At 38.1% G+C, this 1153433-nt stretch overlaps 4 protein-coding genes, 4 long non-coding RNA genes and 1 pseudogene across 19 annotated transcripts; 5 read left to right on the top strand and 4 right to left on the bottom strand.

Annotated features, from left to right (window-relative positions):
* Positions 1-7742: 7742 nt before the first annotated feature.
* On the top strand, positions 7743-18364 carry CLDN12 (claudin 12). Of its 2 annotated transcripts, XM_038556764.1 has the most exons (4): positions 7743-7881; positions 8335-8478; positions 9073-9162; positions 14901-18364. In XM_038556764.1, the coding sequence occupies exon 4, from the start codon at positions 14934-14936 to the stop codon at positions 15666-15668; it is 735 nt and encodes a 244-aa protein (XP_038412692.1). In that variant the 5' UTR covers positions 7743-7881; positions 8335-8478; positions 9073-9162; positions 14901-14933; the 3' UTR covers positions 15669-18364. The 2 variants fall into 2 exon arrangements, with proteins under 2 accessions (XP_038412692.1, XP_038412691.1); XM_038556763.1 differs by lacking the exon at positions 8335-8478 and having other exon boundaries at positions 7832-7881.
* Positions 7849-730087, top strand: CDK14 (cyclin dependent kinase 14). Of its 11 annotated transcripts, none has more exons than XM_038556760.1 (16): positions 7849-7881; positions 9073-9162; positions 169626-169657; positions 296801-297046; positions 310840-310934; positions 353467-353546; positions 413166-413260; positions 444220-444282; positions 462741-462864; positions 497048-497168; positions 520656-520749; positions 579811-579874; positions 603478-603526; positions 637586-637725; positions 643592-643735; positions 726681-730087. In XM_038556760.1, exons 4-15 carry the CDS (start codon positions 296816-296818, stop codon positions 643705-643707), a joined length of 1272 nt encoding a protein of 423 aa, XP_038412688.1. In that variant the 5' UTR covers positions 7849-7881; positions 9073-9162; positions 169626-169657; positions 296801-296815; the 3' UTR covers positions 643708-643735; positions 726681-730087. The 11 variants fall into 11 exon arrangements, 10 of the variants coding, with proteins under 10 accessions (XP_038412688.1, XP_038412687.1, XP_038412690.1 ...); XR_005369364.1 differs by lacking the exons at positions 7849-7881; positions 9073-9162; positions 726681-730087 and adding exons at positions 162061-162248; positions 654664-654779; positions 655623-655962; XM_038556759.1 differs by lacking the exons at positions 7849-7881; positions 9073-9162 and adding an exon at positions 157755-157858.
* Positions 54422-89059, top strand: PTTG1IP2 (uncharacterized LOC118827801). The gene is given in 7 exon segments (NM_001387868.1): positions 54422-54717; positions 59606-59652; positions 68325-68418; positions 69713-69781; positions 73304-73363; positions 75188-75248; positions 88340-89059. Coding segments are annotated over 6 exon segments (432 nt in total). The 5' UTR covers positions 54422-54569; the 3' UTR covers positions 75202-75248; positions 88340-89059.
* LOC111098746 lies at positions 622458-627171 on the bottom strand. Its single transcript, XR_005369365.1, has 3 exons — positions 626824-627171; positions 623734-623987; positions 622458-622805 (listed from the first exon to the last, which is right to left on the bottom strand). It is a non-coding gene; the product is annotated as an uncharacterized LOC111098746 (long non-coding RNA).
* LOC119866940 lies at positions 629577-633191 on the top strand (annotated as a pseudogene).
* Positions 686167-696320, bottom strand: LOC111098748. The gene is made up of 4 exons (XR_005369366.1): positions 696243-696320; positions 695606-695649; positions 692217-692330; positions 686167-686824 (listed from the first exon to the last, which is right to left on the bottom strand). It is a non-coding gene; the product is annotated as an uncharacterized LOC111098748 (long non-coding RNA).
* Positions 730088-747753: 17666 nt separating the features above from the next.
* Positions 747754-755692, bottom strand: LOC119867046. The gene is made up of 4 exons (XR_005369165.1): positions 755562-755692; positions 752429-752526; positions 748264-748477; positions 747754-748174 (listed from the first exon to the last, which is right to left on the bottom strand). It is a non-coding gene; the product is annotated as an uncharacterized LOC119867046 (long non-coding RNA).
* Positions 755693-769877: 14185 nt separating this feature from the next.
* Positions 769878-776829, top strand: FZD1 (frizzled class receptor 1). The gene has a single exon (XM_038556765.1). The coding sequence runs from the start codon at positions 769977-769979 to the stop codon at positions 771930-771932; it is 1956 nt and encodes a 651-aa protein (XP_038412693.1). The 5' UTR covers positions 769878-769976; the 3' UTR covers positions 771933-776829.
* A 91-nt stretch (positions 776830-776920) lies between these two features.
* Positions 776921-799355, bottom strand: LOC102155309. The gene is made up of 3 exons (XR_005369367.1): positions 799253-799355; positions 794239-794625; positions 776921-777507 (listed from the first exon to the last, which is right to left on the bottom strand). It is a non-coding gene; the product is annotated as an uncharacterized LOC102155309 (long non-coding RNA).
* Positions 799356-1153433: the final 354078 nt, after the last annotated feature.

The raw sequence follows: 1153433 nt of genomic DNA on the forward strand, positions 1-1153433 counted from the left end.
CATGTGACTCTTGATCTCAGGGTTGTGAGTTAAAGCCCCATTTTAGACACAAAGCTTCCTTTAAATAAATAGGTAAATAATAAGTGACAGGTATTTTTAAAAAGCTTACAGAATTGCATTTTTTTAAGTGTTTCAAACCAGCAGCATAAGCTCACAAACTATAGCTTAAAAATGAAATGAAAATTAGCAAGTCTAAATTGTAAACCTACACAGAAGACATCTTATTTCAAAAACATGGTAACATTTTGTTTGAAGACAAAATTGTGACTTAAATTTAATGTATATTTTTAAATGCTTGAGTATCTGAAATTTAGTTTAAATCTGCCTGTCCTTATGGAATAGACAAGTGAAACAAATCCAGAACTTTGAGTACATGGTCTATGCTGGTAATCATAATATCTAACAAGGTAATGTTTCCATGTGCTGGGCACTGTACTGGGTTGTTTACATACATGATCAGTTTTAAACACCACACTATATTGCCTTTTGGTCATTTATTAAGTTGCGTGGTTGATACATGAATGTTTGGGGGTTTTTTGGTTTTTTATTTGAGAGAGAGAACACAAGCGGGGACAGAGAGAGAAACAGGCTCCCCACTGAGAAGGGCACTGGATGTGAGGCTGGATCCCTGAACTGAAGGAAGATGGTTAACAAATTGAGCCACCCAGGTACCCCTGTTTTGGGGGTTTTTAACCTTTTCGGAAGTCTCGTGTATTTTTTAATTTAAAAATGTCTTTGCCCTATAAAAGTTTATACCTTGAGGATTAAGCCATTTAAATAAACACAGCTAACAAATGTTGGCAGACAATGTGCTGTAACATTTACTACAAAGTTAAACAACAATGAAAAATTTACTTTTTTTTCTTAAGTAGCTATCTCAAAGAAGCATTTTGTTTGTTTTGTGATTTGAGCTTGGCAAATAGAGGGAAAGTATCAGAGGAATCTCTTTGGCTTTAAGTGGGTATCACAAGCCAGCTGAAAGAAAAGCAAAGTCAATTAGGTAATAGAAATGAGCAAAGGAGAGAGAAAAGAAAAAAAAATGCATGCATGTTGGAAAGTTGTAGTATTTCCCTGTGGGTAACTCAGGAGTAACGTGGGTTATTGCCTCAGTTGGCTCTCAGAAGTATGAAAAAGCCAGGTGCAATTTCAACTACCGTTTCTGACCATAACCAATCATTAGTTTTAGGCAGTTCTAACTTTTGTACTTTTACTGTATCTCATTATATGACTGTTGCTTAATTAATAGTTGTTGGGTGCTTGGAAGACTTCAGAGGAAGCAGTCAGTTTTGTATATATCATTAGTGTGTTTATAATAGAAATTAATGTTTTTAAAATATTTTATTTATTTATTCATGAGAGACAGAGAGAGAGGCAGAGACACAGGCAGAGGGACAAGCAGGCTCCATGCAGGGAGCCCGACGTGGGACTCTATCCAGGGTCTCCAGGATCAGGTCCTGGGCTGAGGGCAGTGCTAAATCGCTGAGCCACCTGGGCTGCCCATAGAAATTAAAGTTGTTGGGTTGCCCCAGATACTAAGCCATGTGAAGCACAGCTATTATTTGAATCCTGTCCTCTGAAATACTTGTAATTTGAAGAACAGCATATACAGTTCATATTATAAACTGCAGTTTATAGTATAATTAATTTTGGAGCAATATATGGCAAAGTTTTTTTTTTTTCAATTTAATTTATAAACTTTAAGTGATTGAAAGTTGAACGCGAAGGACAGAAGCTTCCTTGGTTCATGGTAGATATTTCAATATATTTTTCTGAGATTGCCAATATCTTCTGACCAGTGCTTTCATTTTCTTATTTATTATCAAACATTATTATTGGCATTATTCCAAATGACAAAAGGCTTTTTAGGAAGACCATTTCTTATATTAAAAAAGGATATGATTATAAATCTAAAATATGCCTTCAGTTTTATTTGTATATAGTTTGCTACAAATTGAGGGAGTTAAAAATACTTTAAATCAAGAGCAGGCATGGAGTAGAAGCTTCTGGCTTTGAATGGATTTGAAACATGATTAAGTGATACTAGATAAAAGCTTCTGGTCAACCAAATCCTAAAGGGAAGAAATAAGAATACTATATAATAATTGAGCCTCAGTTTCAAAAACAGATCTTACCATGAACTGGTACTACTTTGAGGTCAAGAGAAATTATAAGAATGATATAATGTGCACACATGGCCTTTCATATAAAAATAGAAACCAGAAAAACTCACCTGCTTTAAAGAACTACTAATGTCATAATGTCAAATTAGCACCACGTTTATCAAAAGTTTAGCATACAGGTTCATCTGTAAAAACTAAGTTAAAAATAGTGGTGGTGGAAGGAGAAGGTAATAGTCATGGTAAATGACAAAGATTTACAACACTTGAATACAATTACAGGCAAAACCCAATTATCCTAATGTATGTCAATTCTTTTGTACAATGCCCTTCCCTCCCTACCCTAGTCACCAATAACTTTATTAAGTAAGATTGGAAACATGTGCAGCCATCCTGCCTCTTTTAGACAACAAAGTCCTATCCATTTTTAAAGTGACAGCTCACTGCTTGATTATGCAGAACGTTCTTCCTTTATTTCTTGTTTTAGTTTGCTAAGGCTACTGGAACAAAGTACCACAAACTGAGGAACTTGAACAACAGAATATATTGTATCACAATTCTGGAAACTAGAAGTAGGAGAGCAAAGTGCTGATAGGTGGTTCTTTCTGAGGGCTGTTGAGGGAGAATCTCTACCACGGCGCCAGCCTAGCTTCTAGTGGTTTGCTGGTCACCTTCAGTTGCTTGTAGAAGCAACACCCAGTTTCTGCCTTCATCTTCACATGGGATTCTCCCTGTGTGGTTGTCTCCAAATTTTTCCTTTTTATAAAGAAACAAGTCATGTTGGATTAAGGCTCACCCTAATGACCTCTTTTTAACTTGATTACTTCTGTAAAAACCCTGTCTCCAAAAAGGTTACATCCTGAGGTATGTTGAGAGAGTTAGGACTCCAGCATTGGAATTTTTAAGGAACACATTCTACCAATAACATTTCCCTATTTTTATCTCTATACTTCCCAACATCCCAATTAATAGATAGTCATTTATTATTTTTTTATTTGATAGGCTCCTCTAAAAAATAGTATATGGGGAGGGAGGCTTTGTTGTTTTTTTCTTCAAAGATGTATGTATATCAGAGAGAGAGTGTGCACATGCATGGGAGGTGAGTGGCCAGAGGGAGAGGAAGAGATAGAATCCCAAGCAGACTCCCTGCTGAGTGCAGAGCCCTTTATCTTGACCTGAGCCAAAATCCAAGAGTTGGGTGTTCAACTGACTGAGGCACCCAGGCACCCCCAGATTTTAATTTTATATTTATCCATATTGGTTGAGTTTCAGTAGTGGCCTTTGAAATACTATGGTGAGATATGACTGACACATAAAAAGGGAAATGATGTGCCAGTTAGTTTCCAATTTGGAGCTGATGTGTGTAATTTACAGAAGATGAAATTATTCAGAGGGGAAGGTAGGTAGGATTTTAGTGGTCAGAGAGGGTAGTAGGAAGACATTCCAACTTTAGGAATAGCTTCAATAAACATTTTGAGTAAGTAAAGTTTTAGCTGAAGAAACCCAAAATAAGGAGACTGCCCTGAATCTCAAGAGTTCTGAATGGTAACAGCAACCTTTTGGGAATATCCTCCACTTACTACTTCTGGATTTTGAGCACATTACTGAGTCTCAATTTCTTTGTCATTAATACAGATTTATTGTGATTAAGTTAGATAATTCATGGAAAACATACTTGGAATATAATAAATACTGAATATTCTCTATTATTTTAAAATTAACATATGAAAGGAAATTGTACATATCTTAATGGGAAGAGTTAAGGACTTAATTTTTTTTAAAGATTTTATTTATTTGAGAGACCATGTACACGTGTCTGTGTGAGTGGAGCAGGCAGAGAGGGAGGGAGAGGAAGAGGGAAAGCAGACTTAGCTGAGTGCAGAGTCCAGCAAGGGACTCCACATGGAACTGGATCCTATGACCCCAAGGTCATGATCTGAGCCAAAACCAAGAGTCCAACTCTTAACTGAGCCATCCAGTCTCCCCAAGGTGAGGGGTTTAAATAGGATTGTGACAATTCTTTGTAGTGAATAAGGGGCAAATGGATATTTCAAAGGAAGAATCATTAGGACATGATTCCTAATTTGAGTAAAAGGTATGAAGAAGATAGCAGAAAAAGATAAAGGGGAAACCACTGACAAAATAAGGAATGATGGAAGACATAAGGAGTACAATTATTTGTATTCAGAGAATGCTGAAATTAGAGTAATAGTTGTTAATCATATGAGCTGGTGGGGTGCCTGGATGGCACTGAGCAGTGGTTAAGCATCTGCCTTTGGCTTAGGTTGTGATCCTGGGGTGCTGGGATCGAATCCCGTATCAGGCTCCATGCAGGAAATCTGCTTCTCCCTCTGCATGTCTCTGCCTCTCCTGTGTGTCTCTCTTGAATAAATAAATAGAATCCTTTAAAAAAAAATCATATGAGCTGGTAATTAGAAATAGTATTGAAGTTATGGAAGGTCTTGGCCAGACATGGATTTGAGGAGATAAAAATCTGGTTGCCCTCTGAAGAAGGGCCCCAGGACAGAGCCTTTTGATAACTGGGGAGTGAGGAGGAGGAAGTGAAGGCAACAGGTGGACAGGGAACAAATCAGATAAACTAGAAGAGAAGTAGAAATGTTGGTGTTTCCAAAAACAAGAAAGCAGAGTTGAAGAAAAAAAGAAGTGGTCAAAATTGTGCAATGTGGACCTGAAGGAGGTGGAAGAGAATGAGGATCAACAAGAGACCCTTGGATTCAACTAGAAAGAAGTTATTAGTGACTGTGGCAGGCAGAATAATGGTCCTGTAAAGATGTCCTCATCCTTATCTTGAGAATCTATGAATATACTGTTACATGGCAAGGAAGTATTAAGGCTGCTAATCAGATAACCATAAAGTAGAGAAATTATCTATGCAGAAGAATGTCAGAGTGCTGTGATTTCAATGTTGAAAGATTCAACCAGCTATGGCTGAGTTTGAAAATGGAATGGGGCCATAAGCCAAGGAATGAAGGTGTCCTCAGGAAGCTGGAAAAGACAAGGAAACAGCCTCCCCTGAAGCCTCCAGAAAAACCATGCAGCCCTGCCAGCACCTTTAGTTTAGCCCATTGAGATCTGTGTCAGGTTTCTGACCTCCAGACCTATGAGATAAGAAATTTGTATTTTAAGCCACTGAGTTTTCTGGTAATTTGGTACAGTAGCAATAACAGTAAGTAGAACTTTGTAGAATTTTGTTGGTGGTGTACCGCAATGAATTTGTTTTAAGATATGACTTACTCCTTAATTAGCTGTTAAGAAAAAATGAAAAGCCAGGATTGTTAACTGCTGATCTATAGTATTTTTAAAAATATATTTTTATTTATTTATTCATGAGAGACATGGGGAGAGAGAGAGGCTGAGACACAGGCAGAGAAAGAAGCAGGCTCCCTGCAAGGAGCCTGATGCGGGACTCGATTCCAGATTCTGGGATCAGGACCTGAGCTGAAGGCAGACGCTCAATCACTGGGCCATCCAGGCATCCCTCTATCTTCTTACCTATAGTTATTCTGAGAATGATATTCCAATAATCTAGTCCCACTAGGGTACATAAGTATTTTGTTCCATCTTTGCTAAACCAAAGACGAAGCTAACATTAGGTGTCAATTTATCAATAAGCTGAGAAATAGTGTTGCCATCCCTTCCTTCTGGTGCTGTTATTTAATCATAGTCAACTACATATACATGCAGCTAAAGTCAGCTAACCAGGTTAATTCATCAGTGACTGGGAAATTAATTATAAAATGATTTTGTACACAGTTACTGAATTCAATTCATTTTTATGGATGAAATTCAGAGTAAAGAAGTGAGATATGTTGGTCATGTTGCTGTTATCCATCTGGCTGGGCTGAGCTCAAAGATCCTTTTACCCCCAATCTCTCTCTCTCTCTCTCTCTCTCTCTCTCTCGGTGTTCTCTTTCTCTTAATTACATTTCTAGGTCTAGCTTTGGGATTGGATTGCTTCAGACCTTCTATCCATCTTCAGAAACAGTCTGGCAGATGAAAAGATGCTAATAGGGCAGCCTGGGTTGTTCAGAGGTTTAGCGCCGCCTTCAGCCTAGAGCGTGATCCTGGAGACCCAGGATCGAGTTCTGTGGCTGGCTTCCTGCATGGAGCCTGCTTGTGTCTCTGCCTCTTTCTGTCTCTCTCTCTGTCTCTCACGAATAAATAAATAACATATATTTTTTAAAAAGAATAAGGTGGTAATAATGGACAGATAGAAGACTTTTCTCCCTTTTCCATCACTAACAAAAAGCCCCTCAACACAAAATGAAAATTGGTAAACACACACACACACACACACACACACACACACACAACTAAAACAAAAATCAATGTCAGAAACTGTTGTAAACTTCTCTATGTATAGTAACTCATTAAATCCTTATCATTATTTTTTGATGTAGGTACATTATTATTGCAGCTAAGATCCTGAGCCACAAGGAAGTTACTTAACTTGCCCAAGTTAAGTACAGGGCAGAGTGGGAGTGGGGGGCGGGGGTGGATAGGGATGCATGCAACTCTTTACTTCTGTTTAAAACTGTGGTGCTTTTTCTCAAACTTCTTATCTTGAAAATTTTTGAAGGTTCAGAGATTTGGAATAGTAAATGAACACCCATACACTTCCTCTCTCTAGATCCAACAATTGTCAACACTTGCCACATTTACTTTGTGCGTGTGATCATTTGAAATTAGTAGGCATCATGGCACTTCAGCAATCCTTCACATATGTAAAAGAAATCAGATCTGTCCTATACAAGACTTCTGAAACCTTAATTTTAACTCAGATATTCAGATAATGCAGTACCTCATATTTATGAGAAGCCACAAAGAAAGAGACAGGATGGTTGAAATTGTGCAGAAGAGTAAAGTTAGTTCAAATATCTAATAGCTAGTTACGAGCTCAGCGCTTTGCCTGTATTTAGTGCCTTAATTTTCAAGATAATTCTATGCTGTAGGTAATCTTACTATCTTCATTACAGATAACCGCAGAGGTAACTTGCCCAAGGCCACCTAACTAATATGTAGCAAAACCCCATATTAAACTAGGCAGTTAAATATATTTTAAAAATTTAAAACAAAGGATGCTCAAGTGTTATGATGCCTATCACCGTAGAGATCACACACACATAAATGGAGATAAGATAAATGTGGCAAATGTTGAAAACTGTTGACTCTAGAGAGTAAGCATATGGATGTTCATTGTACTATTCAAATTCTCTGCAAACGAAAAATTTCAAAATCAGTTCTGGAGTTTGGTCTTTTCAACTTTGTGCCTTGGTAAATGTTTTGTGGAAAAAAGTATTTAAGGATTTTTGCTAACAAACTTTATTGGGGAGGTCATATTTAGTAGGAAATATTTAGTTGGGTGTCCATTTCAAAGCTATTGTCAGTTTTGTTTCATTTATTTTTTTATTTTATTTTATTTTATTATTTTTTTTGTAACACCTGTAACCCAAATCTGGACGGAACTAAAGGTGCCAGGGGACTACCGGGGCTGGAGGCCGAGGAGAAAGGCCGGAGGAGATCGCAGGATGTTGCCTGGCGCCGGCGGCCCAGTGGATTCTGGGAATTGTAGTCTCCCAGTCATCCAGAGCATTCCTGATTAGGGCCTCGGGAGAACCTGCCTAGGCTCCCAGAAGTCTCCGGTGCTGCTCGCTGGGAACGCACTTCCTGGGACGCAGCGAGGGAGACGCTCTAAGAAGCTCCTCAGTGTGGGCGAGTGAAATGTCTTGGATGTGAGAAACAGGTAGGTGTGGTCAAGAATCCGATTTCTGGGTCTTTTGCGTAAGTAGTTGACGGTTTTGTGTAAAACAGCTAAATCGGAGGGAATCAGGGACACGGAAAACTGTTGACCGCATCTGCGGACGTGAAAAGGGCGTGAGGTATTTGAAAAGGCTTTAAAAATTTTTGCACACGGGAGTATGGAAATGTCGGGGTGTCTTGCCGGAGCGGCCGAGGAGGGCTTGGGCTTGGCCAGCGGGGCGTGCGGTGTGGAGCTGCAAGTTGCTATTTTTGAATCACCAGCTGCTTGTGTAATGATGACCTGCTCGCGGTTCAAACCCACTCAGTGCTGTAGGGATGGGCTTGCTCTGAGAGCGTTGTCATTGTTGCGGTCTCTTTCCATTGGCTCTAACTAGGAGAGCTCCCCCTTCCCCCAACCCCCCACCCCCGACCCTTTTTTTTTCTTTCTTTCTGCTAGCTCTGGTGCTCCGAAGGACAGGGCTTGAAGGGATGGAGAGGAGAGGAGAGGAGGGGGAGTGCGGGTTTCTCTGAAGCCCAAGTTGTGTGCAGTAGGCCTCGGAAGGGGCCGGATGCTACGCTGGAGGAAGGCCAGACTTGCTCGGTGAGCCTACTTAAAATGAAAGCTCAGGGATGCTAGTCTGTGTTTTTAATTGTAAAACAATTTCCCCTTAATTTGGAGTGAGTGATTATGCTTGACACCAACTCAAGAAACCTACATTTAGGAAAGAAAAATTATAATTTGAAATCTCTTCTGTTGAGGACCACATTCTACGTAATAATTATAGGGCTAGTAATAAATGCCTTAATCCAGGAAGTTCTCTGGCGTCTACAGGTTTGCATCCTCATCCTACCTATTGTGATAAGTAGAATTTGAAAAGGAAGTTGTTGGTGCTTAAAATAGATTTATAAAAACATTTAAGTGGCAGGTTGAGACCGCTGGTGGAACTAAACTCAAAAAAGCATTCTAGTTGCAAATTTTAGGATGCACAGTGCAGATCAACTTAGCCTAGTTTTGTTATCAGTGTGCTTTTAAAAGATACAAAAGAAACAGTGAAGCAGTTTCCTTGGGCCTCCTTATTCTTAGTTGTGAATAGGAACTAAAAAATCCATTACATACATATGTGTGTGCGTGTGTACACGTGTATGATTTAAAGAAGTCTTATATTAATTTAGGACATTTTTCCTATTTCTTTAGGCCCAGATCATCTCTACTGTCTATTCAGATGTGCATCTATTTCTTCTAAGTTGATTAAAGTTGTTTTAGAACTGTGAAGTACCTCAAAGAGTAAGTACATCCTTTGATTTTACTCTTTTTCCTTTTTCCACCATATGTCCGATGACATGTTTTTCTCTTGTTCAACAAAATAAAGTTACAAGATAGACCTCTCTTGAAAGCAATGATTGATGACCTATAGTTTCTAAGAAAACTCAAATTACAAGTAGAAGACTGCTAGTCTTACCATCAGGAAGTGATGTAGCTATTGTTATACGTGTCTTCTCATAGCTATTCCTGGGATTGTCCCTGAAAAAATTACATAGTGATGGGTCTGTGAATTCCTAAAGCTCTTAGCCATTATTCCTGCCTCGGACTTCTTTGAATGCTATTCAAAACCACAGAACAGATACCTTTTTGAAAATATTTTTATTTGAAAATGATATATTTGATAATCTTTAACTCTGTACCAAATTTTATCCATCTGCTTCTGAAAGTCACCATGGAACATAGTCAGATGACAAATGTGAAGTGGTTGTTTTGAAACAGAGTCCTTATTTGATTTGGTCAGTAATTACTCCAAAGAGAATCCTCTGTTATTATTGTTATATGGCTATAGTCATCTGTGATTGATTGCTGAGATCAAAAAAAAAAAAAAAAAAAGCATGTTTCTAGCTAAAGAAAATAAATAAGCCTACTAATAATCATTATAAACTTAAATTTCTTACCATACTGTTTTACAAAAGGCTTTTTACTATTTATGATCTTATAGCTACCTTGGGGGACATTCTATAGATAAGATATTTGAAGTTCAGAGGACCTTTCCCAGTCTGAAAATGGTAGGATGTGACTGGCATTTGGTCTTTGGTTACCTGGACTATAATACCACTTGCCTCTCTCAGATAGAAACAACAAGCCCAGATATCTATGGATATTAATCCAGCTTTAGGCTGTTCTAGTTAGTGTTCAAGAGTGGTACTTAGATTTGTTAGTGTGTTTTCAACCTTCCATATTTTCTACAGTCCCCAGTAAGGGATTTTCATATGGCATAAAGAGGTTTATCTTTTTTCTGCATTGCTATATTAAAATATAAATACAAATATATAATAAATTGTTTTGCTTTAAAAAGTAGTTTTGTGTTGATAAACAGACATTAATTTGATATATTAACCACTGTTAATAAAGAGGAGGTATATCCAGTAGTAACAAACCTATTAAGTTGAAAACATGAGAATCAACACAGTTGTAAATGAGTGACTCCTTGACCACTGTGAAAATTAACCAGTGTTGCCAAACTTAGATATGTGTTTCTAGAAGAAGAGTCTTTATGTAAATACTTGGCAATGGCCTCATTTTTTTAGGAGAAGAAAATGAACTTTGTTTTAAAAAATGGGAGAGACTGGCCAATGGAGAGTGGAAAGTGGAGAGGGCATGGTCTAGAAGCACATTGGAAGTTTCGAAATGCAGAATATGAATGAATGAATGAATGAATGAATGACACTGATAACAGAGCGGATTTGTAACTTTCTCCCTGGATCCTGACCATCCCATATGGACCTTGTATTTGTTTGTTTGTTTGTTCACTTATTTAACAAATAATCAAGTGCCTTCTGTGTACCAATATGGGACACAGTGAATAAAAGGGAAGGCTCTCTGTCCTGGAATTCAGTGTCATGAGAAAGATAAATACTGAACAAGGAATTATGAGCATAATCACTGCTACAAAAGAGAAGGTACAAAGGTGATTTCAGAGCATATAACTGGGGCTGGGGGGCTGGTTAAAGATAGGGGAAGAGAAGACAGATTTAGAGCCAGATTCCCTGGCTCTAATTTCCAGATTCATCATTAGAAAGAAGAATACCTGTTAGATAAGCAAAAATTAGACTGGAATTAAGAAAGTTCTAGAAGGAAGAAATAGCATGAAGTAAAGCCCTTAGCCAAATTTAAAAGTGCAAAATTTGAAGAGCTAAAAGCAATACGGCTACATAGTCTGTAACATATGAGATGGGAAAGTGACAGATAAGGAGATTGAGAATTTGACAGGAACCCGTGGTGGGATTTGAAACTTTGGAAACCATGGGAAAATTTTGAAACTTTATTCTGAGGGAAATAGGAAGCCATGGAATTTAAGGAATGTAGTGAGGGCCACCTGACTGGCTCAGCTGGTGGATCATGCAACTTTTGATCTCAGGATTATGAGTTTGAGCCCACATTGGGTGTAGAAATTACTTAAAATCCTAAAAAAAAAAAAAAGAAATATAGTGAAATAATCAGATTTACATTTGAAACAGTTATTTTGGATTAAAGATTAATTGGCATAGGACAAGAGTAGAGGTTTTTTTTACCCTCTTAATATGAACAAATCCTAACCTGAGAGTCATTGTTTTCACTTTTAAATCACTAAACATATTCCATCTCCCAGCTATCACTATAAAAGGATACTTCATACTTTTAGTGAGATATATGACTTATCAAATCTTATATATGTGGAGTTAAGAACAGATCATAAAAAGGAAAGTGGCCAAATAAAGTTATAAAGAGCAAAGATATTAATTCCAGCACTGAGGTTGAAATTATCTAAAGATTTGAGGTAATAGTATTTCCCTTCTGAAAAAATGCCATGGTATCCTTGCTGTGTAAATTAGAACTTTTAGTCATTCTCTGGGATCTGAGCTAAGAATGTAAAAGCAAGTTCAGGGGACTGATATATCTTTGTTGATTTGATGCAGGATAAATTCGAATACACTTGATCCTGAAGTAAATTTTGACCTGCTCATTAGTGTTGTTTGATAGTCCATAATCTAAGAACTACAGGAATTTATTTATCATAATAAAGTCATTCATTCTGATCTTACTTCTCTTGCATTCTAGGAATTAGTGGTATTCAGGTGGCATGATTGGAGAAATCTCAATTATATTGATACTCCCAAGTTTTTGACCCCTATCTTTGAAAGCAAGAGGGAGTTTATGATTGGGTTAAGACTCTTGAGTACATAGCCTGAAGAAGTTCTGAAGCTTTAAGAGAAACAAAGGGAACTTTTTCTTAGGTCTTCACAACATTAATCAAATCCTCATTCTCTTTCATTGCTCAATCTTCCTGTAACCCTGGATGATACATTTTTTATGAACAGGTACCTTAGTGGCTCACTTTGCTTAATATCTAACAGTTATCATTTGACATGTAATAATCATACAACTGATTTACTCTCATCATTTTGCTTTCTCATAGAACAGCATATTCTTTCCCTCAGTCTGACTGTTGACACATTGCAGCAAGGTCCAGATCTTCGTGGTTTCAGTGTCCCTCCAGGGCCTAATAGTATTTTTATGTGCTAGATACTCAGTAAATGCTTGAGTTGAATGAATTGGTTCATTGAATGAATTATTACTTGGTAATAGCTACTTCCTTGTCCAGTTCTACATTATCAGTAGCCTACCTTTGTGAGTTACTTTGGTCTTGGAACAGTGCCCAGTACTTATTTATTCAAATATTCCTAGAATAAGTTAAGTGCCAACCACTGTGCAAGTTGCTAACCGCGTATGGGGGAGACAGACAGGTACGTGAGCAAAAACCTGAATGAAGCTGAATTTTGGAGCTTGGCATCGTTAGTAGCCTTTTCCAGTATAAATATCTCAGACCTGCACCACAGTTTCCATTGCTGGAATAAGGTTGTTGGTTACTAAAATTAAGCAAGACAGTTTTTCTCCCCGATTTGCATGAAAAATATAAATTAGGACTGTAATTCTTTTGTTTTGTTTTCATCTCTAAACAATATATTTATAAATAATTGCCACTTTTGGGAATATTGACAGAAGACAACATGATAAGTAGTAAATTAATATTAATGGAGAAACTTAGAACTAATTATGCTTAACTTAAGGACTTTGAAAAATGGTTCACTTGGGCTTAACTGATTTATATATGTATGCATACCTATATATTTTATGGTAGTAAAGATATCCCTAGTCTATATGATCAGATTAAATATTGCAAATATGTTGTTTTCTAAAGAAAAAACAATGTACCTTCCCATTCAGACACATTTGATCAAGTTCCTTTTTTTTTTTTTTTTCATTTTTTTCATTTGATCAAGTTCTAACCCAGTTTAATATTTTGATCTTTCTGGACCCTAAACTCCTGGAAATGCTATTCCATCATTGCAAGAGGTGGTATTAGACTGTAAAGGATCATGGGTACTCTGAACACATACTGTATTCAGAAACAATAATTCTCAACCTGTCCCTCCTTCATCATGATGTAACTAAAAGAAGTAAAAGTGCTACTTTATTAGTCTACTTTGTTACTTCATTGGGGATGTGATAGAAGGCAGAGAAAATACACTTGAATGGTGTTTGAAGAATGAGTTTCACATTCTTAAAGCTGAATAAGGTATTGGTCTTTATACTTTGTCATATACAGAAAAAGAACAGAGCCTTTTAATTTGGAATGAGAGAGAGCCCTGGCCACTTTTTTTTTCTTTTTCTTACTGTAGCGTTAAAGGAGTAGGTTGTCATTACTTTAGGAATTTTTGCATTCATCTATGAGCCGTCATGGTATAATAACCAGTAACCACTAGTGTAATAACCTGAAAAGCTTGCAAGTCATCCTGAATCAGTTAGGAAATAGTTAAGCAGAATAATATCAGGGATCTTTGTTCTCTTCTTTTCATTTGACTAACTCAATGGAGAAGAGGTCATTTACATTTTGTAATTATCCAGTGCACCTAGTATGTAGGAATGAGATGTTGCTTTTTCTTTTTTTAAGATTTTATTTATTTATTCATGATAGTCAGAGAGAGAGAGAGAGAGAGAGGGGCAGAGACATAGGCAGAGGGAGAAGCAGGCTCCATGCAGGGAGCCTGACGTGGGATTTGATCCCGGGTCTCCAGGATTGCGCCCTGGGCCAAAGGCAGGTGCTAAACCGCTGCGCCACCCAGGGATCCCATGCTTTTTCTTATTTAACATTTATTCAGCAGATGTTCTTTAAACTGCTCCAGTGTGCCAGGCACTGAGCTGGTCACTGAGTCCTAAGAAATAGTTAATACTTGAATTACTCTTATAACATGCTAGACATGTTTTAAGCTCTGGACATTATATTAACTCACTAAATACTTTGTGAAGTAGGTACTGTTATTTTTTCCATTTTAAAGATCAGGAAGATGAATCACAGAGGTTTTATAAGCTGACCCGCGGTCACTTGGCCAGTAAGTGAGGAAGTGGGGATTAGAACCCTAGCAGTCTGGCTCAGAGTCCTCCCTCAGCCAATCTGCTGTCCTGTAATGCTTCTTTCCCCATGTCTTCATCTCTTATGAGCTGCCTTCACCTCAGCTGCATGCGGGTTTCATTTTACATCTGCATGAGCATTGAAGGCTGAATTTGTGTTGTTTATAGTTGATGGATGATGAGTGCTCTGACCATATGTATTTGAATGGCTGACATAATATACCATATGTGTGTTGAATGAGTGATTATTGACAATTGAGAGACTTTCATATGTGGTGTTAAGAGGATTTGAAGTGATTTTGATTGAGTTCCTGGCTCTGATTTGCTGGGAAGTAAAATACTCATGCCTTTAGTTCTTCAGTTGCTGCATGACCCAGCTACTGGTAACCAAGCATGGGTCAGTGCACCTGTGCTCTGAGGTCACATGCACATGTGTTTATGTATGTTCAGATTTACATAGGAAACAGGGACAGGCTTTTCCGTCTTTGCATTGACATCATTAGTTGTGCTGCCAATCAGCACCACCTTTCCTACTCTGCTCTTCTATTGTCCCCTCATGATTTGTCCTCTTGTGTGTCACCCCCCAGTCTGACTGACAGTACTGCACAAGCCTGCCTGCCATGGGCTGTCGGGATGTCCATGCAGCCACAGTCCTCTCCTTCCTGTGTGGAATCGCCTCGGTAGCAGGCCTCTTTGCAGGAACTCTGCTTCCCAACTGGAGGAAATTACGACTGATCACATTCAACAGAAACGAGAAGAATCTGACTGTTTATACTGGCCTGTGGGTGAAGTGTGCCCGATATGATGGGAGCAGTGACTGCCTGATGTATGATACTACTTGGTACTCATCAGTTGACCAACTGGACTTGCGGGTCCTCCAGTTTGCCCTGCCTCTCAGCATCCTGATTGCAATGGGTGCCCTGCTGCTCTGCCTCATTGGAATGTGCAACACGGCCTTCAGGTCCTCAGTGCCCAACATCAAACTGGCCAAGTGTCTGGTCAATAGTGCAGGCTGCCATCTGGTGGCCGGGCTGCTGTTTTTCCTGGCAGGTACTGTGAGCCTCTCCCCATCCATCTGGGTCATCTTTTATAACGTTCATCTGAACAAGAAGTTTGAGCCAGTCTTTACATTTGACTACGCAGTGTATGTCACTATGGCTAGTGCTGGGGGCCTGTATATGACTTCCCTTCTACTGTTTATTTGGTACTGTGCATGCAAATCTTTGCCTTCTCCTTTCTGGCAGCCACTGTACTCCCATCCGCCCAGTATGCATACTTACTCACAGCCCTATTCAGCACGTTCCCGCCTTTCTGCCATTGAAATTGACATTCCAGTTGTTTCACACACCACCTAATGGGGAAATAGTTCTCAGAGAAAACTTGTAGCCTCACATCTCCCGTATACAAGAACCCATATACATTTTCCTTTGTTTCTGACCAGTCAATGAAGCCAAATTCATATGTCCAGGTAGAATGAAGTGCTGCTAGTTTTATGAAAAGTACATTATTTTAATGTGAATCATTCCTTTTATCTTGCTTCTTATGCTAGAAGGATTTTTAACCTCTATATTGATACTTAATCAGTTATTCAAGTGGAAAGGGCCTGTGTCTCAGTTGAGGTGATTTAGAGCAACATGGTAAAGTAAAAAATGATGACTAAGAGAGGCTATTGTACATGATATTTATGAGTATTTCAGAATGTGTATTGTCCTTTTTCTATAATACCTTAAACTGGGGAAAAAAAAGGGCAATTTCAAATATAAGAAATTTCTTTCAGGTAAGGATAATATTTTAACAGTAGTCAGTCTACCAGCTTAAGGCTGTAACTTTTCTTACTTCTCTCTCGGGGCTAATTATATTGAATAGAGTTTCATATTTTGAAGATACTTTCCTTTGTGCATTCCTTATCTTCTACCTCATGGCAGTGTTTAAAAATAAAATGCATTTTAAGTGATGTAAGAGAGAATAAGCCTAACATTTTAAATATCTACTAGTATGGATAACATTTAACATAATTTTAAAAGTTAATGATTCTATAAATTGTATTATTAGAGTTAAAATGGGCCATGTGATGGATCGGTGCTTCCCTTCTGAGGCAAAAATCCTTTTTTTTTTTTTTTTTTTTTTCAGATAGCATCCACCAAGGTAGTACTCATGGCCCTCTATAATCTCTTAATGACAAAGAGAAAGAAAGAAAGAGGCCCAAGCGGTTTGTTTTTAGACAGTGGTAGGGGACAAGCATCTATTCTTCATTGACAACATCAGAGATTCATTTGGGTGACTGCCTTTTGAATGATGAGTGAAGTAAGTTATGCTTCACCATGACCACATTCACTCTTGATTCAGTTCCTGCCCTCATCACTGATTATTTCCTTGAGCATATAACTTTGCTCAACACTTTAGTGGGTGCTGTAGAGGATATATGAAAAGTATGAGATCTAGTCCCATCCATTAAGATATTTTAATAAAGGGCAGCCCGGGTGGCTCAGCGGTTTAGTGCCGCCTTCAGCCCAGGGCGTGATCCTGGAGACCCAGGATCTTGTCCCACGTCGGGCTCCCTGCATGGAGCCTGCTTCTCCCTCTGCCTATGTTTCTGCCTCTCTCTCTCTCTCTCTGTGTGTCTCTCATGAGTAAATAAATAAAATATTTTTTAAAAAAAGATATTTTAATAAAGAAGATCAAACTGTTATCTCACAAATAGGGAACAGTCTGACTTAATTGGCAGCTGGTCTTAATTTCTCAATCATTGATCCAGGAATATATTTCAACCAGAGATGTGGCTTTTTGGCAGACAGGCTTATTGTACGATACCAGCAATATTCTGGAACTTAGAAATTCAATTCATTGGATCCTTTAGAGCACCTACCCTAGCCTAGACACTATAATAACACTGTATCAGATTCATGAAAATGGGCAAAAATGGTAAAGAAATTAAATTATTCCCTTTTCACCTCTGAAAGTATGATGATGTATTGAAGAGGGAGGAATAATTAAAATCTCTCTTGTAACGGGGTAATATTTAGATGCAACCACGTTAACACTGAGATGAATGCTTAGAAATTCAGGGATATTGGGTGTTTACCTTATGAATTTGAGCTGCTGACTTAATTGGTATAATTTGCTATATATTAGTACTGTGTTCATAAGGATTTTGTTTTATTAACCATTACAAATTTCACAAACAGCTAGTTGCATGGTAAACAGATTATTATGCCTCTTTGCAAATCTGGATATGATTCTGATACTTTTGTGGTTGTAAGTGGTACTATTTTTTTTCCCTAATTACAGCACTGGTTTATGTATATAGCAAATAAATCCAGTTGTATAATTTTTAAATGCCATCAGTATAAAGCATGCAAAAATACGTTTTTTTTAGTTACAGCTTCTGATTACCTTCATTTCCATTCCTTTTTTGCTCTTCTCAGATATAGCTAAATCCTGATCACTCCAAGACAATGGCAGGTAGAATTTTGAGACTAATATTAATTTCCTCCTTTGCTAATTAATATCAGTCTCACTAAATTTGTCCAGAAATGTCAAGAATTCTACCATCTTCCTGTTCTTAGTATCAACAATATTAAAGAAAAGTAGACTTAGCCATTAATACACTAGACAGGTTTTAGTCCATGGGATTATAAATATAAATGTGAAGGTTTTCCTGTAAGCATCTTTTGCAGTCTTTTCATAATCCGTAGCCTCAAACTAGTATTTACTATGGATATAGTAGGCAAAAGAAACCGCTGTTTCCCTTATTGTCTTTAATATTTCAGATTTGCTCTCAATAGCTGTTCTTCAAAGCCATCAAAGGAAAGCAAGTATTTACAGTTCTTTTTAGTAATTTTTGAGCACTCATCAGGCTATCATTGTGATGGGGGATTTTTTTGTTGTTGTTGCTGCAAGTTATTAATGTTAAGGGCCTTTTACAGAAGCCAGCTTGGAAACAACCTTAAATGTGGTATGATGCACCAGATTTGGTTTATCCAGCAATGGGAGGAAAAAAAAAAACTCTGAGTTTACTTGTAATTATACACTATACTAGATGATGTTTGTTGTAAACTGCAATGTAAAACCTCAGTAAAACTGCACTGTACTTCTTGATGTTTATTAAAAGATGTATTTTTACAAGTTTTTGTTTCTATGCTTTTCCTCAATACTTTAAAGTAAAATAGTTTGAGGGGCGCCTTGGTGGCTTAGTCAGTTAAGCATCTGACTCTTGATTTCGGCTCAGGTCATGATCTCAGGGTCGTAAGATTGAGCCCCTTGTCAGGCTCTGCACTGAGTGTGGAGCTTGCTTAAGATTCTCTCCCCCGTCCCATACCCCCACATGCACATACTCCTCTCTCAAATAAATCAATAAATATTTTGAGAAATGTTTCTCAAATATATGTAAATTGAAAAAGATACAGCCCCATTTAAAGCCCTATAGAATAGCAATTGGAAAGGAATTTGAAAACATGGATTTGTTATTCCAGAAGCATCAAGACCCCTTATCCATTTTTAAGAGTAGTCTAGGAATTCACTGGACTGTTTCAGTATTCCACAAAAAAACAATGAAGTTAGTATGCCGGATTTCCTCATCAATGGAGTTTTTTAATGGACTGTGTTCTTAAAAATTGAGAGCTCTCAAATGATTAAATAGGAGGACCTTTTCTTACTCTTCAGAACATGAGGTTTCCAGAAGAAGTGGTCCTAATGGGTAAGTCACCTTAAGATTTCTGAAGCTTGGGATGAACTTTTAATTTTTTGGATTGCAGCTTTCTGGGATAGTTCTCACATGCACTCCTCACTGAACCCCTGCTCTATGGTAGTATCTTAGATGGAAGAGCCATATGTTGCCCTAGAAATCTGAAGCTGCTTCAGGTTGGGCATCCCCAGCTGAATATGCTAACACCACAATTCTGAGTCACCCCTTAGTTGGACAGGTTCTTTGAGGGTAACTAAATACTAGCGAATCCCTTCATGCTAACCAAATTCACAAGAGACTGGCTTACCAACCAGAAATGATAACTACAGACTACTTAAAACCACTATCCAAGACCTGTTTTTAAAAATACACCCTAAAACAGATCTTCAAGAAAAAAATTATTCCAGTCCTGGGATAGGGAAAGTACAAGACAAGCCCAGCACATCTTGTTCTTTCAGAAAGTAAGGAAACACTCAAAGAATGATGGGGACATGTCAAATTACATAGGAGTCAGCTTGAGGTTCCTACTGACCAAATCGGACAATCTGAGCATCAAAATAAAAAGTAATGGATTATAAGCTGTTAAATAAGGCAAAACTCTGTGTGTCTATACCAATATAAATGGAAAGAAAGAAAAGCTGTTTGTTATAGTAAAATACTAAGAAATAAAATAGGAAAAAAGACAGGAAAACATCAATAGAACTTTCATCAAACTTTAATGAAAGTTTGGTGAAAAACAGGATAAATGTCTTGTAAATACTTACTCTCAAAATTCTCCATAAGTGACTTACTAATTTCAAAGGGAAGAATAGTAACTTCATAGTGCGTAGGCTTGCCAGACACAGCCTTAACCAAGTGATGAAATTTATCACTGATAATAAGACCAACACTATGCATCTCCTGATATGATGCAGTAAGGCCACATCATTGCTTTGGCATTTCCATGAAAAATAAGTAGCTTGGGTAGCTCAGTCAGTTAAGCATCTGACTTTGGTTCAGGTCATGATCTCAGGGTCCTGGAATTAAGCCTCACATTGGGCTACCCTGCTCAGCAGAGAGTCTGCTTGTCCCTCTCCCTCTGGCCCCCTATCCTGCTCATGTGCTCACATGCTCGCACTCTGTGTCAAATAAACAAAATCTTAAAAAAAAAAAAAAAAAAAAACCATATCTTCAGACTAATCTTGCTGAAAGATGGGCAGCTTCTCAGTTCCACTTTTCCTTTTTGCTTTCTTCTCTTTCTCCTGATCTTCAATTTTATAAAAAAGGCATAAAAACTTACAATCTAAGTTGTCTCCAAAAAATTGCATACAAGTAACTCTTTTAGGAGGGATTTTGAAAAGCTTATGTCCGGTCTTCTGAAAAACTAAAAAGGGAATATCCCTTGCAGAAGAGATGTAAATCAAAGTCACAGAGCCACAGGACTTGGGTCTTAACGAGCTGTCCCATTTCCATTTATTAGGAAAATATCTTCTGTCCTAAAACATACTGACCTGTAAGCCTAAGGGCTCTCTCCCCTTGCCCCGCCCCCCAACTAGAGGAACTTTTCTAGAAGGTCATTTCCCTTGTATCTGCTGGATGTCTCCCCACCCTCTAGTTCAGGAAGGTTCTAAATCTGAAGGGCTGTGGAATTTGGGTAGGAAGAGTTCAACTGTAGCCTAGCTAGTATTCATATACAAATCTGCTACTAATGGGGAATTTGGGCTTGTTTGTTGTATTTTGTTTGGGAATATGCCAACTTTCAGACTGTTCTATAAAACAAATTCTTAAGCAAACTTTGAGGAAGAACATGATATGGTGGATGAGAAAAAGAAAAATTTCCTTATTTTCTATGAAAACCCAATGTGAAAAAAAAAAAAAAAGAAAACCCAATGTGCCTGGGTACTGTTAGTAGAAATCTAGTAATTGGAATTTTGAGTGGTCCTTATACATTAAAATTCTCTGTAGAAAGAATATATATTCATGTTTCCAAAGTTTTGTTTTACAGAAAAAAGTAACTTCTGCTGCTCATTAAGAGAAAAGGTATTATTGATACTTTAACTGTGTTAAACCTAGTGGCTTCACATCAGGATTCACTCTTTAACAGTTTGAAAAGATACTTATGGTAAATCAAGATAATTCACTTAAATTTAAAAAAAAATAAAAAAAATGTTTTGCCTCTATCCCCATGTTCCTTTTCTTGCTCTAACTCTCAGAACCTAATCTTGTGATCTAGAAGGTCCTGGTAGAAATTTTAGCAACAGAAGACTGCTATAATTAGTGGGGACCCCTAGGTCTTGGCAGCCCTAAGCAAGTGCCTAGCAAGCCCACCTTTCCCCTTGCTGGCCATGTGGACAAAGGCTTTGGTTTAACTGGCCCCTCATGTTCTAGAGCTGCTAATCTGCTCCTGGCTATTTCTGCTTTAAGAACTCGAAGGTCACATTGAAGGCTGGAGCCAGGTGATACCAGCCAATTGTGCACATCTCTTCCCAGCTCTGTATCCCCTGACATCGTGTTGATGGCTTCAAATTGGCCATGTTGGAAGTATGTATGCCACAGAAATTAGCAAATACTACAAGTTAGGGGTTTTCTTTTTTTCTTTCTTTCTGAGAGCTATAAAACTTCACCTGTGATAAAAGGAATCTCTGAAGTAGACTCTCAATAGGTCTTTCTCCAGTATTGCCCTGTCTTCCTTTGCACCACTAATCCATCCTGTACACAGGTAACAGAATGAACCTTATAAAATGCATATATGGCCTAGCCCCTCCTATACTTAAAATAATTCAGCAGGTACCCTTCAGAACAGAATCTAAGCCCTTGCCTTAAGTCCGAATGGAAGGTCTTATACAGTAATACAAGGTAAATTGAAGAACATAGAGTCAGCCAAAGTGAACTCTCTGGCATAGCACAGTACACAAGAGTTATTTAGAAGGGGATTTTATGGGACTCCTGGGTGGCTCAGCAGTTTAGCACCTGCCTTTGGCTCAGGACATGATCCTGGAGTCCTGGGATTGAGTCCCACTTCGGGCTCCCTGCATGGAGCCTGCTTCTCCCTCTGCCTATGTCTCTACCTCTCTCTCTCTCTCTCTCTCTCTCTCTCTCTCTCTCTCATAAATAAAATCTTTAAAGAAAAAAATAGAAGGGGATTTTATTCTCACACCCATAGCTGATCAGACTTTTAGCAATTATTGACACTATCTCCCAAGTCTAATGTGTAACAAAAAATGCAAATTCAATAATAAATGATAAGAAATAGCCCCTTTCAGTGGCTAGATTGGTCACATGCTTATTCAAGGAATTTATATTTTGTATATGATAGAAAGGGTAGCATGATATCTAGCCTTTAAGATGGAGCCTAATGATCCTTGTCCCCCAGTATTCATAACTTTTTGTGGTCCCGTGCCACTGAGCAGGGCTGACCTGTGTTTCCAGTAACATTTTGCAGAAATGATAATACGGGATTTCTGAGGTTAGAGTCATAAAAGACATTGTAGCTTCTGGCTGTCACTCTTGGGTCACTTTCTCTGGGGGAAGACAGCTGCCATGTTGTAAAGATATGGACAACCCTGTGATTAATATAGGAGGAATTGAGGGGTCCTACCAATAGCCATTACCAACTGGCCAGCCATGTATAAAAGAGCCATGTTAAAAGCAGATTTCCCTCAACTCCAGTCAAGCCTTCAGATGACCACATTCCTGACCAACATCTTGATTGCAACCTGTTTGAGAGACCTCAAGTCAGAATCACCCAGCTAAGCTGCCCCCAACTTTCTGGCTCACACAAACTGAAATAATTCTTATTGTTGTTTTAAGGTGCTAAGTTTTGGGCTTTTTATACAGCAATAGATGACTACTACAAAAAGCATAGAGCAAATGCAGAGGACCAACCTTGAAGAGTATTTGTTTTTGTGCTATGAAAGATATTGTGAATTTTATGTATCAGAATAAAATCTGTCATGACCCCAGATTCCCTTGAAAAGTGCTGAATATTGTCCAAGTTGGTAAAATAGTCTAATCTAAAGTGTGTATATTGGAAGTGGGAGGTGAGAAAGATCCAAGCTTAGACTGAGTGAAGAGTTCTTTCTAATTTGGTTAGGTTGTAAGTGACTACATTTGTTACCAGAGAAATAAACTGAAGAATAAACATACATATAATTTGGGATAGAAGTTAGATATATTTATAGTCAAATTAATCTGAGGCACATAGTGGTTATATTGTTTTATGGTTACTAGGAATAAATAAGCCATACTTATGAAAAATATATAACTTGTTCTTATCTAACCATCTGAGTACATCCAGCCCTACAGGAAGAAAATAAAACAAATAGTTTCCCATGTAGAAGAGGAAATAGCTGATTCTAAGACTCATCAGGTAGTTGAGTTGACAAGTAATACCTCCCTCTAGTAAAAACAAATAGCACGACAAAAAGACTATGGCAGGAGTCCTGAGAGAAAGGTTAAGAGAGGGAAAATTAATTGTAAAGACATTTCATACAGTGAATTTAAACTGGTTGCTCTCTTAACACTTGCCCTGAAAAGTGGCCAGATTCTGTGGCTTGTGACCTTAGGCAACTAGCCTAAGGTTGGAGAATAAAAGAAATTTATAGGAGAAAATGTGATATGAGTGGAGAGATGGCTCAGCAATGCAAAGCATCAAAAGCTAATTTTTCCTACTCTTTTTAGGTTACTTCTCTCCCCACTCAGCTTGTCAGGCACTAAAGTGAAGAAAGCCACAAATGCTAAAGTAGAATGGAGAAACTGGTAAGTTTTCCCCAGGTAGAACCACAGCGCCTGTATCATTTAGAGAGCTTTGACAGAGAACAGAGCAGGAATTAAGGAAGTCCTAATACCTTGTGATAGAAGAATTATCTGTAGTTCAGCTCAAGCCAAGTGAAATCCTGTATCTTTATCTATAAAAGAATGACGAACAAAAATTCAGTTTGTTCAGAGAACAAAAGTATATCAGTCTTAAGGAAGTAGAGGAATCAAACTTTTAAGATTTCTCCAAAGAGAAAAATGGCAAATGAAAAGAAAATCATCTCACTCTTATGTTGTACTTAAAAAACCCCTGCTATTGTCAGTCATATATCAAGTAACTGGCAGCCCTTCTTTCTATGTTTATGTATTTGCTTTTGTTTCTACAGATGTCTCTGAAATTTTTCTTAGAAGCAGTCACTAAGGCTGCCAAGAGAAATTAGCAATGCTTCCATGGTGGCATAGGCATGAATCATACCAACAAGGACAAATAAGAACACTTCTTTCTCCAATTCCCACTAGAGAGTGCTCTTACAAGACATTGTGCCATAAGGGCAGGACAAGCTTAATGAGTATGAGACCTGTGCAGCACATAAGGCCCTATGCTCAGAAGGGCCCTGTCCCTGATTTAATATTCTCTGGTCACTATCTTGAGATTCTTAATTTTTGAACAAGGAGCCCAGTGTTTTTATTTTGTGCTGGACCCCACAAATTATGTAGGCAGTTCTCCATGAGGTCACTGTGGGAAAGGCAATACACCAGTTTGAAGGCAGGGATATTTGGGATTCTGTCCAAATTTCCTCTTATTTGTTATGCAATGGGAAAACTACTTATCCTCTGAACCTCAGATTTCCATCTGCAACAAAGACAGTGCCATCTACCCCCTAGAGTTATTACTGTGAAGATTAGACATCATTGTGAAAAAATGCAGAGGAAGCACCTAGTACAGTATGCCTGGCTTTACTAGGATCATTATTCATGAAAGCCAAGTCTAGATATCAGATCCTAATTGATGTTAGTGCTGTCCATAAAAAGAAGTATCTTTATAGAAACTGAATTCTATTTCTGCTTTACATTTTACAGGTAGCTATGGATTTACATTGCCACTGATGCCACTTTTACTAGGATCCTCATGTCTTCTTATTACCTTACTTGGATTCTTTAGTAGAGGCTAAGAAAATTAAAAATCTTCTTATAAGTATTAGGTACTTCATGTAGAATAGTTATGTTTTTCATGATTTTCCACTACAGAAACAAGGAACTCAGTGAGTTTTCCCAATTCTCCAAGAAAACATGAAGGTGACTAGATACACGATAAAAAATATTTGGTGTCCTTTCTGATAGGCTGAGACAAGGGATTTTTCTACTATCTCCAGTGTCAAAGCAGCAGGCCCCCTCTCTGCTTGAAGGGAATATAAATTTGAAAAATTATAAGGTGACCAAAAAATTATTCATCTTTTAAACCAGCCCCCAAATAACTGTAATCAGGGAAATGTACCTACTTATTCTTTACTTTGGAGAGAAGAGTGCTAGTGGAGCACCAGTTAAACCTTAAGTACTGCCTTGAACAGCTCAGTTGTCCTTACTGTGGGGAGAGAATAGGGAGCCAAGACAGGTCTATCAGATTACTGTGAACACTGAATTAGTACTGACCCATTGCTCCTGGGAGAAATACAGACTCAGGTTCTTGGAAACCTCTGGCCATAACATTTTCCTCAGTCAGTGACTACTACATAACCTTGTTTTGTGTGTATATGTTTTAAAACACTGATCACTGTATCACTGATTCGTTAACATTGAACTCATGGCAAATAGTACTATAACTCATGTCTGAGCAAAGCTTTTTTAACACGTGTGTTTTCACTATAAAGCACATAACAGCTTTCTTGCACTTTGGAAGACTAGACAGCACTTCGGCACTATGATTGAGGGTGCTTTTAAGCAGTGAAATCATCAATAAAAATAAAAAATGTGAAAAATGTGGCACTAAATATATTGCAAAAACACTTGCTTATAATATGAGAGCTGTAACAATAAGGTAGTGCTATGTACTTTTTGACCTCAGCTAGGAACATGCAGTTTGGGCCATTTGAATTTTTTGCTGCTCTGGCTATGTCAGGAAATGACCATGAAAGCTTATGAGTATTGATTTGGGGGTTACAAATAAATTTTAGTGAGTAGGCAAATTTACAATATGGAATCTATGTGGAATCCATGTGTATATGGAAATTAAGAGGGGGCGATTTCACTACCTTAGTGGACTTGAAGAGAAAAAAAATCCAGTAAGTTGGTTAAGAGATGCACACAGATAGGAGATCCAGCCTTCTGTCTCATCTCCTTTTCCAGTAAGATGCAGCAGAGAGTACCCTGGACATGGAGTCAGGAGAACTGACATCTGTCATCAGCAGACAAACAGATCAACAGATGAATGGATAAAGAAGATGTGGTATGTGTGTGTATACACACACACTCAATGGACTACTTCAGCTATCAAAAAAATAAATCTTGCCATTTGCAATGATGTAGATGGAACTAGAGGATATTATACTAAGCAAAATAAGTCAATCAGAGAAAGACAATGATCATATGATCTCCCTCATATGTGAAATTTAAGAAAATAAAACAGGATCCTAGAAGAGAGGAAAAAAATAAAACGAGGAAATCAGAGACGGAGACAAACCATAAGAGATGCTTAATCATAGGAAACAAACTGAGGGTTGCTTGGAGGGAAGGGGGTGGGGAGTGGGAGTAACTGGGTAATGGACTTTAAGGAGGGTACATGATGTAATGAGCACTAGGTATTCTATAAAACAGATGAGTCACTGACTTCTACCTCTGAAACCGATAATACATTATATGTTAATTAATTGAATTTAAATAAAATTTTTATAAAAAGGAGAACTGACATCTCTACAATTCTACATCTTTGTCTTACCAGCTGAGCAACCTTGTGTAGTCATCTGAAACTCCATGTTCTTATTTCTCAGTTTCCACATCTGTGTGTTGAGACCAATAACCTCTATCTTCCTTCAAAGAGTGGTGGAGAGTCCAATGGATTTTTTTTAAGTTCTGGCTTACTGTTACCATAAACCATAGGGTGCCATATTATGTATCAGAATCTTCCTTGTAGATGGCTTGTCTTTCCAGAAAAAAACAAGAGCCAAGTCTATGCTAATGTTTGGATTTGGATAAGTATATTTCCATTCAAAATGCATTATGAATCCAGGGGGACACAATATAAGTATATTCTGGTTAAACTGTCCTTCCTAAGTAAGATAAAGTAACTGAGCCAATAGTTATAACATCTACCCCTACTTCTACGATTTTAGGGCAAATATGGGAATGAGATTACTTGTGACGTAACAGTGTTGGGATGTGGGCAGTGAAAAGCTGACTCTGCTCTGATGTGCAGGAGTTGGGGTGGGTGAAGGAGACACTACAAATGACCCAACCCTAGCTGATGATTGCACAACTTTAGGAGTACATTTAGTACCACTGAACCATTTTCAGTACCTCTGAATCACTTTAAAATGACTAAAGTGGTAACTTTTATATTATGTGTATTTTACTATCATAAAAAATTTGAAAAACAAAAAGTGGGGAACGCCTGGGTGGCTCAGCAGATAAGCGTCTGCATTCGGCTCAGGGCGTGATCCTGGAGTCTCAGGATCGAGTCCCACATGGGGCTCCCAGCATGGAGCCTGCTTCTCCCTCTGCCTATGTCTCTGTCTCTGTCTCTCTCTCTCTCTCTCTCTCTCTGTGTCTCTCATGAATAAATAAATAAAATCTTTAAAAAAAAAAAGTGAAAAAACAGTGGTGGGCTGGACTTGGCTGGGCTGCAATTTTGTTGACTGCTGCCCTAGTAGATCATCATAGGTGCATTCCACTGGTCTATAAGAAAGAAGGTGCTGTATTTCCACAGTTCTCCAATAATGTGACAGAGAAGAAAAATTAAAAAAAGAAAAGGACCCAGCCTTTAGCTTAGAGCTGCTGCACTGTTCTTCCATCACATTAGGAAAAAGATGCAGTCCTAACTCTTCAGTTCTAGGGCAGGACATATGGAACATGCCATGGTCCATGAAAAGGCATTCGTATTTCATCAGCTATAAGCCCTGTCCATCCGAAAATGTGTGCCAGAGCTGTGAGTGGGTTCTATTCTGAAGCCAGGGTAAGGGAGACAGTGGAGGAGGCACTAATGTCATTTCTAGCTTTTATAATTTGTCCACAAACTCCATAGGTAAATTTACTTTCCTCTTTTTGAAGACCTAAGGTTAAAAATATTTAATTTAGTTGAACTTACAGATAGGCTAAAGAAAGTTGATAATAAACTATTAGTATTTTTTATATGAATACCAAAAAAAGTAATTCTTCAAGAGAAAATCAAATAAGATGTGTAAACCTGTTTTGAAAATTGTAGAATGGGGAGATCCCTGGGTGGCTCAGTGGTTTAGTGCCTGCCTTTGGCCCAGGGCGCGATCCTGGAGTCCTGGGATTGAGTCCTGCATCGGGCTCCCGGCATGGAGCCTGCTTCTCCCTCCTCCTGTGTCTCTGACTCTCTCTCTCTCTCTCTAGGTCTATCATAAATCAATCAATCAATCAATCAATCAATCAATCTTAAAAAAAAAAAAGAAAATTTTAGGATGGGGCAGACCCGGTGGCTCAGCGGTTTAGCGCCACCCTCGGCCCAGGGTGGGATCCTGGAGATCCAGGATCGAGTCCCATGTTGAGCTCCCTGCATGGAGCCTGCTTCTGCCTTGCCGTGTCTCTGCCTCTCTCTCTCTCTGTCTCTCATAAATAAATAAAATCTTAAAAAAAAAAAAAAAAGAAAATTGTAGAATGTATCATGAATAGAAGGTATTAGGAAATGACTGGTATCTAGAGCTAAATATGCTGACAAATATCACTTTGTTAACATAATGTTTCTCACAAGAAAGATGTTTATTTTTAAAAAGATTTTATTTACTTACTTGAGAGAGAGAGAGCAAGAGAGAGAGCACAAGCAGTGGGGGAGAGGTGGTAGAAGCAGGCTTCCTGCTAAGCAGCAGGGAGCCCACCATAGGGCTCAATCCCAGGACCCTGGGATCACCATGGGATCACCCTGGAATCACCCTGGGATCACGACCTGAATGAAGGCAGACATTGACCAACTGAGCCACCCAGGCACCCCCACATGAAAGATGTTTAAAAAGTAGTTGCATCTTCAGGTTTGGTATACTAGGCAATGCCAAACATTATGGTTTGCCAAGGTGAGATCTTCTCAGCCCTTTTCATTATTATTATTTTATTTTATACTTGATATAAACCTAAATAAATGAGCAGCCATTTCTGAAAGTTATCATCTAACTCTATTGATTCGCTTTCCTGTTCAATTTGCATCTCCCACTTCTTTCTTCGATGAAGAAGTTCTTATTTTAAGACCAAACATTTATGTAGCCCTATGTCTCTGCAGTTTTTATATTTGGAGCTCCTTAATCAGAAACTAAATACACTTCAATTAAAAAAAAAAGAAAGAAAGAAAAAAAGAAGATAGGAATTTTGACGACTTAAAAAAATAAATAAAAATCTCTGCTTTCATTAAAAAAAACTAAATATGGATTTGGTTTCAATATTTGCCTTAGCAATTAGTTTGTGAGTGCATAAATAAGTTACATCTGCTTCCTACTATATTTGTGCTTATTTATTTTAGATCAACATAAAATATGCAACTTGACAGAAGAGCATTAGGCAGTACCTGTGACAGTATGGATTTTGATAAGCTGAATGTTGTCTAAGGTCTTAGGTTTCCCTATGTATTCATACTTCTCAGTAGTAAGATCTCCTTGAATTGTGTCATGGTTAGCTTAAAGGACAATACAGGAGACATACAAAACCGAGACTAAGAGGCACCTCTTTCTAGTGTGCTGTCATCCCACCCATCTCTTTTCCTAGACGAACCCAAGGAATTTTTAAAACTATTCAACAGTAAGTCCTTGAAGGATCACTCCATCCAGAGGTATTTTACAGTTAATATGCTACTCTTAAAGATTGGAAACTCTTGAATTGCTCAAAATTAATCTGCAATAGTGGAATTTTAGGTATTATTCATGTTAGAAGTAAGATTCTTGGAAGCCTGAGTTTCTCCTAGAAATGTGCAAATTGGATCACGTGAACCTACCCAATTTTAGTGCATTTTAAGCTTAAGCCTGATCAAGCATCTGAAACCTTGCCAAGACTTCTTTATGGGAAACATGTTTTGTAAAAGATAATGTGAAGGGTTGCCTGGGTAGCTCAGTCCATTAAGCATTTGCCTTTGGCTTAGGTCATGATCCCAGGGTCCTGGGATTGAGCCCTGCATGGGGCTCCCTGCTCAGTGGAGAGCATGCTTCTCCCTTCCCTCTGCCATTCCCCCTGCTTATGCTCTCTTGCTCTATCTCTCTGTCAAATAAATAACAGTCTTTTAAAAAGAGATAATTGAAAATCACTTTATGAAATGCTCTATTTAGTAAAGTACTTTGTGATATGCAAGACAGTTGCTTTAGAGTTGCACTGAGAAGCATTTATAAGTACCAATTATTTTAAAGTGAATGACTATATATGGAAAGTTTTTCCAATCTTCAAATTCTATTGATCTGGCTATAGTTTAATTTTTGTGCAACAATTGTGACATCTAGTGGTTAAAATCAGTAATTCCAGTTTCACATGCTTATTTTCCTTAAATTCATTTAATATGGGATCTTGTCATTCATACAATGCTGAAACAAATATCTTTGCATACTTAATCATAAGGGACAAAGACCAAGTAGTGGAATTCCTGAGTGAAAGGATGTATGTATTTAGAATGTTAATAATTTCAATTTACTATTTAAATGTATAGTTCCACTATGAGAATAATTCTTCATATCATCTCAACAATGTATCCTGTCAAACGTGTTCATTTTTGTTTTATTTATAACTTATTTATAAATGGGGCAGTTTTTCCTTTTATGGCTTTTTTTTTCTTTTTATTTCTTTTGTTTTTTATTTTGTTTGGCCACTTGCAGTTATTAGTGAGGTGCCAATCCACATAGCTATCGCATTTTTAGAAATTTACTGGTTCTTGAGCATGTTTTGTGTGTGCATGTGTGTAAAAGGTTTTTGCATATTGAGGAAATTAGTCATTTATCTGTCATTTGCATTGGAAACATTTTTCTGTTTTGTCATTGTTTAGTCTTTGTGATTGTTTTCTACTTTGCAATGTTTTACATTTTTATGTAGTCAGTATAACAATTTTTCCTTTTACAATTTTAGTTTTATGTCATATTTAAAATGAGATATTAGCAAGATGAGCAGAATTTTGATTTTGTTTCTGTACAATTCTCTACTATTTGAACATATCGCTATGAATATATATTATGCTATCTGAATTATTTTAATGGAGTATTTACTACAATGGGAAGATAATTAGGATCTATAATTAGCTGAAAAGACAAATTGTAAAATGATAAGTAAAATATGATCCCACTTTAGAAAATAGAAGAATGTCTATGCAAACAAAAAAGATTGGATAGAGATGCACCTAATTGTTAATGATCTTGGAGTTGAAGGATTTGGGTAGCTTTTTTTGTTTTCTTTCATATTAATTTCTATTTTTAATCCATCTATAATGCATATGTAATACTTTATGCTTATAAAAAGTAAAAAAATTATAAAAACTAATTCCTGCATATAAATTTCCATAATGTACTTTAAGTATGATTTCGTATAGTTTGTTTTATTCATCCAAAGGCCTAGCACTGCCCTTCTGTCTGTTCCCCACTCCACTGACCTATTTCATTCTTTAAAAGTTTGATTTATCAGACGTTTCTTATAAAATAAGATGATATACTCCATTAATATATTTAAAAGGAGAAATTTCTGTTTCATGGAGCCAGAAGATAATTGGATACAAAAATATCTGACATGAATGTTATTTCTTCCACCAAATTTCAGTCATGCAAGACCCTTAATCCTTGAATTTCTCCTCCATACTTGGCTAATTTCATCTATATCTTATGTGGAATAAGTAGTGAACACTTCTGTTGTTCTCTGAATTACTTAAAAATTATTTATATAATCATACTCACTCTGTTCCAGAAATTATTTAAAGTAGTTAGTAAAAATTCACAAAGTTTGGGATGCCTGGGTGACTCAGCAGTTGAGCGTTTGCCTTTGGCTCAGGGCGTGATCCTGATCCTGGGATGGAGTCCTGCATCAGGCTCCCTGCAAGGAGCCTGCTTCTCCCTCTGTCTGTCTCTCTGCTTCTCTCTCTATGTCTCTCATGAATAAATAAATAAATGAAATCTTTTTTAAAAAATTCACAAAGTTTAAAGATAAATAAAATGCAGCCAGATAACGTAAAATGTAAAATAAATGAGCAAAGAAATCAGAACAAAGAGTGATAACATGATATCTAGCCCTTAAGGACCGGCACTCTTCTTGAGGGTGATACTGACTTTTCTAAGCAGCTCCCTTAACCCCCACCTCCCTCCAAGAAAGAGACTAGAGTTGGAAAGGGTCACATCGTCCTGAGATTGAGCCCAGAGGGAAATTAACTCAGGTGCAGGAGGTTTACCTGTGACAATAGGACTGGGGCTTCCTGTGGGTCAGGAACAAAGCTAAACTCTTTAAGTCCTGGTTCTATTAATCTTCAAAATTACCCCATTGTTAGTGGGGGAACATTTATTCTTGCTTCCCATGTTTCTCCGTGACTCCCTAGGAGGGAAACATTTGGGAGTAGTTCTTTGAGCTTCTCAAATCTGCCTCCGTAGTAATGTCTCCCTCCTCTTGACAAGTTTGGGAGAATTGGTAAATTTGAGAGAAAGAAAGGCAACTGGAGCTCCTTCCCCGGGGAGGCTTGTGCTCCTGGCCAGGAAAGTGGGGGGTGGGTTTCTCTGTCCCTCTGCATACTAAGCTTGCTCTGGAGAGCTCTGCCCTAGTATTTCTGGAGTTCTGTTGGATTCTTCAATTCAGCTTTGTCAGTAATAAACATGACACTGTCCACAATCCCTTATCTGAAACTCCTGGGACCAGGTGGGTGGGTTTCAAACTTTAGGAATTTTCGGATTTTAGAAAGGTTATATGGTTCATTTATGGTTTCTGAGACAACTCTCCATTGTCAAGCATTATTATTTCTGCACTAAAAGGTACAAATATTCACACTGAGTGGGATAAATTAAGACCATAACACATCAGATCAGATTTTACTGCCAAATGAGTTCAGATGATACTGGATCTTTCTGCCAAGTGAGTTATGAAAACACTTTTGGCTTTTAGAACTTTTTGGATTTTTGAATTGTAAATAAGAGATTGCTTGGCTGTGTTTTGATCTCCAGCTGTGACTTTTGTGTCTACTTTCTCCGTTGGTTCCTGGCCTGGAGAGTGGAGGAGAGCAGAGGTAGGTATACCAAGAAGTTAATAAAGCTTAAGCTTCAGGGCTCTTTCTATTATGACCTTTATAACTTACTTTGTATTTATAATGTTAAATTCTTGTGCTTAAAGAGACTCTTCAAAATAAAAACTTCAGGCCCCATAAAACCTAGGTCCACCTGTGGAGGGAGGTATGATTGTCTTCCCTAAAAGCCCAATAGCCTGAAAGTAGGTACCATTATCATCCTCATTTTAATAAGGAAAAGACTGAAGCAGAGAAGTTAAATTATTTGGCATCCAATTATAAGTGGCAAAATCTGGATTCAAACCCAGTGGAACTACTGAGTTCTTGCTTTTAACCTTTGCCTTTCTACATCTGTGGATAAAAATAAGGAAATAGCTGACATTCTTTTTCCAATTAAATTTCAGAGGCTAGCCTTTATCCCAACAATAATAACCTAAGGGATCTTAATTTCTATCAAATATCTTAGTCTGATAAGAGAAGAATGATGTTCTTCAAATAAAGTTCTCTAGTAACTTAGGGGAAAAGTGCTAAAATAACAAACACCTCTGTACATTTTCTTCCAAAGATAATCCACAAGATTAAGTCCTCTTTGCAAATTATCATTTTCCTGATAGAAAGACTTTTAATGTTAGGTAAAGTCTACTCCTTTTCTCCAAAATGTGATTCTATTTACACTTCCCGACAATTATATTTGGCTTTTCCTGAAATTCAATCCAGAAATCAGTGAAAACTGTACATAGAATCCTCTAACATTTCTGTAACAGTCATCGGTTTTGTATATATATGTTACTTCATTCCTCTGCATAACAAGCCAGGGAGAAAGTGAAACTGAATACCCACATTTTACAAATGAAGACATGAGAAAGTAACTTCTCCAAGGTCACCTAGTAGTGGTAAAATTGACACCAAGATTCAGGACATTTCCCCTACAGAGCCAGTATTACCACCTCTGTTTTATAAAAACTTGAGGGAGAAGTTCTTCCATAAGAGGAAGTGTAGAAGGATGTTTATTTAAAGAGCATGGACTTTGGTCATATAGGTTCTGAGTTGTCTCATGCATAACTTTGTGTCTGGCTAATTGGTAACTTCACGTTTCTGAGAACAACAAACCCATTCACACATTCAGATTGATTTTTATTTCATTCTCAAATTCTCCACTTGGCACAAGAGAACAAAAAGAAAAATGTTCTGTTCCTCACAGTTAAAATAGTATTTTAAACATTTTGTTATGAAATATAAAGTTATAGAGAATAATTATGGTCTTTTAAAGAGGGTAATAATAACTCACCTATGATACATCTTAACATTTTGCCGTGTTTGCTTCAGAATTTTCTCAGCAATAAAGTCCCAGTGTTTTTCCAATCCCATTCTTTTCTTGCATTACCTAGAGATAAAACCAGAAACCTAAATTTTGTATATTAATCCATAAATATTTATATAGTTCTTTTGCATTTACATGTTCTAAATATAAGATTTTTTGGTATTTATATAAAAAGGTAAATTTTATCATTTATATAAATATCTTATATTACCATTATTTAATTTGGTTTTTTATACATAGTGCTGTTTTGGGATTTATGTTGATATTGTAAGCTAATAGATTTATACCTTTAGTTTTTGTAATACTGTGGATGGGATCTTCATTTCAGTTACATTTTCTAATTGATCATAACTAGTATATGAGAACACTATTGGTTTGGGATCAAGGAAACTTTCTGAACTCGTTTATTAGTTTTAATAGCTTGTAGAGTCTCTTGGATTTCCCATGTGAGCAATCATCTGAAAATAACTACAAGAAAGCATTTTTAAGTGATCGTATTTCTCAGTGACCTGCTACTTTACAGAATAAAAAGCTCCCAGGATATCTGATTTCTAAAATAAAATAATTCTCCAGTATCTACAAGCATATATTCAAATGCAGATATTCAGGAAATGCCTTATTTCCCCCATTCTGCATGTTTTTTAAAAGGTGTAGTTATAACCATGTTCTTTTCTTGCTGTTACCCTAAGGCTTTATTCTCAGAGGATTGCTTGGTGTGACTTCAACTGGAGCGCTACAAGCTTCAAAAACTGGAAGCATATGAATCACTTTTATTTCAAGAAGAGTGTATTATCCCACTTATCATTATCTAATATTTTATAGAACAGCGCACTTTTGGAGAAATAGTCTTTAGATTTAAGAAGCTCCTTTTCAGATTTCTCTGTAAATTGAAATAAAGATGTTCTCTTTTTGTTTTTTAATAAAACAAGTAGCTGATGAGATGTGAATTCAACATCATCTGTTCCCATCAAGAAGAAAAGTTAGAGTCAGATAACGAAAATCAAGGTCAAAGATCCACTGTCTTTGTGGGCATTTATTCTGGCCACCTATCAGTACTGGGCAAAAGACCAGTAGTCTTTTTTTTTTTTTTTTTTAAGATTTTATTTATTTATTCATGAGAGACAGAGAGAAAGAGAGAGAGAGAGAAAGAGAGAGAGAGAGGCAGAGACACAGGCAGAGACACAGGCAGAGGGAGAAGCAGGAACCATGTAGGGAGCCCAACGTGGGACTCGATCCAGGGCCTCCAGGATCATGTCCTGGGCTGAAGGTGAAGGCGGTGCTAAACTACTAAGCCACCCAAGACCAGTAGTCTTAATAAAGCAAGTCTCCTGGGAAAGCATACTCTGGTTTCCATGTGAACTGGGAACCAGTGCTTTTCACATTTTGAACTGACATCGTTAAAGGACATTTTTCCAAAACTTTGCTCAATAGAAGACATTATCAAACTTTATGTGTCAGTTAGGCTTCTTTGAATACAAATAATAGGAATTGACAAACTTGGGCAAAAAGTTATGAGAAATATTCTAGTAGGTCAGTTCATTAAGGGAAAGAAATTAGTAGATAGTATCTGCAGAGACCTGCCCTTGTCAGCTCTACACATATTCGTGTCTGTGTTACTCCACTCAAGATTCAGACTCCTGGAAGAGACTGATTTCCTGACTCATGCTGTGTGGCACCTCCTTGGTATGTGTTTCTGGTGGACTGAGGAATGGTAGCAGGGAGGGTACCTCCATTTTCATGTCCTTCTAAGACTATATGTGCTAGGCAAAGGGATTTCCCAAAGGAAATCAGAATTTCCTTTTCCAAGTAAAGGGGAGAATTGCTGTACAGGAGGACACAATAGATACTCATTTCATTCCTCTGTCACATGCTTTTATCAAAGCCCAAAGCATCAGTCTCCTGGCAGAGTCTCTTGGTAGTGGCATTAAAGAGGTCTCAGACCCCAGAAGGAGATCACTCCTCCGAAAGTGGTCCTAAGGATGCATGGAGGGGAGCCTCCATCAAGTCCACTGAAGACATCAGCCTGCTAGCATGGACCTGAGTCCTCTTGAAGAAAGTAGCTGTATCACAGACATGAAAAAAATGGGCCTAAGCCTTTTAAAGATTATCTATCATCTATCTATCTATCTATCTATCTATCTATCTATCTATCTATCTATCTATCTATCATCTATCTATCTATCTATCTATCTATCTATCTATCTATCTATCTTAAAGAGAAAAAGCATGCCAATGGGTGGAGGAGCAGAGGGGGAGGGACAAGCAGACTCTGTGCTGAGTGTAGAGCCCAACCCAGGGCCTCAATCCCTTGATCCTGACCTGAGCTGAAATCAAGAGTCAGATGCTTAACCGACTGAACCACCCAGGTGCCCTGAGGCTAAAGCTTTTAAAACTGATAAGAGTCTGCTTGGTGGTCACTTATGGGTAGGCTGAGCTAGATGCCTTCCAGGAAAGCAAAAAAGCCCTCTAAAGGGACTTTTTTTTTTTTTTTTTTTAAACTTCAGACTGTTCTTAGAGCAGTTAGCTAGCTCTCCTAAGGGAGTTCTGTGGTGCCTGTCTCCCTCTTTGATGCCTCAACTCGACTACACAGCCAAGGAAGTTTCTCCCTAAAACATCTCTCCCATTGTCCTTGTTTTGCTTCTATTGCTGCTCCTGTTGTCTTTGCCTCTACAGCCTCCGGAATGGACCACCTCAATTCATTTTTTTTTAATAATAAATTTATTTTTTATTGGTGTTCAATTTGCCAACATACAGAATAACACCCAGTGGGACCACCTCAATTCAAATCTGATTCTTCTACTACTTTCTGGTGACCCTCTATATCCCTATCCTAGCTAACCTGAGTTACCGTTGCTGCTAATAGCCAATAACTTATAGGTCTCCAGTCTTCCCTTTTCCTTTGTAAGATTTATAAAGATACCCAATCATAGTATTACCCTCATTTCCTGAGAGTATGCAATCCAGAGGAAAGTCTCACTTCTTTAAGCCCTTCCTCAAACACAAGGTCAAATCCTTTAATAACTCATTTCAGATACCCTCTTACTGAGATCCCCCACATTTTCCCATGTTGTGCATCTTCCTGCTCTGTACTAAGAAATATACCCAATGTGTTCAACTTCAGGTGTATTCCTGGTGGTCTTTAGCTGGAGGATATTGACATAATCATGGGTTTTGAACTTTCAGTGACTTAGTTTGGCATCCTGGCTCTGTTAATAAGCTATGAACTCACGGGTCTCTTAACTTCTCTGTACCTCAGTTTCCTCATTTGTAAAATGGAGGTTATTATAGCACTTTTCCATCTGAACTATTATGAATATTAACATGTAAAGAGCTTAGTACAGTGCCTGACATATAAGTTATCAATAAATATTTGCTAATATTATTGGCTTAGTTACAGAATTTTCTTATTTTAACAAACATACTGGGCAACCCAGGTGGCCCAGCAGTTTAGCGCTGCCTTCAGCCCAGGGTGTGATCCTGGAGACCCGGGATCGAGTCCCACATCAGGCTCCCTGCATGGAGCCTGCTTCTGCCTCTGCCTGTGTCTCTGCCTTTCTCTCTCTTTCTGTCTGTCATGAATAAATAAGTAAAAATCTTTAAAAAAAAAAACTAATTCCAAGATTTGCATTTGATTTTGTCCTTTGGTAGAATTATCCTTGACTTTATTCCATGATGCTCACCAAATTATATAAATTTGAACTCCAATATGTGTGTGAATGTGTGCATGTATGCATTTGCTGAGAGGATGAAGGAAGGGCCTAACATTTACTGAACACTCGGTATCAGACACTTTGCTGGGGTTGTTTATTTATTTATTTTTGTAATTAACAAGAGCTAAGGAGATTTTCACATAAAACTTTCTGAAGCTAGATGCACAATTTTCCAGCAGAGCTGCAAACAGTTCTGCTGAAAAAAGGGGCCACTTAGCCATCCTGCTGAGGATTGAGTCTGATTTAAGTCTGAAGCAAAGATTTAGATTTAATTTGCCTGCAAGGGGTAGACAAATTCTCTGCCAAAGACATGACCTTCAGTTTTTTTTTTTTTTCTACAAAGTACCTTTCAGAGCCTGCAAAACAAAATTAACTCACATGAAAATATAAATCAAGTTAGGATATGAAATCACATATGCTATTTACTGGCTCTTCTATAGACAGCAGAGTTTAGGTTGCAGCAAGCTTCAAGATACCCGAGAAGACCTTTCATTTCAGGGTCTGGAATGATTAAATGATTAAAATTGCTCTTTAATAATTAAACATGCCATCTGTATAAGGTAGAGTGTGACCTTTCACCCAGGTCTCTCAGGCTGTTCTAGAATTTCTGCAGTTGGCACATATGGTATCAGAAATCCATTGCTATTCTTCCTTTGAAATATTAGAGGAGCAGACTTAGAGCAGCTGTTTTTGTGCTGCCAGATTTCATTGAAATGTGGATTTTAAAAGCCCTTGGCTTGTCATTTTGAGTTAGCTTACCTTAATCACAAATTTCACCATAATATAATTCAACTGATGCCTGAAACTCAGTATAGTGGAACATTTGCTGAACAATGCAGTTAACAACAATAACCAAGCAGAATGTACATTTTCCAGCAAAATGTCTCTTTTGTGTTATATGTGCCCTCAAAAATGTCTGATAGCTTATAAACATTCCTTTTCTAGAACAACAAAATACAAGAAAACAATCTCCACCATGCTGTCTTTTCCCTGGTTGGGCATGAAAAAGGAATATGACATTTGGAGAACTATCTGCTCTACTATTGCCATACTACTGAAAAGCTGATGCAACCTTGTCATTAAGCCAACTATAGTAATTAGATAGCAAGTGATGAATACACTTGCATATTTATCTCAAATGTCATTTCAGAGAACTTCCACAGCTCAGATATTGACAGGTATAATAGTCAGAACAAAAGAATATCAGTTACCATAAACATAATTTCTGTGTGTTGGGTAGGGACATAGATTTTGGCTTTCATAGTGCTCGCTAATCAATCTGTAGTATCTTGGAGACTTTTCATCTGCTGGCCTTCAACAAGCTGTTTAGTTATTAAAGTCCAGCTTTGAGACTCCATTTGAATGCTTTAAGTATTGACTTTAGTGCTTCTTTTGAAAATAAACTCAATTCATCATTTCCATTCAAAAGTGTAAATTTGTAAATCTAGAAGCAAAGATAAGAGAGCTAGTCTTATTTTAAAAAAATATGCAGCAAATTTTGTTTTTAAAAGCCAAACCACGGGGGAAACTCTCTTAGAATCTATTTAAATTTATTGCTCACATAAACTTACAGGTGGGGATCAGGAAGAACTATCGTGTTTGCCTTATTGTATTCAGGAACCAGATGCAATTCACTGGGCATTAAGACATAAGATAAAACATGGTACATTTGCCCTTTTTACACACAGCAAGTTTTTTTTTTTTTAAGATTTTATTTATTTATTCATGAGAGACACAAATACAGAAAGAGAGAGAGGCAAAGACACAGGCAGTGAGAGAAGTAGGCTCCATGCAGGGAGCCTGATATGGAACTCCATCCTAAGTCTTCAGGATCATGCCCTGGGCCGAAGGAAGGCGCTAAACTACTGAGCCACCCAGGGATCCCTACAGCAAGGTTTTTAAGCCAGCGGACAGATAATAAGTATTCATTCATTCATTTATTTATGTAAAAATGTTTATTTCTGAGTTCCTCCTGTATATATATGGATATTGGAAAACTTACAACCATGAATGAGACGTCTAAGAACTCAATCTGGGATTAATATGCAAATATATACATATACGCACACAGATTTATAAATCAAAGGAGAAGACATTTCATTTTGTGAAGGAAGGGTATGCTGGTTATTTACCAGTCAACCTTCCAAGCCCATTCTCCACCCTTACCTTCTCTGCCTGACCTCTATGATCGCCTTACTTGACTTTCTTTGTTCCTCTGGCTTCAGGAAGACAGATAGTAGAAAAGAGAGGTTGGGGTATTTATTCCCTCTACTTTCTCAGCTTCAAACTATGTTTCCCCTACTCTATGACTACAGCTCTTATAGCCAGTCCCTCTCCAGGTCTTTCCAGATTATGGCCTCTCTCTGGTCCCACGTTGCCTCTTCAGTTCCAAGACTGGTAATAGCTTCCCTTTGTTGGTAGTCCCCCAGTGTTTCACCATCCTTTGTTCTTGTTATTCCTGCTCACAGCTCACTATTCAGTCCCCTAATTGACTTCTCTTCATTTAACCCTCTTGTTGGAGTCTTGACTAATACAGAAAGAAGGAAGACAGAAGGTCAAGAAAGATAATATGGAGGTTCCTTTACTTTAAATGTTCCACATATATACTTTGGTAGATCTGAGCAAAGTTATTATCCCAGCTGAAAACATGTTTCTGTTGCCACCAGCAGGTGGCATTAGCAATCATATTAATAATTTAGGGATGTGCATTTTTTTTGAGTGTTGGCTGTTGTGATATTATGATTTATGATAAATAAATATTTGGTCTTCATCCATATTTCTGGCTCAGAGTTCCCTAGACCCTTGGAATTTCCTAAGTAAGGAAAAGAACAACGAACATTTGTCTTCTGTTATGTTAATAAGGTGATTTTTAGACCTCACCTAGGGATGGGGCTGGTAGCCAGGAGATCCAACCCTAGGATTAGAAGGTTGGAACTTTAACTTCCATTTCTCCTCACTCCCACCTCTAATGAAGGGAGATGGGCTGGAAGTTAAATCAATTGCAAATGGCCGAAATTTCATCAGTCATGCCTATGTCATGAAGTCTTTTGTAAAAACTCAAAAGGACCGGGTTCAAAGAGCTCCCAGGTTGGTGAACCTATGGAGATTTGGGGAGAGAGGCATGCATGGGGAGGGCATGGAAGCTCTGTGTTCTTTCTCCATGCTGTGCCCTATGCATCTCTTCCTTCTGGCTGTTCCTGAATTGCATCCTGAGTGATCTAGTAAATTGTTTCTGAGATCTGTGAGCTGCTCTAGCAAATTAATCAAACTCAAGAGGGAGGTTGTAGGAACCTGTCATTTATGGCTGGTCAGAGGCACAGGTGATAACTTGGGTTTGTGATTGGTATCTGAAGTTCGTGGGAGAGTCTTGTAGGACTGAACCCTTAACCTATGGAATCTGATGCTATCTCTGGGTAGATAGTGTCAGAATTGAGCTGAATTGTAGAAACTTAGCTGCTGTCCAGAGCATTGTTTTCTTGTGTTGGGAGACCCCCACTCCTCCCACTACCTACACGCTGAAATTGGGGATCAAAACCTAAAAGAGCTATTTTTCTCTATTTTAAAAATGTTATACAAACACTAATTCTATCTACCTGATAAATGCAGAAGCTGTGAAAGAGCTGAAAAAACAATTTTAATAGGTTTAATAGTTTTTAATATTGATAAACTTTTAATAACATTTGCTTTTGATAAAGGCTGATGATTGGAAAATGAGTGAAGAGTGAAGATGATTTGGAAAAAAATGCGAAGGAGAAAGAAAAGAACAAACCTTGCATGTGCACAAGGAATGAACTTTTTTGACAGAAGTAATTCTAAAGGACAAAGAATGAATCACATAATGAGGGAAAAACATGATGCCTGACTGTTAGGGACAGAATTATATCTCCCAAAATTCATATGTTGAAGTCCTAGCTCCTCACTGTGACTGTATTTGGAGATGAGGACTTTGAGGGAGTAATTTAGGTTAAATGAAGTCATAAGGGTTTGACCCTAATCCAACAGGACTGATGTCCTCATGGGAAGAGGAAGATACCCCAGGAGTGTGCACATGTAGAGGAAAGGCCAGGTGAGGACACAGATAAAAGTGTCTACAAGCCAAGGAGAAGGGCCTCAGGAGAAGCCAACCCTTGAGTTTGGATTTCCAGCCTCCAGAACTGTGAGAAATAAACTCATGCTGTTTAAACCCCCTAGTCTTGTGGTCTTTTGTTATGGCAGCCTAGCAGGCTTAAGCACTAAAAAATGGACAATAATCCACAAAAGACTAATGCAAGAGGCTGAGGCAAGAAAAAGAATATGTGTATTTGTGGCTAAAGGATCATAATTAATACAATTAACGCCTGCCAGCATTAGGAAAGGGCTAGGAATTTGTTCCAAAACTTAGAATGAGGAATGACTTTGAGGCTTCTCTCCTAGGTGACTGGATGGATATTAATTCTATGAATCAAATTCAGAAAATAGGAGGAGGAACAAATTTGATAGAGAATGTCAGGGTGTAAAAATTCCTATCCCCTTCAAGGGTCATTCTAGCTGGACTAGGAATCAAATTGACATGAGAAAGATTAATAGGAGAAAATCAAATGTAATAGTGCATGCCCAAGGAATCCACACAGACACAGAAATTCCAAAGACAGTCAGGCAACATGAGGTCTATATGTCATCCTGAACTAGGTAGGGGTCTGGGGCTTCAGAGGAAAGGAATGCCCTTCTCAGAATGATAAGAAGAGCAGATATTTGGGAATTAGATATTTGCTCTGCCATACAAATGGGTGACTCAGATAAAATTTATCCCTGCTATTAATATTAACCCTTATTCTGGGAGAGACTCCCTAGTTTAGATTCTTCTGTGTATTTAAGGGAAAGGCAAATGTTTCTCTCAAGCCTGTATGGTCTTGATTGATTTCAGCTCAAAATAATCTATATGCCAAAGTGGCCCATTTTAGGGTGGCTTGTCCTTGGTCCCTGTAGGAAGATGACTCTGACTTGGACATGCTGAGTTTAAGGTGTGTAAAGGGACATTCAGGTAGAGATTTCTAGAAGGAACTTGCAATATAAAACCAGAACTAAGACGATAAATGATTTTGGGATATAGCTTTAAAAGTATTTATTGAGCACCTACTATGTGTTCGGCACTATTGTAATGTTTGGGTTATATCAGTAAACAAAGGAGACAAAAAACAACAACAGCAAAAAAAAAACAAACCCTATTCTGTGGTGCTTATATTCTGGTGGACCAGAGAAAGGAAGAAAGCAGTAATATAAGTAAATCATACAATGTTTTAGGTAATACAATTTCTTGGATAGTAAGGAAATTGGGATTGCTGATATGAAGGGATTTGGGTTCCAATATTCTCTGAGGTGTTTCAGATTAAGCCTCATTGAGAAGATGCCATCTAAGCAAAACCTTGGAGGACCTGAGGGGGTTAACCAGCAGGCTATCTGGAGGAGGTGTGTTCCAGCCACCATAAAGGCTCTGAGATGACAGCATACCTAATGTATCTGAGAAACAACAAGGATGCCAGCATGTAGCCTAAAAACACGAGGACACTAATAGTAGATGATGCCAGAGAGGCAAGGTAGGGAAGTGTCAGATCACATAGGCATCAGCTTTTTATAAAAGGCTGGGGTAAAAAAAAAAAAAAAGGCTGGGGTATTACTCTGAGTAAGATGGAAGGTTACGAACAGAGGTGTTACCTGGCTTGACTGACTGACGTCAGTCTTTACTTTTTATTTATTATTTTTATTACATTTAAAATTTTAATTCCAGTATACTTAACATACAATGTTATATTAGTTTCAGGTGATTCAACAATCTATACATTGCTTATTACTCATCGTGATAAGTATACTCTTTTTTTTTTTTTTTTTTCATTCATGACAGACAAAAAGAGAATGAGAGAGAGAGAAAGAGGCAGGGACACAGGCAGAGGGAGAAGTAGGCTCCATACAGGGAGCCCATGGATGGGACTCGATCCCAGGTCTCCAGGATGAGGCCCTGGACTAAAGGCAGTGCTAAACTGCTGAGCCACTGGGGCTGCCCGATAAGTGTACTCTTAATCCACTTTACCTATTTCATCCATTCCCCACCCACTTTCCCTCGGGTAACTCTCAGTTTGTTCTCTATAGTTAAGAGTCTGTTTCTTGGTTCTCTCTCTCTTTTTTTCCCTTTGTTCATTTGTTTTGTTTCTTAAATTCCACATATAAGTGAAATCATATTGTATTTATCTTTCTCTGACTGACCTATTTCACTTAACGATTATATTCTCTAGATCCATCCATGTCCTTGCAAATGAAAAGATTTCATTCTTTTTTAAGGCTGAATAATATATATTATATATATTATTATATTTTATATATATATATATACACACACACACTACCTCTTCTTTCTTCTTTTTTTTTTTTTTAAATTTTTATTTATTTATGATAGTCACACAGAGAGAGAGAGAGAGAGACAGAGACATAGGCAGAAGGAGAAGCAGGATCCATGCACCGGGAGCCCGACATGGGATTCGATCCTGGGTCTCCAGGATCGCGCCCTGGGCCAAAGGCAGGCGCCAAACCGCTGCGCCACCCAGGGATCCCCCTCTTCTTTCTTCTTTATCTGTTTATTAGTTCATGGACAATTTTTAAAAAAGATTTTATTTTTTCATGAGAGACACAGAGAGAGAGAGAGGCAGAGACACAAGCAGGCTTCATGCAGGGAACCCAGCGTGGGACTTGATCCGGGGTCTCTAGGATCACGCCCTGGGCTGAAGGTGGTGCTAAACCGCTGAGCCACCAGGGCTGCTCTTAGCTGATGGACAATTGAGTGCTTCCATAATATGGCTATTGTAAGTAATGCTGCAATAAAACATAGGTGTGCATGTATCACTTTGAATTAGTATTTTTGTATTTTGAGGGTAAATGCCTGATAGTGAGATTACTGGATCATAGGGTAGTTTTATTTTTAACTTTTTGAGGAAACCCCATACTGTTTTTTCAGTGGCTGGGTCAATATGCATTCCCACCAACAGTGCCAAAGAGTTCATTTTTCTCTACATCCTTGCCAACACTTGTTTCTTGTGTGTGTGTTTTTTTTTTTAATTTTTATTTATTTATGATAGTCACAGAGAGAGAAAGAGAGAGAGGCAGAGACATAGGCAGAGGGAGAAGCAGGCTCCATGCACCGGGAGCCCGATGTGGGATTCGATCCCGGGTCTCCAGGATCGCGCCCTGGGCCAAAGGCAGGCGCCAAACCGCTGCGTCACCCAGGGATCCCATTTCTTGTGTTTTTTATTTTAGCCATTCTGATAGGTGTGAGGTGATGTTGATTTGCATTTTCCTGATGATGAGTGATGTTGAGCATTTTTTCATGTGTCTGTTGGCCATCTGTATGTCTTTCTTAGAGAACTATCTATGTCTTCTGCCCATTTTAACTGGATTATTTGTTTTTGGGGTACTGAGTTTTAAAAGTTCTTGATACATTTTGGATACTAACTTTTTAACGAATATGTCATTTGCAATTATCTTCTGCCATTCAGCAGGTTATCTTTTAGTTTTATTGGTTGTTTCTGTCACCTTGCAGAAGCTTTTTATTTTGATGTAGTCCTAACAGTTCATTTTTGCTTGTATTTCTCTTGCCTCAGGAGACCTATCTAGAAAAATATTGCTATGGCCAATGTAAGAGCAATTACTGCCTGTGCTCTGTTCTAGGATTTTCATGATTTCAGGTCTCACATTTAGATCTTTAATCCATTTTGAGCTTATGTTTGTGTATAGCATAAGAAAATGGTCCAGTTTCATTCTTTTGCATGTCACTGTCCATTTTCCCCAGCACCATTTGTTGAGGAAACTATCTCCCATTGCATATTCTTGCCTCTTTTGTCAAAGATTAATTGACCATATAATCATGGATTTGTTTCTAGGCTGTCTATTCTATTCCATTAATCTATGTATCTATTTTTGTGCCAGTATCATACTGTTTTGTTTACTACAGCTTTGTAGTATAACTTGAAATCTGGAATTGTGATACCTCCAGCTTTTTTTTTCCCCCAGACTGTTTTGGCTATTCTGGGTCTTTTGTGGTTCTATACAAATTTAGGATTATTTATTCTAGTTCTGTGGGAAAATGCTGTTGGTATTTTGATAGGGATTGCATTAAATCTGTAGATCGCTTTCAGTAGTATGGACATTTTAACAATATTTGCTCTCCAGTCCATGAGCATCTTTCCATTTGTTTGTGTCACCTTCAATTTCTTTAATCAATGTTTTATAATTTTCAGAGTACAGGTCTTTCATCTCTCTGGTTAAGTTTATTCCTAGGTATTTTATTCTTTTTTTTATAATGTTATCTTTTTTAAAATTTTTATTTATTTATGATAGTCACAGAGAGAGAGAAAGAGAGAGGCAGAGACACAGGCAGAGGGAGAAGCAAGCTCCATGCACCGGGAGCCCGATGTCGATCCCGGGTCTCCAGGATTGTGCCCTGGGCCAAAGGCAGGCGCCAAACCGCTGCGCCACCCAGGGATCCCTATTTTATTCTTTTTGGTACAACTAAATGGGATTGCTTTCTTAGTTTCTTTCTGTTGTTTTATTATTAATGTATAGAAATGCAATGGATATCTATACATTGATTTTTTTTATCCTGCAACTTTACCGAATTTATTTATCAGCTCTAGTGGTTTTGGTGGAGCCTTTAGGGTTTTTTATATAGGCTATAATGTCATTTGCAAATAGTGAAAATTGTATTCCTTGCTTACCAATTTGGATGCCTTTTATTCCTTTTAACAAAAATTGATTGCTGCGGCTAGGACTTCCAGTACTATGTTGAATAAAAGTGATGAGAGTGGACATTCTTGTCTTGTTCCTGGTCTTAGGGGGAAAGCTCTCAGTTTTTCACATTGAGTATGATGGTCATTGTGAGTTTTTCATATATGGCCTTTATTGTGTTGAGATATTTTCCTTCTGAACCTACTTTGTTGAAGGTTTTTATCATAAATGGATGTTGTACTTTGTCAAGTATTTTTTCCGAATCTATTGAAATGATCATATGGTTTTTATCCTTTTTCTTATTGATATGATGTATCACATTAATTGATTTGTGAATATTGAGCCACCTTTGCATCCTGGGAATCAATCCCACTTGAACATGGTGCATGATTTTTAAAAATATATTGTTGAATTAGGTTTGCTAATATTTTGTTGAGGATTTTTACATCTATGTTCATCAGAGATATTGACCCCTAGTTCTCTTTTTTGGTTGAGTCTTTGTCTGGTTTTGGTATCAGCATGCCTTACAGAATGAATTTGGAAGTTTTCCTTCTTTTCCTATTTTTTTGAGATAGTTGAGAAGAAAAGGTATTAACTCCTCTTTAAATGTTAGGTATAATTCACCTATGAAACCATCTGGCCCTGGACTTTTGTTTGTTGGGAATTTTTGATTACTGATTCAATTTCATTGCTGGTAATATTCAAATATTCTGCTTTAGGTCATGATCTCGGATCCTGGGATCCAGCCCCATATCAGGCTGATAAACGTTTCTTCATCCTTCACTTTTTTTTTTTTAAGATTTTATTTATTTGTTCATGAGAGACACAGAGAGAAAGAGGCAGAGACATAGGCAGAGAGAGAAGCTGGTTCCATGCAGGGAGCCTGACATGGGACTCGATCCTGGGATTCAGGGATTGCTCAACCACTGAGCCACCCAGGTGTCCCCATCTCTTCATTTTCAATCTACATGTGTCTTTAGTTCTGAAAGGAGTCTCTTATAGGCAGCATATTGATGGGTCTGGTTTTTTTTTTTTTTTTTTTTTTTTTTTATCCATTCTGTCACCCTATGTCGTATGATTGGAATGTTGTGTTTAGTCGACTTACATTGAAAGTAATCATTGAGAGGTAGGTATTTTACTTGTTTTATGGTTGTTTTTGTAGTTTTTCTCTGTCCTTTCTTATCTTACTCTCTTCTCTCATGATTAGCTGACTTTCTTTAGTGATATACTTGGATCCCTTTCTCTCTATTTTTTGCATATTTTTACTGATTTTTAATTTGTGGTTACAATTTGGTTTGTATATAACATCTTCCATATATAATGGTCTATTAAGTTGATGATCGCTTTAGTTTGAACCCACTCTTTACTCCTCTCCTCCTCATGTTATAGTTAAATGATATCATACTTTATATCCTTTTATTTTGTGAGTCCTGTGACTGATTTTTACAAATACACTTCTTTTTACTGCTTTCGTGTTTCCTGCTTTTTTAACTCTTGCTTATGGTCTTTACTTTTCACTCTAAGAGTCATGTAGGGCTGGTTTAGTGGTCATGAATTCCTTTATCTCTTGTTTGTCTGAAAAACTCTGTATCTCTTCAATTCTGAATGATAGACTTGCTAAATAGAGTTTTCTTGGCTGCTGATTTTTTCTTATCAGCACTTTGAATATATCATGCCATTCTTTTCTGGCCTGAAAAATTTCTGCTGAAAAACCAGTGGGTACCTTTTTGGGGTTTCCCTTGCATATAACTGCTGTATTTTCTTTTGCTGCTTTTAAAATTCTCTATCACTACTTTTGTCATTTTTTTTTTTACTTTTGTCATTTTAATTACTATGTGTTTTGATGTGAACCTCCCTGGGTTGATTTTTTGGGAGAAAGATCAGAAATTTTGAACATATAGAGATAAAATGTTTATTTGCCACTGTTTGGAGATGTTGAATAGGTATTTTTATATATTTGACTGGAGTTGAGGGGAGAAGTACAAACTGGAAATATAAATTTAGGAGTCAGCAGCACATGGGTGAAGAGGAGAAGAGGAGAGTTGTTGGAGCAATGCTTTTGGAGAGATGTGGAAGGTTCAAGATCTAGTGCCCTTGCAGAAGATTTGATTTTTGAATAGGAGCATGAATAATTCCTCTATAGCAACAGGCAGAAAAACAGAGAATGAGAGTGAAGGCATTGGAGTAAATGTGAATATGGAGTCTAAATTTCCTTTTGACTGTTTCCATTTTGTCTGAGATAGCACACAGTCATCAGCCAAAAGTGGTTTGGGCAGATGATGAATGAGACGATTGTTATGTCAGGAGTGTGTGAGACTGCTGGTTCCAAGTCAGCCAGAGCTGGGGCTACATCTCTGGCAAATAGATGGTACCCTTGGCAAGATGAGGCAATGAAACCTCATTCATAAAGCACCAAGATACTGAGGTTGGTGCAAGGTTTTCAGACATCATGGGTGATAAAATCACTTTCTCAATTCTTTTCCTGAAGTGGGATATTGCAATTATCTGAACAGATTCAGGGACTCAGAGCTGGTGAGGTATATATTTAGGCAAAGGACGGCTTATAGTTAGGCACAGTAGAGTGAGGAAGGGAGTGTCATGATCTCTTGTTTTGATCTGCCCTGAAAATTATGGGTTTTCTGTAACAGATTATAATCATAATCTTCTGTTCTTAATTTGGAACAATATCAAAAAAGTTTCCCCTTGTCTTTTATTTATTTGAATAAACATAATCTTTATTCATTTTGTAGTATGTGTATATATGTATATATACGTATATGGAAATGCCTAAATGGCTAGAAAGAGCAAGAGAACAAGGTCAATTTATGAACCAAGGTGCTTTATACATGGGATTTGTAGGCTTACATATTTCCCTTCCTCATTGCAGATATTCAGATCAACTCTAGGAAAGAGCACAGAAACCTTGCTTAAGAACAGTAATCACATCTGTTATCATCATTTTTCCTTCCTCTGAGGAATCTTAATATGTTGCTTTCAAGGAAGCAATGCTCAAGAGACATAAGAAAACATAAGTCGGGCAGCCCGGGTTGCTCAGTGGTTAGCGTCACCTTCAGCCCAGGGTGTGATCCTGGAGACCTGGGATTGAGTCCCATGTCGGGCTCCCTGCATGGAGCCTGCTTCTCCCTCTGCCTGTGTCTCTGCCTTTCTCTCTCTCTGTCTCTCATGAATAAATAAATAATCTTAGAAAAAAAGAAAAAGAAAACATAAGTCCAACCAGCTTAAGGGAAAGGGGAATTATTGACTCTGATAAGAGAAAAAATTGACTCCATGGTGTGTCTGATCTTGTGTCCAGATGGATCAGCAGAATCCTGTTTCTTCTTCTGAAATGACTTCATTCTCATGCTGGCTGTTCCCTCATGAGGTGAAGTCTTTTGAGAAGAAGATGCCAAGACAGAATTAGACACGGTGATGATTTGGGTCTCCATTAATCAACGTCAGCTCAGACCCTGTGTCTAAAAGTCTTCAAAATGTCAGGTATTTCTTTTTTTCTGCTTTATAGTCACTCCAGTGAATGGTTGTAGTAAACGAGGAAGGACTGGAAGAAATCATTATAGTATATTTTTGGTGCAGTTCTTGTGGAGCCCTTTCTAGAACTCAGATACTTCTTTACTCAATGAGTTCTGGATCTGAAAATTGGCTCAAGTTTGGAAACTGATTAAGGGATCACAAATTTTTATTGGAGCTATGCCCTCAGCCTCTTCCATTCTTGCCCTTTTCTGAGTGTGGATATTAAACAGCACCCTTGTTGAATAACCCGCTATTCTACCCCAAGGAATGCTATGGTCTATTAACCATCTCCATTCCTCCTGTGAGTCAAGCCCCCATTCACTGACCCTTTGACTTTGACTGTTGCTTTGATTATTCTAGCCTTCTGAATTCTCATGTGTGAGTACCACCACTTGATCGTTATTACTTTGGGACCTCCATCATTCCCACTGGCTGTTAGTAAGCCCAGCTCCATGACTGTTTCTACAATCAGTCTTGGCCTGCATTGGGGAGCCATCACTGAACTCAGTGACACTGGTGCCCTTCTTAGCAGCATGTTCCTGATGGCCTTGATGTTTTCTCTGGACCCTCTCCTGGAATATATAATATATAATCATCTGGTGGTTTTTCTGGTCTGACATATCTACTCCAGTAAGCTCAATTCTCTCAACCTTTTTATTCCTTCTTCCTTCAGTGTAGGCAACTCAGGTATTACCACTTTCCTCAATATTGGCCCTGCTTTCTTCAGACTTCCAAAAGTCACCCTAATAGTGAATTTGCCCCATCCCCCTGGGGTCTTGCCAGGGTATTAAATCCCATGTCCTATGAAAGTACCAAGTCAACAAAGTCTTATTTATCTAGTTTAACATTCCAGTGCCTTGATCAAGCATCTTCAAAATTCAGTATCGGTGGTATTGACTTCTGCTAATACAAGCTAATAGTACTATGGAATATAATTTTTTCCCCTCTCTTATCAGGTACAGTGTGTCCTCATCTGGATTCTACTGAGTTTAACTCAGTTTTTGGCCTATCAGCCAGAAGGAAGGAGAGTGGGGGGCTCCCATGAGGGAACTTATTGAAACATCTTATTTTCCAGCATATGGGGAGTCTACCTTCACAAGCTCTGACATTTCAGGGGGACTTGCAGAGTCAACATCACATCCTTAGGAGGATCTATCCATTTACCAAGGCCATCAGGAATATAGTGGTAAAAAGGGAACTGTATCACTAAGAATTTCAGTGTCTCTCCATAAACCAAAACTGACAGTAGAGACTGTCACAGAACTGGGCTCATTAAATCCATGGAATTACTGACGTTCCCAAAGTAATAGAACAGGTGGTGGTATTTAAACACAGAAGACATGTTTCAGCCAAGTTTTCCCAGCCAGAACTCTGGCCTTTGCATGTGTGCCTGGCTGGACATATAAATGTCTCTGGAGCTCTGTCACTATCAGGTCCTCAGTCTGCTGCTTAGCTGTGTGTCCATTCCCCCTATAGGGGATGAAGGCTACCAAATAGGTCCTCTGGCTTTCGTACTTAGTCTTTAACTGCTAGTCAGTTTCTTATTACCCCCCTATAGGGCATTAGTATAACTCTATAACCAACCCATTCTGCTGTCCTTGTAGGCACCACTTCCCTATACCTGCCAGGACATTCCTCTCCACCAGTTCATTTTACTAGATGGAAAATATTTTACCACCAGTGAATTTTTTTTTTAGCAAATCTGCTGTCATCTCTTTCCAGGGACTATTATTCATGCTCCACATACTGCTCAAGAGGGCACCACTTTGCCCATTGGATAGTAAGTGAACCAATTTCAAAACTTTATCTTACCATTTGTTTTCTCAGAACACTTCTAGGAGTATTTGTGTTAGTTTATATACTTCAGGGATCACTGTCAAAATGTGATTAGAAGTGCAAAAATGTTATTGGAGAAATAGTTGGGAAAGATAACAGAGGGAGCTAGTAAAGGTGAAGAGAACCTTCAAACAGTGACATAGGGATGACATTTGTAAAGGAGAGGCTAAGGAATAAAGATTTATTTGGAAGAATTTCAGAATACAGCCTAGTTCTACAAAAATTTCAGCCAGATTGATGGGGCATCCTCAAGCCAAAATCTTCCATTAGAAGCATTCTGGATTAGTGTTTTTACCACATTTAATCTTGGCTGGGAGCAGTCTGGAGGAATCATGGTTTTGTCACAAATATGATGGGACATCTGACTGACAATAGCCAAGGCCATCAGCCACTTATGATCTAAACTGGGCATTTTCATAGCTATACACTACATGGTCTCAAGATGGCTTTTGGCAGCTATGGGAATTAAATCTTTTCAAGTCTGAATCCAGAGAAATATAAGCATCTTTGTCCTAGCATTTCTAGCAAAAGCCCTAAGATTGACTTGGATTGGACTAGCTTGGGTCAGGTGCCACCCACCTCATGGTGGCTGGGGAAATACCATGTCCTAGTTTTCTCGGGTCTAGGTTTCATACTCCACTTCCAAGATAGGCTTTGGGGTCCCATTCATACAATGAGGACTAAGCAGTGGTGAAGGGCAGATTCTCAAACAGAAACATGCACATAAAGAATATATGTATTTTTAAATTTTAATTGCTGTTGCCAAGTTGCTTTCCATAGAAATTATAACAATTCACAGCTCCACCAAAAAGTATAAAATGGTACTTTTCTCCACATCTTCACCAGCAATATGTATTAGCTTTGTTTTAATATTTTTGCCAACCTGATGCATACAAAGTGTCAGCTCATTATTATTTCAGTTTACAATTTCCGAGTACTAGCATATTTTAAGCACATTCATTGGCTACTTGGGTTTGCTTTTCTCTAGATAGTGTCTTTACATCTTTTGTCCATTTCCCCACTGTTTCCCTTCTTTTTTTTTGTCTTTTTTCTTGTCAGTTTATAAGAGCACTTTTCATATTAGAGCTAATAACTCTCAATTGGTCTGTCCTCTGCCTTGCAGATAGGCAAGAAAAAAGCCTGGAGGTCTGCTCACATCTTGTCCATCTCCATCTTTATAATCAATTCTATATCATAGTCTTCAGGGTGCATTAGATCAATATGCCAGGAATCCATGGCCTTGGGACAACTCCACCATTCATTTTTGAGAAACAAAGTAAGATAGGCCCCAGTGAAACACAAGTTTCCATGCCTCATCCTTTCCCCCTACCCTGCTGGGAAAATATTGCTCAAATTTCAATCATTCTGGAAGCACCTTAACAATTTTGTCATACCCTTTAAATTTTGTACTACTATTTATATTTCTGAAGCTTGACATTTTAACATAGATTTATTTTAAAAGCTTATGTTGTTACCATTATATCACTATACCCATTAATTACAATTTTCCAATACACATTAAAAATAAATTCACAGGGGCACCTGTGGCAGTGCAGTTGGTTAAGCCACCCACTCTTGGTTTCAACTCAGTTCTCTCCTTGGATAGTGATCTTGGGGTGGTGAGATTGAGACCCATGTCTGGCTGCCTACTCAGCAAGATCTTGCTTAAGTTTCTTTCTCCCTTTCCCTTTGTCCCTTCCCTCTGTGTGCATGTACTCTCTCTCTAAAATAAATAAATAAATAAACTTAAAACTATGAAAGTAAAAGATAGTCATCTGCATACCACTTAAAATACACTATACTTTGGAAAACTACATTAAAGCCTGCCATAGGCGCACAGACCAGTCAAGGAGAGATCAAAGATTTACAGAGCTATCAGTTTCACTGCCTATTTGTTGCGCCCCATGGGGTGGAGTGCATGATAGTTTCATTTATATCTGAGGAAAACACAGAAAAGTACAACTGTTTTTTTTTAATGTGGTGGACATTAGAAACCAGACCCTGTTCCAAAAACAATAGGTTAGCAGGGATCTAATCAAGTCCAGTGGGAGAACTTTACCTAGTGATCAGGGTCCTAGGAAGCCTAAGCCCAGGGCAGACCAGGATTGCATTAGCAACATTCTGTGTTCTGGCTAGAACACGACAAGTTCTAAGGTTCTGCAAATTATGCTGAGGTCCAGGGTTCAGAAAGGGCTGCCTCAGAAGGTGCTGTGATTTGGTCGGGTCACAGTCTCTGACAAGGTCCACCTGTCCATCTTGGTACCTGGTGCCCACAACAGTCCGACTGGCCTGCAACTGGCTGAAGGAACAATGTGTTGGCTGCGGGCATGGAGCCAAATCCTCTTGCCAATTTTCCTCTCCCTCTTTCTCATTCAACTGCTTATCAACTTCTCAGAGGATCAATTTTCCCAAATCTCCAGACAGAGGGGCAAGCAGAGATCACAATCTTTGGATGATGGTGAGCCCCTGAGCCCAGAGGATGATGCCCTACACATGCCACTGCCATATTTCCTTTCAGTTGTGGCATCCTAGCAGGCTGAAATTTTCATCTCTAACTTTGCTGTTTAGTGTTGGCAGGAAGATGTGTTTAAAGGCTCTTGACATTTTTGGTGAAATCCAATTTAATTGGATTCAAATTAATTTGCTGTATCAGAAATGTGAATAGTGGATTAAAACAGTTTAAAAATTTGGGAAAGCATGTGTCCCTTTCCCTCGCTCACTTTTTGCATGACCTATATATCACATAAAGTTTGTGCTGTGAATAAGCTGATCAGACTCTGCTCAATAGCCATAGCTAGTCTTCCTTAGTATTTAAAGGTTTTAATTAATAAATTGCTTAATTTGTGTCTTAAGAAAGAATTACTTTGGCCTGAAGACTTCTCTTAGTTCTCTTCCTCAACTGAAGAAATTTCGGAACGTTAAAATTCATGCTGAGTTGAATCCATGAACCTGGAAAATAAGGTTTTTAGTATCCTAAGTTGAAATTGTATAAATAGAATAAGGATAGGATTTGAACTATTTGGAAAATGCCCCGTAAAGCCAAGATTGCCATTTGTATGAAGATTGAAGAATTACTGCTCTCTGGTTTCTGGGGCCTAAAAGAATGTTAGTATCTGTAAGAGAATCAGTCTTCCTTACTAAAACCAAATCAAAGCTCTCAGCTTTGCCCTGCAATGAGACTCCCCTTTGAGAGAATGAGGAGTAGGAAGAGGCTGAATCAAAAGGCCTAGACTGTTTCCTTTGGTATAAGTATATAAAATATAAGGCTACAGTATAGAGAATTATATAAAACCTTGTGATCTGCTCCCCATTGTTTTTTTTTTCTCTTAGCTGTTCTTTTTTTATTTTTTATTTTTTTTAAGATTTTATTTATTCATGAGAGTCACACAGAGAGAGGCAGAGACACCGGCAGAGAGAGAAGCAGGCTCCATGCAGGGAGCCTGATGTGGGACTTGATCCTGGGTCTCCAGGATCACACCCTGGGCTGAAGGCAGCGCTAAGCTGCTAAGCTACCAGGGCCACCCTCTCTTAGCTGTTCTTAAAACAATTCCTCTTCCAGGTAAACATTAGAATAAGCTTGTGTGATTAAGTTGTTCTATTTTTAAAATTATTAATTTATTAATTCATTGCAATGCCAATCAAAAAGAAAAATCTTGTTTTGATTTGTGATATAATATATTTTGGTGCCTGGCATTTTTAGGTGTTTCAAATTGTGATCACTCATGGGCAAAGAGAAGGGGACCAAAGATGAAACTTAATGGAATAACATTTTAGACATTGATAGAGGAAGTGGAACCAGTCAAGAAAACTCAAAAAGAATGGCCAGAGATGTTCCAGGAGAACTAGAAGAGAATGATGCTGCAGAAGTTATGAAAAAAAAATGTAATTAAGAGGAAGGAAGTAACTAGATAGAAGATAAATATACAAAAATCAGACCTTTAGGGCAAGGGAAGAATCTGGTACCTGCAGTGTAAATAGCTAGTACCTCCTTAAGGAATAGAGTGAAAAGAAAGAAAGAACCTATTGTTTCATGTAAAAGATGATTAGCTGGCCCTCACTGATTTTCCAACAAGGCAGGAAAGACTATAGGAAAGATTGCTGGGTAATTATACAAATGTTTAAACCTCTGACATGGACCACATCAGGTCATTCACTGACATCAGGGTCAGGCTAAAAGAGGGAAAAGAGGCTATGAGGGGCAAACAGATTTGGAAAACAATAGAAAGGACAAGGAAAGTGAAGCTCTGAGTAAGGTCAAAATGCAAGTGAGAAAGGAAAGGAAAGAAGATTCCAGTCAGAATAGAATATTAGAGTTTAGGATTTCATGGTTGAAACCATACAGAATGAGGCCAAAATCTAGGTTGAGATCAGTGGAAATAATTTGCTTAAGATAAAGGATCAGAGTTTTTCTGGATGGTGGAATTTCAGTGTTTGTTTTTAATGTGTACGTATTTCTTATATTGAACACATATTACCTTTATAACTACAGACAGACAATAATCCTGTTTTGATTTTGGGAAAAAAGATAAGTAGCAGGAATGAAAAGGAAAATATCAGGACTTAGTGGAAAGAAACAAAGCTGTGGACTTGATACTAACTGGAATGTTTTTATTTTTATTTTATTTTAATTTTTTAAAAAGATTTTATTTATTTATTCACGAGAGACACAGACACAGGCAGAGGGAGAAGCAGGCTCCATGCAGAGAGCCTGACATGGGACTTGATCCCAGGTCTTCAGGATCACACCCCGGGCTGAAGGCAGTGCTAAACCACTGAGCCACCAGGGCTGCTTGGAATGTTTTTAGAGGCAGTGTAAGATTTTACATATAAGAGAAATGTAATTAGCTTTACTTGAGTGAAACAAGAGAAATGCATCGTACCTCAGAAATGAGCGAATCACCATCACCTCTATGTTTCCCTCTCTGTTTTCTCTTCTTATCAGCTTCATTCGCTCCGATTAGCTTCTTCCATAGGACTTTTTCCATGGCCACTGGCAGCCCCATCTTCTCAACTTCCCGAACAAAGAGAAAGTGACTCCCTGCCACCTCTTAAACCTTACATTTTAATTTGTAGATCATAGAGGAAGACTCTCATTGGCCTGACTTGGTCATATTCCCTCTCCCTGGACTAGTGAGTATGGTCTGTGATTAGCCCAGTTTGGTTCAGGTGTGTAGCCTTTGGTGCCTGGCTGGGACCAGGGAGTTTATGTAGGAGAGGGCAGTTATCAGTGGTACATGTGTCTAAAGCTGAAGAAGAAGCTGTCCTGCAAAGGAAGGATGGGTTATATTTCCCAGGAGAAGATAGAAGTGCTGGTGGTCAAAACAGCTCAAATCCACATTGTCATTATTTGCAAGTGAACTTGAATGTGTTATTTGACTTTTCCAAGGTCACTTTCTTCATCAATAAAATAGGGATAATAATAACCACCTTTCAGGATTGTTTTCAAATAGACATCTGTGTTTACAAATTGCTTAATAAGGATTCCACATAATCTGAGAGTGAAGGCTAGTCTATATTTCCCATGGAGCTGGATTGATTCCTAACTGTGGCTGCTCAGTAAGGGTTTGTGTTTTTCTAGTTGGTTCTTTCAGAGACTCACCTTTTCCTAGTTTACACAAAGATGCCTTGTCTTCCACTTTCTCTAATGTATTAACATTAACAAAGTAAATAGAAAACAATGTTGATTCTGTACATGCTGATATGATGTAATGAGGCAATTTCACCTCTGCAGTATTTTTCCCCCAAACCCATATCTTCAGTCTAATCATGAGAAAAACATTAGACAAACCCAAACTGAGGGATATCCTACAAAATATTCGGCCAATACTCTTTAAAACCATCACAGTCATGAAAAACAAAGAAAGACTGAGAAACTGTCACAGACTAGAGAAGACATGATGACCAAATGCAGTGGGATCTTGGAGCTTAGAACAAAAAAAGGTACATTAGTATAAAAACCAGTGAAATCCTAGTAAAATCTGGAGTTTAGTTAAAAGTAATGTATTGGTGTTGGTTCCTTAGTTTTGACAAATGTACAATGATAAGATGTTATCCATGGGGAAAACAGGTAAGTGGTATTCAGGAACTTTCCATATAATCTTTGAAATTTTTCTGTAAATCAAAAATTATTCCAAAGTAAAAACTTTAGCTGTGGAAAAGAAGTAGAATTTGGAGAATGGTGGCTGAGTCACGTGCCTTTTGTTTCCCTGCTACTACTTCCTGAAGTAAGCCTGAAGCTAGCTGTCCCCAACATAGCTGAAGCAGTAGAATCTTTCCCATTTACCTTGCTTTTACTCAGCTTCATCTTGGAGACTCCAAAGGATACTTTTGGGTAGAGAGAAGTAATATTCAATAGGGCTTAATTTGAAAAAACTATTGTAAGTCTTTTCCCAGGCAAATCAGATCTGTACCCAATCAAACAATTTGAAATTAAAAAGAAAAGTCTGACCTTTCCCACAGAGCTTATGAACTCTGTCCCCAAAATAATAGAGTGACTTTATTGTTATTATATCACATGAAAGCTGGGGTATGAATTCCAGACTCTACTTACTTTACAGAGATGTTTAAATAAGAAAAATATCCATCAAAATACTTTTTTTCTAGACTTAGGGCTTTTATTGTAGAACTTTCAAATATAACTTATATTGTCTATTTTTTATGAAATAAGAATGAAAATCCTCATCTGGGAGAAGTTTTTAAAGCTTATATACAGTAAGATGAAGAATTGATTTTTTTTTTTTTAATACGTAAAGGACTAGGGCGCCTGCATGCCTCAGTTGGTTAAGCATCTGCCTTGCTCAGGTCATGATCACAGGGATCGAGCCCCACATGGGGCTTTCTACTTCATGGAGAGTTTGCTTCTCTGTCTCCCCCTGCCACTCCCCCTGCTTGTGCTTACTCTCTTTCCTGTTTGTGTGTGTGTCAAATAAATAAAATCTTAAAAGAAATATTTAAGAACTAATTAGCCAAGAATATCTTGGCAAAACCATGCTGAATAACAAAGGAATTACTAAAAGAGGTTTTAAAGTATGATGTTGTAAATATACAGTGATATTGCCAATTCATTTTTCTTTATTGTTTTTTGGAAGTTATTTTTTAGAACTTAAACTTGGCTAATCAAGGTTAGATAATGCCATTTCATATTTTTCCAAGCAATAGTAGGAAATAGGACAGAGGATTTAAATAGTACCAGTGGGGAAAGTGTTTAGATATGAAAATAATGAAATAAAACTGGTATATGGATGAGTATGCCATTAAACAGGAATGACTAAATGAAATGCACTTTTATATAAAATTAGGCAACAAATGGTCTTTGCATTTACATTTTTACACTTAATTTTTTATAGCATGTGCTGCAAAGAAAAATTGTCAATTATGCACAGAAGATAATAAAGTAAGTTAACTTATATATGAAAAAATTGTCTTGAGAATGTTATAAAGTCACATAATTTACAGTTGTAAATGTACTTCCTTCTAGAAAATTAGGCTTCAAAAACAAAACAATTTTTTTGCTTGAAAAGAATTATACTTTGGGAAGAATTTTTTAAAGTCAAGAAAAAGATAATTCCTTTGAGATGCAGCAAAAATTTCCTTGCTACTCTATTCCCCCAAAACTGGAAGGATGACACATTGTTCCTTAACTACAGTGTAGCTAAATTCCCTTCTCTGATGATTAGGCAGCTGAAATCATTGTTCTTCACTTCAGATTTGGAAGAAAGCAGAAATGCCATACGAAATGAGGGAGATAGTGTTACAGAGAACTTTGCAGCAACCCTTACAAAACCATTCTATCATAGCTAGTATTAGAGAACCAATAATTAACACCAAGGACAGAGAGACATGAAATCACTAATAAGAAAAGAGCATGCTCTAGTAACTGGTATCTGTCATAGTGATCTAGATGCACCATTCTGTGCTCCTTATCTTCAAGGCCATTCCTTCATTTAATGGGGACTGGGTTCCTGGCTCATGGACTTCTCCACCCAGTTAATGCCGTCACCTTATGTGCTTTGCAAACTCAGCAAAGGCCCAGACACACTTGGTCCCTCAAACTCCTGACTTTCTCAGCTCTGTGCATTAAGAAGTCACATCTGGGGCAGTGCCTGGATGGCTCAATCAGTTAAGTGTCTGCCTTTGGCTCAGGTCAAGATCCCAGGGTCCTGGGATAGAGCCCCACATCAGCTGTGTGCTCAGTGGGGAATCTGCTTCTGCCTTTCCCCTTTTCGTGTGCTCTCTCTCTCTCAGATAAATAAGTAAAAAAATATTTTTTTAATTTAAAAAGAAAAAAAAATTTAAAGTCATTTCTGTGGCCATACTCTGAACCCTGTGCAATCTACAGGGGCTTCTAAATTCTTGTTCTCCTTACACTGTACTTACTTTTTGGCCTTAGCAAGACTGCCCTTAATCTTTTAATTAAGTCCTTTAATCTCTCGTTTTTCCTTCAGCTTATTGGCCCTCTCTTCTAGATTCCTTCAAGCATCCTTCCTGTGAATTATCATGGCTATTCACTTGAATGAAACATTCTTCCACATTTCTTACAATGGAAATTTTCAAACATACGAAGGTAGAGAAAATGATATAATAAAACTGTATACTTGCAAGATCTGTCTTGGCCAATCTTATTTCATATACTCCCTCTCCCTGCCAAAATGGCTTGTTTTGAAGCAAAAAAAGATTTGGATACCATATCATTTTACTTGCAAATATTTCTCTCTCTCTCTCTCCTCTCTCTTGCTCTCATACTGTGTGTGTGTGTGTGTGTGTGTGTGTGTGTGTGTATAATACATACTTTGCTTTAAAATATTACAAGTCCTTCATTTCTTTTAATGTTATTTATAATATTAAAATATTACAATATTATTACATAATTATACCTAAAAATTAACAACTTCTTAATATCATCAGGCATCCAGGAAATAATCACATTTCTCTTGTTTTGTAATTTTTTTAAACTTCATTTGAATGAAGTCCATACATTGCAGTTGGCTGATATATTCCTTAAATCTCTTTATCTGTATGCTCCTTCTCCCTCTTTTTCTTTATTCCTACTTATTTGTTGTAGAAACTGAATTGTTCTACTGCGTTTCCCACCGACTGGATTTTGCTGGTCACATCCCCATAATGCGCTGTATCATGTTCCTCTTTTCTCTATTTTTTGTTCTCCTATGGAGGCTTGATTAGTTTCAGTTTATTTATTTTTTTTTGCAGGATTATCTCATGCTGAGGACTTTCATTAGAAAGCAAATAAATTTGTTGAACATTTTGTGATATCAGTAGCCTTGATCCTTGCCTATACACATTATTTTATTTCACTGGAGGTTGCAAAAATCACCACTACTTTAATGTCCTTGCCTTCTCTTTTTAAATTTTTTTTCATTTTTCTTAAAGATTTTATTTATTTATTCATGAGAGACACACACAGAGAGAGGCAGAGACACAGGCAGAGGGAGAAACAGGCTCCATGCAGCCGTCGTGGGACTCGATTCCGGGCCTCCAGGCTCACAACCTGGACTGAAGGTGGCGCTAAACCGCTGAGCCGCCGGGCTGCTCCTGTCCTTGCCTTCTCATCTTTAACTGTGTTGACCTACATTCCCTAGACCTGATTGGTCCATTGGTCTATCTTTTCATTTGTTACTCATTATTAGCCTATTGCTGCTAGAGCATACTGCATCAAAGTCTGCATTAGTGCAACTACAAATCCAGTTTCTCATCTCACCTCGGCCCCAAGACTCTCTATTTCTTGCCTTTGGTTAGCAATATTTCCTCAAATTTCCCACAGTGGCAATTCCTAACCTAATCAGTCTATTTCTGTGCTGGTAAACAACCCTATAACACCGATCCCAGATCCCTCCCAATCATTTCTTGCTGAACATCCTGAGACCAGCAGAGATAATGACTCACTCCCAGTAAAGAACCACCCCTGAGAGCAGGAGATATATCAAAGACCAGCTTTTCTCTCATGTTAACCAAGACCAGAGGTCAAATGGAGTCACTTAGGTTGATGGGTCCTATCCTCTTCGACTGTTGCTTAAAGGCTAGAATTGCAAAGTTAAATTTGTCAGGAACCTAGATTCAGATGATAGCCCAGAGACTTCTAACCTTGGTAGGAATTCTCAGAGTTTTTAGAAATCAAATCCATGCCAGATAGCAGGGTTTTATGGTAGATGAGTTGCCAGGAAAACGTGAACCTGTCAAACAGGACCTTGTGGTTATTCAGTACGAAGCTGATTCCTAGGCCCCAGTAACTAAGTCCACATCAGGGGAGTTCCTAAAGCAGGGCAGTCCCCAGAAGAGACATTCTCCCCTATGGCTCTCTCTTATAGAGGCTCAGAGGACGATGGAACAGGATGCTCCTTCACAGGTTGAGCCTAAGGCACCCAGACTGGTGAGCAATAACTCACTGCATGGCCAGGCAATCCAACAACGACATCTGCACATCATGCACACCACTGTGAGATTCTAGACAGAGCTGGAGGGCAATAACTAACAGTGACTTTAGGTAAGAACAATTTTAGTTGAGGGTTATTTGCATTATTTGTCAGGAGCATTTTTTTTTAAATGCAGAGTTGGGGAAAATAGGATGTTCACATTCTGAAAATTTGGAGGGTGAAATACAGTAGACTGAGGTAGGTTTTTTGTTTTACTCTTTTGTTCAGCTTGTGTCACTAGCCTCCTTCAAGGTAACCACACCTTCTCTCCTTTGTGGCTGGCTTCCTTCAGTTCTATGTGATTCTGTAGCTGTCAATCAGCTTTATTCCACCACTTCTATTCTACAGAAATCATCCCATCCAGGCAGTGGTACTTGGGGTAGCCCATCCCTCTGGCCCAGTAACTAGTTCTGGACTGGACAGAAGACCCAGTAAAAGCCAATTAAAACCTTCTTTGAAGTTTTATCCAGACATTGGTAGGTATCTGTTGGGAGCCAGGCTCTTTCCCAGCTATATGGAAAGCATCCACATTTGCCACAGGAGAAAATTAGGTCAAACACAGAGGGAAGTAGAGCTGAAAGATGAAAAGAGAGGAAATGGGAATAACATCCTTGGAGATTTAGCAAGGCCATCCCGGGACTTCCCAATTTTATGAATCAATAAAAAAACAGTTTGAGTTGGGCTTTAGTGGCTTATCACAAACTTATCACAAACACCTTATCTCAGTCTAAAAAGTCTTCAAAGAGCAGAACTTCACATTATCCAGAGGAACAGCATAATATATTCAATATCTTTAAATTGGTAATGCATAATTTAAGACAAATTACATGGATTCTTTTCTTGTAGCTAAGGAAAATGACCCACATAAATACTAAGCCATGCCAAACCAACTCTCAAGAGAGTGACAACTGAGAAGTCAGCTAAAAGACTTTAAAACAAAACAAAACAAAAGACTTTAAAACAATGGTTAATACTGCTCCATGAGAAAGCTAGAGTATTTGTTTTAGGGAAGAACTCTAATAAGCTTATATGGACATGAAAATTGACATTTTTATAAGCAAGTATCAATTAACATGAAAACAAATGCAGAAAGGGGAAGATACACAATAATGTTTAGTAGCCTGTTAACATTGTATAAACCAAACAATTTAATATTATATTCACAAAAATATTAAATAAATGTTAATGTGCAAAGGGAGAATTTAAACTGGTGGACATTGGGAGGATCAAAAGAGTATTTACTCATTTATGGGCAATAATAAGTGTGCCAGAGGTTACACGAATATGTAAAGCAGTGTTTTTGCTTTCTAGAGAGTGACAATTTAATGAGCAGGCACAATATGTAAACTTTACAAAAAATAAAATCTCTAAGTGGAAGAATATTATAATTTCGAAAGGAGTGGAGCAGATATAAAATGTAATAGGAGTTCAGAAGAGAAAATATCCATGTGTAGTTGCAATGACTAGATAAGGTTTCTTCCAGGGAAGAGGCAGAACTTGATCTGAGCCTTAAAGAGAAGGTAAAATCTGCACACGAAAGAACAGGGCCTTAGGCAGGCAGCTATCACAGGGTGAATGAACAGGTGTCCACTGTGGCAGGAGTGACAATCTGTCATTGGTGGAAGTTTGTGGAATTATTTGGAAAGGTAAATTCCCTCAGATTGTGATGGGTTTTGAATGCCAGGCTAAGGAGTCTGTGTTTTATCTCAACGGGATTCAATGGAATTACTTTGAGCTAAAAGGTGACATGAAGAAAATGGTAATTGACGATAATGAATAACACATCAGGAGGGAGTGCGGGGTAGGAAGTCTAGGATTGTTCCAGTCAAAAGAAAAGAATAGAGGATTGATAGGGCTTTGTGAACTATAGATAGAGAAAAAGAGATAGGAGCCAAAGACTTCTAAAATTATGGGCTGGGAGAATGCTACCAGAAATAAAGAAAGAAAGAAGTAAATACAATGAAGTTCTTTGGGGAAAGTAATAAATTTAGTTGTAGAAAATTTGAGCTTGAGATGGTGAAAAATTCCAGGAAGAAATGTCAATCAAGCAATTTTGAATGTGACTCCAAGGCCCAGGGGGTCATCAGGGCTAAGGATATGAATTTGGGATTTTTTTAAGTGCAGGTACCAGCAGAGGCCATGAGATAACACAAGGGTAAGAACACAGTATTTAAAAGTGTAGGGGTATGAAGACAGACCAGGAAGAGGAGTTTGTAAAGGAAATAGAGGGGTGAGAAAGAAACAAAAGAAGGTTTGCTTTTGCTTCTTCCACTTCGTCTGAACTTAGAAAGGAAGGAAGGAATGCAAAGAAACAGACTGAATTTGTCTTAGAGGCAACAAGGAAATGAGAAAGGTTCTGTGTTTGTGAATGTGAATGTGTTTCTGAGTATGATCCATGCATGGACTTAAAGACTAAGAAATTAGCCTGGGAACTGAGAATTGACTTCTTAAGGGGAAAAAGAGCTGAAAAGAAAAGACACAATGAATTGGTTCAGAAAATGAGAGAACATGAACCTGACAGATGGCCTTAAACTTCTCAGAAAAAAAAATCGACTTCCAGATGGATGGTCATACCAAGTGCAGGTAAGGAGAATCGTTGCCTTGGAGAAGAACCCATGAAACTGGTTCTCCATTTTGTTTTTCATCTGAGAGACTCTTAACCGGTGATATCCACATGTTCATTGACATATCCAGATTTGGATCCATGACCCTCTCTATCTCCCCTACTCTAGGCCCTAAGACACACACACACACACACACACACACACACACACTGCACAGTTTTTCAGAAAAGTAATATCAAAATGGGCATTTTTGTGGGATATTAGGAATGGGATTTATAAGTGCATTTTACAAGCATGTGAGTAACAGTCATTTCTTATGAACTGTACAGTAGATGAGGTAGTCTGTGGAAGATTCCAAAAATCCACTGGGTTTGAATTAACTTTATTCCTTTCTGTCCCAAGCAATAATCCATATCAAGATGCAATGAATAAGAAAAATGTGATTATGGGGAAAACCTAGAATCTACTCATTTGCAAAACTCAGTCTTCTAATTGGCATTAGCTAAAAAAATTACTTATGACATGTTTTGTCACCATGATTGAAAACTATCATTCCATTGTATGTCAACAATGGCATATAATGATTCTCAACAGCAATGAAAGCCCAGGTGAGAGTTAGCACTAAGTTTCTTAGCTTGGTCTTTGAAATTTTATTTCTAATGAAGAGAAGATACCAACAAAAAATGATGGTTTTTTTTAATTTTTATTTATTTATGATAGTCACATCAGAGAGAGAGAGAGAGGCAGAGACACAGGCAGAGGGAGAAGCAGGCAGGCTCCATGCACCGGGAGCCCGACGTGGGATTCGATCCCGGGTCTCCAGGATCGCGCCCTGGGCCAAAGGCAGGCGCTAAACCGCTGCGCCACCCAGGGATCCCCAAAAATGATGTTTTTATATGTTGTGTTTATGAGCTATGTGTTGGGGGGTAGTAAATGGATTGCTTTTTATGGACTTGTTTTTGGTAAAATTGTTTTCTAACTCCAAAAGGCAAGTCATATATTATTAAATAACAAGGATATGTTTCCAATAAAATTGAGGAAGATTCCCTATAGTTAAGAAAAATAAGCATATATCATTCAATTGAAGTATTTGAGGGAAGCAAAAGGAGTCAGTATAACAATTTCACCAAGTCAATGGTGGTGGACACCACCATAAAACAGGTCAGTCCTAGCCATACCCAGCCATCTGTCGCAGTTCTTTATAGTGTTAAGAATTCAAATGTTCTTGGTAGCTTCATGAATTGCCATTTATAAATTCTGGCATTCCCTCTGGGGAGGTGGCAGACACTGTCAGTGAAAGTCTGAGAGGGGAGGGGATCTTTTTCCAAAAGATGACACCCTAATTCTGTATTGACCGTATGGAATTATCCTTTAGTTAACTTCTGTGAGGTACTGGGACTATATTAAAAATGACACTCAAATAATCAAATGCCCAGAATTGAATAATGGTTATGTCTGTAAATATTTTAAGATAAAATTCTCTACCTTCTTATATTATAGAGTATATTAAATATAATTCAATGACTTCTAATATATTATAATGGCTGAAGTGTTAATTCAAATCAATAGTTATCAAAAACTGTCATGTGCTGGGAAATGTGTGAGGTTGTTAGAGATGCAAAGATGAATAAAACATGCACTCTGTCCTCAGGGAACTGAGAATGGGAGGAAAGTAAATATGCAAACAGTTTATATGATATGAGTTACAATCCAAAAATGTATATGGTCAAGATCCAAAATAGAATTACAGAGGAATTTAAGGAAATATTATTCTTCCTTCAAGGAAGAGAAGAAAAGAATGGATAAGGATGAGGAAGAATGACAGAAATTTTATCAGTTTGTGGAGTAAAGTTTGCCCCTGGAGCCTCTACTTTTGTCTATAAGTTAGAGAAAAACCCATCTGTTGAGAACGAGTCAATGTGAGACAACATTGGAATGTTAAGGATGCCAACAAAGTTTTGAATTCAAGCTCCTCTGTTCATTAGATGTGTGACCTTATGTGAGTCATTTGACTGTTCTGTACCTTATCCTTATCTATAAAGTGGGCATATTTTTTTTCTAGCACACAGAGTTACCAGAAGGATGAAATGAGTTAATATGTTAAAGGGCTTAGAATGATGCCTGTCACATTGGTAGGCCCTATTTTTGTGATATTTTTACCTGTCTGTCCTTATTTTTATTTTATTATTTTTGTACTTTTCCAGATTCTAGTCATATCTCCCACAGTGGTTTCTACCTTTGTACCTTCCTTTTGCTACTTCAACAAGCGATGTAGAATAACTTTTCCTATTTTTCACATGATTATCTGTACACCAATGAGCAGAAGGAGAGGGGCATGAGGCACAGCTGATTGACAGCTCCACAAACCCTACATGTAACAGAGGAGATCTCCCCAGAGGAAGGAGTGCTATAGACAAGGGGAATGGGAACGAGTATTGAAGAGAGACAGAGAAAGAGAAAGAGAGACAGAGAAACCCTATCTACTGAAGTTGTTATGACTACTCTGTGAAATAATGTCTCAGGTTTAGTCTTCTAAACATAGAGCCTGAGAAAGGGATTCAGGTACATGTGATTTCTTGAATGATTGCTCTTTAGCAAAATTCAATGGGATAAGGGACTCGGGGCAAGAAAAAGACAATAGCCAAGAAAAAATGTGACCTCAGCTGAAGTCTACACTTGGCCTGACAAAAAATGACATAGCAGAGTTGTCCCTCCCTTGAGGCAAGGATGCCCACTGATTGGAACCCCATGTTCCAGTTACTGGCAGAGGGGGATGTAACCTCATGGGCAATAAGGTCCCCATCTACCAAGTACAATTCAAGGAGAAGGGCAGTTTGTATCATTGGCAACAACACCCATTGCATCTGTGGGCCTGATAAAGAGGATCTGGTGGGCAGGCCACCAACAGCATTTACTACAAATCATCATCATAATAATAATAAAATAATAATAAAAATAATGATGATAAGCTGTTATTTATTGACACTTATGGAACTAGTACTAAACACTTACTGGGGCTGTCTGTGGTTATTATATTTGGATGTTGCTTGTATTTTTTTTCTTTCCAAATATAGTGTTTTTGGTGCAGTGAAGAAAGGGCTTGCAAAAAAATGTGTTTTCCATATTTCGGGTGTCAGTTCAGTTCTGTATTTTGGCTAAACTGTAAAGGTGAGTTGTCCTTATTTGAATTTTTATGTACTTATATTTTTCAGTTAACTTGTAAATCCTGTATTTCACTATATTTGGAGGATTGTAAATTATTATATTTGGTTTATTAAAAATAAATCTGAAAAAAAATCTGCTCATTGGTATTTCCCTGGATGCACGCTGATACTGGTTGTTTCTGGCCAGTTTTGGTTCAGGCTAGATTAACATTCATTCTGATTGGTGAGTACTTTACCATACCAGTTACTGAGTACTTTAAATTTTAGCTCTAACACACTCTAATGTATGATAACCATCACCCAGTGAAATGAGGTTTGTGTTTTATGTTTTAGGTACTCCCGGAGTTTATTATACATTAGTCCTGGGCTGAGGATATATTGAGCCCAATAACATTACTATAACTTGCATTTCCTCAACTAATATTCTATGCTGACACTTACCATTCAGAACAGTGACTCCCTAGGACTGGATAAATTTTAATCATCTTTAGATGTATAATGTTGTGTTTTTAGTATGTTATAAAGTGCTTACCAAAGCAGGGAAATGGACTAGAATCTTTTAAGGAGTTTTCAAAAAGTGAAACAAAAAGCTTTTCAGGTGAGCCCTCGCTAGATGAGAAAACCCAATCTAGAATTTCTGTCTCTTCGTTGAAGTGAAAAAACATGAATTTTGCCCTTAAGTCCTTGTTTTTTAGGTACTATCAGGTATGTTTAAATCATAATTTATTGTAGCAAAGAGCTTATAAACAATTAACAGTTCATATATTCAGTATGAATGGAAAGTTTGGTTTCCATTTCACATTCTGCCCTTGTAGCTTCATTTTACAGATGTACACTAGGGCAAGATGGGCGGGGGGAGGAATTTCCAAATGCTAGAAATCTGCTCTCCAAGCAAGCATTTGTTGTCTCTTTGATAAGGAGTTCCTGAACTCAAACAACCAACCTCTCCTGCTATCTGCATACATCTTTACAGAAGCAGCAATGTAAGGGGCTTCTGTTTTCTGTTGAGATACTGCCTTGGAATGAGTTAAAAGAGAAAATAAAGGAAAAAAAAAATAAATCAGTGGCCTAATAATTTACCAATCTGGAGAGTAGCTCAGATTCTTTTCTAATGTTAGTGATTGTTGTATTAATGGTAGTTTTATTGGAGTATGTGATGAGGTATGTTATACCATTTTTCCATTACCTGTTAATTTATATTTAAAAATCAAACTGCATGATACTAAAAAGATAAAAAAATACAAGAAATTATTGCTCTTCTATTAACTTAAAAATATATTTCTTTTCATGCATTTCAGTTGACATGTTTGGATTCCTGATGCTTCTACTCGTCATAATATTAATTGCTGTACTCATTTGGTATTGCTGCATCTATCACTATTACCTGCAGGAGTATGTTCATTTTCTCCTTAGTAAGAATGCACTTGGGGATAATACCACTGAAGAGAATACTAAGCTAGTTACTGGGACATGTTTTACCTTTTTTATGTAATAAAAATCACATATCTATATGACAAGGGAAAAAGTTTAGAATGTAACAGAAGATTACAGAATGAAAAGGAAAGTTTAACTTGCCCATGCCCTACCTCTGACACCTCCTCCCCATGCTAATCCCTCTAGTATGATTCTAATGTAGTTCTACTCTTGGTTACTTCGTATATTTGAACAACATGGTTATGGCTCCTTCTCATGATTTACTAACTTCAGATGTTATCTCCTGACTCCCCAGCATGAACACTGAAAATTTATCTTGCACTATCTATTTTCTTCTGTTGTTATTTTGCTCTTCATGAGTATTATCATTTTGTTATTGTTAGATTTTAACTATGGTTTTCATTCTTAGCTCTTAAGATACCTAATATTTCTTCTGTTGCTTATTGTTTCAACCTGATTGACTTGGTTACTGGGTGTAATCTGTTTAGTGCTCTGTCTCTATATACATCAGTTCTTCTCCCATTATTTAAATAAGAAAATGTGGAACCAGGCAGCCCTGGTGGCACAGTGGTTTAGTGATGCTTGCAGCCTGGGGTATGATCCTGGAGACCCGGGATCGAGTCCCATGTCAGGCTCCCTGCATAGAGCCTGCTTCTCCCTCTGCCTGTGTCTCTGCCTCTGTGTGTGTGTGTGTCTCTCATGAATAAATAAATAAATAAAATCTTAAAAAAAAATGTGGAACCCTATACTTCTATCCTCTCCTCCCTCTATCAAACTCTGTAAGCTTTCTCAGTCATTTGACCTTATCAAGTATATAATGTTTAAATTCTGTTCTGTAACTATATCTTGATATCTTGAAGTGCTTACTCTATAGTTTGAGTCTAAACTTTTAAAAATAATAAAAATAATTTTAAAATATCATGATCATATAAATATTGTTCAGTAAAGACCAAGCTGAAAATAGGAAATGTAATTCAATGTCATAAGTTGTATTACTTGAAAGAGAATCATCTAGTGTCTGATCAAATAGATTCTCTTTTCTTACTTTACATTTCCCAGAATCATGCTACATTTCATCTTGTTTCATCTTTATTTTTTTTTTAAGATTTTATTTACTTATCCATGAGACACAGAGAGGGAGAAAAAGAGAGAGAGAGGCAGAGATACAGGCAGAGGGAGAAGCAGGTTCCATGTAGGGAGCCTGACGTGGGACTTGATCCTGGGTCTCCAGGATCAGGCCCTGGACTGAAGGCGGCGCTAAACCACTGAAGCCACCGGGGCTGCCCTTGTTTCATCTTTAATTGTGACTTTCTTACAGAATTTTTACATTTTCTATGGTTTTAAATTATCTTCATTATTTCCTGTCAAGGACAGACATATATATTTATTCCCATCACTGTAATCATTCATCTTAGTATTCAGAAAAATATTCTCATTTTTATCTTCTAGCACTTCTAAAAGTCTTCTGAGTTTTTATTCTATTTATAAAAATTAGTTTCTTTTCAGTGCTCTACTGAGCTAAAAGAATTGTTTATATCCTGTATCTTCTTTTTACAATTCTTTATTTTCCTTTTACTGGAGTATATTCTCAAGCAACTTTTCCAAAAGGAGTTCACAGAAAATACAGAAGAGATGCAAAGTGTTTCCATAGTCCATACATGTTGAGAAATGTGTTTATCTCCATTTTCCTTTAGCCCAATATGGTATTATTTTCTTTCCTTATATTGTACACCTTTCCCAAGAAAGGTATAAGGTAGGTGCACACCAATAGGCTCATCTGTAAGGAAAAATATGCCAATAAAAAGATAAAGATTAGCCACATGTTTTGTTTGTTTATATGAGACCTCTACTTTATCTAGGACTTCATATTTTTGGGATCTGAGACTTTATATCTTTTCCTCATTAACAAGTAAGAATAAAAGAAAAGATTAGACCGAAGATAATTTCTTTACCCCTAGAACAAAAATATGTCCAGAAGGAAGAACCAATAGGGTATATTTCATGTGTGGTAAGAAGCTGTGGCAAATACATTGTTCTTTTCTTTTTTATATTTTCTTCCCAGGATTCTGGCATCTTTAAAGTGTCATCCCTTTTATGTATAGTGCTAAGTGACAAATTATGCCCACAAGAGAGTAGGGACTTGACCAAATATACATTACTAAAGTTTCTTTTGTATGCAGTTTCGAAGGAATATGGTCTAACAATTATACTCAGTTCTGGTTAGCTCTGCTATTTACCCACCATCTCTTCTTTTTCAATTTCTTTTAGAGATCTTCTAGATCTTGTTAATTCAATGAACACTGTATTCTGTTAGAGGAATTTGTCTTACTAAGGACTTATTACACTTCATAATCCAAAAATCCTGGTTGCATTCTAGAAACATCCATCTTTCATTTTAAAAATACCTTTGAATGACTGACTAATGGAGCATCCAAATATTGATTACTACATTTGATTTAATATTCATGTCATTCAGTAGATATGATTTAAAAATTAAAGCACTTTTTAAAAGTTCCAAATAGGGGCACCTGAGTGGCTCAGTAGTTGAGCATCTGCCTTTGGCTCAGGTCATGATTCCAGGGTCCTTGGATCTAATCCCACATCCCACAGGGAGCCTGCTTCTCCCTCTGCCTGTGTCTCTGCCTCTCTCTGTGTTTCTCAGGAATAAATAAAATCTTAAAAGAATTAAAAAATAAAAGTTCCAAATGTTAGAGAATATAAATTTTTAACTGCTACTGTACATGGTGCCTCCTTGACTCTCATCTATTTCAGCAAATATTTATTGAGCATTTATTATGTGCTAGGCAATGTTGTTGCCACTAAAAAAGATCCCAATCCTCACCTTCATGGAGCTTATATCCTACTAAGGGGACACAGACAATTAAACAAGTAATTGCTAATTCTATAGCTAACTTATTGATATTTTCATTGATATTCCACTTGTGTTTTTCTTAATCAAACATTAAAATTCTCCTGGTAGATAACTAAAAGGAGAATTTAATTTAATAAAGTAATAGTTATAAAAAATTGCATAAATGCAGTCTAATGAAATACAGTTGACCTTTGAACAACATAGGTTTGAATTGTGTAAGCATACTTATATGCAGAGTTTTTCAATCAATGCAGGACCGTACTGTAAATGTATTTTTCTCTTTCTTATGATTTTCTTAATAATATTTTCTTTAGCTCACTGTATTGTTAGAGTAAAGTATATAATACATATAACAAGCATAATATGTGTTAATCAACTATTTATGTTATCAGTAAGGCTTCTGGTCAAAGTTAGTAGTTAAGTTTTAGGAGAGTCAAAAGTTACACACGAAATTTTCAACCATGTGGTTGGCACCTCTAACTCCCATGCTGTTTAAGGGTCAACTGTAATTTCAATTATAACCTTAACTATTCTGAACCTAAACCTCATTAATTCTAAGTTCATCATCATTTTGAACACAGAGCTCAAGTCTGTATTGCTGGAAGACCACACTCAATTTTTGTTCACCGTGGGACTGCTGTTGGCAAGTGTTTTTCTTTCCTTGATGGGATGTCCCAGACTCCTAGTAACCCACAGATGAAAGTTTTGCCCTTACTTTTTTTCCAGGCATCAAAATTAAAGTATGAGTAGGAAACATGATAGTAGGTTTCTTCATTCTAATTTCTGACACATTTTTATAACCTCAATAGTTAGTCTAGGATGGGTAAAATCACAATGTTGATAGAGAAGAGGTAAAAATTTCCAACCCAAATTGAATATTAATAGCTTTCCCAGTTCCTCCAACTCCTATTCCACAAAAGCAGTTAAACAGAAGATGACCTTCGCCTTGAGGAATTGATTTACTTTATCTTACCTAGTTGACTGACCCTCTGTCTACTCTGCTCAACTTGATTATTTAAATTTTCACTTACTTAAAAAAATATCCAAATCTTGGCTTCCTTCAGCTCATCATGCATAGCTCTTAGGCAGGTCCTCCCACTCCCCTGCTACCTAGGCCTGGATCTTAGAACCCCAACTGTAGTCAGAGCTGTATACCCTCTCCACCTCCTTTTACCTGGATAATTGGACCATAAAATTTTAGATCAGAATATGACTAAGGAAAGTGCTTTGTAATTGAAATATGACTACTACAAAGTGCTTTATGATTACCATTAATAATAACTTTAGAGAGGCATCCAGGTTATTGTGCTGCTCTGACCCTCTAGGACATAATACTAAATCTGAACAAGAAGCAGGGTAAACCTAGTGGGGGTAGGGATGACCTGTCAAGCGCATACACATTCCATTGCCAACTCCCAGATCTTATGTAGAAATTGTTTTGGTGGTAACACAATCCTGAGCTGTTCCACAAAGCTATTTGAGTTGGGGAGCTGAAGTGCAGGGTGATTGCTGTTCCCTGGGGTTGAAATCTAACCGGAGGACTACAGAGAATAGCTCTGTGTTTCAGTTTTTCTCCCTCCATTTAAAACTGATTCACAGAAAACTGTGGGGAGAAATGCTTTGAAAGGAGCACAGGGTTGGGTATTTATTTATTTTGGTAGAAACAGTTATCTATTCACAGATTGAGAACAATTAGTTATACTAGATTCTTTGTAGGGAATACAATGTAATCAAATTCACAAGGCAGGATTATTTTCCGCCCAAGTGAATAAACTGCAAACCCTGGGGGAATGCTTGTATTAAAGGGTTGAATAAAGGAGACAGGATTCTTCAAAAGGAATTGAAGATGGAAAAATGGGAAGACAGTAGTGTCAGAGAGATCAAAAGAGGAGGGCCTGAATATGGAATGAGAGAGATTCATGGGTGTACTTTGGATTTACAAATTGGGGAGTTACTGGTAACCTATTTGCATGTGGTAGTCTAATGAGCATTTATTTGAGACATAGAAGGCTTCTGATTTGTGGAATTGGAAAATAAGGAATCTGAAAAACATACACTGTGTTATTTGACCATGATGCTCCTCACCCACAGTTATTTTCCAGGGGTAGTAGTAATATCCCCCCTCTTGGTCCTTGGTCTATACTTCTCTAGCAAGTGAATTCAGAGAATGATTTGCTGGGATTATGGATTCATTGAGCATCCACAGGTGTTCTGTCACTGGAGACTAGTCTTGTGGTCACCACCAAATACTTGACCCTTTCCTTTTGGTTAAATTCATACCCAAGTTGGTAGGACCCTAAGTCTCTTGGAGCCCTAAATGTTAAAATCACAGTAATATTAAAATCTCAGAATAGAGTTCATATTGTTATTTACAAATATTTTGTGTTTAGCATTTTTAGTTAGGTAAGTCATCGTTGACTTTTCAGAAAGACTTTGAAAGGGTAAATTGATTATCTTTTTTTCATAGGATATGATGAATAGATAACTGAAAAAGCTCTTCCAGAGAGAAAAAGAGGGCTTCTTCAACGGTAGGATTCCCAGTTTTATTGCATGAATTGTCTGCATGCCTTTTCCCTCCTCCTATTAAGCAACTTTTAAGAAATGTAATCAGAATTATTAAGAAAGTGAATGGAAACCAAATCTGTAAAATGAAAGGGATTTTCAATGCTTAAAACATGCAATAGAAGGCAGCAGAAAAAGGAGATATAACAGCTCCTCAGTCAGGCTGCCCTGATTGAAATCTGGGTTTTGTTGACTAAGTATGTCATATTGGATAACTAACTTAATCTATCTATGCACTAGTTTAGTCATTTGTTAATATTAGCTAATAATAGTGACTAAATCATTGGGTAGCTCTGAGGACAAAATGAGATTTTACAGGTAAAATCATTAGAACTTTCCCTGACATTGTTACTGCTATTACCACCAATGTTACTAGAGTAGTAACAGAATCTTGGCACTTATAACTCAATATGCAAAGGTCCAGTGTTAGGACCCTCTTAACATCTCCAGCATATTGGATTATGAAGAGCTTGGGACTGTCACGTGAATGGAAACAGTTACTAATTTGGCTTGGTGTGTGTGTGTGTGTGTGTGTGTGTGTGTGTGTGTGTGTGGTATGCAAAGAAGTTAATGAATTTACAATGATTTCCTCTTGATTTTCTTTCAACTTGGTTTTCCCCCCCTCTACCTATCCCTCCCTGCCCCTCTCCTTCCTTCTCTTGCCTTTCTTCCTCTTTCTTTCTTCTCTTTTTCTTTCTTTCTTTTCTTTCTCCTTCCTTCCCTCCCTTCCTTCCTTCCCACCTTCCTTCCTTCCCTCCCTCCCTCCTTCCTTCCTTCCCTCCCTCCTTCCTTCCTTCCTTCCTTCCTTCCTTCCTTCCTTCCTTCCTTCCAGAAGCAGACTCATAAAAGAGGAACTTGATGATAATAAGATTGTTTTAAAATGTTTTATGTCTTCTCATGTTGTGTTGTTGTCTAACTTTTGCATGTAAGCATTTCACTTTGAATCAAATGCTATTGCAGGGGAAAATTTTTTGCAGAAAAGCTTTCACTATACAGTTGACCCTATTATGATCATATAAAGACTTTTTTTTTCATATAAAGACTTTTTAAGTGCATAATGTAGAAGACATGATTTTTAATGCTTTGTGTTTAGATATTCTGCTAAAAAATAAAACAGTGAAACATTTTAAAAATTAGACCTGATATTCTAGTCCAAAACCTCTGTATGGCAACACTTTAAAATCTTAGAACAGGCATTAAAACATACTAGCACAAATTGTTGAACTACTTACAGATTCTTTTTCATATCTAATTAGAAACTTAAAGGAAAGATAGTGAATTCTATTGAGAGAAAAGGAATTAACCAGGCTCGTTAGATCCCAGGACAATGAGGAGACAGACATAAAGACTGGAACTAAGGAAGCTTTCATTTGGGTGATGAGAAGGAGATGAGAAAGCATTGGAAGAAAGCAGCTGTCTTAAATTGGGTTCCCTGGTAAATAGGCTCTGAGGCAGAGATTGGCCTGCAGGACTTTATTGGGGAAACGCTTGTAGGAATAACACCTGTAAGAGAGAGATAAATGGACTTGGGCAGGGGAACAGTTGAATTGTCATATGGTCACTACAGAAGCCTGGGACAATCTTATTGAACTCTGGAACCTGGATGGCCTCCCTAATTGAGGCAAAGGAACCCAAACCCCTACATCAACCATCATTAGATGTGGGATGCTCTCCAAAAGAGGCTTAACATTGAGTGAGGCAACTCCCTTTATTTATTTATTTTTAAGATTTTATTTATTTATTCATGAGAGACACAGAGAGAGAGAGAGGCAGAGACACAGGCAGAGGGAGAAGGAGGCTCCATGCAGGGAACCCAATGTGGGACTTGATTCGGGTCTCCAGGATCAGGCCCTGGGCTGAAGGCTGCGCTAAACTGCTGAGCCACCTGGGCTGCCCTAGGCAACTCCTTTTATTTATTTTTTAATTTTTATTTATTTATGATAGTCACACAGAGAGAGAGAGGCAGAGACATAGGCAGAGGGAGAAGCAGGCTCCATGCACCAGGAGCCCGACGTGGGATTCGATCCTGGGTCTCCAGGATCGTGCCCTGGGCCAAAGGCAGGCGCTAAACCACTGCGCCACCCAGGGATCCCTAGGCAACTCCTTTTAAAAGAGCCTGGCAATTGGAAGAATGAATGCCTTCTGAAAGGGAGGTCTGGGCAGTGCACCATAGCATCTACCACAGCAGTTGTCATTGATTTGGGGGGATACTAAGAATAATGATGCTGGGAAGACAGAATTTTGAAATATTCTACTGCTCATTAAGGGCAGAATCCTCCTTTACCACTTTAATGATTTCTTTACAGCCTAAGTAAATAGTTACACTTCTTTTAATTCTATCTTTCCATGGTTATTGAACTGATGATGATGATGATGATGATATGGATTTGACCTAATGCAGAAGTTGGATCAATGTGACCAGCTTTATTTTCAGGTTAAATAAATTTTGGAGTGGATTTGGTTGTGATAGTAACTGAGAAGAGAAAGATATGTAAACTGATGATGGTAGATTTGCTAGAAAAAGAAGGTAATTGAGAAATGGGATGTCTCAGGGAAGTAGAAACAAGCAGATCTAAAGGGACAGAGAGTAGGGGAGTAGACTGTGGCTGGAGAGTGTAATTTCCTTCTAGAACACTGTGAGATGCAACAGTTAGATCACAGAATAGCAAATACTTTCTATAAAAGGCCAGATAGTAAATATTTTAGGCTTTGGGGCCTTATCATCTACTCAACTTTGCTATCATTGTGCAAAATCAGCCATAGACAATGCATAAACAAATTTACATGACTATATGACTATGTCCCAATAAGATTTTATTTACAAAAACATTCAGAGGGACAGATTTGGTCTATGATTCATCATTTGTGGACCTCTGGTTTAGATGACAAAAAAAGACCATTGAATGGCTAACTAATGTTTGACTTGTTACACTGATTTGTGACAATTGTTTTTTTAAAGATTTTATTTTTTCATGAGACACACACACACACACACACACACACACACAGAGGCAGAGACACAGGCAGAAGAGAAGCAGGCCCCACACAGGGAGCCCAATGTGGGACCTGATCCCGGGACCCCAGGATCATGCCCTGAGCCAAAGGCAGGCGCTAAACCGCTGAGCCACCCAGGGATCCCCAATTTTTTTTGAGAGAGAGAGAGCATGCATTCTAGTGGGGAGGAGTATGCATTCTAGTGGGGAGGAGGTGGGGAGGAGAGAGTATGCATTCTAGTGGAGAGAGAGAGAGTATGCATTCTAGTGGCTAACTAATGTTTGACTTGTTACACTGATTTGTGACAATTGTTTTTTTAAAGATTTTATTTTTTCATGACACACACACACACACACAGAGGCAGAAACACAGGCAGAAGAGAAGCAGGCCCCACACAGGGAGCCCAATGTGGGACCTGATCCCGGGACCCCAGCATCATCCCTGAGCCAAAGGTAGGCGCTAAACCGCTGAGCCACCCAGGGATCCCCAATTTTTTTTTGAGAGAGAGAGTATGCATTCTAGTGGGGAGGAGAAGGAGAGAAAATCTTTAGCAGGCTCCATGCTTAGTGTGGAGCCCGACGGGGGGCTCTTTCTCATGACCCCGAGACCATGACCTGAGCCAAAATCAAGAGTCAGACACTTAACTGAGCCACCCTGGCACCACTGTGACAATTTCTGTTAAAGATACCAAGTAAAATAGCCAAAGGAAGATACAAAGAGAAAGCTAGAATAAAGTAGCCACATGTAACTCATAATCCCATCACTTCTGTCACTTGGTTGATTATGCACAGCCTTTCACTTCATGATTTCCTAAGTTCTTCATGCTTCAGATTTATATGCTTGCTTTGGAAATAATCAGTTTTTTGAGATAGAAGCAATGATTAATCCAACCATGTGCCATCCTGATAAATCCAAATGGGTTTTGACAAACACATCATAAGAAGTAGCTAATCTCATGATAAGAAATGTAGCAGCAACCCAAAGGAATAGATTAGACTTCTGGAATACACGTGTGATAGGGAAGGGATCTTTTCACTTAATTTGTGTGATTTTTGACAAATCTTTTACCCTTCTATACTTTATTATGCAGCTATCTGATAAAAACACATTTGGTACTTTTCCGGACTTTTGAAATCTATGTGACACATTTTAAACTTATTTGAAAAGGATGTTCAGTGCCTTTTTGGAATAAGGCAGTATTTTTCACATCTAAGGTACCACCTGGCCAAATCCACAAACAGGGATGTTATTAAGGAAAGCCTTCATTGGACTGTAGGAGAGAAGAGATGATCCTAACAATCACAGTTGTACAGCCAATAGAGATTTGCTTCAGAATTTCATTTGGGTGCCCAAGTAATTAAAAAGAGAGAATCAGGTGAAGTCTTTGTCTCTTAGCTGTCTTTTGGGAAACATACACTGTTGAACTATATATTAGGCGTAGGAGAGCCTAATGAGCAAATTGTGACTGATAATCAAGGAGAAAGACTTATTAACCTGTGTTTCCTTCTGGTGGAAGAGAGCGACAGTTAAAAGGCTGCGGGTGAGTGGCAGAATGACAATAGCTTTGTTAACCTGACTGTAGATTAGATGATCATTGCCTGAAATGCCAGTGTCTGGTTGGCTGTAAGAAAATGCCTTTTTCTCCTTTCACTCACCAGTTTTTCTCCCTCCATTTAAATGGTAATTACACATTTATAATGCATTGCAAGTATGTCTAGTTTTACTCAGAATCCTCTAGGAGCTCTAGAAACTAGTATTTTTATAATAGAGGGATACTCTTTTGGAGGTATTTCGTTGCTTGGGAAGATTTTGTTTTTTTTTTAAGATTTTATTTATTTTTTTATATATATTTTTTAAATTTTGATTTATTTATCATAGTCACAGAGAGAGAGAGAGAGAGGCAGAGACACAGGCAGAGGGAGAAGCAGGCTCCATGCACCGGGAGCCCGATGTGGGATTCGATCCCGGGTCTCCAGGATCGCGCCCTGGGCCAAAGGCAGGCGCCAAACCGCTGCGCCACCCAGGGATCCCCGGAAGATTTTGTTATTAATTTCCAACGTTCACCTGCATTTTTCACCCTCAAAACCAATAGGTTTTTCCCCATCAAATACTGAGCATTGGGCAGCCCGGGTGGCTCAGTGGTTTATTGCCGCCTTCAGCCCAGGGCCTGATTCTGGAGACCCGGGATGAGTCCCACGTCAGGCTCTCTGCATGGAACTGGCTTTTCCCTCTGCCTCTCTCTCTCCCTGTTTGTGTCTCTCAGGAATAAATAAATGAAATCTTAAAAAAAAAAATAGTGAGCATTGGCAAAATTGAATAATGACATTCAAGTCATGTGATATTAAATAATATCTGCATTTTAAGTATTTTTTAGTCATCTTGGTAATTATTGCATGCATGTTAATTCGGTATTGAGTATTGTTTTTTTCATAAATAAGTCAGGCAATTTCTAGTAAAATCACCACCCCCTAATATTTCCTTTTCAAAATTATGTTCTTGTATTCCTTTAAGATCTAATGGTTGATTCTGATCCTGCATCTTTCCTTTTCCCTCTCTTCTCTTTATGCATGGCATTTAGTTCAGATTCACTTTAGTATTTATATCAGTACCTACTTACTTCTTTAGATATATTTTATGTTGCCCTTCCAAGCTGAACGCAATAGAAGTACCAGGCAAAACATAATGATCTGGTGAAATTAATTAAGACAAGTACTGGGGATCCCTGGGTGGCTCAGCGGTTTAGCGCCTGCCTTTGGCCAGGGCGTGGTCCTGGAGTCCCGGAATCAAGTCCCACTTCGGGCTCCCTGCATGGAGCCTGCTTCTCCCTCTGCCTATGTCTCTGCCTCTCTCTGTGTGTCTCTTATGAATAAACAAAATCTTAAAAAAAAAGACAAGTACTAAATATAGATCCCTCAACAGATTCCTCACCTAGTGTTATTTATATAAACAATTATTTTATATCAATAACTTTCATCTTTCCAATATAAAGAATATTTTAATGTGAATCTCCCATAAAATTCTTGGAAGAACAAGCTCTTTTTTTTTGGCCAAGTTATTTATAGGATTATGTAGTCTCAATATGTAAAGAAAGAAGTTGATAAAATATAATGCAGGAATAACACATTTTTCTATAAGTGTATACAGTGATGGTTCTATCAGAAGGATGTGTAAATGAAATAGAACTACATAAATGAAACCCTGTGACTAATAAAATAATAATTATTATTATTATAAAGGCAGTAGTTTTTTTTTCTCAGGGGACTCCTCCTAAAATGTGACAAGTGCTTTTTTTTTTTTTTTTTTTTTGGTGAGAGGGGCATGAGACTTAGGCAGTGAGGTTTAAAAGTTACATCTGGAATTTATTAGCTGTGAGATCTAAGGTAAATAACATCTCTGAGCTTTGATTTCCTCATGCATATAGGAATAATAATCATTTTGCAAGGAAGCTTAAGAATAATATAGGAAAAGCTCCTGGAATATAATACACAATCAACATATGGTAGCTCCTGAGCAGGGGAAAGAGCCAGGCAAGATACCACCATCAAATAGAAAGTCTAGTCCCCAAACCAGCAAGTTTCTGGGTTCTACTCTCTGCCCATCACATGTTAGCTGTTTAACACCAAGCAAATTATTTAAATACTAAGTCTTCCTATCTAAAAGGGAAATAATAACACTATAAAAGTTGTGGGAGAAATAACTTAAATACAATATGTAAATCACTTTTTTTAGTACCTACCACATAGTAGGTACTCAATAAATGGTTCTGTTATTGCATATTATAAGCCTATAATGTCACTGTAATTCTGTAGGCACTTGGGGACATATAAAGGAAGCTTAGAAGGTAACTTGAGGCACTTCAAAACCTTTTAAAGAAGATAAGACCTTTGGATAAGTATAAGTTTCCATGATATAAAATATAGTACTTTCCATAATAGGGGTCCCTAGGTGCTTGAATGTTAAGTTAAAGCCTAGAGAACCTGCGTTTGCAGGATCAAGTACTCCTACATGGTGGCTATTGTGGCAGCTCAGCTGCGTCTGAGGGTGAACAGCATATCTACAAGCAGAGATTGGAGCTGTTAGGGAGGAGAGAATTCTTGGAAGAGGAAGCAGAAGGAGCAATGAAGGTCATGATAGTGAAAAGCACAGATTATATGTGAGTAAAATAGTAAATCCTATAATTTATTTAAAGTATAAGGAACAGGGAAGGTGTGGGATGCATAGCTGACAGTTATTGGGGACTTACCGTGTGCCTGGCACTGTTCTAAGGGATTTATAAGTACTAATTCACTAAATCTTCACAACTACCCCCTGAGACGTCTTACTATTAGCACCATTTTATACGTAAGGAAACGGAGCCCTTGTATTACCTATATGTGAAATAGAAAATGATGCCACTTTATCTAAACCTGTAGCAGTACTGTGCTGAGACACATCTTGGTGAGCAGTGTATTCCGCCCCTGCTCACCCCTCATCCCTCAGTCAGATGCCTCCCTCAGGACCTCTCATTCTGCACTGGTGTGTGCCAGAGTCCTGCTTAATATCACCAAGCTGGAGTATCTGGCTCCAGGGCCTGAGGTTTTAATCATGACACTTTGATGAGAAAGGCACCTTATCCTTATTTGTGGAAAACCCTAAAATACACACTTAGGAATCTGAGCTTTATTTTAAAGGTAGTAGGAGACACTGACTTTACTTTGAAGGAATGTAGAGGTACTTTGTAGCAAAGGTAGGGAAATAATCACATTTGTAAGGAAACATACCTTGATGATGGTATTAATGGGAGAACAGGGAGATAGGATGGGTGGATAGTTTAGAGAGGAGAGATTTCAGGCAGGAAGATTAGATAGCAGGAGAGTGCCAGGTGCTAAAGTGGGCACAGACGAAATCTCAAACAAGGGTGCTGGAAATTGGGAAAAGGGGACAGATTTGAATAGCATTTCAGATTAAAATCTACAAGTCCTAGTGATCATTTAGAAGTTGTGAGAAGGAGGAAGTGAAGGAGACCTCAAGGTTTCTAACTTGGTTGATTGGAAGATGATGATGCTATTAATACAGGAAAACAGGAGGGAGGGCAAGCAAGTTTTGGTGAGAAGGGTGAAATTTTCACATTGAATTTGTGGTAATAGCAAGACAAGCATGTGGAAACTTCAGTCAAGAGTTAGGAGCATGGGACAGCTGGCCTGGGTGGCTCAGTGGTTTAGTGCCTGCCTTTGGCCCAGGGCATGATCCTGGAGTCCCTGGATGGAGTCCCATATCAGGCTCCCTGCATGGAGCCTGCTTCTCCCTCTGCCTGTGTCTCTGCCTCTCTCTCTCTCTCTGTTTCTCTCTCTCTCTCTCTCTCTCTCTCTCTGTATGTGTGTCTCATGAATAGGTAGATAAAATCTTTTAAAAAAAGAAAGTTGGGAGCATGGGGGGGCAGGATGCCTGGCTGGCTCAGTTGGAGGGCCGTGGGACTCTTGATCTCGGGGTCATGAGTTTGAGCCCCATGTTGGGTGTAGAGAGTACTTAAATACAACTTTTAAAAAAAGAGTTGGGAGAATGGGTGTGGCTTAAGGGGAATTTGAGCTGGAGATCTAAATGAGGAAACAGTCTATATGAAGCCATGTGTGTAGATGAAACTGACTGTGGAGGGTGTCAGGAAAACAGAAGGGCAAGGATGGATCCTCCAGGATGGCCTTAATCTAGGATATGGTAAGAAGATGAAGGAGCAACTCACACAGTGAGCAAACCAGGATATAGTAATGCTAAGGTGTAGAAAAGGGCAGTCAAGAGCACCACATGCACGGCACAGTCAAGAGTTGTCCATAAACATAGTCTGCTTAGTAAACTGCAGTGATGTTTTTATACTATTAAGATGTTTCAGGATACTGAAGAGCAATTTGCTAAGTACTAGGCACTATGGTAGCTGAAAATAGATGATAGCATTCTAAAGTGCCTTAAGTTGCAGGATACATTCTCTATCCTATGGGAAGGGTCATGCACAAGAAATAGTTCACCTTACAGGATAGAGGTTGCCTGGAGCATGATGTAGAGAAGGAATCTGAGCAATGCCCAGGCTCAGTGGGAAAGAACACTGGGATTATTAGCAATATCTATACTCTGGAAGGGTGAGGGAATACTGTGTCTAAGTTGGTCTTCCCTTGATTAGATGCTTTTTAAGGTATTGTGAAAACTCTAAATTTCTATAGCTTTCAGAATCCCATTTATCATACACATCAACTTAAAAAAAAAAAAGGCAAATGGCTCCTTATGATTTTGTAGCACAGTTTTCTAGTGCCAGGACTTGTAAAATGAAGTTAGATGTTGGGCTCTCTAGAGTGAATAAATAAAATGGAAACAAATTATGTGCATTCAAAAGAATGTATACGGGAGCATGACCGCACACTTTCTACTCAGCTTTTTCCTACCTAATGCAAGTGTTAATACTGTGTGTGTGTGCCTGTGTGTGTCTGTGTTGTATTCAGTTGTTTGGGACTTTAGATCAATGTTCTAATAGGAGTATGGTGGAACTATGTAAAGGGAATTGAAAGTAATTGCTTTTTACTATAAGAAGAAAAAAGGGGGATCCCTGGGTGGCGCAGCGGTTTAGCGCCTGCCTTTGGCCCAGGGCGCGATCCTGGAGACCTGGGATCGAATCTCACGTCGGGCTCCCGGTGCATGGAGCCTGCTTCTCCCTCTGCCTGTGTCTCTGCCTCTCTCTCTCTCTCTCTCTCTCTCTCTGTGTGTGACTATCATAAATAAATTTTAAAAAAATAAAAAAAAAGAAGAAAAAAGGTTATTTAAATTTCTTCAGCTAAGAACTTTGATTATAGAAAGCCACAGGCAGGGAACATAAAGAGCAAATGCTGAGTAGAGTTTTTCACTGAGAGGGATTTATGGTAACCACATTAATAAAGTTTTAGATGAGACTCTCCACTGTTCTATGTGAATAACTGATGCAGAGAAATTTTTATAAGTACTCCTTATCAAAGAAATTTACTGGTTTTTAATGACTCATAGGTTAACTATTTTTTAATAACCCAAATACAGAATAAATTAATTTTATTTTTTCTTAATTAAAACATTTTTAATTGAAGTATGGTTGACACACAATGTTACATTAGTTTTAGGTGTACCACACAGTGGTTTGACAACTCTATACATTATGTTGTGCTCACCACAAGGGTGGCCTCTATCTGTCATCATACAGTGCTATTACAGAACCATTGACTATATTGCCTATACTGTGCCTTTTATCCCTAAAATTTAGTGATATTTTATCAACATATCATTGATATCACTTATGTGTAGTGCATAGTCACTCTCTAGTCTTCTCTGACTTTTCCTTGTGTCCACTGATATTTTCAACCCCTCTGACAAAAGTGTAAGATATGGTGCCTATGGTGGCTGCCCTCAAGAAACTTGAAATCCAGTTGCTGAGAGACTAGCCAACAGAAATAGATAATTAACTGGGAAGATTACCAAAAACTTAAGAGAATAAGTCCAAAATTAATACCATTTTAAAATCTTGATTACATTTTCACTCCTTTTTCAACCACAGATAAATTCTCAACAATAAGGCAAGGACTTTCCCTATTTGGGTTCAAAAAATGGGACAGCATGTAAAAACTCTACTATCTCTATTTCCTGTGCACACTTAGTATCTCTTTTCCCTGTATCTTTGTTCTCACTATTTTCTTTCTGATAAGGGTCTCTTGCACCAGTTCCTGGTATTCATTTGTCAAAACTCTAACGTTTTTTCAAATCTCACCTTCACATTCAACCAAATTTTCCTGGTCTCCCTTCAGCAAATGTTACCATTCCCCCTGGAATCTCTGTATCACTTTCCTCTCCCTTCTCTGCTGGTACTTATCAGAAAATGGAAATTGTGCTTTATTCAATAAAGAATGTCAGCTCTGTCACTAACTATTTAGGATGTTGTGGGCACATTAAAACCTCTCTATGTCCCAGGTTTCTCATCTTTAAAATAGGGATAAAAATAATTGCTTGTTTCCATAATGGTGGCGATACAATGAAATAACATATGAGGTGCTTATAGCAGTGTCTGGCATGTAATAAATGCTCAGTAAATAATAGCTGCCTGGCAGCACCTTACAGTTTCTGGCATGTAGTAGGTATACATGTTGACTTCAGTGATAGAAATACAGCTGAGTAAATGATGAGTTCATTTTGCTCTGATTCTGATAAGAAGAAAGGTGTTAGAAAACAGGTCAAGGTAGGATGGATCTGACTGAATAACCATTTATTGCATTTTTGCTTTGTGCCAGGCATTGGGGATATGTTGTGTATAAAACAGACAATATTGGAGGGAAATGGGAGATGTTGGTCAAAGGGTACACATTTCAGTTAAGAAATAAGTAAGTTCTGGGGTGCCTGGGTGGCTCAGTCAGTTAAGTGTCTCCCTTTGGCTCAGGTCATGATCTCAGGGTTCTGAGATGGAGCCCTGCATTGGGCTCCCTGCTCAGTGGGGGAATCTGCTTCCCTCTCCTTCTGCCCTTCCCCCCTGCTCATGTTCTCTCTCTCTCTCTCTCTCCAGTAAATAAATAAAATCTTTAAAGAAAGAAATGAATATGTTCTGAGGATCTAATGTATGGCATAGTGATTATAGCTAATAGTACTATATTATGTACTTGAAAGTTGCTAAGAGTGCAGAACTAAAATGTTCTCACACAAAAAAGAAATGGTAATTATGTGAGTTGATGGAGGTATTAGCTAAGGCTCTGATGGTAATCATTTTGTAATATATAGCTATCAAATCAACACATTGCACACCTTAAATTTATACAATGTTATATGTCAATTTTATCTAAGTAAAGCTGGAAAAAAAAAAGAAAGACAATGATCCCAGCATGGATACAAAAAAAAAAAAAAAAAAAAGTGAGGAACAAAGGAATATAATTATATTCCTGGGAAGAAAAGAAGGGACTGAAATGGGGGGTGGGGAAACTGCTTGAGATAAATAGGAAGGGCCAGAAGACAGAAGTATGAGAGGGAGTTAGCCAGGAGTAAGACAGAGGGAAGTAACATTACCGGGGGAAGACTGGGATGAGATAGAGCTTGGGTTTGGAGAAATTGAAGTCTGGTGTGGCTTGAATGAGCAAGGGGTTGGGCTAGAGACAGAGGCAAGGATCAGATAATGTGGGCATTTATAGACCATTAGAGTTTGGGTTGGACTAGACTTGACTGGGAGTGTATGATTTTCAGCTGGGTTTAATAAGCATGTGTTAAATGCTGGGAAGTGGGTATTTGAGATGGAACACCCAAGTCAAGGGATTGTGGCTAAGAATGGTGTCAGAGAAGGCAAGAAATAGTCTGAGGTGGAGGGGCTGCATGATGCGTATGAGAAACTGTTCTCTTTGAGAGGGTACCATGCTATAGAGCAGCTGCTGCCTCACAGTACCCAACCTTGACAGAATTTTTCTCATAGCAGACAAAAAGTCAAGCTGACGTGGTGGCCTTTTGGAATAGAGGGTTTCTTTTTTGCCAGGTTGAACCTTTTCTGGGAATATTTGTGCTGACCAAGCTCTCTGACCTTTGGGCAGGGTGCATCAATGCTATCCTTCACAAACATTCAACTCTTTTCCTTTCATGTCAGCAGAAAGAAATCAATCATTTAGTTAGTTTTGGTAATAGAAGAAGCTTTTCATTTCCAATTTAGCCCCGCACGCATGTGTGATTAAATTGAGTTGATCAGGGATCCCTGGGTGGCACAGCAGTTTGGCGCCTGCCTTTGGCCCAGGGTGCGATCCTGGAGACCCAGGATCGAATCCCACATCAGGCTCCCGGTGCATGGAGCCTGCTTCTTCCTCTGCCTATGTCTCTGCCAATCTCTCTCTCTCTCTCTCTGTGACTATCATAAATAAATTAAAAATAAAAAATAAAATTGAATTGATCATCATTATTAGCCATGCACAGCTTTTCAGTGGATGGATCATGAGTTGGAAAACATTACATTTCTATAAAAATTGGTATAAAGGCCTTGAACTTAAGCTTTCTAGTCTAAACATGAAACCTGAGAGTTAACATTATATTTTCAATAATGACTGTGTCCTTTTTCTTTCAGGCTTCCCTCGGGATTTTAATCATCCTTACAGCCTCTTTGAAAATGATTGAACTTTCAAATTCCCTTAAGTTAAAATTTTAAACCCTATCGAACATTTTTGTAGAGTATTTCATTACTTTTACATTATGACTTGTTCTGTAATTTGAGATCATAAGGGTTGAAACAGCTCTTGAGACAAGATTTTATGGTTAATTTAAAACTTTTTAAAAACTTCTGAATAATCTCCTTCCTGGATAGCTTTACATTCTTAATGTTCTTTCCTTGGAACATAAAGTGGTATAAATATAGAACATTCAAGCTCCCAACATGTAATTTTAAATATGGCACAGGGATTGGAGGCCAAACCCTGTGGTTATATATGACATTGCTGTTTTCTAATCAGTGTTACCAGACAATAAACACTCAAATTCTAATTTTGTTTGTATTTATTATTACATAAAAACCCTGCTCTGCTATTCAAAATCTTCCCTAGAATAGCAAATCTGAGGTAATGATTGATATCATTAATACTAATGTGTTGATGGCATGTTGGGTGGATTAATGACAACAAATTTTTAATGCTGTAGGTACTTTAAAATAAAGGAGGTGAAAACTCTTCACAATTTAAAGAAAATACTAGAGTATCCTTTTTAATAGAACAAAATTAGGCTAGGCTTGTTTCAGTACCAGGTAGTTTCTTCATTAAAATTCATTAATGTTTTGATATGTTAATTAATAGGTATGTTTGTGTTTCACCAACTTTTTTTTTTTTAACTTCTGTCTTTTAGGCAAAATTTGGAAGATGAAGCATAAATTTATATTTGATATTGTTGCTATTTACAGTACTTTGATATAAAACTAATACGGCTTTAGTTAACTTTGACAGGGAAGGGAGGATCATTTGACACCAAATATTATGAAGAAAATGATCCATTGTCATAATGGGGGTGAATAAAGCTTGATTCTATATATTTAGACATTTCCCTCCAGGATGTCAAGACTAGAATTACTTGAGCCAGGAGAAACCAAATTTGTCTAAGTTGAGGTGGCGCAAGACAGCTCTTGCACTGGATTAGAAATTGATTTCTATGTTTAGCAGAAAATTTGACTTTGTTGAAGAACTGAAATAGCACTATAGAAATAAGTAATTTTTCTTGTTTCACCAAAACCCAAGAACATACTCTGTCTTTCCCCCATGAAGTGATAGACCATCTAGTCAGTTGGGGCTCTTCTATCTCAGGTCATGTCTTTCCGCTTCAGCTCATTTCCTAGAGTTTCATTTTCTCCTCAGCTTTATTGAAGTATAATTGACCAGTAAAATCACATATATTTAAAGCAACAATTTGGGCGGCCCAGGTGGCTCAGCAGTTTAGTGTTGCCTTCAGCCCAGGGCGTGATCCTGGAGACCCGGGACTGAGTCCCACGTCGGGCTCTCTGCATGGAGCCTGCTTCTCCCTCTGCCTGTGTCTCTGCCTCTCTCTCTTTCTGTGTCTCTCATGAATAAATAAATAAAATTTTTTAAAAATAAAATAAAAAATAAAGCAACAATTTGATATACATACACAATATGAAATGATTACCACAATCGGTTTACTTAAGACATCCATCACCTCACATAGTTACCTCTGTCTATGTGTGATGAGAATGTTTAAGACTACTCTCATAGTAAAGTTCAAGTATGAAATACAATATTATTAACTATACTCATCGTGCGGTACATCACATCTCAGAATTTATTCATCTTATTACTGAAAGCTAGTACCTTTTGATCATCTTCTCCCCATTTCTCCCACCCACTAGTCTGGTAACCACATTATACTCTGTTTCTGTGCGTTTGGCTTTTTTTTTTCTCCAGATCTCATAAGTGAGATGATATAGTATTTGGTACTTCTCTGGCAGGTTTATTTCACTTAGCATAGTATCCTCCAGGTTCATCCATGTTGTCACAAATAGCAAGACTTTTTTCTTTCTCATGGGTTATTAACACTCCATTGTTATACACACATGCGAGTGTGTGAACACACACACACACACACACACACACATATACATATACCTCACTGTGAAAGGAATATAGTCCTATAAAACTCTCAGTTTGCCTTAATGGGTTTTTTTGGTGATATATTTTTCAGTAGCTTTCTCGGGTCCTATACATGCAATGCAAACCCAATCAGCCCCATTCTTCAGTTGTATGAAGGAAATCCAAGTTTTATTAAACTCATTATAGACTGAAGCTTTATTCTTATAATTCTAGATAAAGTTGGTGTGTTGTGTTTATTTGTAGAAAAATTTTGAAGAATAAGAGTACTTGTTTTATTGTTTCTAAGATTTGTTTCTAAGATTACCATTTACCAGGTTTATTTATTTATTTTTTAACCAGGTTTAAATACATCTTTTTTTATTAGAAAGATTCATATCTCAAATGCATACTAACTTTCAGAATGTTAAAAATATATCCATTTGTGTTAATTTTCTACATATGGCTGTTTTCTCAAACCTTTCAAATTCTCATTAATCAATGTCTTTGGGGGAGTTTCATTTTTTTCTCCTTTTTCCATAATAAATTTCAATTTCATTTCTCACTTCAAAACTATTTAGCATGGACTGTTATTTTCTGTAGAATGTCACATTACCTCTGATAAATTGTGAAAAAAATCATCCTTTAATCACACAACCTGAGGATGGTTCTTGATTTGTAATCACCAGAAAAAGACTTCTATAAATAAACACCAAAGGAAATAAAATATACTAAACCAGGTTTAATTTGTTTTATTGTAATTATAGTAGAATTTTCAATTAATTTCTTCATTATTGGCTCTAATTAACTAATTCTAGCATCTACCATAATTCTATATTTTAAAAAATCATTCACTGACTTTATTCCATTTTTTCTCACTTTATATAATCATACTGAATAATTATCAATATATCACAAACAGCTATATTTAAAGGATTAGTGATTTTGGATTTGGTGTTAAATGAAATTATGAATAACCTTGTTCTCTTGTGCTCTGTTTGACTTTTTTCTTTCATCACCTATCAGGGAATCTAAAAAAGTAAAGTGCAACTCAGCTGGCTGTCTTTGAAAAATAACAATTTGAGATGAGAATAAGTTGATAGTGTAGTAATAAGGCCTGGTGATAGGTTTCCCAGGAGATGTCTTATGCAAAAATGATAGAGGGCTGCCCATCATTGCACACAGAATGCTGACATTCTTGACTTTAATAGGGAAGCATTTATCTTTGGCACCTGCCCCAGTATATGAGTAGCTGTCATGTACTCCAACAAAAGAGAGGAAAAATTGTCACTATGATTTAGGAAATATGCCTTGGCATAAGTAAAAGCAAAATATTTTGAGCACTCAGAATTTATTTTTCTTGCTCTTTTATGCCTGGCTTCTACAGTGAATTATTTAAGTTAATTTAACAATATTAGAATTTTCCTATTGAGCTCATCAGTATGACTTAATCATTATAGAAAACTCATAATATTATAGAAAGAAAACTCTTTGAATTATTAAAATTATAGAAAACTCTTTGAATTATTAAAAAGACCTTATGTGTGTGCTATAGGAGTAAAAGTTTTTGCATTTATGATTACTGGATTTTCAGCAGTATGTAACAGATAAAACACCTAGATAAAATGTAAACACAGTCTTTACAAGTATATCAATAAGACATAAAATGTAAAGTTGATAAAGTTAAAACTTACTCAAAATACTCCACTAATTAAAACAAGTAAAATAATGGAATAAATCCATATTGAACTAGATTATTGAAAAATGAAGGGTTCTTATAGGTTTTTAGATTCTTGACAGGTTGACTATGGAGCCAGAGCCTTTAAATGTGTTCAAAATATTGAAGTGCTATCACTTTGTTTTTTAACAACATTTTTTATTCCTATTATTGCTTCACTGGGTAAAATTATGAAAGACATCTGTCATATCTCTTTTACATTTATATTTTCTCAGTAGGTATTCCTTCCCATGGCATTTTACATGCTGGTTTTTCTGTTGCTGCTGTCTTTCAGTTTTAACTCTTCTCTTAGAAATATGCCAGAGGTCTTAAGATTATATGCGTACACGTGCATGCATAGTATATATCCATATATAAAGTAAAACAGGAATTTAATATGACTGATCTTTTTTTGGCTCATTTTTAACAAACACTATGATTAAGTACCGCAATTAATTTTGTCCCATAAGATTATTTACCATTAGAAATTAGTCACTTATTTCAATGCTGTTGATATTACTTAAAATGTCTTTGGATCTCTTCCTTGAAATGTCCTTAAAAACCTGCAAAACATGGGGATCCCTGGGTGGCTCAGCAGTTTAGCGCCTGCCCGGAGTCCTGGGATGGAGTCCGCATCGGGCTCTCTGCATGGAGCCTGCTTCTCCCTCTGCCTGTGTCTCTGCCTCTCTCTGTGTGTCTCTCAGGAATAAATTTAAAAAATATTTTTTAAAAACCTGCAGAACATTTAAAATTCATCTTCAGTAGTGGCAGGTCATCATTCTTTGAGGACAGCTGAGAATGGGAACAAAGAATTTGTTTTTGAAAAGGCAGAAAGATATTCAGAGTCTATATGATGAACAGGTAACTGTTTACAGACAACCCATTTTTGGTCAACGTCAGATTTAGACTATAAAGAACTTATGTGCACAGGAAAGGAAAAATGAAAAAGCAGGGAGGAAAAGGTGGGGGCCGGAACTAATTATGATAGCAGTTTGTAAAGAAAAATCCAAAATGGTTTCAGCAGTTGAAAAACGCTTTGCATTTTCCATGGTGACTACTTAGAAAGAATGCAATCATTTGGAAGTACTGGCAGCTCATGAAGCGCTGAGGTTTTAAATGATTTTCATTTATAATTATGAGCTCATTATATCCACATTGGGATTTAAAGTGAACAGCATATATTAAAACTGATTCCAATTAATTCTTTCTAAGGCTTTTCCACCCACCTGGTATTATTCTGGCCAAGAACCTTACTCTCCCTTTTGTACCATCTTGTTTGATTCTTACCAGGAAGACATCTTCTTAGCTTTGTTGAATTTCAGAAAACTCTTGATTTGCATAGGTAATGCTGAGTCAACATAGCTCTAGGAAATGTCATCTTTGGATAAAAGGAGTGAAACAAATTTTAGAAAACAGAGAAAGGCACTTAGATTCAGAGAGAGTCACCATCTAACCAGAACTTTGGGTAGTTTTCAATTTAGGAAGCTACAACCTGGAGAGAGATTAAAAAAAAAAAAGAGATAAATTTAGGGGCACCTGGGTGGCTCAGTCAGTTAAGCCTCCGACTCTTAGTTTCCACACAGGTCATGACCTTAGGGTTGTGAGATCGAGCCCCTTTTGGGCTCAGCACTCAGCATGGAGTCTGCTTGAAATTCTCTCCCTCACCCTCACCTTATGCCCCACCCCGCATGTGCATGCTTTCTCTCTCTCAAAATAAATGAATAAAATAAAATCTTGGAAAAAAAAGAGATCAATTTAATACTAGTTGCCAACTGAAATTTCATACTAATTATACAAACTTCTTTGTCTTACCTCATTAGATTGAGTGTTATGCTTAGAAGAGGAGACCAAGTTTTAGAATTGGAGACCTGGTCTTTAGTTGTTGTTGTTGTTGCTTTAAGATTTTATTTGTTTGAGACAGAGAGAGTGAGAGAGAGAGCACAATCAAGGGGCCAAGAGAGAGGGAGAAGCAGATACCCCACTGAGCAAGGAGCCTGAATCAGTGCTCAATCCCAAGACCCTGAGATCATGACCTGAGCCAGAGGCAGACGCTTAGCCAACTGAACCACCCAGGCACCCCTGGAGACCTAGTCTTAATTCAGCTCTGACCCTAAATTATTTGTGATTGTGACAGATTTCCTTAAGAAAAGGGTGGTTTCCTCATTTTCTAATGAATCCTTTGAGATGGACAGATACTAGTGCCCCAATTGTATAGATAAGGAATTTGAAAAACAAACTCACCACAACAGAATGAATTGCCCAAGATCTTTTGGCTTTAGAAGTGAAGCTAAGCTTGAAAAGCCGTAGTTTTCATCTCATAGAAAACTTATCTCTCTGGGGTGCCTGGGTGGCTTAGTCAGTTAAGTGCCAGACTCTTGATTTAGGCTCAGGTCATGATCTCAGGGTTGTGAGATCGAGCTCTTTGGGCTCTGCACCCAGCAAGGAGTCTGCTTGAGATTTCTCTCCTTCTCCCTCTGCCCCTCCTCTCACTCTCTCTCAAAAATAAATAAATAAATAATACAAAAACAAAACTACTTCTCCCTGAGATTATAGCGAAAAAAATTTCCTTTAAGTTTGTCTACAATCACACAAGAAAGCAGTTATTATGTTAGAAAAAACTTCCTGTCAATGAAACTGAACAATTTTGGAGGAAATGCTTTCTCAACTGCACAAGTTAACCAGAAAAATCCATGCTTGGTTATAAAGTTAAGGATGGCTTTACTTTTTATTACTTTTTACTTGGTTCAAACATATCCAGTGACTTCCAGCTCAGATGTTTTCTTGGTTCATCATTGTGAAAATCCCAGAGCACATACAATTAATATATTAAAAGCAGTCTTCCAGTCATCTGGAAATTAAGTACTAAAGCCATAAGGAATCAGGTTCTATATTTAGGAATGAATTTATGTCTCATGTTTAATCCTAACAATATTTGAAACCCTACTATGTACAAAGCATTATAGGTCATTCAGAATAATTTCAATAATAACACTGCATATAAAAATATTACATAATGCCCTGGGTATCATGAACTGTAACTACTCTATTCTAACTAATAGGGTATTTTCCTATCCTCTTACATAAACTTACTGCTTGATCCTGTAGACAAAGGTTATTTCATTTGAAAAGATAATTGCAACCAAAAAAAAATTGAGTGTTTATAAACATCTGCTATTGCCAGTATGGTTTGCCTGCCTGCCTTCCTTCCTTCCTTCCTTCCTTCCTTCCTTCCTTCCTTCCTTCCTTCCCTCCTTCCTTCTTTTTTTACAAAAAGAGCGCAGAAGAACAAAACATCCATGTTTCAAAATGCTTAATCTAATGTCTCCCATTTTCTCTAATTGTCTCCTCAAAGATTCCTGCCAAAGTTTCTCCGAACGAGCCCTCAGCATTCTATAATCTTACACATTTGATTTGTTGTACTAAGGGAAAAAGAAAGGCTAGATTGCTTTAGGAGAAAGAACCACTTAACAATGTTCTATGACATTAAACCACATTAACTACAATGTTATGAGATGATTACCATATTACATATACTATTTAATATATACTTTTTGAAGTGTTACAATATATGTTATTTGATATATACATTTATATGTAAATATGTATAATAATGTGTGTGTGCATATATATACATTTTATTTTTTTAAATTTTTATTTATTTATCATAGTCACAGAGAGAGAGAGAGAGAGAGAGGCAGAGACACAGGCAGAGGGAGAAGCAGGCTCCATGCACCGGGAGCCCGACGTGGGATTCGATCCCGGGTCTCCAGGATCGCGCCCTGGGCCAAAGGCAGGCGCCAAACCGCTGCGCCACCCAGGGATCCCTATATATACATTTTAAACATACCATTTTGCTAACTTTTATAAAAATATTGACTCTCAGATCCCTTAATCATGAATATAATTTTGCCAAACTTTTCCCTTCTGAGAAAATGAATCAATTTTATTATTAATTATTATTAACTTATGTAGTATTATGTAAAATTCTGTGTAGCTTTATGATAACAAAGCATTGTGATAATCTTATAACCCAATGAGAGGTTTTTTCTTCTTTCCCCATACTCCTCTTCCTCTACCTCCTTCATTTGTCTTGTTTTTTCCCTCAGTTTTATTGAGATATAATTGATATTTGACCTTATATTACATTTAGTTTTAGTATACAACATAATAATTTAATATATGTACATATTGCAAAATGCCACAATAAATTTAGTTAACATCTGTTACCTCACATAGTTACAATTTTTTCTTGTGATGGAGACTTTCAAGGTCTACTCTTAGCAACTTTCAAATATGGAGTATAGTATTGTTATCTATAGTCACTGTACTGTACATTACATCCCCAGAACTTAGTTATTTTATAACTGGACTTTTCTACCTTTTGTCTGCCTTCACCTATTTTGCCCACTTTCCATTTCCTGATTCCGGGAACCACCAATCTGTTCTCTGTACCTGTGAGTTCAGTTTTTTAGATTCCTCATATAAGTGCGATCATAACAGAATTTGTCTCTCACAGTCTGACCTCACTTTACATAATGCCCTTCAGGTCCAGCTAGTTGTTGTAAGTGGCAGGATTTCCTTCTTTTTTGTGGTTGGATAGTGCTACACTGTGAGTATATATATATATATATGCATTTTCTTTGTCTATTCATCTGTCCATGGACACTCAGGTTCCTTCCATGTCTTGGCTATTGTGAATAATGCTGCAGTGATGGGACGCCTGGGTGACTCAGTGGTTTAGCGCCTGCCTTTGGCCCAGGGCATCATCCTGGGGTCCCAGGATGGAGTCCCATATCAGGCTCCCTGCATGGAGCCTGCTTCTCCCTCTGCCTGTGTCTCTGCCTCTCTCTGTCTGTCTCTCTCATGAATCAATAAATAAAATCTTTTTTTAAAATGCTGCAATGAATACAGGGTGCAGATATCTCTTTGACAAAGTGATTTCATTTTCTTTGAATGAATACTCAAAAGTGGAATTGCTAGATCATATGATAGTTTTAAGTTTTTTGAGGAACCTTCATACTGTTTTCTATAACAGCTGTACATTTACATTCTTAGTAACAGTGCATAAGGGTTCCCCCTTTTTCCACTGCCTTGTTATCTCCAGTCTTTTTGATAATAGCTAATTTAACAGATGTGAGGTGATAGTTCACCGTGGTTTTGATTTGAGTATCCCTGATAGTTTGTAATGTTGAACACCTTTTCATTTACCCATTGTCCATTTGTGTATCTTTTTTGGGGGAAAAGTATATTGAGCTCCTCAGCTCATTTATTAATGGATTGTTCATCTTTTGCTATTGAGTTGTTCTTTATATATTTCAGATGTTAACTTCTTATGGGATATATGATTTGCAATTATTTTATCCCATGCTGCAGGTTATATTTTCTTTTTGTTGATGATTTGCTGTACAGAAGCTTTTTAGTTTAATGTGGTTCTACACTTTTATTTTTGTTTTTGTTGCCTTTGCTTTTGGTGTCAAAATAAAAAAAAAAAAAAAACATTACCAAGACCAAAGTCAAGGAGCTTACGCTTTATGTTTTCTTCTAGGAATTTTATGATTTCAGGTCTTACGTTCAAATCTTTAATCCATTTTAAATTGATTTTTGTAAGTCGTGTAAGATACGGGTCCACTTTTATCCTTTTGCAGGTGGCTGTCCAGCTTTCCCAATACCATTTATTGAAGAAACTATATTTTCCCCACTGTATATTCTCAGCTACTTTGTCATAGATTAATTGGCCATATATGTGTGGGTTTATTTCTGGGCCCTCTATTCTGTTCTATTGATCTGTATGTCTGTTTTTGTGTCAGTATCAGTGTTTTGATCACTACAGCTTATAATATAGGTTGAAATCAGGAAATGTGATGCCTTGCACTTTGTTCTTCCTCAAAATGACTTTGGCTATTCAGTCTCTTGTGGTTCCACAAATATTTTAGGATTGTGTGTTCTATTTTGATGAAAAATGTCATTGGAATTTTGACAAGTTGCACTGAATCTGTATATTGCTTTGAGTAGTACAAGCACTTTAACAATATTAATTCTACCAATCCATGAACTTGGAGTAGTTTTTAATTTATTTGTGTCTTCAATTTCTTTCATCATTGTTTTATCCCTTTAATTCTATAGGTCTTTCACCTCCTTGGTTAAATCTTAGGTATTTTATTCTTTATGATACAATTGTCAATGGGACTGTCTTCTTAATTTTTCTTTCTGATAGTTTATTTGTATGTAGAAATGCAATTGATTTTTGTATATTGATTTTGTATCCTGCAACTTTTCTGATTTCATTTATTAGTTTTAACAGTCTTTGGTGGACTCTTTAGGATTTTCTATATATAATATCATGTCCTCTCCAAATAGTTTACTTCTTCCTTTCCAATTTGGATTTCCTTCCTTCCTTCCTTCCTTCCTTCCTTCCTTCCTTCCTTCCTTCCTTCCTTCCTTCCTTCCTTCCTTCCTTCCTTCCTTCCTTCTTTTCTTCCAAAAAAAGATTTTAAAAATTTATTTATTAGAGAGAGTGAGCAAGCAAAGAGAGCATGAGTGGAGGAGGGGCAGAGAGAGATGGGAAGCAGGCTACCTGCTGAGCAGGAAGCACAACATGGGGCTCAATCCCAGGGCCCTAGGATCACTGCCTGAGCCAGAGGCAAATGCTTAACTGACTAAACCTTCTTTCCTCCTTTTTGCCTGATTGCTCTGCCTAGGACTTCCAGTACTACGTTGAATAAAAGTGGCAAAAGTGGACATCCTTGTGTTGTTTCTGATCTTAGAAAAAAAGCTTTTGGCTTGCCATTGTTGAACATGCTGTTACCAGAGGGCTTGTCATGTATGGCCTTTATTACGTTGAGATACATTCTTCCTATACCTAGTTTTATGAAAGAGTTTTTTATCATGATTGAATATGAAATTTTGTCAAAGGCTTTTTCTACATCTCTTGAAATGATCATGTGCTTTTTATCCTTCATTTTGTTAATGTTTATATCATGTACATTACAATCAAGTGGGATTTATTCCAGGGATGCAAGGATGTTTCAATATTTGCAAGTAAGTCCTTCATTATGTTTGTTTAAGTCACCATATGTCCCAATTTTCCCAGGATGATCCTACCTTACACCTGTTGTCTTGGAGTAATTAAAAATAGAACCCCGTCAAATAGACACATGAAAACATGTTCACACATCGTTAGTCATTAGGAGAATGCAAATGAAAGCCAAAATGAGATACCACTGCACACTCACTACAATGGCTCAGATTATAAACAATGACCATACCAATTATTGCTGAAGATGAAGATGTGGAGAAACTATACTTTTAAAACACTGCTGCAAAGAATGTAAAATGGTGCAACCACTTTGGAAGATGATTTAATAGTTTCCTAAAAACTTGACTACACCTACCATACCACCCTGCCATTTTATACCTAGATGTTTATGTATGAAAAATAAATACATATGTCCATACCTTGAGTGGTCATAGCAGCTTCCTTTGTGATAACTCTAAACTCAAATGTTCATCAATAGGAGAATGGAAAACCACATGATGGTATAGCCATACAGTGGAACTCTACTCAGAAAAAATGAGAAAGAACTACTGAAATACACAAAATATAGAATCTCTAGGTAAAATAAGTCAAACAAAAGATGATATAGTATATATATCTGTTTATATAAAATTCTAAAAAAAGCAAACCTGTGGCCAAAATGAGATCTGTGGTTACCTGGGAATAGAAAAGGGGAATGAAAGGCGAGATTACAAAGTGACACATGGAAACTTTTTGGTATAGTGAATATACTTATTATCTTGACCATGGCAATTGTTTCACAAGTATATGCCAAAATTTACTAGAGTATAAATTTAGATAGGTGAAGTTTATTATATATCAATTAAACCTCAATTACACATTTTAAAAAATGCCACCTTTCTAAGTATTTCAGCTTGAATATTGGTAATATTCTTTCTTAATCAGGGTACTGATTTCGTAGATCTTTTAAATTGAATATGCATTTCATAGATTTGTTCAGTTTGTGAAAATCTACTACAATATGTGTACTTTTCTGTATATATGTTATACGTCAATCAAAACATCCCCTCCCACCAAAAGCCTGAAAGATTCCCTGAGGGAAATATGCAGGAAGTGTTCCACTTGGACAGTAAATTAAAGGATGATCCTATCCTTTGTACTTTTATTTTTTTAATTCTAGAGAAAAGAAAATTAAGATTTAGAAACAACTTACAAAAAGCCACAAAAATAGTAAATATTTCCATGGAGACTTCAGATAGTTTTTTCTTTCCTTAAAAAATCTGTGTGCTTTCCTATGCTTTTCAGGCCAGTGAAAGAATTGGTCTATTTTTAATGAAGGATTATTATGTTAAAAAATAGTCATCTAGGGCAGCCCGGTTGCTCAGTGGTTTGCACCACCTTCAGCCCAAGGCGTGATCCTGGAGACCCGGAATCGAGTCCCACGCCAGGCTCCCGCATGGAGCCTGCTTCTCCCTCTGCCTTGTGTCTCTGCCTCTCTCTCTCTCTCTCTCTTTCTCTCTCTCTCTCTCTGTTCTCTCATGAATAAATAAATAAAATCTTTTAAAAAATAGTCATCTTATTTATGATCACCCCTTGTACATTATGTCGTTATTCACGATCCTTCACATTAGATTGCTTCAGAGCTGAAGAATAATATTCATTTCAATATTCCCCAAGCTTTGGAACAAAGCAACCAACTCTTATCAGTTCAGTGGTACCAATATGGTCTTTGGGACAAGAAGCTGTAATAGGAAAGCATTTTAAGAAAGCAAAAGACATCCCACTAGTGGAGAATATAATACTGATGATAGAGTGAAATGACCAGTAGAAGATAGTAATATATTTATCAGCATTCTGAGATTCAATGAACACTTAAGAAGAAAAAATGTGTGCATTGTTATGGATGTTTATGTATTTTGGTGCCAGCAACTCAGTGGAAATCTTTTCTATGTGGAAGATTTTTTTATTACCACAATAAAAAGAAACAAACAAATCTTTGATATTAAGTAGCAATTTAGTCTAGAAATTAATTAATAATATAAAATAATAAGCTGACTTTTAAGTAATATGGCTTATAGCATTTTAATAACACTCCTTAAAAATTAAGTTATATCAGTATGATGCTTTGCATACAGTAGGCCATCAAAGTGGCATAGACTAATTTCAATTCATAGCCAGTTTAGGGGAAGCAGAGAGAGGGAGACGGTAGTAAGGCAGATAGGGAAGAAGGATAAAATAGACATAGTAGAACAAGAGACAGCAGAGAAATGTTCTGCTGGTTTCTAAAATAAATCATTTTCAGTGATCTTCAGCTGTTACTTGAGGCTCTGAGCTACTTATAGAGTGTAAAAGATTCTACGAGTTCCTTACTCAGTATCTATTTCCCTATATGCATATGTTAAAATAACCCTGGTTTTGTTCAAGTAGCTGTCCTCCCTGTGGCCATTTACTCATTCCCAGCCCCAGAGGGTAAATCTTAATTGGTCTATGGCATTCTTATTTTCCTTGCCAGTAGTCGTTTTAGAAAGGACACAAGACCCAATTCTGACCAATTAGAAATGAGAAATTTGGGGAAGTTTTTAGGAAAGGGTTTCTCACTCTTAGATAAGACACAAAAAAGACACCTTCCTCTTCTTTTTTTGGGTAGTATTATATCTAAATGTGATTCCCAGAGCTGCTTCCACTACGTTTCTATCATGAGACAAGTCTGGAAAAAATTGATACCTAGAGAAGAGCAAAACTGAACATTGAGAAGAACCTAGACCCTGAATGATATCATTGAGCCACTAAATTATCCAGCCTTGGTGTTGCTACTAACCAGCCAAATGATCTTGAAGATTGATCTGGGCCTCAATTTCCTCAACTTTATAAAATGAGGAAGATGAATTTTTTACTTGATCCAACTGGGACCTTCAGCTCTATTATCATCCCCTGGGTTTTGTAATCTATAAACCATTTCACTGAAGTTACTGAACGCTTCTTGCCAGTGAAAGCATATAACCCAGGGAATGCAAACGTCAGTGAACCCTAACATGATTTTTTCAATGTAATCTCTTGGAACATGAATGAGTTTTAAAAGTTGCCTAGGGCCAAGCTATTAAGAGATTTCCAGGCATTCCAAATATCAAAAGTTGATAGGTACTCAGTTTTGACATAATGGAAGAAATAATTGGTAGAAAGCTCTAGTAAGTGCTGCATAGCAGAATCTAGACTGGAACTCCCAACATTGCTGTTATTGTATTCGTCACAATATTTTTAAAAAAAAAAAGGATGGGCTTAAGTCAGTCAGGCAATCTCACCTTGCCTGTTTTTCTTTGGGCAATTAGACCTTCATATTAAGGTACTGTAACTTGGTGACTTTCATGCTACTCTGAACTTACACTTTTGAAATTTCAGCTTAAATGAGATGAAATGGAATTGTTTTTTGCACCAGGAGGTCACCAGGACTATTCTATCTCTTTTGCTTTCTGTGGTGTTACTGCTACTACTGTTAACTAATATCCAATGTTTCAAAGCCATTTTCTCTTGGTCTGAGTATGTTCATGTTTCAGAATTGCCTGACCTTTCAAGAATTTACTGTTATTTATTTTCAAGGCAAGAAAAGGAAAAAAGGAAAGAAAAGGGAAGAAAAAAAAGGATTTTACATCAAATGGGATTTTAAGCTAAATGAAATGCAAGGCCTATCCCACTCTTGAGAGTCTTTGAGAAGTAAACATTTTTCCCAATGGAATTTTTTCTATTTTCAAAAACAACTATTAGTGTTTCCAAGTTATTGATAGAAATGGAAGTTTTTAAGTCTTACTCCATCTAAAGCTTGCCCTATGTATAGACAAAGAAGTGATAATTTTCAAGTATCTTGGGATATTCCTATTAGTCCAGCATCTGTGCTTGAAATGCCTGAATTAGGCAGTTAACCTCCATCTAAGATAGGCTTCTCCTCTGTCTAGAAAAGATGGATAAGAGTGCTCTTGAAATATTTTTCCAGGCTCAAATTTCTATGAATACTTATGATATGAATTAGGATATTAGTAAGGGCTATTTTACTTTCTTCCATGTAAATCAAATATTTTGATGAGTCCCTGTAATATATAAGGTACTACGATTTTATTTTATACACAACTTAAATGGTATAGCCAGCAATTAAGCCAATAGAAGGATGCCTGGGTGGCTCAGTGGTTGACTATCTGCCTCTGGCTCAGGTCATGATCCCAGGGTTCCTAAGATCAAGTCTCAAATCAGGTTCCCCATGGGGGGCCTGCCTGTCCCTTTGCCTGTGTCTCTGCCTCTCTCTCTCTCTGTGTCTCATCAATAGATAAATAAAACCTTAAAAATAAAAGCAGACATCACCTTAGAAACCTGGGACAAAGAAAGCAAGTGCTAGAGCTAGTGGTGGGAAGGGATAGGTAGTAAATCCTGCAATTTGCAGCTTAAATTGTATCTTAGTTCCCCGTTTATATAGTGATAGTACACTGAATGCTTTTAACCACTAATAAAAGCTACCTGGTTACAAAGGAGTTAGAATGTTTTGAATTATTGCAGAGCAAATATAAACTTGACTTGGGAATCTTAAAACTAATGATATTTTCCACCAAATCCTTTTGAAAAAGTGTTCAAACTCTCTTTTGGTCATAATGGTCCTAGCATTGCAATTATCACTGTCAAAACCCCAGCTTTTCTCTGACCAGAGTCTTCCTTGGAAGTAATGTTAGGGAAAGCCAGTCTGTTTTTATCCTCCTGCCCCATTTCCTCTCCTTTGTCTTTCCCAATGATGCCCTCTATACAGGCATAATTCCACCCATAATTTTTTTTTTGGTCAGAAATTCCACAGACTATCTGCAAGCTTTTCAGAGTTAGCTCATCATACCAGACCTCAATCCCTGAGCTGTTCCCTCAGACACCTGTTTTTGACAAGCCTGGAGTCTCTGCTGTGCCTTGGATGCCTGGGCTCTTCTAAACTAGAACGTTCTTTCTCTTCTCCCCCTTCCACTGGTTGGCTTGTCCATGGATACAGCGTCTGCCTTAGTTGCCCTGTTTGCTCTCTCACCTTCCTTTGCAAAGAGGAATGCCTCTCTTCCTAGGATCAACCAGGTCCTGCCAGGCCATCCTATAAAACAAGTCATCAATATCTTAGGACTGAGTACCAGACAGTATTTTACAGTATTATGGCTGGCCTCCTGGCTTAAACACCAATCCTCCTCCTTTCAGAAGCAGTCCCAACTTTTGTTTGCAATCCACCTTTTAATCAAATAGACAGGGTAGGCCTCTGTTCTAAGCCCTAAGGGATGAAGTTTGGGACCCAAGAGAGCCTATTCCCACAGCGATTGGTTCAGAGATGGGATATGGTCTCAAATGACCCAAGCAGAGAAAATGGTAGGTGTGAACATCCTTAGATGGATAGACTCAAGGAAGAGGCCTACATAGGGCTAATTAGCTTGGAGATTTTTGGCAGAGAATTCTTGGGTCTGTGGTAACCAGAGTATTACCTAGAGGGATATGAGAAGATTCTAGGGGAGTACAAGCCTTTGGCTCCAGAGACTTTTGCACTGTGGGGAGGGTGCATGGCTGGAGGAGAGCCAGAGAAGAGCTCTCAATAGTACAGAGTCCAGGAGAGGGGTTCCTTTTGCCTGGATCTAAAGGTAGCACTTAGATGTAGGAAACCATCTTAAAACCATGAAGGTAGGACCTTAGAATAAATCCAGCATAACAGAGAGGAATGAGCCAAACCAAGAGATGGAGGTAACTGGGTTATGGTTATATCACATGAGACTCCATATAAGTCATACCTAAAACCAACTCTATCCTGGGACTATCCGTTTTATGAGCTGATTCATTTGTTTTTTTTTGCTTTAGCCAATTTGGGATGAGATTTCTGTCCCTTGCCAACTGAAAGAATCATGTCTAATAGGCTTCTTGATGGTATTGTGTGAATGACTCATGTCTGGGCTGTTCTGCTTCCTAAGACTGTGGGGTTAACCTTGATCTAACCAACCTCTGCAAATGAGTTTCTCTACCTCCCATATACCCTGGGAGAGAGGGTTCCATGTCTAATGTCTTGACAGTCTTTTCCTCGTCAGCCCCATTTGCTAGGGACTAGCCTGCCTTATACCTACATTCTCCTAGTTTATAAGTGGAAGGAGCTTTCAACTGGCAAGCAATAATCCACTCATTAAAGTATTGCTAAATTTATAACACCCAACAATTGAGCCAATTGAGAATAGGCCTCATTGTGATAAACCACAAAGAAAAAACTCAAACGATCTAATGAACACTACCATATTGAAAGCATCAATTCTTCATTATCAGCATCCTCAGTCAGGATGGGCCAAGTATGTAAAAAGGAGATAAGTACTCCTATTTTGAAAATTGGTTCTTCTGTGTATTGGCATGTTGCATTCATAACTTAAGATGTATATTTTTGTACAAAGTTTTGTTTCCTGGTTGCCATCTCCAATGACCCATCTGATGCTAGCACCAGTTAATAAAAGTTCAGGTCAGAATTCTGGCCTCCTAGCAGAGACTCTAAACCCTAGAAATTAGGGTTCTTGAGGTCCTATCGAAGACTACATGATAAAGAGAAGAAAGAATGAACAAAATTTATCTATTTCAATTGACATAGCACTATTTCCCCTATGAAGTCATGCCCCAGTGAAGTGTGTGATTTTTTTTAACCAAGAACAGTATTGAGGATGGGGTCATACATGTGTATTTTAAAAAGTGAATATCATAATATAAACTTTTCAGGGCATTTAACCTAACAACAACTAATCCCTAGTTATCTAGAAACAATGTCCCATGCTCCCATAGATGGAGGGTATATCTGCTCTATTTATACATATGCCTCATCACCACTGCATTCACCTTTGGCCGCAGAGAGGAAGGGGATGGGAATAAAGTTGATGAGCAAAGAAGCAAAGATGACAGACCACGGTGAGAGACCACAGAGAGACTTGCATACACAAAGCAAGAGTGATGGCCAAGTGTCTTGACAGCTTTCAGTTCTTGGTTCTACTCTCACCTGAGGTCCACCTTTGATTCCTGCCTATTAGCTCTGAGAAATTTCCTATAGACTTCTAAGAAAATGGCCTTTCCCCTTTAGGCTAGGTCCACTAGGTTTTTGCTATTTCAAATGGAAATTCTTAACAAACATATGCTTTATAAAAGTTTGCCTTCTAATTTGTGTACAGTCGTGGATTTTAAGCTCATTAAACTGTAAAGAACATCTCACGAGTGACTTGTTTTGGTCTGAGCACATCCTAAAATTCTGCAATTATTGTCACTTCAAGAAGGATTTGCTCTTGAATAGAAAGAACAAGAAAGTCCTATTTAAAGCAGTCATTTTTACTGCAGATAATGTGAGTAGCATAATTTGCAGTGTTCATGGCATTTTAAAATAAAGATCTTTTGCCTGAATTTATCAGGAATAATTAGATCTCTAGTCAATTGCTAAAGTCCATAGTGACTCAAATCATCAGCAAACTTGAAAATATGGAACTTTGCTTCTTGGTTTTAATGATATCCATGTACTCTGTATTTCAGTGATTCTAGCATCAGTGACACTGCCCTTGAGTAAAAGAAAAGAAATATTTTCAATCTTCCCTTTTTGTCTAATCTTGATTTATTCCCCATGCCTTCTTTTATTTAAAGGAAAAGAAACAAAAGCAAACTTCTATAAAAACCTACTTATCAGGGCAGCCCCTGGTGGCTCAGCGGTTTAGCGCCGCCTTCAGCCCACGGTGTGATCCTGGAGACCCAGGATCAAGTCCCATGTCGGGCTCCCTGTATGGAGCCTGCTTCTCCCTCTGCCTGTGTCTCTGCCTCTCTCTCTCTCTCTCTCTCTGTGTGTGTCTCTCATGAATGAATAAATAAAATCTTAAAAAAACAAAAAAATAAAAACAAAACAAACCAAAAAAACAAAACAAAAACCTCCTTATCATTTAAACATTTGTATTAGTTTGTTAGGCCACCATAACAAAGTACCACAGATAGGGTGGCTTGAACAACAGAAATTTATTTTCTCACAGTTCTGGAGGCTAGAAGTCCAAAATCAAGGTGTTGGCAGGTTTAGTTTCTTCTGAGGCCTCTCTTAGGCTTTTAGATGGCTATGTTTCTCCGTGTGTCTCTCAATGGTCTTTCCTCTATGCCTGTGTCATGTTCTAAGGTATTTGAGGGTTAGGACTTCAACATACTGATTTGGGGTGGAGGCAGGAGGACAGTACAGCCTATAATACTTAATATTTTTTGAGTACCTAATGAGCTATTTTAAAGATTGGGAACACCTTTACCCCGTAAAGGTTCAAATCTTGAAGGCATCTTTATTTAGAATGTTGTTAAGCCTTTGTGACAAAGAAATCTCCAGGTAGAATGGGTGGAAAAGAGTTCCAAGGTGAGCAGCCCAGGCCAACTGGATGGCTGTGCTGTCCTAGCACTAGCTTGCCCTCTGGCACAAGGTGGCTCCTCTGGTTTTCACCACCACCTCCACATCACAACCAGCAGGAAGGAGGAAAGGGAAAAGCACACTCCTTCTAAGGGCATGACCTGGAAGTTGCGCTTATTACTTATGGTCAAGAGAGAGTCATAAATCCACCACCAGTGGTTTCAAGATTTCAAGGAAGGCTGAAAAAAATGTCCGTATCTAAGTAGTCCTGGCCCTGGCTGGAACACGATCCCCTGTGGATAAAAGAGCAAATGGAGATTAGGGAACAATTAATAGGGACAAAGGCCATAAACAGGCAATGGCTGTATGTAATGTATTAAGTGAAAAAGGGGCACTGTGTTCAGAAGCAGCTAAGGCTGGCATAAGAAAGAGATGAAAAAAGATGGAGTGGTCTTTTCTACAGAAACCAGAGACCGAAGACCAGAGAGAGGGCAAAAGGGAAGGAAGCTGCCTGTGTTTCCAGAGCTCTTTAGATCCCAATTCTTTTTTTTTTAAGATTTTGTTTATTTAGTCATGAGACACACACACACACAGAGGCAGATACATAGGCAGAGGGAGAAGCAGGCTCCATGCAGGGAGCCCAATGTGGGACCCAATCCTGGGACTCCAGGATCACGCCCTGGACCAAAGGCAGATGCCCAACCGCTGAGTCATGCAAGCGTCCCTTTAGATTCCAATTCTAACCCCTCATGGGAATACTCTCTTATTTTTATTTGTTAATTCTAAGTTGATTATAAGTTCAAATTTTAGTTTTTCAAAGTGACTTTCTTATTTATAGGGCCCACTTACCTGCCAGAAAGGACTTGCCTTCAACCAACAATTTAGAAAACTAGGTCCTATTGCTCATTCTAACTGGAAAGTAGTTGCTATAATAATAAGCAGGAAAAAAGTCAGCTTCACAGTTGTTTGATAATATACATTGATATTTTAACTATGTAACCACAAAAGAAGGGATGTATTTTTCTAAAAAAAGAAGAAATATATTAAAGAGGTTGAAAGTTATTGACAAGGTTTGTTAACTCTGTTAAACCCTTATTTTTTTAAGATTATTTATTTATTCATGAGAGACAAACACAGAGAGGCAGAGACATAGGCAGAGCGAGAAGCAGGCTCCCTGAGGGGAGCCCAATGCAGGACTCAATTCCAGGACCCCAGGATCATGACCTGAGCCAAAGTCAGACGCTCAACCACTAAGCCACCCAGGTTCTCCAAACTCTTCCATTTTTTAGTAAAACGTCCTTTTAAAGAAGTAGCCCTCTTAGAAAAGACACAACACATATTAGAAATTGTTACCACAGAATTATAGTTCTTTTGGCAATAAGGTTTTCCTGTATGGTATGATAAATGCATGCATATATCTCAATCAAAAGTTTTGACTTACCAGTGGTTGTTGAAAGCCAAAAGCTCCAATGGTCATATTACAATTTAAAAGAGAAATTCGTGTACTTTATTTATATGATAGGCCATAAAATACTTCTGGGTAAAAAGAAATCTGAGATTCCAAAATTTGTTTACTCTGTAATCATGTCAGTGAAAATGCACCTAAAACAGCTAGAGTTTGCTTATGAGTACTTGAACTTTGACCACCCAAATCCATTCCCCCTTCTTAACAGCACCCAGTTTCCTCTGAGAAATTACTCCTACTTTGGAATTACTCCTGGTAAACTGGTATATTAAGGTCTCTTCCCTGCCACTCGGGGCCTCTGGAGGTTCAGAGCCTTTTATTCTACAACCAGATGGAGCTGGGGGCTAGTGCTTGATATAAGTAGGTCAACCTAAAGCTAATTCCTGGGCATTTAAATCTTGAATAGAAAGAAAATGAAGCTGATGTTGATAGGATTTACCTATTCCTGCCCTGGCACTTTGCTCACTGAACCTAAGCATAGGCCTCCAAAGATTTGCATAAATTCCATGAGTTTTATATAATTCCATTGTCCTTATATTCAGGAGATTTGATTTGTGTTGTTTTCTATCTAAAAGCTCTGGTTCACCTATCTCCTGGTTTATAAACTGACTACATTGAGCTATGATATCAAAACTAAACACACATGTGCATACGTTCAGCACTATCACCGCTACCGCTACCACCAGTAAAGATGACAGTGACAACTTTGCAACCTAAGAAAGAATTTAGGCAGCAAGAACCAACAAATGAAAAGACGGCCAGAAAGAGACAAATGTGAATAAAGTCGTTACAAAGTTTCCTCAAAGTTTTCAAAGATCTTTACAAACATGGCAATTGTCCCCAATAAAATAAAGGGAGGGGAAGGAAGTATCAGAGTATCACAGAAAACATAATTCAACTTTATCAGTAATTGAAGAGAAATAAATTAAAACTAGGTACCAACCAGCTTTTCCTCATAAAACTGAAAATGATTGAAAACATCAATGCTGTTGAAGGGGTGGAGAGATAAGCATTTTCATAAACTTCTGGTGGGTGTATAGCTGGCTATGAGTTTTCAGGAAAGCATTGTAGCAGTATCCAATAGAACCATCAAAATACTCACAAATTGGGACTCCATCCCAGAGCCCCAGGATCACGCCCTGAGCCAAAGGCAGATGCTCAACCATTGGGATGGAGTCCCGCATTGGAGCCTGCTTCACCCTCTGCCTGTGTCTCTGCCTCTCTCTCTTTCTCTCTCTCTCATGAATGAATAAAATCTTTAAAAAAAAACTACTCATAAATTGTACTAGTTAGGCAGGTTGACCACTATGAGGATTATATAAAATGGGATTTATTTTCTGAATAGAGCTGTGAGTTGTGGGAAAAGCCCACATGGGCTTTAAGAATCAGAGACAGAGAAAAAAAAAAAGAAAAAACAAACAAACAAACAAACAAACAAAAAAAAGAATCAGAGACAGAGTCACTAACCAATACTCAAGCACTGAGGTGGGTGGATGAGGCAGAGCAAATCTGAGGAAATGATGTAGATGTGCAAAAGGGGATTTGTGGGGATATCTCTAGGAGGCCATTGCCTTTGAAGATCTCCAGACAGAGCAGCTGATCTTGGGCCACTGTCTATCAGCAGGGCCAAGGGACAGGAAGAAGGGCTAGGTGCCAAGGTGCCAGGAGAAGAGTGGGGACAACCAGGAACCTGATGAGCAGCTCAGTTTCTGACAACAAAGATCTTCAAAGAGTAGCCAAGCTGCTGCCTCACTTCTGCTACCCAAACCTCACATGAGTGCCTCTTTTAGCCAATTCTACCTCTAAGTGTTTACGGTAAGGAATTCTGGATAATATAGTTCCCAGCGTAACCAAGGTGAAAATAGAATAACCCCGCACTCATATCTTTTGATCTTGTAGTCCCATTCTACATTTAGGAGTGGATCCTAATGAAGTGGAAATGTTACCAAAGATTAAACAAAAATGTAATATGGCTGTCAGACTTAAAACAGACAAAATTAAAAATAAGTTAATTTCCAATAATAGGGGAAATAGACTAAGGTAAGACACAGACACGACTTCCATTCATCCGGGACAGCCCTGGTGGCGCAGCGGTTTAGCGCCGCCTGCAGCCCAGGGCATGATCCTGGAGACCTGGGGTCGAGCACCAGTCAGGCTCCTGCCTGGAGCCTGCTTCTCCCTCTGCCCGTGTCTCTGCCTCTCTCTCTCATAAATAAATAAATCTTAAAAAAAAAAAAAAAAAAAAAAGACTTCCATTCATCCATTTATTTATTTTTTTAAGATTTATTTATTTATTCATTCATTCATTCATTCATTCATTCATGAGAGACAGAGAGAGAGAGAGAGGCAGAGACACAGGCAGAGGGAGAAGCAGGCTCCATGCAGGGAGCTGGACGTGGGACTCGATCCCAGGTCTCCAGGATCCTGCCCTGGGCCAAAGGCAGCGCTAAACCACTGAGCCACCGGGGCTGCCCCCATTCATCCATTTAAAAAAATATTTCAAATGGCCTTTAATGACATGGTTGTGTCCTCATGACATAGAATGAAAAAGTAGACACAAAATTGTATCTGCATTAGAATTATGATTTCGGAAACACATGTGATTTGATTTTCTTTTTATACCTCCTTATACCCTTCCTTATTCATTCTTCACAAAGCAACCAAAGTCATCCTTTAAAAACGTGGAGCAGACAATGAATCTCCCTTGCTTAAAATCGGAAGATTGCTTCCCAATGCACCTGGAACAAAATCCATCCAAACCCTTCTTCCCACAGTCTGCAGGGTCCTTCATGGTCCTGCCTTTGCCTTGATCTCTGATGGCTCTCGGCTTGGCTCATTCAACTCCAGTCCCCCTGAGTTTTGGACAGGTGCTAGCCTGGGCTAACATTCTCCCACCTTAAGGGCTTGGCAACTATTACTTTTGCTTAACATGCCTTCTCCCAGATCCTGACTGAGCCCTTCTCATTATTCAGATCTCAGCTCAAATGCTACCTCCTCTAAGAGGCCTTTCTCTGAGCACCCCATCTACTGTATCTCTTATTCCCTACCTCTTCCAGCAGTCTTTCTCCATCTCATTACCCTTCTCATTTTTTCCTTAACTAAAATTATTATGCTTTTTACTTAGCAGTCTCCTTCACTATAAAGCAGAGCCCACCAAAGCAGGAATATTATCTGTCACATTCATTGTTGTACCCCTGTGACTCCAACAAAGCCAGCAAAGCTCACTATGTTTTCACTGAATGAATAGATAAATGAATAAATCAATTTTCTGAGTTTTCTATGGTGAACATTTATAGGAAAGAAAAGGTATTTGGAAGGAACATGTTGCTTGAAGGGCAATCTTGTGTCAGGAAGGATTTCACCTGTTATATAGCATAAGCTCTCACAATTGTCATAGCTAGTGATTATTCAGGATGATTTTAAATGTTATGGTCCTCTTAAAAGATAGGTAAGAGTCTCTACAGAAAACAGAAAAAAAGTGAATTAAATGTCAGTCCTAAACCTCCTTGTTTCTCCGTCCTTCAGACTCTCTGAGAACATGTCAGCTATAGAGCAATCCGACTGCTTATCTTCTCCATGTTAGTGTCTTGGCTTTAAGGTGCCTTCAGAGGAACAAAATTTTATCTCCTTTTGCCTTAGATTGCCTTTTTACATTCTAGTCTTCAAATGTCCCTGTTCACTAGGTACTTAACTATAATGGAAGAGGTGAGGCAAGGCTTTGTGATGTCAGGCTATGGAGGTCAAACATTTTCACCTTCCCAATCCAACAACACACACCCCTAGAGTAGAAGACAATACTCTATGTGTTAGGTTTTTTTCAGAACCTCTCTCCACTGCAGTGGCAAAGCATCATCCAAGCAGCTGACATATGATTCACTCACTTGCCTGAGAACCAACAGCAAAAGGGTAACACATACTCTCTGAAACCAGCCAGGCCTCTCGTCTGGGGAGGTAACTGTTTCATTCTTCCTGGGATAGGACTAAGTTTTACATATAAGAAATGAAAGCATCTGAGTGAAGCTCTAGTTTGATTTTATCCAAAAGGTAAACAGGTACACCTGTTTCTCAAAAATTCATTTTGGGGGATTTTTCACAAGATAATCTTTTCCAAAATAATCAATGACAAACTTCTAACACTCTCCTGTGGTTGACGGGTTTAACTCTCTTTGACAATGAATTCCACTGAAGGCAGATAAATAGGCGACTTTATGGCAGGTAACTTTCCAACCTAGCCTATTTTGTGCTAACCTGACTCTAAATTTTGTGGCAAATAAAACTCTGTGTGACAGGTTCCTTTTTTAGACTCTGAAATGGGCAGCTATTTTGTTCAGTTTTATGGTTATATAAATTTTGGTATCAGCCTCAGCAATTTTTCATGCTTTCCATGTCCTTCTAAGAGAAAGTAGGCAATCATCAGAAAGTAGCCATGGAGAACTTCCTCTTGCCTATTACTAAGTACTGCTGGAGAAAAATCACCCTATTAGGCAGGATGATTTCTCTATAAATTTGTGGATACCCACTTCATCTGGGCTCACCGCATTCCCTGTCAATCTCCTGTTTCTGAACTCACTTCTTTCTTATTCTCAACAACAACTATTTCAAACCTCTACTGCTGACATTCCCATTCTTTCTTTATTCTCAAGAAAAGACTGTATAACTTACTTGGCATAGAAAATACAAGCCATCTGGAGCATACTCTCTCTACTCACTGCAGTTATACGATACTAATCCACATTCAACTCTTCTTCCCCTTTCCTATTACCAGGGAAGAGGTCTCCCTCTTCTGCTTGAAGTTCATCACTCTTTGATGGGTAGTCTGTAAGATGGCTCCCAAAGGACCCCCCACTTATTGATATTCATGCCCTTGTAGTAACCTTGCCCCTTCAAAGAAGGTTGGATGTAGGTGACTTTACTCCAATAAATGGAATACAGTGAAAGTGATAGAATGTCACTTCTTGTTGAAAATGATATGACTTCTGTTTTGGGTATTCTCTAGTTCTCTCTTGCTTTCTCACTTGTTGACCCTGAAGGAAGCTAGCTGCTATGTTGTGAGCTGCCCTATGGAGAGGGTCATATTCTTAGGGAGGCCTCTGGCTGACAGCCAGCAAGGAACAGAGGCTTAACTTAGTCCAAGAGCCTGTGAGGAAGTGAATGCTCACAATAACCACAGGAACAAGTTTAGAAACAGATCCTCTCCCTTCTCTGCACTGTTGAGTCATCAGATGAGACCACAGTCCAAGCAAGTAGTCTCACAACAACTCCATGAGGGACCTTGAGCCAGGTGCATCCAGTTAAGCTGTGCCCTGGTTTCTGACCTACCGGAACTACGAGATAATAAATATTTGCTGTTTTATGCTGCTAAATTAGGGAGTAATTTGTTATGTAGCAATAGATATACCTAATACAGCCTTCATCTATGCTCTGGATCCTTCTCACCTGCTTCTTTCTTCCACATCTTCAAATCATCCCTCTCTCCCCACTCCTTCTAATTAGCAATTACACATGGTAAAATGATTTTTTTTTTAATTTTTATTTATTTACTTATGATAGTCACAGAGAGAGAGAGAGAGAGGCAGAGACACAGGCAGAGGGAGAAGCAGGCTCCATGCATCGGGAGCCTGATATGGGATTCGATCCCGGGTCTCCAGGATCGCGCCCTGGGCCAAAGGCAGGCGCCAAACCGCTGCGCCACCCAGGGATCCCGGTAAAATGATTTTTTAAAAAGAAAATCTTCTGTTCCAATTCCCCTTCCAGCTACAGCTGTAGTTCTTCCTTCCTCTGAGAGCCAAATTTCTTGAGTTACCCACATGTACTTTCTTTCCCTTCATTTTCTTTCCATTCCACTCACCCCTTATTCATTCCACTGCAATGTAGTTTTTAGTCCCATGAATTCCACAGAAACTTCTCTTCTCCATGTCTCCAATGTAGCCATGGAAATTTTCAGACCTTGTTTTGCCTGACATTCAGTATACCTCATTCCTCTGAACAGTGTTTTGCTTCCTTCCTATCAATTATACCAGACTCCCTGATTTTCCTCCTATCTTTTGGAACACTCTATTCTAGCCTCTTTTGCAGCCTCCTCTTAAACTGCCCTATGAGTTTATGCTTCTCAGGGCTCAGCCCCAGGTAGTCTGCACTTCTCACTCTATAAATACCACTTGGGCAATCTTACTTCCTAATGAATTCCAAATTGATATCCCCAGCTCCTTCCAGAGCTCCAGACACATATATCCAATGGCTCCTGTCAGCAAATATAGAACTAAACTTGTCATTAAGTACTACTTCCGGGCAGCCTGGGTGGCTCAGCAGTTTAGCACCACCTTCAGCCCAGGGCATGATTCTGGAGACCCGGGATTGAGTCCCATGGAACCTGCTTCTCCCTCTGCCTGTGTCTCTGCCCCCCTCTCTCTCTGTGTTTCTCATGAATAAATAAAATCTTAAAAAAAAAAAAGACTACCTCTATCCTCCTTTTTTTTTTTCTTTTACCCTCACAAATGATATTACTGTTTGGCCATTTTTGCCTAAACTAGAAAAGTGGTCAGTTTGACTTCCATCTGTCTGTATACTCAATTGTTGTCTTTCTCTTTCTAGTTTACAATTCTGTCCACTTCTCTCCATTTGCAACGCCACAACCATGGCCAGGACACCATTCTCATTTGTTGCGGATGCCTTTCGACTGGTTTCCAATTCATTGTTCTTTCTGCAGTCTAAGGAATTGTTTCAAAATACTTTAAAAATGTCAGTTCTCTGCTTAAAATTCTTCGATGTCTTCTCATTGCCCTACAATAAAGTCAGTTTTTTTTTTTATAAAGTCAGTTTTACGTCAGAGTGTGGCTATTTAATTTATCATCCACATGGGCACTTTGGAGAGTAAAAGGAAGCACTGTTAATAATTATGAAGGAACAGGTATTGTAAACAGACTATCTGGGAGAATGGGATATAAGTTTATGTTATTTATAAAGCCTTGAAAGATCTGGTCTCCAACAGCCTCTGAAACCTATCTCCTGTGCTACCATACACTTTAACCATTCTGAGATTCATTCATTTCTTCAAACTCACCATAATCTCTCTAGCTTATGAGCTTTGGGACATATTGTTCTGTTTGCCTGGGAAACTTCTTACCCCTCCTGTTCTTCTGAAAAACTCCTATTGATCGTTCTCAATTTAAATGTCATTTGTCCAGGGAGATTTAACTTGACCCCTAAATTCCTGTGCTGTGGGTTCCTAAAGCTCACAGCGTACTTCATATCATACCTCTTGCTTCTCTGTGTATCTCACCATGAGATACTGACTCAGTTGTTCTGGTGAGGGTCCAAACAATGGTCCTTAAAAAAAATCTCACTGTGTGATTCTAATCTGAAGCTAGGACTGCAAATAGTACTCAAGAGCAGCACTGTCCAATAGAACTTCTTGTAATGATGGAAATATCTACTTTGTCTTTCTTCTTTGTCCAATAAGATAGCCATTAGCCCCATGTTGCTAGTGAGTATCTGAAATGTGGCTAGTGCTTCTGAAGAGCTGAACTTATATTTTTATTTAATTCTATACATTTTATTGTTTTTTAATTTTTTTAAAGATTTTATTTATTTTATTTAGAGAGAGAGCACATGCAAGCAGGAGGAGGGGTCGAGGGAGAGAGAGGATCCTAAGCAGACTCCACACCAACACAGGGCTCAGTCTCACAACCCTGAGATCATGACATGAGTCAAAATCAAGAGTTGGCCACTTAACTGACTATGCCACCTAGGCACTCCTTAACTGTATACATTTTAGATTTATACCTGTGACTAATAGATATCAACAGTGCAGCTCTAGAGCAATGACTTCAAATTTTTGAGTACATCAGAATCACCTGGAGAGTCTGTTAAGTACAGATTGTTGGGCCTCACCTCTAGAATTTTCAATTTATAATTCTGATGTGGGGCCTGAGAATCTGCATTTTAGCCCAGGAGCTTGAGATTCTGAATTCTAACCAGTTTCCAAATGGTACTGGTGCTGCTGATCTTGGGGCCACATTTTTTTTTTTAAAGAGATCTTATTTATTTATTCATGATAGACAGAGAGAGAGAGAGAGAGGCAGAGACACAGGCAGAGGGAGAAGCAGGCTCCATACCGGGAGCCCGACGTGGGACTCGATCCCGGGACTCCAGGATCACGCCCTGGGCCGAAGGCAGGCACTAAACCACTGAGCCACCCAGGGATCCCCTTGGGGCCACATTTTGAGAACCACTGCTTTGGTCTTGTTGAAAATACAGACTCTTAGGTCCCAACCTAGGACTACCAAATCAGAATCTACATTTTTTAAAAATCCTCACATTAGGGATCCCTGGGTGGCGCAGCGGTTTGGCGCCTGCCTTTGGCCCAGGGCGCGATCCTGGAGACCCGGGATCGAATCCCACGTCGGGCTGCCGGTGCGTGGAGCCTGCTTCTCCCTCTGCCTATGTCTCTGCCTCTCTCTCTCTCTCTGTGACTATCATAAATAAGTAAAAATTAAAAAAAAAATTTAAAAAAATCCTCACATTATTTGTATGAACATTAAAGCTTTTTTATTGAGTTACAGTTGACATACAACATTATATTAGTTTTGGGATGAACATTAAAGCTCTCATTTAGATGGTCTTGTGTAAGACAATTTCAAGTTCACCCTGTGACTACGGGTTTTATACTGTAGAATTATTGTCATAACTTCATGTAACTGTCATTTTTCAAGCCAGTTTTAAAAAGGGGGTGGTTAGGGGACACCTGGATGGCTCAGCGGTTGAGCGTCTATTTTTGGCTCAGGGCATGATCCTGGGGTCCCGGGATGGAGTCCCACATTGGGCTCCCTTGCATGGAGCCTGCTTCTTCCTCTGCCTGTGTCTCTGCCTCTCTCTCTCTCTCTCTCTCTCTCTGTCTCTCTGTGTATCATGAATAAATAAATAAAATCTTAAAAAATAATAAAAATAAAAAGGGATTGAGGGGTTGGGATGCCTGGATGGCTCGGCAGTTGAGTGTCTGCCTTCTACTCAGTGCGTGACCCTGGGTCCAGGGGTTAAGTCCCACATCAGGTTCCTTGTGAGGAGCCTGCTTCTCGCTCTGCCCATGTCTCTGTCTCTCTCTGTGTGTCTCCCATGAGTAAATAAATAAAATCTTTTTTAAAAAGGCGGGGTCAAATCTTGTGTGTGACCCTACATTTTGCTTCATTAATTAATCCTTCTCTAGATCAAAATTTCCTTCTTGAAAACACAGAAATCCTAACAATAAATACATAGTGCTTCACATAAATCAGAATATGTTATATGTAAATCAACTTGGTATTCTCTCTGTGATTTGTATTCTGCTTACAAAGTTTTTCAGTTGATTCATGAGGCGTTTCACACATTGTGAAGCCCAGTGTGGGGCTTGATCTCACAACCCTGAAATCACAACCCTGAGATCACAACCAGAGCCTAAACCCAGGGTGGGAAGTTTAACCAACTATCCCCCATCGAGGCGCCCCTCACAGGTTGCCCCTCCCAGGTCCCCTCACAGAGTCTCACAGGCGCACTACCCTTTTCAATTTCACTCTAGGCTGACCGATAACCCCTGTCTTAATTCGCCAAGCAAGACCTGGTTGTCACTTTACCAAAGACTTGAGGATCTATGGAATGGAAACACTTCCAGAAAAACTGGCACTATACTCAAGTATTTCAGGAGTTCATAATTATACCTTTCCCAAGGAATATTTTGACCTTTGACTTGATTCTTTGACATGTTACTAAAATGCACTTCACTTGCCCCACCCTCAACCCCTGCTTTCTACCCCATGCTTATGTCTCCTCCAAATTACCATCTACCCAGAACACAAAGACAGAAAAATCTAATTTCCCCCTCTTGTCCCGCTAGCAAATCCTGCCCCGCTCCGTGGGTGTCATTTGCAGTCTAGCTCCTTGGAGTTCTTGAAACTCTCTAATACAGAAGAAATTTAGCTGTATCTTTGTGTAGTCAAACGTTTCACTGGAGGTTTCTAATTGCCACTCCCCTTCCCCCACAAATCTATTTGCCCTCAGAGGCACTTAGTGAAATAGAAAGATGTTGCAGGTTTTAAAAAATGCTAAAATGCTGGCTGCAGATAGAGCACCCTTTTTATATGAAATAGTTTAGTTCATTCATTCAGCTGATAGATCCAGCTGTCAGAAAGTCGTATGTGTGATCACTGTATTTTTAAACAATATTAGCGGTCAGTTGTGCGTGCTTGCTGTATGAGTACAAAGAATGACTCAACTATGAGTCAAACACCCATTTTACTCCTCATTTCCTTCTTTCAGTATCTTTCAAAAGTTTCCTGCTTTTTGACATAATTCCAGTGAAATTAAACTTGAACAAAATCATTTCATCAGGCAGTAAGGGAACAAACAGATACTCAGTGGGGGAGAAAGTGAAGCCCAACTTATACTTCACACCATATACAAAAATTAATTCAAGATGGATTATAAACCTACTATAAAATGGAAAACTATAAAGTTTCTAGAAGAAATCATAGGAAAATATCTTTGCAATCTTGGGGTGGGCAAAGATTTCTCAAGGAAAGCACAAAAACACTAACTGCAGAAAAGAAAACAAGAATTGGCAAATCAGATTTCAAAAGTTAAACATGTTTAAAAGACACTGGTAAGAGAATAAAGAGACAAGCCATGGATTGGGAGAATATGTTTTCAACACATACATCTGATCAAACACTTGGACCCAAAATACATAAAGAATACCTACAACTTAATAATAATTTTTAAAAACCAAAAAATAAAAAAAATAATTTTTAAAAACCAATCTTTAAAATAGGCAAAAAGATTTGAATAGATACTTCATAAAAAATATAGGCACTGGAAAGATGCTGGACATCATGTTCTCATACAATTTAAAGCACAAGATACTACACACCCACTAGAATGACTAAAGGTAAAGAGAATAAAAACTCTTAACTCTCATATATTGCTAATGGGAGTATAAAATGATGTAACCACTCTGGAAAATTGTTTGACAGTTGTTGATAAAGTTAAACATACACTTTCTGTACATTCAGTGATCCTATTCCTAAATCCCCAGTGAAATGAGAGGATGGCTGCCCAGATAGCTATATGCAAATATTCATAGCAGCTTTATTCCTTGTAGCCCTAGATTGGAACCATCACAGGTATCCATAAACAGGGGATTGGGTAAACAAAGTGGGTACATTCATAGAGTAGAATACAACTCAGCAATAAAACTAACAATTGAGGGCAGTGCAGGTGGCTCAACAGTTTAGCGCCGCCTTCAGCCCAGGCCCTGATCCTGAAGATCCGGGATCGAGTCCCACGTTGGGCTCCCTGCATGGGGCCTGCTTCTCCCTCTGCCTGTGTCTCTGCTTCTCTCTCTCTCTCTGTGTCTCTCATGAATAAATAAATAAAATCTTTTTAAAAAAAAACCAACCTAACAATTGATATAATAACAAGGATCAATCTCACAGCATTATGCCCTAGTACAAGGAGTGAGACTCAAAAGAGTACATACTGTATGACAAGTAAAATTAGTCAATGGTTACAGAAATCAGAACAGTGGTTGCTTGTGGGTGGAGGTAGTGGGAATGATCGGGAATGAGCTGAGAGAGTTTTTCTGCCACGATAGAACATTCTATCTCTTGTGTGAGTTTTGTCAAAACTAATGGAATTGGACACGTAAGATCTATGTGTTTCCCTCTATTTAAGGGATATCTCAATATTTAAAAACTTGAGCAGCTTAAGATAATATAATAACCACATTTCACCTCTCTTATGGCTATGGTTACATTAATTTTACTAATTCTACCAATGATCAACTACTCAATGGTGGTGATGGATAACAGTTTATATGTGTTGTCTAGTCAGGTAAAGCTAGTGTTGCTATGAATCTTCTGAATTTTGCTAAGCATAGCTGCATATTTATTTTAACTTATGCATTCAACTATAGCTATAGATTTCTTTTAGAAAATGATGAGTTTTCAACTCACTTTCTTCAATGCTTTTCACCAATGTGTGACCCCCCCCTTACATGTTTTATCTTCTGATCTGAAATGTCTTCAATGTATTATCCCTTGCTATCAAAATCCCCACAATGCATCACAGCCTAGTTCAAGTGCCATCTCCTCTGCGAAGCTGTTACTCCCCCACCCCCTGCAGCTAACATAGTTCTCAATTCTTTCCTAAACTAGTGGAGCACTTTTTTCTCAAGTACTAATTCCCATGATGATGAAACAGCTGAAAATATTTTTGGAGCTTTGTTTCTGGAATGACCTTTTTTTCCAGAATGTAGGCCGCACAGGTTTAGGCACACAGAAGATACTCAAATGCCTAAATAAATACATGAACTAAAAAATATTTAACCTTGGGCACCTTGGGTGGCTCAGCAGTTTAGCACAGCCTTCACCCCAGGGTGTGATCCTGGAGAACCAAATTGAGTCCTGCGTCGGACTACCTGCATGGAGCCTGCTTTTCTCTCTGCCTCTCTCTCTCTCTCTCTCTCTCTCTCTCTCTCTGTGTACCTCATGAATAAATAAATAAAATCTTTTAAAAAAATGTTTAACCTCATATAATGTGGATTTCCTTGCCCTGAACTCAGAGTATACATGTAAGAAGTTAAATAATTTAAATGTGTCCAAAGAGATCTTGCCTTAACTGATAAGATTATAGAAAAATTTGAATGATACTTTAACTTTTAAACTCTTATGATAAAAATATATTGTTTTTGTAACCAAGGTCATCTTATATATTACAATCATTATACTAGAGAAACTTCAACAAAATAGAACAAACATTTAGCCTATTCATCAATGAGAATATTTTATACTTTCATTGAAGAAGTTAGTTGTATTATGGGATTCAAGAGTCCTTAATATGTATGAGTGACTGTCACTAAATAAGTATGTTTTGGTTTTCAGGGATTACATTCTGTACGTATGATTGAGGCTCATATCAGTTAGTCTTGTAGTACAATGACAATAACAGAAACATTGCTAGTAAGTGATGATTCATTACACTGGATGTTCAAACTCAGCTTCATGAATTTGCTAATTGTTTTTCCCTGTTCTGGGCAGTATCTAGTCTCCATTCTTATTACATGAATATTTCAAAGGCCCTGACAAAGAAGTTTATATAGAAAGTAGGTAATCAAAGTACAGTACTCAAATATTCTACATATCAGATACAAAAGTAAACATATTGACTAAATTGAAAACCACCAGAGGGCAGCTTAATACAATAGTGATGGATACTTAAAAGATTATGGTTATTTTAAAGTAATTCCAATAAGTTAAATACTATAGATACAGAGAAAAGAGAGTGAAAAAGACACATTTAATAAAATATTTTAAAATTTCTTTTTTTTTTTTTTTTAATTTTCATTTATTTATGATAGTCACAGAGAGGGAAAGAGAGAGAGGCAGAGACATAGGCAGAGGGAGAAGCAGGCTCCATGCACCAGAAGCCCGATGTGGGATTCGATCCCGGGTCTCCAGGATCACGCCCTGGGCCAAAGGCAGGCGCCAAACCGCTGCACCACCCAGGGATCCCTAAAATTTCAATTATAACAAATGTTTAGGAGTTTAGCATATCGTACATTTTATATAGTCCATGTACTTTTTAGTTGATCTTCAAATATGAATGTGAATTAAAATTCCCTCTCCCATTTTTTGGCAGCAGCAAAATTGGCCAGGAGATCAAGCCACTTGGCCAATATTAAAAATTTTTAAATGTGATCTTAGGTTTTCCTAGCTGTGGTAGCCAGTGCTTTTCCTAAGAAAGAAGTTAATTGACAGCACTAACTTGTTTCTTTCTATTTCGATGGAATTAAAAATGAAAATTAAGATGATAATGACGATTCTCTTTAAAGTACTTTCATAATTTTAAATAATTGTTGTATGTAGCTGTTTGATTTTTGTCTCTGTCTCTTGTTTGAATCTTCCATGACCTCAAGGACATGTACTTTAAGGACCTTGCCAAATCCAGTGGTTAGGAGGTTGGCTTTCAATAATTATTTGTTGTTTCAATTCAGTAATTAACTGTAAATTCTTAAAGGACTAACATTTTTGGAGACTGTTCCATGTTTTCATGTAGTCAACAGCAATGCCTCTGTCCACTTATCTATACACCTATCCATCCATCCATCCATCCATCCATCCACACAGACCTATAATCCACAAAAAGAATCTTCAGAAAGGGTTTCTTTCTCTTTGGTAATTGAAAAAGAAACTTTCTCAGTGAAGAATTCCAAATTCAAAGATCTTCCTTCTAGAATACATAAAATTTCTCAAGGAATCTTTTACAATAGGGGCAGCCTTGTTTTTAAAAGAGTGACAGTTTTCCTCAGCTCTTCTCATTGGCCAGTTTTGTGGTTAGAGTACACAGGGGCTCATCGTGCTGTTTCCCTTCCTAAAGCCCTGGTTGCTGGTTAGGAACTACCGTTGACAAAGTGAAAGATGAAGCCTCTTTCACATGGTTTATGTTATTTACCTTGTTATGTGTCAGAGTTTCTGAAGAAAATTCATTGTCACTCTTGTGGCTTCTTAATAATAAAATATGAATCTTAGAACTCTGCCCTGGACCGTGATCTCTTCTTACTTATAAGCCCCATGGCCTTAACCGTCACCTCTTCTCACTTAAGGCCCCAGGGCCTTAACCATCACCTCTATGCTGATGCCCTACAAATTTGTACAGTAAGCCCTGTTGCCTAAAACTTCAGACTTTTGTATCCACCCGGATGATCCACAGCCACCTTCCACCCATAGTGAGAAGGAAAGGAAAGGGAAGAAAATGGAGAAGAAAGAGAAGAGAGAGAAAAAAGAGATTGGGTGTTTTTGTAGAGTTTACTTTCCATCTCTCCTCCTCCTTAAAAACTGTGAGAAGCATAGAGACTTCTAGAAATTTTTGGCATCCATCAACAGCAGAGGCTTGTCTTCCTTCTGTCTAGATATCTGGGAAGAAGATGACATTTGGAGTGCCTTAAATGGCATGAGGCAGCTGAAGTAGATTGTCAGTGTCTCATTTTTAGGCAAAAAGAGCAGCTGGAGAAGATACCTCTCCCCCAAGTTCTTCAAAGCCTGCATGAGGCAGAGAGAAGATACAACTGTCCATATCCTGAGGTTTGGAGCTGGTAAAGATTGAGCCAGTGGTCTGCCAGAAGTCACTGTTAGGGGATCACCTAGAACAGGAGGTTAGGTGTCAGAAGGACATCAACCTCCCCAAGAGGACGGAAAAGAGGCATGTCAAGAACATGATGAAGTGATGATGGTGTAGGGAAGGAGGCTCAGGAATTGGGGGAGAAAAAGGACAATCACAGGTCCTTAACAGTGTTCACCTAGAGAGGTGATCATAAGTCACACTGTCCAGTCACTCAAAGATCACATGTGGTAAGGGTGGGACAACAAGACACCCCTCACCTGTGGGAGCCAGCAAGAAAGGACAAGGCATCAGCTTCCTGCCCCCAATGCTGTTATGTTCTGAAAACTACCCCATTCCCCCAGAGATCCTGAGAAGGGAAGGAATGGAAGAAATCTTGAGAAATGAGAACAGAGTTCACACTTTGTTTATTACAGATGTTTAGGAGTTGAGCAAAGTGTAATAAAGTGTGAACTCTGTTCGTGATGAACAAACAAAGTGTGATAAAACAGTAAGCCAACTCTGCCTGGATATTTACCAAAAGGCATTCAATTTTAGGCTGAGAGTAACTAAGCTCTGTGTATTTGGCAAGATTGAGTGTTTTCACTGTCAACAGAAATGGGATCTCACAGCAAGTTTTGAGTTTAAAGTAATAAAGTAATATTTCTCTATAACGGAGATGCGATTGAATTTTGTAGCACCTGCACAAAACTTATCCCAAGTTCTCTCACCTGCAGATGAATTGTATACATTTACTTTTACTATCTTTCTTCTTTTTGCTTTGCATAACACCAGGTTTTTATAACTTTGGATGAGCATTTAACTTTTTAACCATTTCTTTTTTTCACTTAGTCAATGAGTTGTGAACATTTTCAAGTCACCAATTATTCTCCCTCAGAATCATTTTTTAAAGATTTGCTTTTTTAGAGTAATTTTATTTCACAGCAAAATTGAGAGGAAGATGCAGGGCTTTCCTCTAACCTCCTCGCCCCAACACATGCACAGTCTTCTCCGTTATCAACACCCTCCCACTAGCGTGGTATATTTGTTACAGTTGATGGATGTACATTGATGGCTCATAATCACCTAAATTAAGAATTTATCTTAAGATTCACTCTTGATGTTGTGTATTCTATGGGTTTGGACAAGTGTATAATGACATGTATCCATCATTATAGTATCATACAGAATATTTTCACCACCCTAAAAATCCTCTGTGCTCCACCTATTCATCTCTCCTTGCAGCCTAACCTGTGGCAACCCCTGATCTTTTTATTGTCTCCTTAGTTTTGCCTTTCCCAGAATGTCATATAGTTGGAATTACGCAGTATGTAGCCTTTTCAGATTGGCTTCTTTAACTTGGTAATATGCATTTAAGGCTCTTCCACCACCTTTTCATGGCTTGATAGCTCACTACTTTTAGCAGTAAGTAATATTTTATTGTCTGGATGCACCACAGTTTATTTATCCATTTACCTATTGAAAGACATCTTGATTGCTTCCAACTTTGGGAAATTATGAGTAATGTTGCTATAAACATCCATGTGCAGGTTCTTGTGTGGACATATGTTTTCAACTCCTTTGGGTAAATACCAAAAAGAATGACTGTTGAATGGTATAGTCAAGGTCGGTTTAGTTTTATAAACTAAAAACTGTCTTCCAAAGTGTCTGTACCATTTTTCCTTCCCAACAGCAATGAATGAAAGTTCCTTTTGCTCCTTATCTTTGTTAGCATTTGGTGTTGTCAGTGTTCTAAATTTTGGCTATTCTAATAGATATATAGTGATTATTTCATTCTTGTTTTAATTTGCATCTTTCTGTGACATATGATGTGAAGCATCTTTTCACGTTCTTTTTTTTTAAAGATTTTATTTACTCATTTGACAGAGGGAGAACACAAGCAGGGGGAGCAGCAGGCAGAGGGAGAGAGAAAAGCAAACTTCCCCCTGAGCAGGGAGCCCAATATGGAAATTGATACCAGGATCTGGAATCATGACCTGAGCTAGAAGCAGACGCTTAACTGACTGAGCCACCCTATCTTTTCATGTTCTTACTGTCATCTGTATATCTTCTTTGGTGAGGTATCTGTTGAATTATTTGGCTCATTTTTAAAAATAGGGTTGTTTGTTTTCCTATTGTGTTTTAAGATTTACTTTTTTAGAGTAATTTTATTTCACACCAAAATTGAGAGGAAGATGCAGGGCTTTCCTCTAACCTCCTTGCCCTGACACATGCACAGCCTCCCCTGTTATCAACATCCTCCCACTAGCGTGATATATTTTGAATAGCAGTCTTTTATCAGATGTATCTTTTATAAATATTTTCATGGAGTCTGTGGCTTTTCTTCTCATTCTCTTAACATCATTGTTCACAGAGAGGAAGTTTTTAATGTTAGTGGAATCCAGTTTATCAATTATGTCTTTCATGGATTGTGCCTTTGGTGTTGTATCTAAAAAGTCATCACCACATCATCTAGGTTTTCTCCTATGTTATTTTCTAGGAGTTTATAATTTTGCATATTACATTTAGGTCTATGATCCATTTGGCATTAATTTTTGTGAAGGCTATAAAGTGTGCCTAGATTCATTATTTTGCATGTGGATGTATAGTTATTTCAAGTACCATTTGTTGAAAAGATTATCTTTGCTTCATTGTGTTTGCACCTTTGTCAAAGATCAGTTTAATTACATTTACATGGGTCTATTTCTAAGCTCTCTATTCTGTTTCACTGATCTATTTGTTCTTTTGCCAATACTACACTGAGTTAATTGCCACGGCTTTATTGTAAGACTGGAAGTTGAGAAATGTTAGTCCTCTAACTTTGTCTTCCCCTTCAAGACTGTGTTGTCTATTCTGAGTCTTTTCCCTCTATTCCGAGTCTTTTCCCTCTGCATATAAACTTTAGAATCAGTTTGTTGATAACCACTAAATAACTTGTTGGGATTTTGATTGGGATTGCATTGAATCTATTGATCAAATTGGAAAGACCTGACATCTTGGCAGTACTGAATCTTCCTAGCCATGAATATAGAATATCTCTTCATTTATTTAGTTCTTGGATTTCATTCATCAAAGAGTTTTTTAGTTTTCCTCATACAGATCTTTTGCATATTTTGTTAGATTTATATTAAGTATTTCATTTTGGGGGTACTACCATAAATGTACTATGTTTTTAATTTTAAATTCCACTGTTCATTGTTAGCCCTCAATATAATTTTTAACAGCAGCATTGTAATTGATCATATTGCTTGGTAAGTTAATTAATTAACATCTTTCTTTTAAACAATATTTAGATAGTTTCTTGTTTTCTGCTATTTTAAATGCCAAAAAGATAATGAATAATCCTGGGCAGCCCGGGTGGCTCAGCGGTTTAGCACAGCCTTCGGTCCAGGGCATGATCCTGGAGACCAAGGATCGAGTCCCACGTTGGGCTCCCTACATGGAGCCTACTTCTCCCTCTGCCTGTGTCTCTGCCTCTCTCTCTGTGTCTCTCAATAAATAAATAAAATCTAAAAAAAAAAAAAGATAATGACTAATCCTATACATATATCTTTAAACGTTCCTAAGAAAATTTATTTATTTATTTTTTATTCATTTATTCATGAGAGACACAGAAAAATAGAAGGAGAAGCAGGCTCCCTACAAGGAACCCAATATGGGACTTGATCCCCAGACTGGAATCATGCCCTTAACCAAAGGCAGACACTCAACTGCTAAGCTACCCGGCATTCCAGAAAATTTCTTTAGAATAAATTCCTTAAAATGGAATTTCTGGATCAAAAATTATGCTACTTTAAAGGTTTTTGATATATCTGGCCAAACTGGCCTTGAGGAATGTAACACTTTAAATTCCAGTGAGGAAAAAAATAATAATAATAAATTCCAGTGGACAGGGCAGCCCACTGGCTCAGCGGTTTAGCACCGCCTTCAGCTCAGGTCGTGATCCTGGAGACCCGGGATTGCCCCACGTCGGGCTCCCTGCATGGAGCCTGCTTCTCCCTCTGCCTGTGTCTCTTCCTCTCTCTCGTGTGTCTCTCATGAATAAATAAATAAAATCTTAAAATAAAATAAAATAAAATAAAATAAAATAAAATAAAATAAATTTCAGTGGACAGGGGATCCCTGGGTGGCTCAGCGGTTTAGCACCTGACTTCTGCCTGGAATCAAGCCCCACCTCGGGCTCCTTGCATGGAGCCTGCTTCTCCCTCTGCCTGTGTCTCTGCATCTCTCTGTCTCTCTCTGTCTCTCATGAATAAATAAATAAAATCTTAAAAAAAAATTTCAATGGATAGTGTATAAAAGTGCCTCTTTCCTTACTTCCTCAGCAGTGCTAAGTATTACCATGTTTAAATTCCCTTTTGAAAATTATTTTTGATTGAAAAAATTGTATTATTTTAGTTTGTAATTATATGATCGCTAGTGAGATGATACAGTAAAACCCTCTTTTGAGGATACCAATGATTTGCCATTTGCTGTCAGTATTTTCCTCACTTTGGTACTTTGACAGGTACTGCACTCATCTGTGAGTATACGAGAATGGCATGAAGGTATGAAAATGCTGATAATGACAAAAGCAATAGGTATATGTATGTGTGCACATGTACATGTATGTATAACAAAATGATTTATGCTTCAAAGAAGTAGTCAATGAACATGGTATAAGAACCTCTTTTATTCCTCAAAAAGTTAAACATAGTCCTGAATATGAAAGTCCATAAAGACAGAGAGTACATTAATGGTTGCCAGAGGCTAGGGAGAGGAAAGAAGAGGGATAACTACTAAGCAGTACGGGGTTTCTTTTGGCATGATGAAAATATTTTGGAATTAGGACTGCCCGGGTAGCTCAGCAGTTTGACACCACCTTTGGCCCAGGGCATGACCCTGGAGACGCGGGATCAAGTCCCATGTTGGGTTCCGTCCGTGGCGCCTGCTTCTCCCTCTGCCTGTGTCTGCCTCTCTCTCTCCCTGTGTCTCTCATGAATAAATAAATAAAATTTTAAAAAATATTTTGGAATTAGTGGTAATGATTGCATAATTTTGTGAATGTACTAAAAATGTACTAAAACCCACTAAATTGTACATTTTAAATGAGTAAATTTTATTGTCTGCGAATTATATCTCAATAAATTCATTATTTTTAAAAGCCACTGTGCTTATTTTTCAAGCCTCCAGATGATATTTCAGTTTGAATAAAAAGGGCAATGTTTTTAAATAATTTTCCCAAAGCAGAAGAAAGAGCAGAGGACTCTACGTGTATTGATCCAACATTAATTCAAGGATAATGGGTGCAATGTTTCCATTTGGGGTGGTAAAATTTTTTTTTTAATTAGATTGTTGATGATGGTTGCATAGCTGTATGAATATAATAAAACCCAGTAAAGTATAAACTTAAAATAGTGAATTTTTGATATGTGAGTTATAATCTCACAAAGGGGTACTTGGGTGGCTCAGTCAGTTAAGCAGCTGATTCCTGGTTTGGGCTCAGGTCAAGATCTTAGGGTCATGAGATCGAGCGCACATTGGGCTCTATACTCAGTGAGGAGTCTGCTTAGGACTCTCTCTCTCCCTCTCCCTTAGCCTCTTCTTCACTCTTTCTATCTCTCTAAAATAAATAAACAAATCTTAAAAAAAAAGAAAAAGGTGACACAGAGTTACTAATATGACCCAGTCATTCCATTCCTAGTTATACACCTGAGAGATGAAAACATACCTCCGCACAAAAACTTGTACACAAATGTTCATGGCAGCAGCATTTATAATAGTGAAAACAACCTAAGTGTCTACTTATCAACTTATATCAACTTAGAGAAAGATAAATAAAATGTGGTATGTCCATACAATGGAATATTGCTCAGCAATAAAAAGAAATGAAATACTGATACATGCAACAACAGGATGAATCTTGAAAGCATTATGCTAAGTGGAAGAAGCCAACCACAAAATATCACATATGAGTCCTTTTTTTGTGAAATGTCCAGAATAGACAAATTTATAGAGATAGAAAGTAAATTAATGGTTGTCTTGGGAGGGGGAGAATAGGAAGCAACTGCTAACAGATAGGTCCTTTTAGGGGTGATGAAAATGTTTTGGAATTAAATGCCTGCTAGTGGTTGCACAATCTTGTGAATATACTAAAACCCATAGAATTGTACACTATAAATATATGAATTACATGATATGTGAGAATTGTATCTCAAAGCTGTTTAAGAAAAAATTGCTAGTAATTAGTTATAAAATGTTGAAACAATTATTGAAGACAGATGGTAGAAGATAGTCTTTGCTAATGTGATGTAAGAAAACATCTAAGGAAGGACCAGTCTGTTCCTTTCTCAACCTTTATGAATTATGGCCAGCATTTACCAGTATCTTGAATTTCTAATGACTTCTTTAACCCTTTTCTAGGCCTTGAGTATATTACCTGAGGTTATTTCTCCCTCTCTCCTTTAGGGAGTCACTGTTCTATGCTTGTGCGCATTGCAAATATCCTGCTTTCTCACAGAGTTTATGGAATCTGTCTAAATTTTGTTGCCCCACATCATGCTGTAATGTATAACAATGGAGAGTTTAATGTCTTTTTCACATTTTTACTTTTACTTTGCGCTCTTTTTTTAATAGACATGCTATATAATGTTGGTATGATGCACTCATGCTGGACAGTCACCACAATAACTGATTCGACCAGAAGAGCGTTTACCACGAGGCTGTCATTTTTGTTATTATTCAGCTCTCTCTCCATGAAAATTATGTCTCCCTAGTAACTGGGTTGTTTTAACCATTGTTTTGACTTTTAACAGCTTGGAAGTGGAATCTTGTCGTAATGTTTTTAAGTTATGGCACTTGTGAATTCATTCAACAAACAAAACTCAATACCTATTATTGGCCAGGCATAAAGAACTCCATAAGATTCAAGAGAATTCTTGGAAAACACCTTGTCCTACTGCTTCTCATCTTCAGCTTTGTGCTTCTCAGCTTCCTGGAGTATGCACTCAATGTCTTCCTTGCTCACGTGGCCCTTGTTAGTGATGGTAATCTTGTTCTCTTTTCCTGTACTCTTATCTACAGCAGAGACACTGAAGATGCCATTAGCATCATCAAAAGTGACCTCAATCTGAGAAACGCCATGAGGGGCAAGAGGTATGCTTGCAAGTTCAAACTTGCTTGAATCTTATGCATTTAACATGAAAGTGACTGGTGAAGATGAAAAACTTCAGGACAAAATCAATGATGAGGACAAACAGAAGATTCTTGACAAGTGTAATGAAATCATCAACTGGTTTGATAAGAACCAGACCACAGAGAAAGAAGGATTTGACAGTCAGCAGAAAGAGCTGGAGAAAATCTGCAACCCCATCAATACCAAGCTGTACCAGAGTGCAGGAGGCATGCCAGGAGGAATGCCTGGGGGCTTCCCTAGTGGTGGAACTCCTCTATCTGGTGGTGGCTCCTCTGAGCACACCATTGAAGATGTTGATTAAGCCAACCTGAGAATAGGTCCAGCATTGCTCCACACAAAACATTTGAAGGACTCAAATTTGTAGTAAATTCCATGGTAGTTTTAAAGTCAAGCTGCAATAGTAAATAAACTGGGCCTTATTGATATTTAAATAAGGAATAGGTGCAAAGGGAAAGGAAATAACATTGCATTTTATAAGCACTGTATTATTAAGTGTAAAATACAGTGTTGTAAATAAAACTATTTAAAATTGGCACAAAAAAAATTCCAGTTGATTAATCAAATTGATTTTTCTCTTACAGATACTGGTAGGAGCATGTCAAATATGTGACTGGGGTGGGGGTGGTAGGCACTGAGGTGGCTCAGTGCGTTAAGCAGCCGACTCTTGATTTTGGCTCAGGTTGTGATCTTAGGGTCCTGGGATCAAGCCCTGCATAGGGCTCCCCACTCAGCGGGAGGTCTGCTCAAGGATCCTCTCTCTCCCTCCCCCTGCTCAAACATGCACACACTCTCTCTCAAATAAATAAATAAATAAATCTTAAAAAAAAAAAACCACACACACACATAAAAACTGTGAATGTGATTAATTCAGGACTGTTGCTCCTGACAGATAATTCAGTCTGCTTGCTGTTGAATGACAAACAAAAAGGAAATTAGTTAATCTATTCTTCATTTGTAGAGTGCTTTTGTTTTTTAGGTTTTTTTCACTATAGTATGGTTGACATACAATATTGTACTAGTTTCACATATACAGCATTTGGATTTGATAATTCTATACATTACACAGTGCTCACCATGATAAGTGTAGTTACCATGTGTCACTAATTAATGTTATAAAAATATAGTTAAAAAATATAGTTGACTATATTCCATAATATATAGTATATTATTAGCTATATTCGCATAAGCTAGACTTTTCATTTCTATGACTTATTTATTTCATAACTTGATGTTTGTACCTCTTAATACCCTTCAACTATTTTGCCCATCTCTACACTCCTCCCACTCTGGTGATACCAGTTGGTTCTCTGTATTTATGAATCTGTTTCTGTGTTTGTTTGTTCATTTGTTTTATTTTTTAGATTCCACATACAAGTGAAATCATATATCTGAAATTTCTTTGTCTGGCTTATTTTACTTAGCATGATACCCTTTAGGTATGTCCATGTTGTTGCAAATTGTAAGATCTCATTCTTTTTTATGGCTGAATAATATTCTATTGTATATATGTACATCATTATCTTATTATTCCACTCATGTATCAGTGGGTATTAAGATTGCTTTCTTATCTTGGCTATTGAAAATAATGCTACAATAAACATAAGGGTGCATATATCTTTTCAAATTAGTGTTTTCATTTTCCTTGGGTAAATACTTAGCAGTAGAATTAGCAGATCATATGGTATTTCTATTTTTAATTTTTTGAGGAATCTCCATACTGTTTCCATAGTACTGCACCAATTTACATTCCCACCCACAGTTCATGAGGATTCCCTCTTTTCCACAACTTCCTCAACATTTTTTTCTTTTTGATACTAGCCATTCTGACTGGTGTGAGGTGATATCATTGGTTTTTGATTTGCATTTCCCTGATAATTGGTAAAGTTGAGTATCCTTTTATGCCTGTTGACCATCAGTATGTTTCTTTGGAGAAATGTTTATTGAGATCCTCTGAGCATTTTTTAAAGGTTTATTTATTTATTTGCTTAATTATTTATTTGAGAAAGAGAGAGAACACAAGTGGCAGGGGGAGGAGCAGAGGGAGAGGGAGAAGCAGGCTCCCCATGAGCAAGGAGCCTAACCTGGAGTTTGATCCCAGGACCCTGAGATCATGATCTGAGCTGAAGGCACATGGTTAACCAACTGAGCCACCCAGATCCCCTTGGAGCATTTTTTAATTAGATTATTATCGTTGTTTTTTTGGTGTTGAGTTGTAGGAGTTGTTTATATCTCTTGGATATTAACTCCTTACAGATATGTCATTGCAAATATCTTCCCCTATTCAGTAGGTTGCTTTTTTGTTTTATGGATGGTTTCCTTTGCTGTGCAAAAGCTTTTTAGTTTGATGCTGTCCCAACAGTTTATTTTTGCTTTTGTTTCTTTTGCCTGAGGAGACATATCCAGAAAAATGTTGCTAAGGTTGATGTACAGGAGATTACTGCCTATATTTTCTTATATGGTTTTGGATTTTAAATTTAGGCCTTTAATCCATTTTGAATTTATTTTTGTCTTTGGTATAAGAAAGTGGTCCAGTTTCATTCTTTTGCATGTAGCTGTCCATTTTCAGTTTTTTTAAACAAATTTTTAATCCTCACAAGAACCTTGGGAGTGAAGCTAAACAACACTTGCCCCATTATTCTTCAGTGGATGAAGACATGAAAGTCAGGGAGGTTATGTGATGTGTTTGCTCAAAAGTATTTAGGAATCCAAAAAGTCTGACTCTTACTATTTTATTTCAACTTGACCTCTAGAATCAAGCAAGACTCCCTAACATTTTGTAAATTGTCTATTTACTCAAACTTGATTCTAACCTAAAGTTACCTTTCATGAAGAAAGAGCCCACCTAGCTATTTGTTCAGTGGGATCTGGTATTTCATCCAGTCTCCATATGTCAGTATATAAATTGACTAACGTTAAAAAAGAAAACAAAATACTTCCTCAGTGTTTGGGGACAGTGAACCAGGAAAATTACCTGCAAGGTATGAAGATATAAAGTATACCTCTGCTTTTTTGGTGAGAAAAGCTCAGAAATTATTCTGTTTTCTTTTTTTTTTTTAAAGGAGAAATGACTGTGTTTTATTAATGAAAATTTTGCAATATTTATCTTTGGCTACATACTAAACATAAAAACATCCATCCATTCAAAATGATAAGTTTTATAAAATTATACATCATAAAGCACATGAATCAGATTCTTCATCTATTGCAGAAATTTTAAAGCTTTAAACATTGCCCAAATGTGTGTACATGCTATATTTGGAATGATTTCATAATAATAATTTCTCACTTCTATTGAGCATTAATTGTGTAATTAATTAGAAAAAAAACCTGTACTCCTCTTCTTGTGTTTCTATTTCACTCTTACACCACTCTCTCACTCACAGCACTTCTGAAACCAGATGTGTGGGGGATTTCCTCCCCACCAAGCAGTTCTGTGACACCAGCTGGGTGTCCTAAAATTAATTCAATTCTGATACTATCTACCTGGAGACAGCATCAAGTTCCATAGATTCCCATGACCCCCTCCCCCTTGGATTCATTTATTTGCTAAAACAGTTTACAGAACTCGGGAAGACACTTGCTTATGTTTGCAAGTTTACAAAAGGATACGATAAACGATACAGATGAGCATCTAGGTGGAAGTAGGGCAAGTCATGTGGGAAGAGGCACGGGGCTTCCATGTCTTCTCCCAGCACCTCCATGTGTTCACCAACCTAAAAACGCTACAGACTCCACACTTTTGGGATTTTTGTGGAGGCTTCATCATGGAGGCATGATCAATCATTAACTTCATTTTTAGACCTCTCCCTTCTCCAGAGATCAGAAGGTGGGCTGAAAATGCCAAGCTTCTAATTGTGGCTTGGTCTGCTGATGACCAGCCGTCCTCCAAGCACCCACTAAGAATCACACTGCCATCACTCAGGACATTTCAAGGGATGTGGGAGTTCTATGTCAGGAACTGTGGTCGAAGACCAAATATTAGAACAAAAGATGCTCCTAATTCTCTTGTCACTTAGGAAATTGCAGTGGTATTAGGAGCTCTGTGCCAGGAACTACAGGCAGAGACCAATATATATATTTTCTATTATTTCACATATACTAAGAACTATTATAAGTGGAGTTTATAAGTATTAACTTATCTAATTCTCACACAATACTATGAGATGAGCTCCATATAATGTAACAATGTGATGTGATATGACACAATGCAATTTAACATAATATACCTTCATCTTATAGATGAGAAGACTGAAGCACAAAGAAATGAGTTTCTTGACCAAAGTGTCATAGGTTTTAAGAACTAAGGTCCAGATCTGAACTTAGGCACTTGAGCACTACCCTATTTAAATCAAATACTTACATGTTAAGCACATGCTCTTAATTCAGGTATTAGCAGCTTCCCCCATAGTTTTCAAAAGCAAACAGTGAGTTCACCAACACCAGGGCCTGAGCAACGTTTGAAGTCTTCCTTTAGCATCTTTCCATTTTCCTAAATATATCTGTAATTCCTTTCTCTTGTCCTCATCCACCCTTTTCCATCCTCCCAACGGCTCCTGCTCAGACCCCAGGACCCCATCCAGAGCAGCCCTTTTATCTAACTGAACTGTTCCTTCTTTTTCTGAATCTAAATGAACCCCAGTGATGCCTCAGCTGTTACGAGGAAAGCCCAAGAATATTTGTGCCTATTTTTGCTGTAGGCACAAAATATTGATTAGACCACAAAGTCTGGTCAGGGCTTGAAGGCGACCAAGAACAATGAGTCCTAAGGTTGTTTTCCCTTTGGCTTATTCCAACTTTAGCCAACAAACAGCGCAAGGGATAAATAAGAAATCAAGGATGAAAAGGAGTGGCCAAGACAATCCAGTACCTCTTCAGTTTCCTATATAGTGTATCTGAAATTTAATGGAATTTCCTGACTATAGTGAAAACGTACTAGGTCAGAGGAGCTCAAACTCTGGGCTCACTGCCTTTGGCATGTGCAGTAGAGGAAGGAGTCCCATCATGGCTCAAGGGCCCACAATTTTTGCCCACTAGGAAATACTTGCTGTTTCAGTCACTTAAATCTATGTTTTAAGTTTTGAGGCCTACAGAGAAATTTATCATAACGCTAATAGAGTTTAATCTTCAAGGCTCCTCATTCTTCCAGGCCCCTGGTAGTGGTGGGAGTTGTTTGAAGTTGTGGAGTGTTCTAGGTGGGGAAGGGAAGCTGAGGTGCAAAGGAAACATGTCTGTATAGGCATTTCTGGTATATTTCCTAGAGACCTCAGGCAAAAAGGTCTTGAATCTTTCAATCTCCAGTATTTTATTGTGATTTCTTTTCTCATTCTAAATAAATAGCCAGTTTGTACTCCATTTATATTTTTAATTTTGTTTAGTTAATTAAGTTTGTAGAGGGCTCACAAAATTGCATCAGCATTAGGCCACACCTGGAGCCTGCCTGGTCCTTCTTATCTTAGCTGAATTAAAAAGAAACTAAATTTGTTGGAAAGAGATGTGGGAGCTAGCAGCCTGTGCTGGATATTCTGTTTGCCACTCCAGAACCCCCTTCCATCTTTCTTTCCCCTAGTCTGTGGCTCAGAAGACTACTCTCTTTGGATGCATCCCTGGATCCCTTGCAGTCTACTCAGGGTCCACCAGTGGGGATACCCACAGGAGGAGGGATGACTGGAGGCAAGGGCACTGATGCCCCTGGTTCCTTCTTTGCCTGGTCCTGGGTTGGTAGCAGGATGTGAAAACTATGTAGTCAATAGGCCCCATGCTCAGAAGGGTCCTGCACTTGACTTAATGCTTTTGTGACACAATTTTGAAATTCTTAGTTTCATCTTTAAACATGTGTTTTGTTAGTGAAGTCTGACATGTGAACAGAAGATACACATACTATATGTGTCTGCCACTCCTGGTTGCCCTATTTGCATGTAGCATCTCCAGTGCCCCATGACAATAGGATTCCTGTGCATCTGTGGGAGTTCAGTGAGACTCAAAGCAAGTACAAGGTAAAGCATATCACATATATGACTGACTCGACCCTAAAATGCCTCTTTCCACTTGAACCAAAATTCGCTTCAAATTCAGAAGGGTCGGGATCCCTGGGTGACACAGCGGTTTGGTGCCTGCCTTTGGCCCAGGGCGCGATCCTGGAGACCTGGGATCGGGTCCCATGTCGGGCTCCCGGTACATGGAGCCTGCTTCTCCCTCTGCCTGTCTCTGCCTCTGTCTCTCTCTCCCTGTGTGGCTATCATAAATAAATAAAAATTAAAAAAAAAAAACAAATTCAGAAGGGTAATGACATTCTAAAAAACACAAACAACCAAAGAATCTTATCATATTCTTTCTTACTCATGTTACTTCCCTATATTAGCCAACCACTTACACTTTAAAGTGATGCCATAGATGGAAAGGGAAAGAAAGGGCAATCCACAGTTGTTTTTCCTTTTAGTTCCTCTTTCCTCATCAGTGAGCCAAAAGCAGAGAGTGTTGGTACAATGTGTATATATAAAGAAGTGAAATAAACAATTGAGTTTTGTGCAGTGTTTATGTTGTTCTAGTAAAAAAAAACAAAACAACACAAAACTTAAGTATGTACTGACTATAAGATACAAATTGTATCATTTTGGTGATTTTGCATATGTGTTAAATGCTCTCATATTGCATCTAAAACTAACATTGCATATTGTAAGGATGCCTGATTGGCTCAGTTGGAAGCGCATGTGATTCTTTTGATCTCTGGGTCGTGAATTTGAGCCCCATGTTGGGTGTATAGATTACATCAATCAATCAATCAACCAATCAACCAACAAACAAAAAAAAAGAAGAAAACTAACATTGTACATTTTTTTAAAATTTTTATTTATTTATGATAGTCACAGAGAGAGAGAGAGAGAGGCAGAGACACAGGCAGAGGGAGAAGCAGGCTCCATGTACCGGGAGCCCGATGTGGGATTCGATCCCGGGTCTCCAGGATCGTGCCCTGGGCCAAAGGCAGGCGCCAAACCGCTGCGCCACCCAGGGATCCCAACATTGTACATTGTAAATGGCAAAATTCATGCTAATGATTTAAACTTCTAATTTTTTCTTTATTTAGAAAGGTGTTAAGTTGAAACATTTAAAAACATGACCAGTCGAGAGAGAGAAGAGAGACTGTGGAAGAAAAGCTAAAGCTTTATATTTTTTCCTTGCTTTTTTCAATTGCACTGAGCTTCACACAGTAGGTACTGGGCTGTGGTTGCCAGTGACTGCATTCCTCCACTGAAGACCACAATTTCTGACAGTTGGCCCTTGTCCTACAGCTACAGAGCTACCTTGGTGCTGAGTTGGTCTCTTTCCCTAGTGCTTTCAAGTCTGCTGCTGGTAGCACTTCCCATTGTTGCCTCTCTGGGGGTGAGTGGGGGTGTCGAGGGGAAAGAGGAAGACTTCACCTTCCCTAATTTTCCTTGAACTCCTGCCCACAACTTTGCAAATGATTTCCATTAGTCCCTCTTTTACGTTCTTCTTTTTGCTTTTATGGATTTCGCTATAGACAATTTCAAACGTAGGCAAATACAGAGAGACTAGTATAATGGACACCCACATACCTACCATCCCATTTCAAAAATACTTCTTTCATTTCTTTGGAAAGTGCCATTTGTTTTTTATTGGGACCCTGGCCGATGTACGGCCTTTCTGTGCATTTGGACTGTTCACTACACTCCTCTCCTCAACAGGGAACAACAATTTGGCAGCTTATTTCTGAACACAACTGAATGGACATTATCCCACAGATTAAAATGGAGAAGTGGTTTTAGACACCTTCCCTGCCTGTTCCATGAAACTTGGTTCCCTGACTGACTCCTTTCTAGGCATCCTAGCTCATCTTAAACCAGGCTTTGTTTTGTACACAAAACTACAAAGTGAGGACACACATTTTGTGCTGTCTAAAATAAGTGAATCACATTGATCAACAACATTTATTCCCACAAATTAATAAACACTTTATCTTTTCACTCATAGGAGAAAAGGAAACGTGGGAAGAATTTTTTCTTTGTGAGGAAGTCCTTTTTATGAGAGGATTGATTATGTAGTCATAGATCAACAACATAGTTGTCTTCTACAATTTCATGAAAATAATTTTGTCATTAATGAGATTTGCTAGTAAGGCAGAACGGTCGTATCTACAAGGATAGAGTCATTTGTAATATGAGACCCTGGTCTTATTAGCAAGAAAAAAGAATCATTTCAGATTCAGTCTCTTTACCAGTAGATACAATAAAAGTAATATACAATTTTATGAATTAGTATTTGGAAATAGAATGTTTTTCATCATGTCCCATCAGGGGTTCATAGAATTGTCTAAATCAAGAGGAAACTAGAGAAGGACAAAGTGAGGAAAGAACTACTTTCATCGAATGCCTTCTTTATATTATAAGTGCTCTCAGCTTTATTATCAATGTAATCCTCATAGTAATCCTAGGAGGTAGATGTTATTATTCCTGTGACAGAGAGGAGAGAAGTGAAGCTCAAGGAGGATAAGTTGCTCCAAAGCCCACAGCTGCATCATTACAATAGCCACTATTGTCGTGTTTGACTCTGTGTGAAAGCACTGTACATCCTATGAAATTTAACCTATGTCGCAGTATGCCCATAATACAGGTGAGGTGGCTGAAGCATCTTGCCCATGGTCATATAGATGAGGACTGGCAGAGTCAGAATTCTGAGCCAATCCTGGCTGATTTAAATCTTTGCTCTGTTGGCTCCCAAGGGAGATGGGTACGCTGTTACAATTTCTTTTTCCATCTCCAGCTTCTCTTCCCCTTTACCAGTGTCCATTCAATCATTCTTTGTTAGATCTTTCACTTTGATAAAGGACACAAAAGCAAATGTGCGCAGACAGGTCCTTTGTCATCATATTTCATTGCACAATCAGTCTCAACAGTGGGCCTGTTTTTTCCTTGCTCATTTTGTTATCTAACATCATTTTCTCCTTTCATCGTCTCCAGTCATTTGCACTCATTTAGGAGCACTCAAGTACTCCTAAAATGTTTTAAGAAGCAATGAACTCCTCTCCACATTTCTAAGTTGATGCCTAAAATTCTTTATCATGCTGAAGGGTTGTAAATATATGTATCAATTCCAATAATGACATTTAAAAATAAATCATCACATCACTATTTGAAAACTATCTAGTATAATCTAAATAATATATCGATTTGACACCCCAGCATACATTTTAAGTGTTTATAAATTAGTTTTACCTGTAGGAAAATTTTCTTTTGTTTGTTTTTCTTCTTGAAATTATATTTCCATTCCACTTCTTAATATATATTTATACTTCAAAATATTTCATGAATTACATACTTCTATGCAATGAAAATATGTCAATAAAGGAAATAATTAAAATTTTTTGCGATATTAAGGTTCTAAATGTTAGGAATTTCTACACAATTTCTCAAAAGAGCATTAATGTATTACAAGTATTGATGGATAATTACTCGATATAAAATGTGAAATGTATTGGGATTGCAGTTCTTAATGAGATGGGTAAAGCCTTTCTTCCCAGGTATCCAGGAATAAATACAACAAGCTTTAGCATCAATGCTGAATGTAGGATGTATAGGTAACAAGTGCTGGATTGAGGTAAAATGTCAGGCTCCTGGTGCCGCTGACACAGGAATGAAAATAGTTACACGTGGAAGCAGAATTTAAAATCTGTCTCTCTTCAAATCATCTCTCACACCACCCAATAGCATCTTGATTCACCATGGCGCTGGCAGCAGTTAAATGGGCAATATCAAACAGAACTGTCTGGAAACATTTATTTCCAATTCAAAATGGAGCTTTATATTGTGTTTGTCATAAATCTACGTGTTCTCCTCTACCAGATGACTATAATTGCAAAGTAGAGCTTGCTTTGACATCTGACGGCAGGATGATAGTATGCTACCACCCTTCTGTGGACATTCCATATGAGCATACAAAAGTATCATAGATGTCGTAGGAAACTGGATCCTCCAAAAGACAGATGATACTGAGGTTTTCAGGAATCAAAAAGATGTTATCTTGTGTCTCATTTGCCATTTGAGAAATGCAATTGAGTATATTCACTAATATGTAATATAGCAAAATAATAATAAAATGTCTTTTCATATGTTAAAAAAAAAGTGCTGAGAAATTCTTTACCTAAATAAGTAAATAGGAATGATAGAGGTTTGTTACAGCAATAGGGCTCAATTCTTTTTTTTTTTTTTGTTAAGGTTTTATTTATTCATGAGAAACAGAGAGAGAGAGAGAGAGAGAGGCAGAGATGCTGGCAGAGGGAGAAGCAGGCTCCATTCAGGGAGCCCTACGACGTGGGACTCGATCCTGGGGCTCCAGGATCATGCCCTGGGCTGAAGGCGGCACTAAACCGCTGAGCCACCCAGTCTGCCCAGGGCTCAATTCTTTGAATGCTTCTCAGTTATATGCCAAAATTTACATGGTAATGTGTCATCAAGATTAGTATTAGTAATTCCTTGTCTGACAACTCAATTAGGTATCCTTCCCTTTGTGGAAAGTAGAGAATTGGAGTCCATCTGACTTGCAAAAGATTTAATTACCCTATTATTAGAGTCATTCATTCCCCCCTTTCTTGAGTATCCGTGAGTACCTGAGCAAGGACTTGCTAGGTTTGGGAAGAGTGTGAGTAGGCGTTTCTATCAAGTGATAGAAGAAAGGTGACAGTAGAGAGAGGAAAGGAGAGAGAGCCTAATGCCTTGACCACAGGAGTTTTCTTGGGTCATTACATTTTAGGAAAGCTTATCTGAAATGATCCATGGCCACTTACTCCCTCCTCCAGCCCCACCCCCCAGCCCTGGAACACCACAAACCTCCCCTCCCCCAGGGGATCCTGGTCTCTTGCCTTTGTTTTTCAAGTCTTTGCTCTTTTGGCACTTAGCACTTAGCACTGGTGATAACTGCTGTGGCTGGTCTTTCATATGTGTCCTATGAAATGGGTATTTTTCCTTCCCAACTTTAGTACACATTTTCTTAAGATTTTAAGCTCTTCCAAAGGGGTCCTCTTAGAGCCTTGTAAAGAGAACAACTATATATATGGGCACAGATGTTTATCCTGGCCAATCCAATTGGAAAGAAAAGAAAAAAGAAAGGAAAAGGAAAGAAAGAAGGAAAGAAGGAAAAGAAAGAAAGAAAGAAAGAAAGAAAGAAAGAAAGAAAGAAAGAGAAGGAGAAAGAAGAGAGGGAAGGAAGATCACACATACTCTGGAAGATAGAGAGGGGATTTTACATTATAATAGACTGAACCTGTACAGAGTGGCTGTACATCAGGCTACAGTTATTCAAACCTCTTAGGTTTATGCAGACATTGATTGGTTGCCTCCATTCAACATCTATTCCTCACTTTTCCCTGAAAGAATATCTCCAGCTTATTCCCAATCACGTGGCTTTAATGGTAGGTCCCATCTCAGCAATGTGGGTAAGACTTGGAATCTGATGTTCCTGGCTGTAGGAATTGATTAGTTTGAGATAGCACATAATTCAATCCAAGAAATTGTCAATGCTTCTAGAGAGAAAGAAAACACTTAAAAAATTTTAAATATATGTTTTGGCAGATGGTATGATGAACAGAGATGCTATTTTTTTGCTGCTGGACTTGAGTGAAGAGACATAGCTCCGGGCCATCCTTAAACCACAGGGGCAGAGGTCTCTTAAACATTATTTGTTTATAGTATAATTTCCTTTTCTGTCTTGAGCTTCTCAGAGCTCCTGGCAAAAAAACAAGAAATGGAGAGAGAGAGAAAAAAAAAACCTGGGAACTGGGCATAGTCATTTGATCTAGGATCTACCTCTCCCTGATGTGAATAAATTCCCCAACATGTGAACCAATGAATTTTTCTTATTGCTTGTTAATCTGAATTGTGCTTCCTGTTACGTGCTACATAAAAAGTAGTGATTCATTTAATCATTACTGTAATCAGAACATCTCTTTATTTATTTGTTAGTCATCTTTTTTCACATATTGGGACTAAGATATACATGGTTTAAAGAAAGGATATCATCATTCAAGAAAATTGAAAAGCGACAGGCCTAGATTTCTATTCATTTCAGGAAAGAGATATTGGTGCTTATATGGGTCAATATATAGCACCTCTCTTTTTTCTATCTGATTTCCAAAGACATTGAGATCTTGATCAAAATGTCAGCATTCTTACTGGTGGAGCTGCTGCGGTCATTGCTTAACTGTATCATCACAGTGGGCTTCCTAATACTTTAGGCCTGAACTGGACTTCACACTCAGCCATAGACACTGAACCAACACTGAACAGGTCTGTTCTTGTGAAACTCCTGACAAGGGCAAGCAGACAGACACACTCAGGAGAGGGAGAAGGGGGGTGGGGCATGGCAACGGTATCCAGGGCCTTCTGCCAATTAGCATTTCAATCCTCTTATCTGGAATGAAGAGGGAGGGGAAGGGGCTGAGAGTCAAGAAAACAAACATACAAAAGTATGAAATCAGAATTGTGGCAAATACTGGGAGAGAAACAAACAAGGCCTGTTGTAAAAATGAATGAGCAAGGTTGCTTTAAAATGTGTAAGCTGGGCAGCCCGGGTGGCTCAGCGGTTTAGCGCCTGCCTTAGGCTCAGGGTGTGATCCTGGGGTCCTGAGATGGAGTCCCACATCAGGCTCCCTGCATTGAGCCTGCTTCTCTCTCTGCCTGTGTCTCTTCCTCTCTCTCTCATAAATAAATTTAAAAAAAAATCTTAAAAAAAAAATGTGTAAGCTGGGGACGCCTGGGTGCCTCAGTGGTTGAGCGTCTACCTTCAACTCGGGGTGTGATTTCCTGGTCCCAGGATCAAGTCCCGCATCTGGCTCCCTTCAGGAAGTCTGCTTATGTCTTTGCCTCTCTCTCTCTTCTCTCTGTGTCTCTCATGAATATTTAAAAAATAAAAATAAAATGGGTAAGCTGGAAGGCTTTCTGAGAAATGGCATTTATTTTTTTCCAACTGTAGGAATTTTCTTTTTTTTATAAATTTTTTTTTATTGTTGTTCAATTTGCCAACATATAGAATAACACCCAGTGTTCATCCTGTCAAGTGCCCCCCTCAGTGCCCGTCACCCAGTCACCCCCACCCCCAGCCCACCTCCCCTTCCACCACCCCTAGTTCGTTTCCCAGAGTTAGGAATCTCTCATGTTCTGTCTCTCTTTCTGATATTTCCCACTCATTTTTTCTCCTTTCCCCTTTATTCCCTTTCACTATTATTTATATTCCCCAAATGAATGAGAACATATAATGTTTGTCCTTCTCCGATTGACTTACTTCACTCAGCATAATACCCTCCAGTCCCGTTTCTAATGGCTGAGTAATATTCCATTGTATACATAAACCACATCTTCTTTATCCGAGAAATGGCATTTAAATTGAAACTTGAAGGATGAAAAAACTTGTTATTCAAATGTGAGGAGGAGGTTGGAGTTAGGAAGCATTTCAGGTAGAGATCAGCAAGTACAAAGGCCCCAAGGTGAGGAAGAGTAGGTAGAGAGAGTGAGACAGGGGCTGAACCATGAGGAGCTGTGAGTGACAGTCAGGTGTTTGGATTTCATTCCAAGTGCAGTGGGAAGCTGTCAAATCATTGAACAGTTTTTTTTTTTTTTTAAGATTTTATTTATTTATTTATTTATGATAGTCACACACAGAGAGAGAGAGAGAGAGAGAGAGAGAGGGGCAGAGACACAGGCAGAGGGAGAAGCAGGCTCCATGCACCGGGAGCCCGATGTGGGATTTGATCCCGAGTCTCCAGGATCGTGCCCTGGGCCAAAGGCAGGCGCCAAACCGCTGCGCCACCCAGGGATCCCCCATTGAACAGTTTAAACAGAAGAGTCAGGAGAGTGACATGAACTTCCTTGGTTTTAAAAGATCTCTTTGGCTGTTCTGAAAATGAATTGGGCAGGCGCCAGAGGAGAGACAGGGAGGTCAGTTAGGAGGATATAGCAATAGTCCAAGTGAGAGCTAATGATGCTCTGACCTAGAGTAGTAGTGGTGGAGAATGAAGAGCAGAAGACTCAGATATTTTGGAGATAGGCTAGACACAGTTTGCTGATGGATTAAATATAGTTAGTCATATTATAAATACGATTAAGTATGAGAAAGAAAGGGTATCCTGATTTTTGTTTAGAGCAAAATGTAATCCTTCCTTCCTTCTTTTCTTCTTTCCTTCTGTCCATTCTTTCTTTCTTCCTTTTTACCCTTTCCTTCTCCTCCTTTTTGGTCTTCTTTTTACTATTCTTATTACTTTTACTATGAGAAGAATACACCAATATTTTATTTGTAGACATGTTAAGTTTGAGACTCAACTATATGGATATATGAATCTGGAAGTTACATTTGAGGTATACATTTGGGAATTATCAGCAATTCAGTGGCATTTAAAGCTATGGGAAAGATTGAAAGGATCTCCAGAGAGAGTAGATTAAGAGGCCAAGGAATCAGAGGGTCCTCAACATTTAAAGTTCTGATGAAAACAAAGGGGCTGGAAAGGAAATTGAGAATGAGTAGCCAATTGGACAGGTGGGAAACCAGAGTACAGCATCATGGAAGTCCAGAGTGTTTCAAGGAGGGGGTGGCCAACTGTACCACCTGTACTCAGCACTGTAAGAGAGGACAGAGAAATCTTCTGCATTTGGTTCCATGGAGGTCTTAGCTTGCCCTTGACAAGAGTGATTTCAGCAGGGGAAAGAAACCTAACTAGTGCATTGAAGAGTGAATGGGAGATGAAGAAATGGAAACAGAGTTATGGGCAACACTTTGGAAAGATTTTGCTGTGAAGGGGAGTAGAGAAGCTTTAAAGCTTAGGGAAGGAGATGTGGGGACAAGGGAGGTATGTATGTTTATGTGTCTTTAAAGATGAGAGATTTTAAAGCTGTTTGTTGCTGATGGAGATGATCCAGTAGGTAGGAGATAGTGACATGCAGGAGAGGAAGGTTAAGCAAAGCAGTGAAGTCCTTGAGAAGGATACTGAATCCAGAGCACAACAGTAGAGACTGAAAATTGGGAGCAAAGGCCTGTCACCTACCTGTCAGGGGAAAACAAGGAGGTGGGAGCAGAAGTGAGCAACCAGAGATGAAGGAGGGTCCATCTAATGCTTTTGTTTTTTTTTCTTTTTTTTTTCTTTTTTTTTAAGATTTTATTTATTTATTCATGAGAGACACACAGAGAGAGAGGCAGAGAGAGAAGCAGGCTCCATGCAGGGAGCCTGATGTGAGATTCGATCCCAGGTCTCCAGGATCCTGGGCTGAAGGCAGCACTAAACCGCAGAGCCACCAGGGCTGCCCCTGCTTCTGTTTTCTTACGGGGATTCTAGATCTGGGGTAGAGAAATAGGGTTATATCATCCCCAGTAAATCCAATGTTTTATAATAATATTTTTAATGTTACCATATGTATATCAAAATATGGTTTAATTTATACCATTGTGTGACTTTTCACAGAATCAAATTCACAAAGAAAAGCATGTATCTTGGTCAAAGCTTCTGTGTAAATTTTTTCCCTGAAAGTAAGTTCCAATTGACCGTATTTCGAGTTAATTATAAGAGAACCAAGCGCATTCTATAACTACGATTATAGATATAATTACTGACATTTTGGAAGCTGCTTGCCTGAGTAGAACAATTAGAATTTCACATTAAATAGGCTGAGGTTCAAACCTATATAGGACTGAATGCTTTGCACAGAGAAAAATTTTCTTGGCTGGAGAACTGCGTTCTTAACCTGTGCCAGGTATTTTAAAAAGATGGTGTTTTGGTCTTAAGGGAGCATAGGGAGGGGGTGGAATGGGTGGGGAGAGAAACATTACGGATGACTTTGTGCAAACTCATCACTGCTGTTGGAAAAACAACACAAAACCACAACCAAGTCAGTAACATTATCTTTGGCCTATAAAGAACGGTACATTTTTTGGCTGGCTATCATCCTCAATAATTTATCTTGTTGTTATATAATATGTTTTCTTAAGAAAACTCAAAATGCCCCACACAAGTTATTTCATTTGTCTTCATTGCATCATGAAGCTGAGAGCAGAAGGGAAATTGTCTAGACCAGAGCTGTCTAATAAAAATATAACACAAACCATGTATGAAATTTTAAATTTTCTAGTACTTATATTTTTTAAAAGGTAAAATAAATAGGTGAAATTAATCTGGATATTATATTTTATTTAACTTCATATACCTAAAATATTATCATTTCAACATATAATGAATATAAGCAATTATTTAAGAGATTTCATTCTTTTGTTGGCACCAAGTCTTTGAAATCTGGTGTGTGTTTAACACTTAGGATACATATCAATTTGGACCAGGTGCATTTCAAGTGCTTGGTAGCCACACGGTATCTCAATTCTAGAGAATAATGGAAAGGATGATGGGCACAGGATTCAAAGTCTGGGCTCTGTTGCAAGCTAATAAAATGTGAGTCAGAGTTTATCACTGTCCTGCTCAAAATCCTCCCAAGACTTCCCATCACTCAAAGAACAAACTAAACTAAACTCTTACCTAAGAGGCTGAACATGATATAGCCTCACCTCGCTTACTGATTTCCCCTTGATCTTCCTGCACCCACTCCTGCCTTTGCCCTACCTCACATGGTGGCACTTCCTCCTCCTGCAGCCTGGAATGCATCTTCTCATGGCTTAGTCGATGAATTTATTCAAGTTTTTGCCAAAATGTCATCTCAGGAAGACTTATGATCTAAAATAGCTCTTTTCTCTAGCTTCTCTCCTGCAATGTATCCTGCTTCCTTAGTGTTCATTACACTAAGTTCTGAAAATATGCATGCATTTTGAAGTGTGTTTACTCTTTCTGCCAATAGAAGGTTAAGTTCCATGAGGTCAGGGGCATTGCTTTGTACAGTGTTGGATCACTAGCACCTCGAGTAGTGCCTGGCACACAGCAGGTTTGTTGAAAGTGTGAGTGAATGGTGTTATTTACGGTAGATCATTTAGAGGGTATAGTATAATGTTTACGGGTGTACATTCTGGAGTTAAACCTCTTGAGATCAGATCCCAGCCTGCCTGCTCACTATCTCTATTACACTGAGTAATTACTTAACTTTAAGCTTTTAGCTTCCTCATCTGAAAAATGAGGATGTTAATAATAGCATCTATTTCATAGAAATGATATTGTTTTGTCTTGAGGATTAACTGAGATAAAGTATATAAGGTACCTAGTATAGTATCTGGCCCGTAATAAGGACTCAAGAGAATTTCCCATTATTATCTGTTAAATACAGATTAAAATGAATGCATTAACTCACATGCATCCCTCAACCTATCCCACTGCTCCAGAGACATGACTCTTGTCAAGGTTACTAACACTACTTTTCCTTTGCCTCTCCAGCACATGTGTTCCGATTTTTTAACTCAGCCACCCTTTTAACTCCGTTGGACACTGTCAAATTTTTATCCAACTTCCATAGTACATAGGCCTTCCTACTGCTTCTCTGCTTGCTCTCTCTCACTTCCCTTTGCTGACTCCTTTTCCTATCCCCTTGTTTATATTCCTTCAGGCTCTGCTTTTGATGCTGGTTACTTTACACCTATTCCCTGAGCAATCTCACTCACTCCTAGGATTTCAATGGTCATTTCTGTGCTGCTGATTCCAAATCTACATCTCCAGCCCAATTTTCACTCCTGAGCTCTAGGTCCATATCTGCAGTGCCCTTATGGCCATTCTGCTTGCATATCCAATACCAAAATAGTTCTATTTCCTCCAAGCCAGGTCCTCTTATGAGTGTCGTATCTTTTTTAAGATTTTATTTATTTATTCACGAGGGACACAGAGAGAGGCAGAGACACAGCAGAGGGAGAAGCAGGCTCCATGCAGGGAGCCCGATGTGGGACTCGATCCCGGGACTCCAGGATCAAGCCTGAGCAGAAGGCAGACGCTCAACCGCTGAGCCACCCAGGTACCCATGGGTGTCCTACCTTAATGAATGCTCCACGCACCCACTCCTTGTTCAAACCAGAAAATGCAGTATCAGTCTAGAGTTTTTCCTCCTCTAGATCATAGTCTAGTCAATCACAAAGTACTTACAAATCTGTCTTTTACCTACTCGTGTTGCTATACCTGAATCTAGGCCAACATCAATTTCTGTCTAGATTCTGGCTGGACTGAGCTTCCTAATAGACATCTCTGTATCCATTCTTTTCTCTCTCTAATTCTTTACAAAATAACTAGAGTAATCCTAATAAAATGCAAATTCAATCTCAGTATCATGCCCAGAGCCTCATTGCTTAGAGCTACAAGGTGATACATAGCTCCCCATTGTCTTTAAGAATAAAGTCAAATTTGGCAGTTATTTAATTATGTATGTTCATTATTGTATTTGTATTTTTTTCATTATATATATAAAATTAATTATGTATGTTCAAAAAGTTATACACATATACTTGTTACAAACAAAAACAGCAGTCTTCCAACATACCCTCTCTCACATTAGTGTACATCATTCCTATGCTTCAGCTCCCAAGAGGCAACCACTATCAATTATTTTATCTGACTCCTTTGGAATCAGTTCCATATCTCTAAAGAATATGTTTATATTGCCATTTAAAAACATTAGGTGACTTTCAACTCTAGAAGTTGAAGATTCAGCTTATTTTCACAAGCCCCTACAATACTTACTACATACATGAACACTTTCCATTCCTCATCTTCTCAATGTGACTATAACTTAATTTTACTGCATTTAGTGTTTGCACTGATAGGGCTTTGTAAATCATAGTGTATATACTAAGCTATGAATATTTACCTTTTCCTGTATAATTTTTTTTCTTGAGTTAATTACTGCGTCCTCCCATCCCCCACCCCAATAACTTTGTAATAAGAGGCTTGACTCCATTTTGATGTTTGTGGATAGTTTTTAATCTCCACCCCTCTTTTCTTATCTCCCACATATCTGGGCAACCAAGAGAAGACTTGTGTAGGCCTTGACTTCTTAGAGTCAATAGGAATTTCAAATACAGAGCATGCTTGAACCCATGCTAGGTGGACTCTATACCATGCTGACTTTATGCTTTAATCACAATCAGATCCCCAGATCACTCCTAGCCTTTTGCTCATTCTCTCACCAGACCCCTGAATGAACCCTTTCCCTGCTGGGGAAATCCAGCTTAGTGTTGGTACTAGATATACCACATTTATATTCACTGGTGGGTGCATTGCGTCATGTGTCTGGACACTCAAATTCCTGTGCTTACCTCTGGGCAGACTGATTTATGCATTTTTCACATATTTATCATTACTACATCCCCAAACTGCCCACACCCTCAGTTTTGTAAATTTTTCCTCAACAAGCCTTAAATGCCAGTTATTTTATCCACATCATTTTCTCAATGATCTTTCTTCTGGGGCCTCTGCCCTGCTCCAGTCCACCAGATGGGTTGAACTTTAAGTTTCCTTTAGAGCTGTGGTCTTAGATTTTCCTTTCAGCATCAGTCCGTCTTTCTCATGCATTGGAATCTAATTTCCTGGATTCTATTTTCTCTTATTTTGGTTGAACAAATCCTCTGATAACTTGAGATATGAACCCATGAATTAACATTTTTTTGAGCTTTCATATCTGCAAAATATATATTATACCTTCCCAATTAATTAATAATTTGGCTGGGGAACTCTACATTACAAGTTACTTTCTTCTACTATTTTCTAGTGCCCAGTGTGGTTGTTGAGAAGTCTAAGTCATTCTAGTCCTTAATTATTTTTAGATCCTGTTTTTCTTTTCTGGAAGTTTTTTGAATGTTCTATATGTCTGCAATAGGTTTTGCAATTTCATAATGATGTGTCTCCGTGTAGGTTTGTTTTCATCCATTGGCTTAGGAGCTCAATAGGCTGTTTCAATTTGGGAAGTCATATCCTTTCATTCCAGGAAATTTTCTCAAATTGTTGTTTCCTTGATAATTTCCCCTCTCCATTTTCTCCATTCTTTCTTTCAAGAACTTCCATTATTTAGATATTGAGCTTCCAGGACTAGTTTGTACCTTCCTCATTAAAAAAAAAAAAAAAAAAATCTCTTCTTGTCTTTCCATCCTTTTGTTTCATTTCCTGGAGAGTTCCTCATCTTTACATTTTAAGCCTTCACTTGAAGTTTTCCTTTATACTATGATATTTTTAATATCAAAGAATTAATTTTGCCTTCTGGCTGCTACTTTTAAAAACGTTTATAACATCCAGGATTGCCTGGGTGGCTTAGCCCCCAACTCTTGATTTTTGGCTCAGGTTATGATCTCAGGGTTGTGAGATTGAGCACCAAGTCTGATTCAATGCACAGTGGGGAGTCTGCTGCTCTCCCTCTCCTCCTGCCCCTTCTCCCCTGTCTCTAAAATAAATAAGTAAATCTTATTTACTTAACAATCTTAACAAAACCCAAAGAAATATTTGTAGCATCCAGTTCTTGTCTAATGACTGCAGTATCTTATAATATTTCACTATCTGTGAATCTTTGCAGATATTAATAATAGGGTTTTTCCTCCTCCTGCATAGTCTTTACTTTTTCCTGGTTGCTTTTCTATGTTAGTTTTGGCCTCTTTCTTAGAATATTCCATCAGCTGTCTGGAGATTTTTGGCTGTCTGCCCATATCTAGGAGACAGGCACTAAAAAGTTTTAGGCAAACTCAATTTACACGCTCGGGCCTGTCAACTGTGGGCTTCACTGTAGGGCAATCAGTTGGTCAGAGCCATGGAAGAAAGTGAGGAAAGAAAGGTAGGTATCTTGATAGTTATACACCTCAGTAGGTTGCCTCTCAGCCTTGCCAACTGCTGGCTTAGGATTCAGCTTTCTTGGGGCTGCCAAATCAGTTACTACTCAATTATGATTTTTCAACTTCCAAAATTATTTTGGTGCAGTTTCTTCTTTTATTATCCGTGTGTTTCTGGATTTTTGCTTTAAAAAAGCCATTTAAACCATTCATGGTTCAATCAGTTAAGTGTCCAACTTTTGATCTCAGTTCAGATCTCGATCTCAGAGTCATGAGTTTAAGACCTGAGTTGGGCCCAGTGTATTTTTATATATACATATAAATATGCAGTGTATTTATTTTATTTTATTTATTTATTCATGACAGATACAGAAAGAGAGAGGCAGAGACAGAGGCAAAGGGAGAAACAGGCCCCATGCAGGGAGCCCGATGTGGGACTCGATCCCAGGACCATGGGATCACTCCCTGAAAGCCAAAGGCAGATGCGCAACTGCTAAGCCACCCAGGTGTCCCTCATTATTTATTTTTTTTAACAACAAAAAATCCATTCACTATGATTTTATCGGTTGCTAAAAGGAACAGAAAGTACCATGAGTGTTGTCTAACATTTCTAATAGTAATTAAAGCATACCCAGCCTTTACTATATGATCACTAAAGTGTCTACTTTTTGGTCTTTGTCAAATTCACCAGACTATTTCATATCCATTCTACACTCAGACACCTTTCAGTTTTTTGAATGCACAATGTTCTTCCTTTGCCATCAGGCCCAAGTGCTTTTTCCTCTGCCAGGAACTCCTGCTTGCCACCTAACTACTTCTATGGCTCTTTCAGGTGTCAGTTTAGCTGGGATTCCTCAAGGTGGACATCTCTGACCATCAGATTAAGGAGAAATCTCCCTGCTGCATGGTACTGAGAGCACCCAGTTCTTCCTCTATTTTAAAATGGGTTACCTTTTATTTTCCCTCACTTTCTTGTTAAGCTCTGCAGGCAGGGGCTATGACTGTGCTCCACTGCAGTGTATTGGCTCTTAGCACGGTGTCTGGGACGTAGTAGGTGTCAAAATGCATTTGACCAAGAAACAGACTCTTAACTATAGAGAACAAACTGATGGTTACCAGAGGGGAGGTGGGTGGGGGATGGGTGAAATAAGTGATGGGGATCAAGGAGCTCACTTGTCATGATGAGCACTGGGTGACGTATGGAACTGATGAATCACTATATTGTACACCTGAAACTAGTATTACACTGTATGTTAACTAACTTAAATTTAAGCAAAAACTTGAGGGGATCCCTGGGTGGCTCAGTGGTTCAGGGCGTGATCCTGGAGTCCCGGGATGAGTCCCACATCGGGCTCCCTGCATGGAGCCTACTCCTCCTCTGCCTGTGTCTCTGCCTCTCTCTCTCTCCCTCTCCCTCTCTCTGTCTCTCATTAATAAATAAAATCTTTTTAAAAATAACAAAAACTTGAAAACAAAATAAAAAATTAAAAAAGCAGCATTTGATAATTATCCAAGTGAAGACAAGTGAAATTACTTGCTTATGATAAGAAAATAGAGATAGTACTGGAAACCGATTCTCTCAATCCTTTCTGTTTAAGTCTATTGGCCAATTTCTGTTTTCTTGGTTTGTAGTTAGAAGAAATTAAATATACTTGATTAGGAAAAGATGATGATTTCTTAATTTTGTAGGTGGGAATGACCATGGTAATTGTCTATTTCTCATTTATAGCTGAGAAAGCAAAGGATTTGTGATGCTATATAGGTCATTACAGAAGTTTCTGGAACTGAGAATATCTTCTGGTTTCTAACTCTGTTTTCTTTTTTGCCATTTGAAACACACCTAGGATGTTATCTCTCCAACCTTACTGTCTTTTATGCTCCATAAATATTTCTCTCTCTTTTTTTTTAAAGATTATTTATTTATTTATTCATAGAGACACTACAGAGAGAGAGGCAGAGACACAGGCAGAGGGCGAAGCAGGCTCCGTGCAGGGAGCGTGACGTGGGACTCGATCCAGGGTCACCAGGATCAGGCCCTGGGCTGCAGGCGGCGCTAAACAGCTGCGCCACCGGGGCTGCCCTCCATAAATATTTCTATGTGGCCTTCTTTATCTGATTTTCATCAAATAACTACCATCATGTTGTTATCTAAGGGACTAAATCAATGATTCTTACTTGGTGGGGGTTGTACCAGAATCATGTTGGAGGTTTTTTCAATCTATACGTGCCTCCTCCTCCTCTTGCCTCCCCAGTCCCTGCCTAGGATGTTCTAGAATGATCCTTTGAAAATGCTTCCCCAGTGCTATAGATTGTTTGTGTCCTCCCCAATTCATATGTTGAAATTTAATCCGCAATGTGATGGTATTTGGAGGATCTTTGGGAGATGACTAGGTTATGAGGAGGAAGCTCTCATGAATGAGATTAGTGCCCTAAAAGATGTCCCAGGGAGCTTCCTCACCCCTTCTGCAATGTGAGAGCACGGTGAGAAGTTGACCATCTCCAGTCTGGAAGAGAGTTCTCACCTGACATCCATCATGCTGGCTTCCTGATCTCAGGCTTTCAGCCTCCAGAATTGTGGGAAATAAACTTCTGTTGTTTAAGAGCCACCCAGTGTATGGCATTCCATTTATAGCAGCCCAAACAGAATAAGACACCAAATAACCCTAATATGACTATTCTCATAGGTGAGGAATTTTGTATTAAATATTAGTTATAACCAAATTGCATTTTATTAATCCATTACTCTGACACATGCTGTAATGGCACAAGTGATAGTTTTGGAATGTTTAGTTCTTTTACAAACACCAATTAGAGTAGAAAGGAGCCTCTTTTTCAAAGTCAGTTGTATTATCTTCCAGTACCATACTTTTAATATTTCCCGCAAGGTAGGAAACAACAAAATACAACATTGGGATTTAGGAGCTTTGATCCATCCTTTAACCTTCTTGAGTTTGGCCAGTTTCTTGAACTTTCTCTGCTTCAGAAAAGCTCCTTTCTATACAATAAGGACAACCCTAATTTTACCCAAAGTATAGCAAAGGAAGAAGAAAATGTCATATATCATGCTACAAAAATGTTCTATATATATATATATATATATATATATATATATATATATATAGAAGATTTTATTTACTTATATATGAGAAACACAGAGAGGCAGAAACACAAGCAGAGGGAGAAGCGGGCTCCATGCAAGGAGGCCGATGTAGGACTTGATCCCGAATCCCGGGATCACGCCCTGAGCTGAAGGCAGACGCTCAACCGTTGAGCCCCCTGGGCATCCCCAAAAATGTTTTTTTTTTTTAATCTTTATTTATTTTAATCTACGATAGTCACACACACACACAGAAGCAGAGACACAGGCAGAGGGAGCTGCAGGCTCCATGCACCGGGAGCCCAACGTGGGATTCGATCCCGGGGCTCCAGGATCGCGCCCTGGGCCAAAGGCAGGCGCCAAACCGCTGCGCCACCCAGGGATCCCCCCAAAAATGTTTTATAAAAGAAAAGTTTTTGGTAACCAAACTCTGTCTCAATCTGTAAAACTGAAAGCTATGTAATGATTTTGGGGGTGGTCTCTTGGTATCTCTAGGCCCATTTTCCTGTGTAACATAGTGATAATGATAATGTCTCTTAGAGTAGTATAGGTTAAAATGAGATAATGAATTTATGGCCCATTATAAAACCATAAGTATTTTAATTACATTTAAAAATAATAAATAGGGCAGCCCCAGTGGCGCAGCGGTTTGGCGCCACCTGCAGCACAGGGTATGATCCTGGAGACCTGGGATGGAGTCCCATGTCGGGCTCCCTGCATGGAGCCTGCTTGTGTCTCTGCCTCTCTTTCTCTATGTGTCTCTCATGAATAAATAAAATCTTAAAATAAATAAATAAATAAATAAATAAATAAATAAATAAATAAATAGTTTAGCTAGGGAATGTGATATGTCTGATAATACCATCAATATAATTATCCTATGGACACTTTTTCTGGCTTATAAGCACTTGATTAGAATAAGCATATGAATGCAGATGAACTGTCATGGGCCTTGGAAAGAAAGATTAGGATGCTTTTGATAAAAGAGCTGCATTTCTGAACTTAATTGCTCCTAACAGGACTTTTCTGGACTGACCAAAGGCATAAGGTTTTGATTCCCTAAAACATTAGCTTCTGACCACTTTCACATCCATATCTGGAGTTCAATTACAGGACTAGTCCCTGAAATTTATTTCTGATGGATATGGAACATGATGCATTGAAATTGATGACAGTCATAAATGGGGACCCTTAATGACACATCTGTATCACACGCACAAACATCGAAGGGCCTTATTAAATGACTTGTATCTTAGAAATGGTGGTTGATATTTTCTTATATGGACTTACATTGTGCAAAATATATAATAATAGAAAACAGGAATGAAGTAACATTAATATTTATTTAAGCATGGTTTATTTTAATTTTTTAAAGATTTCATTTATTTATTCATGAGAGACACAGAGAGAGATGCAGAGTCACAGGCAGAGGGAGAAGCAGGCTTCCTGCAAGGAGCCTGATGTGGGACTCGATCCGGGGACCCCAGGATCACGCCCTGAGCCGAAGGCAGACACTCAACCGCTGAGCATCCCATTAAGCATGGTTTAATAGGACAGGGCAATTTACCAGTATTTCAATGCTGGTAGTTTATTTTCTTCAAAACTGTTCAGAGCTAACTTATACTTGACGTTTTTTGGATGTTTGGGCAGCTTCTTTGTTCTTACTACGGCCATTTGTAAGTAGATCAATTACTTAGGTCCCTAGGTCTCTTGAATATATGATGAACAAATATAGACAACCAGATAATCAGACAAATATAGGTCTTATTTCTGCACAGGCTTGGAGGTTTGTGGCAACAGTGAGTGATTCTGAAAATGTAAAAAGGGTTGAAATTAGGAGTCACTAGGCAATGGATGGCTGACAGAATAGGGAAAAGGGAAGATGGGGGGCTCCACTTACCTGAGTGTGAATACACTGGTTTCTGCAAACTTCCATTTCCCTCCCCATTTTTATTTTAATTTGCTCTATGTAAAAAGAAAAGAGAAATAGATAGATAGAGAGATAGAGAAAGAAATAGAAAGGAACACCTAAGGCTAGATATTATCCAACAATTGGAACATAAAAGTTGGTGACAAGAGTTTTGGATTCCATGTACCGGTTTCACTATAACTCACTGGGAACTTGGTATAAGTCACTTAACCTTGTACTATTTCAGTTCCTGCTGGATATGTTAAAAAAAGGAGAATAATATTTGATCCTAAAAATAATTAACTAGGGTGACTGTTTAGATTTCTAAGAAGATATTTAATTATGTAAATTTCTACCACTTTAATAATTACAACCTGCTTATATGTCTTATTATTTACCCTTTGGCTAAATTCTAAAATTTTACGTTAATAAACATACATTTTCTCTCTTTAACTTCACTTTCCAACTCTATTCCCCACATACTTGGCATCCTTGTTTCATGGATTTTTTTTTTCTTTTACTGATAATATCTTTTCATACTGTTTTGGGTCAGTGAATCTGTTTCTGCTTTTGCTGGATTCTAGATTCTAATCAAATTCTCTGTATTTCATCTTATTTGGATTAGGATTCATTACCTTAAAATTTACTGCTAGCATATTAGCCTGCTTTTTTTCTTATATGGATGAGATCCATTTATAATAAAAGCATGATTTATGTATAACAGAACTAGAAATAATGTATCTTAAATTTCACATAATTTTTGTTGATTGTATTTTTCCATCTTACTTACATGTTAATTACTCCTCATTAATATGTCTGCCTTTTAGTACGTAAGCTGCGAGAGGAGAGATTTCACCATTCAACTTAAAATCAGAATTTGGCAGCTATGAATAACTTTAGAGTTCAGCTGTTCAAGCCCGTCATTTTATAGGTAAGAAAGTGGGTGTGGGGCAGCCCCAGTGGCGCAGCTGTTTAGCGCCACCTGCAACCCTGGGCGTGATCCTGGAGACCCAGGATCGAGTCCCACGTCGGGCTCCCTGCATGGAGCCTGCTTCTCTCTCTGCCTGTGTCTCTGCCCCCACCACCCCCACCCCGGTGTCTCTATGAATAAATAAATACAATCTTTAAAAAAGAAAAAAGAAAGTGGGTATGTCACTTAGTTACCTAAGGCCACACAACACTTAGAGTTGGATCTAGAACCCGCTAGTGGTACATCTTTAGCCACTGTTGCTACTACTCAATGTCTAATCAATACATATGCATGCTTTAATTGATGAGTTTGATTAAGGTCAACTCATGCTGGGTTCAGTCTCTAGGTAAGCTTATCTGTTTGTACTCAGATACTGCACCTTTAATTCAGGCCGGCCAAAACCATAACCTTGTGAACCAGAAGTTCAGATGGAGAACTGGCACAGACCCATCCTCCTACTGAAAATACATATGCCACACAGATGCTGGATAGTCATCTTTGTTTCTGAGGACAACACATCACTTCTCAGTGGCAGCAATACATTCTATACTCATTTGATATTTAATTTACATCCACTATGAAATAGACATTGTACTTTTGTATCTAGGGTCCCTGCCCTCAGTGAACTTACAATCTAGGATGAAGACATATTGTGAAACAAATCACTGTGTAAAGAGTTGAATCCTATAAGTGTACACATTTTAAAAGCATCCAGTTAAACATTTCCTTCTTTGTGTCAGTTTTTTGCAAAATTAACCATTTTTAACATATAACCAACAAAGGAAGTTATTAAGCATATAATGGAAAGTTGGTTATTCATATTTGATAAGGTTTATTTGGTCCATTACTGTCTCTCCTATTAGGTATGCTATTGTAATTAGGTGAAGTTTTTTTTTGAAGGTGGGAAAGCTGAAGTTTTGGAGTGGGATAGTAAAAATGAAGTAAATATTATTATGTTTTAAGTTAGTATTGTTATTAGTATTTATAAGTAATGCATTCTTTGGGTAAAACATTCAAATTATACTTAAAGGTATAAAGGGTAAAGGGAACATTCTATTCTGGGTATCCATACTTAATGACTCTTGGTTCTCTTTAAATTTTTACTTATTTATTTCTTAAAGATTTTATTCATTTATTTCAAAAAGAGAGAATGTGCGCGAAGGGCAGGAGAGGAAGAGAGAAAGAATCTCAAAGGGATTCCATGCTGAGTGGGGAGTCCTATACAGGGCTCCATCCCATGACCCTGAGATCATGGCCTGAGCCGAAATCAAGAGTCAGATACTTAACGAGCTGAGCCACCCGTGTCCCTGTGTTTTTTCGGAGAATTTTTTTAAGTTTTTTTTTTTAATTTTTATTTATTCACGAGACACACACACACAGAGGCAGAGACATAGGCAAAGGGAGAAGCAGGCTCCCTTCTAGAAGCCTGATGCGGGACTCGATCCCAGGACTCTGGGATCATGCCCTGTGCCAGAGGCAGACATTCAACCACTGAGCCACCCAGGTCCTGCCCCTTTAGAGAAATTTTATTTTATTTTTCTTTTTAAAGATTTTATTTATTTATTCATGAGAGACACAAAGGAGAGGCAGAGGGAGAAGCAGGCTCCCTGCTAGGAGCCCAATGTGGGACTCGATCCCGGGACTCCAGGATCACCCCTGAGCCAAAGGAAGACACTCAACCACTGAACCACCCACATGTCTCTAGAGAAGTTTTCTATGCACCTAGAAACATATATATATTTGCTCCCACAAATGAGTTAATGATTAATATTTTTGTTGTGTTTTATTCACTTACCTTAGACATATTTATACATAAATACATATTCCTTTATCTCATTTAAAAAATGTTTACGTGGTATATCTTTGTTTGCACATACCATGATTTATTCAAGCAGAAGTTGACCTTTTAAAAAGTTGGGAATAGTAAATACTAGGGAGGTTGAATGGAGAGTCTATATGTGTATTTATTTATTTTTATTTTTTTTATTTATTCATGAGAGAGAGAGAGAGAGGGAGAGGCAGAGACACAGGCAGAGGGAGAAGCAGGTTCCACACAGGGAGCCTGATGTGGGACTTGATCCCGGTTGGTACTCCAGGATCACACGCTGCCCGGAAGGCAGGCGCTAAACTGCTGAGCCACCCAGGGATCCCCGTATATGTGTATTTATTTACTATATGAAATAGTTATTGTCAGAGTGAATAGGATAGCCACAAACATATAGTAGTCAAAGTTTATTAAATTTATAACTTTCTTCATCTTTGTTGACTTGTAGATAGAATCCTTAAGTCTTCCGATTGGTTGTTTTTTGTCTTTTCATTCATAGCTGCTGATAACTTTCTCCCTAAGTAACCCCAGGAAGTGGTAAAAGTCAAACTTTTTCCTGTCTGAGGACATACTTGGTGCTGTCTGTAATATCTAAATATGGTCACTAGGACCCAACATCCTTGCATTTTTACTCATACTGACTTTCTTGATGAATTCCCCACCCTCCTTTTTGCTGCCCACTTGGCCTAACTTCCTGTCTTTTATCAGCAGCAATCTATCAAGACCCTATAATGTGCTCGGTGCAAAGCAGAACAAATCGAAGTGTTCTATCTCACAATTTAAGGAAGGCAGGGGGCTAGTTTTTGTTTCAAGATAAAAATCTTTTAACAAAACACAAACTCCCCAAAACTTCCTTTAAACCAAACAGCATTGTCACACGCTCACAAGCTCTTATTACTTACACAGCCGGATGACTCAAGATTACTAAATTTCTATTCATAAGGAGTTTGCTGGCCCCAAATCAACATTCTGCCCTCCCCCATTTTCCTTCTCTCTCCCCTGGGAGACTGAACGTGGAGCCGTGGCTGCACCACGTTTTAATAGAATGAAGACGAGGTGTGTTTGCTGCCTGAACTGTTTGTTCTGGGATTTTCATAAAGCCTCTCTCACCCCCACCCCCCTCCTTTTTAAAATTTATTTTTTGAGGTGGGGGAAGAGGAGGTCAGAATCTTTTCGGCCTCTAAGTCTTCCAGTTTGGAAATATATTCTAAAATTGGTGAGGGGACGAAGGACTTTCTGTTTGCTATGGACTATGGCCCTGGGTTTTCATATCAGAAATTGGCTGCATGCACGTTCCCATCAGCCGCGCAGACTGGCACGGGGGCGAAGAAGGCCGCATCCGCCCTGCCTCGGGGGGTTGCAGTCGACGCTTGGACGTTGGCGCTTGACTCCCCTTAAAAAAACGGCCCACTTTTCCCTTTGCATCTTTCACTTCACAGCCTTCTTGGCAAACTGGGGGGGGGGGGGAGTCCCCGCCCAACCCGAGTGGTCCCCAGGCCTTTCCATCCCCGTGACCCAGAGGCAGCGGTGGCGGCCACCCCCGCCCCCCAACGCCTCGCTCATTCCACGCGCGTTCGTGGCGAGGGGGAAACCACTCCCGCAAGCGGCCCTGTGGGCGGGGGCCTCCCCGCGGCGTGGGCCCGTGAGCCCGAGCGCCCAGTCGGCTCGCAGCCCTGCGCGTTCGAGGCCCTCGGCCGGCCGGGAGCTGGAGCGCGCGGGCGGGCGGGGCGCGGCGGGGCGGGGCGGGGCGGGGCGGGGCGGCCGGGGGGCCGGGAGGGGGCGCGCGGGGGCGGGGAGGGGGCGCGCGGGGGCGCGAGCCGGGCGGGGAGGGGGCGGGCGGGGAAGCCGCCGCCGACGCGGGCTCGGAGCCGCGGGCCGAGGTCCCGTTGGGGTCCGGCGCTCGGGGTCCCCTGTCCCCTGCCCGGGAGGGGCGGGGCGGGGCGCTGCGGGCGGCGGCTCCGCGCCGCGCGGCTCTTTCTCGCCGAAGCCCGAAAGTCGGGGCTGAGAACTTCTCCCCGCCCGGGCCCCGCGCCCTCGGCGACCCCCGCCTCCCGCACCCCGTTCCCGGCCGGCCCCGCCCCGCCCCGCCCCGCCCCCGGCCGCGCCGCCCCCACTGCCGGCCTCCGACCGCGCGGCTCTCGGTTACAAAGGAGGGAAAATGAGGCGGGCGGCGCGGCGCGGGGGCCCCGGCACCACGTAGAACGCCCCCGCCCGGCCGGCCGCGGCCCAGGCCCGCTCCGAGCCTGCAGCCCGCGGCCGCCCGAGCCGGAGCCCGAGCCCGAGCCCGAGCCCGAGGAGGAGGCGGAGGCGGAGGCGGAGGCGGGGGCGGGGGCGGGGGCGGAGGCGCCGCCTTCTCCTCGCCGCGTGCCCTCGCCGTTGTCTGCGCTCCGCTCTGGACCAGTCTGGGGAAGTTGGCGGAGCCCCGCGTCGCCCAGATGTGCGACCTCATTGAGCCGCAGCCGGCCGAGAAGGTCGGCAAGATGAAGAAGTTGCGGAGAACTTTGTCGGAGAGTTTCAGCCGCCTGGGTGAGTGGCGCGCAGCCCCGGGCCGCCGGCGGTGGCCTCGGGCGCCGGCTCCTCCTCCCCGCGCTCCGGGCGCCTCCGCTGCGGCCGCGGCCGAGGGTGCGCTGCGAGCGGGCGGGCGGTGGGGCGAGCCGGGCTCGGACCCGCGGCGGGGGCGGGGCGCAGGGGGCGCAGGGGGCGCAGGGGGCGCAGCCCTCTCCCTCCGGGTCCGGGGGCCCGTTTGGGGGGGACCGTAAGCCTCCGATTGGGTCCCCTCTCCTCGCCCCTAGCGCTCGGGCTTTCGCGCCCGCGGCGGGCAGGCGACGGGACGCCCCGGGCCCCGCTGCGCTCCCGGCTGCGCGCCCGCCTAGGTCACTTGCTATTTTTTTTTTTTTTTTTTCTTGCGCGCAGGCTTTGCTCTGAGGTGTTTAGTCAATAATTCAGCTTTGGAAACTGGTGAAACGTTGAGCCGTGCCTTGGTATTGTTTAACCCATCCAAGCTAAAGGGAAGTGGGACAGCTACCTTGGGACCTTTTGTTCGGTACTTCGGGTCCTCGAAAGCGAGATTTGGCAGTTCCGTCCCGAGCTCTCCGGGTCTTTCCATTGCAGCAAATAAAATGCGCGCTGTGAACTTCTCGGAACATTTAGGAAAAAGTCTCCCGAACTTCTTACATTTGCTACGTCTCCGGAGCTATTGTCTTTCAACCAACCAACCGATCTACAAATAAAAACCGACTGAGAAATGTTTAGGATATTTAAGAATAAATCCATGTCACAGACCATCACAGGGTGACAACTCTATTATGCGGAATGGGTTTGTTAGCCTTTTAGGGTTGGCCATAGAAAACCCCTTTCAACCTGAAGACGGTAGCTGCTCTTTTCTAACGTTATAACTTACATTTATATAGGTAACTGTTTTCAGGAGGAAAATCATACAAGCACTAAAAATAACCCCTCAGATTCCCTAAGAAACCTTCTAGCCTTTGTTTCACTTGTTTAACATGTCATCCATGTTAATGAAGGTGTTAATGGAAATTAAGCATAAGGTACTTAATTCCTTAAAATAAACCCTTGGGGTGCATTTGAGTATTGTAGTCATCCTTCCATCCCTTCCTTTAAAAAATCATTATATAAGTGCACTCTAAAATATGCAAACTTTGTTCAAGTAAGAGAAAATATAGATTAAAAATTTAGCCTCGTTTTCTTTGTTGTCTTTTACTTAAAATTTCCTATTGGTATACAAAATCTTTCCCCAAATGACTATAAAGTTATGGTGTATGGTGACTATAAAGTATTTAATCCTGGTTTTACTTATTACATGTATTGGATATTTGCAGTTTCACTTTTACTTAGTGATGCAAATGAAGTTTGAAGCCAAGGAGAATGTGAGTGAGAGCAAGGTGTGTTGAGTTGGTGTACATTTTTAAGGAGGTTGTTCGGTGGGGACCCAAACCATCACAGAGGTAGCAGGTTCTGGAGTCCATTAAGTCTTGTTCTAAAACACATTAACTGTATATTTACTAATGCTAATGACTCTGTTGGAGCCCTTCCAGTTTTGTGTTAAATAATTCATTGCACTTGAATCTCAGTAAGAAACCAAAGACATTAATTTAAAAATTCCTTATGTTTAAGCAAATTCAAGATTTTGATCGACAATCAGTAAAATTTGTATTAACTACAATGCCGCCAAATGGGGTATTACAGTTAATTGGATTTCCTAGCTTACCGAGACTTAGTGATGTGAAACTCCTTTTGATTCCAACACTTGTTAAAATATCTAGTAGATTTTACTTCCTCCTTCTCAGAAACAGTAGAGTGCAGTGGACATAACCGATTATTTCTTGTATTGATAGAGGGTCATGATTCTGAATAGTGACTCTCATTCTGGAATACTGTAAAAGGAGATGAAGAGATTGTATGTGGTTATGCTTGTATAGCAAACCCAAGGCATATAGCAAGTGGGATTACAGAAAAATGAATCTTTGTTTTCTATGTGTTTTCTTAATGATTTATTTGCAAAATTAAAAAGCAATAAAATCAGTTCGATGATGTAAAGATGTTAAGGTACTCGAGGCTGCTGAATTGAGTTTTTATTTTTATTTTTAAAAATATTTTATTTATTTATTTATTCATTTATTTATTTATTTATTCATGAGAGACAGAGAGAGAGGGAGAGAGAGAGACACACACAGGCAGAGGGAGAAGCAGGCTCCATGCAGGGAGCCTGATGTGGGACTCGATCCCGGGACTCCAGGATCAGCAGGTGGTCAACCCCTGAGCCACCCAGGGATCCCCTGAAGTGAGTTTTTAATACGGAATTATATAGTGAATAGATTAAGGGTGTGGGCTGTGTGTGTCAGACCACTGGGGATTTCCCATCTTGCCACTTGTAGCTATGTGACCTTGGACAGGTCCCTCAACTTTTGAGCTTCAGTTTTTCACGTACAACTCAGTTTTGTTATTGGCACTTGGTGGAATAATGCATATCATGTCCTGTATGGTATGTAGGGCAGACTCAGTAGATGTTCATAATGTGTTATTATCATTATTGGTGATCACATCATATTGACATAATTGATCTTCTAGGTGGGAAGAAAGAGAAGGGAAGTGGCTACTGACTTTACAGTATAAAAACTGGATGGGTTTTGGAGTTAGTCTGGTCTGGATTTGAACCCTGTTTTCTGAGCTTGCTATGTGCTTTGGGCAACTAGTGGAGTATCCACAAACCCCAGAGTCCACATGTATCAATTTTCTTAAGGTTGTTGTGAAGAATAAATCAGGTAGGATACATACATAAAGTATCTAGTGTAATACTGGGGGTTCTCCCTTCCCATTTCTGATTATTCCTCCATCATCCTCCTTTCTTCATTGATACTTAACGAGGAGATCAAAGAGTGAATGGTTTGTTCTTTAAAAAAATTTTTAAAAAAGATTTTATTTATTTATTCATGAGAGACCCACAGAGAGAGAGAAGCAAAGACACAGGCAGAGGGAGAAGCAGACTCCACGCAGGGAGCCCAGAGACGTGGTACTCAATCCCTGGTCTCTGGGATCATGCCCTGGGCTGAAGGCAGGCGCCCAACCGCTGAGCCACCCAGGCATCCCTGAATGGTTTATTCTTGTTGCATAATCCAACATCTCAATATATTCATTCCCTTTAACCAACCTATGATGGTTTTGAAATAAACATACTGAATGAATTTTGCTTTTCTGGTATGATTCAAAAGTGTAGCTTGTTATATGGTAAAATAAATATTATTGTTTGGCTATGAGAAATTAATCTTTCATCTATAGAAAATGAGGATAACTTTTGAAAGTATGTGCTATTCAATGGTTATTAATAATAATTTTGACTGTATAAAAGTGGCAATGCTAATGTTTAATTTATTCACACATGAATAAACACACCAACTTTATCACTACCCATCCCAGATTCAGCTGATTTGAGATTACTGTATTATATAAGGTCTAATAAAACACGTTCGCTTTCAAGCCATAGCACTCTAATTTACGACTTCTGCCAGAAAGTGACTATAATATTTACAGTTCTTTTATAAGATGGGTGTAATTGGATTTCAAAGTCATCCACTGATTTCAGTGGTGAGTGTTTATCGTTTTCTGCTAAATAGTATCAGTGTGTTACTTATTTAGGAACTACTGTAGTTGTCTCACTTTTTTTTTTCTTTTAAATTTTGGTTAGCATAAATAATGACAAATGGGAACTCAGTTGTTAAAAAGTTTTTATTAAAATCTTTTTCCTTTCCTTCTTTATTTTAATTTTTTGAATGACAGCCTAGCAGGAGGAAGGCTTTCTGTAATATCTGGTATAAGATTAATGTCAAACTGGCATTTCTTCATATTCATATGAATGCCCTTCTTCATGCTTCTTTAGGTTAACTCAGAGAAAGGAAGTCTATACCCCGTGATATTTGAGATGGACCCCATGTATACCATTTCTTTAAAAGATGTAGTTTGTGGGAGAACTGAATGAAAGAAAGAGGCTATGGTTACACTGAATTTTGGGGTTTGTTACCTTGTGCTGAAAGTGTGTAATGTAGGGTCCACTGTCTTTTGATAAGTCCATTCTTTAGGGTAAAAGTTCAGCCAGAGAATTTAAGTATAGTACCATGTTCTCTTCCAATGTAGTTTAAAAAGAATTTAATTTGAAAACTACAAAATGAAATTTATGTCTGTGACCCTCTCATAAGAGAAAATAGTGTATGGTGTTGATATGCCAAAACTTTAGTGTGTCTCAGAATGTTGGAGGCTATCGTTTTGCCATTGAGGTAGAACTCATTGACTCAACAAATAATTATTGAGTACCTCCTGGGTGCTAGATATTGTGCTGACATCCAGTGGCCATTGTTACCAGTCCTCAAGGACTTTAAGAGAAGACAGGCCAATGAATGAGCATTGACAATATAGAGTGACAAATTTTACCAGGAAGATTAGCATAATTTGCTGTTGGAGAGCATAGGAGGGGCACCACTTTAGTCTTGGTGAGATCATGAAAAGCTTTCTAGGGGAAGCACTGTGTGAGCAGAGGACTGAATAGAATATCTGATGATCTTTTTTTTTTTTTTTAAGATTTTATTTATTCATGAGACACACAGAGAGAGAGAGGGAGAGAGAGAGAGAGAGAGAGAGAGAGAGAGAGGCAGAGACATAGGCAGAGGGAGAAGCAGGCTCCATGCAGGGAGCCCCGATGTGGGACTCGATCCCGGGTCTCCAGGATCACGTCCTGGGCTGAAGGCGGCGCTAAATCGCTGAGCCACCCAGGCTGCCCGAATATATGATTATCTTAAATGATTTAATATATACCGCTTTGTTAACCCATAAAAATGTAATATGCTTGCTATTCCAAGATATCTTTGAAGACAATTGTGAGTTTACATTTACATAAATGATTAATGACAATCAGGGAGAGTAATCAATAATGAGATGTTGTGTGCTTGTTTAGGTCAGAGTTCATTCAGCAATGACCTGATGAATATTTGGCAAAGACATCATTAATTGGCCTTTGTTGTTACTGTTAACTGCTGTTCAGGGCAAGGATTCAATATTTGTAAGAAAATGTATCAGGTGTCAATCTATGTGAAGCCATAGATTTTTTGTGTCTTAAAATGTTCTCCCCTGGTATCTTGGGCTTGAGAATAGAATGCAGGGGAGAGAATCTAGCTTCCTGCTCCTTATATTTTAGAAAATCACCTGCAATTCCCTCTTCTATTTCTTCCTTCTCTTTCTGCCCTCAGACCCCACCCCGTTATCTAGAATGGTGAGGGAATTGGCAGGACTTAGGTGGCAAGAAGGAAACAGTCCTTTCCAGATGTCAAAGACATTTTACATTTTTGCTTTACTCATCTCTTAGCTTGAGGGTCTTCATTCGTGTTTGCAATTACCCAAAGGATAGTATCAACTGTAATTCTTATTGGATGCTTTGCTTACGAAAATCCACGACTAAATTTGAGAACTTTGATCATATCCAAGGTAAATATAGAAAGTTTGTTCTGTGAATTATAGGCCTTGCTGCTTTAACTTCACATCTTGCGTGACAGCCACATAATTTTTCATTAGTCCTTGTTAAATGATCTAGGTATGAGGCTGTACAGTGATTTACTTTGTATTTGAAATCAATGAGCTAATTCTTTTTCCAAAAAGAACTGAAGGTGCTTGCCTGTATTTACGTAGTTAACTAATATTTTATCTAGGAATCACTACTCAAGTATGTTGATTAGAGGACATGCCTTAGATTTGAGGGAAGTGAGGATTGGAGGATTGTAGTTTAGTAACACGATTGACTGGTATTTAAAGAAAGCTTTCTAGATTAGAAGTTTTACATTCTGAGTTGAAATATAACTATTAAGTATCATCTAGGCTCTTAATAACTTTCTATTGAAATAGCTTATTTTAGACTTAATATAAGTTAAAGCAAATATGTAATAAAATGTGTGTCAGTAATTGAATGCAAAATAAGTCATTTGAGACTTGAAAGGGCTATCTTTTAATTTTTCATTCAGAAGAAGCTGTCCTCTTATAGAACAAGTAGAGAAATTTCTTACAGATCAGTTTCTTAAGCAAAAAAGAGAGGAAAACTAAGATTTAAACTTTCAGAAACATTTCATCTACCTTCGTCTCCCTCAACTTCCCCAAACCACATCTATAGTATGAAACAGAAAATATCCTTTTTAAGATGCTAGACTATATAGTATAAGCTCTGATAAGATAGCTCCAGTTTAAGAACATGACTTCTCTCGGGGATCCCTGGGTGGCTCAGCAGTTTAGAGCCTGCCTTTGGCCCAGGGCATGATCCTGGAGACCCAGGATCAAGTCCCATGTCGGGCTCCCTGCATGGAGTCTGCTTCTCCCTCTGCCTGTGTCTCTGCCCCTCTCTCTCTCTGTGTCTCTTGTGAATAAATAAATAAAATCTTAATTAAAAAAAAAAAAAAAGAACATGACTTCTCTCAGAGCTTAATTGCCAACCTAATTTGCTTTCCATGGCTTTTGTTCAGAACATAGCTTTCCAAGTAAGAGCTATACAAGTTCTCCTATCCCTACTAGAACTGTCTAGTATAGACCAGTAAACACCTATGCACAATTCTATAAACTGGAAACATTTCTCCAACTAGTGGTTTCAGCAAAATTAGCTCCTTTATGCATTCTCCTTAATATGAAACATTCTAAGTAATTGTAGGTTTTAAGGAACTTGGTGTTTGCCAGCAACACATGAAATACTCCTCTTTCTTTTTAGAGTAATAAAATTCCAATTCTGAAGCCATGCATATTTAAATATTTGCTAACCCCTATAAAATATTCTGAATGTATTGTTTCCATTGGTAATACTTTGTTATAAAATTGATCATGTTAAAATTTTTGAATTATGTTTCTGCAGTGCTTATTTTACATGCTTAGTCTTTCATCACCATATTTAAACTTCTCGGCATGAAAATCTCATTCGGGGCACTGTGCAGAGTGGGTGTCATCCTGACAATTGGTTTGGGAGGACCACACACCATGCATAATGATATATGTTCAAAACCCAGAAGTTGAAGGGGAAATTTCTTTAAGATTACTTTTTGATTCTTCATATTTTCATTAAAACATTTTTCCTACTAAAGAAGAGATAGGCGAAAGATATGCATACTTCTTTTCCATACTTGGGAGGCTTGTCCATTTACATATTTATGAAAGTGTTTCACAAAGATGCATGCTGTGCAATTCTCTGTCTCATTTGCAGCTTTCCTTTTTGTATCATAACATTGTTATTCAGGTTGGGGTACAGTTTTACTTTCTGAAATGAAAACACCATACTGCTTTGTTTTCTTTCTGTTTTCTGGGACTTAGATGTTTAGTTTCTTTGAGATGTTTCACAATAACTGTTTCCTTTCCCTTTTTATTTTATAGCTTTGAAGAAAGATGACACCACCTTTGATGAGGTAGGTTAAATTTCTTTATCTAATGTTAGATGTATTTAATTACTGCCAGGTACAGTTAATAGGTGCCAACTTCACACTTAGAGAAAAAAAATGCCTTAAAAAAAGAGAGGACGTCTCTTTACTTACATTATATTATTTTCAGTTTTAAGTAATCATTCGAATGAATTTTGGTAACAATCAACAGAAATATGTCTTTTTAAATTAACGAAAGATACCCACAGGCCTTTGTTTTGCTGTCTTCTTAATGGTGGTAGTGTCCTGGTGAAGCCCAGTGTGCGGAGGGTGCTTAGGGCAAGTCTGGAGTTGTTGGTGAGTTGGGCGTCATGTCTCCCTGCAGCCCTCCTCTGAATCAGGGTGTGATGTGATGTTGACGCCACGTATTGTCTCTCAGACTCCCAAAGGAGAAGCTGACAGTTCCTGTTCTTTGTATATCAGATCTCTCTTTATCTACTTGCTACAAAGTAGCAGAAAAGTCTGTTCCGATGAGGCTGAGGGTTTGTAGGTGGTTAATAGCATTCTGAATGTGATTTTTAAATTGTATTCTTTCCTGAGTTTTTTGTAATATCAGTGGGAATCACCAGAGAAACAATGTGTTTACAAAATATTCTCAAGAGTGCTATAGGGTGAAGGGTTTCATTGTCACCATCCAGAGCAACAGTAATTGCTCTGTGTTATAAACTGGGCCACTTGCATGTGTATGTGTGTATATATATATATATATATACACACATACACACATATTCGGAGTATATAAGAAAACACAGAACTGTATACATAATGGGCTTATCCTGCAGCCTAATGAAGCATAGATTAGTTTGGTTGTGGTTGTTTAACAGTTGAAGATTCCATGAAATATGCTACCTGTCGTTCCTCTGCTGTAGTACTGCAGAGAAGTGCGGACATTTGTGTTCATGGAAAGTCCCTTTGACCATGTGGTTGGTGGTGGGGCAGGGTAGGACCACTCAGGGAGAGCCTGCTCCAGATCAGGATTTTTGGATGGGGCCAGTGGCATTTGGCTCTCATGGTCTGCTGCTTTGTCTATTGCACCTGTTCTTTTTTTTCCTGGGGCCCAGCTCTATGGAGCTACATGTCCCTGGACTACAAAGCAACTTCCCCTACCAGTAGTCCTGAAACATCCTGTAAAACTTAGTTATTCTAGACCTGAAGCAATAGAGGACTATTTTCTTCCTCATTTACAGTAGGTAATAATGATGTTCTCCTTTAAACCTGTATTTCTGGAATTTCTGCAGTGTTACTGAGATGTTTTTAGGAGAGTATTTTCTTTTCAGAAGAAATCAGTGTGAGAATATTGGACACCTTTTCTCTCTTTGTAAAGAAAAGTCTCCTCTCTAATTATGGAGGTAATTTAAGCTTACATAAAAAAGAAAAAGAAGGAAAAGGAGAAGGAAAGATCTCCCAATCCTATTATCTAGCTACGACCACTGTTGAATGCTCTTGCTTCATTCTCCTTGTTTAGAAACAAAAAACATAAGCCATACATTACATCCTGCTTTTTTGCTTGTAACCAATAATGTGGTATGTTCCCATGTTTTTACAGAGGACTCTTAATCATTATTAGGGATTTGAAAAACCTCCTGTTTAGTTTAAGTGCCATCGTTAATAATTGTATGTTATTTTGTCATATGGCTATGGTTAGCTTTCAAAAAAATCTGAGACTGGAACCTACATGAAAGTTAAGGATATATCAAGCCTGTGACAACCCACCCTTTACCCGGAAACCTCTGCACAAAGGTCTGGATTTTGTAATTTGGGGCAAAATTCTCCTTAGCTTTTACAAAGTTTTTTCTTTCCTCTGCCCCACAAGAGATTGGTTAAAAACCTCAAATTAGTAAATTGCAGAGTGGCATACCTGGAAGAGATGTTGGAAATCACGTGATCAGTTTCACCATTTCATAGATAGAGAAATTTAGGTCCAGAGGGGCCAGGGAACTTCCAGTTAATTATGGAAAGTGCCAGGGTCAGGCACCTAGGAGACAGTAGTAGTAAAGACTTGCCTGAGTGTAAACTTGAACTCAACTACCCTTTCAGGGACAATTGATTTACTTTTTCCAAAACCTTTTTGTAAATTAGAAATACTTATCTCCTTCCTAAGATTGTTGGGCAGAATAAATAAGCTAAGTATGTAAAGGTTACGGAATAGTGATGGGTACATTAGAAGTGTCCCATAGAAGGTATTTTCATTGTCCTTGTCTTTGTCGTTGTCATCATCCTCTCTTTACCGATGTTCTCACCATGACATCACTTTCTGTATTTGGAAGGGCTACAAAGAGGAAGGAAAGATTCAGTTTGAAATAATTAGAGCTATAAAGAGGGTAACTTTCAGATACTCCTCTAAAATTCCACTTGAGGCTTTGTGTTATGATTTACCTATTAAAACGGTGCAAATATTACCTGAAACTCACCACTTTTTAGATTCCTTCAGAGGATGACTGTATTCAGCTTTGTATTCCCTCAGATGTCTTGCACATCTTAACATTCAATAAATACCTGTTGAATATGAGTATATATCTGTTGCTAATAAGGAGAGAGAATGTTGACCGAATGTTAGACAAAGTGGATTCTCCTTCACCAGTTTCTAGCCATTCAGTTTTCTCATTTGTAAGAATAGGTAGGATCATCTTCAAGTTTTCTGTCTTTAAATGTAAAATAAAATCCTACATAGTGATCAACGCGAACTTACAGTTTTACAAAGATCAGAAAAGATGGGCATCTGGGTGGCTCAGTGGTTGAATGTCTCACTTTGGCTCACATTGTGATCCTGGGGTCATGGGATCGAGTCCTGCATCAGGCTCCCTGCAGGGAGCCTGCTTCTGCTTATGTCTCTACCTCTCTCCCTCTCTCTCTCATGAAAAAATAAATAAAATATTAAAAAAAATTCAGAAAAGAGCATCGGGTCTGTGATTAAATAAACAGGAAGTTACCAAGTTTTATGACCATCTTCAGACTACAGTGTTAGAAGTTTTCTTGAACTCGTTTTTTGGTCTTCTGTTTTTCCTCTTGCAATTGGGAGACTCCCATCTGTTGTAATTCAGTTAAGGTTTGACTCTTGAAACCTCGAGGCTGGGTCAGCTTCTTAGATATGCATCGAGGTGTGGCCACTCTCTTCTTACTCTGTATTTATGGGGCAGAGGGCTTCTTAATCTCCAGGAGTGGCCTCCTCTAGAGTGCCTGGAGCTAGAGTTTAGTGTGCTACTCCCTGATTGCTACAGAGGATTTCTCTAGGATGTGTGTAAATGTTTGACCTTGAACAGAGGAGAAAAATAGATGTGGACCTATTTGAAAGACATTTATTTGTTCATTCTTAAATAGGCTGAAATACTGTGACTGCGAATTTTCATAAGCAGCCTGGAATTATATTCAGGAATGATATGCTAATGCTTGTTGTAGAGAGAGAAGGAGGCACTTTGGAAGTTTAAGTATGGAGGGATGTTTACAACAGGCAATTTTGTTGGAATAGGAAATTTTGTTGAAACCCATCATATTTGGGGAGAGGACGATCATTTTGCACTTCATTCGTTGTGTATCTGGGCTCTGATTAAAATAGGAAGTGTTTTATGTTCTGTAGGTTTAACCTATATATTTGATGTGGATGGACTAACCATTTATAAGGATATCTTTATATTATATGAAGTTGCAGAACTTTCCAAATTCTTTCTCCCCTTTTTGTCCTTAGTAGATGTCATAGGCCATGTCCCCTGGTGGTCCTGTTTTCCCCATGCCAATGAACAATTCTATCCTCTGACTTCAGGGAAGTTTTTGAATCTTATCTTTTTATTTAGTGATTTGTTTTAAAATGAGACCTAAAATAAAAAAGGTCGGAAAATACAGTTAATCTCCTCCAATGTAAAAGTACTACGCATAAAACTTTTTGAACTTTGGGAGTAAAAAATTCCAAGTAAGTATAAACATATGTGTATAGAAAGAGTTGGAAATGTCTAAAGCCACAACAATTTATGAATTGTTCTTGTGTGTAAATTAAAAAAGATTAAATTGTGTAGTTTTTGTTCTGTTTCATGCCTTTGTTATTTTAGCTCAGATGAATTGCTAGAACAAAGTGTTGATTGACTATGCTTGGCTCTTTAGTGAGACATACAAAAATTCTAGTGATTGAAATAAACCTTTGAAATGCAAAGAGTTTTGTTTGTTTATCATACGCAACCCAGATAATTAAGCACTTATTTGTTTGGGAAAAAATGAATGATCATTTACAGGTTTTCTAATTATTCTGTTCTCTGGTCAGTTGTTCTGTGTTTGCAAAGTAGAAGGGGTTGCCAACACATATTTTGGCATTTTCCAGCTATTTTATTTTTTGTGTCCTAGGGACATGTGTACAAAGCATCTGAGGTGTCCTAACATTTTTATATCTGAACTGTAGGTCAACTTGCTTCCTCTCTGTTTAATATAATAATTTTGTGAGCTAGATGGAGGTAGTATGTATTGGTCTCTGCTTCCAGTCCACACCCCTCTTTGTCATTTTGTATAAAGATATAAAAATACATCAGTGATTTTTCTGAGAACCAGATTCTAGGGATCAGTACAGATATGATTTGGGGACACTCCTGGTCATTATTTTTCATGCACTGCCATCATCATTTCAGGCCTCAGAGTCTATGAATAACATATACATTGTATAACAGCCGTCTAGCTTCAGACTTCCCTGATTTCCTTATCAAAAATATTAAATCCCAGTAACAGCCTTTCCCTGTTAGTTTCCTCACTGGGGTTGCGCTCCCTCTCTCTCTTCTTTGCTGGCTGCCTGTTCCCAGATGACCCCTTCTCCAAGTGGAGAAGACCCCATTCTTCCAGCCCACAACCCCCCCCCCTTCCCTTTCTGTTCAGCTAGAGGTACATCCCTCCCTTGCAAGTATCCTCAGTGGCCGTATCCCTTTGTACTTTGCTGGAAATCTACTCTGTCTGCCCTCGATTTTGACCTGGCACCCCTTCCTCTCTTACCCAGTGGCTGCCAAGAGCTGCTTGAGGAAATCACTCTGTAAATAAATTTATCGTCTCCAGCCTTAGCTGGAACCCGAGGCAGCTGTGCACAGTCTTGCGCTGTGTGGCTGGCCTGTTTCCTGCTGAAACCCTTCCCCTTCCCTCAAACCTTCTAGCTATCCTTCTCCACTCCTCCTTCTTTTAGGAGATGACTTTACCTCTGTACCAGTTTGCTAGAGTTGTCGTAGAAAAGGACCACAAGCTGGGTGGCTTGAACAACAGAAGTGTATTGTCTCATAGTTCCGAAGACCAGAAGTCTGTGAAATCAAAGAGTGGGCTGGGTTGGTTCCTTCCGAAGGCTGTGAGGGAAGGAAATGTTCCAGGCTGCTTTCCTTCGTTTGTAGATGGCCTTCTCCCTGTGTCTTCACATCACCTTCCCTTAATGAATGTCTGTGTTTCCAACTTTCCCCTTCTTATAAAGACACAGTCCATTAAGGAGGGCACGGGATGTAATGAGCACTGGGTATTATATAAGACTGATGAATCACTGACCTCTACCTCTGAAACCAATAATACATTATATGGTAATTAATTGAATTTAAATTAAAAAAAGGGAAAAATATAAAGACACCAGTCTTATTGAATTAGGGGCTCACCCTACGCCAGCATGACCTCGTCTTAATTTTACTGACATCTGCACTATCTGACCTATTTCCAAATCAGAACATGTTTGGAGGTACGGGCCAGGTGGGAATGGTGTTAAGACTTCAACATAAGAATTTCTGGTGGACACAATCCAACCCATAACACCCTCCAGCTCCTTAGAACACTAGATAGTCTGAGATGTCAGCACCTTGCCAGCACATGTGCCTTTTTTGATCCAGTCTTACTTCCCTTTTTTCAGTCTCAGAGGAGGTGTTTTTTCTCCTGTCCTTGACTAGTTCCTCCTTTTTTCTTCATTCCTTTCTCTGCTTTCATTCCAAAGCTTGTGTAATTGATTTTTTCTGTCCTTATCCACGTATCCTTTGCTATCCCATTCCCATCTCTTCCCTCGTACAGGTGTTTCAGCCCAGGTTCCGAGCATGGGCGGGTGTTCTCCATCTCTGCTGTGGCTGGGGAAACCCTCTGCCCACTGTGATCATTTCCTCCTCATGCTCTCCCCGAGTAGTCCGTCCATTCCTTGCTCTTGGCTGCTCCCTCGGTACACTCACATGAGTGTGGCTGACCCCCCTTTCTGCTCTGAGCTCCACAGTCAAGTATTAGATGTTTCTGCCTCCGTGTCTCCTAGTCACTTCAGTCTCAGCACATGCAAAATATCCCCCAAACCTGTGCCTTTTCTCTTTCCTGGCTCAGTGATTTTTCTAAGGCAGAAGCAGCCTGACATGGTCCTAAGCTCTCCTCCAAGCTCTACATCCTGACCCTGGCTCTGTCCTCATTGCCTCCTGCCATCCCCCTTCCCACTGCTGAGGCGCACATTCAACCTCAGCCTCTCTTGCCTGGGCTTGTGGTCATCTCACTGGCTTCTCTGCCTACAGCTTGCCTTCCATTCCAACATAGTCATAGATCTGAAATGCAAATCATACTTTTCTCTTGCATAATGCTTTAAAAGGTCTCTCTGGGCTGCAGGTTCAAGTCCAGACTCTTAATTTGCTGTTCAAGGCCTTCCGTGATCTATCTCATGCCCACCTTTCCGCCCTCATCAGACAGTCTCTTACTCTGATGCCTTTGTTATCATTGCAGCGCCACCACCTCAGTTCAGTACTTTATCGCTTTTGCTTTGTTTTTTTTTTTTTTTTATCCCAGTAACCTCTTAATCAGTCTCATTGTTCCATCTCTCACTCCTCTACTCCACCCTTCCCTAAATGTCTTTCTTGTCGTGATGGATGTTTCCTAATTCAAAGATGCAAATGTTTGCTGAGGTCTGCTTTTATGTCAGGCTCTGAATCTGCTCTAAGCCTAACTCATAGATCTAGTAAGTCTCACACAGTATTTAATCCCACTGACATGTACATGTTGGCGGGGTCCTGTCATCTCACAGTGTTGGACCTGGGCACAGATTCAGATTCACTTTCTTTATAGTATGATTTTACATTAGTTTATTTCCTATTTTATTTTGACCATGGTCATGGCTGACATCCCTCGATGATATGAACCTCCCATGCAAGAAGTCTAGAAATTTACAGACTATTTTCTGATTATGCTGGCAATCTGGTACATAGTAATTTTTTTTAATAAAATAATTTTTATTGGTGTTCAATTTACCAACATACAGAATAACACCCAGTGCTCATCCTGTCAAGTATCCCCCTCAGTGCCCGTCACCCACTCACCCCCACCCTCCTCCCCTTCCACCACCCCTAGTTCGTTTCCCAGAGTTAGGAGTCTCTCATGTTCTGTCTCCCTCTCTGATATTTCTCACTCTTTTTTTCTCCTTTCCCCTTTATTCCCTTCCACTATTTTTTATATTCCCCAAATGAATGAGACCATATAATGATTGTCCTTCTCCGATTGACTCATTTCACTCAGCATAATACTCTCCAGTTCCATCCACGTTGAAGCAAATCGTGGGTATTTGTCGTTTCTAATGGCAGAGTAATATTCCATTATATATATAGACCACATCTTCTTTATCCATTCATCTTTCGATGGACACCGAGGCTCCTTCCACAGTTTGGCTATTGCGGACATTGCTGCTATAAACATCGGGGTGCAGGTGTCCCGGCGTTTCATTGCATCTGAGTCATTGGGGTAAATCCCCAACAGTGCAATTGCTGGGTCGTAGGGCAGGTCTATTTTTAACTCTTTGAGGAACCTCCACACAGTTTTCCAGAGTGGCTGCACCAGTTCACATTCCCACCAACAGTGTAAGAGGGTTCCCCTTTCTCCGCATCCTCTCCAACATTTGTGGTTTCCTGCCTTGTTAATTTTCCCCATTCTCACTGGTGTGAGGTGGGATCTCATTGTGGTTTGGATTTGTATTTCCCTGATGGCAAGTGATGCAGAGGATTTTCTCATGTGCATGTTGGCCATGTCTATGTCTTCCTCTGTGAGATTTCTCTTCATGTCTTTTGCCCATTTCATGATTGGCATAGTAATTTTTTAAATGCAACATTTTGGGTGGCTGAAGGAGAACCTCACTGCCTCCTTAATTCTATGATTGGAATTTAGTTGAGATTTTTGGATGCTTGAAACTTTCTGTGCTTTAGTTTTCCCTTTCTATAAATGTTTGACCACATTTACTGTCTCCCTAATTATGGTAGACATAATTATAATAATTATGTCTAGTCCCAGACAGTGGCTAGAATGTCTGGGTAGTGCTGTAAAAATTCAGGGAGGAAGTACATGTCACAAAATGTAAGATGGATGACATTTGGGAGAATTAGTCACTTCCATATTCTTAACTCCCAAAAGATAGAATGTTACAGAGGTGAAAGAATGAGTAGGGTCTTGTTTCTCTTCTTAAGCGCTGTGCATCCTTGGCAGGCTTGTTAACCTATAAGAAGTCTCTCTTGTGAGCATGGTTGGTGTTCCCTTACTGGGTGTGCCTTGATTTGCATGTTTGAATTATTTTGTAGAGAGCTGACCTTTGGTGTAGGGAGTTTTTTTTTTTTTTTTAAATACAACTTAAGTACTTACAATATTCTTCAATAAGAATAAAATGGGCCCAGCTACAGGGAGTATGTAATATGCATTTTCCTTCTTACTGAAATTTGAGCCACTAATTTATAATCTATGAATCCTTAAGTTGCTTGGTTACATTTGAGATGGCCTCTTACTCTAGGCCCCGGACTGATAATTGAAATCAGCTAGGCCAGGGAGTTTTCAGGGGACTGGAATCATGCTCTACTTGATCTGGAGCGTGCTGACCTATAGGTCAGTGTGACAGACATATCTTTCTAAGTGGTCCTTCTCTGAGAGACACACTTACTAATTTTTTTTTGGTAGTCTAAAATACACTTAACTCTTTATTCTCTGTGTCATAAAATTTACAAAAAGCACCATTACAAAAAATTGGAACCAGCAAATCGCTTTCCATTTTGCAAGCTTGATTTCTCCAAAATGTGTCAATGTGAGGTTTTTGAAGGAGCTTTCCCTATCCAAGGACAATAATTGAAGGAATATTCAGTTTTTCCTTCTGAATCTGTTTTATTGTCAGTATATAGAGTTGGCTTAGGTTTTAGTTTTTAAGGTTTCTTTCTTCTCCCTCCCTCCCTGCCACCTTCCTTCCCTCTTCCTTCTACCCCTTGCTTGCTTTCTTTTCTTTGTGTTAAGCATATGGGGGTTTTCTTTAAAAAAATTTTTTTTAATGATCTGAAAATACAGCAGTGTCTTGTGCACCATTTCTGTACCTGTGTCTTGTACTGTACTACAGTGTCTTGTGCAACATCACGTGCTTAATTTGTAAATGATGTGATGAGTAGTTTTTTTTTTTTTGTGTGTGTGTGTGTAAGCTTTTCTAAATAGATACTCTAAATTCTAAATTCCATGATATTAAATGTTACTTACACGGGTTAGGAATATGTGAACAAAATTCTTTTTAGGCTTTTACAAGTAAAGTAGAAAAAGTTGTTTTAACATGTAATTGTATACTCAGCCTAAATCTTGTCAGTTAAAGTACTTACTTGACTTTCACTGGTACACATTTTTTTTTTTTTAACATAGCAAATCGACTTGTAAGTATTAAAAGAGGCTTCTACATGCTTATTTCAGTCTGTGTTAACTCTCATGTGAGAGGTCTATAAAGTGTGATGACTAGAAGGTATCTTCATATTCAGTGTATGAGAATTAGCATTCTAGCATAGCCAACCTCAAACACATTGTTATAACTCAGTGTTCTTATCAGCTGCAATGTTGAAGTATGCAAATAATTTCCTTTAAAAAAATGTAGAGCAGATTGATGTCAGTCTCTCAATTGTTTTTTGATGTATTTTCTTGAGCAAGAAAGAAAAGGGCTGCGTTGCAGCTAGAGGACCAGGAATTTGGCACATTCCAGAGTTTGCCCATGGGAACTGCCAAGTATGAAATTAGCACCCATGACATTTGTCTTGGTGGATACAAACTAATCAGTTCCTTGCCTTAAAGCTGGGCTAGACTATAACTTAGTTACTTTAGAACATTATTTGTTCTATTTTAAAAGATTTTGAAAAAAGGATACTGCACCAGCTCAATAAAACAGTGGTGAATATGGAGGGTGAATTTCTAAATGCTTCCCAAAGGTTTCAGTACACTTCCCCTACCAAAATCACACACTTTGAGAATACTGCTGCTGCAGTTAGCGAGGCTTATTTTTGGGGAGTAGGTCATATCCCACAGATTTGTTGAGATGCTGAAAATGGTTGAGAGCCACTTTTCTGAAATATCTGTTATGGAACTGTTAGAAAGGAATTGACGGTGGACATTAATGTAGTCATGTGTGGTCTGAATTTTTTTTAAGTGCTCTTGATTTCAGATCATGCATCCTGATTTTTGGCTCAGAAAATATAGTCTTAGATCTACAATTGTATATTTCTTTGTATCTTAGTTTTCTAGATATTTTAGCTAACACCTCCCCCCTCCAAAAAAAAAAAAAAAAAAAACCAAAAACCAAACAACAGTACCAAAATGGAGACACTGATCAAGAATTTTTTAACAAGAAAGAGGCTAAGTAGATATTATTCTACCACAGATAAAAGTGAGTAAGAATAACCGTTTTTTTTTTCAGTTTTAGTGAAAATTTCATTAATAATAAACTTAAGGTAAACTTAAAGGTAAAGAGGAGGTAAGATTGATGAGATAAATTGGGTTAGTAATCATCCTTCAAGGCATGAATTACAACTTCCTTTGTGTTAGAGGTGGTCATTTATTTAAATTTTTTTTAGTTGTGTAGCTATCTTTACCTTGTCTTCAAGTAAAATGATGGAGAATGTTCTGCAGTGCTTGATTCTCTTCTCTTAAAAGACAGACTATTTAATTTTATAAATGAGTATCCTTTGGTCATTAGATATTGGGGTTCAGGTGTGCAAAAGGCTTGGTAACATATGGCCTGTCCCCAGATGCCCTAATTGAGCTCAGAACTTTCCCCAAGAGGTTTGCATTACTTTATCTAAATGATGTGTTACATGTACAACAAAAAGGTGCTTTTAGTCATAAAAGGAAGAAATAAATATGTACTTTGCAAGATACACTGGTTTGCCTTTACATTAATTTCTCTACAGTTATTGGAAGATAAAAATCTTAAAGCCTATATTAGTGACATTAATTGGATGACCACAATTTTGGATGATTCATTTTTAGTATTACATTTTCTTTATTTTCCTTATAATATATATTCATTTCCATCCATTTGACTCTCTTTTTAGGCGATATGGTCAATGAATTCACCCTGGACTTTTTTTTCAGGCTCAGAATTTTTCCTTCCTATCAAAATTACATATTTTCACTGAACGATTTTATTTATTTTATTTTTTTAAAGATTTTTTTATTTATTCAGAGAGAGAGAGAGAGGAGGGTCAGAGACCCGGGCAGAGGGAGAAGCAGGCTCCATGCAGGAAGCCTGACCTGGGACTCGATCCCAGGTCGCCAGGATCACGGCCTAGGCTGTAGGCGGCTCTAAACCGCTGCGCCACTGGGGCTGCCCCACTGAACAATTTTAATACTTGCTGTTAAGAAAGTAATCATTCTCATTGCAGACAATTTATTACATATTAAAAAGCATAAAATAAAATAACGAATGAAAACAACCATTATATAGAGAGTAGGATCTCAGCTTTGTAAAACATCTGTACGCCTGTATGGGGGAAGCCTCTGTAAAAAGGGAATACAACAAAAGAATAATACAGAAATTGAGGTTCATTGAAGTTGTGACTTGCTCAAAGCCCCTTAGCTAGACAGGTTTAATCCATGATTGCGATCCAGTCTCTCTGACTCCAATGTGTGCTTAGCATTTGACTGGGCTGCTTACCATGAGAAGGGAGAAACTATCCACAGACACTGGGTGCACTATGTGGCATCCAGATGCGGGGAGGACCTGAAATTCCTACAAAGATGCAACTGATGTTTGGTAGTAATTCTAATAAGTGAATGAAATAAGGAATAGGAGCAAGGAAACTTAAAAGATTCCTGCACTAGATCTGTGTCATTTTTTGAGCCAAGTTACACTCATTTTACAGCAGGGAAACGGAGGTCCAGGAAGATTAGATAAGTTGCTGAAGAGAAATACGGTTAGTGTGAGCTCAAGGAAGTCTCTTGCCTGAATTATTCTTTGCATTTTAGATTTCAGTTTTAAGGTTATGTTAAAACTGTGCTTGTATTTCCGTTTTTGTCTGGATTTGGATGGGGATTGGATGGAATTATTAGAAATATAATCTTGATCCTTCTGGTTGCAGTAGTTGGATACAGATTTCCAGTTAGACATTAGGGATCTGCAGACAGCGAAGGTAATGGAAGGGGAATGATTGGATGAGAGGCCGTGGGTCACCAGCCTGCCTATGGATTGGTTCTGGCTGGGAGGCATTGTGAACATGCTGGTATGTTCAGAAAACGGTGTCAGAAGATCTTACAATGGGTATAAAATTGACTCCTTGAACAAGGCAAGTAGTTAATATTAAACAGAAAATGTCAGATAACAAACAATTCTTTTCTTTAAATCCTAACTTTATAGTGTATGTGTATGTGTATGTGTGTGTCACATACACGCACACACACACTTGGGCATGTGACCCTTGCTTCATTTTTATTTCATATGTGACAACTGAAGTCTTTGTGAAAATTAAAAACCTAGTGAGAAAAGGCAGGTGTTTTTAATATTTACATCTCAGTCAGAAAAAGAAAGCTTTTAGGTGGGCATGGAGAGAGATGTTGACTACTTTGTGTTCCTTTCCATTTTTAACCTGGGAGTTGAGAAAAGAAACAGAGCAGTTTTTTCTTTCTCTTCTTCTCTATACTTCTCACCCCCCTGCGGTTTCTTCTTTCCTTTTTCTCCTCTAAAACTGCTTCGTGGGGACAGCACAGTGCACTCCATCTTGTCTCAGGCAGATGGTTCAGCCACCAGCACCAGGCTTCTTTTGCTCTGAGGCCGTTCACAGCCCAGGCAGTGGGTATAGGCCACTGATGACCTTTGTGCTCCTTATGCCATCCTTTCACTGTGACGGACCTACTTCTTTTCCAGCTCATGACTGATGTGGGCAGGGGAAGAAGAAGAGGATGACAGCAGACCAGAGATGCAGATGTTTTATAGTAACTGGCCCCTGTACTGCAATTACCAGAGTTACCTTCTTCTCTCCACTGCATTTCATAGACTGGTCCTGGCACGTATATTGTTTGATTTGCTTTGCCTTCTTTGTTTACCACTAGTTGAGTAGGGAAGATTTGAGGGCACACAAACCCAAAGAGCGATTTTAGAGTCTTCTCTGATACAGGTTGGGTTCAGAAGCAGGAGAATTTATGCCTTCTTAGGGAATTTTTTTTTTCTTTCTTTTTGATGAGAAGGATCAGAGAAGTGAAAATATCAAGAGAGAAGAATCAGTTTTCTGGTCACCAAGCTCATTAAAGTTAATATTTACTTTAAAAATGAATGTATTTGCCAACCCTTCCTTCTGTTTGGGGGAGCATTCAACTTACACGGGGAGCCTCAACTAGTTTCCATTTCCATGTGGGCACTTTTCCTTTAAGGGCAGTGGTGTGTGTGATGTGTTGCTGAGCTTGGTTGTAACACCTATTTTTAATTTTTTTTTTAACTTCAGATTACATTTATCTTTTTTTTTTTAAAGATTTTATTTATTTATTTATTTATTTATTTATTCATTCATTCATTCATTCATTCATTCATTCATTCATTCATTCATTCAGAGAGAGGGAGAAAGAGAGAGGCAGAGACACAGGCAGAGGGAGAAGCAGGTTCCACGCAGGGAGCCTGATGTGGGACTTGATCCCGGGACTCCAGGATCACACCCCGGGCTGCAGGCGGCGCTAAACTGCTGCGCCACCGGGGCTGCCCAGATTACATTTATCTTCAAAGTAAAGGAAGGGAAAGAAATGAAGCTGTTAGTTTTTTTTCTGTTTCTCTGTGTTGTTGCTCAATCTTGTTTAACTTACATTTTTAGTAACTCAGTTGACACATTTGGCAGTTTATGAAACCTGGAAATTTGATTAAAATACAGCCTTGAAACTGAAAGATTACATTTGAAAACTTGATATTTTTATTGTTTTTAATTATAATACTGTTATATTTTGACATATAAAATGACACCTGGTCATTCATGAAAAGATAAAAAATGCAGATGATATAAAAAATTGAAAACTTAGAAAAATAAAACTTTATTTTATTTTATTTTACAGGTTTTATTTATTTAGTTATGAGAGACACAGAGAGAGAGGCAGAGACATAGGCAGAGGGAGAAGCAGGCTCCCTGTGGGGAGCCTGATGTGGGCCTCAATCCCAGGACCCTGGAATCATGCCCTGAGCCAAAGGCAGACGCTCAAGCACTGAACCACTCAGACATCCCAAAACTTTATTTTTTAGTAAAAAATTATCTTACAATACTTGTTTGTTTATTTATTTATTTATTTTTATTTATTCATGAGAGACAGAGAGAGAGAGAGGCAGAAACACAGGCAGAGACACACACAGGCAAAGGGAGAAGCAGGCTCCATGCAGGGAGCCCGATGTGGGACTCGATCCCAAGGACCTCAGGATCACGCCCAGGGCCGTAGGCAGATGCGCAACCGCTGAGCCACCCAGGGATCTCATCTTACAATATTTGTAAAAGAGTATTCTTTTTGGTTTACAGATTTTTTGTTGTTGTTGATTTGTTTTTGTTTTTTAAGAGAGTGTACTTTTCAGTTTGTATTTTTTTTTTTCCTGTGTAGGAACATGGTATGTCCCATTACTGTTCAAGTTTTTTCTTTTTTAAATCAAGATCTTTTCTTAAAGTACCTTATTGTAGTTTTCTTAATCTTTGTGGCTTACTTTTTTCTTTGTCATTAATGTTATTTCAAGATGTTTCTTAAAAAATAATTGCTAATTAAGAATGAGAATCAATTTTTATGGTTTTTGTTCCTGTAGGATTTTAAAAATATTTATTTTCCATTTTGCTATTTTACTCAACTCTCTTGGTTCCAGTATTTTTCAGGGACTTCCTTTGGGTTTTCTGGGTATATAAGTGTATTATCTACAAACGGTTTTTTAATCTCTTCCTTTCTTATATTTATCAGTTTTTTCTCTCTTGATGCTTGTAACTTTCTAAATGAAAGCTGTTATTTTTCTTTGTCTCAGATGAGTATTTTTCAACATAAAATTTTTTAATGAACATAAAATACTGATTATTTCAACTTCTCTAGGCATTTAATAACCAAAGGGTATATAGTAAGTTTGGTTGCTGAGTTTTTAAAGCACTCTGTGTCTGAGAACTAATGATTAGGTTTAATTATTTGAAAGTTGTTTTGAGGAATATTTAAATTTGTACATTTTATGAAAAGAGATACTATATGCCTCTTTAGTACCTCTTTGACGTTCTTTTGCTCTTAAAAGTCTATTAAATATTTCTGTAGTGAAAGTTGCAAGTGTATCCTGCAAGATGATACAATTAGTGCACAGTATTTTTGTCCAGTTAGAAATCTGAAAACTGAGGGCAGCCCAGGTGGCTCAGTGGTTTAGCACTGCCTTTGGTCCAGGGCCTGATCCTGAAGACCTGGGATTGAGTCCCGTGTTGGGCTCCCTGCATGGAGCCTGCTTCTCCCTCTGCCTGTGTTTCTGCCCTCTTTCTCTCTCTCTGTTTCTCATGAATAAATAAATAAAATCTTAAAAAAAAAAAAAAACCTGAAAAATGTTTCTGAACTTTTTAGTGGGACATCTGCCACCATTTTGGGGATCAGCAAGGATCACCAGTTTGGGGATGAGTGACGGAATCATTGATTCACGGTTTGATGGGCTAGATATTTGTCTTCGAGGGTTCATTTATTTTGAACGATTAACTGATTGGCGCTGGCTGTCTCTGGTTGTGACTCTGTTCTCCTGGGCTGTGAACCCATGCCCCTCCACTCTGAGCTTGCTCTGATGCAGGGTGGTGAGTAAAATCACAGGAAGAGGAGCTTTGGGATCTTGCTGCTCCATCTTCCAGCTGGGTTGCTCCTTCCCCAACCAGAAAAATTATGTGTGCCTCCTTTTCCTTAACTGTATAACAAGGATCGTAATCTCTACCTGGCAGAGTTATTGTGAAGATTAATCAGGTAATGCCTATAAATTCTTTGCAGGTCTTGGCACATAGCAGGTACTCTTCTTCATAGAACTTGATTGTGCCACTCACAGCACCCATCACACTCAAGTGACATTTATGTCATCTTTCTTTCCACGCAAGCTGAGGGTCACAAGGTACCCGCCAACTAGCGTTATCATGGGACACTAGTGATCTAATTTTAGGAAACTCTGCATTTTAAAGATGGGGAAATTGAGGCTGGGAAGTCCAAATTTAGGCTTCCTCCTACTGCTGTTCTGTTTTCCTCTCTCCCAGTGGCCTTGCCATGACTATGTGCTAACTGGACTTGGCAGAAAAGTATGTCCTCTGGTGGGTTTGTCAGCTAGATGGGTCGATGGGACTTTATATCCCAGAAGACACTCAGGAGCTCTGCATTTGTGAACATTCTTAACCAGCGCTTTAGGAGGAAACAGTGCTCACATACATCCCATCTACAGTGTGCATTTGGTGACAGGAATTTCCAGGAAGATCTGTGATCATTACCCCATTTACAGAGGAAGGAAAGTCTTCCCTTGCTTTCCCACTTCTGGGTTACTGCCTCCCCTCTAGGCTCTGATGATGTCCATGTGGTTCTCTTTGTGGGTTGCCAACATTCTCACTGCAACCTATTCATGGTCTTGGCAAAGGTAGCCCTTTTGTCCCTATTCTGTATTCTGTGTCTGTGAGTTGATAAATTGAGGAATTCTCTCCGTCAGGATGTTTTCCTCTTGGAACCTGTTTGAGTAGATATTTGTATCCCTACAATCACCTCTTATTCCAACCCCCGCCTCCACCCATATGGTTCCTGGGAGCGCAGAGGTGAAGTTCTACCTCCTTCTATATCTCATTTGTTCAGCATAGTGCTTTGTACCTGGTATGTGCTGAATAAGCGTTGCTTGAAGGAATAAATGGACAGTACTACTGGGGTCTTTTTGGTAAATTTATTTCCATAATTCGGATACAAGATTTCTTTTTTCTTTATTTTCCAGAATGCTATAGAAATTTACCAATTGCTTATTTATTTAATTTTTAAAAGTTTTTTTTTTTTTTTTTAAGATTTTGTTTATTCATGAGAGACACACAGAGAGAAAGAGAGAGAAGCAGAGACACAGGCAGAGGGAGAAGCAGGCTCCATGCAGGGAGCTCAACATGGGAATTGATCCTGGGTCTCCAGGATCACGCCCTGGGCTGAAGGCGGCGCTAAACCGCTGAGCCACTTGGGCTGCCCACCAATTGCTTATTGATGGTGACACCTAAAAAAAATACTTTAAATACAAATGGAATAAAATAAACACATTATTTAATCTTGTCAATAAAGTTGGCATTATTATTTCTACTTTTACAGTTGGGGAAACTGAGACTTAGAGACATTAAGCAAGGACAGGGTCACAGGGCTAGTGAAGTAATGGCACTGAGGGTGACCTGGACAGCCCCCTGGCCCACAGCCAGATTGGGCAGGGGGCAAGGGGAAGCCTCCTGGACTGTGGCCTTTTCAAAGGAGCCTTGAAAGTTCCCTGCATTTAAATGATGGCTGAATTACATTTACTGTTGAATTGTGTGACTTTTAAGTTGCAAATTAATGCTAAGAGTGTGTCCGGGTAGCCCTTGGCTGTGGGACTAATTGAGAAACAAAATGAAAGTGCTGCAAATAAATTGATTTTCCTACTTAGAGTAGGTGCTCACTCTACTTCTGTCAGTCCTGTGGCATTTGCCTTCAGGAGTCCTTCTGGTCTAATTAAAAACGACAGGCCAGATGTTGTGTGGTGTCAATAATTTAGTACCCATGTCTTTTTTTGCCCCCTGTTGTTTGTTTGGAAACAGTTTTGAATAACCAGCACATGTTTAAAAGACCTCAAGTGACTGTCCATTTGTATGGCAGTGTTTTTACTCATTTAGAACTTAAAGATTTGCTGTGTATCTCTTGAGACTGAATATCTTCTAGGAAAACTGTGGATCTACTATGGTGACTATTTCAAGAGGTCTCTAGTTTGTAATAGGAAGGAAAATCAAGCTGTGATCCATGAGCACACGTTTTGGGGTAAATTCTCTTTGTATCTTTGGTTTTTCCTCTTCATTGCCAAGATCCCTGAAAAACAAGCATTTGAGATTGCACATTAATGCATTGGGTTTTTATCTGGGGCTGTCTCTTCTCTGGGGAGTGAAGGTATGAGAGTGTGGGACTGTTTCCCTAACTTTATCAGTGCTTTGGGACACGTATTATTCTAATCCTTAACATCCTAAGCAAAGACTTAACTTGGACTGTGTTTTTATTGAAAGCACTTCCTGTCATTCTGGGTAGTTTATACTGTTTATTTATTTACCTTTGTGTAAGGAAATTTCTTCTTTACTGTCCTATCTTATCTTAGATCAAAGTTTCCACCCCAGAGACCCTTACTTAAATAGTATTGTCTGAGACTTGTGTGTTTTCTTTCTTTCCTTCCTTCTTTCTTTTCTTCTCTTTGAAAAGCTTTCTGAGTTTTTGCCCATCTGCACCCTGGTTTTCTCCTTCATTCTATTTATGACTATTGTGTAATGAATATTCATAGTTCCCATTATTAATGTAGTAGCATGTCATTTGTCAGCTTACTGGCTTCCTTGTACTATAGTTTTTAAAAAAATCTGTTTCTCTTATTTATTTTTTAATTTTGTCATCTTTCTTTGTCTTGTTATTTTTTTTTTTTTTCTCTAGAGTTTGTAATCACATCAATCCCCTGCTCCCTAGCTGAGACCTGTATGCAGGTCTAAAACTACACTGTACAGGATGTCGAATGGCTTAAAAGGATTTCTGTTGAGGACTGAAAGAGTGGATCTGTGCCTTCAGAGGGATAGTCTGACTGCATGAATACTAATAATTAGACCTCTTTTATTTTAAGAGAGGGGCAGCTGTTACTGTAGTTGAATTTGAAGATCATTAGTTATTTTGCTCCTCTTTAAAAGAGTTTTTCTCCATATACGTATCTCCTTGGCAGAGTTGATTGCAGACTCATATATTGGCATGTTGATAGTGTAAAAGAAGGAGAAAAAGAATTTGACAAGGAAATTTGACAGAAAATCTGAAATATTCAGTACATTAGATTTTGAGATGTTAGGTTTGTTTTTTAAAGCCCCCCCCCCCCCAGTTTATTAAAAAAGAGTAAAACATTTAAGCATTGTGCATGTTAATTCTTTTACCTTCAAATCACTTCAAAAATTTCTTCTGTCTTGCACTTGATCAGAAGTTCTAGCAAGGAAAGTTCCCCTAGAGCATCCTCAGCTGTCCCTGGGAGAGTTGATTAGGATGGCATTTGCAGTGGTGATTGTGCCTTCCTGGAGTTTTCCAGCTTTTTATTTAAATCAGTGCTTATTATCTCTCATTGTTGTTTTAGAAAAAAGCCCCTGAACCTTAAAATCCATTGATAATTTCACCTCTAGGATTGAGTTCCTGAGTACGTGGTATTAGCGTGCCAGACCTCTGTCTCTCTCTTTGCCATCATCACAAGTCCTTAAACCCCTATGTGTGCTGGCTAATCCAGGTGAGAGTGTCACTGCATAATCAGAGCAGATTTTATAGGGCTTCAAAGTTTACGAAACAATTTTATATGTTATTTCAGAAAATTCTTGCAACAGCTCTGTGGAGTAGCGGATGAGTATCTCATCCGTGTTCTGTAGAGGAAATTGCATTCTGAGGAGGTGAGCAGAGTACTGTGCCCTAGGCTACTGTTGTCTGTCCTCATGATGGAGTGGAGTCTGGAGCCCATGTTTTTTGCCGTCCCACCCTCCCCCCAGTTATTTGGCTTCATCTGGCAAAGTCAGGTTTTAAGGACATTGCTTTCAGGGTCAGATTAGGGAAGGTGTGTAACCTTAAGCACCCTAGTAATACAGATTTCAAAATGTTAGTTATTGCCTTAGTATTTTAATGACCAGTAATAAGAGTTACCCACTGATGTGTCCATTCAGACAAATGCTTTTTATTTCCCATGTTCTATGACAGACTTGTAGACCTGAATACTCAAATTTACATAGCTGTGAAGAACATCAGTCCTGTTTTGTATTCTTCAGACTATGGTAGGAATATCGGCAGCTTGGCTAAGAGGAAGAAGGGAGAAGTGGCTAGCAACGATCCTCTAGAGAATAAGAAGAAAATAGGATATTTTGGGCAGCGTTACAAATTGGGGCAAAGGTTTGGTCAAAACAGGAAGCTGCTTATGAGAAGAATTTAGCATTAGATACGGATTCAAATCCACGGTCCGCCGCTTAGCAGCTTTGTCACAATGAACAATCCACCTCTCCATGCCAGGGTCTTAATGTCCCTGAGAGTAGAGTCTGTGAGGCGGCCTCATAGACTGGGTGAGAAGTCAGGGCGTTCTAGCCTAGCAGTCAGGTGTCGTAAACCTGCAGTCATGTCCAGTCTTCAACACTTCTTGGCAATGTGGTACCTGACCTCCCTGGGCATCTGGGACCGGGGGAATGATAATAATACCTGCCTCATTGGGTTGTTAGGATTGCACGAGTCTTAATGTATATAAAGCCCTTGGAACAGTGAATGGTTCACAGTGAATCCTCTGTTAAAAGTTAGTTATTTTTAAGTGGAATAAGGTAGGGAAGTTCCTGGTGCCTCTATTAAGCTCTCACTAGGTTAGTTTCTCTCCTATATAGATTTGTTAAGATTAAGCCTAATAAAAGGAATTTTTTAAAAAGATTTTATTTATTCATGATAGACAGAGAGAGAGAGAGAGAGAAAGAGAGAGAGAGACACAGGCAGAGGGAGAAGCAGGCTCCATGCCCGGAGCCCGACGCGGGACTCGATCCTGGGACTCCAGGATCACGCCCTGGGCCAAAGGCAGGCGCTGAACCGCTGAGCCACCCAGGGATCCCCTAGTAAAAGGAATTTAAAAACCACCAGAATATAATGTTTTCATATTGCCTCAGATTTCATTCATGTAGTTATTGGCCTCTTATACCTAAGACATTTATTTTTTAAAATGTGATCTTTTTGTACTCTTAATCACTTAAAATACGGTGTTATATCATATCTAGGAAATTCATCATAAGCCTTTCTAAGAGAGAAGGCTTTGTGATAAAAGCCAGCTGCCCAGACATTTCCACCCTCCTCACCCATCCCCCAGCAGACTGCAGAAGCAGCATGTTGGCAGAGATCCAGCCTTCCTAAGTGATGGGATTGTTCCAGGGGCCAGGAATGAGAGGAATCTGCCCAGATTGGAGATGGCTTCAGCTACTCTGCTTGCTTTGTATCCGTAGTCTCATTCCCAAACGGACCCCACACCATTTTCTAGCATTGGGGATATCGTTTTAACAGTGGTATATGTGGATGTCTTCATATTAAAAAAATGATTTTTGAATCTATTTTTTAATTCCATGGAAGTTTTTCTGCTCTTCTTTGTACTCTGGAAGAATTGCTGTGAGTTCATTTTAATTTACAGTTACCTCTCTACCAATCGATATAGGCCGCCTCTGGCTGTTTTCCAAATGTAGCACCTTTCTTGTTCTGACTCAAGTGTTGAGACTGTGGTTGCACCTTCCCCATTTTACTAGAGGTGGGAAGGTTTAGTTATTTGACTGACTTAGGCCAGGAAATTATTGGCTGTTGTCAATGGAATTTGTTTATCTTTTCCACTCCTCTGCATTCCTAGACTCTGAGAGAAGTTGTCATCACTGAACTGCACTCCAGTTTCTACAGCTCCTCCCCTTTTGTCTATTTTATTAAATGCTTGATATTTCTCTCCTTTTAGATATAAATTCGGGGACCGCCATGCAGATATTTCAGAAAGGGGTCCCTTGATCAGAAGCTAAAAAACAATTTACTGAACATCTCTTCTGTCCATTTGGCTGTACATGTTTTCTGCAGGTATCCTCCAAGATTTAGGATATATGTATGTAATCTTTTTTCACTTATGATTGATGCCTATACAATTCTCATGATCTTCTAGACCTGCACTGTGCAACAGAATTAATGCAAGCCATATATAATTTAAATCTTTCTAGTAGTCATATTACAGAAATACATAGTTTTTTTTTTTTTAACTTTAGCATGTGTTATTTAGCTCAGTATATAAAAGTATTATAATTTGGACATGTAACTGATATAAAATTATTATTGATGTATATTTTTCTACTAAGACCTCACAATCTACACACCATATCTCAGTTTGGACAAACCACATTCATGTAGTCAGTAGCCATATGTGGCCATATGTCATATGTCACTGTGGATCCATACTGGAACTTTTCTTCTGTCTTATAAAGGCATTGCACTGCACTGGCAATTATTTCCCCATCACATTGGCTTAGGAAACAGACATAAATCTGTGCCTCATGTCTTTGCCATAATTAACACATACCTAGAGAGAGTTCCTTTGCTAGAAAAACTAATTGTGGGATAAAATATCCTAAAACATGAATTCAAAATAGCATGTGTCAAGTCACCTAAACAGTTGGCTGACTTACTGACTGCCAGTGATAAAAATTGCTTTGTCTCTGGCAGCACTAAGCAGTCAGAACAAGACTCAGCATTTACCACAGTCCCTAGATGCGTCCTCTCACACAGAAGCTGTGGAACTCATTTTATGCTACTGAAGGCTACGGCAATGCTGTGCATGTTGTTTGTGATGGACACTTCACTGTCTCTCCCGGCTTCCCCCCCCCCCCTTACTTTTCAAGGTCATGAGGTTTAAAGGGTAAAAGGTGATTGATGTTTAGGATGCTAGCTCCCATGCTTTATGCTTCATCTTGTGCCCTCATTTTTTCAGGACCCCTCAATTACCTTCTTTGAGAAAATGGTTATTGAGTGTTAAAGATCATTCCTGAGTCTCAAATGTATATGGTTATGGCTGAATTCCAGCCACTGGAGGGTCAGTGTAATCTATTCTAGGACAGCATTTCTCAAACTTTAATGTGGATGAGAATCACCTGGGGATCTTATGAAAATGAGATTTTGATGCAGCAGGAATGCAGTGGTGCCTGAGACTTTGCCTTTTTAAAAAATTCTCAGGTGATCCTGCTGCTGCTGGTCCACAGACCACACTTGGAGCAGCGAGGATCTTATGCCGTGGCAACAAAAATGCCAATCTATGATAAGTTTTTATCAAACTGCAGCAAAAAGAGAAAAATAGTAATGTAGTGAGTGAGGTTTCCCACCATTTTTGCTTTATGTTTTTTAAAATTCAAAAATAATTTCTGCCTTCTGTTACCATGGTGATTGTAAATGGTAGTTGTTATTTAAAAAAAAAACTCATTGCAAAATTAAAAAGCTGACAGCTCTAGTTATGTCTCCAAGTTAATAAAAGAAAATAATTTAACTGATTCACAAACTGTTAAAGTCTGATGCCACCACCACCTAAATTAGGAGTTTATAATTTTCTTTCCTAGCACTTAAAGTATTTTGTAATAATATAATGACTTGGGTAGTTGTTTAATGCTACTTTCCCCACTGTGCTGTGCTCTAAGCCATATATGTATATTTTATTTATTTAATTTATATATTTTTTTAATTTTTATTTTTTCCACTACTTTGTCCCTACTGCCTAGCAGTAGGTCTGGTATCCCGTTAGTCTCCAATCAGTATTTTTAGGATAGTTTTATTCAGTGGGTCTTAGTGGGAGTATTTTGAAAACTGGTGGGAGCCAATTGCAGTTGTCTAAAAGAATGGAGTATGGTATTGGTGTTTGATGGGTTGAGGACCATAGGTGCTAGACGTTCTGGAGTATACAGAAAAATAGTCAACTAGTGAAAGCTTATCCTGTGCTTTCTGCAACATTTTAGAATGTCTCTATTAAAGATTTCAGTTGGTGAAAAACCTGTTTATAATTACCTGAGCCAAATATCTAACCCCACTTAATACAAGAAATGAAAAAAAAATTTTTTTTTGGCCCAGTTTCAACATATTCTGGAATTTTCAGGAATGTAACTGCTGAGTACGTCAGAACTTGTATTTTGATTTATTGGTGACTTCCCAAAGACATGTCCACCATTTTGGCAAATCTCATCACGAGTAGCAGTGCTGCTTGTGGTATTTAAATTGTACTAGTACACATTTGTGGACAGTGTGATGCGTGTGGATATACATATGTGTACATACACAAACATACACACATTTAAAAATTAAATGGATATTAAAATATCTATTAGAGAGCATTGAAAATATTCAGGTGATATCTTTTATGTTTTTTAAATTCAAATTTACTCATTAAAAATAGTTGTAAGCATCTTACTACCTCACTAAATCATTTATTATGGTCATGACTTTACATATTAAGGTATATGTATACATATATACATACAGTTTACACATCTGAAAAAACAGTAAAAATTACAGCTCTTTATTTTGCCTTCATATTGCAGTTTTCCCTTTCTTTCTGTGTGTGTAGTCATTATCTCTGGATTTCAAGTGTTTGTTGTGAAAAGGTGGCACTGATCTGACAAGGGCTGAAAATCCTTCCGTTGGAGCATTATGGAATCAAACATTCCTACATTCTGGCTTTCCCTGATTTCTCTCAGCTGTTCATTTAATGTCCCTGAATTCGCTGGGTGATAGACATCATACAAGTGGCAGTAAGTGTTTCGTCAGTGACTGAACACGCAGCTGCATGCCTTAGCTGATTTAGTGACTCTCTGCCTAGAGCCCCCAGGCATGGCAGACTGCTCACCTGGGACCCACTCTTGTGCTTCCCTTGCATCTTCCATTTGGGAAGACAGACCATCCTGGAGGAAGGGGTTCGCCACATACTGACATATGATGGGGTGTGGATGGTGGGGCTGTTTTAATGAGTTAAAGTTCAAGTTTGTCAAATGAATAAAAGGAGATTATGCTTTAGCTTTCCAAGAAGAATTTCAGATACTTAGACGAGGGGTCGTCATTGTAAGAATTTTTGGGCAAGTATGTATTGGTCTGAGAGTGACTGACAACAAAACCCATTAAGACTCCGAGCCTGGGGAGACTTCTTTCTCAGCCATTGCCTTGGATGGGCTACCATGCACAAAGGCTGAAGAGGAGTACGCAGTGTACACATGATGCCAGGAATGGGGGCTGAGCTGGGGAAAGATGGCAGTAGGTTCCACAGCAGAAAGCCCCCTCTAACAGGTGATTCCAATAGGCTTAGCTGGCTAGAATGTTGCTTATTAATTGCAACCAGAAAGATATAGGAGACTCAAGGGTAATTGGCCCTGGAAAAAGTTCACTGAAGGTGAATCCACTTGAGATGGAGATTAAACATTTCATGTCTCATAGGTATCCAAGGTTTAATTGAGATTTGGCCCTTATAGAAAACAAACTGATAATCATGAAAATAAAGTCTGTTCTGGTTTTTATTTGCAACTATGTTTACATTCTTAGAAAAAATGAATTAAGGTTTTTTTTGGGAATATTCTGAAAATGTTATGATAACACATTTGCTATCCTTTGAACATAATCACAAAGGGTCCATTTTGTTTATTTTTTCCAAGGGATTTAAAAAAATTAGTAATCATTTCATTCTCTTTTAAAGCATTGATAGAATTATAGATTGTTTACATCTTTACTTGTTAATTCTAAAGAGTATTTTGAGTCCTCCTTTTCTGTGGTCTTGTGTGTGACAAGCACTTTTCCAAAATCACTTCCATTGTTCTCATGAAATATTGTATATTTTGCAAGATTTGTAGTTGATTTGTTTGAATTTTCATGCCACTGACATGAAGAGCAGATGGGGGGAATATTTAGCTATGGAACTGACTTTATAAGTCATCAGTTCTCCAGAGAGTATTTTTGAATTCTGACAACCTAAGTTTGGGGATAAATATTTGGATCACAAATCCCCTTTTAACCCTCAGGTTCTTTGTCTATTTTGTGATGCCAGCTTGGTGATAGAGTCAAGGACTGAAGTGTGTTTATCCTCCATATCTCTGTCACAGAGTCTTAAGCAAGATAACTTTTTAATAAATGATGTTGAATGGAATCGTTGAATTTATATTCTTCCATGATTTTATATTTGCAATGTTTCTCTGTGTTGCCCAAAGTTGTTGTTATAGCATTTTTTTATATTATATTTTATAAGGTATCATTTTCATCTAAAATTTGGATCATGACTAAAATATTTGCTTCATAGAGAACACTTTGTTCTTTGAAATTAATAATAATTAAATACACACACACACACACACACACCTTGGATAGTATCTGTGCAGGGATCTTTCCCCTCAGTGTTATGAGCAATTATGAATCATGGCCAAAGAGAGAGGCTTTGTAAATTATGAATATTCTGAAAACAATGAGACATATTCTCCTGCTACAAAGATAACACTGGAGTTAATGGAAGCAGCATATGCCTACGGGGAGATGTCACCAAGACAAACATGTAGTTCATCAAAGTGACATTTAGATGATGATAAGCAATATTAACCCAGTCATAAGCTCTTGTCAGGTTTGTTTGTTTGTTTGTTTATTTATTTATTTATTTATTTATTTATTTTTTCTTGTCAGGTTTAAATCTGATTTTAAAAGTAGCTATTTTAGGTTTACTTGTATATTGCTGTCCAGTGTAGCAAATGACTTGAAGCCATCAAACTTTTAGAGTAAAAGAAAAACGACATAAAATTAATCAGCAGTTAGATCACTTCCCACCAACCACTGAATACAACCTTCTTTATTATTTGAAGTGTCCTGACTGGTTTGACCCATCCTATTTTATTATGAAATTTTGGAGAAGGTAAGCTGCTTTCTCCACCCAAAATACCACTTCTATCCTGTATAGAAAGAGGTGTTAGCAGAGAGACTCTGTGTAAATAAAATAAATACTCATTACGCATAAACATCCAGGGAGCACAAGACTCTTTAATGCTACTGTCTTCCAACTGGGAAACATGTATACTTAGAGGGGAGTACAAAAAGAGTTTCCAAGAGATACATAGAGTGGATAGTTTTAAGAGAATCTCTTTTCAGATCCTTACTTTTTGATGTATTCTTTCTGAAAATTGTTCTCCTTGAAAACACACCTATGTTGGGGCAACATGCAGACTCTTTCCCACTTTTCCTTCTGCCATGCCCTCTCCCGTTTTACAAAAAAAGTCTCTTTCATTTGTTATCTAGTTGTGACATATTGGCCCAGGTTTTCAGAGTCCTGACCATCAAATGAAGGAGTGACCAGCTCATAGTTTTGATACAGGCAAATCTTAAGGCCTCTTAGCCATCCCCACCTTCTTCATCTTACTAAGCAGTACATTGCCAAAAATATTTATTCCTTATTTTTAATGACTATCACAATAAACATTATATACATTAAGTCTTATTAATAATTATTTTAAATAACTTATAATAAAATATAAAAATAAAAAATAGAAAAATAATTACTATAATTGAATGCATAAGAAAAATATTAAAGCTTAGATTTATATTATCACAGAAAATCAAAGGCATTTAAAAATTGTGAAGTATGTATAAAACTTTTTGTTGAAGGAGAAGTATAATAGAGTTTTCATAAATCAATAGAAGACTTAAGTATAACTATATTAGGATAAAAATTCTGAGGGAAAAGAGGAATGAGATATGATTTTAAGGAGAAAAGGAGATGATACAAATTTTCTTTGTACTTGTTCATGTATGTTTTATATGGATTATGGTAAGAATGAAGTCTGCATGGTATTTAGGCTTCTCTGGATGCATTTAAAAGAAAAATGTTAAGCAAGTCAAAGGCAGCCCACAGAATAGGAGAAGATTTTTGTGTGTCATATATCTTATAAGGGACTAGTATCCAGAATATATAAAGAAAAACTACCACTCAACAATAAAAAGACAATAAAATCCAATTAAAAATTGGCAAAGGATCTGAATAGACATTTATCCAACGAAGATATACAGATAGCCAATAAACATATGAAAAGTTGGTCAGCATCATTAACCATCAAGAGAATTACAAGTCAAAAACACAGTTAGATATTGCCTCACATTCACTAGGATGACTAGAATAAAAAAGACAATGACAAGTTTGGTGAGGATTTGTGTGGTTACAGACTTTGGAAAATAGTCTGTAGTTCCTCAAATAAATGTAGAGTTATGATATATTCCAGTAATCCTATTTCTAGGTGTATACCCAAGAGAAATAAAAATATGTTCACACAAAACCTTCTATACAAATGTTCAGAGCAGCATTATTCATGATAGCCCCAAAGTGAGATCGAGTCAAATGTCTACCACCTGGTGAATGGAAAGTAAAATGTGGTGTATCTATACAAGGAATGTTATTAATAAAAATAAATGAAACATTGATAGGTGGAATGACATGTATGAAGTTTGGTAACATTATGCTAAGAAGGAAGCCAGTAACAAAGGCCTACATATTGTATGAGTCCACTTGATAGGTGAATTCCAAAATAGGTGACTCCATGGAGAGAGGAAGTAGATTAATGGTTGTAGGTGGCTGTGCAGGAGGGCCATGAGAGGACTACAGATTGACAGCTAAGAAGTGTGGGCTTTCTTTTTGAGGTAACGAAAATGCTCAAAATTGATTGTGTTGATATTTGTACAACTTTATGAATATACTAAAGACCATTGTATACTTTAAATGGGTAAGTTGTATGGATGTGAATTATACCTCAGCAGAATCAAAGAGATAATATAATCGTCTTATTTTTGAAAGGTCAGTGTTTGCAATATGTCAGAAATGGCATACTTTGCATCTTTTTTTTTTTAAGATTTTTTTAAAAAATTTATTTATGATAGTCACACACACACACACACACACACAGAGGCAGAGACAGACAGAGGGAGAAGCAGGCTCCATGCACTGGGAGCCCGACGTGGGATTCGATCCCGGGTCTCCAGGATCGCGCCCCGGGCCAAAGGCAGGCGCCAAACCGCTGTGCCACCCAGGGATCCCTACTTTGCATCTTTTAAGTAAACTTATGATGAAGTATTGCAGATGTACCTTATAAAAAATAGCGGCCCATATTTCTGCAGCCTTAAAGTCTCAGCTTTTGGTTGTATAGTATTTTATTGTGTTGATGCATGATACTTTGCTCATTCTCCTTCTCTATAAAGCCTTTCTTATATTTTGGTATTTTAATAATGAAAATTTCTGGGACACTTTAGTTGCTTTTTTAATTTTTATTTTCTTTTGGCTGTTTCCTTTGGAAACAATGCTAGCTGAATCCTAGGAATAGATTGCTGAGCTTTTTAACAGATATTGCCATGCTACTTTTCTGAAGGATTGAAGCCATTTTTGTCATTTAAAATAAAATTGTACTTGTTAAATATATATTGTTCCCTAGTGTAGTAAAAGTTGCTTTACATTGTATTTTTTTAAAGATTTTATTTATTTATTCATGAGACACACACACACACACACACACACACACAGAGACAGAGAGAGAGAGAGAGAGAGAGAGAGGCACAAGGAGAAGCAGGCTGCATGCAGGGAGCCTGATGTGGGATTTGATCCAGGGTCTCCAGGATCACGCCCTGGATTGAAGGCGGTGCTAAACCGCTGAGCCACCTGGGCTGCCCTACATTGTATTGTTTTAATTAAGTTGTTTTGAAACCTGTGTTTGTTTCCCATTATTATCTCATGAACGATGAGCATTTTATTTATTCAATGAGCATTTTCTGAATACCCACGCTATGTCAGGACTTGTGCCAGCTACTGGAGATACAAAGATGAGAAAGACTTATTTAGCCTGTGCATTCAAAAAAATTCTGCATCTCATGGGAAAATAATTACGGTAGGTAAAATGTGGACCCAACCAAAGTATACAAAAGGTGCTTGAAGAGGAACCTGGGGGATGCGCCGTTATGGGAGGAGAGGTGATAAATGTCTGCAGCTTGGAAGATGAACCAGCGTTTGCCTGGAGGAGAGATGAGAGGCAAAGAGGAGGGCATTCTGAGTGGAGTGGGCAAGGAGTCCCCAGAGGTTGTTTCTGGCTGGCGAGTTGTCAGCTCCTTTGCGTTTCCTGTTTATTCACTAGTACATGCAGGTGATGGTGATTTTAATATGCTTCCATTCTTTGTATCCCATCAAATATTAATATAAATGTTAATATTTGTCATGTTTAAGACAAATGTGTTATTTTAGTCTGTTGTTTGCCTTTTTATTTTAGTTCCTTTTCATCTTTTACATTCTCATCACGTAGGATTACGCACTTGTTTTGATGTGTACCATATGGAAATTTCTTAATTCATAAAATTATGGATTTGGTTGATCCAACAGTAGCAGAATCTTGTTTCTGAAAGTGGTTTTCTACTGTGTGATGAGAGGAGTTGTGAAATGTATGTGGAGCCCATATTTCCCATGCCCAAGCTCACTTTTCATCTGACCCCTTTATGATTATACAGCCTGTTATGATTCTGACGGCTGAGTCAGGAAGCTGGGAGACCATTTCCCCTTTCCCTGCCATCTTCTCAGTTAGAGTGGCTTAAGTTATTTGACCCAAAGAGCCATACCAGCAACCTTATGCTGTATGGATCTATGGCGGCGGTAAAGGGACAAACTTGTTCACATCTCAACTGCCTGAGATTTTTATTCTTTCACCAATATAGTAGATACTAAGAGGGGAGAGAATGAAAATCAAGTGGGAGGGGACTTGCTATGGACTGAATTCTGTTCCCCCAAAACTCCTGTCCTGAAGTCTTAACTCACAACGTGACTGTTCTTGGAGATAGGGCCTTTACAGAAGTATTTAAAGTTAAATGGGTTAAATGGAACAAAAGGAATGGCTCGGATCAGATAGTGTTAGTGTTATTATTCGAAGAGATGCTGACCAGCTTTCTCTCTCTCTCTTTCCCCCTCTCCCTCCCACCCTCCCTCTCTCCCTCCCTCCAATATGAGGACACAATGAGAAGATGGTGGTCGTCTGTAAGCCAAGAAGAAAGCCCTCACTAGCAACTGAACCTTGCCAGATTTTAGTCTTGGACTTTCCAGGCTTCAGAACTGTTACTTAAGTCACCCAGTTTATGGTATTTTGTTTATGGCAGCCCGAGCAGTCTAAGACAGGCATAATGATAATAAAGCAATTATTGACTGCGTAATATATCAATTTTGGATTTCTTTTCAGCAAAGTGTGAGTTAAGTCATATCTTTATCTCTATTTTATACATGAGGAGTCTGATGATTAAGTAACTTACCAGGTCTCGGTGCTGGGAAGGGAATCTGTAGGCCCCTGTAGAGCTTATGTCCAATTTGAGGAATAGCTCTATGTAGCTCATTTGCAGTAAAGATCCAACAATAACCACATATGCAGATTACAAAGTGTTTCCTGCTCAAATAAGCTGGGAAACTTATATCCTCTTCTTGGTAAATGCACGTTTAATATTCAAATTTTAGGAATTCTTCAATGAAGAAACTTGTTTAAATTTACCCTCATGTTTCTCGGATCACTTCTCAGGGACATCCCCAGTGATTTGCCGTGAAGCAGCATTTCTTGGACACCCATTTGGGCAGTAGAACCCAGAATGGTCATCAGATTCCTACACTGGCCACCAAAGGCCAGTTTAATTTATAATGTACTTAGATGTTCAGTGATCATGGATGGATATTTATTATAATTTATTGAATTAAAAAATGTAATGAGATTAGTTGGTTTGGCGTCTAGCTCTTCATTTCTGCTCGGGTTGTGGTCTTCTAGGTCTCCATGCTCACTGGGGAGTCTGCTTGGATTTTCTCTCTCCTTCAATTCCTCTCCCTGGCATGCTCTGTCTCTCTCTCAAATAAATAAATAAATAAATCTTTAAAAAAATGTAATGAGATTATGTTCATGTTACTTCAGAATAGTTCAATTTAGCTTTTTATTTCTGCATAAAGATTAGGCAAAAAACTAAAGGTAGATAGTTATGAACTTTAGACATCTTACTTCTAAGAAAAGAAAGAAGATGCCTTTATAAAAATGAGCTCCTTTGATTTTAGTGAGCACCTGCCATGTGGCAGGCATTTTATAGGAAAGATGAAGGTCCCATTCTCATGAAATTTACATTGTACAGAGATATGAAGATTAGGGGTTATAGGTGTCCTTTTCAACATGTTTATATATATCCCAATCAGTTATTATAGTTGGAGGCTTTCCTACACATTATTACTTTGGGTACTTGGTCTTTTCTTGATTAGTAAGTCTACAGTTTTTTCAGGCATTAGTGTTTTGACTATGGAAACTAACTTTGGGCCTATCCTTAGTTTACAGTGTATCAATCTATAAATAAATCTTACTGCTAGTTATTTTTTAAAATTATTAATTTATTTGATAGAGAGAGATACAACACAAGTAGGGGGAGTGGCAGGCAGAGGTAGAAGCAGGCCCCCTGCTGGGCAGGACCGTTCTCAAGACCCAAGCTGAAGGCAGATGCCTAACTGACTGAGCCACCCAGGCACCGCTGCTAGTTATTCAAAGAACTATTTCCCTTTTTAACAACCTTAGAATGATTTAAAATCTCTAAAAGACTGGTTAGACTGGTTCTACAGCCCACTTCCCCTTTTTTTCCTCTGTGACTCCAAAGGAGTTTTAAAATTCTAGACATTTGCCATTTTCTTGAGAAAGAATCTAAACATCTGGGTGAAAGTTTTGACAAGGTTCAAGGGTTTTCTATCTAGTCTCATGATAGCATTGCTATAATAATTTGTTAGGAAAATTCTGGGTATTTTTCTCCTTAAATATGTTATAACACATTTGATATCACTTAATTGAATGTTTTTTTGACAGCTATAATTTATTTGTAGTTAGATTAACAAAAGTAACCTCACCTGTTAGCAAATACAAGCCCATTTTAAGACCGAGCTCTCATCTTTAACCTAATAGCCAAAAGAGAAAAAGAATGTTCTTTTTGGAAGTATGTTGTCCTACATCAGTTTCTTTCTATGTCATACACACTGAGAATAATTAACAGCTATGTACTAGCTTCTTTTAAGCAGATCACTGACCTGGGAAGTGGTCACTTAGTCTCAGAAAGGATTTGGTCAGTGGAGAAGAAAATCACATCTGACATTTATGGGTAGAAGCGGTGGACAGGAGCAGCCAGCTTTTTGACAGCAGTTGTGTGCTCTGGGTGACCCCATCAGTTAGTAAGATGAATGCTGACTTCTCTTTATTTCTTTAACCTTGCCACTCTTTGCCTAAACGTTCAAAGAAAGGTAATTCTAAAAAAAAAAAAAAAAAAAAAAAAAGGAAAGAAAGAAAGGTAATTCTATCACAGTTCATGAGTCGCAAAGCTTAGAACAGGAGGATGTTCATCTTGTGGATGCCTCCAGTCCTTGAGTTAGTGGTTTGCGTTAAGATGGCGTAAAAGCTTTCATTCCCTAATTAGTGGGAGGCACACTGACAGTGTGAAGGACCTTTTTTCTCCTGGAGATGATTTTTAACAGTTGAATGTACATGTGGAGTGTCTTAAGCCCAAAGGCAGACCCTGGTTACTTTGGACTGCATTATAAAATTAGTTGAAAAATAACTATAACTTAAGGCTTTATTTTTTCTCTTCTTTACTTTTTTCATATTAAGCTCTTCCCCTTACTTAAGAAAAATTAGAAATATATACATGCAATATAAAAGAGCATATAGTAAAATGTTTTTTTCCTCCCAAGTCCCTAGTACTCCTCCCTAGACACAGCTACAAACAGCATTTTTAAAACTCCTTTCTGACACTTTTCTGTGCTTATACACCCTTTTTCCTTTTTATACTAATGGGGCATATCTTGTTTTTCTTCCCAACTTCCCAGATTTTGAGGATGTTTCATATTAGCCTATATACAGCTCCAGCTTATTCTGCTTATAGGTTGCATGCTATTCATTATATTGATGCACTACAATTTACCCATTTTGATGAACTTTTAGGTCATTTTAGAATTTTATCCTTATAAACAGAGGTAACTGGATAGTTTTGTTCACAACTGAAAGTGCTGAGTCACGTAGGCTATGTATAGTTGAAGTTTTAGTATTGCCAAGTTACTTTTCAGAGAGTATGCACAGACCCACTATCCTACCCATAATGTCTGTGTCTCCACCCTTTGTCCTGATGTATTTCCTGAAACGTGCAGATTTTTATAGCCTGACCCATGAAAATTAATGCTTTACTAGTTGTTTTAAATTTGCATTAATTATTATTTAGTCTGCACATCTTAAGTTTATAAGCTATTTTAATTTCTCTCTTTTTTCTTTTTTTCTGTGAATGCCAGGCTACTTTCAATACTTAGTTATACTTGATGATTGCTGCACAGTTTAGCAGGGAGACAGACACCCAGAGACTTGTGTCTTAAAACATTCTTAGTGTTACTAAAAACCTTGGAGGTCATGTAATCCCACCTTCTAGTAGGTCTAAAAATTTTTTGTAGTCTTTGATCATCTGCTTGAAAGTTTCCAGTATTAAGGGGGGCTTAAAAACGTCATGGGCATCTAATTCCTCTGCTGGCTTTGGTTGATAGAAAATTCAAAATATGTTAAAAGAGTGGTGGAATAGAGAGGGTGGGAGCAGCTGGACTCTTTAAATAAACCACATTAATGAGGTTAGAAGATTCCTTCAGGCCCAATCAGGGGACCGGAAGCAATATATGTTAAGTGAGTCTTGTCCCTTTGACTAAGGAATGAGAGAAGATAACCAAGGAGGGCTTTTTGAGGGTATATATGTAGTCACTCCGTAATAACTTATCTGTAAACATAGACCTTAAAACAATAATAAATATCTGCTGAATGTTTATTTAGAGTTAATTAAGGTTTAATTAGAGTAAATTAGAGTTTCTGTTGGTCAGGAATTTGGGAGCAACCTAGCTGGGTGGTTCTGGCTGTGGGTGTCTCGGAGGTTGTAGTCAGGATGTTGGTTGGAGCTATAGTCATCCATCTGAGTGCTTGACTGGAATGGAGGGTGTGCTTGTACCCTGGCTCACTCACACGGTTGTTGGCAGAAGCCTCAGCTCCTTGTCACGTGAACATCTCTGTGGAGCTACAGAGAATGTTGTCAAATTCTGGCAACTGGCTTCTCCCAGAGTGAGTAATGGAAGAGAAAGCAAGATGGAAGCTGTAGCATCCTTTATGACCTCAGAAGTCACACATGGTCATTTCTGCAATATCCTGTTGGTTACTTACACAGCTCAGCTCTAGTTAGCATGGGAGGGGACTACACAAGAGTGTGAATACTAAGAGGCAGGGATCATCGGGGGCTTTCTTGGGGAGCAAATACCCTCTCGCCCCAAAAGATTCTATCTCTCTTACTTGCAGGACAAAATATACTCCCTCCTCTCACGGCCCCAAATCTCAGTCCAGTACAGAGGCCAACTCTTTATGTTGGGGAATTAAGGTTTTAGACGTGCTAGGAATCTATTAAGAATTTTTCTTTGTTCGAGGAAATTGTTGTATTTGGGCAATGTTCTTAATTTTAACACTATTTTGGTATGCACTGTCCTGTGAAAAGTCTGGCCCAAATAAATAGGAAATAGGCTTATAATCCAGACAGAGGAAAGAAGTTCTAGTGAAATATTTCAATTTATTTTTGGTCAGAAAACCTTCATGACATTAACTAATTCTTGAAAATCAGGGTTAGGTTCTTGGAAAACCCATATTGGAGTTCTCGGTTAAGGAACTGGAAACCGAATAGGGAAATGTAGGAGCAAGGGGGAGGTAAGATTATGCTGTTTTCAGCTCCTCCTGTCAGCCTTTCTCCTATGGCCAGCCATAACTCCAGGCTGTAGTTTCTTTAGGAATTTTCAACATTAACTTTGCCAAGGTCCAGGTGTCAGTTATACTGTCGTGTGTCCTGCTCCCTGCGCCCTCCTACTAGTCCTCCTGGCAGCCCTCCTAACAGCCCCTCCTTTGCACACCCAGGTTCTGATACCCCCACATCTTTCCTTTCTTCAGCCCCAAGGTTGTAGCTGCTTCCAGCACGTTTGAATATTAGTGTTAGCTCTATTTCCGTTTTACTTGTTCAGTCTCCCAACACCTGTGTAATCACTTTCTTCTATTAAACCTCTTCCATTTAAGATACCTCATGTCTCAGATTTCTACATTGCCAATGGCTGAAAGAGTTACTCAGGTTTCTAGATTCGTCATCCCTCATAATAACTATGACCTGTTCGTGGTGAAGTTTTGATTCTTGCGAGGTTCCAGCTAGAGGCCCCTGTCCTTCATCTGGTTCTTTGTCCAGCTGTTTGGTGTTTCTCGGATTTTCAGTGTTTGTAGTTGTTGGCTTCATTTTATGGATCTGTACTCATGAACAAGCCCCCAGGGTCAATACTTGCTTGTTTCCATGGTGGCCTTAGAGGTGCCAGGTGTCTGAGGAGTCTGAGTAGTTTCCTTTAGTCCACTTAACACCAGTACTTTCTTCATTCATTCCCAGAACAAGGAATATATATCCTCTGTCCTTGGCTCTACCTGGTCTTTTCTGAGCATGGGCGTTTTGAGCCTCTGTTCTCCTAGATACTGCCCACTGGTGGGCAGCTGGGGATCTGCACTTATTTTCCCTCTTCTTCCTCTTTTCCCCGAGACTTTGACTCTGCTCTGCTGTCTGCTTTCTTTCCCTTCTTCTCCCAATTCCAGTTTTCTCTTTTTTCTTATTATCCCCAGTGGGAGTGCTTTATAGTTTGTACATATTAAAACTTGAAGCACTTGCCGAAAAAGTGTATCTGTTGAATTACTTGAGTTTTACATAAGGAGATTTTTTGCATGAAGAAGCATAATTATATTAATTTATGAATCAAGTGAGCATTTTCTAGACCAGAGGAAGACAGCTAGTGATTTCATTAGTGATACTTAGGTTCTACAGGTAAATAAATGAGTTAAACCTTTATACTTTTATTAGAAGGATTTTGTTGTTGTTGATTTTACAATTTATCTTGTTATTCTGTTTACACAGTGCTCTATCAACTAGATGCATTGGGGGAAAGCAGAGGAGTAAAATGGCCCAGCTCCTGCCTGTCTTCCAAGACTAACTGAGTACCTGGGGACCTAGAACATATACACTGAACAGCTATGGGAACAAAATAAGTATAAGATGATGTGATAGAGGGATTCCTGGGTGGCGCAGCGGTTTGGCGCCTGCCTTTGGCCCAGGGCGCGATCCTGGGGACCCGGGATCGAATCCCACGTTGGGCTCCCTGCGTGGAGCCTGCTTCTCCCTCTGCCTATGTCTCTGCCTCTCTCTCTCACTGTGTGCCTATCATAAAAAAAAAGATGATGTGATAGAAACTGTACTTAAGTGTGTGTGGTGGAGCATATTATAACAGTGCTTCCGGTATACAGGCACTAAGCGCTTTATGTTTCATTTAATCCTTACAACTCTTAAGCTGTTCCTCTAGTTAGTCCTCTTTTGAAAGTACTCAGAAGTCTTCGGATACATACCTGCAAAGTGTGAGTCTAAAGACTGTAATGGGTAGAAGTGAAGTTTGTGTACACTTGTGTGCATATGTATTCTGAGATGTGCCAGATATCTTCTATTTACTCCCCTGAGTCCCTTCTCCATTATTCTCCAGCCTGCTCTGTGCCCTGGGTGGCTGACCTGTGTGGATTATACTAGTGAACACCCTTACCCTTTGACTTTCAGACAGATTCAACCAATGGGGAGAACTCTGGAGATTTGAGGGCAGGTGGAGAATGATTCTGGGTGTTTAGTCCTCCAGCTCTTCCATACTAAAGTCTTGGCCTTTTAGCTCCATAGCACTCTCTCCTTCCATACTCCCTCTGTCCCCTCTCTGTCTCTCTCTCTGAATTCCAGGAATCACCTCATCCCTTGATCCTTCCAGCACAGAGGGGTAAGGAATACCCCCTTAGTTGCACTAATCCTGCTCTTGACTTTATTTTACTTTTAAAAATTATTTATTTCAGGGAGAGAGAGAGAGAAAGAGAGTGTGCACACATGGAGAGGCAGAGGGAGAGGGAGAAGCAGACTGCCTGCCTAGCAGGAAACTTGACTGGGGCTCTACCCTAAGACTCCATCCCAGGACCCTGGGATCACAATCTGAGCCACAGATGCTTGACCAGCTGAGCCACCCAGGCACCTCCTGCCCCTGCTTTAAAAGTTTTTTTTTTTTTTAATCAAACTCAATTTGAATGTATTACACCCAGTGTGAGTGTATCTTTGTTTCCTGTTGAGAAAGGTGGGAGGAAATACTTGAAAGGTATTCCTTTCTTCCTTCTCTCCCTTTCTTCCCTCCTCAAGGTCTGTTCTGCATAGAGGATGAGAATTAGCTAAGACATGGTCTCTGCTTTCAGGGAATGTAGAGTGTAGGTTAAAATTTGACTAATAACAGAAATGAAATGTTTTCAAGTCAAGTGACTGAGGAGTCTAGCACAAAAGGGTGGATTACTCAATGTGAAATGTAGCCAGCAATTCACAGATTTGTTGCTTATTCTTTTTACTTGTACATTAGCTTTGTCCCTGGGCCAGAAGTTTGAAAAGCTCATCTTTATTTAGTTTAATAAAACAACATCAAGGAGTGTGTAGAGTCTTTTTTAAAAAATAAATAACTGGAAGTGTGGTTTTTAGAACTCATCATATTCACTAAATAGGTAAATTCCCCATAAGAGTTGTCAATCAAATACAATTTCCTACATGTATCCCTGGATTTAAGATGCATATGAATTTCAGAAAGTCTACCAGTTGTTGTTGCTGTTGTTTTTTTTTTTTTTTTGTTGCTGTTGTTTTAAAGTAATAGACTATTCTTTGGAGCAATTTCAGGTTTACAGAAAAATCGAACAGAAATTAGTTCTCATATCAGGTCACAACTCCCTCTATTCACCCTTCTAATTTCCTGTTATTAATATCTTGTATTAGGGCGGTACATTTGTTACAACTGATGAGCCAAGATTAATTCATTATTATTAACTGAAGTCCATAGTTTACATTACCATTCACTGTGTTGTCTACTTCATGGGTTTTGGCAAATGTATAATGACATGTATCCACAGTTCTAGAATAGTTTCATTGCCTTAAAAAAAAAATCCTGTGTTGTCCACCTGTTTAATCCCCTCTCCTGAATTCCTGCCAACCATTGATCTTTTTACTGTCTCCATAGCTTTGCCTTTTTTAGTTAGAGTCATATAGTATGTAGTCTTTTCAGATTACCTTCTTTTAAATAATATGTATTTAAGGTTTCTTCTTGTATTTTTGTGGCTTGATAGCTCATTTCTTTTTATTGCTGAATAATAGTCCACTGTCTAGATATACCATGGTTTGTTTGACCACTTACAGCATCTTGGTTGCTTCTAGATGTTAGCAGGTATGAATAAAGCTGCTATATATATCTGTGCACAGGTTTTTGTGCAGACATAAGTTTTGGAATGCTGTCCCAGGATTTAAGAGGTAAGGGGGGATTGGGAGGGTCTATCAGTTTTTTTTTTTTTTTCTTTTTTATACACAGCTAGGAAAAATATGGTTTTTGTCTCCACCCATGTTTCTTGTCCTGCTGTAATGGTGTGGCTGACTAGACGAGCGCTTAAGGCAAGGACATAACATCCAAAGAAGACACAGAAAAAGGAAGTATTTCTGGAGTAGATTACCCATTTCAGATGTGAAACCAGTCTCTAATCCTAAAATCCTCATTCTTTGAACTAGTCAGAGCCAAGGGCAGATACTGGCTTCTTTACCAGACACACCAAGACTGAATCAATCACCTAATTAATCACATAGTTTATGTAGAGCCTGAGAATTAAAATTGAAATACAAACTGAATATCGGATCTACTCAGCCAAGTATAGAATATTTATCTTCTCTGTAATTTTATATGAGCCATTTATCCGACAACTTCTATTTCAAATTGAGGAGAGTAAATACATTATAAATGCATATTCCGTGTAGGAACACATCTTTGAGATGTTAATGTGGCTCTTCCTTGCTTTTGAGTGAGCAAAGAGCCATTCTTTCAAGACTTCCTGTGGCCACCAATAATTCTGCCAAGGGGTCTGACACCCTGGGAATTTGCCAGGCTTTCTTCTGAGGCTTTGACTCATGCTGAATCCCCCTTAGGGTTTTTAGTAGTCTGTTTAAATCTTCCGATTCAGTGTATGTGGGTGCTGAGCCAGAATACATAAATTCCCATCTCAAAACTTCTGAGTGGTGTAACTTCAAGAAAATCACTTCAACTTTTTTTGTGTGTGTTTTAGAGCGTACCATGCCTGTCTCTGCTGCCGGGGGATGTTATAAAGGTGGATTAACCTATGTTTTTAAAGCACTTAAAGCTTCCCAGGGGAAAATGCCTTGCAACTTTCAGGCATAATTACTGGCTCTATTCCAGCTGGAATAAGGCAAGCAAAGTGCACTCACTTTAAAGCCAAATGCTCACCCTTTTCTTTTGAGAACTCCATTTAGCTCCTTCGTAGAGGTAATGCATGTTGCATGTGAAAGCATTTGAGTTGCAGTGGGGGATATTTTAATTATTATTCAATATACCATTGTAGATTTGGACTCATCATTTTGTATCTGAACCTAAAGACGTCATACACAGTGGCCCAGAATCTTCTTTAGACTAAATGTAAGTGGACAGGTGCCTCTCCTTCATGTTTCTGAAGAGCACTTAGACTAAGCTTCTTGATCTGGTTTTTCCTGTTTAATGGAACCATTCCAGCCTACAACATTCTGCAAGTAGTTCAAAGCATCCAGTGTGATAATAAAAGTGAGAAACATTGAGGAATGGCTTTCTAATTTCTTACAATTGCTAATTAAAATCCTAAACAAGAAGACTGTTTATATTTATAAGACATTTTTTTAGTTTCATAGAAAATTAATGGCAGGAATATCACACAACATCTGCTTTTTAGAGATTTAAGCCTCCTCTGTTGACATCAACAGATATCGTGGGAATTGGAAATAGCTGCAGAGAAATAGATATTTTAAACTATTTTCTAAAAAACAGTTGGCAGATTGCAGAGATCACTGTTGCTCTTTTACTTAATTCTTTTTTTTTTTTTTTCTTCTGTAGTGATAGACACTCGGGGTTCCACACTTTGGATATGCTTATTGACAGCCTGGACTGTTCACTGCGATAAAGATTTTGGTTGCAGTTTGATTGGTTTTTGTTTCTCCTTGTTTGAAATATATTTGGCAAATTTTCAGTGACTTCATTTTTCCCGTCTTATTACTGTCATGACAGAACTTTCAAGTAATTGATGCTAGGAGTTTCTTAGTTCAATGTAGAAGTTCAACGTTGATTGTAAAGTTTAACCTGATAGTTCATTTGAGTATCTCTAGGTCTTTGGTGTAGGGATGGTAAAAATGTTCTAGATCTACACAAATTCATATTTGGGTATTTTTCTGGATCTGTGCTCTCCAATATTGTAGTCACTAGACACTGTGACTGTTAAGCATGTGAAATGTGGCTTATGGGACTGAGAAACTGAATTCTAAATTTTAATTAATTAAAATGTAAATAACCACACATGGCTAGTAACTGCTGTATTAGCATGGCTCATGTGAGTCATTTGGTAACTAAAGGCTTGCCTTAGATTTTATCTTAACGTCCTGGCAGATGTAGCAAAAACAACAAAAATAAAAATTGATCTGTTTACTTTGTGCTAGAGTTCACAGGATATTTAATTTTTATGACTTATAACAACCCTATGACTCCTGTTTTATTGTGAGGAATCTAAGGCCCAGGGAGCATAAGTAACTCAACTGAGGTCGTAGAGCAGTCCACTTTTGCTCTTTCTTTTTTTGTCACAGGATATAATTTTGATTCAAATTGTGATGTCATTTTTTGTAGAACACCTCTCAGTTTGGGTTTGTCTGCTGTTTTCTTATGATTAGATAAAAGTTTTAAAATATTTCCATCACCTCAAAACGAAACCATGTACCCCCAGCAGTCTTTCCCTAGCCCCTAGCAATCACGAACCTACTTACTTTCCCCACAGATTTCTGTACTCTGAAGATTTCACATAAATGTAATCATGCACTACAATATGATCTTTGTGACTCGCTTCTTCCATTTAAGGTAGTGGTTTTAAGGTTCATCCTTGTTAAAGTACATATCAGTACTTCATTCCTTTTTATGGTCGAAGAATATTGCATTACATGGATATGCCTCATTTTGTTTATTCACTCATCAGTTGGTGGAGGCTTGGGTTGTTAACCATTTCTTGGTTATTATGAATAACGCTCCTGTAGTATTCACGTACATGTTTTGGTGGGGACATATGGTTTCATTTTGCTTGGGTGTATATCCAGGAGTGGTTGCTGGATCCTGTGGTTACTCTGTGTTTAGCATTTCTGAGGCAGGGGGAGTTATTTTTTGATAAATGTGGTTGGTCCTCTATTTTTTCTTGTGGTTTCTGTTCATTAGTGAATTAGGGTAGCAGTGGAGTGTAGATTCAAGACAACAGTAATAGTGTGACTGGTACCCTCCTTTAGTACCACATACAACATTTTTAAGAAATGATCAGTACTTGTTTTACAGTTCTGCACATATGTTTGAGATTAAAAAATGGATGATACTTTTCTTCTTACAGCTTTCTTTATACTTTTGTTTGAAAAAAATTCCATCTATAGGTTGGTACTTGTATTAAGCAGTATCCTCAATGTAATGTGGTTAGAGTCTACAGATTGTTGGGAGAATATCAGTTGAAATAAGGATTTGTACTTTTGAGTGAGTATTAAAGATAGCTGTGGGGAAAATTTATGAACTTGAGACAGGACAGTCTCTCTTGGTTTATAGCACTTTTCTAGGCTTTACTATGTTCAGACCCTAAAGGATTGGATTGCATGCCTCCCTGCTGATCTGTCTGCAAGAATTTTAAGGCAATATAGCTTTTTTGTGGTTGTTGTTCAATAAATAGACATTTCTTGCTGAGACAACAGAAGTCTGAAACTACTTTTTAAAAGTACACATACTTTAACTCTGTGAATGTTGCCAGAAATGATCTTTTTTTAAAAAAAGATTTTATTTATTCATGAGAGACAGAGAGAGAGAGAGAGAGAGAGGCAGAGACACAGGCAGAGACACAGGCAGAGGGAGAAGCAGGCTCCATGCAGGGAACCTGACATGGAACTTGATCCCAGGTCTCCAGGATCAGGCCCTGGGCTGAAGGCGGTGCTAAACCGCTGAGCCACTCGGGCTGCCTCAGAAATGATCTTATTAAAATAAGGTTACCATGTACTTTGGCCTGTAAGAATATAACTCTTACAGGACAGTTTGACTTATAGGACAGTTGATTTAAAAAGAAAGGAAAAAGTCCTGAGATAAGAATCTCCACACTTGTGATTTTTTCCTAATTTCCTGTTTTATCCAGATATTTCCTGTTGTATGTTTTTGGTGCTAGGTGCTAAGAAGATCATAAAATTATGTGTGTTGTTCTTGTCATTAAAGAGCTTACACAAATAATGATATAAGGCAGAAGAGAATGTTCCAGGAATGATACAAAGAGATGTGGGAATATTTCAAGTTGTTCAGAAAGAACTGAATAGTTTGGGATGGGATGGAATCCTAGAGCTCAGGACTGTATGTGTGTGTATGTTGTAGAAATCTTTTGGGTTGACTCTTTTTTTCTTTTTCCAAAGACTTTTTGTTTGGAATAGTTTTAGGTTTATAGTAAAATTGAGAGGAAGGTACAGAGAGTTCCCATGTACCTTCTGCCCTCACACATCATAGATAGGCTCTCTGTTATCATCAACATCATCATTCACCAGAGGGATACATTTTTCACCAAGGATGAAACTTTGATTGACTTCTTACAGTAAAAGTACAACCATATTAACTTGGACTCCACTAATTGGGAAGTGTTTGTGAAATATTGGGTAAAGATTGAGCTTTCATAGATTATTCCAAGAAATTAATAGCATCAATGACATACAGTAAATGTTTCCCTGTTCAGGAGAAGAGAAAGGTTCAAAGTACTTTTGTAATGAAGAAGCATGCATAATCATTCCAGCAGCGTTTGCTGAGTACGTAGAATGGTGAGAATGCTGTGATGTCCAAGAGCATAGATTCTAGTATCAGACTCCTTAGATTCAAATATTGGCTCTCTTATTTCCTAGCTCAGTGTCTTAGGCAACTTAAGTTAACTTCTCTAAGCCTCAATTTCTTCTTCTGTAATGTGGGAATAATAATCTTGCCTACTTTATAACATTGTGATGAATGAATATATTAGTACATATGAAATACTTAGATCTGTGTTTGGTACTGATAAGCATTCATTAATTGATAACTTAATGTGTTCCTAGCACTGCTCAGAGCAGTGGAGAGATAGAAGGGAATTTCTGGTGTCAAAATCTTAAAAGACTAGCAGATGAAATAACATGTATTGATATATAAAATTACATACAACTTCAATATAATACAATTCAGGTAAGTGCCTATTTTCTTTCTAATTTGTGATTTAAAACCTGTATTAGAAAAAAAAATAAAAAAATAAAACCTGTATTAGTTTAATGGACTTTCAAAGACCTAGCTTGAATCTCTTCAGATAACAGAAATGTAACAGCCTTTCATATAACATGCTCTGCTGTTTAGACATTTTCATAACTGAATGACCTTCCCTAGTTGGGTCGATTTAGTGAAATTCGACTAAGGCCACTGAAGAAATGCACACTAACCTTTACCCTCATCTATCTGGTGAATGTATCAATTAGGAGAAAATGCTCCTGCGTCTTGAATATTTTCTTATAGCCCAGCTGCAAAACATTGGCTCTTGAGCCTAAGTAAGTATAAACTGGCAAAAACATGGAGTGAAGCCACTCCACGAGAGGCCCTCAGCCATACAACTTGGCACCTAGAGACCAAACTGATGTTGCTCATTGGGCCATTTCCTAGTGACTCTGAAATCTTTCCTGAGAAAATGTTAAGGCACAGGTGAGTTGAATATTTGTGTCTGCCACAGGAGTCCTGTGAAAACTTTTGAGAGGCCGAGATTTGCCCTTTAAGGTCTACTCAAGCTAAAATGAAGAACTAAAATATTTTTGCCCAGTTTCTATTGGTAAAAGGTACTTGTGGCTACTGCTTCTTTTCTAGCTTTGCTCTTATTTTGAGTGTGCTGAGGGCAGCTGTAGTGAGCAATTCCAGGGGACAGTACTTGTGGATAGTTTATATAAAGTGTACCCCTGGAATTGTGCAGTGCGTGGCCTGCACAGATGCACATGGAAGTCCTGAATTTGGCTTAGTCTTGTCCTTAGAAACTGTTGTTCCAAGTTCTTTGGAACGTGTGCTGGACTTAGGAGTGAAATTGGGCCTTTAACTGGACAAGATCTTGAACTCTAAATATTCAGATAACTCTGTATTTAACTGCATGTCTTCCATGTCTGGTGGCATTAACCCAAACTCTGCTATTATTACCCAGGTTATTATGACATGCCTTATCACTGTAACTCATCTGGTAACTGGATTAAAGGATGTCTAACCCTTGTGCTCTGGGACTTCACTCAGCATTCTTCACTTTTAAGCCTGATTTTTGTTACTACAGCCACTGTTGCTGAGATAGAACCTTCTGTTGTCATTTGGAGGTTCTGGGGGGGTTATAAATGTACTGATGCTTGTGTGCAAGAGGCTGCTCTGTCTCATACTGCAAGACTGGCCAGGCTTCCAGCTGCCCTAGGCGGGGTCTTGGGGTCTGGAGCAACTGCAGCAGCTGCCCTAGGAGTCATCAAAGCACTCTCCTGCATTACAATAGGATTAAATATGCTATTTGCTAGAGCTGTGTCTGGCAAGAGTCTTAGACCACTTCCAGGAAAGAAAAACAAAATTGTATTTCATAAAGAAGTAAGAAAAATTGGCACTGATCTCCATGAGGTCACTTGACTTGGTAGAAAAAGTTTGTGCTTTTTATTTTAACCAATTTTGTAGGTGCTTTGAGGGATACTAATTAAGCTTCTGATTCTAACTTAGGGAAATTGGAAAAGTAACTATTAACTTTAGGGTGATTGGAACCAGGGTGATGTGTTTTACTTATATAGGTTATTATTTATTATTACTAATCAACAAATTAGATTGTTCTTACCTAGATTTTTTCTTATTTCACATGTCTGATAGTTAGGAGTGTAGTATAGAGTAAGTCTGCCGATTTAAGCCACAGTCATTTGACATCAGGTGTCAAATCTGAGACCCTGGGAAGCTAAATAACTTGTGTGAAGTGACAGAGATGATGGGTGGTCGAATCTGACCAGCACCTAGGCTGTGCTGTGCTGGTGAAACATGAGTCATGCTCCCTACTCTCCCCATGACAGGCACCCCTGGAAAAGCTAGAGACCTACCTGCCTGGGGGATTTACAGAACCCCTCTATACAACCAAGGTGATTCTCATTTCAGCACTTGATTTGAATGTTATGGAGCAATGCTTATAAAAGACCCTCGGACCTACTGCAAGAGTGACCCTGCAGTTATGTAACCTCTCTGTGCCTCGGTTTCCCAAATAGTACAATTACATTTACTACACACACAAACTCCAAGATGCTATGAGCTGATACTTAAAAAGCACTTACTACAGTGTTTGGAACATAGTAGGTGCTGTGCAATCATGAGCCATTAGGATTATGTACTGGAAGTTACCTTTTAATTTTCGAAAGCCCACGTGTAGGAGAAGTGGTATCTGTAGAGAGGTTTAAACAGTCATCTTGTGATTTTGCTTGTGAGTTTGAGAAACAGCAACTTTGCCACCAGGTAATCATAGTTGGAATCTGGGCTCTTCTACTTTCTAGTTATTTGACCGGATTGAGCTCTTACCACAGTTTATCCAGGTGACCACAGTTTATCTGAACGCCTGCCAGCACCTTCATCTCTCCTTGTCTCAATCACTGTTTTTAATCTCAGCATCTATGTGTTAATGCTTTCTGCTTCTGATCTCTGAGGAAAAGCCATTGTTCCTTTGTCTCTGTTGTTGTAGCATAAGAAATGAGCTATTTTCATTCTTTGAATTTTATTAGCCAAATTTCTGCTTAAGATTTTCGGTCATACTCTTCTATTCAGAGTATCTCTCTAAAAATTCATTACAACCTTCAATCACCCTTAATAAAGCAAAAACGGACTCTGTCATTTTCATGGTTCAAGAGCTCCTTGATAATGCTTGCATTTTTATAGTACTTTCCTCTGCACAATAGAAATTGCTTTTATTTTTTAAAGGTTTATTTATTTTTTTTAGAGAGAGAGAGGGAGAGCATAACCAGCAGGGACAGAGGGAGTGAGAGAGAATCTCAAGCAGACTGCATGCTGAGCGTGGAACCTGATGTGGGGCTTGATTTCAGAATCCTGAGATCAAACCTGAGCCAGAAGCAGCAGTTGGATGCTTAGTTGACTGTGCCACCTAGGCACCCCAGGATAGAAATTGTTTTTAAGGAAATACTTAGTTTTTAGAGTTCAAAGCCAGTGAAAATTGTTTACATTATCAATCTGGAGGGTTTTAAAATATAGTATTTTCTAATATGTCTTTTTGTAACACATTTTTTTAATTTCTCACATTTTATGTAAAAACTTTCTAAATACATTTTTTCTTTGTTGCTTAAAATGATGTTGTTAATAGTATTTAAAGAGCATTCATTTGTTCATTATGCATTATGGCAGGTTCTTTGCTAGGTTCTGAGAATATGGTGAATGACACAAATTTGGCTTTAGCCTTTAGGTATCTTATGATGCAGTGGAAAGTAGGAAAAAACTGGTCGTCAAATGGATAAGGAAGGGTTAAAGTCAACAGAAGTTGCCAAACCGTACTAGTTCTGAACAAATGGATATTAAAGGAAAAACTGTTCAACAGGGGATGAACTGTGAAGACAGGTCATGATGCATGATTTTTCCCTCTATGATTGTTTACTTTTGCAAGGACTATAATAATTTATTTCTCCAAACTTTATGTGGCACGGAACTCAAAGGATCTTAGATATTTTTCTGCAGCCATCTGAATCTATGATGACAGATCCATCCCTGTTGGAGGATAATGTTTGAACTTCAGTGTGCAGCAAAGCAAGACGAAGGAAAAAGCATTCATCTATAACTTAAGACCACAAGTAGAGATGAGGTGACTCTTCTCTTTCCATCAGAAAATGGACAACTCCACAGTTAGATGAGATTATGCCTTTAATATGTGCTAGATGTTTATCTGATAATTATAATGTTGGATTATCACAGATAATCCCCCTCCTGAAGGCAAAAAGCAGCAGTAAAAAATCCCCTCAAGTCCCTCTTGTTTTTCCACAGTTTGATGATATTATGAAAGCTCACATCCAGGATAAAATGTTTTCTTTACCATTTTCAAAAGAGGTAAGAACTTAATACATTTGATAAGTTTATGATTCATAAATGATTTATGGCCTTTATCTTTCATTGGACATTATCTACATGGATCAGATTGATAATCCATGGTGAGGTCATAGCTCTCTGAAGCTTGAGAGAGATTGTACAGATCTGAAGAGCAAAGCCAGTTGAAGGGACTCCTTTTGGGGTAAATTCTGATAAATCTCAGTTGATGATCAGCTTAGCTCTGTCTTAGAAACCTAAAATTTTTACCCAAGGAAAAAGAATCAAGTCCTATTTTATTTAGACCGGGTCATGATTTAACTATAGTAATTACTGCATTTTATGTAATTACATCTACCAGATGCCTGGAAAATCTACTTGGTTGTTCCTTTTCATTGGTGGGTATTGTTTTTATTGTTAATTGCCCCATATTATGTATTTAGTTTGATAAGCTGCATTTTGGGGGATGATATTTAGATCAGCAAAATCCTACTTAATAAAAGTAAAACCAGGCATCATAATTCACAATGCCTGAATGTAAATGCACAAAGTGCAGGGTGGGTAGGGTGCTTGGTGTATTTGGAAGGCTCATCATTTATTGGTAGCTGTTTATATCCTGCAACAAATCCAAGCTCAGTATTGCCAGATCTCTAAAAATATCAAGGAACTCAAGAAATCCAGACTTTATGTTAAATCAAAGGATTTTTAAATACCCTTAGCTAATTAATTATAATAATAATAATAATAATTATTATTATTATTATTATTTTAAGAGCACAATGAATGGCAAACAAACCAGTTAAAAAGCAAATCCCTAGCCAGGCAGCAAGGGGACAATTTTAAACCTCAGCTGGCAGTCAGGGTCGATAATTGAAAGTGCAACACGGGAAATGACTACAGAGCAGCTTTTAAGTAATGAGGGGAAATTCTTTCAAGTGGTAGTATATCCTGGAAGCTTTCTCCTCTTTCTAGAAATTCAAGCATAAGAGGAAAATGCGAGATTCTGGAGACGTATTTACCATGTGTGCAATACAGGAGAATTGCACATTTAAAAATTTCTGCATTTGTAGCTGATAGTAGGGTGAATTGGAATAGTAGTAGTGTTGGCACAAGTGAATTATTGGCTGAAGTTTGAATAATTATAAATCTGGAAGAGGAAGTTGCTTCACTTAGCAAATTAAATCTGATGTGCACATGTGACTTATCCAGGGCAAATCATCATGCTTTGGGATAGATATGTATCTACTTAGGGAAACCAAAAGGAATTACAAGTTTGACTACCTAACTCCTCTGTTTAGTCCTTCCATGGCTTTCCAAGCAGCAGCCCAGCAAAGTCCTTCTCTCTATGACCCCTTCCTTCCTGCCCATTCACCCTTATCTTCTGCTAACCCCCGGACCCTCATGTATTCCTGTTTTTCAGTAATAGGGGGGTTATTCTGAGTTCCCAAATGCTTTATGGGTAATTTTGCTTTGGCATCCCAAATGTGCTATTTCCTTTGTCTTAAGTATAGTGTTGCCTGTTAGCTTCTCTGATTTCCAGATTCAGCTCAAATATCTTTTCTTAAGCAGAATTTTTCTTATCTCTAAGTCAGCATTTCATAAACTCTAGTTCAGGGTGAATCTTAAAAAAGACAAAAAATTGTGTTAATATCAGGCTCAGAAGTGATTCTGATTCTCTGCCAAGATTTGCAAGAGAAGTATTTCTTGAGCTTACTAGGTATGCTGTATAAATAAATGGATTTACATGAGTCTCCCAAAATAGGCATATTATAGCTCTTTTGGGGTGACTAACAGCACAAACGAGCATATTAATGACTCTGGGAATTATTGTAGTAAATATATTAACTTTGATCCAGTGTTTCTCAAACTTATTTGACAATGGAACACTTTTGTTTGAGAACATCTGCTAATGTTTTGAGGAACGTTTGATTTGGGAGTATAGTTTTGGAAAATACTGCCTTAAAATATGGTTTTGGTTAATAAGAGGAAATATCTTAGGAAGGAATGTCCTAGAAGTCATGGAAACAAGAAGGAGTTTTTGTCCATTTCTTTGAATAGATTTCATGACTTGCTTTCCATATTTCAATATTTACATTATCAGTGGAAGCCCTTTAAAGCTGTGGCTGGCCTAACTGCCACATGGTATGTCCAGCAATAAGAAATGCAAATTTATATTATAATCTCTTGTATTTTTCTTTGAAAAATTTCATGCACACAGAAAAGTAAAGAGGAGGGTATGTCGAACCCACATATATACCTATTATCCAGCTTCAACAAAAATTTTGCAATTTTTATTTTGTATCATCTACCCTCATTCCACTGACCTATTCTAAAGCATATCCAAGATGTCATGTCATTTCATGCTTATACTCTTCAGTATGCATCTTCATGAAAGGGGATGTTGCTTTCTATTACCACAATAATATTGTTAGACTTACGGAAATTATAACAATTCCTTGGTAATGTCTAATATCCAGTCCATATTCAAACTTTTTAAAAAAATCGAGGTATAATTCACTATATCATAAAACTCACTCTTTTAATACAAGTCTGTGGTCTTTAGGATATTCATAAAGTTATGTAACAATTACTGCTATCTAATTCCAGAACATTTTTATCAGCCCCAAAGGAAACCTGTACATTAGCAATCGGTCCTCATTTTCTCCTCTCCTGGCTAACCTAATTTCTTTCTCCCTATTTTTTCTGTTTGGGGCACCGTGTGGTCTTTTGTGACTGGATTTGGGATATTTCCATTTTTTGGTTATTACAAGAAAAATGCTGTTATAAATATTCATGTCTAAGTTTTTATGTTAACATTTTCATTTCTCTTGTATAGATCCCTAAGAGCAGAAGTGCTGGGTCATATAGTAACTCTAAGTATGATTTTTTGAGGAACTGCCAAACTGTTTTCCAAAGTGATGGCAACATTTTGCATCTCCACCAGCAGTATATGAGGATTCCAGTTTCTCCACATCCTTACCAATACCTGTTATTGTCTATTAGGTTTTAGCTCTTTTAGTGGATGTGAAGTGGTATCTTATTGTGGCTTTGATTTGTATTTCCCTAATGAGTAATGATATTAAGCACCTTTTCATTTGGATATTGGTCATTTGTATATCTCCTTTGGAGAAATATGTATTTAAATCCTTGCCTAGTTTTTAAGTGGGTTGTCTTTTTATTATTGGGTTGCAATAATTCTTTATTCTGAATACTAGTCTTTTATCAGATATATTGGTTACAAATATTTTATCCCATTCTTTGGGGTTCATTTCACTTTCTAGATAGTGTCTTTTGAAGCACAAAATTTTAGAAGTTTTGATCAAGTCCAGTTTACCTATTTTGTTTTCTTTTGTTGCTTGTGGTTTTGGTATCATACCTAAGAAACCCACTGTTTAATCCATGGTTGTGTAGGTTTATGCCTACATTTTTTCCTGAGAATTTTGTAGTTTTAGCTCTTATATTTAGGTCTTTGATACATTTTTAGTTCATTTTTGTATTTAGTGTAAGGGAGGGGGGCCACACTCTTAAAAGTGAAACGTTAACTTCGGCCTTCAGGGTGATCTATAAAGATCGCTGTTTTCCTTTTATCTACTTGTGTACTCCCCCCCACCCCCGTTCTAACTCCTCCATCCTTACTAATTATGGCAATTCATTAGAATCTATTTGTGTACTAGGGAGTAGTGTAATCAGAGTCTATGAGAGGACAAAGTCTCTATTGCACATGTGATTACATTTAATTAAGCAAACAACCATGTTGTAGTGGACATCTGCTGTTTTTGCCTTTCTTGACTACTCTGTTTTTCTGGAAATGGCACTTGGTTTGTTCTTTCTTGAGGCGCCTCCCCACAGTCTCTGTCTATAGCTTGACCTTATAACACATACTCCTGCTCAAGGAGTGGGCAAATTGTGCTGACGTAGCCAATGAGCATTTTATCTCTAGAACCATAGTGATTGGTTCATTGATGGACACAGATCCAAAAAAGGTCAGGAGAGAGATACCTATTGTTAGTAGGGAAGAAAAATGGTATAACCTGGAAATACTACGATCTTATTACCAGAAAGAGGTGTCTGCCTGTTTATAAAAGCAGCATGAATGGAAAGGGGAGCTGAGAGCTAACTTCTTAACTATCCATCAAACAGCTGAATCTAGCTTTGCTTGAGGCTTAGATTGCTCTGGACCTTTCAGATACATGAGTCTATATATTCCCTTTTAGATTCATAGCTGAGAGAGTTGTAGTTGTTACAGACAGAATGCAGGTAGCTGAAAATACAAAATATATAAAATACTCTCTGCTTTCATGGACTTGATCACCTAGAAGGGAGATAGTCTTTTGGTATTTCCTATCTTCTACTGAGGTTTGTTCTTAAGAAAGAGCCCTTTTCTTAACAAAAGCTGGTAGGGATTGGAGTAAAATTCTTGAGGAAAAAGTAAAGAATAGAGAGATTTTTATGTGGATGAGCCTTTTGTTTAGCAAGTTGCCAGCTGGATGTTTTCATCATTCTGAGTTTGGTACCCAGACTCCCCTGGAATGGCTGGATGGCTGCCACTTTTCATCCAGATGGTGCTCCCTGTAACTGTTAAATCAGGCGGGAAGTTGTAGTCCTCGTGGAGGTTGGCAGCATACCTATTTCCAGCATGCAGGATTTCCAGCATACTGAATTCAAGACCTAGCAATTATTAGAAGTCACAGATTTTTTTTTTCTGTCTCTCAGGAGATTATTTGTGTGTGTGTATGTGTTTTGTTGTTGTTTTTTAATTTTCTTACTGAGCTTGGCAACCCCCATAATTAGAAGGTTATACAGATTCACTGGAGCCTGATCATCAGAAGTAAGTATAAAAATGTTAAGATTTAAGCAAACAATAAAAAGGAAGGTCAAAAATATTTTTTTCTTAAGAAAAACAATTGAGGCTAATGTTTGATTCTGTTCCAGTGCTAAGCATTCAAAATCTTTATACAGAAGAGGCTCAGAAGGGGAAATCTGTGTGGCAATCAAGATAATGTATATTGAAGTTTCATTTGGACAGCAAGACCATATTTTCTCATTTTGTATATTTGGGGTGGTGGACTAGGGGGCAACCAAATGGAATTGTGGGAGGGTAATCTCCCCACCCCCCCGGCAAACTTTGGTATACACCACCACTGCTTATTTCTTGTATATTTCCCAATGCTCAATGGCATTGTTTATAATGAATGAATTTGCCACTCTTGTGGTTATGAAACTTGCCTAACATAAGAAGTTCCTTTGGCACATTTACTAGTGGTATGTAAAGTAAAAAACTAAGTCAGCATGACATATACCCACTAAAAGTTTGTTGTCTAAAACTGAGGATGACACAAAAAGACAACTGTGTTTAAGCTTGACTGTGGATTATTCTGTTCTCTTTGGTGTCCAGGAGCCATTTGTCAGAGCTTTGGGAATAGAATAGCCTGTTGGTTATCCTCATGTTGAATGTAGTTTATTTTGGGGGATAAGTGGGAGGAGGATACAACTTTTGGGATTATTCAGACCTCGGTGACTGCAAGAGGTGAAATCTGAGTAAAGCAGGGAGAGAATATAGAAGATTATAGGAATATAGGAAATCCTATATTCTTTTTTGAGTAAAAGCTTTATTGAGATATAACTCACATGCTGTACAACTCATCCATTTAAAATATATAGTTGAGTGGTTTTTAATACATTCACAGAGTTCTGCAGCTATTACCCCAATAAGTTTTAGAATGTTGCACCTCCAAAAGAAACTGTATTTTACTTTCATGCTCCTATTGCCCTTTGCCTCCTCCTCCTTTCCTCAAGCCTTAAGCAACCACTAATATGCTTTCTGCCTCTATAGATTTGCTGTTCTGAACACTTTTATGTAAATGAAATCATATGGTTACAATAGTGGCCTTTCGTGTGTGTCTTCTTTCACTCAGCGTAATGTGTAATGTGTACATGCTTCCTCCTCGGTGTTGCAGCACATATCACTATTGCATTCCCTTTTAAGGCTGAATAATATTTCATTGTAGAGATGTATCATATTTTGTTTATCCAGTCATGATTTGATGCACATTTGTGTTGTTTTCACCTTTTGGCTATTAGGAATAGTACTGCTATAAGCATTTATGCATAAGTTTTATTCTTGCAGGGATATAATAACAGGTCAGGGGGAAACATTCTAGCCAATATGTCAGAAACATTTAGTTTGCTATAATTTCGATGCTGGGTGACCTTTTAATACCACAAAAACTGATTTACTCCTAAGAAATAGATAAAACTTCAGGAGTCTGATTTTAGTTCAGGTTATGGAGCTGGAACTTTAAATGGTTCCATTCTGAGGAATTATTAGATTTATTCCCTTACACACATCAGTGTTTAAAACAGTGGTTCTCACACTCTTATCATTTCACTGTGCCTAAGGGAGAGGACATTTTTCCATCAGACACTGTGAGGTTCTATACTGGTGATTCTCAAAGAGCAAGAAGAGGCAGTAAGTAAATAAAATAAACATCTTTCGGTATGTTAAATACTGTCATGGTACCCCAGTAATTGTAGAAAGAAAAGGGATGATGCCGCCATTCTGGAAGAAAGGCGTGAGACTTAACTTCACAGATGTGCTATCACTCAAATTTGAATTTTTACAAAATGAGTGAGAGCCTGGATTTTTGCCACATTTTAAAATAGTTTAAATTTTTGCTCACAAATTTTTTGTTACTATCATAATCACTACTGTTTAGCGCTCAATATGTTTTTTTTTTTTAAATGCCACTCCTTTCCCTTTTTATTAAGGAAACAGAATAAAATAAATCATATTTACATAACAAACTACCAAACTCTGTCAGTTGCACAGAGTTAAAGGTTTTTTTTCTATGAACTTCTATTATTACTACTTTCTTCTGAGCTATTTTATATTTAAATTTTGACTGTTTCACTCTTTTAACCAACTACTAAACAGAAAATGTGGAATGGAATAGGTGGAGCTTTATGTGGAAAGATGGAAGTTCTTAGTTTTGAAATAGTATATTTTACTAGAGTTTAAAATCTAGTGTTATCATTAATGCAGATTTTGGCATAAGTTTTCTCAGTATACTCTTACCATACAAATGGCATCTTAAAATGTAGGTTTCTGTTTAAGAAACATGAATTAATTATTACCTTATTCTAGATGTTATGAAAATTGCTCACTTCATTATATTAAAAGCTATAGAACCTGGGAGAAACTCTTAAAATTGATTAATCCATTTAGATGGTGCTTGTTGAGAAGATTTTCTCTAGAAGTCTCTGGCTTCAATATGATGATTATTCCAAAGTACATCATTACACTGAAAAAAATTTGTATGTGATTAACCACAAATCCATCTTTTATAAATCAAATCTATAAATATTGGTCCTTATTTGTTATTCAAAGCATTGTTGCTTTGCTCTTGTAGTTACTACTGATTGCACTAGTAAAATAATGGAATACTATGATTGATGCATTTTTAAGAATTTTGACATCCTCTGAGTTTATATCAAAGTTAAAACTTATTTTTATAGATAGCAAGACTCTAATAGACTGAATTAATAACTTGTTATTCCATATACACACCACTTTTTTTTTTCTTACTGTTTTTTATAGACTGTTCAGTTTTGCTGATTGCATTTGGGATGACTGCTTTGTTATGGAAGCACAAATATTTGGGCATTTAACTAAGCTGGTTGTCTTGGACCTTAGTTCCATAGTGAGATGATCTATTGTTCATAATGAAGGGGACTCTAAAATTTTGAATGAGTCTTAAGAAAAGGCTGCTTCCAAAGATAGAACAGTATTTTTAAGAATATGGTTATCTATAGCAAGAAGAAAAATATAGTCTTTGAAACAAAGCCATGTGTCCATTATTAGGCTATGGGTTTGCCAGGATAGAATCATGAGAGCGAGTCTGTAGAGTTGGGCCTCTGGTAGTGGAGGGGCTGGGTTCACTCAGTAGGATTGTCAGTTTGGATCGGAGGTTTCAGCCTGAACAAATCCTATCAATTGGGGCAGCTCAGGTGGCTCAGCAGTTTAGCGCTGCCTTCGGCCCAGGGCCTGATCCTGGAGACCCTAGATCAAGTCCCACGTTGGGCTCCCTGCATGGAGCCTGCTTCTCCGTCTGCCTGTCTCTGTCCCCCGCCCCCGTGTCTCTCATGAATAAATAAATAAAATCTTGAAAAAAAAAATTCTACATCTAGAGAGATCATAGTCCTAGCTAGAGAAAGACAATCAGGAAAGGCAGAGCCACAAATACCTCTAGAATAATATGAGAGATGAGTTTCTGCAGATGTAGAGGTGTTCAAGGTGAGAAGAGAAATGAGTTGTAGACTTAACTTCAGCAACTTAATTTGTTTTCATAATTATATGGGGAAATACTATGGTAAAAAACATTTAAACTTTTAGATTTAGAGGGTTTAGTGTTGATTCGCTTCTCATAGGCCTAAAAAAATACAATATCATATAATGCATAATTATGGTCTGTGCAGGCATCTTTTTCCAAAACATTTTGTTTAGGCAGTTTTACAAATGGTGAAGAGAAACCACAGTTGCACCTTTGCCTTTCCTAGAAGTACTGCCCCCTCCTACCCTGCACACTGGCAGTTCCAGACCTCCTGGAACAGTCAGGACCTCTCTCAGCACTCCCATTCCAGCTGTGAGATCTGGCCAGGCCCATCTCTGACCTCTCCTTCCCGGCCTGCAGGGGGCACCCTACTCCAATCTGAAGGTACAGCCCAACCCTGTCCATCTGGTATTTATTTTGGTACACGGTGTAGAAGATTGCACTAGTACTGCTTCTCCCCAAGAGCTGATTTTTAGGAGACTCGTTTATCAAGTACAGTTCACTCTCATTATGGTGGGGGAGCCCTATTGGCTTATCCATAACATGGGTCTCATTAGTATTGAAGTAGATTTGAGGATCAGGAAGCCTGGAATCTTGCCCATTCAACCTTCCTTTTCCATATACTAACCTTTTATATATAGTAGTATTTTTTTTCTTGATATGTTATTTTCCATTGATCTGTGTGTGTATTCTTGTGCCAAAATTGTGACCTTTTGTTTCTTATAGGCATGTAACACTTTCTGATTCTTGGTGGGGCTAGTCTACCTTTTAATTATGTTTTCAAACTTATTTTAACCATTTTCTTCTGTTTGAATGCTTTGCTTTTATGGTCTGAATATAGTCCCTATCCCCCCCATATTGGCATAGACTATTTAGAACTTTTTTCTTGAAACGTTAATTTGTCTACTTTAGCAAAGTAATGATAGTTAATTAGGGGTATCATGAAGTTGATAGGAAAGGATGTGCTCTCTAAAATAACCAGTCAACTGAAATTCTATTAAAATGTTTATATGCTTAACTTTTAAATAGCACCTTCTTATATTATACTCAGAACCAATTGAATGCACCAATGTGATTTATATCCTTTTCTATATATGCAAGGAGATACGCAAATCTGCTGTTTTCTATATCAGTGAAGTATCAGTCACTCCTCTGTGAGCTTATAATATGATTCAGAAATTACAAAAAGGGCAAAACAGAGAAAGAAAAACTTTCATGGCAGCCATGATCTTTCTTCTATATTTATTATTGATTTCTTTACATTCTGGTTGTTTTCACAAATATTTCAGGTTGCTTGCAATAAAAGTCAGTTTTTAAAAAAAGATTGTATTTATTTGAGAGAGAGAGAGAGAGAGCACATGATAGGGACAACATGAGCAGGGTGGAAGGGTAGAGGCAGAGGGAGAAGCAGACTCCCCATTGAGCAAGGAGCCTGATGTCCCAAGACCCTGGGATTACAACCTGAGTCGAAGGCAGATGCTTAACTGACTGAGCCACTCAGGGGCCCCAAAAGGCTATTTTTAATAACACCTAAAATAATGAATATAGGAAGAAAAAAGTAGGAGGGGATGGACAGTGAGGCTGTATGCCAACAAATTTTGGCTAGGCAAAGGTCCTGTGAGATGAGGTTAACAGATTTCACAGCTTTGTCAAAAAGATAAACTGATAGATCAGCCTAAGAACAATCTTTGTAGATTTGGTCACTTATTCAGGAAATATCTATTGGACACATATTGTATGCCTGGCACTCTTTTAAGCATTGGAAATGTAATAGTGAGCAAATCAAACAGAAATCTCAGCCCCCATAGAGTTTAAATTTTAGTAGAGAATCCACAATTAACAAAATGTACAATCCGTGTGGTTATGTTCGATGGTAATAATAGTTATTAAGAAAAATAAATTATGTGTGGAAGGAAGATAGAAGGTGTTGCTCTATGGGGGCAATGCTTACTTTTTTGATGGAATGGTGGAAGGAAGGCTCTTATAAGATACTGACTTTGAAAAAATGGCCTGAAGACCATGCTGGATGTCAGGGGAAGAGAAGTGCTGGCAGAGGGAGTAGCTGGAGCCGAAGCCCTAAATGTGCTTGTAGGAGAGGATAAGGGAGAAGAGGCTGGGTAGAGTGAGTGAGGGGAGAGTGGTAGGTGGGGTGTGGTTAGCATCTGCAACTCCAGGACTAGTCTTAGATGTTTCAAGGCACTACAGGTAAGAAAGGATAGGGCCATAGATAGAACCAAAGAAACTAGTCATGCATACCTTCTAATTTTTATTCAGTTGTATATCAAGTTTTCTTACGTGCTCTGAGTTTCCAATACCTTAAAGAATGAAAAGTAATGGTGTATATAGGTTACAAGTTTACAGTTTCTATTTACCTGGACATAGACCATTTTGAAATTCTAGTGAACATTTTAGGATGTGCTTCTAAATTTGATATGTTATTTTTTCTTCTAGAAACAAACAAAATTCTGACCTGTCTGGATCCACTTGGCATTATGAATATTTAGACAAATACCAACCAAGAGAGTATTGTGCTATCAGCTTGTGAACTCTGTGGTTCATAATCTTGTATGAGCAGCCAGAGTGGCAAGTAATGGTCCCTGAAATATAATTTCCTGTTATTCACCTACCTGCCAATTTCCCCCTAAATTCATGGTTCTATAAAACTTACTGTGAAACTTGAGATGCTTAGAGTATTTTATACTTTTTTCCAGACAAAGTATCTTAAAATTATGAAATCCTGTAGTCATTTTCACACTCATGGTGTTGTTGGCTGTTGGTTATTATTGAAAGAAAATAGAGTGATGTTTATAAAATCATCATTTTGGTTCTGTTCTGGAAGTCTAACCAGGCAGTCATTTTACTGAGGCCTATTCTGTGTACTTCAGTTTTACTGAAGGGAAAACACCACATCACTCTGCCTTTTTGAGGTGATGGGGAAAGAGAAGAATACATAATATATTTTCTTGGAAGCTGTTTTTTTTTTTTTTTTTTTTTCCTTCTTGTGTCTAGGAGGAGGAAAGTCTACCATCTGTGCCCTGATGCGTGTATAAAATCAAGCCTGTTTCCTCTGAAGTTGATATTTGGTGCTGAAGATGACTTGATTTTTCCATTTTAGTGACATTTGTGATTTTTATCGCTTTGTTTATGGAAAGGGAGATGGGGGTGAATGTTAGGCATGTCAGGTCTCTATGGTTGATGCATTAGTGCCCTACTCCAGAGCATGCTGTTTCTTTAGACTGCCGGGAGAATGGTTTCAGAAGATGCTGGTGGTGCCAGCTGTGTGGCTGGCAAGCAGCTGGACCACAGGGGCGCCTCTTTGGCAGAGTCAGCAGTTGGGCCAGAAAGGCTGTGGCTCAGCGATGAGTGTAAACATTGTTCACTTTGAATGATTAGGAGCAGAGCTTCTGGTCTCCAGTTATTAGCTGATGGAAGAGTGAAGTGGAGGAAAGGGCAGCCTTTGTTGGGGAACAGCACTGTTCGAAGCATGTAATGTAGTGGCTGTAGGGAAAGCCACTTAGGCTCAGTATGGAATGGAGCTCCAGCTTTGGAAGGCAGGCGCTTGGTAGGTTCTGCAGGGCCGAGCAGAGAGCCTAGCAGAGGGGAGAATGTGGAAGTGGTTTGCATGGTACTCTTGGTACATGAGCGAATAAGCCTGACCTAGAGCTTTCGAGGGGAAGAGGAATGGCAAGAACCAGGGCTGTATTATTACTTATGTTTATATGTTCCTCACTAGGCCTTGGGTGTCTTGAGGCTTGTGTTCATGCTTAGTCATTTTCTGTCTCTGCTGTTTACTGAGATGAACTGATGGGTGGGATGAATTTCTCTTTTTAATGTCATTTTCTAACCGTTTCAGTTTGAGGGTAGCTTGCTATTCAGATATATTTTGAGGAGCTCACAGTTTGTGACATCACTTTTCTTCCTTTCAGAGATATGTGATTTAAGGAAGAAGGATTACATAAGAGCAGAGAGTAGGGTTGTCTTCATATAAATGCAGAAGTAATCATTGGTTCATTGTATATCAGTTCATTCATTCATTCATTATTCATTCATTAATTCATCAGACATGCAGTGAGCACCACTTATCATGTGTCAGGTGCTGGGAGTGCAAAACACAACATAATCAGTCATTTAAGAAGGAACTTGCAGATTTCTGTATTTGAAATAAAAAGAACAAGAGAATAATCCACCTAAATTGTTTCTCAAGGAATTGTATTAGGAAGAATTGTAAAGAGAGTCGGGAACAGTTCTTAAGAAACCTGGCTCAGAGATAATATTGTGTGATCAGCTTAAAGTGTATTGATTGAATTAACTTGAATTAACAAAATAATTTCAGTTATATATTCAGACAATGTTTTTAAAGCTTGTTACTTAAATTAATTTTTCTGATAACGTACATAAAGTATTTCCATTTTTTAAAATAATACTACTAATGACTTATTAGTGTAGGTAATATATTTTCTCCTTACTAGTCTGTAATGAAAGTTATCTCAAGCTGAATAAATGTATATTTTGTCAAATTGTTTATTCCTTCGAAGGATCTCTAGAAACACCAGTCCTGAAAGCAGTTTATTTCAAAAGAAAGTTATAGGTCATATTACAAAGAATGAAGAAAGATTTAGCTGGTATAATTTTTTTTTAACCTCTTAAAATACGCTGCATGTTGTGGATGTGCAAGAAATGCTCTTAGTGACCCCAGTAGATTTATTGAATCAGAGGAGGTGGTTTTCCTTTTTACAAATCAATCTGCTTTTGTTGGCATAGTGCAGCTATGTTGTATGATTTGCTGTATAAATCACTGAATCTCTCATTTTTAAGAATGAATTTTTTAAATGATCTTTTGCTCTATAGATTCATAGCCACCATAGGCTGTTCAAGAGGCTGCCTAAGAGTGTTGAGGATGGATGTCTACAACTCAGAAATGTGCTATGGCTCTCAGAGGCCATTATCTTCATTATCTTTCTCCTAGTGCTTTGGATGTGATCAAAAATGATTCTGTGTAGGTCAAGTATGAGGGCTTTATAGGACTAGCATCTTTTAAAAATTTATATATATATATATAATTTTTGTTTATATGTATAATTTTTGTTTATATATATTTGTATACCTATTGGTTTATATATATTTTATACAAATACATCTATTTGTGTATGAATATAGAGATATACATATTTTGTGTATATGCATACCTAAGACATATATACATACATATGTATTATAATTTGAGAACTGAATACTAATCCAGTCTTGTGTAGTAGATGAATTTCTTTATATTGTGAAATATTAGCTCCACTAGTGACATCCATTGAAGGACATCAGTTTATATCTGTCTTGGATTTTAAGACAGTCTCTGAGGTGAATTTGAATTTTCTTGCATCATTAGATCTATTTTCTAAGGTCTGATGAAAAAATACTCTGTTTATTTTGTTATCTTAGGTTGTCAAATATTTAATATAATTAAATTTCTTCATTCATAAACAATGTGGATAGAAAAGCACCAGTTCTTCATTGATTGGAGAAATAAAATATAGCATGAATAATAAATTTAATATCATGGTGTAGAAGAAGCTAGATGAGACCCTGGAGTCGACAGAATGAGTTTCTATTTGTCCTTTTTCAGAGATACCGTTATATGTTGGAGATCTATTGGGCAAATTCATCACATTCCCTCTATAGGCAGTTCATAACAAAGCAGTGCATTAAGTTGCATGTCTCGTCACATATCACATGTGCATAACACTTACTGATTCAGCTGCTGGAGTGCTTGCGTACTTTTGTTCCTTCGAGTCCTTGAGGGTAGAGAAGAGATGGCTGATAGAAGTTAACTCTGGATACCCTTACAATTATCATTGCTTTATAGGTACGTATTTCCAGTGGAGATCCAGTTGTGATCACAAATTAGAAGACCAAATAACTCATTTTTAATGGTTTAAAACTTCCTGAGGCAAGCCAGATTTCAGCCATGCCTGGGTGTACTTTAGAATATGACTGTCTACACAGTTAGCACATTTTCCCAAGAACTCTGGGAAAACTGCAGTCTCTTTTATGGATTCTGTGAAGAGACCAATTCCTGCATTTGGGAACCGTGTCCATGTTTGAAAGTGTGGGTGCTTTCATTTCTTTTATGGAAGACAATCAAAGTCAGAGTTTTAACTCCCCTCTGTCCTGTGTTCTTGTTACTCTCTTTTTATTTGTGTACTCACTTTTTAAATGAAATACTTTAAAATTTGACTACTTGGCACAAATACCAAACTACTGTATATTATTTAGCATTAGACATTTCTATTCTATCATATTGCTGGTCTATAAAAGAAAACAGGGAAGCTCTTAGACTGAGCTTCCTTGCCTATAAACTTGATCAAATGTCACTTTAATCCCTGTGCATTCCTAGCAAACTAAGAGCTATTCATAAAGTGTTTAGTTCACTTGTTTGAGACAAATATTTTCATTAAATACTTGGTAGAGGTGACTCCATTTGAGTATCTACCAGACACTCATTACTGATCTCCATTTAACAGACTTGTGGATTAACAGTCATTCCCCACTTCCTCTGAGAGCTTACTGACTGGCAGTGCTCAGATACTTTCTAGGATGCCCATGTGTGGCTGCTTATTGGGTACCTGCATAATTTTGCTAATTGTACTTGTGTTTGAAGTAATATAATTAAGTAAGAATAAACTGATAAGATAATAGTGCATAAGAAAGAATGTGGTTGTTGCTACGAAAAGTAAGTTAAATGTGTTGGAACGATATGTTACAGGCATGTTCTTTTTCTTAAGACTTACTTATTTGAAAGAGAGAGTGTGAGCCGGTGTATGTGCATGTGAGTGAGTGGGGGGAGGGGCAGAGGGAGAGGGAGACAGAATCTCAAGCAGGGGTCCATCCCATGACCCTGAGATCATGACCTGAGCCAAAATCAAAAGTTGGACTCTTAACCGACTGAGACACCCAGGCGCCCCAATGTAGGCATGTTTTAAACATTTTTTTCCTATTGACTTGTGTATAGGAGAGATAGCTCTAAGATTATTCAAATTTAGAAGACTTTAGCCCAAGCATCTTTATTTAAATCTTTCCCTTATGAAACTCAGTAGTGGAATTTGTAGGTGATGTTCTGTGGTTGTAGTTAATGTGGGGAAGAGAAAAGACTGAATTCCTAGACCATCTTCAAAGAAAAATCCTTCCTTCTGTTTCAAAAGATACTTGTATGAATGTCTGTTTTTAAGAATGAAGTAAAATGCTTAAGGAATACATTATGCTTTTTTTTTTTTTGTGAATCATTACCTTAAATAGCATCTTTTTTTGCACTGTTTATTTAGTAGTGGTATCTACCAGTGGGTAACTTATTAATTTACATTTTACATTACCTGTATCTTTTTATGCACTGAGGTTATATTTGAGCTTCATTATTTTATTATTTTTAATTCAGATAGAGTCCCTGAATATTAAAATTTACATATTTACTGTTTAATAAAGAAAATATCTAGAAAGTACTAATACCCTAAAAAAGCTTTCAGGGAGAATGTATAAGTATCTAAAAGAAGGCTTTTCTTGCATATGTAGAAGCAAGCTAAATACATTTTTAACCTTTTTATTTGGAAATAATTTAAAGTTAATATAAAAGTTTTCAGAATTAGTACAAGAACTTTAAAATATCATTTACCATTTGCTTTGTTATTTATCCTATCTGCCCGTCTAGCTAGCTATCATCTATCTAATGTGTGTGCAAAAAGAGATAGGTTCTATCTTTGTCTTTATCTCTATCTTTCCTCCTCTTCTTTTTTTTTTCTTTCCTCCTCTTCTGTTCTCACACACACACACACACACACACACACACAGACATATGCTCTTTTTTCTGAACTATTTGAGAGTAAATTGTGTATAAGATGATATATATTTCCTAAGAATAAGGATATCCTCTTACATTAACCACAGGGCGATTATCAACTTTTGTATGTTTAACATCGATGCAATACTTTTTATTTAGTCTATAGTTTGTTTTCCAGTTTTGTCAATTGATCCAATTAATTTTTTATGACTTTTTTTTCTCCTTCGATGCAGAACCAAGCCTAGAATTTGCAATTAGTTGCAAATTTGCAATTAGTTGTCATGTCATTTTAGTCATTTTAAATTTGGAATAGTTCATATTTTATGACACTGCTATTTTTAAATATAGTTTCTTTTTCCTTTCAAAAAATAGAATGTCCCTCGGTATGATGTTCCCTTGCAGGTTATATGCAGGTTATATGTTCCCTGCTGGAATATTTCATAACTAATGATGTGTCCTTAGAGTTTCACATCTGGAGGCACATGATGTCCATCTGCTCCTCAGTTTTGATGTTAATTTTGATCATCCCTCCAGGTGTTAGCTGAGATCTCCCTTCCAACCAATAGTTATTATGTGGGGAAACATGTTCTTTCCGTGCAGAGATCTTGCTCCTCATCAAAATATTCCTCCCTAGACTTAATATCTATTGATCATTCTTTATTTACTGTGGTGGTTGCAAAATGATGATTTTCCCTCCATGTTGACTCATCAGCATGTGGTCTTATGTAAGTAAGAGCCCTCCTTTTTTTCCTCTTTCATTTCTTTATCTACTTATTGGTGTGAACTCACAGTTTCCCATTTTCCCCCCTATTGTTTATACCTCATTACTATTTTAAAGGTTATTTTGGGGATCCCTGGGTGGCTCAGCGGTTTAGTTTCCAGGGCATGATCCTGGAGTCCCAGGATCAAGTCCCACATCAGGCTCCCTGCATGGAGCCTGCTTCTCCCTCTGCCTGTGTCTCTGCCTCTCTCTCTGTGTGTCTCTCATTAATAAATAAATAAAATCTTAAAAAAAAAAATAAAGGTTATTTTGGTGCTCAAATTGTCCGAATCAGTAGTGGAAGCATCTTCATACTGGCTCCAGTCTTTGTGATATGCCAACCATTTCATTTTAGCTCTTTCTTACTTTATGACACAATTAGGTGTTATGGGTTTATTTTATGCCTTTGTGCTCCAGCATTTCTCCAGGGAGCCCTGAATTCTTTTTGAGTGGGGAATGATGTTAGAAACCTAGTCTCTGGGTAAGTGTGTTCATTGCTTCTGGGGAATCTGCTTTTAGGCCCTTTGAGCAGACAGAGCTAGAAAATGTATGCATGCAGGGGCATCTGGGTAGGTCAGTTGGCTAAGTGTCTGCCCTGAGCTCAGGTCATGATCTCAGGGTCCGGAGATAGAGCCCAGCATCCTGTTCCCTATCCAGCAGGGAGTCTGCTTCTCCCTCTCCCTTTGCCCCTCCCCCTGCTTATGCACACATATGATTTCTCTCTCAAATAAAATCTTAAAAAAAGAAAATGTGTGCATACATATTTTATACATACCTGCATATATACATTCACAATCCACATATGTATGTATGTGTACATGTACGTACCTATATGCATATGTATTTTAGAAATCTTGGATTCACACCGAATCCCAGGTCTAATCTCTCCTCATAGAGTTTTTCTTTGTGTTTCTCCATTTCATGCTTGTATCTCTTTCTCTTCCATGGTGAGAACCCTAGCCCACCAACTTCAGTATGTTTACTCATTTGTTAAAATCATTAATATATCTAAAGTAGTTTCAGAATTGCTTTGCTCTAACATTCTAAATCAAACCTAATAAAATGAGTTTAGGGTTGTTTCCAGTTCTCTGCCCCTTCCCTCCTTCCAACCAAGAACACTGTTTAAAAATCGTGTAACTTGTCCTCCCCTCCCCCTTCCCATTCCCCTCTTTCTTTTTGGTGTTGCAGTGTGGTTATATCATTCATCTAAAATACAGTTTGGGATGATTTGTTTCAGTTTGCTTTCAGTTTTAGTCCTCCCCGCTTGTCTTTGGTCACTTTATTTTTTGAGTATCAGTACTGTTAATATGCTTCCAAAAGTTAAAACTACTCAAAAAGATATACTCAGAAAAGTATCACTCTCTGACGCCCTTTCCTCACTTTTCCTACTTCTTAGCCCCATATGGGTTGCTGCCTTTGTCTCCTCACACTGAAGAGGAAGGGAATGAAGATCCGTCTTTTGAAGGGAATAGAAGAACTAGGAGACATATTTTATCATAACCATGCCATGTTTATGATTCTTTAAAACCTGTCTGTCAGGGCACCTGGTGGCTCAGATGGTTAAACCTCTGCCTTTGGTTTAAGTCATGATCTCAGGGTCCTGGGATTGAGCCCCTGCCTCAGGCTCCCTGGTTAGCGGGGGAGTCTGCTGCTCCTTCTCCCTTTACCTCTCCCCTACTTGTGCTCTCTCTCTCACATATGAATAAGTCTTTAGAAAAAAAACTTGTCTATCTAGTATACATACATAAGTTTGATTTCAGATTCCAATCATATATGAACACCCGATGAATCCTCTATCCCTATGTATATATAACACAAATGAGTATTGTCTTATACCTACCTAATATGCAGTGCACATGAGCATATTAAAGTTTATGAGAAACTTTTAATTTTTTTGTATTTTTTAAAAATATTTATTTATTCATGAGAGACCCAGAGAGAGAATGGCAGAGACAGAGGCAGAGGGAGAAGCAGGCTCCATGCAGGAAACCTGATGTGGAACTCGATTCTGGACCATGGGATCACACCATGAGCTGAAATCAGATGCTCAATTGCTGAGCCACCCAGGCATCCCTTTGAGAACCTTTTTAAAAATCAAAACCAAGTTTAAAAAATTTTCTTGACCATAGAATTTCCCATTTCTCCACCCTTAACTTTTAAATACTGTCCCAAGAACTAATACTTCTATACAAAAGCTTCACTCTGGCATCATCTTTAAGCAAAGTGTTTGCTGTTGTTTCAAGTCTTTTCATCATGTTAAATAAGTTTCTTTTTATTACTAGTTGGCTGATTATTTTTTGAAGTAGCAGGACTATCCTGAAAGTTACCATTCATTCATTCATTCATTCACTCATTTATTTATTTATTTATTTATTTATTTATTTATTTATTTATTTATTTATTTATTTATTTCTGTTCTAGATGTTCTGTGATATTCATTGACCCATTAGTGTAATACATAGTCACTAATTTGGAATTACTTTTGTGTATTTCCTAATGTTGAACAGCCTTACAGTCTTGGAATACATCCTCTTTCATTGTAAATTTCATTCACCAGCATTTTTATGAATTTTTTTTTTTTTAAGATTTTATTTATTTATTCATGATAGTCACACAAAGAGAGAGAGAGGCAGAGACACAGGCAGAGGGAGAAGCAGGCTCCATGCAGGGAGCCTGACGCGGGATTCGATCCCGGGTCTCCAGGATCACGCCCTGGGCCAAAGGCAGGCGCCAAACCGCTGCACCACCCAGGGATCCCCATTTTTATGAATTTTATATTCGTATTCATAAATGAGACTGATGTAAGGTTTTACAATGTGCATTATGTTTGGGTATGAAGGCTGTGCCAGTGATTAAAGAATTATCTGTTCCCTGAAGATGCAGCAGCTTTTTCCCAAAGCAGCTGGGTCTTGTACCATTTGGGAAGATAGATCTTTGATGACTTTTGAATTTCTTGTGTTGTATCAGCTTTGCTACATCTCTTGGATTAATTCTGGCAATTTGTATTCTTCGAAAATCCTTCATTTAATCTACTCCTCTCTGCTTCCCCACCATCCTGCCAAAATGCTCAGTCCTGAGTATTTCTCCTCTTTTTCCATTCAAACTCATTAATTTCTGCTTCTGTTTTTTTTTTTTTTTTCTTAAAGATTTTATTTATTTATTCAGGAGAGAGAGAGAGAGAGAGAGAGAGGCAGAGACACAGGCAGAGGGAGAAGCAGGCTCCATGCCGGGAGCCCGATGCAGGACTCGATCCCGGGACTCGAGGATTGCACCCTGAGCCAAAGGAAGGCGCTAAACCGCTGCGCCATCCAGGGCTCCCCTGTTTTTTTTCTTTTTTTATTCCATTATTCTTCCACTTACTTGTTTGTGGGTTAATTATATGTGATAGAGATCTGCTATTTTGTAAAAAAATGAACATCTTTTACAGCCACCACCAAATACTTCACTTAAAAATCACAATTGTGATGCATCATTATTTATTTAGCTAATTTCCTGGTTATAGACAATTAGATTCTTTTTATTTTTCTTGCTATTTAAGTCAAAGCTGTGATTCACATCCATGTACATATATCTTTGTATATGTTTTATCCCTCAGAATATATTTGGAGAGAATTTCTAAGTCAATGTGAAATTATGTTTTAATGGAAAATGCCAAACTGTTCTCCAGAATGATTGTACCACGTTAATTGTATGAGAACCCCATACCATTGCAATTTCTGGATCTTCTTAGCTTTTACTTAAATTGACATGATGAAAATATTTTGTTTCTATTTGTTTTACTTTGGTGTCTAGTAAGATTGAAGTATTTTAATTTGTTTGGTGGTCTTTTGCTTTTGTGTGTGTGTACGTGTATTGTGACTAGTCTATGTCTAATTTTTGCCAATTTTTCCATGGGTAGTAATTTTTTCTTATTATTTTAGGAGCTAATTGTATTCCTAGGGACAGTAACCTTTGCCTTTCATATCTTATATAACAAGTAAGTTTTTTCAAATATACATAATGATTTCTTTTTCATTTTCAGGGAATTGAGTCTATTGTTGGGATTGTGTTTATAAAAGTTTTCCCTATACTAATATGAGAAAAATATCCACCTACATTTTCTTCTGGTAGTTTCATTTTTTGTATTTGTACTTTTTAATTATCTAAAAATTATTTTAGTATAGGGATTGAGTTAGGAAACTCATCTTCCTCTTTCTTTTAAATTGCTTTTCAGTTGTCTCAATAGGCTTTACTGTATGATACATCTTTTCCCCACTGCTTTGAAGTGCCACCATTATCACAAATGAATTTTCAATATATACTTAGGTCTATATCGCAATGATATTAGTTGATTTGTCTTTTCTTGAGTCAGTACCACTCTTTTGATTACCAATGCATGATAATATACTTACATTTAGTCTTCCAGTAAATATTAGAGTTTCTTTTCAAAATTAAGATGATTTCTTATTGAGATTTTGGTTAGCATGGCATTGTATTTAAGATTAATTTAGGAAGAATTGGTATTTTTAGCATATTTAAGTCTTTCTGTTCAAAAACAAATTATTTCTTCAGTTATTTGTTTTCTTCTCTGTTTCTCATTAGCCTTTTCTAGTTTTACTCATAAAGGTACTATGGATTTCTTCTTATTCCCTGATATTTTATGTTTTTTTCTTGATATTTTGATTATATTTTTTATTCAACTATATTTTCTGTTTGCATTAACACTTTAAGAAAGCTGTTGTAATTTACATATTAACTTTATGAAGCCATATAGTGGAGTATGTATCTTTGGGCACATTGCTTCCCCCAGCTTTCTCTAAAGAAGATAATAGTTGTAGCTGCCTCCTAGGGATTGTTTAGAGTTTAAAAGTAAGATGATATTTCAAAAGAAATGATGCATAGTTTTCAACAAATATTAATTGCCATTCTTAATATGATTTTTAGTTTTTGACCATTTTTATACTGAATTTTCTTGTTACTAGTACATTTTTAGTTAATTCTCTATAATTTCCAAATATCAATCATTCACCTCTAAGTAAGTGTTTTGGCTTTTCTTTCCAATAAGGTAAGATTTCAAATGGCCTTTCTGAAAAGCAGTTTAATTCATGGAAAAAGTATCTTAGATCATTACTATTTTCAGCTGCCTTTGACCTGTTGATCAAAATGTCAACCATATCATATGTAAATGAATTTGGGGAATGAACTTTTGAAAAATGACTTATATAGTATGGTTTCTTTATTTTTTTGAGACAGTCCTGGACAACATGGTCTGTAAGAAAGGTATGTTGTCCAGAGGGTCTTCATTAGACTCTGAAGTCAGAGTTGTCCTATTAAAGGTGGAGGACTCTGTCTTGTTCCTCAGTGTATCCCCTCTGCCTATATAAGTACTAGTACATATTGTCAACTAAATGGAATAACCAAAAATTGTAATGAGGAGTGTACAAGATGATATTAATAGAATTTTTCAAAAGACTTTAAAAATTTATTTATTTATTTATTTATTTATCTATCTATCTATCTATCTATTTAGTTATTTATTTATGGGATAGAGTGTGACTGAACACTGGGGGTGGAGGGTACAAAGGGAGAGAGAGGGACAAGCAGACTCCACACTGATCCTGAACGTGAGCCCGAGAGGGGGGCTCAGTCTCCAGAGCCTGAGGTCATGACCTGAGCCAGAACGAAGAGTCCAGCGCTCAACGGAGTGAGCCACCCAGGTGCCCCAAGAATATTTCTGTCATTATTTTCTAAAAGTAAGATGCTGTGGGGAAAATGATAAATGCAAATTACTGCTAATGGCTACCAATCCTAAGATAGAGATTTGTTGAAGACAGTAGAATATTATTTTGCCTTCAGTTAATATTTTCCATGTATTAAATATTCTGTTGTGCTTAAAGTGAATTTTAAGTGAATAACATGGCTTCGTTATATTGTATGAACAACATAAAATGAAAAACTCTAACATGAACTCAAATTGTTCATGAACCAAAGACCAGGGAGGAAGACTTAAAAACCCATTTATCATGGCCACCTCTAATGGGTGAATGCATGATCTAATCATGAATGAATTTTTTTTTTTTAACAGCAGCTGTGACTTACGTAATTTAGAAATGTTAATTTGCAATTAGATCAAACCATTCACATCAAGGCAGAAGGTATAACTTATTTAAAAAGGCACTTCAGTGTTTCTTGAGCCATGATCTGGGTAGGCTATAAACTGCACATAAACATGACAGGTAGAAAGATTTAAGGGATGGCTAAAGTAGTGAAAAATGGTCCTTTTCCCCCCTTTAAACCTAAAATATCTTCAACATGGGTCTGTTACATTAATTAACCCATGTTAAGGGTCTCTTTAGAGCTGGTCTGAAAGTCAGTCTGGGTAAGAAGAAGCTCTGGGTACTGGACTTTTGGGTTGAGGGATGTTAATTAAAACAAGACTACAAAGAAAAAGATCAGGAGGTAGGATTTAAATTGGGTTCCGAAGGGTGAACAGGGTTTGGGTAGCAGGTAAAAAAGAGAGGCACAAAGGAAGATGGGAGTAGTGGTACTGAAAACAGGAATAATTATGGGGTATAAGGACAAGAACTGATCCAGATACATATTAATGACTGTGTAGTGGGATGGAGAAATTAGGGAAGCAATGTGCTAGGGGTTTGGTAGGGAAGCAGTGTGATAGGGGTTTGGAATGTCTTGATAACTAGGAAGGTTTTTACCTGTGTTACTTTGGGCAACAGTTCTCCCCACGCCCCAAAGAATGATTTAGGCAGGTATTTAGAACATAGCATTTTACCTTTAATACCTAATTAATTTTTTCCAAGGGAATTTGTAAGAGACATTATTAGTCGTGAAGAAACTTAACATGGATCTTAATTTCTAGGATATTCTGATAAAACTGTGAAATGGTGGCATCTTTTGCCGATGATATAAAACAAACAGGAACAGTTGCTGCAGCTGAAAGCAGTAACTGCTGAAGGACAGAAAAGACAGCCAATAAATACTTGATTTAAGTCACCAGATTTGACAACCGAGAAATGTGACTTAGAATTATGATTTCTTTTTTCACAATGTCACCTAAATCAATACCAACAATATTAGAATGACAAAGTACAAAATTAAAAAGCTGAGACCATAAGGAAACACTGAGGAGGGGAGTTCCAGAAATTCAGGCTGGATTATGGTGACCACAGAGCAGTCAGTATGTATGTCTGTGACACATTCCTATGACTGTGCCCTGCATTTGAAGTGAATTGAATAAAATCATTGCTTCCAGGATTTCCTGTAGACATCTAATATCTGTTTTTGATCTGGGATCAGTCATAGGCCAGTGAATACAGATTTCTAATGGAAGTCAGTAATGATAACCTGAGAAAATAAGTAAGATGGAAATATAAATAGAAATGGCATGTCACCTTGTGATCATGCTTCAAAACCCAACAACTTGAAGACTTAATTTCTTTTAAAACTTAGGTCATAATTAACCATCTAGTATCAACAGTGTCACCACTATTCAGTTATTTAATTAAAAACTTGTTTAACAATTTCTGCTTCACAAAAAATTGTTTTTTCCCTCTTTATATAGCACATGGAAAGTAATGTAACAATCACACGCATTAAAGCATTGAGACACTAATTCATGTGCAATGACAATAACTGCTATTAACAGAATACTCACTGCTAACAGATTATTGCAAAAGTAAGCTGGAAAAAATATGATATATTGAAAAGTTACTATTGTAATAAAAACGATCCTACATAGTGACCGAGGAGAATGTCCTAAGTTAGGGGATTATTGAGACAGTAGACATTAAAATCTGGGTTGGTGTAGGCTATGCTGACTTCAGAGACAGTTTCAAATAGCAAAGAAACGGTGTTCACAATGTGATTAGATTAGGCCACCAACTCAAACATCATAATACATTTTTTTTTTACATCATAATGCATTTGCGGATTCCTTCCCTTTCTGTTCCTTTTTCCTTCCTTCTTTTCTTTGTTTCAAAATGACTGTGCTCGCACTGTCTACTGGACAGTGTGTCTAGGGCTACAGCCCTAAATAAACAAGACAGGGAAGTCCATCCCTTGCCCTCCTGTGGTGTTTAACTTGTGGACCTTGAACTCTGTCCTCTTGTGTTCTTTCAGTGCTCCAGTTTTCAGACGAGTTGAACAGGCAGTAACATATAGCGCTCATATGATCATCGGAGTCATTGATATGATTATCATGAACGCTGGCACTCCAGGAGAAGCAAATATGACTAAGTGTGGTTAAAGAGGTAGAAAGAGACTTGTGGAGTTCTTAAACTGTGGCTTTCAGGAGCCACAGAAGGTGATGGTTCTTATTTTAATGACTAATTTAACCTCAAGTTTGTGGTTTTTAAAATACCTGGTACTGGTACTGATTAAACACTTCCTTTATGTTTATCTGTTATCATCAGGATCATTTGTTATTTTGTATGTGGACTGAAGGGATGTTTAGGGAGGCTGGGTGTGGGTAGCCAATGTCTTTAGGTTATTGAACAAGAAATGACAGAGAATGGAGGCAAATATTAAAGTGGGAGGGTATGCAGGAAAGAAAATGAAAAGGTGTAATTAAGTGAGCTATGCTCTCTAAGTCCTTGGTCTCCCTTGAGGAGAAAGACTGAAGGCATTTTTACAAGTTACATCTTCCCTTACTGGTTCCCCGGGGGACTGTTAACTCAGAGTAGTTTAGTTGCTGACTGTGAGACTGCTGTGGAAGGGTAGCAGATCCATGGTTGGTGGGGGCTGTGTATATACAGACTGAGGTTCCCTAACTAAGGGAATTTTTACCTTAAAATAATATTTGAAAATCCATGAAATTTGCTCCAGTTACCTGGAAGACATGAAATATACCTTATCTATTTTTGGATCCCTCCCTTAGCAGGTTCTAAGCACTTAATCATTGTTTACTGAGTGAATGGAAGAATTTGAAAGTTGCTAATAAGTCATAAATTACTTGGAAATCATTCTTTGGTGATCTGTAAGAAGAGAAACTTTGCATCTTTGAGAAAATTTTTATACAATTTCAGATTCATGGTTGATATGAGACTTATGTAGTCTAACTGCTCTATTGATGCTTGAAATGACATTTTTAGGTTTTGTTTAAAATTTCTAGGGATGCCTGGGTGGCTCAGATGGTTAAGCATCTGTCTTTGACTCAGGTCATTATCCCAGAGTCCTGGGATCGAGCCCTGCATCAGACTCCCTGCTAAGTGGAGAGTCTGCTTCTCTCCCCCCCCATTTCTCTCTCTCACTCTCTCTCTCTCAAATAAATAAAATCTTAAAAAAAAAAAAAATTCCCAAAGTTAAGGATACCTTGTTCACTCAGTCGGTAGAGCATAGGACTCTTGATCACAGGGTTGTAAGTTTGAGCCCCATGTTAAGTGTAGAAATTACTTAAAAGTAAAATCTTTAAAAAAAAAAATTAAAAAGTAAAAATTTTAAAGTTAATGCACTTTTTTTTGGATACATATGAAACTGCAATAGAATAACCTGATTATTTGTTCGGAGCATCTTCATTTTTAGTAGAGTGATGTAATGTCAGAATTGAGGACCCACATCTCTAGACTGTGAGTCTTTTAAGGCAGATACCAACCGTTTTTAATGCTCTGACAGGTGTGCAACGTGGGTTTGCTTGATATTTGCTGTCTTAGAAGAGTCAGGTAGTGTAAAACTTAAAACGTGTGGATTTGGTAAGGTGTGTTCCAGTTTGAATTCATGCTCTGTTAGAATAACTATAAAATAGCTTGTTTTTTCAGTGCTGTAGTTTTACTCACTTGCAAAATGGAAACAAAAGCATACATACTAACCTTAAGGAATTTGTGTACAGATTAAATATGGCAATTCATGTAGAATGGAACTACTTAGTGGTGTTATTAATATTATTATTATTAACTTATTTCACTATGTCTATGTAATTTTTTATTTGGGAAGTGTTTCTTAATTAATTAAATGCTGTACCTTTATTTCATCTATGAAAGAAATTCCTTTAGAAACACAAAATACTCCATTTGTAATAGTATTCGATATAATAGTGTGGTTTCTCTCATATTGAGCCAGATGGCGTTCTCTAGCTACAGAATAAATCCTTTAGCTGTGTGTCATTTTTGGAGCAATCACATACATTACTTTAAAATAAAATTAACATGGAATTAAAAATTGATATATGGTAACTATATAGAATTTTCCACTTAGTTGTAAGAGAATTATTTTTGCATCTAGATATTTTAAGAGTGTCAAAGGGATTCATTAAAATAATTATACATGTAAGGGCTTATTTTGACAAAGATTACTTTAGAAAATAAGCAAATAAAAGTAAAATCAGAGTCTGTAAGTTTAATTATAAATATGACCACAGTTCTCTCAAGAGTCAACTCAGATTTAAGTCCTCCCTATACTCTGTATTGTGATTTTCTATTTAATTTTTATTCATGGTAATAAATTACTTGAAAACATTTGTTTTAACTCTAAAATGTACCCTTTATCAGGTCACATGCAATTTGGTGATTTGCAAATAGAAAAATCACAAATACTTACTGAATATCTAGTGAGTGTTTATCTCAGTTCTGAACCATGAGGCTACAGCAGTGAACAAAACAGACAAAATCCCTGCCATGGTGGAACTTAATTGTGATGGGAGACAGGCAATAAACACACAGATGAACTTTATTTGTCTGACATTGGTAAGTACTGTGGGGGAAAAATAAAGCAAGAGAATATATGGAAAAATTCTTAAGTTTAAATAGGATGGTCAGGGGTGCCTGGGTGGCTCAATCTGTTAAGTATCAGACTCTTCATTTTGGCTCAGGTCATGATCTCAGGATTGTGAAAACAAGCCCCATATCAGGCTCTCACCCTCTCCTCCTCCCCACCACTCTCTCTCTCTTGCTCGGTCTCTCAAATAAACAAATCTTAAAAAAAATATGATGGTCAGAGAAGACTTCACAGGAAATATGGCTTTTGAGCATAGACTTGGAGGCCATGAGGGAGTGAGCTATGTGGATGCATGGGGGAAGAATATTTCAGGTAGAAGCAATGGCAAAGAAATTGTTGGGGGTTGGACAGTGAACAAAGAAGAGAGTAGCAAGAATGATGTCATAAACATAAGCAACATTGTATAGGGTCTTGCTGACCACTATTGGTAAAATTGACTTTTATCCTTAACGAAATTGACTTTTATCCTTAACGAAATGGGAAACCATTGCATGTTTGTTTGTTTGTTTGTTTTGAGGGTAAAACAAAGAGAGTGTGCATGAGAGTAGAGGCTGGGGTTGGCAGGGGGGGTGGTAGAGGGAGAGAGAGAGAGAGAATCCTAAGCAGGCTCCATGCCCAGTGTGGAGCCCGAGGCAGGACTTGATCTCATGACCCTGAGATCATGATCTGAGCTGAAATCAAGAGTTGGACACATAACCAACTGAGCCACCCAGGCACCCCAGCCATTGGAAGTTTTTGAGCAGAGTGAAGTGATTTGGCTTCCATTTTAAAAGAACCATGTCATTAGCTATTCTGACAAAAGACAGTAGGGAGCAGCAGGAGACCAGATGAGAGGCTCCTGCAATAATCTGTAAGATGATGGTAGATCTGATCACCATCCAACTGAGGTGGCTGCTCTGGAGATACTGAGAACAAGTTAAAGTCCTGATTTACTTTGAAGATAGAATCAACATGATTTGCTAATGTGTCAGATATCAAATTAGAGTCATCAAGGCTTTGGGTCTGAATAACTTATAGAGTGACCATTAAGTGACCCTCGAGGAGACTGTTGAAGGAGTCAGTTCCAGGATTGCTCCGGGGCTGGAGGTCAGCAGAATTGTTTCAGATGTGTTGTGTTTGATGGAAAAGGTACACATTTCTACGTATAATCTCATAGCATATGTGTGTTATTTAAAGATACAAAAAAGAAAATGAAAAAGAAAGAAAGAAAGAAAGAAAGAAAGAAAGAAAGAAAGAAAGAAAGAAAGAAAGAAAGAAAGAAAGAAAAAAATGAGTTATGGAGTGCTCCAATTTGAGAAATACATGCATTTTACATTTAGAATTATTTTAAAGATTCACTTGATTGCACATATTTAGGAATCCATATTTCTGGCTTTGTTCCTTATGTCATTACTACATCTAACACTTACCCTCTATAAGCCAAGAGTATGTGTTCTTGTTTGTTTTATTGGTTTGGTTTTTAGATAAATACACCCAGATATTCCATTACATATCTATCTTTCAGGGACTTATTTTGCAAATATTATCTACATTGGTTAGCTCTGTGTTTATCCCAAAATGATACCTCTCAGTTGCTCAGTTTTTTTTTTAAATGTAATTCTGTTTTTATATTAATTCAAAACTAGCTTATAAGCCACTCAGGAAAATTAGTCTTAAAAGGATTTTCAATTTTTAAACATTGACTTTCATTCATCCTCAGCTCTGGCACATTGTACATTGGTACTTCTTAAGAGCCAACAACTTTTCCTGTGCCAAATTTAGTCTGTCACTCATCAGTAGACTAATGATGTGAACTATTGAGAGTACATGAGGGCTCTTCCTACTGGAGACTGTGCCGCAGGAAGGTGCTGGGCCTGTCATTGTCCTCTGCCTCCCCCTGTCCAGGACTTCCTGGCACTGTTATTGTTCTCACCTATCAGGCCACAAGAAGCGAGGGTCTTTTTACTTCTCTGAAATAGATATGATATAGAAAAGTCTGTTTACTCCCGGTAGATACTTTTAAAGTAAATGAGGTATTGCCGATTTGCTGCAAAGAGGTATTCTTTAATTATATAGTATCATCTTAGGGAAATCCTTGTCACAAATTTTCCTTGTTTCTCAGATCAGGATTAGTTCTAGGTCTCTTCAGGATGCTGGCTTTTGGCTTTATTTTTAAAATCTGTATGAACACTCAATCTTGTCATTTAGCATGGCAACTAAGAGGCATATAGTCAAATTTGATTTTGTTGCCTAGCAAATGTGAAATGCTTTTCCTTTGTCTTAATTTTTTCATACACTTCATTTTTAATTGTGGGGAAAACCCACCATCTTAACCATTTTTAAGGGTATAGTCCAGTCGTGTTAACTATATTCACATTGTTTTGCAACAGATCTCTAGAACTTTTTCATCTTGCAAAACAGAAATTCTGTGCCTCTTAAACAGCAATACCCCATCTCCCCCTCCCTCACATCCACTTATTTTTAGATTCCTTTGTAAAAAATGACATAGAGCATTAAAATGTCAAATCATACTAAATGGATGGTTGTAAAAAAAAAAAAAAAAGCACAGTAGTTTCTTGTTTCCCATGTATACCCTCATTTTCCTATTTCCCTTTACTAGCTTTAATGTATATAGACAGTGACATTCAACTCTTTTTTGTTTTTTTTTACTATTTCTCTAGTATTTTTAGGTTGTATCACTATTGTTATTTAAATAAGTAGTGTGTATTATTCATTAGGAAGATATTGGTATGCACTATCCAGTGCTGTATTTTGCTGTTTGCGTACATCTTTTTGTTTCAATTTGAGCTAATAATTAACCCTTGTTGCCCATTTACTTACTTTCCTATCCTTTTTCTCCCTCCCAGATGTGCTGACAGTTTTGTAAATCATTAAATGCTTTTGGGGACCTCTGTCTCACAGCTTCCAGTTTCCTAGTTCCAGGTTAGAGATGGCTTATGGTAGGCCTGAGGAATCTCCATTACCCTGGGGCTTCCCTTGAGTGTTCCATCATGTTGTATTGCCTGAAGATTCCATGCCTTGTGCTTCCTGTTTGATAGAACACTCAATCAGTAGTCTCCATCAATTAGCAGTCTCCTAAGGAAAAGAATATGGGTTGTTAAATTTGTGTTCCTTTCATGGCTGAAGCTGCCTTTGTTTCTGGTCTCACACTTGATAGATAGTTTGGCTGGGTATAGAATTCTATGTTTAAAATACCTTTATCCTCTAGAATTCAAAAATTAATGTCTATACTGTCTTTTAGATTCAGTTTTCACTTTCAAAAACTCTGCCATTATAATTGCTAATTTATATATATGTATATGTATCTTAAAATTTTTTTCTTTGGAAGCTCGGGATTTTTTTGTATACTATTATTTCTAGTATGATACAGTTTAATAATAGTTTGCCTTATAATAGGTCTCTCTCTCCTTTTTTTCCCCCATTCATTGGGCTGGGCATTCGATAGATTTTTTTTTTTTTTTTTTGAATCTGAGGACTTGTGACCTTTGGTTATGGGATAAATCCTAGAGACTTCTTGTCTTTTTGCTTTGGGAAATTTTCTGGTTTCATTACTTTATTAATCACCTCTCTTCTCTATCTTTTCCCTATACTTTCTGAAACTCCTCTTAGGTTTTGGATCTACTAGATTTATGGGAATGGTATTCTGATATTCTTTGTTCACTTGCATTTCCTATTCTTTGGTCTTTTGTTTCTGTTTTTTTTTTTTTTTTAATTTATTTATTCATGAGAGACACAGAGAGAAAGAGAGATAGAGAGAGGCAGAGACACAGGCAGAGGGAGAAGCAGGCTCCATGCAGGGAGCCAGATGTGGGACTCAATCTCAGGTCTCCAGGATCATGCCCTAGGCCGAAGGTAGAGCTAAACCGCTAAGCCACCTGGGCTGCCCTTGTTTCTGTTTTCTAGGAGATTTCCTTGACTTGGTTTTCCAACTACATGCTTTAAAGTTTTACTTGTTAATTATATTTTTAATGTCAATCTATTTCTTGGTTATTGATGATTTCTTTTATATAACATTCTGTTCTTATGTGATAATCTTCTTTCTCTGAAGATATTAATTACGGATTCTATTTGTCTATATTTAAGTTAGTATTCTTTAGGGGATATTAAATGTGACTTTTAAAACAATATAAAAAGATTCTTTTTTACTTTTAAAATAATCTTTTGTTTTATGCAATATCTGTGTTATATCTTGACCCCTTTTATTTCCCCTGTTTATTTTTGTATATTATCCTTTATATTGGAGGCTGTTCTTAAATGCATAGATACATTTTCTGTCAAATGTTTTTTAAGAGTGAATCCTGACATGTTGATTAGCACCTCTCTCTGTGTGTATAGCTTATTGGCAGATTGTTTTGTTTGTCTGGTGATGTACTAGCAAGCATATTGCTTCATCAAGGGATTCACAAGTGTCAGTATGTGAACTTTTTCTTTTTAGACAAGTTTATTTTTCCAGAGGAGACTTGTAACCTCTGGTTGGAGAAAATGGGCCCCCCTCCCCGTGTGGGAGCAGATCAAGGACTAGATCCGCGAGTCCTACTATTTTTCACTTTGCAAATTCTCAGTCCTTCTGGGTTCAGTCCTGATTCTCAGTTTACTTTCCCTTGATGGTAACTCTGATCCTTACACCTATAAAGATCAGTTTCTCCAAAGAATAACCTGGCTCATTGCAGAGATCTAGGGGTTTCATTTGCACCATAGATATTTCACTCAGCTCTCATTTATGGTTCTGTTCCTCACTCTCTCTGTCCTTGGTTTACTTGGCTTGTCTGCATTTTGTGCATGAATTGGCTCACATCTCATTGGTGTCCCTGTGACAGGCACTTGACCAGTAGCTTTTTCTGTCCTGTCAAACAGACAATTGCTCCTCTAGCACTGTTGAAATGTTTCTAATTTTCTCTTTGTTCTGGTAGGTTTATATCCTTTTTATTCCTTTATTGGCGTGTATTTTTAGAGGAAAGGAAACAAAAGGTCTGAGTTGTAGCTCTGCCATATCTAACCAGATGTCCCCTTCAGCTTTTTGAATTTTTATTTTGTCTTGCTATATTGTAAATATATCTTGCTATTTCACTATTCACCTTAAAAATCATTTTTGGAATAAGGCTAGTTATAAAACGTTTTGAAGGATGGTTCTGTGCATGAGTATAAAACTGCAATGTGCAGCAGGACACAGAATTGAAAGTTAATGAAACCTTATTATAGTGAAAAAGTGAGTAAAATTTAGTGTGATTAAAGACAACCTTTGCATTTTTAGATGTCTGAAATATATAATCACCATTCTTTTACCTGGATTATCCTTCCCCCAAAGCGAAAAACAAAAGTAAAAACAAAACAAAAAACAAATAAAGGAAAAAATGACAAAGAATAATGGATTATGCCCTCAGGCATATTTTTGTCTCCTTTACTACATCTTTTTCACTGCCTTATGGGCACTTTGGAAATGTAGGCACCTTGAAAAATGGCCATGTGATTCTTGCTGACTACCATACTTTTTTTTATAGATTCTATTACTAAAAATAAATTTTGAAATAAAAATAGTTCAGATTTTAGAGTTTGTAGGCTTGATCAGTATATTTTTCTGTGTGAAGGAACTAGTTCATGAAAGTCTCATGAAAGTTCACAATTATTACCCTATTAATTTTTAAAGATAAGTTTAATCTTTAGTGGTCATGTGACTTAGATTTAGGTAGGCAAGTGAAAATGTCTAAGAACCATTTTATATATTTTTTTGCCAAGTCAGGTAGCTGAGGTTATTTATTTGGAGTCTAGTAAAAAAATAGACCAACTTCTCATATTTGTTTTCTATATATTATATAGATTTAGCACATTTTTTGTATATATCTTCTAAACAGGGAATAATATATTGATATAAAAGCAATTTCTTTGCTGAAGTATATTTCTTATACTTATACTTTCTTATATATATCTCAAACATTGTATTTGAAGGTTAATTAGCTTTTGAGCACATTGTAATTGGATTTTTCATGTCCATGCTTCTACATTGGCCAAAGTGCAGAATTACCCTTATTTTTTATTTTTATTGTATGTAGTAGATGCATATAGTGTTTATTATGTGCAAGGCACTGTCTTAAGTCCTTCACAAAGATCAACTGATTTAATTCTCAAAACCATCTGATGTTGGTACTGTTTATCCCCATTTTCTGGTGAAGAAACCTCAGAGAAGTGAAGGAATTTGTCAGAAGTCACACATCTCATAAATAGGAGTCATGCTGTGAGTGCAGGTAGTCTAGGTCCTGTGTTCCTCATCCTGATCACTGTGACTTAAAATAGTAACTCATACCAGAATGATTGCTCTGCATCAACATAAAGCTGGTACAACTCCCCTTCAGTCTTAATCTGAACCATGATAGACATTAATGTTTTTCAGCTAGTACTTATGGAAATAGAACTCCTACCGCATTATTGAGGCCCCATGAATATCTTAACAGCAGATAAAATCAATATGGTGTGGTAGTAACCTAGGAGATTTTATAATCTCCCCTGTAGCCAGTGAACCATAGAGAATGCAGGCAGCCTAACACCTGAAATGTGTCAAGGGTATGTATTATTGACCAAAACCTAATGGATTCTTCCAACACAGGGTTATACCCTGTTCTTTCTGTAACTGTCTGAATTGTTGGATTATGAGAGGATGGACCAGAGGGCCCATTTTCAGAAGTGGTAAAATAAATTTCTATGCCTTCAATTTGGAATATCTATATTTTCTCTTTGGAGGTCCTCATATATGTACATTAGACTTTGATAGATAGTATGATGTTGAGTCCTTTCACATTTGTAGGTCAGTAGGTAGATATCAGAATGACTCAGATCTAGTATCAACATGGGGGAAAGATCAAAAGCCTTTGAGGCAACCAAGGAGCACAGATTATCTCATTCCTGTTAGAAGTGAAGTGTGCTGGATTGAGGACTCTACACAATTTTTTTAAAGATTTTATTTATTATTCATGAGAGAGAGAGAGAGAGAGAGGCAGAGACACAGGCTGAGGGAGAAGCAGGCTCCATGCAGAGAGCCTGATGTGGGACTTGATCCTGGGACTCTAGGATCATGCCCTGGGCTGAAGGCGGTGCTACCCAGGCTGCCCCTGACTCTACACAATTTAATCCCAGAGCAGCTAGAAGTCCATAGAGTTCAAATGAAAGCACGGAATGTCCCTATCTGTGTCTGAAGCCAACATGGCACCCACCATGTGCTGTATTAGGAAGAGAGCAACATGACTGAAAGATTGTACCATCACAGAAACCAGAATATGAGGAACAGTATGGAATTAAAGTGTCTTATCATAAAAACTAGGTACTTCTAGGTAAATAAATGCTTTCCAGTTACCCATAAATTCAGAATCCCAGGGGTTTGGCCTGAATAATTTGGCCTGTAGGCCTTGGCATCAGCAGACTCAGCCTTGAATCCTGGTTCTATCACTTATGTGATCTTGAACATGCTGTTCAACCTCTTTAAGCTTCACTTTTCTACTATGTAAAATGGGGAGAATAGTAGTTCCCATACCTTAGGATAGTCAGTAGGATTAAATGGATTAAATGAGTTAATATAAACAAATGTTTAGTACAGAGACAGTACATTGAAGTACTGAGTGCTTTTGGTGATAATAGTGTTAGTTGTAATCACCAGCAGCAGCAGCATCTCCCTCTCCTTCACATGCTCATGTTGTTGATTTCATGTGCTAAGTATGTCCAAATTTCTTTTCAATTCCTGTAACCTCAGTTTTAGTTTTCCTCTCTAACCTGTACTTGTACAGTACTGTCCTATTTGGCTTCAGTGACTCATCCTATCCCTCTAAAATCTCTCCTCAGAACTCTTGCTATTGATCTTTTTAAAACTCAGATGTGGCCATGCCCCTCACTGCTAAATCCTTTTTAGTGTTCCTCATAGCCTTCAGGATAAAGATGATCCATCTCATAGTTACAGGACGAGATTTTCTCTTTGGGTTTAAGTCCTAGGTGGTTATTTTCAGCCTTTATAGGCTACCATTCACAATCTTGGAGAAAGGGACAAAGGGCTATGCTTCCTTACTACATCCTAGATCATAAAGTCAACCGCTGAGTGCTCTGCATTGCTACATTGGCCAGGTTTATGAAAGAGCTAATGATCTTGAGACTGTCACACATGATCATATAGCTCTTTAATCAGGTTAGTGATTATTTATGGAATACTATGCGTAAATTTAGCAAATTAGACCAGACTTGTTCTTTCTGACTCCGTCTGATGCCCTTTTCACTTAAGTAATTTCTGAATTTACTGGAGGTTGCAAATCTTTGGGGAATGCAATAGCAAGTAGAGTTTATGTACTAGTTATTTTAATTCCACCAGAATTTCTATATATCTGTTTTGACAATTTGGAAATTTGAGAAGGCTGGTTATCAGAATTGGCTTCCTGGTAGTATCTGGGTCTCCCTTGAAAGATACCATTTTAAGGAGGGGTTCCTACTTGCATAAGGTTATTTTATATTTTCTTTGTTTCAGTTGTGTGGACTCTAAAGTTATAGATCTGATATCTTTGTAGACTCAAACCCAGTTTCATTTTCTACCTTATAGCATTGACTTGCATTTTTCATTATATTTTGCATAGAGGTCACTGTCCTGCTTTCATGAGAAAAAAAACCTGCTTTAAATTCAAGGCATTTCTTCTATTGAGTTTAAAAAAAAAAAAAAAAAGATTCTCCCCAGAGAGAAGCATTTTGCCAGGAGGGTTCAGTAGCTTGTAGGGTGTACCAGGAGAAGGTGCATAAAAATGGAAGCACATGAACGGAAGAATAGTTCATTTAGCCTGCATGTGAAAAGACAGACTTCTTTTTCATGCTGTTATAGGAAGTATTTCAAATTTTGTACATATTTGCTTTCTTTCCATTTTGAAATGGTTGCTATGTGTATTCTTCCCAAAGGTATTTAAAATGTGACGACTTCTGTGGAATGTAAATATTAAGGTTGATATCTAAAGGTCGTTTTTAAAATTTAAAACATCTGCACTCCCTCATACTTAAATATTTATTGAGCAGAAGGTGTTTAAGTTCTATAAGCTGGTGGTGAGTCCCATAATAGTCCTTGGTCTGTGATGCCCACACAGATTTGGAGGAAACAGGTTGAGATGAGCACCCACTTAGTAAGTGTTCCCACCTGGCGGCAGACATCTTCAGGGATTTCCCCATTCTTCCCTAACTCGAATCTTCATAATGAATAGCTTTTGCACATGCTGTTCTTTTTTGGCTTTCTCTGTAACACCATACACTCACAGTTGTGTTGGTGGGGAACTTCATCAGGGATGTGGATCAAGAGAGCAGAAATTGAACTAGTCTGTGCTCCAGTGTAACTATACTGTGTTGCTGGTGTGTCCCGAGTCAATTCAGTGGCTGCTCCAGGCACACATGAAGGAGTCCAGTGAGAGGGCATCTACGATGGTCATTGACTTTTGGATGCCCTGCCTTTGTTCATTCTTTTTAACAATTCCCTTTCTAGTTCCTCTCTGACTTGATATGAATCATAAACCTGCTTGCTGAATAGAGAGAAGTTAAGCTGGCTCTCATATCACACGGTATTCATTTACCTGAGTGGTTTTGCTTCCTTTTAAAATGGATGTACAGTGTAAAGATGCTAATGTAAGAAAGATCTTTGAGGCAGAACAAATGTGTCATTGGAATTAAGTCATTTGCCTGAGGAGATAAAAGCAGACATAGGTGGGTTATATAAATTAAAGCCACAGTTCACACCAAGGGGATGGCCAGAGGGTGAGAAGGAAGGAAGGAAGAATAAATTGCTGTCATCAGACTCTGCTTTGGGGTGGAGCTCTGATCTTTTCACTTTTGTACCTTAGTGCTTGGCACTGTGCCATACCTGTAAAGGGTGTTCAGAATATGTTTTTTGAAGCAGTCAAAGATGGAATAAACAACATGTTGAGAGTAAGATCTAAGAAAAGAGGGGAAGTAATGATTACATAATAAACACTAAGGATAGATACAGAGACAGCCAAGAGGAATAGAAGGCAAACAATGATTTAAAAAAACAATGAAAACAAACCCAATTAAGGTTAGTTGAAAGGCATCTCATTAAAAAAGAAACATAGTTTCTTTTCATATTTAGTCTATATTAAGTTTCTTTATACAAGAAATATTAAATATGAAAATCAAACCTACTGTTTTAACCTTGACAACACACAATTTTTTAATATACTTTTTTTTAAAAAAGGTTTTATTTATTCATGAGAGAGAGAGAGAGAGAGAGAGAGGCAGAGACGCAGGCAGAGGGAGAAGCAGAAGCAGGCTCCATGCAGGAAGCCTGATGCGGGATTTGATCCCCGGTCTCTAGGATCAGGCCCTGGGCTGAAGGCTGCGCTAAACCGCTGAGCCACCTGGGCTGCCCTTAATATACCTCTTGTCTGGACCAACTGATTTGAATTCTAGACTATTCTGGCATGTGATCAGATGTCAATTTTTTACTAATTAAAAAAATAATTGAATTTTCTTGTTGAATATTTCACCACCCAATCAGTATTAACGTTCAGTATTATGAGTAAGTTAACTGATTTACTGTGCATATGTGAGAATCTGTGTGCATTAATTAAAGACTGTCATGTAAATGTTCTTGAAGAGCTAATTGATTAAAAGTTGAAAATATTCAAATAGGACCCTGCTGAGTAATGTTTCATTGGGAAAATTAGTGAAAGGTATAAATGTACTGAGAAATGTTTCATTGAAAAAATTCATTAAAAGTTTGTGAGCAAGAAACTATGAATACTTTTTAGGTGCGAATGATGAGGGGTTAAATAATCATTTAAGATTATGGCATGGGGCGCCTGGGTGGCTCAGTGGTTGAGTGTCTGCCTTTGACTCAGGTTGTGATTCTGGGATCCTGGGATTGAATCCTGCATTAGGCTCCTTGCAGGGAACTTGCTTCTCCCTCTGCCTATATCTCTGCCCCTCTCTCTGTGTCTCTCATGAATAAATAAATAAATAAAATCTTTAAAAGAAAAAGACTGGTGTGGCTTGGGGGAACCTGGGTGCCTCAGGTCATGATCTCAGGGTCTTGGGATAGAGCTCCTTGCTCAGCGGGGAGTCTGCTTCTCCCTCTCCCTTGCACTGCCCCGCCCCCGTGCTGGTGCTCTTGCTGCCACTCTTTCTCTCAAATGAATAAATTAGAAAAAGTAATCTACTCCTCCCTCCCCCAAAAAAGACTGGTGTGGTGTATCTTATTTCTATGCAGACTTTGAGCAATAAAGTTGCTACTCCAACCAAGAAGAGACCTGGTTATGTGGGTTTATATAATTTTATATGACCAGAGTAATTTTTCCCAAATGAAACTTCTGTTTTTCTGCCTATGACTCCTGTTGCCCACAGGATAACACCTGAAAGTCAGGTGGACACACAAGACTCTTCGTAGTTTGTCTGCTTTCAGTTTCATCCCCAGCTTTACCTGTCACCCATCCTGCCTCCTTTTTCCCCAGTGCACCTCGGATTTCCAGTAAGGGAGCTCATTGTATCCCTGGAAATATGTTACAGTATTTTCTACCTCACCTGTTGTGCCCCTGCCACTCTCTCTGTGTAAACATCCCCTAGCTAACATTACAAGGCTGTAAAAGTATAACTTGGAAAATATTTAATGACTCCTTTTTTGGTGTTATACCATCTGTATTAAAGTAATAAACAAGATATATATTGTCTATACCAATAAGCAGTGAGTAAGATTATAGAAATGATGATTCATGTATTTATCCAGTGAATATTTATTGAGCACTTATTTGTTAGGCACTGTTGTTTGACCCTAGAGATTGAAGAGTAAGCAAGACAGAGAAATTCCTTCCACCAGGAAAGGTTGACTTTAGTGGGGATGACAGTCGGGTAATAAACAGAAGTATAGTGGTTGGGAAGAAGTGCAAGGGATACAAAGCAAAGCAAGGGAAGGGGAAAGAAACACATGAGAGGAAGTGTTAATAAAGTAGTCAGGGAAAGTATGTCTGAGAGAGGGACATTTGAGTGCAGATCTGAAAGAAAGGAGGGAACAAAGTAGGAGACTATCTGGAGGGAGAGAGTACAATGGTCTTGAGGTTTAGAGGGGCTTCATGTTCTTAAGAAACAGGGAAGAGCTTCAGGTGGCTGGGGAATCATGAACAAGGGGACTGGTGAGAGGGTCAGAAAAGTAGCCCCTTGCAGGTCATGGTTAGGAGGTAGCATTTTATTCTAGGTTAGAAATTGTTGGGTTTTGAGCAGGACAGTGATATGTTTTACAATCCTGGTGGTTGTGTATAGACTACGGCAGGGGGGAAGAACAAAAGAGTAGCAGCAGAGAGATAAATTAGAAGGCGGTTTTGATCATCCAGAGATACATGGTGGCTTTAAACTAGGGTGGAAGCCATGGAGGTGCTGGGAAGTGGATGGATTTAGAATATGTTCTGAAAATAGCACCAAGAGAACTAGCTGTTGGATTGTATATAGGATATCAGAGAGAGCAACTGAGCATTCTCAGGTTTTTGACTAGGGAAAATCGAGTATATTAATGATAGAGTCATTACATTACATTTATTGAGATGTAGAATTTTGGGGTTGGCAGAGTATGACATCAGGAATTTGGTTTTGGACCTGGTAAGTTTGAGATTCATATTAGATATCCAAAAGGAATTGTCATATAAACAGTTGACTCTGTGGGTCTGGGGATAAGGGAAAGTTAGGGTCTAGAGATATCAGTTTGGGAACTCTCAGTGTATTGATGAGGTTTAAACCATGACATTTAAGATCCCCTAAGGAGGAAATAGAGACAGATGAAAATAGATCCAAATCCAAATCTTGGGATACCACCATCTTTGGAAGCTGGGAAGAAAAGGAACCTCCAGCAAAGGAGACTTGAGAAGCAGAGACAATGAGACAGGAAGAAACCTAGCCATGGAGCCCAAGTGAAGAAAGTTACAGGAAGGAGGAGATCAGTTATGCTGGTTGTTGCTGAGAGGTCCAGGTGAGGTCTGGGAATTACCCATTGGAATTGGGATGTGGAAGCCGCTGCTGACCATGGGTGGAGTGGAGAGAACAGAGGTCTGATTGAAATGAATTTAAGGAATTTTTTGCTTTTGTTGTCTTTACTCTTTGCTGTCAAAAAATCATTGCTGTGACTGATAATGTGGCTATCATTTTGCAATAAATACATGTGTTAAATCATTATTTTACAAACCAAAACTAAAACAGTGCCATGTGTCAGTTATATCTGTTTCTTGTTTTTTTTTCTTTTTTCTTTCTTTTTTTTTTAAAGCAGAAGAATGAAAGCAAGAGAAGCAGCAGAGCTAATTGGGGTTAACTATTCTTTTTGAAGGATTTTGTCTAAAGGGGAACAGAGTAATGAAGCTTATAGCTAGGAAGGGTTGCAGGATCAAGGCAAATCTAAGGTAGAAGATAACTTTGGGAATAAGAGTTTCATTCCTCTCTCTTTTTTGTAAAATAAGACATACTTTCCCTGAAGCAATTCTTAACTGTAATATTTATAGTCCCTATAAACATGAGAAAATTGTCATTGAAAGAGATAGGGTTTATTACATTCTCTATGCTATTAAAAATCATTCTGTAAGGTATCAGATTTTGGTGCAGTTACAATGTACTTTCTTTTAACTCTCAGGTGTTAGATGGTGTCTTTGAACTGATACGAAGGTGAACTGCACTGTGTGAGATCCTTCTCTAAACCTAGCAATAATTTCAGAGTAAAAATTTTTGAGAGGACTTGTATATCTGAAGCAAAATTGATGGCAGTTACAGAATTCCAGTTCTTTTAGAATATCTAAATGGAATTAAAAGAATCAAACATTTTCTTGATAAAAGGTATTAGATGCAGTTACAGTATTCCAATTCTTTTAAAATATCTAAATGGAGTTGAAAGAATCAAACATTTTCCCAATAAAAGATGTTGGATGGATAGGCCAATTGTTAAAAAAAGTTCTTAAATAATACTTGAAGAAAATTAGCTAATACATGCTACTTGATGCTTGTCCTGATAGGTAGGGTTAGTTTTAGTTAAAATTTACTGTCCACACAATTACATGCTCACCTTATACTTTCAGTTTGTAGGGGGCGTATGTTGGAGAAGGCTATGTTTTGAGAGTCCTGTGGTGGTGGTATTTTCACTTGTGCTTGTATTCACTGTTCTCATAGCAATTACTTTTTATTAGTGTTTATATTCTTGATTTAATTTCATGCTAATTGTAATGTCAGCACAATAATGGAGTCTACCTATAAATTATCTTATCTACTATTTTTAAAAAAGTATTAAAAGATTTTATTAATTATTTGAGAGAGAAAGAATGTGTGCATGTGAGCATGGGCAGTGGGGAGTGGTAGGGGGAAAGAGAGAGGCAGACTCCTTGCTGAGCAGGGGCCCTGATGTGAGGCTTGATCCCGGGACCCTGGGATCATGCCCTGAGCTGAAGGCAGATGCTAAACCGACTGAGCCACCCAGGCGCCCCTGTCTTACCTACTATTAAAAGAAAACTTCTTAATTATATTACCTAATGCTACTTGCACACAGAAGTAAAATATTTTGGCAAATGAGGGGAAAGAGCAAGATGATGATTGAGGTTTAGCACATGTGACTCTGCTTCTGCATAGATATCATCATAGATTTTAATTTTAATAAGAAAGCAAATTATTTGTGTATGTTCTGAAAGCTGGTGCCTCAGAATTTTATTCCTTCTTTGATCAGATAGAACATTGTGTTTAGTGCCGTCTCAGAAGACAGAATCTTGCTTCCTGATTGGCATTGATTATCTTAAAACACCCCCAATTCTTTTGGAAATGTGTGCATGCCAATTTAGAACTGTTTATTGGGTTGCTTCTGGCAAAATTGATTCTTGATGAGTTTTTATTTTCTAATTTTCTCTTGTCCAGAGAGTTTCCAGAAGCAGCCAGGTATGAATACATTTTGTGGCTGATTTTCCTGTTGGTAAATGTAAAGTTTACCTCTTCTAGCATTCGATATGCACTAAATTTCCCTTGTGTATTCTGATGGTGGTAAAATCTCTTGCTATCTTTCTAATCTGTTCAATAAACCTTGTCTTTGAAGTTTCATTATGTAACCATGGGTTCTCAGTTTTAACTTGACTCTTAAGCTGCAGCTTTGTAGTTATAATGGAGAAACATGATAGATAGAAGAGGAAGAAAGTCCAGAGAGGGGGCCAGTGAGGAAGAAGGGAGAGGAATCAGAGTAAGCTAAGCTTTCTCATTAAAACTCATAGAGAACTATATATAGCTCCTTCTACCCTTAGCCAAAGGAAATACCAAGAAGGGTTGTAGGGTAGTACATATAGCTGTTAAAAAAGTAGTTGAATTTAATGGATTAGTACAGTGCAATTGCAAATGCAATAGAAATAGAAATAGAAATAGAAATACAGATACTGGAGAAGAATCAATAGGAATTGATGGACATAAAGAGTGACTGAGAAAATGAGCCTAATGGCCCATGGCTGCTGCAGCAGGAAGTGCCCAGGCTGGCCTTAGCCAAGAGAACCCAGACTAGTAGCAGACCTCATGCAGAAGTGTGAGCCCCAAATGTATCTGAGGTGCCTAAAGGCTTACTGCTGAACTCTCCTCAGTATGCATCATGCTTATCACTGGGTTGTAAAAGCCTTTATTTTCCTGAACACTGTTCTGTGCAGTTTAGACTGCATAAAAAGCCTCTAAGGTATTGCATCATCACCATCATCATCATTATTATTATTAGCCCCATGTGTTAGGTATCTTCCCTAAGGTCAGGAACCCAGGTTTGTCAGATTCTTTTTTTTAAGTTAATTTTTAAAAAGGTTTTATTTATTTATTTGACACAGAGAGAGAGAGAGAGAGAGAGTGCACAAGCAGGGGGAGTGGCAGGCAGAGGAAGAGGGAGAAGCAGAGCAGGGAGCCTGATGCCAGACTTGATCCCAGGACCCTGGGATCCTGACCTAAGCTGAAGGCAGATGCTTAACAGACAGACAGTCACCCAGGCATTCAGCTTGTCTGATTTTTTTTTTAAAGATTTTATTTATTTATGAGAGAGAGAGAGAGAGAGAGAGAGAGAGAGAGAGAGGCAGACACAGGCAGAGGGAGAAGCAGGCTCCACGCAGGGAGCCTGATGTGGGACTGGATCCCGGGACTCCAGGATCATGCCCTGGGCCAAAGGCAGGCACTAAACTGCTGAGTCACCCAGGGATCCCCCAGTTTGTCTGATTCTTGAGCTCACAATCTTTTCCAGTTAGCTGTTCTGCATCTGAGCTTATGTTGAAGTTCGTGCTTCAGCCTACTTGTCTATATGGTTTCATCTGTGATGTCTCTTTTCTCCTCAAGTCTGCTTTATCTTAGGGTTCTAACTTGAATGTTGGTGGAAAGGAAATATCTGAACCCAGATCTTCACCCAGTTGGGGTTCCTTAAAGTCAGGTGGTCTTCCTGGGGTTGCAGTTTAACTTTGTGCCCATAGTAGGAACTGGTTATGATGGGGTCAGCCAGAAAGTATGAATTGTTTGCTTGTTTTTTAATGTGAACTTCTATATGAGTTGAAGTTTCTTTGAATGGTTGGGAGAAATGACGATTAGGTAGGGAATGTGATGCTTCAGTGGAGGATGGATAAAACCGAGTTAATAATGTTTGGCCTTTGTATTGTGAGAAGTAAAACATTACCTTCCCTAAATTAGAATCAATACTGGGGAGAGGAATGAGAGCTAAAGATGGTCTCCAAGTTGCCCATGACTAGCTGTTGCAACAATTCTCAAAACTAAGTTTTCCTTAAGGAATATGGAAAAAGACTTTGGTTGTCTGCATTGTGGATTACTAGGAAAAACCACATCTTTGAACCAGATGGGCAGGCAGTGTACTCAGAGTCCCTGGAGTTCCTCCAAATAATCTTCCACCAAAGGCGAGAAAAGAACCATTGTTCGTGGGGGTTCAAATCATGGAAGTCATTCAACTCTTCTAGGCTGTGCTCCTATGATATTACAAAGGTTCTTTGTTAAATTATCAAATTACATCGAGATAGAGATAACAAGTCTTGTGCTAAGGATGATCATTGCTAGTTTTGGGATATATATTTTCACCCAACATCTTACCTATTGAATTCTTTGTGACTCTAGTGTTCAGAGCTTAAGTACCTAAAGTAAAAATCTGCCAGTTTTGCTTTATCTATGAGGCTTCTCTCATTCTTAGTTCCTATAGTATTTTCTTTTATATTTTCAGTGGCAATTATTTCTTGTGTTATACTTGTATACTTATGTGTCTGTGAGGACAGCAGTTGTGTCTCATTTATCCCTATACCCCTGATAGTACTTCTCATATGAAGCTCAATAAATGATTGGTAAATGAATAGAACATGAAAAAAACCCTTTAGTAATGAAATACAGAAAATATCGTTTACTCAGTATCTTCTTTACATACTCCACACGTCCCCAGTGTATTTTTGTGACTTTTTCTAAAATTCCCTTGCTGTTACTTGTTTAATTTTTAATAACCCTCTTTCAACTTCATGGCCAGAAAGCCTTTAAAGTCCAGGGTCGGTGTAACAAACTGATTTCCCTTTTACAATTCCACTGACATTTCTTAGCTGCATATGGGTGGTGATATTTACCAGCAGTTTATGAAGAGTCTCTGCAAGCCACATCAGTTTAGTATCATTTACGTATTGTCCCTCAAATTTGAATATGTGCTATCACAGCAACTTGTATGCCTGATTAAATCAATTGGTCCAAGTATTTAAGCTTTCTACAGGTGCAGATAACTAATAGGTAATGCTCCATGTCTCATGGCAGCTATACAACTTCCCCTGTAAATTAAAAGAATAAATTTAAAAGTTTAATATGTATGATAATTTAGTACAAATTTATAGAAATACCAGTATGTACTGTAGGTATGTGAAGTAGCCTTATAAAAACATTTGGCTGCTATTAAACCCATCCTTTCCGATGGTCCTATGAGTTGACATCAACCTCTGATCTCCTTTTCTTGGAGTTTAAAGCAATGTGTCTATTAAGTTCTTTAGCCACAGTTCTGGCATTGCTGTGCTGTAGCTGCCCATCCTTTTGTGCATGTATTTCCACATGCGCTAGCACTATTGGTTACAAGGAACTGAACATCAACTCGAAGGGGTTAGAGTTAAAAATAGGATTTATGGTGAGGTTAGTGTGACAGGATAGAAGCAAGGACTGAACAACTGCATTTTAAAAAGTCAGCCAACCAGGCAGTGCCAAGAACCTCGGCGGCTGGGACCAGGGATGTCATGTCATCACTGCCGTCCGTCTCTTGCCCTCATTTCTTGACCTCATCTCCTTGTTAATTTTGGGATTTCAGTCTGGCTTCTCTGTAGGACTTGAGACACTGACACTGGTAGCTTCTCAGCTGATACTCCTGCTTTGCCACCACCAGGAGTAAAAGGGTGGGGTCCAGTTGAGCTCTGGTTTGGAAAAGTCCCAGAGAACAACTGGCCTAAGTTGGATCGCTGGTCTGGTGCTGGACAGGATGCAGCCCTCCCTAGATTGCAGTAGATGGTGTCAGGGGAGGAACCACCCCAGGAACCAGCTTATTTACATAACCATTCAAGTAAAACATTCGACAAGTGGCAGTGAGGATTCAACCAGTTTTTGAGTGCTGCTGTTCTTAGTGTTTCACTGGGTATGGAAGGAATGTAGAAGTAAATGCATTTCAGAGCTGTTAGCATCCCTGTTACTCATGCCTTTTTGCCTTAAACTTCATTCTCTGTTACACTAGTGAGATAGGACTGGTTATATGATCATATGATAGCCCTTCCTTAGACAAATGATTACTTTGGTTTGCTTTCTATTCTTTGAGGATGGTCAACATGTGGTTTCAGAGTGTCTAAGTTATTACCAGCATTAACTTGAAAAGGCAAATACCAAGACATTGGCCAAAGGAAAGTTAATTAAATTACATTGGAGCACGTATTTTAATTTCAATTGTGAGTTTCTTCAGTTGGTTATCTTTTTGTTATCATGCTTCTTGTTGAATGTATAGCATTGTTACCCATTCTTTTCCATGGCGCTGCTTCCTATTTTATTTTTTAGGGGTATAGAGTGAGACAAAGGAAGAAAATTATTTAATAAATCCTTTTTTTTTTTTTTTAATTTCCTTCTTTATTTATGATAGTCACAGAGAGAGACACACACAGAGAGAGAGAGGCAGAGACACAGGCAGAGGGAGAAGCAGGCTCCATGCACCGGGAGTCTGATGTGGGATTTGATCCCGGGTCTCCAGGATCGCGCCCTGAGCCAAAGGCAGGCGCCAAACCGATGCCCCACCCAGGGATCCCCCATAGATAGTTAATAAATCCTTTTTATTTTAATATTTTAAACTATATACTAGATCAGTGGCAGGGAATTTCTAGATTAAAACATGTCAAGGTAATTTAAAATTGTTTCTGTATGTCTCTTTGACAGGCTCATTTAAACAAATTTTCTTCCTTTGGGATTTTCTTGATTTTCTAAGTAGAATTTTAGAAAGCTGGTTTAAAGTTTCTAAAGGCAATACAGCTGACTTATAACCCTGAACTAGAAAACTTTTTCTTCCCTTTTCATAGTTAGCATAAAAAAGTTAAGTAAGTTTTTTAAAAAAAGATTTAATTCCTTAAGAAGCTTTTTGATAGTCCTGGATTTGTAGATTCTCTCCATACTGGAATCCTGACATCAGGAAGAGAGAAAATCCTCACATCTTTTCTCAATGCTTTTTGCCTTTCTTCTTGCTTCTATCTGAGGATTTTGTGTCTGCCACTGAAGTCTTATAATTTAATTCACATTTCCAAGATCATATTAGTGCTACACATTTGGAACTCTCTGATACTGTTATTTTGTGAATATGGTCATAGTAAGATCACTTTTACACCTGAGTCTCTTGCTGAATTTCACATACTTGGGACATGGCACCACATCAAAAATCCAGTTGTGTTTTTGCAAGGATGTGAATGGGAAAACCGCACTAGGCCATGTGAATACCTCAGCATTTTATATGTTACTTGAATAAATAATAAATACATAAATGTGTATAGATATGTATATAGAAACCATGTAATGTATGTTTTAATGCAAAAATCTTATGTGCCAAGGATTAGAAATTTAACTGAGAAGCAAAGACTGAGATATAGACAAGTTGTTATGGCGTGTAATTGAAGAACATGGCACGGAAATACAACATATAGGTAGGAGGAAGATTGTTCCCTAAAAAGGGGTAGACTGAACCCTTGGTTAGAAGCAGAACTATGATCAGACATCACATTTTTAAAAGAGGCAAAAATAAGGTCTGTGATATGTACCCACCTATTTCTGTTACTAGATGTATGATAATCAGCCTACTATGCTGCTTTTTGACAAACATAACCTAGTTTCCTTGCTATAGCTCTGTTTTTGGGCTCTTAATTTCCAACCTAGATGAAGTTCATAACTGAACTTTTCTCACCTGGACATATTTTCTGTAGTTCGCGATGACCAGCATAGGATTTATCTCTAGCCAAGAAACAAATATAGAGCATCTATTGTATGCAAGACCTGAAGGCAGAGATAAAGATGTGGCCTTTGTGTGTGTGTTTATGTGTGTGTGTGTGTGTGTGTGTGTGTGTTTATGTGTGTGTGTTAGGGCTATTTTCTTTTTGTTAGTGCTCTGGACACATGGATTTTGAATGGTCTACTCTCAATCTTATTTCCCTATGAGCCCTCATGTTTTTAGAGTGCAATTTTATAAAAAAGATTTACTTATTTATTCGTGAGAGACACACACACACACAGAGGCAGAGACATTAGCAGAGGGAGAAGCAAGCTTGTCGCAGGGAGCCTGATGTGGGACTCAGTCCTGGATCCTGGGATCATGCCCTGAGCTGAAGGCAGACACTCAACCCCTGAGCCACCCAGGCGTCCCTTAGGGTGCAATTTAACAGAATGCAACATTTTTTAGGAACAAGTTTACTGGGTTGTGATAGAATTAGTATTTGTTATATTTACTGATAAAATTAGTTCATTTTTTTCCCTCTAGAAAAACATACTACTCAGAACATACTCAAAGTTGTGTAAATATTAAGAAGAAAATCCTAAAGTTTTGTGAAATGCCATGAATGATACATGGATATTTTTGGTATTGAGAAAATATTTATTTTTTATTTTAAAATATTTTATTTATTTGAAAGAGAGAGAGAGCATGTATGAGAGAGAGAGAGATCATGAGCAGGGGGGAGGGATAAGGGAGAAGAAGGGATAAGGATGTGGGACTCGATCCCAGGACCCCCTGGATCATGACCTAAGCTGAAGGCAGATGCTTAACCAACTGAGCCACTTAGGTGCCCTGAGAACACATTTTAGATAAATAATGTTTCTCTGAATATATGGAAGTCTAAGCAATGACTAGCATTAGTGGAGAAGAATTAAGTCCTAGAATTTCTAGGATTTATTAAAAATAAAGGTTTACGTTTACTAAAACCTTGTGAGCATTTTTAAGTCAACCATAACATGAACATTTCACTGTAAAAATTTGCAATAGAAATTGCTAGGGTTACCTGTATCTATAATAATTTGAGATTCAGCCTTTTTTTTGGGGGGGGGGGGTCAGTTTCTATCTTTTCTCTATCACTTTTCAAAGTATCTTCTCCTCCTTTAGACTTAAAGGTTTATTTATTTATTTATTAAATATTTTATTTATTTATTCATGAGAGACAGAGAGAGAGAGAGAGAGAGAGAGGCAGAGACACAGGCAGAGGGAGAAGCAGGCTCCATGCAGGAAGCCCGATGTGGGACTTGATCCCGGGTCTCCAGGATCATCCCCTGGGCTGAAGGCAGCGCTAAACCATTGAGCCACCTGGGCTGCCCCAGACTTAAAGGTTTATTGAAATTAATTCATAAGATGGATTTATTGTATTAGATTTATATGCATAAAGTAGACTTTTCTCTTACCCCTTTCCTAACCTTACTTCCTTATTTATTTTTTTCTTTTTTTGGTTAAAAAAAAGAGGGTAAGGTTTCTCTATCCCTTATTTCTTTTGTCTAGGTTCTTTTTTTATGGGGGGGAGTTAATCTATTAGACTCTACTTATGTGAAAGTCAGGCATCTGGCAGCTTCATATGTTAGAGATGGCTCCAGGTTGGCTGATAGGAAACAAGACTTTCCACCCAGGTAAGAAGTACCACAGAACCTATAGGGTACAGCTGGTGGTTGTGGGGCCGAGGGGAGGTGACTAGGCTAATATTTCTCCATTCAGGAGAAAGTTCCTAGCTCTGCTTTGCATTTCCCTATTCTTGCATTTGCACAAACCTCTATTCACAGTGTTCTAATAAGCTTCTTTGTCTAGTCGCCCAAGCACAGGGATGGTTAAAGAAGCTTGTGGCAAGACTAAGAAGAGTGTGGTGGTGTCAGGACGAGGTGGCACATTTCAAGCCTTAAGAAGGAAAGTGTGAAGGAAAGGGAAAATAAACCATAAAAATGATGCAGAGGAGCACATGGATGTCAGGTCTTGAGATTAGGAGCCAGTGGTCCTGCATACTCTCGGTTAAACCCTGATGACTGTCACTGCTGTTCACAATTGACCCAGTCATCAGTTGAAGATTAGACTGTGTTTATTATAATTCATTTGAAAAGTCAGGGAGGTGCACGATAACTTTTTTCATTTAAAAAAAAACAAACCCACATATAAAGGCAGACACTGCAAGGGATCAATTTTTGTTTTCCTGCAAAAATGACCTAAGCAGATAGAGGTCAGATTCTAGCATTTTTATCCATCAGTTGTCTTTCTTATCTTTTCCTTTATATCTATCAGGATGATGTTTTTATGAAAGACTTTTGTAAATAGGCCTTTCTTTAAAAAAAAAAAAAATCTTTTATTGTTCTTCTGTGGTGTAGTTTCAGATATATCTCAATGACCTAAAATAAAGACAGTTTTAATAGCAGTGGATTGTGATTCCTGTATGACATGAACATAATGATTAGTTTCCTGTAGCTTTGCCTTTTAGCCTCTGTTTTTTCACTTCTGCTTTAAGGCCAAACTTGTGTACCTGCTGTGTATGTAAGTTGATGCTGTATTTCCCCTACTCATTCTTCCCATACATTCTTCAAGGTCCCCATCTATTCCCACTCTTTGGGAGCCCACAGAATTTGAACAACGGTCATCAGCAGGAGCTCTTCCTAATTTATTTATTCAACAGGTACTGAGTGCTATCCTAGGGACTGGGGAATGCAGAGAGCAAATCAGTAGAATCCATGCTCTGGAGCCATTTACATGCTAGTAGGGGCAGAAGACAAATAAATACATTGCAGCAAACACGGTACATGGTGATGGGGAGGAAGGAGCAACAGCAGAAGAGGGAAGCCAGGGAACAACTCTGAGGAGGAACTTACTGAAATCCAACTGAGTAATGAGAAGGCATCGGCCAAGATTATCTGAGGAAGAACATTCTAGGCAGCAAGAGCCACACAGATGGATTTCTGAGGCAGGAATTAGCTCTGAGCAAAAGAAAACTGGTCCATTTTGGCTGAAGCAGAGAGTGGTGAATGCTCAGGGTTCCCTGCTTAGATCTGCTTGGCCAGTGGGTGCCCACAGAAGCACTTCCTCTCCAGGCCTCAGTCAATGATGACCAGTCCACCAGGGGTACGCATGGCCCTCTTGCTTCAAGTGGGCTAATGTTGGTTGTGGTTTTTTTCCTCTGAGGCCACTCTTCTTGCTTTCCCTCATCCTCCTTGTCCTGTCTTCTCACTCTTTTTCTCTGAGAACATGTCCTCAGTAAATTAGGTGAACAAGAATCCTTGCTGAGCTCTATTTCTAGGAAACCATAACCTAAGACAGGTAACTGAGCTTCTGACCACTTTTTGCAGCTCCAGACCCTTGTATAGTTGCCTACTTACCATGGCCGCTTGGATATTCCAAAGATATCTAAAACTCAACATGCAAAAATTGAATTCGTGATAATTCTTCTTTCCTTCCTTTTCAAGCTTTTGTTCTTCCTGTATCTATTCCTTTGGTTTATGAGTCCACCTTTCACTTAATTATACAGAATTCAGGGCCATGCTTGGATTTTCCCTTTCCATTAGATCTCCTTTCTAGTCATGCAGCAAGTGACTCAGATTGAATGTCTCTCACCTCTTTTATCTTTCTATCTCCATTTTCTTTTAAGATTTTATTCATTTATTTGAGAGAGAGTGAGAGCAGCAGTGGGGGGAGGAGGGGGTGAGGAGGGGCCGAGGGAGAGGGACAAGCAGACTCCACGCTGATGCCGGGCTCAATCCCATAACTCTGAGATCATGACCCAAGTCAAAACCAAGAGTCCTACTGACTGGGCCACTCAGGCTCTGCCATCTCCATTTTTATTGCTTTAGTTCAGGGCTTTGACTAAACCATTCATCTCCCAAGTAGCCTCCCCAGGTCCCCTCCCGCACCCCTCTAATCCATTCTACACCATTACCCTGTGGCAAAATGAAAAATCCCATCCAGCTGCTATTCTGCTTGCAGTCCTTTAGTGCTTTCCTGTTGGATTAAATGGCAGCTTCCTGTAGGATAAAATCCCCAACTTCTTAGCGCGGCTTACAGGTCTGTTATGCTCTGGCACTGAGCCATCTTTCCCTCCGCCTTCACAGCTGCCACCCGTCTATTCAGCGCTGGGTGCTTTTTCTCGACAGCTTTCAGTTTCAGGCCTCTGCTCCTTTTGTCCTCCTCCTGGCCAGTGCCTGGAAGACTCCGCTTTATGCTGCCTCCCCAGTGAAGGCTTCTTTAGCCAACTAAGTGCTCTCAAAACACATTTTGGTCTATTACAATCACTTGCTTTAGTTTTAATCACTCCCTGGGTTCCTTGAATGCAGAGAACATGACTGTTCACATTGCTGGGTGCATCAGCGCATCTTTATTGGATGAATCCATGAAAAAAATAAATGGGAAACCTGATTGTGTGAAGTTTTTTACAAGATAACTTCATGACCATGAACACCATATATGCCCTTATCTGCCAACTCTATAGGAAAAAAGATATAGAAACTATTTGGATGAAGTGACTGAAGATAACACTTCTTCTTCTTCTTCTTCTTTTTTTTTAAGTTTTATGTATTTATTTGAGATAGAGCATACGAGTCGAGGTGGGGGTTGGGTGGTGCAGAGGCAGAGGTAGAAGCAGACTCCCTGCTGAGCAGGAAGTCCCAGTGCGGGGCTCAATCCCAGGACCCTGAGATCATGATCTGAGCCAAAAGCAGATGTTTAACCGACTGAGCCACCCAGGCGCTCCTGGGAGATATCTTTGAACCAATTAGGATATGAAGGGAAAACACTTTCCTCTGAGCTTTCTAATTTTAAGTCCACCCAGTCCTGTGGGCTATGAGAATATTGGCTGCTCACCATTGATAGAGTAGTTACCTCCTATTGTACTTTAATCTCTTAATTATGTAAATATCTGTGAGATCATATTTCATGCTTGACTTTTAAAATTTCTTGCCTAAAATAGTTTTCAGTTGTATCCTTGTGTCTTAATTTATATCCTTTTGTGGTTCTGTTTTATGAGGATGGAAGTACTTGCAAGAAAGACAAGGTGTAACTTAAACCAATGTCCTGTAGGGGTCGCTATGAGTAGCCTTTTGGCATTCTTCCTTGCCACCCAGCACCCAGCACTGTGTGGTATGACTTGACATAATTAACCTAAGGATTGTGAGATCTGGTTTGTGTTGGCATGTTACTTTTGAAAGTGGTATAAGCTCTAACCCCTCTAATCAAGAATTCTATAGGCTTGTAAGTATGTATTTTATCACTTTGGTTCTTTTAAGTGCTACTACACCTGTGCATTTTTATCCTCATTTATTTGGTGCATGGTTATTTTAGAGATCTCATTATGCCCCATTTGCATATGAAAAATATAAACACATAGACACATTTAAGTATTTTAGTGGCTTTTGCAGCACGAATGGTGGTAGCCATCATTGGCCTTCCATAGGACCTCAGATTGTTTAATGGGGTTGTCACTCAGGATACTTACTGGCTTCCTCCAGTGCCTTTAAAAAAATTGAATTGAGTATGATGAGGTGCATCCCCTTGATTAAATGTTTTTCCTCCTTTGCAATCACCATTAGCTGTTTGGCTCCCATTCTGTATTCTTTTGAAGCAGCCCTGCATTGCAAATCAATATCTTTCTGAAGAGACAGTGTGTTGTGAATTGCCTGGACAGCATATGCACGGTTACTTTGGCTGCAATGCTGCTGCAGAGCCTGGTTACTCTGCCTTCCTGGGAACTCCACAGGCAAGTCCATCGTGTTTGGAGGAAAAAAAAAAAAAAAAACCTAGATTTTTTTTGGGGGGAGGAAAAAACGAACTGTTAAAGCTATTGATACTGAATGTTAGAATGTCCTTTGTATTCTTCTGAACTATTTTTGGTCTTGTTCCACTGAGATTAGTTTCTCTTAGGTGATTTCTGGTGTGTTTTTTTTCTCGTGTGTGTGTGTGGTGTTTTTTTTTTTTTTTTTGCTTTTGCTTCCCCCTTTCTTGGTTGTAGTACGGCCGTACCATTTCAGCTTGCTAGTGCAGAAAGATGTGAATTCAGTTGCTGTATGAGCCTGGCCTGGTGCAAACACATTACTAGAGACATGTTAAAGAGTTCCAGGTGAATCGAGCCTGAGAGAGACAACAGCAAAACGGTAAGACGGAGCATGCTTAAAATTAGAGCAGAGATTTTAATTTGGAGCATCTCGGCAAGTCTGAATCCTGACTCACTCATTTACAACTTGAAAAGGATTCATTTTATGCATGTCATTTCACTCACCCCCTTCTATTTAACTGCCAGAAACATCACAGATTGATCAAGGGGGTATTTAAATTAGGGATCCGACAGGAGGTTACTCATGGAGAGTCTCTTGAGGTTCCCAAGGCTACTGCTTGTAGTTTGTAAACACCAGGAGCAGTGATAAGATGAGGAAAAGGTTTAGCGTCTGTGCTTCTTTGCTATAGCTGAGTGTTATTTCTTCCGAAACTAGTCTTATTTATTACAGCTTAAAGAGATCTTACAGATTGTTTTACCCGGCTTTGCTTGGCTGAATGCCCTCTGAATCAAGCCAGTGAAGGACGGGAGACCACTTCTTTCATTTGGGTAAACTGATATCCATGAATTAGCTGGATTGGACCTTACTGGAATAAGCATCTCTAATATATTAGGGATCTGGGCTTCCTCTTTGCTTGTTCCACCCCTTCCCTTCTAGAGCACAGAAATGTACCTTCTTTACGTCTGTGCTGCCTGGCAGAGGTCAGTGTGCTGGTATTTTGCATCATTACACCTGTAGTGGTTATGCTTTCATGTATAGAAATCATAATCCTTCATGCGGTTCTGCCTGAAGTGCTGGCTCTAATAGTGGATGGTTAGCATTTTGGATGCTAATGGAGAACCCCTGCATGCTTGAAGGACTGGGCTAGCAGACAGGCTGCTCCAAAATGATGCTTACCTGCTTGTGCTGATGATAACAGTTGAGACACAGAATATAAACCTTGATATCTACAGGGGTTGAATTTCTATTTCCTTTGTTAATTGACACACAGTTTTGGGAGGTGGAGGACAGTCGAAGTTGCAGAACATGTTTTAATATTGTTCAAAGTGAGACTATATTACATGGTCCTGGTGGATTTCTTAGGATCCATCTACTATATAGGTGCTGAAGTTAAGGGTGACAGCATTTGTTTTTTTGCTTTAAAAATATTCTGCTTATATATACTTTAACTCAGAAAATCATGTAGAATATAAATGATGTAGATAGTGATTATCAGTTGAGAAAATCATCAGTAACTTGCTGTAGCATGTTGGCCATAAGTCAGTTGTGTATGATTTTATGACATTAGTATTTTTAAAAAAGATCACCTGATTTCTTGATAGACAAGTGAGAGAAATTTTTCACTGGTGGGGGGCACTTAGGAGCCTGAAATATCCTTCTATATTTACCTAACTATTGATTATAAATATGAGGCATTGATTTTTAGGAATGAATATTTGGATTTTCTTCCAAAGAAAATCCAAGTTTTCTGTTATTTTTTATCATTTATTACTTCCTAAAAAGTTAACATGAATTATTAGCTCTTCTTTTCCATACTTCAGTAGTTCTTTTTCTGAAAGAAACTTTTTTCTGTTCAGAACAACTCTGTGTTGTTGTTTTCTGAGAGTGATATGTTCTAGCTATTTATATTTTCACCTTTACTTTGTATAAGCTGTGAGGTTTATTTTTTTGCCCTGTGACAGAAGGAATTGTACATTTGCAAAAAGTAGTTTTTAAAAAGGGGAAGTGTGGAATAGTTATAGGACATTGATTTTACAATCATACACTTTTTAAAAAAAAGATTTCATTTATTTATATGAGAGAGAGAGAGAGCACTCATAAGCAGGGCATTGGCAGAGGGAGAGTAAGAAGCAGATTCCTCTGAGCAGGAAACCCAGCTGGGGCTCTACCCCGGGACCCCGAAATCCTAACCTGAGCTGTAGGCAGACACTTAACTGACTAAACCATCCAGGTGACCCACAGTCATACACTTTTGTAATTCCTCATTCTGCAAACATTTATTAGCCATCTACTATGTGTAAGACATTGTAAAGACCTACTGTGAGGAAGTACAATGCAGTAATATATATACCCCCTTCCCTGAAGGGGCTTAGATGGAGTAGCACTGGGGTTTTTCTCTGGAATATGCTCTGGAATATTCTTTCTTATGAATAAGTAAATTTGATACTTTTTAAATATTATATTTTCTCCTTAGGAGACTCCTTCTATTTCCTTTTAATCATTTATTTATTTATTTATTTATTTATTTATTTATTTATTTATTTTTAATTTTTATTTATTTATGATAGTCACACAGAGAGAGAGAGAGAGGCAGAGACATAGGCAGAAGGAGAAGCAGGCTCCATGCACCGGGAGCCCGACGTGGGATTCGATCCCGGGTCTCCAGGATCGCGCCCTGGGCCAAAGGCAGGCGCCAAACCGCTGCGCCACCCAGGGATCCCCTAATCATTTATTTATTAAACAAACACTTATGGAGAGCCTACTGTGTAACAGTGTAAATGCTTTGTAACAGTTAAGTCAAAAAGATCAGGTGCCTGTCCACATGGATCTTTCCATGTACTGTACTTCTTTTTAAGATATTTCCAGGAGAAATTTTGGAGCAGGTTTCTTTCATTTGGGGCAATCACAATACAGGTACTGTATGCTCTGATTTTTTTTCATTTTTTAATTTTGGTATATATATATAATATACATACCATACTCGACCATTTTTAAGTGTACAATTCATTGCCAATAAGTACTTTCACAAAGTACTGCTACCAACACTACTATCCATTTCCAGAATTTTTTTTTCCATCATCCAAACAGAAAAACTCTATACCCATTAAATAATAACTCCCCAGTTTCCCTCCCCCTGGTCCCTGGTAATCTCTAGTCTACTTTCTGTGCCTCTGAATTTGCCAATTCTAGGTACCTCATCAAATGGAATCATACAACATTTATCCTTTTATGTTTGGTTAATTTCACTTAGCATGTTTTCAGGCTTCATCTCTGTTGTAGCAGGTACCAGAATTTCATTACTTTTTAATATATGCTTTGATATTTTTTTAGTGGAGGAGGAGCAGAGAGAATTTTAAGCAGGCTCCATACCCAGTGCGGAGCCCCGTGCAGGGCTTGATCTCACAACCCTAAGATCATGACCTGAGCCGAAATCAAGAGTCAGACACTTAACTGACTGAGCCACCCAGGCGCCCCAATATATGCTTTGATATTTGTATGGAAAACACCAGAATTCCCTCTTCTTCCTTATATGATTTCACTAAATCAAGTTTTCATATGGATACCATAATAGATAGAGATACTAAAACTAAAAGCTTGTGGAGAGGGGCAAGGAATGAGGAATAGAAATGCACTGAGGGAATGATCTATAGATATATTACATTTGCATTCTCTACATGGCCTGGTAATTGAGCATGGTAATTGAGCTACTTAGGTTTTCATGTCATTTCTTTGGTGATAGAAAGCAACAGTCAGCTGAAATATTCAGTGGAAGGCTGAACTGTGGCCTTTGTCAGTATTAACATTTGAATTGCACCCACTCTTCTTCAGTTCCCCTGCTCTATCCGGTCATGTTGAGGTCCCCCTACAGAATTAAAGACTCTTAGAATTGGCAGGTTTTTAGCACTTGTGTTGTCTGATTGGCTCATCACCATCTGCTCAGCCAGTGGGAAAGTGAGACTTGACTCAGTCTCCTGATACCCTCTGCAAACCTTCCTTCACTGCCTACTGCTGTTTTCAACGGACAGTCTAAAAACCCCATATATCTTCTGTGTTGGGCAGAGAAGAATAGGAGAGGAGAGTATAAGCTTTTTGCCATATTAGTTTTCCATTGGATGAGGTAAGCTTGGTTTCATCAATATAGCATTCTCTTTCTCAAGTTTCTTCCTGATACTGCTTATCTTAAATCCAGATGGTTTTTCTCATAGAGAATCTTTTTAGAAAGCCAAGTTAAGGCTCTCAGAGGTATCCATTTATCTGCCATCAACTGATTTGATGATTCTTAGATTGGATCAGTCTGTGGGTTATGTCCATGCTTTTACCATACTAATCAGGAAACACAAACATATATGGGAAAGGAAGATTGAACATGGCAGTGCCTAATGTCTGAGGCAGTCCATCTTCCCCATCAGCCTGTCCTTTTTTAATGATCTTAATGCTTCTGCCTGCCTTAACTACTTTTCTGTTTGGCCTTGACTTTTGATATGAGGCTGATTTAGAATCAGGTTGATCAAAGGCATGTTAAGTTTAGGTGGTGGAATTAGTGAGGGGTGAAGAGAGGATGGATCAGAAAATCTTAAACCAGAGAGGACTCACTTTGCTCAGCTTTAAAAGTGCTTTCTTTTGCATCAGGAGAAGAGAGAATGAGAGAAATGTTGCAGACCAGGTCAGCCTTTGCTTATTTTTCTCACAATATAAATCCTGGGAACATGTGAGGAGGACATCCCAGTGGTCAAGAGCTTGAGCTTTGTAGTCAGAGTCTTAGAATAAATTTTTCCCCCTCTGCCTACTCTCTTTGTCATCTTGGATATGCTCCTTAATTCTTGTGTGCCTCAATTTAAACGTCTGAAAAATCAGAATAATTATCATACTCCTTGGTGTTGTTGTAGAGATTGAAAAACTACTTATAAAAAAAAAAGAAAAACTACTTATAAATCATTTTTCATCATAGCTGTTATATAATAAGAGCACTATAATAACCATCATCATTATCATTGTTATCTAAAAATCCTTAATTTCCATCTCTCTCTTCTGTCAACTTGAATTTATCCTGTCTAAGCTTTCTTTTCCAGTTTGCTTGTTTATTGAGCATATATGGCAATTTTTAGTTTTACTGTGTTTGACGAGAATAAAAAGAGGATTTGAAAAAGTGCTCCAGTATTCCATTTATCATCTGGTAGGTTTTGGAAGAATAGCTGTTCTAGAAACTTCCTCTTCTGCCCAGCTGATACAAGTTTGCCCCAGTAGCTTATTCCTTAGCTAAATGAGATCTCTTGCTAAAATTCAAAGAGGACAGTGAAATGTTCCTGGAAGCACTGGGGCTTATTTTCAGGTGGCAGACAAGCAGCAGGATATGTGTATCCCACTGCTCTGCTCTATTCACCTTGACTCTCTCCGTTCAGATTCACTATTGACTTTACTCAGTCATAGAAAAGGTTTGACAGAACCAGTCCTCATGAAATCAGTGAGAACTCTATTATTAATGGATTGCCGTCAAATTTATTATTGCTGAAATTTTAGCTCTTTACAAGAGATGGACCAGTTGTTAATAAAGCTGCATTGAAAAATAGTTCCGTTTTCCCCCCAGAGATTCATTGTTCCCTGTGTTTCTCTTCATAAGCTCTGTGTGGTTAGTGACCCATATAGGATTCTCTGAAAATTTTAAGAGCTTCAAAAGTCAATCCTATATTGAGTGATGCCCTATATTTTTCTGAATTCTTTGGTCAGGTTTGTATTTCCATTTATTTTATTAGAATAAAGACATTAAACTTTTAAACTTTATAACATCATTCTTGACATTAGTCACCAAATTATTATTCAAGCATTAATAATACATTCTAAATTTTATTAAAAAGATGGTTATTGTAGGTGAGGAGATATAAGTTGTACTTATTTATGTAGCCATCTGTTTCAGAGTAAAAAGATAGTGTACAATTTTATTTCTCTTTCAGGGAAGGAATTTAAAAATATTTATAATCTTTATTTTTAAATGCTGTTCATATGGTTACCAGGGGAAGGAAATTCAGGCCCTAATGGATCAGCCAGTACCTCCAGTAGTGTCTTTTTTTCAGTTTCCATTTTAAATGTTATTATGCCTCCTGGATGCTTGATCTTACATGAGGGACAGAACAGCGCGCTACAGATATTTGAAAGGTATAAACATGAAGGAAGAACTGGCCCAGTTTAGTACAAAGAAGCTATGGGTGGTGCAATGAAATTCAGAGGAGAAGCAAAACAATTCAGAAGGCACCGAGACTATCGTTTGCACAGCCTTTGAGACAAATGACAGTTTCTCTGGTCCTTGTGATGTTAACAAAACCAAAAACCAAAACCCAAAAAACCCTCAAACAGTAAGCATATAGGTAGAAAGCATCCTGGACCATGTTCATGGTTTCATACAACTGTATCTGAGCTCAGCCTTATCCATGTATCATTAGTACTTCTGGAATGGTAGACATTTTAAAATCGCTATAGGTGATATTAGTCCTTCTTGCTAGTTTATTTCACACCTCTGCATGGTGTGGCGTCCTTTGAAAACACTCTGGTTTTCCTTTCTCAGGTTAGGTAGGACTTAAGACAAAACAGAATAAAAAGAAAAGCTATATTTAAACCTGTAAATTCTGTGAGAGAGGGGGAAAAGGTTATTTGCAGAAACAGACTTTCTTTTCTATAATAAGGGCTTTAAGGGAATAGTGTCTTGATGAAGAAACTAGTTAGCCATGCGTTGTGAGCCACTCGTGTAGCTTGAGTCTTCTGTTTTGTCAAGAATGGGTATTCCAGGGATCCCTCGGTGGCGCAGCGGTTTAGCGCCTGCCTTTGGCCCAGGGCGCGATCCTGGAGACCCGGGATCGAATCCCACGTCGGGCTCCCGGTGCATGGAGCCTGCTTCTCCCTCTGCCTGTGTCTCTGCCTCTCTCTCTCTCTCTCTGTGACTATCATAAATAAAAAAAAAAAAAAAAAAAAAAAAAAAAGAATGGGTATTCCAGTTCCTCACTGCAGCTGTTAGAATTTTGTAGGTTGGAATAGGCTTTTGCTTTGTGGAATCTCAACCAAGCCACTCCCTTATTGCATGTGGGGATTCTTGTTTTACATAGCCCCTTTCTGAGCCCTCTGACTATAAATGGGAGAGGTAGGTAATATAGATGTCAATTCTAATCTTTCAACTCCCAACACTATATATTCATTTGGCCATATGATATGAATGCTACACTCTTGACTCTTATCCATGATGGAATTTTAATCAGTGTATAATTATGGACATCAAGTGAGAGAAAATTCACCTTTCTTCTTCTTTCTCCTTTTGACCTTTTTTGGGATATATAGTATGTTTTTGGTGGAAACAGTGACAGAAAGCCACCCAGACTTCCACAGAATTGCCATGTCCTTCTATTCGTGAAGAAGGTTTCCTGTCCCTTGTCCAGTGGGGTGGGACATATTCAATTATGCCATGTAGGCAAAGGCCTTTTTATTTTCCTTCCAAGGGAGGACCTGTTTTAGGATACATGGTGCACTTTACAAGTGTAAGTTCCTTTAAAAATACTGTTTCTAGATCCTAAAGTGACTTCTTTCTTTCTTTTTTCTTTTTTCTTTCAAAGTCACCAAATAAACTCTGGTGAATAAAGGGCAAAGCAAGATTCTGGGTTCACATCTCCTTGGACTAATTTTGTGGTAATTTTTTTTTTAATTTTATTTATTTATTTATTTACGATTGTCACACAGAGAGAGAGAGAGAGAGAGAGAGAGAGAGAGAGAGGCAGAGACACAGGCAGAGGGAGAAGCAGGCTCCATGCAACGGGAGCCCGACATGGGATTCGATCCCGGGTCTCCAGGATCGCGCCCTGAGCCAAAGGCAGGCGCTAAACTGCTGCGCCACCCAGGGATCCCTTGTGGTAATTTTTTTCATCGATATGGTAGCCAGTGGCAAAACAATGCTTCTGTATTAGAAATGCATAAATCCACAAATTTCTACACAGGAAATAATGTTACATATGCTGTTGTAACACATGTGTATTCTTCTTGTTCTACTTTTCACTTATTCTGATCGTATTGCTTCTAAAAAATGCATAAATATTTTGGGTATACCTTAATGGACTATTTTATTTCAGAATTATTTCAGAATATTTCAAAGTTTTGTTAAAGAATTATCTGAAATTGCCATGACCCTTTGTGGGAATTTTGCGTAAAAATGTTACCCAAGGAATATTGAAATGATCATCATTCATATGGTACCCAGAGTTTGAAATAAATTTTGCCTCTTAAACTCTTGACTTCTCACACAATCTAAATCCCTTATTTGGCCATACCAGCAGAATCTATTATATATGGTTTAGAGCACTGCTCCTCAAACTTGTAACATGTCCTCCAGTCCCTTAAAGATAGTGTTTAAATGCAGGTTCTGACTCAGTAAGACTTGGGGGGGGGTGCTGAGATCTCAAGTGTTGCCAGTGCTGTTGGTCCACAACAGAAAGGTGTTAGAGAATATTCCAGATGAAATCCTGATTCCCAAAGATAGCTACATTAACAACAACAACAAAAAACCAATGTAGGCCATAGCAACCAACAGAAAGGGCATTTTTACCCTTACCATATGTATTCATTAAATTTTGTGTTAAATGTTTATCATTATTATTTGGGTGAAATAGAGAACATAGAGGTCAGTAAATATAAGCATCTGTCTATGCGAACTTGTAAGTAACTGTATCATATATACCTAAAATTGAGTATAATTTTTAAAAAGATTTTGTTTATATATTTAGAGAGAGCACATGTGTGTGCAAGCAGGGGGTAGGGCAGAGAGAGAGAGAGAGAGAGTGAACAGAACTCCCATTTCATGCTGATGCAGGACTCAGTGTGGGGCTTGATCCCACGACCCTGAGATCATGACCTGAGCGGAAACCAAGAGTCAACCACTCAACTGACTGAGCCACCCAGGTGCCCCTCGAGTATAATTATAAGAGAAGGGAAAGGGGCTAAATAAAATTATTTAAGCAACATATGTTAAAGTTTAAGCAAAGATCACCTAAATTTAATATTTACTATTTCATAATAAAACTAGCAAGATAATCATCAAGCCTCTTAGTAGTAAGCATTGAAGCCCAGTAAGGATTGTAATAAAACTGTAGTCACTGAAGTGGCATAGAGGAATGTAGTGTCCTCAAGAATTCTCCATTCAACTGTGTCTGTTAGCCAGTGGATTCAGGATTTAAATGAAATTAGGTCAGATTCCAAAGAAACCAGTCAGTAGAAAAATAAGCATTTTCAAATTAAATCACAGTACTAGATGTTGAATTCTGGTGAGCAGGAACAGCTGGTGAAAGCCTTTTCATTGACTGGAAAAGATCTGGCGTCAGAAGGTGCCTTATTGTTATGTAGGTAGGACTAATTTTTTTAAATAAAATATGTTTAGTTAAGGGGGAAGGATCATATAAGGAAAACAGTCCATCTTTGAGTAAATATTAATAGAATGCCCATTTCATGCCATCTTTTGGGCTTTGGGGAACATTAAAGAATCAGAAGATAATTTCTGTGCTCAACATGTTTACAGTTTGGTCATAGAAATATAGTGAACTTATGAGAAATAGAGCAAAACAAAGACGTCCTCCCATCCCAACGGAATAAACCAAACACGTGAAAACAAATTCCACAGTGGCTTATAGGAAAGCATATAAGGCAGCATACATTTAAGTGACAAATCATGAAGTACAATGTACAAATATCCTAGTTCTTTTGCGAGGGCATTTTTGACATGTGACAGTGGCAGTGACATAAGGATGCACCTGGCATTTAGTAGACAGAACCAGGGTTGCCAAACATCCTATGATGTGACTGTAGCATCATGCTGCTCACAAATAATTTGTCAGCCAAAAGGCCTGGGATACCATCATTGAGAAACAATGCTAGGATTTTGGAGTTAAGGAAGACCCACAGAGACCGGAGAGATCAGCAGGTATTTGTGGTGTGAACGTGTCTACCTTCTTTCTAAACCTAAAATCCTAAGGGAAATGGTATGTAAAAGGAAGCACAAGAAATAAATTTATGTGTCTGGCCTTATGTAGTTGATCTATTTAAAATCATTTACCAGCTGCAAATGGCTGCCTGGAGTTCATAATAGAACAGTCAAGCTGTAAAAGGTCTTAGGAGCTATTTACTCCAGCTGTATCATTATACAGATGATAAGACTGAGATTCAGAGAGTTTAAGTGATTGTCCTCAGTCACTTATGTGACTTACATGGGCAGGAGGCTTGCCTGGAAGTTAGCTAATATTCTGAAGGTGATTTTAGGCAAGATCTTGGTTCTGATAAAACCTAGCTATAAGTAAAAATAACACCCATGTGTATATCCCTTTATGTACAAAGAGATAACACATCCAATATCTGTGTTCTGTGTAACCATTCACATTGCCACCTTTACACACACACACACACACCCATGCGCACACATGAGAAAAAGACTACAAAGAGAGGAAGCATATTTGTAGATCTTGTACGTTTAGGTTAGAGATGAAAGCAGCTGTCATGGTTTATAATGCCATTGGCATTAGAAATTCCTCCTACTCCACCCCCTACCCCCACCCCCACCAGAATACCTTGCCCACCTATGCACCCCTAGCTGAAATTCTTTTTAAAAGAAATGAAGCTTTTTATTCTATAATGCTTAAAGTTCAAATAATTCTGGGAGAGGTTACATTCCAATTTTAAGTGTTCAAAAACTTGTAGATGACTGATGATGGGCTTTTTTATTGGGAGCATATTTTGAGAGGAGACACTGAGTAGGAGAAACCCATCAGACTCTCAGAGCGTGGTAGGGGAGGGGAAAAAAACAAGAGTTAAGAGTTGTTGTAGTATCAAGATTTTTGCCTATTTATATTTGCCAGTTTTGTATTGGGCCTGTCATGGATATTTCTTTCATGAACATCAGAAGACCATGATTTAGCTTACTGCCTGGCAGCATGCATATTTGCTATGGGTTAGTATAGAGTTCTTTAAGCCACTTTTTTCCTAGTGTCTGTCTTCATGAAGAGTGTGGGGTGAAGAAGTGGAGAAGATCACACCATGAATTCAGTAAAATGCTCATCACCAGAAAATGGTTGATTCAAAGGGACAATTTTCAGCCTGAATGAATTCACTTGAAATGGATGCCAGCCTTAACTGAATTAAGTTGTGCTCTTTCAAATCCATTGCTGTGAATTTGGTAGACATTTGTCTGGAATTTACATAGCTCCAAGCTAAAATCATAGGTCAAACTGTGACTTTTGGAGCCTCTAATACTATTTAAATTTCTAACAATTTTTACTGAGTTTTGAGTCTGCCAAGTAATGTACAGACCCCTGTTAATGATGAGTGACTCAAAATAATTGATTTAGATGAACACCCAAATATGTGGGTGCATCTCTAACCTTGTTTGAATTCTAGGTTCTATTGAATTTACTGGGAAAAAGAATAACAGAAGTTTATTTTGGTATTTGTGATGATTTCTTCTTTTTATCTGCCTTCAGGTACCACGAGACATCCCTGCTTATGTAAATTTTGTCACTTTAGTTTCCAAACAGCAGGAACAAAGCACAAAAATTCAGGCATAGAGAAGACCTAGCCTTATTCTCGTTAATTGGCTTGTCTGTTATTTTCAGACAGCACTGATAGCACAGCTATTTCCTGTGATTGGCTTTGGGAATAGGTACCAAATGTGTTTTCTTTTGATTCTGTCATTTGAGAAAACCACTCTTAATCTATGTTAAAGCCCGTATTTCCCTAAATTAGTCAAAAACCTTTGCTAGACCCTTCAAGTAGAGATTTGAAGAAGGTGTTCTTGGGGGGCTATAAAATAAATAGAAAACAGTCTTTGCCAATTGGAGGAGACAATCAAATTGTTGAGGTTTAAAATATCACAAAAAGAATAATTATAATTCAGGGTACACAAAATATTGGGGCAAACTAAGTGGTGAGTGGGATTTAATTACAAAGGCTTCTGAGCAAAAATAGTTTTTGAGAAGAGTCGTCTTTTAAATTGAAGAATAATTGACATATAATATTGTATTAAATTCAGGTGTATAATATAGTGATTTGATACTTATCTGTACTACGGAATGGTCATCACAATAGTCTAGTTACCATCTGTCACCATACAAAGTGGCTACAGTATTATTGACTGTATTCTTTATGCTGTATATCCCCAAGTCTTATTTATTTTATAACTGAAAGATTGTACCTCTTACTTACCTTTACCTATTTCACCCATTTCTCACCCCCTTCCCTTCTGACAACCACCAGTTTGTTTTTGTATCTATGAATCTGTTTCTGTTTCATTTGCTTGTTTTTTAGATCCCACATATAAGTGAAAACCTACTGTGATTGTCTTTTTCTGTCTGAATTTTCACTTAGCATAGTATCTTCCTGGTCCACTCATGTTGTTGCAAATGGCAAGATTATGTTTTTTTTTTTTAATATGGCTAAGTAATATCCTGTGATATTTATATATACTATATGTATAAAACCTTTTTTATTCACTTATCTGTTGATGGACATTTAGGTTGCTTCCTCTCTTGGGTAAATAATGCTTTGACATACATGGTGTCCAGATGTCTTTTCTGATTAATGTTTTTGTTTTCTTTGGATAAATACCTAGAAGTGGAATTGCTGGATGATATGATCTTTCCATTTTCAATTGTTTGAGGAACCTCAAAACTGTTTTCCATAGTGGCTTCACAAATTTACATTCCCATTAACAGTGCATGAGAGTTCCCTTTTCTACACATCCTCCCCAACACTTGTTATTTCTTGGCTTTTTTTTTTTTTATAATAGCCATTCTGACAGGGCAAGGTGATATCTTATTGTGATTTTGATTTGCATTTCCCTTTTCATCTATCTGTAGGCCATGTGTAGTCTTCTTTGGAAAAGTGTTTATACAGGTCCTCTACTCATTTTTCATTCAGATTGTTTTTTTGATATTTAGTTATAGAAGTTCTATAAAGATCTATTTTGGATCTTAACCCCTTATAAGATATATCACTTACAAATATCTTCTCCTATTTAGTAAGTTGTCTTTTTGTTTGTTGATGGTTTCCTTCACTGTGTAATAGCTTTTTAGTTTGACACAGTCCCATTTGTTTCCACTTTTGTTCTTGCCTATGGAAACAGATTTGTTGCATTAACAAAACCAAGGAAAAAAATCATATGATCATCACAGCAGCTGCAGAAAAAGCATTTGACAAAATTCAACACCCATTTAGGATAAAAACTCTCAACAAAGTGGGCATAGAGGGAATGTACCTCAACATAATAAAACCCATACATGACAGACCCACAGTTACATTACACTCAGTGGTAAAAGCTGAAAGCTTTTCCTTTAAGATCAGAAACAAGATAAGGATGCTCACTCTTGCCACTTTTATTTAGCACAGTATTGGAAGTCCTGACTATAGCAGCTAGGCAAGAAAAAGAAATAAAACACATCCAGATTAGAAAGATAGAAGTAAAATTGTCACTATTTGCAGATAACATGATACTACATATAAAAAAAATCCTAAATCCTCTACTAAAAATCTGTTAGAACTGATGAATTTATTAAACTTTAAGGATACAAAATTAATATTAACAGAAATGTGTGGTTTCTCTGTACACTGATACCTATAAGAAAGAGAATTTAAGGGGCAGCCTGGGTGGCTCAGCGGTTTAGTGCTGCCTTCAGCCCAGGGCGCGATCCTGGAGACCGGGGATTGAGCACCACGTCAAGCTTCCTGCATGGACTGCTTCTCCCTCTGCCTATGTCTCTGCCTCTCTCCCTCTCTGTGTCTCTAATGAATAAATAAATAAAATTTTCTTTAAAAAAAAAAAGAAAGAATTTAAGACCAGAGTCCCATTTACATTTGCATCAAAAAAGAATAAAATAGCTAGGAATAAGTTTAACAAAGGAGGTGAAAGACCTATATTCTAAAAACAAGACATTGATGAAAGAAATCTTCAATTTCTTTCATCAAATAAATAGATATACTGTGCTCATGGATTGGAAGAATTCATATTATTAAAAATATGTACTACTCAAAGCAATTTACAGAGTCAGCACAATTTCAAAATCCCAATGACATTTTTCACAGTACTGGAATAAATAATACTAAAGTTTGTATAAGACCATAAAGGGCCCCAAATAGCCAAAACCATCTTGAGAAAGAAGAACAAAGCTGGAGATTTCAAACTATACTGCACAGCTATAGTAATTAAGGCAGTATGGTACTGGCATAAAAGTAGACATATAGATCAATGAAACAGAATAAAGAGCCCAGAAATAAACCCACATTTCTATGGTCTATTAGTCTATGACAACTGGAGGTAAGAATATACCATAGGAAAAAGACCGTCTGTTTAATAAATGGTGCTGGAAAAATAAGACAGCTACATGAAAATAGAGTCTTGAACAATATGGTAGGAACGTGACTTGGTATGGGAGGAAGGAGGTAGGTGTGCCTTAGGCAGAGGGCACTAACAAAGTATGTGTAAGGAAAGCTGATGGCATCCCAGGGTCTTCTGTGCCTGAAACATCAACAGTTATGGCCTTTGTACTTGGATAGGTGCCTATGTTCTTAAAAAATATATAGCTAATAAGTATAATTTTGAAAACCAGTTTGTCTCAGTCCAATTAAGCATTGACTACTGACTTAATTAAATTTCCTTAATTTTGAATACTAATTTAGTATGACTGATTATTTTAACATATTTCAGACACCTTAAAGAAAACAAGTACAAATATGATTATTGCAAATTATATTACTATGCTTACACTCATCCTATTTAAAAGACCAACATTGTGGGTTTAATTAATTTTATTTATGTGTCTTTTTATACCTTCCTAGGGTTATAATCTACTTATTTAAATTATTTCAGGGGTTTCAGTAACATTTTTAAAATCTTCTTGGGGTTGTGTAATCTTTAGAGATCCACAAACAAAAACAATGCCTTTTCAGAATAGCTGGGCTTACAGGATCTGAGCTGTTGACTGTTGGGTCTCCGTTGCTTTTTCCAAAGTGATTCAGATCTGCGTCACTGGTTAGCAGTCAGTTGAGTTTTCTTTTTAAGGGTTAAATTTCTCTTAGTTATTAAAATTTAACTCATTTCCAAAAAACGCCTCTGCTCCCTGTTTTCACATAAGTTTTCCTTGCAATTTGGTGTCTTCCTGGACATGTTCTTTGTAAAGCATTGCTTAGGCAACATTGCATATTCTTTATTTAGTCTGTTATTGTGTTAGATTGACCTGCCCTGTTAAGAGCATTCCCTGTTGCTGCTCTTCCTATGCTTGTGCTGCTGGTACAGTTCCTACTTTTGCTAGCACTAGTTGCCTTCCTCCTTTCTTAATGCAGTTCCATGTATTAAAACCAACCATATCCTATTCCATTCATGCCTCTTTTATTTTATAACTGCCTTTTGCCCTTTATACTAGCTTTGCTTTTTTGAAGTCATAATGGTCTTTCAATAATTCCCCTTGTTTCATTTAACCATAGTTTTATTTTCCTGGTAATGCCCAAATACATAATCACAATTTGGCTGTTAGGAATCCCTATAGGCAGACTTCTTTGTCCCCTTCTTGCATTGCCCCTGACATTTGTGAAGGGATCCTAGTTTTCTGGTAACAGCTGGATATTTCACAGCTGTTTTGTGTTTCCTGTCCTGTGAACTGGAATCAGATTACCTTCCAAGGATTCCTCTTTTTTCATAGTGGAGAATTGGAACATAGACCAAAATCTGGGCATTAGGGTACACATGAAAGTAATGCATCAAAGAGCTACTGTTTGGTGTTTGGAAGAATCTGTCTTTTTGAGGTTATGGATTCCCATTGATTTTTTTTCTGTTTGACGTATCATGCTTCTGTCCTTCAGTTTTGTTAAAATATCAGATTTTATGTGTCTTCAAGACTTTCTACTGCACTGACCATAAGCATTTTGTTGTGGGAGGGAAGGATGTTTATGTAGATTGCTGAGTTTGATAGAAGGAATCAGATGAAGACTTGGGTGTTGGGGAGTAGCACAGTGTATAATTTGACTTCTAGAACCCTCTTTCATTGCTAGGACTCCAGTGTACTTGCTCATCTCTTTATGTGCCCTGGGTTCTTCAATAATTTTATTCTTTGAGCTGCCAGAAATTGCAGCTTTCTGTGGGGAATGAGTACTATTCTTACTTCCACTTGCCTGCATCTTTCTCTGGGCCCAAGCCCTTTTGTCTTCTTTTTTGGAGTCTGCCTGGTGAGTTGTCTGACAAGCTCAGGAGGTCAACAAGGCTGGTTCCCTCTTATCTTCATAAAGGCCCTAGATTCTTCTTTCTGTTCTGCTCGTGGTTAGCAGAGCTGGCGAGATCGTGTTTAAGCCGTTTGTCCCAAATATTGGAAACTTGAAACTTTTCCAGAACAGTCATTGTGTCCTGCATGGAAAATTCAAGTATAGATTACTTTCCTGGATGAAGATACATGTACAGAGTGGGTGCTGATAATGGTATTATTCATGTAAACCTCAGGAAAATTGGAGACCAGCATTAATTGTGTGTAACCTTAATTATGTAGAGCTGTGTTTGTGGGCTGATGGAGTTACACTGTGCAGAAAACTAGCAATATTTGGCCATTTAAATTGATAATGGTCACAAGACTTGTCACTTACTTTTTCCTGGATCTGATACAGTATATCAAATTCAGAAAGTGGTGTCTGCAACAAGTTCCTAAGAACATTCTACGCAAATGTCAAAGTACTTCAAGCAATTTCAGTAAAGTGAATGTATTAGTTTTCTACTGCTGTGTAGCCTATTACCACAAACTTACCAGCTTATTAGCTCAGTTTCTGTGAAGTCCGGGCACGGCACAGCTGGTTTCTCTACCCTTGGGCTCACTCGAAATCAAGATGTTAGGTGTGGTTGTGGTTCTTACCTGAGACTCAGGATCCTCTTAATTATCTCACTAGTTGTTGGCAGAAATAATTTTCTCATGGTTGTAACAGGACCATCGTCCCCATGTTCCTGCCAGCTTGGCCGATGAGCACTCTCAGCTCTAAGAGGCTGCCTCGCAGTGCTGTACCGTGGAGCCCTGTTTCAGTTCACAGCATGAAATGTTTGCTTCTGCCAGGCTACCCAGATCACATCTCTCTTTTTCTTCCTGAGACTAGCTGAAGAAAACTCTCTGCTTTTAAAGAGCTCACCTGATTAGGTCAGGCCCACTCAGGATCATCTCCCATTTGCCACATGATAGAATGTAATTATGGGAGTGATATCTCATCACTTTCACAGTCAAAGGGGAGGGGATTATTCGAAAGCAAGAGACATTGCTTTGGGGGTATAGTCATGAGCTATCTGACTCAGCTATCTGTCTTCCAAAGGTGAGGGACATTCCGTGTCACTTTAGAATTCTATCACAATGAGCTGCTGGTTAAAAAAAATCTTTTATGCATCAATATGTATGTTTATTATTCTTGTGTTGAGACTGCTGTCTTTTTGACAATAACTTTTGGACGGTAAATTTTTCAGTGCTTTGGGCCTGTTAGCAACAGCAAGAAGACTACTTATTTGAATGAACTTTCTTACATCTGATATATTAATTTGGCAGAACCTTACTGAGCTTTATTGTGGGCCAGGTGCTGAGCAAGGCACTGCAGGAGAAGGGTGCAATAATGTGGACAGTGGTCTTAGTCCACTGCATGGAGCTGCATAAGATTCTGGGTCTAGTGTGGTCTGTTTCTAGAGTACCTGGGAAGCATGGTCCCCTGCAAACCACTGTGGGTACTGATACATTTGAAAATTATCATAAGAGTTAGGAACTGACCAGCAAGAAATATGTTGTGAACATAGCAAATAAAATCACAACTGTAGACATGCATATTTCCATATAACTATACTATTTCCAAGAAGTTTATGTTAGTGATAGTTTTCTACCTATGTTTTGTTGTTTGTTAGTAGAGGACAAAAATGATAAATGTGAAATGCTTAAGAATGTTTGTAGGGAACTGTTTTAAGTTTAAGAAATTTTGTTGAAATACTTTTTCCCTTGAAAATTAGGAAAAGGCTGCCACTCTTCTGTCTTAATGCTAGAATACTGTAGAGAACCTGGTTTTCCACTGTGCACAGCTCACACTGGTTTCTGCAATTATCCATAAATGTGCCATAGTCAGATCTATGAAATGAGACGCTACCTGACAACATATAAATGTAGGACACTTCACATAAAGCATGAAGAGAGACATAAGGCCCTACTTTGCAGTACATTCCATAGCAATTTCTCTTAAATTGTAGAGATTCAGAGAATTTATCAAAACCTCCAGTTAGAGAATCTCTGTCTCCTAAACTTAACACATAACCTTGTGAGTCTTAGTTTTGCCAGCCAATTGGTTAGCACAAAGAACAGCAAATGAAAGGTTTATGGAAGTTTATGTGGCTTCATGAACTTGTTCAGAATGAAGTTCATTTTTTCAGCTTCAGTGGTGCCCTTACAGCCCTTCTTTCTTCTGCTGACATGTTGAAGTGACATTTGTCCTTTAGCCTTTGCTAACATTTTTGCTGTGGCTCTGTTAGTATACATGTGTTACAAATTTATACTGCCTAGTGAAATTTCCCCCATATATCTAGAAAAAAATTTTTCACATATATTTTCCTATAAATATAGAAAAATCCCAATATTTTATCTGATAAAATATGTTTTACTAAGATAGTTCTAAGGCTTTGCATAAAAAATAGAATAGAGGGTTAAGTGGAATGTAGAGTTAGCTCCACAGTCTCCTTTGCAAAACTACAAGATTTTCCTGTGGCACTATGCTTCCTGGTGCTATTTTCAAGGATAGAGTTGTAGTGTTTCCCATTAGCCATGTATTAATTCAATCCACATTTACATCTTTTTATATTATCATTTTATATACATTTATTACCTTGTTTGATTTATATGTACATATGTAAATCTCCTTTTAAATTAAGAAACTAGTAACATTTTATGGCTGAAACACAGAGATTAACTTCTTTCTGAAAGTGTCACAATAAATTGAAAGACCCATGAATTGGCTTCTTTTCTTTTCTTTTCTTTCTTTTCTTTCTTTTCTTTTCTTTTCTTTTCTTTTCTTTTCTTTTCTTTTCTTTTCTTTTCTTTTCTTTTCTTTTCCTTTTCTTTTCTTTTCTTTTCCTTTTCTTTTCTTTCTTTTCTTTCTTTCTTTCTTTCTTTCTTTCTTTCTTTCTTTCTTTCTTTCTTTCTTTCTTTCTTCTTTCTTTCTTTTCTCTTTCTTTCTAGGTTTTACTTCTTTCAGCCATGTTTTGTAGTCCTTTGTATAGATCTTGCACATATATGGTCAGAATTATTGCTAAGTATTTTGTATTGTTCAAAGCTGTTGTAAATTGTTTTTTATTTTTTGCTAAATTGTTTTTTAAATTTTAATTTCTGATTGTTGATAGTATCTAGAAATATAAATGCTTTTGTTTGTATATTGATCTTATATCTTGCACCCTTGATAAACTTATTAATTCTTGGGAGATTTTTTTCTGTAGATTTTATTGGATTTTCTACCTAGATGATATCTTCTGTGAATAAAGTTGGCTTTACTTCTTCCTTTCCAATGTGGATGCTTATTATTTCTTCCTCCTGCTTTGTGGCATCATCTAGAACTTATAACACAATGAATACTAAATTAGTGGTTAGAGTGGACATCCTTGATTTGTTCCTGTTCATAGGAGAAAGGTATTTAGTTTCTCACCACTAACTTTTATGTCACTCTACTTTTTTTGTAGATGCCTTTTAACCGCTTGAGGAAACGTTTTTTTTAAGTTTTTATTTTCATTTCAGTTAGTTAAAATAAAATAAAATAAATGTTATATTAGTTTCAAGTGTACAATATAGTAATTCAGCACTTCTATACATCACCCTGTGCTCCTCAGGAGAAGTGCCCTCCTTAATCCCCATCACCTATCTCACCCCCCAACCCCCCACCCACTTCCCCTCTGGTAAAATCAGTTTGTTTTGTACAGTTAATAGTCTGTTATTTGTTTGATTTCCCTTTCTCTCTCTCTCTCTCTTTTTTATTGCTTGTTTGTTTCTTAAATTCCACATATGCATGAAATCATAAAGTATTTGTCTTTCTTTGATTTTGCTGAGTGTTTTACTCTCTAGCTCTACCCATGTATTTGCAAATGACATGATTTCATTCTTTTTATGGCTGAATAATATTCTATTGTATGTATGTGTATATACCACATCTTCTGTATCCATTTATCTATCAGTGAACACTTGGGCTGCTTCCATATCTTGGCTATTGTAAATAGTGCTGCTATAAACATAGGAGTGCATGCATCCCTTTGAATTAGTGTTTTTGTAATCTTTGGGTGATTACAACAGCAGTGTGATTGCTGGATTATAAAGTATTTCTCTTTTAACTTTTTGAGGAACTTCCATGCTGTTTACCATAGCGGCTTCACCAGTTTGCATTTCCACCAACAGTGCACAAGTGTTTCTCCACATCTCACCAACACTCATTTCTTGTTTTATTAATTTCAGCCATAAAAATAGCCATTTTTATTTTTTAATTGAATTTTTATCATAAATGGGTACGGATTTTATCAGATGTTTTTTCTGAGTCTATTGAGATGATCCTATGATTAAAAATATCTGTATATCAGTTATTTATTGTCACATAATAGATTACCCCAAATGTTAATATCTTGAAACAGCAAACATTATTTATCTCACATTTTTTGTGGTTCTAGAATTCAGGTACTCCTTAGCTGAGTACCTCTGGCTCAGGGTCTCTCATGAAGTTTTGGTCAAGCAGTATGCTGGGCTGTGGTTGTCCTTGAAAGCACAGATCACATTGGTGTTTTCAGGCCTCAGTCTTTCTGCACATGTGTCTCTTGACAAGGCTGCCTCATGACATAGCAGCTGACCTTCTTTAGGGCTAAGTAATCTAAGAGAGAGGGAGAGAGGAAGAGTACCAATACAGAAGCCACAGTTATTTTATAATTATTTCTCTGAAATGAAATCCTGTGATTTCTGCCATATTCTATTTGTTGAAGACAAGTCAGAAAGTATAGCTCACATTCAAGATCTGGGGACTAAGTAAGAGTATTAATACCTGGAAGTAGCCATCACTAGAAACCATTTTAGAGATTGTTAATCTCTAAATGATTTAATAAACCATTGTTTATTAAAATGGTAAACTACACATTTTGTGTGTGTGTGTTTTAGAGAGAGAGCACACTCGTGTTTGGGGGGTAGGTAGAGGGGCAGAGGAAGAGGGAGAGAGGATCTCAAGCAGGCTACATGCCTAGGACAGAGCCCAACATGAGGTTTGATCTCACAACCCTGAGCCTAAATCAAGAGTCAGATGCTTAACCACCCGAGCAACTGAGGTGCCCCTATAATGGCAACCTACACATTTTCAAATATTAAGCTTATCTTGCCTTACTGGGAGTAATTCTACTTTTTCATGATTTATTATCCTTTTTATGTACTACTGGATTAACTTTATTAAAAGTGTGCCAGTGACTTTTAGTTCTAGATTCATGAGAGAAATCAATCTGTCATTTTCTTGTAATATTTTTGTCTGGTTTTAGGGTTGAAATGATGCTGGTTACATATAATAAGTTGAGAGGTATTCTTGCCTCTTTAATTTTTTTTGGAGTTTCTGTAGAATTGGTGTTCCTTCTTCCTGAAATGTATGGTTTACTTTGCCAATAGTGCTGCCTATCCTGGCTTTTTCTTTGTGGCAAGGTTTTTGGCTATAAATGTGATTTCTTTAATAAACATAGACTTATCTGTTTCTTCTGGAGTGAACTTTGGTAGTTTTTGTCCTTCAAGGAATTTGTTTCTTCTAAGTTGCTGAATTTATTGGCATAAACTTGTTCACAATATCTGTAGAGTCTGTAGTGATATCACCTTTCCAATTTCTGATATTGGCAGTATTTGTTTTTTACCTTTTGTCCTTATCAGTCTGGCTAGAGGTTTATTTATTTATTTAAAATAAAATCTTCTCTGAGGGATGCCTGGGTGGCTTAGTGGTTGGGTGCCTGCCTTCAGCTCAGGTCGTGATCCCGGAATCTGGGATCGAGTCCCGCATCGGGCTCCCAGTGAGGAACCTGCTTCTCCCTCTGCCTGTGTCTCTGCCTCTCTCTCTCAGTCTGTGTCTCTCATGAATAAATAAATAAATCTTTAAAAGAAATTTTTCTCTGAAAACAAACCGGATTTTGGTTTCATTGATTTTCTTTATAGCTTTTGATTTTCTATTTCATGTATTTACACCCTGATATTTATTATTTTTATTCTTATTTTGAGTTTCACCTGCTCTTCTTTTTCTGGTATTTTAAGGTGTAATCACAGTGCTTTGAGATCTTTTGTTTTTTCTATATCTGCATTCAGTACTATTAATTTTCTACAGTTGAAGTACTAGTTTTCCTACATTCTGCCATTTTGATTTTTTAAATTTCATTTAGTTCAAGATACTTTTTTTTAAAAAAAGATTTTATTTATTTATTCATGAGAGACAGAGAGAGAGAGAGAGAGAGAGGCAGAGACACAGGCAGAGGGAGAAGCAGGCTCCCTGTGGGGAGCCTGATGTGGGACTTGATCCTGGGTCTCCAGGATCAGGCCCTGGGCAGAAGGCAGGCGCTAAACTGCTGAGCCACCCAGGGATCCCTCAAGATACTTTTTAAATTCTCCTTTTGTATTATTTAGTTTCTAAGTATTTACTGTTATACTTATCTTTTAAATCCCTTCTGGCTCCTTTTTAAGATATTCTCTTTATCCCTGGTTTTAAGCAATTTGATTTTGATGTGCTTTCTTGTTTTTTTCTTTGTATTTCTTATGCTTGAGGTTTGTTGACTTCTCAGGCCCATGTGTTTATACATTATTATAATCTACTTACTTCAGTGATGTGGGTGGTTTCACATCCACAACACATCTATTGCCTCTTGCTTTCACATCCTTAAGAAGAAAACATAAATTCTTAAAAATATTGAGTGCATCTCACCTACCTGTGATAAATTGTTCGTTTTTGATCATGGGTAGAGGAATTGGCCTTAAGTCTTTTCAAGGCACGTTCAATAGTATTGTGTTTTGCTAAAAATGTTTGATGATAATCCTTGTCATTTGACTTAATTAAAATTCAGCCTGTGCTTTACTCTTAGGACAGAGCTGATGCTTAAGATTTAAATAAACGGGATCCCTGGGTGGCGCAGCGGTTTGGCGCCTGCCTTTGGCCCAGGGCGCGATCCTGGAGACCCCGGATCGAATCCCACGTCGGGCTCCCGGTGCATGGAGCCTGCTTCTCCCTCTGCCTGTGTCTCTGCCTCTCTCTCTCTCTCTCTGTGAGACTATCATAAATAAATAAAAATTAAAAAGAAAAAATAAATAAACTTTTTTTTGGTTTGTTTAAAAAATTTTAAGAAAGGGCATAATTCAATTATATGTGCTCTCCTAGTTCAGTGGTTTTAAAAAATTACATTATCAGACATGTTTATTATATAATTCAAACAATACGGGGTATGTAAAAATTAGTAATCTTACTCTTGACCAATCCAATTCCACGTGTCTGGAAGTACCTTATGTTAACAGGTTGGTATGTTTTCTTGTATTGCTTCCACTGTGCTCATACATACACATACAAATATTTATGTTTGTGTTTGTATCTGTGTGTCTGTATATATCTGTATCTATATCCATTCATACAGTAGCTACATGTATCCCTCATGTGGAATCATCCTGTATGTAATACACAGATACTTTATTTTAACAATATGGGATATTCTTCTGTTTCCCTGCTTTTAAAAATGAAGATATGGAAACTTAACAGCAATAAAGAAAAAAAAAAAACTTTAAAAGCAATTTCAGAATTATTTTTTCTCGAGAGAACAATAAAGTTTACCTAGCTTCGTAGACAAACTAGAGGCCATAAAATTATTTAATCAAAACTATAAAATCTCCAGATTATAGGAAGAATGAAAGGTTTTGAACATAGAATAGAGAACAGTGGGGCAAAAGTCAGAGACTAAAATAAAATCAGAGTGGGGCAGGCATGGCAAGAGAATGAGGGAAGTTGGGAAGCAGGTAGGGACCTTGTGGATTTTGAAATGAGTGTTATTTGGTGTTTCTTTTTTACAGTATTATTTCTTTGCATCCGTTAGTTTTGGTATTAGAAAAAACACTATTTTCAATGTTTAAACATCTGTAACCATTAACATTTATTTTATTTACTTTTCAAAAAAGATTTTAGGGCAGCCCAGGTGGCTTAGCGGTTTAGTGCCACCTTCAGCCCGTGATCCTGGAGACCTGGGATCCTGCATGGAGCCTGCTTCTCCCTCTGCCTGTGTCTCTGCCTCTCTCTCCTTCTGTATCTCTCATGAATAAATAAATAAAAATAAAAAAATAAAAAGATTTTATTTAATTGACAGAGAGAGCACAGTCAGGGGGAGTGGCAGAGGGAGAGGGAGAGGCTAGCTCCCCACTGAGCAGGGAGACCAATGCGATGCAGGGCTCAATCCCAGGACCCTGAGATCATGACCTAAGGCGAAAGCAGATGCTCAAACAACTGAGCCACCCAGGTGCCTCCATTAGCTCTTTTATGTGCTCAAGTTTTGTATTCCAGTTTGGAGATGAACTTAGTAGGATGGGACAGATTTACTTTTGAAAAACATAGTGATCTTCTTCTCTAGCTATGTTAGCTGCTTCCATGGTGACCCGTCAGTTAAAATGCCCATCTGATTTAGCTCAACTGATTTTTTAAAAATTATTATTGTTAAGTGAAGTCGTCCAACTTCCTAATGATTTAGAGTAATCCCACATGCAGGCAAATGGTTAAAACATGTGATGGGTTTCAAGAACCCCCTTAGAGCACTGATAGCCTAAACCTTAAGCTTCCCGTTTTACAGACAGCATTTTAGTGCCTGCCCTAAATGAATAGAAGTGGAATAATTATGAGGAATTTTTTCAGATTGGGATTTAAGCTGGTATAGTTTTTGGAATGTGGACTTTCTGGGTATTTCCTGAAATGGAAATTAGCAAACTTTCTAGAATAATAAGTCATGTGTTTAATGATACTAAAGTTTCAGTGGAAAGTTCTGAATTTCTTTCGCTCTTTCTTTTTTCTCTAGATATGTGTCACAAAGATGTCTACACGGAACTGCCAGGGAATGGACTCAGTGATCAAACCCCTGGACACAATTCCTGAGGATAAAAAAGTCAGGGTTCAGAGGACACAGAGCACTTTTGACCCATTTGAGAAACCAGCTAATCAAGTAAAGAGGGTGCATTCTGAGAACAATGCTTGCATTAACTTTAAGTCCTCCTCCACTGGCAAAGAGTCTCCGAAAGTCAGGCGGCACTCCAGCCCCAGCTCGGTAAGTGCAGTCAGTCCTCTTTATCAGTGGGGGAGCAGAGGAAGTATCTCTTTTACAGTCCTGGCCTGCTGTGCTGGAAGAGGGCAAGTGACTTTATCAGGTCATTATTATGCACTCTCTCTCAGGGTGGTTTAGTGTTTTGGAGGAAAGAGAGAGCACAATCTATATACAGACTCTTTATTCATAAGTACCCAGCAAACAAATGAGAAGTGATTCAATTTATTTTTGGAAAAATCTTTTTTCCCCCCTAGTTGTTTAGAGATTTTATAATTAAAGATCCTTTGGTATTTCAAACCCCTAGAAAGGATGTTGAACTTTACTGTTTTTGTGGGCAATAAAGGTAGTTTTGAGTTTGGCAAATTCACAAAGATTGTCATTTCAGAGTAAATGTTCAAATTGTTCACTTGTCTTATTCCAGTTTGTTTTCAGTGTAAATGTTTTAGAATTTAAGAGCTAGATGTTGAAATTGGTCTTCTTAAAGAGAAATCCTGTTCATCATAATGAAATTTTCTTACTAATGATAGATTAAGGTGAGTGCCTTTTGACCTAAGGAGATATAAAGTTCTGAGGTGAATGCTGCTTTTTGACTGTAAAATTTTTACTGAAACTTACATATCCAAAACCAGCCTGCATTTATCCTTGTAAAAACCCTTATGATCTTTTAAAGTTAATTTTCAGATTTAACGTACACTTAAGAACTTTTTGAGTAGATATTCTAAAAGTTTTAAAAGGTAAGAGGAGAATGCTAAGAGAATTTTGATTCTATCATTTTGCTAAGAAACATGCCATTTTACAGATATTAAATATTAAGTTTGATGAGGGCAAAGCAGAGCCAGAAATGTCAACTGCAAGAAGAATATTGACACTTCAATTCAATTAAACTATATGACACTGCACATGTCACATTTTGTCTTAATGAAGCTAAAATAAATATTATCAATGCAGCATTTGTGAGAAGCGTCGATGATCTGTTTTTTCTTTTTCCCCCCCAAACTGACCCCATAATCTTGTCTATGCATGCAAAGTAGTGTCCATCTAGGTAACAGATATATCACTGGACTCCTGGGAGAACCTTTAGATTTAGTAGCATTTAGAAGAAATGAAACAAGTTGTTGAGAATGATTAAGCCTATGTTATGGAAAGAGAATTATATATATTTTACTATATAATTATATATCAACCTATAAATGATATATAGAAATTGGCATTTTCAGATATTGCAATGAGGCATACTTATACTAAAAATTATTTGCCATTTATCTGAAATATAAATTTAACTAGTTGTCCTGTCCTGCATTTTATCTGCAATACTAGTTATAATCTGCTGGTACATAACTTCTTTTGTTGATCAGATTCTTCCTACTTTAACCACTGAGAACTCTTTTAGGTTAGCTCCTGTGTCCTTTTGAGATGTCTTCATCCCTCTGTTTTTTTGAACACTTCCTTATGTTCTGGCCCTAAGAGACACTTTTGGCTTAATACTGTATTTTTCCCAACCCTTGACCTAAAACCAGCCCTTTCTCTAAAGAATCTCAGTTCCTTTTATTGGAAAGTGGTAGTTAGAAACCAAGATGTAGGTGCTGGGTGTGCTTGTAGCTATTGGGGGTCAGGTAGTTTTAAAAGTCAGTGTATACATCATACCATAAGTGACAATGGAGTTTCTGTATTTTTAGTATTTAATAAGGAATTAATTTCAATTCTTATCAAAGAATGCTGGGTGTTGCCTGATGCTTTTTATATTTCTCTAGCTCTTTAAATTTTATTTTTATTAAAGTGATGTTTGAACATAGCTTGGAGATCAAATAGACCAGTCTGGGAGGATGGCAGTGGTATAGGTTTTGAAACTCTTTTTGTAATTAGAACAACTAGTATAGTAAAACCAAAACCAGTGGATAATATTGACAACAAATACAGTTGACAAGTATCTCCGTGAACCTCAAAATAAGAGTGAGGGGACGGACAAACCATGAACAGTATGCAGAACTGCTTGGTATTAGAAAGTGTGAGGGTGCAAGCTCAGGGAAGGTGAAAGGTCTACTCTTTGAGACTATGCTCAGAAAGTCTCCTTCCAACCACCCTCCCATTGCCATTAGGTACATACGGGCAACTTGTTGGGACATTATTAAAGCAGTGGCAGCAACTAGGAGGGACTTTGCAGGCTTCTGTGAGTAGATGAGTGCGAGGCAACCATAGTGATTTACTGATATTGGAGCAGTCTGTTGGCCTTTCTGTAACTTCTCTAGAATGTCAAATTAAAGTAACTTTTTAGGACAAAGCCCTGCACTGAATAGAAAGTGCTGAAGTAGACTTCTGTGTAGTTTGTATTCAACAAGGGCAAAGGAAATGGATGGTCCAGAAAGAAGTGTTGAAGTGAAAACAGATGAGGAAGATCTCAGCATGTGCTAGATTGTCTTTACTTTTTAACTTTGAGAAACAGATGAAAGAACTTTAGGGGCACCTGGGTGGCTCAGTTGGTTAAGCATCTGCTTTCTGCTCAGGTCATGATCCTGGGGTCCTGGGATGGAGCCCTACATCAGGCTCCCTGCTCAGAGGGGAGTCTGCTTTCTCCCTCTCCCTTGGCCTGTTGATCTGCCTGCTTCTGTCATTCTGTCAAATAAATATATACAATCTTAAAAAAAAAAAAAAATCTAAAAAAAAAAAGAAATAATTTTATTTTAGGAAGCTAGAAAAGCTATCTTGGCCACACCCCTGTATTAAACTGCTAAATAATTCATTTTACTTAAAAAAACCAATAGAAAAGTTATTGATTGAATTCTATACAAAACCATAAGGGACAAACAAAAAAAAGGAGCAAAATAACATCTTTATAGATAATGAAAGCAAGTTAGAAGGTGGTGAAATTATCTTTATTTGCAGATTTTTGATGATATATCTGGAAAATCCAAAAGAATGGAAATACTCTAAACAATGAGTGAAGTTAGCCAAATAGTAGGTTGTAAATTAACAGGCAAAACCCAAGAGAAACCTTTATAAAAACAAGAATTACTATTGAAAACTGGTAAATAAAGCAAATGACTAAGCATTTATTTTCTGTGATTCCTATATGAAATTTACCTCATGGTAACCTAGTTTTGATGGGGGGGGGCAGTGAATTTCTCTTATAGAATAATCCCACTAATACATCAAGAAAGAATAATGTATTTAGTATTCACAATTTGGTAATCCCTGATGAAGTAATACATGTAGGTAATGGTTGTGAGTACCTACTCACATCACTAAAAGAGAGATAGCTAGACATTATGATGTCCTAATGGAAGTTTACACAAAGCAGCAATAAAATTAAACTTGAATCTGAGCAAGCCTCTAGATATAACAACTGATTTATAGAGTACAAAGGAACACATCAAGAGAGGATTTTCTCTATTGTGTTCCTATCCCCAACTGTATTTCCCCTACCGCTTGGCTTTTAATATATGGTGTTTGTAATCTTGTGATGCTCTAAATACTATTCGTAGCAGGACCACATGGCATACTATGATTAAACTTCCTTCCTTGAAAAACTTTTTGAAATTTATTTTTTTCTTAAAGTATAGTTGATACACAATGTTACAGGAGTTTTAGGTGTACAACATAGTGATTCAACAACTCTATCCTTCTTTGCATAACTTTTAGATTTTCTTAGTCATAATTGCTTCTTCTTCATTTGTTCATAATTGATATAATGAATTATTATAATTTCAATTACAAATTGAGGTTCCAGATTATTTGGTAAAACTATAAAACTTCTGAAACAAATCAGAATTGGCTAACCTATCAGTTTTTCCTCCCCCTGAGATCGTCCTTGAAGCTATCAACCCTTCTAATCCAGTCTAGACTGCTTGATCTCCAAGCCTGCTATCCTGAGAATTCCCTTCTCTATCTTCCTGAGAAGTTTCTTTTCCATCATTTTTATGTTGAATACTTAGGCTCTGGGTTATAGGTCTTTCTTGTTCTTGGTTTATGTAATTGCACATATGACTATGCCTTTATTCATACTTCGTAATTTAGATTAATAATCTGACTGGGTGTAGGATTCTGGTTTATAAAATAGAATGTTTCATAGCCTTTTGAAGCCACTGCTTTGTTCTTTTCTAGATCCCTATATTGTTATTTATTTATTTGTTAATTTACTTTGGTTTAGTTTACTTTGGTTTTCTCTGCTTTATGGATATATAAAATTTTTTTAATACTTCAATTAGGTTTGTAATTGATGCTAACGTTTATTTCCAAAAGCTCTCATTCTTCAAATGTTCTTTTAAAAATCAACCTGCTCTTTTTCAAAGAATAATATATTACCTCCTATGTTTTTGAATATACTAAATGTAGCTCAGAGGAACTTTTTTAAAAAGATTTTATTTATTTATTTATGAGAGACACAGAGGGAGAGATACAGAGACACAGGCAGAGGGAGAAGCAGGCTCCCTGCAAGAAGCCCAACGTGGGACTCTATCCAGGATCCTGGGATCGTGTCCTGATCCAAAGGCAGACGCTCAACCGCTGAGCCACCAGGCATCCTGAACTTGGGGGAATTTTAAAGAAGTTTTCTTTTCTTTTTCTTTTTTTCTTTCTTTTTCTTTCTTCTTTCTTTCTTTCTTTCTTTCTTTCTTTCTTTCTTTCTTTCTTTCTTTCTTTCTTTCTCTTTTCTTTTTTCTTTTCTTTTCTTTCTTTTCTTTTTCTTTTCTTCTTTCTTTCTTTCTTTCTTTCTTTCTTTCTTTCTTTCTTTCTTTCTTTCTTTTTCTTTTCTCTTTCTTTCCTTTTTACTATACTTCCTAGATTATCTGGAGTCTCCTTTGAGTTCTTTGTTTCTGTTTATTTTTTGGGTCTCTGCCTTGCCTGTTGAGATTTTTAATTTTGCTGAGTCTACATCATGCCTTTGGAAAGAACTGTTGACTGAGTTCATATTCTGAACAGTGTGCAAAAAAAAGCTGATGGAAAGTTCTTTGTGCCAACAGTGCTTGTCAACTGGAAGCATCAGCCTGGGGAATGTCACTGAAGACCTAGTCATTTCAGAGGAGGACTATCAGATGTCAGTATCGATTCATCTTTTTCCTTGGCTGAGTTGTCACCCCAGAACAAATTTACCAATTGATTTTCTCAGATATGAAAGCCTAACTGCTATTTTTCTGAGATGATCAAGAAGGGGCCCAGGGTCTCCGAGTTCTACACAGGTTTTCTTGTGCTTTTTCATTCAGTATGACTCTTTATCCTGACTTCCCCTGTTCTTGGTGTCCCAGTGCTGGCCTGTCTGGTTCAACCTCTCCGGAGAATAAACCTCTGCCAGGATCGTGGTACAACAGATACCTGACTGAGATAGTCAGGTTTCCAGGGAAGAGGCCCATTCCTTAAACACACTCTGACTAAGCACTTTGTGTTTTGGCCCTCATTGAAGCCCAACTTCCATTCTTGAGTGTTTCTGGGATTCTGAAGTATGAACTGAGTTCATTCTTCTTGGTTTACGCCTTTGGTCCTCTTCCTTGTCCGTGGCCTCCCATCCATTTGTCTTCCATCTCCAAATTTTTGTTTGGACCTTGTCTGTAATATTCTTTTTACTTGTTCTATTTGCCCTTGTGAATTATAACTTTACTGTCAATTTAATACAGATTGGGGAAGGAATGTATTACATGTGTTAAAACCACCATATTTAACTAGAAATTTCCACAGTTTCTCTCCTATTGTTAACTTCCTTTAGATTCTCTTTCCTGAATTTCTTACTGGGCTTACTATTTCCTGTTATGCCCCAGGAAGTCATTCTTAGATATCAGACCACTTATATTACTTTGTGTGGAAACTGCTTTGCTTTCTTGTCTTTATAGGAGTTTTTGCCTTAGAAAAAATATCTTTGCGCTCTTTTCTACTCAAGCTGGAAATGGTTTCTTTTCTCTTTTAGCATGATGCTATAATACTCTTTAATTCTGAGTTCTTTCTACCTGCTGCCTTTTTGTTCTCTCCCCTGTTGTGATGGGAGAGGGTATTTTTATGATACTCTCTTTTGTGGAAAGACTATATTCCTTTGGGTTCTTCACTGGGCAGAAAATGGAAGCAGTAACACTTCTTGTGTAATACCACTCTGTTGCCCATCTCATAGGGTATGGGTTGGATCATTTCATACCCACGGGCATGGGAATTTTAGGACAGATTTTGTTGTAAAGATTTTTAAAGGCTGATAGGCATCAGAATAGTCCTTTTACCAGGGCCAGATTAATACCATATCTTTATTTTCTTGTTTTTCTTGTTATTCCTTTCAAGTATTAAGTTGTCTTGAATAGGCTCCCAGAGCACAGTTGAGAAGGAGGGAGAAAGTGAGCAGAAGTGTGGTGCTGTACAGAGTCCCTGTTTTAGGGAGAAAAACAGGATAGCTGTTCTTGTTTCTTGGAAATACTGTGGTGGATATATTGTATGATACCACATCTTCCCAACTGGGCTTATATCTCTGTACTGCTCACATACTACATACTGGTCATTGTCTCTGTTAGGAATCATGATTGAAATCAAGAAGCCAAGAGTGCCTTGACCTCAGAGACCACCAAGTTCACCTATACTTCCTGAATTTGTCTAGATAATGGCACTTGAAAATTCAGGCAAAATCTAAAGAATGTGATTTTGTTTCAATTGGTATATTTCAATAAGTATTCGACAGATTTTCTGTGTTTCAAACTTTTTTTTAAAAGATTGTATTTATTTGAGAGAGAGAGGCACAAGTGGAGAGGAAGGGGGAGAGGGAGAAGCAGGCACCCCCCTGAGCAGGGAGCCCCATGTAGGGCTTGATCCTAGGACCCTGAGTCATGACCTGAGCCAAAGGCAGATGCATAACTGACTGAGCTACCCAGGTGCCCCTTTTCAAACATTTCTTTAGTGCCTGCTCTTCCTGGGCCTAGTCCCTGAGTAGTGTTAATACTGTCATTGATGGGACAAGCGTTCTTTCCCCTTTTCCACTACCTTCTCCATCCCAGCTGTGTTCCTCAATAGATAAAACTATTGGAAGTACTATGGGAAGCTGCCTGTCTTGTTGGCCCAATTTAGAAGGGATTTCATTGAGCTGTGGTGTCATAAGCTAAACTTAAAGAGAACATGTTTCCTGAAATTTGTATTTAGATTAAGGTCGTCCTCTATAAATTCCACCACAAAGTCTTCCAAATTTACCTTCTCCCATCTCCAGATAAATCTATATTCATGATAGGCAGATCCAATCTGAAGAGGGGAGAAAGTTGCAAATTTGAGAGTTCCACTATAGTTCTTAAGTATTTATCCTTGGGCGGGGCTAGGGGCAGGGAAGGGGGAGTCTTGGCATTTCTCCTTCTTGTGTGGACTAGAACATTCCTAGATAGAACCGAGGCCCGAGGCCCCTTGTCAGGTTGTTACTGCTTGTGGTGCTTGGATCTATCTCTCTGTGTAGGATCTACATCTATTTTGTAACCAAGTTATCTATCAGCTGTGGATTACGTTAGTGTGACTATCTATAATAGGGCTAGAAATACAGGATGATAGAGCTTCTTCCTGAGATCAAAGGCAGAAGAAAAATTAGCAAAGGCAGATTTCACTTGAAAACTTCTTGTTTAATGAGGCCACATAGTTGCGACTGAATCTTTCCCACCTTATGCTTACATCCACTCTCAAAATTATAGTATAATACAATAGTGCATACTGTGGTTTTCCTCCGTTCAGGGCATCATCAATAATGTTAAACAAGGAGTTATATATGAAGGTCAAAATCAATTTTTAGTGATTTCGATATGAAACTGCAGACATTCCCATAGCCATGTCATGGTATTATTAGAACGAACATAGAAATATACTCATGCAGTTTATAAAAATGCAGTTCAAAAACACATCCCTGGTTTTAGGAATGAGGTTTCAGTGGATGACAAATTTAAGCATAATTTAATGCCTCTTCCATGAGGATTAGGTCTCCAAGGGAAGATTCCACCAAGGCAGTAGTGGTAAAGAAAATAGGTTCTTGATTCTAATTAATGTAGTTTGATTTCTAGCTCTGCTTTTAGGTACAGGATGTTAGATTTTTTTTAAATTATTTATTCATGAAAGACAGATAGAGAGAGAGGCAGAGACATAGGCAGAGGGAGGAGCAGGCTCCATGCAGGGAGCCCGATGTGGGATTTGATCCTGGGACTCCAGGATCACGCCCTGGTCCAAAGGCAGACACTCAACCACTGAGCCACCCAGGCATCCCGGATGTTAGATGTTTTAGAGTTATTTGCTTCCCCAGTCTTTAAAATCTTCATATTCAAATGAGGATACTAATAGAACTGACCCCAGAGCGGTATTCTAGGGATTAAATTTAGGTGCATGTTTGAAGTGATTAGCTCAAAGCCAGGCACATAGCAACACTTGATATTAACTAGCTGTCATTATTAATTACACAGTGAACTAGAACTAGCAAGGGCCATGAGCATCTCCTTTGTGGCAGGGTGGGATGCACCACTCAGCTGGAATATTATCTTCATTTTTTCATTATCTATGCCGATGTTCCCCTCCACTGGTCCAGACAATTGATGGTTCTCTGTACCTTTATTCTATTTTTTAAAAAATGTATTTACATTATCTCATTAAATTCCACATCTCTGTGCAGTTAGTGTTGGTTAGTAATTGCTGATTAGCCCTCTGAATTTCCAATTCTCTAAAGTGCCATCTCAGGCCTGCACTTTAAGTAGGGAAGTGATAAGCAGAGAATAGCTGCCCCATAAAGCTGTTTCCAATCCACCCATGCACCTGACAGTAAAGAGCCAAAGATAATATTTAGGGTTGACTGCATATTGGTTTGATCTAGCATCTATTTAAATGTGATGATTTAATAAATTTGTGAGAAAAAACTAGGCAAACCAAAGGCCTGAGCTTTAATTTATCAAACAAAATAGGACCTCTCTTTCTGAATTATTCTTAATTTCACTCTTTTGATGGGAAGGATTTTATTATTGGCCTCTTTAATGACTTAGCAGTTGGATTCCTTATTTATATGCATAGTAATTACAGATTAGAGCATTTCTGGTTACTTAAAATAGAGGACTGACTTTACAAGATCTAATTTTTAAAGCTCAGACTATATCATAGACATACCCTATTCCATAGGCCCATTCTTTTGCAGATAAAATTTTTTAGAGAGACATTATGGGTGTATGGAGCTATGAAGCTAGCATGACTGATCTGTAGATTACAGTGTATTTCCATGAAGTATATACATATCAGTTTCACAGGGAAAATAACATTGATTGTCCTACCATCAAATGTGACAAAATATTAATTTTCTGCCATCGCAGTATTAATAGGATATGTATGAATTATGGCAGTTAATATATCCAAATCCATTTAATTAGATAAATAGACTACTTTTGCCATTACCATCTTCTTTTACTTGATTTTTCTTGTAGATAAATGGTGTGTGTGTTTTTTTTAAACATATTCTCCTTGTTCTTCTGATTTCCTCAATTCCGTTTCTTCAAGTAGTACATTTAGTGTGGTCTATATCTTAAAATGATTACAACTCTAATATATAAGGCAGTTTATGGAGAGTGAAATATTTTAGAAAATTATTTGTGCATTTTCAAGGAGAGAAAATATTGGCTTCCTATTCTTTTACCAGTTTTGTGTGACTGTGTTTTGTGCTTGCTATAAATACACATTAGCAGTTTATCTCCTAATAGGAGTAAAGAGGTATTTTCTGCTGCTGCTTTTTTCTTGAACTTAGATTAGATTTATTCTTAAAGGAGCACAAAAGCAAACACAGACTTCTCATTCTAATTTTAAATAATTTAGAGTGGAACTGTGAACACAATATTTTCCCCATTGAAGATCATTTTATACTGAAGTTTAATATAGGTTTTAAAATTTCTATTTAGAACTTGGGCTCAGGAGGGTGATGGTAAAGTGTGACATTCGCAAGCTGTTTCCCGGTGATGAAAAATGCATGAGAACATAACCCACACAGGACTAGTCAGGCGATTTTGAATGTGATTTTCCATTAAGTTTTACTTGATTCAACTCAACACATGGTTTGTCCCTTACAAGTTTCTTGAAGAAAAGAATACATGGTCCATTGTCTTTATTAATCCCTTCCTAGTATATCTAATTCATATTACTTTCAACCTTTCTTCTTTTCTTGTATGTGCATATGTATTTACATTTTCTTGTATGTATTGATTTGGCTGTCTCCCCTGGGTCTTAAAATGTCATGTCCTCTGTACCACATATTTATTTATGAATTTTCAATTTTCATTTTCACTCACATGGCTAAACCATTTAAGTTTTCCTTTTGTTCTTAATTGCTGATTTTATTGTGTTCAGAAAAAGTAACTTAAGGTATTTCTACAGTTTTGAATATTGAAATTTTCCTCATGGCCTAATCTGTCATCATTTTTTGTGAGTGTTAAATGTGTGCTTGAAACCTAATATATAAACAACAAAAAAAAATCTAAAAAAAAAAAAAAAAAGGGCAGCCCCGGTGGCGCAGCGGTTTAGTGCTGCCTGCAGTGGTTTAGCGCCGTGTGATCCTGTAGACCAGGGATCGAGTCCCGCATCGGGCTCCCTGCATGGAGCCTGCTTCTCCCTCTGCCTGTGTCTCTCTCTCTGAATAAACAAACAAACAAACAAACCTAATATACACATTAATATATTAATATATAACTTATTTATAATATATTAAATTATAATTTATATATTTATATTTATATAATTATATTTATATAATTTATAATTGTATTTGAATTATATTATATATTATATTTGAATTATATTTCTCTTTAAAGTTGCTACCAGCAGTTGTCTCATACATTTCATAACTATGTTAATTGACTCATACTAGTTCATGATTATTAAACTGCTCTGTGGATATCATTGTTCATTTTTATGGGATATACTAATTTAATCTATTTTCTGAATTCCATCTTGTTTGCCATCAATATGGGTATAATGCATTATTTTGTAAATTCCTTTTTTCTATATTTTCCCTTTACTCCTTTATTTTCAGATTTATTCATTTTAATTTTGTCTCTTCTGAATAGCATATTGCTAGACTGTCTTTTTTTTCCAATTTGAGAAGTTTCTATTAGTAGAGAAAGTTTGTTCATTTATGATTATTTTAATCAGTATGATTGATTTATATGTTTTATGTGATCAATATGTTGAAACTTAAGTTCTTATTTTATGAACCTAGACTTAACATGTTTTCTTTGTGTGCACCATCCCCAAGCTTTCACTTTTTTACTTTCATCCCCCTCTTTATTACACTGTGTTCTTCTATTCCTTTCTCCCTAATTTGTTTGGGGTATATCTAATTCATATTATTTTGTGATGACCTTTGAAGAGTTAAGAGACATACTAAAACATACGCCTTTGGAATTGCTTAGCCTCTGCAGTCTGTCCTGATCAATTCAAGAAGTCTCAGCCTGCCGTTGTTTCTTTTCCTCTAGTGCCCCTTGCTTCTCTGTGCTTTCCCATCACTTCAACTACACCTTATATTGAGATAATTCAGAGTTTTATATCTAGATTTATTTTCTCTAAGTAGCAAGATTGCAACTTTTTCATCCCACTGACAGACTATTTTGAGTATAGTGTTAGTGATACGGAATCATTTTCACTATTTATTTTGAAAATGTTGCTTGATTGTCTTTTTGCAGTCATTGTTGTCTGTGGAAGGAACTATTATGCTGATTGGATATTTTTTCCATTTAGATGCAACCTCTCCCTAAAGTTTTCTAGAACTGTCTTCAGACATTGAGCTTATCACTTTTCATATATGTCTGTTCTTCTATTCACTGCCCATTGAATATTTTACTTCATTGATTAGATACTTAATCCCTAAATCTCTAATTATTTCTTCTTAAGAGATGCAGTATCTTCTGAAATCTCTTTGAGGATACTGGTTATTTTTATTCAAAGTTATTCTTTGTGATGCCAACTCTCTTACCAGGATTTTGATTTATCTGCCCATTAAATTTTATACCTTTTTTCCCCCAGGTATTGACCCTCCTGAAATAATTTGTGATTTTTGATTATATACTTATTTTTGTATTTTGAGAATTGCTGTCAGCTTATTCTGTTTTCTGTAAATCATCTCTAGTGATTGTATGAGAGACACAGGGATTACAGTTTGGGAATAGGAGAATTGCCATCCTTTTTCTGGGCAGTGGCTAATTCAGTCCTTGCTCTGCCCTTCTGGCCTGAATACCTATGCTGTCAGCTGTGTTTCCAGTGCAGATGTCCCTGCAGTTTGTTTAGGGGGATGCTATGTGCTCAGCAGTGTTGATTAGTTTCACATTTACCTGGAGACTCCTGCTTTTTTTTTTTTAATCTGTAATAGTCTTCTACAGGTTGGGGCTTTCTGTTGCCCCAATCTTTTCTCTGAAGTTTTGATCCCTATTACTGTCTGTCTTTCAGAATTTCTAAAAATTTCTGATTAAATATTGGCATGCTTTTTTGTTTCCCATTCCTGTTTCTGATTTATTGTTTTTGAAAAATATCTTCCCAGTCATTATATGGCATTTTGGATGAGAGGGAGATAAGAAGCATGTGTTCAACTTGCCACGTTGGATCTTTATAAATGGTGGGAATCAGAACCATTGCCAGTATGTTATGTTTTTCATAAGTGATTAAGAACACATGCTCAAAAATAGTGTTTTATAAACTTCCTGCAAGAAGTTCTTTTCCTGAGCTTCTGATATTGATTAATTATGCAGTAACATAATCACTAGCAACTTTTTATAAATTATTTATGTATTTATAACTGAGATTGGATAATCCCTTGAGATGCTTTTAATTCCTTATATAATTATCATTTTCTGATACGTTTTGATATTACCCTTTTATAGTGAAATAATAGGTAACTTGCTCCACAGAGACAGTACTTCCCATTTCTTTCTGTCTGGTGAAAGTTGAGGCAGGAGCTAGGGACAGCAAGAGTGATGAGATTACTCACTTCTATCACTTTTATCGTCTTGTTGGGACGTACCATGTCTTTAGAAGAGTTACTTTGCTGCAGCTAAACCTTAAGGGTTGGTTTATAATATGTAAGATGGTTCCTTTTGTGTTAATGTAATGTCTGAGTGATACATCTTTGATTATTTGTTTGCATTATTGCTAAGAGGTATTGGAGGAGTACCTTTATTGACTGAATATTATACAGTAATTATTTACAACAGGGGTCATAGTAAATATTTTCAGTTTTATTGGCTGTATCATCTGCTGCAGTTGCAGTTCTGTTGTAGCTTGCAAGTCATAAGACGATATGGAAATGAACATGCATGAGTGTGTTCTAATAAACTTCATGGACACTAAATTTTAATTATATAATTTTCTCATGCTATGAAATTTTATTCTTCTTTTGACCATCCTTCCATTAAGAAAAAAGAACATTTTTTAAGTTTGTGGGATAAACAGATGATAGTTTAGATTAGCCAGCCCCTAATTTAGATTATATAATAATATGAAAAATATTCATAATATATTGAGTGGAGGGAAAAAAAAGTAGGTTAAAATCAGTATGTATAGTGTAATCCCATTTATGTACAAAGCTGGATAGCATGGGAAAAGAGATACGAAAATATTAATGGTGGTTCTTTCTTGATAGATAGATTATAGGTAAATTTAAACTTTCTACATCGTGTTTATTTGCATTTTCTGAGTTTTGTATCCTGGATAGTTATTATGTTGTTTTTTTAGAAGAAATACTCTTGTATCAGAAGAAAGTTATTTGGAGAGTAGCAGAATCTATACATTTTTAGCAAAATTGGCCTATTTATTGTTAGTTTGATACAATCTGTTTTGTTTACCCTCTGCTCCATTTTTAGCCGACAAGTCCCAAATTTGGAAAAGCTGACTCCTACGAAAAACTGGAAAAACTAGGGGAAGGATCTTATGCTACAGTATACAAAGGGAAAAGCAAGTAAGTTTATTTGGTTTTTAATATTTCACATTTAGAATATACCTATTCTCTTAATACTGATTATTAGTAATTAATAATGTTAATTTATTTAAATAATTCTCCTTTAATATACAGTAAATTTTCTTCTTTAAGTTTTTGTTATTGTTGTTTGAAGAAATGTAAGTCAGCAGAATTGGTTTTCCCTGCTAGCAAACAGTTTTGCAGACTTGTCCAATTTATCTTTTCTGTCCTACCATTGCCCCCAATACTGAGGCTATAACCCACAAATGAAAATTAGTTTACAGGTGAATGATATGATTAATTTCCTCTGGAGGTTTAATGTTTGCTTAAGAATAAGAGTCCTGATTTGACAAAGTCAAATATGTTGGCCATTCTTGTGTCTTTTACTCCATCTGACGAAATCACTAAATTAAAAAAAAAATGCAGACTTTTTCTTTTTTCCTACCTGTATACTTTGACATCATACTACATACATAGTCACATGGAGAGACAACCCTTCCCTCCTGTTGTCATTTTCCCCTCATGCTATCCTGGGGTCAGGCACAGGTTTTGGATTCTTGAAAAGCTTACCCCATATGTTTCTGATAGGCCTCCTCTCTCTCTCTCTTATTGATTAAGAGCACAGAGTTACTATATTCTGTGGCATGTAGAAATGTAATGCTATTTCTCAAATAATTGTAGGAAAAACAAGCCTTGTTTTACCATAATAACACTACCAAATAGAGTTGAAAAATAATTTTCTGAACCATCTTTGTTTTTGTCTCTCTTTTAAGTCGTTGTGGAAGATAGGAAATTCTAACCTAATTAATTACATAAAAACGTGTAGAGGAAAATTCTAAACACATAATTGGAAATTTTGACTGTTTAGGTAACCTTTGGCTTTTCTGGAACATAAACTTACACCTTTGCTTATGTTTTTTTTTTTTTTTTTTTTAAGATTTTATTTATTCCTAGAGAGAGAGAGAGAGGGAGAGAGAGGGAGGCAGAGACACAGGCAGAAGGAGAAGTAGGCTCCATGCAGGGAGCCTGACTTGGGGCTTGATTCCGGGTCTCGATCCCGGCTGAAGGCGGTGCTAAACCACTGAGCCAACTGGGCTGCCCGCTTATGTTTTTTAAGAAGATGAAAAAATATTTCTGACAAAGGAAGATATGAAAGTAAGGATGTAGGAATAATATAAGTAAAAAAATGGTAGTAATAATTTTGAGAGTTTAAATATTTACCAAAAAAAAAATCTTTTTAAAAAATTTGAATGAAAAACATTATGGGGAATAAAAAAATCCAAACCAAATCTAGAGGGCTGCTAATGACTTAACTAGAATGCCTGAGCATTATAGAATATTGTTGAGCAAATTTCAGTAGAGGTTGTATGTGAAACTTTATGTTCTTTCCTAAAGAAAAATAGTTCTCTCTAATATACAAAAATTACTTGCACATTTAATGTTATAAGGATCAGTACACTGGATTAAGCAATTATTTTGTATAATGTTTGGTATATCCATTGTCTCTATAAGATAGTACCTATTATTATCACCTCCTTTTGACTAGGAATCCTAGTACTTGGAGCATTTTTGCCGCTGGTCCAAGTGCACACAGTTGGTTAGTGACAAAGCTTGTTTTTGGATCACGTCTCTCTGGTTTGCAGCCATTCTTTTCCTAACCATTACACAATACTGCTTCCACAGTATAAGGCCTTCCTTGGAAAGCCTTGGTCCTTGTTGAATATTCCAGATGGTTCTCACATATGCTCTGGCTTGTTGTAATCATGAATCAAACAGAAGCAAACATATTATTTCATTATAAGGAAACACACCAATTACTTTGAAGTGCCTTCCCAAAAAGATGGGCTCAGCTGATCGCCAAATGTGAGTTAATAACTCTATTAAATGTTTACCTATATGATTTATGTCAAAATCTTGGAGATAGTTGAAAAATCCTCTATTTATTATACTTGAATAAAAGAAAGTCTGCCTTTGAAGTATCTGCAATCTTTGAGGAGGACGGTTCTGGACAGTTAATACTCTTCACTCCAGTGGGCCTAAATGTATCTTGTCAGCATTTCTCAAGCAGTTTCAAGCTTGCTGGTCACATGTAGTATTTAATTTCCTCCAGCTGGAGATGAAAGCCATTGACCACTCACCTGCTTTAAGAGATGACAGGTTGCCTGTGTTTGCTTGCTTTAGGGTGGCAAGGTTAGGCCAGAGCAAAACAGTTACGTGACATCTAGCAAGGCTTGAGAGCTGAGTTTGTTTGATATGTTCCCTTGAAGTGCTGTAATTTAAATAGCCAGCTAAGTGTTGTGACCTCCATTCCAGGACTCCTCACTGGTCTCCCAGAAATGTCAGCGTCCCTGCCTCCATCTTTAAAGATTATCTTTAGCATCTTCTCCAAGAGCAGCTATCATAATCTTGTAGTAAAGTTGCCTGGAATTTACAGATCTCACTAATTTTTAGTTTGTGAGCTTTTTACAAATACACCTTGATTCACGTGTCAAGTTAGGATTTTGGCACGAACCTCATTGCACTACTTTGCTAGGGGCTGCCAAAGCAAAGTACCAGGGACCAGGCAGTTTAAACAGAACTTTATCTTTTCACAGTTCTGGAAGCTAGAAGTCTGAGACCGAGGTGTTGGCAGAGTTGGTTCCTTCTGAGGATTGGGTCTGTAGGGGAGAGAATCTGTTCCTTGCTTTTCTCTCCTAGCCTCTGTGGTGTCCTGGCAACCCTTAGCACTTCTGGCTTAGAGATGCGGCACATCAGTCTCTGCCTTCCTATTTACATGGTCTTCTCCCTGTGTGTGTCTGTATCCAAATGTTCCCTTTTTATTTATTTTTTTTTAAGATTTTTTTTTTTAAAGATTCTATTTATTTATTCATGAGAGACAGACACACACACACACACACACACACACACACACGCAGAGACACAGGCAGAGGGAGAAGCAGGCTCCCTGGGGTCTCCAGGATCACGCCCTGGGCTGAAGCGGCGCTAAACTGCTGAGCCGCCCGGGCTGCCCAAAATGTTCCCTTTTTAGGACACTGGTCATATTGGATCAGGGCCTACCGGCCTGGCTTCATTTCAACTCCATTACCTCTGCTAGAGGCCCTATTTCCAAAGAACCTATGTTATATTCTGAGGTATTAGAGATTAGAACTTCAATATACCTTTTTTGGAGGACATAATTCAATCCATAACACTTAGACGTTCCAAACCTCAGTAATTTGGTGCACTGCATTCATGGCAGTGTTCTTCTTTTACTACTTATGCTATATATTGAGTCATCTTTTATTTCATGGTTCTTTAAGTAATACAAGCAAAAGAGTTCCCTCTTATCCCCCCCACCAAAAATGTTTGTGTACTTGTTGCTTTAGGTGTACTTGCTGGTAGCTATAGTTTAGAAACTTTAGAAGGAATAGAGAGTTTTTTTTATTACCTTGAATTCTCTTGAGTTTCTTATTCTTGTAGGGATACATAGGTTGGGAAGAAGTTGGCTGAGATTTCTATACTGTGTAGCCCCCTTGGTAAAGAGCTTGGTTCTAGTGGCACCTAGGTGCTCAGTCGATTAAATATCTGCCTTTGGCTCAGGTCGTGGTCCCAGGGTCCTGGGATGGAGCCTCGAGTTGGGTTTTGCTCTTAGCAGGGAGTCTGCGTCTCCCTCTCCTTCTGGTCCTCTCCCCCCACTTGTGCACTCTCTCTCTCTCTCTCTGTCTAAAATACATAAATAAAATATTTTTTTTTAAAAAAAGCTTGGTTCTAAAGAATATGGCTGTTACTCCAACCATGTCAACATATAATGCTCACAAACTTTTTAATTTTTTAATAAAAGCTTTGATCCCACATTTCATATTTGAGTAGATTAAAAAAAAACAGTGTTTTTCAGCTTACTTTGTGCTTACTTTGTGTATGTGTTTCAGTTTGAGGAAGGGAGGCAGTTTATCATCACTCTGACTACTAATCTCTATCCTAGTTTGGTTTCCTGATTATGTTGTCTCATTTAAATCTCTGTAGCATTTAATAGAAGATTAAAAACATTATGCATTGTGTAATACTTTGTATTTAAAAATATATAGTATTTAAAAATGTCTTTAATTAGTACCTCAAATTCATCTTTTTATCTTTCAGGGACTTGCCCAGGGACTTTTGTGCATTAAGAGACTTGTTAACATTTTTTTGAGTCTATTCAACTAATGATGAATGTTTATTATGTTGTTTTTATGCTCCTTTTTTTTTTTAAAGATTATTTACATTATTTATTTGTTTGAGAGAGACCGAGAGAGAGAGAGAGAGAGAGAGAGAGAGTGACAGACATAGTAAAAGAAAGCACAAGCAGGAAGGAGAAGGAGAAGCAGACTCCCCTCTGAATAGGGAGCCTGACACAGGTCTCGAGGATCATGACTCAAGCTAAAGGCAGATACTTAACCCACTGAGCCACCTAGGTACCCTATGCCCTTTTTATATTGTAGATGAAGAGTCACATGGATATTCTGATCTCAGGAGACTTTACAATCTTGAAGGGAGATTGTCCATATACCTAAATAACTCAACATAAGTTAGAATGTAGTGTACTTGATATGAGCTAGAATGAAGTGAAAAAGGCCCAGGTAAGGGGTGGCTGGGTGGCTTACTGGTTGAGCATCTCCCTTTGGCTCAGTTCGTGATTCTAGGATCCTGGGATCCAGTCCCGCATTGAGCTCTCCACAAGGAGTCTGCTTATCTCTCGGTCTATGTCTCTGCCTTTCTGTGTCTCTCATGAATAAATAAAATCTTAAAAAAAAAAAAAAAAGGTCCAGGTAAAATGGTATGGGGGTTTCAAAAGGAAGGAGGAGAGGATGATGTTGACTAAAGTATCTTAAATATGTTTCCTCTAGGAAATATCAACCAAACAGATCAAATCCACAGCCTTAAAAAGTTTTTTTTTTTTCTTAATTCCAGTTAGTTAACATACAATGTTATATTCATTTCAGGAGTACAGTATAGTGATTCAGCACGTTCATACATCATCCAGCGCTCATCATGACAAGTACCCTATCACCTATTTGACCCATCATCCCTCCCCCACCTTCCCTCTGGTAACCATCAATTTGTTCTCTATAATTAAGAGTCTGTTTCTTGATTTCTCTCTCTCTCTCTCTCTTTCTTTTTTCCCTTTGCTCATTTGTTTTGTAAATTCCACATGAGTGAAATCATTTGGTATTTGTCTTTCTCTGACTGACTTACTTTGCATAAAAAAGAATGAAATCTTGCCATTTGCAAAGACATGGATAGAACTAGAGAATGTAATGCAAAGCTTCATTGCTTTTAGTCAAGCCTCCCTCATCACTGTGTGTATTCATAGGAATCCTTGGGACTGTTGTCTTTTGGACGTGATCCCCAAACAAATATATTTTCACCCTTTGTTTTCAGACTGTCCACTAAATTTGTTAAAGACTAGGAGCCTTAAAGTAAAAGCAAACTGTTTCATTTTGATTATTGTGCAAATTTTGATTCAACCAAAAGTATTAGGTTTAAATGTTAAAGTGGAATTGGTTTTAAGCAATGTAATTTGGCAGGGTTAGTGGCCTGTTTATATGTGAGCACCCATGAATGCCTGGCTATGGTAGATAACAGCTATGACCACAGACAGCCACCTCCGACTTGAGATATGGTGGGACCACATGTTCCTCAGTGTACTGGGATCTGTCGGCAGAGCCTACTCAAGTCTCTCTGAGGTGTCTGAAGCCCTACCTTCCCCCAGAGCCCCCGCCCCATTTCTGCACCCTGCCACAAGTGCTGAGAAGTTATGAACCTTTCCTCTTGCCTGAAACAGAGTCCTCTCCTTTCTTTCCTACTTATCTAGTGAGGCTTGCAGATGCTCGCTTTTGATTTTCTCATACTTTGCATCATTTAGAGAAGGAAAAACCTGCTCTTTGTTCCATCTCTGGAATTAGAGTATTTGCCTTATTTAGAGCAAGTCATCCCACAGATGGTCCTGATTTCTGGTCATTTTTTCCTGCTTATCTTCAGTTTCTGTTGAGGTGATGGTGCCAAAGTCTTACTCCTGTGGGAGCCTGCTAACCAGAGAAGCCTGCCTGTGCTGGTTTGTGCCAGCCGTAAATTGTTATCTCAGAGGTCAATAAGAACAATGGAGGAATTTGCTCACTTTATGTAACATGAGATTTATGTGATTGAAAGTGCCAGTCTTCCTTTAGCATTTCATTCTGCCAATTTGTGCTGAATAATTGAACTTGAATTAAACGACCTCATAAATTGAGAGACTATGCCAAACCAAGACTGAACTATACTAAACACATTTCAAAGAGCTCTTCAAAGCCCTAGGAGAAATAGGGGGGAAGAAATGCTGTTAATTAAAACAAGCAGCAGCAAGAAGAAAGGCTATGGCAGTTAACCACCTTTTCAGAATCTGTGAGATTAAAGAGGTGCCTCTTACTGCTTGCCCTGAAGGTCAACTCCATTGAAACACTATCAAGAGGAGTTTGAAGAATTCTAAAAATCAGAAATCCCCAGATGGAAAACACTGGACTCTGGGTTCACTGAAGTTTCAATCTTAAGTGTTGACACCTGGACAGTCATGCTGCTTTCCAGCATCCTGAGAGGTTGCCTACCACAAAAGAGGCAAATCTGATTACATTTTATGAGCTCTGCTGCAGGATGCTCCTGAGGCCCAGTCTCTGTTTCTCATTAGGTCTGCTCTGATTTTCTTTTAGACTTTGGGTCCACAGGCTGAAGCTTATTATCACCAGTCGCATTAAAGATCAAGCCTGTATCCACACTATTAATCACAGGGTATGAAAATGGCATCATAGTATGATAATGCTATCGGTGTTAGCTTTGAAATTTAATGCACAAAATACAGCATTCTGATGTACAACAAGAGAAATTGGATGGAAAAAAAAAAGCTAATGGAGTAAATAAATGAGTTTACTCCTTGCAATTTTCAGATCCGGTGTTCCCTCTGTGTAGGTGAAAGTTGAAAAAACAGAATTCTTCTCTTTATCTAGGCCAAGGAGGATAATAGCCCACCCACCAAATCTGCTAATTTAAAAAACCCTAAACTCTATTCAAATTGCATTTTCAGCTCTGACTTCCTTTAGAGGAAGAATGCAAAGCATTGGAGTCTGGTTCATTGGTACAGCTGGTTTCATTTATCTTGCAGCAGATAAACAAACAATGCCTAATCTTTTTGACAAAAGAGACAATGAGGATATTCTTTAGGCAGGAAACATGATTTCAATTATTAGACTCAACTATGTAGGAATAACTTTTCTATTAGACAACATTTAAATGTATTGACCTCTGTTAGCTATTTTTATCACCAGAGTCCTTTGGTCATTTGATTAGGAGTCCCTCAAAAGAATCTGTGATATTTGCTATCTTCAGAATTGTGATTAAATATCAGATATGCCCAGCTGGTGAAAATGGAGGCATTTTTTTTTTCATTAGTGGAGGAATATTTTGAAAGAGTTAGTGTAGAATTTCCAATGATTGTAATGTCAGGGCTTCTTGGGTCTCTCTCTCTCATAGTTCAGTTTAAGTGGTTTTTGAGGAGGACAAGGGGAAAGATATTATGAGAAGATTGGTTTCATTTTAAAGCATACCCACATTCCTGGGTTGCTTCATTATTATTGTGATTCTTTTAGTTTCAACCAGGATGCTGGGGAAGTAGCATCTTTCCATTCTAAATCCATGGTTCTCAACTGGTTCTTGATATTGTTCCCTAGGAGATATTTGATATTTTTGGTTTTCACAACTTAGGGAGTGTTGGTGGTGTTACTGGCATCTAGAGGCCAGGGATGCTGTGAAACGTCCTACAAATGAATAGGACAGTCTCTCACAACAAAGAATCATTTGGCTCAAAGTGTCAATAGTGCCTAGGTCTGGAAGTCTTGCTCTAAACAAGGAATGCATAGAGACAGTTCACATTTTCATTTTCTTTCTTCTTTTTTCTTTTCTTTTCTTTTCTTTTTTTTTTTTTAAAGATTTATTTATTTATTCATGATAGACATAGAGAGAGAGAAAGAGGCAGAGACACAGGAGGAGGGAGAAGCAGGCTCCATGCACTGGAAGCCCGACGTGGGATTCGATCCCGGGTCTCCAGGATCGCGCCCTGGGCCAAAGGCAGGCGCTAAACCGCTGAGCCACCCAGGGATCCCTTTTTTCTTTTTTTTTCTTTTCTTTTTTTTTTTAGCTTTATTTATTTATGATAGTCACAGAGAGAGAGAGAAAGGCAGAGACATAGGCAGAGGGAGAAGCAGGCTCCATGCACCGGGAGCCCGATGTGGGATTCGATCCCGGGTCTCCAGGATCGCGCCCTGGGCCAAAGGCAGGCGCCAAACCGCTGCGCCACCCAGGGATCCCCATCTTTCTTTTCTTTTCTTTTCTTTTCTTTTCTTTTCTTTTCTTTTCTTTTCTTTTCTTTTCTTTTCTTTTCTTTTCTTTCTTTTCTTTTCTTTTCTTTTCTTTTCTTTTCTTTTCTTTTCTTTCTTTTCTTTTTTCTTTTTTTTTCTTTTCTTTTCTTTTCCTTTCTTTTCTTTTCTTTTCTCTTTCTTTCTTCTTGTCATGTCTAGTTAAAAGAGCTCCTTCCTTTAGAGACATTTACAAGACCATAGTGTTCTGTGTACTAGGCCAGGAGATGGATATGTAATGGTGAGCAGAACTAAATTTTTCTTCTCATGGAGCTTATCATCTAGTGAGGGAAAGAAAAACTAATCAAGCCAGCAGACATATCTGTAATTTAAATTGCATAAAAGAAAAGAGAGCTGTGAGAAAGAAGAGAGAGGTGGGTTATATATATTTATGTGAGAAGGGTGAGCAATAAGCATGCTTTAGATGGATGGATAGATAGTGGCAGCCTTGCTGAGGAGGGGACACTTATTCTTAGATCCAAAAGAGGTGTGACCAGCCAAGTAAAGTGCAGGGACAAGACTGCTTCTGGCCAGACCCCAAGGAAGGCTTGTGTGTTCTACAGAGTCAGAGAGCCTGATGTGAACAATGGGTATATTCAGGAGAGATTGCTATGAATTGAGTTTTGAGAAATCTGCAAGGCCTTGAGGATCATGTTAGGAATATTTCGCTTACATATGACTGCAAAATGAACTACCCTGAAACTTAGAGACTTAAAACTATAGCTATCATTTATTTTACTCATGAATCTGCAATTGGAGAAGGGTGGGAAAAGTTTGTTTCTTCTCTGTGCAGTATCATTTTGTGCAGCTTCACTAAGATATGAGGGATCCATTGCCAGTATGGCTTATATGGCTGGCAAGTTGGTGCTGGCTGTTCCCATAGCTTGGGCTTTCTTATAGCATGGTGACTGGGTTCTCTGAATGAACATCCTAAAACATAGGAAGTGAGACTTCTGGCTGCAGCTCTGATATGTAAAGAGCTTGGAGGCTTATGCTTCCATCCTTTCAAAGAGGAAAGGTAAGGTGAACTGAACATGAAAAGCTTCGGATCAGTTCATCAGAGAATGGAGGCCACAGGGCAAACCACTGTACTAAACTCTATAGAGATAGACCTATCTAGTTAGACATACCTCACATCTTCTCACCAGTAGCACAAGCTGCTGGAGCCATAAACTGGAAAGGATACTTAAATGGTAATTTTTGTGAGTTCCTGGAGATGGGGTGTAGTCTAGCAGGAGAGAGTGAAAACTCCTGGCAGCCATAGTCTTAGGGAGGCCCCCACACTTTTTTGGGCTTTGCCTCCAGAAGCCCCACAGGGTTCTCACAGTAAAGATTATGGAAAAATCCCCTTGTGGCTCTGGCAAGGGAAGAGGAAAAATAATCATCATAAAATGCATCCAGAGTGTTCTTCATCACAGAAGCCTGCTCTGCAGGGAAAAGTCTTTACTAGAGCCTATCCTAGCTGATGGAAGGGAGTTTCTCCCACCCGGACTCTCTCCAGCCTTTCTGTCTCACATAAGTGGGAGAAACCATACTCAATAATGGTCAGTGCCTCAAGGAAGTAGATTGGGGACACTGCAGTCAGGGAAGGAAGTAGGGAGTTGAAAGGAAAAGAAAAAAGCTATTCTACTGGAGAAACACTTGTGAAGGTCACATCCCGTGATGCAGGCTTACTAAATGAATTCAGACTCACTCAGAAGATTTGACAATGTTCACACTCCCTCATACCTTACCATCATGCCGACAGGACTCCATTTTAATAGCAGTAGATTATAGATGCGAGAGTTGGAAGACACAGGCTCTCTGTGAGGAGGAGTACTGACTGAAGTGTGTAGTCAGGAGGAGACACACATAGGAATGCTGGAATAATTTGAAGCCTCCAGTCCCTGCAGTTACAACAGACAGTAAACACAGCCAGATTAACATAAATCCTTAGGTTTGGTTTTCAACACAAAATGTAAGGCTTTCCGAAAGATTAGAAAAAAAATACAGCCTGAAAAGACAAAGTAGTTATCACAGCTAGATTTGGATATGGCACCGACGTTGGAATCATCAGATAGGGAATTTAAAATAGCTGTGATTAATATATTAAGGGCTTAAATGGAAAAAGACAAAAAGCAAGAAAAGATGGGTAATATAAACAGAGAAATGAGAAAAGAAAGAATCTAAGGAAGAATCAAAAGAGAATTTTAAGAAAACACTAACAGAAATGAAAGATGCTTTTGATATGCTTCTTCAGCACAGCCAAAGAAAGGGTCAAAGAGCCTGAATATAGGTCAATGAAAAAACCCTTTTACACTGAAAAGCAAAGAGGAAGAATAAAGATAAAAGCATCTGAGAACTATGGGATAATATCAAAAATTGTAACATATGCATAATTGGAATACCAGCAGAAGAAAGAATCAAGCAGAGGTATTTGAAGTAAAAGTGGCAGAAGACTTTCCAAAATTTATGGCAGGTACCAAAACACAGATCCATGAGGCTCAGAGCATACCAAGTATATATTTATGTGTAAACAAACCTGAAAAACAAAAATAAAAATCCCCTACACCTAGGCATATCATATTCAAGCTGCAGAGAAACAGAGACAAAGAGAAAATCTTAAATGAAGCTAGAGGAAAAAATACTTTACACACAGAGGAAAAAGACTAAGAATTACAGCAGACTTCTCATCGGATACCATGAAGGCAAGAAGAGAGTGGAGTGAAATCCTTAAGGTAGTTTTAAAAATCAGCAACTTTAAAAAAAGAAAAAATCAGCAACTTAGAATTCTATATCCAGTAAATATCTTTCAAAGGTGGAATGGAAATAAAAACTTTCTCAAAAAAAATCTGAGGGAATTCATTGGCAGTAGACTTGTCTTATGAGAAATTTTAGAAGTACTTTAAGCAAAATGAAAATGATACAGGTTAGAGACTGAGATCTCTATAAAGAAGAGTGAAAAGGAATAAAGAAGAGTAAAAAATCTTTTATTTTCATCTTAGATGAACTAGAAATGCACTATTTAAAGCAATGATAGTAATAATGTATTGGGAGATAATAACATCTGGATAAGTGAGATGAGTGATAGCAGCTGCATGAGGGGTGGATGAGGATGATTGCAATGGAGAACTCTGTTAGAAGGCACTCTGCTACACAGGAGTTGAGGCAGTGTTGTTTGAAACTAGACTTAGGTTGGGATCCCTGGGTGGCGCAGCGGTTTGGCGCCTGCCTTTGGCCCAGGGCGCGATCCTGGAGACCCGGGATCGAGTCCCACATCGGGCTCCCGGTGCATGGAGCCTGCTTCTCCCTCTGCCTGTGTCTCTGCCCCTCTCTCTCTCTCTCTCTCTCTGTGACTATTGTAAATAAATAAAAATTAAAAAAAAAAAGGGAGACAAATCTTAAGAGACTATTTAAAAAAAAAAAAAAGAAACTAGACTTAGGTTAGTTAGAAATGTACAGTGTAAGCTCTAGGACAACCACTCTGAAGATTTAAAAAGTATAAATGATATACAAAGAGGATAAAATAGAATCACATAAAATGCTCAATTAAAATCGGAGGAGGCAGAGAAAGAGGGAGCAAAAGAGGGACAAATACAATAAAAAGAAAACAATTACAAACAGGATAAATATTAATATACCTATGTCCAAATCACTTAAAATGTAATTAGTCTAAATGCACTAAGTAAAAGAGATTGTCCCTGTGGATAAAAAACAAGATCCAACTCCGCATTGCTTACAAGAAGCCTACCTTAAATAAAAAGACTTGGATTAAAAGCAAATTGACAGAGAGAAAATATGCCATACTAACACTATTTAAAAGAATACTGGAGTAGTTACATTAATTTCAGACTAAGCAGACACTTCTGGAGACTCAGAAGCCCTTTAGGATAAAGAAGGGGCATCACATAGTGATAGAGGTATTAATGTTGTGTTAATGTTGTACAACATAACACATAAGAATCCTAAAAGTGTATGCACCTAACAATAGAGTGTCAAACTCTGGGAGGCAAAAGCTTATAGAACTGAAAGGAGAAATGGACAGATCCACTCTTCTAGTTAGACACTGCAACACCCTTCTGTCAGTAACTGATGGATCAAGCAGGCAAACAGATCAGTAAGGAATAGATGACCGAAACAACGCTACCAAGACACAGTAAGTGGAAGCTGCCAACATTTTTAAGGTCCGTGCCCAGAACTGGCACAGCATCACTTTCACCTGCTTTATTGATCAGGTGTTCCAAGAGACCAGATTCAAGAGGAGAAAACATAGATGGTACCTCTCAATGACGAATGTCAGAGAATTTTGGGGCTGTGTTTTAATACCTCACATTACAGTTTGGATTTCATTTTAGTGTAGAATTATGTCTTCACTCTCATATTTGCACAGAGTTTTTTCAGTCATCTTTTCTATATATTCACTATATATTCTATATATTCACTGATGCCACTTTGGATTAACCTCACTAAGTTTTAGGTATGTTCCTGAGAACGAGGACCTAGTCTGGTGTTTGGGATCTCATATAGAGGGCACCTTATGTGCTGGTTGGCCTAAGACAATCCTGGTTTCTGCTTATTGTCTTTGTATTATTAATAGTGTTTCTTTTCACTAATTCTGTGTTTGTACTATACAATGTCTCCATTTGAGTGATAAAATATACAATCACCTTACTCTTTAGTACTTTATTCCTCTAGAGACCTGATAAAGCATTTTGACAAAACCCAAAAGTTGTTTAAAGTGCTTTATTATGGAATTCAACTGAGTATTTAGAAGCATTAATTTCAGTGAACCTTTGGGAGCTTTTTAAAAATTGTTTATGATTGTCATTAAACCTCTAATAAAGATTTTTCAATTGATTTAAAAAGTTTCATGACTGATTAATGACCTTTAGGTATAGCACATTCTCTCAGATAGCAAGGTATGGAGTCTAGAGGTCATGATTTTTGTGGAATAGAAACTGATCGGTCTAAAATTCAAATGACCTACCTAGATTCCTTACTGCTCATAATATAAATGATAGGCTCAGAGTAATTCAAGATAGTAGAAATGCTGGAAATTTGAAAAAGGTATTAATGAGTAAGCTGGAACTTGGGTGAAATCAGGTGCTATTAGTGCTCAAAGGGTCGATGAGTTTTAGTCAGGTCCTTATGGATTATTTAGCATTGATGCATACAAGAGGAGTATATCATAACATTAGGAGGAATTATAACTGTGGGGAGATGGCAAGTACTTGAAAAATCTAGAACTATAAAACTGCATAAAGTTATCAAGTACAAGATTTGGATTGTAGACATTGTTGATTTGAGATGATTTTTGAGGAATATGACATCTGGTAGGCCAAGATCAGAAAGGAACGCTTTGGAGAAAGGAGTGGGGCGTGATCTGATTCTTTCCTTAAGTGTGTTTGGGTTTCCTGGGAAGTTCAACTTGAGACTCTTGTTTGTCACCTCATAATGAAATGGAGAGTGATATCTACCTTTGTCAGTAGAATCTGAAAATGGAAGAGTTAATATGTGCCAAGTGACTTTTATGCAGTAACATATCTGAGCTTAAAAAAAAAACCTCGAAACAGAAAAGAAATTTAAAGATTTTAGGTATGAGATATTTTTCATAGATAATGGTTGATAATCAAGCAGATATGTGCACTCTTCCTTCTGGAGTTCAAGGAAACAAACACATAGTTCCCCATATAAACAAATTTTTGAAAATTTGAAAGATAATTCTATCTCTAGGTCAAAATGGTCTCTTTGGAATTGCTGTATTTTTAACGGTCTCTCTTTTCAGGGATTTAAATCAATGATCCTGCAGATTCACCAGCATTGTCTGAACTGAGGGAAAACTATAAGCACTAGGAACTTCGGTGAATAGTTGAAAGCCCTGTTGTAACTCAACAGAGAATAAGATGGAAGTCCTTCCTTATTGGCCTGATGCGTGAGACAGGAGTGAATTCTGAAGCATCTGAGCAGTCAGTACAGGTACAGACAGACAAAAAAGCCTCCCAAGGAAGCTGAAAAGCAACCAAAGGCTTTTGTTGTGTGTGATCAAACCCCTGAGGAGTAGAGGGTTACTGAGATACTGAGAAGCCAAATAAATGGTACTAACTAGGCTGATTGAGGATCCCACAGGAAGCTGAATTCCTAAGGGGAAGGCAATGGACTGAGCTAAATGGAGTGACGGTTTTGTGGGAGATTTTTGTTTGGATTGTTGTTGTTGTCATCATCGTCTGCTTTACGTCCCTTGGAAAGTTTAGTGTTAAGCTCTGGAGAGTTAAGGGCACCTGGGACTGTGCCTAAAGTAAAGTATGGAGGATTATTAAATTAAAGTAGAATGAGGCTCATCTCTGTGTCAAATAGAAGGGGTGGAATAATCGAACACCAGTAGTTAGAGTAGGACAAAAGAAGAACCAACGGATTTGAGAGGAGGTGCCTAGAAAACCAGCCCAATGCCAGAGGCACAGAGTTCCGGGGACGTGTGTCACGTGGGGGTGATAATGTCAAATATTCAGCGAGGTCCTGAAAATAATCCATTAAATTTGCTATTAGGATGTTTTTTCTTTAGTTTGTGTAGGGGCCTGGGGGAGGGTGGGTAGAGACCCACCTGCTCTGGGTTGAAGAGAGAAAGAGGGAAGATCAAGGCTGAAATGCATGGAATGAGGCAACAAAGGAAAGAGGAAAGGACAAAAATATTCTTTGTCTTTTTCATTTTAAACCAGACAGGAAAGAATCCATTATGTATATAGATTATGATGCAGACATCAGTAAAAAGAGAGAGAGAGAGAGAGAGAGAGAGAGAGAGAGAAGATGACTAAGGAAACACTTGGAAGTGTATTCTTTTTTTTTTTTTTTAAGATTTATTTATTTATTCATGAAAAAGAGAGAAAGAGGGAGAGAGAGAGAGGGGGGCAGAGACAGGCAGACACATAGACAGAGGGAGAAGAGGGTTCCATGCAGGGAGCCCGATGTGGGACTTGATCCTGGGACTCTGGGATCATGCCCTGAGCCAAAGGCAGATGCTCAACTGCTGAGCCACCCAGGCGTCCCAAAGTGTATTCTTTTTTTTTTTTTTTTAAGATTTTATTTATTCATGAGACACACACATACACACACACACACACACACACACACAGGCAGAGAGACAGAGAGGCAGAGACACAGGCAGAGGGAGAAGCAAGCTCCATGCAGGGAGCCTGACGTGAGACTCGATCCCGGGTCTACAGGATCACACCCTGGGCTGAAGGCAGCGCTAAACCGCTGAGCTACCTGGGCTGCCCCCTAAAGTGTATTTTTTTAAAAAATATTTTATTTATTTATTCATGAGTGACAGAGAGACAGAGAGAATGGCAGAGACATAGGCAGCGGGAGAAGCAGGCTCCATGCAGCGAGCCTGATGTAGGACTCGATCCTGGAACTCCGGGATCATGCCCCGGGCCGAAGGCAGTCACTCAACCACTGAGCCACCCAGGGATTCCCCCAAAGTGTATTCTTGATGAGGAAATTTGAAGAACTCGATTTTCTCTGTTGCTTAAACTTTATTCCATGTCTTGGATAATGGGTCTCTCTACATGTGCTAATAATATGCAAATCTGAAATAGTTGTTTTATTGCCAGTTTCACCTCATTTGGGACATGGATCCTGTAAGAGTAACATTCTTCTATTTTTATTTGTGTTCTCTAAAAATTTAAATACATCATTGAACTTTGTAGCATGTGGGTTTCTTAGCATGGCCCCTTTTCTTCATTGATACTAATTGTGATCTTTTAATGACATTCTCTATTTCTGTACGTCTTCTCTCTCTCTCAGTACTACCTTTCTTTTTGTAATTTAGGAGCATAAAATAAAGCTAAGAGTATGGGACACTGGGCTAAGCTTCATTTTGTCACCTGCGAAAATAGAGCAAATATTAGAATTGATTTCATACAGCTATGAAGAATACATGTGAATTAATGCATTTGGAATGTTTAGAACATGTCTTGAATATGGTACATGTAAGTGAATGTCAGCTATTACTTTTTTCTGTTTCTTTTTTTTTTTTTTTAAAGATTTTATTTATTTATTCATGATAGTCACAGACAGACAGAGAGGCAGAGACACAGGTAGAGGGAGAAGCAGGCTCTATGCAGGGAGCCCGACATGGGATTCGATCCGGGGTCTCCAGGATCGCGCCCTGGGCCAAAGGCAGGCGCCAAACCGCTGCGCCACCCAGGGATCCCTTCTTTGTTTCTTATAACAATTCTGGGAGGATTTTGAAATGAGGTGATGTCTCCCATTTTACAGATGTAGAAACAGAGGCCTAAAAGTCTGAGTAACTTGCCCACAGTCAGCTACGTGGCAGAGCCAGGACTCAGACCTAGTCAGTCCACCTCTAGAGCGGAGTTCTTAATTTTTTTATCTCCTTTTTTTTTTGACTTACTTTATTTTGAAAGAACTTAAAATCTGTGCCTACTCTCCCCTTTTATTAATGATTAGCTCTAGGGTACGTGGCCAGTTTCTCCCATGATTCTTAAGCTTCCCCCTGTGCCTCTTATGGTTCTCATTAGTCATGTATCATCCATATTCTCCACCATTCTAGGCAATCTCTGGTGACAGTGTAGTCTCCCCCCGCACCCCCCCAATCCCCATACGTCACCCTGCTGATCTGTGGCTTTCCATGTAGAAGGGGCTACAGGAAATAGAGCACTCAACTGCTTCCCTTTTCCTTCCTTTATTTTTTATTTTTTTTTAAATAAAAATTTATTTTTTATTGGTGTTCAATTTGCAAACAGAATAACACCCAGTGCTCATGTTGTCAAGTGGCCCCTCAGTGCCTGTCACCCATTCACCCCCACCCCCCGCCCTCCTCCCCTTCCACCACCCCTAGTTCGTTTCCCAGAGTTAGGAGTCTTTATGTTCTGTCTCCCTTTCTGATATTTCCTACCCATTTCTTCTCCTTTCCCTTCTATTACTTTTCACTATTATTTATATTCCCCAAATGAATGAGAACATATAATGTTTGTCCTCAGATTGACTTATTTCACTCAGCATAATACCCTCCAGTTCCATCCACGTCGAAGCAAATGGTGGGTATTTGTCATTTCTAATGGCTGAGTAATATTCCATTGTATACATAAACCACGTCTTCTTTATCCATTCATCTTTTGATGGACACCGAGGCTCCTTCCACAGTTTGGCTATTGTGGACATTGCTGCTAGAAACATCGGGGTGCAGGTGTCCTGGCGTTTCATTGCATCTGCATCTTTGGGGAAAAATCCCCAGCAGTGCAATTGCTGGGTCATAGGGCAGGTCTATTTTTAACTCTTTGAGGAACCTCCAAAAAGTTTTCCAGAGTGGCTGTACCAGTTCACATTCCCATCAACAGTGCAAGAGGGTTCCCCTTTCTCCACATCCTCTCCAACATTTGTGGTTTCCCATCTTGTTAATTTTCCCCATTCTCACTGGTGTGAGGTGGTATCTCATTGTAGTTTGGATTTGTATTTTCCTGATGGCAAGTGATGCAGAGCATTTTCTCATGTGCGTGTTGGCCATGTCTATGTCTTCCTCTGTGAGATTTCTGTTCATGTCTTTTGCCCATTTCATGATTGGATTGTTTGTTTCTTTGGTGTTAAGTTTAAGAAGTTCTTTATAGATCTTGGAAACTAGCCCTTTATCTGATACATCATTTGCAAATATCTTCTCCCATTCTGTAGGTTGTCTTTTAGTTTTGTTGACTGTGTCCTTTGCTGTGCAAAAGCTTCTTATCTTGATGAAGTCCCAATAGTTCATTTTTGCTTTTGTTTCTTTTGCCTTTGTGGATGTATCTTGCAAGAAGTTACTGTGGCTGAGTTCAAAAAGGGTGTTGCCTGTGTTCTCCTCTAGGATTTTGATGGAATCTTGTCTCACATTTAGATCTTTCATCCATTTTGAGTTTATCTTTGTGTATGGTGAAAGAGAGTGGTCTAGTTTCATTCTTCTGCATGTGGAATCCAATTTTCCCAGCACCATTGATTGAAGAGGCTGTCTTTTTTCCAGTGGATAGTCTTTTCTCCTTTATCGAATATTAGTTGACCATAAAGTTGAGGGTCCACTTCTGGATTCTCTATTCTGTTCCATTGATCTATGTGTCTGTTTTTGTGCCAGTACCACACTGTCTTGATGACCACAGCTTTGTAGTACAACCTGAAATCTGGCATTGTGATGCCCCCAGCAATGGTTTTCTTTTTTAAAATTCCCCTGGCTATTCGGGGTCTTTTCTGATTCCACACAAATCTTAAAATAATTTGTTCTAATTCTCTGAAGAAAGTCCATGGTATTTTGATAGGGATTGAATTAAACGTGTAAATTGCCCTGGGTAACATTGACATTTTAACAATATTAATTCTGCCAATCCATGAGCATGGAATATTTTTCCATCTCTTTGTGTCTTCCTCAATTTCTTTCAGAAGTGTTCTATAGTTTTTATAGAGTATAGATCCTTTACCTCTTTGGTTAGGTTTATTTCTAGGTATCTTATGCTTTTGGGTGCAATTGTAAATAGGATTGACTCCTTAATTTCTCTTTCCTTAGTCTCACTGTTAGTGTATAGAAATGCCACTGACTTCTGGGCATTGATTTTGTATCCTGCCACACTGCCAAATTGCTGTATGAGTTCTAGCAATCTTGGGGTGGAGGCTTTTGGGTTTTCTATGTACAGTATCATGTCATCGGTGAAGAGGGAGAGTTTGACTTCTTCTTTGCCAATTTCAATGCCTTTAATGTCTTTCTGTTGTCTGATTGCTGAGGCTAGGACTTCCAGTACTATGTTGAATAGCAGTGGTGAGAGTGGACATCCCTGTCTTGTTCCTGATCTTAGGGGAAAGGCTCCCAGTGCTTCCCCATTGAGAATGATATTTGCTGTGGGCTTTTCATAGTGGCTTTTAAGATGTCGAGGAATGTTCCCTCTGTCCCTACACTCTGAAGAGTTTTGATCAGGAATGGATGCTGTATTTTGTCAAATGCTTTCTCTGCATCTAATGAGAGGATCATATGGTTCTTGGTTTTTCTCTTGCTGATATGATGAATCACATTGATTGTTTTACGAGTGTTGAACCACCCTTGTGTCCCGGGAATAAATCCTACTTGGTCATGGTGAATAATTAATGTACTTAATTATTGTTAAGTACTGTTGGATCCTATTGGCTAGTATCTTGTTGAGAATTTTTGCATCCATGTTCATCAGGGATATTGGCCTATAATTCTCCTTTTTGGTGGGGTCTTTGTCTGGTTTTGGAATTAAGGTGATGCTGGCCTCATAGAACGAATTTGGAAGTACTCCATCTCTTTCTATCTTTCCAAACAGCTTTAGGAGAATAGGTATGGTTTCTTCTTAAAATGTTTGATAGAATTACCCAGGGAAGCCATCTGGCCCTGGACTTTTGTGTCTTGGGAGGTTTTTGATGACTGCTTCAATTTCCTCCCTGGTTATTGGCGTGTTCAGGTTTTCTGTTTCTTCCTGTTCCAGTTTTGGTAGTTTGTGGCTTTCCAGAAATGCATCCATTTCTTCTAGATTGCCTAATTTACTGGTATATAGCTGTTCATAATATGTTTTTAAAATCGTTTGTATTTCCTTGGTGTTGGTAGTGATCTCTCCTTCTCATTCATGCTTTTGTTAATTTGAGTCTTCTTTCTCTTCTTTTTAATAAGGCTGGCTAATGGTTTATCTATCTTATTAATTTTTTCAAAGAACCAACTCCTGGTTTTGTTGATCTGTTCCACCGTTCTTTTCTCGATTTCGTTGAGTTCTGCTCAAATCTTTATTAACTCTCTTCTTCTGCTGGGTGTAGGATCTATTTGCTGTTTTTTTTTTTTTTTTTTTTTTTCTAGCTCCTTTAGGTGTAAGGTTAGCTTTTGTATTTGAGTTCTTTCCAGTTTTTGGATGGATGCTTGTATTGCATTGTATTTCCCCCTCGGGACTGCTTTTGCTGCATCCCAAAGATTTTGAACGGTTGTATCTTCATTCTCATTAGTTTCCATGAATCTTTTTAATTCTTCCTTAATTTCCTGGTTGACCCTTTCATCTTTTAGCAGGATGGTCCTTAACCTCCACGTGTTTGAAGTCCTTCCACACTTCTTGTTGTGATTTAGTTCTAATTTCAAGGCATTATGATCTGAGAATATGCAGGGGATGATCCCAGTCTTTTGGTATTTGTTCAGACCCGATTTGTGACCCAGTATGTGGTCTATTCTGGAGAAAGTTCCATGTGCACTTGAGAGGAATGTGTATTCAAATTGTATACAAATGTATTCAGTTGTATACAGTAAAGTTCTGTAGATATCTGTGAAATCCATCTGGTCCAGTGTATCATTTAAAGCTCTCGTTTCTTTGGAGATGGTGTGTTTAGAAGACCTATCCAGTGTAGAAAGCGCTAGATTGAAGTCACCAAGTATAAGTGTATTATTATCTAAGTATGTTTGACTTTATTAATTGTTTGATATATTTGGCAGCTCCCACATTCGGGGCATATATATTGAGGATTGTTAAGTCCTCTTGTTGGATAGATCCTTTAAGTATGATATCATGTCCCTCATCTCTCACTACAGTCTTCGGGGTAAATTTTAGTTTATCTGATATAAGGATGGCTACCCCTGCCTTCTTTTGAGGACCATTTGAATGGAAATTGTTCTCCAACCTTTTATTTTCAGGCTGTAGGTGTCCTTCTGTCTTAAATGAGTCTCTTGTAGACAGCAAATAGATGGGTCCTGCTTTTTTATCCAGTCTGAAATCCTGAGCCTTTTGATGGGGTCATTAAGCCCGTTCACGTTCAGAGTCACTATTGAAAGATATGAGTTTAGTGTCATCATGATATCTATTCAGTCCTTGTTTTTGTGGATTGTTCCACTGGACGACTTCTTAAAGAGGAATTTTAAGAGTCCCCCTTAAAATTTCTTGCAGAGCTGGTTTGGAGGTTGCATATTCTTTCAGTTCCTGCCTGTCTTGGAAGCTCTTTATCTTTCCTTCCATTTTGAATGAGAGCCTTGCTGGATAAAGTATTCTTGATTGCATGTTTTTCTCATTTAGGACCCTGAATATATCCTGCCAGCTTTCTGGCCTGCCAGGTCTCTGTGGAGAGGTCTGCTGTTACCCTTATACTCCTCCCCATAAAAGTCAGGGATTTCTTGTCTCTTGCTGCTTTAAGGATCTTCTCTTTATCTTTGGAATTTGCAAGCTTCACTATTAAATGTCGAGGTGTTGAACGGCTTTTATTGATTTTAGGGGGGGAATCTCTCTATCTCCTGGATCTGAATGCCTGTTTCCCTTCCCAGATTAGGAAAGTTTTCAGCTATGATTTGTTCAAATACATATTCTGGACCTCTTTCCCTTTCGACGCCCTTGGGAACCCCAATTAAACGTAGGTTTTTCTTCCTTGGGCTGTCATTTATTTCTCTTAATCTATCCTCATGGTCTTTTAATTGTTTGTCTCTTTTTTCCTCAGTTTCCTTCTTTGCTATCAACTTGTCTTCTATGTCACTCACTCGTTCTTCCACCTTGTTAACCCTCGTCGTTAGGACTTCTAGTTTGGATTGCATTTCATTCAATTTATTTTTAATTTCTGCCTGATTAGCTCTAAATTCTGCAGTCATGAAGTCTCTTGAGTCCTTATGCTTTTTTCTAGAGCCACCAGTAGCTGTATAATAGTGCTTCTGAATTGGCTTTCTGACATTGAATTGTAATCCAGATTTTGTAACTCTGTGAGAGAGAGGACTGTTTCTGATTCTTTCTTTTGAGGTGAGGTTTTCCTTCTAGTCATTTTGCTCAGTGCAGAGTGGCCAAAAACAAGTTGTACTGGGAAAAGGAGCAAAAGAGAGGAGAGAAAGAAGGAGAGAAAAGAGAAAAAGAAAAAATAAGGAAGAAAAAAAGAAAAAAAAAAGAAGAAAAAGAGAAAGAAAAAGAAAGGGGGAAAAAAGGGTGGGGGAAGCAAACAAATCAAAAAGCAAAACAAAACAAAACAAAAAACAAAAAAACCACGGGGGAGTATCTTCTGATTCTGTGTACTTTAAGTCCCTTGACTTCCCCTGGAACTTGTCTGTCCAGCTGGTCCTCTGGGGGAGGGGCCTGTTGTGCTGATTTTCAGGTGTTAGCACTTGGGGGAGCTGCTCAGCCCCCTGCCTGGTGCAAGGCTCAGGGGGTTTGTTTACCCCGTGAGGTCCCAGGAGGAACAACCGCAGTGGCGGGGCCAGCTCTGGAGCCCTGGAGTCAGCCCCCGCAGTAGCTCCGGAGCTCTCCGTCTGCAGGGCCTGGAGGCTCCGGGGCGGGGCCGCTGATCTGCTCAGCTCGGGGCAGGAGCGTCCTCGCTGTCCTGGGCCCTCCCGGCCTCTGCCTGTCCCCGGGGGAGGCCGGATCCTGGGCTGTGTCGGGCGCCTAGTGCTCCGGAGCCTGCGCTGTTACATTCACGCTCCTGCCCCGCAGCCCCCTCCGCGGAGCCGCCCCCGAGACCCCCGAGCTGCTCCCTCCTCGCAGCCCCCTCCGTGGAGCCTCTTCCTCCGCCTGAGCCCCCCCCAGCTGTTCCCGCCCCGCAGCCCCCTCCGCGGAGCCGCCCCCGAGCCCCCCGAGCTGCTCCGGGTCCCGCCGTGCGCGCTGCAGCCCTTAGGGAGCTCGGCGCACTCCCCCGGGGCGCAGGTGTCTGTTAGTGTCCCCGGGAGCCCGAGGGCATCCCCGCCCTCCTGGGTCCTGCTCCACCTCCCTGGAGCCCCTTTCCGCCCGGGAAGGTCGGTGCAGCTCCTGCGTCTCCGGGACGGGGCTCTCCTGTCCTGGGGACACTCGCCCCGGCCTCAGCCCGGCTCCTCGCGGGCCCCTCCCCCTTGGAGGCCTTTTGTTCCTTTACTTCTTTTTCCCCGTCTTGATAGAAGCGCGAACTCTTCTCACTGTAGCATTCCAGCTGGTCTCTCTTTAAATCTCAGGCCGAATTCGGAGATTTTCAGGATGATTTGAAGGTTATCTAGGTAAGTTGGTGGGGACAGGTGACTTGGGGACCCTACTCTTCCGCCTTCTTGCCCCTCCCACCCCTGTTCCTTCCTTTAGATATGGTTATTTTTGACCAGGTTTTCCATTTCATTGCTGCCTTCTCTGTAAGGACATGGGCCTGAGATTCGATGGCACCTATTTCTCTTACAACCATTTTATTCTACTTATGTGCCAGATGGAACTCCTGATTTGCCAGCATGTTTACAACCCTTTTGTGTTTCTCATAAATAATGGAGGAAATAATATTATAGTAAGAGCAGTACCTTAAAAAAAGTTATTTCAAAGAAGTTTTTGAGTAAATAAGAAACTCAGTACCCTTGAGCCCTGCTCCTCCCCAATGTATATTTCCAGCACTAGCTGTGAATACCGGTAAGCATTCAAAATTGAATGAAGAACAGAGAATGATTCTACCTATTGTGTTCTTTGAACGTCTTGCCAAATTTTCTGGCCCATTTTTTTTTTTTGTTCTTTTTTTTCTCTCTTGTTATAAAGATTTTATTTTATTTATTCATGAGAGACCCAGAGAGAGGCAGAGACATAGGCAGAGGGAGAAGTAGGCTCACTGTGGCGAGCCTCATGCAGGACTTGATCCCAGGACCCTGGGATCATGACCTGAGCCAAAGGCAGACACTCAGCCACTTGAGCCACCTAGGCTTCACTTCTTTGTTCTTTTTAGCACTTCCTTATGTATTTGTGTCTTAGCAGGTACATTTAGATTGTATGTATTTATTCACATAAACTTTGAAATGACTTGATTAAATTTTAAATCTTTGTGGTAGCTGGTATGACCTGAGCCAATTTGCCATTGACCCAGGTGTTAATAAAAGGGCTTGTTTAATTAAAAAGAGCTGGAGAGAATAACTGTATTGAAGGTTATTTTGTCTAGTAAATATGGTTAGGTGAATGATGCTTCATCACAATGCAATTTTTGAAGAAACGGCCAGATCTCTATCTAGGGACAGTGTTAGTAGCCACTTAGTAATCAGTCTGCATAATTATATTTCCCTCCCTACTCTTCAAACACTTCCCCTTGTGTTACATATATTCATATAATATATTAATACACATATGTTTAATCATATAAAAATATACATATATTCATATATATAAGAAAAAGAAAATGCAGGTAGCAAATGTTGTCTTTGAGAGTTGGAGAGAGTAGAGTTGACAGGTTGAATGGTGGACTGTAAGCTTATACTCCTGAGTAGCAATGAGTTGCCCTGAAACCTTGGTTGTCTCAACCTCTCATCTGTCACTTTCTTATTCTACTTCAGAGTGGGAGCCATTCCATCTATCTGAAATGAGTAAATCTCCCTGTTTTCCCAAATATCCTTTATAATTCAGTCATACTTTCCCCATAGTCATTCAAAATGAGTGAATTTTTATAGCATAATGATTGGATGCTTCTCTGACATATGATTAATCATGCTTTCTCACTTTCTCAAACTCATAATCTGAGTTCAGTTAAATAGTGATCTGGATTTTTATTTTTAATTTTTAAAAGATTTTTAAAAAATTATTCATTTGAGAGACAGAATGACAGCATGAGCACGGGGGAGAGGCAGAGGGCGAGGGAGGAGCAGACTCCCCACTGAGCAGGGAGCCCGATGAGGGGCTCCATTTCAGAACCCCAGGATCTTGACCTGAGCCAAAGGCAGACACTTCACCAACTGATCCACTCTGGTGTCCCAAGTGGTCTGGATTTTATGATCATAGTGAAAAAGAAGAAAATAAAGGATATGTTTTCTTTAAATATTTGTGTATTTAAAAACTAAGAATAAAAACTAAGAATAAGGTAATTCTTCGTGTTATAACCAAAGAAGTTTATCTACCATGGACACAGGGCATTTGTTTTATAGTGTTCATTTTTTTTATAGTAAGTTTTATATTACTACATATGTAGTTATAGGTACTATATACATATCACTGAAGATGTATATATATATATATGTATGTGTATATAAATAACTGCATTCCATTTTTAAACAAGGAGCATGTATAAAATAAATCTTAGAAAAAAGAAGACAATGGTAAATAATTACTCTAAGTGACTAAATATTTTATCTGCAGGTATTTGACATAGAAAGATTTATATATATTTATTCAATTTACCCAATTTACAGATCTATTACTATTTATTTATTTATTTATTTATTTATTTATTTATTTATTTTTAATTTATTTATGATAGTCATACAGAGAGAGAGAGAGAGAGAGGCAGAGACATAGGCAGAGGGAGAAGCAGGCTCCATGCACTGGGAACCCGACGTGGGATTCGATCCCGGGTCTCCAGGATCGCGCCCTGGGCCAAAGGCAGGCGCCAAACCGCTGCGCCACCCAGGGATCCCCAGATCTATTACTTTTTAAAAACTTATTATAAGATAACCTATTACACCAGCTAAAGTCTTATTTATTTTCTGGGCTAGGATTTGTATATAAGGTGCTGTTGTGGGAGAGAATTTCTCAGCTGGATGACTACTGATGATTTCCCATCTTCTATAGTTGGAAGAAGAGTCATGATATTTGTATCCATTCCTGATTTTAGGCAAAAACTGAGTAAATATTTAATTACTTTTTGGGATATGTTGCCCCTGAAGTCAGAGACTTCATCTTTCAACACTCATTTCAAACTTCAATGAAAAGCACATCAGAAAGTTTTCTGTTAATGGCTGAGGAGATTAACACAAAAAGAAGAAACATTTAGGAAAGCTGACTTTTGTGATTTCTTAGTTCTGGAAACTATCTTATTGGGGGAAGCTAATGGAATCTGCCCTGTCTAGCTGTTTGCTAGGTTAGCTGTTGTTTGAAGTAGTTGACTTCATTCATTCATGCATGTGATATTTATTGAATCCAGACTCCACAAAAGCCATTTAGTACAAGGAAAAGCCATGGAATGTAGTTTCTCCTCAAAGTGGCTAAATTATGTTGTCTCATTGAATAGAAATTAGATTTCTTATTGGAAACTAGATTTGGTGCCTGCGACTTGACATCACTGAATAGCCTATCGTTTAAGACCTTGTCAGTTTTCCTTAATTTATAGCACTAAACCTGGCAAAAAGATTCCTCTTTAGAAAAGGGATGCTAATGTCTTTTTTTTTTTTTTTAAGATTTTATTTATTTATTCATGAGAGACACAGAGAGAGAGGCCGAGACACAGGCAGAGGGAGAAGCAGGCCCCCCGCAGGGAGCCCAATGTGGGACTCGATCCCGGGACCCCAGGATCAGGCCCCGGGCTGCAGGCAGCGCTAAACCGCTGAGCCACCTGGGCTGCCCCGCTAATGTCTTTTTTGATGGTGATAAACTCACATGTTATTGCTTGGGAAGCCCTGCAAGTAGCATAGTTGGATTCAACAGATTGTGTATTTGGCTTTCTTTGTCTTTACAATAAAGATTTGCCATCAAATATTATATGGTATGTATACATAGGTACAGTGTAGATCCTGGAAATTTATTAATTTTTAGTGTGTTTTAATGTTAATATATATTTATAATATATTAATATTGTAGTCTGTTTTAATCTATATTAGAAGTACAGTTAGTAGACTTATAAGCTCGGTTAACTTGCCCTTATTGATCAGGAATGTGTATTTGCCTTCTTCAGATGGACATTGTTGATATGCTAGCTTTTACTTCATTCAGAGCTCTACCCTCAAAAAAGTGCTAACAGGTAATAAGAATATTGATGTCCAGCAAGATCTAAGGTCTTATTACTTTACTGGGTCAATCCTATAGTGGACCTGGCATCCAAATCCATCTTGAGTCCACGATTTATGTTCTACTGATGCCCTAGCTTTTACTCTCTATACTTTAAGTGTGTCTCCCCACCTCTTTCTGCATCTTTCTTTATAGTTCCCTCTGTGTAAGTGGCTTACTTCTCTTCCTTACCTGTCCATGGCCTAACGCATCTCGAAGGTCCAACTCAAGTCCCACTCATACTATGAGACTTTCCTAGCTTCCAACAAGACACTGGCCTCAAGTAAACTTTAGTTATCTCCTCTGAGTCCTCTTCCTTGACTTTCCTGCCACAATCCAACCTCCCACCCCCCCTACCTCCCACCCCACCCTAGCAACTCCTGTTCTTGCCAGGCTTTCCTAGCCTAGTTCTAGCAAAAATCCTGCCATTTAGAGAAAATCTCCCCACCCTTGCTATCCAGTTGCTCTGGCCTGCATTAACAAGCGAGGACACTGTTAGATCAGTTTATCAGGAAATCCCCCTACTCTTGATGTCACTTCTTAGTAATTTTCCATCCATCAGTGAATGACCCCCTAAGCTGCTCCGTGGCTATAAATCCTCCCTTGTTCTTGTATTCAGAGTTGAGCCCTGTCTCTGTCTCCCCTGTTATAATAGTCTTGAATAAAGCCTTACTATTTTAAAAGATGTCAGAATAATTATTTTCTTTTTCTTTTTATGATTCAGTTAGTGTCTTGTTTTCTATGTCCTTTACTTCCTCATATGTATGTAACTTATATTCATATGTATGCCATGTACTCTTATACATATATGTATTCTTCAGCACCGATCACAGTGCTATTAAAACATACTCGACTAATAAACACTGAGTGTGTATTGGTTGGGAAACATGTTTAGGGATGCTGTGATGACACTCCTTAAGTGTGTTGAGCAGACTTTGATAGATGGCCTTTGAGAATAGAGAGTAGTCAGGACATAGGAAATTTTTTCTTCAAGTGCAGTCAATTGCCACAAGTCTTAGTTCTTCCAAATCTAAGGTCATGTATCTGGGTTCATAGAGTCAGATCTTCTAGTATATCTCTCCTGGAGATGATTTGATTGGCTGCCTTCCATCACTGGGTATGGAGCAGTCCCATTACATTAAATTCCAGCCAGGCCAGCTCAAGGAACTGTGCCCCATAGGTCCTGTCCCGATGTAGCCCTCAGACCCATACTTGCTTCCTCTGTCAGATCTCTCTTGCTTGGCTAGTGGGGTTGCTTTCACCAATAAACTGAAATGAAAGTCATGACAATTTATGAAAGAAAGAAGTACTGGGGCTATTTTCCTTAAAAGGAAAATATCTGCTTATTTGAACTTGAGGTTTCCAGGATTTTTATTTTGGCTCATCCAGTAAAAAAAGACATATTATTAAACCACAACAAAAAGTAAATAACCAAGTATAAAAATGGGATACCATTTAAAAAAAAATCTGCACACAGAAAAAAGTCTAGAAGATACACACACGTTGAAAAATTACTTCTGAATAATGGAATTATTGTTGAAAACAATTTTTTTGTGTGTGTTTGCCAACCATTTTGCCATATGTGTTCCTTTTACAATTAAGATAAGATTTATTGGGCAGCCTGGGTGGCTCAGCGGTTTAGCGCCCCCTTTAGTCCGGGGTGTGATCCTGGAGACCCGGTATCTAGTCCCACTTCGGGCTCCCTGCATGGAGCCTGCTTCTCCCTCTGCCTCTGTCTCTGCCCCTCTCTCTGTGTCTCTGTGAATAAATAAATTAAAAATAATCTTAAAAAAAGATAAGATTTATTAATACTATTCTAAAATATATTGATGTATTTTAGGATTTGTGAAAAAATCTTAGAAAACAAAGAATAATGACATATCTTTGACAGGAAATAATTTGATCACAAGTGTCTGAAATAATATACTGATGTAAGCAGAGTACCTTTGTTAATGTAGGAGTAGGGTCAGAATGTGGATCACATACCTTCTGTTGGTTTACACTGTAATTATTGCTACCTCCCCAGAGAATTTAATTTATGAGTGGATTCTGAAGTCTGACCTCCTGAAAAATCTGAAATTGCCTTTTCTGGTTGTGTGATTTGGAACTGTGCCTCCATTTCTTTATAAGTGGAGATGAGGATAGTATCCATCACACAAATTTGTTACAGGGATTAAATGAGACACTGTAAATAAAGTTCTTGGCCCAGGGCCGGTCCTACCCTAGGTGCTTTACCAGTAGTGATACTCAATGCAAGTGCTATTTTTGACTTAAAGACACCTATTTTAATTTTAAACCTACTGGCTCTATATAAAACCATTTGAATCCAAATCAGGTTAATGTGTACTCTGGCTATTGCTAGGTTTTGGAAGTAATACCAACATAGAACTTATTATTATCAATTATACATAATTTTCATAAAGTCTTTATTTAATCAGCTCTTTAGTAATACATGAATTAATATAAAGCCCGATCCTCAACATGTGTAGGTGGATTGTGTTCAACTTTATGTGTAATTGAGTCATTTTTTACTTTGGCACCCTGCTTGCCTTTACAGCAGTCCATTTTAGTGCCACTTTTATTTTTAGGAGAGTAATAGTCTTATAGATTTAGTAATTCATGATGCCGGGATCCCTGGGTGGCTCAGCGGTTTAGCGCCTGCCTTCAGCCCAGGGTGTGATCCTGGAGTTCCCGGATCGAGTCCCACATCGGGCTCCCTGCATGGAGCCTCCTTCTCCCTCTGCCTATCTCCCTCTCTCTCTCTCTCTCTCTCTCTCTCTCTCCCTATCTCTGTCTCTCTCATGGATAAATAAAATCTTAAAAAAAAAAAAATCCTCATCTCTAAAAAAAAAAAAAAAAAAGTAATTCATAATGCCTAAGAATTGTTCTTCAATCCTTTTTGTCATAAAAGACTTCATTCAAACTAGATAAATTTGGCTTTGCTAAATACTGTTTTAAAATTTTATTTCAAAGATATTTAACAGTGACATATTTTCTATAATTATGACAGTAATCTGTTTTAATGAAGAAAATAAAAAGCACTCATAATCCTCTTGACTTCATATAAGTCTTGGTCCTTTAACCAAGCTACTGTGTGTTTATAATAATTATCCTTGTTGGTTTTCTATGGGCTTTTGCCACCAAACCAAAAAAAGAAAATAATCAACTCATATCCTGGTTGTAATATAAACTGGATGGGTGTGTGTGTATGTCTGTGTGTGTCTGTGTGTGTTTGTGTCTTTATTAGAATGGGTAGAAAATAGTCTGAACTCTGAATACCCTTGCCTTAATGGCTCTCCAGGGCTGCTTTAATTGTTTTATCCTGCTGTTCCAAACTTCACTTAATTTCATATGGCTATGTTTGAATGGAAAATGCAAGATCTCTGTGGTTAACACTACTTGGCAATGAGTATTTGGGGATTCCTTAAAGCCTTGTGGTGAATCAGTGATGTGCTTTTTGGTCCATCTCATTTAACTTTTTTGGAGATGCTTTTTTTCCTGAGAGTGGAAACCTGACTTCTTTCTTATGATGCTAAACATGTGTTCCTTAACTAGAAAACAGAGAACATTTCTGACTTTGTTACAGATATGGGAACATCGTGGTTTAAACATATCTTTGAACTGAGACGCTTGAGATGTTATAAGGTTGAGCATCAGACTTTATCCTCTTCTTTAATACCAGCTCGTTTAATGACTGACTCTGATGGTGATGCTCTGGTTAGACTTTTTTTAAAAAAAATATGAATGAGTGGATTTGATTTTCATATTTAAGTATGGTATGAGATGTATGTAAACATTAGCTAGAAAATAATAAGTAACTCAAGATAGAGAAAAATGATATCATCAAAAAGTATATCCATTACTTTTCTGCTTTTTTGAACCATTTTCTATGGGGAAAAAAAGCCTCTGAAGATAAAAATCTATTTGAAGTGGCAACTTGACCTCAAAAAGAGAAAATTTGATTTCTCTAGAAATGTAAAATGCTGCCTTTTCAGAGACCACAGTAATATGCTTCCCCAGACAAGTGTACTTGAAAGTGGGTATAGGGAAAAACAGGGAAAACTCAACTACTTTTTTTTCCTTAACCTTCACACCGTCCCTTCATTCTTAGGTTTCAGTACGTGGGAGCACATCTGGGTGCTGTATGTTTAGGGACATAAATTGTATGTTATGGAGAAAAATTTGTAGAAATAATTAACACAGGGAATTCAAAACTCACTCTGTGTGAAAAATCAATTTCTAAAAACTCAAACTACATTTTACTTAGTTTTTAATGAAATCCTCCCATCTCATCAAATAAAGACACCCCCTCTAGTAATTTCAGGAATATGTGTAAACCACCTACCTTTATATCTGTAGGTGTCCTGGGCATCTTTTCTGTGCCTTGTGCTCCTCTTTTTTTTTTTTTTTTTCTTTTTTTAATATGTGAACAATTCTTCCATTCCTTGTCTTTGATTCATTTGCCTTCCTTAATTTTTTTTTTTTAAAAGCAATTTACCTTTGTTCATCTTGCATTTTAGTGACTTGATACTGTCTTACTTCTTTTCTGGTTGGTAGTCTCCTCAAAGGCTGTATGCATGTGACTTTTGCTTTATCTAAAATGGTTCCTTGTATCTGGAGGTATTTCAGAAGAATACCAAGGAGTGTACTGTCTATTGCCCTAAAACTCTAGAATATTAATGTGTCAAAGTGGATGGTAAAAGTCTCTCAAAACCAAACCAACACAGACCAGATAACCACAATACAGTGCAGCTCAGTGAACGAAGGAGAAGAAGCATCAGAAACCCAGGAAAGGCTAAGGTTTGAAGTTGACACACCAAAAATGTCACTGGGTAGAAAGGTAATAGAGAACAAGTATAATTACTCCCCTCCTGTTTTGCTTACATCACTGCTACTAAGGTGAATGAGCTTCTGGCGCCAAAATGCAGAACAAATATAAGAGTGAATTAAATTATCTAATGTCTTGGGAAGTTTCAGAGTACAATGGTTCTCTAAGGAGTTCTGATTTAAGACTTAATATGACTGTTTCACTGAATTTTAAAGAAATTGGGGTTGAGATTGTCCCATTACTGTCAATCATCCTTGAGGAACTATGAAAAATTGGAGAAAAATTAGCTGCCTTGAGATGACCACAGGAAGATTCCATATTCACAGAAGATGGATTCTGTGAACCAGATCCAGGGGAAATCATGTGACCTTCTCTCTGCATGCCCTTCTCATTCACTCTCTCCAATGAAATATTTTAGGACAGATTATCACATAGATGATTTCTTAGTAGTTAGAAATCAAAATAGCAATATAGGAGTTCATAAATATTATATTCTCCCTAAATAACCTTAATTCCTTTTTCTGATCAGATTGCTAAATTAGTGGACCAGTAGAATCCTGTATATATATTGTGTATTTGTTTGTTTTTCAAATGTGGGTAAAGGTTCCTGTTTATGTTCTGATAGGCAAGAGAATGATAGGCAGTTGAGTGCTGTGCTGTTGCCTTTAGTGAGTTTACAACTGACTGATTAAGGATCCCTAAGAGTAGTAGAATTTCTTGTACCTCTTTTACACAGTAAGAGGTTGGCTCATTTGTTCACCATTGAACCCTAATTTTGTGCCAGATGCAAATTTTCTAGCATAGTCCGCTGGTAGAGGTGGGTGGTCATTGTAGTGGTCTGGGAAAGAGCCTCTGCAGAAACAAAGGACTAGATTGAAGAGGTTGAAAGTGAAAAGAGGAGGTGCCTGGGTGACTCAGTTAGTTAAGCATCTGCTTTTGGCTTAGGTCATGATCCCAGAGTTCTGGGATCAAGCCCCACATTGGGGGTCCCTGCTCAGTGGGGAGTCTGCTTCTCCCTCTTCCTCTGCCTGCTGTTTCCCCAGCTTGTGCTCTCTCTGTCAAATAAAATAAAATTTAAAAAGTGAAAAGAGGAGGGAGGAGAGAAAGGCCCATTTATGAAGCCAAGTCCCCAGGAAAGTGGATGGAATGGGAGTCAAGAATGTGGTGTCAAAGGGCACTGCCTTGGACTTCATCCTGTTAAGTGTTTTCATTCCTAGCTCAGATTAGGACATAGACGATTGGGTAGACAATGCCCATCAAAAACAGGATTGGAATTTAGAGCATACACGAGAGGCATGAGCAGTTGGTTGCTGCTGACAAGTTGGAATTTTATTAGGAATAAATCAAACTCCTGAAATCATATTTAACAAGTGAATTATTAGGCATAGGGCAAGTTAGAAATGGTATGATTGCAGAGCCCCTGAAAACTCAGGAGTTTTAGTTGTTAATAAGATTAGCATGAATTTACAGTATTTTGTGACTCTCATAGTTTAAAACATGCTCAGGCCAAAGAATTACAAGTTCAGGTTCTGGAATGGACAGGGCAGGGTAGTCTCCCAGTCCACTCACCACTCATCAGACCACATCTGGTAGTGTGTCCACCCTGGCAACCCCATTTCAAAAGGAGCTAATCAGCTGAGACTTCCCAAAAGCTTGCAGCTAAGACTGAGGTGTAGTCAACTATTTCAAATAGCTGAGTATTTTTGAATGTTTATTGTAGAAAAGGAGACTTGGATGTATTCCAGACCAGACAAAGGAAGAAAGGCAATAGGAAGTAGATGTAGAAACCTGAAGAGTTAACAAAGTGGTTCTCAACACCCCAGGGTGTTTTAAAAAATACATATGCTAAGACCCCACCCTACCACCAATTAAATCAGGGGTGGGGCCAGGCCTAGAGTGGTTTTCCAGCTGCCCAGTTGATTCTAGTATGTAGCCAGCACCTTAATTTTCCACACAGCTGCAGAGGCTGGCCCTAGCCCCCTCCATGCCGTGCCTAATGCTCAGAGGCAGCCCTGTGCAAGGGTAAGCCAAGACAGCAGCCCCTATTCTCTTGCTTCCAAGAGACTGTTAGGATGGAATCTCCTCTGCTTACATCACTGTTTACCATAGGCACTACCCAAGGGATAAACTCTTGGATCATTTGCTATCTCTCTGATCTCACCACCCCATTTCTCACTACATCTTTTACACTGTTCTTTTCCCCTGTCCTTCAGGATTTTCCCATGTCTTTTATATCTAGAACATCATGTTCTGATCAACAAACATATTCTCCACCTCTTTCTGAATTTTTTCTTAACTCCTGCTTTAGCAGAAAACTGGCTCTCCCTTGAGGTTATTACTTCTCTTGAAGTCTTCCAGATGACTCACAGATTTTTATGTCTAGCCTACATTTTTGTACTGAAATCCAGATCCACAAATACCAATGCTTACTATATGTCTCCACTGGAAACGCTCCTAAGATCTTCTGAAAAGGACTCTTTGGTGCTCTGTCTAAATCTCTTCTTCCTTAGTTTTCCTCAATTCAGCAAGTGGTACGTGCAATCCACCTAACACTGCAGCCAAAACATTTGGAATCATCTTTTACACATTCTCTATGCCCAATCTAATTTGTTGATTCTGTCTTCAGAATGTCATTTTCCTTTTTTCCATTGCTCTTATCAACACACTTTTTTTGTTTGTTTGTTTTGTTTTTTTCGGCCTTCATCTTTCCCTGGAACCACTGCAGTGGCTTCCCCTCTTCCCTCCCTGCTCCCACCACTGTGCTCCTTCAGGCCATTCTCTGTACCATGGTGAGTGAGCTGCAGACACATAATTTAATCATAGAATTACCTTTCTTTAGATCCCCCAGTGCTTTCCTTTCCTCAAATATTTTCTGTGGTTCTTGAGGACCTCCATGATCTGGCTCTTCCATTCCTCTTTCCAGGTGCCTCCCTAACTCTCCACTCCTGTGCCCCCAACAACGATGACAAGCTCCAGTCACCATTTCCTTCTTACATTTTTAATACATCATGTTCTATGCCTCTGAAATTTTGAATGGCTATTCCATTTGCCTGGTTGTTCTGACTCTTTTAATCTATGGGTTCTGCCCCTTTCTTTCCTTGAAATTTGTTTATTGAAGTGACAGGTTCATTTTTTCCTATAGAATTTTCTATATTCTAGATTTTTCTGATTTTATCCCAATGGTATCATTTAACTTGTTACCTTATCTCCTTAAATAAGTAGTTAGATTGAGACTTGGTTGGATTTGGGTTGTATGTGTTCCATAGGAGGGGATGAGTGCTTCCATCAGGAGATGCATAATATCTGGAAGCCTTTTTGTGTGTGTGATTTTAGTAACTATTACTAATCCATTTAGTGATTATGGTTAAGAATGGTATTATTCAAATTCTATCATTCCTTCTTCATTTGTCATATGCAGTACATATATAAGGAAAGACTTCCACATATCATCTATCTTGTTAGAGTGAAGGACAGTGTATATGAAAGTTATGAAGAGGGAAAGTAGATGCTTGATATATTCTCCTCAATAGTTTTAAAACTAATGATATTGTTTTATAGTACTCTGCAAATATGATGCTTGAGTTCCTGTGGGGGTTTTTTTTTTTTTTTTGTCACATTTTAAACTTACTGAATTCAACATATCTGATAGTTTTCTTTTTTCTTAAAAGATTTATTTATTTATTTATTTATTTATTTATTTATTTATTTATCTATCTATTTATGATAGACAGAGAGACAGAGAGAGGCAGAGACACAGGCAGAGGGAGAAGCAGGCTCCATGCCGGGAGCCTGACGTGGGACTCAATCCTGGGACTCCAGGATCGCTCCCTGGGCCAAAGGCAGGCGCTAAACCGCTGAGCCACCCAGGGATCCCCCTATCTGAGAGTTTTCAATTACAGATATTAGTTTAGTGAAGCTTTAATTGCTCCACCTTGGATGAGTGAGAGCCTCTTGCTTCTCCTTGGCACTCTGTCTCCTTGGGGAGACCTAAGCACAGGGATCATGTCTGTGTTGTCCCTTTATCTCAAGCACATAATCATTCATTGTCTCTCAATTTGTTGATTTAGGGGCAGGATATTAAAACTTAATTAAGTGATGGACTGTCTTTCGGAAGAGCATTTAGTTTAGTCTTTGTGGGTTCAGAACTTGAATCAGAGAGTGGAAGTTACAGGAAGCAAATCTTGGCTCAACATAAGAACCAAAAAATGTGGAGTAATTTAGGGAAATTGAGTTCCATCAAGTCTTTTGAGGGGCTGCTTTGTTCCAGAGTGAGAGGACAAGGAGAAACAATCAAATCAGCGAAGATTTTTTTGCTTGGGAGCCTGAGTGATCATTGAAATCACTTTTGCTCCCAAGGTAGTGACTTTCAAATCTTTTGTTGACAGATTTTATTTTTGGAAAGGTATGGAGTTGGCTGGTTTAAAATTGTTGAAATGTAATTATTCTGTGTTCTCCATTGAACAGTATATGTCACTCTAAATTTGGTTCAAAGTATCAAGAGTTTGTGCATTTGGCGAAACATTGGTAGTGATGAATTATGCAATCACTTATTTCTGAAAGGTTATAATTGTCCATCAAACAGATTTCTCATTGCATTAAATACTCAGACTTTTTGCACTGCTAGTCACATTCTAATGAATAGCTGTTATACTACTCTCTTTTTAATCTTTGGATCTTATTAGTCTTCTCTCTGTATTGGTAAAGTTTAGCATGAAGTGCGATTACTGGCAACTTGACCTTGAAATTCGAATTTATTTTTTCAGATAGTAATATAGTAAATAGCACTTTTAGGATATTGCAGAATTGCAAAGATTTAATAGTATTGAGATAATTTCTCATTTAAACCTGAATAAAAATTGAATTTAGATGGAGATAGTGAGACCAAGAATTTAGTTAAATTTAAAATTTTTGAAATATGTATGTAATACAGTAAGTCAGCACTTTAGTCAGTGTCTTAAGAGGGAATTAACAAAAGAAGCACTATTAATAGTACCTTTAAAAATTTTTAATGACTTTGCTGAAAATTTATTTTATTTATAAATATAAATTTATATATAAATATTTATTATTGGACAATAATATATTATTATATATTATTGGACAATAATATATTGTCCTTGATATACTAGCTTGCCATTGTTGCTTCCTCAGTAGTATCCACATTTACTTCTATTGCTTCTAGACAAATACAGGAAGGAAGCAGGCATTGTATCTGTCTGCACTTGGTATTATTTCCTAGCAGTTTCTCTTGAGACAAAGTCATAATGGAAGAGAGGCAGAATATATTAAATTTTCCAGAGTATATTAAATTTCTTTTAGGTGTATTGCCTTAATTTCCTTTGTATCCTCTAGACATAATTTCCTCTAGGTGTTAGCACATGGACACTATTTTCAAAGATGACCTAGATAATATTTGTAATTTTGTTTTATTGTACTAAATTATCCTATGAATTTGAGGTAACTAATAGAATAGAAAATTTTGAGGCTTTTCTTTGAGAATTTTTGCTCATAAGAAAATTCTTTCTGTGCATCATCTTTTAAACCTAGAAATTTTAACCGAAGTGGGCCATTTTCCTTTATAGGTTTTAATATTAAATGAACAAACGCATGAAAAAAATGAAAAGGCTATGCTCCTTATCCAGAACTCCTAAATCTTGCTTTACTCCCGCAAGATAATTTTATTATTTACAAATTTAGGGCATACAGAACTGTGGCCAGAGTTTCTCAAGTTTGTAGAGATTTGGATTTGTTGTTAGAACCAGTTTGAAAGCTGGATCCACTTCAACATGGCTCTGCTAGGACACCTAGTATCCCCATGTCTCTGTGTGTGGATAGCTCTGTGCATGGGCATTCCCCTGGCTCTTCCTCATCCTGCCTTTGACAGCTCTTTCTGTGTGACTGGCAGATGAAAGCAGTGACTCACTCATCCCTGGGCCTGAAGTGAGCTTGGCCAAGTGAGCTGTTGGGAGAGTTAGAGGATAATGAAGAATCTCTGAAATTAAAACAGCTCCTTAAATAGCTTAGGACAAGTAGATAAAATCTGGCAGTCTCTCCAATAGAATGTTCTGTAGCATTATTAACACAATTAAAAGTATTTTTTTTTACTGTGTTAATCACCTGAATTAATATCTCCATTGCCAATCGAGCCTTGATTGCCTTCTATTCATTAGCTTTTGATTTAATTAATGAGACTTGTTAAAGAGGAATCTTCAATGTTTTCCTGTAAACAGCTCTAATTTATTGATTCAATTGGAATTTTGTAATTATTCTAAAGAACTTAAATCAAAATATTTGAAGTATATGTTTTGGATCTTTAATAAAATAGTTTAAACTATACAAGGTAGTTATTAGCTACAAACATCTCTTTGTTATTCTGTGTTATTTTCATAGAATAACAGGTATCTTTAGGTATCTTAAAAGAAATGACATTTTGTTAGAGTTAGCAAATTGGAATTTCAAGTATTTCCGTATGTGCTAAAGTTTGTAAAAACATATGCACCAAAGCTTGAACATTAGAAAGTTGGTAATGTTGGGATGCCTGGGTGGCTCAGTGGTTGAGCATCTGCCTTAGGCTCAGGGCATGATCCCAGGTTTCTGAGATCAAGTCCCACGGTGGGAAGCCTGCTTCTCCCTCTGCCTGTGTCTCTTCCTCTCCCTGTGTGTCTTTCATAAATAAACAAACAAAAAAACCATAAGAAAGTTGGTAATGTTATTTTTGTCCAAAGGTAGTTTTTCCAAAAGTGGAGCAAGTGACTTAATATTTTTACTAGGGCTTTGAAACTGAGGGGTTCAGTAGCTGGTGAGAATCTAGACATGTAGAGAAAAACTAATTAAGAAAAGAGAGTCTTGTTGACTCTAAGGATAAAGAGCAATTTGACAATCAATATGATTCCTAATGGGAGACCACTAAAGCAGGTGAAGAAGAGGGAGATACTGATTAGTGGTCTAGATGCAGATAATTAAAGGATAGTGAGGTTTTGAAGCATGGCTGTTGGATACAAAAGGGTTAATTAACAAAGCATTCTATAGACTCAAAAACTTGGAGGAAATGAAAACTTGCCACATCCGCATGCATCAAAATCAAAGAGGCTACACATTTAATTTGAAAAAAAGATAATAAATATTTAAACCAAACATGAAAACTTTATTAAAATTTGAGATTTTAACACTTTTGAAAGCAGCAATTATTATACTTCATTCTTTTTTTTTATTATACTTCATTCTTGAGTTATCTTTCTGGTTATAAGAAAGGAATTATCAGTATATTAACATTATCAGTATTCACTCAATGAAAGCTTTGGAAAGCCAACTCTGTACACCAAGCACTTTTAAATACTGGGCACATAACAAAACAGAAGGAGTTCCTTCACTCCTGGAGCTCATCGTCTAGTATAAATATTTTATTTATTTATTCATGAGAGACCGAAGAGAGAGAGAAAGAGAGACAGAGAGAGAGACACATGCAGGCTCCCTGCAAGAAGACTGATGTGGGACTCGAATACGGATCCCAGGATCACACCCTGAGCAGAGGCAGACGCTCAGCCGCTGAGCCATTCAGGCATCCCCGTCTAGTATAAATTTTAAGGAGATTTTTAGTGTTATGTGATATAATACATAAAACTAAATGTTTTTAGCTGTTGTTATTTTTATAACTATAAGAAATTAATGCTTGTAGTTTCAATTTGTGGAGAATTAGGCTTCAGAATCAGAATTCCATTAATCTGGACCTGGTACACATATGCAGTTATCATAGTAAATATGTTAAAAAACTTTCTCGCCACAAAAATGATGCACACGAAGTGTGAAATTACTTAGAGGTGTTCTACCTCTAGTTGCATTTAAAGAGTAAAGTATGGGTTCAGTTGAAGTTTTCTCTCCTTTCAGTGTCTCAAAGGGGAATGAATCACACTTCATGGTCTGAGAGTGTTCTAAGTATCTGACCTTCGAAAACATGAATTCCCTGTATTCTAGAATTCAGCTCATGGTGCATATAATTTAACAATCTCAAGGGAGGTAGAAAAGCTTCGTGGGAAGAAGGTTGTGTGCATGTGTTTTTTATGGGTGAGGGGAAAATATCTGTAAATGAGGGGAAAGTTCCAAGCAGTTCCTGGAACCAGTTACTACCTCCCTTGGGGAGCCAGTGATGAGCTCAACTGGGCTGAGAAAAATCTATGCAGATGTCAGCAGTGACTGCATTGCAGCCTCAAGCCCTGCCAGAGATATCCCCCCTCCTTCATCATAAGGGACAAAGTGAGAGCACGAGGTACAGTGTCCAGTTGGACTCCATATCAATTTTTTTGCCTGCACCTAGGTCCTTGGGGCACAGGCAGGATTGGAAAAATCAAGGTAATGTACTGAGGAAAGAAGAGCTGCAGCAGAAAAGCAGTTGGCCTGTCACCCAGCTGAAAGACAAGGAAAAACTAAACAACTCCTAACCCTGAGAAGATGGCACATTGTGGAGCTTTGTACTCAGATATCCTTAGCCCAGCATAACCAACAATGTATTTCAACAGTCATTGCAATAAGGAATGCCACTAGGATGGTTGGGCTATGCTAAATTCCTTGGACTTTCAAGTTTTGTGTCTGTAGCAATTTTTAGAGCAAAATCTTACCAATTGGATGGGGTTCATTCTCATTCTTTGTTTCAGACTGATGCACATGAGTTCTTGTCTGCTGGTTCCATTAGCTCTGAAGATGTGGTTGCAATTTCAGTTCCAATGGGACACCATTTAAAAAATTTTTTTTTTTTTAATTTATGATAGTCACAGAGAGAGAGAGAGAGAGAGAGAGAGGCAGAGACATAGGCAGAGGGAGAAGCAGGCTCCATGCACCGAGAGCCCGATGTGGGACTCGATCCCGGGTCTCCAGGATTGCGCCCTGGGCCAAAGGCAGGCGCCAAACCGCTGCGCCACCCAGGGATCCCGGGACACCATTTTTATCTATCAGATTGGTGAAGTCAATGGTTGATAACATAGTATAGGTGAAGAGGGTAACAGGAGCTCTTACATTTGCTATATAGGACGTGTAAGTTGGTACAACCTCCATGTAGGATAATTTCCCACTATTCATCAGAATTAGAATTTGAATATGCACATACGTTCTGATCTTGCAAATTCTACCTTTAGGAATTTATCTTACAGATATTTTTTTTACATGAATGAAGTTGCATCTTCAACAATATTTATTGCCATCAATGTTATAGCGGCAAAATATTGGGAACGGGCTAAATGACCATCAAGAGAAGCCTGGGATTAAGTTAAGTATACTACATTTGTACAAAGGAGTACCCTGTGGTCTTTCAAAAGCAGTAGAAAATTTTCTCTATGAATTTATAACGAAGTCACAAGTTTATTAAGGTAAAAACAATATACAGTGTACTCTGTCAAGCATACTACCATATGTGTGTATGTGAGTGTATATGCATAATAGTAATTGGTGACCTCAAAGGATGGGAGCTGGGTGGCTAAAGGAACATGTAGCAGGAACACTTACTTTTTCTTTTCTTTTCTTTTCTTTTCTTTTCTTTTCTTTTCTTTTCTTTTCTTTTCTTTTCTTTTCTTTCTTTTCTTTTCTTTTCTTTTTTTTTTTTTTTAAGATTTTATTTATTTATTCATGAGAAACACAGGGAGAGGCAGAGGGAGAAGCAGGCTCCATGCAGGGAGCCCGATGTGGGACTCGATCCTGGGACTCCAGGATCACATCCTGGGTCGAAGGCTGGCACTAAACTGCTGAGCCACCCAGGGATCCTTACTTTTTCATCAAATGCCTTCTTGTACCTTTTACATTTTTAACATGTGCTTGTTTTACGTATTCTTTTTAACAAAGTATGCTGCTAGGCCTAGTAAAGGTAGAGGAGAGCATTCACCTAGAAGACCAATGTAGATTGTCATGTTTTTGTTCACAGAATTGACTAGATAAAAAAGTTATCTGCCAAGTGCAATATGACTTTTAATTAGAGCCGATACACATTTAGAATGCATCTGGAAGAACCATCTGCTTTGGATAGATCTTGTGTAATCTTGTAATAGTAAAATATTCATAACTTTTATTTTGATGATATACTGTTTGTATCATAAGACACAATCAGACCAAATATAATCTTAGGAGGCTCTAGTTAAAAATAATGAGAAAGGGAGGACCAGATGATATTGAGAGAGAGATAGAAGAGGAAAAAGAGGAGGGAGGAGAGAAGTCTGAGTGTCGAGTTTCTGACCCTGGGGATTGAGTGACTGTAGCTTAAGACTGAAGATAAAGATATTTCAGCCAAGGAGATGAAGAAGCTGTTGGAAAAACTAAGGGAGGGAGTTATTTTGACTTCTTGATTTCTAATTAATCTGAGAATAATTGATCAAACGTGGTGATTTAGTTAAGTACTAGTTTTATTCTGGAAGGAACATAGAGTAAATCACGGAAAACTGCGGTTAAATCTTGGATGAGGCAAGTGTGAATATTTTAAATGAGAATATTTAAAATGTGAATATTTATGATGATGATATGAAATTCTCAGCCTTACTTAAATTAATCTTGTTGTGGTGGCATAATTGAGTCACTGACATTTTCAGTGGAAAAATGCATAAAATATAAATTGTAAGGAAATTAGAACCATAACGGGAACATATTTTCATGGATTCGCTTCTCATTTTTTCTTTCGTTTCTGCCAGAGTAAATGGGAAGTTGGTAGCTCTGAAGGTGATCAGGCTGCAAGAAGAAGAAGGTACACCTTTCACAGCTATCAGGGAAGGTATGCATTTTCTCCTTTGCTTTGCTTTTGTGTTTGTATGATGCCTTGTAACTGTTTAAATATTACTCACCTCTGGATATGCAGTTTGTAAATTATATGGTTATATCTCATTAGAAAGTGTAAACTGAAATTCAAAAATCAGTATCTCTTGCGATCATATCAAGTCATGTTAAATAAAATAAGAATCCTGTATACTCAAGGGCAGGGGCATAAAGCCTGCTGTGTATTGATGGTGAGACTACAGCTGACTGAGGAATTTTATATGCCTGGTTTTGTTTGTAGGGTTTCTAAGGTACACGTTAATCTAGCATTACTTTATATTCATGACTTTTAAGAAAAGTCCTTACAATAGTGGGCTCATGCTACCTTATTAGTCATTTGTATTTCTTCTTTTTTTTGATTTCTTTGGTGTTGCCCTTTACTATTTTTCCTATTGGTCTTTCTTATTGATTTATAGATACTCTTTATATATTAGCATCATTTATGTTGTGATATTTTCTTTCTGTCATTTTTCTAAAAATTCCTTTTACAACATAGTTTGTTATATATGTTTTTAATTTTTGTAAAATAAAATTGCTTTATATTTTGCTTTATTTCTGCATAGTTTTTCTACTTCAAGAGATAAAATATTTCTGTTAGTGGGAACTTTTCAGTTCAATTTCAGAACTTCTAGTATTAATAGCTTTCCCTCTACGACATTTAAAAAAAAATAATGCCAATATACTTAACATAGCATTATAATAGTTTCAGGTGTACACTGTGGTGGTTCAGCAATTCTCTATATTACTCAGGGCTCATCATGATAAGTGTACTCTTAATCCCCTTCACTTGCCTCATTCATCCCCTCACCTACCTCTTCTCTGGTAAGGATCAGTTTGTTCTCTATAAGTTCTGTTTTTTGGGTTGTTTTGGGTTTTTTTGTATGTTTTTCCCCCCTTAAATTCCACATATGAATGCACTGAAGAAACTATAGCTGGCCCACAATGAGATAACTTGAGTGAGTTAGTGCAATAATATTATTAAGGTAGTGATGCATTAAATGCAGCCTGTCATGAGTTGGAATTGTTTCTCACAACTATCACAGTGGTTTGCATTTGTTTTTGAGAGGTCTCCTTTCTGTCTTCACTTTTTTCACATCTCATTCTCCTTTTTGATTTGGTTTCCATCATTCTTACTTAGCTGAAAATGTTCCCCCAAAGGCATCTTTATGAAATATTTGTTATATAAAGAGGCTGCTAGGTCTGATGGGATTGGAAACCACTGGCTGGGATGAGGCAGTGGTTCCCTTGGAGCTCTGGAGGGAGGCAAGGCGAAGTGTTATTGGATTTACTTATAGTAGACCCTGGGTGTTAGGGAGTAGGAAAGGGGGCAGAGAGATGCTGGGCCAAGAGAGAAGCAGGAGGAAGATGTATCTGGGCAGCAGGAGTGTTCCCTAATGTGTGGGATTTACACTGCAGTTTACTAACCTACCCTTGCTGTTTGTGCCAGCCTGGGTTCAAGGTTCAGAGAAAGTTGTTTTTTAAAGATTTTATTTATTTATTCATGAGAGACACAGAGGGACAGAGACATAGACAGAGGGAGAAGCAGGCTGAACCACCCAGGTGCCCTAGTCAGAGAAAGTTTATAAAGATATTAGAAGATCCAGTTGTGACAGTTGGACTCACCAGTGGAAAAAGTTCAAGAGGAGAAACAAGTAGGGCCAAATTGAAGTTGTTAGGTGATCTGTTCATACTGGCTAGGTATGAGGCAAGACCCTTGAGCATGAAGTAAGCTTAGCCTTGAGATAAACTGGCCCTGGGATGCAGTTGTGTCATAGAGTACAGGGCTCTGGGGCTGGGACCTGTTCTGTGCTTTAGGGAGCCTCTGAAGACTTCTGAGCTGAGTGTTTTAGGAAGATAAATCTGAGATTAGGATATGATATAGATTAGATGAGGAGGGACCTGGGAGCTGATAAATCAGTCTCTGAGTTGTGCAGATTTGAAATTACGAGGACTTGGGTTTATTAGAAAGTAGTGACAAAAAATGATTTATAGAGAAAGAACTGTTAGAGCAAGGTGAATTACTGGTTATTGAGAAGGAAACAGAAATGGTTTTGAGTTTGAATGAGTAAAAACATGGTGCCAGAGAGAGAAGTAATTTGTACTACTTTTAATACTTTACAGTTCAAAAGATCGGTTACTGTAATCTTCACATGGCCCCTTCGAAGGGTTTTTGTTTTTATTCATGAGGGACACAGAGAAAGAGAGAGGCAGAGACATTGGTAGAGGGAGAAGCAGGTTCCATGCCGGAAGCCTGATGTGGGACTCGATCCTAGGACTCCAGGATCATGCCCTGAGCCAAAGGCAGACGCTCAACCGCTGAGCCACCCAGGTGTCCCGGGTTTTTGTATTTGTGGAATGTGTGTTAGGACTATGGAATTGAGGCTTAGAGAGGTTAGATGACTTGTCCAAGGTGTTGGATATTGTACCTAGACTTTCTTAGGTTCCAAAATAGAATCATAGTAACTCTGTGGAGTAGTGGATTTGGGTTTTAGACTTTGCGAGTTCATGAGATGTCTATGCAAAAATGTCTTCTTGGTGATGTGGGAGATTAGCTCACAAGAGTTCAGCATCAACAGTATATATTTAGCATGGTCCTTAACAAGTTGGATAATTCTGGGATTTTTGTGGGAGAAGACTTTGAACAAAAACAGGGAGGTAAGTTGAAAGGGAGTGTAGTGAGGTGGAAAGTCCGTCCCATGGATATCAGAGTCTGGAAATTTGGATTTGATTCTGGCTCTGTTTTCCATCACTTGCCATACGATGTGAGGCAAGTCACCTATATTAGCTTGCTAGGGCCCCTGTAACAAAGCACCGCAGACTGAGTGGCTCAAATAACAGGAGTTTATTGTCTCATCCTTTGGAGACTAGCAGTCTGAGGTCAAGGTATCAGGGTGCTGCTTCAGAGGGCCAGGAGGGAATGAACTGTTTCAAGCCTTTCTCCTTGGCTTATAGATGGCCATCTTCTCCTGTGGGTTCACATCATCTTCTCTCTATACCTGGGTCCCATCGCCTTTTCTTGTAAGGACACCGGTCACATTGGATTAGGGCCCACTCTAATGATCTCACTTTAACTTAATTACCTCTGAAAACCACCTATCTTCAAGGATAGTCACAGGCTGAGGTGTTGGGGTTGGGACTTCAGCATACGAATTTTGAGGGACACAATTCAGTCTGTAACCACCCTTCACAGCTTTAGGCCTCTGGGACCCTGGTCACAGAATGCAGGAGTTGGTTTGTGCCATCTCTTGGGAACCACCTGCCTCTGTGTTACGGTTTTGTTTTTTAAAAGATTTTATTTATTTATTCATGAGAGACACAGAGAGGCAGAGACATAGGCAGAGGGAGAAACAGGCTCCATTCAGGGACCCTGATGTGGGACTCGATCCTGGGGCTCCAGGATCACGCCCTGAGCCAAAGGCAGGTGCTAAACTGCTGAGCCACCCAGGGATCCCCCTGTGTTACGGTTTTGATTTCCCACAGGGTTTTCAAACTTGGGGTTGAATACTCTGGAGATGAGAGAATGCTGCAAGAGTTGTTGAGGCCTGGAGGAACAGATCACAAAAGAACATTGTATTTTCTGTTGAATAAAGTATTTTGAGGCTTCCTAATAAAATCTGATGTCTCCATGATTTTTAAAAAATTTTTATTTATTCATGAGAGAGAGAGAGAGAGAGAGAGAGAGAGAGAGAGATAGGAATTAAACTTTGGGTCAGTTCTAGTTATTTGCTCCTCTCTTGCCTTTTCATTCCTGCTTCTCATTGTCTTGTTTTTCTCATTCTTCTCCTATGTATGTGTGGAAGCAAAAGCTAGCACTGTTGCTCCTTTTTGCTATTACTAATAATTCATGCAAAATAACTCCTCTGTGTATCTGGTGATAGAGTTTGAAATATTTGGGACAGGGTGGGTGAAATTTGGGATATGTTCATTTTTGCATTTTTACATATTTACATCTTCACATTGATGAAGGTATAGCACAGCTTGCTCAATTGAGATGAAGCACTTTAATTTGAGTTTGCCCGTTTTCTGCTGTTTTGGTCAATTTCCTTGTTCACAAAATGTCAACAGCAGGAAGGTTTCAAAGTAAGAAAGCAGTGTGCACAGAAAAGTAGTTTTCAAGTGGCAGCTTGCCACTTATAAGCTTACCTGGGAATTTAGATTTTAACACATAATTTTCGCCTAAAGTAGAAATACTCGCCAGCAACTCTAATCTTACCTGGATTTATGTCCAGAGATGGACTTTGAGTTTTATCTCAGAGCTAGAGTTCTTACTGGCTTAATTTGGGTTCAGGTGCTTTGAGACTCATTCTATTTTTGATGGCAGCTTAGAAAAATTAAGCAGCACTGCTGTGGGCCAGCTTTTCTATTTTTTATTCTCATATGCTGTCGTCATGGTTTTTGATGGTATGTATAGAGTCAGCAGATACTGGGATGGTTTGAAAACAAGTAGATGAAGTGTCTTAGGTTATGCCATCTTTTTTTTTTGAAGATTTTACTTATTTATTTGTTAGAGAGTGAACACAAGTTAGAGGGAGGAGCAGAGGGAGAAGGACAAGGAGACCTCACACTGAACGCTGAGCCTGACATGGGGCTCGATTTTGGGACTTTGAGATTGTGACCTGAGCTGAAATCAAAAGTAGGACACCCAAACAACTGAGCCACCCATATGCGCCAAGCTATCCCATCTTTATAAACAGCTTCAAAATGTCTGTATTCTTGCTCTGTGATACTATTTGTAGATGTTCAGCAGTTTTTGTTTTGTTTTGTTTTGTTTTTGGCTAAGATTTGTTCAGAGAAAGAATAGAAGTGAACCAATTATTATCTTATGTGAGTTTTTGAATACCTAATAGTTTTCTTAGGCAAGAGTTTTGTTTAAGAGAAATCTAGATACTCTAATAGAGAACAATTTAAAGTTAAAATACTAATAGTACCAAAGGACAATATTTAATATGTGCTTATGTATTGTGCATATACAAAAAGGGTGTCTTTTTGTTGTGGTTGTTGTTTGTAATCTTTATACCTGATGTGGGGCTTGAACTCACAATCCCAAGATCAGGAGTGGCATGCTCTTCCAACTTAGCCAGCCAAGAGCCCCTCATTACTTCTGTTTTAAAATGAGCAGCTTAGTCGGTTCAGCGTCTGCCTCTGGCAAGTCATGATCCTGGGATGGAGCCCCTCGTCAGGCTCTCTGCTCAGTGGGCTCTCTTCTCCTTTTCCCTCTGCTCCTCTCCCCTGCTTATACTCTCTTCTGCTCTCTCAAATAAAGTCTTCAAAAAATATACAAAATGAGAGGCATGGAGATGTTAAGTCACTTGCCAACGTCATAGCTAGTGTATGGTAGAACTGAAAGTTCAACCTGCACATTCATACTCGAGTCCATACTCAAACATTATACTGTAGGACAGAGATTTTAAGTAGAAAATTTGAACTTCTGCTGTATTTTTGTTCCGTGCAGAGGGCTGGGCTGCTTTATTGCCATTAAATTAAGGTAAGCAAAAGCAGCTTTTGGAGGGGGGCAGGTGTAGGGGAAAAGCTTATTTATAAACGTGGAGGTACATTATGCAGTAATAGTTGGGGGAGCAGCATCCATGTAGGACAGGGAAGGTCAAAAACAAGAAAGGAAAAACGGCTCAGCAGTGAGTGTAGTTAAGGGAAAGTAGTAAGTAAGCATGTAGAAGAAAAAGAACCCTGTAATGATAAACTATAGTATTAACTCATCATTTGCATGTATGTATTTTTTAAAATACACATCTGAATAGTCTTATATGTTTCAACCAGTTTTTCTGTCTATTCCTCTCCCTACCCTTTTTCAGAAAGAATCTTTTCTTTGGTTTGTTCATTCTATTAGGGAAACATTTCAGATTTCTAATAAAAATTGAAATACCCACGAAGGCAAAGATAGTTAAAAAAAAAATCAAAGAGGGCTTAAGGAAAGAAACAAAACATCTTTCATTTGGCAACAGTTAAATTGCTAGTAAAATGAATAATTGATCCTCTGTTAATTATATAATTGTAACTAAATTATATAATCAAAATATTTTTAGTCCTATAGTATATATGTATGGTACATATGGTATATATCAAATATATGTTATATATTTAATAGTACAGTAAGTTTGGTAAGTTTAATAGTACAGAGAATTTGGTATCAAAGTTATTGATATTATTTTTATAAATTTGTTAGTTACAAAATAGAAAATAAGGCTGGTTTTAATTGAGCCATTGAAAATTTTGGTATTTGAGTACTATTTGATTTTCTTCGTCACATCTTTCACACATCACAGCCTCTTTACTTTTGTTCAGTTTTTTTAACCACAGGATATTTTTTTTCTTGTAGCTATCTGACATATTGCTTGTGAAGACTGAATGTTAGGTTTGAGTTATAATTTACTTGGTAATTAACCAATTTGAGTTTCCTTTTATTTTCATTTCATGTTTGGGGTGTTGTATTACTTTCCTAGGGCTACCTTATTAAAGCACTACAAACTTAGTGGCTTAAAAGAACAGAATTTTATTCTCCCACAGTTCTGGAGGCTAGAATCCAAAATCAAAGGCCCAGCAGTGCCATGCTCCCTCTGAAGCCTCTAAGGGAAGAATTCTTTCTTGTCTCTTCCTAGTTTCCAGTGGCTTCCAGCAATCCTTGATATTCCTTACCTTACTGTTGCATCATTACAGTTTCTGCCTCTGTTTTCACATGGCCCTTTTTGTGTGTCTTCTCCTCTTTTTATAAGGATACCAGTTGTTGGATTTAGGGCCTACCCCATTAGGTTCTTGCTTCATCTTAACTTAGCTATTATATCTGCAAAGATCTTAGTTGCAAATAAGGTCACATTTTGAGGTGCTCCTGGACATGTATTTTGGGAGACATCCATTCCTTCCTTATTCCCAGACTTGGAATTTCTCACTTGGCCTCCTAGAAACTGAATTGAAAGGGTGGACACTGATGGGAAGAGGGGCTTCTGGAACATAAGCTCCTTCTGTAACAGAAGCAGACAACAGTGCTGGGGCTGGGGAGAGGGGGCAGCCATTTGTTCCTCTGTATTTTATCAATATCAGTGTTTTGAATTGTTTATCACTTTGTAATAATTTCTGAATTAACAAGCAGATTGTAAACACAATTCTTTTTTTTTTTTTGTAAACACAATTCTTAATGAGTCTTTCCCCCATGCTCTTGCAACATCAGGCCTTATGCAGTGGGGAACAGGTTCAGTGAGGTGTCTTTAAGGGTCTCAATCATTGTTAGGATTCAGTAATTGTGTGCTCAGCTTAGAAATTGCTGAATTCACCTGTTTTATGGGCATTGTTTTAAAGGCACAATTTGTGTTATCATTGTTTGAGGCCTATTAATCCCACATGAGCTAATTTGGAAGTTAGTCAGATTTTGGAGATCCTTGTCCAGGGGTTTCTCAGTTGTGTGCTGGTGGTGCTCAGGCTACATGTTCGATTATAACCAACTGGAAAAATGACCAGCAAGAGTCAATTTCACCTTGTGCTTAAGAGCCTAGGCTGTGAAGCCCAAGTCCCTGGATTAATATTTGGCTTCCATTTCTATGTGTGATTTTGAGCAAGCCTCTTAAACTTTCTGTTCCTTAACTTACCCACCTGTAAAAGGAGGATAAGAATACTACTAACCTCATAGGATTGTTGGAATGTTCCATTCATTAAATATAAACATGAGGCCACAAAATAGAAATAAAGAAACATGAGTATTTCTTGGAAATAAAAATACGTTAACAAAGATGAAAAGTTCAGAAGATTTAGATGGTAAACTCAAAGGAAACCTCTCTAAAGATGAAGAGTTACTGTCTCATATCTCCTTGAAGATAAATGTGAAGTACCTTTGAGTTTTTTTTCTGTATTTTTCTTAAAGATTTTATTTATTTATTCATGAGAGACACAGAGAGGGAGAGACAGAGAAAGAGGCAGAGACATAGGCAGAGGGAGAAGCAGGCTCCATGCAGAGAGCCATATGTGGGACTATGGAGACCCAGGATCAGGCCCTGAGCTGAAGGCGGCGCTAAACCACTGAGCCACCGGGGTTGCCCAAGTTTTTTTCTGTATTGTCTCTGTTTTATTGTTTCTGTGTATCTGTTTTGTTCTCTTTCTTTTTGAAAGTATATGCCAACTGCTTCGAGATCTTGATCGTCAACTCATATTTAAGAGTGAGGTACTAATATGCTGACTGTAAGCTCTAGTTTCTTGGGTACAAAATGTTGGCTGGCGGGCTCCATAGTAGGCTGACTGGAGTGGGCAAACTGGTTTTGTTTCTCACAGCCCCTCAGTTGTCACGGTTGAGGGTCTTTTCTTGGAAAGAGGTTTATGTTTCTATAGTAAACGATTATTTAATCTCTTGTCCAGAGGATTTAAGTTTGCTGCCCACATATTGGGGATTGGGTAAGAGACAGGTTGTGAGGAGTCTCACCCTTCTACATTTAGATCTTTACTGAAGTTCCCTATTTTCAGTTTAGGTTATGCAGCCAGTTTAGAGGGACTAAAAAATATTAAAGTACTTGGGGCATAAAATGATGAGGTTCTGTGTAAAGGCCTTGGCAGTGGGGGGAAACAGGAGACGAATGTGTTTGGGAAGGACGTAAGAGGGATACCTGATGGGGTTTGGTGTTTGACTAGACATGGGGCTTGATAGAAATGGGAATATTCAGAATATTAGATAGTTAGATGGTTAGATAGTGGAGCCAATAATAAGAAAAAACTACAGAGGTTATAGGAAAGGAAAGATTATAAATTCAATCTTGATCATGTTAATTTGAGATCTGGCAATTGTTAATACGGTGGTGCAATTTAGATAACGTGTCAATTGTACTAAATTGGGGACCTTACCCCACACTTCCAAGTACATCATCTTGTTTAGTCTTTCAACATTGTGAGGAATGTTGATATTATCTTCATCTTAGTAATTAGGAAGCTGAGATCTAAAGAGATTTTTGTGCGAAGTTGTACAAATGAGTTGCATATTTGAGTCTTCTACCCAGTACCCAGGCCAATGCCTGATGCCCGATGGTCACTCAGTACATGTTGTGTGAGTGAGGGATAGAATAAATGAGTGAATAAACTCCAAATCCTTTAGTGTTATTCTACTCTACTACATCTCTGTTGAAAAGAAACCTCTATGATCAAAATTATATATGGATTCTTTTCAGGCTGCTAAGCATAGAGGTGAAATTGGGAAATCATTATAGAGCAAGTCAGAAAATGTTGAATCTTGGTGAAAAGTATGCTACCAGCTACATGATCATAAGCGAGTCACTTAACATATTTAACCTTTAGTTTCTTCATTGAAATGAAGGGGTTTGGACTATATGATCTTACAGCTTCACTATTAAAATAATAGTACCAGCATGAATCATTACTTGGATAAAGGATCCTTAATTGTATCATCAGTATACTTCATACACACAGGCTGTAATGTGATGCACATTTATCTTGTTTAAAATATTTCTTTTAAACTCTCTAATAATAATCCTTTATGTCTGTCACTGAAAAAATTAACATGAATTGCTTCAGAGCATTTGACAATTGACAGACAAGTTTTTCTTTAAATGGAAGATAAAGATCCATGAGTCTAGACTTTGATTTTAAGTAAGCTTATGTAAATTGCCAAAATTGTTATTCTTTGTAAGTATGAATAATTTGATGGATGTCTGCCAATTGATATCAACAAAAAATTTGCAAGCTGTTAGATCATATGACTTTAAAACTATGAAAATCATGTTTTTCTTTGCATGTCTTTAATTTTAAAGGATGACATTTTTTTAAAATTTTTATTTATTTATGATAGTCACAGAGAGAGAGAGAGAGAGAGAGAGAGGCAGAGACATAGGCAGAGGGAGAAGCAGGCTCCATGCACCAGGAGCCCGACGTGGGATTCGATCCCGGGTCTCCAGGATCGCGCCCTGGGCCAAAGGCAGGCGCCAAACCGCTGCGCCACCCAGGGATCCCAGGATGACTTTTTTAATAAAGTAATTTATTTTTTGTCTGCTTTAAGTTTGTAAAAATTTTATATTACATTTTCTATTTTATTTGGAAATAGAGATTTCCAATTATATTTGGAAATACAAATATAAGTATTTCATTTATACTTTTTAATATTTTAAAATATTTTTATTTTAAATAAAATTTAAATAAATATTTAATAAATTAAATAAGTTATAATAAATCAAATAAAATTAAAAATAATAAATTAAATAAAATTTAAATAAAGTTTAAATAAAAAAATTTAAAGTGAGCTATGATACATTTATATTTAAAATATTTTTTGGATTATGCAACTACTTCTAATCTGAAGGCATTTATAATTTGCTAAAAATCTCCATGGACTTTTTCAGTATCTATTATGCTTACCTATTCATTTATTTTTATTTTTTATTTGTTTTCATTGAAGTTCAATTTGCCAACATACAGTATAATACCCAGTGCTGGGATCCCTGGGTGGCGCAGCGGTTTGGCGCCTGCCTTTGGCCCAGGGCGCGATCCTGGAGACCCGGGATCGAATCCCACGTCGGGCTCCCGGTGCATGGAGCCTGCTTCTCCCTCTGCCAGTGTCTCTGCACCTCTCTCTCTCTCTCTCTCTGTGACTATCATAAATAAATAAAAATTAAAAAAAAAAATAAAAAAAAAAATACCCAGTGCTCATCCCATCAAGTGTATGCTTACCTTTTAAAAGTGGTACCTCATTTAATTCTCCCAGTAATCCTGTTACATAAAAATATGAATATCTCCATATTATGAGGTGGCAATTGAGACCTGGAGATAATAAATTGTCCTGTATCACACCGTTTACAAGTAAACTAAGTTAGGATTTTAACGGGGATCTTTTAATTGAAGTGTTTGTTTCAAAGATGGTTCTCTTCAGAATTTCTAATCTAAGAAAGTTCTAGGAGTCCATAATCTACATATAAACTACTTGTCTTGACATTATTATCAATGCTACTATAAGTTGCTGTATAAAAATTCAAGCCATTGGCACCTCTGTTACTTCTCAGCATTTGAGAAGCTATTGTATTGTTGCTGCATAAATTATGTATGATTTATTAATAGAAATAGTTAAAGGATGACAAACTAAACATAATTAATTCATGACCAATGTCTTGACCACTGACAGAATTTAGTGTCATTTACTTTCAAGCTCTAGATTAAAGTAAATCCTTTAATGTAGGGGAACAGTCAAGGACAATAATAACAAAGAGACTCTAATATTCATTAAAAAATAGATATGTCATGTATATTGGAAAGGAACTTGACAGTCTTAGGAAGAGGAGACAGAAGGGCAAAAACATATTTGAAGGATTAATTGACAAAAACTTATTAAAATTGTTGAAAAATGGAATTAATCTATTAATTCAATAAGATAAATTACCTCCAATTAGGAGAAATATAAAGAAACCAAAACTTAGACCCATCATAGTGTAACTTTGTCCCTAAAAGACAGAGACAAAAAGAAAATCTTGAAAGCAATAGGAGTAAAGTAACTCATTACATTTGGGTCGGGGGAGGAGTATGTTTAAGATTTGACCTGTTATCTAAACCGGAGGAGGTAAGAGGCAATGTAATAACATATTCAAAATGCTTAAGAACAAAACAAAATAAAATAACCCATAAACCAGAAATTCTACATCTAATAAAAAATATCCTTCAAAAATGAAAGTTATAGACATTTTCAGATCAGCTGCAAATTAGGCGAAAATATTCTTAAATAATATATCTGATAAAAGATTATATCCAAAATATCTAAATTATATTTAAAAAGTTCCAAAACTCAACAATTAGAAGACCTCCCCCAAATTTTAAAATGGGAAAACAATTTGAGTGTATATTTCACCAAAGAAGATGTACCAGTAGCTAATAAGCCCATGAAGTGATGCTCAAAGTTGTTAGTCATGAACTAAATGAAAATTAAAACAGTAGTGAGATGTGACTGTATACGCAATACAATGACTATAATCAGTTAGACCAACACTAAGTGTTGACAAAGGATGTGGAGTAACTGGAACCCTCATACTTTGCTGGGAATATCAAATGGTACAGCAACCTTGGAAAACATTTTAACAGTTTTTAAAAGTTGAATATGAAGTTACCATGCAACCCAGCATTTCCACTCCTTGATATCATATTATCTCCCAGGAAAAATGAAAACACACTTCTATAAAAAGACACATACATGAATGTTCCTAACATTACCATGTTGAATAGCCAAAATCAGGAAACAATCTAAATGTCCATCAGCTGTTGAATTGATAAAGTGTTGAATATCCATACAGCAGTAAAAAGAAGCTAACTAATGATAATATGCTTCAACACATTTAGACTTTGAAAACTTGTGCTCAGTTATATATGCCTGGTCATATATACATAAAATTCCCAGAAGGGGCAAATCTGTGAAGATAGAAAGCAGACCCATGGTTGCCTGGGGCTGGAGCTGGGAGTGGGGATTGACTGTAAACTGTCACCCATTCTGTTGAAATGAGATTGTCCCTGGGCTAGGTTATTTATAGGATTTGACAAATCTGAGTTGTAATGGCTGTAGAACTCTGTAGATTTACTGAAAGTCATTAAAGCTTATACTTACAGAAGGTATATTTTATGGTTTGTAAATTACACCTCAAAGAAGTTTTCTCCTAATTTTATTAAAATACATAATTTATAGGCTTAGCTAAAAATGCACACTTCACTAAAAATGTGTTAATGCTAGTGATCATTACATTTTTATTAATTATTACTTTGCAAAACCTAGAAAAATCTGTCTCTTATTTTATGGTTTCTCTAAACTTGTTTTATTTTCATTATCAGAAATAAAACTTGTTTTGTTGACCATAAAAACTGATCCCTTCTATTCTCAGATCTTAAAACTTATTAACAGAGAAAGATAAACATGTTGGCACTTGAATGTATAGGACTACAATTACAGAAGTCTGTCAGAGGGAAGAGTGAGAGGGAACCTCTTGATAAGTCCAAAGAGCCTTGAAACTAGTGAGACCAGTGGTGAGACCCGAGCAATGTTGTCGGGTCACATTTTACATCAGACATGTAAAAAAAAAAAAAAAAGCATCATTCCGGTCGCTTGTCAGAAGCTGTCTTCTTGTTCACAGTGTTGACATCAGTGCTAGTATAGCCCTCATCACTCTAGGAAGGCAGAGACAAGGAATAGCAGCAATGTGCTGAATTGACCTGCCCTCACCACTTGGAAGAAGGAAGAGAGATATCCTATGAGGTTCCAGTGAAGAACCTTTTGAAGCCGTGTGTCACTGCTGTCAGTTCTTGACAAACAACTTTAATCACAACATACTATTTGTTCAGTGAGACACAATAACCCAGTATGAGCAAAATATCACAGTATAATTTATGCCGCCAAGATACTGATTAAAAATGACAACTGACAGGTTGAACTTCTATGACTCCATTGTGGAGAAGCAGCCAGAGAAGCTCTATCTTGGAGGAGGGAATGTCCCTTGCCCTTTCTCAAGCCCGAGTTCTCCCATCTCTCTGCAACTCTGCTTTGACCATTTCTCTCTCTCTGTCTGTCTCTTTTAAAGATTGATTTTTTATCCCCCAGAGGGTGGGAGTAGAGGGACAGCAGGAGAGGGAGAGAGAAACCCAAACAGTCTCTGTGCTGAGCCTGATGCAGGGCTTGATCTCATGACACTGAGATCAGGACCCTGATATCAGGACCTGAGTCAAAACCAAGAGTCTGGTGCCCAACCAACCATGCCACCCAGGCATCCTGTGCTGTGACCGTCTTTTAAGACCTTGTTTAAAGTGCACTCTCTTTCTTTCTGACCTTTCCTAACTTTCACAGAAATAATCTTTTCCTTTTTGTGCTACTTCATCTTGCTTGTTTTGTTGTTGTTGTTGTTGTTTGCTTATACACTTACCTCTAGCATTTATTTATAGCACTTATGTTATACTTTATAATATGGTTCAGTTGTTTTTAATTGTAAACTATACTATAGCCTTTATATACTGAAGGTTGTGATGTGAAGCAAGCCCTGGCTAGTCATATACTAGATATTTCCCTTTTGTCACCAAAATGGAACTAACCCAGACTCCAGTTAGCATTTTAATGAATTTAAGCAGTAATGAAAATGCCCTGGTAGTTTTTGAATGAAAAGGAAAAGAGAACTCTGGTGTGATAGAAGAGATGGGATTTGGACTGAGTTTAAATGATAGTATATAATTTGTTCAGGCTGCTGTAATAAAATACCAGTGACTGAGTAGCTCATAAATGGCAGAAATTTATTGCTCACGGTCTGGAGGCTGGAAGTGGGAGATCAGGTGCTGGGATGGTTGGGGCACACCAGTCTCCAGCTTACCCATATATTATCAAATGACAAAAAGGAGCCCTGTGGGGGTCTTTTCTTGAGAGAACATTAAGTATTTCCCAAAGGCCCCACCTCCTAATAGAGTCACCTTTGGGGGTTAAGATTATAAAATATGAATTTTGAAGGGAGAGCCACAATCAGACCATAGCAGATAGGTAGGATATATATATACGGAGAAATGAGCAGAGAATGGCATGCCTGTCAAGGTAGCTAACTCAGGTAGGAAAAATCACTTCCTATCAGTTTGGGGTAGAGGAATTTAAATCTCTTGACAGTGGGGTGTGTGGATTGCCCCTAGATGTTTTCTGATGAAAACTCTAGCTATTCTTTTGTTCAATACTATTCTACTAAAAAGGTAATCTGGGTGTATGTTCTATGCAAAGTCCTAGTTTCTAGGACCTCCTTTTTTTTTTTTTTTTAATTGTTTTTTGTTATTGTCACGTGTTACTATAGCATGAGTTCAGTTGTTAATGCTGGCTCATTAATATGGTCAGGGCATCTGAGATAGTTGGTGAGGAAAAATCCTAGAGACCCAGGATCCATAAGGGAATATCATGATGTCTGGGAAAGAGGATATAGAACAAGACACTGAAAAGGAAGAATGTGTCTAGTCGAGAGGATTAGTAAGGAGCCAAGAACAATTTGAGTGTCTTAAGGAAGGGTGAGTTTGAGGAGGACAGAACCATTTACAGACACAGGAAGCCAGAAGTACAGGAACTTTAGGGTCAGAGTGATTGAATAGATGTTTACATATGCCTAAGTTGAGGTGATAGCCTTTTATCCCAGTAAAAGAACCTAAATGGTAGGGTTGTAGAGCTGAGAACTTGAGTGACTATGTGACCTGGTTCCTTCATTTCACAAAAGAACAAACTGAGTCCCAGAGAGTTTAGTAGATTGATTGTTCAAACTACCAAGATCAGCAGAGTTCAGGCCCAGAGTGAGAGTCATATGAGTCATTACTGTGGAGAAAGGTGGTCAGAGATCTGGCAGTGAATTACATCTTTAAAATGCAGTTCTCACCACAGATTATATCTAATCTTGGTGGAACGTGCCAAAAAACTACGTCATGTAGGTTTCTCTGTATTTCTCATTTTCTTCTGACATTTTGGAATGCGGTGGAACTCTTCAAAAGACCATCAAATGATTCGTGTTTTAATTTTTTAAAAAGCAAATTAATACCATGTGTAGAAATAATATATAGTTTATTGTGGGAAAAGTTTGGAAGTAGAAAGTTACAGGAAATTTTAGTGTGAGACATTTACATTCTTTGGACACGCGCCATCTCAGTCAAGTTCCTGAATGTACTCATAAGAATTGAATTGATAATAGCACTTTTTAAAAGCCCTAACAATTTGAACAGGGACCAAGAAAAAGAATTAAGGGAAATAATAAGCAAGAACTTGGCAATGGTTCTGTCTTATGTGAGCTGATACTTCTTCCTTCTGTCCTAAAGTTTTGGGCTAGTGGGGGCAGGAATCAGCAGCAAGGGTCAGTTTTAATGATGACAATTTGGTTTCACAGAAGTACTTATGATTATAAAACTTCCTTGATGAAGACTAGGATTAATTTTTCTGTAGGGGCTTTTTTCTTCTTTGGTCAGAGATTTGAGGCAATTTCCATGATGAGCAGCAGATTTATTGGGTTTGTTTAAGATGACTGAGATAATATTTTTAAAAGAGCTGAATGCATGCTAGTCACAGAATAAATAGTTGTCTATTATGACTTTGCTTTCTAAATGCCTTTAATATGAAAAAAAAATAAATGCCTTTAATTACTCTATAATTATTCTGTAAATCTTATGGGAAGCAGTTAAACATTTCCACGCTCTTGGGGACTTCCAGGGTTGTTCTGTATATGAAATAGGTCTTTCCTTCTGCCTCTCTTATGTTTGGAATGTTGTAGATGGTTAGTGGTGTAAAGGAAGCAATAACTCCTACCACCCACTCATTCTAACCAGCAGATAGTAAACTCCACGGACAGATTACCAGATGGATTGAAACTCAGGTCCATCTGACTCTACAGCACAGCTGTTAATGCCAGGATGTGCTGCTTCTCAGAGGCAGAATTATGGTGGTTAAGACTTTACCCTTAAGTGACATGCTACTTCATTGGCCCTGAGCCGCAGACCAGAACCCCGACTCCTACTTCAGAGCTCCTTTCTTAGTCCTCTCTGGCAGAGTCATGAACTAAACTTAGAAAACAATTAAAGGTTACTGACAGGGATTCACCCATAACCAATCAAATTTTGGGAACATAGGCTAATCAAATACTATAGATATCCTGCTATTGTATAAAGTGATTAATATAGCAGAACTTATTGACACTGCACATAGTGGAGTAATAAGTGCAAAAGAAAATATTTTTGAAGCGTTGCTCTATCAGGGGAGCTAAATCAAACTGAAAATCGGAAAACATAAAAGTATAGCTGCTTATCACACAGTTTAGTTTTTAAACAAACACAGGCTTGGAAGTTTTCAGAATAGGAGACTTCTGGTAGCTTAGCTCCAGTTTGAAAAACTGTACTTCTAGATATTTCTTGTATTTCCACAAGGTTTTTATCTAATAGATTATTAATAGTACTGAAGCCAACAAGCCCATGCTATTATGATTTCCAATTTAGCTAAACCATTAAAAATAAAGTCACTCAACTTATAGTAAACTTGGTTTGCTAGGGATATTTTCCCTCAACTTTAAATTTTATGCACAAGATGGAAAAAATTACTGGTGTTAAACCTTCATCAATCTAAAATGTTTTTAGTAAAACAAAATCTTTAAACTGATAAAGAGCAAAAGGGCCAGTCTTTTGGGTAACATATTATTTGTTACCCAAACTTTTCATGGGCTGCCGTATTATTATACATATTACTACTCTTGGAGCAAAAAAATGACCAGAGAAATATATGGGCATATTATTTCAATGATTTGATAAACCTGGGTATTGCTTTGAGGCTTCATAAAGCATCAAGGCAAATCCTTAAGTACGGTGATATATTATTGCTTTGGTCTGTGCATGGAGTTGTTAGTGGAAGCTTTTATGTGTCATTGGAGGGCAGTATATGGTCTTTTCTATTTCAGGGATAAAGTATAATGCAGAAGCAAATTTGAGATGACAGTCAAGAGCTGAGATTTTCAACCCTGTGCACTGTTCTTATGAGGAATGTTTATTTTTCTTTGTTTACAAGAAAGTAACTGAGGTGATTTGTTATGTATTATGTGACCCAGAGGGTATCTAGGAAGCTTTTTTAAATGTTAATATTTTCAGGATACAGTTCTTTCTGCACACATGCACATGTATATATACATTGATACATCTCTTCAAATTAAAAGCTTATTTTAGATAATTTATGTTTAATAAGTGCAATTCATGTTTTTCATTTCCCTGATGAGTGCAGTTTTTTTTTTTTTTTTTTTAAATTTCATAGAAATAAACATGGAGGAAACTGTCTTCTTAATTGCTGTGGGCCCCCTGAGTTAATGTAATCACTAAGCAATTTGTAGCCTTTAGAGAGGAGAGAGACATTTCTTTAAGATTTTGTATGGTCGGGATCCTTGGGTGGCGCAGTGGTTTAGCGCCTGCCTTTGGCCCAGGGCACGATCTTGGAGACCCGGGATCGAATCCCACGTCGGGCTCCAGGTGCATGGAGCCTGCTTCTCCCTCTGCCTATGTCTCTGCCTCTCTCTCTCTCTCTCTCTCTTTGTGTGACTATCATAAATAAATAAAAATTAAAAAAAAAAAGATTTTGTATGGTCATTTATAATGCATATAATAATGTGGAAAACCAGTCTTTTGAGGGCTTCCAGCTTTTTGAGGAATGTTAACTTCCCTCAATAGGAAGATGGGGACCTCTCAAGTTGAACATTTGCCCTTTCTCATGAGAGGCAGTGAAATCCCCCCATTTGAGATAATTTTGGTACAAGAATAATTTAACCAACTCATATTAAGTTTAGAAAGCAGGCATGGTAATTCAAACATAGAAGTCAAGTACTCTTTTATAGAATTTTGCAAATTAAAAACTTGAATGTTTTCCCTTAAAGGTTATCTGTGACTTTTATTTCATGAAAACTCATGACCTTTTCAAATGTTTGGTCATCCTTCACACCATTTTATAATTTGACACTGTTTGCTACCACCACTGAGGACTGTATGACCCTTGCAGTATTTAAGTGGCATCCTGTGTTGTGTTTCTATTTGCTAAATCTGACATCTTAAAGTCCTCTTTCTTCTCTCTGGAGGTCTGTTCTTCTTTTTGCTTCATGTGGGCGACCTGCACCCCTCCTGGCCCTGATCCTCCTCACTTCCTCACGAAAGTTCATCTACCCTTATGGTACCAGCTGGCACCTCTCTCTGTGCTGGCTTCCCAGCCCACACCTCCAGCCTTGGCTATTTCAGCCCCCAGTTCAAACACCCTATGTGACTCCTTGAATGTGCTGTGACTGCCTTGAGCTCAGCAGGACCAAACCAAGCTCTGTTGTGAATGCCATGGACCAGGGATCCCATTGCATTCGGAGTCAGCATTGTTTCCACTGATGAAAAGAAATCTGCCAGGTGGTGCTGTGTCAGACTCCAATCTCTTCCTAAGTAATCGTACAGTTGTCACCAAAATGGCCACTATTTTCATCTTCATTGCTCTTTTTACCCAGATGTAAAATAGCAAAGGTTCTGAAATAAGGTCCTCTCTGGACCTCTGTGGTTTCAACGTTCCCTCCTTTTAGTGTTTCCTACCTTCTGCTGCTGGATGAGTCCTCTTTAAGTACAGTCTTGAGTCAGGTCCCTGGAAACAGACTGAGAGGCAGAGTTGCATGAAGGTTTATTGGGGTGCAGGCTTTAGGGGATAAATCTACAGGGAGGTGAGGAGGGCAGGGTTGGGTGGAGAGAGAAGCTGACTGCAATGAAGTTGTACCTGGAGCCTCAGCTGAGCCTACAGGGTGCTTCAGAGTTGAGATGGACCTTAAGAGTTGTTGCAGACTGAGAAAAAGAGCCAGACCCTTATGCACCCCCTCCCTCAGTGGGCCCCCCAAGGGGCCCCTGATGTGCTCCACTTCAAGGTCTTCTCATTCCATCTGCTGTATGGCTGTCCTTTGGTCTGCAACCACCATGTTAATCTTTTCCCTTCTGCCCCTCAAATGCCTGCCTCTGAGCAAGGCTTCCCCTGGGAGGAGGCATGAACTGGAGGGTAGGTTGTTCCTGCAGCTAAAGACTCTTCCCAACAAAGGACACAGCTGTGGAGCAGCTGGCAGAGGAGGGATGGGCATAATGGTCCAGAGAGGGCTTTGAGCCCCACCGGATCCACTGTGATCCCATTCAGCATTCCATTTTCTGGAAGTGCTTCACTACTGGCTGCTTCATCAAGGTAAATGCTTCTACCTCACCTCGAGGGCCCCTCCATCTTTCATGACCTGGCCCCACCCTACCTGTTACTGAGCTCAGTATTTCTCGCCATCTTACCTCCATTCCCTCCAGTTGAGGAAGGGTTATCCTCAGTGTAGCCCTGCCAGTGATATGCATGCCCGCCCATTGCCTGCTCTGCATCATCCTTCATGCCTTTGCTTCTGGGGCCCTACCCCTGTAACATCACTCTCCTCCAGGTCTTCTCTTCTTCTTTTAAACCCAGCTTATGTGTCCTGCTTATAATTAGTACTATATAAATCTGTACTTCATTGTGCATTCTATCGTATTTCTTCATTAGCTTTGTGTGTGTATGTGTGTGTGCTATTCTTATCTTTAACATTATTTTAGGAGGTGAGACTTATATTTAATTTCTTTGGTATTTTTGGCAGAATCTAGCAGAATGCTAGTCTCATAGTAGAGGCTTATTAAGTGGCTGCTTTATTTCCTTTTTTAAAAAAGATTTTATTTATTTATTTTAGAGAGAGAGATAGCAAGAGAGAGCACAAGCAGCAGGGAGAGGGAGAAGCAGGGAGCCTGACACAGGGCTTGATCTCAGGACCCTGAGATCATGACTCGAGCTGAAGGCAGATGCTTAACCAACTGAGCCACCCTGTTGCCCCCAGATAGAAAGTTTTAAAAAATTAATTCTCTACTTGGCAAGCCAATCACTTGAGAAGCTCTTCTGTGTATAGGGCCATATGTTGCTCTTCCCAGAAGTCTTGATTTAGAGGGAATAGAAAGAGGGGAGTCATGAACTTCAGCCTCTTTGTTCACCCTCATCATGGTGGCTCTGGGGAAGAGTGTCCGGTCATTGAAACCATCCATCTGCACCATGCATCTGCAACTGGACATTATATATATTAATAAAAAAAAAACCTCATGCTCATAGTCTTGAATTTTCCTTCCAATAGAGACTAGTTATCAGATTGTTTTTCCTTATGTCTTCTTACTTCTTTCTATCCTAAATGAAATATCTTTACTTTTGTTTTTTCTTGAGGAATAGTTAGAGAACAGTTGATCACAATTTTCCTTAGGTGTTCTAGATAGAACAATAATTAATCTTTTGAAAAAAATTCTTCCATTGAATTCTTCAGAATATCTGGGAAGGGAAGGTTAAAGTAGAGGAATCTATATTATTAGTTGTTTTCTTTGGCTATATTGTTCAACTTGGATGTACTTTTTCATGGTACAAAGGTTTCTATCAACAGAGAGAAGAGACCCTGTTGGACTTTTTACTTTTCTTTGAGTGGTGTAAGATAATGTAACAAAATTGGAAAGGCAAAAACAGAAGTGCAGGTAGCAAGCTTCTTGAGAGACACAGAGAGAGAGAGAGAGAGAAAGTCAGAGACACAGGCAGAGGGAGAAGCAGGCTCCCCACAGGAGCCCGATGTGGGACTCGATCCAGCATCCTGGGATCACGCCCTGGGGCAAAGGCAGACGCCCAACCACTAAGCCACCCAGGTGTCCCAGCAATAGAATTCTTAAGGTAAACTGTACCTATAAATGTGATTTCATTAGGTTTAAAGGAATAATTTAAGTAGTTGGAGTTCTGGTTGTTTTATCAAGGCAATTTGAATGTCCAAAAAGAACTAAATATAGTAGATTTATAAATGCAGCTTTAAAGTATTTATGGGAATTTAATTAATTAGACCTGTAATTGGGACCGATTAAGGCTGTTTATTGGTAATCCTCTTGATTATTTTGAACTGTGACCAAGCACGAAAGTGTCCATCCAGCTTCTTCCCATGGTCCCCTTAGCCACTGGCAGGAGACAGGCGGGCAATTGTAAAGTTTTGCTGGACACTGTAAGAAAGAAAAATTAGCCAACCCAAAATGTGTCTCTTTGGCATGTGGATCATTCTACGCTGATGGTTTTTAAGAAACAAAAGGCTTAGGAACAACCTTTGACCCTTCCCCATTCTTCTTCTAAAAGAATTCTTCTAAAAGAATTTAGAGAGAAGATCTGCTCCAGGAAGGGAGCTATCACCATAGATAACTACACTACAATATGAGCTAGGTGCAGTAGACAGAGAGGTAATTACCTGTCCATTAAAATTCTTCTGTATGGCTCAGCAAACATATGTTTACCAAACATTTACTCTTTTTCATCTATCTGTAAATTGTTTTCCTTCCCTGAGAAGTTCCAGACCCCTACCCCCTTTTCCTCAACTGTGGACGGCATGTAAGCCTCACTTGCCTGCCTGCCTGTAGGTCTCATATTCTTATGGAGTCCCCATACACACGTAATTAAATTTCATTTTCTTCTGTTAATCTGTCTCATGTCAATTTAATTATTATACCAGGCAAAAGAATCTTGAAGGGTAGAATAAAATAAATTAAATAAATATAAATATTAATTAATTAATTAACCCATACTGTAAACTGTGACTAGTCAATCTTCCTTACGTCCAGCCCCCCACTTCTTACCTCCATAGAAATGGTGAATTTGTCCTGACATTTATCTATACACTCAGGGTCTACTTGCTCTCCAGGTAAAAAGAAATTAAGTACCCAAAGGAATTAAAAACTTATGCCCTCACAAAATCCTGCACAAAAATGTTTAGAGTAGCTTTATTCACAGTTGCCATAAGTTGGAAGCCACTTCAGTGTAGGTGAATGGATGATTACACTGTGTAACATCCATACAATGGAAGATGATGCAGTGCTAAAATGAAATGAGCTATCAAGACCTGAAGAAACTTAGAGGGACCTTAAATGCATATCAGTAAGTGAAAGAAGCTGCTCTGAAAAAGCTGCATACTCTGGTTCCATCTGTTCAACATTCTTGAAAAGGCAAAACTATGGAGACAGTAAAAGATTGGTCACTGCCAGAGGTTGGAACAGGGAGTGAAGGGACTGGGAGGATGAACAGGGGAAGAACAGGCAATCTTTAGGGCAATAAAACTATTGCCTATGAGACTGTAATGATGAGTACGTGTCACCTATTTGGCAAAACCCATAAAACTGTACACCACAGAGTAAACCCTAAAGTATGCTAAGGTATGAACTTAAGTTAAAACTAATGTGTCAGTATTCATTCAACTGTACCAAATTTGGTGCTGGGGAGGAGGGCTTTACTGGAACACTGTTTTTTCTGTTAATTTTCCTGTAGATTTATAACTATTCTAAACAAATAAAGTGTATTAAAAAAAACACATATGTAACCAACTATTCCAATTTGGAGAAAAATTTTAAATAATACATAATTTTAAAGTTAGACATTAACTTTTTTTTTAACCTCCCCAACCCTGCCTTTATACTAGAATTGGCATCTCCACAGAGAGAGCCAACAGTGCCAGGAATACCTCACTTATGAAAAAGGAAATGCAGAAATCAATGCTTCATTCAAAAAGTCCATTAAATGAGTGGACTAACAGCCTACAAAGCTTTTCTGTTGTTAAATTAGAGCATTTAAGAGCTTCCCTCTAAATTACTGGAAGTTGAACTCAGACATTTACATACAATGGACTCCAACAGCTGGGATTAATTGGCATCCTTGCTCAACTTTTCTGGAAAGAATTCTTCTAAGCTGTAATTGCAAAGGCAATTTCTTGAAATTTCTATCCAAATGACTAATCAAGTCTTTGATTAAAAAAATAAAACTGTTAGGAGTTTTGACTACCAGAAGCATAAGTACAACATTCTGTGTGATTTTTATGTTAATCTACCCTCAAAGGATCCCTTCCAAAACATGAGTACTAACATTTTTACACAATGATACATAAATTTATGATACAGAAATTTTGTCAAACAGAATTAGTCCTATTAGCAAAACAGCTTATTAAAAATATTCATACTCATTTTCCAAGTTCCTAATATTAAAAGTTCATACTATCTGAAAAATTCTGTTAGTAAGAACTGTATTTGCTGTAATTTGCATATCAAGCTATCTCTTAAAAAAATCATCAAAAAAATCTGATATAAATATAACCACTTCCAAGATAACAGTTTGTATGCATGTGTCTCTACTACTTACAGCACAGCAAGAAGGGCAAGGGCAACAACTACTCTAAACATGAAATAAGTTTTCTTTTTTTTTTTTTTTTTTTTTTTTTTATAAATTTTTATTTATTTATGATAGTCACACAGAGAGAGAGAGGCAGAGACACAGGCAGAGGGAGAAGCAGGCTCCATGCACCGGGAGCCTGATGTGGGATTCGATCCTGGGTCTTCAGGATCGTGCCCTGGGCCAAAGGCAGGCGCCAAACCGCTGCGCCACCCAGGGATCCCGAAATAAGTTTTCTAGCTCTGAAGAAGTCCCTCTAAGAGCAATTGAATTTAATTTTTAGAAATAGTTATACTATGGTTTTAGTGGTTTTCATAAGGCATTTTAAAGAGATGATTTGCAAAGAACTAAAATACTGCCATTATCTCTCATTTATACAAAAATTTTCCTGGAGAGTTCTAGGGGCCTTTACGAATCTCAATTACTAAATTGGAGGCATCCTCCATTAAAGCTCCGGCTCAAGTTAGAGGCTTCCTTCGGATATAGCTGGCTGCGTTTCAGTCTGTGAATTAGAGCACAAAATATAGGAGTACAGTCTCTATCTCCTGGCTACATTGTGAAACTCAAGTCACTTTAGCTGAGTACATAAACTTTAGTTATGTATATAATCCCATTCTTCACGAATAGGCTTCAAGTGATTCAGATGTTAATTTGGCCCTGAGTCCTGAACTGAAGCCAAAATTCCAACAGCATAGGCTGTACAACTAAAGGTAACCTTTCATGATTTCCTGAGGAGTATTTAATTGCTTGTTTGAGCCAAGAAGGGCAAAAACTGCAAATCTACCAAAACAACTTAATCAGCAAATATTTGAAATATTGCCAGCAAGAGCAGTTCCATGCTTGTGGCCATCTGACACAATGCAATCATGAACTATTTTTACTACTATTTTAAATTATTATTTTTGTTGCTATATTGCCTTCACTGTTATTATTATCATCATCACCAAGTCTATTACTTGACAATTTCATAAACCCCGGAGATGGTTACAATAGCCCCTAGGACAAAATGACAAAGTGCATTATATCTTTACTCTATTTCAAGATACTATAAGAAACGAATACCCAGCTTTCTTTTTTTTTTAATTTTTATTTATTTATGATAGTCACACAGAGAGAGAGAGAGAGAGAGGCAGAGACACAGGCAGAGGGAGAAGCAGGCTCCATGCACCGGGAGCCCGACGTGGGATTCGATCCCGGGTCTCCAGGATCGTGGCCTGGGCCAAGGGCAGGCGCCAAACCGCTGCGCCACCCAGGGATCCCGAATACCCAGCTTTCTTAAATAACTTGTCCATAGCCAAACGGAAGCTGACAAGTAGCAAGGGCTTGAAACCAGTCATCCCACTCCACATCTCCACATCCACATTCTTTCCGCTACACCATGCTACCTTTCATTAGTTATTTTTCTGTTGGGATTTAAGAGAACGTAGGCAGAATTATTGATTCCTCAACTGACTCACAAGTCCCCTGAGAGCAACTGTTTCCAAAACAATTTTGGTACTATCCCCTACAAATACTGTGTTCACTCTTAGGATGATAGAAATGGCTGGCTACAAAGATTTTGGGCACTGGCCCCACCTCTTCACTAATTGTGTGGTTGTGGCTGCATCCCTTCCTGGAAGCCTTGGTTTTTCTCACCTATCAGATGGAAATAATGGGAGCGCCTGGGTGGCTCACTGGTTGAACATCTGCCTTTAGCTCAGGGCATGATCCCGGGGTCCTGGGATCGAGTCCTACATCAGGCTCCCCACAGGGAACCTGCTTCTCCCTCTGCCTATGTTTCAGCCTCTCTCTCTCTCTCTCTCTCTCTCTCCCTCTCATGAATAAATAATATCTTAAAAAAAAAAAGAAAGAATGCCAGCACCTATCCATCTCAGGATACTTGTGTGGATTAGATGATATATAAAATTTATATATATAAAATATGTACATATATACAAAATATATACATAAACATACATATACATATATATGTATATATACACATACATATACACATGTGTGTGTGTGTGTGTGTGTGTGTGTATGAGCTGGTGCCCAGCTCAGAAGCCATGCAAAATCAATATTGCCTGTCATCGTTATGATTAATTTTCCAAAACTCTGCTCTAGGCACAGCTTCCTCTGTGAACTTAAGCCTTCCCTGACAAACCCCATCTCACAAGAATCTCCATTTACTTTGGATTCTCTGTGTACTTATGAGAACTTTGTAATACTTGCTCATATATGGCCTTAGAAGTGTTTAGTTCATTCACAAAATTTTGTGTCATTGTTTGAAGAGGAAGGATTGCTTCCTTCTATTTATTTTTATTTGCCAACATAGAGGAAATACTTGATATGTGAAACCTTTATTGAAACATCATGTATTCAAAATAGCAGTGTGGAAATGTGTGTTCTCTCTGTTCCAGTCCCATGTCATCACAGCCTTTAATTGAGCACTTATTGGATCTGGAGCTTTATAATCATTATGTCTAGTCCTCACAAGAATCATGAACATGAAGATAGCATTGCTACCACCCTCTTAGAGAAAGCTTACACATCTGCCCAAATTCCCATACGTATTAAATGCCAGAATCCAGACTGGCATCAGAATAAATAAATTAAATCTTAAAAAAAAAAAAAAAGAATTCTGATGCTGCTGAGGATGTAATAAAATTCTCATACCTTTCTGTTTAAAATCATAAATTTAAAATAAGTTAAATATATATTACAAGCAAAGTTTGTTAACATATCACACTATCTTAAACATAATAAATGCTTTATCAACTAAATATTGAGCCAGGTAATTACACATTGATTCCTGAACTTAACATCAGAGGTTTTAATACAGTGGATTGGATTTGATCAGTTTGTCTCTGTTTACAATTAAAAATTCCCAGAGTTCTTTTATCACGTAATTTAGAATTATCATCCCAGGAAGAGCAGGCTTGTTATATAAAGTGAAGTAAATAACTTCCCAGCCAGAGATCTGCCATGTGGACACCCAGGGGCACTCTCTCCCAGCCACTGAAGGACCCACTGTGGCATTTTATATCGTACATATCACACCTGGAGGATTCCAGGTCTCTACTCTTAAGTAATTCTTTTTCTCATTTGAATCTGCAGTCCTTGGATTAAGGACTCTTTAGCTTTCTTCACCTTACTGCCTCACCTTGTCATAGAATTCTGTATTCTTTTCCTTTTTCCTGTCTTGTTAGGTCAGAACTCTTAAAGCTCTTTTAATCTAATCCTCCTTCAGTTCCCTTGTCTCTCACAGCTTCATCTGTCTCTAGCCACAACAATGAAGTGTTGCTCATGACAGTTATGTTGACCGAGATTCCAGCTATCCCTGATAGAGATACTCATCTGTTTGTTGAATGATGCACTGAGACAACAGTGACCATGAATCATACTTATTAAGGGAAGGAGAAGAATTCATGTCCTTTTAGAAGTCAGTTAGTTGAGGTTTCTTGTGACATTAACATTGTATATAAATAACGCCCTATAATTGGCAGAGTTTCAAATACAACTCTACTTTTTACAAAAGATTCATTATGAATACAGATTTTAAGTTACCGTATTAGGATTGCCTTGCCTCTTTCTCTCAGCCCCCACATCTATTCCATCAATAAATTCTATTGGCTTCACTTGTAGAATAGATCCGTAATCTTAACAATTTATTACCACGGTCTTGGCTGCCATTATCTCCAGTTTAGAAGATACTGTTAAATAAATAGCCTCTTGATTTTCTTTTCTTCCACAGAAAACCACACCCCCTCCTGTAGTTTATCTTCTATATAGCAGCTGGTGTGATCTTTTTAAAACATAAATTAAATAATTACTACTATCGGCCTTCCAATGGCTTTAATGATAATAGGCTGAAATAAAGATTTTTTAGCTATATGTTCTAGATGCTAACTTCTTTCCAACCTCATATCTAATCTGTGTCCTTAGCCTCCTTATTGTTCCTTGACCATATAGCAGACGCAAAGTTCTAGTTTAGGATTTTTAGATTTACTACGTGTGTCGTGCTCCAACTCTTTGCCCTTGAATATTAGCATGCCCTTCACATTTTAGGATTACTTCCTCAGAAATGTATTCAAGGAGCACATCTGATCACCCTTTCAAATTGAAACTCCCCCTTCCCCCCCTCAACACAACACACTCTACCCTAGTCCTTATCACTGTGTGGTCTTTTACTGATTACTTTTTATTCTCAGAGTCCTTAACCAGTAGTTGGCATTGTCCTGTATATTTCTTTGTTTATTGTTACAGGTTCCTTACTATATCCCTAGCACCTACCAAATAATTCCTGGCACTAGTAAGTGTTTAGTAACACTTATAAAACAACAAACTTATTGAATTAATGAATGAATGTCTTCCTCATTAGCATGAAAGCTCAGTAATAGTTTCATCCCCAGTGCATTCCCTTTGACATAGCAAGCACTCAATAAATATTTATTGAATGATGGCCTGATTTAGGTTTAAGTCTCTGTGAGGCATTTTAATTCTTGGTCTTAGATTCCCTTGACCTTGTCTTACTTAGAGTAACCGTCCTCCTCTCCTCCCAGCTGCTTGTACCACTCTTCAGTGATGAAGTGGCCAAGGGGAGTCTTTTGTAAGTTAGATATAAGAATCTGATGAAAACACTGTCATTGGGTCCTTAACTGATTGATTAAGCTTTCCTCATGTCCCACATATTTTATGTAAAACCAGAAGTATAATTAGTGGTATAAGCACAACACTGAGAATAAAATGGAATACTTGAAATTATTTGCAGCCCTAGGATTGCTAAAGTAACATATCATGGAATTTACAGTATACATTGCCATTTAAAGTTTTTTTTTTTTGGGATCCCTGGGTGGCGCAGCGGTTTGGTGCCTGCCTTTGGCCCAGGGCACGATCCTGGAGACCCGGGATCGAATCCCATGTCGGGCTCCCGGTGCATGGAGCCTGCTTCTCCCTCGGCCTATGTCTCTGCCCCTCTCTCTCTCTCTCTGTGTGTGACTATCATAAATAAATAAAAATTAAAAAAAAAAAATAAATAAAGTTTTTTTTTTAAGCTACTTAATATACAGAGTGATTTATAGTAAAACGCTCAGTATTTAAAAGAAGATAAGAGTGTTTAAAAAAATACATGAAAACCCCTTAAATCAGTTTTAGTTTTTAAGATATCATCCAGGATGAAAAAAAAAATAATATGTTGCTAAATATTGAAGTATCATTGAGGATAAAATAAGCCCTAATGTTTGAACGGTGCCATACAGTATATAAAATACTTTCCCTACTGTATCCTAAGCAGTTATGGGCCTGAGATCAGGTTTAATGAAAATATCTTAGCTTCAGAACATAGCACTTATATATAAAAGGCTTTGAAGAAGTTCTTTTACAGAAAGGTAATCAAGGTTGTGGGTTATTAACCCCACAGTGAGTCAGTGGAGATGAGAAAGGTCACATGGGTTAGGACTTGGGAATGTTTCTAGAGTTGTCAGTGGCACCTGCATGGTTCTCATGCTTGTAGCCATCTGCTTCCCATACCACCAGTCCTCACCTTGTCATCAGTGCTTAGCAATTGACTCTGGTCTTGTCTTTTCTCCAGAGGAGTAGCAGAGTAGTGAGACTGTGGGATTCACAATCACCAGGCCCAGGTGTAGCTTCTGATTTGCCACTTACTGTTTTATGGACTTATTTTATTGCAGATCTCATTCATGTTCTATAAGCATGTTCCATGCTTCCAACTATTAGTTGATATTGGAAGCCACATTTCTAAAATTTGTGAAACCATTAGTCAAACAATGATTATGATCTGAATACCATGTAGGGGTTCTGGGACTGTACTTCTCAAACATGTGTACATCAAATCCCTAGGGTAGCACTGGGAGCATGACTCCACGGCACACTCAGGTATGCTGAATCAGAATCTTTGACACTTAGGTACAGGATCTCAGTTTTTCAGTTTTGATATTTGCAACCACTGTTTTGAGAACCCAAGAAGAATTATAAGACATAGTCTCTGCCTTTAAGATGCTTGTGTCTAGTTAGAATATGAAAACGAGCATGAACGGCACAATTAGACAATGTGATAGAGTTGAGTTTTTTATTTAGTTGGTGTGAGTGAAGAGGAGTCTAGAGAGGGTAGCATGGGATTGGGTGTCCTTAATTTATGCCTGGATTAGAGAGTTTGGATAGAAAAGTATCAGCATGACTACAAGATAGCAAGATATATTTTAGTTTATTAATCATTAGAATGGCTTCAAAGCATATAGAATGTTAAGTAGCCTTTTATGTATTTTTATCTCTCTACCTCCCAAAGTTGGGAAGATTTTTCAAGGAAGACATAATAATAGACCCCGCCATTTTGGTTTAATTTGCTTCTGTTGTGAAAGTAAACAAAAACTTCATGCCTCTTGTAAATTTGAGTTCATCTCCTTTCAGATTCCTTAAGAATGTAAACTTTGGATGTTGCATGGTAGTTCTCATGATCTTAACAACAATTTAAAACCATTTAGATCAACTTACCTAATTGCATTCTGACAAAACAGTTCAAGCAGCTGACTAAAAGACCTTTTGGTGGTGATTAAGTCCTTGTAAGCTCTTGATGGTCCTCCTCTTGTGGTCTTATGGTCAAAAGATTAGTGGCTTTCTGAAACTTCATGTAAGGGCTTTTATAAGTAAATGATCTGAAAACAAGCTGGAATCAGCTCAAGGAAACTATATGTCTATCTTTGTATCTCTTATTTAGCATATATATTTAGTATACTTTCCTGGAAATTACCTTGAAAAAGATATTAATCAACAATGCTAATAGGTTTTCTTTGAGAACAAAGCTATGATTATCACATAATTCAGTTTGTTGAGTCAATGGGATTATGTCTGATGTGGAGATTGACTTGTTGGAAGCTGAGGTAAAAGCAACTGAGGCTGGAGGTGGAAGTGGATAGACTGAGGTGGGGGAGGGGCTAGGTAAAATAGAACCTTGTGTGTACAAAGTTGTGATTTTATTATGAGTACACTGGGAAACCATTGGTTAATTGAGAAGAAATTAAAGGGTTTGCTTATTTGCAAGGGAATGGTATGACCATGATTTCAGTTTTAAAGGACTACTTTGCATAAGGACTACTTATTTTTAGTAGACCACAAAGAAGGATGTTGGTAGTTTAAATTAAGATGATAGTAGGGAGATAGGGAAAAGAGAATGGAGTCCAGGTATATTTTTAGTGGTATCACTAATGTGCCTTACTGCTAGATTGATCCAGCAGATAAGAATAAAATAGGAATCAAGGCCAACTTCAAGGTTTTGTTTGTACAGCATTTCCTGGAATGTGATACGCTGTGGGAATAACAGGTCTGGGGCAGATCTGGAGGAAACTCAGGATTTGTCAGTTTTCCAAATTGAGATGTCTCGTTGGCAGCTGGTTGTAGAAGGCTGCTGGAGCTCAAGGAGACACATGGGTTAGAGGGAAAAACCAGAATAGATTGATCTTTAAAACTCCAGAAATGGACGAGATGATTCAAGGAGTGAATGTAACCAGGATGGAGCCCAGTGTTTAGACATCAGTCAAAGGAGGAAGAGGCAGAAAAGGTTACTGAGAAGAGTGTGAGGTTAATGAGAGATATATGCGATTAAAGACATCGAGGGCGAGAGTAGTCAAATTTGTCAAGAGTTTTTAAAGGAGTCAGAAATTGACAAGAAATAATCGAAGAGATGGATGCCAGATTAGAATAGGTTGTGGACCAAGTAAGAGGTGATCAGGGGATTCAGCAAAGATTGGCATCTCTCTGAAGAGTGACAGAAATGCTTGTTGGAGGTTGTTAAGAGTGGCAGTTGGGGGATGGAGAACTTGAAGCTGAGGAAGAACACAGAGGATATATGTGATGGTGGTGATTTGTTACAAAGAGAGCAAATCTAAGTTGTGAGGAGAATAGATCATTGCTGGAGGTCAAAGGAGAGATGGTTTTGTCTGCCATTGACAAAAGCACTGGATTGCAGAGACAATGAATACAGATGCACCTGCTGTATGAAAGACTCCATACAGGACAATGATAACAAAAATCAAAGCTTGTTAGTAACAGTCAAGGGCTGTATAATTGTGAGGTGATCCTGTTATTTTACAAGTACTTCCACTATGACTGCTTGCTTTCATTATCTCCTCCTACCTCTTTCTCACCTCCTACTAGGTCACATACAGTAATACAGTATTAGTACAGTACTCTATGTGTGTGTGTGTGCGTGGAGGGTTTCTCCAAACTTGAAGAGCAAGTAGAATATTCACCTCTTTTAGATTATAGACTTTTGAAATCTGAGGTAAGCAATCAACCATCTCTCATGAAATGATAACACGCACACACACACACTTCAGGGTTTTCTGGAACACCTGGTGTTTTCCTGTGGTCCCCAGATTGAGACTCAATTCTTGAGTTTAACAAGACAGCTGAGCCATTTTCCCTGAGCAATGATTATTCCTGGGTGCCGTGATCAAGTGTAAGATTTATGTGAGAGAAAGTTTCTTTTTTTTTTTTTAATTTTTTAAATTGGAGTTCAATTTGCCAACATATAGCATAACACCCAGTGCTCATCCCGCTAAGTGCCCCCCTCAGTGCCCATTACCCAGTCATCCCAACCCCCACCCCCTCCCCTTCCACTACCCCTTGTTCATTTCCCAGAATTAGGTGTCTTTCATGTTTTGTCACCCTCACGATATTTTGAGAGAAAGTTTCTATGCCATGGAGAGTTTTTTAGCTGTGGTATATTTCTGCAAAAATATATTTAAGTAGTATTTACAAATGAAATAAAATTCTGAAATGCAGAATGATAACCTTAGTATGTTAGAACATGGTACCAGAGTCATCACAGGTTACACAGTAGGAATTAGAGGGACACCAACTGCCACTCTTTTATCTTGCTTATTTTCCTCTGGTTTTATACCCAAAGGCTGGATATGTCGTCTCTGTAGGGGAGAAAAGCATGTTGGACCCAAAAGCACGACCAGAATATCATGGATGGATTTAGAAGCCAAAGAGCCTGTCTTTCTTTGAATTTTGCTATTGGATTCTACCTTTTTTGATGGTCAAGAAAGAAAGTTTATAGAATGGTTGGGTGAAAAAATATTGAGATTTGGTTTCATTCATTCATTTAAGAATTGAGGAAGTGAATCAAGTCTCGGGGGTTAATTGATTTACACGAGGTTGCATAGCTTTTAGTGTAGAATGAAGACTGTGGCTTTGTATCCAGAGTCCTAACTGTGCTTTTCTGGCTATGCTTATGCCCTTGCATCCCTATAAAGAAGTTCTTTAGCTATAGTGAAAAGTCTTGCTGTTCCAGGGTGGTGAAATTCATGAAAAGATACCTTTCTAGTAACAAAGGTTGTATACAGGGAAGCCCATTTGCATATTTCATCCTACCCCATCTGTTCTTTTCCCTGCAATACAGTATTTTAATGGTCTCTGCTTGCTGTGATGTGTTTTTCACAGTTCAGAAATGAATGATGGATTTATGCCTTAGGAGTCTTACAGAGTCTTGTAGAAACTACATATCACATCTAAGAAACAAATACTTGTATTTTCTGGTCATTTTTCAGACTTCTTCCCAGTAGCATCACTGAACTCTGTGTTTACCTTTACTCATCTAAGATAAATCATTGTTTTTAGTAAAACATAATTATAGATTAGTAGTTTTATGCATAGTTTTCATTAAGAATCAAAATGGAAGGTGTTACTAAATGCTTGTGAATAGTGTATTCTTTTTGAAATTGTTTTTTAGCATAATGATTCTTCATCCTTCGTTTCGGTACTGACACACAGGTTGATTGGCTGGGGTATTCAGTTCAGTGTAACTGAAATTTATTGTATGCCTGCTGTAGACACCTGGAAAGATATAAAAAGAATGAAGGGTGAGAGTTAACCTGTCATTTAAACTTAGGGATAGACGGATGAGAGGCTGGAAATAACTTGCTTCAGAGGATGGGTTATGTCTGTTTTCCTTCTGAGAAGGACTGACTGTCTTATTACCTTGTCACTGTCATTGGAAGCTGTTAGCCTTTCAAGTCAAGATGTTCTTTTTGCCTGTCCTCTCTGGCCCAGCAACTCCCTATGTTCCTTTCAGAGCCTCCTTGTGTTTTAAATGACTGAAAGAGATAGTGGGTGCAGCTGTTCCCATTCAGGAGACTGGCAGAATGATGTTCAAGAACCAGGGGATGACTGGAGCTCTCGCCTTACTTGACCCTTGAACCATAAGGTTTGGGAAGTTCATGATGCCTAAAAATAAAAATATGAGAGGCTTTTAGTTTTCTTTAAAGCCTTATAGAGATCTGCCAAAAGTACCCAAAAGGACAACTAGAACAGGACATTCTCCAAAAACTAATTATAAAACGCCTTTGATACTTTGAAACTTAGGGAGGCAGGAAGAACAGGTTTCTTAACTGTGCTGTCTCCCATCCCTAGCTTTGCTGGGGCAGGGCAGGGCTAGCGAGTAGGCAGTAGGAAAAATGAGGGAAATTTGTGGCCTGAGTTCAATGTAGAGCAATGCAGATGCTCAAAGAGTTGTATGAATTCATATGGAGCCAGATCACTTAACACGTGAATTCTCCAATACTGAAAAGCTACAATTAGACTCCTTGAGAGGTTTAATTAATACTGCATTTGTAGAAATTCTGAGGGATTTTCTTTTATTTTTTCATTGCCACTATGTCTGTTTGAGTGAAAATGCAAGTAAATAAAAAGAAGAGGGGATCCCTGGGTGGCGCAGCGGTTTAGCGCCTGCCTTTGGCCCAGGGCGCGATCCTGGAGACCCGGGATCGAATCCCATGTCAGGCTCCCGGTGCATGGAGCCTGCTTCTCCCTCTGCCTATGTTTCTGCCTCTCTCTCTCTCTCCCTGTGTGACTATCATAAATTAAAAAAAAAAAAAAAAAAAAAAGATACAAGACAGCACGCACACACACACACACACACACACAGCTACATACATATATGGCATATGGCCTATGTATAGGAAAAAGAAGGAGGAAAGGCAACAAATTGTGGTTATCTACCACCTGGGATTATAACAGATCTTTTGGCTTTTTACCTTTTGAAACTGTTTAAAAAGATTTTGGGGGGCAATGAATATATTTTACTTTAATAATCACAGTAAAACACATTCCTATATAAAAAATAAAAGTCATGGTATTTTAGGGTAGTGAAACTATTCTGTGTGATAATATAATAGTGGACACATTTGTCAGAACCCATAAAATGTACAACACAGTGAATGTGATCTATGGACTTTCATCAATAATAATAGGAGTTTATCAGTTATAACAAATGTAGCACACTAGTAATGTGAGGTATTAATAGGAGAAACTGGGAAGTTGGGAAGTTTTATTTATTTAAAAAAATAAATAAAAGTAATGCAGAATATTGATAGATTTTTTTTAAGATTTTATTTATTTATTCATGAGAGAGAGAGAGAGAGAGAGAAAGAGAGGCAGAGACACAGGCAGAGGATGAAGCAGGCTCCATCCAGGTAGCCCGACGTGAGACTCAATCCCAGATCTCCAGGATCATGCCCTGGGCCAAAGGCGGTGCTAAACCGCTGAGCCACCCAGGCTGCCCCTAGATTTTTTTTTTAAAGATTTATTTATTTTCAAGAGAGAGCACAGGTCGGAGTCGGAGGGCTAAAGGGAGAGAGAATCTCAGACTCCCTGCTGAGTGTGGAGCTCCATGTGAGTCTAGATCCCACGACCCTGAGATCATGGCCAGAGCCAAAATCAAGAGTCAAACGCTACACTGACTGAGCTACCCAGGTGCCCCAGAATATTGTTAGATTTTTGGGAGTAACTGAACATGTTACCCAGTTGCCTGTGTTAGGAGACTTCACCTAGAGTAGCACTTGCATATATAGTTTTTGGCTGTGTGAGAGTGTTTACATTGTACATATCCAGCTATTTGGCTTTCCCCAGAGAAGCTAAGGGAGCTGGCAGGATTAGAAGATGTGGTTAATACAGGGTACTTCTTCTTTTTTTTTTTTTTTTAAGATTTATTTATTCATGAGAGACAGAGAGAGAGAGAGAGAGAGGCAGAGACACAGGCAGAGGGAGAAGCAGGCTCCATGCAGGGAGCCTGACGTGGGACTCGATCCCGGGTCTCCAGGATCAGGCCCTGGGCTGAAGGCGGCACTAAACCGCTGAGCCACCTGGGCTGCCCCAAGGTACTTCTTATATACCTGCTAAGTCTAGACATTGGCTGTGGAAAGGAGGAACCTGATTTTTATGGAATGTCCACCCTGTACTGGGTACTATACTAGGTGTTTCCTATGTCCTCAGGTAGCCTTTGTTGTATCCTGGTGATATAGATATTAACATCTTCATGTTATAGATTAGGAAGAACCTGACGAAGATCACCAGCTAGCAAAGACCGGAGCCTAAAATTCAAGTCACATGACCCTATGTTCTTTTTGCTTATAGTGATAATTTTTAGTTATGTACCATCCAAATTTTACCTCTTATTTTGTCTTCTCCCTCCAGTTGCCATTTTGATCCTGTGAAGGTATCATTTGACATTTTGGCAATAACATTAGGCATCTGACGTCATTTTCTTTGTTCTTGTCTAGCGATTTTCACAAGTATTTAATGCTTCATCAACTCAGATGAAGGCTTTGTGAAGGGTCTGAAAGAAGCCAGCTTAAGATGAGAAATGTTCACTTAATAGTGAGCTGTGCAAAAGAAGGCAGTGAGAGTTTGTGCTAGGAAATAATTTGGTAATACAACTTTAGGAAGACGAAGGCAGCATGGAAGGGGATTAGAAACAAGTAGCAGCTGCTGGAACTGGCTTTTGAAGCAAGAGACATCTTTTGGAAGAAGCAGAGTGTGTCAGACACAATCTGGCAGTTAAACACACACATCTAAATGCATCTGTATATGCACACGCATGCACACACCCACGCACTTGGCATTTTGTTGTAAAAATCAGTATCAGAGTTAACAAATGGCTAGCACCACACACTCATCTAATCAGAGGATAATGATTAGTACCTGGAATCCTACTTTGTAAACCTTGGTAATTCTTCTGGTAGGGTCTGAGTTGAATTGAAGTTCCGATCCTACTAGATAAGACGTGTCATGGCATTTGCTGAACTGTAGTACAGCTTTTTTATAGGAATTCCTAACAGCCTTATTGCTAATGTTGCTTTTATTAGAAAGATTTGCAAAGTGATTGTGATTTTCCCAGTTGGTGTTAGTGGGACCCAGGTATTATTGTTGTATTATAAGGGGTGTTTTGCTGTTAATTGTTGAGTTTGCTTGTTGAAGTAGATGAGAGAAATTATAATAGCTCCTTAAATTCACATCTTCTTCCCTAAGAATGACATCTACTGATTTTTTGGTTAGAAGTTACATGAATTTGATGTAAGCCAAAAATTGGCATCAAATAATGCTATTTCTCTTTCAGCTGTAATATGTTGGCCTGTTAGTTATTAGTCTCAGGCCTTTTTTCCTTCAAGAAGTGCATACTTCTGGTTTAATGTAAGTTACATATATTTTTAACATGTAGAGAGAAGGAAGTTTCAATTTTAGAAATAGTGATTCTGGGCACCCAGGGGCTCAGTAGTTAAGCATCTGACTCTTCTTGATTTTGACTCAGATCATTCTTAGGGTCATGAGGTCAAGCCCCATGTCAGGCTTCATGCTGGACATGGAGCCTGCTTAAGAGTCTGTCTTTCCCTCTCCCTCTGCCCCTCCTTCACTCTCTCTAATAAAAAGAAAAATTAAAAAAAAAAGTGGTGGTTCATCTTGATATTTTTAGATTAATTTCGCAACTTTATTGGAAAAATGACTTGATTATTTTTTGCATGAAAGTTAATGGATGATGATCTTCTCAAGCCACTGGGAATTAACTATCTCCATTTTAGTAGTTGACCTTGCATATATGAGAGATATTTGTGCAACTCTGAATTTTAAGCATGATGTTTGTTAGGAAAAATCACATATCTAGTCATACTCTTGAATGAAAAGTGTCCTGGATATAAAAGCTATGTGTGGGTCTGGTCTTGGTGCTAGGATGGTGGCAGGGGATCCTTTTAGCCTTAGACCTTCCTGGTGAGACTGCCTGAAACAGAGGTGTGGTTCCCTGGAAAGGAACAGAGTTGTTCTGTGCATAAGGGTGCCAGTTGCAATCTCTCTCGGGAAGTTTCTGCTCCAGAAGCCTAAGTCTACTTCCTGGTTAGAGGGAGGAGAATCCTTATAAGGGCATTGTATGGGGTTATCCAGTAGCCTGAAAACAGTCTGGCTTAGAGTGAACTCCTTATTTGAATCCCTTGTGTAACCCATTTGCTTTTCTTCAAAATCAAGTGGTAATTCAAAACTAGCAGGAAATAAAATGTCCAATTTCAAATGTGCAGTGAATGTGTAGGCAAGCAGATTGTTTCTTCTAGCTCTCTTTTCTGGTGTTATTCATTTGCACTTTTCCCCAACAAACTTTCCCCTAACACTTGTTATAGTAAATGATATTATTTATATGACAAGTGAGAGGCACCACTCAATGCTTGTATCAGACATGTACATTTTCATTACCTCAAGTAATGAAGTTTTTGACTATGATGTGTGTGGGATAGTGTTATTTTTATTGAACTATATCCCATCACCAATCTTCTATTTATGTGACATCTTAAAAACTTCTACTAAGGAAAAGGTAAGCATTTCCATCCTATTTTCACAGAGCTACCAAGTTATGATTGTGGTTTTGTAGTTTAAAATGTAATGGATTAAAAAAAAATCCCATTGCTCCTTGGAGTGTCCTTAGCAGACAGGTAGGTGTATAACAAAGCAACAGAGCAAAAACAGGCTCTGCAAATTCAGCCAGAAAGATTTTGAAAAATTTAAAGAGCATTTTAATCACTAATTGCATAGACAGGGAGCCTCAAGAGAATCATTCTGCGGAAGTTAGTCAGGATTGGGAGTGAGGAGAGATGAGTTCAAAATCTGCTTTCAGTCTCTCCTGACTTTGGCCAAGGGGGTTAATATCCCAGGATCTTAAGCTTTAATTTACAAAACTAGGGGTTTGGTCTAGGTGTCCTGAAGACTCCCTCTCAGCCAACATTATTTTCATCTAAAACAAAGAGCAGTGGGATTAGGAGTTAGGATTAGGAAATGGAGCTTCCAAATTTCTGTGCTGGGTTTTATCTCTCCTTGAAAATGAAGAGTGAAGTAGGGGTGCCTGGGTAGCTCAGTTAAGCATCTGCCTTCAGCTCAGGTCATGATCTGAGGGTCCTGGATGGAGCCCCAGGTCAGACTCCTTGCTCAGCAGAAAGTCTGCTTCTCCCTGTCTCTCTCCCCCTCCCCCTAGTTCATGCTCACTCTCTCGTTCTTTTTCTCCTTCTCAGATAAGTAAAGTCTTTAAGAAGAATGAAAAATTATGTTAAATTATCTTCTCATCTTCTCAGAACTTCTGGATAGAAAATTCTTTATTTTCTGGCATACTTCTATAGTCTATCTGCACAATTTTTCCCAAAAAAGATGGTAGGAATAATCAAGTTTCATTTCTAAGCTCCAGATTTGTGGTTTATGTAATCTCAACCCCTCCTAAAGTCAATAAATGACAAATAAGAAAGTATCAGTGCTATTTATACATCAGGATTTTTTTTTTACAAGTCACAGACCATCTTTATTCAAATAGTTTAAGTGAAAAGTAAAAATACATCATCTCACGCAATTAGAAGTACAGAGGAAATGTCAGGCTCCAGATGCTGTGTGGTACTCCCTGTTCCCCCATCTCTGAGCAGCTCCTTCCTTAGTGTTGGCTTCATCCTAAAATGGTAAGCCTTCAGTCAGTTCCAAGATGGCAGCCTGTCGCTACATGCTTCTTTGTTCGTGTCCAGCGAGGAAGAGAGGCACCTCCAGTATGGATCCCTTATTTTTCTTCTATTTATTATCGCACTTTAACAACTACATATTTTACACCTCCTCCCTCTGCCTCCACTTTTCTCTTTCTTTTTTTTTCTTTTTGTTTCGATTGTTTCTCCTCAAAAGAATATAAACATGATGAGAGCAAGAGTTTTGCTTATTTTTTTGTCTTTTGTTCACTGTTCTCTCCAGCACAGTGCCTGTCATGTAGTAGTCACTCAGTAAACATTTATTGAATGAATGAATGTTTTATAAGCAAGTGTTGCATTACATATTTTTCTGAGCTTTAAAGTGACATTTATATTTTTGAAGGTATTGAAATGATAAAAATTACATAAATCTGGCTAAACATTTTTGGACATTTTTGTTTTTATGCCACTTGTTTTAAAGGTTTTGTTTTACTCTTCATCTTTAACATCATTAAGTGGAAACGCTATTCTCTAGGATAAATTTCCATCAGAAAATTGAGTAAGTTCCTTATTTGAATCCCTTTTGTAATCTGTTTTTTTCTTCAAAATGAAGTGCCAGTTTCTTTAAAACTAGCAGGAAATAAAATGTCCAATTTCAAATGTACACAATGTGTAAGCAAGGGAAGATTGTTTTTGCTAGCTTCCTTTTCTGGTGTCATTCATTTAAATAATACCTTCTCAACAGACCTCCTAAGACTTGTTATAGTAAATGATATTATTTATATGACAAGTAACAGGCACTACTCAATGCTAACCTTTTATTAGACATGTACATTTTCATTTCAGTTGTTATAATACTTATATGAGTTTTTCAGAAAAAAATAAACTGAGAATTGTTTTTCCCCCTTGGTGACATTATTATGTCACTGAGCCAGGAAGGCTATAGTAATCTTGTTTCTATCTATTAACAGCTGTTCTGTCAAGTTGTCACTAGAACAGTATATTCATAGTTAGTCATATATGAAAGGACTCCATCGTTTTGGACAGCAGTCTATTCCATTCCTGTTTGATGAACCTTCTAGAAATTTAGGTCCTGTTCAACTCTTCCCTCTTTTTTGTATATAATAATAATTAAACTCCAGAAGAACTTGAATGATGGGGACCCAACCTTTGTCTCAGACTTTGTCCCCATTCCTTTCCTTCAGACATTTTGGTTTTTTTTAGCCACAATAAACTACATAATATTTCTTCATTCATGACTCTTGTTCTTTTCTAAACTCAACTGTTTTGAGCTTGGAAATATTCTATCTCCTTATCGTACATCCATAGTTTTCTCTAGAGCTGTTTGTATGGCCCTTCTGTTACAAGATTCCACACTTTTCTCCAGTTAGGATTTATTTCTTTTTCTTCTTCATTGCCTTAGTATTTCAATAATTTAGCTGTTTGTCTCCATAGCACTTAATATAGGTCTGTGATAGTAGAGTTACTTGGGTGTCCCTTTTGACACTGACTTGAGTATAAAAGTTTGCTTGAGGATTTAGATAGGATTTTTCTTTAAGGTGCCACCGTTTAAGCCATTGCTGAGCATTCTCTTCATTAGCTCCAGGAATGTTTATGGAGGTCATCTCAGTTTGCTGAAAGCAGCACATCTGCACATTTCCATCAAACTGAGCAGTACCCCAGATGCTAAAATGGGACAAAGAAATATATTTATTTGTTGAAGTAGCAGAGGGTAAAAAAATACAAATACATCAGTTGCCCAGTCTACCATGCCAGGGTAGAGTTCTCTCTAGGCAGAACAGAGGATAGGAATGGCCAGCTGTGGGTGTGATCAGTCATTACCTGGTTATGGGTCAATTGCTTTCCTTGATTTTATGAGGTGATTCACTGGAAAAAAATGAGCATCATCTAAATAACCAAAGTGGCACCTCATAGTCTCATTCTCTATAGACTACTGCCCTATCATTTCCCCTTACCCTTGTTAGAGAGCAGTTCACTTGCTGGTTGGTATGGTTGCTGTTATGTATGAAAGGGGTGGGGGGCAAGCAGAACTTTCTCATTTCCTTCTTTCCTTCCAAGACTCCAGCAGAAAATTTGGGGGAGAAGAGGGTGTGGCAAGGAAACTTATTTATTTTTGGTTCCATGGCTTTTTCTTACTTGGGAAAGCCGTGCAGGTGATTGTACTTCACAGAACATTTCTCTAGACAGTTTATACCAAGCAATATGAAGTTGTTCTTGGATGCTTATCTACTCCATAGCTAACCTAAGCATAGTATGATTTGGGCTTATATTGCTGGAGGAGTAGAATTTTAAAAGTCTTCCAGCACATGTAGTACCTTTCCACGTCTTCCAAGGTTAGACAATCACAAACAGATTGTAGATGTTTAATAAATGTTAGTTGAATGAATGACTAATCATTTGGTTAAATAGATACCTGTAGAGAACAAAATAGTTTTGAATTTTTTTCATTATTTTTTTATGAGCTACATTTACAATGTTAAATAATAGATGATCTAGGTAAAAAACATTAAACTTAATAGTGGATATAAGAGAAAAAGTAAACTATCCCTCCACCCACACTTTATCTCCCAAGCCCAGTGTCGTTCAGCACAGGGCTGTCTGTTTATAGCTTCTAGGGTATTACCCATCACCTCCTACTTCTCTTTTAAACACTAACTGCTTTCAATTTGATGTCTGCCCTCTCCCCAATATATCCTAGACATGTTTTGTTGTTAATACTTATAGAAGTATTGCATTCTTTTTAATAGCTACACAGTTTTTTTGTTGTATGAATGCACCAGATTTTACGTAATGAATAGAGAGTTTAGAATATTTCAAAAATTTCACTGTTTATTGAGAACATGAAGAGATATTCTTATTAATGTATCTTTGCTTATTTCTACATCTGCATCTATAAATTTCCAGGAGAAATGCTGGTTTAAGGCCTATGGTCAGTATTTTAATTTTTTTTAAAGGTTTATTTATTTATGAGAGAGAGAGAGAGAGAGAGAGAGAGAACAAGCAGGAAGGCCAGAGGGATAGGGAGAGAGAATCTCAAGCAGAATTTGCACTGAGTGTAGAGCTGGACATGGGGCTTGATCCCATGACCCTTAGATCACCAACTGAGTGGAAACCAAGAAGCAGCACTCAACCAACAGTGCCACATAGCCGCCCTGGGAAGTATTTTAACTTTTAATTGATGCTGACCAATCTCCTCACCCACTTCAGTGACATCTGACCTCAAATAGTATATGAGTGTATTTGTTTCTGTACATTCTTGCCAGTGTTAAATATTATTTGGATTAATTTGCTTTGAGTTTCATGTTTGGGTTTCCTCCCAGATGATTGCTGTTCTCCCCATTCAGTCCTTTGTCTGTGTATTGGGGGATGGAGTCTATCAGGCCCCCATAAGCAATGTATGCAGTTCTCTCAGACTTTGAACTCTGCACCTTTCCAGGTAGAAGCCTGACATAGTGGTTTAGGAATCAGAGACTTGGCTTTTGACCCAGCTTGGCCACCAGCTTGCTATTGCTACCTTGAATAATTCCCATTTTTGTTTCTTGATTTCTCATCTTCCTAGGATGTAAATATCGGACGTTTAATGCCTCCCTGACATTTTCCCTAGATCCCTGAGATTGAATTGGAGAAAAAGAGGGCTAGAAAGGAGAAGTGTTGTACCAAATTGTATGACTTTTGACAGTCTCTCTGAGCTACAATGTTCTTACCTAGAAAAGTGCACCAGTTGAACTGAATGCCCTCCAAGGCCTGTTTAGATCTGTCAGTCAATGAATATGTATTCAACTTGACATGAGCAAAAAAAAAAAAAAAAAAAAGTCCTATGCTAAAAGTCCTAAAGGGCTCCTGTTCCACCTAGTGGGCCTCAATGGGGCTTTAGGATGAGCTATCTGTAACAGTTATAATTTCATTTCTGTATACTCTTTAGTAGGAGTTATGATATTGATGTGGTAACATTTTCCCTGTTCTTCTTCTCATCCCCTTTTTTTACTCTGTGGTTTGTGGAAACCCATTTTGAATTGGCTGCTTCCAGTTTACTCATAATTGACCCTTTAGCTCATGCAGTCAAGGTGATGGACTTTTACACATGATACATAGTGATTTGGAGATCACGAACTTAAAGGTCAGTTAGGTATCAGGCTATCAGAGCCTCTGCCACTCTGGGGGGACAAGGAAAGTGGGGAAGCATGGCAGTGACATCCTATATAAGGGGCAGGTTGTGTAGCTATGGACATATAACTTGTAGCCACACTGGGTTTTTCTTTTTCTTTTTTTTTTCTAAGGTTTTATTTATTTATTCATGAGAGACACAGAGAGAAGCAGAAGGAGAAGGCAGGCTCCCTGTGGGGAGCCTGATGCAGGACTTGATTCCAAGACCCTGGGATCATGACCTGAGCCAAAGGCAGATGCTCAACCACTGAGCCACCCATGCCACACATTGGGTTTTTCTAGAAAAGCCAAGGTGTTTTTCAAACACTTTTTTTTTATATTTTTATTGTTTTAATTTTTTTGTATATTTTTTTATTGGAGTTCAATTTGCCAACATATAGCATAATGCCCAGTGCTCATCCTGTCAAGTGCCCCCCTCAGTGCCCATCACAGAGTCACCCCAACCCCCTGCCTACCTCCCCTTCCACTACCCCTTGTTCGTATCCCAGAGCTAGAAGTCTCTCATGTTCTGTCACCCTCTCTGATATTTCCCACTCATTTTCTCTCCTTTCCCTTATAATCCCTTTCACTGTTTTTTATATTCCCCGAATGAGTGAAACCATATAATGTTTGTCCTTCTCTGATTGACTTACTTTACTCAGCATAATACCCTCCAGTTCCATCCAAGTCGAAGCAAATGGTGGGTATTCGTCGTTTCTAATGGTTGAGTAATATTCCATTGTATATATAGACCACATCTTCTTTATCCATTCGTCTTTTGATGGACACTGAGGCTCTTTCCATAGTTTGGCTGTTGTGCACATTGATGTTATAAACATTGGGGTGTAGGTGTCCTGCCATTTCACTGCAACTGTATCTTTGAGGTAAATCCCCAGCAGTGCAGGGTAGCTCTATTTTTAACTCTTTGAGGAACCTCCACACTGTTTTCCAGAGTGGCTGCACCAGTTCACATTCCCACCAACAGTGCAAGATGGTTCTCCTTTCTCCACATCTTCTCCAACATTTGTTGTTTCCTGTCTTGTTAATTTTCCCCATTCTCACTGGTGTGAGTGGTATCTCATTGTGGTTTTGATTTGTATTTCCCCGATGGCAAGTGATGCGGAGCATTTTCTCATGTGCTTTTTGGCATGTCTGTGTCTTCTCTATGAAATTTCTGTTCATGTCTTTTGCCCATTTCATGATTGGATTGTTTGTTTCTTGGGTGTTGAGTTAGATAAGTTCTTTATAGATCTTGGATACTAGCCCTTTATCTGATATGTCATTTGCAAATATCTTCTCCCATTCTGTAGGTTGTCTTTCAGTTTTGTTGACTGTTTCTTTTGCTGTGCAGAAGCTTCTTAAGTCCCAATAATTCATTTTTGCTTTTGTTTCCCTTGCCTTCATAGATGTATCTTGCAAGAAGTAGCTGTGGCCAAGTTCAAAAGGGGTGTTGCCTGTGTTCTCCTCTAGGATTTTGATGGATTCTTGTCTCCCATTTAGATCTTTCATCCATTTTGAGTTTATCTTTGTGTATGGTGTAAGAGAATGGTCTAGTTTCATTCTGCACATGGCTATCCAATGTTCCCAGCACCATTTATTGAAGAGACTGTCCTTTTTCCAGTGGATCGTCTTTCCTGCTTTGTCGAATATTAGTTGACCATAGAGTTGAGGGCCCATTTCTGGGTTCTCTATTCTGTTCCATTGATCTATGTGTCTGTTTTTGTGCCAGTACCACACTGTCTTGATGATCACAGCTTTGCGATACAACTTGAAATCCGGTATTGTGATGCCCTCAACTCTGGTTTTCTTTTTTTGTATTCCCCTGGCTATTCGGCATCTTTTCTGATTCCACACAAATCTTAAGATGATTTGTTCCAACTCTCTGAAGAAAGTCCATGGCATTTTGATAGGGATTGCATTAAACGTGTATATTGCCCTGGGTAGCATTGACATTTTCACAATATTAATTCTTCTAATCCATGAGCATGGAATATTTTTCCATCTGTTTTTCAAATACTTAATAAATTTCTAAAACATTTCATAAGCCAAACAAACCAAGTCTGGGTTGGATTTCACTCTGCGGTAAACCCATGTATGGTTTAGAACCTTTTCTCCTTGATGTTGCCTTACTGTATATGAGCTTATCTCCTTCTGGGTAGAATGTTAGGATGTAATATTAGTTTCTAACATGGGCTTTTTGAAATAGAATTTCAAACAAATCTTTTACCATCTCTGTAATCTGAAATGTGAGTGGAAATAAAATGATGACTTTTTCTTTATAGTGGTAGTATACAGCATTTCACCTACTTAGGAAAGGGAAACTCCCAATGACATCCCGTAGGACGCTTCTTTGCTTCTTTTCAAAATTTAATGAAATCTGTAGCCTCTGTGTTTGTCAATTATTACAGGATAAGAATGTATTTATTTTGATCAACATACCCAGGCTGAACTAAACACATTATAAGAAGGTAACCAGCAGACAGCAGAGTGCAATACCTGGAGCTGTGCCACTTGTGGCAATTTAAGGAAGATCATTTGAGGATTTTATTTTTCATATTTATGCATGCATTATTTAATCTGCACTTAACGGGCATCTTCTCTAAACTCAGCCTTGAATTGCATGCTATGAGCACAGCTGGAGTAAGAGCAAATAATGAGTGATGGGGGATACAGACAGCTGGAAAGAGGGAATCAGGTAATTATAACATCCGGATGGAACACCTCACAGTGTGGGCGGACTCATTGAAAATGCCCCTAACTTGAGCCCTGGCAGTCAGCAGAGATTTCCAAAGGAAATTATAGTCAAGTTGAGAGCTGAAGCCTCTGGGATGTGGGGGACAGAAGGGCAGAGGGAGGAACAGCCCAGCCATCTAAGAGCACGTGGTGAACCCGAGCTCTGCAGGCATGCCGTATGGCTGTCGTTTTTAGAGTGTGCTGGAGAGTTGGGAGAGGTCCAGCGAGATCCCTGTTGTGCAGGTCCTGTGAGTCCTGTTAAGTGGCCCCTGAAAAGTTTTGAGAAGAGCCTTGATCAGATGAACAATTTTTAAAAGCCAATTTGTATTGCAGTTTCCCCATTAGCTCTCTCCTTCTTGCTGTCTTTTTAGACCTCTTTAGTCCAGGTGGTGCTGCAAGTGAACAGCTGCGTAGGTGCCTCCCATGGCCTCTGGTCTTGTTAGCTTTGGGTTTTTTGCTTCCAGCACCTGGGTAGATCTGGTGATAAAGAAGATCCATGACCACTACAAAGCCCTAGGAACGAAGACAAGAAAACCAAGACACAGAGAAAAAGATGATGCTTATTTTGATCACAGAAATAGAATGGCACTGCAGCAGGAGGCAGGAGGCCAGGATATGAGACCTAGGGCCAAAACTGTATATTTTGGTTTCCTCAGTTTTCAAATGAACAGTTGTATTATACATGGTGCAAGGTGACACTCAGCTTTACGCTTCTCCAAAGACTGGTTTTTCGTGTGCATGAAGGGACAGTCACCCTGTGGGTGAGTCAAATCGTAGAAGTATTTAATGCACTAAGATTTTACATATGTGGGTATGTATTTGTGTGTGTAATGTTCATTAAGCAAGAGGAAGTTTTATTAGAAAGGGAAATATGGGTCAGTAGAAGTTAGAATATATTTGAGAAACCGATGGTGATGCTAATGACAGTACATGCTTACTATAGTTTTCAGGAGCTGCCTTCTTATATGGAAAGGCAGGTTGTATGAGCAGAAGCTATTGTCGGTACCCGCACAAGCGTACCTTGGCGAGAGACTGAGAAAGGCCCCTCCACCGTCACAGCATTCGATACTCCAGTGTCTAACAGTTTCCTGCCTGGGTGAATGTAGGATCGGATTGCTCTGGTGGAGATGGAGGTGAAAAACTTGAGACCCTGATGTACAAACCTAATTTTCTTCCCCTTTGTTATTTTCTCCAATGGCAATTTCTTTTCTTTTCTTCTTCTTCTTTTTTTTTTTTACTCTCATGACAGTCTGAAGTCTCCTTGCTAATATATTTTTTTATTTTTTAAAAGATTTTATTTATTCATGAGAGGCAGAGAGAGAGAGAGAGAGAGAGAGAGAGAGAGAGAAAGAGGCAGAGACACAGGCAGAGAGAAGTAGGCTCCACGCAGGAGCCCGATGTGGGACTCGCCCGGGTCTCCAGGATCACACCCCGGGCTGACGGCGGCACTAACCGCTAAGCCACCAGGGCTGCCCTACCTTGCTAATTTAGAAACATAAAATAGATAACATAAGCTTAGTTATCTTTAACTTTATTCATGTAGTAATCATAGTAAAGAAATGTTTTATCTTAGCCAAGTGTATGATACCTTGCATGAAATCTGCCACTTCTAAGATGTTGCCAGTTTCAGACAAGTAGATAGTGACTTTGAGGAAGATAATATGAGACTCTGTTAAGATTTTTAAAGACTGTTCTTATCATTTTTGTACTGAAGTGGCTTTGCTAGTGTAGGGATTTAAGAAGTCCTCACTTTCAGAAAAGGTTGTAAGGAGCCTCTCCTCCGTAACACTTTGCCGATGTGACTTGGCATAAACAGTTTTATTTTTATCATCTTATACCTTTGAATACTGAACACGTGAGATATAACTCTATCCTTTATAGGTGTATTTCTTTTCCTATCTTGCTTTTGTGTATACAGAAAAAATCTCCTTCAAATGCTGCCATAGCCAGAAGAAGAAAAATGAGAGCACCCAGAGACTGGGACTTGCCCAAGGTCCTGCCTCCATACAATTGGAAGGCAATCTGTGACTGAACCCTTAATTACTGTTATTACATTAAAAATCTTGTACAACCCTTGACCATTTATGTGGTGCTTGAGCAGGCTGGAAGCTGTGTCCTGAGCGGTTGAGCATCACTGAGCACTGCAAGCAAGGAAGCACTGGTGGGAGGGATGCATATAAGGGTGCAGAGTACTAGTGACCTTCCATCAGTGACAGAGCTCAGTCAGCAGGATTGAGATGAACTGGGTCCCCACCAGGACAACCACTGATTAGAAGCAGCATGAAGGATTTCAGGGCCTCGTCCAGACCTGGGGACAGTGTACTGAGTTTTGTCATGGGAAGATAGGAGGTCATTGCCTGCCTGAAGGTTAACTGATGCTGTAGGACTGTGCACTTTCCACTGAATTAAGCTATAATTTAAATTTTTTTTTTAATTTAAAATTTTTATAGCTTTGACTATGCTATTAAGTCAAACAAAGTAGTGGTATGTTTGAAATTTCAATTCAGGGGATATTCAAGGGTAAGAATTAATTCCAGCTAAAATTCGTACTCATTTTTATTGTCTTTCCCTTTTTTCTCCTTTGGTGCTCGTGGCCTGCTTATAGTATTTCCAGACCTGCTGATTGTTTATCAAAGCATGGGTTCTGATGCAGTGCTTACTTACTGCAAGCATTTTACATAAAATCTTATTCCTTGGGATCCCTGGGTGGCACAGCGGTTTGGCGCCTGCCTTTGGCGGGGCGCGATCCTGGAGACCCGGGATCGAATCCCACGTCGGGCTCCCTGCATGGAGCCTGCTTCTCCCTCTGCCTGTGTCTCTGCCTCTCTGTCTCTCTCTGTGTAACTATCATGAATAAATAAATAAAATCTTTAAAAAAAAAAAAAGATTAAAAAAAAATCTTATTCCTTCACAGATTTCAAAAATTGTGGGGTTGAAAAGTTCATGTAATGATGACCTTATCAACATTTGATTTATATTACGAGCTGACATTTGTTGCCTTTTTAACTGAACCAAAAAAAATGCACACATATCAAAATAGCATCAAATTTTCAGAATAAAGAATTCTCTCTTCCTTCTAGCCTTGGACTTTCTATCCTTCAGTGGCAATTCTTCTCAAGCAGGTGTATGTGTGTGTGTGTGTGTGTGTGTGTGAGAGAGAGAAAGAGAGAAGGAAGGGATAATAGATACTAGGTAAACAAACTTATTGACTGTCTTGCTGTTTCTTTTGAATTGCTTGTAGAACAATGAGTAGATTGCAGTGCAACTAAGTGCATAAACACATGCATATACGCACCCCCTCCCATAAACATGCTACCCATTTCTCCATGTCAAAACCACAACACAGTTATTTTTAAGCTTTAGGATGCACAAGGATTGAATAGGAAGCTTGGCCAAAATATAGAATGCAAGCTTCACAAGGACAGGAGTTTTGTCTGTGTTTCTCCTGTGCCTGGTGTTTGGCACAGGGTGGATGTTAAATATTTCTTCAATGATTCTAAGGTCTCATCCCCATCAATTTGGTTTTGGTAAGTTTAGGATAGAGCCTAATGAATTTGCATTGGTGGCAGTGGATGTGGATCACTGAAGGAGCCCACTTTGAGAAACACCTCATGGTGGGCCTGTGGTTGTGGCTGTGTTGATAGGAACAGTCTAATCCCTGATGGAGCATAGTAGGAGTTTCCTGTGTCTGGAAGTAAGTGACAAAATTACTTTGCTTTGTGGAGGATAGACTGTGTTCTATCACTTGAGTGATACCTTGTAAAGTGGAGTGTCCCATGTGCGGGCCCCTAGGTACTGGGACTTGAAGCCATGGCAAAGAAAATATTTTTCTGACTTTATATGACTTTATACTTCTGTTTATTTTTGTGAAATACAATAAAAGCCATTCACATTTTCATGTAAAGATTGAGGTTGAATTATATCTCGTTGAACAGTGATAGCTATTATGATACAAATGTTTATTCTTCTTAACCAGAAGACATAAGGGGCTTGGTGCCAAACCACACATCTTTTTTTATTGCATATTTTGTAGTATTCTTACTGACTGTAAGTGTAACCCACATGTCATAAAGTCTAAAGTAGTTCAAATACAGCAAACCACCTAACAGCTTTTTTAAAAAAGATTTTATTTATTTATTCATGAGAGATACACAGAGAGAGACAGAGACATAGGCAGAGGGAGAAGCAGACTCCCTGAAGGGAACCCTATGTGGGACTTGATCCCAGGCCCCCAGGATCATGACCTGAGCCAAAGGCAGACACTTAACCACTGAAACACCCAGGTGCCCCCGCCTAACAGCTTTTAAACTTAATTACTATAGTCAGAGAACAGCTCTTCTGTTATCAAATCTTCCAGAAAGCCTCAACTCCTATGTCATCTCTTTTTTGCCTAAAGACAATAGTACATGAAGCATAACTGCCACTCTTCCCAACCCTGTCACTTAGCAAGATTTGTTTCTGCAGAAGTTACTAGCAAGATGTTTACATTAGAGACAACCACATGTCCACTTTCACATACTACCTACATTCATGCGTGGATCTTTTTAGTAGCAGAGAGGAACAGGACGAGCTACAGCATGGAAAAGCAGCTGGTGGGTCATTTACAGGTTCATCGGGGAGTAATTGGAGACAATAAAACTAGGAATCTTTTTCAGTTAGTACATTAATCTTAATGCAGGGAAGTAACTATTTAGACAAGAAACAGTTTCAACATTTTGGAGTGATATGCAAGCAAATTAGAGGCTGGAACAAGGCTTGCAGTGTTCCAGGAAAGGAAAAGAGATCTTACAATGCTAGCATTTTGCACCATTAACCTAGTGAGGAGGGATTAGTAATGAGGCAGGATTAGTAGTGAAGGATCACATTGCAGTTATAATGATTCATTATTGTAGATGTGTTGTAGTTGCATGTTAATTGTGTAGTTAAACATCTGCATGCCTTTTTAGTGCTACTTCAGTTTTTTTTAGCCAACCCACTTGTAATAAATAACTTTTCAAGACCTCTTTTTTAGTATCAAAGAAACGTATCTGTATCACCAACAATTCAAAATGATGTAGAAAGGTACATGTAGAAAACTAAGTTGTTTCTATATTCCTCCCCTCAGCTGTGACCATAGTTTGATAGGCAGATTCCTTGTGTGTGTGTGTGTGTGTGTGTGTGTGTGTGTGTGTGTTACTATGCAGACCAGGGTCTTGGCCCTTTGGTGGCAGATTGATTGGTTTGAATGTTAGCAGTGGTAAAAGTAACAATGCATTTGTGATAAAGTTAAAATTACTTTGAACCAAATAACTCTATTAGTTTGAGCCACATGAAATTGCTATGTTAGTAGGTCAAAAATGTCAAATATTGGCAGTTTTATGTGATTCAGCTATACTATTAGAGCAATTTGTTCTTTGAAGTGATTTAGTAAGCATTTTCTGTTGTCTTGTGAGGCTTCAATGTGGAAGTAGCCTAGCCTGCCCCCCCCCCCCCCCCCCCCCGCCCCACCACCATTTGCTGGTAGTTGAGTGGTGGATAGACAGGTAGTGATGGCAGGAGAGGAATTGTTGAGTCTGTGATTTTTAGTACCACATTTCAGGTTTGTGACCTTGGGGATATTAGGAGCAGGGCAAAGCAGGAGGAATATGCAGTGGGATTGAATTTCTTTCTATCCCCAAATAGAAGAACTTAGCTCTGGAGCAAGTAAGAACAGTAAACTTTTTTTTCTGAGGGGTAGAAAATAATTTATTTAATATTTCTAAAGTATTCCTAACATGTATTATCTTTTCCACCTTTGGATGACAACCTGGCGGTCAAGAAGCATGTCTCCAAATCCCGTATGTGATTTTAGCCTAATTAAGTTTATAAGATACCACATTTTGACCTTGTGTTTGGGTTATCCATGACCTCTTTTACCTGTAACACAGAGTTGACCATTTGTATGTGTGTGCGTACAGAGCATAAAATGCAGAGTACGGAGTCAAAGATACAGTTCCATTTTTTTTTACCTGATTCTTTTACTTTTTCATGTGTTAGTTTATGGGTGTGCGCATGTGTATGTTTTTCTTAATCATATTATATATCATTAAGGGAAGGATCTGGAATAAGTAGAACCACAGCATTTCTCTATGTAGCTGAATGAGGCAGCATACCTTGCAGAACTGTGTACAAGTTAACCGAGGAGCTGTGTATCTGTTCATTTCTCTGTCTAGACCATTTAGTCTTCACAGATAAAGTTAAACAAGCAGTCTTGTTTTTGCTCTGCCTGTGTTTTTTTTTTTTTTTTTTGTTCTTTTGTGTGTGTTTGTAGGGGGAAGGTTATTTTTGTTGTTTGCTCTTTACCCCTGAGATTTTCCCATTCCAAATACTTCAGCTACAAAAATATTCAGAATGCACTGGCAAGTAACTTCTCATTGAAGGTAAGTAGTTTTCTTATTTCTAGGATACAGTGAATTTCAGCAGCCTTAGAGCTATCTAGCTGTGGGCTTAAAGAAAAGGTTCATGTCTAGTGTAAGTTGTAGCTTGAGATATGGTCAGCTCCTTGGGTTGAATGGGTAATAATGCTTGTCTTCTAGAAATGTCAGGTAGCAGCCCCTCCAATCTACCCCTCTAGGAAAGAACACATTTGTAAAAAAGAGAGAGTAAAATGTGAATGCACTTCTTCTTTCCAGAGGCTGAAAGGGGAATGAGCAAGGGTAGGTTGTGTTTGTTTGTGGTTTGTCCTTTCCTATTAGGATATCATATAATAACCTAGAAAACTGATATACTAAAGAAGGGTTTTGTCCTTCCTTTATTAACATCGCTTGTAACTGATAAAATGAACATACTTCTGGGGGCACCTAGCTGGCTCAGTCGGTTGAGCTTCTGACTTTGGCTCAAGTCATGATTTCAGGGTCATGAGATCCAGCCCCATGTTGGGCTCCACACTCAGCCCAGGAGTCTGCTTGAGGATTCTTCTTCTCCCTCTCCCTCTGCTCCTCCCCCTGCTTGTGCGTGCTTTTTCTCTCTCAAGTAAATAAAGTATTTTTTTTTATATGAACATACTCTGAACTCTTCTATTAACTCACAATTTATTTGATCATGATGATATTGGAGTTTAGGTGAAATTTATTCCTTCCAAGTCAGAGTGGAAATTGAAGGTTGTTTATTCTCAAAACGGGTGGTGGAAGTTTCATTATGGCCTATAAGCAGATATCTGAACCCTGCTGCCATATTAAGGAAGTCTCCCTGTGTCCTTCTGTCCTACTGGGACTTTGTCAGAGACTCAATTATCTTTATGAACAGCAATGGTTTTCTGTTTTTGTATTGTGACATCATAGTCTCCAAACTGTTGTTAGAATTTTACCCTCAGCCCTAAAATTACAAGTCTTTTGCATCACATACAGTTGACCTTTTTCAAACCTCAGGAGTTGAAATGAATTTAAAATGTTGCTATATGTTTATTTAAGACATGTGGAGAAACCAAGTGAGAAACCAAGCATTCTGGAATTGCTAACACTAATGTTGCGGGATTTGTTTGTCAGTAAACGATGAGAAAATAACATGTGGTATATCTGTGATATTATTAGGATTACGTGGAGTATTATTTTGACAGTGTTTGTCTTGAAAAGGGAGACATGTTGGCTTTAGAGCTTGGGTGCTAATCACTGGTCTGACTTGGCAGCCCAGGAGACTTACTTGCTGTGGTAAGAGCAGGAATTATGGTTTCTGGCAGCTTACTGGAAGCAGTGGCTGCTGCATTGGCAGCCTCCAAACTAGTGAGGTCTGTCACCTTCCCTGATGTTGATGGATATCATGGACTGTTTTCTGATCTTCCATGCCATTTGTCAGCCATCAGCTATGAAAGTAGTGGTTCTGTCCTTTTTAAAATGCAAATTCATTATGTTAATCTCAAAAGAAAGAGTGTTTGCTTTCAAATACAGGTGTATTCAGGTGTATTGGGGGGATCCCTGGGTGGCTCAGCAGTTTAGCGCCTGCCTTTGGCCCAGGGCGTGATCCTGGAGTCCTGGGATCGAGTCCCACGTCGGGCTCCTGGCATGGAGCCTGCTTCTCCCTCCTCCTGTGTCTCTGCCTCTTTCGCTATCTCAATGTCTATCATAAATAAATAAATAAATCTTAAAAAAAAATACAGGGGTATTGGTACGTATTTAACTGATAGTGTACTTTAGAAGTGTGTAGAAATGTATTTAGAAATCTAAAATCTGTAATAATTGAGACTTAACTAGAAAGAAATGTGGAGACTTTTATTCTTCATGTAGAAATGGTTAAAAAATATAAAAAACTGACATGACTTTTTTCTATAATATTTGTCACTGTCAGGAAAAAAACATTTTTTTCCAAGATGAATGCTAACAGAAATTCGATTTTCCTGAAATTGTAGGGGAAGATGCCATGGGAAATGATGAGTGTGAAGACATTACTTTGAGAAATGAGCAACAATTTAGGTGTAAGTGGCGAGAGAAGAAAGGCAATAATGGTGCAGAGGTTGGGCAGGCAGTTAAAAAAAATCCTAAGGCAAAGGATCCTCAAGGGCATGGGATTCTTAATTTGGTGGAAGCTTCAGTACCTTTTTGGGGTTGTTGCTGATAAGGATGGATCCTTGCTAAATTTGACAGGCTAAGGGGATAACTTGAAAAATGAAATTGGACAAGATTACAAATCCTATTGAATAATACATTTCTGAAACTTGCCTCGCAAAGCCAGGTTCCTTTCATGCAACATGGGATCCTTTAGGTCCTTGATTCATTTCACCTATCCATGTCCTGTACCTGGTAGGTGTGAACTACCATACCTGGCCATCATTTTCAAATACTCTGTTGTGGTTTGAAATATTGATCTCTGAGGATAAATATGCCTTAGAAGACTAGCACAGGGCCAAATGTCCTTTTTATAATGAGCAAATGTGAAGTTGGTCCCCAGATTAATATCTGAAAGCTAGCTATTTAATAAACTTTTAATTGTTTAAGGCTGATGGGCCAGTTGAATAATTAAAAGAAGGAAGATTATAAATTATTGGAATTAATCATACGAACCTCTATCATAAGTCTATATAATGGTTGTTCCTTCACAGTTCGTGTGCTATGATTTTATTATTGTAATTATTTTCCCATGAGTGCTAATTTACAAAGCTCAGATAAAATAAATTTGTAGATTTTTTTTTTTTTTTTTTTTTTTTTTTTTTTTGCTAGAAGGTTTTTAGTGTATAAAGCTAACTTGCCCATGGAAGATACGTGAGATGAAAGAGAGGGCCTCACCATGGTAGTCTGGACTTCTCTGGCCTTGGACTATACACTACTGACACTGATTCAGTTTTAGAGGGAACACACTTCTTGTTGTCTTCCAATGTTGGAATCAGCCACATGAATTCTCTTTCTGAATGAACTTCTTTGGACTAAATGTGTTTATTAAAGTTTTTCTTGGGATTAAGGATATAGCATATGTACTAAAACAGTCTTGCCTGGAGAAGTCTACAGAAATTCATAGCAATAACAATAGCTCTAATAAAACAACTGCTCACATTCATTGAGCTCATACTAAAACTTAACAGTCTATATGCTTTTTCTCTGCCTTTCTGGGAAAAGCCAGTGCAGCCCCTCTTACATGGTGATGACATATCTAAAATATCATTTTATTTGAGTAAAATATAAAATGATCTAGATTTTTATTTTTATTTTTATTTATTTTTTAAGATTTGTTTTTTTTTTTAAAAGTGTGTTAAAACATGGGTGCAGGGCAGCCCCGGTGGCTCAGTGGTTTAGCGCTGCCTTCAGCCTGGGGTGGGATCCTGGAGACGAGGGATCGAGTCCCATATTGGGCTCCCTGCATGGAGCCTGCTTCTCTCTCTGCCTGTGTCTCTGCCTCTCTCTCTCTGCCTCTCATGAATAAATAAATAAAAAATCTTTAGGAAAAAAAAAAAAACATGGGTGCATCTCTTTTTTTTTTTTTTTTTTTGATAGGCTTTATTTTTTAATGCAGTTTTAGGTACACAGCAAAATTGAGTGGCAGGTTTTCACCTACCTACCACTACCTCCTACCACCTACCTCCTCCCCACCCCCACTCCTAAGTCTCCCCTACTATCAACATCTTTCAGCAGAGTGGTACATTCCTTACAATTGATGAACCTATACTGACACATCATTGTCACTCAAAGTCCAAGGTTTACATTAGGATTCATGCTTGGTGTTATAAATCTTTTTTAAAGATGTGGTTTTCCGGTACTACTGGGTATCAAGAATTTGTCCAGGGCCACCAGTGCCAGTAACTAGGTTCTTGATAGATACTTGATGAATAAATTGATTATAAGTTCTTGACAGAACACATGCAAAACATCTTTTTTTTTTCTTCAGATTGTATACCAAAAACCAAAATTGAAAATTAATTTAAATAGTGATAGAGGTAGCTCCCATTCTTTGAGTATTCTACTTGAATGGTCATTGGTGTAGGGGGAAACAGTTCTGTTTATTTCTGATCTTACTGAGGGATGAGGAAGAGTTTACCTTAAATTAATACCTGTGCTTGGGCAGCCCCGGTGGCACAGTGGTTTGGTGCTGCCTGCAGCCTGGGTGTGATCCTGGAGACCCAGGATCGAGTCCCATGTCGGGCTCCCTGCATGGAGCCTGCTTCTCCCTCTGCCTGTGTCTCTGCCTCTCTCTCTCTCTCTCTCTGTGTCTATGAATAAATAAATAAAATCTTTAAAAAAATACCTGTGCTTATGATATATCAAATTTTCATATACTTATTTAGTAAGGATCATTTGATAAGATTGTACTTCCATGGTACATTAGTTTTTATGTATATTTTCCTGTCTACTATGGTTCTTTTATTTTTGCAAAGATGGAAAAATGTAAGACTAAATCCACTTGTTATTTAATCAATTAGTAACATCTTGTATATATCTCATGTCTTTTTACTCTGCAATTCCATTTTTCACAATTCACTATAGGAAGATAATTCTAAAAGAAGTATTTGTATGTTTTAAACCCAGTAATGTCCTTTGTGGCATTATTTACAAAAATTGAAATCTAAAGTTATTTATTTGCAGTGAGCATTGTCACAGTGAGTCTGATGGGGGGGATGGAGTTGTCTCATTCCCTTTTTTAATTAAAAAAAAAAAAAAAAAAAAAAGCAAGCGTGTTGGGGAAGGAATGGAATTTAAGGGGCAGAATCAACTGTTCTTGCCCAGATCTTGAAATTGACCATGTGGTCTTGTCCACGTTTTTGAAAGGGTAGATATCAGAATGTGTGTTATCTATTAACATACTTAGATCAGGGGCTAGTGCTGGTCTCATAGTAAAAGGAAGATAAAGGAGGAAGAACTGCAGATGATAGCAGGTCCTTTCTCATTCAAGGGATATTCAAAGAATGTGTGTGTGTGTGTGTGTGTGTGTGTGTGTGTGTGTGTGTGTGTGTATCTCCACCAGGGAACCTAAATGAACGACAATCAGTAAATTTATTGAGTTACTACTATGTATCAGGCCTTGATCTAAGACAAGAGTTTTGGAGGACAATGAATGGTGGCTGCCTAATCTTGAATCTTTCCACTCACAATTCTCCAAAAGTCATAAATCTAACAAAGAGAGCAAATAAAAACACACAGGATCCACATCTTTGAAAGCATTAGGAGATGCCATAAGCCTGTGGTTCCAGAGTGGTGCAAGGGAAGCTTCAGACAAGTTTAAGAGACTGAAAAAGAATAGAAGGGTATGGAGAACTTAGAGGAGCAAGGAGCAGAATCACTCCAGAAAGAGAAAACTGACTGTGAACATGTAGTTCACAGCACTGACTACAGAAAATATTGAAAGTGAATGGGATTGGAAAGTACTGCCTGTGGGAGAGATTCAGGTATATGGGGAAAGAAGGGTACCCTTTGAAGATGGCAGTGAAAGTAAAAAGGAAAAAGAATAGGATGAAATTAAAGATCCTGTAAAATGAAAAAGAAACAAAACACACTAAACCCTCTCCCTTTGTCCCACCAGCACCATCTATAATAACTACATAGAGGAGAGAAGAACTTATGTAAGAGGACTCTCAAACTAAGAACACAGTCCCTTGAATGAATAGGAATAGAACAAACACATCTATATAAAATTGCTGTAAAAACTCAGAAAACGCAAAACAAGGGCATTTCATCTGATAAAAATGCTTTTCAAAAAGCAACCATAAAATTAAGAAAATTGTACACACTACAGTAATCTAAAGTGAATTTTCTCATTCAGGCTTTTGAATATATGAAACCTAAAAATCCCACCTTGAATTGGGAATACAAAAGCTAATAAGAAAAATGCACAAAGCCCAAAATGAAATGAAATGAGTTAGCTCCTGGGAGATATAGAAGAAAGGACAAATCAAATCAGAAATGAAGACTAAGTTACAAGATGCCCGAGGGAAAATAGATGGAAATGCCAGGTGACCCAACATATTCATATTTACATTAGATTTAAATGGTCTAAATATCAGTAAAAAGTCCGAGATTGACAGAATGAATTTAAAAAGCCCACGACCCAACGATATGCTGTTTATAAGAAATTTGTATGTTCAAATGTAACAATGTAGTAGGTCAAAAGATGTAAAAAGATACACCATCAAAAGCAAGCTGGAATGGTTATATTAAAATCTTCAGTGCAAAGAAGATTACCAAAGACAAAGAGAAATGTTATATACTGATAAAGGAGCTAGTTCACAAAGAAAACATAGGAATCCTAAATGTATATGCAGTAAACCCCAGGGCTTCAAAACACACAAAACAAAAACTGGTAGAACTCAAATGAGAAGTTGACAAATCCCCATTTATATTTGGGGATGTCAACAACCCTTTCTCAGTCAGAACCATTATACAGAAAATCAGGAAGTACATAGAAGAGCTCAATGACGTCATCAATCTACAGAATCTAATTGACATTTATAGAACTCCTCAACCTCAACTTCAGCAGAATATATATTCCATACGTATAACATGTATACCAAGATAAACCACATCCTGGATAATAAAACAAACCTTAACAAATTTAAAACGATTAAAATCATAATGGAATCTCCCTACAGCTTAATAACAAATAACAGGTGAAATAATTGGGGGAGCTTCATCTAAATTAAAACCCTGTTCCACTGCCCTTGATTTTGAATAGTTATTGGCTTGGAAAATGGGAAAATAGGTATCTCATCTGACAAAATGATAATGAAACATATGAGTTTATAGTTACCCATTGTCTCTTTGTTTTACAGCTTCTCTGTTAAAAGGACTAAAACACGCTAATATTGTGCTGCTTCATGACATTATCCACACCAAGGAGACACTGACACTTGTGTTTGAATATGTGGTGAGTAAAATAAGAATTCAGATTTTAGGGCATCCTGGGTGGCTCAGCGGTTTAGCGCCGCCTTCAGCCCAGGACGTGATCCTGGAGACGGGGGATCGAGTCCCACGTCGGGCTCCCTGCATGAAGCCTGCTTCTCCCTCTGCCTGTGTCTCTGCCCCTCTCTCTCTTCTCTCTGTGTACTCTCATGAGTAAATAAATAAAATCTTTAAAAAAAAGAATTCTGATTTTATAAATATAAATAAAATTCTTGTAGTATTATGACAGAGTTTCTTATTTAGGTTACCATACCAAAGTATTTTATCTAGTAGGTTTGTGTAATTTTGAAAAATCCAGAAAAATGTTAAGCTGAATTTTCATCAGATGTATTATCTATTTATAACCTGTTTGTTATATGTTTGAATATGCTGCAGTTTTCAGGTTTATCAAATAGAATTAAACAGCCAGTGATCGCTCTATCAAAGGAAGTTCACAGACAATGATTTTTTTTTTCCCTTTGAACTTGTAACTTGGTTTCTCAGAAGCGTTCTTACTAAGATTTTTTTCTTTTCTTTTCTTTTCTTTTCTTTTCTTTTCTTTTCTTTTCTTTTCTTTTCTTTTCTTTTCTTTTCTTTCTTTTCTTTTCTTTTCTTTTCTTTTCTTTTCTTTTCTTTCTTTTTTTTTCTTTTCTTTCTTTTCTTTCTTTTTTTGAGTGGAGGAAAGCCTGATACTTACAATTTAGACTTCATAGTTTTTCCCCTCAGTTGGTATTTCAGCTATTAATTAAAACTTCCAATTTGCATAGCACACAATGTAATGATCTTATTGTGTTGAGAGTATTACTGCTAGAAGACTTGGACTTGAACTCATAATTAATCTTTCTCCGTTTCTCCTAGAAAAACATATGGTATTTATGTAGCACCACTTCAGCATTTAACTGTGGAATCATGAAATGTAACCATGATAATTAACATCCCAATTTTCACAGATGGATCTGAGAACATGTAATTTATAAGATACAAATGACATTGGTGGAGAGTTTTATTGAGAAGAGTAGCTGTTGGTATTGTGAATGTATTAGGATCCCATTTTGTAATTACTACACTACTTTTTTAAAAATTTGAAAAAGTTTTCATGTGTTTTTAAAAATATATAATAGAATGCATATTTGCAACATTTTTATCTTGGTAATGTCTTGCCTGTGTCTGTTTTTCATTTGAAAATTGTTGTCTTATGAAGAAGCCATTTATCTTCTCTATTTACATATAAATGATAGATACATTTGAATAATATGGTAATGTGGCTACAAGGACAGCTAGAACTGAGCAGTTGAATATATTACATGCTACCAAGAATGGATGCAGATTCACACATCAATGCAAATATAATTTCTTTTGTTTAATCGGTGATTTTGGAGTCAATAATGTATTCAGTTGATTTAGAATTGGGATTTTTGTGTCATATTTTCCAGTAGATCTAGATGTGATACTGCAATTAAATCTCAATTTTTCTGAGTATACTTGACTAACTTTTATGTTTTGTGGAAGAAGGATTTCTAAAACGTACTTATTTCCTCCCTCAAAATTAGATAGTTAACTAAAAGGAAGAAGAAGAGCTTGGTGTCTAAATCAGTAACATTAATAGAGAAACTAAGAGAAATCATATGAAAATATGTCCTCCAAGTCTTAAAAGGAAATAATATATTTGTGAGGCTAAAATCATTTGATGATTTTATATTCTGTGGAAGTTGCCACATGAAGGAAATTCATTGTCCCAAAATATTTGCTAACTGATTAAGATTGACTTTTAAACATGTCCTGGAGTATTTGCTAACTGATTAATAAGACTCTGAAACAATCACTTTTCTTTGTATGAGTGAGATTTTCCCTGGTCCCAATTCCCTTGGAGCCATCCCAGGTCAATCAACCACATAATAGTGTGGACATCTGCAGTACTTTTCAGGCAACATTTCCTTCCCAATTTCTCTGGGGAGTTAAGACATAGCTTAATCTGTTCTCTCAGAGAATGAGGCAAGCTTGGGTCGTTCATGGTGTAGAATTGCCCTGCCTTGCCTCTTCTTGAGTCTCCATTCCACCTTTATTTCCTCACTTCCCCATTTGTTCTTGCCTTCCTCTTTTCCATTTTTCTTTGTCTTTTTCTATTCTTTTCATCTCCTGTCCTTTTGCGGTCTCTGGTGGAATACTTTTTGTTGCTACAACTAAATTTTGCCTGGGTTTTGTTTACATAAAATGTTTGAATGGATGTCTGAAATCAGAGTTGTGGTGGGAGTGGGGAAGAGCTCCAGGCTGTAGAAATATCTTGCAAGAGTTTTTCCTTAGAGTTGGGGAGGTGTGGACTCCTTGGTAGCGTTAGTGTGACTATGTGGTAATTGCCCAGTATAAAAATAACTCCCAGAATATTTCCTAAAGTTTTTATTTTGTTTTATACTGCTTTTCATTGCTTGTTGGTTATAAATCTACTGATACCTTGAGGAAGATTAAGACTCATAAGTATTTTAATGGATTAGCCAGATTGCTTTCCTCAAGGTATCTAGCACAAATAAATTCTGTTCTCTTCTTGTATGTTTCTTAGTGATGGAAAGGCAATAATAATTTCAAAACATGAAACGCCTTGGGAGTTAGAGCAGATCTAGGTGGGGGGATATAGGGTAGGAAACAGGAGGCCACTGTGGGCTTGAACTGATGAGTGATGAATCAGAAGAGGAGGTGAAAGATTATGTAAGACTAGTATGACCACAATGCTAAAAATCTTCAAGTAAAATTTACTGGGTTTTATGCTGAGCACTGTGCTGGAGGCTTTATAGTTACCATCATTTCAGATGTTTTCAGCAGCCTCATGGAACTATGATATCACCACTTTACAGGGAAACGAAAACTAAGGATTAGGGAGATTAGATGCTTTTCCAGGATCTTGTAGCAAGTACAATGAACTCAAGACCCATCTTACTCTGATTCCCAATTATAATGTTGTATCACCTGCTTATTTTTACAACTTTAGTTAGATTGGGCTTCTGGTCAGAAAAGGAAAAGGAAATTTTCTTCTTTCTTTCTACCACCCTCCCTTATTCTGCTCTTAAGATCCTGAGTGTAATTAAATCCTGAATACGGTTGAACTGCTTTGTTGTTTAAGTAAGTTTTGTGGACTGGTCAAAAGCCTTATAATTTAAGAATTTATTTTATTGAAATGTTTTAAGTTTCCATAAAGCAAATGTGTAAGTTACAGTAGTGCCCCCTTTATATCACTGGGATCTACTTATACACCCCCCCACACACACACACATAATCTTGTTATTTAGCAAGCCCTAAATCAATATCAAACATTTTATTTTATTTAAAATTTTATTTATTTATTTGAGAGAGCAAGCAAGTGAGAGAGAGAGAGAACATGAGCAAGGGGAAGGGGCAGAGGGAGAGGGAGAAGCAGACTCCCTACTGGGCAGGGAGCCTGATGCTCAATCCTAGGAGCCTGAGATCATGACCTGAGCTGAAGGCAGATGCTTAGCCATCTGAGCTATGCACGCTCCCCAATATCAAACATTTTAATGTATAGTTTTCTAAACTTAGTGATGATATTGCCATATTTCAAAGTTGTTAACATCAAAGTTATTTTCTAAAAGAAATTGATTTTATAGTTCCATGTAATTAATAGTATCCTTTTTTTTAAGGAGGCGGAATTAGTAAGTTAAAAAGTGTGAGAGAGTGGTACCTGGATGGCTCAGTTGGTTCAGCAGCTGCCTTCCCCTTAGGTCTTGATCCCAGGGTCCTAGGATTGAGACCCAAGTTGGATTCCCTAATCTGCTTCTCCCTCTCCCTCTGCTCATGTCCTCTCACATACGCACTCTGTCTCTCAAATAAATAATAAAATCTTTAAAAATATATAAAATAAAATTAAAAGTGTGAGAAAAATCCATACACCATGCCCATTGAAACCCTAGATATGAAAGAAAGGTAAAATAATTTTAGGATTCACTAGGTATTGGATTTTTTCTTTGGATTTTAGTTAGATGTTCAAGGGTTTTTTTAGGTTCTTACGTATTTTGAGTTTCATGAAGTGAAACGTTATTTATTATTTATTTAAGTTTTAATTTAAATTTTGATAGTTAACATATAGTAACATTCTTGTTTATGACAGTGTACATACTGCATAAACATATTTCTGCTCTTTGCTTTTAAAGAGAACTTGAAGCCCATCTACTTTGTGTTATTCCTATGAATGGCATTCTGGGTTACACAAAAGCCTTGGGAGAATAATGAAATAGGTGATGAACATTTAATGATGTGGAAGAGCTCTGGAAGAGATGACTTTGGAAAGAGTACTATTAATTACATGGAAAACCATTCAATGGCTAATAGGATATTGCTAGTATAGGCTACCTCTTAAGTACTGTGGAAAGCTTCTAAAATGTCTGAAATTTAGATTCTTACGTGCTTTCAAAGTGCGTAGATCTAATCTACAAGCTGCAAGGTTGGGAACACATGGAAAAAGTGCTGCTCAGTGTGCTTGTGTCTCAGTGGAACAGCTCATGGACCCAAATGACATGTCTGTTTTGAGTTCTATCTTCCTGCCATTGTTGTCAAATGTGAAGGAGCATTTTTAACCACAGAATGACTTGGTTAGCTTGAAAAATATATCTGGTTTCACATAGTTTAAGACATTGTTATAGTTACCCTTTCGTTTGAGTGTTGGAAGAGAAATACAGTAGAAAATAGTCAAATAGTCACGAGTTTTTTTCTACTTACAAAGAAAAGTTAAGCAATTTGTTTATTTTCTTTTTTTCTTTCTTTTTTTTGCCCAAGACAAATATGTGCCACATTAACCTATTTAACTTGATGCTGAAAATTTTAAAACAAATTCCATTAGTGGAAATAAGAATGTTAATATAGTATATATAACTATATAAATATATATTACCATCAAATATATATTAACTATTCTGTTTTTTTATTAAGTGAGATCAAAGTGTATGTAGCAGAACTCTTTATTGCACATTTAATAATTACATGTAAGGAGAAAAGCAACAAGCTTATAACTAGTCATGATATTACTGGGGCAGTCATTTTATTTCTTCTGCTGTGGGGCAAACTAGTAAATGTTTAAACTAATGTGTAACATTATGTAAAAAAGTGTCTATGTTACACATGAAAAAAAGCTGTGTCTCCAAAAATTATGTAAAGTGATTTATGAATCATCATAATTCACATTTTTATAGTACTTTTATGCTAAAAAGCAATCTCTCATACATGTTATTCCATCAAATTCCATCTTTAGCCCTTTGAGCTACATAAGGCATATATTATTGTTACCCAGTTTTTTTATTAATGAGGAAAAAATAATGCTTAGAGAATTTAAAGTGGAATCAGGTAGGTTGAGAGGGTAAAGATAAGACTTCTGTGCTGAGTTCCTTGTTGTCCCATCTCACCCTGTAGATGGCTGATGTTAGGATAAAGAACCATCTTCATAGTTTTGTATGATAGTCTGAGGTGTGTGTAATGTTCAAAAATGGGACTGGCAGCTGAAAGTCATGTTCTTTCTTTTCTCCCTGCCACATAATTTACCTCATTATTTGGTTTCTCTTCCTCATACATTTTGATTTCTAAATCTATGAGGAATGCTTTAATTTGCATGATTTTAAACCACATCTGTTCTCAAAAACTGTAGCTCTCCATCAGTATTCTGGCTTCCAGATTAAAGTCTCCTGGGGCAGTTGAACATTTTCCCACTTCCTGTGAGATAAAATATGTGTGCACATATGCATGCACATACAGCTTTAAATGCGGATAATCAGGGGAAGGCCTTGCTGAGAAGAGGAGAGGTATTTAGGTAAAAAATCTGAAGGAGGGGATCCCTGTGTGGCTCAGTGGATCAATGCCTGCCTTTGGCCCAGGGCGTGATCCTGGAGTCCCGGGATTGAGTCCTGTGTCGCACTCCCAGCATGGAGCCTGCTTCTCCCTCTGCCTGTGTGTCTGCCCCTCTCTCTCTCTCTCTCTCTCTCTCTCTCTCATAAATAAATAAAATCTTTAAAAAAAATCTGAAGGAGGTGAAGGAGGAATACACATATATTTGAAGCAAGTAGTTGATGTTAGGATACATTTTTAAGGTTGAGCTGATAGCATTTGATGTGGGATTCGAGAGATGAGATGCAGGAGCTAGGGATCTAGACCTGACCAGCTCTGATGGTGGAGCTGCTGTGGGGAAAGTTGGGACAGCCTGCAGGAGGAGCAGAGTGGGGAAGATGCCCCTCAGATTTCAATAGGTGAGAGCTGACATGCACGTTGTATGTGCAGGTGAACATATCACAAGGCAGTTGGATTAATGAGTTAGAATTTAGGAAAGGGATCCAGGGTAGAAATTTGGAAACTGTCTGAGTTATAGATGTTATCTAACAAGGGGATTGTATAGGATCAGCAAGTATGGTAATTGTCACATTGGTGGACCCGAATGAACCATGCTTTTGTATACTCGCCCCTCGTGCAGGCCTTATCCCTTCATCTATGTTGGGTTTGTGGTTGCTCTAACCAACAGGGAAACATGCCAGCAGTGACACTAATGCCATTGTGGTCCTGACAGCTTCTCTTTTGTATTCTTGGGCACCTTGACCAGAATTCTGGTTAGAATTCTGGTTGTCTTATGAAAGAGGCCATGTGGAAAGGGAGAGGCCGTAGAGGACATGGGAGAGAACTGAGAACCTGCAACACAGTGTGAAATTAGGCCCAAGGTATAGGACTCCAGGCAAGCCATTTGCCCAGCCAGCCTGGCTATGTGCCAGACGTGTGACTGAAGAATCATCTTGTGGGAGAGGGAGGGCGATCCATTCCAGGCTCACAAGTAGCACATGAAGCCAAAGTAAGTTGTCCCTGATATGCCTTTTCTGAATCTGTAACCCAAGAATTGTGAGAGATAGTAACACATATGTTGTTTCAAGCCACTCAGTTTAGGGTTAGTTTGTTGTACACAGTCAATAACTAAAACACCCTGTGAGTGAATGAACATAGAAAATGGAAAAGAATTTTATGGACTGACTACTGAGGTATTCCACCATTAGGGGTCACAGTGATGAGGAACTATCAACAAAGGATACTGCAAAGAAAACACTAGTAACAAAGGAGACAATTCATTAATTCAGATAAAGCTGTTTCATTTGAGACTGAGCATGAGAGCAGAGCAGGGGCTGCCTCTCCAGTGCCTAGCAGAGTGTCTGGCACATAGTAGGTCCTTAGCAAATATTTTTTATGTGACTGAGTGAGTGAGTGAGTGATGTTTGAAGGAGGAAGAACAAGAGATTATAATAGTTTACCACTTAAGGCAAACAACAGTGAAAGCAGAACTACTAAGTCACACTTTAAAATTATTTCTTTATTTTTATTTATCTGTTCATCTACATTCCATCTTTAGTTCCCATCTACTGTCTTTATTTTTTTCTCTCAAAGCAAATGTTCTTCCAAGCAGAAGATTTAGAGCAAATCTGACTCCACAGCAATTAGAGCAGGCTTCAGACAATGGGATAGTCAGAAACCGCCTTGTTGTGGAGGAATTAAAGGGCCTGGCTGCTCTGAATAAATGTACCAGCCAGAGTTCTCTCTTGCAAGCAACAGAAATTCTCTTTGGCTGAATTAAACAGAAAAGTTTATTGAGAGGATATCATGTGCCTGACAGATCTGCTGGGAAGAATTTAAAAACCGGCAGGAATAGTGTAAAGCTGAATAACCAGACCGGAGCCAAAATCATGCCACACAACTGTCCATGGAGCACCCTGCTGCCACCAGGAGTGTTGGCTCCAGACACTGTCTCTTATTTCATTGTCCTGACTGCCCTGGGTGACTGGAGGTTATTACCTCTGTTGATGTCCAAATAGCATCAACAATCTCTCTGCCTCTTTGGGTCATTAGCTCCTACTGCTAAGTTAGGGTTGGTTGTGTTTGGTTAGGGGACACTGTAGGTCACATGCCCTTGTTTTAACCTGCACATGTCCCTGAGAGAGCAGCCTTTTGGTTTTTGCAACAGCAGCTGGGCCTTGCCTTCCACCCAAACTCATAAACCAGGGGATTTTCACAACACAGGGAATACATTCAGATACAGAACACACTTTACTCAATTCCCTGCTCTTCCCAACCCCCTCCCCACCCCAAAATACCTTGTGAACATCCACTAGAATATGTTCATTATGTAGTCCAGATAAATGACATCTAGACCATGAAAAGGATTGCCATTGTCATAGAACTATCATTGATAATCTTTGAAAAATCAAGAATGAAGGTGAGCAGAAGTAATGTTGGTTTTTATTTTTTATTTATTTATTTTTTTATAAATTTTATTTATTTATGATAGTCACACACACAGAGAGAGAGAGAGGCAGAGACACAGGCAGAGGGAGAAGCAGGCTCCATGCACCGGGAGCCCGACGTGGGATTCGATCCCGAGTCTCCAGGATCACGCCCTGGGCCAAAGGCAGGCGCCAAACTGCTGCGCCACCCAGGAATCCCCGTAATGTTGGTTTTTAAAAGGTGGTGGGGAACAAAGCTGAATCTGTAGATGTATAAGCACATGATAGAATGTTAGTGAAATTCGAAACTAGGTTTTGGGACATTAAAGTATAATAATATTCATTCCCTTTTAGTAAGTAACAGAGTTATTTCTTGATTTCAGCAAAGCTTAGGACAGGGACTCTCATACATTCTTGGAAAAAAAACTAAAATCCAGTTGTCATAAGATTATTTTTCTTTCAGTTTATTGCTGGATAACAACTTTACCCTAAGCCTATTGATTAATGAATTGACATTAGGGTAGAGAAAAGTTTATCAGGGTATGCTGGAAGGCATAGTCTTTGACCTTGTCCTGTTTGATATTTTTATTAATGACTTAGATGAAGACATGGTGCTGATGTGCTTGACCTATTTGTGTGTATTGTAGCTGGGAGCTATAATTAACACTTGGGGTGATGGAATCAGGGGTCAGAAAGAATTTGATGAAATAATGGGTGGAAGCTACAGGATGAATTGCTGTAAAACAATGTGGTTAAGAAAAAAAAAAGCAAGCCCAAGCTAATATGGAAAAACAAGGTACACTGGGTGTTATGCTATATGTTGGCAAATTGAACTCCAATAAAAAAAAATTTAAAAAAAAGAAAAAGAAAAACAGTGTGGAGGAAAGTTAACTTCAAAATGAAGTTAATTTCATATGAAAAAAAGACTAGTAATTTCTTTAGTCCAATGAACTGGAGCAAACAGGAGTATGCACCTAGGATGGCAAGAGGTCTGTGAATCATGTGTATATAACAGGGAACCCAGGACGATGCCAGGAAGGTCTAATTCAGGAGGATTAGACTAGAGAATAGAGAAAAGGTAATGTGTACATTTCAGACAGGACAAGAAAGCCCAGTGTGAGAGTTCTGGGGAGTCTAGTTTTGGCTTAAACCTGGGAAAGATATTCAAATGTTTTGTGTTACTTATAAATCAAATGCAGTGTCTTGAAGTGTCAATGAGTGTCTCATCACTAAAGTATTCAAGTAGAGGCTAGGTTGGTCCAATGCTGTAAGAAGGGTTCATGTTCATAACCTGTAGTCTATGCAAGGGATTGAACTATGTAATTTAGTATGTTATTTCATGTTGTTCCAACCAAAACCATGAAGAAGGTAGAAGGTTCTTCCATTTTGCAGATGAGGAAATTCATACTAAGATGTCAGATACTCTGTGTATGCCCTTTCCAGTGGCTGCATAATATCATCTCCTGTGTCAAGTGTGAATAAAAGTAACTCCAACTTTACATTGCAAAGCATTGACCAAGGTTTTGTAACTGTTATGTGAACTCATTTCACTTAGCATAATTTTTAGAAGCAGAAACACAGCTTGTTATGGCCATTCATTTAATAACGCATTCATTTTTCCTTTATTCATTCATTCATTTGTTTTTCTCCTCCAACATACAGGAACATTCTTCCAGGGATTATCCCTTGAGCTCTAGAGATAGAAGTATATATCCTTTGTTTTTAAAGATGTTGAAGTCCTATGGAGGACTGTGATCTTAGGAGAGAGTCCATGTGCCATTTGGGTTATAAGCTGCTGTCACAGATCCTCCTACACCAGGGAACAGGAACACATTTGTGCTTTAGTGAAAACAGTGAGAAAACCAGATTTGACTCATGGAAGAATTTCTTTATGGAAGAATCTTAAGGATGTTTTAGTTTCATGTATGGAGAACTAGTTATGCAGTGTCATAGTGTGATCCTATATCCTGATGGGGGCTGGGTTGTCATTCAGATCCGAGTGCCAAACATGAACAGATGTTAGCATTGTGGATGACTGAAAGTGCAAGCTGCGTAACGTAGAAGAATTGTGAAGCATAAGGAGAAACTAAAAAAAGGAAAATGAAACAAGCTTGCTTTCAGTCAGTGCTCTATTATAAACTTCACATTTTGTCTAATTGGTAGGACAAAGTCAATTAACTTCTTTTCTGTCTTTTACCCTAATGGCTTTTTCTCATCTAACAAGGAATTCTGGTCTCTTGTAGTCATTTTCCACTATATTTGTTCACTTGCTATGTTGGGTGCTCAGATTTTAATTTATTTTTTTTTCTGTTACATCATACCTATCTTCTCTTTGTTGTTGTTGTTGTTGTTTTTTAGATTATTGATTTATTTATTTGAGACTGAGAGACAGCACAAGTGGGAAGGAGGGTCAGAGGGAGAAACAGACTCCCCACTGAGCAGGGTGCCTGACGTGGGGCTCAATCCCAGGATCCCAGGGTCATGACGTGAGCCAAAGAAAGACACTTAACCAACTGAGCCACCCAGGTGCTCCTTCTCTGCATTCTAGTTTTATCTCATATAGTTGCCATCCTTACTAGGAAGTCCTAATCATAATTCAGTATTTTAATTCACATGATTTTAGATGAAGTATACCTGGTCTCTAACTGTTGCTGTAGTAAACCCCTAATTATCCACAAAAACACACAGTTTTGAGTACATTCCTATAGATGAGACTGCTTTAATGAGAATACACTATGCCTCTATGGGCTTTTTAAATTTTTAAGTATTTTTCCTACTTTAATCTTCAATTTCATCACTTAAGCTATAGGTGTGTAATGGGAAGCTGGAATAAGATGTGATATTTGAAGAGAGTACACTGAAGAAAAGACTTTATTGGTAGAAGGAGATCATAGGGAAGGTAAGAACAGAAATAAAAAAGAGAATTCCCTTAGTAAGGAAATGATGTACTTTGCATATTAATTGTTTAGGATTTTTTTCTCACGGGAATTATTTCCATATTTCTTAAGTTAAGAAAACAGTAATCTTGGGAAAACTGAATATGTTTCAGGGGACAGGTGGAGGCAGGAGAGGGATGGATTAGATATAATAAAACTGGCAATAATGATCAGCTTGGAGAAATTAGAGAAACATCCCAGTTTAGGAACTGAAGTTGTTCTCTGATGAAAGTACCGAGATCAAGAGAAGAGGATCAATATTTCCAATTACCTTCACATTATGTTCGATTAGGCCATGAAGTAATTGAAGGACAAATCATTAGCAAATTTATCTCTAAGTGAGTAAGTATACATTATTATATATCATACAAAATGGGGTGTCGGCAACTTCTCATCAGTTTTTAGAATCAGTAACTTGATAAATACATTGCAATATAATGACCATTGAAGATTTTCTTTCACTTTATTGTTGTTATTGTTGCTGTTACTATTTCTTGCATTTCAAGAATAATTAACATTATATAATGTTTTAGTCTAATACGTATTTTGTGCTTTGATAAAGGGATGTTAAACCCACTCCAGGTTTAAATCATTCATTTTTGTTGATGTGGTTGTTGTTTTTATGTGAGTTATACATCATTTGCATATAGTTGAAAGAGTTTCATGGTTTACTATGAAAAATAGCGGTTTTTACTTTCCAGTCTTTTAGATTATTGTTTTGGATTTTCCTCTGAACATCTAATAAGACTTTCTTTTATTACTGCCTCTTCTTATTCATCTTTTGGCATCACCCATTGACTCCTACAGTGGAAAACCTGAAGTTAGTGTTTGTTAGTTTTTTTTTTTTTTTCATTATTCCATTTTTAACAACTGAATGCATCCTATCCTGCTCTACTCTCTCTCATCCTTTCAGTGTAGGGACATTATAACTTAGATTATATCAGAAGTTCAATATTTACATTATTATGTCAATATAAATCTTATTTGTACCTGAGGCATGTAGTATTCTGTGATTACTTTTCCCCTTCATTTCAACTTTTGGTTTCCCTGAAATTAATAATAATTTCCCATTTTCCATTTCCACTATTAATTTAAGGCCTTCTCAAGCCTCTGCCTGGTGTTCCTCCCTCCACTGGCTTCCTGGGATGCCCTTCCACTCTCTCCTAGTAGGGTGGAGCTCTCTTTTCCTCCAGCTCGTGTTGTTTTATTTTGGGAGAACATAGTTTCTAATAGCTTCTTGGGAAAGAGTGTGTGGAAGATTTTTTTTGAGATATTGCATTTCTGAAAATATCTTTATTCTGCTGCACTTGTGTTTGATTGACATTTTGACTGGATACAGAATTCTTGGTTGGAAATAATTTTATTAGAATTTCAGTAGGATTGCTCCATTGTTGCTAGTTTCCATTGTTTTTGTTAAAATAGATTTCTTTATTTCCAGTCTTCTGAAGTTTCATGATGAAGCAAAAAATAGAGCAGGATGCCATTTTATTTTCATTTGCACCTTTCCAATTTGGACACTCCTGTCTTTATGTTCTTCTTCTTTTTTTAATATTTTCATTGAGATGCAATTCTCATAACAGAATTCACTTTTTTAAAGTGTATATGTCAGTTGTTTTTAGTATATTCACACAATTTTGGAATCATTACTATTTGATTTTAGAAAATTGTATCCCCCTAACCAGAAGCCCCTGCCTATTAGCAGTCACTTTTAATTCTCTCCCTTTCCAACCCCAGGGAAATATTAATCTACTTTATGTCTCTGTGGATTTTCTTGGACATTACATATAAATGGAATCATTACTATGTGACTTTTTGTAGTAGACTATTTTCACCCAGTGTTTTTTTTTTTTTTTTTAAGATTTTATTTATTTATTCATGAGAGACATACAGAGAGAGAGAGGTAGAGAGAGAAGCAGGCTCCATGCAAGGAGCCCAATGCGGGACTCGATCCCAGGTCTCCAGGATCAGAACACCCTGGGTTGCAGGCAGCACCAAACCGCTGCGCCACCAGGGCTGCCCTCCCAGTGTTATGTTTTTGAAGTTCATCCATATTTTAATATGTATCAGTCTTTTTTTTTTTTTTTTTTAATGTGGTATTCCATGGTATAGATATATCACATCAGTCATCTGATGACCTCTGTCTTTAAGTTTTTGAAAGACTGTCAAACTGTTTTTGGCATCTAACCACCAGGGTTTGGGGAGGTTCCAGTTTTTCCACACCCTCAGCAATACTTGTCTGTCTTTTTTATTACAAGTGGATGTTTGATGGTTTCTTCTTCTCATTCTTTGAATTTCTCTGCCAACTAATGATGTTGAGCATTTTTTAGTGCACACATGTTCTCCTGTTTCAAGAAACTATCTTAAATTATTTTGTTTTCATTTCCTCCATTTTCTTTTTTCTTTGGATCTTTTATTATTTAAATGTTGAACCTCCTGTATTGTTGCTCTTTTAATTTTCTTTGTCTTTTTTTTTTTTCTATTTTCTAATTATTTTCCTGTTAGCCCACCCTTCAGGGGCATTTTCTCAACTTAGTGTTTCATCTCTGCTGTTGAGGGCTTTACATTTTAATATTATTTCTGAGATACCTTTTGTGCTCAAAATATTCCATTTTATAATATCCTTATCTTGTTTCAAGGTTGCAGTATCTTTTCTTATCTCCTGAATTAGTATTCAGGACTAAAAGACTAAAAGTATTAACTAGTCTTTTTTTATTTTTTAAAGAATTTTATTTATCTATTCATGAGAGACACAGAGAGAGAGAGAGAGGCAGAGACATAGGCAGAGAGAGAAGCAGACTCCATGCAGGGTGCCCGATGTGGGGTTCGATTCTGGGACTCCAGGATCACGCCCCGGACTGAAGGCAGGTGCTTAACCACTGAGCCACCTAGGTGTCCCTAATACTAGTCTTTTTGAAGTTTTCTTCACAGTATTTTCTCTGTTTCTACCAAACAATTACTATTTTTCTTTTAGTTTGTTCTAGTCTCTGGTGTAAATATTAGAGGCTTTGGTTTGATAGCTGGTGGTTCTTGGTTGTCTGGTCACACTGAAATATGGTAGAGTAACAATGTTTAAGTTGAGAACTTCAAGTGGGTAGCTGGTTTACCATTCATTTCACTGTAGGAACTGATGAAGCCATTTTGCTGAGAAATCCTTGACCCTAGTATCCATCTTTTCCTGCATTGCTAAAAGATTCCTAGTGAAGATTCTTCTGAACTCCTGCCTGGAGGAGAGAGGTCTAGCTGCCACTGTTCTGGAAGCAGAATGGGGTTTAGGACCCCATGTAATTAACCGGTTTCAGGATGGTATCCCTGTTCCTGTCTAGTTGAGTTTTCCAGTTCAGACACTCTGTTTTAACCTCTTTAGGTTTGAGAGAGGCAGTTATATATGTAAGCAGAGTGGGAAAGAGATCTAAAGATTAAATAACTACTGAAAAGACTTTCAACCAACCAATCTCTCACATTTTAGACCTCTGCATATAGACCTATTCATTCCCATGTCCTGGTGCCACCAACCCCTGAGCTGTTTGGTTGTTCTGTTTACAAATAGGGCTACATCTAGGCTTTCCCCTCTGCCAGGTTAATAAATAATCTATTTTTTGTGTTTTGTTATGCTAAATATGCTACCATCTGTTTTGGAGCTTCTAAAATTTGGCGTGGGTTTCAAGAGGATGCAAAGTAGGTGTATATGTTTAGTTTTCCATCTTTACCTTGGAATCTCATCAATTCTTAATAAGTTTAAATATGAACAAATGCTTGAGCTTCTCATTGTATAAACCACTGTGTAATTAGATCATTTTTTTCACATTGATGGTTGAAGGCATATAAATCTTTGCTATTTATCAATTGTCAGAGTTCATCAAATGTGATGAGGCTAGTGGGAGTGAAGATATTTATATTAACTCTTATTAGATTATTGTTCCATAAGTAAAATTTTAGGAACAAGAGCAGTGTCTAAAGTGCGAGTGTGCCTTTTGTAGGATGTCCTGTCTTGATGGAAAATATTTTTGCTTGTTAACTGGTTGGTTAATTGTTATTTTGTTCATTTTTTTTGTTATAATTTGTTATGATTGTGGATGTCGATATACTGTATAAGTATAAACATATATTTGATACTATTTTAAAGGCAATAAGAATATTTTTACAAAGTAAGTATATGTATAGAAAAATAAGCAATGGTGAAGGGTTCTGGTTTTTAAATTAATTATTAAGAACATATGAGGCTCAGGGGGTTGCTTAGTCCATTAAACGTCTGACTCTTCATTTTGGCTCAGCGCATGAACCCTGAGGGGTTCTCAGATCCAGTCCCATGTTGGGCTGTGTGCTGGTTGTGGAACCTACTTGAGATTCTCTCTCTCTCCCCCCTTCTGTCCCTCCCCCCTTAAAAAAAGTATTAAGAAGGTATAGATTGCTTGTTTAGCTGGGTTCATTGTGGTTTTGGTTGCTTTGCATAGAGACCTCCTTTTTAGAAAATGAATGTTCTCAGTTAACATCCAACTTCAAGGGAGTAATTTCCTTTTTTTTTTTTTTCCTACTGGCAGGTACAAGTCTAGTTAGAAATCCCCAAAAGATGGTCATTCAGAAACTGAGAAATTAGTTTGTTATGGCAGCTATTTGCTAAATAAGAATTTTCCATCTTCTGGATTTTTCCTTTTCTCTTGATTAAATGCTCTTTGTTTTAAAGCTTTGGATCTCAGCTGTTAGCTTCACTTTAGCAATTAGGGATATTTTGAAGATTGAGTTGGTTCTCTCTATTCCTCCTTCTAATTCTCTACCCTTTTTACTTGGATAAAGAAATTAAAAGCATCAAAGAACAATAAAATGTTGAGTAGTCTTTAGCTAGAATTTAGAAGGTATGTTAAGGAAAGATACTAATTCTAACAATAAAATAGAAGTCAATAATGCTGTGGAAAAGAGGCATGGTGAAAGATGATTAGTAACAGAATATTTATTAGAAGAAAAGAAAGGACTAAGGATTTTTTTTTATATAATCAGATTTCACCTGAGTAAAAATACCATGAAATGAGTTATATCTTGGAATGGGTGAAAAGAACAACATAATCATTCTTATTTGTCATCAAGACATCTGGTAAGATGAATGGGCATCTAGTCTCTCTGAGGGCAGGTGCTGGTTGCTCTTTTGGTATATCTTGTAGTAAAATTACAGTGGGAATTCTATAAATCTTTGCCAAATTAATATTATTTCTATAGAGTAGATGCATCAGACATGATTTTGTGTGTGTGTATGTGTGTGTGTAACAAATGTAGAGTTTAAGATTTTCATTAAAACACACAGAATGTGACGGACTCAGAGACATGGGGTCTATATCCTCCTTTAAAGGAGGACTTGCTTCCTAGCTACAGGAAATAGTCACCTGAATGGTTCCCCCTCTCAGCAGCTCCAGGATCTAAAGAGGCCATGCCTTCTTCCAGGCATCCTGGATCTGGTCATTTCTGCTCAATGCAGGGCAGCTCTGGTGCCAGGTTGACCAAGGCTTTATTGACCTGCATCACACCTACATTTCCTTTGTCTAATCCTGTTTGCTTATCCTTCCTTCCACCTAATAAACACATTTTATTTCTTTTACATAGTAAGTATGTTGTACTCCCAAACTCCATTGGGAGAACCCAAGACAGAGTCATAAAGATTAATTTAAACATATGATTTAACCCTATAATTTAACAGGGATTTATTCTCTTTTAGGGGGTTACAGAAATATGGGGTTCAGACTTAAATATCCAAGTATATCAGATATCATACCAGAAAATCATAAGATGTTCAGAGTTCAGAGGGGGCAAAAAATACACAGTATGGCAGAAACTTCTAGAAAAAATAACTTTAGATGAGAGATAGTTGAATGAGTTCATGAAATTGTAGCATGCCTTTGAAGTTACTAAATCCTTGACTGCAAGTTTTTTTATAAGTCAGTGCATTGATAAGCACTGTGTGTTGTATGGAAGTGTTGAATCACTGTATTGTATACATGGAACCTAACATAACACTGCATGTTAATCATACTGGAGTTAAAATTTTAAAAAGTCATTGCAAATGTATATTCATCTATGTATTTAATAGTCCTATTATGTTATCAGTGGGAAAATGTGAGTATTATTTGCCTAATGTAGAATACTGTATTCTTCTCTAATATTCAGATCCCAATTCCTATAGAAAGATCTTGCCTCCTTTCCATTTTGAACTTAGGTCTGGTGATGTTGATGTCTTTGGCCAGTAAATTGTAAGAAAGAGTTATTTGTTATCAGAGCATATATAACCTGCCCTGTCCTGACTGATATACCCTAAGTTACTAAGTATCAACCCCAGAGAAAGTGGATACTACCATATGTTGTATTTCAGGACATATTTTATGAGTCATGCTCAGATGCATGTTGTGTGTGTATGTGTATGTGTGTTTGTTTATGTGTATACTATGCTCATATACTATATATGCTATTTTTTAAATTTTTAAAAAACTCACAGAAGTTAGTGCTACCATTGTTTTGAAATCAAGAAATGTGGCTATGTATCTGTTTGTATCCACATTTTGAAATTCACATGCCCTTTGTCTTGATATAAAAATCTCATGCTTTTCTTTGATATCATTTTAAACCTTAGATAAATGTAGAATTCTTAATAAGACAAATTTAAATGATTTTAAAAGATTTTATTAAACACTTGGTTCTGTTTTTTTAACAGTTAAAAAAACCACATGTTTTATCAGTGAGAGCATTAAATCAGCTTGCTTACCACAAGCTTTTGTATCATAGATTCAAGAATCAAGGACAAATATGGTTACCTTCCATGTCATGTATTGTTTCTGCTATATTTTTCTTGATAAAAATGATTACAACCAGCTTCATATATTAAGTATGATAATTACATGCCAGGCCTATGGATTTATTTGGAAGTAAATATTTAGATATTTTGTCCAAGATTTTTCTAGTATGATTTTCTGAAAATTTTTTTTGCAACTGTTTCAAATTCGGGCACCATTATCTTGTTTTACATTTATGAGACTGTCTTTCAAATGGTATTTTCAAACACAACATCAGGAAAATACTACCTGAATTCATCCTAAACAGAGTTGGTGAGATTTTATTCTTTTTCTTGAAATTTTTTCCAGTAACCATTTTATGGCAAATTGCACTAAGTCAAGAGAATGAAAAGGTATTTTTAGCTCTGATTCATGGAATACATAACTAGATTTTGGCATAGAAGCTTAAAACATATCATGAAGAGCAATAATGTCGGTCGTTGATTCTTGAAGTTCAAGATTCGTATTCAAAACATCAACTATATCTGCCAAAGATGTCAAGCTCCTGGGAAAGTTATTATCTTTAACTTGCAAAGTTTGCAAGTGTCTAATGATTGAGAAAAAAAAAGGTAAAAGTTCTTTTTAAGAATATCTTTAATTTCATACTATGCATAGTAAGGAATTAAGCACATTTTTTTTTTTATTTTGTCCATGAATTGAGCAAAGTCAGTAACAAAAACATGAAAAAAAATTAACAGGGTTAAATTTTTATGACAGGTAAATCAGCAATTTGACTTTTGGCTGTAGATCCTGAAAAAGAGATATTTTAGAATTTCTACTCTACTTTAACTTTGGAAGTGGTCACAATATAAGAATTCATGAATTTGGGATTCCTATCCCCCCACCCCCACCCCTGTGATCTGAGGCCTTCTTATTCTTTGTTATTAAAAGAACTACTTGAAACAAAACTTTGACAGTTTTCTGGAGTTTTAACAACATGTTTTACTACTCTTCAGTTTCTTTCATTTCATAACACCATAATCTGCAGGTAAAAACTTGCATTGAAAAAAATAATGTTGGTGTGAACCTTGTACTCACTTGAGTTTGAGAGATCCAAATTACTTTGCCCCTTTATGTACTATACTGAAATAATTACATTTGTGCTTAGTAACTACATAAGCTTACAGCTGTGCTTATGCCTCAGGTGTGTCACAAGAATAGTGATATAAATGGCCTTTTTCATCATGTATAACAGACATTTCACTGTTTGCCAGGACTTTTTCTGAAAGCTTTGTCCTTTTATTCTCTGTGTATTTCCACCAACCAGGAGGATTTATTTTTTTATTTTTTTTTAAGATTTTATTTATTAATGAGAGAGAGAGGGAGGGAGAGAGAGAGAGAGAGGCAGAGACATAGGCAGAGGGAGAAGTAGGCTCCACACAGGAGCCTGATGTGGGACTCGATCCTGGGACTCCAGGATCACGCCGTGGGCCGAAGGCAGGCGCTAAACCGCTGAGCCACTCAGGTGTCCCTAACCAGGAGGATTTAAATGAGCTCTACCTTTGTAATATAAATTTATTTTTAAGACTGTTCCTCTAATTCAGAGGTTTTTTACGCGTCCCTTTTATATGTCCCTTTTCTATAGCCCACAACCCTTGCCCCATAAATAATCAGATATTTATAACTGCATTTAACAACTCCAAAGTATTTTGTATTATAAATTCTTAGTAATATTACTTCTAATATATCCCTTTGTATTTCCTTGGGGGAGAAAACCTTCTAATATTTTTACTGCTGGATTAAGTGATACGAACAGGTTATAAATATTTCATTATAGGTAAGAAGAGGAAGAGTATTACATTTATGTGACTGTCATTCTTATTTCCCTCAGACTTATCACTGAGGTCCTACATAGTGAATAGTTTTTATTCATTTTTATGCATTTTACAATACTTCCATTCTAAGATTTTGAAAATGTATTTTGATTTTCATTCACTTTGCTTAAAAAAAAGTGAGAATTTAACAAATTATAATTGCTTACTATCTTCATTGAATTATGTGTTTCAGAGTTACAGTTTTTAAAATCAGAAAACCGTGTACCTGAAGCTCATTGTAGTGTAACTTATAACGTTTTCTGAACCACACATCTGGTATAATCAGTCCATAGGTGGGTGTTGCTCTTACCCCTGAGAACCAGTATTATAAAACGAAACCTCCTCTGTTGTGCTTCACAGTTAGTGAAACTGATCCCAGACTGACACCTTTGATTCTTTTACCTTCCCTTCCCTCACCTCTTTACTGTCCTTGTTCTTTTCTCTCTTCCATTTTAGTTCTCTGTTTATAACTTTTCCCCCTCGTGTCACTTTTTTCGTATAATTTCAGGATCTCCCCTATTTCTAGCAGGGCAACTACAGAAGGTGTTTTCAGAGTTAAGATATTCCCAAAAACTCTTTCAGTCATTTTCTTTTCTCTTTGATCTCCTCCTTGGACTCCAGAAAATTTTATGTGGCCCACTTTGTTAACCTTTTTTTCTTTCCCCAAATTTTTGAGGATGTTGGATGATCAGAGCATTCCATTCTTTGTACCCACTGGCTTTTTAGTTTTCCTTTTAAAACGTCAAACTGGCTTCAAAATAATAGGAACATCTTTTTAAAGTGGCTATTTGACTCCATTAAAATTTATTATTGGTTTAGGCTTGTGAATGGTTTCCCAGAGGGCATATAAACCATACTGGGTAGCTCTTTCCTTCACTGTTTCAAGAGAAAACATTTTACACATTCTTCTGATGCAGGAGTAACATATATTTTTGTAGAACTACAATGTTCTACTTTGGGAAGATCCCCTCAATTCTCTTGAGACTTTCCAAATTCATACTTTGAATTTATTTATTTTTAAAGAGGAAATAATGTGTACCTCCTAGAAGTTTTATAAACTAAATAAGTTCTAGAGATGTAGATATGGATACAGATACATGTTTCATATATGGATAAGCCCATACAATATTGAAACTACTTCAGACATGAACCGTTAGAGCATGAACATCTACATTCTTTTGATCAGAGAAGAATGGCTCACAACAGTCTTACTGCCTGGGTAGAGCTGTATAATCTGTCTACCCATACTGTCATTGCCAGAAGCCAAATAGTAAGTTTTTTGTTTTAATGGAAAAGATCTTTCAAGTTCCTGGTTTTACATGATGGGTGTGTGGTTGGAAATGCTTCCTGTTCCAGTCACCAGCCCCAGGCTGCCCGTGCATTTTGGATTCTGAAATGACAGCTGAAACCAATTAGGCAGAATTATAGGATAGCTAAGTCACATATAGGTTTATTATGACCAAAAAGGAGAAGGAGGACACATTAAATGATTTCAAAAATGGCTAATTTAATTAGGAATGAGCCACAGCACTGGGATAGCTGTGGGAGGATTTTTGTGTAGTACCAACCACAGGGATGTGGCTGTGTGTCAGCCATCCTGCCCTCCACAGGGAATATGTGTGGTTTACTGGGTAGAATTTCAAACATTTCCTAAGTGGCTAAAACCAGGTAAAAATAAAATAACCCAGAAATAGACTTTGTAATATGGAAAATAATCCTGTGCAGGAACAGCTGAATGTTTGAGAGTATTCCACTTGGGAATTTATCTTTAAGTGATGATAGGATAGATTGAAAGACCATATTACTGCTATTGTCATACCATGTCCCATGATGCAGTTTGAGGCACAATAATCTAGTAGTAATTAGAATTTCTACTTCAGAGGAAAGAGATAGCACTTTTGTACTTGTTCATGAATGTCTTGTTTTTGTCATTAACGATAAGGGATTCCAGTGTATTAGCATAAAGACCAAATAACATTTGACAGAATACTGACAGTTTTATTTTATAACCACTGTTTAAAAAATGGGCCCCTTTGGTATGTAGTGGGTACAGACTTCCTCTGTAAAGCATCTTAAATGGCTGTGATTTTGTTTTAAAGGTAAAGTTGATTAATGCTTCTTTTTATTTTTCTTCTCACTAATGAATGATGCTCACATATTGTAACTAACAACATTAAAATTTCATTAATTATGATTTGGGAATGAAATAGATGAGGACTATAAAGCTTAATGGAAAAAATGCCATTTCAAAGTCAATTTAAACCTGTGGACTTTATATCAGAGCAGTTTGAAACTAACTGCTCGGTAATTTGATGTATTAATTCTTACAGCAATGTAGGCTGATTAAAACAGAGATTATAGCTAGAGGAGAATGGCATTGATTGCTGTAGAAGAAAGGAGGGCTCAACTTCTATAAGTTTTCTTCAATTGCCTCTAGCAGCAACTATTCTCCAGTGAATTACAGGACTTTAATGAGCTGTAGGTGAAATAGATTAAAAACTAAAATGATCGTGAGTTCCACCAAAGTTCACAGCTACCCTTCAAGTATGGTTTTAGTTAGAATGCCTGTGGTTTTTTCCAGACCTGGGACAATGGTAATGAAGGTGACATTAGCCAGTAATAGAGGAAGCCTCACAAGTAAACATCTGCCACAGTTGCTGCTTTGGTCACACTAACTGCCACCATTGTGGCCATTAATTTGAGGACCACCTGCACCATCACCAAAGAGGGGAAATAATTGCTCTTGTTCTTTGAAGCTTGCAATCGTTTTCACATGATCTCTTACTAGTATTATTTAAAGGTTCTTTATAATGAGTCACTTACTTGGGAGAGAAAGGAGTGTCTAGAATCAAACAGGGATAAGGACTAGGGAGCTTCATAAATAATCAACAGTCAGTCAGGGAAAGGCAGGGGGGCTCTATATTTTTAGGCTTCCAATTGGCACATGTTTATGAACTAGTTGTTAACATATCCCATCTTTTTTTAATCATGTTCCCACTTATTTTATGTTGTAAAATCAAGTTTTCATGAATTTCAAAATGAAACTATAACAGCCTTGGTGTTTAAACATAAAGTAAGCCTATCCCTTAAGAATAAGGAAATTCAGAATTAGTCTTATTATCTTATAGAATCTTTCCATATTCTTGCTCTTGTGTGTTTTGTAATGATATAAAAATTATACCAGGCTTGAATATAGTGACTTCTCCTCTCATTGTCAAAATGGAAAAGTAAGTGAAACAGAAGCAAAGGCTGTGGAGGCTAAGCTGAACATAACTTCAGAATGAGGATTTCTGTTGGTTATCCCCATGGAAAGACTTCCTTATTTTTAGCCTACATGCTAAAAATAGTGCTGTGCTATTTTCAATGTCATATTTTGGCAGTGCTTCTGAAGAACACCAAAATTAACTGCCAAATATAGCGGGCACCAGGCTTAACAGTATAGGACAATGGAAACAAATGCCTATCTTTGGGAAGGGGCTTTATTTGGATCCCTGCTTGATGAGAACAGCAAAAGCATAATTCCTCCGAAAAACTTGATGTTTCCTGAAGAGGAGGTTTGATCATTTGAAAGTCCACAATCAGAAAACCTCACTTCATGGATAATATGTTGATTAAAAAAAGAAACAGAAGCACCTACCGAATGGTGAAGCCTCCTTGACAATGGGCATACACTTCTCTCTGGCCTGGAATATCGGCAAAATTTCATTTCCATGAAGTTCTCTGAGTTTGTGGTCTCCAGAGGGCCTTTTTACCAGTGGCCTTCAGTGGAGGGATACTGCTGCTTTCTCCTGACCCCAAGTCAGTTTCAAACAGTAAGGAGCTGGCAGTGGAAGCTGTGAAGAGCTGAGTGTTGTAGTCTAGCTTGTTTCTTGTCTTTTCCTCTGGCTGGCCTCTCTTTTCCTGCCTTCTTTAAAGGTCTGTTCTCCACTAAGGCCTGTTTTGAAATGGATATTATATCCATAATTTGTCTTTTTAGTTTTCTTTCATCTGTTCTCCTGGAAGTCTCACAGATATTAATCATGCAGTTCTCAGGTCTGCGTATAATTGAAATTAACAGAAACTGTACTGTGTGAAAGCATAAAAAGTCTTTCCAATTTTCTGTGGTCTTTCTATATCCTGCCTTTTTATAAAGGGAGATTTCTCTCCTGCTTTCCAAAGTGATCCAACCCACAAAGTAATCAAATCAGTATGGGGAAACCCAAATTATAAATGTGGCAAATTCCTTTACAGAGAGCATTTATGTTCAGGATATTAGGAGTTCAGATTTGTTCCACAAATTCCTTCTCCTAGAAATACCTATGTTAAATAGCCAAATAAATGCTACCTGATGGGTAATCGACAGAGAGGAAGGAGGAAACTCATTTTGAAAGATATATATGCTAGTGTGGGGATTGAGCCTTTAAAACCCCTTTCTGCTCCCACTCTCTTTCTTGGTCTTTAAGTCTAGCCATACTTGATAGCTTCATTTAAAACCATCCACTACATGGAAGATTGATGAGGTGTTCTTAGGCATTCAGGTATAAACCTGTCAGACACAAGTGCTTCTAAAGGCATTACCCTGAGGAACAGCAGCGATGATGGTTTAGGAACATGAGGTGAAGTATAATGTAGTGAAAGCAAGAGATGTTAGCCAAGAGCCAAGACAGAGCTGGGAGGGTGAAGAGGAATTGTGTTTGATCTGCAGCCACCAGGTGTCTAGTCTAGTGACCTGCTCCTTTTCATATCAAAATAAGAAATAGCCAGAAATTAAGCCAGATGGATCTGAGATTATCTGTGTCTTATCAAGGGATACTGATCTGTTGGTCATATGCCATAGAGGCCTTCTGTTTAAACCCAGGATGACTTTTAAAAATGGAATGACAAAGAAGTATCTTCTAGCATTATTATTAAGTTTAGTACTGTATTTCTGAGCCAATGCAAATCATAAAGATCATATAATCCAATGAGTTGACCTAAGGAAAGAAGTAAGAAAGAAGAGATGTAATGAAATTTGTAATTTAGGCACATCTAATGTAGATCCAGGCATGATACTCTATATTAAAGAGAGAGAGAGAGAGAGAAGAAACCATTTTTAATGCAGGTAGAACGGAAGTTTTCCAGGGTACAAAGTGGGACCTTGTACTATCTCTTTTCTCTTTTTCCAAATGAGAGGTTGACTGTGTATTTCCTAAATGTAGTCTCACTAGTTGTATACAAAGTGCAATGAGAATGTCTGGTTATGCAGACAGGAAGAATACTATGTGAGGATGAAAGTACCCCCAGGAGTTCCAGGTTTCTTTTTTTTTTTTTTTTTTTAATTCATGAGAGACACAGAGAGAAAAAGAAGCAGAGACACAGGCAGAGGGAGAAGCAGGCTCTATACAGGGAGCCCGATGTGGGGCTCGATCCCGGGTTTCCAGGATCATGCCCTGTGCTGAAGTTGGCACTAAACCGCTGAGCCACCTGGGTTGCCCAAGGTCCAGTTTTTTAGTGTGTTTATCATTACATTTTTAATTGTAATCCTCCCAAATATCCCACTACTCTAAACACACCACAGAAAATCGTCATCATCAACATCACTGTCAACAACATCATCATCATCATCATTATCATCATCATCATCTATAGCATCTACCATGTTCTGGGTAGTGTTCTGAAACTATTATGATATTACTCATTAATTTTTATAAATACCCTTTGAGGTAGATGTCTGAGGATTATTCTCAGTACACGCATGAAGATCCTGATATACAGAAGTTATGTAATCTGCCCAAGGTTACACAGCTAGACAGCCATGTGTATATGCATGTGATGTATAGGCACACACAAACACACATTTTGATGCCATACATCTAAGGAACGATGAATTTTAAAATTTAGAAGTTTAGAAAATTCTTTATTAAATTTCTCAAGATCTCATTTTGGAGAAGCCTCTTCTGTGCAATTCATAATGCTTATGTTCATGTACTTAGAAGGATATTATGTGTACTTTGAGGATCAGGACTGTTTAAACCCACTCTTGATAGGTTTCTTTCTTCATGAAAGAAGAAAGTTTTTTTCTTTCAAATTTTTATTTAAGTTCCAATTAATTAACATACAGTGTAATATTAATTTCAGGTGTAGTATTTAGTGATTTCAACATTAAATAACACACAACACCCAGTGCTCATCACAAGTGCCCCCCTTAATCCCTATCACCTATTTAACTCATCCTCCTGCCCACTTCCCTTTGGCAACCCTGTATGTTTTCTGTGTAGTTAAGAGTGTTTTATGGTTTGCCTTGCTCTCTTTTACTTCTCCTATGTTCATTTGTTTTGTTTTTTAAATTCCATCGACATGATGAATGAATAAAGAAGTTGTAGTGTAATTTTCAATATAATATTACTCAGCCATAAAAAAGAATGAAATCTTGCTATTTGCAACAATGTAGATGGAGCTAGAGAGTATTATGCTAATCAAAAAGTCAGTCAGAGAAAGACAAATACCATACAATTTTGCTCATGTGGAATTTTGAAAAATTTTAAATGAAAAGCTTGAATACTTTTTTGGAAAAAATTATAATAGTTCACAACTCTGTAAAATCTTTAGACTGTAAGATCTATGAGAGCAGAGACTTTGTCTTACATATTTATACAAAATCAGCATTAAGTATATCTTAGTTATATAATTAACATTTAATAAATCTAAATAAGTCAAATATATAATACTGGGAAGATTTTGTACCCAACACCATTCCACTTCTTTAATCTTTTAATTTTAGAAGTTGAACTATATTTCTTCATTCCTAGCTTTAATCTTGCTTGGTACTGATATGTTAGCCTTTTAATACAATATTAAATTATAGTATCTACTGTCTCTGGTCAGAAAGAGGTTGGTTTAGCTCTTGTTACCTCTCTGCTGTTTTTGCCTAGCTCCACATTGCAACCTTGAAGGTGTGGGAAGCATTTTATGTTTGTTTTTTTTTTCCTCTGGGGTAATTTTTATCTGCTACTTGAAGGTTTGGAAGATTTTCTATTAAACCTATCTGAACTTGGGTGCTTTTTTTAGGTATAGCTCTTCAATTTTTATCTCTTGTAGAATCCAATTCCATAAGTTATGTTTTTTTAAGAGACATAAGTTTTTATCGAAGTATCCAATGTCTTGGTTTAAAGATGTGTGTAATGCTCTTTAGTTTATAGTATTATATGTTTATAGTATATTTTTAAATCTTCACATTCTTAGTTGTGTCATTTTTCTTATACTTAACACTGCATCTTAACAGAACACAAACACACATACACCCCACCAAATTTTCTAAGGTTTATTTGTTCTATTAGACTTTATTTTTTTTTTAAGATTTATTTATTTATTTATGATAGACAGAGAGAAAGAGAGAGAGAGAAAGAGAAAGAGGCAGACACACAGGCAGAGAGAGAAGCAGGCTCCATGCCAGGAGCCCGACGCGGGACTGGATCCCGGGACTCCAGGATTGCGCCCTGGGCCAAAGGCAGGCCCAAACCTCTGAGCCACCCAGGGATCCCCTAGACTTTAATTTTTTTTTTAAAAGATTTTATTTATTTATTCATGAGAGAGACACACAGAGGCAGAGACACAGGCAGAAGGAGAAGCAGGCTCCATGCAGGGAGCCCGATGTGGGACTCGATCATGGGTCTCCAGGATCAGGCCCTGGGCTGAAGACGGCGCTAAACCACAGAGCCACCTGGGCTGCCCGACTTTAATTTTTTTTAAATTTGAGTATAGGTGACACACAGTGTTACCTTAGTTTCAGGTGTACAACATAGTGATTCAATATCTCTCTATATAATTATGCTGTGCTCACCACAAATGGAGCCATTGGTCACATGACACTACTTTTCAAAGAATCGGGATTCTGTTTAATTGATCAAATCTGTTGCTTTCCAGTTTTCTGATTAATTAATTTCTACTGTGAACCACATTAATCCCATCTATTTTCTTTTAGTCTCTTTGTTTTTTGATATTCTCTAGCTTTAGTTTATTGGTTGTTTTATTTATTTATTTTTTAGTCATTCTTCTATTAAAATTAATGAATGATTGAAAGATCTAAATTACCCTGTCAGCAATGCTCTATTTTCTGTTGCTTTAAGATTTATGTTGTATGTAACTATCATTCATTTTTAAATAAGTTAAACATTTTTGTTTTTCTTTATTTTTAAAATTTTTTCCACAAAAATAGATTTTCTTTCTTCCTCCTTTTCTCATTCTTGCCCTTTAACTACTTGTCTCCCTTCATTATTTTATTCCTGTTATTATTGAATTTAAGGCCTTTTTGACTAGAAGAAACATTACTTGGTATAGTAGTAAGAAAGAAAAAAAATGCACTCAAACTATGATTTAGTGCTTTCTTACCATTCAGAGTTTTACTTTATGCCCACTGAAGGAGCCCTACAGATTTTAATTCTGGCACTTTTAATAAAATCTTACCTGAAATTTTTAATAAATGGGTTTCCAGATAACAATTACATCTCATTCTTCCATCTTTTTTTCTCAGATGGTCCTTACATTGTATGCTGATGATCCATGCCATCAGAGTAATAAAAAGAGAAAGTTTGCTCAGACACAGGCAATAACAACTGCATTCCAGATACTGCCTGGGAAAGAGCAAATTCATGCTGTTATTCCAATGTTGGAGATAAAAAGAATTGTATATCTTAGAGTGAATTAAATATACTACATTTTGATTTTGATTTTATCTAGTTGTAGTGAGAGGATGTAATGTGACTTTCGCTTTCCAAATTTTAAGGCTTTATCTCTGTCTAATACATTATCAAGTTTTGTGAGGATGCCATTTGCGTTTAAAAAATGTGTAGCACAAGTTTAATGGACGCAAAAGTAAACATGGTATTTAATTGTGTGATTCATATCCTTTATAACATTCCCTTTTTTTGGCCAACTCCATTTGTTGACTTTTGAAATAAGTAAACTAATCCCTCAAGATTTGTGAAATTATTAGTTTCTTCTTTTATTTTTACCAATTTTTGATATATATTGTTATGCTATGTTGTTAAGTACATTAATGTTTAATACACTTTTCTTGAATTCTATTATATCTAATATATATATTAATGTTATGATTCTTTTTTATTGATATTACCAGTATAAATAACAAAATAGAAATAACATATAGTATAAAATATATTTTTTATTTTCATCCTTTTGTTGTTTATCATTTTTAGTTTGTATCTTGGAAACAGTGTGAATTGAATTTTCTTCTTTTATAAACTGAGATTTTACATTTTTATTAGGAATTGTAACATGTCGTGGATATACAATTACTGATATAATTGGATTTTTCTTTATTGTTTTATTTGTTGTATGTGATATAAAAATTAGTTACAGTTCTTCCTCTGTGAATTTTATTGTATAATGGGCAGTATCTTAAATAATACCTCATTTTTGTTTATCATGTTGTAGGTGAAAAGTACTTTCTTATGTACTATCGAAGAGCATTTCTTCTGTCCTGTTTTCTTTCCCTTTCCTTTCCATTGGCTAACTTCTTTCATTCTCTACTCATGTCTGACTTCTTCCAGAGGCTTTTCCAAAGTCTCTACATTACAATAAGTTCCCCTGGCTATGCCCTCAAACATTACCCTGTTCTGTTCTTAAAATAATATACAATATAGTGTACTATAATTACTGGTATGTCTGTTTTTTTGGTGTTTTGTGGTTTTTTTTCCCCTGCTTGCAACTGTTCATTTGATTCTGTGTCCGTAGCGACTAGAGTAGTAACTGGAACATGATAAGGGCTCAAGTACATGATGAAGAATGAATGAATGCTAAATTTTGTTCTGTATCCTCAGCAATACCACCTGGCATGCAATAAGAACTCAGTAAAGGAGTCTGAACTATTGTCACCATGGCTATAGCAAGATTCTTGACTATTTCATAAAACTCTAAATTCTTTAATAATTGAAGCCTGATCATGGGCCATAAATACTCATGTTCAGCAGCTTTTCCTGAATCATAAAATGCTTGTTATCAATCTTATAGTATCCTCTAATAAGAGAAGAAAAATTGGAATAGCAACTCTGCATGTTTTGTGAAATTTATTTTTATTTTTATTTTTTATTTTTTTAAGATTTTACTTCTTCATGAGAATACACAGAGAGGAGAGAGAGAGAGGCAGAGACATAGGCAGAAGGAGAAGCAGGCAGGCTTCATGCAGGGAGCCGGACATGGAACTCTATCCCAGGTCTCCAGGATCATGCCCTGGGCTGAAGGTGGCGCTAAACCGCTGAGCCACCCGGGCCACCCTGATTTTCTATATAATTCATAATATGCACAGAATAAGCATTAAGAAGAAAATAAATATAATTGTGGGCAAATTGAGTTTGAGACAATAAAAGAATAACAGTGTAAGATAGATTCAGAGAACTTCCTTTAAAGTTATATATTGTGGTAAACACTGGGTGTGTTATATAAATGTTGAATCACTAAATTGTATACCTGACATTATTACATTGTCTGTTAACTAACTGGAATTTAAATAAAAACCTAAAAAACAGTTATATCTGGATATATTCATCCTAATTTATAGTTTCAAAGTATTTCTATTAATTTATAAAGTATTTTGCCAAATACATTCAGGAGTCTGGAATAATTATTAAATTATTTTTTAATGAATATAGTTAGGAGAAATTTAAATAAATTCATTGATTAATTTTCCTAGAATGATATATTTGTAGTATTTTCATCTCACACAAAATGAATAATTATAACTGGCATCTGCACTTGAAAAGTACAAGATAATGGGAAGTTTAATTGGTTTAGTGTGTATATATGTGTATGTTTTGATATAGTTTTTTTCAAGTTATGGTACTTACGTTTATCGTTTAGGTTTTTTTGTGTTAAAAATATATTTTCAATGAGGAGGAAATTAGGCACTTAGTAAGTTGTGGACATGAATTCCTTCTAATACACAGATATGTTAAATATATAACAGAGCCTAGAGATAAAGATAATGATTCAGTTGTGGTTAAAAATGAGAGGGCGGAGAAGCATTCAGCTATATACACTAAAAAATATACCCACTTGTCTTATATTTTGCTTTGTTCAGAAGGCAATGGTGACTTTGAAGTAGAAAAATATTGATTCATCATGTTATAGCCAGAGGGATGTTAATACATTTTCCCTTTTTTTCTTTTAGCACACTGATTTATGTCAGTACATGGACAAGCACCCTGGAGGGCTGCATCCAGATAATGTGAAGGTAGGAAAAGATCTTTTTCAGCTGAGGGTTAGCATTCTTCATGTGTAAATTTTTTTTTTTTTTTTTTTAGTCAAAGTCTAATTTCTCTACCATCACTTAAAAAAAATTATTGTATAAAGAGAAGTGATATTGAAGTGAACCATGATTGCTTGGTTTAGCGATTGGAAACCATGTTTAAACATTAAGTATTTTCACTGCAACACTATTGTTTAGATCTTATTCTATTTTAGTTTCATAGAGAAACATTTGCTAATAAATGAGATCCACTGGAAATGATATTGAAACACAGTTTTTAGGAGAAGAGAGTCTCAGGTAGCTTTACTTTGGAACTTCATGCTAAAGTATCAGGGAGTTTCAATATGCAATATTATGATCCAAAACAGTGTTATGGTGAGTTTATAGTATGTATTTTTTCATTTGTATGTACAAACAGATAAAAATGGTTTCCTACTGCTCTCTTTCATTTCTTCTACTACAAATTGAATTACTATGTGTCAAAAGGACTACATTTTTCTAATATTTGACTGAGCAGCCATCTTGGAAATTGTCTCAGAATTTCACACTTCAAACAGGAGACTCTTTGTTAACATATGTGAGAGAGTCAGAAGATGCCAAAGTTATATCTAAAGGTTTAATCATGTGCTCACATTTAATAATTCAAATGGCTACATTTCGTGATCCTGAGAATCAATTGAGTACTGTGGATTTACATAAAGTAGAATTTTGTCCCTTTCTTCCCATTATCTATCTACACCACTCTGAGCAAGAGGGGCCTTCTTTTCCTTGTACTACCTTTCCCTTTGCGTGTAAAAGCATTTATGTACATATAGTATTTTGTGTGTGTTTATTTTGCTCTATAAAAATGATATATATTATTATATGGCATTTAAAAGTATATCATGGATATCCTTTAAAATCAATGTATGACTATGTAGTTTAGGTTTCCTAATCACTGCATATGAATCTATAGTATTTATGAACCATAATTTTCAACTTTCTTTTTATTTACTTTTTATTTATTTATTTTTATTTATTTATTTTTTTAATAAATTTATTTTTTATTGGTGTTCAATTTACCAACATACAGAATAACACCCGGTGCTCATCCCGTCAAGTGCTCCCCTCAGTGCCCGTCACCCATTCACCCCCACCCCCCGCCCTCCTCCCCTTCCACCACCCCTAGTTCATTTCCCAGAGTTAGGAGTCTTTATGTTCTGTTTCCCTTTCTGATATTTCCCACACATTTCTTCTCCCTTCCCTTATATTCTCTTTCACTATTATTTATATTCCCCAAATGAATGAGACCATATAATGTTTGTCCTTCTCCGATTGACTTACTTCACTCAGCATAATACCCTCCAGTTCCATCCACACTGAAGCAAATGGTGGGTATTTGTCGTTTCTAGTGGCTGAGTAATATTCCATTGTATACATAAACCACATCTTCTTTATCCATTCATCTTTCGATGGACACCGAGGCTCCTTCCACAGTGGCTATTGTGGACATTGCTGCTAGAAACATCGGGGTGCAGGTGTCCTGGCGTTTCATTGCATCTGTATCTTTGGGGTAAATCCCCAACAGTGCAATTGCTGGGTCATAGGGCAGGTCTATTTTTAACTCTTTGAGGAACCTCCACACAGTTTTCCAGAGTGGCTGCACCATTTCACATTCCCACCAACAGTGTAAGAGGGTTCCCTTTTCTCCGCATCCTCTCCAACATTTGTGGTTTCCCGTCTTGTTAATTTTCCCCATTCTCACTGGTGTGAGGTGGTATCTCATTGTGGTTTGGATTTGTATTTCCCTGATGGCAAGTGATGCAGAGCATTTTCTCATATGCATGTTGGCCATGTCTATGTCTTCCTCTGTGAGATTTCTCTTCATGTCTTTTGCCCATTTCATGATTGGATTGTTTGTTTCTTTGGTGTTGAGTTTAAGAAGTTCTTTATAGATCTTGGATACTAGCCCTTTATCTGATATGTCATTTGCAAATATCTTCTCCCATTCTGTAGGTTGTCTTTTAGTTTTGTTGACTGTGTCCTTTGCTGTGCAAAAGCTTCTTATCTTGATGAAGTCCCAATAGTTCATTTTTGCTTTTGTTTCTTTTGCCTTCGTGGATGTATCTTGCAAGAAGTTACTGTGGTTGAGTTCAAAAGGGTGTTGCCTGTGTTCTCCTCTAGGATTTTGATGGAATCTTGTCTCACATTTAGATCTTTCATCCATTTTGAGTTTATCTTTGTTATTCATAGATCTTGTGTTGTTTCCAGAATGTTGCTATTATAAATGATTCTAGAGTAAATGATAGTATAAAACCTTTACATTTGTACTTCTTTTGTAGATCAGTTAATGGATTTTCTTTATTGAGAGATATGACTTCAGTTTTAATGAATTTCACTGGAACATTTGCCCACGAGGTTATAAATTATAGGAGGACTGTTTTTCTCTACTTTAGTAAGCATTGACTAACCAGTCATTAAAATTTTTGTCATTCTGATGAGCAAAATTGGAATATCTTTCATGTTAGTATTTCCTTGACTGCTAATAACATTGAGTTCCTTGTCATATTTCTTGACCAATTGTAATTATTTTGCCTGTTCTTATATATTGTCTATTTTTCTCGTTGATTTTATTTTAATAAGTTACAGATGCTTATTAATATTTGTGGCATTAATAATGAGGATTTTCACAGTGGCCAGTTATGTTGCATTATTTTAAAATGCACGAACTTGTAGCAGCCCTAAAAAAACATTGTGTTATAGATAAATAACAGAATCAATATGTATATACAGTCTGTTGTTTCATATAGATCTTTTTTGTTATGCGCTTTTGTTTTATTGATAGAGATCTTTTAAATTTTTTTATTTCGTTTTTCTTCAAAATCAGTATCCATTGATATAGTTTTTAGTAGGTAGATTGGAGAAGAAATTTTGACACATGGAAAGACTTGTCTTATTAATCTTGCCATGTTTAAGTCCAACTCCAAACATTAATATCATAACATGAACATAATTTTGTTCTTATTCTTCCTAAACAGTAAAACATCTGAAGTTGTCTCATTTACACATTAAATGTTCTCTTCTTAGGGTTGATTGGATTAAAAACCAACAGTATAGTACATCTATACTCCTGTTTCTTACCTTATCCCTGGGCATCTGTAGAGAGCCCAGCTAGTGAAACCTTCAGGGGGTACCCAGGGGCCTGCCAGCCTCAGTGGATATCAGAAGCTACTCTGAGAAAACTTTGACTTCCTGACTTCCAAATTCAGTGACAGGATTGGCATTAAAGCCCTGACTGAACCTTAAAAAAAAAAAAACAACAACAACAAAAACAAAAACCACGGCAGGGCACTTGGGGAGTTAAGCATACAACTCTTAATTTAGGCTCAGGTCATGATCTCAGGGTTGTGAGACTGAGCCCCACATCAGGCTCTGCACTTAGCACAGAGTTGGCTTGAGATTCTTTTTCTCTTCCTCTGCCCCTCTTCCTGCTCACACACTCTTGCGCTCTATACATACATACATACATACATACATACATACATAAACAAACAAATAGATAAAATATTAAAAAAAAAACCGTGGCATCACTCAATTTTTATTCTTGTTTGGTTTTCTCACCAACCTCTGTATGCCATTAGTTGTGGGCAAGTATTGGTGGAAGATTTTGTTGGTGAAACAAAGAAGAATGCTTTTTTCACAAAGCATAACCATGTTCACTATCTTCAGGCCAGGGTCACTGATGATTCTTGTGGCATTTGTAAGGTCTGCTTCTTCCATTACATTTTACTCTTCCTTTATCTCCTAATGGTTATGAGGAGATTGATCTACATGGCTGTTTTCGGTAACTAGTCTGTACTTCCTTGAAATCATGTTTCCAAAGCTCTTATCCAAGCTTTTGTCTTATTCCATGGTCATTAAATGTACTTCAGATATATCGTGTTTGCTTCCTGTTCCCAGTAGTGCCATAGCAGTAAAGTTGGTTTAATGTCTCCTGGGGTGTGGTGAGAAACTTAATGGTTAATGCGTTGTTCATTCGGCATAGAAATAATGTCAAAAATTATATGCAACACCCACAGTGAGTCTGGATATTAGTCAAATAGAGCAGGAATTATACGCACTCAGAAGTTGTTTGATGTGGTCACAGATGGATGCTCTACTACATTTTTGCCTTTAAAAGAGCATAGTATGATTTACCTCTTCTTATGTCTTTTTGAATAATTGAAAGTCAGCAAAATATATTGATATATGGTATGTCTTTACCTGTAGCTATTGAAAATCTTGGCTCCTTGAGGATTTGCCAAAATGCACTGGACAATCTCAGTTCTTGGAATATTTAAAGGTATAAGAAAGCTCCATAGTGGTTTGAAGGTCTTCAAATTTGGCTCCATGGCAGAATCACCTGCAAAACTTTAAATATATATATATATATATATATATACACACACACACACACACACTCTCTCTCTCTCTCTCTCTCTCTCTCTCTCTTTTCTCATCTCCTAGAATTGGAATCAGATTTTTAAAAAAGATTTTATTTATTATTTTATGAGAGACACACAGAGAGAGGTAGAGACATGGGCAGGGGATGGGTGGGTGGGTACAATAGGGAAGAGCATGAGAGACAGAGTCTGGCCTGTGGTGCTTCTAGAAACAGGTGTCAGACCCAGATCTGAAGGTAGAAAATTGTAAGAGACTTTTGTGGAGAATCTGACCAGTCCAGAAGAATAGACCTGAAGAATCCAGGTTAATCTATAGTGAAGACCCTCCTTTGACAAATAAGTAACTTGGAAGTAGCAAAGTTGTTCATTAATTAGAGAAAGGTAAGAAAGAAGACTCTAAAAAAGTTATCAATATTCTCGAAGAGATATAAGAATAATAGTGTATCTATAAAACAAGAATGATAGGCTGCTTTTAAGAAGAGGAACTTAGTGAACAGAAAGTTGCTTTAGAAATTAAAAATATGATGACAAAAAATAACAAAAAAGGGTGAACGATAAAGTTGAAGAAGTATGCCAGAAAATATGGCATTAAAACACAAATCTAATAAATGAAAAAAAGAAAGTATCAAAAAAAAATAAGAGGTCCAGTGTGGGTTATCCAATATCTGAATAATTGGAGAAAATAGACAGGAGGGAATCGTGTAAAGTAATAATCATTAAGCTACACTATTTCCAGCTGTGAAAGATGTGAATTTCAAGATGAAGAGGGTCCATTAAATGCCCATAACATTTAATGAAAATAGACTGACAATAAGATTCCTTATTGCAAAATTTCAGAACACTGGTTTCAAAGAAAAATCCTACAAAAGGTAACAGCTTTACTGTGATGGACCAAGGATCACAGCAGCATTAGACTTTTCAGTAGCAACACTGAAAGGGAAACAGGAATGGGGCAGTGGCTTAATGATTCAGACTTAAAACTATTCTTTTGGGGCACCTGGCTGGCTCATTTGTAGAGCATTTGATTCTTGACCTCAGGATAATGAGTTCAAGCCCCATGATGGATGTAGACCTTACTTAAAAACAACAACAACAACGACTATTCTCTCAACCCTAGTGTTCTGTACAAACTGTCAAGTAAGCATGAGGGTAAAATAATTATTTTTAGATGTTGAAGGAGTTGAAAATTATGCCCACCCTGGCATCCTTTCTCGAGAAGCTACTTGAGGATGTACTCCACTAGAATTCAGGGTATAAACCAAGGTAGAGAAGACAAAACCAGTAACAGAGGCTACCACAGGAGAGTGACGCAAGAGATTTTCAGAACCATGTTGAAAAGAATCCCAGGGTGACAGTTACGCATCAAATTGAGAGAGAATCCATTGGTTCGATTGGAGCAGATCAAAAGTTTCTAGGAGAGATTTTGAAGAAGAGGAAATTGTAGGTAGAATACCTAACATATTTGAGCAGATTTCCAAGATGGGAAATGCGTTTGGCACTGAATTAACAGTAACCACAAAGAAAATGAAATGAAGGAAAACAAGCCAATAAACCAAAGAACTAGATCATCACTAACACCAGGAAAAACAAATCCTTGTGTAGGGCAGAAGAAAAGTATTCATAGTAAACTTGATGGTTCAAATATAAGTAACATTTACACAATGGCAATAATTTAAATATTAATTATTGGTATAATTAAAAAAGAAAAACACCTTTTTAAGTGAATCTATTGTAACCAAGCAAGCTCCTTCCAGGATTAGCATCCTCAAAAGGGCTTTTTGACTCTTTGTCGAATATTCTTTTCCCTACGCTGCATGATTAATACATTAAATTACTGTAATTAGCTTTTTATTTGACTTTATATGCACTCAGTCACATAGGTTTGTCATCATTTCATATTGAAGATAATACTTAAACCTTCTCTGAGGGTGTGGGAAGTTAAAAAATAGAATGCAGCTTGTTAATGCCTGTGTTTTGGCATCTGAATTGCAGTGCATGGAAGCAGACGGCCCTTATTACCATGTTGGTTTCCATGGGAGGCCACTCACCTAATTATGTGCTAGCTTTTCTTCACCTGCTTAGACACAATGCACTCCTCCAGGGTTACATTTAGGATCTGCACCGCAGGTGATATTATTCTCAAAGAAGTCTGACTATGACATAATGACAGATGTCCCATGAGTATTTCTGTTTGATGTATTACCTTTTTTTTCATGTGATATTTATTGTCACCTAAATCTATGAATGCAAAATGAAGAACATAAGAGTAATATTTACTAAGTTAACAGCTGTTCATAATGCTGAGCTAGAAGTTAATTAAAAAAAAAAGTTGAGCTAAAATAAGACCTTGTAATCGTTCTCTGTAAATCTAAGGAGGTGTGAAAACCAGGCAAGATAACCTTTTATGTTTAAAAGAGCATGTTCTTTAATAATTCCGAAGTGCTGTGTTTGCCTAAATAGCTCCTAGATCATTAAATGATTGCAATGCCATAAATACTGAATATTCATGATGGAAAGAAGGAAAATACAGTGATCAAATCCTTTTGCTTCTAAATCTGGCAATTTGGACTTTTAGTTAAGTTATTGGGCAGCATGACAATATATGTGAAACATTTATCTTGGTTCTAAAAATGTACATATTTTTGGTTAGACTTCATATATCATTGTTTATGGTAATAATGTGGGATGTCATGTACCTAAGAATTGAGATTATTCTTTAGTGTGAACCAGATAAAATTTTCAAGCATTACAAAGATGATGTGTCATTGAAAAACAGAGGGGCAAAAAACCCCCACCTGGAATGGTACATAACTTGTGATTTCATAACAAAGCATGAGATATTCTCAGTGATTTTGTACTAATCCTCAGCAAAACATCTGTTAAAGTTTTATCTTGCTTGATGCATATTCCTTGTAAATACTGGAATAAACTCATAACAAAAATTGTCAATGTTAACTAAATTTCTAGAATTACTGTGCTATTTTGCCCACAAAATGTGTCTATCCTCAATATGACATTGTGAAATAAATATTCACTATTAACTAATGGTTTGTTTCTTAGCATAGTATCAATTTTAGACAAATGGGTAATTTTAGCAGTTAATTACTTAGAGGGCAATTTAAAATCTAAATCAAAAGCCTGAGGACATTGTCCTTGTTATAAATATTTATGATGATTAAAGGTATAGCAACCAATTGCTAGGACATAATTGGTATGTCAGAAACTGGTTAGAATTTTTGGGGGAAGGTAGTTTATTTTTTCCCCCTTTTAAGCCATTCACTATGAATTTTATTAGGTTTTGGCTGTCTTGGTTGAGTTGAGTGCAGAACTTGTATTCAATTTATAATTCTCAGTGATTTACATATCGATCATTGAGGTAAAGAAAATGACCAGGACAGTCTAAATTTTATCCTTCTTTCAGTGTTTTATGTATTCTTTAAAAATTGATAATCATGAGAGACTTAAAATTAAGGTTCATGAAAAAAAGATTAATTGATGCTGTCTCCAGCTGATATCTAGAAATGTAAATGCATGAATCTTATTACCATGATGACATTGAATCTTCCTATGTTTTTCTGTAATGTACCTTCATTTCCATGTTATCTTAATGGTTTTTCTACAAGATTCCTTGTAAAAATGCACTTGCACTTTTTAAACTGAATTGCTGTGGGATAACCCAAAATAATCAAAATAATTATGAATACTGTGCCTTATTCTCTGAAATATCTGAAATCCTACTAGCCTAAAGCTGAGTTTTATTTTTTTTATTTCAACATCTATATTAATTAAAAAGATATGAGGATTATTATGCTTGAAAAATTGCTATTTTTGTTTCATAGTCCAGGGGACAAGCAGGTGTATAACAGACAGAATAATGTTATGCCAAATTAAGATTGTCTTATACAGATGGCACTGAGAATGGATTCTTAAATGAGGCTTTCTAATGTTCAAATAGAAAATCAGATAACACCTGATTTTCTCCATATTCTGCATTAGAACTCTCATTTAGCTGGTAATGATTTCTTACTATGCATTATTGTGAATATATAACGCCTTTTCTCATTCTGTATTTTGGGAAATATGATTATTTCATGAAGCTATTAAAGAGTGCTTTAGCCTCAGCACCTGTCCAGGTTTCTTTTGAACATTTTTATTATAACAAAATAATCTTGCATATCTAGAAAGTGAAAAATTAACAATAAAAGAAACAATAAAAGAAGTAAATAAAAGAAAGTAAAACTCTATGTGCTGATTCATGTTGTGCTGGACATTCAGGAGTCTCCGTAGTGAATTTCTAATGTGGGCCGCTTGCTCAGATCATGCCTTTTGTATCTTTGGCATCATCTGTCGATCTGCTTATAACAATCTGGAACAGACAAAGGAATCAAGGCAGCTAATTAAACGGCAGTCTTTCTAAGAAGTGCTTTAAAACCTAATTGAAAAGAAATCACCCCAAAGATTGGTGAAATATGATCATTGGAAGTATGCCATATGATATTTTGTAAGATGGAAGATAATTGTAAGATGAAATCACCCAGCTTGGGGAGTGCTTCGTGGGAGTACATCCTCCTGGGTTTTAAGCTTCAAGACATTCACCTTGCGTCTCTCCCGTTGAAGAAGGATCCTGCACTTGACCCCTTTGTTTGCATGTTTTCCGAGACAAACATGATGACCCAGGAGGGAAATTAGCCTGAGTAATAGAGTTATGTACACATTGCCAAAGATTTTTCTGATTTTTTTGGACAGTACAACCTTCATGTGACTAGTCAGTGCATCTTTCATAGATATTTTATCATTAATGTATCCATTCCTATTATTTGAGACCTCTCTGGGAGGATATAGAGAGGCTGATCATTGTATCCAAATGCATTCCATTTGAAATTTATTTTTCTGTGTAATAGCTTATGTATGTGAGCTTTCTCTAAGAGCTTTACACTCGAGATTTATCACCTTTGTCAGTTTTTCAGTCTGCATCTCTCTCTCATTTTTTTATTGTAATTTTATTGTGTTTTTATCTGGAAACCTGTACCTCTCACTCTTCACGTATTTTGCCCATCTCCCTACTCCCCTTCCCTCTGGCAACCACCAATTTCCTGTTTGTGGGTCGGTTTCTGGTTTTTGTTTGCTTGTTTATTTTGTTTAGATTTCCACGTATAAGTGAAATTCAATGGTATTTGCCTTTCTCTGACTGACTTATTTCACATAGCATAATACCCTCTAGGTCCATCCATGTTTTCACCAGTGTCAAAATCTTATTTTTTTTGTGGTTGAGTAATACTCCAGTGTGTGTGTGTGTGTGTGTGTGTGTGTGTGTATACCATTTCTTCTTTACCTGCTATCAGTGGTCACTTGGGTAGCTTCCATATCCTGGCTATTATATGTAATGCTGCAGTAAACATAAGGATTCATATATCTTTTTGAATTATTATTTTCATTTTCTTTGGGTTAGTACCCAGTAGTGGAATTATTGGATAACATGACAGTTGCATTGTTAGATTTCTTGAGGACTCTCCATACTTTTTCCATGGTGGTTCCATCAATTTGCATTCCTACCATCAGTGCACGTGGGTTTCTTTTTCTCCAACACTTCTTATATCTTGTCTTTTTGATTCTAGCCATTCTGATGGGCATGAGGTGATATTTCATTGTGGTTTTGATTTGCATTTCAGTTATAATGAGTGATGTAGAACATCTCCTCATGTGTTTGTTCAACATTTGGATGTCGTCTTTTGAAAAATGTCTATTCAACTCTGCCCATTTTTTAATTGGATTGATTGAGGGGGATTCATGTTGTATAAATTCTTTATATATTTTGAATATTAACCCTTAATCAGATATATTATTTGCAAATATGAGCTTTCATTTCAGTAGGTTGTCTTTTTGTTTTGTTGATGCTTTTCTTTGCTGTGCAGAAGCTTTTTATTTTGGCATAGTCCCAATAGTTTATTTTTGCTTTTGTTTCCCTTGCCTGAGGAGACATATCTAGAAAAATATTTCTGTAGCCAATGTCAAAGAAATTACTGCTTTCGTTCTCTTCTAGGAATTTTATGGTTTCAGGTCTCACATTTAGGCCTTTAATCCACTTTGAGGTGTAAGGAAGTAGTCCAGCTTCATTCTTTTGCAAATAGCTGTCCAGTTTTTCAAGCACCATTTATTGAAGACACTGTCTTTTATCCACTGTATATACTTGCCTCTTTTTGTCATAGATTAATTGACCATGTAAGCATAGGTTTATTTCTGGGCTCTCTTTCCTTTTTAAAAAAGTTGTATTAGTCTTATCAGTTGATACTAGACACTTCATATTGATTAGTGTTTTAGATGTTACTTAAAGCAGTAAAACTGGGACGCCAGGGTGGCTCAGCAGGGTGTTGAGCATCTGCCTTCGGCTCAGGTTGTGATCCTGGGATCGAGTCCCATATCAGGCTCCCTGTGTGGATCTCTGTTACTTCTTCTTCCTCTGTCTCTGCCTCTCTGTGTGTGTGTCTCATGAATTAAAAAAAATAAAATCTTTTTTAAAAAGGTCGGTAAAACCATCTTAAACTTCATTTATTACCTTCCATTGTGTGTAAAAAAAGAATGACCCTTTAGTTAGAGGAAAGTAGCATACATTTCACAAATTTTAGGCTTTTGACCAACTTTATTAAAGGGAAAGTTCTCATCTCAGCCTTACCAACTTGCTTCATCATATACACAAACCATAATAACTTGGAAACCTACTTACTGTATTAGAGCTTCTTTCAAGGAATTTGACAAAACAAAGATCTTTCAAACCTCATTTGACTCCTTCTAAGTATCCCAGCTCTGGTTCCCGTGGTTTCAATCTACGTGTTCCAGGTGGATGTCTCTGTGCCTCGAACAACACCTTGCTTGATATCTGCCCCTGGGTGGAGGACAGAAGAGAATAGGAGGCCAGCTTCCCTGGTATACTCAAAGATCACAGAACGTGTGCTCAGTCTTTCCCTACAGGAGCTTGCCCAAACACCCAAAATTCTCATTGTTGGAGTTATTCCTCTCCAGTAAATTATCATCTTTAGGAATAAGATATTAAGGGTAAATATCTTAGGGAATATAATTTCAATAACTGTTTCATTATAAATGATAAAGTGTTCTATATCTCAGGACCTTGAGGGAGTGAAACAAAGAAGAGGAAAAGTGAACTGAAGATCTCAAAAAGGATACAAAGCAGCAAGATAAATTAGTCCTGGGACTCAGTTTCCAGGAACTACACCTCTCTGTAGTACATGGCAAAAGACTGTACGTCTACAGCCTGATGGCTGGGCATGGATATTTGTATTTTACACTGTCCCAGTAGCACACATCACATTGTCAAGAGTGTCCACAGTGACACATAATATTGAATATCTGGGTTTTTTTTAAATTTTTATTTATTTATGATAGTCACACACAGAGAGAGAGAGAGAGGGACAGAGACATAGGCAGAGGGAGAATCAGGCTCCATGCACCAGGAGCCCGACGTGGGATTCGATCCCGGGTCTCCAGGATCGCACCCTGGGCCAAGGCAGGCGCCAAACCGCTGCGCCACCCAGGGATCCTGAATATCTGGGGTTTTATTTTTGTCTCCCTTACATCTCTGTATAGTATTCTAAGAATTCTTTTCGAAAAATTTAACACATGATACTGCAATGGTGTTTTGTAATATAGATACTATTTAAGATGAATTTTGTACACTGTATTTGAAATTAGGATTCGGTATTTGCATTAGATATTTACACATTTGAGACTCGCCTAAATGGAATGAATCATGATGAATCCTACTGTGGTCTTTAAAAATTAAAGATGACCTAATATTGTAATGAAACCATTATCTGCTGTATATTGTAAAATATTTTGACATTAATCAAATATTTTGTGATCTCAAAGTTTCTAATCATTTTCCATCTCTAGAAAGTTTGATATCTGGGTAATTTCATGCTTGTGTAGCCTTTGGGTTTTTTGAACAATACAGTGTTAAATGTGGGCCATGTTGTTTGAAGTAGTTATTACCCATGTATAGTTTTGGTTTATTTGCCATTGTCATATTTTCCAGCCTTAGATTCACACCATGTATAGCTACTTTAATCAAATAGTACACATACTTTAAAAAAAAAAATCAAACAGTACACAAGCAGTACTCTTAATTGTGGGTGTCAGAGCAAGACAAAAATGGGTTCAAATATTAGTATTACATCTTACTTGTTATGTAGCCCTTTGGTCGATTCATTTAATTTTTCTGAGCCTTTGTTTCTTAATCTGTGAAATCAGGATAATAACATTTATCTGGTAGAGGTGTTGGGAGGATTAAATTATCTGAACGAATATAAAACCCTTAGCACAATGTCATCATAAGCACTTAGTAAATGGCAGTTATTATACTTCTTTTATTTGCAGAGTCCCTTCCATTTCTGTTATTCAAAAAATTATGAAATGATATAACATTACAATATGAATGAGTATTAAAGTCATTATCTAAGACTCAATCAGTCATTTTCAAGATGAGAAATTTAAGATCCGAAGATGTTAAACTTGGTTCTCAGGTGGCAAAAAAGTACATTAAGTGTCTTTGTAAGAATTGGTTATATACCGTAAGATATAGTGTCATTGCTAATACTTCTAATAAGCCTCCTATCAGCCCCAAAAGACTCTAGTTATTCCTTAAAGAAAATTGACCCATGAAAATCTGTATGATGTTCCGTGTGCTTAGTCTCATATTAAGTGGAACCACATATGTTAAATAATGCATGCATTTCAGACCATTCATAGATCCTAATGACTGTAAACGTTGAGGTAAAGAATATCTGATCACACCTATAGACTTAGGAAGAGAAGGGAATTAAATCTTGTTGCTTACTGCAAATGCCAATAATTCTTCTGAGTAATAAAACACACTGAGTCCAAAAATGTGTGCCTTTTACCAACTTAAAAAGTTTTGATGAAAGGCCTTACCTTGATTTTTTTTTAAACCTACTTAAAATCTAAAAAGTTTCATTAGGGAATAGATGAAGTATTAAAGGCTATCCCCAAGAAGTATATACCATGGCACTGAGAATATGAGCAATTTCCTTCCAGGGATGACAAGACAACTGGGCTATAGATAGATCTGCTGCTGGCAAAAATGTCCCTGTTCATCAGATCATTGCTATTTAAGGCATTTTCCCATTGGGGTTTGTACTGCAGAAAGTAAACATATTCAAAATAGAGTATAAATCCTCAGTGATTATATTGAAGAATTTGGAGGAATCTTCTTTTATAAAGTTGAAGAGAATATCCTGAGGTGACACTGTATTTGTAGGAAGACCTTATCTCTACCTAATAGGAAGATGGGAAGAGAGTTTCACATCTGTTGTTAATACTTACCAGCTTTAGTACCTAGAGCCATGTTCTTAACTTCTGAGAGGATTTTAAATAGCAAAAACAAATGCAGGAATCATATACTCATTACATAAGATGCTAATTGAAACTTTCACAAACTTGGATTCAATTACTAAAAGCACTTTCATTATATTGGGTATATATCTCTATTGATCCATGCATTTATCATCAACCTCACTTAAAGTGATGGGGTATAATGGGAAGTTCACAAGTGCTGTGTGATGAGTGGATGACTTTGAGTAAGTTTCTTGTGCCTTTAGAGGTTAGTTTTCTTATTTAAAAGAAAAGAAAAAAATACAGGATGATTGATGGAAAGGATTTAATGATACACGTAAGAGTACTCGGAACAACTTTTCAACTAGAGTAAGTCTTCCATTAGTATCAGTCTTTTCAGTCTCTGAGATTCCATCGGTGTTTACAATTTGTATTAGCAAATACCAAAGATGATTTTTACTCTTTTCTCTGCATGTGGCCTCTCTTTGGTGATCCTTCTTGTTCTCATAGTGTCTTCTGGTTTTCAAAAGATCCAGTTTAGGGACGCTTGGGTGGTTCAGTTGGTGAGCATCTGCCTTCAGCTCAGGGCATTATCCCAGGGTCTGGGATGGAGTCCCACATCGGGCTCCCTGTGGGGATCCTGCTTCTCCCTTAGCCTAATATCTCTGCCTCTCTCTATATGTCTCTCATGAATACAAATAAATAAATTAATTAAATAATAAATAAATTAATAGAATAGAATAGATAAATAAATTTAAAAAATAAGAGCCAGTGTAGCATGAATTTAAATAATTTTTTGAAAAAGATCAAGTGTAGCTTGTTGTGTGGTGATTTATATAGCCAAATGAAATGGCTTTCTCAAAACTTGATATGAAAGTTAGGTATTTGCCTGCTTGTTTGACAGAAGAGAGTCCCAAGACATGAGTTCTCAAGACATTTCCAAAGACTATTCCATTCTATTTAACTGAGCATGACCACCGCTTCTTCACAGTCTTCCCTCAGCTAGCAGCGCATATTCTTTTAAGCACAGCAAAATATTATTTCTAAAACACCAGCTTTTCTACTGTGTTTAGTGAAGTGTACCGTTGTCCCCCTGCTACCATTACTTTTATGATGGTGACTTGGTAGGGTTATAGTTTCATATACTGTCTTTTCGTTTATTTGGGATTATCTTCTTAATTTATCTAGTGACCTACTTGCCTGGTTGCTTTGATATTTTCCCTCAGAGGGAGAGGGAAAGAGGTCTGTCATCTAACACATCATTTCAACTTATGCATCTAGTGACTGCTCAATTTAGTTTCCTATTAAAATTTTATGTGTGATGAATTCTGTGTTCAGAGGGACAAGATTCCTGTGATTTATCCCTTCCACAGGCTGCTCTTTATATTATGGAAGGATCAACTCTACATTTTTTTTTTTTTTTTTGAAATTTTAGTTAGACCCTCCCTCCTCTGTGTCTTCAGTACACTGAGTTTGTGTTGCTGTTACAGTGCAGACTTCTTGAAGTGGTAGCCATCCGTTGTGTGTCTCCCATTCCCAATGAACTGTGAGTTTCTGGAATCCAAGGACTACATATAACCTCGTATTCATCTTTGTAACCCTCTTGCATGAAAGCACCTGGCATGGCATATGGTTGGCACTTAATAAATCCTGAATGAATTCATTCTATGGAGATTTGTTCTGACTTAACTTTGTGTATTGCTTGAAGAGCTAAAATTTGTTTGGGCTATAACCATGTTTGGGGCTGTATTTGTCATGTCTGGGCTTCATTTGTCATGTATACAATTGTAATCGGAGTGTGTACTCCCATCCTTCCCTGACACCAATATTCTTAATCTCCTTTAATATGATATCCAATTTGAATAGCTTTTGTATTAGCAGGAGGATTATATATTTTCACTAATTAGTAAAGATATTAAAAAAAGAGCCTTTTAGGAATGCCTGATTTACCCACTTCTACCCTGGTGCTTAGAAAATCCCATTGCATTGTTTCCTATGTGTTATTTTTGTATCTGCTTCATCCAAATGTCTCAAAGTTCAGTTCAGTATTCACAGTACTGATATAGGAATATAAGCTGTGTACCCAGGTTAGGAAGATAGTTAAGGCACACAATCTGTGAGGGCCAGGATGATAGCATATGTGGTAGACATGTACAGAGGCTGCCCTGGGTGCACAGAGGGGGAGCACCGACGCACGCCCTGTAGAGGGAGTGAAGGCTGAGGAGGTGGTCACAGTAGTAGGCTCCAGGGAAGAACAGTTCTTGAGATGAGACCTGGAGAATCACACAGGCAATGGGGAGAGGGGGCTTCTTTTTCAGAAAAGAGGCAAAAATAAAGGTAAAGGCGTGAAGAGCGCTGTGCTTGGTGTGTGGGGGTGGGTGAGATTACTTGAAGTCAGGGAGCGTAGGATGATGAAGTCTGAGCACCCAGCTGGCAGCAGGGCTCACTTAGTAGCCATGAAGGCTTTGGTATTATCTGCCTAGCCTTGATCCTGTATTGGAGGAAGCAGCTTCTATGTCCACATCTTGTCTACTTGTGTTGATGTCTGGCCAAGATTCCTATAGTGAAGTGGTTAAGACCATGAACTTTGGAATCAAACTGCCGGGGTTTGAGTCCTGGTTCTGCCACTTAATTGCTGTACAACTTTGAGAAGTTGTGGTTAGTTCCCCCATCACGAACACAGAGATCACAGTAGTACCTCTTTCACTAATGCTGTTACAGAGATTAAATGAGGTTGTATTCTGTGATACATCCACAGAACAGCAATTGGCCTTTGGTGTGTATTAAACTAAAATTCATGGCCACAGTTAAATAGACAGTCACATTCTGATAAGTCTCCGACTTCTGTACTTTTCAGAAGGCTAAAACTTTCTTTCCACAATCCATTTTTTTAAAATCAAGGTGGTTATGTGGTCTACTCTTGCCTTCTGTTTTTAAGCTTTTGAAGGCACATGGTAGCTTTATTTGCTCACCTCCTCCCTTCTATACTGAAGGAATATGGATTTTCTTAGAAATTGTAAGCTTTAGTCTTTGGGGTGGGGGGGGTATTAGGAGGAAAGAATGAAGCTGGAAGCTGCTGGTGATGGTGTTAAGTCTCTCCATCTGCTACACAGGAAGGATTGAGAGGAGGAGTCTAGAGAGACATTTGCTTCCTGAGGTTCTTGAGCCACTCATTTAATCTAGGCTAACACAGAACAAACAGGCTTTTCCTTTGTGATGCTTAGATTCTGAAATAATGATTGTAGGTTTTTGCTGCTCCATGGCATGTCATCACATACAAAGATTCTGAAATGCATTTGTCTTCCTGTGATTTCAAGGTATCTACCCTGTAAAAAGTTTACTTGACTTTTGTAGCTGCACCTGCCCCACTCTCCACTCCTGTTAGTTGGAAATTTTCCAGAGATGCTAGCTTCCAGGGCCCTTGAGGAGTTTGCCAATTTCTTCCATTTAAATATTCTGGAATCCTTATATCATCCGTCTTGGACAACTAACTCATTTCACATTTCCCTGAAACTGCTTTTTGTCACTAGCTAATTATGTAGACTCGAATACCGAAGGCACTTAAAACATTTGTTTTTATTTTTGTTTTAAAAGATTGATTTCTAAAAACTAGAAATTATTAGGATTATTTTGTGAAGTGAAATGTTTTGAAGTATTTCCTTTTTCAGGGAGCCTGGGTGGCTCAGTCTGTTAAGTGTACAATTCTTGATCTCAGCTCAAGTCTCCTTCTCAGGGTCATGAGTTCAAGCCCCACATTGGGCTCCCTGATGGGCATGGAGCCTGCAATAAATAAATTAAATTAAAATAAAATAAAATAAAATAAAATAAAATAAAATAAAATATTTCCTTTTTCATAAACAGAATATTGGAAACCCTTGAAAATCACATTATATTATTATCAAAAAATATTGGATATAATCCAATATGAAACTAAACATAGAAAACCATCAATCATTTCCTAAAATTATTTCTTCGAAAATATTGCTCTTCAATTCTTGGTTGCTCTGTTTTTAGTTTCCTTTCAGATGGGTCTGCTCTGTAATCAGTAAAGGTGCGTGTCTGTCTTTAGGCGACAGCCTAATCTCTGTGGCCATATGTGCAAAAGCATTATAATTACAATGTAGTATTAATTGGGCCATGTGACTGTTTTGTTTTAATTATTGAAATCATCTTATCTTTCCATTCCTTAAATCATGTTAATGGGTGAATCATTGGGTAACATGTTTATGTCATTTCTATGGAATTGAATATGTGCACATTTACATAAACTTGGCAAAAAAATTCTGCTTTATTTGATAAAGTTATGGATAGATTTTTTTCCCTCTGTCTCCAGCATCAATGTAAGCCTGAGGAAATCAGGTATTAAAATGAATTGATTCTTTACATTTTGCCTAATTTATAGAATGCAGATTGGATTATAGATTTCTGGCTGAGGAGGGCACTCTGGGTTGACATAATAAGTTGGTAGAAAATTCCAGATTTACTTGTTACTAAACTAGGGATTTCCATACCTTTATGTATGTTCTCTTTAAGCAATTTGGGTAGGAAATTTAGTGATGGGTACCCATTTTTGCTAAATACAAGTACTAGGCAGATTGTATATAGAAACTGGCATTTATCTGTGTTCAGATTTTAACTCTTGTCTCCCTATTTTTTCAGTTGTTTTTATTTCAGTTGCTGCGAGGGCTGTCTTACATCCACCAGCGTTATATTTTGCACAGAGACCTGAAACCACAGAACCTTCTGATCAGTGACACGGGGGAGTTAAAGCTGGCAGATTTCGGTAGGAAAGCAGTTAATTACCAGTCTATTTTGTCACACTGTGAGAATGCCAGGCAGATGGTGGCATTGCATTTGTTTAGGTGTGCTTCTGTCATTATAGATCATGGTAAAAATTTTTTGAGGATTGAAGGAATTTTTTTTTAGTGATCAACATCATGCTTCATGGATTTTTTAAAAATTGACGCTGCTCTTTAGAGTCTTGAATAATCATAAGCATAAATCAGATCTCATATATTTCTAAAGGAAAAGTCAGTCAAATTTTTAGCATAAAATATATTGAAAGAAACCTAATTTTGTTCACCTTTTATCATGCAAATGTCAAATATTTTCAAAAAATAGGAGGAGAGTGTAAGGAAAACTCATTCCCCATCACCTGCTTCAACAATAATCAATCTATTGTCAGACTTAAAGAAACCTTAATTTAAGCCTCTGGACTTTAGGAGGGATCACAAAATGTATTCAATACATATATTCAATAATACATATTGCCCTACCATTTTAATAATTTAAAAATCTAGGGCCAGTGTTATGTTTTTCAGAAATGACTGTTTCAGGAATTCTCAATAACTTTACAGAAGTAGACACTGATTCTGACTGAAAAGTTGTAATTTTCAGTTATAAGTCATCCATCCCTTAAAGTTTTCAGGTTGGCCTCTTCCAGCTTTGAAGCTTTCCTCCAGACTCTGTTGAGTACACAGATGGGGGCAAAATTGTATCATCCCTGCTAGCTCTCCTCCCTTCATCAAGTGTGACATCCCTGCATTGCCTGGGCTATGTCACAGCAGAGAGGGTGCCGAGTTGATTCCCAGCACCAAGGGATGCTGATGGCAGCATGATATGTTGACATTGCATTGCCTCAATTATTTTTGAATACATATTCTGATTAGAAATTTGTTCCATTAAGAATGGAATGGAAATATTACCCTTGGGACATAAACATGCCTGAGGTTGAGATACAGGTTTTTCCTGAAATATGATTATCTTTTCCCACCCCACCTTCCAATAAATAAAAGAGCAAGAAATGTTTATTTCTTATTTCAAGGTTAGTGAACTGTTCAGTACCTTTGGAATGAATATACTCTGTTGGGTTTTATATATTCTTTCCTCCTAAAATTGAAATAGAACAAAAGTTAGCATAACGAATATATATTGCAAAAGTGTCATTTCTTCTCATCTAGTTGGCAGAAATGATGAAACTCTGTGTATGTATGTGTGTGGTTTATTGCAGATTTTAGCATCAAAATAATACTAGGTGCCAGACATAAAATCTTTCAATTACAGAGTAGAAAATAATGGAAGAGTAGGTGGGTGGAGGAGAGATTTATAGTTCTTCAAATTTAGGGTTATTGGATTTGCTGTGAGCATATTTTGTAGTTTGTCAATATCAGTAAATTAATAAGGTTTTATAGTGGTTTTCTTCTGGTGTATTAATATATTATAAGGTATATGTTGGAGTAAGTAGTTGCATTGAACATATAATTCTATTGAACATGGTTTTCTTGTATATTTATAAAATATATTTTACAAAGTTGATTTTGTTTATGTATCCAAGGGTATAATGTGATTATATATAAATGATTACTGGGGATTGTTTTTTAATTTTATGGCAACATCTTTATTATAATTGTCAGGTAAATTCATCCTAAAAGATTCATTTGGATCTTTAAAACAGATATGTTATAATTTTAGGTTCAGAAATAAATTGAAATTCAGTTTTAAAAGGCTTAGGAAGTGTTTTAGAAAATTAGAAAATTTAGAGATATTCAGAGCAAATGTTTCCTTGTTTCTTTTCCTAGTACTTTCCCCTCCTCCTCTACACTTATCTTTTGCAAAACATATTGTTTTATAAACAGTTTTCACCTAAGAATATGCCATGCACAATTTTTCATATTGTTAAACATGAAAAAAAAAATCATTTCTAACAGCTAGATTTTTCCTTTAATGGCGCAAACCTCATCCATTTATTCAGTTCCTTATCAATGAAAATTTTAGTGCTTGCTAAATTTTGCTGTCAACTGCAGTCCTGCACTGAACGTCCTTGGAGAGGAAGCTGTGTGTGCTGCTGTGGCAGTGTCAGTATTCTGAAGCGTGTGATTCCTTGCACCAGACTGCTCTGCAGAAAGGTTGTGCCATGCACCTTCCCCTCAGTGTCACAGATTGAGTCTTCTTGCCTGAAACACACCCTTGGCATGCATCCTGTGCACAAAGTGTAATGAGCAAGACTCATCCACCAACTGACAATTTCCCCCCAATTAATTGTGCATTATTTTTGTCTTTTAATTTAAGACATGCAATTAGCTGTGATTTACTGCACTTGGGCACGTGTTAATGTCTGAGCTGAAGGAAGCACAGTAGAAGCTGTGGAGAAGCTAGACAGTCAAAATGGGGTGCTTCCAGGCAGCAGAACAATTAGAAACACTAGGTCTTAATTCAGACTTTGATGTATAAAGAGCTTTAGAAGCAGTTCTTTTGTCCTACCTTTTTTTTTCTTATGTGAAAATTGATTAAAAGAGACAAATGAAGTCTGTCTGAGTATAGGTCCCATATTTTAAATGTTACTATTTTTTATTAGAAAAACTGCTTGGGGAGCAGGGGGAAACACTAGAATTTATTGAATTTAATCTGTGTGCCAGACACTTAGAAATTCTTGTTTCCTTGTCTCTTGAATCTAGTAAGGTATAGTAATGCATATTTTTCAGAGAGACCTGAGTTCACAGAGGCCTGATCACTCAGGTAAATGGTTGCAAAACTGGGATTCAGATGCTTGATCCATATCTTTGACTCTCAGGTAGCCCAGTCTTCTTTGTATTTATACACATGGATGCTTTACCTTATAGAGTTGCCTAATTTTCTAGTAAATTATTGATTGTGTATATGCATTCTAGTACATCATTGGTCATTATATGTATTTTCTACATACAACAAATATGACACACTATAATATAAAAAAGAAAATATACTTCATGGTTTAAAGAACATTTTGTCATTTGACTAATTCAATAGTAATAGGTGAGGCCAATGTTAGTATTATGGAGAGTGTACCTGCTAGACAAGGTAAACCAGAGGATCATGTATTATTTGTAGACCCATTCAGATTTAAGTGGATTTCAGTTCTGAATTCCAGCTACACACAAAAAATGCTGTAACTACTTTTTTTTCCCTTGTAAGCAGTCATATTTAAGTGCTTCTTTGGGTCTTATTTTCTGTATTCATTTTGAATAAGTAAATTCTATGTGATTTAGAATCATTATGGCTTTCCTAATACCGAGGTTTGTCTTGCCTGTATATAATAAAATAATAATAAAATTGTGTAGAGGTATTCAGACTCATTTCTAAAAAAGGGTTCATCTTTATATTATCTGCATGAAAAAACTTATTTCAGATCCCTCCTCCAGCCTGTGTTTTCACCACTCTGCTGCTCCTTGCCTAACTGTGGTACAACTGAACCCCAAACACATTCCCACATCGGAGCCTCTTTTTACTTAGCCCTTTGCCTAGAATATTTTTCTTGCTTCTCACATGGCTACCTCCTTCTAATCAAAGAGATCATAGATCATCTATCACCTGTTTAAAAATAGAACCTTTCCCATTACTATCATCCAGTTTAACTTCCTCAGTAGCACTGAAATGATTTCGTTCATTTGTTCATCTGTTTAGTTTTTTTATTACATTACTTGATTGTAAGTTTTGTGAGGGCAGAGACTTGGCTTGTCTTTCTCTCTCTTATCTGTGCTGTGTGTCCAGAACAATGCTTAGCACGAGTAGACATTCAGCAAATATTGGTTGAATGAATTAAAAATATGTGTGACTAAATTATTAGCATAAAGACTAAGACCCACGGAGGTGCCTCAGTGGCTCAGTTGGTTATGCATCTGCCTTCTGCTCAGGTCATGGTCTCAAGAGTCCTGGGGATTGAGCCCCACAGTGTATCTGGCTCAGCCGGGGGCTTGCTTCTCCCTCCCTCTGTCTGCTGCACCCCCCTACCCGCCCCCCCCCCCCGACCCCGCTTGTGTTCTCTCTCTCCTCCTCACAAATAAATAAAATCTTAAAAAAAAAAAAAAAAGACTAACACCCACCTAAATTTCTAATTTCTGCTGATTTGCTTTGGTAAACCAGCAGTTTACAAACTAATATTCTCTTTATCAGTGCTCCCTTGGCTGGGCACAGTCAAAAGTTAAAGACTTTTGATAGTGTTGGAACCTCAGGTTTGCTTTGAAGCTCTTACACATAGGCCCTACACACCTGCTTGGTATTTACTATGTTTGTAACATTGGGCTGCAAAAACAAACGTCACTGAGTGAATGTAAACATGCACAAAAGGTGTTTAAGATTTGAAGCTCCTACTCTGCAGGCCTTAAATGATCATCTAGTTATGCTGTTGTTATGGGCCGAATGTGTTGAACATTGCATTAGGAGAGCTGGTTGTGTCTGTTAACTAGCCTGCGACTTTGAAGATGTCATTTATCCTTTCTGACCCTTAGGCTCCTCACCTGAAAACTGAAAGCATTGAACAAGTACTTTCCCAGATCCTTTCCCATGCTGCTTTTTGTACATTGTACATCTCTAAAATTATTAATTTATTTTCTAATAACCAGATATTTTCTGGTGATTAAAAATCGGTCCGTTGCATCTGGAATCGGTACTATACCATCCCTCCCTTGAATCTAAATGTCTTTTTATTCTGTCTTCTGGAAATTCAAATAGATGAGAGCCACACATTTGTAATAGGCACTGAGATCGCATGAAAAGAAAATTATTGAAGTATGACAAGTAAATGCATAAATAAATTCACCAAGAAATTAATGTTCATTTGCAGTATAATAGTATGAAACTTAAGGGTATATTTCCATGTAGATGAGATTAAGACAAAATAGATAAACCTGTAGAATTGTGCTTTCCTGCAATCCCTGCAAGACAAGGATGGGGTCATCCATATTTCCCAGCTGTTCTCCCACTGTTTTAAAGGATCATGTCAAGCTATATGGAAAGACAGTTGGGCTGAATTTGTCCCTGAAAAATAGAGACCATGAGGACTCTGTCATATAAGCACATGAGCTTTGGTTTATATATTTTTCAGTGACTTTTTTAATGCAGGAACCGTGTTTAAATGGCTCCATTGTTTTAATCAAGTAAAATTGGACAGGTCTCTTTCCCGCCAAAGGTCTAAAATATTACCTTCCTAATGTTGGTAGTTTCCTCCTCCAGGCTGTTCCCTGTTCCCTGTTCCCTGTCTTGATTTAAGAAAGGAAATTATTGTAAATCACATTTTAGATTAATTTGCGGAACACACTAGAGATGTAACTCTACAGAGGCCATGGCGAGTACAGGGTTTGTTTGTAATGTGCCTCTCAGAATTCGGTAGGGAATAGTGGAAAACAGAAGGAAATCAGCTGCTTTCAGATGCAGAGTAGAGTCTGTAGAGTCTGTCAGTTTGATAAATAGAATATCTCTGAATAAATGCCTGTTAGTCCCCAAAGTATAGACCTTTAACTATTTTTTTATCATTAGCATATAAAATTCACCATGGAAGCCATAGTTACAAATTCAAGGTTAGATATAACTTAGCCCATTTGTTTGGCCTGTAGGCTTCAATTTTACCGTATCTTTGTTTCAGAATATATTTTCTATTAGCAGAATTAACTATATTTTCCGTAAGATGTCACTCTACTTTTAAAAGGCTTTCTCAGCAGTTTAACACCTGAGCAGTTTTAATGCAAAGTTCAGGCAGTTGTTTTCATAGACATCTGAAAACTGAAGAATATTTTCAAAGGAATTGATGCTGTGGTTTGAGCCAAAGAAAGGTCTATTTTTCCCTAATTTTTCTAAACTTCATTAAAACTCCAAACTAAAATGTACATATCTGAAAATCTATCAGATTATCAAGACAACATGTTAGAAATAATTTTGATCAACATGTGAACTAGACAGTTATTGTAAAGATGTGGTCACGCTTTTGAAAAGGAATGCTGATACTTAAAATTGTCTTCTCTCTGATCATAAAATCATCACTTAGCTTCATTATTTAAATCTTTTTTTAATATCCCACTCCTCCCTTCAAAAGTTTTCTCACATTCAAGGGGGATGATGATGACAATGATGGTAACATTTAATTACATTGTTTTTCTGTTTTGTCTTATCACAGTGTGACTTCTCCCAGCTATGCGAAGATGCTAATACATGAGAGATTTTGTTCTCCTTTTAAATAGACTTTATGTTTTAGACCAGTTGTAGATGCACAGTAAAAAAAAAAATTTTTTTTTAAAGATTTTATTCATTTATTCATGAGAGACACAGACAGAGGGAGAAGCAGGCTTCCTCTGTGCAGGGAGCCCGATGTTGGACTTGATCCCAGGTCTCCAGGATCACACCCCGACCTGAAGGCGGCCCTAAACCACTGAGCCACCCGGGCTGCCCGATGCACATAAAAATTGAGCAGTAATTTAAAAAAAAAAAATTGAGCAGTAATTATACAGAATTCACATGTACTCCCTGCCCCCACACATGCATGTCATTATCAACATCCCTCCACCAGAATGTACATTTGTGACCATTGATGAACCCACTCTGATATGTCAATACCACCTAAAATCTGTAGTTTATATTAGGGTCACTCTTGGTGTTGTACATTCTGTGGGTTTTGACAAATTATAATGATGTATTTGCCATTATAGTATCAAGTTTATAGACAAGTTTCACTGTCCTAAAAATCCTCTAAAAAACTCATCTATATGGGCTTTTTAAAAGCTGTAAATGGAAACAAGAAGGAATTATATGAATTGCAACTCATATGCATATTCTACTCTGTCTGTGAGAAATCTCTCTGTTCAGTCACCATAAAGCAGACTGAAGCAGTGTGGATGGGGGTTGATTGCTAAGAATGGCAGCTTCCAACTCCATGGAAATGAGGAAATTCAAAAGAACGTTAGTTCGTTTTTAGCCAAATCATGCATGTGAGGTAATAAGACATCTTAAAATGCAAAACAGACTGCTACAAATAGGGCTGATCGTCTCATTCTCCACCGTGGATGGAAACCTTCTGGGCAAAGGGATTTCAATATGCGAAGCTATTATGTTTCTTTTTCCTTTTTCTTTTCTTTTCTTTTCTTTTCTTTTCTTTTCTTTTCTTTTCTTTTCTTTTCTTTCTTTTCTTTCTTTTCTTTTCTTTTCTTTTCTTTTCTTTTCTTTTCTTTTCTTTTCTTTTCTTTTCTTTTCTTTTTTTTCTTTTCTTTTCTTTCTTTCTTTCTTTTTTTTTTTTTACTATACAATATGAGGGTAGAATTGTTGGCAGTAAATCAGATAAGTGATGAAGGATCTGAGTTGAAATACACCAATGTGTTTTTAGAAAAAATCTGCATGTAGAATGGCTGCAACGCTAAATGCTGGCAGTGATGACCAGAATGAAAGAATTTTAGGTGATTAGCAAGAGTGGCAGTGAAACAAACCTTAGACTCATGTAACACTCCCATGCCATTCAGGACAATAGTGCTTTCACTTGAACCTGAGTTTTGTTAACCTATACATAAGTGTTAAAAGTTGTTTAGAATTTAACAATTCACTGATGTCCCTTATTCGTGGATCTTCCTCTGACTCTAGCTCTTTACCTTCCAAGAAGCCACATTTTAAAATGCGGCCAAAACCAGACTCCACTGATACATATGTCAACAGGCCCAATTTATACTGAAATGTTGATGACTGTGAGTCATTGTAGTCTGAATCACATGTTTTCTAAAATTTTTACTGGGGAGCTAAAGAAACTGGCTACTGTGGAAAATCTGAGATACACTGTAAATTCTAAAGGTTAGACACACTTAAAAAAACTTGTAATTTGGATGTTTTTTTCTTACCTTAATACTATCAGTTCAATATTAGTTTGCTTTTCCTCTTTTGTTTTCTAAGGTTTTTAAAATGCTATCTATGTTGGTTTTACTTTTTGAGTAGTGCATATTTATATGAATATTAGAAATTTTCTTCTTGAATGATTTCTTCTGAATTCTAGATCAACATAGGAAGCTAGGACTTTTCTTCTTTCATGTTAATAAAAGAAAGTACTAGAGAATTAAAAAGTAAAAAAATTATTGAGAACTAATGATCTGTGTTGCTTAGAGATTTTAGACACGTCTGAAAAACAGTCTATTTTATCACATAAAAATAAACTCGGTATGTATAATCAAGCTTACAGACCTAAAATAATATAACTTTATGCAAAAATTCAAACCTTAGAAATGGAGTGGGTCTCAGTTAAATATCTGCCAAATTATTTGACATTCTAATTTTTAATCTGGAAGGATATTGACATAAAATACAGATTGAGGTATTTGGTTTTTCTTTCCAGTTTTGGAGTTAGAGTTGCCAGCTAAGAAATCTATTGTGTGAAACAACAACCAGCAAATGTTAGATGTGGAAGCTGTGCTTAGAACCAGCCTGAAAGTCCTAAACTGAGGTCAGTGAGTTGGCTAAATTGAGTATCCCCACCACACACACATGAGAGAATGGGACAAGAAATAGAGGCATAAGAAAAGTCACAGATGGTTTCTGAAAAGGTATCGGTAAGCTCTCAACCTACTTAAAATATGTTGGAAGCATCTAATAAAAATCGCTACTATTAATGTTAAAAGAATAATATAAAATATGATGTGATAGCCTTTCTCTCCAAGAGTTGGAAGTAGAATGGGATGTTATTGTCCAAACCCTCATCCTGTTGTCAATAAGAGTCATATCATTAGGAAAGTTTTATTATTTTTGTTTTTCAGATAAAGGCAGCAAGTCTGAGGGAAAATTGACATAAATCTGTTATAATTATATAGGAAAACCCACTACATGCAAATTTTCAGAATTTTGAATTTTAGATTTTATCTGGATTTTGAAGGAAACTCAGACATTGTCTTGTCTAAATCCCTCATCTTAAAAATGTATGTATATACTTTGGCCCAGCGATGGAGAATTAAGTTAACATTGTGCCTGTTACTGAGTAAGTGACTTGTTAAGTTATTAATATTATTGTCGCCAGTGTCTCTAGAGACCTCGTGTAGTATCCAGTAAACTATTGATCACTTATTTAGCACATGCACAGTCTTATTCCCCATACATATGAGAAGGTAAAAGTGCTGACCACATGTTTAGGTCAAAATGATCTCTCCTGGTCTGGGAACCTGTGTCAGCCACAGTGAGATCCTAGTGGGAAGGTGGCTATCACTCAGTCCTAATATTAAAACTAGTGTGTGCATCTTGGGGAAATGGAAAAAACAACGATATAAAGAATGTTTCTCACAGCAAACCTACAGGAAACCTCATTGGAAATAGAAGTTGTAATGGATTTGGTAATTTATGAATTAGAAGTAACCACCCTCTTTCATTATATTACTGGGAGGAATTAAAGCATCGAGATGCCCTATGGGCAGAAGAAGGCTGAATTGACTTTAACAATGTTCCACTATGACTCAGCTGTGCTGGGCAGTAGTTGAAAAATGTCCTTGTTGCCTCCTGGTGGGAGAAACCTTCTGTTCAAATCTTGGCTTTTCCACAGGTTGGGAATAAATAGTATACAATTCCAGGGCAGAGGGGGCTGTAACAGAAGTACTACGTGAAAACATTTAGATCTGAAATAGAAAACTTTTTACATAGAAGTAAATATATCCAAGTGAAAAGATAAGATAAAATAAAATGTCCCAGAATGGTTAGGGTGCAGAGTCTGTAACCACATGTCTGAGTTTGAATACTGACTCTACCATTTACAAATCATGTGTCCTTGGGTGAATTACTGAAAGATCTCTGTGCCTTAGTTTACCTATTTAAAAATAAGGATGGTGATCGTAATATGGGATACCTCACAGAATTGTTAGAAGACAAATTAACACTTACAAATCATTTAAGGAGAGTGTGTGACTTTTAGACAGTCCATATAAATGTCACATTTATTATTAACCCTTTAGGGATTAGGGTTTACATGTTCAAAATGTTATTTATTTTTATTATTTTTTAAAATTTTATTTATTTATTCATGAGAGACAGAGAGACAGAGACAGACAGAGAAAGAGAAAGGCAGAGACACAGGCAGAGGGAGAAGCAGGCTCCATTCAGGGAGCCCGACATGGGACTCCATCCCAGGTCTCCAGGATCACGCCCTGGGCTGAAGTCGGCGCTAAACCGCTGAGCCACCTGGGCTGCCCAAAATGTTGTTTATTTTTAATGCAATTTTTTTCTCTAAAGTGCATAACATACTTTCTTGCCTTTTTGAACAAGGATACAATAAGGAATATTATTCAACAGTTAATTCAACAGATTTTTATTGAGTGCTCGCAGCTGACCATACAGTGGTAAATCACAACAACATGGTTCCTACAACTTTGCTTATGCCTTACAGTCCCCATTTTTATTATTTGGAGATGCCCCAAGGGCTCATGAACTTTTTTAAGTGATCTTATTTTTAAATCATTGCCTTTTATATTTTATGGAAATTGTCATTTGTCTCTTTTAAAGTATAATTACTGGTCAAGGTGGAATGTTCAAAGTAATTCTCTACAAATCAGTGTTAAAAATTTTCTGTTGTGTGCAGTTCAGATTTAAAAATATACCTATCACAGTGCCATTCAGATTAGCTTCCCTGGTAAAGGGACCAGGATAATTTATTTTTTTAAAAAAGATCTTATTTATTTATTCATGAGAGACAGAGAGAGAGGAAGAGACACAGGTAGAGGCAGAAGTAGGCGCCATGCAGGGAGCTCAATGTGGGACTCGATCCCAGGTCTCCAGGATCACGCCCTGGACTGAAGGCAGCACTAAACCACTGAGCCACCTGGGCTGCTCTGGGACTAGGATAATTTAATAGGAGGGACTAATTCTTGTGACAGAACTTTTTACGATAGATTTGTAATCATTAGTGTCATTCTTTGAGAATAAAATTATACATGTTAGTTCTTTTATGAATCAAACTTTTTGTTAATTAACCAAGAATCTGCTGGTATACATTTTTTCCTCATAAACAACTGAGTGTTTCTGCCAAATGTTTCAGTAGGAGAGAGATAAGAAAGTTTTGTGAACCGTGAGAAAAATCAGCCCTAATGAAAAATATAATTATACCTTAGTGCACACTGTAATAAAGAAATGAGTAAATCCTTGAACACTATAAGAATGAACACCACTTATGTGCAGCATCAGTTGTAGTCTCTTAGGAGTCAATTTGCTGCAGGAATTACTTTTACATTGTTAGGTAATGCAGAAATATAAATGAAAAATGGCATATTGATTTTTAAGGGTCTTCAGAGATTTGATGCTTTGCAACACAGACTTTATGAGAAAACAATGTAGGTCCGTTATAGCTTGTTTTCTAAGACTTGTGGCCATTTTTTTTTTAATGAAATTTGATGTCAAAGTTCATTTGACCAGTCTGTAAAATCTCAAGAGGAAAAGTACTACACAGTTAGAAATAGGCATAAATTAAGGAACATGCTTGTCATCTTTGAGAAAGGGTATTCATAGATTGTCAAAACAAATTATTTAAGATTACGGGAGATTCCTTAGCAAATTCATAAGCCAAGCAGTTTGTAGGGTGTATCCTTCATTTTAATAAAAATATCAGTAACCTACATTCAGTACCTTACCTTTTGTCAGCATTGGCTATGACAGCAAACTTAGTCACTTTTAAAATTTTAAGAATTGCTTATTTTACCATCTTTGTCAGTGACGTGTCTATGATCTGCTTTGAATATGGGCCATCTATTGATATACAGTGTTGAAGCAAAAGACAAGCATTTTGCCTCGTACAAGATGTAGAAGTCATTCTAGACTCCAGTGGCTGGAAGCATTTTCATTTTTGAATATTGAATTTAACATTGGAAACATTGTAGTAGTTGAATCATTGAAACATTTTATCGGAAGCACTTGACATTAGATTGCTTTTAGGAAACATTCAAACCTCTCTCACTTGTAATAATAATAAAACCAGCCTTTTATAGTTCATGAAGTGATTTCATAGTTCTTATTTTGTGTTACCCTCATAACCATGTGAAGGGGACACTACAGGTCTCATTACCCCCTTTTTAATATGAGAATGTTGTTTGAGCTTATAATATTAGCTCAGCATGGGCGTCCCATTGATTGACATTTTAACACTGGCATTTCTGTTGAGTCTGTAGGCTTGAAAATAATTCATCCTGAAATCATCCTGGAAGATCATATGACTTCTTTTATATCTTTTATTCATTCATTTATTTATTCATTTATTTATTTATTCATTCATTTATTTATTCATTTATTCATTTATTTTTAAAGATTTATTTATTTATTTATTCAGAGAGAGCGAAAGAGAGGCAGAGACACAGGCAGAGAGAGAAGCAGGCTCCATGCAGGGAGCCCGACGCGGGACTCGATCCTGGGTCTCCAGGATCACACCCCGGGCTACAGGTGGCACTAAACCGCTGCGCCACCAGGGCTACCCTATATCTTTTAAATAACAACATGAAGAATGTCCAAGTAGTTCTGATTTTTATTGATCCATGATCTTTTAAATATGAAAATTATAGATAAATATGTTTTGCTACCCAACACTTTGTCAGTGGGGATAGATATAAGTGAGCTCTTTTGATCTCCCTCCAAAAAGTAGAGAAATTTTTTTTTAAAGATTTTACTTATTCATAAGAGACACAGAGAGAGGGAGATGAGAAAGAGAGAGACAGAGAGAGAGAGAGAGAGAGAGAGGCAGAGACACAGGCAGAGGGAGAAGCAGGCTCCCCACAGGGAGCCCGATGTGGGACTTGATCCCAGGACTCCAGGAAGACGCCCTGGACCGAAGGCAGGTGCCAAACCGCTGAGCCACCCAGGGATCCCAAAAGTAGAGAAATTTGGATGCAAATTTGAAATTGTCTTTGAATCACTAAGTGAATGCCAAAATAAACAGTATTTTTACCCTCCAGCTCTAAGGAGCTATCTGTACATTGAAAGCTCAAGCATTGAAGGTAGTCAAACATTGTAGTACATGCCAACTTGCCCTTTCATTGCCATAGATAAAATTTCTGGGAATCAGGAAAACATTAAAAAACAAAACTCAAAACCCTTTTTCATATGACATGTGACACCAAAGTGCTCATTATTAGACTTTACTCTCCCTTTACCTTCCTTTCTCCAAGCTGCCCATGCCACCTCCAGCTCAACCATAGTCACTGTCAATGCTGGTGATAGATGATATATATCATTGCAGTGATGGAGGAGAAAGAATGAGAACTATTGTTTTGTCTTCTTTGTAGCCATAAATTGTTTTGTTGAGAAATACAAGTATGTAGTTTATTTTGCCCATAAAAATATCATGCTTGGCATATCTAAAGAGAGAATCACTATAGAAATGTTGGAAGTGGGGATCCCTGGGTGGCGCAGCGGTTTGGCGCCTGCCTTTGGCCCAAGGCGCGGTCCCGGAGATCCGGGATCGAATCCCACGTCAGGCTCCCGGTGCATGGAGCCTGCTTCTCCCTCTGCCTGTGTCTCTGCCTCTCTCTCTCTCACTGTGTGCCTATCATGAATAAATAAAAAAATTAAAAAAAAAAAAAAAAGAAATGTTGGAAGTGAATTTTTTTTCATCTTTGTATTATTTTTAGCAGGAGCCAGTCATTTCCCCCCAGTTAGTTAGATGGCTCTTGTCCCCTTTACACACTTATCCTGCCTTCTTCTTACAGAGGTATTCAGAGCCAGTTTTGATTGCTGTTTCTTTTACTGCTTCCATAAATCTGAAAAGGCATTTCTAAAACTGTGGCCCTATATCCGTCAAAAATAATTTTTAAAATAAAAAAATTCTCCTTGGTCAAGGCAGTTTAGGGTGAACTTCATGTGTATGTCTTCCTCTGTTGCCTTCACCTAGTGAATTTGCAACATAATATGTTAGCTAATATGGCTAGTGATTAAAGGCCCTTGACCTTCCTGTAGTTAACATAAAATCTGGTGTCACATCTCTCATATTTATTTGGCTAAGAACATGTTTTTAACTCTGGAATATACTTTGGGAAAATATCGGTATATTAGTTATATATTGCCATTCAACAATATATATATATATATATATATATTGGACACAGGGCCCCACCTCCATGCTGGATGTTGGCCAGAGGCCACTCTCAGGTGCCTGCCACATGGACCTCTCCAACATGGCTGCTTGCTGCATCAAAATATTCAAACCAAGAAGGCAATAAAGTGAGTCAGCAGCAAGACAAAAGTTACAGTCTTTGCCACGTTCTGTTTTTTTAGAAACAAGTAATAGGTCCCATCTATACTCAACAGGGCAAGGAGGGGGTTCTGCAAAAGAATGAATATCAGGAGGCAGGAGTGTCAGAGGAACCTGCCAGCTGCTATCCAGTTATCTCAGGATAATTACAGTGTGTGATAGGACTTTCCAAAAGAAGTGGCAGTTAACTGAGCATGTAAAGCCTTATGCTAGGGTGTAGAGATGTATAAAGGATATTGGTAATGATGCTGCTGCTGACAAATAGTGATGAGAAGTAAGCCTTCATTGACTGACTGGTACTTGTGTCAGATGCTGGGGTGAGCACTCTGCCTGTTATATCTTGTATAATCTTCACATGAGCCTCCTTTTCCAGATAGCAAAATGGAAAGTTGAGAAGGTAGTAAGTCTGTAGGCTGTTCTCAAGCAGCTTACTGAGAAATTAGACAAGTTATGCCACTAAGTACACTATTTTTTCAACAGATGACTTCTCTGTACATAACAGGAGCCCAGGAAAGGGTGCTATATATTTTGCTTGGGAGAGTTAGAGGAGACAGCCTCAAGAGGTCTTTTCCAAGGATGAATAGGATTTCATGAGGTTTCTGAGTCAAGGACAGGGACAGAGTACAGCATAAGTAATGGTAGGTAGATTTCCGTAATGGTAATATTTACAGTCCCTCTACAATAACATGACAAAGAGAGATTTTACTTTTAGCCATGGGCAAAGATATTGGTGGACATGGAGTAGCAAAGCCAGAGAGGAGATTAAATATCAATTAGGTAGTGGCAACAGCAGCAGATGGCAACTATTTGGTTATATTTTTTATTATTTATTTATTCCCAGCCTCTTTCCAAAGTGGCCTCGAAGCAGCCGCTGATCTGATGGTCTACTTGCTTTCTTCTTATTTAGCCTCCAGGCTATTCTCGGCTGACTTGTTTCCATCTAGCACTTGCCTCTATTTTGAGTCTCTAAATTCCACCTTCAGACACTTGTGCCTTGGGACTGCAGCACAGGCGAGTTTCTGCACTCATTTTTGCTGGCCTCCTATCAGCTAGAACCTGCTGCCAGTTGGGCAGGACCTGGGCCAGGCCCAGATCCTGCACAGATAGGCCCCTGAGACAGAGGCAGGGTGCAGAGCCAGGTGCCTGCAACTTACAGTTTGTCATCCAGAGCCCACTGACAGATGGCCCAATCTGTGACAGTAGGCCTTGGTCCACTTTCCTAATCTTTTGGGGGAGAACAGTGGCAACAGCCAAGGTTCACAGCAAAGACTAGGGGTGAGAAACTAGGGAACACCTGTCTGCTGAGGAAGCCCTTTCCATGGGTGGAGACAACAGCAACATGGCAGGCTTATTTAATAAAAGGAACACGGTAGGAGAGAGAAGTCCAAGCATTTGTTCTAACATTTTCATGAACTAGCTGTTGGACCTTGGACTAGTCACTTTAAATAGGCAGTTTTATTATCTGTATATTAAAAATTAAGACAAGATTTAATGATCTTTAAGCTTTAAGTCCAAGATTTTAATATTTTTAAATATCCTTTAAAAACTCTTCTCCAAAATAAGTCTACTGTATTTTCTATCAGGTGTTTATACAATTTGTGGCCATTTCCTTAAAAATACCTTTGCTAATTTCAGAGTCAACTTCTGCTTTGCCCATGAAAAAAAAAACATTTAAAAACTCAACAAATACAGAATTATTATGACTGCCAGCTTAATCTGGAATGGAGATTTTATTACTTTTCTCAGTGTAATCATCCCATTGACTATAACTTAGGTATTAAGGAGAAAGGACGGTGAAGAATTTAGTGCTTTCCGAAAGTCTGTATTTTTGGGTTTTTTTTTTTGCAATTTTGTACATTTCTCTATGCTTATCAAGATAATTGTGCTCTTAATCTCCTTTATCTGTTTCACTCATTCACCCCATCCACACACCTCCCCTTTGATAACCACCAATTCTCTATATTTAAGAGTCTGGGCTTTTTTGTTTGTTTCTTTTCTTTGCTTGTTGCTTATTTGTTTTATTTCTTAAATTCTACATAAGAATAAATCATATGGTATTTGTCTTTCTCTGACTGACTTACCTCACTTAGCATTATACCATCCAGGTCCATTCATATTGTTTCAAGTGGCAAGATTTCATTTTTTTATGAAATTCATTTTATATACCACCAATTCCTTGTTCAGTCATCTATGTATAGACACTTGGGTTGCTTCCATATCTTGGTTATTATAAGTAATTCTATAATAAACATAGGGGTGCATATATCTTTTTGAATTACAGTTTTTATTTTCTTTGGTAAATACCCAGTAGTGGAATTACTGGATCATATGGTAATTATATTTTCAATTTTTGGAGGAACCTCCATACTGTTTTGCACAGTGGCTGCACTGTTTGCATTCCCACCAACAGTGCACAAGGGTTCCCTTTTCTCCACATCCTCACTAGCATCTGTTATTTCTTGTGTTTTTGATTCTAGACATTCCGACAGGTGTGTGGTGATATCTCATTGTGGTTTTGACTTACACTTCCCTGATGATGGGTGTTGTTGAGCCTCTTTTCATGTGTCTGTTGGCCATTTCTATGTCTTCTTTTGAGAAATGTCTATTCAGGTCCTCTACCCATTTTTTAATCGAATTATTTCTCTTTAAAGTTGTCATTTTTTTAAGACAAAAAACTGTTACAGAAAATGATTGATAGTGTAAAGTATATCTTTTTAAAAAAATCTGTGGGTATTTTATTTTGACAATTATTTCCCTCGAAATATATTTTTAGAAATATGTACTACATTTGTTGACAACATTTGATGCAGTGTAGTGTTTTAATGCCTTGTAATAGATTTAGAGTAATTTAGTGCCCAACAATTTAGAGGTATGTTTTTGTACTCTTGGATTTTAATATACAATCACAATTTCAAACATTAATCCACCTACATGTACTAAATTTTACTTAACTACCAGATGTATAGTTCAAGTAGTTTCTCTTTTTGCTCCATTAAGAAATATTTAATGAAAGAAACAGATCAATTAAAAACAAAGGATAGCGAACTAGACAGCACCTTATGATTCTAGAGCTCAAATTTGGTTTAAAGATAATTTCTAAACTTAAAATGTCTTCAGCTATGCTTCCAAATAAAGCTTTATTGGTGAGAATAAATGCCTGGAAGAACAAGTTATTTGGACTGATAGGAAGGGAATATATTTAAAGTATATATCTCAGATTCTAAAAAGGACATGTACTTCAGATGTCAGGTTTCTGTCTTTAATCCCTAAAGGAGAAGACACTTCTCTAGTCTGGCATAAGAAGAGTTTATATTTTATTGCTGACAGTTCTTCTAAAGCCATGGCAGTCTTCTGGGAATATTCTTGGTCCTCTCAAACTTAGCATGTGTAATGTTTGCTGACAAATAAGGATAAATTGTCATGTTGCTGATTCTGAGTTTGCACTTCTCAAAAATCTACCTACCTATATTCTTATATCCATTATTTCTGGTTGTTTAGAGCAACATGCCTTCATGTGGTTACATTAAATGTAGAAATAAAAATTTCATTGAATGAATTGTAAAAAAAAGAAAAGAAAATATTAAATCCTAGCTGCTTCGGGCAGTTTTGACACTTTCATCTTAGAGAAATCTACTTTAAGTATCATACTTGCAAGCAGATTTCCCTTCAAGGAAGTTGTGTGTCTGTGTATGTGGTTTTTTTTTTTTTTTTTTTTTTTAAACATCAGAATTGCCTGATGATTCAGATTGCTCATACAAGTTTATCTTGGTCTCTGTAGCTAAACTGGCTATTACACGACAAGCCTGTGCTTTAGAAGACAACTCGCTTGTACTGGTGAGAATATTTAACTAATAGTTTATTTTAGCTCATTCTACCCAGTCATTAGCTCATTGCTGCCAGCCATCAGTTTCCCTGCCACACCAGGAAAGCCTATCATTTACATCTGGTCACTACTTCAGGACTCATGAAGTATAAAGAAATACCCTAGAATCTGAGGGTGCCTCGAGGGGGAAGGAGGTGCTAGGACTACATGTGGCTGGGTGAGGACTTATTTGACCCTTTTTCTTTCTTCTAAAAACAAGTCCTGGGGATCCCTGGGTGGCGCAGCGGTTTGGCGCCTGCCTTTGGCCCAGGGCGTGATCCTGGAGACCCGGGATCGAATCCCACATCGGGCTCCTGGTGCATGGAGCCTGCTTCTCCCTCTGCCTATGTCTCTGCCTCTCTCTCTCTCTCTCCGTGACTATCATAAATAAATAAAAAATAAAAAAAAAAAAAGTCCTTTTTTTTCCTTCGACAGATAACATGTGCACACAGTAATAGATATTTCGGAGAATAAAAGGGGAGTAGAGTAAAAATTAAGCTTTCTTCTCACTCCTGATTTCTTACTTCTTTCCGCATAGGCAGTTGCCTTTACTTGTTTCTTATGTTTCTTTTCAGAGATAGAATATGTATATATAAGCACTTTTTTTTTAAAAGTACAAATAGTACATAGCATACCCATTGTTCTTTATTTTGCCTTTTCTCTTAACAATGTATTATAGTTGGCTCCATATTAGGACACATAGATTTACTGACCTCATTGGCTGCAGTTTATCAGCTGTGTCATAATTTATTTAGCTACTTTTCTTCTGGAATTTGAGGTGATGTGTAGTCTTTTGCTAGAAACAGTGTCACAGTGAATATCCATGTACACAAGTCTTTGTGTGTATAAATACAGGATAAACAGCCAGAATAAAAGGTGCCCTTGATCACTCTGAAATTTGTGAAACACACCCAGTTACTTCCAAGTTTAGTTCAACCAGTCAATTCAGTGAACACAATACACATTCTAGGCCCTGTCCTGGGCCTGGGGACATTTCATGAACCAGACACTGCCTCTGCCTTAAATACGTTAGTGTCATTCTCCAGTGACTGTGGTGCTCAAACGTAAAGTACCAGGTGACAAATCATGACAGGGAGGAATGCCTTCTGACCTCAGGATTTAGGGAAGAATGTGGAGGTGGGTTGGAATTCGAGGTGGGAAGTGGCAATGGAAGGACATATGGGAGGGCACAGAGAGCACATGCTGGGCTCTCTGCCTCACCAGCTTCCTCACCATACCTGTGATAACCAGGCCTGCTCCCGCCTCACTTTTGGTGCCCTCTGCCTAGAAGAATACTCCTCCTAGATTTCTTTATGGTTTGGTCTCCTTATAGTGATGCCAACGTGGCATCATTGCTTTTCAGTATAGGTCCCAGTTATTTGCCTGCATGCTTATATCAGAAACAGGCACTTCGGTTCCTTTACTCTGCTCTTCCTCTTGATGCCACCATTTAATGATGGTGCCTCTAATGATGGATGGCCTCAAATCATGGCTGGCTCCTCCCTGGTGTTTTGTGCTACCATGACCATTGTGGCCTTTTTTGCCATCTGCCCAAGGGCAAAGCAGACCCTTCCCTTTCTCTACTACAATGCAGCCAAGAAGATTTTATGAAGGTCGAACATTTGAGGAAAGGGCAGGACAGGGCCGTTCAGGATTATTGCTTGCTTCTATTCGGAGTTCCCCACTCAGAAACTAGAGGTCCCTGCTCATTGTGAGGGGAAAAGAGTCTCCTCTCTGTATATCTCCTCCTCATCTCTGTCTGCCTAAGACTGGCTGCTGTCTCCCCAAGGTGAGTGTACCCAGTGATCTACCTAGAAATCAGATCCTAAAGTTCCTTGTGAGAATCTGAGGCCCCTGCAGATCTAATTTCAGAACTTGGGGACCACCTTCCACCTCCTAGCCATAGGATTGACCATTCAGGCCTGTAGCCCCAATAAACATCATTGCACTTAATATTTATACCAAATCATAACCATCAGTCCAAAATCAGTATGCATGATGGGATTTAGACTTAAATATTACCATAAGTTGGTCTTTATTGGTTTTGTCCTTTTTAGGGTGAGGAATAGCTCTCATCACATCCCCTTTCTTTAGTCCTCTGGGTTCTGAAAAGTTCTAATTGAGAACAAGGAGGAGCACTGTTGTGTTATCTCTGTGTTCCTTGAAGCAGCAAACATGTTCCTCAAAGAAATCACAGAGCCTCAGAAATCCATTTAGCTTTGCCAAAACATGCACAGGGTTTACATTAAACCCCTTGCTCTGTTTGAAACCTCAGGATGCAGGTTAATTTCACAGCTTGCCCCAGAACAGTGGGTAGGGACTTGCCTTACATTTATATAACAGAAATTGCCATTAAGTTGGTTTTCTGAGATTAATGGAACAGTCAGCCTCAAAGATAAATTCAGGTCTCTTCCTTTAGTAAAACTGAGCAGCTGGAAGCTTTGAAATGAATGTTTTTGTACTTTTGCTCATCAAGATTTTTTGTTTTGTTTTAAAAAAAAAAAATCTCTCAGGTCTGGGCACACCTCTTTCTCTGCTTAAATTAACTCTGAGAGGCAGCGAGGGTGCTATGTAGAATCCAAGAAACCTGGTAGTGTAGTTGGGATCTAAGCTGGTTTCACACATCTGAGTCCTCCGTTTCATAGTCTGGGATCCTAGTAAGCTGAAGCAAATTGATTTCCTGTCCAACTGTGCTTTAAGCAGACTTCATCTTGTTTCAGGTAGTGTGTTTTACAGAAGACTTGGTGTTATGTTAAGATGCAGAAAGGGTGGAGAGTGGTGGTAAGAAATGGGGCAGTCATAAGAAATGAATCTTGTTCATAGAGAGCTTATAAGCTCTCCATATTATAATATAGATGGAGACATAAACATAGAAATAAAAAGTTGAGTACAATGGTTTTATATATTTCCTGCCAAGTGAGCTGAATGAAGGAAGACTTGTGATTTAAAAATTTAGAGGAGAATTTGATTAATTCTTGAGGTGTTATTTAAGTAAATTTTAAACAGCTAGTTTGAGAAGTCATGGAATTTATTAGAAAAGTGTATACATCACTTACATTAAGAACCAGCAGGGCAGCCCCGGTGGCGCAGTGGTTTAGCGCCGCCTGCAGCCCAGGGCGTGATCCTGGAGTCCCGGGATTGAGTCCCACGTCGGGCTCTCTGCATGAAGCCCGCTTCTCCCTCTGCCTGTGTCTCTGCCTCTCTCTCTCTCCCTCTGCATCTCTATGAATAAGTAAATAAATCTAAAAAAATAAAAAAAAAGAACCAGCAGCTTATATGTTAATAGCTTTATATCTCTTCATATTTGTATTTAATATATATGTGAGCAGTATAAAGGAATTAAGGAATATTATGTGTGATTTGGGCTTCTTAATAACAACAACAAAGGATCAGGGGCATTTATATGATTCACTTTTACTCACATTGAGTTTTTAAACATTTTAAAATCCAGGGATAGATCTGTTGAGATCTGACAAGAAAAAAATCCCAAGATACAAAATAGGTAAAAGGAGTGGTCCTCTGGATCAGGTGGGTTGGCTCATTTTCCCTGTTGGTCAGGATGATATACACACGCCACCTGCTATAGGAACACTGTCTCAGGGGTGGTGGATTGGCGGCTGTTCTCACCATAAATGTCAGTCCAACAATAGACTCACTGTGGGCAGACACCATTCCAGGAGCTGGAGATAGAAAAGCAAATGAACCATGGTCCTACTTTCGGGGAAGCTGCAGTCTGGTGTGGGGTAGATGGGGGCTGATGTGTGAGTGAATGACTTGGGAAGCCCATGCAAGCTCCGGGCTCAGTCAGAGAAGAGGAAGTCTCATTACCTGGATAAGGGAGGGGAGGGCAGGTCAGGGAAGCCACTGGAGGACTTGGCCAGAGTATAGTTTTAAAGGCCGTGTAGGAGTTCATCAGTTGAGTTAGGCATTCCAAGATGTGAGACTGTGTTGTGCAAAGCAACTCATGTGAGAGCAGATAATTGCCAGTAATTTGCCTAGAACATAAAAAGGAAGAAATGGGAAGAAACAAGGCTGGAGGAATAGCTGTGGAATTCCTTGGATTTGGGACTTTCAGGATACATTCCAGAGACTCCATTTTTAGCTCTTTAGCAGAGAAGTGACCGGATCAGATAGTGTTTTGGTTAATGATGGCAGCCAGTGTGTTGTGAGTGTTGTTGTATGGGCCAACTGCACTATGAAGCATTTTCCGTGCATTTCTCGTTTACTTCCCGCAAACACCCTGAGTCAGCTGTGATCATTGCATCGGGGTCTGAGAGGAGAACAAAGGGCAGTCGAATGGCGTGATGGAGGAGAATTTGGTGCAGGAATTGTTTGTGAGACCATGGGCAGGGTTGAAGATGTGAAGCCTCTCCTGGCTAGCAATAGAGGGGAGCCTTTACCCCAGTCACCCTGAGGGATTAAGAGAGAAAGTGATTCTGGAATCCACTGAGCAAGAGCTAAAAAATAGTGAAAGGGAATAAAGGAGAAAGGAGAGCTGTAGCTTTTCAAGGGAGGACTTAGCCCCTGCCATTTACCTGTCCAGCTGAGAAGGAATGGGGGTCAGGAGGGGGTGCAAAAACTACTTCAGTTTCTGTTTTCCTTCCCTCTGATCCTCTGATCTTTGGGCAGCGTGCCTCCCAGTGGTCAAGCCTAGAACTTCAGATCAAGGGGCCAAGGACTCTGTGATTACACTTCCATTAAGTCAGCCTCTGGGAAGCTCAGAAGGTGGGGGTGAGGGAGAGAGTCAAGAACGCATTAGAAGAGGTCAGTGGAGAATATCCAGCAGAGTTATTGCATACACTTCACAGAAGAAGCAACTAAAACTCAGCTAGGTTAACCCACTTGCCCCAAATCACACAGCCTGTGAGTGGTAGTCTCACCTGACCACACAGAGGAAGCTCTTATGCACACTGCGTGAAACTGTCTCTTCCTCAAACTATGGAAAAGGAATAGGAAAGACAAACGTGTTGGCTGGGTGACCAGTTAGGAGCTCTTTCAAAGATTCAAGGCTCAGGAGGGTAATTTGAGGAACTAAAGCATCTGTCAGTCGCAGTGAGGACAGGAAGGGGATGAATTTGATGCGATGGAGGCAGGATAGACAGAACTGCGAACCTCAACTTCCTTCTCATAAGAAATGATAATATCATAGGAGGTACAGGCTGTCTTAGATCCTTTCCAGCACAAAAGCACTGTGACTCATCTCTGCAGTGATTGTGATACATATTTATTTCATGGAATTAATGTATTTTTGAAAATGTTCCCCAAATGCTCCATATGCTTTCTTTTGGAGATTTGAAGTTTATTTAGTTACTATATTAATGCACCCAACTCCAGTTATACGACAACGAAGATTATCACTGGGTATCACAAAACATGTTTTAAAATCATCAAAGTAAAGTAAACATCTTCAATACTTTTAGTAGACATTTTCTTCTAATTATGTCTTTAATCCTGTATTGGGTACAGTGTGGAGACCCCAAAATATAACTTGACCTCCGCTCAAATAGTGTGATAAGGAAAAAGAAAAACTGGGTATTTAAAAAAAATAAAGAAAAGAAAAATTGGGTAACAACCGTAAAATCAAAAAACATATTCAGTATGACCCAACCTTTTTTTTGCCTTGAATTGACTCAATAATTACCTCATTAATTTGAACTGATTCATTTGGGCATTTATTGTTGTAAACACATAAAAGCCTCTCATTTAAAAAATTCACATCAAGGGGCATGTGGGTGGCTCAGTTGGTTAAGCATCCCACCTCTTGATTTTGGCTCAGGTCATGATCTTGGGACATGGGACTAAAAGCCTTGTGTCCAGCTCACCCTAAGCTTGTCCCTCTCTCTCTGCCCACCTCCCCCCACCATAAATGAATGAATGAATGAATAAAATCTTTCTCTCTTTTTTTTTTAAGATTTTATTTATTCATGAGAGACACACAGAGAGGCAGAGACATAGGCAGAGGGAGAAGCAGGCTCCATGCAGGAGCCAGATGTGGGATTTGATCCTGGGAGTCCAGGATCATGCCCTGGGCTGAAGGCAGGCACTCAACTGCTGAGCCACCCAGGCATCTCATAAATAAGATCTTTTGAAAAAGTTCACATCAGTAAAGGCACCTCAGAAGAGCTTTTTCTTGAGTCATTACATGTCCTACAGATAAGCTTTAATTTGAGATTTCTGGAAAAAAAAAAAAAAGGAGCAAGGCTCCCTCCTCATACCTACTCTCTTTTTTTTTTTTTTTTTTTTTTAATGTTTAGCTGTTCCTCTCTAAGTTATCACAGTCTCTGGCTAACTGCTCCATTTCTGGGGCTACTGCTTTCTGCCACTTTCCACTTTAAAACAAAGTGGCAGATGAGAGCTATTCTCATTCCAGCAATTAGACCTTAAGTGAGGGTTTCTGAGCATTTCTCCAAAGTATTTCCTTACCAAATTTCTCTTTTCCTTGAGGACCCATTGTGTGATTGTTCTGTGAGGCTCTCTACACAACATCAATCATTTTCTCTCATTTACTCATATTTTTGGAATGCCCTCCAGTTTGTATTTTCTCCTCACCTCTCTTCCCTGTCCTCACCCCATTGCTCTCCTTCTCCCACCAGACTGACTTGCCATCACTCCAGACTTGGGAGTCACTCAGTCTATGCCACTCCATCTAGATGGAGCCCAGGAACACATTTGTTCCCAGATTCCCAATCTTCCTGGGGATGTGATGGCACTGCCTGCATTCATCCTGGCATGGCCACTTATACTGTGTGACCTGGGGTAAATTAATTTCCTTTCTGTTAAATTAGGATACTAATAATCATACTACCTTCTAGGTTGTCATAATGACTAAATGATACTGTATGTCTAAAAATCTAACAGATTACAACTGCCCATTAAATTCTCATCAGGTTTGCACTAGCATATTCACTGTTTTTTCATATTTTAGTATTACTTACAGTAAGACCAGGTAAAAATACTGTATTACCCTCACCCCTGACTTTTAAAAACATTTTAAGTGGTTTAGGAAGGAAATGGGAATGATTGTTTCATAAGCCTTCCAGAGGAACACTCTAATTTCTTATTTCCCTTAAAAGCTCAAAAGTTAAAAAAAAAAAAAAAAAGGAAAAAAGAAAAGCTCAAAAGTTAATGAGATCATATGTTGTCATTTCAAATGTTATGTATATATGATATCATCTTTATACATTAGCCTCTTTCCTATTAAATGCAAAGGATACCTCTGGCATAAAATCATAATTATTTTTATGTAATTTGACCTAAATTATGGTTGTGATTATTCAATAATCTATCTTTAACACATACTGATGCATACTCTTAGAATATTTTGGGTGTATATTGATACATATTTATAACCCAAATGGCCTGAAAGCTCTGAGTAATATGTCTTGATTTGAGACTGACATTCTTATGATGAATTTAATATGTTTTACCTCTGATAGTTAAAAATTGGGGAAAAGGGGCATCTGGGTGACTCAGGTCATGATCTAGAGTTGAAATTGAGCCCACATTGGGGTCTGCTTGGGACTCTCTCTCCCTTTACCTCTCTGCCTCTCTCCCATCATGTGCGTGTGCATGCACGCATGCTCTCTTTAGCAAATAGATAATCTTTAAAAAATAAAATAAAAATTGGGAAAATCAGCATAAATGTGGAAATTCAACAAAATTGCCAACTTAGATTATGAAATTCGTTTTCTATATTGTGTTGTCATCTAGCATTGGAATAATAACTATAGATCCTGTTAAATGAGAAGCAGAAACTAGAAAATGAAAAGTAAGCCAGTGAACTGTGAAAGTGATGTTGCACTCTACTGAAAATGATTTTTCATTCTCTGTGAATGCAGATCATTGAGGTGGAATTATTTACTTAAAGGCCTTTTTAAGAACTTTAGCTTATATTTTCTTCACACATTAAATGAACAAGGTGCTTAGTGATATTTTCTTAGGATCACTGAGATTTGGTACTTGGATGGACCCAAAATTTCCTTAGTCTGACCCATGAGTCAGCAAACTTTTTCTTAAAGGGCAGATACTAAATGTAAACTGTTGGCCCCAGTCTCTGCCAACTATTCAGCCCTGCTGTTGAGCACAAAAACAGCAGTAGACAATGTGCGAATGAATGGGTATTACTGTATTCCAGCAAAATTTATTTACAAAGACATGTGCTTGAGGAATCTGATATTAGCACCTTCATTTCACATAGTGAGCTTATTTCCATGACTTTATCAAGGAGACACAACTAACTAGTTAGTGTCAGAACCACTCTCAGGTATTTAGTTTTTTCACATCACAGGTCTTCCAATATTCAGGCTAATGCTCTGACAACAAACAGCATATTGCTCATATGGTGCTCAACCAAAGGCTTCTGACTGATTGGTCTTACCATCATCACATCTGTTAGTTTCATTTAAAGCAGTATTTCCAGAGAAGTATATTGTTTTTAACTTCTATACAAAATGGAAAATAAAATTTTCCAATATATGAAATTTAAGTATTTTAGCATTTTCTTTTTTAAAAAAGATATATCTATTTATCTATTTGAGGGAGATCGAGAACATGAGCAGGGGTTAGGAGCAGAGGGAGAGGGGGAAGCAGACTCCCTGCTGAGCAGGGAGCCCAGTGTAGGGCTCCATCCCAGGACCCTGAGTTCATGACCTGAGCCAAAGGCAGATGCTTAACTGACTGAACCACTCAGGCACCCCTGAATATTTTCTTTCCTTTTATTTTTTATTTTTTTTATAGTATATATGGGGCAGGTACATCCCCAAATTATTTTTTATGTATTTTTTTATTGGAGTTTGATTTGCCAACATATAGTATAACGCCCAGCGCTCATCCTGTCAAGTGCCCCCCTCAGTGCCCGTCACCCAGTCACCCCATCCCCCTGCCCACCTCCCCTTCTACTACCCCTTGTTCGTTTTCTAGAGTTAGGAGTCTCTCATGTTTTGTTACCCTCTGATTTTTCCCACTCATTTTCTCTCCTTTCCCCTATACTCCCTTTCACTATTTTTTATATTCCCCGTATGAGTGAAACCATATAATGATTGTCCTTCTTTGATTGACTTACTTCACTCAGCATACCTTCCAGTTCCATCCACGTCGAAGCAAATGGTGAGTATTCATCATTTCTAATGGCTGAGTAATATTCCATTGTATACATAGACCTCCTCCTCCTCCTCCTCTTCTTCTTCTTCTTCTTCTTCTTCTTCTTCTTCTTCTTCTTCTTCTTCCTTCTTCCTTCTTCCTTCTTCCTTCTTCCTCCTTCTTCTTCTTCCTTCTTCTTCTTCCTTCTTCCACATCTTCTTTATCCATTCATCTTTCGATGGACACTGAGGCTCCTTCCACAGTTTGGCTACTGTAGACATCGCTGCTGTGAACATTGGGGTGCAGGTGTCTCAGTGTTTCACTACATCTGTATCTTTGGGGTAAATCCCCAGCAGTGCAATTGCTGGGTTGTAGGGCAGTTCTATTTTTAACTCTTTGAGGAACCTCCACATAGTTTTCCAGAGTGGCTGTACCAGTTCACATTCCCACCAACAGGGCAAGAGGGTTCCCCTTTCTCCACATCCTCTCCAACATTTGTTGTGGAAATTAGCATGTCTTGTTAATTTGCACCATTCTCACTGGTGTGAGGTGGTATTTCATTGTGGTTTTGATTTGTATTTCCCTGATGGCCAGTGATGCGGAGCATTTTCTCATGTGCTTGTTGGCCATGTGTATGTCTTCTTTGGTGAAATTTCTGTTCATGTCTTTTGCCCATTTCATGATTGGATTGTTAGTTTCTTTGCTGTTGGGTTTAATAAGTTCTTTTTTTTTAAGATTTTATTTATTCATTCATGAGAGATAGAGAGAGAGGCAGAGACACAGGCAGAGGGAGAAGCAGGCTCCACACAGGGAGTCTGACGTGGTACTGGATCCCAGGTCTCCAGGATTACACCCTGGACTAAAAAGGCGGTGCTAAACTGCTGAGCCACCCTAAACTGCTGAGCCACCTGGGCTGCCCTAATAAGTTCTTTATAGATCTTGGATACTAGCCCTTTATCTGATATGTCATTTGCAAATCTCTTCTCCCATTCTGTAGGTTGTCTTTTAGTTTTGTTGACTGTTTCTTTTGTTGTGCAGAAATTCTTATCTTGATTAAGTCCCAATAGTTCATTTTTGCTTTTGTTTCCCTTGCCTTCATAGATGTATCTTGCAAGAAGTTGCTGTGGCCAAGGTCAAAAGGGTGTTATTTTCTTTCTTTTTAGAATGTCTGTATTAAAATGTTATGATCGTTTCTGTTATTTAAGATGAAAGAAAAAAAGTCTGTGCCCTTTAGGATAGATAATAGGCATAATTTAGTAACTTTAAAAATTCAAAGATAACTAAGTAAAATCAGAGTAGAATAAAATATTGCCTTAACATGTTTAGATGTCTTCTGCACTTAATTTCATCTTATTAGAATTTATTTTCAAAGAGTACTACTATTCAGTTGAAAGACTCTGACAATTGCCAATCAAAACATTCTTAAAGGATTTTGGAATCCTGCAATGACTAGCTTCTGTTCAAATAGAAATCTGGACAGAAAGGAAAACAAAGATGTTTCATCAAAGGAAAGGAAAGGATTTTATAATTGTAATCCCAAAACTTTTTTTCCACTTTAACCAATACCATGTGATATTAAGCGTATAAAGTACTCTCAAATACTCACATTTCCTGCTCCTATGATGGCAAAATGGGCAAGGGGATTGGAAGATGTCCAGCTTTCATAGTGTTTATAGAGAAAGATTGGACATTGAAGTCTTTTATTATTTTTCATGGTAAAGAGCATCCCACCTAAATTTTAATATCCAATTAAATTAATTACAACATGTAGGTAATTTGTTTTCTAGAATGTATTTTGAAATTCATAACTTTTTGCCATCAACAGACTTGAGGTTAGTGTAACAATCCAACAAGAGATGAGGGAGACCTAGGAAGGAAGAAGTAAAGAGGGAAATTATAAAGTAAAATCTGTCCAATTTTGTAATTTTGTAAATGGAAGGAGTCTACAATGATAAAAGCCCTTTGGCTTTGGGGAATAGATGGATGGTGATGTTTAGTGGTAAGTTCTAGAACACTGAAGGAGATAACATTGGTTGGGGAATTGGGGGTGAGGAAAAATGTTTGTGACACCCATGTAAGATCTAAGTGGACTTTTTAAAAATAGAAATCGAAAGTTTTGGGGGGAAGATTGATGCTAGAAATATCTATTTGGGATCACTGAAGCCATGGGAGTGAATGTCACCCAGGAAAACGTCAAGTGCAGAGGGAAGAGGTTATAGCCAGAACTCTGCAGAACACCAGAAGAAAATTATTTTTATTTTGTTTTGTGTGATGGTTGTTTATTGATACATGCTAGGAGCAGTGGTATTTTCAAACTGCTTTAGCACAGCATAAGATATTAATATAAATCCTCTAGGAGGAACAGGACTTCATTAAAAATTCATATGAAAAAAGAAATTTCAGACCAGTTCCCAGGACTGTGGAATGGAAGGAAATATATATATATATATATATATATATATATATATATATATATATATATATATATATATAAAAGTTTTCCTCTGCCCTTACTCTATGGACTGGTGCATGGAATAGCAGTCTTTCCCTTTCCAGCCTAACTGCCAGATGGTAAAATATTACCCAACTATTTCATGTCTGTTTGGAATCAAGTTGTGAAGGAAAGAGCTGCTCTCCTAGAAATATTGATTTTGTGATTATGAGCTTGACTCTCATTTTCTGATTGTTTAGTTTGAGGAATGAGGTATGTTGAGAGAGAAGTGTGGGAGTTGCTCTAATTTAAAACAAAACTACTGAAAGCACAAGATAGCGGCACCTCCACTGGGAAATGATGGAAACTATTCCTTTATAACATATTTCCATTGATTTTTGCAAGTTCATCTAGCTTTTGCCGTTATTCCACTTAATTAGAAAGAAACAAGTCATTGTTGCCAGTTATTTCTCAATTCCGTGGTCAAAGAATTGAGCAGAGACATGGGAATTACCATCCTTGAATGCCTAGTCTAGGTTTAGCAATTTTCTTCCTAGAATTAGGGGTTACTCAGTCCCTAGCCAGTTTTACCATGTGTACAAGAGATGTGTTGAAATTTGAAAGAACAATTAGATATGCAGGGAATATAAAATCTAAACTATGTCTATGTACAGCTAAAAGAACTTCTACTGTTTTTGGAACCTGAAACAGTTTACTAGTGGAATAAATACATGTACTCCTGGTCTCAAGGCATAATTCCTATACTAACAGTGCAGATGGCTGTAGGGACTTGTGGTTGGAGTCATGTTGAGTGCTCTAGGACATCTTTATACCTCTGCCAAGAGAGGAATTGGATAGCTCCAGATCTGAAACCCATGGACAAATCTGAGCCAGAGATAAAATCTTGTGAGCAATTACCTATGGATGATATCAAAACATGGCATTAGCCAAAGTTAGGTACACACATTTGAGATAAGAAACCACTGGTTTGACTATATAGCCGTAGACAAAACAGCAGTTAAGAGGCAGATGGGGTATGATCCCAGGGGACCGAGTGACTCCTGTTAACTCTTCTATGTCTGAGAAGTCAAAGGAATAAATTTAAAAGAAAGGGAGTAGCCAGGAGTGTCCATTGCAGCTTTGAAAGCTATTTGGTAAGGCCTGAAGAGTGTCCATTGGTTGATGCTGAACAACTGGTCTGTTTAGGGCAAATATTGGAAGCACTGTCACATGATTTATTCTGTGTTCCTGCCAGAGAGTAGAACCAGGCTCAGGGTGGCAGCAGATGTTGGATAGATATCTCATAGAGATATGTAAAGGAATTCTTTCATTGAGTAAGAATGAATAATTGGCAAGAGGGCTTGAACAAAAGGATGTTTTACTCTCCTCTAGGGTTTTTCATTAATTAGAAATAGTAACATGTTAACGTGGGGTACTCTGAATTGTTATGTAAGCCATTTTAGATGCCCGTAGGAACATGCACCCTTTCATATGCACACACTCAGCCAGAGTGGTAGTGTTCAAATAACCTGTATTCATCAATTTAGTATTTAACTTTGCTTTTTGACTTTCAGTTCAAACTAAACATTAATATAAGAAGTTTTGATAATAACCCATGAACTTCATCCTTTTTAAAAGGTAGTGTAGCTCTCTTCCTGTAGTGTAACCATAGCAACTGACAAGGAACAGAGAAAGAAAGCTTTCACACATGCTGTGCTAATTAATCCTGTCCTACAGTTTTCCTTCAGCTGGAGGAGGCAGTTTAATAAATTCTGCATGAGTAAGCATGTTTTGATGCATGACTGTAAATACATGGCAATGTCTTTACCAAAAGTATTTATTAAAAATGTAGTTACCTATTCCTACTTCAAGGTATACTCTTTTTTCAATTCATTGTTTTAATAATTGGCTTCCTCCCTGAAGAATTTTGGGATCTATTTATCTTTTTAACTGAACAGACATATTTTTAAGATGAGAGCCTTTTGTTTATCAGTATACAGGAACACATTCCACAAGAAAATATCTTAATTGACGTATTAAAGTGAAATGATAGAAGAGTTTTTCTCAAGCAATGCAGAAGAGTGTATCTTAAAAATACAGTAACATTCTTCAATATGACACATTAACATGCAAACCATTTTAAGAAACTGCCTGAGCACCTTGAAAAGTTACACATCACCAACTCCTTTTCAGTCTTTATTTGGGATGTTATATGACTCATGTGAGTGGTGTTTGAACAGTCCTTGACCTAAACCTTAGGGAAGGAGGAGAGTAATGGAAACAAAGACCTTTCTCTTTTTATATTTTTCAGGCATATATAGCCAGTTTTGCAAACTTATGTTCAGAGTGGACATAATTGACCTAAAATCACATAATTATTTAGAGCTATACTTTTTCTATGTTATTTTGAGGTCTTGTTCTCTCTTTAAAACTGGAAATGCCATAGTTTTCTATAACTAGTCTGGTCTTCTAAGCTGTCAAAGAAAATCTCAGACTTTTTTTATGCTCCTATGCCTCTAGCCTCGCTTTTTGTCAACGGGGCCTCAGGAAAACCAAGGGAATCCAGCCTGACTGTTTTTTGGCATCCCATTTCACTTGACAAGAGCATATGGGACAAGTCAGAATCTATTTCAAAGACTTGTACTTAGCTCTTTGGTCTCCCTATAGAAACATGCTCATTTAAGGAACTAAATCTTTTGATGGGATTATTAAGTTCTGGAAACACTTTACCATACTGATTGTCCTGTCTGTTGTTCAGTTTTACCTGTATTGAGGTAGGATAAAACTTTGCAGAGAAAAATAGAGGTTATCATGGAAATCTATTATTAAAAGTAGTCATTCCCTTCATGTGTAGACAAATTGGGGACCATATATATGTGTGTATGTTTGTGTATAGTCTGTAGTAGATTTTAGTATGGAATACTTATCAACATTAACCAATTTATAATACACCATTGTGCTATTATAAAAATTTCATTGGAAAAAATTGAGTTACTGTAATCATAGTTGAATTAATTAGAAATTATTTGTCTCATCAGCTGTTCTATTAATTTTAACATTTTCATATGATACAGTGAAGGGCATATCAAGTATTTAATAAACAGGAGAAAAATCATGTTCCTAAGTACTACATAGGAATGTAAATAATAAGAACATTAAAATGAATATGATATGGTACATTTAGTATAAAAATATTACATACATTTTGAGCCACACAATAATTAATAATACTTTTTCACTTGTCATTAATGAACATACTCAGAAAGCAATCACATTATTTTCTTCTTCTTTTAAAAAAGAACATCTAGGGGCAGCCCTGGTGGCCCAGAGGTGAAGCACCACCTTCAGCCCAGGGCGTGATCCTGAAGACCTGGGATTGAGTCCCATGTCGGGTTCCCTGCACAGAGCCTGCTTCTCCCTCTGCCTGTGTCTCTGCCTCTCTCTGTCTCCTGTCTCTCTCTGTGTCTCTTATGAATAAATAAATAAAATCTTTAAAAAAAAAGAACATCTATAGATTTTTTGATTTTAAAAGGAATTATGTATTGACTGTAGAAAACTTGGAAAAAAGCTGAGAAAAATGCATTAAGTAAAAAATAAAATGAAATAAAGAACTGAAGCATTGCCTGAGTGGCTCGGTGGGTAGGTGTCTGAGACTTGATTCTGGCTAAGGTCATGATCTCAGGATTGAGCCTGTTTCAGGCTCCTGCTGGGCATGGAGGCTGCTTAAGATTCTCTCTCCCTCTCTCTCTCTGCCCCTCCCCCATCTCCCTCTCTGAAAACAAAAACAGAAATAAAAAACTGGATAATCCCACTTTCCACAGCCAGCCACTAAAGATATTCAAATATGTTCTGCCATTCTTTTTTTTATGCTGAAGTATTTATGGTTAAGAGGTTAAGCTGCACATAATCCATCACTCAACATATTATTGTGATCATTTCCTCGATTTTTAAAATTGTTACAAAACATTATATGATATCTCATCATCTCTACGTTTCAGATTTAATTGTTCCTTTATAATTGTTATTTCGGTGGTTTTCAAATGAATAAACATTTCCTAGTGCGTGTTTGACAGAACACTGAAAGAAAAAGAAGTTTTGGAACAACCCTTTGAGGAAAGCATCATATTCTCTTAGATTCACAACACACATAAAAAAAAAAATAAGGGAACTGAGAAGTCTTACAGTGTGAAGACCTGTTTTAATTTTTTAAACCATCTTTTCCCAAGATGATTTGACCTTGGAATCTTTTCTCATAGCACTTATAACTCTCAGAACTAGGGTTCCATAAAACATTATTTGGAAAGTCCAGGAGATTTCTAAGCTTCTGTGTAATGTCTAATAGTTTATTAATCATTTGTTGACTCTCCTAGGGTTTTATCAGATTTATGATCCTTGATTAGGAAATCTGAGTGATTACTGGCTATTAGCATTATTTGAAACAGGTAGACTACAGTATACTTTCCCCAGCCTTTCTAGCAACCTTGACATTGTATTTATGATCCTGTATTACAATGTTATCTTTGACCCTTTAAAACTGTGAGCAATCAAATTTAAATTCCCTTGTTCTATTAATGCCTATTAAACTTCTTTATGTTTCCTGTGGTCCACAGGTCTTGCAAGAGCAAAATCCGTCCCTAGCCACACATACTCCAATGAAGTGGTTACCTTGTGGTATAGACCTCCAGATGTCCTCCTGGGCTCAACAGAATATTCCACCTGCCTTGACATGTGGTGAGAAATGGAAGATTTACTCTAGCTAATCTATCTGTAATGCTTGGTCTGGGTCATGCCTAGACAAATATTCTAACAGTTTGAATGAAGATTAATGGTGCAGGAGTGTTTGCTGATGTGTGGCAGTATTGCTGGGTTTTTAAAAAAACATGATTGGGAATATTCCCTAATCAGAGGCTTCCTTGCAGATGGTGTCTGGTAATGGTTTTTGATGGACAGAGGCAGAGCTATTTTTCTGTCAGTACAGTGATTTTTCTCCCTGAGGGTCTTAATTTGTGGTTCTATTTTATAACGAGGAGGTATGGATCTCCCAATAGCAGTAGGAGTGGGAAATAGTAGGAAACATGCTTCAGTTCAATAAGAAAGCTCAGATTAAGTGGTCTGAAAATTTTGGTGTGACTTTTAATCACTAAAGTTGGTGTAGTACACTCTTGAGAGCTCGGTACAAATTATCCAAAATGAAATAAGACAATTACTTTTTAAAAATATCACAATAAGTTGAATTTGAGGAGAGTCTCAGTTTCACATGACAGTTTAGCAAAACTTAAAAACCTGTTTAGGAGGCCCAAAGACTGACAGGATTTAATGCATGATTACTATTGAAGTATAATGAGTTCACAATACAATGTGATCTAAATCAAATAAGGGAACAGTCTTGTTTTTAGTACTCAGGGAAGGCTTCCTAGAGACTTGAAAATGTCCTCTATTAACAGAAAAATCCCTTTTCTAGACTCCCAGTTGTGTTTAGAGTAAAACAATTCACATTGCACTTGTTCTATTTTATCCTAGGAATCATCTTCCATGAATGATTATGCCCCCATAATACAAAATTTAGTTACAAGTTCTTGCAATGTTTATGACCTCAATAAAACTTCAGCATGTGTTATTTATCTTCCTGCCATGTACTTACTTCACTGTTCTTCCCTCAGTAATCTTGGCTTTTAGTAAATTAGGCTGTAATGAGGCCTGGCTTCTTTCCTGATGTTTTTGATCCAAACATTTTATAGTGAGAAAACAATCAAGTTCCTTGTGATGTAGGGCACAGTGTAGATTTTCTCAATTTAGGTTCCAGCAACACCCTCCCAACCCCAGAATAATAGGATTTCAGGATCTGTGAAGCCACTGAAAATATATGCAACATTTTATGTACACATGGATATATTTATTTTTATGGGATGTAGATCTGTAGCTTTCAGTAGAGCTATAAAAGAATCTAGGTCATCAAAAGCCTAAAATCTATTGTCATAAATTTTGTAATGCCTCATAATAAATCTAATACCATTATAATACATTATTTCAAAACACTGAGAATAAAGATGACCATCTATTATTAAGAAGCTGAGCTAATTCATTTTTTCATCAGACTTTTTGGCCTTTTTTTTTTTTTTTTGCACAGTTGTTCACACAATTAAATTTTTTCTCCCAAGACTAGGCAGGGCTTGGGCAAAAGAGGTATTTTGATTATTAATCATCATGGAGGAAGAAATTGGAAATAAGAGTCAATTACCAGGATATCAGTTTCTCATTCCCTTCCTCCTTCTGCCTTAAGTTGAGAGTTGGCTATACAAATAATCGTTAATAATATTCTTGAGTTATGGAGTGTTTTCTTCTCTTTTTTTGAGTATGAAAATTCTAGATTGTCTTTCAGAGAGGGCAGCTAAGGATGCCGCTAATAGGACATAGTTTGGGAATATTTGTGGCTTGGAGCCAGTTTTCTCTTAGTGCTTGGCAGTTCGATTAAGACTCTACACTCATAATCGGAAAAAGCTGTTTTTATGCACTAGTGGCTAATTTTTTCCAATCCTTTACAAGTGCTCTTTAAAGTAAAAAGAACCACATGGATTATGACTTGCTGATATGTCTGTTTCAGATATATGGTATTTGATTTGCAGTCTGTGCCCCCACCCTTGTTTTTCTCTCATTCATGTATGTTTGTGTGTGTGTGTGTGTGTGTGTGTGTGTATTCATCCTCTTTAAGAAGGCTTGGGTGCTTTCTGCCAATTTGCTTTAAACAGAGACATGATGAAGCATAAGAAGACTGTTATTTAAGTGGAAGGGAGGAAAACTGATACAAAACAGAAAACCCTAAATGCCCTTTTGTCTGTATGCCAAGATTATTCATTGCCAAAACCAAATAGTAAATGTGTTGTCTTTGAGCAGTTCCCGTGCTTATTGGCTTTCCATTTTCAAGCCCTAAAATCTAAGTTATGTCTATGCTATGCCTGTCATTTTGACTCTGATTTCATTCCAAGCCATTTTCTAAAAGCCATTTTGTTATAATCCTATAAGTCACATAAAATGTATGTATTTTTACAGTTAGAGAGAAGTTCACACGGCACTGATTTTTGCATAATCAGTGACATCGATGCTGAGTATTCACAGAACTAGAAATGGGACTGTAATTGAGTCATGGCTCAGCTGCACCAAAGAAAAATACAAATATGAATGCATGGACAATAGCGGGGAGGCAGGTGGTAGTGGGTTCAGGCTATTTTTACAGTTCATTTACCACCCTGGGCCAGTAGGTAGTAACTAAAAACTAACAATCCCTCCACAGTGTTACATTTCCCAGTTTTCTGTTTAAATAGCCACAGGCAATAAAAATATTAATGAAGACACATATGCATTAACATTGGCAGCAAGCAATGGAAAATTAGAGCTCACTGTATTATGATTTACTAGTCTCGGCCTCCAGCACTGTGGCAATGTGTAAATATATGTGCAGTTCGAGAACTCCTAAGGAAACCTAGATTTTCATGCCTTTGTCTCCTTCTCAGAAGGAGGATGTAAGCAGAGGAATGAAATTGGACATTGTCTCGTGTATAACTTCTCTTAATTCTTGGATTTTATAACTCTATGAAAGTCAAGGCATAGGAAATCATCTTTAAGCTTCTAAACCAAAAGGCTTATGAAGGCCTGAGAACCACATTATAAGAAGTTCAAATGTGAAAAGTAGCTTATCTGTGTAGTTCCTCCTGTCAGGGAGTTCTGCTCTAGCCATCGAGGTCATTGCTCTGAATAAGCTTTAGGTTTCTTTATAGAAGCTCATAAATGTGTTTAGAGTGACATTTGTTTTTAAAGTGGAAAGTCACTTGGGATTATCCTAAGGGATTAATTTTTAACATATGGCGACTAATGTAGCTAACAAATAATAGTATCTCATCAACATCACGGTGCTTCTGGGGGCCACAGTGCGTAGTGGCACTACCTTGTGGAATCAGTGACAGTGCCCCCCAACACAATGTGTGAAAAATCAGAGCACACCAGTCTCTTCCTTTCATCATCTTTTTAAAAGCTAATTAACATATTAACTATGCTTGTCAAAATGTGGGCCAAATCGTTTATAAATAAGCCTGTCAAATATAATGAGATTGCATATTAAATCATCCCTTTCTCTATTACATCTCTGATTTAAGATTAAAATTAATTTATTTAACATTGTAGCAGCTGGGTGGTTAGAAAAAAATTTCCATACCAGTCTTGATATATAGAAAAATGTCTGCTTCTAGATTGATTTTGCATATATCAGAAGAGAAATTGCCTATTTATTGAGTATTATAAGGCCACTTAGCATTGCTTTTTATTAAATAAGACTAATCACCATATATATTGGCAATATATGGAGTTCTGTCTTCATCCTTAATGACTACTCTTGCACCAAGGAAATTTATGTAATGAAATAAGATTTTCTAGGACTCAGGTTTGTTTGTCACTATTTTAAGAGGGAGAATTATAAATGAATTCTACTAGAGCCCCCATCCTGAATGTAAATTTGTTATATATAAAGTCCTGTCTTGGATAACTGAGTGATAGTAATAATAGCAATTGGGTCTTAGGAAATAGTAATCATAATAGTAACAATAATAGATATCTTATTGGACACAAACTGTATTCTAAGTTTCTCTTATGCATTTTTTTGTGTTATTCATTTTAGTTACTATCCTTATTGCACCATGATACAGTGGAAGAAAACAAAACACAGAGACTAAATAAGATAGTAAAGTTCATTTAATTAATAGAGACCTGCAAACTTAGGGCTAATTCAACCACAAAGCTTTCTTTTCACAACATTTTATGTAATCTCTTAAGATGATTTCTAAGAACTTGGTTTTTATTTTACTAGTAAAGTGATTCTAAAACACAAATACAGTAAAATTCCTTTTTTTATAATTTAGGTTAGGCTCTGAATCATTTTGTGTACTTTACATTCTTCGAATGACGGAGGTGGCTTTCACTGTCACTCAGTTGGTTTATGGACTGCCTTTCTCCTTTCATGTCAATGTTCTGTATCATGTAGTTTTATTCAAGGAGGAATTTCTTTGAAATAAACTTATGCTGTAAATCACTGGATTTATAATACATTTTCATGAGGCCATTATCTATGCTGGCCTGTATTTTCCCAACTCTTAACCATTACTCATTTACCACTTCTGCTAAAATGAATGAATCCATTTTAAAAAGAATGCTAGTAGTGCCCCTGGGTGGTGTAGTAAGTTAGGTTTCCGGCTCAGGTTGTGATCCCAGGGTTGTAATCTCAGGGTTCTGAGATCAAGCCACACATCAGGCTCCACACTCAGTGGGGAGTCTGCTGAAGACTCTCCCTCTCCCTCTGCCCATTTCCACCTCTCTCTCTCTCTCTTTCTCTCTCTCTCTGTCTCAAATAAATAAATAACTCTTTTAAAAAATAAAAATAAATTTTAAAAAGAATGGTAGTAAGAATGAGAATTTGAGTTCAGGAGCTACATAAAGTCATCTGTCTGTCAACAGTATCTACACATTTTCCTATTAATCATTTTACAAGACTAAAGAGGATTCAAATTAGTCATTGTCAAAAGGAACAACTCTTTAAGAATCTTGGGAGCTGCTCAATTAATACATGATTCAATGATTCAAGTGACTTGTTGATGTAGCCACTGACGATGCAATAGAACATAACAAAAGAACAGGGCATAGTCAAATGAGCATCTAGGTGGTTGAAAGCTGAGCTCATGGGGAACTATAGCTTCTGAGCCCATTTCTACTGCCGAAGTCCCTTAAAGTTAGGAAGACCATGTAACATATCATCCATACAAGGCTACTTTTGAGAGTTAATAGTTATTCTGCTAGGCAATATGTGTAAAGTAGAGATTTTACTGTGGCCCTCTTTCTCATAAAGCACTAGAGCAATAATTTGTTAAATACTAGTAGTCAGAAGAGCCTTAATGTATTTGAATGCATAATTCAGACCTAAGGATTGCTGGCTACAAACTCAAGAGTCCTAGCAGAAAACTTCTATTACCTTGCTTAATAATGAATTATCTCTGGAAGTACAATTCTTGAATATTAGATTATTATGGCATTATAGAGTGGCTGACAAAATGTTGGATTTAGCAGTGGCCTTGGAGTACAAAGGAACCAGTTCTATTTTTCTATCAAAAGCTTAGCTTGGTTATCATTTTTACATCTCCTGTTTGTTCATCAGTGTTTGTGAGAAAACCAGTGGATGTGTATTTTTAATGGGTATGTTCATTCATTTATTAGTGATAATTTAACTGAATAAAAAATATATAATGAAGCATTATATGTAGTCTTCACTACTAAATGTTTTAAAATACATTAAAACTTCCCTATTTTTTTAAATTGACAAAGTAAAAGGCTACCCAAAAACTGATTTTTGAGTAACCAATTATAATGACTAAGTTTCACAATATTAAGAAAGCCCTTGGTATATCCAGCTGCCTCATTGGTTTGTGAGAATTGCAAGAGATGGTTGAATGTGAGATTCTTTAGGAAATCTAAAACTCCACAAATGCAGAGAATAGTTTTCTTATCAGCTTTTAATATATTAATCAGCTAACCCAAATATATGTCATTTATATTGAAGTATATAGGGTGCTACAGAATATATCAAAGAAATGGAAGGTGTTCAATTTGATTTTAGGGAGATTAACATACTATCTGTATCTAGAGAGAGAGAAATTTTGGCCTAGGATGAGAATCATCTTGTGTGTGTGCGCATGTGTATATGTGTGTGTGTGTGTGTGTGTGTGTGTGTGTGTGTTTAATTTGGAAATATGTGAATTAAGTCCTCCAAATTTAGACAACATTGGATGTACACTGGCACCTTTTATGTCTTAATTTATGTATTCACTCATGTAGAAATCAGAAATCAGTTCTCTAATCATGTAAGTGATAGTGGTTTGCTGTGTTAAAGAGAGCCAAAGGTGTAATAGAAAACACATTAAAAGCCTAAATTTGGTTCTGTCTCTGCCACTCCTTACCTGTGTGATTTTGGTTGACCAAATCACTTAAGTATCCCTATCTTTAGTTTCCAAATCAGACAACTATCTCAAGTGTAACCTGAGCTTAACTCATAGCCACCACAACAGTAACAATAACAAAAATAGTAATCTGCCTTACCCATACTTAACCCCCTCTTATTTCCCAGAAGCAACTATTTTCAACTCTTTTAATATCTACCTCCGTATGTCTTAAGAAATTGCTTATATTGCTATTTATTGATTTATTATTTTAGACATTATCTGCTAAGTAGGTGTTATGGTAGATGAGGATTTAATTTTCTTCCATCACCCTTACCCCGCTCCACCTTCAGCTCATGCTTCTAGTAAAGAATCTATATCACATTTTGACACATTAACATGTAAATATTATTCATAGTAAGTCAAGCAGTATTCATGATTATGTATCCTGCTTGCATAACCTTTTGCTTTTCCTGGATTTTATAATTGTCTCTGATTTTTATTAGTTTAGTTGTCTTTGTTCTGATTGTTCATTATTTATAGGTGCAAAATATTTATCAATTGCATGTGAAAAAATATTTTCCAAATGTTCAAACACATCAGCAAATCTGTCAATCCCGTTTAATTTTCTTGACATCTCTCTCCCTCAGCTTTTTCCTTGAAATTTTCCTCTCAGTTCTCTGATTCCTTGCTTTAGCAGAGCTGAATATCAGTCATGTTGTGACTTCCATTTTGCCCCTCTACCATTGTTGTAGGTTCTAATAAGATGGTTATTTGTTTCTCCTCAAATCTATTCTCTACCCATTTGTGCCCTGCCCTATGTCCTGGACAGCTAACCCCTATGGAATACATCTTCCAAGCTGCCTTGGCTCCTGGTTTCCAGCTGGATTCAGGCAATAGACAGGGAAGAGAAGGAGATCGAATATTCTTCCCTAATTCTTTTCTTTAGCTCGTATTTCTGAAAATGATTGACTATAACTCCTGTGGGCAAATCCTTATTCCTTGGCTCTAGTTGTCATTAGATTCCAAATAACACTTGACCTTTTTAATTCTAGGGTCAGTAATGGCTGTTAGCTCTAAGGCAGGTAATGGCTTCCTGCTGTTGCTAGTCTCTTAGTGTTTCAGTATGTCTTATTGGTTCCCTTATACCCCTCTAAGTAATCACCTAATTAAAGTTTGTTCTGAGTTAGAGTCATTTTCCTTCTGGACCTTTACTGGTTCCATATTCCTTATTTCCTGGATTCCATGTCTTCCATCTTTAGTATACTCAAAAAGAATGCATCAGAGATGGAATTTTCAAATTCTTAGTTTTCTGAAAATGTCTTTATTCCACTCTCACACATGATTGATAAACTTTGGCTGAGTATATAATTAGGTTTTTTTCCTCCCTCAGAATTTTGAACGCATTACTTAATTTCTTTAGAGCTTCTGCTATTGTTACTGAGAAATCTGATTCTATTCTTATTCGCAGTCATTTGTATGCCTGCTCATACTTTTTCTCTGGAAAATATTCGACTCCTCTCTCTAATCTTGATATTCTGAAATTTTGTGATAATGTGCTTTGGTTATTTTTTTTTAAATCAGTGCTGGGTAGATTCTCTTCAATATAAAGACATTCAGTATAAAGATATAGTTCTTATAAAAGTTCTTGAATTTTTTTAATGACTTATTTTTAATGATTTTATTTTCTTCACTTTTGGGAAAATTTGTAATAGTTTGATATTGTAGCTCCTGACTTAATCTACAATTTTAAGAAATATTTTCTTTCTTATTTTACAACTTGTTATCTTTCAAACTTTCTATTTTTTTCTTAAAACAATTTTAGTTACCATATGTATAAATGCCCACTTCCTTTTTCTCTGTTTTTTACTGGAAGCTTTCCTTCAATACAGGGTTGGGAGGAATCCTTCGCTGTCCATTTACTTTTATAAATGAGGCACTATAAATCTCTATACTTATGGGGCACCAGTTTATTATATATTGTTCAGTCAAAAAGCCAGACTTTTAATTGGGAGATCCACACATGTCAGTGTCTAAACGCCTAGTCTTTTGTTCTTCCTCAGATGCTGATTCCTGGCATCTGACATCTTCAAGGCAGGACAGGAAAGAGGAGCTGTTGGTCATACAGAAACATGTTTCTGTTTACTGAAACATATTTTTTACTTAATTTCCCTTTTTTCAGATCTGTGCCTCACCCTGATATCTTTTATGTTCAGTTTGAGGCTTTTTTGGGTTTAATTTCTCCAGAGGATAAATACTTAGTGTCCCGCTGGTGGGTTGGGATGGAAGATGGTCAGAGAAGACCTATGGGTCAGTTGCTTTGTACAAGTTTCCAGGTTTCCACTGTTTCCAGTTGCAGACTTATCTTTACACTTTCTAGAACCTGTAGTCTCCCAGTCCTCTGCCTTTTCTGAATTGTCTAAGTAAGTAATCTGACTGTAAATGGAGGTTGTAACTGCCTGTGGTCAGCCTAGATTTGCCAAACCTTCAGCAGGGAGCCTGTTTCTCCCTCTTCCTCTGCCCCTCCCCACTGCTTGTGCTCTTGTGCACCCTCTCTCAAATGAATAAATTACAAAAATCTTTAAAAAGAATAAAAAATATATAAAAGTTAATCATCGTCTGTGACAGGCACTTAGTTTTTTTTTTTTTTTTTTTTTCTCATACTCCAAATGCTTTACTGTTCTGTTGAGATTCTTACAAATACTGAAAAACACTCAGCCCAGGCCCAGCAACCATGGTCCAGTGCTGGGAAGCAGGGCAGGAGGGTGGGTTAGTGTTAAGGTGTGAAGGGCTGAGGCCAGACAGCTGGCAGCCTGGTCCTCTGCTCTCCATTTCTGTCACCCTCCCGAGGACAAAGGGAGGGCAGCCAGACTTCAGGATCTACTCCCTCTGTTGCCTCCTCTTCTGTTCAGATTTCCCCCTCGGGGGGTGTCTGAGCGGCCCTCCATCTCTGTTAGACAGCCTACACAGAACCCCTCTAGCCGCCTCTCCCATCTGCTTCCCTCTTCCTGTGGTCTCTGGATGCCCCAGCTTCATTCCTTCTGACTCTGAGCAAGGCAGGAGTGGAAGGGAGAGGGCTGGACTGGGGGTCTGGCAGGCTGAGCATCAGGGCTTGGAGACACCAGCAGTGGGTGGCAAGGTGGTGTTCAGTCCCTCACCCCAGCGTGAGATGCCCAGGGTCTTGGGCTCAGGAGTCGGCTGTATGTACCCTGATATGGGCCCACAGCTGAAGCATGGCATTACCAAGAACAGAATCTGAATAGCTCCCTGTTTTCCTATACACATGTGAGTTGTTCACCATTTGCTATGGTATTTTATATTTCTCCATATTTCCATAGAGACAGTAGATTCTAAGAATGAGATGTTACATAATTTCATTTTCTGTAGAGCTTTTCTGTTCTTACTGATAATTCAGTAGTTCTTCCTTGATTGCTACCTTGTACCACTTTTGCTTCTGAAAACAGGATATATTCAGAGACTACTGTAAACTCAACCAATTTTAAACTTTATTATATTAACTATATAAATTTTCATCTTTGTCATTTAATCGTAACATTTTAATTTAGAAACTGTTTCAGAGTTTTAGCAACCCAGTGAAATCAATTCATATTTTTGTTATATTGTTATTTTATGGCCATTTTAAGGCCCTTACCACCTCCCCCCCCCTCCCTGATCTGAAAATGCTTGGTAATGTTGCTCACATTAGCTGGTTGGTTGTGGCACAGGGGAAAAACAAAATAAACAAACAAGAAAACCTCTGGAGTCCTAGGGCAGCCTCCTTCCCACAAAGATCTCCCTTGCACAATATGAGCATTCATTCATTTATTCATTCAGCAAAACCATACAGAATGTCCAGTGTTTCAAGAGTGCAAAAGACCTGATCATTAACCATAAGCAGTACTGGGACCGATGTTTCCAATTGTGTAGTCTGCACAGTCACATTCCAGGGCACATCTTTGAGAGTATTCCATGAAACCCACAAACTTCACCAAAAAATGGACAATGTGGATTTCTAATGGAAAGGTTTTTGCCCTCAGGTCTCCCTCATAGTATCTAAGATACCACTGTCACTCACATATCCTCCGTCCAGTCATATATCTTAGTAGTACCCATGTCAGCATTCTTAACCATAGTCCATCAAAGTCCAGCTATGCCATGTGATGACTGGAACTGAATAGAGTAATTTAACACTCTGTAAATTGCAGTTCAGAATTCTCATAGAATAATAGAGTAATTTACTTGAAGGTTTCAGCAGCGATTTCTCTTCGTTGTATGCAGATATGGTTTCTCTGAAAAGATTTGAATATGTCATTTGCTTTGATCTTTAAGAGAATTACCCATGAACAATTTTTTTTCCTGATTCCTTATTTCATATTATTGCAGAGGGATTAGATTAATACATTTGCAGGGAGAAATCTTATAACTCCTTGTTCTGCATCAGCTGTCATATAAACAGAAATTAAAGATGTGCAAAGCTTATTAATTTGTTTTCTCTTGTCCTGCGTGGTCTATAGTTATTCCTTGGAGAAGTGCTTTCACTGGTAGCATTTGAAATGACTAATCAAATGGGACTTCTCTCTTTCTCTATCGTTCCGTAGTATAAAAAATACTATTTTTTTTTGCTATCCAATGCGATATTTTGAGTCTTACATTTTTTTTCCTTACCATAGTCCTCTGTAAGGGCCTTACGTATTTACATTTTTGTGTTAATTGTGACTATTTCTTGGATGTCGTTAATACAAATATTCCCACTTATCTATATAACCCGTAGCTGTTGTTTTAAGATTTTATCTCTGGGGTCTTCATTATCTATGGGAGTCTACTTTGCATTTTCAAGCATTTTTAAACATCCATGACACTCTTATTTTCAGTATGTGAATAATGATGATCGACTTCAGTTTTAAAGGATAGTTTTATTGCTTTCTCTCACTACACCTTAATTTTGAAGATTTGATTTTGTTTTATTTTTATTCTTGTTAGCATTTGTGTCATCAGTAATGAGGACCAGTTTGCCATCCCTGTTTCTTCTTTTCTGTAATCTGACCAGACTGACCAATAGACATGTTCTAACTAGGGAGACAGCCTGGTATCATCACAGAGGGATCACTGGCCCAAGATTCAGAGTCACCACTTCAGGTTCTGGGACTAAAACTAAGATATTTAAACACGTAGTGCAGTTTCCTTACATGTAAAAATCAAAACATTGTCTTAGGCATTCTCTAGATTTCCTCCAGCTCTTTTAGCGTTCAAGAAAATTGTACTGCTGAACCAGAGGTTTCCATGGAGACTGCTGGAGTAGCTTACAAATGAAGTTAGGGTTTAGGTATTTTGGTGAAATTTGGTTTAGATATTTTACTGAGTTGATTTTTTTTTGCATTTAATATAATAATAATAATATTTAATAATAATAATAATAATTTAAATCAAGTTCTTGTCTCTATTGCAGTGTATTATGTTCATTCCTCAGACTAGCTTAGGTAATTCATTCATTCATTCATTTTAAGGATATTTATTGAACACCTGTATTGTACCAGACACTGGATCAGGTCTGGGGCTTACAAAGGTAAGAAAAATCTGGGGATGCCTGGGGGGCTCAGCGGTTGAGCATCTGCCTTCAGCTCAGGGCATGATCCTGGAATTCCCAGATTGAGTCTCACATCAGGCTCCGTGCAAGAGGCCTGCTTCTCCCTCTGCCTGTGTCTCTGCCTTCTCTCCTTGTCACTCATGAATAAATATATAAAATATTAAAAAAGAAAAATCTGTCCAGGTCTTCATGGTCAGAAGGAAAGGCAGTATGATAAGCTATCACACAGGTATACAGTTAGTATACTGGCAGCTCAGAGGTGAAGGTGATAAACCTACCCTTGGTGGTTAGTTGAGGAGAGATGAGAAGGTCAAAGAAGGTGTCATCAACAATAATTACTTGGGCCTGACATGTCAAACCCATCTTTCAGAGTTGACAAAACTTTGGTAAAGGGACGTATAGGCCATGCCATGGACAAGAGTATCCTACCAAGGGGTGAAATAGGTGATATTTGTGGGTAAAGTAGAAGAACACAATTTAAGAAGCAGTTGAAAAAAAAAAGAAGGAATGGAGGGAGGGGGAAAGAGGTTGGAGACCAAATGGAGAAATATTTAGGAATAGTTAGAATATGACAATTTGATTATGGAATGAGAGTAATACAGGAAGGGCAGGGGTTTCAGATGACTCTTGAGTTTCTAGCTCAGGTAACTGGACCAGAAAGCAAAAATACAGCTTTGCCATATTATTAAACATATACACACACACTAAAATATATATGTACTAAAATATATGTATAATGAAATATATATACTAAAATGTATAGTTAGATACATGCATATTAAAATATGATTAAGAATTATTGTAATGTAAGGAACATTAATGCCATTGGTACTTTAAGGTGGGTGGACTTCTCAATATTCCTCCTAAGTCTTCTTTTCAGATGTGGATGCTGGGAAGGTGGCTTCCACTCACCCAGCTTGTACCTCCTCCCAGGTCAGCAGCAGGTCACCCTAGGCCTTGGCTTTGCTGAACTACAATAATAACTTTTCTGTACTTCATTCTTCGTTTTTGTTTAATATTTGTTCTGATATGTTTAATTTGTAAGTACAACTTTTCAGAGTTGTTTCAGAGTTTGAAAAATAAATCTTAGAGTTTCCCCTTACATAAAAGATCTGCTCAGATCTGTTTTGGATTGAATGTTTTCTGAGATGAGCTTTTACACACAGTCTAGGGTTTGGTTCGGTTTTGTTTTCATCTCTTGAGAGCTCCACAGAAGTATTTGACTAAGATATATTGTGCCTATCTGTGCCTAATGAACCACTAACCACACAGTAAATGATGAGTGACAGTTTAATCAATTCAGTTCCTCAATAGTCACCAAGGGCATGTGGAATGTAATTTTTTAATCTTTCACTTTTCAAATATTGCAAATGCCAACATGAAAAGATCACGTCTATTACGTGTAATGAATTTTCTTACAAGTTACAGAAATTTTTTTCTTTTTTAAATTTTGATCTTTTAGGAGCTAACCTCCTAGAGAACAAAACTCTTTGGTCCATTTTACAAATACATAAAATCCAGCAGAGAAAAGTGAGAGAAAAATGGCCACCTTGGTGCATCAAATCATACCAGCTTTAATTGCATAATGGTGCATTTCAGTGAACCATGGCTAAATGAAATTACCTATTAGGTTAATTAATGTGGAACCTTTCTGAGTTAGTATTGCATCACAGTGTGTAAAATTCAGGTTGTGTTTAGCATTTAATCTAATTTACTTCACCAGTCTGCTGTTTCTTTGTTGTTCCTTTGGCTGGAACCTGAATACACATTCAGAAAATTAATCTGAGTTATAAAGCTCCTTTCAAAATACAATTACCAGGTGCCAAGCATCTGCCTTTGGCTCAGGTCATGATCTCAGGGTTCTGGGATCAAGTCCCTTTTTGGGCTCCCTGCTCCATGGGGAGCCTGCTTTTCCCTCTGCCTCTACTTCTTTCTCTCTCTCTCTCTCTCTCTCTCCTGAAAAAAAAAAACAAAAAAAAAAAAACACAGAATTACCTAGATTCCTTTAGATTCATGTTCCTCAGTTTCTGGTCCTGTGACCAGTAGCATCTGCATTGCTTAGGAGGCTTGTTAGAAATGCAAGATCTCAGGGCACCTGGGTGGCTCAGTTGGTTGGGTGTCTGACTCTTGATTTTGGCTCCGGTTGTGATCTCGGGGTCATGGGATCCAGCCCCAAGTCAGGCTCTGCGCTGAGTGTGGAGCCTGCTTGAGATTCTCCCTCCCTTATCCTCACTCACACTCTCTTGATGTCTTTCTCTCTCTAAAACAAAACAAAACAAAAATAAAAATAAGAGAGAGAGGAAGAAAGAAAGAAAGAAAGAAACACACTAGGGTGGCTCAGTGGTTGAGCATCTATCTGCCTTTCGCTCAGGATGTGATCCTGGGATTCTGAGATCGAGTCCCCATCAGACTCCCATAGAAAAGCCTGCTTCTCCCTCTGCCTATGTCTCTGCCTCTCTCTCTCTCTGTCTCTCATGAATAAATAAATAAAATCTTTAAAAAAGAAAGAAAGAGAGAAAGAGAAAGAAAGAAATGCAAGATTTCAGGCTTCAGCCCAGACCTTGTCAGTCAGAGTCTGCATTCTACTAAGATCTCCATGTGATTAGCATACACAATAAAGGGTTAAAAGCAAAACTTCAGATGCTTTTTTACTAATTGACACATAGGCTTTGAGGAGATTTCTGGTGCTTGCCTAATATTGGAAGAGAAAAGCAAAAGAACTAACTTGCAGTGAATTATGTTTCTGCTCATCTGCTTTCTTCCTGCCAGAAGTAACTTGACCCTGTCTTTATCTACAGCCTACCTTCCAAATGTTTTGACAATGTGCATAGTTCTGAATGGTTCTAAATAATTCTTTGAACTTGAGTAGAGGCCTCCTAACTTTCAGCTAGAGAAGTCTGTATGGAAGGGACAGGTCTCCTCTCAAGGTGATGGTGTGAGCTCGGTGGGTCGCTGTCCTCTGCACATACTCAAATGTGCCATGATCCCTCCCAGACTCTGTGGTTAAGCTCTGCTACTTGAAAATGAAACTGTCACTGTCTGCTTAAAGATTTCTATCCTAAGGAATCTCAAGCTTTTGCTAATAAATGGATGAGATTAGAAGTGAAAATCCAAGAAAATTTTTTTGAGATTTTAATTGCACTATATTTTAAAGTATTAAAGTCCTTCTACTTTGTGTACTAGGACTGAACCAAACTATTGCCCTGAGAATTAAAGAAGAAGGAGAATAGTGTTTTATTTCTGCTGACCAGAAGAAGATTAATGCCAAGTAGAAAAATAATAACCTCTAGGTCCTGTTTTATACTTCTTAATGTGAGATAATCATTTATTGGGTTAATTAACATCTTGTAACATTAATGTCTTCATGAGAAAATTAAGTATACTCCATTTGAAATGCCATATGTCAAATGCAGATATTATTTGAGTATAAGAGCTGATGGATCTAATTAATCCCTATTTTTGTTGAAGGATATAGTTATCCAACAGGATTTTAATAAACAGGTACATTACATTGCATCTTAACTGGTGACATTAGTGACCAACCCTCTTTTGTTCAAGTCTGGGAGGGCTGCTATATTGCCATAACCACTTTGATTCATTTGAATCAAATGAATCTTTAAAAGTCTTTAAAAGTAAGAGACCAAATTCTGATTCTGAGAACCTTGATAGTTCCTGGTCTATTTATATGTAAATACAGTACAGTTGCAGGAAGTGACCAGAAAAGCATGGAGTTAGGGGACCTAACCCAGTCTGAGAGATCAAGAAGCCTCCCCAGAGAAGTGGTGGTGATCTTGCTCTTCCCTGCTCTGATGGAGAAAAGCTTTTGCCCCTTTTCTAGAACTTCCATTTTTTCTGTGCATTCACACTCCCCACTGATGCCCCAAACTTAATAGTTCAGATAAATTTTTCATTTGCCATTGAGTATGCATATGCATTTTCAAATACCTTTATATCAAAATTCATCTCTGGTTAGCTTGCTGCCCATTATTTCATGTTGAACCTTACTGACATGTCACAGTCTAGCCCGCAGTTCTAGGTGGCTCCTGCTGCTTCTAAGAAAAAGTTCATGGGGACGCCTGGGTAGCTCAGGGGTTGAGCCTCTGCCTTAGGCTCAGGGCGTGATCCCACATCGGGATCCCTGTGAGGAGCCTGCTTCTCCGTCTTTCTGTGTCTCTGCCTCTCTCTCTGTGTCTCTCATGAATAAATAAATGAATAAATCTTAAAAAAAGAAAAAAGAAAAAGTTCATCAGAAAGCACAGAGGTTGTTTTTCTCTCACATAGTGAAAACTCAAAATGCAATGGCTTTTCTACTTAAAATGACCAATTCTGTATAAGGTCCCACGAAGATGCAGTCCATCTTCATTTTTGTAAATAATAAACTTGAAATTTTAGAAAGGTTTTAAACTTATAGAAAAATTGTAAAGACAATAGAGAATTCCTATATACTCCTCACCTGGTTTCCTCTGTTGCTAACATCTTACATTACTGTATGTACTGTGTGCTTATGGTCTTTTTTTCTCAACTAGTGAATCTACAGTGTTTTATTGCTATGAACTAAACAGATTTATTTTTATTTCACTAGTTTTTTCTTAATTTCTTTTCTTGTATTTTAGGATCGCATCCAGGATACCACATTACATGTAGTTGTCATGTGTTTTTAGTTTCCCCTGGGTTATGATGCTTTCTCAGACTTTCATTTTTCATGACCTTGAAAGTTTTGAGAAGTACCAATCAGGCATTTTGTAGACTATCCCTTAGTTTGAGTTTGTCTAATGTTTTGGGGAGAAAGACCACAGAGGTGAAGTGGACATTCTCATCATATCATGTCGAGGGTACATGCTATCAACATGACTTATCTCTGATGATGTTAATTAACTTTGATCATATAATGAAGGTCCGGTTTGCCAGTTTTCTCCGTTGTAAAGTTATCATCCACCTCCCATCCCCACTCCTATACCCTACTCTTTTAAAACAGGTTAATTAGCTCCACTCTTAACTTTGTAGTAGAGGGAGAGGGGAGGGAGGCTTGCATTGCTTTGGACTCATTCAGTCACCAAATATTTTTGAGCCCTTTCTATGTGCTGACATGCTGCTCTGCCCCAGGAATGAGATGATGAACACAACTTTATCCCTGATCTTGGTCTTCCATCTAGAGGAAACACAGCCCAAAAAAGGAGAGATGAGTTAATATCCTTTGTGAAGAAGGAAACAAACCAGAGAATGGAGGGTGAAATATGGGGCCTGGGCAGTAAAAGGAAACCTGCCTTACATATGGTGGCTGGGAAAGACATTTCTGAAAGGAGCTGTTTGACTGACTCCAGACTAACAAGAGGCACTTATCCATGCACAGGATGAGGGGAAATGTATTGTGAGAGCAACATTAGCTCATGCACTGTCCTAAAATGGGGAGGAGGATGGCATGTTTCAGGAAAAGAAAGCAGAGCAGCATGACCAGACAGAAGAAATCTCATGGATATGAAATTGGTGAATATGTGGGGACTTGACACAGGTCTCCATTCTTAGTTTTAAGGTAGAAAGAAACTTAAGATATAATTTAAAAAAATCTAATTCCTCTCCTTTATCAATATAGAGACACTGGTGTTTGATGTGGATAGAAGGAGAGCAGATGGAAAGAAAATAACTTGAAATCCTTTCCAAACACAGCAATTATATTTATATGACACAATATTATATTTATTTTCATTTATCAGGTAAAATTTTAGTATTTATAAAAATAAAAGGTAGTACTTCCATACAATAAAATTTGGCCTAAACATAAAACAAAAACTTCTAAAAAAAGTTCATAAAAGTGAATTCTCCTTTCACCCTATCCATTATTCAGATCAACTCCCCAAACTCTATTTTGAGAAGAAATCCCTTTGGGAGTGGTTGTATAAGCACCTTTATTAAAAACCACCCTACACATTTGCTCCTAGTTTATTTCTCACTTAAAAATACTCTAAAAAAACCTTTAAGATTAAAATATTCATCTTCAACCATGTTTTAAGAATCTACTAGTGTTTTGGTAAAATGCACAGAAACTTGTAAAGCATACTGACCACAGGAAAACTGCTGAGGAAAATAGTGAAAAGCCAGATCATGTCTGAAAGCCCATTTTTAGTACTGATTTATTCACAAATAATCATAATATGTAGTTTCTTTTGTTTTTCTCCATAACTGATGAAGATGATTTCTTCTGTTTACAAGTATGCTTTTAGGCAAGTGAAGGGTAACATAGATCAGGATTTGGCAAACTTCGTCTGTAAAGGAGCAGTAGTACATATTTCAGGGTTTTCAGGGCATATGGTCTCTGCAGCAACTACTCAACTCTGCTCTGAGGATGAGAACGCAGCATAGACAACACATAAATTAAATAAAATCTTATTAACCCTGAAATTTGAATTTTATATAATGTTTGTATATTGTCAAATATTCATCTTGATTTTCTTTCAACCATTTAAAAAAGTAAAAGACATTCTAAGCTTGTAGGTTATAAAAACAGGCACCAGGCAGGATTTGGTCTGTGGTCTGTGCACCCCTGTGTATGATTGTATGTGCGCCCCACCCCCACCCCCCTGCCCCGGCTCGGGAGGGGAGAGAGGGCTTTTAGGAGAGTTGTCTCATTCATTTGCTGCCATGAGTGGAAAAGAATGAGGTGGCTTTACATCCAATGGCTGTAATTGCTTCTGTCCTTAAGACTATTTTATCTTCTGATCTGCCTGTAATCTGGATGTTCACCTGTATGTCCGGTTGGTGAGCTTTGTCCCTCATGAATCCTGGAATGCAGAAAAAAATTGAGTGAAAGCCTAGGGATAAAAGGCAAATTCTTAGCCTAGTATGGACTTCTGCTCCCTTTAACTTTCTCTTGCACTTTCTAAGCAGAGCCATCATAATAGCATTTGGCTCTCCCAAGATTCCTCATGTATAGGGTACAGCTTTTGCATCTGGAATGCCCCATTTCCACTCTTGTGCCATCACACCATAATGCACCATATTCCACTTTTCTTGTCTTGTTAAACTTCAGGGGTTCAAGTTCTTCCACACTCTTCTACCTTGGGCTGAGCATGTCCTCCTGTACTTTTTTGCTATTTATCATGGGAATTATGTAGAATATTTTAGAATTACTGTGTTGATAGTATACACACATACATGAAGGAAACTTGATAGTTTTCCCCAAATTGACAATAATCCAAAAAGTTTGCATGACCATGCCAATCAGGAGAAGTGAAGCTGAAAGAAAAGAAAACTTTTCCTTTTTTTAAAAAAAAAAGATTTTATTTATTTATTCAGGAGAGACACAGAGAGAGAGAGACAGGGACACAGGCAGGGGGAGAAGCAGGCTCCACACAAGGAGCCCGACGTGGGACTCGATCCAGTGACCCCAGGATCACATTCTGGGCCAAAGGCAGGCGCTAAACCGCTGAGCCACCCAGAGATCCCTGAAAAGAAAACTTTTCTATACTATCAGAAAGGAAAGTCACCATTTTTTTTTTTTTTGGAAAGTCATCATTATGCTAGAGGAAAGACTAAGTTATCTCTGTATTCTCTTTGTAGGAAATATTTTAGAATTCTTATAGAAGAGGTAATCAAAGATTATGCAGCCAGAATTATGGAAAGAAAAGTATTAGAGAGGTGTGTCAGTCAATAAATAGGTTACATCATTTTTCTGAATTTAATATTATTTGTTATATGTGTTAACTTTTAAAACTTTGTGATTTCTTTTGGTTTTCTCATCCTGAGTTCACTTTTGTGCTCAATTTTTCATAATTTTGTTTACTTTTTCAAAGATTGATTGATTAACTTTAGAGAGAGTGCACATGCAAGCAGGGGGAGGGGCAGAGGGAGAGGAGAAGAGAGAATCTCTAGCAGACTCCTCACTGAGCACGGAGCCTAATACAGGGCTCGATCCCAGGATCCTGAGATCATGACCTGAGTTGAAATCAAGAGTCAACCACTTAACTGACTGAGTCACACAGATGACCCAATTTTGTATACTTTGTCAAAATAAGAACTCCCAAATTGACCTTCAACTTTAAAAACTTGTCCCTCCATAATAATAATTACAAAGAATTATCAATTCTGCTGCACCTGAGTGGCTCAGTCAGTTAAGTGCTTGGGATTCCCTCTCTCCCTCCCCCCTCTCCCCTTGCCCCTCTACCCCCACCCTGCTCTCTTTCTCTCTCTCTCTCTCTCTCTCTCAAATAAATAAATAAATCTTAAAAAAGAATTATCAGTTGTGCTTAAAATCTTATTTTGAACCGTGGTGAAGAAATCACACATCTGCAGCAGAAATTAAATTTGAAAGTTTTTAATTTGAAAGAACTGAAGAATACATGAGCATGGATGGGTTTTTCATACATTATCTTACCAGGTAAGGATTAACTAATCCTGTGTGAGAGTTTGTACACACTGCATTCTGTGACAGCTTAAATTGTAAGCTTTGTGACCAGTTCTTATTCTTGAAAAATTTAGACTATGTGGGTGATAATTACATAATTATTCAAATGGCCAAAGAAGCAACAAATTAAAGGAGACGTTTCCTGAAATAAGATTATATATCATAAGTATAGAATTTAAGTGATTGAATTCTCTTTCAGTAAACCATAGGGCAGTCAGCTTAATCCATCGAGAGAGGGAGTGCAGAGTAATAGAGGGTAGCAAGGGGGGAAAAGTGAAGCAGGCAATAGTCCCTTCATATTAAATTAAAGGGTTTTTATTGCTGTGTGGCAATAAGGCAGCTCCAGTAATAAAGCATTCTGCTATGCTATAATATGTTGACACATTTGATACTTTTACTTTCTAATTTTCTTGTGCATTCTATCTGCATTTATACATCCTTTAAGGATAATTCTGTCAGCTTTATTAGTATATTCTCATACATCTTTGGAAAATGATATCATCAGGAATGACCATTAGAAATGAGAGTCCATGTCCCTTAGCCAGCTAAGTAGTTAAAAGCCTATGGAAATGCTGTATCATCGTATTCCAACTGAGTAAAATTGCAGCATAGATTTATCTTTTAATTGTTCTAAGTATCACATTATGGAAATGATAAGACCCAAGCCAGGGTAACAGCATTTCTGGTAAGTGTGTATAATGGTCACCTCACCACCCAGCCCAGCTGGGTGCACAGCGGAGGCAGCTGTGGCTTCTGCCGAGGGTCTGCACACTCAGAGCTCTAGCTTGTGCTGGGAAAGACTAAAGACAAATTGTAGTGAATAGAGAATATATTCTGAATGTTAAATAAAAATAAAGGGAAGATGCCAGTACAATTTAAGATCTAAGATATTTAAAAAAAAAAAAAAAAGATCTAAGATATTTTATGTAAACATAAATGAGAAGACAGTAGAAGAGCACCTGAATGGTATGATCAGTTGAGCTTGCAACTCTTGGTTTCAGCTCAGGTCCTAATCTTGAGTCCTGATAGTGAGTTATGATCTTGGATTCTGAGATTGAGCCCCACGTTGGGCTCCATGCTCAATGCAGAGTCTGCTTGGGATTCTCTCTCATTCTCCCTCTGCCTCCCCTGCCTAGTGCTCAATCTCTCTAAAATAAAACAAATTTTTAACAAAAGAAGACAGTAGATATGTAGGTCAGTAATCTTAGAAAATTATTGGAGTAAAAATTTGGAAAGCCACTAAATGGAAGTTTTAGATTTAACCAGGCATCTGAAGCACTAATATTTATAAGAATATCATTGCATTTTAATATGCTAATAAAATGATTGTCAAAAGTATGTTGTGTCTCAAATCTTAAATGAAAACAACTTGTGTTAAACCCAATCTGCCTAGAACACTGATTTTAAAATGAATTCTTGGCTATTTAAGTGGAATTATTTTTATGATATATAAAGTAGCATTTCGGGATCCCTTGGTGGCGCAGCGGTTTGGCGCCTGCCTTTGGCCCAGGGCGCGATCCTGGAGACCTGGGATCGAATCCCACGTCGGGCTCCCGGTGCATGGAGCCTGCTTCTCCTTCTGCCTATGTCTCTGCCTCTCTCTCTCTCTCTGTGTGACTATCATAAATAAATAAAAAATAAATAAAAATTAAAAAATAAAATAAAATAAAGTAGCATTTCTTTGATTTTAGTCATTTTGATTCTATTTACTTTTAGTGTTTAATTTGGAGTGAAATTATGTGCTGTAATAGAGAAGAGATTTCTGCAAATGCATTACTTCTTTAATTCTATACTTTATGTACAACTGTGATAACAACTGGGGCAGTTATAGAAATATAATCCCTTGTCCTTAACCTCAAAAGGATCTAAAATAAGTTAAAGACACAAGGGTTTTGCTCACTCTAAGTTAAATATGAATGCAGCAATTGAAGAAGTGTCCCAATATGTTCATGATTTCATTAGAGTACTTTTAGGAAACATAAACCCATTTAAGGTAGAACCATCTAAAAAATGTGTGTGTGTGTGTGTGTGTGTGTGTGTGTGTGTATTTATTTATTTATTTATTTACACACATGTATATCTCGGAGAATTGCTACAAGGTAGAGAATGCTAGCAAAATCAACGTATTATCTGAACATCCAGTCCTTAGGAAGGCAGGAACGAGGCCATTTCAGGGGATTTCATCTGCATGAAGACCCTTCTTGCTAGTGCTCTGCCATTAATGGACTTATCCCATTGATATAGGCTACTTTTTTTCCATCCCTCTCTCAAGCGATTGTTCTTTAAAGTCCCAGCAGAAGTATCTCATTGGCTCTCTGCCTATACTATGGATTGGTTGTTCCCACTAGGTTAGATTCAGGCCTCTGTTGTCTGGGAGCTAAGTCTCCTGATCTGCTAGCCTGCCTTGAGCATAGTCTGCTGAGCTAGGAAGGGAAGTTGGCCGTGGTAGATGGCTGATATGGTGAATGAGAACTTAACAGAATAAACTCATAAAGGGAGCTATTCTGTCTGCTGGAGTGTTCGTGTAAGGCTTTATGGAAGAAATGGCCTTTAAATTAGATTATAGAAGCTGGGTTGGATTGATAAGTTAAGAGCAAATAAAGAAGGAAAGAGTTGTAGTAGTGAAGCAATTTGAGTCAAGCTATATGGGTTTACGCCTAGCCTATGGGCAGTCAGTCCAGCTTGGCGATCCTCATGGTAGCTGCCCTGAATAACCTAAACTACCTGAGTCAACACCCAGGATCCAACCTAGATGGATTGAAAAAGGATCTCTTCAGTTTGTGTTCAGAATATTTGCAGTTTTAAATAGATCTCCACCACCCCGCCCCCCCCCCCCCCCCACACACACACACACAGATGATTTTGGTGCAAAGAGAGGTTCAATAACTCCTGGACAGCCGGAGAAAGAGGATTTGTAAAACGGGGTAGGAAAGGGCTATTTGAAAAAGACTGTGGAGGCTTTCTAGATCAGGCTAAGGAGTTTCTTAACTGCTTCCAGTAAATGAGATGGAGTGTTATATTTCATTGGTTGCCACCATTTTCTGAGCCCAGTGTAGCTAGCTGCAGCTATTAGGGATGTTTCAGGACACTAGACAGAGAGGGAAAGGAAAGACATGGGGTCTAGATGTACATGGCACAGCCTTTCATACTCACTAAGAATGTCATTTATTCATTGTCTCTCCTCTATAGGAGTAGATGTCCTAATTCCAGATTTAATTTTCCAGAATATATTGGAGTTTTGGTATAACTCATCCTTCTCTCTTTAGGGGAGTCGGCTGCATCTTTGTTGAAATGATCCAAGGAGTTGCTGCTTTTCCAGGAATGAAAGACATTCAGGATCAACTTGAACGAATATTTCTGGTAAGTTCTTTACGGAGTGCTTCTGAGAAAAATTGGTTTCTAATTCATCCCTTGATGACAAATTGTACAGTGCTAGTGGAAAATGATTTTAAACAAATTTATGGGTTGTCACATTTAATTCTAATGTATTTTTGCACCTCTGAAAAAGCAGGAAATAAGTTAAGAATTGTGTTTTTAAACTGTACATGCATAATGTGCCAAAGTGGTAGGAAACGATAGGATGTCGGCAGCAATATGAAATAGTGGGGTTAAAAATGAGGGCTCTGGCAGAAGAATTTCAAACAGTTTATGTAGACCCCCCCCCCCCAAGTGGGTGAAGCTTAACTCCCTCCTGTCTTCACCCACTGAAATATGGGCTTTGATTGATAACTTTTCCCATAAAGTAACAGCTTGGAAAAAGGAGAGCAACTTTAAAATGGAGAACAACCAGGTCTTCAAGGCCAGCATCATCACAGACAAGTCATGTTGATAGACTGTACCTCTGATATAATGTGCCACTTCACCTCTGTGGTCCTCCTCTCAAAAACTCTAACCCTGTTCTAATCATGAAAAACACATCACACAAGCTCGAGGGACATTCTACCCAATACCTGATTAGTACTCCTCAAAACTGCCAGGGTCCTCAAAAACAAGGAAAGTCTGAGAAATTGTCATAGCCCAGAGGAGGCTAGGGCGGCATGACAACTCCACGTCACGTGGTATCCTGAATGGAATCCTGGAACAGAAAAAAGACATCAAGGAACACGAGAGACATCCGAGTAAAGTGTGCAGTTTAGTAGATATCAGCGTACATTTCGTTGTGACAAATACACCATTTAATTTAAGATTTAATAGAAATCAAAACCGCAATGAGATACCACCTCACACCAGTGAGAATGGCACAAATTAACAAGACAGGAAACAACAAATATTGGAGAGAATGTGGAGAAAGGGGAACCCTTTTGCACTGTTGTGGGAATGTGAACTGGTGCAGCCACTCTGGAAAACTGTGTGGAGGTTCCTCAAAGAGTTAAAAATAGAGCTACCCTACAACTGCTGGGGATTTACCCCCAAGATACAGATGTAGTGAAATGCTGGGACACCTGCACCCCAGTATCCATAGCAGCAGTGCCCACAATAGCCAAACTGTGGAAGGAGCCATGATGTCCTTCGACAGATGAATGGATAAAGAAGCTGTGGTCTATATATACAATGGAATGTTACTCAGCCATCAGAAAAGATGAATACCCACCATTTGCTTCGATGTGGATGGAACTGGAGGGTATTATGCTGAGTGAAGTAAGTCAATCAGAGAAAGACAATCATCATATGGTTTCACTCATATGTAGAATATAAGAAATAGTGAAAGAGATTATAGGGGAAAGGAGGGGAAATGAGTGGGAAAAATTAGAGAAGGAGACACCTAAGTCTGGGAAACAAACAAAGGGTTGCAGAAGAGGAGGTGGGTAGGGGGTTGGGGTAACTGGGTGATGGGCACTGAGGAGGGCACTTGATGGGATGAGCACTGGGTGTTATACTATATGTTGGCAAATCAAACAAACCCCAATAAAAACAAATGAAAAAACATAATAAGATTTAAAGAGCAAATGGGTGAGGGGTATACAGGAATCCTCTGTACTGCTTTTCAGTAAATCTAAAATTATTTTAAAAAGCATTTCAATTTTTAAAAATCTGCACAAAGAGACAATAAAATGTGTTCTGGTGCCAGACGATCTGGGTTTATCACCTGCACTGTAACCTTGGACAATGGACTTAATTATCTGAGCCTCAGTTTCCCTTGGGAGAAACAAAAGGCTAATAACAGTACCCATCTCATAGGTTGTTTCAAGGAATAATTGACTTAAAACACATAAAATGCCTTTAAAACTATGCCTAGCACATAGTTAATATCCTGTAAGTTATTATTTTATCCAATCATTTAATACTGAATATTATTAATCTGTAGAACTTCCACATTAGCTAATATCCATATAAACCTGTTACTTAAAACATGTAATCAGAGCTAGACAAATTAAGGTCTTTGGTAAAAGGATTCAAGCTGTATGTATTGCAGCAGTCAACCACATTATCATACTTGTCTCTTTAATTAAATTCTCATATGAACTCAATGGGGCCAGTGTTAGTACGGACCATAGAAAGAGAGAAACTTAGCATATTAGCATGTATGTTAGTTATGCAAATGAAGCACTAAAGTATAGCTTTCATATTAAGTTTAAGGACCCAGGAGGATGTAGTGGTAAGAGTTGAGATTCTGGGCACCTCGGGTGGCTCAGCGGTTTAGCGCTGCCTTCGGCCCGGGGTGTGACCCTGGAGACCCAGGATCAAGTCCCATGTCAGGCTCCCTCAATGGAGCCTGCTTTTCCCTCTGCCTGTGTCTCTGCCTCTCTCTCTCTCTCTCTCTCTCTCTCTCTGTCTATCATGAATAAATAAAAAAAAATCTTAAAAACAAAAAAAAAAGAGTTGAGATTCTCCATCACTACTGTGTTCACCTTGACATCAGCAGTAAAATGATTACAAAAAATGAACAATGGAAACCAGGGAATCAAAGCATAGATGATTCCTCCATGCTTGTATGCTATACCCCGGTGCCCCTGTACATCATAGCAGATGGACAAATAGCAGAGTCCCTAATATTATAGAAACCTTCTTCCAAGTGTTAGTATATTGATTTCTTCTCCCAGAAGCTGTATCCACTTAACTTTTAATTTTACTTATTTTTTTAAAGTTATTTATTTATTCATGAGAGACACAGAGTGAGAGAGAGAGAGGCAGAGACATAGGCAGAGGGAGAAGCAGGCTCCTCGCAGGGAGCCCGATGTGGGACTCGATCCCAGATCCCAGAATCACGACCTGAGCTGAAGGCAGGTGTGCAACCACTGAACCACTGAGGAGTTCCTAATTTTACTTATTTTTTATGCATAAATTCCCACACCAAATGTTAAAATAATGTCTTATGATTATATAAACAATGCATCTTTATGCAGAAAATTTCCAGTGTCCAAAAGTATAAAAGCTGAAAAATCACCCTGTCCTAGTAAGCAGAGAAAACCACATTTAATATTTTTATATATATCCTCCATTTCTACACATGTTAAAAAAATTGAATCATATTTTATATACCTTTTGTAACTTTCTTTTTTCACTTAACAATATGTAATTAACACTTTTCATTGAATAAATGAATCCAGAAACTTAGCATTTCTAATGACAAAGGAATGTTTCATTGCATGGACAAGACATTATTTGCTTAATCAGCCCCATATTAATAGCTTGTTTACAATTTTTAACCATTATGAAAAGCTGCCAGATGCATCCTTTGCAAACTAATCCTTTTAGTTAAAAATAATTATTAGAATTCCAAGTCTTTAATTCAATAACATTTAATTTTCATAAATTTATTGACTGTTGTTACACTTTGATCCCTTCATCTAAAGTCATGAAACACTTCCTTCTCCTTGTTCCTGAGAAAATCTCCTACTGAATTGATTGAGATTGTACTGAGCCTGTAGATTATATTAGGAAGAAAATGTGCAAAATTGAGCTTTCCCACCTAAGAATAAATTAAATTTCTTTATTAACATTTTATGGTCCTTTACATAAATGTACATTTTTTATAAGTGTTTTCTTTTCCTATTTTCTATGTAAGTTTTTCTTTTCATTCAGTTATTTTAAATAACTTTCCAGAACTATTTTCTTAAAAATATAGTGAACTTTTAAAATTTTGTGTCATTGAAAAAAATAGCAGAAGAAGGAATCTCAATGGACTATGATTTGCATCATATAGATTTTTATACTAAAACATATCTTCAAATATTTAGCCTTTTAATTTATTTGAAGCTCAACTATAATAATAATAATAATAATAAATTCTGAGAATAATTTCTTAAACTTTAGTTTCACCCTGTTCACTCTCTGATAATTATTGAATAATGCATATGTAACCTTGTTAAATTCCTGATTTTTATACTAATATCACTAATTTACTGTATTTGAAATCAGAAAACTTCAAAAAGGAATCATATAGAAAGAAATGTCTTCATATATGCATTATTTCTGGATGAAGTTAAAAGAAAAGGAAATAGTTATGTAAATGAAATATATGCTACAGCAATAGAACCAAAAAATGAGTTTCATAAAGGCATATTTTATTGCTTATAGCTTAGTCAAAGTTTTCATTTCATATATTATTTTTATTATAATGCAGTGATTTGTGATAGGGATTATCTTGTTGGATTGCTTCCTGTTTGCAGATTTGCCTATTATTTTTTAATTTTATGGGAATAGTTTCCTAATTTTATGGATATTCAGAGACCTTTGAGGTATGACTAGATTTTTAATAAATCAAAGAAATAGATCATTACAGATTTCCCATTCGAATATTGGTACATGAAACTACTGTTTGTTTGCTCCCGTTAGAGCACAGAGCCCTTAAATGCAGATAAACATCATGATTGATGGTAATAATTTCTTCATTGACTGTAGTTTTTTTTAACATGTGTAATGATTTTAACAAGTAAAATGTCCTTTGGTAATTAGGAGATAAAGATCATTGTCTATATAAAATTCCTGCTTTAGAATTAAATAATATTATGTTTTGCTCTGAAGAATGAGACATGACCTCCAAGAGAAATCTACAAACTTCTTGAGATAATAAATATTATCACATTAAATACTTTTTTCTCTACGGAATTGTTCAAATTTGCAAAAAGCTGTATGTCCCATCAAACAAACAGCCTCTCTCAGGAGCTGTACGGTCATTGGAATAAGAAATTTTATTAGCCCAATATAGTTGAATCACTGGGGAAAAAAATGCTTTTACTTGGTAACCTTTTATATCTGGTCTGAATCTGAATTACTATTAAAGTGTGATTAAATCCACTTTCACAGGCTTCTCATATAAATTGCCAGAGACTCTTCTAAAGTGGCCATTGTATATCCAGCCTCTGGTAAAGCATTGCCAAGGAGATAATCAACTTTGAGAAGTCATGAAACATGGGATTATTTGGTTTGTTTTTAATACAGGGATTAAGTCCATCCATTCATCTGTGAACTGTGTATAGAAAGGTGGTTAATAACTTTGAAGAACAAAATTAATAGCTTGCTATCCAAGGTAACTAATATAATTAACTCACACACACTAAGTCTTTACAACAAATATGAAAGGCAACAAAGACCATTCAGTAAAGTCCTTATATTTTTTCTTCTGAAGGTTTTGTCTTTTTTCTCTTTCCCTCCTTTGGTGGAAAGAAGCAGTTTACATTTTTAACAAGTGCATTGAATTTATTTCTGCAACCTAATAACTGCGTTGATATATATTAGGTGAGCTGGCTCTGCTACAATCTGAGATTTCACCACTAAATCATTTTCCTTGAAATTGTGATGCTCATATGCAAGAAAGGAAGGAAGTGATGGAAGTTTGACAAATTATATTTGTCAAAGACAAATTGACAAATGTCAAAGACATTTTGAATTGCCATGTGAATGGGCACCTGCCTGTCTAAGTAGTAACTCTGATGTTAGGTGAAAAAAGTGATTTATATTCATTTCCTCAGCATTACCTATTTCTTACTGTGGCATGAGGTATTCTATTCACCTGTGTTAGTTGCAAAAATAAGCAGTAGATGTATTCATCCTGGTAAATATATATTCAGAGTGACAAAATCAGAACTAGTAAAAAAAAATTATATTCTAATCACATTGTTTGGAATTGAAAAAGAAATCCAGTTGGTGGAACCCTGGGAATATGTGTCTCTCTCATTTCACGACAGCTGAACAAATGGCAGAGAATGCTTGCACAGCTGCCTGAGACCTTTGGCAGATGCTTCTGGGTTTGTGTGGCTTGTGGCCCAATATACAGCAGCCATGACAGAGGAGCTGGCATGAGTCTGTTGTGGGGGCCATTGTTGTTCTCCCTGCCTCTGAATGTTGATAACCCTGAGGATCTCACCTCTCCCTGTCTTCTAGGTCCTCAGGCTTGCCATGAAATTTCAACCACCAGTTTGTTAACCTGTTGTACATTCCTTGATTGGTACAGTTTAAATGTTCCTCTTCCTCATATATATGTCATTCAGAATTTACATATGTGTGTGTGTAATATATGTGCGTGTGTGTGAAAAGAGCCACTTGCAGCTATATGAAAGCTATTAGACTTTTGAATCAGATCCTTCCTTAAGCCTCTGTGTTTTGCAATGGACTAACATAAAAATGTGATCTTCAAATTCAGTTCTAGTCCTTGTTTCCTCATCTTGGCTCCATTTCCAGGCTCTTAGCTAGAGTGATAACCTTGGTGTTTCATGACTGCCTAGAATAGCCATATACGAAGTAAGAGAAAGTTGGTGGCCATTACCTTTGATGGCTGTTACCATCCAATTGGTTGTACGAGGCACATTGTTAAAATGGAATATCTGGATCACACATTGTATCCCCAGTACCACTATTGGATTTGCTTGAGGTTATTCCTGGCTTACTTTTTCAGTACTCACTTTGCAGCACTAAATACAAGGGAGATGTAAAGGAACTGTGTGCCATGGTGTCTGCCTGGGGAAACTGTCATCAAAGTGGGCAGGCAAGAGATATCTTTAAAAATAAAACAGTCAGGACAGCCCCAGTGGCACAGCGGTTTAGCACTGCCTGCAACCTGGGGTGTGATCCTGGAGACCTGGGATCGAGTCCCACATTGGGCTCCCTGCATGGAGCCTGCTTCTCCCTCTGCCTGTGTCTCTGCCTCTCTCTCTCTCTGTGTGTCTCTCATGAATAAATAAATAATTTTAAAAAATTAAAAACAAATAAAACTCATAAATAATTACTGAGTTATTGGTCAGAAGAGAGACCCAGTAACAGTGGCAGATCCTGTACTAGTTAAAATACTGAACCCAATAGTTAAATCTTGGGTTCTAATCTTGAGTTACTGTTTTCCGTGGATAAGTCACCTTTTCTAATTGAGATACAGTTTCGGCATCTGTAAAGGGAGTAGTTGAACTAAATGACTTCAATAAGGTCTTGCAGCTTTAACCTTTTTTAACTCTAAAAATGCATGATATTACAGGATCATGCATAAAGGCTGTGGGTGTTTAAAGAGAAAATTGCTAAGACAATTTTTGTCAAGCACTGAAGAGAGTATAAGATTTGAAGTGGAATAAGAGAGATGGGGATATCAGGCAATGGTACAGAAGTAAAGTGGGGACAGTAGGTGTCTATCTGGTATGGGTGGAAGGTGAGATTGGATGTTCAAGATCAGACTTTGATAGAGTGAGGACTTTATATCTTATTTTAGCTATAAAGTAATAATGAGATAATATAATTTTTTAACCAGAGTAATAATGTTAAAATGGCATTTTAGCAAAATTAATACAGTATGATATGATGGTAAATTCGGCTACATGAACACTATAGGGAACTAAGCAATACATGTTGGGTTGAAGGATATTGGAAATATTAAATAGTAATTTTTAATAGTTTACTTTTTTAAGAGAGAGAGTACACACACATGAGCGCACAGAAATGCAGTGCTGATTAGGAGGGCGGGGGTGAGGGGCAGAGGGAGAAGGAGAGAGAATCCCAAGAAGGCTCTACACTCAGCTGGGAGCCTGAGTGGGGCTCCATCTCACAACCCTGAGATCATGATCTAAACCAAAATCAAGTCAGACACTTAACCGACTGAGCCAGGTGTCCCATTCAATAATTTTTTAAGCCAATGTGAGAAAAACAATCAGGGAGATAAATTATAATACCTCCCACCCTGGAAACAAATGCCTCTTTTAATTTGTACATGTTTCTTTCAAGCCTTATCAATAGGCAGAGTTATTTACATGGTGGCAAATCTTTTTCAGAGTGTTAAGTTTATAAAAAATAAAGCAGTTAGAAAAATTTAAAAACAGTATGAAAATAAATAAAAATCATCATTCAGAGATAACCAGTATTAAGCTTTTTTGTATTATCTTTTTTTTTAAGGATTTTATTTATTTGAGAGAGAGAGAGAGAGAGAGAGAAAGCACAAGCGGGGGGGGGGGGGGCAAAGGGAGAGGGGAAGCAGATTCCCCACTGAGTAGGGAGCTGGGGCTCGATCCCAGGACTCCAGGATCATGACCTGAGCCGAAAGCAGATGCTTAACTGAGTATGCCACCTAGCACCCCAGCTTTTTTGTATTTCCTTTTCTAGGTTTTCACAATTGAGTTAATAATAAATTTATAGGTTTTGTATCCACTTCTCTTTATTTTCACATTAAATTGGGAGCAATTTCCAAGCCATTAATATATACTCAAAAATATTATTTTAATTATACTGTAATATCTTCTAAATGTGCCCAAATGTACTAACACATTGCTGTATTACTAGATAATTTGTTTGCGGTTTTTATGCTACATTAAGCATCACATATTTTTATCCCATTCAGTTATTCTTTCAGCAAGAATTAATACGCACTTATTCTGTGTCCGGCACTGTGCCTACAGGCAGTGGTAGGACACAGTCCCTGCTCACCTCAAAAGTACTGTCAACTGGGCTACATTTGAATAGCTTCCAGAAGGTCTCATCAAAAAGATGTTGCAAAATTGTTGTGATCCATCTTGGATATAAATGATACAAAAGAGAAAGGAATAAAAAAATCACTTCAGAGTTTCTACCTTGGGAAACAAAGTGATTAGTGAGATCATTGAAAATAATGGGAACATTGAAAAGGAATGCCCCCGGAGAGGAAGAAAAAGACAGCTCAAGTTACTGGACTTTCTTATGGCAGCAGAGGACCTCCAGTTGGGAATGCCCACAAATCGTACAGAAAAGAATCAGGAGAGAGATTGAAGCTCAGGGATTGTTCACTCAAAGCAGACAAAGTTGGGTCCCAAACCATACTAGTTTTTGAATAATGAAAAGTTGGAGGGGGAAATGCAGTGGAGTGCTGCCTTAACCTTACAGATGCTCGTAGTTTGTGGAGGCTGGGGAAGAGGTAGGGAAGCTAGACCAGGAGAGAATCAGTGCAGTGACACAAAAGTCAGTTTAAGGGTGAGCAGCAGAGAAGTGAAGGATAAGTAAGGAGGGAGACAAAAAAATCATTCCCTCCAGGGAAATTACAGACCAATTCAGGTCTATTTAGCTAGTGGGTGGGGTTAGCAGTCCTTTTTGTGTTCCCTCAATATGTTTCTTGCTCTGCCTATACAGCATGTGGCACACTCTATTTGCTCATTAAATGTTTTTAGACCAGAGGAGAAGGGTTTCCTGTTAAAGAAATTGAAGAGTCAAAAAAAAAAAAAGAAATTGAAGAGTCGACACAGAATATACATCTGGGTTTAATTAGAAAAGTTTGGACTGTTCATGGTTTTCAAAGAAGGCTTAAAATTCTCCTCAGTGTCTCAGGGAGAAGGTGGGGGGTAGGCTCAAGGGAGGCACACTTTTTCAGCCACTCCATTCCTGGCTCTGCCTTTATTAAGATTTTGTGTATGAAACGCATCTCACTGCTGAAAGAGAGGTTGAGAACCCCTGGATGAATGATATCCTAAGATCCTCCCAGGTCAAGGTTCTATGAAAAAAAAACCACATGGAAGAAAAATGATAAGAGATCCAATGAAAGTGAATATGTGGAAGAAATAACATTTGAGTGATTGATATAGGGAGACATTAGATAAACATTCTAAAAAGAAAGTTCTAGGGACACCAGGGTGGCTCAGCAGTTGAGTGTCTGCCTTCGGCTCAGAGTGTAATCCTGGAGTTCCAGGATCGAGTCCCACATCGGGCTCCCTGCGAGGAGCCTACTTCTCCCTTTGCCTGTGTCTCTGCCTCTCTCTCTGTGTGTGTCTCTCATGAATGAATAAATAAATCTTAAAAAAAAAAAAGTTCTGTGCTAATCAATAAGCTAATAGAAATTTTGGTAGCAAATTGCAATAGGCTCGTTTGTCATAAGAAAAAACAAGGACAAGATGATAGCCCATTATAGAATAGCTAATCTCATTAATTTTAGCAAAGAAACTTCTATTTGAATATCAGCTAGTCGTTATGTAGAAATTTGAATTAGCTCACTTGGTGAAAAAAAGTATTTTTTACTTTGAGTATTCTTACATTTACATTACGGTGTTGCAAACTTTCTATAAATGGAAAAAGAGTATTTTCATTAAATCATTCACTTTTCCATTAAGTTATTAATTTCTTCAACAAATGTTTGTTGTGGTTACTATGAGCTAAATGTTCTTCTTACTTCTGGAGAGATAGAAGTGCAAAAAAACAAAGTCCCTGTTCTCTTGGATCCTGTATTCCTATGAAGGAAGATAGATAATAAGCAAATAAATGTATAATGTGTCTCATAAATGTTGCATGAGAGATACATATGGTGGTCTGGGAGGTTTCTCTCAGAAGGTGATATTTGTAAAGGTAGTGAAGAACCCAAGACATGCAAATACCGGGCATCATTTAGATGGAGGAAATAGCAACTTGTGTGTCCATAATGATAATAGTATCCAAATCAGAGAGTTCTTATGCCTGAATTTGGTAAATTAAGGATCATTCTTTCTAGTGCATCAACGTGATTTTTAATACTCTTGTTATTTGACCTCCTTCATATAAAGCATTTCCTTCTGTGAGAAGTCCTTACTTTGTGTAAAGCATTAACTTCCTTTATCTATTACTATTCAGACATCAGATAGAGCAATTTAAAAAAGTGAGTTGGAAGTACACCTCTGTGCATGTTTCAAGTTGGGATTATGTTGGAGCTAGGGATTTGAGCTTCCTGATTTAGTTCTCCAGAAATATTGGTATAGATTGAAGAAAGTGGGAAATGTTTCCATTTTGGAGAGTAGAAGATGGTTTAAAGGAGAGAAAAGAAAGAATATCTAGAGGATACAGAGAGCCAGAAAGCACTTTTTTTTGGAAAGTCAAAAGTAGAGGAATTTCAAGAAAGAGAGATTATCAACTGCATCAAATACTACAGTGAGGTCAGTAGAAGATGGTGCTGAAAAGAGGCCCCTGGTTGGTAACTTCTAAGGGAATAGTTCCAAGTGTTTTTAAAGTCAGATTACAGTGGGCTTAAAGAGTAAGTGAAAAATTAAAAACATTGAATATAGACAACTTCTCTGCAAATGGCTGAGAGAAGGTGATTAGATATCCTCTTAGGGGTATTTTAAAAGGCAAAAATTATAAATTTTATTATATGTCATAAATATTTTTTAAATCATGAAGATGAGGGTGTTTGTAAGGTAAGGAACACCAAATATTAAAAGCAGCTCATTTGATGGATCAAAATATTGGAATAGGCAAGAACAGATGGGTGACAGAGAGGTGTCTTGGCAATGTGGTTGAAAAGCTTTGCTGAAAGATAAGAAAGAAGAAAGGGGATGAAAGGGAAGAAGATTTGGCTAAATATTGTAGAGAAATAAAAAGGAATGGAAAGGTATCATGATCTTACATGATTCAGAAATGAAGGGAGGGGATGGGGCTAACAGTGACGTGCATATGGGAGGGCAGACGTGGAGGGGAATGGATGGTATTTGCAGTGCTGGTCTAATGCCAAATGGTTTGTAACTATCATGAAAAGAGAAGAAGGTAGTTGCTGACAACATTTGTTAATTGATTGTCAATTTGAGATATTATAAAATTAAAGTGCTATATTTCTAGTTGCTATGATTTGTAACAGGAACACAGGATTGCTTTTAGGCATATCCACCCACCTGTAAATATTTCCCAATTGTAGCAGTCTTTACCAAAGACTTTTCTGGAGGTAATTGTTCTTGTCTGTGGTCTAACAGTCTTAAATTCTGGGAAATGTTTTAAACTAATATATCCCTGTTTTATATTACCATCTTGTTATTCATGACTTTATTGTCAGTATATGTGATTATTTACTGACTACTGCAGTTAACTCTTGTCATGTGACCCCTCAGAACTCTGAGTTAGAGGCACCTAGGTACCTCAGTCAGTAAGGTGTCCTACTCTTGATTTCATCTCAGGTCATGATCTCAGGGTCCTGAGATCAAGCCCCACATCAGGCCCCACACCTAGTGGATTCTCTAAAGATTCTCTCTCTCTCCTTCTGCCCTTACCCCCACCTCAAAAAAAAAAAAAAAAAAAAAAGCCCACAAACAAAAACAAAAAAATTCTCTGCATTAGATCAACAGTCACTTTTAAAAATATTTTGGTCATAGTTCCAGGATCAGGAATTGAGTAAGGGCAGTTCTGGATTTGATGGACTTGGTGTCCATGACATGGTTGTAGAGAGATGGTGGCTGGAGCAGGAATAGTCAGAATCTGGTGCAGCTGGGAACTGGGCAAACATCTCTCTCTTCATAGAGTCTTAAGGTCCTGCATAGGTTCTCTCCATGTGGGTTAGTTTGAGCTTCCTCGCGGTGTAAGTTGGGTTCCAAGGGTGAGTGTCCTAAGAGAACCAGAACAAAACTGCATGGTTTCTCTTTAACTTAACCTCAGAAGTCATTTAGTGGCTCTCTATCCATTAAAGCAGTCACATTTCTTCATCCACAGTCAAAGGGAGGGGATGTAAACCCCAGTTCTAGATGAGAAGAGTGTTAAGAATGTTGGGGCCATGGTTTAAAACTGCCACAGTGGTCACATAAATTTTCATTAGGTTTATCACCAAGTTGAGCTAGGAAAAACAGTCTGGGAAACAATTTAATCGAGCCCTAGATTTTTGTTTGTTTGTTTGTTTTTTTCTCCATCCTCCTTATAGCCTTTACAGTACTACTTCCCATGATAAATATGAAACTGCGAATTGTCACAGAGTGTTACTTGGTAGGTCATGAGGTCCCTCGTTTGCTCACCCTCCTTTTCATCCTTTCTTGACTAACAAGTTCACAGATGTGTCAGACTGAAAAAGATGGTGAAAAAAATGCCATAGTGTGACACATCTGAGATAAGAGAGGAGGAGGTAACACTCCTTAGCAAATCCTCAGAATGTTTTCCATAAAGTAGATTTTTATAACTCAAAATTCTGCCATAATTAGTTTTTTTTTTTTTCATTTGCAATGTGCTTCGACATATAAGTCTCTTATTCTTCAGAACATTACCTTTGTTATCTCTTGTGGTTGGCAGCATCTAAGATGGCTTCCAGTGGTCTCCTCTCTTGGAAACCCTCCCCTTGAGTGTTAGTTGGGCCCAGAGACTTGCTTCTAATGGACAACAGCAGAAGTGATGGAATATTTGATGCAGCACTACTCCTGGGGCTAACTTATGAAAAGATTACTAATTCCTCTTGCTCACCCTCTCTTACTGCCTCACTGGCTGACTCAGAGGGGATCCAGCTGCCATGTTGTAAATTGTTCTGTAGAAGTTTAGCCACTAGTCAAGAAACTGATTTTTCCAGCTGACAGCCAGTGAAGACCGAAGTGTTGGCAACAGTTCTGTGAGTGAGCTTGGAAGTGGATCCTCCCTCAGTTCAGCTTTCATGTGACAATACAGCTATGGTGAACACTTTACTTACTACCTTGTAAGAGAGCCTGAGGCCGAGGCACCTAACTAAGGTGGACTTAATTCCTGACCAACAGAAACTGTGAGGTAATAAATGTTTGTTACTTAAAGCCCCTGAGTTTTGGAGTGACATGTTCTGTAGCCATAGATAAGTACTGCACCTCCTTTGATCCCATGACCAAGGAAGGTGAGATACTGTTATTTTAGTTTTACGGCTGAGGGAATAGTCTTCAGAGGTTACATGAACCTCTCTAAGAAGACATGTTTCGTAAGTACCAGAATTGAGCTGAAATTCTAAATGTGCTGACTTTTCCTCCAAAATACTTTTTTGTTTTATGTTTGTTGCGTGGTTGATTTTGCTCTGATTCATAACAAGGAGTGTGTATTAGAGTGGCTTGGGAATAATTTCCTGAACGCTCATCCTTGGACCTCTCTTAGGGCCTTCAGAATCAGTCTCTAAAGATGGACCTGTATGCATTCTAACAAACAAGAAGTCCTGGGGTGATGAGTCCTCTTGGTTAAGAGCATCCACTCTAAAAGGCACATGTCCTACTTGAAATGTTATGGATGTTTTAAATTTTCTGGCCTGATATGACAACCTAAAAACCTCATTAGTGTAGGCGCACCCTATCCAGATATAGAAATCACTACTCCATCAGACTATAAGTCCTGTGTTTCTTCCAGGGATACTTTTGATATGACGCTCCAGAGGCCTGCCCTTACAACAAGTGTATTTGGGAGTTTCTTTTACATCACTTTATATTAATAATATTAGGTGACTAGAATTAGAATGTGTACCCAAGCAAAGACTTGTATTTATCATATCCAGTACTGTAACTTTTGTCTGACCTGAGCATTTGATTAATATGCTGTTTCTCTCCCTTGTTTTGTGACCTAACTTTTCTTAGAAGAGTAGATACCTTAAAAGACTTCATTCACAAAGATAAATCTGTCCAGGCTGCTAATCTTTTTGTGAGACATGAGCTCATTTCAAATCTGACCTTGTATCATCTCCTGCCCAACCCCCTATAAGGGAAATTTTTTTTTTTTCTAAAGCCTTCTCAAAACTTTCTATCCTAAATTGATCTCATGTCACATTATTATATATCTTGATAGAAAGCACTGGCTGTTTGATTAAAATTTGTCATGTAAAATAATCTACCCAAGTCATTGGAGCACATCCCCTAGAGAACAATTTTATACTAAGTCAGGTTAACAGATTATCTGACCTTGAAACTGAATTTGTCCTCTATCTCACTCATCTCTTTTGACAATGACAGTCATATGCTTTCCATGTAGTGCGTAGGCTGTGACATTTTTATATTCTTACTAAAATCTCTTTGTCTGTGAGTTTAGTTGTACTGGAAAAGTGTTGAGAACTATCTATTTTAAATACAACATTCGAAGAATCTTTTCTTATTATAGTACCTGATATAAACTTAGTCTTCTCATTTGGAATAACTCTAGATATTAAAATTGTCAGCAAACTTGAGTCTCTGGGAATACATTCTTCTCCTGGACAAGAGGAAATGTCAGTCTGGTCATACTTTGCCTTTCATGCTAGTCGATCTCTGGTAAAGATGGAAGAATTGGTTTAGGGACAAACCAATTCTGCTACAAACTTCTGTGACTTTACACCTGCCAGAAGTTCTTCTCTCATGTCTAATGTCTACATACAACCCTTCTTTCTAAGTACTTCTTCTAAGTACTAGAAATATCCCCTCTCCCTCAGTGAATTTTTCTCTGGTTTCCCAATTACATGTTCTCTTTCCTTCTCCTGGAACCTCTTAGTCTCTTCACCCAAACTCTGATGTCTCCCTTGAGTGTTGGTTGACCTTGCAGTGCAGTTGTTTTTACTCTTTCCGCCTAATATAGTTTAGGATTTAGGGGTGTGGGTGGGGAACACAGGAGTGCTTTGTGCAAATCAAGCATTAGTATACACTCTGACACTGCAGAGATATTGACTCGTGATGATAGAATTATCTCATAAATTATCACATTTCTTAAACTTCACTGTTTCCTTTTTAAAATGCATCTTTTAGGAGAACTCTGTGGGGATTACATGAAGAATGACTTTAAAATTTAAAGACAATTTCTCTTCTTTTGTTTATTTGCTTAGAAATAGATGTGAGTGCATATTTTCCTTTAGGTTCTCCTTTTGCAGTTCATTGTTCCAATAATTTGTAAATCATCAGTGGCAGACGACATGTAACTTTCAGATGCAGAGATCATTTTACTGAAGCTCAGTAGAACAAATTACTGTCCATTTGCTCTAAGTAAAATTCAGTATTAAAAATGTTTGATGTTTGCCAAGTGAAAAGTAAATAGCTGAAAGGTATTAATAAGCCTTTCTTAGAAAATAATATTAGGTTCATGTCTCAGATTCCATTTTATTCCCAATAAGATGAAATATTGTTTATCAGTCACATGGAATAGTGATGTGTGCACATTTTGATCTAATTTTTGACACTTGGGATGTGATTCAATTCATTCAGCTGTTGTGAGTGCCCATGATACATACCGGACAGTGGGGTTTGGTGAATTTCTGTTTTGAAGAATTTTGGCAAAATTTTCTTTTCAGTACTTAATACTGGGTGTGTCATTCTGAGGAAATTAGAAAGCTAAAATCATAAAGGAACTAAATTTGATTGCCATTCCTTATTAATTTTCTTCTTTATACTGAAATACTGTTTTTAGCATAAATAATCACTGTATAACGTGGCTTGTCTCATAATCTTGGTCTCTTGATATACCATAATGTTAAAGTAGATGTGACATGGGCAAAATGTCAACTAACATTGGTGAAATTATAGCCCTCTAGCAAAAAAGTTTTAGACAAATGTAGTAGTATTTGTTCATCTTGCCACATATTAAGCTCAATTTTTGCAAACAACAAAATTGATGCTATTATAGAGGAAATCTCTTTGTCTTCTGCTGTTTTGCTGTGAACCTGAAACCTGTGTGAAATAAAGTCTTAGGAAAAAAAATACTATAGATGCATGAAAACAGAATACTGTTTGCAAAATCCATTCTTGCCCTCGGAGTCAGTTGTAAGATTCTCTCTTCAGGAGTTTTCTTTCTCTCAGTGAGACACAATGTGGAAGGGGAGAGACACTCGGGAAATAACAATATTTATTGCTTGGCAGTGTAACCGTAGCTCTGCTGGATGGGGCAGGGAGGTGCAAAGAGAAGTAAATTCCAGCGACTGAAACAAAGGAGCAAATGCTGTAGTAACAAGGTCAATTTGAGGCATCAGAAACCTACCTATAATCAGTACTGGGGGAGGGTTGGGGAACATTACTGATGATTTTTCTTCCTGTGTATTTAAGTTAGTAAGAACTGGTTAAAATGGGAGCATTCATTTATTTGAGCAGACCTGTATCAACGTGGCTTCAAAAAAAGATAAGAGGTGCTACACTATATTATACATCACACGAAGCTCAGTGATTTTAGTAGAAAACAACAAATCTTTTACCATTGAGTTTTAAGACAGAATGTGGCTTATTTGTTAAAACATAAATATTTTCGGACTTACAAATATTGAATTATCATTTACTGGGAAACCATTCCATCTCAGGCATCATTTTAGCATTGCTTTAACACCAATTTGAGAAAAATAATGCCTAAAATGTATGATGAAGTGGTTTTATTTTCTCCGCTGCTATTTTTATTTCTTTGTCTTCTAGTTTCCAAAATCATGATTTTATTCATGAAAATGCAACAAGAAGCAAACTGGGTTTTTGTTGTTTTTTGTTGTTGTTGTTGTTTTTACTAAGCCAACTGCTTACTAATTCTTTGCTCGGAAGGTTAGAGAGCTGAATGAAACACAGCAGAACACTTATTTCCTCCTGCGTTTTGACTTACCATCTACTGATGGGCTTGACCCAAGAACTGCTTTTGACAAATGCCAGGAATCAAGCCTATAACTGGAATTTAGTGTTCAAAACCCTCTATTAAAGTAAAAAGATCTACAGACATGTCTTCGATAGGCTACTTCCATTTCACTGCTCAATATTTTACAGTCTCTTCTCATGTGATTTGCGAAGAAACAGCTGTGCTTTACTTCTTGCTGATGTGCACATTTATCCCAGATTGTTTCCACTGATGTCAGCGGGGCCTGACAAGCCAAGCCTTATGTTTATAGCAGTGGGATAGGATCCAAGAAAGTATTAGAAGGACTTGGCCACTCCTGCAGGTACAGAAAAAGATGCTGAGATTCCATGGGTAGGAGTCCTTCATTAAGGTGCTATTGCAATGACGCAGAAGAGTGCTCTGACTTTTCCGCCCACCTACCCCAGGCTGCTCTTTGATAAATTGTCATGCTGTAGTGCTGCCTCTGACAATATTTAGGTCATTTTAGAGAATAGAAAAAGACAAAGGTGAGAATTCGTTTTGAGGCTCTTTCCCAAACTCTTTTATTTATTTATTTTTTTTTCTTTTTTTTTTCCAAACTCTTTTAAAAAGGAGAAATTCTAAGTGAGGTCTTCACATTGATAACTTCAGAAGAGCATCTTGTAAAAGGAATGATTCAGAGTGCTTCGGGTGTGCTTCAGGAAACTCTACAGAGAGCTCAACATATTAACGAACATGATTACACATTTTCAAAATCAATACATTTCTAAATCTTTTTATTCATTGTATGGTCTCCACTGCAGTAAAGTTCATGGGAGCAAGGTGGTCATGTGGCAGATCAGTTTTTGGAAATATGTGATTAAATATGGAAATGGGAAGTAAAACTGGCAGACAAAAAAAGATGTTTTTTGTTACCAGGTTTGGTTTTAGTCTTAGAATTTCTGAAAACTCAATATTTACTTTCATACTCTTCAGCAGCTTTTGGCTAGAAATGCTTCCGTTTCTTCTGTCTTAGTTCATCTATTTATGATAAAATTTTATCCCGATGAAATAGATTTTAAAATATTGTGAGGAAATGGTAGCACACTGTCTAGGATGACAGATTAATTACCCTCTTTTCCCCTTAAGGGAACCAGTAAGAATTTGAAGACATATTGGTGCTGATAGCTTACCCCTAAGGTCTGTATGTTCTACCAAAAATAATGAAAAAAGGAAATTCAGTCCTGCTACTGACTCTCAGGATACACAGCTTTGATAATACCAGCCTGTCGTTTCAGATGATAAGATAAAAAGTTCACTCAGAAAAGAAAGAAGAAAGCAAATGAAGAGATTTTTATCCACAGTGTGTTGCAGCATAACCTGCTGGAGAAATAATGCAGTGATAATGAAAACATAACATCAAGGTACCTTCAGGGGTAGTTCTGCTTTTTCTTTTTTCCTTTCTTGGGAAAGGCAATACTTTTTTTCAAATGTAAATATTAAAAAAAAAAAAAGGTACATTCTTTTTATCCTATCACTCTGTCCTTTACTTCTAAGTAGTATGTAATTAATTCCATTGAAGAAGCCCGGGGAGGAAATTAAGATACTTCGCAGGAATTTGTGTTTGCCTTCTAGCATGTCTGAGGAAGTCAGTTGACCTGAATGCTCTGTCCGGCCTCCATTAAAACAACTCACGCATAAATCTTTATTGTAACTGTAGCCAGAGAGCTTAAATCCAATTGTTGTCTTCAAAACTCTTTCTCTTTCCACTACACCGTGTTTAAGCCCAATATATCACTTAACAATCTGTAATAAATTTATGGAACTTATGACTCTAAGAGGTGATAGATAAGAAATATAAAAGTATGTCAGGGATTTTTTAGATAAATTCTGGAATGAAATATGATTTTTGGACTAGTTACTGAAAGACCTGACTTCTCATCCTGTTTCTATTTATAATTGGATATGCTTAAGCAGGATTCAGTTTCTTCACCTACAGAATGATGTTAGAGTATCCATAAGTTTCAAAAGAATTTTTTAGTAATACAATTTTTTAATGAATTCTCACCTAAAATCCTGAAACCCCAAATTACACCTGCTTGGCCTCTATTTTTCACCTCTCCCCTCTCAATAAGCTTGGTGTGCCTGCAGGAAATTGTAGGACTCCAAGGAACATAGTTTGAGAACCACTGGACTAGATGATCTTTATGATATCTCCAAAATTTTCAGTTTTCTCTATAGTAGTTATTTGGTTGCAGTTTTATATCTCATGCATTTTAACACTAATGTCCTAGGCGTCCCTTTATGCTTTATATTCTATTTTAAATATATTGCCTTCATTAAAATATTTATCTTTGTCTTCTGATCTCCTTTAGTTATTTGGTTAATTATTTTGATCACTGCCCAGTATAGGTAAGTATTTTAATCCCATAGCAATTATTTTCATAGCTCATAGTATGAATTGCTTTTTAGTAAAGCTAAGGATTCATGGACTAATTCAGCCAACATTTATTGAATATCTAATTTATGACAGAAACTGTGTTAGAACCCAGGGTGCACAAATAAATATTGCAATAAATAAAATATTGTCCCTATCTTCAAGAATGTCATCTGACCCAGGAGAAAGACAGGAAGCACATTGTTATGATACCATGTGGTAAGTGCCGAGTTCCAGCCTCATGTATCCAGTCTCCTGACTAATTCATGTGCTTGGAGGTCTAATAAGAATATCAGATTTTGAAATGTCACAAGCAAAATCATTGAATTTTTTTCCTTCTCAAGTTTTGCTATGTCAGTAAATGGCAGTATTCCTCACCGAGTGGCTCAAGCAGTTTAGGAGTCATTCTTAATTTCTCTCTTTTCCTTATCCAGTGAATGAAATATATCAGCTCATTCTTCCATTACTTCTATTCTTAGATCTTGACTTGATTTTTGATTCTCTACCTCACTAGTTCAAGTCATCATTATGTCTCACCTGGTCCCTGCAACAGTCTCCATCTGGCCTCCACCCCAACAACACTCCCCTGACTTTCAAATGGCAGCAAAAATTAGTAGTTAGCAAATTGATTCGGCTACTTCAAGAGGCAAAAATAGCATGTCACAGAGAAAAATATGTGGCTTTTTTTCTCCGTTCAAGCTGGTGGGTCCATAAAGTCATCCATATGATAATCTCACTAGACACAGAAAAATAATTAATTGAAATTCAACACCCATTTATAAGTAGAACTCTCAGAAGGCTAGAAATACAAGAGAACCTCCTTAAACTGATTAGAGATATCTATAAAAAACATTATTTAATAATGAAATTCTGAATGCTCTGATTCTGTGTTTCAGAACAAGGCAAATAGGAGTATACTCCCTGCACTCCTATTCAACATTTGAAGGCCGAATAAGACCAAAAAAAAAGGAAAAAAAAGGACCTAAAGATTCACAAACAACACAATCAACTATGTAGAAAGTCCTGGGGCACCTGGGTGGCTCAGTGGGTTAAATATCTGACTCTTGATTTTGGCTCAGGTTATGCTCTCAGGGTCTTGAAATCAAGCCCTGCATCAGGCTCTGTGCTGGGCATGGAGCCTGCTTAAGATTCTCTCTAGCCAGGCAGCCCTGGTGGTGCAGCGGGTTAGCGCCGCCTGCAGCCCGGAGTTTGATCTTGGGGACCCTGGATCGAGTCTCATGTCGGGCTCCCTGCATGGAGCCTGCTTCTCCCTCTGCCTGTGCCTCTGCCTCTCTCTCTCTCTCTCTGTCTCTCTCTCTGTGTCTCTATGAATAAATAAATAAAATCTTAAAAAAAAAATAAAATAAAAAAAAAGATTCTCTCTATCCTTCTTCCTCTGTCTTCTCTTCTTAAAAAACTATGTAGAAAATCCTAAGGGAGCTACAAAAAAAAAAAAGTACTAGAAAAACCAATATATAAAAATCAATTGCATTCTTATATACAGCAGCAAACAGCTTGAAGTTCTAAAACAGCATCAAAATAATGAAATAGCTAGTGATATATATATCCAATAAAATACATTCAACCTTTGTAGTTTGCAAATTATAAAATATTACTGAATGAAATTTTAAAGGTCTATATAAAGGTCTATATATTTTAAAGGTCATATATATATATATATGAACATATACTATGTTCATCAACTAGAAGACTCAATATTATTGTGAAATCTCCCAAAATTGAATTCCATATTTAATCTGTTGAGAGAAAGAAAAGGCCGTAACCATAAGGGAGGTTCTGACTTATAAAATTTAGAATAAAGAACAAGTGTGTTATGTGTGAAATTGAGAGGATGATAGTATTGATGAAGAGCAGTTTCTACTTCTTCTTTTAAGATGAATATAAGCAAGATTAATAGTAGGACAATAAAGGGAATTTTTTAAAAAAATGGACTTTAAAGGAAGCTCCCATTTTTCCTTAAAGACTGTATCAATTGGGGGATCCCTGGGTGGCTCAGCAGTTTAGCACCTGCCGTTGGCCCAGGGTGTGATCCTGGAGTCACCAGATTGAGTCCCACATCAGGCTCCCTGCATGGAGCCTGCTTCATCCTCTGCCTGTGTCTCTGCCTCTCTCTTTCTCTCTCTCTCTCTCTCTCGAATAAATAAATAAAATCTTTAAAAAAAAAGACTATCAATTGATGTTAGACTGTTAGTAAGTTGTTGATAAGTTGGATCAGTAAAGGACACAAGAGAAGGTCTGAAATAACTTGGTTGAGCAATGTGCCAGACTGAAAGAAGTGAATAATGAATTTAATGAACAACATTAAGAGCCTATTTGAGGCTCAAAGTTGCTACTTCTTTCAATGGATGGTTATTAGTCAGGTTCCAATCTGGAGTCAGTAACCACACTGTAATTTGGACAGGGATGGCTTAATATAAAGCATTATTAACTAGTTACAAGAGATTTGCTGTTTTCTTCTTTTTCTTTCTTTTTTAAGAGGGTATAGAAAAGAATTCTAAAGAATATCCGAAAGCTGAAGTAGAGAACTCAAGGAAGGAATAAAGGTGGAAAGGGTTTCCTTCACCAAATTTGGGGTTGACATCATTGAAAAAAGTGTGGCTGCAGCCCACTGGATGGAAGAAGAGCTCACTGGGTTGTCCCAAGCCAGAGCTGGTCCACAGCTATAGAACAAGCTAGTTGCATGGAATTACTGACCAGGGCTTGCTAGTTGGGAACCTCCCTCTGGGATGCCAGTGAGCCTAGGCTAATGGACAGGGCATCACAAACAGGAAATCCCCTCTTGGATATGGTGGGTGGGGCAGTCAGAAACTTATAGCTAGGATTGGAAAACTGGAAGGTGGACACCATTGGATGGCATGGCAGGTGCCCTGCTGGGAGTAATGTGCCACTGGGTAGAGCTAGGATCCTTCCTCCTCTACTTCCTCCAGGACCATCTAGTGACAAAACATCATGTCAGCTGGCAAGGGAGAAATATTCCAGTATCACATGTAGACAGTGGAAGGTGCTCTTGGAGCTGAGCAGTATTACATTGATAAAGGAGATAGTTCTCAACTTCTACCCCAAGTCCTTACTAACAATTTCAGGGATCTTATTTCCTTTTAAGTCACATGTGAGTACATCCATTCATTTTATTAAATGGTCTAATTATTAAAGGAGAAAAATAATCTTACACATGATGAGTCAAAGGAAGAGCAAGATTACGACTCCAACTCAGTACTCATGGTCAGGGAGCCTCAGAACATAAGCAATTTAAAACAGTCTGCAGCACTTGGATAAAATGACACATTTTGGCAGAATTTTACAGTTTACAATTTCACATTCCAGGGTGTGGCCACTGTACCATTCTGACACAGAATTAGCATCTCTAATTAATGTTATGTAAAACAGAGGCCTGTGAGGCAGAGCCCTAGGAGATGGTGCCTTATGAGGCAAATAGTATTTTTAGGACCAAACCGGATTTTTCTTTTAGGGTCCACATGGCACTAAACAGATGGTGATGTGGGTGGCTGTGGTTTAAGATCTGAAGCAGTTCATAGAGACACCCAGTCTTGTCCTCGTCCCACCCTAGAGGCGGTGATGGCTGCAGGCTGGTCCAGGCAGCTCTGCTCCAGGATGGTGTCAGCCGTCCCTGTAGGCGGACGCTGCTGGACTCTGCAGACCGGCAGCGCCCAAGACTGCAGGGCAGCTGGGAACTCAGACTGCTCTAGCCTGCTGGCAACATTCAAAATTAGCATAACCATGCCTATTTTAATCTGAAAAGGAGCGGAGAACTTTTTTTTTCCCCATAGCTCTCTATAACTCTTAAAGGTATAACTTAATGTTGAAACTGCCCTTCCCCCAAAGGTCCCTTCTTTTCATCTTTCTTTAATATTCCAGTCTGCTGCCCAGGCTGCATTTATCCAGAAACTTGGATTCTGGGTAGTTAATGGGGACAGGGAGCAAAGAGAAAGTCATTTAACATGTACTTTTTTTTTTTCTCCAGGAAAATTTTATATATAGAATATATATATTCTTTTTGATAGAAATTCCTTGCCACCAACACCTGTATTGCCAAATTTGTTTTCTAAATTTGATCACATCCCATTCATTGTTTGTACCATTTGTTCTCTATGTCAGTATCCTGTCCCATTTATTTTAAATTTATTTGATCTTGTGTTTTTTGATTTATTAAACTAAAAAGCACTCTGAATTCCACATATGTTAGAATTATGTAAATTCAGAAGTTAAAATTTCCTCCAGCAGCACTGTAATCCCCTCTCTGGTACTTTTATTAAAAATATCGAGCATATTCTTCTATGCTTATGCCATCATTCACACAAATAGGATGTGTTTGTGAATAGTGAGTGTTTTTAAAAAAAATGTCACAAACATTGCTTTCAGCTTGCTCCATTTTGGTTTAACCACTGCCTAGTGATCCATTTTCCAGCCGTTACATAGGTATCCCAACTAGTCCTGGAAATTTTGGTCATTTCCAGTGTGTTGCCATCACGGAAGAGCCTATTGGAGCAGCATCCTAGTTTATACCCAGAGCTTTATGCACTCATACATTATCTCTGCAGAAAATGATTCCTTGAAGACCTTGGGTGCATCTTGAAGCTTTTTATGGATTTAACAAATCATCCTCCAAAAGTGTGGGTCCAATTAATACTCCCCTTAGCACTGATTGCATGTGCCCTCCTGTCCCACTTTGATGCTAGTATTACTGATTCTCCCCAGAAGCTGCCCTCCCCTTCACCACGACTGGTTGGGACTTATCAGCATTATTGTTCAGCCTATAATTTGCTTTCCTGAGCTGGAATTGTAGAAGAAGAAGAAAAAATTTTCCCCCTACCCTTCTGAGTTCTTAGCTGAACTTCATGTAACGCAAGACAGATTAACAAGACAAAAATATACAAGTTTATTAACACGTATACTTCATGTATACATGGAAGATACCCAGAGAAAAATACCTAACTCCCCTGGGTGATTTAGGATTCAGATTGAAATTCTTCCTTAATAGGGAAAGGGAGAGGAGAGATGTAGGCCTTTTAGGGGAGAGTAAGTTATTTTCAGGAAAGATAAATAGGCCCTTAAAAGAATAGGTCCAGGGATCCCTGGGTGGCGCAGCGGTTTAGCGCCTGCCTTTGGCCCAGGGCGCGATCCTGGAGACCCGGGATCGAGTCCCACGTCGGGCTCCCGGTGCATGGAGCCTGCTTCTCCCTCTGCCTGTGTCTCTGCCTCTCTCTCTCTCTCTGTGTGACTATCATAAATAAATAAAAATTAAAAAAAAAAAAAAAAAAGAATAGGTCCACAGTGGAGAGGGCACCTAGATGGCTCAGTCAGTTGGGCATCCAACTCTTGATTTTGGTGCAGGCCATGATCTTGGGGTAATGAAATTGAGCCCCATGTCAGTGTGGAGCCTGTGTAGGATTCTCTCTTCCCCCTTTGCCCTTTCTCTCTCTCTCTCTCAAAAAAAAAAAAAAAAAAAAAAAGAATAGGTGGAAAGTATGATAGTTGTTCTGAAGTTTGTCTTTGTGTGATGTGTACTCTCCAGTCCTGTGGTAAGAGTCGGTCTTCCATGGCTGAGGAAATTTCCTTTCAGGGAGGGATTTATGTCAATTCACTTCCTTCTGGAGGATTTGTCCTTAGGTAGATACGGGAAGTTCAGAGAAAGCCTCTCCTGGCCTTTGCTGTTTCTCAAGTGCCTCAGCTCAAAGCAGTCATTCAATGAAGGTGTCGTATTCTGTGCTGACATGTTCTGCTGCCCTTCAGAGTGAACCCAACCAAAGCTTGTTTCCTATCTTCGATAATTTGCCAGAGTAGCCTTATTCCCTGGAGACAGTATTCTGACCAGACCTTCTTGGGAGTTGTTATAACAACACCATGCTCCTAGTGAGGTGTGGGCCATATCACTAAATTAACCAGGGTCAGATTTCTTTATCCTGTGGAATGGGAGATAAAGTTAGGATCATTTTTTTTTTTCTAAACAGTATACATTTTCAGACAGAACCCTGCTAGACACATTTATAAAATGTATAACAATCAGATAACTGTTACCAGTAATTGGCAGTCAAACAAATCCACCAGAGCTACAACCACCCACCACAGGAGCAAAATAAATTTGTTATTTTTCCTTTTTTCCCAGATGAATAGAAGCCTCAGATTCATTTCAGCTGGATAGAATGAAAAAGCCTTCAAGCTAGCAGCTGTCAATAAACCATTTGGGTTTTTTTTTTTCCCTATAAATACGATGTAATATTACTAAAGATAGTGAAAACAGGAGTGGGGGTGGGAGCCCTTACAACCCCTTTATTTTCATTTTTACATATGTCCTTCTAATTTTTATTCATCTGTCAATATTTTTCATGATGGAAATCCTTTTTTATGAACACAATTTTACATTCTGATTTTTTTTTTCATTTTAAGCACGACCTTTTAAATATTCCATGTCATAGTTGCGGCCTTTGTGGTCGCCTTGTACTAGTTCAGGTAGGAATGGTGGCAGCTTCTGCAAAAAAAAAAAAAACAAAAAACAAAAAACAAAAAACCCTTTGCTTCTTTGAATGTCCTACTGCCGAACTAGGATTGCTCATTGTAGGCACACCAAAGCCTTGCAGAGGGTCCTGGGACTGTGAGCCCCAGGGATGGAGCAGGCCTGAAAAACAGGGATGGTGGCCTCTGCATTCCCTGCAGTGATTCCACTCAGGGATTTGTTGTTTGACACTTCACAGATCTTTGCTGACTCGAGGTGAAGCCAGCTAGCACCCTGAAATTGTGACTTTAGTGTGGCTGGTGGGATAATCAGAGTAATCAAGGGTGAGAGAAAAGACAGGCAGGTGAGGAAAAGTGAAAGGACAGCCACCTATACAAGCACTGCATCTTTTGATTCAAGTTTAGAATAAAGGCCAAAACAAATATTTCTTAAAATCAGGCTACAAGGGATCCCTGAGTGGCTCAGTGGTTTAGCATCTGCCTTGGGCCCAGGGCGTGATCCTGGAGTTCTGGGATCGGGTCCCGCGTCAGACTCCCTGCATGGAGCCTGCTTCTCCCTCTGCCTGTGTCTCTGCCTCTCTCTCTCTGTGTCTCTCATGAATAAATAAATAAAATCTTTAAAACAAAAATCAGGCTACATTTGAGGTCATTCTTTGAAGTTTTTTGTGTGTTTGTTGTTAAATTTGCTCCTTCCTTTGTCCCTGCATCCCTCCCTTGTATTTGCATTCTATCTTCCAGTGCCTATTTGGCAATAATTTTTTTCCTAAAAAAGTTTAAAACCATGGGGTACCTGAATGGTGCAGTTGGTTAAGCATCCAAGTCTTGGTTTCGACTTGGGTTGTGATCTCAGAGTCGTGAAATCAAGTCCCACGGAGGATTCCACACTCAGCACAGAGTTGGCTTTAGACTCTCTCTCCCTTTGCCACTCCCCTACCTCTCTAAAATAAATAAATTTTTAAAAATATTTATTTATTTATTTTTAAAGATTTTATTTATTTATTAGAGACACACAGTCCTGGTATTGAGCCCCAAGCTGGGCTCCCTGCTCAGCAGCGAGTCTGCTTCTCCCTCTCCCTCTGCCCCTCCTCCCCTACTCATGCTCTCTCTCTCTCTAATAAGTAAATAAAATCATTAAAAAAAAAAAGAGGATATTGAGTTAACTAAAGTTTTAGAAAGTCTACCCTGGAACAAGAGCACAAATTTCATTTTATGCCAGATTTTCACCTCTTGAGGCTATGTCTCTTTGGAAAGATTTTAAATCACCTTTGAGATATAATTGACATACTATATTTAAAGTGTACAATAAGTGTTGCCATGTTTATATACTCATGAAACCATCACCACAATCGAGATAGTGAACATATCCATCATCCACAAAAATTTCTTCACACCTCCTTATAATCCCCCCACTCCTACATTCCCAGGCAACCATTATCTGCTTCCTATCACTGTAGATTAGTTTGCATGTCCTCAAATTTTGTATAAATGGGAATATAGAGGATAGACTCTTTTTTGGGGAGAGGAGTCTTGGTGTTTTTCAGAGACCATAACTTTTCATATTTATCTATGTTCTTGGTATCCTTTTTTATTACTGAATGGTATCCCATTGTGTGGATGTATTGCAATTTGTTTATTCATTCACTTGTTGACATTTTGGTTATTTCCAGTTTTGTTATGTTCTGGTTATTACAAATAAAGCTGCTCTTAATAAGTCCTTATATGGCCATTGTTTCCTTTTTCTTTGGCTGAATACCTAAGATGGAACGGCTGGATCATCTGGTGGGTGTATGTTTAAAAACCTGCCAATCTGTTTTCCAAAGTTGTACCATTTTACATTGCCAGCAGCAGTGTATGAAAGTTCCAGCTCCACATCTTTAATTTTAGACATTTTAATAGGTGTGTACTGATATGTTAAAATAGTTTTCCTTGCTTTTCCCTAATGACTAATAATATTGAGTGTATTTTCATGTACTTTGCCATCCCTATGTCTTCTTTGGGAAAGTATGTGTTCAAATCTTTTGTTCATTTTTTAATGTTTGGATTTTTTTCCAGGTCCTTGAGTTTTGAGAGTTCTTTATATATTCTACATAGAGAATTTTTCAGATACATGATTTGTGACTACTCTCTTCTAGTTTCTAGCTTATCTTTTCATTCTCTTAATAGTTCTTTGAAGAGCAAAAGTACATAATTTTGATGAAGTCCAAAGAAATGTTGGGCTTCTTCTTCCATGATCACAAAGATTTTCTTCTGTGTCTTCTAGAAGTTATAGCTTTAGGTTTTATGTTTAGGACTCTGATCCATTTTTAGTTAATTTTTGAATATGGTGCCAGGGGTACATCAAAGTTCCTTATATATTTATCCAGTGGTTCCACTACCATTTGTGAAAAGATTATCCTGTCTCTGCTGAATTGTCTTTGCAACTTTATTGAAAATTAATTGACCGTGTATATTAGTAGACTATTCCATCTTGATGCCAATACCACATTGTCTTAATTACTGAAATTTTATAAGTCATAGGTCATATAAGTGCTACAACTCTGTTCTTTTTCAGAGTTGATTGACTAGTCTAGATCCTTTGCATTCCCATATGAATTTTAAAATCTGCTGGTCAGGGGTGCCTGGGTGGCTCAGTTTGTTGAACATCCGACTCTTGATTTCAGCTCAGGTCATGATCTCAGGGTACTAGGATTGAGCCCCGAGTCAGGCTCCTCATTCAGCAGAGAGTCTGCTTAGTATTCTCCCTCTCCTTTTCCTTTTGCCGCTCCCCCTGCTTATTCTCTCTCTACATACCTATAAAATAATTTTTTTGAAAATCTTCTGGTCAGTTTCCACAAAAAGCTTTTTGGGTATTGGGATTATGTTTAATTTATAGATTATTTTGAAGATAATTGGCATCTTTTTTAAAAAAAATTTTATGTATTCATGAGAGACAGAGAGAGAGAGAGGCAGAGACACAGGCAGAGAGAGAAGCAGGCTCCCTGCAAGGAGCCCAATGTGGGACTTGATCCCATGACCCCAGGACCACGCCCCAGGCCGAAGGCTGGCACTAAACCGCTGAACCATCCAGGGATCTCCAGTAATTGGCATCTTAATAATCTTGAGTCTTCCAATCCATGAACATAGTGTATCTCCCCATTTATTTCCATCTTTAGTTTCACTCAGCAATGTATTGTGGTTTTCAATGTACCCATTTTGCATATCTTTTGGCAGATATATATAACTAATACTTTTGCTCATATGTAAAAATACAATTGATTTTTGTATCTTAACCTTGTATCTTGCAACTTTTTAAAAATCAACATATTCTGTAGATTCCATAGATTTTTTTAATGTAAATAAACATGTCATTTGTGAATAGTTTTTCTTCTTTCTTCCCAACATGTAGCCCTTTTATTTCTTTTTTCCCCTATTGCACTGGCTAGAACCTCCAGTACAACAGTGAATAGATGTGCCAAGGTGGACATCCTTGTGTTTGATCTTAGGAGGAAAGCATTCAGTCTTTGACCATTCTAAATGATGCTTGTTTAAGTTTTATGGCAGACTATCAGATTCAGGATTTTCCTTTTTATTCCTAGTTTGTGGAGAGTTTTTATTAAGAATGAGTTGGATCGGGCAGCCCCAGTGGCTCAGTGGTTTAGCGCCGCCTTCAGCCCAGAGCCTGATCCTGGAGACCCAGGATCGAGTCCCGTATCGGGCTCCCTGCATGGAGCCTGCTTCTCTCTCTGCCTCTCTCTCTCTCTCTCTCTCTGTCTCTAATAAATAAATAAAATCTTAAAAAAAAACTTAAAAAAAAAAGAATGAGTTGGATCTTGTCAAATATTTTTTTTTCTCCTCTATTAAGATGATCATATCATCTTGTACAAAAAATATGCTGTTATCTTTATCTGTGTTGCTTTTAAGATTTCTCTTCATCCCTGGTTTCAAGTAATTTGATTATTATGTGTTTTTGTGTACTTTTCATCATGCTTTTTTGCTTAGGGTTCATTAAACTTTTTATATGTTAGCTTATAATTTTCATCAAATTAGGAAAATTTTGATCATTGTTTTTAAGCATATTTTATTTTGCTCCCTCTCATTCCTCTCCTTCAGAGATTAGAATTACATGTCTGTTTGGCCCCTTGTTCACTGGTTGTCACAAAACTCACAGATATTCTTTTCCCTTTTCTTTTTTCCTCATTTCAATTCAGAGCATTTTTGTTGCTGTCTTCAAGTTTACTCATCTTTTCTTCTTCATTAATTAGTCATTAATCTCATCCAGTGAATTTTTCATCTCACATGTTGTAGATTTTATCAATGGAAGTTTGTTTTTTTTATCTATTTGGTGCCTTTACTTAAGTGCAGTCTGTAGTCTTTTCTCTAGCTTTATGATATATGGAATGCCTACATAATAATTTCCTTTTCTACAAATTCTGCACTATTTGTCATTTCTGGGTCAGTTTGGTTTTTTTAATTGTTTGTTGTTGTTGTTGTTTTTTTCATCTCATTATAGTTGTATCTTCCTCCTCCTTTGTGTGTCTGGTAATTTTTTTATTCAGCACTATAGATTGTGAATTTTTTCTTGCCAGATGTTGTATATTTTTGTATTCCAAAACATATTCTTCAGCTTATTCTATGACATGGTCAAATTATTTGAAATAGTTCCATCATTTCAGGTCTTGCTTTTAAGCTTTGATAGCAGGACTCAAGCTACATTTAGCATATGGTGAACTTTTCTTCTATACTGAAGCAAGATCGTTCTTAGTACTCTAAACATATTTTGTGAGTTTTGAGGTTTTCCACTCTGGCTATTGGAAAAATGCACTATTCTCAACCCTATATGAGCTCTGGGCATTGTTTCCTCTAATTGTTTGGGTGATTCTTTTCCTAGCATTGGGTAGTTTTCTTAATTTTATGTATTGGTCACTACTTAACTGAAGCTCTTTCTGGGCTTTGTTGTTGTTGTTGTTTTTCCTCTTTCCATTGTGTCTTAAAAATTTTCGTCAGGCAGTAAATTAAAGCAGTCATAGATTTCATCTTGTTTGTTTTATGTCTCTCAGGATTTGCTGTACATCATTGCCTGATATTTAAATACTTGAGAGTCATTTTTCCATTATTTCATGTTTTCTTTGGTGTTGTACTTGCTTCAGTCAGGAGGGTAAGTTTGGTTTTTCTTTTCTTTTCTTTTCTTTTCTTTTCTTTTCTTTTCTTTTCTTTTCTTTTCTTTTCTTTTCTTTTTTTTATTAAGATTTTATTTATTTAATCATGAGAGACACACAGAGGGAGAGAGGGAGAGGCAGAGACACAAGCAGAGGAAGAAGAAGGCTCCATGCAGGGAGCCCACGTGGGACTGGATCCCAGGTCTCCAGGATCACGCCCTGGGCTGAAGGCTGCGCTAAACCGCTGAGCCACCAGGGCTGCCCATGTTTGGTCTTTCTTACTTGAACCTGGCTGGGAGTTGTGACTATTTCTTCATTCCCCCAAGCATTCAGCTTAGGTGTGTGGTAAATATTCTTTAAGAGTGAATATAAATCGTCATGTATACAGATAAACATACAAATAAGTGAGTGGTGTGTAAGTGAAAGAAAACTATGTAGCTTACTGAGAGGGTGAGACAGTAAGTAATAAATGTCAGACAGCAGAGTATTTCTGAGCAGGATTTTCCTGGGATTTCCTGGATTGCTCCATGCCCTGGCCAGTCAATTAGGGCACCAGTGCTTTTAAATTTTACCTTCTTCCAGTAATGCCAAATAGCAGCAATAACATGGGCATGAACTACTTAAATACTTACTTCTTAACCTGATTGATCAAAGCCAGCAAGAGAGGCATCAAGTTATCACAACTCCAGAATTTCCTAAACATAGGCTCAGATTTACATAATAAACAAAACCCAAATTCCCTTCTTCCTTTACTTCTTTTATTTCCTCTTTCCAGGTTCCTACCCAGTGCCTCCCTCAGGGAGGTCTTAGCAGAACTCCTGGTTTTTCTGTGGGTAGATAGATGCCTACACGTCAGTTGTTGTTGAACTAACCTATTTTTCACTGTCTTTCTACTTCGAGTCTTGCTTTCTTACAGGAAATTATTCTTTGCCTACATCTGCTTGGCATCTACTATTTATTAGAATTTCTTTATATTTTATTATTTTACCTATGCCTCGCAAAATTTTATAAGCCCAGAAACTGAGTCAAGTTTAAAGAAGGACATTCTAGAGAACATCAAAGAAAACTACTAGGTTATTTTCCACAGGAGTCCTTTTTTATTTTTCTTTTAAAATGTTATTCTGACATTGAGAATGTTCGAACTTCTGTTCTTCATAAATAACTCCAATCTGGTTGAAACCTAGGTTCTTATCCTATCAGTGTACCAGGGTTTTTAAGGAAAGATCTTTCTCTAGAGCACAGCCTCATTATCCTTGTGTTTTCATTCCTGGTTCTTCTCCTTGATTTACCTTGAGGTAAGAAAAGGTAGTTCTGAGTTAGGAGAATCTTAGTGTCTGCCTATAATAATCACAAACTTTATATAACAAAGTTAATTTGAGGTAACATATAATTAAGACTCAATCTAAAGAGGGTTAGCTCTGCAAAGGAGAGAATGCTAGAGTGTTTTCAGCCTTGCATGAGTCTGTGCGCCTAGTGAAATCACTATTCAGAATTGGAAAATTGGACTGGAAAGTAGGTGACCTAATTTTATTTTCCTGTATAGTTACAGATGTGTGGAGAGTATCATGCGTAAACTCTTCTGGTGATTAAACTGATGACATTTTTGTTAGTTGTCAAGATATTAGAACCTTAAAACATCATACCAAATGACATTTCTTGTCTTTCTGCAGGCTCCATCACTAAACCTCACCTTCAGTTTATTATAATTCAGCACTGATTTTAAAGTCACATGTAAAGTGAACCCAGTTGTAATACTTATTATCCTGGTGTGAGGACAGTTGGGCTTAGGGAAGCCGAGAACATAATATAACTGCAAAACAAACTTCTTTTTGTTTATGTTATGCTGTCCACTGTTTGGCTCCCCTTGCTTCCTCAGATTAGTTTATATTTCAGGGATTTTCTCTTTTGTAATTTAATGCTTCCCTTAGACATGGAAAAACTGAAAGACAAAGATAATCCAAAACGGAAATAGAGATTACTTTGTGAAGTTCTCATTCTTTTCTTGGAGTGACATAAAATCATGTTTAGAATAATGACTTAGCCCATGTTCTTTTTTCCAAGATTTTTGATAAATATTACAAACTCAATGGCATTAACTATGCCATTGCATACAATGATATTTCCTTTGCCTTCTCTTTATTAGAAGACCATATATTGTCACCAGGCTAAATGTGATGTGTTAGTGACAGTAATATTAATCAAGTTTGTGGATTTTGGGCAGCCCGGGTGGCTCAGTGGTTTAGTGCCACCTTCGGCCCAGGGCATGATCCTGGAGTCCCGGGATCGAGTCCCACATCGGGCTCCCTGCGAGGACCCTGATTCTCCCCCTGCCTGTGTCTCTGCCCCTCTCTCTCTCTCTCTCTCTCTCTCTCTCTGTGTGTGTCTCTCATGAGTAAATAAATAAAATCTTTTTTTAAAAAAAAAAGTTTATGGATTTTGTGAGCATGAAAGAAACTACTATTTTAAACACACTTATCATAGGTTAATGGTCATTAAGCTAGGTTACTACCAATGCAGTTTAGTTGTCATTATTGTTACAAATAGAGAATTATTTGATCTGAGTTATGAGCGTCAAATTCCACCATGGTGTGTGCCCTAGAATGTGTGAGGGGACAGCCTGTCTCAGGTGCCAGTGCCTGAGTGCCCACTTGTCCAGCTGTGTATAAACTAACCATTTATAATGATTCACTGTTGACTGGGGCAACTGGGACAGTTCTTTTCAGTTCTCAAAGTCTTTGATTTGTTTCTTATTCAAATTAAAACACACAATCCTTGGAACTAAGTTTTTAAAACTCTATCCACTGTCACTAATCTTTATATATATACTTAGTATATTTCCTTTTTAGCATGCTATCTTCACCTAAACTCAATCCACTGTCACTAATCTTTATATATATACTTAGTATATTTCCTTTTTAGCATGCTATCTTCACCTAACAAAGAATGTTCTGTGTAGTGTGTCATTTGACTTTGCCTTAGTCTACTTGTGCTTTTGCTTATTATTGTCTTTCTGCGTTAGGTGACGTGCCAACACCTTGGTCTCTTCTTATCTTACTCAAATTCACTTGCCCATTGTTTTCATGAAATCCGGTAGGTCTCCTCACCAAACTCCCTGATTTACCAAGCTCATTCTTACTTCTTTTTCTTTTCTTGGCCCTTCACTCCTTCCTCAAGTCACTCCCTGCTTTTTTCACTCCCTCATCTATGTTCTGTACATTGCCTGCTGCTCTGGGGTCTGCTGCACCTCAGGAAGCTCTTCCTTTACTAATTCCTCTTTGCTCACCATGTGAGTACTTCTATATGCCATCTGCACCCAGCATTGCTCACAGTAATTGCACATACATCCAGCACCATTTCTTTTCCCAGTGGACAGTGTTTTCTTTTTCTAGTTCCAGAGTTTTCATCCCTTACTTTACAGAATATGGGTAAGACTCAGTTCTATTTTTATATACAAAAAATACATAGAAACACCCAGCAAAACATTTGTTTACTTTTACAGAAAGTATCCTAAAATGATCGTTGGTGACATATATTAGCAGATTACTATGTTTTAAATACATTCTAGGAAGTTAGTGGGAGTTTGGCTTGACAAACTCAGCTTGTCAAAATTTCTCCCATTTAAAGAAACTAGAAACACAGTCAGTGGTATTACAATAGCATTGCATGGTGATGCATGGTGGCTACGATTGTGGTGAGCATAGCGAAATGTATAGACTTCTCCAATCACGATGTTGTACACCTAAAACTAATGTAATATTGTATGTCAACCATACTTCAGTAAAAAATGTAAATAAAGTATGCAGAGCTTTAGCTTTTCAGAAATAGATTACTGACCTAAATTGAGAAATGCCTATCCTAACCATCATTAAATAAATAGATTCCCTGCTTGTATCATACTGGAGGATGCTGGCTAGAGCTACAGGGAGGTACCTGTGGAAAAAGCAGCCATCTAGCCAAATTTCCACCTATAGAACCATGCCTAAAGGTTAGAGCTTCTGCTCTTGTGAATTTTAATCTGGCAATATTTGAAACTTGATATGTTTTCTCTGCTGGAAAAATAACATAATATTCCAGCATACTTCTACCAGTAATTTTTTTAAAAAGATTCATTTATTTGAGAGAGAGGAGCATAAGCAGTGTGAACAGGCAGAGGGAGAGAGAGAGAATCTCCAGCAGACTCCCACTAAGCACGGAGCCCGATACAGGGCTCAATTTCATGACCCTGAGATCATAATCTGAGCCAAAATGGAGAGTCAGATGCTTGACAGCCTGAGCCACCCAGGCACCCCTCTACCAGTCATATTTTTACATATGCCTCTCATCTGACCATGATTTTTGGCAGCCCTTCAGGCCTCTGATACTGAGTTTTGTGTATTGTTCATTTTTAAGGCTGGTTATTCCAAACGTGCTCTCAAGCGTTGCTAAAGATCCATCAAGCCATTATCGTAGGTGGTATAGTCACCTAGATGGATATTTACATGTATAAATATATGCTCTTTATAGATTACACTCTAATTGTTTAATGCATGCCACATGTGTCACCCTCTGTCGAAATGTGAGTTGTGCATTTTTACTGTTCCCTCCCCAGTTCATCTAACTGAATCTGCCACCATATCAGATCTTCAGTAAGCACTTGCAGAGAGATTTGCAATGCAGCTCAGAAGCAGAATTGTAGGGTATGCTTGAAGCCTGAATAACAAGTCGTTTATCTTGGGCCCTGCTGCGGTACATCCTGTGTTACTATGTATGCTAGATGCCCTTTATATTCATCATCTTTGGCAAGTTTTAAGGTTTTGGAAACTAGATTCTATAGGTAGAATGGGGGAAGGAGGCATGGATGGCTTTTTTCCCTTCATCTGTCAAAACTTTCAAACAGAACTAAACAAAGCATTGTCTGTAGTAACTTCATATGCTCCAGTACTATAGAGGTACAGAAAGTGACCTAAAGGGACCTTTGTTAAAGCCTCCCACTAACGTCAATATGCCTATTGTTCCTGTTAAGAAAAAGAGGAAAAGGAAATCAGAAACACAATCCCTCTATCAAAGAAGAAAGCAGTCTAAGTCCCTCTGGGACTCTTGTTTGTCTGTTCTTGGGTCCCCAGTGATGTTTCCTTTCTTCACTTTACCTGCTGGAATCCATTTGTAATGAGCAAAACTGATTTAAGGACTCAGGTCTGTGTTCTCTGAAGTTAATATTCCTTAGCAAGATATATTTTACTTTTCAAAAGAGACTGACCTAAGACTTTATTCCCCACTGTTTTCTCCAATATGGAAAGATTTTCAAGATATGTAAAAGAAAAAAGGCAAAGTACAGAATAGGTCTAAGTGTCCATTCGTGGAAGAGAGAATGGCTGAACAGATAGACATGTTATGATGTCTGAGTAGTGCACAGAGCATTTCTAGATGGTGCTTTCCTACAAGATTCATGATTGGGGCTGTACTAACAGACTCACTTTTTATTGAACAGTCTTGCATATTTATATTTATATCTATATCTGTTTATTCTTTTAATATTTTGCTATATGCATATGACATTTTCATAACATTTTTTTAAAGTTGAAAGTTAAAGTTTTTAGAGAGAAGAGACCTTTTAAAATGAGAAATTTGCTGGTCAGCTTTCATGTAAACTTTCAGCTCAGCTGTAGGCTGTATGCTTGGTGATGCTCCAGTGCTAGACATTTAGTCTCTATATTTCTGTTGTTGATCACTTCAGCTGCTAGAGTACGTTTGTGCTTGACATAAGCAGGGCAAATGGGCAATGCTTTATGATAGATGAGTGTCAGTGCTTCTGGAAAGGCTCCGCCTTCAAATAGCTCTGTTAAGGCCAACAACCAATGTATTCTATTATTACTCTTGTTCTGTGAGTAGGTGAATCTGTACACAGAGATAACAGAGCATTTTTAATTACAGGGCCACCAGGGTGCAAAAGCTAGCCAGCTTTCCAAATTATTTCCATAACTAAAGCATGGTGCTGCTAACCAACTTCATCCAGTTCCAGGGCTTAGATGAAACCAAATTCAGTTGGCTTTAAATCAGCCAGACATTGTGCTGGCAAACAGTAAACAAATACGACAGTGTTTCCAAAACAGAGGCATGGGGACAATGGTATTTCTGAGTGAATTTATTATATAAATTCGTGACATTAATGATGAGTAGATACAGAGAAGATAAATTTGAAATCCTCCATACAAAAGAAGCAGGAAGAAACAAAGGAAAGGAAGCTGCCTTTGTTCAGAAGTCCAAGAAGTACCGTGATGTTGCAGAAAGAACCCAGGCCTTGGGGTCAGATCTCCGTCTCATCCTCTATTTACTAGCTGCTTGTCTTCAGTGAACTTCCATTTCTGAGCCTTGTCCATGTCCTGAACACAAGAGTACCTAACTTGTTAGGATCATTATGATAATTGAAGATAATAAATAGAGAGTTCCTACTAGAGAGAGCCTGGCATATAGCAGGTCCCAATAAATCAGAATAACTTTGCTGTTCTTATTGGCAGAGATATAGCAGCCCCTGGGCTAAGCTTGCTTCCCTCTCATCATCTGCATCAGTCCCGGTGAGCTGGTTCAGCTCTGTGAATGGACAGCTCCATTCACCTAATAACTTCATGGAACTTCTTCTTTCATGTCCTTAATATTAAGCTTTGACTCTCTCTCTCTATACTCTTACCCAGGGAAAATTACACCAGAGAGACCGAGCTTTGATCTCTTTTCAATTTTGAGTGAATTATGGACAATAATACTATAAAGTATAGCCAGATATTGAAGGCTACAAAAATTCAAACCCTTTTTAGTCTTTTCAGATCTTGAAAGTAGATGATTAACCATTGTCAGCTCTACTTTGACTTGGGCTTTCTTAGCTATTGAACTCTTGGCTCCAATTCACACCTTCATTCTCCCTTTAATCTTGTTTAATTTTTTTTTTGTAATGCCTTAATTTCAGAAGTGCATTTATGTGTTGGTTTTGTTATTTTAGCTGAATTACCATCTTTGATATGTTCTGTCCTAAAAGCTGCTTTTTGCATAATGGTTACAAAGCATCCTATAGTCAACAAAAGGACTATTAAGGCATTAATTGTATCTTCCTTCACTGTTTAGGGCTTTCTTCCCCAGAATAACAATGCTGTGAAATTCCATTTTAAGGCTTCAGGTAGACTGGGATTGCAAAGAACTCTTCCTATCCTATCTTAATGCCATATAACAAACCACCTCAAAATACAGTGGCTTAAAACAATTGTTTATTCTTATTCAGGTGCTCATGGGTTAGTTGGGGTCGGCTGATTTAAGCACAGTTCATCATCTGCAGGTTGAGTCCAGGTTTGCTCCACATGTTTTTCATTCTCCTTAGACCAGCAGGCTAATCAGGGCATGTATTTCTCTGGTGATGGCAGAAGAGCAAGGAAGGTGAATGAAAGCATTGCTCCATCCTACGTTTGCCACCTCCCCTTTCATGTCCAACTCCATTCCATTAGCCAAATAAGTCAAAGCACCATAGAAGAACTGTAAAGTCATATGGCAGGGGGTGGAGTTACAGGAAGGAGTGAGGAATCAAGATCAATTATGCAGTCAGTACATCTGGCCTTGCCCCTAACCAACAAGGACCTTTGGGGCAAGTCTCGGCGCGCGCCTCAGCTTTTCAATGATGACATTCATTCATGGCATTCAACAGATAATTTTACCAGAGATGCCTGGCTGGCTCAGTTGCTGGAGCATGCAACTCGGGATCTCGAGGTTGTGAGTTTGAGCCCCATGTTGGGTGTAGAGATTTCCTAAAAAATAAAAATCTTTAAAAAATTATAATTTTCCCACTTACATGGTACCAAGCACTGTTCTAGGTGATGAGATTATAACAGTGAACAAAATTGACAGAAGTCCTCACCCACACAGATCTCATATGCTGGTCAGAGGTATATAGTAAGTAACACTTGTATGTGTACGTGTGATCATGAGTGTGTAGTAGGTCAGAGAGTAAAAAGTGCAATGAAAGAAGATTGTACAGGGTAAGTAAAATAATTCACCTCTCTCTGTCCCAGAAATTGCCACTATTGATGGTCTGGTTTTTTTGTTTTTTTGTTTTTTTTTTAAGATTTTTATTTATTCATGAGAGATACAGAGAGAGAAAGAAGCAGAGACACAGGCAGAGGGAGTGCTTAAGCAGGTTCCATGCAGGGAGCCCGACATGGGACTCCATCTCGGGTCTCCAGGATCAGGCCCTGGGCTGTAGGTGGCGCTAAACCACTGAGCCAGCGGGGCTGCCCTGGACTGGTGTTTGTGGTTAAGGGTTTGGATAGTGGAGCCTAACCATCAGAGCTTGAATTCTGCTCTTCCTTTAACTTGCTTTGTGATCCTGGACATGTCTATCATTTTTCCATTGCTGCATAATAGATTCCCACAAGCAGTACCTTCAAGCAACATACATTTATTACTTCACAATCTGTGTGGGTCAGGAATTCAGGCATACTGAGCTCTGATCATGGTCTCACAAGGCTGTAGTCTGGGTGTTGGCCGGACTTCTGGAGCTTGGGATCTTCTCTCAGTCCCCTGTGATAGTTGGCAGGTCTCAGCTCCTAGTGATAGTAGGAAAGATGTGCTCACTTTCTTTCAGTGAGTCAGGAGCTGCGGTTTCCTTGCAGTTCCCCTCCTAATATGGCAGTTTACTTCTTTAAGGCCAGTGGGAAAATCTCTCCAGTCTGCACTCTCTCCGGGCTAAGTCTACCAAGACAGTATAACATAACAAACATTAGAATAACATAACATGGAATAACATAACCATGGGAATGACTCTCTCATCACCCGTGGCACATATGAAGGACTAGAAGCAAGTCGCAGTTTCAGCCTGCATTCAGTGGGAGAGGTTTATACAAGGGCATGATTAATTGAAGGTCATCTCAGAATTCTGTCTGCCAGAACATGTGGCATACTTAACCTCTCTGTATCTCAGTCTCCTCATCAGTAGAATGGGGGTGATAATAGTGATACCTACATCATCAGGTGGTTTTGAGGATTAAAGGAATTAACAAGTAAATCACTTCAAATAATACTGATTACAGATAAATCTCTGGGTACCTATTTTGTTATCTGGAAAATGTGAGGATTCTGTTAGGTGACTTTGAAGATCCCTCTAGCTCAAACATTTTATGATTTTGTCATAATACACTGTAATGCAAAATTAAACAAATATAAGAAATCTGATTTTAAAAAACAGGAAAGCATAACATCGGGACAAGTTGAAATTAACCTAAATAGACTGCTGGTTCAAGGAGGCAAGAGTCATCCTTCGTCCATGTTGCCATCAGTGGAACCTCCAGAAGTACTTTGTTACTTGAAGTTTTGTGTGTTGCCTTGACAAGGAATCTCTGGAGGAGGGACACAGTATTTGGCCTCTAGGCAAATACTGCTTTGTTAAGAAACTTTCCTCCTTTGGTCACCATACTGTCCCCTAAATTAATTGAAGTCTGTGGTCCCAAGTAGACCATTGGATGATGCCACTGGATTATAATGAAACAGTTTGAATGTAGGTGCTAGTTCTGTATTTGAGATGTAATGTGTGAAGGGCTTTTAACAAAGCTTGTAGAAACGTGGATAATTGGAGTAATGCATCTCTTAATTGCCCTCTGCCACCCACACAGGCCCATGAAGAAAGGGCCTTATGGTCATCTCTCCAAGATACCTTGAGACTACAGAAAGGGTCCAGGTCTTGCTGTGACTGCTTCACCTGACAAGAGTCGCTGATGGAAGCTGCTCCTCCCCAACGAGGCAGGAAAGTGCTTAAGACTGGGGTGCTAGATCAACTGTCTCTTTGAACTATATACTCTGGAGTGATGAGGAGCCAAGAGACCACTGCAGTAGTTGTTTATATAATTCATACTCTGAGTGTTTACATTCTCTATGTAAAAGTCCATCATCTAGAGTAGGGTTTCTCAACAGCAGTACTATTGACCTTTTGAGCTGGACATTCTTTATCAGAGGGGGCTGTCCTTTGCACTGTTGGGCTATTGAACAGCAGGCCTGGTCTCTATATACTGAATACCAGTGGCCAGCCCTCCCCTGGTTGTGACTACCAAAAAATGTCTATAGATAACACCAAATGTCCCAATATATTTTATGTATTTTTTTACATAGTTATGAATTTTTTAGGTAATTAAAACATGCATGATTAAAAAAAAAAACCCTCAAGCAATACAAAATGGAAATAAGTAGAAATGTGTCTTATACCCTGGCACCCCAGTACCAGGTTTCACCCTTCGTAGGTAAACATGTTACCATTATTTAGGTCATAAGAGATCTCTGGGGATTGCACTGGAATTTATATAGAAGTGGATATGGGCATCTGTTACTGTAAGACACACAGACTTGTGTATTACATTTTTATTAGCAAATTTTTTTTCCAATTCATGTTCAAGATGAAAAGAAAATGACTAGAATGAGTCTCTTTTAATTTGTTTCCATTGTATTTTTTAAAAAGCTTGTCAGCTTTTTCTGGACTGATCTATGGCCTCTTAAGAAGAATTATTTCGTGCACAGTGAGAAGCAGCATCTTCTTAACTTACTACCTTGGCCTCTGGAGCCTCTCACCATGATCTGTTTTAAGACTGATGCTGTGTGGCAGTAAGGAAGAACTCTTTGGGGGCATCAATATGTTAAGCCCTCAAAGTAGACATTTTTCATCTAATGAAACGACTGAATCCTTCAGAAGTGCCAACACGTGACATTTTGCTGGGAATATGTGAACTGTGGTTTTTTTTATCTCCTTGTCCTATTGAGGACACAACGTACTTCCTGAAGTTGTATTTTTCACATCATGGCACCACCTTCTCACAAAGGATGTCCTTATCGAGGCTTGTTCATTTATCGGTATGCATGATTTACCATTTACATAACAAGTGCATTTACTCCATGAATCTGCTTCCTATATTGCAGCAACATAAAATTTAAGTTTGATTTTTGTTGGTCTTTGTGGTGATGGTGGTGATCTTCCCACCCAGCTGACTTCCACAGCTTCAACAACACTTATAATCATTCAGGGAAGATTTTCAAAAATGATCATTCCTGCTCTTGGCAAAACTACATAAGTACTCTCACACTCCTGATGGGATTATAAATTGACAGAATGATTCTACAGAATACATTAGGAAAAAATGTAAAATAGTCATATCACTTGGCTTAGAAACTAGATTTCTCCAAGTTGCTAAATAGTCGCAAGGGTGCAAAGATTTCTGAGTAGAAAAGTCCAACAATGGGGAAATACCCAAATTATTTTATTATTATTTTATTATTACTACTACTACTACTATTACTATTAACTAACAGAGCACCGTGGTCGTTATTTTTTATGCATTACCCCTTTTAACTCTCACAATGTTGTGTTATTGTCATTTCATAACTGTGCGGAAAAGTATGTCTGAAAGAAGCTAAGTGACATATCAGAAGGGTAATGACTATGATGATGGTGTTGATAGTCATGGCAGCTAACATTCACTGTCACTATGTGACATGGTATGCTAAGTACTTTTCATGTATTACCTTATTTAATCCTCTGACCCAGAACCCAAAGAGGAAGGTATTCTTTGTTTTTCCCCATTTTACCAAAGAAGGAACTGAGGCATAGGGAAGTTAACTAGAATAAAAGAGGTTAAATTACAGCATTCAAAATATTTCAGTTGGGATTTGAGTGCAGATAGGTTGGTTTCAGAGGCCACACTCTTATCATTGTGCCTACCAGGATCATGTGGTTGGTATGTGAATGGCAGATCAAAACCCAAACTCAGGTCTGGTGGACAGTCTGTTAAGTATAGCCAAGAAGTATAGCCAAGTAGTTAAGCTAATTCCATATGATGGATTGTCTTGTAGTATGGGATGTAATTATTTACTGTCTTCAGAGGTAAATGGGGTAAAAATATAGCACACAGAGGTTACCAAGGATAAGGAAGAGATGAGTTCACTCATCATATTAGGATTACGCTCCCAGTTTCTGGGACTCTCCTAACACCTCTTCCTAGCTTAGTAGCAACCTCAGTACTTAATGTTCTAATTTTCCATATATGCACCCCAAAAGTCTACACCCATGAACATTCTTTCTAACCACCAGTTAAGAGTTTTCTACACTCCCCTCACTCTAGACACAGTCCAGACTGGCCTCAAATGCAAATAGTGTTGAATAATTTTAAAGTACTTTAAGAATTGTGGGTATATGTCTTGAGGTGCTTTGTGTGCTGCCATCATCTTTAAAAAGTGCAGTCTTCTTGGTCAGGGGTGGAAGGGGCTGTGTGTTTTCAAAACATTTGTGTCTAATCAGTAACAGAACTTTCCATAGTACATGTTAATAAGAGGATCAGATTCTTTTATATATTATGGACATACTATAACAAAACTGTGTGTTTTCAAAACATTTGTGTCTAATCAGTAACAGAACTTTCCATAGTACATGTTAATAAGAGGATCAGATTCTTTTATATATTATGGACATACTATAACAAAACTGAAGTGCCTTGCACTGTACTATAGTTGTACCTGCCACTTTTTTCAGATCTCTTAATTTTGAAGTTAATGACAGAACAGCCAATGTATTAAGGAGTTGGGTTTTTACCAGGGGATTGTCCAAAGATAGAAAAGTAAATCTTCAATGACATCTGGGGGAAACTCAGCTCATTAATTCAAGTAGGAAGTGATTTAAAGCTTACACAAGGAATAACTTAGTAGAAGACAGTGAGTTTTATGACTTAGGTCTCATTAGATTGTACTTATGCAAATGTGGTACATGGGATGAGAAAGTGCTGAAAATGATGGGTCTAGTTACTGGACTCAGGTCTGGTCCTTTAAGGGACTGTGGATGACCTTGATTATATGGTTGCTGCCTCCTTTTGACAAGGCTAGTAGGCAAAAGAAAGACATAATGGCTCTGTTCATATAATGTAGTCTGAAAATGCACCTACCAAGGGCAACCTTGTGCAGTTAAGACTCTGAGTGAACTGCCTGTACGCTGTCTTTAAAGCAATATAGAAAAATAAGAGCAGCAGTGAGCATTGTCTTCCTAATTGAGTTTTATATATGCTTAAAAGAATGAGCCCTTAGGACTCTGGGCAGCAGTGCTATTGGCCAAAATTCCTAATTTTTTCTTTCAAAAATGCCTACCACCCTCAATCTCTGTTCCTTAACTTGTATCACTGTGAGTGATAAGGAACAGTATGACAGACGTAGATGAATATTAAAAAATATATATGAGCTTTTTGAAAGGACTGTTACCTGTCTTTTTAGTGAATGTGGTCTCTAGAAGACTCTGCACCCTGGTTGGACTGTCCTTTTGCTCCCATTTGTTGACAGGCAGGCTTATAAGGCTGTCCTTTGTCCCCGGAGTCTGCTGGTGGGAGAACAGGGACACAGCGGACAGGGAATGATGGATGAGATGCTGCCTTCAGAAGAGATTAGAAGAGCTGACAGACAGCTTGCTGCTGCGTAGGAGACCATACCATGTCAACATTCCAGATCCCCAAGTTTTGGGAAACTCTATCCTTTACTGAAAATAATAGACTATCCTGGCAATGATTTTTGATACGTTGATAATTCAGAGTGAAAACAACTTCTGAAGAGATAATAAAACAGGAAGGTCTTACAGAAGTTTGATGGAAAATAGGAAGAGTTACCCATCATGGGTCCAACCCCTGATTTTTCTAAGGTTTTAAATCTCCACTTTGTCTTTCACATGGGGATAAAATTCATGGTCAAGGTCATCATATGTGCTTAAATTACTTTTACAGTGTAATCTAATGGGAGCCCATTAGATCTCTAGAGTCCAGAGGCCATCCCTTCTCCCTTCTGTGACCAGTCACCATTTGCTGTGTGACCCTTGCAAGCCTCTCAGCCTGTTCCAAACACCATTTTTGTATCTCTGTATAAATCAGGGATTGCCATTTAGGGTTTATGATTTATTATATCACATTTCATATTTATATATGCTGAAGTTCCCTCCCCCCAACCTCTCTGAGCATTATAAACTCTGTTCAAACTATGATGCAGGATACACAAGAGTTCATGTGTTTCTTACTTGGATCTCCTGTAGGACAGGTTCAGCCTTTCTTTTCCTTGGTACACTTAGACGGGCCCAAAACTCTTGGCCTCCCAACACTACCCTTTGCTATTTAATGGTGGAGTTAGCACTAAGTATCAGCGTCTCAGTCAGTGCTGGCTACTATAACAGAATGCTGTAGGCTGGGTCCTGAGACAGTAAATATTTGTTTCTCCCAGTTCTGGGAGCTGGAAGTCAAAATCAGGATGCCAGCATGGTTAGATTCTTGGTGAGGGCCCTTTTCCTGGTTACATCTTTACATGGCTTTTGTCAGAATGTGCACAAAAAGAGATCCTCTGTCTCTTCCTCTTTTTATATGGGACCTGAATCTCATCTTGAGGGCCTCACCCTCTTAACCTAATCGAATCCTAATTACCTCCCAAAGACCCTACTTCCAAATATCATCACATTGGGATTAGGGTTTCAACATACAAGTTTGGGGGGAGTGTTGGCACTTCAGTAAGTGTTTGAAAAGAAAAAAAACACTTGAGAATCCGCTTTAGCATTAATCTCTAGCTGATTCATATATAACCCACAATGCATAACTGTCATAATTTCTAGTTTTTAGAAAATAATTGGCCCAACATAGCATTGATACATAAGTGCATTGAAATATACTGTGAACTTAACTAGTTCAGAATAATCTAAGCTGGTGCTGATGAGGCTAAATTAACACCAGTTTAGAATTTAAACTTAAGAATAACAGCACTTGAAATTTATGACCAACTTGTTATAACATTGGAGATGAACCCAGAGCTCAGAACTCTAGCTCTCTTGGTGTACCAGTGGTTGTCAGGAAGATCCAAAGTTGTCAGAACTTGACTGGCAACCATGCTTCCTGTCATGATGCCTCATTTTCAACTCTAAGTAATTTACTAATTTTAGATCGTGAATACCAAATTTTGGCATTAGTATCCTAAATACCTGTTCTTGACCCACACTGAATCTATCAGGAATAAGCAGTCCATTGGAAGGTGAAACTATGTAGTGTTGATGTCAGTTGCCAAGAGAGTGGGATGGGAATGTCTCCTTGACCCGGAGTAAGCCTGTGGGGCCTGTTGGACCCAGAGTTTATTATGAGCACCGCCCTTTATCAGGGACTGTCTCTTCCATATCTGTATCCTAGTTTCTGGCACTGTCTTTGGCAATAACAGGTTCCCAGTAACTTTTTATGAATAAATATGTAATAATGTACACATGTTGAAATTATGGCTAAAGCACAGTTAAATAGTTAAATTGTAGAGTTATATGGTTAAACTCTAGTTAATTATAGTTACATAGTGTTTATGCAGTTGGAAAAACTATAATAAAATACTGCAAATGTAGCACCTTCTATAGAACTCCCTTGACCTAAATTTTTAAACAGCCTTCCGGCCAGTTAAGTTACCAGAGGTTTAGTTGTAACTCACACATTCCTGCATACCCCATTCAAAGCTCTAAAAATAACAGCCTTTTTTTGGAACAGGTAAATGTATAGATTTTCTCAGGTAGGCAGGCTCTGACCTACATCCATCTAATACAGGCACAGCCTTACTCCCAGTCAGCATGTAAGGCTTTGTCCTGCTCACCCTCCTCCTCCTCCCCAGAACTGCAGCCACAGCAACATAGGAGAGGGGGTGCCTCCCTTCCAAGCCCTCCACCATTTCCAGGGGCTCTCTCTGATCCCCCACTCGAAGTGCAAGAAGGTGTCTCCATGAAAGAAGCCAACATGTAGTCAAGGGGAGAAGATCCAAGCCTGTCGCCTGGCAGACACACCCTGCGGGCAGCCTCCAGACCCCACCTTGCTGTTGCTCCCCATCAACCAGTGCAAAAAATGCAGAGAAAATAATTCCCTTTTTGACCACCCCCTACCCGTTCCGCTGGAGTGTTTGTCACTTCTCCCAAGTCACACAGCCCCCTTTTAGTTCTTGGGCTCGGTCTCCATCCCAGCATCTCCCGGGGCTCGGAAGCCTCGGGCCGGCCTGTCCTTCCTGCTCTGACTGGTGTTGCTGCCTCAGCCTAGGGTTTGAAAAGTCTCAAGGGACCAGTTCCCTGTCCTGCTCCCTGGCTGCCTCCCTAGGAGGAGAATTGGGACATCCACACTGGCTGGCATTTGATTGCGAATGCTCTTGTTTCCGCCGGTTTGGCTGTTTTTTGGTTTGTTACAAATATAACAGCGTCTCGTGCACCAGCCCCATGTAGAGAAGCATTTCTTTGGGAAGATATTTTGTGAGTCCCAAGCAGCTATCAAACTGTTAGAACACAACTGCATTTTAGGTGCCAAAATTTAGTTTTTGTTTTATGGAATTTTATAGTCATAAAGGAAAAATAAGATGACTGCTATAATGGAGTTTTCTTTTCTGAATCCTGGGCGGAAACTGGTAAACAACACAAATGCTCATCAGTAAGAGTGGATGAATAACATTCTGTTAACATTACAGTCACACAAGAGTTTGGATGAATCTTAGCAATATAATGTTAAGTGAAAAAAAAAAAGATTCCAAAAGATTAGCTATAGCATTATATACTGAATATAAAATGTTAAATAATTAAAATAAAAATACCTTATAATCTTTATAAAGACAGTAAAGTTACATAAAAACAAAGGGTAGAGAATAATGGCCATGATTCAGGATGGAGCTTGCTTCAGGTAGGCATGGCCAGGTAACTGCACAGGGCCTGAGCTACAGGATCAGATGTGGCTGTTGTTAAATAACCCAGTTCTTGTTCTGGGCCATGAGCTCATAGTATGTTAATTGAAACAAAATTCTGTGCACTAGGTTTAAAGAAAGAAAAAATATTAAATACATCCTTTTCTTTATTGCTTTTGTCAGGTTGGAATAAGAACAAATGACAAAGTCGGCTTTCTTAGTAAACAGCTCTGTGGGACTATCTTTGACTTTGTAACCAATCTAAGTATGTCCAGTAGTAGGTCAGCAGAAGCATGACAGCCCTGAGCCAGTGAGGTTGTTCCGCTGACCACTCAGCTTGGGTCTGTTGGTCTTTGCTGCTCTTGCATATGTAAATTGCTTTAGGAGTCAACTGAGATGAATCAACAGTCCTATTAATAATGTGCTGGCATCTAAGTGATAGGGTGGGAAGGGCACCAGGTTGTGTCCTGGTTCTGTTTTTCTTTTCTAGGGCAACCTGGCCAGGTCACCCTTCTTTGCAGTAGCTTTTTTCATCTGCAAAGTAGCTAGTATTGTCCTACTGGGTTGATTGCAACTAATGAAATAATAGGGTGAGAATGCAAACAGTAAAGCAGTTTATGTGAAGTTATTATTGCTGCAAGTGGACATGTTCCCATAGCTTTTTCTGTTCACTTCATATTTTAGATGTATAAAATATCCATTTTGAGTATCATGTATAAATAATATTTTGTAAATGGTAATTTTACTCCGTAGTAGGCTGAATAAGGAACACCTAGAAATATTAGACCTTAATCTCAGGACCTGTAATTTTACCTTATTTGGGAAATAGGTTTTTACAGATGGGATTAAGTTAAGGATCTTGAAATAGGAAGATTATCCTGGATTATCCAAATAGGCCTGAAAGGCAGTTATCAGTGTCTTTGTAAGAGAGGAGGTTTGATACAGAAGAGGATAAGGCATCTTAGAGGTGGAGGCAGAAATTGGAGTGATTCAGCCACAAACCAAGAAGCTGAGAGAGGCCAGAAAAGGATTCTACTCTAAAGCCTGGAAGGATAAATAAATAAATAAATAAATAAATAAATAAATAAATAAATAAATAAAGCAAGCAAGCAAGCAAGCAAGCAAGCAAGCAAGCAAGCCTGGAAGGGAGGGTAACCCCATTGACACCTTGATTTCAGTCCAATGAAAATGATTTCCAATTGCTGACTCTGGAACTTAAAAGTTCTGTTCTTTGAAGTCAACAGGGTTATGATTATTTGTTTCAACACTGACAGAAAACAGATACATTCGCATTAACACATTCTTGTAGGAAATGTGATTTTCTTTTTGTTTTTAAGATTTTATTTATCCATTCATGAGAGACACAGAGAGAGAGGCAAAGACACAGGCAGAGGGAGAAGCAGGCTCCACACCGGGAGCCCGATGTGGGACTTGATCCTAGGACTCCAGGATCATGCCTCGGGCTGAAGGCAGGTGCTAAACCACTGAGCCACCCAGGGATCCCGAAATGTAATTTTCTAAAACACACTTGAGGATGCAAAGTTTCATAGTGTTAGAAATCTGTTCAGTAGCTTTGTTGCTTTTAATTTTAATTTAATAAAAATGAATATTTAAAACACACCAATTTTGAAAGCAAAAGTTACAGTTTTGCATCTTCATGTCTCCCAGTAATGAGCACATTGCTTTGCACACAGGTGATGCTCAGGAAATAGGAAACCTACTTTCATTCGAGAAAAAGAAAATGATCATCAGTTTGGAACTGTGGTATGTGTCCTCTGTGACCCATACGTGTGTGTATGTATCATAGAATTTTAATTGGCCTCGGGGTTGCAGCTGAAGTGAAGAACGTCAGTGAATTATTGTGTTTTGACTATGATTTTCAGAAATGATTCGGAGCCTCTTTTCATTAGAAACACCTAGGTTACGAGATTTTTTTTTTTTAAGATGTTATTTATTTATTTATGAGAGAATAGAGAGAGCGGCAGAGACACAGGCAGAAGGAGAAGCAGGCTCCATGTAGGGAGCCCAACCTGGGACTTGATCCTGGGTCTCCAGGATCACACCCTGGACTGACGGCAGGCACTTTAACTGCTGAGCCACCCAGGCGTCCCAGGCTATGAGATTGTTAAAGTGAGGATAGGAGAGTCATGTGCGGCATGAGCTTGGAGGCATAGAACGCAGAGCCAGTCTCATGCAATCATTGCCAACTGCAGTCGCTCCTGATACAGGTGCCCGTACCACTGCACTGGAAACTGCCTACAATCTCCCCCCTTTCCAAATGCTATTTAAACAAATAATCTTACCTAGTGCTCTGGATAAAGGTACCTGTGACTAGAATTTCCTCTCTACCGTTTGTGCTTATTAGGTTAAAAAATCTAGTTAGCATGTACTCTTTCAAGCAGCGTTTCTCACATTTCAGTGTTCATATGAATCACCTGGGGTTCTTACTGAGTTTATATTCTGATTCATCAGCTGGGGAGTGGACCCTGAGCTGCTTTCTGCAGGTGATGCTGATGCTGCTAGTTCGTGGACCATGTCTTGAGTCCCAAGGCTCCAGCATCTGGCCCTCCTGCCTCCAGGTCCCTCTCCCTGGGTTCATTTTTCCGCATTTTGTGCTGCTGCTTCAGTCAGCCTCGCTGTATGGCATCTGCTGGGCAACATCGCCCCCCTGCAGCCTCTGCAGCGTCCACCCCCGGGCTCTTGAGCAGCGTGCACGTACCCTTCACCACAGCTCCCACAGTGCGCATCGGGGACTGACAGTCCGAAGCTGTGTCACAGTAACGTGGCTCAGGGAAAAGAAAAGACGTTGAGAGGAGAGTGGAATCCATGAAGGAGTCAAGGTTTAGGGAGACAGGGGAGAGACATAGGAGAAAGGGAGGAGGGGAAAGAATGAATACTTCGTTGGAGGAAAACATCTTTTAAACGGGCTGCTCCTGGTGCAATTTTCCAGTGAAGAGCATTTTCTGGAGTAGTTTCAGATTGATTATTTATCCTCTAATTTCTCTAACAGCCAACTGCTTGTTTTGTTCATTTATCTGCTAGAAATCTTTTGGGGCCCTTTGGGTCCAGGCCGAAGACTTAAAAAAACAAAATCTATAAAGCATCTAACTAACCTGAGGGCCTCTGAGAGATTGCCTGGTTAGTTTGGGCTGGTCAGTCCCAGCCCTTGCTGACATTGGAATCACCTGGGAGCCTTAGACAATTCAACATACCCAGGCTGCAGCCTCGACCGGTTAAATCAGAATCACTGGGGTGGGTCCCAGTCCTTACTGTGTTTTTTAACCTGTGGGGTTTGTTTGTTTTTGTTTTTTTAAATGCCTCCCAGATGATTCCCCTGTGCAGCCAGGCACCACTAAGCCAGAGCTTTACCTTCTGGCAGGTGAATTGAAGTCCCTTTGAGTATAACTCAAGGAGCTGTCCTTTATTTATTTCGGTTCCTTCCCATCTGAACCCTTGCCGTGTTGAACTCTGCATGGTATTTTGGAAACACCATCGCTTTTAATCTAGCAGTTGAACCACTGATTAAATATTCAAGCCTCTTTCTGAAGCCCGGGGCAGCTTTTCATTTTCTCAGTGTAGTGGCTCCCCCTGCTGGCCCTTCTCAGTAAAGGTCGCTGCTCTGCAGAACCCCACTGCTGGTTCTGGGCTCTCAAACACAACCGACCCGGAATCACGGCATCTTAAAGCTGTTTTTCGACAGCTTGCATATGATCCCGTATGCAACCTGTATGCCATTGGCCATTGCCAAAAATGAACAGTCAAAATGCTCTAACCCTTTATCAAGTGACATATAGGTAATAGGGAATGATGGAAGAGAGGAACTATATGTGTGTGTGTGCATACACATATATACATGCATACACATACCACATACATGCATGTATTTGCTTATCATGCTACCAGAAAAGATTTTGGTATCAGCCATTGATTGTGCTGATTCCCTCAAAATAATTATCAATACCTACTTTGGATAGAAAATAGGGAAAGAAAGCTTTCATTCATATCTTCTCTACTCTCCTTCATCTAATCCTATCCTTTTCCTTATCAACTCACTTCTTATCTGTCCAGTAAGTTATAATTATTTCCAGATAAAAACAAAGGTAGATGTAAATGTATGACCTCATCTTGTCATGCAAACTGTCTGTTGTAGTGTTGTGTCAGAATTTTGCCACAGATGACCCTTGTGTCAGTGCAGGCAGAATTTGATCCTTATTATATCTAAATGCAAAATATGATGCAGCCCAACCCTTAGCTGTGATTAAACCTCATAAGGCTGCCATTCCAATCTATACAGCTCTGGTCATTACAGTGCCCTTCTCTGTTGTATATTAATATCTTGACCCGCTGGCCCTTGTGTTCCATCTGACTCAGCACAGCATAAGTTAGTCCCCCAGTGACATTGCAATACTTGATCTATTCGAGCTGATGTCACAAGCCATTTCTTTCTCATCGAGGGTAGACATTTCCAGCCCATCTCATGGGACAGAGGTCCACCACCCCTTTCTGGGTACATCCCATAGAAGACTGTATTATTTATATTTATCCCTCTTTACAGGCAGCACATGGTACTGACACAGCAATCCTGATGTGCTCTGACTAGTATGATTCAGTGATTTCCTCTTTATTGTTTATTGCTCTGTAACAATATTACCACAAACTTAGCAACTTAACACACAGGGCCTGTGGGTCAGGTATCCAGACACGGCTTATTTGGTGCTCTGCTTCACTTTCTTATAGGGTTACAATCAGGGTGTTCAGCTGGGCCTTCGATCTGAGTTTGGGCCGGGGAAGGATCCGCTTCCAAGATCATGCAGTTGTTGGCAATTTTCAGCTTCTTGCAAGCTATTAGACTGAGGGCCTTACATTTTGCTGGCTGCTGCTAAAGCCACCTCATTTCTTGTCCTATGACTGCTTGCTTCCTCAGAGCCAGCAAGGGAGAGGGTCTCCAAGATGAGAGTTGGCATCCTATACAATATAATCACAGAAGTGCAGCTCATCATGCTTGCCATATTCTATTGGGTAAAAGCAAGTCACTGATCCATCCACAGGCAAAGGGAGGAATGTAAACAGCAGGAGGCAGAGATTATGGGACTATCTTAAAGCCAGCCTACCTCAATCTCCTTTCCTTTCCACTGGGTGGTCTCACAGAACTTGTACTCTGCTAAAAACCATGAATCCTTGGTTACACAAATTGTTGCCTGCCAGTTCTTTCCATCTCAGTGAATAGAACCTAAGTCCTAGACTTCATGTTTATTGCTATTAGGTTTCTTTATGTTGGGTCCAGCCAGTTGTTCCTACCTGATTAAGTATATTCTTTAAGCCTGGCTCAGCCATCAGAATATTACACATCTTTTCTATTGTGTCATCTGGGAATGGAAGATGTTCTTTAAGTCACTCATGAAAATGGTGAAGAAGTTAGTACTTAGTACCTAGCATGTGTATTGGACGGGCAGAGGGAAGAGAATGAAGAGTCCCTGTCCCTCATATCCAAAACTTCCTTCTGGAGTGTGGTCAATCAGCTATGAATCATTTAACACCAATCTGAGCTGCACTGCTCTTTCTGATCCTCCTGGGAGCAAGATGGTGCAGCTCTTAAGAGCCTAGTCTTTCTAGTCAAACCAACCTGATTTTGAATTCCAGCTCCACCCACTATTTTTCTCGATCGAGAGTACACAGGCAGGTAAGAGGAAGTTCTGCTTTTCTGTGGCTCATCTTCGAATTTTATAGCATCTGTTCCAGAGTGCAGGCAAGCTCAGGTCTGCTGAACTTCTTCACAAGTTTCATTTAGGACTTCCCATAAAGAATCTTCCTTAACCCAAAGTAGTACAGCTATGAAGCAATTATTGTTTTAGAGATGTAAGGGAGGACTTATCAGAGTTTCAGTTTAAAAATCATCAAAGTTGTCGGGTAGTTCTCCGTTTCCTTGGATTTGTTGCTAAGTTGGCTTGAAATCACCAGCACTGGCCCAGAATGCCCATCTCATCAAACTGAAAACCCTCAAGTGAGGACCAGCACATTCCACATCACTGCTTTAGTACATACTAAATTTTAACTGCCAGTTTTATCTGCATTTGATAGGCCAGCGTTCCTCTCTGCTGGAATCTCTGTGAGAGACTCCTCTGAACCTTTGACCCAGGAAAACTATTAGTAGCCCTTGTTCTGCTTAAACCGAGGGCATTCTTCAGGAAAAGCCTACAGACTCTTTTTTAGCAACCTGGGATTGACTAGAAAATGTGATAATTCGTGGAACTGTTAATAATTTGGAAGGGTAAGTAAATATTTCTTACAAGCCCTAGTTCTTGAGCTCTGAGTTTTAGAAGTTTACAATCCACTTTTCTTCTGTTTCTCATAAAGTAGATGTTTCAGCAGAGAGACCCTCTTTTTCTGTGTCTTCCTCTGCTCATCAGAGGCTGACGTGATTGGTGGGATCCATGCCTTATGGGTCAGTGAGGAGGTAAGCCCAGAAGAGTGAATTTGGGGTCGCTAACTCTTAGTTCATCAGGGTCAGGCGGTATAAACCTCTACTGAGGTGAGATCATCCCATGTTTTTCTTAACAGATGCTAAAAGTCCGGGAAATCACAGTGACACCCCTCTGGGAACTGTGTGTGCAAGAGTATAGGGAAGTAAGATCATTTTGTAGCTTGTGTTTTGGCATTTGCTTTCTATTACCATAAATATGCTAAAGAGTTCCAAATGTTTTTCTCGACTTTTAATCCATCTCCTGAGATCTGTATCTCTGTTTCCAGCTGCTCTTTACACATCCCCTATCTTGATCTGCAGGCCTTTCTACCATTGAGTAGATCCAGAATTAAACTCATTGCCTTGCTTTATCACCTACATTCTTGATTTTTAGCTAATAACTTCTTATTCCCTACAAAATGACTCTTACATGGTAAGGAACACATTTTATTTTTTAAGATTTTATTTATTTGAGAGAGCATGCACACCTGAGTGGAGGCAGGGGCAGAAGAGGGAGGGGGGGAAAAGCAGACTCCCTGCTGAGCAGAGAGCCCAACACAGGGCTCCATCCCAGGACCCTGAGATCATGACTTGAGCTGAAGGCAGACACTTAATGGACTGAGCCACCCTGGCACCCCAAGAAATACATTTTACATCATGACTCCTAAAGCACACATATACATGTACACACACAGATACAGCATGATAAAATTTTCATAAAACAACATGTATCTTTAACATGTATGTTACCTTTGATATTGTTATTTTCATCTTTAGAAAAATGCTGAGGTCAACACTCTGCATGAAATTTACAGCCTCTTGGGGGTCATGTGACCTGTAGTCTGAGAAAATTTGAGAGAATAAAATGCATTTCCCATTTATTCAGTCCCTGGCCCCAGCCTCTCATAACCCAGTGATGCCAAACTTCAACCTGTAATCCAGGATGTCATTCGTGCACTCATTCAACATGTACTGAGTGCATATTTGGTACCAGGCACATAGTAGGCACTATGGATCTAAAGATAGGAGCACCGTGGCCTCCACTTTGAGGTCTGCAGTGCAGTGCAGAGACAGACCAGTAATCTAACAATTGTAAGGCAGTCAGTAGGTCCTGTAAGAAGTCTGTACAAAAACCTGAGAGATTATGAAGATCACAGCATGTAATTTGGACCAGGAAGTCTTTTCGGAAAGGGTGGCTCATGAGCTAAAGCCAGAAGAGATGGGAGTTAACCTGGCCAGTTGTGGCCAAAGCATTCCAGAAGAGGAAACCACTGTGAGAAGGCATGAGGGGGCATGAACAGCATGACAGTTTGGAGAACACAAAGTATTTTGACATAGCCTTTCCTTTCTTTTTTTCTTTTTTTTTTTTTTTAAGATTTTATTTATTTATTCATGAAAGAGAGAAAGAGGCAGAGACACAGGCAGAGGCAGAGGGAGAAGCAGGCCCCATGCAGGGAGCCTGATGCGGGACTCCATCCTGAGACTCCAGGAGCACACCCTGGGCCGAAGGCAGACACTTAACTGCTGAGTCACCCAGGTGTCCTTGATATAGCCTTTCCTTAAAACCAGAATTCTCTGCTGTCACTACCCACCCCCACCCCTGTGCCCCTTTTCTGTACTTGGTCAATTACTTAGTGTTCCCTCTGCCATGTAGCTTTCTCCCTAGCCCCAGGGAGACTCAGGCACATACCTACTTAGGGCTCTCACCTCCCTCTCACCTCACTGCTGTTGAAGGCAGCCCATCACTACCCCCTTCTCATCTGCCTCGCAGAGTGGGAGCACCTCTAGGCACAGCCCCAGTCTCATCCTTCTGTCTTATGTTATGAACACAATAAATGTTAACCCAGGTGAAACAATAAGGGAATAGGGAGAGGTACCGGCCATAGGTACAGGTGTCAGGTGAAGCTTCTTTTTTTTTTCTCTCTCTCTCTCTTTTTTTTTAAAGATTTTATTTATTCATCAGAGAGACAGAGAGGCAGAGACACAGGTAGAGAGAGAAGCAGGCTCCATGCAGAGACCCCAATTCAGGACTCGATCCCGGGACTTTGAGATCACACCCTGAGCCGAAGGCAGATGCTCAACCACTGAGCCACCCAGGCGTCCCTCAAGTGAAGCTTCTTGAATGACTGTGTAGAAGACATTTTAATGTGTCATAGCATACCTGTCATTTTAAGGCTGAAGGCTGCCTTGGATATTAACCTACCTGTTTACAGATGTGGGACTACATTTAAAATGTTAGTGGAGCTATTTTCTTCTGCCCTGTTGTATTTGCAAAAGATCAGTTTTTACTTTTAGAGAATATATCTTTTACTAACCTAACAGTGTCTTGGTTAGGAATATATTAGACAATTAATATAAATGAAAATCTGACTTTAGAGACAACGTACACCCACTTTCTGCCATGCACAAGTAGCCTATCATCTGGAACCATACGTTGAACCCAGATTGCCTTCTCAAAAAGGCTTTCACAGGAAGAAAGACTGATTTTTTAAATTCTTCTTTCCCTTTGCTCATTTTCTACCCACATTGTATTTCTTGTGCAAATGGTCCAGGAGTTGTAGGCAGAATATGAGGTGTGGAGTCTCATCAGTCGGTGCTAGGATAACTCAAAAAAAGGCTTACGTACTTTTTCTTTGCAGGTGACTTTTATGAGACGGCCATGATATTTGATAATCATTTGGAAACAGAACACTGGGCATGGATGGGGATAGTGCCTATGAAAAAGTTTTGCTAACACAAATGTTGTAGAGGCAACTAGTCAGGATAACAACCATACCTATACTAGGAGTGAGAGAATGATATTCAAGTTCTGGCTGGACTTTCCATGGTTTATAAAAACTTCAGAGGGTCTATGTCATGTGTGATAGATTGCGATCAAGTTATGATTTTGAGCTGAAAGGGCCTGCCTTTAGTTGCTAAAGTCCTTCACGTCTTTCATGCAAATTTCAGTGGAAGCTCAAAGTGGAGCATTCCTCAGATGAGCTGTGTGCACTGCCCGCCAACCTGGTTGTCTCCCTGTCTTGAAATAATAATCGGAATTAGTGAAAAGAAGAGGAAGTGCCTTTTGTAGACCCTGCAGTGGTTCACATCAGACAGTGTCTCTGTCTCCCTTCCTATCTTATAACCCCTTCACCAGCCCTCTTGTCTGTCCCCTCACTTCCCACTCAGCCCACCCGTATTGTGGCCTTCTATTAATGTTACTGCTGATTGTGCTTGCAAAATTCATTAGTTACAATGGAAAAGAATTGTCTTATCTCATCCCAGAACCCAGTGGGGAACATAATGCATGTATTTAATCCTGATTCACCAGAGTAGGAAGCGGTGAGGGAAGCCCTCAGTGTATGTGTGCCACTCTTTGTCATGACAGCCCTGTCCCCCTAGTAAATAAACACAGATAATCAAAGCTCTGCATTTCCTTATTGCATAGCGGTACCTGCTAACACTCAAAGTGATTATGCTTAATTTCCTCCTCTTTTTCAGCTTCTGGCTTTTTCTCTTGCCCTTTCTAACCTATTGGACTACACATGTTGGTCCATCATAGTTTGAATTATATACAGCATGTGGCACCAGATTCTCACACATGGCCAGAGCTGCCCTGACCTGACCCTGTTTTCTAGGGGTACTTTGAGTAATACCTACTACTTGCATAATGCTTACTCATGCCAGGTAGTGTTCTCACCACAAATGAGGTAGGTGCTGCTGTCACCCTCAGTTTACAAATAAGGAGGTCAAAAGCTCTGTTCAATGAGGGACCTCAGTGAGGTGTTTGCTTACCCATGGTCACATGACCAGTAGGCAGGGAAGCAAGGTTTTGAACCTAAGGAGTCTGTCTCCAGGATCTGGGCTCTCAACCCTCCAACTCCGCTGTTGATTGGTGATTTACCATGACCACAGAGTATAACAGTAACCTGTGGTACAACGGCATGTTCACATGGGGTGAACCCAGTTCTGTATGAACTGCAATTGCCCTTTAATTCCTTCACCCAGATCACATGTTGCCGTGGTAAAAAATGAAACAGCGAAAGAAGGTGAAAGTGTGAATGAAGAAAGGAAAAAGTGTAGGAAGGACAGTATTTGGGGATGAGGACATTCTAAGCCACATAAAGATGTTACCTGAAATGAGCAGTATGGCTAATAGAGACTGAGCAACCCAAGCTGCCTGTCCTGCTTCTCTGAAACATCGTGATGCTCAGACAGAGGATGCGGGGGAGGCAATGACAGAATTTGCAGAACTGTTAAATGATGAGACATCTGATGCTGGAATAAAGGACAAAGCTCATGCAAGAATCATGAGGGACACATACATACTTGATTCAGTTCCATGGAGATGACAACTAATCGTTGGAAGTCCTACACCCACTTACTAAGTTTGGAGTTGATAAAATGCAGCAGATTTCCCTTCCTGCACTCAGCTGCATTTGTTAAAACGCAGACCTTCATCTTGGGTGGCTCTTTAGCTTTTAGTTTGGGGTTTGTTTTTACTGAAATAAAATCCCTGGCACACGATCATGGAAAAAAAATCCAGAGTTTCATCATATGCAGTGTACTGTTTTCTACACTGGAGAATTTTGAGTGCTTTGGAAATAATAAGTCTGTTTCCACAATTTCCTGCTCTCCACTAGGTTCTTGGAACGCCAAATGAGGACACGTGGCCTGGAGTTCATTCTTTACCACATTTTAAGCCAGGTATGTTTCATTAATTACAAATGACTAAGCACTTCCTATATGGAGAGTGAATATATGCATTTTCCTCTCAAGCTTATATATTATACTTTGAGAAATTCTGGTTAATTGCCATTGTATACTCTACCTATTAGTGGAATTGTCCTTTGGTTTTTACAATTTATTTGTCGGTAAGATAGAAATAATGACATTCCTCGTGAGAGGTTTTCACCTGGTGTACCTCATTTGACTGGCTAATAATGTAACCATATCATCATCAGTAAGACTACCATCCATGTTTATAACACAAAATTTGAATCAGTACTATGATCTACCTGTGTGACCTCTTGAAACAATAGTATGAAAAATGTTAAATTGTAAAAATGAAAACTTTACATTTTGATTTATTTTTTAAAACTAGTGATATATAGTCCATTAGTTTGAGTTTAAACAAAAAAAAGGTTCTGAGTGTCTTTTGTACAGCATGCTGTCTTTTTTGATATAAAATATTTAAACCTCTAAACAGGAAAATCTGAGAGAAAATGCAGAACTTTTCAAACAAATTGTCACTTTTTCCTTCACCAGTAGGTGGCAGTCAAGAAACTTTCTGTTTAATTCTGCTTAGAATCTGAAATGCGGTAATTTAATTTTTATAGGAGAGATGAAAGGTTTGGAATTGGAAATTTAATAAAAATCAATGGAATGAATTACTGTAAAATTATTCTTGTTTTATTTTCTTTTTTTCCTGTTACAAAACATGGGTTATAAAGTGCAGACCCACATAACATTACTGAAAGGGATTTTTATGGAAGATCTAATAGCCCATTATTTTATGAGGGAAAGAAAGCTATGAATAATTTCTGTTATGAGCGCCAAGTTTATTCTCTTACCCCTCTATCCTCCTTTGGGGCACCATCAGGAATAAATTATCAATCCCAAAGAATGACTGGGTTGGGAAACTATTTTTATTCTTAGTTTTTTTCTCCTGAACGTGTACAGCGTGCTGAGAATAATTCTTCAATCATCCTGGGCTCCCCCAAGGACTCTTTGTACTTTTACTGAAAATTTTAAGTAACTTCTAATTTCTGAAAGACTATAGAAACTTAACAATTCAAGATGGATATTTTTCTTCTTTTTTTAACCAAGCAAGGAGCACCCTCGAACTGCTCCAGCTATTCCTAATGGAGTCTGAGAACACAGCTCTTGGTAAATGTCCCAAATGTGGGCTGTGAAAGAAGGTTGGCTTCCCCATGTTAGCATCTAAAATCTTAGATCCTAGGAAAATAAAATAGAGGAGAATCTGAAAAGATTTGAAATAAAGTGAGATGCAGAGAGGAACAGTGAAGACCGTTGTTTGGCCTGCCAGGGCTCTGCACCAGAAAAGATGGAGTAATATGTTTATTTTTGTGTGAATAGAATTAATCTTCATCAACAACAACAACAACAAAAAATCTTCATCAACAACAAACAAAAACATTTATTAAACATGTTCTGGAAAGTACTGCAATGTAGTACAAGTTGTAGTGCAAGTTAAGCTAACAAACTGGAGACTTTATGAGATCAGGGACTGTGCATAGTTCATATTTTGGTGTTCAATAAATATTTGTTGCTCTGAATTATACTGAGTGTTTAAAACAGATCTTATTTGTACAACTTTTCTGGGGTAGGCATATATAAATTAGGATATATATGTTTAAGCTATTTAATATTATGTACAAGTGCCATTACAGATACTTAATACATAGAAGGTAATGGGGGACCAGAAGAATGACACATTTACATGGTGAACAGCATGGGTACTGACAAACAAGAAAGATATTCCAGGCAAAGCTTGGGGCTTATGGATAAGAGTAGATGTGATAAATGCTTCCTGAGTTAGCTTAAGAGGAGCCAAGGGGAGATAAAGTAATAGACTGAGGCAAAGGAAGCAAAGCTATGAGTTCTTTCATGCAGCACTTAATCACATCATCAGGAGAGTTCTCATCTTTGACCTTCTGGACCTCATCCTCCAGGGGAAGAAGATACACATTCCCAGAGGAGAAAAATAGCAGTGCTAGGGTCTGCCTATCCGACTTCCACTCTGTACCTCCTTATTCCGCCCCTAAAGAGTGCCCCTAAAGTCTGAGGGAAAGCAAAAAAATCTGAATCTTAAGGATATACATGTTTTGTTTAATAGATTTCATTCTTCAGAGCACCTTTAGCCTCATAGCAAAATTGAGCAGAAGGTACAGAGATTTCTCCTATAGCCCTGCCCCAGTACATGCACAGCCTCCCCATTATCAACATCTCCCACTACAATGGTGTACACTTGTTATGGTTTGATGAACCTAAATTGAACAGCATTATCATCCAAAGTTCGTAGAATACATTAGGGTTTGCTCTTCGTGTTGTGTGTTCTATGGGTTTGGCATACATGTATAATGACATGTATGCACCATTATAGTGTCCTACAGAGTAGTTTCACTTCCTTAAAAATCCTCTGCCTATCATTATTCCTTCCCCTACCCAATCCCAGGTAACCAGTTTTTTTTTTTTTTATCATCTCCATAGTTTTGCCTTTTCCAGAATATCACAAAGTTGGAATCATACAGCATGTTGCCTTTATAGATTGACTTCTTTTACTTAGTAATATGCACTTAAATTGCCTTTGAGTTTCCTCATAGCTTGACAGCTGCTTTCTTTTTAGTGCTAAATACTGCATTATCCTGATATATTACAGTTTATTTATCCATTCACCTACTGAAGGACATCTTGATTGTTTTAAGTTTTGGCAATTATGAGTAAAGATGCTGTAAACACCTGTGTGAAGGTTTCTGTATGGACAACAGCTTCCAACTCCTTTGGGTAAATATCAAGGAGTATGATTACTAGATCAAATATACTTTGCTTAATTTTTAATAGCTAATAAATTTAAGTAATTCAAGATATCAAACAATAAGAAAAAGGAGCACGATGCAAAGCCTCCCCAACCTTGTCTGCCATCTTCCCCCTTCCCTAGAGCCATTGCCCCACCCCCATTTTATTAGTTTCTTATGTTCTTTCCTTTGTAATTGTAGGAAATTATGAATATATATATTTTTATATTTCCAGTATCAAACACAATTCTGGATCTTGCTTGTCTCATTAATGCATCTCGTAGGTCTTCTCATATCATTGTATAGAGGAGGCCAGTGGGGCTTCAGTCTCCTCTTATAGTTGCATTGTGTTCCATTTGTATAGATTTAACCTATTCCCTACTTGTGGGCATTTGGGTTTGTTTCCAGACTTTTGCTGTCATAAATATTATAACCCTGTACATATATACACATATATACATGTCACATGTATACAGGTGTATGTGATGGATAGGTTACCAGAAGTAGAGCTAAAGAATCAATAAATAGGGGGATCCCTGCGTGGCTCAGCAGTTTAGCGCCTGCCTTCGGCCCAGGGCATCATCCTGGAGTCCCAGGATCGAGTCCCACATCAGTCTCCCTGCATGGAGCCTGCTTCTCCCTCTGCCTGTGTCTCTGCTTCTCTCTCTCTCTCTCTGTGTGTCTCTCATGAATAAATAAAATCTTTTAAAAAATCAATAAATATACACTGTTATAGTTTTGAACTATAAATGTTGTCTAAAGGGATGATGCCTGTTGGCTCTGTTACCAGCAAACACATACCTGCTTCTCTACTCCACAGGCCATAGCCAAACTTTCAGATTTTGCCAATATGTTAGGTGGCCAAAGGAATCTTGACACAATTTTTAATTTCATATTCCTTTTTATGATGAAGTTGAGAATTTTTTCGTGTTTCAAGATCACCTTCATTTCCTTTTCTGTGAATAGTTAATATCTTTTGCCCAATTTACAATTGAGTTATGTATCATTTTCTTATCAATTTCTACAGGTTCTTTACACACTGAAGAAAGAAATTTTAAAAATAATCCTCACTCTCATATCTTACTTTTCTTGCTTAACTGAATAAATTTTACCTTAAGAGAAAAAAGCTGTGGTGGTTTGAACAATGCAGTCATTATATTTTTAAAAGATCAGTTGTTATTAGAGATCTACATAAAAATTTGTATATATGTATCCTTGAAGGGAAAACTTTTCAAATGGATTATGTTATAGCTATGATCTAGGTCATAAATAAAGCTAAAAACGGAGTCTCTTGGTTTTAACATACTCTAATTACCTATAAGGTCTGCTTTGTTTTTTTTTTTATTAACGTATCCTTATAGTTAATTTCTATAGAATAAGTCCAATTTATTTATTAATTCAACAATATTTATTGAGCACCATTTGTATGGCTATGGAGTGGGGATATTGCAGTGAACAAAACACACAAGATCCTTGATAGGTAGGAGAGACCTGTAATACATAGAATATATGGTAAGTCAGGTGGCGATGTGTACTCTGGAGGAAAATAGAGCAAGAAATGGGATCAGGAAGTGCGAGGGAAGGGGGCACTTCACGATTTTAAATTGTAAATGTAATCAAGGAAGACCTCACTGAAAAGATAACATTTGATTCAAGGACATGAGAAAAAGCCATGAAGATAATTTACAGACTTTCCAGGCAGAGAGAGCAGCACATACAAAAGCAGTAAAGTGGGAAGAGGAGGGTACAAAATCAGATCGGAGGCAACAGGCACTGTGCTAGCAGGAGTCCTTCACCATTTACTCTGAACCAGACAGAAAGTGCTAGGAGATTCTGAACAAGACTGCACACGGGGGTTGCATTTTAGTAAGATTACTCTCTCTTGTTCTGAGAATGGGGAGCCCAGGCACAAGCAGGGGGACCAGCTAGGAGACTGGGACAGGAGTCTAGGAGAGAGATGATGAAATACGTTGTAAATAAAATTACTTTATCTTCTCAACGTCTCTGTTTTAGCAGACTACTTAACTTGTTTTCCCTTGGAAAGTGTAGCAAAACTAAAGAAACGTGTTTAAGAACAATTGCCCTAGGATCTCTGGGTGGCTCAGCGGTTTAGCGCCACCTTCAGCGTGGAGTGTAATCCTAGAGTCCCAGGATCGAGTACCACATCAGGCTTCCTGCATGGAGCCTGCTTTTCCCTCTGCCTCTCTCTCTCTCTCTCTCTCTCTCTCTCTCTCTTTCTTTCTTTCATGAATAAATAAATAAAATCTTAAAAAAAAAGAATTGTCCAAAACGTAAAAGAACAAGTAGATAACAACTGAGTCTTATTCTTTAGTATTTATTGTGTATCCTCTTCTGCTCTTACATTTATGCTGACACCAAATTCTTTAACCTCATTCCTTAACCTCCTATGGGAATTTGCTTATTCCCATAGCAACCAGGCAGCTGGGACAGGCCACAGCTGCATAAAGTAAGTATATATGTAACACACACGTGCACATACATACATGTGCACGTGTGTGTTACATATAATAAGGAGTCTAACTGTGGGAGGTGATGCTTTTCCATCATTTGCTTCTATTTTAATTTCTCTTTAAAGAAGTGGGAAGTGGGTCTGGTTTTTTTGAACCTGATTGCTTTCCCGTTTCTCTTCCCTTACTCTTGGGGTTCTGTGGAATATGGTCTTAAAAGTAGAGGTCTCTTCCCTCCCCCTTTTCCTTCTACCTCCTCCTGCCTTGCCCACCTCTCCCTCTCTCTTATGTCAGAATATCTCCTTTCATCACCATGCTCAGGAGGCTTGCTTTGGGCCAGCCTAAGAGGTGAGAGGTTATTCTTAGCACTTCAGTAATTCTGTTACCTTTGATTAGATTCATCACAGGCCAAGCCCCATTCCTTAGCACAAAAGTAAAAGTCCACTGTAAAATTAAGACAGTTTTCCTTTCATTTGTTTCATAGTTACTCAGTAATGGGACACTTTGGCATAATGCTCTGTGCCTCAGTTTTCCTCTGAGATAGTAATAGACTTCTCCATATGAATCGCAGGATCACTTTTCTCTTGCCCGTCGCTACTTTACATCAACAGAGGCAACACGGCTTCTGTGCCCCTGGTGAAGTGATACTTGAAAATCTTTGTTATATAAGACATACTTAGCATTACTATTTTGAAAAAACATATCTTGCATACATATTTGATGTGTTGTTTAGGCTTTGCAGAATTATGGTCATCCTAAATAAAGGTAGAACGTAGATAGACATTGGAGGCTCTTCAGGCTGGTAGCTGAGGATGCTGAGAAGACTTTGAAATTTCCTGCCATTGAAGAAAACCCTTGGGGTTGGGAGCATGAGCACTGTTTTGGTTGTGCTGCAATGATTTAAGCAAACTGAACATTAAATCTGGAAGAAGCTGCACAGGGCATCCGGTCCTGCCCTCTCCACTGTAAGTTTAGGAACCTGAGGCCAGAAATATTAAGGGGTTTCTCCAAAGTTAGTGTCAGAGATGGAAGTAGGTCCCAAGTCTTCCTGGGTTTCCATTCAGTGCTCTTTTTTTCCAGCATATACATCATGCAAGTTCATGCTACTGGATGTGTACCATGATTATTGTATCACAATTTCTCATTGATCTTTTTCCAATGAGCATTTTATTGACAATTAGTTTATAAAGAAAATAATAGAAAACTAGAGAGGATCTGATCTCTGTATTTAGTGAAATACATAGGACCACAAATATCACTTTGAATAAAGTAGTTTGGCCTCAGGGTACCTGGATGGCTCAGTTGGTTAAGGGTCAGACTCTTGATTTCTGCTCAGGTCATGATCTCAGGGTTGTGAGATCGAACCCCATGTCAGGCTCCAAGCTGGAGGCTTTCTCTCCCCTTCTGCCACTCCCCACTCTATACTCTCTCTACTTAATTAACTAATTAATTAGTTTGGTCTCAAAATAACATGTAGACTCCATGTATGATACTTTTATTCATCTCTTAAGTGCTTCCAACAAACAGGGCATTCAGCAGCATTCAATTAATGACAGATTATTATTCAGGAGTTTATTTTTTTTTTTTTTTAAATTTTTATTTATTTATGATAGTCACACACAGAGAGAGAGAGAGAGGCAGAGACACAGGCAGAGGGAGAAGCAGGCTCCGTGCACCGGGAGCCTGATGTGGGATTTGATCCCAGTTCTCCAGGATCACGCCCTGGGCCAAAGGCAGGCGCTAAACCACTGCGCCACCCAGGGATCCCTATTCAGGAGTTTAAAAAAGGAAGGTGTTGTAAAATTCAGAAAGAAATAAATGTTGCTAGACCAGATGCAATTAAAGGTAATAAAATTTAGACTAGAGTAAATCTGTGTTCCTAAATCAAGCAAGAGAACAGAGCATTTCTAAAGTGATTATATTATTCCTAAGAGAAAGTTATCTAATACAAGAGACTGTTTAAGGAAGATTTGATGAAAATAGAATGCCTTTCAATTAATGAAATGAAGGAAAAAATTTGCCACTGGAGGCGAATTACAGAATGGTAGTATTTTAAATATTTTATGCTCAGAACTAGGCCCACAGATACATTGACCTTGAAGGCAACATTTAAATATGGACTTAGTTATTATAAACAAAGAAAGACAAATTCCATATGATTGCACTTCAGTTTGGAGGAGGGTTACTGGATAAGAGGTGGATGGGGGGGGAATAGGTTAAATGGGTGATGGGGGTTAGGGAAGGCACCTGTGATGATCACTGGGCGTTGTATGTAAATGATGAATCACTAAATTCTACACCTGAAACTAATACTACACTGTTAACTGAAATTCAAATAAAAACTTAAAAAACATTAAAAAATGAATAAATAAAAAAGCAGAAACAGACACATAAATACAGAGAGCAAGACTGATGGTTGCCAGCAGGATGGTGTGGAGAGGAATGGATAAAATGGGTGAAGAGACATGGGGAATGCAGGCTTCCAGTCACAGAATGAATAAGTCTTGGGAATAAAAGGTACAAAAGTAGGGAATATAGTTAATCGTATTGTAATAATACTGTTTGGGGGTCGGTGGCCGCTACACTTGTGAGCACAGCATTAATGTATACAGAGATGTTGAATTATGTCGTCCACATGAAACCAACATAACTTTGTGTGTCACTTACACTTCAATAAACTTTTTTAGTTTATTTTATTATTTTTTAAAAGATTTATTCATGAGAGACACAGAGAGAGAGAGAGAGAGAGGCAGAGACATAGGCAAGGGGAGAAGCAGGCTCTCTGCTGGGAGCCTGATGCAGGACTTGATCCCAGGATCCCAGGATCACTCCCTGAGCCAAAGGCAGACGCTCAACCACTGAGCCATTCAGGCTTCCCTCAATAATTTTTTTTTTTTTAAAGAAAGGAAAAAAGAATATGCGTAGAGCACCAGAATAATAAAAGAGAAATTAAAGGTTCAAAATATAGATAGATAACTGTGGACTTAGTTATACTAAGGTTTTGCGATGCGGTGAAGAACTTTTTTTTTTTTTTTAATTTTTATTTATTTATGATAGTCACAGAGAGAGAGAGAGGCACAGAGACACAGGCAGAGGGAGAAGCAGGCTCCATGCACCGGGAGCCCGACGTGGGATTCGATCCCGGGTCTCCAGGATCGCGCCCTGGGCCAAAGGCAGGCGCCAAACCGCTGCGCCACCCAGGGATCCCGCGGTGAAGAACTTCTTGTCAAGCCTTCCTATTCACAGGCTTGACTGGCTCAAAAGCTAGATATCCAGACTCAGTTCCAGAGGGAAAATGTAAATTATTTCAGAAATAGGGCGCCATGGTGATAATAGCTCACATTTTATGTTCTACTTTATTATTGACAAAGGCCTTTTGTAGATTACCTCAATTGTTATTTAGAATAACCCCGACTTCATAATAATGTGGTTGCCCTAAAATTGCTGTCCCATTTTACAGATGAGAAACTGAGGCCCAGAGAGATGGTGTGGCTTGCCCAAGGCTATGTCTTGAGGATGTAGCGGAGGCCAAACCCAATCCCAGGTCTCGTAGTCCCCAGCCTGGTGTTCCCAGCCACACCTGTGCCTGTCTTTTAGCAGGTTTCCCTAACTGCAGGCATAGGGGGACATGAGGGAGAATTGTCAGGCTCTCCTCAGCCCTGCCTTGCGGCCTCCTGGAAAAGATCTGTACCTTCTTGTTGATACCAGAACCACCCTCTAACCCTTTAGCCCTGTGCATCCAGTAAATTGTCAGCTCCACAATACCCCCGTGGATGTTTAGCTTCAGCTGTGCAGTCCTTGGTATGTACTATAGGCATTGCCTAGTTTCATGATTTGCAGTCCTCAGGAAGCTTCGACCCTTAGCTGTGGCTTTCCCCCTTGTCTTTAAGAAGGTGATGGAAAAGCTGTGGAAGCCGCAGAAATTGTGGTGTGGATACTGAGTGCAGGGAAGCTGAAAGGAGGACATCTTGATGCCGAGATGTTGCCCTGAGGAGACCACACTTCAGTCAGGGGGCCTCGTATTTCCTTTTCTACTCACCCTTTATGCTTTATCTCAGTAATTGTTTTTTTATGTCTTTTTTGATTGATTGATTGCAACTCTAATTATCATGGGTTACATCTGGATGTACAAAGGTGTAACTATGTGATAGGTATAAAAATGGACTTTAAAAATTATTATGCAAATATCTGACTCTTATCTCAGGTTTTATTGCTAAAAACTGTAGGTCTGCTTGACCCAAGGCTTAGGACATTTAGACTCTTTCCCCCTGTCATCAGCCACCACCTTCTCCAACTTTGTGATTCCTCCTCCCACCAATAAATGCCACTCTGCTCACAGAGTGAAAAAGCCAATTAATCAGTAAAGTTATGAGTGAAGTGAACTTTATAGAGCAGAGGAAGTTTTAGTAAAGGGTAAACGTAACAGAAAGGGCAGAGTGCCTTTACTCTCGCACTCTCTGATTGTGGCAGTCATGCTGGGACATCACTGGTGGCTGCAAGCAGGAGAGATCATGGTGGCATTGAGAGACCACATACGGTCAGCTGCATGCTTCAGATACTCTCAGGGCTCAGATTCTTATCCAGTGCTCTACTAGATGCCAGGCAGCCATGTAGGTGCTGAAGACACAGTCGTGAGTAAAGCAGATAAACCTCTCTCACACATGGAGCTTATTTACTAAAGGAGAGGCAGATAGTAGAGTGCAAGTTGGTGTGGCTGGAGAAGTGTGACCATGAAGAGCCACAGATGATTCAAGAGGGTTGGGTTCTGGAAGACCAAAGTGAGGAGTTGGGATTTTATTTGAAACGAGAGAAGAATTATTGAGCAAGGAAGATTTTTTAAATCTCTTTTTAAGGAAATTAATGTATTATGTCTTCAGAAGGCCCCACTGGCTACAATAAGTCACGGACCTATTGCAGAGATGGAAAGAGGCTTCACCTCAAATGTGAAGTCCTCTTGATTGGGAGTTTCTGTTTATACCACTGGGTTGAGAAGTTTCTATAATGGCAATTCTTGAAACTATGCTCACACCAGTTAGCATAGATGCCATAAACATGACGGATAGAGCTAACCAAGGATGTAATATGAAATAAGTCATAGAAGTGGCCAGTGCTGTAAAATAAAAATAAAGGGGAGCCTGGGTGGCTCAATCGGTTAAGCATCTGACTCTTAATTTCAGCTCAGGTCATGATCTCAGGGTAGTAAGATCGAGCTCCACATCCAGCTCCACACTCAGCAGAGTCTGCTTGAGATTCTCTCTTCTCCTTTTGCCCCTTCCCCTCCTTGTGTATGCTCTAAATGAATGAAGGAATGAATGAATAAATAAATAAATAGAATTCTCCTCCCCAGTAGGCAGACCTATGGGGAGGAAATATCTTTATGAATCGCAGAAACCCATTTCATTGCAAAGTGTCCCCATCTGTACTGATTTTCTCTGTATCTGCTTGAAGAATTTCCCATGTGTTTTCACTAGAGGGCATCAGTAATGATGAAGACTAGCAGAGTGTCTAGAAACTACCAGAGAAAATATAATAAGATTACAATTTCAAGGAGAAATGAAATACTTCTGATTGCAGCCTTATCAAAACAAAACAGAACAAAATCCTAAGTAGGCTGGTTTCATTACTCTCACTCTTAGAATTTTGTAAAAATTCAGTTGGGGCATTATCCACACCTCATCTCACCAAGGTTTATATGGCATGCCAGTCACCAAATAAAGATTTCTCCATCTTTTTCAATAATCCTACTGCCCCCAACCCCACAGAAAATAACTAAAATCCTTACATAATGCCCAATGTGTGTGATTTGGTTAAAATCATGTCTAAGAAAAGAATTAGAAATTCAGCCTAAGAGTAAGAGCAGAATCAAATGAAGACATGGAACATTTTCAAGGAATGAAAGAATTGTCAGCTCTTTAAAACTGGCATACTTTAGTTGTTATATACTATTCACAGTCCCAGAAACCAGTCATACACTTGTTATCCCTTCCTTTATTTGTAATGTGATGTTTTATATTTATCCTGCACAGAGTAGATGCCAGCAAATGTATAACTAGAGATCTATGCATTGCAAAATGTCCTTCATGCTCCTGTTCCTGAACTTTTAAATATCTTACCAAAAGTTGAAAAATCAAGATCTTAGGAAGCAGAACAGGGAATTGGAAACTTAGATTTAAAACAAGACAAGTTGATTCTTGCATTCAAGTTGGGTCTTGACCACAGTACCTTGAGTGGTTAACTCTGGCCCCAGGAAAGGAGTGGGACACCCCCCCCCACCCCGCCTCCTCCAGGCCTAAGCTTTGCACAGCTAACCCTCCCGAGCAGTAATTGCACACCACTATGAAAGATTCACAACTAAGTGATTGAACCAAAGGTGGGATGTAGGTAGGGTTTGTCCCTGGGACATTAGAGGCACACAGAGAACATGCTTATAATCTATGAATTTGTGTACAATTTTCAGCATTTGAAAATTGTTAGAAACAGAGTAATAACTGACAATTGAAGTGCTAGTTTGGTTAGTGATGCTATTTGCATTGTATAGTTTTTGACTGTTTGCCAAATGCTTTCAAAATGTGAATTATCTCAGGAGGTCCTCCTAAGACGGCAGGTAGGCAGGAAGAGGAATGTAGCTGACAGTCCGTGTGGAAAGCTGCACAAGGTGGCACTGGGCCAGACCTGCACGAGGTTCTGACCTTTCTGCACATCTCTTTGGAACAACAGCTATGAAATAGTGCTCTTCCTATGACGAGAAACAGGAAGAACACAATGCCACAGACAGATCTCAAACCTCCACTGTGTCGATACCACTGACATCCATCATTCATGCCAAATATCATATCCATGGAGTGAGAAGCATGCCCCAGTCCTAAAGTGGGGGAGGAGAAGGGTCAAGAAGGAAGAGTTGCTGAATAATAATCTAATCTCCCATTCTAGAGTTTATGATTTATAGGCTTATCAGCTACTCTTGTCTAAGATAAGTGAATCACAGCCTTGATTTGTTTAAAATGGTGTTGATTTAAACACTCTTTTGGGCCATTATCGTAGGGATCATGCAAGACAAATATACATGACTATGGGATAATAACTCCTTTGCTGGTATTGAGATAAAAGGAAAAAAATCTTGATTTATTTATGATGCAAGTAATATTTTACTCCCAAATATTCAAGTAAGACATGATAAACTGGCTACTAATGATTGGCTAGGTTTTAAGAGCTGATGAAATTTCCTTCACTTACACTTGTCCTTGATATAGCATTCTCAGAACATCTTCGTGGCTAACACAATAATGTTTGCAATGGAAATTATTAAGAAAGAACATAACCATGTAGATACATAGATGCTTTCACCTCTACAGCCAGCTTTGTAAATCCAACTAATGATCTCTTGATTGTTGAAAAGGACAATTGCTAGTCTCTCAGTGCTAATCCTTTTTCTCCACTAATGCATTATAATCAGAGATTTACATATAAGGAGTTAGAAGAGTATTGAAGTGTCTGTTTTCCTTCATTTCTTTAACTATTGCCTCAAAAGGGGTATTTTAGGATAGCTTAAGTGTTTACCCTCCCTAAAGTGACACTGCTTTCAATATACAATATGTCTGCCATATATATATATATATATATATATATATCAATAATTGTGATAGTACTAAGAGCTAGCTGGTATCATGCATCAGACACTCTTATCAGCTCTTGAGATCCATTTCCTTATTAAGTCCTACTGTTACTCCCATCTGTAATATAGAGAAACTGAGGCACCAAAAGTTTTTTTTTTCTTTTTTTTTTTTTAAGTATTATGTCCAAGGTTACCAGAACTTGGAAGACATTGTCTGGCATTTCATGTGAATATAAAACAGATTTGTTCTCTTAGACAAAAGGTTAAGCCATGACAGCATATGGAAAGTTCATTGGAAGTGGGGAGAATATTGTTTGTGGCATATTTTTTCAAGACTGTTTTTTAAGAGCCCTTTTAGGTTCACAGCAAAACTGAGCAGAAGGTGTAGAGATTTCCCATACACATGCATACAGTCACAGCCTCCTGGTATCAATATACTCCACAAGAGTGGGACATTTATTATAATCGCAGACCCTTTATTGACCCATCATTATAACCCAGAGTTCATGGTTTACATTAGAGTTTACTCCTGGTGAACATTGTACCTTCTGTGGGTTTGGACAAATGAATAATGACATGTATTCACCATTACAGTATCATACAGAGTAATTTCACAGCCCTGAGAAATCCTCTGTGCTCTGCCCCCTGCTCCCTTCCTCTGCCCTAACCCTGGCAATCGCTGATCTTTTTACTGTCTCAGTAGTTTTGCCTTTTCCAGAATGTCATGTAGTTGAAAGTGTGCATGTTTTGCATTGCTGGTCAAGGAGCTTCGTGATCTGTTTGCGCTGCTGCTGGCTTTGTGCATTGTTGAGGTCAAACTTCAAGTCTCTTTCAACGGAGACACAGAGAGGTGTCATGGTATAATGACTAAAAGCATGGACTCCACATCTAGACTGGCTGGGCTCAAATCCCAGCTCTGCCACTTGTGAACTGTGTACCACGGACAAGGTGCCCAGCGTCTGGCTACCTCAGTTCTCTATGTGTAAGATGGGAGATGACCATGGCCCCTCCCCCATAGTGTTGTCATAAAGACTAAATGAGTGTATATTTGCATACTGCTTAATATACATAAAATGTTTGCTATTTATCAAATAGGCTTGGGTATCCCAGCTCTTTGGTAATGAAGAGTAGACTGGCAGCAGAGTCCTCCTTTAGCCTGTGCCATTCACCTGTGCCACTAGCTTGCATCTTGGCCTCAAAGTGACTCAACCTTTCCAATCTCAGTTTACTCGTGTAAAATGAAGTGGTTAGACTCCCTGGTCGCTCCCACTACCCCTGAAGGGGCTGAGCTCTCTCTTCCTGATTTCTTTCTCCCTTAGGAGACTTTAGATGAAGGGATGGGTGGGGACACATGGAGAATGAGACAAAGATCTTTCTTACCCTTTCTTTTCTGGGAACTGTAAAGATACGCTATTGTTTGTGAATAGTACACTTTACACTTTTATAAATGCCTGTGATTAAACTTTTCTAGAGAAAAACCTCCTATGGAAAAGAGGAGTGTTCTGTGTCTTAGGTTGGATAGTTTGAAGACCTCATCAGGGAATATGCACTCACAAAGCCACATTTACATGTCTGCCCAAAAAGCCAAACCATCAGAAGTAAAACTAATGAATATAGTAGAACTTTTGTTTCTAGAAGTTGCTCAGGGATTACTCAGTTTAAAATGCACACCATTGGGAGTTAAAAGATGATTTGCTGCAGCCAGGGCAAGTCAGGGTGCTTCAATATCCTCTTTGCCTGTCTGAAGGTGGCTGCCTAGCATTTTGAGGTAGCCCTTTGGGTGACAGCATCAGGGCGTGCAATCCTGTTCAGCATTAATCTGTCATGTCAGAGCCTCTCGCTGATAACGCTGGAGCTGTGTCAAATCTCAGCAATTATGTATTTGGAGGCCATCACGTGTGTTAAAGCTGTGACTTGCAGTTATGCGAACATACACATTATTTCTAAAATGCCCGTTTGGGTCATTCTGCTTTTTTGCAATTGAGATATCTAAAATCCCAATATTTTGAAACAAGGTTATATCCCTGTCTGTCTGGGGTAAACTCTCATCTTCTGTACTGTATGAAGGTGAGGGGCAGCCCAGGTGGCTCAGCGGTTTAGTGCCACCTTCGGCTCGGGGTGTGATCCTGGAGTCCCAGGATCGAGTCCCGCACTGGGCTCCCTGCATGGAGCCTGCCTTTCCCTCTGCCTATGTCTCTGCCTCTGTGTGTGTGTGTGTGTGTGTGTGTGATGAATAAATAAATAAATAATCTAAAAAAAAAAAATATATATATATATATATATAAAAGAAGGTGAAGCCTTCATGAAAATTCTTGTGCATACTTGTCAATATAGTTTTCTTCTATTGATGATCTGTTAATATTGGTATCATGACTTATGTAGGTTGCCTATGACCGCACATGTTTTATGCACTACTGTATATCCACAGTGTCTAGAACAGGGCCTGGCAAACAGTAGACACACGATAAATATTTGTAGAATAAGTGAGAGAATGAATACTCATGCCTCCTGTCCTAAAGGATTTAAGGATATTATATGATACATAAACAAGTAATAAGGGTAATTGTTTGAAATCTTACCAGCATGATTCATAACTATGTTTGTTGTTCACCTTCTAAAGGACCAAAGGTTTTTTGCTTCACTGAAACAATCCTGAGAAAGGCCTCAGGCTCACTACCTCTGCTAGGTGGTAGGATGGCCACAGCTTTTTGCTGAAATTATTACTACTTTCTTACAAGCTCAGTAAGAAAGAGTAAATGTATTTGTTAAAATGTAAAATAATCCTAAAGATTTTAAATTGTGAATACTTGAATATATGGTTTAGCAGAGTTAATTATCAAGCACATCTGACATTTCCTGTGGCATTTGGAAATGTTCATTTTTATACTGACTTAAAAAATACTTGTTCCATGATATTATACTGGATGATATTAGATGTATTTACAAAAGATATACTAAAGTCTTAGATTTTTAAGATCTCGTGTCTATTGCCACCCCTCCTTCGCCACCCCTTCCCCCAAAAGAAGGAAAATCGTTAGCTTACAAATCCTGATATCACCTCTCGAGGCCTTTGAACATACTTGACGTTTTTAATTGGTCGGTTGATGTAACTATTTACTCACATGCTTTCCTGTTATTGAAGTTAGAAACACAACAGTGTCCCAGAAGATACAAAGCAGAAAATTGGCAAGAAGGAAATGAGGGGAATAAAAATTGAAATTGTTTTCAATATCAACTATATAAATCGTTTTATATAGTACCTACCTAAAAGCAAATGAGTACATTCTAGTTCAGGTTTTTCTCTTCATGTGGGTTAAAGTTGGCTTTCCTAATGCCTCAGAGCATTGCAGTTTTCTTTCTTTTAAGCTGGAAAGCTAGAATGCATGACATTGTTTTCCAGTTGTTTTCCTGTGGAATTTCAACGACTTGCAGCACATAAGCATTGGCAGTTTGAGGGAAAACCTTTCCAGGTCTCTGTCCTCCCACCCCCACATCACGCAGCGTAGCAAGTGATTTCTTCTGTGCCAGCTCTCCTCCCTGGTCTCCCACTGCGTGTGATCATCCTTTGCAGTGTCCCTGCAATAAGAGAAGGTGAAAATCTGCCTGCAGGTTTAAATTAATTGCACTCCTCAGTTATGCTCAGAGTTAGCCAGTGCTTTCAATCATAACATTCTAAACTTCTAGTTTAAACGTAATTGGAAAGAGAAAGCTGACATTGAAGTCATAACTGACAGAGTAAACTTAACTAAAGCAGAACAGTGTAAAACGCTCATATGCAAATAACTTGAATATCTGATAAAATTATTCATAGGCAGTTGAATATTTTATTAACGAAACCTATTACTGATTCGGAGCACTGGATTCCAGCACCTTTTTGTTTTTAAAACTTCCACGACTAATTATATTGTGTTTGCTCTAATGGAACATCACTTTTATTCGTAATGGAAATCGTTTTGGAATTATAGTTTTTTCGTAATTATACATGTAATGCATGTTCATGGCAAAAAAAAAAAATGTTAGAGCCACCTCCACTTGAAATTGTGTACTTTGGCAGTTAAGATCTGAAAGATGTTGGATATAAGAGAGCAGCTCCTGTGTTTTACTGGGGCTAGCTTCAGATACTTGAGTTTATCCTGTCTTCATTTGGAAAAGAAACAGATGCACTTAGTGGCTCTGCCTCTAGGCTCCCAAGGGACTGTGTCCATATCCACATTGCAGCACTGTTCACCCTGTATTTGTAATTCTATATTTACATTTCTATGCCACTGAACTATAACCGGGACGTTCACCCATTTCTACATGTCCAGCACAGCTCCTGGAACCTACACAGGTGGCCAGGTAACATTTGCTAAAAGAATTGAGAGTTTATGAAGATAGTGATGGAAAGTAAACACAGGAAGACTTTATTCTTTCTTATTTTTTCTACTTTCCTATGGTGTGTTTCAATTTGGGCTCTTTAATGCACAGCTAAATCTGACATATTGCATTTCTGGAAAAAAAATTTCTATTAGCATATCCTGTCAAACTCTTAATAGAGGCAATTTTTAGAACTAATATTTATGTGCAGTCATTAATTGCTAAGAATAATAATTTACTTGTAAATGCAAGATTGTATTAATTTTATCTGTAATGGAATTCTTGTTCCTCCTGAAATCATAGCAAATTATTAAAATTGCTTTGTGGGTAGTACAAAGTTAAGGAGATCAAATTTGTTTTACATGAACATTTGGTGTAATTAATTTTTAAAATATATCTTGCTTTTTTAATACCAGACTGTAGATAATAATAATTTTTTAAAAGACCTTTATGAAAAGAGCTGTTGTTCCCATTTCTCCTTTCTTTGTCAGTTAATCCTCAAACCTAGAATATGCCTTTAAATTTCTGCTCTACACCAACTGGCTGAATTAAGTTGTGACTTTATAATGCAGTCTAGTAGAGAACGAACTCAGACATTAGATGTTCTTTTGAGACTTTTAATTCATAATTGTTGGTAAGCACTTTCACCTACCTATAGCTTTTAGAACAATGGATATTTGTGATCAGACCTAGTCTTTGGCAAATGCATGCCATTAGAGCGTAATGACTAGTGTCTGCACTGATTGATCAGAGTCCATGCCTTGCAGGTTATTAAATATTTTAACAATTATCCGAGCTTGAATGATGACTCTGAAACTCCATGTAAACTTTCAGTACTTCTGAATCATCCTGGAAAGATGCTTATATTTTCAGGATAATAGCTGAGTTGAATATAAAATTCTAAATCTTTGAAACTTGGAAATTGGAGATCAGTAAATGCTCTATTCGTCATCTTAACCCCTACCTTTCTGTCATACCCTATATCCAATCATCAGTAAATCTTATTGGGCTACCTTTCAACAAGTTGCAGACTGACAACCCCTTCTCACTGCTGTCACTCTGTTTCTGTAGCCCAAAGCACATCATCTTCCTCCTGTGTAGTGTTGGTTGTTGTTTTTTCTTTTTCTTTTTTTTTTTTAAGATTTTATCTATTCATTTGAGATAGAGAGATAGCGAGAGAGCACAAGTGGGGAGGAGAGGGAGAAGCAGACTCCCCGCTGAGCAGGGAACCCTATGTAGGGCTCAAACCCAGGACCCTGAGTTCACGACCTGAGCTGAAGGCAGACACTTAACTGACTGAGCCACCCAGGCACCCCTTACAGTTTTAAGAAACTTTTCTTGGTCTCCCTGCCTCCATCCTTGCTTCTGATAGCATATTGTTGAAAAAGAAGCCAAAATGGTCCTTAAAAGTTGTCTAGATCATGTGTTACAGGCCACAGGGGCTCTAAGAGAGCCAGTTTTCTACTCTTGTACCCCTTCTCTGTCTCAGCCCCCACTTAACTGCTCCAGCCACCCTGTCCTTCAGGCTCACTCCAGCCTTGCGCATCCCCACTGGAATGTGAGCTCCCTGCCGGCATGAAGGCCTCCTGTGTGGTTTCCTTCTATTGCTTCAGCCCCTAAGAAGTATGCCTGACACACAGTAATTGCTCAATAAATAGTAATTGAACCAACGAATCATTGCACAGTATCTCCAGTCATTTCTGTTGAGATAAACTCTGTTTAGAAATAGGAAGTTGAGCGGGTTCTGACATTTCTTTTCATTCTTCTTATCTAATAGTATTCTTCCATGGGAGATATACCATAACAAAAGCAATATCAATCATTTTGGATTATCTCCTTTAAAAACCTGCCATTAAAAAAAATAAAAAAATTAAAATAAAATAAAATAAAATAAAATAAAATAAAACCTGCCATTAAAAGCAGACAACGCTGAAAAAAGATACCAACCAACATTAAGCAAAAATAAGCCTTTAAGCATTAATTTTTTTAAAAGAATCAAGATCAATACGAAAAAGAAACCATTTAGTTTTATTGGAGAACATACACACAAATCCTTTCTAAATAGGAAGACACACCATATTCTTATGTGCAAAGATTTTATATCATTCTTTTCAGGTAAGTAGATATTTTAATGAGACCCCAACCAAATTGCCAATGGGAACTTTACATTTTGTTGATTGTTTTGTTTGAAACTCATCTTCCCTCATCACCTAAAGTGTCCCACTCATACTTGTCAGTCTACATTATATTCCTTTGTTTTACTTTGTTAGAACACTCTTTTTTGCCCACCTCTATTGAGATATAAATTGACATATAACATTGTATAAACGGCAGCCTGGGTGGCTCAGCGGTTTAGCGCCGCCTTCAGCCCAGGGTGTGATCCTGGAGACCGGGATTGAGTCCCACATCGGGCTCCCTGCATGGGGCCTCTGCCTGTCTCTGCCTCTCTCTCTCTCTGTGTGTGTGTGTGTGTGTGTGTGTGTGTGTGTGTGTGTGTGTCTCGTGAATAAATAAATAAAATCTTTAAAAACAATTGTATAAACTTAAGGGGTACAACATAGTGGTTTTATATATGTCTATTAGACATTTATATATATTATAAAATGATACCACAGTAAGTTTAGTTAACAATCTATCACCTCACATAGTTACAGTTTTTGTGGGCCTGTGGTAAGAACTTTTAAGATCTACTCTCTTAGCAGTCTTCAAATATACAATGCAATATTCTTTTTTTTTTTTAAAGATTTTATTTATTTATTCATGATAGAGAGAGAGAAAGAGGCAGAAACACAGGCAGAGGGAGAAGCAGGCTCCATGCAGGGAGCCTGACATGGGACTCAATCCCGGGACCCCAGGATCACACCCTGGGCCGAAGGCATATGCTTAAACCGCTGAGCCACCCAGGCTGCCCTTAATGCAATATTCTTAACTAAAGTCACTATGCTTTACATTATATCCCCAGAATTTATCCATTTTATAACTGGAAATTTATATCGTTTGCTTTATATCCATTTCTCAACCTCCCCATCCTTTGTCCTGGCAGCCACTAATTATTATGAGTCCAGGATTGTTTTAGATTCTACACATAGGTAAGGTCATACAGTATGTATCTTCCTTTGACTTATTTCACTTAGCATAATGCCCTCTGGGCCCCTCCATGTTGTTGCAGATATCAGGATTTCCTTATTTTTTACGGCTGAATAATATCCGTTGCGTATACACATCACATTTTTTCATCCATTCATCTATTAGTGGATACATAGGTTCTTACCATATTGTAAGTAATCTTGCAGTGAACATAAGGGTGCATCTTCAAGTTAGTGATTTAATTTCCTTCAGATACATACCCTGGTATGGAATTACTGGATCATACAGTAGTTGTATTTTTAAGTTTTCAAGGAACCTTCCTACTGTTTTCCAGAGTGGCTGTACCAATTTACATTCCCACCAACAATGTATAAACATTCCTCTTTCTCCACATTCTTGCCAGCACTTGTTATCTTGTCTTTTTGATACTAGCCATTCTGACTGTTGTTGATTGTTTTGTTTGAAACTCATCTTCCCTCATCACCTAAAGTGTCCCACTCATACTTGTATGAGGTGACATCTCATTGTGGTTTTGATTGGTGATGTTGAGCACCTTTTCATGTACTTGTTGGCCAGTTGAGTATCTTCTTTGCAAAAATGTCTACTCAGGTGCTTTTCCCATTTATTAATTAGATTATTTGAGTTTTTGCTATTGAGCTGCATGATTATAATATATAAGCCATGTATTTTTGATATTAACCTCTTATTAGATATGTGGTTTGCAAATATTTTCTCCCATTCCATAGGTTGCCTTTTCATTTTGCTGATGGTTTCTTTTGCTGTGCAGAAGCTTTTAGTTTGTTGTGGTCTCACTTGTTAATTTTTGCTTTTATTGCTTTTGCTTTGGGAATCATACCCATAAAGTCATTGCCAAGACCAGTGTCAAGGAGCATTTTCCCTCTGTTTTCATCTGTACATTCAGGTCTTACATTTAAGTCCTTAATCCTTTTTGAGTTAATTTTTGTGCATGATGTAAAATAGTTTCATTCTTTTTTTGCATGTGAATATTCAGTTTTCCCAGTACCATTTATTGAAGAGATTATCTTTCCCCCATTGAGTGTTTTGGCTCCCTTGTCAGACATTGCTTGACCATACATGCATGAGTTTAATCCTGGGCTTTCAGGTTTGTTCTGTTAGACTGTGTGTCTGTTTTTATGTCAGTACCATACTGTTTTGATAACTATAACTTTTTAAGATAGTTTGAAATCAGGAGGTGTAATGCCTCTAGCTTTGTTCTAGACAAAGATTTCTTTGGCTATTCAGGGTCTTTTGTGGTTCCATACATATATTAGGATTGTTTTGTTCTCCTTTCTTTAAATATATATTTTAAAAATGCCATTGAAATAGTGATAGGGACTGTATTAGATATAGCTGTACATGATATTAGGTAGTATGAACATTTTGCCATTTTCTTCCAATCCATGAACACAGAATTCCTTTCCATTTATTTGTGTCTTCAATTTCTTTCATCAGTGCCTTAATAATTTTCAATGTGCAGATCTTTTATATCCTTGGTTAAGTTTATCCCTAGGCATTTCATTGTTTTTGGTGCTATTATAAATGGAATTTTTCCTTTGTTTCTTTTTCAGATAATTCAGTGTTAATATACAGAAACATAGCTGACTCTTGTATATTGATTTTATGTTCTGCAACTGTACTGAATTTGTTTATTGGTGCTAACAGGTTTTTCGTAGAGTCTTTAAGATAATCTGTATATAAAATCATGTCTTCTGCAAAGAGAGACAGTTTTACTTCTTCCTTTTCACTTCAGATGCCTTTTATATCTTTCTCTCCCCGCCCCCTCCCCCCTATTTTTCCCTGATTTCTCAGGCTCAGACTTTTAGTAACATGTTGAAGAGGAATGCTGAGAGTGGGCACTCTTGTGGAGAAAGGAAAAACTTACTGCCTTTCAATAATTGAATATGATATTGCTATGGGCTTGTCAAAAATACTCTTTTTCATGTTGGGGTACATTCCTTCTATACCCAGTTTGTTAAGAGTTTTTATCATGAATGGATATTGAATTTTGTCAAATGCTTTTTCTGCATCTGTCGAAATAATCATGTCATTTTTGTTTTTTCTATTAATGTGGTGTTCCACATTTATTAATTTGTATGTGTTTAACCATCCTTGCATTCCAGGGATGCATACTATAAAGAGACATTATTTTTTCATTGCTGGAAAATGACAAAATCTGTCAGCATCTATTAAAATGTAAAATGTGCAAACCATTTACTGAGCAGTTCGATACGGAGAAGGCTATCCAGTATAAATGAAAGCATTAGTATACAGAGACGGATGTGCAAGGATATTTATTGAAGCATTGTTTTTAAGGGAAAAAGAACTGGAAACTATTTCAGTTGCCAACAGTAGGAGAATGGTCAAATAACTATGATACTTCTATTCTATGGAATATTATACAGTTTTAAAACAAGTGTTACATCTATTTTCTTAATTTGAAGGACTATCTGCTATACATTTAAAAAACTCAGAGATTGTTTATTATACAGTCTATTCTACAAATGAAAATATCTATATGTGTGTATATGGGTGGGTTTGTATTTATAAACATAGAGAAATATGTGGAAAGGGACCTACACAAGCCATTAACAATTGCTGTATCTTCAGGAGTCAAAAATAGAGAGGAGAGGAGATTATTAGTATCTGTTCTGTGCCGCTTTATTGTTTAACTTGGTAAAACAAACATCTTAACTTTTAAAATATAATAAAGATAATTCAATTGAAAAATGTAACATACCTTATAGGACATTGGTAGTTTGGCTTTGAGCCAAACCAAATAAATGTAAGAAAGGAAATGAAAATACCAAATAGTATAAGAAAGAACCAACATGACTATTTGATCAGAGAGGTCTTCATAGTGAAAACAGCAGCTCTCACTTCACTAATGTGTCAATGTTCTTCAGACTACTTACTGTTTGAAGGTTCGGAATTTGTGTTTCTTTTCTCGACCCAATTAAAACTTAGTTATTCTAAGAAATAATTACTGGGAAACCAGATTATGAAATAAATCACCCCAACAAAAGAAAACAATGCTTCATTATTTAAAATTTTAAAATCCTCCTGTTTTATTCTTTGCAATTGCCCTATCTAAAGGTGAAGATGTACTGTGGCTAGCATAACCATGGCTAAATCAAACACTATCTTTTAAAAAGTTGAGGGTTTTTTAAACATACGTCTAATATATACATTTGAAACAACATTGTTTATCATTTTTCTTCTTTATTTCAGAACGCTTTACCCTGTACAGCTCTAAAAACCTTAGGCAAGCATGGAATAAGTAAGTCTTTATACAGTTTGTGCTTGTTCTTTGCCTCTCTCTCTTTCTTTCTTTTCTCTCTTTCTCTTAATTCTTAAAACTCTCCAAATAAGTTTGTCTTGACATTTTTTCATTTGCTCATCCAAATATCCATCCATCCATTCATTTAGCCATTAATTAGTTGTTAAGCTCTGTGTGCCAGGCATCAGCCTCAGCCAATGTTATTATATATGAGTTTGAGTTTTTAAAGCAATGTGGCATTGCTTCAGAATTCTAAATCCTAAAATTCATTGTGCTTAATCTTCTTGCAACTAAATTCCAATAAATATTTTAGAAACAGCAAAGTAGCATCTACGTACAGTATAATGACTGATTCTAATCTAAATAATGTCCATGACAAACTCTGAGCTAGATAAAATTGATCTTTCAATTTTTTTCAGTTTATTGTTCCCTTCAGCCTTGTTGGAAAGCTAAGTACATGTATCACTTTAAATCTATGTGATCTGTTTATTTAATTTCTGTTCTTTCATCTGATCTCATTGAAATAGTTTTATTTATTGGTTTTGAAATTTGATGAAATCTGAAAATCTGGGTTTCTCAAGTTATTCAGAGGTCTTTTATTGCAAGCCAGACTGTTAATAAATCATTGAAAGTTGGAAAGCAGAGTGATTGAGTCAGTCTCATTAGTTGTGGAGATCATATTTCAAGCATTATGCTGGGAAAAGGTAACTGGAACTGCTTTGATTTCTTTTTTACAAAATTTAATTTGTTGTAACAAAATTCTGTCTGTGGGGAATTTAGTGTTATTGCCTCAGTTTTTACTCTTATGACATGTTTAATTTTAGACACCATCAATTATAAAATAAAAAATAAGAAAAAAACTTTTTTATAATAAAGAATGCCTTTAATTAATGTTGTCAGTAGATCCAGCTTATTATGAGGAACTCATGGAATGAGTACAGTAAACTCTGTAGTGGTTTATTTGGAAGATTTGGCAGTTTATTTTGGTTAAATTCATACTTAGAAGAGCACTGGAATAATTATTTTTGTCTAACACAAGGCTTTGCATTTGCCATTTGAAGAGTCCATTTGTGATATCTAGAGTCTCCCCTGGGAGGCATGCCCTCTGCTGGGAACATTCTGTGTGTGTTCGTTCCTCCACCCTTTTGCCCTTCACCGTCCCCCTCTTTACTGATCAGTGGTCTAACATTTTAATTAAGTGCTTTCATACACCAAGTAATATACACAGTATACAGTTCCTACCTTAATTAAATGATCAAACATATTCTCTTATAATTGCTCAAAAATTTTTGTCCAACCAGATAACCATCTTATAAAACAATTATTTATAAAGCAATTGAATTTCTTTTTTTAAATTTTATTTAAATTCAATTTGACCAATTGACTTTCTGACCCCATCTTTGAAGTCACAGGCATATCTGGCAAATCAACACATAGCATTTGTGGAGAACAGCCATTTCTTTTCTTCAGAGGGGGAGAGCTAGAATGACCTCCAAACTGCCCAGGAAAATAAATGGTAATTCTTATCCACTTGGAATAGTCTATAAGAGATGGGAGAGAGTGTCCATAGAGGAGGCTGAATGATATTTCTTCCGCTGTCCTTTTGTGGATATGACCCCACTTCGTATATACAGCTGGTCCATTCCCCCCATTCATTTTTGTAGCTTGTATTCAGCACCACCTTTCGCTACAAGCCCTCCAGCACACATGCCTTTCTCGTCCAACCATTCCACAGTGACCAGTGGGATGCCCCTCAGAGAAGGTGCTTCTATCCAATTACATTACTCTACCCCAGGAGAAACGAGCTTATTTCACATCTTTCTAAAAGAAAAGTAAAACTGAAATAGTATTCAAGCTTTGCATTGCTTCACTTCATTCTGACCATCTAAGACCTGATGCCTACTTTTCTCTGAGAGGTACTGATCATGTTACAACATCATTAATTTAATTGTTATGTTAATTAATTAATAAAATTAATTAATTATGTTGTAATTTCATTAGTGGAAATCAGAATGTGCAATCCTCTGGTATTGATGTTTTAGAGACCTTAAAAGCCACGTGCATTGGTGCTAAATCTCTAAATTCTTAAAAGATACTAGGTGTCAGTAAATATGCTTTTGCTTTTGGGGGCAAATAAGAATTCAGAATATGATTTTTTTGCAACATAAGAACACAGTTTTCTCTTTAAGATATAACTTCAGAGATATTTATTATTTGCATTTCCTGTGAACGTAGAATTTATGATTCTTCTACCAAAACTAAGGTCTAAAATACTAAAGGAAATCTTATATTCTCATGTAAAATCTTTTTAATGAACTGGTGAAACTGTAGTTAATGTCTTTCTTTTCATCTGTAACATTACAGATGCCTTTTTTAAAAAATAGAATTCAAAAGCATTTAATAAACTGGATCTCACCCTTAGGTGACGTTTAAAACATTTTAGGAAGCCTATTAAAAGCTGCGTTTGAGGTAAGATTTTGCAGTTACAAACATAACTTGTTCAGAGCCATGCTGTTTTTAAGTCACCATAAGTCTTATTCTTTGTTGCCTTATGGATTTAGCTCAGAAAACACTAAGTAATAAAATATCACTAAAAATATTATAAAAATACTACGCTCTGGCATCCCAGTGTCATGCACTGAATCCTTAGAGCCAAGCTGTAGCCTCCAGCCCACAAGACCCCAATGAGATTTAGAGAAAACCGAGAATTCAGAGACATTAATTATATTATTGATTCTTCCTCAAATGGACTTGTGAACTTGGAACCATCGACATTTCAACATCTCTCACTTCGGTGTGGGGTCTAGGCTCAGAAGAACTGCATTTAAAGTCTATTAAGCAAGTGCCAGCTTTCTCCATCCCTGCTAACTAATTTGTCTACAAGCACAATTACAAACATGGAGCAATTGGTAACAGCAGTAATAGGTTCAAAATAAAGTGAACTAATTTGCAAGAACTAATTTGAATTCAGTTTCAATAGATTAATATAAGATGGGTAGGTTAATAAAAAGTAAGTCACTGTTCCAAATTAAGTAGCAATATCTTTAAAAACTCAGCTATTAAAGCTAGTTGATATGTTAACCTACCTAAAGGAGTCAGAGTTTCTTGAGAAATGAATACTCAAGTCTCTTTGAACAGCTGTAACAAGTGACCCAGTTTATTTGGGGACCAAGTCTGCCATAGGTAACACCAATACAATTCCCTCTTGACTTCATTTATACCAGTAACCATAATTTTATCCTTTGAATGATTTTTTTAATATTCTGGGGAAACAAAGCAGTGATGGGAAACAAATATCAAATGATCCAGTAGATACCTAAACTCAAAAGGATAGCGTAAAGAAGAAATCTTAATTATATGATTGAGAATAATAAATATATATTAATAAAGAAAAGAAAGTCCTTTTGCTCCTTCATACTGGACATGCATGATTTGTGTGGGCTCTTCCTGCTTAAAGGGGATTTTGGATTAAAGGGAGACAAATCTTAATTTTATAAATACATGTACTGTTTTCTGACCGCCTTCAAAACATTCCGTTTTATTTCATTGGAGTTATAAAGACTCTCCCTATTTTTCTTCCAAATCCCCCTATTTATAGTTGTCTGACATTGGCATGTATATGCAATCAACCAAGAATTTCAGCCACTTAAAAGATCTTTTATTATTTTGGCTGGAGAATCAGCCTTGGTATATGCTCTCCAGCAATGTTAAGGGTAGGATTCCAGGAACACATTTGCTTGTTTTGGAACTTTTTAAGAGCTGAATAATTTTGGGGGTTTGAAAGGAGCAAAAAGAGAACCAAGGAGATAAACCACAAAGTCACAGAAGACAGATTTGGAAAACAACTCATGGCTGATAAAGCAATACATGTCTTCAGACTTGAATAAGGCGTAGGCCAGCCTTGTCCTGCTTGCTTCGTCCACATGCTCTGGTTCAGTTTATAATCCTTCTTGTTAGGTAAGTCCAACTGAATTTCTTCTAAGAATTGAGAACATTGCTTCTTTGAAAATATGTAGCAAATACAGAGACATTGTAATGAAGCTGCTTTAATGAAAATGCAAGAATAGAGAAGACATTTACCTGCATATATTTGAACGAACCAGCAAGTCACAAACCCTAATTTAAAAGATTCAAAAGTGTTTTCTAACTTTGTATTCTTTCATTTTCCTTGAATGCTTTCTCAGATTCAATGGTTTCACTTTCAGAACATATTTTAAAGTTGGCTTACTAGGGACGAGCATCTGCCTTTGGCTCAGGGCATGATCCTGGGGTCCTGGGATCGAGTCCCACATTGGACTCCCTGAACGGAGCCTACTTCTCCCTCTGTCTGTGTCTCTGCCTCTCTCTCTTTGTGTCTCTCATGAATAAATTAAATAAAATCTTTAAATAAATAAATAAATAAATAAATAAATAAATAAATAAATAAATAAGACTTGCTAGATAGATAGTTGTGGTACATGTGCATAAAACATAATGTATTTAAAATAATTTTTAAGGCAATAGTATAATTTCACTCTGTATATTTATGCTGCCAATGCCCTATTTTCCTTGTTGTCCTACCTGATTGTATTCCAGTAAGATTTAAATCAATGCCTTCTCAAAGAAACTGAAAGGTCCCGTTTTCTACTCTGCCTTATTGTTCTAAGATGATCTCAAAGTTTCTAAAATAATATGTTGCAAAGTAAGTTAGAGCTTTCACTTTCTGTACATTGAGAAATGTGAGAGGAGCCTAAGAGCAGCTGTTGGCACTAGGCGGTGCCATTGAGCTGAGCCAGAGCCTTAACTCCTCCACTGCCACATTTTTTTTTTTCATTGTTGATCATTTTTGTTATAATTCTATTTACTTCAAAGTAACAGTTTTAATTTATTTAGTGCCTGGAGATTTCTTCTCACAGTGTTTTCAAAGAAATTATTCTGTCCATCATCAATGCACTTTTTTAGGCTTGGGTTTACTGGGGATAACAAGCTTTAAAGCAGACATTCTGGAATTTCATTCTCTTTACTCCAGGATGAGCTGGAGCTGCCGGCTTCCACTATCCAGCTTCTGGATGTGAGCCCAGCAACAGGAGACTACATGGGGTGTGATTCCTTGTGACACTCTTGGATAGTCAGATCCAAGCAGGTCTTTGTCCTGATCTCAGACACCCACACATGGTGTTGTTTGGACACTCTAAAGCTGCAGTTTAGAGAAATCTCTGGGGACATTCATTTTCACAGGAATGAATCGCTAGTTCAGGTACTGAAAGCATAATGTTGGTGTGAGGTTTACTCGATCGGTTAAACCCCTTACAGTTCTTCCAGAAAATTGTAGACTGGATTTTTCAAAAGAGAAAGAGGAGGTCCAGGCTCTGATGGTAGTCCTAGAGAGAGTCAAGGAAGACAGTGTCAAGGCTGTCCAAAGATATGGGTTGAGGAAGGTGCCAGGAGGACACAGCAAAGCTGGTCAAGGGAAAGTGGGCTGGGATGCCTAGGTGGCTCAGTGGTTGAGTGTCTGCCTTTGTTTGGCTCAAGTTGTAATCTTGGGGTCCTGGGATCAAGTCCTATATCAGGTTCCCCACAAGGAGCCTGCTTCTCCCTCTGACTCTGCTTCTCTCTCTCTCTCTCTCATGAATAAATAAATAAAATCTTTAAAAAAAAAAAAAAAAGGAAAGTTGGCAAATTTGCTGGAGGCCCACACCTAATAGTAGCAATAGTGTAGATTTGATAACATATGAAACATACCTCATCAAAGATTTCACATACTCTCCTTGCCCTGTATTCAGTGCTTGTGATGCGGTAGCCATAGTGATTAACACTTGGGCAGCCTTTTGCAATGTAGAATTTGCTTTCACATCCTCATGTTTTTAAAACAATCTTGGGAAGTAGTCAGAACATGTACTGTCATCTCTATTTTATAGCTTAAAGAAACATGCTCAGTGAGGTCAAATAATCAATGCTATTGAAAACTATAATTCAGGAATGTATGCCCCCAAAGTGAATCTTAGGAGATCTTAAAACCCTAATATTTCAAGTGGATCAGTATCTGGTTTTGTTTCGTTCTCACTACAACCCTGGTTGGAGAGATCTTTTCTGGGAAATGATGTCTTTTATTCCCGGTCTAGGTTTTTGGCAGCAGAAGAGCTGGGATGGAGTAGAAACCTAACTCCTATCCTGGGGAAAGTGTTTGCAGCAGGCTGATCGCACACATCAACTCAGGACTCCTTTGTGCCACTGCTGGGTAATGCACCATGGGGATATAGGCTAGTTTGTGACAGTCTAAGTGCCAGAGAAGACAGGCCTATAGGCCACCCATCCAGGCCCTGCTAGTGAGATTTGTACCCTATTCCACATAGCTCCCACCGCCCCCAGGAAATTATCCTCTGTCATTTTGTGACACTGCCAGCTTTCTTGTCCATACCTTTCTTGTGGTAGCAAAGAATTTGCTATTATTAATAACCACTGGTGATGGCCAGGGGCAAACCCCATGCTGTTTGTTATCCGTTGAGCACGAGTTTTTTTTTGTTGTTGTTGTTTCCCTTCTGATAGACAGAAATTATCCATCTTCTCTCTTACTAATTGGCAGTATGTGCCAGGCTTGGGAGCTGGCAACGGCCATGGCTTTTCATCCTTTTCGATTATGTGTTGGATTCCTCATCCCAAAGTACACACTTATGGTTCAGCTAATACCTTCCTTCTGCCATCAGCTCATTAAGGAATAAAATCCAGCCATGCTTCTGAAGTGGCACAGAGCTTCCAGGAGCAGCTGGGCTGCTTGATTCTGTGAAAGCTGTACGACAGATAGAATCAGGCTTTCTCAAACCGGTTCCCAAAACAGTCTCGAAGTGGATACGACCTGAAGAAGTTCTTCTGCTTCTCCAAATATAAAACGGTATGTGTTTGTGTTCTGTGGCTGCCATCACAAATCAGCACAAATGTATTGGTGTGAAATGCCACAGCAGTATTGTCTCACAGTTCTGTCGAGCTAGAGTCTAGATGGGCTCAGCTGGTTTCTTTGCTCTGGGTCTCATAAGGCCGAAATCAAGTATTCGTTGGCCTGTGCCCTTTCTGGAGTCTCTGAGGAAAATCTGTTCTCAGACTCATTTAGACTGTTGGCAAAATTCAGTCCCCTGTGGTCGTGGGGCTGAGCCCCCTTTTCTTTACTGGTTGTCAGCAAGGAGTCTCAACCCAGCAACCAAAGGCCACCTGTTTCCTCATCACACTGCCGCCGCCTTCTTCAAACCAGCATTAGTGCAGGGAGTCTTTCTTACTGCCTCGTAGTTCTCTCACTTCCCCTCTTGCCACATCTCTTCTGCCTCCAGTGGGAGAAAGCTCCCTGCTTCTAATGGCCTACCTGCGTAATCCAGGTTAATCTCTCTACTTTATGGTCTGCAACCTTAATTATGTCTGCAGAGTCCCTTTTGCCATGGAAAGTAACACATTCACAGGCTCCAAGGCTTAATGAGTGGGGCCATTCTGCTTTCCACACGTGGGTACTGGGGCTTCCTATTCAGCAGTGAGTCCTGGGGTAAGGCAGGAGAGAGTGGAGAGAGCAATCCCAGCCCTCACCAGGTCAGCCACAGGCTGTTTCATCTGATCTCTGATCCATCTGGTGACAAGCTCTGGCCTCTGACTCTGGCAGTTGCATGTTGCCTGGTTCCCACTGGTATCCTCAAAATTTGTATAAGGAAGAAATAATTATCCATCTCCTGCGTAGAGGAAAAAAAAAGACATTGTTCCCAAGAAAGTTAATAGCCTCTGAGATAACGAAAACTTTGACCTAGGATTTCTGTCCCCTCTAGATCAGTGCTGTCCAACAGAACCTTCTTCATTGATGAAAACCTTTTATATCTGCACTGCCCCATCCAGCAGCCACTAGCCCCCTTGAGCACCTGACATACAGCTAATGTGACTTAGGAACTAAATTTTAAAGTTTATTTAAACTTAATTTATCTTTTTATTATTTTTTAAAGATTTTATTTATTTATTCATGAGAGACAGAAAGAGAGAGAGAGAGGTAGAGATATAGAGATAGAAACAGGCTCCCTGCAGGGAGCCTGACACGGGACTCCATCCTAGGACCCCAGGATCACGACCTGAGCCAAAGGCAGATGCTCAACCACTGAGCCACCCAAGTGCCCCAATTTAAACTTGATTAATTTAAATGTGAAATGCCATACATAACTACCACACTCGGCAGCTCATCTGTAGATCAACATGTAAGCTATTCATTTATTTCTGAGTGCCCACCAGCATGGTACAAGTGTGGATATCTGATGCTTTGGAAACTGTGCATTCAAGTTCTTGGCATTTTGTGTTCACGTGTCCAGAGATCTTCCTTTATATTTTTGCTTCTCACCTCTATCTTTTATTTGTAAACACTGGGAAGATAATAGCTCTAGAGAACCAAGTAAGTGTAATAAATCTGCAGAGGGACTAGTGGAAGTATCAAAGAACATCAAGCAGACATCATCCCTTCCCTCCTCCTCCCCTTGAGAAGCCATGCTGTTCCCTCCTGAGGGGCACTGCCTGTTGCAAGCCTCTCTATTCCTTTCTCCTTCTCGCGTTCTCGCTCTCTCTTTTCTGTTGGGAACTGCTAGGGGTTAGACACACAGCTCTCTCCCCTTTTTGAACTCCCTCAAGAATTCACCTCTCTGCTGTTGTTCCCGGCCCCCTTGATCTACCCTAACTCTACTCAGAAAATATCATAAAGGCTCAGCTTCCTCTTTGCTACATATGAGATGCTATTGAGAGGGCTCCATTTTTCTAAATAAGCCTCCTATGGACCCCTGTGGGTACATATGTTAATTATTCAGCTTCAGAACATTGAAAATTACCACATTTTAAGAAGTAAAAAATAAACAGAAATTCAGTTTTTACTGTTCTTTATGTCTTAAAAAACTGGTTATGAAAAAGAAAAACTCAACACTTATCTTTAGCATTTTATTTTGATTAAGAAAATGTGAATTTTGTGAACTAAATTAAGATGAACAAAAAATAAATAAATAAAGTAATTAATTAATTAATTAATTAAGATGAACATAAGAAGTTAATGGAGAAAGAGATGATTTTAACAATGTCATCTTTTGTATCCCCTATCACCCACTCCACAATTTTCTTTGGTTAATCGTCAAGAAAATTGGGATTGGACAAGGGTCCCCCTCGTTATATTGGAGAGACTTTCTGTAAAACTGAGTGCAGCTTCCACTTATGTGAAGATATAGTTAATAGACTATGTTGATGTGTGCATCTGATACCTGCTGTGTAGATGGTGGTCCTCCTGACTTTGTAAGAATACACAGTCAACAAATGCTGTTGATGTGAACCAAGAAAGAATAGAAATGAAAAAGGAAGGCTTGCAAAGGCACATAATTGGCACACATGGCAAGAAAATGCATGAAGTCAGCATAATTTGGTATCATAGGGGCCAAGTTCCAATCCTAGATCTGCTACTCAATGGTGTAATGTTCAGGAAGCTCACAAATCAATCTGAGCCCCCGTTTCTCAGTCTTTAACTCCTTTGGCAGGATTATTGTGAGGATTGAATAAAGTGTAGGTGTAAATGATGGGGTACCATCAGCCAACATTAGCTTACCAACCTCTTGTTTTTTAGCACACCCTGTCCTCCCCTGCCAATCAGCATTTCATTCAGTTCCAAATAAGCAATGGTCCTTGAACATGAATCCCACTGCTATACAGGGTCCCCAGACTTTTTCTGAACTATTTCTTTTACCTTTCTAGAAGCACATGCTGAACTGCTTGGTCACCAAATCATTTTTTAAAAATACTTCTCATGTAGAAATAAGGTTACCTCACTCCCAGCAGTTCCTTCCTAAGAGTGATATGTTAACAAATAGCATTGTACATAATGAATGTAAAACTGATTTATCCTAAGTCTTGAAACACATCTACTAGACAGTTTTCCTAATTAGATTGAAAGAAACCCATAGACACTGTTATCACGTTCAAAGCATCTATTATACCTTTTCTGTTATGCTTTTCACACACGGACTGATGGGTGAGACTCAACCAGGTGTGCTAGGCCTAGGTGTCCACTTGATCCAGAGGTGAGACCAAAAGTTGTTATTCTTGCTGTTTGGGGGCTTTTAAGTGGGGCAGGTGAATGACTTATCCCTAGAAACACAATGAAGGCTAGGAGCATGGCCTCAGTTTGCTACCTCTGTCATCATTGGGGAGCAAATAGTTATGAAACTCCAAAGGTAAGTTGGCCTTTTTCTTTCAGATATTGGGCCAAGTCCATACCCTAAAGCACAAATCCCATGTTACCTTGTTATATACACCATGAGATTGCCTTTAACAATAGATTTCATTATGTCTTTAACAAAAATAAAGATACCTTAAACTGCCATAAACAGACACGCATACAACCCCCAAATCAATTATCTTCTGTTTTACCTAAAAGAGCATGTTTAGATCATTTGGACATTTTGGGGATCTTGAAAGAATCTAGTGGCGATTTATAGTTGAAGTCTCATAGTATATATGTGTGTGGATATCCATACTCAGACTATCAACAAGTTTTAAGTAAGTAGAAATATCAACACCAAGGGATTAATATTCTGGCCCTTGTTGGATTGTTACATAGTGTGTCTTGTGTATCTGCATGTGATTTCTCTGCTAGGCCTCAGCTGTATTTAATCCCTCAAGATTTGATATACAAACGTAATGCCAAATAGAGAACTTCCCTTAAATTATTCAAATCTCCCCATAAGTGATTTCCCACTCTTCCTGCAATGGAAAACATTTGATCATAAATTCAATTAAATCAGTCATCATCTTTGTGATGTTTGTCCAGCTAAATCCTTTAGTGACTAAACCAATAAATATACCAGCTGTGTGTGTGTGTGTGTGTGTGTGTGTGTGTGTGTGTGTGTTTATGGCATGACTGTTTAGGGAAAAATTGATTTGAAGTCAAGATGAAGGGTAGTTCTCATTTCTTAGGCCAGATTTCGACCACTTCAGTGCAGCCAAGGTTTAAAAGATTAAACTCTTAGCAGGAATAAAATCATGTATATTCCTTTAAATTTGTTGGCTTTTATTTCCCAACTCAGAGCCTAGTCTTAATATATTGAGTTTTAGATCAAAACTGGTATATTCTGGAAATGTTAGTGAAAACTGTCAAACCACATCAACCATTTTTCTTCCACTTTTCTCCACACCCTCTCCTCCATAATTAAAACAAAGGAAAAATGACTGTCAACATACTTTTAAGCTTCTCCAGGAAAATGCCATGATAGGATTACAGTACTATTTATGATTTCTCATATTTGTGTCAGGTGATGAGATATAATTTATTAGAGGCTTATAAGTGTTGATTGTTTCTCAGCTTGATCCTAAAGCCTTTCAGACAACAGATATAACCAACTACTTCCCCTTTTTCATCATACCTTTGCTACTGATCCTATTAATTTGGATATAACTGAACTGTATATCCATGTGGCCTGTAGAGGGCAGCATGTTCTGAGAAAAAAAAAATAGTGAGATTAAGCAACTGATTTTTTTTTCCTCTAACAAAAACAAGTAAGATATCTCCAGTAGAGAAGTCAGAGCTTCCCCATGCTTTGATTATCTGCTGGTTTAGGTATCTACTTATATGGCAAGTGTTATTGGCTCAGCTACCTTGCAGGCTACTTAAGGATTACACTAGATTCCATGCCTTTGCCTCTGAGTAGAGTGAAACACATCATTTTGTTTACAAAAATAAACACAAATGAGATTTTTCCATTTGTCTCTCATTTCTTGTCACTCTTGACAAGTTTCGAATTTGAATTGAATTATACCAACAGTTGTGATTTCATTTGGTAATCAAATTAGGCTTTACTCTGTTCCAGAATTCTGCTACCTCTCATCTTTACTTTCAGGTTGTGATCCCTGAATGAATTCTTTTTTTTTTTTTTTTTTTTTGAGAAGGTATTTTTTTTTAATAAAATAATTTTTATTGGTGTTCAATTTACCAACATACAGAATAACACCCAGTGCTCATCCCGTCAAGTGTCCCCCTCAGTGCCCGTCACCCACTCACCCCCACCCCCCTCCCTCCTCCCCTTCCACCACCGTGCCTAGTTCGTTTCCCAGAGTTAGGAGTCTTTATGTTCTGTCTCCCTTTCTGATATTTCCCACACATTTCTTCTCCTTTTCCTTATATTCCCTTTCACTATTATTTATACCTGAATGAATTCTGATGTGTCTCTTAATTCCCCCAAGGAAGTGAGAGTTCCATGGGGACATCTTCCATCCACCATGACTTTAGGTTCCTTTTCTTAATGGCGAGCACATTTTTGGAGTATTCACTGAGCCAGCCCTCTTCTCCATAGTTACATTCACTGCTATTCTCAACCCAATTTCTACTTCTCATCTAAAGAACCAAATCCTTCCATTGTATAAACTACAGAATTATTTTCTTAATTTTAGAAATTTCTAGAAGCTGTGGCAGACCTTGAAAGGACATAGAGCAGCACTGTGCAGTAGATTTGTGTGTGTGTGTGTGTGTGTGTGTGTGCAGTAGATCTTTATGCATTGACGGAGATATTCTATATCTACTCTGTCTAGTGTGGTAGCTGCTGGCCATATGTAGTTGTTCATTAACTAAAATGTGGTTAGTGCAATTGAGGAACTGAATTTTTTATCTTATTTAAATTTAAGTAGTCACATGTGGTTTGTGGCTACCAAATTGGATAGTGCAGAAGAGAGCATGAATTCAGGTCAGTTCATAATAATTGTTTTACGAGAATATATTGTAAGGTGGATTAGATTTTGTAGCTAAAAATCTACTGCTCAGGCTTTTATTCTCTTGCTTATTCTTTCTCATATAGCTGTAGGCTTAAATCCAAATCCTCTGACTCTGCCCCAGGATTTTCTCTCTCTCAGAACATCTGAGGGATTTCCAATTTTCCGATTCTTCGATTTTGTTGAATATTGAACATATCTCTCTTGGGTATCCAGAATGGAGTTTCAAAGCCTGCCATATCAGCAGCCCTGATTCTATGGGCATCTAGGATGTCATCATCTCAGCCTGTCACCTCTCTGTATCTAGTTTTTCCTTAATGTAGAAATAAAATTTAAGAATGTGCTAAAATGTGTCAAGCTGTAAACAAGCTTATTCCTTAATTTGAAGTGCGCCCCCACTTACACTCTCTCTGCATTGACTAAAAATATACCTGTGCTTTGTTCCATCCATTCTAAGGTGACCTCAGTACTCTTTTGAAAATTTTTCTGGAAGTGCCAAAGTAATAATTTTTTGAAATGCTCCTGTATTTTTATAATGATCTGGAAGCACATATCTTCAGTTTTCTACTTTTATGCTGTTATTGTTGGTTTTAAGACATAAGCAGAATTTTTAATAGTTTATATCATAGCACTAGCTTCTGCCTGAAAATGCCCTTACTTATGTATCCCTGACAATTATAAGTAGTTGGACCTAGAGGATAATAAATGTGTAGCTTTTTAACTTTATTCATTTATCTTTCTTTTATTTCAGCTGTAGAGATAGAATTAGTACTCAAACAGATAAATAGCTCTAGCAATTATGCCAGTTTGAGGTTTCTTTAAGCCATGGATATGGAATGATAGCCCTTCTGTTATAGATCATTTTCTGTGAAGAGCCAAATGTGGAGTTAAAGGCAGGAATAAAGGAATGTGCAACTCAAAGGTTGTGCTCATTTCAGTAAAGACAGCCTCACCCTATTCTGTGCTCATCATCAAACCATCCTTTATAGCACCCATGCCCCCAGCTCCATAATCTCCTCTACACAATGAGAGACAAAAGCAGGGCTGGTTGGTAGCCACATTTTTCTTTAAGAAACCAGCCTCTTGGAAAAGCCTAGGCATCCCCACACCTCAAGGCACAACAAAACAAAATAGGGTGGGATCATGACATTCTTGTTGATGCTAATGGGCTTTAGGACTGGGATCTCAAGCACGAAGCCAGTTCCCTGCCATTCTAAGAGTGGTAGGCTTTCTCTTAATGGGTATGTGTGTTATCTGCAGAGACATCATTAGACAGAAGTCTCTATAACATAGCAATTGTTTCTGCGTTGGGAATAGCCATTTGTAAATTCCTGAAGCACTTTAGGCTATTTGATAATAGTAATCACACACAGATTCATGTAGGTAGAGAGAGAAAAAGTGAAAAGTCAAAGGCAAGGGCTTAGAACTAAGAAAAGAATGTAAAGTACCGGTTCCTAACTCTTCCTGAGTTGAAATGCACCCTACAGATTTGTTGCTAAAGCTTAAATTACACATTCTAGTACAGGGAGAAATAATGTCTTTTGATAGAAATATATGAAATATAGGAAGAAATAGTCTTTGGTAGAAATATATGAAATACTCTCAACATTTAAAGATCTCTCCTTTGATGGGTTCTTATATTTGTAGTATACATTACATCACAGAGTAGAATGAATTATTTTCCAAGACTTGAACTACAAAACCAAATCAGACACAACAACAAAACATGTTTTCTCCTTGCTAACTTTAGCACCAGCCCAGGCCATGTTGGAAATTACAGAAATCCCTCTCCAAACACATGTTGTGGTAAGTCAGAATTCTAGTAGATGACAGCTTGATATTCTATAGTTCTGAGGGCCCTGGTTCAGATGTCTGTGAGTCCTTCTACTTGGGAACCATTTGAACAGAGGATTGGGAAGAGAAAAAGAAGAATGAGGATGGCCAAGGTAGAAGACATGCAGTTTACTGTTGTCTTGATAAATGTGGATTTGAGGTCAGCACCCAAATGCCTGAAAAGCAAGACATATAAAACAGGCCAGGGAAACAGGAACAGTCTTGGTAGGTCACAAAATGAGGAAGATATTAGACAGTTATAAAGAGGACAAAGAGTAAAAGGGAGGTTGACAAAGAGGGGAGTATAGCTTGGTGTGTAACACAACAAAACACATTTGCAAATCTTAAAATTAAGAAACAGTTCCCAAAGCATATCTATCTTTAGATAGGTAAAATGAGATTGAAAATATTTTTACTTAAGATATTCTGTCATTGTTTTATTTGATGAGCATTTTAAAAAATGAGATTTTGGAACACCTGGATGGCTCAGTAGGTTAAGCATCTGACTCTTAATTTTGGCTCAGGTCATGATCTCAGGGTTGTGAGATTGAACCCTATGTAAGGCTACTAGCTCAGCAGGAAGTCTGCTTTAGATCCTCTCCCCCTGCCCCTCCCCCCATTGTGCCCTGTACACTCTCTAAAATAAATAAATCTTTTTTAAAAAATTAAAAATAAATTAAAAATGAGATTTCTTTTTTCATATAAGTTTACTCATGACCTTGAAGCTTTTATTTTTCCCAGTAGTTGTACATCTCCCAGTGAGGTGTTTTTTAACCAAAGGATTTTCAGGGATATAGTGTGATTTGGAAAAGAATATTGTAGTCTTAAAAGACTCCTTTTACTGCATTTAGTAAAGTCAGTTTAATTTTGTACATGTATGGAAGCAGTGGAGAAGTAGTGGGAATGTTTAGTATTAAATGCCATCAGTTGCATGTGTTCATGGCTGCCAAAAGCTTTGTCCTACTTATCTCATTTAAACCTAAAAATAACTCTCAAAAAAAGTTTTCCATAGCTTTTTGATAAGAACATTTAAGCTTATTTTAGGAAGCTTATTTCCCTGTCTTCAATTATAATGTGGCCTCAAGGGCAGATCTGGAAATATATCCCTTATTTGCTGTATTATACACAGCAGAGCTGAGACTAGGGTGAGGAAGGAGGGCAGAGACCTTGGGTTCAGGATTTAGGGTGGCACCAGAAAAAGACTTAGTAATCAAGATAAATAATGTTTCAGTGGTTCCTATGCTTCCATCGAACAACCTTCATTAGCTCCCATTCCCCCAGGTGCATAACTTCTTCCAAAACACCAGTGCTGCTAAGGTTATAGAGAAATAGGCTCATTTATCTACTGCTGAAGGCACTGTAAACTGCTAAACAATGTGGAAAACTTAATGGAAATGTGTTGAAAGCTCTAAAGATATTATTCATGACACCTTCCAGAAATTTTATTTAGCCTGGTTGGGAATGCACAAACGAGGTTGCTATTCCCATAGAACTTACCTTCTAGGTTACCAACAGACAAATACAATAAAGCAATTGCAGAGAGTGATAAGAAATGAAAACAATAAAACAGGGCAATGTGGTAAAAGAAGGAGAAGAAAGAAGAAGAAGAGGGAGGAGGAGGAGGAGAAGAAGAAGGAGGAGGAGGAGGAAAGAAGGAGGAGGAGGAGAAGAAGGAGAAGAAGGAGAGGGAGAAGGAGAAAGCAGGAGAAGGAGAAGAGAAGGAATAGCATTGAGGCTCCTGGGTGGCACAGTCAATTGAGTGAGCATCTCTTAATTACGGCTCAGGTCATGACCTCAGTGTTGTGAGATTGAGCCCCATATAGGGCTCTGTGCTGAACAAGGAGTCTGCCTGGGTTTTCTCCCTCCCTTTCCCTCTGTCCCTCCCACCACACACTCTCCTGCTTTCTCTCTTAAATAAATATATAAATCTTGGGCCGTCTGGGTGGCTCAGTGGTTTAGCGCCTCCCTTTGGCCCAGGACATGATCCTGGAGTCCCGGGATTGAGTCCCACATTGGGCTTCCTGCATGGAGCCTGCTTCTCCTTCTGCCTATATCTGCCTCTCTCTTTGTGTCTCTCATGAATAAATAAAATCTTAAAAAAAAAAAAAATATATATATATATATATAAATCTTAAAAAAAAGAATAGTGTTTGGCAGCCTATAAGCCATATGAAGACTGGGGTTTTGCCTGTTTTGTTTACTTCTGTATCCTTTGCACTTACAACTGAGCTTGTCGCATAGTAGGAACTCACAAAATATATGATGAGGATGAAGTGGAAGAACTCAGTGTAAGAGTATATTGAGTGGAGAAGAGGTGATTGGAGACTGAGGCAGAGGCCTCTGCCTCATGGACTGCAGTTGGGATTTTACTTCCAATAGGAAGCTTGGGGAATTATGTTTTTGACCTAACAATTTGACTCTTTGGTGTTTATGCCAAAGAAATAAATCAACAAGGTAAAGTCCTAGCTGCCAAAATATTTTCATTACTGCATAGTATATTTTTTAAAAAGACTTGTTATCACTCTAACCAAGATTAAGGAAATGGGGAAAGGTTTGATAAATCATGATTCAGGACCCAAGTGGAATATTATACAACAATGTTAGGATGGCGTTATGAAGACCGAAAATATAAAGAATGCTTCGTGTGTTTTCTGAAAGAAAAAAGCAGAATAAAAAATTATATGCACATTAACATATTAAATATAAAATTACATCTGTGAACTGTAACTGAAATGTAATATACAAGATGAAAACAGTTGTGTTAGGGTGGTAGAATTTGGGGTGATTCTTTTTTTACTTTCTGAAAATTGTCTTTAATATCACTGTCACAGTTTTTTAATAAGAAAAAGATGTTGCTTAATTAGTATAGAGTTTCTGTTTGGGATGATGAAAGGGTTTTGAAATAGATATTAATAGTGGTTGGACAATATTGTGAATGTAATTAATGCTACTGAATCGTAAACTGAAAAAGGCTTAAAATGGCAAATTTTAGCTTATATATATTTTATATATATAGCTTATTTATATTTTATATATATTTTACCACAATTTTTAAAAACCCAGATACCTTCTATAATCATCAGCATGGTTCAGTAGCCTCCAGAGGCCCCCAGTGATCCCTGTCTTTTGGTCTTTACACCCTTGGGGAGTCCTTCCCACGTTGTTCTTGGATTGGTCTTGGTGATCAAGAAATAGCATGGGGCAGAAATGATGGCATGTTAGTTCTGAAGTTACGTTATAAAAGACTGCACAGTCCCTTCCTTAGCTCTGACTCCCTCTCTGTCTGTGTAATCACTGGCTGTGCAGAAGCCAGCTGCCAAGTCACATGAATAGCCCTATGGAGAGGCCCACATGGTAAAGAGCTAATGCCTGCCAGCAGCCATGTGAGTGAGACATCCCAGGAGTGGATTCACCAAGCCCAGTCAAGCTTCAAATGACTGTAGCTCTGGACATCTACTTGACTGCTGCCTTGTGAGAGACTGTGAGCCGGAACTATCCAGTTAAGCTGCCCCAGGATTCCTGAACCTCAGAAGCTGTGTGATAACAAGTTTTAAGAGAAGAATACTTTCAAATTCCCATCTAACTTCTACTACAGCTGTACCTATGTGCCTATGAAGAAATACCAACAATTTTTCCCTATCTTTGAAGGCTTATTTTTTCCTCTTTTTTTTTTTTTTTTTTAAGATTTATATTTATTCACTTGGCAGAGAGAAAGAGCACACAAGCAGGGGGAGTGGTAGGCAGAGGCAGAGGGAGAGGGAGAAGCAGGCTCCCCATGGAGCAGGGAGCTTGATGTGGGACTCTATCCCAGGACCCCAGAATCATGACCCAAGCTGAAGGCAGATGTTTAACCGACTGAGACACCCAGGCACCCACCCCTTATTTTCTCCTCTTAGTGGAAGTTCTTGGTGCAGCAAACTTTGTGTATATAAATACAGTAAAAAGAGAGCTGTGTGGAAAAAACATGTTTTTTTCATCCTAGCTACCCCAGTGTGAGTTGCAAAGCTGAGTGGATCACCAGGACTTGGCCTGATATAAAATGCCTACAACCATGTTTTTGCATGTGGAGATTTGGTAAAACTACAATATTTAGTGAGTGAAAAGTAAATACCCCATGTGTAAAAAAAAAGGAAAAAAATTAAAAAGCATATACCATTAACGGGGGGGGGGGTCATACACCATCAACAGGAAAAAAATATTTACAGTGTCCAAATTTGTTACTTATATATTTTTTTCTTCACTAGGGGGAAACACAAAAAGCTATTATGACCTCAATATGGGCTTGAGTTTGACTTTCAAGAGTTTAAAGAGAGCTTTTAAAATTCAGGTTTTGAAAGGAAATTTTATCATGTAAAAAATATATGAGGTGATAAAAATTACAAAGAAATGATACATTTGCTCAGACCTACACACACAGGAGTAAACATATCTAACTGATAAAAATTCATAACTTCCAGATGGTAGACTTATGAGATGTTTTATTTTCCTTTACATGGTTCAGGGTTTTCTAAATTCTCTTGAGTGACCATGTCTTACTTTTATAAGGAGAAAAAAAAGTTACTAATCAAACCTTTAGAAGGATGACATACAGAAGAGGCCACCAGCATTTGAGGCATAGAACACACTCTGCCCCTCACTTGCTGTGTGACCTTGGCTGTGTTTGCTCCTTTCTGAGCCTCAGTTTCTTCATCTGTAAGGAAATGTGGTGATGATCATCTTGTAGCTGGATATACAGAATAGGGAGACAATGTGATAAGTCTCTAAAACATGGTAAATGTTCAATAAATAAATGCTTTTGTCCTGTTTTGTATACCTTCCCACAGTACTTAAAACAAGGGTGGGTGCCTATGTGGCTCAGTAGGTTGAGTATCCAACTCTTGATTTCAGCTCAGGTCATATTTCAGGGTTGTGGGGTCGAGCCCTGTGTCGGGCTCCTGCTCAGCTCAGAGTCTGCTTCTCCCTCTCCCTCTGCTCCTCCCCACGCTCACTCTCGCATGCACCCATGCACGCATGCTCGCTCTCTCTCAAATTAATTAATTAAAAAAATAATTAGAATCTTTTTTAAAAAAAGAGTGTCATTTGCTAACTGGTCATATCCTTTGTGATAACTAGGGGAGATCAGATCATTCAAGAGACAGTTGATTCAGAGTGGAGTCTAGAAGACACGCTATGACAGGGAGGATAAGAGGCTCCTTGCAGGAGCAGTAAGCACTGAAAGATATCTTGACTTTCCTCCTAAAGATCATCAGGCCCTTTATAGAGGATGCCCAGCTATTCAACAGTCCTAATCCAATTCTTGTTTTGGACATAAGCATACAGGCCGGTTCTTTTTCACATCCTAATGAAATCATATATTTTCAAATCCCAGATGCAATATCATAAGATAAAGAAGCTGAAATAAGAGTCTCCAGAAAGTATATTCTTCATTTGCCTTGAACTACACTTCAACAACCCATAATGAGCTCTGACCTAACCAATTTTTCTTTTGTACTGATTTAATGGGAGCACTGGTTTGGGTGATTTTCTCAAATCATAACCATTTAATATCCTTAATCTCTAAGATGACAATTCTTTTTCTTTTTTTTTTTTAAGGAGTAGGGGAACATCTCTTTCATATCATCAGCATGGGTGCTAAACTGTATATCTTTTACCTTAATTTTCTTTTCTTTTTACATTTTTCTCAATATTTTGGATCATGTCCAGTCGCTAAGGAAATAAACATGTGAAGAGAGTTCTGTGGAATGTTCACCGTGCTGGTATTTTTCTTCCTTTTATCATGCCCCAAGATTCGCCAGAGTTGATATAAATTCACCATGCCTTCTTTAAAAAGCGTAACAGCAAGGCATTCTTCCTGTAGGAGTTGGACTGTAAAAGGTGATTTCCTTTTACTCCATTTGGTTTAAGCCTGTAAAAAGCATTAAGTGAAAAATCTGATATATTTGTTAGGGCATTTATTGCATTACTAAGTTATATTTGCAGTTCTCAGTAAAAGGTTTATTGAGAACATAAACTTTGAAGAGGTTTTGTTCAGGATTAAAGATATATTTTTCTTCTCTTTTGGTGAAATAATATCACACAAAATGATGCCTTTCGGGAGCTATTTTTAGCACTGTTTATAGTCAGAAGACGCACTGTTCCGTTCTGGTGAAGAAGATATCAGCTTCCAAATCCAGCCTCTGATGATGAGATTTGTAACTTCTATAGGGTTTCAGAGGAATGAAAGGCTCTGAAGTTACCAGTTTCCATTAACTAAATTTACCATAATGTAGATGCACCAATAAGTTAAACAGTTTCCTAGCCTTTTGTAGTGAAAATGTTTTTCATACTGTCCATGTAATTTGGGCTAGATATTTAGAACATATCCATCTGAAATGTAAAACATAAGCCATTGCTAAGGTCTAATGTATATAGACTTTTTTTTTTTTTGATAAATGAAGGTTTAAATTTAAACTCCTGATGCAATCTTTTATCATAAAAATGAGAATTGTCTTTTTGAGAAGAAACAGTGCTAGAATCAGTCACTTAGAATTCAGGAAAACTGGCTCATTTCTAATGAGCAATTTCTAATGAGCATTTCATTTGTCTAAACAGCAAAAATATCAAACATCACAAGGGTAGAACATCATGAGCAATTTGCTTCACTCTTGATTTCATAAAGATGTTTTGAAAACTTGTGGAATAGGGGAAATAATATGATGCCTATGATCGATTGAAGCAAGTTACGGTAAGAAAAGGTCAGTCTTCACAGTGGTCCTATAGAGTAGAAGAGGGTTATTAATTTTATCCTGATCTATATCTGGAAGTTGGAAAGGTTACAAGTTGCCTGATGTTCTTCAGGTAACAATGGAATTCCATATGGGGGAGGTCATGTGGTTATGAAGGTCTAGTGTTTATGATATAACAATAAACAAAATAACTGGGATGTTGAAAGCCAATTCTGTTGAATGCACATCCTTTGGGTTTCATGGATATTCACAATTCTAAACTTGTGAGTTTAGAATTTTAAATATTCTCTAAGTTTTATCCTTCCGATTATGAGGGTTAGTTATTATTAAAGTATTTTTTTGCTTATTTCTTTTGCTGAAATAAAATATATCTTTTTCTATCTTGTTCTTCAGTCAGAGGGTTAAAAAGTATTTGTGCCTCTTATGCTATAAACCACGTTATTGAAGTAAAATACTGAACATAAATATAGAATCATATAATCACTAGTCCCCCTAAATCTATGACTCTTTTCTAAAATGTAACTGAGGTACAAATATTATTCCATGACAGGTTTATACTATTCCTGTAGAAGAAAAATGTGAACATTTGGTAAGCTCTAACAAATCTTAGAGAAATTTTTAGAAATTATATTATTTAGACAGAAGTTGAGTGCATATGGGTTTTACATAAGCTATTAAAAAATAAAACTTTACAACTAAAAAAGTAACTGCTACTAGGCAATGAGAAAAATTGGAGAGGAAATTAACATGGAATCTCTGCAAAAATAATGTGGTGAACTAGTTAACCTTCTCTTTCCTATAAGCAGGTTAAATGAAAGCATGATCTATGTAGTAGTTAAGTAAAAATAAGTTTAAATACACAAGAGTTTTTGTTGAAAAGGATATAACAGGAAGTTCACTTATATTAGCTTTTCTCCAGGAATAGTTTATGATAACATTTGTATCAGTGGATTTATAAAATGTAAATATTAAAATCTATAGCTTCGTATAGTACATGGGAAATGCTAGTATAATTATGTGATAAGTTAACTGATTTTTAAAAGCTAGACCACTCTTTATTTGATTTCAGAGTGAATGTAAACATTCAAAGACATCTGTTTTTCCAGGGATGGTAGAAAATAGTCATAAATAAAGTCAAAGCTAGGAAATTTGGGGTAAATATTATCTAACTAAGCTCTGCAATCCAAAGTAAGAATTTAATATTTTCCTTTTTCTGGGCCACTTTTTGGCAGTTTATACTACTCTTGAGTGTCAGTGCTTGTGTTTTCAAAAACTTGATTCATTCACATCCTGCTGAGGACTCTCCAGCACTTTCTGTACTTTTCCACCAGATAGAATTTACTGTAACGGCAACTATGTATTGAATGAGGGTTAGATCTGCAGGAGAGACCTAGCAATATAGATTAGTCTGACTAGCTCTGGGGACTCTTAATCTTACCCAAGTTAAAGCTGGACTCTCTTTATTGTCTTTATTTAATGTGGGTGTTAACAAGAATATAGAAAGAATAGACTGCAGAAAGAATTCAGAATTAAAGGAAGAGAAAAAGATAGAAAAACGTAGGGTGTCCTTAAGGAAAACTTAAAAATAACCCAATAACCCTCTTCCCAACTTGGCAACATACATCCTGGTGTGTGTGTGTGTGTGTGTGTGTGTGTGTGTATGTATGCGTATATGTTAGTAGCAGTAAATCTTTGGTGTGACATGTAATGGACAATAAGATTTAAGAGTCCACAAATCCAGATACTCTTCATTTTGACCCTTTGATTATCTGCGTCAAATAAAATAATATACATGAAAGCTCTGTGTAAACTGTAGAGTTCTCTATGTATAGCATTATCATTATATAACATTTTGACCATCAAGTGAGCTGACCACCATGGGAATGGGTGTCTTACAATGAGATTGTGTCATGAAACAGTTTCACTAGAATAAATGAATGAGAATTGAACAATTTTCTACGTACAACAAAACATAACCTATTTATGGTAACTAATATAAAAATGTTATCTGCTTACCTTGAGGAAAGGAATCTCATTTTTTTTTTCATAGCAGTGCACTGAAAGGAAGTCTCAGCATTAAACAAATCTATGTCTTCATTAATAATGTAACTGAGAGGGTAGCCCAGGTGGTTCAGCGGTTTAGCACCGCCTTCAGCCCAGGGCATGATCCTGGAGACCCCAGATCGAGTCCCAAGTCCGACTCCCTGCATGGAGCCTGCTTCTCCCTCTGCCTGTGCCTCTGCCTCTCTCTCTCTCTCTGTCTCTAATAAATAAATAAAATGTTTAAAAAAAATAATGTAACTGAGAATCTTGCCTCTCATTTCACTGCGCAGCCCATCACCCTGAGGTTGAGAAGTTCACTGCACAAGCCTGAACCTTCCCTTCTATTAGTCTTTATTGTCTCTAAGAGTTTATTCCAATGTCAGGGATTCCTCCTTGCTGTTTGACGAATTACTGACCTCTCTTTGCAAAATGAATACATTTGAGCCTATTTTCTAAAAGTAAGTCACTTTTTGAAAAATCAGAGCAGTTTCATGACCACAGTCTCCCCCTAAGTCAAAAGCTTTGATAAGATGGTAATTAAATGAGCATTTTGCTTTACATGTATAGACAAAGAGTACTGAGTGTGGGAGTCCTGGTTACAGTGGTCAGCCTGTCTTTATGGGTGGGTGGACTTCTGCACAAATCATTTTCAAGAAATTACTTGTATAATCCAGTGGCCAGTCCCCATGTTGGCATCTTTGCCAGAGACAGTATGTGTACTGCCAAATGAAAGGATCCGGACCCTCAGCTTTGCTCAGTGAAGAGTGTTGACAGTGAGTAAAAGCATGAATATACAGACTTTCAACATCTCACTCCAGGTTGCTCTATTTCCAAATCTGTGAAACAAAGCACACTAGTATGGTCCACATACAAGCCCAGGGTGTTTGTAGTTCTATGCCATCACAGAATGCTGTGAGGAATATACTAGAACTTTTTGTTCCCCTTTACTTCCTCTTCAGGTGTTATATAGGAATCAGTATCACTATTGAATGTTCTGAATAAATTGAACCTACTACACCTCTACTGTTTATATCCAGCTTTCATGAGCTAACATGTTAATAGGGGGCTTGGCTGTCTCAGTCAGTAGAGCACATGACTCTTGATCTCAGGATTGTGAGTTCAAGCCCCATATTGGGTGTGGAATCTGCTTTAAAAAAATAAATAAAATGTTAATAAATCCCAGTGAAGATCTTTATAGAGATATTTAGAAGTCAACTCTTGGGAACAAAATGTAACTTGTCTTAGTTTTTCTATAGACAGATATATCAATTTTGGAGGAAGTCTTTTGGAACTACAATGTAAAAAAAAAAAAAAAGAAAAAAGAAAAAAAAGAAAAGAAACCCAAAGAACTTGTAATCCTAGTTTATAATGTACCTTTAAAAGAGATAAGAACCAATTTCCTTCTCACTTAAAAAAAAAAAAAAAAAAAAGGAAAGAAAAAAAAAGAAAATGATACCCTCCAAGGGATATATATTTTGAAGATGTACCTTAAGGACTAGGATTTGACCTTAAGGTGCTTTTGCTCAAAAATGATGGCTTACTTTTTAAATACATTTTTCTCAAGTAAAACTTCTATAGGTCTAACAGTTGATATATTCAGTCCTCAAGCAAACACCCAGTCATTCAACAAATGTTGTGTCCCTAGGCTATACTGGGAACCAGTGCTTTGTAGGAAGTAGCCCTGGCCACCTCATTCGAGCCCACTCTCCCTCCCTTTTACATCATCATTTTCATCCTTCATGTTCATTCCTCTCTTTTCAACTTGTCAGTCTCCCTTAGTCTGGCAAAAGACTCTAGATTCACTTTGCTCTTTGTCTTGGTTTTCAGGATAGCTGAGACACTTAGGTGAGCTTTGAAAGCAGTAAGTTGACAGGTTGAGTGAAGAGAAGTGAGAGACACATTAGATCGGTTCATTGGTGATGGGAGGTGGGGGAATTATGGTAGGTTAGCTATGGCAGGCCACTGTGGCTCTGCTAACCCTCCCTGCCTTTAGGTCACAAAGAGGTTCTTCCTAGATTCGAAGGCGTATAACCTTAGAACTGACAGCCCTTCCAGGCCATCTATTCCATCTCCCGCATTTCTGAGGCATGAAAACTGACCTGCACAAGGAGTAGAGAAAATATCCTGCTCCATATCCCAGATCTAAGGTAGTTTTTTACTGTTCATGTTACCTTCTTTCATATTTTTCTTTTTAATGCAGATAAAGAGTGTGTGTGTGTACACACACCATTGTATGGATAAAGACTAGGAAAATGAAAAATATTCATTATAATTAGAATAGCAGCATATCATTATTTTCAACTATAGTAAAAGCATTTGTTTGAAAGTTACTTATAATAGAAGATTCTCTCTCCACACACACACACTGAATTCAGTAGGGATTGTTTCTCTTTGTTGTCATCTAGATTTATCATTTTAAAATTCCTTAGGTTTTCCAGAGAGTTTCTACAACAACAAATATCTTTAACTTTTTAAAAAAATGAATGTGGAATGAGTATGAAAGTCCTCTGTCCCAAATACCCTGCCAGGTTTATATGACCCTTCATGAACACAGAGCTCCCTTAGTCCACCCTCTGACCTGATAGGCACAGTCTGACAGCCGGAGGCAGGCCCCACCTCGGTGACCTGGGATTAAGCACTGAAATCAGTGGGAAGGCCTCACCACTGGCAGTAGCATTTCCCCATTTGCCAGAACATCGCTTGAAGCATCAGACCCCCACCCCGACATGGAAGTCCAAACGTTAGCCATTCAAAGGGGGTCAGCTGTCCCCGCCTAAAGACTGAATGTTCCTTGTGAAAAATCTGCAATACCCCATCTCTCTACACTGCTCCTTCCATTGAATTTCCTTGATGAGTTCCCTGACCTTGCCTTTCATATCTCTGGAGAGCCTCATGTTTATACTTCATGTTCAAGAGCCATCTGAAAAAAATTCTCCTGTGCACTTTGTTAACCCCTCCGACTCCCAGCTTCTGACAACCACTGATCACTCTTTAGTTTCTATAATTTGCCTTTGCCAGAATGTCATATAAATGGAGTTATTGCATATGTAGCCTTTCCTTCTTTCATTTACGTAATGCTTTGGAGACTTATCTATAAAGTTGAGTAGTAAAAGAACCTTAGCCTAAAACAACTTTGGTTAGTTAAATTTTGAAGCTTAATAGAGGTAACCTAAAAGAAGCCTTTTTCTGTTTTGTTTTAAAGATAGGGAAATAGGGATCCCTGGGTGGTGCAGCGGTTTGGCGCCTGCCTTTGGCCCAGGGCGCGATCCTGGAGACCCGGGATCAAATCCCACATCGGGCTCCCGGTGCATGGAGCCTGCTTCTCCCTCTGCCTGTGTCTCTGCCTCTCTTTCTCTCTCTGTGACTATCATTAAAAAAAAAAAAAAAAAATTAAAAAAAAATAAAGATAGGGAAATAACACTGAATTAATAATGCCAGCGATAAAGTCCTAAAGACTACAGGTATAGATGATTCTATAGTAACTAATTAGATCAGGAAGATTATAAATATACACTTTTGGGAGGAAAAAATATCTCTTCTACCACAAAAATTGACCTAAAATGCTGGAGAAGATGTTGCTAAAAAAAGAACATGGAGCCACTTGGGGATCAGGAAACAATGCTTTGGGGCTATGAAAGGTGCAGCATAGGAATTGCGATTCCCCACGTACTCAAGACACTCAAAGCACTTCAACCTCAGTAACGGGCTAGGTGAAAAAAAAACACTGCCTCCAGCAAAGAAAGACTTGCAAGGACAACTGTTGGCTTTGGCTCTGGATGGGGATGAAAAAGTCCTCTGAAAATTCTGTAATTTTAGGTTTAAATTTACATAACTCACATGGTTGCAGAAGCCAACAGAAAGAATTTAGAGTGCCTAGCTGTTAAGAGAGCCCCAAGACTCCTGACAGAAGCAAAAGAAAATCCCTATGGAGGAAGATATTCTCAGCCCAAGCCCATCAGAATTCCCACAGATTAACATTAGCCAAGCATGAGCTCACAATCCAGAATTGTAAAACATATGAGAAAAAGTCATTGTGAGTGAAGGTCAGTAACAAAAGCAACAACAAAATTGGCCTCCTCTCTCCCCCATTTCAGATGTTGGAAATTATAAGACATAGAGCATAACTGTATTTAAAATGCTGTAAAGAAAAATTATCAAATCTAAAACTTGAACAAGAAACCATCAAATTGGACACACAAACTTGTCAAAGACTTAAAAAGAACTTATAAAAACAAAATGAACAGGGAAAACAGCATATTAGATGCAGCTGATTAGAGAATTAGTTGAACTGGAAGGTAACTCTGAAGGAATTACCCAGAATTCCTTCAGGGTTGCTTACCCAGAAGGACCAACAGTGTAAAGACAGGAAAAATGTAATAAGGTGGCATGACATTGGGGTTACAATATGAGAGAAGAGAGAGAATGGGGATAGGCAATATTGGAAAAGTAATGGCTGAATTTTTCCCCCAGAACTGTTGAAAGACATGAAGCCTCATATTCAGGAAACACTGGATATCAAGCAGGTTAAATGAAAACAACACCTTACATTGCAATTGTAAAAGGAGGAATATAAGAGCTAACAACAGCAACAACAGAAGCCTACAAAATAATATCTTCAGAGTAAAAGGAAAATGCTTTGAACCTACAATTATATCCCCAGCTAACTTTTATCCTGTATGAAAAAAAAAAAAAAAAGAGAGAGAGAATTTGCCACTACATTCTTTTGTCAGGGAAAGAACTTCTGAAGTTTGTATTTCAGATGCAGAAAATCAGGGAGAGAAGGAACATCTGAAACACGAGAAGGTAATTACATGAATAATAAACATGGTTAAATCTAAATAGTAATAACCATAGCAGCATTAAATATGTGTGTTTTTAAAAAGCACAGAAAATAGGGGCACCTGGGTGGTTCCAGTCAGGTGTCAGACTCTTGATTTCTGCTCAGGTCATGATCTCAGTGTCGTGAGATTGAGCCCCACATTGGGCTCTGCACTGGCCATGGAGCCTGTTTAAAATTCCCTCTCTCCCTCTCCCTCTGCCCCTCTCTCCCCCAGAATGAACTTAATAAATATATAGCACAGAAAAGAATAAAATACGAGACAGTATTGCATGAGAGATGGGACTAGTATCATCAGAAGTGTTACTAATTTCCTGTATTGTTCAGCGGGAAGGTAAATCTATAGTTTAACTCTAAACTTTAAGCAATTAAAGTGAAATGTGAAAATTAAGGAGCCATCCACTAGAACTGAGGGTAAAGGTATAATTGTGGAAGTTTCTTCTGATGTCCTTGATGGAAAAACAAAAAACATGAAATAAAACCAACAGCCCCCCCAAAAGAGAACACCCTGGCTGTAGATTGAGCGGTTCTGTGGTGTTCTTGGTCACATATTTATTACATTTTGGAAGGGCAGGGGAGACTTGTGAGGAACACAGCATGACCTCTATACAGACAAGTGAACTATAGAAATTCATTACTATTCCACCAAGAAGCTCCATAAGAGGGGTTAACTAGGACACAGGAGGATGGAATTAAAATAAGGAAAGCACTTTACAAGCATTCTGACCTAGATGGGCTAAACCTGGGGGAACTTCCTTTCTCTTGCCTCATTACAGGAATAAAGAGTTACTGCTGCTTGCTGGGGGGGTTCATTTCATCTCACATTACTCCCAACGTCTTGCTCAAAGCAGTGAGACTTAAAAGTGTAGTATATTGAATTAGGCTACAGTTTCTTTACCTCTCTTCTGTATTATGTATTCTTTTTTTTTTTTCAATTCTTTCATCATCCTATTGAATATTTTAACTAAGCATGGCTCAGATGAACTGACCAATTCTTGTGAAGTTGTACACTGGACAATCTAACCAGTGTGACCCTAAACAAATTTAAAGAGGGACTTAAAAAGTATGGCATTACCATAATAGTAAGAATATGTGAAGCAACTTACCACACTGCTCTTGTGTTGAAAGAAAACATCTGGGTTCTGGATTGACCATTTGATGGTGGTGCACTACCTTCCAGCCAGTCTGTTGATGACTAGTTATGTCTTGTGAAGATAAAGTTTCTTGAAGAAAGTGGTTGTTGTATCACTGTCATCTTGTTGCAGGTCTTGGGAGAGCTCTAATGAATGTTGTTCTAGCATTAATTGAAGGTGGCATGAGATATAAAGATGCAGAAAGTTTGTAAGACAAAAGTGGAGTTGAGCTTTTAAAAGCAAGCAGCTCTTGTCCTAAACTCCAGCTGCAGTTCCTATTTACCAGTAGTCATAGAAACTGCTGCTATAGTCATAAAACTGGGCTGCCTGTTGGTATTGCCTTAGATACGGAGCTTAATCATACGTATTAGCCAACACGTAGGCTTGGCGAATGGGAAGTCTAATGAAGCTTTCATTGGAGTATTGATATTGATAAGCAGTTCTATCAGAGCTCAAGCTTGGCAGAAATGCAGGCTGTGTGTTTGGATTATCATCTGCCTGTTTGGAAACTTAGCAAAAGACGCTTGCTGTTCAGCGTTTAAAATATGCTTATCATTTTCATCAATTGACCTTTCCAGAAAGCGTGCCATATAGAGTTATAAGTCTTCTTCAAATCTGTTCACATGCCAGAATCTTATCAATATGTAAAAAAAATTAAGAGATTGGGTGCCAAAATACCCAGCCACAATACTTTGTATTTTTTTGATATCATATAGAATTAAAATTCAGGAACTAAGAAAAACAGTCTAGATCTTCTGTGGTTTATCCCTTCAGTCATTTCAAACATTGATAGTAGGACCCGTATGGCTATTTGCCTGCTACTTTATGTTTATATCTCTCACATTTAAAATAATATACATCAGATTTGTATAACCACTGATTCTGTTGGGTTTTGGCCAAGCCTGATAATGAGTTTTTAATGTCTTTCTATAAATCTCATTTTGTGCTATTATGAAAACCTCCATTTTGAAAATCACAAACCTCTGGTTGAAAAGTTCATGTAAAGTCCACATTATGACAGAAGCACATATCTTCAACGTCTCCAGACAAAAAACATCTTAAAGTTAATTGAATGTTTGCACTTTGGGGTACAAGTTAAAAGAGAAGGTGGAAAAATGTGGGAGTGAGCTACTAAGTACTTATAGCAAAATGTTGTGTTTGTCTTGTATAGGGTGTATTGAATATAACCATTAGTAAATATTTGTTTTTTAAGATAGACATGCTTTGTTCTTATAGCTCAAATAATTCGTAATCATAAAATTCCCAAAAATTCTATAATTTTTTCCCTATTTTTATTGGAAGTTGTTTGCCAACTATTGTTGTTACAAGTGTGAATTTTTTCCTTCTCTCAATCTTTCATGCTAAAAGAAAAATTAGTTTCTGCTAATGAATTGAGTGTCTAATATTTTATTTTCCTGTTGATCTATGTAACTTAATATTTGTATACTTGATAATTTGTCTTTTGTGATTGATAAAGTGGTACTGTGCATTAGTGTTCAATCATTTATTTATAATTTCTGGAATGTGTGGTTCTAGTTCTTGGGGAAAATAATTTGTCAGTGTCCATCAGCATGTAAAAACTTCATGCAAGAGTTTAAACATTTAAATATTGACATGGAAAAAAAAGAAAAAAGTAATGATTTAACACATGGAGATAGAATTTTTAATTTTTGCAACAAAAGAGGAAATGTTCAATTTTACAGTCAATTTAAAAGAAGGCAGGAAAAGAAAAAAAGACAAAGGAAGACAAAATAGAATGCAGTATTGAGATGTTAGCAGTAATTCCAAACATATCAGTAATCACAAAATGTAAGAGTACTAAATTTTCTCCTTGGATAAATATTAAATCCAGCTATATAATATTTGTGAAAGATACCTTAAAATTATGGATATGAAACATTTAAAGTAAGAAGATGACAAAAGTTTGCCAGGCAAGTATCAAACAAAAGAAAGTTGAGGTCATTAATATGAGAAAAAAAATGAATTTTAGCCCAAAAACCTTATTGAAAATAAACAAGGTTGCTACAGAGAGATTGAAGACTAAATTTATCAGGAAACAATAAAAATGCTAAACTGTTATGCATTGAATTACCTGCCTTTAGAATATATAAAATAAAAATTAATGGAATTACAGGGGCAGCCCGGGTGGCTCAGCGGTTCAGCACCGCCTTCTTCAGCCTGGGATCGGGTCCCACATCGGACTCCCTGTGTGGAGCCCGCTTCTCCCTCTGCCTGTGTCTCTGCCTCTCTCTCTCTCTCTCTCTCTCTCTGTCTCATGAATAAATAAATAAAATATTTTAAAAAATGAATGGAATTACAAGGGAAGATTTTTTAAATAGATCATCACAATGAGAGGTTTAAAACAACCACAATTATTCTAACATTCTGATAGAACACACTTATGCTTTGGGATGAAAATGTCCAAATAAGATATCCTGAAAATGTCATATCTCAAAAAATTTGGATAAACTCAAAAAGTGGTTTGGTAATGACAAAGATTCTGAAGTTGAAAATGTGGAGAGTTGGAATAAAAGTGGTTCTTGAAATGTAAGTGAGGAAATAGACTTTGTAAATTAAAATTTTATGGTAATTAAAATATTTTATATAACCTGAATATTACAGATAAGCATTTGATTATTTCATCAACATTCAAGTTTGGCAGTAATCATTTTGGGGGAGGAGAAATGAGATTGTCTGATACTGGCTAATTCCTTATATTTAGTCTGAATATGATCAGCAACTACACAGAGTGTGATTCGTGGTTTATTGGAGCCAGAGGGACTGCAGACATAAGGTGGTTCATCACTCTTGTACAGAATCAAGCCTATAACTCAGATCTAGTCTCAATCTGGCACTATTATTCTGTTTCATCAAAGTTATTAATAATTGATACCAACGATCATGTTCACCATGATTATATATAAGCTATACATTCAAAGTAAGTGCAGCTTTTAGCATGAAGTCTACCTATCTTGAACTTTGCATTTGATATTTCAAAAGATGTTAATGAAAAGTTTATAATAATCAGAGTCTTAGGAAGAGGCAGCAACAATTTGGATGGCCCTGACCTATCTTAAAGGAAAGAAGGAAAAAAGAAAAAAAAAGCTGTAGAGAATTTTGACAGACACTCCCTCCTTTTCCTGTAGACAAATTTGTCTTTCCCAGGCAGAGATCTTTAAAACTGATTTTTTTTTAAAAAAAACAGCCACTACATGTGGGTGGGGGGATGGGGTAACTGGGTGATGGGCACTAAGGAGGGCACATGATGAGATAAGCACAGGGTGTTATACTCTATGTTGGCAAGTTGAATTTAAATAAAATATAAAAATTAAAAAGTAAAACAGCCACTACAGCGGCTAAATACTGAACCCATCTGTGACACCTTCACATATGAAGACTTAGAGAGGCCTCTTAGGTGGGGTCTTCAGAGTAGTATTTTTCTTTGCTCTTTCCCTGTTTCTTCCTCTCCCCAAATTCATTACCTCCTTTCCTCTTCCTCACCCCCAATCCCCTCTGTGCGCCATAAAAATTTTAAGTCAATGCTGAATAGCTGCTTGAGTATGAAGCAGGAGAATTGGTAGTTATTGAGGAAAGTTCATTGGCTATGTGTTTAGTAACTTCAAGACTTTTGAAAAAGTACTCAACAGCAGATAAACTGGCCTTCATACTCTCTGGATCTCTCTGAGTCAGTGTCCCTATCGCACTTATTGCAGAAACTCAGAACCCATGGGTTGCCTTTAGAAATTATCTGAGAGCATAGCAAATGCAAACCACTTTAGCGTCAAGTAATTCTAGATGGGTTTAAATCCACTCAACCTGCTAGTTGAGCAATCCACACCCTTCTCCGACTCCCACTTAGCTTGTCCTGCTATTAGATGGAGACAGAATTCCCTTGTCAAACCAAATAAATGTGAGCGAGGATGGCAAGTGCCTAGGAAGGTGCTTGACACGTGTTCAACTACCCATGAATAGCAGCTATCACCAGGAATACTTTTATTATCATGTTTACATTCATTGTCTGGGCTTGATTGTACTGAGCTAGGAAATAGAGATTCCACAAGAAGCAAGGCTGGGCTGGACTCTGACCTGGTATGCATTTGAAAGTTGTCTCACATGGAGATTTGACTTCTCTGCCTTTTTTTTTTTTTTTTTGCAATCTTGAGACACATATTTTCTACTATTGTTCTAATGGTCATCTTGAATTAATTCAGCCCCATCTGGTTTATACACATTCCCTTCGTTAACCTGCATGTTAATATTATGATTGCTGATATTTGACAGGGTACTTATGCCAATAATTTTATATTCAATGTAAGAAAATGTAAATTCTTAGAGGAAAAGTAACTTTAGTAACTAGAGAACTTAATAGTAGTTTTATTTTAATTCTCCTAGTTATTTTGTATTAATTTTCCTGTAAATGTATCCAGATGTGTATGCAATAGATAGATTTTATGAACAAATTCTGGTAACTATTTGATAAATTATCTCCTGAAATTTTCTACCTTGGGATCTTGTTCTATCCTGGAAGCATCAACCTTTGCTTATAGTAGAAATATTTTAAATCAAAGAGACCAAGATATCAAGAGTTTAGATTAACCGATGCTCTAAGATGCAATGAGAATTCTGCTTCTGTTTATTTTCAGCAGATAATTTAACTTGTTCTTGGCCAAGAATAAATAGGTCCAGAAAAATTATGTGAGCTTTATGTCTTATTTAGTAGATTTTCTTGTTTGGTCTGATTTCTCTTTTTTGCTTGTGTTTTCAGGCTCAGCTATGTGAATTATGCAGAGGATCTGGCCTCCAAGCTCCTACAATGTTCCCCAAAGAACAGACTATCAGCACAGGCTGCCTTGAGCCACGAGTATTTTAGTGACCTGCCCCCACGGCTATGGGAACTGACCGATAGTGAGTATGACAGATCTGAAACACCCAGTCAAAGCAAGCAGATCATTTTAGCATCTGTGTGTAACATACTTGCAGAAGGATTCATGTTTTTATATGTGCATACGTAAGATTATGTATTTTTGTGTATGCACTACATGTACACGCATATATGTGTGTATATACAGATGGGGGCGGGGGAAGAGCCAGGAAGAGAGAGACAGAGAATGAGGGAAAGGGAGTCATGTGTGTATATATATTTAGTGGAATCCTGCCATTCAATTGCTAGCTTACTAGACAGAGAAAGAAAATGGATTCCTTTTTTGCTATCTCTGCTCTGCAGTCTGCAACTGCATGTTTTTGTATTTGATTGTGTGTGTGTCCAAAAGAATGATCTGAGCGGTTATAAAGGAAAATATGATTTACATATTTAGTGCTTTATGCATGCAGTACTTTTTAACTGGCTTCAGTACACAGAGGAGAAATGATTCATTTTTGTTTGATTCTCAGAGACCATCTTGGTTGTAACAATAACGTTAAAAAGGGCTGCTATGCAGTGAGCTGACGAGCAGAGTTGGCAACTGGCTAATGCACTGAATTGACATGTAAGAACCGAAGACTTGTAATTCATTTCAACTACAAATGCTCTTGGTATTCACACAGACAGCTCTTCTCTGGATCTTTTAAAACAAAACACATTCCTGGGTGGGTTTTTGTTTTGTTTTTACAAAAGTGTTCATATTTACACAGCCTTTTTCAATTACATTTTAAATATTTGGGAGATTTATAGCTGGGAGGATCTCCTCTTTCTTCCAAAGTGTGAAACAGAATTCTTGTGAAATTTTGTAAGACACTATTGCAGCAAGAACATTTTTGTTCAATGGTAATGCGTTCTTTCCAAACGCCAATTCGAAACACTCCTTCTCGTACTCTTTTCTGACTGCCTTAAAGATTAATATACTGAATATATACATATATATATATAATATGTTTATTAATTCTTGGGCACACACTTACCATAGACATAAATAAAGTTATTTCCTTAATCTCTTGGACTTTAGGCTTTTTCCCTCATTGTAGTATTCAATTCTCCTTGACAACAGTAACCCTTTATTTTGTAGCTAAGTCCCAAGTAACAACTCCTCTTGCATATTTCTACCCTAAATCTTTTTTGATATCCCACATTTAATTTGAATTACTTTCTTTTTACCCTAAACTGTCTAGAGCTATATTAATCCGCTGCTCCCCCTTATATTTAGTGAATCTTCTTTAACATTTTATATATTCCCAACCAATATTTATTCTATATTCTTCCCTACTTTCTTTCTAAAAGTCTACACACTGATCAATATGACAGCAATTCCCATTTTTTTTTCATTAAAGATGAAATTTCTGTGGAAAAATAATGAATTAGTGACAAATCTTCCTATATTGGAAAAAAAAAGGATACATATGGGCTCATTAGTTTATGGCTCATCAAATACAAACATATGGTTTGTTTTCCCATTTAGTGTAACTTGTAACTTGATATCACTCCTCCTTGGTGACATCTCAATCCCATCTGACTCGATGATTGAGTTTAAGCCAGGATTTTGATGGTCTATGAATTCTGAATTCTGTAGTAGTACTTTTCTGTTAATATGGACTTATTACCCACTTGCCACTTAGTTTATCAGCCAGTGGTTAAATCCAGTTTCTATCAGTAAGTAAATGCCTACACATTATCACTCGGCAGCAGGCTGCCACCGGAGACAGCCCTGTCCCCGTCATTAACAAGCACAATGTATGCAGAACACCAGAGGGGAATTAAAACCACAAAAAATACCTCAGGGTGGTATTTTTAATATGAGAATTTAATTTGTAATTTCACAGATTAAGAATTTTGGCTGCATTAATCCCTTTATCAGCTCACAGCAGGCTATTTGCAGAAGCATAACCATAAGGCGATATTCATTGGCAGAAACACGTCTTTGCATTAACGTTAAACATCAGGAGCAGTGAAACCTTTTGAAGGGGGGAGAATAAAGATGAAAAATCATTATATTTTTAAAGCAAGATTCTGCTAAATGCCTCCGGTAACAATTTTGAGTTACAGAAATGCTGTTTCTGTGTCTAGCAGATAATCATTATGAAGCATAAATCCAGTCCCAAGAAGGGACAATCCCAGTATTAAATACTATAGTCATTTCCATTTAGAACAACGTAGTAGTCCTTGTAAACATGTTTACAAAACAAAATTCCTAGACTTGGGAAACTTTGGGAACTAGTTCTTTTAGGTGAAATGACTGCTTTCAGAGACTCTGCTATCTAGGTTAATATTTCTTCAGACTATAATTAGAAATTATTCAAATTAAATTTGACATTAGTTTGGAGTCCAATGAAAGTTTATCACCTGGCAATGGCAGCAGCAAGGGCAATACTCTCACGTGCTTCCTTTTCCAAGGAGATTTGGAAGGAGATCCACCTGGGAGGAAGTATTGCAGAACCAATAAATGGATTGTCAAATAAATAAATGAATGAATGAATATATAATCAAATTGATTGAATATATAATCAAATGAATATTAATCAAATCTTGGAACTTCACCATATTAGCCTACTCAGGCTGTTATAACAGAATATAACTTAGCCTATGGGGGCTTAAATAGCATTTATTTCTCATAGTTCTGGAGACTAGGATATCTAAGAGCAAGGCTCTGGCAGATTTTGTTCCTGGTGAAGCATCTCCCTGGCTTTCAGAAAGCCACCTAGCTATATCCTCACATAGCAGAGAGAACAGTCTCTCTCTCTCTTTTCTCTTCTCTTCTTTTCTCTTCTTATAAAGCCCGTAATCTCATGATGTGGGCCCCACCCTCATGACCTCCTCTAACCCTAATTAATACTCAAACATTTCGTCTCCAAATACCACCACATTGGGGATTAAGGTTTCAACATATGAATTTGGGAGGAACACAGTTCAGTCTCTAGTGCTTACATTCTTAAAGATAGTTTATAGCATTTTTGAAAGAATGTCCACAAAAGGAAAACACATATGCAAGCAGAAAGCAAAACAGGTTAAAAGGAAAAAATTGGAACAAAAATAAATTAAAAGTGGGCTTGAGCCTTCTTGGCCTACTTTAATATATCAGAGTCTGAGAAAGAGTGTCAAGTGTTATTAGAATCTTGGTTACACAAAGCACTGCAGTTGTTCATGGATTAGTGTAAAAATTAAGTTGTATGCTTATGTCAGACTCTTACTTGCTTTAGAAGAACATTTAACGATATAATATCTTGCTTTACTGTACTGTCCCTTAAAATCTCATGAGTTTACATAAGGATAGAATTCAGGGGGCGCCTGGGTAGCTCAGGTAGTTAAGCATCTGCCTTCGGCTCAGGTCATGATCCCAGGGTCCTGGGATCAAGCCCCGCATCAGCTCCCTGCTGAGAGGGAACTCTGCTTCTCCCTCTCCCTTTGCCCATCCCCCCACCACCTTGTTCATGCTTGCTCTGTCACTCTCTCAAATAAATAAATAAAATCTTTAAAGAAAAAAAAAAGGATAGAATTCAGAAGTGGTAGTGGTGTGTTAGTGTGCCACCAAAGGGGGAATTATAAATTCATCGAGCAAGAATAGTGATACCTGGGGATCTGGTAGTTAAAGCTGGCTAATTCTGGTGGCACCCTGTCACTCTCCCTCCGTCCTGAAACCCCAACAGCCATGCCCCACTTCCTTACAGAAATTTAATTGCATGGAAGTAAATGGAGGGCTGATTTAGAAGAAATTCATTACTTTTCCCAAATACACCACAGGGCGTTCTCCTGTGTATACTATCAAGTTACATAAATTATTGAAGCTGAACTACCCTTGTCAAAGTAAATGAACAAAATACACTTCATAGCACAGAGTCCTTGATTTTATTACATTCATTTGCTAATTCACAAAACTCAGATCTGCTGTAAAAGAAGGCCAACAAATTGGTGCAGTATGAAGAGCACTGAACTGGGAATCAGACCACCTGGATTCTAGCTTCAGCTCCACTGATAACTAGCCAGGCAACTTTGGCTGAGTTCCTTGGTCTCTGTGGGTGCCTGATTCCTCATTTAGAGACACAATGATCCCTAAGGACCTTTCCAGCTCTGATGTTTGTGAGTTTCCCTACTCATTCCTATGTATGTCCTACATATTATCCTAAAACAACATTATGCCATTAATGTGGCCTTATGCCATCTTCTTAAAAATAAAACAAACAAACCCGGCTCAAATCCATTTACTGCTTCCAGTTCCTAGATTTCCATTCTCTCATGAGTCCTTTTGAACTAGCCTTTCACAATGCCCAAGACTCTGCTCGCACCTGCTGTTCTCAAAGTCTTTGTCCACTGATCTTTCCCTAGACTTCATCTAGATCCATCAACCGAACTCAACACAATTGTCTACTGTCACTTCCTAGTAACATTTCCTTCTCTTGGATTCTAGGATAGGTCTCTCCCATGGCTTTCCTTTTGCTTCCCTTAAACTCTCCTCTTCAGACTTTGTGGATTTCTCATTTGCCAGACCTCTCACTTTGAGAGTGCCCTGGCACATAATCCTCACGTCTTTCTATCCGCATACTGCCTAGAGCCTATGTGATCTCATTCAGTCTCATGATTTTAGGTATTATCTATACACTGACAGCTTCCAGATTTTTCTCTCTACACCCACCTTCCCTGACTCCAGACTTGCACATTCAACTGGCTTACTCGGCATCTCCATTTGGCTCTGTAGTAGGCATCTTGAACTTAATATCACCAAAACTGAACTGTTCTTTTCCCCAAGACTTGCCCCTTCTGGACTCTCTCATTTGTCAATAAATGGCAACGTCATTCTTCCAACTGCTGGAAGCTGTCTTCCATGCCTCTTCTTTTGTCACACTCAAACCCAGTTCTTCCCCAGACCCTACTGGGGCTACCTTCCAAATAGATCAAGGACACACCACTCCTCACTTCCTTGCTGCTATCACCCTGCCCCAAGTCACCGTCTTCTTTCACCTCTATTTTACAACAGCCTTCTGTTTTGCCTGCTTCTCGTCTTGCCCCTGGGTGTCAGCTCTTGCTGTTTCCTCTTCCTATCATTTGTGCCTACTTTTCTTCTAGATCTGTGCATGGCTTGCTCTCTCACCTCCTTGGATCTCTGCTCAAATGTACTTTATCAAGAAAGGCCTAAGGGCGCCTGGGTGGCTCAGTTGGTTAAACGTCCAACTCTTGATTTCAACTCAGGTCTTGATCTCGGGGTTGTGAGTTCAAGCCCCACGTTGGGCTGAGGAGAGGAGAGGAGAGGAGAGGAGAGGAGAGGAGAGGAGAGGGGAGGAGAGGAGGGAGAAATCCTTCACTGAACCTTCTTCCATCCCAGCATTTCCAGTTTCTCTTCCCTGCTTTATTTTTCTTTATAACACTGAACTACTAACTGATATATTTGTTTGATTGTTTATCATCTGTCTCCCCCAAAGGCAATCAACAAGACCAAGGATTTTTTTTTTCGTTCTGGTTTAAACAGTGCAGGATTTCAAAATACCTAAACAGTGTGGGGCTCCATAATTATTTCTCCAGTGAATGAATGAATGAATGAAAGAATGGCATGAAGGAAGTGCAAGATGTTGTTTCCAATCCAAGTTAGTTATTCTAGATCAGAGAAATATGAGCATGAATATCACCTGCCTTATGGTTCTGAAAGAGAAGGCAGACAGTGCTATGATGCATATGTATAAATCTGTGTAAATGCGTCTGTGGCTGTTACCACTTGACATTTCAGACCAACACATACCACAATGTTCCACAAGCTGGACATCTAGAATTGCATCTCAGTTTCCATGTTTTACAAGAAAAGGTTATAAATATGTCTATAAATATATAAATGGAAACTCTCTATTCTGTCCACAGTGTCTTCTATTTTTACTGTCCCAAATGTAAGATTGCAGCCAGAAGCTGGAGAAAGCATGCGGGCCTTTGGGAAAAACAATAGTTATGGAAAAAGTCTATCAAATAGCAAGCATTGATGAGCACAGCATTCTCAAGAGAGCACAGGTAAGATGACCTACTTTGCCTGGAAAGTAATAATGAATACCATTGAATGGATCTTTTAAATGAAATATTTCAGATTCCTTTTTTCCCCTTAAGTGTCCTTTGAATCTCTTATGTTCATTATGGCATTCATCACAGATTCTACTGAGGAGAGTACAGTTAGTCATATTTTCAGGTACCCACTGGATCTTAGCCAAAATTGTATTTTATTTATGCAGTCAGAAACAAATCATTTCACTTACAAGCAAATAATTTTAACTACTCATATGTTCTTTGCTGAGACTAGAATAAGGTTAACCTCGGGCTGTATCTAAGTCACAGATTTGCTTTATTTGGCCCACGCAATTTTTTTTTATATTAATTGCTTTTGCTTTAAAATGGAGATATTTTACACAAAGTCTGGATTCTTAGCTTTTAAAAAAAAAAAATCAGCAACTCTGGCAATACTGCATTTATATTCCTGCCAGAATTGTGTGTATATAACTGGATCATGGCTGCTTCCCTTGGAAAGAACATGCGCTCCCTAGTTTAGCTTAGCTGCTGTGTGGGCTATTTAACCTACTTCTGATTCCTCCCTGGTCCCAAGTACAGACCTTACCATGATGCAGCTTTTTTTTTTTTTTTCCTGTTCAGTTCCTTGACTTCTACTATTCTGCAGATAGGAAGCATAATCTAAACAAGGCAATCTCTAGCACGTCGCCTGTTGTAGTAACACATGCTTCCCAGAAACAAAGCAGAAGACAGTAACTTCTTAAAAGACTGTGTCTTTATTGCCAGATGGAAATGTCTGGGGTTTTTTGGAATTTTATGCATATATATAATATATATATCTTTCCGTTTAATGTAACAGAATTCTGAAACAAATAGAGAACACTTTTTTTTTGCAGGGAAGGCTTTTTATTTGCTATCCCGTATTTGTTCCTTGCTTATGTGGATGTTCAGTGGTTAAATGTTCCAGTAAATTGAAGGATATGGACATTGCAAGAGCCCTCTTCCTTCTTCTTCCTCTTAATATGAAATATATTAGCAGGCTTAATTGCCAGCTTGGCACAGTGAAAAATGATACTGTCCCCATTGTCTTGTGGGTGATTTGCCAATAACTTGAGCTATATGAGGGGCTTAGCTTTCGCATACATCAATGTGGGGACCAATTTTGGCCTCTCGGGAGTACACTATTGAGTTATGAATGATGAAAAGGAAAGATGCCCAAATAAAACATGGTATATAAATGCCAGTCAGAAAATTTTACTGATAGACCTGCCACTCCATACCTAAGAATTCTGGTTATTTCTCCCCATTGGATACAAAATTACCTAGAAGCACAGGTTCGCTCCCTCCCTGGTATCTGTACTCTCATTCTGAGTTTCAACTGGTCACACAATGAATGGGGTGAGTTACCTCCTGGTCCTGAGAACAGTTTTAATTCTCGAGGTCGGTAGCACATGCTTTTTAAAGTATTTAACCTGCATTACCACAGTGAGGGCCTCTGGTTTTGTAAATTCCATAGCCAATACAGCAAAACAAAACAAAAGGTAGACTTTATTTGTGCTGCTGCCTCATGCACCCATGCACACAGGCAGGCTTGAATTTCAGTCACAGGGCTGTGTGTCTTTTTTTCTCTGCTCTTTTAAGATTTCTATGACCTGAGCCTAGCCAGTCAAAGCTGCTAGAAGGTATTTCAGATCAGCCTCTCCTTGGAAAACCAAATCAAGCTGACTGGACAGAAGCATTGTTCATAAGGTCTCAAAAATTGCTCATTAAAAAAGAGGGTTTTAAAGAGGTGCTCAGAATTAGAATCATCAGTATTTGAAAGCCTTTACACAAAAATGTATTTTCTTTGCACTATATATTTTAAACTAAATTTAAGGCTATCGGAGCTCCTTCTTCCTCTGGAATTATTTGATGATAATACAAATATGTTCTCTATGAGTTTTCTCTTTTTCACATCAACTTTTAAAGCTTTAATATTACTCTTTTTGTTGCTGTCTTCCAAATCCAAATGCCTCAGCTCAAGTCAACATTATACTGAGGAGACATCTAAGTTTTCTTTTCTCAGAAAAGCTGCAGGGAAGCTGGATTCTAAGAGTGTTCTGTCAGCAGAAAAAGAAACCATTTTAATTTCTCACCTTTGTGGGTTTTTAATTGTACTCAAATAAGGCCATCTTAGAGATCAAATAAAACAGCCTACATATTGGCCTAATACATCTGTGCAGTGAAGCTTATTCTGACCAATGCCCAAATATTAGTGCCTATATTGTAGATATGATAGAGCAAAAAGTCTAGGTAAATAAGAATATTTGTACAGAAAAACATGTAATACCCTAGATTTTGATTTTGTTGATGATGAATTAATTAACTGTTTAGAGCAAGCTGTGGCATGTTTTTTTCAAATGTCCCAATTCTTTGTGAAGCCCAGAGAGATTGAGAAGAAGAAGGGTGGGAAAAGAATTTAAGGGCCCAATGAGACTACAACTGTAATCTAGCATTTCAGCCACCTCTCTTTGGGGAGTTGCACAGAATCAGTGTGAAAAATGCATTGCATCACTTCTGTTTTTGAAATGATGGAGAACTGTTTTAAGTCCTAATTTTGTCCCTATAACTCAATGCCAGATTTTTTCTAAACTTGCATATTAAGGTCACTTCAATTATTGAGTTAATAATGCTGGATTTGCATAAAGTGGCCTTAGTGGAAAAGCTAATGAGAAGCATTTTTCTTTGCAGCAGAAAGCAATTTTGGTTTCAGAGTCTTGTAACCAAATTAAATGAAAAGAAAACTCCCTGCACCTAAGTTAAAAATGGGATGGGTGCCACTGGATGATCAAAATACTATGCTTCCTACATTTTGTTATCCTCTAAAGATGTTAGTAGACTAATGATTTCAAAAATTCTCCCCACTCTTTTTATGAGCATTAAAGAGTAGACCATTTTAAAGTCTGAGAGAGCCTTAAAATGTGCATTGAAATTTTCCCCAAAGACCAGAAGTGGGGATCCCTGGGTGGCTCAGCGGTTTAGCGCCTGCCATTGGCCCAGAGCACGATCCTGGAGTCCCGGGATCGAGTTCCGTGTCGGGCTCCCGGCATGGAGCCTGCTTCTCCCTCTGCCTGTGTCTCTGCTTCTCTCTCTCTCTCTCTCTCTCTCTCTATGTCTATCATAAATAAATAATAAATAAAAACTTAAAAAAAAAGACCAGAAGCTATATTAAATACCACATCCATTTGTATCACTTATATTTGCGTATAGCAAAACTAACCATGCCCCTATACTGAGCCTAATTTTCCAGTTATTCTAAATTGAGCTAGGAAGTACATATTCAGTCTGCTCCTCCTTTAGCTGAATACAGAATTAAGAATGGCCTCTAATCGTTTAGACAGATTTTTTTTTTAATGTTTTGTGTTCATTATGGAACATCTCTTTTCAGTGAATCGCTTGGTCTTCAGGCCCTGTTAAATTCATAGTAAATATACAAAGGTCAGTCTAGTATATGAAAAAATTCTCTTTGGTTCAAGTGCAAGAAGTTAACCTCATACATATTTTGGTGACCCTCTCCTTGCCTGAGAGCACATTATCTTTTCCAATTAAACTGAAATATTATATGACAATGAAAAAAATGTATTAGACTCTGCTTGACTCAGTCATAAAGCAATAATTTCCTAAAAGTAGGCTGCCAGGTAACCAGCGTAGAATACATAAATTGCTTGAGAATTTTAATTTTTTTTTGATTTATGATAGTCACACAGAGAGAGAGAGAGAGAGAGAGAGAGAGAGGCAGAGACACAGGCAGAGGGAGAAGCAGGCTCCATGCACTGGGAGCCCGATGTGGGACCCGATCCCGGGTTTCCAGGATCATGCCCTGGGCCAAAGGCAGGCGCTAAACCGCTGCGCCACCCAGGGATCCCCGATAATTTTAATTAAGATAAAGACCTTTTAAAAAAACAAGCTCCAGGAAGAATATAATGCATTTGTGCTTAAGACTCTTTAGCATCACTGTCTGAACATCCAGTAAAGCAGGTGTTCTCATGCCCTGGGGGGGTTTTAAAAATGCATGTTCCCAGGATCCATGAATCTGCAACTTTGAAGGGTCACAAAGGATGTTAATGCAGGTAGCCCTTGAACCACATATTATGGAATCTTCAGTAAATATTCAAGAATTGTGTATTTATGAAATAAAGTAATCAACTTATTTGGGTCAGGATTAGATAAAGACAGACTAGGAAAATCTATCCCTTTCCTTCCCTTCCCTATTTTTTTAAGGAAGAATAGTGTAGAGTTATACTAGCCAACAAGGTAACCACTAGCCACGTGTGGGCATTTCCATTTAACTTTTAATTAATTACAGTTAAATTATAATTTTGTTTCCTCAGTAGCAGAACCCTGTTTCAAGTGCCCATTAGCTACACATGACTAGTGGCCACATACTGGGGACAGGGCAGATAAGAACCTTTCTGTGGCATCACAGAACATTCTACTGCACAGCACTGGTGAAGATCATTTTCCCTACCTGCCTTTCAAAGAAGGAATCCAGGGCACTTGGGTGGCTCAGTTGGTTAAGCATCTGCCTTCAACTCAGGTCATGATCCCTGGGTCCTGGGATCGAGCACCTCTTGGGGCTTCCTGCTCAGCAGGGACCCTGCTGCTTTCTCTCTCTCTCTGCTCCTCCCCACTGCACATTTTCTCTCTCAAATAAATAAAATCTTAAAAAAAAAAAAAAAAGGAAAGAGATCAGAAAAAGAATTTTTTTTAAGATTTTATTTATTTATTCATGACAGACACAGAGAGGCAGAGATATAGGCAGAGGGAGAAGCAGGCTCCTCACAGGGTGCCCAGTGTGGGACTCGATCACCAGACCGGGAATCATGCCCTGAGCCGAAGGCAAACGCTCAAACACCGAGCCACCGAGGCGTCCCAGGAATCAGTAAAATTAAATTAAATGTTACTGAGTTCAATCAGGAAACATATGTTTCAGTTCTGGATTATAACCATCTAAGAAAAGCTCGAAGTGTTTGAGGAAGGGACACCTTCAAGTGAAAAGACAGGAGGTGGAGAGAGAGGACAGAGGCAGATAACGAGAGCGACGGAGGAGCTGTGCGGGGAAGGGGAAGAGGCCACGAGTGAGCGGGCGGGGGGTCTTACAGGGCAAGGAGGCGCAGTCAGGTTTCCTCGGGTAACAGTGGTCTGTGGAGGTGGCTGCGGGAGACTGGGAACAACCAGGCTGACGGTCTAAGCAGCTGCAGAGACAGGCCTCGCGAAGACCGGGCGCCCGTGAGCACCGCACAGGAGCTTGATTCTGTCCACGACCCTGACCGCCTCGGCCCGGGCCCGCTCCTGCGCAGGCAGCCGCGAGCCACCGCCCGCCTCTGTGCCGGCGTCGTGAGCTCGCTCTGGCCGGCCGTGCACCCGCCAGCGTGTTCGCCTTCTCTTCACCTCGTGGCTTCTGCCACCTTGCTTCTGCTTATTCATGAATCCTGCTTCCTGTCATTCCCCTTCGTCCCCCTATTTCCGGGACCCTCAGTGAGCTCTTTTACTCAGATTCAAACCCTGCGCGGGAGCAGCTCTGATTGGTGCAGGCATGACCGTGAGGCAGAAGGCAAGGCTTTGAGCTTTGAGCTAGGCCGGGGCGTCAGTCACTCCAAAAGCTGTGGCTGACCATAGATGGCCCTAGGCCCCGCGCAGAGCCCTGATCCGGTCGGCGAGCCGTAAAGGGGGCCAGGCCAGTCTTTTCTTAAGGAACCCCTCAGGAGAAGGCTCCAGGTTTAGCAGCCTCTGAAGCTTCTACAAAGCAAGGAGTATAGCCAGAAGGCACCTGGCCTGGCCTGTATACTACCAAGGAAAAAAAAAAATCAAACAAGCACAGAGGGAAATTCCAATTTTAATAACATAACAACATCCTCATTGTGTGATATTTTTGACGAAAGGTCTTCTTAAGCCATGTTGCATTTTCTCAACTGTAGACACAAAAGGAGACAGTGCTCATTTAATACTTACCACAGTGTAATAAATTCAAGTATTAGTTGTAGCTTTCCTTTAGCAGCAGGAAGTTTTCTGGGTTTGTTTGTTTTTTCTTTTTTTTTTTTCCTGCAACAACTTATTTTCTGCATGATCCTACAGATTTTTTTTTCCTATCAAGCGACTATAGTTTTATTGTCTCTGTTGTCTCATGCAGTTGACAATAGTTGTGGAAGTAACAGGCTGAGGAGGAAACAATCCTTAGTGTTCCTAACAGGTTTTAACTGAAAGAATCCCTGGGTTTTGTCATTACCCCTACATTGCTGCAGATGAAAAAATATGTCTTATTCGGGAAATTGATGGTGCTGTGAACCACAAATGCATAATGCATGTTATGAACACCAGACGTAGAACGGCTGGAATGTTAGTGGTTTAGTTTCCCCACCCCACCTCCACTCCCCTTCCCTTAGCTTCCCTCCACCCGGGACAGTCTATTATCTCCTGTAAACTCTGATGCAAAATAGTAGGCTCGTCAATCAGAGAAGGACAAACAGTGTATGTTCTCATTCATTTGGGGAATATAAATAATAGTGAAAGGGAATATAAGGGAAGGGAGAAGAAGTGGGTAGGAAATATCAGAAAGGGAGACAGAACATAAAGACTCCTAACTCTGGGAAACGAACTAGGGGTGGTGGAAGGGGAGGAGGGCGGGGGGTGGGGGTGACTGGGTGACGGGCACTGAGGGGGACACTTGACGGGATGAGCACTGGGTGTTATTCTGTATGTTGGTAAATTGAACACCAATAAAAAATTAATTTATTAAAAAAAACAAAAAAAACACAAAATAGTAGGCTCAGGATGCTTGTTCCTCCTCTTCTCTCCCTCCCTTCTCTGCCCCTCCACCCCTCCCTTTCCTTGGGTCATCTCTGATCTGTACCCTGCATCACCATCACCAGCCCTATGAGTAGATTAGCAAAGGACTTGAAGGCCTTTACTACCTAATCTTCTTAATTATGTCCTGGGATTGTCACAGAGCAGAATGAAAATAAAGTTAAATATATCATGCTTCATCCAGGATACATTTTTTAAAGTATCTTTTTCAATTGACATTATTTCAGACTTCTAGAGAAGTTGCAAGAATAGTGCACTGAAGTCCTGATACCCTTCACCTGCTTTCCCCAACATTTGCATTTTACTACATTTGCTTTATCTTAAGCATTTTCTCTCTGTCCCTCCCTCTTGCGTGTTCTCTCTCTCTCACATGCACACACACACACACACAGGTATGTACACCTTGTTTTTCTAAACCATTGTTTTTACTTATGTGATGCTCCATTACCTTTAACTATTTCAGTGTGCTTTTCTTAAAAGCAGAATTCAGTGTGATATTTTTTTAATTAAGAAATAATAGTTTTTTGGGATCCCTGGGTGGCGCAGCGGTTTGGCGCCTGCCTTTGGCCCAGGGCGCGATCCTGGAGACCCGGGATCGAATCCCACGTCGGGCTCCCGGTGCATGGAGCCTACTTCTCCTTCTGCCTGTATCTCTGCCTCTCTCTCTCTCTCTCTCTCTCTCTCTGTGTGTGACTATCATAAATAAATAAAAAAATTAAAAAAAAAAAAGAAATAATAGTTTTTTGCCCTTGCTTTTCTTTTTCCTTTCTCTGAGAGTTTTTAAAAGCAGAAAGGCATAAAAGAGAAGAAACTGGTGTGATGCTTCACAAATTGGTTTATCAGCCCATGGATGCTCAAAATTTAGCTATATTGGGACGCCTGGGTAGCTCAGCTGTTGAGCATCTGCCTTAGGCTCAGGGCGTGATCCTGGGTCGGGGGATCAAGTCCTGCATCGGGCTCCCTGTGAGAAGCCTGCTTTTCTGTCTTTCTATGTCTCTGCCTCTCTCTCTGTGTCTCTTGTGAATAAATAAATCTTTCTTTAAAAAAATTAGCTATATTTTTGTGATTCAATTTTCCAGGTCAGTTGAGCTTTCAGATTGTGGAGTGAGGGTGGGGGAAGGCACTGCAACTTGCATCTTCTGTCTATTTAAAATCCAAATTAATTTCTTAGGGACTATTTAGCCAGCAGCATAATATGAATGAAGCTTTCTTATAAGTAATGGGCACAAGATGTGACATGGCTAGTAAGCAAGATATCTATTAGAATGCTTGGCCAAACCATTGTGAAGTTAGCGGTCACATAGAACAAGTAGTTATAATCAGTTCAGGTGTTCTATTTTTCCCTTTCATTTAATGTTGATTCTTACGAATTTGGGATACAGAGGGAATCATCTATGCCCTAAGTGCACTGTATTGTATTATTAATACCAGGATAGCAGCTGAGTCCCACTAGACAGTCTTTGTGGTCTGCGGATGCTCTAAGAAGTGTCTGAGCATAAAAGGAGGCTGTTTGAGTTGAAGTGGGCTGATGGTCTGGGATGACATTTGAATGCATGGAGGACAATGTCTAAATGACAATGTCGAGAAGGGAAGGCAAAAAAGAGCTTGAAACTATTCCCATTGTCCCACGGATGCTCATCACTCCTCCTGAGATATTCCTCACATGGAAGCTTTGTCTGGGTAGAAACAGGGAGTGGTATCAGGGAGGGATACACCCTGGGACCCTGGGACAAAAGCCAAGGATTCAGGTCCTTAGACACATTAAAATTCCAGAGAGATAACAAATAGAATAAAGACTGCAACCCGAATATATTTCAAGTCTAACAAAGTTAAACATTTTAGCTAAATTATTACAAGTATATTTAACAAAATGTTTGCAATACTCTGAGATGCTTCTCTGAATAAAGCTTTTAAGAACATCAAATTGGTTGTGCAAATTAATAATTTACAGAGTCTCTTTTGGAATTTAGGATAGCTGTTTCCTTTACCAACAAGCATGCATACACACACACACTCTGTACACTCATACCAGGATAATTTTTCAACAGTCCTAGAGTTGTTAGGATAACATCATAGATTAGTGAAAGGATTATTTTTCCACCTAAGGAAATCATGTACAAGGTCTAGAACAAAAACAATACAAAAGTTGCAGAAATTAACAGAAATTTATCTCAGAGTAGATATCACCACATATGCCAAGCATGGAATCAAATACTGCACTGTTAACTTCCATATTGGGTGAATTTTTTTCCTTTAAATTATCCCCATTCTTTTAATGTAGTTTGCATTATGTATAGTGCCCTTGGATTTTTAATTGCTCTGGATTATCATTTCCAATGCAATTAGTAAAATGCCCTCAATTACATATAATAATTACTGTAAATGGGGCTATTGGCCTAATTACTATAAATGGGGAAAGATGTGTGATTATCATGTGCAATTAAATCATGTACAGTATTTATTTTACATTATTACATACAATAGTGTAATGATAACACATAATTATATTGTATCATTCCTTGGTCAACAAATCTACTTCATACTGAGATACCTAGAGTGGTAATCCACCGCCAAAGATCCATGTACCAGATCTTTCTTCTAAAGTAATTGGGTTATTCTGTGGGCTGGGAACCCACTAAATAAACTGTGCACAGGCAAGAAAAATCTGGACGGAAAAAATTATTTTATCTCCATTAATTAAGAATGCCCAGATTATCCTATGTTTTCAGTGTTAAATCCTCCCTGAGCACAAAGCCAGCCTCCACCATACCTGTTTGTTTTTATGTAAATGTGTAAAAATCAACACTCCTAAATGGTGACAACATTTAAAATATGCCTGGGAAAAAAAAAAGAGGTCCTTTCTTCATTGTGGCAAACATGATAATCATCCCTAGTTTACAAATAAATGCACACTTAACAAGCTTATAGCACATAATTAATTCTGCAAAGGATGCTGTTTGGCAGAGTGGGACTATGAGAATTGCATATTGATAGTGGCAGGAGAAATAAATCTATTTTCTCTGTGTAAGGTAGGGTGTTCTTGTGTTCTCTAGAAACTGGCACATCTCAGAGGTGTTGCTCTCAAAATGATCTCAGGATGGAAAGAAATCAGTAATTACAGAGCCAGGCATTCAGTTGTGTCCTAATTTTCCCACCAGTTTTTCAGTGTTTCAGCTGCCTCAGAGACTTAAAGTATTCTCATTAGGTAGCTGCAGAGGCACCCGCTTGCCTACTCCCTCATCCTCTCGTTCGCATATCTTTTTTTTTTTTTTTTTTTCCATTCCTGCCTTGGGAGTGACTGTGAAGATCATTTGCTGGAATGATTGGCAGGTTAGAGGATTCGATCAGATGAGTCCCTCTTAGTGCAGGTCAAAAAGGCTAGTTAGCAGGAGCTGTCGAAAAATGCCAGCAGCATTCGAAATGGGAAATGTCATGACTTCGAGGCAGGGGGTGCCACCTGGAACAGAAAGCCCCCAGCTCATTAGCAAGTTACAGGATGTGGGCTTAACTGGAGGGAGCAGAGAAGGAAAGATAATACCCAATAGGGAAAATGATTGTGAAGTGGAATTGATTTCATGTATAATTTGTTTATCACTAGAGGGGACAAATGCTGTCCTTCTGACATGAGCAGAGGAGTATGGACTATGAATGAAGCAACTTAGCATAATCTCCAGGTTGAGCTTTGGATTTGAAGAATGCAAACTTCTTTATTCTTAACTGTGGAAATGATCAGGTCATGTTACATTAATTAAAGCTGACATACTCTCAAATGTTTTATCTGGGCAATTGTGGCAATTCGACAGAAACGGATAGAGATGGGCAACTTCAGAAAAGACTTTTTTTTTTTTTTCCTCTGCTGGCATGGAAGACTAGCTCAGTTGCATACTGAATTATAACAGGGCTGGTGTTTATCTTCAGTGGTTAGCTAGGCTGCACAAATCAAACCGGGGTTCTCGATTCTCCTGCAATCTCATTTATAGAAGAGAGCATTTGCCCTTTGGGAGATGTAGATCTAATCCATGTGAAAGTATGTATGTATATTTTAGAATACGACTATCATATTTTGGTATAATGTTAAAATTTTAATTTTTTTAAAGGGGAATCTCTCCAATTTCATTACTGCCTAGTTGTCAGTTCATCTGGAATTTGATATTTTGCCAGAAAGTCAACAACTTACAGTAGCCATAGTTACAGACAAAACTAAACCAAAAAGGTATGTCCTTACAGGGAAAATTAATCTGCAGTTTGTAAAAAAGAGAATCCAGTGGCAAAACAGAAAAGAATATTGCCTCGCATGTATTCAAACTGAACTCCAAATTTAAAGGTTTCAGTATTCTACAATGGATTAAATGGGCTTCACTGTAAAGCCTTTCCCTACATAAATTCCATCAGAAAATGTATTTTCTTTTGATAAGAAACTTTTATGATATCATTTATCTTTTACTTGGAGATCTTCATCTTGTTATTTTAAGTCACAGATGCCACAGCTGCAAGTCTTTCTGGGTGTTTACAAAAGGATGTTTACATAGCATTCAGATTTTGGTTAAAACATATATTTTCAGAATGTCTTTGCCTTGAGTTTCTCTTTTCCCTTAAATATTGAAACCTTTTATGAGATAGTTATGAAATAGCCAATGCTTGTTTTATCAAGCAGCCTCAGACTGCCATCTTAAGTGACTAGGAATCTTAAAACCTCCTAGTCAAAACACTAGTGGAAAATTCATTCTGTTCTGTATTCAGCATAAAAGGCTTAGCATTAAGCTACTGAATATAGCTGTCAAGATATACTGCATTAGTTTTGTCAAATCTAAAACTTTAAACATCAGTGTGAATCCACTCATCCCCTCATTTGGGAGTTTTATTGTGTGGTCCAGAAGCTGGCCTTTGAAAAAAATATATGAAATACTATTTGAAATGGTTCATCTAAAGTTAAGTTTTTTTTATTCTGCCACAGTAACTCAATTTGTTAATAACTGATAGATGTATTAGAAAAATGAATAAATCAACTATTCTGAGAGAAAGCATTGTCAAAAAAAATTTTTTTTTTTTTTTACAGAGAATTAAGTCTGGTCACCCACAAATGGATTTCCCAGGGTTTGGACTAGCTTTCTAACTAAGATGCCCTTAAGCCTCTCAGGATGGGCAAGCTATAGATGTCTGGCCATGTAGACCCAGAGATGAATGGTGGTGTTTGCATGTGTGCCTGGTCTTATCTGCCATCCTTTTCTCTATTCCCTGCCCTCTACTTGGCCTTCCACAGTCTGGGTAGAATCTCCACTCTTGGGATGCCTGGCTGGCTCAGTGTTTGAGCATCTGCCTTTGGCTCAGGTCATGATCCCAGAGTCCCTGCAGGGAGCCTGCCTCTCCCTCTGACTATGTCTCTGCCCCTCTCTCTGTGCCTCTCATGAATAAATGAATAAAATCTCAAAAAAAAAAAAAAAAGAATCTCTACTCTCGTATTATTCTCAATCTATTAACTAAAATAGTATTTGATATACATATTGACATTCTTACATTAATCATTCCCTTTGTTGAATATTTTCATAGCTTTATTGATTGACCTTTTTGGTAAAAGTTTCACTTTCAGATTTGTGGGTTCCCCTCAGATAAGATCTCTTGGTTCCAAGGAAAAGAAATGGTGGCATCCCTATAACTAGCCTCTGTATTAGCAGATCTCAATGTGTGGTGTGTGTACCCTGGGGATCCCCAGAGGCTCCATAGGCATCAAAATTGTTTTCATAATAAAACTAAGATGTCCTTTTCCTGTTGCACTATGTTTACATCTTTAGTAGTGGTGCAAAAACAATAAGTAGGACTCCTGGTTCCTCAGTATGAATCCAGGCAGTGGCACCGGACTGTATTCTTAGGCACTAGTTTTTGGTGTGGGATTTTTTGTTTTTGTTTTTTTGTGGAGGGTTTTTTGTTTTGGGGTATTTTTGTTGTTGTTTTGGCGTTTTGTTTTGTTTTGTTTTACCTCACTACACAACAGTGTTTTTTTATTTTTATTTTTTATTTTTTGTTTTTAAAGATTTTATTTATCTATTCATGAGAGACAGAGAGAGAGAGAGAGAGAGAGAGGCAGAGACACAGGCAGAGGGAGAAGCAGACTCCATGCAGGGAGCCTAACATGGGACTCGATCCCCCATCTTCAGGATCCCACAGGGGGCTGAAGGCGGCGCTAAACCGCTGAGCCACTGGGGCTGCCCCAGTGGTATTTTTTTAAAGGCCATTTCATTGAATAATGTCCTTCATGAAGAACTAAAAATTACTAATTTTCTTAAACCTCTCCCTTTGAGTAAATGGCTAAATATTCTGTGTGACTCACTGGGAAGTTTGTATAAGCCATCTCCATATACCAAATCACTGGGTTGTCTCAAGGAAAAAGTCTGGTGCAGGTGTTTTGAGTTGCAAAGTTTGCTAGCTATTTTCTTCCTGGCAGATATTTTCTCAAAAATGAACAAAAAAAGTGAGGCTGTCACTCCAGGAAAACAAGTGATAGCATTTGCTGTCAATGATAAAATTAAAGCTTTCAATAGAAAATTTAGAATCTTGGGAAACTATCATAAACCTGTTTGCCCCTGTGAGCCTGATGGTTTGCCAAACAATTCTCAAGTGAGATGGGTGGTGATATAAGCCAATGTGATTTTTTTGACATTATATAGTGAAATGTGTCAATGTTTGAAAAACCTGTAACACACTGAATCATATTTTCCAAATGACCAATGAATGATTTTAGAAAATCACTGCATGGATAAAATATTCACTGGAAATATGAAATAAACCAATAGATATTAAAATAAAGAATACAAAGAATTCATTGATACCATTTCAGATTTCCCAGTGCAACTGACCCTTGAGAAATTACCACTTTTGGAGCACCTGGGTAGCTCAGTCGGTTAAGCACCTGCTTTCAGCTCAGGTCATGATCTCAGGGAATTGAGCCCTTATCGGGCTCCCTGCTCAGTGAGGACTCTGCTTCTCCCCCTCCCTCTCCTTCTCCCCCCAACTCATGCTCTGGCTCACTCTCTCTCTCAAGTAAATAAATAAAATCTTTTTTAAAAAAAAGAAATTACCACTTGTTGAGTTTTGTTGTAATATAAAAGAATACATATCCACGAAAGGTCTATTAAAATACTTTTTTCTTTTCCAACCATGTATCTGTGAGAGGCCACATTTTCTTCAGCTGCTTCAACCAAAACAGTTTATCATAGGACAGATTAAATACAGAAGCAGATATGAGAATCCAGCTGTTTTATATTCAGCTAGGCATTTAAAAAAGGACTTGCATAATTGTAAAGCAGTGCCACCCCCCATTCTGTTTGGAGAATATATTTATTTTTATTAAAATAATATTTAGTGTTAACATAATGGGTTTTTTAATGAACTAATAAATTTATGTTTTAAATGATCAATTTTAGTTTCAAATATAGTAAATATCAATGGCTATAGTCCATATATACAAAAGATCCTCGGGGGTCCTCTATAATTTTTTTAGACTTATTTACTTATTCTAGAGAGAGAGTGTATGCACATACACAAGTGGGGGGAGAGGCAGAGGGAGAGAAACAGCCTCCCAGCTGAGTGTGGAGCCTGATTCAAGGCTCTGTCTCAGGACCCTGAGATCCTGACCTGGGCCAAAATCAAGAGTCAGACGCTTAGCCAATTGAGGCACCCAGGCACTGCTCGGGAGTCCTCTATAATTTTTAAGAGTATGAAATGTCCTTAAATACCAAAAAATGTACAACAACAACAACAACAACAAAAACAAAAAATGTGAGAGCCACTACTCTGTATCAGCAGTGCCATTCATTAACTCTAACATGTTAATTATGCTGGTAATATTTTTCCCTCTTTGAATAAATTGCTATTCAGTGCAGTCTTTTTTCTTTATAAAGTTATCCCAGTTCTAACCATCTAATTGAATGTCTCAGTTTTTCAATTTACAATGGAGACCAGTCATTCTTATGTTCACACAGATGCCATCTAAAAATTATAATAGAGTGCCATTTACTATGCCCTTGATGATTAGTAGGTCAATTTTTTAAAAAAAGATTACTTATTTGAGAGAGAGAGTGCATAAGCAGGACAGAGGGGCAGAGGGAGAAGGAGGAAACAGACTCCTCGCCGAGCAGAAATTCCCACTGGACTCGGGGGCTCATTTCCAGGATGCTGAGATCATGACCTGGGCTGAAGGCAGATGCTTAACCCACTGAGCCACCCAGCTGCCCCTAATAGGCCAATTCTTAAAAGAATTTTTCTATATATTAGTTTTTTGGGCTGTAACTCTCCCCTTTTTATACACATTAGTTTTGACCTTGCAGGGAGAGTCTCTGACTAGATGACACTAAAGCATCAGGCCATTTCACATAGCTTGTGTATATGAGGACTGCCAGGACAGCATGGAGAGCCAACTCAGTGTAAACTCAACTTCCTTCAGGAGAATGAACTCAGGTCTTTCCCTGCCCACTGCTATGGGGTAATTTGTAGAAATCCAGGTGCATTTGGAGGTTCAGAATTGAAAGTAACTACTCAGCATGAGTAGTGGTAAGATTAGGGTTGTGTTTTTTTTTTTTTTTAACTCTTTATTTTGAAATACTTTTAAATATACAGGAGAATTGTAAAGCCAGTGTAGAAAGCCATGCCCTTCACTTCAACTTCTAATATTAACCTTTATAACCATGGTACATTTATCAACTTAAGAAATTAATGTAGATACCATGCTAGTAATTTAACTACAAGTGTATTTGTAGTTCACCTGTTTTCATACTTCTCTATCCTTCTGTTCCAGGAGCTTATATCCAGAGTAGTACATTGCATTTAATCATCTTGTCTCCTTACTCTCATCTAGTCTGTGATATTTTCTCAATATTCTCTTGTTTTTCATGATCTTGATACTTTGTAGAGTACTATTCAGGAATTTTTTAGAATATCTCTAATGATGTTGTTTCATGGTGATGGATTTCAAGGAAGCATACTACCCAAATGAAGTGCTCTCCTCACGTCATATCAAGAGGTACACGATGCGCACAAGCCTTATCACTGGTCATGCTGCCCTTGAGCACTGTGGTATTCAGAATGAGCTCCTGAACTGAGGACAGGACTGCCTGATGTTGGAATAAGGAGAGGGAGGGGAGAATTACTCTCGGCTCAGACCTTCAGAATGAAAATGGGTAGAAGTGGAGAGAGGACAGTGTGTGAGTTAGGAATTCAGAGATGTTCCATCCCCTGCCTCACAGTCAATGGTAGACTTTAGCAACGTGGTCTGACAGAGTGTGAAATGTATTTCATGAACATGAACAAATGTATAGCTGTTTTACACGTGTTGGGAATAGAGCCAAAGTTTCAGCCCCTCTGTCCTGAAGTCTCCTGTGATTTGTCTGTCTTCCCCTCTAGCCTCTAAATCTCAGCATACAGAAATTTGTTTACATTTTATCCTTGTTTCACATTTTTTTTAAAGATTTTATTTATTTATTCATGAGAGATACACAGAGAAAGACAGAGACACAGGCAGAGGGAGAAGCAGGCTCCCTACAGGGAGCCTGATGCAGAATATGATCTCCGGATCTTGGGATCACTACCTAAGCCAAAGGCAGATACTCAACCATTGAACCACTGATGTTGACTGAATTAGTGAATATCCAGCTAACCCACCATACCATAATATCTTGTTCTTTTAGCAAATACTTTTTTGAGTAGCCATGATATAGGTGCTATTCTAGTTTCTAGCTTCAAGACCCTCACAATTTGGAAATACAGATATGAACATTTACATTTCAGGATAATAAAGGCTATGGTAGAAGGTTGCATGAAGCTATGTGGGGGGACAGATGAGGTCAAAATTAATTCCGCTAGAGGGGCTTGGAAAGGTCTCACAAAGGAAGAGATTGTGAACCAAAGGAAGAATGATATTTTCCATGGGCATGAAGGAGAAGTATGTTTTCTCACAGAGAAAATGCTAAGAGCAAAGTCATGTCACAAAGTGAAGCATCACAGGAAATGGGCTGGTAAAGCTAAAGAGCGTGGATAGGAGTGACAAGGAACAGAACTAAAATTAGGATTTGAAGCTGGATTGTAAAGGGTCTGGAATGATGCGCTAAAGAGTTTGGATTTTTTTTTTTTAAGATTTTATTTATTTGTGGGAGACACCGAGAGAGAGGCAGAGATATAGGCAGAGGGAAAAGTAGGCTCTGCAGGGAGCCTGATGCGGGACTCAATCCCAGGACCCCAGGATTGTGACCTGAGCCAAAGGCCGATGCTCAACCACTGAGCCCACGCAGGCATCCCAAGAGTTTGGATTTTAATGTGATTGCCCATGGGGAAATGCATATGACTTCCTGGTCAGACACAGAAGAATCAAAACATCTTAAAGCCAGGAAGATCCTTCAGGGATCGTATAATGACTTGAAAGAAGATGTAGTATTTTTTTTTCTTTTCTTTGAACTTCTTATCATGGTAAATCATGTCTGAAAAATAAGTAAAGAAAATGTATAAAATTCCAATTGCAGTTATACCTAACATAATATTAGAATATTAGAAACTATACCAATGTTTACCTTTCTTTTTGACTGAAAACCTATTCATCCTTCAGCCCTAAAATTTTGTGAATCTATTATAGGTATGGTCCCTTTAGTATAAATTTTTCAACATGTATGTAACATGTTATTTGGAACGTTATATGTGAATTATTTTAGTTGAAAAAGTATGCCTTCTCTGTTTATATATCTTTTTATGAAATGAATGATGAATCCCTTAATTTAAATTTTGTGACTATGTAGAATTTCAATATGAAATTTGGGGAAAATGCAAAAACTAAAAAGTGAGATAACTGGCTTTCCAGGGATAAAAATTTAAGAGTTTTTGTTGTTGTTGTTGTTTTCTTGTTTTTTTTTTTAGTATTGTGATAATTTTGTATGGTGACAGATGGTAATTATACTTATCATGGTGAGCATTTGATAATATATATATGTACACACACATATATGTACATATACATGTATATATGTATATATATGAAATTGCTGTATTGTACATCTGAAACTAATCTAATATTGACTATCAACTGTACTTCAATTAAAAATTAAAACAATTTTTGAAAGTTAAAGAAATGTTAAGAATTTAGTATCTTCATGGTATTATTTGTAATGCGATTAGCACTCAGTAGGTGTGCAAAAGTTATTTTCGTGAATAAATTCAAATTGATACTCATGAACTTGAGTTCCTGTAAGAGTAAACTGTTGTTTCCCTACCACTTTTTGCCTAAATCCAAATATTTGAAGATCTTAAAGTCTAACCAGTTACTTGAAATCACCTAAGATTTAGTAAATCAATAACATTTTTGGTCATGATGACAATGACAGAGAAAAAATGTTAAAACAACTACTGTAAGACAGATTAAACATAAATTATTTAGAATGGACCCCTTAAAAATTTTTATAAGAAATTACTGAGTAGATTAACGTATATGAAACTAGATGGAATATTATACAGCCTTGAAAACTAGTCATAAAAGTAATGAACATGCAGAAATATATGGGATAATGTGAAAAAAGTAGAATGTTCTGCATATGTGTATAAAATTTATGTGTAAGGAAAAACAACAGGTACATTAAATTTCTGTTTTAGCAGAGAAAAATTATTTTACAAATTTTATTGCATAACTAAGAAAGTTAATTTACAGTTTTATAGCCATGGTAGGTTCTCACTATAATTCCAACCTCAGAGCCATCTTGAATGGGTCCGTGCTCTTTGACGTTCTCTCATTACCAGACTTTCCTCTATACATAGTAGCATATGATGAGTCAAATACCAATCCAAATCAACTCATGTATAACCATAGAGCATTTCAGAATTTAAAGTATTCTCTGTTACTCCTAAGAAATGCTGGTAAATTAACACTAGTAACAGCAGTGTCCAGATGATTAAGGTCCAGATAACTGTTTTTGAGTCTTTTTTAGTGGAACATTGTCTCCTTCCTAATGCTGAGACTAATTGCATAACATTGTTCTGTGTGTTGAAAGCCTGAAAGATTGCAAGGAAGCCATGACTGTTTTCCAGTTCAGTCCATTTAGTTCAACAGCTCATGGCTAATGGGAAGTCTTTGAAGTAAATAATTTTTTAAAAAAGATTTTATTTATTTATTCATGAGAGGCAGAGACACAGGCAGAGGGAGAAGCAGGCTTCATGCAGGGAGCCCAACGTGGGACTCGATCCCGGGTCCCCAGGATCACGCCCTGGGCTGAAGGCAGCGCTAAACCACTGAGCCACCCGGGCTGCCCCAAAGTAAATAATTTATCACCTCACCTCATTGCTACGACTTCTCCTAATCATGATAGTGTTGGTCTGCCTGCAAGAACATAATACAGTCTTCATTGGTCCACTGCCCACTTGCGAGGACCTAATATGTTTGCAGAGGTCAAATTCAAGTTTCTTGACCTTATATCTGTCTTATCTACAGCTTAAGGATAAAGAAGAAAAGCTGGTGAGACAAAATAATTACCTTTTATTTGTACCTTTTATCTCTCAAGCAGGGTGAACATATATTTTGAGAAGAAACTATATAGGTGAAGAAAAATGCATTTGTAGAACTTTTGTATCGTGTGTCTCCACAAACATATGTATTTATATTTATACATATTTATATATTTGTGTCAGTGAAACAGTTTGTTTCATTTTTAATTCTTTTTCACTTTCTTTTTGACTTCCCATGCAGTACTTCACCATTCAGTAAGCACTGCTTTTTAAACTGTTTTCCTATAGTTTCTAATTTCTACCTTCATTCCATCTCCTGACTTGAAATATTCCCTGGGAGGAGTGAAAAAAAGAAAAGTGTATGTGTGTGTGGGGGGCAGCCATGTGAGGTGGAAAGAAGGCAGAGGGTGGGAGACGGCTGAGGGGGGGAAAGATTTAAATGAGAAGTAGAATGAATGCCTCACTTGTTGGCTTTTAGCACAATTACCATACCTTAGGAAAGATGCAGGGAATAGTTAATTACGACTAAATGAGCCCCTTTTAGAGGCCGTGGCAGGCCCAGGGAGCGACTGTCAGATCTGTGAAGGACTTTGAATTGTAAGCTGGGTCTCCATGTCAGGCAGGTGATGGTCTGCTGGGGAAGCCAGAGGGAGAAAAGATAGCTGGGTGAGAGTAGCCTCAGACAAGGGAGCCAGGGATGGCATTTGCATACTTTTCCTGCAAAGGGGGTTTAATCCAAAGAAAGAAGGAGATTTCAGTATTGTCAGGCAGGCTTTGTTGGGGGTGGAGAGCAGAAGGAAATCTGAAGGGGCCTTTCTCAAAGCCTTGGTCTCAGCCTTGAGGTTGTTCTAGTAAAGTTATGTTCTTGAGGGTTGTTTGCACACTATTGTCTGTTTGAAGATCTTCTAAACCCAAAAGGCTCAAAGTATCCCTCTTTGCCAGCACAAAAGAAGGGAATTGGTGTGGTAAAAATGACTCTTGTTGCAAACTGAACCCAAGCACCCTTTGTTCTTGCACAAAATACTCTGAAGTTCCAAGGATGTCTTTTCGAGCCACACTGAGTGAGTCATTCCATAAAAGTATTTGCAGGCTAGAAAACAAGGTAAAACTAACCCATACTTGTGTCTTGTCTTTGCCAGCTCAAAGAAGTCCTTAACATACCCCCCCCCAAAAAAAAAGACGGCTCAAAAAATGTGGCAGATAAAAAACACAATTTTTTATTACCTTGGATCACTTTTGCCCTATTTCTTCACAGAATTTTCTGAGATTGAAGTGTTTAAGTCTAAAGTTGAGGCAAATTATTTGGACCACTAAACAGAAAGTGTTCTCACCACCTGGCCAACCTTACCTTTTATCTGGCAATGGGTGCTTATGATTGTGATGTGTGTCCAATTGTTAAACCTTTATAAATTATGGTGGACTATGTAATATGCGATGGTCTGTTCTTCAACATAAGTTTTTCTAGTAGCCCACACATTTATAGTGAGGAGCATGTATCTGCAATACCTGCTTCTGTAATAAATCATCATGATATTTATGGGTCAGAAATCAGGAGTTGTTTCAACTGTACTGGTTGGTTTGAACCTAAGTGCCCATAATCCTTACAGTTTAGGAAAGCGTGTACTAAAACACAGAATCTGCATGTTAAAAAAATTACAATGTACTTGTTTATAAGGATAATATGAGCAAGTGTGAGTGCCTTTTAAATTTATCTTTCACGTGAAGTTTAATGCTTCAGAAAATGTGGGACATATATATAAAATTCAAAAAATGCAAACTAAACATGGGGTATAGCTGATTAAGCAGCATATACAATAAAACTTGACCTTAGAAGTTAGGAAAAAAGTATGTAGTCATCACAACTAATTTAGCTTAAGACTTCTTTTACTAAAAATATACTTTATCAAATTTTTTTATTGCAGTTGATACTTTTCCTGGATTTTTGGCTCCTTTGGAGACCTACATAGAAGACCCTATACAAATTCCAAATTAAAAATAAACAATGAAAAATCTGTTTGTCTGAGGGGCTAAAAGACAAGGAAATGTCCGTCTGAGTTTTAAAATAAAAGCTTAAAGGCAAAACCTGTAACGTGGGGAAAAGAAAAAAAGCTTACTTTGAAATTTGCATGAACCAGCTTCTGAGAGAAAAGTTATGCCCTCTTCATTGGTAAAGTAATTAAGAAATCTTTTATCAGGATAATCATATTTTCAGGTTTCCACTGATGTTGTAATACCAGTGAGTTTGGATCACAGGTGAGGTTAGAAGCTAAGACATTGGCAAAAGCCAGATTAGAGCTTTCTGAAGTTATAAATGAGTAGAGAAAATGGTGCTTGCTACTTTCCGAAATACATTATTTTTGTTATTGTTGAGATCCTGGTCTCTGAACTAAGGAAACTGCTTTGCTAGAAGTGGTGCATTTCTTTCTCCTGCTTTGCATTTTTCCCTGTGAGAAGCGTGTCTGAATTGGGGGGACCTGAATATACCTCTTTGTTGCTGAGCTTGTCAAGCACAGCACTGTGTTCTCTTTCCCACCAGGAAGGTCAGGCCGCTGGGGGCCAATCTGTTTTCTGAAATGAACCCTACTGTCTGTCCCTGGTGTCTGACAGATTGAAACAGTTGTCTGTGTTACTGTGCTTTCAATGCTTTTTAAATGCTTCATTTTCTGGGAAAAACGTAATATATGTAGGCTACAGTAAAAAGATAAAAAATTTTTAAAGGACTGGACTTTGGTACTAATACTTATCTAAAAGACAAATTTAATTAACTTTCTAAGAACATATTTACAGATTAGGAAGTTAGCTGTATGCACTGTGCCTACACACACTCACACATACCAAGATAAGCCTTCGTTTACGAGTTCTACTTCTAAAGACTTATATTGAGGGTTCTTTTTATTTTTTCCAGTTGGAGTAATAAAATTATGAAGTATGGAACAGTTTCAATAGTGGAATTGTAGAAGTGAGAGTCTTTTGTTCACTTAGATTTCAGTTTCATGTATTTTGATCAGAGGTATGTATAAAGCCTGAAGAAATTTGTACTGTGCTGAGCCTCACTTCAATACTCTCCAGATAATTGAGCTAATTAAATCTTTACCAACATTAACACAACGCCAGCATTCCTTGGACAGTGGATAATTATTGCACGAACATGGCAAGCTTAAACTAAACAGATGAAAATAGAGTCCTGTGGAATGGGTATTGAGTTTATTCTTTATTCATCTTTTGATAAGGTTTAATTAAAACTGCCTCTCTCCATTGTGGTGAGAATGAATGTGCTTGTTTTCTTAGTGAAAAGCAAATTATTCACTTCAGCCATGGTTCAATAATCAAAGCCTTTGCAAAGTTTTGGGTTATAGTGTAGCTGTGGGGATATAATTGCTGCAATTCTGTATGAAGGCTTTATCTTTTTTTATTACTTTCTCTTATTTATTTTTGTAGAAAGAAATTTATAAAAGCCCATTTTGTGATTTGGTGTGGAAGTACATATGTCTGAAGCCCTCCTTGTTATACGTTTACCATGGCTAGCTTTTTTTTTTTTTTTTTCCAAAGGTGTATTTCTTACAGCCTCTTGCTAAAATGAAAACTGTAAAGGGACACACATTTAAATAAATGGTATTTAAGATGGGTCTTTTAAATGAGTGTAGAAAGTTCAGTAAAACCTTTAAATTCTGTGGCTGCCACTGGATTGGCATCGGGAGTCGACAATCCTAAGGGTAGAAAAGGAGTAGACATTGGGAATTCTTTCTGCAAATACGCATTTGCATTCTCTTTCACTTTCTTCAAATTCACCATAAATATTTTCCGTGTTGTTCTTTAAAGGTAGTGGTGGCTTTTTCTTATGTTGGTGATAATTTCGTAGCATGAGTAGATTTTATGTATATTAATGACAACTTATTTTCAAACTTTCGTCGTGACTTTTGCTCTCCTTTTCCTTTTTTTAATAAAATGAGAGATTACAAGATAAAGGATGTTTTATGGAATCAAGGACAAAAATAAAACTGAGCCTTGGGCATAAACTAGAATCAGAGACTCAAACACGGACATGTCTCTTCTCCTTTTTTTTTTTTTTTTTTTTTCCTATATTCTGATTTTCCCTGCTTTTTTCTGGTCCATGTGGCAGAAACCTTTGTGGACTTGGCCCATGATATACCATGTGAAGAAAGACCAGACTTTACTGTAGGTCAGCATTCCCAACTCCCTACCAAGGGAATCTGCCCTTCTTAGATCAAGTGAATTAGCCCTACTTCCAAATGGCAGTGCCTCTGCTGACCGCTTCTCACTGAACTTTTTCCTCATCTGTTCCTTAAAGACAAGGAAATGCAGGCATGAGCAAAATTTTCTCATCTATAGAATTATTTTTAGGATTACCATTGAATGCAGTATTTTTGAATTCCTTTAATGTGCAGTGATCGTAATCTAGTGGACTGGAAATAGTGTTTCTTAAATGGAAAAGACGAGATGAGAAAGGAGAGTGTCAGATAGACACGTGTAGTAAGAGCATTGTTTCATAGAAGTTTTGTCTCAGCTATGTGTGTGGTTTTGTGTGCTCACGTGCACCTGTACTGAGTCACTTAATAAAATGTGCTTTTACAGTGAGTTGTGACCAAAACAAGTTTGAAACCCAGTGGCTGCTCCTCAGTTCCCCTTCGAGATTTCTTTTAGAAGGCAGAGGGAGGGGGATGACATTGGGCAGGACTCCAAGTCCATCACTGTCCCCATCAAAGTAGCTTCACTTTAATCTGCTGTATTCATTATGTTTCCACCTAAGATATCTTTTAAACAAAGGATGCAGTGGCCCAAAGTTTGAATAAATGATTTCCCAGGTCCCTTTTTGGGATTTTTAGAGGTAAGTACAATAGCTGCCAGGACCAGGCATTATTTTTGCTTTTCTGCTCTAGGAAGGGCTTGGGAAATTATCCAACCCTCATTTGGTTTTTTTGTGTTTTTTTTTTTTTTTTTCTGAAGTTGAAATGCAGTTTCCCTACTAATTCCATAGAAAACTCTGAGACTTAGCATATAACTAGGACAACACTAAATCTGAACAGACTTTAAACAGCCTTACAATTAGAAAAGGGGAAAGCAACGAGTCCTTCTCCTTGCACTTTTCCTGTCTGATTCATGAGGGAGGGACGAAAGGCAGATGTGAGCACTGGTGATGTGAACAAGAAGGAGCCAGGCACCCCACATGCCTGAATAAGGTCTTGGAGAACTGAGGATTGAGGGGAGAAGCAGTCTCTTTAATTAATAAGAAAATGAGCGGACATTCCTTAAAAGTGAATTTTATTTGACTTCCTTTGGAAAGTTAGAATAGGTTTAGCAGTCACTTTTTCTACCTTTGACCTCAGTGAGGGGACCTAGGTGACAAACTGTGTCCTGAAAGCTGGGATTGAATGTTGAGGTTTTTTGCAAAAAAAATGTGAAACAGTTATGGGCTTACTTTTACTTTCTTTGGGCCTTATCTTAGTGGACATTTTGTTAGTCATTCATTGCATTAATATCAGCCTGTTAGCAGTAGCTTTCACCCTGTACAGGCAGCTCTCTAAACTCATGGAAGCTGTGTAGAGTAGGGTTTTAGGGTCTTTGGTTTGGCCCAGGAGCTTGGGCCTTGAGACTTCACTACACTACTTATCAGCTCCATGACCTGGGCTAGATCTTCACCTCCTAAGCTTCAATTTTTCCCATCTGTCAATTAGGATGGGAAAAGATGCCTATCTTAGCATGTTGAGGTTAAATGGGATGATGAAGTATTTAGCACAGTGGCTTGCTTGGTTTGTAGTAAGTGTTTGGTAGCTATTATGAATCTCAAATTCCATGAAGTCTGTGATAAACAAGATATATTTACTTGAACTCTTTTATGATAATTATTTTTGTTTGTTTTTCCATTTTCCTAAAACAAAATGCTTAAAAAGCTAGAATCAGGGGACCTGGGTGGCTCAGATGGTTAAGTGTCCAACTCTTGATTTCAGCTCAGGTCATGATCTCAGGGTCCTGGGATCAAGCCCTGCATAGGGCTCCCCACATAGGGTTCTCCGCTGAGCAGACAGTCTGTCTCCTTCCCCCTCCCCCACCCTGCTCTCTCTCTCTCTTTCAAATAATAAATCTTTTTTTAAAAAACTAGAAATCTTAAAAAAAAAAAAAAAAAAAAAACTAGAAATCTTTACAATGTAACATATTTCTTGGTACAAATCATATATAATCAGGGACAACTGGGTGGCTCAGATGGTTAAGCATCTGCCTTTGGTTCAGGTCAAGATCTCAGGGTCCTGGAATGGAGCCCCGGCCCCCCCCCCCATCAGACTTCCTGCTCAGCGGGGAATCTGCTTCTCCCTCTCCCTCAGCCTTTTTCCCCCTTGCTTGTACTCTCTCTGTCTCTCTTTCTCTCTTAATCTCTCAGTGAAATACATAAAATCCTTAAAAAATATCAGACATGATCATGACAGAAGAAAGAACAAATTGGAGTTCAGTTTGGCATGAGTTTTAAAGAAAATGAAGAAAGGGGATTGGTGAGACATTCAAGAGACTATTCTTTGTCATCAGTAAAAAAGGACAAAAGTAGAACCAAACCTGTTGTGCGCAGGAGATGGCAAGAATTTACTTGAGTGAAGCAAAGAGCATAATAAAGTGGAAGCAGTCTTTAAGAAAGATTACTTCAGTTTCATGGCCTTCAATAGGAGGTTTTTGAAAATCATTCCAAAGGAATCATTAATATGATGTAATCATGTGGTAGGAGTGGGAGGAGTTAAATAAGAGAAGAACTAAAATTGCCTCCCACATTGTGAGACCAGAGCATTGGCCAGTAGGTACGTCCCCTGGTGGCCTGCAGGAACTCTGAAGGGGTAACCAGTTGGTGGGGGCAATGAGGCTGTGTGGCCATGCCCAGGAGAAGTGTGCTTTAGTTTAGGTTGGTGTGTCAATAGGGAGTGAGCAATTAAAAGCAGAACCAACGATTCGGGTGTCTCCAGCATGATAGCCCTCTGATGAAGTCAACATAAAGCTTCAAAAATGAGACCAGTGATACTGAACTATGGAGAACAGTCGGCACAGACGACAGAGAAAGGGGGAGGCCAGAGAAAAGGCAGAAATAAGTCGTAGATGCGTCTCACTCACCAACTGATCTAGGACCTCTTCTCCACGCAGAGTGCCATACTGCAAGTGTCTTGCTCCGATTTTCCAAAACACTGTGGAGCCTGTAACCTGGAAGCCTTTAGCAGACACTGGCCACACACATTCTTTTGCCTGAAACAATGTTTTTAAATCTTTAGAATAAGAGCCAGGATTTACAACTACATAGATTCTACATAAAAATCCACATTTTTCGGGGTGCCTGGGTGGCTCAGTTAAGCATCTGCCTTGGACTCAGGTCATGATCCCAGGGTCTTGGGATTAAACCCCACAGTGGGCTCCCTGCTCAGCGAGGAACCTGCTTTTCCCACTCCCACTGCCCTTACTTATGTTCTCTCTCTGTCAAATAAATAAATTAAATATATTTTTAAAAAATTTTAAATCCACATTTTTCTGCATCTCTTTGAAAAGAAAAGGAAGATTGAGCCATTCTGAGCATTCTCTAACTGCAGTGATCAGCTAGGGTTGAATACTGTTTTCTTTAGAGACTGTGCTCTGAAGTTTCCCACAATCCCTGCCACTCTGGCCTGTCCTCCTGCCACTGAGGTTAGGAAGCAGGTGTCTCTTACCTTCACCTTTTGCAGTGGTTTATCTTATGATAGAGGCAAAAGACAAGTGAAACATCACTTATAGCCACATCTCTGTCCTAAATGACAAATGTAGAAATAGCCAAGGAGCTTTTTGTTGAAGATAAAAATCGATGAGAGTGTATTTCTTTATATAAATTAATGTAGCACACTTCCCTCCCATAGGTTACCTCCTTGGCCTTTATTGGGCCTGTCTTCGAATCTTTTCCATTTGGTAATTAATTAGTCAGATGTGTTGACCTTCCACTTCCAAGGGGACCATAAAGCTTCTTGAGGTAAAGTTGATCTATTCCACAACATCTAGTATAGTGTTGTACACAAAGTGAAATATTTGCAAGTAGTCGCCAAGGGACTGGCAGGAAACTGGAAAGAAAATAATGAGTTTCTGAGGAAGAAAGATATTCATGGAAATAAGTGGCCCAGGTGAATGGGAACCAGAAGACAATTGGCAAACATTTATTAAATGCCAACAAATCACATATAGACCTGTGAACTATCTGATGACACAGTTGTATTAGTCAATTCAGGCTACTGTAACAAAATACTATAGACTGAGTAGGTTTAAACAATAGGCATTTATTTCTCACTGTTTTAGAAGCTAGAAAGTCCAAGAGCAGGGTACTGGCATATTTGGTTCCTGGTAAAGCTCTCTTCCTAGCTTATATGTGGCCACTCTTGCACAATGTCCTCACATAGCAGAGAAAGGCAGAGGGACAGCTCTGGTCTCTCTTCCTCTCTAAGAATATTAATCCCATCATTGGAGCCCACCCTCATGAATTCATCTCAACCTAATTACCTCCCAAAGGCCCCAGCCCCAAGTACCATCACATTGGAAGTTATAGGGCCCCAACATATGAATTTTGAGGAACATAAACTATTCGGTCTATAATAATGGTCCCTTCCTGTCAAGTAAGTGCATTAAATGACAGAAGATACAGATGACTACTAGCTCAAGGTAAGATGTAAAAACTATAATTATATAAGTGTAAATACAGTGCAAAGAAAACAGAGACAGTCCTCACAGAGTCAGGGAATGTCTCATGGAAAAGAAAGCAGTAGCTAAGGCTTGAAGACAAGGTGGGATATATATAGTCTGGGGCAAGCTCCCAGAGAGGGGGATTTAAAGGCACAGAAAGGCTAAAAAGTCCAGGGTGTGTTTGAAGTTGACAAGAAGTATAATGACCTGGACAGCACAATACAAGAGTGGGTATGTGCATGTGCCTGGCAAAGAGCAGGAAAGAAAATCTGACCAAAGACCATTCACTGTAATGTCTGAACAAGCATGTGCTACTCTTTTCCTTAACCTTTTTCTCTTTGCCTTTAATTTCTAGAGAATTCTGCTATGCACAAGAAAACACAGTAATCAGGTTTATAAGAATAATCGTGACAACATCTCACTTACCCTGTGCTCACTGTGTACCAGGCACTAATGTTGAGCACTCTCTTAGTCCTCACAGCTGCCTTTTGACTTAGGTGTTCTCATCCTCATTCTGCAGAGGGGGAAACTGAGACACAAGCTGTTTGTTTGCTTCCCCCACCCCCCACTAAATGGTGCAGCTGCATTCCTAGCCCTGTTCGGCTCAGTGCTAGAAATGTAAACTAGTAGCGCCTCGTCTCATTGTTCAACCCTGGTCATAGCCTGACTTCTGACAAGCCTGCTTTACTTTAGATGTTTCAATCATAATCTGTCTAAGCCTATGCAATTATTTAGTTGCTGGTGTCTAGAGGAACTTTGACTACCTCTGGAGATAAAATTAGAGATGCAGAAGCTATGGTTGCCCCCGAAACCCTGTCCAAATTGAGTTAATTAATCTGTAACTCGGAAAGCCCTAAAGGCCCTATTTAAATACAATTTCACTGTTAGTGAGAAGCTCCAGGAACCCTGATTAAAACTGAATGCAGTCAGAAATAAAAAGTATAAATCTGTCTTTAATCTAAAATTCTCAACACAAAAATTTGGCCTAAGTTCCATATTGTTCCAGTTGGCTCTTAAAATACATATCATAGTTATTAGTAAAATGATAACATTCTATATAAATTTCATGAAGGCCCGATTGGTCTTTTTGAAAACATCTGAGAGTTCCACATAAGCACTTGTTTTTTCAAACATATCCTTAAGATACTATTATTACGGGCCAAGTTCAGATAGTATTACCATTTCATAAATATTTCTATCAGAATAAAAGCCTCGTAGGTGCAGTAGGATTCCTGTGCAGTTTTTGTCTCTGACCAGTTTTCATGGATTCAAGCAGCCTGTTCTTTTTATGTCACCTTAAGGGAGAAGTTGAACACAGATCATCCAGGGGCCATTTAGTTTGAGGAGGCACCATTTGAACCACAGCTGTGCTCTCATAGTGATCTTTGGCATAGTCAAATAGTAAAATTAGTCTGTACTTCTTAAAATACTAGTCATTTTGGAGCAGAATGTCCTGATGCCTGGAGCAAGTCCAAAGGTATCATCCACTGACAGATATTTGAGGGCTTTTTAAAAATGTATAGCAAAAGCAAACAAAGTAAAGAATCAAAGGTAAGAAAGCATGCTAGAGAGAGATGATTGAGGGAAAAGCATAAGCTGTTCCTCACTTTTCATTTCCAGGCTCTATCCTTCCAATTCAGTGGGTTCCAGGGACATAGTGGCAGGAAGAGAGAAAGAAGGGAGACTATAGCAGACCTTCCTGAAACCTTGAAATTGTGTTTCTCTCCTTTCCGTTTCCACCTTTTTTATTCTTTCTTATCTAGGTTGCTGAAGTGCACGTGAGGAAAGCCAGAGGTATTTGCTGTTCAGAGATCAAGTACTCTTAAAAACAAAGAAATCGTTTTCAGGGTTTTCCTAAGAAAGACACAAACTGAATGAGACCCAAGGAGGGGTGACCTCTTCTCTTCGTGGTTTAAGATTTCCTATTGATGTGGATAACCAATCTATGCAAAGACCTGTTCTGATGGAGCAGTCTCAGTACAACCCGCGTAGTGCCTTACTTCTTTAGACATACCTTTTTAGAAGGCTGAAATTTAAATTAATAAACCAGTCAGGGCTGCATGCCGACATGACTTGAAAGTTAACTGGAATTTATTGATCTGCAGCCTACAAGCTGTTCTACGCCGCACTGCACATAAGAAAGCCGGTCTTTAAAGTCGCCAAAAAAATTTTTTTAATTACCTCAGAAAAGATCTTTTACATCTTCAGACAGTACTGTTGTTTAACTGGAACCTTCTCCCCTCTGCTTCCTTTCCCCCCCAAATTGGGTCATTAGTGGCTAGGGTTGACAACAGCAATACTAATACAACATTCATAGTCCATGCTCAATTTTCTGCCATTAATCGAGAGAATGGAATCAGGGGCTCACCAGGCCTGCCACCCTGCCTCTGTCTGTGGGAGGAAGGGGAGAGGAATTCAAAAGCTGGGGATGCTACTAGAAGCTCCTCATTTCCTTTATTAACCTGTTAAGAATCTAGCCTCCCATGTGTCCCAAACTTCTTAAGCTATTTTAATTTTTCCCTGGATACTTTCTCTTGAAGAGCCACCTGTTGAATAAACCTAAGCCCTTCCTATCCTGTGCCCTAAAAGAGCCTTTTAAACTTCAAAAGGGTTTACCTGGCTTTACTGTTCAGAAAATGAGCATAATGGATACCCACACTTGCGTCCTTTATAATTTTATAAATTTTTCCAGTCGCTCCTCTCAACTTCTGTTTTTTCCTTGCTGAACAATTTTTCTATCCTCTTTTCTACCCTCCATTTTTCTTTGATAACACACACACACACACCAATGAGGTTTTTTTTTCCCCTCTACATTTTTAAAAATAATACTTAGAATATGTTATTCTCCCAGTTTCACTGGACTTTTCTAATCAGATATCTCATAGAACATAGTAATCAAACTTGTCCGTTTTAGGTGAGACAGATACACCAGTTTAGTACAAAAGTGAGAGCATCATCTGCTTATCACCTTTCAGGCCTCCTGTACTCCGCTCAGCAGCTCCTCTCTCCTCTTGTCTCTTTCTTCTCTCTCTCTCTCTCTCTCTCTCTCTCTCTCTCTCACACACACACACACACACACACACACAGTCTTCCCATGGTTTTATCACATGAAAGAGGCAGATGGATATACAGATCTATCTTTCTTTGAGTGTGCTCACTCTCTCTCTCTCCAAGATAATTTTTAATATTAAAAAGAAAATATAGCTAATGCTGTTAGTTACTTGTAACACTTTCCTGATGAAAAATGTTGGTTCTACTCATTATTTCCCATCTTAAATCAACTCCTCTCCATGAGAAAACACTTTGCCCAATCCCATGTTAACTCCATTTTTACAAACTATCTTTGATGTGGGACCTTTTCAAAGAGTTTTTAAAATTTAAATATATTGTGTGCCCTACTTATTTACCTTCTCAGATCACTCAAAATGATTGGAGAGTCATGCCACCCTCTATAGATATAGATATAGATAGAGATAGAGATATAGATATGTGTATATATCATGTTGCTTTTCCCCTAACAGATTATGTTTGCATATATTGTAAATATCTTCCACTATATCATAGATATTACTAATTTGTTATATATGAAGTAGGACTATGTGTCTCAGGATCTAAACCCAGCTCTTTTTCCCCCATAAAAATCTGGATGGGTCTATAAATAATCCAAGATAACAACCAACATACATACAACACTGTATGTAAAATTATTTCTTTTTTAGTATGATAACACTTTACAGCTTTTATTCTTCTAATTTATGTTTAGAATTATGTCTAACCTTAAAATGAGCATGTTTAACATTAAAATCAGCATCAGGAAATCAGTCAAGATGTGAAAACAGGGGGGTGGGGGGGGCACCTGGGTGGCTTAGTTGGTTAAGCATCTGCCTTTGGCTCAGGTTGCACTCCCAAGGTCTCAGGAAGGAGTCAGGCTCCTTGCTCAGCAGGAAGTCTGCTTCTTCTCCCTCTTCCCCTCCCCCCACCCCAACTCATGTTCTCTTTCTCTTTCTCTCTCAGGTAAATAAATTAAAAAAAAATTTTTTAAGTGGGAAAGGACCGAGGTTTAAAGTTTTTATATCTATGTCTTTTTCTATACCTACCCATCCACGTGTACAGTATATGTATACACACATGATCGGTAACTATCTCTGGAGACTGAATAACATATGAATAATAAAATTAAGCCACTGGATACAAATAAGAATTCATTTTAAGTGAAAATTTGCAAATCAGAAAATGATGTGCACATTTTACTGATATAGGAGTTCTCCATTTCCAGCTCCTTTTAATAAGATAGATGGCAACTCCTTTGGTGGGTATGAAGTTGGTCAGGTAATAATTAGCTGTGGTGCCCTAGGGTAGAAAAGTGGAGCGTCCCCTAAGTACCACCCTCTTCTGGATGTTTAGGCTACAAAGTCAGGGAAGTCTTAGTGCCCACCCTTAGGGATACCACAGTCTTCTGGGGAAGACAAACAGCAATCTCTGAGTCTCGCCTGAGTAATGAGGACTGTGGTCAGGTCTACCCAGGAGTGCAGTAGGACCATGGAGGAGGGATGTGTAAACAATGCTGCCGGCAGGACTCCGTGCTTAAAGGTATTATTTTATGTTTTCCATTCCCTTTGTATCAGTACAAGTCAAAAAATGTTCATTCAGTCTCTACTGTTTGCCAGGCATTGTGGAGACAAGATATAGCTGCTGTATGTAAGGGGCCTGAAGACTAACAGCGAAAGTTATTGAAATTTTCTTTAAAAACATGACACACTGTATGTAAAAATTTACAATTAGGGAGCCTGGGCCTTATATTAGAGGCCTAATGATTTTTGAGTGTTCTAGATGGACTGGTGGTCCTAGCTCAATTGTAATATTTATTCAATACTTTGATTTCCACCATAAAACAGCTTTGTCCTCCTGAAAAAGAACCATCTCAAGAAATATAAGTGAAAGGACCATTACAGGATACAGAAGGAATAGCCCTGCAACTGCGGAAGGAGTACTGGACAGGGGATGTTATGTAGGTGGGAAGAAATGCTAAAAAGAGCTTTATTTCAAAATATCCCCTCCCTCTTCCGAAGCCCTCTTCTGCTCATGCCCTTCCCCCTTGGGAGCTTCTTCAAGAAAGAAGTTCACACCACCTCCAGCATGTGTTACAGCCTGTTTCTTTGCATTGCGTCTTTTCTGGCTGTCCTCCCCTCATGCCACCTTCCTTGCGTCCTGCATCCCCCAGCAGATGCCCACGCGGGATCCTGAGTGAAGAGGACTTCTGATTACTACAAATGACATCTTGGGGTTTTTAGTAGTTCCAGCTCTCTCAGCTAGGATGTAACTAATGCATGAAATGTTAATACTCCTTAAAAAGAACATATGTTACAATCTCAGTGCCTTGTCAGACACGCTCTAATCTGTTAGCAGTTTTAGACCTGACAAAAGCTGGTCTCTTCGCCGTGTGTCTGTCTCCGTACTGTTCCCCATTCTGTGTCCTGGGCAAGTTCAAAGCATGATGATGACATTAAATAGCACATATCTCGGTTTTGTTAGCCAGCTCTAAACTGCTTTATACGAATGCACTAACTGATTTCACTGTATGGAATTCAGTATGCCGTGTGGGTGTGTTTCAGTTCCCCTGATACATTCATTTTATTCCGCTCCATTTTCTCCCCCTCTCTTTATTGACCTGATGCATCCAGATCTATAATGGGGGGGAGGGGGGGACTGACTGACTCAGAGAGTAGGGGATTGCAATGTAGTGATTTCACGCTCAGTTGTTGGCTAACAAGGCACCATAGTTTTTATTTAGTGAGGCCCAGTGGCAGGAGATGAAGAATTGTGTAGGGTCCAGCTGCTGCGGTTACGGAGCAGACAGCTTAAAGGGCTTCAGGGTTCCAAGTGTGAGGGGAATTGTCTCTTCTCAGCAGGTAAGGGACAGAGCTAGATAGAGTCAGTTGTGTTCAGGATGCTGACTGGCCTGGCCAATTCATAAACCCAAAAAATTATAACATTCTCCAGTTGAGAGGAAATGGGAGAAGACATTTAGTGGCACACTTAACCCTTTTAATGCCATACATGGAAGGCCTCCTGCTTACTGCTTGTTTACAGGAAGACATTTTGTGTTTAAAGCATTTTGTTTTGTTTTGTTTTAAAGATTTATTTATTTGAGAGAGAGAGAGAGTGGGAGGAGGGACAGAGGAAGAGGGAGAGAGAATACTTAAGCCAGTGAGTAGGGAGTCTGACCTGGGGCTCGATCCCAGGACCCTGAAATCATGACCTGAGCTAAAATCGAGAGTTGGCTATTTAACCAACTGAGCCACCCAGGTGCCCCTGAAGCATTTATTTAAATCTAATACCTCTTCCTAAGTTTCCTTTTAATTCAAAATATATTAGATTGACTAATTATCTAATGAAATGTAGTCAGTCAATCCATTTACTTTTACTGCTCTTTAATGAAATACTGTAATATATTTACATTCTTTTTCAGAGAATTGGTGATTTATTTTACATGTTCATCAAAAAACTAGAAATGCTTGGGGCACCTGGGTGGCTCAGTCAGTTAAGCATCTGCCTTCAGCTCAGGTCATGATCCCAGAGTCCTGGGATAGAGAACCATATGGGGCTCCCTGCTCAGCGGGGAATCTGCTTCTCCCTCTCCCTCTGCCCCTCCCCATTCCCCTCATGCTTTCTCTCACTCTCTCCCCTCCCCCCTCAAATAAATAAATAAAATCTTTTAAAAAAAGAATAAAAACCCAGAAAAGCTTAATGTTTATGTGCTGTGTGGGTGTGTGTTTTAATTTTTGGTAAGTCAAATGGCCTAGTAAATTTGGCCTTTCCTCCATACATGAAATGAAAAGTAGTTTACTAAGTCAATAAAGGTTCTGAAGAGGAATGCAAAGGATAGTATTTATCCTATTAAGAAAACTGTTTTCAAGTGTGTTAAAATTACTGGTAATATGCTAAGTCCAAGTGAATCAGTGAAGGACCTCTGCTTGATAAAATGAGCCCTCTTCTTGTTTCTATGTATACTTAAAGATAATCTAATTGTATCTCTTTAAAGAGTATTAGAATTTAGATTTTGATGCAGCTATGTCTTTCCGGACAGTAATCCAAATAGATTTCAGCATAATAAACATAAGATTCATATTTCTTGATTATTTGCCTCATTAATGCATAAAGTATTTTTTAAATTTTGTTTATGTGGAAAAACTCTCCACTAAAGGACAGAGATGTCACTACTAATATTTGCTATTTAATGTCTGCAATGTCCAGAGGATTGTATGTTCCCATAAAGCAGGCATAATTTATTCTTAAAACTGGAGTTCCCTTGTGGAAACGAGTCCATTGGCCTCTGCCCCTGCCCTTACCCTCTCCTTGCCCGACCAGGTCTTCAGGCTGTGTCATACAGTGGGACAAAGAATTCAAATTCTCAGTGCTAAAGTGAATCTGACTTGCTAACAGTTACACGTCCAATGGGAGCCTCCTCATTGCCAGCGTCCATTTGTTTCACATCATATCCCTGATACAGAATGGCCCTATTAAAAATGGTTCCTTGTTATTCAAATCCAGATAACTATGGATTTCATCATGCTCTCATTCACACCAAACATTGTCTTTAACTGTAAAAGCCCAAGAGAACATGATATAAAGTGGGGGGACTGACTTCCCCTAACTTTAGAGTTCTGGTGGTATTCCATTTAAAACTGTACCTTTTTTATTTCCTGATTTTTATTTCTCTGGTTGATTTCTTACCAATTCTATTTTAATAATGTTTGCCATACTTTTACAATGTAAATAAAAACTAGTTTGGAATGGCTTTCCTCTTGTACTTCTTCATTTGGTCCCAAAGGACACTTTTGTTCATTATCCCATAGATGAAGAATGATTCCCTTTTTTTCCTGCATATTCTCCCTTTAATCTAGGTTCATGCTTAAATGGATGACAAAATCCAACAATAGTTAAATGTCTACATTATATGGTCCCTAGGATGGAAAGATGAGTCTCCGTTTTGCCCAGTTATGATGTAATGTTATGGCCTATTGAGCTCAAAGAGAGAAGTGAATAGTCTAAAGAAATGGCAATTAAGGCCAACATGAAATGAAGGAACTCTTAGAGCATGCAGGCTCAGTTGGAGTTATACCCATGTATTATATAAAACCAAGCCTGAGTATTCAAGATTATGGTATTCTGAAACACAACCAGTGGCTTGATTGGCTACATTAACCAATCAGACTTTCCTCGTGTGGTTACAACTTCTCCAAAGTTCCGCAGAAAAATTATAGCTCGCCATATATAGATCACTTATTCATACAGTGTTATGTTTTGTGAATCATGGTATGATCTTTCAGTCTCCACAGATACATAGCAACTTTAATTCAGAATACAGTGGGGAAAAGTAACAATTGGAATTGCCATCTGAGAATTTACACAATGAGTGAAAATTATTTTTTCCTTCTCCTCCTCCCACCCATTTTATCACTAAATCTCTAGATAGGAACAGTCTTCTGATACAAGAAATCAGTAGGACATGTAAGACTTATATTACATTTTCAGGTTAACTTTTATGCATCTCTCAGGCATCTGGCAAAGCTAACTGGAGATAGGACTTATTTTTTACCTTCAACAATTTCATTCATGGAGATTTTAATCATTTTTGGTGCTGGTGTTATACTCCAGGTATAAGTCATGTGGAAGTTGCTTCCAGTATTTTCCTCAAACAACTTGTATTTATTTTAGATACAGATTTACCTATTTCCACTAATCTGCAATTCAGTCAACAAATGTTTATTGAGTAACTACTATGTGCTATGTGCTGGGCCAATAAAACTTAGTTACCTATTTTTCCTGCACTCAAGGAACTGACAACAGAAGAAACATATATGTAAATATATCACTTGAATTTAGGTAAGAAGTACTGTAGCCTGAGTGTGAAGAATGTGATGCAGGAGATGCAGAGAATAGCAACTAAGACCAGCATGTAAATAATAAAACTACATTACTAAATGGGGGAAACATTACTACCACTTGCCAGTTTGTGGATGGTAATGATGACTTTTTGTAATAACAAAAGGCCTACAGATTGAATACCATTATCCGCACATGGTAAAACTAGAAAGAAATACCAAATATTTATAAATAAATCCATATTCTTATCCAGTGGAGGATTGATGCATCTGCATTGGTGAGAAGTGAGTGACCAGGAGGCCCTGCTCTGTCCCTTCACCAACTACAGAGCTAATGGGGGATGGGAAGGGAAGCCTCCGGAAAAGACCAATCTAATTGGGGTCATTCTCCTAGAAAGACAGAGGTTGGGATTCAAGAATCAAGAAGCTTTAGACCGGGCAGCCCCGGTGGCATAGAGGTTTAGCGCCGCCTACAGCCCAGGGCGTGATCCTGGAGATCCGGGATCAAGTCCCACATCGGGCTCCCTGCATGGAGCCTGCTTCTCCCTCTGCCTGTGTCTCTGCCTCTCTCTCTCCCGCTCTGTATCTCTCATGAGTAAATAAAATAAAATCTTTTTTTTTTAAAGCTTTAGACAAAGGGGCTTGCTTTGAAGTATGGAAACTTTCTACCTAATGTAATGGATAGTAAGTATTATTGCCTTTGAGCAAAGAAATGACACTGTAGAAGTAGTGAGATATGAATATAATTTTTTAAATAACATTTATCATGGGAAGGATCTCTGATTACAATGTTCATATATTGATTATAGAATTTTGGAAAAGCATGAAAATAAATCCCTTAGAGTCCCAATACCTCAAAACAATTTTGGTTAACATTTAGGTATATTTGGAGTTTTGTTTTGTTTTTCTTTTTTTTTTTTTTTGACAAAATTGGATTCATACTGTATGTAACTATCATAACCTGCTTTTTTTCCCACTGAGTAAAACTTAAACATTTTCCCATGTCACCAAATATTCTTCTGCAATGTCTTTCTTAATGGTCTATATTCCCCTGTATGAATGTGCCACAATTCTATTTAAGCAACCACTGAACATTAAAGTTGTTTCCAATTTTAAACTATTGTAAATCATGTTACAGTGAAGATCCCTGTATATAAATCTTCCCATATACAACTAATTATTTCCTTAGGATAAATTTCCGGAAATTTTAACTCAAATTTTGAGTCCATAGGTGTGGATAATTGAGGTTGCTAATACATATTGCCACATTTAAAACACCTTTAGAAAAATAAAGTGGATGTAGTGTGCAACATGGCTTGGATGAGATTCTGTGAGAAGCATTTCAACATAGTGGTGAAGAACTCTAGGATTAGACAGCTTTGGTTCAGATCCTGGTTCTCCTTGCTGTGTGACCTCAGATAAATTCATCTCTATACATAGCTGCTTCCTGGGTAATGAGAAAATTCATATGAAGCATTCAGAACAATACTTGGCACTTGATAGTTGGCACTACTGAGTTGTTGTTAGTATTATTATGGTAATAATTTAGGCCAGAAGTGGTGAAAGCCTAGATTCAGTTAATGAGAGGAAAAAATAGAGAAATCTTTGATGAATCAGTAGGACTGATCATCTGATGGCTATATTGGCCAAGGGAGAGAAAAGAAGTTAAAAAAAAAAAAAAAAAAGAGTCAAAAGATTTTAAGCCTGGGGAGTAAATCTCTTAGTGATGGTGGTGGCTCTCTGACCATACTCAAGTTGACATGGTAGCAGAGGGACACAGACTGGTATCAATAGGTTGCAGAGTGGGGATGAGGAAGGCCATTTCACTTTGGGAATGATCAGCAGTGACCTGGTGACATAGAAATGGATGGACCCCCAGGAGAGAGCAAGGCTCAGGACCCCGGACTGCAGGAGGTGAGTAGAGATGGAACAGAGGAAGGCAGACAGAACAATCAACAGAGACCTAGAAGACTGCAGAAGTAGATGGAGAATCAAATTGTGGGAGCCATGGGAAAATGTCACAAGGGAGAGGGTACTCAGCAGTGCCAAAATAGCAGAGTTCAGAGATGATGGGGAGTAAAAACCATCCCTAATTCTAGCTAATAAATTGAAAGCACGACAGTTTGAATTTACTTTGTGTATTCTGATGGCTCTTTTGTTGACTTTTCCTTCTGGCATCTGAAAACTTTCCTTGTGAATTTTAGTCCCTGTGCTCTCATGGTCATTTTTAAGCACTACTTACAATTCTTCTTTGCTCTGTTAGTTACATTGTAAGAAAACTCGCAAAGCAGTTAGTCTTCCAGCTTGCCCTCTAACAGATCTTTGTTTCTCATTCATTTCATCTTCAGCACAGTTGCCTAAACATTTGGTTCATGTAACCATTAAAAACGCATGAACAAAAATGCTGTAAAATAAACAAGACTGCGATATTTTATGCAGTAATCACTTGCCAAGTCTCCCCTTTGAAACCAAAGCCATTTTTGTGTCATTGAAGAATAGTAGAATGATTCGTAAGCAAGATTTCTGTTAGGTTTATGTATTAAAACAGATGAAATCATTTTAAGTAAAATGTTAAAAGCATTTACTTTCTAATTCAGACTAAGCTTGATTCAAAAAATATTCATCATTCATCCAAAATTAAAAAAAAAAAAAAAACTTGCATTTTGACCCCCAATTCATTCACTGTGTAAACCTGGAAAGACTTTTTCAGATATAAAAACTCAGTCATTAATGTAAATCATTTCTTATTTCATTCCACTTCGTGCAAGTTGTTTCCCATATCATTTCGCTCTTATTACATTTTAAGTCTTGGCTGATTGACACTCACTTATCACCTTCTAACTTTATAACTCGGGATCCCTGGGTGGCGCAGCGGTTTGGCGCCTGCCTTTGGCCCAGGGCGCGATCCTGGAGACCCCGGATCGAATCCCACGTCAGGCTCCCGGTGCATGGAGCCTGCTTCTCCCTCTGCCTATGTCTCTGCCTCTCTCTCTCTCTCTATGTGACTATCATAAATAAATAAAATTTAAAAAAAAAAAAAATTTAAAAAAAAAAAAAAAAAAAAAAAAAAAAAAAAAAATAACTTTATAACTCTTACTGGAATTTGCTACCAGACCTTTCCTTACCAGTTACCTGCCTATTGGTATTCCCACCACCTTTAAAGTACATTTTATTTTGATTTGGTTTTGTATTTAATTTGAAATATACTTTTACTTTTAGGCCTAGTCTACCTGACTTTGCACTAAATCATCTTGAGGTTGATTTTTCCCCAAAACATGTGTTTGGGTAATTTTTAAATCTCTTTGTTAGATTCAGCTTAAACTGGTATTTTTTCTCCTGTTTTCTATTATTTCTTGGGTGCCCAGCAAAGAACTGAGCCCAGATGGATTCTTTATAACGGCTGTTTGACAACGATTTAAAGGAGGGAGTGAGGAGATCCTTTTTTTTTTCTCTTGCCTACAGCTGCTCTCAATATGGCTCATCACGACTGAAAGGAAATGAATAAAGATGAGTTATCCGAACTGAAAATCAGCCACAGAGCAGAAGCAATTCATACTCCCCAATCCGTCCACAAATCCAGTAGGGAAAAGGAAGTCATTGCCATCGTTTATTTATTCATATATTTTTAATGGTGGCAGGATTACTTTTTAAATCTTGTACCTTTGAGTAGTGGCCATTTGGAGCATTTGTGAAAGGCCATATGGTTTCAAATGAGATTTCCATCACATTCTGTGCATTTGAAACTATTTATACAGAATTGAGCTCTTGGCATGCCGAGCGCTTGGAGCATGAGCAGACCCATGAAAACGCCGTAGACAAAACTAGAGAATATGCAAATAAATAGCAGTTAAGGAAATGTTAGTGGTTTAACATGCCATTTTTGGATCGGCCTTCATTTGGATGATACAACCTATATTTTATTTTAAGCAGCTATCATTTCCATATTTTGTGCATTACATGTCTCCAGTGATTAATTTCTACCCTAGTGACTTAGGTATCTTAAGTGCTCAAAAACATTTCAAACAGGGAAACGTGTAGACAGAGAATTTTGAATGGGGGTCCAGCCTAGGATGGAGGAGGATGTTCATAGGAGAAATTGCTGTGTCACATGTTTCATGTTTTCTGTATGAGAAGAAAAGTTGTATAAAGTATGAAAGGCAATTTCTCGCTAAAAAGATCTCATGTCCCCTGAAATTTGGGGATAGGAGCACCTAAACTCTGGCTACAGTTGGCTTTGATGCATGACAAGCAACGGGCTCACTATAGCATGTTCTTCAGAAGCCACATGGTGCTTCTCATTGTACTTTAGATTCATACAGACCTGGGTTCAAATTGCAGCAGCATCATTTCTCACTGTGTATCCAGGGGCAAGTCCCTAAAACGTTCAGAGGCTTGTTTTCTTTACTTCCTAGTAAGGATAGCAACGTTGATCTCACAAAGGTGTTGTTTCCAACAACAGAAGAGAGAGAGGAGAGAGGAGAGATGTCAAGTACTTGTTCATGGAGAGAGGAGAGATGTCAAGTACTTCCTATTACCTGGGAGGCCTCAAGCATTGTGGCATGGCCATTAGGAGTTCTGGTTTCAGGGGCACTTGAAGCTCACTGTAGCTCAGTGATTGAGCATCTGTCTTTGGCTCAGGGCGTGATCATGGGATCCTGGGATCCAGTCCTGCATCAAGTTCCCCGAAGGGAGCCTGCTTCTCCCTCTGCCTGTGTCTCTGCATCTCTCTCTGTGTCTCTCATGAATAAATGAATAAAATCTTAAAAAAAAAAAAAAAGAAGAAGAAGAAGAAGGAGTTCTGGTTTCAGAGTCAACTCTCCAGGTTCTGATGTTGACTGTGGCCTTGAGAACAGAGCCCCCACTTCCTCATCTAGACAGCTATAGTAACCATAGTCCCATTTCTTGAAGAGTGGCTGAGATGATCCACCTAAGCACTTAGAATAGTCCTTGCCTGGTTCAGGGAAAGTGCTCAACACTCCCTTATGCTGACCTCAAGCAGGCCATGAAGAAACAATAAGTGGTGGCTACTGTCCTTGTCATCCAAAAATAATTCAGTGTGGAGTCCCACCTCACCATGAGCACTCTTGGTTAGACTGCCTGGCTCATCCCTCTGGAGTTCATGACAGCCACAGCAGCATCTGGTCTGGCACTTACCATCTGTGATGCTACTATTTTTTTCCAAAGCCATGATGAGGTCCACAGCTCCCAAGAAACATCCTGTTTCTCTCACGATAGCCATTTGCCAAACATAGAAGTTTTTGACATCACAGTTAGGCATGGCACATCCAGACTTGTTACATTGGAACTGTGGAATTGGCCACAACTTGCATTTTAATTTCCATTAATAGGGAACATTCTCTAATTCCTGAGTGGTATTCTCTGCAAAGTAATGTGTCCTTTCCAAGATAAGTTACATTATATCAAAAATTGCTGTAGGAAAGGAGGACCATGAGAGGCCATTCCAGGGTAGGTATATATTGTGAGTGATTGTGCTGCCCTGTCAGAGATAAAGAACTGACAGGCAAAGGGTTAACATCTTTCTCCAGCTTAGATATAGTCAGGTCATGAGGTGTGGGGCGGAGTGGGAGGGAGGGAGGTATTTAATGTGCTGGCTATCTTGAAGCAACTCAGAAAAATTACATTCTTAAACTTCAAGACTCCAAAAGAGAATAGAAATTGTATTACATTTTCAATGATGTGCCTTTCCCAGAAAGACAAAAACTTTTAATATCTGTAAACACTTTCTTTAATACCCAACAAATGTGATATGCCGCTAATAGAAAAAAAATGCCCATTTCAATTGTATGCTTTGTGGTAATAGAACAATACAGAGTTGATATTGCAGTAACTAGGCTCTAAAAGTACCCTTCTAATGAAAAACAGCACTGTTTGGGCAAATATTTTCTGGCATCTTTATATTTCCCTTAACTGGAAACAGAGAAAATGTTGGCTGGGTGTCATGACCACAGGATACTGTGTTTTCTAACTAAAAACAAATTGTAAGGACAGTGCTGCCAAGAAAAAACTGAAGGTGGTTGGAAGGTATGAGATGGGCTCCTTCTGGGGTTCCTATCTGATAGCATCCCCGCTGTAGATTGGGTTTGCTGACTGAGCCGTACCACGTGGTAATGCTAGTGTCTGCTGCTTCTTTCTCAGGTGTAGTCACTTACTGCCTTTCTGCCTCTTCTGTTCGTCCCTCAGTGGTGAGCAAGAGAGCATTCTGTAGAGATGAATAACTCGGCATCATTAGAATCTTGAACACTTGGAAACTTGGAAAGATCTAGAATCTAAAACAGATCTAATTATCAATTACCCATAGGGCAGTGATTCAAAGCCCAAATTATCTAAAGATGTGTCCCAACTTTGCTGTCTATACGCGTGGGAGTAGATGCCAGGCAGGAGCAAGGAAAGTGAAACCGCCTCGTGGGTTGAAGAGCATGGTGGCCTCAAGCAGAGAGGGAAGGAAACAAATTTGGATGTAAGTCTGAGTTGTGCAGGAGTGGGCGGAGGGGAGCACAAATCCAGAAGACAGGCAGTGGAATCAAAATTGGAGTTACCAGCTTAGAGCAGAAGGTTCCCAATTCAACTTGATGGGTAAAGTCTGGAATATGCCTATGGTGGTGCTTATAGGACACCTGTAACTTCAGTCACAGGTGGTGAGGGAGCTGTGGAAACAGAGCAATAGGTCAGATGCACTCCTGGCTCCTCTCTAGTTTTGAGCTTTTTGGCCATATACTTGTTTTTGAATGCATGAGTTTACAGTATTTAACAGCTAGGATCAAAATGAGTCTCAAGAAGCCTAACTTTTGTCTGAAGAAATAATGATTAAAGGTTACATTTAGAAATGAGATCCACCTTGGTTGGCAGAATGAGATGGTGCCAAGATTCCGCTTAAAAAAAAACAAAAAACAAAAAGCAAAAACAAAAAACCCTGCATTACATTATCCAGGATGGAGAAAATGAAAATAGCAAAAAAGCAGAAGATAATAGGGAAGAAAGAGCCATCTGGGTGGCATAAGACCATGTGCTCTTGGCTTTGCCTTCCCCAAATCTTCAGCAGATTCCACTAACAGTGTCTATTGTAAGCTGAATTTCAATGTACAGGTCCTGGCAGGTGGAAGAGTGCTGGACCCCAGGGCTATGGCAGCATGAGCATCACCCCTGTCCCCAGAATTTATAGAAATCTTGGGGATTATGGACTTTTATGGGCTGAGGAATTGCATTTTTACCGAGATCTAAAGAGCAGAAAAGCTTTCAGCCACCATCCGGGTAGTATACATATAAAGGTGTGTTATGACAGGGGTGGGAAACGAATTCACATATGAAACCTGTGGCCATAAATGCTTATGGGGAAATGTTTAGTTCAACAGATGACTGAAACCTATAGCCCACATTAGTTTCTGGTTATCCATTCATTTTACTTGTCCAGGTTTATAGGGAATCAAATATTTACCATATACTGTATATATTTTTAAAGACTTTCTTTATTTCAACCCCCTTTTATTATACCCCGTACTGGCTATTTCCTTTTTCATTTTCTTCATTATAGTGTATTTGTCAACTCCACTTATATACAGGGATGTTAATGGGTTTTTAGACTACAACGTATCATGACACAATAAGGCAGTTATCCTGATAGGTCTTACATAACAAATCCATACTTCTTTGTTTTATAATCCTATCATAAACATTAAGTATTTATTTACTTAAGTAAAGTATTTGAATTTACAATTCATTTGTCATTTGATTGAGGGCAGTTTAGAAATTTATATATAATACAAAGGATAAATTACTGTCTGCAGAGTCCCTAACCCACAGGGATTCAAGTCTTGTCGAGCAGGTTGACGGAGGCCCACATAAACCGTGGAAAGACAAGTCCAATCAATGTCAATATCCTGAAAGGGGAGACCCTGCTCTTGGCTGGGCCACTTGTAATGGAGGCAGCATTTGATCTGAATCTAGACCTGTTGGTAGGATTATGGATGTTGTCAGTTAGAAAAGAATAGATGGGCAGAGAGGGTTCAGGCAGGAGCTGCCCCAGCGCAGAATCGATCCAAGGATGGCCAGGATACACACAAGGCAGATGGCTACATGGTGGGTTTCTTAGAAAGAGTGGAAGATAATGCTGAAAAACTGAATTTACTTCTTTTAGAAATCAAGACATTTGCTGTATAATTTACAGTTAACCTGACTGGTGAGGTTTCCTGAAATGCAAGATTTATTGCTCAGAGCAGTGCATCTTTCTGCAATACCAGAGCACGGTGAGAAATAACTTTGTATTTTGATTCACGGTAACGGCTCAAGCTATTTTTTGTGATGGACTAATCCTAAAACAGCTGTGGAGCAAAGGTACCAAAATCAAACTTTTACAACGAGTCAGTCAACCTCTTCATTATTTTAATTATATACTCTCCTATTAATAAATCCTTACCATTACTGTTTCAGAGCAGCTTGAAGCAGACAGAAGAACCCAAATGAGCCTAAGATGGCTTTTAAAATCTAATATATGATTTGAAAGTAAGTAGTTAAACCGAATATTAAAACAACGAAGCTATAGATACTGCTAAGTCTTCTTGGCTTTTCCCCTCATAACCAGAACATAATAAATAAAATATGGGTCTCAGTTGTTTAAACTTGTGTATCAGTAATTTCTAATAACAGTTCAAAAACGGCATGCCAACATGAAATGTAACTGCATTTTTATATAGCATTGAAGTAAAAAATCTTCACTGAAGTTGAGAAGCAAATTAGCCATTCTGCCTTCTCCAAGCTTGATACTTAAGAAAGATTAGCTTTTCTCATGGTATCTGAAATGTTTGTTATTTTTTTAAAAACTCGTGAAAGAGAGGCACATAAAAGAGAACAGTCACTGCCTTCTTTGGCAGGCAAGTGGCATTAGCGTGGACAGACTTGCTGGAAAACCCTCAATGGAGGACGTTATAACACATGGAAACATTAGATTATATATATCCTGACAAAATGGTCTTTCTTGCCAAAGAGCATCTTCTTAAAAGAATCCAACAAAAACATCCAAGTTCAGGTTTTCAAAAGCTTCTGTTCAAATCCCACAGTCCTGAGTTGACTTCATTCATTCAGTTACTACATACGTATTTATTTATGGCCCCATGTATGTATAAGAAATTGTCCTGGGAAAAAAAAAAAGAAATTGTACTGGGTGCAGTGTTCTCTTCTAGCACCCATTTGTCTAAAAATACATATTTGCATTAATAAGTACCTTTTTGGGGTTTTTTTTAAATTAAAATTTCTTCTCCATGCTGTCCTAGCAATCATTTAAGCTTTATGTTGAAGGGAAGTGATTTTATTGTCATTTCAGTGATACCTTGACATTCTCTTCCCTCCGAGGAACGGCTCATGGAAGAGGCAGGAAGACTTTTTGGAGAGGAAAGGAAAGGGAGGAGGCAGGACAGCGAGGAGTCCAAACTGGAGAGTAGCCCCATGAAAGCACCAGTTGAAAAGCAAATGGGAAGGATGAATGGGAGCAGGTTACCGTGAACTGGGCTGAGAGGGAGGAAGAGGAAGGAGCCAGAGACCAGGGCACCAGTATGCCTAGGCTAGAGACAGCAAAAGCCCTAGGGTCAGCCTGCCAGGGTCAAATCCCAGCCTGACCACTTACAGACTCCGTAACCTGGAGAAGCTGCTTACCCTCTCCACGCCTCTGGTTCCTCGTAATGGTTCCATGAAATGGGCAAGAAAATCGTGATAATAATTACTATACCTCACAGGGTTGTCATGACAATTAAAAGGAGTTAATACATGGAAAGTACTTAGAATAATGTCAGGCATGTGGTAAGTGATCTATAAATTTAAGCCATTATTATGGTTAGAGGCCCTCCTAGAGAAGAGACACGTAGTCCAAGAGGACAGCCTTAGTTTGGACTTGTAGCGGTGCCAAAGCCGCTCCAGATTTCCTTCTCTGGGAAATGTTGTACGTACAATAACACAAATTTGTGTTTAGAATACCTACATAGGGGCACCTGGGTTGCTTGGTCAGTTAAGTGTCAGACTCTTGAATTCAGCTCAGGTTGTGATCTCAGGGGTCCTGGGATCAAGCCCCGCATCAGAGTCCCTGCTCAGTGAAGAGTCTACTTGTCCCTCTCCCTCTCCCCCTCCCTCCACTCTTGCTCTTTCTCAAATAAATAAAATCTTTAAAAAAAATAGTTACACAATTGTTCATCAATTATCATTTCTGTTTTCAAAAAAAAAAAAAAAAAAACAAATGGATCTGTATGTTCCTAAAAGTAACACCTGTGGGATTCATGCACACTGCTCCCACTAGTGACAATCTCCCCCTGACAACAAGGTAGTCAAATTGTATCAGATGTGCTGTACAAGCCTGTAGCCAATTAAAGCAAGTGAAGAAGATCTTCTTGCTATAATGTAATTATATTGCCTTCTTGGGTCCTTGAAATTGTTCTTCATGCCCACCCCATGTCCTGCTGGTCTAGACAGTCTTGAATAAATTGGTAGAAGGAGATGTCTAGGTTCTTTAGAAGAGCGCAAGGTTTTATGAAGCTGCGGTGAGTTAGCAATGTAAGTATTCCTCATAATAGGCCGAGGGTTTAAAATTGAGGAGTTTAGGCCCAAGAGGAAAATAACACCGTGGTTATTCTGAATTATCGAGGAATGAAGTGGTTCATATAAGGAATAACTTAGATAAATGGAGTTTGCGACTTTAGGTGCACAGACTAGTTGCTATTGTAATCATTTTGGATAAGAACATGCATAAGGAATTCATTAAGGTTTTGAGATCCAAAAGCATGGGCCTGAGTCTTGCAAGTAACACTTAAGTTGCGTGATCATATTGTATTTATGTTGTCTAAGTGTTAGTTTCCTCATTTGAGAAATGGCAATATTAAGAACCTCTACATCATAGGGATGCTATAGGGATGGATTTCAGGAAGTGCAGATAGCATACAACATTATCTGCATAGAAGGGTGTTGGAAACACACTAAATGTCCAGTAAGAGGTGAATGGTTGAATCAGTTACGGTTTAGCCATATGATGTCCATTAGCTTCACAAGCCATTCCTTCACTGATGTGAAAGTAATTATAGCCAACCGAGATCCAAAACTATGAGGAAGTCTTAACTTTGTGGAGTAGAAATAACAATTATCATAACTAGTATTTATACAATGCTTAGATGCCAGATCCTATATAAGTCTTGCACTTAGAACTACTTATTAAATCCCCAGAAAAACCCTAAAGGAGAGGTACTGTTGTTACTTATACTCATTTTACACATGAAGCTACTAGAGCAAAGTAAGATTAAAAAACATGCCAGGCAGGTAAGCGGCCAGACCAGAGTCAGGGTAAAGGAATTGGGGGATTTGTATGCAGTTAGAAAATTGAGTGGACTCCATATATCCCCTCCAAGTCTCATCTGTGATTTCCTAGACAAATGTTGAAAGGCTGGGCTATGTTGCCGCTGAATCAAACCCACCATTATTGCAATGTAGACATGATAGCTGACCCAAAATATGGATGGAAACTGCCATACTTGGAATGGAAAGCCCTTCTCATATCAGGTCGCTGATTCTGCAAGCCCCAAATCCAATCACAGACCTCTTTCTGCTTGCCCGCTCTACGCTACCTGCTGTTATTGAACACAAACTGTGACGTCCTGAAGGAATCCAAGATAAATTTGTAAAACATCATGTCAGGTCCTTTCTAGTCCCAGTATCCCCCAGTGATCCAACGTTGGGGTCTGAAAAATAGAACAGAACATAGAAGGGAAAGCAACTCCAACTTGCCACAGATACATGTAGAGTGAAAGAGATATTTTTGTTTAAGCGACAGACAGCCGAGAAACAGTTATTTGATCCCTGCTGCTTGAGGGACAGTAGGGAAAGAAAGGTATTTTTGTGATCACTCTTCAGCGTTCCCTGTGCGACTTGGTTCATACAGTCGCAACAAAACCCAAGCTCTAATAACACATTGCCACCGACCACAGATATGTTGCAAGCATTATGCAGAGTAGCAGCTAACATCCAGCTTCCTTTTGATTACTTCCAGGCCTGTGACATTTAGGATGCAGCACATTTCTTCTAACCTCAGAGAACTCACAGAGTCAACAGCATCTAATAATCATGTGCTGACATAGAAACTGTAAGAAATTGGTGTCATTTATCTGTCTTTCATCACATTTACGGTGATAGGGTGAATGAGTACCATATTAGGAGTCCAAAGACATGGGTTTGGGGCTAAATCTAACCTCATCACCAACTAGCTGTGACCTGGAGCATGTCACCTAATCTCCATGAGGCCTCTGGCTCCCTTTCTCTAAAATAAGGATAGAGTTCTGGGTCTCCAGATCTCTAATATTCTGTGCTAAGTCATCAGTGGAATTCTGGCTAATAAGTTTCAAAAAGGAATAATGTTCATCCCATCCCCCGAGTCAAACCAGAAAGCAGGAAAGCCAAGAAAGTGTACATCCCAAGTGCTTGTACATGTTTACCCATCAACTAGGGATGGCTCAAATAGTTCTCAAACTAAGCCAGGCACCCCCTTTTCTGATGGGAGAAATGAAACCATTAACATGCATTTGAACAGTTTAAAGTTAATTGCCTCTGCCTTGTTTTTATTTTTAAAGTTCTCTCTACAGCATCACCATTCTCAATGTTAGTCAGTCATGGCATTATTGAGGAATATAAGCATGAATGTTTTTTATCCATGATTTTAGTGCAGTCTTTATTAAATTTTATTCTGTTGCAGCATGCTTGAAAATGTGTAGGTTTAGTCAACAAGCGCATACTTTCAGAGCAAAATGTGAAAGAGCACTTTTCACTCTTTCCTTCTACTTATGTTTGTTAGTGCCCTTCGCTATTAACTCGACCAAGCCCCACAAACCATCACAAATGAACTGTGTGCCAAATGCCTGTTTCCCTAATCAGGAAGCGATGTGTTACTGACAGCCTTATGTGTTGAATGTCTCAGGTAGAGAGACTTGTGAAACGCATATCTGGATTTCTATACAGATTTTTTTTCACAAAAGTGTAATAAATTCATGTAGTCATATCTTAGGAAAGGAAGTATGTTTGGTAGCTTGAGCCTGCTGCCCATACAGGCCCTGTGTGTCTGCCGTGAAAGACCAAATATCATCCCAGTGGACCTGACCTAGTTGAACATAAATACACCCATTGAGGAGCAACTGGCTTCGGAATTAATAAAATTTATGAATAAATAGGATGGCCTTGCAAAGTGGCTGAACTTGAAGTGCCTCTTAATTAATTTTTTAAAGCAATCTAACAGGTTTTAGCTGCCCTCCTGATGACAAAAATCTATGAAATGAAATTATAGTGTATAGAAGGTGGTTGGATGCCTTTTCATCCGTGTTTTGCAAGATTAGAAAATGAATTTAACCATAAGAGGATCACAATACAGAGCCTTATATTTTTTAATAAGATGTTGATCTAGCCTAGAAGCTGATGGATGGTTGGGGCTGGTTTTACCATTCAAGTAATTTGGCATTTTCCCTATCTGTTTGTAAGGTCTCTGAGTATGTGGGAATGTGTTTGTAAATGCATCTCAATTTCAGCTTTTGTTTTTCATACTCACTGGTTTCTCTGACCTGTCCCAACAACACAGCTCAATCTGCATCTGAAGTGATTACTTATTAAAATTTAGAGAGCTGGGCAGCCTGTGTGCTCCTGGGCCTACTGGTGAAGCTCATTAAAGAATCAATCACCAATGAGGGCATTCATCCACAAGGGCTGGAAAGGAAGCACCCAGATCCTTACTTCACTTGAGAGTATAATTCAGAAAAGAGGAATATTTTTCAGTTCTTGCTCACTGAAGCTCAATTTTGAGAAGTCACCATAAAAGATGAGCCTGAGAATTATAATTGGGTCTTTGGTATAGACAAATTGTACTGTGTCTTTTGATTTTTTTTTAAATCCCCCCTAAAAGGTCACTGTATACAAAGACAATCTCTGAATTTATTGAAGGGAAAGCTACAAAGCTGTTCTATGCAGCTCTGTATATGCCTGTTTGTATTCTATACTCTTTTGTCATCCAGTAACAAACAGACAAAATGGAATTCAATCTAAGAATTTATTTACTGTCTTTTAAAGATCTTCAAGGACTTACTTCCAAACAATGATGAAAAGTATTTCTAATTTAAAAGAAAAGACAAAGACCCACATTTGTTTGATATGGTATCTTCTGCATTCAGGGTGGCGAATGTTTACGAGTACATTCCAGGTTACAGTTCACCTGAGGGAACATGACATGGTGGCCGTTGCTGAATTCACACTAAAGCGAGCAATTCACTTCCCAGCTGATTTCTATCATGTAGACAGGACCATGGCTCCAATGTGAACCTACTCTCAATGCCATGTTGCATTTAGGGCTATTTTCTGGGTAACTAATTCGATCTCAACCTGATGTCTCAGGTTGGCCAAGGGGATGTGACAACATTGCCCCTAGGTAATGGGGCTCTGGACTTCTCTGATGCAAAGAGAAGCAGTATAGTGTGTGAATCCTGGGTCAGCTACTTGGTTGCTTTGCAAAGCATTTAACTTCTTGGGGCATAATATTCTCATCTAAAAAAAGAAATATGGAGAGAATAGTATGTCTCTCACAGATAAGAAATACCATTTTGTAGAAGGTAGTTAGCTTGTTCACACTTTATAAGATTAGAAGATATATTTAGCCCAAAAGAAGATCATCATGAAGAATCTGATATTTTTTGTAAGATGGTGATTGAGCTTCAAAGCTGATAAATGGGGCCACTTTAGATATGGTTATGTGAATTAGATAAATTAACTTTTGTGAAGTGGTTAGAGCGGTGCTTGGCACATAGTAAACCTTTAATTTGTGTTAGCTATTTTTATTAATATAAACTCAGATGTATGCTTATTACCGTCAGGGAAGCCCTTGCAGAAGTCATAATTGGGAAATAAAATATTAACAAAATGTTTAAGCTCTTTAAAATTTCACTTTACCTGTCAGCCATGGTGCTATTCACCTTATATCCATTACCTTGTTAAAGACTACATGATTCCTTGTGGATCATATGTTTTTCCCTGTTAAAAAAGGAATTAAACATATGTATTGAAGGGGTAGGCATTTTCCATTCTTATATGTAGACCAAATAATTCATTAACACAAATTACATTCCCTTTTTAAATACCACACATTTTACCATTCTGCTGCATTCCTTTCAATTTTTTAGAAGTCTTTTCTCATTTAGGAATGTATATTTTTGTTTACGCATTTGGGGAGGTAGATAGCATAGGGATTATTTCCAATTTACAAATGAGGACACTGAAGTTTCATGAAGCTGAGGTGAAGTGACCATCCAAGATCTAAAACAGGTTCATAGTCCAAGACCACAGTCATAACCCACACCTCCACTGGGCCAGGCCTCCACCGCAGCCCCTTTACTGGTTCAGCATCAGCTGAGCAGTCATTTCCAAGAGCTGAATAAAACCACCAGCTTTGCATGATTTCCAAAGCTATTGATTGGGCCCCTATTCTTCGTTCATCTTGTGGCTAATAAATCCATCCATTTAAAGACCAGAAGAATTCAGTGTTCAGCTGTGGTCTGCTACACACATGTCCACTTTCCTTACATTTTCTTTGAACAGAACACAGTAAAATCTATTGTACAGCTCACCGGCGTGATATCGCTTTGATAGACACTGAGTGACCTAATATACACACTCCAGTGTACTCTAATCTGTGGTCTCCCAGCTCCCACTCGGCAGGAATTCTGAGATGTTGATGGAACCCCGTGATTTAACAGAGCAGCCGGGCTGCCCTTTGACCCCTCACACTGGTTCTGACAGCTGCCTGCCATGTGTAGAGAAAACCTCACAGGCTGAACCCCTGTCACAGAGTAAAGGTCCTTGAATAAACATACAAGCATGATCATGCTACCACTCTGGAATTAAACGGTTTTTTTAAACTGAATTTGCAGTGGGGAAATTCTAGAGCTGAAGATCAGTAGCACCCCCAAAGTGCGCCAACTACCTTCTGTCTTTAAAAGCAAAACAAAATAACATCACACAGGAAGCCTTGGTCTTGTCCACACGTATTATTTGAGTTACCCGTCTTTTTCAAATGGATTCAGCCGGTTTGCCATCACCCAGATTTTTGCGCTCCGAAAAGTAACAAGCCTGCCAGAAATGATGAGCAGCGTCTCCTGGGTGAGTTAGGAAACTTGATTTGTTTTTAAGCTATCAATTTAATCCACACTGCCTTTTTACTTTTGTCAGGATATTCTTCAGGTAAAGAATGGAAGGAGGCTTTAGGCATGACTACCATCCTAAATATAAAGTTGGTTAAAAAAAAAAAAAAATCCCCACTCGGCCCAAATAGCATTGTGCTTTATAATTCATTCTTTTTCACATACAGTACCCTGCATTATCATGGCTAATGTTTTCCTGCTGAGCTGCCATCATCTTTTGTCAAGCTGTCAGGGTATTAAATTGATGTACCTTCCACATTTGGATAGAGGTCATTATCCTGTTGCCTGGTTGCATTGCCTCTGCTGAGCAGGTTAACTGCTTGAGGTCTTTCATCTAGATAAATGTTTCGCCAGCACTTTTGCTCTGTGATGACATGAGCTGTTCCTTAGAGGTCAAATAGTGATGTTATGATAAGTTGTTCATTCCCTGTGTGTTCACGGATACGGAAAGGACTGGAGTCAAACTTCATCACAGACCTAACAATAATGATAAATGCTCATTTTGGTATGTTTCTACCCAGAATTTGTGGCTCTTTAAAGCTATGTACATATGTATTATGTTTTATATACAGAGACAATGTTTGCCTCAAGTGTTTGTTTCAGTATCGTGGATGAGTCCACGAAGTGTGCTGGAATTTACCCTTTAGTTCTGATGATGGCAGAAACAAATGATCGTGTGTGTGTGTGTGTGTGTGTGTCTAAAAGATAATATGCATTAGACATTTGCAGGTTTTCTAATATAAACTAACATTTAGAGTAGTTTAAAGACCATGATATTAAAAGCCTTGGTGGATCCCTGGGTGGCGCAGCGGTTTGGCGCCTGCCTTTGGCCCAGGGCGCGATCCTGGAGACCCAGGATCGAGTCCCACGTCGGGCTCCCGGTGCATGGAGCCTGCTTCTCCCTCTGCCTGTGTCTCTGCCTCTCTCTCTCTCTCTCTCTGTGACTATCATAAATAAAAAAAAAAAAAAAAAAAAAGCCTTGGTACTGTCCACATAGGAAGACAGTTTTTAAGTGGAAAGATACAATTAGATCATTTCACTTTAGTAAAACTGGTTTGTTAATCAAAAATAATTTTAGTTGCTTGATCTTGATTTTTTTGAAAGAGAAAGAAAAATAAAGATACTTATTTTAAGGGACAATTGGGGAGGGGTTGTATTTATTTTGTTACAATGAAGAATATACCAAATAAAAAGGAAAAATGATTTTAAATGATTATATTATAACCAAATAACTTTAAAAAAAAAAACGTGTTTCTGAATCCCCAGGTTTTTAATCCAATTTTTTCACATCTTTTTTACTGTAAAATTTACCTACTTAATCATTACTCGGTGTACAGTTCAGTGTGGTATGAAATATATTCACAGTGTTGCACACCTATCACCACCATTCATCTCCAGAACTCTTCTCTTTAAGTGGTTTCCCAACTGAAGCAGGCTTTATCTCCACAGCTAACATGACTAGTGTTGTTATATGAGCTACAAGCTGCTTTTTTGAGTAAATAGAATAACTTTTGTAATCTTTTTTTGAAGATACCACTTTAAACTATAGTCTCCTTTGAAATGTAAACACATAATGACACATGGAATTAACTTTCTTGACACTATATAATTTTAACCAAACTGCCTCATTTTAATCTTTGACTAAACTTCATTTTGTATTTAATCTTTTAAAAATATGTTTCGTTTTCTTCTTAATGCATACTATTATTTTCAACAATTGGCCTAGATTTTAGATTGTTGTTTTATTATTAAGAGTCATTTAGGTACAGTCCACAAATTTTATCATGAAACAAAATTTAAATCCTGCCTAGAGGGGTGCCTGGGTATCTCAGTGGTTGAGTGTCTACCTTTGGCTCCTGGGATTGAGTCCCACATCGGGCTCCTCATGGGGCGCCTGCTTCTCCCTCACCCTGTGTCTCTGCCTCTCTCTGTGTGTGTCTCTCATGAATAAATAAATAAATAAAATCCTAAAAAAATAAAATAAAATAAATCCTGCCTAGAGGCACCAACTTGTTATTGAACTTTGAGTTAGTGAGGTCAAATGCACTGATATAAACTTTTTCATTTATTTGCTGTTAGGTGGTGTAGAAACAAAAACACAAGTCAGATGATGAGAACCACCTTCAGTGGAAGATTCTGTATTCCCTTTCTGGTCCAGTAATTATATCACCATCAATGCAGTAGCCCAAACTAGAGAGCTCAGCACCCTCCATAATGTGCCCTATCTCTACCAGACATCGAGTGAGCCCCCATGGTCTGTCAGCCCTTTTAAATATTGTCTTAAAGTCCATTTGCTTTTCTACATTCCACATTATCTTCTGTCCTTGGATGAGCTCTCTTTATTCCTCATCTGCTTTCTTGTTTCTCTGCCCCACTCCTCTTTCTCACCATCATCCATCTTCCGCACTGCTGAAAGAGTTTTCTTTCGAAAACACCAATCTGATCAGTCACTCCCTGCATAGAAGTGTTCCACTCAGTCTCTTTGGCTGGAGACTCTCATTGGCTGGAGCCTTTCATCATCTGGCCCTGACTGATCTTTCACCTAACCCTCCACTGCCCCCTCCAAACCCTCTCAGGACTGTAGTCATGGAGGCCCTCGGGGTACTAAATATGTCCCCCTCTCCTGCTCCCTAGGCCTATGACCCTCTGTGTGGAAATGCCTCCTTCCTTATGCTCTCAGACTTATTCCCCTAAGAAACCTTTTGTTTTCTTTTTACTTCTCTGGGTAAAAGGTCATTGTTCTAGCTCTTTTACCTTGTACCTTACTATGGCATTCACACTAAAATTTTATTTTGGTTAGTTTATATGTCCCCATCAAATTATGAATTCCTCTAAAGCATGGATAACATCCTATCTGTAGTTTTCAAACTAGGATGAATCTGCCCCTCTACACCCGACTCTTTCCTAATTTCCTATTCTGTCCTGAAATTCATCTTCTTCAGAACACCTGCTGCTTCACCTCTCCCAATGGCCCTTCTTCCCCTTCACCAAAGAAAGCATCCCCTCACCCAGCCTGACCTCTCACAATCTAGTATTGTCTTCAGCCATACAGACCTCCAGGCAACAAAGAAAGGGATGAATCCACTTATACTTACCAGAAAGCCTCCTCTCATCTAAAGCACCCAGACATATTCTAATAATAAATACACTTCTTCCACAGATGCATCAACTAACCTGGGGAGAAGGGAAGCCACCTTCATCTACCTCACTAAGAGATGCATTTCCAATAAAAGTTTGGTTTTATTTTTAATAATTATTTTCAATGTTGTACTATTTCATCACTTTGATCAATTTTCTTGGGAAATTTGTAACTAAATTAAAATTCCTGTACATGTTTATGTTATAGACTATGATAGAGTAATAAAGACATTGCAGGAACAAGAATGCATCATATTAGGATAAAATTCTATTAGAAAAATGCAATGGAAGTACAAGATAAGAAGAAAAATACATGATGTGAAATTTCCAACTGTTAAAGAATAGTTCATTCATGTACATTTTAAAGAATGATGTAAAATCTTTAGCTTAAAATGTCAATATTTTCAATAAGCCAAACATTATATCTATTGCTATCATTGACATTTATGATAAAGATATCCTATTTCAACTTTGAAATGCACAGAAGAATATATAGTGTAACAAAAACATTTATGGAATAGTCAAGCAAAAAAAAAAAAAAAAGGTTGAAGACTATTAAAATGGTAACATTCCAATCCTAGAAATGCAAAGCAAATGTTTTTCCCCTATAATCTTGAAAAGGGTTTTGGTTTTGTTGTTGTTTACTGTTGTTTTACTTTAGTGTCATAAAAGTTATCAAAGTTATCCATGTAGGCAAATTCACTTTCCTCCCAGCTATGCCAAACAGTAAGTATTATCCAAAGGCTAGTCAGGACCATGTAGGACACTGGTCCTCTGCACATCCCTATAGCTGGGCCTAACCCAAAGAACCTCACCAATGTCCAGTGGTTATAGAACTCATTGGAGTTCTTATGTGCTTTCCCGACTTTTTAAATTCCTGTCCTTGCTGCTAACCTAACGTGAAAGAGGCTGGGGCAAGAGTTCAGTATGATTTGGATTTGGAATTATATATTTGAGAAATCAATGTTATCCAATATTGTCATTAAATATACAGCTTTCTATCCTTGAATTTTTTTTATTGTACTCAGATACCACGAGCTCATGAACATTACCTTAACTGTGTAATAGGATTATTTAGAATACATCCACAGTCTTTAGATTCTCCTTGTGAGCCGAGATACCAAAACACAACCACATGATTAATTCATGTGGAACAGATGTCCCCCCACCCCCCAGTAAACATTATCAGTCTTTATCATGAAAGATGCTTTGCTAGGTGCTTGAGATGCCGAATGCATCACAAATTCACAGCACTCCTGCCTTCAAGGAGCTTACTTAGTTTTAATGAAAAGTTTAAATAATAATGCAGTTGCTATTGAAGAGTCATAAAAGTAATATCTAATGACACACTGAAATATCCTGTATGCCTTTCACTAAGTGAAAGAACCAGGTTGCAAAACAGCTATGTATAGTACGACCCCATTTTGGTAATTAAAATATACTCATATGTCCGTAGAAATAGGAAAAATATAAGCAAAACATTAACAGTGTTGTTCTCTTGACCAAGTAGATTTATGGGTGAGTCTCATTGCCTTTTTTTGCTCCTTTGTAACGTTTACAATGAGAAGATCCTTTTGATAATAAAACCATTGTCATAGGGCCTGGAGATGACAGAGGTTTTAGGTGGGAAGCTATGGGCTGTGAACAAAAGAATGGACTATGAAGAGGACCTGCTTCTCTTAAATCATTTTTGGAGGTCAGAGGTGTAGGCCAGACAACTCATTCATTTGCTCATATCAGCCCTGACTTGGGTCTGTGTTCTCTGGCAACCAATTCCATTTCTGCTGAGAAGTCAAGAGGAACTGGAGACAGACGTGAACCATCTGCTGTGAAGCTGTCGTGTGGCCCACACTTGGGCCTGGTCACTCACTCCATCCAGGAGTGAGTGCCTGATGGCAGACAAGATAGGGTCTCTGTCTCCCACCCTACTGCCCCATTATCTACAGCCTGTCCAAGATTTCCCTTAGCTTTTTCCATAGCTAAGAAATATTTGGACACTTTTGCACTCAGGGGCTTCAGGGGTAGGACGTTGGAGTAGAGAGTACTTGGTCTTACAGTTAAGGCCTGGCTTCAGCCCCACCAACTAGATCATCTAGAAAGTCCCTTAATGTCCTCAGTTTATATCAAGAGATATCTTTCAGATGAGGATTGTACCACCTGTCATGCCTCCTTAAGGAGAATTTGAGAAAACAGAAGGAAAAATGTAGATGGAGTGTGCTTTTTTTTTTAAAAAGGGAAGACCTATAGAGATAGAAGAGATCCCATTAGAAAATCTAACTTTACCTTGAGAGATTATCCAGAGACTTAATTTTTATTGACATTTTAACCAGATCTTATTTTCTTGAAAAGGATGAGGAATGTATTTTGCACAGAGAGGGAAAGCATGCATCCATTACCCTAGCTAAAGTGCAGCTTTCCACAGCATATCTGTTTACATGTGACAAGTAAACATCAGCTCTGAGGTTCACGCTGCAAACCTCTAATGCTTAGTTGACTTCTAAAGGATTTAATCAAGCTACAGGATATATGATTCAAAGGCCAAAAAAAAAAAAAGTAATTAAGAAAAAATCCTTTCAATGGCAAGGAGAAAGCAGATTGTTTCCATTAATTTTATGAGTAATTTTGTTTTTGTTGGCTGAAAATGAAACCCGGGAAGGGGGTGGTGCACAGTGGGAGGGAGGACTTACTGGAACAGCGCAAGGTTTGTGTCACAGACATGCCTTACTACACAGTCACATAAACACACGTGTGCACAGACCGGCCGCCGCATCTAAGGATACTCAGGGCTGGGCTCTCCCCCTCGCCAAGTTGGCTTCCCCTCCCAGCTTTTCTCCCCTGGCCTGTGGTTCTGGTCTACTCTGGTCTCAGTGGCTCTGCTCTTTTTTTCTCTGCATTTCCTATCCACCTCTGAGACCCCTCTGTCTTTGTTTTTGAACAGTCTCTTGAATTTCTGTGCTTTTCTTCACTCTCTCAGCTCACACCTGTATTTCTGTAAGAGTTTCTCTGGACTCCACCAACCAAACAACAAACATTTATTGAGTGCTTGCCATGACTACAGGCTCAGACTCTGCCTTGTTCCCCTCCACCCTGATGGTGACACATATTAAGTCTTCCAAAGTACTGTTTGCATCATGTCATTTCCCTTCTCAGCAATCTAAAATGACCCTTTATTTCTTTCTACCACCAGTCTAGCCTCTTCTGTTTGGTTTTCAAGGTCTTTCACATTCTGACCCCATCCTCCCAGAATCGACCCCAGAACTCCCACTTTCTCTGCTCAGACCATTTCCTGTCTCCATGTCTCATTCATTAATTTTCTCCACACTAATTCATTGAACCCCTGCTATGTATATGTCAGGCACAGTGCTCAGTGCCTAATATTTAGTTCCTTCCATTAGAAGCTCCAAAAGTCTAATGGTGGAAATATGCCAGAGAACAATATACTATGATACGGCCAAGGTTCTGTAATGGTTGTACAAAATGCTGGGTGAATTAGAGAGAGGAAAGTGACTGCTGATTCCACCTAAAGCAAGCTGACAGTTTTGTCCAGAGGGACCAAAGAAATTGTCCAGAGGAGACCAAGACTAGACCAAAGAAAGAGAAAGCTGCTGTGCCTACCTCATGCTAAAAACCTGATCTAAATTCCATGAACAGGAATAGAACATCAAATGACGAAAGACTCAAGAGTCAGATGAAAGGAGAATCAGAAGGAGAGCATGCGAAGACCAGAGGGTAGGTCCTGGATAGTCACTGAGAGCAGTGGCAGGATGCAGAGGGCTCATCTTTATCAAATGGTAGGTGTTTGGCTTAGAAGCACTGGATTGTTGGGGCGGAGGCCGTAGTTGGAGCCAACACTTGGAAGCATAGGATTACTATGGTTTAGGCACAAAATAGGTGTTGGAAATAGTTATGATGGGAAAGGAAAGTTAGGGTCATGTTGAGAAGAGTTTTGATTGCCCACGCAGGCATATGGATTTTATCCGTTCTGCAGTTGGGGGCATCGGAAAGGAAGTTGGTAGGCAGCTCTGGTGGCTCAGTGGTTTAGCGCCGCCTTCAGCCCAGGGCGTGATCCTGGAGACCCTGGATTGAGTCCCACATCAGGCTCCCTGCATGGAGCCTGCTTCTCCCTCTGCATCTCTGTCTCTCTGTCTCTGTCTCTGTCTCTCTCTGTCTCTCATGAATGAATGAATGAATAAATAAATAAATAAATAAATAAATAAATAAATAAATAATTTTAAAAAAGGAAAGGAAGTTGGCCAGGCAGCAGGGTTGGAGCAGGTCATGGGTGAACTCATGACTGACTTTCCCAGACCCAAGTTCTAGAGAGGTGCTAGAAGAGAACGCCTTTTCCTAATTTGTATAAACATATATATTGCACATGGGAGCCCCAATTGTCACTTTAGGAAACTGATTCTAGCAATGAATATTTATTCATGGACTCAATTAGCATTTATGGAGTACCTCCTATGTTCTAGATGTGGGTGTAGACTCTAGGGACTCAGTGATAAATAAGACAGAATATTTCCACCCTCAGAGCCCAGAGAAAGTAAGCAATGATGTTAGAAATCAGAGAACTATTTAGAAAGCTATTGCCCTTCCCTTGGCCCTTCTCTATCCAATTCTACTCACCCTATAAAGCCCAGCTCAGGGTGCCTGAGTGGCTCAGTGGTTGAGCATCTGCCTTCCACTCAGGTTGTGATCCCAGGGTTCTGGGATTGAGTCCTGCATCGGGCTCCCCGTGGGGAACCTGCTCTCTCTCTGCCTATGTCTCTGCCTGTCTCTCTATGTCTCTCATGAATAATTTTTTTAAAGAGGAAAAAAGCCCATCCCAGGCCCAGCCCTCTTCCCCAGCAACAGCCCCTCTTGATCTCCTTCCCCAGAGCTTCTAGCTTAAAACTTTTCTTAAAAACTCTGATAAACATTTTTTTCTGACTTCAGAATAATATATGTTCAGTATATGAATTTAAAAACAATGTAATACATAATATAAAGAGAACATATTCCATAATCTTGCTCACTAAATATAACCACCTCCCATTAATATTAGTATAATGGCAAATCTAATGTATTCTATACAGCCACCAACATATCACTGCCATCATCATCCTTACCTTCCTCATTATGAAATGAGCAAATTACTTCCAAAATTATGGTTTTAGACTTTGTACTTGGGGAGAGCATAGATTTTTTTTCTATTTCACAGCTTTTTTTTTTTAATTTTTTATTTATTTATGATAGTCACAGAGAGAGAGAGAGAGGCAGAGACACAGGCAGAGGGAGAAGCAGGCTCCATGCACCGGGAGCCTGATGCGGGATTCGATCCTGGGTCTCCAGGATCGTGCCCTGGGCCAAAGGCAGGCGCCAAACCGCTGCGCCACCCAGGGATCCCCTCTATTTCACAGCTTTTTTGAGATACATTCACATACCATAAAATTCACCCCTTTAAAGTGTATGGTTCTGTTGTTTTTAGTATATTCGCAGAGTTGTGAAAACCTCACCACACTCTTAATTCCAGAACATTTTCATCAGCCTAAAAAGAAATCCTGTAGCCATGAGCTGTCACTCCACATTTCCCATATCCCTACATCCCATCCCCTATAGCCCCGTACAACCACTAGTCTACTTTCCGTTTCTGTGAATTTGCAGTTCTAGACATTTTACATCAGTGGAATCATACAACATGTGGTCTGTTGTGACTGGCTTCTTTCACTTCAGCATTATGTTTTTGCAGTTCATCTGTGTTGCTGCGTGAATCAGTATTCTATTTTTTTCTTTTTCTTTTTTGGTTTCAAAGTAATACTCCATTCTATTCTTATACCACATTTTATTTTTCCGGTCTTCAATTTACAGACATTTGGGTTGTTTCCACTTCTTGGCTATTAGAGATAATGTTGCTCTAAACAGTAAAGTGGCAGCATTATTTTACAGCCCCACCAGCCAGTGTATGAGGCTTTCCAGTTCCTCCCCATTTTCATAGTGTTCCTTTGAAAGGAGGAGCTGCCTCTATTCTGGAAGAGAAGCTCTCAGGTAGGCTGGATGCCTGTTAATTGTCCATTCATTGTATATTATATATAAAAGCTTTGTCTTCCAAGTTTATGGTAAAGTCTGAAAAGCTGCTTTTGAGTGAATCCTTCTCGTTGGGAAAAAAATACTTAATATGGATTGATGTTCTTCACCAGAGGGACACATTTGACTGTAGTCTTTCCTTTAGCAATCACATGAATCCAAAGGTGGTTTTTTGTTTGTTTTTTCTTTAAATTCTGAGGCAGAGATAGAGCCTGAATTTAAGTTAAAAGAGTTCTGGACTATTACTGACCCCATAGAATCTGTGCTAATTAAAACATTCTCTTTGAGGGTTAGTTAGTTATACCCTTTAAGGGAAAGATATGCACATGAGATTTTATATTACTGAAGATTTAACATTCCTGAAAATAACAGAAGTACAATAGATCTGCAAGAGGAAATACCTTCAAAAACAGGTTAAAGGTGAAATATTAGCTCAATTAAAGCATAAGAATAGATTCAGGATTAAATAAAGCATTGATAGAGAACAGTTAAGTTTTTAAAAAACAGTACATAATTATGTCTCTGTCATCATAGCTCTTTAAAACTTTCTCTAGTTCTTTTTTTTCTTTTTTCCTTTTTTTCTCCAGTTCTTTTAAACATAATATTTACTCTTCGTCCTTGTAATAACTTACTCTATTTTTATTTGAAAATATACCTAAATAATGTTAAGCACTCCTAGTAAGCTCTTTGCCATATCCCCCAATTAAGACATCCCTCTCTCTTTTCATATTATAGTCAAGATACGTGAGAATCAATAACAGCTACTTGAGTGTTAGTTTTAAACCCACACTTTGGGGGCGCCTGGGTGGCTCAGTCAATTAAGTGTCTAACTCTTGATTTTGGCTCAGGTCATGATCAGAGGGTCCTGAGATGGAGTCCCACATTGGGCTCATGCTCAGTAGGGAGTCAGCTGGAGATTCTCTCTCTCCTTCTCCCTCTGCCTCCCTCCTCCCCTGGCTTGCACTTTATCTTTTCTCCGCCCCCACCTGTCACTATCCCTCTAAAATAAATAAATATTTTTTAAAAAATTAAAAAATAAACTGAAGCTTTAATGAGGGCAAATCTCACAGGGATTACATGGAAATCTCTTAAGACAGATGGTCAGCAACTGCTTCCAAACATATTTATGAACATGGTAATGTTCCTTTCATCACCATAATTCTTCTCCTTTTTATTGTGAAGTATCACTTTTATTTGTTAAAGACTGTAATAATTTTCAGATCAGGAAGAGTAAGGGAACCAAAGTCTACCAAGTGATCCCTGAGTTCTGAGACTTACTGTGTGATTGTAATTTTTTAAAGAAATTTGATTTCCCATAATTACATGAAGATTTTAAAGCCTGTCACTTAAATGTTTCTCATATATTTAAACTCATACTCTTTATTACTGATAATGAAGAGTATAACAAAATGGAAACATTAGTCAACTCTTGATGGAATTGAGAAGACAAAGTAGTAGAGACCAGTGTTTATCTCCTCTCAAACTAAGCAACTTAAAGTAATATCCAGACAAAACAGAGTCCTCAGTGTTGGTGGAATTCCCTAGAGTTGTACGCAGTTGCAGTTTCTTACCCCTGGATTCTGAGTTCACCAGCTAAGAGCTAGAAGCTCAGGACCAAGGTGTAGATACATAGATAAGATATGGATTAGATAGTTGATAGATGATAGATAGATATAGATAGATAGATAGATAGATAGATAGATAGATAGATAGATAGATAGATGATAGACAGAGGAAACATACCACCATCATGTTTAGAGTAAGAATTTCAGAATCTCTAAGGTTTTAAATAAAAATTACCAAGTCCAAATCTCTTGTCTTTGTGCTCATTATAGAATATAAGTTATAAAAAAATTAGTCGTTGGATGAAGACGATAATTCCATTGCCTTATTGCCAACATTATAGCATATCTCAAAATAAGGATGTCTCTGGAACAACAAAATATAATTATGTTGTGTAATTGTTGATTACTTTAAAGATTGTAGATTCAAACCTAGTTTCCTTTCTGGAAAGAGAATATAACAAGAGCATGTTAAATTTAAAGGGTTCATCTTTAATTTAGTAATGACCAAAGTGCCTTAAAGTATTTGATTTTCTTTTTTCATATGTGTGTTTTATGTATTTGTAGCTAAGGAAGTTGAGTAATATTTGATGTTTGTGATTATTTCTATTTAGATATCTTATCTCTTTTTTCTTCTTTATCATTTCAGTTCATCACTAATTCTTTGAATAGATATTATCAAAAAAAATCACAAAATAATTCAATTTAGCTATACAGTGTTCAGCATGAAACATATTTTATTTCTTCCTTTCTTCCTTTTTTTTAAAAGATTTTATTTATTCAGTCATGAGAGACACAGAGAAAGAAGCAGAGACATAAGCAGAGAGAGAAGCAGGCTCCCTGTGGGGATCCTGATGTGGAACTCGATCCCAAGACACTGGGATCACGACCTGAGCCAGAGGCAGGTGCTCAACCACTGAGCCACCCAGGTGCCCCATCTTCTTTTTTTTTTTTTTTCTGAGCAATTTTTTAATAATAAATTTATTTTTTATTGGTGTTCAATTTGCCAACATACAGAATAACACCCAGTGCTCATCCCGTCAAGTGCCCCCCTCAGTGCCTGTCACCCAGTCACTCCCACCCCCTACCCTCCTCCCCTTCCACCACCCCTGGTTCGTTTCCCAGAGTTAGGAGTCTTTATGTTCTGTCTCCCTTTCTGATATTTCCTACCCATTTCTTCTCCCTTCCCTTCTATTCCCTTTCACTATTATTTATATTCCCCAAATGAATGAGAACATATAATGTTTGTCCTTCTCCGATTGACTTATTTCACTCAGCATAATACCCTCCAGTTCCATCCACGTTGAAGCAAATGGTGGGTATTTGTCATTTCTAATGGCTGAGTAATATTCCATTGTATACATAAACCTAGCCTCAGCAATCAGACAACAAAAAGACTAATATTAAAGGCATTCAAATTGGCAAAGAAGAAGTCAAACTCTCCCTCTTCGCCAATGACATGATATTCTACATAGAAAACCCAAAAGCCTCCACCCCAAGATTGCTACAACTCGTACAGCAATTCGGCAGTGTGGCAGGATACAAAATCAATGCCCAGAAGTCAGTGGCATTTCTATACACTAACAATGAGTCTGAAGAAAGAGAAATTCAGGAGTCAATCCCATTTACAATTGCACCCAAAAGCATAAGATACCTAGGAATAAACCTAACCAAAGAGGTAACAAAGCTTTAAACAGTGCTTGTTAACTAAGCCAAATGCCAACCAGGTCTAGTTATTCATTGCAACTGCCAAATAATACCATCTCATCAACCTACAGTTAAGGGGTATTCATCAGTTAAGGGGTATCAGTTATTCATCACATTTTGTGTGGGTGTGTTAATTTCACAAATAATAAGTACATTCTTATTGAAAAGTATCCAAATAACACATTAGTATAGGAAGCAGAACTTTAAAGTTTCCACCCTGCAGAAAAATCTTGATCTCTTCTCAGAGGTAGCCACTATTAATAGTTGGTACATATCTTTCCAGATCCTTTTTGACATATTTGATCTCTCATGCTTATAATTTTTAAAAATACTATTACTTGAATTTTACACAGATTCAAATTATATTAAGTTCAATTTACCCAGCCTGAGAATGATATTCATATGAGAATCCCAATTTTTTCACCAGATACCCGGAAACTTCTCTTGCCAGAAGGAAGAAACACAAGCAAAAATAAAACACTCTAAATCTTGGCAGATGTATCCAGTATTACTATTCATTTTTTAACATAAAAGCATGCATTTTTTTATATGCCTTATAGTATTTCTCTCGTTACCTTCTCAAAATTTGTTGTATTGCTTTTCAGAAGTGAATCTTCTCTACTGCCTGTATCATTTAAGAGCTAACTGCCATCACAGTAAAGAGTATGGGATTTGGAGTAAGAAAATCTGGGCACAAGTTCCAACTTTGCCACTTAATAGTTGTGGATCTTTAAGTAAATTATGTGTATTTCACCCTTCATTTTCCTTATTGGAATAAAGAATGGCAAAACCAGCCACCTCAGTAGGATTGTTCTGAAGAGGTGATAAGTTGCAGTTTTTGTACGAGCACTTATGATCCAAATTAGATTTGGATAGGCATGTCTGTTTTGGAATGGGCTAGGTTTTGCTATGGCTTACCATAGCAAATGTTCATTTATTTTATTTTTTTATGATTTTATTTATTTATTCATGAGAGACACACAGAGAGAGAGGCAGAGACATAGGCAGAGGGAGAAGCAGGTTCCTCACAGAAAGCCTGATGCGGGACTCCATCCCCGGACCCCGGATCACACCCTGAGCTCACCACTGACCCACCCAGATGCCCCACAAGTGTTCATTTCTTGCTTACGTTGTAGGTCCAATGTGGGTCACTGGGGGGCTCTGCTAAGAGATACAGGCTAACAGAGCCTCATGTCCTTCCTCAGTCACCTTGGCAGCGGGGAGGAAACGTGACAAGGTGAATCCTGGCCCTTGAAGCAGCCACATTGGTGTGCAGATCTCATTGGGCAGAGCAGGTTGAGTGGCCATGCCTCACTTCCAGGGACACCGTGGCCACCAGGCTTCACAAGCCACTAAGACAATCACAGCGAGGTTTTCTATCCCTCTATTCCCTCAGAACCTCTGCAGAACATCCTGCTTTTTTGTTGCTTAAAGTAAAGGAAAGGAGCCTCCCAATTATTTAAGAGAATGAAAACAGTTTAGATTTCATTATGCCGAGTCCACTTTTTCCTTACATTTCCTCTACTTTGCCTTAAATGTGGAAGATACTTAGGAATGCATGTCTTTTTGTTTGGAATTTCTCTTCAGGATATTCCCTCAAGAATATCACTATTTGACATTCAGATGGTGTGGGTGTGTGGAGGAGTGCATTTCAGGGAGGAAGAATAAAGGGTGAGGAAATGTAGAGCTTCAGGAAGAGGAACTGAGGAATAGCCTTGTTGCATCTGGTCAGGTGCAAAACTGTGGCCAAAAATGTACATATATTTTGGTTTTCGAAACTCTTAGTCCCTCATGGAAAGAAATGGTATAAAATTACGTTACATAAAAGTAAAATTAAGTGGAACGCAATACTGAAGCAGTTCTGTGCAAATTCCCTTGAACACCCAAACCAACAAGCAGATCCCTGGGAGGAGTAAGGTAGAGGGACAGTTAGATGTGGTTGCCATGGCAACCTTGTGCTGACTGGGATGACAGTCATCCCCGACTTCACATGTTCCTTTTCCCTCCTTAACTGGTTCCTGAAGATGTGCAGTGCTTGGGCTTTCAGTGCTACAATGTCAGGTCACAGAGAGACATCATAAACTATCCACTTTCCTTGTCTCCTAGCAAGGAAGGAACAAGTAACTCGTGCACCTAGGCTGAACAGGGTACAATTGTAGATAGAGTTTAACCAAGGAGATGAAACTGAGCAAGAGTCATCAGTATGCTGAGCTTCCAGACCAAGATCTGGTACGCCACAATGCTGAAATGACAGATCCAGCATAATACCACAGAAGCCAGATCAGTCTGTGAAGAGCAGTAATAGAATACCATAGGTTGTCTTCTGATGATAAGAACAAACACTGTTATTGGCAAGAGAAACAAAACTTTGTCCAGAGACTAGGAATATGAAGCATTTCCCTAACCACTTCAGTTCTCTGGACTATAAGATATAAAATGCCTGCCTTTTGTGGGTGAGGACCAGAGGCACAATAAGTCCTCTCTAGCTTATCAAGATGAGTTGTCTGCAACCCTCTCTGAGAGGGAAAACATAGGTGGCCATATTAAAAACAAATGCAAAATCTTGGCTGATACTATTCTTTCCCTTAAAAGGAGAAATAAGGTTTCTGGGTCATTGGCAAAGCTATGAGAAGCTTTTAGTAATTTTTATTATTACAATGATAACATGATAAATATAGCATATGAAATATAGTATTATCAATGGTATTGAATATAATTAGTAAGAATGGGTACAATGGGATGCCTGGATGTTGAGCCTCTGCCTTCAGCTCAGATCCTGATCCTGGGATCGAAGATCGAGTCCCACATCGGGCTCCTTGCATCGAGCCTACTTCTCCCTCTGCCTATGTCTCTGCCTCTCTCTCTCTCAAAGATAAATTTAAAAATTTTTTTAAAAAAGAATGGGTACAATGGAATTAGTTTCCATTTATCTATTATCCTGCATTAATGTTGGTACATCATTGATAGTGACTTTAATAGAGAAAAAAGGGAGGGGAGAATGAAGGATTGAGTGTGGAGGTAAGTCTTTGACTCAGCTCCTCATACTCTGAGGATCATCTGTTTAGATCCCTATTTAGCTCCCTATGTAGGGATTCATAGTTCTCATTTATGCTTCTCTTGTGGGCAGTTGCCTTCATCAGATAGAATGGTCCAGGTTGCATCTTTCTTGAAGGAAACACGACACAAACTGAATAAGATTTTTAGTTTGTTTCATTTTTGTTCAGGTGGTTGTATTTTTATCATTTGAGGGAAGATGTAGGAAATCATGAAAGCCTTTTCCCCCTTAACAGAAGTCTCCCTAGACTGGGCCACTTGCTCAAAAGGAATTACCTTCAAGTACTTAACTTTCTTGGAAGATATTCCCTCTGCAGTATACTCTAAAATTATGGCTAGATGGCAGAAATACTCCTTGATGGTTCAATATTCTGACACTCTAATCCTGAGATCCCTGACATGGGGTCCCTGGACCTATTAATGGAATTCACCAAGTCTGTGAACCAACTTAGGCTGCATGAGAAAACCTGTATGTAGTTGTAGTTATGCAGATGTAGTTTTCTGGAGAAAATTCATTGGTGGCCATCTGGTTCTCAAGTTTGGCAGTGACTCAAAAAACTTTAATAATGATCACAGTCCATGGGGTGTCTGGGGGCCTTAGTTGGTTGAGCATTTGACTCCTCATTTTGGCTTAGGTCATGATCTGAGGGTCGTGGGATTGAGCCCCACATTGGGCTCTGCATTCAGCAGGGAGTGTGCCTTGGGGATACTCTCTCTCCCTCTGCCCGTACTTCCCTCCCTTCATCTCTCTCTCTCTCTCTAATAAATAAATCTTTTTTAAAAAAGAATTATCCCAATCCAAGTACTGTGTCTGTTCTCTTATTGACAGTGCATTTATCAATGTTTTGCCCACTGAGGAACTGGTAAGAGTAGGAAAGAGGTGGTAAGAAACATCATAATCTCAGATTCTGAATTAAAACTGATCTTTTCTATTACATAGTAATGTGACATTTCCTATGTAATCTCATTAAAAATACATCAAATGATGCACTTAAAATTTTTGCATTCTATTGTACATAAAATTTACCAAAACCCATAAATATATAAATAAATATTATATATATATTAATGATATGCACGTTAGGGGTGAAGTGTATTTATATCTGCCACTTAGGTTGAAATGCATCAAAATAGTAGGATGGATTAATGGAAAGGTAGAAGTATAGGCAGATAAATAGATATGTTACAAAACAAATATGTCAAAATGTTAATTGTAGATCTATATAGTTGATATATGGATATTCACTGTATAATTATTTTGTTTTTCTATATGCTTGAAAATATATTTAATCATAGTATTTGGAATAAAGCAACTGTGTTTGAAAAGTTTGATAAAATATTGAATAAATATATATAATCATGATATTTAAAGTGTACAATAGTACATGGCACAGCAGACAGAACAAGGGAGGAAAGGACTGAATGGAAGTTAATTTTACAACTTAGATATTTATTGATTCAATTTGAAGGCAATTCTTAGGGTTACCCTAATTGGCTTACTAGAGCACATGGCTCTTGATTCCAGGGTCATGAGTTCAAGCCCCACATTGGGTGTGGAGCCTACTTAAAAAAAATAAATAATTTAGAGGCAGTTCTTTAGTATGTAGAAGTAAATATACATATGTTCAAATTTCAAGTGCAAAGAATTTATATGAACAGAGAGTTCTGGGGTGCCTGAATGGCTCAGGCAGTTAAAAGTCCAACTCTCGATTTTGGCTCAGGTCATGATCTCAGGGTTAGAGGGCTCCATGCTGGTCATGGAGCTTGCTTAAAAGTCTTTCTCTGCCCCTCCCCTCCCTCTCTCTCTCTCTCAAAAAAAAGGGGGGGGTGATTTTTATGATATATGTGTAGTGCTTAAAAAGATAGCCCTCCAGTGACCATGATTACATACTTTTTTAACAGAAAGTTTTTGTTGCCATTAATTGTTTTCTAGTCTAAGTATTTCTTTGCCTCATTTCACACTTTTATTCCTAGGAATTGCCCTCTACCTTGTGCCTAAAATCAACCCATTAGAATTTTTCCTAATAAGAAAATTAGGGGACCTGGGTGATACAATCCATTAAGCATCTTGGTTTTGGTTCAGGTCATGACCTCAGGGTCATAAGAATGAGCCCCACATTGGGCTCTGAGCTCAGCACAGAGTCCGCTCTGGACTCTCTTTCCCTTTCTCTCTCCCTCTGCCCCTCCCCCCATGGTTGCTCCCTCTTTCTCTCTCCCTCTCTCTCTGAAATAAATAAATCTTTAAAAAAAATAAAGTACTGAGAGAGACAAGATTGAACTTTACCATGTTAATCCAAGCATGAGCAGTTTCACATCTTGCTTGGACCAAGGTACTCAGTAATTGATTAAGAGAACTCTGCTGCTATACAACTGATTATATAAACTCTAGCACTAAAACTTGGGAGGTCAGTAATTAGAAACCAAAGGAGCTTTTCCGTTTGAGCATCTCAGGCCCTGGCTCATTGCGCATGACATCTCAGGCAGAGCCGCCAAATTGAAGAATCCCAAAAGGAACAGAATTGAAACAGCTTATTAAAGCTGATGAGGCTGGGTTTGTTTTTTTCTCCACATTTGTATACTTCACAGGTGTACATTCTATTTAATTATTATGTTTAAGATGGAACTGGAGTGATTTTTTTCCCCAGTGATAGCATGAAGCAACAAAGTCACTAGATCTGGGTTTGTTTTTGTTTTGTTTTTTTCCCCCTTCCAAATGGCCCCAGTGTTCAAAGTCAGAACTTTTGAAAAGGATTTAACAGAGCATCATGAGACGTGATAGGTGCTTAGGGTACAATTTTAATGCCAGCAGACTGGAAAACAAACAGCATAACCCAGACAAGGCATGACTTTGTTCTTTAGCATTTGTGTGAAGAGGAAATAAGATCTTTCTGGGATGTGCTCCTACTCACAGGTGTGGAAGAGAAGATGTCACATTCCTGACTTAACCACATTGTGTATGGGATTCTGGTTTGGGGCAAAAAGGTATTGCATTCCCGCCCACAATAAGAGCTCAATTTCCTTAACTCCATTGGCGCTTTTGTTTCCGTCTGCCACAAGTGGACACTGAAAAAGCACGAAGCATCCCTTAATCCCATGAGCCTGGTGTGTGCTGGCTAATGTCACTGCGTTCTCCAGCTTGCTGCCAGTGGAAGGCAGAGAGTGACCTCAGGCCTGCAAGCGCTGTTCTTTGCTCTGCCGCTAAACCACTGAGCTGTTGGCACTTTGTTTTATACCAGGAGGAAACCAATTGTGTTGATGTGAATGTCTTACTCATTAGACATAACAGCCTTCACATTTTTAATGAGCTGAACCTCCTAGTCCATGACATGCGACCACAGTGAATCAAGGCAAGAACGTACTGATGATGTTTTCTAATTTACTGCAGTTGCTCTTTAAAAGATTTGACAGTATTTCAGATCTCCAAACGCTGCAATTTGAAAGTCTGTCTGAGGTTGTATGCTAATCAAAAACAGTAAATCATGTTTGAGTTATAAAGGACAGCAGAGCGGTAAAGCTAGGAGTTAGTGCACATTTGTTTTTCCTTTTCCTTTTAAATGCATAGGCAAATATAGAGATACAAGTGAACAAACTATTTAATGAGTTCCTAAGGCATTTTTCTGGTGCCTGGTGATTGATATGAGGGCAGGGAAGGGGTGTCCTGGGCAGCAGAGAGTCAGGCGATATTTGCCCTTCTCGTCCTGTAGAGTGGCAGCCGCAGCCACCTCCTCTGTGCCACCCCTCACAGACATGTGTAAATTTATTTTTTTTTTAATTTTTATTTATTTACTTATGATAGTCACAGAGAGAGAGAGAGAGAGAGGCAGAGACACAGGCAGAGGGAGAAGCAGGCTCCATGCATCGGGAGCCTGATATGGGATTCGATCCCGGGTCTCCAGGATCACGCCCTGGGCCAAAGGCAGGCGCCAAACCGCTGCGCCACCCAGGGATCCCGACATGTGTAAATTTAAATAGATGGATTTATTGAAAGTGCAACTGAGAATTGTGGTGAAGAATAACCTGATGATCTTGAATTCAACAACCTCATTAGATCAGGATGGGATCAACCATGGTTCCAATAAAAAATAATAATAATAAAAATATAAAAAAACTTTACTGAAGAAGATCTAAAATGCAGAGTCAAGTAGAGATGAAAAATCCCTTGGCAGCTGAGAAGAGGGACGGCTCTGATCCCACCCTCTTTTCAACAAATCTTTTGCCACTCTCAGTGTTTAGCTTTTGTGACACTTTGGGACACAAATTCCGAGACTAGAGCATCAGGATCTGTTAGTTTGTGTTGTAAAGTACCATGCTCGCTGGCTCTGTTTTTATTATAAAGTTGGAAGTAACAACTTGGCAACCCTGTTGTTTCTGTGAGGGTGACTGACTCCTTCTGATTTGCCCCAATTTAAACCTGAGAGTCCTCCATCCCGGAAACCCCCTCAGTCCTGACAAACGGGGACAATTGTTCCCCCTTATTCCTAGGGAGGTGATGACTCCTCTAGTGAGGAGTATTTAAACCTGGAACAGGGATCCCTGGGTGGCACAGCAGTTTGGCGCCTGCCTTTGGCCCAGGGCACGATCCTGGAGACCTGGGATCGGATCCCACATTGAGCTCCCGGTGCATGGAGCCTGCTTCTCCCTCTGCCTGTGTCTCTGCCTCTCTCTCTCTCTCTCTCTCTCTGTGACTATCATAAATAAATAAAATTTTTTTAAAAACCTCCATTTTATAAAATGTGTTCTTTTTTATGATCATGGTCCTATTTTTTTATACATTTTCACTTAATGAGAGAATAAGTAGAAATATACTTTGAATGAGAGAAAATGCTACCTGAGCACCAAATGCTAGTCTTCATTTCTCATGACATGTGAAATTCTCTCTCTCAGAACTCATCTTGGCTATTAGATCTATATAGTAACTTATGGGGCATCCAGCTGGCTCAGTCCATGGAACATACAACTATTGATCTTGGGGTTGTAAATTCAAGTCCCATGTTAGGGTGGAGATTTTTTAAAAATGAAATATTAAAAAAAAAAGATAGAGTGACTTGTTAAAGCAGTATAACCAGTATCAAAACACTTTAATTATAATTTTGTGGTGATACATATCCAGTGACTTTACATGTAGGTCGTTTCTGTGACTTAACACTTAGTGACTTGTCTTTGGTCTTCGTCTGGAAGTTGTTCATTGGCACGGTTCACATTGTGAGGCTGCTACATGGGAAGGAGTTGGTGGGAGGTGAGTTGGCTGTCTAGCATCTGCATCCCCCAGTAGGACCTTGTTGGACCTTCTTTGGGAAAGAATGTGCCTTGGTGGTTAATGTATCATTTTGTGATGGTATCAGAATGCACCCCCCTAAGAATAGATGTTTCTGCTAAAATATTATTTCTATTTTCCTACCTATGTTCAGCAGAATACTCCTGTAAAAATTATATGGCTTGTTGGGGGAAAAAAAAAAAAAAAAAACAGAATAAGAGACAGACAGCTCAAAATGTATTCAACTTGGTAACCATAATGTCTCAGTCTATTCGGGCTGCTATAACAGAATACCACAGAATGGTGGCTTTATAAAAAGAAATTTATTTCACAGTTGAGGCTGAAGGTCCAAGAGCAAGGCACCAGAAGATTTATGTCTCTTGGGACCCTCTTCCTTTTCTGTGTCTTCTGATGAAGGGGTGAGACAGCTCTTTGGGGTCTCTTTATTAAGGGCACTAATCCCATTCATGTGAGCTCCACCCTCAGGATCTAATTGCTTCTGAAAGACTCCCCTGGAAATACCATCACACTGGGGATTAGGTTTCAACATAGGAATTTGGGGGGCATACAAACATTCAGTCTAGAGCACACAGCACTCACAAAAGCAGTAAAAACACTAATAAAAATGCTAGCAGAGCTTACAGGTGGAAGAAGATGAAAGGATTGAAGATACAGAATTTTGGATGACAGAGCAGAATGTATAATATCTAGGAGAAGTGTACAATAAAGAATTAATTCCAAGACAGAGCATGTGGTCAAGAGGAAGCATGCACACAGACAGCATGTAGAGTACTGTACACCTCTTCAACTCACATACAACTGTTTTTATGTCTTTTGCATATGGCTGCCATGACTTGGTGGCTCAAAATTTCAACAATAAATTTAAATCTCTCTCATGCACCAACCTGACTTCTGGTTTATGCTGACTCCATTCCTTATGTGCCAACCATTTATAATCTAATTTCGACTACAGGATTTTGTGTTTTAGCTTTGCAGATATCTGCAATATGATGGTTCACAAGAAAGAATGATATTGTAGGTGATCATATTATATTGAATTCAAAACCCTTAGCATGGAAACTTCCTCTGCTTCAACACTTTGGACAATAATGCTAGACAACTTTTAATTTGAAAGAAAAAAACATCCACCCAAAATGAAGTCTCAGATCTCCTCTCAGACATTTAATTAAAGTCAAACATGAACCCTCGTGTTTCTCTGACTGCTAACTACTTAGAAGTGGTTTTATGATATTTGTGTATGTTCATTTTAAGTTGTAAAAAAAAAATCACACACTGCTACGTTACATAGCTTTGTATTTGGTTTATTTAAATATAGTTTAGTAGAACTATAATATATAAAGAAGGTTAAAAAGTCAGAATCCTGTTTAATAAACTTACCCCATTTGGCAGCCAGTAAGTTATAAAGGTATGCTGAGCAAATAAAGCTCCAAATATGAAATCCTCAGGAAGAATAAGTCACATTTGGCAAAAGCTTTTCTATTCTTAACTTTGTCATTGAAACTATTTCAAACCTCACATATGTATATGTATTTGTGTATGTGCACATATGATTATATATATACATATATGATTTTGTATATGTATTCTGTGTATGTGTGTATGATTTTGTAAAAGATGGCCTGTACACTCATAGGAGACCTAGATCAGTACTTTCCTTCTCTCCCTGTACTTCTCTTGGCTATCACTGAGACAGGACATACCCCCAGAATTGCCATCCATGTGGGTCTGAAATATGACTAGTCTTTTACATAAATCTGATTTAATAAACAGCAACACCATGAAAATACAGTGTTCTTTTCAATTACCACTAATTATACATCATACAATGCCTGGTCTTTAATGAGGTTTTTAAGAAATGTTTATTTACAATGATGATTACTGAAATGATATGTTAAGTCAGTTTCCTTGTGTGAGAAATGCTTTGTTTTGAAATGTTTCTTAGCTTTGCCTAAAAAAATTTAATTAAAGTCTCCACTTTGGCATGAAGCTTAAAATGTGCAAAGTCACTGCAATTAGTGCATTGTGTACCCATATGGATGTTACCAAACGGCTTTCAACTTAAAGGATTTGAGCTATTTTGAATGATGGACCTTCTGTTAAGCTTAAAACAAAGCCTGTCTATCCCTGCATTCATTTTAATTAATATTCTCTTGCTGGTCTCAAAGATGTGTTCTCTTCTCTGGGGGGCGGGGGAGGAGGAGAGGAGAGGAAGAAACATGATTATTGTAAGTCAGAAATAAGTTATAGAAGTAGGTTTGACTAATTTTCTACTTCCTTCAAGAAGCTTCAATGCAACATCAGAGTAACTGGAAAACACTGATTTCAGATGTTCCAAAAGAAAACCTGTATTTCTAGCTAAATCATAACATAACTCACTTTTTAAAAATGAAGAAATTAAGCTATCCCCAGTTTTTTTGAAATCAGTGTAAAGATTAAAACTTACCATTTTGAGTCCAACATTTATATAGAATCTACAGTATAGAATTTGAGTATATGCATTCTACATATACAAATGAGTATATGTGCTATGTACATACTTCTATTTATATATATTTCTACTTCAGAGAGATCTGTACTTGCTTTTTTTTTAAAAAAGAAGATTCCATTTATTTATTCATGAGAGACACAGAGAGAGGCAGAGACATAGGCAGAGGGAGAAGCAGGCTCCTCAAGGGGAGCCTGATGCGGAACTCGATCCCAGGACCCTGGGATCATGCCCTGAGCCAAAGGCAGACACTCATCCACTGAGCCACCCAAGCATCCCTCTGTACTTGCTTATAACTTCCTTTAGGGTTTAGCAACCTTATTTCTGGAGTTCATTTTCTGTAAGTAGTGAATGCTGTTTGAAGATGAATTAAGTACAAAAGATTAATTTTGCCATTTTTCTTAGTATTTTAAGCAATACCAAACTCAAAGTGGCACAGCCCGCTAGACTTTTTTTTCCCCCGGATATTTACTATGTGAAATCTTATTAATATGGTACTTGGGGAGGGAAGCTTTCTGGACTTTATTTTCCACAATATCAGAATAAATTCAACTGACAGTTATATGTGTTAGTTAAGGCCCTGATTTTCTAACTATTCTCAAACATCTCCCCTGCAGCCACTTTCCAGATGCCTCCAGAAACCTGTTCACTCTGATGGCCACTGAAATCCTTTGACTTTGCCAATTTAGGCCAATTTTGAATGCTGATTTAAAAGTAGACAGCTAAAATGATCCAAAAATATATTCGCTGAATTCTTAAGAATAAGAAAAATGTAAAAATTACCAAGCAGAATTGTAATTTACCAGAATATGTGGGTAAAATAATCCATCTAATGTATGAATAGAAAGGCATCAAATCAATAAGTCCACTCTAGAACACCACCATCACAGGTCCTGTTTTGTTTTTTTTTTTTTCTTTTATTACAGTGTGATAGAAATTCATTCCCTACAACCACTAGATTTGTCACAAAGATAACCTAATTTTGCCATCTCGTCTGAATGTTTTTTATTCCCTTTTTTTAAAGCATGTCATTAATTACATATCTACCTTTAAATGACTCCTTATTTACCAGTGGTTTGGATTCTGCATTTAAAAAGAAGATTGGAATTGGTTTTATTTCAGATAAGAAACAGATAAAAGCCAAACTTGGCCAAATGTTATCCACTGTTTTTCTCGAGGATAACTTAATTATTTTATAATTCTGTACTGTCTTTGCTATTGTGAGACAGCTTTCTCTCTGTCAGATTTTAATAATTCTTCCCTCTCTGTTAGGCATCTTAACAAAGAGTCTCTCAAACAGAAATGAGCGGATTACCCCACAGCTTCACATACATCCTGGTGAATATCCTGTTCACAATTTAGGCGATGAAAGCAAAACCTACAGTTGTTTTAATTTGGAACCAAAATAATCACTTCTCTCCAGTGAGGCTTAGAGGGGAAGAAAATGGGCCAGAGTCTTCCTGTAGGAAAAAAAAAAAAAAATACTTTGCAGAGGGGCAATGCAGCAGGGGAGAAAAAAATAAAACAATAAAACAAACGCAAAACCTTACAGTGGGTAAATAGGCTAGTGAAAGAAAGGCCATCTGATCGCATGGAAACACCCTGGGCTGGGGTCCTTAGCTCTATGGTCCCGCCGGCGTGTAAACTGCACGTGTGTATGTAGGGGGGTGTGTGTGTGTATGTACACACAGAGATTTAATGGGGAGCACAGAGGGAATTAGAAAGAGCCTGGCCCGTTTTTAATTTGGGTCTGTTTGCTTGCATTTAGCACTTAAGGGCTTCTACATTCAGTTTGCTCAAAAGAGTGATGAAGCACTCCTTGCTTATGCCTCAAATCAGAAATGCATGAAGTGCAGCTGCAGAGATAATACATTTTCCCCAAAGGCTTTGGCTGAGCAAATTAGGTGTCAATGGGGTGCCTGCGCAGGCAGTACTCTCTCTAATTAGTCTCTTGAGCCTAGTTGGTGGCGGGTATGAGATGATCTAATCAATTGGTCTGTGTCTGATGGTTCGTGTAAAAATCCTACCAGGCAGACTCTCTCCCACAGGTCACCCACCTGCACAGCGGGACTGCTCATTTTCATTTTTCATCTCCTCCATCACATGATGCTGACAGTTGGTTTTAAGAAAATTGAATCCAAAAAATATCTAGTTCATAGGGCACATGGGTCAGAACAAAGTTGCATTATGGGTACCAGCGATCCAATTAATTAATATTTATAGCTGAGAAGCTCTATGTAGATATTTCTGAATAAGGATTTTATCAATAAAAATCCAATTTCTTGTTTAAAACATTCATTTCTAGGGAAAGAGCATTGTGAAAGCAGAAAGCAAGAAAGCACGATAAAAATGGCACCCAGTAATCGGATGATATATATACCTATGAGTTGATGTGCACTTAGTTGAGCTTATAGCATATTCACTGTTCATTTGTTTTGTATATGTGGTCTATTTTAATAATCAATTAAATGTAAGGGAAGGATATATGTCGCTATTATATTTTGCTTCCCTGGGAATGTTGTATACCCTCCCTCCTTTCACCTACCTCCTCACACATCAAATGTATGATTACATTTGGATCTTGAATTTTTCTGGCAGTAAATTGACCTACCTTATATATAGTCCTTGAAAATCAAAACTGATGCTGATGCTGCCCAAGGAGGAAGAAGGGCATCCCATGCTGCTGATGTCAGGCAGGATGCTTAGCACAATTCGGGCTATAGAGTCATGTCATCTCACATAGAGGGGAAAGAGGCTGCCTCTCATTTGCACCTCCCTTCCTTTTTATTACTGACTCTTTCCATTAAATGCCTGAGCCCAAACCTAAGTAAAAGACTTATCCATAATCACTGTGTTCACCATTTATTATCCAATTACTATTATTATGTATTATCCTTTATTATCCAATTCTGCTTATGCCTTGGGTTAGGTACATACTATTCTTCTAGAGATTACACTTAAAGAATCAGGACAAAGGCATAGACACACACCATCAATGGCTGAAAAGAAAGTTTAAATCAACCCAACAGGATAGTAACATGCCATGGATTATGTGACAGCATTGTTTATTATTACATCAAATCAGATATGATGAAAATCAAATCATTCAAATGGAATGACATGAGATTTAAAAAAAAAAGAGAGAGAGAGAGCTTGGCCCACAGGAAGGTGTTAATTCTACCCACCTTTTTGGCCAGTGATATATCTGTGGATGGCCCTTTCTGTACCCAGCACTGTGCCCTTTCAGCAAGAGCACAGGCACAGCATTTGCCTCCAGTCAATGTGCCGTGAGAGAACCCTAGTTCTAAAAACTTACTCTACTCCCCAATTTTCAGATTCCACCTTCTCCCTTCCTATTTGTTCAGCAATGAGTATCTGCGCAGGGTCTTGGCTGCACTCTAGGGATACAATAGTCAACAAAACCAAGCTTAATCAGAAAAATAATGATGCCACCTGCCTCCTTACTTGCTCCATCACAGGAAGTGTCCCCACGCGGGAAGGACATTTGAAACCACTTGTTCAGGAGGTCAGCCTGGGCAGGTCAGCATTCTGTGGATTAAAGTGGTAGAATGGAGGAAAGCCAGGCAATGACTACCCTTGGGGGTACCCAAGGGTCAAGTCGACCCTTGAACAACACGGATTTGAACGACCCAAGTTTACTTACATGCTGATTTTTTTTTATAAATACGGAACAGTACCATAAATGTATTTTCTCTTCCTTATGATTTCCTTAATAACGTTTTCTTTGCTCTAGCTGACTGTATTGTAGGAATACAGTACATAATACACATATAAAATATGTGTTAATCAACTGTTCCTGTTACCAGTAAATCTTTCAGTCAATGGTAGGCAATTAGTAGTTAAGTTTTTGAGGAGTCAAAAGTTCTATTCAGATTTTCAACTGTGCGAGGGGCCAGTGCCCCGATCCCTACATTGTTCAAGAGTCCACTATAGATCATTTCTGTGTGGCTATGGGAACTCCATGCCTAGGTAAGCACATGTCAGAACAAACCCATAGCTTTTCCATTTGTCCAGGATGGGCAGGTTTCCTGGAAGAACTGAAATCTCTGTTTAAGTAACATGGAAGAGAAAGAGCATTTTTTTCATTTGCTTAATAAAAATCTGAAGTTTGGTAGCAGGGTTAGGTACTAGCTGAAGATACCTGTAGACAGGTGTGTTTGAAATGTTGCGGAGACAAGTGCTATCTGTCTCTAATGTCGTGGGACTCAGGAAAGATGTCAGTGGAGAAGTCAGGATGTATGATTGCATGGGAGCAACAGGTAGAGCAAAAGATGGATTTACCTCATTTCCCTGGAAGAATGGGGGCTAAGGCAGTTGTTCTCATTTAGGTATTTTTGCTAGGGTGGTGACTTGTTTAAGAAGAGGTTTGATAAAGGCATATCTGGCAACCTGGCAGGGGTGAGGGCTGGTGCAGTGAGCCACAAGCAGCAAGTATTTGAGATAAGATCGAGGAGTTTGGACTTAGTGTTAACAAAGGGCCTATATGGGATATCCATCCAACCAGGCTTCTCCCTCCACCCCCAGGCCTCTCCCAGAAACTTGAGGTAAGGGCTTTTGTTTACATTTGTCTCAGTCACTAAGGACAGAGAACTCTTAAGAATGAATTGTTACCTGTTACCTCTATCTCATACCATATACAAAAACTAACTCAAAATGGATTGAAGATCTAAATGTAGGGATTAAAACTATAAAACTCTTAGAAGAAAATGTAAATCTTTATAACCTTAAATTTGACAATGGATTTTTAGATATGACACCAAAACCACAAGCAACAAAAGAAAAAAATGCATAAATTGGACTTACTCCAATTAAAATTTTTTTGTGCATCAAAGAATATTATCAACAGAGTGAAAAGACAGTCCATAAAATGGGAGTAAATAATTTGCACATCAAGGGATTGATATCCAAAATATATACAGAGTCCTACGGCTCAAAAACAAAAAGACAAAAAACCTAATTTAAAAACAAAGGACTTAGAATAGATATTTCTCCAAAGAAGATATACAGATGGCCAATAAGCACATGAAAAAGTGCTCAACTTAGCTAATCAATAGGTAAATGCAAATCAAAACCACAATGAGATACCAGTTCACCCCACTAGGATGTCTATAATAAAAAAAAATCAAAAACAGAAAATAACAAATATTGGCCAGGGTGTTGTGCAGAAATTGAAATCTTTATGTTCCACTGGTGGTAATATAAAATGGTGCAGCCACTGTGGAAAATGGTTTGCCAGTTCTCCAAAAGTTAAATATAAAATTGCAATGTGACCCAGCAATTCCACTCCTAGGTATTTACCCAAAGGGGGTAGCAAAAATGTTTTGGAACTAGGTAGAGGTGATGTTTGCATAACATTGTGAATATCCTAAATGCCACTGAATTATATGATTTAAAATGGTTAATTTTAGGTTCTATGAATTTCACCTCAATAAAAAAGAAAGGATGGAAGGTTAACCTTCCAAAAAGTCATCATATTAAGCAGAGGAAATGAGTAGAGAGTAGAGAGGACGCCCTTCTTAACAGTCAGGCCAGAGTATTTTGCTTTCTTGGTCAAGGTAGCACCACACAGTCAGTGCACAACAGCCTGCATGACCAGCAGTAGGACAGCGGTGCTGTAAGGTTCTCAGCAAAAGGCCAAAGTTCTTTCTCTGCTTGGGAAGATGACGGTGTAGCACTGTAGATGGGGACAAGCAGGCGTAAGCAGGCCTCAGGGACCTTGAACTTCTAAATGGAAATGAGGAGTTGGTTCTAGGACTCAGTGGAGCTGGAATCTCTGTGCTGGTGACTCGATCCCAGGAGTGTTTCTTTTCATCCTTCCTGGCAAGACATTACTTTCCCATCCTAGGGACTCAATGAAAATGCTTAAGGGCCAAAAAGAAATGTGGAGAGGAAAAGAGGGAACATTCCTGCTTTCTTTTTGAACCGCTCACATGGAAGTAGTTACCAAGTTTAAGCAGGCACCATTGGAAATGCAGTTATATGCAGGATGTTGGGAAGAGGCTGGCAATTCAGGTCATGCTGGCCAATTTTCATTCTGCTGAAACTAGGTCTGATAATAGGCAACCAAGGAATTATGTACAGCTGGGCTTTTTTGAAAGCATGTATGTGATCCATTTTTCTATTTCATGTCCATAAAAATGAACACGAGGATATGTCCTTTTAATGGTCTGTATGATGCTACAGGCACTTAATTAAGACCAGTATTCCTACTAATGATTTGGGGAAGGAAATTTGCTGAATTTCTTTTTCTCTAAATAATCCAAGAAGAGGTTAGACCATTTAAATTCATGGAGTTAAATTATTTTAAGGGGAAAAAATGGAAGCAGAACATTTGTTTATCATACTGTGAGAACTGTTTTGGTGAAGGAAATCACTCTGCCTCTGATACATGTGCTTGGGCGGCTGTGGAGAAAACGGATAGGCCCACTTTGGCCTGACCAATTTTGATGTCTCATGTAATTTAGAAAAAATGAATGATGTAAAGTTGGTTTATTTTTATTTTTTTTTGTTTTTTGTTTTTTGTTTTTACATATAGCAATTTTCTCTTTTCCTCCTTCCAGGATTAAGTTGTCATCATTCTGGGAAGAAAAAAAAAAAAAACATTAATGAAGTGGCCAATAATACGAAGGGAATCACGGATCGGTTTCCTTCCCCTCCCTGCGGTGGATTTCACTTACAAGAAAATTGAAGCTGGCAAGACCCTGTTTTCTCTGCAATTTATTTAAAACCTTGCACGCATTTGGATACCTTGTGATTTCCAAGAACTATGTGAAGATTAAGCTTTGCTTACTGATACATGGCATGTATTCTTTTCAGTCTTTTGTGTTTGATTTTGTTTGATTTCCCTCTGCAGCGCAGCATCTCTGTAAAGGTTTTTATGCTTTCACCAGCCATGTCTTAAATACATTAAGACAACACATTTGGTGTTCACACTTCTTTAGTAATGTCTGTACTTGAAAGCCACATAGTGGCATAAAACAATGTGTGTTTTCTTTGAGAGCAGTGCACATTTTGCAACCACAAGGAAGGACATTTTTAACTAAAGCAAACCCCTGTTCTCAGACTGACTTGACAACTTGGTCCCAGGATGTGGGGCCCCACTTGTCGCTTACTTTTTGAGGACTTTTGCAAATATGGTTTTTTTCTTGGAAATAACTGCACATGTATATAGGATATCGGAATCTGCTTAGCATTCTCAAGCCACATAGCATGACTGTTTTCCAAGTAGGTTGGAAGTAAAGAAATATCAAGAATTAAGAACAAAGACAGGGATCATTGCTTCCTTTTCAACCTCTGGAAATTGAGGTAACTTTTTACATGTTTTCTGGGTCTTGTCAACATCTTATATTTTCCATCCATTCTGTTATGCTTCAGGAGTGTTTTCTAAATGGAAGAGAAAAGAATGAGGAACAGAATGCTTAAAACTCGGGTACAAAAGAATTATATCTGCTGGATGAGCCCTGAAAGCCATCTTGGCTAGTTACCATTTAAAAAAGCATTTTACAAAGTTATCCAGAGTTTAAAAATTGCTCATTTACACCAAAGCACCTTCAAACTACACTTTTTAAAACATTCCAAATTGATTGGAAGACATCATTGGGGACCTTGACTTTGGTCTCCTGGAAAAAAAATGGTTGAATGCAGATTGTAGAAACAATGCAAGAGTCTTGCTTTCCAAGATGGCAAGGGAGAAAGAAAGGCCCAGCTTCCCTTATTGAGAAGATGCAGGCCCTTGAAGAATGAAGGCGCGTATGTGACCAGGAGGGAAAAGGGTACTGGGCACACACTGTGCTTTGATGGGGAAGGAGAGCTGCCTGATGCAGGCCTTCTCCCAGTGGGGCCGGCCTCACTGCGCAACCCCAAATAATACTGAGGCCAAGGGGGCAGTTAGGGAACTTCATCCAAAGCACGAAACCTAGCTCCTCAGAACACCAGTTCCTATGGAAATACTTTCATGTACACTGTTTTACATTTTCTTATTGGTCAGAAAGAAGGGGAGACTGAGAACGTGAAATGCATTGCACTTTTTAGGATCAAGACTAGGAATTTTGAGCCAGTTTGACACAGACATTCTCTGAGAGTCACATGAGGGAAAAGCTTGTCTATAGTCAAAGCCAGTATTCCTAGATAATTGGACCCAGAACTTCTAAGCATTACAAGCGGACCTTCCCTGGAGTGGGGAGTGAATAAATATGTCAAGGTCACAATCCATCCCATGCACAAGTAGCATTTGTGGAAAGCTCCTAGGTGCAAAGCAACGAATTATTTACTAATTGATTTTAAAGACAGCAAAAGTTACCGGAGGCCAGAGTGTTTACTGTTTGCTACCTAGAAGGCTTTCCCATTCTTCTCTCTCGGACATTCCAACCTATTGGAAGTCTTTAGCAGTATTTTAATGTGTGCTTAAACATGCAATCAAGAGCAGCTTTGCCTATGATTTGTTTTGAATTATTTATTTGGAGGAGAGGCATAACTTTTGTATTTTACTAACTTTCAACCAAGAGCAGCTGATGATTAAATCTTGCTATTTAATAAGCTTTCTAAGTTGAACATTTGAAAATATTTACTATTAAAAGACTTGGATTAGGAATGTTAGGGTCATTCAGAGATATATGCCCCTGTCATAGGCAGCTTCTCTCGGGAAATCAAACATAATGCTACTCAGTGTGGAGGGAAATCTGTTTTTTACACAGACATGTGTCTCAAAAGGTCTCATGTAGTAGGAGATTTGTAGTTCCCTATCCTTGTCATTGATACAAGAAATCCAAAGTTTGGTTCGTCTCTCTCCCCCCTCCTCTTATAGGCAATCCATCCTCCCTTCTCTTCTCCCCCCACCCCCTCCCACAGAGGGCAGCCATGAAAATCATTACAGGATGTGCTCATTAGCAGATTTATTATTCTATTGAGAAAGCACTGGAATGTTTTGTGAGATTATTTTTATATGAAGTACTAGCCTGAATTCATACAGCTGGAATATTAGGAACTCATTAGATGGTGATGGTATCAATGCAACATCAGTGAACACACAGTATTCTGAAAGAAAATTTGGGACCTAATTTCCATTTTCTTAAAGAAACAGTTTGGTTGACTTAAAAATGCAGGACACATAAGACATGAAAAAATATTCTGCGTGCTCAAATAGGAAACAAAAACAAAACAGGGGGCATAAGGCAGGGGTGGCTGCCCCTCCACTGATACAAGGGTGAGAAGCTATTTCTACCTCCCAGGAGTGATAAGAAGTTTCCAGGGAAGCCTCCAGGTTTGCAGACAAAGTAAGACCTCTGGGTATCCTCCCCTCAGTGTGTACATGACAGCCAGTGTAACTAATACCCTAGGTTCTGTGTCTATATAAGATACTCATCTGTGAATTGTACTTACTGGCTTTGTAATCTTTGTTACACAAGAGGATGTTTAGGTTGTACATACTGGGGTAGATTATTGCCTGGCCCCTATACATAGGAATATGCTGCATAATTGCACATAACTTCTATCTCTCTTACTGGCTTATAGGCAGAAGAAACCACATATGTTACTGCCTTGCAATTTTCTCATATACCAAAAACAAAACAAACAAAAAAAATGTCTCAAGTAAAATAAGCAATCTCTTATTTTCATTCCCCTTCCTAAGCAGCATATTTTAGAGGCACATACAAAATCTACATTCTCTAGTGAGGAGTGGATTTTTTTTTAATTTTTCTTTTGTCTTTTTTTTTTTTTTTTTTTTGTATGATACACTGAGATGTGTACTTTGTAGCAGAGGGTGGGTACCTAAGAAATGTGTTAGCATCATTCAGAAAACTATTATACTCCAAAATGAAACATAGTAAGGAGAATGGAATAATACATGTTGCATATTTGTTACCAAGTGTAATTTGTCTGTACTATGAAAGATGTAATGGTTTGTCAGCTGTCACTGTTGTTTTCTTGTAACATGATATGGAATAAAGTATAGCAGAATCTCTGTACATTTTCTTGCTACGTCTTCTTGGTAGGTGCCAGATAACACCATATAGTGTCAAAGAAACATTGTCTTAAAAACTCTGAGACACAGTCATTTTTAGAGTGAAATAAGAAAGCAAACACATACGGCTCTTGGATATGGGAGGGAGTTAGCTGGAATGTTCCAGGAATCTGTTAAGCCCTCCCTTTTCTTTTTTTAAGATTTTACTTTTTAAGTAATCTCTACACTCAATGTGAGACTGGAAACTACAACCCTAAGATCAAGAGTTGCATGCTCTATCCACTAAGCCAGCCAGGCACCCCAAACCCTCCCTTTATTGTCAGACTTGAGTAAAGATGTAGAGGCTACATAAAACAAGTCTGGGAGCTTCAGGATCGCAATTCCACAAGCTCCTTAATGACGTCCACCACACGTTCCAGGCCTCTGACCTGATCTGGTTTTGTTTAATGACAATCCTACTTATGTTTTATTGTCTCTTTCATAATTATCCTATACATGTTCTAAGATGAGGTGAGTAGGTTACCCTCCACTGAATCCAAATCAAAGCTTCAACATGTCCACATACTGCCAGAAGCATCCTTCCCTGAGCTGAGCAGACTTCCCTGAACACCACCTAGCGAGTGCCTGTGCCTGACTGGGCAGGGCACTGTTGGCAGCCCACACTTGGGTCGGCAGTGCTGCCTCAGGAAGCCAGTCACATTTCTGTCATCACCTCCTCCTCCTTGTTGGATCTGTCAGCTTCACACCTGCAAACAAAGCCCCCCATGATTTCATAAATTGCTACTAGTATTTGTGTCAGGTACACATATTAATTTATAGGTACACTATTTGGTGATTTTTAAAATGCTCACCCTTGAAGGGGACCCTGGGTGGCTCAGTCAGTCACTCAGCAAGTGTCTGACTCTTGATTTCAGCTTAGGTCATGATTTCAGGGTCATGACTTGAGCCCTTTGTAGGGCTCTACCCTCAGCAGGGAGTCTGCTTGAGATTCTCTCTGCCCCCACCTCCGTCCCCCCAACCTCCACCAGCTCCTGAGCTCTCTTGTGCCCTCGCTCTCAAATAAATAAATAAATAAATAAATAAATAAATAAATAAATATTGTTTAAAAAATGCATACCCTTGAAGGCAAAAATTACGGTCCAGGTCTTATGTTAGGGTGACTCCAGACCCCTGGCTTCCCCCTGGAAAGAACTCACTCACCAGCAGCAGCCACCTCAGGTGATCCTTCCCTCACACCTCTCCTGCAACTGAGTTTATAAGCCCTTCACAAGCTTAACATTCTTGAAAATGTCAGAGTTTATAAGCCCTTCTCTAGCTTAACATTCTCACAAAACCAAATGTAAGTGTTCCCACTGATGCACATTCCATTGCAGAAAAGCTCATGAGAGCCACCACATCTTCAGCTGCCCAACTGCCAAGCTATTTCCCCTAAAGCCTCAAATCATCTATGCCCAGGGCACGTGCATTTTCACATGGTCCTGCCACCACCAGTGGATTCTGAGACAGGAGATTGGGTAAAGGCTGACTTCGTGGTAGCCAAGGCAGAGATAATGAGATAATAAGCAAATTTCTCAGTTCAATGGGAGCCATAAATCACCCTGGAAACATTCGAATTATAGAGATGTCAAAAGAATAACTTGGTTCTGGGAGTTGTTTCAAGGCAGCAAAATGCATGCCACCTTCCACCTTCCTATTCCCAACAGCTACAGTAGCACATGTGCCCACGGTGGAGGTCATTTCCACAAGCCTCAGCGGTGGGCTCACATTTTAGAGCCTCACTGTGTGATTGAATCCTATGAGCTCTTAATAAAAGAAAGAAGGAGGAAGAGGGCTGGCATCTACAAGAGGCCAAAGAAATCGCTTTGAGAAATATTTTTAACGTTTTAAATGTGGCAGTCAAGATGACAGTCGTCCCTCAGCTCCATAATTGCCCAACATCCTCTTCCTTTTCAGCAGAGCTATTCCAGCTCCGCCAGGGCAGAGGATGTGATGTGCGCTGGCTGAGACCAGCAGAGTCGGGAGGGCGGCACTCCTAGAGTTGCTGTTGGCCCCCAGAGTAAAGAGAAACCAGAGGGGAAGGTGTTGGAGCAACCCTGTGCCACTAGGTTAACACGTACAGTCGCTGAATAATGGTGGGCATTGTCAATCTCCGCAATGAGAACCCCACAGTGGCCCAGCAGCCTGCTGCTACCAGTGGGTGGTGGCGTTATGGGCATTAGCTTCTAGAAGCTTATACAGCAGAGGGGGCGAGGATAAAGGACACAAATCAGGGGAAAACTGACAAGATTAAAAAAATCCAAGGCCTCGTATTTACTGTTCATCCCCCATGCTCTCGGTGTACTATATTGTCTGCCTCGAGTCATGCTGAGAGAGAGCCAGGCACAATAATAGCTCGGAGCAGCCTTGCAGCCCCAGAGCCAGCCTCTGCCAACAGTGCTGACTGTGCTGGTGGAGAATGGGATTCTGATAGAGTTGTCTTTTTTCTCCTTCCCTGTGAGACCACCAATAATTATGGAGGGCACGCTGCAAAGATGGGGTAAGGGTCCCCTATTGGAGTACATCCTGAGAAGTGACCCAGCAGGGGTCCCTGCGAAGGTGTGTGCAACTATAGTCCAAGGTGGGCCCGCCTGACGGATGCACACAATGCTGGGCTCGCCCAGAGACACGTGTTTGAACCCACAGTTCAAGGATTTCAAGAAGTAGAAATGAAACTTGACTTTATACACCATACCACGGTGTGAAACAATGATCCTTCTCCCTCGCTTCTCCTTCTGCCGACTCAGGTGACTGGGGACCTTGTGTCCTCAGAGAAAGGAAATAATCTACTCAGATCCTCGGGGAAAGCAGGTACAAATCCCACAGCTTTATCCGGCCTCACATTTGGGGAATTCTGACCTTCATGTATGCATTCTCTTAGCTGGGTGACTCACGGCCCTGGCTCTCATTAGAATCATGAAGATGTCTTAAAAAACACCCCAACTCCAGACCAGTTCATCCTAAAATATTAAGAATGGGGCCCTGGCATTGGTCTGTTTGGGGAGCTCAACAGGTGGCTCTACCGAGAGACCTACAAGAGAACTGCTAGACTCTTTCCTTCCTTCCCTCCCTTCCTTCTTCCTTCCTTCCTAGGGGAAGGGTAGGCAAATTTTTCCTGCTAAGAGCCAGATAGTAAGTATATTCAGCTTTCCAAGCCATACAGTCTCTGTTACAACTACTCACTCTGCTGTCATAGCATGAAAGTGGCCATGCACAATACACACATGAATGGGTTTGGCTGTGTGCCAATCACACGATTCGTAGGTACTGAAGTTGGAATTGCACACAATTTTCACATATCATGAAATATTTTTCTTTTGATTTTTAAACACTATTTGTAAATGGAAAACCAATTTTAGCTCACAGCCTATATAAAAACATACAATGGGCAAGAATTTGCCTGGGGTCTATTGCTTGCTTACCTTGGCTTAGAATATAGTCCTAGTAATGGTGGAGGCAAGGGCCACCCCTGACATTAGCTGGGCCCAAGGGTAGAGTCAAAATGGAGGCCTGTACCTTGTATCTCAATATTTAAAAATATAAATCTAACTAACTAAATGTCAAATATATTCTCCTCTCTTACCATTATGTCTTCATAATAACCTACAAAGCCAGGGTTGCACTTGGAATTACTAGACTTCTCAAAGATCTTCGCCAAAGGGGGTCAGCACATAGCCCGGTTTAAGCCATCTTTCCTGCTTTTCACCTCCCACTCCTAGCTCTAGGGGTGTGGAGCCAGAGTTAGGGGCTACATATGCATGTGTATCAACACTCTAGCCCCCACATGCATACTCAGTCCTACCCTTGGCAAACGCACCTCCTTGGCCAACCCTTGGGAACCAGGGGCCTATCCTCAGGGAAGGTGCTTTAGGAGAAGACTCCATATACAGAGAGAATTCCAGAGTCCCAGACATCTAGAATATGTGGAGTCAAAGTGGGGGGTTCCTGTTGGGCATGACTGCATGAATCCCTCTTTCTGGAGTAGAGGGTAGGGTGGGGTGGTATGCTGCAGAACATCAGAGCCAGACCCTTTAAAATGTGAACCAGAACAGGAGCCCCTCTTGCCTGGATTTCAGGGTAGTGCTGAAGGGTGACAAGAGCCTAAGAAATAGTTCTGGTGGATTTTCAGGTTCCTTGTGCATTTCATTGACCCACTCTACTCCAAAGCCATAGAGGTGGGCTTCATAATGTGAGGTCAAACCATTGTGACAAAAAGGCAAAAAGTTGTTTTAGTCTATCTCTTCGAATTAAAGGATCTGGCCTCCTATCAGTCATGTACTGCAACCAGCTGGTACCAGTTCGTAGGAATTTTGTGAGTCAGTTCTTAAATCACTGATAACTTGAAATCAGATGGGAATATGTACACCACAGAAATGGGCAAACTGTACAAATCAGGTCCTTTTTTCTCTATATATGTTTTTCCTTTTTTTGGGAGCTGGTTTCCCAGCACACCCCTGCCTCTTGGCCATTTTCCTTCCAGGTTCATCTCCCACTCTTCATGGGCACATCTCCCACCTGCACATGCTGAACTTCCCACTGATCCCTGGATATTCCAGAACCTCATATGCCCTATTCTTTTGCAGATATTGTTCCCTATGATTAGAATGCCTTTTCCTGTTTTTCTAGCAGCCACATTCCTGTTAATCCTTAGACCCCGTTCAAAAAGTCTCGTACAAAACATTCCAATACTCCCCTCAGAACAATTCCTCCAAGTCCCTGCATCACTTTGAAAATAGAAACCATACAAATCTTCTTTTCGATCTCTTTATCCTCATGACTGACAATGGTGACCAAAGCCCAGTATTTAACAAATTTTTAATAAATCAGTTATTAAAGGATAATAAAGATTAAACAAGAGTAGAATGGAATATAGTTTACCTTCCTAAGAAAGTGCTTAGAATCCCATAGACAACATGAACATCCTACATGTGTACTATGTGTGACGGAACACAAAGCACTGCCTAGCTCTTATGGGAGAAAGTGAACCCAGAGAGGAGCAATCTCTTGTTGTCCTCAGGAGATCACAGAAGAAGGGTTCCTACACCTGGCTGACTGCCAAAATCACCTGGGGAGCTTTCTAAACATTCCTACTGAATCCCAGTCTCCGAGGTGCCAGTTTAGGTGTGTGTACCTTATAAAATCTCCTCAGAGGTTTCTATTGGTCAGCCTTGACAGTGAACCTGGATGGAAGTTTCAGTGTATAACCTTCTAACCAGTCTGTTCGTTTGTCTCAGATTTTTCCCTCCACCCTCTCCACATGCAGATTCTATTCAAAGCAAATCCTTTGAGACACACTCAGTTTGAGGGGAGCCTATTGACAAGTTCTTTCCTATGTCTTCACAAGGCAAAATAAGAAATGGAATTCCCAGTTGTTTCCCATGTTCTGTGAGGTAGTGGGAGCATTACTGAATCGGTACCTCTCATGTGGATGTCAGAATTACAGTATGTGTGCTGATATGCTTGTCTTATTGACTCCAGAAGAGAGCCACACCCTGAGGGAGGGGGCTAAATTACCCTTCGGTTTCTGTGCCAGTTGTCTGCCAAGCATACCAGAGAATTCACGGTAGTATTTTTTTTTCTGCTGTTAGTTATTAACATCCAGGTGAGGTTGCATGCTTTCAGGTTTTACCAAGATTGAAAAACAAACACGGTTCTCTACAAATGTCATTTAAGGATTCCCGTTACTATTCATCCCATGCCATTTCATGACCAAGTTTATTTATAAGCTTATTATTAGAATCATACTATTTTTGTTCATCTCATTTTGTGGGGTCAGTAAACAGACCCCAAGAGTACAGGTGCATTTTTACTAAAATATTGCTGTCTTTGTGTGGAGGATATTGGCTGCTGACAAAGGTCCTATCATTAGTGACCCGGTTGGGCAGAAGGTTCATTTGGAAAGCCTAGAGGAAAGGCTTGTCCCATACTGCGGGGTAGACAGGCAGCTGTTTGCATGGGATAGAAGCAGATCTTGGGTGTGTGTGTCTCCCACCTTCCCTGCAATAGAGAGAATCTGGGATGGGATGAGAAGGGGCCTCCGTGTTCCCTGTCTTGTCAGGTACAGATGTGCTAGAATTGATCTCAGGGTGGTACTAAGGGGAATTCCCAGGGTGACCTAGACTAGAATGCCCAAATAGGTTAGCAAAGTCAGGGCACCAGGGAAAAGGAGAGAAAAGCTCAGAACAAAGTAATCTGGACAAAGCCTGGAGATGCTGGTCAACACTTCCAACTGGGTCTGCACAGACTCCTATGATACCACCTTGCTGAAGAACTCCAAGGATTCCCATTCACGGAGAATGAAATGTGACTGGTGTCCTCCTTGTTCCAATTATGTATTGCCATATAACAAATTGCCCCCAAATTTAGTGTTTCCAAACAACAGTCATTTATCATCTCTCACAATTTCTATGGGCAGGAGTTCAGGAGCAGTTTGGCTGAGTGGTTCTGGCTTGCAATTTCTCATGAGGTTGTAGTCAGATGGTGGCTTAGCCTGGTCTGGTGCCACAGCTGGGAGGACTCAAAGAGCTGGGAACTGAAACAGCTAGAAGAGAGCACCACTAACTTCATGTGGGTTCTCTACAAGGCTTCCTAAGAATGAGGCTTAGATTAGCTGGACATTTTATTTGGTGGCTCGGGATGCACCAAGAGAATCAGGTGGAAGCTGTGTTGCTTTTTTATGACCTAGTATTCTATTTGTTGAAGTGAGTCACTAAGGCCAGCCTATATACACAGGCAGGAGAATTAGATTCCACCTTTCAATGGAAAAAATACCAAAAAATTATGGGCATGTTTTAAAACCATAACAATCTGGCCTCCAGCCAGAAGTTATTTATATCGATCCCACATGCAAATGCACTTGCCCCCTCCTAAGACCCCCAGATAGCTAATCTGGATGGCATCCATTTCAGGTTCAAGGTCTAGCTGCCCATCATCCAAATCAGGTTCAGGTGCTGCTCTGTAGGTGCAGATCCTCAATTACAACCTCCTGAATACTGTTTTTGATCTGAAGATCTGTGAACAAAAGTGTGAAGTTATTATTGCCCACCCCGACCCCAACATACTTTGGTAAGATAAGCATAGGATAGCCACTAGAGACCTTGCAGTACTCTGTGACAATCAGGTGATCAGTCTGTAGCAATTCTGAAATCCACCCAGGCACTGGTTAACCCAATTCCTTGATTAGAGCTGAGTAGGAATGATTCTTCATGGCACTTGATTCCTTTCTCTGGACTATTGGTTCCGCTATCTAACTTATCCTTTATGTTCTAGAAAATGTACACCAAATTTTAAAAGATCTATTTATTTGAGAGAGAGAGAGAAGAGAGCAGGGGGAGGAACAGAGAGAGAGGAAGAAAAGCAGACTCCCCACTGAGCACAGAACCCCCTACGCAGGGCAGGATCCCGTGAGCCTGAGATCATGACCTGAGCCAAAATCAAGAGTCGGACACTTAACCGACTGAACCATCCAGGCACCCCAAATATGTACCCCGCCTTGATAGCTGAGCAGTTTTCTCAGCCTGCTTCTTTTCCAAAGAATTTTAGGAACCCAAAATCCTCTTTTCATTTTAAACTACCTCTGTCCCTTTTTAGCCTGAGCTGGCAATGTTTTCATTAGTACAAATGTCTTTCAGATTTTGTTTTCCCCTCAGTCTTATTGAGCTTTACTCCATTAAAGCGCATCCACAAATCTCACTGAGGTAAGCTTTTCTCTACCTTAGACCCCCTCTCAGGTGGACCAAGGGACTGTGCCCTTAAGATTTTTAGAAACATTTCTGTTAATGGAGACACCTAAAAGGTATGTTCTTAAGATCTTTAGAGGGACTTTTGGCTGTTTGAAAGAATCTGTAAGGCACTACCTTAAACGTATGAGGTCTCAACAAAGGAGCCTTGAGTCACACTGCTACCTTCATCTTTAGAAATTATATATTAATTTTAGCTTCATCTGCCATCTGGAAAGTATGAAAGTGAAAAATTATTTTATTTATTGAACCCCTAAAGTCTTGGCTCTTTTATTTAACACTGGTTTCTGGTTTGGTTTGTTTGTTTGTATAACTTCAGCTCTCTCCTCTCATATTTTATGGCAGTTAGAAGGATCAGGAGACACCTTCATCACTGTGCCTTCATCACCGGGCCATGAGTCCATTAGGTCTGTTTTCTATTTTCCATGTTACCCCTGGTGGAAATACTGCCAACACTTCAGAACCAGGGGTCTTTCTCCTCTAGCTGCCAATACTTTCCTGACTCTCCTTTACTTCTTTCCCCTCAGCCTCCCCAAAGCTCCTCTAATCTCCACCCTCCTCCCAGGTCCCAAACCACTGCCACATGTTTGCACTTCCATTATAGTAATGCCTTGCCTCTAGGTACCCCAAAATTTCCACTGATCTATTGCTGTGAAACAAGTCACCCTCAAAATCAATGGCCTAAAAACAACATTTGCTTGTTTTGTTTTCCATTGTTTCTGTTGATCCAGCTTTCTGGATCAGCCTGTTTGGCTGGTTCTGGCCCAAGGTTTCAGATATTACTGGGTTTAGGGCCAGCTCAAAGACTGCTTTGTTCACATATCTGGCCCATGGTCTGAGAAGACTTGCATGGGACTGCTGGATCTCTGTGGTCCCTCTCTGTGGGTTCTCTAGTGTGGAGGTATCCCTGCTCCAAGGGAATATACATCAAGAGATAAAGCCAGGTAGATGCCGTATCACCTTTGATGAATTGGCCTTAAAAGCCACATAGAATCGCTCCTGCTACCTATGCTTAATTAGAAGCAAGTCACTAAGGCCAGCCCAATATTTAAAGAGAGGGAATTAGACCCCACCTCTTGATGGGAGATGTTTCAAATCATTTGCAGACTTGTTTTAAAACTACTGCATCTCTGGAGTTAAACAACATAGAGGCACTGTCTTAGTGAGTGTGCTTGCCAGCTAGTCAGGATGAGTTTGGTCAACTGGAAGAAAATCCCAGACTGTGATTTTCTTGGAATTCCGGGACTTAGATTTCTGTTTTTAAAAGTATCTGCAACTGAATGCTATCCCACATAAGCACTTGGGAAACGGCCTACCCTATTGCCTCTGTATCTGGAGATGACTGCCTGGAGTCCTACTTAACCTCACAGGAAACCATGTGTTATACAGAATTTTGTTCTTGTCCTTCTTTTGCTTCCTGCTTCCCAAAGCCAAGCAGCCACTGTTCCGGAGGAAAAAGAGCTCTCCTCAAGTAGTCAACAAGCCAGCACCCTCTCCATCTCTAGCCTCTAAGACTCCCTAATGCTTGGATTTGATTTAGCCTGAGTAAGTAGCTTTCTCATACTAATTTTTTAAAACCCTGTTGTGCCAAAGGATTAAATAAGCAATTGCCCAGCTTTAAATGCCTCCCAGGAGACTAAATAACAGCTTTTGGGACAGGCAATCCAGTTTTTGAACCCACTTCATTTAAGGCAACAGAATCTCTTTTCTACAAGATTTTGACTGTGTGGAATGGAAGTGTTGTAGCCCTAGCTAAAATAGTTTGCAATCTATTTTCCAAGTGGAGAGAAATTGTAGGGGTGCAGAGATTTTTCTTTGTAGACTGACAAATGAAAGTATATATATGGGCATATGAGGGGGCAGTGCAAAGGAGTTATGTTCAACCCTCAGAGAAGACTGGAGTCTTCTTTTCTATATTTAGACCCTGTCTTGCAATTCATGAAAATGAATTGCTTGTTCTTTTCCTTCTTAAACCATTCTCCCTCTGCCCCCTACTCTCCCCAGGCTTTATTTATTTATTTTTTAAAATAACTGAGTCACATGTGAGCCATTCCTAAAGCTTAAGACTTATTTTTAACAACTTACTCAAACACAAATCCCATTGTTCACATCCTTAGGGACAGTGAGTTACTCCAGAGGAAAAAACGTAGAGATTTTTGTATACATGTTTTATTCAGTGAATAATTTATATTAAAATAAATTGTGCAGAAAATGTAAAAAGATCTTTCAGTAATCCAAAGATTACTGTACTAGGAAGCAAAAAAGAGAAATGGTTGAAATCCCCAAACCTTAGGAGGAAGCTGTGAGGGGAATTTTCATTCAAAGGTTTTTTAATGGTGTCTTTGTTGTTTTGAATGTTAAGTTTCTATCTATTGTTCCAGGGAATTCCCTCCATGCCACCTTGTGTTCACTTCTTCTTTCCCACTGTTAACATGTGTTGTTGGAAATCTAGGAAGTTTTTTTTTTTTTAATGATTTATTTATTTTTGAGAGAGAGAGAGTGAGGAGTGGGAAGGGGGAGAGGGAAAAGGAGAGAGTCTCAAGCAGACTTCATGCGGAGCCCAACTCAGTGCTTGATCCTGTAACCCCAAGATTAGGATCTGAGCAGAAACCAAGAGTTGGACGTCAACTGACTGCACCACCTAGGCGTTCCTCTAGGAAGTTTTGACAGAGACTCAGCTAAGGTAAACCTCAAAGATCATTGATTTGCTATAGACCAGGTGAGTAAGGGAAGAAAAGTCAGCAACTGTGGCAGAACAGAGAAAGAGAAAGAGAAGCAGCAAGCTTTGATGACAGGATATATTGAATCAAATCAACTTCTAGCTCTTAGTCTCTTAACTTTAATTACATCTTTCCTTCTTGGGTATCAACAACAGTGCTGCCAAAACCCTACAGCTATGGGGGACAGAAACATTTAAATCTACCAGAGACAGATGGCAACATCAATCTTCATTGCGTTCTCTTAGAGGATTCCCAGCACTGCTGCCTTTTGTGGTGAATGGGACATTAGAGGTGACTATTTCCCACAAGGGTGCTTTTTAGATTCACCTTCAGGAAGTAAAGATGCTTCATTGTTTTAGTGGGGGTTGATTTTGTTGGCTAAGATTGTGGGAATTACGATAGCAATAGAAAGCTTATGCTGGGATAAATTACCAATTAGCAACCCTACAACTTCCTTTCTGCTCAGCCTCCAGGGATGGCAGATGAGATTGATGGCCGGTCACTTCTCCCCAAAAAGTTTGTCCATGACCTTACGAGGTGGCCAGGCTAATAGGTTGCCTTAATTTTAGCCAGGGAAAGCCCAACAGCCAAGCCCTACTTTTGAACAGAGAATCCCAAAGAATGTATTTGAATCTTCGATCATGCACTTAACCAGAACAGGGCCTTTTACTAAATTGTCTTATTGTTTTAATATTTTTCTGTTTATGACAATCCTTGGTCAAGTTTAATTATTCTTCACTAAGTACATGTAACATACTTTTTAAGATATATCTAGAAGTTAGCCTGTTCTATTTAAAAATACTTTTTGTGTTTGATTTTTAAAATCCAAATCCATAGAGGTACCTAGGTGGCACAGTTGGCTGAGGATCCAACTCTTGGTTTCTGTTCAGGTTGAGATCTTAGGGTCATGGGATTGAAATCCGTGTTGGGCTCTGTGCTCACAGATCTGCTTGGGCAGATTCTCCCTCACCTTCTGCGCCCACAAAGCTCTCTTATGCATGTGTGTGTGCTCTCTCTCTCTCTCAAATAAATAAATAAAATCTTTAAAAATAAAAAAATAAAATCCAAATCTGGATATCTTCTATAATTATTAACAGCTCTCATTGCACTGGACATATCAGGGGGTTTTACAGATCTGTGTCATGACACTGAACAGGCTCCATGATATTTTCCCTGGCACCTGGGGTGTTTACATTAGTTTTAGTGCCAGTGAAAACAAGGTTGGTCTATGGCTACCATAGGAGATAGAACAGAAGAAACATGAGGCAGTCAATTCAGGAATCATACTGCAAACATTAAGAGCTAAAATTGAGGTTCTTGACACTATTCAAGGAGACATGTAGAACTGAGAAACAGATCTAGATTTAGAAGAAATGGAGTTCCATAATCTTTGATTAAAACCTCCATGGGGGATCCCTGGGTGGCGCAGTGGTTTAGCACCTGCCTTTGGCCCAGGGCGCGATCCTGGAGACCCGAGATTGAATCCCACGTCGGGCTCCCGGTGCATGGAGCCTCCTTCTCCCTCTGCCTATGTCTCTGCCTCTGTGTGTGTGTGTGTGTGTGTGTGTGTGTGTGTGTGTGTGTGTGACTATCATAAAAAAATAAAATAAAATAAAATAAAAATAAAAAATAAAACCTCCATGAACATAAGTGTTAAAATAAGCAACTTCTAGCAGCCAGGGAACCTCAACTGAATTTAAACACATCTAAAGAAGGGTTTGAAAGAGGGAACCTAGCACAAATAAGCAGCTGGCATGCAGGTTCTTTCTGTAGAAAAATAGTTAAGTCTTTCTAGAGCTTTAAGCCAGTTAAATGGGAACGCCCGTGTCTCACAGAATACCTAGAGTAACTAATAATTCTCAGGGTTTGCTCTAAACTTCATTGGTCTTGGGTGTCAGTATTTCCACTGCTTCTGTGAGACTCAGGCTCTCAATTTCCACCCCAAACAGCTTTAAGTGCTCTCATAGCTGCCCATTCATCCCATTTCAGGTCCTCCTCCATGATGTAACTGAGGACATCATTGTCCATCATTGTCCTCATTGTCTTCTGCTACACACTGTCCCCTGGTTTCTCTTGTGTTCTGTGTCCAGTCCAGACCTCGGTGGTCTTCCCAGTGGCACCCATTTCTTCTTATCTTGCTCCTCAGCCTGGAATCCTTTGCTTCCCACTAAACTGCTGACCTGTTCTCAGTCTCTCTCACATTTAGGCTTTCTCTCTGTATTCTAAGGCATTTTAACTAGAGCATACTAATGCCCCATTTTATTATAACTGTCCTCTCTGCACGACTCCAAGCTCTGCTTGCTCTCTGCATGAGCACAAGGTCTGGCACATAGTGAGCCCAAAACAAACGTTGAATTAGAACATGTGTAAGTGTCCTGCTCCTCCCCACCTTCCACACGAAATGCTGAATGATCACTGGCCATTCTGCAAAACTGCCCCAGGAAGCTATCCCTGGTCTGTCCCTGCTCTGCTTCCCCAGCACCCTATCTATAACCTTCCTTTTACTTCATTTCATCTACCTATATTAGGTTGTAAGTATTTATATTATTTATCTACTTACTCATTTGCAATTTCTGTGGCCCAAGGGGCCAAATATCAGTAATTTCCTAGGGTTCAGCCTAATAGAAAAACAGGGACACATGATGGTTATCTATTGGATAGCCCTAGGTTGAATGCTGGCTCTGTTGGTTTACTTGCTGTGTGTCCTTGTCAAGCTCCTCAGCTTCTCTGTGCCTCAGTTTCCTCATGTGTAAAATGGAAATAATCATAGCAACTATATGAGAGTAAAAGTTGAGGATTAAATGAGGTAATGCATGTTAACATGCAGAACACAGGTCTTGGGTCATATAATAAATGTTAGCAACCATTAGTCAATAGATAAATGTTTACTGAAAGCCCACCATGTGCCAGGGATAGTGCTAGTTGTTAGAGATACAAAGATGGGTTAGCTAAAAGCAGGCTTGCCTTTGTGGAGCTCACAACCATTGGAATTAGGATAAAGAGTCTGACCAGTGCCACAAACAAGGAAGAACTGGATGCTCAAGGCACTGTTTCCCAAGTCTGCTGCTAGGGTGGAATCATCTATTTATAGATCTAGTTTCTCAACTTAACTGAAAGAGGCTTTGACTGTCTTTTTCCCTGGTATATAGTAGATACCACAGCTCAACAACTAGTCTACAGTGGATACTCAGTAAATGTGTGTTGAATAAATCAATATGTGAGTCAACTAATCAATGAATGAATGAGCCCTAAGGACATATGGGAGAGAAGCTTCTGAAATCAGTTCACAGCCAAAGCAGTCAGGAGTTCTTTCTTAGAAAATGAAAGTTGGGGACACCTGGGTGGCTCAGTGGTTGAGCATCTGCCTTTGGCTCAGGGCATGATCCTGGATTCCTGGGTTCACATCCTGCATCGGGCTCCCTGTCTGGAGCCTGCTTCTCTCTCTGCCTGTGTCTCTGCCTCTTTCTCTCTGTCTCATGAATAAATAAATAATTTTTTTTTTAAAAAAATGGAAGTTGTCCAGTGATTTGCTACAGAGGCTTATAGGCCAGAATCTATTTTTGGTGGAAATGGCAAGGAAGTGTTGGTCAGCCAGATCTAGGTTTCTGACTGGTTATTGGTTATTTTTTAACTATTTTTTCATGAGGTTGTAACGAAAGAAAGAAGAAAGAAAGAAGAAAGAAAGAAAGAAACAAACAAACAAACAAACTATGGAACATTACTATTTATGCAAAGTATAATCATATAAACAAAGAAAGCAAGAGGTGATTTTTTTCATCATTCATTCATTCATTAATTCATTAATTCATTCATTTATTTCACAAGCATTCCATGTACAGGGCACTTGATACATAGCAAACATTTGGGAGAGAAACAACCACCCCCCAGCCACATTGTTTAATGGCCCTCTGCTTCAAGGTTTTGTTTCTCTTACCTTCTAACTGATTTCATTATGAACATCTACTCATTTGTTTAAGAAATATTTACCAGAAGCCAACTCTGGACCAGGCTCTGTGATGGGCATGAGGACTCAGTGATGAGCAAAAGCTGCCTCGGCCTTCGCTTCTATGAAATGTAGAGTCTAATGAAGAGGTACAATCAGATGATACAACAGGGGGCTGAGCTGGGGAATCAGGAGAGGCTTCCCAGAGGAAGTGACCTTTGAATGGAGATCTGAACATTGAGAGCAGAAAGAAACTGGAAAGTTGCAGATGCCAGTGTCAGGAGAGTAGTGGGCTGGTGCCACAGAGATGAAGGAGAGTCAGACAGGGGCCAAGGAAATTCAGGTCATATGATGAATTTTTAAGAATGTTAAGGAAAGATGTCATCTTCTCAGACTTACATTTTTCACTTTTCTCCATCAATTAGATTGTGCATTCTTTGAATCCTGAGGCCATGTCATACTCATTTTCACATTTTGGACCACATCCAGCAGAGGGCTTTGAATGCAGATGGTGCTCAATTAAGGCTTATTGGATATGGGACGGGATGCCAAAGACACGACCTTGTACTGAGATGTTAATAATGATCTAGTTCAGTGTATACTTTTTATTTCTAAACCAAAAAAAGTTCCTAGAATTCACCCCCCAACCCCGTGCTTTCCCCAGGCCACACGGATGAGAGATGAAGGGGCATGACACTGTTTTTCACTTAAGAAATATTTCCGTTGATATTATTTCTCTATGAGAGAAAGAGTTCTCGGCTCTCCTTTTGCCTGGATTCTCATTAGGAGAACTGCTAGTTGGCCACAATCTCAACTGCAAAACTCACTAAGCATCATGTTGATGATTGCAGGTGAGTGGAGATAGGGAGTGTACTCTCTCTCCCTGGTGTCTTCTACCTCAGTCTGGTCAACAATACAGGGTTCCATGTTCCCTGGCTACTTTTTCATATTCTTAAAGCCTTTGCCACCCATAAGCCAGTCAGTAGGATTATGGGTGGCTTTTTGGGACTGTGACTTCTGTGGTATTGACTTTCCTTATATTTGGGGAGCGATGCTCAGCAACTATGGTAAATGCTCCCATATTCTGCTAGAGAAAATTTGAGGTCATTAGCAATACCTTTGCCACCTCCATCTTTGGATACTTAGGGAAAAGCACTTTAGAATAGGAATAACAGATAGAGATAAATTTCAGAGGCCCTTTTCACACAATGATGATTTTCTCAAAAATGGAACCAGATCTCAAGAATCTTTGTCCCCTCCTGAGAGGCTTTTCTTCCCACTATGTGGATAGTATGTGAATATGATTATATAAATGCAGCAGGAAGATGTGCTCCTGATCACTCTTTAAATCATTTGATGTTGGCAATCATCTCATTTTTAAAGCCACCAGAAACCACAGGTGATGCTAAATTACCCACATATTCTTACACAGCTTCCATATTTATCTGTGTGGCTGTTTTCCTCCTTCTTCTCCCCTTATGCCATTCTGTGATCCTGCCTCAGCCTCAGAGATTCAGAGTGGCCGGCTGCTGAACACATGAATACTAAAGAATTGGTTTCCTTAGTAACAATAACCGTGAAGCAGCTCTCAGAACTTCCTGCCTTTCTGTCTGTCTGACTTTCTGTTTGTTTTTTGTGGGTCGTTTGGAAAAAGATGCCCAAGCCAGGCCTGTCCATAAAAGATGCACATCAATTTTGTGACCCCTAAGCAGGAGGGAGGCTCATCTCTGCTGAGGTCACATTCCTTTTCTCAACCCGCTGCCCTATTCTGTGAGGTTACAGCTAAGCCAGAACACCTGCAATGGTTCATGACATCTCAGAATCTTTTTCTTTCTTCAAGTCAAAATTTGGAACCGCAAAGCCAGAATGTAGGACACATAACCGAAATGACTCTTTCTCTGTGGGTCACCAACATGGAACTTTCCAAAATGAAAACATCCTTTCTTTCCACAATATTTTTCATTATAAAAGGAAAATGTTAATTGGGCAGAGAAGGCATTACTGATTTTCTGGGATTTCTTTTTTTCAGCGTCTGTTGTGAGAAATTGCCCTCCTTCCTGCCCCAGCTCCCAACTTTAGTGAGGATGAACCTGCAAGGCCTGTCTCCCCGGAAGGAGCAGAAGGAGATGTGCCTCAGGAAGCTTTGTCCTACCGCGGGGCTCTGATCTTGTCTAGACTCTTGACGGATTGTGCCATCTTATCTCCTAGTCACTTACTGGGGTGCTTGATCCTCTCTGACTCCATCTCCTGGGTGGCCTGGGTTTCTGGCTGTGGCTATAGGAACATGCCTCTGCAAGGCAAAGCACATGCCTGTGCCTTCCTGTGCCAGCTGTCTTCTCAAGGCTGTATCCACTTGATGCAAACACAAACAGAGTACTGCTTAGTGCTCAGCATAATGCCGGACACTGGGGCCAAGAATGACACAGTCCCTGCCCCCATGAGGTACGCAGTCTGAAAGAGTAATTTAGGTGCAGGGCAGTGGTTAGAGTCCACTACAATAGGAGCTATACCCAGGGTAATGAGGACCACTGAAGAGAAGCCTATAAAATTGGAAGCAGAACAGGGAAAAAGTTCCTGAAGAGGTTATGCCTAAGTTAAATTAAAAAAATATATATACATATAGTAGGAATAGGTAAAAATGTCGAATACTTACTACAGACTAGGAACTTGACATGTGCTGTACAATCATTATTTAATTCCCACAGCTGCTGTAAAACAGATTCTATTACCATCCCCACTCTATAAACTGAGGCTCACAAGTCAAAATTTCTCAGTCACAGAGCTTGGAAGCAGCAGAGCCCACAGTCACACCCAGAGCTGTGTGACAGCTAAGTCCCGAATCTTGAATGCAAGCTAAGAAAAGGAGGAATCTCAAGTGGTCCTGTGTGATGGGCATACAAGTAGCTACTTTTGCCAGAACATGAATGTGGGGTGAAGCATGGAGAGATGCAAGCATGATCAGTTTGTGGAGACCTTGCTGATGCGCATGGCCACAGGCCTCCAAGCAAAGGAGAGCTGCTTGATTTGTGTCTTGGAAAAGCCATTCTGGCAATAGTGAGGAGGATGGTTTTGCAGGCATAGAATTAGGGGTAGGGAGATGGTAGTCAGTCAGTAGTCCTGGTAAGAAGTGATGTTGGCCTGAATTTGGGCATCAGCAATAGGAACCCAAAGGAAGGGATCTTTCAGTACTTTTCTCATGAAGCTCCACCCCGTGGACACCTTCTCCTTCCCACACTGCACCTCCAGCTCAGCCTCCAGGGTTCCTTTGGATGTTACATCTTCAAATCTGTCTGGGGTTACCTTACCCTCCCACATTCTACACTGCATCTCATGTTGTTTTCAACTCCCAGAGCCTTATACAGCAGTAATACTTAGCAAACAAATATTGAATGGAACAATGAATGAAAGAATTGAAATAGTTTCTGATTTCCCAACCTTTTAATAAAACCCACGGTCCAGCTCATTGCAATCTTGTTGCTGCCCTCATTCAAAGGTAGGACAGAAAACTGGACAGATGTTCTGACCAAGCATGAGATATGAGTCATCTGGTTGTCATAGTGCATTGTTGTGTATGTTGATTCATATGTAGAATCATCTCCTCTGTCTTGGTTCTTCTTCTAAGAACTCTAAGTGACAAATGTCAAACAGTATATACCTTAGGAGAAGAGGGAGAAGTAGAACTCAAGAGGTTTATTCTGTGCAATTTCATAGTTACTTACATAGACAGGCAATTAGATTACTTACATAGACAGGGCCCCTTCTTCATACTTTTCCCAATAAAAAATTGAGCCAAAGCCTGGTGGGATGGTGACAGGTGAAACTGGGCACACACACAAAGAAACAACTGAAATATTCCCATCAGTTGAAGATCCACTGTATAGCATTTTGAAGGCAACAAAATTCCTAGCTCATAATTTGAATAGCCTGTCTCATCTGGTTGTCATAATTTGTCTTTGATCTAGAAGTAAAAAATTTAAGAAGTAAACATAACCTGCACATGGTTATTTATAACAGCTTTACTCATAAGTCTCAAAGCTTGGAAGCAACCAAAATGTCTTTCAGTAGGTGAACAGAGAAATAAACTGTGGCACATCCAGATGGAATATTCTTCAATGCTAAAAAGAAATGAGCTATCAAGCCATGAAAAAATAGGGTGGAACTTTAAATCCATATTACTAGGTAAAAGAATGCAACCTGAGGAGTGCCTGGTTGGCTCAGCGGTTGAGCATCTGCCTTAGACTCAGATTATGATCTGGGTCCGGGATCAAGTCCCACATCAGGCTCCCCACAGGGAGCTTGCTTCTCCCTCTTCCTGTGTCTCTCCTCTCTCTCATGAATAAATAAAATATTTTTTAAAAAAAGAATTCAACCCAAGAAGTCTACATAGTGTATGATTCTAACTATATGACATTCTGGAAAAGGCAAAACTATGGAGACAGTAAAAAGATCAGTGGTTGCCAGGCAAGGTGAAGGGGAGAATAGGCAGCATGCAGAGGATTTTTAGGGTAGTGAAAATATGCTATATGATACTGTAGTGATGGATATATGTCACTGTGTATTTGTCCAACCCCCAGAGTGAACTGGAATGTACACTGGAATGTGGGTGCTTTGATGTATCAGGGCAGGCTCACCCTTGTTTAAAAATGTACCACTCAGAGGAATAATGTTAATAGGGGGAACTACACATGTGCAGGGCAGGAGGTATATAGAAAATATCTGAACTTTCCCCTTAGTTTTGTTATAAACCGAAAACTTCTCAAAAAGGTAAAGCCTTAATTTAAAAAAAAAGAAAAGACAAGAAATCACAAAATCGAACAAACAACTGTGGAGTAACCTTAATGACATCAGCTCCAATGCATATAATATTCTATAGCTTGGCATTTTAGCAAATAACGCAAGGCTTTCTACTTTTTGTACAAGTTCCCAAAAGAGAATTCTGACAAATTACGCACACCCTGTGCACATCATAGATTGCTTTGGAAAAGCAGAGCTGAGATGGGTAAAGGATTCAGGGGTCCAGCTTGTGTGGAACCCTGCCCGCTTTTGCATGACAAAATGCATTCCTGTTAAAGAAATGAGCAGCTGCAAATAAACGCAAGGGTGGTGGGGTCGTTAATGTAGCTCTCATATACCATGGCAAGGAAGAGCCTGTGGCCTCTGACTCACTGGCCAAAGGCAACAAATAAGCCACACAGCAACTCAAAGAGACACAGAAAAATACAACTAGCTCTTCAGAAACCATACAAGAGCAATTACCATATTTTAGCATATGGTTCCACACTGAATTATTTCACAGTTATAATTAGGTTGTTAATGCGGTGCAGAATTGGAAGATACACTAATTCGGTGTACACTTTATCTAATCTGCTGGAAATGCAACATTTAGAGGGCCTGACTCTTCACAAGCAATTAAAAAGGATTTCTTCAATGTAACTTTAATATCACATTCTGTGTGTGTGTGTGTGTGTGTGTGTGTGAAAGAGAGAGAGAGAGAGAGGTTCCATCCCAGTTATAGGCACAAGCAATACACTAGTCTCTGATTTGTTTCCATTCTTTATCATGTATGATTCCTTTCTTTCTTGCGTGCTTTTTTATTTATTTATTTATTTATTTATTTTTTGCCTTTGGTGAATTAAAACTGAATTTTCTTCTCCAGGACACTTCTCTGTTCCAGTCATAGTAAATACCAATTTCATTTCCATCCTATTATTTTTCTAATTAAGCATTTGTCATGCAAAAGAAGATCTGAGGTGCCTGTGCTTTCCATTATGTAAAATATTCAGTTATGATAATAGCTTTGGGATGGCATCTTGAAGGTGTTATGGAAAAAAATCTGGGAAGAAATAAACTGTATTTTACCTTAGACTTTTGCCTGTTTATTTTCTCCCTGGTTTGCCACAACTGCTAATATTGATAATGGCCCATCAATTGTGAAGGCTATAATTAGCATCCTTCAATAAAAGTTCTATTGAATGCTATCTAAAATTTGTTTTAAGGTTAAAAATATAACCCCACATCTCATTTTTTCTCTTCCAGTCACACTTAGCAAAACCTATAACTTCTATACTGATGAAATGTGCTTCTGAGCTCAAATTGTTTCAGAACAAAGTAGGAATATGCCAGAAGGACAACTTGGTATTTCTTGGCAATTCTTTCTTCCTTCTTATGACAAATCCCAAGGGGCTAGGCTCTGTCAAAGGAGAATTTATTTTCTAAATCCTTTGAACACAAAGCTTTTTCATTTTTCTGTGGCAAGATATTTTTCCCAGACAAACATTGACAATCTCATCGTATGTCTATATTTAAATCCATACACATCCTATATATCCATACATATATATATTCTATATATGTGTATATATGATATTAGGTGTATTATATAGATATACATGATATTATCTATCAGTTTATAAAATCTTAGACTTTAATTTTCAATTTCCATAGTTTGCACAGAATATGCTGTGAAACTGAATTTTATAAAGGTGAAACCATCTATTTCTTCCCAATTTCTCAAAATGTCAACTGAGAGCTTTCTTGTCTTAGAAGGAACCCTGGTGCACATTTTGAAATTGCCAACTCCCAAAACACATTGCATATGGCCTGTATGTGTGTCTATCTGTCTGTTAACGCTGCCTGAGCAGAGTGCTAGCAGTTGAATCTCACTGTGAATAGCTGCATGCTCAGTATTTTCAAAGGTGCTGCTGTGATGCCCCATCAGACACCCCCTTTAGTGGACTGCTGACTCTCCCCCAGCAGCCGCCCTGAGTGTCGGTTGTGGAAGACTTACATAGGCCCCCACCTCTGGGAAAATTGTCCTGGACTAGCCAGTCTCACCCAGGAAGTTGGTGGGGGGGAAGCCACAGTTAATGGCTGATTGATAAATGTCCCAAAGGCTGGTGCCTGGAGCCCTGAGAGGGCAGCTGTGTGGTGTGGTTACTGCTCCAGAGCACCCTCCGACCTGGGGCCAGGCCAAGCCACTCACCTTACCTCTACTGCTTCACTCCTTCCCTTCCCTGAAGAGCCCTTGCTCAAGAAATCGCCTACATTCGAATGCCTGTCTCAGGCTTTGCTTCTAGGATACTTCTTTCAATTTTAGACATGCAATTTTTCTTTTTTTTTCTTTTTTTTTTAAACTTTTATTTATTTATGATAGTCACACAGGGAGAGAGAGAGAGAGGCAGAGACATAGGCAGAGGGAGAAGCAGGCTCCGTGCACCGGGAGCCTGACGTGGGATTCGATCCTGGGTCTCCAGGATCACGCCCTGGGCCAAAGGCAGGCGCCAAACCGCTGCGCCACCCAGGGATCCCTAGACATGCAATTTTTCTAATCAATAAAATATAAATAATTCCTGCCTCATCTTTTCCTCAAAGTCATGGTGGAAATAGCAAATTATGTGGAAAAATTTTGTAAACAGCCAAAGCAATAAGAATATTTTGCAGGCAACGTGATGCATTCTTTATTTTAATATTTCACCTTAGATTCTATGAGAATACAGTTGATTTCTAACAACTTGTGTCTTTTACACTTTAGGCTAATGTCCATCTTGGTCGTTTTATCACTCCCTAACATCATCTGATTTGTAACAGTTGCTGACTTGAGTGGTCACTTTGCACACCTGGGCTCTCCAAGGTGAATGTGTGAAAGAGATGTGAGTTCCAAAAAAGGATGGTGTCAGTCTAGACAGCACACAGCACTCACCAAAGGCCACCTAAGCAGGAACCCGAGGCGTGGTTTTACCAGATCTTCATATAGTTTTAAGCTAAGCCAGCCACCAGATTTTTTTTTATGTGAAATCTCCAGGTTCTTAAATGCTGACAATCCATTAAAAAAAAAAAAAAGTTAACACCCTAGTATTCAATATTCAAGTAAAACATGACTGGGGGCCTAACGGGGCTGGCAGTGTGTTACCTGTGTCCAGATTTAAGCGCCTGAAATAACAGACCAGGAGATTCCTACTGCGATCTCAGCTCCCAGTGCTGTGCTCAGCGCACAGTAGATAAAAGGCTCTGCAAGAACAGAACCACCATCAGCAATGCAGGTTTCCAAGGAGTTAAATGAATGACCGCTAGTTTTAGTAAACAGTTTTCCACTCTGTAAAAATTACTTAGCATATGATTCCTTTCCCTAAACAGTATTACAACATATGCAGATTTTTATTCACTTGCCAGTCTGCTATTGCACAACTTTTCAAGGACACTTAGTCTATTTCCTGATCTATTAAACAAAAATAATTATGCCTGACCTGAAAATAAGCAAAAGCATGAAAAGGGGCTTTACAAACAGGGGCGATCAATTCAGATGTAAAGAAATCACTGTTCTCTAAATTCTGCCCTGGGATCTAAATCCCGTACTCAGAAATTTGAAACCAGGGAACAGAGGCTCTCTTATCTTTCTCCTAAGATGGTGTTTCCTTAACTGTAGTCAAGATTTTTGCTATAAAAACTGCATTATTATTTTCTATTACCATTAACTGTCTGATCTTTTTTTTTTTTTAAGTCAAATACGTTTTTTCCTAACTACCAACTATCTTTTTCAGATACCGACCTACCTTTGTCCTCAGCGATAATATATATGAATGCACAGGTTTCATGTCCTAATGTCCTAATATTTAACTTTCTACAAACACATACATACATATACTCATACATAGGTGTATGTATACTTTGCATATATATACATCTGTGTGTATGTGTATATATATCACATGCATCTGTGTTCCCATCTAAAACCACCTTGCTTGGGGCACCTGGATGGTGGAGTGGTTGAGCATCTGCCTTCGGCTCAAGTCGTGATCCTGGGGTCCTGGGATCGAGTCCTGCATCAGGCTCCCTGCAGGGGAGGCTGCTTCTCCCTCTGCCTATGTCTCTGCCTCTGTGTGTCTCTCATGAATAAATAAATAAAATCACCTTGCTTATCACCAATTTTATGTCTTCCATTTTAGAATATTTCGCCCACCTGAAATAGTAGAATTTCACAGGAAGATTTTCCACCTCTCTCAGTCTATTAATTTACTCACTGGGCATTTGTCACCTACTGTCTAACTCATGTAAACCTGGAACAGGCAGGAGATTAACATTATTGGTTCCACAAAATTTTAAGCCACTCTAAAAAGCTTTGTGAGCCCATGTGGCTAATGAATTTCAGGTAGGAAACTCATGCTCCCAATCTCCCAGCTCCAGATTCCTGTGGACTTGGTAACATTCAGGAATCAAGAGGGCAACCCCAAGAGAGCCATATTCATAAAATGCTTAAGCTTTCTTCTTAGAGTCGGCCCCAAAGGAATCCAGGTGGTGCTACTAGCGAGTTTTAATGCAGCAAAGTGTGGTGGCGCCCTTCTCAACAGCTTTCATGCAGGAAGCTGTCTGGTGCTATGTTCCTAACTAACCACCTCCCACCCCCACCAGCATTGTCATTTCTAAGGTTGGCTTTAGCTATTTAATAGGATAATGGCATTCAAACCAGTCTCCATTAGGATATGAGATGACGTTAATAATTACAATCTCTGTGTTTAGGTGGCGTCTCTCCTGGCAAGTATTAAGAGTTGTACAAATGATATCTCATTTTCATCTTCATGACACCCTTGTGAAGCAAGCACTTTTTATTGCATTACTACAGAGAGAGCAGCTGAGGCGTGAAGAGGTTAAATGCATTGCCCAGTCTGAGAGCAGATTTGAGATCACAGATCTCAAACCTGGTTTGATGCTGTCTAAAGAAAGTATCTGTAATGTGTTTGTGTCTGGGTTTCACACCAAATGTAGGGGATGTCTCTAAAAATATTTACATTTAGGTCTCTAAACTCATAAGCTCTTTAAATTTTGCATTCTGTGGGGAATAAATGACATGTGCCTTCTCGAACTAGCAAACAAACAGAGGTCCAATGCTGGAGTCTGACATAGTAAATATCATCTGCCAGATAACTTATTTAATAAATCTTTATGTACCAGGCCCTGTTCCAAGTGCTTTATAGATTTCTAAGTACCGTTACATTCCTCACTGTACAGGGAAAGAAAGTAAGGAAGCTAGACAACTTGCCCAAATGTCCCACAGCTGGTAAGTGGCAGAGCTGGGATTCAAATCCACTCAATCTTGTTTCTGAGTTTATGCCTTTAAAGTGAACATCCTGCCATCAGCAGGCTTTTAATAGTTATTTGTTTGAAAATGTACTATGTTTCTCTCTCACGCCAAATTTTGTTGTTGTTGTGTTTTTTTCCTGTCAGTGGTTATCCTCTTAATCCTAATTCTAGGCATAATCTTCTCATGTAGCCAATGATTCTGCCCCCATCCCAACTGTGCTTATATTCTAAAATGGATGACCAGCTGGTATTCTAGGAGAGTGACTGGAAAAGAGGGTTTTGATCCATATCAATCATCAATCCATTCCACTCAGAGTCTTTCAAACACCTCCCAAAAGTATAGAGGAAAGAAAATCCTTTTTTTTTTTTTTTTTTCATTTGTGCTTTGGAAAAGGAAGAAAAGTGACATTCACCCACCAGTTCATCCCACGATTGGGGTGAGTTTTTACAGTAAGTAAAACTATTTTTCACAGGTGACTTATGCAATATACCTTTCATTTGGAGAGTGTTTTCATTGTGTTCTGTATATTCATTATCTCATTTGATCCTTACACAATCGCCCAGTGAGATAATCAGGGAAGTGATTTTTATAAGCGCCATTTTACAGATGAGAAACTGAGGTTCAGTGTTGTTAAATAAACTTGTCCACAGTCACTCAGCTAATGAGCTACAGGAACAGAATATGTCCAGTGTCATATGTTAATAATCCCTATAAATTATCTCATCTTATATGATGCTTAATAACTTATGGTGATATCATTGCTAAAATTAAGCATATAAGCCAATAAAAATCAGAACAATTCCTACTTAGGATTACAGACAGGACACTTGAGAACATTTAGTGATTTCCACATTCAGCTCCCGTCTCATGTTTGAGAGAACATGAAATAGACTTTCCAGGGTCATCAAAAGAAGGACTCCTGTGTGGCTACTCCTACCCAACCTGGGACTTGTAACTGCTTACTTACCCAGACACTGCCCATTGCCTGAAAGAAGGGACCCTCTAGGTCCGAAGATGAGCCGTCTGCCTTGTTTCAGGAATGTGTTCTTTGTCCCCTGGTGATAGACGCTGTGTGCTGGAGAATTAGTTCACTAAAGAAGGAATGAAAAGGCAATTCACTCAAATGAGCAATAGATGGACTAGGCATTGGACCCTGAATGTCAAACTGCCAAAGTGTATCTTTTCTATTAAATGTCTTCTACAGAAAATTGGTTATTTTTCTCTTCTAGTTGCTAGGGCAATTGCGATGAATTGCCACTTGTTATTTCAGATTTTTATACTTAGTTGGCCTATTTTTTTATTATTATTATTATTATTATTATTATTATTATTATTATTATTTGTTATTGATATTCCTCCAAATAGGTCATTATTACAAGCATTGGCTTCTCTCCTCTGCGTAAGATCTTTACTTCCACTTGCCTAGAATCCAGGTGTCTGATGTGACCTTCTTTGGTTGTCTTTCCTGCTGCCTCAGGATTTTCTGGAGTTTTCTTCCCAAGTCCCTTTCCTTGAGAACTTTACTCCATCAGTCACAAGCATATCACTCCACCCTCCCACCCCACTGTGTGCCTTAGCCTTTCTCTCTTCACTGGAACATTTCCCTTTATCCGCCAAGAAACTTAAATCTTTTCGATTCCTCTGTACTTTCCCACTCTTCATGCACATTGTCTTTGCTGGCTTCAAGGACATTAAAACCTAACTTTTGTCTCTTTGCAGTTTGTTCCATTTACTTGCATTCCTCCTCCTACCCTAAAACACAGGTATTCTCCAAAATTTAGTCCTCAGTATTTTTATCTATTCTATAGAATTTCTCCTTTGGTGATTTAATGTTACTACTTTGTGTCTGATGAATATTTTGTCAAGTTTCCTTTGAAACAATAGATCTCTTTTATTTATAAATTAAAAAATGTGATGCTCTAAGTAAAAATTTTAACAAATAGGAAGCGGAAAAATATGAAAAGACTAATATGCCATGACTACATGTATGAGACTTACTCTAAAATGGAAGGGTATCTCAGTATTAGGGAATTTATTAATATGATTCACCATATTTATAGATTGAAGGAGACAAAACTCATATGATTATTCTACAGATTTTGAAATTTGATAAAATTTTAACATCCTTTCTAACAGGTCTCAATATTAGGAATGGATGGATAGGGATCCCTGCGTGGCGCAGCGGTTTGGCGCCTGCCTTTGGCCCAGGGCAATCCTGGAGACCTGGGATCGAATCCCACATCGGGCTCCCGGTGCATGGAGCCTGCTTCTCCCTCTGCCTGTGTCTCTGACTCTCTCTCTCTCTCTCTGTGACTATCATAAATAAATAAAAATTTAAAAAAGTTTTTAAAAAAAGGAATGGATGGATAGTATTTCCTTAACATGATAAGATAAATGTCTTTCATCTCAAAGGTCGAAATTATCCTTAATGGGAAAACAGTAGAAATACTCTCATTGGGTCAAGAATAGAACAATTATGCTTAATAACACCAGTATTAATTAATACTATTCTAAAAGTACTTTTCAATACAATTAGATAAGAGAAAGAAATAAAATATAAAATAGCAAAGGGGAGGAGGTAAAATTATGGTTATTAGAATATCTTAGAGAATCAACTGAACTATAACAAATGATAAAGGAATTTTGTCTAGATGTGTTGGACAATGTGTAAGAATACACACAGTCTCACTTTTTGCTGATAAGAATATAAATTGGTACTACTAATATGGAGAACAATTTGGAAAGAGCTATAACAATTAAAATATGTGTAACCTTTGGTCTAATAATTTCATTTCTAAGAACATATTCTTGTACTTGCATATGTACAAAATGATATGGATCAAGAGTATTTTTTTGCAGCTTTATTTGTACTACACAATTAAAAACAACCATCCATGAATAGAGAACTGGTTAAATAAATTATGGTGCATCATGCAGAAGAATATTATGTAGCCATTAAAAAGAATGAGGTTAACTTTATGTGTACTGAATATGGAACTACTTCCAAAATACATTGGTAAGTGATGAGAGGAAGGTGTGAAACCACGTGTATGGTAACTTACCATCTTTTAACCATGTTAAAAGAAAAGAAATGGTTAAAAGCATGAGCATGAGGACATGCTTGTGCTCATATTTAAATACCTAAGGAACTTCCAAAAGTGGTTGCCTCTGGGAGTGAGACTGGAAGACTAAGATAAAGGAGCGAAAGGAAGATTTATTTTTTTCCTATATGATTTTTTGTTATTGATTGTTAGTAAAACAATAAAAAAGTATTATAAAATAAAAATGCTTTTAAAAAGACCCCAAAACAAACAAACAGAAACAACAGTAACACAAAATCCACTGTCTCCTAAGAAATAGAAAAAAAATTCACATGGAATCTCTTTAGTAGCTATTGCTGTGTAACAAATCACTTCAAAGCCAAATGGCTTAAAACAACAAAAATGTAATATGTTTTACAATTCTATGAGTTGACAGGGCTCAGCTGGGCAGTTCTTCTGCTCACAGGGTATAACTGAGATCACTCAAGAGCTGCTCTTGAATGCACAAGATGGTGCCTCAGCTCCAAGACCTTTCTGTGTTCCCACTCATCATTCAGTAATCCTGGGGCTTCTTGACAGCATTGCAACCAGCTTCCAAGATCACAAAAACAGAAACTGCCTGCCTTTGAAGGCTTAAGCTTGCAGCTAGTACAGTGTCACTTCTTCTGTGTTGTAGTGATGGTCAAGCCAATCTCAAGATGAATTCAGATTCAAGGGGAAAGGAAATAGACTCCATCATGTAATTCAAGGAATGGCAAGTAATTTGTGGTTATCTTTAACCCCTGCAAATCTCCCATTTGCTCAGCTCAAATCACCACAGCTATACAACAGCTATTTGGAGTTTCTTAAGGTGTTAACAGATCTGGGTCAGATCATCTTATGTAACTCTTAATAGTTATTGTTTCTCCAAAAGAACAAAACAGCAGCATTTCTGGCCTTAGGTTAATAGAACAGTAATTTTATAGACTCTTAAAATTCAAGAGCTCCTTTAAAAACTGTTTAAAATCCAGCTAGAATTTATATAGGTCTGTTTTATAGATACCAAAGATCAGATGGCATATCTATAAAATCTAGGGAAAGTAGGTAAAATGAATTTTAATCAACCTTTCTATTTCAAAAAGAAAAGCTAATATACTTCTGTAAAGAAGATGAGTATTTCTGGAAGGCAAAAGCAACCATGAATCAGAGATATCAACAAGCTCTATTACTAAGAGTAGAGACAAACCTGCTCTGGAATCCCAGAAACTCAGGAGTGCCTTACTGGCCACCAGGAGTTCTGCTGGCTTCCTGGAAAGACTGATGAAAGAGATGGAGGGCCCAAGATAAGGCTACTGGTTCACCAGAGGTTAGATATGCTGTTGTCTATCATCCAGCCTTCTCATGGGTCCTCAAGTATGCCTTACTCCCTCTTACCTCTGAGTTTTTGCACCATTCCTCTTTACTCTCTCTCCTTACCACACTTTCCCTTTTGGCTTAGTTAACTCCTCTTCATCCTTTAATGAAGGGTTTATATATCTCAGCCATCGTGAAATTTTCTTTGAGCCTACCCACTTCCCAAAATTAGGTCAGATGTTCTTGGAGTAATTCCTATTTCTGTTGTATAAATAATTTTGCAAAGCTGTCCCACCTCTTCTCTGGAGTCTTAACCCATTATCCCAAGGTGAGCCCCAATGACCATGTCTATACATGAAGAACAGCTTTCCTGGCTCTGATCAATTAGTCCAAGGCAAACACTACACTCAAGATGGATGAAAGACAATCCCTTTTGAACTGAAAGATTTGGAGTTTTGATAACTAAGTCACATTAATGAAGCACAACAGAAGGAAAATCTATGAACTCCTACCAAAGAGGTAGGGCTAATTTGATTCTTGCTTAATTATCTCCTCCCTGTATCCTGTTAGGCACCTCTGTGACCATCTCTTTCTTTGATGAAGCTATCCAGAGTTGTGTATAACTCCCAACCAAAGACTGAACATAATTTATACCAACTGGAATGAACTCATGTATGCATGGATAATGAGTGGTGTAAGTATTTGTTCTGTGTCCTTTTCAGTGCTAGAATGAAAGCTCTGTGAAGACAGGATTAGATGTCTGCCTTGTTTGGTGTTATATCTTGGACACCAAGTGGAGTGCTTGGCACATGCAAAGTACTCCATAAATATTTATTGCATGGTAATAAATGGAAATACAAAACTGATGAAGTTCTTTGGGAAGAGACTTCACTATGGTTTGAGCAGGAGGCTTACGGGACCATTGTCAGTTTAGATTCTGTATTGGTGAGAAATACTTTGAATGGAAGCTCTTGGTTGAATTACTTAGGTAGTCACATAGCTCAACCTTTGGAAAACATCCTGTATTATCTGATGGCAGAAAGAGTAAAGTAAAAAGACCCTGTTTACCTTTGGATGCCAAGATTTGTTGAAGGAGCTTTCTTACTATAGATGGAAAAATCTTTCTAAATTTAGGCAGTGCAGGAGAGGGGGATGGTAGCTCTGTGAAGCAGTGGATCCTGCAGAGCCGTGTAGCCCATTATAAACAGACTGGTGAGAGGGCAGCTTTGCAGCAGGAACAAGGCTGGCAGAGTCTCTGGTGGTCAGTATGTGAGCACAGAGCAGCCGTGACAGCCCTTTGCAGCAGGAAGAGCAGCTGGAGGTAGATGGAAACAGGGGCCAGAGGCAATCTCGTTTCCTGTCTATGACAATTCCCTGGAAACAGGGCTGACAGAGTTGAAATTTCAGTATCCATAGCGGTTCTAAAACCACATAGAGTTCTAGGGTTGCCCCCTACTCCCCAAGCTCTTCGCACTTCCAGGCTGGTGTCACAAGGGTAACACTATCTTAGCTGCGTCCTGCGGTATTCTAGTAAGAATTCCTGCAGAACACAGGTTTTTAATTCATCACAGAGGTGTGTGTCTCTTTGTAAATTTTTTTTTTTTTTTGGAACATGAACCTGCAAGATAACTTGGTCTGATGTGTGAAAATTGAGTTTAAAAAATGGGAGCTTTTTATTTCTCTACTTAAGCTATCTACTTTCTAATTGCCCTAAAAGATGAAACAATTTTGCGTCAGAACATGTCTTGATAACAGCCCAATTCTTGATGCAAAACCGTCTCTGAACTTTAGAATGATATCCAACTGAGAGTCAAAACCTGATTTCCCCCGGCAGCCACAATACAGTAACCCTCAATCCTCGTGACTCACTCCATTCTTCTTGGGGAAGGTTCCAGCTCTACCAGTTCAAGCTTGTCCAGTCCTGTCAGGAGCTACTTTGCCAACATACAGGTGTTTATGTAGAGGTGAGACATTTTGTTCAGTTGCTGTGAGTCTGAAACCACAAAATCTGTTTAATAGCAATTTTATCCAAAACAGTTTTTTTTTTCAGTATTGGTGAGGGCCAATAGCTTTAAAATTTGTGTTTAATTGTTCTTAAAAAGCTTTACTGTAGTTAGCTAAGTAAGAATTATACAACTCAATGGTTAAGCTTCTATAGTCAATAGCCAGACAGCCATGGTTCAAATCTCCCTTCACCTGTTCATTAGGGTGTGACTAGTTCCTAATTCTCTCTAAGCCTCATTTCCCTCTTCTGTGAAGTGAAGATAAAACATCCCTCAAAGAATGAATGTGAGAACTAGCTAGCACATAGTAAGCACTCAGTAAATGTTGTTATTGTTATAGCTATCTTGAGCCCTGGAATATAAAATAAAATTATTTTATAGATTCAGATTTCTTCATGTGGCAGGTTTTAAAAATGCTACAAATCCTTTGATGCTGTTCCTCTTGAAGTGATATCCATGTCCCTTGCATTGAATCTATTCAGGCTTGTAACTGTTTTGACCATTAGAACATGTTGGAAATGGCACTATGTGGCTTCCTAAACTAAGTCATGAAAGAACGTGTAGCTCCTGCCTCATTTGCTGGCAACTGAACTGTCATGTACCAAGTCTGACTACCCTAAGGCTCCCATGCTGGAGAGGTGGCTTGTATCACTCTGGCTGACAGTCACACCAGAGCCAGCCACCTCTGCCTAGGGGCCAGGCATTTTGGAAGTGGATCCTCCAGCCTTAACTGTTCCAGCCCTCAACTGCCCGAGTCACCCCTAGTTGGTGGAGTCCTCCCAGCTAAGTCTCCCGATTCCATGGTGTATATAGATAACTCATCCCCACTGTCCCTGTCCAAATTCCTGAGTCCATGAATCATGAGGATAATAGAATGGCTATCATTTTGTGCCACTAAATTTGGGGTGGTTTGTTACATAGCCATATGTATATGGCATATTTAGAAAATAATGGATTTAGAGGTAATCATGGAGTAAAAGGGAAAATTGTATCAAAATCATCAGATCTAATCTTGATTTGTGTGCATGCTTTCCAAATATCTATTAATTTTTAATGATGGCAAAGTTTACTCTTTTTTTTTCTAAGCTCAGATTCCTGTGTTAATCTGAAGGGCTGGCAGCAAACAGAATGCCACATAAACTCCACAGACTGCAAAGCCCCAAGGGGAAGTACACTAGCCCATATAGCAGAGATTTCTCTTACTTCTGTTCTTGACAGAGCTGAGGAGAAATGAAAGCTGAAAAGAAAAGCTCGATTTAAACAGACCCCGATTGCATTCCAACCTCCTATCAGATCAATAATGCAGAGATTCCTCAAATCAATATGCTGAGGCAGTTTTATCAAATGCACTTGCCTATTGATTAATATTCTGGCTTTTAAATGTAAATATGCATACCTCTCAGTTGTGATCAGAATTACGGAATATTAAAGCCAGCAAGATACACAATACCCATTTAGATTGTCACCCTAATTTTATAAATGAGGAAATTGAGGCTCAGGAAAGCAAGAATACTCACTAAGGTGAAAGAGGTGCTTTTACCCAGCACTGAAGAATACTCTAATGTCCACACCTTTCTTCTGATGTAGGAAAAATGTAAGAATGGTGAGTACATCCCCTAAAGGTGTCCCCCATTAAATCGGATCACAGGAAAGCTGTATTTTTAGCCTATTTTTTTTCCTTAGTCTCCTTCACCTAAGACACACACCATTATATCTTGGTTTTTATTATGGGTGGGTATTAGAAATGGCCATCTGACATTGTCCTATGGTATTTGATATCCTTTATACTAAAACATTGAAATAACTGTCATACAGCTAGGTTTTTGGGCAGGATTTTGTATTCCCTAATGAACTTTCTTTAATTAGGTTACAAAAGCTAGGGAATTTATCTTGTTTCCCTTAGCATGCTGCTGTGGTAATGCAGGTAGTAACTGCATTTGAATTGTGGCTTCCCCACTGACAGACTACATGAGCAAGGCAATGTCTTTTATTTAAGACATCATTTGAGAGAGACAGAGAGAGCAAGAGCAGGGGGAGGGCAGAGAGAGAGAGAGAGAGAGAGAGAGAAGCAGACTCCCTGCTGAGTGCAGGGCTTGATGGGGGGCTCAATCCCAGGACACTGAAATTATGACCTGAGCCAAAGTAGGACACTCAACCAGCTGAGACACCCAGGTGCCCCTGAGCAAGGCAATGTCTTAAGCTTCCATTTCTGCATCTTAATTGAGGCTCATCATCGTGCTATCTGAATCAGCATTGTTGTGAAGATTAAGTTAGGTACTATGATATAATGACAACTTTCATGGGGAAAAATGGTGTTTTTCTTTTTTACTTTTTTCAACTACTAGGATCATTTTAGCCTTAGATGTCTAATAAAGTACAAATAGCCCGGTGCTTTTCTTTACTCCCCGGCCAAAGAAATGTCAGATCTGAAATGAAATGCCTGGTTGCATGTTCCATTTGGTCTTAATCATAGTCCCAAAGATGCTCTTTTAAGAAGAATTTGTACTAATTCTTTAGAAACCACGGATTGACTTCCATGTTACCGTTGGCCAGAAGATTTCAGGTTAAGGCAAACAAATAAACAAAAAACAAATTGAAGAAAAAAAAAACCAAATTGATTACACTATGATTTTAAAACATGTACAAGTCATTTCCCTTATGTCAAGTTGTCCAGAAATGAGAGCAGAAAGGCTTGCTTACAGAGGCACAAGTTTTACTTGTTCTCTTAAAAACTTCTTTCTGCACCCAAATGATTCTAAACTCTGCTCCCCACATCTTAGCCAATCAGAGAGGCCTCTTTCAGCTCATGAAACATAAGGTTTTAATTACAAGGGATCATCTATATTTCTTGCCTAAGGCCTCACAGAAGGACTACATTTTAAATCCAATACAAATGCTTATATGTTTTGCAAAAGTTTTCCCAGAGTATACACTATTTCCAATTGTATAACAACAGACTAATTAAAGCAGAGTCATGAGATAGCTCTTTGCATATGGGCTTTGGAGAAACCGAGATTTAAGTAATATATTTAGCAAAGTGTTCTTTTATAGTTTAATCTTTGAATTACAGGACAAATATGGGTAATTATTATCCTACCTTGTTGATGATAATTCAATGATGTGAATTCTCTTTCCTTCTATACTTCTATTTATTTTAAATGAGTTTTGTGAGGTTTGTGAGTACAAATAATCCACGATTCATATTTAGACCTACTGAATATTCCCTTCTATATTAAATTTTTGAGTCTATTTAAAATATACATTATAACAAATTATAGCTGACTCTCAAAAGATAAGTCAGTTTAGGATCTTACTATGAGTCAGCTGTAAGTGCCCTGTAATAGGGATGTCTGGGTGGCTCAACAGTTGAGTGTCTGCCTTTTTGGCCCAGGACATGATCCTGGAGTCCCAGGATGGAGTTCCACATCAGGCTCCCTGCAGGGAGCCTGCTTCTCTCTCTGCCTGTGTCTCTGCCTCTCTCCCTGTGTGTCTCTCATGCATAAATAAATAAAATCTTTTTAAAAAGTGCCCTGTAAGATAATAGTCAAGATAATCAAATTGTCTCTTTTGATAAGCTGTTTTAGGAAAAGCAATATATATTTTTAAAAGATGGACCTTTCAAAGAGAGTTTATAAATTGAGGCTTTGTGTATAAGTGAATCCAAAAACTATCCCACCAATGTCAAGAACAGATTTGTGTAAGAACGAAGGAAAAAAAGGAACAAAGAAAAGACACTTAGTTTTAGAATTGTTGCAAAAGAATACAGATGTTTGGGAAGATAAGTATTAGCTTATGCAGAAATTCTTGGATTGGAATTTCAAGAAGGAATAAGGTAGAGATCTAGGGTGAAAGCTTAGGCAGCATCTCTAACCTCCAGTGTCTCTGCAAAGGCAGTATGATAGACTCCTAGGTGACGCCTCTCAGATAGGAGGGAATAGCATAGTCTGAGTTTTCTCTATCATTATCATCTCCCTAACCAATCAATATTCCCTTTACTAGGAATTCAAAGAAAAGAATGAACTCCTGACAGACAAAAGTGATACAGACGTGAGAGTCCAATCTTAAAGTTTCAAACTATATTAAGTGTAACCCAGCACTTCTCAAACTCCATTCCACAGAGCACAAGTGTCAAGCAAAATATTTATAATCTGAGTCCCAACAGTGTTACCCTGTTATCCTGGTATAGAAAACTATGTTAAATACTAAGGAATCACCATGATCTGCACATCTCAGAAACCACATTTTCTTCTATAATTTTTAGGAGTAGCATATTCATATTCTGTTACTCAATGAAAGTCCATAGAGTTTGATTAGACACAAGGCCTACGTTGGTACTTACTGGCTATAGAACCTTGGACAAGTTGCTTAACTACGTTGAGTATTAGATTCCTCATCTATTAAAAGAAGATAATAATTAGTACCTTATCTCAAAGAGTGGTAGAATTTAAGTGACAAGAGGCAATGTATATAGCATGCTTTAGGAAAAACAATGCCAAATACATATGATAGATGCTCAAAAATATAGTCTTAACCAGTGTTATAACCTCTGTTATTCAACAAAGATAATTCAAGCTTGCTACCCACAAGCCAGCAACAAAACAACTAAGAGTTCAAGGTCCGCCAGGTTGCATGTGGAGCATTCACCTAACTGCTTGCGTGTCCATGTGCACTCAACTGTATGTAATTGGAACTGGATCTCTAGCCCTGGTAATTATCCACATTCAACCTGACATAAGCAGTCTGGAGAAACTTCAGAAGATTTGGAAAAAGCCTGATAAAACAAGACCTTTGATATAAGAAAACTTGACAGAGTCTGAAGCTTGAAGAACCAATATCAAGGAGGAACTGGGTTATGTTTATAGTTCTTGCTTAATTGAAATATTTTAATTTCAAAGTTCATAGTAGTTCATACTTATTTGGTCATTTTTATCTGTGGATCTCAAACCTTTCCACATCCTGAGAAAATTATATATTTTAAAGTAAAAATATGCTGCTCATATTTCTCTTCTAACACTTTGTTATCCACAGCCTGCATCACCTCCCCAAAAGACTTTCCATAACACTAATTGTCATTGGTTACAACTCTGAACTGTTCTTGATTTTAATAACTTCCTCTATATCACATAGGTTTAATAAATGAAATACTGGGTTGATATAAAATAAATAGAAAATCTAGGTTTTTTTTTTAACTTTGGAAGACAACTCTCAGAAAAAAATTCTTTTTAGGTCTTTTTTAACACAATCTATTGAGAGAGAACTACAGAAAATTGACTTAAAAAATAAAAGAATGATAACTACTCAAAAGAACATAGAAAGGGCTAAAATAAACATCTAATGAAATTCAAACCAAACAAGCTGTTTACCTGGAGTTTGTCCCTTAACATTTCTGAGCCTAGTATTTTTCATTGTAAACAGGAGAAAATTAACTCGTTCTTAGATGATGTCTTTAGTTCCTTCCAGTTCCATAATCCGGCAAGGATGATGTTTTTTTCTTTTTTTGATTTATTTATGAGAGGGAGAGACAGTATAAGAGGGAGGGACAGAGGGAGAGGAAGAAGCAGACTCCCAACTGAGCAGGGAGCCCACCTTGGGGCTCAATCCCAAGACCCTGAGATCATGACCTGAGCCAAAGGCAAAAGCTTAACCCACTGAGCCACCCAGGGGCCCCAAGAACAACTTCTCTTTCTCTCTCTTTTAACTCTGCTGGCATTGCTGAGCCTCCATCCTAGTGAACTTCACTGCCCAGTGGAACGTAAAATAAGCTCAAGAATTTCAATAGAACAACTTTTGAAGCAAAAGAGTGTCACATACTCTGAGGAACAGTACTGAACATTCTGCCTTTTTCCCCTGTGCCCCATCCGTTGGGGGAGAAGAGGGTTTGGAGCAGTGGTGTTGGTGGATGCTTAATGCATGTGATACTTGGTAACTAACACATTAGAATCAATTCGCTTTTCACCCAGCCAGTGACCAAGAATGACCTTGAGAGAGTGGAACACAAGACAGATAAGCCTTTACAAGCAAGGGGTGGTAGAAGGAAGATGTCTTGGTAAAGTTTCTAAGTGTGGGATATTCTCAGCAGAAGAAGGAGCATCAGGGCAGAAGGCTAGAGAAAAAGTGTCCTTGGGATACTGTGGGCCAGGATGCTGGAAGGTAAAATGAACAATTACGGACTGTGAGTGCTCAAAAGACCTCAGTGAACATCTCTTTTTCAATATCAAAATCTTTCAGGAATTACTGTCAATACACATACACACACTCATATATATAATACATGCTGTATACACATTTAGTACCTGTTGCATTTTCTTAAAAAAAAAAAAATACTAGGGATCCCTGGGTGGCGCAGCGGTTTAGCGCCTGCCTTTGGCCCAGGGCGCGATCCTGGAGACCCAGAATCGAATCCCACGTCGGGCTTCCAGTGCATGGAGCCTGCTTCTCCCTCTGCCTGTGTCTCTGCCTCTCTCTCTATGTGTGACTATCATGAATAAATAAAAAATTAAAAAAAATACTAGGAAGAAAAAAAAATAAAAAAAACTAGGCATCCAGAAATACTTTAAAACAAATATATATTTCATGAATTTACTACATCCACGAATATTTGAAAAACAATAATATATGTATCTGAGATAAAAGATGTCATTTTGGCTTAACAGGTACAGATACAACTGTACATTCTTTAGAGACACCAACATGCTTGGTGATGAAATTCACAGTGCCCTGTTAGTACATGGTACAAGTACCACCCATCTTAAGTAGTGACCTTTATGTCTAGACTAATGGTCAAGCTTCCCAGTGACAGCATGCCCCAGGATTCATCTTTCACAGTCATTCTGAAGCCACCCCCCAAGTCCCACCCCCCCATCCCCTGTAAGTGGGAGAAAGTGACCCTCAAAATCTCCCTATTGTCTGTATATGACTCAACCCAAACTTTTTAGTATAGACTAAAACTTTCTCCTGCCTTACTCATGATATCTCAGCCACACTCACTCCTCATCCTGCTCTTTTCAGCAATTTAAGCTTCTCACCCATTTCCAATGACTGGCTGTTTCCTCTGTGCTCATTCAGCTTTAAAATGGGTGGTAGGATAACTGATCTACCTTTCTTTGGCCCACTGCACTTCATCCTCCTGTAAGGCTGGGCCATATCTCATACATCTCTGTATTCTGCTACCTAATATAGCTTATAGCATTAAGAGGTGCTCCCTAAGTGTGTATTTAACGAATGAATGAATAAACAAAAGATAGAAAACAACTGCAGAAAAGTATCCTGAGAGTCTAATCATAGGCCAACAAATCCTAGGTAGAACGAATAATACAATGGCACTTAATTGATAAAACTGAGTCACCTAGTTAAAGCATCCTTTAAAAACACACACACACACGAAACCCTACGCATAAAACAAGAATATAAGTAGGCTGCGATGGATGGTGCTGTTTGGAATTAGGAAGGGAATGTGCAGTTAGCTCTTTGGCTTTCGGATTTCGCCGTGTTGTTTATGAAACTGGCGTCCCCAGCTCCACACGCCGGTGGCGGCCCACCGCGCTGCTGCCCGGCCTGAGGTCCCTAACTGGCCCGGGTCTGGCACTCCCAGGAGCGGCCCCTGCGCCGTGGGCGTCCCGGGGGTTTGGAAGGCCCCTAAGGGCTCCCCAACAGCCCAGGCTGTTCGTCAGCGACGCTTCTGCTCCGGTCCGAGGCACCTCTGGGGTCTCGGGCAGCGAAGACGCTCCCGAAGAGAGGTCGTCGGGTTCTCCAGATTTTCTCTCTAAATATTTAATAGACGCTCTCCCTTTGCTTCTGTTTCTGACTTGATTGAGGAGGAGAAAAAGGACCACGGGAAGGACGGCCGCAGCGGACGGCGGCGCATCTGGCTTTACTTTTTCAGTTCCGTCAAAGTTTGTGTTTGCGTTTCGCTGTTGTTCTGCGTTTGACAGCGACCCCGCGAACCTGGCCCTGGGGAGACGGCGCGTCCGAAGCCCGCCGAGCCCAGCGCGGGAGCTCTAGGGCATCAGAGCAACACGCTCAACAGCACCTCGACAGGCACGAACTCGAAGGAAGCCAAGCGCTCCTTAAGTCCAAGGCATCTGTTCGGATCGCGGCGCTCGGGTTGCTGTTTGTAACCAGCGTTAAGAGCAGGATTTTCAAACATGGAAATGGACGAAAGAAAAGAAAAGCCAAGTGCCGGGGTCCGCCGACTCCTATTCATTATCTCCAACAGCATATGGGACCATTCTCCCACCAGTCCTCGCCCTTTCTTCTGCAAAAGGCAAAAGCAACCAAGCCTGTCCCGCTTCATCGCAAAGCCACTCTTTGTGCCGCCGGAGCGGTGCCTCTGCCACCACGACTACTTCCTCCTCCTCCTCCTCCTCCTCCTCCTCCCGTCTCTCCCCCCTCCCGCCCGCTCGCCGACTTTCGCTCGGGGAAGCAGGCAGCGGGCGCCCTTTGCGCCGGGAAGCCAGTGCTGCGATTGGGCGACGGTCCCTGAGCCTCCAGGTCTGCGTCGGTTTCAAGGCTCCTCCCTCCTGGTGAAAGACAGACTGCGGGGCGCCTGGAAACCGGTCCGAGGGCGCGCGCGAGAGAGGAGAGCGAGCGAGTTGAGGGATTGACACAAATGGTCAGGCGGCGGCGGCGGAGAAGGAGGCGGAGGCGCAGGGGGGAGTCGAGGCCGCTGGGCTGCGGAGAGTTGCGCGCTCCACGGGGCCGCGGCCACTAGCGCTGCGCCGCCAGCCGGGAACCCGCAACGCCAAGGGCCGGGAAGGCGGGACGCGACCCCGGCGCGCCGGAGCCACCCGGGCTCTCCCCGCCGCCCACGCTTCATGAATCGCAAGTTTCCGCGGCGGCGGCGGCTGCGGGACGCGGAGCGGGAGCCGGGGCAGCGGGCGGAGCGCGGCTTGGGCTCGACGGAGGGCACCGGCGCGGAGGAGATCTCCCCGGCCGCTGGGGGGGCCGCCGCCCGCTGCGCCACTGCCAGCCCGCGCCGAGCGGCGCCGAGGACGGAGCCGAGAAAGTATGGCTGAAGAGGAGGCGCCTAAGAAGTCCCGGGCCGCCGGCGGCCGCGCGAGCTGGGAACTTTGCGCTGGGGCGCTCCCGGCGGGACCCGGCGCGGAGCCGAGCGGGGACGCGGGCAGCCGCCGCCGCCGCCGCCCGCGAGCTGACTCCGGACGCTTGGCGCGCCGGCTGCTGCTACTGCTTTGGCTGCTGGAGGCTCCGCTGCTGCCGGGGGTCCGGGGGCAGGCGGGGGCCCAGGGGCCGGGCCAGGGCCCCGGGCCGGGGCAGCAGCCCCCGCCGCCGGCGCCTCAGCAGCAGCAGAGCGGGCAACAGTACAATGGCGAGAGGGGCATCTCCATCCCGGACCACGGCTACTGCCAGCCCATCTCCATCCCGCTGTGCACGGACATCGCGTACAACCAGACCATCATGCCCAACCTTTTGGGCCACACCAACCAGGAGGACGCGGGCCTCGAGGTGCACCAGTTCTACCCGTTGGTGAAGGTGCAGTGTTCGGCGGAGCTCAAGTTCTTCCTGTGCTCCATGTACGCGCCCGTGTGCACCGTGCTGGAGCAGGCGCTGCCGCCCTGCCGCTCTCTGTGCGAGCGCGCGCGCCAGGGCTGCGAGGCGCTCATGAACAAGTTCGGCTTCCAGTGGCCTGACACGCTCAAGTGCGAGAAGTTCCCGGTGCACGGCGCGGGCGAGCTGTGCGTGGGCCAGAACACGTCGGACAAGGGCACCCCGACGCCCTCCTTGCTGCCGGAGTTCTGGACCAGCAACCCTCAGCACGGCGGCGGGGGGCACCGTGGCGGCGGCTTTCCGGGGGGCGCGGGCGCGTCGGAGCGGGGCAAGTTCTCGTGCCCGCGCGCCCTCAAGGTGCCCTCCTACCTCAACTACCACTTCCTGGGGGAGAAAGACTGCGGCGCGCCGTGTGAGCCGACCAAGGTGTACGGGCTCATGTACTTTGGGCCCGAGGAACTGCGCTTCTCGCGCACCTGGATCGGCATCTGGTCGGTGCTGTGCTGCGCCTCCACGCTCTTCACGGTGCTCACCTACCTGGTGGACATGCGGCGCTTCAGCTACCCGGAGCGGCCCATCATCTTCCTGTCGGGCTGCTACACGGCGGTGGCCGTGGCCTACATCGCCGGCTTCCTGCTGGAGGACCGTGTGGTGTGTAACGACAAGTTCTCCGAGGACGGGGCGCGCACAGTGGCGCAGGGCACCAAGAAGGAGGGCTGCACCATCCTCTTCATGATGCTCTACTTCTTTAGCATGGCCAGCTCCATCTGGTGGGTGATTCTGTCGCTCACCTGGTTCCTGGCAGCCGGCATGAAGTGGGGTCACGAAGCCATCGAGGCTAACTCGCAGTATTTTCACCTGGCTGCTTGGGCCGTGCCAGCCATCAAGACCATCACCATCCTGGCGCTGGGCCAGGTGGACGGCGACGTGCTGAGCGGGGTGTGCTTCGTGGGGCTCAATAACGTGGACGCGCTGCGCGGCTTCGTGCTGGCGCCGCTCTTCGTGTACCTGTTCATCGGCACGTCCTTCCTGCTGGCCGGCTTCGTGTCCCTCTTCCGCATTCGCACCATCATGAAGCACGACGGCACCAAGACGGAGAAGCTGGAGAAGCTCATGGTGCGCATCGGCGTCTTCAGCGTGCTCTACACGGTGCCAGCCACCATCGTCATCGCCTGCTACTTCTACGAGCAGGCCTTCCGGGACCAGTGGGAGCGCAGCTGGGTGGCCCAGAGCTGCAAGAGCTATGCCATCCCCTGCCCCCACCTCCAGGCGGGTGGAGGCGCCCCGCCCCACCCGCCCATGAGCCCAGACTTCACAGTCTTCATGATCAAGTACCTTATGACACTGATCGTGGGCATCACGTCAGGCTTCTGGATCTGGTCCGGCAAGACCCTCAACTCCTGGAGGAAGTTCTATACCAGGCTTACCAACAGCAAACAGGGAGAGACCACCGTCTGAGACCCCCGGGGGCTCAGCCCAGTCCCAGCCACCCCCAACACGCTGGCCCCGTGGAAACCTTGCCAGACCTGGCTACTCAAGGCTTCCTCGCTAGCCCTTCGCTTTTCGCAGGCTCCTTTTCACAACGCGGCTCCTGCAAAAGCTTCCGTCCCCGGGGGGCAAACGGACTGGAGGGCCCAACCGCCACAGGGGGGACAGAGAGACGCCTCTCTCGTCCTCACACTCTGGTACCTGGACTGTGTGCTTTTATGATTGTAAATAGCCTGTGTAAGATTTTTGTAAGTATATTTGTATTTAAATGACGACCGATCACGCGTTTTTCTTTTTCTTCCTCTTCTTTTCTTTTTTTGGTTTTGTTCGAATTTTAATTATTTAGGGGCCCGTTTAACCATCTGAGGCTTTTCCTTCTTTCTCTTTTCAAAGTACTGCAGAGATAAAACCGGAGCTCGCGGTGCTCCCCCTTGTTCTGGCACGCCCCTCCCTGCGGGCGGTGGGGTGCCTCTGGGCCCGGCGGCCCAAGTCGCTCGCCTCCTCCTCTTTCTACTCCCCCCACCCCCACCTTTCCCTTCAGTGCTTGGGGTCAGGACTCTTTAGTTACAGAGCTCCACAGAGTTTCCAAAACCGGGGGTAGGCCCCTGCCCATCCCAGGCGTACCCTCGAGGAGCAGGAGGTCCCAGATTGTGAAGGCCTTGTCCCTCTGACTATCCGAAACTGAATTTTTCTCTGTCGAGAACCTTACCCTTAGCTTCTAGGAGGCCCACAGATACAGGCTGTGGCAGTCCCAGCCTCCTTCCACACCAGCTTCCAACGCCCAGGCACTCCCTCCTTCCACCTAAGTTGCTTAGAGGTTGAGTGGGATAACCAGTGCCAAACTTTTTCAAGTCTAATTTTTGGTGGATGAGCTCATTTCATTCTCTAGTGTCTAAAACCTGGTATGGGTTTGGCCAGCGTCATGGAAAGATGTGGTTGCTGAGATTTGGGAAGAGGCATGAAGCTTTGTGTGGTTTGGGAGAGACTGAAGATGGGGATTATAAAATGTTAATTCTAATTGCATACGGATGCCTGGCAAACTGCCTATAGCACTGAGACAGCCCACATTTCAGTTTTACCTTTCTGTAAAAAAAAAAAAAAAAAGAAAGAAACAGTAAGTCACCTGGAAAGCTTTGTTAAGGAGTTGATCGCTGCTTTCCTTACCAGGACAGCAGACCGTTGATAAAAGCTGAATAGAAAAACTTGAAGGAGACTTCAGTGTAATGGACTTTCTCAAAATGAAGTGCTCCTTTCTTATTTTTAATCGAATAATAATTAGACATATATCAGAAACTTTAAAATGTAACAGTGGCACACTTTCAGCATAAGGTGATGATGATTATTCAGCAATACATTCTGAGGGAGGAATAATCCACATCATTAAAAACAAACCTTGTAAGATTCCAGGAGGTAAAGGAAGTGGAATAATTGATGGAGTTAGCTCCTGAAATAAATGAAATATGGGCATGCATGGTTAAGGGAAAGTGTGCAGTTTTCCTGCATTGAATCCTGTGTGCTCTTTTTTGGATTTACAGAAATGTGTCAAATGTAAATCTTTCAAAGCCATTTAAAAATATTCACTTTAGTTCTCTGTGCAAAAGAGGAGGATAGCAATCCTCCTGATTGTATGGTTTTAAATTTTAAGAGTTTATCAAAATGCCAGTACTTAGGACCTAAATTTATCTGTCTGTCATACCCTAAAAATGACAATGGTCTTTGGATTTGGTATGCATTTATTCTGTTCATGATCACAAAGTCATCTATATTTATAGAGGAATAGAAGTTTATATATATAAAATACCATATTTTTAATTTCACAAATAAAAAAATCAAAGTTTTGTACAAAATCATATGGTTTTTGTGCCTGAAAATAATAGAGCTGGAACTATCTGAACTATCTTTGCATTTTATAATGTCTCAAAGCCAGTCCCAAAGTATATAAATTTAGGAATTCAATGAAAAAGTCTATTCTTAAACATTCAGACCAGCCCTTAAGTATCCGACTTGCAGTGTTGAGACTGACATTGCCAAGTTCCTAGACACATCTGCTTTCATGACAGTAATAATATAAAAAAGAAGTTTCTAAATTATTTCTTTACTCAAAGAGGATTATTAAAAAGAGAATTCTAATTTTAATATTAAAGCTTTTTTTCTTTTTCCATTTAAGGGGTAAATTTACATGACTTTTTATAATACAGAGTCTTATTTAAATTATCAGGCACCACCTCGGTCACAATTTTTTTGAGGTATTGTCTTTTTCATAATCTTGGATATTCCGAAACCATAAATAGGCAATCAATTAATGGTTAACTGACTGTGTTTCTAAACATCTTAAACAGTAGTTGGGTATATAAGATTGTTTCTGTTGTTTGCTTCGGAAGACACCATTTTTATATTGTTCAAGGAACCTTTTCCAGAGAAATTATCTGGTTGGTCTACTCTTAGTCAGAATTTATACATATGTGTATATATACACACACACATATATATACACATATGTACATATATATACATGTGTGTATGGCATGTATATATAGATATATACATATGTGTATGTATCCATATTTTATCTCTATATACATATATACATAAATATACACACTAATTTTTATAAAATAGAGGTACAAAGTTTATATATTTTACAATATGGAAATAAGGTTATGAGAAATGGAAGATGCCAGATGGAAAAACCTCAAATACCTTTGGAAAACAAGTCTCTTATTCCAGACGAAAAATATTTATATTAAATTTTCCCATGAAAATATTTGGTGATAAAATGGCAAGGAACTAAAATGAAGACCATTGATACAATAGAGTTACTTTCATGGTTATAAATGCAATTAATTATCTTTTAAGTCATTATCATTATTTATTTTAAGGCAAATGAAAAAATTTAATTGAAAATACAACATTCAATTTTAAGAAGAAAGATGCAATTTTATGGTCTTTTTTCCTTTGTTTCATTAATCTATTATAGTAGATATCTGAGAAGGTTTTATTGTGTAGACATTTTAAAACAATTCTTAGGCCAAATTAAAACATGTCTCCTCTCTAGGTGTTTCAATCATAATTTCTGGGAAAAAAATTTTAAAGATTATTAATCTCAATCCACGAAATAAATATAAGGCATTCTTATTGTGGGTGTCCTTATAATAAGTAAATTTGATGCAGAAAGGTTTTATAGTGCTGGATTTAAATCACCTTAAAAGTCATTTTTGAATCACCATCAGGCTTTGTTTTTAGGAAATAACTTGTTTAGAATTGTGTAGCAAGCCAGTGTATTCTTTTGTTTCTTTTGATACTAGTGGCAAAAGAAGACTTTCCTGGAGAACCATAAAGATATCCAGAATATGGTCCCATTAGCATGCTGTTTCCATGACAAACCCTATTTTCAGATGGTTTTGTTTGCCTTTTTTTTTTTTTTAAATCAGCTATCAATTGGAGTCAATTTTCCCCCTCACAGTGTGTTTGATTCAGCTTTTATAGTATAAAAATGTATACAGAATATGAAAGCCTTCTGATGCTCTTTTTGAAAAAGCCATTTTTCACTTAAACTTTGTGGGAGCAGAAAGTCATATTTTTAATCTAAGAGCCAGCCAGTGTCAAACATATGCAAAACAGCTGGACCAGATTTTTCAGTTTGTCTGGGGTAGTCACTCGTCAGCCTGGGTTTGCAGTCCTGGTCCTTTTGTCTCGACTGAGCAATGAAGGCTTCTGCTATAGTTAAATCATTCCTGAAGTCCATCATTTAACTGGGAAAGGAGACCACAGTGAAGAGTTGGTGGCCAATTAAGAAACGAATTGCCTAAACCACAAACCATTTCAGGACTTGAGTGGCTTCAGATCACTTTCACTGATACCATGTTTTAATCTTTAAAATATTTTTTTTTAAAAGATGCCATATTTTCAGGGTGTGTGTGTTTGTGTTCAACTACAGCTACTCTTGCCTTCGTTGCTTTCTAATATGTCAATTGGCTATAAGCCACATTTTATGTAACGTACATGCAATTAATTGAAACCAGTAGTATTACACTGGATATCTCTGATACATTCCTGATTATAACATTCTGTATAACTGGAGCTTGAGAGATAAGAATCAAAATGTGATCATTACATTTGTCTTGAGGTGGACGCTAGTGATATTGTTATTGAATACTTCACAGAATATAGTAATTTCAAAGTCTTGCAGGATTAATCTGTAGGAGCCAAAATGAGATGTGGATTACGTATAAGAATTCTCCAGTTACATTACTAAAAAGGAATCGTAATACAGCCTTAAATTCAAGGCTTTTATTTTAAGGCACTGACATTTGAAATGAGGTCTTACAAGGTATGTACAAAAAAACCGTAAAGCGTTTTTTGGTGATTTCTAAGATTGATGCCTATATTTTGAACTGTTGACATATGCTAATAGCCCTTAGAATTTGAAAAACAGTAGTTGAGCTTCAAACATGACTCCATTTCCTTAAACTTTTTGGACTTAAATATTTCTATTTACTTTGGTCATAGCTTTTGACAATGAATTCATTAAACTATAACAATTATAGTAACAAAACAGCTTATTTGGAACCTAGTGACGAAAAGGTAGACTCTAGACTAATTTTCTTAAGTAGTATCATGGTCTGTGGTGACAACTGTCTCTACCCCATTACAGAACCAAGTTCCTGTTTAAAAACCTCCTGTTTAAAAAAAATATATATCTCCTGTTGGAGATTTTTGTTTATAAGTTGGTTTGGGACCCAAGTAACAGGTCAAATAAGAGAATTTCTCACAGAAATCTTCTCATGTAGTGATTTGGCTCATATACAATCTACAAGCACATCCTATAATTAACATATAATAAATATTCTGAGAGTTATCAGTCTTATAAGTCAAGTAAATTCTTGAATTGCTTGAAAAACTAAGATATTTTTCAATAGAGATTTCTCTAAATCCTTTTATTTGAAAATGGTGGTATTCTAAAGAGGTCTATTTTTGAGTGATAATTCAAATAACACTGCATTTTATAAAGGAATCATCAATAAACTAGTTGAATGGCGTATTTGTATAACTAATAATTTTAAAAGTCAAGTATTGGAATAGCACTAATTTTGCACATTTTACACACATATGCTATTTTTTAAATAAAATTGACTTGACAATAACTTTAAGTTTTAAAATTTATAATATGCATTTTTCATATGAAGATCTCAAGAAATTTTATTCACAGTACAGACTTTCAAAACATGTTCATAGGAATGCAGTGATGAACATGAAAAGGAACTACTATTGCTGCTTTGAGATAGTTCTCTGTGGCCTGGATTTCTTTTCTTTCCTTTTTAAAAACCAAGTATCCTCTAATTTGTGGATATCTCCATGTTTCAGATCTCAATACCTGTTTGAATTAAATTTGCAGGGGAATAACTGCAGGATCCCCCCATAGACAAAGTGTGGCCTTCATTTCCTTTCAAGTTGGCAGCGTGTCCTTGCTTAAATGAAGCACTCTGAGACAGATTGTTCTCTTGCCCTTGGAATTGCTCATCTTCACAAACACAGCAGCAAATACCTGGAAGTCATACAGGCTAGTTAAATGCATATTCCAAATGCCAAGTGCTACTTGATTGTTAGAAGGATTTTTTTCCCTTCAAAGTAGATTTAGAGACTATTTTTTTTTTTTTTTTGTAGAGACTATTCTTGACCTTTCCAACTCTTGGAAAACATGTTTTTTTAAAGTTAAACTTCAATAAACCTCTGTCAAAAACTCAAAATTCAGATAAGATGACCCATTGTTTAGGTTTGTCCAGGGTTGAACGGTTTCCTGGGATGTTGGACCTCCAATGGTAAAACCAGGAAAGTCCTACACAAGCTGAGATGATGGGTCACCCTGATGCATGGGTGCTCCCAAGATACAGTGAAAGCTTCTGTGGTGATCACTGGTCCAGCATTAAAAGTATTCCACTGCAGCTTTAGCCTTCTTAAATACCAGATGAAAAGCCAATGGACACAGCCCTTTGTAACTGACCTTCACAGTGAGTACCAATCAACAGAAGCTGAGTGGGACGTGAAGGTATAAAGGAACAAACTGCACTGATACCTTGGCCATTCTGCCTTCTGCTTCCTGAAGAAATGGGGCATTAGATACAAGAATCTCACTGGCCACTGAACCTTGTTCTTGCTACTCATGAAATCAGATTAAGTGGATATTTCTGTTTAAAAAAAAAAAAATCCCCAAAGTATATCCCTAAAATGAATAGAGTTGTTTGAATAGAGTTGTTTGTTTTTAGTTGATGTTAAAGTTTATTAGATTATAAGGAATTGTCAGACTTTTGCTTATGTTTATATTTATTTTGTTTTCCTGTATAATAATAGAGTCCATCATACTGAGTTTACAAACTCAAGTAGGGATTATCCGAAATGGCTCTATCTCAACACTTCATTTCATTGTCCTACTTTTCTTCAGAAGTAAGTAAGTTTAACACCCATACTCTTCCCAAACAAAAGTATCTACAGGAAGGGAAAAGAAGTAGATAAACTTAAAATTCTACCATGGTTATTATTGGGAATTGTAGAGTGCAGCATGTGGAACATGCAATTCGTGGTCATGACATTTCTATTCATATAGAGACTCCTCCGAGTTGGTCCACACTTTCTATATTGAGTTATCCTTTTCGCCATCCTCATACATTTATTCCTATCATCGTTTTACAATGCTCATAACATTTCACTGCCTTTGTTGTTGAAACAAAACACACTATTCTTGCTATCTTTTAATCAAAATTGTAAAGGAATAAAAAAGATGTGCAGATAAGGCAATTATTTCAGGAGGTACCTACCCATTGGTTTCTAGAGTTGTGATTCTCAGCAGGGGTCAGTTTTGCCCCCGGGAGATATTTGACAATATCTGAACACATTTTTTATTGTCAAGATGGATGTGTGGAGTTATTATGGGTATTTAATGAATAGGGGCCAGAGAGGCTACTAAACATCTTACAGTGCACAGGACAACCGCTAACAACAAAGAACTACCTGATCCAAAGTGCCAATGTTGAGAAACTCGAATCTGGAGGAATACTGAAAAATACTGAAATATATGTTTTTAAGTAAAATATTACAATTATAAAATAGAGTTGAGAAAAATATGGATTTACTTGTGTCTATAGCATGTGCTTTACTTTTGACCCACAAAGTTTGTTTTAGACTGATGAATAGTTTGATGATATTGCATAGTAGTCAATGTCTTCATCTGCTTGTGCTGCTAGAGCAAAATATTATAGACTCAGAGTTCTGGGGCCTAGGAAGTTCAGAATCAAGGTACCTGCAGATTCGGTTCCTGGTCCTGCTTCCTGGTGTTTAGACAGCCAGCTGTGGTGCTCCCATGGGAGTGGAAAGAGCTCTCTTCCCGTAAGGGCACTAAACCCATCTTGAAGGTCCCATACTAATGACAGAATGTAAACCTCATTATCTCCCCAACATCCTACCTCCAAATATGATCACACTGGGGATTAGGGTTTCAACAGACAAATTTTGAGAGAAGCAAACATTCAACCCATAACAATAAAATACCTTTTATTATTTAAATCTATTATCATAATTTCAGTGGGAAGAAATCTATAAATAACATTAAACAAGTCTATTGAAAAATCTTATAAAGATATCTGCTAGTACTATTCTACTTCATATCCCACATCTCCATGTTCTTTTACACATTTCTTTGTATCATGGAAGGTGCTACAGGAAAAACTTGGGCCTGGGAGCCAGAAAACCCGTGTTCCGGTGTTTACTGTGCTAATCAGGTCAAGGTACTTTGGGTGAGTCTGACCCACAGGGTTTCATGAGTAAATACATGGAGACACTAATGAAATAATAGATGTGAAAGCCCTTTTATAAACAATGAAGTTCTGTACAAATGTGAGGGGTTTTCACTATCATTCACACTGAGCTATTTAAGAAACAGGCTGAGATACCTTGAGGGCTCCTTACTTTCACCACCTTCCTCCCTACCCCAACCTACTATTGCTTTTAGAAAAGGATGTTCAGTCACTGAAGGGACTCAAGGAGACTGGGGGTGGGTGGCTTTCTACAGTCTTCCTGGTCATCCATCTTCCGGCTTTATCACTATATTTGGGTTCTCCTGGATACATGTAGGATTTTTCCTAGTTTTTATAAGACTCTGGTTAAAATTAGTATAAATCCATCTCTAGCACATCTACTGTGCCATTTAAATGGGGTTGGGTCCTGGTTAGGAGAAAGAAAGCCCTTGTTTAAGAGAGCTGATTAGGGGAAAAATGTTCTTTTACACAAATGTTTGAAGGTCAGAGAAGTAGGAGAGCTAAGAATATGTTCTAGACCAAAATGTGGCAAATTCACAGGCAGTCACTGGATTGAGAGTACTCACAGAGTGGCACAGTTGTCCCAGGAGCTGTCTGTCAATTTGTTCATTATTGAGTTGGGGTCGATGTGAGAAGCAGCTAGAGTAGGAGGTACCTTATGTCATCTTGGGGTCATTTGGTATTGGAAGGGGGAGAAAAAGAAAGGGTATAAAAAAGCCAAACTCAACTACTATTTCCTGGGGCCAGTCCTCACTAGGGTGAGTACAGTGGAGTAGTTGAATGGAAACTTGACTCAAATAGGGCCATAGCTCTGGATTAGAAATATTACTTCCTTCTTCCTTAAAAACAAGTCAGTTTTTTTGGACATAGAGATGTTGAATATCATCTTGGAAAGAATGTTAGAATTGTAAGACCTGGCTTGAATCCAAACTAGCTTATAGCCTGAGATCCATTTATCTCAAATGATATTAATAATAGCATTTTTTAACTAATTCATACGGCTGTTGGGAAGATCAAAGAAATAAAGTATGTTATGATATTTTTAGCACTGGAGAGTCACCTACAGATTTTAGTCTTCTTTTCCCCACTGAATATTTCTTTTCTCTCTCTTCTTCTACCTCTTCTTCTCTACCACCCCTCCTCTCCTCTCTCATCTCCCATAATTCCCTCTCCCTTCTCTTCATCCTTCCACTACTCATCATTATCGCTGATGGAAATTGAAAAGGCATAATGCAAACTAATGACATACTTTTTCCTGTATCCTCTTTTCAGCCTAAGTGTGTCTTACAAGACTTATTCAGATAAAAGATTAAGCTAATGGGCAGCCTTAAGGTTGAATGACACAAATAATGTTCTGTATATTAATCAACTAATGATATTGCTCTTAAAGCATAAGTGCATTTCTATGCATTCATGCCTGATTTATACTTTTTTTATTTATACTATTTCAAATTCAATTTCTTTATGGCTGCTGACAACTTGGATCTAATTGGTAGGTTGTACATTTGGGTAACATGGTAACAGCTCTTTGAGGCCACTCTAAATTATGACCAGGAAGAGATTCTTAACTTCCTTTTAGAAATATGCTCCTCTACTGGATTGATAACTAACTGAAGAATTGCAGGAGTCCTATGTTTGTCCTTGTTGACTATATTGCCAGAGGGAACTTACTTAATAGCATTTATGAAAATGTTCCTTTGATACTACTGAAGCGTACCAAATGTATTTTGATGTGTGAAGTTGAACAGGGTTGAGGGCTTATATCAAAGCAGTTGATTGGTCATTTCATTATTTCCTCATATGAAAAGAGCAGCTAGCCGTTTTGGTGCTTTGGTCATTCCTGTGGTCTAGTGTATTGATTTTTTATTGCCACTGTAGCAAATTACCAGAAACTTGAAAAGTACAAATTTATTTTCTTACAGTTATACAGGTCAGAAATCTGACATTGGTCTCATTGGGCTAAAATCAAGGTGTTATATGACTGTTTCTTTCTGGAGGCTCTAAGGGAAAATCCCTTTCCTTGCCTTATCCAGCTTCTAGAGGCTGCCCCCATGGCTCATGGCACGCTTCCTCCATCTTCAAAGCCAGCAATATTGGGTCAAGTCTTTTTTCTTACTGTCTGATTCTCTCTCGTGGGGAATGGTCCTCTGCTTTTAAGGACTCATATGATTAGATCGATATGGGATAAGCTTCTAAGGATTAGAATGTGGACATCTTTGAGGGTCCATTATTCTATCTGCCACATCTATGTTTAGCTGCTGGAAACGGCTAGAAGATCTTTCTTTTAGAAGTATTCCCACCACATTCTCATTCTTTACAATTCTGTTTTTTAAAAACTGGCTTCCTGAATTTCTTCTGTTCTCCATTTCATTCTCTCAAAGTATGCTTCTGTCAATGGCCAATTCCTCATTGATTCCGCCTCTCCCTTTACCTCATGTTCTGTTAAGCACTCTGCAAACTAGTCATCATCTAACTCTACAGATTTCTTTATATTTCAGATGTCATCTTTCTTCCTCTTCCTTGCTACACAGCCTCTCCTTTGCTACCCTTTATGTTACCCAATGTGTCGTTTCAATACATATCTCTCTAGATTTATGTTTTGTGTCTGTCCCAGAAATAGGTCAGAAAGAGATGGTGAGTGACCAATGTCAACCATCTCCCAAATGAACACATGTAAGTCCTCCACTTTTATTATAGGTGATATAAGCATATGGTTTTCCTGAGAAATACATCATTTAATTAAGTGGATTTTTGCCCTTTGATGAAAAGCTAGATGTGAGAAATAGTGAACATAGTCAACCTCATCTCCAATTAATCCAATCTGTATTTCTAGTTGTGATTACAAATTTTAATTCTTTATGAAGTTACCATCATGTTTATAGGGAATTATTTTTTCTCATGATCTTTAATTTAGATGTTTTGTAGAAAAAGAAAAATCTCAATAGCCTGGGTTGCATTTTATACAAATTCAGGTAATGAATACACCTGCCCTAGTTTAAAATGTTATGTTGACACTTCTGGAGAAGAAATTTCTCTAGCATTACAAATACATTTTTAAAAATGTTCTCTAAAATGTAATTTTTAGTCTACACTAGAAACCAACTGCAAGATTTTTTTCTATCCAGACTGTTATGGCTAAAAGTGCACATTTTCCTCCCATATACATAAATCTCCCTGAAAAAATATGCCTTTTTCAGCAGCTATGTGAGAAGAAGGATTTGAAATGTTCATAGGTATCCACAAATATGCATTATTTGCAAGCACTTAAATTTTCAGGGACATGGGACACCTGCGTGGCTCAGTGGTTCAGCATCTGTCTTTGGCTCAGGGCATGATACCAGAGTCCTGGATCGAGTCCCACATCAGGCTTTCTTCATGCAGCCTGCTTCTCCCAATGCCTGTGTCTGCCTCTGTGTGTGTATGTGTGTGTGTCTCTCATGAATGAATAAGTAAATGAAATCTTAAAAAAAAATTCAGGGACTGTATAGAGATATAGTAGAATTTCTAGGGTAAATGGGTTGTCCAATACTATTATCTTTTATTTTCTTTTAAAATTTTACACCATTCATCCTTCCTATAGTTTTTTTTCCCCAACTAGGGGATAGTTCAGTAACAGACCAGGGGTCATTTGAATGCTTTATAAGTAGAGAAACGGCTTTAAACATAGAGAAAATGTGTTTTAATACTTGCTTCATTAGAACCAAGTTGAATTAACATAGAAGTGTAGTGTATGTTTGAAGATCTCAGATAAAGCAAGTTAAAATGAAACCTAATTCAATTTTAACTAAAATAAGGGCAGACCCGGTGGCTTAGTGGTTTAGCGCTGCCTTCAGCCCAGGGCGTGATTCTGGAGACTTGGAATCAAGTCCCATGTCGGGCTTCCTGCATGGAGCCTGCTTCTCCTTCTGGTTGTGTCTCTGCCTCTCTCTCTGCCTCTCATGAATAAATAACATATTAAAAAAAAGCAGATGATCTTCAAAATATACAATACTTATCAGAGGTAGCAATGGATGCTAAGAATTTTTAAAATGAAGTATACTCAAGAATCACTTAAGGAGTTTATTAAATAGGATTTCTGGCCTCACTTTTAGAGATTGTTTTGTTAGCCAGGGAGGTGTTCAGGAACCTTCATTATGGTGGTTTGGATGCTAAAAGTTCTTGAGGTGCTTTTTTAAAAGATTTTATTTCTTTCTTTATTTATTTTTAGAGCGAGTGAGCGTGCATGCCCATGCACAAGTCCAAGGCAGGGCAGAGTGAGAGGGAGAGAGAGAAGAGTATCTGGAGCAGACTTCCCTGCTGAGCCTGAAACCTGATGCTGTTGGATCTTTTGACCCTGAGATCCTGACCCTGGGATCATGACCTGAGCTGAAACCAAGAGTGGAATGTGTAACAGACTGAGCCGCCTCTTGAGGTGCTTTTTGAAACACCAGGCTAAATAAAGCTAAGGAAATGAGTAAGGGACCAATAGTGCTCAGTCAAGGAAGAGACATGGCTTAGAGAAGAAACACACTAGGACACCCAAGTAGGGGCAGGGTGATCTTGGATGAAACTGGTGACAAGACACACAGGAGAGGTAATGGCAATAGGACCCTCTGCTCCACCAGCCTCTCCCCTAGTTTTTGATAGGGACAAATCACGTTCCTCAAACTTTACGAAGTGTTTGGCAAATACAATTTCAAGGCAAGCCCTTAGCCATTCCTCCCACTTGCACCTCTCTTATGAAGATGTTCGGAAACTTCATTAGAATCTGGACCCCAAAGCTACAAGAACTAGTAGGGATGCCTGGGAGGCTCAGTTGGTTAAGTGTCTGCCTTCAGCTCAGATCATGTTCTCAGGGTCCTGGGATGGAGCCCTGCATCAGGTTCTCTGCTCAGTGGGGACTCTGTTTCTCTCCCTCCTTCTGCCTGCCCCACCTCCTGCTTGTGCTCTTTGCTCTCTCTCTCTAATTAGTAAATAAGTAAAATTAAAAACAAAAACCCAACCATGAGAACTATCTTTTTAGGACTCTCAGAAGGAAGCAGACCTGTCTTGCCTGCATTAGTCTTTGTCCTCAGAGATCCAATTCAGGAATAGCCAGGGGCCAGGCTGGTATGCCCAACAGGCCTCTCTTCAAGACCATTGAGTGGTTTGCCCGGGTCTCAAATTCTTTTAATTTTACTCCTTAATTAAAGGGTAGGGAGTTAAGGTCATAACTAGACGTTACCTTAGATTTATTCCTTTAGTTAGAAGACTAACTAAAGACTTTTAGAATCTGAGCCGCCTAGGTGGCTCAGTGGTTGAGCAACTGCCTTTGGCTCAGGGCATGATCCCAGCATCCTGGGGATGAGTCCCACATCAGTTTCCCCTCTGGGAGTCGGCTTCTCCCTCTGCCTATGTCTCTGCCTCTCTCTGTCTGTGTCTTTCATGAATAAGTAAATAAAATCTTAAAAAAAAAGAAGAAAAAGACTTTCAGAATCTAATCAGTTCACCAATCACTAGGTAGGGAAGAAAAAGGGTATAGATTGTCACTTCCTTAGAAATGGCTTGTGACAGCAACATAGAGGGAGGCAGAACAGCAGGCAGAGGCTTGATGGGCAGGCAGTGGTGGGACTTCAAAAGGCTATTGGTTTCTCCCAGGCTGGGCCTATTCCCTTCCAAGGGATCAGCCATTGGCAGAAGCTGAGCTCGCAAGCTTCTCAGGCCACTCACTTTCCCATCCATTCTGATTTTGTTTGTTTAGGTTTTTAACACAACTGAATTCTTAGAAGGCCCTTACTTCCCAGGGAATTCACTAATCAAGGTAATACTCTATTTATTTGCATAAACAAAGCTTTATGAAAGAGAAATTCATTCATTAACTAAGAAATGTGATCATTTCCACTGTTGTACCTGAGTGCTTCAAAGCACCATTGTTGTTGTTCACATCAATTAACCCAGGTAACTGAGAAATGTGAGTAAGACATGGCTAAACTATATCCCAACTGATTTTACAAGATTAAGGAAACAAACCCAAGCCTAAGATATCTAAACTCATGTTGTTTTAAACATGTTAAGAACTTCCTTCATAGGAAAGAATAATTATAGTACAGGGGAGAGGATGGTCACATCTTTTTAGAATGAAGAAATTTTATTCCATAGACCTTACTGGAGCTTGGAAAGTTTCAAGCAGCCTTTTTTCCTCTGTGCTGGGAATATGCTTAGAAGAAATACCTCCTCCAGGTATGGCGAATGTCATGTTGGTGTCTCACTAAGGAATACGAAAAACAGTATTTGATAATTTTATTATTGAAATATTTTTATAGTCTAAATGAAGATGGATTTTAAATTTCAAAATATTTATTAGATCTAATTAATTACCTATTAATAGTCTTAATACTTAGTTCAAAAGACAGTTTATAATTAATAAGAAAAAATTCATTAAGCAGCCATTTCTTCCAAATAACAAATTGTATAAATTTCAAGGTTGAGTAAAATGATTTTTTAATGAAGTTATTAAAGAAGGTTAAACAGAAAGTATCTGAATTAACTAGAGATGTTTGAAGTGATCATCAAGCAAAGTCTTTTGCAGGAAAATAAAATTAATCGATCTCCCACACATTCTACCTGCCCAACTAATTCTTTCATTATTTTTTTCATTGAGATATAGTTTACATATCATGAAATTCTCTCTTTTATTTTATTTAAGATTTTTATTTATCTTGAGCATGAGAGACAGAGAGAGACAGAGACACAGAGAGAGAGAGAGAGAGAGAGAGAGAGAGAGAGAGGCAGAGACATAGGCAAAGGGAGAAGCAGGCTCCTGCAGGGAGCCTGATAGGGAACTCAATTCCAGGATCCCGGAATCACACCCTGAGCCAAAGGCAGATGCTCAACCACTGAGCCACCAAGGCGTCCCAGATTCTCCCTTTTAAAAAGTGGAAAGTTTAGTGGGTTTTGCTATTTCACAAAGTTATACAACCTTACCTAATTCTAGAGTATTTTATCACTCTAAAAAGCAACCCTGGGGCCCCTGGGTGACTCAGTTAAGTGTCTGACTTCAACTCAGGTCATGTTCTCAGGGTTCTGGGATGGAGCCCCATGTTGGGCTCCCTGCTCAGCGGGGAATCTACTTCTCCTCCCTCTACACTCATGATCCCTCTCTGCCCCCCCCAATAAATAAATAAATAAATAAATAAATAAATAAATAAATAAATAAATAAAATCTTTGAAAAGAAACCCTGACCTGTTAGCAGACACACCTCATCCCTCTCCCTGCCCCCATTCCCTTAACAACTACTAATCTACCTTCTGTTGGTATAGATTGGCGTATCCTATTTCATATAAATGAAATCAGTCACATTGCTTTTGTGTCGACTTCTTTCAGCTAGCATAATGATTTCCAAGTTCGTCCGTGTTTTAGCATGTATCAGTATTTCACTCTTTATCTTAGTTAAGTAATAGCCTACTGTATAGATATACCACATTTTGCTTATCTATTTATCAGTTAATGGATACTTCGGGCTATTATGAATAATGCTGCTATGAACATTTGTGTACAAGTTTTTGTGTAAGTATATGTTTTTTTTTTCTTTTAGGTTTTTATTTAAATTCCAGTTAGTTTAATCACTGAACTCTACTTCTGAAACTAATAATACACTACATGTTAATTTATTGAATTTATTTATTTTTTAAAGATTTCATTTTTTTATTCATGAGAGACACACAGAAAGAGAGAGAGGCAGAGACACAGGCAGAAGGAGAAGCAGGCTCCATTCAGGGAGCCTGATGTAGGACTCGATCCCGGGTCTCCAGGATCAGGCCCTGGGCTGAAGGCGGCGCTAAACCACTGAGCCACTGGGGCTGCCCAATTTATTGAATTTAAATTTTAAAAATGAAAAAATTCATTAACATACAGTGTAAAATATTAATAAGTTAATAAACTAATTAGTTATTTAGTTAATAAACTAATAAGTTTCAAGTGCACAATATAGTGATTCAACACTTCCATACACCACCCTGTGTTCATCACAAGTGCACTTCTTAGTTTCTATCCCCTGTTTCTCACATCCCCTCCACCTACCGTCTGATAACTATCAGTCTGTTCTCTATAGTTAAGAGTTTATTTCTGGGTTTGCCTCTCTCCCTCTTTTTTTCCCCCTATACTTGTTTGTTTTGTTTCTCAAAGTCCACATATGAGTGAAATCATATAGTATTTATCTTTCTCTGACTGACTTATTTTGCTTAGCTAATTCTCTCTAAGCTCCATCCACATCACTGCAAATGGTAAGATTTTATTCTTTTTTTACGGCTGAGAAATATATGTATATGTATATGTATACCACATCTTCTTTATGCATTCATCTGTTGATGGACGTTTGGGCTGTTTCCATAATTTGGCTATTGTAGATAATGCTACTATAAACATCTGGATGCATGTACCCCTTCAAATCTGTATTTTGTATCCTTTGGGTAAATATCTAGTAGTACAATTGCTGGATGGTAGAGAGTTTTATTTTTGACTTTTGAGGAACTTCCACACTGTTTTCCAGAGTGGCTGCAGCAGTTTGCACTCCCCACCAAGAGTGCACAAGGATTCCCCTTTCTCCTCATCCTGGCCAATTGTGTGGGCATAGGTTTTCAATTCTCTTCTTGTATCTACACTTAAAAGTTGGTGCTGGATTTTATAGTAACTCTAACTCTATGCTTAATTTGTTGAGAAACTGCTAGTTTTCCAAAGTGGCTTCACCATTTTGCATGCCCATCAACAGTGTTTGAGGGTTCTAATTTCCCCACATCCTCACCAACACTTGTTACTGTCTTTTTTATTGTAGCCATTTTAAGGAGTGTGATATGGTATCTCACTGTGGTTTTGATTGCATTTTGTTTCTCAATATTTTGAAACATTTCAATGGTGAAAAAGGAAATTCATAATGGCTTTCATACCTCTAAGTAAACTGAAAAAGAAAAGTGACTCTAGAATTAGTTCATAGCTTACCTATTTTAAGCTATATCTACCTAATAGATTAATAAAAAAGGATGCATATGGCTTATCAAAATATGTAGTATAACATAAATGTAGAAAAACATAAAATATTACTATTCAGTAATAGAACTTACTGTATTAAGCAAGTAGAATACAGCTAAGGTAACTTGTAATATGCAACAGGTGTATTATAAGGCTTGCACATTCACCAGAGGTGGGTTAAACTTTTGTCTCTGAGCTTCCTAGGAGCAAAAGTATAAAGTGATAAACTGTAAAATCCATAATGCTTATAGGAATAAACACAATTTAGAATCTTTTACTGATTGTTGTAGAGTCACTATCTATTCTCTGCACCATCCCTCCAATCTCAAGAAGATCCTGAATCTTGGTACAGCCTTGTCATTGCTGACTAATTCTAGATGATAGAAGAGCTAAAATTAGCCTCTCATTTCCTCCTGCCAGCCAAGTCCTTATTTACACCCTGCTTCCCCTGCCCTCTGTTGCCACAGAGGAAATTCAAACTCCAGTCTTCCAGGTCAGACTTACATTTTTTTTTCTTAGTAGGTCCTTCATCCCCCCTGATAGAATTAATTTTCCTCTCTGTGTTCCCATAGCACTTTTTAGGTAACCATCGTATAGAATCTATCACCATGATTCATTTATGTGTCAGCCTTCCCCAGTGGACAGTGATTGGTTTCACAGGAGGGAAGTGTCTTCATTTTCATATTCTCAGGCCTGGCACAAAGCAGGTACTCAAGAAAGGGTGGTTGTGTCAAATCGATTTCATCAATCACTCCTGACTTCCCACCCTCCCGTGAATACAGGTCAGTTGTTACGGTCTGTCTTGATAAGTGACTCCCAGAATGAAAATATGTTTCTTTATATTTTAGTCTATTGGTGTACAAAATGCCCACCTGCTCTGCAAACCAAGTTTTCCTCAGCTTCTACTTTCTAATCTAAATCTAAGCCTTTATCTGTATCCCTGATGAATATCATTTTGCTCCCTGCAGGAAAAAAAAAAAAAAAAAAAGGATTCATCTTGTCAGGCTACAATGATAAATTTCAGTTTTAATTCTGTCACCTGTCATATCCACTCTATCAACCAGCTTGATGTCATCTGTATATGGGGGGATAATGTGGCATACGTGCATTTGTCTTTTTAATATTATGTATTAAGTGCCAAAGGAAAATATATCCAGTACATCTATTTATTTATTGGTAAATTTTTGTTCTTCTAAATCAAGATTCTAAAAGATCACATTTATCTCTCCCCCACCCCCACCAAAGCTTTCAATAGGTGTGGAAAACTATGCCATCATTTAATATGTGTTCTGTGCCTGATATGTCTCCCTGACCCTGACAGACACAGAATTACCAGTTACGTGTCCTCACTATGCACTCCTGTAACCTCCCGTACATTTGTTATCTTAAAGTTTACACATTTTATGCAATAGTTTGTCCAGTTACCTCTTTTCCTTACCAGTCTATAGTCTCTGCTTTATTAAGTATCCCAACAGCTTAACTTATTGCCTGGCTGAAATTTCATTTGAGTCAAATCTACTTTAGATCAATTATATCGTATGTATAAATACTATATTCTTTCATGTGGTTCCTTGACTGGGTCAGTCACTTAAAAGAGAGGATGGGGATGCCTGGGTGGCTCAGCGGTTTAGTGCCTGCCGTTGGCCCAGGGTGTGATCCTGGAGTCCTGGGATCGAGTCCTACGTCAGGCTTCCTGCAAGGAGCCTGCTTCTCCCTCTGCCTGTGTCTGCCTCCCTCTCTCTCTCTCTGTGTCTCTCATGAATAAATAAAAAATCTTTTAAAAATTGTATAAAAAATAAATAAATAAAAAGAGAGGGTGTAATAATCTCATAGCAAGTGACATAGTTTCAGGTAAGGTTGAGGTAGTCAGTAGATCAAATTATTTCTCCGATAGGACTATTTCAGGTTTACCATAAACTAATCAAATAATGACTACATTTGGCAAAATTTAAGACCTTTTAAAATAACGGATCTAGTAATTTATTAGTAAACAAAATTTTAGTTTGGAATATAATAATTCTGAGGTTTATTTTTATTTGTTGTCCCTAAACCCTCTACAAAACTCTAAGCTGAAAGGCTGAACCAATGGGGGCATCTTAGGAACTATTCAAGGGTTTTTATTCCTGAAGCATTAAAGGGATCTTATTAGAAGCCATCACACCCCAGAGGAGGTCCCACAGTGGGAAGTCTAAAGAGAGTGTTATGGTGAGAACTCAGTATAATTTGGTTTTTAAAAATTCCACTCTGCAAGACATCCCCATGATGTAAATATTCCTAATTAGCAAGGAATTTCTCTTCCTTCATACAAAATGCTGCATTGCAATTTAAGGCTGCTTAAAATGATCTTAACTTGTCCCATTTGGCAAACTAAGCCCAGGTCTTAGGAAATAAAGAGCTGTAGTGTACAGGAATGTGAGCAGGCTGGGTGAGCTCCCTCCAGGTCTGAGAGAGCCTTTCTGTTGACCTTACACCAAATCCTTATGTTTGAATATATTATCATGATGCAACAGCCAGCTACTGGCTGACAAGAGAAACTTCTGGAACACTAGGGCAGAAAAAAAATGAAAGTGGAAAGCAACTCAAACTGAAGTTATTCAAATATGGTTTGCTCCTCTCATACATTCACATTAGCTGCCCTAATGAAAAGTAGGTTTTCTGTTAGCAGATGCTGAAGAGACAAAAAATCCTGTTCCTGTCTGCTTTCTTTCCTTTTAGGGAAAGGTTATCTATTGAATGCCATGAAAAAAGCCCCCACAGGTCTAAATTCCTGAATCCACCCAAGATTTTTATAATATCTTAAAGTCTATATTTATGTTCTGTCAAAAAGTTAATAACATGAAGGATTTATTATAAATCTTGAGCTTTGTTTTCTGAGTCAGAACAGCAGTTATTAAAGATTCAATGTACAAGGCACTGAGTTTGTGCTATGACATGGTCCTATTGAAAAGAGATATTAGTCCACACAAGAAACATTTTTTCCCCTACTTTCTTCCACTACCATAAAAAAATAGAATTAAGAAAATGAACAAACGTTATACTAATAAAATGCCTAGGGATTGGAAAACTGTCAAGAAAATGTTGAAGACAGAGGGAAAAAATGAGGCAGAAGGTAAAGAGAATGAGGACCAAGGATATAAATAGATTAAGACATGATTGCATGTGGCAAATGAGATCACATTGTGACTCAAATATGCTGGCATAGCAGAGACGGAATTGTCTTTTTTTTTTTTTTAAGGTTCATTTATTTATTTGTTTGAGGGGGCAGGGCAGAGGAGGGAGAGAGACTCTGCACTAAGTACAGAGCCCAACTCAGGGCTCAATCCTAGGACCCCAAAATCATAACCTGAGTGGGTAACAGTAGTTGGTTACCCAGCCAACTGCACCACCCAGGCACCCCCAGAATTCTGTCTTAGTGAGGACCAAGCTACCTCCTGGGAAATAGCTCACCTAGGCAGAGAGTCAAATCCTCCCAGTATGGTGAAAGATTAGTTGGGTGTCTGACTTTTGATTTTGGCTCAGGTTGTGATCTCAGGGTTGTGAGATAGAGCCCCACCTCAGCTCCACACTGAGCATGGAGCCTGCTTAGTATTTTCCCACTCCCTCTCCCTCTGCCCTTCCCCCACACTTACGGGTGCATACTCTCTCTCTCTCTCTCTTAATAATAATAATAATAATAATAATAATAATAATACAAGAAATAAAGAAGTAACCATAGTGAAGTCCAGGGTGCAGGTTATGAATAGGGTGACATGCAATTTGTCATCCCAACAGGAATGATTTTGAGAATGAAGGGTGTGCTGCTATTAAGACAACAAATGTAAAATAAGACTGTCCTGGACAAATTGGAAAGTATAGTCACACTATGAGGAATCGTCCTTTCCAACTCTGTTAGTTTTGTAATGTTTGCAGTTTTATCCTAAGCATGTTTTTTTTTTAAATCAGAAAAATGTATAAAATTATGTACCTTACATATCTAAATGAAGAAAGAGGAATAAGGTCTCACAATAGTGACAGGGCAAAGATGGAAGCATGTTTGCATTGTTATGGTGACCTTACTACCACCTCCAACCCTGCATTGTATTCTAGAAAATTGTCTGCAAATTGTCATCATTCACTGGTAACCCCAGAGCGCCCACCTTGTTTACCATTGTCACACTGTCCCAGCAGTTATGGTAGGCCCCACTTTCGTTATTGGATTTTACTCTCAGCTGTGTCTTCTCTCTGGGATAGTAGGCTTTTGAGGTCCAAAGGGACATTTTTATGTTAAAAGCCTGGGGGACAGGACGCCTGGGTGTTTCAGGGGTTGAGCGCTGCCTTCAGCTCAGTTTGTGATCCCAGGATCCGGGGAACTGAGTCCCACATGGGGCTCCCTGCGAGGAGCCTAGTTCTCCCTCTGCCTATGTCTCTACCCCTCTCTGTGTGTCTCTCATGAATAAATAAATAAATCTTAAAAAAAAAAAAAAAGCCTGGGGGTCAAGTTTAGAAACACAATGCTTCTCATCACAGCTGGCCAAATAAGTCAAATAAGTCCTGTCAAGATGCTAATGGTAGAAAACTTCTTTATAAGTAGAGTACCCTTGAGATCAAGATCCTAATTTACTTTGTTCCATATTCACAAAGAGAAGTTGACTCCTTTTTTTTTTTTAACTAAGTTGAGGTTTTGTCTTTAGTGAATTCTAACATGTAGCTAGAAGTTTCCAGTGCAAAGCAAAGCAAAGCATACTTTTTTTTTTTAAGCTCTAAGTGACTATATAACTTCTAAAAAGTTTCCGTGTCAGAAATTGAACACTCCTCTGTCCGTAGGGCCGGTTCCCATAGAACTATGCAGTCTTCTGCACTGTCCTGGCCCACTTCCTTGAACAGCTGCCTTTATGAGATGGATGAGATTTAGCAACTTGGCTCCTCAGAACCCACAGTGGTGCAAATAAAGCTGTGGTAGTTGATGCCTTGTAGAGAGAAGGTGGGCCACCAGTCTGCCAACTGTAAGTCTGATCACTCTACCAAAGTTGATATGCAGCTATCACCTGCAAAAGGGGAGGCCTGGCAGAGGAGGTAGCTGTTTTGTCTGATTTAAGGTCCCTGATAAAAGTTATCTTTATTAACCTTCGCAGTATTGGAAGATTTCTGAGGGCTGCATTTTTATGTTCTGTTCACAGGAGTATCCCTAGAGCCTATATCAGTGACTGGTATATAGTAGAAGCTATATGCCATATAAAAATAGTTGTTTAATAAGATAATATTTCTTCATCTTTAAAATGGAGATATTATGGGGAGCCTGGGTGGCTCAGTCAGCTGGGCATCTGCCTTTGGCTCAGGTCATGATCCGAGGGTCCTGGGATCAAGCACCGCATTGGTCTTCCTGCTCAGCAGGGAGTCTGCTTCTCTCTCTCTCCCACTCCCCCTGCTTTTGCTCTCTTTGTCAAATAAATAAATAAAATACTTAAAAAAATAAATTTAAAAAATAAAAAGGGGATATTAATTGTACCTGTATCCAGGATTGATATTCAGCTGGATATTCCATTCTGATATATAATTTCAGTGTCACAGGGTGGTGAGGATTGCATGAGTTCGAACATGTAAAGCACATACAGTAGAACTTGACACATAGCAAGTGGCCAATAAATCTTAGCTGCCATCATTGGAAGGCAGGGAGGCTGACATCCAGGGAGACTGGGGAAAAATGGAGGAGCACAGGAGTGAGCACCCCTGAGTAAGAGAAGATACCATAGCGGTTCATGCTGAGTCCCATCTGATTGTGGGGAAGAACAGTTGCCAAGGGTGCTGTAGTCCTTGCCTCCTGGGCCCAGGCTTGACCAGGACTGCCGGGATCGAGGATCATGGGAGGCAGGATGCTTCCAAGGGAACTGTTGACCTAGAGGCAAAAGAACAAAGGGGTGGGAGCTGAAGTCAGATGCATCCCCCGCCCCCACCTACCAGGAGCCTGTTTACAGCCCAACCACTAGTTTGCTATTCTTTGTTTATTCGCTCTCTATTCTCTATTAAAATGCAAATGTCCTCAGGGCAGGAGGTCATACACTAACCAACAAACAATAAACGGCTTTGTTTGTTTGTTTTTTTAATCATCTGCCCAGGGATACTGTTCTCCCAGGGATGAAGTGGCAAAATTCTGAGAGAATGGGCCACAGGGTAGATATGTTTGACAATGGGGGGTCGAGATCACTTGAACAAGGGACAACGCCCAGGAAAGTGGTAGCCCCATCCTGCCAGGGAGGAACACTGTAAGTGGGGAGCTGCTGGGAGGTAAGTAAGGTTGAGTGGTGGAGTGTGCAGGATGTGAACACATGTAGGAGGGCCCTCTTACCAAAATATCTACTGTTTACCCAGGAATAAATCTTGTTGCAAAGATGAGAAACTCAGCATTATTTTCAGGAGGTCTTCAACTTAATTGCTCTGATCTTTTTTATTTCTAATAGATTTATCAATTTAGGATACAGTATATGGTACTCTTTGGTTAGGTTACATGTATGTAAGAATGAAGGCAGTTGTAGAAGGTGAAGGTGGGTTGGAATTTATGCTATTTGTGTACTTGGTAATAATACTTACACTTCACATTTCTGTAATACTATATATATATAATCTAGGTACAATAGTTCTGTGAGGTATATAGGGCATGTAATAATAACTCTATTTAATACATGAAGAAACTAAGGCACAAAAGAATTAAGATGCAAGAATAGTGGTAGAAGCCTCTGAGGATGAGGATTCAAACATTGTTTTCCGACTTCAGATTCAAGGTTTTTTTTTTTTTTTTTTTTTTTTTTTTTTTTTTTTTTTTTTTTTAATCAGCACTTGACTGCCTCTGAACCACAAATTAATTGGTGGCATCTGTCAAGCTGAAAAACAAAATCATTTTCAGTATTTTTTCTTTTTGCCATTAGATAGAAAAACCTCTGGGTCCTACTAGTATGCTCTCTATTAAATATACTAATTGAAGAATAAACTAGTTCTAGTCTCTAAAGCAGCACTTCTAGAGGATACACATGATCCATCGAGGTATGGGAAGAAATTATTAGGACTTTCAGTTTCATATTTATGGATGTGTTTAAATGAACATATCACCACAATATAACTCAGTAAATATATACATAAACGTGCACACACATATATAGCAATAAATATGTATAATTTATAAGTAAGTATATTTACAAATATTGATGTGTATGCTTTTTTAAAATTCTTTTTCTTTTTGTTAAACACTGAATTGCAGGTTCAAAAAACCTTGGAAATCATTGTTCTTTACTGGTAACCACCTTCTGTAAAATGTCTGCACTGCTTTTAGCTAAGCACACTTCTTTTGTTTCACCTTATGCTTAGTGCAACAGAGTGTGGCAATGGGCTGCTGTACCCAGAATAACAGAAGCTTTGAGTGAGAAGGGACTAGAGGGATCAATTCTCCTAACCCCTGCATTTGACAGAGGAAGAAACTGAGGCTTACAGGGGTTAAGGGATTTGCCCAAGCTGACAAGTTAAGGTTGAGCCCAACAATATGGGAAACGGATGGAAAATCCAGTTAATGCTTAGCTAGCCATGGTAATGTGTCATGGGGCTGGCTTGCAGAAATTAAATCCGTTAATAATCCCCAAACCTTATTTTAGCCAGAAGTTTTAAATGCCTCACCTATCAAACCTTTTGCTAAAGATGATAATGTAATGGCTTTGTTTCTTTGGGCGCCCAGGAATGTCTGCATTAAGCAAAAATGTCATCATTCTGCTCCCTAGATATCTGGTTACAGACAAATACAAATAGTGATTTAATTATACACAGTAATTGGTAAAAACACTTTTATTGATACAAATATGCTCCTCATTCCTGACTTGTTGTAAAGAATGGAACCAAATTACAATATTCCCCCATAGGTAAGTAATCACTCAAAATCCACTGAATTTTGAAATACTATCAGGCTGTTTCTGAAGGTACCACCATCTCCTTGGAATTTAAGACTAGAACAATGCTGAACTATTACCATAGGCTAAATTCCAGTGTGTATTCAATTCTACTTTGAACTCACAATTTTCTCCTGTTGGTCTGGCCATATATTTAATCATAATGGTTTTATTTACTGAAATATGTCAGTTAAGATTAGTCTCCATTACTTTTAATTTTATAAAAATATTTGAGTCATTATTGAATGACTTCCTCTGTCTAGTGAACTTTAAAAATAATTTTGCCCTTTCAAAAGAAAAACAAAATACTCCTAAATTACCATCACCAACCCTCTAGTATCTTATTAGGAAGCTTATGAATTTACAGTTGGTTTAAGGAGAATTGACTTCCTTATACTGTTGTCTCAGTTTTTCCCCAAAATAGGTTATTTAATTTGTTTTCAATTAGGGTATTTCTTTTTATTTATTTAATCATTTTATTTCCCCTTAGCAAATGGCATTTTTTTCATTCTCTTGTATTTTCTGATTGTGTATGATGTGTAATTACTGTGAATGTTTTTTTTTTTTTACAAATTTTATAATCTGTCATTTTACTGAATTTTATTATAGTGGTTTTTAAGTTGATTCTCTTGGATTTTCCACATAGAAGTCCATCTCTTATATGAATAATGACTATTTTACCTCCTTTTTCCCAGTTTTTATGCATTTTGTTCTTATGTAACTCCATCAACTATTACCAGAGCAATTATATAACTATGCTTCAATTATTGATCATTAAGAAGTTTTTCCCATTACAATAATGTTGCATTGAACATTTGCATAGGATTTGAGTAGTTTGGGTCATTTCCTAAGAATAGGTTCCCACAGGTGTAATTTATTGGTCAAAAGGTATAATAATTTTAAAGAATTTTAATACATTTTATCATATTTCTTTCCCCAAAGGTTCAATTAGTGATTATACCCACCTTCCTCCACTGTCCACAATCTTGAAGCTCTTGGCATAGATACCTCCTTCCCATACCTTTCTTTATGTGCCTTCCCTTTGCTGCCCACTCAGGGGGTGCCTGGGAATTTCAAATCAAGCCTCTCAAAGTCAAATAAAGACCATAAACATTGCAACTCGAGTGACCCAATAATCAACGTGAGATGACATTTCAATGATTTGGAGATTATTTGCTTACTCTGCCCAAAAATCATCCTAGACTCCCCTTTTCCTCATTCCTCATATTCTGAACACCACTAAGCACCACCACCTTCACTTCTTTGTTACCTATTCTTTATTCTCCAACCACACTGTTACTGGTCTAGTTCAGTAGCTCATCCTCTCTCATGGGTACCACTGTAATCTCATGTAAATGATCCAACCACTCCCACAGAATATTGCTCTGTTTCTACTTAAAACTCTCCAATGGTGGGAACTCCTGAGGGTAGTCACCATCTACCTGTTCAGTTCTCCTCTCTCTTACCTACCTTTGAGCCCTACCAGTGTTTGAAGTCCCCTGACAACTTGCAATTCTAAGCCTCTGTGTCTGCATGTGCCATCCCAACTGCAGGAATGTCCTCCATAGCACCACATACCCCCAACCCCATTCACCCAGAAAAATCCTTTTAATCTTTTAAGTTCCATCTCAAAGGCCCTCTGTCTGGTAAAATATTTTCCATTCCACTCCTCACCCCCCAACCCTAGAACTATTATAGGAAGGGCTATCCATTGATGGATTATGGCAATATATCTTGAGGTTACTATTGGGCCCAGTTACCGGGTTCTCATAGAAGTGGAACAAGGTTGATAAAAATTGGTAGAGATTGGCTTTTCCCCCCTTTTGGGTGAATGCTGTTTGTTTAATGCAACTTCATGTTTGTTCGGTACACTCTATTATTTCCACCAGCAGTGTAAAAATGAGAATCAGCACTGCAGGAGGGAACTCCATAGGAGCCAGGGGATGGATGCTTACAAGGTAAGAGTCACTCAGTGCCTCCCTGCTCCCTTGTGCCTCAGGCACTTGCCTTGCTGACTCTTCATATCACCTTAGACTTTGAAACACAAAGCTGAGAGACCCCAGTGACTTGCAAAGCTTTTGGTTTCCCCCTTCCACTTTTTTTTTTTTTTTTTTTTTTTTTTTTTTTGGTAGGGGAGAAATCCAGAAATCCTGTGAACTAGTTTGACAGAAAGGTAAAATCTTAGAGCTGCAAGTGTGGTTTGGGGAGGGAGGTTAGCATGTCATTCAATTCAGTTCTTTGCTTCTAGAAAGACAAGAGGAACAAACCAGTACCTCCTGTTTCTGAAGGTCTGTGGGAATGAAAAATCCTTTTTTTCATCCAAGCCAGCTTCTGTCAGCCCTCATAAGCAAGGAATTTCTGGTTCTCACTTCTTATCCAGCCTGTCCCCCAACTCCTTATGCATCTCTTCTAGCTCCATTTCCCTTACTCTAGGATGACTCGCTTAACATCTCTGGTTTGCTAGGCAGCGTCTTCCCTGAACAGCACCTGTTACATGCTTCTACCTTATACCAGATGAACATCTCCATCACAGATAAGCACAAACAGCACCCCACAATTCAACAAAGAAACAGTAGAGATAGTCCCATCACACACCTGGGGGATGAATTTTGCTTTACAGCACAGCTGCCCTTCTGCAAACTCTTCTAAAGCAGGCCAATTTATTCCAAATTCCACCACAAGTGTCTGTTAATGTCTAGTGAGATGTTCAAAGCAAGTTAACCATCTACAAGTTATGAGGGGGCCCTTTTTTGTGGATTCATTGAGAAACACAGACAAAACTGCTAACATATGTTTCTGTTGCTAGGCCTTAGTCTTATCACAGTTTGAAACTGTAGAAAATCAATTACGTGCTTTGAATTACTCCCTTCCCTGGCACAAAAGCATTTCTTCATTCTTTCAGGATAGTGAACACTTTGCAACACCTACCACTAAAAGCCTGTTAGGATTCTCTGCTAAATTAATGTAGTACAAATAAACCAAACAGAAGGCTGGTAGAATGTTAAACATCCCCCTCTCTCTTCTGTTGTGGCTTCCTTGCAGCTTGGGACCTTTCTGCCTTGCTGATGCAACATCTGGACAGCATTCAGGGTTGTTTCTCAAGGACACAAGCGTGCACCTCCGGTGAATTTCAACTTTCAACATCTCTCTGGCTCTAATCTATATTTAATGTTTCATGACTGGTAGTCAAAGAAGCTTCAGCTAAATATCAGGTTGGAATGAAAATGATCCTTGGGAGAACATTTGCTTCCAGTGTGCGCCAGCAAAGTGTCTGTGACAGAGGCTTTCCCCAGAGATTTGTTGCCCATTCTCTTGCAGTAATAATAATTACGCCTTATGATTGCTGTGCCCACATAATCAAAGATCGCTTCATCAAATGTGATCCCGAGGGGAAGCTGCCTCTGCTCCTAACTGGATGTCAGTCACAGAGAGCAGCACCCCTAGGGATCCCCAATCTTTCTTTTGCCCTTTTCAGTACTGTGTTGTTAGCATTGTGTTTCTTCATATTCTTCTCAATGCAAATGATGTGTAAATCATGCCCTCCAGAAGGCACATGTGGTGAGGGGGGAGAGGGTGGGAAGGGAGGTGGGGCTGGTGTATTCTTCTCCCCCAGCTCCCCTCCCCAACCTACCACAGGGATTTCTCGCATGGAACATAATTACATCTGTGCCATATGGGCTCATTTATATTCTATTACAGGTTAAGCTAATACGACTCAGAAATATGCTAAAAATACCTCAAAGTATTCTAGAGCTGTCAAAACACTTGTCATTTCGTGCTCACCCGTTTGATTGCTAGTGTTTTTGTTTTTGTTGGGAGATTCAGAGAGCTAAGAAAGCATGCTGGCATGCTGGTGTCCAGTCTATAAATATAGTTTAATTTCCTGTATTATTGCTATCTTTGGGCTTGCAAAGAAAAGATCTTTCTTTATAAACCTGGAATGGCCCCAAGACATGGGCACTGAAGCCCCTATACTTGTAGATTTTAATTTCCCAAGAGGTAGAAAATACAGATTTCAGATGTGTGGTTTTGTCAGCTTTAGAATATTTCTTGTCTTTGTTTGATGTAATTATTCATTGTGATAGAGAAGCACCTGCAGCGGGCTGACACACCAGAGAAACGTGCTGCTTGAGTTATAAGAGTTGGTTTGGATGTCAGGCAAATCTTGTTGAGATTTTACATGTGGCATGATAATGAGAAGTACAATCTGTAATGAGTAATGAGTTCAATAATGATTTACAGGGGCACGTTGGGTTGTTTGTATGCAATGGTTAAAGTCCACCAACCCGTTAATTTCTACCATCAGTTTGGAAAATTGGTAGGTCATGCTTATGTAGACTCTTAACCTAATGGTTTGATTATGTAATTAATTTTTTCATTATTACTGTCTTAACATGTCAGTGGAATTTTTCAAAATTAATCTTGGGAACAGAAGAGTAAACACAAATACTGTACTTTCCCATGCTTGGCAAGTAACACTTGCAAAGCATACATGGTGCTAATCACAGTATCAGCCATCAGTTAAATGCACAGACCATTTAACTGTGAACCGAACTCCCACAGAAGCATACCTTTCTAATTTGCTAATAACTGTTCTATACGCCTGGTTGAAGAAGTAGCTAAGACTCTATGGTTCCAATCTCAACTCTGTTACTCACTAGCTTGTTATCTTGGCAAATCCCATAATTTTTCCAGTACCCCCATCTATAAAATGAACATAAGCATAGTAGCTTTCCCCATGGGATTGTTGAAAGTATTAAATGAGACAATGCATATAAAACACTAGACACAGTGTCTGGCACATAAAAATCAGTAGGGATGCCTGGGTGGTTCACTGGTTTAGTGTCTGCCTTTAGCTCAGGTGGTGATCCCCAGGTCCCAGAATCTAGTCCTGCATCTAGCTCCCCACAGGGAACCTATGTTCTCCCTCTGCCTATGTCTCTGCCTCTCTCTGTGTGTCTCCCATGAACAAATAAATAAATAAAATATTTTTAAAAAATCACTTATTAAACATTTGTTATGATTATAGTTGTTGATTTTTAGTTTTATTAGCTTCCTTATATGTCTCTTTTAGTTGCAAATTAAGTTTTTGCCCAAGTCACGTTAGTTGCACCAACTTCCATTTGTCTTAGATCATACAGGCTAGAGGTTCTTGGCATTTTTGGATTTTACAACCAAGTTCTTACTCCATTTAGAATCATTAGAAATTTTATGAACTGGCATGGGAAGAAACAGAAGAATTCAATGTTAGTGCACTGAAGACAAGATTTTCTACTTACCATAATTTTAAAATATTTGTATATTTAGGATTGCTCAGAATACAAAGTGTCTGAACTCATGCAATTGAAATGCTACATTTAAATCAGAAGTAATTGCAGTTTACAGTGGGCCAATGGCTGAGCCAATAACTATAACTATAACCAAGTTTTTAGTTTTTACTTCTTTTGATTCTTAATTAGAACTATTTGAACAGTTTGAAGATGTGTGTGTGTGTGTGTGTGTGTGTGTGTGTAGGTATGTGTATGAAGGGGCGAATCTATATTGTAGATACTTGTACACAAGAGAACTTAATTTGGGGGTTTCATTTAAGTGCTCCTATTTGCCTTGTGATCTTGGGTAAGTTATATGCCTTCCTAGTCTGCAAGACTGGGCTCTAGATTCTTAGGTCTTCCCTCATTTTATGCTGTTTATACTACTATAAGACTGCAATGAAAAAAAGTGGAGTTAATATGAGAAGGGCTGTAAGTTGCCTGGACACTTATACTTGGGTTTTTGAATGGAAGGTCTAATATAAATGATATAGAAACAGTACTTTTCTCTTTTGCTTGTCTTGGTTTGTACTTAGGGATGGAAGCAATTTTCTTTTTAATGAAAACAACATTTTAATTTGGATTTTATCTAGAAAAGTGAAAGTCTTTTCTATTTTATAATTTATATCGGGAGGGCAATCTTTTACAGGTGATCATCCCCATCTTCCTCCTTAGCCAGGCTGTAGGTACTAGGTTTTTGGACAAGGATGTTGAAAATTTAAAAGATTCAGTAGCCAGGGAAACAGCAATGTGATTCTAGACCTTCATGATTTGTGAAGTTTCATGATTAAAACTGATATTTTTCAGTTTTTAGAAAATGCTATTTTCCCTCTCAAAGTTACTCCCAGAGACTTTACTCCCAGAAAAAATCAGCCACACCAACTTTTTTTTTTTAAGATTAATTAATTTATTATTTGAGGGGGATGGTAGAGGCAGAGGGAGAGAGGATTTCAAGTGGACTGTGTGCGGAGTGCAGAGCCTGACATAGGGCTCCATCTCACGACCCCAAGATCATGATCTGAGCTGAAACCAAGAGTTAAACGCTTAACAGAACTGTGCCACCCAGGTACCTAGGCACATAGCTTTTAATGGTAAAGTTCAATCATCTTTTCTTTCTAGTTTTTTCTTTTCGACTTTATTGTAAATTTCTTTAAAGTAAAAATGAAAGTGTTCATCTTTAATCTTACATATTAAAAAATAAAATAAATCTTTAAAATGGTCAACAGGTTTTGTTTCTCAAGCCAAGTCAGTATGAGATTAATGTTTTCCAAAACGTCATTTGCTTTGAACCCAAATCTTTTCTTATAATATCTTCCCTAACCTCTTCCCCTATTGTCCACATGACCACAGAGGGTGCTAGAGATAGAAGATTGGTAGAAATCTATTTCATTGAGCATCAAAGGAAGTCTTTTTCTTTTGCCCTTAGTTTGTCTTAATAGGTCAGGAAACATTCTTTGAGAAGAGCTGGAAGTAAAAGTGAAGCAATATTAAGACAACCACTAGGCTCACAAACAGACATCCTTGCTCCTTCGGGGAGGGGTGTGTGAGGTGTGTGTGTGTGTGTGTGCGCGCGCGTGCACTGGAATTCATTAAAAATTTAAAATTAACTGTATTCTCTCTAAAAATGTCGAGCCAAAATGTGTCATAATAAGGGATGAAGAACCCCTCGCTCCCATTAAAAGCCTTGTTCTCCTACCTTAACCTTGAAAGGCAGCAGAAGTAACCTAAATTGTAACCATTCTGGCTCTCCATGCCCCATCTAGATGCTTAAAGCTTTCAAAACATAGCTACTGTGTTCCCATATCTTCTGTAAAAGACATTTGTCCTATCTAGAAGGAAAGATCATTTCAAATTTGAACATCCATTTATAGAACTTTTGGACAGAAAAGCAAATTCCCAGAGTCCCAATTGACTGAAAAAAAATTCTATCATACAAAAATTCCTCTGAAAATGAAAGAAGCTTCAAACTTTAGTCACAAAATTGTGTCATATTTCACATAACCTATGTAAACTATCATCTAGAAGACAGTGGGAAATCTGGGAGTCATGGCTATTTTTTTTTTAATTTTGGAAAATGCTCCTAGGAAATTTAAAGCCTTAGAATTATAATGTTTACTTCATTTTGTTGATTTTTATTAAAATACTTTTTTCGTGTACTTTGAGGAAATTTAGAAAATCATGAGATATAAAAAAATTTCACAGAGATAACCCCTGTGACATGTTTTATTTCTTTATAATCTTTTCTCTATGCATAAGGATATATTTTAAAGTAATGAGATGGTGCTGCACATAAAATTATGTATCTTGGATTTGTCCCCTTAGCATTCTTTCACCATTTCCTCATGTCTTTAAATATTTTTTCCAAAATTCTATTTTTAACAACTGCATAATATTTCATTGCATGGTTGTTCTATAACTTCGTTTACTTTAATTTTCCATTGAAGACATTACCTTCTTAGTGATTTCAGTATGCAGCAAGTGAGCTTTCCAATGTCTTGGATTCTCAAACCTCTGACTTCTTTTTCCTGAATGGTGTTGTCCTTCCCTTGGGCAGCCACCCATTCTCATGGGCAGCCCCTGCTAGAGCATGCCATTTTCACTCTCTCAATGTCATGTATCCCGCCCTAACCAGCATATCCTGACTTTCTGGATTACCCCCTCTAGTATTTTGCCTATAATTCTTTAACTCCACGAGGACCTCCAATTCAACCACCTCTTCACTACCTCTTACTGTCCTGGCTCCCCTTTACCCAACAGAATTTCATCCACAACAATCATTCAGCTGTGTATACACCTTCAATTTCATTCTCCATTCTTCCTTCATCATGTTTGTTTGGAGAAACCACAATGCTTCTTAAATCCAACTCTTGGCTTGCCCTGTACCTGCATAGCTGGAGAGCACACAACCAGGCGGATTGCTCTCACTTTAAATTCATAAGCGCAGACCCAATGAACCCTTAGTGCTCAAAGTAACCATTCTGTACCTCTCTAGTCCATTTGTTTCCCTACCCATTGACTATTTCCTACCTTCTTCTCTCCCCTTAAACCTCCAAATACCTCCTCCCCCAATCTTTATCGTCTAGGCTGATGATGTTGCATCTTGCTTTCCTGAGACAGAAGAGACCTTCTTCTGCTGACCCTTAAAATCACCTCTCCACACTCACGTTTGCCTCCCATATTGCCACTGCCCTGCCTGCTTTGAAAGATGAGTATCGGTGCTCTTAACTAAAGCCAGCCTTTCCACTGGGCATCCAATCCCATCACCTCTCACCCACTTGTTTTAGCAGTTAGACTTTTTTCTCTCTTATATCATCAAAATGTTTCTTCTCTACTGGATCATTTCATGTAGCATGCAAACATGCTGTTACTCTCCCATATTTCCCTATAAGCCATCACCCATTTCTTTGGATTCTTTACAACATAATTTGTTGAAACGGATGTCTCCACTTGACATTTTTTAAATAAAGATTTTATTTGTTTATTTATTTGAGAAAGAGAGTAGGGGAAGGAACAGAGGAGGAGGGAATGGGGCGAGGGAGGGGGAAAGAATCTCAAGCAGACTCCACTGAGTGTGGAGCCCGATGCAGGGCTTGATCTCAGGACCCTGAGATCATGAATGACTTCCCTATTGCTAAATCCAATAGTCAGTTCTCATTTCTCATATATTTGACCTTTCTTCATTTGGCTTCTGTGACATCACATTCTCTGGGATTTCCTTTTTACTAATTGCTTCTTCTCAGTCTTACTGGTTTTTCCTCTCCTACTTGATCCCTTAAATTTGGACGTCTCCAGTGTCTTGGGCCTTAGTCTTCCTTTCTTCTCTGCCTATACTTATTTCCATGGTGATTGCATCTAAACTCATGACTTTAAATACCACTTAGGGGATCCCTGGGTGGCTCAGTGGTTTAGTGCCTGTCTTTGGCCCAGGGCATGATCCTGGAGTCCTGGGATCGAATCCCACATCCGGCTCCCTGCATGGAGCCTGCTTCTCTCTCTCTCTCTCTCTCTCTCTCTCTGCTATGAACAAATAAAAAAAATCTTAAAAAATAAAAAATAAATACCACTTAGATGCAAGACTCTAGAGTTTATCTCTTCATTCCAGACCTCTCTTCTGATCTCCAGGCTTACATGTAGTGACCTATCAGATCTTCCTTTGGTTGTCTCAAATTGAACGTGTCAAAAACTGAATACCTGATATGACCCTTACACGAGCACCTCCTACAGCTCTCCCCATCTCAGTTGATGGCAACACAATCCTCCTGGGGCCAAGGCCACAGCTTTGGCATCAACCTTGACCTTTATCTTTTCTCACACTCTGTATCCTGTTCACTGGAAAGTTTCTTGTTTTATCTTCATCATATACCCAGAACTTGACCATTTCTCAGTACCACCTCTTTTTATCACCTTGGTCTGAGCCACTATTACTACTTTCCTAACAGATTTTGCTATTTCTATCCTTGCCCTTCCCACCATTTTCAGCATAGTAGCCAGAGTGAAACTTTAAAATCTAAATCTGATCAGATATCAGATTATGTCCCCACTTAGAATTTTTAAAAGATTCTACAGTTTACTCAGAGTGAAAGCCAAAGTCTTTACAATGGTCTACTAGGCCCTATGTGTCCTGACTTCTATCTGAGCCTTCTCCTTCTCCTTTCCCCTGAATTTATTACACTCCAGCTACAATTGGTCTCCTTGTTATTTCTCAAACAATCCAAACAAGTTCCAACCTCAGGGCCTTCCTTGGTGCAGGCTGTTATGATAGCCTGAAAAGCTCTTATACTCTTTATGTGAATGTTACCTTCTTAAGGCCCTGGTCTCCCTATTTTATAATGTACCCCCAACATCTCCTGTTCTTCTGATCCTCCTTATCATGGTCTCCTCATTCTTCTTTTCCCTTATCATTCGGGAAAGCTTCCCATATCACATAGGAATTTTTTTTTTAAAGATTTTATTTCTTAGAGAGAAAGAGAGAGAGAGTATGTGCATGTGTATGAGCAAGGGGAGGGGCAGAGGGAGAAGGAGAGAGAGAATCTCAGACTGCACTGAGCACAGGCCTGATGTGGGGCTCCATCTCATGACCCTGAGATCATGACCTGAGCTGAAATCAAGACTCAGACCCTTTACCCACCAAGCCACCTAGGTTTCCTTCATATAGGAAGTTGCTAACAAGCTATGCAATTCATTTATTTTATTATGTTTCTGTTTATTATCAGCATTCTTGTCTGAAATGTAAGCTTTCACAGTGTCAGAGTCTTCATTTTGTTCACTTAGATATAGCAAGTGCCAAGAAAAATATCTGACACATAGTAGGTGTTCCATAAATATTGTTCAAAACCTTTAATACATAAGCCTATTCATATAGAAAAGGCAAACATTTTAAAGACATGTTAATCTCCTTACTTTAGTCAATATTTGTTTTGCAGAACTTGCTATGTAAAGTCAAATGTAATTTCTAACTTTGGTTTATAATGCCTTACGTGAAACTTCACTTTTTCCTTCCTTTGGAGAAGTTGACTTTCAAAACTGTTTTGATGATAGATAAAATGAGAAAGAATAGCAAGGTACTGAAAAGTAAAGTGAAGAATTATGGCAACCATCTGGATATTTCAGCTACATGAACTCCAGTGGTGAACCCCTGTCATCCAGTGGAATATATAGCTCCCAGCAGAAACACTTTAATTTGTCAATTGGAGCATGGAGGATGGTGGGTTGGAATGAGCATGGTGGGGAGTTGGCTGCGAAAAGGAAGTGGAAAGGAAAATAGATGTGCTAGAAAAGGCATCAAGTACCTAACCCTTGTAAGTGACCATTCCTATAGTTACATGTTGGAAATGCCTGTGTTTTTCTGAGAAAATTGTGATGTGCACTTACTGCACAGCGAAGAAAGGATGACACTTCTCTTTTTTCCGAGATCTGAAATATTGTGTTGGTTTTTAACTTACAAGGAGAACCGAACTGTCAGAAGTTTGCTTAAACTTCTCCTCCACCCCACGTTCCAGAGCCTGAGCTTATGCTACTACTAATCTTCTGGGAAAAAACAGATTGAAAATGATTTAAAGAGACCCTTTTCAAGTATGAAGGCATGTGAATCCAGCCAGGGAGACCGGCGTTACAACCACTAAACAAACACCTGCATTAGTCAAGGAGCACTCAGAAATAGGGCTCGACCTACCCGGGGAGGATTTTGCTAAGGAAAGCTGGTTCTCGCAGAAGAGGAAAGCTAAACTCCCTCATAAGAAACCAGCTGTTTGTGTGCACACTGCTCCAGCTGCTTAAAACCATTTTCTCCCCATTTGCTTTCAATGGAGTTCCCTATTTGTTTTTGGTTTTTTTTCGCAGTTGTTTTCCAGTGTTAACAAAAATTACTTTATCATAAGGGTGGGTGAAGGGTGGATGGGGCAGGAGTGGGGGATAGGCAAACTGAGCAGTAACCCTCTCATTTCCTACCATTGTTATGTTTTACTTGTTGAGGGGAAATAAAGGAAAGTAAAAGAAGTTTTTTACCAAGGCCACAACAAAGGTTGTTCTGGCCTCAGTAGGGCAGTAGGTAACCAGGAGGCACAGAGCATAGGTTTTTCAGAACACAGAGAAGTGATAGGTGAGAAAGGAGAGGTAGAGAACCTAGAATGTGCATATATTGGGGGAACACTGCAATTTTCAATAGCATGTTCAGACAATGATTTTTGGAGAAGGAAACTTTTGAGCCAAGCTCTCAAGGGAATGAGGGCTTAAGTCATGGGGAGAAAAAGCATTCCAAGCAGAGGGGACAGCAAAGAACCTGAAATAGAAACACACTTAGTGGGTTTGCAGAACATCATAGATGTTGTGTGGCTGGAATTGAGTGACCCTGATTTATTTCTCTCTGAAGCTCATCACCACAATATATTTTCATATTGATTTGTTTATTCTCTGTATCCCCAGGATCTAGAATAGTGCCTCACACATAGTAGGCACTGTGGTAGGTGTTGTGCTTTGCTACCAGGATTCCCCTTCAGGAACGAAGACTGCTGGGCATACTGCCAAAAGATAGTTCCCACCTGTCAGCCTCAGTCTGTAATGAGATGGCCTACAGTAAAGAAAATCGCTCAAAATCACCTGTCTTTCCTGTTGGCAAAGACTGATCAATGCAAGCGTATAAAGTCCTGGATTCCATCCCCAATGTGGGACAATTCTGAAGGGCCACTCGAGTTCTAGATGTCTCCATGGGGCTGGCTGAAGTGTTCCTTGATACTATGTCAGAGTTCTTTTTTTTTCTGTCCAATTTCACTTTCTCCTTCTTCTTTCTGTAAATGTTGATTTCAGGTGCACTCCCTGTTTGACATGCTGCATGCTAAGCTCTGTCTCATAGTCTGCTTACCAGGCAGTGTTACCTGAGATGATGTCAGGGATGGCACTGAGAAAATAGATGCTTGAATTTTGGAGGAGAAACATCTGCCAACTGACAGGCAATGAGACTCCACCACTGATGATATGTAGTATGTCCCTCACAGTAGGTGGCAGTGCAACTGTTAAAACTTTTATTGATGGTAAGCCAGGATGATATACTAGTGAAAAAAATGTGATAGTGATATATAAGCATTTGAGAAATATGGGAGCAATTATGTCTATAAGGACTTTGGAATTGAGCAGTGGCTGTTACTGAGCTCAACACTTTGGGTAAAGATTTTTATAAAAAGCTGAGGGTGATTACTTCAGCAATGAATAGTCAAGTTTGAAAACCAAGGATTTTCTTGGTAGCATACAAAAAATTGCCCATTTCCTGTAGGGGGAAGGCATAAAAAAATTGAGGAATAGGCCTAACACTTAAATGTAGAGAAAACAAGCCCCAGAAAATATAAACTTCCAACCAAGAAGGATCATCATCTATCCCAAGGTGAGATAGTGGACCCTAACACATGGGATGAGACTTCTACTTTAAAGCCCCTGAAATTCTTTTTTTTAAAGATTTTATTTACTCATGAGAGTCACAGAGAGAGGCAGAGACATAGGCAGAGGGAGAAGCAGGCTCCATACCAGGAGCCCTATGTGGGACTCGATCCTGGGATGCCAGGATCACGCCCTGAGCCGAAGGCAGACACCCAACCACTGAACCACCCAAGCGTCCCAAGCCCCTGAAATTCTTGAATCCCTAGCTATAGTGCATTCTGGTAAATGTCTAACAACTGGCCCTCCAATATATTCATCAGACATACTTTTAAGTTTATTCCAAACAATTATTTCATTACTTCCTTTGTCTAGACAGTCAAGAAAACAATAAATTAAGACCTGACTTAAAGTGTTCTATTATTTTCCATGGGGTAAGTACTCCCACTATGGCCAATTTCAATGTGGCATTCTACTGAACATTCTACTCAACAGCACCCTGTTATATATATTTTCTTCATACAGACACAATGAATACAAACATCATTGAGAGTGTAACAGTAAAACATAGTAAATCCCTAGGAAATGAGTTTTTTTTTAAAATATTTTATTTATTTATTCATGAGAGACACAGAGAGTAAGAGAGAGAGGCAGAGACACAGGCAGAGGGAGAAGCAGGCTCCATGCAGGGAGCCCAACGTGGGACTTGATCCTGAGTCTCCAGGATCAAACCCTGGGCTGAAGGCGGTGCTAAACCACTGAGCCACCCGGGCTGCCCTAGGAAATGAGTTTTGTGCATCTATTACCTTTATTTTATTTTTAATTTTAAGTTTATAGAATTTTGTTTATAATAATGGGTTTTTTATAATTGGTTCACAAAATTCCTGAAAATTGAACAATTGGCTCTTGAGATGGGGAACTAGAATTCTAATTTATTTGAATTGCAGTTAGAGGATCTGGTGTGAAATCAAGTCTCCAAAATGTACTAGGATCTAACACATTAAGATTATGCATTTTCTTTACATAGTAAATGAATCTGTCAAGGAACATGGTATGATTAATCTCTGAGGCTACCGTTTTGCCAACTTTGGTTTGGAAATAACTGAGTTTTAAACTATGCATATCATTCTTTAGAATCTGTCATCTTTTTACATGTGCAAGAATCAATTCAATTCCCTTTAACAAACGAACATGACCAGTATTCTCTTTTCACCTAAATTTTGCCAACAACAATGCCTTCTCAGCAACAGAATCTCTGTAGTTGGTTAGGGATTATTTTACAGCATGACAAAAGATTGCAATATAAAATTTGTTCCAATTAACATTCTTAAAATGTTTGACTGCTGGAGGAAGAACTTTTCTCTAAAGTGCTATGGATTTTCTTTTGACATGTAGTGTAGAAACCTCCTGTTTCAGCTTAATGGATTTGGCCCTAAATAGCGTGGTATGGAGCCAGGAAATTTGGTAAAAGACTGAAACTAACACGGCTATACTCTTAGGTTGCAAAAATAAATCTTGAACAATAAAAACTTTGGGGTTATTTATTATTATCTCATTTTTTAAAAAATTTTATTTATTTATTAGAGAGAGAGCATGTGCAAGGGAGAGAAGCAGAAGGAGAAGTGGCTCTCCCACAAGCAGGGAGCCCAGGCCTGGAGGAGATCATGACCCCAACCTAAGGCAGATATTAACTATTGAGCCACCTAAACGTTCCATTGTCTCGTGTTTTATTTGAACTTTTCTTCACTGGCCTATAGAATTATGTGGTCATTTATTCATTACTTTAACAAATATTTGCTATAGACACAAAAATAGTTGAAAATAACTTACCAAGTTTCAGCCCCCCAAAAGAGGTAAACTGAGGCAAGCTTGTTACCAGAAATTGAGCTTATTCGAGACTAACAGAAACTGCAGACAAGGAAAGATGAACCGCAATAAGCTACAGGAAATGCCCATTGAAATTTGAGGGCAGGCAAAGAGTGCAAAAACCAGCAGATGCAAGCAGGATGCTCATTGGTTGGAGCGTGGAGGACGATGTATGTGGCCGATGATCATTGGCCAGGAAACGAGTCCTGGTTTTGCATAAATCAGGCATTTTGCGACTCAGACTCTGGGTTCTTACGTTTCCTATGCCTGAGGGCACTTCGGTGAGTTTCTCTGTTTAGTATCCTCCAGGTTCCATTTTAGACTAAGCTACCTTCGTACTGGAACTATAGTGCCTACCTTGTGGCTTCATAGTGCAGAGCTGTCCGCCCTCACTCAAAAGCCTAGGCAGCCGTGGGCCGTTTTCCACTTGGTGGGACAGGTGAGCCTCCCCGCGCCTGATGGAAGCTCTTCCTGCCGCCCCTAGTCCTGCGGAAACTGCACGGAAGGAAGCTGGCATCCGTCCTCACCCCTGGTGTAAGTGAACATCTCCAGGGAATCGTTTTACCTTCCTCTGCTACCTTGTTCTTCCCATCCCCGAAGGGTCTTAAGCGCTTCGGGAAGGTGCTCCGGGGGCGAGTTTAGAGAAAGAAAGGGAAGGATGATGGAAGGCTCTGCTGGGCTGGTTTTCATGGGCGCAGGGGCGATTTTGTCTCCACCAAGTGTGAAGTGAAAAACTAAGAAGCAAAAGGGTAAACCAGGTGGCATGGTTGAACAACGTGCCCATTTTTTTCATAGTTGGCATTTCATGCTACAGTTTTATTCTTTATTTAAATTGAGGTATAATTGACATAACATTGTATTGGTTTGAGTTGTACAACCGGAAAGGGTTATTACTTAACCTTCCGAATGCTAAGCCAGCTATTTACTGGTTGTCATAGTCCATTTAAAAACATTAAGGGATTTGCTATTATGATCAGGTTTGTTTTAGCCTTTTATAGATTGAGATTTTTTTTTAAGATTTTATTTATTTATTCACAGAGAGAAGCAGAGACACAGGCAGAGGGAGAAGCAGGTTCCCTGCGGGGAAGCCTGATGGATCCAAGACCCCAGGGATCATGCCCTGAGCCAAAGGCAGATGCTCAACCCCTGAGCCACCCAGGCACCGTTAGGTCAAGATTTTTTCAATGGAGAGTGTACCTCTGTCTTCTTAAAATGCTTACAGACTTTGCATCTTCTGTCTTACAGTGTTATCCCCTTATTTGGACTGATAATTTAAAATGAGACTTTGTCTTGCATAGCTGTTTATCTTGTGTATAGCTTAAGTTTCATAGTTTTTGGACTCAGTAAATGATAAGAGATACAAATGATTATGAGATATATGACTTCAGCCTACAGGGAAATGTTACTTTTGTATCCAGATAAATGAGTTTGAGCTAAGACGTCCAGGAAGTGACTAAAACTTAGTCTAATCTAAAACAGACAAGTTATAATTAATAATATCACTGGTAAATCTGCTTGAATTAGGCAGACCCTAATTCTGTTCTGCTTCACAGTTATCACTCAAATGTGATTGCAAGGGTAGACTCTATGTCCGCATATTAGCAGAAAGTCTAGTGTTCTCTAGTATTGCCTACCTGGAATACTTCTAAAAACCCTGGAAGAAAAGTCATGTTTTCTGTAATCCACTCTTGTTGTTGCTTGTCTTTTTGACCAGGCATCTTATTGTGGATGAATACTATAATCATTCCAAAAATAGATTGTCTATCCACTGTTTCTGTCTTGGCTTTGTTCATGAGCCTGTCTTAACTTTCTCAATCCCAGCTAATATCAAACAGTAGCATTTAACAAACTCTACCTAGGATCTTGGATGTAACAAAATAGTCAGCTAATACTTGTTAGTTCCTACCTGTTCCTACTTTGTATTGGTCGTTTACCTTCTGCGCTAGACATATCTTTTCTACATTTCTCAAATTTCTCGTTTCTCTGGTCCAACCAAAGGAACTCCAATCCCTAAATTTTTCTCTCAATTTCAAACACATTTCAATCAATATCTTTATGAAGATGTCAGATTGAATTATTGGACCCAATTCTTCATCATTTCCTGTATAAATACCCTTTGTCTTATAGTTTAACATTCTCTCCACTAAAGGTAGTACATACTTTCTTGCCTCTTGACTTTGGGCTTGGCCATGTGTTTTACTTTGGTTAGTAGTATGTTAGCAGCTGTGATGCAAAATGCAGCTGGAAAAGTGCTTATGTGTTTGGGTTTGCCTCTTGATGTTCCTTTGCCATCACCATGAGAAGAATGTGTCCTGAATAGCCTACTGGGACCAAGGAGGATAAAAGACATGTGGGAAAGACCTGCATCTGCAGACCTGCAATGTGAAGCAAAATCAGCCCAGCTGACTCACAGATCTGTGAAAATAATTTTTTTCAGTCACTGCATTTTGAGGTTGGTTGTTATGGATCATTGTTGTGGCAAAAGTTAATTTATACAAGATGTTACTCTTTCCATGGTAAAGTTAAATATTTGCATCTTTATGCAGAGTAGTTTGGTTATTTATACTCCTTCCTGTCCCCATTCCAGGGTAGCATTTTAACTTTACCTTTGCATAATCAAAATGCATGTTAAGATGCTTTCTCAAAATAAAAAGAGGAATTTTCATGTAAAGGTGTTTTTTTTTCCCCTTTAAGTGTAGAACAGAAAACCAAAAACTACTTGTAAATGATCACCCTTCTATATCTGAAAAAAGTAAAAGCTCTATACTTCAATTGAAAATCCAGATTTATCAAAAAGACAAATTAATTGTTGATTTATTTTCTTTCTGATGAAGTATTTCTCTACACATGTCCCCTTCATTTTATAAAAATATTCCTTAAAAAAAAATATTCCTTAGAGTAATAGTTCTTTTGGTATGTCTGTCTCCTGCCACTGGAGTCTGTGTCCTCTCAGAGGAGGGCAGGAACTGTCTTAGTCATCTTGATGTCTCTAGCACCAATTCCATTGCTTGGCTGATTGTAATTGGTCAACAGTTGCTTGTTGAATTTCTCTGTAATTAATGCAGATTCTATAGTAATTCATAGGAGAGGGAAAAACCTGAGGATTGGGATGACCTTAGAGAAGGTTCAGAGAAGTGGTGTTGGTGGTAATCCTGAAACATTGGATAGGATTTGAGCTGACAGAGAAGAGATGGGGAAATATTTTAAGTGGCGCACGAAGTGAATGATATATGATGACTAGAAAGCACAAAGCTCATAACATTTAAAACATAATTTATTTTACAAATATTTTTACATATAATTTTAAAGAAACTTTTGTTGTAAAAAAATGAAGGTAATCCATTATTGAACTCAAAAACCAACTAATATTAGTAGAATTTCCTGAGGGTATTGAAGAAAGTACAAGTACAGTGTAGACTTGTGGGGGGAAAAGCCATTTTCTTATTAATATGTTGAAAACTGGTAAGTAGACACATTCCAACTCCAATTCTATTTCTATTGTCCCTAGTTCCCGTAAAAATGCCAATGAGATTTGCTTTGATCTGCATCAGTATTCTGTATGTCATTATTCCTCATTTCTCAGACTTATCTTGAAGCACATTTGAATCAGATGAGTTCAAAATATTCCATCCATTTGTCTTTAGGCCCTTGTAGCAGATGCTCAAAATAGTTGCTGTTATTATTTTTTTATTAATATCTATATTACTAGTAATAGCTAATCACATTGATTCATTATGTCAGTTGTTCTGTGAGCTTGGTGCCAAATTTAAGTCTATTTTTCAGTTGAGGAAATTGAGGGACAGAGAGATTAAATGATTAAAAGATGAAGTACCAAGTCACACCAGGAGTAAGTGGCAGCACAGTGACTCAAGTTCAGATCTGCCTAATACCAACATGATGCTATTTTATTTTATTTTATTATTTTTTTATTCAGAGAGAGAGAGAGAGAGGCAGAGGGAGAAGCAGGCTCCACGCAGGAAGCCCCACGTGGGACTCAATCCCGGGTCCCCAGGATCACACCCCAGGCTGCAGGTGGTGCTAAACCGCTGTGCCACCGGGGCTGCCCCATGATGCTATTTTAAATCAAGCTGATGCACATAGTTTGAAAAACTATATAGAACCTGCCACATGTCATCCATAGTTTCTATTTTAATCCATGACCAATATCTTTGTACTACAAGAAAATGTATTATATGTTATATAAGTTTGTGTGTGTGAATGTATATATACAGGGTGATTTGCTGTTCTCACTTCCTAATGATAAAACCTGAAAAATAATTGCTGCTGTGGCACACAAATTGTATATATATATATACATATATATATATATATATTTTTTTTTTTTCATTTTTGCAGACCCTGGAATGTTCATTTGCCCCTCTTTAGCTTGGGAGTTACAACATGCTTATAGATAGCAAGAGCGAGCCTGCTGCTGATGCCTTAAAGTCAGTGCTTAAAGAATCTCATAAAAAATTGAAATTTCTACCTTTATTTCAGTTTGTCAGGAAATCTCCCCAAAGCCCTTTGTATCTGAAAATGCATAGCTTGTTTAAAGCACTGTGGGAAACAGTTTTACATTTCTTCAGTTGCACATAAAATCACCTTATGAGCTGCCAAATGAAAACTCAGGAAACTCAGTGAATGGAGATACCTTCTTCAAAACCTCCTGGTGAAATGGAGCTGCCATGATCCCTGTTTAAAAAGCCAGAGATTGGCAGAATAGATTTTAAAAATGATGCAACAGCTTTCTGCCTACTAGAGACACACTTTATACTCAAAGATACAAATAAGTTGAAAGCAAAAAGGATGGAAAAATATACAAGCAATAACCAATAGAGACCTAGAGTGATAACCTAATATCAGAAAAAATAGAATTTAAGACAAAAGTTGTCACTAGAGAAAAAAATATCATTTTTAAAAAGATTATTTATTTAAGAGAGCATAAGTAGTAGGAAAGGAGAGGCAGACTCCCTGATGAACAGGACCCCAGAATCATGACCCAAGCCAAAGGCAGATACCCAAACAATTGAGCCACCTGGGTTACCCAAGAAAAAAAATCATTTTATAATGATAAAATAGTAAATCTGTAGTCAATCTATTAGGAAGACATAGTAGTTGTAAACATGTATGTGTCTTAGAATCTGGAGTACATAAAGCAAAAACCAACAGAATTGAAGGGAGAAGTAGACAATTCAGCAATCATAGTTGAGGACATCAATATCTCACTTTCAGGAAAAGATGAAAGAGGTAGAAGATCAATATGGAAATGGAAGATTTGAGCAACACTATAAATAGACACCTGTAGAACACTTCAGTCAACAGGAGCAGAATACACATTTTTCTCAAGTTCACATAGAACAGTCTCTAGAATTGACCATATGTTAGCCATGAAACAAGTCTCAATACATTAAAGAGGACTGAAGTCATACAAAATATATTCTCTGACCACAACAAATTTTATTAGAAAAAAAAATACCAGAAGGAAATTTGGAAAATTCACCATTATGTGAAAGTTACAGAAAAACCAAAACCAAAATCCAAACACTCCTGGATAACCAAGGGTCAAAGAAGAAATCACAGGGGAAAGTTGGAAAGTTAAAAGTACTTTGAGAACATATGCATCATATCAAAAACTGTGGGATATAACTACATGGGTGCTTAGAAGGAAATTTATAGCTTTAAAAAAATCTATATTTAAAAAGAACTCAAATCAATAACTAATATTCTACCTTAAGAACTACAAAAAGAAGAGTAAATCCAAAGCAAGCAGAAGGAAGAAAAACAGGTGATTTTCCAAATGTTAAGTTAGTGATTCTTCTATAAACTCTTAGTAAAATTTTTCATTTGAAGAGCTTATTGTAATTTATAAGTAGAGAAACCATTTAAAATTTTATTATTGTAAAAGTTAACACTAGTTCACTGTAGAAAGATTGGAAATTTCCTAAAGGAATTTTAAAAACTCACAAGCTAGAGTTAACCACCATTAACATTTTGGTACATTCCTTTCCAATCTTTAAGCCCATGTGCATAAAACCTATATAGTGGACAGGAAATACATACATACTTCTCTTTATTTTTTCACTCAAATTTGATTGTAAGTTTCCCTGTACTATTATTTCTTTGAGATCTATTCAATGATTGTATAATAAGACACAAACAACTTAACTTATTGAACCATTTTTCTATTTTGGAGATTTATATTTGCTTCTAATTTTTTTCTTAGAATAAAGATATAAATGTGGAATTACTGAGTCAAAGATTAAACTGCTTTAAGGTTTTACCCTGTTGTGATTTGCTTTTCAGAAAGGATGTGCTAATTTACATTACCACCAGTAGTGAATTAGAATGTCTGTGGAGATAATATTTTCTGAATCCTAATGGAGTCATATAATTTGACAAGTACTAATATATTTATAGGATCAAAAGTTTAAAATATTTAAAGTTAAGACCATTACAGAAAATTTAGAACATTATTTTTAAAAAAGCAATAAAGAAATTTGTTTTCTTTTTCACAAATGACCAAAATACTACTAACTCGAGTTAAATTTTTTTTTTTTGCTACATCTACTCATATAATCTAGAGTTGAAATTTAGAAGTCCTTGTGTTTAACTCCTTAAATTTACAGACTTAGTTAATTCAAGGCTAGAGGAGTAAAGTGAGTAGCTCAAGTCACATAGCTATGCTCATGATTTAGAATCCAGCACCTTTGTTTTTTAAACAATTTAATATCTTAAAAATACAAGTAATATGTAAATATAATCCTAGGAAAATTCAGACATTACATATTGATATCCATATCTTCATCTCTCTCTCTCTCTCTCTCTCTCTCTCTCCCTCTCTCAGAAAAAGTGAATACCCTCTGTGCTCCCAACCTCAGTTCCATTCTACTTCTCAAAGGTTTAATGGGAGTCCTTCCAGATACTTTCCAAATTCTTTAAGTTTAAATTAAAATTTTTATTTTCATTTATCTTCAACTTGCTTTTTTCTTTTTTTCACTTAACCATATGTTCTAGGGATCTTTTCATATTAGCACAATCTCACTATATTTTTAACTGCTACCTAATGGTATAGTATGGACATATCATAATTTACTTAAATATCCTTTTTTGAATGTTATTTGTTTTAATCTCTTGCTTTCTCAAATGATGCTGCAATGAACATCTTTAGGCATACACTTTTATGCAAATGTGCGTGTGTTTCTGTAGGTTAGATGTTCAAATGTCAAATATGCATATACTGGCAAACTGTCATCCAAATAGGCTATACTATCACTATTAGTATTATAGGTAGAATATGCCCCCTTTCTTTCTTTCTTTTATTTTTTTTAGAATTACTGTGTTTTTTTTTTTTTTTTTTTTTTTTTTTAGGATTTTATTTATTTACTCATGAGAGGGAGAAAGGGGCAGAGACACAGGCAGAGGGAGAAGCAGGCTTCACGCAGGGAGCCTGACGTGGGACTCGATCCCGGGACTCTAGGATCATGCCCGGGGCCGAAGGCAGGTGCTAAACCACTGAGCCACCCAGGGATAATATTCCTCCTTTCAAAGAGGTCTACTCCCTAATTCTGAGAACCTGTGACTATGTTACCTCAGCTGGCCAAAGGAACTTTGTAGATGTGATTAAGATTAAGGACCTTCAAATAGGGAAATTATTCTGAATTATCTTATTGAGCCCAATCTAATGACCAGAATCCTTAAATAAGCAGTGAATCTTCCCCAGCTGTGGTCAGAAAGGGTCATGTGATTATAGAAGAATGATCAGAGAGGTACAACATTGCTGGCTTTAAAGATGAATGAAGAAAGCCCGATATGCTGGTGTTTTTAGAAGCTGAAAAGGCAAGGAAATAGATCCCGCCCCTTTCAGAAAGGAATACGGCCCAGGTGACCCCTCTGCGTTAGCCCACTGAGACTTGTATTGGGCTTCTGACCTACAGAGCTATGAGATAATAATTTTGTGTTGTTTTAAGTAACTAAGGTTGTAGCAGTTTGTTAACTGCAGCAATAGAAAACAAATAAAATTAAGATAATACTCATTTCTTGAAATTCTTAACATTAGATATTTTATCAATATTTTGAACTTTTGCAAATCTGATAGTCAAAAGTGGTGAGCCACTGTGCTCTCATTTGAATTTCCCTGATTCCTGATGGGGCTCAGCTTCTTTTCATATGTTCTTCACCCTTTGAATTTCTTTTGTGACTTGGCAGGAAATGACCTACGTTCATTCTTCTGTTGTATTGTTTGGCATTTCTGATTGATTCGTAGGGTCTCTTTTACATTTTTTTTTACATTCTTCACTTAGTAATTTATAGCTTTTACTTATATGTGTGCCGAATATTTTTCCCCAATTTGTCACTTGTTATTTTACTTTCTTGCCACTTGTTGTACTTTATTGAAGTTGCTTGATCTGCCTCATGATTTGTTTTTATTTTTTTTAAAGATTTTATTTATTTATTCACGAGAGGCACAGAGAGACAGGCAGAGACACAGGCAGAGGGAGAAGCAGGCTCCATGCAAGGAGCCCGACATGGGGCTCAATCTCTGGTCTCCAGGATCAGGCCCTGGGCTGAAGGCGGCTCTAAACAGCTGAGCTAGCCAGGCTGTCTTGCCTCATGATTTCTTAGCTTGTCCCCTCAGCGTTGTCTGTGGTAAACACTGCCCACACGTGCTATATACTAGGTTATTGGTGAAATGGGAACCGTCTATGCTGGTGTATTTCTCCAGGTGAAGAGATTAAAATATGGGTTTCCCCTGCTATCTGAAAGTAGAGCATTCCTTTGGAAACTTTTCTAAGCTGAAAAGGCATGAAGCAGAGAGGCAATTACCATTAATTTATACGGAAAATTTTTTGAGTGTTCCTAAATCCAAAACATAACCTTCTATTTAGCTTTTCTAATACTTTAGGATACATCTTGCTAACTGGTACATCAAATAAATGGAGATAAAGCACAAATGCTCAGACACAGCTCAGAGCTAGGGCGGCTTGATGCTGAGATGTGGAGTATAGATAGTTCCCAGGGAAGGAGCTTGATGGGACCATTCACTAGTTGTGGTGTGCACTTCCTCTATCACAACTCCACTGCAAAATAAACATTAAATGCTAATGCTTTGCTTTTCTTCTTTTTTCCTAAAAGCAAAAATTCTCATTGGATTTCTTTTGATTAATGAAAACAGGTATTAATGTAGGTCTTTTGTAAAAGTGAATTGATGTAATGAAGTTTCAAAAAGTGGAGGATACCAGTACTGCCTAATTCTATGGAGGAGAGGACTTGTTTGTACAGATAGTAGGGAACGTTGCTTTCTTAAGAAAAGAATCCGCAGATCCTATAAAATCAGTGAACTGAAAAATTGAAAGATTGAGTCAGATGATAGGTGTTTTCCATCAGATGCTACATGAGCTGTTTGTATTGAACAAAGAAGCGTTCAGTTGAGCACTTGGCCCATGCATCTTTAGGGCCAGCTCTATTCTGTACTCACCCTGTTCTGTTCTCACTACACTAAAATTTCAAAAAGGAAATGTCTTAGGGACCTAGAAGAGTCAGGTACATTTAAAATTAAATATGTGACTAAAAAGATTAAAAGCTAATATTTATTGATGAATTACTATGTGCCAAGCTCCCATCAAATCCTCACAGCAATTCCGTAAGGTAGATATTATTATCCCATCATCCAGATGAGAAAACTGAGGTTCCGAGAGGCAACTTGCCCAAGGTAAAACATTAAAAGGGTAGAACCCAAACATGAGCCAGACCTTTTTGACTCAAAAGTCAACCACTGTTTTTTGTTTTTGTTTTTGTTTTTTTTTTTTAAGATTTTACTTATTTATTCATGAAAGACAGAGAGAGAGAGGCAGACACAGACAGAGAGAGAAGCAGGCTCCACGCAGGGAGCCCAACATAGGACTTGATCCTGGAACCCTGGGATCATGCCCCGAGCCAAAGGCAGAGGCTCAACTGCTGAGCCACCCAGGCTTCCCAAAAGTCAACCACTGGTAACTATGCCAGATATCATATCTTAAAACCAGTCTTAGCCATCCTACAATAAAAACTCTCCAATCTCAACTAGTAAAATATTCTGAATAATATCTTGTTTTCTTACTTTTGATGACCTATAAAAACTAGGAACCAAACTACAAAGTGTCCAGTAGAAGAAGATTTAAAAAAAATTTGAGTAGGCAGCAGTGATTTATAGCCATTGGTTTATCAGTTGATTACCTGTTGGTTGCTTCTGAAATAGTGAGAGATGCTTGAAAAGTGGCTTTCCTTATTCCTCTGCAGTCTATAATTTGCAAAATAAATATTTTATTCAGAGATAATAAATACAGGAACTTCATTATAGTTCTTGAATTGTCTCAAATGCTGGATTTGTGGAATCTAGACTAATGAGTTTAACTATTAGGTCTTGCATTTCTGGTTTCTCTTTCTGGGCCAACGGAAGAGGCTGAAGGGGGAAAAGAAGGCATTCAACTGCTAATGTGTAGGGAGAGTGCACTAACTGGTTTCTGGAAAGAAAAATGTATTTTGAGGACATTTACTGGTGTTTTAGAAGCTGTCAGAAAGCCCAGGGTCTGCAGGAGAGCTGACGGCTGATTCTGCCCTCAGTACTCCTGCCCCGAGGGGGGCTCCAGGACAAGCTTATGCAGAGCCATCTCAGCACTCACCCCAGGCCTATACCTTCCTGCTGCTTATCTCACAAAATCTGAATTTGTGCTCACAGAAAAGGTTGAATCAGCCTCTTCAGTAAAAATTCCTTTTCTGGTAGCTTCTAAGAAGAAATTAACTATTTCATTGCTGAGAACAACATAGGGCCATTTTGACCAAAAAAATGGAAAAGTGTGCATGTGTTCTTTGTTCTTTTACATTTTAAAAGCCACACCTGATCAGGGGTGAGATAGGTCTCCTGGTTTGCTGAGGATTATTTTAATCTTTCTGTAGTCCCAACCTTTGCATTTATCAATTACAGGAGTAACTCACTTCCTTAATTTATTGCTATTAATGATGTCCATTGTGTAGTAGACACAGATTGTTTACCAGAAATCCTTCCTGTAGGGCACCACTGATTCCCAAGCTGTGCCCCCAGTGCTCCCAGAGATGGAATTGGGAGCCTCACCTATCATTGAGAATGAGCCCTGACCCAACTCCAGTCATTGCTTAAAGAAAGGACTTGATTGCTTACTGGCTTGAGAGCAAACTGTCAGAGCCCTCCCTGGGATTTTGGTGAGAACAAGTAGGAAATTCTATCTCCTATTCTAACAGAACAATCTCTCAGGAAGATCTGAAGTTCACTTACTATTGACCATATTTTTAAACTATATGAGGGAGTTAGCTGTCTGGGATGAAAACTAATGAGGACAAAACATGGGAGGCAGAATCAGTAGAGAAACTGAGGACATTGCCTGAGCCCTCATATCCAGCTACCCCTTGGGCCACTTCTACTTACAGGTTCATGGTGATATGAGCCAAACCACCGTTTTTAGCTTATGCCAGGTTTGTTCAGTTCTTTTTATTTTATTTTATTTATTTTTAGAGCATGTATGAGCAAGTGGGGGTGGGGCTGGGGGTAAGGGCTAAAGGAGTGGGAGAGAGGGAGAATCTTAAGCAGGCTCCACCCCTAGCATGGATTCAACTCAGGGCTTGAACTTAAGACCCTGAGATCATGACCTAAGCTGAAATCAAGAGCCAGACACTTAACCAACTGAGCCATCCGGGCGCCCCTCAGTTCTGTCATTTTAACTAAATAAAGACTGTGAGTAAAACTTTTCTTCCATGTACATTCAAACACCTATTACCCTCCTGTCCACTTTTATAAAATAGGATCACTATATGCATATTGCTTTACACCTGGCTTTTTCACTATGTGTCATTGGCATTTCTCCAGGAACTATATTTCGAGCAACTTTATTCTTTTTAAAACAGCAGAGCATGCCATAGGAATGTATAGGTCTATTTCTTTTTAAACTGTTCATTGACACGTGGACATTTTGTTTACAAAATGTATTTTTAAATCATACCCTAGCCTGCAGTATACATCTTTGTAACAATATCTTTAGGCATTTGGGTAAATATTGTTATAAATTCATAAATTCATGGCAGTGACATTTTTGGGTCAAAAATTTCATAGAAATTTCATAGAAATTGCCAAACTGCCCTCCAGGAAAGTTGTGTCAATACTAGGCTCACAGCAACGGCATATACAAAAGGTCCCCTTTTTTCACACCCTAACCAAGGTGTGGGATATTATTACTTTTTAAAATCTTTGGCAGTCTCTGAGATAAATATATATATCTCACTGTCTTAAGATGTGATTCTTTAAATATTAGTGGATTGAGACTCTTTCCTTTTGCTTAATGGTTATATGTGTTTCTTTTTCTGAGACATGCTTATACATGCCCCTTCCCTATTTTCTAGGAGGTCTTCATGTATTTCCTGGTAATTTGTAACAGCTTGTTATATATCAAGGGTATCAATTCACTGCCTGTCATATAGCATGTCATTTTTTCCTAACTTGTTTCACTTAAAAAAAATATCTTATGTGTGATGCCTTCTGCCAGACCTAAATTTTAATTTTCTCATAGCCAAACATATAAACATTTCCTCTTTTGTTTTAAAAACTCAGTAATGTTATGAATCTACTCCTAACATTTATTCCCAAATATTGTAATAGTTACCTATAAGAATTTAATTTTGTTGGTAAGAACAGTGTGTGCTAACAGTTTTTAGGCTACTAGTTGTAATTAGGAGTACTTTTGTGAGGAAATTACTGTATATCTCTTTAAAACTGTTCTATTACAGTGCATTCAATGATTTTGACTCTGGACAAGTTTGCAGCCCACTCTGCAAGATTGGAAAGAGTTATGAGTAATGATTAGCAAGAGTTGTGATGAGGTTTAAAGGATTGGGTTCTATTCCATCTCTGCATTCATCTTGGTAAATGATCTTGAGTGAATCATGTAAGCCCTCTGGGCTTCATTTTCTCCATCTTGAAAGAAGAGGATTGAATGAGATAAGCTCTGCAAACCTTTCTAGCACTAAACTGTCAAGAGTCTATGAATTCTTTGCACATATTTTATTTATAGACCCAATATTTTTGTTTTTTTTAAGATTTTATTTATTTATTCATGAGAGATACACACACATACACACACACACACACACACACACACACACACACAGAGGCAGAGACACAGGCAGAGGGAGAAGCGGGCTCTCTGCAGGGAGCCTGATGTGGGACTCCATCCTGGGTCTCTAGGATCATGCCCTGGACTGAAGGCAGCGCTAAACCGCTGGGCCACTGGGACTGCCCTATAGACCTAATATTTGAATCCAGAGTCTGAAATCTGTGTCCTAAAACTATTTGTTCAGTGATCTATGTCTCTCATTGAAGGGAAAGAAAGAGATGTCAAAATCTGTGTCTGAGGGGGCAGGTGAGGGTAGAATAGACCCGGTGAGAGACGAGAGTAAGGAAAAGGATGAAGTGAGGAGAATTGTCCTTGGGGTAATATGTGGTGATTCTAGAAATAGAGATTAGGGAAGACCAGAGTTGGGAGGAAGGTTGGAGGAAAATAAGACTACTGGGAGAAAGGGAGTGGAAATAGACAGCTTGTCTCCAAAAATTTTTATTTTTTGTTAGCCATGTGTCTGTCAGGGTTATCTATATCAAATGCTAAGCCAAAAATGCAGGGTATCTCAGTTTACTTATCAAAGAACCCACATACCCAAGCTGCTTAATACATCTGCGCATGATGAAATATAAAACTTAATAGAGAGTAGGGAAATGAAACACAGCAAAGAGGTATATTATTTGCTAGTTTGCTTTGCATTTTAGAGAAATCCATGGAAAAATTCACAATAACTGAGAATGAAGAACCAGACAGATTAAGGGAGGAAAATTGGGTGGGTGGGGGGAAATCTATATGTTCTTTAGAAAGCAGTGAAAAATTTATTAATAATGAGATAATTCTGTTGACTAGACTTTAAATAAAAAAATGAAAAAATGAAACAAAATAGTTTCCAGTTAAAAACAAAAACAAAAAGCAGAGAGACCAAAAGGACCAAAAACCTTTGCTCAACAAGCATTGGGACTGTTCTTCTCATCTACTATAGCTTTTCCAAATGTCTCTAGCTAGAAAATTTTTTATAATTTTGTTTTTGGACTATCCTGATGAAGATGTTGAGATTTTCTCTTGGTAAAATATGGACCCAAATTCCTGGAGGTGATAGAACCAGTGTACTAGACCGATTTAAGCTTTTGAATTTTTGCTGATCTAATGGCTGAAAATTACAAGGCTATTGCTTTAATCTGAGCTTTTTTGTCTGATTAAAATTGAGGTTGACATCTTTTAATATGTTAACTGAACATTCTATTCTGTGAATGCATCTTTATATCCTTTGCTTATTTTTCTGTTAGATTGTTTGCCTTTTTCTTATTGATTTATAGACATTCTTTATATATTCTGTTTATAAATGCTTGGTCAGTTCTATGTGTTGCATGTAACTCTGTAAGTTTGTGGTTTATATTTAATCTTTATAGTAAATTTCATCCTATAAAACGTTTTCATTTTAGTGTAACATTTGTCAGGTTTAAAAAAAAAATAACTATGGTTTGTGATTTTTGTGTCTTAAGAAGTTATTCACTACCCCATGGTCATACAAATATTCTGTTTTCCAAAAATTAGAAAGTTTGCTTTGCTTTAGGTGTTATTCCATTTGGAATTGCTTTTTACATACAGTTTGGGATAAGGAGTTCACTAAATTTTTTCCTATTAACCAATTATAACGATAGATTTATTGAATCACCTATCCTTCCAACACTAAATTGAAGATTTTGTAGAATTTCTACATAGACAATTAGTATAGTTTTGGTGTAAAGATACATGGATCAGCACAATAGACTCTACTTAATAGAGAATTTCTTTTCAAGAGAGAATATCTAGTCATTTGATTTGGAATAAATTAGTTAAGGCAATTTAATGGAGAAATGATCATCTCTTCAAAAAACGGTGCTGAAACAATTGGGTGCTTTATGCAAAAATAAAATACACCTTAACCTTTAACTCATATCATATACAAAATTTAACTCAAATGGATCATAGTCCAAAATGTAAGAGTTAAAACTATAAAACTTCTAGAAGAAAATATAGGAAAAAAATCTTAGTGACCTTGGATTTGGTAAAAGACACTAAAATACAAACCCCAAAATAAAAGTCAATAAATTAAATACTTTTGCTTTTCTTCCCTTTTTAAAAGTTTATTTATTTGAAAGGGGGGAGGGGCAGAGGGAGAGGAGAGAGAGAATCTCAAGCAGACTCCCCGCTGAGTGTGGAGCTCAACATGGGGCTTGATCTCATGGCACTGGGATCATGACCCAAGCCAAAAATCAAGAGTGAGACACTTAACTGACTGAGCCATATAGGTGGCCTCCCAATTTTTTCTTTTCAAACAACACTTATGAAAATGAAAGTCAAGCCACAGCCTAGAAGAAAGTACTTGCAAGATATATGTCTTACAAAGATAACTAATTAGCAAGATAAACAACCCAATAAAAATTGGTAGGATTTAAACAGACACTTCACTGAAGAAGTAGTATGGGTGCAAAAAAATAAAACATGAAAAGATGCTCAACATCATTAGCCATTAGGAAATGCAAATTCAAACCATAATGAGATATCACTTTGCACCTATTAGAGGGGCTAAAATTCCAAAATTGAAAAAAACCTGACTGTACCAAGTGTTGTGGAAGATGTGCAGTAACCAGAAATTTTATACAGTGCTGGTGAGAATGTAAAATGGTACAACTGTTTTTGGAAAACATGTAGGCAGTTTCAAAAAAGTTAAACATGCACGTATCTGTGACTCAAGAGAAAAGAAAACACATATTTATACAATGATTTATACATAAATGTTTGAGTAACTTTATTAATAAAAATTAAAAATTAGAAAACATCTCAAGTGACCATCAACAGATGAATGGATTAAAAAAAAAAACCTCTAGTATATTCACATGATGAATTTAAATGAATGAAGGAATATCTGGGAATTCCAGGGAAGATGGTGGAGTGAGAGGATTCTAGTCTCATCCCATCCCTAGATACACCAAGATAACATCCACATCATTGCAAAAAACCCAGAAAAGGACCTGAAGACTGGCAGAAGAGATTCTCTGCAGCTAAATTTAAAGAAGAGGCCACATTGAAGAGGGTAAGAAGGGCAGAGATGCAGTTGGGATCCAGTGTGACCCATGAGACTGTCCAGAAGGAGGGAAAGATACAGCAAGTAGAGAGAAGTACAGACCCCACATCAAGCACTCCAGGCACAGGTGACCCATACTGGGAAGACAAATTCCCATAAAACCTTTGAAAACCAGAGGAACCTAACTTCATGAGTTCTTACCACCAGTGGGGCTTAACACCTGGAACTTTAAAAATCAGCAACTATACAGCTCTGGCAGAGATGGAGAGCAAAAGGAAACCGAGTCCCTGCCCCTTAAAGAGAGAGTACAACAAACAGCCCTTCTGAGACAGCATAGAAGCAGCAGTTTGAAAGATGCCTGTTGTATGTGAGAGGGAGATTTGTTTACTAATCTCAGAGCTTGTGCTGTAGTAGCAGGGATCTTTGGAGAATTCTCCAAGATTAAAGGAGCTGGTAGGTGACATTTCCCTCTCTCGCCCCTCCAGCCTAGATACAGGACAGCGGTGGGGACCAGTGAACTACAAACACTCTTTACCTAGCTTGCTAACAGTGTGCCCCACCCCTATAGTCTTCTGTGGACATTCCCCTACATCCTGGCCTGGGCAGAAGTTTTCCAGTGGCTGCAAGTCCCCTCCTGCAGCAGATTAGTACAAACCGCATTAACAATGTACACCCTGCACCCAAGTTCTCTCACAGACCCACCCCCCTCCAACACACCCTTGGTAGGAGTCCTCACAGAGCAGTGCCACAAGCCTGGGAGCATGTAAGCAGTCCCAACAGGGAAACCACTTAGAAAGACTCCTCCCCACTGGGAGCAGGCATCTGGTCTGACTGCAGGCCCTTCCTGTCAATGATTGCTGCTCAGAGAACAACACAGGGAGAGAATCCTGAAATATGGTGCTGTTGCACCTCTGGCAAATGCCTGGTCTGACTCAATTCCTCCCAAGGAGGTCCCAGACTGGTCCACTAATGACATAGGGAGCACAACTGTCTATGATAAACAAAGAGAGCCATTGCAGATGACTGGACTGAAGACAAATACAGCTCAGCCACAACAGGAGGGTTCATGCAACATACATAGGAGATACCCCTGAAGTGCCAGGTTCTAGTGAATAGGGAACATTGCACTGCAGGATACTACAGGGCTTCTTCCTCATAAGGTCATTGCTTTAAAGAGTAGAAAATGGAGCTGACTTTTCTATGAATAGAAATAGGGAGGCAGTCAAAATGAGAAGACACAGGAATATGTCTTAAATGAAAGGACAAAATCACAGCAAGAGAGGGAACGGAAATGTAATAAGTAATGTGCCTGATAGAAAATTTAAAGTGATGGTCATAAAGATATTCACTGGACTTGAGAAAAGAGTAGAGGACCTCAGTAAGACCCTCAACAAAGAGATAGAAACATAAAGAAGAACCAATCAGAAATGATTAATTTACTAACTGAAATTAAAATTACACTGGAGGGAATAAATAGTAGACTATAGGAAGCAGAAGAATGGATCAGTGACATGGAGGACAGAGTTATGAAAAGCAACCAAGCTGAACAGGAGACAGAAAAAAATTTAAAAAATTAGAATAAATTAAGAGAACTTAGTGGCACCACCAAACATAATAACATTTGCATTATAGGGATTCCAGAAAATAGAAGGGGGCAGAAAATGTATTTGAAGAAATAATAACTGAGAACTTTTCAGATCTGGGAAACAAAGCAGATATCCAATTCCAAGAGGCATAGAGATCCAACAAGATCAACCCAAGGAGATCCACACATACATGGCAATTTATTTATTTTTTTTCATACATGGTCATTTAAATGGCAAAAAGTAATGATAAAGAAAAAATGTAAAAATCAAGATAAAATAAAACAGTTACATACAAAGGAAACCCCATAAGACTATCAGCTGATTTTTCAACAGAAACTTTGCAGGCCAGAAGAGTATAGCATGATCTATTCACAGTGCTGAAAGAAGAAGAAAAAAACCCTGCAGACAAGAATACTCTGTCCAGCAAGCCTTGCATTCAGAATAGTGAGAGAGATAGAGTTTCCCAGACAAACACAGGTTAAAGGGATTCATGACCACAAAACCAGTCCTGCAAGAAATGTTAAAAGGGACTCTTTCAATGAAAAGGAAAGACCAGGGACACTTGGGTGGCTCAGCAGTTGGGCATCTGCCTTTGGCTCAGAGTGTGATCCCAAATTCCCCTGATTGAGTTCGCATTGGGCTTCCTGTGGGGAGCCTGCTTCTCCCTCTGCCTATGTCTCTGCCTCTCTCTCTGTGTGTCTCTCATGAATAAATAGATAAAATCTTAAAAAAAAAAAAAAGACCATAAGTAGAAATAAGAAAAGTAGGAAGCACAAAAGCAGCAAAATTAAGTGTATGTATAAAAATCAGTCCAGGGATTCACAAAATGAAAGAATACAATGTATGACACCATATACCTAAAATATGGGGGGATAAAAGTAAAGAATAGGTTAAAACTTAAGTGACCATCAACTTAATATAGATTGCTGTATGCATAAGATGTTGTATACAAACCTAATAGTAAATCAAAAATCAGTGATAGAAATACAAAAAAAAAAAAAGAGAGAGAGAAAGGAATTCAAGTATATTGCTTAAGAAAGCCAGCAAACTGTGAGAGAAGAGAGCAAGAGAAGAAAGGAACAGAGAACTACAAACATACCATAAAACAAGTAACAAAATGGCAATAAGTACATACTTCAGCAATTACTTTGAATGTAAATGGACTAAACACTCCAATCAAAAGACATAGGGAAAAAGAATGACTACAAAGGCAAGACTCATCTATATGCTGCCTACAAGAGACTCATTTCAGACCTAAAGACACATGCAGATTGAAAGTGAAGGAATGATAAAGCATTCATCAGACAATGGAAGTGAAAAGAAGGCTAAGTAGCAATACTTTTTTTATTTATATAGGTAGCAATACTTACTTATTTAAAGCCTTTAAATAAGGTATTTATAGACCTTAAAACAAAGACTATAACAAGGGCAGCCCTGGTGGCTCAGCGGTTTAGCCCGGCCTTCCACCCATGGTGTGATCCTGGAGACCCGGGATCGAGTCCCACGTGGGCCTCCCTGTGTGGAGCCTGCTTCTCCCTCTGCCTGTGTCTCTGCTTCTTTCTCTCTGTGTCTCTAATTAATAAATAAATAAAATCTTAAAAAAAAGACTATACTATAACAAGAGACAAAGAAGGACACTATATAATCCTAAATGGAACAGTCCAACAAAGAGATATGATGTTTGTAAATATTTGTGCACTGAACATGGAAGCACTTAGGTACACAAAGCAACTAATAACAAAAATAAAGGAAGTAATCAATAGTGATACAATATTAGTAGGGGACTTTAACACCCAACTTGTATCAATGGATAGACTATCCAAATAGAAAATTAACAAGGAAATAGTGGCTTTGAATGACACATTGGACCAGATGGAACTAACAGATATATTCACAACATTCCATCCTAAAACAGCAGAATGCACATTCTTTTTAAATGAAGATGAAACATTCTCCAGAATACATCACATATTAGGCCACAAAACAAATTTCAACAAATTCAAAAGGACTGAAGTCATACCATGCATCTTTTCCTACCACAATGCTATAAAACTGGAAATCAACCACAAGAAAAAATCAGGAAAGACCATAAATGCAATAGAAGAGATCAATGAAATTAGGAGCTGGTTCTTTGAAAAAATCAACAAAATTGATAAACCTCTGGATAGATTCATCAAGAAAAAAAGAGAAAGGACTCAAAATCACAAATGAGAGAGGGGAAATAACAAACGCCACAGAAATACAAACAATTATGAGAATATTATGAAAAATTATATGCCAACAACCTGGACAACCCAAAAGAAATGGATAATTCCTAGAAACATATAACCTCCCAAAACTGTATAAGGAAGAAATAGAACATTTGAACAGATTGATTACCAGCAATGAAATTGATTGAATAATAAAAAAACTCCCAACAAACAAACATCCAGGACCAGATGGCTTCTCAGGTGAATTCTACCAAATACTTAAAGAAGAGTTAATACCTATTCTTCTCAAACTATTCCAAAAAAAAAAAAAAAAAAAAAAAAAGAGGAAGGAAAGCTTGCAAATTCATTCTATGATGCCAGGATTACCCTGATACCAAACTCAGATAAAGACACTACAAGAAAAGAGAACTACAGGTCAATATCTCTGATGAACTCAGATGCAAAAATCCTCAACAACAAAGTATTAGTGAACTGAATCCAACAATACCTTAAAAAAAGTCATTCACCATGATAAGTGGGATTTACTCCCAGTATTCAAGGGTGGTTCAGTATTCACAAATCAATCACTATGATACATCACATCAACAAGAGAAAGGATAAAAACTATATGATCATTTCAACAGATGCAAAAAAAATTTTGATAAAGTACATTTCATGATAAAAACCCTCAACAAAGTTGGTTTACAGGGAACATACATCAACATAATATCTGAAATAAATTGGAAAAAATAGAATTGTCTAATAAAAAGGAATAAAATACTGATACATGCAATAACATGGAGAGATCTCAAAATAATTATAGTAAGTGAAAGAAGCCAGATGAAAGAGAGTAGAGATCCCCTTATATAAAATCCTATGTAAATGGAACTATCAGGGCTGAAAGCAGGTTAGTGGGTTGTCTGAGGAGGGAAGAATTATAAGTGGACTTGAGGAAACTTTGGGGAGTGAGGTTGTGCTCATTATACTGATTGTGTCATTATACATTAATCATATTGATTTTATGGATATTTGCTTATGACAAAATTTATAAAATTATATACTGAAACATATACAGCTTATTTTAGGTCCATAATATGCACAATGAAGTTGTAAAAATGGATATATTCAGAGTTTCTTGATGTCAGATAATGTACTAATGAAGATATCAACTTCTTTTAAATCAAAGACTTTCAAATGTCCATGCTTTTTTTTTTTTTTTTTTAAGATTTTATTTATTCATGAGAGACACAGAGAGGCAGAGACACAGGCAGAGGGAGAAGCAGGCTCCATGATGGGAGCCTGACGTGAGACTTGATCCCGGGACTCCAGGATCAAGCCCTGGGCCGAAGGCAGGCGCCAAACCACTGAGCCACCCAGAGGTCTCAAATGTCCATGCTTTTTAAAAGTTTTTAATGGACAGCTTAGTAACTTGTGTATAAAGAAAATACTTCTTAATTATACAATGTATATATCACTGTTCCCATATCATATATCACTGGCATTAAAATTTTTGATTAACCCTGGAATGACTTTGCTGATATCACTCAGAGTGGTAACAAATTAATCTCTTAAGCGTAGAAAGGAATGTTGGGTGTATGAGATATAGATTTTTTTAAACCTGAAAAATAAAAAGCACTTAGGATTCTTTGCCTAAAATATGAACTTAGGATAATTTCACTCGGGTTTTGTTTGAAAAAAAAATAGGTGTTTTTATTTTCTCAAGAAGTAAAACTTCTCACCTTTGATAATCAGATATATTAAACATCAGAGATTTTATTTTATTTATTTTTTTAACATCGAAGACTTTAAACATGACCTCTCTCATTTGGTTCTTGAACTGATTATTTTTAAACATCTAGGCAGTCATGCAGAAGAGGGACACACATTTTGTGTCTTCTGCTGGTACTGCCCTTTCTCTAAACATTTTCAAAATTTCTCTTTGGTAGAGTCATGTATGGGCCAGGAGGAAAATTGGTCTCTTCACTAATTATAAATCACTCAAAATGTTATTACAAACTTTAATAATCCACTCTATCTACCAGATCTGATTCCACATCATTTCAGACTATTTTAACATCTCCCAAAATTAATTTCCTCAAACAAATATTTATAACAATATTTTGAAAAAAAAATCTACTCTTGTTTGACTAGTACATTGCTTTATCAGTACCCTGGTACAGGGACATGTCTTTTTAGTTTTGACAATAAAGAAATAAGACATTTTATTTTTTTACATTTGAAATTAATATATTCCTCTTCACGGAGAAATCAAGAACTAAAATACATGTACAGTAATACTATCGTAATAAAAACAGAAACCAGCTACAATCTAAAGTCATTTCAGCTAATGACCATAATTTAAAAATAAAATTAATTTTCCATGATCCAAATTAGGGAAGTCTTAAAAATGATTGTCTCTAGAGAATATTATTTAAGTGAACAATATTATTTAAGTGAACACACTTCCATATGTGTTCCAAAATTCAAACTCATTTTGTAGCAAAATTACAGAATAATGTTTTAATTAATTTTGTTTCTCAAAAATCTGTTAGATTTCCATTTCTTTGGGACATACTTTCACCAGTTAGCTGTTCAATTTTCCAGGTTAAACTTTATTCATTGCTGTTGAAAATATTAGGGATATTAAGAATATTAGATTATATTCATTGTTTTTTCATCTTATCAGAAAGACATGGCATCTTGCTAGACTAAATGGATATATTTAAAGGCATACCATCTTAGCATCCCCACAATGATTTTAAGGAAGGCACTTAAAGTACCAGTGATATCATTAACAGGCATATCTTAGCCCTTCTTAAAAGGAGGAGATGAGCAAGTTAAAACTGACACTAAAAAGAATACTTAACTCATTGGGGTCACTATGTAGAAGGATTCAATATGTTCAGGGCCCTGTTTAGATAATCTGTGTGCCTTCATAGATTAGAAGGTTTAGCAGCAGAATCCAGGCCAAGAGAGGTCTCAGCTGAGGCTTTCCGGCAGTGTTTTTTAAAGCACATAGCTGATGGAAGGTGCTCCACTTACAGAGTCTATATAACAAGAATATTTGTTTTTGGGATGCCTGGGTGGGTCAGCAGTTGAGCGTCTGCCTTTGGTCCAGGGCATGATCCTGGGGTCCCGGGATTGAGTCCCGCATCGGGCTCCCTGTCTCTGCCTCTCTCTGTGTGTCTCTCATGAATAAATAAATAAAATCTTTAAAAAAAGAAAAGAATATTTATTTTCATGGTAAGGTTCTAACACTAATAATAATAACAATTATTATTATTCATTAAAAAGAATACTGCAAGGACATCAAGTATTGCAGAAATATGGATCACCTTGTTTGCAAGACATTTATTTAATAAATAAAATACCCTCTTCTTTTGGAGCATGAGTAATTAACAGATCTTAACAAGGACAACAAGAGTTCCTAATGGAGGCCCTAAGGTGACTGGCTCAAATACATAAGCAACTGAGTTGACAATCTCAGCAGTTCCCATTGAGAGCAGTCCAGCCCATAGTCTTTCTTTATAGTCAATAATATCGTAGTAGCGTTGTATGGTGATATGTTGGCACCACTTGTGGTGAGCATAGCATAATGTATAAACTTGTTGAATCACTATTATACACCTGAAACTAATGTAACATTGTGTTACATACTTAGAAATATTTTCAAGATAAAACTAATTAAAAACAAAACAAAAAGATTTGCATGGCCATGTTGATCTGGTACTAGATCCTCTTCTGGTAAGTGGCAGGAGACCTTGTTTTTGTTGGTTTTATTTCAAAATGCAGTTTTCCCTAATAAACTAATGTTTATAGACAATCCCAGACTAATGTAAAAGTCATATAATCCATGTTTCTGGATGTAGCATTTACTCCTAAAGCAGCTCCTGTGCATCACATAGATCATAGAAGAACTGTTGATACTGGAGAGTGTGGTTCAGTCTTCAAATCTCAGACTTTTAACATCCCCATACAGGCTTCAGGTGTCACCACAGCTCCTTCATGCCCCCATCTTCATATATGTCCTGTGGGAAGTAGACATGGCCAATGCTGCAGCTGGGATCCTCTCTGAGGGGAAGTGCCAAGCTGTCCTTTCTAGGATACTCTCTGACCACTTTTGCTGCCACTGCTATGATGAGATCTGTCTTAATGGCACCTAATTCTGGGCCTGTAATAATAGATACCGGTTATATAGATATAGATAGAAATATATAGATGATATGGATATCTATATATATAAAGTATATTTTTATAATTACAGTTGAGACACAGTGTTACATTAGTTTCAGGTCTACAGTACAGTGATTTAACATTTCTTTATGTTATACTATGCTCACCATTGTAGCTACCATCTGTCCCCATTCAACATTGCTACACTACCACTGACGACATTCCTTATGCTGTACCTTTCATTCCCATGACTTACTCATTGCATAGCTGCAAGCTGGTATCTCCCGCTCCTCTACACCTATTTTGCCAACCCTCCAACCACTCTACCCTTTGGCAACTGCCAGTTTGTTCTCTGTATTTATGGGTCTGTTTCTCCTTTTTTTTTTTTTTTGTTTGTTCTTTGTTTTTGTTTTTGTTTTTTTTAGATTCCATATATAAATGAAATACGGTATTTGTCTTTCTTTGACTGACTTATTTCATTTAGCATAATACCCTCTAGGTCCTTCCATGTTGTCACAAATGGTCAGATCTTATTTTTTTATAGCTTGCTAATAATTGTACATATATACCACATCTTCTTTATCCAGTCATTAATCAATCGATACTTAGGTTGCTTCCATATATTACCTATTGTAAATAATGCTGCAGTGAACATAGGGGTGTATATATCTTTTCAAATTAGTGTTTTTGTTTTCTTTGGGTAAATATCCAATAGTGGAACTACTGGATCAAATGGTATTTCTACTTTTAATTTTTTGAGGAAGCTCCATACTGGTTTTCACAGTGGCATCAATTTGATTTGCATTTCCCTGATGATTAGCAATGTCGAGCATCTTATGTGTCTGTTGGACATCTGCTTATCGTCTTTAGAAAAATGTCTACTCAGATCTTCTGCCCATTTTTAAATCAAATTTGTTTTTTTGGTGTTGAGTTGTATAGGTTCTTTATATATTTTTTATATTAACTTCTTATTAGATAGATCATTTGCAAATATCTTCTCCCATTCAGTAAATTGTCTTTTCATTTTGTGGATGGTTTCTTTTGCTTACAAAAGTGTTTTATTTTGATGTAGTCACAATAGTTTAATCTTGCTTTTGTTTCCCTTGCTTGAGAAGACATGTCTAGAAAAATGTTGCTAAAGCCTATATCAGAGAGGTTACTGTTTATGTTTTTTTCTAGGATTTTTATGGCTTCAGGTCTCACATTTAGGTCTTTAATCCATTCATAGTTCTTTTTTTTTTCATAGTTCATTTTTATGTATGGTTTAAGAAAGTGGTCCACTTTCATTCTTTTGCATGTAACTGTTGTTTTCCCAGCACCATTTTTTGTCTTTCCCCAGTGTTTATTCTTGCCTCCTTTGTAATAGTTTAATTGACCATATAACCGTGGGTTTATTTCAGGGATCTATTCTGTTTCATTGATCTATGTGTCTGTTTTTGTATTACTACCATGCTGCTTTGATTATTATTGCTATGTAGTAAATCTTGAAATCTGGAATTGTGATACCTGTAGATGTGTTCTTCTTTTTCAAGATTGTTTTGACTATTTAAGGTTTTTATGATTCCGTACAAATTTTGGAATTATTTATTTTAGTTCTGTGAAAAAATGGTATTTTGGTTGGTATCGGTATTTCCTTTTCTTGTCTGATTGCTGTGGCTAGGATTTCCAGTACCATATTGAATAAAAGTGCTAAGAGTGGACATTCTTGTCTTATTCCTAATCTGAGAGGATAAGCAGCAAATATATATTTTGTCACTGATACGAATGTACTATTGGTTGTGAAGGCTAATTGAAAAGGATAAGGATTCTCACCAAGCATGTAGCCTCTCAAACTGATTACTTAAAAATGATCTGGGGGCACCTGGGTGGCTTGTTAAGTGTCCAACTCTTGATCTCAGCTCAGGTCTTGATCTCAGGGTCATGGGTTCAAGCCCCACATTGGGTTCCACACTGAGTGTGCAGCCTACTTAAGAAAAGAAAAGTGATCTGAATTTGTATATTTATGTGTATAACTCAGTGGATTCAGTGAGGTCTGATTTTAATATACTTAGGCTAGAATATCCCAACCCAGGAGACATTAAATGGAGAATCATCACAGAACAGTTTCTTTAGGACACTATGCTTTCAGGGTTGTTCATTTCTAATTGAGTGTAAGGAAATAAGGGCCATTGGTTACTTTTTTTGAGTAGCTATGCTCTTGACAAATGTCTAGGTATACTTAATAGTCTTTTCCTTTTCTATCTTCCCTCCCTAAATTCCTCAGGTAATACTTGGTGCCACCACATAAGAGAAAGTTGTCTCTGAGAGGAAAAACAAAACAAAACAGAAAACTCTTCATTAGATGTTCCTCCACTCAGAAACACTCTCAAGCAGAATTGAAAGATCATTTGCTTCTGCTTACTTTCCTAGTGACTTGATTCCCCAACCCTGTGTGTGTATGTGTGTGTGTGTCCTCTGTATGCTTTATAGAGCTTTGCTTCACATGCAGACACAGCCTGAAAGGACCACATTCCTGAGTAAGGGGGTAAATTAAGATCCACACAATTTACCCCTTAGCTTTTTCTTGGTAGGGAAGTGGTAGGGAAAAGCTTCAGATTGTGTACCAGCATAGACAATGGAAGCACCTTTTGCTGACATTGTTCTTTTGAAGATTACAATTGTAAAATAAAACTTGTGGTTTCCAGTCCAGAAATGCAGCTGGAATTTTCACCTATCTGCTGTCAAATACATTGTTAATGTATTTGGATCATATAATAACAATGGAATAAATCCTTTGATGAATTATCTCAACCACACTGCAGACAGTAGAGTGAAGTGAGGTGGGCTGGGTGATGATCCAGAGAGGAGCAAGAGGACTGAGTTCATGAGCCATGTTCAGTTAAAGGATTGCATTTGGTTTACTGTCTAGTTTCCCATGTTATCCCTGCCAAGGGACCTTTTGAATAAAAACCAAGCTTATTCTACTCATTAGGATTGACTTTGTCAGTTGATTTATTTATTTTCCATAAAACACATCTATGAGGAAATAATATTCATTACTTGCTATCCCTGAGAGGGTCTGTCCCCATAATCAATTCTATTCCCTGGTGTCATTCTCAGGGATGGGTGGTTAGGTGGAGAAAGCAATATCTTTCTCTTACTTTGTTTCTTCTGAAAAACCTAAGATATCTGTTTGTTGACCAAAGGTTTTATTGCTCTTTACCTGATAGGCTAACCTGGGTCATTCCTCTCAAGGGAGAGTTGGTAAGAAGGAAACACTGATAAGTTTGTGGATGTAAATCCTGGGTTGAAATCCAGGCTCTGACTATGCCAGTTTCTGAACTTTCTGGGCTTCACATCCTCCTTTGTAAACTTCAGGGTATGTTACTCCACTCAGAGAGTAAGTATCAAGTGAAGTAATGGATATGAAAACACTTCATATGTGGGAAAAGAGATATAAAAACATGATTTTATTATCTACCCACTAGACCAAGGGTTCCCAGTTTGTCTGATCATGAGAGGAGGCTTGGAAGCATATTAACAATATAGAATTCTGGGGCCCTACCGAGACCTACTGAATTAGAATTTCTGGAGGCGGGACACCTGGGTGGCTCAGCGGTTGAACACCTGCCCCTGACTCAGGGTGTGATCTGCAGTCTCAGGATCGAGTCCCACATCAGGCTCCCTGCCTGGAGCCTGCTTCTCCCTCTGCCTACATCTCTGCCTTTCTCTCTGTGTCTTTCATGAATAAATAAATAAAATCTTAAAAAAAAAAAGAATTTCTGGAGGCAAGGCCTGGATTTCTGCAGTTTTATTGCTTTCTGAATAATTGTGATGCTCATTCAGGTTTGGGAATCACATGCTGGGGTTTGAACTTCTTGAAGATAGGAATTGTGTATCTTAATATTTTAAAATCTTCACACCTATCACATAGTATTTATATAACCCAATAATGACCAAATATTCTCTGTGCAAATTTACTAAGGGCACACCATGTCAGACACCGTGCTAGCCAATGAGGAGACATAGTACAATCCTGGACCGTGCTGAACTTATATGCTCTAATTGTTGGTGATGTGGGTGTTGCAAGGCAGATAGGATAGTTTCAGTACAAAGTGCTGATGAATGTCCAAGAACTTGAGTCATTGAAGGGTTTTAAGCAGTCCTTTGATATGATCTGATGCTGTTGGACTTGTCAGTCTTGCCTTTATGTTTGATGTCCAAGAGCATTCTATTTTCAATGCTTTGTTATGGACAATATTTCCTATAGAAAATAGAAACTTTAAAGAAAACATATGATGGATTTTCCCATCATTCAGATTTCTTGATTCCTTCTGGTCAGTTGCCTTGGATATATGCAGTATGTTCATTTTTGCACAAACAACATGGTGGGGGCCAATACTAGTGGAATTATGAAGTCTAAACACCATAGGTGCTCAATAGGAACTACTGAAGGACATGCCATGATAGGGGAGAATGATAAAATAGACCCTCTGGGGAGTCTTACTCCAGGATGAAATGAACTCTTAAAACATAGAGACTGCAAAGAAGGAAAGTTAAAATTCCAATATTTGTCTTGGCATGTGAAGAATAGCAAGTATTCTTGACTCAATCCAAACATGGCTGACTGACCCCAAAGTCTGGCTGACCTCAGCATAGTTGGCTGACCCAAGTTTTGCCCATCCCTTGAACCAAACTTGAACCTGTATAAGCCCTGAAGTTATTTGGGAGATCATTTGAAAATATTTTCCTCTCTTTGTCTCCTGGTTTGGACTAAGAATGCCCAGTAGAGCCATGTGGAACCACAGGGGAGAGAGCTCATTTTTCTATATTTGTGCTTTTATGATCATTTTCACTCAAGTGTTGACCAAGGAAGGAATGATGAGCATTGACTCCTTGATTTGTGTAGGGTTGTGTGAGCAATTGTACTTTCCCATTAAGGTCATGTAGTGGGAGAGGAAGCACTGGATTCAAGCTTAGAAGCCATAGTTCTGATGTTCTGCTCTAAGCAGCCCATCAAAACATGCTGCTGAATGAAAGAGGGATGAACAAATGAAGGAATGCCAACGGGGCCTGGCCATTTCACCAAAGATGAGGCTAACCTCAGCAGCCTCAGGAACCAAGGTCAGGGGGTTACCACTTTGGGAGTGTTAAATACTTCTCATACAGATGCTGTATGAGAAGTGAAGACCCAAGCTGTGGCCCCTGCTAAGTATTCACAGTCTGAGGACCAGTGTATGATAAACTTAGAATTCCAAATGTAATCCATAAAAGGAGAGGTCTGGTATTGGATTCCACATGAAAAAGGAGTAAGGACTCTGGCAGAGCTTTGAAGGATGGAAAGGTTTTGGACAGACAGAAGAGAGGTGAAAAATGCAACTAATGTAGCAGGTGGAGAAGAGGTACAGAAGTGGTTTACATCATAATGGTAATGTTTGTGACATAGCTGATTGGGATGACTGTAGGAGGTACTGGGGCTGGTGGAAGACCAGGTGGGCCTGAAGGAGGCAAGAGAACAAGGTCTTAGTATAGCAGGAGCACAATAAGGAATAAAGTGCCACATGAAGGTTTTAAGTTGAAGAGCATTGTCCTGGGTGACTTGTCTGGCAGAGTGGCCCCCTTCACACCCACCTCCCGGCCAACTCACTCCTTTGCGCAGCCACTGAGCCTGGATGGAAATCCAGTGAACGTTTCTGTTGTTCTCCCAGGTGATCACATCTGCAGATATGTGGGGCAAGTTCCCTTGCACACTCCCTTGTCTGAAAATTAACCAACAAGGTGGAGACTAGATCGCACACTTTCAAAACAAACCAAGTACCTCTTCCCTCTAATATGATTTACCAGATGACAGATGATCCCAATCCCTGTAATTACTCGGATACTTTAACTGACTTTCAGTGGCAGTAATAAGTAACTGGAGTTCAGGCTTGTAGAATTTCCTTCCTAATTGTCACTGTTAAACCACTCATTATGGAGATAAATAACACACCACTTGATTTAAACCGTTTCCTCCATCCATGTAAATTCCAGTGGCAGTGCCCCAGCATTTGCAGGCTCCTAGGGGAGCTGTTTAGGGGTGAGGAACACGGGGGTACACCTAGAGGGCTGCCCAAGCTGGTTGGCTATTTCCTTTGAATTAGTAAGCCACAAGTTTCCAACACTGACGCACTTCCTAGTGCTTTGGATTTAAAAAGCTGTAGAAAGGATAATTGACCACAGCTTGTCAGCACAAGAGATTTACTGTCATTAGTGCAAACTCAGATGAATTACTTTAATATCATGGAATAAAAAAAAACAGGTACTTTCCTCTCTCTGTAACTTAAGGGTACTTAAACATCTTTTCACACTTCACTTCTGCATTTGGTGTAAAGGAAGGAGGAAATCAGAAAGGGCTGTGAGTGGGGGTGGAGGGAAGAAATGGGATTGACTTGGCAGAGGTAAGAAAAGGTAGATTTCAGATTCTCAAATCAAATCCAATTGAACAGATTTCTTCAGGGTTGCTTGTTTTCAGGGTGGTATAAAAGCTAAATAGACCTTTATTTTAAGTTCCCAATATTGATTTCTACTTTCCAGCATAATATTAATTTAGAAAATTCTATTACAACTTGCGTTTTTTTTCTAAGTCAATTGTAGAGAGAAAAAAAAACTGGAAATATTGCAAGATATATTCTAAAGCCGTTATTACACCCTAGACACCATTGGGTCTGTTTTATTCAGGGCCATGCAAATATGGCCCTCTAACTTGTTCCATTTTGTTTTGTTCTCAACTGTCTATCCTGAGGATTACGTAGAAGAGTGCCAGTGCCCAGGCACAAAGAATGCCTAGAACTGGAGTAATTTATTTTCGTTTTGCTTCCCTGTGATACTTTTTGCAAAAGTATTTGCCTGCAAACTCTTAGAACCCAGGGCAAGCCATCACTGGCAATTGTTTCATTTTGATTTGGGGGAGGAGGACTTCATTCTTGTCTGATCATTGAAACTAGACTTGCTTTGCTGTTTCCTGCTTCCACTAAGATCTAAACATGTGGCCTGGTTCCTGTCATTATTGTAACTAAAATGGAATTGATCTCACTTATATCTGTGTGGCCCAGCACTGTGGGTTAATATCTGTGAGTGTTTTTGCCAATTATTGTTCCTGGATTAGTTGGTGGTAAGCACTATTTATTCTTTCTCCTTTTTATTTCTCAAACACATTATAATATACCTGAGAGGTGAAAGTAATAGGAACTCCCTTCTGAAAGGGGAGAAGAAAGTCTGTAAAATTCAACACCATATGTAGTTCTTGCATATTTGATGATTTCCCTTTCACCTCTGTGTCTTATGAGAATCACACAGAAGGAAATGAAAGTATAATAACCTGATTAGTAGCTATATTGTTAAAAATATATACAATAGCAACAACAATCTTAATAGCACTATGAACCCTGGTCTCTTTTTGTACTGGCCATCATGTTCTGGATCTGAAGGTGAGAGGGCTGGACTTCTCAAGATCCATGAGAGGTAGAAATTCCAAAAACTTGGGGCTGCAGGGTCTCTACCCAACTCTGGTTCCTACTAGTTTGAGTGAGTTGTTGCTTTGACTGCATCCCATTAATCTGGTGATGGCTTGCCTCCAGTTTGCTTTGAAAGAGTCATGGTTTGAGTTTCCTAATTCCATTTTCAAAATTAAAAATAGAGCTGAGTCCCCAACCCCCTGGCTATTTGTCCAGACTTTGTATGTTTGTGTGATACAGAAAAAGATGTAATCCTTATTTTTAAGGAAAAAAAGGTCATGTAAAAATGGATACAGTTAGGGGGGAGAGAGATTTGTAGAAGTAACTTCAAAGTTATCTAAACTGAGTTATAAAATGCTCCTCCATCCCTACGAGATGGGTAGTAATGGAGCTACCTTTATCATTGCAAAATGTGTGTGAAATGGTGGCAACTTTCATATGAGAAAAAAGAAAATGGCAAGAAATAGCAGTGTACCTGACTGGGTTATATTAGTGTGTGATGATTCCTTGGTGTTGCCAGGGGTCCTTTCATGTTCTCCAACACAGATTGGATCCAGGCCTGACCAGGATGACAACATTACCTCTTGAATGGGTAGCCATTACTTTTAAATAAAATCTACATGCTCTGTCTCTGCTGGGAGTGCAGCGTAAACTGACCCATCATATGCCTGGCAGAGTGTCAGAGCCCAAAGCAGATTGGAAATAAGGCAGCACAGATTGGAGATGCTTGTAGAAAGGTTGGGAGGCACAGATTGGATGCTGATCATGCCTGTAGCCAGGAATGTGCAAAATGGACTTACTCCATTTCCAGGACCAGAATGCAGAGGGAAAAAGAACTTTTATATTTAAATCTGACAACCTGACATTCAGAAAGGCTTAGCATCTCTCTCCAGGGATGGCTTGGCCCCGTATGCTGAGTTATATAAGGTGTTGGAAATTTGTCAGAAAGAGACAGTGAGAGAGTGAGAGAGAGAGAGAGAGAGAGGAGGAGGAGGAGGAGGAGGAGGAGGAGGAGGAGGAGGAGGAGGAGGAGGAGGAAGAAAGGACCAAGGGAAGAAAGAGAAAAAAAAATAACAAAGGTTGGATTTAGTTTCTCTGCCTGTTTTGTTTTTTAGAGTAGAACACTAATTAACCTGTATTAAATGTTTTACCTGGATGTGTCCTAATTAGTAAATGCGTTTCTGGATGATGGAGGCATATGGTACATGAGGATGCTTCCCTGGATGTCATCTGCCTTGCGAAACTCTTCCTTTTTACCTCAACTCCCCTGACAGCTTAGCTCATCTTTCTGGCAGTAGAGAGACCATCAAACACCAGCAGCCTCCCCATAAGTATTGGGGAAGGTGGTGGGAGGTGGCAAATATGAAGTCATTAGGGAGACAAGGCTATGTGTGGAGTGACACAAATGGAAAACTGCAGGTCTTTCCTACAGTCATGATTTCCTCAGATCCTCACCATGTCACTGGGCATGGATGAACAGAGGGGATTTTAGTCACTACCCTAAGTCTTCAAGATTCTGTGGTATAGATTTTGATGGTTGGCTTTAACGTATTTCAATTTGGCATTAATATTTATATATCTCCTATTGTTACATGTTTCCCCCCCAATTTAAGTAGTTTTACTTTTATTCTCTTTCCAAGTAGTTTATAAAATGCAGAAGATGGGGGCACTAGGATAGCTCAGTTGCTTAAGCATCCAACTCTTGGATTTGGATTGGGTCCTGGTCACATGGCTCTTGGGATCAAGCCCTGAGTTAAGTTGGCTTCCCTGCTCAGCAAGAGTCCACTTGGATATTCTCTACCACACTCCCTGCTTGTACTCTCTCTTTCTTTCAAATAAATAAATAAATAAATAAATAAATAAATAAATAAATAAATAAATAAAATTTAAAAAAAAATTAAAAAGGTATAAAAAAGTAAGTGAAAATAACCTGATTTTACCAGCCAGTGATAACAATACTTTCATTGTCTTTCTAGATACTTTTTCTATGCATGTATTTCACACAGACACATACAAACATAAATAAACATATATATGTTCTCAAATATCTTTTTTCATTTAGAAACATGTCAGACATGGAGAGATTCCTATGGCCATAACTATGTTTTATGTCATGCTCTCCAATGACTTCTTGCTGTTAATTATGTGGTTTCTTTTTCATTATCATAAAGTACTTGTGGATACATCTTTGTACATTTTATGACATCTTTAGGATAAATTTCTAGAAGTGGACTTGTTGACTTGAAGATTATGAATGTTTGAAATTTGGTTATGTGTTCTCATGTTGTCTTCTAAAAGGTCATATTGATGGTAGGCATCATGGATGTACCCATGGTAGGTTTTTTTTTTTTAATGTAATGCTTATGTATTTATTTCCTGGCTTTCTATAGTACAGAAAAAAATCCAATTACTATGTAAACTCTTTTAGAAGAAAAAGTCATACTATTGTCAGATGACTGTTTTCTCAAATTGATTGTTCTTTTATGGTTCCTGGGGTTATTATTATAAAAAATATATGGTCATTTTTTCAAATTTCTTTGTGATTTTCAGTTGTAATTTTGTGATTTCAAGCTAATCATTTTGTGTGGGCATGGTGACATTTGGGTAGTTTGTGGGAAGGCATATGTGTTAGATTTGCTTTGGAGCTTAAATTGCAAAACAGCTGGATGATTCTGACAGACAGTGTAATGTGAATGCAGGACAATGGCATTGGGTGGCTCATCCCTATTCAGTCTGAAAACTGACCAGCAGCAGGCAGCATAAATATTCAGGCCATGCACATGTGGAGGTGTATGCGATGAAGACACATGCAGATAGAGGTTCAAAGGTTCTTAGCTTGTTGCTAAGGAAACATGTCCATCATCTTATGAATAAACAGAAGATAGGTAAACGGAGAGTGTTATGTGTGGATAGGAGGAGAGGCTGAGAAGGAGTTATTGTAACAGTATGGGACAGTATGTACAAGTATGGGACACATTGGAGTAGGGTGGGGAAAATTAGGGGCAGCAGCCACTTTTCCCAGAAATCACCTTATCTAGGCTTTTTAGACATCAGCAAAATAATTAGATTAAGGCAAAAAATGTGGTCCCACTGGCAAAACTTAAACTCAGACACAAAATAAACAGTTGTATAAATTCAGCCAGTTGGTTTTTAATGATTTTAGGGCATGTGTATGTGTATGGCTATGAGTTTGCATAGAGTTCATTGTTCAGTAGTGGGAAGACATATATCACACAGCCTGATACATTGTATCATGAAGCTCAGTTCTTTAAATATGAAATCACAGCCAGTCCCTCTGGGTACAAACATAAGGCGTGAGAACTAGCCCAGCACCACTGCTGTTATCATCTGGTATATGGGCCCTTCATTAATATTTATGGAGCCATAGACTAAGCATAGACCCCTCCATAACTCAGGGAACCAACCATGTACTCAAAATCGTTTAATCTTGGCTTTTAATGTGAAAGCAAAATTTTTTAAATGTCTGCAAATCAAAAAAAAAATGCCTTAAGATAGGCTACATGGCTTTCAAAAGTTCATCTTTCCTGAATTGAGAATCCATGTCCTGTTCTAAAATAATCCTGCAGAAGCTTTTGGCTCCTCTCCCTGTCCCCTTTTTTTTGTTGTTGTTAAAGATTTATTTATTCACTTGAGAGAGAGTGAGAACGTATGAATAGGAGGGGCAGAGGGAGAGGGAAAGAGAATACTAAGCAGACTCTGCACTGAGTACAGAGCTTCATGCCTGGCTTCATCTCATGATCCCAAGACCACAGTCTGGGCCAAAACCAAGAGTCAGAAGCTCAACCTACTGCACACCCAGGTGCCCCTGAATGGTCCTTTTTGAACTGCATCCCACAGGGATAACTTTCTTTGTCTCTCATTCTGTCTTGTTTTCTTATGCAGAAGAGAGGAAGAGGTTAAAAAATACTATAATTAGCTGAGCATCTAATATGTGCCAGGCATTGTACTAATTACTTTACATATGTCAAATCATTAAATGCCATAGCCTTGTAAGATAGATTATATCATTCACCTCCAGAGTGTCTAAGTTGTTTGAAGTACTAATTTTGGTAGAGAAGAATTCAGATTCAGGTAAGCATGACACCAAGGCTATGTGATTTTTTCCCTGAGATACATGTGAAAGTAGCAGAGTCCTTGGGATTCCTTGTTTAGTCTTGGCATCATAGAAGTCACTATTACAAAAACATGGCCCAGGGGCAGCTGGGTGGCTCAGTTGTTTGGGAGTCTGGCTCTTTATGTCAGCTTGGGTCTTGAGTCTTGATCTGGGGGTTGTGGGTTGGGCTCCATGCTGAATATGGAGCCTACTTAAAAAAGGTGCCTAGGTGGCTTAGTTAAGCATCTGATTTTTGATTTTGGCTCAGGTCATGATCCTAGGGCCATGAGTTTGAGCTCTGAGTGGGGCTCCATGCTCAGCAGGGAGTCTGCTGGAGATTCTCCCTCTCTCCCTCTATTCCTCCCCCTGCTCTCTCTCTCTCTCTCTCCCTAAAATAAATAGAAGGAAGAAAAGAAAAGAAAAAGAAAGAAAGAAAGAAAGAAAGAAAGAAAGAAAGAAAGAAAGAAAGAAAGAAAGAAAGAAAGATATGGCCCAGAATCTTTCTAACAGTATATATGTAATTCACACATTGTTGTAAAATGCATTTCTTATTCACCTGTGTCCCATTCTGTGCTCTGCATAGTAAGGGGTTTTAGCCCTAGGAGAGCTTCTAGTCCAAATAGCATCAGTTAGCTGCCCCCAGATACAACATTAAGCAATACACATTCATAGCCAGACCAGATGAATGACACAAAAGAGGGGCTTCTGTGTAAATATCAGCTTCCTTCCCACAGAACAATGGCAGAATTGGGATACCAGGGAACCCTGGGTGGCGCAGCGGTTTAGCGCCTGCCTTTGGCCCAGGATGCGATCCTGGAGACCCGGGATCGAATCCCACGTCGGGCTCCCGGTGCATGGAGCCTGCTTCTCCCTCTGCCTATGTCTCTCTGCCTCTCTCTCTCTCTCTGTGTGACTATCATAAATAAATAAAAAATTAAAAAAAAAAAAGAATTGGGATACCAGTTGTCCTTCATGGTAGTTTAGTGAATAGGGCCCCCAAAATGTGAAATAGTCCAAATATATATTCAAGTAATTCTCAATATATTTCAAGAGAAATATGTTTCCACTAACCTGGAAAAAAAATTGAGCAGAGGATGTTTTCCTAGTTTAAAATTTTTCTTTTGAAGTTACTTGCCCTAATTTGAAATTTAAGCACCATAATAATGTCATTGATAATGATAGTGACGACTACATTTATTGAGCATTCATTCTAAACTCTATGCTAACACTTTGCATGTATTATCTCATTTGGTTTTCATAACCATCCTATGAGGTATGTACCCATTTTACATATGAGGAAAACTGAGACCTGGAAAAGTTGAGTGATTCTCTTATAGTCTCAAACAGAAAATTGTAGAGCCTGAACTCAAACACAGGTCTGTTTTTGACTACACCATATATACTTTTCTTTAAACAAAAGGCAAATTTTACTCTCTAAAAATAACATTTGATTTTTATATCTGCCTAGTAATGGACCTAGCTATGCATACAGGCTGCAGGTAATGTGAGGGCTCCTACCGAGTTGTGTCTGTCCACATTGGACCCATCGCTCTCCATGGTTCTTTACTGGCCTGCCAAGATATTCCCTGATTCTTATTTAATGCATAAATCTTACCATTTGTGTTCTTTCCCAGCTAGTCTGGCTATGAGTATGCATTGCTCAATCCTGTATTAGGGCAGAAAAGTAAAAGTAAAAGTCAAGGAATTAATTCTAGAAAACTGTTATGGGAAAGTACAACCTGTAAGAGAGGAAAGGTCCTAGACATGGTTGGGGTTAAGGAGAGGTCTTCTGTAACCTTCTACCATTTATGTCTTATCCTCATTGACTAGTGATCCCTTTGGAAGTCATTTAGAAGTTGAACCTCAAGATACTGGCCACAGAGCAGGTGAAGTGTTCAGTTTAAGAAGTCATCCCTGAATGTTCACTTTAGGTTAGGAGAGGAAAGTAAAAGGAGGAGAGGTTGTTAGATTGTGAAAGGCAGTACTTTGTTGATGGACACTTGGAAGGGCATGAGATGGGTGTAGACATCCAAGTACTGTGTTTAGAGTTTTCAAGTAAAAATCAATTTTTTGAGTACTTGCTATGTGCCAGCAGCTGTGTAGGGGCTGTATAGATAGAATTGACAGTCCCTGATTCATAGGAAATTAATTTATTCTTGTATAGCAATTAATAAATTCTGGTATAGGTCAACCCATATTATTAATTCATTCTAATGCAAATCAACCAATATAAAAATGAAACAGAGGGTTGGGAACACAGGCAAAGAAGACAAAGTACAGAGAGCATGCTTTGATTTCTTCTTCTTCATTTGGCCAACTCTTCCTCATACTTTTGCATCCACTAAAAACACTTCTTGAGCACCTAGTTCAAGCTCAGCACACACGTGATAAGAACACAAACAAGATATGGACTCAGAGTGGAGAGAAAGAAATAGAATGACAATCTAGAGTAGCTGATCTTCCTATAAGTAGGATCCAAGCACTTGACGTGCTCACAGAGGAAATGACTTTGGTCTGGATTTTTCTGGCTGAGGGCATTTCACATGATGGAGGGAGTCAACAATCAGCAGCCAATGTCTTGTTGGAAGAAGAGCAAGTATTCCAGTACAATGTGAGTATAAGGCACATGTTAGGCCTGGAGAAAGAACAAGGAACAAGTTTCTGGGGGAGCTTAGAGGTTGTGGTAGGGATTTTGGATTTTCCTAAAAGTTGCCAAAATCCCATAGAGATGTGTTGGCCAGGAAGTGACATGGTTTGTTTTTTTCACAGCTCATCTGCTTTCCATGTGAAGGACTGGCTAGATGTGGAAGATATTGGGATGGCCTCTTCCCAGCTGTTCCAAAGGGAGTATCATCTCATTGAACTTGCAAACTCAGATTGCTCTACTCCCCATTCACCCATAAAAAGCCACAAGGTCTAGATTATCTCTAGTCAGCTCTGGCCTCTTTTAGTGTCAGTCTGGATTACCCTTTTCCACAACTAACTTAACCTGTGTGGTTCTTTTCTGAAGCAAGCTTCTCAACCTAAACTTTTATCTGGGACACGCATTTGGGCTCATCTCCAGGTCTTCTAAATGGGTTGGAACAAAAAGGAACAAACAGTGGTAAGGAGAGAAACAGGCCCCCAGAGGGCTCCCCTGCCTCTGATGATTTGAACCCCTTCCAGGATGAAAGAAGGATAACCTTAAAGAGCAGATATGCTTTCAAAAATGGAGAACTCATAAAGTCATGAAATTTTAGGGCTGACCCATAGTTCATGTAGGCTTTCTTCACTCTTTTTCATTTTTATTTGTTCTTCTGTTCTGATTGGACTATCAAGAGATCTGGGGACGCCTGGGTGGCTCAGCGGTTGAGCATCTGCCTTCAGCTCAGGGCGTGATCCCACAGTCCTGAGATCAAGTCCCATATCAAGCTCCCTGCATGGAGCCTGCTTCTCCCTCTGCCTATGTCTCTGCCTGCCTCTCTCTGTGTGTCTCTCATGAATAAATAAATATAATCTTAAAAAAAATTTTAGGGCTGAAAGAGGCCTCAGAAAATCAGTCTCTGGTTTTCAGCAAGTTTCTAGAAAGAGTACAAGACTTGAAATAACCTGTTGTACCTATGACTGTTTATGAGACTTGAGATAAGTAACTTAGCTTCTCAGAATCTCAACTTTACCTGTTAATTAAGAACAATAATACCCACCTCTCTAAACGAAATTAAATATTATATGTGAAAAAGGTACAACCATGTATAACACAGCTGTGATTTCAGAAGCTGAGACACAGGAAAGTTAAGTGGGCATATAGAAGGGTAGTCCTTTCACTGCAGTGAGCGGATTTCTTCACAGCCCTGACCTATGAAATACCAGTGTGGCCTTTCTAAGTCTGCAAGCATCACCAAGCTGACACAATACTTTTAATGAGAATGGCAAAATCTTTTCACATGACCTGTGTTCTCAAGCTCCCTAAATTTTGAACATTTCTTGCTTTAAAGTAGCTGATGGCATTGAACCCTGATTCTGTGTCAGTCTTTGTTTTATCAGTAAAGGCTTAGGGTGGATTTTTACCTAGCAGTTCACAGTTTGTCTCAGAGGATGCCTTAGCATCGCAGCATCTCCATGTCACCTGAAAGCCCTTTGTGGTTGTTTCTGGAATGAGTCCCCGTGCTTACTTCACACAGGTGTGTTAGTCAGGTGTTGTCTTGACTTAACTGCTTTTCACTCAGTTGCCAGAAAAGATGGTTGCCTACTTATTGACTCATGAGAAATTGGGCTGCAAAATAGATGATTCTTTTCACAGTTTTCCCCTTTTTCACATTAGCCTGGTGTTCTTTTCCTGCTCCTATGCAGTCTTTTTCTTCCTCAAGCCATGACCTGTTTGACATGAGATGTGTTCTTTAAGTAAGTGCTGTGGCTTAAATCAAGGCTTACCCAAGATTCCAGTGAAAAGGATTGATGGCAAGAATAGGATAGTTATCACATATTCAGAATGACTTTTTAATAAAAACTCACTGAGAACAATTAATTTTTTCCTGATGATTTTATTTGATGCCTGGACAAGACTCATGTTTTTTTTAAGACTCATGTTTTGACTGCATTTACAAAGCTCCTGCTGCTGGCCATGGCTACTGGAATTGGTCACGGACAACTGGACCTTCTACAGTGGATCCCCGGTTTTGATTATCTAAGATCAGGAGAATCACTCCCCAAATCTCTAGTTGTCTGCAACTGCCTCCCTTCAGCTTTGTGCCTTTCCTGTCATGATGACAGCAACAAAAACAGCACTAATAATAACTAAAAATTACATTAGTGCTTGCTATGTACGTGAAACTTTCCTAAATATCATACCTATGTTTAATTAACTGGTTTAATATCTCCACACAGCATATTTTATAATCTCAAGGAATCTAGGGACAGGAACTTTTGAGTCAGAGCTGTGATAGGGGCCATTGTCAGACTGTCAGGACTTTAGGACCAAACAGTTGTTCTCAACAGAGGCACATTTTGACACATCTGGAAATGTTTTTGATTGTCTCAATTTAGGGGGGGTGCCACTGGCATATAGTAGGTACAGGCAAGGCATATGGCTAAATATCCTATAATGCACAGGCCAACTCCCCACAATAAGGAGTTATCCAGCCCAAAATGTCATGAGTGCAGAGGTTTAGAAATTTTGGAGCTTCTTAATTTAAGTGCTCTTGAGCAGATTATATAAATTTCAATCCTACTTCTGCACCTGACTAGCTGTGGATCCTGGTGAATTTCTTATCCTGTTGATGCCTCAGTTTTCTTATCTTTAAAATGGGAATGACAATAGTAATATTATGTTATGGGGTTGATGTCATGATTAAATGTATTACATTTAACCCATTAATGCATGTAACATGCTTAGTTCAGCATCTAGCACACCGTAGATGCTCCATATAGTAGTTGCTGTTTTTATTAAGTAGAGCCCTTCTGGTTTTAGGGATACAAACTGGGCTTCTCTTTAGTCTTGAGAGGATACCTTCAGTTCATACCATCCAAGGAAATATTTTTTTCCATCTCAATCCTGAAAAAAAAAATCCTATCTTAGCCTACTAAGGAGGTCAGGAGAAGTTATCTTTGATTTCTTCCATGAAATCTTTTTCATGTACCTTTCTTTTTCCTAACAAAAGAAAGCCACAGTTTCTATTCCGCACTTGCATTTTGTTGCTTCACTGTTTCCATGCCCACTTTTTAAGGCCTAGTCTGTCCACCTGTTCCTGCTACATCATCACACCATGGGCTTCGCTGAGAAGGGAGCCTGCTGTGGTTCATCCAAATAAGTCTATATTGTTCTCCAGAGTGAACGTTCTCAGTACATGGAGAAGGAAGACTATGCCTGCTTAATCCTCAGGTAGAATCATAGGCTATCACTGGAATCATCTAGGAACTGAGACAGAGAGGGGTTCACTAATTTGCCTGATTTATCCAACAATTGAGTGAGTTAGGAATACATCTAGCCTCTAATCTCCCTCTTCCATGCTTTTGCATTCCCTTTAGGGGAATGTTAGTGAACTATGCCTACATTTTGGGTCTTCAGAATCTTGTGCAATGATTCACTATGTTTTTGTGGTGGAAGGCTCACTCTGAACTTAAGTTGGTTTGATTTTGATCCAGGCTCATTGGGCATTTCTGAGCTGGCAAAGTAGGCCTACAAGAAGATTCTATCAGAAGAGGGAGAGCCTATTCTGAAGGAAAGAGGAAGCTTGAAAAGTGTGACCTGGTAATGAAACTTCCAAGATTATAAGGATAGGGAGCAGTCCCGAGAACAGAATGGCTGTTACAGAGAAGGTAAATCTTCTCTGAGGCCCAGTGAGTTTGTTTGTTTGTTTATTTATTTATTTATTTATTTTTTAGACATTTCTTTTTTTTTATTTATGATAGTCACAGAGAGAGAGAGAGAGAGAGAAAGAGGCAGAGACATAGGCAGAGGGAGAAGCAGACTCCATGCACTGGGAGCCCGACGTGGGATTCGATCCCGGGTCTCCAGGATTGCGCCCTGGGCCAAAGGCAGGCGCTAAACTGCTGCGCCACCCAGGGATCCCCCCAGTGCGTTTAAATGGGAGTCCTGTGTTAAACAAGGAAGGAGTGAGGAAATTTTAAAGATTCATTTTAGAAAAATTTTATAAAATTTTGTGCCCATGGAGCATAGCTACGTGTCTACCTAAAAGAATGGGAAATGAAACAAAATACTGAACGGTTTGGCATGTAAGAGGTTCTGGTCCCTCCGCTGAGGGGAAGCATCTGTTCTGGGAGATTATGGCAGAGTGCCATTAGATGCCTGGGGAAAGACAGTAGAGAAGTAGGAATGCCTGCTCGAGTGGACATGAGACCCTTACTGTAGACCTGGTTTCTGCAGGCAAGAGCCTATGAATTCTGATTTGTAATGTTAGTCTATTGGTATGTGTAGGCCTGAGGAAATGGATGGTATCCGAAATTTCACTAAGATTTTGGTACCTCAAAATGCTAACAAATATGCTGGTTTGTTACACTTTTCTTTCAATCCTTCAAATTGGCATTTTTCCCTTGCATACATTATAGATTATTACTTTCAAAAGCCTGCAACACATTTCTAGAAATAATATGTTATAGAATAGTCTGAACTCTAGGAGAATGGTCCCATCGTGTCATTTATGAATTACCTCAGTATCAGACAAGGCATTCATAGCAATCAAAATACATTAATTTTAAATGATGTTCTATGTTTTAGGCAACTACTATATCCATATTGAAGTAGTTTAAATATAAATGAGGCCCATAGAAATGTCAGGCAAAATACAATTGCCAAAATTATAAGACCATTGGCAAATGTTTGAATGGCAACCCAGGGCTGGGCCTTAGATGTTGAGAAGGAGCTTCTCAAAAGTAATTCAAGCTGTATAAGCAAAGATACATTCTGAAATCCTATCCACTTGGAATTCATTTATTCAATGTATTGACTGCCTATGGCTACCTGGTATAGACTAGGTAATAGATGATAGGAGTGCTGTGAACCCACCTGGAGGGGATTGGTAAAGGGAACTAGTGTCTCAGTTATTTCCTACTGCTTAGCAAAACCATCCCAATATATAGGAACTTAAAACAACAATTTTATTATCCTTTTGATTCTGTGAATTCACTGAGCTTCACTGGGCAGTTCTCTTGGAGTATCTTATGTGGTAAGAGAAAGTGGCTTGAACTGGATCACCCAGGATGACTCCACTTGCCTCATACATTGGTAGGATTGGCTGGAAGGCTGAGGTATGTTTCTTTCTATCTCTAAATTCATCTCACTGTGCTGCTAACATGGGCTTCTTTAAAAATGGGGTTCTGAAACCTGAATCTCAAGAAGTTAAAAGCAAAAGCTTCTAGGTCTTCTGAAGGCTTAGACCCAGACTGGCACAGCATCACTGTTGTTAAAGCAAGTCATAGAGTCAGCCCAGATTCAAAACACATACTACATAGCACTGTGAGTACTAAGAAGTGTGGTCCATCAGGGACCATCCTTGGAGATTGGCTGCCATAGACAACCAGGTTAATACCAGTGTCATAAAGATAGGGAAAGTGAGTTCTGAACTTAGACAAAAAAGAGCTGATTCCGGGTGGCTCAGCGGTTTAGCGCCGCTTTCAGCTCAGGGCCTGATCCTGGAGACCCGGGATCGAGTCCCACGTCAGGCTCTCTGCATGGAGCCTGCTTCTCCCTCTGCCTGTGTCTCTGCCTCTCTCTCTCTCTCTGTGTCTCTCATGAATAAATAAAAAAATTTAAAAAAAAATTAAAAAGAGCTGATTCATAAGTAGATTAGGGCATGTTAACTAGTACATATAAAAGCATCAGTGACCCCCAAAGTACCCCATGGATGAATAGGGATTTTTTTTTAATCCTGAAAGCCATATTATGTGGCAAAGAATTGGATGAAGGTGACCTAAGGTTTCTTAGCCTGAAAATGTACTTCAGGTAAGGATGGCATTATGTTATTATATGAAAGGAGAAACAGAACCTTATCTGTTTGGAAGTTAAGAGGTAGAAGCCAGAGGAGAAGGAGATATTTTAAAGTAAAGAAAAGCTTAAAAGAGAGGCTGTGGAATTCATACTGAATGCTCTTCACTTTCTTGGGGTAGTTAGAAGAATGATTATTTACTTAAGATTGAGAAGGACAGAGTTAAGTTTGGCATGTGCTGTGGAAAACAGAAAACGTTTCCAAATAAAGGGATCTGATATGCTGAGAAGCACCGGGCCCAGCTGATACTGGACTTAGAAGCATGTAGCAAGGCCCATTGGCAGAGTTGTATGGTTTTCTTCCACAGCAATCTTGGACAGAGACAATTGAGTAGTTAGGTCTTCATAAAGAAACAGATTGTGGATGTTGCAGGTATGTTCCTATTTCCTTTCCTCAGGGAAAACTCTGTGGAGATACCTTGAGGATCTTGAAGGCATTACTTTTCAGGACCCTCCATGCATCTGCTGTCTCCAAGGGGAGTTTTGTTGCTTGGCACAACTTCCTCCCCATAAGTGACTTCTTTCCAATAAACTCTGCGTGCAAAACAAGGTGTATATAACTAATTGTAGTTGAGTTTAAGGTGGGAAAGATATTTTAGAAGAAAATTTATTTTTGTAGTATTTTCACATCAATGATTACAAAATTTAAAAATGTTTTTCTTTCTTTTTTTTTTAAAAATGTTTTTCTTATATAAATAATGCATGTTCTTGAGAGACACCTAACTCTGGGAAATGAACAAGAGGTGGTGGAAAGGGAGGTGGGCAGGGGGCTGGGGTGACTGGGTGACGGGCACTGAGGGGGGCACTTGATGGGATGAGCACTGGGTGTTATGCTATATGTTGGATAAATAAATAAATAAATGCCCAGCACGTAATACAATCTGTGGCACATTCTATATGGGTGAAGGATACATGGCCGTCCAAAGGACTAGAGCATAATTGGGTGGGCAATAATATGTTTACAACTATGAACTAGAAGGAGTATCCATTTCATGGGTGTGCAACCTCTGTAGTTGCACAGGGCTGCTAATTTAGAAGAACCTTGTGTTTGGTTTAATGCTCTGCTGTAGCCCTTCTGAAATCCTTAATGACTTTTCAACAAGGGGCTCTGCATTTTCCTTTTACACTAGTCTTGACTAGACGTATCGAACCCTCTCGCCTAAATCTCTCCTGCTTCCTGATCTACAAGTGGTCCCTGGTCTACATAATACAGAACAACACCGGGAGATATGAGGTCCACTGAATGAGGGATATTTTTAAAGTTTTTATTTTCATTTACTTCTGAGATATTGTATCATATTATAGTTCTTTTTAGCTTTCAGGGAGTCACAGACCCTCTTGAGAATTTAATAAAAGCTATGATCCATTTTCCTGGGGTAATACTTCTGCATATAAAGTCTTGTATTTGTGGGGATTCATGGTCTGCCCTGGCACTAGAGATAGCATTACAAATAGGGACTGAGAGGAGAAGGGAGTTCCAGTCCTGAGCTCTAAGTCAGAAATAACTAGGATACTAATAGGAATAGGCATTATTGCTGGGTTAAATAATGGAGTGGCTTGCTGCTTGCTTTTTCCATCAGTCCTCAGTACTCTTGGGATCCTAACAGGCATGCTAGTCATGGACAAGGATTTCAGACAAAGGGGAACAACCTGTTCAGAACCTATATGACTTTGAAAAATAAAATGCCCTCAACATATTATTTAATCTCTCTAAGGTTTATTTTGTTATCTCTAAATTGTTATGAGTAAATACAGAGCTTTATAAACTGCAAAAAAATAATGCATGTTCTTTATAGAAAAATTATAGACTATAGATGAGCAAAAGGAAGAAAGCTTAAAATTACTTTAATCCCACATGTCAGAAGTAATTGTATCAATAAAAAATTCCATTTTTTCCTTATGTATATACAAAATAAGAAAGTCTAGGGCAGTGATTATAGTCAGGACCAGCTACATAACTTTAGGGGCCCAGTGTAAAATTAAAATATGGGGCTCCTCATTCAAATAGTAAGAATTTCAAGATGCTCACAAAAGAACATTCAACCAATTGTGGGGCCCTTCTAAGTGTGGGGCCTTATGAATGATACAGGTTGTATGTCCATGAAGTCACCCCTGCTTATCGCCTAATCTCAAGCATAAACAATTTACTACTGTAGGACTTTCTCCTTCCTTCCCTTCTCCTAGCCTTAGGGGCAGCTTTGGGGCTGCCAGAGTATTTGCAGCTGCAGATGTAGCTAAAGCCAGTCCAAGAGACCTTCCTCAGGTTTCATCCTCAGCAACATGTAAAAACGAGTTGCTTGTTTTAAGATATTTTCCATTTTCTCTTTCCAGTACATGCTAACCTCCCTTCAGCCTCTCTCCAAGAACCATGGCTCTTGAAACCTATTGGAATTTGCCCTGCTGGGTTTTGGGCTTATTTGGAAACTGTGATTCATTTTTCCCTCCCAATTTTTACCCTTTGGAATGGGAATGTCTAACATATGTCTGTCCCACCATTGTATTTTGGAAGCAGATAATTTGTTTTCTAAGTTTCACAGGTCCGCAGATGTAGAGTAATATGGCTCCAGTATGGACCATGCTGAGTCTCATCCATACCAGATTGAGTTGATTTAGGAGGTGAGATTGGGACTTTTTGAACTGATTACATTTAGGTGAGATTTTAGACTTAGAGTTGAGGCTGGAATAGGTTAATCCTATAATACCTATAATAGGTTAATCCTTTTAAGGATTTGTGAAGGAAGAGAATATATTTTGCTCATAGGACAGATGTGAGTTTTGAGGAGGTTGGAGGGTATACTGTACTTGGTTGAATTGTGTCTCTCCAAAAGATGTACTCCAGTCTTAAACCTGGGCACCTGTGAATGTGACCTTTTTTGACAATGAGGTCTTCGCAGATGTGATCAAGTTAAGATGAAGTCATACTGACTTAGGTGGGCCCTAATCTAATGACTGATGTTCTTATAGGAGGGGGAATTAGACACAGAGACAAACAGGGAGAAGTTTATGGAATGATGGAGTGAAGCAGAGATTGGAGTGAGTGATGCTCTCCAAATGAAAGAGAACCAAGGATTGCTGTTATCCTTGAGAAGCTAGGAGAGGGATGTGAAACAGAGTTTCCAGAAGGAAGCAACCTTATCATCACCTTGATTTCAGAATTGGAGCCCTTAATAACAGTGAGAAAATAAATCCAGAAGATTTTAAACAGATGGGGACATGGTCCCACTTAGGATATTTGAAAATTATCATTATAGCTGAGCGTGGAACATGGATTTTAGGGAGTCAGGAGTTTCAGTAAGTAGACAAGTCATTCCCTTGTAACTTTTTCACTGGTCCAGACAAGAGATATTGATGACTCAGAAGAAGGTGGTCATGACAGAAATGGTGACAAGTATTTGGACCCAAATACATTTTGAAGATAGAGGTGACAGGACTTGCTAGTGGATTGCAACAGAGTGAAAGAAAGAGAGGAACCAAGGATGGCTCCATGGATCCTGGTGGAGCCCTGGGTAGATGTGGTAGTGAGGAGACTAGGAGAAGAGCAGATGGGGAGTTCTGAGGCATTCCCAAGATTGAGCTTCTATTCACAGCTCGCATGGAAACGTCAGGTAGTAAAGTCCTTTCCTCAGCTAGTCTGGAGGGCAGCTGGGTGTCCAAAAACCTCAACAGCCTCCCCATGAGAGTCACTGTGGGAGAGGGTCTGCCTGAAAATGAAGTCTCTAGAGAGACAGAGAACAATGATGACATTCTCTGAATTCCTGGATTTAGCCCATGCCAAGTCTGTGCCACCTCTTTAAGTTTTCATTACCCCACTCAACAGCTTCTCCATTTTTTATTGCTTACATTTATTAAGTGAGGTTTCCATCAGTTGTCTCCAAAAGAGGCCTGTGTACAATAAAGACTATAACTCAGCAGATAGTCTAACAGAACCGATGACATAGTAAGGTCCTTAATACATTGCTAAGTTTCTTAGAACAAAGCCTAGAATCTATTTTAGCCTGTTGTGGAGGAGGGGAGACAATTTGAGGTTAAGTAAGAGAGGATATGACATTAAAATATAATTTCTTAAGCAAAAAACAATTTTTAACTCGGTTATTTCTTTATAAAAACAAGTCCCAGGTAAGTTGTTCCTCTGTTCTGCCTCCTTCTTCAAACTCTCCCCCCATGACAATGCAGAGGTCCCCCCCTCCCAAGGTCCCAGGGAAGCAGTGGATGTCCCAGGGTAACTGCCTCTCTTAACTCTCTCTTTAGTTGCAAACCTCTGAGACTTCAGAGTTAAGTCTCATCTGTGGGCAGCTGGCTTGTGCTTTTCCCCCAGATTCTGTAAGCTTCGTCCTTGAAGCTTACAGTCCTTCCCTGCATGCACAGGAAGAGCAGTGTGGCACTTATTTCTGAGGCACTGCTGGAAAGGAAGAACAGGGCCAGGTTGGAAGTATTGTTAGCTTTGCCTTATTAATAAAATAAGGTTAATGATTTATTCATAGCTGAGACAATGCCTCTCTGCTCTGGAGGATAGCACAGAATTGTTATATTCTAGACAAGCAGCTGCTGTGGAAGAGATGCGAGCCACCTAAGAAATGGTCTTGGGCTGTTTCTGTGGGGCTATGAGCAGATTTATCTGACCACATCACAACTCAGAGGCAATTATTTGTATACTGTGGGGTTGTAGGATAAATGCTGGTAATGGAGGTCCCTGGAAAGATGCCCCCTTGCTTTTCCATTTCTCATCTAATGAGTGTTTGTTCATCTTCTTGCTTTATCCTCTCTTTCCTGGTACCCAGAAGATGCCTGAGTTTGTAAGTCGAGATGCGTTATCTGGGGAATAGCAGTATAATACACATCTGAACGTGATCCCCATCAAAGGGAGATCATTCCAGGAAGCAGAAGAGAGAAATGGTATTTAGCCTTTCTGGTGCTAGCCTAAGCATTCACTATTTTTAAAGATTAAATCTTTTCAAATTATATTTCTTCTTTCCCAAATGGACTACAGAATATTTTTATAAATTAGAAAAGAGGTTTAGTACACTGCAGAAATCCTGATAAATAACTGGTGTGTGTGTGTGTGTGTGTGTGTGTGTGTGTGTGTGAATATGTAGATATATTTATATATATGTATATATTTTTTAATGCTAATTACTGTCATTGGTTAAGGACAGAGTAGATTACTATTAGTTCAAGTGTTTGTTGGATGATTCATTCATTGATGTGGTTCAGAGGGCAAAGTGAGGCAGGATTTGACAATTTACAGAAAAACAAAAGCAAGGGTATTCACTTCCCAGCAAATCAAACCAGGCTTGGCCAGGATGGACAAAAGTCAGATTTATTTACTGCCAATGTTGCTGCTTCTGCTTTCTTGCCCACCCCTCACCCCTACTCCCCACCCTCCCGCCTGAACCTCCATGGCTTTCCCCAGAGACTTCAGATTTACATCAAATGTCAGAGGAGAGCTGGAAGTTTTCCCCTGACTTAGAGGGGGAGAAACAAGGCCATAGGAGGTATTGAAGAAAATCTCATTGTTGGTGTATATGCTTCCACACAGCAAGGCTTCCTGAGGGACTCCTCTCCCCTCTTCTCAGCTTCCTTGAGATGAGATCAAATGTTTCAAAGCATTTCCACCTTTACTAATTTTTAATGCTTCTACCAGACTGAGACTTGCCCACTGGAAAAAAAAAATCTGTGCTCATGGAAACGGCCAAAAATAAAAATGATCCTCAAACGGTAGCACATTTAACTTCTCTATAACTATCCAGATTACAGCTTTTGCCCAATATATTAAGCGTTACAAATGTCTTAGAATAATGATCACACTGGAAATCAGAATATGTTTAAGTATAATTCACAAAACTCAGAGTCTCCTTACAGAAGAATCAGAGAAGCTATCACCCAGATCCTTTGCTGTAGCTTCTCCAGCTCCTGACCCTGCCCTGCCCATTCCTTTCCTTTACTCCTTTGCCCAATTTCCCCCCAAAAGCCACCCACGAGGGTCCATGTGGGAGCCAGGAATTTAACCCTAGGGTTTGGTTTCCCAGGCCATCAGGAGATAACACTGCCTATCAGCCAAAAAATAAAGCTTCCTGACTGCAGTTGCAGAAATTACAGCTAATTATACTCTCCATGCTTCCTGCAAAAGATATATATTTTAAGCTGCTGGGCTGACTTTCTCCCTTGGCTGTATTTAAAGGTTAGTTTCTGACCTGCTTCCTGGTTTAATGGAATAGTTTAAATATTACAAATCATTACTTGATTCTAATGAATTATATCTCCCCTGGCACCTCACAAAATCCTTATCATGCCAGAGGAAATAGTTGGAAGGAATAGGGCAGTCTCCATGATAATAAACAGAATAACATGCCACAGGGTTATAGATTTCAGGATCCCCTGGCTTCTTGGGTGGTTGAAAGCATCTGGCCCTTGGCCTCATACCCCCAGCACCTGAGGCATGTGGCTAAGCAGCATGAACGCCCTCTCCCCTGCCTCGTGTGATTGTTCACTCTGCTTAATTGTCAGCTCCTGCTAAGAACATGTACCATCTCATTTTCCCAGAGATTGTGGAAGTGTTGAGCTTTGCTTGTGGCCAAGTTGGGTAGTGAATGTGCAGCATTTCCTTCTGTGATAGGCAAATGCTGGGGGTGGTCTGAACCTATTTGCAAATAGAAGCCTTGAATTCCAGTTTCCAATTCTAGCACAGTTAGGGACCAAAACAGTTTCCCTCTGTATGTAACTGTGTAAGCAGATAGTCTTATTCAACTTTGTTTACATGTCTTGCCATTCTTGTTAAATAGAAGAAAGTAACCAAAACACAGGTATATACTAAGCTTGAAATAAAAGATGACATGAAAAGCCCTTCTCCCTTTCTAGAAGCAAGTGGGAAGAGAGTCCATTCTCTTGATTCCAGTGAAGCAAAGACTAGCAAGATAAGACTGTGGAGAAGTCTCTCCTCAGCCATTAACAACCAAATTGCAAATTTTAATTTGTAATTTTTCCATGTCTTTAGATGTTTGACAAAAACACCCATAGGGAAAGTGAAAAATCCAGCCACTTGTACAGATGATTTGTTTGTGTTGTTCTAAATGTCCTGATTTCCCCTTCAGTAACTAGAAGATTTGAAAACAAAGTGAGTAACCATTGAAGTATCAACCAGGCATCAAATCTTGTTATATTGAATTTACTCATACTATATAGAACTATGAATAATGGAACTTCTAAAATAGTTGATAATCCATAATCATTTTTATAATAGGAAATATAAATAGGAAGACCTACTATGGGTTTAAGCTGCTGAGTTGATATGTCTCAAAGCTCTAACTTATTCCATAACTTATTAAAAAATCTCTTATACTGCCCTATGCAGCTAATTCCACCTTAGAAACTATTTTTTTTCCTCAGGAGGTTCCCCATTAAAATTCAAAAGTCCCTGGAAGATGTAATTCATCTTAGGAGGGCCAATTTATCAGATTGTTTTCTAAGATGATGGGTAAGGCCAAAATGAACTCAGTATCCATGACTTAAAGGAAAAGATAGTAAATGTGAAAATGACCGACAGGGCCTGAAAGAGCTCCAAAGCAACTGGCCATCTTTGCCCCATGAACAGTGTCAGGAGCTGTTCTCTTATAGGCCATTAGCAAAAAAAGAAAAATGACCTCCCATTGGATGGATCTTGATTATTCCCAAATAGAGAGGCAAATGCCCACATGGAAAAGTAAAGTTCTTTTGTGTGTGTATATGTACATAATACTACACTGGTAAAATTAATATTTGGAGACTTTTATTTTTAAAGTTTCTATTTCTTAGAAAAAGAGAGAGAGAGAGAGAGAGAACCAAAAGGGAGAAGCAGAGCCCTTAAAGTCAACTTCTTTGAGGAAAGTTAAATGAAACCAAAACTACTCTACTAGGGATAGATTTGAGGGTAGGTGAAAAAAAAAAAAAAAGGCAATTTTCACATCTGAAAAGATAAATGTCATGAAACTTTTTTTGTTTTGTTTTGTCCAGAGCATAGAAAAACACAGGAAACTGGGGAAATCTCAGCTGACTTTTTTAGGGGGAGGAAAAAAAGCTCTCGAATTCTAGTTTGATTGATTGATAGCTAGCTAGCTAGTGGGGTAGCAGAGGGAGAAGGAGAGAGAGAGTCGTAAGCATGCTCCACACCCAATGAGTGAGCCTGGTGCAGGGCTCAGTCTCACAACCCTGAGATCATGACCTGAGCCAAAATCGAGTCAGATGCTTAACCAACTGAGCCACCCAGGCATCCTGACAAATTCTAGTTTGCTTTCAAAAGAGACACATCTCTCTGCCTCTCAGTCTCTCTCTCTCTCTGAATAAATAAATTAAAAAAAATACTTAAAAAAAAAAAGAGACACATCTGATGGGTGTTTCACAGATAACTGCAGAAGGAAAATTTTAGCATAATATCTCTTTCAGCAAGATAGTTTATCACACTCAACAGAAATGACAGCAAAAGGAAAAAAAAAGATGGGAAACCATTCTGGGGTGAGCAAAGGGTGACAAAAGGATGGGAAAATCCAGCTTCACCAAATATTTATTCATGATTATATAAACCTCAATTAACTATCTTCAAATGCTAAGTCTCTGCTGAAGAAAAGGAGCATTTGGAAATGTGACTTGGAAGTTGGTTGGTGTCAGTTATTTTGCTGCATTGTTGATTAATGTAATTGAAGTATATATTACAGAAACAGAAAAGGAAATGTGACTTCTTCAGGGACCCATTAATTTCTTAAGGATAAAATGTTTGAAGGTTCAAAGGCTTTGTTGAAGCTTATTTTAAATTTAAAATTTCCATTGCCAGGGGATTGATTACCATTCTTATATTAGCTTTGTCAAACACCAAGTTGATCTCAGTTCTTTCAAAGTTTTGTGGCACTTAACTATTTTCAGAGCATTTTTTTTTAAAGAGAAGGCCGTCTTACAAGTTCTCCCAAGGACAAACTTGCTTTCCCTTTACAAGAATAGCAAGATGAAAATTTCTAAAATCTTAAAAAGAGTTATTCCCATTCTCCTCATCTTTGGGACCTTGAAAGTTATTCCTGCAAGTCGGGTATAGCACCTCATTCAAACACTTTTCCATATTAGTTTCTGTTTGGTTTTCCTTTGACTTTAAGACATCAACTTATTTAAGTGTCTTTGTGCTTTTGAAGCTTAGTAATGTTGTTTAGGGACTCCTCAGTAAGATTAAGCTTTTTCCATCCCTCCACCCCAATGACTACACATAGTTCTTTTTATAACTCTCTGCTGTCTTCCTCTGATCACTGTTTAAGGCGCTCTCATAAACAACACCCTTCGAAAGTAAGCCAAGATGTCCCAAGCACCAGTTTTTAGTTATGCTGTCCCAATAGTGAACTCGTTAGTTCAAGAAGTCAGACAGCAGCGTTTCCGGCTCCTTGCAAACCCAGCCAAAAAGAAAACTGTCGCTTCACAAAAGTGCAAGAGCAGGAAATATGCCATCAGGAAATCAAGGTTAAGGTGACAGTACCATCCACCCAAATGAAGATAGTCTGAGAGGACCATGAGGCTGCATTAGAAACAATAGCATTGTGACTTAAGGCTTTGCCACAGGAAATCAATAATGAGATTGCTGACACCCTAAGAGCCTTTCAGCAGAGAACCTTTCTTCCTACAAGAAGAAAGCTATTTTCTCCTCACCAATTTTGCCTTTCCCTACCTTTTCAGGACTGGTGCTACTGCAAGATGTTAGGAGTGTGAAGTTCAGCCAGCAGGGGGCGCCCTGTTGGACTGCATCTCCTTTGGGGTTGTCTCTAAGTACATTGGGAAGTATGGACAGACCTATAGGTCTTGAGAATTGCCCCTCCATAGTCATACCCAAACCTTGATTCTCTGTAGCCCTGAGAAATTCGGGCCTCCGCTACAGGGACACACATTCTCCCATCTAGGGTGGAAGGTTTTGTCTGAAGAAATGCTGTCACTCATATTGACTTTATTTTCATTATCTTCTAAAGTCCAAATTTTGGGATGACTATCTGGATCCTATTGCAGATATCTTGAAGACCGCAGCAGGCTGGGTCTGGGTAAAAGAAGTGTGACTTTGAAGATACTTGCCTTCCCCCAATCCTCCCACAGTGGTCTATTCTAGGCCTGCTCCTTGTTCTAGATGTTTATCTAAGCTTTCCCCTTTCCAATCCAACCCCCAGAAATAAACATATGCTAAGTATCTGCTTCTGAATCCTCTAACCCCAATGAATTGGCAGGAGAATCTAGACTGAAATGGTTTTAGTGGGCTTTCAATCTCTAATGACATTTGCATATTAACTAGTTCTCTTACCCCTTGACTGGAAATAGAGAGTTGTGAATGAGTGGTGTGTGTGTGTGTGCGTGTGTGTGTATGCATATGTGTGTGTGTGTGTGTGTGTGTGTGTGTGTGTAACTAGGTAAAACAAGGGGTGAAGACACTTGGGGTCTGAGATATATGGGGAGCAGTTTCCTGTCATGTGAGAGCAGGAATGGGGCTGATCCACTATCGCACAGACAGCTGAATGCCTGAAGATGGGTCCTTAATAAAACACAAAACCAGCAGCTACTAAAAGCCCAGCTCTCTTAAACATTTCTCCATGCTGCCAACCAGACACCTACTAGGGATATTTTTTTAAGCATCCGTGGTTTTGTAGTAGCCTCTGTTTTTGTGCCTCTACATCACATTCTCCCTTCCTCTTCAATCCATATCACCATCATCATCCATTGCTGAAAAACCCCCTCCTGGATCTCACATTCCAGTCTGGTGAGCACAAGAGAGAGGCTGAGTTGGCTCTCCCATGGGGAATTCAGAGGTTCTGAGTGTTTGCATCGTTTCCAAACTTTACAGGCCAGTTTCCTCTATAGGTAGGAGTATGGGGACAATCTTAGTATTCTCTACTTTCAAGGAGCTTTCCTCTGTGAGGAGCTTAAAAATAGAGCTTGTGAGTGACCTCTGCTCAGTGTTTTTGATTAACAGTAAGAGGATAGATGCATTGTGGTCGGGGGGACCTGTTCTCCTCCCCATTTCTTCAGTATTCAACAAGCACAGACTTATATTTTTATCCTAGGGTCAGGGAATGTCCTAGGCACTCAGGATACACAGGAGGAAGTGGTCCCTGCCAGGAGTTGGAGATGTAGGTTATCTTATCACCATATGGGCATGGCAAAATAGGGTCTGAGTAAGTGGCTCAGAGCTAGGGTATCCTAAAGGATTTTACTAGGTAATCAATTAGAGAATTTGAAGGCTGGATTTCAGATGGTTTTCACAGTCATTTTTCCTTTGGAGGAGGCTACACAGAAATACACCTATGATTACTCTACTCTAGTATTATCTCCGTTAAGTGGATAGAGAATATGAGCTGGAGTGGTTGTGACTGGCTGGATCATGTTGATTTGTTCAACTGCCCCCCACCCCGCCCTCCCCCCGCCACCTGCCAATCACTCATTTTCAAATACCATCCTAGACCACTGAGTGATGGTGATGGTGCATGAGATTGTGACTACAGCAATAACAGCTACTACTTCTGTCAGTGCCGTATCTGCTGGTTTTGAATTCATCTAGGTGTCACTTTCACTACAGAGTACTATACAAACATCAACCCTGATGTTGTCATTTTTACCACTTCAGTGTAGTAGTGAGAGAGCATGAGCTTGTGAGTCAAACAGACCAGGATTTTGGGCAGCCCCGGTGGCTCAGCGGTTTAGTGCCGCCTTCAGCCCAGGGCGTGATCCTGGGGACCTGGGATCGAGTCCCACGTCAAGCTCCCTGCGTAGGGCCTGCTTCTCCCTCTGCCTGTCTCTCTCTCTCTCTCTCTCTGTCTCAAATAAATAAATAAAACCTAAAAAAAAAAAAAAAAAAAAAAAAAAAGGGAATCCTGCTGCTGTAGCACATTAAAAAAAAAAAAAAAAAAAAAAAAAAAACAGACCGGGATTTGAATCACTATTACCATATTTTACACATGAGGAAACTGAGGTATATAGGACTGTTATTGACTGAGATCACATTACTTGTAAATAGAAAAACCATGCCAGAATTTGATCTGTTCCTATCTTACTCCACAACTGACACTTATTTCACTTTGGGATATTACTACCCATATTAATCCCAGCATTTATTGATAATAGGAGCTATTTGTTAGGCACTTACTGTGAGTCAAGTCCTATATGTACATTGTCTCATTGAATTATCTTCAATTATTCTTTATAATTACCTCCATTTTATGGAAGAGAGAAGGAGGCATAGAGAGATTTAATAACTTGCTTAACATTTTACAGCTAGAAAGTAGTAGAACTCAAACTGGATCCCAGGATTGTCAACTGTGAAGCCCATTTTCTTAACAACTATGTATGCTGTTCAGACAAGAGATTTGGAATGGACTGCTAGATTAGGGTCATATTCAAATTTCTTTTCATCATCGGGTAGTTACCAACACTGCCTTCTTGGATACAGAAAAACTGAGTATCCAGTGAGAAAGCCAAGTTAGCAGCATAGGTGAAACAAATATACACAAACACAACCCTCATTAAAACCCCCTTTGAGGTAAAGGGGTCCTTTCAGATCATGTAGTCCAACTTCTTTGTTAGTTCAGAAAGTTGAGGTTTTCATGTCCAGATGGAGGAGATCTCATAACTAAAAACGAAACTTTCAGGCCTACATTGCCTACAATGCATTTTTTCTGAAATTTGATTTATTTAAAGAGCAAAGGTATCCAGTATCAGATTGGGAGTGTTAATACTGACACATGTGCTACTATTTTTAATTAGCCTTGACTTCCAAACCATGCAGATTAACTGTGGGTAGTAGGATTAACGGATTTTTTTTTTTTTACCTCGGTTTTCTGTGTGCTCTAAGTTTTCCCTGTTTTTAAAAATATTTCTTTACCCCACTATTAGAAAATGAATGCTATTTTTAAAGAGAAATGATCAAATCAGATTTCATTGGCATTAAACAGTGAAATGGAAACAGGATAGGCCTCAGTTAAACAAACCTGGCTATTGAATCCCTGCTCTGTTCCTTATGATTTGTGTGGTGTGAACCTCTTCTTAACCTCTCTGAACCTCCTGTCTCCATGGGTCGATGGATGTTTTCACCTACCTTCCAAGACTGTGTGGGGCTTAAATGAGATATTGGTGTAAATCACTTGTTAAATCTCTTTCCTTCCTTTCCCTTTTATTCCTTTCACCAGTTAAAAATACAACTTGCAGGGGGCAAGGGCAGCTGAGTGGAAGGAGAATGTTATATTGAAGTTCCTAAAAGCATTTGGCAAATGATGAATTACAAAGTCCTTAGGTTCTTTCTGCAGTGTCTTGGGGATAGCAGTTAATGAACTCATAAACATAAAACAGACAAAAAGAAAATTGGACAAGAAGAAGGAGGAGGTAGCAGAGATACAGTAAGAAAACATTTCAAGAGTCTATAGCTTTGTGATTTAAGTTCTCATCTGCATCTCATTATCTTAATAATCCAAAACAACAGCCCTTCCATGCCTCACACAGAGGGAGGATGGGAAATAATTTCCTTGGACAGGGTCCCCGGCCTCTCTATCACATTAGATATTATTTCCAAATGTTGAGTGTCAAGGGAGTGTTTCACATTCTAACCATTAAACTGTTTGGCTCCCTTTGGGGAAGGGATGAGTTTAGCAATCCACAGAGCAGCCTCCTGGAAGAGACTTCTCTAGAATTCCAGAGATCCAACAGAAATACAGTGCAGCATATGGAGCCTCCACAAGCGACAGTTTATCCAAGTCTGCATCCTCCTTTTAAAGTCTACAGACAAAACTCAGTTTAGGGGGGCTGTATAGGATTTATTTCTTTTTTTTTCTCCTGGGAAATTCAATGTATTTTAAAGACTGTTTATTTTGAAATGTTTCAAACTTATAAGGAGTACAATAAAAGTACAAAGGATCATCTATACCTTTCACACGAATCCCTTAAATGTTAACATTTTAGCGCAGCAGCTTTACTACATCTCTAATTATATGTAATAATTATCATCACTATTTTCTAAAACCATTTGAGAACAAGTTGCAGATATGATGCCTCTCTGCCCCTAAATAAATAGTTCAGTATTTTTTCTAAAAATAAGGGTATTTTCTTACATACAGTATTATAGTCTTGAAATTAACACTGCTACAACTCCATTATCTAATCCTCAGACTTTATTCAAATGTCATCATTGTCCCAGTGATCAACTTTCTGACAACAGGATCTGATCCAGAAGCAGGCACTGTCTTTGGTCTCTTTAGTTTTTACTGTTGTTGCTGTTATTTTTAATCTTGAACTCTTCCTCTGTCTTTCCTGGTCTTTTAGGACTTGACATTTTTGAGGAGTATAGAGTCCACTGATCTTGTAGAACTAGCCCTTAATTCAGATTTGCCTAATATTTCCCTATAACTATTTTCAGGTTGTATATAATTGGCAGAAATATTATAGAAGATATGTTAGCTTTTTCACAATGTATAATACCAGGAAGCACCTGATGTTAACTTGTCCTATTATGCATCCTGACTGAAATGCTATTGTTCTCTTTGTCATTAATACAAATCTTGTAGGGAGACGTTGAGACTATTTAAATATTGTGTTTCTCCTTAAACTTCTACCCACTAGTGTTATCGTTAAAAATAGTTTAGAACTTCCCCCTTTTTTGTAACTTTTCACTAAAAATAACAACGTTTTACTATTCAAGTTCTTCTCCCTAGAAAGACATGTGTAAGAAGGGTGCACTTTAAGACAATGAGGCAGCAGATTCCTGAAGACTAGACTTGATTTCTCTGCTTGTCTCTGAAGCTCACTTTGTCTCTAATAGTTCCTTCCACTCCCACTGAGAGAGAACTCTTTCAAAGCTGGCATTTGGATAACCTGACCCCCTGCCAATCTCCAGAGAACTTCCTGTACCATCTTACTACCATCTCTAACACTGCAGTTTGGTGGTTTGTTCTGAGAGCGTTTTGTGGAGCTTTTGTTTTTTCATGTCTCTGGATCTCTTTATGATGGCTTCTTATTGTTTTCTTTGGAAATTGTTAACTTTTGCTTCTGGCAGGGCCCTAAGCCCTGAGCTCTACAACTAAACTGGTAGACTAGGGTGGTGACTAGTGGGAGGCCATTTAGAAGGGTGAAAAGCCACCATGTGAGAGCTCAGTCTCTCTGTTCCTCAAAAGACTTTATGAAAATGCAGACAGCTTGGGAGTTGTTCCTTAAGCTCTGTAGACACCTGTCCAGGAGTCGTCCCTGGCCCAATTACATGCCTTCCCACCGCAGCCCCATGGGTGCCCACCCTGCTCCTTCTCCCTCTGATTCCTACCCCCTGGGGAGCCCACCATTGTGTCTGATAGAACACATTTGTGGAGTCGGCCTTCTCCTTTAAAATCCTGCTTGCTTATTTAGAAACAAATGGGGGAAATTTTAAAAAGGAAGATATTGGCATTTTTTTCTATTTGCCCAGGATATGGTGGCGATTTGCATCTGCCATAGTCTGCAGTACTTGCCATTGTCATTTAGTGACCTGGGCTGGAACTGCTGAGTTCAGTGTTGGTGCTGAAAGCCATACTCCACTCCAGGGGAAGCCAAATGCATTCTCTTTTCTTTTCTTTTCTTTTTTTTTTCTTCTCCTTCTCTCTCCTTCTGTCCCTCCCTCTCTGTCTCTGTCTCTGTCTCTGTCTCTGTCTCTCTCTCTTTTTTTTTTTTTTTACAAATCCATGATATGAATTGAAAGAGGAGTTGGGTACCTCTCCCCATATAACAGACTTACTGAGATATAGTCAACATACCATACAATTTGCCAGTGATCAAAACATACAATTTAGTGGTATTAGTATATCCACAGAGTTGTGCAACCATCACTACAATCAATTTTAGAACATTTATATCACCCCAAAAAAGAAACTCCATACTGTTAGCAGTAACTCTCAAGCGGTAGTTTTCTCTGTCTTTTGATCAACACTTAGCTGCCCATCATTTATTCTTTTCTTGGGCCTAACTCTTCAGTCACTATCTTCCTGATGAGCTGTGCCTGCAGTGGGCTAAGAAGACTTAATTATTTGATGGCAGCCATGTAGTTGGGGTTCCTTCCCTAGGGAGTACTAACCTGAACTTGTAATTAGTAAATTTCTTCTGACTTGTTTCCTGGAGAATAATGAGTTGGGTTATTCTTAGGAAATGACATGATTATGGGAATCATCTTTTCTGGGATTTATGGTTTTAATAGCACTTTCATATATACAATATTATTTCATTCTCCCAAACAACAATAAGAAGTAAAAATAACAATAGAAATTACTTAAAAAGTGCTTCTTCTATATCTGGCAGTTCTAAGTGGTTCACAAACATGCATTAACTCATCTAATTCCCAACCACCAGATGACACAGGGTTCTGTTAAAATTAGCCAGAGATGCAGAGAAGTTAAATGATGACAAGCCCAAGTTTGTAGAGTTAGTAAGGGCAGGGCTGAGATGCGAGCATATACAGTTTGATTCCAATCTGAACTCTCAGCACCATTTTAATTACCTCCAATATTCTCATTTCAGAAATAAGCACAGAGGCTTTAAGAAGTTATCCATTATGAGAGGAACTAGTTAGGACTCGAATACAAATATTTTGACCCCAAGCTCAATGCTATACATAATGAGACAGCGTGCTTCCATCAATGACTTAGTTGAGTATCTTGCCAGATACATAGAATTAAGTTATTCAACTAAGCCAAAACCCTTACCTTGACCAAAAAAGGTGAGAGGGGGATAGAAAATATATCCTATTGAAGTGTCATATTATCAGGTATGCTGTTATTGTGACATTGTTAATGTACAGAATAGTTACCAAAATATTATAAGTTGGCTACACTTTTGGTGGGCCAGAAGAATTTTTAAAATGAATCTTCAGGGTCAGTTTTCCCTTTTCTACTTTTGCCTCCCTTTGCAATCTCTCTTGATTTCTCTTTCTTTGTGTTTCCTATTCACAAAAAGGGAATGAAACACATGGATTTAATAACCAAGGCAGTGATTCATGTACACTTTCATCTAATCAGAAAGCAGTGGCAGGCCCAAGAACTCATTTTGGTTGTGTATCATTTTAAAAGAGTTGACACACATATCCTTTAGAGAGAAAATAATAAACTTTAAAAAGCAAAAGCCAGCTTGGACCTGCCAGCTGCAATGATTGGTTACACAGAAGAGATCCATGGAATTCTGAAACCATTTGGGTTTTGTTATGTGTGCTGCAATAGCACCAACTGTGATCTCTACCACTTTAAATGGTTTAATGACTTCTGGATAAGTCTTCAGAGTTAAATGGTTAAATCACCAAATGCTCCATAAAATAATTATGCAAACAATTTTCTGGCTAATTATCTAACATGAACAGAAGCACACAGCTGCTAAGATATATAATTGCTGTTTCATCAGGGCTGGCTATTGTATTTACATAATTCCTTCACTGATCTCGGTATGGTTTGGTAGGAGGCCACTAACATAATATCTCATGAAATGAACAAGCTAAAGTAACAGCTCTGGTCCCAGCTAGTGACTTACTTTGATTTTTTTTTTTACTTTGATTTTTTTAAGGGAATGGATTAGGGCCTTCAAATTCATCCATAATGGACAAGCATATAACTAGTATGTATATATGTATAGCGTACCTAAGTCTTGGACATGTATATTTCTATTGTCTAGTGTGGGTAAAGACTACTGTTTTAACTTATTCGATATCTAACATACATATAGAAAAGTACATGTATCATAATTGTAAAGTTTACAAATGAACAATCTTATGTAACCAGCACCCAAAATAAAAAAAAAGGATATCTCTGGGACCCCAGAAGCCTCTTTTATAACCCCTTCCAATTCCTATTCCCTCCAAGGGTAGTTACTATCCTGACTTCTATTAAAAGAGATTAATTGTACCTGTTTTATACTAAATTTGTATGCAATCATCCAGTGTATGTCCTCCTGTGCCTAACTGCTTTCAGGTAATAACATGTTTGTAAAATTCATCTGTATTGTTGCAATTTGTCCATTCTCATTTCTGTATGGTATCCCATTGGATGAATACCCAATGATCTATTTATCATTTTATTTTTTTTTAAAGATTTCATTTATTTATCCATGGGAGACAGAGAGAGAGAGAGAGAGAGAGAGAGAGAGAGGCAGAGACACAGGCAGAGAGAGAAGCAGGCTCCATGCAGGGAGCCCGACGTGGGACTCGATCCTGGGTCTCCAGGATCACGCCCTGGACCGAAGGTGGCGCTAAACCTCTGAGCCACTCGTGCTGCCCTATTTATAATTTTAATGTTGATAGTGTTTTGATAGTTTGAGGATATTATGAATAAATTAAACATTGTGCACGTATCTTGGTAAATACATTTCACTTAGGTCTATAGTATGTATGCGGGAAATTTCTGGGTTGTAGTGTGTGTACCTTTAATTTTAGCAGATACCGTCAAACACTTTCCTTGAACAGTTGTACCAATTTGCACTCCCACCAGCACTGGAGGAAAGCACTGTGAATGAATGTTTTGAAGAATTCTAACTGATGCCTGCTAAATTTCAAAGGGCAGTGAAGAGAAAGGAGAAACAGTAGTTCTAATGGAAAGAACTCTAGCAATATGGCCTCAGGAGAAAAGGGCAGGGTTGGAGAAAGTGGTCGTATTCAAGGTCATCTTGTAGGTGGGAAAAATCTCTGTGGATGTTGTTTATCATCCAGTCCCCTTTTGTAGCACACAACATGGTCCTAGAGAATCATCCCAGGTCTTTCTCCCTTTTCTCTTTAGCTCAAGGGCCTCTCAGGTCTGAAGCCCTATTCTGGATGCTGGGGATGCCCTCCCTTTTAATATGGCTGCTTTTGCATATACATATGGGGTATACATATACTTAACAGTGGTATATGGCCCCTCTGAAGCAAGGAGAAGGAAAAATGAGAACTGCAGAGCAGGCAAAAAAAAAAAAAAAAAAAAAAAAAAAATCAGAGAATAGAATGAAAATCTGACTTGAGTCCAGCTATCTGGTTTGTGTAACTTTAAGCAAGTCGCTCAAATTATTTCATAGCTTTGGTTACTTCAGCTGCCAAAGATGAAGACAACAATTCTTAATTCACTAGATTTATTTGAGGATCAGATGAATTAAAACAATGTATGTAGGGACGCCTCTGTGGCTCAGCGGTTAAGTCTGCCTTTGGCTCAGGGTGTGATCCTGGGGTCCCGGGATTGAATCCCACATCAGGTTTCCTGCATGGAGCCTGCTTCTCCCTCTGCCTGTGTCTCTGCCTCTCTCTGTGTCTCTCATGAATAAATAAATAAATAAAATCTTAAAAAAAAACACTATGTAGAAATGCTTTGGAAACTTCATTTTACTTTATTATTTTTTATTGGATGGATAAAAAAATGTTGGAAAGCACTGGCCAGTGACCAGAAGTAGGCAGAAACATTGACCCATGACAGAAAGGAGTTTGTCCCCTGAGGAAATTCTCAGGCTGCATGCTACATGGAGTGCTAGAACTCAAGCAAAAGCCCACAGTTTGAATGGGTTTTATATTTGGGTGGTGGTGGTGGGGGTGTTGCCCTGAAGGGACAGAGAACAGAGTGTATGGTAGACAGAATGACTGGGAAATGAGGGTGGGGGTCCCAGAAAAGATAAAGCCATGGTAAGGAAGGGCCTAAATTCTGTAAATAAACTTCATTTAAATCCTTAACTGACTTCTAGGCAGTACAGGCATAATTAGGATTCCAAATATCCCGATGAGAAAATGACATCTAGGTGGCTGAAAGAGCTGAGGGAAGATTGTAGCAGTTGGAACCATAGGGGAAACAGTTTGGAGTTTGAGTCTTGAAAAGTTAAAAGCACATGGTAAACTCTTTGGACTTTTTTTTCATTGAAATACCAGAGGGACCTTAAGAGTAAAGAACACAGAACTAATGGATTCACTCCAGAACTAAGGGAAAATGAAAAATAGATACAATAAAGGATAAAACCAGGCCTCCAGAAGTTAATGCTGACCTGTTAGTAATTTGACTGCTTAGTTGAACAAAATTAATGGATGTTCTTCAGGGGAAGATTACAGAATAAAGAGCCTGTATAATTTATCGTTTCAATAATTAAAAATTACAATACATGTAAAATTTTTTATTGTGATGTACAGTCAAGAGAAAAAATCAATTAGAAACAGATGGGCAAATGATCCAGATATTGGAATTGTAAGATGGAATTTCAGGAGAGGTTTAAAGACTGAAAAGGATCCAAATTAAAATCCTAAAACTGAAAAATACATTATCTGACATTTTAAAAAAGTCATTAAATGGAATTAATAACATATAAATAAAACAAAAAAATCAAGAAACTTGAAAGCAGATCAGTAGAAATTATCCAAAATGAAATGCAGAGAGAAATAAGATTGAGAAAAAAATCAGCAGAGTCTCAATGACATGTTAGGTCAATATTAGGTGAATTCATGTAGGTTTAAATTGATTTCCAGAAGGAGATGAGAGAAAGAATAGAGAGAGAAAAAATATTTAAAGAAATAATGGTTCAATGTTTTTAAAGTTGATTAAAAAATAAGCCCAGCATCCCATGGATCAAGGATGTTAAATGAACCCCAGTAGGTTAATAGTAAGAACCCTAGAAGGATAAATATAAAGATAACTACATCTAGGAACATCATAGACAAGCTGTTGAAAACCAATGATAAAAAAATGTTGGGTAGCCCAGGTGGTTCACTGGTTTAGTGCTGCCTTCAGGCCAGGGCCTGATCCTGGAGACCTGGGATTGAGTCCCACATCGGGCTCCCTGCATGGAGCCTGCTTCTCCCTCTGCCTATATCTCTGCCTCTCTCTCTCTCTCTCTCTCTCTCTCTTTCTGTCTGTCTCTCATGAATAAATAAATAAAATCTTTAAAAAAATGTTAACAGAGGGGAAAAAGACATATTAAACATGAAGGACAATGTTTATAACTACGACTTCAAAAGCAGTGGAAGCTAGAAGATAATGGAATGATATCTTTTAAAACTTACCATCTAGAATTTTATATCTAGTGAAATATCTTTAAAAATTAAAATGAAATAGAGACATTTTTAGACAGGTAAAAGCTGAAAACATTTGCACCAGCAAAATTCACTACAAAAATGCTAATGGTTCTAAATGTCTAAAATTTAAAAATCTTTTTGTTTTGAACAAAAATGCTAAAAGTTCTTCAAAGAGGGACATGATATAAGTTGAGAATTTACATCTACAGGAAGAAAGAGTTGAGTAATGATAAATATGTGGGGAATTTTAAAATACTATTTTTCCTTTTTAAAAAATCTTTTAAGGCAGGTGATTAAAACAATTTATTGCAGAAGGTTATAACATGTAGCAGTAAAATACATGAAAAGAATACCACACAAAAAGGGCCATAGTATAAATGGAATTGTACTTTTGCAAAATATTTATATTATCCAGGAAGTAGTACAGTATTAATTCAAGATAGAATGTGATAGGTTATAATTCCTAGAAAAAGATATAAAGAGGCATAGATAAGAAGTCAACAGAGGAGAATATGGGATGAAATACTAAAAATTACTTGATTACCACAAAACACAGAAAAAGAAACAAAAGAAAGGGGGCAAATAAAGATGGTAGACTTAAACCCAACAATGCCGATAATTAGATAAATTGTAAATGGATTAAACACTACAATGAAAAGGTAGAGATTGTTAAACTGGGAAAAACAAAACAATACAACAACCAAGACCCAACTATACACTGTTTAGAGGAGAGATTCTTTAAGTATACAGATACAGGTTGAAAGTTAAAGAGTAGAAAAAGATATATGATGTACATACTAAGTAAAAGAAAGTTGGTAGCCATATTAAAGTTGACTTCAGATAAAGCCAAATAAAATTGATTTCAAAATAGAGTATTGCAAAAAGCAAAGATCATTTCATAATGATGAAAATAACCCATTCATCCAAAGACCCATCTTTGGTAAATATCTAAGTACCTACTTACTAAACTGCATATAAAATTGAGTAGCAAAGTTGTCTCTTATTTTTTTGTGGGAGAGCTCCTGTCCTTTCTGTAGCTGTTATATACCCTGGAATGATGTGAGGATAGAGATGTTTTAAATAGTGTTTACAGGCAGTATAATTGTACATGCAATGAGCTAAATGGTATGTTTCTTTCTGCTGTGAAACTATATTTGGATTTCAAGTGGTAATTGTTCTTTTTTAACTTGAAAATGAAAAATACTATTGTTTTTATGGATGTAACCCCAAGTTCTTGAACTATATTTAGAAATCTCCTTTGCAAAGTTCTCTAGCCAGGAGTTATGACTTTGAAAATAAGCTGGGTTAACAGCCTAGGTTATGTCATGATCATAATATCCCCTGTAGTGAAGCTATTTCTTTGGTGTTTCTTTCTGGATAATAATGATCACACTGATGACAATGCATTGAATCGTCCCACTATTCAACATTTAGCAAAGTTTTATTTGCCATGGACATGTTCAAGATGCAAAATTACTTTGAAGTTATAGGAAGACTCTCATATTGACCCAACAAAATGAACAATAGAACTTGAGAGAGAGACTCAGAGACTTGTTGAATTTTAAAGGATCCCCTGTCATCTCAATCAGCAATTTCCAAGTTTAATAAACATAAAAATCACCTGCAGAGGTTGTTAAAAGTGTGGATTTCAGGTCCTTCCCTAGAGCTTCAAATTTATGATCTGGGAGGGGACCAAGGATCTAAACTTTTAACAAATTCTCTACGAAAGTAGACTTCAGACTACCCTTTGAGAACTATTGATCTAGTTTCAACAGATCATACATGACAAATGTCTTCCAACATCTACTTGAACTCCAGCCATGGTGAGCTCACCACCTTACAAAGCAGTCCATTACATTTTAGCAAGTTCACCCTTGTTCTAAACCTAAGTCTACCTCTGCTTCCTGTATCTTCAGGTTCTTTCGTCTGGAGCTACCCAGAATAAATGAAATATTTCTCCTATTATGATGACCCTTTATATTTTTAATATAGTTTTTGAGTCCCTTTGATAAATAATTTTCTTTTCCATGTTATATACTACCAGTTACTTTAACAATCTTTAAAATGGTGTGATATTTAGACATATCTCTCATCTTTGTTTGTAGCTTGTGTCTGAAAATGCAGTATCTGAGCTGAAAATGTATTTCAATTTACTCTCATAATTACAAAGTGCAATGAGGGCATTTGACCTTTCCTTGTCTACCTTCATAGTTTTTTTGTTTTTAGAAATCTTTAACAGGTAGTATAATTCAGCCAACTTTGTCCTTTTAAAAAGATGCCTTGGCTACTCTAGGACCTTTGCATTTTCATATAAAGTCATAATCAGCTTCTCAAGTTGTCCAGAAGAGCCTGATGGAATTTCAGTTTGGTTTGCATCAAATCTAGTTATCAGTTTAGGTAAGATTGACATTTTAATAGTATTGATTCCTGCAATTCATTAATTATTAATTCTAATTAAATAATTAGATATAATGTGTTCAAGTCTTCTTCAATCTCATTCTTCCATGTTTCATGTTTTGTGAAGTTGATCTGTAAGAATTCATATTTTGATATTACTGAAAAATTTAGAATTAAAGTTCTAATTATTTTGAAATACAATTAATTTTTATATATTATATCTTGTAAAATGCTAAACTTGCTTATCGTAGTTTTTTGGTAGATTCCATAGGATTCCATATGATTCCATAGGATTTTTAAATTTAGATTATAACATCACTTGTAAATAGATAGCTTTATTTCTTCCTTTCCAATCTTAGTGCCTTTATTTTTTTTCTTTGCTTTATTTAACTGATAGGAATGACAGGAACCTCTGCTGTAATACCAAATAGAAGTAGGGAAAACAGACATCGATGCCCTTTTCCAATCTTGGAAAGAAAACATGCAGACTTTCAACATGTTACTTGTAGATTTTTTTTGTATATGCACTTTATAAGGTTGAGAAAGTGCCCATCTAGTCCTGCTGCTGAGTTGGTTTGGTCTGGTTTCAAATCAGGAATGGATTAGGAATCAGCATTTTTTTCTGAAGGGACAAACAGGCTTTCTGTTTTCTGAAGGTTTTCTGGGACATATATATATTGTCTCTGTCATACATTCTTCATTTACTTTATTTTTGTTTTTTGGGTCTTATATAACCCTTTTAAAATATAAAATTTTTTTTTTAGTTTGTGGGCCATGAACCATAGTTTACTGATCCCTACAGTTATCCCAGAACTGTTATGCTTACAGTTCTCACAACTCACAGTAGGGGGCAGTGGTATCAAATTGCCAGGCCTCCACATCTGTAGTTTTGGGGTACCAGAGAAATGGAATAAATTGACAACTTAATCTTAGCCTTTAAATATATTACTTTTCATTAAAATATTCCCATAAAGAGATAGTAATCTCTATTTGCCTATATTGACTTAATAGTATTGAGAGATATGACTAATGTGAAAGGATATAAATACTATAATAAGTAATTAAAAATTAGAGTGCCTTCACCTTTTTTTCAGCTTAAAAAAAAAGATTTATTTATTTGAGAGAGAGAGAAATAAAGTGCACATGGGGAGGGGCAGAGGGAAAGGAGAGAGAAAGAATCTCAAGCAGACTCCCTGATGAGTTCAGAGCCTGATGCCAGGCTAGATCTTGAGACCCTAAGATGATGGCCTGATCCAAAATCAAAAGTCGATGCCTAACCAACTGAGCCACCCAGGCAACCCCAGAATGCCCTCACCTTTTTGTTCATCTACAATATTTCTAGTCCTCAAAGAGTAACACAGTTTGTTCTCTATTGGTCTAATGGGCCAGCTGCTAATGCATTCAGTTCTTTCAACCCCTTTACACTTGGAAATCTGCATGTTCTAAGACTCGCCTGTATTCACAAACCAACTAAAGAAAGTTGAGAGTCTTCTGAGATTTCTTGGTTTTCTAATTTTTCTATTATGTTCTTCAGGGGAGACTTTCTTCTCTGTATCCGTTTCTTGCATAATTAGAAAAAATTCCTATGGAACATAACATTTACATTTTCCCCTATGATTTCATATTTGAAAAAATGCTTTGAGCAGAGAACTAGTTTGACCTCTACAAATATTGTTACCAAAACAGGAAATTTTTTAAAATATAATTTCCTTCTTTTAAAATTAGTATTATTTTTAAAATTAATCATTCCTTAAATGAGTTTCTTTCCTTTTGGTGTGCAGTTTTTTGAATTTTAACACATATATAGATTATGTATCCACTGCCATAAACAGCATAACAAAATAGTTCCATCACCCCCCAAAGCTCTCATGCTGTCCCTTTATAGTTATACTTTCTCCCACTCTTAACCACTGATATATTCTCTTGTCTTTTAAAAAATGTCATATAAATGGAATCATACAGTATACAACCTTTTTGAAATAGTTTCTTTCACTCAGTGTGCTGTCTTTCAGGTTTATCTGACTTGTTTATATCAATAGTCTATTTTTTATTGCTGAGTAATATTCCTCTGTACAGCTTTATCACAAATTGTTTAAGCATTTATCTGTTGGAAGATAGAATATTTGGGTGATTTTCAGGCCTTGACTGTTATTAGTAACAGGTATGAGCTTTTTTATAAAGGTCTTTGTGTGTATGTACGTTTTCATTTCTCTCAATATTCAGGAGTAAAAGAGCTGAGTCATATATGAGTCATATGTGACTCACTAGCAATATATGAAAGTCTTATTTGCTCTGTATCTTAGTCAGTGCTTGCTGTTTCAAGTATTTGTATGTTAGCTATTCTAACAGGTGTGTAGCACTATTGAGTCATAATCTGAATTTGCATTTCCTTAATGGACAAAAATGTTTAACATCTTTTCATGTGCTTGTCAATTTTTATAGCCTTTAGTGAAATGTTTATTGAACTCCTTTACCCATTTTTTAAAAAAGATTTTATTTATTTATTCATGAGAGACAGAGAGGGAGAGAGAGAGAGAGGCAGAGACACAGGCAGAGGGAGAGGCAGGCTCCATGCAGGGAGCCTGATGTGGGACTTGATCCCGGGTCTCCAGGATCAGGCCCTGGACTGAAGGTGGCCCTAAACTGCTGAGCCACCTGGGCTGCCCTTTACCCATTTTTAAAAAAAGATTTTACTTATTTATTTATTTGAGGAAGAGAGAGCACAAGCAGAGGAAGGAGCAGAGAGAGAGGGAGAAGCAGACTCCCCATTGAGCAGGGAATCTGACGTGTGGCTGCTTCCCAGGACCCCCTGAGCCACCCAGGTGCCCAACCTTTAGCCATTTTTAATTTGAGTTTCTATTGTCTTTTTACTGAGTTTTGAGAGTTCTTTATGTATGCTAGATGCAAGTCCTTTGTCAGATATGTGATTTGCAGATATTTTCTCCCAGCCTACAGCTTGTCTATTTATTCTTTTGACAGTGTCTTTGATACAGTGCCCAACTTTGTTGGAAACTACTTTATCACATTTTTATTATATGGGTGGTATTTTTGATGTCATTTCTAAGAATTATCATCTACCTCCAGGGCATAAAGATTTTTTTCTTATATTTTCTTCTCAATGTTTCATGTTTCATATTTAAAACTATGATCTATTTTGCATAAGGTGTGAGGTTTTGGGTCAAGTTCATGTTTTTGCATATGAAAGGCTAATTGTCCCAAACCATTTGTTGAAAGATGATCATTTTTACACTGAACTGCTTTTTTCAGTGTTTTTTTTTTTTTTTTTCAGAAATCAAATAGCCATATTTGTATGTCTGTTTCTGGACTCTGTTTTGTTCCATTGATATGTGTGTGTCTATCTCCTTGCCAATTTTTAAATGTCTTGATTACTATAGCTTTATGGTAATAGCAAAGTATAGTAAAGTACTAAAAATCTGACACCAATGAGCTATTTTAGTCTTTTTCAAAATTATTTTAGCTCTTCTAATTCCTTTTCTTTCCCTTATCAATTTTGGAGTCTGCTTGTCTATACTTAGAAAATAATTCTGCTGGGATTTTAAAAAAGACTTTATTTATTTATTAGAGAGAGAGTCAATGCATGCACACATACATGGGTGAGGGAGGGGCAGAGGGAAGGGGAGAGAGAGAATCTCAAGCAGACTCTGCCTGAATGTGAAGCCAATATGGAGCTGGATCTCAAGAGCCTGACCTGAGCCAAAACCCAAGAATTGGATGCTTAACTGACTGAGCTACCCAGGTGCCCCTGCTGGGATTTTTATTAATATTGCTTAAATCTGTAGTACCTTTTGGGAAACTCAACATCTTTGCTATATTGAATCTTCCAGACCATGAACACAGTATGTCTTTTCATTTATCCAGATTTTCTTTGATTTCTTTTGTCAGCATTTTATAGCTGAGCATGCAGCAACTGCAGCATGTTATTGTTGTTACATAGTTATAATTGTTAGATTTATAATTAAATATTTCAATTTTTAGAGCTATTGTAAATTATATATATATTTTAAATTTTAGTGTCCAGTTTTTCATTATTTATATATGGAAATAGAGTTGATATTTGTGAGTTGAATTTCATCCCCGGTTTCTTTATTGACTCCATTAGCAAATATTGAATTGGAGGTTGAAGAGAATATGGAAAAGTCTAGAACCATCACTTCTAGATTTTTTTCCCTTGTAAGCATTGGAGCTCTTTCTTCAAACTGTAGACTATATGTCAAACCCATAAAAAATGAAACTGCTGTAGCAGAGTGGTACAGTGTCTTAGCTATTTGTTGAGTTTATTTCTGGACCCTACCATAGCCCCTCAGTAGTACCCACTATTCCCTAGAATTTCAGGAGCACTTTTTGAGAAGAAATTGTCTGCAGTGTCGATGTAGGAAATCCTTTGTAAATGGCCAAACTCCATAGGATCAGAATGGAGAAGTATGTACAGCCTTGCTACTTAAAATGTAGTCCCTGGACCAGCCACATCATCTGAATCTCAGGTGCCATCCACACCTACTAAATCACAATCTGCATTTTGACAAGATACTCTGCTGATCTGTGTGTAGATTAGAGTTTGAGAAATCCTGGTATGGTATGAGGAAGGGAGATAAAAGACACATTAGTGTCATCACAAAATGTGAGGCATACCAAAAGAGCTCAACTAAATTTTGCCAAAGCTGCATTCCATTAATCCTCTTTAGAAATTTAATAATTTGTGTAATATTATTAGCATTTTCGGATTTCTTCAGGGAGCATGAGTTTGTTAAAAGGATAATACATTTCACTTATCTTTTCTCTTTGACCCTTCAGACCTATTTTTGGATTTCTAAATTATCTCTTGATTATGCCAACAACCTCCCATGAGGATTAGTGAGTTTTAATTATTTTGTTAAAAAAAAACAAAAACCCTTCCCAGCCACAAACAGAAATTCATGATTACCTGACTCAGTAATGTGAGTTGTTAATGGAATATTAGCTATTTGAGTAAAAAGGTACTGCACACAAATAATTAAACAAGATAGAGAACACCCAGGCAAGCATCTCTACTTTTCTACAGTAGTAGCTCTGTGGCTTTCTATCTAGATGCTGGCATTCTTTTTGTAAATGATTGATTTTTTCACATCTGAGTACTGATAAATCTATAACCAGCTCTTATGTTAATATTGTGCCAAGATGAAAAACAGAATAATAATGACACAGCAGGGATTACAACATTGAAAGATAAATTGAGAATTCAGCATATTTATTATCTATTTCTTTTGTGATCTGACCTAGAGTCCAGGAATTGTGGTATCCTTCGAATTTCTTCATCTATGAAGTTTGGATTAGTTAGTGTTTTTCAAACTATGTTATAGCCATGAAACCCTTTGTGCAAAGGAAATGGCCCTATATGTGAAAGTATAAAATGGGCAGCCTGGGGGAAAGCTGAATTGGAGAGCCAGGTTTTAAACTCCTGGCAAATTGCTGTCTGCAGTGTTGCCTGTCTCTGAAAATGGGGCAGCATGGTAAGCAGTATTTGAAAATCAGTAGGTTGAATCCAACTTGTATTTACCGAAATAACTTTATTTTTATTCTTGATAAAAACTGATTTATAAATCACATCACTGAGGGGAATCTCTGTTAAAGTAAATGGGTCATGGCATTTTCTGGGTTGACATCAAGTGTATCAAATCCCATCAGTTCTTTCTGAGCAATATATTTCCCATTCATTCCCTGCTTGCAGTTCTCACAGCTACCACCCTAGCTCAGGCAAATATAACTCCTGCCTGAACAATTATGACAGCTTCCCAAAGAACCTCCCTTCAACTCCAACCCTTTGGGGGAAGGCCAGGGTTTATACATAGCAAACAGGCAAGCAATCCTGCAGTTTGCTCCTGGATTTGTTATAAATCCCTACTGCCAGTACAGAGTAGAGTCCAAAATCCCTGACTTGGCATGAAGAGTTCTCCTCTGTGGCCTCTACAGAGTTTTCTGTATCATGTTTCCCTGGGTAAGTCCCACAATCTAGTCAACAAGAGCTACTCTCAGTTTATAATTTACATGGCGTTCTGTGCCTTCTCACTATTTTTTCCCCTCATGTCTTACTTATCTTCTTTCTATGTCTAAATAATACCCATCTTCCAAAGATGGCTCAAATGCTGTCTCCTCCCTGAAGTCCTTCCTGGGTCTCTCAGTCCTTCCCAAAGTCCTACCCAAATTAGTAATCACCCTAGTATTTAATATACATATGGACTCCATTTACCTATTCCAATCTGTGTTATAGCTGTATACATTTAGCTCACATTATATTATCGGCTTTCCATTTTTCTCTCTTCTTGGCTATTTAAAGCATAAACCATGTCTTGTTCAATTCTGAATCTATCACGGTATCTAACACATGGCAGATGCATAGCAGATATTTGATGAACAAAATGTAGTCTGCTATAATATGATTATTGTCTCTGAGAAAACCTGTGTACAAAAACAGTTGTTTCAATGGTAAAAGGGAGTTATTGCTGTCAAATTTAAGATCATAACAGAATTATTTTTCCTACAAGAACTTTAAGAATAAGACTTTTTAATAACTCTAAGTGTATTTTATTACTTCAAGTGGATATATTGGGTAGCCATAACTCACTAAAACATCCTAAATGCTTCTTCACCTCTCTTTAACCCATTCATTAATTTCTTGATCTTTATCACCTTTGATCTTGAACTTGTACTTTTATTTATAATACAGTTCCAAACTAATCATAGTGAACCAAATCTAGGGAAGATAACTGAAAGACTAGGATGCAACAGAAAGTAAGTTACCCAATTAATTATGAGTTTCTTTGCTTTGTATGGAGAAATATAAATTATTGTCCCCTGTAAAGAATGTTGACAAAGGTAGAACATTTATTCTCCACTCCACACCCTATATTTATTTGTAAAATATTTTGTAATTTATGGGGCGTGTTTACTTCTGGTAGCTTACTTGATACTCACAACCATGAGAGATACATTAGATCTTCCCAGCCTTGCCCATGATCTTTTCAGTGGCAGAGGATCAAGTCCTTCTTACTTCATAAAAAATGTTCTCTCTACTCCATCTTGAAATTGGCCCTTAGTAGTGAGTTGAAAACATTTCTTGTTTCCTATGAGCCAGAGATAGGAATTCTCTTCAAAAAAAAAAAAAAAGGAATTCTCTTCAGCAACACTCACAAGCATAGATTTCCCATGAACTGGGGGACAAAGTGCATAAATAAGAGAAAGATGCATATGAAATGAATTTGAGAGGAAGTACTGGGAAAAATGGTTGTGACTTTTAAGTGATTAGTTTGGAAATGCAGCAGCTAAGGCAGAAATGCTGGATAAGAAAAAGCATTTTTTGTTTGTATTTTTGTTTTTCTAAGAGATTTTGAAAGAGCAAGTCTTCATTCCTTTGGTCCTCTGAGTCCCCTGTGACCAAGAGAGTCTAGTTGTGAAATCTGTAATAAACTATTGTATACTCTGGTATTGAGGAGGAGTTGAGGCACCAAGAGAACTGGGAGATCATTTGAAGAAGATGATGACACCTAATGATACTGGAAAGCAGGTTAAGATCATTAATGACCCTTAATTTCAATAGGAACAAAGCTATCTCCTGGGTTCCTTGATGTTTCCCCAAGTTAATGCATACTGCTAGGTGTATCCAAGAGGGACAGAAATGGAATTGCTCATTGAGCCAAGATCCCATTTATTTTCCAAAGGCAAAAGAGTCCTTTCTGAAATTGCTACTTGGCAACTTGAACTTAAACCTTTACCATGAGGTACCACTCATGTGATCTTTAGACAGGATGCCAAAGTAGAAGTACATCAGTGAGCATGTGTCTTCTAAAGCTGGACTCTCAAGCTCTGCCCTTCACTACTCCAACCACTCAACATGTTTGCCCTGGATCTTGCCAGACTAACCTACAGGGTTTTATGGGGTTGCTTCAGTGTGGATTTCTCACATAACATCTTTTTTTTTTTTTTAATTTTTATTTATTTATGATAGTCACACAGAGAGAGAGAGGGGCAGAGACATAGGCAGAGGGAGAAGCAGGCTCCATGCACCGGGAGCCTGACGAGGGACTGGATCCCGGGTCTCCAGGATCGCACCCTGGGCCAAAGGCAGGTGCTAAACCGCTATGCCACCCAGGGATCCCTCACATAACATCTTAAGAAAGAAGAAAAGGAAATGAAAATGTATTGAGCATATATCATTTTTTAGGCAAGGTGCTAGATAATTTTAAAAAGTTATCACATTTATCATCACCCCTTATAGGAAGACATGGCATTAATGGCATCTTATATTTATAAAATAGCCTACAGTTTATAGTTCATGTAAATCATCTCATTTAATCTTCACAGTGGTCCTATTGTGAGGAGGGCATGATGCCCATTTTAGAAACAGAAAAGCCAAGACTCAAAAAGGTTGAACAATATGCCCAGGTTACAAGAAGAACTATGAGAGAGCTGATATCTGTACTCAAATCAGTATTTATCCTACTAAGGCCATGAAGTTCTGATTTCCTTGTATGACTTGTTCTGAAGGTATGGAAAGAATGTAGGCCTTGGAATCATGCAGATGTTGGTTCAAATCCTGACTCTGAAATATACTAGCTCTGGGTCCTTAAGCAAATCTCTTAATCTCATGGAGTTCCAGTTTTTCATCTGAAGCAGGGAGAACAGTACTTCACAAGTAAAAATTACTGAACAATTTAAATGAGATCAATTGTACTTTATACTTAAAGCTTAATGGTTTTTAAACAAATGTTCATTTCATCTTCTATTAATATTCTAGATCAGGTAATCACCAATGAAGTGGTAGATAAAAGAAAGTCTAGGGGTATATCTGGGGTGTATGATCAGAAATGTGAGCACATGTTTATCAAATGGAAGAATATCATTTAAAAGTTGAAAGTCACTTAGAATTTGTTAATCTCAAAATGCGTGGTCAAATATTTTACTGCATACTTTCTTCATGAAACGCACCACATTGGATGCTAAAGGGGATATGAAGACATGACTCAGATTTAGAGTGAACTTTGGTCTGCTGTGAACATCTTTTCTTCCTTCAAGGACCACTATGGTGTGAGATGCAGACTGTCAGATGCTAGGTTACTCCCATATCCCTAGGCAGTCCCTCCACCCTTGTGTGGTTTCTTAAGAAGGTTGCTTGCACCTACAGAGTCAAAGCAATAAAGGATACAGTTTAAAAGTTATAAGAAGACTTTACAACCATCCACCAGTAGTATCCCTGGCAATCCCTTAGAACATGCTTGGAACTAGGTCCAGTCTCTCTCAACTCTTTTTTTTTTTCTTTTTTTTTTTTAAGATTTTTTATTTATTCATGATGAGAGAGAGAGAAAGAGAGAGAAAAAGAGAGAGAGGCAGAGACAAGCAGGCTCCATGCAGGGAGCATGATGTGGGACTTGATCCCGGGACTCCAGGATCACGCCCTGGGCCAAAGGCAGGCACTTAACTGCTGAGCCACCCAGGGATCCCCTCTCTCTGAACTCTTATCTCATGGTCTCCAAAGTCAGCTGTGCCTAATTGCTCTAACATAGTTTTCTCCTTGGTGGGTCATGAAGGCAATTTAGTAGGTCTTGATCAGCATTTTTTTAATTAAAAAGACCTTACCAGATTAGAAAAAATATCAAAATGCATCATATTTAGCCTTAGGATTTTTTCCATTAAATATTAGCTTGTGTAAGATATTTTCTAGTGTGGGTAGCCATCAAAAATGTTTCATAAACATGTTCTAAAAAACCCAGACCTTTCATAAGTGCCAAGAGTGGTCATAATAAGTGACAAGGTTAGACTTTAGTTTTAAGTCTAGTACTTTTGAAGGTATTTTCTTCTAGGCATTTCCACTGAAATATATATAGCTACCTTTAGACAAATGTTTTTCCCTTCTGTTATGGCTGCATGAACCATTTAGCTGGATTTTCCCCTGATGTCATATTCATTTCTACCACCACTGGACCACCTCACCCTCCTATTTCCATAGGAGATTCTCTCTGACAGAGTTCCTAGATCTAGTTCTTTACAGGCTGGTGTATAACAGGCCTGCTGTTATACTCTGTATCTCCTGAAAATGTGTATATAATCAGTTCACCACCAGAAATAATACTGTCTCACTCATAGCTGCCCAGAAATCAATATAGAGCCCAAAGGATAGGGAAGATTTTTGTCATTGTTGTTGTACTCCTCAAGCCACCTTCTGCTGTGTTGTCTCTGCCTTGCATGGGTGCCTGGGAGTGTCCTCTCCCTTGGGATTCCCTCCTCCATCTTTTTCTACCCATTTATCCTTGGGAACTCAGCTTCATTCCACCACTCCCTAACCCAAACAAGCTAGTCCCATTTCAAGCTATCACTATTCAGATCCAAATTAGGAGATTCTTTTCACCTGTATCCTCCCATTCTTCAGCATTCTCTTGAGTCTAAAACCTTTCTCAGATAGCACTCTCCTTTAATGTGATGTTATAATTAAAAGAGACAACAATGGAAAGGAACAAAGACAAAGTGGGTGGAGCATCCCATCCTGCCATACTGGTTTTATCTCATCAGATTGAGTCTCTGTTCTCTGCACCGCATTGGACAGTCTGTGAGCTGACATTGAGATTTCTAAAAAAAAAAAAAACAAAAAAAACAAAACTATGCTTTTATGCCACTAAATTATGTTTGAATAAAGGAGTTTCAAAAAGGGATATTTAAAATATAGATACACATTAGTCCCTTCCCAGTGTTCCGTATTCTCTAATTGTTCAGAGAAGGCAATGTTATTGAGGACAGGAATGATGACAGAAGGCCTGGTAAAATAGATGGGGTTTGAACTGAAGCTGGAGGAATGGGCACAACTTAGAGACATGAAGCAATGTAAATAGGACTTTGTAAGCAACTAGGACAAAGATGGCAGAAAGGAATCAGAGAGCTGTATGAATTAGTGGATCAACCAGACTGGTGGAATTGAGATCTGGATTGGAACTCTGTCATGAAGTAGGATAAAAATGTAGGTTAAGACCAGACCCTCATGGAACTACCTGAATGCCAGGACCAGAGGGAAAACCTTGATGATTTTTGAGCAAATGAAAATGGTGTTTTAGGGAGATTAACATTATGGCTTGTGGAGCAGATTTGGTGCAAGCAAAGGTAGATCACAAGGAACCACTATAGTAATCCAGGCTTGAAGCAACCAGGGCCCCAACTAAAGTGATGCAATAGGAACTGAGACGGAGAGCTTTTACAAGATAGTTTGCCATTGATTTAGAGAAATCTAATCAGCAACATTTTATTTATGCACTTAGTCTTAAATCAGTTAATTTGCCCTTCAGATGTATCTTTCCTGAATATGTAAACTCTCTCATTAAGATACAAGCCATATGCCTGCTTTGAAGCTAAGCCAGACCCCACCTAATGCTGGCCTTTACCTCTTTTTTCTCATTGGTAATCAGCTCACTGAAGCAGATGTTACTTCCTGACTCCAGAGATGCCAACAGCCTCAGAAGGAAATGGATTATAGAATTGGGGTCTGCACTCAGCATGATCCAAATATGGAAATCAAACTGAGGCCTCTTAGGCGCCATGCTTGGCAAGAAGAATGAAAAAAGGGCTTAAAGTTGGGCCTCAAAAGACACAGTGATTACCAGAGCTGTAGTGGGCCTGTTTTCTTGCCTGCAGAAAGTCTTGCCAGTAATAACAATTAACGTTAATGGCGTACTTTCAATTTACCTTCATGGATTAATTCGACAAATATTTATTGGCTATGTACCAGGCATTCAACAAGGCTTTGGGGATAAAAGAAACAAAGGACACAGTTCTTGCCTTTGATAAAGTTTCCAGCTGAGTAGTAGAGACAGACCTATAAACAAGTAAATACCATTACAATGGGGTGTTCTGCTCTCTACTTGTCCTCTGTGCACCAAAAATTGTAATGATCTGGTGTTGTAGAAATAGATAATTTGGAGTTCCCACTGCATACATGTTGGTAATCACTTGGAAGGTCAAGAAGGCACATATAAACACCTTACACAAAAACTGTTATTTGAATAAAAGCAAAAAAGAAAACTAAAATCAACAAGTCTTCCATAAAACCTGGGAGTTCCCCCCCACAATTATTTTGCCTTTTCCCCTGGGCCTTTAACCAGTTGTGGTTCTACTGTCTGGCCTTCTTTTATAGAAGCCTTGAACTTCACAAGGTGGAGGCTCCTATTCTCAGTGCTTAGAGTGAGTCAGATTGCTGCAGAGCGTTCCAACCAACAGCAATAGGAACTGGAAGAAAGACAGCCAAAACTCTTAGTGAAATCTTTCTGTGGGAACTGCAGAAATAGAATTAGTGAGGTTTTGGTCTAGGAAATTTAGGAAAAATGAAAAACTTTTTAGTGAATGTTTAATCTTCACTGTGAATTATAATCATTTCTTTACAGACAGAATCTTATCCCTCTAATAGATATTGCTTCCCAGTTACAACAACAGAAGTTATCTTAGGTCAGTCCAAGATCACCAAGTAAAGAACAGATTTTGTTGTTAGTTACTTAATTTCTGTTTTTCTGCTACAAGCTGTTGGTCTTTGCTAAAAATTAGAACCATATATGATTAAGGGCCTTTTGTTTTACAGTATTTTATTTTATTTTTTTTTTAGTTTAAATGAGGTGGTTTCTAGTGTTGGAGGATATACAAGTTTGAGGTTGGAGAAAGCTAACAAAATAGATGTTGACTAGGAATAAATGTTGTAATTATATTGGCTTTAAGGATTATTTCAAACCTTAGGAAGAGAAGAAGGTATTGAGAACTCTTTTTTTTTTTTAAACAGAAACTGTATATACCATGTCTCTAAATAGTTTCAGGTTAGTTCTTCAGAAAGTATACCACTGCCTTTCCCCTCCTTCTCCAATATCCTCATTAGGCTCAGCTTAATAATAATATGAGAGGCCAAAAAAGCTTTTAAAGCTGATTTCCTTTGGTTTGTAATTCCTTGCCAGAACTGGAGGACTGATTGGCCATGCCTTCTGCAGTCTTACAGCTATTTATGAAAGTGTAAAATGAAACCAAGTGCACATGTACACACACACATACAAAATGAGAGAGCAAGCGTAAGAGCAAGCCCAGTATGAATGCACTACAGAAAAATATGTTTGTAGTAGCCTAATTTTACCAACACTGGAAGTGGTAGGAGGGACAACAAATCCCATTAATAGATTGTTTTCTTGTTCTCAATGGGAGGTGCCTGCTGATCTATAGTACTTTCCAGAGAAATCTTGTACTGCATTTTGGTGTGGTGGAGATAAGACCTGGATTTCCTGTTGGTCAAGGACAAGCCAAAGTCTGTTCATGGAGGCTGGAACTGTTGAGATGAAATCACAGGGCTTTTGTGTTATGTGCTTTTCAAATGAACATAAAAAATTTGACAGCTATGTTTCACTCCACTGGAATCACTCACATACACACCCATCCCAAAAGTCACTTAGAGGGGTATGCAGCAATGCAAATAGTGAATTACCAGTTCAGCTATGTAGCCAGGTGCCAGAAGTGGTCTTCTGCAAATTTAGGTGATTACTTAACACATTGAGTAAGGCAAAATTCCAAAGTTCCTCTTCTTGCTGATGTATGAATTTTTCTCTTGTTAATCAAAAGGTCCTAGAAAGTTAAATGAATCATAAAGGTACTTGAAAACATCAGTGTAACACATGTTGAGGCAAAGTTGCCCAATGCTTGAATTATTCTCTGGTAATGGTGTTTCCATGTAGTTTAACATTTTAAAGTAAAAGTTATCAGCCAAGTCTAACCTGGCTCTGCCTGCAAGAGTCTTTTCTTTATTCAAATTAAAACACAAAGAGCATGATTTCCCATCAATTATGAGAAGAGTGGACTTTTGACATTCCTTGTTGCTACCCAAGGCAACTAAAGAAAAAGTCAAAGAGTCATTCATTCAGAAAATACCATTTGAGTACCTACAACATTTTAGGCATCACTAGTTGCTGGTGAAACAAATATAACTCTTGCTTTCATAAAGCTTGAACTCTAGACCTCTACAAATCTGGAATGCTCACCCAGTAGAAAGACTAGATTCTAATTATTCATAAAGATTTGGAACAAAATGAGGTATGCACTAAAAAGGTGACGAAGGAAGTTAAGAGTCTGGGAATTATGTGATATATACAGCAATTGAACGATATTGAAATGCTTAGGGACATTGCAAGTATATTCTCCGCGGCTAGACCAACAGGAGTTAGATATCTGTTGAATACAGAAAAGGTATAACATTTTGAAACATCTCAGAATAAAATGAGCTGCTTTGGAAGGTGGCAGGAGTCCTACCCCTATGTACTGAAATAGCCACCATTTTAACTACCATTGCTCAGTGGTCTTGTGGAGGCATTTTTGCCTCAGAGGTTTGTATCAGATAACTTCTAATGAGCCTTCTAATTCTGAGATTCATCATTCCATAAACCTGATGGTGAGTGACCACATAAGCAAACAGCTCCACTTGGCAATTTGTTCTTCAGCCTGCACATATTAAGTCCAGTCAAACAGAAAACTGAGAGAAATGCTTTGTCCCTTTGTTCTAGATGGAACAACACAATATAGAAATAGAAACTACCTTGTCTTTTTACCAAGACTATTAAAGATGATTTCCCTAGAGAAATGGTCACTGACCAATGGTTTTGTGGAAGAGACCTTCAACATCATGCAGTAATTTGTTATCAGCAGAGTCCAGACAATAAAGTATCACTCTTTCAGGTCAGTTCATTTTCTATGATGTGCAGATTATAAATGGTAGATTTGGAAACATCTTCTGAAGAGCAAAAAGATGAATATTTGACTGTGGCTTATCAGATGCTAAGCCTAGGAGATGGTTTCATTCAGTCCAGTTCTTCCACTATTTAATTTTATATTATGCCAGCTCAAGTCTTCTGAGTTGTCTGATTATTAGATCCTGACCAGAAAAATCCTAAACTGCTTTCCCTACATTTGCAATTCTCCTTTTTTTTCTCTTTCTTCCAACTCAAGCTTTGAGGTTCCATGACTGTTTATATAATCAGACACTTTGTTTCAGAAACAGCATAACTAATGCCTTTTTGAGGAAGTGCCCTACAAATGCTCAACACTTCAAAATAATTTTCAAATCTCTACTTTTTTTTTAAAGTGGAAAGAAAAATTCAAGAGATTTAGGGGGAAGGGTCTGGCATATAACAGCTTCAACAACGTTTCAGGGTATTTTCTTTGGAGGATGTGATTACAGCTGTTCAAACTTAGAATTATTTACATTGAACAATAACCTTGATTTTAAAAAGTCATATGACTACATATAAACTAAAACATGGGAAGGAATCAAATTTGGTGTTTTTTATGGACATATATTGCCCATTGGCTGTAGCTTCTGAAGGGTGCTATTTGGGACCCAGTGTTGGTGGGAAAAGATAAATGAAGACTGGAGAATGAGAATTTTGCCTAGTGAGTCATATTGGGTTGCAGCTGAATCTGAAAACAGCAGGTAGTCATCAGAAAGGTTTATATGAAATCTAATGAATCAGAAAAGAGAAAGCAAGAGGAAATGGTTTCTTTTCATACAGGGCCAGATTCTCATCTGATGTAAATCTTGGAGAATTAACCAACATATGGAAAATATCCCCATATAGTTATATAGGATAGCAGTATGAAAAATCAATAAAGGAACAGGGATATTTAGCTTTGTGAAGAGAAGATCTGGGTGGGAGAGATAGCTCTTTTCAAATATTTGGAAGGTTAGCATGTAGAGAAGGCAGTATTATGTGTTCTACCAAGAGAAAAACAGTCAACGGGTAGACATTAGAGAGACAGATTGTGGTTTAATATTCTCTTGTCTCCCACTAGGGCAACAGAGCATGGCAATTTCCTCATAGCAGGATAGGCTTATGTGAGGGAATAGGAAGATGTTTTTGGAGCCCTCTCCTAGGAACTGACATGGGAACTGAGGAGACAGACCCAGCTCTGGGACTTGACAGGGAGGATTCAGCCTACCAGGCATGGCTTGACTCCAAAGCAGTTCAGGCAAATAGGCAGCCAGGAAGAATGGGAGACATCTGGACTTTGTAGGCTTCGGTTGAAATCCTGGCCATGTCATTTATTGTCTGTGTAATCTTCGGAGAGTTGCTTGGCTTCTCTGAGTTGCAGCTTCCTGATGTGTCTAAAGGAAAAAATATCACCTGTACTAATGGACAACTGTTGTTTATGTCCACTCAGATTTCTCTCTCCCTGTTCTATTAAAAGCACCTTGATTTCCCCCAAGTCAAGTAGAGTCTTGGTGTTAATCAAGGTGGCCTGACTATCCCCTGGGCAGTCAAATTTTACCTCCCTGGAATTTCAGCCCTGAGTGGGGTAACACAAGGGTGGAAGATGTTTGGAGCTGATTGCTTCTGAGGATGGTATTATGAAGGGACTGTCCATTAGTTCCTGTTGCCCACATTTCCTGAGGCCTGGTGGTTCATCTTCTTGAATTCTGTGAACTACCCTATGTTCTTCCAACAGGTTATATTCTTGCATAAATTAGCTGAATCTGTTTCTGTGTTTTACAGAAAAAAAGAACTATATCTGTACACCTACCTTAATAAGAGTTGCTAGGAGGATTAACTGAGAAAATACACATGAAGCCCCTGACACTATCCTGAGTCTGATGTATAATAGGTGTTCAATAAATGGTAGGTAGCTATTGTGACTTATCAGGTATTTTGATTTCAAGGTAAAATGGAGAACAATTCCAACAGCTGGGGAAAGCCACATTTTGAAGTTAAAGTACACAGAATCAGGGGCATCTATTCTCATATATCAGGCCCCAGTCTCTCTCTGTGTAAAGAACTTGTTAACCCCTGTAATTGGCTTGGCTGTGAGATTTGGTGGGGCTCCTTGACTCTGGAAGTGATCAAGCCTAGACTGAAAGTCTCCATCAGAAGCCCATAGAAAGGTTCCCACCCTGGAAGGAAGGCTGGATTTGAGGGTCTCCTAGATCTCCCCAGCCTTGTGCAATTCCATGCAATCGATGTTCCAACTGCCATAGGCTTATTGCAGAGACAAGAGCCTCAGGGCCCCTCTGGGGAACTAATCAGGGAACACATTTCAATCCTGCACTTATTTGACCCTCTGCCATTTGACACTTTCTTCTTCCTAGCTTTTTTTTTGTGTGCCACCTCTCTGTCCTGATTTTCCTCCTACCTCTCCAGTCATGCCTTTGGATGTGCTGTTCCCTCCGCCCTTACTGCCCTTCTTCAACTATCAGGCTGACTCCTACTTATCTTTCAAGTTTTAGTTTAAAGATCAGGTCTGTCTCAAAGCTTTCCATCCCATCCTCACACCCTAGCCCTTCGTCTCTCCTCTTCTCCCCTGTATGCCTCAGCATCCTCTATTCGAGCAGTCAGAGCACTGGGTTTTCACAGCTGATTCTTTACCTTATCTCAACTGTCAAGGCAGAGATCAGAGCTTGTTCACTTTGTAGCCCCAGTGCCTAGCCCAATGTCTGGTAGAAAGAGGAGAGAAGGAAATGTACCAAAGGCAGAAGACCCTATACTATACTTTTGAGTTTTATTTGTTGAGCATGTGTAAGTTGGAAGTGATTTGTTCTTATGGTTGGAGATTCAGCTAATGAAAATGTGTCAAAATGGAGTTTTAACAACACCTTAGTTTTGCTGGCTTTGCTGCCAAGGAATACAGGTGGAGCCTAGAGGGTGATCTAACTGGAGAAGCTGATGAGAAGACATTGGGGGATCAGATTAACTGAATATTACAAACCAATACTTTAATTTTCTGCACTAGGTAGCTGCAGCCCTAGATGATTCTCATTGTTTATCCCAGGATCAAAGATTATAAGATACTTCACATAAACTGCACTTAAATATGCCTAGTCTTACACAGACTGTTCTGAATCAAAATATTTGCTGCATGAGCCCAAAGGGAATAGAACATACTACTTAATTATTTCTACTTTATTAGTTAAGGAATGGAGTCAGTGACGTGTTAAGTGCTTTAATCTCCATAGGCTATAATTCCATGACTAACTTTAAATCAAAATAAGAAACAAAACCCACCACTAGCCCTGGTTTGTTTCCTCTGGCTGTCTTTATGGGTATATCCAGTGATGAAGAAGATTGATGGTCTCTGACCATGTTGTATACCATACCCAGAAACATTTAGGTGATTTGTATTTACTCTTACTAGTTAAATTAAACTTAGATCTTACATTAGAGGAAAATATGGTTCTCCTTATATTTTGAATTATGAGCTCCTAGAGTAGAGGCTATAGTATAATAAGAAATTGGGGCATTAGTGTTGTTATCCTCAGTCCTCATGCCAAGCTTCACTCGTGCTCATGCCTCAGAGAGGGAACAAGTGTGAAGCATCCAGGGCAATGGTAGGAAGAAAGGTCTCTTTGCCTGGGCGCACATTCATAGTATCTGCCTTCAACAGAAGTACTGGGCATGGGTTCGTCAAGCACAAAGGAGAGGAGATGTGGAATGGTCACATCTATTCCATAAACATGTCTGTTCCAGGATTTTAGGAGTCATAGAATTTCATTTCTGCCCTATAGGGCATGACACCTATAGGAGCCAAGCTAGAAGGAAGCAAGACTGTTTAACTAGGAGGAGAGGAGTCTTGGGTATGGGTTATGAGATGGGAAAGACACATAAGGGTCATTAGGCTAATTCTCCCTGGCTACATGAGGCAGAAATCCAGGATGGACATATTCCCACTCAATGTATTAGAGACTTTTCTATAAGATAGAGTTGTTCAAAGAGAGGAAGGGCTGCCTCATGAGGGATTGTGGTCCCTGTCCCTGGAGGGCTTCAACCAGAGACTGGGAGCCCATTTCAGGGAGAAGTTAAGGAGACACTACAGAAATATCCTGGGTGAGTAGACTAGAAGGGATTCCTTTCTTCCTAAAAAATCTGAGAAAATAACTTAAAAGAATCTGGGAGCATATCAGAAAAGGAGACTTAATTCTCTTTTGCTTAAGACAGGTCTTGTGGGATCGTCATGAGTATGCTAGGGATGGTCATTAACCAAAGAAAGCCCCCTAAACAAAAAAGCATATACATTGCCAGAGTAAACTGGCAAGAATCTGGAGATATAATCCCAGAAACAGAACATCTGACCTATTGGATAACATCTAGAACTATTTTTATTAGTCATTCACAATTGCCAGCTATACACAGAACACTGTTGTAGGTATTGGGAGAGTTATAAGATGTTTATGGCCCAAGGAAAGTGAAATATATGGAGAAAAACATTTCCACTAACCAAAAACTCAAGATCAACATTGAGAAAATTTTGAAAATACTCAAATATGAAAGAAGAGAGAGCAGCTGAAGAGGATTCCAGCTGTAATTTAGAAGGCTGGGATCCCTCCAATCCATGTCATACCGGTATTTTAGTGTTCCATGGTTGGGCCTATAATGTGACCACACACATTGCCTTTTCATCGTCTGTCAGCCAGCCCTGTCAGGGTTTGAGGTGGGGTGGCAGGAGGAGGAACTCTGCTTTTGGTAGAGGCTTTTCCTTTCACTCAATGATATTTTAGTTGGTGAAAACAGCTCATGCAAACTCTTGGCTTACCTTCCCTGATCTCTTTTTCTTCCTTATTTCCAGGGTGCTTTGTTGATACTTTGTCTCTACTTCCCAGCAGAGAGATGGGAAATAATCTCTCCACTTAAGACTGTACCACTATTTTCTTATTTTCCAGGTAATGTTAAGCTTCACAATGTCAAACGAACCCAGAGGAAGTGCCCACATGATGCTGCCTCCAAGTCCAATGGGCTTCTACCCAGTTATGTTAAACATATGCATATACACAAACACATACACATATGTATATTTTGCATTCAAGTTTTGGAGAAACAATGACTGCATTCTTATTTGAACCAAATACCAAGGGACATATTTACAATTTGAAAATTACTGCTTAATTTTGTAGACTTTTGGTTCAGACATAGAAAAATACTGAGTCTTACAGGGCTTACATGCCAGAGAAGGGCATGAGAAGGAAGGTGTAAGCCAGGAGGGACTCTTGGCAATTTCAATGAAGCTTTGTATTTTCAAAGAAGTTTTGAATCATGAACTAGCTCACCCAGCTATCCCTAGAAAGTAGGTCAGTACAATGTTTTTACAGGTGAGGAAACAGAGATATAATGTTCAGGTGGCTTACTCAACACACACAACTTGGGTAGGAACACAGACTTCTGGATTTCCATCTGGACACAGTCAACTAGGCTACCTTCTTCCCAAAAGGAGAAAATGCAGGCATTTAGCAACTTTTATTTTATACTGGTATATGTTAACTAGCAACTTTTATTTTATATTTTTATATGTTAACTAGGCTAAAACACCCCTCGTGTAGACCAAGAAGTCTTAAGGTGATAGCACAGCAAGCGATAGTTTGAAGCTTGTACAGGTCAGCTGCTCTGGTTGGGGGATATGGCAACCAACGCAGTGGCTGGAGAATCAGGAAGTCTGGATTCTAGGACTAAGATGCATGACTTTGCAAAAGTCATTTTAAATCTCTGAGCCTTGCTTTTTCATCCTCAAAATGAAGACAATGTTTTTTAACGTTTTTCAGTTGAAAAATGCAGAAAAACACAAAATCGTTAAGCCATCCATAACTTAACCGTACTTTTTGAGGTATATACAAAAAGTAGTGATAGTTTCTTTGCTGTTCATAATCGAATGTATGATGCAACATCTAACGGTTTCTCTCAAAGGGGGAAATCTATTTTTTATCTGATGAGTTGTCTCTATTTATTTAGCTGGTAACTTATATTCTAAAATAAAAATTTTAAATCCCACACCTTACTTTTATAAGTGAATTGAAAGTTTAAGTATGTGAAAGAACGATGTATTGATATCATCTGATACATAGAATAAAGATGAACTTTTTTTTCTCTGTTATGTTTTAATTGCTTCTGTACTAGAAGTGGAGTAAAAATTCAGAATTTTTACTAAGAAAATGGAAGCTAAATTTTCCATCTCTGATATACTATTTATGAATTTAAAATAAAGTGGAGCAATAAAGTTCTTACCTATGTATTAGGACCAGCAATCTGCTTCTAAGGGGAATATGTGTGTCGTGGCCTTAATTTTCCAAATTCCTCATATTAGCTAATTAACATTGACTAATCAGATCATTTTCCACCTCATTTTGACTGGGCAAGCAACAAAATTTGCCTTTTTCCCATGACTTAGGGAAAGCATTGATGCTTAATAGAACCCTCTCCTAAAGACAGAGTTGGAGAATCTGGGTTTGCAGTCTCAAAAAAACACAGTGCAATCCTTTTTCTTGTCTGAGGGCTGAAAGACAGAGGTTCAAAGGTAGGTGGCCTCTGCTGCTCCCCACCACTCTGGTAAAAGTACAAAACTATTGGCTACCTGTTAGATCTTTGAGGTCATGTCTCCAAATGGACCCCCACTAGCAGGCCTCTGGACATGAGGTAGCCTTATGCTAATGCTGATGGTCATTCTTTACCTTTATTCCTTCATATCTTTCATGGTGGATATTGTTCACGCATATAGCTCATGGTCACAGACATACATATGCTATATGAAGTGGCAACATCACTTTGTTCAGTCAAGAAAACACATAGGAATGCAAATGAGAGAAAGTGACATCAACATAGGGATTATCTTTAATTTCTTCGGATGTACAAATTTTTGGCACTTTGTTCCCAAGTGATTGTGACCCACCAGTGTGGCCCAGTGCAACAGCTTAGGTCCAATGGATAATGTTAACTATTCAGGATTCTTATACATCTGAATTTTCAACTCGGCAGAAGACACAAAGATCCCAGCTACAACCAGGCAGCATATCATCACGGGATTTTGATCAACCACAGTGATCTTGAACATCCAGAAGGCTGGCTCAGAACCAGGCCTTCTCTCTCACATGTACAAAACAACATTTCCTGACATGTGGCCTGAAGAAAAATTTCCTCTGCTCCCAGCTTCCTCCACAATCTCTGGAAGACTTACTTTTGCTTAAAAATGCATTTGTATGAGATGGTTACAAACAATGTGGAAACCCAGGTCTACGTCATGTAGAAGTGAGTCCAGGGAGAGATGCATAAAGAACAGGACCCAAGAAAGCTAACAAGGCCAAATATCAAATATTTGAATATCAAATTTCTTTTGGTTCTAGGTCACTGAATAAAGGTTTTTGACATTTAGTCTCTTCTCTCCATTTAAATTCACTTAGACACAGTGCTAAAACGTGCATCTAAAAGCTCCCAGTGCTGTGCTCACCCTGAAAGAAGGGGAAGAGTGAAGCTCTTTGCACTGAACTCCCTCCACCCCAAATATATCCTTTCACGATTGGTGAACTTTCACACCTCTCCTGTTGAACAACTGATCTCACGTGCACTCAAGTGTTTGTAAGTGGAAAGGAAATGTCACTAAATGCTGCTGCCTGCTGAGCTCTTGATTTGCACGGATGGGAGCACTGTAATGGTCCATGGAAGCCAATCTTCACACAAAAGGTTATGCTCAACATTACTCTCACTCTGGAAAGGAGTTCTGTATTCAGTCTCATGTTTATGAAACATGAAAGCACATGTCGTAAAAATGTTCTGCATATAAATGAAATAATGCAAAGCAATTTTTATGCTTGTTAAAAATGCAACAATATGATTTTGAAATGTAAAGTGTTAATAATGAATAAAATATGTTTTAACTCGTTTAAAATGTTTTACCTCTTTCTTAAATGCAATGTGTGCAACTAAAAGAAAGATGCCACACTGAAGGACCCTGTAAAAGGCAGAAACCTAACCACAACAGAGACAAAGCCAAAACACTAAAAGTCAAGTTCCCTGTGTTATCTGCACAGACTGGCTGTCAATATTGTTCAAATTAGCGGGTTAATTGCCAAATCTCCAGTTTACTTCAGGCTGTGTAGATGAAGTTGGTGTCAAAATTAAATGCTTCATAAATGGCTCGTTTGATGTTATCTTCATATTCATCTCCTTTCCTAAGTAGGACTATTAAAGTGGCTTCTCCAGTGGCAACAATCTTTTCCAACTAAAGGAAAATAGCTTAAATGCTTAATGGGCCCAATTCTCTACAGAACCCCTGGGGCAAAGATGCTGGGAGTAAGTATTTAGCAAGTTCTGTCACTGGGGATGGGGGGTAAGGAGGCAGAGGTGGTGGGAGGGCTGGGGGAAGTAGATTGATCTTCTCCCCACCCTTACCTTCAGGGTGTTCAGTGTTGGTAATGGAGATTGAATAATCAACTTCATTAATGACCTTAGAGCTCTGAACCTGTTAGACCAACTCATGTTCTTCCTCTTTTCATATCTCTGTTCTCTTCAACTTCCAACCCATTCCCTTGCCCACACATCTCTCCCTCTCAACCCCTGTCTTTCCAATGTGTTCATCTAGAAACATCAAAGATATCACCCAGGAAGCCTGCCGCTTGCCCCTACCATGTTTATAAACCATTGCCCATGCATACACATCCCCTTTCTTCTCTTGTCTAGAGTAACCCCTGCCATCTGGGCTTTGGATCCATCCCTTAATGATACTCAGGGGCTTTATACCACTTTTGAGTATAGCTTCCCTTTCTCTCCTTTATAGGAGTCAACTAATCCTTTAACCACAGAGTTCCCAAACTGACATTAAACATTGAAAATGTCGTCTCACCAGAGTGGGCTTGTCACATTAAATACAGGGTAAACAAGTAATATTTTAGTATAAATATGTTGTAGGTATTGCATGGAATATACTTGTTCTGAAAAAGTATTTGTGGTTTACCTAAAATTTGAATGTAGCTACGTATCCTGTATCTTTATTTGCTAAATCTGGCAACCATACACCAGAGTTCTTTCTTGACCATCCACTGTATTAAATATAAGTACTCCCCTCTTCAGATAGTTTCTATCACCTTTCTTTATTTGTCTGTACACATTATCACCACTGAATGTATTATATACTTATATGTTTGTTTATTGTCTATGTTCTGCTCTCTCCTCACTAGAATGTAGCTTCCATAGCATCAGAGATTTTCAAATTCTTTGCTGCCTCCCTATTGCCTAAAACAGGGTTTAACACAAGGTATGTACAATAAATGTTTATGGAATAAATACATGCTTGAGTCTCTCTCCTTTTAAAATAATTGTCCCTCAACCCCACAATCACCCTAAATCTATTCCTTCATCTCTCTCCCTGACTTCAGAACCAGATTTTGTAAGAGTTCTTAAATTTCATTGTCCCTGTGACTTCATCTCTTGATTCCTCCTATTTCCACTCCAGTCTGGCTCCACTCTTATTCCCCCAAAACAGCTCTGGCTAAGGTCACCAACTACTTCTATGTTATTAAATCACAGTAACACTTTTTTTTACCCCCATCTAATCTCTCAACAAGATTTGATTGACTACTCCCTGCTTCCTGAAATAAGCCCCTTATTTCAGGAGCTGTACCTTACTGTCTTTCTTCTACCTTCATAATCACTCCTTCTTAGTATCCATTGCCAGTTGATCCTTCCCTACCTGGCCATTAAAATTGGGTGTTAGTTTAGGCCCTCCTCTCTTCTCATTCTATGTTCTTTCCCCCAGGTAACTTCATCTATGCCCTGGGCTTCAGTGACATATATACTAATGACTCCTAAATTTGTACATCCAGCCTAAAACTCCTCTCTTAGTTCTAGACCTGTATATCTAGCTGCTTAGTTGACATCTCCACAGGATGTCTCAAAGTCAGTTGTTGAAGACTGAATTTAAGACATCCTCTGCTTACTCTACCCCTAGTCCTCTTCTGTTGTTCCACATCTTGGGTGAATGACATCTCCATGCATCTTATGCTACAAGCCTGAAAGTCATCCTCGACTCCTATAAATCTCACCTCCCACATAGCTCTTGAATCCATGCATCTCTTTTTACTTCCATAGTCACCTAGTACAAAGGAATATTACCACTTGCTAGAGCGCTGTGGTGCCTTCTTAACCAAAAGAGCTACATTTACTGACTCAGACTCCCTTCTAATCTGCTCTCCACATTTACATCTAAAATTACTTTTCTGTCTGTTGAAAATTCTTCCTAAGAGGCTGCAACCTCTCTTTCCAGTCTTTAAATTTTTTTTTTATTTCAGTGCAGTTAACATACAGTGTTATTTAGTTTCAGGTATACAATATAGTATTGATTCAACAGTTCTGTACATCACCCAGTGTTCATCACTACAAGTGCACTCCTTAATCGCATCGCCTATTTCACTCATCCTTTACCCCGATCCCCTCTGGGAACCATCAGTTTGTTCTGTATAGTGAAGAATTTGTTTCTTGGTTTCTCTCTCTCTCTCTCTCTCCCTCTCTCTCTTTCTCTCTCTCTCTTTTCTCTCTTTCCAGTCTTATCTCATGCTACTATCTTCCTCATTCTCTCAACTGCAGCAATGCTGGCCAAGAATGAGATCCTTAAATGTAACTCTACTCAGGAGGGCTAGATGAGAAACTGATTACCGAATAACAAGCTTAAAATGTGAATTATTAATAAATCAAGTTTCATATGAAATCAGCCACCAGCAATCTGTCAAAAACATCATATAAAATTTAGGGCTAATAGGTCCTTCACACATCATCTGGCCTAATTCTTACCCTCCAAATGAGGAAATGAAAGTTCAGAGAGAAGAAGGAAATCAGCAAAGTCACACCACTCTTTAATGGCAGAGGTAGGAGTGCCTGCATCCCAAATCACACTTCTTGCCCAACTGGAGAGAGAATGAGAAAGAAAGTGACCTGAGAAATATCATAGTTCCAAAGGTATGGAAGAGCCAGTCATAATGAGTGTGAGGCAGGGATACCTAGGTGATGCAGTTGGTTGGGCATCCACCTCTTGGTTTCAGCTCATGTCATGATCTTAGGGTCTTGGGATCAAGCCCTGCATCGGGCTCCACACTTAGTGCAGCTTGGGATTCTCTCTGCCTTTGCCGCTCTTGCTCATGCTCTCTCTCTCTCAAATGAATAAATAAATCTTAAAAAAAAAAAGACTGATGCAGATGAAGGGAGCTTAAACTAGTTTACCAGTGTGAGCCCTCAGACACAAGAATCAGGAACTTTCTCAATGAAATTTTCAACTATATCTAAAAGGCCTAAAAAGATAATAAAAATTTAAAAAGGCCTACTATAGACAGTTTCCAGCATTATAGTCAACGGATGTGGGTGACACCAGGGTTGGGGGCTTGGTGGACCAACTGCTCTATCATATAAAGAAACACATGCGTCCTGACCATACTATCTGCTGAGAGCCACCTTTTATGAGTTGGCCACAGAAGCCATCTGTTACCATCTAGGATTTTCACAAGGAACCCTTTTCCTCTTCCATGAGTCCCTGAAGAAACTAAAAAATCAACTTGGTGTCCACTAAAGTTACAGAGTGAGAGTTAAATTCAAGGCACCATTATTTCCTAACAATTAGGCAAAGGTATCATCTGAGATATCCCTTGTCTATTTCCTTTCAAAGGAAATTGCAAGCTACTGAGCACACTTCATACTTTGAAACTAAAGTTGTCATTCAATAGCCAAGGGAAGCTTTCTGGAGGTCTCCACTATTGAGATCAAGGGAGGCTGAGTAAATACCCTGTGTGTGCTTATCACTATGGGCACTGAAGTGTAAATGAGTGTGAAAGTTGCCTTTTGGTGTCAAAAGACCTGACAAGATTTTTTTCCAAATGGGATTGGAATTATTAGTAAATTTGTTGAGCTAAGAGGCACTCTTTATCAGCTGTAAGTATTTTTAATTGGTTTCTAGGGAACACCTGTGTTAGGGTTATAAGCATCAAAGGTGATAAACAACTTAATTATCCTTCCAGAACCATTAGGAAAAAGTATCACTGTTGGTGAGCTTTCTTTGATGCCTTCTTTTGAAATGCCATCCTGCTACTATTGTGGGGCTATTTGTAGTTTATTTCCCAGAGCTTTGATTTTCCCTTCATAAATAGAAAAGGCAGTTAGAGGTAGATTAATGAAATTAATAATGTTTGCACTGATCAGATATGTCTTAGGTTACCATTGGGCATAGCTTCTCTTTGGAGAAGCAGCAAATTAGAGATAATCAGAAAACCTTGAGAGAATTTTTTTTTAAGTAGGCTCCACACCCAGCATGGAACCCAACAGAAGGCTTGAACTCATGACCCCAAGACCAAGACCTGAGCTGATATCAAGAATGAGATGCTCAACCAGCTGGGCCCCTCAGTCACCCCAACTTTGAGAGAATTTTGACGGATAGAAGCAAAAAGCATATGAGGAGATAGAAAGGAATGGGTTATGGCACTCATTTCTTTATCATGACGGTTTCCGAGAAAAATGAGTTGCCAGCCTGGGGCAGTTGTTACAGAAGGGAAGGAAGAGTTTTGTATTTTGTTTATTTCCAATCACTGTCTTTGAATTTTATTTACTAAGTGGAGATACGGAGGCAGGTGTGGTGGCCTATGCATTTGTTAGGCCAAACTCTGTACCTTTGTTTCCTAAGATTCCACCTTAGGATCAGGACAATTTTTCATTTTCTAGACGCTATTCAAATGCAATGTTTGGGAGGTGTTTTAAAAAATCACTAATGTGACAGAAAAATAACCTTTCTCTACGGAACAAGGAACAATCAGAAATGGGATTTGATTACAGGTCAGTGATGGACTTTCCTAAATTCACTTTCACTCAGGACTAACACTGAATTACTCAGCATTTTGGTTTTGCCTCCTTCTTTTGTTTTATTGTCAAATACAAAAAATATTTCTGGCTGTTACTTTCAAACTCTTTGAACTGAGGTCATGTGGTTAGTCTTACCTATCCTTTACCTGGTGAAAATGAATAAGAAATTATGTTTTGAGCACCTCAAGAAGGTACTATAGACATTCAAGAGAATAGATAATCCTTTTTAAACACTTCAAGTTTTTAAAATGTCAACTGGGATAAAAATCAGAGTTGGAAAGGGATCACAGGAAGCTATTCCTGTCCTTTTACAAATGAGGAAATGGAGGCCTCTCTGGAAAAAAGCTATGAGCCCAGGCTCCTAGAGAATTACCCCATAGCCTCTCACTTGATTCTGCTGAGAGAAATTTCACATTGTGCTTGGGACTAGAATAGTGTTAAATAACTGTCTCCACATGACATCTTTGGTATTGGATAGAATTAAAGTGGAACACAGTGGCCACCATCCTTTCAGCCCTGCCCCAAATTGGCAATCTACCAAGTAGGCCAAATATTAATTTCCCGAAAACATTTTGAAGAATGGAATGTTAAATCAATAAAAATGTCAGTTGAACATTAAAAATCAGAGCTTTAAAAAAAGAATTTTCAAAGACCTCAATCTGAGAGTGGAGCGACTGAGTCATCTGTTGGTCTGACTTGATTCAAAAGACGAGGTACCTTTTCTTAACACTGGAGGGTCTAGTAACCTGAGGCTTTCAACTCTGAGTTTGCAGAAGGGTTTATCTCCCTTCACACTTCTCTATACCACCATCCATTTCCCCTTTTCCCTTGTACAACTGGTCAACTTTAAATTCTGAGTGTTGGTAAGAATTATCTGTTAAAGAACAAAAGGTCCAACTATATTCATTATATAGTGCAAGTTTTAAAAAGAGAGTGTGTGTGCATGTGTGTTCCAATCTTATGATTTCACATTTCACAAGTGATATGTTTTGGCTCTAGAGAAGCATTTTAAAAATCCTGGTTGTCTCAAACCAATTGCCTCAATCTGTAGACAAAGAGTCAAGTAATAACTTTCATGTACTCTGCAAAACCGAACACCGCTGCTTTGTTTCCTGTTTTCACCATAGCCCTATTTCTGAGATCTTTTCTAGAGGAGGTAGATGAGAAAAATCCTTCCTCCGGAGTTCCAGTTTCACACCAAAGACAGACATCTTCCTGTTCTGGGTTCTATTATTGTTGATAAGGAACCTGAGCAAAGACTATGAGTTTGACAGTATTTAATTGGCAACCAGTCCATTACAACCAGCCATATTTGACTCTTCACCAATTTCTGTCAGCTGGTGTTGATGGTAGTCGTTGACAAAATTGTGGGTTATGGGAATGTGATTACCCACAGCCTCTTTGGTATTGAGTAGAAACCATGGTGTAGAAAACATGATGACTTTTAGAGAACAAACCCCATGTTTGAGAATATTGCATTTCCAATATATCTCTCAATCTTTCCACAAGTCCTTCTCATATCCTAAATACAACAAAGGGTGTAACACAAGTTCTTTGGTAACAAAGGCTTTGATGATGACTTTATACCCTTAGAATATTTGCCCTGATTTATTTATGAAGTTGTACAAAATATCCTCTCTACTATTACTAAAATGACTGGAATTAATAGAAAAATAGTATCTTCTTTGGAGCCAAGCTTGGACTAGGGCTTCAAATTGAACCCCAATACCTGCAGGCAAAGCTGCAATCCAGATGATATCTGGCTATGGAGATTTTTCATCTGTATATCTTATTTCTCAGGCACTCCCTTCTCATTTTTGTCCCTGAGTAACTAGTGGCACCCTCGTGGTAACTTCTGACCTCTGTAAACAGTTTTTCTCCCTAACATCACCCTACCTTTGTTACTAAAGCTCTGGATCTTGCCAGATCATCTGTCTGAACAAAACTTTAATATTCTCTGTTCCTTTTCCTCAAGATCTTATAGATAACCAGTAAGAGATTTAATACATAAGAATATGATAAGGTTACTTAGGCAATTGGATGTAGCCCATAAGAGTATGTACTTTAAAGTCAAACTGTAATACCTAAAACATTGTATTGTAAATAATTATGGCCTACTCAAGTAGAACTATTATTATTGTATTGTTATTGTCATCAACAGCAGCAGTGGCTTATAACTGGTATGATCATCACCCTCCCCAGGTATTATAATTTTTCTATAGGCCTTCAATGACTTAAAATGAGGAATGTGAAATTTTCTCTATCATCTAGCTGGCCAATGAAGGGGAGCATGGTCTTCCTGAAATGTTATCAAACCTTCTGATTCTTCTGTCCTGCACTGAAAGCACTCAGCCCTGATCAGTCACAGCTGCAGGTAGGGCTGGGGCAGCACACAGCAGACAAATAACTGGCTGGCTGGTTTGGGTTGGAGTATGGCCACTTGGAGTATCTCACTTCTTCTCCTCTCAGGAACTATATGAGAAATGCAACCCTTAATTTCTCAGGTTCCAAAGCTGAGATTCATAATGTATGTTTGAGCTCAGAGTAGGATGAGCAGATAAGACAAGGATTCCAAGAGGATGGATTTTCCTTCCTCTAATTTAAGCCCAACAGTCTTAATATTCTACACGACAGAGTTTAAGATAAATGAAGAATCCTTTTTAATGCTTGTGGAAGAGCTGGGCAAATGTACACCCTTTTCCTAATCCTCAAAAGTGGCACAAAGAATTGGCATCTCCCGAACCACTTATAAGTGAAGGTAAGCAGAGTGGTGATAACATTTCTACTGGCTCAGCCTGATCATGGGGCTGCCTTTCCCATTTCTGATGCAGTAACTGGAGACCTGTCTGTCTGTAAGGATGCTACACTGAGCTGTGAGCCAAGTTTGAATGCTTTCCTGACTTCAGCTACTGCGTGGTTGTGTTGGCTCTGAAATAGAACATGTTTCTCAAGTGAGTTAATGCCTACTTGCCACTTTGTTGTAATATTTAATTATCATAAATGACCTTAATTGTTTAATTATTAGACCAAAGGGTAGATAAGAACTTGCTGCAAGCAAAATAAAAAGACCAAGCCTCTCTCTGTATAAAAAGGCATATAATATATGCATATGTGCCATTCATACCTACATACTAGAAGTATTTTATGAGTCTTTATGTATAAATCTATTTTTGCATATTTTTAGATACACTAGCTTGTGCTGGATTTTTGAATCAGTGGTCATAAATGTGGACTGTAAGAGAGATGATGCTCAGAGAAACAAATGGTTTGGTTGGCTCAAAAGGTGAATTACCTTTAATAACAGTGTTACTAAGAACTACTACTAAAGACTACTCTGCCAAGCAATGTTGACCCTATCCTCTTGTCGCTTCCTCTTTGAGAAAATAATTCACACTGCAGTGAGAGCCTAGAGTGACTGCATTGCAAATAATACCAATTCGGGGTGGAGGGAGAGTGGCACCATGTCAATAAGGTTTCTTAGCTGGAGTCTAAGAAGGACTGATCCAAAAGAAGGATTGATCCTTTGAGGAAATATGAAGAAAGGAATATTCATTTAAGTTCTCTCTGTGATTTGTGATGAATAGTACTTGCCAGTCTTAAAGAAACAGTGACCTCCTTTTTTACAAGAGGAAAAAAATACGAGACCTGAAAAATTTAAAGCAGTTCTAGAAATATACTCTTCTCACAACTAAATCTTTTCAGGGAAGCTGTTCCTTGTGTGCCATTTCTCAGATGCACTCACAGAAGTCTTTGGGAAGTGATTCCAGCTTACAGTGTCAAATAGTAATAGCTCCTGTTAACTGAGCACTTACTATGTGACAGGTGCTGAGCTATATGTTTTATTTATTTCTTACAATGATCCTATTAGGTGTGTCCTATTTCTATATGCATTTTATGTATAAAGAAACTAAAGTATGGGAAGGGTAAGTAACAAGTCCATTATCACACAGCCAGTAAGTGGCAGAAGCAGATTTGAACACAGGCATCTGGACTCCAGATCCCATCACTTTACCAGTACCCCTTGCATTGGTTTGAGAATGTGCTGAAGGTTTCAAAAACTAAGAACAATTAGGAAAAATCAATTGATTCCCCTGATTTTGAGTTCTCTGTTGCTGATGGGAAGTCTTGAAAAATATTGATGAAGAAAATGAAAATAGCAATAGCATCAAAGGTTCTGGTGAAACCAGTGTCTCATTGTGACTCCACCCTTAGGAGCAAGTCAAGACTCCTGTTTTCTCTTGCTTGGCACTGACTACTGCAATAGAGGCTGCAGGCACAGTAGAGGTTAACTCTTGGGTGAGTGTTTAACAGCTCCCACTCCTGGGGCTCATTAACCACAAAGGAGGCGGACTTCACAGAAATGGTTACGAGTCACCCAGGGAAGAACTGGCTAATGACACTAGCCTCACATTCCCAAGCCCAGAGGTAAATTACACGTTCCCTTCAAGGACTCTTTTAGTGCCGCTACAAAACTATTAGGGCTGTTAGAAAAAAGACAGTTGAGTCTTTATATTTTCTTAGCTGCCTTAGTACCATCATATGTGTACTTGATATTTTTGAAAAGAGGCTTGAGATGTCATGAAGCCCCCCGGAGGATTATATAAAAATCATTTTCTACAAAGTTCTCCCTAATTGTCTTCCTAATGTCTGAGGTTACTCTACTCATTTGAAAATTACTTCATTTAGCAAAGGGCATTTTGTAAAATATATAGCCTGCAAAGCTAGCCTTACCTCAAGGGGGGAAAGAGGGACGCTCCCTCATATGTTTGGGGACGGACTTTTTATGTATTCTATCAACAAAGTTACATAGAGCAGCTGCTATGTCTGGATAACTACCTAGAGGCTGAGGGAAATACAGGGATAGAAGGCATGGTCCTTTTCTTGAAAAAGACTTTGGAGTAATGTGTACAATGATCAGAAATGATGAGCTAAATACAAATAGCAGAACAGGACTTGCTGTCATATAGACATGGTTGATGTTGCTACCAGTTTGCCTGGACCATCCTCATTTGTTACCTCCACTCAAGTCTCTTCTATACTGAAAACAAGCAAGCAGACCAAGGAAGATAAAATTGAAAATAGAAAATGTTTTAAAGACCAACTTATTTTAGAGCCCTAGCTTAAAGACTCATTTTGATATATGAACAAGTATTACAGGAGCATGTTTACAAAGGTAAAAATCGTGAGAAAGAATTTCTAGAAAGGAGAGAAATGATGAATTGGTTCTATAGTACACCAAAAAGAAACAACAACAACAACATATTTACACTTCCTGGGTAAATAAATTAGACTATGTATCCATATTTTCCACTTGCTATATTACCTCTGTAAAGCATGGACTCTCTGAACTTCAGTTTTCTTCATATGGAACTAACAGTACCTGACCAATAGGAGACTAAAAGGAGACATAGCTATAACATACTCCATAACAAGATTCTTTTTGGAGGGAAAACTGAGTGAGCTCATAGACCTTTAACCTTTAATTGCTTTTTTTTAGAAGCAGTTTTCTTTATTTGTTTGAGATTACATAGAAATAGAGAGTGTGCTTCTATAATGCTATTTTTCTTATCCAAGGAAGCTGGAAAAACTCTTGTATCAGACACCTGGCATGCACTACTTCCAGTTCTTTTTGTCTTTCCTGTCTTAACTCCAGCCATTACTGTACTGACTAGTTCTACATGGTTTCAGGCTCAACCTGATGGGATTGTGTTCTATGCCCTTACTTTGTACCTCCTGCCAAAGGTTAGTGAAGAAGTTTAGAATGCCATAGGACCCTGCTAGGTACCCAGGCAAATACAACCTGAAAATGCAATGGAGGTAGCACTCACCCTGGGATGAAAATTTGATCAGTGGTAACAGAAGCCCATAAATTGGTTTATTTCTGCTTTCTTCCTCTAGAAAGATTGTTCTGAGAAGCAGTTATATGGCTTCTCAGAGTATGGCCTTGCAACATCAAGCAATAAATTAAACATAGCAGTAGCTGGTTTGATCATCCTACTTGTATTTTCCTCCATTCTTCTCTGTTTCATATTTCTCAATATTCCTTATTCTGGATTATACTCCTTAATAAAGTTGTGTGATATAAGGCTTTGGTTCGAGCTTGCTTTCTGGAGAACCAGGGCCAAGATAATTGATACTAGAGTGGCTCCAGTCCTGATTCAGGAGGGTATTTTGGATCTAGATTAGAAAGACCCTACTACCATCAGAAGATATGGTGGTGGTAACACCTGGCATGTAGTGTCATTATGATAACTAAGACTTTCCCTTGTGGGTAATTGGGCTGAGATGCAGGTGGTAAATGAGGGGCCATGGTAGTTAAAAGCATGGATAAGATGATAAAGATAGAAATTATGAAATAGACATGACTGCTGTTAACTGCACTGGAAGACTTAGAAATTAAAAGAAAGACTCAGGGGAACCAACTTTCAACTCAAACTAAGTACAAAAGCCATAAATCCTCTATAGCAGCTTGGGTGGAAATGATCATCGCCCAGAAACATAGGGAAGATCATGCTGAAAATCAAGCCCAGGATTTAATTGTAAGGGTGGCAAAACCACAAAGTAGAGTGAATATGCAGCCTCAAGAAATCTCCTACATCAAAATCAGGACCTTGGCAGGAAAAGAGAGAAAGGAAATATTTAGATGAGCCAGCCTGAGAATTTTGAGCTCCCACTGAACCCTCAGAGACCCTCTAGTATAGAGGATAGAAGTGGCTGCCTGCTTAAGACTGTTCAAGGACTTCCTCTAAAGCAATTGCCTCATAAAATGATCATTTTTTCCCTCAATATATGCCCTCAGGATCCTTCATAGCCTCCAAACTGTTGACCAAGATGAAGTCTCTACCTTGCCCAAGCTCTACTCCTGGAGAGACTAGCTTATATACCAAAACAGCTGCAGAAACTTGCTAATATGATCTGGTATGAATAGGGACTACACATGTAGGAATGCACTTGAGGGTTTTCAACTGGAGTGAGGAAATCAGAATATAAGGATAGAAGAAAATTTACTGATATGAGATACTCATCCATGATTGGGATTTAATATCCTACAAAGAACCCCTGGAAACAGTCCTAATAGTCTGTTGAGGTGGGTCTTGAAGCTCTGTGAAGAGAATACTAATATCGACCAATGTGGTAGAAAATCATAGCCTATCACCCAGTTTCCAAGTCTAAATCCACTCATGGACCCAGAATTCAAGGATTAGTGGGAAGTTTAGTATCCCTTGAGGAAGGACTCTTCAGTATAGTCACAAGTGTATACAGGCTATTTCTCTGATTCTTCTCCTAAGTGGCCCGTGGCCATTTGTTAGAGTAACGCTTGCACTGTTGAAAGGACATTTAAAGTCTATTAGATGAAGAATCATGGCTGAAATGATACTAAGGGAGCTGAAGTGCCATCAAGAATATCCAGTTAGAGTGAGAAGCTCATCTGAGCTACATTATCACAGTAGTGTTTTGGCTCAAGGCTGTCTCATGGTGGGTGCATAGTATTTATATACTCCTCTTGAGTTTATTTCTCATATTCTCAGTGTATCATTGGGATAAATATATTTATCAACTGATAAAACCCTCATACTTGTTCCCAACTCAATGGTATAAGGTTTATTATGGTAGGAACTGCCTCTATCCCTGGCCAAGATTGTAAATCAAAAGTAACACTGCATCCCAGGTGGAATTACAGAGGTTGGTGCTATTGTCAGACTTGAAGGATACAAATGTGATGGTCACCGTCATATCCCTGGTTCAGTTTACCTGTCCGGCCCTGAATAATCCTGAGAGATCATGATAAATGATACAAAACTATCATAAATTAACCAGGCAGTCCCCCAATCACATCTGCTATGACGAATGTGTTATCTTTTTTTGCCAGTGGATTAAAAGGGCCCCGAGATATGAGACAATGAGTCTGTGAATATGTTGTTCTCAGTGCCCATGAGGAGGAAAGATCAAAGGCAGTTTATATTCACACTGTAGAGACAGCAGCTCTCTTGTAAAATTTATACTTTTTGTCCCTATAAACTTAAGGTCCTGGTTTCCACTGTGGAATGGAGAAGTGGGAGGGACACTTCTACTAGGTACATAGAAAAGTTTCCACTGAACTTGAACCTTGAACTACCACATTGTGGACTCATCATGCCAGTGAACCAGAAGAAAAAAAGGGAGTTATTGTATAGGCAATTGTAATCAACCCTGATGACAATGTGGAGTTAGAGTAGCTGCTACAGAATATAGCCATGGAGGAGTATGTCCAGTATCAGGAAAACTGCCTTAGTGCAGTTCTCTTGATTATGTACAATCATTCCCTGCTTCACTCCTCTCGCCCCCACTCCAGCTCCCTGCAAGCTGGGAAAATAGTAATACAGAAACCTTTGCCTCAGGCTCCTCTTTCAGGAGAACCCAAGCTTAGGCTGTCATGCTGGTAGGTTCATATGTACTCATTTGCTGGGAAAGAATGTATATGCCAGGCACTTTACATATTTCATTCTATTTAGTCATCGTGATGATCTGCAGAGGTAGAATAATCATTTCTAGTTTCCAGATAAAGAGACAGTTTCAGATCAGTTAAGAATTTTGCCAAAGAACATACAGCTTATAAGTAGCAAAGCCAGGTTTTGGCCCAGGAAGTATCTAACTCTGAAGTTCAAGTTCTTTCCTCTACATTTGAATGCCTGGATCAGTGAAGATAAAAATGAAGACTCAGAAAGAAACCAATTCCTTCAATCACTTTGTTAACCCACCTTTGTGGTTTGTCTTCACTTTAAGGTTTGTCTTCACTTTAAGGTTTAGTTTTTCCTTTTAAAATGCAATTTATTATACAGCATATGTCTATACAAGCAAATATTGTAGGAATGTTAAAGAAAATGATAGGGTTCCATTATTCTGAAACATGTGATGGAGGAAATCAGAGTGCTCTTTTTTACAAGATCTGAGAAATGAATATAAAGTAAAAAGCCAGCTCATTAAAATTTCTTCTCCTTGAGGAAATAATTTGTTTCTAAATAAATTCAGCACAATAAAAAACAGAAGAAAAATGTGAAATCTTATCATACAATTTTAAGTTTGATATGCCACCAAATAAAGTAAATGGTGGTAGAGTAGAAAGGAATATAATCCATAAAGGAAGTAAGAAAAGTTAAAGAAGTCAGCAGTAATTAAATGGTGATTGAAGCTGAATAGAAATTGATCTGTATTAGCCGAAGGCCATTCCTGTCTTTTAGAGTGTTATATACCAGTCTATTTCGTTATAAAAATATGTCATTTCTGAGCCAGGGTCACTAATTCAAGACAGCAGTGGATTCCCAGAACACAAATTCTAATATTCCACACCTGCTGGCAGGTATTGAAATAGATAAGATACTTTAGTAAGTCTGTGTGGGACTATGAGTCCTAAGAGCTTTATTGGTTTGCTGGCTGTTTGTGCTTGCAGAAGCCCAAATTACATTGACTCAATCCAGTGCAAATAGAGGCTAAAGTGGCAGCTCGAGCTTTAAGCTGATTTGGCCTCTGATGGACGGTCATCTGTCCCCAGGGTTATATCTACTCAATAGGGACTTAGATAACAGGATGGAGAAACTTGTGCTCTATTTAGACTCTCTTCTGGTGTTCAGTGAATGTTAGGCTTTCTTATGTAACACATCTAATAGCAAACAAAACTGCATGATGTTTATAATTTTTATTATGAAGGCTAGCATTATAAACCATCAATCATTATTATTACAGATGATAACAGTGACTACCCTTTATTCAATGCCTACTATATTCTGGTTCTTTTTTATATAAATTGCTGTACTTAGAACCCTGGAAGGTGAATGCTATTGTTTTCACTTTCTACATGAGGAAACTGAAGCTCAGAGGGAATGAGTAACTTGCCTAAAATGAAGGCTGACATTGTCAATCAACCAAGGCTCTTCTCTGCTTTTTTCCATTATACAACATGGCTGCTTATTTATTTCCAGAAGTCTAAATAAGCAAGGGCAGGCTTTAATAAAATATTTCATGTTCCCAGAGGATGTGTTATCGAGTAGAATTAAAGCACATTTTTGGAGTGATGAGTAAGTGTAGCCATGATTGATTCCATAATAGCAGCAACAAAAATAGAGTTGATTCACTATATTTGGGCCATAATCTTGATCAAGTAATGTGAAAGATGCATAGTCAACCCCAAAAGGCCATTCATTCATTGAACGTATATGTTCAATGAGTTCTAGGTGCTTGAGTTTACTAGATGCTAGAGCTGTGAAAAATAAGAAAAAAATAATATAAGGATAAGTGACATTTTTAGAAGGAGTTCTCATGCTTTAGTAGTATTCATCAAATCAGAATGGCATTATGCTGTGGTAGTTCCTCTAATTTTTAGCAGTCCAATAGAATTGGTAGTCTGGGGCAGGTATTTCAATCTGAATGAAATTCATAGATCTATGTTTTGATTCTAAGAGTAATTCTTATTTCAGAGTAGCATAGAAGAGACTGACATTTTATCACCAAATCTATTTTCTCTTCTTCCTGAATACATAGTTACTAGTCTAATCTAGTTAGACTAGATTTTCCAGCATCCCTTGCAGTTGGATATAACCATATGACTGACTTTTAGTCAATGGAAAGTCAGTAGAGAGATGGACACCAATTCCCTTCCTGGTCCATAGACATATCCACAGCTTTTCTCCATACTTCTTCCTCTTTCCTCATCTTAATGCTGATGGGTCTAGTGACCCTAAGGCCACGTATTAAAGATCGCAGAGCCATAACATAGAAAGAACCTGTAATCCTGGGTGAATACATGGAAGGCTACCCTTATAGGAATCCTACATTGTACTTTATATGACTGATAAATAAAGACACTAAAATTTGAGTGTTTATTATAGTTAGTACTACTCTAATATAAATGCTAACATATATATTCAATAGATATTTGAGTACTATTACATATTTAATTCCCTCTTACCTGGGAATAATTCAGCTAGCAGGTAATATGATTGTATTATTATATATAGCTTTCTCAATTTCAGTAATGAGTAATGTATGAGATATTTTTCATCATATTCCTAACTTTTTCTCTTATTTTGAGTTTGTTTGGACATTTGTTTTGTCCTCCACTAGGATTTGTTGGCAAACAAGATTATGAAAGGTTTTTTAAATGCCAGAGAGAAATGTAAAGTTGAAAATTTAAAGTTGATGGCTAATGACAAAGAAATACTTTGGGGTATTTCATTTGGCTACCTCAAACTAATAGAAAGAACATCAGTATCCTGGAGAAGCACAGTGGAGATGGGCCTGAAGAAGCATAATATGAGAACCCTGATTGAATCCTGAGCATCTCAAAGGAAATGGCTTCATTCTGTCCATTCATTCAGAGATTGGACACAAAGATGAACCACATCACTATGTGAGAAGCAAGACTGCCTGATATCTTGGGGTATCAGTCTGGGGACAGCTAGGTGTTGCGAGAAAAAACATGAATTTTGGTATCAAAACCCTAGTTTGATTCCTTATTCCTAATTTGCTGCAGATGCTTTTAAACCACTTTGAATTTCAGTTTTCTTACCATAAACAGGGAGTGATAATATCCACCTCTCAAAAACACTGTGAGGTTTAGAGGCAATGCTTTCAAAGTGCTAACAAAATACCTCAATATATGATAGCTAGTATTAGATTTATGATTAACTGTGCTTAGTATGTTTGTAAAGAGCACACAAAGAAAGCTTAGACCATTTTCATCACGGTATAATATACAACAGCTAAATGTTTGGGCCATTGATATTCTTATTAAGTTCATCTTATTCTGTATCCAGTAATTGAGGCAAAATCATGGCAATTATTTCTAGTAATCTTTTGGAAATATAACTCAATAAAAAAAACTTCTCAAGTACTTTTAATACACAACACATGATGTTGGTTTCTAAATGGGTTTAATCCTGTATTATATTTGGTCTTAATGATTATTTGTATCCTTCTGTTGTCACCAAGATAAGAACTACCTTATCTCAGAAGAATGGAGAACTTTTTTGTTTTAAAGAACTACTTTAAGAACCATTGAGAGATAAAGGTGCTTGTTGCTGTCACTGCTAAAACTATGCAGTTCTCAGTATTAACAGAGGAAGTAAATGAACCTCTTATAAAAGATTTAGATGCGGTGAATGGAGGTTAGTTATATCATGTGCATATTTAATGCTCTGGGATTGTAGAGTAACACTAGCCAAATTAGTGAAAGAAGGGGCAAAGAATAAAGAATACCCTTTCTTTTTATTCTCCACATGTCATCATTCTCCACATGACTTAGAGTTTACCGGAGATAGGGAGGACAGTACATTTGGTTTGGGTATGGTATAATTTTAGAATGCAAACTTTCTTGCATTGCATAATTTTAGAGTGCAAACTTTTTTAAAGCTGGGAGTATCCAGTCTTAAGATGCTTTAGCTCTGATTAATCAAGGCTTATTAGTTTATTACCCTCAATGCTTGTGCCACACCAACCTTATTGTGAACTGTCAGCCATAGTTACCATTAACTGCTTGTAATGAGGGGAGCAGGCCCTCTTACCTTGCCCACCAACCTGGATCTCACTCCTGACCAGTTGAAGAAGAACAATGGAAGTATGAAAGTTTATAATGCACAGGCAATAAATCATATTAGCAATAACAGAAGTGCAGTGATTTCTTCCCCACTTCTACCCCCAACTGCTCTGAAAAGGCACTTTTGCTGTATATCTCTTTGGAGAGCACTGGTGATCTGAAGAAATGCCTCCTCTTGAAAGAACCCTCTTTATTCACAGTGGAATACTCTTGAATTTTGCAGATCGTCAAACACACAAAAAGTTTTTTTTTAATAGTTGAGGAAATAAGCCTAAAGAAAATGTGTACCTAATCCTATTAGCTGACTTAATATAGAATTATTAAACGCCTTGATATACAGGATTTAACACAATCTTTCTAGCAGGGTGTGATGTAATCTGTTTTTGTTCCTCAGCTAGCAGATGGCTTACCTTTAAGTAATTTCCAATATGTTAAGAGATCAAAAGCCATCCTCTTGCCACCGAGGCAGTAATCGTTCTTCTCTGCTGGGGGTTGCTTGGTCCTGTGGTAGGGATATGCAAAGGCTCCTGGCATTTCCAAAGATAGAAGGGCGACATTTCTTCAGACTTTGAAGTTAATAATCCTTCAGAAGTTAAAAAACTGAGGGATTTTTCAAAAACCCTTTTAATGTTCTATATGCCATGTGCAAAAGTAAATATCTGTAAGAAATCACTGAGGGCTGGTGCGAAGCTTGGAGGAGGTGCTCTACAATCTCCCAAGTCATGGACTGGTGTGATCTGTCACTGCTGAGGGTATGAATAGGTTGTGCTTCCATCAAGTAGCACTGTTTGGAGGATGTGATGTGTGTGTTGAATGCTTTAAGAATGATGATAGATATAAGTTCAGTGAAATTCATTGCCCGTTGCCCGTACTGCCATTGATGAACCCAAGTAGTGGCATGGTGACAGACCTATACCAGCTGTCTCTTTCTAAGGCTGCGAGGCTTTCAACTACTTCCTCATGCATTTGTCTTGTTGGAAATGATCTATTGGAGAAGAGGGGGTAAATTTGCATTCAGGATTCTGTTTGATCTTTACTACTAGAGAGAAAAGTGTTTATATCTCAACAGTTTAATATGCTTCTAATGGACCCAGAGCCCACAGTCATTTTTTTTTTTGTAAAATTTAATTCATATTTTCATGATGTGCCGAGTGATAGAATCCTGCTGAATTTTGAGAGCAGACAAACCTAGCGTCTTAAGGTTTGTTTTCACCTTTGCTTAAGGCACTTGCTTTTGATACAGAGAGGTTTCATTTTATTTTTTGGACCAGTTATTTTCATGCTACGTACAATGAGAGAAAAGTCTCAGTAAGAAAATATATTTCTAGCCACATAGGGAGCCCTAAGATTAGATTTCCTCTTGTAGATAAAATAGATTGTTTTAACTTAAATGGCAGGCCCCTCTACTAACACCCCCTTTTTCTTTTCATCATTTTGGTTTATGTATTTGTTGGCTAGAATGTTGACAGGGAGTTGATGGATAAGTGAATACCTAATAGTCATCGAGAGGGATAGAAGGAGAAAATATGAAATAGAATTCTACAGGCATGTGAAGAGGCTTGCAGGGATCAGGTTTCATTTAGAAAGAAGGTAAAGGCAAATGGCATGGAACAAAAAAATTATGAAATGGGAACTTGAAATGCCCCAATATCATTTTACTACTACACAAAAATCACACACGGATACAGACTAGCTATTTCCCCAAAGCAGACTCATCAAACTGTTTGGAGCTGTAAGTAATATCTATCTATCTGCTTTCCCTTCTGAACAACCAAGAAAAAGCAATATTATTCCTCAAAGTCCTCAGAACATACTTCCCCCAACTATTTTACAAGGTATTCCCCTTTTGAGAATTTTCTATTATTTTAAGTACCCAGAGATAACTGATCCAAAGAATAAAATAAAACTTGTTCATATCAAAGGCAAGAGCTGGTAAGAATTAGGTGAATGATTTATAATGACTTTTACACAAATCTCCCAGTGTTCATTGAGCTCATTCCTTCTTTCCAGAATGATTTCAACACCATAGCTCCCCATACTCTCTGGAATCTCTTTTCTTATTCTTGAAAACTATTGCTGTGTCTCTGCTTTATCCTCTTTAAGATTAAAGAATCCATAGTTTCTTTAACCACACTTTATTTAAGGCCTCTCCTCTCCTTGTGGGTCTCCTAGATTCACTATACTCATTGTAAATGAGGGTATAGGATGGTCATTCAAGCACAAGCCTGAGGGTATGGTAGGCCATAATTAATCCTTTCTTCAATCATGTGTCTAAAGATAGTCTGACTTTGAATGGAATGTCTAAAACCTAATCATTAATGCCTGAGGAGTTTGTGAAAAGGTGAAATTTGGAAAGTCAGTGACTCTATCAGCTTGGATAATAATTGCCTATCCTCTAAGATGACAGAGGTAAAGTAGTCAACTCTCATTGAGTGGGGCAAGTGAGATTGGGAGAGGCATGGAAGAGTAGTCATGTAAAACAAAAAAATCAAACATAGAAACAAAACTAGAGTTATTGCTCAGTTATTCAGCATTGCCATACGTGTTGTTAAGGAGCAGCATGATCTACAACTTGCTCAATCTCAAAAATTGCTTAACACTGAAGGAACAGTTGCTTAGTACTTCTCCTACCCCAACTCAAAAGAGAGGACTCCAGGCTTAAAATTTCTGGGCTTCCTGTTAGGAGAAAGAAATTAATAAGAGGCTGAGTGGGAGGACTCTGTCCCTTCTGCTTCCATTCCTTGCAACCAGAGCTGATTTCCTATCCTCCTCTGTTTTCAAGGAAGTTACTTTAGCGGTAATTAGCCAGGGCCTAATTATTCACCTCCCCTCCCCTGTGGGTGTATGTCCCCACATCTCTGCTGCACCTGAACCATAGTTAATCCATAAATCAAAAATGGATAATGTCAACCTGGTTGTATAAAGATGTTTGTTGGATAATTAGGCATCTAGTTTTGAAACATGGTATAATTTTAGATCATGTGCTAATGTGACATTCGGCTCACCAGAAAACCGTTAATTCTCAGAGTTCTGGTTCCTTGGAAGGAAAATAGTGCATAAATACAATGCTAGCTCTCTTTTTGGCCCTTCAAGGCATAAAAATATTCTATCTCAAGCCAGGGTAGAGAAACATATCCTCTCCATTGATATTATCTTGTAGACTGTTAATAATTACCAACCTTCTTCCTCTATCTTCCTATATCACAGGCCAGGGAATGGGTTAATTTTCTACACTCTGGACTCAGAATCTGGATTCCTATTCTTGTTTTTTGTCTTCTTCTCCTTCTTCTTCTTCTTCTTCTTCTTCTTCTTCTTCTTCTTCTTCTTCTTCTTCTTCTTCTTCTTTTTTTGTTAAAAATAGTGGAAAAAACCCTACCTGTAGTGAATGCAGAATCACAGTGCCAAGAAGGACCTTTGGAGGTCAATAAATTCATCTCTCTGCCTTTCTGTAGGATTGTGCCCTTGGCCACCCAGTTGAGAACTCCTGGGATTTCGAGGCAGTATAGGATGAATGTGGGATATCTTCTGACTCCAGCACACAGTCAAAAACTCAACCCAGCAGTGAATACGCAGCATTTTCTGTCTTCCTACTGTGCCCTGAGTAAAGACTTTTCACTTCATACATCATTCACAACTTGCTACAGGGATTTCACAAAGCCAGTACATACCTTTTACACAAAGAAAAGAAGATAAAGAACAGGTCTAAGGAAAAAGAAAAAAAAAGAAAAACAAAGATGTGTCTGCCAAATGTAGCATTATCAGTATGGAAATTAACAAGGCACAATGTAGTTGGGGATATTAGTCAATTAAACAAATGGAGTTTCTCATTCTATTCACACATTTAAATAAATCTAGAGAATTTCAGAGTCAAACATAGTAAGGCAATTTCATTTTTTTGGCTGGCTCTGATGCCCTGAGTAGCAAGGCAAAACAAGCTGGATATTGGAAGCTACCCTTCGCCTAGAGATATCTGGTAAACAGATGCTGAGTTAGTCCCATCTGGCTCACAGAATCCCAGGGTCCTAGAGGAAAGTGCCACACAGGGGTGCAAGAGATACTGTCATTGCTGGATGTGCTGCCCGCAGTGACTGAGGGAAGAAGGCCCAAAGCACAGGAGAGGAAGAGACACCTTCAGTTGACTCTTTGAATGTCCCAAAACAGGATTTCCCACAAAGAAGTGAAAGAGCAACTTATTTATTGATAATACCAGAGGGATGTTTCTTTTTCCACAAGATGATGTCTATGAGCATCATGATTATTTTCTGAGTAATTAACACTTCTACTCAATAGTAATTGAAACCCCTATTCTAATATTATACTATGTCATATTATATTATATACTGATTGGATATCATAATAACTTAATGGGCAGATTTGCATGGAAGAAATCAAGATTTAGTCAGAAAAATTAATCACAGAGTGATTAGTTTCCAAGTAGTGAATTAATTTAGGAAAACTACTGGATAGGTCATTTTCATTGTCCTTTCCTTGAAAATAAAAAAATGTTTATTTCTGAAGCTTAATGAGCAAAATCTGTAGCTGCAAGGCTGGCTTTGTTATTACTGAGTCATAGGCACCAGGAACTCACTCTGTTTTTTTCTCTACTTACATTCACCCACGTCCTTTTCCCTAAGGCTTTGTAAAGAAATGAGGGACAGGTTGCTTTCCATGGTTTGATTCTAGACCTAAAAGCCCACCAAGTCTATGTCCACTGAACTATCGACAGATCCCAGACTCACTGCTCTGGTTACTAAAAAACAGGTGCTGATTGTATAGGATCCCAGGTCATGTCTGTTCTGTCCTGTGTCATTAGCCTAACAGGCCTGGGAATCGTCCAACACCATACTGCACAAGCATACAAAGAACCTAGGTAACTGTACATGACCTCCACTTACCACCAAGTTCTCTCTTTTTCTTGACTCTGTGGTTTCCTGGTCCCCATATTTTCTTGACCTTTTCCCTGGTCTCCCACATCCTCTCCTGACTCTGGGTTTGGAGTATCTATCTTGATTCCTCTTTCTGGATTATTAGAAAGTAACCCACAGGTTCCTCCCACCACCACCAACTGTGAGCTTGACTCACTCCCCTAACTTTGGAATTCTTACAGTTCTGTACATATCTCCCTCCATCAGATCATCCCTATGGGCTCCTTATTGGCTCTGATGCCATTTGGCTGGAAAAGGAATTAGGACTTTCTGGCCTATACTGAACAGTTAGGGAAGTAGAATGGAAACTTCTCAGAGAACTCTGACTTCAGCTTCCCTTCCTCACATAAGAGGTCAGTCCTATAACAGCAAACTGAAGACTAGAAGATTTTTGGGAGAGAACCAGATTCACTGTGACATTCATTCAGTCACTTATTCAGTAAACATTTGTTGTTTCCACTGTGTGCCAAGCATTGTGCTAAGTTTAAGATGCTGGTAGGTTCTCCATGTTTGTGCTGCTCAAGAGTATATGGCAAATGTTTATCCCATATGAACAGGTTTAGAATAAAATCACTGTGGAATGTTGCAATTTTATTTGGTCAACCAACAATCAAAGTGCCTGACTGTAGTCATGACCTAGATGCCAACAATATGTTGCTAAGAAAGTTCACAATAGACTGCTTATAAAAAGTGTTACATGTATTAAAAAGCTGTAATCATCAAGACAGTATGGTAGTGGTACAAAAACAGATATAGATCAGTGAAACAGAATGGAGAACCCAGAAATGGACCCTCAACTTTTTGGTCAGCTATGCTTCAACAAGACAGGAAAGAATATCCAACAGAATAAAGACAGTCTCTTTAAGAAATGACGTTGGGAACATTGGACAGCCATATACAAAAGAGCGCAACTGGGCTACTTTCTTACACCATACACTAAAAAAAAACTCAAAATGGATATAATACCTAAATGTGAAGCAGAAATTCATCAAAATTCTAGAGGAGAACACAGGCAGCAACTTCTTTGACCTTGGTCAGAGCAATTTCTTGCTAAACACATCTCCAAAGGCAAGAGAAACAAGAGAAAAAATTAACTATTGGGACTTCATCAAGATAAAAAGCTTTTGCACAAGAAAGGAAACAGTCAACAAAACTAAACAGCAACCTATGGAATGGGAGAAGATATTTGCAGATATTTTAGCAGATAAAGGGCTAGTGTCCAAAATCTGTAAAGAAGTTATCAAACTCAACACCCCAAAAAACAAAAAATCCAGTCAAGAAATGGGCAGAAGACATGAACAGACATTTCTCCAAAGAAGACATGCAAATGGCCAACAGACACATGAAAAAATCTCCACATCACTCGACAAATCAAAACCACAAGTCAGGAAACAACAGATGTTGGTGAGGATGTAGAGAAAGGGGAACCCTCTTACACTCTTGGTGCGAATGCAAGGTGGTGCAGCCACTCTGGGAAATAGTATGGAGGTTCCTCAAAAAGTCAAAAATAGAGCTACAATATGACCTAGCAATTGCACTACTAGGTATTTACCCAGAAGATACAAAAATGGTGATTCAAAGGGGCATAAGCACCCCAATGTTTATAGCAGCATTATAATCAACAATAGCCGAACTCTGGAGAGAGCCCAAGTGTCCATTGACAGATGAATGGATAAAGAAGATGTGTGTACACACACACACACACACACACACTGGAATATTACTCAGCCATCAAAAAATGAAATCTTGCCATTTGCAACAACATGGATGGAGTTAGTGCATATTATACTAAGCAAAGTAAGTCAGAGAAAGACAAATGTCATATGATATTTGTGGAATTTAAGAAAAAAACAGATGAACATAGTCAAAGGGAAGGAAAAATAAGATAAGACAAAAACAGAGAGAGAGGCAAACCATAAGAGACTCTTAACTCTAGGGAACAAATTGGGGGTTACTGGAGGGGAATTGGATGGGGAGATGGGGTGACTGGATGATGGGCATTAAGGAGGGCACTTGAAGTAATGAGCACTGGGTATTATATGCAATTGATGAATCACTGAATTCTACCTCTGAAGCTAATTATGCAGTATATATTAATTAAATTGAATTTAAATTTAAAAAATTTAAAAATTTAAAAAATAAAAAATGTTCCATGTAAACCTTGGCCAGAAAGTATGATGTCAGAACAATGTCTGACTCCATTATCTCTCCGTGTGGTTGCTTCTAATGATTATTCTGGGATCTACCTGCTTCATTAGACATCACTGTATGAGTCCAACAGGGAAACTTATCTCTTTATCATCATTTAGCTTCTGGATCCTAATATTCACTATGTGTTTGATAGGCTCATCTGCCTCTTTCCTGGAAACTTAGTCAAGAGGAAATCCATGGTCACAAGATGAAAGAACAGATATTTAAAGCTCTTAGTACAAGTGGCTGGCTTTGTTTTCCTTTATTTTACAAAAAAGCAAAGCATTTAGTTGCAATTGAGTAGTGTGGTTTATAATAATAGGATCCACATATTTGAGCTCTCTGCACTGAATTTCCCTAAGAAGAAACAGAGGCATCACAGGAATCAAAATTCATGACAAGATGGGAGTAATAGAGTATGTGCACATAAAAATGGATTTTGAGTATCTGTCTGGTAGCTTGGAAAGGTGACACATCATATAAGACTTAGAAATGAATAGGATTCCGATGATTTCACTGTGGAAACACTACAGTGGTTTATTTTCAGTGGTAATGCAGGTAGAGACCAACTTAATGGTAGTTATTCATAAATGCAATGTAGGTTGCTTAGTTTGGAAACTGAAGAGAGAAATCCTTTAGATAAAAAGAGTTATAGGGTTTCATGGGTAGCTTCATTCAGTCAGCCATTATTCCCTCAGAAGTCTTTAATAGCTCTCTGATACCTTTAATGAAAAGCTTTCCTTAACAAAGATACTGTTACTTTATTTTATTTTAAAGATTTTATTCATTTACTTATGAGAGACACACAGAGAGAGCCAGGCAGAGGAAGAAGCAGGCTCCATGCAGGGAGCCCAACATGAGACTCGATCCGGGATCTCCAGGATCACGCCCTGGGCTGAAGGCGGTGCCAAACCACTGAGCCACCCAAGCTGCCCAATATTGTTACTTTAAAAAGACAGCTTTTTAATACTAACTTGAAAGATACAGAGAGTATACTGAAAATCAATCAAAGAGCCATAGGTATGTTGCCTTACTGTGATTGCTAGAGATTTGGAAGAATTTCAGACCAAATTTTGCTAGATTTGTAAAGATTTCCGTAATAGTATTTGGATTCAGACCATCTTTTGTTCAAAGCACTGAAACAGGCTTGGGCAGGGCATGTGGGAGGGGGGTGCGGGGATGGTATGCAGGAGAAGGACATGATTAGGACAGTAATTTTTTTTTTTAACTTTGACAGCAGAGTGATTCCCCAGGAATCACTGACTACATTTTCCCCCACTATATCACTGAGGGAAATGTTGGAGTCTTGGAAGGTGAGCAGAGACCTGCCCAATTTCCTGGGATATGAGAGGAGGAAAAATGCCACTGAAACCCAGCTGTTCTCCATTAATGTTTCCACTAGTGCTCCCAAACTGGACTAACAGAAGCAGGTGTTTGTAATGTGGGCTATGTTCTATCATTGGAGTCTCTTTTATAGGGTCACTAATCCCATTCATGAGGGCCCTGTCCTCATGAGCTAATCACCTCCCAAAGGTTTCACTTCCAAATATCATCACATTGGGGATTAGGTTTCAACATATGAATTTGAAGAAGATACAGACATTCAGTCTAATGTAGAATGCATTTCTTCAATGAACTCCCTCCCAAAAGATTGATGCAATAAAAAATCAGTAACAGCAGAAATAATAAACAAGTAATAGAAGAAAAATCTTGCTTATATTACACCTAAGAACATACTCATAAGAGATTTTAAAGACATGTGAAAACAATTCCTTTTTTTCTAGTGAAGTTCGATTTACCAACATATAGTATAACACCCAGTGCTTATCCCCTCAAGTGCCCCCCTCAGTGCCTGTCACCCAGTCACCCGATCCCCCCAATTCTTAAGTGAATGAAGATATATACAATGTTCATAGAGGAGAAAAATCCCTGTAGTTCAATAGCTCAGTCATGCCTGCAGGAACTTGGCTACAAGTGTGAACCAGTTGTCATCTGTAGTCCACCCCATGATCAAAGAGCAATGACAGCTCTAGGGTTCAGAGTAGGTCAGACTCAAGACTATAGAAGAATCTCACATTCAACAGAGTTGGAGGTAGAACTATAAAATATGATTGATTATTACTTGGCTTTCTGCTTGATAAGACATAAGGGGAAAGTAAAATTCTCTATTCAGTGCCTGTGTCTTAATGTTGTATAATTTCTACCTCATTATGTTTCTTTTTCTTATTACTTTTTTTTTTTTTTTAAGAATCAAAGGAGAAGGGGGAAAATGGCTCTAACTTAAGACAAATGGCTCTAATCTAAGACAAATGCCATGCCCTACTAGATAGCAAGACAATCATACAAACTAGTGGCAAAGAGTGTGGAATAATCACTAGAATAGACAAATCAATGGAAAACAATAAAGAGTGCAACATATCCATGTAAAAGAGATCACATTTAACATTTGGCAGAACATTTATTTTATCATCAGTTTAACTGTATTTACTAAGATAGGCAAAAATTACAAGGTGTCAGGCATACTCTTTCTATTCTTGCTTCATCCCTAAATTATAGAGTTGGAATAATGAGTTCAGTTGAAAGAGTAATACACCGATTGCCACACTGCCTTATTTAATCTAATATTCACTTTGGTATCAATAAAATACCTATTTTTTCTTTTCTCTGTTCTTGTTTCTATTTTCTATTTATAAAAATTAGATTTAATTAATAGTGCATATAATTTCTAAGAAATATAGAAGTTAATCTTGTAACATTGTATTCCCACCAAATTGGCAAAAATTAAGTCTGATAATAGCAAATATAGGGATGATATGAAACAATGGCAACTTTATTGCATTCCTTGTGGAAGTATAAATTGATGCAATCACTTTGACAGTTTCTAGTTACATTAAATATATGTATGACCCATGACCCAGCAATCCCACCCATAAGTGTATACCCTTTTGCATAAGTGCACCAGGAAAAATGTACAAGAATGTCCACAGCAACATTATTTCTAAAATATACAAATTACCTACATTCCCCTCAATATCAGAAAGGATAAAAAAGTTACTCTATAGCATACAATGGAATATTTTATAGCAATGAAAATAAATGACTCTCAGCCACATGCAATGCATGATGTCAAGTGATAGAAGCTAGACACAAAAGGACACTTAGAGTATGAATCTATTTATATAAAACTCAAAAACAGGCCTTACTATTCTCTGTGTTTAAGAATACATAATTAGGTGTCAAAAGTATTAAGAAAAGAGAAGTATTGATAATCAGAAAAGTCAGAAAAGTGGTAACTTTTGAGGGAAGGAAGGAAATTGGGATTGGAAAGGAATACATGGGAACTTCTGGGACATTGGTAATGGTCCCCCCCCCCTTTTTTTTTGTGGATATAGTTTACATACAATGTTACATTAGTTTCAAGTATACAATATAGTGGTTGAACAAGTTTATGTTTACCACAAGCATAGCTACCATCTATCACCACATACACTATCACAATACTATTGTGCTATTTTCCTTATGCTGTGGCTTTTATCCCCATGATTTATTCATTCTGTGTCTCTCCCTAAACGCATTTTGCCCATCCCCTACCCCCATCCCTTCTGGTAACCATAAATTTGTTCTCTGTAGAGATATTGGTCATGTTTCCTGCTCCGGTTTATAGTCACACAGGTGACTTATTGGATACGTATTTAGATTCTGTCACTTTTCTACATGTGTATGATATTTAATGATTCTGTAAATAGTTAAAAAATAAGTCAAACATTTTGGGTTCTTCTTGGAGGGTCATGGACACATGTCTCTGGACTATGACTTTTCTTTCCCTGTGGTTGCACTTCCCTTGAGGCCCAGAACTCCTCATAATTCAGACTCACTGCATATAGCACTCTGTTAGGAAATAAATAACTCTTGGTCCTGATATACTTTGCAGTTCACATGAAGCTGAGCTAACTCAGCATTCTCTATTTTAGAAATTTGGATTTATTTCTCCTCATGGGATATATCATGGATCTGTAATTGACTTTTCTTTTCTTTTTTTTTAAACTATGTTTTAAAATTAATCCAGGCTGTTTTGAAGTGTATTTTTGATATAGTGAAATACAGAGTAATATCAATTTGATATTCTGCGTGTCATCTGTTTATTATCATTTAGTAATGTGATATGCCTTATATGTCCACTTTGCAGCTTTCAAAAAAAATTTCTGAATTCACCACCATTGCAAAGTCAATCAAATGTGAGCAAAAGCAAAGGCAACTTGAATGACCCAAAACCAAGATTTGAGCTGCCAAAACAAGCAGTAAAAATTTTTACTGGCTCTAGTGATTTTCAAAAGATAATAGTTATAAACTTTATTTCAAGTAAGTTTCTGAAAGATCTGGAAACATGATTATCAGAATGCAGATTGTACAGAACTTTATGTCCCCTGATTATTCACAGATGCAAATTATCATGCAATTCGAAGCATACTGATATATATTGCAAAGATGTTCTGACATTAGTAATATGCTGCCTTTGTTACTTGAGGGTCAGTCTGCTCATTCTTTCCAAAGAGCCTTCCAGTTTGTATGCTTCCACAGATGGGAAATGATCAGGTTATAATTGTTCAAACACACTCACCTGTTAACCATACTTCCTTCCAGAGAATGAACTTTTTGTAGGGAGACAGGCAAAAAAAGGCACTTTTTAAAAACATATTTTGGAATTATTTGATTTTGATTAAAAGAGTATTTCATAATTGTATTAAAAGAGTATTTCATAATTATATTTCCCTTCAGATTTATATTTCATATTAAAATCAAGATAAAAAATGAAAATGATCAGCTATCCCCATTGCACCTCCTCTTCATGGTTGGTTCCATTTCCTTCTTCATGTGTCAGTTTAAAAGACATCTTTCTGTCTCTGAAGCAAGTTCCTCCTGTTATTTTCCCTTGTGGTAACTTTTTCTTCCATTCTGTAGTGTTCATTACACTTTTAATCATATTTATTTTAACGTTTATCTTGTAGTCTGCCCCATGACTCAAATGCCCATCAGGGTAGCTATAGAGTCTATTTTATTCACCACTCTATAGTCTATGCCTCCTCAAGTAGTTAGTGAATGAATGAAAAGATAAATAGATGAGTTGATAAAAATTATCAGATTGAAACTACCAGATAAAAACTACTATCTTATCTTCTGCACGAACTATGACATTGTAATTCCAAGTATGAATTCATCTTTGCATTATTTCCTGAATACTTGCTTATAGTACTAAAGAGAGTGCAGCACTGGCAACCAGCATTGTGAGCTCCATTTGGCTGTTGAATAAACCCACTGAGTTTCACTCTGGGTCTGAGATTCCATTCTCTCTTTTTGTGACTCCATCAACTTACACACCAATACTCACCTCTTCTTCCTCCCTGAAAAGCAACATAATGAAGATAAATAGGCATTTTGCAGACAGGTAATCTCATGATAACAGATCCCTGTTATTTACACCAGCAAAGCCGTTTCTCTGGTGTCAGGACTTGCCTGAGCCTACCGGAGGTCAGATTGTGCCAGTCCATGATCTAGAAAGGTATGGGGTTCATTGGGGCTCTGGGAACAGCTGTCTATGACTACTGGGGATCAGATTACAGGGTCTCATTAACTTGTTCTCCTTGTCTGCTTCAAGCCTTTTCTTAGAACCAAGACCTATTATTTCAACTTGCTTGGCATCAAGAGGGCCAGAGGCTGAGTTTTGTTTTACCTCCTTCTGGTCAATATCATTTTAAAGTATATGGTAAGGAAATAACATTTATTGCAAATATTGTTATATAATATAGAATCATTTCATATTGCTCAGCAACTAGTCTTTGTTTAAAACTTCCTACTTAACTGGTTAAGAATGACACAGTTTAAATCTTTGCTAATCTGCAGTGGTCTGTTAAATATGAAGAAATTAATAAAACTCCAAGGAAGTTGTAGTGTTTTATGTTGCCATTTTAAAAGAGATTTTATTTTTTAAAATAAAAATATTTTATTTGAGGAAGGGGAGTTGAGGGAAAGGGACAAGCAGACGTGGAGCCCAAAGCAGGGCTTGATCCCAAGACCCTGAGATTATGACCTGAGACAAAATCAATAGTCAGATGCTTAATTGACTGAGCCAACCAGGTGCTCTGACTTTTTAAGTTTGGTAACTTATCGGAGGAATGAAAATGGCCTGAGTGTTATTATTAATATGTGTTATTAAAAGCATGTGGATCTACTTGGGGTTCACAAAGCATAAAAAGGCTTAGCCCAGAGAATAGGGCAGCATTTTAGTTCTTCAAAGTATGAATTGCAAGCGCATACTGGTCTTCTGCAAGAGTCTGCTCTGGACAAATGAACGGTGATTGGAAAATGTTGTAGGACAAGGGGAAAATATGTGTGTCAAGACCTTGAGGAAGAGAAAACATGGAGGGATCAAGGAATAAAAAGAATGCCATGTGCAGAAGATGAGAGAAGAATGGAGTTAGAATGGAGCAAGGTAAGTAGAGGCCAGATTATGCATGATTATAGAGTATGTCAAGAATGTGGCTCTTTAACCCCAAAGCAAAGGAAATGCTTTTGAATGGTTTTAACCACATATGAAAGTAGGAAGGTAGGAATGTGGTCATGATTTTTTTTTTTTTTTTTTTTTGGAAAGATACATAGACTAGATGTGAAGGATTAGTAAAAGTGAGGTTGAAATGCTATTGCAGTGCCATGGTAAGAAATCATGATTTTCTGGATTGGGATATTGACTGTGTAGATAAAGGAAAATGGAAATGAAAGGATTGAGGATATATTTAAGATGTAAATGTCTGTATTACTTGCTAATGAATTGGGTATGTAGTACAAGGAAGGAGAAACTGTCAAGATGACTTCCACATAGCTTTTGAGCAACTGAGTGAGTATTAATGCCATTCACTGAGATCACACTGGACAGAACCACATGTGAAAGGAAAGATAATAAATTTAGACTTACACATCATGAGTTTAAGGACCTTTGGTCCAAGAGAAATGTTGCATAAGCAATTAGATATCTACCTAGGGCTCAGAGGAGAAGTCTGGCATCAGCACTGGCAATTCAGGTTATGGTAAAAAGAAGATGACCTGGCAAAAAATATAAAGTGAAAAAAGAGGACATGCCACTGACCTCTAACCAACTCTAACATTTAGTGGTTGGAAGAGGAGAACTGGCGAAGAAGCTGACTAAGAGCCGCCAGAGAAGACAAGGAAAACCTGGAAAGTGGGGAAGGGGAGGAGGGGGAATAGAATCCAAGTGAAGAGGGTGTTTCAAGATGGAGGGAGTGATTAATGGCAAAGGGGTGGAGGTTAATGCTGCTGAGCACCAGACAGGATGAGAACTGAAATTTTTCTGCTGAATTTAGTAGTATCATGATCACAGGCAACTCTAGAAAGAAAGGCCAAACAAAGGCCAAGATGCAATGAGTCTTTAATGGAATGTGAAGAAATGTGAGGATATAGAGTTTTGGGAAATTTTGTTGTGAAGAGAAAAGGGAGGGATGGTGGATGAAAAGAAAAACATTAAATAGGATTTCTTTTCTTATTATTAAACAGGAGAGGCCTAGGAATATTTAAATACTGGTGGCAATAGTACAGTAAAGATGCAGAGATTGAATAAACAGGAAAGAAAAAGGTTTGCATGTTATATTGTCTAAGGATGTATGCTGTGCCAATACTATCCTGTGCTAATTGTAGACTCCCCCTGTACCTTTCTTCTTGGCTATTAGCTAAGACTACAGAAAAGAGTCCCTCTAAGCATTGCCTCCAAGTTCAGCCTCCTGAACAGGCAAGGCCAAGCCACTTGCTGTTCCTTCAAACTTTAGTGGACTTTTGTTCCCTGAGTTCAGTTCATTCCAGCTCTCCAAATTTACTTCTCCTTTGTCCCATGACCACAGCCACAAACAATGCCTTAACCACAGATTCTAGGACCTCTTCCTAGGTCAGAGTTCTAGCCTTTTATTTGCTCATCATGGGAAGTGAAAGGAATAAATCTTAAACTCACAAAATACCAATGCTTGGCTATTCATCAGTTCACTGACTGAAAATATTTGCTCTATATCATGGTAAGGGCCCATGACCAATTGCTTACTCCATCTCAAAGAACATCTAACTTCAAGGACAACCTACAGTTATAAGTCAAATGTTGTATACTTTTGAAATTCCATCCCAAGCCAAGCCCCTTCCTATGTATACTTCATGGGTTTTCCTCTTAGACCTCTTTCTAGCTAGTTTCCATTAAATTCAATATGGCTGTCATTCCCCACAGAAATCTAATCCCATCTGTTTTACATTTCTTTCTGGGCCTTTTAATGTCCTAACTTACTACTTTGGAGAAAATATTGAAAGCTGAAAGTAGTAGATAAAGATTTGTGTTCAGGAAACATGCTGTCAGCACAGATGTATGGTATAATTTTTACCGAAAGTTCAATATTACCTTAATGTGTATTCAGGGAAAAAGCTATAAATATAATGTTCACTCTAAATGGGATCACAAAACAATTGAATATTTTCATAGCTATTTACCCAAGACATTGGTTTGAGGCAGTTTTACACTATTATTTCTGATTCTTCTGTGTTTACTACTGGTGTTTTAAAATGAAAGGAAGAGAAGAAGAGTAAAGGATTCTGCTTCACTTTTCCCCCTAAAAAGCTAACAAGCACATGGACATCTGGTTTAAAAGTCCAGAATCCTGTGATATTTCCTTTGGTTTCATCTCTGCTCACCTCATGCTAAGAGGTAACACAATACAGTGATATGATCATGGATTTTGGAGACAGATAGATCTAGGCTCAAATACCAGCTCCATTGTTCACCATCTGTGAGACCTTGGACAATTTTCTAACTCTCTGAGCCTCAGTTTCTTCATGAAATATTTAACAATGTGAGCCTTGCTGGGTCACTGTAAGGATCACATAGGATTAAGTGTGCAAAATGAATTACATATCAATAAATGGCAGCTATTGTTGCAAAATGGACTGAGACCTAACAAATGCATGCTGATCTATTTCTTTCATGAGAGAGGAGCCTAATTGGAGTGAGAGCCACCTGCAGATGGAACCATTCATAATAAATGGAGTCATTCATACTCAAGTTGTAACTCTCATAATGAAGGGGGCCAAATGCTCCTTAGCATGATGATGTCAGCCTTACGGTTTCCCATGAAATATGCTTTCTTCATATAAAACTAGTTGGTGAGGTTTTGGGGTTGGGCTGGAGAGAGTGTGTGGTGAGTGAAAATGAATGCTTGCTTTGATGCATATGCTTGCTTCTTAGGGCCAGAAGAAGTCAGCTACAATTCTCGCTAGTAGAGAAATTGAATCAAGGCATTTTCTGTCTCTTCATTGTATAAATTCAGAGCATGCTCATTCTCCTTTGGAGTCTGCAAAGCCTGAAAAACTTGAGTTCATGATACCAGAAAGAACATAGGGAAGGAAACTCCAGTGAAGACCAATAAAGATTGCTAAAGGATGGATATGAACACTGGACTGAGGGTCTAGAAGGAGCTATAAAATGTCAAGAGAGGAAATTGAGGAGAGTGAAAAGGAGTTAGAAAAAAAGGACAATCCGTGTGGAGTATACCTTCCTTCTGAAGGTCTGAGTCTGTAAATGCCCATCACCCCCTTTTGTGGTATCAGGGAAACAAAATCTAGTGTTTCTGGGTGGTATTACTCAATGAGAACTTTCTGACCTTTTCTAAAAGGAATGTGCATTCTTTCTTTGAATTCTGGTGTTTGTGTCTGGTCTGGGGAAGACTAGCCAGGCGAGGAGTATTTGAACAGGAAAGGTCATGATTTCCCAATCATCCTGTAAGGGTTTCCCTGACCACCCCACCAAACACCCATGTCCCCACACATTTTGATCACCACAGAGGGTCCATGAACCCCTTATGGCTGAGACTACTTCACCAAGCAAGATGGAATTTTCCCATTTCCTCCCACAACCCACCAAGAGAGAGAAAGGAATGAGACTTTATCAGTCGAGGGCTATATATTGAGAGTTCTTTCTTGATGTGAATCCTTTGTGAATCTTTCTGTCTAATAAAGTATAACATTCCAGCTATGCTGTTTCTCATGACCATCCTCCTCCTGCCCACATTTACTTCCTACTTGCAGCAGCCTGCCTTCTCCTTTAATCCCAAACCTTGTTGAGTCTTCTCATTTCTACACAAGATCCCTACTTTTTCCACTTCTTGTTAGCCAGGTATAAATCTGCATTTAATTATTACATTTCAACGAAATACACACATACCTAATATATATCTGTTTCCTCTCATCCTCACCTGGGAGAGATTTGGGAATCAGTAATGATTCATGGTGTGTGTGTGTGTGTGTGTGTGTGTGTGTGTGTACTATCCCTATAGAAATAGATACCAAAGTAGCAAGGAGTAGACTACAGGCAGTGGGTATTGAGAACATGTGAGGAAGGGTAAGAGGAGAGAGTTTTAGTTAATGTAGAGTCTTTGAAGTGATGGATGCATAAAGAGAAATTTTAAGTTATTTTGCTATGTGATACACTTTTCAAGCCCCATGCCCCTCATTCAATAATTCCTTCAGAAGTCACCCACATAACTCTTCTAAGTCTCCTAGAATTGTATTTGAGTTTTCTTTTGGTTGTATTGTAGGAGAATGAGACCTCAAGGAGGTTCTTCCGTTATTTGTGTTAAAGTTAAATATAGGCCAGGATAATTCAGGACCAAAGCCCAGAAAAGAGTGACTTAAGGAGACTTGGAACCCAACTGATGGCCAGTCCACATGTGGGTTAAAGATCCTAACTACTAAATGGGGGAAAGCATGGTGCCTGACAGCCCTTCTAGGGCTACAGTTTGCTGTAAATCCCTCAAATTGTTAGCACCGATCCTAGATTTATTTCACTAATCCATCTTCTGGATCAGAGACTTCACCAGGACTGATCCTAAATCATAACTGGAAGTGTGGGGCCAACATTTTCAGCCTCTTTTTAGACATCCCATTTGGTAGCCTCTTTCAGCCTCAGCATATCCAGAACTGAACCCTTCCAAATTCCCAGTAGCTTTGTTTAGGTTACTAGCCACCTAGGTAACCAGGAAGGAAACACTTGATTCCTCCTCTCCCTCACCTTCTGCCTCCATCTAGACAATCAGTTCAGTTGTTCCTAATCCCTAAATCTCACTGTATGATACCCTTTTCTCTTGAGTATATCTTCCCTATTTTAAATCCTCACCACTGGCTAACTAGTTTCTCAACTGTAATCATCATCTGTTTTAACACCTACACTATCAGCAGAACGATTTTTCTAAAATACTTCAATGGCTCCTCTTTGTCTACAGGATCCAGTCTAAATTTATTAAGAAGTTCCATAATTTACTTTATAGCCTACACTGTGCTACAGTCCTTCCCTTCTGGCCTCATGTCCCATCACCTTTCCTCAATGCTCCTTTTGAGGTAACACTGTTATTCACACTCCGTGTTCTTTCACATTTCCAAGCTGCGATTTCTCCCAGAATGTTCTTTGCTCATCTTGTCTGCCTCCAACATTTAACTCAAATATTACTTTCTCTGAATCCTTCCTTGATTCCATTCTACTGAAGTCATATTTTGTATCCTTAATAATCCCATAGCATTTTTACTGTGAAGTGGTACATGACAAGCACTATATCTTATTTTTCTTTGGATCCTTGTACCTAAAAATAGTATCTACCACATAGATCTTACTATGTACTGAGTGATTAAATTTGATACTATATCTGAGACACTATGGAGTTGTTTCTACATGATAATAATTTATTAAGATAATTAAAAACTAGACAAAGAGCAAGCTAGGAACAGAAAGATGCTTTCTTAACCCAGTAGACTAAAAGCTAAAAAAGTCTGTAACTAACATTATGCTTACTGGTGAAATATTGAGTGCTTTCCCCCTAAGGTCAAGAATAAGACAAGGATGTACGCTATTACCATTGCTCTTCAGTATTTTATTGAACGTCTAGTCAGTGCAACAGGGAAATAAAAAGAAATCATAATATATGTAAAAATATTTTAAGCTATATGTTGGAGGTTAATGTACATTATATATTACATATATTTTTATCTAATATATATTAATCAAATATATATGTTATAAAGTATACTTGTATATATGTGTATATATAAAACCTTGTATATGTGTGTATACATATATGTGTGTGTGTGTGTGTGTGTGTATATATATATATATATATATATATATATATATATATATATGACTTAGCCCTAAACTAAACAGAGGCAATGGAATTATCTTCAAATACTAATATTAATAATATTAACTTCATTATTCTTTTTGAACTGGGTTTGTATCTATAGTTTAATGTCCATTCAGGCATTTATACTTCCTGTTTTCAGGATTGCTCAATATAGCCTCTAGTACAGTATGTGGTAGTGCCAGAAACAGGCCAGCTGGTCTGATTCCTTATAGAGAGAGACTGGTGAAAAAGCTGCTTTTTTTTTCTCTTTGTAATTTCCTACTAAGACAAGTGCTTTTTCCCTCTGTTTTTCCAGTTGGTATATCATTTGCATATCATAAAGTTCACCCTTTTAAAGTAAATAGTAATTCTAAATATATTCACAAGGTTGTGAAACTATCACCACTGTCCAATCCCAGAACATTTTATCACCTCAAAAAGCAGCACTGTACCTGGTAGCAGTCTCCTCATCCTCCACTCACAACCTCAGCCCCTGGAAAGCACTAAATTATTTTCTCTGTCTCTCAGTTTGCCTATTCTGACATCTCATACAAATGAAATTATATAATTTGTGGCCTTTTATGAAAGACAGCTGATTTTAAAGAAAAATTAATAATATTGTCAAGTGGAATTTATAACAGATATAGAAGTTAAAAGAATGACAGTAGTAGCATAAAGATCTAGTATGTGTGGGAGGGTGTCGCAGGCCGAATATGGTCCCACAAACATATGTACGTCCTAGTCTCTGGGACTTGTGAATATGTTCCAGATCATGATTAGGGAGGTAGTTACGTAGTTATGTACAATGAAACAAACTCATCAAACTGCATAGTAAAACTTGTACATTTTATTGTATATAAAAAATACAAAGAGTTGATAATAAAGTTAAACATGCCTGATGACATTGTTCTTGACATAAAAATGTGGCTGCACATAGGAAATCAGAGAGAGGTATTAATCATAACTCTGATATTAACTAAGCTGTGTTACCTGGAATTAAACATTTAACTTCTCTGAACTCTCATATTCTCATCAGTAAAGTAATGTATTAGACCAAATCAGAAGCTCTCACCCCTCGCTGTACATTAGTGTCATCTGGGAAGCTTTTAAAAAGTACTGATAATTGGGTTACATGCCCAAGATTGTCATTTTAATTGTTTTTGATGTTGGGCTCAAGCACTGGCATTTTTTTCCCAGAAACTTCTTAACTGATTCTAATATGCATTGGTGTGAGAATCAGAGCTTTAAAAAGTTTATAGAAGGCGGAGTCCGCAATTTTGCCTCCATGGAAATTGGCCTCCAGTCTCTAATAATAATTGATTATTAGACTATGTCTTAGAAATTGTGAAAATGTTCGAAAAGATTCCCAGGAAGATATAATAAGTGACATACATTTTGCTAGAATACCAGATGGGAAGTCATTTTCTATGAAGGACAAATGTTCAATAACCAGTCCCAGCTTTCTCTACCATTATCCCAGACTAAGTGGTTACAAAAGATATATGGCCTGGTTTATAGAAAGCACCTTCAAAGATAAAAATAATCAGAATATACTTGAATTTTCAAATTTTGAATTTGTACTAGTTCAAATTTCCATTTTTATATATCATTTTATAGACCTAACTGATTAGGAAACTCACTCTTGATGGCCTATTCAGGAAGCAATTTACTTTAATTTCTGGGTTTTTAAAATGACTGAGACATCTATAGGAGAATCTTCTGTGCCTGTTCTCAGTGAATCACCCATATATTCACATATAGAATCACCCAAGAAGTTTCTATAATATTTTGAAGCTAGTCAAAAGGGCAATCCAATTGGGCAATTCAGAGTCATAATTGTCTTTGTGGATTATCCAGATGCCCTATCTCCCTTATTTTTGTATTGTTTGGCCACCATTTGTCTATTTCTCCATTGGAAAAGAGGCATGGACACTTGAAGGAAACCAGATCATAGTTTTCTTGGCAGATAGCTCTATTTATGGTAAGGAATGGAAATATTTTTTAAATAGTAGTTTTAGAATTACCCTAACGTCACTTAAGACAAGCTCTCTATATCTTTTTTTTTAAATTGGAGTTCTATTTGCCAACATATAACATATCACCCAGTGCTCATCCCATCAAGTGTCCCCCTCAGTGCCCATCACCCAGTCAGCCCAACCCCCCGCCCACCTCCCCTTCCACTACCCCTAGTTCGTTTCCCAGAGTTAGGAGTCTCTCATGTTCTGTCACCCTCACTGATCTTTTCATTCATTTTTTCTCCTTTCCCCTTAACTCCCTTTCACTAATTTTTGTATTCCCCAAATGAATGAGACCATATAATGTTTGTCCTCCGACTGACTTATTTCACTCAGCATAATACCCTCCAGTTCCATCCATGTCGAAGCAAATGGTGGGTATTTGTCGTTTCTAATGGCTGAGTAATATTCCATTGTATACATAGACCACATCTTTATCCATTCATCTTTCGATGGACACCGAGGCTCCTTTCACAGTTTGGCTATTGCGGACATGGCTGCTAGAAACATCGGGGTGCAGATGTTCCCGTGTTTCACTGCATCTGTATCTTTGGGGTAAATCCCCAGCAGTGCAATTACTGGGTCGTAGGGCAGGTCTATTTTTAACTCTTTGAGGAACTCCACACAGTTTTCCAGAGTGGCTGCACCAGTTCACATTCCCACCAACAGTATAAGAGGGTTCCCTTTTCTCCGCATCCTCTCCAACATTTGTTGTTTCCTGCCTTGTTAATTTTCCCCATTCTCACTGGTGTGAGGTGGTATCTCATTGTGGTTTTGATTTGTATTTCCCTGATGGCCAGTGATGCAGAGCATTTTCTCATGTGCTTGTTGGCCATATATATGTCTTCCTTTGTGAAATTTCTGTTCTTCTGCCCATTTCATGATTGCATTGTTTGTTTCTTGAGTATTAAGTTTAGTAAGTTTTTTTATAGATCTTGGATACTAGCCCTTTATCTGATAGGTCATTTGCAAATATCCTCTCCCATTCTGTAGGTTGTCTTTTAGTTTTGTTGACTGTTTCTTTTGCTGTGCAGAAGCTTTTTACCTTAAGTCCCAATAATTCATTTTTGCTTTTGTTTCCCTTGCCTTCATAGATATATCTTGCAAGAAGTTGCTGAGGCCAAGTTCAAAAAGGGTGTTGCCTGAGCTCTCTATATCTTGATGCTATTGTTGTGGGGTGTGTGTGTGTGTGTGTGTTTGTGTGTGTGTGTTTATGTGTTGGAGTGGGGGAGGGGAAAGAGATGTTTATGATAAACAGTAGACTCTTTCAACAGTTCACACCTGAAACATGGGACTAATTTTATCTTTAAAAGCTCTTATAAGCCAAAGTAGGTTTTTTAAAATTTGGTTTGCTACCTCTTAGTCATGGAGTAGCTTTGAGTACAAGTCAATGTCATTCTTTAAAAAATTATCCCATTGGGGGCAATCGGGGTCTTGGGGAAAAAAATAACCCACACTGGTACAATAACATATGGTATAACAAATTCACAATTTAGTGACTTTTCTTGCAGCTGTGGTTCAATTTATAGGCACTTCAGATGCTTAATGGTGATTTTAATTTACTGTGAGGAAGTGTATGCTGAGCATCTGGAAGGACATGATTTTACTTTAATCATTTTGATTTAGGTGACAGTAATTACAAGTATCATCATGGTCTGTGGAGAAAACATTGGTTTTACTGTTACCTGCCAGGACTCGTTTCCATCTTACACCATGGCATTTTTTTTTTCTTGGACCAAGAGGGGTTAAGTTACACACACACACACACACACACACACACGAGGAGTTAAACTACCATTCTGAAAGTTCCTTTGCTACTTAGGTGTCTGGCATGAGCATGGATTCATCATAATTCAAATTGGTGAATTTACATAGACAACTTGATACCATGTTAAAAAGATTAAGAGTAGTGGTATTTAAGGTACCTTAAAAAAGCAGCATTCATCTGTCCTGGAGATTTTCTAGCTAAATAAGTGTAGCAACTTGAAGTTCATTGGAGTAACGTAAATTATTTCTGTCTCTGACTATGCAGGTACTTTTGTGAAAAACTCCACTAGGTATCCTGCCAAGATGGTATTAAGTATGGAATGGGGCAAATGCCTTGCTCTTAGCTCTTAGGTTATTTTATTTCCTATTTTAAAGGTATAGACTTAGAAAGATTAGAATAATCATTTAATTCTAAATCCAAAGAAGAAATTTATTTATTTTTGTTTTTATTGAAGTTTAATGTGCCAGCATATAGTATAACATCCAGTGCTCATCCTATAAGTGCCCTCCTGATTGCCCATCACCCAGTTACCCCAACCCCCTGCCCACCTCCTCTTCCGCAACCCTTTGTTCGTTTCCCAGAGTTAGGAATCTTTCATGGTTTGTCACCCTCCCTAACTTTTCTCACTCAGTTCCCCTCTTTTCCCTTACAATCCCTTTCACTATTTCTTATATTCCCCGTATAAGTGAAACATATGATGATTGTCCTTCTCAGAGGGACTTACTTCACTCAGCATAATACCACGTCAGAGCAAATGGTGGGTATTCATCTTTTCTAATGTCTGAGTAATATTCCATTGTATATATAGACCACATCTTCTTTATCCATTCATCTGTCAAAGGACATCATGGCTCCTTCCACAGTTTGGCTATTGTGGACATTGCAGCTATAAACACTGGGGTGCAGGTGTCCCGGCATTTGACTACATCTGTGTCTTTGGAGTAAATACCCAGTCGTGCAATTGCTGGGTCATAGGGTAGCTCTATTTTTAACTCTTTGAGAAACCTCCACACTGTTTTCCAGAATGGGTGCACCAGTTTGCATTCCCATCAACAATGTGAGAGGGTTCCCCCTTCTCCACATCCTCTCCAACATTTGTGGTTTCCTATCTTGTTAATTTTTGCCATTCTCACGGGTGTGAGGTGGTATCTCATTGTGGTTTTGATTTGTATTTCCCTGATGGCCAGTGATGCGGAGCATTTTCTCATGTGCTTGTTGGCCATGTCTATGTCTTTCTCTGTGAAATTTCTGTTCATGTCTTCTGCCCCTTTCATGATTGGACTGTTTGTTTCTTGGGTATTAAGTTTAGTAAGTTTTTATAGATCTTGGATACTAGCCCTTTATCTGATACGTCATTTGCAAATCTGTTCTCCCATTCTGTAGGTTGTCTTTTAGTTTTGTTGACTGTTTCTTTTTCTGTGAAGAAGCTTTTAATCCTGATTAAGTCCCAATAGTTCATTTTTGCTTTTGTTTCCTTTGCCTTCACAGATGTATCTTGCAAGAAGTTATTGGGCCAAGTTGAAAAAGGCTGTTGCCTGTGTTCTCCTCCTGGATTTTGATGGATTCTTGTCTCATATTTAGGTCTTTCAACCATTTTGAGTTGATCTTGGTGTATGGTGTAAGAGAATGGTCTAGTTTCATTCTCCTGCACATGGCTGTCCAATTTTCCCAACACTATTTGTTGAAGAGATTGGCCTTTTTCCAGTGGATATTCTTTCCTGCCTTGTCAAATATTAGTTGACCAGAGTTGAGGGCCCATTTCTGGGTTCTTTATCCTGTTCCATTGATCTATGTGTTTGTTTTTGTGTCGCTAACAATGAGACTGAAGAAAGAGAAATTAAGGAATCAATCCTAGTTACAATTGCACCCAAAAGCATAAGATATCTAGGAATAAACCTAACCAAAGAGGTAAAGGATCTATACCTTAAAAACTTCTGAAAGAAATTGAGGAAGACACAAAGAGATGGAAAAACATTCCATGCTCATGGATTGGAATAATAAGTATTGTGAAAATGTCAATGCTACCCAGGGCAATTCACACATTCAATGCAATCCCTATCAAAATACCATGGACTTTCATCAGAGAGTTGGAACAAATCATCTTAAGATTTTTATGGAATCAGAAAAGACCCTGAATAGCCAGCGGAATATTGAGAAAGAAAACCAGAGCCAGGAGCATCACACTGCTGGATTTCAAGCTGTATTACAAAGCTGTGATCATCAAGACAGGATGGTACTGGCCCAAAGAAGAGATTTAAACTCAAGATAAAAATATCTCAGAACCAGAAGACTCTTCAACCTAGAGGGATGACTGGGAGATAGGAATAAACATACTTCAATATGGAGACATTATTATTTTTTAATAAATTTATTTTTTATTGGTGTTCAATTTACCAACATATAGAATAACACCCAGTGCTCATCCCATCAAGTGCCCACGTCAGTGCCCGACACCCAGTCACCCCCACCCCCTGCCCACCTCCCCTTCTACCACCCCCAGTTCGTTTCCCAGAGTTAGGAGTCTCTCATGTTCTGTCTCCCTTTCTGATATTTCCCACTCATCTTTTCTCCTTTCCCCTTTATTCCCTTTCACTATTTTTTATATTCCCCAAATGAAAGAGACCATACAATGTTTGCTCTTTTCCGATCGATTTATTTCACTCAGCATAATACCCTCCAGTTCCATCCACGTCAAAGCAAATGGTAGGTATTTGTCATTTCTAATAGCTGAGTAATATTCCATTGTATACATAAACCACATCTTCTTTATCCATTCATCTTTCGATGGACACCGAGGCTCCTTCCACAGTTTGGCTATTGTGGACATTGCTGCTAGAAACATCGGGGTGCAGGTGTCCTGCCGTTTCACTGCATCTGTATCTTTAGGGTAAATCCCCAGCAGTGCAATTGCTGGGTCGTAGGGCAGATCTATTTTTAACTCTTTGAGGAACCTCCACACAGTTTTCCAGAGTGGCTGCACCAGTTCACATTCCCACCAACAGTGCAGTAGGGTTTCCTTTTGAAGACATTATTAAGCTTGTGTGGTACATGGTATGTAGTCAGTAAGTATTTATTGAAGGAATAAGTGAGAATCCCTACCTAAAAACTTTACAGAAGTTGTTTGTGTAACAGTTCCTATAGTTTAAAAGTATCTTACAAATATGAACATGTTAATGGTTTTATTTTATTTTATTTTATTTTATTTATTTATTTATTTATTTATTTATTTATTTATTTTTTTATTTATGATAGTCACACACAGAGAGAGAGAGGCAGAGACACAGGCAGAGGGAGAAGCAGGCTCCATGCACTGGGAGCCTAACGTGGGACTCCATCCCGGGTCTCCAGGATCGCGCCCTGGGCCAAAAGCAGGCGCTAAACTGCTGCGCCACCCAGGGATCCCCATGTTAATGGTTTTAAAAAATAGGTAGAATCCCCTAAAGATAGTTCTCTATTGAAAAGATCCAAGTCTTTTGCTCTGTCAGTATAATTTTATACCTCTGGGCTCTCTGCGTCTTATTCTTCAATTGTAATATGAGGACCATGACATATCTTCTTTCTACATCATCAGTTGTGGTAAAGATCAAATGACGCAAATAGCAATGCTTCATAAACTAAAGAGAGTTGAAAATTGCAGTGTTTTCCATAGTATTTTATTTATATTTTCCCATAAAAGATGCTTCATTTTCCTCTGTCCTCTACCACATACATACTGATAAATGTATTTGAAATCTGGACACTCTTTTATCTGGACCTTAAGAATAACAATGTTTTCAGTCATCAGGTCATTCAGAGAGGCGGTAGTCAATTATTTCAGAGATGATCAAGCAAGTACTGTTCATTTGGGGTTTTTCTCTCCAGGGTTATCTGCTTTGAAGCAATTTCTCTCCTTGTTAGTAGCTCCTTCCAAGGAAATATAGCAGAAATTAAAGGATGCAGTATCATGATTTTTTGGAGGGCATTAGAGACACCAGTCCAGAACCGCCTGTTACTCGTAAGCATAAGGTCATATAGAGAAAAGTTCCTTAGTTATAAGAGAACACATCTGCATATAGCAATGCTGGGTGTTCCCCAGGACCCTGTCCGGTGCTGTTTTTATTATTCTAGTGTGAATTAATTTGACCAGTAAAAATGCTATTGGCATAGAAAGGTTTAAGGCCTTAAAGTATCTGCCCTTCCAGTCCTCTTTTTTGCCTTGACAGTTGAGAAGTAACCTTGGTTGAGAAATTCCAGATCTAGAGCCTATAGCAAAAGTATTTAAAGCTAGGGACACTTGACATCTTTTTGGTTGTGTCCTTTAGTTTTATTCTTGTAGAATTCATAAAATACAGATTCTATGAAGAGAAACTCTTAATACTAGGTGATGTTAATGTTTTAGTTATTAAAAAAATATTGGCAACTCCAGTATACTCAAACATACTGAGATTACAGGGTATTCTGGATTGATAAATTATGGAATATGTACTTAAGAGGATTTATGTTATAGAAATTGGAACTAAATACTCCTCAGGAAAAGTATCGTGGTGGCAGTCTCCAAGCATAAATTTTTCCCTATCCAGTTAAATCTACCAATCATGCTAACCCCATTCAGCTTGCCAGTGTGTGGTTTAGGAAGGGCATGTGACCTGATTCTAGCCAATTATTGATGGGGGAAGAAGGTCTGCTAAGAGGAACTGGGGTTTCTGGGAAGGATTTCCTTGCTCCCAAAATTTCACAAAGAAGATATGGCACCTTTTCTTCCTGTGGACAGAACTATGTCTACATATGATGCCCAGAACTGCTGCAGCCATCTTGATGTCTACCTGAGAAGGAATTCACATGCAAGCATTGCAGAGCTAAAGGAAGTGTCAGAGAGGTTGAGATAAAGCCTTGAGAAACCAGCTTAATAGAGGTTTCCTGTTAACCTGTAGCTGAAAGCATTTGAATTGAAAATTTGAGTGACAGAAACTCTTAATAATTGATAACCCACAATCAAGGGTGCCTGGGTGGTACAGTTTGGTTGAGCATTGGACTCTTGGTTTCCACTAAGGTTGTGATCTCAGGATTGTGAGATAGTGCGGAGTCTGCTTGAGATGTTTCTCCCTCTCCTTCTGCCCCTCTTGCTTGTGCTCTTTCTCTCATAAATAAATAAATAAATAAATAAATAAATAAATAAATATTTTAAAAATAATAAATTCCCTTCACACTTTTGCCTCTGTGAAAATTCTTCGAAACCTGTAGTTTTGCTGATACATTGCCATTCCTTATAAATTTCTCTGGAAGGAAATGTGAAACTCAGAGCAGAGAAATTATAATAATTATTAGTATTAGAAGTCTTTATTATTATTATTAAAAGACTCTTCCTGGATAATCTGCTTATTTCAGGTGGGTTGGATAAAGGATAAAATTAACCAGGTATGACGGGGGTGGGAATCAATCAACAAGTCTTTATTGAGGATCTACTAGTGCCCAACATTCTACCAAGGATTTAATCAAGACTAGGCAAATTACTTGTGTTATATTCATGAGAAAGACTGCTTTTATTTAATTATCCATTTCAAAAGGAAGCATTCTTAATTCCAAGCCTGATAGCTCTTATGCTGTTAGTACCTAGTACAGAGAAATGTGCTTGAAGAATGTGTGTTGACTTTTCTTTGCTAGCCAACATGAAAGCAGCCAGACCCTGCCAAAATCAGCACTAAAACTATTTCTCATGAGTAATACTAATAATATTCTTTTCTTTTATAGCATCTTTAATCCAAGAATCTTAAGCCTATATAAACATTTGCCCAACAATACACTCAAAATCTCAGCATTTGGTTGATAGGGAAGTTCAACTAGATGGAAGAACACGGAAATAAAAGTAGAACCCAGAATCTTGACTCATAATGGTCTTTCAATCTATTGTCCCCACCTAACCATTCAAGGAAAATAAAAAATTACAGAGGTTTCAGCAGGATATACAACTAAGATTTTCCATCCCAAGCTGATGATTCATTATTTCTCTTTTCTTGCCTTTTAAAATTATTTTTAATTTTTAATTTTATTTTTGACAGTGGGAACTCTGAATGCTGAAAGAGGGGGGATTGACCTGATTATGCCTATCACAGTATCTAAGTTGCAAAAAACTTGGCAATATTTGAGGAATGAAATTTCTTTGAATATTTACAGAGCTTCCTGTTGGACGAAAGTACTGTCAAAACAATCTTTCTCTTGGTTCTTAAGCAATTCTCTTTTGAAATCGAGAGGGAAAAGAAAATCATGGAATCAAATTTCAGAGGAACAAAAAACAATGATGCATTAAATTTCCTAAATTTTGAGTTTTCATAGCTTATGAAAAGAACTTTGAATTCCACTATTTGAACTCCGCAGAATCTAGGTAGAGGTTTAAGAAAATTTATAATGTCGCAAAATTTTAGTTTCATTATATTTCACTGGCATAAATTCTCTTTGAAAACACAAAGAAATGGAAATTAATAAGCTGATTATAAGTTAATCATTTCCTAATAAAGTAGATCCACCAGGGTCTCAATTTGAAAACATTTTAGTTAATCCATTTTTGGCTGATTAATTATTGTTCTCATCTTGATCCATAAAGGCTTTGAATTGACATATCTTCCTGGAAAGTAATAATAATATTGCATTACAAAATAATTATATGTAACTCATTCTATTTATATGAATTAATTTATTCAAACGCCTTATCATAAAACCCTTACAGGTGTAAGATCTGACTCCTGAAATGTTAGCAGTGTTCTGAGATTTTTTCTTCTATTTTTGTTAATTGTTCTCTATCTAGTAACACTCTAAATTTGTATTTTTTATTCCTAAAATGCAGCATTCCTTATGTAGAAATTATCATGAAGATAAACAGTATATAAAGTGTATTCACTGTAGAGTTATTTATAATAGCACCAATTTTATGTCGTCATAAATATCCACAAATATGATATTTGTTAAATAAATTAAGGTTAGAATAACATATAATAGGAAAGAATATTTTAAAACAATGAAAAGAATGCCTGTGAAAATGGCAGAATAGGAAACTCCAAGGGCCCATCCTCAATAGAAACCTTGAAAAGCCTGGCTAAAACTGTCAAAATCAAGTTTGTCAGAACTATGAAAGATAATCAAAGATTTACAGCAGCCAATTAAGTGCTTAATCAAGTTAAAACCCAGTGGGAAAGTTTTGTGGTGTTTTAACTTACCTTGGCCCCACCCAACCTTCCATGGCACAACAGTCGTGAGGACAACAGCCCACAACTCTGGTATGGATTCCTGATGCTGATAGAAACAAAGAACTTTATTCCCAGAGAGTCAGTCTCTTTATTTTTTTTAAAGATTTTATTTACTTATTCATGAGAGACAGAGAGGTAGAGACATAGGCAGAGGGAGGGTAAGCAGGCTCTATGCAAGAAGCCCTATGTGGGACTCATCCTTGGGACTCCAGGATCACACCCTGAGCTGAAGGCAGATGCTCAACCACTGAGCCAGCCAGGTGTCCCAAGAGTCAGTCTTTTTATATATAAATGGATTAAACTCTCCAGTTAAATTAGAGGTTGACAGAATGGGTTAAAAATGATCCTACTATATGCTGTCTACAAGAGATTCACTTTAGGTACAAAGGCACAAATAGACTGTAAGTAAAGGGATGGAAAAAATATATTCTATGCAAATAGTAAGCAAAAGAAAGCTGGGGTTGCTATACTGTATCAGATAAAATAGGTTTTAGGTCAAAAACTATTACATGACACAAGGACATTATATATTGACAAAAGAGCCAACACATCAAGAAGACATAATTATATATACACCTAACAGAGCCCTGACATATGTGAAGCAAAAACTGACAGAACTGAAGAGAGAAATAAGCAGTTCTATACTAATAGTTAGAGACTTACATATGCCATACTTACAACAATGAATACAACTAGACTGAAGATTAATAAGAAAATAGAAGACTGGAGCAATATTATAGATCAACTAGACCTAACCGACATATACAGGACATTGTATTCAACAACAAAGAATACATATTCTTCTCAAGTACACTTGGAACATTCTCCAAATTAGAATATATGTTAGGCCACAAAATGAGTCTCAAATTTTAAAAGATTGAAATTATACAACGTATCTTCTCAGACCACAATGGAATGAAACTAGAAATCAGTAATTTAAAGAAAAATGAAATTCACAAATATATAGAAATTAAACAACACATTTTTTTTTTTTTGAGAGAGAGATCATGTACATATGCAAGTGAATGGGAGGTGGAGAAGAGCGGAGGGAGAGGGAGAGAGAATCCCAGGCAGGCTCCATGCACAGTGCAGAGCCACAAACCAGGGCTCAATCTCATGATCCTAAGATCATGACCTGAGCCAAAATCAAGAATGGTCACTTATCGATTGAGATACCCAGGCAACATATGCAACACACTCTTAAACACCACACTCTTTACACCAATGGGAATTAACAACACACTCTTAAACACCAATGGGTCAAAGAAAAAACTACATGAGAATGAAATACTTAGTTCAATGAAAACAAAAATGACTTCAACAACTCTTAAGAATTCAATACAACCATTAAACTAATGCAGAAGTGTATGTACTAACATGGAAAGATGTTTATATTAAATCAAGTTTAAAAAGAAAAAAGCCAGCTGAAAAAAATGTAGCTGTGTATAGAGGAAACCCATTAAAATATCCCATATACACACATTCACACAAATGTAAAAGCATTTGAACAGATCATAGCAAAATTTCTATTATTTCTAGTTGATTACTTTTGATTTAATGTTTTTCTTTCTGTTTATCTGTGTTTTCTAATTTTCCTCGATGAACATTGAGGGGATTTTAAGTGAAATTTAATGAAAAATGATATTTAATGAAAAATAAATAAGTGCTATCATGAGGAAATAATTGGATCTATGGTTTTGGATAGAATTTTTTTTCTGTTCCCATTTTTTGTTGTTGTTCTTTTGTTGTTGTTGTTGTTCCTATTAAAAAAAACAAACAAACCCTAAAAGCAGCAAAACAAGCAGATGAAAAAAGAGAGAGATTATTTAAAATTTGCAAAATATGTGTATATAACAGGCAAATTTCAACAAAATTATTATATAATGTAGACTGTTGAAGAATTTTCAATCAGAATATTTAGCTACTGCCCTGATTTCTCTTTGAAGTGATTTATAGTTGGATAACTTAGACTTCAAGAAGAAAGTAAACATACCCTAGTATTAAGAAACACTACATCAGGTGAGTGATTATTTCACTGCTACTAGAATTTAGAGCAGGCATTTCAGGATGATTGATCCTCTGTGGAAAAGAAAGGAATTTCCTCTCTCTGACAATCTGGGACTCTTTAGGGCTCTCAGCAGTGCTTGCTTTGTTTTTACATTGTTGAAAATCCAGTTTTGCATTAGATTAGTTTCAAGGATAGAAATGTTACGGATCCAAATATGTTTGCTGTCTGGAGCCTTGTCTTTATTCTGATATAAGGAAACTTTTACTATCTCAAAGTTTTCTATAAATGTGGTAAAGAAAAACTGAAGGCATAAAATACAAATGAAATCCTAAAATACAAACTTAAATGGCAATGGAAAAGCAAGAGGAGGCTTCTTTTGTCTTTCTATTTCTGACCTTCATACCAAATATGGATCATTTTATGAAAGAATTAAGCTTGAGAACTGGTTCTGCCCTATTACGGAACAGAGAACAGGGGAACTGGCATCACTCTTTTCATTATGTTCTATAATAAAAGATGCTACTTAGTGGGAAAGTTTAAAAAATCCAAATTAAAAAAATGATATAAGGATTTATCTATATTTGCAAAACATTTTAAATTTCTCAGAAGGAATCAGTTCCATATGCCCCCTTACATTTCTAAAGCCCTGCAACCTGTTTCTCACTTACTTTATTCTCAGAGAATAGTACCTCCCAACTCTTAGTCTCTTACCCACTATGCTGCCTTTTCTAGTTTTCCTTAACATTTAGCCAAGTGATGGACCTTCCCCATTTTTGTATGTAAAGTATGCCCTCCTCTTGGCCACAAGCAGGAATTTCTTATTTGTATTAACTGTAATTTAGATCTATTTTATTACAAACAGTAAGGACACTGCATATTGTATTTGAAGAGGGGAAAAAAGTCGATTTGTAACATCTCAGAGCTAATTAGGGAGAATTTTCAAATTTCCTCCTAGATATGGGGCCCTAAGAAGCCAGATAAAAATGATCTGGCTTTCTCCAAATTCCAGAGCCTACTTCTGATTCACACTGTTGGAAAGAAGAGCTTCCCAATTGCAATGTTTTGTTTTGTTTTGTTTTTGCTTGTCTTTATCCCCTTTCATTAAATTGTGGATATTTTCACAGTCAGAAACATTTCCTCAAACATATTCCAGTGACTTACATGTGTTAGACTCAATGAATTTTGTGAATTCTTGTTTCTAATGATCCCTTGCAGAGTTGGGAATCAAGCAGGCACAGGGAGCAGAATCCAGCGATGCTCTTCTCTGATTGTCAGTGCAGTATCAGCTGGTGAGGACAGTAGTAAAATCAAAGCCATATACCACCCACTCCCCGGCCCCACCCAGCCTTGGGCTGATGCTGAGGTTTCATCCCCTACAGACCTACAGCTCTTGTAACACTCAACCCATTAGTATTCACTCATGTCAGTTTCTACCACAAAAACAATTTCTGTAATAAGATTTATTTTTATGATCTTTCTTAGATATCATAAGTGATATTAGTTCTTTTGTTGTTGTTTTTCATCTTTAACAAAAACCAATTAAAATGGAATATAGAAAAATAGTGTTTGGGGACAATAACAAATATTTTATTTAATATCAGTTGAACATGGAGTAGTCAGTATATTTTTCCTTCAGTTAGAACTGTTCTAAAACTGGAATTCAGAGGTAAAGCAGGTATAGAAACAGTGTGGATGACAGATAATAATTGTACCTTGTTCAGTTGATCACATTGAATTCGTGATAAATTAAGCAGATTAGTCCTACTAAGCAAAAGTTTGAGTGAGTCTGTTTCTTAATTCTCCATTCTCACAGAATGGAGAATTCACCATTATGTGAGTCTGTTTCTTAATTCTCTATTCTATTCCACTGGTTATTTGCTTACTCCTATGATAATTCCACACTTTTTAATCTTCTAGAGTTCTATGATGTGCCTTAATATCTAGCAGAGTATGGACCTTGTATTGTCTTTGGCAGATGCCAGAATTAGAGCTATTTATTCTTTCTGGGCTACACATACTTTGAACTTTTTATAGATGTAGTGAAATGGAAATCACATGCCAGGACATAGACACTAGGCAGGGAGTTTCAATTTCCCTTTATTATTTATCAAGTAAAATGTCAGATAATATCCATACATTTTCTGCTGTCCTTCCAACCTTCCCTTAAATGTAAGGTTCTTCAACAATCTGAGCTGCTCTAGGTCTCAGAGCTGGCACTAATCTGTCATTTATCTCAGAGATGCCCATGTTGAGGGGAATAACAGAAGGGTTGTTCACACTGTGGCCCTATTTCTGCAGGCATAACTGAACTATTGAACTACAGGGAGTTTCCTCATCTATAGACATAGAATATATCTTTATTTACTAAAAAGAATCTTTGTTTTAAAAATGTGTATAAAATTTCTTATAGATTTGTTATTCGGTAATAATATTTTTATTACTATTTTGAATGAAATATTTTCTTCTAATACATTTAATATCTAGTATTTGTGTATAGGAAAATTCTTGGGTTTTGTTTTATTGTAGTAGTCTCTGGGGGATGATTTTATTGAAGAAAGTTTATCTGCAGGAAAGTATATAGTTATTACAGTTTCACAAATTCAATAGAGCACCCAGGTTAAGAAAAGATGCATCCTTCATGCTTTCTTCCCACCATTGCCTCTATCCCAAGGGTAACCAATACCCTGACTTCTAACACCATGGAATAATTTTACATGTTTTTGAATTTCATTTTACTGGACTCAGACATTATGAACTCTTCCATGTCTGGCTTCTTTCATCCCACATCATGTTTGCAAGATTCACCTTTATTATGTATAGTTGACATATGTACATTCTTATTGCTAAGTAGAATTTTTTTTTTGCTAATATGCCACAATTTATTTATCCACCCTATTTAATGATCACTAGGTAGTTTGGGGCTATTACAAATAGTACTTCAATAAACATTCTATAAATATGTCTTGTACTTTTGAAATTGCTTATCTATTTTTGTTGGTTACATATGAAGGAATAGAATGGCTTGGTCATAAGTTTAATAGGTACTGCCAAACACACGTTTACAGTGGTTGAACCAATTTATAGTTCTACCATCGCTGTATGAGAGTTCCACTTTAACCTACATAACCTATTAGCATTTCAGAGTTCCAGTTGTTCTGCATCCCTACCAATACTTGATATTCTGTGCCTTTTTCATTTTAGCCATTTAGTGTTGTAGTATGTAGTACTACCATGCCATGGCTTTAATTTGCTCTTCTGTAATGACTAATGAAGCCAGACACGTTTCCAAGTATGTGTTGACCATTTGGATATAATCTATGAAGTAACTGGGTAAGCCTTTTGCTCATTTTTCTTTTTTGTTGTCTGTATTTTTCTTATCCTTTATAGGAGTTCTTTATATATCTTGGATATGGGTCTTTTGTCAGATATATGTATTGCCAATATTTTCTCTCACTGAAGACTCTTTTAATATCCTTTGATATAGTCTGCTTTATTTTTCTTGATGGTTTTTGCTTTTTTTGATAAATTTTAAAAACTTTGTTTACTCCAAGTTTATGATAACACTCAAGCTATTGATTAATAGATGCCATCCCTATATCCTTTATTAAACCTTCTTATTGGTTGCAATAGTTATGAGATTCTTTTTTGTTGTAGTTAGATAGGTAGGTAATCATATCATATGAAATTTTTCACTGTTTTAGGTCTTGCTTTTCTTAGGAAGTAACCAAAGCACATGACTAAAGTTGTCTTGAATAATATAAGAATATATTATTTTACATACCAGGAAGTACCAAGATAGAGTAGCAGCAGGTATAGCATGTCAAGTTCCAGCTCTGCTTTTATGGAAGTCCATCTGCTTTGTTATCCTCTTATGTTAACTTTTTCCTCAAGCTGATGGCCAAGTGTTATAGCAAGTCCTTGTTTGCTAAGAAATTTGTGGAAAATTTTTCATCATGATTGAATGTTAAATATTATCAAATATTTTTCCTATACCTATTGAGTTAATACTGTTTTATTTCTTTAAAGTGTTGATTATTATACCAATGTATTTTCTGGTTTTGAACCATCCTTGAATTCCTCAGCCAAACATATTACTAATATTTTGTTCTTTTAATCTCCTACTGGATTCAGTTTGCTAATATTTTGTATAACATTTTGGATTCTTTATTTATAATAGAATAGGCCTATAATTATCTTTTCTTCTGTGGTTGTCAGCTTAATTTGGCATCAAGATTAAGTTGAGTGGCATAATTCTTCATAGTTTTCTAAGTCTTGGAGCAATTCAATACATTAGAATTTGCAGTTAATCCTCATTATTTGTGTTTTCTGTATTTGTGAATTTACCTATAGACTAAAATTGATCTGTAACCCCAAAGTCAATACTGGCAGTACCTTTGTAGTCATTTGCAAACAGAAAGAGAAGTGAAGAATTTGAGTCACCCTACATACATGTTCATAGTGGAAGTTGAACAAGGCAATGTGTTGCCTTCTTGTTTTAGCTCTAATACTGTGTTCAAGTGTTTTTTTGTTGTTGTTGTTGTTGTCTGCTCAGTGCCATGTTTCTTTGCATTTTTGTGCTTTTTTTGTGTTGGTGATTTTGCAGTCTAAAATGGCCCCCAAGCATAGTGTCAGCATGCTGTCTTATATTCTTAGCACAAGAAGGGTCTGGTGTGCCTTATGGAGAAAATCTGTGTGCTAAATAAATTTTGTTCAGGTCTAAGTTTTTGCCATGAGTTCAGTGTTAATAACTTAATAATAAGTATTTAATAAAATGTCTTTAAACAGAAAAATACATAAAACAAAATTATATATTGATCAGTTGATGAAAATGTTGTGGCCAGAGGTTCACAGGAACTTAATCCTGTATTTTCTTCTGGAGCAGTGATTCAGAATTCACTATTTCAGTTAGTAGTAACTTTATAGAGCATAACTACCAAAATAATAAGAATTGACTATATTATTTGAAGAGTTGACAGCCTAGTGCTTTTTGTAAAGATGTATCAATAACTACCATTTTTATTTTTCTGGTCTTGGTCTATTCAAATATTATACTGGGCCAGTTTTTATAATTTATATTTCCTTTAAAAGCATCCATTTCATTGATATTTACATTTATTGGTATTTCTTCTTATCATATTTTATTATCCTGTGTACATTCTATTTTTGTTCCTGATCTTATTATTTGGGTATCTCTTTTTTCTTTGGCTCCTGTCAATGTCTGTCTTTTGGTGTTTGTATTTTCAAATAATGAGATTTATTTTTGTGATTATCTTTGCCATTTATTTTTGGTGTCCTTAACATCTTCTCTTATTTTTAATCATTCCTTCCTTCTTTTTTCTTTCCTTAACTTTAAAACTTAGTCAATTTCTTTTCATAACTTTTTATAACCTAAAATAAAATTATACTTAAGATTTTAAAATTTTTCTTAATTCTCTCTTTGGCTGCATCCCCTAAGATTTGATATAAAACATTTTTGCTGCTATTTAGTTACAAAATATTTTGTGGCTTAATTTTTATTTTCTTGAACTCAAGTTATTTAGAAGTATTTTCCAGGGTATAGATAATTTTTTACATTCACTTAATTCATTAATTTCTAACTTTATTGCATTGTTACTAATGAATGTGTCTGTATTGATGAGCTTTTGGAATTTTTATTTATTTCTACTAATACATGATTAACCTTTTATTAGTGAGTCATTGTGTATGACTTCGTATTTGAAAAGAATATGCATATCTCTGTTCTAAGGGATACAAAGTTAAAAGAAATCAGTCAATTCAAGTTTGTTGATTATGCCGTTGCAATTTTCTTTATTCTTATTATCTTCTTGATCTGCCAATCTCTGAAGAAAGCAAGATAGAATTTTCCTTTTAACCATGGGTTTGTCAATTTTATCCTTATAGTTCTACAAGTTATTTTTTTATTTGCTTATAATTCTCATGCCATAAAGTATACAATTCAGAGAATTTTCGGGCATTTAGACACTTGTGCTATTCTTTTAAGATTTTTTTTTTTTTTTAATTTGAGAGAGACAAAGGGCACAAGCAGGGGAGTGGGCAGAGGGAGAGGGAGAAACAGGCTTCCTACTGAGTAGGAAGCTCAACACTGGGTTTGATCCCAGGACCCCAGATCATGACCTGAACTGAAGGCATATGCTTAACTGACTGAGCCACCCAGGTGCCCCAACATTTGTGCAATTAACTCCATACCCATTAGTAGTCACTGCCCATTCCCTCCCCTCTCCCCAGACACTGATAATGAAAGTGTCTACTGATAATGACCCTGATCTACTCTGTGTCTATAAATAGAGAATACAGTATTTGGATTTTTTGAATAAGATTTATTTATTTTTTTGAGAGAAGGAGAGAGCAAGCGGCAGGAGGCGCAGAGGGAGAAAGAGACAAGCAGACTCTGCACTGAGTGCAGATCCTGACTCTGGGCTCTATCCCAGGACCCAATAATGGGTCCTGGGAGATCATGACCTGAGCCAAATCAAGAGTTGGACACTTAACTGACTGAGCCATCCAGGAGCCCCTGTATTTGGACTTTTGCATCTAGCTTCTTTCACTTAGAATAATGTTTCCAAGGATCCTCTACATTGTAGCATATATCCATACTTCATTCTTTTTATTTTTTTTATTTTTTTTTATTTTTTTTAATTTTTATTTATTTATGATAGTCACAGAGAGAGAGAGAGAGAGAGAGAGAGAGAGAGAGAGAGAGAGGCAGAGACACAGGCAGAGGGAGAAGCAGGCTCCATGCACCGGGAGCCCGACGTGGGACTCGATCCCGGGTCTCCAGGATCGCGCCCTGGGCCAAAGGCAGGCGCCAAACCGCTGCGCCACCCAGGGATCCCTACTTCATTCTTTTTATTGCCAGATAATATTTCATTGTATGGATATACCACATTCATCAGTTGATGGATACTTGTGTTGTTTCTACTTTTTTAGCTGTAATGAATAAGCTTTTATGAATCTTCATGTTACTTGTTTTTGTATGGATATATGTTTTCATTTGTCTTGAGTATATATGTGGGGGGGGGATTGCTGGGTCACATGATAGCTGTATGTGTAACATTTTTTTTTTATGGTATTCTGGATTTTTTTTAATTTATTTTTTATTGGTGTTCAATTTACTAACATACAGAATAACCCCCCAGTGCCCGTCACCCATTCACTCCCACCCCCCGCCCTCCTCCCCTTCCACCACCCCTAGTTCGTTTCCCAGAGTTAGCAGTCTTTACGTTCTGTCTCCCTTTCTGATATTTCCCACACATTTCTTCTCCCTTCCCTTATATTCCCTTTCACTATTATTTATATTCCCCAAATGAATGAGAACATATAATGTTTGTCCTTCTCTGACTGACTTACTTCACTCAGCATAATACCCTCCAGTTCCATCCACGTTGAAGCAAATGGTGGGTATTTGTCATTTCTAATGGCTGAGTAATATTCCATTGTATACATAAACCACATCTTCTTTATCCATTCATCTTTCGTTGGACACCGAGGCTCCTTCCACAGTTTGGCTATCGTGGCCATTGCTGCTATAAACATTGGGGTGCAGGTGTCCCAGTGTTTCATTGCATCTGTATCTTTGGGGTAAATCCCCAACAGTGCAATTGCTGGGTCGTAGGGCAGGTATATTTTTAACTGTTTGAGGAACCTCCACACAGTTTTCCAGAGTGGCTGCACCAGTTCACATTCCCACCAACAGTGTATGAGGGTTCCCTTTTCTCCGCATCCTCTCCAACATTTGTTGTTTCCTGCCTTGTTAATTTTCCCCATTCTCACTGGTGTGAGGTGGTATCTCATTGTGGTTTTGATTTGTATTTCCCTGATGGCAAGTGATGCAGAGCATTTTCTCATATGCATGTTGGCCATGTCTATGTCTTCCTCTGTGAGATTTCTGTTCATGTCTTTTGCCCATTTCATGATTGGATTGTTTCTTTCTTTGGTGTTGAGTTTAAGAAGTTCTTTATAGATCTTGGAAACTAGCCCTTTATCTGATATGTCATTTGCAAATATCTTCTCCCATTCTGTAGGTTGTCTTTGAGTTTTGTTGACTGTATCCTTTGCTGTGCAAAAGCTTCTTATCTTGATGAAGTCCCAATAGTTCATTTTTGCTTTTGTTTCTTTTGCCTTCGTGGATGTATCTTGCAAGAAGTTACTATGGCCGAGTTCAAAAAGGGTGTTGCCTGTGTTCTTCTCTAGGATTTTGATGGAATCTTGTCTCACATTTAGATCTTTCCATTTTGAGTTTATCTTTGTGTATGGTGAAAGAGAGTGGTCTAGTTTCATTCTTCTGCATGTGGATGTCCAATTTTCCCAGCACCATTTATTGAAGAGACTGTCTTTCTTCCAGTGGATAGTTTTTCCTCCTTTATCGAATATTAGTCGCCCATAAAGTTCAGGGTCCACTTCTGGATTCTCTATTCTGTTCCACTGATCTATGTGTCTGTTTTTGTGCCAGTACCACACTGTCTTGATGACCACAGCTTTGTAGTACAACCTGAAATCTGGCATTGTGATGCCCCCAGATATGGTTTTCTTTTTTAAAATTCCCCTGGCTATTCGGGGTCTTTTCTGATTCCACACAAATCTTAAAATAATTTGTTCTAACTATCTGAAGAAAGTCCATGGTATTTTGATAGGGATTGCATTAAACGTGTATATTGCCCTGGGTAACATTGACATTTTCACAATATTAATTCTGCCAATCCATGAGCATGGAATATTTTTCCATCTCTTTGTGTCTTCCTCAATTTCTTTCAGAAGTGTTCAGTAGTTTTTAGGGTATAGATCCTTTATCTCTTTGTTAGGTTTATTCCTAGGTATCTTATGCTTTTGGGTGCAATTGTAAATGAGATTGACTCCTTAATTTCTCTTTCTTCAGTCTCATTGTTAGTGTATAGAAATGCCATTGATTTCTGGGCATTGATTTTGTATCCTGCCACGCTACCGAATTGCTGTATGAGTTCTAGCAATCTTGGGGTGGAGACTTTTGGGTTTTCTATGTAGAGTATCATGTCATCGGCGAAGAGGGAGAGTTTGACTTCTTCTTTGCCAATTTGAATGCCTTTAATGTCTTTTTGTTGTCTGATTGCTGAGGCTAGGACTTCCAGTACTATGTTGAACAGCAGTGGTGAGAGTGGACATCCCTGTCTTGTTCCTGATCTTAGGGGAAAGGCTCCCAGTGCTTCCCCATTGAGAATGATATTTGCTGTGGGCTTTTCATAGATGGCTTTTAAGATGTTGAGGAATGTTCCCTCTATCCCTACACTCTGAAGAGTTTTGATCAGGAATGGATGCTGTATTTTGTCAAATGCTTTCTCTGCATCCAATGAGAGGATCATATGGTTCTTGGTTTTTCTCTTGCTGATATGATGAATCACATTGATTGTTTTACGGGTGTTGAACCAGCCTTGTGTCCCAGGGATAAATCCTACTTGGTCATGGTGAATAATTTTCTTAATGTACTGTTGGATCCTATTGGCCAGTATCTTGTTGAGAATTTTTGCATCCATGTTCATCAGGGATATTGGTCTGTAATTCTCCTTTTTGGTGGGGTCTTTGGTTTTGGAATTAAGGTGATGCTGGCCTCATAGAACGAATTTGGAAGTACTCCATCTCTTTCTATCTTTCCAAACAGCTTTAGGAGGATAGGTATGGTTTCTTCTTTAAACGTTTGATAAAATTCCCCTGGGAAGCCATCTGGCCCTGGACTCTTGTGTCTTGGGAGGTTTTTGATGACTGCTTCAATTTCCTCCCTGGTTATTGGCCTGTTCAGGTTTTCTATTTCTTCCTGTTCCAGTTTTGGTAGTTTGTGGCTTTCCAGGAATGCGTCCATTTCTTCTAGATTGCCTAATTTATTGGCGTATAGCTGTTCATAATATGTTTTTAAAATCGTTTGTATTTCCTTGGTGTTGGTAGTGATCTCTCCTTTCTCATTCATGATTTTATTAATTTGAGTCTTCTCTTTCTTCTTTTTAATAAGGCTGGCTAATGGTTTATCTATCTTATTAATTCTTTCAAAGAACCAACTCCTGGTTCTGTTGATCTGTTCCACAGTTCTTCTGGTCTCGATTTCGTTGAGTTCTGCTCGAATCTTTATTAACTCCCTTCTTCTCTTGGGTGTAGGATCTATTTGCTGTTTTTTCTCTAACTCCTTTATGTGTAAGGTTAGCTTTTGTATTTGAGTTCTTTCCAGTTTTTGAATGGATGCTTGTATTGCGATGTATTTCCCCCGTAGGACTGCTTTTGCTGCATCCCAAAGATTTTGAACGGTTGTATCTTCATTCTCATTAGTTTCCATGAATCTTTTTAATTCTTCCTTAATTTCCTGGTTGACCCTTTTATCTTTTAGCAGGATGGTCCTTAACCTCCACGTGTTTGAGGTCCTTCCAAACTTCTTGTTGTGATTTAGTTCTAATTTCAAGGCATTATGGTCTGAGAATATGCAGGGGACAATCCCAATCTTTTGGTATCGGTTCAGACCCGATTTGTGACCCAATATGTGGTCTATTCTGGAGAAAGTTCCATGTGCGCTTGAGAAGAATGTGTATTCAGTTGAGTTTGGATGTAAAGTTCTGTAGATATCTGTGAAATCCATCTGGTCCAGTGTATCATTTAAAGCTCTCGTTTCTTTGGAGATGTTGTGCTTAGAAGACCTATCGAGTATAGAAAGAACTAGATTGAAGTCACCAAGTATAAGTGTATTATTATCTAAGTATTTCTTCACTTTGGTTAATAATTGATTTATATATTTGGCAGCTCCCACATTCAGGGCATATATATTGAGGATTGTTAAGTCCTCTTGTTGAATAGATCCTTTAAGTATGATATAGTGTATGTGTAACATTTTGAATCAATGCCAAACTCTTTTGGAGAGTGACTGTACCATTTCACATTCCCATTATCAATAAATGAGGGTTCTAATTTCTCTACATCCTCACAAACTCTTTTTATTTTCTGTCTTCTTTATTATAGCCATTCTAGTGGGTATGAAATGGTATCTCATTGTGGTTTTAATTTACATTTTGCTAATGACTAATAATATTGATCATCTTTTTATGTGCTTGTTGGCCATTTGTATATCTTTGGGGAAATGGCAATTTAAATTATCTGCCTAATTCTAAATTATGTCTTTTTGTTGTTGAATTTTTAGAGGCATTTGCACATTCTAAATACCAATTCATTATCAGGTATATGATTTACAAATATTTTCTCCCATTCTGTAAATTGTATTTTCACTTTCTTGGTAGCGTCCTTGAAACACATTTTTTTTTTCATCTTGACAAGGTCCAATCTACTTAGTTCCACTAATTTTTGCTTTATATTTCAAAATTTTTTATTAAGCAAAAAATATCCATGGCTGTTATATTTCATTAATAGTTTGCTTTTTGAGTCACCTGGGTGGCTCAACAGTTGAGCATCTGCCTGTGGCACAGGTCATGATCCAGGATCCCAGAATCGAGTCCCACATCAGGCTCCCCACAAGGAGCCTGCTTGTCCCTCTGCCTATGTCTCTGCCTCTCTCTGTGTGTGTCTCATGAATAAATAAATTAAATATTTTTTAAAAATAGTTTGCTTTTTAAAAATCAACTAGAAATCCTTTTGAAGCCTATTTTCATTAATTCTGTGTACAATGATATTTGACTCTATATGTGTATATATGCACATTTTCACATTAAAAAAATACTGAGGGATCCCTGGGTGGCTCAGTGGTTTAGTGCCTGCCTTCAGCCCAGAGCGAGATCCTGGAGTCCCAGGATCGAATCCCACATTGGACTCCCTGCATGGAGCCTGCTTCTCCCTTTGCCTGTGTCTCTGCCTCATTCTCTCTCTCTCTGTGTCTCTCATGAATAAATAAATAAAATCTTAAAAAAAAATATTGATGACAATTCCATCAGTGAGGCCTGATGGAAATAGTCCCCATTTATTTTAAAATTATACTCACAAACTTGTATGATTGTAATTAAATATAAGCCATGCTAATATCAAAGGTGCAATTGTATCAGGTACAGAACTTATGTAATTATGGTATCTGTACTTATTAAGTGCTAATAAATAAAATTAAAGATAGCATTCCTTATTAATTGCATCTCATTGACTATAAAGTCCAAGCAGAAAAAAACACACTCTGTATTAAAGTATATGCTTGTTCAACTACTCTTAAACTGAAAAATCCAAAATTGACATTTCTATTCTAAATGTTACATAAAAAATAGATTCATCAATAAGATTTATCTATAACAGCCCAATCTTGCAGAAACCTGATAGTTTAGAGATGGAATTAATGTGCTTGACCACACACTTGAACTTCTAGAAAAATTCAAGGCTCTCTCCTCCTGTTAGCCACACTAGTTCTAAGAAAGATGAGTAAATGAAGCCTTAGAAATGATGCTCAGATAATTTAAATGGGACATTATGCCTTCATCTTTTATCTCTTAGACCAGTCTAGTTGGGAATTTTTGGATTCTTTGTATACTAAATACAGGCCATGTGAAAGTAGGAGTGCTAGGAATTCTTACTGAGACATCAAAGCTTTCCCTCAGCTGTTGCCATGATGGTTAGTTTTATGTGTCAGCTTGGCTTAGCAGTTGTACTCAGTTATTCAAACACTGTTCTTGGGGTTATGGTAAAAGTATTTTGTAGATGTGATTAGCATCTACAATCTAATCTTTTGACTTTAAGTAAAGGAAATTATCTTCAATCCTGTAGATGGGCCTCATCCAATAAATTGAAAAGGCCTTAAAAGCAACATTAAGGTTTCACTGAGGAAGAAGACACTCTGCCTCAAGACTGCAGCATCAGCTCCTACCTGAGAGATATTCAGCATTTCAGTCTGCCTTTCTTTTTTTTTTTTTTTTAAGATTTTATTTATTCATGAGAGACAGAGAGAGAGGAGGCAGAGACATAGGCAGAGAGAAGCAGGCTCCATGCAGGGAACCCAATGTGGGACTTGATCCCGGGACTCCAGGATCACGCCCTGAGTCAAAGGCAGATGCTCAACCGCTGAGCCACCCAGGCGTCCCTCAGTCTGCCTTTCAACTGAACTTGCCAGTCCCCAAAATCACAGAAGCCAATTCCTTGAAATAAATCTCTTTATACACACACACACACACACACACACACACACACACACACATAAATATATGCATGTATATATGTATGTATATCTCTTACTGGTTTGTTTCTCGGGAAAACTTGACTGATACAGCTAGGAACTTCATTTTTGTTTTATCATAAGCTCTTTCTATCTATATCCTATAATAAAAATTGACATTAAGATTTCCAAGTTCTGTTTTTGATATGTGAAAGAGGATTTGGAATTTGGGAATCTGTTTTCCACAAAAGTCTGACCTAAAAAAGCCTCATTTGATGCTGAGCAGTGACTTTATTGTTTTAGAATACATGTATTCTGACTCCAAAACCCTGAATTACCCTGTCAAATCAATGGAAGGGAAATCATGTGCCATAATGATTTAAAGAGAATTAAAAATACCTTTATTTAATATTTTTAATAATACACAATTAATTCTGATTGGTTGAATTTTCTTGTGGTTCAGATTGCCTAAACTTCATTCAGCAGCTTACAGTAACCAGCTGTGGTAAATTATATTATGCCTTCACCATTCTTTCCTGCCTCCTCAGCCCAGACGTATTTTTAGCAGGGACATTTCCCAGTGTCATTAGTTTGGAGTTTGGCCAGGTGACTTGTTTGGCCAATAAAATGTAAGAGGACATAATAGGAACTACATTCAACCAGACTTCTAATGTGTATGTGTGGTTTGGTTTGCCTTCTTGTATTCTTGCCATCCATTGTGAAAATGCATTGTCCCAGGGACCCACAGCTTTTTCAGAGTTCCAGAATGAAGAGACATATGGAATAGACCTGAATCTAGCCCATATTCCTGGTACCAAGTCCAGCTGAACCTCAACCAACCAAATCCAGCTGAATTATACCCTATCCACAGACCTATGAGCAAGAAACCAATGTTTGTTGTTACAAGTCAACTGAAATTTGGGAGGTTGTTTGTTATATAGCATTATTGCAGCAAAAACCTGAGTACTACAAGAGTCTAATAATAAATTATTTTTGCATGTTCTATATTTTATGTGGTACATAATAGGTTTAATTCAACTTATATCTGATTATCCAGTTTAATCAAGTCTCCATATGAATTGGCAAAGAAAATGTTTGTACTGTATATATTTTGCAACCACACTTGGGTAAATGTAGTGGAAATGTATCTGCATCTTCCCATTAGATCAGAAATGTTTCAATTGGTTTCTATTAGCAAGTCAGGAACTTAGCAAGGTCTTTACACATGCAAGGCTTAGTGTACACATTAGTGTACAGCCCCTTTTGACAGGCTTTATGTTGACCAAGAATAACATTCCATCTAGTGGGAGGATAAGTACAACTTCCTTGTGACCAGCTGTTCACTTATATAACTCCAGTATGAGTGAAGCAGCCCATCAATATGATGGGAAAATAAACTAGGGATGATTTCGATATTCACATATTGCTATGGGTATCTATCTCCCTCATCATATATTGACCTCTGTGATGGCCTTTCTAAATAACTCAGGGCATCAGAGGGTTGTTCTCTCCCACAAGCCAAGATAACTTTGGCAAACACATCTGTATAATATGTGCACTGGGCACATTTCCTTGTTGAATTATTCAATTAAATCTGATAATGAGAGCACATTGACACAGTTAAACACTCAGGTGAATAAAGGATTCACTTTGAAGTGCAGAAATTTCTGGAGTCATTTGTGTGTTAAGAAGTGATGATTCTCACTATCATCATCCAGGGAGGAAGAAACTTTAGAAAACGTAAACTAGAGTTGAGCATGCTGGAGGCTTTTTCTGGCGTGATTTCAAGGAGATGAAAGGTGCAGGCAGTTTCCAGTGTTCATTTGAACCATCAGTGTTTTTAGAATAAGTGTAATGAATTTTAAGAGACAGAAAAATAAGACTCAGTTCTTAAGTGAATCTTATTCCTCTGAACTCCAATGGGACATAAAGAGATGAATACAAGCATAGGTATCAACACATCTGATTTCTGATCCTCCATCTGCAAAGCCCCTCATGCATAACCTTACAAAAATGTTGGATTTTTTTTTCATCTCAGTTCTTACTCTGTAAATGGAAGAAAATTGACTGGTCCCCCATTGTTACCATAATACATATTGCAAAACACCAATAAAACTTTTTGCAAATAAAAGGATCATCCAGAAATACAAATTTGGGTGATGGCTATTACTTAGATATGATATCTACATTATGAAATACCTATCAGTCACATTGGGCATATTACTAACAGTGGTTTAGGACTTGGCACATGCCAGTTCTGTTTATTAGCCTGCCCTGTCTCTTCATCTAGTCTGTACATCCTCCTAAATAAGGACCATTTCTTAGTTGTCTTTTAATCTTTATTACTTAGCACAGTACAGAGAGTGTAAGGTATGTGATCATTGATTGTATAATAAAAGCAGTTAATAGTTGCCATTTATTGATACTCTTCTATGTACCAGACCCTATAGCAGGCATTTCACATACACCATCTCTAATTCAATGTTTTATGCTCATATGCCATTGAAATCATGTCTATGCAGTCATATCTGTATTTTACACACTACTTTCCCTCATGTTAGCTCAAGAAGAAAATGTAAAATCAAGACCAGAAAGAGAATTTAGGGGCAAATGATACAACAAAGTTTTGAAACACTTGATCTGTCTAAATATAGTAATTAAGTCATTCATGACATTTAGAAAATGAATTCTTTTTTTCCTCAAGTTTTGAAAATATTATCCCTAAATTTATATGAGTTGGGTGTTTTTTCTCCACTGACTTCCTCATGATTGTAATCTGATAATGTGAATAAGTCATTTAGATGAGTTTCATCTTCAGAATATCTAATTCATGATTGGGAAAGGACCATTTAGCTAACCACTCTCTTTTTGCCTCAGGAAATTTGAACCCAGGCAGATGAATTAGCCAGCTTGCAGTCAGTTGGCTTGGCCAGTGTCAGAGCTGCAATTAGAAACCAGATTTTCTTTCCATTACTCCAACCCCAAATTTACAAATTGTACTTTTTAAAATGCACGGTCTTTTCTCATGTAATAATTACATATCATATAAGCTGCAGGAACGTATTTTTCTTCAGTCATGAATTAGCCAGTGGCTTGAGTAGTAAGCCTTCAGAAATACGTAGTAAATCTAATTTTTAAAAATCAGCTCTGCTTATCCACAGCTGCAGGAGCACCAGATAGCCCTTTCTGGTTGATGAAGACCCTTACATTTAGTGTTATATTTAGGCCTCACTGCTATCCTGTGAGCTGTAATTGTGATCTGGACTTTGTAGATGGGGAAACTGTTAACCAAAAAGACTAAATCACTGAGTGGTAGGGTTTGGGGGGTTAAGGAACAACCAGAACTCTAAAATGGCTTTATAAACTTGACTTTGTTGCTTCTTCCATTTCCTAATTCTTCTCATAGAAGAGATGCCTGTATCCCAGTGGGTTCAGGCTCCCCCTTCCAGAATAGACAGTTTTGGCAAGGAGGTGGCTGCCTGGTCAGAGACTACAATCTTGGCCCTATGCCCGTTTGAATGGGCCCTGTGATGAGTACTCATCAGTGGAATCTGAGCATAAGTGTTATGTGTCAGAAGCATATAGTCCTTCTGTGGTATCTCTTTCCTCATCCATTGGCTTGTGTTGGTATCCAGGACATCTTGGAAGGCACATTGATGATGGCAGAGCCACTGAGCCTGGGTCCCTGAATAATAACTGTGCCTTCCACCTTGTGCTCCGTTAACCAGTAATATCCACACTATTGGACTATCACATGAGTAAAAAAAAAATTTTATGAAAGCCAGTGAAGCTGTGGGGTTTGTCTGTTATAGCAGCTACCAGTACCTTAACTAAAATGTATATATATATTTTTTGGAGAATAGAATTCAGATTTCTATTACTCCCTGTGAAATCTCTATAAACACTTATTCAATAACCTCCGAACTTGTATTTTGCTACATTTCGCAATAACCTCCTGTGTGTCCCTTGATTTTTCTCTACTTTAAGGTTATGATAATTACCATCCTATATTTTTATTGACAGTATCCAAACAAAAATGTCATGAATCACCTTTATGGCATACTTATTTGTAGAATAAATAGATACCTAGCAAAAAATTTTTAATGGCTTCCCCTTTTTAAACTCTTCAAAGCATTCTTCATCTTCAAAACTATTTTTGAGGAAAATTTACATCTCTGACTGGGAAAGGAGGGGTGGTCTGGAATTAATCAGAGAGGATTTATTGTCTTCTAAGAGTAAAGCTCACACAAGGGCTTCCCTGCTGGTTGGCAACCCTCAGAGCCTTAATACTGAGGATGGTCCCTCAGGAACACTACAGGACCTGTTGTCTGGGCACTGGTCCCAAATCGCAGCCTAAAACACATGCTTAGAGCTCAGATCTCTTGCATTTCCCTACCACACAGAGGGTCTGAGGCCTTCACTCTTTATACTTCCTTGATGTGGTTGCTCCAGGGGTGAGAAGTGGGGAAAACAATGCTTTTGAAAAAGGTATCTAGACAAATTATTTTGACAACTCTGTCCTCCGCCCTAAGCTTTATATATTCACTGTCCATCCAATGTTAAGGTGTTTCTCTTAATATTTCAAGTCTAAAATCTGAATCTAAATCACAGAAAGAAAGTTTTGCCAATGAAGCAGTCCCCATAGCAAATGATAAATGCTCCAGGCGCTTTTTTGGAAAATATCCTGAAAGCAGAGTTTGTTACTAGAGTAAATCCCCATAGAAAAAGAAATAAATCTTTGTGACATCTGCTAATGTACACCATTTCCCTTAAACACCTCTTCCTGTCCACTTCCCACACCTCCCTCCCTGTTTTTCCAATGTTCCTTTGTTTTATGTTTTTTGGCCTTTAGGGGACAACTTAGCCAGCAGATGGTACCAGGAAACCAAAGGTATTGCATCCAGCTGTGTGAAAGCATATTGGTGAATTAAAGCCCCTGGTCTAGGATCTGAAATAAAAATCAGTTTAAGCAAAAAAGTGGAAGATTTTTTTTAATGCCTTATTCATTCATGGGCTCAACAAGCATTTGCCATTCACTTATGGTGTGAGTAGGGTTTAGCGGGGGGAGGGGTGATTGGATGACATCATGCACTGAGAGGGGCATTTGACAGAATGAGCACTGAGTGTTACACTATATGTTGGCAAATCGAACTCCAATTAAAAAATATACAAAAAAAGAAATACCATAATAAAGGGAAATAAAAATAAAAGATATGTGGCCTGTTTCCCTAGTTGGATGCAAATTATATGCTTAAGAACCCCCAGAAAACTATCAGGGAAGGTGACAGAACATGAGAGACTCCTAACTCTGGAAAACAAACAAGGGGTATTGGAAGGGGAGGTGGGCGGGGGATGGAGTGACTGGGTGACGGGGACTGAGGGGGGCACTTGACGGGATGAGCACTGGGTGTTATACTATATGTTGGCAAATCGAACTCCAATTAAAAGAATATACAAAAAAAAGAACCCCCAGAAAACTATACAACTAAAACATAAAGAATGATTCAAGTAATTAGATTCAAGTAATTAGAAAAGATCCACATATTGGAATGCATGATGCATATGTGTCAGGGAAAGTGTGCTCTTGTTTTATTTGTTTGTTGTGGGGGAGTGGATTGCCTGGTAGATTATCAAGACATTTGGCATGTAACACCTGAAGAGACATCCTTGGCCTTCATGCACCATGAGTCAGACTCTAATTATAGCCCAGGGTTCAGATTTGTTCTCCTCAATTTTAGAGGTGGGTGGAGACCCTAGGGGAGATCTAGTGGAGGTCCATAGAGGTGGAAAATGCCTGCAAAATAGAGCTCTGAAGGAGTTCATGGAAGCAACAGTAGGTCCCTCATAGTTGAATTCATGTTCAGCTCTATCGTGGATCAAAGAGTGTTCCTAAAAAGAGTCCCAAAGGGACTGTCCAGACTGAACTTCCACTATGGGACTTCTACTCTTTTCTGGCTATTTTGATGTCTATGTAGACCAATCCAGAGCTGCCCACATGCGTCACCTTGAACTCCAACTGCTTTGCATTACTGCCTCTTGATTCTCTTCCCTGGAGGTTCTTCAGACATCTGGACTGCATTGTGGCATGACACACTTCTCATTTCCCCCACAAACATCCCTGATTGAAGGCAGATGACACCCGACCTTAAGCTCACCTTTAGGAATCTGTGCTAAGCCTGGTTTAGCACAGCTAGGTTATAATATGAATGTTATTCCTATCTTCTAACCCTATGGGTCATGGATTATTTTCTAGAACTCTAGCTGTTGTACATTGCCAGGGAGATCAGAACCAGATATAAATGGTGTTTAAGTTAAACATCTAGATAATTAGACCCTGAACCCAACTATTAAAAAGAAAAGACACACCTTTAAAAATCCTTAAGAACAGGAGAGATACTCATCTGTCTTGGAAGTTTAAATGCAGTTCTCCATAAAAGATGATTTCTTGATGTTTCCTCCAACACTGTAACTATATATTCCAAACATGCAGGTGTTGGCATTTCTCCTTTTATTTTCTTCTTTGTCCATGTGTTTGGGATCATAAGATTGCAAGAGAGGTGGAAAATCTGCAAATAACTGTGGTTACTATATAGCTTTTCTGGGGGACTGGAAATGTCCCAGTAATTTTAAAATCTAATGAACTCTTACTTCCTTTAAATGCATTTCATTAGTTTGAAGTAGAATACATTGGCTTGATTCTTTTGGCATCTTCTTCAGTGTCTTCCATCATCTTCGTCATCATCACCATTATCATCACTAAACTGGATTGAGCTCTCCCTCTAGGATGATTTCTGTTCTAAGTACGTTACATATATCATCTATTAGCAATCTCAAAATAACTCTTTTAGGTAGACACTATTAGTGTCCCCATATTGCATAAGAGGAAACTGAGACTGAGGGAGGTTATGTGCCTTGCCCACTGGTAATGATGGTATCTGTTTATTGGTCTAATAAATGGCATCTGATAGGTAATCCCTTTTCTGACTTGGGGCTTCATATTTGTGGAGTGATTTTTATACTTCTTATATTCATTTCAAGTGAATGATACACACTTAGTTCTTTCTTTCAAATGTCTTTATCTGTGTTACTTTTTCCTCCCTGCTCTTAAGGCCTACTAGCCTTTCCTCTCCTTTTACTGTCTTCTTTCAATCAGTTTTATCCTCATCACTCTGTGTGCGGTGTCTGCTATGCTTCTCTTCTTCCTGCCTATACAAAGTACAGAGTACATGACAAGAGTGCAATGGAGCACTCTCTCATACAGGCCCATATTAGAGGAGTTTTTATTGATTTTCTCTATTTTCCTCTGTTTTCAATTTTTTTAAAGAACTACCCCCAGTGTGGGATTAGATCTCATGACTCCAAGATCAAGAGTTGCATGCTTTACCCACTGAGCCAGCCAGGTGCCCCTGCAGGGGCTTTTATTTGCAAGAGGCCCTAAGGGCTTTAATGGCAAAGAGAGAACTTTTTCCTGCTCTCAAAAACTATTGGGCAAGTTTCCAAACTCCCAATGAAGTAATTTATTTCACAGGAAAAAAAATCCAACTATCTGGAGCATTTTATGCACCTGACACCATCATATTAGTGGTATCAGATTACGTATTCAGTAAGGACTTCTGCCACATGCTGTTGCAATTAACCACATGGGAATGTGCAGGCCAGGACCCCTCACAATTATTCAATCAGTGCCATAGTACAACATACAGAGCAGTGAGAACTAAAAATGCCCTTGGAACAGAATGCTAGATCTCATTAAGAAATGAAATTGTGACTTTCCTGGGAGTGACAGCTCTGGCAGGAAGAGATGATGGCCCAGGTTTCTAGTTATCACCTGTTAGCCACTATAATCCTGCAACTCTATGTCAAGTCTTTGATAAAGAACCTCCAGGGAAACTTGAAGATGGTTTGACTGGAGCATGGCCTAAAACAGTACTTGTATATTTTGGATGCCAGATTAGCTATGAAAATCCAGTTGAGGGATAAATATAGGGAATTCACTAGGTTCTTCACCCAGACATTGCACTGAGATCAAGGGAGGCCGATCAAATTGGAAATATCTGCCTCAAGACACCTAAAATAGCACCTAAGAACTCTGCTTCTGGAACTTTCTCTGTACTTCCAACTTTTCCAGGGACTCCCTAACCCCTAGGCTTCTCCCATGCTGCCAGGAACTCCCAGCCATGTCTTCCTTCCCTGCCCGGAGTTCCAGATCTGGACCTACTTTTCTGTGTCCTACCAACCTGCACCAGTTGAGGGCCTCATTCCTAACATATGCTTCTGACTTAGTTTTGGAACTGCTACCACCTAACTATGAAACAGAAATTACAAAAAAAAAAAAAGATTTTATTTATTTATTCATGAGAGACAGAGAGAGAGAGGCAGAGACACAGGCAGAGGGAGAAGCAGGCTTCCTGCGGACAGCCCAATGCAAGACTCGATCCCAGGATCCCAGGATCACGACCTGAGCTGAAGGCAGATGCTCAACCACTGAGCCATGAGGCATCCTTGAAATGGAAATTTGAAAGCATTACTTTCTTGTTGATCTTTGCTATCTTCTATTTTAATTAAAATGGTATAAATTGACTAATGACTCTGCTTAGTGGTATAATATTAGAAAGTAGAAGAATACAACAATAGTTTAGAAATCCTGTAATGGAGTCCTCTGTCCTGTCTCCTGATCAGCTAAAGGCTTTGCATAGCTCTTAAAATATGTATGATCTTAGTACTTCAGCGAAAGGCTGTACTGTGCAACCATTATATAATCCATGCCAGTTGTCAAATGTAGTTTCAGGAGCAGGCATTGGTCATGAAGTGGTACAGAAGTGGCTGGGCCACTGTCTGCAATTACTACCCCAGAATCCACACCACTACCACCTGAGAAGGTTAGAATGGAACATACTCTTTCCTATTTGTCAGTAGATGTTTAAGTATCTTAGTAAGGGTATTATTTATATCATTTCCACCTACTGTTGTATAATGTGGTAGAAACAGTGCTATATGTTCATTAAACCTCTTTTCTTTTTTCTTCTCGGCCTAAAACTAAACCACATTTTCCAGCCTCCTCTGAAGTTGGTTGAAGCCATATGACTGAATTATGGCCAATAGAATGTGGGCAGGAATGTGTAAGGTCACTGATAGACCTAGCCCCTAAACCTCCTGTGTATAGCACCCTTTTCCCTCCTTATCCTCATTAGACAGTGATATGAGCAAGAAATGAAATCTTATCTCAGACATACCCCCAAATATCAGTGGGTTGTTACAACAGCTATCCTGTTTAACAAATGTATTTCTCTTGTGTTCAGGAAGGTTCAGTGAGTACCAGTGAGATAATTGGTGCAGTCAATGCCAGAGCACAAATTTTAAAAATTAATTACCATGGGGTTTGTTTGGCTTCAAGGTAGATGCCAATTACACCCTCAATTTGAAGTAGATTTTTAGCATATTGTTGTGGAGAAAGAAGTTTTTCTTACCATCTTCCTGTTTTCCTTCCTGAATAATAATGCCAAACATTCCTTGTGGGGCTGTGCTCTTTCCACCCACCTTTGTGGCCTGATGGGACCCCACTGCTCTGTGTAGGACATTCTACATCTACTCAGTGGTTTTCATCGGAGTGAATTCAAAGAAAAGGAATGTGGTGATGCAGGCAGTAAAGTAATTTCGGCCCCTCGGGCTCCTTGGCCTTTCACACAGAGCATATGTCTTCAGCCAAAGCACTTAGGATTCAGACCCTGTATGAGTGTACAGCGTCTGGGAGGGAGGGGATGACTTAAAACAGATGAGGATTTTAAGTTCAGCCTGTGCTCAACAGTTAAATTTAATTTAGAGACTTCCCAAAACCTTCCTGAAGTTACAAAAGGGCCATGAGAAATCAGCTTCTTTCTTTTGTGGTTGCAGATTTAATTCTGCAGTTCATGAAGCTGCGTCAAAGTACTTGCGTAATAGTGCAAGCTGCCACTAATGAAAAGGAGGATGGGTTCTTCTTCATTGTTAGATACCTACAGTGATGCCACAAACATTCAGCCCCCCAGTATTGTGCTAGATGCGTGAGCCATGATCCCTGCCTCTAAAGAATTCAAAGATGTGTGGTGAAACATTCATCGAAAATGCCTTAGAAAGGAAAATGCTAATGGTGCTTCAGAGGTTAAGCTTGGAAAAGCCCTTCCCTAGAAGGAAAGACTTGAGAGTCTCAGAGAAATACCTGGGTAGAATTACAGGACTGAGAAGGATTGCTGAAGGTTGGAGACACTTTCTGCTGAGATCACATTCCATGCCTCTATGCGGTCAGCACAAGCCTTTTTCAGTACCACAGAAAATCTGCCTGTTCCTAAATTGCTCCTCACAACTCAAATGCTGATTTAGGATCATATCCTGAGAGACAGTAAGTTCTAGCACCCTGAACCCCTTTATACCTATTTTGTGCGCTGTACTATTTTTTTTTCTTTAATACCAAATAGTCTAAACTTGGAAGCTAGAAATATGGTTCCCATCTCATAATTAATTGGTTAGTAATGTGACCTGGAACAAGTCCTTTTCTCTTATTTGCATCTGTGAATTGGAGAATCTGTTTTATGAAGGCATACAATAAAAGTGTTGATCTGAAATCCCCTACTCCTTTATCACTTATAAAAACAGTTAAAATGGAAAAATCTCTATGAATAGTGCTCCCTAACCTAGGAGTACATCAAGATCACCAGGGAACATTGCCTTTATTTGTTAAGGTATAACAACACAGCTATTTGTTTTTAGTTACCTTTTCTTTAAGATAGAACTTAAATGCAATAAAATACACAGATCTTAAATGTATAGTCAATATATTTTGACAAATATATACACTCATGTAACTATCACTCCAGTCCAGACATAGCATTGCCATTACTCCAGAAGTTTCCCTTGTGGCCCATTCCCAGTTAACCACCCCACCCCACCCCCAACACCCACAGTCAAATATTCTTTGATTTCTGTTAGCATCTAAATGAAATCTAATGTATATATTCCTAAATATGTGGCTTTTTTCATTCATAATGTCTATGAAAATCAGTAATTCTTTCTTTTTTTATTGTTAATAGTATTCCACTGGATGAATATACCTGCTATGGACTGAACTGTGTCTCTCAAAGTTCGTATGTTGAAATGTTAACACCCAATGTGATAGTATTTGGAGATAGGATCTTTAGGAGGTAATTCAGGTTAAATGAGATAAAGGTAAAGCCCCCATCTGATAGACTGGGTCCTTATAAGAAAAGGGAGATCTCTCTCTCTCTCTCTCTGTGTCTCTCTCTCACACACACACACTTTTGCTCTCACACTCTCTCTCTCCCCCTGAATGCAAGCACCAAGGAAAGGCCATGTGAGGATAAAGTGAGAATGCAGCTGTTTATAAGACAGGACTTAATTACCAGGACTTAATTGGTCAGAACCTTGATTTAGACTTCCCAGCCTCCAGAACTGTGGGAAATACATTTCTATTGTTTAAATCACCCAGTTTGTGCATTTTGTTATTTGGAAATTTTTCAGCAAGTATTTATTTAAATATATTTCTGTCTTATTCTTTCCTCATCTTTCAGGACTCCAATTATATGTATGTTAGTCTTCTTGATATTTTCTCGCAGAGTATCGATCCTGGTTAGTTCTTTCTCAGCTTGAAAAATTTCTATTGAGCTATCTTGAAGTTTACTAATTCTTTCTTAAGTAATATCCAAACTGCTATAGCATACTTTGTGAATTTATTTTATATATGTATATTGAATATTTTAGCTAAAGGATTTCCATTTGGCTCTTTTTTAATAGTTTTCATTTCTTTACTAATTTATCCCACCTATCATCCTTAATGTCTATGTTCCTTGTAAATTCTTTAATACATTCATAATATTTTAAAGGTTTGTTGACTGATTCTTAAAACAGAGTCATCTGTGTGTCTGCTTCCATTTGCTATGTTTTCTCTTGATTTTAGGTCGCACTTTCCTCCTCCCCTCCTTTCTTCCTCGTTGCATTCTGAACATTATGTAAAACAAAATTTTGGAGACCAAATATCATATTATTTTACATTGTTTATTTCTTTTTTTCTCTGTATAGTAGTTATATGGTAGTTACAGTAAGGTAAAGACTTCTCCTACAATCAACTCTAGGTAGAGTTGGGTCACAACGTTAATTAGATTGTCTTCATCTGTGCTTAACGTAACATCCTGAATTGATTTAAGTTTATAATTTCTATCTGGCTATTTGTACATTAGAATTTTATTGAAAGATTTATAATAATGACTGTCTCTGTATTTGAAAAGAAATAAGTTCCAAAAATTCTTTTGATCACAGTGTCAGCCAGAACAAGAGCATCAACCACAATGTAAACATACTGAATATCCACCATATTATGAGCATTGAACTATGTTCTGGGAATGCAAAAAGCTACATGGATGTTCTTTGCCTTAAAGGGCATTTAAATCTAGTTGTAGAAATAGGACAGATACCTAAAAACTCATATAATGTGGTAAAAATAGATTTTGCAATATGCCAAATGAATGAGACTAGCAATAAATATAGCTCTGCGAAAGAAATATTCACAAAGAGCTCTGGTGATTAAAAGAGACTCCATGTGGAAGATAAAACTTTAAGTGGATCTTAAAGAAAGTATAGGGTAATTGAGGCAGGGTCGGGAGACCTTTTTGAGAGAGAGGATGCCATGCAAAACATAGTGCATATTGAGAAGATTCTAAAGTTTGGAAAATGTCATATTTTTGAGGATCTAGGAATTTGGCTTTACATAGGCATTAATGCAAAGCCAAAACCAATTATTAATGAGTAGCCATGTAATTAGAGCCATACTTTGAAATAATCACTCTTACAGAAAACTGTGAATGATGGCAATGTCTATTTGTCCTCACACCCATTTTTTTTTTTTTTTTTTTGCCTTTTCCCTTCTCTGTATCATAGTGGGGCTAATCCCACAGGCTGGATTTGTCATGTAAAATTAGTGGGTGGAAAGGAAAGCCAGAATGTTTTCACCACTTTCTTTTTCTCAGACTTCTCCCACAACAGCTGGATCAATTCTTTGGCATCTGTTCTTACCTCCTCCTAGGTGACCCTGCCCCCTGAGTTGTGACAGCACTACCTCTTCCTTTTTCTTTCAATTTAGGACCTGAGTAGCCTCCTGATATCACCAATCACTGAGTTTCCTCATTGAGCCTTGGTAAACTTCTCATCTTCTTTCATTGCTGCTATAATGAAGTAGCTGCATTAAGTTCTATTTTTTTTAAGATTTTATTTTTTAAGTAGTCTCTACACAGAATGTGGGGCTTGAACTCACAACCCTGAGATCAAGATTTGCATGCTGCACTGACTAATCCACCCAGTCACCCCCTTTCTATTTTATTATTTATTATTTTTTAAAGATTTTATTTATTTATTCATGAGAGACACAGAGAGAGGTGGAAACATAGGCAGAGAGAGAAGCAGGCTCCCTGCGGGGAGCCTGATGTGGGACTCGATCCCAGGACCCCAGGATCATGACCTGAGCCAAAGGCAGATGCACAACCACTGAGCCACCCAAGAGCCCCACTCCCTTTCTATTTTAAATGGCCATAGTGGTTTGTTTTCCTGATTGGATCTGGTTAGATCTGGGGATATGATTATAAGTAACTCCTACTTTATGTGTCATATTTATACTTCTGAGTTTTGAAAATTTTATGGCATATTACTTTGCAATAAGAATAAAACAACTTTTTAAAGACATGAATTAACATGAATGCAGTATACAAATTAACATGAATGCAGTATACAAAGTGAATTGACACAGTATGGTAACTAACAGAATTTAAATTAAAATAAAGTGAATTAAAATTAGGAAATATTAGATAGAACTTGCATAAGCCCAATGTATAAATAGTTCTATAAGTTGTAATTGTAGAAATTGAAGAGAAAAAGATACTGGATGTCTATACCAAGGACAGAAGGAGCCAAGAGAACAGTGATTCCAAATCAGGGGAGTGTATAAGAATTAATTACCTGGGGGGGGGTTACTTTTTTGAAGGATTTTATTTATTTATTTATTTATTCATGAGAAACACAGAGAGGTAGAGACATAGGCAGAGAGAGAGAAGCAGGCTCCTTGAGGGGAGCTTGATGTGGGACTCAATCCTGAGACTCAACCCGGGGACTCTGAGACCACGCCCTGAGCCAAAGGTAGACATTCAACCACTGAACCACGCAGGCATTGGGAGAGTTTTTTTAAAATACACATGTTGGATATCACCCCAGACCAATCAAATATCTGAGGCTGGGTCCAGGCATGAGTACTTTGAAATGATTTCGTGAATGGTGCTTGCCCACTCCACCCTTGTCCCTTATCCTCCCATTAGCACGGACTTGAGGGAACCACTAGAAGAACAAATTCACTAGGAGAAAGGCCCAGAAGAACTAGAAGTGAAAGAGTAGTCAAAGGGGGAGTAATCAAAATCACTAAGCAAAATAACACATCCTAAATTATGTCTGGAAATTCACATTTAGTAGAAAGATCTTATAAAATTATTTCATGTTTATCCTAACACATAATTAGCTCTACAAAAGATAAATTCTCAAATATATTAGTGTAGCAGAGAACTTGGGGGAAAGTGGCTTTAAAGACAAAGATTTTGTTTATCTGAATGCTATCTATAAATGCCAAATGAAAGAAAAGGACTCTGTTTAGAGCAGTGTGATTTTCTAAACCATAAGAACTATGAGGAAGATCCAATAAACAACAGCATTTTAAATGCCAAATTAGAATGAATAAATAAATGACCTTCCCAAGGGAAAACTGGTTCCTTTGAAATTTTAGCAAATAGAGTTATAATTGCCAGATTTCCTTATTTATGGAAAACTAAGCTTCATTAATATTGAACTTGCCAGTTAAGTACATGAGCAACAGAGATACTCATGAAAAGGGAGATTCGATAATTAGCATTTAACTCTTCATTAAAACATATGAGTAGAAAGGAAAAAATCAACATAGTCTTGAATTCCACAAACATAAAAATTATCTTTTATTATCAAAACACTATTTATGGGAAGTTCAATAGACATCTTATGAAAAGCCTCTAATGAGTCAGCCCTATGTTTAATTGATGTGAAAAACTTCATTATATTTAATAAGACATCGTAAACCCCAATCACAAACCTAACAAAAAAAAAAAAAAAAACAGAATCTCTAAGCCAGACAAAGAAGCGATCTAATAAGTAGGTGTTCTCCATAGGGACTGACCCATGATTGAGCAGAACTCTAAGAAATCCACACTACAGCTCTCATAATCTGGCCTCCCACCCTCAAGGTCATTGTATGAAACAACTCTTCTCCCAATTAAACATGCTTCGAAGCTCTGGCCCTCTGTGCCATACATGACAGATACCTCTTGAAGGTGCAGTACCAGTGTGTGTTAGGAGGATGCTCCCATTGTGAAAGCCTCAAAATTGGGCTGGTAGGGGATAAAACAGTGGTAGGAGAGACAGATTGCCTGTATGACTCTGTAGTGCCTTGGGAAGGTGAGAATGAAGGAAACAGGGGAAATTTAGGTTAATCTAAGGCAGCAGTTCCCAAACTTGGTCAGATGCCCAAACCCCTATTGGTCTGTTTAATTCTAACATATAAAGCTAGGATCTGCTTTACCAGCTAAAAATGTGACTGTGTTATAGATATACATCTTATGTGTACATATAAATACATATGTATATAAATACATATACACAGTATAGAATGATTATTGCCGCCTATCTGGTGGAACAAGTTGTACACTAAGCACAAGGAACTATTTCTCAGTTTTCCTATTAACATTTCTCAGCTTATTCATTTTGTCATCTGCTAGTGTTCACAACCAGGCAAGACGTCACAAGTGCCAGTGGTTTGAGAAATAGTTTGTGAGAGAAAAACATAAAATCAAGGAGATCCTTCATTAACTTATATTTTTCTGAGAAAGGGAAAAAGGCTACTGCAGTTATATTTTAGTGAGAATTAGCTGGGTACATCATGAGAAACACCCAGAATTTGTTAAGGCCCTTAGACTGTAAATAACTGAAACCTACTTGAGCTAGCTGAAATACAAAATGGGCAAATTACTAGAAGAATATAAGGGTACCTTTTGGGATATAAGGGCAGGGATGAAATAAAGATTCACCGATTGCTGGAACCGAAAACTGCGAAGCCAGGAGGCATCTCTCTCCATCTGTTACCACTGTTTCTTCTGCCTGTCTCATTCTTCCCTCCCTCTTTCTCTGTCTCTCCCCCCCCCCCCCCCGGCACACACACACACACACACACACACACACACACACTACATTCACCAAGCAGTAGTATATTGTGAATTTCCCCACTTCTAAGGCTATCAGAGATAGATACACTATCTGGCTCACAACACTCACATTTTCAATCATTTTTCTGAACTCTACTTTGGTACTGCCTTCCAATGGACCCCTGAAAAACAATGGAGTATACATCATTTTCTACATTACCATCAAATCCTTGATCCTTTATGCAAATTTCTTTTGTTAAAAAATGCTTCAGCTGTGCATGTTTCAGGTTATGACAATGGCAGCAGGAATAGGCTAAGGTCTTGTTCTTATGCATTTGTTGGGAAGGTACAAACCAGATGCAAAGTTCAGCTCTGTGAGCATTTAGGATTCAAGATTGCCTTACAGGGTAGCTGAGGGAGCTGCTGTCTTTCCCAAAGTGATGGTAGACCCTCAGAACAGCGGCTCATAGCCCCCAGCATCCCCTAATACAGGGCTTCCCACACTTGAATTTCCTATCAGCAGACAAAAAGCTACTATGTCCTCAGGACAGGACTAAAATGCTAGGTGAGTGATGTCTAATGCCTGGAGGAGGGAGCCAGGCAGCCACAGAGCTGGCTCAGCCTGCAGACCCTAGGGTGAAGGATTACTCTGCTTCTGTGGCTCCAGACTTGTCCATATTCACAAAGAATTTCAAGTGAAAGAGTGACCCGATGTTGAACACTGTAATCCATCCAGTTGGCACTGTCACATCTAACTTACCTGTGAGCGCTGAGCTGCCTAAGCAGATTAGGCAGCTGTCATGCACTATAGATGAGGAAAACTCTAGTCATCCATGAGACCTATGACTTTTCTATGTGTGCAAAGGGAGTTGCCTTGCTTTGCTGGGGGTTTATTTTGGCTGGGGGAGAAAGTGATAAGAAAATGATTGAAGTGTGGAAACTAACAAATGGCTGTTTTGTACAGAAGGAAAGTAACTTAAGTTGTGTTTCATGCATGTGTCTGTGACTCTTGACTAGATGGTATAACTGTCAATGTAGCAGATGCCTTTGGGTAGAACTAAAAGATTCTAGATGCTCTTGCTCATGTGTATGTACCCTATGATATAGATGCTGACTTGACTGGCGTCGCACAGTGCCATGTCCCTTGTCACATTTCCTGAATGTCCCAAGTTATAAGTACCATTGAGGGGTTTCCTGCTTAGATCCTGGTATGTCAGACTCCTGATTCTCTTTCTAACTTCAGAGCCTCTGTAGGCTAGCTTTACGCCCAGGCACACAGAGGTGTGATGTAACAGGCAAGAAAATCCCACTTTGTGCCTAAAACATTTCCATATAGTCTGTCACATGCCTGAAGTTCCTGCATATCTTTCTTCCTTTGTGGTAATGCATCTGGAGCCTCATCCTTTCTGTCCCCACTACCACTTCCCTGGCCTATTGCAATCACTTCTTTCAGCTCAGTCTCTGCTTCCAGTGTTTCTCCTAGATGAATCTATTCCAGAACATGCTGTTAGAGGCACCTCTTCAAATACATTTCTGGTATGTAACACCCTTGCTTAAGAACTATCATCTCCCAGCGGCCTGTCAAGAGCCAGGTTGTACACAAAACCTTCTGACTGGTATTCAAGGCCCTTGACTGTAGCGTAACTCTACAGTGTTTGCCCTCACTGTTCCCTTTCACTTATATGTACACTCCAAATAAGCGTTATTATTTTATTTCAGGAGCACATTCTACCTTTCCCCATATATCTTTGTTTCTCTTGCTTCCTTGGCCTCACCTCCACCCCAAATTCTCTGACTTTTGAACTCCCATTGATCCTTCAAGGCCAGTCTCAGGAGTGCTATGTCTGGAGGGCTAGTAATATGATAATGTATGTTGTGACCTTTGTAGGCAATTAAAAAGTGTATAGCTGTAAGAATACAAAACATTATTTACAAATTCTCTAATCTGGTAAGTTGTATTCATTTGCTAGGTATGTCTTAACACAGCACCACAAACTGAGTGACTTACACAACAGATATTTATTGTCTCACAGTTCTGGAAGCTAGAAGTCTTAGTCTAGCAAGGTCATTCTGCCTCTGAAGGCATTAGGGAGGGATCAGTTGCAGGCTTCTCTTCCAGCTTCTGGTGATTTGTTGACTTGTGGCAATGTAAGTCCAATCCTCACATGGCATCCTCTGTGTCTATTTCTTTGTGCACATATCCCCTTTTTTCTTTTTCTTTTTTTTTTAAAGATTTTTACTTATTTATTAATGAGAGACACAGAAAGAGAGAGGCAGAGACATAGGCAGAGGGAGAAGCAGGCTCCATGCAGGGAGCCCGATGTGGGACTCGATCCCGGGACTCCAGGATCATGCCCTGAGCCAAAGGCAGATGCTCAACCACTGAGCCACCCAGGCGTTCCTATCCCCTTTTTTCTAAAGATACTAGTCCTATTGGATTAGAGCCTGCCCTAATGACTGCATGTTAATTTGATAACCTCTCTAAAGACCCTACTTCCAAGTAAGGTCACATTCTAAGGTACCAGGAGTTAGAATTCCAACACATCTTTTTTTGCAAGACATAATTAAGCATATAATAAATGTTGATGAATGATGCAACTTTGATCAATGTTTTGGCCAGAAGAAAGGTCTTCGTTTGTAGGAGAACATCCTTTTATCACCAAAACCAGAATCAAAAATGCAGGCAGAAAACTCTATTGACCCAGCAGTCAGCAGTGCCAGGAAGCTTCTGCTTCCTGCTTCACAGCACCTGCAGATCAATTTATATGCTCACCATGTCTCAAAATGTGAAGGATTATCATTCTCTGCCTACAGATTCAAGAGGACAAAGCTTTCTGCTAAAGAAAGGAACACTGTAAAAGAACAGACCACTGAAAAAATATCATAAGGAAGACCAAGAAAGTCTTAGCATCACCCCCCATACTTTGAGCATACTCAGGGTACTCACAAAACAATTTCACATTCAGGTGGCCTAACACTATGGGTCTCAACCTGGCTACACATTAGAATCAAATCCTGTTGTTTTACCTTTCCATCTGCCCAGACATTGATTTAAGAGTATGGGATAGATTTGCATTTGGGATGAAGCCAGGTTTGAGAACCACTGATAAAGGCCCTAGATGCTATGGTAATACTGTCCTAAATACTTCAGTATTTACAACAATGCCCATCTCTGGCTATGAGTGAAAAATGAAGCTTATACTCACTTTGTAGCATTTGGGCAAGAGGAAGCATCCATAGTAATTTTTCTCAGCATCCTTGTCCAAGTTGTTGAGGCTGTGATGTATTCTTTAGGATTTCTGAGGTAAGTGTGAGGCCCTAGGTTGTAAAAATAAATTCCTTACTGGTTGAGCTTTCCAGTCAACATAGTGCAATATCTCCTTTGTCTCTTAAGAACTAACTGAGTTAAACCAATAGGGCTCCAAACATTCTTCTCTTAGTAAAAATCCTCAAATTGTTTCCTGAATACATCGAGGAATTAGAAGCTTGTAAGAGGGAGAGATTATATCAAGTTACTTTAAAGCTGACGGTGTTTATTTTGCCTTATGGGGAAAGAATGAAGGAGTTCTTGAGCATCTAACCAAATAAATTATCTCAGAACCAGTGGCCCACACCAGAAAAATTATATTTTTGGCTATTGGTAACTTACTGGTAAGTTTGTTATCTGGTAAAACCTTGTGAAATTGAGGGGTGCCTGTGTGATGCAGTCAGTTAAGTATCTGACTCTTGATTTCATCTCAGATCATGATCTCAGGCTTGTGAGATCAAGCCCTGCATCTGACTCCATGCTCAGTGGGGAATCTGCTTGAGATTCTCTCCCTCTGCCCCTTCCCTAACTCGTGCACACATATGCTCTCTCTCTCTCTCTCTCAAATAAATAAATAAATAAATCTTAAAAAAAAACAAAAAAACCTTATAAAGTTTATAAACCCATTCTGAAGTCATGATTATTAAATTTGGCATAAACTGCATTTCATCTCTGGTGCTGGTCAAAAGTACAAATGGCCAGGCCCTATCTTTCTAATCCCAAGGTTTAGGTATTGATCCCCTTCACTAGGCTGCAAGCTTTTGAGAACTAGGACCATGCTTTATTTATCATTCTCTCATCCACAGTAATAAGTATGAAATCAAGCATGTAAAAGGTATTCAGGTAGTATTTGATATTAATGCCACTCCATTCCTATCTGTTCTTGCTAGAACCAGGGAGAGTGAAGAAATGGGAGTGAGCCTACTGAGTTAGCATTTGGTACTCTGGACCTGACCTAAAAAGTAAAAGTGCAGAGAATCAAGAGTGGTATTGCCAGATCAATCAATTAATCAAACGCAGGTGACTGGACAGTAAAAAACATAGAAACACCTCTGGAGAAACCTACCAAATAGCACTACTCTATTTTATATATGCACATATTTGTGTTTTATTATAAACTATGTTTTTAATAATAGGACAAAATGTATGATTTCACAGTTACTTTCTAGACATTTCTATGTCATCTACATATATTAGCAAATTGAGTAGTAAACTCCTAGTAGTAAACTCTACTCCTAGTAGTAAACTCCTAGTAGTAAACTCCTAGTAAACTCCTTGGTGTTTTTGTTACATGTTTCTCACAACCCACGAGAGACACAAAGTAAAGAAATTGATTCTCTTTTCTGGCCATAGCACCTGGTGACTCAGAATCTGTTCCCATAAATCTGACATTGAAATCCCACAAAAGAATGCCTCCTGCACATTCAAATATTAGGTTAACTGAGGGCATAGACAGCTGAGCAAGTATTTAATATGCCTGGAGAACTGTGCCTCAGTCTCATTGTGTTGGGTTCCCTCTAGTTCCTTTAGAGAAATTCTGCAGTGATTTTAAAGTAGAGTTAGGTTTTGCAACAATTAAAAACTATCTTGTGGACAATTCAGCAACAATCTATGATTCATTAAAAATGTGTTTATAAGTTGAATTCATGAGATAACCAAGATTTTTATAGAATGTTATATTGTTGTCAAGAAAATTTTTGAGGATTTGAACCTCCTAATCATTTAGAAGTAGGTTTTGCTAGTTATGAATGAAAATTAAGAATTAAAAAAAGAGTAATATTCAAAGTTCCCTCCAATAGTTTGTACCTAAAAACTATTTCTGAGGAGCCAAGACAGTGTATATTTTAAAAGTTATTTTAAAAGAACGTAAAGATCAAATTGTTTACTAAACCCAATTTGCTTTTTCCCTTTTCCTATGCCCTTTTATACTCACCAGAATTTATAAGTTTCTGCTATAATTTAATTTTCCATGGTAACTTTTGAAGTTCATATATAAAGATCTGACATTCTGCTTGCATGCAGCATAAACTGAATCACATTGAGAAATTCTCCACTGTTTTTAACTACTCAATGCATTTTTAATGAAAAACTATTTTATTGATATCTAAGTACAGAGATAGTTCATTCATTATAAGGCTTAGGAGAAGTTCAATAAACTCTAATACTGTGGATATAAAAGCTTCAATCTGATTATTCAGTCATAGCTAAAATTACATTTAAGACACCTGATTTCTGTATTTTTAACACCAACCTGCTGAATTATCTTTTCATAATTAATAATATGCTAAAGAGATGTCATCAAGCCAAGAATTAATGTTGTTGCCTGACTCAGTGAAAAAAAATCTGTATAAAAAGTTTCAGAACAGGGGCACCTGGGTGGTTCAGTTGGTTAAGAGTCTGGCTTCAGCTCAGGTAATGATCTTAGGGTCCTGGGATCAAGCCCCATATTGGGCTCTCTGCTCAGTGGATAGTCTGCTTCTACCTCTCCCTCTGCCCCTCCCACTTCTTGTGCTTCTCTCTCCCTGTCTCAAATAAATAAATAAAATCTTTAAAAAAAAATAAAAAGTTTCAGCACAAAATAATAGCAAAACAGATACTGTTTCACACTACTTTTTAAAATATAGTATTAAAATTTTAATTTTAATATAATTAATATACAGTGTTATATTAGTTTTTAGGTGTACAGTATGGTGATTTGACAATTCTGTGCATTATTCATTGATCATCATAAGTATATCTTAATCCCCATCACCTGTTTCACACATCCACCCCATCCACCTCCTCTTTAGTAACCATCAGTGTGTTCTCTGAAGTTAAGAATCTGTTTTTTGGGTTGTCTCTTTTTTATCTTTGTTCATTTGTTTTGTTTCTTAAATTCCACATATGAGTGAGATCATATGGTATTTCTTTCTCTGACTGACTTATTTCACTTAGCATTATACCTCATACCTCATATTACATTTTTTCAGATGTGGTACTGCTCTGGTAATCATGAAACTTGTTGGTTTTTCATCACCCACAAACATAACCATCACAGAAACCATATTTTGCCATTTCAGGCTATTTCCTGAAATGCATAGTGATTATTTAGGGATTGACAGAAACTTAGTCCCACTTCATTCCTTCATCCTTCTCCTAAGGGTAAAGGCTGCTGTAGACCATGGACAAGAGAGCCTCAGGCTTTTTGGGAACCTTGGTGGAGAGAATTTTGACCTCCATGCATCAAAAATGACTGCAGATAATCAGACACTCTCCTGCTTACCATAAAGTAATGGACTCTGGGAGAATTTGGCTCAGAAACATATCTGGACTCCAGAGAGGAAGATCACATTTGGTCTCCTATAAATGTCTTACCCCTGCTGGAATAGATATTGTTGAAAACACCTGAAAGTGCAAACCTTACGTTAAAAATTACTAGACTTCAGTGTTTAAAAATTCGTAGTTATACTGGGATGCCTAAGAGGCTCAGCGATTGAGCATCTGCCTTCAGCTCAGGGCGTGATCCCGGCGTCCCACATTGGGCTCCCTGTGAGGAGCCTGCTTCTCCCTTTGCCTGTGTCTCTGCCTCTCTCTCTCTCTCTCTCTGTCTGTCATGAATAAATAAATAAATAAATAAATAAATAAATAAATAAATAAATAAAATCTTTAAAAAAAAATTTTAGTTATAACCATGTCACTAAATTCTTAGTGATACTTAGAAGAATCAAGAAAAAGTTTGTGTGAGGATCACAGTTCGTCCTAGAGTTCGAGGAAAGTAAATTTTTAAATATCTCTTTGAGACCGTTATTGAAATAGATGCATTCACTCACACAGCCTCATCTTCCAGTTTGAGGAGCATCACAGGTGGCTTTCTGTGTACCTTCTGAATTTTTTGTTTCTCTTTTGGGCCCTTCCTTTGTTGGGTGATGATTTTTTTAAAAATCAAGAGTGAGAAGAAAGAATGAAATCTGTGATGTTCATCCCTTTACATCTTTCCAAACTATCAGTAAGTAAGTGGGTGAATCTCTTCCCCTATGGAATTTGGTACAAGCTACAGAGACAGATAAAGAAATTAGGATAAAACATAAGATCAGAGATGTAGGTGCATTGTATCACAGTCACTGGAATTTTACTTTCAAATGTACAACATAATCATTCAAGATTTGTATATGTACATATACAAATGATCACAGTAAGTCTAGTTAACATCCATCACCACACATAGTTACAAATTTTTCTTCTGATGAGAACTTTTAAGATCTACTCTCTTAGCAACTTTCAGGTATACAATACAGGATTATTAACTAAGTTACCATGATGTATATTATATCCCCAGAGCTTATTTATTTTACAACTAAAAGTTGGTACCCTTTTGTCTATAACCCCCACCCAGGAGGTCTATAGATGGAATACAGGGGCGCATCAACTTAGATGGGGAAAACCTTACATCTTCATTTTCACTAACATCTAATGAAGTTTAGCATTTTCTTTATTTTTGTTAAAGATTTTATTTATTCGTGAAAGACACACAGAGAGAGGGGGAGAGAGAGAGAGAGAGAGGGAGAGAGAGAGGGAGAGACACAGACAGAGGAAGAAGCAGGCTCCATGCAGGGAGCCTGACATGGGACTCGATCTTGGGTTTCCAGGATCACACCCTGGGCTGAAGATGGCAGTAAACCACTGAGCCACCTGGGCTGCCCATATTTCCTTTAATTGTAATAGTAGCCAGCAAGCTACAGTAGTATTAGCATACCTGTGATTTTGTTATAAATATGCTAAGAATCACACATATTTCATCACATTATAGGTGTTGCAGCTATCTTGAAATATTGTTTACTATCAGCATTACTTTAAAATCATGTTAGGTGGGGTACCTTGGTGGCTCAGTCAGTTGGATGTCTGCCTTCGGCTCAGGTTGTGATCCCAGAGTTCTGGGATTGAGCCCTGCATCAAGCTCCCTGCTCAGGGGGGAACCTGCTTTTCCCTCTCCCTCTGCCTCTCCCTCCTGCTTATGCCCTCCCTCTCTCTCTTTCTCCCTCTCTCTCTCTTTTTCTGTACTCTCTCTTCAATAAATAAATAAAACTTTACAAAAATAAAATCATGTTAGTTATTAGGTCCATTACTAAATTTTATTTTCTATGTTAATAAAGAAGCCATGTATTTTAATTTAATAGCTATATTCCTAAATACTTAATGTTGGTTGAAAAAACTATGCATTTATTGATGCATTTTAAAATATTCTTAGAAGAGGTCCATAGGCTTCACCAGACTGCCAGAAGAGCCTATTGTACACAAAAAATTCAGAATCTCTGGGTGGAGTGGCAGTGACTCACATTATTGTCTTTATTTGGCAAAGTGGGTGTTTTTTATCTCTAACACACTTTGTTCTTTCTGTGCCCCAGACATTTATTCAACAAACATTTATTGATCCTTTATGTATGGTGTGTCAGGCACTGTTCTAGATGCTAGGGACTCAGAAGTGAGTAATATAAACAAGGAGCATAATTCTAGTGGGAAGAGACAGCGAATAGAAAAGTAAATAAACCGGGATCCCTGGGTGGCGCAGCGGTTTGGTGCCTGCCTTTGGCCCAGGGCGCGATCCTGAAGACCCAGGATCGAATCCCACATCCGGCTCCCAGTGCATGGAGCCTGCTTCTCCCTCTGCCTATGTCTCTGCCTCTCTCTCTCTCTCTGTGACTATCATAAATAAATAAAAAAATTTAAAAAAAATAAATAAATAAAAGAAAAGTAAATAAACCCAGTTACATAAAGGAGATAAACTATGTAAGTAAGTGGCACAAAGTCAGGGTATCAGGAAGCTCTTCTTCACAGAGGTGGTGGAAATGTGTTTCAGGCAGAGAGAGCAAATGCAAATACACCAAAGCTGTGAAAATGCGATGTATTTTTCCTTTATTACTATCGTTAATGACAATGCTATGTTAATAGAAATGGGATTTTGGCCTTCTGGTGTTCATTCACCTTCCTTATTTAACAGTTCCCTATTCTGTTTGGAGGGTTTGTTCTCCTCCCTTCTCACTTCATAGTAGTAACGGCAGAATGGACTCCACACCCAGCTCTGTAGACACCATGTGGCATAGGTCCAGCCAGTCAGAACTTCAGGTGCCACTGGCCACAGTGATGGGTTCAGGGAAAGGCATCAGAGACGGTGAGATGCCATGAAACTTTTAGTGAAACTTCTGTAGTTTAAGCTGAGCATAATGAGAGGAAATACTTACTATAACCTCCTCGAAACCCCATGAAGCCCAAGAATGAATCTAACACGTAACAGAGAGCAGAGCTAAGCTCTAAGTTAGAGAGACTGGGTCCTGGTGTCCCTGCCAACTAAAACCTTGCTTGAAACCATATTTGTCTCGAATGGCTTGTTGCATTAGCAGATAAATTTCTTCTTGACTTGAATCAGTTTGGGTTGGGTTTTCAATCATGATAGAGATAGTCCTGATACCTGATAATCACTGAAAAAAATTCATTCACACACTTGTTAAACAGTTCTGCCTCATTACATTGCCCTTGTTCAGCCTTGAGCCTTAATAATATTCATCCTGAAATGGATTTATCAATATATTACATTAGAAGAGAATTATTTTGTCTTCCCATCCTTATCCCTCATTCTATTTTTTTTTCAATTTTTTTCTTGATTTAAAGATCAAATAGCCTAGTTTACTCCACACTAACTTACTGTTTTGCATATTTGAAGATAATTTCTTAAACACAATCACTACAATCCCTCACTATGATTCAGAGTACTGAACTAAAAGACCAATACAGCCTTTGTAAAGGCCAGGCAGGAAATAACTAGTAGCTGACTTCATGAGTCTAATGCCAAGAAACAAGTTTCAAATAATACCTTGTATTTAAACTGTATGATATTTATATTCCAAAGGGCAACCAAATTCTGGTGATATAACCGCCACACACAAACACCCATGATCACAAATGTACATGAAACAAAGTTTCTTTGATAGTTTAGTGAATGGAACTTATGCTATTCCAAAGCCTTTTAATTCAGCAACACACATGGAGTTGCATAATTTGTCTAGCTGATTCCTTGTCTAAATTGGAAATGTGCTTCTCCCTTTTGCTAAAAATATTTGGGTATCCTATGTAAAGTGAATTGCTCTTCCCCATTTAATCTTTTTTGCAGAGGACTGTTTTAGTGAGTTTAGACTACTAGGAACTTGGAAGTTTCAATACCAGACCAGGCAACTAAGACCACCTTCAAAATCTGTCTCCATTCACTTGTCAGGAGATCTCTGGAAATCCATTTAACTTCTCCTGAGACTTGGCTTCTCCAACAGGAGCCCAAAAATGATAGGGGCCAAAGCCACCAGCCTCCTAGGGTTGTATAAGAAGTGAAAAACAATGGCCAACTAGTAAAGGGATTTAAAATAATCATAGAAACAGAAAAAATTGTGCCATTTAATTTTGATCCATTTTTGTAGACTTTGAAAAACACTCTAAATTGTTTCAAATCTGTAATTTGACTTAAGAAATAGAGTTTTCTCATTCAGCCAGTCAGCAAGGCTAGACAGCTATGTGACTATCTTTTCTTCCTCCCTTCTCCTGATGGAGGATTTGGAGCCCTCCGGGTCATCGTTTCTGGCAGAAATGAGGCATTCCAAGCCTTCTGGGGACATAGTATATGTCCCTCATTTTGTGCAGGGACAGTTCATTACTGAAAAGTGTGTGCTATGGGTAGGAAATAAAAACAACAGGCTCCAAATAGCCTAAGGCTGAATTCATTACCTGTGGACTAGCTGCTAATGATTTGGGGAGCACACTGGTGCTTAATATTTTATCTGTTTAGTGCCAATATAAGGGCTGAGCTCTCAAGCAAATCCCAAACTGAGACTCTAGCATCTGAAATTTCTGTTCTGGAGCAAGGCCCATCAGAAAAGAAGAAAGATTTTTCTCTTTGGTTCCCGCTGCCTCCGAAGCAAAGCGCAAGCCTTCTGGAGCTCATACTCTCTCTCCCGGGCACAGCTACCCTGTGGGGACTAGGAGTGGGGCCTCCAAGGAAGGGGTTCAGGTTGCCCATGCAGCAGCCGCCTCACAGATGCAGAGATCCCATCCATCTTGTGGTCCTTTGTTCACACGCTGCCAAGAAAGAGGCAGAAGAACAAGAATTCGGGTTTGAACTCAGAGTACTTTTGTCGTGAATCCCTCCGGTACTTTGAAGACGTGAGAGGCACTTGGGTAACATTCACAGTAGGAGAAAAGAAAGGGCTCCAGGAGAGACAAATGAGTATTAGATTATCTCTGTTATTGTTTCTAATATCCTAATATTCAGTGAAGCCACAGTTGATGGAGTAGAATTCAAACCCAGGCTGTGTGGCTCCAGTCTATGCCTTGTAGCCCAAAGGTAGGCCACAGGGGTGGCTTTGAATCTTCATGACCAAAGCTGAAAAAAAGGCCAGATAAGCCACAAGTGTTGATGAAAAGACAATATACCAGATGCTCAGAACATACGTCTACACATGTACACACACGTGCCCGTGCATGCATAGATACATGTGCGCGTGCGCACACACACACACACACACACACACTTACTTTAGCTATCTGGGAGGATTGACTCTCCTTCTACTAGAGTAGAGATTTGGGTGGGATGGGGGAAGGGATGGGAGACAATCGATGCCGTCTACCACAGCCAGCCTTACAGCAGCAAATCACGTTCGGCTATTTGTTAGAGAATTCTTCAAAGCAGGCCAAAGCTGGAACACCAATCCACAATTCTAAAAATTATTCTTCAAGGGCAGGGGAAATACAGTAAGAAGCAAACAGCCATTTCTCTGCTGATTTGGTTTGATCCAGAGACAAAAATCTAGAATATCAAGTAGAATAAAATAACTGCTATTTTCAGGGAGTCCTCCATAAATATTATTTCTTATAAGCAGGCTTTAGGCAAATGCTGGAAAGCAGATAGTTTGAGCCTAGAAAGGGGGAAATTTTGTGTTTCCAATTAAGCAAATGTATATGCTTTTGAAAATCAACCAAGGAGAAGGTAGGAAAGGTGGTCCATTAAAGAGATATTAAGGGAAATGGCCCACCAGTCTGCAGAAGAGGCCATCCAATCACATGGTTCACATATCTGCCTCTCATTTAGTTTTAGTTTAAAAATAGAATCAATCTGGAAAAACAAGTTTAAATTTCAAAATCTGCTTGAGTCATATATTTTAATGTGATATAGTCAACGTTGATTTTTTAAAAAAACAGAATGTAAAGGCTGGCACTGAGGTTACACATGGCTGCAAAACTTCACAAGGAGGGGAAAAAGTGCCTTATTGCTGTTTGTTTTTTAACTTTAATATTGCCTGTATTGCAACTTCTCCCTCTATAGTAATGAGCCAAAATAAGGCCCTTGAGTTGAATAAAATGAGTGATTGCATTTTTTAAGCATAGGATGAATTATATATCTGGCATGTTACAATTCAGTGTGAGATTTTTCTGAAAAGTGAGATCCATAGATTAATAACTCTTGTCTCATTCGTTTCACTTCCTACTTCCTCAGCCTCCAAATCAGGGAAACTGTGACTTTCTGGCCAAGTCTAAGTGTTGTATCCAATCACCTTATATGCCAGGATTCACCAAACATGTTTCATGAAGATTCTATAGCATGGCCCCAGGAGACAGATTGATAATTTTGCTGATGAATGTCTCATGCAGTTCTTAAGGAGAACATTTTTTGCTCTCACTGCAAATGGCTATAAATTCAGCCCAGCCTCATCTGTGTCTTCAGATGGACCTCATCAGTTGTAGGCATCTTATCAGCAAGAAACAGCCTCTCTTAATGGCTTGATAAATATTCTAGCCTCCTCAGAATCAGTTATCAAGAGATTCAAATCATGGTCAGTACTTAGAGCAGCTATTACTACAGACTTAATGCCAGTTACCCTTTGTACTTATCTCTGAAACCAGAGAGGCTGAATAGCTCTTTTTATGTTTCCACTCCTGGTCACTAAAAGCTAAGTTCATTCAAAATTTCCTCCTGCATAGAGAGCTCACATGCCTGTAATAAAAGTTGAAGAAGAGATTTGTGTGAATATAAAATAAAATGTATGTTTCCTCTGACATCCATTGCCTCCTCCCAACTCTGTCCCAAATTTGGCCCAAGGGCAAAGGCATGTAAGTCTGAGATGGTGGGACAGGGTAAAGGTAGAAACAAACCTCACTGCCTTTAGATTCGTTCCAGGGTGATGTGGTTTTTTTTTCCTTCTGCTTCTTTGCTTTAATGAAATTGATTTATAGAGTCTGAAATCTAAAGAACCTAGGGCTTGCGATTTATAAAAATGTGCCAGATGTCAATGGAAAACAAGCATTTTCTCCTGCATGGTCCCAACAACATACCTTTGATAAAAGTAACTATAACATCTCATTTGTTGAGAAGATTAAGGGGAGTTGCTCTCCTTCATGGGAACTGGGCTTAAAGAATATTCTATAGTTAGTAATACTGTATTGTATACTCAAAAGTTGCTAAGGTAGTAGATCTTAAAAATTCTCATCACAAGATAAAATATTTGTAACTGTGTGGTGATGGATATTAACTAGACTTATGATTATGATCATTTTTCAATCTATGCATATATTGAATCTACATTGTATAGCTGGAAGTAATGTTACAGGTCAATTATATCTCAATTTTTAAAAAATCAGCACATTAAAAAAGATCTTGAAGTTGATATAGGGAAAAATAGCAGAGTGTAGGGCAACATTGTGCCTCCTCCTAGAAAAGGTATCTATTTTCATATGAAGGCCTCACAAAAAGTAGAAATCCACAGATACTTATAACAGCTCTTAAAAGTGTCATCACTCATCTCTTTACGTTTTATGGTTAATTGGATCTTCTATGCAGGGAAGCAGTGTTCTACAGAATGCCAGCCTTACAACTTGATTTTTTTAGAATTCGCACTTGTACACAGCACTCTTCAGTTGCCAGAGGTCTTCCTTTTGTGTTCTTATAGTTGATTCTCACAGCAAGCTTTGGTATAGGGAAAGTATGAATATCCCCAATTCACTGATAAGATAATTGAGGTTCAGACAGGTTAAGCAGTTCATCCAAGGAAATGAAATTTCTTAGTTATGGAGCACATATTGTGGTAATATGCCCAAGGTTTCAAAACTTTGGTTCTTTCTCCTCTGCCATACTGTTCACCAAAGATACCAGGACTAGGAGATGGTAGGTGTGGGAAGGGAGCTAGCCATGAAAAAGAGAAACAGATTGAACCATCAGAAGCTGTTTCTGAGGCACATGCTTGTAGTCCAGCTAGAACTTTGATTCATTTTCCTAATTGTCATTTTTATGCAAGAGGAAATAACAAAAAATATCTATTTTTATCACTTGTTAAAATATCCCTTTTACAGTTATTCACTTCCTGTCTTTAAAGTCATGTTCTTTCTCCATAGTAAGCAACTTCATTCCTTTGATGTACTATCAGTATCTGAAGATGATCTACCCTGGGAAAATTGCAGTATCTGTCAAACTATCCAAATTCCAATGGTAAAAGGAGAGGACCAATGACTGAAGCAAGATCTGTGTTCTGCTCCGGGTAATGGATTTCTAGTCTCATCCCTTCCCAAGCCCAGAGACAGGCCCCCTTTCTGCTGTGAAGCAGTGCTAAAAATCACATCCTACCCACCTATTGTGTTGAGCACTGGGTGTTATATGTAAGTGATGAATCACTAAATTCTACTCCTGAAACCAATATTACACCATATGCTAACTAACTAGAATTTAAATAACAATTTGAAAAAAAAAAGAATTACATTCTACCTGAGGTAGTCTATGAGGAGAAAAATTGCCTACACTGATTTGGACAGAGAACAAGCTCAAGATTTGGAAATGGTGGGGCACCTGGGTGGTTCAGTGGTTGAGCATCTGCCTTTGACTCATGGTTGTGATCCTGGGGTCCTGGAATCGAGTCTTTGCAGGGAGCCTGCTTCTCCCTCTGCCTATGTCTCTGCCTCTCTGTGTCTCTCATGAATAAATAAATAAAATCTTAAAAAAAAGATTTGAAAATGGCCCCAGAATCCTGGACCTTATTTGCTTAAGAGCTCTTAGTTTAAAAGGGGGAGGGGTTAAGATCTCTCCAAGTAACTTTTTTTTCTGTAAGTGGAAAAGCTTGCTAAGTCTGTGACCTCAAGTTTGACATTGTATAATTGTGGTACTGAAGAGATGTCCAAAAATAAGATTTTCCTCTGGTTTTTCAGTACCTTTCAATTTCATACTTATGAGGTGAGGTGCCATTCACTGCTGTCTTTCAACCTCTATCACCTTTTGCGCAGAGTAGAAGAAGAAAAGTCATGTTGGGTTCTTCTTTCACACAGAGAGATTAAATGGTCAGATAGCATATATGGGGCTGCATTCCAAATCCTTCTGAGGCCATTTAGAATCATTTCATCATTGTGATTGTTGTTTTAGTTTTTCATCTGCTCGCAGCTCAGCCCCACCAACAAGCCTAAGCCTGCCCTCTTTCTTTCTCTATGAAGGCTTTTCTTCCCGACAAGCTAGAAATCTCCTTACCTCCTCTTACACACCAAGTAACTAAGAAAAGAACATGTCCTAACTTAGTGAGCTGCAAGTTTGTTTTTCTTGGCATTCAGATTCTCATCCCAAATGAAGATTTATTCATAAATGTTGTATTGCTTCTTAACTCCACAGGATACTTTAGTCCATTTTTATTATCTCTCATTTCTTATCCAGCACAGTTTTTCTCATTGATATGTATTCCTCTGGTGTGGCCCTCTTGTCTACTTTTCCAAGTAGATGTCAGAAAACAATATTGTTTAACTGACAATTATGGAGCAGAGTTATGTCAACTAGGCTTTTAGTTTCTGTTGCTGACTGCCTTCTCTCAATCATCCAGGTGCACTTTTGCATGCACTGTCAGAAGTCTGAGCTGAAACTCCAGGTTCTCTAGCTTACCTGTTTTTTTGTTTTGTTTTGTTTTGTTTTGTTTTGTTTTTTTTAGCTTACCTGTTTAGATACTTCCTTGGCAGGATCTCACGCAGAAAAGAACACCAATGAAGACAAGTCTGCATCATGGTGATCTCCTCGAAGACAGTGGCTTTCTGACTCAGGCTTGAAATATTTGCTGTCAATGGTGCATGGAAAGGTAAGGCTACTAAAAGTGGGTTTTTAAAAAGCCGAATCAATCACCTAGGTAACTGGGCAAACAGAAAGTGAAGTAAAAACAAAACAAACCACTTAAACATAAACCAGTGCCACCCGCATGTGAATGGGCAGCAAAGAGCCTGAAAGAGTCTTGAAACAAAAATTTTGAATGGCTCTAAGAGTCAAAAAAAAAGAGGAAGCCATATCTCAGGACTCAGAGAGGAAGTTCCCTTGGCTTGCCCTGCTCTGATCCTAAATGTCTAGAAATGATTCTTGTGCTTTTGTTGGAATTATTTGTCATGAACCAGTTCAGACAATGTAGAACCAACCCAAATCTGTTTTACAAACCCACACTAGCCTTGCATCCTTCGTGGAATGCAGGTGCTAATTTCTTTACCGGGAGGAGGAGGGCCTGGAAGCAAATGATTCCAGGATCTTCTTTTGGTCGTGAAGTACTCTAAGGCATCAAGAGAATTAAAGTTTCACCCAGGTAAAATTAGTAAAGAGAAACTCTTGTATATTTCTAACCCCAACCACTCTGCAATAAATTCTCCTTGTGACTAAATCATTTGTGATATTAATCACTGTTTCCTCCACTTTTTCCTCCCACTACTAGGTAAGCAGACTTTGCTTTATCTTACCCCAAGGGTAAATTTTATAATCAGTAAGCAGAAAGTCTCCAAGGCTAAATATGTAGCAAAAGCCTAAACATTTAGAACCTAAGTTCATTGGAGAGGTAAACGAAGAGAAGGGAGTTCAAGAAGCAAAGTAGCTTTGAAGAAACCTGGAAAGACATCAAAATAAAGGGATTTCTCTGTGTCCAGAAGTAAGAGAGTGGGAGACAGACAAGTTGGCTGATCACAGAAGGGCAAGAACTTGAATCAGCTTTCTGGCAATACCACTGGGAAGAGTCCAGAGAGGTGTGACCGTTAGATTGATCTAAGAACAGGTCTGTTCTCTGACATTGCTCGCCCATCGTTGTTCATGGACTGAGAGGATTCAAATTTACTCTGCCTGTGGTGTCTTCATTAGACTTGTTAGGAATTTTCATACAGCACATCCCTGCTATGTGGACAGATTTCAAAACCAGAATGGAGATCAGAGAAGAAAAGCCTCAAGATTTATTTATTCATTTTTTTGTTCTCTTAGTTGGTGAATTAGTTGTCCTACAAAATATGACTTTGAACCATATAAAACTGCTTTTTTTCAACCATTTGTTGACCCACAGAAATGACAATTTCATGTGGTTGGCCAATTAATGAAAAAGTCTATCCACCTGGTAGGTGATGATCCTGTTGGATCAATAGGGACAGCTGCATATCCAAGGATTTCCCTAAGTAAAGGTCTTCCATAGAAACCCATGCTGTTCCCATGTCTTACACAGAGTGACTACTGTTATGATTCCTAGCAGAAACAAAGTGAGTGAGGGTGTGAAGGAGTAGGGTGGCTATAAGTGGGGAGCCAGAAGAAGAATCACAAGTAAGACACAAATCTACTTGGCAGTCTCTTGTTTTCTCTTTGAGAGGCTTGGCTTTCCCAAATAGGGCACATTTTCCTTCTTTTTTTTGTTCCTCATATTCAAATAAATCCTTGTGTTTGTAAGTATATCTATGAACAACAATGAAAAATAAACTAACAATGTTCCCTCAGCTGCAGTAAAAGCAGTGAAATAATATCCTTCCATTGATGTGAAGAGATGAAAAGGCTCTGACTGAGAATGTTTTAACAGCAACCCATTTAAAAAATATTAAAAGGTCAAAGTTGACTATGCATCTATTAGCGAGAAGTAATGGAAGGATAGACAAATCTTCAAACTGGAGCACAGATCCCTGCCAACAAACAAAGGAAAATTCAAGAGTCCATTTTACTTGGGTATATTTTATTTTGGAACTGTCAATCAGCTCCAATGCCCCTTCTTCCATGAAGCCTTACTATATCCTCCCAGCCACAATGGGTTTCTGCCTTTGCATGAAATTTTGTGTTATAGAATAAGATTCTTCTTTGGGTTATTCAAATACTACCCATCTATGGAAACCTACCATATTCAAGGCACTGTCTTGCAGACCATATAAAAAATTAGAAAATACAGTCCTGCTCTTTAGATTCTTAGAGTCTAGTAGGCAGTTGTTTTTATGGATGGTTATTTTGGCTTGTGCCAAATGTCTTAGCATGTCTTATGTTCTTTACTAATCTGCAAGTTCCTTCTGGATGAAATTTATGTCTACTTCTCTCTTAGGCCCCAGTCAGGCAGTGCCCAGCACTGTACTCAGCATATATCAATATTTTTTAAAATTTTTTTAGCATATATCAATATAGCACAAGCTCCATAAATGTTTGATTGAGTCCCCACAGATTTGAGGACTAACTTCAAAACTTGATGGATGGATTTAGCAGCACCTGTTCTGTCTGTGTCTTTCCCCACACCCATTTGCTTCTTTTTCTGGCCAGTCTCTGGCAAACTCCTGCAGTGAGTTCAAAGAATTGTGCTCTTGCCCCTTTATTCATTCAGTATTCCCAAACTCACCAGTAAGGTAGGCCCACTAAACGTGGGATTGTTCTGTTACATAGATACTGATAAGCACAATCATTGAGTTTTTTCCCCCAATCTTCCTCCCCTGCTGACTGCCAGGAGTAGGTGGTCTTCTTCCTTTGAATACATTTTCTTTAAGACCGTTGTGGAAATCTTTTGTCATTGTAAGTTCTCTAGGTGACTATTTTGCTTCTTTTTTCTTTATGGTGCAGTTTGTTCCTTTCTTAAAGTTACCTGATCTGTGAAAGAGTATTTCTATTCATGAAGAATTTCATGTGCTGATTGAATTAGATTTAAACCTCTATAAACATTGGCAGGTGCATCAAGCCAAGAGTTAGATTTACAGTGAAAAGCCCAGTGTCTTATTTTGGGTTCCCTCAAAAGCAGACTCAGAGATAAGGATTTGGGTGGAAGGATTTGGCACGTGACCCTAGGAGAAAAATGGAGAGGGAGTAAAGAAATGAAGGAAGGAAATAAAGTCAACAGAGAGTGTGTTGATAAACAGATGGCCAACTCTGGCCAAATGGGGCTCAGGCTTGCTAAGGACCTTATGACACACCACACCAGTACACTCAGTGTGACTCACCTAGGGGTGAGTAGGCTGGGGAATGTGCCCACCAACTCCATTCTAGCCCTCTTTGATTCAAGTCTGCCCCCGGACATTAATCCCTGTCTTGTCTTCTGTCCTGAAGGTAGAAAAAGCCCTCAGGCAGGGAGATTCAGGAGCATGAGGTTAAGAAGTCTTAGCTTATATAGGGAGCTTGAACACTGAAGCTTCAGGTGACTGAGGACATATGACCAGGCACCAAGAGCACCTGCAGCACCCACTGATGTATCACAGAACCTCATATCTAGCAGCCCCCACCCTTTAGAGACTGAAAGGACATTGTACCTGGGAATGCATGAAGGTATACAACTTAGAGTGAGTGGGACTGAAATAAAGCCCACATTCTGTTTCCCAAACTGCATACTCCAGCATGGGACTGCATCCACTGGAAGAAGGGAAGTTCTTTCTCAGATTTGCATAGAAGTAGCAAATGGACTAGTAGAGACCCTGATACACTACCTTATTATTGCAAGAGAAGCCAAAGCAGTGTCAGTATTAATGGGGTCTGATTTTATATACCACAGTTTCCTTGATATGGAAAAGAAGTAACACCAGGATAAGAAAGCAATAAAAAGCAGCCAGGTTGTGTACTAGGTAATATCCACTTTTGAATATATAAGTGATTCTTTTTTTAAGATCTATTATTTATTTGAGAGAGAGCTTGCGTACAAGGGGGGAGGGGTAGGAGGAGAGGGAGAGAAATCTTCAAGCAGACTCCCTGCTGAGTGTGGAACTTCACCGGGGCTTTATTCCAGGATCCTAAGATCATGACCTGAGCCATAATCAAGAGTCGAACATTTAACCGACTGAACCACCCAGATGCCCCTATACAAGTGATTCTTAATGCAAATATTATTTTTGCTACCACCTAATTCATAGCAATTCTCTGGATCCTTTACAGCAATATTTCATATGTGCTTTATTATGAACTTTTTATTTTATATCCAGAGAAGATCTTAACTTTTTACCTAAGAGCAAAAGGTAGCCGTCTCAAATTGTGCCTTGTGCTGCCTTTGCCTGTCACTGGAATTTGCCACATGGCTGTGCCTGACCCAGAGAGCATTTTTACTTGATTAGAGTCTTCTTTCCAGATCCATCTCATGCGTGAATTTTGTAGACTCCTCAGTGCTCCTCATTGGAGGGATTGGCCTATGAGTGATGTCGCTGGTTATTTCACAGTTTAGAATTCCAATGTTGTGGCTCCTGCTTCCCACATTTACAATAGACATGTTGACTTTGCTGAGTATATTTTCTGCACTTGCCTGTGCTTCTGGGCAAGGACTTTTAATGTTCTTTTCTGTTCCACAAACTGTGGTTTGCATGTTTTCCATCTGACTGCTTAATGGCAGGATGCCTTTCTCCACTTCGTGAACAAATTGAATTTTCTGATCGTAAGTTATTTACTTGGTCTTTGAAATCCTATAACTTGTCCCAGTTATTCATACTGACTGAATAACTCCTGCAGCATGAAAGAACCCAGGGGTAGTCTCACATAACCAAACTCAAGTCAAGGGCCCTTTAAGTTCTGACAGCTATAGGACCTTATGAAGACCCTGATGGAAGATTTTCTATCTTGGCAATTGTTAACTTCCTGTAATCAGAGAAAGTTAGATCTGGATAAGGCCTTGGTGAGCATCCCAAAGTGGTGTCTGATATCTATAGCTTGTAGACTACAATATCTTGCTGTGATTTGATGCAGAGAAATTGTTCTTTTTTAAAGATTTATTTATTTATTTTAGAGAGAGAGAGCAAGCATGCACGAACAAGGGGAAAGACAGAGGGAGAAGGAGAGAGAGAATCTCAAGCAGTCAGACTCCCCACTGAGCACAGAGCCTGATGAGGGGCTTAATTCTAGGACCCTGAGATCATGACCTGAGCCCAAACCAAGAGTCGGATGCTTAACTGACTGATCCATCTAGGCATCCCAAGAAGAATTATATTTAAAAAGGCTAAAATACATTCACTCTCTCATCATGGCTTTACTTGAAAGAGAAAGATTCATATGGATCATGAAGAACAACAGTTCCCTGATGGATATCCTGACATGACCTTGAGATTGTCTTTTGTTACTTTTTCCCTGATTATTCATAGCTCTGATTGTGGTCTAACCTCTAACGTTGATGCTCTGCAGATACAATAGGTAAGGGATGGCAGTTGGCACAGAAATGCATGTTGAACCTAAAAAAGTTGGTCTCATACACCAGACAAGTTCTCCTATTTCCTATAAACAGGGAACAGAGATGACAGTTTCACATTCTGACAATAGGTACAGGGAACTTCTCTCTTGGCAAATGAAATCATCAAGGAGCTCTTAAATCCCAGTGCTTGCTCTATATTTACTTAAGTTAATATTAAACTAGATGGACAAGCCCATTTGACTTTCTGCATATAAGGAACAATTTTGTTTGCTATCATGAAGGTTCTTTTATCAATATTGCCATTTATGTTCCTGACTTGAAATTTGAGCTTTCAACTCCTGTAACAACTTCTTGGGCTTTAAGAATTCAATCACAGTGATATTTCTATAATTGGAACCACTTGAAATAATGGAATATTGGCTTTAGGGGTCAGATAAACCTGAGTTTAAATCCCACTGACTAGCTCTATGACCTTAGTCAAGTTACTTATTCTTTAAACTTGCCCCCATCTGAAAAACTTGAGCATGGAAATATTGAGAGAATTAAGTGATAAATATATTTTAAAAACAAATATAGTATGTGAAATATAACAGATCTAGGTTTTATGAAATTATCTATCCACCTATCTTTATGTCTCTTAACTTTCTTTTATGACTATATTAACTCTAACAAAACTTAATATTTCTCTCTGAGTTAAAAAAAAGGCTGTCTATGAAGATTACTAATATTTTATAAATTTTCCTTCGGGCAATATTTGTCCCTTGTATGCCAGGTGCTGGGGATTTTATTTTTGAAAATTATGAGTAGTCCTGTTTCAGCCAGCATGCCTTCTAGTGCTAGATTCTTCATGAGCACAAGAGTTCAAAAGGATTTCATATTTGTTTGTTAGTTTGTTTCTGGGTTGTTGGTGGTTTGGTTTTTTGCTTGCTTTTTGTTTTTGTTTTTGTTTTTTGGGTTTTTTTTTTTATTTCAGGTTTTGATAAATCAGATGAATCATTGCTTTTATCTCTAAACTACTCCTCTCCTTTATCATGAGGACAAGTAAAAATAAGGGGACTTCCTAATTTGCCTCTGTGACATTTATGGGTGTCAGTTCTCTTAGTGGACTCCTTGATTTAAGACATATCACCACTATGTTGATTTGTAGTATCTGATTTTTTCACCTCTCATAACTGTTCTCTGTCCTTCCATCCTTGGTACAAAAACTGGTAAATATAGTCAGTTCATCATCAGCCTCCACCCAATCAATTGTGATTCAGTGGCAAACACTCTTGGCCAGCATCTGGAGAAATTGAAGAAGTTGTTTGAAGGGTTTATTTTATTTTCTTTCTCATGAAATTATTTTGGAGTTCTCCAAATCATTGAAGAGAAAAGGCAAATTTTCATCTTGCAAATGCTAACATTTGTTGAACATATCTAAAGAGTGGACAAGTGAGAAGTTCCTTTGTTAAATCCTCAGTGCTGTGTCTGGAGACATATGTTTGCCTTTTCTGTCTGTCTCCCATGTGTAGAGACACACATGAGGCCAGCCCACTATGGAATTCACTGTGTGGAAGGCCCAGCTTCTCATGACTGCTTCAGAGACTGGGTCCTTCTGGAGTTCAGGAGAATGTTGTGTGTGCCATAGAATCCTCTGGCAAGTGTGGACAAGTGGTCTGTGGATCCCTTCTCAGACAAATCTTTTAAAAAAGAATATAGCACATAATGTGTCAAGGGAAACCAAATACATTAAAATATGGCTATCGAAGTATTTTATTATGCTATATACTTCATCACTAACGCATAAAATAACAAGCTCTTGTGACAGATCTAATAATTACCATAATTCCAAGTAGTGATGAGCTTAATAATTGGAGATATCTGAAACAACAGTGAAGTGACATGAAAATATCCATGCTTTTTACTGGTGACAAAGTCCTAAGTATTACTAATATTGTGGTTTGTTTTCTACATTTATCAATAAAGGAATGCTAAATTTTAGAGATTAGCAAAAATAAAGATGTCATTTTTTTCCCATCCAAGTTTATGGATCTCCCTGAATTCTACTTCACTGACCCCTCTTATGTTCATGACCCACATTTTAAGAATCCAAGGGCCTCGACTCCCAGTATGTGAACCAAACTCTCTGGTTAGAGATTCTCACAGTCTGGCCTCTCTCATTGCCAGAGTTCTAAGGATTCAAGAGTCAATTCCTTGCCAGTGGTGAGAGGCAAAATCTGAACATTCAAAACCAAAGCTGTACTTAAGAGAAGGGCCTTTTGTCTTTGCTAACAATGGAAGGGATTCGCAGTGAAAAGATCATTGTGTACCTTGAATGTTTGGTTAATGTGCCTTTGAAGGCTCTGGAACGTACCACCAGGAGAATTCATCCCCCTACAGACTTCAATGCCACCACATAGCAAATATTGAAGGGAAAAAGGCAGATCAATGTACTTAGTCCACAGAAGATAAACATTTTCCCAGTTTATGTCTCCGCAGCAGTGAAGTTCATCATGCTAGGTCATGCTTTAGGCGAGCCTTGAGAGAGAAGCCTGGGATGCTTGTCCAGGGTACTCTCTGGGTGTTCCCAGCATTACCTTCTGTTTGTTCTCTAGCATCATCCCTCCTCCTTCTTAGCCTGGCTCAAAGTCAGCTCTGAACTAGGCCTCAAAGGACTAAAGGCAGACTTCCTCTGTGAAACCCTCCTGAAGCCATCCTAGGGCTCTGCCCCTGAGTGATGGGAGTCACCCTGATGGGGACAATCTCTGACACCTTCCACCCTCTTCTTTTCTTCTCAGATCATGCCAAGCTCTGACAGCTCTGGAAGCCAAGAGCCTTTCTTTGACTCCCGTGCAGGTCTCCATGCTGTGCACTGCTGCCAAGCCACGGGGCCAGCTCTAAGAATGTGTTTTTAATATTCATTGTTCACTCTGTCTGTTACCGATGTGTGCACTGCAATTATTGTAATTCTTTGCACATGTGTTGTTATGAAATGGGTGCCTTTCAAGCTATGCCAGGTTACTTTTTTTCTTTCTGAAACCCAAATATATTATTTCTACCTATGTTTCAGTTAGTTTGCCATGCTTCTTTACTTTATTTCAAAGATCAGTCTGGGCGGTGAAAAGAATGATGTGTGCACAAAGCAAGGTCCGCCTACTTTCCTTGTGGTAGAACAGTTGCTTTTGATTTAGGCTTGTGTGGTTTTTACCTCACTCTCTTGTTTTCTTCTTTCCATGCGCACCAGCAAGCCAACTTTCAGGCATACACATCCCATGTGTGCTGCTCCTGGAGTAGCCATCTGCACCCAGGGGAAGGCACACATGTAGTGTTCAAAACAGACATGCACACATGCTCATGCAAACAGCATTTGGTTAGAAGGTTTCTTGGATATGGGGGGAGGAGGGTTCCTCCTTTTAGTGGTCGGGAGGAAAAGGAGGTCTAGAAAAGTCATTTTCTTTCTTTTTTTCTTTTTTTAACTTTAATTGGGCTTTTTCTGGCACAGTGTAGAAAATTCAGCTGCTAGGGCACCAAAAGGATTATATGCCTTCATTAATTCAGATTGTCTTATTTTTGTTTTTAATTTTTTACCAAAAAAAAAGATAGCAAATGTGAAACTAGGTTTTAAAATCTGCTAATATTTTTAAGCTTCTTAGGATAATAGCAAAACCTTCTTTCGTCTTTAAGAAAATTAAGAATAACCAGTTTTGACTTTGAGAACTTACTCTTGAGATTCACAGGGGCTAAATTAAGAATAAAACAGTGGATATGTCCACCTGGCAAATATCACCAACTATCCCCACATACATATTCCTTTCTTTAGAGATTCTCAAGCCACTCTCTGTTTTTGCCAGGAAGAGAAATCTGACCCTTGTCTGCTAAGCATTTTACTTTCATTATGAACTATATCCATTTGTCACCATGAAACATTATTATTTTTAAGGTAGCAGGGAAGCAGGACTGCTTGCTGCATAGTGGTGCTCTAACTCTCTTATTGCCAAGAAAGAATCAAAGAAATGGGACAGTGGCTAATGTAGGAAATCACACCACAAGAAAAAAACATGCAGAGTGACACAGACAGAGAGAGGAAAAGGAGGGCGGGGGAAGGGGAGGGCAGGGGTGGAGATATAGGAAGATAAAAACAGACCTACACAGAAAAGCTAAAATTTCCATGAAACGATTTATAAAAGGATGATATAGCTGTTGCTAGGGAGCTGGGGGGAGAGGCAAACAAATAATTCCATCCACTAAAGATTTTTAATGTAAACCTGCCTTTGTCTGTATCATCTCACCAGTGAGGACACTGGACAAAGAGGAAAAGAAATACGGTGAAGCTAACTTCTTAGACACATGATTTTAAGAGCATACTCTGTAGCTGCTGTGTTGAGGGCATGCTTGAGGTCAAAGGGCACAGCCTCACTCCCCAGAATTCCAGGGCCAAGGCTGTGCCCATCTAGCGATGGGGAATAGCCTTCTTCCCATGTATATGATGACTCTTCATTGTGTAACCAGATGTGGTGGGTTCTGCCTTCACCAAAGTGAAGAAGCGTATCTTAATCATCTGGTGTTTGGTCTTACTGTTGCTCAGGCTTGGGGTTGAGGAAAGGAATCTGGTGCTGGGGCAAACCAGCAGTGGCTCTTTATGGTACTAGTGAGAATCAGAGGAAGTGAGAATCAGAAGAAGTAGTCTGCACTACTCCAGAATCACCTGTGCACTTGCCTATATTAGAGTTTTCCAGAAGAAAAGAACAAATAGAATGTATATATGTATATGACAGAGAGATTCATTTTTTATTTTAAGTGATTGGCTAATGAATTTGTGGGGGCAGACCAAGTCCAAAATCTGCAAGACAATCCATCAGGCCAAAAATTTAGATAGGCATCAGTGTTCTAGTCTTGAGTCCAAAGGTAGCCTACAGGCAAAATTCCCTCCTCTTCTAGAGACCTCAGCCTTTTTTTTTTTTTTTAAGGCCTTCAACTGATTGTATGAGGACTACTCACATTATGGAGGCTAGTCTGTTTTACTCAGTCTACTGACTTAAATGTTAATCACATCTGAAAAATACTTCCACAGCAATGTCGATGGTGTTTGTACTATATAGCCTAGCTAGGTTGATACATAAAATTCATGATCATACAATTCTATGAAATAACTGAGGTGAATAATGTTCATCTCTCCACTAAACCAACATATCAAAGATTCAGAGATATGAGGTAGGCATACGTCCACATTGTAGCCAGTGTGATAGAAGCTGGGACATTTCGTTAGGAGGAGTTGTTGCTTTGTACTACCCTGAGAAAATTCCTTCCAGAATTAGGACTTTGAAAGGAGCATCCTCTAAGGAAACTATCCCTGTCTTGAACTTTCTCTCTCTAATCCAAACACTCTTTACTCCTTATTCAGCTCCCTCAGTTGGATGCCCCAGCCACCATTGCTGGAAACTTTACCTTGCCACACTCTTGATCTGTCCTCTGTCCACATTCTGAAACAGTATCTCATATTCTATCCTGATGTTCACTGAGCTATTTCTGCTTGGTTGTAGGCTCCTGAAGAGCTGAAAGAGTCAACTCTACTCCTCTGAGGGAAAGTAAATACAGGTGCTCTAATTCTTGTTCCATCTCCTCAAAAGTGAAAACTTTGGCTTTCTTACAACTAGGGTTGTCAGATTTAGAAGAAAAAATAACAATTAAATTGGAATTTTAGATAAGCAACACATGATTTTTAATATAAATATATCCCCTACTTGGGACCTACACCAAAAATTATTCATTATTGATCTGAAATTGATGCTCAGTTACATATGAATTTCAGATCAAGAAGAAATAATTTTTTAGTAACAGTACGTCCCGTGTAATATATGAGATATACTTCTACACACTCAAAATTATTCCTTGTTGATCTGAAATTCAAATTTATTTATTTTTTTACAGATTGTATTTATTTATTCATGAGAGACATACAGAGAGAGAGAGAGAGAGAGAGAGAGGCAGAGACACAGGCAGAGGGAGAAGCAGGCTCCATGCAGGGAGCCGGATGCGGGACTCAATCTGGGGACTCCAGGATCACACCCTGGGCCAAAGGCAGGTGCTAAACCACTGAGCCACCCAGGGATCACCTGAAATTCAAATTTAATCAGGCAATTTGTATTTTATCCAGCAATTCTGCAAGATAACTTAGAACATAAAAACACTCCTCCAACTCATACAATATTTCTTCTCAGAGACAGCATAAGCTAGTTTCCTATCTAGTAACATATTTTTCCATAAGCAAGCCTGTCAGTCTTGCTCCTCTGTAACAATAGCTTCTGACCACCTCTTTTCCCAGTGCCAGCTCCCCTGGAGGGATGGGGCCCTCCAGCTTTATTTCTCCTTCTAATTAGGGTATAATGGAAGGAATATCCAATTTGTCCTGTTCAAGTTGACATATTTTCAAAGAAGGGATCACTGACATTCCTGGTTACCTAGACTCAAGACCCTAGAGTCATCCTTACTGCTCCCTTCCCTTCAGTCCTCCCTGCCAGGGCTTTATTCAGGGCAGTGTCTTTTGTATCCTCCCCTTTTTGTCTCAGACACCCCTGTAATCCACATTCATTATTGTTCACAGAGGTGACAACATGAGTCTCTGACTTTTTCTTCCTACCCATAGCACCTGTCTTCGACAGTCCATCCACCCGACTCCATGTCCTGAAGTTCAGTATCATTGTGAACACTCAGACACTCCCAAGGCTCAGAAGCATTCTGTTTCTAGAATGTCTGCCAAAGGAAGTCCTATATTTGGCCTACATCAAGTCCAAATATCAAGGCCATATATCAAATCCCTCAAGTAACTGACTTTAACCCAGTGGCAATACACTTTTTCTGAAAAAAGCCAGGGAGTAAAATTTTTTAGTCTTTGGGAGCTATATAATCTCTGTCACAATTACTCAACTCCACTATTGTTGCATGAAAGCACCCATAGACATCAGTGAATGGGCATGGCTGAGTTCCAATGCAACTTTATTTATAAAACACGTTTGGGGGACAGATTTGACCCAAGGCTATAGTTTGCTAATTCCTTCTCTTGCTGAAAAATCAGACCTGTTCTCCAAGTACCAGCTCAAGTGTTATTTTCTCTGTAAAGCTCTCTCTAATCCACCCAATTGGAAGTGACTCCTTCACTTCAATGTATACAACACTTTATGTCTTTTTATGGCTATGCCCACATTCTGCCTTGAACAGAATCCATGTCTCATCTCTGTTGGCATACTTGGCATCCCCTGCAGAGGCCACTGTAGTCCTTTACATAGGGTAGATGTTCAGTAAGAAGTAGTGTAGGAATGATGGAAAGCCATGGGAGAGTGAGTCTAGAGAAAGGGTAGGGGCTTGATCAGCTATAGCCTCTGCTCTCTTCAGACAAGTGTGAGTTCCCCTGAAGACTGGATCAACATGAAATGCCTTCTGGAGAAACCCAACTTCCAGACCAGTCAGTCATTTAAACACACGGAAGCCTACCCCTCAAAAATGAATTAGCTAAGCATTCAATTCCCCAGCCAGGAAGATTGGTATTGCAAATGGATTTAAACTGAAACCATTTTCTTTTTGAAACACACCCAAATTCTAAAAGAAATAGCTTCACCTGATCAGAACTGTCAACACATTCCTTCAAAATCCTTCCCTTGAGAGAACCTTGTTACCTGCCTCAGCTCAAAATGCACATGACTCCAAAGCATCTGAACTTTTCATAGCCGGCTGGAAACAGCCAGGCCCTGTGTGCCCCAGAGAAAGGGTTTCAGAACTGGGCAGACTGACCTGAGAAAAAGTGCAGTAATGCAAGCATCCTTCCAGCAAAATAAGTAGAAAAGTTAAAAATCATTTTAAATTTAGATATCCTTGAAAATTGTAAGAAACTGTATTTCTCTAGTTCTTTGTCAATTTTTGGACTTATAGATGGGTTAGTTATATTACTACATACTTGATTTTGTCTCTGAAATCATTTTAGGTGCATGTCATGTCCTCTTAATTAATCAGCAGATTTCTCAAGAGAAGGAAACATTTTCTTTTCTTGCATACCTTCTAGAGCAGTATAATACCAGGGCCACAGCAAATGCTCAATAAGGTTGCAATCAATAAATGAATATATGGGATGTATTAATCTGCTAAAGTCCTTGGTGAGGGGAATTAAATTATTCAAGTTAATTTTTTTAAAAAAGAATTCTCTGCTCTTAAAATCCTGATCCCACTTCTTTTTCACCACCAATTAGTACCTCTATATTAAGTCCTTTGAAATTTTCATAACAATAAGAAAGAAAAAGCAAAATTTTGCTTGCAGCTATGTTTTATTAGATTTAAGTCTTCTTTGATGACAGGACACAACACACCGACACTTGGATAGATGAAAAGCAGAATTTTTTGTTACTTGCCAAATGAGAGCAGGCTGCCAGGCAGGGCCACATAGAAGCTTACACCCAGTGGTGGGGGCAGTTTTTGTATGGCAAATAGAGTGGAGTTAGCTAGGTTGAGCGAGCTCCCTGTGAGTGAACTGATTTGAATAATTTCACAGGCTCCAGGACTTAGGGGCTGTTTCTAGTTGTCTGGTACTTGGCCCAGGGGCAATTAGGCCTGCTGCATAGATACCAGGAGTATAAGAGTTCCATAAGGGAAGTCACTGGTATGCGGACTTGAGCTGCTCAAAACAGGGACTGACTGGCTTCTAAGCCAGGCCTCAAAATTGAATCAAGACACATTTTTTAAAAACTATATTATGCACTATAACACTCTCATCTATATTTCATAAAAGCAGGGGACTCCCTGTGTTGTTTTTATCATTGTATCCCAACCTAGCATGTTGAAAGCACTCACAATTGAGTGAATTGAATGATTCAATTTTCACTGCTACAACAGGGCAGAAGTTTGGGCCACTAAGATTGCTAGCCTGGATTCAACACTTTCATTAGGTTTTGAGACTTGCACTACAGGAAAAAAAAAGTATAGTAAATTCTATTAGTCAGGGGGAAAAAAGTGAATAAGGTCAGTATTGCTCTGTCAAGAGATTATATCCATAATCTGGAATGTTTTCATTTTATTGGAATGACAGATGCAAATTCAGTGTTTATGTATGATCAAGTCTGAAAGCAAAATGACATTTGGGGGTAAGAGAATTGGGAATGAGAAAAACAAACTGGTCAAATGCCAGCTGAATTGGAGTGGTTCTACTGTGGGATAGAAGATAACAAAGCTTTGAAAACCAAGTAGCAAGGAAAGGTAAAAAATGAGACTGGATAACAGAAAGTCATGACCTCTGGAAAGAGAGAAAGTCATTGATTTTTTAAGATCACATGAAACTAAGAGCATTTAGAGGGGTAATCATAGCCTGTTGGAAAAAAAAAACTAAAAGAAAATACATCTAGATTTGGTATATATAAAATAAATAGAAAATAATGTCTTGGAAATGTAAAAAGTAAATCTTAGCTCAGTGAATGCAAGAAAACAGACTTAAAGAAGTATTATACCACTACAACGTTTCTTTGGGAAGTAATGCAAAATGAGAGCTTCATGAAAAACTCTAGAAAGCCTTAGAAAACTCCAAGCTAAACAAATTTAAAAGGTTTCTTCATAACAGGACCAATCAAAATCTTTATTAACAAATGTTGGGAACCTCCAAGAAGAAAGTGTGGTGGGAAGGTCCTAGCCACGGAACCCTCCCCTCCTTTCATGGAACAGCACATGTGATTCATATTCCATAGAACAATCTCTTTGGTAAAGCCTGTGCTAACATGCTTTTTTCCAATCTGTGTTATTTTCATAGCAACACAAGTTATTCTATTCTGTCAGAGAACTTAAGCAAATACATTTCAGGACACACAAACACCATCCTACCCCTTAAGAACTAACAAAAAAAATTCTCCTCATGTCTAATATGGGTATTTATGTCCTTTGAGAAAATACATCTTGGGACATTTTTGGGACAGACTAAATATACATGGTAATATCAGCTCTCCTCAGTGCTGAAAAAATAAAAATAAAAAAAGTTTGAGTCAGGATATGGTGAGCAACGAAAGAACGTCACACCAATCCTAATGTTAACCACTGTCCCATAATGTTCCTATTCATCTACTTAATTAAATGCCTTAAAAACAATCAACTTAAAGCCTAGAACTGAAGAGCAAGCTAAAAATAACATTAGCGACTAGAATTTCAATTTCTACACTCTGCAAAATTTGGCAGTGTCTTCGATCGAATAAGCATCTGATTAGGACATCAAACAGTATCAAATATCCACATTTAGCTACTTAGCTTGACATGTCAAGCAGAAGCAAAAGCTGTCATCAGCATTCCAGGAACAGTAGACTGCTTGGCAGGTCTTTGCCCAGCAGTTTACCCAGTGATCCTGAGATAAATGGTCTGTCTCTCTTTTTTTGCTAGAAACTTCCTTGCAAAATTTTGTGATTCTTATATTCTAATGAGGCAGTTGTTTATTGACACTTTGAATGATACAAGGACATTTCGTGACTTTCAAGAAAGTACTGACATTATTTTCAATTCTTTATTAAACACATAGCCATGGAAGCTATTCTGAAATCACTGATGTTACAAAGAAAACAGCCCAGAGGAAGTTGGTGGCTTTCAGTAACACCTCCAACAATGGCTTCTTTTATTGAAATATTGATTGAGTACATGCCCTGTGCTAGGTCTTTTGTCCCCTGGCCTGCCCAGCTCTGTCATTATACCTAAATGACCAAAACATCCTAGTCAATCAGACAGCTTTTAAATTATTTTCAGCGGCAAAACGAATAGACTGAAGGTCACTTAGCCACAGATATCAAGTAGCCATCCCAGGCTTATGTATTGCCATTGGCTAAATGAGCTCACACCTAAGTGACCCCATTGACCACATGAAATCCGGAAGACACAAATGTTCTGAAGATGTACCAGAATTTATCCCAAAAGTTAGAAGTTAGTTTACAACTATATCCAAAAATGACCAAATGCGTGCCAGCAGAAAGGGCATTTACATATTACTCAGTGAAGCATGACTTTTCATTTACCTCAAATGATTGTTTGTTTTCATTAGCTTCACCCACTTGATTCCAAGTTTCCTTTTGGACATAGGAAAAGTGAAGTGGTAACTGTTCAGGTGTTGGCTCCATTAGTAGAAGAACTGTGCAAACAGTTCAATGAGGCAAGTTTTATAGCAGTGTCCTAGAGAAAATAGATTACAGTAAAGGTTTGTTTTTCTTTATTCAGTTCATGAAAACAAAATACACCTTTTGGATATTTGTTCTGATATTTTGTGAATGCTATTATAGGCTCAGGTAAAAAATTCAACATTAAAGATTAAACTTTTTTGTTATGTAAACACAAATTTTAGTAGTACAGTGTTGTAAGAAAAACAATATTCTTATTAAATTAAGAAACCTTTGGAGCAGATATGTACTTGAAATTACATCCTAAAAAGCTGTTGTATTCCACTAATCAAACCAGTAACTGTCTTTGTCAAGATATATAAATATCGTTTACATATACATACACATGCGTGAAGTTAGAGTAGCTGAAGTATAAAACTTTATGAGGAATCTGATATTCAACATCTTTATGGAAAGAATACTTTCTTTGCTGCCTGCCATCCAGGTCTGCGACTAATGTTTGTAGAACTAATGGTAAGAATAGAAATGGAAACCCTCATACATTAAGTCTAGAGTTTTATGTTATAAATCAAGCTGCAAACTGCTAAATAAAATAGGTTTGATCCTACCATCACAAATACGCTTTCAGTAATGACCTGAAAAGCCACGTTATAATTTAGAACCTCTAGAGTCCTTGAAATCCCTGTCTACAATTGGCAATGTGAGAGAAACATGTCTCTAGTTCATCCTGAGCTCTTCTTCCTTCCACTCCCTCTGGAACAGCAAGGGATCTCATACAAACAGCTGAGGAGATACCAGTTTAGCCCACGTGTCAAAGCTCTGTCATCAGCACCCTCTCTGGCCACACCTAAATGGCTGCCCCTTGACCAAACCTTAGGCCTTAGAGGGACCATACTGGTAGTGAGATTCACCCTTGGGAAAAGGTACCTAAGGAAGATGGCTGCCCTTCTCTGGGAGCAGGTCTGGGCCATCTGGGCAAGGAATTCTGGGGCTTAGCCACCTGGTCATTTGTCTGAGAGGGCATGTCTTCTTGGCCCCTCAGATTGGAGTTGAGCTGGAAAAGGGTCAGAACTGAGCCCTCTAAAGTATAGGGTCTTGGGTCCAAGTCTTGCTCAGAGTCAGGTCCAAGAGTAGTACTGACTTAACTAATCTTGGATGTTGTCTCTTCATCGTGTACATGAAATTCTAGTAGATTTACTAGATATTCCTCGTCTAGTCAAACCCTTCACGTGTTCTTCAACCCAGTGAAATTTGGGATCCTCAACATTTTCTGTGTCAATAAAATGACATGTGGAATTAGCAGATTCAATGAAGATCTGTTTTTAACTTGTCACACTGGGTGCCTAGACACCATTTGGATTGAATTTAGAACATGGGGAAGTATAGATATTTCTTGGTCTGAGTCTCTTGACAGAGAGATGTAGAAAGGAAAATGAGACCATAAAAAAAACCAGCTATTGACTACAGAGTACCTCCAGTTACCATGGTGGTGACATTAGCTGGATTTGGGGCAGTCTAGGTATCTTGGGAGGAATTACTTGAAAGTGTTACAACAGTTGTTTGATTTGAATATCAAATCTACATAAGTAGGAGCAGAAATAGCAGCCCTAATTAGCCTGGACACCACTGCTCTGTCCATGTCTGCTCAGTCAGCATCAATGTGCAGAGCATCTCATTGGTCGTGGGGTGAGTAGAGAACCCCTGGCTTGGAGCAGGCACAGGCAAGGTCAAAATGCTTGAGGATTTAAAGAACCATTTTGAAAATTAAGGTAAGTGCCAAAACTAGTGTTGAAATACATACACGGACACACACAAATACACACACATTTCACACACATTTTAGCATATTGTCAATGCTGAAGTATTTTAAAACTGGTTACAGACAATATACAATGTCAAATAGGTATTAGTTACTTAGTGTGACTGAAATAGAACTCATGATTCCTTATAAAAGATGCTACTCCATGGAATTTCCTAATTCACTAAGTTACACCATCAACATCACCATCCATGCATACGCTTAAGCAAAAAGTCTATATGTTAGCCTTGATTTCTTGACTTCTCATTTTTTAGAATCTATTAGCAGGTCATTTTGATTTATCCTCTAATTCATATCTTCTCTTCTCTACTAGCACCACTCTAGTCTAAGCCACCAGATTTAGGTCTATTAAAGAAAATGAAGTGATATGGCAAGGAGTCTAATCCCAGTTCTTACTTCTTTTCTAGATGTCTGAGCTAGCGTCTGGGCATGAAGTCTCTGTAGTCTGCCTCCTGATTAAATATTTCGCTTCATTTCAAATAGCCTCCACCCTGCCCACTATGCTCCAACTACACTAGCTAACTTTTTGGTCCCTGAAATGGCAAACTCATTCTTGCCTTGAGGCCTCTGCACTGGCTATCTGGCTGTCTCCTCTTTCCAAACAGCTCTTCCCCTTATCTTAGCATGGCTTCCTATTTCTTGTCATTCAGACTTCAGCCTAAATATCAACTTCTCAGAGGAGCCTCTCTGACCATGCATTATAACTTGGATCCACCCTGTCATGCTTTACTACATCTGCCTATTTTGATTGTCTGCATGTGTATGTGTCATTTCCTCCTAGCTAGTATATAAGCTCCATCAATAGCAGAAGTCTTGTTTGTGTTGTGCACCTTTATATTTCTACAATGGATAACAGAGCCAGGTACCTACAGGTACCAAATAGATGTTTGTCAAATGAATGGATAAATAGAAGTTTCAGAATAGAGTCTGATATTTTGATAAAAGGACTATCAAAATTATTCTGCCCAACTGAAATTTTTTATATCAAATATCATCTAAACAAATGGGTTATAATCTGAGGGCTCAATATTTCTTCTAGAGACAGGAGTTAATTGTATGATATTTGTAGTAAGATATAATCAAGATCCACTTTTAAAATATTGGGTGTATTATTTGTTTCATTCGTGTAAATGATTTACCCCCTAATTGCATGATTGTACTGGGTAGTCCTGGAACTTACCTGTTTAACTTTCCTAAAGCCTGATCCATCAATTAACCGCCCTCTGCACATGAAGCTCTTGGCCAGAATTTTAACAGAATCAGAATCTCTTGTGATACTCCAGTAAAGAAACTCATTAGAATTGAGAAAAAATAAAGAAGGAAAAATTATTGCCTTAGACAAGAACTCTTGGGTGCTAGACTATTTAATGCTTAATCTTTTGTATTAATTTCTCTTCTGGGGAACCCTGGGTGGCGCAGCCGTTTGGAGCCTGCCTTTGGCCCAGGGCACTATCCTGGAGACCAGGGATCGAATCCCACGTCGGGCTCCCCGTGCATGGAGCCTGCTTCTCCTCCTGCCTGTGTCTCTGCCCCTCTCTCTCTCTCTCTCTGCGTCTCTCATGAATAAATAAATAAAATCTTAAAAAAAAATTTCTCTTCTGAAAAAGTAAGTGTACCTCAGTTTGCAATTAAAAGGCAATGGGAACTAGAGTGACAGGGAACAGAGGATGATTACACATCTGTGAAGGGCCCATTGATTAGTAACTTGAAAAATTAGCTGATTCTCTGTTCCTTTCTTCTTCTTTACTCCTCCTATGATTATAAATTTTAGTTCCATGAGATATAAGTCTGCATTAACCCCAGGAAAAAATTTATCAGTTCAGAGCTTAAACTGAAGCAATGGTGTGCTGGTAAATGTTCAACAAATGGCTCTCTAGAAAAAGAGCGCTGGGACACCTGGGTGGCTCAGCAGTTAAGCATCTGCCTTCGGCTCAGGGCATGATCCTGGCATCCCAGGATTGAGTCCCACAGTGGGCTCCCTGCATGGAGTCTGCTTCTCCCTCTGCCTATGTCTCTGCCTCTCTCTCTCTCTCTCTCTCTCTCTCATTAATAAATAAATAAAATCTAAAAAAGAAAAGAAAAGGAAAAAAACCCTGATTTGTGGTGTTTGTTGGTTTCTGTAGTGTGAATAATCTCAGGATGGATGATTTCAAGCTACCAATGAGACTTCACATAAAGTGGATTTAGGAAGAGATGCTAACAATTAGCTTTCATGAGCTAGGATGACCTGGCTCTAGCACACTACTGAAAGTTACAAATTCCATTTCAAGTTCATAAAGTTTGTTGCACATACAAGATGGAAAACAAATGATAATAGATAAGATGAACCTGTGATCAATTTCACATTCTACCCCAAGACATTAAAAAGAAACTTTAGGGGTACCTGGGTGGCTCGGTCAGTTAAGCATGTTACTCTTGATTTCAGCTCAGGTCATGATCTCAGGGTCATGAGGTTGAGTCCCTTGGTCAGGCTCCATATTCAGTGAGTGGGCCTGAGATACTCTCTCTCTTTCTCTCCCTTTGCCCCTCCTGCCCCTACTCTTGAATGCACACACACCTCTAAATAAATAACATATTTCAAAAAAAAAATAAACAACCTTAAGCAAGAGAGAAAGGAAAAGGAAGTTTATAAAGAAATGACATTTGGAGCACCTGTCTGGCACAGTGAACATGTGACTCTTGATCTCGAGGTTGTGAGTTTGAGTTCTGCACTCGGTGCAGAGATTACTTAAAAATAAAATCTTTTTTTTTTTAAAGAAACCATTTGTTTTTTTTAAAGACTTTATTTATTTATTCATAGAGACACACACACAGTGAGAGAGAGAGAGAGGGAGGCAGAGACACAGGCAGAAGGAGAAGCAGGCACGATGCAGAGAGCGTGACATGGGACTTGATCCAGGGTCTCCAGGATCACGCCCTGGGCTGCAGGCTAAACTGCTGCACCACCGGGGCTGCCCAAAATAAAATCTTTTAAGAAAAGAAAGAAATGATGTTTTTTTTATTCTCCCTAGCTTTACTGAGATATAATTGACATATTGTTTAAGGTTAAAGTATACACCATGATGGTTTAAAGTTAAGGTATTCAATGTGGTTTTGTTTGCATTTCCTGATCATTAGTGATGAAGAGCATCTTTTCATTTATCTGTTGCCCATTTGTATGTCTTCTTTAGAAAAATGTCTACTTAGGTCCTTTGCCCATGTTTAAATTGGACTGTTTGGTTTTTTGTTATTGAGTTATATGAAGTCTTTATGCATTTCAGATATTAATCCCTTCTCAGATATATGTTTTGCAAATATACTTTCTTCTTTTTCGCAGGTTGTCTTTTCATTTTGTTGATTGTTTATTTTATTGTATAAAAGCTGTTTAGTTTGATGTACTTCTCCTTTCTAATTTCTACTTTTGTTGCTTGTGCTTTTGGTATCACATCCAAAAAACTGTTGTCAAGGCCAATGTCAAGATTTTCCTTGTTTTCTTCTAGGAGTTTATGGTTTCAGGTCTCACATTTAAGTCTTTAACCTATTTTGAGTAAATTTTTGTGAGTGGTATAAGATAGTACTCTAATTTCATTTGTTTGCATGTGGATATCCAGTTTTTCCAATATCATTTATTGAAGAAACTATCCTTTCCTCATTGAGTATTCTTGGCTTCCTTGTCAAATATTAAATGACTATATATGTGAGAGTTTATTTCCAAGTTTTTAGTTGTGTTCCATTTGTCTATGTGTCTGTTTTTATGCTAGTCCCATAGCGTTTTGACTACTATAGGTTTGTTATATAGTTTGAAAACAGGAAGTGTCATGCCTCCAGCTTGATTCTTCTTTCTCAGGATTACTTTGGCTATTCAGGGTCTTTTGTGGTTCCATATGAATTTCAGGATAGTTTTTTCTATTTCTATAAAAAGTGCCTTTGGCATTTTGATACATATTGCATAGAATCTGTAGATGAGGGGGGGTGGGACAAGATGGCGGAAGAGGAGGGTCCCCAAGTCACCTGTCCCCACCAACTTACCTAGATAACTTTCAAATCATCCTGAACACCTACGAATTCAGCCTGAGATTTAAAGAGAGAACAGCTGGAATGCTACAGAGAGAAAAGTTTGCACTTCTAACAAGTACAACTCATTTTTAGCCACTCTCCATTGAGCAAAATGACTAGAAAGAGGAACTCACCACAAAACAAAGAATCAGAAACAGTACTCTCTGCCACAGAGTTACAGAATATGGATTACAATTCGATGTCAGAAAGTCAATTCAGAAGCACAATTTTTTTTTAATTTTTATTTATTTGTGATAGTCACAGAGAGAGAGAGAGAATGAGGCAGAGACACAGGCAGAGGGAGAAGCAGGCTCCATGCACTGGGAGCCCGACGTGGGATTCGATCCCGGGTCTCCAGGATCGCGCCCTGGGCCAAAGGCAGGCGCCAAACCGCTGCGCCACCCAGGGATCCCCAGAAGCACAATTATAAAGCTCCTGGTGGCTCTGTAAAAAAGCACAAAGGATTCAAGAGACTTCATGACTGCAGAATTTAGATCTAGTCAGGCCAAAATTAAAAATCAATTAAATAAATTAAATAGGCAATCCAAACTGGAGGACCTAACGAAGAGGGTTAATGAGGTAGAAGAACAAGTAAGTGACATAGAAGACAAGTTTATGTCAAGGAAGGAAGCTGAGGAAAAAAGACAAGTTGATGGCAAGGAAGGAAGCTAAGGGAAAAAAGAAACAATTAAAATATCATAAGGAAAGGTTAAGGGAAATAAATGACAGCCTCAGAAGGAAAAATCTACATTTAATTGGGGTTCCAGAGGGCGCCGAAATGGACAGGGGTCCAGAAGGTGTATTTGAACAAATCATAGCAGAGAACTTCCCTAACTTGGGGAGGGAAACAGGCGTTCAGATCCAGGAGATAGAGTGGTACCCCCTTAAGTCAACAAACACCATTCAACACCTCGACATCTAATAGTGAAACTTGCAAATTCCAAAGATAAAGAGAAAATCCTCAAAGCAGCAACAGACAAGAGATCCCTAACTTATATGGGGAGAAATATTAGATTAACAGCAGACCTCTCCAGAGACTGAGGAGGCCAGAAAGGGTGGGCAAGATATATTCAGGGTCCTAAATGAGAAGAACACGCAGCCAAGAATACTTTATCCAGCAACGCTCTCATTCAGAGTAGAAGGAGCAATAAAGAGCTTCCAAGATAAGCAGAGACTGAAAGAATATGTGACCACCAAACCAGCTCTGCAGGAAATATTAAGGAGGACTCTGTAAAAGAAAGAGGACGCCCAAAGAAATAACCCACAAAAACAGGAACTGAATAGGTATTATGATGACACTAAGTTCATATCTTTCAATAGTAACTCTGAACGTGAATGGGCTTAATAATGATCCCATCAAAAGGTGCAGGGTTTCAGACTGGATAAGAAAGCAAGACCCATCTATTTACTGTCTACAAGACACTCATTTTAGACCTAAGGACATCTACAGCCTGAAAAATAAAAGGTTGGAGAAACATTTACCATTCAAATGGTCCTCAAAAGAAACCAGAGGTAGCAATCCTCATATCAAATAAATTAAAGTTTACCCCAAAGACTGTAGTAAGAGATGAAGAGGGACACTATATCATACTTAAAGAATCTATCCAACAAGAGGACCTAACAATGATGAATATTTATGCCCCTAATGTGGGAGCGGTCAAGTCTATCAATCAATTAATAACCAAAGTAAAGACATACTTAGACATTAATACACTAATACTGGGAGACTTCAACATGGCACTTTCTGCAAATGACAGATATTCTAAGCACAACATCTCCAAAGAAACAAAAGCTTTAAATGATACATTGGACCAGATGGATTTCACAGATATTGTACCTAAAAAAACCCAAAAAAACTCCACCCCAAGATTGCTAGAACTCATACAGCAATCTGGCAGTGTGGCAGGATACAAAATCAATGCCCAGAAATCAGTGGCATTTCTATACACTAACAATGAAACTGAAGAAAGAGAAATTAAGGAGTCAATCCCATTTACAATTACACCCTAAAGCATAAGATACCTTGGAATAAACCTAACAAAGAGATAAAGGATCTATACCCTAAAAACTACTGAACACTTCTGAAAGAAATTGAGGAAGACACAAAGAGATGGAAAAATATTACATGCTCATGGATTGGAAGAATTAATATTGTGCAAATGTTTATGCTACCCAGGGCAATTTACACATTTAATACAATCCCTATCAAAATACCATGGACTTTCTTCAGAGAGTTGAAACAAATCATCTTAAGATTTGTGTGGAATCAGAAAAGACTCCAAATAGCCAGGGGAGTATTGAAAAAGAAAACCAGAGCTGGGGGACATCACAATGCCAGATTTCAGGTTGTACTACAAAGCTGTGGTCATCAAGACAGTGGGTACTGGTACAAAAACAGACACATAGATCAATGGAACAGAATAGAAAACCCAGAAATGGGCCCTCAACTGTATGGTCCACTAATATTTGACAAAGCAGGAAAGACTATCCACTGGATAAAGGACAGTCTCTTCAATAAATGGTGCTGGGAACATTGGACAGCCACGTGCAGAAAAATGAAACTAGACCATTCTCTTACACCATACACCAAGATCAACTCAAAATGGATGAAAGATCTAAATGTGAGACAAGAATTCATCAAAATCCTAGAGGAGAACACAGGCAACACCCTTTTTGAACTTGGCCACAGCAACTTCTTGCAAGATGCATCTATGAAGGCAAGGGAAACAAAAGCAAAAATGAATTCTTGAGCATGATGTTAGCTTTTGTCATAAATGGCCTTTATTATGTCTAGGCATGTTCTTTCTATACCCAGTTTGTTGAGAGTGTTTATCATTAAAGGATGTTGTATAAAAGCTTTTTCTGCATTTATTGAGATCATATGATTTTATCTTATGTTCTATTAATGTGGTGTTTCACATTTATTGATTTGTATATGTTGAACCCTCCGTATGTCCCAGAGATAAATCCTATTTGATCATGTTTATGATTCTTTTAATGTGCTGTTGAATTCAGCTTGCTAGTATTATAGTGAGAATTTTTGCATCTATAATAATCAGCAATATTGACCTATAGTCTTTCTTTCCTTATATTGTCCTTATCTGGCTTTTATATCAGGGTAATATTACTTTTTAAAAATATTTTATTTATTTATTCATGAGAAACAGAGAGAGAGAGAGAGAGGCAGAGACATAGGCAGTGGGAGAAGCAGGCTCCATGCAGGGAGCCTGATGTGGAACTTGATCCCAGGACTCCCGTATCACGCTCTGAGCCAAAGGCAGACACTCAACCGCTGAGCCACCCAGGCATCCAGGTAATGCTAGTTTCTTAAAATGAGTTTGGCACTGTTCCTTTCCTTTCCATTTTTGAAAGAGTTTGAGAAAGATTAGTATTAGTTCTTTAAATGTTTGGTTGAATTAGTCAATGGAGCCATTTGGTCCTGGGCTTTTATTTGTTGTGAAACTTTTCATTACTGATTCAATCTTACTCATTATATGTCTATTCAGATTTTCTGTTTCTTCATGATACAGTCATACTAAGTTTTATGTTTCTAGCAGTGTATCCATTTCCTTTAGGTTATCCAGTTTTGAGAGGTGTAATTGTCCATAGCATCTCTTATGAGCCTTTGTATTTCTATGGTATCAATTATAAAGTCTACTCTTTCATTTTAAACATTATTTATTTGAGCCTTTTCTTTTGTTCTTAGTCTAGTAAGGTTTGTCATTTTGTTTATCTTTTCCAAAAATCAGTCTTAATTTCATTGATCTTTTTTATTTTTTTTTTAATTTTTATTTATTTATGATAGTCACACAGAGAGAGAGAGAGAGGCAGAGACACAGGCAGAGGGAGAAGCAGGCTCCATGCACCGGGAGCCCGACGTGGGATTTGATCCTGGGTCTCCAGGATCGCGCCCTGGGCTAAAGGCAGGCGCCAAACCGCTGCGCCACCCAGGGATCCCTCATTGATCTTTTTTATAGTTTCTGATCTCTATTTCATTTACTTCTGTTTTGATCTTTTTAATTTTTTCCTTCTGCTAACTTTGAACTTTGTTCTTCTTTTCTTAGTTCCTGGAGGTGCAAGGTTAGCTTGTTAATCTGAAATCTTTCTTGTTTCTTAATGTGGGGCATTATTACTATAACTATTCTATTTAGAATTGCTTTTACTGTATTCCGTAAATGTTGGTATGTTGTGTTTCCATTTTTGTTTGTTTCAAGACATTGTCTTATTTCCATTTTTGTTTCTTCTTTGACCCATTGGTTATTTTTTAATTTTTTTAAAGAAGAACATTTTTATTTATTTATTTTTTTATAAATTTATTTTTTATTGGTGTTCAATTTGCCAACATATAGAATAACACCCAGTGCTCATCCCATTAAGTGCCCCCCTCAGTCCCTGTCACCCAGTCACCCCCACCGCCCGCCCACCTCCCCTTCACCCCCAGTTCGTTTCCCAGAGTTAGGAGTCTCTCATGTTCTGTCTCCCTTTCTGATATTTCCCACTCATTTTTCTCCTTTCCCCTTTATTCCCTTTCATTATTTTTTATATTCCCCAAATGAATGAGACCATAAAATGTTTGTCCTTCTCCATTGACTTATTTCACTCAGCATAATACCCTCTAGTTCCATCCACTTCGAAGCAAATGGTGGGTATTTGTTGTTTCTAATGGCTGAGCAATACTCCATTGTATACATAAACCACATCTTCTTTATCCATTCATCTTTTGATGGACACTGAGGCTCCTTCCACAGTTTGGCTATTGTGGCCATTGCTGCTATAAACATCGGGGTGCAGGTGACCTGGCGTTTCATTGCATCTGTATCTTTGGGGTAAATCTCCAGCAGTGCAATTGCTGGGTCGTAGGGCAGATCTATTTTTAACTCTTTGAGGAACCTCCACACAGTTTTCCAGAGTGGCTGCACCAGTTCACATTCCCACCAACAGTGCAGGAGGGTTCCCCTTTCTCCATATCCTCTCCAACATTTGTGGTTTCCTGCCTTGTTAATTTTCCCCAAGGTGGTATCTCATTGTGGTTTTGATTTGTATTTCCCTGATGGCAAGTGATGCGGAGCATTTTCTCGTGTGCTTGTTGGCCATGGCCCATTGTTTATTGAGGAGTATGCTGCTTAATTTCCACATATCTGTGAATTTTCCCACTTTCTTCCTGTTACTGATTTCTATTTCATACCATTGTGGTCAGAAAAGTTACTTGGTATGATTTCAGTCTTTTTTTTTTTAATTTGCAAAGACTTTTGTGGCTTAACATGATCTAACCTGGAGAATATTTCATGTCCAGTTGAGAAGAATGAGTATTTTGCAACTCTTGGATGGAATGTTCTGTATTTTTATGTTAAGTATATTTGGTCTGCAGTATAGTTCAAGTCCCATGTTTCCTTATTAATATTCTGTCTAAATGATCAGATCATTTTCTTATTTGAAACGGAGCATTGAATTTCTCCACTATTGTTGCATTGTTATCTATTTCTTTCTTCAGATCTACTAGTATTTACTCAATATATTTAGGTGCTCCAATGTTGGATGCATATATATTTACAGTTGTTATATACTATTGATGAATTAAGCTCTTCCTTGTTGTATAAGGACTTTGTTTCTTCTTACAGCTTATGACTTAAGGTCTTTTTGTCTGATAAAAATTTAGCTACTCCTGCTCTCTTTTCATTTCCATTTGAATTAAATATATTTTTCCAGTATTTCACTTTTAGCCTATGTGTGTCCTTAAGCTGAAGTGAGTCTCTCATAGGCAGCATATAGTTGGATTTTGTTTTTATATCCATTCAGCCACTATATGCCTTTCAATTAGAGATTTCAATTTATTTACATTTGAAGTAATTATTGATAAGTAAGGGCTTACTAATGCCATCTTATTAATTGTTTTCTGGCTATTTTGTAGTCCCCTTTTCCTTTTTTCCTTTGTTTACCATCTTCTATTGTAAATTAATTGATGATTTTCCATAGTGATATGCTTTGATTCCCTTTTCTTTATCTTTTTCATATCTACTGTTGGCTTTTGCTTTGTGGTTACTGTGAGGCTTACGTAAACCATCTTATAGATATAATTGAGTTTTTTAAGCTGCTATCAACATTTTAAACTGATAACAAGTTAACTTTGATCACCTACAAAAACTCTACCCTACTACTCCCACCTATACCAGAGAAATTATTCTTTAGCAGTATGTTAGTGTGAGTCTGGAAAAGTAGAGTGACAAAATAGATGAAAGTTGAAGAGGCTAGGGTAGATAAAACCTGTGTCCCTACCGGGGACAGGAAACTAATCAAAGCAAAGTTTTCTCCAAGAGAGAAAGGCACTGGGTCTACTATTAGTCCTACCTGGAACTCTAGGTGTGGGCAGCTTTGCCATTATTCCTCTTGGCACATAAGCAGAAGAACTGGAGACAGCTGTAGCTATGAAGCACATAGAGCAGAGTGCTACTACAAGCCCGAGTATTTCCTGAAGCCTCATAAAATGATATCCCTCTCTTTGCTCTTGATCTTTGCTCTTGATCAGCCCACAAGGACAGAGAAGAGCTGGGTCAGGGTGAAAAGATGATGTTCATGGTTTGGATGAAAAGGCTGAAGAGGGCACAACTGTATAGATCTGGAAGTTTTTCAAAGATTGTAGACATCATACATGTACATACATGAACACATGGACACAAGGGGCAAAAGAACACAGCCAAAGACACCCAGGAACCATGGATGAGTTCCAGCTGGAGCAGGAGGCCTGCAGAAGATAGAGACTGCAGAGGCTAAAATCAGCCACTTCTTACCACAAATACTCTTTATGGCAATTGCCCTCAGCCCTGGGAGTTTAGAATCAGTGTCAGGAAGGAGGAGAGTGAAAGAACTTTGAGAGAGTGAAAACTCCTGAATAGACTGTGCTTTAAACTTACAACTAAAATCTCTCAATGGAGTGAGAAAATCCCAGATTCAATTTTCTGATCTCAATTGAAAATGAGGGCTTTGGATTTGAAATAAAAAAATTAAATTGAGTTGAAATAAGGTGACCGACTGTTTCAATTTACACTAGGCTGTGGGATTTTCACTGCTAAAACCTGAAAAATCTTGGGCAAAGCAAACCAGAATGGTGGTCCTCTTAGTTGTAGATAGAAGGAAAGTGATATTTTTTCCATGCCTAATTTTGTGACTGTGAAATTCATACCCACTGACAATTAAAAAGGCTGATCTTGAACCCTCCAATCTGAGGGTGAGAATTTCCACATACACACTGGAATGGAAACTGATGCAGCTACCCAGATCCTCTTTAAGGAAGGCCTATTGCTCCAGCAGCTGGGAGTGCTGCTGATGCCCAACATTAGCTGTCTTGTCCTGTAGGGTTTACCTTAGCTCTGAAGCCACCTCTCCCACGGTCAGGCCTCTTTATGTGGCTGCACCCATCCAGCAGCTGATCCATGTAGGAGTATAAAGGCTGGCCATCTCCTCCCAGCTCAGGACAATATGGGGGTCATTCTATCTCTGTAGCTTCACCATGACATAGGCTAAGGCTATTGTTCAGCCTGCATTTCAGTCAAGCTGCTCACTCTGCTTAGTCCTGCTTCTTTACCATCCCTTCCTTGGGTGTTAATGTAAATGTCTGCATACCAAGCTCTATTTCAGAGTCTGTTTTCTGGAGAACCCAACTTCAACCCACACCAATGTCCTCCTTCCCATTTGCTTTCACAAGGACATGGGGGACTCACTGGTTGAGCCTGAGTAAAACTGGTTTGCCCTAAGGAGTTGTCTAAGGAACTGGCTTTTTTTATTCTGCAAAGTTTTCAGGATAAGAAAATGTGACTCGTAGGAACAGTATAACTTTATTGAATGAATGACTAGGGCAGGGTCAACTTCATGGATATGTGACCTGTACACAGGTAAACAGGCCTCATATTTCTCAGAAGGGCAACCCAGAGGCTTATTGTCCTGCTGTCAGGGTCTTAAAATTAATCATTTTTGAACAAGAGGCCCCACATTTTTCATTTTGCACTGGGTCCCGCAAATTATGTAGCTGGTCCTAGACTTGGGTCTCCTAAGACCTGGCTTATCCTCATTTTCCCCAGGATTCTCCCTCACCATAATGGTGTGGCAGGAAAGCAGAGGTATTCCCTGCTTGGCCAATGCCAACCATTGCTCTTTATAAATTTTCCTTCTATTTCTTTCTTTCAAAAAGGACTTGCCCTGGATTATTAAAGATCTGCTGGAAACCTTCCTATCTCTGCTTGGCATTATGCTTTAATAATGGTACCTCAAACTATAATCTAAAAAGTAGACAGAATTTTTTTTAAAAAATCAGAAAGAAAAAGCAAACTTCTGCAATTAGGGGCAGAATAAATGACAAGAAGATACCTGACTAAAATGGTGGCATTTAATCAGGCATTAGGCAGGAAATGTGTGAGGCAATTCCAGAATGATAAGAACGAGTCTGAACCCTCTAATGGAACTTTTGTCAAGGTTTTCAATACTACACTGCCCTTTAAAAGCCATTTACTCCTCTGCCCTTGTTTTTGTCCAGGCCTAGAGGTGAAAATGAAAAAAATGGAAAGCAAGATGCTGGCACTATTGACTTTTTTCAAAGAGAAAACAGGCCGCAAGTTTCATAGAAAATCCTCTTACAGAGAGAATGGCTCTTAAAAATAGGACAGGCTTCATAATTTGCAGGAGACAATACAAATGAAAATGTGACATCCCTTGTTCAAATTACTAAAAATTTCAAGATGATGGGAACAAATTGAGGGCACTTGGGAGCCCTGTGTGACTGTACAGGTCACACTCCCATGAAGCTGGCATTGCTTAGGAGTCTCTGAAGGAGGTTTGTACTATTCTTATTATCTAACTTAATAATGCTGCTTCTTCCATTTCAAATCACTAGGGATATGATGATTATGCGTGCACATGTACGAGTGTGTGCACATGTTCATGTGTTAATTTGAGCTTCACTCTAGGGACAGTTAATTGTCCTAATTCAGAATTAAACTAGGGTATTTGGATAATATTATATCAGGAAATCTATGCTCTAAATCTAAAGTACTCTACAAATACTTTAACTATTATTATTTCTAACCAACACCAAATTTTTGGATAATTAGTATAATAAGTGTTATAAATGGGCTTTCATTAGTGAAATTAGTAGAAATATGAAATATGTGAAAATAAAGATATGCATTGGTTCAGATGTTCTGGAGACACTATCTAGACTTTCAAAAACAGAGTACAATAATCTAGTATCTATTATAGGCTGCACTCATGAGGTAGTATCTCTTTATGGTCTTGATTTGCATTTCTCTGATGATGAGTGATATGGAGCATTTTTCATGTGTCTGTTGGCAATCTGTATATCTTCTTTGGAGAAATATCTGTTTATGTCTTCTGCCCATTTTTAAATTGGGTGGTTTATATTTTTTGGTGTTGAATTGTAGAAGTTCTTTAATTAATTAATTAATTTTTAAATTTTTATTTAAATTCAATTTAATTAACATATAGTGTATTATTAGTTCCAGAGGTAGAATTTAGTGATTCATCAGTTGCATACAACACCCAGTGCCCTCCTTAATGCCCATCACCTAATTATCCCATCCTCCTACCCGGCCACCTCCTCCAGCAACCCTGAGTTTATTCCCTATAGTTAATAGTCTCTTATGGTTTGCCTCCTTCTCTGTTTTTGTCTTATTTTGTTTTTCCTTCCCTTCCCCTATTTTCCTGTTTTGTTTCTTAAATTCCACATATGAATGAAATAGCATGGTATTTATCTTTCTCTCACTTATATACTTTGATTAGCATAATACACACTAACTCCATCCACATTGTTGCAAATGCAAACATTTCATTCCTTTTGATGGCTGAGAAATATTCCATTGTATATAAATATACCACATCTTCATTATCCATTCATCTGTCAATGGACATTGGGCTCTTTCCATAGTTTGGCTATTGTGGACATTGCTGCTACAAACATTGGGGTGCAGGTGCCTCTTTGAATCACTGTGTTTGTATCCTCTGAATAAATACTTAGTAGTGCAATTGCTGGGTCATAGAGTAGCTCTATTTTTAACTTTTTGAGGAAACTCCATACTGTTTTCCAGAGTGGCTGCACCAGCTTACATTCCCACCAACAGTGTATGAGGGTTCTCCTTTCTCTGCATTCTCACCAACATCTGTTGCTTTCTGATTTGTTAATTTTAGCCAGTCGACCAGTATGAGGTGGCACCTCATTGTGATTTTGATTTGTATTCCCTAATGATAAATGATGTGGAACCTTTTTTCATGTGCCTATTAGCCATTTGTATGTCTACTTTGGAGAAAGTCTGTTCATGTCTTCTGCCCATTTCTTAACTGGACTTTTGTTTTTGGATGTTGAGTTTGATAAGTTCATGATAGATTTTGGATACTAGCCCTTTATCTGATAAGACATTTGCAAATATATTCTCCCATTCCATAGGTTGCCTTTTAGCTTTAGGGACTATTTCCTTTGCTGTGCAAAAGATTTTTATCATTTTTGCTTTTGTTTCTCTTGCCTATGGAGATGTGTCTAGCAAGAAGTTGCATGGCCAATGTCAAGGAAGTTGCTGCCTGTGTTCTCTAGGCTTTTGACAGATTCCTGTCCCACATTTAGGTCTTTCATCCATTTTGAATTTATTTTAGTGTATAGTGTAAGAAAGTGGTCCAGTTTCATTCTTCTTCCTGTGGCTATCCAATTTTCCCAGCACCATTTGTTGAAGGGACTGTCTTTTTGCTGTTGGATATCTTTTCCTGCTTTGACAAAGATTAGTTGCAGAGAGTTGAGGGTCCATTTCTGGATTCTCTGTTCTGTTTCATTGATCTGTGTGTTTGTTTTTGTGCTATTACCTTACTGTCTTGATAGTTACAGCTTTGTAATATAGCTTAAAGTCCAGAATTGTGATGCCACCAGCTTTGGTTTTCTTTTTCAACATTCCTTTGGCTATTCAGGGTCTTTTCTGGTACCATACAATTTTAGTATTGTTAGTTCCGGTTCTGTGAAAAATGTTTATGGTATTTTGGTAAGGATTGCATTGAATGTGAATTGCTTTGGATAGCATAGACATTTTCACAATATTTGTTCCTCTAATTCATGGGCATGGAATGCTTTTCCATTTTTTTGTGTCTTCCTCAATTTCTTTCATAAGTGTTCTTTAGTTTTCAAAGTATAGATCCTTTACCTCTTGGGCTAGATTTATTCCTAGATATCTTAGGAATTTTGGTGCAACTGAAAATGCGATTGATTCCTTGATTTCCCTTCCTTCAGCCTCATTGTTAGTGTATAGAGATGCAGTTGACTTCTGTGCATTGATTTTGTACCCTGCAACTTTACTGGATTCCTGTATCAGTTCTAGCAATTTTGGGGTGGAGCCTTTTGGCTCTTTTCTACATAGAGTATCATGTCATCTATGAAGAGTGGAAATTTGACTACTTCTTTGCCAATTTGGATGCCTTTTATTTCTTTTTGTTTTCTAATTGCTGAGGTAGGATTTCCAGTACTATGTTAAAGAACAGTGGTGAGAATGGACAGCCCCGTTGTATCCCTGACTTTCGGGAAAAGCTCTCAGTTTTTTGCCATTGAGGATGATATTCACTGTGGGTTTTTTGTATATGGCTTTTATAATATTGAGCTTTTATAATATGTTACCTCTATCCCTACAGCACTGAGAATTTTTTTTTTTAAATATTTTTTGTATATTTATTTATTTATTTATGATAGTCACACAGAGAGAGAGAGAGAGGCAGAGACACAGGCAGAGGGAGAAGCAGGCTCCATGCAGGGAGCCCGATGTGGGATTCGATCCCGGGTCTCCAGGATCGCGCCCTGGGCCAAAGGCAGGCGCCAAACCACTGCGCCACCCAGGGATCCAGCACTGAGAATTTTTATCAAGAAAGAAGAAAGGATGCCATATTTTGTCAAATGCTTTTCCTGCATCTATTGAGACCATCATATGGTTCTTGACTTTTATTTATGTGGTGTGTCACATTGATTGATTTGTGGTCAAACCACCCTTGCAACCCAGGAATAAATCCCACTTAGTCGCGGTGAATAATCCTTTTAATGTACTGTTGGATCCTATTAGCTAGTATCCTAGTGAGAATTTTGGCATCCATCTTCATCAGGGAAAATGGTCTGTAATTCTCCTCTTTAATGAGGTCTTTTCCTTCCATTTTTATTTCAGTTTCAGAAGAATAGGTATTAATTCTTCTTTAAATGTTTAGTAGAATTCCATTGGGAAATCATGTGGCCCTGGACTCTTGTTTCTTGGGAGATTTTTTATTACTGATTCAATTTCTTTGCTGGTTATGGGTCCATTCAGATTTTCTATTTCTTCTTATTTCAGTTTTGGTAGTTTATGTTTCTAGGAAGGCATCCACTTCTTCCGGATTGCCTAATTTGTTGGCATATAATTGCTCATAATATTTTCTTATCATTGTTAGGATTTCTTTGGTATTGGTTATGACCTCTCCTCTTTCATTCATAATTTTATTTATTTGAGTCCTTTCTCTTTTCTTTTTGATAAATCTGGCTAGAGGTTTCTCAATCTCATTAATTCTTTCAAAGAACCAGCTCCCAGTTTTGTTGATCTGTTCTATTGTTTTTTTTTTAATTTCTATATCATCGATTTCTTCTCTAATCTTAATTTCTCTTCTCCTCATGGATTTAGTCTTTATTTGCTGTTTTTTCCCACCTCCCTTAGGCATAAGGTTAGATTGTATATATAAGACTTTTCTTGTTCCTTGAGAAAGACCTGTATTGCAGTATACTTCCCTCTTAGCCTTTGCTGCAACCCAGGGGTTCTGAATTGTGTTTTCATTTTCATTTACTTGCATGTATTTTTTAAATTCTTCTTTAATTTCCTGTTTATTCATTCATTCTTGAGTAGGATGCTCTTTAACCTCCATGTATTTGTGGTTTTTCCAAATTTTTTCTTGTGATTGATTTCAAGTTTAAAGCATTGTGGTCTGAAAATATGCATGGTATAACCTCTACTTATTGAGACCTGATTTGTGACCCAGTATGTGATCTGTTATGGGGAATACTCCATGAACACTCCAGATGAATGTATATTCTTGTTTTAGGTTGAAATGTTCTGAATATATCTGTTAATAAGTCCATTTGTTCCAGTGTGTCATTCAAAGCCCTTGTTTCCTTGTTGACCTCTGTTTATATGATCTGTTCATTGCTCTCTGGGTTGTTAAAGTCCCCTACTTTTTGTATTATTATCAATGCATTTCTTTAATTTTATTATTAATTGGTTTGTATGTTTGACTGTTCCCAAGTTAAGGGCATAAATATTTACAATTGTTAGAATTTTCTTGTTGAATAGACCCTTTTCTTATATCACCCTTTTTCATCTCTTATTACAGTCTTTGTTTTAAAATCTAGTTTGTCTGATATAGATTGCTACCCCAGCTTTCTTTTGATGTCCATTAGCATAACAAATATTTCTCCACCCTCTCTCTTTCAATCTGGAGGTATCTTTGGTCTAAAATGAGCTTCTTGTAAGCAGCATATGATGGGTCTTGGGTTTTTTTGTTTTGTTTTGTTTTTGTTTTTGTTTTTGTTTTTATCCATTCTGATACCCTATGTCTTTTGATTGGCACATTTAGTCCATTTGCATTCAGAGTAGTTGTTGAAAGATACTAAGTTAGTGTCATTGCATTACCTGTAAAGTCACTGTTCCTGTATATTGTCTCTGTTCATTTCTGGTCCTTGTTATTTTTGGGCTTTCTCTGCTCAAAGGATCTCCTTTAATATTTCTTATAGGGCTGGTTCAGTGTTCACAAATTTCTTTAGTTTTTGTTTGTCCTAGAAACTCTTCATCTCTCCTTTTATTCTGAATGACAGCCTTGTTGGATAAAGTATTCTTGGCTGCATATTATTTCCCATTTAGCATGTTGAATATATCATGCCAGTGCTTTCTGGCCTGCCAGTTCTCTGTGGACAAATCTGCTGCCAGCCTTGTTTCTACCCTTACAGATTAAGGACCTCTTGTTTCGAGCTGTTTTCAGGATTTTCTATTTATCTTTGAAATTTACAAGCTTCACTATTATATGTCAAGGTGTTGACCTATTTTTATTGATTATGAGGGGATTCTCTGTGCCTCCTGGACTTGAATCCGTGTTTCCTCTCCCAGCTTAGGGAAGTTCTCAGCTGTAATTTGTTCAAGTAAAACTTCTGTCTCTCTCTCTCTTTTCATCTTCTGGGACTCCTATTATCTGGGTACTATTTTGCTTTACAGAATAGCTGAGTTCTCTGTCTTCCTTCATGATCCAGTAGTTTTCTTTCTCTCTCCTTTTCAGCTTCCTTATTTTCCATCATTTTATCTTCTATATCACTCACTCTCTCTTCTGCCTCGTTCATCTTTGTTTTTAAAGCCAGGGAATGCATCTTGGTAATTGCATTTTTAATTGCAGCCTGACTACATTTTAGTTCTCTTATTTCTACAGGAAGAGATTCTCTAGTGTCTTCTACACTTTTTTTCCAAGCCCAGCTTGTAGCTTTATAATTATTGTTTTAAATTCTAGTTCAGACATCTTACTTATATCCATATTGATTAAATCCCTGGCAGTAAGTACTACCTCTTGTTCTTTTTTTTTTTTTTTTTTTTTTTTTTTTTTTTTGGAGTAAATTTGCCCATCTCATCATTTTGGCCAGAAAAGAAAAGAGGAAATAAAAAGAAAGAGAAAATAATAACAATAACTACTACAAAAACTTCAGGAATTGTTTCTGGTATATGCTGTGTACACTCTGCTGTTGTGTTTTGGCTGCTTTCCCACTGGTCCTTCCTCTACAGAGTTCCTCCTTGCTCATAGTGGGGAGAGTTTGAACCTTTAATAGGTGTGCTTTGTCAAGATAAGCCTGTAAAAGAAAATAGAAAAAAAAAACAAAAACAAAACAGAAAACAAACAAAAAAGCCTGATCCAAGATAAGAGAAAAGGAAAAGGAACAGAACTGCAAACAATGAACTATAAGTTTGATTCTAAAAAATAAGAAAGAAGGAAAAAATAGTAGGTAAAGAAGAAAAGAGGAAAAAAAAAAAAGAAGCCCGATCAAAAAACTAAGAGAAGGAAACAAACCAACAAATGAACAAAAATTTTTAATTCTGATACCAAAAAAAAGTTAAAAGAGAAAAGATAAAAAGGAATATATCTAAAATAAAAGATAAAAAATAAAAAATAAATCTTTAAAATTAGGAAAAGAGAAAAATAAAGAGAAGCAAGCCAAGTCCTGTTTCCACTGGAAGCTGATGTTTTGGAGCAGTCTTTAGTTAGTAGACTCGGTAGATGCAGGAGTCTGGGCCTTCTTGGTCTTCTGAGGGAGAGGCCTGCTGGGCTGGCTCATAAACTGACTTGCCCTTGCTCCTGCCAGGCACTGGGGGTGGGGTGGGGACCGCGTTTAGTGTAGGGGACTCTAGCCACCACCGGAAGCCTTGTGTTTGTCTTTGAAGGTTGACTGTGCTGGTGGATAGGAGAAGGGACGGTGGTAGAGGAGGAGGAATATGGCGTCACCCCCACTTTGTCCCTGGGGAGCATAACTCCCAGCCACCACTGCTCAGGAGGCCCTCTTAGAAAAGTGAACAATCTCCTGTGTCCTAAGCTTTCATCAGTTCCTTGTCCTTAACCTGTCTGTGCCCGAGCCATCTGCACACCTGGAGCCACAGATCTCCTGTATTTTATCTCTGGTCTGTGGCTGGGATTCAAAACTCCAAGTTTTAAAGGGCCTACTAAGGTGCAGGCCCACTCCCAGCCCCCCGGTGAGGAGGCTCTGGGCATACCCAGCACTGTCCCATCCTGAAAAGCAGTCTCGCCATACTTTTGCAGACGTAGAGTTGATTGTAAAACTCCGCGAAAAGCTGGAACCAGGTTATCCGCCTTCTGCGCTCAACGCAGTCCCCTACTGCACATTCTGTCCCAGAAAAGCAGTCGCAGAGGCTTGAGTCTATTGTGGCAGACAGTGAAAAGTGGTGGCCAGGTTATCTGCAATCTGCTCTTGTCTCTGCTTTCTTCTCAGTTCTGCAGCTGAAAAGCAGCCACTCTGGCACACACAGAGGTTTAAGCTTATTGTGACTCACAGAGAAAAGTTGTTAAGAGGTTTTCTGCCCTCTGCACACACCTCTGACCCTACTGTTGAGCACTGCTCAATGGCTCCCAGCTGGCTTTTTGTCCTTGGAGAGGCAAAATATTGTCTTCCAAATGCACTCCCTGAAGGGGATCAATCTCTCTCTGTGTGACCCAGGGCTCTCCTCACTGCGGATTATTGTGTGATCCCTACCTGCTGCACTCTCTCCTGCTTTCTTCCTCTCCCTGACTTTGCTCCTCAAAAAGGATTCCCTCCCCGTTGCAGCTGTGCGGTCTTCCCTCCCCCACAATTTCATGGCTCCAGACCTGGAATCTACCACATTTTCGACCTCCAAACAGTGCAGATTGTTTTCTTAATCCTCAGATCATCTTCCTAGTTGTTCAAAATAGTTGGATGTTGATCTAGCTGTATTCAAAAGGCAAAGGTAGTTCAAGGTCCTCCTCCTACTCCATCATCTTAATTTCCTAGATCTCTAAGTTCTTTATATTTTGAATAACCTTTTATTGGATATACTATGTGCAGATATCTTCTCCCATTCAGCAAGTTGTCTTTTAGTCATCCAGTTTCATTCCTTTGCATCTAGTTACCCAGTTTTCCTAACACCATTTGTTTAAGAGATTGTCTTTTCCCTTTGTCATAGATTGACTATATAATCATAGGTTTATTTATGGGCTCTCTATTCTGTTCCATTGATCTAGGTATGTTTTTGGTACTACTACCGTACTGTTTTGATTACTACAGCTTTGTTTTATATCTTGAAATCTGGGATTGTGATACCTCCAGCTTTGTTCTTCCTTTTCAAGATTGCTTTGGCTATTGGGGGTCTTTTGTGGTTCCATTCAAATTGTAGGATTATTTGTTCCAGGTCCATGAAAAATGTTATTGGCATTTTGATAGAGATTTTATTAAATATGTAGATTGCTTTGTGTAGTATGGACATTTTAACAATAGTTGTTCTCTCAATCCATGAGTATGGAATATCTTTCCATTCGTTTGTGTTGTCTCCGGTTTCTTTTATCAGTGTTTTATAGTTTTCAGAGTATAGATCTTTCAATTACTTGGTTAAGTTTAGTCCTGGATATTTTGTTATTTTCAATGCAATTGTAAATGGGATTGTTTTCTTAATTTCTCTTTCTATTACTTCATTACTATAGAAATGTAGCATATTCTTATATATTGATTTTGTATCCTGAAACTTTACTGAATTCATTTATCCATTCTAGTAGTTTTTTGGTGGAGTCTTTTGTGTTTTCTGTATATATTACCATGTCATCTGCAAATAGTGAAAGTTTTACTTCTTCCTTACCAATTTGGATGCCTTTTTTTTATTCTTCTTGACTGATTGCTGTAACTAGGACTTCCTAGTACTAGGTTGAATAAAAGTGGTGAAAGTGGACATCCTTGTCTTGTTCCTGACCTTAGTGGAAAATCTCTGAATTCTTTACCATTGAATGTGATATTAACTGGATTTTTCATATATGGTCTTTGTTATGTGGAGGTATATTCCCTCAAATCTACTTTGTTGAGGGTTTTTTTTAGCGAATTAATGTCATATTTTATCAAATGTGTTTTCTGCATATATTGAGGTCGTCATATGGTTTTTATCCTTTCTCTTATTGATATGATGTACCATATTGATTGATTTGTTAACATCAAAGCACCCTTGCACCCTGGTAATAAAACCCACTTGATTATGGTGAATTAATTTTTAATGTGTTGTTGGATTTAGTTTGCTAATATTTTGTTGAGGATTTTTGCGTCAGTGCTCATCAAAGATATTGGCCTGTAGTTCTCTTTTTGTAGTGTCTTTATCAGGGTAATTCTTACTCATAGAATGAATTTGGAAGCTTTCCTTTCTCTTTTATTTTTTGGGATAGTTTGAGAAGAATAGGTATTAACTCTTCCTTAAATATTTGGTAGAATTCACCTGGGAAGCTGTCTGGTCCTGGACTTATATTTGTTGGGGTTTTTTTGATTACTGATTCCATTTCCTTGCTAGTAATTGGTCTGTTAAAAATTTTTATTTCTTTGTGATTCAGTTTTGGGAACTGATAGGTTCTCCGGATTCTTCTTGTCAATATAAAGTTAAGAATCTTTATCTAGAATATTGGTCATCTGACTCACATGAGCATTTTATGAAAGTGTAGGTGAATCACCTGAAAGAACAACAAGCTAAGACTTCATCAGACTTAAAGAACAGCCGAGACCCAGAACAAGTCAAGAATATTTCCCCTCAGTACCTCTATTCAACATTGTATTGGAGAGTCTAGACAGGTAATTAAGCAAGAAAATGGAGTAAAGATTATCCAATTTGAAAAGCAAAAAGTAAAACTATTTTTGTTTGCAGATGCTGATAATCTTATATGTAGAAAGTCCTAAGGAAACCATTAAATTAAAAACTATTAGAACTAATAAGCAAGTTCAACAGGGTTGCAGAATACAAGATCAATATACAAAACAAATTATATTTTTATTTACTTGCAATGAGCAATCCAAAATTAAAATTAAGGAAACAATTCCAAGTATAATAATATCAAAAAGAATAAAATACTTAGGAATAATTTAACAAAGGAAGTCCAAACTTGCAGTCTGAAAACTCCAAAATATTGTTGAAAGAAATGAAATAACACCTAAGTAAATGGAAAGACAACATATGTTCATGGATCAGAAGACTTAATATTGTTAAGATGGCAACATTTCCCAAACTTATCTGCAGATTTAATGTAATCCCTGTCAAAGTCCTAACTGGTATTGAAATGAAAGGATCCCAGAGTATTCCAAAGAATCTTAAAAATTAAGAACAAAGTTGAAGAACAAATTCTCACTTCCTGATATGGGAAAGAGGGAAGAGTATTGACCAAGAGGATGGAATCTGAATATTCCTTCTATAGTTGTGGTCATGGATTTTAAGCAAGTACAGTTCATGCAGCTGTGTTTACCCAAATACTTCCAGGAAGTGAAAAAGTATTTGTAAGGGGGTATTGTAGTGAGGATAAAAATAAACAAAAAATAGAGCAATGAATATAATCAGTAAATAGGCCACAGGTAAATATCTGACTTCCCTTTTGTCTACTAAATCTTGTCCCATGCTCTTTTCTTGGAGTCTATGTTACGGAAAAAATATCCATATCAGAATCTCAGCTGGATGTAATGGCATCTCCAACAATAATCCTCTCTCCCACCTTTCATTCCTTACCTTGTTCCACTATCAGATAGAATCTCTATAAATGTAAACCTTCCAATCACACAGTATCTTGCCCAGTGTTGCTATTAGATCTGGTTCTTTCTAACAGAGTCATATTTCATTGCCATGTCAGATTTGAGTCCTATCCAGCACTTATTGATCCTTCCAAGAAGCTGTCTCAGTCACTGTGCTTATATGTCAGAGTTACACTCTTTGGAGCCATACTCTATGGACACTGGGTGGAGAGGTGAATAGTATGCTTGACCCCTTCACCTCCTGATTTCTCCACAGTATTACAAGGACCTTCCTCCTCTACTCTCCTAAGATAAAATGAGTCTACCACAGTGTCCAATTTTGTCCTCCTTATATTTCTCCTTCTCAGTTTCTATTAATTTCCATTTCCAACTTCTTAATCACATTTTTTAGTTCCTGTGCCACATGCAAGTGACTTCAAATAAAGGCCAATAGTAGTGTGGAGAAAGGGACAGGTAGTATCATAAATATATATGTGCCATGATGTTATGTAGTGGAGAAAAACAAATCCATAACTTCAGATTTCTGTGTTTAACAAATTGCTAACGTGCAAGGAACATTAACTTTAAAACCGAAGTATAATCAAGCCATGTTGATTAAAGACCCTAACTCAAAAATAAATTATATATACATATGTGTGTGTACTTTTGATTATATAGAAATATGTTTCAATATAGGGATTATTAAAAGAAAACCAGCCTCTCAACCACATGAAATAAAATCCTCATGCAGTGATAAAATATTGCAAACAAATATGAAGGCTCTAAAATATAGAAAAGAAAAGAAAACCAAGAATTCCATTAAATATGTAGCTATATTCATCCTCAACCATGTACATGCTTCAATTAGATTTTGGAAAACTCTCTGGCTTATTTCTTTTTACTTTATTTTGGCTCCTATGTCTTTTTTTAATATTCAGAAGCTTTTAAAAAATATTAGCTCCTTCACTAAACATTGAATTTATAGTAGGCCATTCTGAATTTTAATTTCTGTCATATAAAATACCCCACTGAAGAATCTGAGCCAGTCATTTTATCCCCAAGTCTCAGCTATACATAGGAAAAAGTCTTATGTTATATTCTTATTATTAAATAAATAAAATAAGGCATACATGTTCATCACTAAATTTTTTAAAAATATGATTTGCAATATAGCATATTCACAACAGCTGTCCTTATACATACGCAATTGATGCTTGGCTAATTTAGTGACTTACATTACATCTACAATTAAATAAATACAGAATTGATTTTACCTCCTCTACCCTATTCCTCAGTGCCTAAAATTTCTTTAATAAGTCACAGTGCTTACCTAGAGACAAGGCTAAAAATCTGAGTACCCCTTGAGTTATCAAACACTGACTTAAATTCATATTGAGATATAAATGCTTTTTGCTAAACTAGATGTTAGGTGAGAAAGATCCCTAGATTTGGATCATGGAGTGGTCCAATATAGGATGGGAGTGCCTCATTCTTCCTATATTAATGATCCTTCAATGATTGACTCTATTTTGTAAGTCTATTTGAATTGTGAATTGTTCTCAAAAAGTAGTTATCAACTTTTATCCATCCAAAAACACCAAAAGACAAATTTTTAAGTAAAAAAAAAAGGGGGGGGGGGGCGAATATATGCCTTACACTACACATGTGAAACACAAAGAGTTTTTATCAATAAAATAAGATAAACTCCCTAATTGAGAAATAAATATGACATGATCAGGCAAAGATGAAATACTAAATATTAATGTTACCAATATATAAGGATTCAAGGATTATAAATTGTAGTCAAAATATAAAATTGGTATCTTCTTTCCTAAGGATAGTCAAGCAATATGTATGAAATGCCTAATGAATATTCGTTTTGACCCCAGTAATCCCATTTCTAGGGCTCCTAAGCAAGTATTCAAAATGTGCAAAAAATTTATATTCAAGGAAAATCATTTCAAACTATTTTTGAGTCATAAAGAGAAAAGCTGAAATTTACAAAAATAGAAAAGCAATAACTTTTCCAAAAATAGAAAAGCAATAATTATGAAGTGAAATTTTCTGTAGCCATTGAACATCATTTCATAGAAGAATATTACATGAGAAAATATCTACTTATATTGCTAATTTTAAAAAGCATGTTATTAATTGTATATTTCCATTTATATATAAAAAGAATCTGAAAGGATACAGACAATGCTGTGCTTATACCTGGTTGATAGAATTACAGGTGATTTTATTATCTCCTTTGTGCTCCTTTATAGCTTATTTTAATAATTTCTATAGTAAATATGTCACTTTTACAGTAAAAAAAAATAGCAAAAAATGTTCCAGGAAAAAATATTTTCATCAAAACCCAGAAATGACTACCCTCAACCTTGGAGGTCTTTTGGGAAGTTTGCTCCAATAGTTAGTTGGTTCCAAACCCAATACTGTTTCAACTGCTTATTATTTTTTTGGTCCTACAGTGAAAGGCCCACCTTTTATTTGCCAGTGACACTAAGTAGGGCCAGATGGCTTGCCTTTTGGAGGAACGGTTCTCAACTTGGCTGCCCTTCAGAGTTGCTGGGAGTGATTTAAAATAACACATGCCCATGCTTCAACACCCAGAGATCTTCTTCTGTAGGTTTGGAATTGATAGAGTTTAGCAATAGGGTATGTGTGTGTGTGTGTGTGTGTGCACGCGCAAATATATGTGTGGGATATATGCATGATTTTTCTAAAATTCATTGTTTTGTGATTTTTCTAAAAGTCTAATGTACCACATTAACTAGGTCTTAATTTTTTTATAGTTCTATTTTGCATGACTTGACTTACTGTATTTATACTTTGGTTAGCCCAACTAGATTGTAACTTCAGCTATAATAGACAAGACTTTTTTATGCAAACAGCTTATTTTGTTATCTTAAATTAGGAATGAGTTTAGCAGATAAGTTTCCTGTAGGTTTTTGTCACCAGAAAATAGGGCTGCAGATGAATTGATTATTCTAAAATACAATTAATATTTTTGGAAGATTTTTTATGCTCTGCTTTATAAATAACTATACCATAGAACACATTTCCTCATTTAGGTGCCTTGCCATAGAGAGTATTTGGAATGATAAATACAGAATTAGCATTGCTTCTTGAGAGGCATTCATTTTACATGAAGGAAAGAGAGAGTTTAAGGTGGTTTGGCATGTTTATAACGGCCTTAGAAACTTCTAAGCCAAAACTATTTTGATGATACCATGCAAGTGAAACAGTGGGACCTTGCTGTACCCTGAAGAGAATTCAAAATACTTCAGTAGAAAAGCTCAGTCATTCTAAGGAGTTTTTACCTAAGAAGGGAGTTGGGTGGTCTTCTTTCTAGGTATAGTCTCCTAACATTAATAGACTTCTTATCTTCAACAAAAGGGTGTTAATCCCATCCTTAGAATTGATGGCTAAGACACAAGGATTTAAGAGTAATCAACTACATAGAACAGATGCACTCCAAGGAGTTGTCATCAAATACAATTTTGTTTACTGCAATGCAGTATTTTTTTCAAAAGATTAGTTAGATAAACAATATGTGGATGAAATGGCTTAAATTTCATGTCTAGATATTCAAAAATAGATCCTTGGATCAAGAGAGACATGCAAAGACAAGGACCTTTTCAGAAGTTTTTGCACTAAATCATGCTTTAGGGGAACATCGGTAGCTTACATTGAGAATCTCCATAAGAACAGCCTTGGAAATGCATTTCTGTACATATTATATGGACATTGTTTATTAAATCAGGTTTAATTGTTTTAATAGTATAATTTACTGGGCAGCCCAGGTGGCTCAGCAGTTCAGCACTGCCTTCAGCCCAGGGCGTGATCCTGGAGTCCCGGGATCGAGTCCCACCTCGGGCTCCCTACATGGAGCCTGCTTCTCCCTCTGCCTGTGTCTCTGCCTCTCTCTCTCTCGGTGTCTCTCATGAATAAATAAAATCTTTTAAAAAATAGTATAATTTACTTATAGAGACAACATATGTTCACTGACTTAAATTCAAATAATGTAATATAAATTATAAAAAAGAAAACAAATCTAACCAACCCCCCAAATATCAGGACTACTCCTATAATTACCACTTAGATATGAATATATATATGTCATATAGTGTATCATATCAACACATATATAGATATATAAGTAGATAGATATACACATATAAATGGGGTCTTATTGTACATACTATTTTCAACCTGATTTTTTCATTTAAAATATCTTCATGAATATCAATGTACATCAGCCTTCTCAGTGATTATATATTGTTCCATTATATGGATATCTCAAAATTTATTGAGTAAATATCCTATTACTAGCATTACTAGTTGATTCTAATTTTTCACATTAATATAAGTAGCACCATGTTGAACACCCTCACCTGTACTTCTGTCTTTGTGCATTCTTCTGATTTTCTCCCTTACGGTGGATTTCTAAAAGTGTTATTTTTATAATCGCACTTCCTGATTTGGGGAAGAAGGACAAGTATTGACAGGAAAGAAGGAATGTCCCTTGAAGAGTACCATTAAGGTCCTAAAGGTCCTACTGTTTTACTTATATAGCATCATCAAAATAGTTTTAGCTTAGAAGATTCTAAGAAAGCTGTGAAGAATATATGCGTATTGATACACATGACTAAATGTACCTTCTCCAACCAACACCTCTAAGAGTGACCATTGCCTCTACCTACTGCCCCAAGGTAATAGTTTTGTCACTTTTTTCATGCTAATAAGTAGGTAAATGTTCAAGTTTTTGTCACTTTTTTCATACTAATAAGTATGTAATAAGTTCAAATGTATACTGCTATTCCCATTTCTTTGTTATTTATCCTCTCATATACTTAGTACATTTTTCTATTTAGTCCATGTTTATCCTTCTCTCAATGATTTATAAAATGCTTTATGCAGTAGAGCTTGTAACACACCACAAGTTGCAAGGTTTTTTGTTACTGTTGTTGTTATTGTTGATGGTTGTCAGTTTCTGTATTTAATAGTTCATCATTGGCAGATTGGGAAGAAAATGGGAGACACAATATACCACTCACTTTATAAATTGCAGTTTTTCCCTTATCCCTCAAGATCCAGCTTGAATCCCACATCTTTTCCTAAAGCCAAACCTCCCCCATCTTAACATGATCTCTCCCTCTCCCTAACTTCCAACTCATTATTCTGTACAATTTATTTCGTAATTTATCACATAGTGCCTGGTGACATACCTGTGTATTGTCAGTCACATTCAAGTATTATTTATCCAAGTCAGCAACCAGCAACTTAGTAGGAGATAAGTATTCACTCGGTGCCCTCAAAGCAGTTGCTCAATAAATAATGAAGGGTTATTTAAAGCAATGAATGGGGGGAAAGTAGGTGACAGAGTTCATCTTGAATTTTCTGGGCTCGAGCAAGAGCTTGGCTAAAGCATTCAGCCAGAGAGGTTACAAAAATCCATTGTACTTCCTGCCACAATATTCTGACCCAAAGTAAAGCTCAGTTCAATCATGTCCACCTCTGAGACATATCTATTGTCTTCATTAAATTGGTATTGATATATCCCAGTTTACTCAAAACAGTCCTACCTTATGCCTGCCCTACTTGTGTAATTCTTAAATTCCTTCTTTTTAATCCCAAAAGTTTTGGTGATAAATTATGCACTTACCCATCTTGTTTCTTATTTTTTTCTTAAGCTAAAAATCTACCACAAAATTTAAAAGACTTGGTAGATGAAGATCAAATTTTCCAAGTAGGATGGCTCCCTCCTCTTTGTTTAATTAATTAAATTTATATGAGAGCCTAACCTTGAAGGATTAAAGGAAACATGCAATATGCACATAAAAACAGTTGCTATGTATTATGAGGCTTTTAAGAGACCATAAAGTGTTTTGTTCTAATTGTGTTTATGTTTTCTTCAACTAAATTGAGAACTTTTTGGAGTACCGTTATTCTTACTTTTTGTACCCCTTAATCATAGCACTCAAAACAGTACTCTGTCCTCAGTAGGCATACAATAAATTCTGCTGCAAAGCGCTGAGGGCCTGAAGGCTTTAATTTACTTTTCGATTAAGGGTGTCCTTCCTTTTGACTCCCACCATGTCATCACAGACGTGGTGGGGGGCGGGTATAATATTCATTAGAGTGATGAATGGGAAGTGGTATCGTGAAAACCCATTTGAATTATAAGATTCACTTTTATGTCTTTGGCTCAATTGTCCATGGATACAGCTCATCTGAATTAGATGTGTCTGAAAATTCAATTTCCCCAAATGGAAACATCTGGATCCTTTTTTCTTCCTTTAATCCTTTGTCCTGGTGACTCTGCCAGATAGTCCATATCCCTTGTTGGTTTGGCAGGAAATATATAAGGGCATAGTTAGAAGTGGGGGTAGCTGGTGCAAATGTTTCCTTGTCTGCTTTTTCAGTCTATGTGGTCACTTTCCTCCTCTAGATATTAGAAACATAGATTTTTATCAAACTGAAGACTTAGAAGAAAAGTTAATGTAACTTTATCTTTCATGGCAGAAGGAGTTTGGATTCAGACAAAATAAAAAGGGCTGCTCAGATACATATATAATGATGGCAGAGCTGTACTAGAACTCTTTTTTTTTTTTCTAATTCTCAACCTAGAGCACTTTTCACTATGCCAAGTGCTATATACAATCTGAATATTAGCTGTTGCCTCTTTTCAATATGTGTTAATGGTGCTGGGCTGATTTTAACAATAGAAAAAACATTATTTAAAATAAACTTGAGGGGTGCTTGAGTGGCTTAGTTAATTAGCTAGCATCTACTTCAGCTTAGGTCATGATCCCAGAGTTATGGGGTCCAGCCCTGCATCTAGATGCCTTGCTCAGTATGGAATCAGCTTCTCCCTCTGCCTCTCCTCCTACTAGTGCTTTTTCTCTTTCTTTCTCAAATAAATAAATAAATAAATGATTTAATTATTTAATTAAAAATATTTAAACAAGTAAAATGAAATAAAATAAATTTGAATGTTATGAGACACAAGAAATATAAAACAAAATTCCTTAATAGCTTTGGTAAATGCTGAGGGGGATAGCAGTAACTTCTTTTTTGAATGGAAGATTTCCTAGAACTCAGACAGACATGTGTTTATTTATAAACTGGAACAGACTCAGAAAAAATAGGATGTAACAGGGGAGATCATGGCCCTGATTATGAACCATCATGTACAATTTATCCCTTCCCTAGAATTCTTTTCATAGAAAAAGAAAAGTTCTGGGAACAAGGAATGAGGGAGCAGTAGACATATATTTGACCTGTGATTTTAGATTTTACTTAGGAAAAGCAGAGAATGAGATCTTATTATAATTATATCTGTAGGGGAGAGAGACAACCCATTTAGATAAGCCAAATGTCTAGTTTTCTAAACTGAACAGAATGGTTTTGATTCTTTGGGCAAGCTGTGACCTCATGCAGTGGAGATGCTACAAACCGTACTGACCAAAGCAGACAGTTTTTATATAAGCTATCACTTGTCTGAGGATACTAAAAAGATATTTAAAAGTCTATTTAATCCTATCTTGGACATAAATTCTTATCTGACCTTTCCCCAAAAGTGTTCAAATTACATTTCACAAATAAAATTATGTGAAAATATATTTGGTCAAGTACAGTATTTTTAAAATCTTTACTGAATTAGCTATTCTAGTGTAAGTTGATCTTCCTCCCGTCTCTATTTTTGTTAAGGCTCAGATATGATGCTGGAGTTGTGAAAGAGGATCATACAACAAAGAGAATATAACCTAGAGTGAAACCAAAGCCCCTTCCATCCAGTCAGAGAGTGAAGGCAGGGAGAGTAACTTGGAGTAAGGGTTTGAGGGAAGTAGTAGGAGAAAGAAGACACCAAGAAGAGGACACATAAGTCCTTGTATCCTTTCTCCAGTGTTTGGCTTGGAAGAGAACGAATAATAGATAAGGTAGGAAGTGGGTGGGGGGGCTGAAAGCAGAGTTGTGCCTGTTCTGCTCCCCACTTGGTTCCCTGGAAGGAATCCACCCAGCAGGGTGTTTTATGCCAGCATAGGGTAGACCTAACAGTGTAGAGAGTAAAATGGTCTCGCCAGAGGAAAGAGCTGCCTCCCTTTCTCTCAAATGGACAACCCAAAAGATCCCACGTGCTCCCATAGAGGAAGGATGGCAAATGGATTAGTTGAGATATAGAAAGTTTGCCATGAGGTCCATCATGGTAAAAGCTGAAGGGACCTGCACAGAGCTTGGGCACAGTCAACTTCCCAGGCCCAGGAGCAAGATGGAGCATATGGAGGATGCTCAGCAAGGTCTTCATGAACCTAGGTGGGGCCAAGGTAGCATAGAGGGGCCACTTGACCTCATCCAAGCTGGGAAGTAAGAAGAAGGGAACATGAATATGTTCATAAGCCACAGATTTCATAGTGACACTTGAAGGACACTCAACCATATTTATATCTGACAACAGAGTGAGTTTAATTTTGTAACCATTCAACATATAATTATTCAGTATTTGGTAGCATGAAGTTTATGGTCTTCAAAAAAGTGAAGTTAGGCTAAAAGTCCTAGCTGTTGCAAGGTTGCAAGGCCACCATCTACTGGTAATTCGCTCAAATTTCAAGCACATGATTCTTGAAATCCACCGACAATTTAAGAAGGAAGCATCAAGTGTAATTCCTACACTGTGACAAAGAACAATACAATTTCTCAGTGTTAGTTGAAATTCCTGTTGGCGTTCAGCTGTGAATTGAGTTTCTAGAGAAGCATACAGATATCTAAAACAAAGATTTTTATTTCCAAATTATTTTCAGTGCTATACATGTTTCTTCCTCTTGGAGACATTTAGATCAGTGTGTCAAGGAAACAACCTGCATAGGGGTTGAGTTGTCTAAATATTTTGAGAACAAAAACTGTGTGAACTGACTACCATCCAAGAATTTTAGTGAAAAGATAACTAAAGAGTTATAGTCCAACCCAGTGCTGTCCAATACGTAATTTTTAATTTAAAAATAAATTTAAAATGTGTAATTAAAAAAATGTTACTGGACATATTTGAAAAGTAAAAATAAACAGGTGAGATTAATCTCAATAATATATTTCATCAAACTCAATGTATCCAAATATATATATACATATGTATATATCATTTCAACATATAATAATCAGTGTAAAAAACTACTAATAAGGTATTTCACATTCTTTTTCTCATACTAAGTTTTCAAAACCCAGTGTGTGTTTTATACTTAAAGTATATCTCAGTATGAATGTTAAGTTTTCAATGGTTCAAGTGAAATGTCGTCCTATCAAAATAATAAACTTATGTTTAATAGAAAAATGTTAACACTGCTTCTGGTTTTGATTTTAAAATACTTAAAGTTTTTAAATAACTTAGCTTCCAGTTTCAGTCACATTTACCACAGTTCACATGCTCAATAAGTACAAGTGGCTAGTGGCTACCCTGTTAGAAAGCATGTCTAAGCTGACATTTAGCACAGATGTATAGTGAATGAACAATTACTTAACCTGCCTGAATTCCACAGATTACTGACTGCTATTTTTATATTTTTTCACTGAACAATTATTTGAAACCAACTGGATAGAGAGGAGAACCAAGAGTTTGGGAGGAAGTCATAAAAAGAATTAGGGATCCATTAACAGAATAGGGTTCAGTAAGAAAAAGACTTGGTTCAAGAGGGAAGATAATGAATATCAGAGCTCTGGAAAATGTTCCTTCCACGAGGAATAAAACTCTCAGTGATAATCACTAGCACCTTTAGAATTTGCCATCAGAACAACTTGTATCTCTTGGCCCACACTGACCAATGGCTGCCAGTATCCTGGCCTATCTGTTCTGCAATCACAGTCAACCCCAGCTGTGCTGTGGTTCTGCTTCTTGGGCTGTTATTATCAGGATGTCGGTGTAGACTTCACAACCACCTATTTCCTCATAGCTTCTCTGAAACATAAATTTCAACTTCTGCCCACCCTGCTCGTGCTGGTGCCCTCCTGCTATCTTTGGGCATGAGCTTCTACACTTGAGTATGCTTAGACACTGTTGAATTTTGTTACTAGCAATGAGTAAAGTAGAAACATTGAGAGTATTAGACCCACACAGCCTTGTATTCTATCAGCTGTACAATTAGGGAACTTATAAACCTCAGCTTTTTCATTTGTCATATGGTGATAATGCTGAGTGCTAGGAAATGAAATGAGAAAATGTGCTAGCCTAATGCTTAGCAAATAGCACAAAGCTTGGCACATAATAGTTCAACAATCATTATTATGTCTTTACTGCTTCTTAACAACTCAACCAAAATAAACACTTATACAATAGCATAGTATCATTGCAAATCTTGATGAACATAGATCATTGGTTACATCTTAGATCAATATTAGAACAAATCTCAGTTTTTTCTGAATATAGATTCTATAGGGGAAAAAGTCATATAAAGGGTCTCTGATGATTTTTAAAACTTGGGAATAAATGACTTAACCTAAATATGTCCTGGTATACTTTAATCCTTCTCTATGTCTTTTCTGGCAGAAAAGACAAAAAGCAGCTTATTACCTTTTATATTCATGATTCATATCTTTCATGTTTGTGTGTGTGTGTGTGTGTGTGTGTGTGTGTATGAGTATATCCCAAATGGGACCATTATAAATGTATCTCTGCAGCTTGATTTTTACTTATAATAATAATAAATTACAGACACATTTCCAAGTTAGTACATAGAGTTGTAATTCAATCTTTTAATATCCTAACATTTATTTAACTAGTCTCTTATTGAGGTACATTTAGGTGTTTCAAATTTTTCACTGTTATAAATAACCCTTACCTGTGACTCTCTTACATACATATTTATACATTTGGGTATTTCTGTAGGATTGCATAAATTATGAATGTATTTGGCTGGCAGTGACAATAGCAACAAAAAAAACCCTGCCAAGAGTGATTTTTAAAATGAGTTTTCTCACATAATCAGATATTGAGAGATAAGCAATTACTAACATTGTTCTTTCAACCCTTTCACTCCACCATCCTTGACTATTAACTTATGTTCTCCATGTACCACATCTGCACACCAGCATTCCAACAAGGAGGAAATACCAGGGATCAAAAGTTTTCTCTCGGAAGGGGAATACCACAGCAGAGTTTCTCTAATGAGTCTGCTCAGAACTGTGTTGTATGTCCATCCCTTGACCAGTCATAGGTAAAGGCAACCTGCCTGGGTCTGGGGACTCATGCCCACCATCTCTGGGTTCACCAATAGATTTCACCTCTTAGAAAATGAGAAGTCTTAAGAAAGGGGGAATGGAAAGTGGCTATTGTGCAGGCTATGAACAATATCTTCCACAAGGGTATATTCTAGAGGAAACTGCTAAGCAAAAGGGAATATGGTACTACACTTAAAATTTTGATACAAATTACCAAATTACCTTCCAAAAAATATTATGTCAGATAAAAACTCCACTAACATGTATGAAATGGCTGGTTTGTCCATGCTCAACAACCCTTGACTTCTAAATCTTTGCTAATCTAATAGGCAGACAGCAAACAGGGTAGATGATTGATAGATAGATGATAGATAGATTCCCAATGGTTTATTTTGCACATATTATTAATGAAGTTGAGTGTTTCTTAATGCACTTATTGACCATTTGAATTTCTTTTTTTCCTTGAGTTGCCTGTGTAATAAATACTCTATCCATTTTTCTATTAGGTTGTTTTTCCTTTTTGCTTTATTTATTTTTAATATATTAAGAACATCAACCCTTTTACAAATATATTTTCCAGTTTATCTCTTGACTTTCACCTTTGTTTATAGCCTCCTTTTCCATTCATAACGCTTTTAATTTGTGTTAAGTCAAATTTATTCATCCTTCCTTTTATATCCTAAGTCTTAAAAACATGCTAAGGAAGATCATCCTTGCTTCAAGATTGTAAAAATAGTCTTGCTTTCCTCCTGCAAGTTATAAGATTTGTATGTATAAATGCTTAAACTACTTAGAATTTATTTTTTACTATACTGTCAGTTATCACTATGCTGTTAGTTCTCTAACTTCTATTTTCCCAAATTGTTATCCAATTATAACAGTGATATTTGTTGTTTAAATTTCTCATTAATTTCAATTACCCTATGTTATCATAAATTAAACATATACAGTTTATAGGCCCTTCATTCCATTCACTGATCAATTTGTCTGTTTCTGGGTCAGTACCACAATTTTAATTACTGTAGATTCAGAGTATGTGCTGATAACTTGTAATGTAATTTCTTTATTATTCTTTTCTCCTCTATAGTTTCTGGATATTTTTCACATTTATTTTTCAAGATATACAATTTGATCAGATTTTCAAGATCAAAATAAAGAACTGGATAGTATAGTTGAGATCTCATTAAATGTGTATTTTAATTTGGGAATAATCTTCACAAAGATTTTTCTATTCAGGAACATAATATCGTTAGAAAATGTGTTGAGGATATTGGTGGAAAAGAATTAAATTCTACCTTGACAGAGTCAACCCTTTTTTCTTTAAGGTACCAAAAGAGGGAAAGTAAAGACAACAGTACTTTATTATTAGCTGAAGCTTTGACCCTATACCATATTCAGACCTCTGATAATCTGATTTGGATCAAGTAAGGATCATTTTTTAAAAGTCGATCACTGTCCTGGGTGGCGCAGCGGTTTGGCGCCTGCCTTTGGCCCGGGGCATGATACTGGAGACCCGGGATCGAATCCCACGTCGGGCTCCCTGCATGGAGCCTGCTTCTCCCTCTGCCTGTGTCTCTGCCTCTCTCTCTCTCTCTGTGACTATCATAAATAAATAAAAATTAAAAAATTAAAAAAAAAAAAATCGATCACTGTGAATGGCCTGGCACCAAAGAAAAATCTGTTCTGTGTATACCATATGTCACCATTCCCCTTCGTCTTTATCCCAACATCCTCCTCTACCCTTACAACTAACCTAACATACTCCACATGCCAAAATTTGGCACTGTAGCAGGATGAAATGCCACACCCATCAGCATTATAGAAAGAGGTTCCAGAGAAATACATAGAAAAAAAGACATATTTGTCCCATTGTTAAAAGTAGTATTTAAAGCAAAGTCAACTAAGGTGGTATCCTTAGGAGAGAATCCAAGGAAAGAAAGAGAAATGGTCATACTTGATGGGAGGGGGAAAAAAAGAATTAAGGCCACCCTATTGTTCTAACCAAAATGAGGACAAAGATCAAGTTTTGAGCTATTCCAAAGCTCCATGTCTAGAAAAGTGACCTAATCCTTTGATTCCCACTAAAAGTGACATAACATTTGATTTCTACTAACTGTAGTAATAATTCTCCTGCATTTTAGTATGTGTTTCTGTATGTGTACTTTTGTTTTGCCTGCTTTGAATTTTATATAAATGGAGTCACATTGTATATACTCCTTCTGTGACTTGCTTTTTTATTTTTATCATTATGCTTTTGATATTAATCCATGATGTATTATAGGGAATAGGAAGAGTTTACATTGTTCTTTTTCTCTCCTAGAAAATATTTATTTTTTTTATAAAACAGCACAATTTATTTGTTCTTTCTACTGCTCATAGGCATTTGGATTTTGTTTTGTTTTGTTTTGTTTCCCTTTACAAATAAGGCTGCATTGAACATTTCTGCATATCATCCTGATGAACATACTCAAGAGTTTCTCTGGGATGCATGCACATCAGAGTAGAATCGTCGTAAGCAGAATATATGCATATTGAATTTGTCCAGGTAGTGTTAGATGTTTCCCAAAGTGGTTGTGCTAATTTATGTGGCCACCAGTAATGTATTTATGATCCCATCATTTCACATCCTTTCCAAAATATAGTATTGTTCAAGTATGTTTGCCATTAGATAATATGAAATGATGTCTCTAATTAACCTGATTGTGCTTCCTCATTTTAGAAACTACCTATTTGTTGTCTTTTACCTTTTTTCCTTTTTTATTCTTATCATTGAAATTTTTCTGACTTTTAGAAATTCTTTATATATTCTGAATATTCTTTTTTGCCATTAGCATTACCAAAAAAACTTCTCCCAATTCATAGCTTGTCTTTTCAAATATTTTCTTAGTGCCTTTGAGAAAGAGAAGTGTTTCATTTTCTGCTGGTCAAATTTAAAAATCTTTGACTCCAAAAAATGGCTTACAACTTTGAGTCCTACTCAGGAAATTCTTCCCTACTCTGAGATCATAAAGTTTTTTCCTTATATTTCAGTTTTTGCCTTTCACATTTGGTAACTTGATTCATTTAGAATTGATGTTTTTGTGCAGAGCACAAGGTAGAAATCCATTTTAACTTTTTTTCACATGAATAATATATTGGCCTGGTACTAGAGTTACCAGATTTTAGCAAATAAAAAAATATACACAGATAACCAGTTTAGTTTGAATTTCAGATTAAAATGAATAATATTTTAGCATAAGTATGTCCCATGCAGTATTTTGGACACACTTACTTACTAAAAAATTATTTGTTGTTTATATGAAAATCAAATTTAGGGCAGCCCGGGTGGCCCAGCGGTTTAGCGCCGCCTGCACCCTGGGGTGTGATCCTGGAGACCCTGGATCGAGTCCCACGTCAGGCTTCCTGTAGGGGGCGTCCTTCTCCCTCTGCCTGTGTCTCTGCCTCTCTCTCTCTGTGTCTCTATGAATAAATAAACAAAAATCTAAAAAAGAAAAAAAGAAAGGAAGAAAGAAAGAAAGGAAGAAAGAAAGAAAGGAAGAAAGAAAGAAAGAAGAAAGAAAGAAAGAAAGAAAGAAAGAAAGAAAGAAAGAAAGAAAGAAAGAAAAGAAAGAAAGAAAGAAAGAAAGAAAGAAAATCAAATTTAACTGAGCATCCTCTATTCTATCTGGCAATTCTACTTGGTACCATTTACTGAATAACCCATTCTTCTCTGTTGATCTGCAAGGGCATTTCTGTCTTTTTTCAGATTTACATATATGTATGGATGTTTCTGTATTCTGTATTCTGTTCCGTTGTCTGTATAGTTCTTAATTAAAATAGTTTTATAATAAGATTTTCAGGGGCTGCTCAAATCCCCAATCTGATTCTTCTTCAAAATCATTGACTAGTGCCTCCAGGCCTATGTTAGATATTTTTGGTAAGATTGAGTGTTTTTGCCTTTTTCTTTACTTTAGAAGGAGCGCTTCTAGTGATTCCTTATTAGTCACATAGCAGGCAGTCTTCTTAGTTGAGATATATAAATATATATCAGGCTAAGGAAATGTCCATGTAGTCCTATTTAATTTTTAAAATCAAGAATAAGGGGCACCTGGGTGGCTCAGTCAGTTGGGCATCTGTCTTCGGCTCAGGTTGTGGTCCCGGGGTCCTGGCATCAAGCCCCATGTCAGGCTCCCTGCTCAGTGGGGAGTCTGCTTCTTCCTCTCCCTCTGCTGCCCTCCTGCTTGTGTTCTCTCTCTCTCTCTGTCAAATAAATGAAATCTTAAAAAAAAATAAAAATAAAAAAATAAAATCAAGAATGAACATTATAATTTTGAATTCACTTTCAGCATCTTTGGAGATTATTGTAAGAGTTTTCCTTTTCATCAGTAGATGTTATCTATACTAATGAATTATAATTAGTTGAATTTTTATATTTAAATTGTTTGTGGCATTTTATTTTTTAAATATGTTCTTAAATTTTGCTTGATAATTTATTTAGGATTTTTAAAATACTTTTTATAACAGACTTCTGTATTTTCTTTTTTGAGGATGTGTGTATGTGCATATGTGTGCTCAAATGAGGATGAGTGGGAAGGGGGAAGGATGAGAGCAAAAGAGACCTTAGCATGTTAACTTAAAAAAATTTGTTAAGTAGTTGTAGGTAAAAATAGAGTAGAACAGGGGCACCTCAGTGTCTCAGTTGCTTAAGTCTCCGACTCTTGGCTTTGACTCAGGTCATGATTTGGGATCCTGGGATCCCAGCTTTGTGTTGAGCCCAGCCATTTCATGCTCTGCACTAAGCAGGAATTCTGCTTCTCTGCCTCTCTCTCCCTCACTCCCTGCCCCACCCTCTACTCATGCACTGGGGTGCTCGCTCGCTCTCTCTCTAAAATAAATAAATAAATCTCTTTAAAAATAGGGTAAAACAGAAGTAATCCTTCTTTCTCTCTCTCTCTCTCTCTCTCTCTCTCTCTCTCTCTCTCTCACACACACACACACACACACACACACAAATAGAAAAGCCATCCCCCTTCTCAGAATCCCCTAAGAAAGTTCTTCAGAGCAGCAGTTGGAACAAATTTGATTTTATTCCAGATTCTTATTTTGCAAACAAAGAAGCTTAGTCCCAAAACGATTAAGTGCTTGTCTGAGTTCACATACCTGCTATCTCCTTGCTACCAATATCTAAAAATTGAAAGAGAATAGGTCCTTGAGGAAAAGCTAGTGAGGCTTTATTTAAATTGGAGAAAGGAAACTGGCCACTTCATTACAGTCTTCAAAATGATGAAGGGGGTTCAAATAAGCAATGACAAGCTGTCCTTTTCAATGGTCTTTCTGGACAGAAAAAGTAAAATGCCTTTAATTAATTCGAGAGGGATTTCGGTCAGTAGTAAGAACTTCCTGAATGAATGAATTCCAAGACAATGGAAAGCACTGCCAAAGGAAATTAAGGAAGATGTTTTTGTGAAGCTTATAAGGCAAGTGTAGGCTGTTGATTTTCTGCAATGATTTCAATACTTTATGTCCAATCAGATAAAACTGTTGCTATTCAAAATAGTTTTATCTATAAAAGCAGCCCAATTCATCGACCTAATACGTGGAAGCAAGTAAGTAGGCTTAACCTGGGAGGACATTTTGTCTTCATTTTAGCCTTTAATTTTACTCTATCTCTACAGAATATATGGGATAGGAAAAAGCTGTTTAAGAAGGCCAGGATTTAAGGCTTACAAAAGATTCTTACCTAAATTAAACTCTTGGCATTTAAAAACCAGGATTACCAGTATTTTTACTTGTGCCACCAATCATTCCAGAACTGATAAACTATGTTTAAAGTAAACTATCATTAGAATCCATGTTTTGGATGCTGCGTGTCCTTATGGTGCCAAGATATCCCATTTCAATGAGATCTTTGGTAGTCAAGGATTTCAGGCCAGTGTCACTGTGATGATTCTGCTAATGGGAGATGGTATAAATGCTAGTCAGGTAGGCTCGCTCTCTCTCTCTCTCTCTCTCCCTCTCTCCCTCTCCCTCTCCCTCTCTCATTTTTTAGTCAAACACCATCGATTGTGAAGGAACTCTTCCCATGGTCAGTGACTTTGGGCCACTATAAATGTATAAATGACTACTGCGCTTTGATATTACTATATGTATTTTTCCAGCCCAGGGAAGTGAGTTGTTTGATTCTGTTGTGATTTCTCCTACATATTCATCCTCTGATCCAAAAAAAGTTAGGTTTGGAAACGATGGAAACTGAAGAGAATCAAACTGGACATGCTGAAGGAATGGGGTTTTCTCTGAAATGAAAATGCACAACTAACTATTTGCCTAGAACATACATAAGTGAAAAGTACAAAGAATAAACTCCCTGCTGATGTTTCTCATCTTGATGGATATAACAGATCTGAAGGGGGTTAAAAGCCTATTTGATCCTGACATGCAAGCCAGAAACCGTTGCCATTTACAATGGCGTTGAAGTCCTCAATACTGGTCACATACTTCCCATAGGAATTCCCAAATACTTCTGTCCAGTGTGTTCTTAGGCTTCTGGGTATCTTCATTACCCATTGTTTTAACCCTGTAACTCAGCATTTAATCCTAGAGGTGACACATGTGTGCTTCTCAACTTCTTCCTCATCAAGAGTTCTTTCATAAGCTTAGAGACCTTTACTTCTATAACTTTATGAGTGCAGTTACCCTTAGCATAGAGAGTCTAATTCTCTGCACACCTCATTGCTTCATCTCTAAATGAGATTTGGAATTGCTACTCACAGTGCTCACAGCACTTAGAGTAGCTTGCACAAATTGGGTAAAGGATCGTTTGGTTGCTTTCTTGACTTTTTGTATTCTGCATGGTTTTATATTACTCTTTTAGGCACACAGATACTGAACTCATCATGCTTCTACCCCTACACACACACACACCTCAAAACTGTTCCCAAACCTATGTTCTCTATCCAGCCACTCAAGCTAGAAACCTCAGCTTCAACCTTGACTCCATTTTCTTCCCCATCTCCCATAACTTATGGGTCACCCAAGTCTACCAATTTTACTTTTTACCTTTAAATTTCTTGAGTGTATTCACTCCAGGCCACCTTTGGTGCTATTACCCCTGCTCAAGGCTAGTTTACAGGAAGTTCCAACATCCTCCAAAATGGCTATAATTTTCTCTGTAAATTACAAACTGGACAAGGTTATGCTTCTGCTTAAAATCTTGCCTTTTCATGGCATGCAAGCTTCTAAAATGTCCTGCAATGCCCTCCAGGATCTGTCTTTGGCCCACTTTCCCAACTCACTTCACATCTCTCCCTGTCTCACAGTTTATATTCAACAAAACCACCACCATGTGTGGTACACACACACACACACACACACACACACACACACACTCCCTTCCTTGCCTTTGCCCAGGTGCTCCCTCCACTTGGAACCTTCACCACCTCACTCACACTTTCTCTCCTTGCCTAACTTGGACTGGTTCCCTAAGACTCAGCTCAGGCAAGCTTTTTCTGAACCTCTCTTCGTTCTACCTCAGTCTGAATTGGATGTGCCTCCTCAGGGATCCAGTAATGCCCTGTGCATGTATCATTGTGTTATCCCTGACACCTGACATCTCTTGCCCTCATTTCTACCTCCATTATCTAATACCATCAGTTCTACCTCCAAAACACATTTCTGATCCAGCCATGTCTTTCTTTCCCCACTGCTCATACCTAATTTGAGCATTCTTCATCTGCCACCTGACCTGCTGTGGTGGCTTCCCTGCGGGTCCTCCCAATTCCACTGGCCCCTCCTCTACTGAGTAGCAACCAGAAGGATCTTTTCAGTCATACTTATAGATTGTTTGGTCCTCTGTAGTGTCTTCACTGACTTTCCTACATTGACAATAATGTGACCTCCCAGGTCCTAGGTGCTCTGACCCTTCCTGTCTCCAGCCTCAGTGCCCTTTATTTTTACCCTTATTCTCTAAGCTTCTGCTCTAGGATTCTCAAACCAGACAAGCTCATTCCTGCCCCAGGACCTTTGGGACAAGCTACTCCCTTTGCCCAGATCATTCATCCCTTGACTCTTTGTGTGTCTAAATCCTACTCATCCATAAGGCCTCAGCTGAAATACCATTTTCTCAAAGATGCTTTTCATGTCCCCAGTCTCACTTTTCATGTCCCCAGTCTCACTTAGATCCTTCTAAACTCGCTGTATTTATTCATAAAAGTGATCACAGTTCTTAATTCTATGTTTATTTGTTTAATGCCTCTCTTATCACACTTTGAGCTCTCTGAGGAGCAGAATCAGGCATAGGTTTTGTTTTGTTTCTAGTCTCTATATACCTGACACCCACCACAGGCAGTACATAATGAATGAACAAATGAATGGATAGGTGAATGAATGAGTTGCATTTGCCATATTATTTTAAAAATTGTCTCTGTTAGTACCTATTTCCCCCACTAGTTCATGTTCTTTATGCACAGCATTCAACGTGACATAGAGATGTTCTGTAAATTTTACAAAATCAATGCCCAGCAGATGTATTAATTAAGAACTGAGTTATTGTTACTCCATATTTCTGAGATAAGCCTTAAATAGTGGTTTTCTTCATACTTTTATAAAAGATGAAGACATACGTATTTCTGAAAAAGTCATCTCAATGTATATTTTGTATACTTCAAATTTTTAATTATGTTATATAAAGGACTTGTTGAAACATCTAGTCTATTCATCTGCTTCTTAAATGACATTATTGGCTTAGTTGGTAGAGCATGCAACACTTGATTTTAGGATTGTAAGTTCAAGCCCCACATTGGGTGTAGAAATTACTTAAAAATAAAATCTTAAGGGGTGCCTGGGTGGCTCAGTTGGTTAGGCTTCTGACTCTTGATTTCAGCTCAGGTCATGATTTCAGGGTTGTGGAATTGAGCCCTGCCTCAGGCTCTGTGTTCATCTGAGAGTTTCTCTCCTTCTCCTTCTCCCTCTGCCCCACCCCCACTAGCACTCTCTCTATATAAAATAAATGGATACATCTTTTTAAAAAAATGTTAAAAGGACTTTATTAATACTATTTTAGGTCAGTATCTACCTCTGGTATCCTAAAAGTCTTCTGCTGAAAGTCTATTATATTGAAGACATTTTTCTCCATGTGTCTCTTCTGAACTACTACTGGTGTCATAAATTTCAAAAGTTGTTCTTTGTACATTTTTCAATTTTATTACTATATTTCAATATTGCTTCAAACATATTTTTGAAACTCCAAAATGGTATACTTTTTTAAGTAAACTCTACCTTCAACATGGGGCTCAAACTGTACCTTCAACATGGGGCTCAGACTCCAAGATCAAGAGTTATGTGCTCTAACAACTGAGCCAGCCAGGCACACCTCCAAAATGGTGTACTTCGAAAGATGAATGGATAAAGAAGATGTGGTTTATGTATACAATGGAATATTACTCAGCCATTAGAAACAACAAATACCCATCATTTGCTTCGACATGGATAGAACTGGGGGGGTATTATGCTGAGTGAAATAAGTCAGTCGGAGAAGGACAAACATTATATGGTCTCATTCATTTGGGGAATATAAATAATAGTGAAAGGGAATAGAAGGGAAGGGAGAAGAAATGGGTAGGAAATATTAGAAAGGGAGACAGAACATGAAGACTCCTAACTCTGGGAAACAAACTAGGGGTGGTGGAAGGGGAGGAGGGTGGGGGGTGGGGGTGTATGGGTGATGGGCACTGAGGTGGGCACTTGACGGGATGAGCACTGGGTGTTATTCTGTATGTTGGCAAATTGAACACCAATAAAAAATAAATTTGTTATTAAAAAAATGGTGTGCTTAAATCCAGATACTATTGCAGGAGCTGACCTAGAATTAAATGTTAAGATTGGGGGGTTAGGGGGACTTCCTTAGATTTTGTTACTTTGAAAAGGGAGAAAAATGATACACACTATATAGAGAAAAAAAATTTTTTTTTTAAGATTTTATTTATTTATTCATAGAGACAGAGAGAGAGAGAGAGGCAGAGGAGAAGCAGGCATCATACAGAGAGAGCCTGATGTGGGACTCGATCCAGGGTCTCCAGGATCACACCCTGGGCTACAGGCGGTGCTAAACCACTGCGCCACCAGGGCTGCCCTAGAGAAAAAAATCTTAAAGCAATACGCACAGTTAAAGCCTGACTATGCAAACAAAATAAAAAAACACCATCATGATTAACTTCATTGAGTTATGTGTCTTCGAGCAGCTGGAGTTAGAGTCCCCTCTGGATACAGTCATCTGGAACTGGAGTTGCAATCTCCTTCCCAAAGAAGCATCCAGTTGGTCCCTCTTCCTTCTACCCTCACATGTAGCTTATTAGTTCCACAATTATTCTCCTTACCCTCCATTTGGGGAAATTTCTAAGAGTTGCTTAAGCTCTTAAACATCTCATTGCATTTGAAAACTCCAGTTCCATCCAAAAACCATTTGTTTTGTTTATCTATGGTGCATGCATCTTTAAAAAAATTTTTTTTCAATAGAAACTGTCAGTTTCAAAGGCTCAAGAGTAAAGAATTTTATGCCTTTTCATCTTCTTTTAGACCTATCTGTTCAACTCAAAATGGAAACATTTTGGAACACAATAATATTTAAGATTTCAGAATAACTGCCTCCAGAGCAGGAGAGCTTCTATTTCTAATTTTCCTAAATCTTCACCCTTGAGAGAATATATTGGTTTTGGCTTAGAAGGGTGATATTTTCACATGCTATATACAAATATTCTAAAACACTAAAGTTACGATACACAATATTATCAACTAGTATTTTTAGTAAAAAATCCAATCCATTTACTAATATCCGATGTGCATAAGGCCAAAATTAATTTTCTATAGAGATGACCAGATGATTGGTTTTATTATAACAGCTATCTTTTTGTTTTATTTTTTATTTTTTTAAGATTTTATTTATTTATTCTTGATAGACATAGAGAGAGAGAGGGGCAGAGACACAGACAGAGGGAGAAGCAGGCTCCATGCCAGGAGCCCGATGTAAGACTTGAACCCGGGACTCCAGGATCACGCCCTGGGTCAGTGCTAAACCACTGAGCCACCCAGGGATTCCATCTTTTTGTATTAGAATGCAAGTGTATCTACAATCATGTAAACATGAAAGATAAACTTTTGTTATTTTAAACGGTTTCTATCTTTATCTTTTTAGTAAGAAAAACAATAGGATCTTCAAGAGATAAATGGATAAAGGATATGGAACAAATATTTCACAAATAATCTAGAATGGGACCCAAATTATTGTATGCAAAATTGATTTGTAAAGTGTTGGTTATAAAGTGAAAGGCAGAGATGTAAATAAAAAATTAAAATGTGGGGGATCCCTGGGTGGCGCAGCCGTTTAGCACCTGCCTTTGGCCCAGGGCACGATCCTGGAGACCCGGGATCGAATCCCACGTTGGGCTCCCGGTGCATGGAGCCTGCTTCTCCCTCTGCCTATGTCTCTGCCTCTCTCTCTCTCTCTCTGTGTGACTATCATAAATAAATAAAAATTAAAAAAAAATTAAAATGTAGGAAATGGGGCACTGGAGTGACTCAGTCAGTTAAGCATCCAGCTCTTGATTTTTGCTCAGGTCATGATCTCAGGGTAGTGAGATCAAGCCCTGCATCAGGCTCCAGGCTGAGTATGGACCCTAATTGAGATTCTCTCTCTCTCTCTCTCTCTCTCTCTCTCTCTGCCCCCGTCCCCTATTCTTGCTCTCTGTCTTTGAAAATAAAATTGAATTTAAAAATTTTTAAATGTGGGAAATGGTTGACATAAAGTGGAGTATTATACAGCCATTTAATATCATGTTTAGAAGAAATTATTAATAATCTTGGAAAGGGCAGCCTGGGTGTTTCAGTGGTTAGAGCTGCCTTCAGCCCAGGGCCTGATCCTGGAGACCCAGGATCAAGTCCCATCTCGGGCTCCCTGCATGGAGCCTGCTTCTCCCTCTGCCTCTGCCTCTCTCTCTCTCTCTCTGTGTCTCTCATGAATAAATAAATAAAATCTTAAAAAAAAGGAAATGAAATTTTGATATGTACCACACCATGGATGAATCTTAAAGGCATTATAAATGAAAAGAAATGAGCCAATCACAAAATACTGTATAATTCTACTTATATGAGGTATCTAGAGTAGTCAAGCTCATAGATACAGAAAGTAGAATGGTAATTGCCAGAGGCTGAAGGAATGGGGCAGAATGAGGAGTTAGTGTTTAATGTGTTCAGACTTTCAGTTGGGGAAGATGAAAAAAAATAGTCTAGAAATGGATGATGGTGATAGTGGAAGAATAATATGAATGTACTAATGCCACAGAACTATACATTTAAGTATGTTATATATATTTTACCACCAGAAAAATGTACTAGGTTTCTTTTTTTTTTTTTTTTTTTTAAGATTTTATTTATTTATTCATGATAGTCACAGAGGAGAGAGAGAGAGAGGCAGAGACACAGGCAGAGGGAGAGCAGGCTCCATGCACCGGGAACCCGACGTGGGATTCGATCCCGGGTCTCCAGGATCACGCCCTGGGCCAAAGGCAGGCGCCAAACCGCTGCGCCACCCAGGGATCCCTGTACTAGGTTTCTCTTCAACCTTTAACTAGTTCACTACTGTGAATGCCTACAAAACCATTATACAATGATCAAAACTAAAGAACATTGCTATAATACTATTAACCAAACTACAGACTCTATTTAGATCTTACCAGTAGTGCCACTAATATATTTTTCAGTTTCAGGATTTAGATCATTAAGCCTTTTTAATAACAAACAAAATGCAAATCCCCTATAAAAGAACTTCCTGTTTGGTTTCTTTAAACTATAACCACTATTATTATATTTTAAATATCTTCAAATTTACCAAAACAAAAAAGTTCAGGAATTTTTCCGTTGTATAAAACATGTCTTGTTTTGTACAATAGAATTATGGTTGATAGCTGAATAAAGGCAGCTGGCTTACAAGACCATATCAGTTAAAATTAGGTTATAACTGGAATTAAAAAAAATAACTGGAATTAAAAAAAGTTTTTTTAAGATTTTATTTATTTATTCATGAAGAGACATAGAGAGAGAGAGGCAGAGACACAGTCAGAGGGAGAAGCAGGCTCCATGCAGGGAGCCTGATGTGGGACTTGATCCCAGGTCTCCAGGATCAAGCCCCGGGTCAAAGGTGGCACTAAACCGCTAAGCCCCCCGGGCTGCCCCAACTAGAATTAAAATTAAAAAAAAACTGGGTTAAACAATATAGGTTTTTATTTCTCTGTTATATGGAAGTCCATAGGTGGGTGGTCTAGAGATAAAATGGAATCTTCATTGTATCAGGATGTCTGGCCTCCTTTACCTTGCTGTTCTGCATGCATGGCATCCATTCCCAAGACTATGGTCCGTGATAGCTGCTAGAACTCCAACCATTACATCCACATTCCAGGCAGTAAGGAGGAGGACAGAAGGCAGAACTATTTCTCACTCCCATTAAGAACAATGTCCAAAAGTTGTATATCCATTTATATGCCATTGGCCAGAACTAATCAGGTAGCCACATATAACCATAAGGGAGGTTGGGGGTTATAATATGTATTCTAAGATGGTATGCGTCCCTTAAAAGAAATTGAGAGCTCAATTACTAAGGAAAGTGGATGACCTAGAAAAAGATTTTAGAGGGTGGGTAGTAATCTCTGCAACAGGAAGCATCTTCATTCTGGGTATAAGCATAAACTAGAATCTAGAGAAAACAGGGAGCAAAAAGTAATTCTCTACTTTGGTCATTGGCCAGCATGTGCTTTCATTCAGAGGTGAAGTTAAGGCAAAATATGCTACTATCCTTAACCTGGAGGGTTGGCATGTTCTTGGAGCCCCTAGGAACTGCTGAATTAGAGTCAATGAAATCCCACCTTCAGCTTCTCAACAAGGATAATGTTCAACTTGCACACCCAATTCAGGAATTTTATTTTGGAAATCATCCTCCCACTAACCCACCCTCAACTGGACCTCACTGTTTGGACCCTCCCCGCCCTATAGGTCTTTTGGAGGAAAAAAAAAAAAAAGTCCCTTTTTACCAAAAGGCTAAAGCAGGTTTGGTTTCAAGAAACCAGATTTTCTAAAATAATTTGAGCTTCCCAGGAAAACAAAATACAAAAGGACCATTAAATGTGTTATAACTATTAAAAGAGGTAGGTGGATGTTCATTCTCTTTATTTGTATGAAGAATTTCTCTTCCTGACATTGAGTCATGTTCACTTTTCCCAAGAGGGAATAAAATGTTCCCTGTAAAAGCACAACCTTTTCTTTCCCAGTGCTCTGGACTCATGCCAACATAACAGAAACAAGCAAATAAAGGGCTGTGATAAGCTCCTCAGGTGCCAGGGGAATGTTATCAGAGGAAATAATCTTCCTCTCTCTGACAAGACATGGATCCTCAGCATACTCACAAAAAAAAAAAAAAAAATTGGGGCCCCCAAGGAATAGAAATTCATCAAATACTCAGTGGGGAATTGTGCACAAAACAGCAATGGAAACCAGTGGGAACACAATTTTATTAACTCCACAAAGTTGTACCAATTGGGTTCTTAGGAATAGTCCCCAGATTGATATGCCTGGAGACAAAGGACTTTTAGTGACAAATTTGACAAACTGTGTGAGAAATACTGTCTTTCTTTGCTTAAGATTCCAATGTTAAATATGGAAGAATGTTTTAGTTTGTAAAATACAGTCTTTATATCATCTATTGTGCCACAGCAGGGAATCTTATATAATAGGGGCACAAATTTCATGCACTTGGATGCGTAAAAAATTTAGAAATGCAACCTATGTTATTTTGCCTATAACTAAATAAGTCCTTGCTACCTACTGAATAGCAGGAAAGAAAAACAAATGTCTAATCTGGTTGAAGTAGTGCTTAGTTTCTCCAGGAAAGAAAGTTCAGTCTCAGATTTTTTAATCTTTTTCAGTCCTTTGCTTTCGTTCAAGATGGCATCCAAATCTAGAGCAAAGGGGTGTGGCTTGAGTTACCAGGTGGGGATATCCTCACGTGGTTAGGTATAGTATACTTTGGTGTGTCTGATCTCTGAGGCAGCATCTTTTGTCTACCAGCTTACTGCCTGCCCTGCTGGTTTGTGTGGCTAAAGTTTGTGGCTACTGTGATTCCAGGTCTGTACTTTTGACTTAAGAACTGCTCCCAAGAACAGTTTTGCACTGTTAGTGGGGGATGCAAATTGGCACAGCCACTGTGGAAAACAGTATGAAGATCACTCAAAAAATTAAAAATAGAACTAATAGATAATCTATCAATCCTTATTCTGGGTATATATCCAAAGGAAATGAAAGGAGGATTTAAAAAAATACCTGTACTCCTATGTTCACTGCAGCATTATTCACAATAGCCAAGGTATGGAAATAACCTACATGTCTGTCAATGGATGAATGGATAAACATACACACAATAGAATATTATTCAGCCATGAGAAAGAAGGAGACCCTGTCTTTGCAACAACATGGATGGATCTTGAGGGCATTGTACCAAATATGTCAAAGAAAGACAAATACTGTATGATCTCTCTTATATGTGAAAGTTGAACTCCTAGAAACAAAGTAAGAAATTGGTTTCCCGGTGGTAGTGGTAGGAGAAATGGGGAGATGTTGGTCAAGGGTACAAACTTCAGTTATAAAATGAGTAAGTCCTGGGGATCTAATGTATAGCGTGGTGATTATAGTTACTACTACCATATTATATACTTGAAAGTTGCTAAGAGAATAGATCTTCAATGTCCTCACTACACAAAAGAAATGGAAATTATGTGAGGTAACAGAGGTGTTAGCTAATACTATGGTGGTAATCATTTTGTAATATATATTTCAGGTTATACATTTTAAACTTACACAATGTTACATATCGATTATATCTCAATAAAGCTGGAAAAACATAAAAAAGAACTGCTCCCAGCTTTCCAATAGAAATTTTCACACTGTGACCTAGAAATTAATAGATGTACATTCTAACTTGGATTTTCTGAGTCAGTTTCCTATAAGGCAAGATTTTCAGCCTGAGAAACACTGAACCATTCTGCACAAGGGAATATAAATATTTTGACAATAATTCATTCATCTCTTGGCTCTATAAATATCTCCTGCCTGAGGGATTTATTAAAAAAAAAATGATGGCTGTTGAATTTTTTGACTCCAATTTAGTGAGTGATTCATTCGTTGAATGTCTAACTGATGATCATAAATAGAAACATAGACTATTAGCATGGAAGGACCTCATCTCTGTTTCATAGGCTTGAGAAAACTAAGCCTAGGTTAAGTGACTTACTCAAAATCACTTAATTAGTTCTTGGCAGAGCTGGAATCTGAATCTGGGGCCCCTGACTCTTATTTATATTATAGAAGTTTAAAAGATATTGTTTTATTTATCTAATTACTAATTCACTACAAACTAAGTGAGAGTCTTCATTTTTCTTATCAATAATTAAAATGTTAATGTGCAGGGGATCCCTGGGTGGCTCAGCGGTTTAGCGCCTGCCTTTGGCCCAGGGCGCGATCCTGGAGCCTGCTTCTCCCTCTGCCTGTGTCTCTGCCTCTCTCTCTCTCTCTTTCTCTCTCTGTCTATCATAAATCAATCAATCAATCAATCAATCTTTAAAAAAATGTTAATATGCATATTGTTATCACCTTTTTTAGGAAGCCAAGTTGGATGATGAATAGTCTTCATTAATATGAATTAAGTCTTTAACTTTTGTATAAATATCTGTTTTGAAACCAGAACAGTTCTAAATCAATGTGAAAGACAGAACACTGGGATTTCTCCTGGGTCTCAGTATTATGCCTTTTGGGGTTTTGTTCTTGTTATTGTTGTTTAATTTAAATTCAATTGGCCAGCATCATTAATTTCAGATGTAGTACTCAATAATTTATCAGTTGCGTATAACAACCAGTGCTCATCACATCACATGCCCTCCTTAATGCCCATCACCCAGTTACCCCATCCCCCTACCCACCTCCATTCCAGCAACCCTTAGTGTATTTCCTAGAGTTAAGTGTCTCTTATGGTTTTTCTCTCTCTTTGAGTAATATGTCTTTGGAATGCTCTATTTCAAGCAAGCATCTTTAGTGACATCAGGTAAACCATTTCCAAGAGTTCTTTTACTCTTAAAAATTAGAAGAAGGAAGAATAAATTCCCAAAGAAAGTATTTGGGTCAATTGGTAATTGACTAATTTCACATCACGATTACACAAAATAATGGTCCTTTTGTATTTTGTGTCTCCATGTAGATCCAAGAACAGAACTACCTGACTCCCAACATTAAAATCCTCTTGAGAAAGTCTCCTGCAGAGCTTGTCTCCCAGCCACGTCTATACATGAGCCTCTGTGGATAGTACATTAATACCACTCACAATAGAAGGTATTGTTCTTTATAGTTAGTCAAATTAATTATTTGAACACCCCAGGATGTTCAACATGAAAGAACAGCTTTATAGATATTCAGGGCACTATATAATATGCCATGGTGAATTATTGATTCTAATGAGAACATCTTTAAAAGGCTGAACTCCCAGGGGTGCAGGCTGAAGAATTGGGAGGAGAGACTCATACGTTAAATCAATAATTAGGAAGAAAGGAGGAAGAGAGAGATTGGGCAAGAGATTTCTGAAAATTGAACACTTGTCATCTGTCTGACTCCCTTGCTGATGATTCATTAAATGGAGATTAACTTCAGTAACTTATTGACCAACATGCCAATAAATCCTGAGCTATATCATCTGTGATTCAGGAAATGGACAAGCCTGAATACATTGCCAAGGGGGTTGACTAAGTGTGATGTGACTTAGAGAAATTCATGAGCATACTTAAGTATTGTGCTAGTTGTGTGTGTTTCACACTTATATACTGTGCTGAGGTTGATAGGGAATATAAAAGCAGCAAATAACATTCTTAAAGGAATTTATAGTTTAGACACCAACTGTGCATGTGTGATGTTCACTCAAGAAAATTTACTGGTATTTTTTAAAAGACCACTGTGATGATTTGCAACATGGACTTGTATCCTTTCCATCATCTCTGGACTCTATCTCATGCTGCTCACATTTTCCTTGGAAACAGATTGTTTTAGCTCTTCCATACATTCCACCAAACAGATTGTTTTAGCTCCTCCATACACTCCACCAAAGAACAAAGAGATGGTAAAAGTTTTGTGTAACATGACAAAAACATTTTTACAGGTGTAATTACAGACTGCAGTGAAATTTTCAGAAGCACTCCTAGTCTTTTAGAATCACTTATATATATTGTATTAAATACATATCAGATGTGGGAGAATGATTTTTTGGACCACCCTGAGGTTCAATATATCCTAAGACATGAGCAAAACCCATAATATTCAGCTCTTAAGAGAAATCAACCTACATATATTCTGCACTACTGAAGAAAAGTTTCAATAATCACTATCAATTTGAGGTCTTAGGGAAATAAGAAAAAAGGTATTAGGGAATCCTCCATTCTTCAGTTCCTATGGCAGTGCCAAGAGGGTGGAAAATGAGTCTGAAGATGTTTGGGACTTTTTGGGTTCCCTCCACTGAATTCTCCCTTTCTTCTGCCCTATGAAGGGGCTCAGGTCAGCTCAGTCTACCCACAGATTCCTTTAGGTGTATGGAGGATATAAAGAATTAATTCCCACCACGACATCCTCAGATGGAGTCGGTGCAGTGTCAATGTCTGTCTTTTCCCTAGACTCTTCTAATCTATTGCCAAAGGCTTCTAGAATCTGAATTCTTTTTCCTTTTAGCCCACTCCTTAGTACCTTCATGACTAGGTCTTCTAGACCAGCCTCTCTGTCCCTGTTCCCTGAACTCTTAGGGTCTCACTGTTAATACCTATCTAGACCACCCATCTACCTGTTCTGTAACCTGAGATGCTATTGCTGGTAAAGTATAAACACACACATACATAGACACATGCACTCACACAAACACACAGAGTTTCCTCATTCTGAGATTTTAGGAAAGAACAATGGTATCTGTGGCAACCCTTGTTATCTCCCTGTGGGGTTTTTGAGAGATTGATGTTTTGTATTGTTTTTCATCCTAGGGAAACATTGGCCTCGAAAGGCAAAAAGTCTCTGGCAAGAGAAATGTTTTTAGAAGGCCCTGAAAATACAATCTCCTTTCATGACAGTTAGCAAAATATCTTCTGTCACTTCTGGGGCTCTCATTCCCCCTCTGTGCAGCATTCATAGCGTTCAAGTATATTAAGCATTCACAACATTTATATGTGGCCCAGCCTCTGTTCTAATCCTGTGTATTAGTACAGCTAACTGCAGCTCACTCGGTGCTGCTGTTTGCACAGCTGGACATGTCGGATAGAATGAGTTCATCCCTTCAAAGATGAGCTTAAAGCCACCGTCTAGTAGTGTCTTTCTTTTTTACACCTACGACCATTCCTCATTGTTCTCACAAGCACAGTAAGTTTTAATGAAGTCATGTCTTTTAGTGTAACGCTGCAGGTGCACAAATGCTGATAAACCTCCTTAACTCACTGTCAGATCAGCATGTTTATCTTCAAGCTGCAGAATGTATTTAATTATAAGATATGAAAAGGTCCTTCAGATTTGTTCTCTGGGCTCAGAACTAATGATTCATCCATGAAGCTCTGTGTCTCCCCAAAGGTTATAATGGCTAGTTGCTGATCTTCTGAAGAACTCATTCGTAGTAGCATCTGGACTGCAAGGTATAGAAATTTATTTTTAAAATAAAGAAATAGCTTCTAAAGGCCCAAGAAATTTTGCCAAATATAGAGTTAACACAATCAAATATATATACACACACAGGAGAGAGAGATGGCAATATGGCTAGATATAACCTGCATCCAGAACTGTGCTATAAGGAATTCACTCTTAAAATTTTAAGATACAAATACCCCTAGCAGTATTAACATCTTAATATCAATGAAATTTAATCACACTGCTTTCTTCTTAAGACTAGACTTCTGGGGCACCTGGGTGGCTGTCGGTTGAGAGTCTGCCTTTGGTTCAGGTCATGATATCAGGGTCCTGGGATTGAGCTCCACATTGGGCTCCCTGCTCGGCAAGGAGTCCGCTTCTGCCTCTCCTTCTGCCACTCCCCCTGCTTTGCTCTTTCTCTGTGTCAAATAAATAAAATATTAAAAATTAAAAAAAAAGCTAGACCTCTGAGGGAATGGGAATTTGACCTGGAAATTGGGTGGGAGTTGTGTGAAGAGGGATGGATCCTGAGAAGAAGGAAGAACAGAGTTGAGGAATGCTGAACTCATCCCACTAAGATGGGGCTGAAGCAGTCCCTTCAGAAGGAAAACAGCATGCATTCAAAGAGCCACAAGATCCTAAGGGAAGAAGAGACAAACTAAGGATGTAAGGAGATCCAAGCATGGATAAGGATGGGGAGGGCAGAAGGGGGGTAAGATACCAGTCACAAAGACCAGTAGGCTTGGTAGAAAGTTCATTCATTCATTGAGAGTTAGATAAATCATTTGACCTATAAGCATCTGCCTATCTCACTTCACAGCTATTAGTGCAGGATCATGCCTTATGAATAACTTACTGGGAAATGTTTCAAAACTATGAAGCAAAAGCAAAACAAACTAGAGCGTAATATAAATTATAACTATTCCATTAATCAGTTGAGTATTTATTGAACACTGACCGTTTGTCGTGTGCTTCTACACAGTAAAAAGTCCCTTCACTCAAGTTTCTCAGAGCTCAGTGAGGAGAGAGGTTAGCAAATAAATAACCACAACATAGAATGCAAAACCCACATAGCATGAAGTGCTACAGGGGCAAGGAAGAAGAGGGACCACATCTGCCTGGGAAAATTATGGCTTTTCAGAGGGAGAGATGGTTGAACTGGGTTCTGCACGATGAGGAGCTGACAAGAAGGAACAATGGAAAGTCAGAGGCAATAGCAAGGGCAGAGGCAGCCAGCCCTATGTGGTAAGTCAGTGCTGCTCAGTGCTACTGCTGTAAAGAATAAAAAGCACAGGAATGCCAAATCTCATAACTAAGTCCCCTAGCCTGATTCCATGCTCACCAAGCCACCTTTTGATGATAATTTGGCTTCCCGCTTAGATTTGCCTGCAGGGAAAGCATGTGCTGGTCAAGAGGCTGAAGAATCCAGTCCACTAGATTATTAGATTTCTCATTGCAAATTAATAAATCAGCATTCTGGCTGATGCATTTTTTTAAGTGCAGAAATTAAACTATCATTTATAAAGCAGTTGTAAAGAAAATTAGGTGAAAATTTACCAGGAAATCAGCCTTTAGGCTGCTGATGTGGACAATGACAGAACAGCTGTGCAAACACCACAGGTGACTTCCGGGAATGGGCCCCCGACAAAGCTGTATCACACAGCACATTTTCTTCACACGTCAACTGTTGTCTTTCACATTTTTCTCCATTTTCATAATCCCCTGAAGTAGACAAAAGTAAGCACCAAATGTTGGTCTTTCCAGACCCCTAGAAACCAAAGTCTAGAGGATAAAAATGCACCTACTTTTCCAAATCCTTTACCCTTCCTGTTATGGGCTGAATTGCGTCCCTCCAAAATTTTTATGTTGAAGTCCCAACTCCTAGTATCTCAAAATGTGCCTGTATTTGGAAATAGGAACTTTAAAGAAGTAATTAAAGCTCAGGGAAGTCATTAGGGTAGCCCCTAATCCTGTATATCTGGTCTTTTTATAAGAAGAGATTAGAACACAGACATGCACAGACCATGTGAAGACAGAAGGAGAAAGAAGATGGCCACCTGCAAACCAAGGAGAGAAACCTTAGAAGAAACAACCTTCCCTATGCCTTAATCTCAGACTTCTGGCCTCCAGGACTATAAGAGAATAAATTTCTGCTGTTTAAGCCACCCAGTCTATGGTACTTTGTTATGGTAGCCCTAGCAAACTAATACTTCCTTTCAGATTCTTTCCCCAACCATTCCAAACAGAAGATTCCTATCTGGACCCTTCAACAACATGGAAGTTGTCTACATCAGCAACAGGATTGCATTTTAGTCTTTCATGCTCATTTTCACTCCATTCACTCAAATGAGTGACTTTGGAGCCCATGCCATGAAAGGGTAGTCTAGTCTTGTTAAAATAACCAAAGATCTAATTTCTGAGGCATGGGAGTCTGAAAAAATATAACGGTTATACAAACCACATCAAAACCTGGACAGAAATAAGGTGAAACTCATATACCGAACGTATAAAAATTTATGATTGTCCTTGTTTTGCCATGATATTTTTCTTGATTTCTATTTTAAAAAACCAATACCCTGTTGGACAAGTGAGCCACAGAGTCAGACCACTGTCTACCTACTTTCATTATTTAATGATTGATTTCTGAATGAATGGAATTCCTCAGTTCTAGACTTATGGTTTTGGGATCTGCTCACATGTAAGGGTTCAGTTCTTTCTGAAGGCTATGTTAACAAAAATAAGTTTGAGGAACTGGACCCATTTGCAACTGGAACTGGGCTCAAATATATTTTTCTTACCCTTGTCCACTTTTTTATATCACTTATTTTTTTGTGAAAAGGAAGACTAACATCTTTTTCCTTGTAAAAATCATCATCAGGGGCACCTGGGTGGCTCAGTTGGTTAAGCATCTACCTTAAGCTCAGGTCATGATTCCAGGGTCCTGGCATCGAGCGCCACAGCAGGCTCCCTGCTCAGTGGGAAGTCTGCTTCTCTTTCTCACTCTCTACCCCTACCCCACTCGTGTGCTTGCTCTCTCTTGCCTTCTCTCTCTTGGATAAGTAAATAAAATCTTTTTTAAAAATCATCACCACCTGAGTAGTCCAGGTGGCTCAGTGGTTTAGTGCCACCTTTTACCCAGGGTGGATCCTGGAGACCCAGGATCGAGTCCCACATCAGGCTCTCTGCATGGAGCCTGCTTCCCCCTCTGCCTGTGTCTGTGCCTCTCTCTCTCTCTCTCTCTCTCTCTCATGAATAAATAAAATCTTTAAAAAAATCATCATCAGGTAGATACAGATGTGGTTCATTATTACTAATGATTCATTTATATGTCCCTTTTAAGTTTCCACTAAAATGTACCACATATGGAAGGTAAAATCTTCTTAATCCTGACATTCAATACCAATGCTCCAGTTCAGAGTTTCTGTTAGAAATGATTCTGTTAGGGGTGCCTGGATAGCTCAGGCAGTTGAGCATCTGACTTTTGGTTTCTGCTCAGATCACGATCTCAGGGTCATGAGGTCAAGCCCAGTGTTGGTTCCGCGCTCAATGCAGGGTCTGCTTGGGATTCTCTCCTTCTCCCTCTGCCCTTGCCCCTGTTCATGTATGCTCTTTCTCTCTAAAATAAATAAATAAAATCTTTTTAAAAATTCTCCTGTTAGGGCAGCCCTGGTGGCTTAACGGTTTAGCACCTGCCTTCGTCCCAGTTCATGATCCTTGAGACCCAGGATCGAGTCCCACATCGGGCTCCCTGCATGGAGCCTGCTTCTCCCTCTGCCTGTGTCTCTGCCTCTCCCACTCTCTCTGTGTCTCTCATGAATAAATAAATAAAAATCATTTTAAAAAATTCTCCTGTTACATGAACATTGGTAAGTTATGTGCATAGTATGTACCCTTGAAATGATGTGATAAAAGACAGCACTTCACCTCTGTGATGTTCCTCCAAAAAACACATAACCCAGTCTAAACATGAGAAAAGCGTGAGACAAATCCACATCCCCACAGGGACATTTGATGAAATACCAGACCAGGACACCTCACAATTGTTAAGGTCTTCAAAACAATAAAAGTTTGGGAAACTCTTAGGAGTCCTAGGCAATAAGACATCTAGGTGCAATATGGATGAGATATTGGAACAGAAATAAGGCATTATCTAAAAACAAAGGAAATCTGAATAAAGATAATTTTTCAATACAAGTTTGTTAATTGTAACAAATGTATCATAGTAATGTAAGATATTACTAATAGGGGAACTGGGTATGGGGCATATGAGAACTCTGTACTGTCTTCACAGTTCTTCTATAAATGTAACATTGTTCTAAAATGAAAAGTTAACACTAAAAAAGGTTTCTGTTTAACTCTCCCCGAAGGCCATTACTGTCTGTAACCAAGCTCTAATATGTAGCCAGTGTTCTTTAATATGTGGCTCCCCTCCCTCTGATTCCCTCTCCCAGTGCAACTTTTGTACATATTTCATGTAAGCACTTTATCTTTCAGTAACAAGAGCTTCTGTTAACTTTCAACAGTCATCTGAAAGGCTGCTGCTCCCTCTTCTCTTTAAAACAAATACTTTAGTGGGGGTTCATATCATCATCCCATTCTCTGGACAGACCCAGCACATGACTCTTGTCTTCATGTTTTCTCCATCGGGATGTCTACAACTTCAATTCCTGGGGCAGCTTTCTCACAGTATAAGCCCCAAGTTTTCATTAAATAAAGCCCTCTGGGGCCAAAGCTCAGCTGCTAGAAATGGTAGAGAGATGCCAAGAGGCCCCACACTAAATCAGTGTGAGGGAAATCGATACCAGAGAGCTGGAGTATACTGTTTTAAGCCGTTAGCATTAAACATCTTGCAACACTAAAGGCATCCAGATGTATGCCACCTGGGACTCAAAGTCCCTAAAGAGAGTATTCTTTTACTATTGAATCATTTGGGATTTAGGTTATTGTTTTATTGCTTTGTTTGTTTGTTTGTTTGGTTTTTAATCTAGAAGCAGTGTTTGCAAAAAAAAAAAAAAAAAAAAGAGAGAGAGAGAGAGAGAGAGAGTCTGGACTTGATATTTAACTCACACTCAGGTTGGCTTGTATTCAGAACCAAGCAGACCTTGATCTTCATTTATTATTCAAGAATACAATTAGCCTGGAGTTGGTTTTCAGACCCAAACACAAAGAAAGGCCCACATAAATCTGAGCAGGGATAATGCCACTCTCCCTATAATTGATGTGATGATGGAGCAAGTAGCAGGCAGCAAATCGATATACCACCATCCTCCTCAACACACGTCTTAAAGGGAGTCTTTGCCCCTGCTCAGAAAGCAGGGCAAGATGGCCTTGCCGATAAATATTTACCTAAGGGAATCCCTTTTACTTTGCAAATCATTGATTTAGAAAATATGAGTGCTAAGAGAAAGAGAGCCTATGATCCAATAATGTATGCTCAGCACAAAAATAAGGTAATGCTAGGGAAAAACAGAGCTGCTAGTCCTTCAGGAAAAAAATAAATTTAACCCTCTGATGGGCCAGGTGGAATCCTGGAAACCCTCAAGGAAGAAAAAGAGAATCTGATAATAGAATTGTTATAAGTCACATATGCATATATATTCCATTGCCTTTATAGAAATAGAATGTTTCAATTTATATCTATTAATCATCACTACCAACCAAATTAAAATGTAAAATACATAACTATCATATGATTAGATCAGTATGTAATAACTTTATTCCCTGTATAATGACTATCATCTGTTGAGTGCCTGGCACTATGATAACTTCTACTCATTAGTTCAGTCACACCTCATAAGAACCCCAGGAAGTAAGTATCACTATTATCTCCATTTTATGGCTAAGGATACCTGAACTCAGAAAAGGTAAATAATTCTGAGACCTTACCAGTTGGTTAGAGGGAGAACTGGGATATGAATTGCTGTCATTCTGGGACTGAAGCCCAACACAAAGCCATCGTGCTAGTGCTGCTGTTACTCTTACCGTGCTCTGACGCACTTCAATTACATAAGCCTTCCTGCCACCTCCAAATAGCCATTAGGTGCCTTGCAACTCCCAGCCACTAGGACAGATCTTTACTCCTTGAAGAAAACATGCAACTCAGGGAATACCCATGTGACCCACAATTCATTGCCACTACCACCTCTATCTAAATAATTGTTGAAAATTCTGCAACAATAATTTGTGATTTCAAAAAATTCTTCCTCAGCAGAAAGCTTCAGAACTGTTAGATCAGAACCACTAGATCAAACTTCTGCCTACATTAGAATCACCAGGAGGGCTTGTTAAAACCACAGGTTGCTGGGCCCCACCTCTAGAGATTCTATTTCCATACTTTGAAGCTGGGCCTGAGAATTTGCATGTCTAACACACAGGTGATGCTGATGCTGCTGGGCCAGGCCTGCTTGAAGGACCATGGCATTTAACTATCTGATTAGCATAAACATTATTTAGCCCTTCATACAGACCCAATACAAACAAGTCTGGTGCATTCCCCAAGCACAAAGATACCAGACAACTTCCAGAGTCAGAGCTGCTTTTGTGGGTATTTAACCAGTACAGCTGCATAGGACCCTGTTGTTAGAAGGGTCTTACACCTGGTTTTTAATGCTCTGCAATCACCATCTTGAAATTCTTATAATTTGATCTTTAAATTTAGTGTTTTGTAAATGAAGTTCAATGGAAAAATGGAGCATGCTTAGGGGTTTGAAGCCTTGGTGTGGTCCCACCTCTGGCCACGTCTCTACCTCCCTGGGATGGGTTCTCAGTCTCCACTGTTCCCTGACCCCCACCCAACCTAAGGTGGCCCTCCCCAAATCTGCCCCACAACAGCTGCCACCTCAGGTAACTACTGGTCATCTTGAGGAAACTTAGACCTGTATTCCTCAGCCCAGTAGGGGCCTGAGCACTGGTATGAGAAGGGTCAGTGTTCAGTGCAATTCCACAGTCATCTCTGGTTGGGACAAGGTGGTGGCCATCCCTGAGTCTTGGCTGACAGCACCTTAGCACATTCCACAAGTGGCTCAGAACTTAGGATTCTGCTATCCAGAAATGGAGACTTTGATAGAGACTCCTGTAATTCTTCTGGATTCAAAATGTCCAAGTTGTTTGAACTATAGCTTAATTCTAAAGGAGAAACAACTTGAGATGTATAACTCCTCTTAAATGAAAGATTCTACAAACTTTTGCAAATGAACTTTGAATGAGAGTATTCCAAGGACTTTTTCAGCTATTGAGGTTATCACAAAGAAAAAAGATATTTGAAAGATTTAAATTGAACTTGTAGTGAGAACTTCATATTCTCTCTATCTTCCTTCCCACCATAACTAATTCATTTACAGATGTATTAATGATTTATGTCCATCTTCATCATTTGAAGAATACCCTAGTGTTCTCAAATAATTAAAGTACATATAAATCAGTATTACAATATGATAACCACTGTAGCATTAATTAACACCTCTATCATGTCTTGTAATTATCATTTTGTATTGAGAACAATTAATATCTAGACTCTTGGAAACTTTGTTTATAATATTTTGACTATTATCATTATGCTGTGCATTAGGCCTCTAGATGTAATCTTAAAGGACATAGATCAAAATATAAACCACTCTGGATGATGGGCTTATATGTGATCTTCATTCTATGTATTTACACTTTTTTAAATTTCTAAAACCATGTGTTGCATGTACAATAAAATGTTACATTTCTTCTAAAAAGTAAATATAAATCACTTGAAGATTTTGTCAAAATATAAATCTGATTCAGTGGGCCTGGAATAGAACCCAAGAATCTGCATTTCTAACAAGCTTTCAGGTGATGGTGATGCTGCTGCTTGATTCTAGAGATCCTTGTCTCAAAATATGGCCTGCAATCCCTAGATGTGTAATGGAAATTCAGAATATTTACTTTTTAAATATTTTATTTATTTATTAATGAGAGACACAGAGAGAGAGAGAGAGAGAGAGAGGCAGAGACACAGGCAGAGGCAGAGGGAGAAGCAGGCTCTATTCAGGGAGCCTGACGTGGGATTCGATCCCTGGTCTCTAGGATCAGGCCCTGGGCTGAAGGCAGCACTAAACCACTGTGCCACTTAGGCTGCCCAAAATTCAGAATATTTAAACACAACCGTGACCTACAGAATAGAATTTGCATTTTAATAAGTTCTCTGGGAGAGACTCATAGGGACATCAAAGTGTGAGAACCTTAACCTTCCATATCATATCCTATTTCTTCTGCTTTCTGAGGCCACTAGATGGGAACTAGTCATTGGGACCACTGGTGACTGTCCCAAGTTTATAATACGGTAGGCCTTAGGAAGGACACATTGAACTTTATTTTATTCTCTAGCCTGACTCTCCCAACTACGACCAAGGATAGCAGAACTTTTGGCTATGGTTTAAGACTCATTTGTAGCTTTGGTTTCCATAAAATACTGATAGAACTAACATTTTCATTATATGAAAGTTGCAAAATCTGGAGAAAGAGGCACACATTGGGAGTCATGGTTTACACTTTGAGTGGCACCAAAATTTTTCAGGCTTTTCCTCTGAGTAGCTACAATTTATTTATAGCCTTGGGTAATAAGAAAATGCAACAAAGGAACTCCAAAGTTACTGCAGTTCACTATTAAATATTCATGCTACTTGTTCTGAGGAGTGTAATAGAATGGTTAGGAGTACACAAAGGCTCTAGAAAGAGTCTAAATTCAGATTCTACTTATGCTCCCTATAAGCTGTGTGACCTTGGGCAAATTACTTAACCTCCCTGTGCCTCAGTTCTGTCATTTAAACTTTTATTAAAAGTAATAAAACCCTTGGAATCATGCTTTGTGTATAGTAAGCTATATGAAGATATCTAAATGTAAACTTGGAAATATAACTAAATTTTAAAATTTCTTTTGTAGGGCCTCAACATTTTTGTAATTTATACTAATTGAACCTGATGTGTTCTGACTGGGTTCACATTTTCCATTTCATTAGAGAAGAGGAACATCCCCATAGTTACTACAGTAGTTAACACATCAGGCATTGAGAAGCATAATGAAAGTGGGACCGGCAACCATAGTCCCCAAAGATCCTGACGGTGAGGTCTTAAATCTATCTCTGTATTTCATGGTCACCCACCAGCTAGAGGAAGAAAATTCAAAATATACCTCCAGACTCCCACATACACAGAAAGTCTCACCGGCATAAAACCAATTTGTTTTACTTTAATATTCAGAGATTGTTGTTTTCTGTATGGTTAAGCATCAAAAGCTGCCAAGATACTGTGCAAAATGAAGTTTAAAATAGAATGTTTAGCAATTAAACCTCACTCAATAAATTGGCTAGTATCAGTGCAATAAAGTGCAATATACAAACACTGCTTTTCCACTTAAATAAAACCTAAGGGGAAAACCCATATAACAGAGACTCTCAGATTTCAACACCCCTTCTCCACCCAAGATATTGAAGATAGGATCAAATATATTGCAAGATGTCTGCTGCACTTACAGGCTTTTCAGATGCCTGCCCTACGAAGCCAGTTTCCCTTGTGCTCCATCAATTATTTCTTTGTTTTGCCTGGATGGTGCTTGTAAACTCCTCAAGGTGTGCTCCTGGGCAGTTATGCACATTTTAGATTTTTCCCTTCTGATCCCTATTTGGCTGTCTCTGGACCAGAACTGATTTGCAGGCAAGAGAAAACTGCTGAAAATTTCATGACATTTAGATTTAAAAAGCACATGGTAGTGGCTCAATAGGTTTGCTTACCTTGGATTAAAACCTATTAACGTTCCAGCATTTTTCCTCTCCATGAGATTCATTTCTGACTTGCGTGTGGTGACTTGCAGAGTGCTTCATTACAGCTCAGGGGCACAACTGATGCCACACAAGCCATTAAAAATGAGTTTGTGAGAGTACAAAAAAGAAAAAAAAGAAACCTTTGTAGACGAGGGCCAATTTGTTTCGAAGGCGATGCACTGTAAGAGCATTCACAAAGCGGCAAGCATTATCTCAGATTCAAGCTATGCCGTTTTCTCTCCTATTTTTAAATACCAAATAGAGGACTGGGAGAGTCCTTTCTTTGTGACAGCGGCTTTGGTTCCTGCCCTTATTTTCTGCCATTATAGCTCCAGTTAAGCTGTATGAACAGCCCTGTGTTTTTTGCCTTGGATGAAAATACATAAATCTGTGTTTGGGGTCCTAAGGAGAGTCATATTATTCTCTATGCTTCAGTTTCTTAATATTCAAAATACTTCCTTTACCAAACTCAGGGTTGTTCATATGAGTGAGGAGAGCTAATATAATTGTTATAAGTAAAAATCAGTCAGAGCACAAAGAATTATTTTTTGTTGTTATTAATGCAGGCGCATTTACTAATTGCCATCTCAAGATGCCCCCATTGTTTTTCATAATTGATTAGAATTTAATTTTGATTAATCCTGTTATTTTTTCCATATTCAACCTAGCTACAAGCTTCCAGCTGGATGATTCTTTTGGGGGTGGGGCTGTCTTGTGCATTGCAGTATGTTTCACAGAATCCTTGACCTCTATTCATTAAACGGCAGTATCCCACATACTCAACTGTAACAATCAAAATTGTCTCCAGGTAATGCCAAATGTTCTCTAGTGAAAAAACCACCCAGTAGAGAACCACTGCTGTTCGAAGTTAAACAAGCTAGTATTGCCTATGGTTGCATTTATTGTAAGTGGAGAATAACAAGAACAACTTAGTGAAAGGTATAGAAACCAGAGGGCACACTCCAAGAGCATTTCACAAATTGTACAGTACAGATATTAACCAAACCTGAATACTAAGAGTGGCCACTAAAACCAAGAATAAGGTTGAGGCTGTCTACAAAAATTTTAGAGTGGGATTTAGAGGAAACAGGAAGGCACTTCTGAAGGGTCCCTAGAACTACAGACATACATCTACCTAACAGTGGAAAATACCTTCCCATTCCAGGGGCCAGAGGAAAAGAAAAAATGTACCTGGGACAGAGCTGATCAAAGGACAAATGAAGACAGAGAGCAGAAAGGTTTTTCATGTTGATCAGAGAGTGACTAAAGAGGAGAGAGGACAGGGCAAAATATGTGGGAAATAAGCAAGAAGAGTGGAGAAAAGGATGAGAGAAGGAAGAGCAGGAAGGAAACAAAAGTGACAGTGAACATAGGGGAAAGAAATGGGAGGAAAGTCAAAAGATACAAAGATGTGGCTCACTTGTGAACTTATCTGGATCCACCTGAATCTCTCTCTGTTCTGGCCTCCCACCCTATAGCTTCTGCTCTCCACTGCCTATGTGGCCTTGATTAACTGTACCTACCTCCTCACAGGCTGCTCTTCCCATCAGGTCATGCAGTCAGGGGTGACTCGTCAAAAAAGAGATAGCGCCTACTACTCTGCTCAGCTTCCAGTCCACATTCTGCCCTTTCCCCATTCAGATGAACTCAATGTCTGTTTTCCAAGCTAGCCATGTCCTGGCACAATATTAGGTTCACCCTTAGCACAGAATGGATGTGCTGATAGAATCCAGCGCTTAGTCTAACCTTCAAGGCCCTATAGGTTTTGCCTTCACCCTACCTTTCCAAACTAGACCATCCTTATTCTGATAGTTCCTGTGTCTTTTTAGAAACTTGATCTGTGAGACATTAATCTCTATTATGATCACTATTAAGTGATCATAACACTTATCATAGGATTGTCTCTCCTCATGAGAACGTGACACAATTTGTAACTCCTGTGGTATTTAACCACATATGGTACTTCATTATGGAATTTGTATACATTTTGCCCTTCCTAGTATAAGGTAAGTTCAGGTAAGGAGCACCTACAATATACTAAGGGCTAATTAAATAATGGATGAAGGAAAGGGACACAAGAAGTTGAGTCTAATGAACTAAGTGCTAATAGAGGGGAAGTAGAAGGAAAAATAAGGAAAACAGGAAAAGGGAAAGATGAAATTTAAACAGTGTATTTTACTAAAATAAACATAATTAATCTACTTGCCATGGTAAGCTACATTTCAGAGTATTTAAAAAAAAAAACTATATCAGTGTCACTAACTTCTATTGTTAAAAACTCCAAAAAAGTGAAGAGAAAATGAAATGATTGATAGTGTTAAATAATATTTACTTTTAAAGAAACCAGAGATGCTCTTAAAAACATAAAATCTTGATGTGTATTCCTAGAAAAACATTGGCAGAAATCACTTTGATAGCAGTTTCAGAGACATAACAATTCATTTACCTGGAAATCATTTATTTAGTGACCTCAGCTATCTTCCCACCCCCACCCCCCCCACCCCCGCCCATAGTTAAGGACAAAGCAAAAGGCAAAATAGCAAGGCCATCAAAATAGACACTCTAAGGTCAACAGACTAAAGCTCAGGTAAATAAATTTAGGATTAGCACCTGGTTACCCTCTCTTCACACATATTTCTATTATGAATGGGTAGAAAGTATTTTCCAACTCATAAGTATATGTGGAAGCTTTAGAAAGTATAAAAAGGAGTTTCAAAAAAATGCATGGAACATCAGGAAATGATGGTTGATGCCAAATACCTATGATCACTGCCTCAGCACCACCTTCAGAGGCTTATCTCCAGAAAAACTGCTGCCTGCAGAAAATGAGACCATGAAAAGGAAGCATTAAAACCAGAGGAGATAGCCACAACTAGACAGATCATTTGAGCTGCTCCAACTTAAGCATTATATAGTTTTCTGCTGGTTTCCACATGGCTGAATGTTCTTCAATACCTCCTCCATGTAGACTTCAGCCTCGGTTTCCCCTGCTGTTGGGTGGTCTTCCTCAGACCTCAGAGGAAAGTCTGTGCCTCTGCAGCCATATTCAGCTGCCGGGTTCATGGGATCTTACAATCAGACACATATACAAGGGTCTAAATAGAAGCTTGAGACTGTAGTTCCTGCCTGACACACCCTGGTGGTTGATCAGTATGATAGAGGAGGAGAAGCTAGAAAAAACAAAAAAATAGAAAAAGTATACCTGAAAACCTACAATGACAGAAGAGTTAAGAGACATTTAGAGCATCTGGGTACTTGAACTCAAAGATCCCTAAAAAGATTCAACCCAAGCATCTTTAGAGATGTAGTATTTAAACAAAAAACTCTCAAAAAACAAAGAGAATTTTGAAAGCAACCAGGGCAAAAAAGACTCATCCCATGTAAGGGAGCCTCAATAAGGTTATCAGCAGATTTCTCAGCACAAATCTTTCAGGCCAGGAGAGAGTGGGATGATATACTCAAAGTATTCAAAGAAAAAAAACTGCCAACCAAGAATACTTTACATGGCAAAGTTGTCCTCCAGAAGTGAAGGTAAAGACTTTCTAATACTCTGATACTGTAATGGTAGTGTATAAATCACTTTGAACACTACAATACAGGTTAAAAGAGAAGAGTCATGAGATAACTATAGTTACAATATTTTCTTAATGGATATATAATATAAAAAGATATAAATTATGACATGAACAATTTACAATTGTGCCAAAGATACCTAGGACTAAACCTAACCAAAGGGGTAAAATATCTGTACTCTGAAAACTATAAAAACACTTATGAGAGAAAATGAAGAGGAGACAGAGAAACAAAACTCATGGATTAGGGGCAATCCAGCTGGCTCAGCGGTTTAGCGCCACCTTCAGCCCAGGGCCTGATCCTGGAGACCCTGGGATTGAGTCCCACATGGGGCTCCCTGCATGGAGCCTGCTTCTCCCTCTGCCTCTCTCTCTGCCTCTGTCTCCCTCTCTCTCTCTCTCTCTCTCTGTGTCTCTTATGAATAAATAAATAAAATCTTTAAAAAAAAAACCAAATGGATTAGAACAAACTGGGTTTTTGTTGTTGTTGTTGTTTTTGTATATTTTTTTATTGGAGTTCGATTTGCCAACATATAGCATAACACCCAGTGCTTGGGATCCCTGGGTGGCGCAGCGGTTTGGCGCGTGCCTTTGACCCAGGGCGCGATCCTGGAGACCCGGGATCGAATTCCACACTGGGCTCCCGGTGCATGGAGCCTGCTTCTCTCTCTGTCTCTCTCTGTCTCTCTCTGTCTCTCTCTCTCTCTCCCTCTGTGACTATCATAAATAAATAAAAATTTAAAAAATTAAAAAAAAAAACACCCAGTGCTCAACCCATCAAGTGCCCCCCTCAGTGCCTGTCACCCAGTCACCCCATCCTCCGGCCCACCTCCCTTCCCACTACCCTTTGTTCGTTTCCCAGAATTAGGTGTATCTCATGTTCTGTCAGCCTCACTGATATTTCCCACTCATTTTCTCTCCTTTCCCCTTTATCCCCTTTCACTATTTTTTATATTCCCCAAATGAATGAGACCATATAATGTTTGTCCTTCTCCAATTGACTTACTTCACTCAGCATTATACCCTCCAGTTCTATCCACCTTGAAGCAAATGGTGGGTATTTGTCGTTTCTGATGGCTGAGTAATATTCCACTGTATACATAGACCACATCTTCTTTATCCATTCACCTTTCGATGGACACCAAGGTTCCTTCCACAGTTTGGCTATTGTGGACATTGCTTCTATGAACATTGGGATGCAGGTGTCTTGCCATTTCACTGCATCTGTATCTTTGGGGTAAATCTCAAGCAGTGCAATTGCTGGGTCGTAGGGCAGGTCTATTTTTAACTCCTTGAGGAACCTCCACAGTTTTCAAGAGTGGCTGTACCAGTTCACATTCCCACCAACAGTGCAAGAGGGTTTTGATTTGTATTTCCCTGATAGCAAGTGATGCGGAGCATTTTCTCACGTGCTTCTTGGCCATATCTATATCTTCCTCTGTGAAATTTCTGTTCATTTCTTTTGCCCATTTCATGATTGGATTGTTTGTTTCTTTGCTGTTGAGCTTAATAAGTTCTTTATAGATCTTGGATACTAGCCCTTTATCTGATAGGTCATTTGCAAATCTCTTCTCCCATTCTGTGGTTGTCTTTTAGTTTTGTTGACTGTTTCTTTTGTTGTGCAGAAGCTTTTTATCTTGATTAAGTGCCAATAGTTCAATTTGGTTTTGTTTCCCTTGCCTTCATAGATGTATCTTGCAAGAAGTTGCTCTGGCCAAGTTCAAAAAGGGTGTTGCCTGTGTTCTCCTCTAGGATTTTGATGGATTCTTGTCTCACATTTAGATTTTTCATCCATTTTGAGTTGATCTTGGTGTATGGTGTAAGAGATTGGTCTAGTTTCATTCTTCTGCACGTGGCTGTCCAACGTTCCCAGCACCATTTATTGAAGAGACTGTCCTTTATCCTAGTGGATAGTCTTTCCTTCTTGTTGAATATTAGTTGACCATACAGTTGAGGGCCCATTTCTGGGTTCTCTATTCTGTTCCATTGATCTATGTGTCTGTTTTTGTGCCAGTACCACACTGTCTTAACCACAGCTTTGTAGTACAACTTGAAATCCAGCATTGTGATGCCCCCGGCTCTGGTTTTCTTTTTCAATATTCCCCTGGCTACTTGGGGTCTTTTCTGATTCCACACGAACCTTAAGATGATTTGTTCCAACTCTCTGAAGAAAGTCCATGGTATTTTGATAGGGATCGCATTAAGTGTGTAAATTACCCTGGGTAGCATAGACATTTGCACAGTATTAATTCTTCCAATCCATGAGCATGGAATATTTTTCCATCTCTTTGTGTCTTCCTCAATTTCTTTCAGAAGTGTTCAGTAGTTTTTAGGGTATAGATCCTTTATCTCTTCGGTTAGGTTTATTCCTAGGTATCTTATGCTTTTGGGTGCAATTATAAATGGGATTGACTCCTTAATTTCTCTTTCTTCAGTTTCATTGTTAGTGTATAGAAATGCCACTGATTTCTGGGCATTGATTTTGTATCCTGCCACACTGCCAGATTGCTGTATGAGTTCTAGCAATCTTGGGGTGGAGTCTTTTGGGTTTTCTAAGTACAGTATCATGTCATCTGTGAAGAGGGAGTGTTTGACTTCTTTGCCAATTTGAATTTGCCTTTTGCCTTTTATTTCTTTTTGTTGCCTGATTGCTGAGGCTAGGACTTCTAGTACTATGTTGAATAGCAGTGGTGAGAGTGGACAACCCTGTCATGTTCCTAATCTTAGGGGAAAGGCTCCCAGTGTTTCCCCATTGAGAATGATATTTGCTGTGGGCTTTTTGTAGATGGCTTTTAAGATGCTGAGGAATGTTCCCTCTATCCCTACACTCTGAAGAGCTTTGATCAGGAATGGATGCTGCATTTTGTCAAATGTTTTCTATGCATCTATTGAGAGGATCCTATGGTTCTTGTTTTTTCTCTCATTGATGGGATCTATCATGTTGATTGCTTTACGAGTGTTGAACCAGCCTTGCATCCCGGGGATAAATCCCACTTGGCCATGGTGAATAATCTTCTTAATGTACTGTTGGATCCTATTGGCTAGTATCTTGTTGAGAATTTTTGCATCTGGTTTCATCAGGGATATTGGTCTATAATTCTCCTTCTTGGTGAGGTCTTTGTCTGCTTTTGGAATTAAGGTGATGCTGGTCTCATCAAACGAGTTTGGAAGTATTCCATCCCTTTCTATATTTTGGAACAGCTTTAGTAAAACAGTTATTGTTTCTTCTTTAAACGTTTGATAGAATTCCCCTGGGAAGCCATCTGGCCCTGGACTTTTGTGTCTTGGGAGGTTTTTGATGACTGCTTCAATTTCCTTCCTGTATTGGTCTGTTCAGGTTTTCTATTTAGGATTAGAAGAACAAACTTTTAAAATATCTACACTGCGTAATGCAATCTACACATTTAATGCAATCCCTATGACAAATCCCTAGCATTTGTCACAGAGCTAGAACAAACAATCCTAAGATTTATATTGAACCACCAAAGACTCTAAATATCCAAAGCAATCCTGAAAAAGAAAAGAAAAGCTGGAGACATCATGATTCTGGACTTCAAGCCATATTACAAATCTGTAGTCATCAAGATAATATGGTACTGGCACAAAAACACCCATTGATCAATGGAACAGAATAGAGAACCCAGAAATGGACCCACATCTCTGTGGTCAACTATTCTTCAACCAAACAGAAAGGAATATCCAATGGAAAAAAGACGATTTCTCCAACAAATGATGTTAGAAAACTGGACAACCACATGAAGAAGAATGATACTAGACCACTTTCTTATACCATACACAAAAGAAATTTAAAATGGATCAAATACCTAAATGAGAGACAGGAATCCATCAAAATCCTAAAGGAGAACACAGGCAGGAACCCTTTTGACCTTGGCCACAACTTCTTACTAGACAAATCTCTGGAGGCAAGGGAAACAAAAGCAAAAATGACCTATTGGGACTTCATAGAGATAAGAAGCTTCTTCACAGTGAAGGAAACAATCCATAAAACCAAAAGGCAGCCTACAGAATAGGAGAAGATATTCACAAATCACATATCTGATAATTGAATAGAATGTAAAATCTATAAAGAACTTACCAAAATTTACACCTAAAAAAAAACAGATAATCCAGTCAAGAAATGGGCAGAAGACATGAATAGACATTTTTCCCAAAAAGACATACACTTGATACCAGGCACATAAAAAGATCCTCAACATCACTAAATATCAGGGAAATACAAATCAAAACCATGATGAGATACCACATCACACCTATCAGAATGGCTAAAATTAACAACACAGGAAACAACAGATATTGGCATGGATGCAGAGAAAAGGAAGCACTCTTATACTCTTTGTGGGAATGCAAAGTGGGGCAGCCACTCTGGAAAACAGTACGGAAGTTCCTCATAAAGTTAAAAATTACTTACCTAAAATTACATAAAGTTAGAACTACCCTACAATCCAGCAATTGCACTACTAAGTATTTACCCAAAGGATACAAAAATACATATTTGAAGGGATACATATACCCTGATGTTTATATTATCAACAATAGCCAAAATATGGAAAGAACCCAAAAGTCCACTGACAAATGAATGGACCAAGAAGATAGATAGATAGATAGATAGATAGATAGATAGATAGATATAGAGATATATAATGGAATACTACTAAGCCATCAAAAGAATGAAATCTTGCCATTTGTAATAACATGGATGAAGCTAGAATGTGTTAGCTAAGTGAAGTAAGTCAGTTGGAGAAAGACAAATACCATATGATCTCACTCATGTGTGGAGTTTAAGAAACAAAACAGATGAACACATAGGAAGGAAAATAAGAGAGAGAGAAACAAAACATAAGAGACTCTTAACGATAGAGAACAAACTGGGGGTTGATGAAGGGAGATAAGTGGGGGATGGGCTACATGGATGATTGGTATTGAGGAGGCACTTGTTACGATGAGCACTGGGTATTATATATAAGTGATGAATCACTAAATTCTACTCCTGAGACCAATATTACACTACATGTTAACTAACTATAAGTTAAATAAAAATTTGAAAAAAATTTAAATAAAAAAAAAACTATCAAATAACAACCTAAGCTTACACCTCCAGGAGCTAGATAAAGAACAAACTAAGTTCAACATTAGTAGAAGGAAGGAAATAGAGATTAGAGCAGGAATAAGTGAAATAGAAACTAGTAAGGCAATATAAAAATCAATGAAACTAAGAGTTGTTTTCCTTTAAGAAACAACACTGACAAACTTTTATCTAGACTAAGAAAAAAGATAGTTGATTAAAATTAATAAAATCATAAATGAAAGAAGAGACATTGCAACTAATACCACAGAAATACAAAGAATCACGAGAGACTACAAGGAGCAATTATACACCAAAAAAATAAGATGACTTAGAGGAAATTGATAAATACCTAAAAACATAAAATTTATCAAGCCCAAACCATGAAATAATAGAAAATATGAACAGACCAATTGAGCAAAGAGATTGAATCAATAATGAAAATTTCCCCAACAAATAAAAGCACAGGACCAGATGGCTTCACTGGCAAACTCTTCCATACACTGAAAGAATAATTATTACCAATCCTTCCCAGACTTTGCCTGAAAATTGAATAAGAAGGAGCACTTCCAAACTCATTTTATAAGACTATCATTACCTTGATACTGCAGCCAGACAAGGACACTACAAAAAAAGAAAATTACAGGCCAGATATACAGACCCAGATATATATTCTCACCAATAAATTGGGAAAATATGGTCTAGAATTATTACACCAAGCAATTATTATGTGGATAGATAGTTGTGTAACAAGTCCCTCTTTGTACCAGTGACATAGGTAGAAAAACGAAGCAATTATGAGATCTGAGATAATATATGTTAATATTCTTTGGGAAAGCATAGTAGCCCTCAATTTTCACCATTCCTGGAAACCAAGTCATAAAGATCATATTTCCCACTAGAAAAATGAAATAATTGGTGGTTGCGTTACTGACCAAATACTCAGCAGCAAGGAAACCATAAATACAAATGATAACATGTCTTAACCATCAACTATAAACTTTCAAATTGTTTCGAGCACTCAGCTGATGCTTTAATCCCCAGGGGGTGGCGGGGGGAGGAGGAATAGGTTGAAAGATATGACTTATCCTAAACAAGAAAACTCTGTAGTCAAAACAGATCTGTAATCAAAATAGTTCAGGGGATCAATAAAAACCCATTGTGTAGGCATTATGATTGTTGCTGAAAGAAATTCAAAAGATGACTTCTACCTTCAAAGAGTTGAGAGAGATATTTACATAAGTAATTGCAATACAATGTAGGAAGGTTTTAGTACCAGAAGAGGTATAACAATAAAAGGCAGTATTTATTGAGCCCTTTCTATGTGCATGGCACTATTTGAATTGCTTTATCTAAATGGACTTGCTTAATATTCATATAAGCTTGCAAGGTAGGTACTACTATTAGCTCCTTTTTCCAGATGAGAAAATGGTAGCAGAGAGTGGTTAGATCACAGAACTCAGATGTGGTAGAGGCAAAATTAAACCTACAGTCTGGCTCCAGAACCCACATTCTTAAAACAATCCTATATTGCTTCTCAGAAGAAAAGAGCTATGTTAGTGTATCAGTGGATAGATTACATTTGGCTGGTGTAGAAGTGGAGAAGGCTTTCTGAAAACATTGGAATTTGTGTTTGACCTAGAAGAGTATATATGTCTTGAATTTGCAGAAGCCTGAGGGATGACATTCCCAGTGCTCAAAGTCTAGAAGAGGAGAAATTGTGAAGTATGGGGCAAGCATTTTCCTCTATCCTTTTATGGATCTTTATTTAAAAAATGGAGTATATTTCAAAGAATGTGCCTCACTCTTACCTGCCATATAGATCATGTAAATTGGTGATTGGCATCCAATATACCTAGTGCCTGAGAGAATTCAGAACATAATCAATTCCCTTCTCCATCCCCAGCACCCAACATCACCACCCACAATACTTCTCCTCTCCCTCCCCCTCCTCTCTATACCCACTATCACTGCCTGAATTTAAGACTTATGACTCCCACCTACACCATGAAGTAGCCTCCTGCTTCAAGTTCCCATCTTCAGCCTCAAACCTTTCAATCTAGTCTCCACATCAGTGCCAGAGCATCTTTCTAAAATGCCATCTGATGAGGGCACCTGGGTGGCTCAGTCAATTGAGTATCTGACTTTGTCTCAGGTCATGATATCAGGATCCTGGGATCAAGCTCCACGTCAAGCTCTACTCAGCCTCCTTGCTCAATCTCCCTCTGCCCTTCCCCTCACTCATGCTCTCTTATTCTCTCTCTCAAATAAATAAAATATTTTTAAAAATAAAATGCCATCTGATCAAAGTGCTTTTGCACCTATAGGATAAATCTAAATTTGTTACAGAGGCTTAAAAATCCACTTGTGATCTAGCTGCTGCCTAGCCACATCTGCCATTTCCCCCTGTGTGCAGCTACATGGAACTACCTACCACATAGAAGGTAACATGTTCACTATGGACAGTTTTCTAACCTAAAAATCCATCTGCATCCACCCCTTCAACCCTCAACTCCTAAATCCACCCTGAAAATTCCTATTCAGGTGATTCATCCTGCATTCTTCCTCTTGAAGTCTTCAATGAGGACCACCGATGCAGGTCAGGCATTTTTTCTTAGTTCCTATAACATGTTATTTGAAACTCTATTTCCCACATCATATTGTAATTATTTGTACATGTTCGTTACCTACCCGACCATAAACTCTTTACGGGCAGAGGCTTTGAAACTCATTCTTACCTGTATTTCCCAGTGCTCACCCCATGTTTGTTAAGTGAGTGAATGATTTATTGAATTCTAAAATTCTGGGATCATGTACATATATCCAGCTCCAGCATATTTTATGCACCCTCTTCTTTAATGTAAAGCTTATTACTTTCACCTCTCTTGCTTCTTAAACCAAATTAAGATAACAAGATAATTACATGTTACTGATATTACTAGTATCTTTGTGTTAATCATTTTTAAAACCGCAAGGCAAAGAAACTAGCTTAAAAATCTTAAAAAACAAAAACAAAAACAAAAACAAAACTAGTTAACCCAGATGAAAGAAAGAGATTTATACATTTAATTTAAATCCAAAGTATGCTGAACCCTCAAGAACTGACAATAACATACTCATCTCAAAAGGAGGGTCACGGAGCTTTCTGAGGGGGCAAATTCCTGGGGGTGCAGGAAATGAGGCATGTCCCGAGAGCCTGGTGACCTTGTGCCCTTTCCCACATAGCTTGTTCTGCATGTCTCTTCCACATGGCTGTTCCTGAGTTACATCCTCTGCTAATTCACCAGTGACCTGGTGTTCCTCAGACTGCTCTTTCTGTGCTGGGTCTTGGACCAAGTCCTACAGTGTACTGGTTCTTTAAGTGTGCATGTGCGATTTCCTGCAGCTCTGCTACTCTCCCAGAGAATCATCTAGGGTGAAATTTACTTGGGTCGTGGTTAATATTCTTCACTCAGCCTGCTCATACAGCCACTCTGCACTGAGCAAAATGACTAGAAGGAATAATTCACCACAAAAGAAAGAAGCAGAAGAGAAAGAAAGAAAGAAAGAAAGAAAGAAAGAAAGAAAGAAAGAAAGAAAGAAAGAAAAAAAAAGGAAAGAAAGAAAGAAGCAGAAACAGTACTCTCTGCCACAGAGTTACAGAATATGGATTACAATTCGATGTCAGAAAGCCAATTCAGAAGCACAATTATAAAGCTACTGGTGGCTCTGGAAAAAAGCATAAAATATTCTAGAGACTTCATGACTGCAGAATTTAGATCTAATCAAGCCGAAATTAAAAATCAATTAAATGAGATGCAATCAAACTGAATGTCCTAACGATGAAGGTTAATGAGGTGGAAGAAAGAGTGAGCGACATAGAAGACAAGTTGAGGGCAAGGAAGGAAACTGAGGAAAAAAGAGAAAAACAAGAGGAAAGGTTAAGGGAAATAAATGATAGCCTCTGAAGGAAGAATCTATGTATAATTGGGGTTCCAGAAACACTGAGAGGGACAGAGGGCCAGGAAGCATATTTGAATAAATCATAGCTGAGAACTTTCCTAATTTGTGGAGGGAAACAGGTATTCAGATCCAGGAGATAGAGAGCCCTCCCCAAAATCAATAAAAACCATTCAACACCTCGACATTTAATAGTGAAAGTTGCAAATTCAAAAGATAAAATCCTTAAAGCAAAGAGAGATAAGAGATTCTTAACTTATATGGGGAGAAATATCAGATTAACAGCAGACCTCTCCACAGATACCTGGCAGGCCAGAAAGGCCTGCCAGGATATATTCAGGGTCCTAAATGAGTAGAACATGCAGCCAAGAATACTTTATTCAGCAAGGCTCTCATTCAGAACAGGAGAGATAAAGAGCTTCCAAGATAGACAGAAACTGAAAGAATATGTGACCACCAAACCAGCTCTGCAGGAAATATTAAGGAGGACTCTGTAAAAGAAAGAGGACGCCCAAAGAAATAATCCACAAAAACAGGGACTAAATAGGTATTATGATGACACTAAATTCATAAAAAAAGCAAGACCCAGCTATTTGCTGTCTACAGGAGATTCATTTTAGACCTAAGGACATCTCCAGCCTGAAAATGAAGGGTTAGAGATCTCTTTACCATTCAAATGGTCCTCCAAAGAAACTAGAGGTAGCAATCCTCATATCAGATAAATTAAAGCTTATCCCAAAGACTGTTAGAGATGAAGAGGGACACTATATCATACTTAAAGGGTCTATCCAAGAAGAAGACCTAACAATCATGAATATTTATGCCTCTAATGTGGAAGCTGCAAAGTATATCAATCAATTAATAACCAAAGTAAAGACATACTTAGATAATAATACACTAATACTGGGAGACTTCAACACAGCACTTTCTGCAAATGACAGACATTATAAACAGAACATCACCAAAGAAACAAGGGCTTTAAATGACACACTGGACCAGATGGATTTCACAGATATATACAGAACTTTGCATCCAAATGCAACTTAATACACATTCTTCCCAAGTCCCCATGGAACTTTCTCCAGAATAGACCACATACTGGGTCACAAATCAGATCTCAACCAGTACTAAAAGATTGGAATTGTCCCCTGCATATTTTCAGACCACAATGCTTTGAAACTAGAACTCGATCACAAGAAGAAATTTGAAAGAAACTCAACACGAGGAAGCTAAAAGGCATCCTACTGAAAGATGAATGGGTCAACCAGGAAATTAGAGAAGAATTAAAAACATTCATGGAAACTCATGAAAATGAAGATACAACTACTCAAAATCTTTGGAATACAACAAAAGCAGTCCTAAGAGGGAAATACATCACAATACAAGCATCCCTGAAAAAATTGGAAAAAACTCAAATACACAAGCTAACCTTACACCTAATGTAATTGGAGAAAGAACAGCAAATAAAACCTACACAAAGCAGAAGAGAGATAATAAAAATTCGAGCAGAATTTTTGAAATAGAGCCCAGAAGAACTGTAGGACAGATCAACAAAACCAGGAGTTGGTTCTTTGAAAGAATTAATAAGATAGTTAAACCATTAGCCAGCTTTATTAAAACAAAAGAGAAAAGACTCATATTAATAAAATCATGAATGAAAGAAGACAGATCACAGCCAATACCAAGGAAATACAAATGATTTCAAAAACATATTATGAGTAGCTATACACCAATAAGGCAATGTAGAAGAAATGGATGCATTTCTGGAAAACCACAAATCACCAAAACTGGTACAGGAATAAATAGAAAACATGAACAGGCCAATACCAGGGGGGAAATTGCAACAGTCTTCAAAAACGTCCCAAGACACAAAAGTCCAGGGCCAGATGGCTTCCCAGGGGAATTCTATCAAAGGTTTAAAGAAGAAACAATAACTATTCTACTAAAGCTGTTCCAAAAGATAGAAAGGGATGGAATACTTCCAAATTTGTTCAATGAGACCAGCATCACCTTAATTCCAAAAGCAAAGACTCCACCAAAAAGGAGAATTATAGACCAATATCCCTGATGAAACCAGATGCAAAAATTCTCAACAAGATCCTAGTCAATACAATCTAACAGTATATTAAGAAGATTATTCACCATGGCCAAGTGGGATTTATCCCCGGGATGCAAGGTTGGTTCAACACTCGTAAAACAATCAACGTGATAGATCACATCAACAAGAGAAAAAACAAGAACCATATTATCCTCTCAATAGATGCAGAGAAAGGATTTGACAAAATACAGCATCTATTCTTGATCAAAACTCTCCAGAGTGTAGGGATAGACGGAATATTCTGCAGCATCTTGAAGGCAAGGGAAACAAAACCAAATTGAACTATGGGGACTTAATCAAGATAAGAAGCTTCTGTACAGCAAAAGAAACAGTCAACAAAACTAAACACAACCTGCAGAATGGGAGAAGAGATTTGCAAATGACCTGTCAGATAAAGGGCTAGTATTCAAGATCTATGAAGAACTTATTAAACTCAACAGCAAAGAAACGAACAATCCAATCATGAAGTGGGCAGAAGACATGAACAGAAATTTCACAGAGGAAGACATAGACATGGCCAACAAGCATATGAGAAAATGCTCTGCATCACTGGCATCACGGAAATACAAATCAAAACCACCACCTCACACCAGTGAGAATGGTGAAAATTAACGACAGGAAACAACAAATGTTGGAGAGGATGTGGAGAAAGGGAACCCTCTTGCATTGTTGGTGGGAATGTGAACTGGTACAGCCACTCTGGAAAACTGTGTGGAGGTTCCTCAAAGAGTTAAAAATAGAGCTACCCTGTGACCCAGCAATTGCACTGCTGGGGATTTACCCCAAAGATACAGATGCAATGAAATGGCAGGACACCTGCATCCCAATGTTTATAGCAGCAATGTCCACAATAGCCAAACTGTGGAAAGAGCCTCGGTGTCCATCAAAAGATGAATAGATAAAGACGATGTGGTCTATATATACAATGGAATATTACTCAGCCATTAGAAAAGACCCACCATTTGCTTTGATGTGGATGGAACTGGAGGGTATTATGCTGAGTGAAGCAAGTCAGTTGGAGAAAGACAATCATATGGATTCACTCATATGGGGAATATAAAAAATAATGAAAGGGAATAAAGGGGAAAGGAGAGAAAATGAGTGGAAAAAATCAGAGAGGGTGACACAACATGAGAGACTCCTAACTCTGGGAAATGAACAATGAAGGGGAGGTGTGTGGGGGGATGGGGGGATGGGTGACAGGCACTGAGGGGGGCACTTGACAGGATGAGCACTGGGTGTTACACTATATGTTGGCAAATCGAATTCCAATAAAAAATTTCCATACAAAAAAGAAAAGAAAAAATAATAATAAACAGAAAAAAATCAAGGAGAGGGTCACAGAAGACTGACATACAGATTCTGTTCATAATTTGGCAATATAATTCGTACTGGCAATATAATTCGTACATTAATTTTTTTATTACTTCTTCACCCTAGTTACTTTAATCTTTCAGTGATTTTCTTACGGTATCTGCTTTTTGTTTGCTTTTCTTCTCCCCAACTAACTGAAATCCTCTTTACCCACATCCTCAGCTAAGCAGCTATTCAACTCCCCTGTCCCTCTTTGCTTTTATACTAGGGTTGTTCTTTCTCCTTTGTTGCAAAACCCATATCTTCCTGAGACCCCTCCAAAACTCAGGTCCTACTTTCCTCTTGCCTCAAAGCTGATGGATGCGAGTCTTGCTTTGGGGTTGTTAGTGGTGGTTTAGTAATAATGGGACTACTTACTAGTAACATTAGTAGTAGCAACAGCAGCAGTAGTAGTAGTTAATATTTTGGGGACATTGGCTATGTTCCTGATACTCTGTCCAACTATGTATAATCACTATGAATATGTATAATGTATAATCATATGTATAATCACTATTAAATTCTCATAACACTCCTATGAAAGCTAGTAAGTGAAAGAACTCAAAGGAGCAGCTCCTTAGCAGAGCTTTTAAAGGGCAAATGTGAGACATTGTACCCCACCGTTCCCCTGATCACAGGCTCTCCAGCCCCTCTTGTCTTCTCACCACCTATCTATCTACTGAACACAGATTGAAAGAACAACTGCTATGGTGACTGCCCTCTTTCTTCTGCATCTCTACCTTTCACTTTGCCAGGAACTCCTGATTCCTTTTGCTTTTTGTGCTGACCTCCTCTTAGATCTCTGCCAAATAAAGGCGCTAAAACAACTAATTTTCATCATTATCACTTTGCAAAGAAACAACATTTTTAACTTGAAACTGGGCAGAGGGTCAGGTTAAAATGGATTAGATTTACTTTTTTGAAAACTATAGACTAGATTCATCTCCCAAGAAACTCTGAATGCTAAAACGATGTGGCCTCCACAACCTCAACATTTGGATACAGGGCTAAACTTGGAATCAATTCACAAGCTCTCCATTACCAACTGGACCTGCCATCCATCCTGCCAGAGTGGTGCCTTCATCCCTTATATCTCAGTGAATTTAAGACTCGAAAGAGATTGCAGTAGCTCCTCTTCTCTAAAAGGTAACGATCCTTGGCTTGGATCACCTCCCCATGCTCTTTATTCCATTCATTTTTCAGAGAGTTAACCATCCTTTTCTGAGCTACTTCTGGTCCTTATACATACTTCTATGTTTCTCATATTATTTTGTGGCCATGGTTTGTCACCTCCACTGGACTGTGAGCAACTCGAGGACAGAGGTGCTCTCCACCTCATCTTTGCTTCTCCAGTGCCTAGCACATAGTAGCCCTTATATCTGACTAGTGAACAGATGTCATGACCCCTCACAGTAGAGAAACCATCTCACTAAATAAATGGGTGACACAGAGCTCAATAAAATGCTTTGCAGAATAATTTTGTTAAGAATTTTAAGATGGCAATCATTTTTGAAACACAGTTCTTATCCAATTTTCAGTAAACAGATTCAAGGCTTATATCTACCCCCTTTCCCACTGATACCCCATAGCAAGGAACAAAGCTACAGACCAGAGGATACTAATAGGGTCATTACCCTCCATTGAGGATAGTAAGCACGGATAGACTCTCAACCAATCAAAACAGCAGCAAGAGATTTGCTAGTTGTTAATGATAAGTCCATGTGGAATTAAAACTATGTCTTGTTCACTTTGGGAAGCCTCACACTCCATATTTAATCAAAATATATATTATGTAATGGATAGATTAATGATTTTAGCAGAACTGTGAATGTCAGAGTTTCTGAGAGTAGAACAATAGTCCTCGGTATTTTTGTTTAGAAGTGGTGAGCAGGAGAGGAAGGAAGATGAGATGGAGATGAGCTCATGGGTATATCTCATGCTCAATTGTCCCACGTGAAATAAAGAGCAACTCCAGCCCTTCCTGTGCCTTCATGCAAGTTTCCCTAGGACATCCAGATTGACAGAGGCTGTCTACACTCAGCTACCCAGAGTTGGTACTTTCTCAATCCATAAGTCAAGAAACATGAAGGAAGTACAAATTGTGAATTGTCTTTCTCTTCCATCTTCTCTTCTCCCTGCTTTCTTATCTTCTCTGTTTATCATAGTGACTTAACATATTTATTCTTCATTCAAGTTCTAAAATTAAATACTGTATCTGAGATATCACTGGGTGCATTACTAAGGTTCCAACCATGTGCCAGGCACTAATCTAAGCACTAGGTACCTTATGATAAAGAAAACAAAAATTATCCCTAATTTCATGGAGCTTATTTTCTGGTGCAGGAAACATGATAAGCAAGGAAACAACACATATACAAAACTTCAGACAAATACTATGAAGACAATAAAGCACAGTGAGGGAATAAAGAGTCACTGTGAAAATAGGGTACAGTCACCTTATAAATATAATGGCCAGGAAGATGTTTTGAGGAAGTTCCAGTGCCGAAAAAAGCAGTGATTCTTCTCCACCCAAGCCAACCTACTCAAAGACATTTGTTAATCAATGAACCATTCTTAGTTATATAATCCCCTTTAGAGAAGAACTTATGTCAACACACAGTGACATACATATATGTTCAGTAAGTGACCATAGCCTAATTAATTTTCCTCTGTTGTTCACTTAAGAGCCTATTAACTAGAAAAACCATTGGGTTGCTCCAATGAATCTCTGATAGCTGCATAAGAAACTTATTCCTCATCAAAGGTTTACCCAAAGTACTGGAGACCCCCTGTCAATGTGTTTTACTTTCTGTCACCCTAAATGCTCTTCACCCACTGGGATATTATCTGTTGACATCCAACATCTGTTGTTCATTTTCGAACACTAATCCCTGTGGTGTGTCCTTTGGGTGATCAAGCTTACTCTAAAGCTCGCTATAAAATATTCAAGAAGATTGGGACTCTCCTATTTTTCCATTGACATTTTTACCCATCCTTTGATTTCAGCTTGATTTTATTTTTCTTTTACTTCTCCTCCCACTATTTTACTTCTTTCTTCAGGTAAGCTTTTTCCTTTTGTCTCTGCCTGCCACAGCCTTGGCCATGTGCTTTCAAACTTATAAAAATCACAGATTTTGAGCGATTTTTATTAAAAAAAAAACCCTACATACTAGCATTATTTTAATAGAAAATAAAAATTTAAAAGGTCAAATCTGTTTTCCTGAGCAAGACATGTTTTTCACATTTAGTCTATCAAAAGTTGTACTTCAGAGGCCTGTCATGAACTCCTAGGTGTTAGGAATCCCTCCCTCATCAGTGTCCTTTGAAGTTAAGAGTTTAAACCAAGGGATAATAAAAATAATCATGTTTATATTTGTACTTGTCCAATATACTTCATTCCAAGGCATAGGAACAACTTTCAAACAAATTAAACTCTACAACCACTTTTTCTCACAGATAAATATTAATATGAATAAACAGCCACAGGGTGTGTTAACCTGCCAGATACGCAGTAAAAGCTGTGGTAAAGAAATGAAAGTGTTTTCATGAACTACTGCTATTATACTTTCCCTCCTACTGCTTCTAATAGTCCCCCACCCCATCTTCCAAATTTGCTGTGAAGTGGGCTAATTGTGATATGAAAGGCCTCTCTTCAAATCAGTTTAGTGACAACACACTAAGATTGTTAACCAATGTGTTAAAAGCCTACAACAGAATGGTTTCATTGGGAACTATGATTTGCTTGACATTCTCATCTTTCCAGATGTTATGAAAGTTTCCTTTATTCACCAAGCCAAAAAACTGGAATATATAAATGGCTTTGAAGTTGGCAGGTAATTTTGAAATAGTTTACAAGAATAAAATCACGGAATAATAGTGAAAGTGTTCTTTCTCTGAATATTTCCCCGTATCTTGTGAATCTCTGAAAATTCCAGGAGAAACCTTTCCTATGAGGGAAGTGATCCAAATGTAACTTGTTATTCACCTCTGGTGCATTTTTTTATCCTGTAGGGTAGATAATAAGACTCTTCCTAAATCTTCAAAATCTCTAATCTTATAACCAATAAATTAATCAAAATCCATATGCTATCTAGTGAATCTCTCCAGGACATCCCAATTAGACTTCCATTTGCTCAACAGTTCAAGTATTGGGTATTTCAGGGATTCCCTGGAAGGGAGGTCAGCTGAACTGAGAAGCAAAGACCCATTCACATTCTAACTCCTCTCATTTGGATCCTGGTAACTTTGATAAGTCAAATCTCTTCTTATTCCCTATTTGTAAAAGAATATCTCTTGTCTGTATTCTTTACTCACTTTCCTCCTCTAAAACTATAATTTATTCACTTCTTGACAGTCACTACTAGAAGGCAGTAAGCTAATGACAAAGGATGAATTAGCCACCCTCTATATTCTCTAGCCCCATTTTCACTTGGTACTGGGCCACCAATCTCAAGACAATGGGGAAACTCACATCTTATGGGTGTTAGGAAAAACTGAGGCATATTAAAACTTTAAGAGTTTATTTGAGCAAAATACAGTTGGAATCAGGCAGTGCTAAAGCAGAAGTGGTTAAGAATATTCTGCCAACAGGAGCCCGAGAAAGACTTATATAGAGAAAGTGCAGAATCAAATAAAGGAAATTATTTGATTGGCTATACCTTAAAGCCTAGTTGGCTATTTGTGATTGGTTGTCCTTCCCATTTTTATTTCATAACCTTGAGTTATTTATAACTCAATAAACAAAAAATAAAAGCCGTATAACTCAAGGCTTATATTTTGGTTTGCTTTCGTAGTCCACTACGGCATTAGAGCCACTTCAATATAATTTAACATGGGGAAAGCCTTTTTATCACCAAAGAAAAGGAAGTCAGAGTACATAGCCTTTACTAATTTCATAAAAATGGAGTTCACAGACCAGAGGAAACATTTTTTTTAAGATTTTATTTTTAAGTAATCTCTGCACCAAACATGGGACTGGAACTCACAACCGTGAGGTCAAGAATTCTGTGTTCCACCAACTTAGCCAGCCAGGCACCCAAGAACATTTTTATGTTAAGTTTTCCTAACAGAGAGATCCAGTTTTTCAGATCATTAGAGAATGCTTCCAAGTGGAGGAAGATTTAAGTTGCCTTACTCTTCCAGTAGAGGAACAATTTGATAGGTTGGGGAAATTAATTCACATAGTCAGAGCAAGGGGTTTCCATGTGTGTTCATGGTGAAGTCTGCTCATGAAACACTTCCCAACAGCCTACTCCTTAAGGAAGTGCTGCCTCTGGGTCTGTTTGAACACTGCTATATTCTGGTTTCCTCCTTAATGTGGAAAACCTATGTTTCTGATTATTTTCCCAAATTTGGCATGAACTAGCAGCAAGTAACACATTGCAAGAGAGTTCTGCTGGGCAGCCATGCAAGCTGAAGCCCGCAACCCCAGGAAAGGGTTTGGCTTTCCAGCTCCCTACACACCCACCCTCCACACTACCTCTTTGCAGAGCAGTGCTGAGAGGCCAGCTCATCCAAGGCCTCCCTACCTGCCTGCCCCTCACTGGTCTTTCTAAACTGCCCTCTCTCTCTCTGCAGTGTCTCCCAGCTTCATTCACACTGCAAATTTCTTTCCATTAGCCTGTTGAAGCCTCCTCCAGATTATTAATCAAGATGTGAAATAAGATAAAACCTAATCCACAGTCCCACAGCTAGGAATGCTCAAAGCCAGGCTCATTAAACATATCTGTCAACAATAGATTACACCAGCCTTAGGCTCCAAATTGATTGGAAGTCAAGGAGAGGTGTGCAAAGTGTTTGGTTGCACAATATATCTAAGAGAAAGAACTCCTTCTGAGGTGTGGCAAATTAAATCTGTGTAGAGATAACTATAGGCTATATTTTTTTTTATAGATTCTTTTCTCTAGTTGTTAATGGCAGCCAAAGAGATGGGGAAACAGATGTAGAGCTGGGAAACAGTAATTTGTGTACCGTGTGTGAAAAGCTGAAAATCATTATGAATGGGAGTAAAGTAATATGCCATATTGGAAACAAACCTAGTGAATTCCTGCGTGGATTCAAACATTATTTCCTTGTGTCAAAAAGAAAGGGGAAAAATGTTGAATTCTGTTAAAGTGCTTAAAGTCACATTTCACTAAGGTTCTTATCTATCATCCTGTCATTAGCATCCTCGACACCATCCCCATCATGATATACTTTGTATTTACATTGGGCTTTTCAAGTTCAAAGCACAAAGTAGACACATCAGGCAATCAATCACCTTGAGGGACCTATGTTGGGTGGAATGCTTTCCTAGTGAATGCATTCCTAACATGTCACTGGAGGATCTACTCAGCAGGAGTGTTCCAGGCCTACAATTTGATGTCATATGTTGGCATTTTGTCAGATTTCAAATACACATTTTCACCTATCAAACTGACAGCCCTATTTTCTGAATCAAAAGAAAAGTGATTTTATTGATCTTTTAGCATTAGGAATCACTCTTCTCCATTTGGGTGTTACTGAGTAGGAGTCATACTTATACACACGTAAAAGAGACGGGAAAAAAAAAAAGACAGAGGAAATAAAATCAAACACATAATATTAATTGTTTTTTATTAATGAGAAAGTGAGTGATCAGAAAAAAATAATTAAATCTGAGGACATTATAATGAGAAACAGATGTAGATGTGAAAGTGGTTTGAAAAAAGCAAAGGGCTCCAGACGTCTTCCAAGAATATGCTTTAATACATAAACATTAACAGCACAATAGCTAAGCCAAAATTGCCCAATTTCAAAACTTCACCTGTGTTCTTAAATTTGCTTTTTATTCCTTGGGATTAAAACGGAAAAGAGGGATTTCCCATATTTGAGCTGTTTATTAACAATTCTTTATTTATGATGGACGGTGAAACTAGGCATATCTATTTCACTTTTCTGTCCTGGTAGGTTTCGTATTCTGCTTCCAATTCCCATGCCCCCGTGCTGTTCTATTTGAATTTCCAATGCAGCAGAGGAAATGGTTTCTAAAATATTAAAATCCTGTTTTCATTGACGTTCTTTACGCTTTGTGACCACATTTCTATTCAGATCAGGTTTCACAGCTTTTAACTTTTCCAAGTCTAAATTTAAGAGCAACTGCATGGTACCCCCTAAGTGGATAGTTCTTATAACAAGGGAGAAGCAGTCTGGAAATTGCAGAGAAGCCAGGCTGATAGAATGACCTTCTCTCTGGCCCACCCCCTTTTAGTGTTTACTCCTCTTTTCAGACTTTTTGAAACTGTTTCAAGCTACAACTATACTTTAAACAAGGGCTCATTGGGAGCAAGACACCAAGAAAGTGGTGTCCAAGAAACAATCTTGCCTGGGTTCACTTTGCATGAAAAATAACCTCAGCCACATCCTCAACCTTCACCCCAGCTTTTGTCTCCTTGCGTCCACTCTTGTTTTGTTTTGTTTTGTTTTTATTGTGTCTAATGCTAGGCCTTTATTCCTTCCTCCCTGAAGGCCAACCAATATAGTTTAGACAAATGAAGCTGCCCATTCTCTTTGAGGGAATCAGGTTCTAAAGCCCAGCTCGGTCCCTCAAAAAGAATTCCCTGAGAAATTGAACCTGGGGCCTCTCAAGTCTGCCTCTGGGAACTTGCTTGCCCTTCCCTAAATAGCAAACCTCACTATAATAGTATAGTTCTAATAATTAATGCTTATACATTTATAGTTAATAAAGTATTTTCATATCATCACAAGAGTTCTGTGTCATAAGGGGTGAGTTTTGTTTTATCTACAGTTTATAGATGAGAAAACTTTCATTCAGAGAGATGACATGAATTGTCCAAGAATAAAGATAATTAGCAGAGAAGCCAGGGCTCCAGCTCAGGCTGCCTAATTCCCAATTCTATTTACTTCACCCACAAGTATGTGTGTTCCCATAATTCCCTTCCCTGAAAGCAAGGTTTTTGTGAGAAGTTTTTGTTTTCAATCAAGTACAAATTGGTAGTCATAGGTGAAGTCTATATAGAGGTATTTTTACTTGAATGCTTTCATACATTCTAGTCATAGAAATACATTGGATCAAGAGTTTGATAGAGGTTGGATTCAGTATTGAATTATGAGGAAATTTAGGGAGCCCATGGTGTTTTGGATAAAGAGTAATGCTACCATAAAGGGTAGAGATCCTATAAGCGTATAAAATAGGAAGTAAAGTCCTGCGTTTAGTCGTTCAGTTTGATTTCCTCATTGAGTAATGATAATAAGAGTTGATATTAATGTGGCTTCAAATAAAATGTAAAAGAGAATTAATTCTGTAGTAGTAAATGTTATGATAGGAATAATTGAAGCGTGATGAGTATAGAAATGTATAGTTTTTTTCTAGTTAAAGGTTCTTTTGATAGGTGGAATTGGCTTGCTCTTAGTATGAGTGGTAAAAGTCATGTTGTGACTACTAGTAAGGGTGCTGATAGGGAGTCAGGGGAAAAATAGTAGTGAGAAGTTGAGGCTATTGTCGTTGGAGAATTCATTCAGATTGTGATCACACATCTTGTGTGCAAAGGTGGCCTGTCTAAACTTCATCCCCACTCACTCTACTTGGATCAGTGTTAGTCTTCCTCTTGTTAAAGATAGTTGCAATTCAACAAATCCTTGTGCAGCATCTACTTATCTAGGCACTATATCAAGCTCTCAGGAGACAACAATAAATAAGACAGTCATTGAGGAGCTGACAATCTAAATTAAACAAATAATTACAGTTCAATAAAACAAGTCCTACAACAGAGAGCATGAACAGGATTAGTCATGGAAGTCTTCCTGAGGAAAAGGACATCTAAATTAAGGCCTGAAAAATGAGTTAGCTAAGTAAAGAAGTGAAAAAAATATTTTAGGAAAAATACATATTGCTTGGGAGTTGTTTAATGAGTATAGTATTTCAGTTTGCAAGATGAGAAAGTTCTAGAGGTTGATTATACAACAGGTTGAATATACTTAACACTACTCAACTGTATGCTTAAAAATAGTTAATATGGTAATTTTTAATTTTTATTTTACCAAAAATTTAAAATATTTCTATTTTTTTCACCATGTACAATGATGCAAATCCCAATCCACCATTCTTGAAGTTTTGAACACTGAAATGTGAGCTCTGGAATCAGCTTTTACTGATTTTATGTTATTTCCTGCTGGGAAGTTTTAGTCCTACCATTGGTCAACTCTGATAAGGGACCACCCTAGGGAAAAGGAGTATTAATTGTGATTACCTCCCAACTCCAGCCACCTAGAGAGTTTACTCTGCTCACAGCCCTGAGCCTTCCCAGGCCTGCCCACACCAACCATTCTAAAGTGCAAACAAGAAAACTTTTCTTTCAGCTGAGGGCACAGTAAAGAACGGGAAGGATTCAGGCATGATGATTCAAAATTGTGTCAACCAAAAAACTTGCATTAAAAAAAAAAAGATTAATTGTCCATGCCTTGTGAGCTCACATATTCCTAAGACGTTGTATTTTCTTTTTTATATTTTATATTTTTATTTTTTCCTTAACTTTTTTTTTTAAAGATTGATTTACCTATTTTAGTAAAGAGAGAAAGAGTGAGCAGGGGAAAGGGTAGAAGGAGAGGGAGAAAATCCTCAAGCAGACTCCCTGCTGAGCACAGAGCCCAACATGGGGTTCAATCCTAGGACCCTGATATCACAAGCTGAATTGAAATCAAGAGTCACCTGCTCAACTGACTGAGCCACCCACGTACCCCTTCCTTGACTTTCTTTTTTAAATAAAGTTCCAGCTTGGATTGATAAGAAGAATATGATATGGTCCATTTGTAGTGTCAGTAGGCACTAAAACTCCTCTAGAGCACTGGAAAACCCTGTGCTATAACAGTGAGAAAGGTGACCTGGACCCAGGGTGACTGCTGGCCCTTTTCCACACAAGGTTAAATTAAATTATACTAGTCTGGAATACCAGGCACATTCCCATTTTCTCAGAATTCTGGCAGACTTGTGAGCATGGGGATTTGCATACCTTGGAAACACTCTGAGGAAAATGTTAGCAGCAGAAGGGAAGGGTTACCCAAAACCATCACACACACCCGCCCCCCATCTCTCCCTGTCCCTCCTCACCTTACCCTACTTTCCCCAGTACTCACTCCAGAAAACTGCGTGCTCCTCATAAGCCAATAAACAGACATAAGTAACCAGATGGGTTATGAGGGAGACTAAGCTTGAAACAGCAAGGGGAGCGATACTAAAAACCTATCTGAGATTCTTGACTTCTATATACTTCTTTTTTTTTATTTCTTATTTTATTTATTTATGATAGGCACACAGTGAGAGAGAGAGAGGCAGAGACATAGGCAGAGGGAGAAGCAGGCTCCAGGCACCGGGAGCCCGACGTGGGATTCGATCCCGGTTCTCCAGAATCGCGCCCTGGGCCAAAGGCAGGCGCCAAACCGCTGCGCCACCCAGGGATCCCCCAACTTCTATATACTTCCTATCTCAGAAATAAAAATCATAGTCAGCTGTGAGCTCAAGCAAGCTCAAAGATCTTTCAAAGGGCTGGAAATAGGCTTCAGGATAACAATCCAACCACCCTAGCATGGCATACAGGACCTTTCATAGTCTGGCCCCTTTCATTTTTCTAGCCACATATATCACCTTCTTGTCTCACACCTCACTCCAGCCATACTGAACTATAGTGTCTGTGGCTCTCCAAGCCTACTGTATTAGTTATAGTTAAGCTACTATAAAGTATATACAGTGATTCATGGTAGACAGATGTTTCTTTTTCATCTAAATTCCATAAGGGGACTGGCAGCCCACATTACTTTTGCTCATATCTCATAAGCATGAACTAGTCCTAACACTAGGCTGGAAAATATAGTCTCCAGCTGTGTACTCAGCTAAAATTTGGAAAGTTTAGGTCTAAAATGGAGGAAGCGTGAACAATCTGAGTTGTCTCCTACCTTTGTCTTTGACACCTGCTTCCCTTAGTCAGAATGCCTCTTGTCTGGATGATTCCCACATCCTCTAGGACCCAGCTCCAACATCACCTTCCCTTGCCCTGCACCCTTAGAGAAGAGCAGAAATATCTAGAAATTCTAATCAGAGTTCCGTTCCAATTAATCTGGAAATTGTCCTATTATTTCTTAAAAGTCATCATTTTAATTTTTTACCTATCTCAGTTCGACCATGGTTTCTAGTCTTGCCCATATTTCACATTAATTCTGATGCTTTTGAAAAATATATAGGTTTTTTTTTTCAAAAACATTATTGAAGGTAGCTGTGTGGGCATTAGATTAATCTAGAAGTAGGTTATTTGGAATTTGGAACAGACTTACCATAAAAATACTTTATTCATGGTGGTTGGGCATCCAATCACACTAGAAGAGAATTATAATTCATAATGTAATGAAATTTAGGTTCTTACAATGCTATAGGTCCTACTCCATGAAGAATGAGGGCAATTCTCTAGAGAACTCAGAGCTCCAATTTGGCCCCCCACCCAACTTTATTCTTTAAAGTGAGTGTGGGTGTGTCTTAGTTTAGGTTCTCCAGAAGCAGGCCCTGAGAAAAGGATTTTAGTGCAAGTGGTGTATTTGGGTGGTGCAGGGAACATAGGTAAAGTGGAAAGTGATATAGAGAAGAAAAAGAGCCAACATATGTACTATAAAGCCACAGGGAGCAACTAGCTGAAGTTTAATCCTACAGCAAAACTCTGGAACTGGGGTAAAATGCATGCTTCACAATAATCTACCCAAGGGGCAAGGGAATTAGAATACAGGCATACCTCATTGCATTGTGCTTTCCTTTCTGCCTATTTTTTTACAAATTGAAGGTTTGTAGCAGCCCTGCACCCAGCAAGTCTATTGGCACCACTTTTCCAGCAGTATTTGCTCATTTGATGTCAGTGCGTCACAGTTTGGTAATCTCACAATATTTTGAACTTTTTCATTATCATTATATTTGCTATGGTTATTATGACTCACTGAAAGCTCAGATGATAGCATTTTTAGCAATTAAGTATTTTTAATTAAGGGATGTACATCTTTTTAGACATATTGCTATTGCATATCTGAAAGACTATAGTATACTGTAAACATAACTTTTATATGCACCGAGAAACCAAAAAATTCATGACTCACTTTATTGCGATACTGGCTTTATAGGGGTAGTCTGGAACTGAACCTACCATGTCTCCAAAGCACACTTGGATTTATATATCAACCCCTGAGGGATGGAGTGGGGAGGGGGATGGGAAGCATGTGTTAATTTCCTAATTCTTCATCCTTGGTTCCAGAAAAACAATAGTTCAGACACAGAAATAAGAGATACCTGGCAGCTGGAAGTCACTGGGCACACACTAAGACTAAGATGTATGGGGGAAATACCATGAGCAGAGGAATAGGAGGAAGGAAATAATGCCCTTACTGTACAGTTATGACATTGAAGACAAAGAGAAGTGACCTCACTCCCAGAACAAAAATTTCTCAAAAATACACTGAGTAATCTGAAGGTCAGTCTTCAGGCTGAGTCCACCAGCCGACTTGACATTTGCTCTGCATCTGATTCTATTTCTCTCCTGTGCCACACTGCTCTCGAGTGAAGTTAATGTAAGGGGATAGGCCTTTATAATTACGAACGCAAGCCTGTAATAAGAGTAAACTTTGGTTTAAAATAACAGCTAAATGGTCAATGAAAGGCAAGTTCCTCTCTTTTCTTTTGTAAAAGTAGATCCATTTCTGTGCTTTCCTGGTGGCAGTTGACACCATCCAGAAAGCTGAGACGCCGCTCATTAAAGGGTCCAGGCATTAGGGGATCATTTACCTCCCGTCCTTTTGCAACGACAGCAAAATCAATCTCTGCTGTTCAAATTGGGATCTCCTATTACATTAGAGTGCCATGTTCAAAGCAACAGTGAGGGAATCCGAATGTTTGTGGAGCAGAGGAAATCCTATAGTTGGGCACATTGTAACTGGGAAGGCATGGGGGGGAGCAGATCCCCACCTTAGGTAACTCAAGCCCCCCACAGTGCCTCAAAGAAGAGAGCCCGGTCTGGTTTTTGCATTTCATCTGCCCTGCCTGGGCCCTTGTCTGTTGTAACTTCTCTCTGTTTTACCAACAGAGGCCAAGACAACTTGTCCTATCGATAAACAAGCTAACAACTCAAAAGGCTTTTTTCTTACCTACTAACTTCACTGTAAATTGAACTAAAGAACTGTCTAGCAAAGAGAATTTTCAGACTTGAAGAAAACTCCTTCCCAGGGGAAATCTCCATTGGAAGGATCACATGAGCTGGGGAGTGCTGGGAAAATGCAATCCTGATCAAAGGAAGTTCCTTCCTCCAGAATAAACCCAAGGCTGTGTTCTTAAGCAGAGCAGGAGTAGGGGTAATAATTAGGTACTAAAATTCATATGATGTTGATACAATACAGGAATTTCAGAGTAAACAAAACCTCAAATTTTTGTTTCATAACAGAAGTTATGGACTATCTTAGACTCATTTTTTTCTTAAAGAATTATTTAATACATCTAAACAAAAAAGCAAGTTTTCTATTATAAAACAAAAAGACACATGGTTACCCTACATACACAACACCTGCACTTTGTATATATTCTTTTTATACATTATTTTTACATTTTCACACTGTGTGGATTTTTACTGATCCAGTGCCATTATGGGTTGTTGTTTTTTTTAACTGCATTAAGAAAACATATCAAAAAATGCACCAATTTTCAGTGGATATTTGAATGATTTTTTAAATTAAGTTTGCCAAGTTCTGTAACCATCACTATAATCTAGTTTTAGAGCATTTTCATCACCCCAGTGAGATCCTCATGCCCATTTGCAGTTACTTCCCATTCCTACCTCCAAGTTCTAGCAACCACTAATCTACTTTGCTCCTTTATAGACTTGTCTTTTCTAGATTTTCCATGTAAATGGAATCATATAGAATGTGGTTTTTTTGCATCAAACTTCTTTCACTTAGCATAACCTTTTTAAGAATCATCCATGTTGTAGCCTATATCAGTACTTCTCAGTACCTTTTTTTCTCAGTACCTTTTTTATTGCTGAGTAGTATTCCATTGCACAGATATGCCATATTTTCATTAATGCATTTATCAATTGATAAATATTTGGGTCATTTCTACTTTTTGATCATTATGAGTAGTATTGCTGTGAACATTCCAATGCAAATCTTTATCAATTCTGCTATGAACATTTGTGTGCAAGCCTTTAGAAATAATGTTATTACGAAGACTTATATGCAAGTCTTAATGTGGATGTATGTCTTTATTTCTCTTTGGCTCATTTTAAAGCAGAGAAAATTAAGAATTCAATATACAGTCAAAAGAAAAAGAGGCTTTTTGCTTAGACTTACAATAACCTTATATAGTCTTTCAGTTGCTTAAGGAAAATACTGCCGTTTAAGGGGGGGAAACTCTTTTAATGTAAAATAACATGGACATTTGAGAAATAAAGAAATATAGCACCTATCAACCCACCATTCATTCAGACACTATTAACATTTTAATGGCTTTTCTTCCAGCCTTAGTTTTATACATATGCACTTTTACATAGTTTATCTCAGACCATATATAGTGTTTTATACTGCTTTTTAAATGAGTGTTTAACATATAATTTAAAACTCCTCATAAGCCATTTTTAAGACTGCATAATATTCCATCATATGTGCTACACCATCTTCTATTTAACCATTTCCCCATTGTTGGACGCTCAGGGTCATTTGTTCAGTAAATATTTATCAAATGCCTACTGAGTACCAGAAACTGTATTACAATAGTCACTAATGATATAATAGTGAGCACATACAGACATATTCACTGCCTTCATGGAACCTATAGCCTAACATATCACATTATAAATATTATGATTAAAATCTTCAAACATAAGCCTGTACCTCATTTATATTAATTCCTTATGACAGAATTTCAAAAGTAGAATTAGTGCATCAAAGAATATTAATATTTTTAAGACTCTTAAGAAATATTGGCAAGTTACTTTGCAGAGAGGTCACAGAAATTTGCATTCCTATTGGCAGTGTGTAACACTAGTCATCTTATTACTTCTTTGTCAATGCTGCATTTTTAACAAAGCTTCCAGCCACTTCAAAATCTTTTTGGAAATGGATAGGAATATTTCCATATTAATAAAAATCAACTCTCCTATCTCCCTTTTCAAATTTCTATTTATTCATTACTACAAAGTCATGTTCATACCCTAAAGCCGATAATGCAGCTAAAGAAAATTTTGATGACTAACAAATCTTGTATAATAGATGTTTTCCCAAATGCCTGTCCATGTAGCAATTTATTTTCTTAATAAAGATCTTTTCCCTTTGGAGATACCACTTACACATGATACCTTTAGCATGTTAAATAATTTAATGTAATTTTCAGAATGTGCTGGCAGTTAGGGTTGAAGTATTTTGGGGGATGCCTTTTCTCTAAGGTTGAAATTTGGAGGCAAGTTCTAGATAATTATCCAAGCAACTGTGGGAGTCTGAATTACTTTATAAGCTATCATAATGGTTCAGATATGATAATTTTACAAAGCAGCCAAAGGCAATTTTTGTCTTCAGCTACATAGTGGTTTCTCTAATATCCTGATTGAGCTTTCTTTTGACACTTCATAATTGTCTATAGCTTCAATATGCAGCCCCAACAGACCTTCAGAACTCTTTATCAAAGTAATAACCAACAGATAGGGGACAAGGAGAGAAGTTACTAAGGATTTTTTAAATCAAATGAATTTATAGGCGGAAGAAATGAATACACAACTTATTCTATGTCTGCATTTTAAAAAACAAAATAGTATACTCCACTGAATGATTATAGAATCACTGGTTCAAGTTAAAAGAAACCTCACAAATTTCTAGGCCAACTCTCATATTTTACAAATAAAACTTATGAGGGGGTCTCTGGGTGGCTCAGTTGGTTAAGCGTCTGCTTTCAGCTCAGGTCATGATCCCAGAGTCCTGGGATTGAGCCCCACATCAGGCTCCCTGCCTAGCAGGGAGTCTGCTTCTCCTTCTCCCTCTGCCCTAGTCCCTGTTCGTGCTCTCTCTCTCAAGTAAATAAATAAAATCTTTTTAAAAATAAGTAAAACCCATGAAAATGAGAGGAAGTGACCTATCTTTGTCCCATAGCAATATATGGAAGAGATAGAACTTTAACCAAGAACTTCTGCTCCCAAACCACATTGAGTCACCATACTAAATTTTTTACTTCTTAATAAGCTTTTAAGTGATATTCTATCTATAAAGCAATGGTAAATAACAGTAGCTACCATTTACTTTGTTAAACACTTTCAGTGTGCTAAGCTCTTTGCATACGTTTTCTCAATCTTCACAGCCTCCCTATGGTATGTGACAAATGAGGAAAATGAATTAAAGAGCAATTAAGTGATTTCCTCAAAGTCATACAATTAGCCAGTAATATATACACAAGGACTGACTGGACCTAGACTGTGCTACTTAAAGTGTGGCCTGTAGACCTACTTATCAGAAATGCAGAATTTCAGGCCCCATCCAAGACTTACTGATTATAGTCTTCCCTTTGAAAAGATTCTCCAGTGATTCATACACAGATTGAAGTTTGAGAAGTAATGGTAAAACACAAAGCCTATTTTTTTTTTTTACAAAGCCTATTTTCTTAACCATTTCACAATATTGCCTCAAATTCTGGAGCAGCTGAGGAGACTGCTAAAAAATAATTGTGTGGGCATCACATAACCTAGAGTTGAAGACAACCCTCTGCTTTAAGAACTTGTAAATATCAGCATTCAAATCTAAGAGGTAAATGTAAATGACCAATATTTAAAAACTGCAGAATAGATAATATTCACTACCATCAGGTGGTATATTTCTGCCAGTTCCAACAAGATTTTATTCTACCAAAGAAACAAGACTTTAATCCACAAACGCATAGAGATTCTGATACTTTTTTTTAAACTATTTTTATTTACTTTTTTAAAGACTATTTATTTATTTATTCATAATTATTTATTTATTTATTCATAGAGACACAGAGAGAGAAAGAGAGGCAGAGACACAGGCAGAGGAAGAAGCAGGCTCCATGCAGAGAGCCTGACATGGGACTCGATCCAGGGTCTCCAGGATCACGTCCTAGGCTGCAGGCGGCGCTAAACCGCTGCGCCACCGGGTCTGCCCACTGATACTGTTTTTAATGGGAATCTCACAAGTATGTGAAAACCAAGAAAACCTGGTGAATTTATGGGAAAAGCGTCAGTTCTTGATTTTCTGTGTTGGTTTCCTGTCTCCACATGGGAAGGAAAGCAGTGACTCCTATTGAAAAAGTAAAACCAAAAAAAAAAAAAAGAAAAAGTAGAACCGTAAGACCGTTACTTCAGAAACAAATTATCACAAGCACAGTATATTGGATGGTGTTCATATTAGGTAATAAGAACTAAGAAAAACTAACAGCAAGTTAAATACAAAGTCTCAACCATTGCACCATAGGAATCATACTCTTGGTCTTCTTGCCATAATTCCTCTTCCAAAAAAGAAAAAATAAGAATGACAACTTGATATTTTTGAATCCACATGAAAACAACATGTAGAATCTGTAAAGTACAGCATAAAATAATAAGCAAAAAATATTTACCAGAACTTACAGTGAAAAGCTTTGGGGAGGGGGGTGGGGCACTAAACTGTGCAATTAGTGTTACAAAGTTACATTAACACATAAATAATTTCAGTGGCAGGTCATAGGATCCACATGCATATTTTATCAAACTGTAAGAAATAATTTTTCAATCTGACCCTGATCCTTCCGTGTACTTTGAAGTCTGCAAATCAGCAGTATAGCCTATAAGTTTAAAGAAATTTAGAAAGAATTGTGAAGTTAAAAGGTACTTTTGATGTTTGTTCTTTTTCTCCCATCACAAGGACATTTGATACAACCAAGAAGAGTGGAAAATGTTAATGCCCAAGAAATTTCCATAGCAGGCATATTCATTTAACCCTTTATCACCACTGCCTGTCATAGGCCAAAGGTTAACAGGACACCTCAGTCTTCTTAAAAGGACCTGTGAACCCCACCTTTGAGTAGGTCTCTCCTTACTGTCACTGAGCCACATTCCCACCACAGTCAGTCCCTAACATTTCTTCCTGGCTTGTCGTCATTTATTTTACACAGCGATTCCAGGCTGAATCTTCACAGTACTCCTTGCCCAGAAACTTTCAGTGGCTCTCCTTTACCTGCAAAAGGAAATTTATACTCACCCTCTGATTCTCAGGGCCTTTTATAATACGGCTCAATTTGCCTTACCAATTTATTTCCCACATGTCTTCTACAACAACCTGGATCTTAGGTCAAACTAAACTCCTTCCTATTCTCCACCTCTCAACTTTTCCCTTCCTTGACTTTATATATAGCAAGATGATATTAGACTCAGCTAGACTGCCTGAATTTGAAGCCTGGTGTGGCTTTGGGCTACCTCTCTATTCCTGAGTTCCTTCATGTGTAAAAAAAAATGGGGGCACCTGGGTGGCTCAGTGGTTGAGCATCTGCCTTTGGTTCAGGTCATGATCCTGGGATCTTGGGATCAAGTCTTGCATTGGGCTCCCCTTGGGGAGCCTGCTTCCCCTTCTGCCTGTCTCTGCCTCTCTCTCTCTCTCTCTCTCTCTCTCTGTCTTTCATGAATAAATTGAATAATTTTTTTAAAATGGCAACAGTATCCAAACTACAGGGATGTTATGAGGAACACTTGAGTAATAAAGCATATGCCAAGAATTTAGGACAGTACCTGGCACAGATTACATTCTCAAGCATGAATTATTTTCTCCTTACATCTGTGTGTTCAAGCCCACCCTTCAAAATCTAGCTCAAAAGAGACTTCTCTGTGAATTCATCTAACCTACCTTGAGGAATGCTTGGCATTTAGCAAGCCATGAAAATTATTAATTGAAAGAAAGAGATTCAGCCTTGTCCATTCTGTATTGTAAATGCCTGGTTATACAGGTCTGTATCCTCTACTGGTCTTTGAACTCCAAGAGGGCAACTTGTATCAGTAACCCCAGCAGTGGCCCAATGCCTCATCCCTAGAGTCCTTAATAAATATCCATCATATGAACAAATAAATGAAAGTCAAACTCCTTTAGCATCTCATTGGCACTTACTGTATGTTCAGTTTCCCCTAATACTGTATTAATCATGCTATATTCTTTATATATATAATATTAATATAGTGCATTATTCAGAGTAAGATCCATATATGATTTATCTTTCTATCCCCAGCTACCAGCATAGAATCATATGTAGTAGGTACTTAATATTTTTAAAAAAGAACGAATGAATGAAAGGGACAGAGTAAGGAAGGAAAGAAGGAAGGGAGGAAGAAATATGTCAAATACTAGTACTAATGTATTGCATCAAGAATTTCCCTTTTGCTGATTCCCACTGTCAAGATGCTTCTATCCATACCAGTAGAAAATTCACTATGCCATAAGATTTCTCCATATTCTAAAAGCATGTGCTAGCCACATTGCCAAGGATTTTTTTTTCTAAATTTCTCTATCCCTATTTAATGTCTTCTTATGAAAAGAATACAAAAGGTGGAGAACAGGTCACCATCAAGCAATAGAACTGTCAAAGAGTTTTTCCTGTTCTTTTTCCCTATGGACAATTCTTATGGTTTGTGTCAGCCCCATAGCTCAAGCTTAGAGCCCTTCTCCACTGTGAAATTCAAGCATCCGTCTCACTCTTTCTTCTGGAATGCTTCTGCGTATCATCTAAGCAAGATTGTTCCGGAGTCTCCAGAGCTCAGTAAAGATGGTGCCAACCAATAAGAAGGGCATTGCAGGAAGGCTCCACAGCTCTACTCTGCCCTGAACCCCTCTCCCTGCACAGGTGACCCTCTAATGTTGATCTTCCTTTTGTTTACTATCACCAAGTCAGAAGGTAGAGGCTGAGAATATATCTGAGAGCTTCCAAGCAGAGTTCTCAGATCATAGTCTCCTTGGGGGCTCTAAGAACAGATTCCTACTGATGTAGCCAAAAAGATGTACAAGGAAAGCAAGAAGAAATGTGTTTCTTGTTTTAGCATTAGTACCTCATCTGTAGTCAAGGCATTGTAAGGAAAAGTGGTAGAAGCCTTCAAGAAAATATCTGCAATGAAAATGGCCAGATGGGGAGTACTATAGAGGTAACACATACAGAATATGGGAGCCAGGCTGACCTGGACATGAACCTAGCTCCACCTCTTACTATCTGGCCTCTGGCATTTTACCTAAACCTCATGAGTTTCTGCTGGTTATAATGATTTAATAAAATAATGTTTATAGTATGCCTAGTACATAGTAAGCGGTCAACAAATGGTAGCTACCAATGAGAAATCAATGTAAAACAATAATTCTTTTAAGATAGCCGTCCACAAGCCAGGAAATTATGTCCTTGCCAATGAGGATTTGCTATTATTGTTTATTTTACCCAATATTTAAGAAAGATATTTTGACACTGGTCAAACATTTAATTAAGTGAACTAATATATAAAATTTCTGAACATAACATAGTACATAAATTCAAATAAAGTCTGATATTTAAATGGGTATTTCCAAAGACTGTATATGTATTTTTATGGACATTTTTATTTTTATAAAGTCATCTTTAAAATACTGTCTTACTAATTTCATTGTTCTCTATTAAAATGACAGGAAATAAGAGAAATAATATGCCAGCCTGAATTTTTTTTTTTTTTGTCTGAGGCCATTAAAATGCTGATTGTTGGAATCCAACAATTGAGCACTATCTAATGATACTAATCACTTAACAGTTCATAATTCCCAGGAAGCAGCAACCTGAGCATCTTTTTTTAAAGATTTAATTTATTTATTTATTCATGAGAGACACAGAGAGAAAGGCAGAGACATAGGCAGAGGGAGAAGCAGGCTCCCCAGTAGGAAGTCCAATGCGGGACTATATCCCAGGACCTGGGATCACACCTTGAGCCAAAGGCAGATGCTCAACTGCTGAGCCACCCAGGCATCCCAACCTGAGCATCTTTTGTCTACTTTGCCTACCCATTTTCCTTCCTTCCATAGAATTTCCCATAATCTCCAACTTTGCACCCACTATTTCTATTCTTATGGCTTTGCCCTCCTCTGCTGCCTAATAAAGTTGGGCAATACTTTCACTCCTCACAGTTTAACACATGGCACTTTAATTTTGAGGACGGAGAATACATAAATTGAATTATTTTCATAAAATGAATTATTATTATCATGAAATGTATTTACAGAGTATGAATGAAAGAACATTTCCTATGTCTACTCTGTGTTGTTCACAATCTCTGACAGGCTTTATAAAAAAGTAATAATTTTCTGCGTTCACACGCACCACCAATATTTCTCATAAGCAAATAATTCTTTGCTCAAAATGACAAGAATCATGGTTTTTTTACTCTTTACATTCGAGTGAGTGCATCTGATAGTTTAACTTACAGGGTTATCCCACCAATTAGCTTGAGTTCCCAAAAATTAAGGAAAGAATAGTACAGATTCACTTTCTCTCCTTTTTGGCCAATACAGAAGGACATATCCATGTTCATCATAAAACTAAATTCTCAGGATGCCTGGGTGGCTCAGCAGTTGAGCATCTGCCTTCGGCTCAGGGCATGATCCTGAAGTCCCAGGATCAAGTCCCCAATGGGCTCCTTGCATGGAGCCTGCTTCTCCCTCTGCCTGTGTCTCTGCCTCTCTCTGTGTATCTCTCATAAATAAATTAATTAAATTTAAAAAATAATAATTAAAAATAAAAATAAATTCTCCTTTTTAAGGGAAGTATGATAATGCTAATCACTAAGCTATAAAACTAATTAGAGAATTCTAAAATTATCCAAAAGGGTCCTCCAAGACCTTTCAGGAAAGGAACACAGTAAGTTAAACAGTTTCTCAGTTATGTTTTACTCTAAAAGTTACATCCTAGGGACACTTGGCTGGCTCAGTCAGAAGAACATGTGACTCTTGATCTCAGGGTCATGAGTTCAAGCCCCATGTTGGGTGTAGAGATTACATACGAACACATATACATAATTTTTTTTAAAAAAGTTACATCATAGACTATATTTATTGGCCTACACAGATCCTCTTATATTCTCAGTAAAACAAAAGTAGCTCCCCCACCGCTGCTGATATAATTGGCACTTCAATCTTTCTGACCAGTTAGCACAACTTTCCATGAAAGATATTGAACCCACTTGAAGTTGTCAAAAATCGTTTAGAAAATAGGGGTTTTGGTGGAAGCAACCTGCCAATAATATTGAGTGAGCTAAATAAAGAAAAACAGTTAAGTGAGGCTGGCCCATATCCAAGCTCTGAACACACCATCGATGTGGCAGGGCATCTGTTCAAAAGATCATCTCCTTGGTAGCAGGAAAGCAAAGTTCAAAGTGAATGTTTCAAGGAAGCTAATTTCATGTTTGCGTTTAATCTCCATATTAAAGGAACATCAGACAAATGGTATTTAGATAAACTCTAAGGCTGAATCCAAATTCTGGAACTACAGTATGTTTATATTTTGGGAGAATAGTCACCAAGGGGAATAAACAATAAATACAGAAATATTTTTATGAAGAACATTAGATTCCTCTATACTTTGTACTCTCAGAAGAAAATGACAATATTCTGTTTCCTGATACACTGTGCTAACCATATTCAGTAGTCATTGGAGATGATTCTATTCAATATATCTTTCTTTAAGGGCTGTCGGGCACTCTTTTACTTTTGGAATTCCAAATGTGCCAGGCTGCCACATCTTCTTCTCATCAAAGTATTAAAAAATTCCTGGACAGGTAAAATAGTCTCTGTCACATGCCTTTTACTTTGGATATTTATATTTCCTATGTAATTTTAATGTATCTGAAAATCAAAAGCATCTACTGGAAGCAAAAAGCAGACCTGGGATTTGCTGATATTTTGTGGTGCCAGGATTTGGGAGCTATTATTGCATGTCTAAGAATTTTACATCTTTCAGATGGCTTGTGTGCCATCTGAATCTTACTAAACTGCCAATGACCATTGTTGTGCTAGATTTTTATGCAGAAAATTTTGCTACTAACAACAAAATGGCTTTTACTGGAACAGGATTTCAAATCGAAATAATGGGGATAGCACAAAAATTCTTGAGCAAAATTTCCTAATACATACAATTAATTGAATCAGTTAAGCCCAGCCAGTATCCTGCTTTTGAGTCTTTAGGTTCATCTACTGACCAGGCCTTGCTAACTTCAAACACCTGAGGGATGGTCCAATGATCCTGCGTGGCTTATAAGCCAGAGGTTGGCCCTACAGGATATAACTCAGTAAGAAGCCATTACTCTAGTAGCACATAATATATTCAAATACAGGCTGAAGAAAAGAAAACGGATTTTGTTGAATGGTTTTTCTCAAGTCCTTAGTAAGAGGGCAAAAGTAAATATAAGTTTTATTCAGCCAGAGAAGAAAGGAAACATTCATGCCAAAATCAAAGGAAGAAAAACAGAGAGTGAACCTTAGCTCTTTATGTGTTATCCTTCTCTACAAAGAATTGAGACATCTTATGGATAAGAGGAAAGGAAAGGATGGAGGAAAATGTAAGTGAAGTACCATGTTGTGACCAAAAAAGAAACAACATAAATGATCTGTAATGGCTGAGCATCATGCTCTTTCTCAACTAATCCCAAAGAGGAATAGGATAGTGGAATCACTCTCACTATAAGAGAATAGGAAACAAACTTGTATTCAGTAGAAGCAGATATTTTCCTAGTATTAGTTTTTAACATAATTTTATGTGAGACCTCTTGTGGATGCACTAATTTAGCTGTCAGGAACCCCACGAGCACAGGAAGGGCGTCCTCTGAGAAATGTAACTCCATTATCCCCAAAGAGTGACAATGAGGCCACCCTTGATCACAGTGTTGTAGGCTCATTGGCTTCCCATAGCACTTCAGAATGTTCTGGGCAGAGACAGGTTCTACCATATTATACCTTTCAGGTTTGACTGTTGCTGACTCTGGGGAACAGATTTAATTTTGCCAAAAGAGAAAATCATCCTCAGAAAATGTCAAGTGCAACTGGATTTCCTAATTTGAAATGGTCCTAGGAATGGGAGCAGTTTACTGTCTGCCTTCAAGACTCCAAGGGCAAAGGAGAACCAAAGCAGATTTCCATGTTCCCAATGGTCTGATAAAATGATCATGATGCTCACAAAGATGAGTATAGGTAAAGAAGAACACCAACCATGCCTTTTACTGAATAAGGGAGTACATATATAACAAGTGGCTAAGAAATGGGAACTATGATTGTCTAAGAGCTCCAACCTAGTCAAAAATCACACTGTCTGATCATTGGATATGGCTAACATGGAACCAGTGTTACCACCAATGTAAAGCAAGTGAGGAAAGGGTAGGGTAGGGATAATGTGGTGGGAAAAGTTATGTGGTGGGAAAAGTTAATATAGTTTAAAATTCCAGGGAGTTCAATGAGATAACATCTTTTTAGAATCTGTAGTTTTGTGATTTAAAGTCAAATGCAAGTGCTCAGCTGAAATGTGGTAACTCCTGATGGCCGAGATGAGGAACATCACCTGCTCAACTGGTAAATCAAAGAATGTGGTCCTAATCCAAACAAAGTGATTATGAGCAAATTATGCAAACACTCCATATCCTAGTGTCCTCACTTCTAAACAGAAGTTTTGCTTTCCTAGCCAATTTGGCATTTGTAAAATCTAATCTAAATTCTAAACAAAACTTTTGGAATTCCTTAGAGATAAGCAGTATATAAATAAAAAGCATAAAACACCTGATGTTTTAAAGTATATTTTGGACTTTTGTGTATTTTGCCATCTCTATTCTAGACATTCTGTGAATGTGTGTGTATCGTGAGCTCGTTATGTGTCATGAGCTTTTACCTTCTCCACCCTGTCACCTCCGCTAACTCTTCCTTCTTGTCCTATCCATCATCTCATCTTTCTGAAAATTGCCTTGTACGGCTTCCTTCCAGAGGTATATTCCATCAAGGCATACTCCCTTGTGACCACATTTAAATACACTCATTTATCTTTAAGTAATTTAGATCCTTAATTTTAAATAGGTTATAGTTTTGTCCCAGAATAAAATGAGCCTTAAGTCTGTTTCTTTTTTCTTAAGAGTCCAAAAACTAAATGGCTTTTCTGAGGTTCATAAACATATAAGCTACTTATTTCTGTCCCACATAACACTTTGGCATCAATCCCCTGGACATGCCACACAAAGCTACATTTGGTGGATAACCCCTCCATGACTGATAGTGAGAGGGCATGCTCTTTGCTGCCCAAGGCACCGGCTTATCCTTTCTAATTGGCTACCATGTGTGCACCTCATTAGAACTACTTGCAAGTGCTATACATGGTAAAGAATGTATTTCTGATAATATTTCAGTTAGGTTTGGACCAAGGCCAAGAGTCTCTCTGGCAGACTAAAGTCACTTTACCAACGCTTTACTTGGAGCAACAAGATTCATGATAAGGAAATATAAACAAGACATCTAGAATCACAAGGTCACACTATCCCACTTCCTCACCCCACTCTTCCCCTCTTTTCAAGGGTAAGGAAGCATTCCCAGGCGATTAGTCATGACCTCTTTTCTACCTCAGTCTCTCTCCTGCTAGTTTTTTCTAAGAAAATTTGCTTCAAGGGCTTAGAAATTCAGGGTCAACTTTTGGAAGATTTTCTTAAAGATGTGAATACCAGCAAAACTTCATCTGGTTTAACACAACTCCTCCCCTAATATAAAATACAGTTGACCCTTGAATAACATGGGTTTGAAATGCATGGGTCAACTTATACACAGGTTTTTTTCAATAACTACAGTGCAGCACTGTAAATATATTTTTTCTTTCTTGTAATTTTCTTAATAATATTTTCTTTAGCTTACTTTATTGTAAGAATACAGCATATAATATATATAATATACAAAATATGTGTTAATCGACTATTTATATTAATCAACAAGGCTTCCAGTCAACAGGAGGCTACTAGTAGTTAGGTTTTGGGGGAGTCAAAAGTTATATGTAGATTTTCAACTGCTGGGAAGGGGTCAATGCCCCTATCCTCATGTTATTCAAAGATTAACTGTGCATTCTTTTTTAATGAAAATTTTATTATTTCAAAAACTGCTTTATTAGTGAAAGAAAAGTCTGCATAATATAAATAATAACAATGCTCAATTTAAAATAGTTCCTGGGAAAAGAAATAAAATTATAATTTTCTGTGTATTATTTTGTTTTGTTGCTTAACCTGCTCAAGATCTGTGATTTGCCAAAGCCCATGAGAGGCAAAGTTGCCAATCTTTGAGCCTGGTTTGTTTTGTTGTTTGTTTTGTGTGTGTGTGTGTGTGTGTGTGTGTGTTCAATAATTTATCAGTTGCGTCTAACACCCAGTGCTCATCACATCACTTGGTGATGGGCATTAATGAGCCTGGTTTGAATTCTATTTTAGCCAGTACTAAGTGGGGAGCCATGACCCACATAAATAATAGACTCATAAAGAATTAAAGCTGGACAGTATGTTAAAAGACATCTGACCCCCTCCCACTTTAGGAATGGAGAATCCCAGAGTCAGTAAGCATCCTTAGGAGCAATCTTGCAAAGGGATGTAGCACTTGTACCAGAGGCCGCTCCTAGAGAAGCTCACTTGACATACAACCATGAGCAAAATGCATAACCTCAGTGAGCCTCAGCTGGCCCATTAGTGCAATGGGGCTCATAATTATGCAAACCTCCTATAGGTCGTGAGAAATAAACAAGTGAATAAGCATAAAGCACTTGGACTGGTACAGAGGAGTAGCTGAATAAATATTAGATACACTACTATTGTAAGAGGCCAGGTTGAAGGAAGAATGAGAGTAAGGAAGCCAAGGCAATGAGTTTTGGAGTTTTTCCTCCAATAATTGACCATCGGTAGAATAATAGGAACATTATTGAAAACATACAGTCCAGAAAATCTCTAGTATAGCATCAAGTTTTTAACGTAAATTGGAACTCCACCACATATCAGAGAGAAAGTAGGCCTAGTGGTTAAAAGTGAACTCTTGGGGATCCCTGGATCCCTGAGCCCTGGGTGGCTCAGCAGTTTAGCACCTGCCTTCAGCCCAGGGCATGATCCTGGAGTCCCGGGATCGAGTCCCACGTCGGGCTCCCTTCATGGAGCCTGCTTCTCCCTCTGCCTGTGTCTCTGCCTCTCTCTCTCTCTCTCTCTCTCTGTCTCTCTCTGTCTCTCATGAATAAATAAATAAATCTTTAAAAAAAAAACTGGACTCTTGAGCTAAAGAGCCTAGGTTCAAATATCTCTCCCACTTTGCAGCTGTGAAACTTTAAGCAACTTACTTAATGTCTCTGTACTTATATTCCTCCTCCATAAAAAGCAATGATAATAGTATCTATCTCACAGGATTGTTGTGAAAAAGAATTCAGTTAATATTTGGAAAACACACACAAAAAAAAATATTTGGAAAACACTTAGCACAGTGTCTGTGCAAGTATTATAAAGTATAGGTATTATTATATTATAGGTCCACCTTGCACACCAGCCAAGGTATTTTTATACTTGCAGTGCCCCAAGAAACTTGTAATAATTTTACTTCTAACACCATCCAGAACCATGGACTCTGATAATGGGATTATACTGAGGCACCGGCATATAAATCTTTATTCCAATTCTATTCTTAAGAATGATAATTCAAAGAATAATTCACTGGAACTTTAAAAATGCCTGATTCTGAAAACTACTGGCGCCTCAAGATAACAGCATGGAAATAGAATATGACTCATTCCTACCTTTGGAGTTAGTGCTTGTCAACTTCTCCTGGCCCTGGGGCAAGCCCTGATAGACTGTTAGTAATACAGCAGGAAGGACTTTCTATGTAGTAGAATATTAATCAACTTTTTTGGTTTTGTTACTATGAAATCATAGCATTTTTAGAAAGCAAGGAACTGGTCCAGTCATTTTATAGATGAGGAAACTGAGATCTAGAAAGGTAAAGTGACAGCCAACATGCAACCAGTGAGTAATGAAGACCATAGAGGATAATAAAGTAAGAACGTTAGACTTCCTTCTCAATCCATCAGAGAGAGTTCCAACTTCACACTATAAATTTGATTAACTGGATCCATATTTTATAAATAAGGAGCTTAAATAGTAGCAGTATTTCACCCAGTTGAACTTCAAATTACTTCAGATGAAAGTAATGTATCTTTTGGATATCAGACTCTTGCTTAAAAATTTATGTACTTTAAAATTCCTGTTACAGAGAACATAAACAGTACATTGAGTTTGATCAGTCAGTGAAAAATTAGTCTCAGGGGGTAAATGTTTCATCTTCCAGGGCATTGGAGAACTAAATAACAAGCAATTTACTAAATGCCATCCTCATTCTGAAATCATCTGCTGATGTGATATGGATGAGTAGCTTATTCACAGACACTGGTCACTCCCTGCAGGACCACCTCTCCTGAATGTAATTATACTATGTAATGCCATATATATTCACCGTGATTCAGATATGCAAACTGCAGCTTTTGTTTTTTGTTTTGTTTTGTTTTGTTTTTTTTACCTAAGGTTCAGAGTTGAGATAATCCTATCTCTTAGTCTATGGTACACCACCTTCTGATCTCACGGGCCTATATCAGGTTTTATTAATTTTATTATTTTCACCTTAACTTCTCATCCTAATTTCCATTCCCCTCCCCACTAGAGGTGTCCACACTAATTTTTATAAAACATAAATGTATTTAGATACAGATAGCTCCCTGGAATAGCTGTACCAGGTTAGACTTCCACTAACAGAGCAAGAGGATTTTCCAATTACCTCAACAATACCAAAGTATTCAACTCTCTAATGTTCATCTGTCTAATGGGTGGTAGAGTATTTTTGGACCTAAATTAGTCCTCCAGTTCTCTCAAATGTTTGAATTCTCTTCTTTTGGTCCCTGAGGACTCCTGGATCCTGTACATGACACGCATGGTCCTGAGCAACCGGAAACACTATCTCAGAACCATCACAATCCTGCTCTACTGCTTACACATCATGGTGGCCCACGGTGGGCCAGAATTTCTCTGATAGGCTCTCTTCTCAAAAGAGAAGGGACTTCTGGATTCTCCTAAAGCCTCCTGGAGGTTTCAACCCATCCTTTGGGAGTTCTCATGCACTGAGCCAGTACACAAGTGCTAAGTTCTTATTCTACCTCTCTCTTTCCTTCCACCCCTTTCCTCTCTTCTCTCTCTGCCTCCTAGAATTTGAAGCATTTAACTTCCTGCTTTTGACTGTAAGACCTGCCTCCCTTTCTTATCCTTTCCATACCTAAGGTGATATTCTCCTGATCTTCCTTGAGGCAATCATAGAAGGAAGGTAATGAAGTAGAGAGAACTGTATCACTACCAAAGGAAAATACATTGGAGAATTTTGAAAAATATTGTCTGCATGAACCTACCATTTCATATGAATAACTTTATCTATCCCAAAGTACTTTTACATTTCATTTTACCCTCTCAAAAACCTTGATAGAGAAGTTGTTACCATTTGCAGACAAAAATAGAAACCAAAATGAGAAAAGTGGGAGAATTTTGCACAGTAATAAGATAGAAAATGCACAGATAACCTACTTTAAAAGAATTCATATGTCTTCTACAACTTTTCCCTAAGTACATCAGGAAACCTTTTTAGAATAGCAAAATCTCCCCATTTTCTCTTTTGTAGATCTGGTCATCTGAGCCAAAAGGAAATTCTGGCACAAAAATGAAGACTGTTTTGTCTCTGCTTTGCAGCAAGAACTTGTGGTTGCTCTTAAGCCTTTGCAAGAACCTCTGAGTTCTCATTCCTTCATTGGCAATCCTTTTATAATTAAGAATATTCTAAAATATTATCATCACCATGAAATTTAAAACCAAACAGGCACTTGTTCATTTTTTCAGCTTATATTGTGCTTATTAAATTATATCTTCTCTGGCAAAGATTGTGGATTTGATTAGCTTTGCAGGATAATCATTTTACATGTCTAATTCTCTGGAGTATAGAACGATATACCAGTTTATTTTAATTATCGAATTGTGTCCACTTTTTTTAAGCTTCGGATTTTTACTTTTTAAAATCTTTAAGAAGTAGCATTTTTTCCTACTCATTTCTATAACATTTTCTTTTTAAAAAGGTAAATACATCTGGAGGACACTTTTCTATATCCCAAGTCATCATTTTCTGCCAGGTGGCTAACAAAAACCATCTCTGCTTGAAGGGAGGCAGTTTGGGTTAGTGAAAACAGACAGACCTGGTTATGAACAGCCTACCAGTTGTGTGGCTTTAGGCAAAGAATTTAATCCCTCACCATCAGTTTTCTCACCTGTAATCAGGGAATAATAATACTTATACTAAAGGGTTAGTGCAGGATTCCGTGAAATCATGTATGTACATTGCATAACATGTAGTAAGCACTAAAAATGCTAGTTTTCTTCTTTCTCTTTTCCTTAGAAAAATAAACAATCATCATGAAAGTCACTGGTTGTATTTCAGAAAATGTACCATAAAAATACCACAGAGAATATTTTGTCTTTCAAATGAATGACAGAAACAGGCATTTGTGTATCCTTGTTGTCCAAGTATGTGGCTTGGTTTTACCCTTTGCACACAGTAGGAACCTAGTATGCTGAAGAAAGATGCATTAATAAATGAGTGTGAACTTTATGTGAGCCTAGAGCATAAGGGATTAATACAACAGCAAATGTCATTTGTTTCAATCAAATAAAATTGTATTTGGGGCCCAGTCTCATTCCCTCTACTTCCTGGGTATTTCTTGCATATACAAAGCACCCTTTGACACCAAAGAGAGTGTCTCATATGGATAAGATACCTAGGGAGTAATATGAGAAATATGAGGGGAAAGCCAGGTCTATGTTGTGTTTCTTAAGGGAAAATCAGGTATTTAATGCAGACATTGTTTCAGATGTGGCTAATAACTGCTTTTTTAGAGTCATCCAAAGAGCAAACCTAATGTAAACCTTATGCAACGTGGCCTTTCCATATGCAAGTAAATTAAATATTTTGGAATTGCTTTTGCCCGTGATTTCTACAATTCATCTTCTCTAGGGAAAAAGATCCTACTTTCTGTAGATTGGGTAGTCCAAAAAATAGCATCTCACTTTTACTCCAAAAAAAATAGGAATAGCAAATCCAGGACAGTAATTAACCAAAATAAAAGCTTCCCTCAACAACCGTCCATGCTTCAGCCCTGCTCTAAAGCACAGGCCCAAGAGGAAAGATAAAAAAGCTTCAGCTGGATTTAAAATAGCACATAGCAACATTTAATTAAGGCTTTTTCTCCTCCAGCCCACAAAGCAGTTGGCAGGAAAGAGAACCCAAGCCCAGTATATATAGTCAAACACAAAGTATTTATTGAAGATCTTTAGAATACAGAACATTCCCCTGGGTTCCTGGGGGACCCTATTAAAGAAGGATGAGACATAAAGCCTACATTCAGAACACTACCAGTTTTCTCCCATTCGGCTCTATCCCTTCAACTTCTCAGCCCTGGGCAGGAGATTAGCTTACTACAAACCTCCCTGGAAAACCTACAGATTTTCAATGAAATCCAGACTGGGCTGTATATTTGGTTACACCCAATGAACAATGTTTCCTTCAAAAAAAAAAAAAAAAAAAAAACAATGTTTCCTTCATATATGAGCGTTTCTCAAGTTAGGCCCAGGAGATCACTGAGTTTATAACAAAGTCCAATGGATAGGAAGAGAATAAAGGCCAGGATCCAAACTGAGTATAAGAACAGAGTGGCTGAGATGGCTGGAAGATATAGATCAGAAGAATGATGTAATGATAATGGATGAGAAAGAAAAAGCAAGAGATTGAAGAATATTGTCATAATGATTACGCCAGAGGAAAGGAATCTCCCTTTAAATAAGAGTTTGTAAACATTGCATTACTTTCAAGGCTAAAAATAAAGAAAATTATCATAATAGCTATCATTTATTATTCACCATAATGTGCCAGGTGTTCCAAACTACATTACATGTAGTAATTTACTCCCCACAACAATCCTATAAGATAGACATCATGATTATCATGACCCTTTTGCATGACCCTCTGAGGCACAGAGAGGTGAAAGTCACATAGCCAGTAAGTGGTAGAACCAGGGTAAAGGCTCAGTCGAGCTCACAGCCCATTTGCTTTACTACTTCACATGCTGCCTTTCAATAGAAAAAGCTAGAGGCCCATAATTCTTGGCTTAGCCTGTATATGAACAGCACAGGTTTTTATCTGGGTCTCTTGGTTACCACCAAGGAAGCAAGAACTCTGCGGTAGCATGGTGGTCCTCTCTAAACTCTTAGCTTCTGAACATCATCCCATCACCACACACAGGAGGAAACAAGCTCCCTTTCAGAGCAGGGTGGGTATAAGGTGTGGTTTATGAAACGGTCCTATTCGGTCCTCCCCTTTGACCCACTATTAAGCCCCCATAAAGCTTCCTGGTGAAATAAAAGCTTCCTTAATGAGAAATTCCCCATGAGGGCAAACCTGTCATTCTCTCAGGCCAGATTGTCATGGAAACTTTTATAAAGAGGAGCCCAACACTCAAGTCTTCAGGCGGCAAAAGAATCCACGCAGTTGTTCTTTTGTAAAATTATACAGATTTATTCATTGCAACAAGTGAGTCAATGACACAAGTTTCTTTTACTGATAAAGAGAAGTGGAACATAATGAGAGGAACACAGTCAAAGTTTAATTTGTCAAACCTCATGCCACACAGCCAGCCCTCATATAGCACAGTCTTCAAACAACCCAAACAATGCACTTTAAAAACAATAATCATTGGACCAGGATTGTAAAATGATTTTAAGTTAAGGAACGCATTGCTCTTTAAATTAATGCTCAGACATCCTAGTGTAAATAACAGAGTCCTTCTCTTTTACAGCAGGAGTCAGCAAACAACACCCCTTAGGCCAAATTTGGCTCATTGCCTATTTTTATACAACCCAGAGCTAAAAATAGTTTTTGCATCTTTAAATAGTTGGATTAAAAAATCAAAGAAGAATAAGGTATTAACATATGTTAAAATTAAATGAAATATCATACATAGTGCATAGTCTTATTAGAACATAAGCACACTTTCATTTACTGTCTGTGACTGCTTTCATGCTACAAAGGTGCAAGATCTAAAATATTTACTATTTGGCTCTTTAGAGAAAGTTTGCTGACCCCATTCTGAGTGATAAATGATAAATATATTTCCCTGGAAATTTTCTCATCATCTAATTGTCAAATGTAGCCTTTAATTGTTAGAAAACAGCAAAGCATTTTGTGACTTATCCCAGTAATTAATTTCTAAAACCCTATTCTAAATAGACATGCCAACCTATTATTCACTCTAATGATAAATTGTGATCCCTTAATTGTTTCAAGGGGTGTGTTTCCTTTTACACTAAAATGATGTCGAACTGATACAAACCAGGATCTTTCTTCAAACATCTGAGTGAAGCAAAGCAGAAAATGGCCCATGTTCACGTACATTCACTTGGCAGGAGCATTTTGCTGCTAAGCTTGAAACCAAAACAATTAAAGCCAGTAGAGACAAAGCTCACGGGCTTCTGTTCCTACCTCTTGCTTATTCCAAAATCCTCAAATCCACAGAAACTTTTTGTGCAACTTTTCATTAAGCATTTCAAAAGGAAAATAGGGGAACAGCCTTCTTTTGAAACTGTATGGTTTGTTGTGGTAATGGTGGCAGTGGTTGTTGATGACTACCCTTTGATGGTGGCTGAGTAGTGCATTTATATTTCTCCTTAAAAGGAGTGATCTTTCTGTCATTGGATTCAACTGTCTTGTCCTCTGTGTATACAACGTGTGCTCAATACCTGTTGGTAATGTCCTACCATCTGCAGATCCATCCTGATTCTCAACCACGCTGCTTCCTTACACATGCCTCTAGAATTCTTCCAAATCTGGCATTTTCATTGACTTCAAAAGTTGCTCCCTAAACAAAGTTTCTGGAGAAAGACACAAAACAGACTCACTAATTATTATAATTTAGGCATCTCCCAGGACTTCATAGACATGCTGTAATAAATTAAGTTAGTTATCTCCAAGATGTGCTGTAATAATTTAGTTATCTCTGTGAGTTACATAAGAGTTTTATTTGTATTTAAATGCTAAACTAAGCAGCAACTTCTTCCTGGGAGGTACTGGCAAGAAAAACGTCCCAACTGAGGCCCTAGGAGTTGGGGAATCCACTCTATAAACTAGGACATTGGAGAAAATGTTCCACTCTATGTCAATTGCACATTGCTCAAATATGTTTTAAAGTTTTGCAGAACTCTATGGAGACATCTGTCTTGTGATCATAATCAGAAAATTATACATGACTCATAGATCCCGAAGAGTCCTTTAAACAAGTTTGGGAAACTGCTGAAGCTCAGTCAACATCTTTAAAAGCTGCTCTAAAACATTGTTACAATCAAATGCAATATTTTTCCCAAACAAAATGAAAAATGTTGTCTCTGAGTTGCATTCAACCACTTCAAGAGATATTATTTCCTTTAGTCCAGAAATATATCAGTTAATTTTATAAGCAGTTTTTAAAATAAATAGACCAGCAAGAAAATCTACTTAGGCAACCAAAATTATCATTGGTTCTACTGAGTAATGCCATTGTTTGCCTTTGCTAGCCATTACCAACCTCTATCTGAATCAAAGAAGAGAAATATCTTTCTACCACAAAACCAGATTTTTTGTTAAAAATTGAGCTAAAGGGAATTTTTTTTAAAAAATAGAGGGAGGCAGCACATATTAAATTAGGCCTAGGCTTGTTGCCTGATTTTCATTAGGCCCCTGCCTGATTCTGATTTGGCCCACTCTAAGTACTTTTAGGCCACTGGGCATGAAGGCCAGTGCTTATTTTCATGGCTGTTTCAATTCATCAAGAAAATCCTTTGAAAGATGAAAGAAACTCCACATTTTTTCACCTGTTGTTCTTTCTTGTGTGCCTGTCACTTCACTAGCCAAACTTGCTTCAAGCCAAACCAAATGCTTTCCAAACCTCTACAGCATGCCTTTGAAGATCTTAAGTTAAGTATTTTCTTATGTTGACCAGTATAGCTTCCAAATAAGGCATAAAAAAAATAACGTAGTTCTTAAGTTATTTTTTTAATACCAGAAATGCAAAAACACATTCCAGTATGTGCAAAAAAGCAAAATTCCACTTCCCCACGTTTAGAAGTCTTGCGTTAAATACACCTGTAGTTCATTACCACGCCCACAGCACATTGCTTATGTATGACAAAGTTCCTGCAACGACCATATGCTATTTTAATTATTACCACTTCACAAGTTTTCCCAGGCTCACTAGAAAAAGTATTTTAATAAGACCAGCCCACTGAGTGGGATCATCATCCTACTACATCATTGAAATTAGTTTTGCTATTTACTCGATTAGCAATAAACATCTCCTTATTTCCAACAGCACAGCAATTAAGACCCTGACCTGTCACCACTAGCTCCAAGTTTTGGCTTTCATCAAAAGAAAAAGAATTTGCCAAGAAGGAAAAACACAACTCTACCTTCAAGCTAAAAATAGTTCTGTCTTCTAGACAATATGCACTTTCACACAGCTCCAGCAAACCTTCTTCAAGCAGCGTACAAAGGAGACAGTAAGAAAAGTACACAATAGACCCTAGTTTTAGGTACTGGTTTACCTGAAAGAGATGCAAACAAGCAAAAGCTGAAACCAAAAAGCTGAAAAGATGACCCAGTTGATAGAAGAGGAAATGAAGCCTTATTAATCTGTTGATACTCTGTTTAAGGGAGTCAAAAATAAATAAGTGAAAACCACTAGACATAGAAAATGTATCTAAACTTCTCCAAACTATATATAAGTGTCTACACCAAAGGCTTTATTTTAAAAAGTTTAAGTTATGAAGATTACATTAAGTATGTATTCTTATAAAACTAACTAAAAACCAAAGAACAAAGTAGAGGCAATTCCCTAAATGGTTCTTACTTAGCATGGTCATAGATTATCCAGAATATGGTAATGAGAACAATAATAATAGCATTATTATTAAATGCTTGCCATATCCCAGGCATAGTACCAAACAATTATCTTCTTCACTACTCTCAAGAGTATCACTAGGTAGATAATACTGTATCAATTCTACAGAATAACCAAGGCTCAGAGATTTGAAGATGTTGAATAACTTGCCCAAGACACACAATAGCAAATTATGCTAAACTCAGAGTAATTGAAAGTACAATTCAGCAGTAACTTGATTTCTCTGAAGTTTTCACAAACTTTAAATATTTCTGTATATTCATATCTGTAAATATCTGTAGATACCTATAGATGCTTCCTTATCACATGTATTTCTTTCTGTAAAGGCATAGCAAATAAGAATCAATGGCTTCCTCATCCCAAAGGTATTAGAAATTTGTCATGGTTGTCACAGTTCTCCAGTTCTTGCTCACTCCTGATGTTTACCAAATGTAAGTAAAGTTAATTCACTCGGTGAAAATTACTGAGTACCTAAGGCATATATCACTATCCTAAACTTGACTGTGGAAATAAATGGAATAACCTATCCCTATCAACCAGAATGTTTTATGTACAGTGAAAGTTCACTCAGTCCTCATGAACCCATGGGAACAAATGAGGTTGCATTAATCAGCTATCTCAGATTTCATGGCTTCCCTCTCAACTCATCAGGACACACCCATCAATCAAGCACTGCCCAAATAACTGCTAAATCCCTGGGAGCATCTCACTGTGCTGAGGAACAAGTCTTGTCAGATACCTTGCGGCTTCTAATTCCTCCTGCCCTTTTCTGACCCTCTCTATGGACACTCTTGGAACTGAAAGAGAATCAATCTCTTTCTCTCTCTCTCTCTCTCTCTCTCTCTCTCTCTTTCTGGATTGTATTACATTCTGTTAGAGGTGTCCCTAAGTAATCTTGCTTGTACCTCCAGGTCTAACAGAGTTTTAGCAAAACAACTCTTTTTGTTTTCATTTATAGCTTTCACCTCAACTCTCTGAAGAATTGAGATATGATCTAAAGGGAGATCAGGCTAGGGACAAATTTGAGTCATAGACATCACACCATTCTCAGAATGGCCCCTCTCCTCTGATGACTAAAGCTTGTTACTGAATCAAGCCATCACTCCTGTCTTCCTTACCCCTTACAATCTTCAGTCCTTTTCACAAAAAGACTTCTTGGAGTAATTTTAACATGCCCAGAACATAGCTGAATCTCAGTGGAAGCCACTGTGTAGGTTTATGGCCTTGTTCAGACACCATCCCCCCCTCGACACAGATATCCCTTACTAGGAAGTAAGTACTTTGGGGCAGAGGCAGGGCTGCTAAAATGAAATTAAAGTATCCCTGCTTCCTAACATGGCTTATTTGGAAGACTTAGGGGGATAGGTAGGACAGAGTGTATTTCCAGGTACATTCCTAGTAGACCACCAGAGGACAATGATCAGGATCAATCCAAAAACAGCTGCTGTAGAACTGCAAGATTAAATAAAATTCTGGCAGAATGATTTTAAAATGGGAATTGGGGAGGTAAATAGGTATTAGCCACAATAAGCCCAAAGCATTGAAAATAACAGATTTTAGTACCTAACAAAGTAATAACTTCAGAGAACATACATCCAGCTTCCTCAAATCTGAAAACTATGGTCTTCTGTAACAGACATTTGGTGCCCCACCAGAATCCATCCTGTTGACCTACTCCTGTAACTTTGGTTTACTGTATTATTGGCAAACAGTTCCATTCACAAGCCAATCGGTTTCTATCTTAAGTATCTGTCTCTTTACCTGGGGACCTGCTCTGCCTGCAGAAGCATGGTCTTCCCACTCCCAGGGTAAGCAGAGTGGTGGGAGTTCATTCATCCAGGACCAACCTTACACCCATAAGTGGTAGGAGGATGGTAGGTAAATGCCCCAGCTTCCTTGCCCCTTACTAGACCTATACTTTTTTAGAGAGCCCCTAGCAAGATTGAGTCCCAGGTGCCCACAGGGTAACCACTCCTAAAAGCACTCTTTTCTGACTCTCCTACCATCTCTGTTCTACCATCTCACAGTGCTTCCTGGAACCACTTCAAAAATAAACTACTTGCCCCTAAATTCTTGTCTTCAGATCTGATTTAGAGAAAACCCAAACTAAGGCAATTTCTTTCAGGTAACAATTTTCTCAAATACAAGTTAACCTACTATATTTATGTACAAGAAAGCAAAGAGTCTTGAAGAAAAACAAAAAATTAATTTCAGAGGCTTGTGTACCTTACCTTTACCCAACTTCATCATTTGGGAAGTGACTTGAGTCCAAGGCTAAAAAAAAAAGAAAAGTTTCTGGGCAAGATCTCCTTGTGCAGAACCAAGCTTAAAAACTTAAGGGAAATCAGGGAAGGTAAATGGAGATAAGGAGGAATTTCTCTTTATTTCTCAATTTCATCCTTTGTTTCAGGAAGGTATGGTCAAGAATTTTCCAGTTGAGGCAGAAAGAAGAGGGAACTGGCAAATCTGTCCCCGAGAGATTCCCAGTCACCCTAGACAGGTAGGAAATAGGATTTGTGTTAGTCTACTCTGGCTTCCATAACAAAATACCACAGACTGAGCAGCATAAACAACAGAAACTTGTGTCTTCACAGTTCTAGAGGCTAGAAGTTCAAGATCAAGGTGCTGTCAGGTTTGTTTTCTGCAGCCTTTCTCCTTGGCTTGATTGGCCACCTTCTTGCTATGTCCTCACATGTTCTTTCATTTATATTCATTATATCCCTTTGTGTCTCCAAATTTCCTCTTCTTATGAAGACACCAGACAAATTGGATTAGGGCCCACCATAATAGTTTTAATTTAATCATCTCTTTAAAGGCCCTATCTCCAAATACAGTCACATTTTGACATGCTACAATATATGAGTTGGGGAGTGGGGGAGGGGGAACACAATTCAGCCCATGATAGGGCTCCATATCTGGGGTTACATTTTTCTTAGATTATGTTCTATAGAAAAATCAAGCCACTACACAAAAAACCTTCCCAAATCTTCTAAATTGGGCATTAAACACTTCTGTTTTACCAGATGGCAGATATGATTCAATTAAATGTCTGAAGAATCAAATATTTATTAAGTAGAGTATGGCCTTCCTTGTCTGAGGTGCCATGGGGACTATGAAAGATGTACATACACAATCCCTACAGTCATTTGTTAAGGAAAAAGGCAATAAAAAAAAAAAAAGACTGAATAAAGGCTAATACTACTTTGCATGGTACAGATTTTATTTAAAATAAAAATCTGGAGAAATCAGTAAAAACTCATAGAGGAAGTGAGCCCTTGGAGGACAAGAACAACTCAGAATAATAGTAATAAGCAGGAAGGAAAATGATCTTGATATACTTGGGAAACATTGGAGACCAGCCTGACCAGCCTGGAAAACTTATGTGGGCAGATGAAGGTTAGCTAGGTAGGATGGGGCCTAACACTACAGGGCCCCTAAGTGTCAGATAAAGGAATAAGTGAACTAAAAGGCAGGTGAACTTCAGAATGGGTAAGTATAAAAAACAAAAGTTTGTGAGATACAAAATTTCATAATGCCAAGTGTAGCCTGGGAAACAGATCTTGGAGTCATTGTATGTCATTCCAGAAAGCATCATTCAATGCTACTGTAAACAAAGGACTCAAAGCTATGAGCATCTCTGAGAACATTACAAATAAATCAGAGCATAACAAAAACAAAACTTTCAATTCAAAAAGTCAAACTATAGGGGCGCCTGGGTGGCTCAGTCAGTTAAGTGTCTGACTCTTGATTTTGGTTCAGGTCATGATCTCAGGGTCTTAAGATCAAGCCTGGTGTCGGGCTTTATGCTGGGAATGGAGCCTGCCTAAGATTCTTTCTCTCTTTGCCCCTCCCTCTCTCCTCCTCTCTAAGAAAGGAAAAAGTCAAACTATAGTAATTTTGAATCCACTGAGTGTAGTGACCACACTTCCACAATTCATTGTTATTCAACACGGAGTGTCTGTGGAATAAGCATCACCCAGCTGGGAATCTGGAGGAATGAAGGAAATAAAAGAAATGTGTTACAAAGATCAAAGACGTAGTCCTTGACTTTAAAGAACTCAAAGTTTATGGAGGAAAAAAAATAATACATAATTAAAATAATCAAAATGTATTAGGTGTTGTCACTGAGTGCCAGATGCCATGGAGGAAGAAGCATTTCAGTAAATGTTGACTAAATGAATGAACTATCAATGGACACATATTTGTGGTGAATTTTAAAAGATGATGAGATGAAGAGCCATTCCAGCAGAGGGAATACCTATAACTAAAAAAGATCTAGAGTATACAGTCTAGAAATCGCTAATTCCCAAATTGACCTGTACACTGGAACTACCTAGGAAATATTTTTTTAAGTGATGCCTGAATTGTGTTCCCAGAAACTTTGACTGAATTGGTCAGGCAAGGCCTAAGTACTTGAATTTTTTAAACTTGCCTAGATGACTCTAATATGCCTCAAAGTTTAAGAACCACTACTGGCCCATCCTGCAAACTTCCTTAATTCTACCTAGTGGCCTTTCCCCCCAATAATACTCAGTAAATGTCCCAATAAACCCCAAAGATAAAGCATGACAAGTTTCAGCAAAATCACTGGAGCTGGGGCACCTGGGTTACTCAGTCAGCATCTGAGTTTGGCTCAGGTCATAATCCTGGGGTCCTGGGATTAAGCCCAATTTGGGCTCCCTGCTCAGTGGAGAGTCTGTGTCTCCCTTTCCCAGTGCCAGCGGCCACCACCCCATACCACACCACCACACTCGTGCTCTTGCACACTTACTCGCTCTCTCTCAAATAAGATCTTCTTTAAAAAGGTTCTTAAAAATATTCACTGGTGCTCTTTTGTCCTGTGTATTGTCTATCCTCTCAAAAGAAATTGGATGACCCTAAATTAGCCCCACAGTGATGACAGGCTGCCATTGAAATCAAACAAAAGGGATGAATGGGTCTTCTCTGTCCAGTCCCTTAGCCTTCCATGTGTCCAGATTCTATCAGAGGACCTTACAGCCCAGGTTCAACTTTCCTCCTCTCATTTATAGTCCATTCCCTCAGCACCCATATTTCTGACACTTTTATTGTAACAGGGTATCACACATTGTGTGAAGGGAGATCCTCTCTACTTGCCATAGAGTTTACAAAATGGTTCCCCTGGAGACCACAGCAAAATCAATGTGACATACAATTTCAGAACAGAAAGAACCAGGTTGCTTTTGGATGTACAGAAATTATAAGCTGCATTGTCCACATGGAGATCAGAATACTGCTCTCAATGCCACTTCTTTATGCCTTTATGGATAGGTGAGAGAGGGAAGATGGTTTATGCCTGATGGGACCTATTATGGCAGGAAACATGAAAAAGATTTCTTCCTCAGGGAGACTTAAATAAGTTTCTTTCTGTTTAAAACACTTAGCATTCATTCCTTTTTTAGGACATAGTCTTTGTGTGTGTCACTATGACATTCCAACAAAAGACAAGGGAAGGAGTATTATTCCATGTGACATTCAAAAACCTAACCTTTATCAGCTACTTCTGAAGGTCATCCCTCCCATGATTGGGAGTTAGCTGTACAAGGCCAGGAGCCCTGGCACATTGACTGTGCAGCAAAACCGAGGGCTGAGACTACCTTTCTGGTGTGCTCAATAAGGTTTCCTTCTTTCAGGCAGCCCCAGTGGCTCAGCGGTTTGGCGCCGCCTGCAGCCCGGGGTGTGATCCTGGAGACCTGGGATAGAGTCCCACATCGGGCTCCCTGCGTGGAGCCTGCTTCTCCCTCTGCCTGTGTCTCTGCCTCTCTCTGTGTGTCTCTCATGAATAAATAAATAAAACCTTAAGAAAAAAAGGTTTCCTTCTTTCATTCATTCATTCCATTACCAAGTAACCTACCTGCATTTTGCTAGATTGCTATATAGTAGTGCTTCCAGATCTGTCTGATGATTAAAGGCCCTTGGACTCTTGTCAAAAATACAGGTTCCCAGGTCCCACTGCAGTCTCCCTAAATCAGAATCATCAGGGGCTGGGTAGGGGAAGGTCATGGAAATCTATATTTTTAACAAGCACTAAGGGGACTCTTCCCATGTGATTAGTTTGGAATTGTTGCTCCCTGCCCTTGGTGAACCCTTACACCTCATTGTTCTGTGAATCTAGCTCATGCAGGTCCTTTCTAGTTGGATTTCTAGATGATACGGTGTTTTCTGAGGCGCCTGGGTGGTTCAGCGGTTGAGCCTCTGTCTTTGACTTGGCATGATCTGGGATCCAGGATCAAATCCTGTATCAGGCTCCCTGCGGGGAGCTTGCTTCTCTCTCTGCCTATGTCTCTACCTCTCTCTGTGTGTGTGTCTCTCATGAATAAATAAATGAATCTTTAAAAAAAAAAAAAAAAGAAATGGTGTTTTCTCTGTGAGAAATTTCTAGTCCTCCGTGTGCCATGAAATGCCAAGCCCACCCACAGTTCCTTAAAAAGTCAGTCAGTAACAATGCATACTTAGCCATTTAAGTCACTCTCTTTATTTCTTGCACTATTTCCTTTTTTCCATAACCAAATGTTTCAATGCTGACAGTCCAACCATCTCATTAAATTTGAGTATCATTACAGATTTTTCCAATGTAACCTTGTTGTTTAACAAAATACAACTTTCGACAGCAGTTACATGACTGAGGTCAGCTGGAGTCCTGTGGAGTGAGATGGAATCCTTCAGGGTTCTGAAGTTCTTAAAAGACTGAAAACCTCTTTTCTATCCATCAACTGGCTGTAGCTTCAGAGAAACCGAAGTGGAACTCCTGTTTTACAGACCCAATCCCATCTCACCTTGCCTGATGTGTCTACTCCCAGCCATGGCAAATTTAGAATGCAAACATTTTGAGTCAGTTGTCTTGGGTAGCAACAAATTATGACTTTACTCAGCAAGTTGCTCCCTCTTAAAGGCTGCCTGCAACAAGTCATGATCAAGTCTTAGCATCTCACAGGCCAGAAGGTGACCAAGGGAATGTGCTAGGAGAGATTAGAATGCACCTCCCACCTCTGTATTCCTCTCAGAGACCACGGGTTGGCAGCTGCAAGTGTTGTCATTTGTTGTCTTTTTTTCCAAAGGCTATTTTGTCTTATCTGATGTTGAAACTCTGCCACACGGCTTTGAACACTGAAGCATAGGAACGAGAAATCAGTTGGAAATTTGTTCATGTCTCTTGCTATGCTTGACATTTCCACACTGATAAGGTATAGCTAAATATTGACTTTTTGGTTAAGTTCGGATTAGGTGTCTGGTCCATGTGCATCGATTGTGAACCATTATCTTTCTTCTTTAGGACACTGAATTCTCTTACAAAAATAGAAAGGACGAAAGGAAAAAAAAATTGTTGCCTGAAGCGTTGCCATTAATTACCTGAAGGTCTTTTCTCAGCTGTGGTAAAAATTGTCATTGACTTTTGAGATAGGGTTTTTTGTTTTGTTTTGTTTTGTTTTGTTTTGTTTTGTTTTTTGTGAAGACTGTTGTTGAGCATTAGAACATATTAAAAATCAGATTTTTGTACTTCTAGGTTATCCGCATGTATTTTCAAATTTGTCCATTGAGGAAAATGCCACGCTATTATCAATTTATGTGCGCAAATCAGATAACTGGATGACTTTAATTATTTGCCAGTTAAATGTATATCACTGCCATATCAAAATCAATAGGTGAAGATCTCTGCACTCAAATTAGCCAACATAGACACAATAGAGTGGACTAAGCTTTCTTTTACCATTCTGCTTGGAATAGAACAGTTAAAAGAATCTAAAACATGGATGGATGATTTTGCCTCACTAAACTCTTCATGAATTTCTGCATTGTCTCCCAAAGGAGACTAAAGTTCTTGAAAGCAGGATGATCCTTGATTGATTTCTCAAGAAGCAACATTCCTAGTCCACTGAATGTATTTTCTTGTTACTCCAGCAACTTAAATAATTAAATCCTATTCAGAATGTTCTTTAAGTAAAAAGTTCAGCCAAATCAACAGACACCGTGCGGCTACAGAGAGTCTAAGCATGGTCTCTGTTTTCAAGGAGTTTACAATTTATTCAGAAAGAAGGAAATACAGAATTATTTACTAAAATAATGGTAGCAAAGGAAGATCACTGAATTCAGAGGAAAGAACCCTTCACTGTGGGCTAGAATGGTGATTGCAGCCTTTATGAGTAGATTAGCCCTGAGCCCTGGAAGAATTTAACTAGATGAAGTTCAAAGGCATTCCAGGTTTTCTCTAAGACAGGACATCCTTATTGCAGTGTTTTGCCCAACCTATCCCCCAAGATTAAAATATTTTGTGTAAAGAAAATTCTGTTTTAAAACCCAAGTGACTGACATGATTGTTGGTTTTTAAACAAAAAAAAACCTAGACATTATTATCTTTGTTACTGCTTTGGTAAAGCAGCTGAAATCTGAAATATATATAAATATATACATGAACCATATGATATTGCTTGTATTTATCTGTTTTGAACTACAGAAGCTATCATTTCACATGGTGAAATGATGTACATAAACATGTGCACAAGCACACACATACACATATATATATGTTCAATGAAAAACTTCTCACCTTTATTTGATCAAAATTTCCTAACTTGCTAATTTTTAGTTTGTATGACATTTAATAGACAAGTAATAAATTCTCAATAAAGCTATTTCTATCAACACTATTAATATGTATTACCATAAACTCTGTTTTCAGTATCTATATAATGACCCTGACTTGCCAAAAAGAATATTTGATGATTCAAGTTGTGAATAATGAAACAAAGAATTTGACGTATATTCAGATGGGCAGATGCATTAGCCCTTCACCATTAGGAATCCAGAGCCAAATCTAGCAGCAATCAGGAACAAAAGAAATTGGAGATCTTGAGTCATCTTTCCACTAAATATGTCATCCACGTGCCAAGCACAAACAGATATGAGAGTTTCAGCTAATGAACACAAATACAATTACTAAAATAAAATAGGCCACTGTTGCATATTTGGACCTCAGAACGAAGGGAAACATAAGAAAGTCTCCAGAAAGTCTGACAATGAGGTGAACATCATAAAATGAAGAATAACATAATAAATTTTGCTTGATCTTTTAACAAAGAGGAGCCCATTTTGAATTTCAGACAGGGTACAATTCCAAACTAGCAAGCCAAGGAAAAAGAACTCAAAGGTTTCTAATTTATGTGGCTCAACCATCTGAATAATGTGATGCCCTAAAAAAACCAGAGTATTCCAGAAACCATGTTAGTGTTCAAGATCCATTATGAGCTCTAAAGAACAGGGTTTCTCAAATTGGGTAGGCTGACCCATTTGGGAGGATTTGGATATTTTCAACCAGGATGCATTATTGAGAATTTATTCATTTGTAGTATCCATTTCACTGATAATCTAAAGTAAGCCTATTCTTTTTTTGTTACTGATCCCCTATTTGTTTTATTGGTTTTTTTTTCCCAATTTTTTCCTCATTGTTAAAATATGCATATTCTAAATCATTTGGATAACCACCTGATAACCAAATGCTGCTTCACAGACCCAGTCTGTCTTTGTGTTTGCAATCAGACTGGTGCCAAGTAGTCCCATTTTAATTGTCTCCAGCTAATTAGCGATGAACAGAGGTAGACTTCAGAGGTAAATGAGGCTTTTGCACCAAGTGTGGGCCAGATGACTTCACAGTGTGCTGGAGGAACAAAGGTGTTTCAGTGCTTCAGAAAGGGAAGAGCAGTGAGAGAGTTGCAACATCCTGTGGCGCCAGGTGGGAAAGGCAGACCAAACCCAACAGACCCTGAGCCATAATCACGAACAATGTGTAGCCCATGAAATTATTTGTGTTAATTTAAAATCTGTTGCTTTTGCAGAGGCAAGGGATGTATGTAATTTGTACATTTGTTTTGGTAAGAGCTACAAGTTTTAAGAGCTAAAAGCACAGAAAGTTTATGCCTAGTTTTAGTTTGTACACATTTAAGGAGCATTTGAATCTAAAGGATTTAAATCAACAGTAGGTAATGCAGGAATTTTTAAGGGATATATAAAATATGAACAGTTTTAAGCATATGAAAGGACCTTTGTCATTACTCATAATAAAAGATATGAAAATTAAAACCATAATGAAATACCCTTCACCATCTTATATAAATTCCAAACCTCTTCAAAATACACGTCCTATCACCTGCTCGGTTTGTATTTCTCCAGAGCACTTGTATTGTCTAACATACGTGAATACTGTTTCATTATCATGCTTATTGCCCATCTTTTTCCCACTGCACCCCCCCCCCCCCCCCCCCCAGAAAGTAAGCTTCATCATACCAGGAATTTTTAATTTAAATTTTCTTAGTTAGTGTATAGTGCAATATTGGTTTCTGGAATAGAATTCAGTAATTCATCATTTACATATAACACCCAGTGCTTATGACAAAAAGTGCCCTCCTTAATACCCTTCACCCATCCATCCCCTTTGTCAACCTATCACCCTCCATCCAACCCTCGGTTTGCTCTCTATTGTTAAGAGTTACTTATAGCTTGTTTCCCTGTCTCCTTTTTTTCTTTTCCCCTCCCATATGTTCATCTGCTTTTTTTCTTAAGTTCCACATAGGAGTGATATGTATGATATGGTATTTATCTTTCTCTCAGTATAATATACTCTAGCTCTATCCATGTCATTGCAGATGGCAATATTTCATCCTTTTCAATGGCTGAATAATATTTCATTATATATATACCACATATTCTTTATCTATTCATCAGTCCATTGGCTCCCTCCAGAGTTTGGCTATTGTTGATAATGCTGCTATAAACATTGGAGTGCATAGCACCCCTTCAAATCCATATTTTTTTTATTCTTTGGGTAAATACATATTAATACAGTTGCTGGACTGTAGGCTAGTTTCATTTTTAACTTTTTGGGGAACTCCAAACTGTTCTCCAGATTGGCTGCACCAATTTGCATTTCCACCAACAGTGCAAGAGAGTTCCCCTTTCTCCACATCCTCCCCATCTGTTGTTTCTTGTCTTTTTAATTTTAGCCACTCCAATAGATGTGAAGTGGTATCTTATCATGGTTTTGATTTCTACTTCCCTGATGGTGAGTGATGTTGAAGATCTTTTCATGTGCCTGGTATCCATGTGTATGTCTTCTTTGGAAAAATGTCTATGCGTGTCTTCTGCCTATTTCTTGATTGGATTTTTTGTTTTTTGGGTGTCAAGTTTGGTAAGTTCTATAGTTCTTTATCAGATATGTCATTTGCAAATATCTTCTCCCAATCTGTAGGCTCCCTTTTAGTTTTGTGGACTGTTTCCTTCACTGTGGAGAAGGCTTTTATCTTGATAAAGTCCCAAGAGTTCATATTTCCTTTTGTTTCCCTTGCCTCCAAAGATGTGTAGAGCAAGAAGTTGCTATGGCCAGGGTCAAAGAGGCTGCTGTCTGTGTTCTCCTCTAGGATTTTGATGTATTCTTGTCTCACATTTGGGTCTTTCATCCACTTTTAAATTTATTTTTGTGTATTGTGTAAGAAAGTGGTCCAGTTTCATTCTTCTATATGTTGCTGTCCAGTTTTCCCAACACCATTTGTTGAAGAAACTGTCTTTCCTTCCATTGGATATTCCTTCCTGCTTTATTGAAAATTAGTTTGACCATATACTTGTGGGTCTATTCTATTCCATTGATCAATGTGTCTGTCTGTTTTTGTGCCAGTACCATACTATCTTGATGACTACAGCTTTATATATGCATATAAAAAAATCCAAACTCATGAGGCCTCCAGTTTTTTTGTTTTTCAGAATTGCTTTGGCTATTCAGGGTTTTATTCTAGGATTGTTTGTTCTAGCTCTGTGACAAATGCTGGTGGTATTTTGATAAGGATTGCATTAAATGTGAAAATTGCTTTGGGTAGTATAGACATTTTGGCAATATTTGTTCTTCCAATCCATGAGCGTGGAATGCTTTCTCATTTCTTTGTCTCCTTTTCAATTTCTTTCATAAATGTTTCATAGTTTTCAGAGTACACATCTTAAATTTCTTTAGCTAGATTTATTCGTAGGTGTCTTATAGTTTTTCATGCAATTGTAAGTAGGATTGATTCCTGATTTCTTTTTCTGCTGCTTCATTATTGGTGTATAGAAATGCAACAGAGGAAACAGGAATTGTGACCATCTTATTCACTATAGAATCTTCAGCTGCCTAGAATATTATGCAGCACATAGTAAGCACTGGCTTATTTGCTGAATGAATGAAGACCTATAATCCAACAATTCTCCTTGTAGGCACATACCCTAGTGGAACTCTCTCACTTGTGTACACAGGATCATGCAGGGCAGTACACGTATGTACTGAAACTAATGTATCTGCCATATGTATCTGCCATAGAAGGAAAATTGGAAAAATCTTAAATGTCCTTCAATAAAGGAATGAAGTACATTGTGGTGTAATCACAAAAGGGAATTTAACAATTAACACGAATGAAATGATTTACATGGATAAAAATAAAAAATTATGTGGGAAGAAAAAAAAAAAAACAAATTGCAGACAGATACATGCAGTAATGTATAAATGCCCGGATAGGAAATTTCACTTCAGCATAAAGGATAACCTCAAGACAGGGAGGAGATAGAAGGAAGGGAAGAATAAATGGAGGGCTTTGATTATATCTGTAACTTTTATTATTTTAAAGTTTTTTACCTGAAGAAAATATAACAGATATTAACACTTGTTAATTTGGGGTAGTGGGTATATGGGTGCATGTTATATTATTCTCTGCATTTTTTTGTTTCATTATTTTTAAAAAGCATTTTAATATAAGTGCAAAGAACTACTATTTTTTCCTTCATTAATAAGTAATTATAGCCCCCTGCTATGATATTGATGATGAAGATTAGTCCCTTCTCTCCTCCTTTCCTTTTTTTTCTTCTATTATTATTAATACCGACTATTTTATTTCTCTATATCATGCTTCTTTCCAAAAATCACTTGATATAGCTTACAGCAAAAAATATGAATAATAATCTAGTAAGGTTTAAAAAGTGATATGTAAATAAGCTAGCTATTAAAGTAAACATTAATGCTATAATTAAGCTTCACATTTTGCTCCAAGCTTCTTGGAAGCTAAAATGACAAACAAGCACATGAAGCAGTTACATAGCCTCATTGTTATAAAAGAGTACCTTGGGGAAGACAAAGCTTTTCCTGGGATTAAATTCCCAAAGAAACCTCTCATGTATTACTTTATTAGGAACACTAACATAGACAACGTCCTCAACAGCATTTTAACTAAAATCAAAAGTTGATTCCATATGCCTTTTCTTGCAACACCTTAAAAAAAAAAAAGCTGAGGACATAATGTATTAGTACAGTTCAGGGAAGGGCATTCATTCTTTAGAAACTAAAGTAACATATGCCTTTAGTCATCTAGCTAAATCCAAAGATAAAATACCCAAGTGGGCAGGCAGGGAGCATACCTTTTAGATAATTGTTCCTAAATATAATTTCCTTTAGACAAGCTATTGATAGATGGAAACCAAACATCCATCAATTAAATATTATAGTCACAGACCTGCACCTGTAGCTAAGTTATTGAGCAAGTATCACTTGCTTCTTTTTAGAAATAACTTGAAAAAGAAAATTATAAAATAAAGAACTGATTCATCATAGGCCCCAACTGACAAGATTCTATGTTTTTTCTTTTAGATTTGTCTATTCTTTGAGTCTAAAAGAAATGCTATTCAGAGTCCTAAGTCCAGATTTGGTGGACCAAAGGTTATGCATGCCAGGGGATGCTGGTAGCATTTTTTATATCTTTTTAATGCCTGTAGTGTAGAGATATATTGCAGAAATTTAGATTGGGCTAGTTCCAAGAAAAGACTGTAATTGAAGGTTTGCTTAGCCATTGACTGTTTCTGCTACTGCCAGCAAAATAAGAAAAGACAACTAATATCAAACAACATTGAATTTAAGGCAGAAAACCAACTAAAACTATAAAGAGCTGGTACTACTAATAATAATTATTACATTCACATCACCTTTTTCGCCCTTTTATGCATGATCTCATAAAATCTTCACAAAACATGCTGAGATGGTTAATAGTAAAATTTTAACAGTAACGACCCTGAAGCTTAAGGTTACATGATGACATGACCCAGATCTAGTCAACAGCAGTGTTAGGACTTGAACTCAGTCCTGGCTGCAAACCCAAATGCCTTGCTATAGTTCTAACAGCCATGTACTCTTTGGTAAGAGGACCAAGGTGCAGAATTGCTAACAAGTAGTTCGTCTTCCAAGGACAAGACTTTGTTGTCTTCATTCCATCTGTCATGTGACCATAAGCATCATACATAGACATCTCTCTATAGATCTTCCCCCACACCAGCCCTCACTAACAGAATAGTAAAGCTTTCCTCAAAATCACATCATCTCTTAAAGACAGAAACTAGGGGCACCTGGGTGGCTCAGTTGGTTGAGTCCCAAGTTGGGGTCCCTGCCTGCTTCTCTCTCTCCTCCCTGCTCATGTTTTCTCTCACTATCTCTGTCCCTCTCTCTCTCTCAAAGAAATAAATAAAATCTTTTTTTAAAAGAAAAGACAGAAGCCAACTACAAAAAGGGAAGTTGTTTTTGTTGGGAAGATTTTTTAAGGTTAGTTGATGAATTGAAATTGTAACTGAGGAAATCAGAAATATGAGCAGATGCACATCTAAAATCTGATAAGCAGTCACATCTTGAGTGATATGTGAGATGGTCTCCTTTCAGAAATAAGATTCATAGTTTTAGTGGGTTCACAAGAAGATTCATAAACTTTTCAAATAAAAGTTATGCTTTCCTTTTGTTTCTCCTATATTTGGAGCTCAGTGTTATGGGATAAAATTAATTTCTTCAAATGTAAAATTTAGATTCATGCTTATTTAATAATTGAGGGTAATCTAAAAAGCAATGGCTCTCTAGACCTGAGTTGATCATATTTTCAACTTCTCTAGTCTAAAGCTACTCTCTGCAAGAGGAAGGAGCCAGATGAATGACTGCCCTTACAAAAGCAATGTGAGAAGGTCCTGGAACACACTGCACAATGTTAGCAAGACATTCTTTTCCACAAGTGTCAAGATTGCTTACCTTCAAATACCAGATCAGTGCAGCTAGGGGACTTTGGGAACCTAGACCCCAAAAATATATTAAGTAGCTTTCCTAATTTTAAACCAGTGTTGACCTCCATTTATCCAAAGGCATACTATTTTGTTCTTTCCTCCCCCTCAAAAAAAAATTCACTTGGTTTTCTTTCAGTCACTCAAACTAACAGGTATTATACCTGATAGAGACCAGATTTCCATAGTATCTAAACCTCTCCTGGGTAAACAAGTGTCTGTTTTAAATCACTCATTATAAATGTGACTCCTGAAGGCAATAGCATTCTAAAAAGGAATGCCCTGGTATTAGCAAAGTACATATTCCCATAGAAATTAAAGCAACTACTACACTGCAATTAGTTATATGGAGGCTTCAGTTATTAAAAAAAAGAAAGAAAAATTGAATCACCAAAATAAGAGTCAGGTACCACACTGTACACTTAGTAGGGTCTTATCTGGAAGTCTCTATGCAAATGATATGGCTGGTAAGGTGTGAAAAACTCAGGCGCAACAGGAGGAAGAAATCTCAGCTGGAAGAGCACACTTCTCTGTCCACATCTCATAGCCTGAGGCTGATATCAGAAAGACTCACTCATAAAGAAACACCATCTTTCTCAGTGATTATTTATATTTTCCAGAGAAAGAAAACCAGTATTAAGATCAGTGAAACAACTTGCCTAAGCAACCATAACAAGAGATCTAATTTAGCGCTAAACAATGTTGCCTAGTGACAACCAGAAGCCTGTTATTTGTCAAATTTAAAATTAAGAGAGAGTGCATAATTTTAATTAATGCATTGTCTTTATCTTGGGCCTGCTAAAAACCCTTTCGTGTAGCTCTACGTGGAGTAAGATCAAGAAGTTAGGGAGAGGGAGCCATTCTTACATGGCAAAGAATCACAAGAAGTGTTCAAGGAATATGGTCACATGTTATTATCCCACAGTTCCAATAAGAAGTGGACCCTGTAGCATCATAAATTCACCCTTGTGGAGGAATGTGCCTAATTCTTACTAGAGTTTATCACTTACTAGAGTTTATCCCAAGGAAAAAGCAATTTAGATTCAGGACTTTAATGTAGACCTAAGACAGAAGATGTCACTTAGTACAACCCCCACTCAAGAAAGCAACCCTAACAGATTCAGTCATTCATTCAACAAAAATTTTGCTACCTATTATGAGCCAACAACTATACTAGACTCTATCAGTGCACTCTAAACAAAATAAGCAGGGACCCCCAACCTCATAAAGATAACAGTCTAATATGTGAGACAAAATACAAATAAATACATGAAAGATTACAGATTTTGACACAGTCTATGAAGGAAAACAGATGCTGGGATAGAGAACGACACAGGGCAGAGGGAATCCAGCCACAGATAGGGTGGTCAGACAAGTCCTCTCTGAAAAGGTGACATTTAAGCGGACTCCTGGAAAAGAAGAAACTTGCCATGCAAGTTGCTGAAGAAATACTATTGCAGTTAGAGGAAACAGCCACTGCAAGACTCTGTGAGGCTTAAGTATCTGAAACATAACAAGGAAAGGGAAAGAAATACTATTAAAGATGTGGGCAGAGGTCAGATAATGATAGAGAGTTTGAATTTTAACCTTAATTGTAATAGGAAGACTTTCAGAGAGGAGTGACAGGATTTATACTGAAAAGGGCGCTCCACCATATGCCAACTCCCATGGCATAAGAAGGTCCCTGTGTAAACTGGCAAACTAGACACCAGTTGCTTTGGAACCTCTAGATGCCTTATGGCCCACGTGATTACCATATTTAAAAAAAAAAAAAAACAAGCACATATGCCTAACAATTTATCCTGTAAGAATATTAGTCATGGGAGTAACATGCAACAGCAGCAGCTAATTCCATGCTTCCTAGAAGATAGGCACCATTTTAAAAATTTTATATGTGTTAATTCATCCAATTCCCACAATAATTCAAGGATGTGGGTTCGATTTGTATCCTTATTTTATAGATTAGGAAAAAAGCAACTTGTGCAACCAGTAAATGTCTTCTTTTTAAAAAAAAGATTTTATTTATTTATTTGAGAGAGAGAGAGAACATGAGCGGGGGTTTGGGGGAGGAAACAAGACCACTCTATACATGGTTGGATTCCCTCTGCCTGATATAGGGCTCAATCTTAGGACTGCGTGGATCATGACCGTAGCCAAAACCAAGAGTCTGACACCTAACTGACTGAGCCACCCAGGTGCTCCACCAATAAATGCTTTGTACTTCAATGGTTTCTGCTCTTCTCTTTATTATTTCCTTCCTCCTACTTTCATTGGGTTCAATTTGCTTTTTTTCCTAGATTTCTGAGATGAATGCTTACAAATGTATTCTTATATCCATTTCAATTTCTTTGTTGATCCAAGACTTATTTAGAAGTGTGCTGCTTAGGGGTGCCTAGGTGGCTCAGTCAGTTAAGCATCTGACTCTTGGTTTCAGGGCAGGTCATGATCTCAGAGTCATGAGATCTCCCTCTTCTTCTCCCTCTCCCTTTGCCCCTATCTCCTGCTCACATGCACATTCTCTCTTTCTCTCTCTCTCTAAAAAAAATTAAAAATTAAAAAATAATGGTGTGCTGCAATGTTCAAACATTGGAGGATTTTCGAGTTCTTTTTCTTTTTTCTACTTTTTAAAGATTTATTTACTTATTTATTTTAGATAGAGAAAGCATGAGCAGGAGGAGCAGAGGAAGAGGAAGAGAGAATCTCATGTAGACTCCCCGCTAAGCAGGAAGGCTGATGTGGGGCTTGATCTCATGACCCTGAGATCACAACCCTGAGCTCTCAACCCTGAGATCTCCACCTGACGTGAAAGCAAGAGTTGGATGCCTAACCAACTATGCCACCCGGGTGCCCCTTAGTCATTTTTCTATTATTGAATTCTATTTTAATTCTGCTGTAGTGGGATCCCTGGGGGGCGCAGCGGTTTGGCGCCTGCCTTTGGCCCAGGGCGCGATCCTGGAGACCCGGGATCAAATCCCATGACGGACTCCCTGCATGGGGCCTGCTTCTCCCTCTGCCTCTGTCTCTGCCTCTGTGTGTGTGTGTGTGTGACTATCATAAATAAATAAATAAATAAATAAATAAATAAATAAATAAATAATAATCATTCTGCTGTAGTGAAAGAATATTCTGTAGGATCCTTTAAAATTTGATGAGACTTGTTTAATGTCCCAGCATATAATCTACTTTTATAAATACTCCAGGAACATTTGAAAAGAACAACCATTCTGCAGTTGCTGCAGGCAGTGTTCTATGAGTGTCAGCTAGGTCAAGTTGTTTAATGGTGTAGTTCAAATCTTGTATATTCTTACTAGTTTTTTGTGAATGTGCCAATCACTAACTGCAAGAGGGTATTAACATCTATTTGTCTATTTAATCTGATAAAATTTTGCTTTCAGTATTTGAAGTTATATTATGCATGATTGTTTTCTTCCTGTTGAATTGGACCTTTCAACATTAAGAACTTTTTTTTTCAGTAATTTCTTTTTTGCCTTGACATCTACTTTGATATTATAGCCACACTAACTTGCTTTGATTAGTGTTCTCATGGTATATTTTTCCATCATTTTACTTTAAACCTATCTATGAACTTTTATTTAATGAGTGTCTCCTATAAATAAGACCTAGTTGGGTCTAATCTGACAATATTTACCTTAGTTGGAGTGTTTAGTCCGGTTAATTTACTATCATTACTGATGTTAATACTTATATACTTGATATTTCTCACATATTTGTTCCATCTGGTCTTTTGTTCTTTACCCTGCCTTCTTGTCGTCATTTGGATTAATCATACATTTTATGTTATTCCATGTTTAGCTCCTCTATTGGCTTTATAGGATTCTTAGGTGGTTGCCCTAGAGATTGCAATATCTCTTCCCCTTCCTCATAGCTGGTGGCTGAGACAGGGCAAAGCCCTACATTGTTTCTTATTTCTGGTGCATTTCAGGATTAGTGTTTAAATCTTCCAGAATATCATGTGGTGTTTTCATCAACATGTGACAACTAAATGTATGGCGTTTTTGTCTCTGGGTCTCATTTGTTCAGGCAACTCCACTTACTGTAGATTTTGATAAATCCGGCAGCCTGGGTGGCTAAGTGGTTTAGCGCCACCTTCAGCTCAGGTCGTGATCCTGGAGTCCGGGATCAAGTCCCATATCAGGCTCCCTGCATGGAGCCTGCTTCTCCCTCTGCCTGTGTCTCTGTGTATCTCATGAATAAATAAATAAAATCCTTTTAAAGAAAAGATTTTGATAAATCTTTAAGAAAACGCTTTCTGTCTTCCAATGCAAGATATTAAAGACACTTGTCCTTTTGCTTATATTGCAAGGGTTGCATGACATTTTCTGACACAAATACAATGTTTTCATAACTTCACCACAAACCAGGAAGCCATCCAATGCCTATAATGCCTAAAGGCGATCCTAAAGAGTCTTTAATGATAACTCCTATCCTGTAGAAGATACATCAGCTTTCTAAACATCATTACATAATTCATTATTCTTGAATATTATGAGTTGAATTCATACTTATACCATTTCCTTAATAATGAATCAACCGTATAACTCCTTTCCTTCCTCCTGCCCTTTGTGCTACTCTTGCCATATATTTTACTTCTACGTGTTAAAAACCAAGAGACATTTTTATTAGTGTTTCTTTAAATAATCAGCATTCCTTATATTTACTTATTCTGGTGATTTTCATTCTTTCCTATAATTTTGTGCTTCATCATTGATTATTTTGCTTCTTGTGTTTCTTATTATTCAGACTTTTTTGGAAAGTCTATGTTTTACTACTAATCTCAAGTATAGGAAAATTACTTTGATATTTTGGGTTTGGGTCAGACTGTAGACAATTATGAATGCTAGGCTGAAAGATAAGTATTCATTGAATAGGTAATCAGGAGCCACTAAATTAAGTCATACAATGAGCTTTGTATCAATATACAAGACCATTTAGAAGTAAAAGAAACTAGAAGTAGAGAAACCAATTAGGCGCTTGAAAGAGACAGTAAGAACTCAGACTTAGGGCAGCCTGGGTGGCTCAACATTTTAGCACTACCTTCAGCCCAGGGCCTGATCCTGGAGACCCGGGATCGAGTCTCACGTTGTGCTCCCTGCATGTAGCCTGTTTCTCCCTCTGCCTCTCTCTCTCTCTCTCTCATACATACATACATACATACATACATAAAATATTTTTTTAAAAAACCCTCAAACTTGGTGGGGAGGTCACAACAGGAATAGAAAGAAGGGAGCAAATTAAAAGATGTTGATGAAAAAGAATAGATGTGATTTAAGAACTATTTGGATATGGACAAGTAAGAAAAAATGGCCACTGAAAACTGACTTCTGGACTTCAAGGCCAGTAACTAACTTAACTGTGTTACTATTAACACAAGTGGGAAGTTGAAAGGAAAACATGTGGTTGGAAAGGAGAATGAAATATTGTGTATCATGTTTCAGGAGCTTGGATATTTAGGTGGAAATGCCCAGAAAACAACTGAAAATTTCAGAAAGAGGTAAAAAAAAAGTCTAAAAGACATTCACTAGAGGTACTAATTAAAAATGCTGCTACAATAGGATATAAGAATACAAAGGAATGGAAATGTGTGTGTTGAGGGGCTGTACCCCTCTCTTCTCATTCCTCTTGCCTCCCACCCCCTCTACCCCCAGTTCTTCTTTCGCAGATTCTTCCTCAATGCACTAGACCATAGACCTGCCATGCCAGACAGGAGCAGGCTTGGGAAGGGATAATTGCAAAGGCAACAATTAAGCATGTGACTTTAAGAAGAAAGTGAAGAAAGAACATAAGTGATAGAAGAGAAATGCAAGTATTAACAGAGAAAAGAGCATATTCTATGTCCTAGGGACACCCACCGAGGTGGTCATATCTAGATTAAAATATATACATAATGCAGTGTTATAATTTAAATAAGAGATTGTCCATATATTTCAAATAAATTTATCTAGTTATACATAAGTCTTAGAAGTGAAAGTTATTTTATGATTCATACTTTTTTATCTTTTGAATACATACACAATCGAAACGCATTGCATTTTCAATTAGAAAAATATACACTTTTTTTTTCTTTTGCTTGCTTCTCTTCCCACTCTGAACCACCCTTCCAAATATTTTTTTTTTTACTATATTAGACAGAATGGTCTGATGTATGTCATCGTCTGAAAACCAGGGTACCCAGCAGGGAATTCTGCAATGAGAGTAACAGGTATGTTTAACACAGTCCAGAAACAGAATGATCAGAAAACAGTTCAGGACTAAGGAGAACCTGAGTGCTGTGAAGCAATAAAATAATATTTTAGTTAATTATCTTAACTTTTCTTAATCTCTGAAGAATAGCTTCATGTATAATGTTAATATCATAGCACAAGAAAGAATCTCTAGAGATGATCATTTTTAAGCAACTGAATTTC

Source organism: Canis lupus, chromosome 14 (assembly GCF_011100685.1).
Source record: "Canis lupus familiaris isolate Mischka breed German Shepherd chromosome 14, alternate assembly UU_Cfam_GSD_1.0, whole genome shotgun sequence".
In the NCBI taxonomy this organism is placed as follows: domain Eukaryota; kingdom Metazoa; phylum Chordata; class Mammalia; order Carnivora; family Canidae; genus Canis; species Canis lupus.

Bases quoted from the DNA above. Each gene is read 5' to 3' on its own strand.
- CLDN12 (XM_038556764.1), top strand. From the start codon at position 14,934: ATGGGCTGTCGGGATGTCCATGCAGCCACAGTCCTCTCCTTCCTGTGT.
- FZD1 (XM_038556765.1), top strand. From the start codon at position 769,977: ATGGCTGAAGAGGAGGCGCCTAAGAAGTCCCGGGCCGCCGGCGGCCGC.
- CDK14 (XM_038556753.1), top strand. From the start codon at position 162,158: ATGTGCGACCTCATTGAGCCGCAGCCGGCCGAGAAGGTCGGCAAGATG. The intron at 579,875-603,477 runs GTATGTTTCATT...TCTTTATTTCAG, and splicing joins TTTACCACATTTTAAGCCAG to AACGCTTTACCCTGTACAGC. The intron at 637,726-643,591 runs GTGAGTATGACA...TTCTGTCCACAG, and splicing joins GCTATGGGAACTGACCGATA to TGTCTTCTATTTTTACTGTC.